The sequence below is a fragment of the Passer domesticus genome, chromosome 7, assembly GCF_036417665.1.
Source record: "Passer domesticus isolate bPasDom1 chromosome 7, bPasDom1.hap1, whole genome shotgun sequence".
NCBI lineage: Eukaryota > Metazoa > Chordata > Aves > Passeriformes > Passeridae > Passer > Passer domesticus.
Genome location: NC_087480.1, coordinates 54,140,882 through 54,997,721, shown reverse-complemented (window position 1 = coordinate 54,997,721; position 856,840 = coordinate 54,140,882). Strand labels below are relative to the sequence as shown.

At 44.5% G+C, this 856,840-nt stretch overlaps 13 protein-coding genes and 12 long non-coding RNA genes across 45 annotated transcripts; 15 read left to right on the top strand and 10 right to left on the bottom strand.

The window, feature by feature from the left end:
- Positions 1–66,932: 66,932 nt before the first annotated feature.
- Positions 66,933–69,792, top strand: LOC135305306 (uncharacterized). 2 transcript variants are annotated; one of them, XR_010366525.1, is made up of 3 exons: positions 66,933–67,158; positions 69,068–69,159; positions 69,412–69,792. It is a non-coding gene; the product is annotated as an uncharacterized LOC135305306 (long non-coding RNA). The 2 variants fall into 2 exon arrangements; XR_010366524.1 differs by lacking the exon at positions 66,933–67,158 and adding an exon at positions 67,969–68,553.
- Positions 69,793–98,199: 28,407 nt separating this feature from the next.
- Positions 98,200–100,587, top strand: LOC135304154 (uncharacterized). Its single transcript, XR_010365600.1, has 3 exons — positions 98,200–98,385; positions 98,505–98,663; positions 99,859–100,587. It is a non-coding gene; the product is annotated as an uncharacterized LOC135304154 (long non-coding RNA).
- A 26,628-nt stretch (positions 100,588–127,215) lies between these two features.
- Positions 127,216–387,641, top strand: TRABD2B (TraB domain containing 2B). Its single transcript, XM_064428795.1, has 7 exons — positions 127,216–127,457; positions 127,883–128,443; positions 269,878–270,024; positions 285,609–285,783; positions 346,762–346,852; positions 367,272–367,541; positions 386,600–387,641. The coding sequence occupies exons 1-7, from the start codon at positions 127,350–127,352 to the stop codon at positions 386,820–386,822; spliced, it is 1,575 nt and encodes a 524-aa protein (XP_064284865.1). The 5' UTR covers positions 127,216–127,349; the 3' UTR covers positions 386,823–387,641.
- Positions 346,800–355,691, bottom strand: LOC135305304 (uncharacterized). Its single transcript, XR_010366523.1, has 4 exons — positions 355,081–355,691; positions 354,055–354,240; positions 353,292–353,721; positions 346,800–347,519 (listed from the first exon to the last, which is right to left on the bottom strand). It is a non-coding gene; the product is annotated as an uncharacterized LOC135305304 (long non-coding RNA).
- Positions 365,861–376,450, bottom strand: LOC135305303 (uncharacterized). The gene is made up of 3 exons (XR_010366522.1): positions 374,958–376,450; positions 367,417–373,429; positions 365,861–366,798 (listed from the first exon to the last, which is right to left on the bottom strand). It is a non-coding gene; the product is annotated as an uncharacterized LOC135305303 (long non-coding RNA).
- LOC135305301 (uncharacterized) lies at positions 379,262–598,318 on the bottom strand. 5 transcript variants are annotated; one of them, XR_010366519.1, is made up of 5 exons: positions 598,071–598,318; positions 596,553–596,723; positions 394,084–394,586; positions 384,651–384,757; positions 382,835–384,571 (listed from the first exon to the last, which is right to left on the bottom strand). It is a non-coding gene; the product is annotated as an uncharacterized LOC135305301 (long non-coding RNA). The 5 variants fall into 5 exon arrangements; XR_010366520.1 differs by lacking the exon at positions 394,084–394,586 and adding an exon at positions 379,262–379,385 and having other exon boundaries at positions 384,493–384,757; XR_010366518.1 differs by lacking the exon at positions 394,084–394,586 and having other exon boundaries at positions 382,835–384,247; positions 384,493–384,757.
- On the top strand, positions 405,759–411,047 carry LOC135305302 (uncharacterized). The gene is made up of 3 exons (XR_010366521.1): positions 405,759–406,217; positions 406,912–407,009; positions 407,110–411,047. It is a non-coding gene; the product is annotated as an uncharacterized LOC135305302 (long non-coding RNA).
- A 145-nt stretch (positions 598,319–598,463) lies between the features above and the next one.
- LOC135305300 (uncharacterized) lies at positions 598,464–603,795 on the top strand. 3 transcript variants are annotated; one of them, XR_010366515.1, is made up of 3 exons: positions 598,464–600,217; positions 600,384–601,714; positions 601,989–603,795. It is a non-coding gene; the product is annotated as an uncharacterized LOC135305300 (long non-coding RNA). The 3 variants fall into 3 exon arrangements; XR_010366513.1 differs by having other exon boundaries at positions 598,464–600,238; positions 600,407–601,714; XR_010366514.1 differs by having other exon boundaries at positions 598,464–600,238.
- A 1,391-nt stretch (positions 603,796–605,186) lies between these two features.
- Positions 605,187–614,477, top strand: LOC135305298 (uncharacterized). Of its 5 annotated transcripts, XR_010366512.1 has the most exons (5): positions 605,187–605,636; positions 606,131–606,176; positions 606,302–606,413; positions 609,743–609,922; positions 610,776–614,477. It is a non-coding gene; the product is annotated as an uncharacterized LOC135305298 (long non-coding RNA). The 5 variants fall into 5 exon arrangements; XR_010366511.1 differs by lacking the exon at positions 606,131–606,176 and having other exon boundaries at positions 605,190–605,636; XR_010366508.1 differs by lacking the exon at positions 605,187–605,636 and having other exon boundaries at positions 605,802–606,176.
- A 9,860-nt stretch (positions 614,478–624,337) lies between these two features.
- Positions 624,338–627,248, bottom strand: FOXD2 (forkhead box D2). Its single transcript, XM_064428794.1, is given in 3 exon segments — positions 624,338–626,180; positions 626,182–626,225; positions 626,228–627,248. Coding segments are annotated over 3 exon segments (1,338 nt in total). The 5' UTR covers positions 627,018–627,248; the 3' UTR covers positions 624,338–625,676.
- Positions 627,249–641,933: 14,685 nt separating this feature from the next.
- Positions 641,934–643,091, bottom strand: FOXE3 (forkhead box E3). The gene has a single exon (XM_064428792.1). It carries the CDS (start codon positions 643,089–643,091, stop codon positions 641,934–641,936), a length of 1,158 nt encoding a protein of 385 aa, XP_064284862.1.
- A 348-nt stretch (positions 643,092–643,439) lies between these two features.
- LOC135305295 (uncharacterized) lies at positions 643,440–647,417 on the top strand. Of its 3 annotated transcripts, XR_010366506.1 has the most exons (4): positions 643,525–643,567; positions 643,772–645,071; positions 645,730–645,854; positions 647,047–647,417. It is a non-coding gene; the product is annotated as an uncharacterized LOC135305295 (long non-coding RNA). The 3 variants fall into 3 exon arrangements; XR_010366504.1 differs by having other exon boundaries at positions 643,440–645,071; XR_010366505.1 differs by lacking the exon at positions 645,730–645,854 and having other exon boundaries at positions 643,440–645,071.
- Positions 644,766–666,815, bottom strand: LOC135305296 (uncharacterized). Its single transcript, XR_010366507.1, has 3 exons — positions 666,726–666,815; positions 652,529–652,656; positions 644,766–649,191 (listed from the first exon to the last, which is right to left on the bottom strand). It is a non-coding gene; the product is annotated as an uncharacterized LOC135305296 (long non-coding RNA).
- Positions 666,816–673,135: 6,320 nt separating this feature from the next.
- Positions 673,136–687,744, bottom strand: CMPK1 (cytidine/uridine monophosphate kinase 1). The gene is made up of 6 exons (XM_064428791.1): positions 687,360–687,744; positions 678,666–678,812; positions 677,654–677,806; positions 676,075–676,151; positions 675,894–675,990; positions 673,136–675,418 (listed from the first exon to the last, which is right to left on the bottom strand). Exons 1-6 carry the CDS (start codon positions 687,714–687,716, stop codon positions 675,377–675,379), a joined length of 873 nt encoding a protein of 290 aa, XP_064284861.1. The 5' UTR covers positions 687,717–687,744; the 3' UTR covers positions 673,136–675,376.
- A 43-nt stretch (positions 687,745–687,787) lies between these two features.
- Positions 687,788–706,915, top strand: STIL (STIL centriolar assembly protein). Its single transcript, XM_064428790.1, has 16 exons — positions 687,788–688,395; positions 689,395–689,502; positions 689,834–689,949; positions 690,059–690,246; positions 691,182–691,429; positions 692,238–692,321; positions 692,435–692,521; positions 694,164–694,311; positions 695,436–695,545; positions 696,346–696,460; positions 697,252–698,304; positions 699,594–699,753; positions 700,500–700,725; positions 702,564–702,756; positions 703,363–703,616; positions 705,407–706,915. The coding sequence occupies exons 1-16, from the start codon at positions 687,788–687,790 to the stop codon at positions 706,224–706,226; spliced, it is 4,518 nt and encodes a 1,505-aa protein (XP_064284860.1). The 3' UTR covers positions 706,227–706,915.
- Positions 706,916–710,325: 3,410 nt separating this feature from the next.
- Positions 710,326–721,851, top strand: TAL1 (TAL bHLH transcription factor 1, erythroid differentiation factor). 2 transcript variants are annotated; one of them, XM_064428789.1, is made up of 5 exons: positions 710,328–710,690; positions 712,001–712,150; positions 713,376–713,804; positions 714,540–714,631; positions 718,803–721,851. In XM_064428789.1, coding segments are annotated over exons 2-5 (942 nt in total). In that variant the 5' UTR covers positions 710,328–710,690; positions 712,001–712,148; the 3' UTR covers positions 719,222–721,851. The 2 variants fall into 2 exon arrangements, with proteins under 2 accessions (XP_064284858.1, XP_064284859.1); XM_064428788.1 differs by lacking the exon at positions 712,001–712,150 and having other exon boundaries at positions 710,326–710,690.
- Positions 721,852–736,320: 14,469 nt separating this feature from the next.
- Positions 736,321–743,394, top strand: PDZK1IP1 (PDZK1 interacting protein 1). Its single transcript, XM_064428786.1, has 4 exons — positions 736,321–736,458; positions 740,177–740,285; positions 742,170–742,268; positions 742,805–743,394. The coding sequence occupies exons 1-4, from the start codon at positions 736,392–736,394 to the stop codon at positions 742,875–742,877; spliced, it is 348 nt and encodes a 115-aa protein (XP_064284856.1). The 5' UTR covers positions 736,321–736,391; the 3' UTR covers positions 742,878–743,394.
- On the bottom strand, positions 740,003–747,609 carry LOC135305289 (uncharacterized). The gene is made up of 3 exons (XR_010366501.1): positions 747,382–747,609; positions 745,005–745,132; positions 740,003–740,267 (listed from the first exon to the last, which is right to left on the bottom strand). It is a non-coding gene; the product is annotated as an uncharacterized LOC135305289 (long non-coding RNA).
- On the top strand, positions 745,921–754,608 carry LOC135305290 (uncharacterized). 2 transcript variants are annotated; one of them, XR_010366503.1, is made up of 4 exons: positions 745,921–746,046; positions 747,467–748,040; positions 753,681–753,778; positions 753,886–754,608. It is a non-coding gene; the product is annotated as an uncharacterized LOC135305290 (long non-coding RNA). The 2 variants fall into 2 exon arrangements; XR_010366502.1 differs by lacking the exon at positions 745,921–746,046 and adding an exon at positions 746,989–747,177.
- LOC135305285 (cytochrome P450 4A4-like) lies at positions 749,193–755,760 on the bottom strand. The gene is made up of 12 exons (XM_064428784.1): positions 755,575–755,760; positions 754,602–754,743; positions 754,134–754,178; positions 753,922–754,049; positions 753,382–753,506; positions 753,136–753,287; positions 752,826–752,932; positions 752,466–752,656; positions 752,036–752,169; positions 751,550–751,614; positions 750,790–750,872; positions 749,193–750,093 (listed from the first exon to the last, which is right to left on the bottom strand). The coding sequence occupies exons 1-12, from the start codon at positions 755,758–755,760 to the stop codon at positions 749,925–749,927; spliced, it is 1,527 nt and encodes a 508-aa protein (XP_064284854.1). The 3' UTR covers positions 749,193–749,924.
- Positions 755,761–761,750: 5,990 nt separating this feature from the next.
- Positions 761,751–774,026, bottom strand: LOC135305284 (cytochrome P450 4B1-like). Its single transcript, XM_064428783.1, has 12 exons — positions 773,185–774,026; positions 769,220–769,364; positions 768,517–768,561; positions 767,800–767,927; positions 766,159–766,283; positions 765,892–766,043; positions 765,184–765,290; positions 764,522–764,712; positions 763,916–764,049; positions 763,692–763,756; positions 763,402–763,484; positions 761,751–762,492 (listed from the first exon to the last, which is right to left on the bottom strand). Exons 1-12 carry the CDS (start codon positions 773,686–773,688, stop codon positions 762,324–762,326), a joined length of 1,848 nt encoding a protein of 615 aa, XP_064284853.1. The 5' UTR covers positions 773,689–774,026; the 3' UTR covers positions 761,751–762,323.
- Positions 774,027–774,179: 153 nt separating this feature from the next.
- On the top strand, positions 774,180–789,961 carry EFCAB14 (EF-hand calcium binding domain 14). Its single transcript, XM_064428785.1, has 11 exons — positions 774,180–774,538; positions 775,452–775,600; positions 778,595–778,740; positions 780,351–780,449; positions 781,902–782,012; positions 782,587–782,667; positions 783,533–783,724; positions 784,384–784,464; positions 785,290–785,395; positions 786,234–786,365; positions 787,199–789,961. Exons 1-11 carry the CDS (start codon positions 774,363–774,365, stop codon positions 787,372–787,374), a joined length of 1,449 nt encoding a protein of 482 aa, XP_064284855.1. The 5' UTR covers positions 774,180–774,362; the 3' UTR covers positions 787,375–789,961.
- Positions 789,962–790,312: 351 nt separating this feature from the next.
- Positions 790,313–799,056, top strand: ATPAF1 (ATP synthase mitochondrial F1 complex assembly factor 1). The gene is made up of 9 exons (XM_064428782.1): positions 790,313–790,610; positions 791,620–791,728; positions 792,272–792,322; positions 793,011–793,073; positions 793,707–793,757; positions 795,536–795,583; positions 796,473–796,568; positions 797,155–797,262; positions 798,155–799,056. The coding sequence occupies exons 1-9, from the start codon at positions 790,378–790,380 to the stop codon at positions 798,347–798,349; spliced, it is 954 nt and encodes a 317-aa protein (XP_064284852.1). The 5' UTR covers positions 790,313–790,377; the 3' UTR covers positions 798,350–799,056.
- A 4,835-nt stretch (positions 799,057–803,891) lies between these two features.
- On the top strand, positions 803,892–826,079 carry MOB3C (MOB kinase activator 3C). Of its 4 annotated transcripts, none has more exons than XM_064428781.1 (6): positions 803,892–804,112; positions 804,724–804,778; positions 805,171–805,334; positions 811,687–812,186; positions 821,224–821,426; positions 824,525–826,079. In XM_064428781.1, exons 4-6 carry the CDS (start codon positions 811,769–811,771, stop codon positions 824,552–824,554), a joined length of 651 nt encoding a protein of 216 aa, XP_064284851.1. In that variant the 5' UTR covers positions 803,892–804,112; positions 804,724–804,778; positions 805,171–805,334; positions 811,687–811,768; the 3' UTR covers positions 824,555–826,079. The 4 variants fall into 4 exon arrangements, with proteins under 4 accessions (XP_064284851.1, XP_064284850.1, XP_064284849.1 ...); XM_064428780.1 differs by having other exon boundaries at positions 805,164–805,334; XM_064428779.1 differs by lacking the exon at positions 803,892–804,112 and having other exon boundaries at positions 804,226–804,778.
- Positions 826,080–833,883: 7,804 nt separating this feature from the next.
- MKNK1 (MAPK interacting serine/threonine kinase 1) lies at positions 833,884–856,386 on the top strand. 3 transcript variants are annotated; one of them, XM_064428777.1, is made up of 14 exons: positions 833,884–833,994; positions 834,840–834,970; positions 837,416–837,511; positions 840,894–840,992; positions 841,672–841,769; positions 843,181–843,260; positions 844,670–844,743; positions 847,567–847,671; positions 850,637–850,692; positions 851,250–851,345; positions 852,114–852,308; positions 852,837–853,001; positions 853,597–853,637; positions 854,555–856,386. In XM_064428777.1, exons 4-14 carry the CDS (start codon positions 840,896–840,898, stop codon positions 854,781–854,783), a joined length of 1,236 nt encoding a protein of 411 aa, XP_064284847.1. In that variant the 5' UTR covers positions 833,884–833,994; positions 834,840–834,970; positions 837,416–837,511; positions 840,894–840,895; the 3' UTR covers positions 854,784–856,386. The 3 variants fall into 3 exon arrangements, with proteins under 3 accessions (XP_064284847.1, XP_064284844.1, XP_064284845.1); XM_064428774.1 differs by having other exon boundaries at positions 853,594–853,637; XM_064428775.1 differs by lacking the exon at positions 833,884–833,994 and adding an exon at positions 834,086–834,314 and having other exon boundaries at positions 853,594–853,637.
- Positions 856,387–856,840: the final 454 nt, after the last annotated feature.

Here is an 856,840-nt window from a genome sequence, read left to right as displayed (position 1 = left end):
TAATAATTTCAGGCCAGAAAATCTCTTTGGAGGGTAAGATTGTAGTAATTCTAGAGAATTTTTTCATAGCTTCATACCATGAAAACGTTCTGCCATTACGTAGAAAGCAACGCTCTACATCAGCAGTTTATGCCAAGTTATTCTCTTTTGACCTGCCTCTGATCCAAGCCCCAAATTTAATGTTCAATGCTTGAATCATGCATTACAAGATAAAACAAAGTCCCCAGAGTCCTCCACTCCACTACAGCTATATAAAAATAAAATAATTTCAGGCAGAGAAGTCACAAACAAGCCAAACACAACAGGGCCATAACATGCAGCCTGACATTGTTGGCTCTAAACAAACAAACAATTGCACATTCATTTTGACAAACATCTGAAGAGCTGCACTACACAGAGAGAAGAGTCCAGGGGCCAATATTCATTCCCAAGCAAGTCCATTGGCTTTGGTGGAGTTACTCAATAGGCTTGCAGAGCCATTGTGTGTCTCACTTCCAGCAGTCTCCAAGCACATCTGAATCACATTCTCCTGCTAACCGTTTCCTCTCCCCCTGCACAAAAGCAGCCCTAACACAGGGAGCAGCAAAAAGATCAGACTTTGTTATCTTTTCTGCCTGCTCCAATATTTCAAGTGCTTTGGGGGCTAGTTAGTTCCCTTGAACAGCAGCCATTCCTTGGTTTATTTGGCATCAATTATACAATTATGTTTCATATCATCACAAGGCATCCGCAAATGAATAGCAGACACCCCCTTGCACTCAGCCTGTTTAAACAGGATGCAGGCAGAGGAAAGAATGTGTAATACAATGACTCCACACTATTTCCAATGGCAAGAGCCCTTTTACACCTGCATAAATAGAGCTGGGCCAGGCTGGTTGTACAGGCATTGTCTCTTCCAGCTACATGCCCTGCTGTTGTACCAGCCATTGTTTTCATGATGGCTTGGTGTGCTGGCTTGCCTTCTACAGGGAACTCATCCTCTACCTGAGTGGTTACCGTTGTGAAAAGCCAAGTAACAATAGAAAGTAACAATATCCTGTAAAGACCTTGCTGGAGCTATAGTTTCACTGAATAGCACAGCAAAGTCTCACTGAATGAACATGCTGCTGAACCTGACCCTCTGGTTGCTATAGAAGCAAAAAGCAACTCGTTTCAGTTTCTCCACTGTGAAATTTGCTATAAATGAGGGTTTTAGTGTCAATAGACTTCAGATTTTACAGGCCACTCTGTGTCTGAGCTCTGGTTGAACATTTGTGTTTATAGTTCAGGTGCAAGCCATAATCCTCAGCTTTCATCCAGGATCACTTTTGAGGCATTGTCCTTCCTCACATCAGCTCTCCAGAGAGCTTCAGCAACACTTCTTTTCTTCTCTGATGAGCTCTGGCCCAGCTGTTGCAAATGGTGATGTGCTGGAGTCTGGGAATGAGATGGACCATCTTGGACATTCAGATGAATCGCCCTGATGAATCACTGAGCATCCTTTCAAGCCTTGCCTAGTTGCTACCAGACTTTCTGATCTGGTCCTTAAACAGGCCATGGGTGCACGCTCTTGTTCAAAGGAATGACTCACCAAATCTTGGAGGGAAGTTCTCAAGAAAATAATGGGGAACCTTGACCTAATATTCTGTGTAGCAAAAGGGCTTCCCCAAAAGTAGCCATGTCAAGAAAAGGTTTTGTGTATAACTTGTCATGAATACACTGAAGGACGGGGAAAAAAAAAATAGAAGAAACATGAATTCTCCAGGCACTTCCAGGTGGGAGGATGAGATGCCCCATCATCAGCTGACAGCTGCCATTGGATGATCAGACGACTTTGATATTTAACACGGACCTTTAAACCAGATGCAGCGTTAGATTAAAAACTATAAACCTGTTTAATTGTTTGGCATTATGCAAGGAACGGTTTGTTTAATTAGAAGGTATTTGGCAACTTGTTAGATTGTAAAATGTTTGACAATATGCCAGTCAGACCCTCCAAGCGATAACAGCAACATCAGACTCGTACGTGTTGTACATTTTGTGCCACATGTGTGGTACATTCTTTGGTGGAGCCATTCCAAAGCAGAATTTAACGGCTGGGGAAGGTGTCAGAGGAGCAATGCAATTATTTTGCAAAATAGCTACTGCACAAACAAAGTCAGTGAAGGATTTTTTGAGGCTAAATCCAAGCAGGACACCTGTAATTTTGGTCCTCATGGTCTCCCACTCTTACTGCCTCCACTGGAGTGCTTGGCCCCACACACACTGGGAAACTCTTTTGTACAAGCCCTTGGTACATGACTCAAAGCACCTCACTTAAATCAGGCTTTCAATGGCTGACTGTCACATCCAGTTGAAAGAGATGGACAGACAAAAGATATTAAGGTAAAATGCTCCTCCTACAGTGACTTGGCTTTGCTGTGATTGCCAGTGAAGGATGAGACACAGCAGGGTGGGCAGCAGGACACGAGAGAGCCATCCTCACCCAGGCATTTCTGCTCAGGTTATCATGCTCCCTGCATGTGCTTCAAACAGGGAATAGCAGTGGATACCAGCACAGTCCTTTGCCTTTTCAGTGGAGGCAGCCGATTTCACTGCATTGAACATGGTGATACAAAAATAAACAGATTGACAGCCCAGTAATTTCACTGATTGGAAATGTGAAAGGAGCAGGCCTTTTAGGGTTATATCAGGTAACACAGTTTCCAGCTAGAGAAGCCTTGTGTATTTTTTTTCCTGATCATTCAAAGTTCATTCTAGCAGAGAGAGAAATTGCAATAATGAAAAATACATTGACAGAGCTGCTCAAAAAGCATGTTTGAAATAGGCAAATTTTGATCCAGCTTGGTTCAGCAAAACTTTCTGATTGCAACAACTACATTTTTGGCATGGGAGGAATAACAACAAATCATTTTTATTTCTTTCCTTTTGTTCTTTAAATGCTAAAATGTATGTCAGTGATAGTGTTGTGATTTGCTATTTGAACATGAATATACACCAGTCACTGCAGTGCATTAATGTGTGCATCCTTCCATACTAAACATTATGTTTCAGCATTGAATGGAACATATTATCTTGAAGCTAATTCTGAATAAAGACATTTCAAAATATTGGAATTCTTTGCAGACTGGAAATTTTGGTGTTTTGGTCAGCTTTTATTAAAAGCACATATGAACAAACTACCTAAATCTTAAAAAATGTAATACTCTGACTCAATTTCAGTTTCTCTTTTATTTGCTATCACACAGGTTTGGTTTTTTTTTAATATTATTTCCTAACACCTTTTTTTGCTCAGTAAACTAATAAACCTGATTCCAACTCTTGCTCTAGGTTACCCATTGTGCTGTCAGAAAGTCACTTCACTGTTCTGTGCTTACATTCTCCACCAGGAAAATCCTACAGCTGGGAGAGTTAGAGACCTTGAGAGATGATACCAGCCAAACTTTCCTCCATTCTGCTTTTAAAGACTTACTGAAGCAGAGTCTCCAAATCCAGGCAATCTATCCCTGTGGTGTTTTTTCCATCCCCTTAAAAAGGTTTTCCTCCTGTCTAACCCAAAACCACCACTGCAGCAATTTAAGCCCATCACTTCTTGCCTTACCCCCAGTGGATATGGAGAAGAGTTCATCACCTCCCTCTTTGCAGCAGTCTTTAACATATTTGAAGACTGTTATCATGACTGTCTCACAGTTGTCTTTTTCCTAGACTAAACAATCCAACTTCTGTCAATCTTTTTCACAGAACTTCTACTTTCAGTCCTTCTTATCATCTTTATCATTTTCCACTATTTTCTCTTATTTTGTAGCCACTATCACATTGTCCTCTCTCTGCCATCTTCTTGGTTTTTATCTTTGTAATGGGAATAATTTTTCTCGAGGTGCACAAGCACCAGCTGGCACAATTCAGGCTTTGGTGATGGGGCACTGCTGTTACACCAGTAAATAAGAGCAGAATGCCATGAACCCCATTATCAGAATGTGGAAACAACATCACCTCAACCATGGATCTCAGTAAAATATGGAGAGATTAAATGCCAGTCAGCTCAAGCTGATCACTGGCATGAAAGGCCTCTTTCAACTAATTGTTGTTGTTGTTGTTGTTGTTTTGTTTTTGTTTTTGTTTTTTAATTTTATTTTCAAAGAAGAATTCAAATGAAAAAATGTTCGAATTAGGTCTAGAAGCAAAACTTTTCAGGAAGTTAGTTGCCTTTGAAAATATTGGGAGGCATAGTTTTCAGGTCACAATAGTGATTTTTATTTTATTAAAATCAACTGATTGAAAATCTGAAATTGCTGGGAAAAAAGAATGCCTGGCAAGTATGCCTAAGTATATGAAAACCACCAAGCAGGTCTTTAACTTGTGGTATGCATGCTATTTCCATCTGTGTCACTAGCAACCATTCCAGCAAACCACTCTGATCTGGTATCATAAGCAACAAACTCTACCACATCTATCCTCTTCCTAAAAATACTCCCCAGAATCACCATGAAGTGACAGATCTAACACGCCAGGGGTGACTAATATTTATGGTGTTCTCTGCACACAAGAACACAAGGTGTCTATTATATAAATCTGGGCTGTTTTCTTCATGCCCCATAGATCTCTGAATAAATACAACTTAAAAGGGAAGATAATTATTTCAGCACAAGTCTTAATATGGAGATTTGGAGCAAGGAGGTAAATATTTATTCCTTCATTTATTTCTTGGAAAGCTGTCTCCATAAACTGTTCCAGGCTGCAAATTCCTCTCTGAAGCTAATTTCAGGCATATCTCAGATAGTTTCAGAGTGTGCTTTTGTTTCAGATAAGGTATAAATGTTTCAGAGACTTATCTGTGTCTTTTCTAAAGGTCTTCAATTTGCAAAATTAAACTATAAGTATCTTGACAGAGATCTTCTACACCTGATTTTTTTTTCTACTTTTTTTTCCACTGAAATTAGAAGAACACTAAGATTGTTCCTGCAGCCCTGTCTTTTGCTGGATAAAACATAGGAAATGCAAGAGAAAGCAAAATGTAACCACTGGATATTGAAAGAGAACACTTGGAGTTACGGGCAAACTATCCCAACAGACCTGGTTTAGTGACACCCAAGCAATGGGATCCAGGAGAAACTTGGCTTAAGACAAGTTGCGCAGGAGCTCCTGCACAGGAGGGTCACTGTGACAGTCTCTGCATTTCCTTGTCCCTCTGCAGGGCCACGCTGACAGCAGAGAATCTGCCCTCTGTTTATTTTTGGATAAAGCTTAAATATTGACCTTTTTCAATTACCTTTTCCAACAATTCCTGCAATTCCAAGAACTCCAGAGCACTTGTGTGTTCAGAGCAGTCTCCAGTGAGGTTATGGGCAGTCGTGACCCATTGCTGTGTCTTCACCCAGACATTGGGCACTCCAGTGCAACCAGGCAGCCACAGGGTAACCAGTCCTTTGGCCAAGCATCTTGCTTTGCTGGGTATGACTCTCTTAAATAGAAGTCTTCCATGTTTATGCTAAAAATGAGTTCTGTTGAAAAAAAGAGCACCATAGGCCTTGGGAAAAAAGTAAACAAACAAGCCAACCAAGACCTTTAATCTGTTTTCTGAAGAATCCTGTCTTGTCTCACAGATGTTGTGTTCCCTAGGATTGCAACATTAGCAATGCTGCCTAGAAATTTCCCTTTTCTGCTGGCAGCCTTTTGCTGCATCAAAACCTCCTGTCCTGAGGTGATCTGAGCTGCAGGTTGACTGAGAAAAAACAGCTCCATTCATTTTGGGTGTAACTGGCAACAGCAATGGTAAAAAGCAGGATGGATCCTCAAGCTGGCATCTAAATTGTTCCTGCTTTCAAGGATCCACTCCCAGAGATCATCTCTGAGGAGACATCTCAATACAGCCAGCTGGTTTGAGAAGGAACTGTGGGAATTTCACTGGCATTCATATTGTCAGCATCACTGTTTAACATTCACAAGGGTTTGAGACCTTTTGAAGAGCCCACTCTCTTTGTGAGCACAGAACACATTAAAAATCATGGTCCCAAAGTGCTTGTTATCTAGCTGGCAAAAAAAAAAAAAAAAAAAAAAAAAAAAAAAAAAAAGAAAAAGCCGAACCCTGAAAATCTAGAGGAGGAGGGTTGTAATTGTAAGACAGAGACAGTTCTTTTCTTTGCAATAAAGTTAGTACTGGGAAATACTGCATCTGTTAATATAGCACTGACTAGGTTACATACATGGTTTTACCCTTTAGTTTGGACATCTTCAGCTCCTACAGATCCCTGTTTTTTACTGGTGGTCAGTACCCAGTGCTTCTTATCAAAGATGATCAATTTGGCCAGATGGAGAGAAATCTTTCCCTGGCATTACTCATGAGTTCTGCCCTTCTCCTCTGGAGCATCCTTCCCCTCCAGCCAGTGGGGCATCTGACATGTGGAGTGGGACAATGCAATGGGAAGTCAAGGGGAGAGGGCTGGTCATTATCTGCTCACCATCCCAATGTCAGAGGAGACCTCCTCTTCCTCACAGCTCCTGAAGGGTTTCGGGTAATCAGCAGGACCTTGTGCTTTTCCTCCTGGCATCAGCAACTTTCCCCTTTTATCACATTTGTTGCTGACTCCTTCCAGTCTGCTGCTCTTTGCAGCTGTCTGCCAAAACCAATATTCTCACAGCTGCCAGAGGCAGCTTAGACTGGCACATCATAAAAGGCAGCAAGGGCCATATTTCCAGATTAAAATAAACCCAGCCACTTCAGCACCTTCTGACAATGTGTTTGACATGCCTGTGCTGTGGCCTCACTCCTTGGCTCTGACAGGACACAGACATGGCCGTGGCAGCTCACGTGGGCACCTTGCTCCCCTCTCCACGTGCCCAGCAGGAGTGTCCCATAGGATGACACAGTGCCATAGACCTAATCCTGCTCCTCCCTCACACCTGCCTTCTTTCCTTGGGATTACATTGGGCTGTAGTTGAATACCAGACTGTTGCCTCTGGTAGAGCTTCCCTCCTAACATTTCCAGGATTACATGCATGTATTTTTAGTGTATTTATTGGTGCCTTTTTACAGTGATAAGAATAGGCAGGCACCTTGGTCATTGCAGTACAATACATTTTATTTTGGAAGAAGGTTATTCTCTGTGTCGACCCAGAGCTGTAGCAAAAGGGAAGGGCATGTCTACACATTCCCAGCCAGCACTACATCCTTGTTTTCTGACAAAAAAATTATGAAACTGGCACAGAAGATTGCAATTCCAGAAGACAGGAATTCCCAACCCAGGTGGTCCTTTCCCATTTGCCGTTCCAAAGAAAACTTTAGCTTGTAGACAATGTCTAGCAGGAAAGAACTTCAGCGCAAAATAAAAAAGAGTAAGCCCTGGGCAGAACAGGATAAACAGTGCCTGAACTTTCTGCTTTAGGTGAAAAATATGCACACAGGCTTTGAAGGTGTAAGGGCTCTTTGCTTTTTTACTTAAGTCAGTCAGTAAAGTCATTTGAAATACTCTGGGGGAAGATCCCAGGGCATGTGTTTATGGGTCACTGAGGGTGAAAACACAACCTTAAGTCATAGGGTAGCAGTCAGTGTTTGCTGAAAACTCACCTTGCAAGGACCCCAGCTCCCACATCTCCCTCAGCCTGCTAAAAAATGAGGCCCCAGGGTGTGGCACACACTAACCCCTTCCAAGCACCAGCAGAAATGCAGAGGTGTATCTTCTATATATTTCTACTTCTGACACCATGAAGCAGGCACAGCATTTTGGGGCAAATGCCAGTAATAAAAATAAGCCCTAGTGCTTGTTTTCCCAGATTCCTTCCTCACTGCTGGTCTCCCCATTGTCACATTCCAAATGAGTTGCCAGGTTTGCAGCATCCCTCCCTTCACCCCATGCTAGGATGCTTTAGACACAGAGGATGGTTTGTAGGGTCAGTGAAACTTTACAGCCACCAAGAAGCATTGTTCCAACCTCTAGGCTGACATCAGTGGTGCTATGAAAATCAAAATCAATCAAAATCCACCAAAATTTGATCCAAGAAAATTAAAGATTGCACCATGTCTGGAGATAGAAGCTTCTTTTTGACATAGCAATACTGGTGAATTACATTTAAGGACATTTCTCTCAGGTGCAGTTAATAGATCTAATCAAGAAGTCTTTTAGGTCTTCCTCATTCTGTCTCTCCCCATACCTCTTAATTTTGGAAAAAATCTTTGGGGATTTGTGTCTCTTCTGAGGGTGGGAGACATATCCTGTGATAGATATCTTATCCATTCATAACATCTTTGTAAACTGATGGTGGGAAAGACTCAAGTATTTTAGTGGAGTTTAAATGGTGCAAACTTCCTTATCAGATGCATCTTCCTTTCTCAGAGCCATGTAAATTCCTCAGATTTTTACACAGTTATAAAACCAATGAGATGAGTCTCTCTCCAGACGTGCCTGTGTCTCTATATTGAGCATGGAAGGAGATCAAACATTGCTTAGATTAGATGTCTAAATTTTGCATGGGTAAAATCAGTGCCAGTGTGAAAGAAAAGGTCCTCATAAATTTCATCTGTGGCAGCCAAGAATATTATAGCTCTTAATCTATCACCTGCCACTTGTATGCTTCATTAGAAAACAATTTTCTACTCTGTTTTTTTAACTTCTTGGAGCTGTTTCTTAATTTTTGAGTTAAATTTTCCCATGAGAAGTCAGGGTGTCATCTCATTCAAAAGTCTTCCCTATGAAATGGTTGATTTTCAGATGATTTTTTGTTTGCCAGGAAAAAATTAAGATAAAATATTTCCCGTCAGTGTTGCACTCTGTATCAGCCAACATGTTTCTCATTGAAGATGCAGCTCTGATTTTGTCGTGACCTTGTCTTCTCCTCAGCTGAACATTATCTCCCCCAAAAAATTTGGAGGGCAAGCAGTTAGTAAAATGGGATGTCTGGATTTCTTATCTAAGCCAGGACAGCAAGCAAAGTTATCTCTAAACATGCAGGGATCTATTGTGTCTGAGCTGTGGCGTTCAGAATGGAAGGATTTCCACACTAGGCTGGCTCATCCCTCTCTTTCTCTCATTTTAGAAGACATTTTAGGCAACAACAGTTACAAGAAATTAATCTGAACCTCCTATGACTGAAATGTTCCAGTGCCAGGATTCTCCTTACATTTGGATGAGAAATAATTGAAGTCTGATAACACCTTTTATTCCATTGGGAGAAACATTGGTACTCTCCTCTTCCGCTCTGACATGGGATAAAATAAGCATGTGAATTTCCCATGAGTCAGATATTTTTTCCCATCCATTACTATTTTTTATGCAGTGATTCTATAAGTGGAGTTGTACAAGAAGGAAAGATTGCCAAAAATATCAGCTCTTCCCAAACAGCATGACAGATACAATATATTCAATACAGATGGAAAACGGCACAGCGTGGACACTTTTATAGTATGAAGATTCTCAGCACTGTCAAAAGCAGAGTGAAAAAACAATAGGCCTGACTTTCCTCCCATCTGTCCTGGTGTAAATCAGATAGAAATCCAGCAGAGCTGTACCTCTGTAAAACCAAGAAGTGAGATGAACTAAGAACTGGACCCATCTCACCTTCTAATCCCTGCAATCATTCAAGTTAGCACCATGTTACAGACCAGCTTTTATGAAAGGTAAGAGGAGAAATGGGCTTAAGTTTTATGTGGAAATTGGAGGTTTGTATAAATTCCTGTCCTCCCCTTTTCTTATGCTTACAGCTTCTGAAACTTAGCAAATATAAGTTACAAAACTAGACATTCTTTCAGGAAAGGGCTGCAATACCTTCACAACCAAACATCTAATCACTGCTGTCCAGGTTCCTCCCCATCTTTTTTCTCCCTGCCCTGTATACTACTGAAAACTCTTCCTGATTCTCAGCCTGTTACATTTCTTAACCTACCAGAAATAACATGTGAAATTTATACAGAAGCAACATAAAAAGATATGACTGAGAAGGAGAGAAATAGCTGTCTGCAAAATCATGACTAGTCTGCAAAAGATGAAAACAGTATAATTATTCACAATCTTTCAACTCAAGGACAGGAAAGAATAAAACAATTTGGAAAGTTGAAGACAGCTTAAAAAAAAAAAGGTGGTTTTTTTCATTCAGCTGTGGAAATGATTGTCACAGAAGCTTGTGGAGAGTAAAGTTTTACAACAGCTGAAAAAAGTGGTTTTTGGGGAAAAAGCCCAAATCAAGAATTCTTCTATCAAGAAATGTTAGATGCTCAATACAGGAAGCCACCTGAATTGTATCATACCAAAGCCTGTATTCTGTACAAACATACTGCCTTTCCCATTGTCCTGGACCTTGGATGTGGGCTGGAGGGATGGACCATTGGCCTGTCTCAGTGATTGTTCTTGTGTCAATCCATGGGATGCAGCCTGCTGGGGCAATGTCTGCATCTCCTGCTCTGGGAACAGGAGATGACTGCAGAATCCACATGTTCTTCCAAAAACTTATCTTGCCTTGTGTTCATCCCCAGAATTCTGGCATTGCTCATTGCCTGCCCAGCAAGCCAGTGGTAGGAGACCTGGCTGAGTCTCAGGTTCACATGGGAGCTTCCTTCCTTCCCTCTTGATCTTGTCAGTCCCACATCCTGCTCTCAGCTGCAGAGTGCCTCAAAATCCTTTTGACAGCCCTTGAAGGCTGTGGTCCAGAATTCTAGCATTTAATTGTAGTGCTATCTGAGCCATTTAAATCATGGATAAAGAAAGAACAAAGTGAAATCTGCTCTCTGAGCCCAGCTGCACATGTCATAGAGGAGTTTTACAGCCTAAGCCCAATGGGGCACTGCAAACCCTGGTTGAGTCAAGAAGCCAGAAGATACTCTCCACAGGAGAGAGTGCAATTGTACTATACAACCCATCTGGATACATGCAGAAGGAAACAAGGCAGATGAGAAGAAATATGTGGGACATAGCTAGGGGATGAAGGCATAAAAACAGGCCCAAGCAGGATTGCAGCAAATTACCCAGTAATACAGCATCATCAAAATTAAATCCTTCTTGAAAGAGAGTAGAGCATAGGATTGCAGAGCTAAGGGTCTGTACATGCAGGGGAAGGGCCAGATGACTGACTTTGCAATGCCTGAAATCAGACATCTGTTAAGGATTGTACGTGACAAACTCTTTGTTGAGAGTTAATGAGGTCACTTGAAATGGTTCAACACAATAAATTTAATGAGGCAATAAAAATAATTAGAAATGGCCTGGCTTGTAAGAGTTTGGATTTGAACTTCCTCACAGTTCAGGGCTATTTGGACTGAAGGCTTTTGGCCCATTACAGAAGGAGAAGTGAGGAAGTAAACTGGAATTCATATCTATCTCTGTCTTTTAGGTGGTTGGGTGTGCATTCAGTGTAGAATTTAGACTGCTCTCATTTATTTTTATGAAGCAGTGAAATCATACTACATGTACAAAAACTTCATTGATTGAATATGTCTAAAGTAAAAGATATTTAGATCCTGTGACACTGAAGACAACAAAATCCTAACAGGTACCTGGGAGGAGAGATTTGAGTCTAAGAACCATTTAGCATCAAATTCTCTAAAATTGGGACTTGGCTGTGTAAAATGTACAAAGTAAAATTCACCATGTAATTCAATCACTCTTCATAACTTGCAAATTCATTGGTGTCTAGCCCTTAATTATTGTATTCAGTGGCTTAAAAGTTTTTCAGGCTTTGAAATTAGATGGCAACATATCTTAGAATTATCTCGTATGAGGAGATATACCCATCTCACATCTAGAACTCTGCTGTGATCTGGCAGCAGGTACCTAAACATGGCTACCTAAAGCCTTGGAGACTCATGAGCCATTAATACCAGTCTTAGGCAGAGTAAACTCATTTTTATACGATGATGTGTATTGGCTAAAGAACTTTCATGGAGTGGTAGTTCAGATTTCCTGAAGGTAACCCTAGAACCTGTATCCATCCCCTGGGATGAATGTTCTGGCCACAAAATTGTAACCACTACTTTGTTTTCTAACAAGAGACATGCCCATTTGATAATCTTTGTGGAAAGAAGACTTAACAAATTGTATCCTAAATGGAGATATGTCTTTATAGCAGGTTGGTCTTCTTCTGCAAGAAAACCTGCAAGGAGGGAATTGGACCTGCAGGCCCACAGGTATCTGCAACCCTCCACTGGCAGAAGACACTTGAGTGGTTACTCTCAAGGTTTGAATTACACTGTAAACAGGAGATTCTCAAAATGCTAAGCTCTAGGTGTCTAAATTAGATACACTATCATCCTGAATTATTACTTAATAATATTCTACAGTGAATTATATATTCATTAAGTCAGTACAGTAGCTACTTGTTGGAGAGCAAAGTGTTCTCTCCTATATGGAACAGCTCAAACTGAAGATAAATGTGTAAACCAAGTGCCATTCCCTCACCTGTGCTCTGCAAAAGTCAATACAATCATGGCAGCCCTTTCTGGTGTTGCTGTCTAGGTATTGTCACCATACATGGGTAGACTGAGAAACAGGTAAGAGCAAGAATAATCAAGAGTTTGACAATCAGCAGGCTGAATTACACACTGCACACTCCAGCCTACTGAAAGTGCCTTTGCTATTTATGTGTCACAGCCTTCACTTAATAATCAATCTCAAACTATTGATCCATTCAAACAATGAGTATCTTGTTCCAGTTATTAACACAACCTATCTCATGTTGCATCTGTTGTCTGTGCCTGATCAAGGCTAGGAAGGCTGGCTTCCCAAGGAAAGAAAGCTGCTTCCAGGTTTTAGTGTGTTTGCTGAACCAATTGGATTAAGTGAAATCATTTACACCTCAGCACAATGACTTTTGGACCCTGCTGTTAAGAAAAAGCACAACTAAGGCCAGTGCTGCAAGTCCAAAGTCAACAGAAGCCAATGAGAGCCCTTTCATACTCTGATTCAAAGCTGCTGTGTGTCAAAATCTGCAATGTGCCATGGGGACATCCCCACTCTTGTACAGAAATGAGACTTTGCTAAAGCAATAACTCTCTCCTCACACAGCTGCCTTGTTACCTTTTACTTATTTAATTTCCATTGCTGTCTCGTGTTGGCCATTTAATCCCACAGTATCAACCCTACCAATATCTGCTCTCACATTCAGGAATACTGACACCAGCAGAGCAGTGGAATCGATGGGACGATGTTGAGTTCAAGCACAGAGCAGGTAAATGATGCCACAAGACCTGTGAGCACCAGGGACAGCAAAGGAAGAGCTCAATTGCCTCTGTGCCAGCTTCTCATCCCTACTGAGAGCCCGTGTATGACAATTGTGTCAGACCAAAAGGGCAGCAGCTCAAGCCAATGCTCCACAGATTTAAAACTAATAACCACCTATCTTGGGCCCAGGAGCCATTATATCATTGAATAGAGCATTTTTTCTCATGAGTGCAACACATGTTATTTTGTCACATCATTTGTAAATCTCGAGCAATGCTGCAAGATTTTTATCTCCAAACTTCTTTTTTCATGTTGGGTTTTCGACAAGGTAAATGAAAATCCATCTCGCTTGGCTGAGTTACAGAGCGTAACTTCAAGGGCATTCCTTAATTTCCAACCTTCTGTTGCTTTTGACATAAATCTTGGGAGCTGGACTACTTAGAAAGCAGCAGGACACCCCAGTCAACATTTCCTATTCTTTCCTTTCAAAATATTCTTGTTTTCATTATAAGGTACTCTCCGAAAGGGGAAGGTTTTATTAATTTTTTTTTTTCTGTGAAATGCTACAAATATGAGGAGATCAAGAGCAAAACCCATGTCAGACAAAATCATAGCTGCTAAAAGTGATCCATTGAGTTAAGCTACATTTTGCATTTGTGTGTATTTAACCTCCTTGTTGCTACAGGATTTTTTGTTACTCTTTCTTCCCCCTCTTCCAAGAGCTGATGGAGTTTTAAGATTCCAAGGCTAAGATATTTTAAACTTCAGTATTAACTGTATGTTTCCTTTGGGATATCTTAGGTAAACTGAATGCTGATTTTCTTGGCATGCTCTGCTAGAATTTTATTGGTATCAACATTTTCTCTGTCTCAAATCACATGGCAGCAAAGTTCTTCCTGAAAGTTCAACAAAACCCACACTAAGAAAAAGGTACTGTCCCCCCATTTTAAACTGTTATAAATTGGGCTCTAGGCACTGGGAAGTTATAGGAATTATTCCAATGTGTTCATCTAGATACAAGAATAAAACATGAAATGTATGTATCAGAATCCTGGCTATAATTGTGTTAGAAAGAAACAAAAGAAGAAACACATCCCTTCTAAAGAAATATTCGTATGCACACAGAGATATGCTTCAGTGTGTGAATATGTACAGACATCAGACAAAACATAACTGAAAAGTATCAAAGTGAAAACCCTTCAGAGAGGATATGACTGAGAGATCTGACATGTCACTCATTTATGATGTTCCCAGGCTGCTTTTTAATGCAGCTGTAATACCAGATGAGACAACAAAAGGCAATTTTGAACATAGTGTCTATTTTGGGCACATCCATTTACACAGAAATGTTGGAAAGTATGTCCAACATGGATTTGTGTCTTGTTCTGAGAAAATCAATCTACCCTTCAGTAAGATGTTCTACAGGTTCTCAGTTGCTGTCACTGAGCTCTCCAGGCCGTCTGTGATTGCTGCAGCCAGTCCTTGGGTTGCTGCATTTGGTGGGTTTTGTGGTACCCCATGTTCTCATGTCAGGCCTCAAATTAAAGGCATAACTACAAGAACCTATGTGCATGTGGCATGTGGGGCTCAGAAACGGAAAGAGGGAAACCCAACCACTTCTGTTGGCAGCTGCCTGTGGGAAGCAAGACAGAGGGATGACTTTAGACGTAAATCTGTTCTCAGTTAGGTGGCAATTCTGATATTTTATCTTTCAGTAAGACCATTTCACAGCATATTATTTAAGGATTAGTAAAGTTAAAAAGCAACCAAAAAAAAAAAAAAAAGTAAAAACAAAAAGCATTAACCCCCTCAAACCTAATCAAAGCTTTTTAGAACTAAAATACAGGTAGTTAATGGCAATTCATCTGACTATGTAAACTATCCCACTTGGAAAAGATTTTGAGTTTTGAGGCTGGACTATAAATACTTTACACACAACTCTCCGTGTAATCAGTTTTCAGCTGGGATCTGAGTGAATAACTGATCTGTTCCAGCTCACCTTGCCATCTGCTCAGCTGTGCCAGTGCTGTCTGCCTTAACATCCTGCTCTGCTGTTTCTCTAAAAACATCACCATTCACTACACCCTGTTAGGTCCTTTCAGAAGGCTCAGTCTTTCAAGGATGCCTTCAGCTAACCTAGCAAAGACTGCTTAGAGATTGTGTAGTCTTTCACTTGGAAGGAGGATTGTTAAAGACCAGACAAGTATACCTGTTGGAAATTAATTTACAGCCACTGGTGAAGGAAGTGCAAAGGTGTAAATTTGTGACAGGGAAAGGGAAACTTACTGTATTTAATTTTATTTAGTATAAAGATGACTTTAAGTCATGTGCTTCTCACTCCTGTGGTCAATGTCTTGGTGGGGAAAGACTTATTGAGTGCTCTTTGGGAAAGGGACTTCTTTGGACCTTTTTTATGTATTGGAAAAATATCTAACAAGTTTCTCTTAGAACAGCAATGGCATCACAATAGAAAAGAATTATTCATGGGAATTTTCTGGAATGTTATTTGAAGGACTTTATAGAAAGAGGTAATAAAGGAATCTTCACAGTCAATGTGCACAATTTATCATGTTGAGAATGAAATCTCATGTGTCAGACAGCCATGGATGAGAAAAAAAGAACCACCTTAACAACACTAGTAATCAAGAACTCTCACTGCCCAGCACTGGACTCCTCCATAATACAAATTGTTCTAGGTTTATTTCCAAGTGTCAGAGCCCTGTGCAGGATTGGACGCTTATGGCCTCTCACATCAGGACATCTCTCATCCATGCCCACAAGCACTCTGAAAGTTTAGGTGTCTCTATGTGCTCATGAATGCTCCCTGGTGCATCAACCCTTTGGAAGTTTCTGTTGGAATGGTAATTGAGGAAATCACAAGCCTGCACTATTTATGGAGATCATCTGGTCTCACAGTTCACTATGCAATATGGAAACAACATGTAGCTGGATATCAAAGGCCATGACAGCTGCAGAGGGCCACATCTTTTTCTAATATCACTGCTTTGAGGGGGGAAAAATGTCTCCTTTCTGAGCTCTTCTCGATCATTGATTTGACTCAGAGCCTGCAAGGAAGGTCTGCAAATCAAAAGGTATCAGTGAATGGTTTGTGAGTTATTTTGTGAACAGAGTACAGATCATTAAAGCCAAGTTCCCTTCTGTTTCTAATCACTTCACCTATAATTTAGTCCCTTTACAGCAAGAGAAAATACAGAATAAGTGAATGGCAGAGTCTACAGAGTGATGTTCATGAAGAAGAAACAAAGCATTTGGTTGCAGTCAGGTCTGGACTAGGCTCAAGGCCTCAACTGTGCAGTTGACAAAATGCAGGTAGGTCTGAGAGCAGTTAGCACATTCCTCAGAGTGTAGGGAACATGGTTTAAAATGGCAGGAGCCACACGGATCTGAAGAAATCCAATGATGTGATTTGACTCACATCAGTCCTTAATTTGCTGTCTCTACATAAGATCACTGGAAAATCCAGTAAAGTTGGCAATGAGCTTTTGTTGCCCATGGCGAAGAAGCCGCACCCTTGGCATTCATCATTCAGAGCTCTGCTGTCTGTATACTCTGAGTCCATGTGCTACAAAGGCAAGGCCAGGCAAGTTGAGGAGAAAATAAAGGCGGGCCTGTGGCATCCCCAGAAGGACCACAACCCTGCCCATGTTTCTGAGCATAGCCATTTCATGGAAAGAATAGCCGAGGGTTACTTATATATCCAGGAGTCCTCATAGCTACAAAGCATTCCCAAATTCCATGGCACCAACAAAGCAGGCCAAAATTTGTTTCAGGTTTTTACTTTTTTTACACTTTGGCAAATTTGTTCTCTTTAAAGAGAAAATCTATGTAAGTTGCTGCAGAGTAGACAGAAGACGTGCTGCTTGTTTGCTTATTCCTTCATGACTATGCCAAAAAGAGATGTGGAACAAGTTACTTTGCAAATTCTTCCCTGAGAAATCACTTGACTGATGCTGAAACATGACTACTTTGCTTCCTAGGCTGTCAATTCTGATTTACCAGTCCTGTGCTATCAGTCCAGTTCTTATAAGCAACAGGAGCAGCTATAAAGATAGTAGCGCAAATACAGTGGAGTTGAATGTGGCTTTATGATGGGATCACATTCCACATATATTAGTCAGTTTACTTCTTGAAAGAGGAATCCCTAGAAAAAGAAAAAATGCTTTTTGTTCCCCTTTCTTTCCGTAAGAAGGCTGTTGGGGAAAAGAGATTTCTTCCCCTGCACCTCTGTTTTCATCACAGTTGTTCATGCCCTGAACATGCCCTGAGTTTTCTTCAGTGCTTTGATGACCTCATTTTCAAATGCTATAGAGAGAAGTCTTCCACTTCTCTGACTTTCCCACTAACAGATGTCCCTGTTAAATTATTCTATGTCCCCATAGCTTCCTTTCCATCAACTGCACTGATCCTATCTCCTCAGACTTTGTGAAATCATTCCTTTTAACTATGATTCTTTTTTTTACATCATATGTAAGGAGGAGAAGGAGTTGCATCCATACCTTGTCCCATCTTCATTCTGTGGAGAGGTTTCTTAGATGCACACAAAGACCATTAATGTTGATAACGTTATATTTCTATGTGCCATTTCTTAGCCACATCTGTGTGCTGCCCTTGGCCACACACCACGCAACTGCGGTGCTGATGCATTATAAGAGAGAGACAGAGATGGAAGCAGGAGGATTAAGAAAACAAATGCTAAATGGAACTGTAGATAGATTTGCCATCCCAACTATTTCTTATCCCTCAGCGCACACATTTATTATTTGTACATTTCCAGCAGTGTAGAAAATGCCTTTTCCAAATTCCATTCACTAAAAGGAGGATAGTCCCCCCGATGAGGGGGATCCCAACATAATTTGTTCTGCTCAGACTTTCAGCTCTGAAACCTATAAGACATGACTATTTTATGTATCTATATGCTTAAGAAAAAAAATGTGGTACTCTTTACAGCTTCAGATTGGATATAAAGGCCATATTACTGCCATCTAACCTAAAAATAATGAAGTCTCCAAACACTGCAGGGCCATAGTGCTAAAGGAGTCAGCAGTCAGCCTCAAGAGGCTGAATGAGAAACACAGATATTTCTGTTTAGAAGGGAACTCTTTTGTGTTGAGACTTCCTTGGTTTTTTCAGCTTCTAGAAGTCTTGAATTTGAGACTTCTGCAGTTTGCCTCAGCAGGTCCTTCTGCTAACCACAGAGTGGTTTGGATAGGCAACGCTAGCTTTGAAGCTGGCAAAAGTCTGGAAACTTCATAGAAAACAGGGCAGCTTCAAGAAGGATTTAAATACAGTCAACTGCGGCCCTTTTCCTGACAGCAGAATAGAACTAATTACCATTAGTCACACTTGTAGAACAATTAATACATTTTTCCTTTGCTAAACAAATGCAATTTGCAAGACCAAACCATACAAAAGGGTGGAGGGGTTTTAACACATGCCAGTTGGATTTGGTTTCTGTGTCTCCAGATGGCAGTGAGCACAGAACAAGGCCACATTTCTCGGCGTGAACAAGAATCTCCATCTGCAGCCTCTGTGTGCCACAAAGCCTGTGACTCATCCGACTGCTTTGTACTGGTTGGGCTACTGCTGGGTTTGTGTAACCATGTCCTCCCAGGACTGGGCTCCCAAGTGCCTCAGTAGGCCCAGATCTGCACATGGTTAAGTCAGAAGAAAGCAGATCTAAGCACATCAAGGATGTTTACCAGCCACAGAATTCAGGATTCAGTTTCTGTCCCTGAAAGCCCATCTGTCCCAAAAGCTCTGGGAATGATGCCCAGGACAACTGACTGACCTGCCTGCCCATGTGTTTTATACTCAGATTGCAGAACACTTTCCAAAGTTTTGAAACTGTTCACATTCCCAGAAATGTGAATGAAGACAGGTCATGCCCATCTTTACAGACTGAGCACAGATGCCTTTCTCATCTCTTTCTTCAGCAAACTCTACCAGCTCCTCCATTTCTGTGGATCTCACTAGAGAAAGGAGATTCCCCCACACTTTGTGTGACCTGTCCCCTCTTAAGGAGAGGCTTGCCTGCAAGACAGAACAATAGTTTCATACCAGTAGAACCACCAGTCAGAGGCAGTGATGTAACAGTCCTTCTAATGTGTTTTCTAATACCACTCTAACAAAAAATACTGAAATACTTCATAACTATGGACTTAGGTGAGTGCAAGTCTCTATCCACCTGTCCCCTTTGTATGCTTGTGAACCCTCCTAAAGCCATACAGACAACTGCATCAAACATCATCTGGTCTTCCAGCTTTAATTTTTCCAACCCTTAGTCATACATTCTCTTAATACCCACATTTTCATTCCTCAGTGAAAAGTAATAATGCTTTTATTTTTCTGTGCTGTGGTAGCTTGAAGGATCTATAGATGTGTCTGAAATCCACAGAAGTAACTCAGGATGAAATAACGTTTTTATTATCTAACATCTCTGATGGGCAGAGGAAGAACAAGAGCATGAGAGAGAAGAAGAGTCTGAACCTCTCTCTTTTAGCACAAGACTTTGGACTTGTTACCTCTACAGTAAATGGCAATTTCCCCATATCAGATACGCATCAATTAAGAGGTTTTAGGTTTCTCTGTGTATAAGTGGGAGAAACATGGCAAATGCACACTTATATGTTTGCAATATAGAAATATTACCAGCTGCCATGGAGAAGAGCAGGCCTAGGAGCTGTGTGAGGGCTGTCTAATGCCCAGCTTTTCCAAATGCTGATCAAATACCATGACCAAAGGGATGGATGACTACGTGTGACTGTTGTCCCCACTCTTTGCTCACTAGCTGGTACAGAAGAGAAATTCCCACTAATTTCCAAACCAAGAAAGGCCAAAGCTACTACTGGGACCCTGCCAGCACACATCACATGGCTTCAGGGTTCAGATGGTGGGGGCTTCACTCCTCTCACCACTACAGAGGAGCACAGTGCCTGTGGGAATTCATGCCTTGGTCGGTTTTACAAGCTCTGAATGCATAAGACTGAATTTATAGAGTTTTCTCTCTGCTGTTTTTTCAGTATAGTGGCTCCCTCTGTGAGATGGCAGGCAAGCAAGCAGCTAGAACATTAGGAAGTATTGTATTTATTGGGTCCTGCAGTCATCAAGAAGGTGGGAGGCAGAAAAAAGTATCCTCTTAGGAGAGATACAGATTAGACTTTGAGTCAGTTCTACAGCCAACTGTTTTAAAAGCCCCAGAAGAGGCTTAACTATTTAAAAATGATTTAGCTGGTGAAATTGCTCCATATGAATTATTTGGTGGAATTAAGGAGATGAGAATGATTAGGAAGGAGTGAGGAGCTTTATCAACTCAGCACTAAATGTTCAGCTGAAAAAGGGAGGGCAGGCAAGACAGCTCATAGATGCCTGTGATTTTCAAGTGATCCGTGAATGTTTATTGGGATGTCATGTCTCTGACCCCAAAATGGGATGGAAGCCAATCTGTATAAAAGATACTCTTATATTCCTGGCATAGTTTTGTGGTGAGCAGAATCTGCTGTATGTATATTTTATGTTTCAGGTTGCAGGGCCCTGTGTGGGAGTTTTATATAATGTCTTTCAATATTTATTTGGTTAAACTTTACAATTATGATCCTTAGAGAAAATGATTCTCAGATGCTGGATCATGCCTGTGTAATTTGACTGAGATTATGCACACAGACTATCTCTTACACAGCAGCATCTCTATCGTGTGTGCTCCTCTAGCTCTTCACTTCTAAATATCTCTGATAATATATTTATCCTCTCAGCCACCATATGGGTAAATCAGTCACAGCTCCCCATGGCAGACTGACACACAGACACACTGGCAGACAGTGCCTACATTTAAGTGTCTCCTTGGGGTCCTTGTGGTTCCCAAAGACAAACTAGTGTGTTCAGAAGGTGTCTCAGACTACCAAAGACCTAAACTACCTGTGGGAGGCAGAACTTCCAGGGATATGTGCTGGTTCCCTACAGAACAAGTAATGCACAATAGTTTCAGCAGTTGATGTCAACATATCTAAGTTCAGAAAAAGCTAAAAGTACCAGTATTAGTGATTTTTCCCCCTCAGATTTCTTTCCTCTTTGTCTACTCTGGAAGGATCCCCATCTACAGGTCTGACTTGTACCTGCTATTACCTCATTCCAAACAACTTCTCTAGAGCACTTGAAAGGACACATGAATGTGTCTAGAGTTTAAAAAAAAAAAGTGTTCAAACTGGAAAGATTAATGTAGGAGAGGGACTGTGTTGGCTGACAGGATGAGGACTGAGAAAACACAGTTTTAGGTGCAAGGATAATTTAGCTAAATACCAGCTCTGCTGTACATTACTGTGCAGTGGGAAGAGGGATGTTCTCCAACATGAAGAAGATCCTTTGCTTCTTAATCATTCCAGACCACAGAAACTGGAGCAATTTTCTAGTAGAATGACAATCAAACAGATCCAAGAGTTTTCCACCAGAAATGTGGAGACACCAAAGATATTCTAAATATTATCCCAGCATTTTGGTCTGCTTCTTGTTGTTTTCTGCAGGTCTAAGCTGATATCATCACTATTGTGTTCACTGGGAAAAGCCCGTAGTGTTGTGTCTCACCCCACTGTCTTCCACATGGAGCTCCCCAATTTCTGAGCTCTTCATAGATTATTAAAAATTAAATTAAACAGAAGTCTACTTTTCTGCATCTTTATCCCATTCAACATGTGGAGTTCCCCAGTTTTTGAGCTCTTTGCAAACTATTAAAGAGAGGCTAAATTAACAAGTCTACTCTTCTATTTCTTTATCCCATATAACATGCGGAGCTCCCTAGTTTCTGAGTTCTTCACAAATTATTAAAGACAGGCCAAATTAACAAGTCTACATTTCTACTTCATTATCCCACATATAAATATCGCCAGAATGAGATTGCTGTATCGTTTTGGGTGCATGAACAATAAAACTGGTCAGAGGCTGAGAGATTAGGCTGTGTGTGGGTTGGGTTTGTTTTGTAGTGGTTGAACCAGCTCAGATACACAATGAGACAAACATGTGCCACACAAGCCACCAAAACTTGAGTGGCTTGAGACAGGTCAGGGCAGGCAATCATGTGGGTCTAGTCACACCAGTGAGAACAATCATGTCTTTACCGTTCCCATGTAATGGAAGCAGCCAAAGATCTGTCAGCACAGTAGTTCTCATTAAACCCCAGCGTTTGCCAGTGGTGAGTGGAACCTGGCACTTCCCAGGCAGAAGTATGTGCTGCACACACACTCTCTCTCTGAGGTTTCTGGGAAGCATCAAGCTGTACAGCCACTCCGTGCAGGCTCTTAACACCAACATCTTTGATTTGCACAGGGCTTACTGCTCACTGAAGAACCCTCTGTTCAGTGTGGGCACAGTTAGTCCAGAGCTTCCAGGAAGCATGGAGCTGTGGGCTCCAGAAAGGGTTGGGATTTTCACATGCAGTGAAGGTATGATCAGTTTGTTTCCTCTGAGCAATACTCAGTAGCTCTCTGCTCTTCCTGTTGGGTAAGGAAACCCTAGAAAAATATCCTCAGATTCTACCAAAACCAATATCCAAGTAAAAACCAAGCGTATCTCTATGTAAAGACAGATGTGAGGTACCTCAAGCCATTGCACAGATGCTAGAGACAGTCACAAGAAAAGTTAGGCTCTAGTCACTACTATGCTGTGTTATGTTTCATTTCGCATTCCCATGTGGGTAGGAGGGAGGAGGAGAAATTAAATATCCTGAAGTTGAATTTAGGTCATCAGGAGTCTCTAGGGTTAATGGGAACTGTTATTGCTGAGATGCCAGGGAAAACTATTTCAGAACTATCAGCTCTGCCAAAAAGAGCAAAATGAATCAAACATTTGAGTTCCTGTGTAGGAAGTAAAAATAATTATTCTGTTATTTATTACTGTAAAAAAGGTCTAATTTCAGCCAAACTGTCTGAAAAAAAAAGCATTCAAATTTTATGCGTTTGTGGCTGTGGGAGGATTTGACTTGGATGGTTTAAATGAGTCCCTGTGTGTGTGTGTGTGTGTGTGTGAGTAAATGTCACAACATGCCATATAAGCCAGGGTCTGATGAGTCTGAATACGGCTGCATTTGAACTTCGGGAAAATTCAGATTCATGGCCTGCTTGTATTTTGGCACAACAAACTGAGCCAAGCCTTTACCCAAACACACCCAGGACTGTGAAAAGTTCAGTCCTGTATCCAGTCTCTGGTTCCATGTCTGTTGCTGCCCTAAGCAAGCGTGAAGTGGGCTGCATAGGCCTTTTGTGTGTCACAGATGAACCAATACATTTCCTGCTATGGTTTGGAAGTGCATCTTGTTGCAGCTTCATAATGAGCTGTCTCTACAGCAGATGTCAAAAGACAAATTTAAAAAGTTTATTTTCCATCCTAAACTCAGTATTTCCTGAGAAAACAAACTCTTTGTGAATATTTAAATCTGAGTGATGACCTGTGTTTCTCCAGTGCCAATGCTTTGTGTGCTATGAGAGAAAACAAAAGCTGATTCCCAATGTCCTCTTTTCCTTCCCACGCCTCTGGAAGCCAAGCCTTGTGCTGAGGCAGCACACTTGGACCTCTGAGGCACTGAGGGAGACCCTCCACTGGATGAGGAAGCTGAAACTTCAGCTGTCTGCTGAGCTGCTGTGCACATCCCAATGCTTAGCTGTGTCCCTGCTGGATGAAGTCCCCTCAGTTTTTCTTGGAGGAGTCCTCCTGTGGAAGCAGTGTTTTTGCAGGCAGAGCACCTCCAGCTGCTGCCAGCAGCGGGCTCTCACCTTCTACCAGAGGGTGCTATAAAATAATGATTTCCCCACTAGCTGCAGAACAGTCATACAGAGTAATAGAAAAATCACATTACAGCTATCAAATTCTGCAGAACAGTTCAATGAACATAGGTGACAACCCAATTCTCTGCTACTTCTGTGGAGAGATCTAAAATAACATATGTAGATCCTCTGGGCATCATCCCCATTCTTTTAGATGAGACTTTGCCACAGAAGCTTTAAAAAAGTAACCGTGAGAGTTGCTGTTTCCTCAGTTTTGGAAGATCACTGGGAATTGGTCCAAGATTGGATCTTAGTTAAGGGAAGATTTCTCCGAAGGGAAGTTCCACGTGAGATGAGTTCCCTAGGGATGGAAGAGCTCTTGGCTCTTGGCTGCTCCTTTTATGAGATGTATCTGGACTGGCCAGAGCGAGCTGTAAATGAGACATGATCGGGGCTGGCTTTACAAGGCCTATTTTCCCAGTTGGGGCAACCTCCAAGGCTGCACAGTTCAGTGTGAATTCACCTCCAGGAAAACCAAGACTGCCTTGACAATCTGCTCCAGTCCTGCTTGTAGTGATATTTTGGTTATGTTATGGGTGACCCTTTACAGTGTGTTTAATGACTTTATGGGAATCTGGGAAAACATCCAATCATTCATAGTCGAAATATTGCACTTTGGACTTGGTACCAATACAAGCAACCTTGTACTTTATAAAACTGACTGGGAACTGGTTTCCCACCCCTTTTACTCTTCCAAGAACTACAGCCACCACAATAAAGTAGCAGTAGAATTTACGATCATTTACAGTAAGTGGAAACAAGGCGCTTCTGGTATTCCATCCCTGGTGCTATTTTCCTTAAAGCTTCAAGACTCCTAAGAAATGCTTCATGCACAGTCACATGCAAGTATCTACCAGGACTTTCAAGCTGCTTTGACTTGCCCCAAAAGGAGCAAAGTCCTCTTTGCAGTTGCAAAGTAACACACAGGTTAACTCACATCAAGTCACCCACAAAGGCAGCACTCCTGACTCAAGGCCTATAAAAGATTCTCAATTATTTTTTTTCTTTTTTTCTATCAGTGTGTTTTATAAAAGTCTCTTCTCATGGTAATACTCTCTCATACATAAAATAGAGATTCGGACAAATACAGAAGCAACTTTAAAGCAACCTGGACAGAGGTGAAGGCAAAGGGTCTCTCAGAAAAAGCTAAGAAAGGGAAACCTTCCCAGCTTGAGTGATGGCTCTGAAATTTGAATTAAGACAAAGACCCCAGCTCATCACTCCAGTGTGTGGACTGTTTTTAAAAAAAGGAGATGTTTTGTCTGTCAACCTGCCCAGAAATCCTTTAACCAGCAAAAGGAATCTGAAACCAAGATTGTCAAAAGCCAAAAAGGAGTATTTTGAAAAAATTTTGGGGTGTTAGGGCTGGGCAGAGGAATAAAATTGCTAGAAAACATATCAGGAAAACAGATTGGCCATTGACTTGTAACAAGACCTAAATTTGCTGCAGTCAAACATAAACACATGCAGTCCTGGGGCTGTGGATTGCTGGATGGAGAGTGGCCAAATGAAGGAAATGTTGCCCATGGTCTCATTGTGCATAAAAAGGGATTGAGAATGTAATATGGATGAATCTGAACTACCTGGGGAAGGGAAACTCCCCTGCTGTAGCTCCTGTTCTTTCTGGTATTGCAGTTCAGGAGCTTCTATCACAAGGACTCAACACTCCAGAAAATGTTTGGTTTGGTGTCTGAGTAGAAAACCTGTGAAGAGGCCAGAGAAAACCTTTGGAAGGCACACCAGCATGAACCTGACTGGTCCCACAGTGCCAGGAAACACTTTCATTATTAATTATCCATAAACGTGGAAACTGAAGCACTGGGCAGAGCAGATCTCCAGGTCACAAGGGATCAAGGGCAGTATTAGAGCTGAAACACAAGCTCCCAATATAAAGAATGTACTTCAGTGTTCCCCAAAGTTCTCTGCAATTCTAGGTGTGGGGACGTAAGAGAAATGGTTGAAAACAGAAAGGCTTCTTAAGAGTTCCTTTAGAAACTTGTAGTCTCATATCCTCAGAAGCAAGTGTCTGCTTGAATACACCTAACGTGTATACACCTAAAGCACCTAAGGTCTTAACTAATAACTTATGAAAATAAACTTATGAAAATATACTTTGGAAAGGAAGGCATAATCTCTGATGTCACAGACATTGGATGTTTGCTTACATCTATCCTATAGAATTTAAACAGTGCTTAATATAGCACATACACAGTAGGAAATACCTACAATAGATAAGGCAGTAATGGAACCCTGGGTTTGCAGAGACTCTGAGCATCTCTAAATTGCTCCTTGCCCTCAGGGTTGATTTTTTTTTATTGGTTTCACCACTTAAAGCATAAAAAGAATCCCATTATGAAGAGCTACAGAAGCTGCTGTCCAAACTCTTGTTGAACATACATACTCAGGGAAGGGGGGAAGGCACAAGACTTTCACCTTCTTTTGAAGGAGGCTCAGCTTTCAAAACTTGAGGAAATCTTAAATCATACTGTTTCTCCAATACATAAATATGAACTGAACCAACCATGCAGGTTGGTTTCCTCCCTCTGTATCGATGCATTTTGAATCTGCTCTCCCAGTTCTGCTATTGTTCTTTGAAAATTGTTGTCATTATCTTCAGAGTTAAATAACCTGAAAGTGAAACAGAGTGGTCCAAATTGACTGATTTTATATTTCTTTTTTTTTCACCAAATGGCCTAAACCACTATGATTTGGTCTTACAAAATCCAATTCCTCTCCTTCCCTGTCCTAATTTCTCCTTGTGACCACAAGGAAGAAAAAAAGTCAGTTTTCATACAGGTCTGGCTCACCCGCAAGTGACCACATCTTTCTGTGGCTGATTTGAAAACAACAAAATTAATCCAGAAATGTTGTTTGTTCATGGCCTTTCCATAGCACACAGAGATAGTTTTTGCTAAAAAATCTCTCTGCAGAAGCAAGCAAAATCACAGAAATATACTCTGACTGCTGTATGGACACAAAGTAAAGTTTTCTTGGCAAAACTAACCCATGGCTTCCACATAGTGAAAACAAGAGTCATGACAACACATCAGAGGGCAGGAAAACTCAAATAAGTCTTAGAATTCTTAAGATGAATTTTGCATTGACTAAGAAAGCATGGTAGTAATTATACATTTGCACTTTATTCTTCATTTAAACACATAAAAAAAACCACCATCAGAAAAAAAAAAATAAAAGCATCCATTACAATAAATTACCACCAGTGGAATTTTGCAATGGCCTGGAGAGAGCAATCATTTGACTTTAGGGGCTATAGGGCAAATGAAGGGTTGTTACCCTTCCTGTCTCCAGAATAGAGCCGTCACATCGGTCAAGCTTATTTTGGAAATCGAGGCCATTGTAAAATTTCTCTTAAAACACTCCATCACCCTCTGGCAGAGCTGTTCACAGTGGACCCTGCAGGTAGAAACACTCACCATCTTTAACCCTGAAGCAGGAACTGCTACTGTTTGAGGTAAAGCAGCAAAAGTTACTTGCAACTTCTCCCCAGAATGAGTCTTCTCACTTTTCATCCTTTCCCTTTTCCTGAACAAAAAGCTGCTTAGTGAATTATTGATAAATGCTGTTAAAGAAACAGCTATGTGAACTGTTCTATAAATTGCATATCCTACCATATGCTTTCAGAAATCACATTTTTTGCTTTATTTGAAAACATGCTGAGGGCATAACACTCTTTCTCTGAAATGAAAATGTCAGGACTCAGCAGAAGAAGCTCAGAAGAGCCTGGATATCACAACAGCTTTAATTTCTTCCTCCCTCTCAATTCTGAACAAACACAGCCAGTATTTTCAGCAGGGTTAAGCACGCAGAGGCCAGGCCAGGTTGTAAGCAGACCTAACTTCTCATTCATGGAGGAAAAAAAAAAGCATTATATTCTGAAGTTTTCTAAGTGGGAAAGCACTTCAGGGCTGGACTTTGCACAGCCACATGCTTCTAACTCACTTTAAGGGGAAAAAGCAGGGTTCCCATAATGGTTTTCACTGCAAACACCATCCTATAAGTACAGTAAGTCCTCACTCTCTGAGCTCTCTGCGCACACCTCAGTGCCTTACTGGAGATGAAAACCTCTCTTAAGGACTCTTGTCTTACTCAAACAATTCATTTTGTAAAGGTGTGGAACCATCTGCTTTTATTCCTTGGGGAGCTATTGAATTAATTGTCATAACAAAGATTCCTTGCCTACAAGATTCTTTTGATTGCAAAAGAGGAGGAAAGACAAAAAAGGAGAGGCTACAATTAAAGTGGACACACTACCTGAGTTACCACAACTTTTCATCTCCCCTGGTAGCTCCCGTCTCCTGAAACCCAAAACAATCTGGTGTCACCAGCATGTTCCTCATTATATGATCTGATGATGTCTGGAATACTGTCTTTCCCCATCAGTTTCAGGAGAAGACAAGCCTAAGGGTGTGTGAAGAGGAGTATAAATGAGTATCCAGTCCTGGAGCTCCTGGCTTGGATCTTTGGTAGAGCTGGCAAAAGAGCTGATTCTATACCTTGGATCACTACAGCTTCCTAAGAACTACCTCTAAGACACATTATATGACAGAAATTTCCTGAAACGTCACCACACATTCTTAAGTAAAAGATTAAAGCTAGAAGGGTATTTTTGTGTCTTTAATCCTCATGCATTCAATTCCAGACACCTCTAAAGAAGGGCAAGGACTGAGATGAGCCCTAAATTCCCCTTTCTTAAGGAGATTAAGTTCTTGGTCATAGATATCCAGGAGCAAGAACCCAAAACCTCTGCACAGTCATGAAGATGATGCCTACAAGATCACGAGCCACATCAGCATGTGCAATATCCTCAGCTCTCTTCCACTCTTAGCTCTGTTGATCAAATATAAGTTTGAGTGAATAAGATACAGCAGGGAGGTGTCCAAGATAGAAAATAATCCGTCTCCACACTGCTGTAGGTCTAGATATGCTACTGTCCAGCTTCATCTGTGTCCTTTACCTGTCAGAGCAGTGACTTGGTTGTGATCAAATCCTACTTCAGTGATTTATTGTGAGGCTGTTTGACTCACCCCCCTACAAAGCCCACAGTGACTCAAAGGGGTTAAATGGATCCCTCCTTCCTTTTCCCACACAGTCAACATCTCACAGGGCTCACAGGGGATTTTTTCCATGCAGTCCCACAGTGTGATCTCTCTTTCTCTTCACCCCATGGATCATTTCCAACAAAGGCTTTGGACAAGCAGCAAGGGAAAGTATTTGCACAACTGCTGCCCATGTTTAGGATCCCAGCTAAATTCTTGGATTCTGACTTCTGAGCTCTTTAAAATGCCAGGGACTTACCCCACTCTTTGAGACACTGGTTGAGATGGAAAGAGTATTGAGTTTGAAAGCCCTGCCTAAAAACTGCCCTGAAATAAATGGGATGAAAACATTTCCAGCTCCCTCACCTGGCTGAAAGACACTCCAAAGAACTAGCTTGCTAAAATGCACTCCTTTATTCCATTTTTGCTATTCATTTTACTGGGAGTCCAGATTTCTTTCTGCCTTCCAGCTTTGCCTTTGTTGTTGTTGAGTTTCTAAGGAGTCTGTTAGAAACAGTACCTCTCAGCACACACGTGTGCAGGGGTGCCAGGCCAGGGAACGTCATTAGCAGACTTATTTAGAGAAAAGGGTGAGTTAACCACAAAATGCTCTGCTGATAATTTGTTTAGCTGCTCCTGTGGTCAGAAGTGTGGTCAGGCTCACAGCATCCAGGAGCTGTTAATCACCTGTCAGCGGGCTCTTGCAGTCTTCTGCAATTGCAGCCCTTGTCGTGTGAGGCTCTGTCAGCAAGGGAAATGAAAAGAGCAGTACTCAAAAAGCTTTCAAGAGAGAGCAGAGCTGTGGCTGAATCCAATCTGGTGTATCTCATCTGGGAGTGGATTTAATTTGCTAATAGAAACCCCAATTCTTATGGCAGTAAGGGACCATGCAATTAACATTATTTTGCAGCTGGAGTTTTAATGATTCCATACAGCTTGTCTGTCCTCTTCTGTTACTCCATCCTACGCCTTACAATGTCTGAACACAAGAGCCAATATCAACAAAACTGGACACATAGGAGAAGTCCTGTGCATATTATGTTTCTATATCTCACTAAATCAGGGCAGAAGAGACAGCATCATCCTGGGAGAATCCTTTCACTGCAAACTCAGCTCCTATGTACCTGAGAAAACATATATATCCTGAGAGGAGTGCAAGTGCCTCAACTGCAAAAATCCTTGAGGTCACATCTAATTAGAGACATCAGAGAAGGCAGTGTCAGGACAAAGTCCCAGGCTAGAGGAGTCCCACATGGTCCCTCAGACAGATGCTCTGAAGAACAGAGCACACTTTCCTCAGGCTCAAATAGTCCTTTTAAATGAGCCAGCAAATGAAACCTGCAAATCAGAGAGAGGAAAAACCAGTGCTGGCCATGAAAACTAAAAGCAGAATGGGGACTTCAGCACTAGATCTGTGTGAGAGGTGTGCTTTACCCTTTCCCTGAGGAAAGAAGAAAACATGAAAGCTCAAAGTAAATGCATATTTCCAAGAAAAATGCTATGTGATTAAGTGGTATGTTTTGATCACTAGTTGTGGATATTTCATCATCCAGGAAATTACTGTTAAGGGTCACTGCACACTAATTAAGCTTTACTTGCTCCGAATCACCTCATCACACCCCATAGCATGTGCTCTGCCTTTATTCTGGCTCCATATGTCCAGTTCTGGGCACACACACAGAGAACTGCTGGAATGACACCCCATGTGCTGGACAGAGCTCTGCTCCTGCCCACACTGGCTGGAATATGCTGCTCTTCACTGGCACCAGAGCACCACCCCACCTGTGTCCCACCAAGAAATGCCTGGCTCTGCTGATTTCCAAGGCAGCCTTTTAGGGCTGTGAGTTGCCAGATGATGTCTGCACATTTTTGAGAGCCCCTGGGAATCCACAGGTTGATTTTGATGGGCTTTAGGCTGGGCTGTTACGCTCCAGCAGCCAGCTAATGCAGACCAGCGATTCCAGCAGGGAATGCTCCAGCACAGGGGCTGTGGTAGTGGGGAGACTGAATCAAAGTGACAAGGAATAGATAGATGGGGAGTGATTTTGGGGGTAATTAGATACAGCAGTGATGTGGGATTCAGACTGGTGCTGGGTGCCCCTCTGCATAAGGAAATCCTGTTTGATTTCCACCTGGATTCAGAGGTATCCAGGTTCTGGATCTGGCAGGGCTGAGTGAATATTTATCCAGGTTAGACATCAGCTCAGATACATTGATTGCTTATTCTGCTGTGGATACTCTGGACTTAATTTTCAGAACAGCCAATAAGCAGAGTCATGGGAACCAGATCCAGTCCTGCTCTGCTGGATTTCAAGCCCATGAGGGATTTACAAGCCTTTTGGTTGACCTGCAGCAAAAGTGAGTCCATAAACCTCACCCAGAGTTTCCTGCAAGTGGGCCAGGAAGATGTGGGGAATGAGGCTGGGCCTTCAGAGGGGCTTGGCTGGCTTTCTGCTGGACTTCCTGCCAGGTACAACTACAGGACCTCTCAGACTTCAGATGTTTTGCACCATGGTGTACATATAATACCATCTGGCCTTGCCTTCCCATGCTGTATCTCAGTTAAGCCCAAATATTTATGCATATTCAGCACTGAGTTTATCCTAAATGGAAAGGACTGCTGCCAGCATGTAAAAGATATATGTAACACGACGGATAAGCCAAACCTGGACACTGGCAAAGCTTTCTGAGACTGCAGAGCAGGGCATATGCCTACAAGCAGGATTTCTGTTTCCTTGCTGCCAAGGAGTTCATGTCTATCTTAGAGAGCTTATTTATGGGAAGGAAAAAAATGACCCATAAACATAAAATGTAACAAAAGAAAATGCCAAACTAAATCTGACAGGCTTTTCTTATACCACTTCGTTTTGTGGAAAAATAGCATCTGTCCACTTAAATTAGACCAAAATACTGAGATGTTTCCTAATGAACTGGCAAATACAGACGCCAAAGGGGTGAGAGCTGAAATCTGGAGAGGATATTAGCTTTTCCCCCCGATCCGAATATGATCTTTATTATTATTATTTTTGCTTCTTCTTTCCATTTAATTTGGCAATGGACTTACAGAAGAAGTAAGTTTTTTTGTGTTCTCCCTTCTGTGAACTCAGACTGAACACAGCCAAAATTAACTTCTCCCTGGGAGGTGAATATAGAAGAAAAGGAAACTAATCTTCATTTCCGACCTCCATCTCGCTGACATTATATCCTTTATTTACAAGACCTGCGCATCATCTGCATGTAAGAAAGAAAGAAAATAATGTCTCAAATTGGAATCTGGAAATATTTATTCACTTTATAATGGCATTGCCATAAGAAGTTTGATTTTTTCATCTACTCCAGATTGCGCTGTGTAGGAATAGTAACCTCTTTAGCCCACCACTGAATTCTGTGATTCATCAGTGTAACAAAAGACTTTTGGATGGTTCAAAGTATTTCCTTTCTTTTCTGACAATACACACTGGAAAAATACACAAAATAAACAAGGAAAAAAGGGAGTTGTTTCTGAGGAGAGGCCAAAGAGGGGAGGAAGATGTTTGCTGGTCAAAGAGTCTGATGAAAAAAAAAAGTGGAATAAATAGGCTTTGGTGAGTTTTATACATACACTTTAGAAAGTGTATGACTTTAGAAAGCAAAAAAAAATACTTAACTAGTATTTTGTTAAAATACTAAAAAGTATCTCTGTTGCACATAGGACTCTGGTAAGGAGAGATAGGAAATTTTTCAGATTCTGCTAGGAAATGCTCTGACTTCCGAAGTGTAACACTTGTGATTTTATAATGCAACTTCTCCTACAGGTTATCTTTCAGATGTAGACCATATAAGTCTGTCATATTTTTGTTTATGCTGCAGGCAGATATGAAGGTTGTAAATTTGAGTTGATCACAAACCTTGTCTAAAGCACGTGTGCACTTCCGTGACACTGTTTATCTTCAGTGTTTGGCCAGCTGAGATAACAGGCTGGTGTGTCAAACACGTGACATGTGTTATCTGGACACCATGAACACTTTTGTTGCAGGGACATGTTGACACAGCACTTTTGAGGAGATGTGGACAACATGATGGCTCCACTTATGCTAAGGAACACGATGAGTGGTCTTATGTTAATCTGTGTGTCTTCCTCCATGCCTAACTCTGTCATCTTGGGCTCGCAGTGTGGAACAATTCAGATGAATTCAACAACAGAAATGTTAAAAAAACCCAGAACTTTGTTTTGTGTATGAGAAGGATTTCATTTTGTTATTGTGGGATCAGAGAGCAAAAGGTAGGCAGCTCTTTTCTACAGAAAACATGTATCCACATGGGAAACTTGCCTTCAGATTGTTTTTTTTTAAAGTGGTTTTTTCCTTTGTTAAGAATGAAAACATAGTATTTGAGATTGATAGGCTTGAATATATTTTGAGAAAGAAAAATTAAGAAGTTCTATTCTTAAGGTCCTTCTCAAACATTAGGACAAATCACAGCCTCACTAAAAACATCACCTGTCAAATTCTGTTCCTGTATCCCTGCAGTTTTTCAGGATTGCATCTTTTCTTGGTGGACTCTAAATCCACTGTGCTCAATCTACCAACATCCTTCAATGTACAAGGATGTCAGAAAGGACAGAATGTATCTGGGAAGGTGCATTTTTGGGGTTGCAGGGAGAAATTTAATCTCATAGTGAATAGTTCTTTATGAGCATGTCTACACCACGAGATGGAAGACAGCAGAGACAGGCAGCACTTGGTAGATGCCCTGTGTGAAAGCATCAAATTAGATCTGGAAGAATGACTGCCACATCTGTGGGATACCAAACAATGCCAGACCTCTCAGCTCCAAAGGCAGGACAGAAACAGCCTAATTTCTGCAGGTAACACTACAGAAACCAACCTGGGTCCAGCTGCCTCCCAGGTTCCCTCCCGTACAAACAATTTCAGGGGAGGTGAGATTGCATGACAAATTCAATTAGAGATGAGCCTGAGGGGGAAAGATGCTGTCAAAACAGATGATTAAGATGAATGCAGTTTGCAGCCAAGGGGAGTAACCAGCATTAAGTCATGCCCACAAGCAAGGGAAAATAATATCCTAGAAACTACGAGGTAAAGTGGGCTCTTTTCTTTTCATTGTGTTCCTCCTGTTTCTCCTTTTCCTCTTCTCCCACTCTCTATAATGCTACTGCTTGGCTACACATTAAACGCTTTGACAGTCACACAAAATCATCTAACATTTCCATGGCAGTGAAACACAAAAGCATAAACAGTTTATTTCTTGTGAAATTTGTAAGGAAAACAAACATTTTACAAGGCTCTGGTTCACTCTGCCTTTTCCTCCCATGAAGCCCCCAAAATTACTGCCAGTGTAAAAGACAAGAGAGAAAACAGACCTTAAGTAAACAGAGTCATGAGTGTTATTTACTATCCCCTGGTTATATGCCAAGGAGATATCAACCAAGCAGACATTAGGAAAATATTTATCCAAGCATTAATATATTCTTTGCACATGACACATTGCACATCATTATTTAGCTGGGCTGATAACACGGAAGCTTTACTAACAGCATATTTCTTCCTGTGCTTAGAAGTCTTTAAAGCATTTTTAAGCCTCACAGTAAATCACAGCCCAGTCTGCAGATATATTCTGTATACACATGCAGATTCTGCCTCAGCCCTTCTAATCACATGGCTGAGTGTCCATATCTGTTCATCCCTGGAACCTGAATGTCATTTCAGTGACTGAAAAAGGAAGGGCAAAACTATCAATGTCTGCCTCATCCTGAGCTCCTACTAAACTTCCCAGCAGCATCCGCCTCCACTGCTTAATAAGGGCACTGGTCGGGTGAAGCAGATCAGAAAATAAAAGAACTGAGACAAATCTGGAAAGACTCCTGAACAAATCAAGAAAGCCTTTAAATGTCTAAAACACTCTATTGTTTCAGGGCTGGGAGGTCGTGGGCTTTTTCTGGTGATCTTTCAATATGTCTCCTCAGAATAAGTCCTAAGAAGTCTTATTTCTGGTTTTATTCTCATATTTTTTTACTAAGTTTGGCAGATGAAAATGTTTAGATAGTCCCCATCTGTCTTAGGCAAGAAAGTGAATCTCTCACTGTTCTGACTGTTTCTGTGTAATAAATACAAATTCCAAAATATGGGAATTACAGCAAACCTGATTGTATTGACTGGAAATGGAACTAATGGACACAGAATTAGAAGCACAGATCTTTTAACTGTTTAGTCAGCATTAAAGGTGTAGGATCCACTGATCAGAGCACACCATGGACTGAGCTCTGAAGGGGAGGAAGAAGAGGGTCAAGGCATGGATGTGGGTGGATTAGGTAGTGGGAACCCCTGAGTTTCCTTGCATCAGACCTCACAACAATCCCACCAGGACTCTGAGCCCCTCATCGTGTCATTTTCAGTAACAAGTCTTGGGAGACAAAGGTGTAGACGCCAGTGTCCTGTAGCTCATCACTGATCTGAAACACTTCCTGGTGACGCCATTTAGCCAAGCCTTTCTCTAACTATTAACAAAACATTAAAATATTCTAGATCTTTCTCTACCCACTTTACATGGAAAGCTGGAGCCTGGAGAACTTTAGTGACATGATGAGAGTTGGTGACACCCTCAGGAACAGAAACTGAGTCATGATTCTTCTTGTCCTGTCTGAACTCCCAGGCCCTCATCAAAAAGCCTGGACAGTCTTTGCAGCTACAGATTTGTGCAGAGATCCACAGGGACTCATAAAGGCTAAATCTGCCTTTAAAAATTACTTCTTAGGCATGCAAAGACATAAAGTTAAAACTTTCTGAGATAAGTTGTAACTTACAGCCCCAGCACATGCCTGCCTACTAATCCATCTTTTCAGTGAAAAATGTCACAAGGAATTGCAATCATTCCCTTCAGAGCAGCAAGATCCACAAGCCACTCAGTCCAGCGGCATCATGCTTCCACTTAGTTGGGGATTTGTCATGCTCTCTAACAAAGGGTTCACTTCATAATGTTCAAATAATGTGCCATGTTAAGAGGAGAAATAAAGAAGGGAATTGTTAACACTGTGAGATTTCCCACACACTCTTAAGGGCTTGAAGCCTGGGTCCTGTGACCTCTCTGCGCTATTGGCTGATGACACGTGCAGTCACTTGCCTCTGGGACCTGGCTTTCCAGCTCTTGACTCATAAGGGAAACTCCAAAAATCTCCAGAATCTCTAAGAGTGATGCAGTGAGTGAATTGTTCCAATTAGGCTTATGACTATTGGTTGGCAGTTTAGCAACTGTGGAGCATTCCAGCCACAGGTTTGACAGAAAGGGAAGGGGGGAAACGTCTGCACATTGCTTCCCAGTGAGAAACTTTGGAAGAGATACGAACATTTCAAGAATAACTAATAAGCTACATCCTGATGGTGTTGGTTTTTTTTTTTTTAATTTATATTAATGGATTAGCTGAGCTGAATCAAGAATTCTGGGTGAGGAATGTCTCCAAGATTAATGGAAAGACAACACTCATGGGAGTGATTCTCAGAACACACTGAATGTTGCCTACTGTTTTAATGGTAAGAGTGAGGTTTGCTTAAGGAATTGAGGTTCCATCTCAAAATTTCATGGATTTTTTTTCAAACCCAGACAGGATTATTATCTTTAAGCTGCTCTCTTTTGTGCTAAAGTTTCTGCAGCACCTCCCCCAGGCCCATAACTTCTGTTTAACACCTTTGTAAACAGTCTGGATTGAGACATTACAAATGACAAGGACTACACCTTCTCCCAGAAAATGCATTCCATTTCAATCCAACATCAATAGTTCAGCAAGATTTGTAACTTAAACTTGAATTACAGGCGGCATAAATATATTCCAGTTTGTTTAGAAAGCCCACTCCCATTTGCCTTGCTAGTGTCTTTCCCATGCTTAAGCTGGCACTAGTTAATTCTGACTCCTGCATACCTCTGGGATATCCATTTCTAGCCTAACTGGTGGAAAATTGGTTGTTGATGCTCAGGAAATAACTGATTTTACATCCATTATATTGTAGCCTTACTGAGAGCATTATGCTGCTGATACACAAACCACTGATTACAGTTTTTAGTTAACAAATAGGTTTTGTCAATCGCCCCGGGCGCTGCCTAACAAAGTTGTGCTTAACGGCTAAGGAGGCTGATTTCTTTGGGGATATTGCCCAAATGGAGCACAGACCTAGAGTACACAACAGTTGCTATTCATCAGGCACAGGGAAAAAAAAAAGCCTGGCAGCGAGCCAGAAATGTAAAACAGCTCTGTAAGTTGGCAGAGCAGTTTATAATTACTGCTATTAAAATATACACACACACATATATATCTATATATGTAGATATGCATACACACACACATGTCAGATTTGCTGAGATACAAAATGCCCTAACTTCAGGGCAATATTTCTGTGATGATTTCATTCAGTGATTAAGTATTTCGGAAGGAAGATACAAGATATTAATTAAAGCAGAGGATAAATACCTTCTTAATTAGCTGATGAAATACAATTTGCATGGAAGTGAATTCTTTTTAATAACTGCTGAATGTGCCTGGGGCAATGTTTCAGTACATCCCCAGTTTTTCCTTTCTGTCATCCTCAAGGAGTTCTAAATAAATATTTAGAGACTAATTCTGATCTTGCTCACTGTGGTAGAATTACTGTGGTCTGAGAAATCAGAAAGTCAAATCAGGCCAGCTGATTTTGCTCCCTTTTCTTTCCCTTCCTCTTGCATAGCAGAGTGGAAAGAAGCACTCAGGGCCCTATGAGATATTCTGGGTTTGCACAAAGAAGACAGCAAGAGAGATGCTATTACAAGGTTTTCCTACACTGACAATATTATCATGTAAATCCTCACATGGGGTTTTTTGTTCACCCTCTAAGTTTTCTGACACCATTGGATATTCCCTGCTTAGACATATGCCAGTCCAGAAAATTTGAAGAAGGATATACCAGCAGCTATGGAATTGCCAGTGTCTGAAAGATATCCTTATTCATTTGGGTTTTGCTTGGTTTTGGTAACATCTTTGCTTCATGTTACAGCCTGCAAGTAGTGCTAGTTTAATATGGAAATGCTGAATATTTTCTTTAACATCCACAATCAACATGTGGTCCCAAGGTCATCTCTTTTCAGCGCACTACTCAAACTCTCTTCTGAAGCTGGAATTATTCATTTCCTTGTGGCCTCTTCTATGTCATTTATCACAAAGGAATCCAAGCATTTAATAAATGATGATGAAAATGGGTTTATTTTCCCAACTTGCTGGTGAGGAGTTAGTTAGGCTGGTCCCACTACTGCCTTATGGATAGAGGATAGAAAGCTGTATTAAATCCCACATTTCTCCCAAGCCCAAGAGATTCAAGGGGTCTGTGACTTGACTTTTTCAGCTGACAGTGCACCCTGCTTTCTTCAGAACTGCCAGATGAGCTTCTGGCTGCATGTTCCTCAGCCCCTTCTCACTCTTGCACCTTACCATACCTCTGCAACAAGCAGCTCCAGCCCTGCAGAGAAGACAACTGATGCCTGCTTTACAGGAGGCATCTACTTATTCCCCAGGGCCTCCTAGGAAGTACTGGATATGGACCACTTTCCTGCGCTAAGAATTCCCACACTGAACCTCTGACCTCATGAAGATTTTCATTTTTTTGCTCTTTCACCACTTCATCCTTCTAATGCAAGTAGTGCCTGGCACCCAGGAGGGAACAAGCCTGTGGTTTTGGAGGACATTTTGACCTTCCCACTTAGGGCTTTGCTGCAACCAGAGGCAGAAGTGTCCTGATGATAACTTATTTCAATCTGCAGAGTGAGACCTTCCTGTGTATTAAGGACAAGAGTTTTGGGTTGAAAAGGCCAATGTATATAATTAACAGTAAGAAATGTCATAAAAAGTGGCTGAATTCATGTTTTCAGGGGCATCTGGCTGCACTATTAAACACTAACAAAAGAAATAGAGAAACTGGATGGCCTGTATGGGATGGACTTCAGCCCCCTGAACAAAGATCAGCCATTTCTATAAATTGCCACATCAGCTGTGCTCATGAATAAAGGCAGTTTGTCCCTGGGACTGAGGTCTCTGCTGATGGCTGAGGATTGGAAAGAGCCAGGTATTACATACCCTGTTTTAAAGTTATATATGAGTAAGATAGTGTAAATTGTCTCCTCTTCACAGTCTTTCCAGGGATCTCCATTTCCTTAATTCCATTCCCACAACAGAAGTTCAGAACAAAGGAGAAGTTGGAAATGTCAAATTAGCTGTTTCACCATGCTGTAGCTAGACAGGGGAAGGTTTAGAAGGAAGCAGGGAGGACATGGCAAAGGTATTCACAGGCCATAATATGTCACCTCCAAACCATGCGCCCAAGTTTATGCTTCTCAGATTTTTTAAGATGAATATTTGTAGATTTTATTAAGCAAAATAACATACTTTCCCCCTATATTTACATTCTGTTTGGGATTTTTTCTTGTTTTCTTTTAGTGCAATAAGATCAGTGTTGGCACCTGACTTGTTAGATTTCAACCCAAGGTTCAACTAGAGTACGGAATTTCATAATGACAAGGTCTGGCCCATGCTTATAACACAGCTGGGCTCCCCCCCTCCACCTGTACTAAGCACAGGGTAGGTGAAAGTCTGCTGTTCTCAAGCAATATTGAAGTCTCAAACACAATTTCAGCCTTGCCATGCAAACTGACAGGGAATTCACAGCTGCATGCTCATTTAAAAAATCTCCACACTGCAGGCATCAAAGCCTCAAGGCTAAATTTCCCCTGCATGCTCCCACCCTGGCACAGATATGCTCCCAGTGCTGCAGAAAGCACAGTCTCTCTCTCCAAGCAAAACCTCTTCCACAGCCCAAGTTACACAGGTCAGCCTCTTTACTGGGTTACTAAGGATATTCTGGTTGTCTGTTCTGCTTTATTGCATCAGCAATTTCCTTTCAAAAACCCAGCCTTTTCCCTTGGCTTCTTATTTAATTTTCCAAAGAATTTCTACCGTGCTATCAGGAGAAACTTCACACTGAACCAGCCCATGTTCCCTCTCCAGTGCTGCATTCCTCCCTGTCGAGGATGGACAGGTGCTTTCAGATGCACCACAGAGCCACAGAAAGCAGGAAAACTCCTGTCCAGCTGAGGATGAAAACAGGTACCTGTCCTGGCATATGACCCAACTCCAAGTATGATTTTGGGAGGGGGAGGGGGATAATCATACTGGGTTTCTAATGAATGTCATCCAAGGCAGGACCTTACACTGATGTCACATGGGGACAACACCTCAAGGTTTTTCAGGAAACATCTAATATGGCATATAAGGGAGGAATATTATATTTTTGTGTGATTTGTTTTTAAATTCTGGGGGGGGAAAAAGGGGTGAGGGCAAGGAATCCTATTCAGAACTAGAGAGTTCAACCAATGATTTCTGCAAAGAAAAATGCTATCCTTTTTACGCCAGCACCTTTTAGTTGTAGGACTTAAAAGAGTTTGGGGTTCTTTGTTAACCACTTGGACCGATGCCCAACAGTTGTTTTCATTTATCCTCAACATTCTCAACTGCTCCCATTGAAGTGAGATAAAGTAGTAGAAAGAAAAATAAACGGGGCTCCTTTCTCCCCTCTTTCCCCAGGCGCTGGGTCACTGCTGTGCCTCGCTCTCTGGAGCTGTGCGTGGGTGCCACACAAGGTGTGCAGGAGAGGCAGGAAGGACAGGCTGGGGCTGGGGCTGGGGCTGGGGCTGTGCTGGGGGGCTCCCAGAGCTCAGCTGCACCTCCCAGCTCTGCTCCAGCCTTCCTGCACTGCCTTTGCCAAGTCACTTCACCTCCCCGTGCCTCGGTTCCTCATCTGAGAAAGCCAATATCGCTTCTTTTTTCTCATCTCGTAGCTTTTTCTCATCTCTAGCTTTGTGTCTGTAGACAGGAAGATTTTTCAGGCCAGGGTAATTTCTTACTACCTGTTTCTTGCCCTGCCTAAAACAATGGGGCTTTGGTCTGTAAGAACATTTAGGTAATAGAAAAATTTAGCTAATAGCAAGTGTACTTGTCCAGATCTGCATGTCCTCTGGGTTTGCCTTACCTTCCTCATGGCCAGAACTGTTGGAACAGTTTTAATCATTCTGTGAATATGCTTGACAGCTTTGAATCAAACCCAAACCCAAATTGAAAACTGATTTGAATTGTTATTTCTTTTCAAACCCAGAACTGAACCTACACTCTTACTTTGAATCAGACTATGTGGGACTCAAAAAAAACCTAAGCAACAGAGCAAAACTTCCTTTGTAGCTGGACCAAAACTCAACTAAAAAAATGACTGATTTGAGTCCATAACAGATTTACTTCCTTGATGATTTCAGTTCCCTGTTATTCATCATGTCATGTTAGCTGAAGTTATTAGGAAATACACCATTATTTGTGTAAAAATTAATAGTTCCTGAAAGCTTTAAAGTCTTGGCATAAGTGGTTACTTGGTAGAAACTTGTTATGAAATGTCATGGTCACTTGTAGCCAGTCTTCCATTTAGAAACCTTTGATCAACTAAACCAAGAAACAAGTTGTAGGTGGAAAGCACTTACCTGAAACCATCAAAAAAGATAAAAATAACAAAGGTCAATCTGACAGAAATGGTGTTTGGATCTGATTTTCCAGCTCAGTTCTGGCTGCTGATGTGACTGTTGCTGTGCTTAGACTTGAATGCTTCTCAGTTTTGTTTAAAAAAAAAAAAAAACAAGGTAAAGAGGAGGTTGGGATGTTGTGTTCCAGATAGTGAACTGAGACAATAAAATGAGGAATTTCTTCCCTCTGTTCAGTAAAACTTTTTGACCAAGTCTCATGATCCAGCCCAAACTATACATTATACTTTGGCTTCTGGTTTTCTAAGTTTGACTTTTGAATAAAAAGTCCTGCTAAAAAATTGAAGAATCCAAACATTTTACTTTGATTTTCATGGGTGTTGGTGTTACTTACCAGTCAATCTTGTGTATTTAGGTACCATTTCTTTATGGTCTTTGATCAGTGCAACTGCTGACAGCCACTGTCAGAAAACAAAATCATTACAGATCATCTCACATGACACAAGCCTGCATGCAGTGGTGTTCTTCTTGAAATCTTCTGCCTGCTGCTGTTTTCATAGCCTTAAAATTGAATCTGTGTTTAGTGGACAGGACAGCCCTGGTTTTGACTGGACACAGAGAGAAAAGGAGAGAGAAGGAACAGGCCTGGGAAAAGCCCAGGTATGCCAAATACCTGCAATTACCTGCCTCTACCCTTCCTTTCACCATCTATGAACAAGTAGTGACAGGTGACTGCAATGACTGGAGCTATTAATCTACAGTTCAGATGAATTAATTCCATTTTAGTGGGGAAAAAACATTCAGGGCTAGGCCAGCAAAATTAAGCAAAAGCAGGAAAAGCAGGAAGAGGGAAAAACAGCCAAAAATCCTTATATCTTCTTCACTCTTACTCTCACACCTCCAGTGAACATCTGCAGTCCCAACTCTTATCTGAATCTTTTGCAGCCACCAGAACAAGCATCTGGATGCTGTGACAAGGCACCAGCAGGTCAGGAGCAGTGGAGCAGATGTGTTCCTGTGCAGACTAACTCCTGAGTAATATTTGACATTTTTCCCCTAGAAGGGGCTGTCAAACACACTGCCCACCACACAGCAGGTAAAGAGAGGGGGCAGTCTCCTTTTCAACGGGATGCCCTTCCTGGACTGCCCCTTGCTAGCACATGGTTTTGTTTTGCTGTGCCAGAAGAGTGCATGTGTGCATGGCATGAACACAAGTTCATTTCCATTTCCACTGCTGAAGAAAGACAAGACTGACTGAAGGTGAATCCCTGCTCTGGTGTTGTTCATGGCTCAGATGGAAAAGCAATCAGACGAGATCATTCAAGACACTGTTGTTGAGAAATGGGTTTGTAGAGGCAGTAACAGCTGTCTGTCTCCTAAGGAAACTACAGCCACTGCTGAAAGCATAAAGCTCATCTTCCCCTCCCATCCTTCCATCCCACACCCACAGCTCCATGGCAGCCAAACCTCTGCTTTGTACAGGGCTGACAGATCAGACCCAGAGTATTCTGCATGCAGTCAAGTGACAGAGATAAGGCTGATGATGCTGGAGCATCTGGCTTATTAATTCTGTCTCTCTGGCTCCCATCTTTGTTTGTTTGTTGCCATGACCTGTAAGCTGTTTCCACTGCACTAAGTGACTGGTGAGTCACCACAACCCACTGTGTGGGGAAGATAAAGGCACCCTGTGATCAAATGCACCCAAACACCTGATAAAGTCCTCCCTCCCTCTCTCCTCCTCGTGGGGGTCTGCAGGCAGTCCCTCCTGCAGGCACCTGCTTATGTGGTCATGTTTGAAACCATCTTCTGTGACACCTTTGTGGAGACTGACGGGCTTGGACTGAGTCTTTCACAATAATTCTCTGGTCCTCCCCCACTTCTCTTTGAATGGTGAAAATGGGGACAGTGTCTTGGGAAAATAAGCCAAACCGGATCAGGTGATGATGCAGGATTAGGTGTGGTTCCCCACTGGGTGTCAAATCCCAGCACGCCCACTGCTAGCCCATTATATTTTAATGGCAGGAGGATGATATGTCAACACTTCAAAGAGAGAAAGAAGGCTGTGGAGAGCTTCCTGGATTCCTCTTTAAGGTGAAGAAAGAATCAGACTTAATTGAAGGCACTTCTTATCTGTTTCCATCTTTTTTGTTTCAAGAAAGTAGGAGGTTAAAATGGACAAGAAGAATAGCACAGGAAGAGTCTGAGAGAGAAAACATTTTCCCTGTCACTGCATGTTTGTGATTTTCTTCCTTTGCCCTCCATGGATAGAATGACACAAACCTGCCAAAACCTGCACAGAGTCATAATCTTATCTCCATCTTCCATTACCAGAGCTTTGTTCTTCACAATTTGCCAGACCCCTTGTTCCGCCTTTCATAAAATCATAGAATCATTTAAGTTGGAAAAGACCTTTAAGGTCATCAAGTCGAACCGTTCACAGCAGGAAGTAGAAGATGCTCAATGAAGGAGCCATATGTAAGGAATCTGTTCAACTATACAATTAAAAACCACAAAATCTGACCTTTTCAGCTACCTAGACTGATGCAATCTGGCATTTATGTCATTGTGTTGAAAATCAGTCACCATTTTAAGCACTTAGGCTGCACCTCAGATAATTTTGCAAGGATGTCAGCTGAGAAGGAAAAGCATTGGCTTTACCAAAAGCAAAAGTATCAAAGGGAAGAACTGCAAGAATTTATGCTGCACAAGTGTTTTGTCACAGCCAGAGAGGCTTTTTTCAATGAGGGAAGAGGCTCATGTCTTTTTGGGTTGGATGGTATGGGAAACAAAATGACAAAACCAGAGAAGATGGAGCAGAGGTCGTAAAAGTAGGTGATGAGAGGCAAATTCTAGCTTCTCCCCATAACCTTTATTGTGGCCTGCTCACACTTGCTCACACAACAAACTTGTCTCCACAAGGTTTTCACCTCAGGCCAGGTACCTCATGACAGTGAACCCCAAGGAGGTACACAATGTTTTCTTCCAGTGAGGGCATGGCCTGAATTCCTGTGTTCCCTCCCTGACCTATTACTGAATACAGCAGTTCGGGCAAGAAAAACAGGAGCAAAAACCAAAGTAGAAAACAACTTTCCAAACAAACATGGAATAACCAAAGCACCACTTTCTTCCAAACAAACATGGAATAACCAAAGCACTACTTTCAGAAGGGAAGCTGGGTAAAGGACAAGTCATCAAAAATGTAAGAAGGTTTTACTTTTAGATTGCTTATGAAAGGAAATCATACCTGTGAGCCTGTCTTTGTTGTGCCTCTGAACTTGACCAGAATCCATGATAGTATTTCCCAATAATGTTTAGGTCTAATTTAGCACAGATGTGGAAGAACAAAAAAAAAAAAGTTTTTGTCTATTTCTTGAAAAGAGGTCACTGGCAAATCATTTATAGAGGGAGTGCATGGATATTTCCACCTTATCCGTTGGAAAATCCACATTACTGTGCCACCCTTGAATCACAAACTCATAGGATGTCATTGAAAGCCATGTGCGAGGCACAATCTGTTTTTAACTAACACAGATCATGAAGCAAGTTTTCCATAATGTCAGGGGCTTGCCCTCAGTGAAGATATCAAAAAGCTGAAGTTCCAGATAAATGGAAATGTCAAAAATGATGAGTGAAAGCAACACAAAATGAATCATCCAAATGAGGGAAGAGATGCACCCAAAAAATCCCCTGAACTGAGTAGAACATGCACAGTGGGGAAAAAGTTGTCATTTCATTGCTACATACTTGAGATACAACTTTGGTTTTGCAAGAAGGAGTGACTGCATGCATTCTCACACCTATGTTTCACACACTGCTTAGGAACTCCACAGGTCTTGCAAACTCTTCCACGTCTAGAAATAAACTGCTAAGAATGAAGGCGCTCCTGACCAGGGTGGACTGGACACTCCCCACACCTCCTAATCCAAGATGTGCTTTTGTTCAAATCTCTCTCACAGAGCAGCTTGACTGACAAGGGTTGCATGGGCAGTTCCTTACAGCTGAAGAGAGCTCTCACCAATTTTCCAGTCACTCATGAGACTGAAGTGGCAATCTGTATGAAGTCTACATACAGATTAGACTGAGAAAAAGCAACAGGTTTGTGCTGCTCAGTGTATTGTAGGTGTTGGGCGGGCAGGATCCACAGTGGCAGGGAAAGGACAAAGGTAAATGAAAATGAAAAGGGCAGAGTGTTCTGATATTAAATTATTCCACTTTATGCTGCTGATGCAATCCAAGCAAACCAGCAATTTCCTCTTGGCCTCTGTTTTATGAGCAATCCTATTCAAGCTTTGATAATAAAAGGAACACAGGTGGGTAATTAAGGAGGTGTGAAACACAAACGAGTAGCCAGCTCTCTGCTAGTGCTTTTTGCAATGTGCTCTGGAAGGCTCTCCTCATCCAAGTGCTGAGTGATTGAGTGACTTCACAGACTGAACTGGGGACTCATTTTCTTCCAAAACAGAATGAAATTCAAAAGGTTTCTGTAAAAATTTTGCTTTAAAAATTGCTGACAGGTTTGCCATTCCAAGAGCTGTATAGGAACAACACTACCTCACTTGCAATCATACTTTTCATGGATTGCAGCAAAACACAGAGACAGCCATAGCAGGTCAAAGCAAAAGTCCACCCAGCACAAGATGCATCTGGCAGTGGGTGTTCAGAGAAGAGTGGAAAAGGGAATGTATGGAGAGATCCTTCCCCTTGCACTGCCCCTCAGCTATTGGTTTACAGACTCACTGCAGAGGTTGTATCCTACCCAGCAAACAGCCTTCCATGGAGCTCTTGTCCACAACTCAGTGGCAATGTAACATCCACACACTGCTGAGGACAAGACTCAGAAACCTTCCCTCCAAAAATATAGATCACTCTTTGGAAGTATTGTAAAACCTGCAGTGTAGCAGCAGGGAAATCCTGAAGTTCTGTCTGGTGTGAGAACACCCTTTACACAGGAATAAACCATGCAGTTGCCATTGTGATTTACCTAACCACATAAATTCATGTATTTTTAATGCATGCAATATGCTTTAATATATATTAACAGATAAAATTCTATTAATATGTTTAATTATAGAACATATACTACCTAAATATTCCTTATTCACAGAGGTGACAAGAGAGTGCTAACTGCTTTTTTAGCTTCGTTGAAAACACTAACAATGAACAATGTATTTAATCCATCTCAGACATCAATTTTCTTCCATATTAATTTTTCTAACATTCAAGTCCAACAAATTTAATTTGAAAGTATTCAGTCAGCAAAAGTTTCACTTAGAAAAAACTGGAATGAAATTAACTGAGGGGTTTTTTTCCTTATTTCTGTTAAACAAGTGGCAACATGCCCACATATGCTTTCTTATTCAAAAATACCCAACCTTCTAAGTCAGCCAGAAAATCTTACAGAGGCCAAATACAGAAGATATGAGCCACTATACTGAGTCACAAAAAGAGGTCCTTTGGGCCAGTGCTCTGCCTTTATAGCAGCCAGTAGTCAGTGCTCAAACAAGCAGAATAAGCCAACTACTGTAACGTTTTTCTTCTGCCCTTCCAGTCCTCAGAAAGCAGTAATTCATGCTCTTCTTAAGCAAAAGCTGCCTTTGGACACATCGTGTTGAACAGTCTGTGCTGAAGTTCTCCTCTGCTAACTTGCCCAAACCCTTTTGGAGATGTTTATCCTTGAGAACTGTGTGTACAGCCAGGTGAGTGACAGGAACAGGTTGATAGATCACCCTCCAACGTCAGTCCCTAGGTTTTTTTCTTCATCCCATTAAACTCAAGTGAATTGCATGATGCCCATGCACACCACTATTAAACATCAAGGAGGAGCCTCCCAACTTCTGCAAAGGGCAAGTTTGTTTAGTTCTTTTCCTTGGTCTATTTTGGTCCATGTGAAAACAAATCTAACATCACTGGTGCTTGGCTTACAGCCTCCTTAACCATTTCTCAAGTTCATGGACATCATGTGACACAAGAAAAAGAAAAGAAAGAAAACCTGATCATTTAGAGAGCTACATCCTTAAAGCTAAATTAAAATAAAACTCCATATACAGCTTCCATCTGAATTACAGGGCCAAAAGGATTTATCTCTTCTTAATTCTTGCCTGTATAGATGAACTTCATGTTCTTTGTAGGTTTTACTGGAAATCATGATCAAAACTCTGCTTTGTTTTTTTTCCATTGTTATTTCAGGTTTTATATTTTGTTTGTTTGTTTGTTTTCCTCTGGTGTTTTTTGTTTGTCTCCCTGAAGAAAACTTTAGGGTCCAGCAAAGTTTCTAAGCCACAGGAATAAAGCTATATTGCAAAGCAGGTACCTGGGTGTTCCTTCTGGTTGCAGCCTCACTTGCTGACATCCTTTCCTAGGAATAAATCTTGAGGCTAGCTGATCACAGTCAGCTAAAAAATTTGCTTTATGATCCATCCTTCCTGTCCATGCCTTAGGAGTGATAGTTTTAAAAGAGGAAGTCACCGTTGTAATTAAACCAATCAGACCACAGTGATACATCCAGAGGAAACACAACTTCATAGTGCATATCCCTGTTCCCAGGGATATCAGGACTTCTAGAAATGTATGATTTTGTGTGCTTTGGTCTTTCTTCCTAACCCCAGTCCTTGCAAACTGGCACCTCCTCCATTCTTGTACTCTTTTAACCAAATGAGTACAAGAATGCTGTTCCTGTGCACGTCCTTCTCATCACCTGAAGTGTGGAAAGCTGGGCAATTACAAAGCGACCCAAATGGCTCCACGGAGAACCATAATCTGAGATTAAGTCCATTTAGGAAGTCTGATACCAAATATCCAACTGCAGCACAGTAAAACCAAAATTCCCTACCGACTATCTCTGCTCATAAAAGTGATTTAGATTGGTTCTCCCTCTATATGAGTTCTCTGCTGGCTGTCTGAAACAATTAACAGAGTAAATAATAGATTGCAATGTTTTTCTTTCCATCCAGGTTTGTGTTTTATATGAGTGAACAGTTAAAATATACATCTTAAAATGAAAAATCCTAGAACCTCAGAATTCCCTTAGCTGCCAAGTGAAAAGGAACCAGCAAAGCTCATTTGCAGGGAGCAACAACAAAAGTCTTGTCATTCCTGTGGAGATGCTCAGTTCAGGGTAGGGACTGCAAACTGAACTCCTCATGTTCTTAGCTCCTGTGTGACCATCCCATCTGACCTTATTACTTCAATGTTTTTAATGTTTCAAGGGAGAAAAAACAGGAAAGGGACCCAGACTATGGATTTTTCCTATGTTTCAGCCTGTCATGTAGGAAATCCTGCTAAGGACACAGGGTCTCTGGCTTCTCTACAGACGTGCAGCAGATCCACAGCAATGTACAGATTCACCATGTGTCTGTTCATGGCTTCTAGAGGAATTTAGCAGACAAATTCATCCTAGGCTAAATCCCTGAAAACACAAATAGGTGGGTTGATACATCAGTTAAACCTTAAAGGGCAAACAGCAGAGGCTGTTCTCCCCTCCAGAAGCTGTTGCACCATGTTGTTTTGGACATGAGGATCTCCTCACAGCTGGCACATAGTTTTGCTGCAGGGGGAAATCCCAAAGTGACTGACAGCCTTTTAGTGCTGAGAAGAGTATGGGAGGTGGGTGCAGGAGATTCAGACATGGACATAGTTGTACTTTGTTTTCATTAAATTTGAAAACCAGAGGCTTCCATCATCTAGGAAAGAATATGAAAAATTGTGGGCACATCCCAGTCACACAAAGTCTTCACCATCATGAAATCTCCAGGGTCTTTATTCTTTCAAATGCCCTGGTAAACACATTTTATCAACTGGCCTCTGTAAACAATGCTGACTCTTTATTTGGAGCAAGATAAATATGAAATGCAAGTTAGGTAGATTTCTGCTGGTTAAACCTGAGTCCTAGGACAGAGGGGGGAAATGCAGAAAGGAAGACTTGTGTCAGACCAAAGATGAATATCTTGCATGTGAATATGTCAGATGCTTGAGAATCCAACCTAGGAACTATCAAGTTTCCAGTCACATCATCAGTGTCGACTCTGAAGTAAAAATTAGTGACATTTTCCATTAAATCCTGTTGATCTATTTCTTCAACAAGAAGCTTCTTCATCTAAATAACCAGTTTATTGTGTCTCTGATTGTTTAAAAGGATGTCATGGGAGCCATTGAAGAGTCACTTAAAACACTATTTGTCCACCACACATAGAAAAGTTGTGTTTCCATCTGAAACGTTGTGAATTAAATCTTTAAACATAAAGTGGCCTTTGTTTGCAAAATTAAAATAATATGTATATGTATTTTACATGTTCACAGTCTCTTTCAGAAGGATGGCCAAATCACTCTGCTGTTCAGTTATTCAGGCCTGAAATGCAAAGGGGAAAAATAGTAACTGATGAAATCCACATACACTGGTTGCAGCTTTCTAAATGGGATACAAGTACATGATGTTTTCTCATCAGTAGGTGTAAATAGGGTTTGGCTGTTTACTACACCCTGACAGGTGGCTCAGTCAGGGCCTAAAACAGAATATCCTTTGCATTCCTAACTCCTTTCTGAGGGACAACAAATTAGCACTTCTGCCAGCTCAAGAAGCAAGATTTTTGCTTTGACCTGTGAAGTCCTGCTCCATTTTCTGACAGCCAGTGATGCCCACAGTGTATTATGAATATGAAAAATAAATGATTAGTCAATCCTGGCAGCCGACAGACTTCACTGTTTCTGCACTTTATCATAGGAGGGTATGTGAGGTACTTCACTGTTTGAAAGTGAGTCCCTTCCAGAAAATGTCCCTGAGCATTTGGGATGAGAAAGCAGCTCAAATGAAATATGGTCTGAGAGACAGTCCTCCAAAAGCAGCACACAGATCCCTTACAATGACCTTCTTTCTGGCGGCATTACCACAAAACCTTGGAAAAGAACAATTTTCTGGTTATCCTCCACTTAGCAAGCAACAGAACACAGTCCTGTGTATATTTTGTATTTTTGGGTGAGACACTGATATCACAGCCTTAGAAAACTGACATTACGGAAAGTAGAAATAATCTCCTCTACTCTAAACCTTCTATCCCAAGATGTCTGAACTACATTATATTATTTTACTGTCCAAAAATGTTTAAAAGTGTTTCAGGCATTCCAGTGAGCAACTAGAAATAGACATTCCTTTCCCAAATCATCTAACATCTATGTCCCAAATATAGCATAAAAAGCAGCTGAGTGATAGAAAAAATAAGGAAAGGAACAAAAACTATCTTGCAGTCTGCTGGAACTTTATTCTGGAGAGGAATATGTTCAGAAGCCTTCAGATCTGAGAGAGAAAGATTCCACATCTTCCTTTCAAAGTAACTTTTTTATATATATATATATTTAAAAAAACTTATATCCTACAAGGTTTTAAGAGTCAGCACTGATATGACATTGTGAAGTAAAAACTTCCATTTGTCCCTAAAAGCCTTACTTCCCAAATTCTTTCACAAAGAGTTTGCTATTTCAAACCAGAATTAACAAGCCTCTGAAAATTTCTCTTCTCTGCCTGGTATTACAATGTAAAATCTGGTCTCTTGCAAGCAGACAAGGAGAACATTTCTCTACAGGGAACTGCAGCTCTTCCACATCTAAGAGTCAGTCCCACCAAGAGTACCAGAGCCCAGCAGAGAAAGAGAGAGAATGTTCAAATGCCTCACTTTTTCCACTGTTCAGCTTTTCTTAGATTGTTATGTGGATTTTCATTAGGCTTCCAAGTTTGGAAAACTTTTATTGTTGTTATAAACTATGCTCGTTAAGTGGATTTTCTAATCCTTTCATGCCAGACGTTTGGCCAAATTCAAGCACAGAATTGATTTGATATCTGACACACAGTCTCATGGGAACCATATCCTGCCACTGACACCAGAATAGATGTTGTCATCAGATAGATCCATTCCTCCTCTGTGCTTCTACCAGAGCTACCTGTTTTTAATAATGATGATATTTGGGGGAAACATCTGTGTTACCTCGCCATGTGACCAAAGTTCAAGAGAACAAGCCACATGCTGCAAACATTTCTTGGAATTGCAAACTACTGTTCTATTCAGTATCCAGCTGGAGGTCAATATTCCCAAATACTCAGGAGTGTAGGTCAGCAAATGCCTGTCTTTCATCTAGAAAATCTGATTCCTAAGTCAACAAGGCCAGGCAGGATCCATGACCATCTCTCTGCCCTGTGAGGCTTTAGAAGTCAGATGGCTGTGAGGTATCTTCAGCTCAATGAGGGGGCTAATTAATATATGACAGAACCATCACAGTTGAATGCAGAAGTTATTAATTACTGTGATTTTAGTCTATTTGGTAATGTTTCCAGCAAGTTGTGTAATGAATCTACTGTGTAACTGGGGACACAAAGCAGTGTCAACTCATCCCAACATTAACCAAGGCTTAATATTTTTTGAACTGACTATCTCCAGAACAATGGCAAGATTATTCAGCTCATTTAACAGAAAGCAACAACAATCAACACCATTCTGGGAGAATCCAGAACTGTCCAGGACAGACCCATACAGCAGCTTGCAAATTTCTAACTGACTGCTATTGAAATTCAGAAATGTTCTGTTTCCTAAATTATGACTTGGGGAAGGTCATGATTTAGCATCTGTCCTATTCCTGATCCTCTCTTGGCACTGCCTAGCCTTACACTCAGGCAGCATCTCCAAGGAATTTGTTTTCTTTTCAGTCACGTGCAAAGGAACAACAGGAACTTGGGATAGTAATATTGTTATTTCTGCATTCTTCTGCAACTCAATCTTCTTCCTATCTCCAAAGCTCTTTATAAAACAATGGATTTTCCAGTACATTAGGACTTGCCACTAGCCCAAGGATTTTCACTGCTCCTGGCAGCCCGCTGCATTGGCAGAGTTCCCTCCGCATCCTCGACCTGCTGCTGATTGATCCCCGTAATCCAATCCATTTTCAACAAGCCACTTCAGCGCCAATAAAAACAAGGGGCTTTGCTGATTTCTGGTTTCAGCTGCAGCTGTTGGAGCCACAAATCCAAAAATAAATATTTTAAGTCTATTTGTAAAAATATCTACTGGTTTAAAAAAAAAAAAAAAAATCCACTGCTTTTATTCAGTTAAACTCAGGGGGAAAATAATTATTGCTTCTTTTCGTGCATTATATCTTCTTTCTTATTTTATCCCTATATACCTCTCTCGGTGTGATCATAGTGATCCTTTCAGCAAATAGGTGAGGAAATGTTATGACTGAATTCCCCCAGGGCTTTAGTAAATGTAAGAATCAACAGTTTGCATAACATGGGTGCTGTGAACATTTCATAGACTTTAAATCTTTAATTTAGAAGAGACTGTTCTAATCTGCCTTTTCTACAAAGCACCAGCCAAATAAAAATTCCATGTCATTTCAGATTTCTTGCACTATAATTATAATTTTTATCTGAATTGAGAGAAAAAAACCAAAGCATTGCAATCCTAGCACCCATCCACCAAACTAGAGATAATTCCCAATGCTTTCAGATACATTATTCCAGTTCTGCAAGTACTTGCAAAACTGAAGTTCTGCATTTTATTTTTAGACTGAGTTTGACAAGTTACAGCTTCCAGTCATGGAATCTAGTAAGGGGTTTTGATGGTGTGGTTGCTGTAGAGTAAAGCAATTATACCATGCTGTTAATAAGAGAAAGTTTAGATAGTTTATAGATCAGATGATCTATTTTGGGAAAATAGATGCTGGCTCAGAGAAGAGCCAGCCCTTTCTCTCCCCTTTGTAAAGAATGTTCTCTTGATTCAGAGCAATATGGTTCTTCTCATACCTTTTTCATCCTTCTATACCTGCATTTCTGCTATTAATATTTGTGGCTTCACTGGTTTTTCTAAGGCTGCTAACACAAATAAGGACTGTGATGGGATGTCCCAAAGCAGCAGTCATCCTTTAAAGACAGAATATTCCACAACCACTTTTAGCACTACAAGTTATAAAAAGAAAACTATCATAGCCTGATATTTCCTAAAAATAGTAGTGCAGAGAAGTCTGCAATTGATAACTGAAAACTATGTTAAATTTGAAAAATTTGTTCAAGCTATAATTTTTTTTAAATTATTTGTGAATTACTTGGGTTCACTGCAGTAGTTAGAGGTTTTTGGGTAATGGTTTAGCTGTCCTTTTGTTTACAGCTGTTGTCTGAAATAGCTAATTTTACTAGGAAGGGCAAGGAGGCAGTAGAAATAGAAAGTATAGGCCAGAGAATTGTACTGGGAAAACTATGAGAGCCAGCAATTTTTTTTTCATTGAGCCTTATATGCTACATTTGGCACAGCATTGGTTTAATGAAATTTTATTGATTCCACGGCAAGGTTCCAATGGAAATCTGCCCAGATTCCTGGGGGTCTCTGCTGAGGCTGGAGACCTTCAATGTGCTGATCCTTGGCTGTAGCCTTTCTGTTAATGGGTCTGTCCTACAGGCAGGGGATCACGAGAGCCCCAAAGAAGCTGCTCTGTAAAATGAGACATCTCTCAGCTCTGGCAGAAAACTGCTGCTGCCATTTCCTCAGAAAATAAAGAGATTATCATTTCCCACAGCACTTGAGGGACTATGGAACTTCTGGTGTATTAAGAATTAAAAGGAGAATAATTCCAGCTCAAATTTATCCAAATACTTGGGAAGAGAAGGGGAAAAAAATTAAATTCTTAACAGCTTAAAAGCCCTGTCCCTCAACATCATCATGATTCAGAGAAATAATAACCCAATTATTAAAAATATTTTTTTGGGAAAAGGTGAAAATATGGAGAGCTGGTCACTCAAAGACACAAAAAGGAACACCTCCAGCAGTTTTCTTGCAAAGGAGAGGGTGTTTACCAATTTGCAATGAGGAGAAATGGAGCTATCTCTGCCAGATATATTAGACCAGAAGAAAAGGACATAATATTGCCTACTCAAGTAGGCAATAAAACCTTTTTTTAAACCTTTGGGAAGCTTTCAAAAGAAGACCTGTATCAGTAAAATAGTTAGTTTATAGTATTGAATTACACTCTGTAGATACCAGCTGTACCCATTCATGAACAGGAATTTACAGTAGAGATGTCAGGTTGCCCAGAGAAATCAATCACCAACAGCCATAGGCTCTCAAAGCCAGAAAGTGCTAATCAAGTTCTGTTGTTTTTAAAAACCAAAAATCTCTCAAGGGCCCAGCCTGAGGTGCTGGGGTATTGTTTTCCATTTGCATCTTTGGGATCCACCCAAGGCTTAGTTCCCTCTGACCATAAAATGAATGTTTATTGGGTGGGGGAAGGAACTCATCAGGTCATCCTGACCTCAGCTACACAAGATTTCCTCTCTTATATTATGTCAAGAATTAATTTCTCTAGCTCCCTTCTGAAGCAAGGTTAGTGTAATCAGAATGGGGAGAGCAGTGCATAACCAGAAGATTATTGACATAACCTTCAATTTAATTGAATATCTTCTCTTTTAAAGAGTTTCAGGAGAGCGGACAAGCCTTTGAACAGACATGGCAGCATCAAGTTTTATGGTTATGCAATATAATTTTATTGTAGCACTCACTTCCACTAATTTTCATTTCTCTAATGATATCTTCTCCATGTTGGGCTCAGAGGGACTTCTTTCTGCAGAACTCATGAAATTTAAAAGAAAAGCATTAGTTCAAATTCTTGGAGGATTGCTGTTCTCCTAAATTGAATTTTTCTCTTTACGAAGAGTTTAATCCAATGGACAGGTAAGGGAGAATGTACTACTGTGGAGAAAGTCACCACAGCTAGTCATCACTTAACACGTAATTCTCAGTTCAGATACATTTTATCATTAGCTGAGACACAAATTAAGGCTTTCGTTTGTCCTCCACCTCCTGTGTAAACAGAAATGTTTTCATGAGATTTCTCATCCAAGCAGAGCGCGTCTTCCTGCTAAGGAGTATTCAAATATTCCTTGATCTGTTTCTAAACCTTAAAGGAAAAAAAACCCCAAAAACAACAAAACAACCAAACACAACTATTCCCATACAGTGCAGATCCAGTCCTAAGCTAAAACCCCCATCTATTACAGTAAACATCCACAAAGGAGCAGCCCTCCAAAAGATTTTGCTTCCTACATTTACTAGGGCCCATAGGAGCCCTCTGTCAGAAAGCAAAGAACCACAGGGCTGAGTAACATCCAGTAAGAAAACATCTAAATCTTCACAGCTCCAGCTCCTGAGAGCTGGGAAGGGAAATCAAGGTGCTCTTGGGCAGCCCTGTGTCACACAGCTCGCAGAGCAGGGTCATCAGCCCAGAGCACCAGCTCTGAACTTACATTTCCTTCATTCTCAGTGGGTTCAACTCCCCTCACCTCTGTGACCTTGTAATCTTGTTTCTACCTTGCCTGTGCTTCTTTAAATTCAAGATTTAAAAAAGCTCTTTAAACAGCTGTCCTTTCTGCAGCAGAGGAAGGGAAGTTAAGCAAAGCTGGGTCTGGAGCAGTGAAACAGCCACATGGGCATAACTGCTTTGTCCTGCCAGATTTTCAGAGGAAGCACTGGCTTCCAGGGCTTGTGAGAAAGGGCAGGGTTCCCATGGCTGATTCAACAGAGCTGCAGGTTGGGTGTGCCAGGAAACAGGACGAGACAAAGTCAGGCTAAACACCAAGTGTCTAGCCAAGGCTCTTCTGTGCCTGCACAACGCATTCTGCCCAGTGTCATGGCAGAGATGGATCCACTGCTCTGAAGATCTGGAGAAACCCAATTCATTTTAGATCAGGAAGGGAAATACATTACTCCTAAACAATTTATTTTATACCATTGCTGTGGCACAGCCAGCTCCTAGCTGGTGTGGCTTCAAAGAAAGCCAACTTTGACAGAAACCACCTGAAAGTCCCTAAAGGTTTCAGAGCATTGCCTAGTGCAAACTGCAGGCCATAGTGAAGCTTGGCTTACAGTGGGGCTTATGCAGAGGTGAAGAAGTGGATGAAATTAATTTGGGAGAGGTCCACTAGTTAGGCTGGAGATGCTCATTAATCATATTAGTCTGTACCAAAAACTAACAAGTTGCCCTTAGAGACTGTCCTCATAGACGTGATAGATGAGAATAATTAATAAAGGCAGGTGGTTTAGGCACAGACTCAAGGCTCCTACTGTTAGAGCACCACTATCTTCAAGAGAATTACTTTAACCCTTGAGATGGAGAAAGACCGTTTCTTTTTCTTTACAATGAAAATTATGTTAGAAAACAATTCCATCACTGTTCTGCTTGTTGCAAACCATGAAAGTTTGTGCTCAGTATTTGGTCAGGATGTGCAGTAGGAAGAGCTCACAAACACTGGCGTAGGAATTCTTACAAAGCTGACAACCTTACTGCAGTTCTGGGCCCTACAGTAATGTTTCCAAAGAGAGGACTGACCATACAGCATGGCCCATCAGCACCACCTATTTTATGGCAGAAAGACCAATAGATTTCCTAATTCCTGGTTCAGTGCAGCCTATGATTTCCATGTCATCTGTGCTCTGCAATCCCACTTCTTTTCCTTCTGAAACTCGTATCTTCACCTCAACCTTTATTACTTTTTATGCTTTCTTCCTTCATACTAATTTCTCCCTCATCTTATGTTGTTTCCTGTAGGTAATGAGCAATGCACAATCCCCAAAACCAGATCCCATTGTGGTGCAAAGTCAGCATCATACTTAGGGTCTAGATAGATTAATTAGTCTGATCCAATCACATCACTTATTAGAATACCAGTGCTATACTCAGGATATCTATGTAGTGTTGCTTTGTATGGTATGGGTACATTTAATGAGACCAAAATATTTGGCCTCCTAAATCTGTGGCCATGGTGGGAGTTAATTTCATTCATCTGCCACCTCAGAGAAGTTAATATCTTTCACAACCTCAAATTTCTGTTGAAAAGCAAGAAAGAAGCTGCTTAGGAGAAATTACTTGAAAAGTAGTAATCAGGGAGAAGGGATGGGCACAAGAGAAGAGAGCAGGGTCATGAGATGGAGTAGGTTTAGGTATTACTGCCCATGTTGAAAGTGACAATATAACGCGTGTCACGTAATTCAGAGACAGGGACATTTCTTGAAAATCAGAAGCTAATTTATGCAGCCCTACAGTGAAAAAAATCAATCTTCCACCTTTTCTTGGGGAAAAAAATCCCCATGCACTATGATTTATGGCAGAGGAAGAGAATCTTAGATTTTCTTTGACTTCATGCAGTACTCCTTCCACATGTCTAATGTACTGCCTGCAGCTATGCTTCTTGTGGAAGGTGAGTGTGTGTGTCAGTACTGTCCTTTACAGACTTAGAGAGTCTGATGAGTTTTTCTTGTTATCAGCTTTTCAAATTTTTTAACTGCTTTTTCTTGGTCTTCTCTTTTAATCCATTTATTGCATTTGCTCTTTCCATCTGTGTGCAGTTTAATTTGCCTTGAGTTAAGATGCTTGGACACTTTTTGATGATAAATATGTCTAGTGAAATACCCAGGAAGAGTGACTTAGCTTTGTGGCAGGAGCTGTGAATGCTCTGAGTTTGACCCCAAGGGCAAGAATAAAGTCCTTAATTGTAGTCAATTGCATCCTTGATCTTTCTACTGCACTGGCCTACAAAATGGCAAATGATGACAACTCTGATGATTTTTGTACTGTAAATAAGCCTATATTTGTGGACATTTATAAAGTATTCATTCATTGCCATTTTGTCAAACTAGAATCACACAGACCAGCAGGATTTGAAATATAGGTGCATGAATGGCCTTCCAGTAGCACTAATAAAAGTAACATTTTGCAACTCCTCTCTGTGAATCTGAGAGCAGACATGTAATCACTGCTGGTCACTCCCAATCTGGAATGGGTTTGACCTGCTGACCTTGGGGTGAAAGGCTCTGCTCTGCATTACCATTCCCAAGGGCTCTCTGACTCTCTCTGAGGTTGCTTTTTTATTATTTTGTAGTTAACCTCAAGACAGCATCACCAACAATGGATAACATCTGCAAAACACTGGCTATCTGAACATTTTCTTGCTTTGCAACCAATCATTGGCACTCAATGAATCTGAAGGTTAAAAAGAAATTGCATGTCCAAATACTCACTGCAGAAATAGTGAAATCAGAATGGGGGGGGAAAGTCCTTAATAGCTCCTTTCTGACACTACTGTTTTTTCATTTATTCAAACGGTTTTGACGTTTCATTTAAAGTAATGGAAGATGTAATGATTTGGGGGGAATCATCCAAATTTATTCCTTTTAGCAAGAGACAACCCATCAACCAACTGCCCTCAAAAAATAGACGGGCATCAAGAAAGTTTTCCTTGCTCCTGGGTTCTGTCTTTTACCACTCATTCAGATGTTCAGGTGCTTCACTCATCCCTGCTGATGCCATCCCTGTAGAATCCTGATGTACAAAATACTGCCCAACCTTATAGAAATCTTAACCTCACAGCAAAAACAATTGCAGAAGGCAGCAGAACTATCCTTTACATATCAACCATTTTCTGTCACTGGCAAACAATATTCAAACACCCCCCTGCATTGTGCCAGGAGGATGTGCCCTCACTGGAGAGTTAGCCACAGCAGGAATCCAGAAAGACCCACTTTCAGTGACACCAGGAGGACTGTCCAGGACTTAGATGGATCTCCACCCACAGCAGACCTGATCTCTGGAAGCCATTATTTTCCCCTGCTAACAATGAGTCTTTATGAATTCTGGTTATTTGGGAAGCTCTGTTTATGTACCTCTGTATACAAATGTCAAATCAGCACTTAATGAGCATGAAGTCATTTCACATTGAACTGTCCATCTCATAAGCACCAACATGTCCAAGAAAGGAAACTCATTTGTTTATTCCCAGCAGCACTTTGAGATACAGCCTTCACAAGCAGTGGGAATTAGACATGAGGAAGCAGCAAGATATTTTCCCAATTACATATTCACCCATCAATCATAGCTCTCTTTGAAACCTGGCTACTGGCCACTGGTCCCTGCTGGGAAAATGCTAGAAATGCAAGAAAAAGGGACATTTTTCCTTTTGTGCCAAATTTCAGTGTAGAGTTAACTTGAGGCTGTAAGTAGCTGTAAGCCCAGCTCCTCTCTCTGGCAGATCTCTGAGAGGAGATCCATTGTGGAATTTCACAGCTGGATCTCAGCATCTCAGCCTGCTCCATGGTTTGATTTTTTGGACATGTTTCACCATTGTTTCCCCAAATTTTCATCTCTGACTTTATTAAAAGAATAAATTTAAAAGAAATTCCGTGCTTTGGAGAGTGTGTTCTGGTAAATTTCTTTTTCCCATTACAACAGGATGCCAAGAAACAGAGACTGAGGCTGGACACATTACTATAGATATGGTATAGAAGAAGAAAATAGATTTAGAGAAAACTCCAGCTGATTAAGCCAGCTGGCATTTTCAGGTCCATATTTCTAGGACTTCATAAAACAGTCTGGTTCTTTTGGAGAAGACTTACTCTGGGTGGTATTTTTTTTTTGTGGTAGCAAAGGCAAAAGCAAATATCACTACTTCTTGGGTGAATGAAACTGCTCCAAGGGACACAAAGCCAAGAGTACTGTGGGGAGACTTGGTGTATGCCCAAGCTCTGATCTCCTTTTTGTCACTGAGGAACCAGGAGGAGACCAGGCCACAAGTCATATGGGAAAATATGACCCCAGGAAGCAGTAAAACCAAAATAGTCAAGACAGAAGAATGTTTCTGTGGAAATACAAAATGTGAGGATGACAACTTCTAAAATGGCCCCAAACCAACATTTTAGTGCAGCCAGATGTTGAGTCTGCAGGCAGAGAATCTCTCTAGGGTAAGTCGAACTCATAGGCAAAGAGATTTTCCCTTAAATTCTGTGCTTTGCTTTTCCATTTTGAAGGTTTATTCTGTCTGACAATGTCCCTTTTTGCATTCACTTGTCACTTAGACACAATGACTTTGGAGCAGGTGAATTTCCACACTCCATATTTATCATTCAGACATCCACATGGTGCCGGGCTCAGTGGTGAATCTGGCAAGGAGAAGCATTTTGAAGGAAGATTGAAAGCCAGCCTTGAAAAACCCTCTCTCATATGACAGATATTGATCATTCATGATGCAAACAATTTTTCACTAATGGCAAACACAAGGAATTCTCTGTATTTCTTCCTGTATCATCATCATGTAGACATAAGGAACTCTGAAAATGAATTCCTAGACTTTCTGGAAAAAGGCAGGGGGAGGGGGGAAGGAAATAAAGAAGTTGGCATTCAAGTTGATTGTGTTCTCTTCAAAGTCTTGGACCAGCTCTGACCATCTCCTGAAAAATCTGCACTCTCTCAGTGGAATGGAATTTCCCAATATGCCATGGTCATTTTGGCACTCATTTCTCTGAAGCAACTATAAATCTGCAGGTCACAGAACTCTGTAAAAGGAGAAAAAATTTACCCAAGTCTTCTTGGACTGGGCCTGGAGATCAGGAGAAATGTATGTCTCATCCAAAGAAAACTCTGCCTGACTTTAGACTACTAATAGCTCAGTGGGAAAGTCTGTTTAACTGTGCGCATCCTTCAGAGGTTTCTGGGATGTAACCTGTTAGACCCTCACCTAGAACGTATTTCCTCAGTTTTTGAAGGCTTGCTTGTCTGCAGTGTATCTGCCAAGCAAAAGAAATGAACATTAGGGAGCAAAGAAACCCAGTGGCAGCTGTGCATCAGGTCCCAATTAAGACATCAAACTAAACCCTTCAGCCCTAGTTCTCAAACATCCTTGTGTATAATATTTCCCATGAGGCTGGAATTCTTCTGTGAGGTTTTTGCTGGCTTTAATGTATAGCATCACTGTTCAGTAAGCTCTCAGGGCACTCATGTTGCTGTGTGAGACAGCAGGGTATGTTTTTTCAGCCCCACATCTCCAAATAAAAGATAAGGGCATGCCCTGTGTTATGACATGGACCAAGGGAGCAGGTCCCAACTGTTTGGCATGATGCTGCATTTGAATTTGCCACAAAGTCATGCTGGTTATGAGCATTCTAATGTCCTAAATCCTTAATCTAGCCCCTAATTTTCTAATAGTCATTTAGTGCATTGCACATGCAATCAAAAGGAAATTCAATTGCCAGGATCTCTCTCCCTTAAGAAGGGATGGAGAGAGCATTTAATTGTGTGAGGGGATGAGAAGTCAGTGAGGTAGAAGTCCACTTGCTGTGGCTTTGAGTGAAAACAACTTGATTATGTTTAAGACATTTCCTGTACAATTTCTTTGTGAACCCCGGTGCACTTGGGGCGAAATAACCTCTTCAGTTCAAAGATGAAGTTTACAGATCAAGATGTCTCCATGATGACATCTGATTTCAGCTCAATCCCAAGGAATATTTTGTCAGTAAAAGTCCCATCTGTACATCTCCTGCATCATTGCAAAAACCCTTCTATTCCCTACCATTTTTCTGCAGTCTCTTGGAAACACAGTCATAGAATCACTGCAGAGTCTCACCATGAGTGCAAAGTGCCTGTCTTACTGGCAGAGTAAAATCATACATTGCTCCCTGCTGAGAGGACCTAAGTCACCCAGCTGTCCTCACCAAAAATTAACTGAATAATCCTGCAGATCACTTAAAATTCCCTTTGCTGTACTTACAAGACAGCCCTGCTGTGAACGGGAGCAGCGTGCCCAGAGTCATCTCCCACTGCTCCACAACACAGAACAGATTTGGTTTGAAAATAACAGCAGTAGGAACATCTACGCTGCCAAATAGCTGAGCTCCCTGGTTTACTCTCAGATCCTGTTTCTTCAGTTGTCTGTGGTGCTTTCCCTTGGGATCCCCTTGGGACAGGACTAGCTAATTCCTTCAGAAAAATCTCAGTGCATCTCTAGAAGCAGCTTGTTGCAGCAACCCCTGCCATTAAGAAAGTAGGAGCATGCTGAGGTGCTCCCTGAACACTCTCCAGGGAAACCTTTCACTCATTCCAAGCCCCAAGATGAAACATCCTTAATGAAAAAAACATGGTGACTGTTACTGGGTACCACACAATCTGTAGCTTTTTTCATGCAAAAACTACCTGAAATAAGCAAATAAGGTAATTCTCATATCTCAGAGTTATAGAGAGACATATAGACATGTGGCTCAGAAGGGACCAAGAAGTTATTGTGAAGCACTGGACAAGGTTCACTGACTTTGGACAAGGACAGATTTGAGCTTGGTGGATGCAAACCACTTTTCTCTCTGCAGTGCCAGGAGTCACTCCTTAGAGTGAAAGCCTTACAGAGATGTAACTGAAGAAAAGCCTGGTAAGACCATGATTCTACCAACCTTGATGATCACTACTAGGTTTCCTATAAACAATACTTTTGATAGAGAACAAATTCACCATTGCACGGGCACATAATAGGATGTTTAACCAGACAGTATGCCAGCTTTGAGAAAACAGACAAAGCCTGAATCAAAATTATGTTAGATAGGGTCTAACATGATTTGTCTGTTCCATTTTGTCACAGCGTCTGCTTGGACAAAATCCTTCCTCTGGCTTTCTTTGAATTAACAGAGAGAACCTGAATTTTTTTTCAGTGCCCTACATGACAAGAAAAGCCGAGGATTCCATTTGGAGACATAGCTGAAAGAACTTTTAAAACCTGGAATTTAGTGAAAGTACTAGAGCCATATAAGTCTAAGTTTCTAGAACTAATAAGCCAAGTAGCCAAACACAACGTGCATAATTCCCCTGCCATTCCTGGAAAGGCATTGAAAAGCTTTCCAGGAGGAAGTTAGCTATCCAAAGCAGGGGATGACAGTGCAAAATGGCTCTTTCAGAACTAGACTAAGGCTGTGAACGACAAAAATTGTATGAAAACCTGCACAGTGTTGTAGCCAAAAACAAAGAAACACCCACCAGGATTTGGGGTAGATTGATGTTGAGAGGAGGTCTTAGCACTCCTGGTTTCTGGCTGCAAATTGAAGTGTTGACAGTTGGAATTAACTTTTAAACACAAGCATGATAGGAAAATGTGATCTCTGGACATAATTGTTCTCCATAATACAAACACGTATTTCTAGGAGCAGCAGAACTAGTGAAGCCTGGTTTCCTACAGATGAACATCTAAGGCTAAATTTCTTTGCTGTCTAACAAGAGTAAGTTTCTGCTGTAAATTGTCTGACGTTATGCAGCCTCTGATTTCCATGACATTTCTAGCAGCTCGATATTTTTGGAAAGAGCACTCCACTCTTTCACTTGTGGTTAAAATAAATCAGCAGATTTTAACACTGTTGTGCAGGCAGGGGGGGCAAGGGGGCGTGACAGAGAAAAACAGACATATGGAGCATGTAATGTCATATTTCTCACTTTCTTAGGAAACCAATCTGGAAATATAAAGATGGCAGAACCCTACCACATTCTGCTGGAGTGGAGTTTTAATTGGTGGGATGAGTGTCAAGAAAATCCCCTTTCTAAAGAATTGCAAGAGAAAGAGCTTATTGCTCTGAGTCATCTCTACACAGCCCTTAAACTACACAACAGGTGACACCTTTGTTGGAGGCAGACTAAGGAAAAGATTAATTACCTCTTAAAATGCAAGTCAGATGATGAGGATAAAGTTTTAGAGTGGATAATTCCCCTTTTCAACATGGGATTCAGGCAAAATTACTGGTTCTGAGTATGATGTAAGGTTTACCCATCAAGTTACTTCCTGGGGTTAAATATATTAAAGCATTGGAACAGTTAAGGAAAGGCCCCTGCATATACTTTCATAATCTGATTTATATTCTCTTTTATCTCAGACTCCACCTCTTCAAGTCATCTTTTGACAAACCTACTGAGAAGACAAAAAAAGGAAAACAGGAATTGGAACATTCCTGAAATTGTCTCTGCAAGACACACATTAGTAATTTATCTGGCAACACTTTCCTAGGGAGCTCTTTGGCTTGGAGAGAAGAAAACAAAAAAATGCACCTCAAGCACTATGGGTTTTATCAATAAGTTAACAGTAAGATATATATCAGAGACTTGTAAACTGGTTCAGTGAAAATAGGTTGTGACTTACAGCCCAAACTGAATTTGCAAGCTCTTTTCAATTGCCCCAACTCAAACAGAAAAAAAACCTAGCCATCGGGAGCAACAAATGATTCCTAGTATTGCAGAATACTTCTAAGTGTGATGTGAGCAGTATTAATTTTTCAAGCACAACAACAGCTCCATAACCATATTGATAATATTTATTTCTTTATTACATGGTGTCTGTGAATGCTGGACACTCACATGACATTTAGGAGACCTTGCTGTAGGGTTCTGTCTGATTTTTAAGCTTCCTTTCTTTTAAGACTCTGGCTGAGTGAGCTGCTGAATCTCAGGGCCTCTTGAGCACTCTTACAATGCAAATGTGGTTGTCAAGCTCTACCTTCTTGTGGTTCAACTGCTTATCCCCAAGCACAGTCCTGACCCTGAAACTTCTTAAGCATTTTCTTTCCCTAATCAAAGGAGGGAGTTCAGCTCTGAAAAGAGCAAACTAACACAAAAAGGTTTCACACAGATTTTCTACACACTGGCACTTTAACCTCAAAACATAAAAAAGATTACACATTACTAGAAAGGCAAATCACCAGATTGTTTCATCCTTTCCTTGGAAGTCCTTGGAAAGGTCAGCCAGTGTGCAAGGGGACAGGGCTAGCAGCAAGACAGCTGCTGGCTGTTTCATTTATCACCCAAATGATGCTTTGATCAGCCTCTGCAGGGACCACAAACTCCTGCCAGGAGAGTTTATTTCCACAGAAACCATCTTGTCAATTCCCACGTTGCCCAGAGCTCCTGGGTAGTTGTCACAGCATATGTTACAGACAAGATGGCCACAACACACAGAGTATCTCCATACAATTTCAGAAGGCTTTGAGCATCAACCCATACAGAGTAATACCATGTCACTTCAGAAGGCTGTAAGGATCTGCCCTTTTTGTTCTTTAGCCCAACCTTTTATACCCCTCATGTTCGCGCATTGCACCTGTGTGCCCTCTGTTCCCTTTGGTGGTTGGTCAGTGCACCTGGGCACTCCCTGTCCCATTACCTTCAACGCTGCTCACCTGCTTTTCACAGCTGTACCCACTGGGATGAGGCTGGGCTGCAGCCCCACTCCCAGTTATCACAAACTGTGAACATACAGGTGGCTCCTACATCACCAGTGTGGGATCACTCCCACTATTCAGTGTCAGCAGTGGATCACTTATGCCAGTGTCATCCTGTTGCCAGCACCTGTGGGATCTGTACACCAAGAGGAGCAGAGGGAAAGCAAAGATCAGGGTTCAAGTCAACACAAAACATATGGATTATGTGTGTTGCACACTTCTTCCAGACTAACAGGATTCCTCCTGAGTGGAACCCCAATCTACTCCCAAGTAATTTGCTAGGGAATGATTCCCACATAAATGGGCAGATCCCTATTTTTGCAGGTGGGAGAAGAAAAGGAACAACCAACAGGATATCAGGAGAGGGAAATGAGGTCACAAGGAGCTTCTGAGAACTCGTTGGTCCAGTCAGTGATTTCCCATCTGCCTGCTGTACCTGTCAGTCTAATACTGCTAAAGGCACTGTCAAACACCCTTTCAGCTGTCACCTGAACTCATCTGGGAACAGTCTCAGAGCCAGTTCACTCCTTAACAGGAGGAGTAGGAAACAGGACTAAGGGTGAGGTACTGACTGATCTCTGGCTCTCTCTGACTTCTGGCTTGCAGATAGGTGGGAATCTTCCAGGGAAATTCCTGGGAGGGGCCCAGTTCATTTCTTAGACCAAAGAGGTCCAGTTTGGAATCAGCTCTTTTTTTCAAGCCAAAAGTGCTTGGTGAAAGGACCACCTTTTTACCCTCTAAGAGCATCCTGCCTCTGACTGTGCACCACTGCCACACTTCAAACACTGCCAAACACATTCCCAAACATTCTCCCACCTTCTCTCCTCTTGGGAGAAGTTCCCAATTTTTCAGTTTAACCTTGCTGGCTGGCTATTCCCCTGGAAAAATCTTGGGAAAACACAAACAATGCACAGCTTTTTGATGAGGTGAGATAACATTGGTTCCAGGGAGATCTCAGCAAAATGCCCCAGCTGTGTTTGACATCGGTGAAGCCCAGGCAGAAAGTGTTCTGCATTGACTTCTAACACTCCTTTTGCCTGATCTAGTCCTTATCCCACACAGATGTCCATGAATTTGCCTATGCTATGAAGCACGATCCTTCAATTGCTTAAATGCATATTTACACAATGTTCACAAATCTCTTATGCTGAAAAAGATCTATCCTTTAATCATCCAACACAGTCAACCATCTTCATTGGGATCCTGCCCAAGTTTATTTAAGAGGAAGAAAAAGTTATTATGAAAATTACCACAGATTTTTTTTTTCCTTTTTGCAATGAAACATTTTTGTATCAATGCATAAACCACAAGAATAATCATCAGTTTAATAGTTTCCTGCAGATGAGCCCTTTCAAGTTGAGCTGTCAGGAGGATGGGTGGGGAGCCCACTTGGAGGAGAAGTGAGAATAAGTCCCTTTCACAACATCCCCTGAGGCAAAGATCAGAATTACTCTGGGACAACTTGTTTCACCCTCCACATGTTGTGGGCAGGTCTCAGCCTTCAGCACTCAGTGGCATCAGCTTGCACTGAGAAAAAGCCATTTTTTAGCAGGTTGACACCTCTGGATAAGGGAACATGATGTTCTGTGATCTGCAGGTGAGCAGAAAAACATTACACCTGGATTTGTGCTGTTGCCCTGAGTGCTGAATCCTTTGCATAACTGGCAGAAAGTGCTGTTATGTGGGCAATGAAAGTATAGGAGACAGCTGTAAAGCAACTCTTTTCTACATGTCTTTGGGATTCTTAGATGGAAGTTACATAAACCAAAATGTGAAAACAGATTTTTTTTCCCAGAAAAGCTGCTTTTGTTGGATTGGATGCACATAAAATCACTTTCTATATTGCAGATGTTAATTGAAGGCATGTAATTAGCAAAATGATAAATTCTTGAGGACGAGGGAAGGAATTGTGCTGGTAAAAAGCACAATTTATTTACCCTTCATCTTCCAATTTGATCAATTACACCCTTCTGATGAAGGCTTTGGATGCTTGGGGACTTGGATAGCCAAGTCTCTTCCAGCAGGATTTTCTGCTGGCCTTGCAAAGGCTTTTATCTCTCAGTTGTCATAAATGGCTTCAAATCTTGTCTTCAGCTTGCTGCCATTTTTAATTGCAAAACTATATTGTTTTATATTTGCAAAACAAGAAAAAACATATTTTATTAAGTGTTCTTATTAAAAATAAGTGGCTGAATTTAGGGCATTGTGATTTTTTTTTTTTTAAACTTCAAACATACATTTTAGCTTTGAAGATGTTTCAGCACTGGCACTGTTTCTTCTTTACCTCTGAGATTTTCACAGGCGATCTGGACAAAAATGAACATTTTCTCATGTTTTCTCATAAAAAACCAAATGGTAAGTAAAATTCCAAGCCAGTAGAAGCTGAGGTTCCTGATTTCCAAGTTTTTCATTTTCAGAGGTATGAGTGGAGCTGATATTAGTGATCTGAAATCAAAGCTCACTCTTTCATATGTCCACATGAACTAACCCATATTTTATAATACCATTCTGACAGTAACATTTGCCCGTTATAACTTACACTAATATTGCACAAATATGTTCAGTCCCTATTGAAAGAGATTTTGGGGGTGAGAAGTTGATTAAAAATCAAAACAATATAATTATTTAGAAGCTCAGACAAATCAGAATGCCTGATTTGAACAGGCAGTGAGCACATGGCAGAGAAAACATGATTTTATTGCAAGACAACCTCATGATTTGGTATTTCTAATTCTTTGTGTGGGATCAGGAATTAGTTTTGTGTTGCCTGAGGTGCCAGGATACCTTCTTGTGGTGAAGTTCACAGGTGCTCTGCCTCTCTCTCCTCTCACACACATTACCATGGTAGCTGAATGCTCCTCCAAAGTATATCTAGAGAATAGTCTGTCCATCCCTCCATCCCTGCTCCTCACATACAGAATGACCTTGAGTGAAAATCCCTGCACTGCCTTCACCACAGCTCCTCAAGGACTTAACAATGCCTACAGGAAAGGTAAGTCATGGCGTAGTTATCAAGAGTTTAAAGAAGTTCTGAGATCCTTTGATGGAAGGATGACAACTGAACCTGCATTTGAAATAAATTTTTAAATACCTTTTTGCTCATCCTTTTTTTCTACTTTTCTGTTTTCTAAGCTGTAAACAGGGCTTCCTTTTTGGTCTGTGAATTAAAAAGGAAAAGTAAAAGGCCCTTTGATAAAATCTCTTATTGGCACCATAGCATCTTACTTTAATGAACAATGCAAATTTTAAATAATCACAGATCTTTACTCATTACTTAGATTAGGCATAACCATGATCAAATGTAATTTGAATTATTGCTGGAGGGAGAGTTCTGATCAGGTTTGGTAGGAACAGGAACAGAGATCTGTGTTGCTTCCATTCTGTTAGATAGAATCTTTCAACCTTTTCCTTCCTCAAGACTCTAAATCAATTTTCTAATAAGGATGAAGAATGTTCAGAACTTTCACATGTGGGATCCTGCATCACACAATATATCTGCTCCACAGGCTGAAGATCACTGACCTGCATTGTCTTCCTCTGCATCTCTACAAGCCCCCAGAGCTGAAGCCAGCACCATGATAAGGAGTGTGATGCTGAGGTATCAATTTCTGGTACTGGAAGTGCCATGCTATTCTATCTGATGGGTGAACACTATGCCAGAGAGTGCTCTAGACCTCCAGAGTGGCCCAAAGCCTGGAGACTGCACAGACAATTCAAGGTTTATCAGTGGGTATTGCTGTATTGCTCTGTATGGGCAGGGTTTGAGATTTCTGAGGGGAGCACCATAAGGAAGGCAGCTCTCAATAGCTGAACATATTGGGGTTTATTGTATTTGTGCTTCTCCTTTCAGGTCAGCAAAGCTGAGCTCTTTTGGGGAAATCCTGTCATCTGCAGAAAGTGAGACAAAACCAGATCTCCCTTTCTCTCACTCACCACAGAAGCATGGCAGACATGGTCCAATGCTCTGGCACTGGAGCAGATCCTGAAAACTAATTAATTACAACATGATGGGGATTTGCCAGAAAAATCTGTTCCAATTAAAATCTGTCAACACAAATTTGCAAAGGAGCAATGATGATTACAATTGCACATTGGGTGGAGCTAATAAAACATGTCTCCTGTATCCCCTGAACATGACTGTACAATTACTGACTTGCTGTGGTCCCAGCAAACAACTGAGATCCTGTTGTGTCATGTGCTTTCCAAAGAGATGATACAGATTGTTCCTGCTCTGAAGAGATCAGATCTCTGAAGAGATCTGAGGGTCTATTCACATTTTACACTAGACCTCCCCCCTCTTCTTAGAGAATCATCCTGTTCTTGAACAAGCAAACACACCCTCCTTTGCTATGCATCCAGCCCTGAGAGGGATTACATGCCAAGTAGATTATGATGTATAGGAATACCAAAATTACACCGGAGACCTGTGGAACAAAAGTCTGGCATGTTTAGGAGAGAGGCTGAGGTTTGTAACAGCCTGAGTTTGTCCCCTCCTATAGGAGTTCCAAGAATCTTCATATTTAAATTTCTAAAATCATACATATGACGTGTACTCCTTTTTCACTTATCTTCTGTCAGCATGGCAAGCCAGGCCACTGAGCAATGGAAGGAAAGGTATCTCTAGATGAATTAAGGTGTTGAGAGTTCCAGGCCTCCATTTTAAGAACTCCTTTCTGAGTAGAGGAATTCAGATTTTTTGCAGAGTTGCAAACACATTTATAGAATCTCCTTAGTTGGAAGGGCCCCATAAGGATCATTGAAGTCCAACTCCCTATTCCTGTTTCTGCCTCTCAGTGAGCCCCCAGTACATCTCAGACCTAACCTGCATCCTCCAGAGGAGATATTTGGCTGCCCCCAGCACACCCCAGTTCCCTTTCCCCACTCATATTTCTGCTGCTTTTCAAGAAACCCTGGGACAGAACTTGAAAGAATGCAAGTGCTTCATTGTCAGCTGCAGTCCAGAAACTCACATTTTGGGATTATGAGCCTGCACTATTCCACAGAGCAGCCTAATTCTGCTGGCATGGAGTTGGGGATAAAACTATCATTGGCTTCCACAGAAGCTAAGTCAGGCCAAAGCAGGGAGCAAAGCACACTTGAACACTTCACCTGCAAGGTCTTCTGGCCATCAGTGGTTTATGGCAGCACTTCATCCCTGTCTGGTTGCCGTGTGTGAGGCTGGGGTTGGAACTGGCTTTACTCTGACTCACTCTTTCCATACAGCTCCCCTAAAACCAGAGATCTATTACAGAATTAATGCAAGATTTGCAGGTAGAAAAACCCAACCAAACAAACCTATAATGAGAAACAAAATACTGCACACATTAATCACTACGAGGTTGATACAACAGAAACTTCCATATCAGCCTAAATAATGGGAAACATTTTGTTTAATTGAGGTGTCTCCTTTTAGGTACTGCAGGCAAACAGGGGTATCTGGTTATTGTTAGTGATGAGAGGAGAGGCTGGGAGTCTCCAAACACCTCCAGAAAGCATCCAAGAGACAGGATCTCTGCAACAGCTCAGTGCATGCTCCGCAGGCTGGACGGATGAGTATACACACAGTTTTCTCAAGCTTGGGTTCCTTCCAAGATCAAAAATTGAATCCACCTGAGGTAGGCAGACTCACAAATCACCTTATCTTGCAAGACATGACGGACAGATGTTTTTCTGTTGCACTGAAACTGCACAAATGGGACATGTTCTCCTCAGGTCAGGTGCCCAGGTTAACGCCTGGCACATGGAGCTGCCTCCTTGCCTTTCCTGGGGGAAGACCAAAAGTGAAAAGGCCAGGAACTGTGGGCTTGCCAACAGGCAACCAACCAGAAGGTTCCAAAGGCACTGATAGCATTGAGCCACATATACTCCTTGTATTGTGTCATTTGGACTCTAAGATATAGAAGCAGGGACATGTCCATTGATAGATGTTTGTGCAGCAAGGACTGAAGTGTAAAAACTAAAGTCTATCCTGCCATGAGGCTGCACACAAACTACAAAAATACAGTATCCACTCCTTCCCCATTTCCTGTGATCTGAATTGCTGCACATAAGAGCACTTTGGAGGCCAGATGAGCACAGCTGTGTTCACAGCAGTTGAGACAGAAGCTTGCACTGAGACATAACAATGTTTGTACTTGCTTTTTAGCCCACTTGTCAACCCCCATCTGGACACCGCTCCCCAGCCTGTGGAGCACAGGAGACAGCATTCCATCAGGGTATCCTGCTGCAAGGATATGTCCAGCCTGGTCCCTACAGCACAGTAGGGACTGTCGGGCATCCATTCCCCATCCCCCAGTTAGCAAATTGCCTTCTAGAAGCTCAAAAATACACCCATCACAGTAAACCAGAAAGGCTTTACAGTAGTCATTTGGGGAAGCCCTTTGAGCAGCAGGGCTATTCCCATCAGCAAAAGGCAACCCCTCATGTAATAGTTCTACAGTCTTATCCTCCTATCAGTGAGCTCTGGTGAGTGATGTTAAATATTTAAATTATTGCTCCCTTTAACTCCTCCTTCTTCAGAGACCAAAGACTGTGCCTATGTAAGCAAGCTCTCTGAATGTGGTGATGTATTTAAATTGTTCTTCCTTTTATTTCATCCCACACCAAAATACTATGGAGCTCTAGGTGCTTCCTCACTCACAGAACTCAAGACTAAGCCTTGGTGATGCTCTTGATTTGAAGGTGTTTGGTTTCTTCCAGAGCAGGGCTTTAATTCTGCTTTCTCTAGAGAGTTATGGTCAGGACCATAAACTGGCATATCAGCGTTATGAAGTCTCAGATTATGAGCTAGGGTACTGAACATGCTTCTAACACTTCTATCAAAACTTTGAACTTGCATTTTATGTTGTCCAGCTTTGTGGGCTCAGCCTAGGCTCTTTCATTGGACAATCAGAATTGCATGAAATACTGCACAGTGCAGTAAAACAGTTGGCACTGAGCCAACTGAAACAAGGATTTGCAGAGTATTTTGATATTTCTTTACCTGTTTTCACATGCAGAAGAAATCTTTGGATTTCTTCAGAAAAGGATTTGCATATGCAAATACAAGTGCCTGTCAGCTATTGGTTTGAAAGAAGGATCCATGAAAATTGTGGTATATAGCCTTCAAAGAGATAAGATGTTCCTAAAATCTCAAGAAATAAGGCATCCTAAGCCAAGATAGGAGGAAGAAATTGGAGAATTTATCCTTCCTGTGTATATGTTTATAAAACTGTTGGTACAAGTGTCTCTCACCAATATGGAATGTGGCATTCAGGCAAACTGGCCTCTCTTGCTTGTCTGACTTCCTTCTGCAAGGGCAGCCCTCAGATCCTGCTGGGTGTGGATGTGGGTGCATGGAACACCCTGGAACAGAACAAGGAGAAAAAACACATTTCCAGTGGGGAGAGACAAGTGAGGAAACTTCACTTGTCTCATGAGGAAACTCCACTTGTCTTGTGAGGAAACTTGATCTTCATGGAGAGCTTTGCAGAACACCAGGCTGGTTCTACCAGCTTGATCCTAACCTTCATAATCCAAAATTTAATGAAACTATCTCATCTTTATCCACAGAGGAACTCACAAACAAAATATTAAAAACAAAAAAAAACCAAAAAAAACAAATCAAAATAACCAAAGAAATCTCCTTAAAAACTGTTCCCATAAAACCATTAATAAATTTTAGACACATGGGAAACATTATTTTTAGAAATTCTTTTACCTTAAACATATTTTTTAGGAAAGAAAAAAAAGAGAAGGAAAATATAGGTTTGTTTCATTCATATATTTTCTGTTTGAGATGATGAAAAACCCACCTCTGTTCTGAATTCTACATTGAAAACTCAATTATGCTTTATAGATTTACATAATTGCAGTATTTTATATTTGTTCAATATTTTACATTCATATTGGCACTGAGGATTTGCTAATGGTATGTGGAGGCTGAATCACCAAATACCTTTAGCCTGCAGCCTGTTCACTGCATTAGCTAAAAGGAAGACAATCTGAATGGCTAATTTATAAATTTCCAATAAAGTGCATGTTTTGGCTAGGTATTGCTGACTTTTTTGGAGATACTCAGGAAAGAACATCTATTAGTTGTACTTTATTCTAGTTGTGTGATATTTCACTACTCAGCTAAGTTTAAAATCTTTCCATGACAATCTGTCATCTCTGGAAGCATACACTAAATGAATCTGCCACAGAAGGAGAGAAAGAGTGTTTTTTTAAAATTACAAGTTTCATTAAAATTCAAACTGAAACGTCATTTCTAAAAGATCAAAAAAGATAAAATGGGCCATTCAAGAAATTGCACCATTTGAGTACATTTCCTTCTTCCTGAAGAGTTTTTTAAAATTCATATAAACCAGTTTATATTAACTCTAAATATTACTATTGTTTGTTGAAACAACAGTTTTCCTTATGGATTGATGGCAACAATTTTAGAGCAATTATTTGATTTCTTGAGTGGTCGAAATGCAGTAATTATTTTCTGATTCTCATTTATGATAGCAAGCATTCAAGCAGATAGTCAACATTTTCAAGGTCAGATCAGAAGTTGTATTAGCACATTCCTGCTTTCAAGTTAAGCACGTGCTTAAGTGCCTTTCTAGGCTGAGATCTGACACCTGTTTAAATCAAAACACAACTCCACTGAACTCAGTGGTGTTGCATCTGTATGTGAGCAGGATATGTGAGAAGAAAATGAGACCCATATGGCTTTGAAAATATCTCAGCAAAATGTTGGACTAGTGCTGTGGATTAAAAGGTGGCCTAAAAATCACAGAATTATTCTTATTTTAGTTTCAGTGCTGTATTTATCTGGTATTTCCTGGCTGTCTATTAGGTATTTAAGATAACATAGCCTCATCATTTTATACCAGCTAAGACTTTGACCCTAAAAGTGAATTTTAAATGTATTATGCACTCCAGAAATCAAATAATGAAAGTTACAGTCCTTTAATCAGGGAAAAGAAGTGACATCATATGCTTATCACAGCACAGCTCAAATTTCCAATACTGCACTGCTAGGAGCAATCCAGATGAGTGAACAAATAAGATCTTCAAGACTGAAAATGACATCTGAACAAGCCATGAGGATGCTGCCTATAAAGAAGCTGATGGGATTCATTAAATCAAGTATTTCTTTCTAGAAAAATTATAGGCCCTACACAGGCACAAGAGTACAGCTACATTATGATATGAAAGGTAATAATACAGTAAGTGTACCTTGGATTGAGCTGCACAGTCCACATCTAAATTATTATTAGGTAGACTAGCACAAGCTGTGTTTCCATGAGTCCCATACAGACATATATTCATTGCCACTTGATAGAATTTGTAGATAAATGTCAGTCCTCCCACTGCTTCTATTGCTTGTGTTGTACTGTACTTTGAACTCCTTGTGAAGGCCTCGTGAACAGATCAATACATCTACAGGCCAAGAAACAAAAGTTCATGTTTTCTTCTTGAAAAAGGTCTATTTCTAGCTTGACCTATTCATTCAAGGCCAGAAGTAACTGATACCTAGTGATAAAAAGAGTTGGCCTAGATTCCCAACAGATACAGCAACAGATACAGCTTGGCAGTGATCCACCAGTGTCCACACAGCCAAGGTAAAGATCTGTTACTCTCTGTTTCTTTAAAGATAAGTTAGGAAAGTGATACAGAAAACTGCTGGTTAAAAGTTTTACTGAAAAGAGCATGGCACTTATAGGTCCCGTCTCTTGCCATGAATGCTTTAACCAATAAACAATATTCAAACCAATATTGTTTAACACAATATGCATAATTGCCATTCATTTCCTCTTGTTTGTTTGAAAGAAAGCTACAAAGTGTTCTCAAGATTACACAAAAAAAAAAAAATAAAAAGGGACAATGCCTTGTGCAGTTCTCCTTCTGGTGTTCCAGCACAACCCTTGGGAGCCCTTCTGATTTATTTCAGAATGATGCACACTGCAGAGAGAATCAGCAATCAGCAGAGAGTATCTGAGGCATATCTGAAGCTGAATAGTGAATATAGTGTCCTACTGTGGTCAGTAGGACAGTGCTACACCACTGCCTTGCAGATCTATCATAGGCAGCAAATATCACTTAGCAAATATGAAGTCAGTAGTCTTTTCTTCCAGGTGGGTGAGCTGGAGGGGTACACATTGATACCCCGGAGTAATTTCTGTGCAGGTGCAGAGAACTGACGTCACTGGTGTGTCACTCTGACTTGTTACCCAGTGGAGTACAACACTACAAACACTAAAGGGCAGCAAGTGTCATTAATAGAGGCAAAGAGAAACATTTCAAGTAAGGTGTCTCTGCATACTGAAGATGAGAAGAACTACACAAGAACTACAAGGCAAGACAGACACTGGGAATTTACAGAGACTCAAGGGGAGCGTGAACAACTTTATAGAAGAGAAATCCACAGAGGTTGCCATCAGCCTGTGCCTGCCTTAGCAAGATCAAAATGATAACAGTTGGAGGTCAGGAATGCATTAGGGAGAGCTGTATTACACACTCAACCTTTTCTCATATCCTTTACTAGCTCCCTTCTCTGAGCCACGACTGGAAACAGAATCCTGGGATTGATGGAACTGTGGTCTGGTCCATTGCAGCCATTCTCATGGGACAAAAAAATCACAGAGCTGCTGGCCTGCAATCTGTCATCTTCTAACAATCATTTGTTGGTTGTACACACACAGAGAAATGTTCTGATCATTACTAGTTGGTTAAGTAGGCCGAATGCCAGCAGCAGGGGAAGAAAGGCCTTGGTGGCAAGCGTACAAAGGCATTTGACAATGTTGTACTGACATGGGTAAAGAAACTGCTACCCTGGCAATGTGCTGCCTTGGAAAGGCATGAGTGCCGAGCACCAGCCAGGGCAGCCCTGGGGAGAGGAATTCAGTGTGTCTGGAATGAGGGCAACATCCGACTGCACACAAAAGCCAATGCCCACAATACAGTTGTCACTGCTCTTTTGTCTGCCTGAAAAGACAGGACAATTTATAGCTGTCATGGCAAGTGGTCTAGTCAATCCTTCTTGCAATGCCTCTGAGTCTTGCCTGGCACAGAAGGGCATGATGAGATCTCCACAGCTGAGATCCCAGAGTGTTGCCGTATTCTCCTCTGCTCTTCAGAAAATCTGGGCATGTGTCAGTTAACAGCAAATTCAAAGCCATCTCTGATGGCCCACTCTGACACAGCAGAGTTGAAAGACTCTAAAGAAATTCTATAAACGCCTGCTTAAGGCAGACACCAGATGGGGGGCACAATGTTGGCAACTTTGACTAGGACAGAAGAACATCCTGAGCTGTCCCAGGCTGAGTAACAATACAGTGCAGTATGAACAGGTAATCAGATGTGACAAAATCAGGAAAGCAGGTGTAGGTCAGAAATAAGTATTTGCTGTCTTGGGGGATTATAAAACTCAGTCTTGTTTCCTGCCTGTAAGGCCACTCCAGACTGAGTCTCCAGCCCTTGCACAGCAGTCAGGGAGTACAAACTACCAGCCTCTCCAGGGACCTGCAGCTCCAGCAGTGCCAAGGCACAGCTCACTGAAATAGAGGGAACAGATCCACCAACCTATCCTGGTAACTCAGAATCCTTATCATGCCATGTTAATGATGGCATTTACTCCTTACCCCTTCATTTCCAGGAACATCCATCCCTTGAATACATTATGCTATAAGGAAATAGCTTTCCCATGGAACTTTCCCATGGAATAGCCTTTGTTACCTGTATTTCTGTAATGCTGGAGGTTCACTGACTGTAACACTGGCCCAGGACAGAGAGGAACAGCTAAATGGGCCCACAAGTGCCTTCTGTACATGGAACTAAAGAGTCATGAGGAGAGGACAGCCCCAGGCTGTGGTCTCAGTCACTCAGGGTGTGAACACACAGTAACTCTGCTGGATTCAGCATGGACTCTTAGTCATATAAAAAACAAATTTGCTCCTTTAATAGTTTTTTTTTTTCCCTTGCTCTTCTCTGAACTGTCTCCAATTTGCCAATATTAGGAATTCAGTGTTTGGTCCCAATGCCAGATACAGCCATAACAGATTCACAGAATTGTCAAGCTCAGAAAAAAATCCTCAAGATCAGAAGAGCTGATTACTTCCTTACTCCATAAGATTATGCCTTTTGCACAAGAAGCCTCAAAACCTTATTTATGGGGGTTTTCTTTGCATCCCATTTTATGTGCCAGAATGATCCCTCTGGAAACACCCCTATGTTTCCACCAGTCTTGCTTCTGCATAAGTTTATTTTCCCTATGTTTCCTACTAAATAGATTTGTCTCAGATTTATTTTCCCCACAGCCTGCTTCCTTGCTTGCCTGTTCCTCCTGTGTTATTTTCCTTTCTAGTAACACATCTTTTTACCAGCCATGATCCCATCTTCCAGCTGAAGACTGCAGCAGAATTCATGACCAAGAACACGTAATGATCTTGAAATTTTTGTTTTTCTTTTAAAACCAGCTCTGCAAGTTGAGAACCTGGATCTATACTGATTTCTTCAGTGTCTCACAAAACAATCCTTCCTGCATCTTAAAGCTGTTTATTTTCATTGCTCCCATAGAAAGCATTTTCAGCCCAGCAGCAGTACCCCTCTCCAAGACAATTTTGCATTGATTACCTAAGCAGGTTTCATTGCAAGACACTATGACTTTACACTTCCCTAAAATCCAGATACTGTGATAAAAAAGTACAGGTTTTCCAGACATGATGAACTTTTTGTAAACCTGTACTGTTGATTTTCATTATTAAAATAAAAGTAAAAATCTGTCAAAAGGTCCACTTCAGGTATGGCAGGCTCAGAACAGATCAGTTGTTGTAATTGCAACATTTGCAATTCTTTTGTTGAACTTGAAGGTGGACTGTGCTTCTTTCCTCTGCTCTTTCACTGTCTCCTATCAAAGGCTTATGTTTATTAAGCTATTCCCTAAACAACCTGGGATGTGCAGTAATTTCTTATCTCTGCATATTCACATTCTCCTAACACAGTTATTGAGACTGGGTCTTTCTGACCTGACTCCACATATTTTTCTTGGCACAGGATTTATTTTTTAAAGGGATCACTATTTCAGCCAATTTTTGCATCATTAACCACCTCCTCCTCTCTATTTATTTATAATTTAATAAACCACTAATTTCCCAATCAAGGAACAAGGCCACTTTTGGCTAAAAGCCAAATTCAGAGAAAAACCCAGCAGTAATAGAAATAGCTACATTAAGCCATTTTTAGAAGAAAGAATATCAGCATTAAATATCAGTTAGGAGCTGGGAACTGCAGGTAACTGATAAAGGAGGCAAAGGATATCAGGAAAGTGATTGCTGGCAGATTGGAAGCCAAAGACAAATGCTTAAGCAAGAATGTGATAACAGAATTTCTAACAGTTGTCTGTTACCTGACTGCAGAGTGTAAATTTGCTGATAAGAGACAACTGAGAAAAGAAAAAAATATTCAGCAAGTAGTTTAGCTCTGGATTTGGAACACTTCAGAAGGAGCACAGCAATATGGAGAAGGAGGATTCATCTACTGTCTGGTCTATGTGCACATGTAAACTCCCAAAGACTCAACCAAATGTCACTACATGATTAGCATGTCCTAAAAAGCTAGGAAATTCAAGAGGACTGGCATGGTAACACAGGGGGAGTTTCAGAAAGAAAAAGTGGCTTACCCTGCCAATTTTCATCCAGGGAGCCTGAAATCAGCCCAGGCAGAAAGAATGGAGAAGTTGATAGATGATTCAGCTGAAAGGCAAAGAAAGAACGGAAGTCTGAAAATAAAACTAATGCCAATCAAGGATGTTTTATGGAAAAGAGAGTTTGATAAGCAAATCTGCAATCAATTGGAAAGATGGTTGGCAAATGCAATGTGCAAACTCAGGGTATGTATTTGGCTGTGCACAATGCAACATTCCAAAGCAAACTGCCATTACAACATATCAATAAAAGCATGTTTTGGGTAAAGCTTAGTTATTTGAGATCTGTAGAAGAGTCTTGAGAGGATGCACTAACAAAACAGAAAAAAACTAAATATATCACTTTTACCTGACTAGATGAACTGACAGCCATGAAGACAGGTGGTTCTCTCTTTGTGTTGGTACACTACCAAGACCAATTCTTGTGTGAATAATTAAAATGCATATCAGTTTGGAGGCATTTTTTTGGGGGAGGGTAAAATACAATACCAGAAGTAAAGAGACAGACAAAACCCTTCTTAACAACTAATTTACAGCCTGATTGGTTATCAAAATGTATTAGGACGAGTCAATTAGGAAAAACAAAAATATCTTCACTGAGTGAAAACAGCTCAGGTGAATAGACCCTTTCAGGCAGCAGAGAAAGGCATGGTTACAGTCTGTGCCTGAAAGGCAAAGCCAGAAACTGAGAAATAAAAGACACATTTTGAAGGGAGAGGATGATTAATTTTAGGACAAACTACCACGGGAAGTGGTGAATTCTCATATGATTCGGGTCAGCAGAAGGTGGGATCCATCAGTCAGTGACACATGAGGGATCTGATTAACTCATTTGCAAACCATTCCAGGCACTGAGGTGTGTGCATTGCTGGAGAAGCCCCGTGCTGAGCTGCACCATCTGACCCAGAAACCTGCGACAGGGAAATGTCTCTGGTCAGCTCCACGTTGCCACCTCGCTCTTCCTTGCTACCTCTCACAGAATGGATTGCTCCCTCCTAAAGTGCCCATCCTGTCAACACAGGAGCTTAAGAGATGAACAGAGCTGGCTTTGAATTGGAGGGAAACTCATATACATACCTTACCAGCAGGGAAACACATACTTTACAAGGTAAACCGCACCTAAGACTTTTTTCCCTTCCCTCTCTTTTCAAATCAATCAGGCCCTGTAAGTTTGACTCTATGTGCACCTCTCTTGCTTTCTGTCAAAGTAAAAAATTCAATTCTAGGTGAATATACAATCTCTTCCATTCAGGACTGGTGCTGGCAAAGCATGGGATGATGGGAAGTTGCTGCTGGCAACATGAAGATGGGCTGCAGCCACAGAAATTCAACAGGATTCCCAGATGCTGACAGAGCTCAGATGCCATCAAGAGTTGGGGCACTTTGTTGTGAAAGGCTTGCTACAACTCAGTCAGGAAAGAGAAGCCACTATCAGCCCAGTCAGAGAACCCTCTGCCTGCAAGAGACACTGGACCCACCACTATGGCTGTCTTGTCCCTTCTCCTGTCCAAGCTCAGGTCCACACTCTGCCCTTGGCTTCCCTATTCATTATCTTTCCACAACCCACGTTATGGAAGAGCCTGGTTGTCTCACAGACCTTGAACGAGGCTGGGAACAAGTGAGATTCACAGGTCCTAGACCCACAACTGAAAATCTGAACAAAGATTTTACACTTGCTCATAATTTGGGCTTAGTGAGATCTGAGCATAGAGACCACCAGTTTTCCAGCCTGCCCATTAAATTTCCCATGTCAGCTCCATATTCACTGGAGGAAATAAATGAGAAAGAAGGGCTGGGAGAGATGAATTTTGTAACAAGCCACATCGGTGTAGGGAAGCAGAGAAAGGTAAGTAGAGTTTATTTTATCAGCACAGCACAGGAAGTCTCAGTCGCAAAAATTGCTCTCATCCCAGCCAGTACTCCATGTTATTTCTGGCACCTTTGTAAATTGATTTGCAAAAAAAACCCTTAGAAGCCCCTTGGTATCTCTCAGCTCCCTCCACCTCAAGTATTTTGCTGCAAACCAGAGCTATTCCTACACTGTCAGCTTGAAGCAGCTCTCGGGGGCTCCCAGCCCCGCAGCCAGCACAGGCACAATGACTCCAGCTGCTGAATTCAAAAAGCTGCCCCTGGGCACAGCCTGCTTGGAAAATCTGCCCAAACTGAGGAAATTCAGCCAGCTCAGCATGCAGCTAGAGGGACTTTGCAACTTCTGTACAGGTCTAGTTTAAGAGGAATATCTTGAGAAAGACCCTGCTGTCTTGTTTCCCCATGAGAGACCTGTCTCATTTCATTCATGCCATATTAAACCTGATTAAGAGACAATAATTTAATTTTCTTTAGCTCTTGTCTTCCAAAAAATATAGTGATTCTGCGTCCTGGGGTGAAAGACACATTTTTAAAACTCAGTTGCAAAATGTTTTTCAAGAAGAACTTGCAAATCATTCATCGATTTTTCTTGTTCAGAGGGGTAATCTGTTTAATTCACAATCTCCTAAATCTGATTTTCAGGTATAAAAACTGGAATTCGGGGGTCAGACTCGGGCCCACCGGTTTGATGGACCCGTAGAGGGCACCAGACACTCATTTTTCAGTGCAATGGCCAGGTGCTTATCCTGTCCTCCACAGCAACTGCACAGAGGGGTCCGGACTCCTGGGATAAGGAGTGGCAGCTCCATGGAAATAGAATATTTTCATTCTAATCTGAACTGTTGGAATGGTGGGTATTTCAGTTTCCTGCCTCTTCCAAATTAAATATTGAAATAAAATGTTGGCTTGATCTGAAATTACTTTCTCAAGTATCTGATGAAATGGGGAAAAAAATCAGCTAAAATATTTTCTTTTCCATTGCAAGCTTTCAAACAAGAAATAAAAAATAATCTTTGACATGAAAAGTCTCTTCACATGGGAAAACACAAGCATTCAATTTGGAAACAAAAAGAACTGTTTTGACTTCTTTTTTTTTTCCTCTTCTACAACAGAAAATGAAATTAATTTACAGTTTGGTGTCACTGAATCTGCATTTTTCACCAAAAAGTTAAAACAGGACACTTCCTCCCCCTCTAGCCCCAGTTGTCTCCAATCTCTGGAGGAAGTGTTTCAGTGGCCTTTGTAAAGATCACACCCTGAGAATCCCATTTCACTATTTACTCACAGGCAGCGCTAAATGAGAGGTAAATGAACGGGAGGAAAACAACCCCCAAAGTGACTCAGTGTCATGTGAGAAGTGTGTTGTCTGCCAGAACCACAAGTCCTGCTGTATTATCACGGTGGTTTATTTAATCTCCGAGTGAACTCTTGATATCATCTAACACATCTGCTCCCATCTTGCTGCCCATGGATCTCTGTGCTACAGGCAGAGCCTTTGCTGGGTTTACCTCCACATCTGACAGGGCAAAGGGGCTCAGGCAGTCCCAGCCTGATGCACGCTGTGGGACAGGGCACCTGAACCACCTACCAAGACTGAAATACTACACAGAGCTGCTCCAGGGTTTGTACAAAAGTGATGTGGCCACTTAACAGATGGGATCTAGGAAGTTGCTCTCAGTAAACCGAAATAAATTTGGAAAAGGGACGGCAGGCACACCAGACTTGGAAGTAAGATTATGATCAAAATATTGAGACAATTACTCTCCCTTGGTAACTGTCCAAACTGGTATCCTCAATTCCAGACCCTTCAAGTCTCCTTAAGTTTGAAAACTTTCTTAGCTCAGGCATCTCTATTTTCACCAATCTTTACTCCCACTCGTCTCCCATCTTTTGAACAGCTTTTCACTTCTTACAGCATGGAGGATGCAACATTCACAAGTTTTCAATCAATTTTAGTGGAGTTGGATTAAGCCCAAATTCCTGCAGCAACTGGAATTTGGGCGTCTTTCTAAGACCACTTATTTCTTATTGCCTAGGACAGATTTTGCTCTGCACTCCTTCCCTATTTCTCATCCTTAAGAGATGAGATTATCCTTAAATAATGTTTCCCTATTGTTTTGGGTAGCAAACACTCTGTGCTTCCTGCTTTATACATGGTTTGCATTCTGTGCACATGGCCTAAGAGATCAGTTGTTCTGCCTCAGGGGGCAATTAATCCCCAGCACTGTAATCTGCACAGAGGCATTTAATCTTTCAGGAAAGATGCACCTGAAAGGATCTTTCAGAGAAGCACATGGCTCATAGAAACCACTGAGTAAAGCCAACAGTTTAGCCAGAGGCTGGGAATCTCCTCTCTGCTCTGATCAAGTTTCCCCAGCAATTAAATGCGGAGCCTTCCAACACAAGTGTTTTTCTAAGGCTGATGAGCAAAAGTCTCAGGGATTCAATTTCAGTACCTTCTCACAGGTCCCTGTTGTGTAACTCAGCTTCTCCCATGAGGGGGTCTGGTTTTGTACCCCCTGCTTGGGAAAATCTTGCCTGGTATTGGGCTGACCTTTCCTCAGCCCTCATATAGAAGTCCAGTCCCTATATAGTGGATTTGCAGGGCAGAAACTCTTCCTGTTGAGCAAAATCCAAGCAAACAGAGGTCCTAATCTCTCCCTTGGCTTTGGAAGTGCAACTAAGGCCACAGCTATTTGAAAGCACTTTGATGAGGTAATTACAGAGTGATGCATCCTTCATTTTGTCACCTTGCTCTGCACCAAGATATTCTGGATTACTTTTTCAGACTTGTCAACTTCAAGATATATAGACCTTTCTAAGGGAGCCAATACCAAACCTTTTGCCAGGGATTTCTCTGGAACTTGGCTGAAATTCCAAAGCTCTCTATTTCTAATTTGGTTTCCTCTACTTCTTTTCCATTTAGGGTGCTTCTACCTGTATCCTGAAACAGCCCTACCTTTTTTTGCATATAGGGTTAGTTAAGGACAATGGGAAACATCACAGGAATCCTAATTTTAAAGCAGTAGTGGACAGGCACTACAGCTTTTTATGCTCTGCACTTCAGTGCCCAGATATGAAGAGAGCAGTCAGATGTGGACCTCATCCTCACCTGCATCACATTCTCTGCACACCCAGCAACACTTTACAACTGTTCAAAACTCAGATCTATGATTTGGAACACTTGTGCAATTTAACTTGCTGCTGGCACTCCATGTTTGGAACCACCACACTATGACATCCCTCAAAAGATGACTCATCTGCCTTCCATTGCTTTCCCTGTTTCCATTTATTTTGCTTTGGCCTCAATCAGGAATTTTCATGGTTTTGCTCAGCTACAGACTCTCAAGCATGGGTGGAAAGGGAAGGCAGGAATGCTTTCCTGATTTACCCATGCTCAGCACCTCCTTTTGTTCCCAGTCCACCAGAGCCACAGGCACTGCCTTCAGGCCAGCATGGCCCAGCTGCAGCCCCCAGCAGCCTCTCACCCAGCTCCCCTCCAGTGCTGGCTCGACTGAGTGCAAGAAACAACACTCACCCTTCTCCCAGCCTTGCAGTACAGCCGTGGGTCTCTCCAGCTGGGTCATGCCCCCACTGCCTGCAAAGCTGCCCCACTGAACCAGTGCTGGGATAAAGCAGCTCCATTTGCAAAGTCTGGTGCCTTTCCTTTGCCTTCCCCCACCTATGGAACAGCTCTGCCAGGAGTGCAGGTGCAGGGAGCCCCTCATTGCAAGAGGTGAGGCTCACAGGTCAGCAGCACACATCAAAAGGGCCACAGAAAGACCTACATTCAGGGTTGTGTTTCCAAACCCAGGACACAGGCAGATGGACAAAAAAGACATTAAACAGATAATAAGTTTTAGGCAAACATTTCTTCTGAAAATGGCTCCCTGAAAACCCATAGACTTTTCCTGCCAATAATGAGGTTCTTGCTCTAGGCAAATGGATGTCTGTAATGCATTTCACATATGTATATGTTCAGAATAAGGGATCTTTAATTCAGCAACCAGTGCTGGACAAGTATAGGATGAGGTCAGTCTTAACTAAACAAAATTTAAATCTCTTTTGAACTGGTATCAGACAAAAGCTCATCTTCTAGGAAAAGGAAAAGGGAAAAAAAAAAAACCAAGGCAAAAACCAATCTATGAGTCATGAAGTTGAAATAGGTTATTCAGTCACAATGTCCTGTAGCCACATTTCCCCCCAGTAAAATGGGTTTGAAGTCTGGAATCTCATGAAATATTTGTGACAATGAGCTCAGCAGTATGGACACAGAAAGTCACCTTGTCAGATCAGCATTTTCCATAAAGTCCCACCCATCTCGTCTCCAGTCTTACATTGCTGCTGTAGCTCCTTGGACAATGTCAGGGAGTGATTACTGCTGCATGAGAAGCGTCCCCTTCAGCGTCCTTCTCTGCATTCTTGTTCCTAGGGGTTTTTTAAAAATCATATTTTGACCCATTCTTTAATTTATTATCTCTGTAACTGGTTATTTCTCCTCAGTTTCTTTTTCTTTAAACTTTCTTTGTAAAGTACTTACCTTAGGTTTTGTAGGGATGGGAGTGAAGGGTGACAGTTCTAAATGGGAACAACAGACATTGAGGAAAATAAGAACAGAGAACACATACAGCAACACTTCTGAAATCCCCCAGCCTGCAAGGATTCCCTGAACCAGGCTTGGTTCCTTTGTATTTAATAGATCTTGTTAGATTTTTTTTTTCCCATGGACTTGTCCAGTCATTCTTTGAACACTTGGAGGTTTTTAGCAAGCACAGTTTCCCCCAGCAAAGCGTTCCAGACCTTTCCTGTGAAGTGGCTATTCTTGAAAAGATATCCTAATGCCATATTACGCTTCTCAAATGCTTAGTAGCTGAATTCCTGGTAGGCTCTTTGATAAATCTAATATGCACACTATGAGTAGGATACAGAACCTGTATCCTGAACTCCAGCTATAAGATACTTCAGGTGAAAGTTGGCCTAAATGTAATTACTGATGTGTATATTAGTATAATTTTCTTTTAAATCATCTGAGGGAAAATTACCTGTCTTTATAAGAAGAAATACCACTGAATATCCATGAAAAACTGGTAACATTTTAAAAGTCTGTAGGTTTGAATCAACATCAACAGGTATTAGCTACACTGAGAAAGTTTCAGAGGTCCAGACTGTACCCTGAGAAAATAAAAGGACAACTCCAGCTCCAGAAAGCTTTTTGCAACAAATTAGGCAACAAAATGAAAGCGTAAAGAAAATGAAATGGAATAAAGAGGGCTCAAGTGTACATTTAACTGACTGACCCCTCTCCTCATCTCCCAGTATCGTGAATAGCAAGAATCAAAAGCAAACATTTAGTTGCCTCCAAAATAAAGCAGGATGGAAGCAAGCTTCAATTTGACCTTTAGGCAGAGGTTTACACGGCTCTTTTATTTTAGTTGCTCTGCTCATTGGTAAAAGACACCTTCAAGAGCTCCTCCCCAGCACACTGTCCTTAGGGATCCCGGGAAGAACAATGCAGTGATTTTTATCAGCTCTCCCTCGGCGGCATTGCAACTGTAGGAAAGGATTGGCTTTCCTGGCAAACAGCGAGGAGTGTCCTGCACCTCGGCCCTGAATGCAGCCCTGAGTGAGTCAGTGCAAAGGCAGACTGTAAATCACTGCACCCAGTGTTGCACAACTGGCTTCTGGGGAGGCAGGAATACAGCCCCTGGGGAAAAGGAGCAGCCAAACAGCCTGAAAAGTAAAAGTCACCTGCAGGGACTGCAATCCAGAAACCCCAAACTGAACTCCACAAGATTTTCATCAGCGTTTCCAAAGGAGAGGTTAGCAAACTGCGGATTGAAATGTGAAATCATTGGGCAAACTGACTGAACCACAAAATGAGTAACTTCCTCCGGGAGCTCCCCCCGGAGGGGTCGGGATTGCTTTAAGGTGCACGGCCTCTGTGATGTAAATTGTCTTGAACCCTAAGAGGTTTTGCAGATTTACATGATAAGGAACTGTTTTCTCCCCCAACTATTAAGCACGATCTGGGGGAGAGATTGAGTGGGAAGGAAAGAAGAAAAGCAGAAGCAGAAAGCTGGAAGGAGGCTGTAGGGAAAGAAGATTCTTGCAACACACTGATAGATGAGATTGAAAGTCAGTGGGGTAAAGAGAGCAAGAGCAGGATTTGGGCAGGATTATTGCAAAAGGAACTGCAAGTGGATGTTGCACCTGGAGCTGCTCAGGCCTGATGCCAATCTACCAATAGGTGCTTTCATCCACAGCACCCATGTACAGAGAGCTACCAGGTAGTCATGGAGCAAAATAAACACAGTCCTCATTTTCTAAAACATTTCTCCAAATATCAGAAATCATAAGTCCAGGTGATTCTGGAGCTTGTGGTAATGTTTTTGATTTAAAAGGACTCAGTGGATTTTTCTTCCATGAATTTTTGACCAAATTTTTTGCCCTTACACAAACCTTTCACTTCTGTGGAATCACATGGCAAGGAGTTCCATTATTTAATCAAACATTTAATTAAGCAGAGGTGCTCCTTCCCCCAGGAATGGTGCTTTGGCCAGATTTGCAATGCAGGAAGAGTTGTGGGTGTTATCTGAGAGAACTCAATGATCTTTTGAGTCTAGATAACCAAGAAAAAAGGGCTACAGTGACTTCCAGGGACTGGAAAGTTCAGGGAAGCAGAGCAGAAGTTCTTCATGGTGATAGGAACAAGAGTAGTCTAGGGAACAGAGTACACAAGTAAAGCTTTAGGAGTTGGAGGCCATTTCCAAACACTTCCTATATCCATAGAAACAGATGAATCAGCATGAGACCATATCTACAAATGCAGTAGTGATATGAGGATGAAGAAAAATCTGTGCCTCAGGCTCTCCTGCCACAAAGGAGAAACAAGTCAAGCCTGGGAGCATGGAGTGGCTGAAAGGCTAAGATGAAGACAGGAGATAAATGGATGTGGGGAACTACTAACATTCAGTGAAGGGAAAAGGAATAGAAGCTTGACATGGAAGTGATTTCTCTGTGTCTGAAGGAAATTTTCAATTCTTTCAAGGGAACATTTTTCACCTCCTATTCCTCCAGGTCTAATCACAACAGAAAGCTTCATTCTCTTCATGTACTCAGTGGTGCAAGTCCCTCCAGATCAGCAAACTTACATAAACGGAAGTCAGCAGAATGAATCCCAGGGCTGGAAGAAGAAAACTCCTTCATCATAAGTCCCTTGGTGCAGCATGTGAGAAGGTTCTTTCCTTTTAGCCTTGGAGACGATATCAAATTGCTTTTAATGTTGCATCTGTCAATGCTGGGCCACAAGACATTTGTTTGTTTCAGGTGTCATGGGAGCAGAAAAATCTTTTTGCAGGGAATGATATTATCCCTCTCAAGCCTTATCTTAAGGAAAACATAGGCGATCTTGCAGGGAAGCCTCTCCCAGTTGCATTTTAACTGAACAGGAGGTTCCTTTCCTGACATATCTGTTAGCACAGGAATATCTGCACACACACATCCACACAGCACTTTAGCAACCAAAGAATGTGAAGCCCTCCTCAGATGGGCTGGGGGAGGGAGGCAGCCAGGGGAAGAAGGCTTCCCATGCCATTCCAGCTTTGAGATATCCCTGGAACGAAGGGGTAATTACACAAAAGCCAAATATGTTGGTTCTGAGCTGCTGCCAGCTGGAGGCCTCTGTGTCAGCAGGGCCGAGCCTCACCATCCTCCAGCCACCACCCTGGAGTATCTCGCTGCTCCATGCTGCAAAAGGGATAACACATCTGCTGGCCTGAGGATCCTAAACCTTGCTCTGAAAGAAATTTTACTGGGCTTTTTACAGGGCAGTAGAATGCACTGCTGTGGGCCACGGCCTTGGGAATGGCACAGAGAAAGTAGCTCCTGCCTTGCTGATGCTGCCAGAGAGGGAAGGGATGGATTCTGTACTCTGAGATAGGGACAGAAGAGGTTTGAATTACTGGCAGATTTTGGAAAGCTTTTTAAGTGGTATCTTCAAAGGGTACGTTACTTGTCCTAACTCTGATGGTGTCATAGAATATTTCAAAGGGGGTATTGTTTGAGCACTTTCAGATGTCTCACCTTTAATGTCTCTGAGCTTCTGCTCCTCCAGTATAAATGGAATTGCCTGCCTTGCCTGTGATTTACTCTATAGGGGAAACTTTTACCCTTTGGAAGACTCCCACAGCCCCTGAGATTGTAAGAAGAAGCAGGATAAATAATCACACCAAGAGTGTCTCTTGAAGTCTAAATGTTGTGGTTGTTAAAAATTGAATTCTTAGGTTGTTAGCACAGTTCTGCAATAAACTGCTGAATTCCCTTATGCCATTATTCTCTCTGTCACTGTTTATGTTTTCCAGTATTTGTTTTCTATGGAAGAACTTTTTTCAAAACATATTTTCATTTTAAAATGTCCACTGTTTTTACCCATTGCTATCTTATTTCATCCTAAAGAAAACAAAAAAATTAAGTAGAAATATGATTGTGGCTTACAAGAAAATCTCTGAAGTCATGATACAATGAACGAGTAAAAAGGTCGATGTCACTATCATGTTTCCAGCTCATCTGGGCACAGTTATCTCTGCTTGGGTTTGTACAGCAGCTTGCTCAGTGCTAGAGCTCGTCTGAGGTTTGTGGGCTTCCCTTTTAGACAAACAGAAGTAGTAATACAAAATCCAGCAGCATGAGTTCAGCCCTGTTGCCAAGGACCCCCACTCCTCATCCCTTCCAAACCCTGAGGAAATCCATCGATTACATGCTGTTTTTGGAAGTCAGCAGTTTTGGGTGGTTTTAAACTGGGGGCCTCTTCTAAAGCAAACATAAATCAGCACATATGTATACACCCTCCTGCACACACAAACTCCATACATCATTTTAGTAAAACCTACCAAAACAAGGAGTCCAATGCTCTCAGAGAATTCACCTCCATAAGAAGATGAAGAGAATATACAGTGTCAGAGACACAAGTCATCTCTACTACTAGAAGTCTAAAATTTTGTGGTCATAAGGATGGCATAAAAACATGGCTATAAAGCCAGCATTTGGAAGCAAGGGTGTTTGCATGGCTAATGTGGCTAAAGAAGGAACAGTCAGTGTTAAAAGGCAACAGGGATAAAAAACATAAAGAAAATTCTGGCCTTTAGAAGACTTGAAAGGGACTGTGGCATCTCAGGACAAATGCTTCTGCCTTCCCTGCCTCCTACTTGAATATCTTGCTGGAAAACACGAGGTGGGGCATCAGGCAGAGGGAAATGTGTCATTTACTGGCACTGCTTCCTTCCCCAGCACTCCCACAGCTGCTGTGGTTTTACTCACAGGCCCACTGAAGGAAGGAGGAATCCCGTACCCAGTCTGGAAACACCAGTAAGGAATGAAGCAAAGAAACCCTGCCCCTGAGTTCAGCCAGTGGGCTACGAGCAGAGTTACTGTGGCCACTGCACAATAGCACAGACTACTTCTGTTCCTGCCCAACAGCATCTTACCTCATCCATCAGCCAAGGCTTGGACTGCGACATGACTGGAAATTTCTAGCCACAGTATTTTTCACTTTTTGGGTCAGGTTTCTTTTTGGGGTAGTTGGCTGTATCCTCAAAAAAAAAAAAAGGCAAAAAAAAAAAAGCCCCCAAACATTTGTTGCATTTTACATCCCAAATGTGCTGGTCTGAATTGGAACAGCATTCTCCAACATTCCAACCCATCTCTCAGTGCTGTACTGTGGCACTGATCCCTTTCCTAGAGATACTAGGACAAGACAGCATTTTGTGACTGGCTCCTCTTTCTCAGGGATTAGAAAGATCTCAATTTCTTTGCATTGTGACAGAACATTTTGCCTTGGGCTTTCTGGGTTTTTGGTGCAATCCCAAGGCTAAGTACTCCTTTAAAAACAGCAACAACAAAAATGTATTTTTCTGGCATTCATTTCTAGAAGAAATGTGAAGAGCCCAATTTAATATGCATGACTTCAATAGGTCCAGTAAAATCTATTCCTTGTATACAACCTAATGCTCTTGCCATAAATTCAGATTTGTTCATGACCACAACAAAGCCCTTCAATGGTTGAGGAAGATCATTACAGGATTTTCCTTGTTATTACAGCCCAGCAGAGAAAGCAGTTTCAGCACAGCTGACAGAAGTTTCTACCTAGCAAACTCTGCAGATGGGTCACAGGCTTCCAAAAAGTGTATCAGTCAGAGATGAATTGGATTAAAGATAATCTGCAATGTGAAATCCTGTTAGAAAAGGGGTTTCCACTGCTTCCAGAGCTGAAACTCTCCTGGACTGAAAAAAGGCAGCTGATGTTTGTTTTTACAGCTGTGCAGAGTGAGAGGTGTGTGTGTGCGTGCTGGGGAACAACACATATGGTGACCATGTGACACGACCCACAACCAGATGAAAGAAAACTGTCCAATATCTCCAGCAGCGTGGTTCAAATTCCACTTCAACCAAATTGGCGGGCGTGACAAATGCCAGCTAGTCCTTCTTCCCTACATTGATTTAGGAGGCAAAGTACTCTGTTTGATCACCTGCATGCTGTGGTTTTCATCTACTTCTAAATTTTTGGGACACCAAATAGGGAAAAGCTGCTGGTTGTTAAATCATATCATTGCTTCTCCAGCTCAAATTTTTTACTCTTCCTCCTCCCTTTTTAAAAATCGTGGGTTTTTTCCTTCAAGGTTTATGCCATTGTGGCAGCTCAGGGAAATGAAACTCTTGTGTTCCTGCAGAAGAAGAGGGTGAAGCAGCACCAGAAAATTCACTATAAGGGGACAGAACAGAAGCCCAGACTGGAGCTGAAAGAATCTGACATAAATGCAGACAGGTACAGAAAGGGACTGGACAGATTCAGGGAAGTTAAATCCATGGGAAGAGAAATCCATCTGCAGCTATTAACCAAAAAAAGTGACCTCTGCTCTCAGACCTCTGCTGTAAGGGACTGAGGTGAAAGAATTGCCCAGCCCATGCTGTCCATATTACCATTAATTCTGAGTGATAGACAGATGGACAGGCTTAGGACTCTCCCTGATCTACCACTGCCATTGGAGATGGAGCTTCTTTAACAACTGCTACAAACAAACTGCACCCATACCAATAATTATCGGTCTTCTTTTACTTTCATCAATAGTACTGATGACTCCTTCATGCCCATACAGGACTCCCAAATATTACTGTGTCCAGAGGAAAAGATGGTTCCTTCTGCCAACCAATCCATGGATGACACAAGTGCTGAGACATACCAAAACCAATAACACAAACCCTTTTAACATGTTTTATCTTAGGTCAGCTTTACTATTGAGGAGTCCTTGCTGTGTTTATTCCTTATCCATGTCTGCCTATGAGAGGTCACAAATGGTTCATGCTGTTGCACGATGCTTGGGAGTGGCAGCATCAATCCTGCTCTACTGAGGTGGGAATTTAGTGAGTTACAGTTCAAACTTTTCTTCTGTAACTGACCTTGTTTGTGGCTATGGACAGATCTGTTCCCCTCCCATGCTTGGGCTGACCCAGGTATACCCACATTATCCAGGTGCCCACCAAACAGTGGCTACTCAGGGTCTGGGTACATGAGGCATCACACAATAAAGGATCAATGCTGGACCAGTCAGCCTGCTCCTGCAGTAACACACTTTGCATCAGTGGTAACTCTTCACTGAGTTATAAAGCTGGTAAAATGCAATCTGTAGCTTCACTTGAATTTCTAAAACTGACCTAGGAAAATCCTTCAAGTCCAATATCTTTTCATGAAATTCCAGATGGACTTGCCAGCAACACTAGGAAAGGCATGAGGACTGTTTTGCTTCCTGGTCTGTTAATGTAAAATATTGAAATACAATTGTCTCAGCAAGGGAAGGATGTAAAGATGCTCACTAAGAACAGAATATACAATCCATGCTGAGGAGACACTCCCTTTCAGTTTGACTGTCAAAGCTTTCTATGGACAAACAATCCAGCAAAAGCCCTGACTGAGAAGATGGAGAAGCTTGTTGAGTTACTGTGGAGTGACTTGCCCAGAGCTGCTCTGTTTGCATGTGTCCCAAAACAGTCAGGGCAGAAATCTTAACAGAGGGATCAGTGGAATTAAATGAGATTAATATTTCACACTGATGATGGTAGAAAGTGTCTTGGTTGTTACAAATCTCTGTTTGAGGTGACCTCAGAAGCAAATGGTTTTGTGAATTGTCCAGCAGTTAATGCTTCCTCCCTGCCTTGAATGAAATCTGTCCACACAGGAACCCCTCAGGCTTTATTTGAGTTCTTAAGGTGACATTTTAAATTAGCAGAAAACCACCTATAATGAGTACTTGGTTAAATTAAAAATTACTTTTTTTGAAACCTTTTCCTACCCACTTAAGATTGGCATTACCAGAAATAAGCTTTACATTAAATCCATTAGGGGAAGAATCATACCTTTAATTCAATCAGCTTGGTGTTGATTGCAAACCAACAACCATTAAGTGGCTGCAAATAGCCTATAGTTCTGTCAAAAATACCTTGTCCAGTTCTGTAGGGAGCTATGCTGGAAAACAAGAGTAACTGGAAATCTTGAGCAGTGGCAACCCAAGGAAAGATGCTAAAATGCTCCCTGCTTTTTTGGTCAAACTAAAAATTCCTTCTGCAACTGGTTGCTGAGCATCACATTAAAAAAATATCCTTAAGAAATAAGGACTGTTCCTGACAGTAAAGTGGTGGGGTGGGGGGTGGGGGGTGTGGAAATTACACATGACTCAACTATTTCCTTGCTACGATTTATTAGATTTTAAATGTGCTCATGTTGTACCCATCAGCCTCTCTGCTGCTATGGAGTCTGTGCCAGAATTATGACAAATGAGATTTTTCTGCTCGCTACAAGTTTTATCTGAATTATCTACCATGTTAGAGGTCATGGGTATAACACTTCATTTTTCTCAGTACCATAGATATACTGAATGTGGATGCCAGGTCATGAACTATTTCACAGGCTTGCTATCATGAACTCATGTGAAAAAAAAAGCAGTGCACAATTAGGCTTATCTTCAAGAGTTCCCAAGAATGAAGTCCAGTCTATACTGATTTATCTGATCTTTCCTATAAACTGGAATGAGGATAGTGCGGGTACAGAATTCACCCTGCACAATTGTAGCAGAACGAAAGCGGGACAACAGGAATGGCAAGCAGCACCTGGGGAGTGGAATCCTAACAGGTCTTAAAACGATCTGGCTTTTGAAAGAAATTGTCTTCTTCTAAACAATGACTTGGTAAATACAAAGCACACACTGAGTAGCCACTGACCCTCACAGAGGAATCTGCCACCCGTGTAGAGACAGAGCTTGAGGGAGAGCTTTCTGCAGCTGTTCCTGACCCTTAGATAGCACTGGAATGACCAAGTTGGGAAAAAGCCCAGTTAATGTCTTCCTCTCAAAGACAGTGGTGGTGGGGCTTTGTCAATGTTTGGGGTTACAAATAACTCCAAAGCACTGAGAAAACAAAGCAAGAACATGTGAAATGTGGGATTATCCCAGATGTTGCACTTTAACTTCAGTTGGCAAAACCACGACCCGAGTAACCTAGTGAGATGGATTGCAGTGCAACTGGATGTATATTATCCATATTATTGGCCTAATATTTCAAGCTGATCTTCTGCTTACAGTTCATGTCAGCACATAGACTGGCTTATTCAACCTCTTGAAAACATCTTGCAGAGATAAAACACATGTGTATATATTATAATCTTTGGTAAGTCAGAGTCTTCTTTTATGAAACAGTGACGTTTACAGGGGGGGACTGATCATTTTCAGATGTTTTGCTTAATTCAACTAAGCAGTTAGACAGATACTAACAACACAAGAACAATCCTAAACATTTTAGAGCCAGAATCTCTTCATCACCCTGGACCAGTCGCTGATCTGCAGCTCTGTGAACTACATTTACACTTTGAGTTTTCTTGTCATAAATTGGAGCTTGGATGTGCCACCAGTTTTAAAACCTTCTGCAATACTGTCCCTTTGAGGTGTTCATTTGATTTGTAATTAAGAGAGAAATCACTTCTTTGCGCTAAGACATTTTCTTCCCCATGCAGTTTTAATTTTTTAATAGGTGGGAACCAGAAGTAGAGAAAGGGACAAGGGAAGATGCAAAGCTGGGCAAAAAATCAGAGCAGAAACACTGGAGACACAGTCATCTGAACACATACTGGTTGCATACATTGCCTGCTGAATAAAAGCTTCCAGCCCCCTGTAATACAACACCTGAAAAACCACTTGATATCCCAGAAGCTGGCCTCACTGTGTAACAGGAGATTGCTTGTAAATTTAGAAAAGAAATTGCCAAGCTACTGAACTACCGTGGGAAACCTGCCAGGGTATCACCTTAAGGAAGGCAGTGCTGGCTACTGGGAGTGTGGTTGCTTCTCATTAAATGCACGAACAGCTTCTGGAATAAGACATTTCTCTGTAGTATTACTCTGGCAGCCTGGAATTAAGGAGTCAGAGGACAAGCCCTGCTCTCAGCTAGCAGGAACGTGACAGCCATTTTCTGGCCCCGCTTTCCCAGCTGCTGTTTGGAAAGGATCACCAGGCTTCCCCTTACAGTGAATGACTTTAAAAAGCAGGTCTTTTGTCCATAGATGTTTCCTGTGCAGTTTATGCACGACAGCAAATCAACCACAGAGACTGTATTAGTAAATATATTATGATGAGAGAAACTGTGAGAGTATTTTGCTCATCAGCCTTTGGGTCAAGACTGCTGACTGGTTTAAATGGCACAGATATGTTGATTTCTAAAGACTGCTACAAGTGGGAAAGCTCAGGTGACACTCGGACACCTCCATCCTGTTGATGACTATCCAGAATTCCAGAAAGACAAGGACTCGAGTCTGCTGTATAAACCACCAAGGACAACCACTCTTCCCAGTTGCTCCTAATTACAGTGGAGAAATTGCTTTGATTTCAAGGCTAGGAAGCTACATCTATTGCAAAATCAGAATGTGGCTGGCTGAGATTAGGGTGTGTAAATTTTCACATATAAACTTCGTTCCTTTGTGATAAATGTCATTTGATGAATGTCCTAATTTTTATTTTCTTTAAAGACTGAAGCAAAAATTGTAATTGCTCAGAAGTCGGGTTGCCAAAACATCTCTTTTGCTCTCTTCATCTTAAAAGCTGTATTGTATTTAAATATTTAATGTTGACAAACACTGAGAATCAGCTGCACAGAGCTACAGAATAAAATACCAAAAATGAAAGATACTTATTTGCACTTTTTCCACAAGGTGAAATGAGCACTTATAGCAGTGACTTCCCTGAGCAATTTTGAGTGGGATAAACTGCACTCTGAAAAGGCCTGTTTCTTTCTGAGTTCAGTAATGTTTTTCAGAAGAACTGAGACATTTATCTGTGATTGAAGTTGAATTCTTAAACCATTAGAGGACTGCCAATGCTGTATGCTTTATCTTTGCTCTTTGCAGGAGGACAAAGTTTTCTTCTCAGGGAAGAGCTATTTGTTTTATGGTATTTCAAATCCTTTCTAATAAATGATACAGATCCACATGACCAGGTTTGGAAGGATCTGCAGTCCAAATTCTTTGGAACTCCTGATTGTTCTCAAAAAACACTGCATTTTTATGCTTTATGGACTCTATAGATATTGATGGAAATATAATTTCTTCTGTTAGCTGTCAATGACTCAGTTTAGCTTTGTCCTCATCATCTGAAGCAGCACAGAAATAGCAAAAAAGAAGAGAAAGAATTCATTAAACAGACATAAATGCAAAGACAAAGTGTGACAAAGAGCTGGAAATTTGACAACTGAATGGTAGAGGCAGTTCCCAACAACTTTCACTTTCCACCCTTTTCCTTAACAACCTTTTTTTCCCCGTACAACCTTTGATCTAAAGCCCTGTGCAGGGTTACAGAAGAAGAAAGGATATTTGCTGACTGTCCTGCTGTCACCTTGAAGAGACAAGAGAGTCTCTACAAAATGCTCCAATTACTCTGACAGAGTCACAAGTGCACTGTGCTCACTCTTCGAGTCTAGACACTGCTCTTGAAAACTATCTGGAGAGACATCCATCAACAAGGCTGCAAACATTTGCATCTGCACAGGATAGCAGAGCCTGAATTTTATCACACACCACAGGATGGCTGGTTAAGCTTATTTAAGTGTGGGATGAAAAAACATATTAATTAGCTAAACCAAAAATGTTTAATGTTTTATATTTTATATGGATGACATGAATGTGACAGAGCAGCTGAGAGTTTTGGGGCTTAAGCAAATGCAGTGAGAAGCTTTCAAGACAATCTGCTCCAGAAGGTTTTCTGTGTTTGTGACACACTGGCCATTTTCCTTGTCTCTTGCTCTTTTCTTTATCACACGGGGATAAAGGCTGTTGTACAGTTGGAATTCTCTCTGCCAAGAGTCATAAAATGTTGCTTTCCTCTTTGTTTCAGGATTTCTTTCCCAGAGGTTCTTTCTACTTCTGTGTGAGCCTGAAAATGTTATGACATGTATTTGCCATTTATTTTGAGACCCAGAATGGGATATGGATACTAATTACCATGGCAACCTGTATACAATTTTACTAAAAGGAATGGATGTTGTGGGGAAGATGCTTGGGTGAAGAGTGCAATGTATGCAGTTTGTGGTACTAAAAGGTACAGGAAAAACATGACTTGAAACTGAACCTTCAAACTTGTCCTAGAATGAAAGAGAATTACCAGCCCTATGGGGAGCAGTCTGATGGACACCACTGTTCTCTGCTACTTTTTACATGTAGCCCTTCTCTTTGTGCTCACTTAGTGCCCTCCTTCATTGTGTTAACTTTAAACAGTTTTCTGACTTTTAACATCCCATCTCCACCCTTCCTTGTATTCAGTGGCACAGGATTTTCATTGGCACAGGTTTTTAGTGTGTTGCCACCATGCTAGGGAGGGCACTCCCAAGAACCCACAGAGGCAACGTGTTGCTTTCCTTCAAAACAGCAATGCATGAAAAAGCTTTGATAACAGACTGACAGACTGAGGCTGGTGCCACTTATGATGAGGCAACAAAGAAAGTTTATTTCATCAGCTGTATCTGCTGTTGTCTCTCATCTCACTGTTGAGCAGGAACAGCCTTTATGCACACTGCCTCTATCACATCACATCACAGCAGCAGTTAGCTTTTCTCCAGGACAAAGGTTTCCAAGAGGCCCGGCAAGGCAAACAAAAATTACATGTGACCTCTTTCTCCCAGCATCTCTGACTTTCTGCAATGCATCCTGCACCCACCAGCACACACAAGCCCTCAGATGTGCTGTAAGCACACAAAATTGTAAGAGCTCTGTGGTAGCTGCTGGCAAGCACCAGTGCTCCAAAGGCAGCCAAAGTCACAGCTTTCATTTCTCTTATGCTCATTGTCCACCCTGGAAAATGGTTCTGATGTTGTTACAGGTTTTACCGTGATGGCATAATCCCTTCAGCATCAGCATCAGAATGACCTGTACCTTCTACTCTTAATGAAGCACTGCCTACCCAAAACAGGTGAAAGTTTTCCACTAGTCCTGTCCCAGGACAAGGATGGCATCCTGTGGCTTGACATCCTTGTAGGCTGTAAGTGGTCCAAGTGTGGCTTTCCATGTGAGAGCTGCTGGGTAATCCAAATTCCTAGCTGTGGCAGGAAATGAGCCAGCAGGGATAGCTGACTCTGAAAAAGATGGGTTACTCCAAGACACTTCCCAGTGGGACTCTGAAGAGAGCCACTGTCTCTTGCTGAGAAGCAATCCTGCTTCATGAGAGGTGTATTTTGAGTCTAGTGGCTCTTGGCTATATGAAAATTTTGCTGTGAAGCAGAGAGGGTTGGAAAAGTACGCCACACCCTCAAAGTATTTTGCTAGTCTAGAAACATCATTAGATGTGAAATCACATTCTTAACTTATGCTGGCAGGTGATTAGGAGAGACACAGCATGAGGCTGCCAATTGCAATATGCGAGAGTTCATATGAATAACTTGGGTAGGTTTCATTTCTTTAACAACACATTGCAACCCATGGGTCATGTGTCTGCCAGACTCCAGCACCTGAATCTGCATCCCTGACATCTGAGCAGCCACTGGCTGACGTTTGACACTGCTCTACTGAGCTTACTAACTCTCACTACTTGTTCTGCTGAACTTTTTATGGCCACTCCATCCATTACAGCTACCCAAAGGGACAGGAAATCAATGCTGGTATCAAGCAAATGCAAATTCTGAGTCAGCCACATGGAGCAAAGGAATCATGGCTTCCAAATATGGCAGCAGGCACAACGTGGAAGCAGAGAATTGTGGTTAACTCAGCCCTGAATATTTCTGGGCATTTTACCCAACACAGCAGGAGTGTCTTCAGATGAATGAACTGGGCTCCTGACACTGTGTGTATAAATTTTCAAGTGGGTTTTTCTGTCTCATTTCTCCAGAGGAAACAAGGGCCATGATAGACAAACACACACACACACACACATACACACACACACACACATCCCCTCCAAAAAAAATAGCAATAGAAACACACATAGACAGAAGTCCCCAAGATCAGCCTGTTGATGTAAACCATAATAAAAAACATGCTCTGATTTGTGGAAGGTTCTCTGGAGACTTGCATGAAAAAAAAATATGCACACTTTCTGTCTTCTATTTTTAAACCTGAATTTTGAACGGATACTCAAGGTTACCTAAGCTGAGCTTTGACAGATGCAATGTTTAACTGATTGGAAAGAGAACAGCAGGGCGGGATGTGGCAGCAATAAAATACCAGCATTCTCTTGTCAGGCCTTCAGAATTGCTCAGCGGTTGTGGTTGGATGATGCACTTTGTGGACCAGACATCTGGTGGGAGAGTCCCTGCATTTAGGAGGATCTCTCAGATTATTGGTTTCTCCATGCTCCTCCTGGGATCAGGAAAGAAGATGTTGACAACCCGTGGATGCTTTGTGCAAACCCAGCATTTAATTCGTAATGCTCATGGTGAAGTGCCTCCACAGAGAGCAGAGAAACAATTTGGAAATGATACTTGGCAGCTCTGTTATCCCACCAGCCCCTTCCACTTCTCCCTTGAGTCTGGATTTTCCTGCTGCTGGGGTTACTGTCAAGGTACAAGGCATAAACTCAAACAATCCAATGATATCCCCATACAGCTGGTCTGCCTTTCTGGCCATGTTCAAAATTCAGAAGGCTGAAAACATGTTCTCAGAGTTGTAAAATCCTAATTTTATGGACAGTGCTAGCAAATCTCTTTTCAGGCTATTTTCTTAATCATCTGGACAATGTCTTTTTGCATCTTTAGTTCAAATGCCTGTGGAAAACTTGGGAGAAAATGGTATTTCTGCTAGAAGTGTCACTGATGTCACAAAATGCTTTACATCCACCACTGCCACCACAAGAAAAATCAGTGGTGAAATACAGATCCAAAACTGAACCTTCCAAAGTCCAAGCTAGCATACTGTCATGAAGAATCCTTTCCTCGGGACCAGTCTGATATTCTTTATAACTGTCATAAAAGTTTAAAAAAAAAAAGCGGGGAAATTCCATAAAGTTGGGTTTGTTTTTTTTTTTTTTTTTGGTTTTCAAACCTAGATCAAAAAGATTACTCTGTGATTACTCTGTGATTTAAACATATTGCATTTTTGCAGCCAGCAGCAAAAGCATTAAAATGAGAATATTTCTGTCCTGAATGTCTGTGAATTTACCATCTGCAGAGAGAAAAGGACTCAGTTGCCTTTACAGTTCACATACCAATGGCCTGCTTCTGCCTCAAACTAAATTCCACTGGATTTCCACCACTGTTCAGTGAGGCTAATACTGTTCCCTAAATATCTATCCAACATGTAAAAAAGACAGTCAAAAATTTACTCAGTACAAAAGCAAGTTGCCCCCTGCCCTACAGTGTTAAACATTTACTAGTACTATGTACTGAATTCTTGTTAAATCCAGAAACTGTGGATTTGGGACATTTGCCCTTACTATGAGGGATCACCATGATCTTTTTTCCACTTCAAGCCTTAGACAGTATGTAGAAGATCTTTGGTCCCTAAACTGAAAAATTTAATCGTTAACATTTTTAATCTCCTTCCAGCAGGTGGAGGTAGATGTGTGTTAGATTTTCCTTTGGGAAAACAAGTGAGACCTATAGCTCAGAAATAAATTTTATGTGCATCTAAACAACTGTTTGTAACACCTCCTACATCATCCCTTCATCTATCATTCCCTTTTGTTTACTTCTCAAAAGAAGAAGTTGAGAAAATGAAAAGGAAAACTATTTCTGCATTTGGAATGTGAAAATGTCTTGTCTCCCTTGAAACTTTGAAAATCCTGTGTGGATAAAATTAAAAACTCATTACGAACTTGAAAAAGCTCCTATTATTCTTTATTTGTTGTCTCTAACTCTCAGTTTTTTCCAGTGTCTCAATTTGAAGATGGAAAGTTAGCACTGTGCTGGAAAATGCCTTTTTCCAGAAACTTTCTGCCTTACAAACGAAGGCCAAATGTTTGAGTTAAGAGCCTGATTACATCTGGAAAGCCCATGTGAAGTTTTCTTTACAGGCTTCTTCCCTTCACCTCACCCTTTGCTGTAAACACTGATGAGAGGGAAGAGTTTCAGGAGACGTTCTCCAAGTGGGTTCCCTCAGACAGCCTTTTCTCAGGGCTTCACCAGGACATCGTTGGTGTCTGGGCACACACAAGAGAGGAGTCACAGACCTTGTGGGGAGCACACCAGGGGAGCTTTCTCTGAACAGAATTCACTGGATATGGAAGGGCCTCTCCACTAATGACTCAGATGTTCAACTCCAAACATTTCTATCCCATGTTGATCAGATAATGATCTTTAAAAAATTGTAGCTGCCATACAAATGGAGAGCGGAGGAAGTCGATGACACAGATTCCTGGAGGATTTGTGTTCCAACCTGAAGGAATCCCTGGCTTGTCAAAGGGATTAGGATGAGCATAACAAGACTCATCCACATCTTCTTATGGAAGTTATTTGGGTTCATTTGGGGCAATGAGGATTTTTCTCACTGGGTTTCTTTTGCAGCCCCCTTTTGATAAGGGCTTTCCCTGGAAAACCTCAGTTGTCAGGGTTAATGGCTTAAGCAGTGTTGATAAATTCTGTTTATGTTGGGTGAGGGGGTTCAGGTGGCCCAATCTAATGTAAGCTTTCTGTCAACTGTAAACAGCAGCTTTTTATGTCAAAGCTGTGTTTCTGTCTTTTGACAAAGCATTAACAGACCTAGGAAAGAAAGAACCCAGGGAGAGGACAGTAGGAAGAGAGGTTTAATAGGTCTTTTCCACTACAAGTGATGATAAGTTGAAAAAGGAGTCTGTTTTCTCTGCCCAGGTACCAGAGAGAGTTCACATTCACCATATTCTGGCTCCTGTTCTCTTCTACCCCAGGAGCTGGAGAGAAATTTGTGGTGGTGTCTCTGCCAGCTGGGAGGAAAAGTCTTCTGTCACTGCTTAGACCTCCCCAGTCTTATGGTGAGCTAGGGGAGGTTCTGCCTTTGACCACAGCCTTTTCCTGAGGCACTCATTTAGAAATGGCTTGGCTGAAATGGGTCCTGCCTGAGAAAATATTTCCTGTATGGATTCACAGGCGGCTTCCCATGTGTTGTCTGTAAGGAGAGCTATTCCTAGTCTGACAGCTCTGTGAAGACAATCTGACTAAATTAAGACTTTCTCTATGCCTGTGGTCTGGCATTAGGACATGACACCTTGGATGGTATCTTCATTATCTGGTCCCACCCAAAAACGAGACAGATCCAAGACTCTTTCGCTTACAGGGAGGAGGATTGGCCACTGGCCCAAGCTAAGAGCAGAGTCAATGTGGAGCTGTACATCGTGTGATGCAGGAACACCAGCTTTCCTCTCACATTCCCAACCTTGGCGACTGGCTGTGCAGAGAGGGAGAATGCTACAAGGCACACACTTTGCCCCAGGAGCTGAGATGAAATTGGTCCATAGGCCAAAATATTTTTCTGCACACGGATCAACATTCAGTTAGGAAAGGCATTGCAAGCCTAAGGGTCCTCCTAGGAACAGGAGAGGAAGGCCACTGTGGGAGATGAGATTAATTCTATCCAGAACAAATTAGAGGGGGTAGGATGAGGAAAGTTAACTTACTGAAATTTGTGTCCTATAAAAAGATAATCCATACTCCAAAAAGCTTGTGATGAAAAGCCAGGATGTCAGCAACATAATTTACTCTTTTACCACAGCCACCAGCAGAGATAAGCACAGTCTTATGCTTATTCTGTTTAAATGTCATAATATGTAAATAACTTGGATTGGATGTGGCAAAGTAAAAAAATACTTGGGTCTGCTCCAGACTTCCTTTTGTGCTGTAGCAAAAACCTCAGGACGGAAATGGGAATTGTGCAGTGTGTGACAGTGTTCATTTACAGGATGCAGGTACCAGAATTAGAGAAAAATCATAGACAGAAGGGTTTTACTGAGCTCACACATCACAGTCTCACTGAATGTGGAGCAATATTGCTTCCCAGGGAGGTCTTACCTACCCCTGCTCTACCAAAAGTTCCCAAGCCAAGACTACCCTTGCATGTCTTTCTCTTTGCTGGGATCTTTTCTATTACCTTCAGGATAAGATGGAACTTATCTTTATAACAATTTATTAAGGTTGTTGACTGATGCACTGGCAGGAGAACAATCTGGCGGAGCAGTGAGTCTGCTGAGAACGACCAGTGGGAGGCCTGGGTGAGACAGCAATGGACTGTAATCAGCCTTGCACCATCTGATTTTGCTTCTCTTACGCTGACAGATTCTTGGCTCAGACCCAGTAACTCACAGAGGGTAAAGGATGGCAGCTAATATTTTGGCATGGGAATTAGCAGAGCATTACAGGATGTCAGAGAACCATCATCTCAGAGGGCCACAAGGTGGTAAAAATGTGGCTTACAGGGTTAAACCATGTTAGAATGAACTTGCTCTGCCAGTCCAAAACAGCTGAAAAGTCTGTTATCTCCATTTATTAGTTTAATCCTTTAATCTACCTTGCTGTCCAATTAGATTAATGAAACAAGAATCCCATTTACAGCTTGACCTGTATTATCACACTTATAACATGGGAAAAAATGTACTTATGAAAGGGGTGTGGAAGTTCCTGGGTGAGGACTGCCACAGGGTTTATTTTGTGAGGGCTGATTATCTCATTAGTGACCTGAAGAGCATAGGAGGGCTCGTGGGACTAACCCACCATCACAAGTCAAGGTGATGTTCTTGCTATGATGTTGTCTAACAAAAATTTTAAAAGTTCAAAGGAGAATTTATTGCTTTGCGCAAGCGCTCCTGAAGTCATGCATTTTTTTTTTTAAATATATAATGGTTGGGACTAAACTGCTTTATATATTAAGAAATGGATCTGCTTGCAAGCAGGATCTGTGATAACTATTTAATGGAAACCAGCAAAATGCTTTGCTGGTGTGTCTGTAGTACTTCCCTTAAATTGCTAGAGGTGTTCAGATGAGTTTCCCTGACAAGCACTGACACTCTTTTTCTCTTTTCTTGGGCCAGATTCTGGTTCCACAAATTGCTCTCCAGAGCATTTTGACTTCAATAGTTCTCTCTATACTGAGACTGCTTATGGGGAAGGGCCAATGCTGAACCATCCTTGACACCAGGGACTTTTGGACATCAACAGGATTGAAAAAGCAACTATCACCAGAGAAAGACTTTTCTGAAAGGATTCCCATGCTCCATTTGGTACAGTGCCTGAGGTGTTTTTGCCTATCTCATCGTCCAATTAAAATTTGCTCTGTGCTAAAACACACTAGATAGGGAAGCAAAGGTAGTTAAGGCACTCATGAGGATATGGGAGAGCTTTGTTTAATTCTTTGCTCTAAGACTGATTCCCTGCATGACCCTGAGGCTGTCCCTCAACCCTGTGGTGTTTCATTTGTAAAATGGGCAGGGTATCACAGGGTTCCTCCACAGGAATGCAGCAAGGAGAAAGTGTTAGACACTAGGTTGTCTCTACTGTCCTGGTACAGATAAGATACCATGGAAGCCAGAAGAGTTTATAATCAATGGAAACAAAGCTCTGGGAATTCTCTGTGTTTCTTTACTTCCCTTTGAGCATTATCTGCATTAATGGGTGAAGGCACATGAAAGGTGCACTATTTTTTACCACTCCCTCAACTCTTGCCACTTGTTCTTTGGCCGTGAAGTCTTACTACTATATATGAAATACTACATGTTAAATCTACTCTGAACCACATTTTTTTAGTCACTCTGTACCCTGTGATCTCTGAACTAACATCTGTCAGGACTGCTGCTTTGGTCAAAGCCACAGGAGCATGAGGTAACACACAGCTTTCTCATTCTGAAAACCTGGTATGGGAATGACATGAGCTCACCCACCACTTTTTCACTGAGTAAACAGCCTGCAAATGGAATTTAAAAAAAAAATTTAAAAAAAAATAAAAGTGCTTATGGTTGCAAAGGATCCTGGAAAAAGCTTTAAAAAAGCCATAGTGGTGAACTGTTTCTAGCCAAATTTTTGGCAGTTCCATTATTTGACGATAAACCTTGCCCCTGCAGACTTCAGTATTCTGAAACAAGTATTTTGTGGCCCAGGAAATTTCTCACAGAGGCTGATTAGATGACCCTTAGCCTATAAAATCAGATAATAATTTAGACTCGATGGCACCTTTGGTGGTTTCTGTTTCAATTCACACCACAAGGCTTTGATGGCTTCCACCAGAACTTGTCTGGAGGAAAAGGAAAGATAATATGATGGAGATAGCTCTGGAAACTATAAATAGCAACATCTTTGATGATTAGAATGGTTTTATTGCTTTTCCTGTTAGGGAAATTACTAAGGGTGTCTTCATAAGACATCAGAATCCAGTGGGTTGGAAACAAGGTATTAACAGTCTTGGCTCTGTTTTAAACATACATTCTTTTGCTATATAGGACTGAATAGAACAATTGTTCTTTTTGAATTACCTAATGAAAAACTATCATCCTCTTCAACAGTAGTAACACAGATCTGTGTTCACTGGATAAGAAACTTTAGAGAAGTCAGGAATCCTGATTCCAGCTCTGATCCTGGCTTGCTCTGTCACCTCAGACAATTTACTTGTCCTCTTTTTCCTCTCATCTGCAGGATGTCCTTTGAAATGTTCTGATGACGATCTCCATGAGTGAACTTTGAAAATAAAAATTACTATAATAATTGAGGGTCTTGCTTGAATGGCTGAATGCTTGATTTAAAAAAACCAGGAAAACATAACATTTTATTTAAACAAATCTGGTGAAAGCTGCCAGAGAAGCAGCATTTTTAGTTTTTAGGAGGTATTTACCTGAATTCTACTTGATGGTAGGTATTTGAGGGCAGGCTCTGCTCTTTGGAGGAAGCTGGACAGAATATTAACTGGCTTAAGTTCTGTCTTGAAGCTAATTCCACACATGGGAGTGGCATGATCTGTTGTTAGGCCTGAGTGGGCACAGAAATCCTGAGCAAAGGAATGGGAGAGCTCCTCTGCCCCATGTAAATGAAGTCTTAGCACTGTCTTTCAGTCCAGGTAGAGGACATTGCTGCAGAGGGACTGCACAGCCAGGTCTAGAACATGCCCATTTCTAGAACAGAAACCAGTCACTTCCAAATGGTGGAAGAACAAAGAAGAAAGACCATAATTGGATCTCACTGTTTGTGGTTTTATTTTCTCCCCTCCCTTTGCTTTCTAATGAGAGTCAGCAATTTGGAGAGTTTGTGGCCACAGTGTTCACTGGAGGAGCTTTCATTTCATGGTTACCCACTTGTGCTCATTGCCAACTTTACAGCTAATTGAAACAAAACTGAGCTTGTAGATTAAATGGCAACCCCTGGGATTTGTTTCTGCAATTACCAGCACTCCTCCTAGACAGATTCTAATTCAATACCAAGCTCTTAGACCTACATGCAGAAAACACTGGGAAAAATCCCAGTGCCTGGATGACATCAGAGTTAACTCTGTCCAGTCCAATTCAGCTCCTGCAGTCTATGACAACCGTAGGTGAAATCATGGCCTATTCAAATCTGGGAAATCTGCCACCAGCTTTGTATAGTTAGATGAAGGCTAGGATTTCACCTTGGAAGACTGTAGGAACTCTTTTTTCTTGACAGCACCACATTTCCAGCTTCACAGCTTGCCTTGCAATGGCTGAAGTTTTACAGAGTGTGTTTTCCCTCAGTGTGGTCAAAGCTATTCATGCATTTCATAAAAACACATGCTCAGGTTTGGAGTGCAACCTTTTGCAAGCCCCTTGCAGATACCCTGTACCCAGACTAAATTCCCTGGATGGGAAAAATGGGGCTACAAAAAGCAGCATTTGAAAAAAAGCTTTTTGAAAGCAGTTTCCAGGGGTTAAAAAGTAACCAGTCACCTCTAAACTATTTTCACCAACAGATATTCAATCTGAAAAGCATTTGCAGACTGGGGGATGGACACGTGGTTAAGCAGATTCACAATGTGATACCAGACAAACAAAAAGTTGGCTTTTGCTGTATCTTCTCATTGGCAGAGCGCTGGAGAGAATGCACACTGACTAGCAAGGACTTCTACTACCATATCTGTTTCCATGGTGTAAAGCAAAATTTATCTGCCAACTCACTGACAAACTTTCTCCACTTCTAATTCAATTGAACTTGCTTTCATTCCAGACAATGCAGCTGGAGAGTTAACATGATAGAGCAGAAACCAGCCATATCAGGTTCTGGATCACCTCTTCTTGCCCTCTTTCAGCTCACCAGTAAGAATTCAAGCATGGAACAAATGCTAAACTTCTCTAAGTGATGCTACAAGCCAAACAACCCTTGGCTTAGCGCTGGGAAACTGGCAGTTTTCACCCTGAACAGCCAAGGATATAGTAAAACTAAAATAGGAGATATGGGAGAAATTGGCTGGAGAACTTTTGTGTGAAAATGCTTGAGGGTAGAAAAGAAAACAGATATGCTCAGCCCTACCAAACTCGAGGGACAATTGTGTGAGCAGTGAGGGATAGGCAGTACCTTGCGAATTCCAAGAGGTATTTGATGCCAGCTAGAATAAGCTGGAAGTGTGTACAGAGCAGAAGAGGGGAGAGAGGTTTTTATACCCTCACAGAGGTTGTAAAACTCTGGAGCTCTCTGCCATGTGTAGGCCCTTTACATGGGCTCAAAAGTTCGCTAGACAAAGGCATAGAAGAAAAATCAATAAATCAGTTGCAGAGGTACCGAAACACAACAGATACTACTTCTGGTTCAATGCCTCTGAATGACAATTTTTCAGAGGCTGTGAGAGAACACCTTGGGGAACTATGGATATTATCTGGACATCTGCCACAAACTACCAGTGCAGACATCACCTTTAAAAAACTGGGTATAAGAAGATAAGAACTGTCTGGATCCATCTGTGCTCAAAACCAGACACTCATGCTTCAGGAAGGGAGCATATGAAAGAAAGAGAGGTCTGCTTCTCTGAGCAAGTGCCCCCTACACTCAGGGTCTCAAAACCTCCTTTGTAAGGACACTCTGAGATGGAGACTTACAGGTGTCTTCCTTGACAGCTTTTAAAAGTGATTGAACAGCTCTAATGGGAAGGAAATGCACCTATGATTTCACTCATTACATGAGTTGAGCTGCCTGAGCATTTCTGCCTTCCTGTCTATCTGCTGTTTTAAGATTATCTGACACAATGAAGTGCAATGATGATGGTGAGCTCAGTGATCCCACATTTCTCCACATCTAGTGGAAATAGGTAAAAGGGAATAAAATCTTATTAGCTCTCCCAGGGAGAGAAATTGTGCTCAGCCTAAGCCCTATTATACATCAGAGAACTCACACAGGGCAGTGTGTATTGGAAAGGTGGCAGTATCTGTTCTGCCCTCACAGGGTAATTAGTTTTGTTGTCAAGTTGGCTGCTGAGATCTGATACCTTTGCCCAATTTGATCCACTGTGGGCTTTCCACATCTTTACTCCAAAGCCCTGTTTATGAAGAAAAAACAATGAATGCCATGCAAATATCACATTTTATGAGCAAGATAATTTCTCTAAGAAGGGCTTTTTTTTTTTCCCCTTTTTTTGGCAGGCTTTCAGTTCATGGCCTGGGTCTCCATGCCCCCAATTGCCCCCCCCGCCCCCCCCCCCGCCACAGTACAGAAATGGACACTGAAAATTTCTGTCTGAAGCCAGCCTTGGCAAAGAAGCCAACAAGAAGAGAAACAGCCTGTGCTCTAATAAGTAAAATATTTATGTCTTGCTTTGGCTAACATACCCTCTTTCAATAAAATATTTTTCCCAGGAGGAGTTCTATGAAAGGGAGGGGGTTCCTTTATTATGTCCTCAAATAATTCTTTTCTGCTCCCCTTCAAAAGCCTCAAAATCAAAGGACACTGTGCTCTGAAGCTTTTTGTTGCCATTCTTGACTTTGTTATCATTAGTTATTACAACCATTATATTGATTTCCATTACGAGCTCTCAGGAGGCCCTGGCTAATCAGCACCCCATTCCAGGAAAGGCTCTGACAAGTCTCTCACAGCATATGCATACACAAAGCTTGTAGTCTACAAAGACCAGCTAAACAGACTGTTAACACATTCCCATGCCAGGGAACTGCAACATGGAAAATGCCAGCAGCTCAGCAACAGCTCCTGCAGAGCCCAGGACAGAGAGGGAACAAAGATCTCCACTGGCACTGGTCATTCTTGCTGTGTCTCAGGTCACCATTCTGACACAAGGAGATCCTCAAGACTCCACTCACAGGAGAGCCATCCATGGTGTCCCACACTTAGCTCATGGCTCACCTCACAGCCAAACACTGCTCCAGCTTTACAGCTCCCTCAGCAATTTGTGTGATTTAGGGCAGGTCCCAGCTCAGGTGGAGGGTCCCTGGCCTGACCAATTTCTGGTCACATCATCTCCAGCACTCTGCAGCGCAGGTAACAAAATCACTCATGGCAACTGCTCTCTCTTGCTAGTGTTATATTACAGATGCTTTTGGCCTATCCCAGTTACTTGTATCATCTCTCTTATTCAAGGCAGGAGACAGAACTGTACCCATCCAGCTGAGAAGGATGACCCTCAGTTTTGATGGAGGAAGATTTCACCTCAGAAAGCTACATGCAGACAGTAAAATTTCAATTCTTAGAAAGATGTGTCTATCCAATTAGAAACAAAGCTGGGTTGTCACTAACCACAAGACACATCCTGGTCCATCTGAAGTTCCTGCCCTCAGTTTTGCTGGCAAGGGTTTAATGTGAAGGCAGGGAGCAGACACCTCTGTAGTTGTGGAGATCCCTTGCCCTCAGAATGCTTTTTGCTCACTGCTTACCTGCATTTCAGACCAACCTCACATGCACTTACAAGTCATTCTTTGCCATGTATCTCTGGGACACAAGGCTTTGTTTATATGCTTGCAATACCTTTGTGTCAATGCAGGAAGCTGTGTCCTTGGAGAGAAAACTCATTTTCTTTACTTGCCTTGCCTTCTTTACAAAGCTCCTCTCCCTTTACCCTTGAGTTGCCAAGGTTGCCAGGAGGCACAGCTGGGATTTGAACTGGCCCTTCTTAGATCCTCAAAAGTATGTACCTGTCACAGCTACTAGGAATGCCTCAAGTTTGAAAAAGGTTTCAGTGGTGACTCTCTTTATTATATTCCAGGGAACCCAACTCGGTCATAAATCCCTAGTAACCTGCCTGCATCATGTTTTTGTGATGGAAACCTATCTACCAGCTCTCAGATGGTGGAAAACTGCAGATGTCACTTCTTTTTGAACTAATGATCTCAAAGCAAAGTGCTCTGCTTATGACTCTGCAGACTCACTCGGCCTCTCCTTCTCAGTTACCACCCTCCCAGAAACTGTGGTTTGGTGGGGAGAAGGAGAAGAAACAAAAAAACCCCAACCCTAGACTGTTACCTCTAAAGGAAACACAAGGGGAAAAGTCCCATAGAAACCAATAGCAAAAACACACACAACCTGGAAGGAGGAGAGAAAAGAAAACCCTATTTGGGATTTTAAAAGAAAAGTTGAGCATGCACACACAATACTCTTTGGCAAAGGAGCCCAAGCTGGAAAATGTTGCAGCTCCAACATGCTGTGCTCAGAGAAGGTGTTAATGGTCCAGCCATCCTGTATTATTACACACAAACAGGAGAGGCCCTGCAGAACTGTAGGGGTCTTTTAAGATCCCTGCCCAGATGGAAAGAGCAGAGAGAGTTATGTAGGATTAACACAGGAGGAGGAGAGGAAGGAAAGAGGTGAAGGAAAGGTAATGTCCCAACACTACAGCTCTGAGCTATCAAGGCAGCTCTGCTGTCTCACACATTGAAATGGGGATCCTGTGGCTGCCCCCCTTCCACACCTCAGCCTCTGCACTCACTGCAGGATGCTGGAGATTCCCTCCTCTCTGGGACTGCACTAATGACCAGCTGCATTTAGGGTCACCAGTCCCAAACTCCTTTCAACTTGCAGCAGGAGGCAGAGGCTTCAGGCACTTTGTCTGCTTGGGAGGAAACACCCAAGATGTGTTTGCAGCTGATGTCTGTAGCTGTGGTCTCTTCTTAACAGCATCACAGATACTGATGGCTCTTGTGCTTGAGGAAAGAAATACCAGAAAGGCTGTGACACTGGCCTATGTGTGTTTGCTTCATGAGAGCTGATGAAATCTTCACCCAAGTGTCAACCTTCCTGGCCCTACAACCACACACCAAAATCTTCACATGACTATGAGCTCCCAGGCACAAAGCTCTGGGTGAAAGCCAGGAGTGTGTGTGCTTGTGGTCTGGGAATTTACATGCAGCATGGAAGGGGTGGGGTCTTTCCCAAAACCTGCCACAAACACAATGGGATACCCGAGGGCTGCTTTGTTTGACCAGGGATGCTGCAACAAAATTTCATATCCAGAAAAAAAATTGGTCATATCCAAGCAGAAGCTAAAGCTTTGCAAGAATCAGTACTGAGGGGAGAGCCATTATTAGACTGCACAGGACCACAGGGGGAGGCTGATTCTTCAATGTACAAATGTTTTAATAAATACTGAAATTTTCTAAATCAGGCATAAATTAGATGGACTTAAGTGCAGGAGACAACCAAGTTCTACAAGCTAACCTCTCGAAGAGCCAATTGTAACAGTATTGAACACTCATGAATCTCTTCTGCAACAATAACCAGCTGCTATGAGAGGTGAGTAATGTCCAGAAGAAAATGCTGCTGAAAATTCAAACAATAAACTGAATTTCTGGAGGCGCCAGTACTGGCTTTCCCATTTGTAGACATGATTCACCGTCATCATCTTTATAAGAATTCTTCTCAGAAATGTTTGGAGACTATTTTTGACTGGTCTGTGGAGGGACAAGTCCAGAGTTATAACCAGCTGCACACTGCTAGGCAAAGTGCTGGACTGTTGAACTCATGTACAATTTTCCTGTGGATTAGATCACATTCCTGATGTAGGAAAAACTATTAGAGCCTCCATTCTGTTTTTACTTCTGAGAGCTTAACACACATGTTACTGACTTCAACCAAGTGATTTCCAACATATACCTGTGAGAATGCAGGATCAAACCACAATGTGTTATGTTTCAAAATATTTTTTCACAATAAGTTGATTTAGTGAACTCACTTTTCACCCCTAGAGAGCTGACTGTAATGAGATCACACAGAGAAAGGATATGGAGTTTCACACTAATCTCCAGGAGACAACATGCCATATCCAAAAATCCTCTCTCAAATCAGTAGTACTTCCAGTTGTGGAGAAATACCATCTGTGGAGATAACTTGAAGGAAGCAGAGAGGTCAGAATTTCAACTGTCGTGTGAAGATTTGGAGTGTACATATCAGGGATATTGTGAGGATGTGTTTGCTCCCAGCTTATGAAATTCTTCAGTCTATGCTTTACCTAAAGCTTCACTCTCTTGTCAATACCTGTGACATTTTTTATATTGTAAGTTTTTTTTTTTTCCTTTTTTTTTTCTCTACTTGCACTTAAAAAATACAAAATTCTTTCAAATCATTAGGAAAAAAAGTCTTTACTGTGAGAGTGGTGAGACACTGACACAGGTTGTCCAGAGATGCCCCATCTCAGGAAGTGCACAAGGCCAAGGATGGGACTCTGAGGAACCCAGTCCAGTGGAAGGTGTCCCTGCCCATGGCAGTGAAGTTGGAACAAGATGGTCTTTAAGGCTCCTATGGTTTTCTAATAGGGGTAACCAAAATCTACCATGACAGCAGAACAACATTTGATATCTTACTGTGGATAAACCTGCTGTGAGTTTTCCTTTAGCAGCATGACAGGTTGAATTCAGCATTAGCTAGATGAGATCTGAACTCTATTGCTACAAGGAAATGAGAATCGAAAAAGAGACTCTACTCTCATAAAATCACATTGCACTAATCCCAGTCCAACATTCAAACTAACAAATCTGTGAGGGGAAATGTTTGTCCCTGCCCTCTGCATCACTCCAAGATATAACTGGTGTGTTTAATCCTTCATTTTCAATGCAAACATTTCAAATTCTAGGGGCAAATTCCTGGTGTTTGTCTGTTTTAATTAAATTACATGCTTTACTTTTTTAATTAAATAGCCTAAAAGGAAATAAACTGCAAGAAATACTCTAACAAATTATTTAGAAGAATTTCATATGTATCTAAGAAAAGAGCCAAATATAAATTGACAGCTTAGTGCAAGAGAACTTCAATCTGGGTTTTATTGCAATAACAAAAGTACGTATTTAAAAGCCTTCACACAGAGCATCTATTCAGAAACAAGCCTGAAGACAGTCAGGGAATTAAAAAGAGGATAGTGTTTTGAATTAATCTAGAACATTTTTGTGGATTAGTTTACAAGCACAGAATGCCTCAGGGGCCTAGGGAGAGAGCAGAGCACTGAAGTCAGAGGGATCTGTCTTTTTCCTGTTGCTGGTGATTAGTTCATATCTCTTTGACACCATGTTTACAAGCCCCTAATTGCCTCATTAATACCTCATTATTACTTAGAAAGTGAAGAAGCTTTTAGCTTTGAAGATGCTTTGCTGTTCTTGAAGGCAAATATATGGTGAATTTTGAATGTGTTGGTACTAATTAAAGTTGAAGTCTGTTTCCTGTTGCTTGTGGGTGGGTGTTAATGGCTTCAAAGAAAAAATTAGGCTTCAATTTATATTACTCGCCCCTTAACTTACACACACAGGAGTAAGTGCAAGTAAGAAGCCCACTTCTGCAAAATGGATTTACGAAGGAACACAGACCCACAGGTCTATTTTCTTTCATGCTTTTTCAGTGTGAACCTCACCCTGTGAAGGCTCACTCACTATTAGACTGTCTGGAACAGAATGAGGTTGGCCAGTTCAATCCACACAGATCCAGCACATACATTCCCACGCTGCCACACATGGACATGGTCCCACATTCTCCTTCTGCACCAGAACCTGAAAGCAAAACTGAGTCATCACCATGTAAAATTGCCTTGGGTCTATCTGTCTCCTGCTCTGCGTGGGCATTGTTTCCAGGTCACCCTGGAAAAGTTTGGTTCAAAGCAAAACTAAAATCAGGCACAAGATATTGTGATTTTTTCACTTCCAACCACATGTACATATTTTATAAATAGATATGGATACATTAATAAAAAAATACATGTGCATGTATACCTAACAACACATGGCATCTCACTGCATGCAGTAAGCACATTCTTCCTGAAATGTGTCTGAGGCTGAGACCTTTGGAAAGGGATCCAGTTTTTAAACTACTCTGCACAACTGTTTCGATACAGCAATTGCAAATAAGCCAGTGACCGCAATTATGGTTACTGGAGTATCATATAAGTGAATAAATGAGATGTTTAGAACCTCATTTGGGCTGTAGAGATGCACTGTCTGATAATGTTTCAAGGAATTTTCTTCCAGACAGAAGACAGACAAAGCAGACATTAACCACAACAAAATCAATTCCATGGGAATTTTTTTAAAAGAAATGTGCTTTCTTTACTTTAACTTGCTTTCAGGGGATGTAGTGAACGGAGAAGGGGGTAAAGCAGAAGGAAAAGATGCCCATTTTTGGTAAAAGCATCCAGTTTCTTAATAAGAATTTTGGATGAGAAAAACAGTGAAAAAGTGTCTTTGCTGAAAGCGAATGGAAAACCCTACAGACTGGAATATTTGGGTACAAAAATAAAATGTTTTCCATACAAATTAAATTCCCAAAGAGGCATTTTTCACCAGCATTGTTTTTCAGTGGTAGGGGCTGGGGGTGGGTGCAGAACTAAAGCAAGTCTAGAAGGCTGAACATTCCTTGATGAAGGAGTCAGGATTTGGCTGAGAGTCCCCCAGACTCAGGGTTTAGCTCAGGCTGCTCAGAGTCACCGGTGATTAACAGGCTTTGTTGTCACAGGCCCAGGACAGCAAGTCTTGGCTTACCATGAGCACTCCTAAGGCAGAGCTCAGAACAACTCAGCCTTTCACGTTCCTCTCATACCTCGCATCTCCTCTAACAGGAGGTAAATTGATAAAATCCTGACTTCATTTTATTTCTGCATTAAAAATGTCAATAACATTAAATTACACACGTAGCTTGACATCACCTCTTTACAAACATGACTGTAAAGAATACACATAAGAAACAAAATTTACCTAAAATCTTTGGACAGAAACCCAGTCTAAAATACGGGTAAGGAAGGAACCCGCTCCTCCTGTGTTATATTTACAGTATCTTTGATTTATATCAAACATTTTTAAAAAGTATTAAAACAAAAATAATTAAGGCAAGCCAAATCCTTTCCTTGCCAGCACGCAAAGCTCGTCCGACTGGACATATTGAGGCTATCAATCGGTGGTGTGTATTTATAACCCAGTGCTCAGACAACTTGGAACGACAAATGCAAACAGCCACAAAGAAGTTACTTTGTTCGCTTGGCACAAACAAATCCCCGAGATGAAAAGCAGCCTGGCGTTTATTTTGGGCCAAGCTTCCTCATCTGACGATCCACAACGTGGCACGGAAAGGGCAGTGTTACCAAAGGACACGAAGCACATGGAGATGCATCATTAGAGCAAACACAGGCCAGGGTGCCAGATTTTGTTATTCTTGCTTCTTCCTTCCCGGAATGGATGTCACTTTCCCTCCGTTCTTCTCCTCAAAGCACACTGGTTTGGAGCTTGGTTGTTTGTTGTTTGTTTTTTATTTTTTTAGGACCAGGCTTGTCGGCACAGCCTGAAAAGCTCTTAGAGCTATAATTTAAAACGGAATTGTGTTGATTGAAAACACGGCAAGCATCTGACTGCAGACATGTCTGAAGACTTCCACATGCGTAGTCAAATGAGGACTGGTGAAGGCATGGTGGGATTTGCCAGCAATATTAAAGCAAGCTCTGCAGGCACATGATCCCCAACCGTGCCCTAGCAGGCAGCCCGGGAAATGCCCATCTAGAGATGCAGTGGATTCCCTTAACTACTGAGCCACAAAGACCTGAGCTGTCCAAGCAAGCAAGACACTGTGATGGTCAGTCATTCTTGGGAGGCTTCTCAGAACAGAGAGTTCAAATCCAAAACTAGAGGAAGAAACTTCAGTGGGGTCCAGCCTGGTTTGATACCGATACCTCATTTATTCTCCAACATGACCAAGTCACAAGAGAAGCAACAGAGGAGAACAGAAAGAGCAAAATAACTCCAACAGAGTGTTTAGCCAGTGAACACAGAGCTTCCTGGGAGGAGAGCACAGTGCCTTGTGTGGGAAGCTGACTGAGAGAACAGCAGCAAGGAAACAGGTACCAACAGATAATGAACAGAGGCTGCAGGAGATCAGGAACAGTTCAGTTTTAGGAATGATGGTGCTGTTCCAGTTCAAAGGGAGTATCTTGCCATCTGCTGTGGCTCCTTCAGGGGAAGATCTGGTCAGGCTTCTAGTCCTTATCTCCATGGGCAGACATGGACACTGAGCCTTGAGTCACATTGTCCCATGCATGGATAATGGAAGCTCCGCTGTTTGATCCTACAATGCCTTCAGTCTTCTCATACCTTCATCCTCTTAAGATAAGTCATGGAGCTAAAAGCATGAGAAAGTCTTAATAAAGTTTTAAACTTCTGACAACACTCAGGCTTTAAAAGGAGGGTCATAGGTGATTTGGGAGACTTTTCTCTCATTTCACTTAAGAAAAGGACTTCTCACAGCTCTTTAAACACCAGAATAGAGATACATATATTTTTCAGTGTATGGATTCAAATCCTTGTTTCTTTGGCAAAAGGCCATATAAATTCTCATGGATTTGTTATTGCCTGCTATAAATTTACTACTCAGAAAGAATAATATTTCATTTGTTTTATCGTCGGTGCCTCTAAATAAGGTGAAAATAGATTTAAGTCTTTCATTGACCATCTTGATGAGGGCAGAGAAGGAACATAAAAAGAAGCCAAAAGGGCACTTAAAGAATTGATATAAGGCTCCATCAGCTATAATTCAGTTGATAAACTCAGATCTCCTTTGCAATGAATTACAATGCCAAGAAATTTGTTCTGTAAATTCTGTCCAGAACTTGGCAACACCATTTCTAAAAAAAGAAAACAAACTGCCTGGGGACTAGAGCAATACTTTTCATCTGAATAAGCAGAGTTTGATCTTACTCGTGTTGGCCTTTAGGTGTTTTCTAAAAAGAGGAATAGGGCCTGTAGACACAGTACAGCCATACAGAGTAACATCCCAGACCATCAGAAGACTTCAAACATCCACATTCTTGTTCTTCAGCACAACCCTTTATACCCTTATTGTACATGCATTGCACCTGTGTGCCCTCTGTACCCTTCTGGGCTTGGTCAGTACATCTGGGCACTCCAGGTAATGTCTCATTACCTTCAGTACTGTTCACCTGACCTACACAGCTATAACCCATTAGGGATGAGGCTGAGCCCCACTCGCAATTACCACAAACTGTGAACCTCCACAGGACCTCAAACTCTTCAGTTTGCAGATTTGTGGGTATATGTACAGCTTCACAAAGTCAAATCCATCAAGCTAAAGCCATTTGCTTGGCAGTTCTACTTATTCCATGACTCTTTATTATCTTCAGAGTGACCTCATTCAGAGGGGACACTGCAGGGATCTTACCTCCCTGTATCAGCCCCCAAATGAGGTAGGCTTGGGATTCAGAGAGCAGGACCTGGACTTCAGCAGTGGCAGAGATCCAAGTGTGCAGAAAAGTGTGCTTGGTTTTTTTGTGACAGTGTAGAGTGAAATCAAAGAGTCGCGCTGTTTGGACTCTGGAGCTTCTCCAAAACTTATGTTCAGAGCCAGACTTGCCTCCATTTATCAAACTTACTTAGCTTGAAGAGTCTGACCATGTGGTTACCACCATATTAGCATCTCAGATATTAAGTTTATGCTACTGAACAAATTTATGACTTGAAAGCCTGATCCTTGTCACTGGGGATTCAAGATGTGGACAGATGAAGCAATTTGCTCAGAGTCAAAAACAGGATGAGTTACAAAGTTGAGGACTAAAGCAGAACCCCTGAGTCCCAAGTTTTTGGCCAGTGCCCAGGGGGATCCCTTCTCCTTTCCAGGGCTTGAAAGATCAGTGAATTGCTCTCGAAATGCTTCCAGTGGGAACTCTCCAAAACACAGCAAATGGGATTTTTCACACTTTGACTAATGAAAGCTTGGCACATGGCATGACAAATAAAATCCTCGCTGCCAGCAGTACAGATATATATAAAATAATGTTTATTTCTACAGGGGTTGTGAATAAGCAAGACATTTTTCACCCATGAAAGGCAGTTTCTATGTGCATGTGTAAGTTAGCAACAACAACAAAAAAGTGTGACTGATGATGCCAATGAACATCATCTCAATGAGAATTAAATAGTCATAACTTTTTGCTTCTCAAAAGAAAGTCTCCCTTTTTACTTCACCCTACAAACTTCTAGGTTTATTGTGGCTATATTTCTCTGCTCTTGACAGAAATACAGACATAATTCATCCTTCTGTTTCATGTTTAGAAACTAGTTATCATCACAGGGCTAAGCATGTATAGAGAGAGATGCAACAAGAAGATGTGCTCAGAAAGCACAGTGCCTTCAAGATCTATTTGCACATGAAAACAAAGCTAGTTTCTAACAAGGGGGGAGAGCTCATTCTTCTTGCCAAATTATGACATTTCTTTTGTTTGATGTTTTTTCCCTGCTTTTTTGGTGCTTTCTACATGACCAGTGCTAACATGAGGAGAGACTAGTCCTTAACTCCCCATGCAGGCAGACTAAAAATGATTAGACACAAACTGGGACTGATCAACACGCACTAAAGACACCCTTCCAAAACAGACAGTTTTTTCTCTTTGTCTGCTCAAACTGTTTGGAAAAGAGTGCACTGAAAAAAGCCCTGAAAACAGTAATTTTTTGTGAAATACTGCTAATGGGATCCTACCAAATAAATAAGAGATGATCTGGCCATAGCCTCCCAGATCTCAGCAAACTTGATATCCCTAGGACAGCTCAGCAGAGGAGCCCTTATAGGCATTTCAGGGACTTGCCAGAGTGTGAAATGTTTATTTTTAATCAAGTCCAAAAGGATTACTGGGACTATTTAAAATTTGTTTCAAAGAAAAAATAGAAGAGCTTTATAGTTCTGCAATAATCAGAAGATATGTAAGAAGAGATAGTTAAGTTGTGAGGTGCTTTAGCACAGCAGAGCATCAGGTTTTATTTGATTAATTCTTCCCTACAGCTTGGAATGGATAAACACAGTGTGATTTCAGGGCAGGAGTAGCTTCAAAGTATGGGCTGAGTATCACAGATCCAAGCATGCACAGCTGGATCTCAAATGTATAAGCCACTTTGACTTGCACATGATGAAGGAAAGGGGAAGATTACTACGATCTGAAATGTCAAAGCTCCTTCCACACGATTAAGTGCATTTACATGTTCTACTCAAACCAGCAGAAGTTGTTTCCAGGCAACAGAAAGAAATGAGTAGGACTCCACATTAGGTATGTGGCTGTACAACACACATATGCACTGTTTCTGACCTGAGAGTTCCTAAAAACAGGAAAAAAGCATGATTTGGAAAGAGAACTGGTAATGCTACAAGAAAATGACAGGTATTGAAAAAGGCTCCCTGTCATTTTCCCCCTGGGGAAGAGGACAAGGGATACAGCATAGAGATGGTTAGGATTCCCTTCTAACAACCACAACCAGATTTCTCATAAAAGGAGGCAGCCAGATTTCTCCTGCAGCAGGTGCCCTAGAAACCCATGAGCAGGTAGCACATACTGGCTGTAGCATCCCCAGCAGCCCATCTATCAGGAAACACCATCACAGGCTGAAATGCAGGTGTTGAAATCCAGAGAGAAGACCATCGCCACGATGAACCTGCAAAATCATTGCTGAAGTGCTGGCATTGAACTTTGAGCCTCATGGTCTCTCAGCACCACTAGCACTAAGGCAGAGCCCTCCTCCTTAGCCTTACTTAGAAGTAATTTTATAACTTGAAGCATAACTTAACACCAAGAATTTGCACACTGGTCTGGAGGAGCAATAGCGTTGTGCTGGACCACTATTAAAAAGCAGGAATGCAGGTGACTGAACCAAAAGAATGGATGGCACAGGATGGATGAAATGAGGTCAGTAGCTATCACAGAGGGCTATGCCCAGCCTCCACTCAAAAGTGAGATGAACATCTGGTTGGGATAGTGGAGGTCCAGGCTCTAGCTGGGTTAGATTAGATCCCTTCCAAACCTACTTGTCTAAGATTCACAAAACCAAATAGACAGACTCGTATGGCATTCTGAGATTGGGGAAGTTTAGATCCTGGCCAATTTCTATTGTTAAGCTCACAAAACACTGCGATAAATAATGGAAAATGCTTCAGCTGCTATTTATTTGGGGCACTTTTACCATGTGACATCAGAAAATATTTCATGGTGGAATTTATTAACATAAAAATGGACTCAGTGAGACTTTGTGATCTATAAAACTTCCAGCTAACTAGACTTTTGGTTATCCAATCGACAGATGGTGTTTTTCTGAACTGGTTATGTTGATTCACAGCACTGAAGTGGTTACTGGAAAAAAGGACCATGAGGAGTTTAATAAGGAGCAGGCCCACACACACGCAATGAATGTGAGCCATATTCTGCCAAAAGGAAAAAAACAGCACTTTTTACACCAAATTGCCAAAATATTGGCACATTTTGCATGTCTATTACATGTTCCAAGCCACTGAAATAGGAATGCTGTTGGCAAATGAGCTACATCAGACACACACAAAACATTATTGGATTTCCTTGGAATATTCTGCTCCAGGTTTAGGCCAAAGATGCAGAGACTCTCTTTCAAAAGCACTGTCTTGGAGGGCCAGTTTAGCTGCCTTATAATAAAGACTCATCCCACTTAAAAAACCCTCCGAGGCTTCTCATTAATAAATGCCAATGAACATAATATGATACCCAGGTTGTATAAATCAATGGCAATCTAGAAACCAGGAAAAGAAAATAGAGTGAATAACAATAAGGAGTGGAGCATTTAGAGGACTCTTGAGCAGCTGAACTCACAATCATTCTCCAAACATGAAAGAGGCTTCAACTGTTTATGAAATTAAGTGGAGCTTTTGGAACTGCATACTGAACTATGTTGAACAGGAAGAAATCTCTTTGCTTATTAGGCCTCAAGGAGATAATCTGCAGTGCTATGGAAACAGCTACGGCCTTTTCTATACAGCAGGGAGATTACTTCTGTTCAGGTGGATGAGCTGCTTTCAGATCTTTTTTTTTCACAATCTCTCTATTTAATATGCTTTAGGAATGGAACAGTAGTGTTCTGCTTCACATACAGACAGAAGATCTTGAAAACACAGTCTCCATCATATTTGAGGTAGGACATCAGAGAAGGAGAGGCTTCTTTCTTCTCCATAAGCTAAAATTCAGAATATTTTTGAGAGGATGGGAAAAAGGATTGAAAAGCATATAAAGGAGCATTAATAGCACTCACCTATCCCATCATCTTGTGTGTATATATATATATCTATAGATATATATATGTGTATATATGAATGCACTAATATATATAAACATACACACATAGCTACATACACCTTCTTAGAGGTGTGCATAGGTAACAATATAGACATACACAAGCACAGACTAAACTTTATACAGAGGGAGAATGCATTCCAGAGTCTGACACTGGGAAAGGTTTTCTTCAGCTATTTACACGCCTAGTCTCAGGCAGGATGTGGTCTGTCATTGCAGAGGCCACAGCACAAGGTGAGACTTTGCAAAATGTAATACAAGCTATTAATGCTGGTTGGTCTGCAAAATTCATACCTCCTTCTTAGAAGGGAGGATGCCAGGATTGAGGGGGGATTTTCTTCAAGAACTAGATTGGTTGTTTTTGCTACACTGAGACAAAAGACGCTGAATTGGACACAGAAGGACAAACAGACAAGAAAATGTAAGATCGACTACAGTGACTACATTGTATTGCTTGCAACACACATAAAAAAAAAAAATATGTGAAACATTGAAAGAGTTGTGGTGATTCAGCAGTTTCGGCATGACAGCTTTAAGTAATGGAGGCTTGTTCATCTGACAACTGCATGTTTCAAATCATGAATTGCACGGCTGAGCAATGATGTTTTATGTGACTACAACATCAAAATCAATCTTCTGCAGGAAAATCTATTTGCCAGACACATCACAGCACAGGTGTCACAGCAAATAATAAGTCATGGCATGACAGCTAGCGGTGCAACTGCTATAGGCATAATACTTTTTTGAGTCCAGGACAGCTACAGAGAATGCCACCTGTGTATAAGAGTAAAGGAATCTAATTAGCATCTTTAATTGAACTTCAGCAGCATGATCGAACATTGAAATAAACCCTGCTCAGAGTGGTTGGACCAGAAACCTCAAGAAGTTCCTTCCAGTCTAAATTGTTCTGTGATATGCAGCATACAAGAAGACTGAATCTCATCTACCATCTCTGGCAGGAGCAGAAGACACTTTCAGCTTCATTCATAGAAAAAGGAAAAGCTGAGTTCTTACTCTTCCAGGTTTGACACAGGAGAGGTTTGGGGAGAGCCATTGGCCAGTGGAGTTCTTTACTGGAGGAAGGTTTTAAGAAATGCAAAGACTGAAATTCACCGGGTGCCTTCACATGAAATCCACTGGGTGCCTTCAAATGAAAGGCGGAGACAGTGAAATACTGCTACAGCACAGGCCAACAATATGGTGTTTTTCCTGTGAGGAAGGTGAGCAGAGAGGAGTACATTCTTTAAAAAAAAATGTTACACTTCCCTGCATGCAAACACTGATCCCTCACAAACTGTTTTCCCTCAGATCTAATAATCTTCTTTACCTGTTGGAAACTCACTGTAATTACAAGTTTCAACGCATGCTTCTCATTAACAAAGAACTCTACCCTCTATTCCATGGAGTTTTGTTTTACCTCATTAAACATATTGTTAAAGCCTCCACAAATATTTTTTATACCCACACGGACTCCCTATTGAATCTGGCTGTCTTCACTTCCTGTTTAAGCACAACTCACTTGGTAAGTTGTTGCCTCACCGCACCCCTAAAGTGGTTGCCTTTAAGTGGTTGGTGAAATGATTAATATTTATTTAGTAAGGTTCTTTGAAAATGATACATGACATAAATAACAGCTATAATTATTTATTATGCTTCCACAAAAATAATACAGCTTTTGTAAGATTAAAAGCCAATACTCCCATTAATTTTCTTTAAAATTTGTTAAAACCAAACTAACATAATCTTCCATTTGCAGCTTAGCCCTCCTTTCTCTTCACAGTTTTTAACAGTCAGTATTTTCCACCTGATTACTTCTAATCACATTGTTATACTGCTTTTACAGCCTTGGGCTTTATTACAAAGCCTCTCTGTTAGTCGAGATAGGCACAAAACAGTAGCAGGTAGGGAGCAATACACATTTTCCAAAGATCAGCACCATTATTTGGTGTTTTTGTAAATATTTACTTTAGACGAAGGCTAAATGTTACTTAAGATTTGTTCTAAACTGCTGTGTTTAAAAGTAAAAATCACGAGGACATATGGAACTCATCTGAAGGAGAAAAAAAAGTTACAATTTCACAAAAGAATTAATTTCTTTACTGTTACCAAAAAGTTGCCTTTATAAAACTTGTGGCATGCTTTTGTATCTTAGGTGGAACATCATGACACATTACATGTGGTTTTGTGGTCTCCTCTTCCCACTGCCTGAAGCTCTGGCTGCAGTTTCCCCAACCTGACTGTCCCACCAAATCTGTACACACTCTCATCGTGCTCCCACTGGGATTTCTGTTCCTGTTCCGTTCTTTTTTTTTTCCCCCCCTTCTTCTTAGTCATCTTACCCACAAGCGGCATAAATCAAGGCGAGGCCGTGTTTTCACAGCTAGACAGTTCTTGCAACATCAGGGCTGAGTTCAGGGAAATGGCTGGAAAACTTGCTATCCACACACACACACACACACACACCTGCCTTTTGGCTCATGGAAGACAAGCACAGTGCCAAAGATGTTTGTTTATTCTTGCCCTGGGTGCTTTGATATGTACGCTATCGATGAGGGCAATCGCCTCCCTCACAGCGCAGCACCCGGCACCGAGCAGGGCCTCACATCCTCACAGACCTCCCAGGCGTCTTCTCCAGGGCGTGAGATTCTGGGTCACATCACTCCTGATGTCCCTACCAGCCTCCTGACGAGGCCCCTCTGTTCTTTCACGGCTTTGGAAGAGATTTGGGTGGATCAAGTCAAAGCCATTAAGCCAGGCAAGTGCAGCCATGCCACTTTGGACGTGGCACTTGCTGAATGCAAGGAGAGTTCGCTGTGACTCAGCCCTTGTTGTGTGACATCTGCTGGGACATGGACTGCACAGCTTTCCTGCTCTGGACCTTAATTTCAGATCTGGGCACAGCTACAGTGACCAGCAGCACATTTGGGGTGGGCAGGCTGGCAGTGCGTGCTGAGGCACACTTGGGAGAAAGGTGGGGCTGCTGCACAGAGAAAGATGCTGTGGGCACATGAAGCAAGGCCCTGCCCTCCCCATCCTTGTGGGATTGTGCCATCACATCAGCAATGCCAGGGAAGTGAGTTGGTGGGGAGGGCACAAGAGCAATCACTGCCTACGAAGCAACACACACAGCTACTGCCATTCCATATCCCAACAGATATCCCACGGAGCCACAGGTGACTCCAATACCAGCCATGACTTGGTTGTCTCACTGGAGCATCCTGTGCTGCAGCGATGGGACACCCTCTGTGCTAAAAAGCCTTCTGCCTCTCTGCTCTTCTCTATTTTTCCCTTATCTGAACCATATCTCTCAGGGTGGAACCAGAAAATTGAATACTTATTTGAAATATTAAAGAACTAGAAACACAATGAGGAAAAACCAGTCCCTTACTCTGCCTGATTTTTACCTGTTTGGGAGATCTGGGAGGAGAGAGAAGAGGATGAGTGGCATTACTTAGAAAGGAGCTGCTGGTTCCAACACTGTGGCGAGGAGGATGCTCTCCTTCCAGGAGCAGTGTGCAGGGGATGCACACACAGTGGTTCCAAAGTGCCTTCCAGCAGCCTTTGTGGCTGCTTTGGTCCATCAGTCACTACAGCAACCGGGTGTCCCTCACAGTCTCCACGGGTCTCTCAGGAAGCCACATTTACACCCAGGTGGGCTTGAGTCTGTCACTGTCCTTGGCAAAACTCTGCTGGCTCCGTGCATCATAATAGTAATGACTGGGTTTCGTCATGTAAATTTTGGTAGTTTTGATAATTGTCAATACAGTGAGGAACTTGCCACTTTTGGACAGGGTTTACATTCAGGGAAGTGATGGGCAAGCCAGGATACAGATTGGCATTGCTGCACACAGCAGGATGAGGGTAATACCTGGGGCTGGACAGTGTCCTGCAGGGAGAATGGGCTATGTCCAGCACCCTGACTCCCATCCCTGGAACGGATCTGAAAGGCAGGAGTTCTGGCATGTGACGGTGACAGGCACTGTCAGCCTGTCTTCTGCTCTGAAACTCTTTAAACACAGGGTAAGTTTGTGAGTTGGAGCTGCTGAACTCAAACGCCTTCTGCAACGACCTCCACAGAGGGCTCCAGACGCCCAGGGATCCTGGAAGCGCTCCCGTCACCAAAATCACCTCAGGTCGTGCTGCTGAGGCTTTTCGGTCCAAGTGGAAGCTGGATCGCTAATGGTGCATGTTTGAAAACGACACACTTTTCCTTCCTTCCATTCTCCTGTGAAGCTCAGGAGGCAGGGGTCCCGGTGAGGACAGCTGAGGTACGGCGCTGCCGGAGCCATGCAGGGGCCACGTCCTTGTCCTGCCCTCCCCGCCGGGCTCGGAGGGGCCGGGGAGAGCCGGACATGTCCTGACCGCGCGGGTCAGCGCAGCCGGCGAGGGCTGAGCGGGGGCGCCCCGGGGAGCCGGCTGCCCTCGGTTCCTGCCCGTGACAAGCCCCGTCGGACTGACTCTGACAACTGATCGACTTTGGGGATGTCGGCACTTCTGGGTTTCGCGTTGTTGGCGTTTAACGCGAGGGACGCGCCGCGCAGGTGCCGCGGGACGGGCGGGCGCCGGGGAAGCGCCGCCGCCCCTCAGCCGCTGGGGCGCCATCGCCCCCTGGCGGCGGCCGCGGGCGGCGGGAGGCGCGGGCGGGCCGGGGCGGCTGCGCGGAACTTTCCGCCGGCGCGCGGGTCCGGCCTCCGGCGCGGGGAGCGCGGAGCGGGGCCGGGGCGCGGGGGCCGCCGCCGCCCTGCCGAGCGCCGTGCGCCTTCCGCAGGGCGCCGCGGGACCCCCTTCTCCACCGCCGAATTAAAGAAAAAAAACAGTCCAAAAAATCTTGGTTTTAAACTTTTTTACTTTCTGGCTGCTCTCCCCCCCCCCCCCCCCCGCTTCCCCCCCTCTTCTCCCCCCCCGCCCCTCTCCTCCCAACCTCCTCCCGAAGCGGCGGGGCGGGAAGGAGCGTCTCCGGTCTGCAACACCAAAGCATGGCGGAGGCTGGCGATGAGAACCGTCCTCCCCAAAGCATCCAGCGCCTCTGACAAGCCCGGAGCCAGAGGGGGTGGGGGTGGGAAAGGGCGGGAGGGGGGAGAGCATGGGAGGGAGGGGGCAGCCAGTCCTTCCCCCTGCACTTGTCAGATGCAGATGGGACTGGCAAAGTTTGTTTGAATAAAAAAAAAAAAAAAAGGCTAAAAAAAAAAAGGGGGAAGAGCAGGAGGAGGGGGGAGAAAAAAAAAAAAGATCCTAGAAATCCAAAAAGGCTCATCTGGGAAGGAGAGAGAGGAGACCGAGAGGAAGCGGGATGCAACTCAACCTGACGCTGATCTGCTTCGTCTTCGGGGGGTTCCTGCCCGACGCCGCGGCCCGGCGGGAGCAGATGGACACGGGGCAGTGCGACCTGCCCCGCTCGGTGAGCCGGGCCGGGCCGGGCCGGGGGCGCGCCGGCCCGCGGGGGATGCGCGCGTGTCCGCGGGGCGCGCGGGGGCCGCGGGCGGGACGGGGGCGCGCGGAGGGACCCCCACCCCCCCAGCCCCGCGCAGGCGGGCGCGCGCGGCCCCCACAGGTGTGGCGGCGCTGCCCCGCGTCCCCCGCGGACGGGCCCGGGGCTGTGTCCCCCGCGGCCAGCGGCGGGTCACGGCGGGACCCAGCCCCACGCGGGCCTCATGGTGCCCGTGGGCTTTGCTCGCTGCGAGCCCGCGTGGGGCTGGTGCGAGGAGATGGGGAAGCGGGAAGCCCGCTCCTCCTGCCCTGCGGGCAGCCCTGAGGGTGGCATCACTGTCTCTCCTTCCTTTGTGCCCCTCCATCACTGACCAGCCCCTCTTGTCTTCCCCGCAGCAAGGAGAGCTCAACTCCTTCCTCTGGACCATTCGCCGTGACCCCCCCGCTTATCTCTTCGGCACCATCCACGTGCCCTACACGCGAGTTTGGGACTTCATCCCTGACAACTCCAAGGCCGCCTTCCACGCCAGCTCCAGCGTCTACTTCGAGCTGGACCTCACGGACCCCTACACCATCTCGGGGCTGGCCAGCTGCCAGATGCTGCCCCACGGGGAGAACCTGCAGGACGTGCTGCCCCGGGAGCTGTACCGCCGCCTCAAGCGCCACCTGGACTACATCAAGCTGATGCTGCCCCACTGGATGACCCCGGACCAGCGGGGCAAAGGGCTCTATGCCGACTACCTCTTCAACGCCATCGCCGGGAACTGGGAGCGCAAGAGGCCCGTCTGGGTGATGCTCATGGTGAACTCCTTGACGGAGACGGACATCCGCTCCAGAGGAGTGCCGGTGCTCGATCTCTACCTCGCCCAGGAGGCCGAGAGGATGAAGAAGAAGACGGGTGCGGTGGAGCGGGTGGAGGAGCAGTGTCACCCTCTGAATGGGCTCAACTTCTCCCAGGTAAGGAGGCTTCTGGACCTCGTGTCTTATCCCAGCATGTGGGGGGTATTCCCCTTGCACTTCCATCAGCTGATGGGGGTGATGCCCAAGCTTCTGCAGCGGGGTGGTCACTCATGGGCCTCAGCAGCTTTTGTGTTGGGCTGCCTGTTCTCCATCATGCCAATCCGTGCTGCCTGCAGAAACCCCGTGATGTGCGTGGCGAGTGCGTGTGTATCACGTGTATAATTTATTTGAGGGTGTGAATGTGTGTGTCTGCTTGCCTGCCACTTGTGAGGGAAACTTACATGCTTCCCATCCTGTCCCGGAGCTGGGTAAAAAGTGATTTTGTTTTTGTTTGTTTGTTTGTTTTGAAGTAAAGCAGCTCTGTGGTACTTGTCAGGAAGAGGATGAAGCATGAACAATGAAAATAGAAATTTCCACATTGTTCAGATTGATTTAAGTACATGCAAACTGTCAGTTGTCTTTTTAGTGGTCAAAACAAAGTGGCTCATGTTGCCCTTGTACTGGGGGAAATTGAGTGCAATATGCATGGGTTTATTTCACTTTGGAGTAGGTAAATTTCAGGAAAGAGTAAAGGATGTAGGTTAAGAAACAAAAGTTATTGGTGTAACTGGAGTCCGGGATTCTTTCAATAGCTTTAGCTTTAAACAGCCAAATACTAAGCCATGGGATCTATTTCATTTCAGTGGATTAATGAGGAGCACAGTAACAGCTATTGACTTTGCCTTGCAGAACTGTTTATGTGAAATGAGATTTACTAGAAATTGAGGAAATGAATGTGTGTGGAAGAAAACAAATAATCCGGGGGAGATTTAAGATGGTCTCAGTTACTGCTATGATATTTCATTTTTAACCTGCTTTTCGTCATTAGTTTTGGACTGGTCTATTTCCAGCCTTATCTCACTGTCCTACTTTGACCAAAAAAACTCTTGGTGATGTGGGGGAATAAGGATTAAAGGACTAATCTTAGGTGTGATTAAAATGTCCTTAGAGTGCCTTCACCCCCTGCTCCCATGAAGTCCAGTAGGAGCTATTTGAAGGGGAAAAGTCTGGCTTTCACTAACATTTGGTTCATCCGATATTTCAGCTAGGAGCCTTAACTCTGCATACAGCCTTCAGAGAAGATTTGTTCCATACACTTTTGAATGTATTTTCTTGTTTATCAACAAAAATAATTAAAAGAAAGCCTCTCGGGACCTTTGCATTGTTTAACACACATAGAAATAAAGGAATTCGTTTTACACTATTCTGTCTGAAAGGTTTAAGTGCCTATCCTCTCTGTTCAGCCCCTTCTTTAAGGTGAAGTAAAAATAATTAACTATTCCAGACATCCTATAGTGTTTGGTTGTATTAGATCATAAATGGCAGTTAGAATCAAGCACATGAAAGCACCTGGTTAAAAATGTACCACTTGGAAGCCTTTTAAATGTGAATCATACATTTTTTTTCTTTTCAGAGAGAGTTAGCAGCAGAGAAAGGAAAAGGGACAGAGTACAAAACTCACTGCTGCCCTTAACCATAATTGTTTCTCTGTCCAACTTTTAAATAGAAACAAAAATTTCCCATTCATTTTGCTCCAAAAATAATCTAAAAAAGAACAGTAAAGGTATTAGTGCTATTGGCAAGCAAAGGACAGTCATTTATGCAAAACATTTGTGCTAATTAAAAGAATACATTCCATTTTAATTGTTAGAGAGAACTGACAAAGTTGCTGAAATAGATCAGTGTTCAGGAGGAATTTTCCTAGATTGAAGCTTTTTCTGGGAACAAGGCCACCAGAACAACAGGAGACAAAATTAAACAAAACAAACCAGATATTTATTTTCTTGCTTCCTCTAGATTTCCATGCATCCTGACACCTGGCTAGTTGTTTAACAATAGTAATTTGTAATGTTATCACACCGTCTGGCAGTCCTACTGCTTGGTGTATTACTGTGCTAATTTAGTGGAGTGGATTACTATTGCAAGGTTTTACCTCCCAATTCCAGGTCTTGAAGCCTTCCTTAAGCAACACGTAATTAAAACCCACTAAAATGGAAATCAGAAATTGAGCAGCTTTTGTCTCGCAGGGTGTTTGCACAGTTTGATGAGAACATCTGTGATAAATTATAGTCCCAAATCTGCTAAGGGCATCAGCGGTTTTTTACCTGTTTTCAGCATTACTGCTACAGGAACACTGCACGTTATTTCTGCATTCAGAATTCAGGTTTTAGGACTGTGCCTTGCTGAATCATGTCAATGCTTTTGTTTCCCACATCCCCAAAGTCCAGTATTTTTGCCCTAAGCAAATTAAAAAGAAAAAGACAAAAAAAGCTTTTTCCCCCTACTTCTTCTCCTCAAAGGCAGCTTTGTGCTACTGCAAATATTTAATCTGACTACATACACCAAATCTGTTAATCTGATACTGTGAGGAGGAGGAAATCTAGGAGTGGTCCCGGTGTGGTACTTGGTTTTGATCTGCTCTGAAAGAAAGTGGATACACTTGCATTTTTGACCAGGAACGATCTTTGAAACGTTCTGTTCGTGGCTTTGAAATGTTGATTGTCTTAGCCGGATAAAAAGATTAAGGTGGCTCATATAATTAGCTGCTTCCTGGAGAGCCAGCTCCTGCAGGTAGGGCAGGGAGCATTGTTTTCTATTGTAAACCCTGAAACTTTGTAGTTTGATGCTCTGCTCCCCCTGAAACCCTTGCACAGTGATTCCTGCTGCTTTTCCACATCAGTCCCTGCCTTCTGCCTCCTGCTGACCGGCCCCTCTCCTGCTTGGATCCTGGGGGGAAGTATTATCCCACCTCCTGGGATTCTGGCAGCTGCTGGTCACTCAAAGTCCAGGCCCTGGGTGTGGCTGAGCTGGTGTCAAGGCGTCTGAATCCCAGCAGAAGGCAGTGTTGGGAGCCTGGGTGCAGGGGAGTTCGTAGCAGGTTTGGGTCAGGTTGAAATTGTATTGCTCCTTAGTATTTGAAGTTTCAGGGTTTTCATGGAAGGTGGGACAGGAAGAGCTGAGGCAAGTGAAGAAGAGGAAGCAGACAAGTCTGTCTGACAGCACTGATGTTTGTGTAGAGAGTGGCCAGAAAAGGGCAAAATCAAGTTGGACAGGGCTGAGACCTGGTGAGGGGCAGATGACATTCCAGGCCTTCTTGTGGAAACCTGGCAGAGGCACTGCAGCCACTGCAGGACTCATCCCTGTGTTTTTTGTGGGCCAGCTGGGAATAGGGCTAAGCTCTCTCTCTCCTCTTTGGGACCCTCATGTGAGCCTGTGATGGGAAGCTTTCCCAGGCTGTTGTTGGAGTAAGGAGAATTGTGATGCAGCTGCTCAGGTCTGGTGCATCTTCCCTGATGGCCCAGGGTTGCTGTGGGACCCCCATCACCCTGGAGTGATGGCAGTGTGTCCCCACTGAAGATCTGTACAGTCAGCAAGGGGAAGGTCTTACTTTTGTACCCACACTGCCATTCCCTGGGGTGGGTGGCATCTCTTGCTTGTGTTTGATCCTGTTCCTCAGCAGGATCCGCTGTCCCAGACGGTGTTCATAGCTCTTCCTCCCCACTAGAACTAAAATCCCTTTCCCATCCCATCCCAAACTTGCTCTCCTCAGGGACAGTCTGCATTCAGCTCATGACAGATGCCCTAAATCCCATGGTTAGTAGGGGAAATTTTGTATCAGGGTCCAGCTTCCTGCCAGCCTGTTGGTGGGGAAGCTGTCAGGCTGGAGAGGAGCTGCCAGCACTCCCTTCTCTCCCCTTTGGCTGTTTGGGAAGCCCCGACTCTGGTCTCCTCCGGCTGGTATCATTTCCAACTGCAGGGGGAGATGTTAAATATCAAACCAGTGTTGATTGGATCAGAGACGGCCTCAAAGAAAGAAACCTCAGACTGTGCCAGATTAAACTTCACACTTCACCATTCTCCCCCTTTCATTTCTTTGCCGCCTCATTCTCTGCACAAATAAACCTCATCTCCCCGCTTTCTACCAATGAGGCAGCATTCATGGGGCAGGAATTACTTTGTTAACAAAATCAGTCTTCATTTCCCAGGTCCTGCTGTTCCATCAGACCCTGGGACATGGCAGCTTTGATTACTCTGGTGATAGGATTAGAGGGGGGAACAAGTGCTGGTTAATAAAAGGCCGATGGGTGGTCCATCATGTTTGGTCACTGACAGCTCTGCAGCCTCAAAGCTGGACCTTCAGTGCCAAAACTGTAATATACACAGTAATATGCAGGTAGGGCCACATCCTGGAATCTCTATTCAATCTGCCCTGTCCCCTTGAAAAACTAAACATTTCTGTGATCACAAAGCTGGGATTCTCCAAGCTGACAGGACCAGTGTAACTGACTTCAAGAGAAATTTACTTATTTGTCCTAATGAAAAATTTGGGCTCAAAGTTTTCTGAACTGAATTAAAGGGCTCAGTTTCAGAGCTAGCTGACTTTTGATAGTCTGTATAGTTTATATGAAAGAGTATTACTGATTTTTTTTAATATTTGAAATAAAAGTGCATTTTGTCTAGTAGAAACGGCATCTTCTTGCTTTTGTAGAATTTCAGGCTTTGTGAAGAGAGCAGGAGTCATCAAAAACAGCATTACCTGTTTTGATTGCTGAATGTTTTGAAAGAAATGCTGTTAAAGGGTTTGATTTCACATAGCTATACATAGTGCACATAGTTTTCAGCTTGCTGTCTTTTGTTAAACTATCACTCCCTTCACCCTCTTATGCCCCAGGGTAAAAAAAATCCCCCAGCAAAATTAACCTCGGGGTGGAAATTCATACAGCGAAAATAGAAATATTTCCATTTAATTCCCTTTAAATACTAGTGGGAACTGCTTTATGTCTTCACCACGGGAGCTGTTGAGGATGAAACAATGCAAGTATTAAAACTACAGTAGTGGCTGTAGCACCTGAAAGGATCAGCAGCTGATGTTTTATAGCCGTACCCACATGTAGGTGTTGCTCTGTACAGCCAGTGACCGTGTGCTCCTGCCCCACAGCCCCTTGGAAGGCTCACCCAGGCATTTGATGCCTATTAAGACAACAGCCAGTCACTAATGATGGCTCAAGGGGCAGCTGGCAATTTATCTGTTTTACTTATTGGGTATATAACTGCCAGGAGTGTTTGTACAACAGGTCAGGTGTGAGCCCTTCCTTTCCCTCTGATCCTTCACACCCTCCTTGGTAACATCCAAGCCCAAGGAAGGTGTACCTGCATCCCACGAGCAGGTCTGGAGGATTCTGGTCGTTGATTTGTTTGCAGAATTTGTGTGCTGCCTGTGATTGGTATTAGGTTAGAATTACATATTTTTAAGATGGACCTTGAAAGGGAAAAATCCCTGGAAAACAGTCTGACAGACACTCAAGGGAGTCCCTACTGTACCTGGGGCAACTTAACTTTACTGGTGTATAGAAGTCAAATAGCAGAATTGTGCCATTTTTTCCTGTGTGTGTTTGCCACCTCAGAGCTGCTAACCCCATAGGTACTGGGTTAGCCCCTGTTTAGTAAATGGTATTTTCACACTGATGATTTTCAATCTGTTCGTTACTTGCTGTCACTTTGTGATGCTGTTGCAGCAGCAGTCAGGATCCTCCTCCAGGCCCAGAGTGCTTTGCTTATAAACAGAATGAACCATTGACCTTAAAATCCTCCACTTGAAGTATAGTGCAACCTACAGTCCTCAGAAAGTCTTTAACAGCCTCCCCTCAGCTCCCTAGTGAGTAGCAATCCACGTTATAAAGTCAGCCCACATCATTCGGGCGAGTCAGAGGTTCCTGGATTGCAAAGGCCAGAAGTGATCTTAAACAAGGGCACTCACCCACCTTGCACTCCTGCAGAGAGGAGATCAGTGGCAGGGCTCCTGGCAAAGCATATTTAGGGACTTCAGAGGGACATACTGTAAAATAACAGGTTTCCCCTGTGCTGTGCTTTACACTGCAAACCCTTATTCATCTTTTCACTGTCATTAGGAGTTGATGAGACAGGTAAAAGGCAGAAGAAATCACAGTGTTACTGCTTGAGCCATGGGAACTTTGTGTGTTTTCTTTCATCCTTTGGTCTTATTAGTGAGGTTCCCTGCTTGGATGAATGACTGTAAGCTGGCATCCACAGAGGCTATAGCACAAAAATGGAGATTTTCAGCAATGACTTGTGTTTTAGAGACTTTACTGGTTTTAACTTTCAAGGGTCAGTGTTAGAAGAGCCCCATTTTGAAAGGAAACATATCTACCTTGTGTTCTCACACTTTCCCAAATCCCTCTTCCAAGTAGACAACCAGCACAGATGCTCGATGCCACTATACTTAAAATCTACAGAAAGCACTGTGAGTTGATGACAAAATTTTCTTTGTGAAGCTCTCAAATTATTTCTAGGTAGCAATTACTAAGACATTTTTTTCTGAACATTGCAACAATTTTTGAACTTAATACTCCTTCTGAAACCCCAAAAGCATTATAGTTTCCATCTCACTTGAGACACCAGAAATTAAACTGGTGCCTGCAGAGCTTAAAACTGCAGATTTCAGTATTTGAACTTAATACCTCAGATCTTGGGCTGGAATTGGAGCAAAACTATGCCCTGTGCAGAGTGCGAACAGACATGTAACTAAACTGTAAGACTGGCTGTATCCATCACAACTGCTGGTAGTTACCGTGTCTCAACACCTCCATGAATTTGCTTTTTCTGGTGCTCAAGTGAACAATACAGCTACCTTGTACAATTGTTGCTGTTTATTGGATCTAATTGTCATTTAAAGGCATAGAGAATGAAAAGTGACCTGGTTAATACCTGTCAGAAGCTCAAGCAGGAATTCACACTCATGTCTGCTGCTTTTATCACTAGTTTTTCCAACACCAGTCATTCACATTTAGATTTCCAATATTTTAGAGCTTCTGGTGCAAGTCATTTCAGGACTTCTAGCACAATATAAATGAAAGTTGGTAAAAACTTCAAATTAAAACCATGTGCTCAGCATTTTGAAATGGATGTTGTATGGCTTCAGGAGGCTCATTAGAAAAAGTATTTTTAGTTTGAATGAGATCAAAGACTCAAGATTTTCCACTCTGAGGGCCATTTAGCATAGTCCTGAACACCCCATTTCTCATCATGCATAGACTCCCATAGGCCTGAAGAAATCATCATCCCTGAAATATTGTAATTAGATTTATCATCAGTGGACCACTGGTGATCACCTCTGTCCAGGCACTGCAACAATGCTGAGGGGTTGAATAGTCTTGAAGATATCAAAAGTGAGTTTTATTCCTGACTTCCTCAAAAACAGGATTTTGCAGCCCATGCCAGTGGGTAGTAGTATTTGAAGAGACAGACTGAATCCTGTGTGTTGTACCCATTCCAGAGTCCCTTGAAGCCAGGGAAAACATGGAACCACCCCCAGAAACTCCTAGTAGTGCACAGAGAAAGGATTGTAAAAAAAGAAAAAGAAACAAATCTGATGTCTTCTTTTACTAGGCTCAGTTAGTGTGGAAGTTATGGAGCCTTCCACATGAATTCCAGTCCAGAGGTTCTTTATGCTTAGGTATGCCTGCAAAATGGGAGTTAGCTAAGATGGGGCAAAAAGATAGGAATTCAGTCATAGGCAGTTAACTGTTCGCTGTATCAACATAATTAAGGAAATAGCAATAAATGCTTTATATTTTTCCCAGATTTAATTGAACTTACTTGCTGCTGCTACCCTAACTCTTCCATTGGGGCATTTGTTGGGAGACACAGATATCTCCAATACATAAAACAGAGAAGAAGCTGCCTTCATAGAGCAAAGCAATATTCATCAGACTTCCTTAGTGAGCCAAGGAATGAGAAAAAGGAAACAAATCTTACCGTTATTTTCTAACCTCTTTCCATTTTAATAAAAGTCAAGTTATGAGGAACACAGGAAAAGTATTTCTTTCAAGTACGCGGTTCTGTGTCTTGAAAGTATCCCCTCAATATTTTAGAGACTGTACTAAATCCAAGGTCTCCATTAGGCTCCCTCACTTTTGTTAACAATCACAATGAAGACTGATTATTCTCTGTACGCTTTCTGCCACTGCACAAATTTAGCTCTCCTTTGATTTCTTGCAGCCTTTTCCTATTACAGGTGACAGCATAATAGCGATGGAGTATATTTATTTAAATGTGAGACCAAATACTCACAGTGCAGGAGTTTGCAGAGTCAGCAGAGAGGGAGAGGGCAAAAGGGTGATTTGAGAAACATGCCTGAATTTTTGAAGGTCTTTGTATTCCTGGCATGTGATTGATTTACAGTTTTAGAAATGATCGCTGAGATAAATGTTATGCCAGAAGAAAGTGTGATGGGACGTCCCAATGTGTCTTGTTGATTCTAAAACACACTAAATCAGAAATCATCACAGCACTATTAATTGTGAAAATGCTAAGCCCTACACTATGAGAGGAACTGGTCCTGACATACTGGGAGTCAAATGGGATGCTAACTTGTAGTTTGCTTTCAAGCTGAGGTAATTCTTTATTTTTGGGATATCACAGAGGCAGGGGAGGTGCAAGCGTGCAAAAAGGGCCTTAAATGTTGTTTTCATAAGAGTTAATGATACGAAAAGCCCTTCTTTTTAATAATGAATTTCCTGATTAAGACAGGAAAAAGCTAGAAATAACTTTCTCAAAAAAACTCATTGTCTGCCTGTTGGAGCAGATAACTCACTAACACCCAGAAGTGAGCAAAGTCAAGTTTTCTAATACAAAGTTACAAATCAATTTTTAAGTGGCTTACCCTTCAAACAGCTGGAATGCAGTTCAGCTCCTTCAGCATTTCACCTTTCCAGTACTAGAATACCAATGAGAAAATACCTCCTCAGTCCATGAGACCAGGTTGAAGTTGAGAGGCTCAAGGCAACAGGCCTTTGCAGGCATGAAACACTGTCCAGCTTTATGGATCAGCTTGTCCCTGCCTGTAGACTGACACTGGATTTTTACCCAGCTAATTGTGTGAGGCCAGAGAGGATTTTCTTCATTAACTTGAGTGGCTTGGCTGTGAAATGAGACATACTGTACAGTGTATAACTCAAGCTCGCTTTCAAAGGAATTTTTGTTGAAGCTGGGTATCTAGAGATATCTGAGCCTTTAACATGTAGTCATCTGAAACACACTCTAGGAACTTTGTAATTTAAGGTCAGCATTTGCACTGGTTCATGTTCCAGTAATGAAATAGTGCTTGCTTTAAAAACATACTCAATTTATATCTAAATGTATAAAGATGGGCTTTTTTCCTGAAAATGAAACTGACTGCTCTGAGCACTTGCTGTGTGTTAACTGTGGCTGGATATGCTTGGAATGGATGCACCCTGTAGGGACTGCAGCATATTATGGCTCTGAAGTGGTAAGCAAGCATCACTGATGCACTTGTACGTTCTCAAAGCTGGAAGTATTAGTTGTTGGGAATCACTTGTAGTAGTATCCTTTTGTATTTTAGGAAGTACAAAGAGCTAAAATCTCCCAAAAGGTGTTGTATTTTGGCATATTTTGGATGGGTTTTGTCATTACTGACAAAGAGATCTCAGTGGAAGATATTCCTAAGAATGCAAAACACAATCACTGAACCCACACAAGATCCCTTATCACACTCTCTCTAAAGTTGTTGCAGATTCATTTGAATTACACTGGAAAGATTTATCTCTTATTAATGGAGTACTCTTCATTTTTTAAAATTGAGTTGTTGTGCAACACATCAAATAACAATGTCATAACACATCATAAATCAGTTTGTTCACTGAAGGATTCCACATGAGTTAATCTAACATCCTGGACACAGTTCATGAGCAGTTAATTTTAGCAGTTCTCTTTGATACATATCAGTTAAAGCAAAGCAACTCCAGCCATTATGGAGTACAGTCAAAACTGGTTAACGGCAAAGCAAGTACAGACAAAGATTGTTCACAGATAAAGCCTTTGGCAGATCATTCAAGGGATCTTTGCTATATATATAGAACAATTGTAGCTCTAATCCCAGCAGTGCAGACACTCTGGGACAAAGAGAAAATACATAGACACACACACACCAAACCACAGAAGAAAACCACACACACCATTTGGTACTTGAGTCTAACAAGAAAGTAAAGCTAAAGTTCACCAACCCTGACATAGCTACCAAAGAGCTCCATGGCAAGCAGTGAGATGGGAAGAACCACCCCAGAAAAAGCATTCAGGAATTATTCCCATTGTCAGTGTGGGAGAAACTGAGAATGTTTGATTTGAAACACAAAGTCATCCAGCGGCCTGCCAAATGCCATTTATCTCAAGGTCACACAACGTAAATAACCCAAGGGTTAGCTCCAAAGCAGGAGGTAGAGCTGAACAAGAGTAGGGGAAAGGATTCCTCTCTTTTCCCTGTGGATGTTTGGCATACTACTGACAATGTTTTGAGGCCTGGCACTCCTGATGAGTCTGGTGTATTAAGAACAGTATAACAGAGCAAAAGCAGAGAACAACAGCTGAATGTAGCATTATGGAAGGGACCACGGTTTGAGACCAAGCCACTAAGCTGTCGCACATTTTCTGCAAGAATTAATCAGGGACACTAATTAGAAAGAAAAACTTCAGCAGTAAAAAAAATTCTGTTGGATGCTTAAGTCTGAAAAGATTAATCCCTGTTACACAGTAGGGACAACCAATGTTTATTTATTGTTCAGCTGAGTGGTCGCATGAATTTTTCTGTTCTTCTAAAACATGAAGTATCACAACTTTCTTACACTTTTTAAGAGAACAAGAAGTTTAGCAAGTGTCACATCAATAATCCATCATTATCAGTCAGCGAAGGAAGAGGTGTGTTTTCCCAAGAGTGCTTAGACCTGAGGGTAAAGCTTGGGATATAACTATGGGAGAATCCCAAAAGACTTGGCACCTGTTCCTCTGTTCTCTTAGGCAAAGCTCAGTGTAGTTCCCACTAAATCAAATCAAACTAGTTGGCAGTTCTTGTACTGGGAACCCAAAACTGTATCTCTTGAAACCAGGCAAGGTGTCTTTCCTGCTGGTTTATGCAGAAAGGAGTTTCATGTAGACAAATAATTTATTAAGAGAATGAGGGAGGAAAGAAATGTTAATCAATATTCTTCTAATTTATTTGTGATTTTGATAGGCTTAAAAACCAGACTGAGTACAGTTACTTGTGATTTCATGTTGATTTTTTGATGCCATGAAAAAAAAGTGAACTAAACTCACTATGTCAGAAGGAAAACTGAAAGTGTTTCGATTCAGCCAGTACCACTTGAGGTCATTCTGCAGAGTCCTGTACATCTGTGTGGCCTGAGCACCATTCCTTCCAAACAGAAGGGAAGCAAGGGCATGTGGATAAAGAACCCTGAGTCCTTGTAAACATAACACAGACAATTTTATACCTGTAGCCCTTACGTGTTGGAAACTGAGGCATCACTTCAGAGGCACAATTACATTACTGCATCTGGGGCTAAGACAATAATTTTTCCATCTATAAATTTCTCTTACACCTTTCAACTTATTTAGTACTCTTAGAAAAATAAGTATTTGTACGTGGAGGGGCTAGAGTTGATGAGATGGTGATGTGAAGGGGACATCTGGAGAAATCCAGGCTGATGTGAACTCCAGAACCTATAACTCTTTGGTCAAGGGACTATGGGGCACATCTTCATCCCTGGTGAAGAGAGTGGCTCCACCCCTCTTTGCTATTTTAGCCCCTAAAGGAATTGATTTTCTCAAATGCAAATGGTCTTGAAAAATGGCAGAGAGCATAGACTTGCATCATTAGCAGTGAACCAAGGGCTTGTGTGTTGCAACAACCTTTGTTGAGGGATTGTTGTGTTGAAAATCCACTGATTTTGGCACAAGCTGGACAACTCAGCAGTTCCACTTTGCATGTCCTGCCATCATTCAACAGGCAGACCCTCTAGCTAGACATTGCAGTAGGGCAGCCAGTTGGCTTCTCCCAACCTCCTTAGGTTTCCAAATGTCATAACAAAATGAGAGAGAGAGACTTAGCCATCTTCCATGTGTTTACGCTGGAGCTGCTAGGCAGAAACCAAGCCACAACACTGCACAGCTTTTCAAAAAGGACTTAATAGGCCTCTCTGTAAACAGATCTAAATATTTGCTCCAGTGACATTTATCGCATCACACGTCTGGCGCGAGTGTTTCGTCCTTGTTTTGCTTGCGTGTTTGGATTCTCTTATAAACATTAATGAAGTGCCTGAATACAAATGAATAATCCTCCCCCTTTCTTCCCGCCCTGGAGGGGAGGGGAATGGGAGGGCATGAAGCAATAATAGTTCAACCTTCAACCCGTAATTGCTCGGTACATTTTGATGACAGTTTTCTTTCTCACATGCTTTAAAAGACTTTATTCGGCATGTACATCTATGCAGAAGGCATTGCACCTTTCTTCAAAGGCAGCTGCAGCCGGAGTTGGAGTGGGGGGCACTTAGCAGGCAGCACTGTGCCATTTGATGTTTGAGCAGTTGTAGCAAGTTGACTTGCTGCTGGGTTCCCAGCAGGCTGCCAGAATTCTGCCCCATCTACAAGGCTTTTAATAGAGGGTATATTTAATATATGCTTTCCTAGGTGTCTGCTGTTGAGCTGGACAGAATAATGGGCCTGAAGCACCTCAAATCTAACTCCATTTGACAGTTCATGTACCTTTTGGCGGACAACTGGGGTCATTCAATAGGTATTTTCCAATTACCTACAGCTTCAATGACTAGAGACAATGTGTTTCCAAGTAGTCCCTTCTGATCTTTCAATGCCTTTATGGAGGCCCTAGAAAGTGGTTGTCTTGGTTGTCTTTCTGCCCAGTTTTCAACTGAAACCACCACATCCTCCTTTTGATTTTGTCACTAAAGGAAAAGGAGAGTGTGGGGTAAGGAAGGACTGACCAAATCCTCTTTCCATTGGTGCTTTCTGTGGATACAACCTTTAGAAGATCATTCTGTTGTCTAGGGTATGAGAACATAAACCAAATGTATTAGAAGCTTTCTTCCTGATCCTGAGAGGGGTGAAGTTGTGAAACAGATCAAGGCATCATCCCTGAACTTCTTCCAGACTGAGAAAACATTGAGTATCTCATTCCTGTGTGGGAGCAGTTATATTACTGCTCCATTCTCCCTGTGCAGTTCAAAATGTCACAATGTCTTCCATGCACAATAAATTATCATCATCTCCTGCCAGGTGGGACAGTGCTTTGCTTGAGACTTTACTAAGCATCTTTAGTTTCTGCAGCTGGGCTTGTAGGAGCAGTGGTTTGGCTTGCTGGGAAGCCAGTAATAAAAGAAATTTTCTTTTAGTCATGAGGGGCTCTTCAGAAATTCCCTGAACTCATGCAACTAAGCTCTCAGCTCTTTGTTAAGAGTAAAACTGCTGCATTTAAGCTGTGGGACATAAAAGAAGTAATCAATATCCGGAAAGTTCATTCTTCAAACAGTCTTTAAGAAAAAAATCATCTTGTACATGACATCTACGGGTCTGTTGTGTGCAATACTACTAAGTGCAAAGGATTTATGTCCCAATAGTCATGCTTTGGGAGGTCAAAACTAATACCCTAGAGGAAAAAAATGCGTGTGTTTCCTTCATCTGAGTGATTAGGTATAAAATGGGTTAAAAATTAATACTGTCTTTGGTTCAGCTTGTATATGAAACCATTCAGTCTGCACATACTTGAGTACTATTCGAAAGTGCCTGTCAACTCCATTAATTATCAAATTGCTTATTCAGTTTATGCATTCCTTGCATAAATCCATATCAACTTTGCCTCTTGTAACAGTGTTTGTTTATATGAGCTGGAACTCTCCAGAGCAGACTGAAATGCCTCTCGGAAGAATTTCTTCGTCTGCACCTACAGGGACCCAGGCTAATTTCTATTCAGAGGATGCTTTTCTGGTGTTGAGTTGGGAGTCACAAAATTGTCTGGAAAGGTGTCCTTTTGTCACTTCTGTCCATAGTGATAGTTCAGACAGAAGAGACTAAAATCGTTACAGTTCTCAGCAGCTGTGAAGTGTACACCAGAAAAAAAAAACAAAAAGCTTGGAGAAAGGGATAGAAAAAAGAACTTGCTGATATTTTTGTCATCCTCTTTCTAATGTGCCTCTAATACTAATGGAGCCTTTTTTTTTTAAAAATGAACTTAATAGTCCAGTGTATTCTTTTGTCGCTGTCGCTCAAGCATTCTGCCTTTTGCTCATTTGCTGGAACACAAACATGGAAGTGTATTTGGAACTAGCTGCAGTCTTAAAAAAACAAAATTAAGGCAAGCTGCCAGATCAAAATCTAATACACAACATATGTTTACAGGGTTATAGTCTCTTGCCATGCTGGTTTTAACAGCACTCCAGTGTGAAGTAGAGTTAATGCTTTCCAAGATCTTTTATCATCCATCGTGCTTATCAAAACAGTAAAAATACTGTTTTTATTTCATCAAATGCACCTTTCCTCCTGTCTGAAGCCCTCTGAATTCCCCACCACATTTGGGATCAATGGAAGAGTATGTCCTTGGTTGTCTTTGTCCAGTTCTCCTCCTTTTCACAAGAGCTTATATTACTCTTGTAATATAAGTGACCAGGTTCATCCAGCAGGCAGCCCTGAATAGGACCCCTGGTTTGAGAGAAGACAGTAATGTTGACCCCCATGTGCCTTGTGCATTTGATGTGTAACTCATGATGCTTTCTAAGGAGTCTGTGAAGAGCAAAGGGTTGCCCAAGTCTAAAACAGAGGACTGAAGTGAATGAGGTGTTTTAGGCTGACTTGGGCTACCTCAGCTTGTCCAAATATAAGAGGTGCCGTTGTGTTTGCTCAAACTTTAGTCCTTTCTTGGGAGCCTTCTGCACTAGGCAGAGGCTGGCATTTGGTGTGGCCAGTGAGTCCCACTGAGGTTCCTTTTGGGCTGTGCCTTCCACAGTGCTGGTGTCTCTCATCCCATGGTGCCTCCAACCATCCACGGCACAATGGGACCATTACCACTGGGATCTGCTGCAGTGGAGAGCAGCCAGCTCAAGTGGCAGTTCTCAAGTAGGGGTGCGGTGCAAGGGACAACACTGCAGGGCAGAGGGAATGGAAAACAGGGACAATTGTGCCAGACTCCTGTCACCTCCTGTGGCTGCTCTGCCTGGTGTGCAGTACACACTGCACAGCCCCTTCAGCAGCAACTGGATGCAGCCTGAAGTACGCAGAGTCCAGGGAGAATAAACTTGAAGTGTCTGAAGATTCTGTGGGATGAGACAAAGCTTTGGTGGGTATATGAGGCTCTGAAATAGCTGCAGCCCCTCACTATTTCTTGTGCTCATTCTCCGTATGTGGGATATACCTGTCCATGATCCATGAAGCATTCTACGCCAGCTGGACTCCATGAGCTCTACGTGCACTATCCCGAGCTTATCAGGAGAGCTCTATTAGGAGGAGGCAGGAGTTTTCTGAGCTCTCAGAGACAATCCTGACGTAGCCTTTTGTGTTTCAGTTCTCTGTGTGCAAGATATTAGAGCTATATATTTTTGGAAAATGCCTTTTTTTTTTAAACAGAAACAGTGCTCATGTAATTTTTTTTTTTTTGTATTTGAGGAAAGAAACATTCCTTGAAATGTCTTAATTTCAAATTTAAAGAGAAGCTAGGAAAACCCATCAGTCTCATCAGTAAAAGAACAATCTGGTGAGTGACCCAATTGGAAATTTTTGCGCTGTTGGTGCGTAACAACACATTAATAACAGAAAAGGCTGAATTTGTAACTGTTTATTGAGATATTATTGTTTTTCCTCACTGAACTGTAGATAGCAACAGAAATATAAATCTTGTAGCAGCTTTGGATATACTTGCCAAGGGAGAAGAAAGTCCTCCTGTGCCTCCTTGGTGAGAGCTCTCTAACAGCTCCAGGATGCCTGACTGGAATATAAAAAATTCTTTAGAGATGTCAGGAGAGTAATAGCTTACTTAATGTGTAATTACACCTGATTTGCAGCAGGTCAGGTCTTTGCTCATATCAGTAATGTCATGCTGTGCATGGTCATTGAAGTTCTTGAAGTACAGTTGAATGACATGGGAGGCAGGACATGGCAGTTTCACCTCAGCATTTCATCAAGGAGATCTCTCTTGGATTGTCTTATCTTGAAGTTCATATAGAAATAAAAATCACATACACGGAGGCCACATAAGCTGTCATATAAATACTGGGTTTACATCTCTTGCAGCTCCAAGACTTCATTCTTTGTAGCTCAAACCTCACCAGACAACCAACTTACCTTTTCACTTGACGAGACAGTCAGAAGAGGTGGTCATGGTTTAGATTTTGAGGCTTCATCTTTTTCTTTTCTCCTAAGAAATGTCCTCTTTCTTTCACTAAGGATCTCCTGAGGAGCTGCCTAGTTCAGCTTTCGAGTCAAAAGTTTAACCTCCTGCTTGCAATTCTTGTTTGGCTTTGGTGTTTTGTTCTAAACAATTTCTGTATCCATTCCCATTCTATTATGCCTATTTCTGTTTGACTGGTCAGTGCAGAGTAATGTTTAAGAGATTCAGTCAGTAAAGTCCATGTTGGCTAATTCCTTGGACACAGTGACTATCAGGACAATGACCTCTCCCTGACAAAGGCTCTGTTTCCTCTAATTCAGCAGTATTCTAGGTCCTGACGACTTGCTCTGTGCAGAGAGCATTTGCTGTGTGCTTTCCTGCTGCTCGAATGCAGATGTAGGTTTTGGATTATGAGATTTCAAGTTCTGAGAATGAGCATGGGTTTTAATGCTCTTGATGACACAGCCAAATAGTGTTGTTATGATAAAATTCAAAATTCATCTCTGAAGCACCTCTTTCTAGTGTTGCCTCATGCATTCTCAACTAGCAACGTATTCCTTTGTCTAAGTGACTTCCACTGTTGGAACTTTTTCCTAACATATTTAAGGTTTTCCTTTACTGCTTCCAGATGTAGACCCTTGTTTTACCATTCTTCAACTCTGTAAATGTATTTTCTCTGGTGCTAGTACTGTGCAGTTATTTGATAGACAAGATCATGCTCTCTCTTTTAGGAGTCATTTATTAAAGAAAGTTTTTACAACTGCAGACGAAAAACAGGCTTCTGCAGAGAATGAATTTCAGGTTTTGTCTTGTGGTTAACCAGGATTCACACCCCTTCTGGGACAGTTCCTAGAGACACCTCGTGGCTGTCAGGAGCTCTACAGAGCGCATTGTGCTCATGTCAAATTAATTTATTCTAAGCCTCAACATCCCGAGTTATTTGAGAAAGAGTTAAGAGTGAGGCTGCCAACCTGCTAATTAAAAGCTAGAAATATTTTTAAGTTCTCCTCTGATGGAAACAATTAAGCAAATCTGTTCTAAAGTGGAATTACCCCCAAACCCAACAGCAACATGTTGTCTGCCTGAATATAATTAAAACTATCGAAGGAAATTTTCTATTCCAAGATGAAAGGAATTGTTGGTTAGTTCCTAGATTCCCATACTCTAGTTTATACTCCCATTCTGTAAGAAGTACAGCAGGCAGTTCAGACTACATTGATGCAGTTTGTTGTTGGGATTCTTAGCTTCTCAGTCAAAACCACACTAGTCAGTTCAGAAAAGTAACAAAGCAAACCCCATTCCTTCAAACACACCAGTCCAGAGTGGGTTAGATGATAAGCTTTGCGCAAGAGAAAGACAGACTGACGTTTTTCGGTTTCAGGTCATCCATTAATGTAGAAATTTAAACAAGTTGAATCCTGGTGAGATTGCTCACCAGGCAGTAAGTCTTTCTAATGGTGAGTGAGCAAGACCTAGAATTCACTCTCTCTCAGAATTAGCAAAGTGTGCAGCCTTTCTTGTGTTTGATACAAACTCTGTGAAAATGATATTTTAAAGAACAGAAGCCTTTAGAGAAATAAAGTTTATATATAAACCAAGCAGTTTTACTGGGTATAATTGCTCTAGACCCACCTGAATAGAGGTCTTGTGATTGCATTAATCTTATGTGTTTAGATCCAATTATTCAAGATTATACTCACCATAATGTAATCACAATTTCATGTATATACATATAAATAAAAATTATAGGTAGGTGGAAATAGTGTTACCTCTCCTTTTCTCAGTGAAAACCAAATAATGAAAAACGCTAGAAACCATCTTTCCATAGCAAAGGAGAATAGTGTCCTACGTATGCTTTGCACAAGGCTTTGCTAAAAATTAGAAGGTCCAAAGAATCCCTCAGATTCAGGGGTTAGTTCCTACTTGGAGCAGGAATAAAGAGGTAAAGCAGTAGCAAGAAGAATAGAGTTATGGAAAATATGACTTTTAATGATAAATCCCCATTTTCATGAATGCAGAAGCATGAAAGCAATAAAAACTGTTTGTCTGCTTTGCTGATTTTTAAAATATCCTGGTTGAGTAGGAGTCTCACTACTGAAGACAACAACTCCAAGTCAGGAATAGGACTTCATAAAGATTTTTTTTTCCGTAATCAGAATCTAGAACCACCTAGATAGGGTTAGAGTTAGGTGTGTGTGTTGTCATGCTTGAGCTGAGATTTTTTCTACGGATACTCTCACACATTTTCTGTAAATGCCCAAGCAGTCTCCTTGCACTGGGCTGCGTATCCAGCTATTACTTCTTTCTATTCTATGGAAAGCATACATTAGGTAGGGTAACATTCAGGTCTTCCAAACATTAAGGCTTAAAAAAAAGTCACCATGTTTACTTCAGCTTTCCCTTTCTAAATTGCTTTGACAGCCCTGTGCTTTTTTAACTCGTTTTGGGGAATATCCAGTCTGCCATTGGAATTATTTGAATTGTACAGAAAGAAAGGAGGGCCTGTTTCCCTCCGAATTCCATATATTGTGTCGCTGGAGCTTTTCATGTTCCATAAACAATGCTCTCTTTTTCTGACCCTCTCCCCCTCCTGCTCATAGTCTGACTTTCTATAATTTTCTTGACATGGACAACTCAGCATTTTTGTGAAAAGCTATGACTGATTTTCTGCAGCTTTACAAACAGGAGCTTGCTGGTGATTTCAAGAGGATCAGGTAGTGTGATGCAAGTGAGACTGGGTCAGGTCTCTGGGACTTCAAACATGTCTCAGCAGTGCATCTAGTTGTGGGTGATTGTTTTCCCTTAAAGCATTCATGATCTCCAATTGGCAAGTCTCCTCTCATAACTAAGGAGACATTTGGAAAAAAGTTGGTATTTTTAAATATCTTCCTAATCCCAGTAGAACTCTAGCCACATACAAGCAAGTGGCTTCATTTTTCCACACGCTACTCTTTCTTTAGTTAATAATTCAGTTATTATGTGAGTGAAATCTCAGGAGGTACTCCGAGTTACAGGCACTCTGCCGTTTAAGTTCATTTCAAGTTTCCTATGAGTCTTTTAATACTTGAATGGAGTTTCATGGTCTGTCTTTGACAACTCATGAAGCTGGATCCCAGGAGAAAAATCACAGCCTAGATAAGCAGCCATGGTAGATACTGCAAAAGCAGTAGTGCTTGTTTGGCACTTCAGTGGCTTGATGCCTCAGTATATTTTTATTTCTTTCTTTACCAGGAAGATGGATAATTTCCAATCTTAACAACCACGCATGGGAAGGATGAATAAGCAGTATTTGGGAATGGAGTCTGATTGGTTACACCCTTGTCTGGCTATGCTTGCTGGTGCATTTTGCATAGCATTTCTGGAATACTTTTCTGTTGAAGTGAAAGAGTTGTTGCAGCATTTGATTTCAGCCTTATAAAGGCTTTAAAAGAAGTGCCAAGCCCCTGTAGTCTGGAAGCAGCAACACTGACCATGTGCCATGTCACGGAGAGGGAAAATAACTCCCTTCCAATGTTTGCATTGAACATGAGTGTCACCAGAAAGCTCTAGGTTACTCTTAAACTGCCTTCAGCCTGACGGCTTTGTGGTGGACCTGAGAGGTCTTGGGTTAATGTCATCTAATGCATCCTAATGGGTAGCCTAATTGTAACTGCCATTCCAGCTGTCCCTTGTGGGTTTAACTCATGTAAATGAAAACCACAGCTTTCCAATTTACTCTTCAGCATGAAATATTATATTCTCCTTAAGTAATGTGTTTTAATTGCAGAAGCAAGATTATATATATATATATATATATATATATATGGAAAGAATGGGTGAAAGCATGCAGGTTGTATATAAATAGCAGAGCTTCTTAGTTGTTTCTTTTCTTCACCAGTGACCTGTCTTCTCTCACCTGGCTGCTGACTTAACAGACAGGGAGCAGCCCCCAGCTGATCCCAAGGGGTGAGGCAGCAGGTTGAAATGTGTGGTCACTTATCCCAGCTCCCATCTGCTGCAAGATGTGCAGATGGTTGGACACAGCACTCTGAATCTTGCACATGCCCACTTGATGTCAGTCTGGAGTGACTCTCTCTCTGATTTATGTTGGCAGAGAAGATCAAAACCCAGCTTAAAAATTAGGTGACAGAGACATAAAAAAAAAGAAAGAAAGAAAAAAAGAAGTCAGTAGACGCTCAGAGGCTGGGAAAGGCTGCCAAATAAGCATTCCTGCCCTTGCTTATGATTCTCCACCACATACAACTGGCTGTGTACGTCTGGGAGCAGCCAGCATAGTGATCTATTCATGAAGGGCCAAACTCAGGAGCCGACCTGCAAGGCTTGAGTACATTGACTACACATGGGGAAGCTGGAGCAAGGGCTCCGAGGGGCTTCTTGGAGTTGTGCAGGACAAAAATCCCCTTCTTTCCAGCTAGCTAGAAAGCAGGCACATCGGGGGGAAAGAATGGTGTTGTTCTTAGGGCTTTACACTGGGTTTTGGGACAGCAAAGACCAATTCTCTAGTTGAGCAGAAAGTGTAATTTCTGTGATCTGCAGCTACCTGGGTCCTTGTGAGGGTCCCTGTCACTGCTTGGAGCTCCTGCAGGGATGCCCTGATTTAGATACTGCCCACTGCTCACTACAGACCTGAAGCAGAGAATAGCCAACACTGCAGGATGATGATTTTGTCTTCCCTGCACTTGACTGGTTGACCTTTGACATGTCCTGTTCCACCAAGTCCTGACAGAGAGAGAGACATTCGTGAAGCACATGAACTATCATTTTCTAATGATGATGCTTTTTATCTATGCCATTGGGGAGAAATGCATTGAAACCCACTCTGTTTGATGTGGAGCTTCCGAATGGGGCAGGACAGAGGTTGTGAAGGAAACAGAATACTTCTCTTCAAAATGGACAGCCATAGCTGATGTTTTCAGGACAGTAATTTGTGTGTTCTCATTGTGGGTTGCATGCTCTTAGCCCCACCTTGTCCATGTCACATCAGGGGCAAAGAGTTTACAATGCCACATATTTCTGTGTGTCTTCTCAAGTGCAGGTATAAACTCCTATGTATAATCTACAGCATTAGAGCTCATTCAGGGAATGTTATTAGTGGTGTGTAATTGTAATTGGTAAGCAGTCACATGGGCAGCACCTTCAGTCTGCTTAGTGAGCCATTCCTAAAAAGGGATAGAAAGACCAACAGTGAATGACAGATATTGTTTGCATGTGTTTGAACAGTGTTTCCACTAAGCCCTTATATAGGCTGGGGAATATTGCTGTTCTTGGGTGTCCTCTCATTGGTGACCTTTTAGCATCTGAAACAATCTCAGAGCAGCATCTGAACATTGAAATGCAGTTACAGTTACTCCAGTTCTTTTCATGGGAAACCTACTTGCTTTTAGGTCAATATTGTCTTTTCCTCTGCTTTTCTTACCATGCTTTTTCTGATAACTTACCCTTGGGAAACAAAGCTGCTGTGGCACTGGGCAGGTGCTTCTCAGCATTTCAGTTACTGGCTGTCCGTATCAGAGTGGCAGCTACTTTTAAGATGTTAGATCATCACGGGAGTGTGAGTAGAAGTATAATCCTGACTCGAGGTTTGCTCCTGATGTATTTTAGCAATAGTCTACATGGTAGATTTGTGGCAACCCTAGATGGGTTGCTTCAAATGTGCAGGTTCTGTCAGCATTCCTGGTTTCCTATCCCTAAGGTAAGTCAGGCTGTGCCAGGTTTCAGCTTTGGGTGACAGGAAATTCAGAAGTCAGTCGCTAACAGTCACAGCTTGATTGCATATGTACACACAGAAACACACATGCAGAGGGAAAGCAGAAAAATAAAGCTCTACGAAAGGAGTTATTTATCTGTTTCTTTGTTTTCCTCCTGCCGCGTGTGAGCACAGCTGGGATTCGTGCTCGGCTAGGGCTTTCCAAGGGGCAGGCAGCTCATGCAGAGCCTCCTCTGAGTGGAGTTTGGAGCATGACTCCTCCACAGAGGTAGCTCAGTGTGAGGAGCAGAGCTGCACTGACCTCACACCATGAGAAAACGAGGCTCTCAGTAAGTGATTTGGCTAGGAAAAAAATGGTAGAAGGAAAGAAACTAAAGAAAACTTCTTCTGAGCAGGGGGTATTTCAGTGGTCTATTTTCCACTGATCATTAGAAGATTAACTGCTGGTCATGTTCCCAGTTAGGCACTCTCAGAGTTTTTTTGATCCTGGGCAACAGGTTTATTTGCCTAATTTATTGTTGCTCTTAGAATTTTAAACTCAAATATAAATTAAAGGCTTTTGTTCTGTACAATTTAAAAGCATGTCTGGGATGGGGAGCCCAATATTTGGCTTGGCTTCGTGTTCTGAGATGTATTTTAAGAGCTTCTGGGCATTACTGGGATGAATTTGGGGCTGGAGTTTGTTTTCTTCATTATTTTGTGCTAAGAAGAAAGGTCACTGCCAGCTGTTAAGCAATGAAGAGCAGTGGTTGTAAGGAACCTATTTAGGCCAACTAGGTCTTGGAGTGTAGCTTCTAAAAGGGGACAAAGTTAGAAGTTGTTTTGTTATCACAGCTGATTTCTGCAACCATTAGGAATAATACTCTAGTTTGGAAAGAAAACTTCCAATGAGGTGGAGACTATACAAAACCTAATGAGTTACAGCTACAAGATCGGCTGATTATCCTGTAAGACAACTCAGAATGTATCTGCTTCCAAGAATCTGAGAATCCTTCTTGGATGTCTTGTCTTAGATGGAGGTATGAGTTGGCTTGGAACAAGTGCTAGTTGGGGCTTCAGCTTTTCAGCAGTGGTTTTTCATTGTCCTTGGTGTGCTGAGTGACCCAGAGCAAGTCACTTCAGCCCCTCCAGATTTTGTTTACTGAAGGACACTCTGAATGGTGATGGATGGTAATTATATCCCCTCTCTGTGGGGAGATTGTGGACAAGATCACATCTTCAAACCACTTCCACCCAAGTGCCTCTGCTGCACTGTGCCTGCCATATTTGCTAAGCTCTTGAAGGTACCATGCCTCTTCTGTATTTGAAACTTGTCAAAATATCCTGTCCCTCAAAAAAGACACATTTGGGACGTCAATAATTGGAATATATTGTTCTTGGCCCACGGGGAGTCTGACACAACAGCTCTACCTTAAACACAGCAATCAGCCTGCAAAAGCCAACAAAATCCCACAGACCAAGTGATAACAACTGTTTCACTTTCTTAAATCTCCCAGTAATCTGAGGGATGAGTGAGCTTCCTAGCTGAGAATTGCTCCTAAGTACAATTTACTGGGGTTTGTTTTTTAATACCCGCATTTATTTCAATTTTTTTTTTAAAGAAGTCTTCTCACAAGATTTGCCAAAGAACATAAAGGTTTGTTGTAACGGATCAAATCACTTATCCTTATAAATCCACTACCCTCTATCTGCCAGTGATGACTTGGCTCAGCTCGAGAATCAGCTTGTGTGTAGTACAGCTGGGTGAAGGCAGGGCTGTCCTGAAGGGTTGAAAGCCTCCATCCTCCCATCCCTCATTCTGACCATGGCAGCCTGGTGTGGGCATCCCCTTCCTGGTGTTGTCAAGGCTGCACTGCTGCTGGTTGGGAAAGGCTGAGAGGAAGCAGGTAGGCTCCAGAGAGGCTTTGTACTGAAAAGCTGTCCTCTGGCCAGGTAAGCAGGACAGGAGATTTGATGTATAATTTTTTCTTATCATGAATCCACTTTCTTTGAAGGTAAGAGTAATGGGAAAGAAAAATTCAAGGTCTGAAAAGCAATTTGTGGATCACAAACATGCATAGTAACTGCCAGAAACAATAGGGTCTTGTATTCTGAGTAATCTGCAGTGAAAACAGAGACTATGAACTTCATCAGTGCAAAGGCTTTGAGCTCCATTTCCATGTCCATCAGTTTCACAGATGCTCCCTGAATTTTCCAGAGATGAAGCTAAAATGAGGTGTCACACATAGGCTGAAGGACACCTCATGCTGCTGTTCCTAAGGTTTCAGAAAGCTTGAAAGGCATTTCTTCACTAGGATTAGGCATTAGGGATTTTTTCCTTGCATGTTGTAACATGCTATATACCATTATAGAAAATTAAGATTCCTGTTGTAGTGAGGCACTGTCTAAATCCATCTGTCTTGGGACAGTCACTGCTCTGCAAGCCAGTGGGTGACATATTATTCTGAGGGAAGAAATCCAGTTGCTGTCTGCCCTGAATAGGCCACGTAACCTTGGGACAGTTGTGCTTGGTTTCCTTTTTCACCTTGTCAGGCTTTAACCATATGGTACAAGACAGTTGCTTGTTGAAGGAAGGGCTCGGCTTGCCATCATGGGCAGATGTGGGAGAAGAGGAAGAATTGAAAACTGTCATGTTTTGGATAGGAAAAAATATCCCAGTTGTGATCTACTGTTGCATGCATAGGTCAGGGAAGGATTACCCTGCGGTTAAGGAAGAGGATGGTATCAAGGGACAAGTTCTGTTCCCAGCTCAGCCACAGACTTCCTTTCGGACCCTAACACTTCATTCTTTGTGACTTTGTTTACTCACCTGTCTGATGGGAATAATACCGCCTACATCAGAGGCAAGTTGTGCTACTCTGTGTTGATGCACGTGGTGTTAGTTAGGAACATTAAAATGCTTTGTGATCCATGGATTTTAAAAAAATGCACTGTAAATGATCAGGGCTGTTACTTGAGATTTTAGTTCCAGACACTGTGCCACAAATCAAAATATCTTCTTTTATTTCTTACTGTAGAATGTTATAAAACTTCCAGTGGTCAAAAGGTTACACTTCAGAAAGCAAATGCAAATTTTGGACAGCCTATCTAAAATCTAATTTAATATTTAAGCTTTATATATGTTCTAGTTTCCATTGATATTTATTATGTTATTTTTATTTTATATTTACTGGCAAAATGCTCTTCTCAATTTGTTAGTGTTACCTATCCTACTTGTCCAGTACCATTTGCTTCCATGTTTGATATTTCAGGTTTTACTTTAGATCTCCCTTGGCTTTAGAGAACTAAATTATTCGTGTGCTTATTATTCAAATCTTGGAAGAAACTTCAGATTTTTTTTTTCTTTTAAGTCTGTTTTTGTTACAGGCTTCAGTAGCTCACTGAAAAATCCTTCAAGGAAGACACCAAACAGGAAGGTAGAAGCCTTAGTTTACTATTCCTTTCTGGTCTCAAGCTGTCTGACACCTGAGGTCAGCTACAAAATACGATTTTATTCAGGAGACATTCTATTGTATAAAAGGTATATATAGTGTATAGAGGCATGTAAAAAAACCCTTATGAATAGATTGTCAGGGATCACTGGGAAAGGCTGTAGCTTCCACAAGGGTCACCATTTTAAAGAGCCTCACAGGTTTGTAGTGAGGAGCAAGGTCTTGTCCTCAGTAGTGGTAAGTTGCAGCTCCATCAGCCAAAGCTCTCCATCAAGGCATGTCCTACCAGCAAGCGTTTTCTTGTGTGACCAAACAACAGAGATGCCCAGTGGGGAGAGCAGCCTGGCTCCCAGGGCCACCACAGGGTCACCTCCTGTGAGCCCACGGTGGTCAGACAAGCCCAGAGCTGGGGAGGAAGAGTCATGGTCCAGCAGAGACTATGTGGAGCCAGCCTGAGTTCCAGCAGCCCTGACCAGACTAGGGTGAGGCTCTGCTGGGATGCCTCACTGGTGGGCTGGAGAAGAGTCATGTAGGGAGTGATTACTCAGGAAGCCACAGGTGCCGTAGTCTCTCTCTTCCTGCTGGGATGTGGCCACAGTAGCAGGAATTCCCTATTCATCTCTTCTTCAGTGCTGGCACAGCTCCTCAGCCTGGGGGTCAGCATCGTACTGCAAGGTGCCTTTCATTTGGGAAAGACACAAAGAGGCCTAGGCATGCTGAATGTACTGGGGAAAAAAACCAACCCTGCAGGTTTGTATAAGGAAACTCAAGACCAAGGATCAAGACCCTTTCTCATCCTGTTATTTCCCTTTGAGAAGAAAGCACATGGAGAGCAAGGATTTGTGATTCAGTGTTAAGAGGTAGCCTTAGACTCCAAGAATAGTGAAAGTACAGCAACTGTGTCACTTTGGCTGGGAAAGCCTTGAATATCCCCATTTGTTGCATGCTAACAAGCTGTTTGCTTGCCACAAAAAAAGAAAATCCCAGTTCCATTTGGTTTGAGATCAAGGCAAATGTCAGCTTTGTCAAACTTCATCCCCAGCTTTCATCCAGTTTTGAAGTCCAGTAGGGAAGGAGGTTGTATCTAGAGTGCAGGACAAGGAGGAAGCCAAAGGGACAGCTCTGCAATCTCTTCTCACAGCTACTTCCTCCGTGATGAAATACTTTCACATCCTGGTCTAAAACCAGATTTCTTTCTAGTACTATACAAATCCCTACTCCTAGACTTAAGATGTTTCATTTTCATTCTATTTTTATCAGATGTTTTCCTGGATGTGAAACCAGGATTTCTGGGGTAATGTGTTGTCCCTCCCCCATTTCTTTAGCTAGCTTTGGGGTCTGTAAACAGGGTGCACAACTTCTTCCACTTCAGCAGTTGAAGGGGTCCTTTGCTTGCCCTCTGGGACATTGCTGGAATTTCATACCTCCGTTATCTGTAGTCCATGCAAAATTAGTCAAAACTACTTGCCTCCTGCCCTTGTCTGTAAGAGACACTTCCTCAGGAGTGGAGACAGGAAAATGGGGGAGGGATTGGTGGTGATGAGAGGGAGCAGGAGTCCATCCCTGTGGTGCACGTCTGGATGCGGAGGAAGGAGCTGAGGGAAGGGGGAGGCACAGTTTATTGTGCTAAAGAGAAACAGAGAGCACTTTCTGCCGGTGCTTATTGACACAAGGCTCGGCGGTGACTCCGGGCTTCCCTGCCGGCTCCGAGTGACGGCCAGAACAGGCTGTCCCCTTGTTCACTGGGATTTTGTGCAGACAGACTCCTTGTGGAGGGATGGATCCTCCTTGGGGAGCTGGCAAGAGGACAGAAATGCAGGATCCTCTGGCTGACAATCTGCCTTCAGGGGACAGACAGACATTTTGGGAAGGCTACAGCTATTGAATTAGGGGCATTTTCCTCAAGGTCCTGCTTTTGAATTGTCCTCAAAGCCAGCTGCTCTAGTGCTCAAAAGTAAGTGTATTTCTGTCTGGGCTGACCTTACGGAACACATCCAGCCTCCAGACAATGTCCACAGCCAGTGTGAATGTTAAGGCTGCTTTCTCTTGGCTGATGCTGTTGCTGGTTAGGAAGGATGGGTGTGGATTTACAAGTTCAGCTCAGGCACAAGGCAGAAAATGGCTCATCCACAATGTGCTGATTTGGTGTACAGGCTGAGCCTGTTCCAGGGACCCCAGCCAGCCATGGATGCAGCATGTCCCTGGTGCATGCTGTGCCCTGGAAATACAGCCAGAGAGTGCTGTTGTTCATTTAATTGTAATTTAGGTGAGGATTTGGATTTTTATTCTTGGAAAACCCCCCAGAAGAACCCTGTGTGTCCTGGCAATTTATCTTCCCCATCATGAACAATAAACATGCCATTATAGATAGAGGAGAGGGTATGAAAATCTTACTGTGGTTCGCTTAGGCAAGGAAATCAAAGCACTAAAGGAGTTGGTTCTTGCATTATCATGGGAATTTCCTTCAAGTAAATGGCTCCTCCTGAATGGTTGAAAGGCTAAACTGGACTGGTTTGGCTCTAGATGCACATCCATCCTGACAGAAAGAAGGGAAACTACAATATCTGGATGACCAGACATAAAATGTACAGTGAGATGAGAAGAATGGGGAATTAAGGAAATCAAGATAAATAGGAGAAGATGTTGGGGAAAGCACTTGCTGTGGCACTGACTGATGTTCAGGACTGTATTAATCAGTGCTAAAAGGAACTGATGGGAATGCAGGTGAATGAGATGTACATCAGCTGGAATTTGCAGTAAAGGTTTTGCCGTTAAAACATTTCTACTACTCCTCACTTGGCAAGGATGTTGGGAGGTGTGAGGAGTTCTGATTACAGGTCTTTTTGTGTGTGGGAAGGTTTTTATATTCAGCTCAAAGGACCATTAATTGACATATCCAATCCCTTGTTTATCACAGGTCATGGAGGAGCGCAATTTATTATTCCAGCAGAGAAACCCATATTGGCTGGGTAGCTGAGGCACATTTTCCAGAGGATTGGCCAGTGTCTCTCTGAAGAGAGAAAAAGATGACCCACCTTTTCTCTTGTGCACTGAATGGTTAATTGCGGCCTCCTTTTCAGATTTGCCCCTCTGATGCCTGTTTGGATTTTACAGGCATTAGAAGCTATGGGGGGGCTTCTTCAGGGAACCTCAGGCAGAGAGAGGCAGGTTGAGAGCAGCTCATGGCAGAATTTCCTTGAAGGTGGAAAAATACAGGCAGCTGACTTTCAAGGAGAAATTTTCCTTTACTAAAGGTAAACTCAGGTGCTGCCATCCCTGTGAACTCCAGCTGTGTGGATTAGGACCAATAAATAGGCTGCTCTGCCAAGGTCTGGGCTAACTGAGGCAATGCTCGGTGTTGTTTGCTGACCTTGAGGGAACACAAGCCCATTTAGAGTAGCAGAGTGCTGTAGGTATTTGAGATGTGGGGTGACTGAGGTTTTGCTGTAACCAACTTGGAGCTCCTAATGGGCTGAAACGTCACCCTGAAGCCACAGACATGTGGAGAAAACCCCATTGTACCAAGATCGCGGTTAGACAAGACAGTCAGTGAAGGTCAGTGGAATACAAGGCAAATATTGTGCTTAGGGGAAAAAAATCCATGTTTTCTGGCAGTATGAAACCTAGACCAGGGTGTTTTTTTTATGGAGAGCCATTTCCAAGCAGGGAAAGGCTGCCAGTGGTATGAGAAGCTTTTGTGATGTATAACAGGTGCTCCTCAGACCTGAGCAGAGAAAACCACAACTGGGAGGATGTTTTTATCTGCACATTGTGATCTAAGAGAAGACAAACAAGTTTCTAGGTCTGTAGGATGCAGCAGGAAAACAGATTACTGCACTGAAATAAGCCGAGGGTTCAGCCATGACATGTGGGGTATTTATCCAGGGGTCATGCAGTGGGAGCACATGTGCAGGAGTTGTGAAATGGACACAGATCTGATCTTGACCTGGAAAAAAGCTGCAGAGCAAGAAAGTTGAGAGGGTCATCTCTGGGTGTGAACAACAGGGTCATGACTCTTCTAGTGTGCTGTGTCTTACATACCAAATTTTGGCTAGTTATGGGTGCTTTATGCTCAGCTTCACAACTTTTTTTTTCCTTGCATAGGGAATAGGGAATATCAGTATTCCTAAATAACTCCCCTAATAAGCACAGGAAGTCAGAATAGTTGCCAAGGAGGTGGAAGATGCAGTGAAATGAAAATTTCAGGAGAGTTTTGAGTTAGAAAAATTGTTCTGAGTATATTCAACCTAAGTAAAACACTTAGATTTGACAGGACACTATTCTTAAACGAACAACAATTTCTAATGAAACATGTCAGTCTTCTAGGACTAGCAGATTTGGAACTATTTTAGTTTCAGAGCTGTGGATAGAAAAAATAAATTAGAAAAGAACCCCAGCCATTTGGAAATTGTACATCTTTCCTGCTTACTTACACTAGGTGAGAATTTGGCTCAGACAACAGGTCATGTCTGGACTTAGGGGGTGTTTAGGACTGAAAGCCTCAGAGCACTGGACATATTTGAATTGAGGCCACTTGCAGCCTAAATCTTGAATCCAGTAGTGCTTTGCAGCTGCAGATAAGGATGAGGTCATATGCCAGATTGTGGTCTCCACAATACATCATTAACAGGATAATCACATCTGCAAGAAGGACTGTTAGCATCATGCATTATTGAATTAGATCAGGTACTTGTATTTCTGAAATAAGTCCAAGACTGTGTAATTGTTGGCTTATTACTTTCCATGGTGAAGCTGCCAAGAGACCATTACCAGGAGTTATGTGAATTGACAAGGAGGCTCAGAGGACAGTTTGAACCTTGTGATGGACAGGCAGAGATTTTGCAGTCAGTGGGCTATCAGTCTAGCTAAAAATGATAGTCTACAGACATCCCATTTCTAGGATATTTCCTGTATCTTCTTCCCTTAATGGCCTGATGTCCAAATGCAGCTATCTCTGATACTGACATTAAGAATCAAATCTAATGGTTTAATTGCATGCTGTTCATTTAAGTCAGTCTTGGTCCTCTGCCTGTATCCACCAAGAGACACTGTAGAGGCTTCTCTGTGATCTCGAGGCAGCACATGGTGGTTTTCAGCATGCTACCTAGAACTACCCTCACAGCCAGCATTTATTCTGGAGCTGGCTCATTTCTAGACAACTTTGAGCATAAAGGAAGTGCAAGACCATATCTGCTGGCAGGTTCCATCTGGACATACCCAGAGACAATTGTGCCTTTTAGACTGTGACACTGCAGTCTGAAAAGAAGGGTTTGGGAATTGGGAGCAAGGAGACTGAAAATTTGATGTCCAAGCTCTATGCAGTTGAAGCAAAACCTGCCAGTTGAACTGACTGTTACAGCTGTAATAGACAACTTGAATCCTTTTTAGAGAAGTCCTGATTTTTTTTTTTTTTCTTAAATGGCTGAATTCTGGCACTTCTTTCAGGTCAGAACTTCTGAGGTATCCTAAAGGGAGCACTTCAAAATGGCTAAACTCTTTTCAGGAAAGTAGTCCTAAAAGCCATCCCATGGGTCCTGAATGAGTGGCTGGAGCTGCACAAATGCATAGTTTTATAATCCACAAAGAACTCTCTGGTCCAGCCTTATACATAACTAGTGTGCTTTACTCAGGAATTTAGCTCATTACTTTTTTCTTGAGATTTAGCAGCGTTTGGAAAGACTTGATTTGAAAGACTTGGCTAGAAGGAGGATGTACCCTGGTTCCAGTGATGACAGTGACACATTTAATCTCCCCTACTTCCTTCTCCTGGCAAGTTGCAATTGTGACATTTGGTCTATCACCAGAGGCTCAAACTGTAGGATTTTGAGATCTGTTTTGTGGCCTGGGGGAGGGGTGGCATATGGAACAAATGTTCTGCATTCAATTGCTCCCCTGGGCTTCAATGCAGGCTCATCACACTAGCAGATCTAGACAAGGGAACATGGTATTTCTAAATTTTGAGTCTCAAAAAACTATAACAGTCTGTTTTCCCACTACAATGTACAAGAATTCTTGAAACAAAAATAAGATCCTGTCTCTGCCACTTACCCAGAGCCTCAGAGATGCAATCAACCCAGCAGTCATCCTCTCGCCAGAAATAAAAATATCTGTGGTGGGGTTTTATTTCCTTCTTCTGGAGACCTGGGATAGCAACACATGATTTGGTGCTGCTGACATCTGGCAGCATCGTTCCTATTTACTGTAAACACGAGTCATCGCCCATGGAGTGTTTTATTGCTTGTGGTTTCCATCTTGTTGTATGCAGCAATTATGCACATGGCGCAATCTTTCCATGTCAATAAAAATGTTTCATTCTCAGCAAGGAACTTAAGAATGAACCTAGCAATTCTTAGGGGCTACTGTGCTGAGTTAAACGGGATGTGATGGGGAGGGGCACGGCAGGGGGTTGGTGTGGAGGGCAGGGGTGGTTTTTGGGGTCACTTGGTGGGACTCTCAGACTCAGGGCAGTGCACAGAAAGTTGGTGTGAGTGTTCACTTCTCCAGCCTGGGGCTGAGAAAAGGCCTCACAGCTTTTGTTTGCTTTGTTGGCAAAACGTTGTGCAGCAGGATGCCTTGTGAGTGCTGCTGGAGACTTTCCTTCATGCTAATTTCTGTTTCTGTCTTTACTTTTTTTTTTTCCCTCTGGTTATCCAGGAGTTTGGAGATGTTTTCAGTAAAGGATTCATGAGAGAATCTTCAAAGGGGTCCACAGCCAGGGGAAAATCATAGGCATGACTGGAAAAGTAGTGTTTTAAATTAGTGTGAAAGCTTGAGGGAAGTCACTTAGGCCTAAATCCACAAGTTGATTTAAGCCTCTTATTGCTGCTTAGGTGCCCTGTGCTCCCTTTGGAGTTACACATCTAAAGGTCTTTACGGTAAAGCATTTCCCGCCTCATTCTTCCCTTGGCTTATTGGGAGATGGAGTACAGCGTTTGCCTGCTTTGGTGGGAGCAGGAGTGCATTTGTCTGGGGCTCCAGACAGCAAGGCTGGTCTTGGCAAGTCACCCAGCTCCTCTGTGCAGCGCTGCGGAGGGACAGGCCCTTCTGGTGGGTGACTCATCTCCACAGAGCAAAGATGTCTGAGACACGGGGCAGGAATCACTCCCTGGAGGTGCCAGACCCTCTCCAGTGGCTCTCAGTGGAGCTTAGCCAAGGAGTTTAGAACCGGCACCTAAGTTTAGGCAGCCGATGGTATGGGAGGTGAATTTCACCCCCGGGAACTTGGGGTGGAATTTAAGCTGTCTGAAAATGACAGTTGTGCAAGCAATAATAAACAGTCTTATGGTTCCATGTCTGGAATCTCCTTGTAAACAGGGGCATGCAAATCAATTAGATAAAAATCTGAGCATTTCTGAATTTCCTGCCCAAACTTGAACAGAATCTGCTTTTGGATTTGTTGAAAATCCCCTTCACTCCACAACCTAGGTGTAAGTCTGGTTCTGCCCGGCAGGCTGCCTTCTTGTTTCACACAGGGATGGAGTTGCTGTAGCTGTGGGATGCTGTCAGAGTGACCTACCTCTGGACATCCCTGACTTCACCAGGATAGTGAGAGCCAGTGCTGGGAACTTTCTGGGAAGAGCCCAAAGATGTGGCATGATTCCTGACTCAGTGTTGCTGATCGAAGTGCTCCAGATAAGCTGAGATGTAGATAAGCACCGCAACTCCCAAGCACTTATCCAAACCAAAACTTTCAACATTTATCCACCTTGACTGTACATGACTTTGCCCTTAGCAACAGAGACTACACCCACTTTCTTCTCCACTACTGTCAGCGGAGGAGCAAGAACCTACTTGAAGACAAGTAAAACACCTTAGGCTTTTAGGTTCCCACACCTTTCTTCTTCCTTTTTCAGAAACTAGTCTGATTATGTATTCATTTCTCATTGTAGTGTACCTGAGAAACCACAAATTCAGGTAGGAGTGTTGGGCAGCTTCTTGTGAAGGGAAGTGCTCCCTGGCTCTACCAGAATGGGGAGGGCTTGTGGGGCCTCACCATCATCACTTGTCCTCATTTGATGTGAAATAGTTCTATTAGCTGCCTACAAGGGGCAGGATTTATTTGTTGATTGTTATTCCCTTTTAAATTTAAATGGTTTTTGTTTGTTCTCTTTCTCTTTATTCCCTGGAGAGGAGAGAATAGACGTGACCCATCCACTGCTCCCTTTGGTGTATTAAAAAGGCTCAGGTGCCTTGTGGCTGTCTTGCTCATGCACTCAGAGTAAAACCAGAGTTCGACTTAGGGAAAAATTCCTAGGAATAACAGAAGGCCTTCATTTCCTTCATTTTTTGTGTTTGCTAAGCAGGATTGGGTATGGGCCACTCTTCTCTGACCAGTAGGCATTATCACCTAACAAATTACCTGTTCTTGCAAGGATCAGGGTTTCTTCTTTCTGCTTGTAGTGCATTGTAATTTTTTGTGGCTTTTGGTTTTTCAAATTAGAGATTTTAAGTTGTTATAGATTATGTGGAAGTGTTCTGTGGCTTGTGGTGTGTCAAGTTATGTGGAGTCAAGTTTGGTAGACCTTTCTGAATAAATGTTGTTATACATTGGCTGCATGTGATGAACCAGAGATTTGTGTTTGAGTCCAGGGATTCTCCATTCATTTGGGCACATGCAAGTAAATGTTACTGCACTTTCTTTCAAAAACTGCCTTAATCTTTATATTTATGGGGAATTCAAACTGTCCAGAGGTGCTAACTCACCAGGCAGCCTTAGACATTCGTGCTCTCTCATTCCTTATTAATGGGTCAAGCAACTCATTGGCAACGTTATAAGAAGCTTCAGTTCTTACCTGGAAGGTCACCTCTGAAAAGAAGCCTTTCTTTTCCCATGTATCTCTTCCCTCAGCCTTTCCATTAGGGAGAACTGGGCCAAGAACATGATTTTTTTTTTCACAGAAAACTAAAATAAAAGTATTTATACTCTTGGAAAAAAAATAGTTTTATTTATTAAGAATTAAAAAATATGTTGTATGTGTTCTGTGTTCATATATACATATTATATTGTAAGTACTAAGAGGTTTCCATTCTGTACCCTCCTCCTGCCTTTTTCTTTAGAATAAATATTTTGGTTTCAGCCCCTTTTTTGATGGATGGGACAATTATGATTAAAAAAAAAACCAGAACACTTTAATCCCATGAACTCTTAATTTTTTACAATCCCCTCACTCTTCATCAAGCAGAATCACAGAATGATTCAGGTTTGAAAAGCCCTCTAGACTGAATCCAGCCATTAATCCAGCACTGCCAAGTCCACCACAAAACCTGTCCCTGAATGCCACATTTACATGTCCTTTAAATACCTCCAGGGATGGTGACTCCACCACTTCCCTTGGCAGCTTGTTCAGTACCTGATTTTCAACGAACAAACTTTTCCTAATACTGAATTTTGTTTAAAACATTTCAGATATCTGTACTGTCAGGACTCCAGGTACAAAATACTAACTGGTAAAAATCATAGCATGTATATACACAGCAGATTATTTCCTGGAATTCTTTGAGCAGGCATCAGATGGAAAAACTTTGGAGCAGTAGTGATGTAACCTGCATTTGACCATGGTATCTAGAACCCATGGGTCCATATCCTGTGAGGTATTCAAGTTTGGCTATATTTCCTTTTAAAACATTGAAACAGTTATCTGATTAAGTGAAAACTCTTCACTGGCACAATGTCCTGAAGTACATATGAATATGAGAGTCTTGGACAAACACCTTGAAAGTAGTGATGCAGAGTGCAATTGTGTTGTGGTTTGCTTTTCCTCAGAAAAGTCCTCAAAGTCAGGTCTGGTTGCTCCAAGCTGATCCAGTTGAAGTTTGGAAATCTGCAGGAAGGTAATTGACAGGTTCTTTCTGCATCCTGGCTTCAGTGCTGGACCATTCTCCCTCTGAACAGTTTTGTTTCATAATACCCAGTTTCAGCTTATCTTGTGTTCTTTGTGTCCATTGGCTTTTGTAATTTTTTTCCAGGCACCTCTGAAAAGGGCTCAATTCCATCTTCTCTGTAACTCCTTTCTAGACAGTATTTAGTTCTCTCCCTTTGCCTTTACTCCTGGGTACTTGGCTGAGAAAAAAAAAATCTGACTGAAGCACCTTGTGTTGGTTTAAAAAAAACCCCAAAAACCAGCAAAAAACAAAACCAAACACAACTTACTAAACAGCGCTGGCAGTTTTATCAGTAATTTCCAGGAGAGCAGAGTTAGCCCAATAGTAAATCCTTTCATGAGTCCTTTCCTTCATGTTTTTAGTGCTCTTTCCAAACCAAAAAAGATTAAATGCTCCCTAATACTCATCCTAACCAAACAGAAGTTCTGACCTCTTTAAGCTGTGACCTCTAAGGTCAATATTTGCAAAACAAAGCTGTCTGACCAGAGATGTGAGGTGTTGGTAAACGTTAGTGGTCAGCTGCTGTGCAGACATTGGCCACAACTCTCTGTTGGACAGTTTTGGTTTTGGGAAACTTGCTTGACTTGCTGTCTTACAAATGACAACAAAATACGAGCTTTTGGTGGTCAACCTTCCCCTTCTTCTGGGACAAACTTACAGAAACCAAACACACATTTGGGTCTGTGTATGGAAAACATGTATGGCACTCCGTGCTCGTGAGATTGCCCCAGCCAGGGCAGCCAGACGCTTGCGCAGATGTGGGAGGTTGCTGGGTGGGGATGTTTACCCTCCTGGCATGCAGCACTGCAGTGTGTTGCATGTTCATGTGTGTCTTTTCTCCAGGCAGACTTTACCTTGTGCTCTCAGGAGCAGTTCCTCCTGTAGCAAATGTGCCTGTGCGTCCCAAGGAAATCGGACAGGAAATCCCCCTCATGTTTTCCACTGGCTTTCCATGGGGCAAGAGCAAGTGTTTCCTAGATATAAAATGATGAGCATTGAGGAGTGCTGAGGTAGTCAGAGAAGCTAAAAATGGCTTCATCAAGTGCAGCTGGATGGTGGTCAGAAGGATCTATTTTTACTTGCCGTGTGTTTGCACAGAGGCATCCATGCACGACTTTCTGTTGTTCCTGGAGTCTTTCAAGCATATGGTAAATAGACTTTCAATGGGTTGGAACCTATTGCTTCAGGAAATGTTGTTACAAATTGTTTTTCCACTGCAGTGCATTGAGGGTTTTTCATGCCACCCCTAACATATGCTCTGAAATCCAAGTGGACTCCAGAAGGGAGTGGCCAAGAGTTTTCAAGGCGTTATGAAACCCATTAGGCCTGCAGAGAAAGTGGTAAAAGCAGCACAAAACATATCAGAGTGTAGAAAAGCAGGGGCTCACTATGCAGTGAAACCATGTTTCCTTAACTAGATTAGTTTACATCTTGTGGTATAGAAAGAAATAAAAATTACTTAGATTGCAATAAGCCATGTTTTTCTAACTAAATAGATTGCCTTACATTTTCTGGCAGGAAAAAAAAATGCTGATTAAGAAATTGGTTTGTTTTTTTCTTAGTCCCCCTTGACAGGCTGGATTTCTGATGCCTGTGTTGTTTAGTGATAATCTCTGATTTTGGGGCATCTTTTTTGGCTAGCTCTTCTCCAGTGCTTATGAGCAGATGTTGCCCATATATACCTGTGAGAAAGGCACATTTTCTTTAACAATCACTGTTCATCCATGAAAACTGTTCTCCATCTTTCTTGAGCTTCAGCCTCACAGGAATCTTTCTGTTATGTAAGACATCTCTTGACCATGAGATCCTTTTTCTTCCACATTAAGTGATCTCATCTATTTTCCTGCAAAAACTTTGTTTCGAGGAACTCTTTCACACAGTGCACCCTTTATGATGTCAAGGTCTCATCAAGTCTTCCTCCCAAATTAAAAACAATCCAAGCCACTAATATGTGTGGGCACAAATCCAAGGGTTCCAGTGTGTTTTCCATTTATAGCAGCTGGCAGATTGGATTTAGTGAGGGAAAATGTGAGAAATTGAGCCAAATACCCAGCACAGCAAAATGTCATAGGTAGGACAATAATGATGGAAAAGGAGAATGGATTCTTTTGCATTTGGGAAATGGGCAGATAACTTGAACAAAAAGATTGTCCTAATTCATGGAAAACCTTTAAATCCACAGTGTTGGGATAGGATTTTAAAGATGACATTGAGGCATCAAACTTCAATTTACAATATTTTTGGGAGAAAATTCTATCTCCTCCTCTGCTTGACCAAGGTACCCTTTGGCTTTTGTGGCATCACACCTCTGCCTGGGTTTGGAGCATGGCAGTCAGTAGACTGTTGGAGAATTATAGTTTTGGTTCAGATAATACTCTATGTTAGCTGAGCACTACGGAAATCCCTGCTTTTTTCTCTGAAACAGCTGATACTGCTGGTGACAGGATACTGCGTTTAGAGGCACCACTGTTGTGGTATACTTGTCAATTCCACAGGTTAGGAAAAACCAAAAACCGCAGTTCTCTCCTACAGTGTGTGCAGATTCAGAAATAATTACCTTCTGGCAGAATGCGGTGCCTCTACATTGTTCTTTGTGTCTTGCTGAAATGCTGTCTTACAGGAGTCAGCTTTACAGAGACAGGGTATGCAGTGCACATCAGCATCTGTGGAACACAGTTAAAGGGGTAGAGACTACTCAGAAGTAATGAAATTCAGAAGAGTGGGCACTCGGCTTATATCTGAAATGAAGAGCAGGCAGAGGAAACCTGGGACAGCAAGGTATCTCTGTGATGAGGTAATTAAACAAAACAGAGGAATGTACCTATCTTGGAAGCCTGCTCGAGTCAAATCAAAAGCAGATGGAAGGAATTTAGAAGAAACTCAGGCTGGCTGAATTGCATTCAGGCAGATAAAAGACTTTGCTAAAGAATATATCTTCCACTTAACACAGAGAGGAAGTCCTACAACTCATGTGGGCTTCAAGTGATGACATCTGGTTCAAGTATCATGGTCCTCTTCTGAGGAAACAGCACAAAGGCTTGTCACCACCCCAGTGAAACATTCAGAAGGCTGCAGCAGGGCTGAGTCTGTTCTCTTGGAGCAGAAAGCAGAGCCAAGCTCTGATGACAACAGATGGACAGAGCTGATTTTTTTTTTTTAAGGAAAACAGATTGTAATTAGAGCCCTTGGACCTCTCACCCATAAAGGATTTGTCCACATAGATATAGGGCAGGTATTTCAGCTTATTGAAAAATGCTTGTTTTTCTCTGAGTTCCGTGAAGGAAGAATTGGCCACAGATGTCTTTGTGTCCATGTTTCTTGGTGTGAAACTGCCTCCTTCATAAACACATGCAACAAAATAAACCACATCCACGAGGAAATATTTTTTCTTTAATGCATTGTTTTTGTGAGACTTAAATAGTATATGCCCTCTTGTTAGAGCTGAAGATAAGCTCTTCTGAATGTGTGAACCACTTTTGGGTTCACTCTGATTACCAGCAAGTCTCTTTGTTAAAATAGCAAAGTTTGTGACAGCTAAAAGATGCTTGTGGATAACCACTTCCAGATTTGAAGTGGCACCTGCTGGTGCTGAAATTCGAGCCAAAATGTGACAAACATCACGGTACAGAATCACAGTACATAAGTCACAAGAAGTACCCATCAAAAAATCTCAGCTCTCAAAGATAAAATGAACCCCAAAATCACATGTAATCAAGCCTCCCCCTGCCATTATTCCTGGCCATAGTTACGAAGGAAGAAGTTTTAAGTACTTGTAAGGGGAGTGTGTTAGTCACCCAAAGAATAAACAGGGAAATTAATTAAAATAAAATGATTCATTATAAATTATTCTCCCAGCTACACTCATAATGATGTGAGAAATATTCCAAATACTATTAGAAAAGCACTCCCTCCGCCCCTAGTATTTCTGGCACCTCTAGAAACAGCAAGTGCTGAAACTCCCACGTGAGGGATGTTTCCTGTGAGCTGTACTGCCAGATTGTACCTGTATTTTTGGATAAGTGTTTGAACATTTGCCTGCTTATGGAAAAGAGCCTGGAGCCTGATTTTTTCTGAGGGTAGCTGTTACCATGTGGATCCCCCCATTTCTGTGCTGGGGAACACAGTGCTTTGGAAACAGTGTGAAGCAATGCCTAAAAATGGTGAAACGTGAGTGAAGGTAGCTCTTCAGGATGTGGCCCTGGAGAACTGTGGGAGATACTCACCACCCCTGCTTAACTCCTGGGGCTATGAAGAGCCCTTGCATTGATTTCACCTCTGTTTTAAAGGACAGCGACTTCTTCCTTTCCCACTGGGCTTTCAGCTGCCCCATGGCCCATCACACCAAGTCCTGCTTCCTTACTGTAAAAAACAAAATATGCTTCCTCCCCCTGCCCAAAAATCAGCCCCTCTTTTCCCCCTCAGTTACTGTCAGGGTCTCCTAAGGTGCTCTGAGTGTGTCTGTCTGACTGTTACACATGTGTTTAATTCACATATTTTCTACTGGAAGGGATGTGAAAGTGTGAGTTTAGAATTTGAAACAGAACGTTTGGGGTTATAAAAATTTAGCTTGGCTCAGAAAGGCTGTGTGTAAGCAGAGACTTAATTGACTTCTGCTGCCTCTGATGGGTCTCTGCCAGTCATTCAGGCAGGATCGACGGGCTGTCACGTAAATCCTGCACTGGGGGACTTGGACCAGCAGTTCCACAAACTGGGCATTAATTTTAGGCATCCCAAAGGAATCCTGGAGGACCAGCTCCCAGATCCATAGCCTCTCTTGGGACATTATTTGTGAGAAAGACATTCACCTGCTCTGCTATCATGACTTCATTGCTAGTGTAAAATTTGGAGCTGTTGCCTTGCCCTTTATTTCTTTTGCTGCCATGTCTTGAAATCTCCTTTCTCAAAATGCTAAATAAACACTATACAGCAGTGGCAGAAGTTCCTGAAGAGTGAGCTTACCACAAACTGTAGAAGAAGAGGTTTGCAGTACTGCTGGAAATGGAAAAGAGTGCCTGGTATCTTCACATTGACTTAAGCAACAAAGAGGAATTCAGCAGAAAAGCCTGTGAATAATTTTTGTGCAATTCCTATGGGAAGTTTTATCGCACCCCAGAACTGCTTAGCAATACCTTTCCAGAGTCCTTTTCTGCTTAAAGTTGTCTTCAGATCCTCAAGCTCCTCAGACCTTGTGGTCCTGCATTAGTAGTGTCCAACTCCCAAATCCCTCCCAGCAAGAGGAGCATAAGAAGTCGTTTCAAGCCAAGCCTGAGGTCTGGTCTGGGCTGTGTATCTGGAGAGGAATCCCTCCAAGGTTACTGAAGAGTTTTGCCATTCACTGAAACACAGTGTTCATTGAAAAACAATGTTCCACCAAAACACTGAAGGGGAAGTTTTATTCTCTTTTCATTTATTTAAGACCAGGGATTTGGCTTGGGAATTTTGTTTATTGAAATATCGAAGGAAAATCTGTCTGGCCCCATCTTTGTAGTATCTGAACTCTTTCCAAGTGTTTGAGGGTGGGGTTGCAAACTCAGTTTTCTCAGCCCTTCCTAGTTTCTCACCCTAAAAGTGGTATGACAGTACTTTTTCACTGCATTGTGGGCTGTATTTTCACTCATGGTAACTCACACATTGTAGTTATGTGCAACAAAAAACCAGCAGTTTGTTGTTGCAGCAGTGCAACTCCCTGAGATCAGACAGGGATGCTCAGAGAACTGATCTCATCATCTCATAGGGGAAGATGACAAACTGCCTGGTCTTAGGTTAGGGTGTTTCAGAGATATTTATTATCTATTAAAAATCTCAAAGTACCTTAATACAGCATCATAATCTGTTGAAGGGGTGAAATTTTTATCCGATATTGTGGGAAAAGCTGTAATTATTATACAGCACTTGAGAAACTGTATCTTGTGCATGTCAAGAAGCAGTTAGAGGGGAAGCAGAAGGGAGAATTTCTCTACTTAATCTTGAAGCTGATGCCATCTTTGGTGGGAGTACAGGCAACCAAAACATGCTCATTTACTTATTGTGGAAAATACAGTATAATTTTTATTTAGTCTAAAATGTTGCTATTTAAATTCTTCTAGTTTTCAGTTTGTCTTTTCACTTAAAAAGGACCTTCTGCTTTCTTTTATTTTAGAATAGTTTGATTTACAATAATGAAAACCTGAACCTCATTTTTAGAAGGTTTTTTCATTACTGATTTTAATTGTCACAGTAACTTTTTCACAATGTATGAGTTTTTAGTGAGAAACTGCCTCTTTTCACAGAAATACTTCAGTAAAAATACGTTGCCTAGTTCCTTCTTGGCTCATCCATGTTTGTTCCATTTAATTTAATATGTAATTTAATGATCATGAGATTTTTTTGATAGATAAGTGGGGTGTGGTTTTTTTTTTAAAGCTACTAGAGGAGTTTGTTACTCAAGTTCTGTGAAATTAATGAGAAAAATGTGGATTTTGAGAAGTATAAACACCAGCTTCCTTGGACTTTGTTTTGACACTTGGTGGGAGAGAGATGTAGCCGTGATTTAGTTCTACTGGAAAGGTGCTTATGTTACACAAAGAGGGCTTCCCAGTCCAAAATTAGACCAGAGACAACTGCAGGAAAATAAAAATATGCTTGGTCAGGAAATGAGGAGACAATAATTTGTCATTTCACAAGTTAATAGAGTATTTTAGGTGCATTGTAGCAGGGAAATCCTCTCTTGCTAACATGAATTCAGGTGAGGTTCCTCAGGGTCCCATGAACCTCTCAGTAAACCTGCATCCATTTAGAAGTATGAACGCTGGAACGAGCTTGACCTGCAGTTGGCCTGGAATGAGTTAGTGTCTCCATGTGGGAACCATGCAAAGTGTGATGGTTTCATATGTCTCTAGATATGACCTTAATCCCAGCAGGGGTGTTGCATCTGAAATCAGCGCCTGAAGATGCAAATGTTTCCTCCATACCACCTTCCAGTGCTTCCTGAAGCTCATCCATCTCTGTTTAGGTGTAACAACTCTTAGTGGCATAAATTAGTGTCCTTAATGAAGAACAGAGGTTCAGTTTGATATCATTTGATACAATTTGAGTTAGTACAAGTCAGTTTGATTAATATGACTGAATTTTACCAGAGTTAAACTCCCTTGGAAGTTACAGTGATAAATTAGAAGAATGGGTGATCCCATATGTAGAGTTCCCCAGCTCAGGATTCTGGTGAGAGTGTGTAGACCTGACGTGCCCATGGTGGAAGTCATTAAGTGTGGATTTATGCTTATGCAGTGTTGCACCACTGGATCCCTTCTGGCCCTGTGCATAATATCCATGGGATTATCTGTGAATGGAACAAAAGCCCATCTGCCTCTCCAAGTGGAGACAGAGCCCATGGTCAGTGTGACCAACTTCAAGGTGTCACAGATCACTGAGATAAGGGAAGCTGCAGGTGGTAAACATGCAGAGTAATGGCAGCAGGGCTAAGGCTATGGTGGAGCCAGCACAGGGAATGTGGGCTAAAAGCAACAGTCCTCAGGAAATGAATCCGGAAATTATTGTTGAAACAGCCCAGGGCAAAACTGCAGAACAGAAATGGCTGCTGACCTCCTAGGGTAAATTGTAAGAGATGGAATGAGTAAATGGAAGAAAATGCCCAGTTTGGAGACCAGAAACATATTTGCTCTGCCTCATAATGAAAGGAGAAGGGGACATCTGATTAAAATAGAAAGGTGATGAAAGCAATGCTGATAAAAGAGTACTTCTTCTCAGGGTACATAATTAAAAAGGAGAGCTCGTTGCTTCAAGATGCCTTGAGATCAAGAACCTAGCAGAAATTAAAAATAAACAAACACTAAACCCCAAATATGAGATATTTCCATGGATAACAAGAATATCCAGTTTTGTCAACAGTTCTGCTTCAGTACATAAATTCATCTCTGACTCGTCGGGGTTAATACTCTGTTCCTCTGAAAAGGATACTGGAACTGCTTACTGCTCACAGCATTTCTCTGGAAGTGCTGGCATCACCAGGAGCCAGGCACAGAGCAGGGGACATGGCTGAGTGCTGAGGTGCTGCAGTATCCCTGGGCAATGCTTTTAAGGTGTCTGGCTCTCGTTCTGTCCTCATCAGGAACATTGTTCTGACTGGGGGCCGCTGGACCACAGACAAACATTATTGCTTTTGGAAGAGGTTTTCTGGGATAATGAGGTGATAGACAGTCTCCATGAGAAATGCTTAAAGGATGTTAATCTCACCTAGTGAGGAGGGACTGCAGAACTGTGGCACATACCACATAATTAAATAGCTCATTGCTACAGGATACTGTGAAGGCCAAGAGTACAGATGGATTTGAGAGGGGAGTAGGCAATGTTCATGCAAGGTAAGTCCATGAGTAGCTCCTGGTCCTGGTGTGACCTCCGGGCAGTCCTTGAAGTGATGATTTCCAGACACCAGGAGGATGTGCCATGGAAAGTGACCATTTTCCATGTGACCTTTTCTTTTATGTTCTTCTCTTTTCAGTCAGCTTGGAAGACGGAATATTTAACTAGACAGATGTAGGCTCTGATTTGTCATTTGTTTCTGTCTTTATTACTTAAAAGGACTTAGAAATTCCTAAAGGGCAGATGAATCACATTGGCAAGGGGTTCAGAAATTGGGGGATAGTCTGAAAACCCTGGGAAGCTAGATGGGAATAAGGCAGACATATTATGCTCAAGGAGTACTTAACCATATGGAATAAGTTACTGGGTAATGGCAGGCAATGTAAAGACATTACACTAAGTCAAGATGGTACTTTAAGGCGATATGTTCTAAGTTCAAGGGACACCTCCATCTCTCTTTTTAGGGAGGGCTTGAGAAAAGAGCAAAATAGGACAGAATATAGAACAGAATGGGATTAAGAAGATTGCTGGGAAATGACAGGCAACTAGTGCTGGATGCCCTTCCCCTGTTCCTAAAGTTTCCACCATCCTCCTGAGAGGAAGAGCAAACAAACGGAGGAATGGTAATGCCCGGGGTTACACAATCAGGTCGGAGGCTGCTGACCTTGCCGCTAATGGTTTATGGGCAGCCACAGGCGTCCGCCGCTGCCCCATGTTTTTGTTACACATGATCTGGCAGTTGCCAAATGACTCGGTCCCAATATGCAGGAAATTACTTGAGAGCTATATTAAGCAAGATGAGCCCCTGTCTTGATTTGGCTGGAAGCTGAGGCAGATTGAATTAATCTAGGGGAAAACGGAGTGTGTGGGGTCCCGGCAGAACATTTTCCCCCAAGTTTCCTGGGGTCCTCTGGCCTCCCTGGGGTTTCTGTTGTGGGCCAGCCTGAGGGTTGTCAGTGAAGGCTGAAGAAAAGGGGGTGTATGGGTTCTTGTTGCAGGATGTTGCAGCACAGCTCAGGGTAGCTGATCCAATCTCTGCTGCACAGTGAGGACATCTGCAGTGTGAGTGAGTCCTCCTGAGGGAGCTCAGCGTGGGCTCCATCCCCTGGGGTGGTCCTGAGGCTGCGATCTCAGCCAGCTCCTCTGCCTGAAGCTGGACATGATCACAATGCTTCCCAGCACTCTCCCACCTCAAGCTCTCTCAGAAGCTCCACAGCTCTGGTTTCTTAGTCTCCTTCCCACCAGAAACTGGAATTAGGAGACGAGATGAAGGATCATCCTCTGGGTGGTCGCCACTCAGAAAAAGACATTGTCCAAGAGCAGCCCTTGTCCTTCCTGGCAGTACATCAGGCAGATCCTGTGCCAGGGGACAGGCCACGGCACTGGCTCAGCCCCAGGAGAGAAGACACCCACAATACTTAAAATCTGCACACGGAGGTTTTCTTTCTGTGGTCCCAGCTCTCTGAAGCTGTGCAGGAAGGCTCTCCCTGGGGTTACCTGCCTTTCATGCAGTTGTCTTATTGGAGGTGTGTGTGGAATTACTTCCAGCGAGCCTGATTCACAGCCCACAAAATCAGATTGGTTTTGGATCAGACCCCATAAAGGATTTGTATTGTATTTCAGCACACAAGAACATAAAAGAGCAGAGTCTGGTTATTTGCTCAATAATTAGCAGCGTTGTCCCCTAAGGGGAGATGGATCAGTTCTGGGATGAGTCTCTAACCAAAGTGCCTGACATTACCCCGCAGCTACCACACAGCAGCCAGGTGTTGTGGGAACGAGGGATTTTATCAGTGCCATGCAGCATGAAGGAGTATTTACTGTGCAGGAAGCTCTCAGTGAGGTGAGGAGCACAGTGTCTGGGCAAACCCAGAGCCCTGGGATTATGTTCACCATAGCAAGGTGTTTGCATGGCCTAAATGCTAAATACACTTCCTAAAGTTGAAGTTACCTGACAGCAAAGAAATGGTATGATAAATACTCAGTGAGATACCTTCAAGGGAGAAATGCTAAGAGAAAGCTTTTCAGCTTAAAGACTCACTTTGAAATATCAGCATTTATTTCCCACCCTTTCATATTTTCCTTAGAGACTCATTTTGCTGATCTAAAACCCAAAATATAGTGTCATACAAATGTAATGATTTACACAGAACATGGGCAGTGAGGGTGCTGTGCCATGGCTATGCAAAGCCCTCAAGCTCTTGCTAACATCCTTCACCATGAAGGATGACAGCATTCCTGTCACTGGAGCTGGGCCTCAGGGAGAAGGATAGCGTTGGGTCCCTCATGGTCAGCAGTTTCTCTCAGCTGGGGCAAGTAAATGACAGTCTGGGTCCTGTGAGCTGTTCAGGAGGTGTGAGATAGTTGTCTTTATTCAGTGTGGTATTTAGGGTGTGCTGAGTTCAAAGGAAACCCCTCTTGGGTGCTTTTGTGAATCAGAGCTACTCTGCCTACTTTTATTCTTACCAATTTAATTGACAAGTTTCTTCATAAATGTTGTCCCAGCATTTGGGTTTCTGACATCCACCCATTCAAATGGGCAATGCAATGACTGAGTGAAACAGTTGCATAAATTTATGTCTTGTAGGGGATTCAGTGCAAGCGAGGCATTTCAAAAGCTGGCAGAGTTAAAACATGGATGGCTATTGGCATTCCTCTGACTTCAGCTCACAGAGAGCCAGTCCTGCCACCCATTGTCAAAAACATACCCTTGGTTTCAGCATTCATCACCATTTGTCTCTTGTAATTGCATTTTTCTGAGTACTAGAAATTAAATCAGCAGTGACAGAATATTTATGGCTCAGAAATATTCTGGATGATTCCTAGAGAAGCTGTTTCCAGCTTGGTTATTTATGTCCTTTTATCATGGATTTTATGGTGGGACTGGGGAACTAAACAGCAGAAACCATATGAAACATGCTGAATGATTTCATCCTTGAGCCAAGCATACATTTACTGTAGGCAAGGAGATGCTGGTGAGAGCACATGTGCAGTTTAGGGTGTTCAGCCCATGGCCAGTGCTTCACCTCCTGCCATCACAGTGCAGAGAGGTGCAGCCTGCTTGCTGAGCTCACCTGGCACATTCTCTTTGTCTGGAGGTTGCCATCAAGCCCTGGAGAGAGGCTGGTGTGGGTGGAAAGGCTGGACTTGAGTGGGTGAAATGGTTTGATCTGCTCCCTGCTGTCAGTCTCACTCATCCCTGGGCATTGTAGATGAAACTTGTCAAGGGCTCTGACCACTCTCCCACTGGGAACACAGTGGAGCCAGGCTTTTCCTCGGTACTCGCAGTGAAAACTGAAATGGCTAAATTTTCAGTGAAAAATAAAAAATAAGGAAGAATGTATTCAGGAAGTTGAGAAGTGAACTTGTCAGGTCTGTTTCTGTATTTCAAGACTGACTCACTTCTTGCAGTGTCCCATTCTCTTCTTGTCCCTAAGACAGCTGAAATGAAGTACTTTGGCTTTGCTGAAATCAAAGATTTTGGTAATTTTCCCTTCTAGAAATTTTGCCAATATCAGCATACTTCTGAGAAATGCTCTTGTATTGGTATTTTCTCATATAAAACTGTTTCTTATGCAAAACTGACTATTCTCAGTGATAAAATCTTTTTACAGTTCCTATGCTGGTCTCAGTTTTAGCTTCCCTGTGATACTGTGAATTTTTATCACGTGGTATACATAAATAATATTCATGTGCAGAAGAAGCCTTGATCTCACGGGGTGTGTCACGATTTAGCCACAATGATGATGTGCTGCCAGCTGAACTGCTGACCCTGTCACTGATTGCCAGTGCACATGGCTTAGAAAGGGTTAGAGCTACCAGTGGTCAGTCCTGCAGGATCCCCACATTTTCCCCATGAGCCACAGGATGGATTGGTATCTGAGGGAGCTGAGGGAAGGAGTGGCTGCTGGGCTGGCAGCAGGAGAGGCAGAGTTTCTCTGGGCACCCTGGCCTGAGGCAGGGTACAGCTGTGGAGACTTTAACGTGGCTGCTTTCTGCTCCCATCCACAAAGTCCAGAATAAATCACAGCAGCATCAGTGCTGACGGTCCTGTTGAGATTTTTCTCCTAGATAGCTTTTATGGCCAGAGCTGACTTTCAAAAGGCCCAAATTGCTATTCTTGAGATACTGTAAAGAAATCCTGTGTAGCAAACAGTGCACATAAAATAAAAAATAAAAAGGAGGACCTTTGTCTGCCTTTAATAGTCCAAGTCTTTCCTCAGGCATTGCAGGCTGCCCGCCCTTCCTGTTGGGATGGCTGGCTGCAGCAAAGGAGATAACAGCCTATCTTTTTATAGGATGATACAGGTTGTAGGTGAAGAGCCCAGTTCAAAGTGCAGGTCACTGAGCTCCTATAAATTGTTCCTGACATCCCTGATAAAATCCATGCTCTCCCTTCCTCTCCATGTCTTCTTTGAGCAAGAGGAAAGGGCTGCTAGTAAAGATACCATTTTTCCACTTCAGTCAATACTTTGATGTTTACAGCTGTTTAATATTCATTAAAACTATTCGTAAAATGTAATTGCAAGAATTACAATTCTGTTTTTATGACTGTCGGTAAGCCTTACAGAACAGGCAGTTAAAACCATCTCTGTGATGGTTTGATGACAGGTCCAGCACAGAGTTTTTGTTCCAGAGAAGAGCAGGATCAGGCCTGGGTTCCCCCTGCCCAGCGACAGAGGTCAGATGTATGGGAACAAATGGATTCTTTCCTGGGAAAAGTAATTTTTGAGTTAATTGAGAGTGTTTGGAAATCTGTGCTGAGTGGTGACATCCCTGCCCTCCCCTTGCATACTCCGTTCCTGGGCAAAGGTCTGTTTTGATAATTTATGAAAGAAACGTTTAGATTTCTTATTTCAACACAAAATTAATTTTGAAATTTGTTGAAGTTATGTATACATACTTGTCTTTAAAAGGGCTTTGTTTAGGGGATGGAAAATTTCTGAGAGATGAAGTGAGACGTGAGTTTGAGAATTTTGAAACAAAAACTTTTACTGGACTAAAACTAAGAAAACTAAAAGGGAAGAATAAAAGTCTGCTCAAGGCAACCTGAAGCAATACTTCTCATTCGTGCTGACAATGAGTTAAAAAAAAAGTCAACTATTCGCCCACCTTGGGATGAGATCTTGTGTATCTTTGTCAAGCTCTTTCTTCAAGTGCAATTACAGATCTGTTCCCTGAAGAGCATCTCTGAAGATCCTTTCGTCTTTTACTATGACAAAGCATTTAAGCATTTCACAATGTTTTCATCAGAGTGTGCTCATAGGGAAGTGCTAATAGCTCTATTTTTTCAATGGGAAAATGATGAGAGACTGATTTATCTCATATAATTCTAGTTATCTAAAAATGAAACATCTCAGCTAAACTGCTTGTCTAAAGCCACATTGTAGTTGATTTTCTCCCACTGTTAGATCTTCTCATCAGGACTGTGGAATGTGGGCAGGGAGGCTGTTTCTGCCTTTAGGAGATTTCTGAGCCATAATAGCAGGGGAGGAAGAAAAGAAAGGAATTGATTTGTTTCTAGTATGGTGGTGTCGTGCTCCAAGTGCCTTCTGAGATGAGAATTTGGACTTCATGCTGCAGCTGTGAGAAATGCTGCTTCTCTGGCCATCTGCTTTCAGTGGATGTGTGGCTAATGAGGCTGGGGAGAATGAGTGCTGGAAGGGAAGCCAGCCTCAAGTTACCATCTTTGGGAACCTTTCTGGCTGGGAGGCATTTGCTAAGGTGGCCAGTAGGCCAGAGAGGCTCAGATGGGCCTTTCCCTATGGGCGCATTGAGGAGAGAGGTTGCTTACAGATGCAAAAGCCTTGAAACTTTTAAGCTCAGCAATTAGAGCAGGTGACAAGACCTTTCAGGAGACTATTTCCACCTGTGATGTTAAGCTCCACTGGGATTTCTTGGCAGTCCGACTCCATGCTTCAGAAACTGTCATTCAGCTCCAAATGCACTCCAGGAGCTACAAAAGAGCCACTGTCCTCTGCTTAATCCGTGGATTGTATCTCTATTGGTGCCTGGCTGAAGTATAGTACACACAGCCCTAATAGAAGCAATTAATGTCAATCAAATGATACCTCCTCCCACACAACATTTGAGCTAATACAACCATCTTAATTGCCCGACTTTCTTTGCTTTCAAAAGTATGCTCTGCTTCATGATGCCTTTTTAAACACTAGAACTCTGTTGTAGCAATGCTGTTTCTACAAAAAATAATTTTCCAGCAGCAATTCTCTCTCCCCCTGCTCCCTTTGAGTCCTGTAACTTTTGCTGCCTTCCTCCCCAAGCTATGCACAGACCAGTTGGCTCCAGGCAGGACTAATTTCCTCAGCTGTCCTGGTGAAGCACTTGCATAAAGGCTCCGGCCTTTGACAGGGTGGGATTGTTCTGGTTGTGTTAGTAGAACTTCTCAGTTGTACAACAGGGTTTGGAAATGCTCTTCTTGACTCAGGGAGACATCATGAGAAAGGAGAAGAGAATTGGCACACAAGGAAAGTGCAATTGCTCGGTCACATTAAAGCTGAGACAAAATGTTTCTTTTTAAAGAGCTTTAAAATAGTCCCTAATGTAAAAGCTTAGCAGCTGCAGCAACACAGAGCCTGAGTAATTTTCATGTATTTGCTGCAGCAACACGGAGCCTGAATAATTTCCATGTATTTATGGATGTGCGTGCTCACATGTGTGTATCTTTCTTTCCCAATCTGTTTGCACTGGTGCTGTAATAAACAGTGTAATGTCACGTGCTCTCAGGCCAACACTGATTTATTTGTCACTCAGGTGTGAAGAGCAGCCCATTGCGTTTTGCCAGTCCAAAATGGGCCATCTGATTTAGATTCCAGCTCCCAACAATTAATGCCTGACATACAATTTCGGCACAATACCCAGCTTACGGCCGATTATATTCATCATCAGACCATGAAGTATTAGTTACAGCAAGCCAAAATATGTCAGATACCCCTGGCTTTCTCCAGCATTCTTGAGAAGGAGTTAAAAAGAAAATGTTTCTTCTGTGACCAGGGAACTGAAGCTTTGAAACCCTTGAATGCACATGGGCAATCTGTGAAATCCAGCTTCGATTCTCCTTGCCAAAGTGGCTGTAATGGATTTCAGAAAGAAATCAGATTTCCAGCAATGATTTAAGAGAAGAATGGTGTATTCTGTTCGATGGATGGAAACAGGCAGACATCTAGGTGTATGATAGGAATGTAAGATAGGAATCACAGGGGAATTGGTTAAATCTTTCAGGCATGGGAATGCAGAAGTTTCTAGGCAAGACACAGGTTTCACAGTATTCAGTGAAAAGGAGATTCTTGCCTTAAATTTGTGCATTAAGTAAAATACAAAGGGAGTGCATGCTTGCATCATCGGCCAGGTGAGATGTAGAGTGAGCATCATGAGTGGGAGACCTGAGAAGAAGGATGTGGACTTGTTCTGCATCTCTGTTTCCTAGGAGATGTTTACATTCTGATAAAGCAAATTTTCCTGAAAGCCCCTTCTTAGAGATATACTTTTTCTTTTATGCTTGCTTTTGGAATTTCTAGGAATTAATTAACTAAAAAGTCCTGATTTATGGGTTTGCAAGTTCTGTGCTCCCTGAACCTCTTAGATTCAGTGTTCTCTATAAACTATAGCATTACAATGCTAGTTTTCCCCATGTTTCATGCTAGGAAATGAAGAATTATTTTACAAGTCCTAACCCTTGGCTTTTATTGGTAGTATGGAAGTGATCCCATGGTTATAAGGCGTAAAAGGTTCAAAAACCAGGCCAATGTAACATAGTTTATGAGTTGGTAACATCATCTGTACATGGACAAAAGGAGCATTCCATGGTAGGAAACCAGAGTTTAAAGACTGAGTGCTGGAAAAGTTGTATGGAAAAATGGGCATTTCTCTCAGAATGCTTTCAGGAAAACGTTTGTGATGCACAACTGAAGGTTTAAGAAAGGCACCCAAATGCTTTTATTTTATACAGCATTTTATACCTAATGCAGAGCTCCAAAATGTCAGGTTTTACTAACTGACTAATATCTAAAGATGCTGTCTGCTTGTTTTCTCTGCAAACCTTGTTGCACTGACAACAAATACCTTGTCCATATGGGGCGAAGAATGGCATTTAAGTATCGTATGTTGAAATCCCACTCACTTTTACACATTATGCCTCAAAGCCCTGCTTCCTGGATACAAAAGTAGTTGTGTTCCCAGCAGAAGGTTTACATAGTTTAGCATGAAGTAAAAGCACCAGGGTATGAAGCCGGCCATATATATAAACCATTAAACAATTTCAGCACAAAGCTGCACAAAATGTCTGTTAAATTTAACAGTACTATTAAAAATCCACATTTAAGCTTTCTTTGTTTCTAGCAATGAGGCTTGGAAAGATGGAAAAGTCAGTTAAAAAATCCCCAACAATAAACAACCAAACCCCAGCCTTTGCTTGGTCCGTAATTTCATAGCAAAGATGAAATGTCCACGTCCCAGTGCTTCCCAATTGGTCTTGCTCCAATCCTGAGATACTTTTAAGTTTTCTGCAGTGTAAATGTTCCCTTTATGAAGTAAGCTATAGCCAGTGCCCATGGAAGCCTCTCCTAAGGAGGTGTTATTTTAATATATGAAGGGCAGTCATTTCATTCCATAAAGATAGCTTGTTCCACGGAGGAAATAAACATCACACTTGACAGATGCAGGGACGCTCCAAGATCCTCAGCCCCTATGAGGGTAGGGGAAGGCCTATAAAGCTGTTCTGTGTTTCCTGCATTATGCTGCATGGGGCTTTAGATGTCTTCCCTGAAAACCAATTCTGTGGTATAACTGTAGCCACCTAATAATTTTATTTTACTTTTAAATGCTATAGAGTGCAGTGAAAAGCATGGTATTATGTGGAAGGGTGCTGATAGCAAATGGGGAAGGGTCCTGAGGTACAGACATAACCTTCTCTTTGTTTAGTTGTAGTGAACATGCTGGGAACTGGCATCAGGCGAGGTGTGAGTGGTACACATGGCCAGTTTATGGGAATTGCATCTCTGTTGGCATAGGAGAGTGCAGGTTAATGGTCGTCTGCAATTCTTGTTTCACTCAGCAGTTTTGTCTCGCCATCAGTCCCAAACATGTAGGAGTCCAAGATGATTGATAGCAAAAAAAAAAAAAAAAAAAAAATTAAATTCCCTCAGTTTGAAGATGTGTTCCCAGCATGTTGTGGGCGACAGCCCATTTTCAAGATGGGCACATGTTTGTGTTTGATTTAATTCTTTCCGGATGTTGTTTTGAGCTAATGGATGAGTGTTTCTGATGCAAGGTCTAGAGGCCAAAACATTGGCTTAGCTGCTGGAGGGAAGAATTTGGACAAAAGGAATGAGAGACCTCCTGCCTTATCTATTCATCCAGTGCTGTATTTGTTATCCAGAAATTCTGGAGAGCTGGCTGCCAAGCTGAGGTGAGGCTTATCCAGAGTTATTCCAACCGCATTTCTCAACGTCATGTTTGTTGTGCTTGGAAGGAACTGGATGGCTCTGTCGTCTCTCTCTCTCCCTCCCTCCTGCTGAACATAGTAGCTATACTATGTTCTTCCTGGAGACCTGTGGTACTTAATGGTGAACCAACGTTGCTTCATTTTTCTCTCACTTGATGAATGAAGCTGGAGTTGAGGCGGGCAGTGGGAGTGGAAGTAAGGAGACGAGGAAAATTCACCTTGAGAAAACCCAGGTTTCCTTAATGAGTGAAAGATGTTATGCTGGGAACAACAAGTATTTCTGGGACTTTGTTGGCCAAAAGAAGGAAGAATGCTCTGTCTGTCTCACAGTGCCATACTGCTGAATGCAAAGTGTATTGGAGAAAACTGAAAGCAAGCTTAGGTAAAATTCCCTCTCTGTTATTCCAGTAACCTGGATAGTGTCATTCTGTCACGTGGTGTCACTGCTGCTTGAATGGGTGCAAAAGGAGGACACTGCTGAAATCCATAGTGCTTTCTAAATAAGGTTTATAATATAGGAAAACGTAATTCGAATCTCAGGATAAAACCCTGAGAAATGGAAGAATTTTTCATGCACAATATAAAATTTCGCCTGTAATACAAATAATAATTTCATCATCAGTAAATGCTGTCATTGGCACTACTTTAGCATTGTAGTGACAGTTCCATAATGAAACAATACATTATTTTTTTCAGGTTTTCATTATTTCTGTGATTGATCATATATTATGCTCCAGCCATGGTTCTTACCAGTAAAGGTTGCTGTGGAAATGATTTCTCAGATCAGTGCTGTGTGATGCTGTATCCACTGCTGCCAGGGAATTTCTTATGGAAGAAGCAAATTCCACAAAATTAGTTGTACAACATTTCAACTAAACTTCAGTTTGTTGTTTTGGGTTTTTTTTAATAAGCATGCAGAAATGGCAGCATCACTGTATATTTTCTCTTGCAAATTATTATTTCCTCTTTGGATTTTGCTTTTCAAAACTTTTAATTTTTATCTAAATCAGTTCAAGCTGTCACCAATACATAAGCATATTGGATTTTTTTTTTTTTGTTCCACACAGCTATCTTCCCCAAGACAATAATGCTTAATTCACAGCTTTGTATTTTTCTTAAAAATTTTGCTTGTATTTATCACAATATTTATTTCAGCAACAGCCAGACAATACTGTTGTAAAGGAATTTTGTCATTATGGATGACTTTTTGGAGGGTTTGGGAAAAATTCTGTGGGAAGCCAACTGGTGTGATTCAGCAGCTCCATTCTTCTTGCTTTTGTTCTCCCTATACCTTACTCACTCCTTCCAGTGGGACATTTTGTGGGTAAAATAGTGTACAACATCAGTGAAGTTTTTACAATCTATCTGGCTCTTCCTGTGCAAAGAGTTATTAAAAGCTCACTCCTCTAGGAACTCAGAAAATTAGAGTATCTGCTAAATAATGACTTTAAAATGTTTTTTTCCTATATAAATGTTGTTGTTTTGAATGGGGAGTGAAGTTTCCTGGACTAACTCCGAGGCTGATGCAGGAGGGAGAGTGGTGGTCCTACACAAGCAAAATTGGACAGTTCTCAGCCATCACAGCCTGGCCCCTTGGTTACTCATTTATTACTTTCAAAAATAAGTGCAAGGTGGCTACAGAAAGATCTAATTTTGTTCTGGTGGTGCATTTAGACCACCGTGTGTTTATTTTGCCCTGACATGAGCAACAACACAAGATGTGGGGCACGGTGAAGCAACGCCTGGGAATTCTGCCACTGATGCTAATGGTGTTGATCTCTAATCCTTTTCCAGCAAAGGTGAGATGATACATCAGCAAAATGGCTGCCCACGCTAGGAGAGACACCAGCACCATTCATAGTTGCTGAGACAGTGAAACAGTATTTTGGGGAGGAAAAAAAAGAAAAAAATTCATTCCTTAATATACAGTCTTATAGGGTAAATATTTATCCAGCCATCTAAAGGCAGGAGTAATCACTGCAGTTTTCCCTTCACTCAGAGACTGGAGAATTTTCCTGACTGAAAAAAAAAGAAAAAAAGAAAAAAAAAAATGAAGTCAAATTTTGTGTATGTGAAGAAATCAAAGCCTTGCCCTTGAAATGGGTTTTTCAGCTGTCTCCTGGGTATTCTGGGGTTAGTTTTCACCACGTGAGGTTCTCAAGTGCATACTCAAAGGTTCAAACACAGGAAAATTGGCTATCACTGCGGGCTCTGTTGGGTGGGGAGAAAAAAGTTCTTTTATAGAAGAAGGGAAAAAAGGAAAGACTTTTTTTCTTCTTCTTCTTTCAAGGGACTATATAAGAATGAGCAGGAAGAAGTCTTTGACTTTTATTATATCCTGTAATCAAATTTGAGCATCTTACTTGCTTCTTTTCTCAAAGACCACCCTGGCAGTAACAGTCCACACACACACACACAATTTTGGTATGCATAAACCTATAAATTTCATAACAAAATATAGGAGCTGAGGTTGTAGGAGGACTGCAAGGCAGAAGGTGCTGAAATGTAAAGTCTGTGTGTGTTTGAAGGGATGTCATTTATTACATACTTCTGCCTTTAAAAAAAACCAACAACCCTTACTGTTACCACACAGACTGTGTAAATATATATTGCCTAATGCAAGTTGGTGCGGTGTAAAGATTTTATTGGCATGCAGTAGCTTAGCTTGAGTAGCAAAGGCCTGAGCAAGCTCTGTATCACCTCAGATGTGTGCCAAGAAAACATGTTCTTGGCATGAGCAATGAGAACATCCCCGGTGATGCTGCATAGGTGCAAATCTAATGAGGATAATAACCCTTGTGCTCCAGGGCACCAACCCATTACTGGCTGCATGGGATTAGGGAGGAATTTCTCCTTTGTGTTGTTCTAAAGCCGTTTATTGTGGGCTCCACACACTTCTCCCTGAAGCCTCTGCCACTGGCCACTGCAGGAAGAGCATGATGAATTTGATTGACTACCTGGAAGGGTCTGATTTGGGAGCTTGTGTGCTCTTCTGCGAATTCTGTAATGGTACCTGTTTTATGTGGTTTGGAAAACGTTCTGCTGGGGCACTTCCCTCTGTAATGCCAGCTCCTGTAAAGCTTCTTTCATAAATGCATGGAATCATTTAGGTTGGCAGGGCGCTCTGCAGATCTCAGTCCAACACCCCACTCCAGGCAGGGCTGGCTTCAAAGTCAGTCAGATTGTGCAAGGGACTTGCCCAGTTCAGCTCTGAAAATCTCCAGGGGCAGGAACTTGGCCACTGCTCTGTCCGTTCCTCCATGGGGAATTTCCAGCAGCTTCAGAGAGACTGACACACGTAGAACACCCATCTTGAGCTACAGAAAGGTGGAGTCTCTCCAGTCACAGAATTTTTTTCTTCCTCTTGTAATCAAAGGAGAAAAATACAAGTCCTGGTGGAGTTCCTTTCATTCAAAGATGAGAGGCTGAGACCACCCTTGGTCTGAATTATTTCTGGCAAGGTCTGTCTCTCTCCACTGAACCTGGGAAGAACACAGATGTCCCCCTCAGATTTAATACCCAAGTACTCAGCAGCATTGGTTACCTGGAACAAGCCTCAGCCAAAATATAAAGTCATCCAAGGTGAAGGGAATAGTGAGTTTATGTAATACTGTGTTATGTGCTGCCCATGAAAAATTTTTAAAAAGCGCCCCAAAACATAGATCAAGTAGTTTCTTTGCTTTTTAGTGATGCAGAACTACTATTTTGAACAACAGGACCTTAAAGGCAGCAAGTTTCGTGATATGGCTTCATATCAAAAATCAGGGGAGATTTATCCAGTTGAAAAATGGCTTTGGATTTCAACAATGTCAGCTGATATTTGAACTCTGAATGTTTGATGTGGTCTGTCTTTATTACAGATGGTAGGAAAATACAGACTATTAGTGTTTCTTTGGAAGAGAGAAATGCATTTCAAATAAGATATTGTGAAAAAATACATCTGTGTTTTCAGTGGAAAGGAAAAAACAGTGGGAGGAAAAAGTAGGAAATTCCATCTGATAGAAAAGCAAGCAAAAAAAAAAATCACAAAAAATTTAAAAGATTCTGGCAAGAAATCATTGGCAGCTCCTAAAACTCCACTGAATTCTAGACTTCCCTGAAAAAATCTGCTTCCCTGGAACTGGATCTGGAAAATGCCTGGACATGGTGCTCTCCAAACAGAAAACAAAACCACAGGTGCTGTCGCTTGGGGAGAAGAGTCCCCAGGATTTTGGAATGACATTATTCCAGTAGATTTTTCCAACTAATTTCCGCTCATTTCTTTTCCTGCTTTGTGAAGAGAGGCCTAGTGCTTGTCATAGTCTTTTAAATCTCAAAAAGTTCCAGTGAATGTCTTGAGAATGAGTAAGTTTTTGTATTCCAGCCTGAAGAGAAAAACAAAAAGTCAAGGACAATTGAAAAATCACTTTTTTCCCCCATCTAAGAAACTTCCATGGCTTTCATTAGCAAATCCAATTGAAGTCTTTCCTGCAATGCAAACCTTTTGCACAGGCTCTCATTTTCAGGATGCCAAGGGAATAAATGGAGTGATGGATTCTGGACAGATCTTGCTGCAATTTTGAAAAGTGACTTTCTTCTTCCTTTATCCCCACGTACTGCCACAGCAGGGGAAAATTATGGGAGTAAGAAAAATAAAGCCTCTGCAGTGTTAAGGCTTGCTGGTCTGTCAAATAAAATTTTCTATATTTTTTCCTGAATGGAAAAAGGTTAAAAAAAGGACTTCTTTTTTTTTTTTTTAAATATGTATGCTGCCCAAATACTCTGCCAGATTAATGTGGGCAACCCACACTGAGTCCAGAGCTGCTGCATTCCTCACCGAGTCCTGATGGGAAAAGAAGTGAAGGGGAAGAGGAGCAGCAGCTTTGGCTCCCCCAGCCTGGGTTCTTTTCTCCCTCTTTTCTGGAGATGGGTGAGTCAGGACCCAGCAAGGGGGCTGCCCCTCTCCCAAGAACCAGCAAGCGACCCTGAAAATGGCACAACTAAAAGTGCCTTTTTAAACTTTTTTTATTGTGGGAAAGGGTCTGCTTCTGGAAGGCATGGGGGAGGTTTGTTTGTCTTCAAAATCTTGGAAAAGAAGATGTTTCAGGAAAAAGGAAGGGGAAAAAAAGGGTTATGTTTCAATTTGGGTACATTTGTGTAATATCCCCTCTGGAGCTGTAGTTTGGTTAACCTCTGTGGGTCGAGCTCCCGGCTACAGAAACCTCTCCTCAGGCTCGCTGCCTGGGGAGCCTCAGGAAACAACCACCACCCTGGTGCTTTGGGAAGGATTTAAGGAGGAAATTTAGTCTCTGGAGAAAAAGGGAATAGAACACACCCAAACAATCATTTCACTAGGATTATTTTTTAAAATTTTTCATTGTTAATTTTACTGGAAGAGTTTTTCATTTCCATTTAACTCTATGTGGAATTAACATTCTGTTCCTCTGATTCATCCTCAGGCCACTACAACTGTGTTTGGCCTTTTGTTTGACGGGACATGAAATTAAGGCCAATGGGGACTTGCTGGTTTTTTAACAGGAAGACTCTTCAATCCTGTGCTTGCAAATTGTCCCTCAAGTTTCCACATTATCCTGCTGGAGTCTCTGCTGCTGGTGATCCCACTGATGTGTGACGTGTGTGTGTGTGTGTGTTTGTTTGTGTGTGTGTGTGTGTGTGTGTGTAGACAAAGCATCTATTTATGGTCACCAACCAACAAGTGAAGGTCATTCTTATGTGAGATGTCCAGGTCACGTTAGTACTGCCCCAGTAGATCTGGGTTGCGTTTGCAGTCCTGCCACATAGTGGCCCTGGGCAAATCACGTCTACAATGCGGAAAAAAACAACTTTCTTACTGAGTTCTACTGAGGAAAATACATTATCAGAGTTAGAAAGTGATGATAATGATTGCAGTAGGAGTTTAGGTTGGACCTCTCATTGGGGAGTTTTAGGATAGGTCAGCTGGGGAGTGAATGCCAAATTTTAACACTATGTGGTTTAAATATACAACCATATGAATATTCAAGCTGTTAATGAGTGTGTATCTTTGCAGCCCCTTTCCTCTGGCCTGTCTGTCAGTTACCTGGAGCCTCTTGTAGAGCAGCAATGTGTTCAGTCCCAGATACTCTCAGAATCCGTCTAAATCTTGGACAGATCACGAGTGAAAAGGTGATCATCAAAATTGGAGTAAAACAACACAGCAGCCATCCAGCATGAAGGGATGGGAGTCTGTGGGTGAGAGAAGCTGAGCTGCTGCTGCTGCTGTTGTGGTTTGTTTTCAAACACAGAGGGCATGCCACTGTTTCTCAGTTGTCATTTGCCAAGTCATGGCAATCCGTGGCTCCAGAAAGCTGTGACGCAAACAGAATAGAAAGGAAATACTTTGTCATTTGCTGAACCTGGCCATATGTTGCAATCAGATGTGCAGGAATTAGGAAAACAAGAACAAGGAAGCTTTGTGTGTAGCATCAAAGGCAGCATTGGCTCACACTTTGAAGAGCACAAGTGTGGCCCATATTGTTTGTTGATTTTCTCCCAGTTTGTGTGCTTGAAAGCTCATGGGCATGGTAAGGGTGTGTTGACACTGTAAGGCACAACCTATGTCTCATGGGTGCAATGAGCCTCGTAGGCAGCTGAGATGTCAGGAATAGGTTTATTGGGACATCCTGAGTACCTGGAGCCATGACGAGGATACATCTTAAAAAAAAAAAAAAGAAAAAAAGAAAAAAAAGAAAAAAACCAAACTAAACCAAACAAACAACAAAAAACCCCAGAAAAATGTATTTTCAATGAATTGTACAGAATCAGAGCTGATACTCAGAGCCATGTGGCTATGACAAGTTGTTAAGATTTCTCCCCTGGGCATGGTGTATCTACAGACAGCCATCCAGGACTATGTTTGTAGATGCTGAACAGAATCCTTATCACCCTTTTTCTTCTGTATCAAGTTGTTATTCTTTGAAGGTTTGACCCACAGGAACCAAATTTTTACTGGAAGTTATTTTTGGCTGGATTCTCAGTGCTAGTAAGAGTTGATTTTGTGCTGAAGCCATGCTGTTTCTTTAGTGATTATAAGCAGATTTTTTTGTCCTGTGTTTGGTTATTTCTCTTCATGAAAGATGTAGGAGTTAGTGGCCTTATGTTCCCATCATTTTGATGGAAATGGGCCTAGGGAGTTAAAAGGTAATGGAGAGCTACTGTGACAGGTAGATCCAAAGGAAGCACAGTTAGATAGGGCAAAGGAAATTGGGCTATAAAGAGCATTGAATCAGAAGTTCAAGTTGCCTGGGAAAAAAAATCTTGCACAAAAAAAATTGCATTATGATTTGCTAAAAGCTGGCAGAGCGTTGCCAAAACACGATTGAGGTCTTATGCTGGGACGTGTCTGACAGTGTTGACTGTTGACTGTGGGCTGATGCAACATCTGTGGAAGCGTGTTAGAAATTCAGGCCCAACATGCACTTCATCTCTCCTTCTACCTAATAATCCATATGTACTGTTTCAAATGTTCCCATTTTTCAAAAATGATCTGTAACAAAATGTTCCTTCTTTGTCCCACTCTGGAGCTCAGGTTTCTCTCCCTAACCCCATGTGCTCCTAACCCATAATGGAAGAGATGTGCTGCCTATCCTTGTGTCCATCCAAATGTCAAACATGCTCCAAAGGATGGGTAGTCCTGAGCTATCCTTTGCATATCAGGAACAAAATTTTTTGCTGAATGATTGGGATCTTGACAAAGACAGCTTCTTTTTTCCATAATGCCTCCAGCACAATATGGGCTCTTGGGTTTGTGTGCATGATTTGAGGCACTCAGCAGCTCTCCTGTGTCTTCTCTGGAGAACAGATTTTGTCTTTTGTGATCATGGACACACTCTCCAGAGCCCTCTGTCAGACTGAGGATCTCAATTTAATGGCCACGATTGAAAGCCCTGACATTTCCGAAGTTAGAGCAAAGGAAACAATGGTTAAAGTGGGAAAAGGGAAAGAAAGGGCACTCATTGCTTTCAATAATTTTTAAGCAATCATCAGTTTTGCTTAAGACTAACAAAAGAGATTTGTATCTAATAGAAGTGGCATTAGTGCAGAGCTAGATAATTAACATAATCGTGTCTAATTTCAGTATAATTAGCATGCTGTAGTTAGAAACATCATTAGTATAATTAGAACATGTATAAAATTAGCACAAAAGTATTTTAAATGTACTTACCTGGCCTGGTCAGTACAGCTGTTGTCACTCTGCATTTCAGGTGATTTCTGGTGGGTGGTTCATGCACTTGCATGGCAGAGGAATTGATACAGCTGAAGTTCTCTGCTGGGAATCCTTTGCTGATGGAGACTGTGTTGTCCGGCTAATAATTTTTATGGGAGGATGCTCAAGCATATAAATTAGCCCTGTGTGGATTAGCAAGATTTTCCTGCCTGCATCCAGCAGAGATGAGGCACATTTTGAGAATGGCCATACTGTACTTCCCTGGGTAAAAGTTGTCCTGGATCCTGGAATCTTTCGTGGGACTGTGTCAGTTTTCACCAGCCAAAGGTGTGGTGACCTTTTGCATTGGTTTGGACATTTGTTACTGGAGAGGTTAAACTGCATGAAGGCTATTTAATTACAGACCTGCAATGGTTTCTGCATGCTTTCCCTGGAATTCATTGTACATTCAGGAAGGTGTGTAAATCAAACAACCAGCACATCAGGCAGGGGGTGGGGGCCGAGCAGGAGGAATTATTGGATGCCCTCATAAAACTTTAAAAGGCTTGAATGTCAAGCTTAAACTCTTGGGGCCTTAAACTTGAGTCTCAAGGCACTTCTACCTGCTGTTTCATCACATAAGCTTTTCAGTGTTCATGAGCTGCAAACCCAAGATGATTATGACTTCTATTTCCCTGCAGTGTATTTAATTTCCCCTTACTGTTGTCATCATACCCATGTCTGAACCACCTTTCATCTCCTCCTACCACTCATCATCCTTTCAGTCGGAGCCAGTGATGCATAGGCTTTTTAAATAGAGTGTTCCTTGTAGGCTCTTATATCAAAATCTGTTTAACCTCTGGTGCTTTCAAGCTTAAGGCAAAATCACTGCATATTAGCAGTTCTAATGCGTAACTGCACTCAACAGGAGAGTTAGCAAATCTGCAGAGTGATACTGCAGCGCAGAGGGGATAAGCCTGCTGCCAGCTGTGGCCAGATGTTCAGCTCCTTTCTCCTGCCCAAGCCGTTGGTGCCCTGTGCTGACCCAGTGCTGCACCCAGACACCTCCTGTGTTCTGTGGCTGTGGATACCCACTCTAGCTGACCTATCCTTAGGTGTCAAAGGGTCCTAAACTCACCTGGCAGAGTCAGGAAGGCACTTGGCTCTTCCCTGTCATCATGGACGGGCTTTGCAGGCATTTCTTTGCAGTGGGGAAATACCAAGTGTGTCATCCTCTGCTGTCCCTGCATCCCAGGGAGCCCCTTTGCATCCTGTCTCCTTCTTTATCTCTGTGTGAGCTGTCTGTCCCTGGGGTAATCTGAGACACTCGGGCCTCTTCCCTGCTGTAGCATTTAAGAGCAGACACTCTGCATGCCTCATCAAAAATACTTTACATGATACTCTGAGTGACAGAGAGATTTACACTCAGATAAAATAGCGGCATCCACAGCAGAGCAATTAAACTGACAGCTCAGTGGCTCAAATTGAATTTAGAGGAAGTTTAGGACCACATGCAGTTGAATTTCCCCTTTGAAAAGGGCTGGCTGGAGCAAAGCAACAGCAAGTTACAGTTCCTAATGTTTCTGCCAGAAACCAGCCTGGGAACACTGGACCGTGTTATCATTTCTGGTTGGCAGCTGGGGTTTCTTCATACTGATTCCTTTATCACCCCACAAACCAAACCCTTCAGTAGCTGTAGCAAAACTGATAGAAAGTGTGCCTGGGGAGGGGAGCCTAGACTGAACTCTTGGCTCCCCAGTTAGCTCATACATTTTTGAGGTCAAAGCAACAACAATTGTGACAACAGAAGAACTTGTAGATAATGGCTCAGCGTAGTAAGTTCCCCATAAAACATTCACTTAAGGCAAGATGCTTCAGTTAACACTCAAATCCAGGGAGAATCTTATCGCTTGCTGATCATCTTGCAAGAAAGAGAAGAATTCTGTGCTACACAGTGCTCATTTCTGGGGGTGAATGAGCCTCTTGGCTCAGTTTGAGGCTTCTTGCCCAGATATTTATTCTATCAGTCCAGTTTTATAACAAACTAGGAATAATTCACTCTATTTTCTTTCTTACAGAAATGTCAAAATGCTTTGCTAATGAGAAATGGGCAAATGAATCTAAGGAAATAACTCCACTTTCCCTGAATATTTCCTCATGCCTGGGATCAAACCCAAAGCCAAGCTGAGCCTTACTACTACGATGGATTCGTGCTTTTCCAGTGTTGTTTTTGATTGCTTCTCACATCCCATCCCAGCTTTGGAGTTTGGGTTTGGATAGGAGTAGCAGTGCTGAAAGGTTATGAAATGGTTGTTTCCGTCGTGTCTCTGGCCCAGTCAGCCACAGAAATAGTTTAAAGTTTTGGTGGAGCCTTGAAAATTAATCTTCAGCCATGAACTTTGGGGGAAATCTATGGATGGCTTGGGAGAGGCTGCATTCTGAGGCTTTAAAAGCTGACTAGCAAAATTATTACTTTGGAGATAGTGGGAGATAATGGCAAAATATCTTGTAGGTTATATTTCAGCACTGCTGCTAAGGTGCAAGGAGTAAATGGTTGAAAAAAGATTCCTCTTTTGCCTCATCTTAGTGATGAGAAAACAGAGGGTGCTTTGGTTTAGCAAAACCTCATCAGTTGTTATGATTTGGTTTTGCAAACCTCCAACCAGGAAAGCTGGGTCTGGCTTCCATTATATCCTAACCAGAAAGTTCATGCAGAAGAGCTTTTGTGCTCAAAACTCTCCTGAATTTGTTCTAAATTCAGTTTAATCACAGCAAAACCTAAACTCTTAGTCTTTAGGGTCTGTCTGTCGCTGTTGTTAATGTGTTACAATGTTCTGTGTGGGGTTTGGTAGACAAATGAACTCTATGAGAGGGTATTTATCATCAACCAAATACACACAAATGTGTATATGTCCATATATATATTGTAGCATCACGAGGTTCTCTTTAGTTTGACCACAGTGGTTTCTCCTTAGCCACAGAAATCCCATGAGTTCACAAGCCAGCTCCTATTTTCATTTGTGTTGGGGTGAAATCAAAATTGACTTGGCATGCTTCAAATGACAGCAGACAGTGTGCCAACACCATGCCACCAAGGAAGACAGCTCTCTGCTGGGTTATCCTGCAGCCTGAAGAGGACCAGAAAGAGCAAAATGAACACAGGGATCATGTGCTGGATGTACTGGATGGGAACAACATTGAGAAATTTTAAGACCAACCCTTATAAATACACTTACAGTGTGTGTGTAGAACTAAATTAATAGCAGGCATAACTCTTTTAAAAGTCACTTGACTTTAATTGACATATCATTATAATTGGCAATTATCTTAATTGATATACATGGCATAAATACTGTGCTCTGGAAAGCTTCCAGTCCTTCTTTATTAGAGCATTAAGCCACAACACATGCAGATTACATGGAAATACCACTGGAGCATTTGTTAAAAGAAATTCCTTTCTTATGTCTCTTTCTTGTATTTTTATATCCATGTGTGTATATGTAAATATGAAGGGAAAAAGTCACAAGGACATACTGAGTATTGTCAATACAGTCTTTTAAACAATTTCAAGTGATTCCACTAAAGGGTTTCTACAAGTTTCACACTCTGCTTTTGTGGAAATCAGCTTTCAAGTCAGCCAGGCTAGAGATTAGATCCAAAGATTTAAAACCCCTATAGATCAAAAGCAGATGCTCTTAGAAGACATTTCAGCCAAGACAAGCCGTCTGGGGACATTGTTACAGCGGGAGAAGACAATTTATCATTAAAACATGAAAGCCTCTGTTCAATAATAACCAGATGTATTAAAAAAAAAAAAAGAAGAAGAAGAAGGAAAGGAAAAGAAAAGGAGAGAGAAAGAAAAAAAATGGGGGTGTCAAGGTCTTGATTCATTTGTCTCCCACTAGAAATCATCTTTATCCCATACTTAGGAAATGAGTGCAGATTCTTTGATGCCAAGACATAATGTAAGAAAAATTGAAACATTTCACATTGTAAATCCTTGGCAATTGTCAAGGAAATTTTAATTATATAAAATTCTGTGATGCCTTAGGTAAAGATAAGGAGCAGTCAAGTTAAAGAGCAGTTTCCGTGACTTAAAATAAAAAGGGGGGAAGATCTGACAGATTGTTTCAGACGCTTCTGCCTTTCTTTATACCACTTTTCACTTTTTCCTATCTTCACTCCAACCTAATGCAACTTGGCCACAGTGCTTGTCTCTGCCCTAAAACCTCCCCTCCAAACATTTGGATGTGTCATTTAAGCCTTCCCACATAGCAGAGGGATTGTTGTCACCCACAGGCATGAAGGGACACACCAGGGCACAGTGGGATGGGATGAGTTGCCTCATCATACACAGGATACTGAGGGGAGAGACAGGAAGTGAAACTTTTAGGATCTAATTTTCCCGTCTCATAATGTAACCACTAGAGAGCATCCCTTCCCAGTGAAATGTATAGCTCTGAAACACAGGAAATGCATCTGCTGCCAGGGTATGGGCAGCAGGAAGACCTCCTCACTATTCTTATTTTACAGGCCATGCTATAAGAGAGTGGGTGTGATTAACAACAGTCGTTACATATATTTGAAATCATTTCCAGGTCTGTGGTTAGACATTTCAGGCTAAAATTCCCTAGGGAACGAGTACATTCAAGGACGCAGAGCGAGTAAGGTGAGGACACAAGTTCTTGGCCATTGCCACCAAGTGGGTCACAGAGCAATCTGCCTGAGCTCACCAGTCATCCCACAAAATGAGACACAAACCTCTGCTTCTCTCATAGGAATATGGGAGAAATGCACTCATCATGAGGGATGGAAAGGACCTCACTGAAAAATGTTTTCATTGATGTTTCTGGAAATTCCTCATTCTTTGACAGAGAAACTTTTGGGAGAAGTATGTTGGTTTTGATAAAACTCTGAAAAAACTGCTCTGGTTCAGGACAAAATTTTTGATGAGTTGGAAGGAGAGACTTGACCACTCTGCACAAGACCAAAGGGAAACACAAAACTTGCAGGGCTCTTCTAACACCTCCTGTGATCCACACATATTTAAACTAAGGTGTCTGATTTGCTGGTGATCCTGAAGAATGAGTTCCCTTATCTCTGACTGTGAAGAAAACCCTTGTCCTGGCCCTGAGGAAGATTCTCAATAAATTGTTGTCAAAACAAATAGAGAGATTGCCTGACTCAGTAAGATGTGACCCTCATATTAACTGTCATTGACTGTCTCACATGTGAGACTGTGTCACCATTGGCTTTCTGCCTAAACTTCTGTCTGTGGTGTCCTTGATAGGGGATTTGGAAGAAAGGACAAACTGATTAGATAGGCAGAGGTGATGGTTGGCCCCTCAGGAGGACAGGGAGGACAATTTGGAGAGTGAATACTAGGTCTGTGATCAGAAACTGTGGAGGCATAGGACGTGGATGTTTGTTATTTCCTCAGCTCTTTGAGTGTGGAGCGCAAGTCAGGCCACTGTCACAGAGGTCTCTAGTCTGTAGGTGGCTTCTGGGTTCTGGTCAAACCTTGCTGCAAGGGTACAAAACCGAAAGATTTTGTCAGGGGGAAAGCATTTTCCAAGAAAAGCATGAGGAAACTGCACCAAGATCTGGAAAGCATATCAGCATGCCTGCCCTTTAGGAATTGGAAGGCTTTAGCAAGCTAATTCCATTCTTTTTTTTTTTTTTTTTTTAATAAGAAAAGAAAGGCATTGCCATCTTCTAGTCTAGTTATGGTAGAAAGTACTGAGCTTTCTGGAAAATGCAACTTGGGTGAGCTGGAGAACTGTCACCATGGAAAAAATGAAATTCATTATATTTTTATTTCTCTCTGTGTGCCAAGCACCATTCATTTCAAACAAATCTGTTTACTGTTTTGAGCACAGTTTGGCTGATGTAAAGGATCAAGAAAGCATGAGATAGATGCTGGGTTTTGGCTATTCTCTGGATATCTCTGGAGCCACAAGTGGCACTTTTGAGACCTACAGACCCACCGGTGACAAAGGCCTTTTAGTGGCACATTTGTAACATGCAACTGTTGGCTGAAGGTTTATGGTTGGTGTGGCAATTTCTGCTGTTTCAAGTGGGCTTCACTTCCTTTTCTTCATTTGGGAAGAAATGTCTTTGCATCTGCCTTGGAAGGCAAATGTTTATAAGCAGAGTGGACTGAAGCAGAGAAATCAGGTCCAGGGCCAGGTTAACAGCACTGCTGTCATCAGAGAGCTGCGTACTGTCATTCTTGTTCTGACTCACAGCAGAAGATCTGACTTAATTTGATCCAGACTGGATCTGCACATGGATTTGGAAACCCCAGAAGTTTGGGAATTCACATCTGGAGTTCTCAGCATAGGTTGGAAACTATGGAAAAATTGAAGAGAAGGGCCTGCTCAGCAAGTGGGGGAAGACAAGATTAAGGAAAGTACAACTTAGAAGGAGAGTCACAGGTAGAAAGATTCACACTCCTTCTTTGTGCAGTGCTGTTCCAATTGTGCCTGTATATCCCACACATGTACATCCTCCCCGTGATCCCAATCCCTAGTTCTTGGGATTTGGGAGGTGGAAATGACTAGCACGTGGGAGCTGGTGGCCACCACACTGACACTGTGGCTGCTGTCGCTGTGCCTGAACAGAAGCTTGTTTGGGGCAGAACAAGTGGCTCATGTGGCCACAGACACCACTTACACAGTGTGGGAGATCACGCACATAAAAGTCTAGTGCAGAAGTGCACAAGCACAGACTCACACAGCCCTCGGGCCTTTTCTGTTAACAATCAGACCCATAAAGCACATAAAAATAAACCTATTTTTACAGCTCTGCACTGTTGTTCAACCAAGCATTTCAAGAAGCAAACAAAAGCACCCACTGCTCTGGAAAATGCAAGACTTCATTCCCATCCAGGAGCACAAATTGTACTCAGGAGGGAGTTGTGAAACCCTGTTTAAGCTCAGATTTGTATTCAGTTTTGCATACCTTTGATTCACCCTTCTGTAGGAGGCGTTTTTAATTTTAAGCATTTGATAGCTCTGTAGTTTTTTGGACAAACCATTTCCCAAGAGTTTTCGGCAGAAACAAGTGAGGTCTTTGTCTCCCCCTTTTCAATTTTATATAGATAGATGAGAAAAGTATGTTGAAGTGCAGAAAACTTCCTCTTCAGCTGTTTCATGGCAGCTCTGTGGTGAGGTAAAGGGCATGAAAAGATGGTCTCTGTCCTTTGCCACTCTCAGGCAGGGCTGAGTTTTGGGTCCCTGCTGATGGACCATGCTGATGAACAATCCTGATCACTCAGGCAAGGACTGGATTTCTCATCTGGCACCAAAACATGTTCCCTAGGGAGCTCTTATTTGCCTCAAGGGCAGCCTTGTGTGGACTTCGGGGGTGACTCTTGGGTGGAGAGGCGGCTGCTCTCAGAGAAGCATCCTCTGAGAAAGAAAAACAAACAGCAAAAACAATGATGTTCCGTCTTCCAAACAAGATCTTACATCATCCAGAACAAAAGAGTCCTCATTTTGCTTGGAGATCCAAACCCAAAACAAAGGAGCGTTTATAATAATTGATTATAAATGCAGAATTGTTTGTTCTCCTTCTAATTTTTCTTTTCTTTTCCTGCAATTCTTTCAAATAACATCACAAAACCATTTGCATTTGTCAAGCTAAGTGAGCCACTCATTTTTCCCAATCCTTCCTTGCCTGCAAGGGCTTTAAATATTGCAACACTTGACATAAAGCAAAGATTTTTGCTGATAAGCATGCGTAATGGTTCAAAGCTGGTCCAGAGAGCAAATCTAGTTTCTCAAAGGTAAATGATACAAAAAGCTGGCCTTTGATTAAATATTCCAATCATGACATGCTAATGGTGCATGAAGCTGTGATTTATCAGCCAAAACAATGTGCTGGAAAATGAACATAATTCATTAAGCCTGAACCAAACTTCACTTGAGTTTTCCACTTACAGTAACTCTTGGCCAACAGCAATTGGTGTCATGCAGCAGAGGCCTGCTTGTAGGACACTTCACATTTTTTATTCTGCTGTGCTCTTGAGGCACAAACTCTACCGCCTGAGCATCCATGCAGGAGCAGTGTCCTGGACTGCTTGTAAGGAAACCAGGGGCCATGGGGGATTTATTTTTCTTGCATTGCTGTTTTAAGCACCAGAGTGCAATTTCAGAGGCTCATTTGGCCTCAGCGATCTCTTCCATCTTGATGACAAAGAGTTGTTTAAACTCATCCTGAACAAGCAGAGAGCTAAGAATTCGTGCTTGATATTGGCAGTACATGGATTCCCCTCCTCACCACTGCTTCCATCTGTGCTGGGGAGCTGCAGGAGGATGGACTGGTAGCTGATCCCCTCGCCTTGGCTTCCTGCCCTCCCCTCCCTGTGAGAACAGTGCTGGGTGCCAACGAGATGTAATTACTCCTCAGGCTGCAACTTGTTTATTTTTAGGCTTGTCAGTGTGAGCTGGGGACATGGGCTGGTCAGGAGTGGTTTTGTGCTCTTTGCTACCTCCAAAGAAGGGAGTTTGGTGGTGCTAGAGCGCAGGGCTGGAGGTGGTGTGCCTGCTGCTAGCAAGGCGTGTTGTCTGTTTTGCTAACATCCTGGGGCTGGTTGTCGTGTAGTAACAAGGGCTGTTTATTAAAAAAAGATGTCTATTTTGTTACTGATTCCTTGCTGTAAAAGCAGTTGGGGAAAGGAGAGGAGATGATGCCAAACTGGTTGTTGGTGTAGCTTCAGAGGGGGTTCATCATTATAGAAACACTTGTTCCATTAGATTCAACTCAATGTAAATCAAGGTTGGGAAGCAGTTTACTCTGTTCCCCATAGTCTCAAAACCTCAAAACCACCATGATTAAGTTCCTTGTCACCCACTCTGCACATCCAGCTGAGCACCGAAGATGTAAACCAAAAGAATTTCCTGCTCCTCACACACACACATGCTAGAGAAATAAAAAAAATATTTATAAAGTTTAATCAAAATCGAATCATCAAGCCCATGAAGCTTTAGAGGAAGACAAGGGGAGAAGGAGGAAGGTATTTTTGGCTGGAGAGGTGTACGCAGGTGTGTGGAATTTGTGCCCTGGCTGTTTATGTGGTCATGGGGCTTAGACAGCAGCAGCAGTGCCAGGACTCATCAGCTGCACCATTTCCCAGAGCAGCTGCCCCAGAGGGCTCCCAGCACTCCCAGTGAAGCCAGAAGTCCAGATATGGCAGGGTTGCCAAGGTATTTTGTGATAACATCATGCTGCAGGGCTGCCATGCTTTCTATCCATGTTTCTGCAGCATGAGGTGTCCAAACTTTGCTGGGCACCTGCTGTATGCTCCACCCTGTGCTCCAGGTCCCAGACAGGACTGAGCCAACAAATGTGGTCTTGGGGTGTCACTTCTGCTGCAGTTTTTCTGCTTGGAGACTGCAGGGCTGGCCTAGAGGGGCCTCTTTGCTGAATCTTGATGTTATACTCCAGGGATGATGGATAGCTGTGCTTGTAGGAATAGACTACACCTGCAGTTTGCTGGCAGCATGCACACTGCCGTTCTGGGAAGCTGACATGCCACTGCTGCATTAGGGGTGTGATTGACTAATTTGCCTCTCCTTTGATATAGCAGAAAGCACTTGACACTTTTGGAAGAGGGAAGACAGGAAAACCTCTCTCAGCTCAGCTGTGTTGTGTAAGCTGAGTGCCATGAGCTGTGCTGGCATCGTGCTGCTGGTGCAGGCAGAGGGAGGTAAGGAACAGGCCTGAGTCCATCTGCTCAGGCATGGATCAGCATTTGGCCTCTGCAGATGGAGAAAAAGGTGGGGTGCTAATCCAGGGAGTGTGAAGGATGAGCTCTAGGCTGCAGTTTGGTTCTAGGAAATTGAAGGATTTGAAGGGCACTGGAGACATGCTGGAAAATCATTGTGTGGCTGCAGAGTTCATGGCAGAGTAGATTTGGGGAGCACAGGGGCTGGGAGTGAGTTGCTCTCACTGAAGCCTGAAGGTGTGATGGATGTCCTGTAGCTGTTTTACATGGACACCAGTGTCTCTTCTCTTTCTGTCTTCCCTCTGCCTGTTTCTCTTGGAGCTCAGATTAGGTTCCAGGATAAGAGCTGTGTTCATACAATATGGCAAATAGTTTTAGGAACAAGACCTTTATAAATGGACACAGCACTACAGACACTGAGTTAGGGAAAGGAATGAGTGCAAGGAAAAAGATAATTAAACATTTAGGAGTTTTTCCATGGTCTGCCACAGACTCTCCATACCACCTCTGGAAATTCCTTCATCATCTTGGCCCACCTTCAGGGGTCTGGGTGCAGCCCCAAAGAAGTGCTAATCCTTCCTTTCATCCACTCTTTATTTAAATGGTCTTCTGAGCAGGCATTGTTTTCTATATGAGTTTGTAGAGTATCTGCCAGTAAGTGCAATGCAAGTTGTGAGCAGAGGCTCTGATCTTAGAAGATACTTTGGTGCCAAATTTCTGTACAGGAAGAGCTCCTGCTTACTCCAGAGATTTGGCTTAGCATGCAGTGGTTCACAAATAACACTCTTGACACATTTCATAGTTTTTCAAAAGAATAAAATAGTTCTAAAAACCTACTTGCTTGAATTTCTAACCCCTCAGACACATTTTAATTTATTGGAGGACACAAATTTTAACCTTGAGCTTCTTTCTCAATACTCATTCATTACTTCTCCATTGTAGTTTACATTCCCTGTTGCTAAAACTAACAAAATGTTCATTTTAACAGAATGTCTTCTCCCTGCTGGGCCCCAAATGAAACATTCCTGGGAAGGCAGGAGGCAGTTGCTTTATTCTGCGTTGCAAATTAGCATGTTTGCATAACTTAATGGTCAGTGCATCAGACAGGAATTCCAGAAGAGATCAATCTTCAGCGCTGTGTTTGACTTCATGGGCCGAGCATCCTCCTCTCTGTATGGCATCACTGCTGAAATGTCCTTCTGGCGTGGGCTATCCATCATGGTTTCTGTGAGGAAACCACAGAGAATGGGAATGTGTCAGAGTTGACTGGAAGGCAGACTTATCACTGCTCACAGCAGAGAGCAAGCACTAGCACATCCCATTGAGAAAAACAGCTCCGCCTCATGAAGAAGATGACTGAATTCTTCCACCTTCTGTAGACACATGTTGAAAAACCATCTTTACCTCCATCTGTAGCTTTCTTGTAGTGCTGTGAAACCCCATTTGAGGGATCTGGGCAAACTCCACTCCCGTGCCACCACGTGTGTTGTCTCAGCTGCGGCGTATGAGCGGCACTGGGGGAGGAAACCACCCATGAGTACATTATTTCCTGTTCTGTGCTCTGCAGAATTTTCTTCTTTAGGAAAACAACTCGGGATTCTTCCCAAATGTACATTTTTAGTGTGTGCTTAGAGTGTTTCCCTTGCCAAGCTGAGGCCTGATCCAGGTGAAGCAAGATAAGGTAAAAAAACTCCCCTAGACCTGCACAAGGGTGCAGGGCTAAAGGATGGTGTGGGTTTGAAAGAATGGAAGGGCAGGTTACTGTGCTTGTGGAAGCTACATCGTGTAGGAAGTGGCATCACCATTTCTAAAATCTGCCATTGGTGACCAGATTTCAGCTAGCAAGCTCACAGGGTGCTTATTGAAGTTCTGGCTGTGTTACCTGACTACTGCCATTTATTTATGTTAACAATCATGGGCCGGGAACCAAATGGCTTAGATGTCATCCAAGCTAAAACCCCAAAAATAAGCCCTGCTTGGGGAGTGCACAGTCTTTCAGCAAGATATGTCCACCCTTGTTGCCCATGAGAGCTGTCCTACCCTTCATGATGTTTCACTGAAGTTACTGTGAGATTCAGAACACCTCATGGTTGACATTTGCAGGGAAAATTCGGGTTAGTAATTAAAATATGAACACTCTTGGGATCCTAAGTAGATATTCCCACTGATGGAACTTTATGTTACTATCTAGGTCCTCCCAAAAATTCAAGACACACTTCTCATAACATTTTATGGCAATCTGGGAGTACAGAAGGATGGGTTCCTGAAAAGCTTACAGAACAGTTGTTGAATAGCCTCTTTGCTTCCTCCTGAGCAGATTTCTTCAAGATTTTGTTTTTTTAAAAAATTCCTAGAAGTGATTAAACAAAATTTTTTTGAGGAAAAATAGCAGAAATATTTACCCTTGTTTCTGAGAACTGATAACACCTGCTTTTAAAAAATGCAACAACATGCAGGATGTTAATATTTTAAACATTTTTGCTAGTTCTGCTTCTTAGAAAATTGGCAGCCTTTTTGCATATTTATCTTATCGCCCATGTGGTGTTTCTCAGACCAAGTCCGGAAAATCTGTTTCTATTCTAACTCATTCAGTTTCATTCTACTGCCACTTCAGTACTTCCTTCCAGCTGGTACCCTCTTGCTTTTATCATGCTTCACAGACAAGCAAGTTAAAATGCCAGGCACTTATCACTTTCTGGTAGTATTTTCTTACTGTTTTTTTGCTTTTTTTGAGTTTTTCTTTTGAAGACACAATGGTGGGGTTGGCAGATGGGCAGTAAACATTCTTGTTTTATGGTTCAAATCAACTTAATATCATTGTAATATGCTTGAAGATTTTTTTGATGTACATCAAAAAAGGATTTAAGATATATATTGAAATCTACAGATAGGCAGAGGTCATGCAAAACTTTTCTTGTCCATAATCAAGTATTGGAGTTGACAGTCTAAGTTAACAAAATCCTCAAATATCCGGATTGTGTCTTTAAAAACCAGATACCTCATTTTCTGAAATACATTGCATAGGACTAATGGCAGGTTTTTTTAGTATATGGTCATATTTTTTCACTTTACGTATTTAGGAAATATGAAGCCAATATACGTTATCAGTTCATAAGAGCTCTCCAATTCTCCTTTCTAAGAAATTCCCTCCTTTGTAAAAGAAAAGGATTTGGTTGCAGAGATAATCACCAGTTCCTCTCTGCCATATTGCAAATTATGAAGTCTTTTTGGATGTCTGCTTTCTAAATGAGTGTATTTGATGTAACAAGTGCCCAGATGTAACTGTTGACTTAAGCTGGTGAAATTATTAATTACAAAAAATACTGTTTTGCAATAACATTAATTCTCCTCATACCTGTTCAGTGGACAATTTATGGCACTGTAGGCCATGCCACAGGTTAATTTATAAACTGCTAGGACATACTTTTCATTATTGATTAATGTGCAATTTGTTGCTTGAATAATCTGCTTTTAACTCTGTTTTTTTTGTTTGTTTTTTTTTTTTTTGATTGGACAACAGAAGTGTGATGAATAGAAGAATAATGAGTTGTAAATTCAAATTTGTGGTGCAGCAGCATCCTTCACAAATGCATAGAAGCATTTGTAAATGAGAAGGGCAGTCCTTGCCCCAAAGGCCTTCCAGCAGATTATCTGCTGAGATGATGAGTCCATGCAGAAAAGGATAAAGAAAATGGATTTTGCCACCACTGTAGTGCCCTTGGTGTCCTGTCAGTCAAACCTCTGTCCAGTTTTATTCTAGGTGAAGGGGAGTTTAAGACAGGGTTACCAAAGGCAATGAGGTGAAGGAGGGGACAGGAAAGACTGAGAGAGTGAAAATGTAGCCAGGGGTGTGGAAGGCATGGTGGGGCAGCTGGAAATGTAAATTAACCCTTTGATACCTGTTATGATCCCATTATTGGCGATGACTCTGCCTGAACTATGGTGCAAACAAGACCAAATGCTGAAGTCACCAGTACAGATTTTATTCAACAACAAATGTGTGGTAACGAGGTGGAAGGAAATAGAAGGAGGGGCAGGGAGGGAGAGAAAAAGAGTGTTGAATAACATCACTTAGAGGTATCTCAATGATTAAGGGAGAGTTCAGGCTGAGAATTCAGAGAGGGTGGTGGTACAGGGTCAGTTTTGTTACAAATACCAGAAAACTAAAGCTGGTGATGTCCTCCCAGGCAATGCTTAGCTTGAGGCTGATTTGTCGTGCAGAATGTGCAGGTGTGAAGGCAAATGTGAAGGTTTTCTGACTTTGCAACTTTCCTTCATCTTGTGTATAAGGATGTGGGATCACGGTGGATATAAATCTTGCAGTGCCTGTAATGAAAATATAGATATTTATCCTAAGAAATTCAACTTGATTAGGAAACAGCAATTGTGTTCTTTAGTTGAGCAATGCACATCCAAAGCAGCACATACAGCAAAATATTCCCAGTATTTGCTGGTTGGCAGGAGAAGGTTTGAGCCATTCAACAGTATCTGTCATGAAACTGCTATTTATTCATCTTTATTATATAATGTTCCATGTGTTTTTGCCATTTTATCAATATGCTGGTCTGGCAAAGTTCTTACAGATCCCTCAAAAGGTGACTGTTTAGAATTATGTGTTGTTTCTGCTCCTCCTCTTTTTTTAAAATTTAATTTTATTCTATTTTTCAATGGCTAGAAATCAATTGATCTTTCTGTAACTGGCAGGCTGGGGTAAAGCATACTTAGAAAAAGCTATATCCCATGGAATTTTTGGCTTGCTTTATTTAACTGTGGCAGGACATCCTGATGCTATGAAATTACATGGGGAAAAAAAGTCTTGGAATAAAAAACTGGGATTAGTAGCTTTGTTACTGAATAGATTTGATGAGTTCCTTCTTTGATAGGAACATCATGATGTTGAAAAGTAGCAAAAGCTTTGAAGAGCTCTGGTGGATTTAGAAATGAAAATGGAATGCAAAACTCTGGAACGTTTTAAAGAATAGGCACTTCATGTTTATTAAGCCCCCTCCATGACTTACAGGTACTGAGCTTGTCTTTACAACAGAAACATCTGGCTTCTTTGCTTAAATTATTCCAGCAATTCAGGAAAAAAAATAGCACTGAGAGAAAAGGGAAGTAAAGGGAGAAAGATACATTTGTGGAGAGGGATGGTGAATAATGCAGCAATTTCCCTCTAGTTGCACCCCAGATATTGTATGGAATGAGACTGACACAAGGGAGAGGGAGAGGACATCTGGACTATCATTTTTTCAGATTAACAGAAATTTGTGACATGTTACTTGGAAGAGACGTAATTAAGATTTATTTATTTTCTGAATGCTCTGCTCTTCTGTATTGTTTCAGCACACATGGCATTCATATAAATCAATTATAGCCATAATAGTCTATGAACACAGTGTCTCATCCACAGCCCACTGAAGTCTATGGGAGGGCTTTCCATTGACTTTACTGGGCACTGAGTCAGTCTCACTGAGGGTCTTTGATCAGCCAGTAACAGCCACTAAATTCCCCCACATCCCTCTGTGTGGGAGAGGTGACAGTTTTTGTTGAACATTTGGAGGGTGTGGGTGGCTGGCTGGCACTGCAGGAGCTCGAGCTTGTTGTTCTCCTCTCCCCCACTGCAGGCTGCTGTGGTTCCTGCTGCCTGGCAGGATCAGGGCAGGTTTGTGTGGCTGGGCCCAACAGGTTCTTTTAACTGCTGGGAAGTTGGGAGTCCTGGAAGTCTTGGAATGTAAGTAGGCATGTTACACAAAGGAATGGGAGTCACTGGGATGTCTGCTGAAGCCTGATTACAGAATCAGAGAATTATTAGGGTCTGAAAAGACCTCCAAGAATCCACCAGTTAACCTAATACTGCCAGGCACATCACCTAACCATGTTTCTAAGCTCCACATCAAGTTTTTTTAACACTTCAAGGGTGGGTGACTCTGACACTTCCCTGAACAGCCTCATCCACTCTTTGGTGAATAAATTTTTCCTAATATCTAATCAAAACCTCACTGGTGCACCTTGAGGCCATTTCCTCCTGTCCTATGGCTTGTTACCTGGGTGAAGAGACCAACCCACACCTCACTACAACCTCCTTTCGGGAAATTGTAGAAAACTCTAAGGTTGCCCAGGCCTCCTTTTCTCCAGGATAAACAGTTCCCTCAACTGTTTCTCCTAAGAACTGTCCTCCATGCTTACAGAGCTCTGCTGGAGAAGCCCAGCAGACCACTGGATGCAGCTGAAAAGGACCCCTGAGCCACCAATATTCTGTGGTACCCTTGTTAGCACCAGGGAGGTCTGAGCACCAGAAATGGTTTTGAACCAACACAGGCCATTTCCCAATGTGCTAAGAGCATGCACAAGTCTGCTATGGCAGCTCAGCTGACAGCCCGCAATTGCTTTAGTGGTGAAAGCCCATTCTGTTCTGAATGTGGGATCATGTGTAAGATAAACATGGGGACTGGGAAAGCAGTATGACAAAAGTGACATTATCCACTTGGTTTTTGCCAGTAGGAAAAGCTATCAGCTCATCTTCAGCTCAGCTATGGCCTCTATAACTTACTGTCATTTTCCCAGTAAATATTTCCTGAATGCCAGGAAAAGAGTCTATTGTTTAAGTCAAACAATTCTACACCACATTAAAGATAGAGGTTTATGCTTTATTATCTGTTAATGAAAAGAAAAAGATGCCTTCCCAAGAAAAACACTATTATATTAAAATATGATTGCAAAGGAATCAATCACATTTCATATGTAACAATATACCAGAAAAGAGTCCTCACTTTCCAGTGGCTCTCCATCACTACTGAAATCCAGACTGCTTGGAGTTACATTTAAGCTTTTGCATTTGCAAGTAAAGAGAGAAGGAATAATTAATTTGATTTTGAGCAATTGTCCAAATAAATTCTGTTCCACAGTGTTGATAGTGACTATTTGGTAAAAGAGAATAAAAAAATAAAAAAGTAAAGAGCCAAACACTGCTCAGGCTTTGGGCTTTTGGGTTCATTTTCTAAAGGGTAAAGTTATTTTTTTCACTGGATCTTGAGCTTGGAACAAGCAAACCCAGACATGTCTAATGTAAAAGATACTGCACTAATTTGCCATTGATCTGCCAGAAAAGCCCTAATCCAGTGCCTCTTAACATGGGTTAGTGAGACACTGTTGACTCCTGTGGGCTTTGGAGCAGACCCAGAGACAGTTTCGTGTACTAGTTAATAATCCTACTACAGGGTGGAACCTGATTCCTGGCATTCAGCAGGAATTTCCCAATTTATTTCTCTAGGCTTTGAATCAGACCGATGTGGTGATACTCATCCTGTGTTAACAATCTCAGGGTTGGTATCTGATCATCTAGGATCACTTTTTTATCAGAGGCTAACAGGGACACCTTTGGAGAGCACCTCCCATCTCCTTTGGCTCAGTAGGATGGAAGGAGCTGAACTGGAGAGATGAGACAGCCAACTATCAGCTAAAATCAGATCAAATCAGTCCTACCTCTTTTGATCCCTGTACAGGTAATTTACGGTATTCTCAGTGCATGAAAGACTCAGATTAACTACTTGGCACTTGAAGGGCATTGAGAGTATAAATGGGGAATCAAAACCAGAACTTTAGTTTAAATAATTTAAAGTATAATAGAAAAAAATATTAATGCAGTATTTCCTCTATTCATCCAAAAAGCAGCTAGCCCCACACACATGAGGAGGAGGACAGGACACAGACACATCTTTAGCATTTTCAAATAGTCTGGGAGTACTGCTATCCCAAGAACTACTTTGATTAGCAACAGTATCAAGTTTGAGATGAGATCAGGACTCTGCAGAGGACACAGTAATCCTTTCAAGGATTTGAACACTGATAAATAAAGAGCTAGTGTAAGGAGAAACCAAAGTTAGGGGGTCACAGAAGTTTGCTGTATTAGTGAGTGAGAGAGCCCAGACCACGACCCTGAACTCCTTGTTGCTGTTCTCTTCTCCTACCTGCTGTACAAGTCAAGAACACAGATTTCAACCCAAACTGAAATAATTACTTGAAATAGTTACACAGCTTTGAGGAGCAACTTAAGAGTTGTTTTTGCAGTAGACATTCTTTGTGTTTTTGGTAAGGGGTAACACATTTTGCTACTCTTTCTTTTCTCTTGAAATCCCTTGCGCTGGTTTTGCCAGCTTGGCCTGACGCCATTGATGCTCGGGTGTGTGCTCACCTTATCTCACCAGCTCATCAGGCTCAGGCAGGATCAGCCCTTGGGAATTGCCAGGGAGAATACAGGGTGCCAGAGGTTGGAATGGTGAGGCTTCCCAGGAGGGTTTTCTCCCTGAGTCAGTGCAGAGCCACTAAGCCCTGTTTTTGGGGGTGGCACATTTTCCTCCGTGGCCATGAGTAATCTGCTGTTTCTGCTTAATATCAAAAAGATGCAGTGAATTAAAACCAAAACAAAAAACAAAACCAAAAAGCAGACCTCGGTCTTAAATAAATGTTTGGTTTACTGATAGGTATCTTAGATGAGCAAGGGAAGCCATGATGAAATACAGTGAAATATGTATGCTGGGGTGAGGGCTGCTGTAGGTCTGCTCAGTCTCTTTACTCTAAGCCATAGGAATATTCAGGGAAAGCAAGACTGGAATGAAAAGTAATGGAGAGTTGCCTTTGTATGTGGAATATCATCATAAAGCAGCAGACTCATTGCTGTAGGAGGGCACCTGGGACATGGCATGAGCTTGGTGCCCAGGGGGGTTGCAGAGATCAGCGTGGCCACACCAGGCTGTACCCAAGGGCTGTCACACTGCAGTGCTGCGCAGAGCTCTCTGCATTTGCAGCCAGGGCTGCAAGAGCATTGAGCACAATTTTTGGAGAGGGATGAGAGGTGCAGCCTGTCCCAGACTGGGAGGAGGAGGTGCAGGGGTGTTGGAGTAGCCTCCTAAGGCTGTTTGAAGGTCATCACAAAGATGTCAGCATGAATCTGAGGAAAGCCACAGAATAAAGCAGTGACCCATGAGCAATAACAAATTGCAGCTTGGGAGGTTTGAATTAGACATGAGGAAAAACTTTTCATGAGGAAGGTGGAGCAGCACTGGAAGCACTTCTGCTTAGCCAGGCTGCCATGGTATCTCTGTCCTTGGAGGCTTTCAAGGCTTGGCTAGACAAAGCCTTGGCTGCCCCGACTTGCTGTCAGCAATAGTCCTGCTATGAGTGGAGGGTTGGACTGGAGACTTTCAGAGATCACTTCCAACCAGTATTTCTGTGATCTTATGATATCCAGTGTGGAATTTCCTTAAAATTATGTCATTAAAAATTGAGTCCCTGGAACTTGCCAGTCTCCATTACAAATCCCTTGTCCTGATTTCCCTTCTGCTGGTGTCTTTTTTCATCTGCGCTGCCAAATCACATCATACTCCCTGGCAGGGTTTGTCAGCCAGTACACTGACCTGAAGAGTATCTTGGTGAAGAAATATTTGCAAAACAAAAGCCATGGGCTTTTTTGTGGTGATTGCATCATCATCTGCAAGTGAATTTCCTGGCCAATAGCCAGAAAAAAGCTTTTTTAGTCCCCAGTTGCATTGCTCATGCCAGCTTTACTTGTAGTGAAGTCTTGAAGTACCTCTAGAATTTCATGTGAAGCCTTGCTTACCAGCTTCATCCAAAAGAAAGGCAACTCCAGCTTTAACCAGCTCTTGAAAAACAGAACAGGTTACCTAATACCACTCTGTTATCAAGTCTTGTGGCAAGAAGATCAGTGAAATCACAAGAAAAGAAGGAAGATTTGAGGTTGTACAGGTCTGGCTGCCATCTCTAATTACTACTGTCATATAGATGCAGCCACAGTAAGCCCCCATCCAAAGCTGAGCCAGACATATTTTACATAATACAAAGATATTTTGAAATGTTTAGGCAGATAAGTTAAAAGCAAGTGGCAAACTTCTCTTCTTTCCTTTTTTTTTTTTTTTTTGTCACTGGCTATTTGCTTTCTGAGCTGGAATAATTTATTGTTCCTTTTCTGTCCAATAGGAGAGATAAATAAGGGTGGATTTTTCAATGAGTAAAACATACATTTGGAAACATCATTTTAGTATCAAAATGAGATTTCCATAAGACTTCCCTGAATGAAGCTGTAGCAGTATGTCTTGATCCCTCACTAGGAAAGGAAAAGCAGCCAGAAATTTCAGGATTAAATTGCCTTGTAGTTCATCTTCTTCCTTTGTTATTTTTTTGTTTATAGAAAAAGTGAATTTATTGAGCATGGAAAAATACCAGATTGACAACTCTGGAAAATGAAAGCCTCTCTTAATCCAGCATGCAGATGTGGCACAGTCAGGATTAATGCAGAATGCCTCCCTGAGATCCAAAGGAATCATTGCAAGTAGTTTGGCAGGGACGGGCTCTCTGCCCCAGCCCTCATCCAGGGGGATTTCAGAGAGCACAAGTTCTGGCTAGAACTGGAGAGCTCAGAGCTCACTGGTGTGTTTGCATTTCTCTGTGCCACTCTCATTGCCAAACCACCCTGCCGAGGGGAGCAGGGAGTAAGGGAGAGAGGGAGAAGGCCAAAACGAGAAGTAATTTAAGTCACCAATTCAGTGAAATAGAAATGGATGGATGTCCAGAGTGATGTCTTTGCACCTCTGTGGATATGGGTGTGGTGCATGTGCAGCACTACACACCCACAGGGAGTCAGGGAATTCATAGTATTAAGAGCAGAGCATGCAGCCCATTGCCCAAATATTCCTCTACACATAACAGCCTGCAGATAGATGAAAGTGATGGTGAATTGGATTTGGGGTATTCAGTCTTTATTGTGCAAACTTCAGGGACACTGTTGTGTGTGGGGAAGGTTGTTTGTTTTTATTTTGCATTTTTACTCTGAAGTATATGACTTTTTCATCAGGGTGAAAATCTGTCAAATGGCCATTTCAGACTTCCTAGAAATTATGAGGTTCTGGAATCTATTAAAGCATAAATGTCAAAAGAAAATTACTGCAGAGTTTGTCTGGCCTTTCTTGTTTTACTCCTTGATGTTAACTTTTCCTGTTTGCTGATGTATGCTTTTTGTGCAGGGGTTACAGGAAAAAAAACTTTAAAAGATGCTGCAGTTATTAACTACTTTTGCATGTCTCCCATCTGCAGGCTCTGTGTGTGTATATATGGTTTTCCATCAAGATAAAACCTGCTTAGAAAAATGTTGTGGTTAAAAAAAAAAGGAGGAAAGAGAGACTGATGCCAGAAAACCAGACCTAAATCATTCTCTTTTTCTCCCTGTGAATATTTCTGAATTATACTTGTAATGCACCATAACAACAAACAACATGTTTTCCTAGTGTAAGTAGATTTGCTGTTGAGTAAGTCTGTGCCAAAGCGATTTCTGAGCAAGCAGATGTCAAGGCCTAAACAAAGCCTGAAGTGTGCATGGGCATTATGAATTGCACTTGCTTTCAGGGACAGACTGAGGACAGACAGCTTGTTAAATTTGTCTGTGAAAAGATTCCATTTAGGTGACTATGTGGTATTTGGCATGGCAAATGTACCAGCCCCTTCCAAAGCTCACCTTGTAATCCTTCATTTTCTTTTAAATCACTTTTTACTTCCAAAATCAATTGAAATAAAATGCAGAGAAGGGTCAGATGCTCTGTTTGTTGGCATAACTCCCCAGCCTTATTTCTGCTAGTCCTGAGGACACTGGCTGTAAATTTGGTCCAGAGTAGGTACCATCAGTGACTGAGATGTTCAAGGAGGAGGAGATTAGTGGAGCAAGTGCAGAGAGAGGTAGTGTGTATCTATTCTTCTCAAATGTTGGGAATCCCTTCCAGGAGTCATCAGGAGTTACTAATATACCCAGTACTGGGAAAGCAGTCTGAACAGTGAAAATGCCAGAGCTCAACTGCATTGTGAGCTTTTCTCCCCTCCAGTTTCTCTCTGCGTAGATGTGTTTAGTTTATTACGTACTTCAGTATAGCACTGGGAGAAGGTGTGGGACAGTCTGGAGGTTACAAGGTTTTAAGAACTGGAAACCTACAATTAATTTTGGTTAAGGAATTGCAATGGATTTAAATGTTTTAAGCAGCAAAGAATGACCTAAGGCCCTTGTGCTGTTCAGCAGGGCTGGAATAAGTCCAGGCACAGTTTGCTTCTGTGAGGAAAGTTATGACAATACCATGTCTGGAAGGACAGAACAGCCCCTTGGTTGGGTTTAGCAAAGCCTGGGGGCCTGATGCACGTTCTCACAAGCGCTCCCTTGCACTGTGGCAGAGGTGTTGATTATTGTCAGGCCGTGATGCCGTGAGTGGAAATCAGACATGTTTTACAGGGAACACTGGGAAGGTTGGCAGGATCCCCTTTTTCCGTGTTTGCAAATAAAGTGATGTGAAATTCAGCAGCTTTGTGGCTGCTGAACAGGGCCGCAGAGAGTCTATTAGGGCACATGTGTTTCCAACCCTTACCAGTGCCGAAATACCTCCCAGCAGCCACGTATCAAGGAATAAGGGATTCATTTTCCTGAGCATAGCATGGTGTAGCACTGAGCTGCACCAGAAGGGAAGTTTATGGAGTTCAGTCTGATCCCAGATCTGCACAAGGGATCACTAAACCCCAGTAAAACAGCATTGTGGTCCTTACAAAGTGAGCTGGGTGAGGCTGCAGCACTATCACATCCCGGGGTTCCCCTCTGTGGGGCCAGCACGAGAAAACGCATCGTGTTGTCTAAAACACTGTCCAGAACTTGCCACAGGTTTTATTATTAGCTCGCCAATTATGTCATAGGATATGCTTCATGAAATGCTTTGGGGGAAAGGTTTAGCAATTTTAATATGTGTGCAACACCTTCACTGTGCTGTGTCTCTCGCTGGTCTGTGATCCACCAGCATCCCGTGTGGATACTGTTGGCCATAAAAGCCTTGAAGGCCAGAGCCTGGCTGCAGATATGCATAAGGCATTAAAAAAAGGTAATATCCTCATTTGCTTCAGTTTTATGACTCTTAAGCAGATGCTGAGATTCTCTAAGCATGTCTGAGTCTGGTTAGCTGCACTAACAGGGTTGATGGCAGATACAATGCTTGATTATTTCTCTGCCTTGGGAAATCTTTATATTTAAAATGCATAATAGTTTTTTTTCCTTAGGATCTCTGAAGAGCTGGAGAAAGTTATTGTCAGTCCCAAACTTAGAACTAGAATTTGATCTCTTTAGTACTCCTTCCCAGGGGTTGAATTAGCTGGAATCAAAACAAGGAATTTATTGTGGTATTGCTACCAGTGCTAAAAATTAAGTCATTTAGGGGTGAATTCCAAAGGAAAATTTATTTATACTGTGGATTACTTTAATCAAAATTATCTTATCGGAAACTCAACATGTTCTAAAGTTGTGCCATTTTAGGAAAGAAAAATTTATAATTATTTATTCTGAAACCTTTGTATTAAAATATTTTAAATAATTTACTTTTTTCATGGAAATGCCTTAACAAATATTCTAAATTTATTCATCTTTCAGGTGTTAATAATTTAAACAAAGATAATATAAGTAGATCCATAGAACATACAACATGGTTTCTCAAATTTCTAGTCAGCAAAGGAAACACAACATTTTTCCTTATTTACTAGAAACTGTATGAAAGGATGACAAAATTCATTTAGTAGATTTGGACAGGACATAACATAAAAGAGGCTTCAATAAAGTCCATGGACTCTGAAAGCCCAGAGACTATGAAGTGGAAGACATCCACACCGTCTACATATTGTACACCCTTATTGCAGCTGAGGTGGTTGCAGCACACTGAGATCTTTCCCCTCATATAAGTGATCAAGGGAAAGGCATAAATAAGCTGAAATTATGATTGCAAAAGGAAATGTTCCTGAGATGCCTGAAGTTGGCTGCAAGGAGATTTGAGTTTCTTCTCACAAGTTCTCAACAGGAGTTAGCAAGAAGACAACAAATTGATGTTATGGAAGGGGCAACTTCAGCCTCTGTGAGGTCAAGCAGTGCAAATTTTGCAGGTGATTACTACAGAGCTGTGCAGGGCACTGCCATGTCCAGGGCCTCTGAATGAAGGAGGACAACACACTGGAGAAAGCCGTCTGGGAGAATGTGATGACAATAGCAGCCCTGGTCCTACATCTGTGAGAGGAAACAAGAAGATTACCTCAGAAAATAAATATTACTTAGGCTATTGACTTAAGAAAGGAAAGTTAATGCCTAGGCATCATGCCTAAATGTAAGAGATTTATCCTTCTCTTAGAACTGTGCTGATTCTGCCAGAAGTTCTGCATTAGTGCATGAGGTTCTCCTGTGGGACTGCTCCACCATCTGGCTCAGCCTATTGTTCCAGGGCTTCCAAGGCCATGTTGAAGTGTGTGACCCACACTCGGTGCAGCTCCGTGTACAGTTATTTACATGGCTACACGTGTGCATGTGCTGTTTATTGAGGAGAGCTGAGGTTTATGACATGTCAGCAATGCCCTGCAGGCCCTAGTGAGTGTTCACAAGGCTTCCAACCCAAGGCACAATGGTTCCCCTTATAAATGAAATCCCCAGTCAATATGTGTTTTATTACACTCTCAAAAAATGCATTTTCCTCTCCAAATCTGGTTCACTTTCACTTACTGTCTGCTGAAACATCTCTTTTCTGTAATTCAAGGGGACTTACAAGACCCATGGCCAGTAGAAGGGTTTTAATGAAATCCATCTTGGGTAGAGAGGGAGACGCTGTTGCTGTGGTCTTTTTTCCCAGTTACAGTGATAGGGGCAAGAGTATGGCTGGAGATCTGTCCTGAAACAGGTCACCATGGGATCTGCAGGCCCTTGTGTGGAAACCCAGACTTGGCAAATGTGAACTTGACTGGAGAGCTGAAAGGTGCTGAGGGGGTCCTGTGTGCTGGTAGGAATTGCGCTGGATCTCAAGATGAATCTTATGACTCTCAGGATCAGTGCTTTGCTGTCCTTGGTAGTAAATGTTAAAGCCAGGGAAGTCTGGAGTGCTGAAGTCTCTCCGGGATCACTGTACATGTTCATAGTCCATGGAAATGATGCAAAAGCTCATGAAACCTGAGTGAAGTGGGCAGTCAAGTGGTGCCAGTGGTCCCTGGACCTTGTTCCACGTGCTTAGAGTTCACTGGTGCAGTGAGTCTGCAGGAGGTGAGGATGTTCAGCACCTCCCTAAGCTGAGACTTTAGCCTGGAAGTCCAAAGGCCTTTCCTCTCCTTACACAGAGGTGCTTTCAGCCACACGTAATTGTTCTTTAATTTTGCAGGTTAACTGGAGTCAAGGAGTTACTCCATTCCAGAAGAAAAGGTGCTGAGGACATAGCTGCTTATAGGTTTTATCCCTCCATGTATAGACTCACTGGGGTGGCCCTTTGGAGGTTTGAACAAGGCATGTCCATATCCAGTGCATCCTTCAGACATTCAGGGAGCACTTTTCTTTCAGCTTGAAACCAGTGGAATATGAACATCATCCACAGCCAGGATGGGAACGTGCTAATGATCTGTGTGTGCATGTGCGTGCAGGCTGGGAAAGCATCGTTCCATCATCCCCAGATGGCTGTGAGGGGAGTAACCACAGCACTGCAGAGATCTTCTTAATGGGCTGGGGCTTTACAAGCAAAATAAAACCCCAGTGAAAACAAACAGCCCTCGGGCTGACGATCTGCTGCTCCTGTTTTGTGAATGGGGATGTGGGATGAGGATGCTGGGGAAAAGCAGGGTGGATATGGTGCTGTTTAGTGTGCTCAGTAGCTGGAGCTCTCTCTCCTATCATGGCTCAGTCAAGCACAACCTCAGGTTTCAACAGCTGGTTACCCACATCCATTCCAGAGTTTATTTTACTATGTTTTATTTTTATTGTTATTGTTGTTTTGTAACCAGGAGGGCTGCAGTGGTTTCCAGCGTGTTACGTCTCTGCAGACCTCGTGAGCCTCTCCTGTATGAAGTGGGAAAGAAGGAGAAAGACATGTTTGAAGTGAAAACAAAATAGAGGGGGGAAAAAAAAAAGAAAAAAAAGAGAGTGCTGGTATTCGCTGAGGAATGCTCCCCACAATGCTGAAGTTGCATAAGTGCCGTCTTTGTTTCCATCAAAAATCTGCTTTTTGGGTTGAAACAAGGCCACCACTAACAAGGCCAGGAAAGAAATTCCTAATGGTTTGAAGTGAATTTAAGATTTTGATGGAGCATTTGATTCTGGGTATGGTTCATGTAGCTGAAGAAACAGAAATGCAGCCCCTCGACATCAGCCAATACATATACAAATGCTGCAGCACAGACCCAGCCAGCCACCCTCACCACAGGGCTAATGGGCTTGAAGGGGAACCCTACTCTTCTAAGAGCAGGGGAAATTATGAAGTGGCAGACAAAGGAACTCAAAGGGAATGACACCAGGTATTTTGCAGCATTTGGGATGAATTTTATGGTGAGATGGATTGATTACAGGCGCTGTTATTAGGCCATACAAATCCTCAATGCCAGTGAACCAGCCCAGATTGAATTTGGCTTAGATAGTGCATTATAGAATTTGAAGTTTGCATGGACTGTGTTTTTCTATTTGATCTTTTTTTTTCCTCTCTTTGTTTCCTTGGTGAGCTCCTGAAGCATTCCCATTTTCTTCTTTTAACATTCATCACACTGAGAAGTAGGTCATGAATTATGAGGCAGCCTGTTCCAGGGAGTGTGATGGTTCTCCTGTTGTGTTCCTATCTCAATGCACCTTTCTGACATTCTAGGAGAGAAGCAGGTGAGACTGCCACAAAACACAAGTGCTATGCCCCACATATTCACCGTTCAGCCTTAATCTTCTCTAGCCATGGTCCATCCTGCACCCACCCTTCCCCATGGGCAAATCACATCCCTCATTATACCACAGCTGCTTTCCAGAAATGGGAATGTCACCACTGTCACCGTGTTAGTCCATAAGAGCTGGTTCAGATCCCACCCAGCCATCAGACAGGGTTGGTGGTGAATATTCAGCCTGCAAGTGCAGTGACCTTTTCCCACGTGTTTCTGGCTGGTTCGGGGCAGACAGGCATTGTGAGAACTTCCTGAGTTGGAGGCTGCATCTGCAACAGAAAGGTCAGGCCACTCCCAACTCTCAGTACAAAAACGAGACAACTTCATCCTGAGGAGTCTCTGAGTAGCCCAGGTCGGCTTTCTCAGCAGCTGCTAGCAAAATTACACCACCTGAAAGCAATGAAACCCGAAAGGAAAGAATGGAGAGAGAGCAGAAAACCACTATCCATAGCTTTCATAAGCACCTCACCTTTTCTTCCTGTAGCAATAGTTCTTTCTGTCCCAAGTAATTGAATTTGACACATTTTAGCCATGCTAACCTTTAGTTTTCAACACATCTCTCATATTGTGGTCAATTATATTTTAGCAAGGCGAATACCATCTGCAGTTACGCCGGGGAAAATAAAATCACATGGCCCATCAGTTCCCCTGCTCCAGGCGTAAGTTCACAAGAGCTGAGGTCAGGAAGGAATCACACCACTCACAGCAGATGGATGCTTTGACACCTTCTCCTGTAGCATCTGGAAGCAGCAGCTGCTGGAAGCAGGACAATAACCCTACTGGACCAAATCCTGCTATGATCAAGAACAGGAGGCTTTTCTACTCCTGAATATTGTGCTTACTACTCTGTGTTTCTGTCTTGTGAAACTAAGCCTGTGTGTCAGTGATGACTTTCATTCTTGGCTGTGCAGGCAGTTGTAGCAAGAGTTGGTCACACAGGAAATGAGTGGCACAGCCAGAATTAAGAACTTGGCAGCCTTACCCAGTCACAGGCAGAGGAGCCAAGACCACCTTTGTGTCACACACACACACAAAGTGGTTTTAATGAAGAGCATCCCAGAGGGGTTTGCATGGGTAGCAGATAAATGGTGCAATGTGAGTTCCAGTGCACAAATTACCAGGACCATGAAGCCAGAGAGAGGATTTCCCATTGCTTGTGATTTGTCGAGACAAGTTGTGGATAGCTTCATCCCTGGGAGTGTTCAAAACCAGGTTAGATGGGGCTTTGAGGAGCTGGTTTTACTGGAAGGTGTCCCTGCCCATGGTATGGGGTGTTGGAACTGGATGACCTTTAAGGTCCCTTCCAACCCAAACTGTTTTGTGATTTTATGGTTCTAAGCTATGTGCAAATTTCTGCCTCAGTTTCCCCACCTAATAAAAAGCCTGATGGTTTTTCCTTTGTTTTCCTCAGTAAATTGAGATCTCTAGTTGAAACCTACTGAAGTTGGTTACATTGGGACTTTCCTCGAAGGGTGGCATACTGTGATTTCCTTTGTTTATTGCAAGGAAGGGAACATGCCTCTTCTTCTCCCAGCTTCGTGTTCTGACAGGTTGTGCCATGGCCAGGAGGAGCATCACTGCACCCTCAGCCACACCAGAGGCTTTTCCTCTTGGAGAAAGCCAGGTGGACTGGTGAGGTTCAGCCTGCCTCTAATGATTGCCCTTAGATGACATTGGCAGATTTCCTTCCCTTAATCACATAGAAGGGATTTGACAGTCTGTAGTACAGATTTACAAGAACACAAGCTTGCAGGGAATTTTATGGATGAAATAAATCTTTTTAAAGGAATGCCAAGATTCTAGGACACTTGAGATTTGGGGTTTGAGCATGTATATATTTATTTGTATATATTTATATGGTTCTCTGTTTCCACATGTCTCAGTCTGTGGAATAGTAATGATCCTGCAGATTCCCTGCTCTCATGACCACCATGAAATGTTGATACATTAAACTGCCTGAACAAGATGCTGATGCCCTCCATCTTCTCCTCTGGGGAAGCTGAAGTTAATGGGGCAGCCAGGTGGTGTGCTGGTGTGAAGCCATTGCTTCCCCACAGAGAGAAGGTTACAGGCCTAACGAGCATCCAGCAGCAGAACACGGATCTGAGCTTCTGGGTGGTAATATTAACACTTGGGTAATGGCTTAGAGGAAAGCCCTAAGTCCTCTTGGACCTGGCTTCTGCCTGGTTGAGAAACCGCGGAGCTCAGATGAACGCTGTTCCAGCTGGAACAGAGCCTCCAAAATGCTCCGTCCTGGAGAGAGAGACAGGGAAAGGAGGGAAGTGAGCACAAACAGGGAAGGCAAGATGGAAATATCATAAGGCTCGAAGAGAGGCATGAACCTCTTTTTCTCTCTGGATGCTGCTGAGCCGCCCCTTTCACCTTGAGCTCTTCTCAGGAGGAAATGGGAGGGAATCCAAAGCTGCACTTGTGTCTTCCCAAAATTTCCCAAAGGGCATCTCTTCAGTTACAGACACAAAGACACACATGCAGATTTCCAGATCCCTGTCTTGCACGCTTCACATATTCAGGAATGTCTTTCAGGGTTGTGCTGTCAGCATTTCCAACAAAGCCAGTTAATATTCCTGTGCTTGCCAAGCACTGTGTGGATATAGCTCGGAGAACACATTTTTGTTTAAACAGCAAAACAAGCGAATAGGTTCCCCACTCCTGTCTGCAATTTAGGACTCCTAGTCCTCGGGTATTATTCCTGGCTGAGAGGGAAAGTTTATGAGTCCTTTGTTACTGCTCTTGGCAGCTCATCACACTGTTGCTGTAATACTGCAGCACAGGTCTGGTGAGGAGGAAAGCGCAAAAGAGGATGGGGATTTGGGAGAACCAAAAAAAGCTTCAGGTCAGGAGCAGCATGCCATGAGGGAAGATGGAGACATGTAGGTGTGGTGTACAGATGAGCTCCTTCAAGCCTCCAATTCATGCCCTGAGATGACAAGAGAGGCACAGAGCAGGGAGAAGTCAGCAGTCACTTCACGGAGTATTTTGCCCAGATAAACCTCTTTATAAACCTCATTCCACGTATATCTATTAGTCAATGTGAAAGTCTCTCCAAAAACTCAAACAAACAAACAAAAACCCCAAACAAAATGCAGACAGGAGGCAAATTGTAAATTGTCCCCTGTACAGCACCTGAAGTGCTATGTCTTAAGCACACAGCCAAGAACAGCCAGGTTTGACCTTGGCGAGGTCTTTTCTAGCACTCGAGTGGGAATAGATTGGGCAAGACGTGATGCTTCCACCATGAGAGATTTTTCAGTAGAGGTTAGGCAGGCATCTGTCAAGGACTGGCTTCTTTCTGTGTTTCCACATTAGATGTAAAGATACCTGTGCATTATGGATCCCAGGAGACCAAACTCAGCTGCCAGTACACATCATGGGCATGGCTCCCACAGTAGCAGGAGACTGTTCAGGTGATACACTCCTAAACAATCATGAGGGACCATTCTCTGCCATCCTAGAGGGTTTCTCTGGGATGGGGTGGAGGGAGGTCACTGTATCCACACACTTACACTGTGCACACCAGTCAGACACGGATTTTCTATACTTAGCCTGTAGCACTGATCTACGCTGCTCAAACTCTTCTCTGCCACTGTTACAGCTTTTGTTGTTGCTGCAGGAAGTCTGGAGTGAAAATAACCTCTAGACCTTTGTGTGTATATGCACAGAAGGTGAAATTCTTCCTCATCCTGAACACATCTGAAGTCCTGAAACAGAAGAGTTTATTATTTCCATTCCTTGCAATCAGGTTCAGGAATAAGAGACAGTGTGTCAGAGTAAATAACCCCATTCTCCTCAGCCCCATGAAAGGAAAACAGGGGCACTCATTTGCAAGGGTGGCCATGACGATTATCCAGCCCCATGCACTGGAGATGGTTTAACATGTGCTTTCTTGAGAAGGTACCTGCTCCCAGATTATTTTTTTATGTTAAATACACAAGACAGTAACTCCCTGACCATTCAGATTAGCTGCATGTTTCATGAATAATGCAGACTTGAGACATTTTCTCCCAAAGTGTTTGTCTGTGTAGTCCGTGAGTCATCCTGTCTTTAACTGGAATAACCCAAAATCATTCCTGTGAAGAATTTGGTTTGGCTTTTGTGTCTGTCATGTACACGGAGTTCCTACTTTGGATAGCACAAATGGGAGCAGAATTTTGCAATGTGGGGCAATCACTGAGTTTTGGAAGTGTTGTCAGCAGAGGTCTTAAAGCATCATCTTTCTACCACCCAGATGTCTCTTCTGTGTCTTTGGGAAGGATGCCTGACATCCTGAACCTGTTTTATAAGGGAGGTTTGTCTGGGAATAATCCTGTGAATTTGTGGGGCTTTAATGGTAATTAATTTTAATACAAGCACCCCTGTGTATTTGCAGAACTGTAAAAATATGGTCAGATCAAAAGCATTTGCCTTTGGATAGACGCTGAAGACAGCACATGTGGGGTGTGCTCTGTGCAATATATCCTCCTTGAATATGACACATCAGAATAATGAGGAGTAAAAGCAACAGCTTCTCCCCTCCACATTTTACTCCCATTTATATGCAATGGTTTCACTTGTGCTCATGAAACAAGGATGGGGAACAGTTAATCCTTCCTTCCTTCCTTCCTGCCTTCCTGCATTCCTCTTTCTGAAGAAAGTTTTACCTCCTGTTCCCTGTCCCTCTTTCTGGGGCAGGACCATGACATCCAGGACTGGCAGAGATTTGCTCCATCACTGCATTCAGACTCCTGCTTTCTTCAGCCAGCAGCTTAATTATTTTTTTTTCATAATGGCTATTGAAGTTGTTATTATTATCATTTAAGCATGTGTGATATATAATTATGCAATTAGGATAGTAATGGCATTAATAACAGACACTGTAACTCTGCCATCTCCCCTTCCATGCCTGGTTGAGAGAAATGAGGCAGGTCCTGGATGAGAGAGGAGGGAAAGAACAGACCTGGCTCTCTTCCCCTTTCTCTGCAAAATCCTGTGTTGCAGACACCTCTGGCTGAGCTTGGATTTTCCACCCTAAATCCCATTAAGCCCCTGATCCCTCTAGCAGGGAGCAGTGGTGACACCGTTTCCCGGGGCAGCGGAGTGGCAGCTGGGAGCTCCAGGCCTGGGGTGTGGAATCAAAGCTTTCTCTCTGGGTGTAGGTAATCCAAATGGGCACCATTCCCTTTTGTTCACCAACAGGCTAGAGGAGGCCAAAGCTCAATTATTTTATTGGACAGGGTTTAAAAAGAACTAATAATAGATATACTAATAATACATCTGGACGCTCTGTCATGATTTAAGAGACTGAATGCCTTTTGAGTGGGACTCTTGGCCATGTGAAAATTTCTCTGTTGCCTTTCTTTTTTTGAAGGATAGTTTATGCATTTGAAATAAAAATTAAAATGCTTCCTGCTAGGAAAGAGGAGTGCAGAAACCACAAGAATCCCAGCAACTCATCCTTCCCTTCACTGCAGCAATAGGTGGTTGTCTCTTAAAACCTCAAATCTCACTTGGGGCTGGGAGGAGGACTTAAAGCCATCCCTGGAGAAGGAGACATCCATGCTACCACCCCCACTAAGGAGGTTGCTTGAGGGCATGTCTGAATGAAGACCCAAATCCTGCATTACTGGAGTTCCATAAGAAGCTGGAAGTGTTGTTCTTGGATCATTTGTTGTTCCTACACGTGGTGATGGGCTTCACCTCCCAAATGAAGGTCACTCCGGCAGCCACACATCACATGTGCCCATTTACATTCAGGCCACTTGGGGATGACAGATTATGCTAGGCTGAATTTGGAAATGTCTGAAAGTAATGTTTCAGGAAATTCAGTTGTTTCAAAGACAGGGCTTAGACACTGGAGGAGACCTCATCTCAGTGTAGATGGGGAGTGCAGTGGGATTGACATTTCAGGCTCCTTTGCACTGGTAGCCAGGCTTCTTCTCTTCCAAAAATTTCTTGGGAACTGTGATGGAGTAACTGATGGAAGACTGGCATATTCCACGTCTCAAAAAATCTTTCCATCCCACAAGATGCCCTTAGCCAACACCACTTCCTGACTCCTGATGGGTCTCTGGGTGGGAGGGATGTCTGTCCAGACAGCTATGCTGCACGTGGGTGTATTTGATGTGCTGCCACCAAGTGCCTTCTGATCAGGAGCCAGCTGGGGATCTATAGAGTAGTTTTGGCTTTCTTTTCTGAGGCATCATTTACAAAAGGTCTGCCTAGTGCTAGAACTGGACCTTGCCTCCAGCTGGATGTGGGAGAAAGGAAAGCACAGGTGATGGTGGTGGCAAGACAGAAGTTAATTCAGGACAGACTTGGAGCAACTTGTCTCCCTGAAATGTGTCAGGGGAGAAAAGCTGCTGGTCAGCTACTGTTGCAACAGAGGCTTGGGATGGAAGTCTAAGCTCAGGCTGCAGCCAGGCTGGCTGGAGATGATCCATCTGTAAGACAAAGGTGGAAATCCCCTCTGCATCCCAGCTCAGTTCAGCTTGGAAGGCATTTCCAGAGGTCTGTAGTCCAGTCCATTGGTGAGAACGGGACAGCTTTGATGTTACAACCCCTCGACGTGCTCCCAGGAGTGTCTGAGCTCCTTGCAGGCCAAGTGAGCTGTGGATGTGTGCTGGCTCCGTGTACTTGGAGAACAATGGCTTGGGGAGTGCTGGAAGGTGTGGCAGGGCTGGCCAGGCCCAGCACTGTCCAGCAGCATGGCTGTGCATCTGCGGGGTCACTGGGCTGGAGCAGCTGCAGCTGGAAGGGAATAACTGAGCACAGCGCCCTCCAGGGACTCCAACACAGACAGAAAATGTGGAAGGGGAAAAAGAAGTCAAGTTAACATGCAAAAAATCCACAGGAGAGACAGGAATAGAAGAAAACCAGGAGTTTGGAGTTATGGGCCAGGAATTTTCCAGTTGGCAAGGTTGTCTCTGCGGTGTGGCATGTTCTGGCCATGGTGTTCTGCATGAGCCCTGCCCTGGTGATCAGGCTGCCCATGCCCAGCTGCATTTCAACACACTGCTGGATGGCTTCAGTCAGTGGGCCTCCAGGGAAAAGGGAGGCACTTCTGCTGCAGATATCCCATCTTGTGCTCCAGAAGAGTCTTCCTTTTCTTTAGGAAGAGGCTGACAAGATTGACCAAAAAAGATGGGAGGCATGGGAGAACATTATCTGGAGCAGCTCTGGCTGGGCTCAGCAGAAGCGGTTCTGACTCTGGCCAGGCATGGTCACATTGGCTTCACCTCCTGTGCCTCAGTTTCCCCATTCTGAAAGTACCACCCAGGTGTGTTCAGATTCACTCACGCTGTGCCAGGGCCTTACATTTTAAGGCATTCAGGATCCCTCAGCTCCCCTGCAGTCCCTCTGTTGGCCCTGGGCAGCAGAGGCAGAGGAGAATCTAACAAATCTTGGTGTTGGTGTTGACTTGCACTCTCTCTGCTGGAAGCACTTCCCTCATCCCTAAATGCTTTTGTTGTTCTCCTTATGCACAGGTGACACCTGGAACTAGGACGGGTGGCAACGATCAGAAGGGAAAGTCCCTTCTCCCTGAAATCTGATAACATATTTCCAGCCCCACTGATGGAAAACCTTCAATATTACCACAAGAGTAGAGACATCAGGCACAGGTCACCTACAGGGATTAAAAAATGGAAATACAGGTGTTTCGGGGATTTCTTTATTTTTCTCTGTCCATGTACTGTTTTTCTGCAATGCCTTTTCTGCCCTGGGAGCAGTGAGCAGTGTTCACAGCAGCCCTTTCTGATGGCTGTGCTGCAAGCAGTGCCCTGAGCGAACCCAGAAACCACCAGCACTGCTGGGTGACCCTGGCTGTGCTTGACCAGGCAGCTCGAGATGTCTTTGGTTAAAGTCTGCTGTGTGTTAGCAAGTGACTGTTCAAACACAGATGCTGCCTGTGTCAAGGAGGCTTTTTCTCAGAGAGTACAGACAAATATTGATCCTCTATTGAGCCTGGAGAGCAGGCTGGAGCAGCTCAGTGATGTGTGATTGGAGCTGAAAAAGGTCCCACAGCACAGGAACTGAAGATACTAAAGGGCCTCTTATTTGCTGATCACGCAAAGCTTGACGTGTGTCTAATCCCCCTGGCTGGTGTGGTCACGGGGGTTTAGCTTTAACCAATTTCTAATTAAAAGTGTTTACAGATGAGCGCTTTATTTACCCAGCATTAATTATAAAGGGCTTTACTCTAGCGGGGAGCAAACGAGTTTCCTGTCTGCCGCAGCAAACCCCTCGCTGGGAGCTGGCTTTCCCCAGAAGGTCCATAATAAAGTTATTATAACGACAGTCTTTGTGATGAGATCCTGAGCAGATGGGGGCAGGAGAGCTGGGAGTGTTTCCACCACACAGGCACCCACCCTCGCAGGTTTAGGAGCCCTCTGTTTCCATGTTTTCTGCCTGGATGCTTGCCAGCCACCATCCAAGGCCTTGTGGGTCCACAAGTCATTAGTTTAAACGCCAGTGTAATCAGATATTAAGTTATACATATGTAAAATGAAAGCAGGAGGATATTGGATGGTTTAAGATGCTCTCTGTGGTTGGAAAAGGGCTGAGTGCATGGGGGAACGTGGGATTCCAGCTCTGCAGATCTGTGTGTGTCCGTAATAAACAGCAGCATGTCTCCCAGCAGCTTGAATGGAGCCAAACACTAAGTATTATTTAATGTTTATCTGGTTTTATTTCTTGTTTTAAACCCAGGTTTTTCCCTCCACATCACGCTCATTTTGACAAGATTTGTCAGAAGGAAATAAGCAAGTTGGGAAACTTTCATTGCAGAGCAGTTGTTAGAGTTGGTTCTCAAGGAAAAAAAAGTTAATTGAAAAATATCAGGTTTAACAAATTATTCCTTTAAAAATTATTTTCTATGTTTCTTGTCTAGATTTTTTCTTCTATATCTCTACTAGTAATATTTTATTGTGTGTTTTAACAGCCCGTAATTCTATACACGTTTGTAGCAGAAAAACCTTCTAGAACTGCCGTTCTTGAGAAATTTTGGTTGCTGGGAATGCAGGCCTCGAGATGTTGACATTTCCCACACAATTTGCTGTTCTGGCAGTTCTAGTGATAGCCACCACTGCGTGCAGATCTGCTAATGGGGTGCTTGGGAATAGGTGATAAGGTGGTAAGAGCCAGCTTCGACCTCCTCTCTTCACAGTGATATTCAGTGGTTCATTAAATAAGGAAGTTTCTTGGATTTTTGTCCCTTAGTCAGACTTTTTGGTGCTATTCTTTAGCAAGATATTCTATAACTTGTAAAAAAAAATGATTTCTTTAATATTCAAATAAGAAGCTCCAGATACTGTAGTGAGGGGAAGACATAGGGAAAAAAACCCATATTCTATACATTGCTTGTGTATATCTGTATTGAATTCAACTTTGTTTTTTAAAAAAGCTGCCATGACCTAGTGCCCAAGTAATAAAATAGTTATTCCCTTGTGGGTGTAGTGTTGTCAGATGGCTTTAAAGCACTGAGAGGAGCTTGAGACAGAGCCATTCTGGTGAAGAAGAGTATGCAATTGTGCACAGCACACACATTTTAGGAGCAGTCTGTAAATCAGACGTCTTCTGCCTTGCATTTCTTTCATACCCTATATAGCATTCTGTTCTTGCCACGACCCAGTACACAGCCTTGCAGTGCTTATGCTTAAGCCCTCCCAGTCTTGCTGCAAAACATCACCCATGGTAATAATTTGGGAAAAGAAAGGAAGGAGCACAGAGCCGTCATGAAGAACCTCATAAATCTGTGCATTGTGGATCATTTGGGCTCACTATCCATCAGCTGCAGCTGCTGTGCTGTGGCCAGCTCCTCCTGTGCCTTCCTCTCCCAGGAAGGCTCCATCTGGTGATAATGCCAGCCTGGGTGAGGGTGTGCCTCTTCCCTGCTTGCACACATCTCCCTGTGCTGCCTGGGCACAGCTGGAGAGAGGTGCTGGCCAGTGGTGACAGATCCCTGTGTCTGAGGTGGGGCTTTTGTCCAGCCTTTACATGGCTGTGAATTTGCATTAGGCTGGGGTATTCAGCCTGGCAGTTCCCCAGCATCCTTAGGGTAAAGCTGTGTTTTAGGCTGGTGTCCTGTCTGCAATGAAGGCCCAGTTAATGCCAAATTATACTTAGGGGAAATCTTTACCTTTGGCTATGATATTGTAAATTATTGAATGCAGAAGAGAAAATTACTGCATGGTCCTTCTAAAAATACCTACCCCTGTCATAGTCATACAGACCTTCAAAAGGTTTATTGAGAGGGACTGTGAGATTAATTTCCGTTAAATATGCAATTTCCTTATTTGAAAAAACAAAAAAAGTTGTAACTTAAATGGTGCTATAAAATCTAAGGAAAAAATAAAGGGGAATCTCATGAATTCAGGTTATGTGCTCAGTGCAAAAATTGCTGAACTTGAGCAGCTCCAGAGCTGTCATTTTGCATCTATTGCAAGGCCTTCACCATTACCTGAATTGCAGTGAATTGATCACCTCCCCCCAGAGAATTGCTGATATAGTGAAATGTGCCCCATGAAAAATACCTCAGGTATTTACCTCATTATTTACCTTATTAAACCTCAGGCAGCAGCAGACGGGTACCAGGATGGGTTTGGGAGAGGAGTGGTTACCAGTGGAACTGTGCTGAGCACTAATGGCACGGGAGCTGTTGTGCCTGGCTGGTTTTCCTCTGTAAATTCCAACCACAGCTCTCCATCCCACACGGAAGGCAGGCACTACTCACTCACAGCTGAGTGAGCTGCCTTGAGCCCCTGGCCATGACAAGACTGTAAGTGGATGAGCAGAGGTGGCGAGAAGCACCTTTCCTTTAGGCAGTCCTTGATGTTGTGTTAGCAGTGAAGGATGCTTTATTCTTACCTCTGTAGTAGCCAGGCATGTGGGCTTCTTGAAGTGGGAGTGGGGCCTCAAGTCCCTGTGGTGAGCAAACGCTCCCAAGCTCTCATTCCACCCACCTCAAGTGGCCTTCTTGTAATATTAATCTCATGTGGAAGGCCATTGGTCCATGTGAGCCTGTGGGTTTTAAAGACTTTCCACACCAATTTGCAGACTTTAAGTAATGGTTTTGTAAGTCCTTGGCTGTGGGACCTCAGTGAAAAAACACATTTCACAAACAGGCCCGACGTACACCCCAAGCATCTCCTGAGCCTGCACGGGTTTCCTCGGCTGCCCTGTGCTGCCTCCCCTCCTCCCTCTCACTCCGTACGTGGTTTCATTTAAATCCATGGTGAAAGATGTGAAAGGAGATACACACAGCAAGATGTAAACCCCTCCAGTCTGTCAGCATGCCTCAGGGAAAAAAATCCAACCCCCCACGGGCAGGAGGGATGTAACCTGAGAGTCGGCAAATTCAGTATCTTCTAAATTAGGGGTTAGCTTCGGTATGCAGAGAGAACCTTGGATGGTGATCCAGGGTTTTATTAACAGGCACGCTCCCTGATGATGGCAGCATTGAGATCTGAACCCAAATCAGGCTCCCTCCTTCTGCAAAACCAGCAGGAAATTTGAAGAGGTTCATAATGCTTTACATTTTGATGACACTCCTTCAATTCAGACACCATCTAGGCATTAAAAATTGGACCTCTTGACATTCTTGCTCTGACTAGAGCTACATGGCAAATGGATTTTCCAATTTGTTGAGGTTTTGGGAAGCAAGCAAAATAAATTTTGTTCCGTGTTGGAACAAAAAAAAAGTAAAATTGTTTTTGGGTCATTTGAAACATTTTCAATATATTCAAAGCACTTCATTCAGATTTCAACCCCTTATAATGTAATAGAAAGTAGAGTCTATTTTAAAGAAAGTAATTTTGCAGGAAGAAACCAAACTTCTCAGTGGATGTATGGAAACAGACCATTTGAATCTTAAAAAAAATATTGCCCTGAATTTTTCCAGTGAAGAAATATTTTCATAATGACTATGATTTTATTTTTAAACTGTTTTATTAAAACAAGAGCTTTTCTAAAGAAAACTAGAAATCCAGTGGATACCTGGTGTAAGCTCTGTGGATTTCTTGACTTCTCAGGCTGTTCCCCATGTTATTCAATTAACCATGGCTAAGTGCAATCCCATGGTTTTCCTTTTTTTTTTTTTTTTTTTTTGTTTTTCCCAGGGAAGCATCTTGCATCCATCTCAAATATCTCCTTAGTTTTCCCTTTTTCTGGGAGACAGTTTCAGGCATCCGCCTGTGACTGTTGAAGTTCCCTGGTTGGCTTCAGAATATTTTGTGATGAAAGTTTAATGAAAACTGATGCATTTTCATGGAAATTTTCCAATTTTAGCCAATTGGTATTTTCTAACAAAGAACATTTTGTCCGAGCTGTTCTTGTCCGGTTTTCCTGCCTCCTACCTCGATTAGGTCATTAAAAACCAGAGACACAACACCTGTATAACTGGATAACAGCATTTCAATAGTCTAATACGTGGGTAAAATCTGAAAAAGATTAGGAGAAAACAGGGAGATGGCTGTTATTTTTGAATGAGGTGGGGGAACATGTTCCCAGCCCTGAAGATACAAGATCTGCTCTTTCCTGTGGTGTTTCCATGGGGGCTGCCACATCCCGTCAGAGAAATCACCCAGGCTGATGAAATCTGTGAAGCTGCCCAGCGATGAGTCTGCATTGTGAGTAAAGGCAAATTAACTGGCAGTGTGTTAGCACATATTTCACTTGTGTCGTGGTGTAATAATGAACCTTGTATCAAAGCCTGCAACACCATCTGAGTTTTATATGCCCCATTTCCTACATGTTCTGAACAGTGGAACCAATTTATAATGTAATGATTTTTCCATACATAATTTCTTTCTTATGATTTCCATAACTCGGGAGTTTTTTACTACAAGCACGGCTGAAGGCAGCCTCGTAAAGGATATGAAAAGAGGGCTGGCTAAAGTGTCTCATAAAAAAGTAGCTCGAGTGATTTGCTAGTGGCTCTCTGTGGGTTTGATTGTGCCTTGGGTTTTGGGCCATGCCAGGAACCAGCAACCTGCATTCCCAACTGCCTTCACACCGCCAGCCTTTCACACCAGGTGATTGCAGGCAGGACATGGGCAAGCGGGGACTGCTGGGCCTGCAGGAAAGGGGGATCTTGGCTACCTCTGCTCATTCACTGGCCAACAGGGAGGGATAGAAATTTACTCCCGCTTTAAGCCAATCTGAGGCTGTGTTGATGAAGTGGCTGGGAAAGCTCAGTGCGGAGCCAGAAGTGAGAGTACGTGCCCTGCTCTTCAGCTGGACTCCATCTCCTGTCAGAGATAAAAATAAGCTGTAAAAGCAGCTGAGTCTTAAAACGGGGTTGGAGGTGCTGTTTGCTCTGTAGCTTTGCTGGGTGCTGTTAATACAGGAGCCAGATTGTCTTTTTTGTGCTGCACAAGTGCCTGGGATGGGTGGGAGGTGAGGGTATCTGCCCCTGTTCTCTGTTCCAGATCACTTTGTGAACATCTTGGGGTTGGTGGGTACAAACCCACCAGTTTTAGACTGGTGAGACAATTTAGCTATGGAAGCTCACCTGCTTGTCAGAGGGCATCGTTTTATCTGTGGAGAGAAAAATATAGGAAGAGAAAAGAAGGGGTGAACTTCAAAATTTTCATCTCGGCCATTTCAAGACGAAATACTTCCAGTTTTTGTCTCCAGTTTAGGTGGACTTTTGATTTAAGCAAATTTTTAAAAGGAAAACTTTCAACACTGAAGTACTTCATTTTAGGCTTGAACAAAAAGTGTCGTTTAACCCCAGTAAAAATTTTCCTTCTGTCTTAGTTCCTTTGCAGCTTCTTGATTGGCCTGATGCAGGTCATTTGCCTGATCTCTCCATCCTTATGCAGGAGGATGCTGAGGAATTAAGTGGAAGAGGGTAGAGGCAGATGGGGAATAGGGAACACCTGGCCTAAGAAACAGCAGTTTTATAAAACTGTAACATTACATTCTTTGATCTCTGTCCTTCACATCTTTGCATATCTTCCACCAATGTCAGCTTGAGAGTTTACTCTTCTTCTCTCTTTACTTGACAAGCATCCCTACATACAGTTAGGCTGAAAAAAAAAAAAAAGTTTGAAGTTACTTTTCTGTACAAGTTATTTGAAGTCTGTACAACTCCCCAGGTCCTAGTGACTGTATATCAAAAGCATACCCTGCCAGGACTGCAATCTGATCATGTCACAGGTTGAAGTTAAGAAACCGTCCATTTAACACATCAGATGATTCTAGTTTTTGCCCACACCAGCAAGTATCACAGAAAACAAGTTAAGATTGTGGCAGACAAGTACACGTAAATAGTGCTTCCTGTTGCTGTCTCCATTTTTTGTTTCCAAAGTTTCCTTTGGAAGAGAGAAGACTTTAATCCAGATTCTAACTCTGAGGTTTTTTATTCAGTGAAGGAGAAACTACATGTTGCTAAGAGCCACCTTTTAGGCATGGATGTGATCACACAGTGATGGTTATGTCTCTGGAGCTCCAGTTGTGCCTGAGCAGATCTGGAGCCCCAACATACCCTGTGTGGTGGGTGAGTAAAAGCACAAATGCCTTACAGAAAGTACGGGGTCCTAAGAAATGTTCTCTGCTCTATTCAGAGGTGTGAACAGTGTCCCTGTCTAAATCAGGAATTCCTCCTAATTGACACATCTGCTGGATGCTAATGAGGTTCTTTCCCTAGAAATGTATTTCTTTTTATCTGGAGAAATCAGTATTGCGGGTTCACGCCACGTGGCTTCTGTCTCAGCTGGATAAATAGCGTGAATCACTTTTCCCTTTCAAAGCCTCTCAGCCACTCAGCTCTAAATACCCATTTAATCTGACTTTATATGTTAATAAATCACTCAGGATAATTAAGCATTAGCTCCTCGTGCCAGCAGAGTGCTGGGAAGGCAAATGGGTTGATGCAGTCCTGTGTCTTACAAACCCTTTCACACCAGAACCTCCTTTCCTGGGGCACTTGGAGCCCGGCACTGCTGTGTTTGCTGGGGCTGAACTGGGATCCTGTGCAGGCTCAGGACTGGCTGCTGAGTGAGGATGTATCCCTTGGGGATGAGCAATAGCTGTGGCTGTTTCCAGGATGAAGAGCAGGTCCCCCAGTGTGCTGAAGGAGGGAAAGCCCTGGGTTCAAGGTTTGCTGGTCCAATAAGTGCCTGGAAACCTTGCTGTAGCTCAGGCTTGAGGGTACAGTTGCTCTTTGCTGAGCACAGGTGGGGTCTGGAGAGCTAATCCTGTGTGTCTACATTGTGTTTAGGCAGAGCCATGCTAGGGTTGTGTGCCGTGATTCAGAAATTCAGAAGCCCTCCAGCCTGACTCTGTAGGAGTGCTCAGGAACTGACTGTGTGGGTTTATGTACTTCATAGCTGTCCTGGTCCTCAGTCAAAATGCATTTTCAGAGCCACAGTGAATGTCTGTAGGACACAGGTTTTTTCAGTTACCTGAGCTGCCCTGATATGAAGATTTATGTTCTGCATTTTATGGTCCCAGGCAAGCTGTGCACACCTTGAGCTCTGGCTGTAGCAGCCAGTTCGGTGTCAAACATGGCTTGACAGTCAGTAGTTCTTGACCTTCTCATCCTGCATCTTTGCCACAGGTATTTGAAAAAGGGCATAACCTGGCCTTGAACTCTGCCTACTCTGTTTATGTGATGTGGTGGCCTGTACTGTTTAGCACTGGACAATTGATGATTAATTTTTCAGAGATCCTGTGCACTCTGCTTCATCTCGAGTGTCTGAAGGCTGTAACTGTGGCCACAGCAGTGTCTGGGTTGGTGTGTGCCTCTTACCTCCACCCCAAAAGCCATGGGTGCAGAGTTAAGGGTCCCTTTTTAGTCTGAAACCTTGTTCTTTGATATCATAACTCCTTTGCTCCTACCCCACACTCTTTGACTTTTCTGTGAGCAGAGATTTATACACAGGAAATGGAGAATATGACATTTTGTTTGTGCCTCTGTGTATGTGTAATATCTTTAATATGAAACTAGTTGCCACTTAATTCTACAGGCTAAAGACCTCCATTCAGTGTTTTGTATACAATTTATGAGTCTCAGGTCTCCCAGACACACATTACAGCCATGTGGCAACACCCAGGTGACTAACATTCCTTTTTAATTTAATTTCCTTACATAAATAGCTTCATTAAGGATCAGTTATTTGGGCAGAGAAAATGCTATTTGAATAGGTCAGACTAAGCCACTGAATTTAGGACCCTGCTACTGTTCCTGCTGAGAGCAGCACCAGACCTGGGTGTGTCACCCTCCTTCTCCACTGTTTGCTTTCACCTTCAGACCAGGAATCTCTCTAGCAGAGATGGTGGACTTAATTCAGAGCTAATTCAGTGTGCAAGGTAGCACTGAAGTTTTTTATGAGAGCAACACTAGGGAGGATGTTCTCAGTCTGCTAGTCAAGATCAGCCTATTGCCATGATTTCCAGTTTGTTCAGTTGTCTCTCTGTGATAAAAAGAAGTTCACATGGCTTGTGAAATTCATTCACACAGCACCTAGGAAATCGTTTCCCATCTTTGACTCTCTAGTTCCACGCCTGGAAACAAACGGAAATCAATTGCTGAAGTCCTTGGGAAGCTGCTTGGGTCACCTCCAGTCATTGCTATCCTGCTTTGCCTTTTCATGTGGTGTAGATGGCTTAGGATTCATGGGACACAAGTTCCAGGCTTCTGGCATTAAAAAGAGGGAGAAGCCATGGAAATCAATGAGGAGGTATCTTTTCATTCCCTGCACCCCAATTTGCAACACTTGCACTGCTGTCAAGATACTTGCTCTGTCTGTGAAGGCAGATTAGATCAAAACTCCCAAATGATCATGGAAAGATTATTTTCAGTTTCTTATGTATGGGATTTTTTTTTCCTGATACAGTATTAACTTACCCCTTTCAAATGAGCAGAAATAGAATTTACATCTCAACATAAAGATAATTTTCTGAGGTAGCCAAGATTTTCTCCCCCCAGAACTCCCACCACATTGCCAGCCTCCAAACTTCCTTCTTCTGCCAAAGCTGCCAAACATTGCCAGAAAGGTGAATATTGCTAATGGCTTTGGCATTTCCAAGCTATGTCTACAAGATACCATCAAAAGTGCACTCTGAGAGCACAGGAAGATGTGAGGGAAGTTGGACACTTACACGGCTCTGCTCGCTTCCATGACGTTGAGTAAACGTTTGCAAGTGGTATAAACACTTTGTCCAGGACACGAGCCAAATCCGAACTGTCTGCAGGTAGGACAGAGCACTCTCAGCAGACACATTGTTCCATCAATATCTATTATGCAGAAGCATCTGACTTTTATTACTCTCTGGGTTAGTACATGGGGCTCCCAGGACTATCACCCTGAATGTGTGCACAAGGCGTAGGAATCACTGCTTCTTAAAGCACTGGCCAAATGTAAATCTTACCAAAACCTTTCAAGATGGGTGGTCTTGCCTTGTTGGACACAGGCTTTTGCTTTTCAGCAGGGAAAGGGTTGAGTGATGATTATCTCTCACTTTTTCCCATTCCATTTCTTTTCATGATAAATAAAAAGAGCCCTGCTCAAAGTGATTGCTTTTTAACGATGCATGTCAGATGTGAAAGCAGTATCGCTCCTGTTTGAAAGGGGCATGTAATGTAACAAGCTGGCTGAGTTTCATTCCCAAATCACCACCATTCCCTCTATCAGCATTGAAGTAAATGAGTTCTCATTGCCTGTGGAGGCTGGGGTGGCCATACCTTGCTAGATATTACCTCCTTGTTCTCTGTGGGGAAAAAAGGGTTATAAAACAGCAGACAACCCCCCCATTTTTTTTCCTGATTGCCAGACGACCTCCACGTAGAAAATATATGTTATCCCTGAATACATGTCCAAGTAATTAAATTTCTGTGGGGCTCATAAGTCCATTAATAACTGTGCTTGCCCCCCATGGGGTCTGAGCTTTAGTTTGGGTATTGCTGACCCTAAATAATGGATTGAGCCATGTCGAGAAGAAAATCCTAGAGGCAGCTGAGCCTATGAAGAAACTCGAAGTGTTTTGTGTTGTCTCATTTATAGTGGACACCAGTGACTGAGTCAGTGACCAGTGACAGTCATTGCCACTCTGTGGTAAGTGGGGATCAAAATGGGTTGGTTGGAGCTGCTGTGGAGGGCTGTGAAATACTGCAGCCAAAGGGAGGGAGTGAAGGCTACCAGGGAGCTGTGGATGGTTAATGCAGGTATGGACAATGAGGATATTTATTTTCTCCAGTAATTGCCCTGTGCTGCAGGTGGAAGATAAGCCTGGGCTTCATTTGAACCATGACCTATTTGAAGAGCAGGTCATGGAAGATACCCAGTCAAAGAGGCAGAAATGTGCTGCACTCCTTCATCCTTCACATTCAGTGCACAACCTCCCAGAAACCAGGATGCTTTCCAGTGCATTATCCAGTCCAATTTGAAATGACCCAAGCGGTGAACCAGCACTTCCCCTGGCAGCTTGTTAGGATGTTTTCTTCTCCTACCCAACTCATATTTCCCATTTCTTTATTTCAGCTCATTACTTCCTTTTGCCTGGCTGAGGGCAAATGTGCTTCACCACTAAACAGCCCACAGCAATGAGGGTTTCAGTCATGTACCATTAATCCCTGGAGCACAGCATTCCTTGTTCACCCTCTGCTGCATGGTCCAGGAGAGAGTGAATGATTGACACTGGTCGTAAATGCTTATAGTGTTAATTCTTTAATATCTTGCTAATTTTAATTTGCTCTGTTCAGGTTGGGAAGGGTGTGATAACAGTTGCTGGACAGAATACTGCTGCTTATCACTGCTGGAAACATGCCTCTCCTATCATGGTTTGCACAGCCTCAAGGCATGGAACAAAAATGAAGGCTATTTTTGTATAAATAAACACCAAATTGCAGAGAGTTCTGCATCTTTGGTGGCCAAGAAAAGGGATCTGTGCGCTGGAATCTGCTCCATGAAGTAGGCATAACCTTTCTCATGCCCCTTATTATATGCAAAGGTTTTGCCTGGCTACTTAAACCCAGCCTCATTTTTAGAAGGCCTTTATGCACTGAAACCCTTCAGTGTTTGAGCCTCAGCCTTTGCCAAGCACTTGGGCAGGTGGAGCATGTGAAGGCCACGGGCTGCCTTACACCAGACAGTGCCTGTCCTCATTTTTGCTCTGCTGGAATGTGCTCAAAAGAAGCCCAAAGAAGGTGGCTGTGTTAGATTCATCTGCTTTCTCAAAATAAAGCAGACACTGCTTGCACTAAACCATCCTTTGGCTCACGTATGATGTCCTGTTCTTGTGGGAAAGAGTGGAATGGGATGAAAAGCTCAGGTGTTGATTGAAATAGAGTTGATGAGCTGGTGGAAGCTGGAGGAATCTCATCCCAGGTTTTGGTTTGGATTTGTGTTCCTGAGCTGTGTTGTTCAGTCATGGCATTTCTTAGCGGATGGCTCTCTGATGCTGAATTTCATTTCCACAGTGGTCCATGCCACACTTTTTGGGCTGATCTTGTCAGCATTGAACTCAAGACCTGGATTTCTGCAGATTCCAAGCCCTGTCAAAACCACCAAAATTGTGCCAGCATTTTGAATGTGGTGCTTGGATTTGAAGGTGTTTCCAGGGAAGGCAGCAGAAAGTTCAGTTCATGGTGGTTTGGAATGAAATTCATTCATCTTGGTGAGAAGCTCAGTAAGACGAGTACCCCTTACATGAGTGCAGAGAGCTCTCTGATAGGTTTACAGAGATGAAAACACAAATGAGTTCATGCCTGGCAAGTTGGATAAAGAAATCATTCTTTCTATCTCTATTTTTGCTTCCAATTTGCAACTAATCATAGATTTCCTTTGTATTTTTAAAAATATCCATTTTTAGCCTAATTGCAGACAATAAATCAAACCCTAAAATAAGCAAGAACATCTGACTGTCAGCAGTTGCAAGGGGGAGACATGACAGCAAACTGGCCTGGCTATCCAAGCTTACATTTTTAAAAAATATGTGGAAAGTGGTGGGATGTGATGAGAGATGAATTCCATTGGTGACCCTGTACTTTTCTTTCCCTTTGAACAGCATCTTGCAAACACCAGGGTTAAAGAAAACATTATTTAAAAATCAGTCAGGAAAGAAAGACTCACTGGGCAACACTGGCTTGTGGCTAACTGGGCTGCAAAACTTGAAGAGGTTATTTTGTCATCTGATTGCTTCAACAACAACTGAAGGTGGCTCTGATTGGAGAGGATGCTCGGGCTTTTTGGAATTGAGGTACCCCGACCTTGTGCCACTGATGAACATGGCAGAATCCAGGGGAAATCTTCTGTTCCTGAGCTCAGGTGGCAGTAAATTGTACTTAGCAAAGCCTGCAAACCAGATACCTACAAACCCGAGGGGCAAGCCATGAAATATTCATGAAGCCTTTCTTATGAAAGAGGCTTATTCATGTGTATATATATATATACATATATATATATATATATATATGCACACTTTTGAAATCTATTCAAACCAAATAAGACTTTCTTAGTCACCTTGCGTAAAATAGGAAAGCAGATGACTTTGGTTCTCCCTCTATTATACAGTCATCAGGAGACTGAAATAGCTCTGGAAAAGGAGCCTCTGGTGCTGTGCCTTCCAAAGGCATGTGCCTTTCTGGGGCTCTGCTGGCATTTCAGCAGAGCAGCTGCTCTGGGGGAAATCACTTGCTGCTACCTTGATGTAGTAAATCAATCAGCCGTTGTAATTTATCACCCCCTGTGCAAAAATAATGAGTAACTGTTCAAATGTATCAAGGGAAAAAGCTTTAAAATGCCCTGGGAATGGCGATGGAGGAGGTCAGGCTGTGACCATGTGCTGGCTGCCGGCGTCTCTGCCCTCTCCACGTGTGCCATGGGAGCATTGTTCCCATCTCATCCTGTCCTGCCCATGCTAGGGATGTGCTGTAAATGAGACTGGTGACTCCAGGACAGCTGGGAAACCCAGCAGAAAATGCATCCCTAGGTAGTGGGTCCAAACCATGCAAAAACAGAGTTCCTTTGCCAAGAACGTAAACTCAGAGACAGCATCTTCTGTGCCTGTTGTGCCTATAATCTGTCAGTAAATACTTCAGCTTTTTCACCATCATTAAAGCCATTTCTGGAATCAAGAAAGGGGGGAGAGAAGACTGCAAATAATATCCCGCATTGTAATGTAAATGATGTAACGTAAATAATAAGATTATTGTAGAAGTTTTGCTTGATGCCAGAAAACAGCTTTAATTAGACTTGTGCTTGTCTTTTGAAGTAAAATCACTGAATTTAGAAAAGAGCCTTTTATTCTTATCCATATGAAAACATACAAGAATCTTTGTAGTTGAATTTGCTAAAGTGGCTTTGGCATTTTCTTTTCTGAGAAACTTCTGAGCTGCTGAATGCTGTCTATATTATGACAGTGACAGAAGCAGTAAATTAGGAAGTGAAATCATTGGTGATATTACTTTAATAGAGAAGAAATAGTTTGTTTCATTAATGTTCGATTCCACTGAGAATTCTGCCCTGCTACCTTCTTTTATTCCCAAAATGTCAGGTACCAGAGTGTTTTAGCCACATGTATCTACATTTTCTTTCTTGATCACAAGTATAAGGGTCTGTTCTCCCTATTTGGCATCACTCTAGCCTGGCACGGGTTGCCCTTTGCACATTTGTGAGTGGTGGAGAACTGTGCACGGGGAAGAAGGGAGAAGGAGCTTCTTCTCAGAGAGCTCGGCAGGGCAATTTGCCATGGCCCCTCTTAGCTGAATTTCTTTTTAATCTTCTGCGTTTCTTTCTGGCCCCTGTCTTCATAGACCTCAGCTGGTAAATACTTGAGGAGTTGTTTTAATGTGTGCTAGCCAGAGATATGTCAAGTTGCTCTCTAATTAATATATAGTAAATTCTGCAGAGAGAAACCGTTCCTCGGTGTGTTTGATGCAAGTTCACACAGAATTTCCAGTTCCCATGGGAGCTGCCCTGCTCTCTGCAGAGACATCTCGGCTGCGCTGCTCATTTGCTTCCCCTCCCTAACGCGTGGCTGGGGAGAGGGAGCAGAAAGCTCATGCTGCAGCGAGAGGATGGGCAGAGCTGCCAGCTGGGGTCTCTCCTGGCTCAGGTTAGCTGTGTCAAATCCTGCAGCTGATCACAGTCTGCTGGCACAGCTCATGGGGTTGATGCTTTTTTCCTGTTTTTCAGAGGAAGCTCCCTGGAATGGTGGTGTCGGGTCAGGCTTGGTGAGGGTGTGAAGGTCTCTGGCAGAGGGAGGAGGTCCTGGTGCTTTCCTGGGTAGGGGAGCAAAGCTGGCTTACAAATTTTCAGTGGGGCCTTGTACCAGACCTTGGCCCAAACTGGAAAGAGGTTTTGGTTTGGGCAGAATTATTCAGTTTCAAGAAATCCAGAATGATTGTTCCCACTGTTTTAAAACCACACCTTCCCCCAAAGGAAAACCAAACTATACCAAAGCACTATCAGATGGAGATGCTTTCCACACAATTTCCATTTCAGTGGGAAGTAATCTGTTCTTTTTTACTTTTTGTTGCTGCTGGCAAAAAAAGGGTTTGAATGAAGAATATGGAGCTCCCATAATGTGCAGCCTGACTTGGATGTGTCTACACAGAATTGGAGAAAAGCAGGATCAGGGAAGAGCATAGTAAACTGAATTTGTGAAGTAAATTCTCTGCCTCACCAGATGGGATCAGAGCTTTAAGGATCATGCTTGATGTGGCTTCAGAAGTGAATTTCCTTGCACACCTCCTCATTAGCTGCCATCAGGTACTTAGGCAGGGCTCTCAATGGCCATGGTGATTTCCTTTCCCTCCCCAGGTATTCTTTCAGTCACATTCCAGTCCACAGGCTTAATATCTTCATCATGTTTTATCTGTGGCCAAGTTTGGCAGCCAAACATTTGCTCTCACCTGCTTCTTCATTTGTTTCACGTGCACTCCTTTTGCAGAGAGAATATCACTGGCATAAGCAGTGTCTGACATCACTGTGCCTGGGGTCTGTTTATTTATCCCTTCATCACCTAGTAAGTATCTAGGACAAACAATATTGAACTGGAACTGGCACATGTACCTTTCATAACCTCTTCATTTTCTTTAAATGCCCCAGCCTTGGGCTGTATTTAACATGAAGCTCTGGGAACTGCATTCATAAACCAGATACTCAGCTGTTGTAAGTTACTGTAGCTCCATTACAGTCACTGATACAGGTCTGATTTATAGTAGCTGACCTGTGCAGGAGCCAAGGAGAACACATATAAATGGCAGACATTCCAATAACTAAATTAAGCATGGGAAAATGCAGGCTAGCTCCTTGGAAAATTTTCCTAACCAGGTCTGTAAGTGCCTGGAACAGGTACCCAAGCAAACTGTTGGAAAGTTTGCCTTTTGTGTGTGTTGCAGTATGGCAGTATGGAGTGTTTGGAGAGCTAGGAACTACCCAGAAATATATTAACCAGATGCTGCACATGCCTGGGTAGAGCATAGTAATAAAATGACTTCACTGCTGAGAAAAGAGCTTGTACTGAAACCTGGCCAGTTCGTGGGTATTTCTACCCCACAGATATTTGACAGCATTTGCTGTGTGCACCTCTGGGTGCTGTTGGGCAGAACTGATGACAGCGTAAATACAGGATAAAACAGGTCTGGGCAAGGACCTGGCTGGTTCAGCTCCCAGTGGCCAGAAGCACATATCTAGGCAGATACACAGACATTGTCCACATCCCCACCCACCCTCTGATGCTGTGCAGCTACCTCAGATGAAGGCCATGCTTGTATTAAATAAGGCTGGATGGCTTTTTTCTGAGATCTGAGAGTTAAGATATCTGCTTGCTCAGCCTCCCACACTGGAACTGTGCTCCACCACTGCATTGTGGTGTTTTGTTCTGCTGTCCACGTGTTCCATGTCCAGCAGTGGTGGCAGCCCTCTGGCACATCACACAGCTCAGCTGTCATTCCCTGGTATGAGGTAAGGGCAAACTTAGTTTGTCCATCTCACACATCCTCAGTTGCAGTTTCTGCTGCTGTTTGAAATGAATACAATTTCATAATTCACTCGTGCTGAACTCTGTATGCTGTATTCCAACATCACTCAAGCAGATGTTGCAGAAGATGGTGGGAGGATGCCTGAAGGTGATTCTTGCCTGGGCTCTGCCTCTTGCCAGCAGCTATTGCTTCCATCAGGATCCTTGCCATAGTCACTACCTTGCTGCATGTTTAAAGCATTCAGTGTGAGATCTCTGCTCGAGTGGCATCATCCATCCTGTCAGGAGGAATTTCCATGCTGGGGACTTCTCATACTGGTCACTTGTGTGCCTGAAGTGTGTCCCAGGAGCTACCAGGCTCTCCTGCTGCTTCATTACAACCTCCCAGGGTTTCTTGAAGGAGCACGACTTCTTTGGTGCCAGCACTAAACACCCACTGTTAGGAGGAGGACTTGAGGAGTTGTTCAGCATTTTTGGGGGGTTGTTCAGCATTCCTCACTGAAATGTCTGCTGATGCCCAGACATGGTGCAGAGCTCCTTCAAAGGTCTGAACCCACCAGGATTCAGCCTGGTGAGCAGCACGTGCATGCCCAGCCCCTCAGGCTGCTGTGTAATCAGTATCTGATGCTGACCACTAGCACCACACAGGGGTGTTCACCTGGCCTTGCCCCCCACCAGTGTGGGTTGTTCCAGGGCACTCCCATTTTTCATTCCTTCTCTTGGCTGGGCAGCATGCATGCAAGTTCTGGAATAACAAATAATGAAAAAGGACTGGGCTTTTTGAGCTTTAGGAAGTAAGGCAGAGAATTAAACATGGCCCATTAACCTGCCAGAAAAGATACATGGAAGACATAGGAATGGCTCCTAAACCACCCTGCTAGAACATGAGAAATTTTTTTTCCTAAACTGATTTCCTTATGAATTATTTTTTTTACTGCAAAATAACTACCAAGAAAAGTATGTTTTAGTTATTCACAGTGACCTTTTAAACTTCCAAGAGAGCTGCATATTTTCTGAGGCCCCATGTAGGGCCTATTAATAATTATGCACTCCCACTGAGCTCCATTGATTAGTTTGGGTCCTATTTCACACTGTAAAATGAAAAAAAAAAAGTCCCTAGTGTTTGTGTATGTTTTTTTCTTTTTATGTTCAGCTCTCCTCGGCTATAGATCAAGTTTTGCTCCTAGCACAGGTTTTGGCCTATGCTGATGTGTTGCTTTGCTGTGGGCCCCAAAAATCAGGGAAGAGGCAAGACTGGATGGCAGAAAAAGGGGGAAAATGTTTGACCTGTGATCCAGCAGCAACAGCAAAGTTCAGCTGGTGAGATAAGGGGCAATGTGAGTGACAAGACCATGCATTAGTATGCTACAGCCCCGCTCATGCCTACGCTTTCATTTCTGCTAGCAAACATTTCTTTGTGAATAAATCTACTTTCTTGGCAATGCTCTGTGAGTGCTTTAGTTTCATTAAAGAGCCTGGAAACACCCCAGTGGTTCAGGCTGAGATATATAATACTGCTAACACAGATTTGTTTCATAACCCACAAACTATTAAAAATATTAGTGTCCTCTCGGGAGCTGCCTTTCAAGATTCCCTTTCTCTTTCTCACTTTCAGAGCTGGGCTAAGACAGCCAGCAATAATGCAAAGCAAGCTCAATTTATTCAGCTAAAAAAATAGATAACACTGTATTTTACTACTTCTGAGTGCTTTCTTCATCTGAATGTTGCTTTGTGTTGCACTTCTTATCCAATGTAAACAGCCATAAAGGAGAGTTGCTGAGACAACATGTGGACATTTCAAAAGGTAGACTTTACCCGTCCAAAGGGAGATGACATTTTGTTCGTAGTGAATTTAGTCTGGGACTTTGTAATGGGATATGTTGGTCCCTTCAAGACTGAGCAGGGAGCTCCAAATCCCTTCAGGAGTGAACAGATCTGTGTATATGTTAGGGGGCTTTATTCCACCCAGCTGACAAAGAAAGTAATAACTGAAAGAAAGGTTAATGTTCCCTGGAGGTGAACTCAGGAGGTGAGTAGGTCCAACATCCACGGTGAGGGCTTTGGGGTGTGGGGGAGAAGAGGTCTCTTGGGAGCCACAGCAGCAGGGCTGTGAGTCAGGGAGCAAGGACAGGAAGCTGGCTCCAAAACCCTCTGTTCTGTCAGCCAAGCTTGCTCAGGAAGATAGAGGAGTCAGCAGTTTCTCCTTGGTGGTGAAACCTCTGTGCCAGAGCTGTGTTGTGATAAGGAATCTGGAATACCGGTGGGGACATTAAGAGGAAGGAAACTCCAGGAGGTACATCAGGGTTTGGTGGTGAGTTTTGCCAATGCACTTTTTGGGGTGTTTGTATGGGCTTTGCCACTGGGCATCCAGGGAGGAGATGAGCCAAGGGAGACAAAGAGCCTAGAGCTGTGGGGTGTGGGGGCAGCCTTGCTGTCCAGAGCATCTGACAGCATCTGAACTGCAGCACAGTCTGGTAGAGGTAGACAGAAAAGCCCACCCCATCAAAATATCTCAGGAAATAACAGCCCACCTTTAACTTGGATGTTCAGTTAGGCACAGTGAACATTAGCTGTCATCTGGCTCCTCAGAGAGTCAGAATTGGGTGGAAATTGTTTCAAAGAGCTCTTCTTACACAGCTTCTGTTACGAATGTCTATCACAATGGCACCAAGAGGTCTCACTGCCATCAGAGCCCCTCAGCTCTCCGTCCCCATCTGGTTTCCTCTGACTGCTCATGTATCACAGGCTACTTCTATCTAGTTAAGGTAAACTGGAGGCAAAGCAGGCTCTTTGTTTTACAGAAAGGGCATGAAACACAAAGAGAAGCAATAACTTGCCCAAAGTCATGCAGGGAGCCACAGACAGAACTGGGAACTGTGATGTAGCTCTCTCTTTCATCCCAGTCAGCATCCTACCCGCAAAATAATCTAGTTTAGTTCTGCTGAAAAAGCAAAATATTTAAATATTTGCTTAAATCTACCTACTTTGCATAGCAACCTGATTCATGTAAAAGTTTTTATATAAGATTGGCAAGTCAGAGCTTGAGACTTTTTTTTTCTCGGTCGTTTGAAGAAAGTGTGAAGAAACTTCTGAACTGCCGAATCCAAATCTGAACCAAATTTTCCCTGCTTTGAACTCTGCTTATTGCAAACTGTAATAACATTCGTCCACATTTCACAGGGTATCCTTGCAGATGGGAGGAAATACAGTAGCGCTGTTTGACACAGAAGAAATTAGATTTACGTGAAATTCCCTTTCTCTGTGTCCCTCACTTTATTTCCAACAGACCTACAGTTAACAATCAGCAGTGTTTCACTTTCAGACAGTGTGGTTTTCATTACAGAGGCTAAGGGAGTTTAAAATACTCTGGGAGCACACAGCATACATAACATCCTACCCTGCTCCTTTTGATTTCCCTTTGCGGCACTTGTGTTACAGATGCTGTGCAGAACGTGTTAGAGGACAGTGCTTTTATTTGCCATCATTACAAGGAGGAAATATATTTAGAGACATCTGTTCAGGCTCTTTGATTTCAGCAGAATCTAAGACATCTTTGATGAAGAGTTGGTTTTGGAGCACGGTGGTGTCAAAGCCTGGCAGGCGTGCACGTCGGGGGAATATGGCACCGCCGCAGACTCCCAGCCTAATCGGCAGGTGTGGACAGCACGGCTTCACCAGGAGGGGGAATTTCAGCTCTCACCTTGTCGGAGTTACCTTTCTCCAGTGGGAAGTTCAGCTCTGAGTTGTTTTCATGTGGGGTCAGCTCCAGAGGAACCTCAGTCTGCGGAGTGATCCCAAGCACTGGAGGTTTCCCCATGCACAACAGCGCAGTGGTGCCTCCCCTTTGCCATTGGAAGTGTAGGCATCCTTCTTTTGCCACATTCAGAGCCTGAAATAGTGTAGAACACTGAAGCATGTTTTTTCTAGGAGCTAGGGTACTTTAGGAGGTGCTGCTGAGACTGAGCTGAACAGAATTGTAGGCATTCTTCCAAAGAAATGGAAGAATTTTCAAAGACAATACTGGAGCTTTGGAGGAGCTGAGAGGGTTTTCACGTATAATCCCTGTCTGTGGGCTTTTAGATCCATGCTTGGGTAAAATCTAGGAGCAGTTGTTTTTCTCATGGGGGCTTAGACACGTTCACACATTGGTTTATACCTTGTTTCCAGAGCAGCTTCTTACATGGTGCCAAGACTTGTAATGGTGAATCCAGCGGGGCTTCTGTGGCCATGAAGGTCTTCTTCTGACTCTTCTTCTGCCACCTGATCTTTAGGCTTATTACTGTCAGCTGCTCTCAGCCTGATGGAAAAGGGCAAAAAGAAACATCTTAAAGTACTATATAAATGCAGTTAAAAGCCCTTTTCTCCCCATTTTGATGCCATTTTAGTGTATATCTCTTCTAAAAGGAAAAGTTATGTCTTCAAGAATTTTTGAAAGTTCTGTAAATTTAGGTTTTCATCTTTAATTACCACAGGCAGGAAATACTAGAAGCTTCATAATTCAGACTTTGCAGTGACCAGGGATGATCCAGCTCTTCATAAAGCTGTCTTTTAGTCTCTAAAGCTAATCTCATATATAGTTGCTTATAAAAACAGGGAAATCCTCAGTTAAAATTTATAACTACATTAAACAAATTCTAGAACATTTATTTATAATTAATCAATTGAATCCAACACATCAAAGTATATAAAGAAATGTAATATATATGTATATGTATATTCAAAGAGTATATGTATGTATATTTATGTATGTGTATATATGGAAATCAGCAACATTACAGCAAAGCAGTATGGGTTGCAGCATTCTCTGGAAAATCCTCATCAACAGAATGCCAGGCTGAATTATAGATCAGGAAAGATCCCTGGTCTTCTCTGTGCTAAATGCTTTATGGTGGAGTGAGTTCATTGACTTTAGTGTCAATACCAGTGACATACTCAATACAGCTCATTTAAAAAATGCTATCAGAACTTTTCTAGTGATCAGCTCCATGCTTGACAGTATAAATTGTTGGGGTTTTCTTTCTTTAACCAAATCTGTTTGCTGTGGATCCATATTGAACCCCCACTGGCCAAACCTAATATTATTAATTCCAAGAGACTTTGGCCAGTGGCCAAAGGATTAGGGATTTTTCAACAAAAGTGCAATATTTTCCATTAGAAAAATCCCCTACGATTTTCTGGGAAACTCTGGTACTTAGCTTCCCATGTATCTTCTCTTTGTCATCATTGTCAAAAACTAACTGGCATTTCTCCCTGACATTTTTAGAAAATAATATTTATATAGAAACAATGCAAATAAAAATTTGTCGGCAGAAACGGGTGACATTTACAGTATGATATAGCCCTGACATGTTTATGCCACCAGTGGGAATTCTGCCTGTTTGATGACTGATTCTGTCATTCCTCCATCATCCAAGTAGACCCGTTCAGCTCAATACAACTGCTTAACTAACATCCCCAGTCTCTCTCTGGTGGAACTCATGTCTGGGAAAGGAGGCAGAATGAATCCCAGTGTTGTGGATAATGAGCAGTGGTGTTGACTGACTGCAGTGTGATGAACCTCAGTCAGCACCTTGGTTAGAACTGCAAGGTTTGAACTGCTGAGGTACTACTTCATATGTAACTAATTATGTCTTCCCATTCAGAGGAATAATAAATTCATAATCTCTATGGAATAGTGACATAGGGTGCTATAGGACATTGTTATTGCACGGTTGTCAAAGTCCAGCGCTAGAGATCAAACTGCCCTTTATGCCAAGGATTAGCACAGGTCAATGAAGAAGTCAAGATCTAGAGACAGGTAAGAAAAAAAGTGTTGGTCAAAGAAATTCAGAAAAGGTCGATTTGATGTTCTTTGGCAGGTGCTGAAGGTTGCAGAGTTTTATTTTCATGTTGCTTTCAGTAGAGAACTGCGTGTTCAGGCACAAATTTTCAGAGGAATTAGGTTTGCTGCTTTTGACTGGCATGTGTTCTGGGAAGAAAAAGAGGAATAATTTGCAGGTGTCAAACTAGTCAGGGCAGCCAGGTAGCCGACAGAAAGAAGTACCCCTTTCAAGCCAACTTCTAACAAACCCAACCGCTTGGTCTATAAAGCAACCCACAATTCCTAGTATGCTAAATTTTATAGCCCTTAGGAAAAAGAGAAACACAAACACAGGAAGGGAGGAATGCCGCAGAAACTGTTTTGTTAGAAGGAGATTGGGTTTCTGTTCCAGTGCAGTGTTCTGTATTTTGTTAGAAGGAGGTTGGGTTTCTCTTCCAATGCAGTGTTCTGTATTTTGTTGGTTAGTTTTGACCTTTTACTTTTTTCTTCTCCTTGGGGTAAATGGCACATGTAGCTGGTTTTGTTTTCTACATGCTAGGTAGTAATTAGAATTAGCAATCTGGTAATCAGTATCTTGGCCTTGGGCACTAGAAACAGATGTACTAAATAATGCCAAAAGTTGTTTCAAGCCAAAGGAGGTTGATATGAGGAGCTGTGCTGAGGCAGCTCTGCTGAATTCAGTGCATCCAGTTGACACGTGGGAGGGGATGAAGCCAAACATTTCAGTCAGTTCTTGTCACCTGTTGTCCCTGGCAGAAGGTAACAGGTTGTGTGAACTTTGTCGTGACTTGGCCTAAAATCGTATGAGTAACACCTTCTGATCAGGGTCCTGTCCCTGCAATCTGTCCATGGAGATGAACCCAGCCACCAAGCCACACACAGTGCAAGCCACCTTCTGCTGGTAAAGTCACTTTTCATTTAACTCATCTGCACTTCAGCACTGGGTGAGGAAGTGCTGAGGAGATTTTGTTTCCTTGGGGAGAAAGTCTGATTGTCATTAGATTCCCCTCACTGAGGAGAGTGGAGGAAGAAGTACAAGCCCCACTTTCCCATCCTGTTCAACATTTTCTCCTTTCTTGAAGAGGAAACAGGGACAAGGAATCAGCCCCAAAACATCTTCAGCAAGAGGAATTGACACTAGCCAGCCTCATACATGTATAACCCCTGGAGGAAAGCCTACAAAGGGACCCAAATTTGATGGTCTCCCTGTATTTCTCCTGCTGCTGGATTCATGCAGAGGCTCACAGCACGGTCTCAGTCTGCACAGGCAGTGATGGCTGTGGGGAAAACTGCTGTCACCCAGGGATGGCATTGTCCCTCCACCCCCTGTAGCACTGATGTCCTCCCCACTCCCTCCCCAGGAGCTGAGAGCTGCTCCAGTGAGGCTAGCCAGCACTAAAACCAAACTCTGCTTTTTCATTTCCTATGTTCCAGTACATGAGAGTGGGCATTGGCTCTCAGGCAACTGTGGTCTCAGTGGATTGTGTTTGTGGTGAGGCACTTGGGATTCCTGATTTCTAGTCCTGGAGCTGCTGTTTGCTTGGTGTGTGGCCTTGGAAGACTCACTTTGTTCTGCAGCTCAGCAGTTTTTCCTTCTATTGGACGGGGAAGTGACACCTGCCAAGCTGCAGCTGGGATAAACAGCAGCATCCTGCTAGGAAGTAGAACCTCTTACACTGGCAGCTAAGTGGGAAGACACTATAAAATAAAGTGAATAATAATGTTAATTCTGTAGCAGTTACTTTCTATCCCAGGCACAAAGATGGAGTTGTTCTTTGCCAGTTCTTTGAAAAGAAGGTGTACCATCAAATTGCACCAGCCACTGAAAGCTCATATATTGGCATATTTCTTTCAGGGCAGGCATAGGGCTGATCCAGCTCACAGAAAAGAATTACATTAATACAGTGTGAGAACAAAGGGGATGAAGCTCCTTGGCTTCCCCTTCCTGTCCCTGCAATGCTCAGAGCTGTGCTCAAGGGTTAACCTAACCTGCTTGAGGGGCTCCTAACTCTGTCCAGAGCTGGTTTGGTACTGGGGCTGTGCATCGTGATGGTGAAGGACCCTTGGATGTTGGAGCTGCACATTGTAGTGTTGGGGAAAATGTTATTGGAATCTGTCTGCTCCTTCACTCAGAAAATCCAGGGAAACTAAACTTTGTTGAGACAGCCTCTGGACATCCTGCTCAATCAGAGACATGGTTTCCTTGAGATGATGAGAAGGGCTGCATATGCTGAGTTTTGTGCCTCAGTTTCCCCAGCTGTAAAAGTGAGGGTATTTTTTTCATTGCTCTAATGAGAAGGGATGAATTATCGTAGCTTAGACATTGCCTAAGCTACGTCCCTAGAGGGAAACATCTTTCCCTCTCTATCACCACTACAAACCTGTGTGTCCCTATTGATTGAGCAGCCAAGGGCACAAGCAGTCCTGAATTCGTGCTGTGAGTAGCAGATGGTGCTGCTGTTCCCTGAAGAAGCGGACCAAGGGCTGCAGGATCCAGGTTCCTGTTGTGCTTGGCTCTCTCCATGCTGTGGCAGTGAGCTCAGCAGAATGCACCATCAGCTGCTGCAACAGGAGATCTTTGTAAGGTGTGAAGGCATCAAGCTCAAGAAGTGTATGGTAAAACAATACCACATGTTGAAATCACAATAGGAGTAAGTCCATTTTGGCACAGTCTTCCACATGAAATCCCCTTTAATTTCAGTAACGTCACAGTCTCGGTCTCAGGGAACCTACAGCAATATATTCTGTGCCATAAATAAATCCACTTGGGGACTAATAAACTAAACTGTTGCTAATTTGTAATGTGCCACTTTTGCAGCAGTATCCAAAATTCATATGCACTAAGATTCCAGGGCTGGAAAGAATGAGGTGGCTTGTCCCTAACCACTGCTTAAGTTTTTAAGTTACACTGGTGGGTCGGGTGCAGTTTGGCTTTTAGTGAGACCCCTGGGGAAACAAGGCCATCTTAGCCTACAGTCTTAAAAAAAGGGCTGTTTAAATAAAAGCATACCTATAAAAAAATACAGGGAAATGATGTCTTTGTGACTGCAGCAGGAACACTTGTGCCATTCAGGGACGACTCTCACACTTCTGACTATCACCACTGATAAGCACAAGTGACTTTGCCTCAGTGAGCTTTACAGGCACAGGTGGACCCTTTAATTTCATGTCTCTCTGCCTGGGATTATTGCACAGCTCATGGAGTCCTTTCTGTCTGGCTGTGAGCTGAGGGGAGGGTGGCAGCTCAGCAGGGCAGGGTGGTGCTTTCTGGGGTAGTGGATCACAGCTGGTTGTTGTTCAGATTGAGGGGCTTCCATGTGTGTCTCCATCTCACTCTTTCAGTCTGTTGTGTCTTCTTGTTGGGGCTGGCTTTAGATTAGGTTGAACGTTTTCCAGACTAAAAGTAGTAATCCAGGATGCTGCTTGTCCAGGGAAAATCTGTGAGAGCTGTCAGGAGACTGTTTTGAATTTTTCCCTTTTGTTGGCACCAAAGAAAGTGATGTTCTCTGTTTTGTCACACTTGAGAGTTGAAAAATCTGCTCTTTCAACTTTTTGGGCTCATATCAACATGAAAGCAAGTGTCAGAGGACTGGGATTTCTCTCAGGACACAACACCTTTTTTCTGACAGCTCTTTTGGTGGTTCATGACTAGGAAGGCATTCAAAGCAAACTCAGCTGAGTATCCTGCTGTTATCACAGAAGCATCAAGCTCCTGCATAGCTTTGGCTCCTCCTTGAAAACCCTTTCTGCCCAGAACAGGCCCTATTCTCCCATTCTGTAGATAAAATGCAGCATCTCTCCCATTGGAGTGGGAGCCTCTCCAAGGATGAAGTTGATAGATCCTCCTGAGCAAGGAAAACAAAGAGTAAATTAATAATCAGATACTTTGAGACTCTAGCCTGAATGCTGTGAAAATAATTTTCCAGTTCTGTCCTGAAGGATTTATGTCTTGTCATGGACTTTCTGTGTGGTTCTGGGTAAGTGAGTTGCAGTATGTCTCTCTTCTGTGAGAAGGGACCCCAAGATCATGTTTTCAGCCTCATGCTGTCACCAGAAAGGTGTATGGGACAAATGAAGTGTCAATGGGCTGGTTCCTGCAGATCACAAGGAGTGCATTGGGCAGAGCCAGTGAAGCCCTCAGGGCAGTATCAGCCAGGCACTGAGAGAAACTCTGATAGTGAAGGTCATGTAAGCACTGTAGACAAACAAAGCTGACAGCCTGAGCTTCTGCAGTGTTGGTTTTGTTCTGTATCTTCACTAGATAAGAGCTTGTGCCCTGTTGCTGTGTCCTTGGCGCTTTGTGTCAGCCCTGACATTCTGCACCATTTGTACAGGGAGGGTTTTGCAGCCTCCCCAAAGGCTGAAGAAGATCTCCAGGTGGGACAGTTCTCCAGTGTTAGCAGTCTCCAACTCGCTGTCTGTGCAAGTGAGTAACTTGCATCCATTCCTTTCCCTTCTTGTATCTTTTATCATGATCAGACTTGGTCTTCTCAGAGATGACCCACCAAATGAGGTGGTTCAGCAGATAAACCAGCAGAAGTTTAAGTAAGTCATTTTAGGAAGAAGTATTGTTGAGTGTTTATTGCAGGGTCAGGATCTCTCGTATTAATCTTTCCTTCAGCATTGGCAACCCACCCAAAAGTAACATTTAGGAGTTCAGGTATATGGGACCTTTGGGAGGTCACTGAATTCCTGCCTGCCTGCAGAGCTCCCTAACAGGCTGCACAAATGCTCTTAAATGATGATTAAGTCAAGTTACCTCCCTGTGCCATTGTGGCAGGCCAAGGGTTGGCATGTGGACAGCTATTTATATTTTATCTGACATCAAACTTGCTGCATCACAGTAATTTCAACTGTAGTTTGCATGTTTAGCACAAGAATTTTACCCCATTCCTCCCCAAAATGCCTATAAATGATAGCAGGATTTAATGTAGTCCCCACATGAAAATAAATTTGGAGTTGTCCACATCAGCATTTAGTGTGGATTAGGAACTTGCTTTTGAAATATATCCCTCAGTGTTACCACTGTTGCACCTTGGTGCTTATTGTGGATTCAACAGACATTCAGTCCATGAGACCAGCGTAGTACTAAGCCAAAATAAACCTCCTGAAATGTATGTAATGTTTATGTCAGGCCCTACCTCTCCCCTGATCCATTCCTGTCAGGCCACACTACTTGCCAATTTAGCCTATTCAGACTTTGATGTTTTTAGCATTTTTCCCCAACCCCTCCTCCATCTCACTCCTTACAAGAAGCCCTTTTCACTCAGTTTCACTGTAGTCCATGTGAATTGGTGCAACTTACAGGGATGGGATTTATTATCTTGATTAGAAGCTAGGAAGTTGGACTGTGAGCTATGGAAAATTGTCATTGTTGACTCTTTTGACTGTTCTTAGCTGACCTAGGCTGACTTGTACCAGCTGAGCCTATGGTAATTTCATTAGCTGTATTTTTGTGTTCACTCCTATTTATTTATCAGTATGTTTTGTCCTAACAGCATTATTGTAAGGCCAAGGGATTATATTATCCAGGCTGTCTGAATTCATCACATCTTGCAATGCTTTTAATTCCTTCCTCATTAGTAAAGGATCGTAAGTGATTAGCTAGAATGCAGTTGCTGTGGCCAAAGTAAGAGTTCTTTCTCTGATGTTATTTGGTACACTGAGGGGTGGTAGAGCTTTTTCCTTTATCTTTTTTCTTCCCTTTTTCCTTTCCTTTCCCTTGCCCTTGCTGTTGTCCTTGCCCTTTCCCTCGCCTTTCTCCTTCTCCTCCACCTTCCCCTTAATTTTCCCTTTCCTCCCTTTCCTTTTTATACTTTCCCCTTCCTTACTTGCTCTTTTCCCCCCTTTTCTTTCTTTCCTCCCTAGCCCTCCTGCCTGGTCCTTGCTGAGCTGAAAAGTCACAGAAGCTGTTTTCTGTCAATTTGTTGATATCTTCTTTCCCGCCTAGCCTGGCACAGAACCTGCTTTTGTTAGTTTTCCTATGAGGAATACATGTGCACTTCAGCATGAGGTCTGGCAACCTTGACCCTCCAGGCATGACTAATTCCCATTTACAAGACCACTACAAAATCCATCAGATCAGAAGTGTCAGGGAGTCAGGAAAAGCCCGGCGAGCAGGGCTGGCTGGAGCTGCTCTCCCTGTGCTGCATGACAAGCCCTCAGTCAGCCGGGCTTGGCTGGGATGAGGTCAAGGAAAAGTGGTGCTTGGAAGGAGCAGGAGGTGAAGGGAGCAAAGGAGGATTCTGCAAGCAGCCAGGGATGGATTAATTCTGCCCTGCTCATGGCCAGACACCGTGGCTCTGGAGACAGCCAGACTTAACCAGTGATGCAGATTGAAACTCAAGGAGTTCGAGATGTCTCCTGGTGTTTGAAAGCCTGGGTGGAGACTTCACTGGGGTTGAGTTTGAAAGTAGGAAAAGAGCAGCACAAAGCTGACAAGTTTTTTAGAAGTTGCCTTCAAAGTTTCATCTTCATACTGTTTGGGAGTGGTGGTGGTGGTAATCCCAACTTGTGGGGTTTATGTGGATCAGGGGTTTTGTAGTGCCTTTTATACAAGCTTATAATTGAGAAACAAGGTGAGTAGAGTGTCCCAAAGATGTCTCTGGGGTTTTACCCAAACAGATTCTTCTCAACCAGCTCAGGATGATTTCAGCTCTTTGTGAGGCCAGCTCTTAGTACTCCTCAAAAATCCCACCCAAAGAGACAGAAATGTCTAAAAGCCTGTGGGTCACTCTCTTGACATGTTCAGTCATAGCCCCAAAACCAGCACAGAAGAGGAATTAAAACTTGCACAGAAGTGAACTTAGAAAGAATGGGAGCTCTCCAAGAACAAAACCTCAGGAGCTGGGAGGCATCCTTGCATCAATAAAATGAGGTTTTTATTTAGCTGCCCAAAGGGAGCTGGAAAAAGGGTCAGAGAGGAAGACAGTGTCTAAGGGGAATAGACCCAGGAGAGAAGGCAATATTGAAAATAAATGAGGGATCTCAATTTCTGTTGTGGGCTGCTGGAAATAGAGGTTGGTTTTATGGACACAACTCTTGTATAGATCTAGGCTGGAGCATCTAGGAGAGGTCTATAGAGAGCTGATTCAGCAGCTTTGGTAGCTTTTTCACTTGGAATTGTTTGGTTTTCCCCTTTGGCCTTCAGGAAGGGAATTTCAGTATTGCTGGAAACCTTCTCAGTCACACTTCTGAAACCTAAACCTAGTATGAACTATGGGAAGGTGTTTTTGTAGAGCTTCTGTTCTAACGTAGAGAGTGCTGAATTCCATGTGGGGCTTGATCCAAGATCCATAGAAATCAGTCTTAGGATTGCCATATACTTACACAGAAATTGGACCAAAATGCAAAATCCCATTTATGTGGATTTTAGCCCACTGAATTTAAAAGAATAATTTATATCATGAGGAACAATCTGCTTTTGTTGTGTTTTTATTTGTGTTTGGATTTTTTTTGCTTAACATTCTTTCCTTACTGTTACTGACAAATGATAGCTATTATTTTTTTAGTTTTAATGTGTCACAAGGAGGAAAAGTTATTCAAATATTTGCTAAAGGAAGTTTTCTCATTCAACTAGAAAGTGGAAAGATTAGTATGAAGGTTGCACCACTTGAGTACTTGGAAGAAATGAGGTGTCCACCATTTAAAGACCCATTCCTGTTCAGTGACTGAGGTTTTAGCCCAGAAAGCAGCAATGCTGTGACAGAAAATGCCACGCTAATTGAAGTCAGCTCCCCTCTGAGATGGGCCCTTCCCATCCCTGTGCATCACAGTCCCTCCCTCCCTTCTTCCCTCCCTTCCTCCCTTCCTCCCTCTAGTGTTGTTTCTTGGTTTGGGTTTAGGGTTTGGATTTTTATTTTCCATCTCAATGTACTTACTCAGAAGTAATAAATAATTTAGATCACAGTCATGGAATGGCTCAGTTAGATCTGACCGTAAGCCTGTGATAAATGGACTTCAATTGAAATGCCAGTGGTAGGGAGAGCAGCAGGCAGTGGCTGCCACTCGAATCCTACACCATCCACATGTTCCAGCTGCAGGGGACCTCATTTTATGGAGAAAATTTAGTGAGGGTTTAGCCTGGGCTCAGAAGCTACATTTAAGAATCCTCACTAAGGAGAAAGGAAAGATGTCTAGGTAAACATGACCAAAGGAAATACCTCCAACATCCATTATGAAACTGTTAATATTAGCTCTCATTTTGTCCTTTGATCTTTGTAGTATATAGCAAAGAAGGTAGGAGCTCCTTATTTCATGGTGTAATCAATTGAGTGGAGGAGCTTTGTACAAATTCATCAGCTTGAAAGAGTTACTACTGGATTATACCAGTGAAAACCCAAAATAATATCACCTGTAAATAACTACTGGGAAGGCAAATGTTTGAAAACCTCAAGGATACTGAGCTCTTACTTGCACATTTCCATTTCAGCCAAGCCAGTATTGGTCTGAGGTGAGTTTTATTGACAGGAAGCTGCTCCAGTGAAGCAGGTTTCAATTGTCCTCGCTGACAGCAGAGTGAAGATGTGTCTCTGAGCAGTGGGCTCTGCTGAAGTGTGGGTGGTGGCATTTCTTGAGCCTCTTCAAGAAACTGCTGCTCAGTTTTATGTGCCAAGTCCTTACAATGCTCATCTGGCCTTGTCATAATCTTGTCATAAAAGGCTTGGGTTGTGCTGCACCACTGACCTGGAAGGGCACAGCATTGTTCCCTGGCTGAGTGTCTAGTTCAGAATACGAATAGCCAAGTGTACTATTACGAATCTGTCATTATTATGAGTTAACATATTAATCAACAAAGCGATGATACTGGGCAGCAAATTATCTAGAATGTAAGACTCAGTGATTTAGTGCTTGTTAAACCAACTGCTGGAGGAAGATGAGCCTGAGCATGGCCCACTGGAGGACTTCCTGAGCCTGGCATGGCCATTTCCTCTTGAGTAAATATACTTTCTACTGTTAGCCTTTTTCAATTCAAGCCATGTAACTCTTTTGGGAGGTAGAGTGGAATCCACCAACTGTAGATCTGTTAGAGAAAATAAATAGACTGTAATCTGTTGCAGCACTGTCACATTGCTTTCCATTTAAAACTGGAAAAAGAATGAGGCCAAAGACAGTTTATTCCTGTTATTTTCCCCTGATTTGTTTGTTTCTTTCTTTGCATGTGTGGGTGGGTTAAGGTTTTTGTCTTGCTTTGTTTTGCAGTTTTTTATGACCCACATTCTGATGTACTGCAGCTCACAGCCTGTGAGGCTGGAGCAATGTTTTAATTTCTGTTTGTAACTGAAACAGGTAGGAAGTGGGTAGGTTATAATTTAGGGAGTAGGTGGAAGATATTGAAACTGTATGTTTGAGAAATCTAAAAAATGTCCACTGACCACAGTTCCTATGTAGGAGGAGATGTCCTTCCCATCCTTCTCCCCCTCCCATTTCTGAATAGTTTTGCAGAGCAGCTTTGACTAAAGCTTTGCTGAGCTGAAAGTGCCACAGCCTGGGATGATAATAAAAAAGGATGCGTGCTGTTATAAACACTCAATTATTTTCCTTCTTTCTTGTGGAGTTGTTATTAAGCCAGGAGGTTCAGAAGTTCAAAAATATAAAGGAATAATTTGTACAAGAAAAGAAAGGAGTCTATTTCACAAGCTATTGATGCTTCCACAGGGAATTAGCAGTAGCTGTTAGAGTAGCTGGGGTCACACAGAGCGACCATGCATTCTGCTCCCACTTAAGAAACCCCTAATTTTTAACTTTTTCACAGCCACAAGCTTACATTTCTGGCAATGAAAAGTGGGGGGAATATTTGAGGAGCTCTTATTAAAAAAATAAACTTCAAATGATGATTGACTCCCCTTTTATGTCTCTAGAATGGGGCCCATAAATCTCAACAGTTTTCTCTTCAATGGCTACTTGTTCTTTTTGGTTGGTGACAACTTTTATTTTAAGCAAGCTCAGTGCTTAAATTAACCCTTGTGTTGACTCAAGCCTCCCTGTTTGTCTTTGTTTTGCCTCCCACGGATGGAGAAAAGCTTAGCATATGGTAACAGATGCATTCCCATTTCATGCTTGACATGAAATGTGCTCATCAGTGAGTCCCTGGGAAAGGGAGCACTCAGACTTAAGGAGATTTGCTTCCAAAGAAAGCACTGAGCTCACAGTTACTGAGAGTCCCCTCTCAGTCTTGACACTGGACTTCTGACAGGCAGATGAGCACTGCGGGTTTAATTTATTTAAGCACAAATACTCAGATTCACATGGGGGTACTCAGACTTCCAGTCCCACCCAGTATGGATGGTTCTGGCACTCCTTCTTTGTCATCCTTTTAATAGCAACTATAGGGACACAGCTGTCCATTACTACTGGATCTTCCCTGTGTTTAGAACCAAATCCAGCCTTTGCTACCTAGGAAGGAAACAGGATTCATAGGAATCTCAGGCAGCATCAGCCACTGGATTTGCCAGAAGACACGACTGAAAATGGTTTGGTGATTTCCATCAGCCTCCGAGTCTCTCTCACAGGTATGCAGGCCCTGGGAGCCGGGAACATGCATATCCCAGTGCCTGCCTGTGTGTGGCCAGCCAAATTTGGAAGCTCTATCTTACATCTTCCTGTCAGTGCCCTGTTATACAGTCCTGGGGCCTAATGCTTGTGTCAACAGGAGGTTAGGTTTCATGGCATCCTGAGCAAAGCAGGAATGTCCTGGCTTATATTTGTCTCCCCAGGAGAGGCAGAGGGTGGGAGAAAAGCATTCAGCAGCTACTGGGCAATCTTCTGCCATCTCTTGACAGGTAGTGATATAAATCAGAGCCTTGAGTGGGCTCTGCTTAGATCCCTATCAGCCATGATTAATTCAGTGCCATAGGTGGAAGGATAAACGTGGCTTCCTGTAATCTTAATTGTTTCCACCAGCCTTTGAACTGATGCATCCATCTGGTAGCATTTAGTTGTGAATACAAAGGGTCAAACTCTGCCCAAGATTGCAGAGTACGCAGCAGGCCCAGCTCTGAAGAATTCCAGTGCCAGCTAGGAGTTGGTCTCTTGGTCAGGCAGTGTAACAGAGGCAAGGACACTTAAGTCAATCCTCTATAGTTGGCTTGCAGTATCATCTGGAAACTTTCAGGTGCCAGAGCATCTGAATTTCTTAGAGAAGAGGCTGGCAAAAGGGCCTTAAGAAGTCTAGGGCTGGGCTGGAGCCTTCATTCCGTGCTACAGCACATCTGCTCTGCCATTCCCAATGCTCTTAAGAAAAGTCCAGAGAAGACAATGGATTGCTTTTCTTGAGCAACTTCCATTGTAATTGAAAGGGATTTTGTGGATCTTTTCAGATCCTACTATCTTCTTGCATCAGGAGTCCTTCCCCTCCTCTCAAGACTTTAATGGCTCTGGTCTGCAATCTCTGCAAGTCACTGGCTCGTACACTCATCCATCTACCTTCAGAGCTCTGCACCAGGCTTGGCTTCACTCTGACATTCTTGTGTACAAAGCATTCCCAAGATAATAGCTTGAAAAATGCCATGCTGGTTTTGTTCACTCTTTCACATTGCAGTGTACCTGTGGGAAATTCTGGAAAGGGCAACAGTCTTGCTGTGTTTGGTGGAGGGGGCGTGTTTTGAAAGCAGAAAGATTGTTGGCAAATGCAGTCTGCAAGGAACAGAACCAGCTTATTTCAGCTGACAGCTCTGGAGAAAACCAGCATTGCTAAGTTTCAAGTTAGTGTGGGTAGACACTAATAAGAAAATGTAGGGCTAACAATTCGGAGGGAATAGTTTATTGCTTTTTGGTTAATCCCTTTTCAGTTTCTATCAGCTTAGAAAGAGCAGAGCTCTCGGCCATTTGTGCCCAAAGCAAAATGTGATGAAAACAGGCAAACTAAAGTGTAATTTAGCTTCCTAAAAGCAAAGAGGAGAGGTCACTCCATCAGAAAAAAGAGTCAGAATTTGCAATTTAAACAAGACTTCACAAAGTCTTTGTTTTAGTAGTGCTTGTGTCCTAATGCTTTGAATCCAGTAAGTTCTAGTTACCAGAGCTCAGTAAAGCCATGTTTCCTGAGCAACTTCTTTTGCAATCTATTCAATTTTTGCCTCCCTATATAAACTCTCTGACATTTTTCTCAGATGTGTTCATTGTTTGTATCTACACTGAATAATTCCAGAGCTTCACCTCATCTCTTAAATGGTCCAGAACATTTGCTACTCAAAATCCAAGCTAAGTTTCTTAGAATTTTATAGTTATATTTTAAATTTGAGGAACAATTAAATGAAAAGCATAGCTGCCCACGCACAAGTATAAACCCAGAGCAAAATTCCCTGCCAAGTGAATTAGTAAAGGATAGTTGGGGCATGTTAATCTGATAAACTCCCATCTGCAAGGAAATTAGCCTATAAAGCCACCTGAACCTACTTCCCATCCTACCTGGTTTATGGAAGGTAAAAAGACTCAGAGCAGGGGACAAATTCACATTAGATATTATCCTCAAAATGAGCTGATCCCCCACAGGATGTGGAGGATGTTCATTTCCTACCCCCTGCACCATCCCCATCTCCTCCTGTGGGATGTGTGGGCAGGATTTCAATGGGTGTCAATCATCAGGACAATGCTAAATTACACCAGATGAGCCTCCTTGTATTCATTGGAGTCAGCCTTAGGAAGTGAAGTCAAACCTGGAACTAATCCTCTGTGCTCTGCTCAGTACCCACACCACTGCTTTGGGATTTCTCCTTGGACATCTTCCCTTCTGTCCTGAGGTTGAAGAGTGGACTGAAGCCTCTGATCTCTGGCCCCACTGTCATGATTGTGCAAAAGGCTATTATCCATCCATATTATTCCAGGGCAAGAGAAAAGACATTTGCTTTTGGGAGTTGCTTTTTCTCCCTTTGGGGTCTTTAGCACTTGTCTGAGCTGTGTCTTCATGTTCAATGCCTTTGGTGGCTGTAGGATTTCTGGGAATCTTCCCGGTGAAGCGCAGCTGGAGAGGGAAAAACCTGCTGGACATTTATGGAGTGTTTCAGGGGTTGGCAGCATTTAATTGCTTAGTTGTGGGTGTATTTACAGAGCATCAGTATTAAACAGGCAAGGAAGAAGAGGAGGAGGGAAAGAAGGAGTTTATTTGGCTCAAATTCTGTGAGTGCATGTAAGGAGTGAGGAGATACAGCTAGAGGGGCAGAAGGTAAACCTGAGGCAGATCTCTATCAGGTATTCTCTTTGCTGTTTATGTGCATAGACAAGAATGGTTCCTGAAAACAGTATTTGTTACTCTTTTTGGTATTTGTTTATGTGAGGAAATATTCCACCTTCAATAATATATGAATCTGTGCTAAGAATATTCTTCTACATCCTTTCTTAGTTGGAAGAAAAAAAAAGAAAATTGAAGTGTTACTTGAATGAAGTGTTTTCTTCAGAATTTGCCAATTTAAATAAATGTTTTGCAGCAGCATCTGGTTCCTGGCACTATCCAGGAGAGGAAGAATCTGAGAACACTCTTCTTGGTTATTTAGCAGCATATCCTCACTGGTAGCTGATTTCATAGGTGTTCTCTGACTGGAGTGGAGACTGTTTAGGCTAGGCTTAAAAAACCTTCAAGCAAAAAGATCTTTTAGTTCCAATGATAATAAAAATATAATTATAGTTATCTTTCAAGAGACAGCTATAACCTCCCATAATTCATAAACAGGAGCATTAGATTGAGGGAACCAATATATAGTAGAAAATAAAGTGTCTGAATTTATCATTCTGACTTTGAAAGCTAACAGAGAAGTTTGTTGCAAATAATTAATTTTATAATTTTTTTTTTTCTGGCTTGGAAACTTGACTGTGAATAGATTGCGGTTTCCTTGAAGCTATTTGTTAACTGAATTTATTTGCTGAATAATTGATGTAAATATCTCAGTGAATAGTAAGTAATTATTCTTGGCCTCTGCTTAATTTGAAGGCAAGTGCTTGGCTGCAAGTAGATGATATTAGAAATTTGAGCTGCTGTGATTTGATGGGTAGGTCACCTCCCTTCCCTGGCTAACTGAATTTTGAGTAATTTTAATGTAGACTGCACCAGGGCTGCCACGCTCTGGAGGGGAGCACCAGCTTCAGCCATTGCCTTGCTTCGATGCAGCAGCTCTGGGGGTGGGAGGCAGCACGAGGGGTAAGCAGTGCCCATCACCTGTGCTTTACAAGGTCTGCACTGGAACCCTGAGGATATAACTGTGGATTCCCAGGAGGAAAGAGGGGCTGTCCTGGTAAGGCCACCCAGGGACCTCTGTGCCCTGTAACAGCTGGCACCGATGGTGTCCCATCATCTGTCCTGGCTAAGGGCATAGGTTTGCTCCAGGTGGCTGCCAGATCAAGTCCTGTGTTTCTTAAGAGACATGGGGTACTCCATGCCTGGTCACTATGTACCCCTGGTCACTATGGCAGAAACATCTTGCATAATAAAATTATCTCATCTTGAGATAATGCTAAGCTAAAGGAAAAAACAACAGTTCAAAACAAGTGCTTATCCCTGATGAGTTCAGCCCCTGCTTCCTCTTGAAGTTTTTCTTTACTTATGCTGTTTTAAATTGTCATTTCTATTTTTTTCCCCTTTCCCTGCTGGACCTCATGAAGATTCAGCCTCCTTCAGACGTAGAAAACATTCCCTTTTGTACAGCTGTTAACTCAGTGGTGCTCGTGTGGAGACTAGAAAGCTGAGACAGTTGTTGCCCCAAAGTGCTTGTCCTTGGCCAGAAGTTGCAGCTCCATCTGGCTCCCTGGAAAGTGCTCCCCTTCCTGACGGGCTGTGATTTACTCTCCAGGATAGATGTATATTGAAATTGGCACCTGCTTGTGCTGATACCCCAGGCTGGGAGTTGAAAATTCAGGACAGAAAGATCTGTGTCCCCTCCAGCCATTCCTGCTGCAGGAGCAGCAGTTTGGAAAGGGGCCGTGCTGGCATCGTGAGGTGTTAAGCTGGGATGGCTGAAGGAGTTAATCTGCTGCCTCACTGTAATATAATAGAAAGAAAAACATGCCTGTGGGGCTAGTCCATTTTACTATGTAGCTTCAGCTGGTAATTAAAAAGCAACAGTTCAAAATTAAGCAGTAATATGAATAAACCCCAAATTAAATATACCCAGGACAGGTTGCATTTTTCAGTGGGTGGATGCTTAGCATATCATGAAAGTAGACTTTTAAAAAAAAATGTCTCAGGCTGGGTGTCTAAAGCTGGGAGTTCCCCAAACCACCCCAGAGCTTTGGTTTTTTCCATGAGGGTGCCCCTTTCATTGCAGCTCACTCGTCACCGGGGCCAACTGGTCCGCTCCACTCAGGGCATGTTCCCACATTCCTTCTGTTACAGTGGAGACAAAAAAAGAAAAATCGAAACCCCAGAAGGGCCCGGTAACAATTTTACTTGTGAGCCAGGCGCAAACATGGTTTCAGGTTCTTGGGAAGGATTTCATGTGCCCCCTCTGAAGGTGAAGGGACAATGTGCCCATTTAAGGTGGAGGAAAGTGATCGTGGGTTCTGCCCTTCAGGCATCCTGCCAGCTTCCATTTGGGAGTGAAATTGCTGAGCAAAGCAGCAGGCTGAGAGCTCCTCTCTGCGCAGAGCAGGCAGATGGCTGCTCTTCAGAAGAGTGGTGCAGCCAAGCACGGGGATAATTTTGAGGTGAAGGTATGGGGAGCAGGGAGGTGGCTGGGAAGGAGTGATAGGAGAAGAGGTATTTTCATCCACAAGGTCCCCAACTGGCAGATTTCCAGAAGATGGGAAGTGTTGTCTGAGAAAAGTTCATGCTCTGCTCACCTCATTTCTTACATGCTTTCCCAAAGTATCTGCTACCAGACACTTTTTGCGATGTTGGGCTTATCTGAGCTGACTGTTCTTGTTTCAATGACACCTTTGAGCAACGTGCAGCAGACGCTGCGGCACCTCTGCTGGAACACTGCTCTTCTCCAGAAACCTCCTCACAAACTTCCAGTGCCCACAGAGCTCTTGTGTTACATGGGGGGTGTGTGCGGTGGGCTTCCCTAACACTGAGGCAGCATTTGGGCTTTCTGAATACAGGGGGTTTGCTCTTGACTTGCAAGTGATGAGATACCCCGAGAACAGGAATGGTAAAGTGGAGCTGGAGGCCAAACAAGGCTGCTGGGGTGGTGGCACAGGGAGAAATTGTGGGGACCCAGAGGTGTGCAGGAGCCAGGCTGGCAGCCAGCCCAGGGCAGCACCAGATGGGCAGCACCAGATAGGCAGCAGGGCCCTGTCCACTTTGTCCCACTGGAACACTGCCTGCTTTGTCTGGGTGAGAAATGTCTCTGCCTTCCTCTGTGCCTGTGGGTTTCACGTGATCCAGGTGCTGCTTTAGATATCCAGTGTCACACAGTCCATCTCCTTTCCATTCTTGGAGTTGGGTCCATTCACACCAGTTGAGCACTCCAGCCTTTTGCCCTCACAGTGGTCTTTCTGATATATTTTATGGGTTGTTTAAAATCAAACCCAGTTGCCAGCTACTCAGCCCTGGAAGCCCCGTTACTGCTTTGTCATAAATTAACATGAAGGGTGTAAAGAAAGAAGCTGAAGCAAGTTACTCCATCATGTCTGACTTGATTAAAATTGATGGGATTTTTAGGTTACCGGTCAACATTTCATATGCAGTATTTTGTTGTCTAGTATGTCCTTTCTTTAAGTCACATAACTGAATAGCTGGGGTGAGTTCTAGGAAGGAGGAATATGCTTTAGAGCCGTTCCGAGTTCAACCTTCCTTCAAGAAGGGAGAGTGCTCTCTCATGCCAGAAGAATGAACTGATCTTACTGTTTACTTTTTTATTTACATGATCTAAGACTTCAGTGCAGAAGTCTAAACAGTGACACTCGGACCTGCAAGCCATCACTGCTGGGCAGGTGTTGGTTACTGGAATTTATTGCACTTCTTTGTAAAACCATTTGCAGAACTAGACTGCTCAGAGTGTAACTCATTTGGTGAAAATATTTAGCCTTTTAGATAGGTTTGCGCATGAAAGTTAATATTCTGAGCTTAGCACAGCTGAGAAACGAGACCAATGCAGAAGTACTGGATGCAAGTAATCCTGCACACAAAATCCACACAAGTCCTTTATTTAGATTGCAAATTTAACACAAGTAATTCTGTCACTTCCAGAGTTTCAGTTCTGATTAAAATGCAAATCTGTCTTCCTGTTGTTCCTTAATTTATTTCCCTAAGCTTGAACGTGGGCATTGACCAAAGCAGAGTTATCCTACAGAGTCACTGCTCACTCACACAGTGACTGGTTGGACATCAAGCTGAGTACTGGCAAAAGAGACCCTGCTGATGATGTGGAGAGGGCATTGAAACATCCTTCCATCAGTGTGCTGGTTCACAAAAGGGGAAAGGATGGAAATTCCATATCAAAGCTCTTTCCCCTCACCCCTTCTTCTATGTTAATCTGGAACTCTAAGTACCTTTAGCAAGTAAAAGAGGTCACTGCCACTAGAAGAAAAGTTTTCAGATCTTACCCTCATTCCAATACTGCCTTTGCTGCAGCTGCTGCTGACTTCAGGTTACATATTTAAGATCTTTATTTGGGTTTTATTGACCTATTTAGAGTGCATGTGGTATTTATAGTGTATTATAGTATAAGTTTTAAAAGTGCTTTCAGGACAGAAATTAATTCCATGTCTTTGTTGTCTTAATGGCCTTGTGCAAGAGAAGACATGCATCAAGAACCCAAACTGTTGTTGTCTTGCCTGTCCTAACACATAACCCACCAGACCCCCAAACTGCTGCTCTCCAGGGTCTCACTGAACCCTGTGCCTGCCCCAGCCCTACTGAAGACAGGAACTTGGAGCAGAAGCAATAGTGTAGGAGGGTCAGCCCAGGGAATGTCATCAACTAGGGGACTCCTTTTCTGTCTTGGGGAACTTAAGGCTGAGAGAATGGGGTTCTCATGCACTCTGCAGTATTTAATGTATAGAAATTTTCTGTTGGTTATTGATTCAATCAAAACACAGCAAAAATAAAATAAAAAATAAAATTACTTTCACCTGTGCAAGTTCATCATGGGATGTCTGCATAAGGAGAAAAGTCAGGAGGCTAAAGTCAAGCTGTTGGAGTCAACTTCAGCTGGAGCTTTGGGCATATAGGGCTGAAAACTGGGGCCTCAATGTCCCTGCAGCTTTCCCAGCATCAAGAAAACCAATCTCAGTCCAGTGGCTGGGCATCAGTAGCGTGACTGCTCTGCCCTGGGCTGTACCCCCGTGTCACTGTCATGGGTGAGCCCTAGGATGGGTGGTGGTTTGGTTTTCCCCAAGCACTCAGCCAGATTCAAACTGGTTTATTAAGCTGGTTAATTGGCAGTTTGAAAGGGAGGGGGAAAGCAAGGTCCCTAGGTCTCCCTGGTCAGTGCCAAGCCGCAGACTGTTAACTACTCCTGCCTTTCAGAAGCAATAACTGCGGATTTGGGGAACATATGGAACTAACTAGCCGAAAGGCTTTTATGAGCAGCTTTAACAGGGAGCACGGTTTGTGAGTAGAAATTCCAGTGGATGAGTTAATAGTTTCACTTTCCTTAGCTGTCCCTTTATAGGAAAAACAACAACAAAGCTGGGCACGTTCCTCCCACAGCCCTGACTGTACAATGTGCCAATGCATCCAGGATTTCGTTTGGACACTGGGGGAGTCCTTTAGTAGATCCCCCAGGACCTGTTTTTCCAGAGCTATTTCCTGATGCTGACCTCATTAGGTGAGTTTCACAGCTCACTAATTCCTAGCAATAGCACAAGAGATTCAAGGAAAGGGGAAACCCGTCTTCTGGAAACCAATGGAACTGAACAGATTTGGGCAAGCACTTTTATTGCTTTTCATTAATCTGGAAAATCAAGGACTTGCATTTTTCTTTCTTCTATTTTTTTTCCCCAAGTAGCTATTTTGACCTGAAACTGTATATTTGATTTTCTGTTTGATCACAGATTAGGATAACTAAGAAAGGAGAACCCCTGCAGAACTGTATATATCTCAATATTTATGTTGCAGTTTGTTTTGAACCAAGTAGGAGAGTGGGTATTTCTTTTCTGGAATTGCAATCTTGGCATTGACAGGATATAGTCACTCAAACACTTCCAGTAATGCTTATTTAGTGTTTGCATTGTGGTGGCACGTGTCCAAAAGAAAGAGCAAAGGGAAACAATAAGTTGCCTGCTCAAGAGCTGACATCATAGTGTGAAATTTAAGTACTTGTTTTTGTGGTATTGTTATTAATCATGGGTCTGTGCAGGGGTCATCCTGTAATTCCAGCTACTGGAGTCCTGTGAATGCAAAGCTTGGCCTGAGAGTTTTCCTAGAGCTGCCTTTCATCTTCAAGTCTCCTGTATAGCAAACACACCAGAAGAACACTGTTCCAATTTGTCTTAAGCTTAACAAAAAATGTGTTTCTTGTATTGTAATTCCTGAATTTGTTGTCTGTTTTATTAGCAATATATTTCATAGGAAGGTTTGGGACCACTCAAGCATTTTATCTGTGAATAAGGTTTACTTGTCTTATTTTACAGCTGCTTATTAGATGTTCCCACAGAGCTTTTTTTCCCAATTGTGGCATTATTTGGGGCTTTAGTTAGTAAAATAGAAGAGGTGGACCTGGCAACCTTTCCACTTGATTCCACAGGTGGACAAGTCCACCTGTTCACCGCTGACATAACCAGGCATTATAATGTATTTAATGAGGGTTAGCTTGGTTTTTGTTTTCTGGACCTTCTTATGCTCTTCAGCTAGAGACAAATGTACAGAATATGGGTAAGGTGAAATCTCTGGCTCAGAGGCTGTGATTTCTCCTCCTTAGCTATCACATACAGCACTAGCATGGTGCTGGCCTTCAGGAGCCTTCAAATGCCGTTTGAAGCTTCTGGCCTGGCACAATAAAACACAATATGTGAATGGGTGTGGGAGTACCTTGGAACAAATGGCATTTTCATCCAGCTTTATTCCCAAGTTCAATGAAGAAAATTATTTCTAATGGAAAGGCTGAAGTGTTCCTAAATCCATTTCAAATACACATTTATTCACTTCTCCTCCCTCTTTAAAAAGGTGGCAGTGGTTCTCTAGGTCTGTTTCTGTAGTTTAGGTTTACTTCCCTAAAATCCATCTCATTAAATTATCACATAATATCAAACCTCCAACCTCACCAATGTGTTTGCAGAACAATATTCAAACTGTCCCAAGGACAACTGCTGATAGCAACACTTCTGGGCAGTGCCAGCCTCAACATCTTAGGACCCACTGCAGTTGTGCCTGCTTCTTTTATGTGTGGTTTGGAAGTTTTATAATCCTTTATCTTTTTGACGGTGAAAGTTAAACACCATAAACATTCAAGTTGATTTATATGGGAGGTTTGCTTTTGTAACCCATTCCTTCTGTTCTTGTGTGACTCCTGGCTCTGTAATCCAGAAGTACAGAGAGGGGCAATACCTGTTTGAGTGTCAAGGTGATCAGTAAAGCTGTTACCAAAGGCCTTCACTGGCCCAGCTCATTTTCCTTGAGAGGTCGAAAGGCTGTGGAAAACAACTCCAAAAAGGTCTGGGACTGTGTAGGACTAGTGGGACCCACTCCCACTGACAGTAAAACAGGACTGCCCTGAGGGCTGAACTGTTGTCTCCAAATAAAATCTGTGTTGGGAGAATGACACCACCCAGATTAAAAGGCTGGTCAGTCAAAGCGGTGGGGCCAGAGACAGACATGCAAAAATGTCTTCAAAGCACACCAGGGTGAGGACCGTAAATTGTGCGAATAAAAATGCACTTCCCAAGAGCCAAAGTCATAACTTCCCATTGCTTCCCAGAACAAATCCCGTCTGCTCTGTTTATTAGGTGGGACTGTGTATAGGCAGTCACTCTAAGTGTGTTTATTTTGAACTCATCAGTTCAGTAATCTCAGGCAGCTCTGGGAGATTTAACTCAGATAGAGGATTAGGCTGGGGGTCGTGGGGTCAGTGATATTAAGATAGAGAGAAGGGAAGGAAACAGAGTTGGTTTTGTGGCATTATCTGAACAGTAAGGAAAAATAAATTTGGGTTGTAAGCTGGCTTTAACCTGACTCTGAAAGAAATGGTCTACAAATCCAGCCAGGAAGCAGACAACTGTGATGAGACCCCAATTCTCTTTAAATTTGTTTTGAGCCACCCGACCAAAATCCGTGGTTGTTATGGCTTGATTAAGCAAGAAATCAGAAAATTCTAGAAATTCTTCTAGAAATCAGTTAATTACATATTCAAGTGTTCAAGTTTCTGATTTTAACTTTCCTTCTGAAATAAAGTCTCTGGAGTAGCTTTTGGGGCAGTGCTGAGCTCCCAACAATGACAGCAGCATGGTGGATGGGTTCAGCTGGTGGCCTCCAGGTCCTAAAGCTGCTCTGAGGCAGCAAGCAGAGAAATTAATGTCCTGGCACCAATGAAATCATGGGGGGCCATCTGCCAAAAACTGCAAAATAATTCATTCTCTCTCATTTGGAGTCTTTGGTGTCTTATAAGATGTGAACTCATACAGTAAACTACTCTGCAGGATGATTTTTGAGGAATACATAGGCAATTTTATTCAAGATCTTTAGCCCACTGTAAATGTGACTGAAATAATGTAATAGGTTCCAAACTTATTCACAGAAGAAAGACACAGCATTAATGCACAGGACTGGTTTCCCTAGAATTAAAAAAAAAAAAAAAAAAAAAAAAGGGGGTGGGGGAGAGCATTGGGAGTAAAGTTAAAGTAAGTAAGGATTTGTTTATTGCCTTCTTAATATTTTATCATAAAACACACGGTCTTGCCTCAGGGCTTGTTGGTGGTTTGTATATGTGTGTGCCTGTGTGTATACATATTTTTGTATATAAAAATCCAGTAATATCCATTGTTTAAAAAATCAAAAATGAGAAGGATTTTGCTAAAAGCATTTTGGGAAAACCTCTGCTCTCATTTTTCCTGTCAATGTTTTTCTAAGCTTTTATTTTTATTAGTCAAAATGTTTGGAATCCCCAGGAAATCCTGGGATGAACCATTTCCTCTTTGAGCTGTAGCCCTTAGGGGAAAAAGAAAAAGCTCAGATTCTTTCAAACGTTAGAAATTTTTCAAACTGTGTCTTTTGCATATTTTTTAAATTAGAGAAAAACCAAGTTAGGAAGATGCCTAACTTCAAGTCGTGGTCCTGGGAAAGCTTGATCTCTTTGTAGAAAAGCCTGAAGAGACCCTTAGATCTAGGCAAGGAAATCTTTTAGGCTTGGCTCTTAATGGGGAACTGATCGCCAAATTGAGGTATAACAGGTTCAGTTGAAAGACCATCTTTTTTTTAAAATGTAAATTAAAAACTAGCATTTGCTTTTCCTCAACCCAGTTTGTGTATGTTAGTTAGCATGTAACAGCTTTTTATTGAGGCTGTTAGTGCCTCAATAAAATAATGCCTCAATTAATAATGATCCTTTGTTATTATTAAAATTACTAACATTGTCGATGTTATTATTGATAATTAAATATCCAATACCCTTTTTTATATACATGAGATTTTGCAACTTCCTCTCCTTCACCTTCAGATAAACTTCAATGGGAATCATAATTTTAAAATAAGAGAAACTTTCATCCTGCAAATACATATGTAAATTGCTGATTTAAACTCCTCTTGGGTTCACTCCTTGAAGTGGGTTCAGTTGCTAAAATTTAAGAAGGTAAGAATTCAGGTCCCAGACTGAAACTCAGCAGGAGTTACCTTGCCTAGATTTTGAGATTATTGTTATTCTCTGGGAAGGATGGGGCACTGCTGTTATAAATGAGGAAAGCTTAAAGAGTGGTGAAATATGAGACTGAGGGGTGCAGGAGTCTTTTCGTGAAAAATGACACACCAATATAATTTTTCAGAAGTCTGCATTCACAGACTTTTGTCACCATTCTATGCATTCACTCTTTGTCACCACATTCCACTTAGTTTTAGGAAAAGTGTGTTTATTTATTTATATAATTCATTACAAAAGTCTTCACTGCTGTTTTTCTGATTTATTAATCTACTTTTTATCGAATTTCTTCAGAAGGTTCTTGGAAAGCAGAACATGTAAAGCCCAGACTTGGTGGTTCAATAACTGATATATATTACTCCCACGGTCTGTCACAAATCTAAAAAGATTTTTGGTAGTTCATGTGAAATTTAGTGGTCCTTTTTTAATTTGTTTTTTTTTGTTGTTGTTGTTGTTGAGGAGGTGTGGAGGGTTTTTTGTGGTGGGGGTCTTTTTCTTTGTTTGCTTGGGGTTTTTTAGGCTTTGTTTGCTAATTCAAGGGGAAAAAAATTAAGGACTTTAAAAAAATATTTAAGGACTTTTTTTTTTTTTTTGTTACCCAAAATTAGACAGTAAATAGTGCTTCTGCTTTTTTGGGGTTTTTTTCAGGTTTGGGATGGGGATACTGGACCAGTCTTTTGGGACAGTGTTACAGATCTCTTTCTCTGTTCTCACTTTGCAAATGGGTGGGTGAAGGAGGAAAGACAAAAGGAGGGAGACTAGTAATAAATTTCCTAAAGTTTCTGTTATTACAAGCATGCACAAAGTTCCCATACAACACCTTTGACTTCAGAAGTTCAGAAGATTTTGATTTTTTTCTCAAAAATCTGTCAACTGAGTTTGGGGTTTGGATTTAAACTAGGGTAAAGGAAGTACACTCAGAAGCACTAGACCTTTCCTCATTTAGGGGAGTTTCCATTCCAGTGTCTGTCATGAAGCAAATTAACCAGCACAGAGAGCCCCAGAGTTCTGAGACTGTGACCTCTGAGCAATATGTATCTGTGTAAAGTTATACTCTGTGGAGAATATTATAGGGTCTTGCACCTGAATGCTTTTCCGTTTGGGAATGCCTAAAGACCATCCCTTGTTGCTGTGGGCCTTGTTGCTGGGATAAAGGAATAGCCTTCAGGTGCAGGAAGGTCTTTCAAAGTTTTGTCCTTTAGTCCTTGTTGTTTTGATTCCTACTATCTTTAACTTCCTTTTCCTGGCTGTGTTTCTGCAGGTGCTGTTTGCTCTAAACCAAACTCTGCTCCAACACGAAAGCCTTCGAGCAGGGAGTTTGCAGGCCCCTTACACCACTGAGGATCTCATCAAGCACTACAACTGTGGAGACCTGAATGCTGTGATATTCAACCATGACACTTCTCAGGTGAGCAGAATTGTTCCAGATGGGCCAGAGAATTGAGGAAAAATCAGCTGCTTTAATAGCAATATCCCAGTCATCACTTCATATTCTGATCCCTCTTTCCCCTCTTCCTTTTAATGCCCTGTGTTTTCTTTCCACACGTGCCTCATTTTCCTGATGAGAGAGTGGAATTTCCCTGGTTTTGCTCAGGCTCTGGGGAATCATAGAATGGTTTAGGTTCAAAAAGACCTCCAAGATCATTGAGTTAACTGCTAAGCCAGCACTGCCAAGTCCACAGCTAAACCGTGTGCCCAAGCACCACATCCACACATCTTTTAAATACCTCCTGGGATGGTGACTCCAACACTTCTCTGAGCAGCCTGTTCCAATGCTTGACAGCCCTTTGGATTAATAAATTTTTCCTATGTCCAATCCAAACCTCCCCTAGCGCCACTTGAGGCTGTTTCCTCTTGTCCTATTGCTTGTTACTAGGAGCAAGGAATGGACTGCCTGGAAAACTTTCCAAGGGATGTTCTTGAAAAAAGGTTAATTCTGGATGTTTGGGACTGTTGAATGCAGACTCCTCATTAAGGGTGGAGGGGGAATCTTTGTAATGTTTGAGCTTATATATGAAGAGGAAGTAGACCTTATGTAAATACTCTATAAAGTAAATAACCTCTCAAACATGTCATAATTCAATAATTTTGTGTGTGTCTCAGACAGCCCTTCAGTCTCTGTTTATCTTAGTTGTCCAAAGCTATTAAAAACTCTCAAGGGAGCAGAAATCTGCTTTCCAGAGCAGTTTGATGCTTCATGTCAAACTGAGATTCCTCTTTCTCCTTTCTAGTTAATTCTATGAAAACTTGGTCTTTGGATGTCATCTCCATCTCCTCTTTTTGGGATCAATATTCTCAGATTCCAGTTTCAGGGCACTTGGGGCAAACCTGTGTAAATTTGACAGCCACAGTGTTGTATGTGTCTTGGCAGTGAAAGAATTAAATCATGATAGCAGTCCACCATTAGCAAATGGAAATCAAGGAGAGCTGTGTGACTTCCAGAGAGAGCTGAGACGAGGTAAGGTCAGTCTGTGGATTGGGGCAGACATTTTTATCTTGCCATCACTGTCTTGGGTTGCACAGGGCTCTGTGGGTCACTTTTTTCTCAGCAGAATACCTGGGCAGGCAAGTGGGGCCCCAACATGGGATAAAACCCCTTTGGTGTCCCAGTTAACTCAGTCCTAGAAAATGAAGCAATGTTTTAGCATGACTGAGCAGGACATACCAGGGTGGTTAACGTGGCAGCACTGAAACACAAAAGTGTGTCATACAAAAGCTGCCAGAGCTGTTCATTCTGGTCAGCCTTGCACTGAAAAGTAAGGGGAGAAAGCAACTTGAGTAGGAATATGTCTTTAAAGATGGAGAATATGAGTTGGAAAAGGTAGAGAGCTCATGACTTTAGAGGAGCTGAAGAAGTCAGTGGTTGTAGCTATTCCTGAAATTTTGAGGCACAGCACACACAGTAAACAAGGAATAAAAAAGCAAGATACAGTGGAATATTTGCTGTGGATGCTGTGAAAGGACTGCTAGTAGTCAAACCCATGAAGACAGTCCTGGTGTCTGAATGTCCTGTGTCACCTTTTACTCTCCACCAGTGTAATTTCTCCTAATAAGTAAAGCCTTTATCCCTAAGATGTTGTGGTCCTTCATAGCAGTTGCATGGACTCACAGACACCTCTGATTTATTGACACATTGTCCTATAACAGACCTGTGGGCTAGACTTGAGAGGAACCGTTTGGTGTAAAAACTTCTTTATTCCTGCAAATTATTGGATTAAGTGTGAGTTTCAAAACAGTGTTAAAGACAGAAGAAAGAAGCCAACAACCAGAGTTCAAGCACTGGTGTTAGTCATGGTCCCAGAGTGCACACAGTTGATGGAGATTATAACGCTTACAGGCCATGGAAAATTAAAATCCCTCTCTGTATACTGGTCCCTGCAGAACTCTAAATATTGTGCAGTACTGTTGGGTAAAGAGTTTTTTTGTTTGGTAGTGTTTTTATAAACCAGCTCTATGCCATTTATTTTAACTGCAAGCAGAACAAAATAGAAAATTAAAATGTAAAATAAACTCCCTATTCAAGTCAGGTTTTGCCAGTTGGGGTCATTCCAGAGTTTGTTCTCTGTGGTTTTTTGCAAGGATGAAAGACTGTCTGTCATGGAGAGTTTTTGCTATTTGGTTACCAAATTAGATTAGCCTGACTCAGATATTACACATGAAAGATTCCCCATGGGATCTCTCTCTGGAGACATTAAATGTAGGCACAGGGATTTATCATTTGCTGAGTCTGTTGCAGTTCAGGGCAGGTACCCATGCCAGTCTTGGGACAGGAGTGCCACAGTGATTTTAGAGGGTGTCCCTTCTTCCATGATATCCTGCTGCAGGCCCAGCTGTTTAGAGGGCTGATAAGAATTGAAGCTGATAGTGTTACCACATCCTTGAAATACCCCATAGAATGGAGAAAAAGATCAGAAATGGGACTGCAAGAATCAACACCCATGTGAATGCTGGAGGCCAGGGAATTCAGCTCCATCTGGGGCAGCTCAGGAGAACTGCAGAAGGATGGGACTCACTCTTTGAGAACTAATTTGGGATGCTGTTTAAGGTTATTCATGTCTGCTTGTCCCTTGAAGGTTATCAGGAGCTGCAGAATAAAGGTAAACTGTCCATCAGTTGGCTCAGTTCAGAGCTGATGGTTGAGGTGGCTGTGATGGACTGGGAAGGAGGTGACACAGCCCAAGGTCACTGTGGGAACAGTGGCAGGGAGAGGGAGAGTATTTTTGTGGGTGCAGTAACTTCCTAAATGCCTCTAGTGTGACTCTTCAGAGATGAAGCAGCTTCAGTAGCTGTCTGCAAGATGCTGAGGTGCCTTTAATGCAAAAATCATCTTGGAGCAGAAAGGACCAGAAGAGGAAATACCAGCACTGTTGACCTGACGTGTTACAGATAAGTTCCTTGAGCCTCTTCAGCCACCCCAAGAGAGTTTGGGAGGTGTGAGGTTTCCTGCACATCCCTGAGTCTGCAGCATTTGGGAGGAGAGGGCAGAGTCCTTCTGGGACCAAGACTGTGCCAAGGGGGTGCACAGACAGGATGGTGCTGGGAGGAAAGGTGCAAGGAAAGGTACTTCCTAGTCCAAAGCAGGTTTTAGGTCAGAGGACAGCTCCTTTGTCACCCATGGGTAGGGACTGGACCACCCCAGGGAGATGCTGCTCACATTGGGCTTGGGAAGTGCAGCTTAGCCAGGGTGCCCAGAATAAAGGGGTGTGAGCAGGGCCCCATGTCCCTGACTCTTTCCTTTCCCAGAGCCATCAGCCCTGATGAGAGCAGAGGAATAAACAAATCCTTCTCAGTTTCAGTGGGTTTTTAAAATTTTATTTTAATTAAGAACAGTGAAAGAGGAAACACCTCTGCTTTCCTGTGGTTATACTACATTCATCATTCCTCTCCCTCTGTTTTTTTAACTTTGTTTGCAAGCAGCATTTTTCCAAATGTAAAAATCCGTATTTAAACTTAGTAAAATTTTATGGGGGTGAGTTTAATAAGTTAGACTGTGACCCAAAAGTGCAGTAGGAAACATCTCTCTTTTTTCAATAGCCTTCTTCAAACACTTGATTCTCTTGTGACTTTTGCAATCAAGAGGCTTATGTTGAGGCTTCTGGGCAGAGAGTCAAAATGATACCAAAGAGAAAGTATTCTAAGCTAAAGATAGGATGGGTGTATTGTCTGCTCAGCTTTTTTCTCTGCTTTTGTAAATGTTCCCTAAAAGCAAAAATGGATTGGATTGGATTGGATTATATCAGTAGCTTTAACTTCTGTATTCTGTCTGAAGCTCTCAGTAGGGAATTGAGGTCAGTGTGTTCACAAGTATTAAAATGCAAAAAATCTGTTAGTTCAGAATTAGAAAATTATCTGTCTCCAGATGAAACTTTGTTCACCTGAGACAGCTGAGAAATTGCCTAATGACCCGAAGCCTCCATGAAGAAATAGTAGGGTGCAGAGCAATTTATTGTGTGGGGTTTTTCACACCAGTTACTTCCTGTGGTCAGTTTTGAGCTATTCAGTTTTAAAGGATAGTTCTGTAAAGCAAATTCATCTTTGCCAGCACTGAATTAGCTTGTTCTATGTTTCTTTGTACCCTATGTACTCTTTATTAAGAAGAAAATTGAAAATCCAAGGCTTGGATTTTTGTCCTTCAGCCTTTCCCAAAAACTGTGGCTGTGGTCTCCAGCTTTTGTCTCTCATCTTCTGTCCCCAGCCATTCTCCTGACCTGAGGAGAGGCTCCTCTCCCAGGAGAAGATGGTTTTTCCTTTCTCAGTGCTGATCTGGTCTGTCAGTGACGTGAGCTTTGCTGATCACTTTGTAGATAGTTTCTACTGGCCCAACTACCCAGGTTTCATATTTATTATTTGCCTGTCTCATTTAGGGTAAACAGCATGGGACAAGAGTCATACCTGACACTTCCAAAGCATCTTTCATCCAGGGAGCCTTTATGGTTTGTGTGTTAGAGTGTATCGAGAGCCCACTGAAGTAAAGGAGAATATTTCCCTGCCTTCAGCAGGGTTTGCATTCATCCAGCAGCCCAGCCATCACTGGATATCAAAGTGAATCAATCAAGTGAGTGACTAACCCATTTTACAGGCTTTGTGCCCAGCTCAGCATAAAGATCTTCTCACTGACAGCAGGTGTAAGGTCTTGACTTCATCTCACAAGGTTAAACAAGCTGTGCAGTGAAGTTGTTTGGTGGTCACCACAGCTTACAGACAGCTCTCAATCCCTTTCAGGTGCTGTGTCTCCTCCTTCAAGCTGTCCATCAGAAACAACCAAGCTTTTTGGATACCTTATCGAATGATGCCATCCGTATCTCAAGTTGTCTCTGCAGTTTGAAATACCATGGGTGGATTTAGATAGGGAGTGTTGCCTTCTGGAAAGCCTATGATGATCTTGATAACATGACATTAGAGATTCATAAACTAAGCCCATGTCAGTATCAGCCTCCCTAAACTAAAGAAGAAAATGTTTAGTGCCTCACTTCACAAGTCACTTGCTGTTTATAAATCACCAGGTTATGTTACATACCCCTTTAAAAATGTTATCATTCTTCACTGAAACCTGTCCTTTAAAATTTAAGGGTCCTGATAATTCTAATTACATCATTAACTTGCCCCATTGTCATTTTGGATAAAATACAACTGGAATTCTGGCTCACTTCTCAAATCAATGAGAACTATCTGTGGAATGCTCCAGCTTCAGTAACTGCAGAAACACACAGCTGAGACCATTAGGTAGAGTGTTGAATGACAAGCAGACCTAATTTGTCCAAGGAATGGAGTTTTATCTAGGGCAGAGGAAGATAAATCCATGAACTGAAGGCACATCTATTGTAACGCAACGCTCTGGAAGCATCTTATCGTTCTCAGCCGTAACAAAGTGCAGGCGAACTGGCACAGCCTCTTGTTCTTCCAGGGAAAATGATTGTGGGCTTTCCAGAAAGGCCAGTGCGAGGCTGTCTCCAGCCCCAGGGGAGCCATCCCATGAGTTTCCCGTTGCGGGTCCAGGCAGAGGGTCAGTCACACTCCAGGAGCGTTTGTCAGGAGGATGCTGACGGCAGTCCTGGTGCCAGCTGACAAGTCCTGGTGCCAGGTGCCACGAGTGCTCAGTGCTGCCTGTGCCCACAGCCAGCAGAGCCTGCCCCCCGTTCTGCTCTCTGGAGATGCTGCTGCAGAGGAGCTGCCTTCCCATAGCTCAGAAGAGCTCTTGCTCTGCTGTAGTGGGATCATAATTTCTTTCCACTTGCACCTGAGTTACAGCTCCGTGTTTTGGTACACTGGGAGCATTTGGAAGTGAACGAAAAAACAGGAGTGTAGCCAAAATTTTCAGAGTCTAATTTTCATATTATGTCAGAACAGGATTCCAGATTGGAGCAATATTGTATTTTGGCTTATGTGTTTCAGAAAATTGGTTGCAGATCCAGATTGAGAGTGAAGTCTACTTGTTGATGACAGTGCTGGGGAAAACATTGCAGAGATTGTTTTTTTTTATTAGTAATCTGGAACATGCCCAGATAATTTTCATGCTACAGGTTTTGAAAATAGGTTATTCTTGCTTGAAAATTTTCATGACATCTTTGCATTTGGAGTTGTTTTACCTTGGAAGTTCTTTCCCTCCTCTTTCCATGAAGAAAGCAATGTGAGAGAAAGAGAGAGCCATGGAAAAACTGGAACAAGACATTTAAAAGCTAAGATTTTTCTTTCAGATTGCTGCATTATAAGAAAAAGAACACATTCACCTACAGAAAAGGGCAGATTTACATTAAAACATTTAGGGATTGTTGACTATCTGTATTTATTAGTACAGGAATAGACTATAAATGAGTATGAAGGAGTGACTGGTAAAAAATATTTGGAGTTGAAGGTGTTGCTTTCTGTGCAGTGCTGTATGTTTGCTGTAAAGCATTTACTTTCCCTTCTTTTTAAAGAGCTGGTTTACGAAGTGTTTTTTGGAAATACTTGTTAAAGAGAAATGAAAAAGACTTGTTAGTATTTTAAATAATATCTTCTTAGTTGAATGTACAAAGTGCTTTTTCTTCTTGTTGTATCTAGAAGTTATATTTGCTCCTCATTATGACTGTGAGGGGGAGAAAAGGGGAACAAAGGGACAACTTGGTTGGTTTGCAGGGCTTGGCAGGATTCCTTGGCAGGAATGTGTTAGACATTATTGAAAAGACTGTGTTTTTGGGTACGCCTGGACACAACATTTCCTCATCTGACACTATTAGTGTGCATTACCAAATTGTGAATGCCACAGATTAGATATCTCCAGTGTAAACTGGTTAAGCTCTATGATGGTGACTTCAGACATAGACATAGACCTTCTAAACCCAAAGGCTTGTAGAGTTCTACCAGCTTGTAAGCAAAGAAATCCATTTCAGAGGTAACTTAATTTGAATTATTCCTTATTTTTCTTCTCACTGGTTCTTGTTCCACTTCTAAAGACTTTCTTGGAGATGTTCTCCATCTTTTCATCTGGTGCTAGACCTCTCAAGTAACCCCATCTTAAAGAAAGTTAAAATCAGTTCAAAAGCTATAAGCAGTTTGTTTCAGATGCCAGCATAACTTGAAAGCTGGTTGGGCTGGGAGAAGCTGAACTTTCTCCAGGACCAAACAGGAAGGCAGAGCCGCCTCTGCAGTGCACTCCTTGAGGGTCAGCTCCAGAGGTCCATTGTCCAGCCCACCTGCTGTGGTGTTATGAACCAGATTTCTTCTCCTTGCTAAGTTATGTGATACTGTGCAAATCATATATTTTGGATCAGACTTGCCTATATATTATTAGGTTAATATAATAATAAATATATATATATTATTATATTAACCTAGTAATAAATATTATTAGGTTAAAATAATATTGCAGATTTCATATACACATTTGAGCTTTTCCTAGAATCTCACTAAGCAGGGATGGAAGGAAAGTCATTGAAGAGCCTTGAACAATATATATCCAAGACAACTAAACCTGAGTTTGTACCCACTACTAACCAACTGTTTTCCCACTGTGTAACAGAAGACAAAATGAAAAATACCTTTGGAAAAAGAATTACAGTTCTTTAATAAACCAACCCCAAACCCAAACCTTCTGGACCCAGTTTTTTTCACTTTATTGCCCTGCTTTGCCCTTTGATCAGTGTCTTTACTTGGGTGTCATGGCAATATAATAGGTGATGGTTTTAGTGTCTGAACAGAAAAAAAATATTCTTTGTCAAAGAAAAGAAAGCATTTGGAAGGGAAATAGAAAAACTTGAACTTTTCCATATGTTTGCAAGCTCATGAAAGCTGGCCTCAAAAAAATCCCAATGTTAAAAGGGTTTTAAGTGTGGCAGGAGTATCATTAGGTTGTTAAGATTTACCCTCCCCTCTGAAACCCAAACTTTTATTTGCATACACTGCAGGCTTGTCATCCTTAGTAAATTAATGAGCAGGTCCCTGTAATCTGGTCCTAAATATACTCCACATAGTTGGGTGAAGCTTGCAGAAAGGGGGCCGGGATCATTGTTCTGACTGTGTTTTGTTAAGACTTCTTTAATCAAAACATTCATTCAGATAGAGAGGCCGGCTGCATATTTTGGCATTGCAACCAAGGGGAGCAGGGACAGGGTTGGGGTGGGGAGGGAGGCCTTGGAGGAGGGGTTGGTGGTGCTTGCTTCTTCTTTTCCTTTTTTTTTCCCAAGTGCTTGGAAAGCAGCTATTTAACTGGTGTGGAAAAACAAATAGAAAACATACATGGGGGTCATGACTTCTCAAGGATTTGTTGAAAGTATTTTTTAACAGGGATAGAAATATCACCCCCCCAAGCTGTGAGTGTGTGAGATGCACAGCCCATCCTTGTGGCCTTTCTGCCTTTTTTTTTTGCTTTTGTTTTAACACAGTTTCTTTCGGCCCAAATGGGCAGAGAAGATAGAACTAGGCAGGACACACATCTGTTGTTTGGCCACCTGGAAGAAGAGCCCTGGGAGGATGGGTTTGGTGCTCCCAGGGAGGGTGTCCATGCAGGTGCAGCAAGGGCTGAAACTGCAGATACAGGAGTGTCCAAGGGCTGCAGCCCACCCTGCCTGCAGGCAGCTTTACACTCAGGCCAGCAATGACTCCTGCAGCTTTTTTGTCACCTGCAGAGGTTGTTTTTAAAAGTATTCTTCACTGTCTGTAGAGACTTCACTGGCATCCAGCCTGCTCTTCCCCTCCACGTCTTCTATTTGTAATTTTCCTGCATTTACAAGTTTAGATGCTCCAGTGGCCCCTAGATCTGAGGTAGCCAGTTTGAAACTCTGTTTTCACACTCAAGTTGCCATGGCATGCTGAGGGGTATCCCACCAGCTTTAAGTCAGAGAGGCCAGTTACAGAAATCTTACTCACCTGAACTGTGATGTAGCTGCAACATCTATGGACCATGATCACTGATGGGAGCTGGGCAGGGATTAGCTCATGGCCAGAAGTGGCTCCCCAGAGTTGGTCCCAAGAAATGTTCTTGCTTATGTTCTTCACTTCCCTTCAAGCAAAAAGTATTTTTGCCTTTTCCCCCTCCTCTAACTCTGGAAAAGGGAAAGAAGGGATTGAACTGAACTTTACTTCAAACATGAAAGTCTCCTTTTACAGTCCACTGAGACTTCTAATATATTACTTTAAATTTTGGTGCTTAAGAGAAAGCCATAATGGCTTAATCACATGCTCAAACTGGAGACTGCTCCTTCCTGGTTTCCCTTTTCCATAACAAGCTGGAAGCTTATCTTCTTGGCAGCTGCCAGCTTTGGCCTTTCTGTTAAATCACATTAACCTGACACTCCCTCCTTGGCCATTACTGGTCTCCCTCATGAAGGAAGCTTGGGAGTGCTGGAGGAAAACCAGTTGAGTTGGCAGCATCTTTTGCTTTTGTGGCAGCCACGTCCTCCTTGTGGAGATACTTGTTCTCACAGCCCATTCACTTCGCACTATTTCAGTCCTTCCTATCAGAGGCTGCAGTAAGAGGATATTTCTCTCACAGATGCCAGAAGGGTCCATAAATCAGAGGAAAACAGGTGTCTTCCAAGTCCAGAGCAGTATATTTTGCAGCTCTGCAGTAAAAGCCACAATGCCTTGTCAAGGCTGGTTAACAGGAGGGTATCCTCCCTTCATAAAGGAATGATAACTAGATCTCAGATGTCAGCCTGTGACCCAAGAAGGGCTGGTGTGAATTTAGGGCCGTTTGGTTTGCTGCAGGAGCCAGTGGGTGTTGGGATGCTGTTCTGGCTCCCTGGCAGCCTCCATAAGCTGCCTGTCAGCTCATGAGATCCTTATCTTTCGTAGTGCTGTCAACTGTGTAAAGGTTCCTGACCTGTATGGTGCAGGGAAAATCCTTCAAAGTGGGATCCCTTACTTGTCTTCTGGCCTCTGCCCGCATAAAGCTCATAAACCAGAAGACTAATAAAGAGAACCCAATCTTTATCACATTTTAAAAAAATTAATGTAGCTGTCGTGATGTGGGAACAACTCCCTGCTCACAACTGGAGATAAGGATTACAAGTGTGGAGGCAGAGCCTTCTTGTCAGGGAGGGATGGATGGGGATTGTATTGAGGTGCTGGACTGGAATTCTGGAAGCTGATGGCCAGCTCCCTGTCCTGCCACAGCTGTCCCTTTTGACCCTGGGTGTGCTGCCTTCTGTTTTTTCTTCTTAGCTATGAACCCTCTGAGGAGAGAAGGAGAAATAAGGAAATAAGCCATTTGTTTTATTAAGAGATTCTCCTACAACTGTCGGTAATGATGCTATACATGCAGCAGTCTGGAGTTTGGATATTTCTCAGGAGATGAGACTGGAAATCCTTGAGTCAACTCCTCATTAGTACAGTGGGAGAGAGGAGTCTCAAAAGCCTAGAGGATTGATCAGGATACAGGAAGATATTTGTTGAAGAGGTTTTAGGATCACTGTGTTTCATGGCAGGGGCTGGCTTCCCATTTCCCTATCTCAACTTCCTCTTCTCCATCTGCAAGTAGAATTATGGTTGAAGATCACCTCTGCCCACAAGCAGGTGAGGAAAGGCACACAGCTCTTTATTCCATTGTTGGTAATGTTCTTTTTTGATTGACATAATATTACGATTTGAATGCACATTCCAGAAATAGTCTCATCACTGGAACAGAACGAGGCTAAACAAGGTTATCAGAGGATTGGGAAATGCAGTGCATAGGAGTAGGAATGATAACACTGTTACTCCACATATGATAATGATTTGATACTGGACTGAGTCTAGAGCAGTTCCACTGTAGATAATAAATCCAAAGTAAAAAAAAAAAATGTAATCAAAGATGATGGTGCTTATGTGTGTCCAAAAAAAATTTATTTGCAGATAGATGTTCACAACTCTGGCATTGTGCCTCTACCCAGAATATTTGTCCAAATATTAAAAAATAGTAAATTTTAAAAATGGACTTTTAATGTAGTCCTGTGTCCATGAATTTTCAGCTGAACTTTGGCAGTAAGCCCTAAATATGATAAGAGACTCTGCACCATTACATTTTGCTTGTCTCTCTTTTTGTTTTTTTTTTTGTCTTTTCTTTCTCTCTGTCTCTACAGACAAAGCTGAAAGCATAGCATAGATCTTGAGTTATGGCTGGTGTATTTTTCTAAGCTAAAGTATCTTCTTAGCTCTTATGCTAATGATTGCAGCAGAATCCAAGCCTCTGTGGAAATTTATGGGAAGAGAGGTTACTGCTGAGCATTGTGTTGGACTTCGGATCTTCCTTTGGGTCCCTCCAGAGCTGGACTTAGCCAGTGCCTTGTATGTAACATCAAGGTGGAAAGTCTTTTTAGAAAGTCTCTGTCCCCATTTTACAGATGGACTTTTGAGACACAGGAGGAATAAAGCCAAATGCTTCAAAGACACTTAGTGGAGGTTAAGTGCTGAGTTTCCTTTGAAGGTTTAAACCCAAATGACATGCTTGTGATCATGTAAGAGATTTGTATCACCCATGGGAGCAGAACCATTTTTTCAGGGTAGTGTCATAACCACTGCACAATCCTTCCTCTTTCTTCTCCCTAAAGCTCCCACTGACTTCAAAGGTGAAGAATTATGGCCCACATCCCACAGCACTGTGAGCTCAGACGTGTGTACAGAGCTTTATCCACACATATATTCCATCAGGGACACTGACTCAAGTAAAACTACACAGACAGTGGGGAGGGAAAGAAATGTTTGCAAGGCTGGGATTTCTTTTTTATTCTCATAGTCCCTTTCTTTAACCATAAAAGTTTAACAGAGAAATGCAGGGTGTACCTAATAACTGAGTTTGTGGTCCATCTGTACTGTCTGTAGGAGAGCTGTAACCTAAAGGAAATAGGAATAGAATAAAGGAGTGTTACCTTACTAAGTAAAACAAAATATTCTTTATTTTGAATGCCTCAGTGAGATACAATATTGAGTTTCCACTAGAATTGTATATAAATATGACTTGGTTGGGTTCTCAGAAAACTGCACAGCTTGCAGAGACTGGATGTAAAGAATCTATTTATCTCTTATCATGTGTATCCACTAGAAGTGAGCACACCCCAGGTGATGCATTTTTCTCCTGATCCAGCTGTTACTCTCCTACGTGAACAGCAAAATTAGGAGTTTGGATTTTTCAATGGACACATGATCCACTCTACTGTACATTTAAATACTGGTAGCAATATTCAGGTATATTAGAGCAGTCCATCACCCAGGGGCACAGCAAATGTCTCAGTCATTCACTCTCAGCTCAAAACCAACATATTCATATCATTAAAATGTTAAAATTAATTTTTTCACAAAATGACAATAAAATAAAAGTAGAAGGGGGAAGGTACATCCTTTTGGTGCATATTTAGACCATTCTTTTAAAACAACAGATCTTCTCTTTTCCAAAACCCCCCCCCCCCAACTTAAATTCTGGCTCCAGTTAAGAGTTTTCTAATTGTGTGTGACTGTTTCTTGACTTCCTGATCCCTGTCTGGTTTAAGGGTTTCTTAAATCAACAGGAGCAGCTGTCTCCCTGAAGCCAGGCATGGTGTGTGTCACTGACTGTGGAAAGGACCTGGATACAGGGAGGAGCGGAGGTGATTAATGGGGCAAGTGTCACAGCTCAGAGTGTGGTTGCACTACTGTGTAGGGGCATACTTACTGCAGTCATTTATCTTCTCTCCTCTGCCACACACACACTGAAACACACGTGCAGATTTTGTTTTTGCCAGGCATCAGAAATGCAGGAATGCACACAGTGCAGCAGGACCTGTAGCTGATGCTGTGCCTCTCTAAGTGATGCCTTCTTTTGTCTTGTTCCTTGGGCAAGCAAAAGAAAGATTGACAAAACCCAGTTCTTGGTTTTAAGTTTATCTCTCTGCCATTGACAAACTTTCCCCACAGAAGAGAAGGAAAAAAAGGAAAGGCCAGGGGCCGGGGAGAGGCAAGTAAATGTTTCTGTTTTGTGTACTGTATTTTACGTTAGATAGAGAGAAGGAACAAACTTGGTTAAATGTGGATGTAGGATTGGAAGTGATAGAGTTGGAAGTGATGGAGTTGGAAGTGATGGAAGTTGGAGTTCACAAGGCAGTGAAAGGTGCTTCCCTTCTTGGCAAAGACCTGATACAACATCTTTTTTTTGGGTATCTAGACCTTCATCACCAGTGAGATGCACAAAGCTGCTTGGTCCCCCAGCATTGCTGCTCCTGCTGTGTGTAGGAGCAGGTTGTGCTCACAGGCAAGGCTGTACCTTGCATTCCCCAAAGCAGCTCAAGTGATTCAAAACCAGGTCCCAGCCTTCACTTCCCTTCAGCCAGAAGCAGGGAAGAAGAGACTTCTCTTATGTGGGTGTTGAGATGCTTCCACAAAATGTCACCTTCCACTTCAGTGCCTAAAGGCTTCCCTGACTCCTGCCTGAGAGCCCCAGTATAGAGGGGATGCAAAGGTTTGTGATATCTCCATGGACAAACTGATTTGCAGCTTTGCATTACAGAGATTACTGCAAGTGTAAAATGGCTACTCGTTCCTCAGGCTTTATTCCTACAATATAAATCTCTCCCTGTTTTTCACCAGGAATGGAAGCCACTATGTCCTTTGCTGCTGTAGCCAGCAGCATTTTATCTCTTTGACACCGTCAGTCTGCTCCTCCATCCCTTTGAGACAAACACAAATTCTTGCCAGACACGGAGGTAACTTCCTTGGGCTTTCACAGGAAACTGATGTCTCCAAGAGGTCTGACTTAATGGGACTTATTGCTCGTCGAGTGCTGGCTCAGGGCTAGACTGAGAACAAGGTGCAAAGTACTTGCATACTCTGAGGAGTTCACAGGTTACACTGGGCATGCCAAGCCGTGCTGTAAAGCCTGGAGGAAGGAATGACTCAGGGTAATGTGACTGAACCCTTAAAGAAGGACATGCTGTGAGGGGCAGGGTGATTTGGCAAAGCAGGTTGAGAAGCAGTTTGGAAAATCAAAGGTCCAGCTGGTCTGTGAGACCCAATAGGCTGGGGCAGGGTCTGTTACATGGAGTGTTGCCTCCATTCCCTTAGGATCCCCTGGTTCAGGAGATGTGGTCCCCTTTTCTGTCTCAGTCAACTGGGAACAGCCTTTAGTGTGAATCCAGAGTGAGGTGTAGACTCATCCTGCATAATGCATGGTGAGAAATCTCTGCTGCTTGGTCCCTCACGTATATTAGGAGTGATGCAGATGGGGCTGCCATGAAAATTTTTTAAGGAGAGTCACTGGGAAGATGGAAATCAGTTTTTCCCCCTGAGACTTGCTGAAAACTTTTGGAGTCGCAGTATAAGCAAAGAGGGTGGGAACAGACAAAAATTGTTGTGATAAAACCATGTGACCAAATGGAATGGGAAGAGGTGGGCTAAAAAACAAAAACAAAAGGCAAGTTTTAGAAAATTAGTACAGGAATTTTGTATAGTAGAAAACCAGAGATGGAATTAACCCAAGTAACAGAGTCACTGTACCAAGTGTTTCGGCACAGTGAGTGAGGGATGTTCCCCTCATGGGCTGTGCATGCAATGTCATTACCACTGGCTCAGATTAACACTGGAAATCCTGGCAGCTTTACATGTACCTAGGGACTCCGAAATCTGAACCTGGGGTTTGCAGCTTAAGCTGCTTTCCAGTGGTGAGGCACAGAAATTCACCAGAAAGTGCTTGGGTCCTGTTAGCAATCATCAAAGACTGCCCCCTTAGAGCTCTTCTCTCTGCAGGGCACGTGGGCTCCCAAACCCTTGTGGCAGACCTGGGACTTTCACTGCTTCAGAACAAGTTGTTGTCCTAATAATCAGAGGCTTTTGGCTTATCTGTCCATTACAGCTTGGGTCATTCCTGGGTTTGCTGCCCTGACCAAAGTCCTTGAGATTTCAGCCTTTCTGCTGTGTCTGTGAACATCTCTCCTCACAAAAGCAGGGACTGAAGGAGCAGTTCTTGTGGAAGTCCCTTCCTCAGATATATCAGGAATGTTCCAGGGATTTATGTGTTTCAATGCATGATCTTCTCTGTTGAGACCTAATAGCATGGAAGGATAAGGGGGTTTACCCTGTGTGCATCTTCCTGTGTCTGCATTTGCTATCCTTTCCTCTTTTTAAACTGTTATGTTCTTGAAAAAACACATATACAAGCCAAATCTTACAGTCCTTACTTAGTTCATGGTGATCTCACCTGAGAAAAGATCACAGGAATTTGTTATTAAACGGCCAATGATTTTTTTTGAACAACCAGAGAATAAAGGTCCAAGTAACTCACCCAAATGTAACACTTGAAACTACATTTTCACGAAAGGACAGAGAAAAATCAAAACTAGCTAGTTTCCTTTAGTAAAATACTAGTTTCACTTTTTTTAAAAGAGAGTATATTAATTGGGAATTGATTTTTTTTTGAGAGTTCCTAAGTACTTCCTATATTCTGATCCTCTAGTGGGTTTTTGTGCAAAAGTGGTGCTCAGGTGGCTTCAAGAAGGCTGGATTAAAACATGCAGTGTTTTGTGGGTTCCTTAACCAATGCCACCTGGGCTGTGGCCTCTCTCTCTGTTTCAGGTGCCAAACTTCATCAACACAACACTCCCACCCCATGAGCAGGTGACAGCTCAAGAAATAGACAGCTACTTCAGACAGGAGCTCATCTACAAGAGGAATGAGAGGATGGGGAGAAGAGTGATGTCACTGTTAAGGGAGAACAGAGACAAGAGCTTCTTCTTTGCCTTTGGAGCAGGTATGGCATGATTTTTTTTCTGTTTTACTCTGTTACTATGATTGGAAGTAAAGTGTTTGGAATGATTCAGGTCTCAGCCTGTGGGAAAATTTCTTACAAGGCTTTCTTTTGAAAGACTTTTGTTTGTTCAGACCTACTTCTAAAATGGAGTGAGTTGTTGCAGGAGGTGGGTCTAGGTCCAGACAGGCTGCACACAGGCTGCACTTGCTTTGTTTTCCATCTGGCTGTGGAAATGTGAAGCTGTAAGCACTTTTCATGCTGTTGTGTTTGTTCCCTTCCCAGACCTGTGGGCTGCTTGGCCGCAGGTGTAGAAGATGCTTCAAGTGCCTTTGAATTTGTAAGCCCAGGTGCTGACAGCAGTGAGTGGCAGAGCACAAACCCTTTAGTGGCACAGGCTTGTGTGTGTGGCTGCAGGTGCTGGCCCAGGATTTCAAACCTTCTGGGGTTGCTGCTGTTAAACCTTCTCAATGGGTGACTGAGCTGCTTTGGTGCTGTGTCTGTACAGACTGGCTGGCTTGGGGCTTTGCACAAGTGCATGAGTTGTGTGTGTAGCTAAATACCAGCATTTTAAACCATTAAGTAAAAATCCCAATTGTCTCTCTTCCTGTTTAAGTGCTCTCCTTGAAGTCTGCAGAACAAAGATGTCTGCAGTACTTCTGTGAGCCTGTGATAGTACATGCTACTGTCCCCTCTCCCCTTTTTTATTTCTTTTCCCTTGTCCAGTGGAATTCATATTTCTGTGTGATAAGAGTATAAATAATAACCATTCAGGCCCCAGCTCAGCAGAGTACTGAGTACCAGCTTAAGCATCTCTTTGAGCTCCCTCAACTTCAGGCAGGCTGAAATTGCTGTGTCGAGAATCAATCTGCTCCTCCTGCTCCCTCTCCTTGGCAATTTCTCATTTTTGACAGAACTTTGCTTCTCATCCCATGGCTCTCGCTATGAACTTTGGCAACAACTCACCTCTCGCTACTCACTTCAGTGGGAATTTTGATTAAAGACTGTGGGTTTTAGCAGAGACACGTGCATTTTGATGTATTTATTTTTTGAGTGTATCCGGACTGAATTTTCCCAAGCTTATTTAATCTCAGGCTTGGCTGATATTTCTGGCCAAGAAGTTTTGCTTAACTGTTTTTACAGTAGGAAAATATATCATGATGGCTCATAATTGGGCAGGCATTCATAAAAACCAGCCTGTCTAACCCAAGGAGCGAGGTTTATCAGAGATTATGGAACACGATGGCTTAGATAACTGCTTCCAGTTTTGGAAATCCCTTAACCAGTACATAAATGGAGCTGAGAGGATAAACTGGGCATCGCTGCCCACTTGTCGTGCTCTACACCTAGTCCACAGACCATGGACTGAGTCATGGATCCAACCCACTGCAGCTATTTGTTCAAATAACAGAGGTGAAATTAAGCCAATGGATGCTAATTCCATGTTACATTCTTTAGAAAGGCACTTCTAACTTACAGGAGGATTTAACTTTCATTCCCTGTCCCCATCAGAGGGCACCTACCTGAAACTCCCAGGGAGCATCCCTTGGGAAGGCTGGCTCAGAAAGAGCAAGGCTCATTTTGTGTTTTAGGCCCATTTCTGGTGATGTTGAAAACTGCCTTTGTTGCTGGGATGTTTTGTTTTCCCGGCACTGAGCGTGGCAGGACAGAACAGACACACGGGTTTATTGAAAACTGGGGTGTGGGAGATGCCAAGGGAAGCTTTTTGTTTTGGGTTCTTTGTTCCAGCGTCCCTTTGGCTTTTCTCACCAAATTGGGCCATCCCTGCAGGCTATCCCTGCTTTAAATACAATTAATGCCTGCTTTCTTCTCTAGGGTGTTTTTTTCTTCATGCAGCGAACACTAAGAATATTAATTTATTTCAATGCCAAAACTTCTATGTGACCAAAGTGAAGGCAAGTTCATTTCCTCTTATGATGCAAATGCATTTTTTTTCCTGAAGTATTTTTGTTTCCTCTTTTCCCCCCATGCACTGAATTTGAAGAGTGGGTTTTGCTGATGAATCTTTTATTTTGCATCCTTATATCGAGTTCTTTTATTTTGAGGGATTTCTTTGGTATGTGCTTGGGTCATGAATTCAAATTGTTTTATAAAACTTTGAGGGTTTGGTTTTGCCTTTTATAAAAGTAAAGGATGTTTTTGATGAAAGTTGAGGCTTTTACATATTCCCATGAATTCTGAAGTGCAAAATTTTAGTGCAAAATGCACTTCCAGTTAGGATAGGCATGATAGAGTCTGTGGGAGTTTATTTGCTCCCAGAGCAATGCAATTTAAGATTCTGCATCTCTAAGACTGACATGATGAAGGGGAAATAATTTAAAAAAAATATTCTGGACAATATGCTTCAGAAGATAGTGCCTTTTATGCCAAGCATCATGTCTGCATTAATCCCTTAATTCTGAGGATATTGGAACTAATGAATGAATAGTAATTAAATAGTAATTATATATGTGCATTATGAATTGGTTCCCAAATTTCATCATTTCCATCATAGTTTCTGGGAAGGGAAGAATCAGATAAAACTGTGCTGCCAAACAAAATTAGGAAAATAAGTATTTTCCTAAGTAAGAAAATAAGCCTGTTATGAGAAAAGCACCTTGGAAATACTTCAACAAATGCAGTTTTACAGACCAGGGCTGCTCTAGGAGGGAGCCCTGAGCCCTGCAGGATGATTCATATGGACTCAGAAGTATCCTGTTACTCCCAGGTATAACTGGAGCCAAGGGGCTGGGAAATAGGATCTCTCCCAGAAAACAGCCCTCCTGAGGCTGAGCCCTGCCTGTTCCTCTGGTGGCCTCCCTGCAGGGAGCTGTACCTTGAGGATGCTGCTGTAGTGAAGTTTTACCTGGTTTTGCACAGCTGCATGCAGCTCCTGGGGCTCTGTTGCTCTCTTGGGACATCATCCTCAGTTTATGGTAAGATTTCAGTGCCGTGGATGGGTAGTTCTGTAGCATCTAATAATTAATTAGTATAATAAGCTTGACTAAGGCAGAAGGCACCACGCAGGTGCCTTTGCACATTGCAGTCAGGTTTGGGTCAGTGCATCCTGCTCCCTGATTGTAGAACCAAAAAAAACCCACAAAAAACCCCAAACAAATCCAGTGAGTGGCTTCAAATGAAAAACAAGATGATTATATCCTGGCAGCCTGGTGGTGCAGGAGCCTGGTGCCACCGAGCTGGAGGATGCAGGTATCTGGTTTTTTGGTAAAAAAAAAGGGCATTTGAGGAAAACAAAATTTTTCTGTTTTCTTCTGGAAAAACAAGTCCATTTGTGCAGCTGTCAGTCAAAATCCCAGGTGCTTGGGTGTCATTGCTCTCCTGTAAACTGGGATTCCCACTAAAATTTCACTATGTGCCACTTAGAGCTGTGCTGTAAAGACCTTGTGGTGCATCCTAGGAGAGCTGGTTCTGAGTCTGGCCTGTAACAGCACGAGGCTGTGAAACATCCTACAGACAAATGCTGGGGACAAAGGAGTAGGCAGGGGACAGACATTTGAATATCCAAGCAAGCTGAGATAAAACAGTTTTTCATAAAGTGAACCAAAGTTTTTTTATGCTGTTGAAAGATGGGGGATTTTGTTCCAGTCAAAAGTATTAAAACAAACCAAAAAAATTACACAATTCTAAAAGGAACTTTTCAGTTTTCTGTCATTCTTAAAAATAAAAAATAGACTTTTCAATAGATTTCTGCCTTTTCCGTCTTCCATGACTTTACTTATTATTTAAATGTGTTGAAGTAATTCAGACTTTTAATTTATTCCTTTATAAAACACGTAGAAGTGAAAATAGCAATTTTTTCTTTCTACTTTCATTTCTTTCTCTTCTCCAAGAAAAATACAGGCTCTAGGTAAGAGACCCAGTTCTGTATCCAGTTCTGTGGACTTTGTTCCACTCCTGCCAGTGTTTACCATGTTCAAACTTAATGTGAAAATCTCACCATATCTGTATTCACAGTAACTGTACCCCAGGAATGAAACAGCAGTTATTGTTTGTGCGGTTAAATGATATTTTTCATTTAATGGACAAGGTAACTTTTCCCTTTGAATGAATAAAGGTAGCTAAATAGAGCACTTCCAAATAAAATTTGGACACTTACTTGGGTTTTGTGTTTTGAAAATCATGATGGTTTACTTGGAATTATTAATCTGTAATAACAGTGAAGTGCCTTAGACATCATTTATACAGACAATTTATAAAGGTCCATTTACAGTCAAGAAAGAGACACACAGCCAAGAGCACACAGGCTGTTAAAAAGAGTTAATATTTTGGCAGCTAAGACTATACACATGAAGTCAATGTTTAAGAAAAAAACCCACTCTGGCTTATTTCATTTTTATGGGCAAATAATTTTCAAGTAACACTTATGATAACAGATGGATAAATTTATGTCTGCAGTTAATTTGAACGGTAATTTCCTTAGGATGTTTTACTTGCATTTTTTTCTTTCTTTCTTTTATGAGAGCTGTCAGTTTTGTAGCTGAGAGCTGGATTTACTGTTTCAGAAATTCAGATGCTGCTCCAGTTCACAATGTTTATTAGCAGCCAAATCAGTAGGCTTTAAGGCAGTGGGTTTTGTTGCTTAAAATAATAAATATATCATAAAGAATATTCTTTTACTTAGGCAGAGTTGAAATGCAAGTACCGTAGCATCTCCCACAGCAAGAGGAGAAGCAAGTTGTCTCTGGACCACAGTTCTGGAGTGGTGGAGAGCAGACGTTACACCATCCCACCAGCCTCCACAACATCTGAGAGGTCAGAGAGGACTCAGCCGTTGTCTGTGGTGTGGTGGAAGCCAGATTGCCCACAGCTCCTGATGAAGCTGGTGATAACAGAGATCTGTTTCTGTGACAGCCAGAGCACTCTTGCTCATCTGTGGGCTTAGGTGGCTGAGTTTATATTTGTTGATGGATTAGGTATTTCTGAGGTGTTCTGCAAGAAAATAAATGCAGGCTTTGCTGTAGATGTCTGTGTGCTGCCATGAAAGCAGAAGAATCCATCCCACCAGAGTAGCAACAGCAAAAATAGAATTTGATCATTTCTATGCTCAGAACTGGTGAGTTCCGTGCCCATTGTTCAAGAGTTCTCTCAGTCATCACTGGATGGGCAGCATCATCAGGAATTATTCTGGTCATCATAAATTAGACTGTTAGCAGGAATTATTGAATAGTTTGGGCTGAAAAAAAACCTTTAAAGGTCAACTAATCCAAGCTCTCAAACAGCAGTTACTTGTTTCCAAAGTAAATGTTCTCTGGTGGTTCTTCATAATGGGGCTCAGGAGTGGGGTGCACTCTGTTTTCAGTAGGGAAAGGGAGAATTGTGCAACTTTTCTATAGGGTGGGACTGGTATGAGAACACAAGAATATAACATCTCATTGTAGTCTTCAGCTGCAACTCTTTCCCTTTTGTCCTCTCTGCAGAGGATTCCCAAGGGAATTTCAGCACACATCATTTTAGATACTTGGTTTACCAAAGACAGAGGCAGGCTCAGCCTTCTCCTTCTGCAATGAGCAGGAGTTACATCTCCAAGGTGACTCAAGTCTTCAGTGGTCTTGATCACTACAGAGATGTTCTTATTTTTCTCTGAAAACTAAAGCATTCCTGAGGAGATATCCAGATGATGTAGCTTGAACATGCTTCATCAGCAGGTAGTGAGCTGACCACAACTGAGCTGGAAGGTTATGGATGTTGAATTTTGGGGGAAGGGGCCAGAGGAGAGGTGGCAGTGAGTTTTGTTTGAGAACCATATTTCTGCTCAGTAGTTTGGAAAAGGAAAGGAAGTGATGGATACTATGAACAACTGCAACTCAACTAATTAAAATCCTGAGAGTCTTTGTGAAAGCCATTAGCACCTGCCATGGGATCTGGCACTGGGGTTCACACGTGTTACTTGGAAGTGTTTTTTCAGGAGGAAAGCGCCTTTGAGGCCGCTGTCCAACTGCACACTGAGGGATGGGGATTTACAGATGTTGAATATGCAAATAGCTGCTTTGCACTCCCAACTGAGGCACTATTCAGTGCAAATCAGGCACCAGCACCACTGTTGTGTCACTGGGAACCAACTCATTGGAAGTCTGGTCCTCTCTCCACCGGAATTGTGGAGCTCTTTACAATTTTCACTCATCATCTCAGATCCTGTGTGGAACACAAAAGGAAAAAAAGGAGGGGATAAAAAGAAAAACGAAAGCATTTGCAGGCTGGAATATAAAGAGACTTTATCCCCCAGGTCAGGAGTCCTGATCCAATGCTGATTAGTGGTGCTACTGACATCACCAGCACAGTTCATCAATGGGGTTGTCTCAGTGGAGCAAGAAGTTGGCGACCAGGAGATTGAACTTGGCCAGCCTACAAAAGAGAAGAAAAGGGTGAATTAACAGTTTGCAGATGCTAGAATTCCCTCTGCTCGTGTTTATTTGGGCATCCAGATGCTTGTAGTGAGGTCAGCCTGGTTTTGTGTATGGATTTCTTTTACTGTTAGTTTTTAAGGCACAGTATCACTTTGCTTTTAGAAATAGGCTTGCATGCTAATTTTGACAAAACCATACAACTGATTCATTTAAAAGTCTTCATTAAACAGGCAATGCCTGATTCTCTTTTCAGACACTCTTTTGTAAATCAGGAGATACTCCACTAGGGAAAAGCTTGTTCCAAGTGCAAATCCAGCCTGCAGTCTTTAAAAAAAAATTCAAGGGAACTTTTTAATGTACACTGATCTTGTATAACACAGGGGTTTTGAAATCCCTGAATATTTGCTTTTCACCTGAAGCTTAAATCAGCAAAGAGCACCTCAGTTAAGGAAGCCAAAATAAACCTGCTTGCACCACCTTTTTGTGAAAAGGGAACTTCTGTTCTGAAGGCTGATTCCTGTAATTCTGATTTGAAAAATTCCTGTTGTTTAACAAGATACTAATTGTAGAAACACAGCATAGCCTACACAATGGTGAGAGCTGTCTTGAGGCCTCTGTCACCTGTACCAACCGAGGAAGGCAAAACACGTAGCAGGTGAAAGAAAAACCTCCAATATTTGAGGTTTCAATTTGTTTTTTCCCATGTATGTCATCACCTAAACTGTTGAGGTAAGCTGGACAAGCCCTGGACTGTGTTTGGTGGTCTGGTGGAGAATTCATTGTGTTCAACAGGGAGTCCTGCCCGGCCACTGCCCACCTTTGCTTTCACCGTTCTCCACTGAAAGTGTGTGCAACCCCAAATCCTGGTCTTTTTTTTTGCCAGTTGCAGATATTCAAACAAATGCTGAAAACAACTAAAATGAGCCTTGCAAACTGCAGTGTGGATGTTCACCAGCTCTGGTGTAATTTTGCCCGTGATGAATAGGGAAAGTTGCCTGTGCACTGCAGGATTTGGGTTTAAAGAAGCACATACATTAATGTCAGCTCCTCTGGGTCCCTGACATTTTCATATCATATTTATTATTATGCCTGTGCCAAGTTCTACTGTGTAAATCTAATTCTGTCTCTCTGTTCTCAAAGGAAAGAAAACTCTATTGGCCCCTCCTGCCCTATAATATAAGGATTTTGGTTATATCCTTACTGTATTTCTCTTCAACATCTGAAATGTAAAAAATGTAGACATAATTTGGGAAATTTACTCTTCATAACTGAAGAAGCATGAGAGGCTTAAGTACTCTGCTGAACAGGAATGGGCTTAAGCATGGGATGAAATACTTTTTCACCCACACACACACGCAAGAGCTTGCTGTGGATCCACAGGCCACCCTGTAAGCTCTCAGGAGACCAGGCAGAGCTCCCATATAACTCTAGGTTTCATAATGGGAGTGTTGAAATCAATATATGGATGCCAGACAATTCATCACTTCCCATCCCAAAACTCAGCTGAAAATTCCCATCCAGCTCTAGCAGTGCTGTTGGGAAGATTTTAAAAGAACAGTGAGGTGAACCCAAGGACTGGTAACCTTCCTCTAACACTGAGGTTTCTGTGGGATGCTCTGTTAAAGGCAAGCAGATTGCAAAGGGCCCAAGGATCTTGTCTCAGCTGGGATACCTTAGTGTGCTGCCTGCCCTGATTAAAATGTCTCTGCACCCAAGTGTTAGTCGCCCTGCAGTCTGGTGTTGTCCCAGAGCAGAAGAAAATCTGGTTACTCCTTGAATTCAGAGCCTGGAGTGCAAGCAAAGATCCTTCAGTGGTGTTTCAAATTAATGCAAGTTGATGGGGTTGGCCTGAGTTCACGTTCCTTTCTTCTGCCCCTCCTGCCTGGGTGCGTACTCCGGAGGAGGAGCAGGGATGTCCCAAGGCATCCTGGACCACCATAGCTGAATTCCCTGCAGCTCCACTCTTGGAGCCTCCAGCTGTTGGAGCAGAAGCTGGAAAGGGAATTTAGTAAAGCCAGGAATTTAGGAACCAGTTTGTACTGCTTGTGGTGTTGGTCTCTTAGAGGTTCACGCCATTTCTGACCAGTTTTAGAGCCAAGTTGCAGGAGAACTGCATAAGGAGAAGAACCAGTGGTAGTCTTGGTGTCCTGGAAAGGCAGGGCACAACTGTTGGCTGGAGTCAGTTGTTGTGCAAAAGTGGATTTGAAGCTGAAAGCTTTAGAAAGCCTGGCTGTAATTTATGTGGATTTCTTGAGGATTTTTACTGGTATGGAAACTGGGACTGGAAATCTCATTAAACTGGGCGTTCTTGTGAGAGTTTCAGGTTTTCTTAGTCATGGTTGTGCCAGGAATATCATCAGAGAAAACTTGCTGAGAAAGGATTTATGGATTTGGGATCAGATCCTATTCTCACAGAATTAATGGTAGCTCTGCAACTGACATCAAGGTGACAGGCATGTGCACCTGGATGAGACGTTATTTATTTGTCATTCCAGGTCTTTAATCTAGGCTGCTAGTTTCACATCAATACCCTCTTTATAAGCCTATTAAATACCAGTTCCATTGTTATTTTCTCTGGTAGATCAGAAGAGATGTGTCAAGGAAAAGAAAATGTATGCGCAGTATACCTCTGCCCAAAAACAATATTTAAACATCAGAAATGTAAAGTGAAGGTAGAGTTACTTAGAGGGGCAGAAGGGAAATAATTAAAGCTCCAGCCGGCAAGACGAGATGTCGTAAACTTCAGTTATTCACCTCTCTTAGACATTCAAAACACAAACTCTGCCACCGTTCAGGCATTTTATAGAGGCCTGCAGAAAGCAACAGAGGTCTCTTGGACAAAATTGCTCTGGTGGCAACTGAAACTGGGCTGAAGCCCAAGTCCAATAGCTGAGCTGCCATCCGAAACTGGAAAACGTGCCTGAATCTCAGCTCCCTTTCTGCTCTCTTCAGTAGAAAACCTGAATCTGGACTGAACTGATGTGGAGTGAGAAGAAACTTCAATCTGGGAAAAGTGTTCCTGTTTCAAATTGGTTTTTGGAGAGATTACTCACAAAACTGGAAAATATGGTAACTCTTGGCAAAAATGGACTGACTTGGATGTAGACAAACCCTTCTTCCTAGAAAAGTTTGCTAAAGAGTTGGGAACTGAAATATGGCAAAATTTGGTTTCAGATTTACCAGGCTTTACTCCCAGTCAACCTCCAGGCAGGCAGTGGGAATGAAGAGGTAGGTGAACAAACAAAAAGCCAGATGGATCTACCTTGGAACTTCTAGTTTGCAAGAGATAATCAATGAGACCTATCAAATGCTAAGATTTAGATGCAATTTTGCTCATTGCCTGACAATTACTCTGCCAGAGAACTTCCAAACACTTTTTTAATCTAAACACAACATTTTGGTGGAGTTCAGGTTTGGAACTCTCTGTCAGAAAAGTGAAATCTCCCATCATTTTCCTGGAATAATGTTGCAGGAGTGAAACCTATGTGACTTGTATTTAAATTAATAACTTAAGTCTTTTTGAGTATTTTTCTGTACTTTATTATGGGAAATACCTTGAATACTGAGGTTTGCAAACTTTTTAAAATAGTATTTATACACTGGAGGTAAATGGAGAGAAAAATCAAATGCCACCACTGGGTTCACTCGATATGAAATTCAGCACCAGTTTTCAGTATTTATACAGAATTCACATTCACTTTGTGTTTTTCCTTGAGGTGTTTGAGGTACAGTGAAACTGCTGTGAGGTTCTTATCACTTAGCGATCTGGTCTGGTTCCAGTTGAAAATTCTGCAGTACCTCTCACTGGGAGGATTGGTTTAAAAGGAACAGAGATCTGCCAAAGAAATAAAGACTTCATTATTGACATCAATGCTATTTTTAATCTGGTTTCCTAAGGAAATGAGGCTTAGGCAATGGCAGTGTTTGTGAGTGTGAGTGTGTGTGTGTGTGTATATATAGGTGTGTGTGACTATGTCCTTCACCCTCGTAAATTTTTCATCTGTTGGCTGATTATAACCAAACCTGACAGATGGCTGAGTCTCCAAGATAATAAGTTCTTGCATGCTTTATGAAAATACGTGATTGGATAGAAGAAAAAGACATTCATAGTGTGCATCCACTGAAAGGGCACAGCATGAGCTCAACTGTTATTAGAGCTCAGAAAGTCCCAATGGGAGAGGGAGGTGAGCCACATCCCCAAAGACAACAGCATTTTTCTGGTTCCTCTGCATGGGGGAGGGTTGGTGTTTAGTAAATAGATGAGACATGGCATGGTTTAAATGTAATGATGATGTTTACAGCAAAGTTATTATTTAGAGTATCTGAGGATCCACATTACCACTGGGCTGCCCTCTAATGAGGTGCTCATTCTCAAGGCCAGAGCAATAGCAGGGAGCAAGTTAATAAATGTGACCGAGGCATAGCTCCAGGACTCTATAAACCTAATGAGTCGTGGGCACTCAAACTGTGCAGCCTCACTACTGCTAATTGGCCAAGTGTGCCATCAACCATGCCCAAAAATGTTCTTAAGTGGACAAGGGGTGAAAAGAGCATCAGAAACTCCTGTGAGTCCAGGAGGCAGCCTGGGGCAGCATTCCTGTGTGCAGAGTTCAGGAACACCTTCCCCAGAACCAAGGTCATTCCCTTGAGAGCTGAAGCAGCTCACTGGCAGTGGGGAACAAAACTAAGAAACAAAGGAAAAAGTAAAGACTGACCAGGAGGAAAGTGGTTTTCAACTTTAGCTTATCAGACTAGGGGATGGTTGTCACATAGCAGTTGGAGAAGATGCTCCAAAAACATTGTGATGAGGAGAATTCTTGAAACATTTCCAAAAAAAAAATACAGATGGGGATCACAAAAGGCAAGCCAGGGTTAGTGCTTAATTTTACTCTTTTTTGCTTGAAATTGAAATTTATGTGTTTAGTATCTTGGTAACAGTGGCAGCTGTTGGGGTGGGACTCTCCCTCTTGAACTTAAGGTGTCTGAAAGTTCAGTGTGTGCTCTGTATAAGACCATCAGTTCCTTTGAAACCCTCAGAGGACAAATCCTCCCACTTACCTCAGATGCATATTTTAAGATGGAAGGAATTGCCCTCTGGAGATATCTTTCCACTGACCACAGAGGAAACCTAAAAAACTGGCCTCCAACAGATGCCTGACTTTCAGATGAGTGGGATTTATTGAACCCTGAGAGCAGAAGTCAAGAATTCAGGGTGTTCTGTCCTTACCTCTACCTGACCTTGAACAAGCCGCTTGGTGTGCTGAGTGCTCCCTGAGCAACATTTTGCATTGCTGCCAATGGTAGAACATTGTTAGTCCTGAGGCAAATTTGCATGCAGAAGATTGACACAGGATTACTTTTTATCATGCTTTGGAGAGCATCTTGGCATGGCCACAAGGGGAGAAGAAATTCCTCTGCCACCAGCTCTGGAAAACTCATCCAGGGCTAGGTTTCTTTGGGGTGGGAGAAGGAGCTGTAACACCCAACCATATGCAACTTTGGCATCCTGTCATGTGATATGCATGGAGCCCAAGGTTCACCAAACATCCACTGTGCAGATGTCCCTTTGAACAACAGTGCTCAAACCAAACTCTCCAGCTCTGTGGTTGCATGAAAGAGGTGCATTTGGAATGCAGAAGTCTAAACAGTTTCCATCTTCCCTCTCCTCTTGGCTTGAGGGAACAAAAGCCATTTCAGTGCCAGCACAGTCATTCACAGCCTGGTCTGCTTGGAGACAGAGCTGCAGACCAGAGAGCAAGCCCTCATTTCTGTTCATCAGGCATGGTTATCCCTTCTGCAAGGGAAGAAACAAGCAGTCATAATACCCCCATATTTGGCATGCTATGTTTCTGATTTTTTGCTGTTCTCTTACAGCCAGGTCAAATCTGTGCAAATGCTGTCAGTGAGGAGTGTTTCAGACCTGGAGACCCTTTGAAAAAGCCTTTTGATAGCTCTTAGTTTTTTGCATACAAGCCTTAGAGATAAATAAGAAGGTGTGTGGGTGGGTTTTCTGTTTTATTATTTTAGCATTATGGAGAGACTCACCAGATAGTCTCCCCTGTGGGGTCACTCACCAGGTCTGGAGTATTTACTCAGCATTTCTCTGAAACACCAGCATCTTAGAAGTTGTCTTCCTGAATTTACATTCCCAGTTCAATCATCTCCCACACAATAAAAGCCCCAGTGTTGGCTTCGTTTTAAGTCCTGCTCCGCACAGCGCTCCCGTCAAAGGGAGCCCTTGGTCCTGGTGCTTTTGTTTTCCTTCAGACCTGCCAATCACCCCACTTGCCTTTGCCCAAAGTTTGTTGTCTTTGCAGTTGGTCCCAGCGTGAGCTACCAAAAGCCTGGCTGAGCCTGACGGGGGATTCTGTCAGCCTAACCCCAGCACACGATCCTCCACCTCCCTGCCTCACAAAGGGCCTTTTCACCGGCCCACCGCAGCCCCAAGATTTCATTTCATGTGCTACAATTAATCTGTATTTATTGCCACTTATCTTAAATGGCTAACAATATCAAGAGTTTAAAAAGTGCTTTTAATGTCAAACTGGGTCAATTAAAACTCTACTTAAAATATTTGCAAAACTCCTTGCCTGAAAGCTACCCCCTCAGTCTGCTGTTAACCAAAATGGTTTAAATAAATACACGCAGCTTGAGGAGACTGACATTTGGTAAAATTCCTGTTGATATTTTAGTGGAATCCAGGATTAATTTCCTTATTCCTATATTCACTTGCTTTTTTATTTAAGGAAAGGAGAAAAATTAATAATATTTCAGATGGTTATAAGTATTTGAAAAATTGAAACAATCAATTAAAAACCCTCAAGAGATACCCTCAGAACTTTTAATGCCAGAAGAGACTGTTAGATTAATTGGTTTGGTCTCTTGGAATTTCATTCTGTTCTTTTTTCGACCCTAACACCATGTGTTTAACTGTGAACTTCAAACTGTGGGCCACAAGTACTAATTTTTAACTCCTTCAGTATCAAGTGTGGGCATAAGAAATAAAGAATTGGAAGTTGAAATAGTAAAAAGTTAAATAATAAAAGAGTAGATTTTACTTGTGTAGGTTGGGTTTTACTGAAGGCTGAAGATGGCCAGAGGAATCCATTTTTCCCCTTGCAGGAAAGCCCCAATTTTTGCCTTGAACATTTATTTTAAAGCTCAGTTTGCAGGACAGTCCTAATAAATTTCATGAAATAAGTGCTGCTGTACTGCCCATGGGGACTCAGAACTTTCATACAACTCACCCATGGTTGCACTTAGTCAGGGTGGTGACACACATCAGGTGGAGAAGCCCCAAGAGGGACCCCGAGGTAGGACTTAGCTGGGTTGGACACAGCAGATGCACAGATTAAGTGAGATCCCAGGCTGAGAGTGTTAACTACCTAAACTTGGGTTCACATGAAGCCACTTGGACTTAAACCTCTGATCCTCAAACACTTACTGCGAGGAGCAACATTAATGAAGCCTGGTTTCCTATGGATTTAGGTAATTTGCTTGGATTCCCAGCAGTCTAATAAGGTTTGAACTGTAGCTGAGTCATTTCTATTAATTGGGGCATTTGTATTATCTTTATGGGTCTCTGATGTCCCTAAAAAGTCTCACTCTGCAACTTTTCTTTCCATGGGAGAGATCAATGAGTCTCTATCCAGCCATTTGTATTCATAAAATATATAAGAAAGGGCTCTCTTGGAGACAGCTGCTCTTCTGTCTAATAGATTTGAAATTTGCCCATGGGTTCAGAATATTTCAAGGGAGATCATAAAAACAAAAACATAGACACAAAGAGACAGCAGGATCCTGTAAGCATCGTGGTTTTTGGAAGCAAGTTTAAAATGAAATTGCCATATTTATGCAGTGTAAATATTGCACAACTTGAGGATACCAAATGGTTTCGATCATTTCTTTAGTAATTTCTTCCTGTAGAATATTTAATTAAACAAATCTGACTTCCTCAAATGTTTTCTTTTTTTCATTTTTATAGATTAGACATGTAAACACGTCTTGAAGAATTTCTTTTGTATAAGAAATAACATTAAAATTATTTTTTCTTCTTTTGATCCTTGCCATCCATAAAGAGAGTGTGATTATGTCACTTTGGCAGAAAGCAATTTTCTTCTGTATCAGTGTTCTGATGAACACAAAGATACTGGCTTGTGGATGTGTTTTTATTGCTCATTAGTTGCTGTCCTATTTGTTATTCTTTTTTATTTTGTTCTCAATCTTAGTCACTGTATGAACAGGCCAAGGGATGCTGATGTCTAATTGCAGCCCAAGAATGGCAAACAGCAGAAAGCAAACAGCTCACAAACAAGGCAGACTGAAATACATTTGCATAAACTTCTTTTTTTCCTCTTTTTTTAATGCTTGCAAGCATTAAGTTTCCCATTACTCTTTTTATCCCCAGGTTATCATGTCCTGTCAGCCTGGTTTCAGACCTGTGTGACAGAGCCGTGTGTGGCACTGAATCATTTATTTCTCCTCTTTGCATCTGACAAAAACGTCTCACTTGAAAAGGTCATGTTTGAGATCTGTTTGAAGACCATTGCCTATGGCAATGTTGGCTGAGGTCTCGACAAGCTCTTAAGGACTGCTGCCTTAGACTGACTTTTTGTTAAAATCTGTGGTTTCCTCACAAAGCCATTAAGGACCATGTGTTAATTTTGAGAGCTTTCTTGCACAGATCTGGGTACCAAAGTGCCCTGGGCAGCTTCAGGGGAGGTCAGTGATGTCAGGCTGGGGTGTAACAGCAGGGGGATGAAAGCCCTCAAACTTGGTGTAGTCAGGGAGGAAACTTGGTTCCAGTTTCCATCAGAAGAAATAGCTTAGCTCTACTCATCTCTGCTAGGAACTCTGCAACCCATAGGCTGGTTTCCCTGGAATTTTGATTGAAGGTGGAAGTTCCTGTGGTTATGTTCCTACTTTGGAAAGAGGTGGCTTTGGCAAGAGGAGAAAACTTCTGGTAATGTTGCCATTCAGGAAAATACTATGATATAAACTGAAACTCACTCTTTCCTGGGTATTGGAAAAGGAGCTCATTCTCCAAGCATGGATCTGTAGGAAAAACACACTTTGCTAGTTACATTGATCAAGAAAAAAAGACTTGGATTTTAGTGATATTTTCTACTAAAATGGAATGTTTAGGATTCTCAGGCCTGGCAGGTTCTCAGCTCCTCATCTCCTTCCACTGGATATGGAGGACAAAACAAGGAGGTTTTGCCAAAATTAGGCTGAAATGAAGGAGATTGCTGATTGGGTCCCAGCAGGGAGGAGGCTGGGTGCCAGTCCAGTGTGGCACGGGCACAGGTCTTGTATTAATGAAATACACACTTGTGTTCAAAATCTCTTCCTGCTGGGTGAGAAAGGGAAATGAACACATGCAAATAAAATCTGAGTCTTAAAAGGGAAGGAGCTGTGCTAAGTGCAGTCTAGTTACAGCCTTGCATTACAGTGACTGTGGGAAAATGTGATGAGACACTTTACCCAAGCACATTTGCTTTTTTGTTCTTTGTTTTGGGTGGGTTCATTCTATGCTGTTGTGTATAAGCAGGCAGTGATGGATTGTCCCACAGTTCTGTGCACAGTATCGAAGAGTGCTGGATTTAATTGTCCTGCATTTATTGTACAAAAGAAATGAGTTATGAGCCACTTTACAGCATCTCCAGTGAAAGTGATTATCAGTACTGCTCCTTGCCAGAGATATAACTCTGTCAAGCAGACTCCTCCTCTCTTGGGTTCCTTGGAAAAAGCTTGTGAATTTACTGTCTCTTGCCAGTGAAAGCTCGGGATAAAACACAAAACCAAAAGCTGCCAACAGCTATATATTCAGTTCAGATGTTATAGGAATTTCTTACTCCATTTTTTTCCTTCCTTTTCCCCTGGGTGGATGATCAGTCAGGATTGCTGAAGCACACAGCTGAAATAGTGCAGCAGAATGTGTTCTCAGTCGATTGCTCTTTTGATATTGTGGGTGAACTGTGTGCCTGAGAAGACTTGGCTGTTGGCTTCAGTTGGCTTTGTCCAGGGCTCACATGCATGGACAGCACAACTGGTCATGATTCCAAGGGAAGGAAACCCTTCATCCCTCTGCACCCAACCATATCCCACAGCTGTTTTCACACTGCTCCTCCCTGCATTGCACAGATAACCCCAGGAACAGGTTTACGCTGAGGCGGATGTATAAAAGGAATGTTACGAGCTCTGCCTCCGAGTCATTGCACAATAACTCATGTGCAGAAGAGTGGGGAGCTTTGCTCTTTACCTTTTCTGGTGAATACTGCAGCATAAAAAAAGGACAGCGGGGTGAATTTCAGGGACCATAATGTTGCCTGTCAGAAAGATATTTGGGGGTGACGCTTCCCAGTGTTGTGGAAGAACAGCTGCAGTGGACATTTTGTGCTGGGGTTTGTTTAGATCTGCAGAATGACTTTCAGTACCTTCAGGAGAGCTGGCACACACATTGTGCTTTGGGGATCTGTTGGTCCTGTCCCCTCTCTAGTAGGTTTTTCATGCTGTCATTTAAACAAGCACAAGATTCCTGTGTGTTCATAGATATTTTTATGGCTGGGATAACCCGGATAAACAAGTGAATCAGCACATGGATAGAGATAACACTGTGTACTCAACTGTGCAAGCTCTTACAAAAGGTTCCTTTCTGCACTCCTCCACATGAACAGACTTTGCATGGTTTTATCAACAGGTCTACAACTGCCAGAAATTCTGTTCTTGAGAAGAGGAAATAAAAAGGAGAAAAAGCTGTAAAAAGCCTCGGATTCTAATGGTACTACCAGGTAGCATGTGCAATTCATTTAACTATGAGTCTCCAAATGTGTTAGCTCATAGCTGTGGTAACACTCATGGCAGCAGTCCCTGGGCTGAAAACTGTCCTGCTAATTAATAACAGCAAGGAACAGAGGTTGTGTGGAGTGTCACAGCAACAGGTCATGAATTAGGAGAGGAGCACTTGTGATCACATGTTCTGTAAACAGAGAACTGTATTTGAAATTATTCCCTATGTGTGATTGTGCCTTTTGGACAATCAGGGCTCAAGCTAGTGATGATTCCATGATTTCTTCCACTCTGTCATTCAATTGACTTACTGTCCTTAAGTCAGACGGATATCAGCTGCAACAGAGAAAATTCAGCTAAGAGGTCTTCTAAGGTTACCTTATGTTCTGTGCACTGAAAAGATTGTCCAAACTTAAAAAGAGTTGCTGAGAAAAGTTGTGGAGTTAAAAGGCAGAATGAGTCTTCCACAGTTTGGGAAGTCATGAGTGGCCATTTGTCCATTAAGGACCAGAGTCTCCTGGGAAGAGCTGAAAGACAACCTTGTGACAAGATGGTCCTTCACTCCAGAATGCCAATCCATGGTGTGTTTTTGTAGGAATATAAGGGACAGGTTCCCCAGGGGAAAAAAAAAAAAAAAAAAAAAAACCACAAAAAAAAACCCAAACAAAAAAACTCCACAAAATCGCAGAATTAACTATGTTGGACCTTTGAGATCATCGAGTCTGAGCTATGACCTAACACCACCACACAACCTGACCATGGCACTGAGTGCCACATGCAGTCTTTCCTTAAGTCATTTTCCAGAGACAGCGACTCCACAGACTCCCAGGGCAGCCCCCTCCAGTGCCAGTAGTATCAGTATTTTATGCTGTGAGACTTCACACTTTTTCCGTTGTAAATAGCTATTTGCCTGGTGGTGGCTAGATTCATTTGGGATGTGGAAAACAGAAGCTTATGTCCATTTCTGATTCCCAGGTTAACACAGGGAATTGAGTTTATGATTTCCTTTTTGAGTACTTTCTGCAGGAGACTGGTGATGGCTGGAGCATGCCCAGGAAGAGTTATTCCAGAAGCATTCTCCAATAGCAGATTACTGTGCATTATCTATTGCAGCAAATTTAATTGGAGGACTTTTCTCTTAGGATTGAGTACATGAAGTACCAAGGGACAGATTTCCATGTAACCCAAATCTTGAGACAGTTTGACTCTTTGATCAAATAGATGTTAAGTGCTCCATAACCAGAGGCTGAGGGCTGGATTTTCAATAGGCCTGAGCCCTTAGACAGCAGTTTTGAAAACCTGGCTGAATTTCAGTGCAAACCTGGCTTTAGAGACCTTTTATATGTTTGTTGAGCACAAAGGGACAGTCTGTCTAGTAAGTTCATGCCTTCATTAGGAGGAACTGAATCCTATTGATTTCCATGAGCATTGTGGCAGGATCAGACCTCTTCAATGTGTGACCTGTCAGCACCACACTTAAAAGCTCTGCCATGGCAACCAGGGCAGCAACCCTATGGCAGAGGAATGGGAAATGGCACGAGGTGGAGAAGGGACATCCTCTTCTCATTGACAGGAGACTTACCCATAATAGAGAAGGGGGCAAAAAAGCTTGATAAGTCAAGTGGCTTGATTGGTAAGCGAGCTTACTCTAAAGCAAACACAATGCCGTATGTGTCCCATTTGCCAGTGAGATCATCTGTTTCTTTGTCAGGGAAGAAAATGTGTTTCCCTTCCAAGTCCAGGGCTACTCAGGCAATTTACATGAACAAATAAAGATGAGGTTTAGCAGCACTATATAAATAAAATACAACTCTAAGTGGCCACCAAAGAACTGAGCTGCTCGAATGGAAGAGCACTGGGACATGAGCCAGGTGGCTGCTGTTTGCCATGGCTGCTTACAATTCCCCATCCAAGCATTGCTCAGATGCTTCTTGCTGAGGTAGGTTTATGGCTGTTGCAAAACATACTCTGGGAGATAAACAAGCTATGCTACAGATGAACAGCAGACCAGAGAAAGTAATATCAATCTGTACCTTAGTCATGGGCTTCACAGAAACTAGCTGGGTTCTTGTTAGAGCAAGAGACTGTGCAGGAGTATGTATAAGTGTGCAAGAGTCTGTAAAAGTGTGCAAGGGTGTGCAAGTATGTGTGTGAATGTGTAAGAAAATTTTAATGAAATAAACACTTCGATTGTATGTATAGGTATTGACTGTATACGTAAGCTGGAATGAACTTAAACTGCAGCAAAGTGCTTATTTAGAAGTTTTATTAAACAAACAAAAATCATTCAGAAGGTGAGTTATTGTAATATAAATATAACTGATGTACAAGCTGCAGGTTATAACCTCCATGCAGGGTAAAAGTTTGATGGGACTGTCAATGGAAAAGTCAGTGTGATGCTGGAAAGGCCAGTGCTTTGCATCTGGATGCATTTGGCCTGTGGGTTTCACATCTGCTATCCTCAGGCACAACCATGAAAGCATATCCGAGTGATAGTTACCCTGGGCTGTGGCTCAGCAGGTGGGATGCAGTTGTTCCATGCTGTTACTGGAAATTTTCTTTATATCAGCTCATTGTTTTAAATGCTAAGACCTGGATATTCGTGGTAGCTGACTCCAGGTACTTCAGCAAATTATATTAGTTATTCAGTCATTACAGGATTTCTCCTGACTATGTCAGGTAGGAAGTAAACCTCTCCAGAGAAAACTACATCTGTCTTAGGAGATTGGTCTCACTCTCACAGCATCTGTCTCTCTGCATTGACTTTAATGCAGCCTTTGGTAAAGTGCTGTGGTTAAATGCCTAAACTTAGGCAAAATCTGGGCTGGGAATTGGTACACCCTATGGACCTTATAAGGGGAAAAACCCAGCATAATTTTTCCTAGTTGACAGATAAGAGACTCAATTAATATGCCCAAAGCAAACCAGAAAATCTGTGGCAGATTTAGGAACTGATCGTGGGTGTTCTGAAGTCCGGTTATGGCCTTAACTGTTTCCGTGCCATTGCTGCTGCTCACAGCTGAGGATTGCACCCCTCCAAACAAAACACATATTTCTAACATATTGTATGATATTTCTGTGTGTGTGTGTGTACATATCTATATAAAAATTAAGATAACGCCTGCATTTCCTAATGCCACAGTTACCAGGGGTTATTGAACTGTAAAATTTCTCATTAAAAAAAAAAGGCTCTTAGGTCCAACACAGCTCTGGCTGGTGTTGTATTGGAAGTAAATCCTCTGAGAATTATTGCATCCAAAGATTTCACTTGGCTCAGGAAGTCACTGAGTTGCAAAAGGCTGGAGGCTGGGAGGGGATCAAGGGAAAGGATCCCTACAGAGCTCCCCTGGTGTTCATCTGGTGGGCTCTGCCTGTTCCTGGTGGACCCTTCCCATGCACCCAAAATCAGCCACAAGCTGACAACATGGCCCAGAAAGAGAGAGAAGAACTGGGGTGGGCTCTTGCAGTGTATCAAGGAATGTGAACCCCAATTTCTATTCAACTTCCCAGTAACTGCAGTGCCCTGAATGCTCAAGAATCCAGCACTGACAATCTCATAGGATATTGTGATGCTGCTAAATTTAAAAGAATAAGACTATTTTTAGTATGAACAGTTAACAGAGTTCCCACAAATCATGTTGAGAGGCATGGTTGTGATTATAGATCTGTAACATGTTTGCTGTGATAAAAAGCAGACCTGAGTCAGGTGGTCTTGTTAGCACAATGTTTGTACACTTGGGTAATAGATGCAGCTGTAGCAAAAAAAAAAATAAAAAATCAGCAGTTCTGTTTTAGTAGCAATTACTCATTTATAAACTGTAGCTATGTAGTGTAGAGGAGTAGCTGAAATCAGAGGCAAGACCTACAATTCTGGATGTTGGGAGGGACTATAACCTGAGAAAAATTCCACTCTCAAGACAGATGTCCTCTTTGCTGACTCTCCTCAGCACCTGCTGCACATATGCTTACCTTCAACTTGGGCTTCATTTTGACATAAACATTGCTTAAAGTTTAACATGTACTTATGGGCTTTGCTGGATAAGGTGGATCATAGGATCACAGGGTGGTTTAGGTTGAAAGGAACCTTGAAGATCATCTTGTTCCAAGCTCCCCTGCCATGGGCAGGGATACCTTTCAATAGACCAGGTTGTTCAGGGCCCCATCCAAACTGGCCTTGGCCACTTCCAGGGATGGACATAGGTGTGCACCTAAAACTTCCTTAAATTGCAATTTTAATGGTTTTCTGTAAGATTGGTGAGAGAACTGCTGCTATCAGACTTCCTGATCTTGATTTTGTAAGGGGCTGAGTGTGCTGGAAGTTTAGCCCCTTCTCAGCCTCGTCACCCTAGTAAATATTTCACACTTATGCTGTGTATTATTGCCAGGGACCAGGTTCTGAGCCAGTACCTGTGCTGTTGGCTCTATGGGGCAGCTTGGTGTGAGCCAGAATCAGCCCAGGGAATGCTCACAGGGTTCACCACAGCCATGGATCATGGGACTTCTCATGGCATCAGTTTCCAGTTCAGTTTGTTCTGGTTCCCATTCTCTCCAGTCAGCTGTTTCTGCACCTTCGTGTGTGTCTGAGCTAACTAAGAAGATTGGGAACCCTAAGGTATTTTGAGTCTGGGAAACATGGAGACAAATTACATGGAAAAACCCCATGCTCATTACTTACCTCACCTGTCCAGTCCCCAGTAGGTTTAAGGATTTACAAGGAGTTCTCCCAGGAATAGACATCCTGGTTTTTATGGTGCTGAGTTCAGCAGTTTGTGAGATCAGACAGGGAGCACTAAGTCCTGAATTTGTTTCAGATACTAAATTTAAAGTCTAATGGGGAACTTGGGATTTTTCTGTTGCTTTATTTTTTTTTCCTCTAAAAAATTATTTTTTGCAAACTGAAAACAAGACCCAATGCATAAAATTTCAGGTAATAATTTTCTCTAGGAAAATTTCATTTGTTTAAAATTAGAATTACTTATAGGTAAAAAATGTATTTTGTGAAGGAAGTTCAGCTAAAAGTTTTACATTCCTTTACTGGAATACCAACATGAGCAGGCCTAGTTTATAATTGTTTTTATCTTAAACTTCAATTTTACAATATCACATGTAAAAAATTAGTTACAAGTCCACATTAAAAGCTATTTTTCATCCTTTTGGGCCTCTGAGATGCTTAGCATCCAGATGTCAGTCTGGTTTCTTGGCTCTTCATTATCAGCCACATGGCACTGTTTAGCTGTTCCCTTCTGTGATACATCCAAGATACGCTCGTGCCCTGGAGAGGTGAAATAGCATGAATTCCCACCATCTCTGAAATGTAGCTTGTTCTTTTAGTCTGAACTTGTCTTGGGTCTACTGGACAGTGTCCTCAAAGTTTGCATAAGGAGTTTTTTCCATAAGTGTAGCCACTGCATGTTTATCCAAATCCCACAGAGAGCTTTCTGGCTCTTTTTTCCCTTTTAAAGACTCATCTGCATCCCACTGGTATGAGCTCTAATAGGGTGATCTGTGCCTTACCTTTCTTTGCTTTAGATAGCACAGACAGTCCTAAGCTTGGTGCTGCAAACCTGAGCACCCTCAAGCTGAAAGAAGCTTGAAGCTGAGCTCTAGAGCCAAGTCCTGTTTTCATAGGAGGTCCTTGAGGGATGCAATGAGTACTCCAGGTTGTAACTTTATTGTACAGTGCATCCTTGCCCTGGGACAAGTGTCTGACATTGAATCCCAGGTGTGATTTTGAGGCTATTTGCAGGTGCTCATTCAGGCTGTGTGGCTGTGGGAATTGCTGACGCCCTCACAGGTCTGTGACTTCCCATTCAGTAAGTGCTACAGCCTCCAGTTGCAGGGCTTCCTTTCATCTCTCCTTGTTGATGGCCTGGAGAGATGCACTGGAAGCCTTCTGGGATGAAGCCTGGTAGCTTTGCATCCCACCCTGCAACCAGAGGCTGCAAGCCAAGCTCCACCTGAGCTGAAGGTGGAGCTGGTTCTCCAGCAGGAGCCTGCCTGGCCATGGAGAGGCCAGTGGTGGGACTGGAAGTGAGAGGAGATGGATGGGACTGGTTGGAGCAAGGGCTGGGATAGGAAGGGCTCCATGGAGCTGGGATGTTCTGTTCAGGATGCTCTGGTCCCTCGCCATCAGGCAGTGGTGTGATGCCAAGGGGATACAGCACAGGGCCCAGCAGCTTCCATCTGCTGAGACAGGACATGAGAATGCACAGTGGAGCCAGCCCTCCCCCTTCCCATTTCTTCTTCCAAAAAATGGCTAATGTAAATAAATTGTCTGTTCACATGTGTTTTGGCATCTGAATGGGAACACTTGTCCGTGTGCCCCCATCAGCCCTCTCCCTCCCTCCCTTGGCGCTTTTGCTAAATGAGCTTTTCTTGCTCAGTTTCAGCTCCAGCCAGAGTTATTCCATTGGCATTTCCCTCCTGGACTGATAACGAGCCGAAGGAGCAGGCTGTAAAGCTGGTGACATAGACCAGCCCCAGTGGTGTCCAGGAGCTAAAAGGTCCCCAAGCCCTGTTTTGTGCAGCAGATAAACACTGGGCAGGGACCCAGGGGCTGCTCCAACCTGCATGTTGGGCTTTGCACATACCACTCCACTCACCCTGGTCTCTGTAGGAGCTCAGACTTGTTAAAAACTCCTCCCTAGGTGCTAGCAAAACTATGGCAGCATCCACGATGTTCCCTGGAGCACCAAACTTGCAGGGAAGTGGCTTGAATGTGGCTGTACCACATATTAAGTTACTGAAGGGGAAAATAACATACATTTAATAATAGAATTTCATTAAACGATAATGCAAACAGGTGACTGCAGGAGAAAACACTCATACAAATTCATTTTGACCGGGTCGCTCCAACTTCAGGTTGTTTTGCACAGACAAGGAGAAGAGAGGTGGTAGGTCACATGTTGCAAAATATTTCAAATGCTTCCCATTGGAAAAATAAATATTCAAGTAATTACAATGCCCCTTGTTAAAGGAGGAGATGGAAACATATTGTCATCCTCCTCACGATGTGCATTTCCTGTGCTGCAGGGTAATCAGCCACCCAGACATCCTTAATCCTGTTGGATTATTTGCGGCTGCACCTGCCTGAACTTTTTCTGTCCTGATTAACATTTGATTAAATCCACTTTTAAAATGCCAGCCTGACTGCAGCACTGGGGGGGCGCTTGCAGAGAGTGTTTTGCTCTCCATCCTGATTGCATCTGCATTAATTATGCTAAGTGCAGTGACAGGAACAATATTGGTGTAACAGAAGTTTATTCGGTTGATGTGGTCATTCAGACAAGAGGGCTGTAAACGGCTTCATGTGCGTAGGCTTGGCCTCCCATGAGGAGAAAATGTCATCTCATTATTATTCAGATTGACCTGATTTGGGTAATTTCTTTCTGAGAGCGAGGTAGTTTTGGAATCTCATTAGTTTACTGACATTTGCATGTGTTAATAGAGTTCTTGCTTGTTTTTAATCCTCCCTTCCTTTCTTACCATTGAAAATGAGTGTTTGGTGAAAATCAGGGATTTGGGCTGTGTGGCTGAAAACTTTCTAGGCTTCATATTGGACCTGCTGTGCTGTCTTCTGTTTGTGGACCCTGACCCCAGGTGTAGTGGTGCAGGAAGGTGTTTCCTCTCCCCAGGGAGCAGGCCCCGCTGTATGAGCCTTTGCCAGAGGGGAAGATGTCCCAATGTCTTTGTAAGGACAGTGACGTTCATCACATTTGGGTTTTTTACCTTCATTGTGCACATCACCAATAACTCAAGCCTTTCTGTGTTGGTCTGTCCTGTTGTGTGAAAATCGAGGAAGAAATCCTGCCAGGAAGAATTGTCTTAACCACACTTGAACATGGATTATGTTCTTATCTCTGGCAGCAGTTGAGGGCTCCCTTTTCAACAGGCTGTGGTGTGATGGAGGGAATAACCACAGCTCTGCTGGGCACAGGCATCCCGGGGCCACAGGGATTTCTTGGAGTGTGTTTGGAACCTCCTCCTAGGGGGAATGGGAAGCCCTGCAGTGGTCTGCAGCAGAATGCTCTGGGCTTGGCAGGGCTTCCTAAAACCTCCCAGTTCCCATCACCACACTGATGGCCGGATCAGGGGCAGGGTCACATCCTGAACAGTGATTACAGTTCACATTTTATGACTTAGCCACAAAATTCCAGCCTGTGTTACTGCCTTTGCACTGACAGTCCCTGGCCCAAACCAGTTAGTCTGCCTTGATGGCCTTTAATGGAGCGTGCCATAAGGGTCTCCACCCTCTCACAGTCTAATATGCAATAGACAAGTGCTTGGTAATCCTAAAAAAGAAGAGCTTTAAAGCAATTTTTTTCAGGCCTCATGCAGATCCTTTGCCGTGGTTGGTTTTCTTGCTAACAGGTGTTTGTGCACAATTTGCTTAAAGAAGCCACTTAGCTGCGAGGCAGCCCATCATGGGAATGTAAGACACTGAGCAGATACCTTGTCTTGCTCTGGGATTCCTGCTTCTGCTCTTCCAGATCCTGTGGCCCCACTAGTATAAAACCAAAGCTTTCTCTGGAAATCATAAAGCAGCTTTTGTGTCCTGTCAGTTGATGTTTTGAACCTATGTCAGGAAATGAGAAGAGAAAGAGGTGTTTTTTAAATTTACTTTTTTAAACAAAAATATTATTTTCTAAATGAGTAACAAAAACCTCTTTTTACAAATAATTTAGATTTTTTTCCCCCCACTTCCCTTTCTGAAAATGAAAAGTCCAATAACTCATTACACAGAAACTGAGGGGGAGATTCTTGGGGAAGCTTTCATGAGGGGACAGGGAATATCTCTTAAAATCTTTTCCTAAAATGTGGCCGACTCTGTAACACCTGTGCCTGGATCTAAACCGAATATTTATTTGTTTAAAGAATGGTTGGAAAAATCATTTTCAGGCCAGCTATGGATTAAAGGTTGGGATTTGGGGTTTAGTTGTTTGTGGTTTTTCCTCAGAGCCTTGTTGTTTCTTTGCTGTAGACTTATTTTCCTTTCTGCAGCTTCTCCCTCACTGCCGCACCACACCAGTGGAGTTCCTCCCAACATCTGCTCCACACTCTGACAAAAGGGGCTGCAGTGGGAGCTGCCTGGATCTAATTTTGTAGGGTGATGGCCAGTTTACTCCTGCAGATCTCCACGGTGTCTCCACATGTAGATGTGTTTCACCTTTTTCCCACGAACCCAGTGAACTCCATGGCCTATTTTTTTTCTTTTTTTTTTTTCAATTTTAGATGGGATTTTGACTAGTTCTTTTTTTAAAGTGTTTTCTTGCCTGATGCTGGAGGCTGAGCGGGTGAACAAAAACACCTGGGGAAAAAAAAAAGAAAATAAGTTAACAATAAACCAGATAGGGTTGTTTATTGAGCTTTGAGTCTCTGGCAAATATCTGACTGTAGCTGTATTAAATTACCCTCTGCAAGTATCTAGTCTTCATTTGTAACCCAGCTTCATAATTTGTTCAGTACTGATTCTTCACCAGTTCCCTTTCCACAGTTCCCATTTTGAAACACAGGCATTATACTGAGTTTTTTTCCTGTGGTGCTATGGCTGATAAGAAATTTTATCACCTTTTTACCTCTCAAAGGGGCCATTTGTAAATGGGTCCTTAGTTTTGCTGTATTCATCACAGGTGTTTTCCTCCTGCATAGTCAGGCAGTGTGATTTTTGCAGCGGGTAGGTTGTTCAGTGGCATTTCTTTCCCACTAATGATACAAATTATTGAAAAGAGAAGCACGATAAAGACAATAAAGCAGGTGACATGTTACAGCATAATTTCTACAACTGATGCATTTGCAATATGAAGGTAACATTACAGGAAGTTTTCTTGGAGCTGCTCTGGAGTTTACTTTCCTTCTGACACTCAGGGTGGCAGCTTTCAGATTCACACACAAACCCTTTCTTTACATTTGTGGAACAGCTCTACCACATGAAGTTGTAGAAGAGAGTGTCAGGGCAAATAAAGAAATTGGTAAGCTCTGTCTTGGTTGGATAGTTGTGTAGTTTCATCACTGTCTGAATTAAGAGTAAGTGCTGCCCATGTTCATTTTCTCTATATTGTCCCCAGCTTTGAGATGGCCACTGTGCTTTCCTCTGCATTGAAAGTAAAGAGAGTTCATGATCTGGTGGCTATCAATAGTACATGAAGGGAAACTGCTCATTCTTCTGTGTGTTTCTTCTTCACTACCTGTAGCTGTCCTTGCCTGCCAGGGCTGCCCATGGTTGAACTCTCCTTCAGGGGCTGCAAAGCCTGAGGAATGTCACTTTGAAACATCTAAGACATGAAGCAAAAATTCAGTGCGAAGAAGCAGCCATAATTCCCACATCCCTGGTGCTAGAATCCCTGTGCCCAACTGCAGAAGCACGACCTAAAGAGGCTGCTTCTCCATGGAGAGATTGTTTTAGTCAACAGATGTAGAAAGGGCTCCTGAGTTTTTGGCAAACCCCCAGGCCATGCCTCTTAAAGGAGGTAAAACTGCAGGTGTCCACTACTGTGCTGTGTATTCTGCAGGAATCTCAATGGCTGTGGCACCAGAGGAGAATTCTCCTTGTGGGTTTTTTCCAACTCCTTGCGAAAACAGTGGTTGAAAATCAGTGGAAATGAATGCTGTTATCATCATCCCACACACAGGATGTTGAAAAGCAGGATTTGTCTTTCTGCTTTTTCCCAGGAAAGAAATGTGTTTGTACTCTAAGATTAATCAAAAAAGCAATGCTTAAAAGGTTTTGGAACAGACATTCCAGCCTGCTTCACAATGAACCTCAGTGGAAACCTGACTTTGTTTCCCTCTCGAGGATGACCAAACACTGCCAAGCACTGAAGGTAGCAGATTGGCCATCATCCAACAGTGTGACCTGTGGGATCATTTTAATATTGATATTAATATTTTGAAATAACATGTCATTCAAAAGTGAGTGCTATTCAAAAAGTAAATTAATGCTATTAGAAATTATGAGAATTCTAACAGTGCCATTATGGTGTCCAACTGATTGAAATAGAATTTTCCCTTTCAATAATTTTGTCAAAACCAACATCATCTGCAAAATGTTTTGGAGCTGTGACAGCAGTTCCCAGAAGAAAAATATCACTTTAATAATTATTTAATTAGGCAGATTCAATGTGCATTGTGAAAATTAATAACTGTTTAGATCTGCAAGAGAAAAGCACTGTGGAATTTAATAGCAAATTGTTCTAATGAAGTGCAACTTCTAATCAATAAATTGCTGTTATTCTGATTCACCATCTTTCTCCACGTCCTCCAGCAGCTGAGTACCAGCTGGGCTGGAAATGCTCTCATTGATGTAACTGGATGCAGACAGCTAATTTGGGAGTGTTTTAACCTACTTTGCACTTGTCTTTATCTTTACTCTCATTTTCATGTGGCCTGCTGCTACAAACCATCCCCTGGATGACAGGACAGAGGGATCTGACGAACACACTTTCTTTTGTGGGTTTACGAGGCTGAGCAGTGAAAGGATTGTTTTCATTACTAACATCCTGGTGTAGTAAAATACCAAATTTAATACATATGACGATTGTTATATTACTTAATCCACCATTTGCCTTCTAATTTAGTTTGAGTTTGCCTTGTTATTTGGTATGTTAGAGGAAGGCTACAATTCAGCTATTTGGCACACCCTTCTGCACCATCAGTTGTGCTTTAGTATCACATGCTGACAGAGCCTCCAGCTTTAAGAGCTCACAGGATAGTGATCCCATCAGCCTGGGCAGAGGAGGCACCTGGTGTCAATTTTGTCAGACCTCTCCATCAGTTTGGCAGCTTTTTGTTTTGGGGAAGACAGATTCACAGGACAACACCAGGGAAGTACAGAGCTGGAGCTTTTCTGTGGCTTTTGTGCAGTTGATGTGGCTCAAAGCTCAGGAAAAGCCACCAGACTGTGTGGTAAAGACCAGAAGTGCAAACAGCGCGTGTGGGGAAATCAGTTCATAGATCTTCTGTGATTTTTGGGAGGCTGCTTTCTATTAAAATGGTTTTTATTATGCTACACTGCCAAACCTGAGAGCAATAGCGATTTTTTTTTTCATGCTCCAGAGGGTGTGAGAAAGCAGAGCCAGGCATTGCATTGCTCATCCCAGAAGGGCAAGACACTGTCCGTCAGCAGGATATCTAAATAAGCTTTGATCTGCATCATCAACAACAAAATGTTTGAAAGCCTTCCCCACCCAAACAAGCTCCACGGAAAGTTAATTTATGTGTAATGTTCCTCTAAGGACTCTGAGCATCCTCCAGTCTATGCTGAGACAAGCCTGGCTACTCCTGGTAGGAGAAATTACCAAGGAATAATCTGTCATGTTGTAGGTCTTGGTGAGGTTGGTGGGGCTTGATATCATGAGTTTGCAAGAAAGGTTTTGAATGGTGCTGATCCTCTGGTTCTCATCATTTTGGAATCAAATAAGCCAGTTGTCTAATTGTAGACAGGCAAATTCTGGATTCATTGAAAGATTGAGCTCCAGGGTGCTATCCTGGCTACAAACCAATGGGCAGTAGAACACCACTCAAATCACATGCAAATCTTTTACATGTGTATATTCAGGGAGGGAGTGGTTTTTGGGGTTTTTTGGTTGGTTAGATAAAGAAATGTTTAGTAAATAGCTGCTGGGATCCAAGATAATGTTATGGTGTTTTCTTTGGGGTTTTTTTCTGTTGGATTTTTTTGTGGTGGACAAAATTATTACAATGGCATTTTAGAAAGAAATTCACATTGCAGAAGTGAGGATAGGATGATTAGACTCCCCTTTATTTTAAGGATAAACAGGATTCAGCCCATCAGAGATGAGATGTTTGCATGTGGCCATTCAGTTTGTGTGTCACACATGTGATCAATTTAACCAGGGGAGGATTTAGGCAGGGTGTGGAGGCCGATGTTTCTTCTGACATGTGGAATGTTAAGCCACAAAAATGCAACCACAAAATCAGCAGATTAGAATTCCCATTTGTAAGGAATAAATAATCATTATGGTGAGATAGTCCATGAGGGATTAACACGGCTGCTTCCAATTCTGTTGTTCTGTTGTTCGATCTGTTGTGACATTTTTTCCATGCATGTATCTCCCTCTTTTTTTATTTTTCTTTTTCTTTTTTTTTTTTTTTCTTCTTATTCCTGGTTGGTATTGTAGTTGTCACAGTGATTTATGGGAATGAGTGCGATCTTTGGGAGGTTTGTCTGTGTACATACCTCTTGTTTTCCTCCTTGCTTGTAATTATGTTATGCACCTGTTGCTCCCCATTAGGGCCCACGTGCTCGGGGAGCCAATGCTCACATTGCAGTTGGTTTACTCAGTTTTACAACATTTGTTATTCGCATCTGATCGATCTGTTCTGGCTTCATGCCAAGGAGCTGCCTGGCAGCATAAATCATCCTTGCACTGAAAAGAAGAGCACGGTGTCTATTTCAGGTTCCCACCCACCAGAGCCTCATAAATTTCCACAAATGTTTCAAGAAACAGGTTTGATTGTTTAGAATGAGCTAATGCTGCAAAGACCTTCTTAGTCCCGAGCTGAGTTTGGGACTCTGGCTCCCCAGGCTTATAGGGTTAACTCAGATTTATGGGAAATGTCTACATCACTCTTAAAAAGCAAGCTGAGAGCAGTGGAGAGCATGTTGGCTTCTCAGTCTCCCTGAGGTCTCCCTGAGCAGGTTGTGGTGCTGAGTACCTGATGTTCTGTTAACTGCCCTGTTAACCTGCCTGGCATGTGCAGGCGTGTCTGCAGCCTCAGAGAGGAAGCCTCCAAACAGGGGTGTTGAAAGCATTCCCTGTCTTTTCTCAAAACTCAGTGTGTGTGTATCCTTAGTTTTCCTTTTAGTCCAAAAGCTTTTAGAAATTTTCCAGTCATCCCTCAGTTAAAGATTTGCTTGATTGCAGAGTGTCTCCACTCTCAGCATTTGAAAAATGGGCATTTTTTTTCTCTTCTGATATGGTCAATGCATCTGATGGTGATAATGGCAAACCAAGGAGGCTTGGCTGGATCTGTGGCATTTTTAAAGGAAATTATTCTCATGGAGTTGCGAACCTTTAAGTAAGTCCAGTACCAGAAATTATATGATTAAGGTATTTATATTTGAAAAACTGTGTCTGTAGTACATTCATTAGGGCTGGGCAAGGGGTCGGGGTGGTGAAGCATCCTTGGACTTCACTGTAGTTGTGGGACTGTGTTGTGAGGAACCAGGTGACCACCATCCCCCTAAAAATCGGTAACAGAGGGAGCTATTGCTAGATCTGATATCATGAAACATCTTGAGTCTTAAACAGAAGAGAATAATCTTTTATGGGAATCTGAAGAAGTTTTACCTCTTACACTCTTTATGCAAACTTCAGCGAAAGAGGAGAACATGCAGTCACAGACCATTGCTGCTTTGGGACTGCTGTGTCAAGAAAGGAGGGAGCTGGTGAATCCTCTTCTGTTAATAGCTCTTTCTAGTGGTTCCACAGAAAGTTCTGACACATGCACAGAAGATAAGCTCACCAGTGGCTCATTAAAGTTATGATTGAAGTGTAACCCCTGGTTCAAGAATTCCCTGAAGCAGGGAGAGTGGAAGGATATGCTAAGAAATGCTCCTCTGGGACACATGTCTTTTTTTCCTATTATTTCTCCAAGTGCAGAGATACTGAGTCAGTCATGAGCCAGAGTTACTACTGGGGAATATGGTTTGCTTGTTGAGTTTAAAATATAAAATCCTTTGGGTGTCATTTATATCCCTAAATGTAGTAAAAGAAATGCTGGCTAACTGTATACAGCCTCTCCTGTTTACAAACAGATGTGGTACTGCCTGAAGTCAGAATTAGATATAAAATGATCAAAAAAGGTCAAAATTAGCCTTGTAAAATTCTCATAACAATTGCATGACAGAAAACTGGCCAAGTACCTCAGCAATGCTCCCCAGCCTGTGATTTCAGAGGTAATTAAATGAAAATGCAGCCTGGCTTGTTTAAGTGTAGAGGGCTCTTTCCTCTGCTTGCAGTTGTTGCTATGTGAGAGACGCTGTGGCTCTGCCTCTGAGGCCATGAGGCCAATTTTTAGGCTCTCTAGTAAAATACTTCATTACTTAAATATGTATTGTCTTTGGGGAGCACGTCTCTCCTCTCCCCTCCCTAATATACTTCATCATAAACTTCTGCAAAAAGGTATAAATAAATAAAATAATCCAGGTTCCTTTTTCTTAAACAAGAATTTAATTAAATGGAAGTTAGATCCCTTTGGAATACAGAAAAGCAACTTTAAAGACACTCTAGACATGGGCTTTAAGGATTTCCTTTCCTCTTTTTGCTTAATAGACCCCAATCCTTGGACTGTATTTCTCTGCTTCAATGCTAAAAGACTCCTTAAAAGAAGCAATATTCAAAGGCCTAACCCAGACATTTTATGGGATGTCATACATTTTCAGCTGTTCATAACATAAAAAATAAAATAAAATACTGCAGGTTACTTTATCAAAGAGAAAGTTGATTTGTAATTCCCAGGGTAGAATTATGAAAATACCTTGAGAGCATTACAGGAACAGACATTTATGAGAAGTAATAAAATTAGCTGACCGCAGTACAAATTTGCTGAATGCTTTTGGAGGAGAAAATATGTTCCTTCCCCCACTGCCCAGAGAAAATCAGACAAAAACTGTCAGTTTGTGAGGCCTTTTCTGCAACAAATCAGAGCCATTCTTTAGCAGAGTGGTATTTCTGCTATGTTACTCTGGATAAAACTCAATCTTCCTCCTTCTGAAACATCAGAAAAAGAGGTAATGGTATTGACAGAAGCAGCACTGAGTATTAGCAGGGCATTGTATATGGGAGTGACAATGCTTTGCAGCTGCCCTCCATCCCTAGGCTAATGCTTCACTGGTCAGGTTGTCTTGAGGATGAACGGGGAAGGATAGAAAGCCTTAGGAAGATGTCAAAGACCAAATGTTGGAGGGTGCTGGGTGCCTTCAGGTCCACAGAAGATCCACCTCTCCCACTGAACTACCTTGAGCTGCTGTATTCAGAGAGGCACTGTAGAGATTGTCCCACTTTCTTCACCCCCTGTCCCAGTCCACAACCAGGAGACTGTAAGAGCCAATGCGAGCCCCTGTGGGGTTTCATCCTGTGTGAGTCAGTGTGGCCCTAAGGCAAACAGATGTCACAAAGAATTCCAGAACCAGGTGGGACAGTGTCATCCGCTCCTGTCCTGCAGATAACCAGTAATATGGAGTCTATTAAAATCATCTTCATGGCATCTGGAGTCATCTTAAGGACATGGAGGGATCTCTCTCCACCTCCCTTTTGATGGGCTCTTCCAGTAGTTTTTACTTGCAACTGACTAAATAAATAAATCAATGAAGTACCTTCTTTCTGTTTGCCATGTGTTTCATCTCACTCCTGACTGAGCTGTGCCTTTCTGTGCTGAGCTTAGGAATCTGTCCATTTCCACAAGTTTTCCTAGCAAAGATGTGCATAACTGCAGTCAGTCCATCTCCATCTCACACTACATTGACCAACCTACTTAAATCTCCTACTGCAAGGCTTGTTTCCTGATCCTTGAATTACCCTGTTGCTCTTCTTTCTATTTGTGGTTTCTTGAGAAAACAAGTCTTATGTACTGAAACTGCATTTGTGTGTCTGCCTGATCACCCTCCTCTCCCTCAATTTCGTAAAGACAGGAAGAGTTTTAAAGATCTTTAAGCTGTACTTTACCTGAACACACAGCCAGGAAGAGAAGGGAAATCTTGGTAGTGCCCTAACGAAGGAAAAGCAGAAGTGTGTGTGCTCAGTTGCTATTAGACATCAAAAAATCCACACTGAAGCGACCTGCCACAAGTTTTCATGAGTCACATTGCACCTGCAGATGCTTTTTTTGAAGGCACATCCCTGGAGCCGTGCATGATGGTCTCAGCTCAGTCTCACCATGCTGTGATACTGAGCCAGGTATCCTGTACATCCAGTCCAGGAGAGCAGCGTGACGAGAGTGGGGTCAGTGGTCAGCAGTGAGCATCAAGGTTCACCTTCCAGGAGCCCTGCCTGGTCTTCCCATCTGAAAAAGTCTCTCTGGGTGTTGGTGTCTTCCTGCCTGCTTCGTTTCAAGAGGCAAATCTGTTCAGATGGCTCCATGTCTTCAGAGTTGTCATGCTGACAGTCTGTCTCGTGCATGTGGATTTTATTGGCAGCATTTCAAGAACTTCCAAATCATGGATGAAAATGTTGACTGGTGTTGGGCTTGTTACCAATCCCTGTAATTTTTATTTTTTTTTTTGCTAGAAAAGGCTCCCACCACAGATGGTTCTCTATTTTTACAGCTACTTTTTGACATCTTTCAGTGTAGTCAATTTTCAAACTGAGGTGTTTTCTATTAATATTACGTATTTCTAGTTCTATAAGCAGGAACTTAATCTCCCTTGGCTTACTACTGTAAACAGTCATTTTACCAACTAATGATGAATAATGTCAGAAAGAAAACAACTCTTTTTTGACTTATTTTTTCTCACGTCATACTGACCACCACAAATTATCTAACTCCTTTCCTAAGGGTCTTCTGTACTCAGTGAGTATTCTATAGCATACAGAAGAATATAGAAACCCAAGAACAGAATACTTAATCTATAATTTAACTGATGAAAAATAATTTTGCAAATACATTTCAAAACATTTGTCCTGGACAAACAAAACCAGTTTTCTGTTTTATTTCCTTTTTTAATTGATTTACTGAAATGTTTGTGAATGGGAAAAAGCAGACTCAATATCTGTGTACATCTATCATGGTACTCAATGCACAGTATATTTTCTTGTAAAAGAAGCAATTGAGATATGACAAATGCTTTTCCTTTTTGGCATTCCTCTTTATTATTCTTATTGATTGACATGAAGGCTAGACTGGTTCCTGGCTCCACTGAGCTTGATATCACACTATGTTGAATAAGATGTGGCTCCTGCCACATCATTAAACCAGTGGTTAATATGGTTTTGAAAGACTTAAAGCAGAGTGTGTCAGATTTTGCAATTCATTTCAGTGAAATAATTGTTGCTCATTCTGTGGTCACAAGGAAAAGCATTTAAGATATACATATAATCATACATATTTCTTGATCTAGAGGCTGCAGAAATGAGGCCTTAATGCTGTTTATCATCTTGGGGGACATTAAAGTGATGGGAGTGGAAGGGCTGTTTAGGTTACAGCAACCTAATTATACCCAGTGGAGAGAGTACCACAGCATTCAAAACCAGCTGGTGGAGGAAATCTCCTGTGGATCCAAATTACATCTTTTTCAGTTAAAGAGCCAGCATCTTTCATTAGCTGAGCAACCAAACTGTTTTAAATGTAGTTCATACCCATTGAAAGTAGGGGGGCTTGTGTTGGGTGAGTGTGTTCAGATTCTTTAGTATCTCAAGAAGGAAACTCCTTGAGTTTATTTATTTTTTCTCCTTCTCTGTAGCTGCCAGCAGCACCACAGGTACTGAATTACTCCATCTCAACAGGAGCAGAAGGGGTTTGTGTTGGATCTGCTCAGTGGTGGAAATTTTAAATTGCATATCACGTTACATGGTGCATCTTAAAATACCCATTCACTATTCTCTCCACAAGCACTTCTTGTTTGTTTCTTCTCAAATTCAACTGTGGTGGCAAGGTGGGAAGTCTGAATGAAAGGTGGGAGTTTGCCATAACTGATCGGTGTTAAATCAGATAGGAGGCACCTAAAACACTGGATATTGTGCTCTAATGAAAATAATAAAATGTTTTAGATTTCTGGGGCTAACTAAAATAAAGAAGAACTAATGATTTATTGCCTCTAACAGGTTTAAAATATTTCTGATTTGTTTCTAAAACTTACAAGACTTCATTTGTAAGTCTAAGTAGCCAAGCTTAGATTAAGCTCTGTTTTTAAATGCTTGCCAGGCTTTCCTTGGGACAACCACTGCATTTTATTGTGTGTTTGTACATGTGCATAGATATAGATACAGATTAAATGTCACCAATACCTAGTTCCCCAGGTCATGGCCTGCTTAACAAAATGACTGTTCAATCTGGGAGTGCTTTCTTTAGGATAGAGTTTCTGCCTGTTTTCAAGGTAAGACAGAACAGTCAAATATTTATGAATGTTACAACATTCCAGATTTCCTTTCCAAGGCTACTTGAGGCCACTTGAAGAAGTAAATCTGTCGTGGTGATGGAGACAAGCTTCATTTGCACGCTTCCTTTCATCTCTCTCCAAACAAACGGTTCATTCACACTTCCTAGGTCAGTGGTGGCAACCAGGCTTGGTTTCTCTGTGGAAGGAGCAGGACTGGTCGTGGTCATTTACACAATGCTGGTGTAGTACTGAAGAAGGGATTTGCACAATCCAGGCACATGTTATCTTTGCTTGTCTTTTCATGCATTTGATATGCTCAAGAGAACTGGTGACCCTTGATACCCTGTGTATACCTGGAAATCATGCAGACTGGGGAGCTGCCTTTCTTGCACAACTGTTCTGCAGATGTTTCTCCATTACATATTTTTCAGGGACTTTTCCCTAAGGCACTCACAACTACAGCAATGTCTAATGAATTGTGGTTGCTCTGTATAAGGCCAGATTTGGAGCTGTGATTTCGAGCTGCAGGATGACCTTTTTAGTGTCTCCCACCTCTATGTCTTTCGTGCTTATACTGGTGCTTTCTTTAGCTCTTAATGAATCTTAGAATTGTTTTGGTTGGAAAAGACCTTTGAGATCAACCAGTATACCTGTTAATCCATCAGTGCCAAGTCCACCACTAAACCATGTCCCCAAAGGCCACATCTATACACGTCTTTTAAATACCTTCAGGATGGTAACTCCATCACTGCCCTGGGCAGCCCGTGCCAGGGCTTTATTCTTTTGGTGAAGAAGAATTTTTTTCCAATATCCAATCTAAACCTCCCCTGGCACCATTTGAGGCCATTTGTTCTTGTTCTATCCCTTGCTACCTGGGAGAAGGGTTTGTTCTCCACCAGACTTCAACCTTCTTACAGGGAGCTGTAGAGTGATAAGGTCATTTCAGCACTTGTGTGTCTGGAAGTGGTGTAGCAGGTCACTGACCATTCCCCTTGTATAGGGAGGCTTCATTCTGTTCCCCATCCCTGTCTTCCAGCTCACGGGTCTGGGTACCTACAGAGCAATTGATCTTGCCATTAAAGACTGAAGCAAAGAAGGCATTGAGTACATCAGCTTTTTTCTTAGTCACTACATTTCCCCTCACATCCAATAAAGGCTGTAAATGTATTTATAGAAAGCTTTTTTAATTGTCTTTTATTGCAGTAGCCAGATTAATTTCTAGTTAGGCTTTGGCACTTCTAATTTTCTCTCTGCATAACCTCACAATATTCTTGTAGCTTGCCTGAGTTGCCTGTCCCTTCTTCTAAAGGTCATAAACTCTTATTTTTTTTTCCTGAATTCCAGCCAGTGCTCTCTGTTCAGCCAGGCCAGTCTTCTTGCCTGCCAACTCGTTCTTTGATGGAGAAGACGGAGTGACAACTCCATGTATTCCAGGCATTTTTCTCTTGACCTCCCACAGTGGCTGTCAGGGTCACTTTGACTTTGCTGCAGATGGGGCTCTGTGCCTAGAAATCTCTTTCTAGCCCTAAAAGTTAAGTCCCACAGCTGCTGCAAAGGAAACTTGGCTGGATGGTGGGAAACTCCTGTCAGGGCTGGATGGAAACCTTTCTCCCAACTGCAGAGAGGCAGCAGGCTGGTCTGTACCTCCTGTTTCAGGCATGGAGTTGCATCCCTGCCGCTCTTCCTACCCAGGAAGAGTTACTGACTGGCAAGGCCAGCCTCACACTAATGTCGTCCCAAGTGTGGAGTGCAGGGATCCTCATACTGACCTAAAACAGTTGTCTCTGGTCTTGACCAATTGCATCTCAGATTTTATGTTCTGGTCAACCATTGTTTCCTGGTTTTGACCAATCCTGTCCAGCCACGCAGCCCTGGAGAGTGTGGAGACCTAACCAGAGGCAGATATGTGCTGGATCTGCTACAGGCAGTGCCTGAATTTCTGTGGGTTTGGGGTCATGGTTTAATCCTTCCTGATAACTAGCTGTCAGTGTCACATGCAGTTGTGCTTAGTGGTTCCTTGTTAGCTTTTCTCAGCAGGGGCTGCTGCCTCCTTGGGGAGCACAGGAGGCAGCTTGGACAATGTCCAGCACTCGTGTGGAAGGCACCTGATGCGCCAGGCCAGAGAGCCGTAGTGGGGTCATGGACAGAAGGAAAGTTATGATGTGATTTGGGAGCAGCCCCTGTTCTCTGGTGAGATAGTGGGTGGAAAGAGGTTGTGGTTGAAGCCATAAGGAAAACTCCTATGCATGTCAGTCGTGCGAGTTCCACATCCAGCACGCTCCTCAGGGAGAAGGTGGCTGGCTGTGTGTCCCATCAGCTGTAATGAGAAGTGAGGAGATAAATGGTGGAGGCAGGAGTTGTGCAAGCTCACCTCCTGGCCTGCCCTCAGTGGGATCACGTCAGTGAAAGCAGTTGAGTCACCTCTCCCTGGAGGTGTCTGATGGATGTTGCAGCCAGGACTTGGCACTGAGGAGCGAGCTGGGCCTCGCTGCCCAGGCTGCATCCCCAGCTGAGGCACGAAGTAATGTCTTAGCCAAATGTTCGCTTGAGCACACCGTGGCTGCTTAGCCTCTCCTGTGCAAAAGAACTTCCTTCCCTTTGGGGTATTCCCTTGATTTTTAAAAAGTCAAGCAAATATTTAAGAGTGGATTAGAGTCTAGCTCAACATATCCATCATTCACCATCAATTACCCAGGTCACTAGTATGATTACACTCAGCTCGGGACTCTTCTGTGTTTGAATGTACCAAGAGCTGGGAGGAACTAAGGGTGGAAATTTATAGCAAGAACCTTTCCCTCCCCCACCTTATTTAATGGCACACAGGCTTTGACCTGAAGTGTAATTTTCTGCAACATTTAAGGCAGATAAAGTGTCTTTAGCAGCCAAAGGAAAGCTCAAAGGTAACATTATCTAACTAGCAAACAGATGGAGGATTTAACATTCTTGGTAGCTAAAATTTTGGACTCTGGCCAAACCATGGTAATGGATTTTTAGCAGTCGTTCTTTTCCTATGAAAGTGCTAGATGCGGTTAAAAAAAAATCCAAGGGAAATATCCAACAGTACAGGCAGGAATAAGGAAAGATTCTCACTTGATCACAAGCAGTATGGGGGAAAAATAGAAGTATTTGTATCAAAAACTGGGGAACGACATATAGGATTCAGTTAAGGAAATATGATACATCACCTCAAAAGCACCAACTCTTTGTTTTCCTTGATGGAGAAGACAAGCCTGTTGAGTAATTGGAGTGATTGTCATTCAGTGTTAACTTTGCCTTGCAATGAAAACTGAAGAAAAAGAAGATGTGCTGTGAAGGGCTCTTGTCCCACTTGAGTTACAGGAAACAAAGTAAGGTCTCTGCTCCGTGATGCACGGACACATCCAGTTCCTTGTATGCTTGTGGCAAGCCCTGGTGTTGTGTTGCTCCCCTGATGTTTTGCTGTGTGCTAGAGGGCTTTCCAGATTACCAGAGCCATAAGCTTTCTTGTTCCATCACATATTCTCTCTAGGTTATAAACAGATTATGTTATATGACAGATTGGGCCTTGAAAAACCTATGTAATGGAGACCACAGAGCTCAGGAGACAAGAATGTGTTTTCCAGGAATTATTGGTAAAGATTCTGTGGTGTGCAGAAGGCAACTGAGAAGGCAGGGGGCCCTGGAAAACCCTGATGATTTTTGGATTCAGCAAACCATATCATTTACTGTCAGTGAATCTTCAAAACCCTTTGAATGTAGTGAATTTTCATTCACAAAATGTCTGTATTTCCTGATCACAGCTTTCATCTCAACACCTGTTGGGTTAAGTTTGACTGATATGCTTGATAAAAAATGTCAGTCTCTCTAGCAGGGAGCTGGGAAACATCATGTGGCTGAACTAATTAATAATCAATATAAATAAATACTTATTGAGAGATAGGATTAAATTGCCAGGCAACTCTGCAGAGATCTGGAATCACTCCTTTCACAAAGAAAAGAGGCTGACATCAGAAGGTTTGGAGCCATTTGCTTTGACTAGCCTTGCTCTTTTCTAAGCCGGGGTTTGGGAGCAAATGGATGACATTAACACTCTGCACTGATTACAAAACACAGAATAAATCATACAGATGTCTAATTCCACCAGATCTCATTACCACTGGATTGAACTTTTCACTAACTTGCTTGTCTCAAGTGATCTGAGTCAGCACATCAGCTCTGAGCATCCCAGGATTTGGGAATGCTGGAAACAGCTCTGGTTCCAAACACTGGCACTAGAGAGCATTCTTACAAGTCATTTTCCAGCAGGCAAATGCTAAAATATTACAAAGAGAGAGTTGGAGGCCAGCAGAAACTCCAGCTGAGAGCTCAGAGCTGGTCCGATGCCAGAGCATCCATCTTCGAAAGTTTAATGAGATGAGTTTCCATCAGGCGTTTTCACAGCCGGGCCACCAGCAGTGGCCTTGGACGTGGTGTCTCGCTCCCCATGGTCTCTGGACAGCAGGAGCTGTGGTTCAGACCTCAGTGAGAAAGCTGGATGGTGAAAATTTGTGAGAGCTAATTAAACAAGACAAGATTTTTGCCTGGCAGGGATTCATGCCAGATATACGACATCCCGGGAAACCGTTTCAGGCTTTGCCATAAAGTACTTGTGGAGAGAGAGCAGGACGTCTTGCCAGACTTCACTTCAAATATAGCACTGCAGCTTTTCCTTTTCTTTTTTGGAATTGGTATGGCCATAAATTATCTGCTTAGCTCAAGGTTAAACACAGGACAGCAAGAGCTGTGAAGTCTCAGAGATGAAAGGCCCCAGCATAAGCAGGGAAATGGTCATACATAATGTTATCAGGCTGTGCTTCATCTGAGCGTGCAGAGCATCCTCTGAGAGCTCAGGACATCAGTCTCAGGAGAGCTGTATTCCTATTCCTACTCTGCTACTGGCCACCTGTTGGTCCTGGGCCAAGTTTTTAGCTTCTTTTTGCTTTGAGTAAATGAAGATAGTTCAATTCCCTCCTCTGCTGTGAAAAAAACAAAACCAAACACCAAAAACATGAATGGCACCGTAATGTCTGGAGACTGCATTAAGGAGGGTGGCAGGGAGCTGCATTATGCTGCTGTCCTGCTATGGAGACCTCCCCACCAGCAAGTCCCACCTCTAATCTGGAGGTTGCAAGGTCTTGGGCAATGACCCCAGCAATGACTGGCAGGTGAAAGGCTAAGTCATTTCTTTAGATGCAGCCTGGCCCTGGCTTCCTGACCAAAGAGTTTGCAGTAGCATCATCGCCAAACCCAGGTGAAGAACAAGCCATTAGCGGGAGTTGGTCTCTGGCCTGACACCCCAGCACACCTCTGGTGTTGTCTCAGAGGAAAAACAACTCCCTGATAGCTTTAAGATGAAAACAGTAGTGGCATGTGAGGAGTAGGTGATGTTCCCTCAGAGCTCCTGGGGTACAGACCAGGCTTCTTTCCAAACCCAGCTTCTGGGCTGGCGCCTGCAGTCTGGAAGTGGGAAGTGATAGTGTTTGCAATTTAGGTTTACTTTCAGTATCTTGACAGATCTGGGACTTAGGGTCTTAAGGGAGGATTCACCAAAGTGATTCCTTGGCTCAAAGCTGAGCAAAGATGTAGCTGATACTAAGGATTGTTTCCATTGTGGTAGACAATAACAGAGCTTTCCAGAGAAATGATGCTAATATTAGCACAGACTCTTAGAGTTAAATACTACTTAAAGATTGGGGCAATTAGGGATATATTGCAGTTGTATTTGTATCATCTGGATATTGTTCCTGTGCAGAACTGTATCAGATTCCTCGCCTAGCTTAAGCATTTAGAGATCCTGTCTTTCTCTGTTAGAGAGTCAAGTTACCTTAATTACTGTATTTCTAACTTCACTTGTTTCTACATCACATACAATACAATTTAATTAAAGTCAGAGCTAAGAAGAGACTTCCAGAGAAAGAAACTTGAATACTTCTAAGTACTTGAATACTTTTGGACTGTATTTCAGAGGGAGCAGTGAGCAGGTGTCAGGAAAAGAGAGATGAGTTCTGAGAATAAAAAAAATGAGAACATTGGTCTGGAAGAGTAGTAGCCTACAGATGTGTTTGGTGATTCATTGGAAATTAAAAGCAGAGCAGTTTTGGGAAAAAGTTCTGCAACACCAGGTCTGCCTCCATGTACAAACACTTAAGATATTGTTCCCCAGTTCAGGAAGGAGAGCTTTTTGGTGTTGTATGCCAGTCCAGTCTCATCCAGCCCAGAATTTAGTCTCTTGTGGGTAGACATCAGTCGTAAACAAATTGGAAAACTTAGACACTTTTCTTGGAAGGAAGTATAGGGGGTTTTTTGTTGTGTGGGTTTTTTTTCAATATACCGCTGATTTCAAAGCTGTGTGGTTTGGGCAATAGCCCAGAATTCTTGGTTTTCTCTTCTCCTTGTTCATCTTATAAAGCATAAATACCATATTTCCTCTACAGAAAAATATATACATGCTTTTTGTATCTCTGTGTATTGTACATCTGCATTTGTGTGGAATTGTATTATTAGTTTGCAGAACCCAGGTATTGGATGCTGAATAAAGCAAAGCAGTGTTAGGGAAAAGGAGCTCAGCAATGGAAAGGAAACAAATCCTTGTTGTGGCAGTCCTGTACTTGCCTCTCACTTCTGCCACTCCAGTGCCATGGACTGGCAAATCTCTTTCATGCTGTCCATTAACTGCTCTCAGTTGTCACAAGCCACAGATGGAAGAAAGCCATGGCAGGGAAAACCAAGTGCTGGTGGAGCTGTTGGCAGCTGAGAAGTAATTCTTTACCTTGTACATCTGCACTGGCCGTCCCCCCATTCGCTGTCAGGGGACGGTGAGGTCCCTCCTCTCTTTGGTGGTGACTCACAAGCCTTGGGCAGGAGTTGCTGTGAGTAATGCTCCAGTAGCACACTTAGCAAAGAGACTCTGTACTCTGATGTCCTGGCCAAATTCTTTCCTGGAAAATTGGATAAGATGCATTTCCACTGTGATTCCAGATGCACAGAGTATTCCTTGCTGTTCACTGTCACAGTGTAATGTCAGCTAGTCAACATTAAGGTGTGCTTTCTTTTCTGTGACCAGCTAAGGAATTCCATGAATACATCAACTACGGTAATAATGCTCAGAGACAACAACAAAAAAGAAGCTTGATTTGCTACTGCACAGCAGTACTGTACTTAGGATCTTTTGATGAAGTGTATGTGTTGTATTTATTAGTTACTGAAAGCTAGTCTAACTCCTATCTGCAAAAGAAGCATTCTGCAGGCTGCATATTGAATTTCCCCGAAATGAGTGAATAAAAAAGTGGTTCTGATCTTTTCTGCAAGTGTAGTATTTATAGAAAAGCTCTATTTTCAAAAAAGGACCAATAACCACACAATTCATTGACTTGCAGCTGAAAACTGAACTGAAAAAGACTATCTTTCCTTCTTTGGCTGTGTTGTGTGCTCAGAGAGGGCTGGAGTTGGGCTTTGTCCAAATGGCAGTCAAGTGATCAGAAAGTGGGCTCGGTGAGTGATGGGCAGAGGGTGCCCGAGCAGGGTGCAGTGTAACGCACAAGTGCAATGCAAACACTCTCACCGAGCCCTTGCTCTGCAGGCAGACTTCAGATAATGTGTTGACAGCATCAGTCAAAGGAAAATAAAATTGCTGAGGGGCTGTGAAAGGCGCTCTCTGTTCCAATAGAACAGTGCATATAACCTCTGCTTTCTGTGAGCAGTCGCAGTGACACGTGAGGGAAGGGATGCGTGATAATACCAACAGAAAATCCCAGCAGCTCTGGTCACAGCAGTAATGATACTGAGCAACAGTAGCTTACTACGGCTCATTGCTGGAGGGATTTTACTTTAAAGGTTTGAGTTCAAATCCATCTCTTTCTCACGAGCACGTTGCGCTGCCTGTTGGTTCAGGCAATTGTGTGCAGCAGAAGTTCTGGTTCAGCTGTTGAGTTGTGGGAACTGAGGAACTTACCAAAACATAAGTGTGTTGTAGGTTGCCTGAAGATCTGGAGAAACGATTATTTGTCGGTTCCAAAGTAACTGTGTTAGTGACCAGGAATGGGTTTTTTTATAATAGGAATACTCCATATTTCTGTTACTTTGGTACAGCACCAAGGGGATATAGTAGAACTGTGGCTTTGAGAAACAACCCCAGTGTAAGTAATACTTTTATTTTCATTTTTTAAATTGTGCAGCTGCGCGTTAAACAGACTTCTTCGAGGAACTCTGCTTATTTCAATGGGACAGTTTCTAATTAGCTAACGCTTGTTAAGTAAGGGTCACAGCTTTGGACCTGATTTCTGTCCTTAAATTGCTCTGAGATCTTAGGGGGCTGCACATGAAATAACGGTGCTATGTATAATTTACAGGGTGTTGTCAGTTGAAAGCTTCTCTGCATTTCATGTATCCAGCACCGTCCAGGCCAGCTGGCAGTCAGCTCAAGATAATGATGCCATGATAGGAAAGATAGTCAGAAGTTGCCAAAACTATTAGACAGCACATCTGCCTGCTGGCTGCCAGGATCAGCACGGAGCTGCCAGCACCAGTCTCTTGGGTAGAGATGGAAACACCTTCCAGTGTAATCCATGTGTCACAGCTCTTCAGAGACACAAACAATGGCTTCAGGTGGTATCAGGGTATTTCCACTGTGTTTAATCTTGTTCAGATTAGTATCCCTAGTAACAGCAGAAATACGTGCTAGATACACCAAAAGTGATCAAGACTGTGGCAAACCTGAAATGCAGATTTTTTTCTTAAGGCCGTTTCCTTCAAAACGTTTTGATATTTTGATGTCTTCTGCTTGGCTGTTGGCTCTGAGAGCAAAGCAAGTTTAAGGCACTGAATGAGAGCTGGTTTTCATAGAAAAGAATAGCTGTTTTCTGCTTTTATGCTGATAATACAAGTTCTCAGCACTGGTTGTGTAGAATAATACTGCTGGCAGAGGGAGAGACATGGAGAGACAAGAGGGATCATGTTTCATGGGCCATAAACTGGGGCACACTAAAATAATCCTCTCAGATATGGTCAACTGAATATGAATCCGTGTAATCTTGAACACACTCTACATGAACTCAGAATTAATCATCAGAAAAAATGAGCCCATGAACACAGAGCTAGATGTCAGGAGGAATATTTTGTTCTCATGGTGAAATACTCAAGACCAACTCGTGGCATTGTCCTACAAAGAGCATCATAAAATCTAACCCAAAAGATGTCATTATGAATTATTTGCTGGAAGCCTGACTGTCCCTTGCTCAGTATATTAACATGCCATGTGGCATTTATTTCCCAAACAGATTAGGAAGTGCAAAGTCTGTCATTAAAAAAAGCTCAGCTGGAAACCAGTGATGTTTTTTTTTTCCCTATAGAAGCCTTATTCCTTCTAAGACTGATATTTAGTAATCCTTTGAATTCATACTTCAAACAACTTGAAAGGTGAGCTTTGGTTCTAATACTGACAAGTCTGTGAGTCTGATGTCTCCAAGTCTGGAAAAAAGAGGTGTCTGTTGTTCTGGTGGGGCTCCTCACCCTGGACATGAAGTCAGTGATGAGCATTGTGGTGGTGGGAAAAACAGAGATTGCAGTATCCTGAAGTTCATTCCAAAGTTCAGTCATCAGCAAATTTATCAACATATAGGCACGTAATGGGACAAATGTGTCCTTCTGGGAGGAAAACAGATTATGCTTCTTGTAAGGATGGAGCAGCAGGGGCACAAACCAGTTACTTTGCAAGGAATCCAAGTGAGTGTTTCTTGAGAGAAGGAGTCCCAGTATCTCATCCACAAAGAAAATATTATCAAATAAAATTTTGATTTCTGTTGTTTTTCCCCCAAAAATATGAGCAAATATGGAGCATAATTGTAGGGTTCCCTAACCCTTGGTACATTGTGACTTCGAGTGTCTGGGGCCACTGTACAGATCTCTTATCATCCTCTGTATGATAATGGGTGGGTGATGTACAGACTTATCATCCTCCTTCTGGAGCTCATGATGTACCTCAGAAAGGAATGAGAGACAGAGGGGAGAGTGAGACTTCTTAATGTGCCTTGGGAATTCATGACAGACCTCGAATCTCTCAAGGAATGTTTTTCTTGTTTCATTCCGTTGGGAATTGTCTCTGACGTAGTCAAAAGCATGTTCAGAACGAGTCCCTTTCATTTTGTTGGCCTCTCTATTGCTCTTGTCACTGCCCCAAAGCCTTTTGATTTTTTTTTTTTTCTTTTGACATTCTTGAGCTAATTGGCCTCAATGAAAAAGTTGTTTGTTTCCTGCAGAAACTTGGCTGTGACAAAAAGTGTGGAAGTTGGGAGAAATTTGGGATAGACCAGTGTCAAAGGGCTTATATAATAGCCTGGAATAGTCAGCCGGAATATAGTGTGAGAGCATCATAGGTGGAATAGAGTTGAATGAAAAGTTCTGCAGGGTTTGGGCACAGAAATGCCAATAGGGCCAGCAGTTAATTTCTTACTTCAGTCATGATTATCTCAGTCTCATCCACTTAAAGGAGCAGATAATTATTTAACTGGGTAATTATGGGCTGGATTCCTTCAAGAAGGCATAATTTTGCCACAAGAGGCAAGTGGCAAGGGGCCACTCTTTAGGCAAGAGGATCTTGTCTGCTGTTCACACTCTGCTCACCTGTAACTGTGTATGTGCCCAGTGCTCTGGAGCTCTGGTGTCTTCAAACCAGCTGGAAGTAAGGACCCCACATTGCTCGGGAAATGCCTTCTAGGCATTTTTCGTTGAATTCAGTGAGCTTCTGATCAGGTTGCACACAAGGAGAAACTTTAAAGCATTGTAAATGAAAGTGAAGAGCTAGACTGGACAGGTTTGCAGCCCCAGAAGCAAATTGAGTGCTGTGCGTTGAAGACAGAGGGAAGCACAGTTTCCTCATGTGCTTTTCTGTAGCATGAATCTCTGATCAGCTCCATTGGATTCAATTGGAGTCTCGTTCCTGACTTTAAGGGATGTAGATGGGACTCTGCAAAGTGGTATTTTGGCTCTGAACCTCCCACCACTATGTTCAGGCTTTAAGGTACTGCAAGTAGATCTCAAGAAAAAGAGAGATGCCAAGGATCAGGAATTCATCCACATTAGCAAGATCTGGGCTCAGTCTAGAGCAGTGGAAATTATTTATGTCTTATTTTGTTGGCTGAACCAGATGATTGAAGGAAAAGTTATATTGGGTCAATGCTGAACAAAAACATTTTCATTTTCTCACCAAAACAAAAGCCTGGAAGAAAATTCAGGCTCTGCAAAGTGTTTAATTTAATGTCCGTGTTTGTGTTCTTTTTGAAATTAGAAGTACGCATATTCCATTTCAGTAAATCATTGCTGTGTGCTTTGAAATAAAACTGATTTTAAAAAAAAATTTGGTTTGTTTTGGAAAGAGCAAGAGACAGTATTCCAGTACTCTTAAATTCCTGATCAGTATTCCTAATGTAATTTGGGAACTATTTTGACTATCAAAAAATATTTTTTGATAGATGAACTAGACTTCCCCACCCCATGTACATCATGAACTCTGTTTAATCCTGAGACCCACTGATTTATCTGTAGAACTGGTACTTAAAACAATGACACTCAGCTTGAGAGCATAGCCACTGGAGATGAGGTAAAGATGGGAATGTTCAGTTTCTCCTTATAGAAGCTTTCCTTTTTCAAAAGTAAAGACTTAGCTGGGGAGGGATTACTTTTCTTTTCTATCTATATATCCATATCTTTTTTTTTTTTTTTTTTTTTTTACCTAATAAAAATTCGGTAATTTCTCTTCCTCTGAGTGATTTCTTTATTAACTGCCTTTGGTAATCTTTGGGCCGGTTGCAGTGATGGTTTAAATCAGTGTGACTCAGCTAACACTATTTAGCTTCTAACCCATAAAGCTTCAAAGCACACCATCCCTGACTTATCTCAAGCAAATGACTGCTTCCCTGGAGCCGGGTGAGGCTGCTGGTGTTATTAAAGTTAAGCAGGAGTCTCCATGTTCTGCTGTGTTCAAGTTTAAACAGTAAGGTGATGACACTTCTGTTTTGCTTTTGTAACTTTTTGGAGTTGTTCTCCTTCCCTTCGGTATGTGTGGTTTAAAAACAGTCCATCATGTTGCAGACTCTATAAACTGTGGGTTGCTTAATTTGTGTGATTCATAACACAGGAAAAAAAAAAAGAGCCATCATCATTCTTGGTATTACATCCAGCTCTGTTACCCAGAGCATTGACCTTGACCAGCTAATGATAGGTATTTAATACATGTGCGTGTCTGTATATATAGATATAAATATTCATTATGTGAGGTCTGAGATCGTAAGGGAGTGCTGGCAGTGCCAAGTTTTGTTCGATGGTTCAGGCCTCCAGCTGTGCCAAACTCTGGGTTCCCTTAACTTACCATTAAAAAAAACCCCAGGCTTTGCTTGAATGTCATCCAGCTTTATTAAGAGAAAGATCAAGCGTAATCTTATTAAGCCTGTCACTCACAAACCATAAGGGTGCAGCCTTGGTGTGTCTGTTTGGTCCACATGTGCGAACAATTTTGCCTCGTGATACTCAGACAGGGGCTGTTATTCTTTAATGAGGGCTGTGAATAACAGGGCTACGAATTGCAATCTTGGTGATGTGCTCACACGCTCGTGTGTTAACAGAAAGGGGTGAAGGCAAGGATTGTTTGTTTGGATTTTGACATGTTCCTCAAGCACGCTCGAACCCACACAACCACAATGTTTTTCAAAAGCTGTTGTGTATATTTTGAGGTTTCTGAACTTCCATAATAACTTAGTCAGCTTTTGAATGTGACCATGTGTCAGAGTGGACAGCTGTATCAGGAGGACTTCACAGGAGCACTGAATCTCCTTTTTTTTGGTTTCACTAGAAGTCTGCTCCCTGGGCCAATATTATGAGGGGATGTTCAGATAAATTGTGCTTGCCTTCATTGTTGCTCCTTTTCCCTGGTGTTAACAGCTGGGCAGCAGGAGATAACAGTGGAAACCACTACTGTTTATACCAGTGCAAAACCAGAGTACTGCAGTGGGGACTCAAATCAAATATTTCTGCTTGCTCAAAACATGGATGTATATAGAAATTCTGTATATTTATATAGAAAAAAACCCTAAATTGAAACTGGTCAGGATGTTTGGCCGTGTGGCTGAGAATAGATCTGTGTGGGTGAAACTCACAAAAATAACTAGTAATGAGTGGAATGTAGACACATTTGATAGTCTAATAGGGAATAAGTTTGTAATTAGAAGAACTTCCCCATAGACATAGCATATATGAATTAGTACTTGAGGAATACAGCTTTCCAAGACTTTTAGTCAATTAAATTTTAAATTTGTGAGAAAGATATCCTTTGTCCACAGGGATGTGGGGGCTTGATACAACTGTTTGCATGCCCAGAGTAGCTCACAAATGGAAGCATTTGTAGGATGAAGCTCATCTCTGCTGGGTTGGGATAGGTATTCATACAGCACCTTTGCAGCTGAGAATCTCTAATTCCTGCAGGACTATGTTCCGTTCTTTTCCCACTACACAGATGGTCTCTCTGACAGATAAGATTTACTGACCCTTCTGGTAGAGCATTTGCCATTGCTGGCTGGAAACTCCCCATCCTTCCACCACAGGACGTTTAGCCAAAGGACTGTCTGTCCTTCACAAAGCATTTCTTTCTTCAGTTTTGCTTTTAAAGAAATAAAAAATAATTAAGAAAATACACGGCCATGGACTCTCCTAATGGTGTCAGTGTCCTCTGGAAGTTCTTATTCTAATTTATACCAACATCCTTAGTGTCAAAGCTGATCTGATCCATCATACCCAGGCAGAGTTGATCCTGGTTTATGACATTTAGATGCATTAAAATGGGTACTTTCTAGCCCAGTTTTATATTATTCCACACCTTTGGCATGCTTTGCATTTCCAAGGAGACAGAGCTCCAGATGTAGATGCTCCAGATCTCTTCCAACACCACATGTATCTCATGTGGTATTGGAAGAGATCTGTAATAGGGTCTTGTAATACCATATTCAGCAGCTTCACAAATATCTATAGTGTGTTTCCGCCTTCCTTTTCTCCTCAGAGGCAAGAGTTTGTTGGTGTGATCTGCCCTGTTTTGGGGGTTTACTTCCCAATGTCAGGACAGGCATGAATCAAGCAGTAAGCCTTGGGCGTGGAGTGTAAGGTGGGAAACAAGTCCGAGTTTACACCTCCTGGAATGCCACAGAAGCATCATCTCACCACAGTCTGAGAGCATTCTGTGGACTCTTGGGTCTTATTTCTCCTGCTTTCCCTCTGTGGGAAGGACCTCAGCCTAGGGCCTCAAAGCACTCCTTGAAAAAGCCCCTTGCCTGCACTGGCATTATGGTGCTGCAAAGGAATCCTTAGCTGAATTATAAGGCTGAGGATGGTCTTTTAAGGCAGGTTTCAGCTGTGTGGTTGAATGGATTTGGAGATGGCTGGTGTAGCTTGTGAGGTGGCAAATGATCGACATAGCAGAGAGCAGTTTTTGATGGAGCAATTAGCTCAAGCCTTGCAAGTCGTGCAGCTGCACCAAGCTGCCTTTAGAGCAGCGCCAGCTCAAACCACAGAGCAGCACTACGTGTAATTGCCTTTAATCCATGATCAAGGACAGGCTTGGAATCATGCCTGCTGCGGTGTGCTCCTCTGCATGGCAGAAGAGAAAGGGTTGAGTCCAAACTGGAGACCAGGTCATATCTCTTGTGCTCAGCAGGGATGTCTCAGCAAAAGCAGAGGGCATCAAGCAGGAGGAGGGGACGCATACCTGGGCACAGGTGAATCAGGGTCCATGAGCTCCCTGGAGGACTTGCCCTCAGCTGCTGATGGAGACCATCCTGCCTCCAGGTGTTGCACTGGCTGGGCAGCCTCCAGATGCCACCAGTGCTGCACTAATTAACCTGGAAGAAAAGGCCATTTCCAGGTTGGGGTGACACCTCACCTTATTCGCAGCCGCATTTGTGAACTTTTAGGGGTGTTTTTCTGCAACAACAGTGACATCCAGTGGCCAGCTGGATTTTTCTGTGAAAAGAACGAACCACAGTCAGTCTTAACAATGTGAAGTTTTTTTATAGATAAAGAAAATCCTGAGTAAGGAAGCTCAGTTTTGGTTTCCTTGAGCAGTTTTCTTTTTAAAAAGAGTCTGGTGAAATGGTTTCTGTTTTTCTATGTCCATGGGATAGAAAGCATTAATACTCTGCTCCAGCAAGGAGTTTTGTCCTGTGTCCATTAACTCCAGGGGGCTGGCAATTTGCTGAGGAATCACTCTGTTTTGTTTGATGCTAAGGCATCACCATGTTTTTCACTTATGAGACATCCACAATCCAAATAAACCACCAGGAAGGGGCTCCTGGAATAGATGAAGAAAGCAGTGTAGTCTGTAGAATAATTGACTGAGAGGTCAAAACCAGAAAGAACAAGCAAGGATCCGTGTCCTGCCAACTGGGAGCTTTGATTTGTGGTTTTCAAACTGCTTTTCAAACAGAAAATGACAGCTCATCTTGTAGTCTTTTGAATAAGTTTTGCAGATTCGGCAGACATTGCCCCCAAATAACTTTCCTGGAATGGTTTGATCTCACACTAGAGCAGAATAAAGTTCTGTTTAATTCAGTTTAGAGCTGCCTTGTGCAAACTAGAGGAACTGGGAGAAGCAGGTTCAAAGCAAACACAGTGAAGTTCAGTTTCACACCAGCCTTGATTACATTGTGGACACAGTATATTGTAGGAGTCAAATGCATCCATGAGGCCAAAAAAGGATGGACTCAAGAGTCATCTCACTCCTGAGCCTGCAGACAGACCATGGCCCTCATCCTTATTACCTGCTAGGAGCCTTTGTCAAAGTCAAGCAAAGGTGCTGCATTTCATAACACTGGCTGTGTGCTGGAAGCAGATGAGGTCCCACATGGTCTGGTCCTTGCTGGGCCTTAGAGATGCCTTCACAAGTTCAGTGAGATACTCTGCTTGCAAAAAACTGTCTTCCTGGCTGAGGACCTTTCCAAGGCCTGAAGTTGCCCTGAGCTCTGCCTCCACCAAGTCCTTGAGGTGTTTTAGTGCTGTGTTCACAGTTACCACCTTTGCAAAGACGGCAGAAGCTAGGGAATCTAGTTTCTCCCCCCTACCCTGAGCTGTGCCTGGCTTTGGCAAGCAGGTCCATGTGCATTCCAGACTGTTTGGGGATGGCTCAGGGGATTTGCAATGGGATATGAAACACTTTTCTCAGAGGCTGCTTGCCCTGCACTGGCTGTCCAGGGGCCGGCAGCAGCTTCCGTGGAAAGAGCTGATAACTGTGGTTCAGGTGGGAGAGGGGTGCCTACTTCAGCAAGGCTGTGCATGCACTAATAAGGCACCTTGGGTGCAAAAAGAGGCTGCATTTCCTCACCAGTTTCCTCATTGCTTGAGGCATTGGTGGCAGCTGGCAGAGAATGTTAATAGAGTGCATTTCACACCAGACTGCCTGCACTTGGGGCATCTGATGGTCCCAGAGATGCCTCCAGCACCCTGGAAGACTCTTAGAGATGCTGGGTTTTCTCTAAGATTTTCCTCACACTCATCTCCTTTTCTTCTACTGCAGTGTTAGGGATGGTGAAGTTCCAAGTTTTTGTACATTGACCTTGTCCATTGGGGAGGGTCCCATGGAGGGACACCTCCAGTCACACCCTTGTGTAGAAAGGTATATTCCCAACAATATAGTTCAGTGAGGAGCATGCACCTTAAAAAAATAAAATAAACCAAAAACAATGAAAAAATAAAATCACATCTAGCCGTGGCATTCTGCTAAAGGGGAAAATGCCAATAACCATTCTCCATGCAGTATCTCAGACTGAGTAAGCCCTGCCTTTGCTCATAGTAAAACCGGGGGACAAAGTCAATCAAACTTCTGTTTCAGCCCTGCTGAAATAATTTTCCTCCTCCATATTTTTTTCCCTGGTAAGTTGATGCAGCTTGTACCAGCAAACACAACCAATACATTTTACAGAATAAACTCTTCAAATACTCAGGCTTTGTTGTTTGACTCTCAAGGGATCCTGTGTTTTCTTTAAGAATATATGCTGAAATTGTCATCCTGTGTTGGACCTTCTCTCTGTGGAAAACTCCTCTAATGCCACATAAGTGAAGCAAGAATATGAAATACCCCAAGTGGCCCTATAATCAACCCAAGCCCCAATCAACACAGCTCCCTGTACCGTGCAAACTCTGGCATGACAAGAGAGGTGGGGGACAGGACAGGAAAGGGAATGATGGGGAAGAAGGACGGGCTGTGTGCCGTGCTCAGGAGCTTCTGGGCAATAGCAGGGTGGCTTGGTGGGTCACCATGCCTGATAGAGACTGAGGCTAAAGGAGCTCCTTAAGCTCACATGGTCAATGGAAAAAGACTTGCACAGAGAGCTCATGTTCTTCCCAAACCTAGAGTTTGAGATGTTGGAATTAATTGCTCTGTGGAGGTGCCATCCTCTCCAGTGAGACTCACTAGCACAGACCAGTCACTTCATTTGGAAATGTCTGAAGCAGCTACAAACTGCTGCTTCAGAGGAGATTCTTAGGAGGTGACCTCACTTTAGCTCTTGCCTGTGTTGTTTTTCTGAACCCAAGTGAAACAGCTGGTTTGGACTTGGAAGAAAATGGAGCTTTTTTTTTTCCTCCCCAGAAAAATCATTTTATTGTTTACCACATATGTTTAGGGCAAGTCTGCTAGGGAAAGTGCTCCAAGACTTCGAAGACAGCAGAGAACTGAGTTGCTGAGCTCACATTATGGCAGTGCATTGAAACTGGAAACAGAGGGCTGTACTAGCAAGGAGCCAGCTCCAAACTGGTAAACTCTGTCCCTCTGTTGAGGAGTGTGCATTGCACTGCAGGGTGCTTCTGGAGAAGGATTTCCATGGTGTGAATGTGAGTACCTCAACAATAGCTCCATACCCTTAACAGAAGGGCTGCTCAGAAAGGAAGATCAGAAATGGAGAGACATTGGGGGAGTTTATTATACTTGGGGGCAGCAAGGAAATAGAAGTCTGTGGGAATCTGTCTGTCCTTCAGATTGAGATGCTCCAAGTATAGAATTGCACTGCAGATCTCCGAGACACCCCAGGGACACACAAATCTGTGCTCTATTAGCCTGGCGTCAATCTGGAATAACCCCCTCAACTTTTGGCCCCTCATCTCTCCATTCTCCCTCTGGCTACGGTGTGGCCTTTCTCCAGAGCTTGTTCTCTAAGTGCACTCGGGTGAGAGGGAAGAGAGGTGATTACATGCAAGAAAAGAATGAAGGGGAGCCCATGGGAGGATTGCTGGACGTTGGAAATGCTGCACGCTTTGGCTTCTTATGTGTTATTGCTCTGGTTCCTGTGACTGTCCAAAAGTGGCTATGAGTCAGTTCCTCACAACTGCATAGAATAACAACATCAAACGAGAGGAAAAATGATTTCTCCATCTGCTTGGAGAATGGGTGGCATGATGTAAGGAGTCTATGATGAAAGCCTGCTTTACAGGACCATTGCACGTGGCTTGTGCAAAGTAATTTTTAAGGCATGCTTTGGGCTTGGACACTCCTGCCAAATAGGGGAAGAGGAAAGCTCATTCCCTGCATCTCCAGCTCTCCTTCACAGCTTTTTGCATAATGCTGCAATTTCCAAGTGCAAAAGCGTGTCCTGAAGCAGAGCAAAAGCCAGCAACCTGGGGTGACAGACTTTTCTGGAAGGTGGGGCCTTTGATAGTCCCTTTCTCTTTGGAAAACCCACAGAGCTCTTGATTCAAACCTGAACACCAGCCTCTAGGAAGCTTTTGTTACATCTAGTCTGGTGTGGTAGGGCTGCATGTCTCATCCTCTGGTGTGGTATGGCTCACATTTCATACTAACTGAGCTAGGCTGGGTTCCTTCAAGCCATTTCGGGAAAATTCCTTCCCCTGTTAGATCCCCACAAGCATCAGTTTCGTTCATATTATCAGTAAACTTTAAAATCCAAATATTCAGGCTGTCCTGACATCATACTCATGCCTAGATGCAGATCACCCACCTAATCCATTACCTGATGTCATTCCTTGATAAGACACTTCACATCAGAGGGTTACTCAGGCTGGGGGAATCCTTCAGGTGCATCTAGATACAACTTGCAAAAGCAATATCTGCTCAAATCCAGCATTGGCTTCTTGTCAAAGTGCGTTCAAGATACTTTTTCGAGACCATCCTTACCACTAGAGTGAGATTTTAAGGAAGTGGTTCAAGAACAAAGAGCGGCAATTGTCTGGCAGTGAGGGTCATCATGAGGAATGCTGAAGAACCTCCAATTTTTAAAGCATGTTATTCATTAGCAAAGAAATACGTTGGACAAGGAGTGAAAGGGAATTAAAAATGTGGAGGGTTTATCCACAACACTGATTCGCCACCATGGGTCTCTGGAACCTGTGTCATGTCCAAAGAGAGTAATGTGGGATGGCATGTTGTTCCCACTAAATTCCTGCTGTTACCAGAGACCTCTGGGTCAGACTAGGATGCTATAGTGGAGAAATCATCAAGTTCAAATAAAAGTCATTGCCTGGAGTGTTTGCTGTAGCTCCTTACTACAGCCGCACCTTGACAAATTCATCTTTCAGCTTCCAAAATACTGAGCTTTGACCATTGTAGAATAAGAGGAATGGAGATGCAGTTTTAGAGGCAGCAGGCAAAGGGACCACAAAGTATTTACCCTGACTGTGAAGGGGCAGCTCTCAGCCCTTTGCCTTTTTCCCTACACTAATTCTTGCGAAGCCTTCCTACCATAAACACTGCGGTGCTGCCAAGGGGCTTGAGAATCAGCATCGAGGGAGAAGGAGGAATAGAGGCTGCCGCCTCCTGATTGCAGAGCAGCCCAAGGTCTAAATGGCAACAAAACGTTATACATAATGTCTGATTCACTGCGTGGAGAATGTAAAGAATTGAGACCTCCCGACACAGTTTACATTGGCCCTTTTTATGACTAATTGTGCAGAAAATAGCTCTGCTTGTAGTGTGCATGGAAACAGTTCAGATTTCTGCTGTGTGTCAGCTAATGGCTAGCAAGGCTTTTTTAGCACAACTTCAAAGGCTCTGGCAATGGAGGTCCTTTGTGAGGGAATTATCTCCTGCTCCTTTGTACCCCGTTATCCTTCTAAGCCATGGAACAAAGAATTGCAAAAAGAATAGACAAAGTAATTTGTAGTAGATCTCTAAACCTAGATAAAGTATATAACATTTGCTTAAAAACATTTTTTCTGCTTCTGTCATCAAAACGTGGTTATAATTTTTCTGTGTAGGAACACCCAAGTTCATGTAACTTTTGAGGGATGCAACCTGATGCTTAGGTTATTGATGAGGGTCACTAGGATGTCTGAAATGGAAAAGGAGAGCTTTAGTTTATGTGGTCAATTAGAAAATACATGGCTGTCAGGAGTTGGCTGAGAAGTGTCTTTCTCTCTGCCTCAGGATATTCCACTAAGAAAGGAAGAAAGTGCATTCTTTCAGCAGTGTGTTTGTGCATGGACGTGCTTTAAGGAAACCACGTGTATTTCACATATTTTTTACATGTTTTTTAGTTTAAAAAAACCCTAATTGATGGTTTATTCTTTCTTTCTTCCAGTGAAAAATGAAACTGTGGGGAGATAAGGAAACACATTACATGGATCTGCTTTCTGTAGTCCAATTAAAAATAAAAAAGCAAACCAGAAATGGAAGATCTGTGATTAATGTTAGCAGCCATGCTGTATAATGTGTTCCTCCACTGTCTCCAGATCCTTGTCTCGAAAAAACAAAATGTGAGTGAAAGGAGAATAATCTTGGCCTCATCAAATTTAGTAAGAAACCCCCTCTTAAGTGCAACAGCCACACTGACCATTGCACTGTGTTTGTGTTAGTGTTCAAACTACAAAATTACTGTGTTTAGCATTGGGTCTTGTCCTCAAGCAAATCCCATGAGTATCTCCTTATCCTCAGAGGGTGGAAGAATTGCATCCACACCTGGGCATTTTTAATCTTAAACTGTTAGGGGTGGCTGCTTTGCATATTTCCATGCCCAAGTACAGACTTTCTCTTCAGGTCCCTATGTAGAAAATCTTTTATGTCTGCTTTCTCTCCTTTTCCACTTCCATGGATTTCCCAAGGCAGCTGATGTTCTGACCCCTCGGATCCACTTTTCATCAGCTGTCAAGATAAATTTGGTTAATACTGTAGGAATGGTTTATTCAGGTTTAGACTGAAGAGGGAATAGTGATGGAAATGCAAGATCATTCCCTTGCCTCTCTAACCTGTCTGATATATCTCTAGATGCACTAAATTTTTAGTAGTTATACACTCTTGAGGTTTTTCCCAGGCCAGGAAGAGAAATTTTTAAAATATTTAAGCAGAAGCATACATGCATACACACACACACACACACACACACACATATATATGAAGCTCATTTACTTCATGTCTATAAAAAATTAAATCCACTGATTTTATAAAGAATATGACAGTTACTGCATACTCTGTTTGCACATATGAGCAGCCAGAGGCAGTAATCTGATGTTTTTCACTGATGCTGAGCCTAATTGTCTCTAATATGCAGGTTATTTTGTTTTCATCACATAGGCTGTCAGAGTATTCTGTTGTTAATATATAACAAGTGAGTATTCTGTTGTTAATATATAACAAGTGAGTCCTTATCTCAAGTTTTGGGTGACTAGGGAGAGTTATTTTATGCAAGATATTTCGCACATAGAAGATTTTCCTGGATTTTAAAACTGGAAAGGATAATTATGATGGACTTCGTAACAGGAGGCAGGTCAAGAAAATTCTTCCAGGGATTTTTTAACCTTTCATGTTTCATGTTACCTACCTACACTGGACCTCTCCAGTGCCACCTTTTTCCTTAAACCTTCCTCTTCCACGTCTCTAATCCTGAAGAAGTCCTTGCCATGGGATAACATGGATCACTGTTGGCAAATGTCTGTGACTCCTGGTCGGAGCATGCAAAACTTCATGTTTTCAGTCACTAAAGGAGAACATGATTTCAGGTTGCTTGTGGTGTGCATGAGTTGGCTACAACAGCATTACCATGATGTAAAATGAACAGGTGGATACAAAAACAACCTTGATATGTGAATTCTGACTGGAGAGAGAAGTTAAGACAAATAGAAGTCAGAAATCTTCAATCAGGTGGAGAGGATGCATTTACAGGGCAAGCTGGTGATGAGATGGGTGATAACTTACCCGGATGTACATGGGATAATACAAGCAGGTAAATTTTAAGCAGAGTCTAAAGATTAAGTTTTGCAAAGACTTGCTCATGCCATCTCCTAGTAGTTGTTAAAGTTTTGGGCTCTGTTGACGTATGTGGAATGGAGAATTATTTGAGGGCCAGCTCAAAGTTGGATTTTGGTTTTGATTTTTTTATTTCTTTTTATTTCTGTTCTCTTGGTTGAACTGGAGCATTGAAAATATTTTAGTATGTGTTGGATTGTGAATGTACAATGAAATAACTGTGATGTTTGCATGGATATTTGTAATTAAGATTTTAATTTATTTGTGAATCTGAAGTTGAGGGTTTTTTAATGGAAGCTGGCATTCCTTCTAGTTAGGAAAGGCAAAATTAGAAGAACAATCCCTGTTGCCATGCTGCCCAGCAGATCACCAGTCCCAGCAGCTGGCAGCTTTCAGCATGGTATCCACACAGAGGGCAGGAATGGGAAGTCCAGGAAGTGTCATCTTTTGGTCTTCATCCATCACTTGAAGGGACTTGCAGGCTCTACTGAAGAGCTGCCATTGTTGACAGATCTACCACTGTGTGGATGAGGAGTCAGAGCTTTTGCATAGTTACTTTTTTCCCTGAGTTTAAAAGAGTTAAAATGGTTTCTCTTATGCTGTCATCTTGTCAAAGATTTGCTGGATTCAGGACAATTATTTACATTAAGAAATCTTTTGGCATTTAAGATTCTGGCTCAGGGAAAATAAAGTGGACTCGGAAACGTCTCGGACTCTGATACCTTTGATTTTGGCTCCTCAGTGTCACTTTGCCAGTGACAGAATAGGGACCTTTGTTTGCTTTGGCCACTGCATAAAAAAACAGGATATGATCAAATCCAGTTAATCATTCACAAATGTCTCATTTCTTGAATCTCTGAGGGTGTATAACACATTTTTGGGACTGTTCTTTGCTGCTTTGGCTTTTGTTATAAGTGAGTTAGAAAGGGGAAAATCAAATTTTGAGTTTTCTTAAAAGGAAGTGGAGGAATCCTGGAACACACTAGGGCTCTGCAAATGTACGTTTAATCATTTAAAGAAATGTCTTTTGGCTAAAAGCTCTTACCAGTGCTTGCAAGTTGCACTCAAAGCCATACAGCTACATCGTTCCAACAACTGAGGCGAGTTAGCGCCCTGGTTGGCAGAGGGAGCAGAGGGATGCAGGCTGAGCAGATCCTGGGGGATGAATGCTCTCAAATTCATCAGGACTTTGTGCAGGATGGGTGAAGAATCACAGGGGTGACTCTGCTGGTGGCTGCACCAGCTCTCCTTGCATGGCGGTCTCCTCGGAGCGGGGCTCAGGCACCTCTTGCCTGCCTTGGTTTTTTCAGTGCAAACCATTTGGTTCTGCTGTGGAGCCAGGCAGTCAAAAACATCTCCTGCAAACACTTTCACTGTGCTTCAGGCAAGCACATGCTCTCCAAGCAGCAGCAGCAAACCAGAGTGTGTTCTTACACCCCACAGCATAGTGGAACTCCCTTCTCCAGGATGCCACAGGCACGTGGAGGCTTGGGCACATTCCTGGTGAATTGGTCTGTTCAGAGCTGGCAGTGAGGTGCAATGACCTGGGTGTAAATGGGGGTCACCCAGCCCTGCAGAGCTGGGAGTTAATGGATATAATGGAGGAGAATTGTTCTGTTCTTCCTCCATGTCACTCATGGCTGTAGTTGGAGACAGATTGCAGTGCCATGTGGATTTTAATAAATCTGTTTGTGGACTTTTTGCTCCCTTACTTTATATATCCAACCCATCCTGCAAACAGTGTGGGACTCTGACAATAATTTGAAAGCTTTGGCTGGATTACACTCTCTTATTGAGTCTGTGCCCAAAGCCCTCTGAGGGCTCCCATTGACTCCGGTGGGATTTGGTTCAGATTTCAAGTATATGGCACCCCCTTAAGTAAACTCTTTCAAGGCCTGTACACACTGCAATACTTACTGAGCTCCTTGTTACTTCTGTGAATAGGAATGTGACCTTTACACTTCTAACAAAGAGCCCTGAATTACAGGACTAAATCTTCATGTTTTGGGAGAGATAAGGTTACCGTCCCAGCTCCTCCCAGCCCCACTGTGCAGGTGGCTGAATGGCTGATGAGGCAGTTCCTGAATCACTGTGGTTTCAGTCAGACAAGTGCTAAACATGCATTACAGCAGCTTGAGTCTCTTCATTAGCAGATGTTCATGAGCAGTGATGGTCAGGGTTGTAAGTTGTTCCATTTCAAACATCAAAGCCCTCAAAATATCCTTTTGCCACTGCAGGGTCATTCTGATCTCCATGTTGGAAATTTATTTAATCAGTGTGCATCCTAAAAATGGTCACAGTGCAAGGCAAGACTAGCAATCCATCTAGGTTCCTATTATACACCCAGTCCCTTGGCCATGTGAGGGGAGGGAAGGATAAATGAGATGGGAAAAGAAAGTGTTTGGGCTGTATGCTGTCCCTCTGGTCTAGTTTTTGGTACCCTTGATTCCCAAAGCTGCTGTTCCAACAGGAGAAACTCAAGTGAGTGAGAGTAGTAGTTTGATTGACAGTGCTATTTTCTACCTGTATTTTAGGTCACTTCCTGGGTAACAACACTGTGATTGATGTACTGAGACAAGCAGGATTTGAAGTGGAGCACACCCCTCCTGGACAACCAATTGGAAAGTAAGCAGCTGCCCACAGTATATTAATCACTTTCTCTCCTTTTTTCTCTCCCTTTTTCTGTGACTAAGCAAGATTATTGCATTAGTATAGGAGGTGGGTGAGGAACCTCCCTTTCCCACCCAATTTCCAGACAAAAAGTGCATTGTAAAGCATCCATTGTGTGAGTTTGGAAACATATGGAGCCTGAATGGCTGGTGTTTTTGTGGGTTTTTTCCACTTGGGGACATTATTTATATCACAGCTGCTTCATTATACCAGCTCAGAAGTGCCATGGTTTCTTTAAAGAAACATTTCATTCAGCTCATTTTCCCTCAGAGCTGTTTTTCCTTTCGCTCTCCGTGGGGTTTTCGTTGCTTCTCCATTGCAGACCTCTGTGTCAGGCTGCTGTTCTTCAGGTGGAATTTCAGTTTTTTCCTGAAGGACCACATTTAATGTAGCAGAGGCATCATTGAAAATGTGTTGGGCAGGTAGAGAGCAATTCAGTATTCCCTGAGCGTCTCCATATATCTGGTCAGGTAAAGCAGGGAAGAAGGACTGATCAATAGGCTCTTGGCAATCTTCATTAGTGTAAAATAAAACATGGCACAAAATTGTCCTTAGCTGGTGAAACAGACTTCCTTCATCCTGCAGATTTTCTTTTTCCTGGCCATTTAAATGAGGTCTCTGTCTGAAGAAATCACAGACAACAAAACCGTGAGGGCTGGTAAGAGACCATCTAGCTTTGCAAAATCAGCCTTTCCCCTACATTCTGCAGATAAAATTTGGCCAAGGCTACTCTGTCATAGGATTGTTATCCTCATTAGGAGAAAGTGTTAGCAGCATGCTCCTGTCCCTGGTGGGCAGGCATGACATGGTCCAAAACCGAGGTGAGTCTCAGTGAGGAGGATTAATGGCAGAGGTAGTAGACCATGTCTGAAAAAGCTGTGTGTAATCTAGTTGGAAAATCTGGCTGATCTAACCTTGTTTGGGAAACATCCGCAGTGATTCATATAGAATATAATATGGCTCAACTGTACATAAGTGTTCTTTGACAGAGCATTTATCCAAAATGCTTCTTGGAGTCTGTTGAGCCATAAAAGCATCGTCTTAAATAACAATGGGGGAAAGAGGAAGAAAAGGCTGTTAAACACCACCAGTAAGAGCATATATTCAGAAGAGATTTAAGAAGCACTTTGGCAGGGCTAGAAAAGTCAACATGGTGCAGGGAAGAGCAGTAAACACTATAGCAGTCTGGAGCTGGAATTTTTTTTACTAAAACCAACCAAAAAAAAAAAAAGCAAAACAGAAAAACCAAGCAAACTAAAGCAGAACAGCCAAGGTGTACCATTCCTAGGCTTCTGACAAAGAAATTTTCCACTCAGGGAAGCAGACACTTTCTTCAGCAATTTTCATTTAGTTCAAAGTATCATCTTCCCATGAAAAGTGTTTCAACTGGAAATTGTGAAACTATTAATTTATTGGCTGCTGCAAGCCTTTGAGAAGAACTAAAGATGCAGTAGTGTGAGAGAAGTCCAAGAATAGTCTCTGCTCTCTGGTGTTAGGCTATGTCTGTACACATCATCACAGACTTGAAATAAAGGATGGGGCAGGAAACTTGACTCATAGCCAGTGCTTAATGTTGACTTATTTGCAGAGTGGGGCACCTCTATGTGCACATTCCCCTACCTTGGCGGCAGTGTCTCCTGTTCATGATGTCTTCCCTAAAATTCTCAATTCCTGGGGGAAATGCCCGTGAAAGCAAGAGGGTTTGGACTCTGCCTAGATCAATGTGTGTGTCCTCAGCTGAATGGTCCCACACTGCGTAACTTTTGTTCTGTTCTGTTCTGTAACTTTCATGTTGGGCAGGTTTGCCTGGACTAGAACCTTTATTCCAGCAGGGTCTGCTCTGAACACTGAACATACAAAACTTCATTAAAGTGTAAATGGTTGTGCAGGAATACTGGGTGGAGTCAAGAGAGAACACATGGTTTGCCCCCCCATAAGGATTAGATGCTCTGTGAGTTTTCCTGTGGTCTGATGATAAGGTAGATCTGCCAGTTCTAGACGAGAATAAAGAAAGAAAAATAAATTGCATGGCAAAAAAGTCCAGAGTTGCCACTAGACTGAATTACTCGAGGTGCAGAAAACTATAGAAATTGTGAATAAAGAGCATTTAAATATATTCACAAGGAACAGCTTTAGAAGAAAAAAAGACTTTCAAAACTGCACATCAGGGACTGTATTGTCATTTTTCTGTAACTGGGACTGTAGCTATCAGAAGTGCTTGGGGCTCCCCCTTAGAAATGAGGAGGCTGCTGCAAGCCATTTTGTCTCTTTTTTTTATGGAATAGCTTGTATTTTATGATTTCTGGGTGAGCTCCAAAAGGCAGTCTAGCCAAACAGAGTACAGCATCGCAATAGCACGACAACTTAATAGTTATTGTGTTGTTTGTGTTTATGTTATATTGTCATGTTGCTGTAATTGAGAGTCTTGAGGAACCTTGCATTTTTGTCTAGCCTTCTTTTTTTTACTCTTCTCTTTCCTTTTAAAAAGATTTAATAAACACAATTGAAAGGCCCAGAAGAGGAACCATTTTGCTATAGTGACTGTAGTAACAAAATATATACATCGAATAAACAAATAGAGGCTCAACAAATTTTGAGCTGCTTGCAATCAGAAATTGTTTTGCGGGTTACAGAGGTTGCAGAGGTGCAGGTGTTTTCATCTTGATTCTTGTGGAGCCATACATGAAGAGGTATTTCTTTGTGCTCAAGCCCAAAAGTGACGTTTCTGCTTTACTTCCAAATAAGTTGTATAAGGGAGTCAAGCCCACTTCATTGCATTCTGGCATTGACAATTGAAAAATTGGATAGTGTTCAAGGAAGATCAGCTGGATTCTAATGTGGAGTTTGGGGGGTGGACAGCACATGGAAAAAATGCAAGGGCTGGGAAAAAAAACTGAAGCAGCTGCATGCTTATGTTTTAGCAAAGGGAATTCAAAAAAAGTGTTGTGGACAGACTTTATGCAGAAGAATGAAGAGGAACAGTTTGAGCTGGCACATAGGAATGTTTGAAAGTATATCAGATTGAATTTGAGGGTGATTTTGGATTAATATCAATGATTCCTTGACAGTGATTTGCAGGACAATTTTTCTCAGGTTAAGTAAGAAGCCCCATTATATGAAAGTAACTTCAGTGAAACACTCATGCTATGTCCTCCTTACTACCAGTACTGTTTTGCCAAAAAAGCAAATGGTCATTTTCTTTAATCTCTCTGTTCCCAAAACAGTATGATTATTACTATTATTGACATGATTAGTAGTCTGATCTTTCTTGTTCAATAATAATTCAGCAGCATTACCATAAATAGGTGGAGTATAGTCTGATATATTTAAATTCTGCTATCCATTTTGGTTTTAGAAAGGACAAGAGAATCCCTTTTGTAGAAAATAACTAGCACTGTTCCTATGTATCAGAAAAAGAAAAGCCTTGGGAAGTGTGAAAGAGGACAAAGACCAAACCTGTTTATGCTTTCAGTTGCATATTGGCTGGGTAAAGCCAGAAGATTGTTGGCTTCCTCTGTCCAAAATGCTAAGCTTGGGTTGTGAAATGGCTGCTCTTTAAGCCAACCAAACTGAATACCTAGAGTCTCACATTTCTGTTGTCTAGTGACAAGCACAAATTTGAGCCAAATCCTCCCTTTCCTAAGGTAGTGGGGAAAAATATAGTGAGATCTTGTCTGGCTGGAAGAGATAGCCAAGACATAGAGGGGTCTGATGGCTCCAGAATCAGTGAACTAGCAAAGAAAAGTTTATATAAAGTATATTTAGCTGGTGTGGAGCTATTTGGGAACTCTTACTGACTGGATTTCTGAAATCTTCTGGCTCCTCCTGTTGATCTGCCTGATGGCCCAGTGTTGACCTTCCTGTGCCTCTTCCAGAATTCCACCAAGCTGACTATTGAAAACACCTTCTGTAAAGCTCAATCCCTTTCTGTAAAAGAATCCCTGTTCTATTCATCATGCAGAACAATGCCATAAACACTTGAGAACTTATTCTCACATTGGCTTAATTTGTTCATTTTGTTGCCTGAGGGAAGTGTCCTGAATCTGTTTGCGTGACAGCCTTCAGCAGTGTTCATATTTGCTTCTTGTTTTGCTGGCTGTCATCCTTGTCCCCAGATACAGGCATTGGAAAATTAGTGACTGAATCAATATCTCATTGCTTTGCCATGAGATAAGAAAGGCAAGTTTGTTTTGTTGGGGGGTTTTTGTGGAGTTCTGCCAACTGGCTGTCCCTGCTCCTCTCTGTCTTCAGAAAACAGAGCTGCATGCTTGGGCTTGGGAGAGAGGAGGAGATGGGAGAAAGTCCCCCCTTAGATGGATTCCAGTGGCTTGAGTAGATAAAAGGCCACAGCTGCTTCACATTTAACTGGAAACAGCCAAACTGCAAGATCAATCCAGGAAGCACCTGTGTCCATGATGACTCTACTGTTGCTGGGTTCTCAGAATCAGCTCTGACCTTTTGCCATGTGCCAAGCCCTGATGTGCTGCACACCATCCTCTTGGCCAGAAGAACATGCAGCAGTGCTCATTTTTATCAGGCTCTCTCCAAGGATGGGATCAGTGCTGCCTTCTTTCAGAATCAGGGAATTCAGGATGAATCAAAGAATTCTGCACAAGTTTTTATGTCTGCTTATCTGAAAGTTTGAGAGTTTATTGTAAACTCTCAGAGCTCTGCTGGACAGATTAATTACCCTTGCTCTTTCTGTTTGCACTTCCTGTCCCAGTTGAAGCAATGTGTCTTTGCTGTTGTAACTTACTCCTGTCCTTCTGTCTGAAGCAAAGAGCTTCCTCCCTCCCTTCTCAATAGCATCCTACAGGTGTGGCCCTGGCTCTGCTCCTCATCGTTGTCTCAGGGTGAAAGTCTCTGCTCCCCAGGGAATGCTCTCTCCTTCCCCGTGGGCTGAAAGCACACGCCCTCCACACAGTGATGCAGCCATTTCACTCCATCAAGATTCCAAATCCTCTCAAGGTGATGGACAGAATTGGGAAAAATGTTTGACATGACATTTCCCTCAGCCCCAGTTTGGTAAACCCAGTTTAGGAGATCTCAGAAAATTACAGATGCCCTCATAACTCTCAGGAATCTCCCAGTACTTGCCAAGTTCCTTGGGATGCCTACAGAGCTCCAGCTTTCTGGTGCCTGCTGGTCAGGGTTGCTCCACACTGCATAGCTCTTAATATTTGGGATGTGTTAGGGAGAATTTTAAAGTTGGTGTGAAGTAAGTAGAAGTTCATTTAGAAAATATGCAAGTGGGAAAAAATACTACAAGAGCTGTGACACTTTAATTGGAAATAACCAAATTAATTGAGAAAAAAAGAACTGAGAAAGGTAGACTCTGGATCCCATCTCTTCTGATACAGGGAAAAATGCACCCTTTTTTTTATGTGAGTGGAATAATCTCCCTTTTGGGATGTGGCAGTTCTTCTTAAACCTCTTGTAAACCTTTGGATCTTTCACTCGATCTGAGCCTGAGGATCATACTCCCATCCCCTCCCTGAGAAGAAAAGTGAATTCATTATTTAGGGGGGTTCTCTGACAGCATAATTTACAGTAAGAGGTGCATAGGGATTAAATGGGGTTCATCTGCATGCATTGGTGAATTTATTGCCTCATCTAACATTGGAGAATATGACTATTCATTGCTTAAAATACTTAGCCATGAAAATAGGCACATTACATTTTCATGTTCCTGTGTGCCTTTAAAATATCCTCCTTTGCAATTTAATTGTCACTGTGTCTACCTTACAGCCACAAAGCCTAAGCCAGCCAAAGTAACTCTTAGGGGGAAAAACATGGAAGAAGGTCTCCAAAACATGGTAGAGAAGCAAAGTCAATTTACAAATTCTCAGCCATAGAAATTTAATTATCCTGTCACTTCCTGAGCAACACATTACTTAGGGACAGTGTCTCTGCGTGTCCTTTAGGCCACCTTTAGACACTGAACACCTTCTGAGAGAATGGAATTTAGCAACTTGCCACAAAAAAAAAAGTCTGGGAAAGAACAAGATAGTCCATGGTGTTGGAGTAAGAATACAGAACAGAACTTCTCAGGAATTTCATGCTTGACTAGTTCTCCCAGTGGGACATTCACTTTGCTGTATAATCAGATTTTATCCACAGTAAAATTTCTGGTTTCTTTTGAAAAAATTGTTTCATATTCCATATAATTCTGTTCCTTGGGAAGGGGGCCTCTGGAGAAACCTGGGCTTGCTTCTTTTTGCTCCAGGGCAGCTTGCTTGCTGAGCTGTCCTGAAGCCAGTGCTAAGGTTTCTAGGGTTTTTTGCTGATCTGCAGCCTATCAGTTTTAGGAGATCTGTATCTCATACTCCATAAACTCTCTAATAGTAAACTTACAGAGCCTTGGAGACTTCAAAAGTTCAGAGTTAGTTCTTACCTTATTTCCTAGCCAAATTTCAGCGTTCTTGTTTCCACAGGAGAAGCTGATTTTTCATCCTTTTTCTGCTTCTAGCCAACTCTAACGCAGATCTTTTCACCTCAGGTCATGAGTATGAGATGAAAATTTTGGTTTATAGTTATTAGAGATAAAGCTGATCCAACTTGCGCTGAAGTTGTTGGCTTCCATCAGTGCCAGTAGCTTTTTTAGAGGTTATTGTTAATATGAGATGGTTGCTGATCCTCTCCCATCTTCGGTTGTGAGGAGCCATGAGGGAACTGGTGGAAAACTCAGAGTATGTTCACACAGTTGTGCAGATGCCTTCTATAGTCCAAGTAAAAAGACTGGCTTTTCCAGAGCAGTGCTCATGGGCATCTTCAGACAACTGGCCCAGCTCGCTTGCAGGAGGTGTCTGGCTGGTTTTAGGTGGCTAATCAAGTTTTAGATGGTTAGTCTTTCTGTGAGATGTGTCACTAAGCTCATTTAAGCCTTTGGAAAAACTGCACCATCATCTCCCCATCACTGTATTGAAACAGTGAGGTTGTGTGACTTTGTTTGTGTTTTCAGCCTGCACTTGTCCTGTGGATTGATGGCCTCCACCCGGGTGACATCAATCTGGGCTGAAGTGCAGCTGCACTTTGTAACAGCTCAAGGGGCACAAAGGTATCAAGTGGTATTGTGTGCTTGGAAAGATGTCGTTTATCTGAGGAAGTTTGTGGTCTGTTTGCTGTCACTCTGTCTTTGCAGTGCCGACTTCCCTTACCTTCACTATCACGTTGTCAGGCAAAGAGACCTCACACATTAGGACAGAGAGCTTTTCCACATCCAGAGCTGACTTCTTTTCCTTCAGCAAGAGGTCTGTGGGCTGTGCTGCAATCGATAGAGCTGCTTGATTCAGCATGAGTATAGTAATTTAGCTTTCAGGAAGCTCTTTACAATGCATAAGTTCCTAAAAAAGGAACAGAAAGAAAGGAAGTCAATGACTTTTCTCACTGACACTTTTACCTAAGGTTCCTTCAATAACAGTTCCTTAGAAAAAAACAGTCAAAGATACAGTGTACTACAGAGAATTTTGCTGAGAAGTATGCATTTCATCTTTCATTAGTGATCAGGTGCTCATAAGGACATTCTTTGGACTTCAAATGGGCTTAGAAGCCCTCCAGAACACTATGATGTGACAGCATGACCAAATGACTCCCTGTGGGTGGATCTTTTTGTGGCAAGCTGTGAAATTTACTGAAACCTTTTTGAATTGCCCCCACAAGTAGAAAGTCACTCTAATGTACATATGAGGGTGGGATGATTTTGTGTAATTTCTTGCCCATTTTGATGCTAAATAGTCTCACTTTTAATAACTCATGGTATCTCAGCCACACCAGGTGACTTCATGCTGGCCACAACCCAGCTTTGGTTCCTGAATGACTGTGTGGGTGTCCCTTTGGGAGAATATGGTGAAGAGTCAGGCTGAGATCCATGTATGTCAGCCCCTCCTGGCCTAGTTAGGTGCTAGTAGAAGGAGCAGGAATGCCAAAAGGAATAAGTTCTTACAGCAGTAAATTAAAGATGGTAAATTTATAAAGCACTTGTCACAGTAAATGCCTTAGAAGCCAGAATGCATTTTTGTGTCATGATCATTGAATCATTTTTATGAGAAGTCAAAGTAAATTCATATGCAATCTGTAAAGTTTGTAAAGAGTTTAATTCATCCAGGAAATCATGTGTTGAGAATACAGTACCCAGATCCAGATCAGATATACTTCAGAGAAGCATTTAGGTTTTAAAATCCTACCTCAAGCTAAACTGATCTCCAAAGTCTTAGGAGTTTCACCCTTCTCTGGACCTCATGCTCCATGCAAGTGAACATCATGCCAATGTGTTTCCCATTTCCTGGGGATTAAACTGCTGTGTTTGATGACTCAGGACTTTCCAAGGAAGCAGCTCAGTCACTCATTCTGTCTGAAGTGGCCTCAGGTACCTCAGAGGACATGTTTTCTCTTCCACAGTGATTCATGATTTCAGAGCAGAAGATCAGTTCTCTGTCTTTTCTTCCCACAAAGTTAATTAATAAAAAAAATTTCTATTAGTGAGTGTTGAAAGATTTTGGTTTCCCACCCATACTCCCAAATGCTCTACATTCCAGGAAGAATGAAAAATGGACCTGTGAACAGAAACAGGAGGGAGGAAAAATGGATCAGATGCTGTAGATGGATGGAGGTACAATTGCTGTCAAGTGATATGGTGGAAGAACTTCCAGAATAAAGACAGTTTCTTGCAGTTGTTATTGCTGAGAACACACCACCACAGTAATCCAGTTTTGGGATTGATAGGTGCAAATTTGGAAAGTTTGGGGCACAGGGAGTGTCTGGCAGAAACTGAACTGTATGCACCTGTGCACTGACCTCTTGCTTAGGTGGACAGCTACACGTGATGCAGTTGTTCTGCTTCTGAAACCTGGATCTTCTGCCACTGTCTGAGGCTCTTGTTGCTCAGGAGAAGCACCTGGAAGATTCAGCTCCTCATGGCCACTATGGACCCAGCTATGCCCATCTGTCTGCCCATAGTACAGAACTTTTTATCAGCAACAAGAATTAATTGTAAATTTACACCCACCATGTTAGTAACTTTTGTCACTTCAGCAAGAAAACAATTGGTTGTCACTTCAGCAAGAAAACATTTGGTCCTAGTGGGAGCCAGAGTTGACAGAAGGACTAAATTTGAGATATTGTCTGTTCTTACTGCTTTATGGGACATCAGAGCAACTCACAATTCCATAGTGCCCCTCTCTGTTGGTGGCAGCTTGCAGAGGAAAAGACCCAATTTGGTGCTCTCATTTGTGAGAAAGAGCACACTGAAGTCTTTCTCCATTGATTTCCAGCTCAGGAATAGTAACATTTTCCTGCTGACCTGTAGCACTTCAGCAGCAAAGTCATAGACAGGCTCCAAGTGCTTTAGTACCCAGTGCCCTGTCTGGCAACTAGATTTGCATCTGCTGTCATATGACCCCAGCTTCGCATTTCCAAATTACTCATGCAAAAATGAAGGCAGTCCCAGAAATTCCTCTGTCGGGACAGCCCATCCCTGTTTATGTTTGAAGGGCCGTTACCAATCTGGAGTCCCCAGTGATCAAAGTGCACGTTCAGAGATGAGCCTCATGTTGTGTTTGAAGTGAGCACAGCACTTGGAAACAAGGATGAGGCAGGAATAAATCAGGATGAAGGATGTGGGGCATTACCTACTTTACATTAAATCCTTGCTGGAAAGACGTGGCTAGCGTTCCAAAGTTTTCCTTGGAGAGTGCTTGGAAGTTGCACACCAACCTATTTGTGGAAAGCTGAACAGTTTCCTATTGTCCGTGATGTGAAACACTTCCCAGATAAACACTTTTCCCCTCCACTGAAGAAAAACTATAAAGCCTCGGCAGAGTTGCTGGTTTCTGTTGGCATTGAGCTCTGTTAAAGGCTATAGTTTATATCCATGCCAGAGTCATTAAGGAAAGGTTCCATTATTGAGTGAAACTGGGATAATCTTCAAGGATTTAATAATGTTTTGCGCCCACATCTTTGTGTCTCTGGGTTCATTATACCCCTGGAATGTAAATCCCAATCCACAGTGGATAAACATGGATCTCAAATACTTTTGTGGTATTGTCTTCTCCTGATTTCTGAAAGGGAAAGAAAACATCGCTGGAAATAAACTCACTGGAGTTGTTTAGCCTAGAGAAGAGGAGGCTCAGGGGGGAACTTATCGCTTTCTACAGCTACCTGAAAGGGTTTTACTGAGGTGAGAGTTGGTCTGTTATCCCAAACAACAAGCAGTAGGAGAACAAGAAAGGACCTCAAGTTGTGCCAGGGAGGTTTAGATTGGATATTAGGAAAAATTTCTTCACAGAAGAGGTTGCCATGCATTGGAACAGCATACCAGGGAAGTGGTAGAGTCACCATCCCTAAAGGGATTTAAAGGGCATGTACATGTGGCACTTGGGGACATGGTTTAGAGGTGAACATTGCTGTGCTGGGTTAATAGTTGGACTCAATAATCTCAAAGGTCTTTTCCAACCTAAACAATTCTGTGATTCCACAAAGAGAGCAGTAAATCTCTGCTGCTGTAGAGGGTTTAGGTTGAAACATTGCCTGCATTTGTGGCATTTTAAGTAATTTTAAGGAATTATTCCTGACACCCACAGAGTCAAGGCATCATATTCCATCACAAGGAAGATCCAGAAGTCCCTCCATGAACTTTGGAGAGAAAAAGCTAATTTTTGAAATCGGCATGCTAAGAACCAAGGCTGTATAACACCTTGGGATAATACTGGTGGTGGCTTGGTCCAAGTCCATGGGTGGTTCTCACTCTGCTTTCTCTTGTCCTGGGAGGTCTGAAGGACCTGACTCCAGTTTTGTTTTGCAGCGTGCCTCCATCCTTCCTCCATGGTGCCCTTAGGCTGAAGACCTTTTCCCACAAGCAGCATGTGGTTCCACTTGTTGACCTACAGTCAGTGAATGCAGTAGATACAGATTCACTTTTTGCCACCTTTTTATCAAAACAAACCTTGCTTTGAGTTTGTGACAAAGGAATCATCTTTCTTCCCTAGAGGAATGGGGTTTCTTGCTAATGTTAAATGGTGATTTTGCACTTGTATCAAATTTGTATGTAGATTAAGTTTTAGGTGGGGATTGCAGCTTGCACTGACATTTACCAGGCACTGAGGTTTTAAATCGCTGAGGCAATTTTAGAAACATTTCCCTTAAGGAGAAAGGACATAGACTTGAAAGAAAGCAGAGGTAACAAGGGTTTCATTTGTTTGTTTCACAAATGCAGCCATGAATTTAGGGCAATTTCTATGTATTTAAGCATTCATACTGATTGCAGTCATTGCTGAATGACTCATGTCAGAGAAAGGCATCAATTGAAATCCACAGACAACCAGAAGTGGTTTAAATGAGGTGATGTATCTGGAGACTGATTTTTTTTCTTTCTTTCACTACTGGGGTGCACTGTTCCACTTGCTTCCTTCTTTACCTTTCCTGCCTTTCCAAGAAGCCCTGGTCAGTCTGCGAACAACAGACCTGATGAGGTCTAGGAGTCCTATAGGTTCAACTGTGGTGTATAGAAAAAGGCTTTCCTCATGAAGCCTGACTCCATCACGCTTATTTTCACTTAAATTAGGGCATACACTCTTTTTTGATCTTTATCCTTTTTTGATCTGTATGCTACTTGGGATATTCAGTTCTGACTGCCTGTCAGATGAATTCTTACTAGAAAAGGAAGGCAACAGAGGGACAGAGGAGCCTCCCCTTCTATTCAGAATTGACAGGCTTGTGGGGCAGCCCCAAGCACTCAGTCTCATTGCAGAGAGAGAGCCAGAGGAGTCATCCTGCAGTTTTAATTAAAACATCTCACGTGGGCATTATTTCAACAGCATTGACTTTCCTGCAGTTTGAGCTGTATTACAGCACCACCTCATGAGAAGTCCTGGTTTGGTCACTCTCAGTGTTCAGCTTTGTGTAGTGATAAGAAGCTAACATGACTGCTGGAACCTGTGCCAGATGTCAGGCATAGTTCTGTCGAGTCTCTGATGTCTGTTACACTTGTTATATTACATGTTTTTCCATAGCTAGGCAGTGCTACAAGTACTCAGCTGTGATGCCCCTCAGACAACTGGCACTTAGATAAAGCATTTCAAGGCAAACAAACAAACAAATTTGCATGTATAATAAAGGTAGGTGAGCCACATAGAGCTCCTGTGCAATGAGGTCTCCAACAGAGTTAGGGAGGGAGGCTGCAGGGGCTGTCACCTTTGTTCGGTTTGTCATTGTCTCACACCCTTTGCCTGTCAGCTTGCTGAGATGGAGCTCTTTAATGACGGTGTAATTTAATTCTGGGATTTGTAAGTGTACCAATAAAAATAATGATCCTGCATAATTTAATTCTGGGATTCTTAAGTGCACCAATAAAAATAATAATCATAGACATTTCAGTGAAGGAGAGATATTTTCTGGGGTCAGTTCAAGTTTTCCTGTTTGAAGGAAGGGAGACCTGGAGCCTGTTCTTTGTAACTAGACAGTGAGATTTACCTGAGTTCATTAAAAATCAGTCTCTCCTATGGCCTCAGATGCATCCTGGATATTCAAGGTCTGGTCTCGTAAGTTTCAATTAGCAAACTCATAAAACCTTCTTTTCTGCCGTTAGGTTTCAGCAGCAATGTGCATGCTTTGTTAATGAAGAATTTTGGGAAGGATGGCTTTGTCAGACAGAAAGGAGCATTTGATACAAGCAGTTCCATCAGCATTTCTTGATACAGAGAGGGAGCCCTCTGTGACATGAGGCTAATACATAGAGAGACGTTATGTGAAGTCCATTGGCATTAGAGGTGACAGAACAGCATTAGACATTAAACCAGGTGGGGTTTGGAGGGAGAACTCTTCTGCCTTCATCACGTTTTGAGGGCTCTGTCCATTGCTGTGCAGTGAAAATGCCTGCAGACAGGCTGAAGTGTGGCCTGAATACAGATTCTGACAACTATCTTGTTCTTTTCTTGGAAACACTCAGGCACTGTGATACGGGCAAGGCCAATGGGCTCTAACAACATTTTGGAGAAAGTCAGAGTGTCTCTGTGTTCCTTTTTTTAGCTCAGCAGCCATCAATGGCTGAGCAGATCAGATGTTTTGCAGTGTTGGCTACAGAGAAGAAAGGTGGATTTAGTGTCGCAGAAATGTGGAGTCTCTTGCAGACATGGTCTTCTTATGGCTCTTTGGTTCCACACTTATGCCTGCTGCCAGATTTAAGTGGTCTGTGTCTCTCTCCTTCTGGTGATAGCAGCTACTTAGGAGCCCACATTATCTGTGTCTTACAATTGTAAGAGCCTCAACTGAGCAAGGTACTTCAGGAACACAAGTTGCTGTTCTTGCACAGATCTGTGATGCACCCAGTGCCTCACTTCAGCCAGGACTCAACTTCCAGAGCATCAGAGGGAAGTGTAGGAAACAGCACCAGGCAAACAGTGAATAATATGCCCTTAGTTTCAGTCTGAAGTCAGTGAAAATGTTGTAGCCCCTCAAGCTAAGCCTTGCTCAGCTGTGTCTCTATAGAGTTTTTATATTTAAGATATGATAGAGAATATGGGCTTCTGCAGATAGATGTTCTCTCTGGAGGATCCAGCAAAGAAGGGAAACTAATTCCCAGTGGAGACAATCTGAGAACAGAACTCAATTTGGATTGTAAATGAGCAAGGTACAAACAGTTGTATATTAGCTGTAATTCTACTATGGACTCAAATCAAGCAGCCAATTTGATTGTTGTTTTTTGGGGTCTTTTTTTTTTTTGTCAGTTAACTTCTTAAAATTCATTGCAAACTTAGCAGTCAAAATTTTATCATAAGACAAAAAAACATTTTAGTTAACTTCATGCAGCAAGCCTTTGGGTGCTGCAAGGACATACAGAGTTGTAATTTGAATGGGAAGGCCTCTCTCTCCTCTGTGAAGGAGACTTCCTGGTGCCCCAGGACAGCTGCATATCTCTGTGCTCCCGCTGAACCAGGATGCCTGAGCAGGAAAAAGCCCATCTGGACCTATGGGATAGGGATTTTATCCAAGGAGCTTTAAGTACCACTTCCATAAGACAGCAAGGCACCAGAAGTGTCTATATTGTGAATATTTTGCTTAAACTGAACTACCCAGGCAGAAATAGCTTAGCACTAAATTGGTTTGGTGGTTCTAAGACTGTGGAGATTTAGGGAATAGAGCCTGAGGTGGGGCTTGTGTACCATGAGCAGAGAAGGGTCTTATTTGCTATTTATGTGGAAAATGGAAACAAGACTGGAGGGTCAACCCATCCTTCCTCTGAGGGCACAGCCCATCCTCTGGGGCTGGAGCGTGCAGCTCTCAGAGTTTCCATGAAAGATTCATAAACAAAGGATTATTCAGTTCAAGAACTGAACCAAAAAATCAAGAAGGGAAAATAAGTTCAGAGCAATTTGAAATGGAACATTTTGAGGATGCTTTTGAAGGCAGGAATTGGGTTTTGTTGGGTTTTGTCATTTTTATGTATTAGTTGGGTTTTTCTTTTTAATTGAGATCAATCCCTGAACAAAAAAGGGCAGTTTGTAGCATGTAAGTCTTTGAAAACAGAAGACTAAAAAAATTAGAAGCTTTGTTCAGAAAATGCTGAAATGAAACATTTTGAGTTTTCTGAAAGAATTCACATGAAAATGTGGAAATGACACGTTACAAATGTTACAGCTGCCCTCTTTTTTTTCAGCAAATTCAGCCTCTCAAGTGCAGAGAGCTTGCATTTCTTCTCCTGTGCCTTAGACCAACTCTACTTCTAATGAAACAGAACAGATAACAAAAATTTTACTTATTCCTCTTACTTTATAATTTGTCAAAGTGGGAATGAAAACGTTACAGTCCATGTGAATATCTTCACATGACAAACTTTTCATTTCATTTATGCACAGAGTTGTACATGTATATACGTGTGTATACTGAGGACTAAATTTGCTTTCAAACTAAGGTTACAGTTCTTGAGCAACAGTGATTCTTCCCAGAGAAATAGTCTGACATGGATTCAGAGCACATCCAAGTTTGGGGTGGACTGTAATCTAATTTAACTACTTAACCTAATTTAAGTGCTCATGAGATGTAGTTGACTATGGTGCAAAAAAATGAAAAAACAACTTTGTTTCCAAATTCTGTTAAGAAGTTTAAACTTTAGTGTACAGGCCTAAGGCAACTACATCCTAAATAAAATAACCTCATTATAATTAAGCTGATCAGGTGAGTGAATAATCAGGGATTTCACGGGAGTAATCAGGGATTTCTCTTTTGCTGTCTCTTGAGCCCAATTCATCCTGAGTAATTTACAGCACTTAGCCTGAAGCAGCTCAGATAAAGTTTAAGTAAGGAGAGACTCTAACTCTCTGATCTCTGCTTTGCAGTTACTCTCTTTTGCAGTAAAATATATTTATGCTTTTCATCTTGAAGAACATTATGTCCATGGTGTCACCTGGTTATGTGAGTCTGTGCTCCCAATCCACACTTCCCATCACTGGAAAGAGGCCCTGTGAGCAGTGCTGGGGTGGGTTAGGATTTCAGCCTGCTTTTCTGTTCTTTTGTTTGCTTCTCTCCCAAGAGCTTTGGAAGTCTGAGCTTCATCCTAGTGTGGAAGAGGGGGAGAAAAGCAAAACCTTTTGTGGGACAGGACATTGTGGTGCCCATGTTGTGGTGTGCCTGACTGTCTCAGAGAGATGCGTAGGGAAGGCAGAGCCAGGAGCAGATGTCTCCGTGGCCTGTGGCGAGGGGAGCGAGGGTGTGTGCGAGGGGCTGGCGAATTCCTGCCTTCACAAAGACACCCCAACTGGAATTTATGAGAATCCATCTGCAATAAAATGCTTTTAACTCGCTGTCTGGCCGTCAGCCGGCTGCATCCCAGGAACAGTGGCATGAGGATGAAGCTGCTACATCGCACATTCCTTGCTATCACCGCAGCTTCTCTCTCGATGAAACAAAATCTCCCCTTGTCTGACAGTTCTGAGAACTGAAGCAAGAAAACCTCAGTGATGTTGCTGTGCTTGGAAGCCTGTGCAAAGCATGGCAGTCTTCTGAGCAAAACTTTTCCATTGCTCGTGCTGCAAGGTCAGGATGCAAATAACAAATTGGCAGACTGGGATTTCAGAAGATTCTGCACATATCTGAGGGAACCGAGATGTTACCGCAAGATTGCTGAAAAAAGTGAGGTTGATGATTTTGTTGTCTGGATGATGTGTATCATCAGCACAGGCATACAGCAAGGGCAAGTCCCTCCCTGGCCCTGTAGAAGCCCATGGGGAGGGTTGATGGGACTCAGTCCAAACACTGATGGTGTTACTCTGGCAGATCAGGGGCAGAGGCGTTGCTGGGGTCTGCCCTGCCTGACCTGTGCAGTTTTAGGCCTGGGAATTATAAAAATAATATATTGCAGGACATCATGGTGTTAATGTCATTTTTCTGACCAGATCCACTCAATAGCCCTAACAAATCCCAGTGATGAGTCAATTTTCAATGGTCAGTGCCAGCACAGAGTGACACTGCAGACCACAAGGCAGAGAGAGAAATGCTGAGACAGCCTAATGGAGCATCCAGCTCAGTCCAAACAACTTACATGTTTTGTTTTGTTCTTTTAATTCTTGGAAAGAATTACAAAAGGATGGCAAATTTCACCAGAAGTGAAAGAAAACCACAGAGGTCTTTGTCTGTGGATTAAGCTTTTTCAAGAACTAGCAAGAATAAATGTTTTCCTGTTTTCACTGCTTTCTGTACCTTAGGCCCAAGCCACATAGGATATTTGTTGACACTCCAAAGTTTTCTTATTTGGACTTGGTTGTTTTAGAGAACTTGTTTTGCAGGACTGACATCCCAGGGAAGGAAATTAAGGTCAGAGATGAGAAAAACCCACCTAAGGGCCTGAAATAATTTTCATTTTTCCAAGACCACCCTGTGTGGGAATGATACATTTAAAAATGGGTGGAACCTCTAAGCCTGGAATTGTATCAAGTTATTCATGAAAAATCTCTGAGATCTTTGTGTGGACCAGAATATTTGGGTGGTACTTTCTCACTCTTTCTTCAGAAAAGGCACTGTGGCCTCACAAACTGAATACTAGCCTTGCTTTTTCCCTGACTTTAAAAATAACTATGTATCTTGAAAAGCTGTCTCAGCAGTAATGAAGGAATGGAAAAAAAGTCCATTATATCCCCATGGTTTCATACAGTGCAGCTGTGCTAACAGAGTGCACAGAGACCGAGACCAGGGGAAAGGCACGAAATAGTCCATGAAATGAGGAGTTGAATTTAACAGTAAAGCTTCACGTAATGCAGAGCTCGATTGTCCAGGTATCCAATTGCAGATGGCAGGTTTTTGCCTTTATTTTTCAGGGGGAAAATCCAGAATATAAATAAAATCTAACACTTAACTATTATTTGTATTAACTTTTTTTTTTGCTGAAATCAATGGGGAAATTATCATCTTATACAAAATCTTTCTTACATAAAATTAACATTTTTAAATATTCTTGCAATATATTTGGATGAAATATCCATATTCGGTTTAGATTTTCCTTCTGGCAGAATGTCTGTAGGATGACAGTCCTATTTGAAAAAAAACAATTTCATAATGAATTAATAATATTTTTATATTTGTTGTTTGTTTTATTGTAATTACTATTTTTATGTATAATATAGTATAATCATTGTAACTGATTTATTAAATCAGTTTAAAATGATCTTTCTTTTCTTTTATACGAGCAAGCTTGCATCCAACATACAGCTTTCAAAAGTCCCTCTTAGGTCTTGGTGCGATTATTAGCAGTTACTAATAATTTAAAAAATATTTGTGCAGGCATAATGGAATGAATATCAACTCAATGTAATATGCAGTTGCCACAGTGGATCTGTTCCCCCTGACTCAACTCTAACATGCTGGTGGTTAGTTTATAACCCTCTTTAGGTTACAGCATTTTAATGTTTCTCCAGTGTTTATTTATTCTCTTCCCAAAGAATGTTCTGAAATATCAAGTTTACAACCTGTGGCTCATGTGATGGTAGTGGAAACAATTAAGGCAGAAACTTTCAAAGCCACCACTGGGATTTTGATGCCCAAAGTCATTAATTTTAATAAGAAGGGAGCTGCCAGTCGTCTTAAGTGGTTTGTAAAATCTCAACCCATAAAAACACCTCTCTACTGGTTCCAGTTTACAGGGAGCTCAGAGCAAGGTAAACACGTGTAAGAAAATAGTAGGTGTTAAAAGGTGGAAAGTACGTGTTCAGATATCCCTAAGACCACTCAAGGAATCAAAGAGCAGCCCCAGCCTTGAGCTGGCACATGGGGGCTGCTCCTGCCTGCAGCATCTCAGGGAGTTGCTGACTGATCAGAGCACGAAGCACAGAGAAGGAAGTCAATGGAAACAGAAATTTTGGCTACAGCTCGGTTCCAGTGGCTTCCTGCCAGCCATTGGTCTCTGCTGCCATCTCAGCACCCACATGGTGTCTGTGGCTGCTTGGTCCAGGTCCATCCTACCTGTCTAAACTCTCCTGTCCAAGTTCACACTGTGTTATCCTCCAAGCTGATAAATGGCTGCATTTGGATGTTGATGCTTTGCTGATCCTCCATCATGGTTGGATAAAAATTAAGAAATCTCTGCTGTTGCCTATGAGACCCCCCCAGTGCAAACCTGTGAGCGCCTCTTCATTTACAGAGTCAGGACATGGCTTTGTTTAAGCCATGAGCCTGTGCCATAGCTGAGGAATTCCTAAAGGCTTTGGAGAGCACCAAGAGCTCTCTAAGGAAACTGCTGCACTGGGGAACATTCACCCTCAACACGAAACATGAAAATGGGGAAAAAAATTAGAACCAGCAGATCTATCTGTGATATATAATAGAGCATGGAGTAAGCATGAATGAGTTTGGAAAGGACTCACTGGGAGTCTGGATGATTGGGAAAAGAAAAAAGAAAAGGGATTTTCTTGTGTATTTTATTAATAAAACCAACCATGAAGAATTTTAGAATTAGTTCTAGAAAACTTTCTTTTTTTCCTCTATCCGCTGTATGATCTCTGGAGAACTTCATGGATGTTGGCTGCAAGTGACAAAGTGACTGTAGTATCTGCCAGTGAGTCTCATAGTAACAATAATTAATTATCAGTAGGTATTGGAAAGACTTTCGGATGAAACACAATGCAGTGGAAATAGAGGTGACCATCAAGACTGGTATTGTAACAGACTTAAAGAAAGTCAAAAAGAAAAAAAGCTTTCATTAGTAGTAGATGTGACTTTTTTGGAAGAGAACAAAATGTTCCATAAATGAAACATGTGGTTTCACTTGCGGCACATTTTGTACATTGTCACCAATGAAGTTTAGGATTTTTTATTACTTTTTCATTAAAATGTCTTACTGGTTTCACTCAGGAGGCAAAATTTTTCACGTGGCTTTAATTGTTTCTGTCATAAAAGTCATAGCATCCATGTAATAGAAATAGTTTTGCAGACCACAGCTTCATATTGCCTATTAATTCTCTCCCATTTTCTGTATGTACAACTCATTGGCCCATCCCAGGGACAGGAAAATTTCTTGCAATTAAGACTCAATATGAACTTCTACTGAAGTTAGGGGGGAAAAATAACTTTATGTCAGTCCTGGTTTATTAGTTTTTTGTTTCAGCTGTCTTAGCTCACAATAAGTTCACATGGCTGCATACCAAAGGAGAGAGTTTATATTGACTTTCTTCTAAAATCAGTGAAACTCTAGAAGATGAAAATAAATGGCCTTTTTCTGCATCATTCCAGTCATGTACAAGAGATGGTAATACTTCAGACAGGATTGAAGGGCTCTGGCAGAATTGTTTCAAGGAGGCTTTGGACAGGTCATTTCCCCTTTTTTCTTCATTACCTGCTGGAGTTCAGGTCTCACATATCCCATCCCAGCTGCCAAGCTTCCATGCTTCTGTCATCAGCCTAGGCCTCCTTGTCCCCAGTCCTGACTGGATGAGGAGATATAATTCTTGTTGCCATTAAAAAAAAACCAAAAACAAAACACCACCAAAAAGAGGTAATGAGATAACTTGTGTTATCTCATTAATTTCATATCAGCTTCTCTTCAGGTATCTGTTTTCCTATAAGAGAGTCATTTAATATCTTGGAGAGAGTTTTGTTATTCGACTTTCAGTCCAGCAGGGGAGGAACCCCTACTACAGACTAAGGTCTCTAAGAAGCCATTAAGATGCCAGAAAACAGCAATAGAGTATCTGTTGCTTTTTCCCTGATTTTCAGTTAAGTGTTTACTTGAAAGCTTCCTATGAAATGCCAGTGCTGTCTTTACTTGCTGCCCCAGAGCAAAAGCCTTGTGCACCTTCTCAGCAGTCAGGGGCACCTACCAAGCAGTGCAGTCTTCTGCTTTCAGCTTTGTTTTGGCACCTTTCCTCATTTACTCATAGTTAAATGTTGTGTTTTGCAGTTCCAGGACGACAAAGACAAGCCCAGCCTTGGAGGGACTCTCAGTGACAGCCCTGCCCCCTGTCCAGCTTTCTGAGCAGGTCCCACTGGCATCTCCTTCCCTGAAGCCACAGCAGATGGACAATGTGGACAGCCTGTCTCCTCACCTCTTGTTGCCCGACAGCATCAGCCAGCTGGAGGAGTTTGGCAGGCAGAAGAAATGGCACAAGAAGCAGCACAAACACCATCGCCAGAGGCAGTTCAATGACCTCTGGGTTCGGATAGAAGACAGGTGAGTCATGACTGCTGTGGTCCCTGTCCTCTTCCTGCTGGCTCCTAACTTGATGCTCTTTGCAGATCCCAGCTCTTGCTGCTTAGACCATAGGGAGGGTTGGACAAGGGCTAACTGGGACACACAGGGAGTGAGATTATATTTTTGTAGCCTAATGAAGAGCTAGGAGAAAAATAAGCGTGTTCATAGGCATGTTTGATCAAAAAATAAATAGGAAAAAAAGAGTTAATGCTTAAAATATTTAAAATACACTGAAACAAAGACTTGTCAGACTGAAAAGCAAGAAAAAAACAACAATAGAAAATACTCTGTACTTGTCCTTTTTCTTCCAATAATTCTTTTCCTATCTGTACCAGCAGTTTTCATCACAAAGGCTTGCCTATTTTCCAACCATACAGAATATTCCTGAGAGTTTTTAAAGTTTCTGACAAATCGAACTTTCAACCTTCTTAACTATGTTGTGGGGCTGAAATGTTTTAACATCTCAGACTGACCTGAAAGTAGCAAACTGAAGCAAAATGAAGTACTTAACTAAATCCTCTATGTGAAGAGAATGGAGGTAGGCACTTTTCCATGGCTATTCCAATCTTGGTCTGAGGTTAAAAACTCCCATTCAATGTTTGAATAAGAACCTTCATGTTTGACCAGGGCTTCTCAATGTGTGCTTTTAGGATTCCTGGGCAATTTATTCTCCCACCTCTAAAGCTCTTAGTGCCTTTATCCAGGCCAAATCATGGGCAGACAAACAGCCACAATGTTTATTGATCTTCTAACAAGTAAAAGGAACTAAGTAATATGTTGGGAACTGATTGCTCACCTACACATATAATAATTATCTTTGAGCATTACGTATTCCCATTTTCATAGCACTTAAATTCCTTGAAAGTCTCTCAGAGATTTCTCCCTTTGCTAAGAAAAAAAGCTTCACATATTTGTGTTTTCAGATTTTTATTATTATTACAATTTTTTTCATTCTTTTTAATGGAGCAGTTACCTCATTTTTTGTAGTTTATTGTTTTCTCAGGGTGAATGATGTAAGGGTTGCTATTAAGGTGGTGCATATTAATCTTAATGTAATAAGGCTGTTTCTCAGGTCAGTGCCAGCCTTGTAAGAAGGATTCATGTATTTTCTTTTCAAAGTGTGTTCAGTGCTTGGATCCCCTCCACAGAGGATGTTTAAGCATGAACTAGGTGGCATTTAGTTCACCACAGCTGATTGCCTCAAATACAAGGGATTTTTCTGTCCTGACTGAAGGCTGCTGACTTGTGGTGTCCCATGATGTCCCAGCATTTCACAAGGGTCTGTGGTCCAGTTCCTCATGTGTTGTACAAGTGAGGTGTTCAAATAGGTCTGGTGGGAGCCTGGTACTTGGGCACAATCCTTCTACCCCTATCCTATCTATGCAGAAAGCATATTGGATATTGGCAGTGGAAATATGCAGTTGGGAACTTAAAGTGGTGGTTATGATTTTTGAGCCTTTTGCTGGTTTTATTAAATGTTCCTAGGAAAAGGATTTAAGAGGTAGTTCTGAAGGTTAGAGTTAAATTATTTGCTCTGTGCTCCTGTGAGATTTCACCTGAATCAAAGCCTTTTATCCCTCTATTTCCATTTCATAAGGGTGGAGATTGGGGTGAGGAAACACAAGTTTCTGCTCCCACCATGCTGGTGATGAACCAGACACTGTGGGTTGCCTGCCTTGCTGAAAGATCCCAGGGAGATATTAGTGGGAGATCACAGGCCTAGAAATGAGGAAAGGCTGGAAGAAGGGAAGCCTGCCTTAGTGCTTTCAGATGGTTTTAGTGCTTCTACAGTTCTGGAGTAACTTCTGGTGTTTTCCTGGAAACAAAGCAAAACAAAACACAAAAAATAGAAGTTCACTAAATCAGGGACTCACAACCAGCTCTGGTTTTCCCATAAATTGGATGGGGTCTCAACTTTCATAAACCAGCTGCTGCATATTGTGCTTTTGGCAGTTGGGTTTCATCAGCATTAATTGCAAGCTGGACCCTGCACAAAGCAATAAACAGTGAGTTCTCTCCAACTGGTTCCTTTCTGATTGGCAAGAAAAGAGCAGAAATGTGTGTCTATGACCAGACCTTGTGCGGTGATCATTTTTGGGAGGAAACAAGCAGGGTGGCTGATCATACAGGCAATAGAGTGTTACCTGTGCAGGAGAGAAACATGGACTTCTTTTCATTACCTCAATAATTGAGACTTAGCACTCATTTTTGAAGGGTAATTGGTGTACTAGGGAGTTCTCACTCTGGCCTGTCCCAAAAATCCATTGTGAATTTGCCTACACTTCAGGTGGAGTCCCCCATGTTCTGTATGGACTGAGGTCTCTGCATTTAGTATTAACTTGAGCTATGGCCCCGTATTTCCAAATGGCTGTTCTTCCAGTTCCCTAACTCTCCACTTGTCACCTGAAACTTGAATTGTTCACCTTTGAGACAAAGTAGAGGGATTTAGGTCTTTGTTACGGCTTTTGGGGGAAAGCTGCATAGAACTCATTGTTTCCATGCCAGGTCCCCAGGATTCAGCTGTTGGAGCTGCCTTTCAACCTGAAAAGTCAAAGAGAAATATGCAGGTGGAAGACAAATCCAGGCGAATTTAAACCAGGTTATTGATTCCTGTATGAACCTCATTGAACTGTGAAATGACTCTGGTTCATACAGCTCTTTTCCAAAGCTTTATTGACCATGGATTAGAGGACTTTATGAGCCATGAATTGCAGGGCTTTTATGGACTACGCATTTCTAGGCGATCTCATACACTTCCATGGAAATCTTAGGGTGTTTTCTTAAGCTACCAACATAGAAACAAAGGAAATGAACACAGGAGAACAATCTTAAAGGAACATCAAAGGTCTGACTCCAACCTATAAAAGCCAGGAAATCCATAATTAATGGTTCCACTAAGACTTCAGCTCTCACAGTCATTCGGGTCTGATCCAAGGTTATGGCTACAATCTGAAATGGCCTTGTGAAAAATGAGTCATCATTTAATGCCACACATCATTATTAGTATTTACTTTCAGTTGTACCTTGGAGATTGTCCTTTTCTTTTTGTTCTGTCTTCACAGCTGAGGCATTTGAGTTGGCACCCCTGGGTGGACAGTGTTTAGATTTGTGTGTTGGAGGCTTAGTACTGCTGTGGAGGATGAGAAAGCTTCTGCTCTGTCTCCTCCCTGTCTTTGACAGAGCTAAGATTTGCTGATCTCCTGGGTAATTGGCTGCACTGAAGACTATTAAAAAATAAAAAATGCTGATGAAATGTGTGGTTTCCTCTCCCTTCTGCCTCCTTCCCCCAAAATCTAAACAAACTGAAAAAGTCCTGCCTGACTGCAGTTTCTGTTTGAAATGGCTTGTCAAGAATCAAAATTGAATGGAGATTCAAGTAGCAAGATTTTTTTTCTTCAACTACTTGATTTTGCAGAAATGTGCAGATCTGAAGTCTGTCCTTGGGAGAAATTTGAACTTAGACAAGACTCAAACCCTGGCTACCTCCCATAGCCAAAATCCAGCTGGGGCAGCAGGGAGGGGAGACAAAACCCTCAGGCTGCAGGGCTGCAGTTTGGCATACAGAGTATCATTGTTTCTGTTGACACTGTGTTAGCTAGGCTTCCCCGTGTAATATAAATAATTAATTACAGATCATTCACTGGCTTTTCATGATGAGATGCTCAGTTAATTGAAAGAACAGAGGTTCTTTCTGTGTGGTTTCAGAGCGGTCAGTGAAGGGCAAGTCAGGATTGCACCTTTGCTGTAGCAGGCAAATGGTTCAAGGCTGCCAACAAAACCTGTCCAGAACAGAGAACCTCTCCCAGCTGCTGGGGGGAGTTATCCTGGAACCTAAGGCAAGGAGGGAGGGAAGCTCCTGGGAAAAAGGAGGGAGGGGAGTTATTAACTGGGAGGGCATTAGGGGAGGGGTGAGGTTTGGAAGGAGCAATGGCAGCTAGGGGATGTGAAAGAGAGAAGTACAGTGGTGGGAAGAAAAAATGTAGAAAGAATGCAATGGGCAAGTTAATTCCCGCTGCCAAGGAAGAAATCTGGGTGAAGGTGCTGTTTGGAAAGAGGGTAGGGACACACACGCTTCAACAGGAAATAAATTAAGGACAAAGAATTGTTCTCAGAAGAGAAAAAAAAAAATTCTCGTCCCAGATGTAAGCTCAGCCCTGCAAAAGCTACCATAAGTGGGAAATGAAATTAATTCTCCCTGTAAGTAGAAATGGCAGCTCTCTGATAGCCCAGTGCAGACTGTTCAACCCCAGATGAATGCAATAGCATCACAAATATCAATTCATTTTGGAAGAAGCAGTTGTTTTAGGAGGAAAAAAATGTATAGCAGTGATGGATGAAGGGAGACAATACGTAATAAACTACACTGAGTTTGCCTGTACAGAGTGAACCTTATCAGTTTGGATGGAATTTAAGCACTTAGCCTGTTATCCTTTCTTTCAAGACAATGCAGTGATGGAAAACAGAACTCTGTCAACTTAGACAAACTTTTAATTCCACTTAACTGCATCTGAAAGGTAAGTTTCAGTAAATTAATCCAAATTGCTTCCTTTTCACAACACATGGTGCTGAAATACAGTACTTAACTTCATTAAAGAAAAGACTGCTTTTATTTAGAGGAGACCTAGACACCTTTGAAGTCTAACAGGTAAATTGTGGTCAGATGATTTCCCTCCATATGGTACCTTTGAGCTTGAAATTTCCATCACTGGGGCCTTGTTTGTTTAAATTACCCTGTCTGCCTCCCTGGTCAGGACACTGCTCGGGGAGTGCCTCCTGATGCTCATGGGGAGGGGGATCACTGCCTCCTCCAGCCTGTGCAGCCAAGGAAGCAGTGTCACCTTTGCATTTATTTGCCCTGTGTTCAACCAGGGATGAGGACACAGCTTCAGGACTTCTCTGTCTTGCAGGACATGGCATACAAATATCTACAGTCAGCAGAAGAACTTCAGGGTTTGTCAGTTTGGGTACAAGAGCTTTCTGTGATATGGAGTGGTTCCAAAACACCTCCTGGGCAAATGCTCTCTCCTGGTTGCTTTGTGGAAGGGGAACCTTTATAACCTGAACTGGCCTAAATTCTGCTCTTAGTTTGCCCAATTTTTTTGAACCCTGGTGGATATACAGTGTCCAGAAGAAGACATTTTGGGCAGTTCAGCAGTGCATAGTTGGTCCTTCTTCCTCCCAGTCCTGCCTGCCTCTCTCAGACATGCCATCTTGCTTCCGTGAAGGCATCCTCTGCTCCCCCTGAGCAGAGAGGCAAGCGTAGGGAGCACTGCATGTTCCCCTCCTTGAGTTTTTCCTGTTTCCATTTGATCCTCCTTTAAGGTGAGCAGATGGCTCAATGCCTGCTTTAGACAAGCACTGGCTCTGGCAGTTCTGTCATCATGCCCTTTGCACAGCCCCGGGTACACGAGCCCTCCAGTGAAAGTAAAATGGGAGCACGGTGTAACTCAGCACAGTAAAAACAAGAGGTAAATCTCCTGACTGTAACAAATGATATGGTGATGACATATCCTCCCTCCCTAGATGGTTTTTATTGAGGCTTCTTGGATTATCAGGTTGGTCAGAGTGCACAGAATATATTAATTAAAGCTGTGGAACCTGGCCTCAGCACACAGCTCTCTAATGCATCTCAGTAACGACGGGAAGTCCTGACATTCATGTCCAAACCTGTAGCATCTCCGTGCTAATAGACCTTCCCTGTCAGCTGGCCGTGACTGATAAGTTCTTTACCCTTGTAAAGTCAAAGAGTTAATTTGTTATCCTCCAGATGGGCCTGAAAAGATGTGCAGCCTCACTTTTACCTGCTAAACACATGAAAAGATCCATGTGTTTTACTTTGTTCTGTTGTTCTTAATAATCTGCTGCCACTGTGGGATGACAAAAACACAGATAAAATTAGACAAAAACCAGCAAAAGTCTTAAATGTTTACTTTCACTATTACTTAAGTGTCTCAGCATCAGTATGAGCAATTCATATGAAGCAGTATGCAAATGGTGTTTTAATGAAAGCTATAAATACCTGAAAGTAAAATCATTAAAGAACACAGAAGTCTTTTGGAAACATAATTTGTGTATAGATTTCAGTTTTGTTTCATTAAACTAAATTCTCTATTGGTAATGCATTAGGTATTTTATTTTAGTGAAATTTAAATCCATCATGAATATTAAATCCATATTTCTGAAGGCGAACGAGTAACAAAATTGGAGCACGCAAGTTGGGATTTTTGAACAATGAGGTATTTTTCAGCAATGGCTATCCAAGAGCACTTTCTGTTCTTTCCTCCTCAGTGCTGATTAAGATTGAAAATACAATGCAAGATGTTTTATGGAGCCTGTGAAGAGCTTTCTTTTCCTTTCTTGTTTTCTACTTCTCATTTGAGATGTGTTGAGTAAAGATAGTCTATAAATATCTATTTATATCTGTCCCAGCATGATGTATTTCTGACTGGGGCTGGACACAGCCCTACAATTGCTAACTTTGTTAAGCTGCCTAAGATATGTCTGATGCAGCACAAACAAAATATATTCTTAGGATTTCTTCAGATTCAAGAAGCAGCAGTGGCTGAGTTCAGGTGATCTCTTCCTCTGTGATCCCCACTGTTTCTCAGCTAGTGCAGCCTCATTTCCTCATCCACTGCCAGGACTTCTACAACCTGTTAACTTTTCAGTTCCATCTTTCTCACTTTCCTGCTTAAATATTCTCTTTCTCCAGTGCTCTTTCTACCTGCCTTTTTAAACTCTGGCTGCACATGCTTGTTTGGGCCCTGGAGAAAGGATTAGGAAGGGACTCTCCTCCATCTCCATCTGCTGCACTCACCTCCACTCTCTGAGCTCACTTTGCAGGAGGCTGTGATCACACAAACACTGCACTTTGTCTGCAGTCCATCCATGACAATTAAAGTGGGGTATTTTAGAGCCTGCTGCCTTCAGCAGAATCTCTGAGATGGGGACGTGTCACTTGTATCTCGTATATCCTTGTCACCTGACATTAATGAAGGAAGTGGGAGGCAGAACTAGGCATTCTCTCCTTCATTTTTTGACCAGGAGGTGCATCTCCTCCAGGTTACTTCATCATCTTTGCTTTTTCTACCATTTTCATATAGGTGTATGTGTGTCCAGCTGTACTGCAGACTGGACAGACAGCATGGAATTCATTCTTTGCTAAATTCATGGATATCATAAAGCAGTCCAAGCTCCTTCTGCTTGTGGGCAGTCTCTGTGGCAGTGGGCCAGTGCCAAGAGCATTGGGGTGAACTGTGGTCTAGACACCTACAATAATAAGTCATTAGCAAAACCTTTATGCTCATGCATTGTAACATTTTTATATTTCTCATTTGGCACTAAGCTGAAGAAAAGGTGCCTGTGGTTACAAATGTAGGATCACATTTCTTTTACCTGTAGTTGGTTTTAATGTAGTTCAATACTACCATGGTCAAATAGGTTAGACTTTGTTTAAAGTCTTGAGATTCCCATCCACAACTGCTCAGGCATAAAAACAAGGCTTCAGGATTAGATTTGTAGTACAAAGTGTCTCCTGTAGAGCAAGGCAGAAAAGGAGCTTATTTCACTGGAAGAGTTAACGCTAAGTGAGTTTGACTGTCTTCTGTGTTAATGCAAGGCTTTTTCCCCAGCTATTTTTAGCCTGTTCCAGCAGTGTGTGTCCCACTGAGGTCTGGTATGCAAGAGCTTTGCTGTGAGGTTTGCAAACACTTGTATTTCTGTGTTGTGAGAACAGAGCATTTGTGTGTTATTGGAGCGTGTGTTCCTGAAAGGAAGGGCAGGCCATGCATGTGATCCATGCACGTTTTTGTTGTTGCCTGTGAATAACCATGTACAGCAAATGGGCTCTGGAAGAAAGCTTGTTAGCAGATGTCATCATGGCCCTTCCAATTTATAAATATGAGCCTTGACATTTATATTTTCCATGTCCAGGGCTTTCACTAGCCAGATGTTCTGAGCATTGCCTTCTTGGAGTCTTTACAATGACTCCTCATGGCATATTATCTATTGCACACACACATACACAAATAAAAGTGATCTGGCTCTTATCAAGCAGATAACACGGGAAAATGCACTCAGTACCCTCAGGTAATTCCTCTAAACCTGAGCTGCATTTTAACACAGCTCTACAAAACTCTTTATGTTCACTCAGCTGAAAAATAAGTTGTCTGGTTTAACAGGCAGAGAAAATTCAATACCCAGTAGCACATTTACCCTGCAGTTTAGGGTGGGTGAGGAGTGTGGTTTGTGTTAACTCAAGGCTGACTGCAGTTGCAGACACTAAAAAGTGCTGAATGGGCTCATGCCCAGGCTGAGTCGGATTCCTCAAACACATGAATGGGTAGTAAAGCACCTGCACTCCCTGTATTGCAATTCTAGATACAGAGGTTTTTCCTTTGGAAAGGGAAGAAAATGCCAGAATAAACCTGCGCAAACACCACAGCCCCAAGTTGGAATTTTTTATTTGAGTGCCCTGCATATCTAGCAGTATCTAAGGCCTGAAAATTGCAAATCTGCTGTTCCTCTTAGCAAAGTAATATAAAATTCATAAAATACAAAAAAATTAATCTCCCAGTGAGTTACCGTAAAGAAAGAGAAATGTCTTTAAAATTCAGTGGAATTTAATGTCTTTAAAATTCAGTGTTGTGTGCAAACACACAACACTGTCAGTGCTAGGTCAGAGGAAAAAGGTAAGGGATATGGGATTTATTTCTAATTCTGCTATTCCCCTTCTGACTAGTGAGTTTCATAGCCTGGAAAATGAAGTGAGGAAAAGTATGACAGGGAGTAAGGCCACACTACTATTGTGGTGGGCAGCTGCTTTATAGGAGGGGTTTAACCACAGTTATATTGTGGTATCTAATAAGACAGATTCATTGTGGAGTGAATCAGGAGGAAATTGGATTCCCTTACACTCCCAGGACCATGGGGTGTGCTGCAGGCTGGAAACCCAGCAGGATCCCAAAGGGCAGCTTTGGTCTAAGTCCAGTTACTCACTGGGATGAGGGAGAAGTAGGATTTATTTGAATTCATATGGTTTCAATGCTGTAAAAGCCGGGTTCCTGCAATTATGAAAATGCCAGGCCAAATTCAGATTTCGCTCAGATCACCTTTTCACAATTCCTGAATAACTTAACTGAACAATGTGAGCTTTATACCTGGGGCCTGAGCCCAGGCTGAGGGAGCCAAGTTGAGTGCCTGGGAGCTGCTGGGTGCCAGGGATGCCTCATGTGGCAGAACCATGGAGAGACGTGCTGCAGACCACGCTGTCAGAAGCTCAGATCTGCAGAGGCACTTCAGGGTCTGGGCTATGACACCTGGCAGGGAAGGGTTTTTCAGTCCTTCCAGCCCTGCAGGCCAACAAGCAGCTTTTTATGAGCCACTGATGGCATCTCCAGGCTTTCAGAGGGTTTGGAAGTGCTTGAGGAGAAGGGGTTTGTGCTGTGACTGCTGTCACCGTATTCGCTTTGCCAGCAGCAGGAGAAACCCAAACCTTGTGGCCAGTGCAGCACTGCAATGTGCCTGGTAGATGTGCTCTGTGAACCTTTTTTTTTTATTTTACATGTGAGTCTATTGGCAAGAAAAAGAGGCCAGTGCTTCTATTCAGTGGTACAGGTTTGAATTCAATAGTGCTCCAAATAACAGGTTCAAAGATCTGACCCAACCTTAATTATTCTTACTAAGAAAGACATGGAAAGATACAAAGCAGAGAGCAAGAAAGTGAGCCCAGTGAATTAGAAACAAAAATGTGATACAGACTAAGCAAAGAGAAAAACTGTTATGTAGAGATGGAAAAAGAACAGGGAGAAGGAAAAAGAAAATTAAAATCAAGTGGAAAAATGCAGTAGATTGGACATCCATTTAAGCTAGTTTATATTTTGCTTGTTCATTCTGTTCCTTAATACATTGCACAGACATCTCTATAGCTGAAATAATTTTATCTTAGAGAACAGTCTCCGAGAAAATACTTAATTTGACAGGATGTGTTAGGTACTTCCCCACTACCACCTATTCTAAATCATTTTAAAATCTGGAGGGGAAAGTCGATATCTTTTACAGTGTTTAACAAAAAAGTGACAGGGTCAAGTATATACATCTCTACGAATGTATGTGTTCCCCAAGCACATCTAAACATGCATGGTTAATTCTGTGCATCTGCAAAAAATATTTGAGCCATAGGGCCCACACAATGCCAAACAAACACTTGAGTACACAGAGGAAAGGGCAGAGCGAGTCGCTCTGGTTCTAATTAATTGAAAAGTTGAGCCCAAGATGTGAAATATGGATTACAGTTTTGACCACCCCAAAAATATAAATTCTTTTGCATGTGGGGCTGTATTGGTGAGAGCAGGCAGTTTGGAAAATACAGACAAAAAACAGATATTCTGCTCATGCTTGGGATTTGGTTCAAAACCACCTGGTTGCAGCTCCATCAAATTAACTCCTTATGCGTTGTGTATCAGCAGGTTGCCCAAAAATCTTCACTGGCGGGGTTTTTCCAATGCTAAGCCCATCTGTGTTTGTGCCCTTGATGTTCTTGCTTACTTTGGCTGCAATAATGCAGTCATTATCTGTCCAAGGAGCAGTGGAGCAAGTCCATGGTTATTTGAGCTGTGATGATGAGTGCCTTAATCACACACACAAATCAGGTACACAGCCAGATGTGTGCAGTGGGTGGGGGCGAGTTTGGGGATGGTTTGGAGTGGTTTGGAGCCCACATCACTATTTAGACTATCATGAGCACATCCTGGCTCAGATGTCAGTGCAGAACTGGTGGAACAAAGGGCTCTGAGCTATCCCCTCTTAGCAAGGGCCTGGGCAAAACTGGGATGCATTATCCCAGCTCTGTGATTGCCTCGTCCCACTGCAGAATCACAGGGGATATTCTTAGGATATTAGAGAATCATCAAAGCATTTCTTAGAAGGGCAAAGGAAAGAGCTAATGTTGTCATCTCCTGTCTCAGGACCACCCAGACACTACTACAAATCATGCGTCTTCAGCTACAGTATCTTGAATACTCTTCACAGGGATTTTAAAGAATTTAATTTCTTTTTTTACCTTTTTTTTTTTTTTTGAAGGATGACATGTAGTTTCCTGATGGGCTGGTTTTAATAAGGTCAAAATCTTTGTTGTTGCCATATCAGAGAGGAATATAACATCTTTTAGTCATTAGATGGGAATGGAGTAATTACTCAGAGGGTGTGCTTCAAAGGTTATTGGTTTTTACAACATTCTGTGTTTTTACACCATTCTGCAGTTGTCTGGAAAGGAGCAGCAGGCCTGATTCTGCCACAGCCACAGGTGTGGGTGCAGGATGTGTATTCACTGGGTTTTCCTAAAGGACTTTGGGGTGGGACATTGAGAAGGGCCATGCACAGTCTCCTCTGGGGGTGAAGAAGGCTAAATCTGGCAGAAATCCTTCCCACAAACTGAAAGTTCACCTCAGAAGAGGGCCCTTGGGCTGTGCTGGAGTTGTTTCTCACATGCTCATTCCCTACCTGCTGGATGCATCCTCCTGTCCACCTTTGCCTCACTGTGCTCCCCAGCCCTCAGGCTGCACTGCTGTGACAGCAAACTCCCTTTCCCTGTCTCAGATGCAGCAGTCCCCACTGCCCCATCCATCCCTGTCCCCTCCCATCCCTGTCCCCTCTCATCCCTGTCCCCTTCTCTGGCCCCACAGCAGATGATCCACTTTGCCTTAACGACATGACCCACCTGTGGCTTTAGGATGCCCTTGCTCAGCCTCACTGCAGGCCAGTGTCTCTCAAGGGCTGAATTTGTCATCACAGAGATGTTTTGCAGGTGGCCTGAGCCACTGGGACCTGCAAATCAGAGCGAGAGCCTGCAAAACACTTCAGGTTGTGTTAATGCTGGTGGTGTCACACCAACGCTCCCAGGTCCTGACTCAGAGCAGAGTCAGGGGAGTCGTAGCAGTAAAGTGATTTAACGAGGTTTTGATGGTTCCTCAGTGGGTGACTCGGGGATAAAAAACAAATCTCCTGGCTTCCAGCCCACAGCCCATCCTGAAAGGGGCCCAAAACTGCACCAGAGGAATCTGAGCTGCATCTCAGCATTGAGCCTCCTCCTGCTTACACCATCATGTCCCCCCTGGAGCTCCTGATCCAAGTGAGCCACCTTTTCCTCAGTCATGTCGAACTCCAGATCCAAGATCCCATGGAAGGGACAGCAGCTGCAGTCCTGCTCTGCCTGTTGTTGGGCAGCTGCTGCAGGACTGCAGAGAGGAGTTGTGTCCCACCAGCAACTGCTTTTTGCATTGCAGAATCAGGATTTTTCCTCTTCCCCGCCCTGCTGTCCTGATCAGATTTGGGAACCCATCCCTACCAGTCAGATACCACAGTGGGGCCAGAGCTTGGTTGGGATTCAGGAGACCTCAATTCCAGAGATAGAGATCTTTAGAAGCAGCTCATCTGACCAACCTTAGAGTCATGCCTTTGTGGGGAAAGGGCTGTCCTCTGGAGATGTCTTGTTCCCTATAAACTGTACCAGGAAGACTGCTGAATAGCTCTGGCTATAAGCCTGCATGGCATAGCCACAATTAAGGCCACTTTTTAAATCCTACTAAAGGCCAGTCAGCTGAAGGACTGCCTGTGATTCTCTTTGATGGCACATTTAAGTATCCCATCCTTGTGTGCCGTGTCCTGCTCTCCAGCTGCATTTCAGTACCTGGCGACAGTGTGGCTCGTGATCGTGGCATGCTGCTCACAGCTTTCAGAGCCACTGCCTGTTGAAAACTGTGCTTCCCTTTCCATCTTTCCCTTTGGTATCCTGTTCTTTGTCCTAGAGATGAGCCACGGCAGATTTCCTAACAAGCAGGAGTGGGGGATTAGATCTCTGCCAGGGTATTTGCTCTGCCCTTTGTCTCTGCACAGGAGGAAGGCTCACGGGTGCCCACTTCAACAGAGGGAATTGCTCAGTCTCCAGAGGAGCCAGAGCACTGAGAAAAGGCAGACTCAGACCTTGACACTGCTCTCAGATGGAGATGGTTCCCATTTGAGTCCCATCAGGAGAGCTCAGATGGACAGTGAAGGGCTGTGGAAATGCTCAGGTGCTGTTGCTGACCCCTCTGTCCATCATGTGGCTGAGGCTGTGCTGCTCACAGGGAGGGTGGGTGCCGGCACTGTGGGACATGGCCAGAGATCCAGGCTCCCAGTGAACCTGGGGCAACCAAAAAACAGCAGGGAGAAGTCTCTTCTTTGGCTCATGCCAGGTCTTCTCTGCTGGCCCATTCCACTGTGTGATAGTGCTTACTCACTCAGACATGCTAAGGCAGTTTACTACACTACTGCAAATAAGCAGTGGCCTCCTCTGGACCAAAAACTGGATTCCCTAATCAGATCCAGGTTGGATTTTTTTTTTTTTTTTTAATGAACGGAACCTTGTGAAAGCATGAGCCTCTTGGCCTTGGTCCCACAAAGAGCTTTAGGATGTGCTGAGTTGTAAGTATGTGAATACTAGTGCTGGAAGCTCTGGTATTTGCGTGCTCACAGTCCTGCTCATCTGGGAGCACAAGACTCAGCATCCTGCAGGATTTGTCCCTCAGGCTGCAAGAACAGTGTCTGTAAGGAAGGTAGTGATGAAGAGATAGATGGGGGGAACAGAGCCTGTGTTGATCTAATGAATTCCTTCCAGAAACACATGAAATAATAATGCAAACATTTTGGAAGATGGGGATTTCATGTTCCTTTTAAAAGGCTACTCTAGTTGTCTTCAAAGTTAAATCCTTGTGACATTTTTCTAGTGAATTTTTTACCCCCCAACATACTCCTGTTAATTCTTGGTTGAGCACCTATTCTTTTCCTTCAAATGTGTGGTCAGACTTCTTGCCAGCCAGCTCATTTAGACTGCAGCGGGTTGGTCCCAGCATTTTAAGCAGATGTATTTTTCAAATCTTGATGAATAAATTTTGGTGACATAAATAGGCCTGCTTAGTTCCAAGAATAATTGTCTTCACTTGCAGAACATTATTTCTGATCACCAGAAAAATAATGTGATCAGTCCTTTCACATCTGTTCATTAAATAAAAAGGGGGGAAAAAAAGTAGGGCAAATTTTGTTTGAAAAGAAACAGGAAGCATATGCTTAATATCACTTAAGAAAACCCCTAGCCATCATAAGGTTAACATCAAATCACAAATGCAAAACAGTCATTATTGTATTTACTCAAAAATTTTCTTTCACTTTACTAGCTTTTTAGGTTTTCAATTGAAGCATGCATTTTTCAGGTTTCAATCTAGCTTCTTTCATCAGATGCTATTGTAAGAAAGGCTGTCTGAGTCAACATTTGCTTACGTTTATTAAAAATAGTTGTCTTGTGTTTACATAGCTCCTTTGATCCAGAAAAATCCCCAAACACTTTGTAAGTTAAACTTGAAAGGGTTACTTCCTCCACCCTGAACAGAACCACGTTGGGACCAAGGCACAGCAGGAGATTAAAAATTGATAGAAATATCACAGTAATTGGGTTGGTCCTCACCCCCTCAGAGAACCAGCAGTTTTCCATGAGCTTCAGAACAGTTCCTGGGAGCATAATGGTGGTTTGGACTTTGGAAGCAAAAAGCAATGCCAATGCTGTCTGTCCTCTTGGAGACTGATTGTTTTCCATGCACTTGGCAGATACAGAGGCAGTGGTACCTACTGCACCAAGCACTGGGCTGGTGGGATCTGACCCACGCCTGTTTCCAGTTTGGAGCATCTCATTCCAGAGAAGACATGGATCAGAGCCAGGGCAGAGGAAAGGATAGAGGGAAAGCACTTGAGGACTTGCAAAGAAAGGTGGAGGGAATTGTTTGTTTAAAAAAGAGAAGGCTGAGGTGAAATATGGTTAAATGTTCAAAGTACATGAAAGGGTCTTGAGAAAAGGAATAAGCCTGTCCATGGGGACAGGACAAGTCATGACCTTACACTGTGGCAAGGGAGATTTGGTGAAACATTAGGCAGTAATTCTGGGCACCAGAAATGGTGAAATGCTGGAATGGATGGCTGGACAGACTCTGGAATTGCTATTGTTATCACTGTTTTTTTGAGACTGGATGAGACAAATGTCAGGAGGGGTTTAGATCTTGTTCCTGTGTCTGGGGCAGATGGGCCAGAAAGACTCCCTGGTCCTGACCTGTGTCCTTCTGCTGTGGTGTCCTGTGTGGTCAGATGAACCCTGCTTACATGGATGAACCAAGTCAATTAAAAATTAGTTTGTGACCTCCCTTCAAAGTCGTCGCAAGACAAACCAGAGCAGAAATTCTCTCAGTGTGTTGTTTGTGTGTTTCTTTTATTTTTCAGCTTTAAAACACTCCCAAACCATCAAGGTGGTTCAGCACACCCCCAGCTTAGAGGGCTTGGATCATGTAATTGCATTCAGTAGAATCTGTGCAAAAGCCTGTGCCTGAGGCCCCATTTTTTGGGGAAAGTTTTACACATTCTAATGATAGTAAGACAATGTATGAGTAATGCACTGATTTGAAAAAGTGCCCTATTATCTGATCAAAAGAACAAGCTCATGAATATGATACCGCAGGTCATTTGGCTAAAACGTACCTGGAGTCTTCCAAGTTTTTAAAACAATCCCATACACAGAAGCAAAAAAGAGAGGTATGAACAGCCGAGCTGGTGGTTGCCTGTTAACCACAGATCATGTGGAATGTTTTATTAAAGATATTTTTATCAGACACACAAGGCTGAAATAGAGAATATCCTGGTCTGGCAAGAGAAGACGTGATAATAATTTAGATTATTATCCCACAGATCTCTGATTCATTTGTATTATTCTCTATGTTCATTTCAGGAACGCTCAAATCCTCCTCAAGGAAGGTTTCTGGTTGAGTTCAGGGGATTCTGCTTCATCCTTGGGGAATGTCCGAGGGTCAGTGAGATCCTACATGCACATGCAAACATGCTCAGAGGGAGTTTGCAGAAGTCATCTCCTGACACCAGGGCCACCTCTGAGATCAGGTTATAATCCAGCCTGGCTGTCCAGGGCCCTCTGTAATGCCCAGGGAGTGAAAGATCCCAAGCAAGAGTAAGACCCCCTAGAAACCTGCGCTGGAGTGAGGTGGACCAGCTTCTGGAAAGGCTTCTCTCCCCATTCACTACAGAACAGCCTAGTTAAAAACTAGGACTTGTAGTATTTGGTAAAAGGGATAATTCTCTTTAAATATCCCTAAACCACCTTTGCAGTCAGCTAAAAGTACATTAAGAAAATGTTTTTAATGGATAAGCTGTGATTCATGTGCTATTAGCAAATGCTTTGTAGATGTTAGTGGAAACACACTGTTCTTCTCTTGTAAAGCACTCAAGGAGTTTTTGAAAACAAACAACCCCACCTAACAGTATTTATCTTAACAAGAATGCTTTTATAAAAGTGTAATGTCTTGAAAACAGAAAATAACCTCATTAACTAAGGAGAAGTGGTCAGCAATTCTCAGGTCCTTGAATAAGGGAGAAAAGAAAATCAACAAAATCCAACCAATCAACAACAACAAAAAAAATCATCCCCACAGAAAACAAAACCAAAACACTTATGGAAGTTGACTAGAATGCAGAAACATCATACAGAGACATAAAATGTTGATTTAAGGCTGCTTTAGGAATCCCTTGGATGTAGCTGGCTGATGAATGGGTTTGTGATGCTTTTGCAGGTTCCCTGGCCAGCCTGTGTGCACAGAACATCCCTGAGGAGTAGAAAGACAGTTTGTGCAAGGAAAACTTTAACTTCACTGGAGTATCAAGCCCACAGAATGTGTCAAGAGCAGGATATGCCCAAACTGGAAGTTTGAATGGCATTTTGGTGATTTTTTTAAAATTAAAATTTAAAATCAGTCCCTTCTTGTAGTTTTGAATCTAATTTAGGGCAAAATTTTGTAGTTCCGTAACAATCAGTACCAAAAGATGAGGACAAACACCTACCCATGCTTACCTTGGGAAACCAGGCATAGGGAAAAACCCAAGTTGTGATCCCACTGTCAGTGCTGTCAGGCCTGTGCACCACCTCATCACTCAGCAGGATAAATGAGAGCTGGATCAGAAACTGAAGCATGGCTGCGTTTGTGTTGGATTACCCAGAGCGTGCAGTACCTCTTTTTGTCAGAAGTTTGCTTTAATGATGCTTTGTGTTCACTGTGGGAATGATGTTACTTATGTCACAGGAGCTTGGCCACACAGTTGCTAATCCGGTGCCATTCCTGCCGGGCAGATTGGAAGCAGCAGCATTAGTTTATCGCAGATCAGCTCTTGTGTTAAGTGACTGCAGCAATTCTGATGCAATATAGCAGAAACTCTAAAGCTGGGTGTCTTATATCATCACTTCAATACATAAACCAACCACTCACCGTGGGAATTCAGAGAACTTTCTCCAACAAGCCTTGATTTCAGAGTTCTCTGTTCACAGCAGTTTGTTGCTCTGGAACAAGCACTGCTCCTCAGTGTCAGAATCCTAATTCTGCTTAGATGGATTATCTGCTCCCATGAAGCAATTTTTATGTCTTAATTGAAGACTGCCTTCTCTTTTTACTGTAATTCATTGTACATTAGTTCAGATCACTTCTAGCTGCAGAACAACTGTCCCACCCAGAAGCTGTGGTGACAGTATAAAGGATGAGGGAAGAAATGAAGTGACTTCTCCCAAAACTCGGGGTGAAGTGTAATGTGCAGGGATTGTCCATGGGATTTGATGTTGACCAATGCCCTCTTCAGGGTGGGCTCTGGTCTTCTCAGTTTGTGATTGACTCAGCACATTTGAAGCATCTCAGCTAAAATCCATCTTGGTATTGCTTAGACAGAATAAGACAAAAGCTTTTAGTCCTTCTAAATTCTGTTTCTGTGCAGGAATCTGAAGTAACATGTTATTCCTTTCATCTGATATTATGCAAGATAAAACCTTTTCCTTCCAAGGTCAAGATCCTGGATACTGTAGCTAAATATTTATAGGACTGCATAACTTCTTACCCCATTAAAAAATTATATGAAGGTCATTTTCAGTGCCTCCAAATCTCCCTTATGGAAGATTTAGAGAATCTACAGGTATTCGTGTCACTTTTTTTTTTTTTTTCAGGGGCCCTTGCCGTTTTTCTCCTCACTTCTCAGCAGAATGTCTTGGGTTTAAGTCCAAAATCCACCCTGTGCAGTTTGTGTGCTTGGTTGTGCTGCTCCCTGACAACTGGAGGATTATGGATCATCCAATAATGGATGCAATGGGGGCATTTTTTGAAATGGAGATTACAGTTTAAACTTCCAAATCAATCGTAAATGGACCTTTTTGACCCCCAGTGTCATGGGAGTCATGATGAATTCCAACCTGCAAATTCAAATCAAAGTACTAACTCAAGCTACAATCAATAAGCAATCACACTGCTATTGAGGCAAATCCACAGTCAGGGAAACCTAACAGCAACTGAGTCTGGTTTTGGCTTTGTGATTTGATCCAAAATGGCTTAAAGCCAGGAAAAGAAATGAACCTGCTCATTCTCCCATGCTCAAGGTTATCAGCTGTGTAAGGGGATCCTGGGAAGTTCTTTAAGGCTTGTGAAACAGGGAAGGAATGTATCCTGGACCCTCCTGATCACTCAGTATGTGGTTCATGGAGCATAAGACACATCACTGAGACATGGAAGAGTTTCAGACCTTTGGTGGGGAGAAAGATCAATAAGAGCAAGGTCATCCTGGGTCAGCACGAGGATACATTTAGCACCATTTCTGATGCTGGCCAGTAATGTGTTTAGTATTCCAACAGTAATGGATGCTTTACAATGGAGTGCAGTGTGTCAGATGCATTAAGACCAGTCCTTCCTCTGTATTTTGTCAGCAGCCAGAAGCTGAGGGACATCCTGGATCAGAGCTGTTTCCACATCATCACAGTTATCAGTCTCTGGCTCCCTCCCTGCTGTCTAATGGATGATGATGATGATGATGATGATGATGATGATGATGATGATGATGATAATTGGAATTACCACTTGGGATGACAGTTCACAGAGTAGAGATAACGGCTCTCCTGTTTAATTTCCTTCTCTTGTGTTTTCTTCCAGCACCACCACGTTGCCTTCCTATATCAGGATAACCAATGGCTACATCACGGTCAAACCTCCCATCTGGATTTCCAACCAGCTGGATCAGCGGCCGCGTCCCGAGCGCCCCTCCCAGCCCCAGCCCACCAGCTCAGCCCCAGCCAGCCTTTCATGGCCATCAGTAACATTTCCTCTCTGCATGGCCGTAGTTTCTTTTCTCCTGAGCCTGCTGCAGCCCTCCTGACCACATTATATTACATGCAGTCCCTTGGAATAGAGAGATAATTTATGAACAAATTGGAGTTTAAGACAAGTTACAAGCTGGACCTTCTCAGTGACTCAGTAGTGCCTTCTAGCTGATTTTGTCTCTTTGCCCAGATACATTTTGAAACTCTAAAGCTTTATTGTAACACTGACTTACATCTTCTTTTTGTAGAAGGATCTTTATTTCCCATAGTGCTATGGGGTTTTGTAAAATATACATGTTCATATAAAGAAAAAAAAAGAAAAAGAAAAATGTATTTATTCGACTGGTAAACTTATTTTTCTTGTTGTATATGTTAATAACATCCCTATTAATCAGTAGCGATGGTGAAACAGATAAATTAATATTTTCTATATTTGTTTTCTGACAATTCTGCAAATGTCTGAACTGACACCAAATGAATGCTTTCTTTGTTTCTTTAACCATTACATTTTACAGCAGCTGTCCAATAAGTACATTTCTGCTAAACTTCTTTATTTTACTTCTTTTATCTCATTAGCATATCTTACACTGAATAAAGCAGATCCTGCTCTCTGGGGCCTGTGCCCTTTAGAAAAATAAGTGCATTCTTAACTCATTAGCTGCCACAATCTAAAATACCAGTTATTCTTACATGACTAAGTAAGTCATTATTCACAATAATCCTCTACATTACCCCTGTTTTCTTTAACTACACTATTTAACTTCTTCAGAAATTACCAGTTTCCCCCTTTGCCCTGAAATTAATTCACCAGCTAACGCATATTAAGACACCTTTTTCTTAATAAAAAATTGCTTTCAAAGTCTGGAATAATCCTACTTGGAATTCTTTTCTTCTCTCCCTCATTTTATATAAGTATAAGCCTACAACCTTTTCGAGCATAAATGAGAAGAGAGCTTGGTCTGCCTATAGATTATAAAGATGTAGTGTCCTGCTAATCTATAGAACTCCTTTGTACCAGTTGTATTAATGGTCATGGACAACCTGGAGGCAAAAAACATCACAAATTCCTCTTTCTCTTGCTACCATGAGCTGACAGAGCTGATATCTCTGTGCTGAAATAATTATGTCTTGTCCAAAATCTGCTCAACACCACAGGAATCAAACTAACCCCCATCTTATGGAGACATGCAGAACATTCTTCCATTTCTAAACTATGGTATCTGACTTAGATGGAAAAGTTATGACACCTTACCCTCACTGAAAAATGTGCTCCCTATCCAAACAGCTGATGTTGAGGAATGAGATTTACATCATCTATGTGGAAAAATCCCAGTACCATCTTAAAAATTATTATGTTTAAAAAGGCATGGAGATGTTTTTTTCACTACCAGAACAGGATGAAAAATCTCTTTGGATACAAGAGTTTATAAAATGAGTTTTGGTTAAAATTGTGGGTTTTTTCCTAAGTCGTCTGCAAACCAAAAATCAAAACTGTGTGATGAAAACATCTAATTTAAAAGTCTCCAAATCAGAAAAATACAATACAAACTTTTCTTTAGAAGTACTAAGAAAAGCAGTGCTTCTTCACTTTCAAAAGAAAGATAATGATGATAATTTTAACAATGTCACTGGTAAAATTCTGGCTGAAAACAACCCTGTAAGTTTCCCAGCAGCCCTACAGCCTGCTCTCTGGAGCTGCAGATGATTCCATGCAATCTGCAAGACTCTGCAGTGAGAGAGAGTTCAGAATTCACAGTTTGCTTGTTGTCATACCAGTTATTTTATGAAAGTAAGTTAGAAAGCAACTAGGCCACAAAAATCACAGGATTTCCTGATGAAATACTGAGCATTTCCATTGTGCATCCCAGCCCATTGCCTTGCAAAGGCCAGGACAATACAGGTAATTTCTTTTTAACTTACTGGACACCATGATCCCCAGACTTTGCTCTATTTTTGACAGCAGATTCTGCAGGTTTCTGGTCAATTTAAGTGGGAAATAGCACAGAGTGTTATAAGCTTCCCCCAGCAGTTGATAAGGCTGAATGGAAAACTTTGAGCTTTGCCCCAAATGTGAGATTCAAACAGACCCTGTGCATACTTTCATATTGTGTATTTTGGCTAGCAGAAGATTAGAGATGTTAGTTTTGGACAGAAGCCATTCACCTTGCATAATATTTATTGCACAGAGATGGATATTGAAAACATATTTTGAGAACTTTCATTTTGGTTTTATTTGAGCTATTACTCTAGAAATGCCTTCATTTGAATATTATAGTTTAAGAGACCTTCAAATTTAACAGTAATGCATTTTAAAAAGATTATTGGTTCTCCTGATGTGTTCAAGGTGGAGATGAAAACTGAGTTATAATGTCTTATTTACAAGACTGTAACTGGAAATAAGGTAGGTAAATCTTAAGGGCAATGACAAGTTACATAGTAAAAGTGAACAGCCAACAAACCAAAACCCATTGAATTTTATTTGTTGTAACCAGATCGTATCCAGGAATTATTCTGTGGTGCCAGGAATAATTCCAGGTGTTGGAAAACCTACAGTATAAATAGACAAGACCATGTAAAGATAAGGGAGAGAAAAAAGAGCAGAAAACAGAAACAGCTTGTCCAAGACTGTAAGGAAAACCAACAATGGGACCAAGACTAGAAATTACAATTCTGAAGTTTCCCAATCTGTGGCTTTCTCCATAAACCTCTGGGGCTTTTTCTTTTTCCTTTTTTTTTTTCCTTTTTTTTTAATATTAGGAGCACACAAATCTCTCCACACTCCCAGCTGTCATTGTGCTGCACAGAATAGTCACTCTTTTATCACCAGTGAGGTTTTCTGAGTCATTCCTACACTGGACAGTAATATTCAATTTTCATTAGCTCAGATATTGTGGTATGTTTGGCTATCATAGGATGTAAATGGCTTGGATATCAAAGTATGTTTTAACATCTTTGAATTTCCTGGCATTTTCTCTGTAATTCTCTGAAATTAATGAATTTTACTAAACCCTGGTGCTGGTGCCCCACATTTGTGCAGCACAGGTGTGAAAACAAGGTGTCTTTTGGATTTGGGGTCTACACACCTGATTTTTGCCACCTGGAAGCAGCTGCCTCAGTCATCTCTGGCTTAGGGAGGAGACATGACTTAAAGGTTGAGTAGGATTCTGTAGATCTTAGCTCAGGAACCCCACGTGAATGGCTTAGCACAGGTCTCTAACCAAACACTCCTTTTATTCTCTTACCCTAAAGTACAACTTAGGGTCACTTTCTTCAATACTGTGTGCAGAGCAATGCTGGATAAAGAACCCTCACTGTGGTTGATAAAATGAGTTGTTTACTAATCAGCTGTGGCAGCCCAGCATTAATTAAAACACAGTAGTAGTGGCTAGCACAGACTTACGCACCTTGTCACAATGGATCATGATTTCTGAATTTCTCATGGTTTTCTAAACCATGAGTTTAAAACCTGGACCAGATCTGATACATGCTCTGGAAGCAACACTGACTACCAGCTTCAGGGGGCTTCAGTTTCTTCTGTGTATTTCTCACAGAATTAAAACTGACTTGTTCTTTCTTCCAATGAAAGCTCAGATTGCCATGTTTTCACAAGATTCCAAGAGCAGGAGATTTAGCAAAAACAGTCATGCCCATCACATAAAATAGCAAACACTGGTGATCCTGCTTATCTCTGAGAATCAGCATCAAGAGAGTCACCAGTGTCTGGCAGTCTAGGACACGACTTTGGGTGAGTCCAAAGCTCAGTGGTCTCATGATTCATCTTCTCTACACTGTTACAAGGGACACCAACACAATTCACATTAAATGTAACTCTACCATTATCAACAAGTGCTGAGTACCTGCCAAGATCTTGCCCTGGTGGAATAAATAATCTCATATCATCAGCAACAAATCTAATCTCTCCCTTTCAGTGTTTTAATGCTTTTCTTGCTTAACTACAGATACTATATTAACATGCACTGCCACTTGGAGAGCCAGTCAGTAAGCTGGGACAGAAGGTATTTTATATTTTATGACTGAAGTAGTTTCTCTTCAATCCCTAGAGCTGTTGAATAATGCAATAAGTCTTCTGGCAATAAATGATGAACATGATTTATGATAACTATGCTTTATACAGGTGTCAAAAATCTGCTTTGTTGAACTTCCCTTCCCATTCCTCCAAGCTCCACTGTAATTTAGGAACACCCAAGGTACAGAGTTGTATATTTATCTAAATTCTTCAGTATACAATTGTGGAGAAAGAGAGAATGGAAAGAGGGAGAACTTAATCTGTTTAGTGCATTGATTAGTCAAATGATATGACTCAGTCATTACCATATACCACTGTTAGGGAGGAATTTCCCAACATATATTTATGTTAGAGAAACCAAAGTGCCAAGGTTATTATCTCAGCATGTGTTACCATGCCAAACTTTGCTTAGTACCGTATTTCTGTATTATATCCAAAAATTATGTGGTCTTGTCATATCTCTGAAGTGATCAATGTTCCATGGAGTGTGCTACAACCCAGCTTCAGTTTAAGCGTGTTTCAGCTTAACTGAAGCAGAAAGATAATTTGCTGAAGTTCGAGATCATAGGGTGTGGGTCTGTGTGTGGATGTGTGTGTGTGTGGGTGTGTGTGCACATTTACGTGTGTATGTTGTCTGGGTTCTGTCCCAACCCAAATTCAGCCTTTTATATGACTAACATTTCAGGAGGCACCTTAATCTAGCTAAAGGCAGAGAGGTCTTTGCAATAAGTAGGCAATACTTTCCTTCTACAGGACTGATTAACCACCCTGCAGATCATGCTCACACCGAAATTCAGATTGCATATTTGTCAGTTTTCAATTCAAATGTATTTCAGATATTTTTCCTGTTCCGCCTCCTGCTTTTGTGAACTGTTTTGAAGAGTGTAATAAAAAGATGCTTTCTAATATTATTTTATCAAAATATTTTTGTAGCATAATATATTAATAAAATGTTATTATAAATCCATAGCACAATAATTTTGTGTGTCTTGTTTCTTTCCTTTGCACTAAAAGCTAGGGAATCACTGGAAAAAAAGGAACATTCTGTTTGTGGGGCATAGGCATGCTGCTTCTTTTATGCCCAACACCAACATGGGATGAAACATGGAGAAAGCAGAACAAAGCTCCTTCTTTTTAACTACTCCCTTCCCCCACTACTAAATCCATTTGCCTGGGTGTGGTAAAACAGCACTGCAGCCCCTGGAGCTACACCAGCAGCACCATTCCTGTCACTGGTGCTAGAGCTCAAGCACTGGTGCTGGGAAGCACAGAACCATCTCTTGTCTGGCACAAGGAGCAGCAGGGCCAGGAAATGAGCCTTTCCACACAAAGAGCTGGAGTGGAGCATCCATGCTCACTCCTGGTGGCTGCAGAAGCTCTTTTCTCCCACTGGTGTCCTTTGAACCACTGTTGTTGCCACTGGCAAAACAAAAAATACCCATTGAACTGCGTCTCCATTGAGGATGGAGCAGAAGCTGCCTCTCCACATCAAGATACAGACACACAGATTTACTCATTTTTCCTTGGCATATTGCTTTTTCTTGCATCCAAGCCATGTCTTGTAGCTGACACTGCAGACTTCTTGCTGATCATTGTTTACTTCTTAATTATGTGCTAAATCATTTGGTCTTTAGCACACCATTTGGAGAGGACTCCACCAGCAAAGCTGGCTTAGAAATAACCACTGTAGGAAATGCAGTGGGAGGTATAAACACTGGAGCTGGTTTGAATGAGCTAAACATGGCACAGGAAGGGCCTGTTGCAAAATAGAAGGGCAACTCTTGAAAAACAAAGCTAAAAAGAGCCCATCTATTGAAATACCAACCAGACTGCCAGAGCCACTTGCCATCCTATCTTTGGAGTGTCAGCCCATCTGGAGAGCCTGTGTGGTCCAGCCGTGGGCTATCCCTGGCAAATGTATTTGAGGCAGCAGATGAGAGGGAAAACACAGCATTGCTTGTGCCCTGAATCCCCACTGGATGAGGGCTGAGCTGCACCTGATCTGTGGAGGGACTGAGCACATCATGCCAGGATGGGGGAAAGCTGGAGTTCAGCTTAATGCGGCAGCAGTTGTCTGCTCCAGACTGATCCCAGAGATGTGTTCATCCAACACACACAAAGGGGATCCATAACATCTCCAGGGGTTCAACTGGAGCAGAGGGAACCACTGAAAAACGCATTCAAATATCTGTGCCCAGTGAGATGTACACAGGGGGTGTCCAAAGACAAAAATAACCAGACATCCACAAGTCTACCGCCAGTAATGGAAACAATAGTAACAGTAACAATAGTGTGTGTTCAGATTGCTAAAGAGCTGGGTGGTGGGAATACCATTACTGAATATCACTGGGGTTTTAAAATAAAAAACATTGAAACTATATAGAGCATTGAAAATTCTGTACTGGCTTTTTTAACATACAGTTTCTCCCCTTACAAAGAAAATCAGCAAGTCCTGAACACCTGAATCATTTGAGCAGCAGGTCTCAATCTTGCAATCTCAAACATCTTGTTCCACAGCATGCCAGCACTTCATTAGCTAAGGCTGCACCTTTGGGTGCAAGCCATTGTGCAAAGCACTGCACTTCATTCCCCTTTCCACATTTTCATTCCACTTTCATTCTATTTTCCACATTTAACAATGATACGGTTAAAACAGCAGAACAAATTCCACAGAGCCAAACCTCCACCAGGCTGGTTTTCAGAGGAATGATAACAATAATAACTGTGACAGTGAGTTCATGCTCACAGCCCTCATTCACACCTGGAGCTCCCTGCCTTCCTGGAATGAAATACAGCTTGAACAAAGGCACCAAGATAATGTGAGAAAACATCAACAACGGGAAGATAGAGGCAAAGCAAATGAAAGACAGATGTAGGAAGGAGAGTGAGAGCTTTCTGCTTTGCACTCATCCCATATCTCTATTGTCCTCTGGAATATTAGTCTGTTGTCCTAATGATATCAGCTCTGCAGCCCTCCTGATGTACCTTTTCTTTCTTCATGTGAAAGCCATTGGTTTTCGTTATAAATTGATGGATATGCAGCCTCAATCAGCCCTGTGTGACTGAATCATTTTGAACAGCAGCGCCCTTTTTTCTTTCCTGAAGCTCTCTGCAGCTGTTTGTCTTGGCAAGGGTAGGTCTGTCCCCAGATTCATCCTGTTTGAAGTCCTTTCCACCCACTCATGTTAGCCTGAGCATTCACCTCATTTTTAATGGGAGCATTATCTTCTTCAGTTTTGCACTGGCGAGAACAATGCTCAGAAGGCAAAGAGACAGAAACTTACACCTACCCATGGTTCTTGAACAAACTGTCTTCATCCAAACTGTAGGAGGCAAGCACTTCCAGGAATTTGCCAAGAATTGTTTTTCTCTTAGCAACATCCCAGGCCTAAAGTGGACACAGATACAATCTCTGATATCATCTCTCAACCAGAAGGATCCTGTGAAGACCCATTAGTTCAGACAACGTGTGTTCTGCATGGTGGCTGTGGACTGAAGGATGGACAATGCTGGCTGTGTTCTCTGGCTGTGCCTGGGCCAGCTGTGGCCTTGAGGGCAGGATCCAATCCACATAATAACCTTATCCTGCTGCTGCCTTTTCCTCTGAGCAGTTCATGGGCAGCCAACCATTTGTTCTAGGCCCTGTTTGTGGCACTGAGTCTGATTTGGCACTGCTCTGTCGCTGGGAGGCATCTCTGTGTGCATTGCCTGGGGCTGCAGGAAAGCCTGGCTCCCATCGCTGAGGGATCAGGGATGACACCAGCACCTGGGCCCCTCCTGGGGCTGAGGAGCCCTGTGAAAACACACGTGAAGTGAGATGATGATGCCTGTGAAGAGAGTGGAATTCTGAGCCCTCTTTGGTTTCTCTTAAAAATACCTAACTTTCCCTGGAACCTCACCCTTCCTGGGCCATCTTTATCCAAAAGCAGTAACACCAAGGGGGGTGGAAGGTGAGGGGAAGGTTAAAGGATTGGTGTTAATGGAAGGCTCAGACATTAAAAGAGTATCCCAGGTTTGGAGCCTCTGTTGCCTGCTGCCAGGAACAGGCCCTGCTTGAAAGGAAAGTACCTATCTCAGCATGCAGTCAAGAGGAATAATAAAACTCTGGTCATTCAGAGGCAGGCAAGAGGAGAAAAACACTCATAAATGTGCAGGCTTATGTTTCTCTTGAACTTTCAAAATAATTTTCTCTCCCACCCAGAGATTGGTCACAGAAGCAAATGATACCATATCTGGGAAAGAAGTCAGGTGGCTGGAAATGATCTTTGGGGAGAAGGAGAGGAGGAAGGGAGCAGACATTTACTTCTCTGCCTGCCTTGCTCACCTTTCCCTTTCCCTGAGACTGAACGCTCAAATGAAAGAGCTGGGAAAAAGTCAAGAGTTTGTGTCCAGCCTAAGGCCAGTGGGAGCTTTAAGTCCATCCTCAGGCCAGTGGAGTTTTTCTATTTCTGTCTGGTGGATTTGGGGAGCTGACTTTGCCACTACATGATCCCCTAGAGCTCCCACTCTGCAAGAAGCTTCATTTCTCTCAGAGGCCCCCTTGAAATGATTTTCCACACATTTTTCCAGACTTAAATGAAAAAGAAAAGGCTAAGGGACTAATGAAAGCATGCTCATAAACACCATTCCCTGGGAAAGACTAGCATTTTCTATGGTTTGCAAAATAAAATTCCAGGTCCTCCAAGTACTTCTGAAGCACTGAGCTGGGCTTCAACAACACCCAGAGGTTTCTGGTAAAGAACAACCTCAGCCCCCTCTTAATAAGGTGGGAAAATGAGGTGGACAGTGGATTTTATGACATGCCTGTAATCACAAGGGACATCTATGGGAGCAGGATTCAGAAGGCAGACCTTCCTCTATGGTACACTGTTCTCTGAAGCATGGCTCATTTATTTCAATTAATAGAGCTTTATAAGGGCTCCCCTGCCACCTTTTTTTTTGGCATGAACTACTGCAAAGACAGTGAATTAAAAGCACCAAAGGGCATAATTTTTTTTTTTAGTGTTTAAAGAAGCTGTTTCCATAAAAGCAGACTATGTGAAATTGGCCCAAAAGAATAAACTTAGGAATAACATAAAGGATTAGAACTGAAAAATAGATATCTTAAAAATCTCTTCTTAGACAAGCCTGACCTGACAGTTCAGCTCTGGAATGGTCTTTCTGTGTAATACCAATTACACAGTGGTTCCACCAGGCCTGGTTCCTGTCACTCAGTTGCAGGATTAGGGGCTTCTCCAACCACAAAATGAAATTATTTTAAAAGTGTAAAACTAACGCATGCAGCCCACTGTCTCCCCATTTTGTCTCTTCAAAAACATGCAGGTAGGATTCAGTTCAAGTGCCATGCACGGTCTGAAAGCTGTCACCCAAACTTGCCTCTTTCAGTGGTGCCACCCAGACTGACTCACCTTTAGGGAAATATTTCCAGCTATTCTAACAGAGGCTCCTGTGCTTGGTCCCAGTCAGCTCCTGCCCTCAGTTATATGTGCAATGTTTGCAAAGGCATTTCAGTTTGTCTCCTACATAGGATGACCAGCTCAAAAATGATTTTAAAACAAAGCCAAAACTCAATAACTGACTCACCCCCACTGTCTGACCACATAAAATATCTCTGATGTGGCAGGCATGTGGCAGGATGCTCACCAGGCAAGCTGGGCATTGGACAAGGTGAAAAATGAGCTGTAATGTCCACCTAAAATGCTTCCACTGATTAACCATTTCAAAAATTACCATTTCACAGAGTTGAAGCCCATAATCATCGTCTGCATAACATATTTTGATCAGAGCTGCAGGACTGAGTGATGCTGTGACATTCAGTAAATGTCCTGAACATTGGATGACATCTCTATTTTTTATATCTAGCTGCTAGCTATATCTCAGGTAAACACTAAATAGTCCACTATGAGAAAGAAATGTGGAGTTTTTTATCTTCAACTTGAAATTACTTCTTATTATCATGTGCTTTCATACTGCAAGTTCAAAATTAAAATAAAAGTTAAATCACGTGGTTTGTACAAAACAAGAAAAAAATTTTAAAATTTTAAGTTCCCAAATAATAGTAATACATGTCATTGATAAACAGCAGCAATGTTTAAAGGTCAATGAATGGAAATAATCAATATTTCTGCTCTGAATGAAAGTGTTGCTTACAGTGTTGACAGTTGAAACTATAGTTTCATTGTTGACCTGCACCTCTCCTCTCTCCTAACAGCATCATTCCTCTTCTCATCCTGGTTTTGAGGTCAAGAACTGGATTTTGATTAGTCCAAATGGACTTTGAGGTCCATGCTTTAGCATAGACCTCTATAACAAGGCCTTTTTGAGTACTCCTTCATTCTGAGTTTATAAGACCTTTTACTAAAAATAATGTATGGGTTCTATTTAAATCAAACTTCCTGCAATCCTCCCATACTTCAGAAGTGCTGAAGACCTCAACTCAGCTCTCTCTCTTAGCAAACATTGCTTTGAATGAAATCACTGTGTGAAGGAAAATGTCATTGCAATGTGATAATTTGATGATGATGATGCTGAAGTACTGAACCAAAGCAATAATCTTTGGTCAAACCATAATCACAGCACTGAAATCCATTGGTTAATCATGGAAATTTCATATTCAGTGTGGTTTGCTGTGCTGTTCTGAGGCATATTATGAGAAATGGCCAAAAGGAGGCTGACAGGATCTACTCTTGCTGTCATTGACTTCATGTGGTGTGCAGACCACATGTTTTGAAAAATTGGGTTAATGAGTAGGACCCAGTATTTGAAATGGAGTTGTATGCATCCTCTGTTCTCTTTTTTGTGAGAAATGAGGCACCATCTCCACTTTCAGCAATTTCTCCACTAATTGTACTCTTTTTACCCATGATTTCTCTCATGACAGAGGTCTGTGGTCACACCTAGAGAATCAAGAAACCTCACCCTGAACTCCCTGCATCCCCAGGTGCAGAGGGTCGTATGCTTGTGTTAGAGCAACACTTTGAAATCTGTGGAATGGTCAAACGTGCCAGTTCTTCCAGCTTGAAAGACAGACAGGCAACGTGCACCATGCTCTAAGACAGTGCCTTGTGGGGCTTGAACCCATCCACAGGCATTCCCTGAAATACTTTCTGAGCTGGTCATGCTTCTCATGCCCCTCCCCTGTGCTGGACACAGATGCACAAAGCCAGCTCACCTCTGGAAAGGCAGCACAGGGAACGTTGTTTGCTTGGGTGGCTGCTGAACAGCTGCTTCAGCCATGACATAACTGCCTTTAAACTTCAAAAGAGATCTATTTCTGAGCTGAAAACATAGGGATTGTTTCATAAAAGCAAGGCTGAGATGTTAGCAGGCCATGGAGCAGGCAGTGGACAGGGTGGCCCTGCAGAGCACACATAACATCCCGTCAGCCCCGTCTTCTGCTGACTTTCGCTCCTCAGGGGTCCAATCCTGCAATTTTTTCTCAAGCCATAACCTTATCCATGCCAACAGAGCTTGTTATTCCATCTGCTGGTACTCACACTGGAATGTGTTTGCTTTGGGAGAGATTGTGTGCTTTGCTGGTGGGCTCAGAGGACAGATAAAAGCCAGTGCCCAGCTCTGCAGAGTTAGTTTCTAGCGAGGTGAATGAACTCATTAGTAAAAGATTCCTTTAAAACGTAGGGTGCTATGCAAACCCAGTGTGGATTAGCTTTTTTGTGGGGTAAATGGAGTTCAAGCATGACCTGGTGCAGGTCAGCTCTGTTTCATGCTACCTCCTGCCCCTGGGAAAACTTTCTGATGCCAGCTGGGACAAGCTGAGAGGGTGCAAAAGTCATACAGACCAGGCTGGAGGGGTGGACATCCTGCAAAATGCAGAGAATGCCCAGATTTTCAGACAACTGTGAGGCAACAGGTCACACAGATGCTCTGTGACACTGGAGCTGCACACAAAATTCTGGCCAAAAATAAAAGATGGAAATGTTTTGCTGCAAAACCTGATTATTGTCTTATTGATACATGCAAGGAAAAAAGGAAGGAATTATATTAAAAACTAACAAACAAACAAGCAAGCAGATTCCTGTCTGGAACTACATCATCAGTCTGCCAGACCCCAAGTTTTTCTCTTTCACTGCCATGGGAATCCTTCTGTTCCCATGAATGATGACTGAAAGCTTCTTTCTGCAAACAGCTCTCTGAATTAAATGGATGACTTCAGATTAACATTAAATTTAGAAGTTTAACTTATTGATGTTGGCAGCTAGAAGATGGCCATGGAACAGAGGTAGGAGGAAGAAAAGAAGGTGCTGTGTTTCAAAACAAAGAAAAGTCTCCCAGCTGCCAAAAGCACGGTCAGTGGAGGGATGTGGTGGTGGCTCCAGACAGTGCAATGTGCTGAGGATAGATGGACACAGCCTAAAGCAAGAATTGGGGGTGCCAGTGTGTATTTAACACTTCATACGTAAAATCTTTTAGTGCTAGTGACTAAGGGAGCTTGAGAGAAGACTCTGATGTGAGTCATCTCAGTCCTGCAGAAATCCTGGTGCTGGCACCAAGCAGAGCTCAGATTTTTCAGGGCAGACTCATGAGCCAGGCATCCAGAGCTCTGTTACCAGATGAGCAAGTGAAGAAAACCTCACCCAACCAACGCAGTCTTCAGGAATGGCACATTTCAAAAACACACTGGGAAGTATTTCCACACCACTGAAAGCATTTGCTTGGAGGTCTTACTCTGGGTCAATAATTGCTGCCAGGTATTGCAGCTCCAAAATAAATGTAATAGTCTCAGTTAAAGTATCCTGCCTCTAGATTAAGGGTTGCACTGAGCAGCTCTGTCCTGTAGACTAAATATCCTCTCATAAATGCATTCTGGCATCAGAGATTTCCGTAGGTGGGTGGCTTTGACAGAAATTCATGCTAAGTCCAGAGCCAAACACTGTGAGAAAAGCTATCCCAAACACCCATTGTCCTTTGCAAAAATAACAGAAAATTGATCATTCTCCACCCCAAAACCACAGCATTCCTCCAGCCTAATTCCCCAGGGCAGCCAAAGTGCTGCTCTTTGATCCTGTGCTGCTCAGGAGGGCAGGAGCTGCTGCTGGGAGGGGCTGTGGCACAGCAGCAGCAGCAGAGGTGCTGCCCAGGGGCTCCAGGGAATTTGGGTCCTTGTGGCACAAAGTGAGCACTGAGAGCCGGTGGGGACAGCAAACACACGGATCCCCAGCCCAGGTAATAAGGCTGAAACCCCAGGGCACTGCCCTTTAACCTCTGCATCTCTCATTTTTCACTTGTGCTGCAGCAGAGATGTCAGCTCTGCATTCCCACGTGCTCTGGCACCAGGGCTGCAGCAGGTCAGGCCCAGATGAGATCTGCAGCATGGCCTCTGACAGGTTATTCATCCTTTAGGCTATCACTGGTTGGTATGATATTAACTCTCCCTAAAAGTCCTGTGCTTTGTGCAAGGATGGGACTCAGCTGTTGCAAAGAAATTGCTTTAGGTTACAGCAAAACCACTAAAATAACTCCAAAATTATCCCCCCAAAAAACACAGTGCTGATGTACAGCAAGACTTTATTTATGTCATGTGCAATTAGATTTGTGTTCCACCTTTTGACAGGAGCTTTTCAGGCCAGAGTAAGAAAGAAACACACACAAGCAGCATGATGCCACAGCCAGAAACACTCCCTTCATCCAGGAAAGAAAGGGCTCTTACATTGTGAAAGGGAGCCTCCTGTTGTCTTCCAACTGGCATTTTCTGGCCAGCTGAAAGCTAAAGTAACCCTTCCTTTATGCTTTCAATACTGGGATCTAATGGCTAAATGGATTTTTAGTACAAAGCATAATTTTCTCTTTGGTTTTGCCCATCAGTTAATGGAAAGGCCCCATAACATTCTGCTTACATCCCAAACAGTGGCTGCTCAGCAGAAGTGAAGAACATGTTGTCTTATAGGCCTGGAGTTATATATTTTAATAATACTAATAATAGCAATAATAACACTAACTGTTATTGTTGTTGCTGTTATTGTTGATGTTTTTATTGTTATTTCACTGCAGCTGGCTGGCTGCCTGAAGCTGCTGCAGGCTCACTCTGCACAGGCAGGTCCCAAAGTCCAGTGGTTAGAAAGCAACATCAGTTTTTGCTCAGTGCACGCTTCACCCTTCCTCACATTTAGCTGAAGGAGGGCACAGGAGTGTCCCAGCTCCCCAGGGCAGTTCCAGAGCAGAAATTCTCATTGCACTGGGCACAGCACTGCTGCAGGTGACACAAGAGCAAAGCCACTCTGTGCCAAAGGTGCCACAGAGTAACCTTTGGATCACTCCCTTCTTGCTTTGCACTGGGCACTTGTGGCACCCAGGACCTGGCTCCTGGGTGACTGATTCCTCCAAGAAACCACGTGTAGCTTCAGGCATGGAGCAGGTTGGGGCACTGAGGTGACAGTGAGGGACAAGAGCAGCAGAGACCCTGACAGGGGCTGAGCTCTGCCCTGGGGTGATGGCCTCCAAAGGCTGAGCAGCAGCAGCAGCAGGGAATGGATGTAAAGTGGGGGGAAACAGAGGATTTGGGTGCTGTGGGACATCCCCATGAGGACAGAACCCCAAACACTAACTCATGTGCACAAAGGGATTCTATAGGGACAACCTGCAGTGCAGCAGTGCCAGGGACTGACACACGGCAGGGCACGGAGCAGGGTGGTGGTGGGGACAGACTGGGGGCTTACAAGGACACTCATCCCAGAGCATCAGCCACTTCCACACATGCTCTGCACATGCTCTTCAATTGTTTAGGGCTGTCTTCTTAATTTTCTTCAGCTGTCCCCATTGTAGCAGAAGCCTCCTTGCTCTGGAGGGGCAACTGAATGTTGGAAGTGCAACACCACTGAAAGGGGGATAGAGAACCTCATTTTCCTTGGAAAACTCAACTAACACATCTGGAAAGGGAACCTGCTTATTGCATGTGTTTCATTATGGAAAGAAAATGCCTTTTAAAATCTAAAATCAAGAAACTGGTGGAAAGGTAATTCCTGGAAGTTAGCTGAGTCTGTATCTTCCATTACTGTTCCCTACAAAGAAACATTCCTGTTTCCTTTCTTTGGTAATCATGGCTTTCATGCCAGCTTCAGCATGTGGCTGCTGCCTTCTTCAGGCAGACTGATGAAAATGAATTTATGGGCACAACCCTCCCCTGACCAAGGCTCACCCCTCAGACAGATCCAGGTCTGTAGCTCCCGGGGAAGTACAAAGGATGGGAGGCACTGAAATAACTTGTGAGGATCTCCATCCATGAGGAGGATAAACCATTTCTACCAAAACCCACTGAATTTATTTGCTTTCACACTCTCTCTGGAAGCACCTACCTGTGGGGGACAGACATGTCCACAGTTCAAGTGGATTCCTAAAACTGAGCTGAGCACCTTGGGAAAAGTTCAGCATCCCAAAGACCCAGCCTTGCTGCTGCCAATTGAAGCTATTTCCTCCCCTGCAGCAAACACCCTGGGATATATCTGCTCATTTGCCCAAAGCCAGGGCTCTGCTTCAGCTTCTCTCTTTATCCAGCACTGAAGCCAGAAGCTGTGAAGTAAGGCTGCTTCCTTTTTTTAATTTTAATTATTAAGAAGGAAGTAAAACAATTCATTGTTCTGGGGAGAATATCCCTAGAGTCTAACTACTGAAAAATCAAACAGCATTTGAAAAGCAAGACAATAAGGCTAGCTTGAACTCACAGAGCATTAGAATTGCCCTAGCAGGAGCACAAGTGATTCCCTGATAGATGAAATAACAATGCTGCAATTACATGAAACAATATGTAAACTGAGTATTCAGTGCCACCCTGCTATTTGTACACCCTGTGTTCCACTGTCATCCTCCCATTGTTAGCCCTTTAAGTATTGTGTCTCTTAGGCTTTTAAATACTTCATTAGCATGATTTGCCAGCAATATTTTTGTCTTAAAGAATATTTTCTCCCACCAGGACTCTAATTAAGCCAATTCTTAATGTAAGAAATTCAGGCTTCAGTGATATATCCATGCTCTTGATGGTTCAAGTGGGAATGTCACAGAGAAGCACCTGATACCAACAGAAAAATAACACCTGAAAACTTCATGTAATGTGAGAAGTATACAAAAATTAATCCTTCCCTGTGAGCAATAGTTTATGAAAAATTTGTAAAGGATGATGAAGGTGAAAAGGATTCACTTCTGTACTCCCACCTATGAAGAACTTAGAGATGCTGTAAGAAATTAATCTCCTCTGGATCATAAAACTAGTTTTAACCCCTGAGAAAGAAATAAGTTGACTTGTTTTGACTGATGTCTTGCGGGACACTAAAAAGGTTTGCTACTATCTCATTCCCCTGCAGCAGAGGAAGATCCTGGCAGAGGGCAGGAGCCCGCAGCCTCCTGGCTGTGCCTCGCTCCCTTCAAAGCCACTGCAGAACTCTACTGCCATAGTGCCATCTAGAGACAGCTACAGAAACTAAACACGGCTTGCTCCTAAACCTTTTCGTGTTCTTTGAGGGTTTGTGGGGCCATATCCCAGCAATGATTATTGCTCGTTGTTCCAGCAGCCCTTAATTATAATTTTGGGCTCCACCACCAAACCCCACGGAGTCAGGGCAAAGGCTTCTGCTGGGTTCTGCACAAGCCAGGATCTGTCTTGTCCCACTTCCCCAGGAGGAGGATTTCATCATGATTAGCTCTTTATTAACATAAAAGCACCAGCAGAGCATCCAGCACACAGCAAACAGCTCCGCACACCTGTGTGTGTCCAGACCACCACAGTGCTGCCTGGACCACCAAATTGACATTACACTGTTGAAATTACTCCTGTCTTTTTCTTAAAAGCCAGTGTAGGCAGAGATAGAGAACACCAACACTTGTTCTGGTATTCCAGCATCCTCATGTCCCTGTGACAACCTGAGTAAAAGCAAGAATCTATGGCTCCGTGATTTTAAGTACTTTGAAGGAGTGAAAAATAGGGTTTCACAGAAGCGCAAATGAAAAGTTCAGTCATATGGGAGGGGAAAATAGCATGCTGACATTTAAGGCTCTGGACTGGTAAGGAAGGTTTAAATCCAGATTTCCAGCTGTCTCACAGACACTGTTGGACCTGGGGTGTACAGAAAGCTGACAGTGACTCCTCCACTCTCTCCTTATCTCTCTTATTTTATTTCTTTCTTGTCAGATCTCTGTGTGGCTGTTCAGTACCTCAGCCATGGCTTTCACTTGTCACAAAAGTAACGAATAATATTAATAAAAAATATCACAAGGGTCTTTCCACATAAGAATGATTTAATGATGTTTTCTTATACTCCCTGGAGAACAGGTTTACAGACAAATTTAAGCTACTAAATCAAAGCAAATTATTGAAATGCTGTAAAGCTAAGGACAGAGAAATTACAGGATATAAAATTGATTATCATCTTGCTAGCCCTGAAAAACCTCTTCTTAATCATAAGGCAAGTAGCCTCTGATGGTAAAATATCTATATTCCACTGCAGCTGGATGTCCCCAGGAGAAAGCTGGATTAAACAGAAGGCAATGAAATACAGACCTCACTCAATGGCTGCCTGAGAGCAAAAAGTGCATCTTTTGTACATCCCTAAAAGATTTCTCATTACCCAGGGCTATAAACTTCCTTGTAGTAGGGGTTCCAATGGAAAATATCCTTTTGCTCACTTGGAAAGAAAGGACAGTATCATGATCAAAATCTCCCAGACAGGCTGGTTTGCCAAGGAAGAGGGAGAGCTGTTCTGGGACTGGTGTCTTGTGCGACAAAAAGAGGCTCACATCTCTGCTCCAGCATTCTGTGCACCTCTGTAGGTCAGAGTACATGGAACATGTATAAACACCTGGAGATGTGATGTTTGAGCCCCACAAGGGTGGACCCTGCTGTAGATGAGCATCTTGGACATTCAAAGCTGGGCAGCTGAAGGTGGCTGGGGCTGATAGTGGCAATCACCCTCCTGAGAGCCCTTGGCTGGCAATGCTGGATTGCAGAGCCCACAGAAAAGCAACAAAAGGCTAAAAGGAACAGTATTAAATAGTCTGCTTTTCAACATTTTTGTCATTTTAACTACATCTTGCAAGCCGTAGCTGAACAAATACTCCTTTTGGAAACATCTCTCACTAAAATTCAATAGTACAAACCATCTACTAAGCACTAACAAAGACTGTAAAGAAGACTTTAAATTATCATTTGCTTAGGACTATGGGGGCTAACAGTATCTGTTTAAACAGAGGGCCTGGTCTGTCTCTCAGACAGAAATGTGAGTTATTGACTTCCATGTGTACATGCATTGACTTCGTTCCAAAACTCACACTGCAAATTTTACAAAAGTAACAAATCAACCAAACAATTCCTCCCCATGTGCAGGCAGGTGATCCACACAGAACAATCCCTAAGTAGCAACAAAGCTACAGAGCCTATGCTGCTGCTGAATCTGCCCTAAACTGAAGAGGAGCTGGAGACCCTCAAGGAGAATCGAGAGCATGAGCCAGAGATGGGCCAGAGGGACTGATGGGGCACAGAGAGCACCTCCTGCCCTGACACAGGCACTTCTTGGGATGAATCCTGCACGTTAGGCACAAGGAAGAAGTTTTTTACAAGAAGAGTGGTGGCACACTGGCACAAATCGCCCAGAGAGGTGGTGGATGCCCTGTCCCTTCAAGGTCAGGCTGGAAAGGGCTTTGAGCCAGCTGATCCAGCTGAAGATGTTCCTGCTCATCGCAGGGTCCTTGGATGAGATGACCTTTAGAGGGCCCATCTGACCCAAGCCATTGCATGGTTCTGTGCTACTCATGAGGAGGGCTGTGAATAAAACAAGCACAATGAACGTGCCCATTAAATCCCCGGGGGTGAAGAGCCCGGGGCTGAAGGTGAGGGGCCTGGAGGCAGTGGAAGCACAGCACGTCAGAGGGGCACTGTCACCATCCTCTCCCTTGGCATCTGAGCCCTGGCAGGAGATGTCACAGAGCTCCTGGTGACCAGGGGGGCTGCCAGGGCCCACAGCACTGCTCTCACACCTTCCGCAGCAAGGCAAGGACCTGCTGCAGCCACCAAAAGGCTCTGCCTCGCCTCCTGCCCTGGGCAAACATCCCCCAGCACTACTGGCACTCAGACCCACAAAGAGGAGCGTGGCAAGGAATAAATTCCTGCCACGTAATTCCTCCAGCACAAGGAACTAATGCAGGCCACGGATCTGCCACTCTGCCTCTCGTGCTGCAGAAGGGAGCAGAGAGCTGTGTTTTAACATTAGCTCCCGAGTATAATTTCCTGTAATTGTAAAGTGCTTTAGAGGCACTTGTGAACTTGGGCGGATGGCTCCTAACGAAGTTAATGAATAACCCAGGACTGACTCGGCTCCTAAACAGACCCAGCACTGAAGGAGGGAATGTGGAGAAAGGTTTTGCCTTCCATTAGCAACACTATCCAAACAACTGACCCTCTCCCTGAGAGATTAGTTCTCAGCAGGTGAGCTATAATCTGCTCTGATCGGCAGGCAAGGAAAGCATTCATTCCAGCTGCATTACAGCCAGAGCTTTTCTTCTCTTCTCTTTTCACACATTGTGAGTTCCCAACCAAGGGTTCCAGCTACCAGATCAAACAAACATTTTGCCACTTATTTGCAGAAATGCTTCTGGTCCCAAGCTGGGATGGTAACCAGCTGAAGGCTGGCTGGTGGGTAACTTTTTCCCAGCATGGCCATCAGCACTTTCTCATCTAGAAAATGATCATTTGACAGGGACAAGGTCTTGATGGGGGTCAGTTCTGTGCTGGGAATTTGTTGTCAATTTATGTCTCTTATGCTAGAGATAATCTACCAAAGATTATTATTTGGAAATTATATTGTATTACCCCTCATCTGAGACACTCAGTCACCACCTGGAGAATATTTTCAGAAAACAGTCACACAATTCCTGGCTTTTTGGTCCAGAGCCTCATGGGAAACATACAAAACACAGTTAAAAGATAAGGTTAAATCCCCAGATCTGCTGCATATTAGAGCTCATGGACTCCCTTGTTACTGTGGCACATACATTTCCCTAAAACCAGTGAAGCCTTCATCATCCCTCAGCCAGTAACCATCCATCCCTTTGCTCCTCTCTTCCTCTCTCCCTTTGGCCAACAATGTCTCCTCACTAAGGCCATTGCCTTTTCTCCACAGGTATCAATCACACTTCTCTCCTCCACAAATCTGAATAACCAACACAATCCAATTACACTCAGAGAGATTGTTCTCAGCTAAGACTCAGTTGGAAGATGGTAATTTTTATTTTGGAGTGAAAAACACCTTGTGTGTTTGAAAACTGAGCTGTTGGGGCTTATGTTGTTTTTTTTTTTTCTCTCCCACCCACACCTGCAGGCCTGACAACAGGTATCACCTCTGCCTGCACAAAAGGCTTTGCTCTCCAATCCTGTTAACTGCAGCAGGGGGGTGTTCGCCAGGGATGGTGCCAGCCTCTGGCCCCAGAAGCTTCTGCACAGCTTGTGATCCTCTGGGGCTCCTGCTCACCAGGCTGGAGTCAAAGAGACATCTCGTGGCCACAGCTTATACTGCAAAGGAGTTATTTTGTGCATGGAACATCCTTTGCATGCAGGGGGCCAAGAGCTGCCTGTGATGAGCTATGACTGCATTGGGCCAAGCAGCAGGGGATGCCAAAATACCCTGCACCTGATTCAGCCTCCAGCCTTTCTCTCTGAGTGCCTTCAGAGCACGAGGAAATGTGAAATGCAGGCATATTCTGTCTCTCTGCTTTTTGTTCAGACTTGTAAGTACATAAAAAAGAAACAGCTTGGCAGGGGATGGCAGAGAGCTACAACTGAGTCACTGGGAGAAACCAGAGAGGGAGCAGCTGCTCACTGTCTTCCAGCACAGGACTCAGAGCCACCAGGTGAAGGGTTTGATAGCCATGCTGAAGCAGGAAGAGGAGGAAGAGATTCCTCCTGGGCAGTAGAGGATCCAAGGGGGGATCCTTGCTGGAGGAGGCTGGGAATGCTTAAAGTCCACCAAGGTTAAAGGAAAAATTTCACAAACATCAAGAAAACAGAGCTCCACTGGAGAACAACTAGCAAAAAAAGGTGCAGCAGTGCTGGAAATTCCCTGTGCTGCAGTTCTGGGAAAGCACTCAGGAATACAATGTCCTTTCTCCAAGGCATCAGCCCATGGCTACCACAGGAGTCCTACACACAGTGCAGGGCAGGCCCAGCTGTGACCCAGCTCTGTGGGTTTTACACTCACAGCTACAGCTCCAGAGAAAACTGGGAGCATCCTAGGAGCCAGTGGCAGTTTGATCCTGACTGCCTGTTTTGGGAGCTCTGTGGAAGGTGAGCAGTGAGAGCACATTAGCAGTGGGAGCCTCAGCTCTCAGTTTAATGTGGGTAAGGTCAGGGTCAGCATCGGGGTTTTGGGTGAACTGGGAGAAGAGTTTCTCAAGGGAAACACTCCTGGTACTGCACCATCCCCAAAACCCCAAAAACATTGTTTAGACTTGACTTGCTATGGAGCATCCCCTCCTGCTCCCTTTCCTGCCTGGATCTCATCCTGAGGTCCCCCATCTCTGGGCAGGGGAGGACAGGAGGCTGAGGTCTGGGAGTACCTCCTGTATTCCTTGACATCCCCTTCTGTGTGAGGTGAAATAACCCAATGCACATTCACTTTCCAGGGTTGGAAGACCTGACCTACCACCCAGAGCCTCTGGATTTTTACAAAGATTTGTTCTTTGACCTTGTCCAAGCTGCTCATTCTTTCCTTTAAGGAGTGACAAGGAGAAACAGGCATGAATGCTGCATGAGTGGTGTCCCAGAATTTGAGAAATAACCAGCTCAGACCCACAGCTAGCTAGGAAAGGGCTTTAAACTAGTCTTTGTTGGCTCCTGCTAAATGCTTCCTCCATGATTAACACCAGAGGTGATGTTGATAGCAGGATTCATTGTCAAAATAGCTTATAAAACAATTCCATAAAACCGTGTAAATCTTGTGTTGATCTTACTTTTTACAAGGAGTCTTAAAGCCATATATCCCAGCACCATTTACAAGGTTGTTGCAGGTGTGGGACCAGCCTTAGAAATATAGCTACTACTTAAACTGTGTATTTTACGAGCCTGGGGAAACATCCGTTTGAACTGTAAAAGGAGCTTTCCAGCCCTCCTGCTTCTTTGTGCAGAGACCAAACCATTGCCCATCAGACTTCAGCACCCCCTGAGCCCAGCACAAGGTGCAGGGACAGGATTCCTTTGTCAACAAACCTTAGCAAGGTTTTCCAGGATGTTGACCTTTGCCTTCAGGAGCAGCTGGTCTCCCCAAGCCCAAGGTCACTGCAAACCTAAAACCCTAAAAAACCAAAACCCTAAAGCCACTTGTCATTTGTCTTGCTGTGGGCTGCAGTCATTCCTCTGGTGAAGCTCACAGGCTATTTACTGCTGCTCTGCAGCACAAAGAAGCAGGTGGAAAGGGGAAGAATGAACAGCCCAATCATGTGAATCAGATGACAGAAGGCATTTAAGTAGGCAATATATACCATAATTATGTAATTACTATTTAATAGACATCAGGATGAGTCTCCTGGGGATAAAGGAAAAGCCAAGACATTTCTCCCTGTGAGTTAAAAATTACCAGGATTTTAATCCCATATTAAGACTCAAGATTGCATCCCCTCCTCTACATCCTTTGAGCTCTCCTTTCAGCTACCAGTGAAACATTTCTGAGATTGCTCAGACTACTGCCCTCATCCCACAGTGACCATGGAATACAGGACTGATTAGGTCCCAAACTGTCTCTGCTCTTCAGGGTACATGGGCAACCAGCTGCCACACTGTACCCAAAGAGCTCTGTGCTGTGCAGCTGGATACTTGGGGTTCAAATTTATAACCCTGGGAGGAAAAGGGTTGCACTGGGTTTGCAGTTCAAGGGCTCAGGGTTTTAGCAAGGATTTGTACTCTGACCTTGGCCAAGCTGCTTGTTCCTTCCTCTAAGGGCTGACAAAGCTCCTCCATCTACACACAGCAGAGAGAAACATCAGAGAGCTGCAATGCAGTGCCACCATTGCCACGTGGGGCTGTGCAAAATCCTCTCCCCGCTGCCCTCACCTTCATCCTCCTCATCAGATGCCTGGCCTCACCTTCCCAGCAGATGTGTCTCAGTGCCCCCTTATCTCCATCTCATATCTTCTGTGTGAGACCAAATATTGACACTGTTCAGGAATGGCCCTTGGCTGTGAGCACATCTCCTAACCTTCAAGATGGCCCTTGACCTCTCCCCCGAGCCCTGAAACAATAGAATAAATGCAGGAAAGAGTCACAGTGATAAAAGCTGGTTTACAGCAGCTGGAGGGATAAGCCCAGCTCACTCTGTCTGCTTTGCAACAGCTCATTTTGGGGACCCTCAGTGACACTGAGTGACAGGCCTTTGGATCGTGTTGTAGCATCATCCTCTGCTGAAATGAGCTTTTCTCTAACCCCTGCCAAACCTCCAATTCATGATGTCCCTTGGATTAAATACAAAATACAGAAAATCCTTCCCTCTTTTTCTAAAAGAGTGTCCAAATCCTGAACAGATTTGAGTGTACAGTATCCCTAACAATGTGCAGTGGCTGTGTCACGGGATGGCTGAATAAACACCACAGTGGAGGGGCCAGGATCATCCCTGGGTTATGAGCTTGTACAACACTTGACACACTGAATCTCCTTCCTAATCAGGGGTTGTTAAGATGCTGTTTTAATAAGATAACATGACATAAAATGCTTTATATATTTAATCTACTAATTAGTCATGATAATAACAAGTAACTTTATAGTTGAATGCATGAAACCTCATTATCTGAATCCAATTTTTATGTGGCTTCACTTGGACTATATCAAGTGCTGGGCTCATTTAACAACCTTCCCTTCAGCCAGAGCAGTGATCTGGGATTCTTCCCTGTTCCTTGGTTATTTATTTCCACAAAGCACTAAGGGTTCTAATAGGAGTCTACTCCACACACACACCTGGCTGAAACCTCCCTGTTTTGAGTGATTAGGCAGGGACTGATAGACCAATGTGGGCAGAGCAATCACACAACTCCTCATTTCCTTTGGAAGCCAGGCTAAAAATAGGGGACAGACAGTAGAAAACGAGACAGGAAGGCAGGAATGGATCTATCAATAGCTCCTGCACTGCTTCCTGCTTGCTAGTGTCTCTCAGCAGATGTCAGGTAACCTTTAGAAACCCCCTAAAGCAGCAGTCATTTATCAGACATTTCTTAAATTGAGATAAAGGGAATTTGGACCCTGTAAAATTATAGGCATCCCAGAAGGAAAAAAAAAAAAAAATAAAAAAGAAGAGGAAAAATTACAAATATAAGAAAAAAAAGTCCTTTTCAGTGCATGTATTGTATTACACAGAAAGTTTTTGTTTCTAATACAGCCACAGACCAACTGTGGACTTTGTACTCCGTCTGTAGCTAAATGACCACATTACAGGGATCTGTCTCCCCATTCCCTTGGTGCTCCCTCTGCTCTGACTGCAATCCCCAGCAGAGCAGGAGAGGAAACACGAGCTTCAGCAGCCCTGCTCCTCCCAGGAGCTGAAACGCTTCAACTCGAGGTAAGAGGAATTTTTTCTGCCTGTGAGAACTTGTCAGCAGGACACTGCTGGCGGTGGGTGGGAGAGTTCAACGCGGGTTCTAGCTCCGTGTGTCGGGGCTGAGGGAAGGATTTCCCATCAGAGCCCTGGAGCAGCCCAGCCCTTCCTGCAGGAGCCGGTGATGGAGAGTGTTGCTCACTAGATGGCGAAGGACGCCTTCCTCCCTGCAAAGCTCCCACAGCAGCAAGGAGGGATGGAGGAATGGCTTGGACCACCGAGGAGGTGGAGGCTGCTAAAGCCCCTGGAGAAGGAAGGGTGAGTTAAGGCTGAGGAGATGGTACAGCTCTCCTTGAAGAGATGGTGTCGTGTGTTTGAGAATCTCCCCTTCACTTGATTTGAAACAAACCTGTAGGCACCTCCACAGCACCATTCCTCTGCTGTCCCAGAGGTGTTCAGTAGCTGCAGGATTGTAACAGCATGGGCAGAAGCTTGTCAGAGCCAGATTTAAATGCTTCCACAGAGGCTGTGTTTGTTTGACCTGAATAAACCTCACGATTTGCCAGGCTGGAAGACCTGGCTGCCCCAGGTACCTTCAAGTCTCTCAACCACAACCAAGGAAGTACAAGAAAGGACAATGCTCCATCTAGGGTGCTTGGCTTTAAGCAAACCTGTCACTCTCAAACAAATAAAACTAAACAAAGGCCCCAAACACACACATAAAATACTCAAGCGAGACAAAGCTGTGAGCCAAGCAAGACTTTTGAAAATGTTCAACTGCAATAGTGAGTCATAAACCAACACAGCAGCTATGGCACTGAGTTAGAGGAGAGTAATTTCAGCCACATTTTTGCAGCAACTGGATCCCAGGAATGTCCTGCTCTTGCAAATCATCAGTGTTTACAATGAAAATTCTGCACCATTTTAGCCAGATTCCCTTACACAGCCTCAGCTATTTGCAAACAGCTCCTTCTCAGTGATGCTGGCAGGTGTGCTCAAATTTGCACCTTCTCTGTCTGCCCAGCCCAGAGTGAATCTGTGGCTGAAGCTGCAGAAAGGACCAGAGGGTTTGTGTGCTCTCCCAGCTGCCCCAGTGTGGGTGTGGTGGTCATGGCACACAGATGCCAGCTCAAGCATCCAAAATGTCCCTGGAGCATCCCCTATTCCTCCCTGTGAGATGCCCTCATGAAAATGAAATCCCTTCTGCATTAACCTCCAGGCAGCAGCACCAGTAACTTCACACCTGAGTTTACAAATATGGGATAGCACACACACATGGTGATGTGTTGATATATGCCCAGACATGAATGCATAAAGCAGCAAGTAGATTTTTGAACATTGCTCACAGCCCTTTGGAATAAAATCAGTCCTGAGGGTAATATTTAGCAGCCTGAGTTTTTCATTGCTTCCTCCAGACCCAGATTTGTTATCCCCATGCCACATTTTTTGCAGAATAATGCAAATGTATTTCTGTTCAGAAAGCCAAGGCTGTTCCTGCCCAGCTGCCCAGGATATGAAAATACCTGGAAGGTGGTACTGACATTTTTCCTGAAGCATTTTTCTATTTAACAGAAGCAAAGTCACGTTGCTGAGAGACCCCTTAGTAACAGGAAGCAGTTGTCCAGTTTAAAGAACCAGCTGGAAAGCAAACAGCTTTGCCTCCTTTTTAAAGCCCCTCAGGACAATATTTACTTTTCTAAAATATCATTGTGCCACGGCTTTGGGACTTTGCTTGACAAACTTGGGGGTCTCTGAGCAGTTCAAAGTGGGCTTGACCTATAGCTGAACATGGAAAACAGGAACTGCATATAAATAACTAAATTACAGAGAGATCAATTCTCAGTCAACTCATTAGCAATGCCCGGCGTCTTTAAGTGATAACTCCACTCTCTAAGACCTTTACGTAATTACTTGCACAAGGCACATTTTACCCTTTGGTTCGCAAGTTTCATAAATGAAGGTTAAGTTTACTTAACCACCCAGGATTTACCAGCCATGTTAAAGCATAAAATGCATGTGCTGCCAGGTGTCTCTGCAGAAACTGCCTTGTTGATTCAGAGACTCCAAGGTTAAATGATGGCTCCTGAGTCCAAGTTAGTTTCCCGCTGGGGAACAGAGGATCTGCACTGTAACATTGTACCACAGTTCAGACAGGGTCGATTTAAGAAGGCTTTGGAGTTAAGAAAGCAGTGATTGTGAAAGCCTGAATGAAAATCAGGGGTTTTGCTGTACAGCACACCCATAACAGGAACCTTAAGTGTGTCACACTCCAGTTTGTTACAGAAAGATAAGTGCACATTTTCCCTAGACTGATAGCTGTTTCTATCTTCTATCCTTTGACTTGCGTATCTGTAGGATCCAGATTTATACAGCCTTCATATCTCTTACTCACAGTTCCTACAAGTGAGTGGTGGGCCAGATTTACAGCTGATGTGAATCAGCACAGTCCTATTAATATTTTTGGCAAGTCACACTGGCCAAAGTTAGATTGGGTGGTTTCTACCCAATCTAATTTTGTACTTCTGTATTTGATTGATTCTTTCATGACAGCATTTTGGATGTTCTGGTTTCTCAGCTTTTCCACGCATTCAAGTTTTTCAGACATCACTGGAGCACCCAGGGGCTTAGTAAAGTTGTGTGTGCACCAGGAGAAATTGGGTGAGAGAGATGTGAAGGCATTGGCTTGTGTAATGAAGGAAATCTGGGAGACAGCAGCCCATGGGACATGCATTTTTCTTCCTCCAAACCAAGCTCTTTACCTGGCAGCAAAGTTGTCCAGATTCTGCCCCTCAGCCCAGGTTCTCCACCAGAACAACGTGATGGGCCTCATGGAAACATCAGTTCTGTTCACATTGCCAGCATGGGGTTGGAGCTACAGGTGTCAATGTATAGATGAAAATGGCTTGAATCAGTTGTGCTACATCACTGTCAGACCTGGATTCAAATCTGAGTCAGTCCCATGCTGCCAAATTTGTTTAAGGCAGAATTTGAGCTGACAACCACTAATGTGAGCTAGTACAACCAATGGTCTTGGTTCACACAGACCAGTAGGATGGGTTTAATTCCCTTTTTACATATTTAGCAGTCTATGTCCATTCCCATGAATGTGATTATGACCACTGATGGAACACCTCACTCACATCTGAGCAGAAGTGTAGCATCTCTCTCCCACTGATTAGCCACAATGGAAACTTGAAAAACAGTGGGTTGAACTTCCAGCACAGCTAATAGTGACAGGATAGAACTTCCACCCTCTACAGTTGTGGGTGTTCTGTGCTTCCTGCCCTTCTTGAGGGACTCTTGGTGCAGCTGTCGTGGTCTGGAGGGAGGTACAAGGCATTGTGTACAAGAGGAGGTAGCATCTTTTATTAGAACACTCTGGGTTGGAAAAAGTAGGTTAAGCTTTAAAGCACATGAGCCTTTCTATAGGTTTTGCCTAATTAAACCCCTCTGCCCATTGCAAATGTGATTGTGATTTTAAAGGCAGGATAGAAGTGGTGGAAAGATCTTGTAAAGGGCTCAGCACAATAGGCTATAGATTGCAATAACTAACCATTAGTCTTGGGGAAATAGCTCAGCCTCTGATCTGGCATTTTAGCAGCTAAGAGCTTTGGCTCACAGATCCTACACTGAATTACTCTCTCAAAACCTTATCAAAAGGAAATGGAGCCTTTTGAAATTGCTGGCATCTCTGGAAGACTGGTTTATCAAATTTCCCCTGGTTCAAGCAGAAAACCTCTGTTTTCCTCTGCTCTTTAACCTCTTATTTAAAATGTCATTTTACTTTGAACTGTCAAAAGAGGCAGCGAGGGAAGCAGCAAGCTCACCATCAGGAGGAGGTGAAATCTGAAACTTTACCCGTCCTTAGTGAGTTTATCCACATATCAATGGCATGCTACACCAATGTGTTTATTTTTATGACTAGAGCACATCCCTTAACCTCAGGGATCTGAACATTCCCCTGGAATGTACAGACGTTTCGTATCACTTATTTCCCAGCGGCCCTTCCCCACACATGCACACATAAACACACACGCTTCTATCCACATTCTCTTGATCACACTGCTGTACACAGCCAGGCAGCAGCTCAGCACAAGCACACAAGCATCCCCATCCATGCCACCATCCCTATCCACAGCCCTCTGCAGGAAATATAAATGTGCACATTCCTGTACTTAGAAGTACGTTTTTATAAGATGTAGATGAACATTGGTGTCTATGGTTTGTGTGTGCATCTGTTTGTACAAGATACACATGTGAAAATGCACATATGTGGGAAACCAGGACTGCAAAGGGTGCTAACACATGCCACTGATTCCCATGGCTGTTTAGGACCTTGCTGTGTGGTTTCCACAGCCTAGGGAAAGCATTTGGGTGGGATCCAAAGAACCTCCATAGCCAAACATTTGCATTTCACTCACCTCTGTCTTTGTATCTGTTTTAAGGAGAAAACTCTTTCCTGGAGCTAATAACCAAAATGATGGAGCAGATTCCCCCTCAGAAGCCTTACAGCAATTAGGATTCTGTGAAGCCACTGCAGCTTTGCTCTGTTACAGCTCTGTCCCCTTGCCATATTGACTCAGGCTCTAATGAGATGTTACCAAGCACTGGGGTTGCATTCAAGCTCTCATATAAGCAGCCAGCTGAGGATTGGACTCCTTTATCAGTTTGTGCTGCTTACTGTGGGCCAAGGTCTTCAGCTGGTGTAAATCAGCCCAGCTCCACCGAGGCCATGAAAAATGAGGTGCATAAGTTAAGCATCTGTCTCAATGGCTGATGTTTATCTTTGCTCCCATGGCCTCAATTGCACTTAAGATGAACATAAAGCCACGAAAACAGTTTAATGGGACATGGGCTTTCTGCTGATCATCTGCATGCAACTGAATTTTACTCCATTTGATTGCTAGACTGAGTTCAACAGATATGCATGTTACAAATAATTTGTCATGCTCTGAGGCGCGTTCCACCCCAGGCCACAAAATGTTCACAGTAATTGAAATATACAGCCAAATTCCAAGCTAGCATAAATCTCTGCTGATGTCAAGCCATGTGGAAATCCATATGATTTGAGGGCTGTAAAAAAAACTAACAGCCAACCGTGCCTTCTAGTGAGAGACTTATGCAGCTCAATCTGATTTTTCTATCACAAAGAAGATTAAGAGGTGGCTTCACCAGGATGCCCAAGTACAGATGGAAAAAGGAAATACCCAGTATGGAATGGTTCTTTATTCCAGCTGAGAAATGCCACACAAGATTCATTGCTTGAAAATAAATGCCAGACAAATTTGAATGCATGATAAAGCACAGATTTTTGTAACATGGAACCATTGATCAAAGGATAAAGTGGACTCTACCATTAAAAGTCTTCACACCAAGGTCAGATGCTTTTCTTCACAAAATTCTTTCTCCTTAGATATCTCGATGCGTTCAATTTTGCAGTAACAACATTAGCTGTTGAACTTAATGTTTTCTAAGAGGCTGTGACTATTTATAAGAATCCAGTGAATTAAGGTTGAGAAAAGCCACTGTGCTATCAATAGGACTAAATTTACTACAGATTGATTTATCTTCCACTTGAAAATGCTTATGGGACTGCTAAGTAAAAAATTAGAGCAGAAAGCACTGAACTTGATACAACACAGAGCTGAAGGACAGACTAATGATCCTTTCTCTTCACAATTTTTATTCACTTCAAAGCCCAGTTGGATATCCCTAAAATCAGAACATTTTAAGGCTGTGAAATTAAATTCTTCCAGTTATAACAGAGAAAAAAAACCGATGAGCCCTCTCAAACATGAAAGAAGAAATATTATTGATCACAGAGAAAGAAATCTGTAACTTGCTAAATTTGCATTCTTCTGCAGCAAAGTCAATGGTTTTCAAAGGATCCCATCTGCCAAGTGCTGTGGTTGCTCCAAGCTCCAGGGCTTGGCCTAAGAAAGGCCAAGGTGCCAAGCTGAGTTTTAAAAAAAGTTTTAAAAAAAGTCTTTACACCATCTGTTCTCTAGCAGTGGTGCATTCCTCAGGCTGAGCTGTCATCAGCTTCTCATTATCATTCTTAACGATTCTTCAAGTCGATCAAAATCAGAGACAGAAGAACAGATTTGGGGTGCTTGTGCTGTGTTTGCACACTACACTGTGCCCAAAGTGCACACGGTTTCTTGGTTATTTCCTTCCATGGCTCTTTGGCAGCAGAGCTTGGAGTCAGAACCCTAGCTTGTCAAACAGATGATGATTATGTATTATACATAATCACAATGAAAAGGAGATTTGAGATGAAAATCTAAAATTGGAATGGGGTGGGAGTGAAACCAACTCACTCCAGGCAACTTTCTAATTTCAGTCATTGGTTCAAATCCCTCCCAGAAGCCACAAGGCAATGCAGGATCCCTAAATTTCTTGGAAACTGCTCCCATACTGTCACTAAAATCAGTGGGACGCTTTGCTGGAAGCCTGGGAAGGTTTTAACCAGGGACATCCCAGTTTGGGGTGCACACACCCCCTTTGCAGTAGGTTACAAGGGGCTAGCTAGTCCAAAGAAGAACCAGGGGCTGCCAAGGCCAGGAGGGCATATTTGCCAACTGTGCTTTCACCAGTGACAATGCCCAAGAAGGAAGAAAAGGTTGAGGAAATCCACGCTCCAAGATGCAGAAATAAAAGTAATTTCCCTGAGAAAGAGCAGCAAAGCCCAGAAGTCCAGATCTCCCTGACTCATTCTTGGCTTCCCCAGGGCTCTGCACAGCTCCCAGCTGGGCGAGTAGCTGCTGATTTATCCAGGCACACTGCTCAGGTGGGATTTAGCACACACTTGGATTAAACAGACAGCACAGAGGTGCAGGGCATTTCCCTGGAATTAGTGATTGCCTAAGGGATCAGCCAGTGGCATTTCCATGTCAGATAAAGCTCAGGAGCAATGCTGCTAGGGCTGGAGGATGGTCCAAATTCCAACCAAGGGAAGTGCCACCACCCTCGAGAAAGGCTCTATCCCTGAGGACATTTTTGTGATATTCACTGGTCCCTGGCAGTGATTAATGGTGTTGAGTAGAGCCATGACATGCGAACTATGTTTCTGGTGTCCAAATCAGACTCCAGCCCAATCTGATGTGCCCTCTCTGATCTGATGATCAGTAAGTCGAGACCAAGGGCAACTGAACAGTGTCAGGTCTTTGCTTTTCAACAGGCTCACTAACCTGCAGTGTAATATCTGATGGTTAAATGGTTAAAGAAAAACTTCGGGCTCAGATGAGGCTATATCATGCTGGAATATTAATGATGTCATTGTAATATAGCCAACACATCATCTTGTCTCCATGGAGGTTCCCCACCCTCATGGAGCAAAACCTTGAGCCTCTGCAGGCAGAGCTGAGCCCTTGCACCCCAGGCTGGATGCAAGCAAATGTTCCTAAATCCTGTCTGCTCTATGGCCCTGGGTGTTTAACCCTTAAAAAGGGAGTGGGAGCAGTGATGAGAGGTAATTAGCACAGAATAGATATGCATACTTCCCTCAAGATCAAAGCATCAGTTTCTTCACTACATGGTGCTAGAAAAAGAAACAGATAGAAATCTACAGAGCTGAGATTGACACTTGCACTTGGCACAGAGATCTCCATGCAGATAGATAACAGCTTGTAGGACAAATCAGGCTTCCTGATCCCGCTGTTGGATTGACACCTTCCTTTAAGCCCTTTATTGGCTGCAAGGTGTCAATCCAACAAGTGGCCCATCAGACAGATAAGCATGGAATGCTTTGCTCCCTGTGGCTGAACGGAGCCCCTTGGGGATCACTGCCTCGCAGAACAGAACCAAAAATGTTTGTGAGGCTACAGGAAAAGTGCTGCACAACCCTCCACCATAAAACCCCTCTGTAAGACAGAAAAGTCAAAGGTTGGAACAAATCTTCCCTCTCCCCTCACCAGTTTGTTCCGGATTATTTTGCACACAGATCACACAGAGAAAAAAATAAAAGTGTCTTTTTTTCACTAGGGAGGGGGAAGAGAAACACACTTGATGGTATTTTAAAGAAACAATTTTCTTTCCTTTCAAAAAGAACAATTCAAATAAATTAATAGACTTGACCTAATGAGTATGAGTCATTTTCAGTAGAAACTAACAACAACAACAACAAAAAAATCTGGTTTTAAATTTAGAGGAGAAGGCAGGAAAAAAATTATAACATAATTAATGCATTTTTAAAAATTAGGCAATATTACCATGAGCAGAAAACAACTATAATTTTCAATATCATAGATCAAAATTGAACCCCTCCATCAGCAATGACCCAGTAATAGACTTTTTTAGTGACCAAATGATTGGAGTTTGAGATCAAAATATTACACCATGTAGCTATCACAGAAAATAAACTCCACTCTGCATGTGCTTCTATCGTTTTATTCTGTCCATTTGCATAGATTAGCATTTGAGAAAAATCTCCCTTACTCTCTTCCCAAATTAATTTTTTTTAATCTGTGAGCAGTTGATGTGTCTGTGTCTACCCCTACTCTATCTGTATTTGACACAGATATCCTCCCCAAAACGCAAACTGATTTTCTGTGGACATGCACATGTTTCCTGTTGGCAGCTGTGGGATTCATGTGGGTGTTCATGACTTCTAAACATGCACACGCAGGCTCATATGCACTTGGTATTGTTCCTGTTGCAAACCCTAAGTTTTAGTGAATTCTTCAAAAATCACATAAGAAACAGTAGCAGAGAGGAAAATCCTTCTTCCAAGCAGCACTCTAGCGCTGATAGTTACAAGACTTTTGTTTTCCCCACAGCCCTGAACAGCTACAACAGAGAAAACCCAGCTCCTAAGGACAGCTGCAATCCCAGATCACAGCTTTTCCCTTCGCTGGCTCTGCTCCCACAGCTGGCTCCTCCACATGGGCTGGGTCACTAAAGCAGCTGGAAAATGAACCTTCCAGCTTTTTTTGTGCTTCATGGGCATCACAGCCCAGAAGGACACCCAGCAAACCAGCCTCCCTCAGACTCAGCCCCATAATGATTTTCCTTTCCTTCCTGGCTTTTAGCTTGGGCAGCTTTGGGTGCATAACAAAATCATGCACGTTCTTAACAAAGACACCTTGAAATTCTACAGTTTTACAAAGAAATAGTGTCCATACACATGCAGTCCTACACACACAACACAGCTTTCAAAGAAACACTCATTATGTATTGTGATACACACACACACACTTATGTAAAATTAGGGATAAGATACAGCATTTTTGTGTGACTCAGACCCAGAAGCAGCTGATGTATTAGAGCTGGAAGATTATGTAGATATCGACCTGAGGCAGGAGTAGTGTGGGATAATTTAGTCCCATGGGTTAATTGACTATGAATGATCTTAGGATCACCAAACAACCTAACTAATGGCTTGTAGTATGAGCTTTACATACAAGACATGTTCAAGACACAGCAGTTTGAAAAAATCCCCTGCATTACTACGTCTTCTGTTGTTGCAAATTCAGTATTACACAGAATGTTGTGTGTGTTTTATGCTGTGTAGTGTTTCTTTTATATATATATGTATATATATTGCGCATTGACTAGGATGTATTTTACATTACATTGCATATTGTGTAAATTTGTGCATAAGCCAGGACCAGGTGCCAACCCACACTGGTGACAAGCAGATAACACCTGCTCACAGCAAAGACCCAGCAGTGGGGCAGGCACAGCTGGCACTGCAGCCTGAGGGGGCACGATGCTGCTGAGTGGAGTCAGGACCATTTCCCCTGGCTACAGAAGGAGAAAGTGGGGTTACAAGGAGTGTTTCTGGCTAAGTCTCTTAGATACACACAGTTCACTCTTCAAATTTTCTGTTTCACCCATCAAGGTGTGAAAACAAAAGAGATAAGTGACTTTAGCCTCTCCTCTGCTCCGCAGGAGGGACACAAGGTGGGTGCGTGAGTGCCCAAACCCAGGGAACAGCCGGGAGATGGATGTGGTGCAGCCACCCCTTCCTCCCCTCCCTCCCGCCTGCTCTCACATTTTGGGTGACAAGCACAAGGCGAGCTGCTGCCCCTGGGTTTGGAGCAGATCCCCGTCCCTAAAATAGTTGAACGCGGCTGTATTTAACCTGGAAACTTGGCTTTACTGGCGTTTTCCCCCTCTCCTTCGCCCTGCCCGGGGCAGGTGCCGGGGGGGGACGGACACACAGCAGCCCGGCTCGGGGGGCACCAACGGGGGGCTCCCAGCGGCACCTCCCCGCAGCAGGGACAGGGCCGGGCTGTGCCCCGGGGATGGGGAGCACCGGGGATGGGGAATAGGGAGCACCGGGGATGGGGAGCACCGGGGATGGGGAACACCGGGGATGGGGAGCACCGGGAATAGGGAGCACCGGGAGCCCGGGGCAGCGCGGAGCCCACCCTGCCCAACCCGGCGGGCGGAGGAGGAGGAGGAAGAGGCGCATTTCGATGCAGGCAGGTTTGAAATGACGGCGGGAGGGTGTGGGGGTCCCGTCCTCTCCCCCCCAGCCCCCTCGCCCCTCCCTCAGCTGCCCGCGGTGTGTGTCCGTGTGTGCGCACCCGCCCGCGCACGGTGCGCTTCAGGACTGCGTGTCTGTGTCTAAATGGTCGCTTCGGTATTTAGCTACGGCTCAAAGGTTGTTTAGAGGTAAAAAAACAGACATATGTATGCGTTTAGAGGCCACTCCTCTCTGTACGGACGCACACGTGCAAACAGACGAATATTTGATAAAGTTTCTCGCAAATGCCGTGTATTTATATACTCACCTACTCTGCCAGTCTAAGATACCTGTAACAGTCTGTCATACGAATATGCCACTTTTGTAATTCCAACTCTCATTTAAGCACGTAATCCCCCCCAATATATACGCCAAATTTAGTTGAAAAGGTATGTTTACATTAAAGATGTACATAAATTTACTTCAAAATACGTTTTGGAGTATGTAGAACTGTACATACAATTCCGAATTACAAATATTGTGTCTATAACGTACCTCATAAATATGAGGTGTATTTCATGACATGTTTCACAAAGATATCATGAAATTAATTACAAAACTGTCATATGTGTCATCTATATATACACACGTATAAGTGTATATGTGCGCTGAATTTGTAAATTGTCAGTGGATGAACACTATGAAGCAGGAGGTAGAAGCAGAAGAAAAAAATATATAATATCAGAATATGATAAATATATATCATATATCAGAAAAAAAAACACCCCGGGGGATACAAACACGCCGATTTTGTTTGGGAGCCTGGCTCGGCTCACCAGGAGAAATGTCAGATCGAAAGCAGGGCCAGCCGGGCTGGTCCCGCCGGCGGAGCAGGAGGGTCCCGGGACCCCCCAGAGTCCCCCACGCTGGGGCGGGTGATGATGCTGCGGGACTGAAAACGCTGTGTTTTCACCCGCTTGTTCCCAGAATGAAGAGCCGCTATCTACACAGAAATCTCTGCAGAGAAATTTAAATTAAGGTGCAACAACAACAACAAAACCAAACAAAACAAAATAAAGAAAATAAATTTAAAATTTCAGCGGAACGGACCCAAACAGCTTCTCCCGACGGAGCCAGCCCGATCCAAAGAAACTCGTTGTTTTTAGTAAAAATCAGTGGGGGGAAGGGGGTGGGAAACCTGCTTTGGTTGGGTTGGTTTGGTTCGGGACAAGCGTTTTCCTGCATTTTTCGAGGATGATTTTGCATCGGCCGGTGTGATTGTGGGAAAAGCCCCTGGGATGCAGCCCGCATCCCGAGCTGCGCAGCTCTGCGCTCCCACGGGAGCGGGAGAGGAGGGGTCGCTGGAGGGAGGATGGAGAAGCTGCAAGCGGCACTCGGGGGTGCTGCTGAATCGAAAGATGGAGGAAAACTGAGAGATGCTAAAAAAGAATGAGCAAGGGGGGGAAAAAGAAATTACGAGAGCGACATTTTGCAGTGGGAAGGGTCGGGGTGTTGAGGGCAGCTTCGGGATGAGGCGGATTTCCCCCCGACCACATCAGCCCAACGCAGGGAAAAGAAAAAGAGCTGTAAAGGGAGAAAGCAGCGTAGGAGAGGCGCAGCTGTGCGCCAGGTGATGGGGCCGGAGCGCCCGGCGGCCGGGAAGCGGCTCGGGACGGCGGCAGCGCGCAGACCCCGGCCCCGCAGCCCGGCTCCGGGCAGAGCCCGCCCGGCTCGGAGGTTTGCTGCTCGCTAATGATCAACATCTTTTCTTGCTAATTGGAAGTGCCTGGCGATGCCGGCGCCTGAGCGCTCCGCCGGGAGGGCACGGCCACCCGCTCCGCCGGGGACCACCCCGTTTGGGGCATCTCTCGGTGCCGCCGAGGGAGCCACCTTCTCGCCTGCACCTGCACCGGGGCGGGGGAAGGCGGCAAACAGCCCTCCTCCTGCCTTCCGAAACCTCCTGCTCACGAACCGGGCGATGCTCCTGAGCAAATCCCGCAGGATCCGGCTCTTTTCTCTTTTGAGCTAATGCAGTGAGATGTTTGTTTTCCCTGATGATGGTTCTTTGTCTTTGGTTTCTTTTTTTTTTTTTTTTTTTTTTGGGGGGGGGGGTTGGTTTTGGTTTTTTGGGGTTTTTTTGTTTTTTTTTTTTTTATTTTTAATTTTTAATAATGATTTATTTTTCCTGCGGGGCCGGTGCACTTCCCTCGGCGGGGCGCAGGGGGTGCCGCGGGACCGCGCGGGGCCGAGAATGAGCCGGCGGGGCTTCCTTTCGTGGCTTTTTTTGCTATTCCACACACAGACACACACACACACCTTTTTCTTCTTCACCTGTGTCCCCAGGAGCGAGCCGAGCAAAGCCACCTCCCGCTTTCCCCACGCCCCTTCAAAGGAAGCGGGACCCAGCCCCGCAGTCGCTCCTTCCTCTCCGTCTGAGCCCCGGAATTGTCCCTCTGGAAAGGTGGGGGGCAGATGTTGGGATAAATAACTTCAGCTCTGCAGCCAAACTCCCAACAGGCTAAATAAACACACACTGTCATCCTCCTGCTAGGGGACTGGCGAGTGTCCCCGGCTCCGGCTGTCGCCGCTGCCTCCCCCCTCATCCCGCACGGAAAGGCAGATTTATTGTCCCTAATCAGCAAATCGTTTAGGTCATTACAAGCCCATTACCGAGGGACAGGCGGGGTGAGGACAAACCATGGCCACGTCTTATCATAGCCTCTGAAAACCAGAGAATGAAACAAGGGTTCCCCAGAGAGTCCCTCGTTATCCCTCTCCTACAGGGATGTCCCTCTGGATGTTTCTCTCACTGCTTTCTTTCAGACTCCTGTGGTCCCATCGAAAGGGGTCCAGTACCCCTAAATCTGACAACCTGAAGACCTTCTTACATCATTTGCAGCCAGAGCAACGCATCTTCCCAATAAGGCTGAGGGGATTGAGACCATTTCACTGGTTTTGGGTTGTTTTTTTTTTAATACCACCCCTCCTTTTTCCGACTTTCCCCCCTCATTTCTTTTCCCAGTCCCCCTCACTGACTGGTTGTTTTTCATAAAAACACCAGGGATTCAGGGCTTCCTGTGCCATGGGTGACCCAGGGGCTGCCGTGTTCTTGCTGGCAATGCATCCCACCAGGGAGGAATTTGGGGCAGAGTCTCTTGGGTGAGCATCCATTTGGATCCACGCTAGGGATCCAGCTTGGGAGGAGGGAAAGGGGGTGAAAGCCCCCCTGAAAACCAGAAAAACTGTGCCACCCCTGATGTGGCATCCTGCCACCTCCCTGGGTCCTATCCTGAGTACAAGGGATGCCACCAGCTACATGGAGCTCGGGGACTGCACAGATCCCCACAGAGGGGCCGGAGAGACCCTTGTCTCTCCCCTCACCCCTTTTACCTCCACCCTAGTAATTATGCAACCTCTCCTGACCCTGCTTTCTATCCCTTTTATCCTGGCCTCAGTGCCTGTTCGCCCAAGCAGGCAGGGCTGAGCCGTTGGAGATTGCTCTGAGGTCCTTCCATCTGGCACTTTCTCTCTGTTCCCCCACTCAATAAATAAAATAAGGGTCACCTTTTTTTTTTTTTGATTTTTTTTTTTCGGATCACACACTAAGGCCCATCACAAATGAGACCCCCGAGGCTTTGATGCCTGTGTTTGGACACAAGCAATTATCTCTAATTATTGTTTTGCTTTTCAGTTTGCCCAACTTTCCAACAGCCTTGAAAAGAAACTTCAAGGAGGGGGCTCAGCAGACTGAATGAGACATTTCTCCACGAAAGCCCCTCCCAGAGCCCCCTCTCGCTTCCATATTGAGAGAAACAAAATCTTCACAAATGTTTAAGTACAATATGGGTTTGCCAAGGGGTTTTCTTTTCTTTTTCTCTTTTTTTTTTTTTTTGAAGATGATTTCTAAAGACACGGGAACATTTGTACAAATAAGGTGCAGATGGGAGTGGGGTGGGGGAGCACACTGGAGCTGAATATCTGGGAAGGGAGGTGAAATGGTTTTCATCTGGGAAGGAAGTGGAGAAGCAGAGATTAAAACCCCCTTAGACTTTCCCACCACTCATAAATAATACATTAAATTGCATTTACTGTTTTCTGCTCGCTGAGGAGCACTGGGCAAAGGCCTCAAGTCCTGAAGAAAATTCACAGTCTGGGGCAATGGCAGGATTGGGAGGCAGGAGTGGGGAGACAGAGTGATACTTTGGGAAGTTGTTTGGAAGGATGGGAAACTACTAAAACCACCACATGAAGTCTGTGCTAATGCACGTGGCACACATCTGCACACACACACATGCAGCTCTACACATGTGGGTAAAATGAACCTACATGCACATATATATATATATGCACACAAATGTGCAAATTTTAAAATGTGCAAAAATAGCCAAAATATACTCACGGACTGGGACACAAGTGTGCACACAGGTATCACACACACTCACGGAGGGATGTGCATATGTGTGTTCACATCCACATGTGCATGTGCACATCCACAGGTCCCTCACACCTCTGGGCTCATGCACACAAGGAGGATGTAGATAAACAGGCAGTAAAACTTGTAGCAACAGCCCCTGCACTGTATGTGGATATGGTAAAGCCATCTGAGAGCTGGGATTTCACGTGGGATGTGTCAGACACCCCCCCAACTTCTCCAAGTGATGATAATAACAACTCCACCACTCAGTCTCCCACTGCACACCCGAAGCCTGTGATTTTCAGCTGCTAACCCACCATTTATTTAGCAATCCTTCACAGTAACCAGAGCAGGCCACCCAAAACATGTCCAGCCTGCTGAGACGAATCTTTTGCTGAAAGGCATTGATCATTTTCTGCAGCTAAAATTCCTCTGCAAATCAATGCCATCCAGACATTAGTTCTTCACAACCCAGCCTAATGGGCCATCACATCTCCATCCAAGACAAGGAAAACACAGCTCCTTCCCAGACCTAAGTGCACAGGCCCAGGTTGGCTAAGGTGGGGGAGCTTTTGTTTATCGCTCCCCTCCTTTGGTGGTAGCACTGCAGAGAAGTGGTGTCATAAATATTTGTCTTTCTGCCTGGCTGTCTGTCAATACACATGTCTAAAATCCACTCTAACTATAAATACATAAACATGGCTTAGCCTGGACTTGGCAGGGCTGGTTAACAGTTGGACTCAATGATCCTAAAGGTCTTTTCCACCCTAAATGGTTCTACGATTCCATGAAGCGATAACATATGTGCATTTGTACACATCATGCTATACATATAACATAGCATTAAATATATATGACTTAGTGAGTGTATCATTATATGCACACATACATCCATATAAATAAACCCAGGCACGAGTGTCCCTTGGGTATTTTATTTTACTACTTGATTAGTAGCAGCGGTAGCAGTAATAGACATATTTCTGTCAGATCTAGACTGGTAACATAAGAGCATATTATCCTTTTAGGAAAGTAATTAGCATCAGGGATCTGATTCCTTTTGCTACCCTTCTAATTAATTATACTTGGTAATGCCATCATTAAGAAGAGCAGAGTGTTTGTTCTTTTAATCTCTCTGTAAGGGACATGAGTTGGGAACAAGCTGCTTTGCTGCGCTCTTTATTCCACCACTCGGCCCTCCTCTTTTTGTTTTTTTTCCCAGCCAGGCTTTTTGCAGCAAGAGCCTACATTCCCCCTCCGCCCCCCAAACAAAACAAAACACCCCCCACCTCCAAACCCCCACCAAACTCCTCCCTCCAAAAAAACTAGGAAACACAGCGAATTAAAGAAATCTTGACTTAAAAACGACCCATATGTTTGCAAATGCTTTCCAAATGATCCCTTTCTGAGCCCATGTGCTGCGCGGGGGGCTCGGGGCGGGGGGAGGACACCCCAGCACAGATTGTGGCTGTGAGTGATCCCGGCGTTTTTCCTGAGCTCGGGGCTGTCTGAGCGCTCCGTGACCCTTCTGCCAGGGGTCGGTGCGCCCGCCCGGGGGGCGGCTGTCCGTCCCCACGGCCACGGGCCCCGCTCCCACACGTGGGGTCCCGGAGCTAAACTGCTAATTGCTGGGGTTCACAGACCCTGCAGCCCAAACCCGGCTCCTCGCCGCGCCCGCATCTCTGGGGGACCACACACAAGCACCGCGCTGGGCTTTTGTGCCACAGAGAAAAGGGGACGCACAATAGAGAGGGCGAGAAGGAGAAAAAGAGTTGGTAAACACATTGGCCGCGGTACCTAGAGACCAAGGCAGTGCGACAGGTTCCCAAGAGAAGATCAAAAGTTGGCCTTTGGGATAAGCAACTGAGCAAACTCGAGTATGTTTCTATAATGAACTGCACAAAAGCAGCAGAAGGAGGACTGTGCTGAGCTCAATGAGCTGCTCAGAATGCACTGATATGTATATTATATGGATATTCCCCTACCTGCCCTGTGGCACACATAGGTGTGTACATAGCCAAAGTACAGCACAGAATTGCCACAGACAGCACACAAGCTGTAAATGGATCCCTGCAAGTAATTCTCCCCACGGAGAATTGGATAAAAAAACTTCAGAGCTCTGCCTTGAGACCTCAGTGTGGATAATTACACAGATTTACCCTCAGGTGCCTGCAGAGACTGTGTGCATTTATGGCCACAGGAATAGTGCTGCATGCACAAAATATGTGTCTGTGCATCACATATAGCCCAGCATGTCTGACCAAAAAAAAAAAAAAAAAATCTAAATTTAGATGTTTGTGTTATTTATTTACATAGTTCTGTGCAAATTGCAAAAATACAGAATTGATCCTGGGTGTAGCAGGCACAGAGAGCTGTATGTTTATTATTGTGAGATACGGGCTACATTTGCATCTAATAAAAATCACGCTGCTCAAAAATACTGTATTTTCTCTCAAAAATGCATGAATGAGGATTTTCTTAAGAGGGTAGGATGTGTTTTTGTACTCCAAAATTTCAGCAGCCTGGGAGACCATTAATACTCATTTATCTGTCACCTGACATGACATCTGTCATGTCACTGAGCTTTCCATTAAGAAGAACAGGGAGCAGTTGTATTAAGTTATGTCCAAGCTATCTTCTTACAAAGAAAAGGCCTCATTTGTTCCAGGAGCTAATATGCTGGTTTCCTTCACTGTTACTCACTGAGGCAGCAAGCATGGATGTGACAGCCGGACGGCTGATATGAATGCACATGGACATCTCAGGTCCAAAATGAATATAATGCAGTGTAATCCCAGTTTAACATTATTTAAAAATAAGGGGGAAACACTTAAACTCTTCCTACATAATGATACGAATTTTGGCCTGGATAAGATTACGTGGTTTTCAAGCATGATTAGCCATATGTCTAAACTGAAACGAGACAAAAACAAATCCAACAACTCTGCAGCGCTGTGTGCTGAGCTCAGCGCTTTTTGGGAAGGACAATACGGAACTCATTCAGCTGAAATGTAGCCACAGCAATTGTTTCATTGAGAGAAATATCTCGCTAGAAAAGCTACAGGAACAGAGCAGCTTTAATTTGTCCACTGCTTTAGGAGGAGGACACCTGATGTTACCCAGTTTTTCAGCTTATCAGTGTGACTCCAGGGCAGTAAATCTAGATAGAGCTTAATCCACAGTTGTTCCTTAAAAACTCACTTAGACCATCTCCTATCTCTCCTAACTAATTTATCTTAATAAAATAACCAATACGAATTTATAGAGAAATATGCCAGTAAAGACTGAAAAGGATCAATCTAAAATACATCTGTGGGGAGCATCTGGGAAGGGAAGGGAAGGGAAGGGAAGGGAAGGGAAGGGAAGGGAAGGGAAGGGAAGGGAAGGGAAGGGAAGGGAAGGGAAGGGAAGGGAAGGGAAGGGAAGGGAAGGGAAGGGAAGGGAAGGGAAGGGAAGGGAAGGGAAGGGAAGGGAAGGGAAGGGAAGGGAAGGGAAGGGAAGGGAAGGGAAGGGAAAACAACAACTTAAAGCTGTCAGTAGCAATTAGTTTTTCCTGTGTGCTTAGAGTAGTACACATTCTCAGACCTCACTGAGAACGCATACAGGCAACACTGAACTTTATTTTAGGACATCTTTAGCTTTTGCAGAGGAGATTTTGACACCTAACTGGAACTTTGCCAGAGGAATGAGTGCCAAAGTCACCATCTCCAAACTCAATTTGTCTCTCTCTGTCTAGAGGAGACAGCTCTGTCTTCACTGACTTTAGAGGGAGTCAAAACTACTTGACATTACTCAAGCAGTTTCTGACACATTTTGAACTGGCAGATTGTCAGAGCAATAATGTCAAGCCTCCTGAGGATAGACCAGCCTCTCTCAGATGGCAGTAGGAAGCACCTCAAAGTAGCCTCTGGGATCTTCATGCTGGGAGTTGAGAACCACCGGAGAAAAAGGCCTCCTTGCCCAGCAGCCAAAGGTTTCACACTGCATACCCTGAGACAAGGACAGTGCTTGCACTCGCTGGTTGTCATCTTCCCATTAACCAGGTCTACAGATGAGCTGAGCTGATCTGAATGCCAGTAAGGGTACAAAGTCCATGTTAATAAGCAGCTTGGAAAGAGCCTGTGGTGGGGGTGCTGTCCCACTTCTGAGCCAAGCAAGTGGTCAAAGAGCAGCTGTGGGGAGTGGAGGATCACCCTCAAGTCTCACAAATCCTTCTGGGTTCAGGCTGCTGTCATGCCAGTCCTGGAGCCCTCACACACTGCAGTGGTGTCTGTTTATTTACAAAGAGAAAGGACTTTCTCAAGCACCTATGTAGAGCTCAGAGTGCCAAGAACCTCAAGAGGAATTTTAGGAATGCCTCAATTAGCTCAGGAGAGTAATTAGCGTTGATTCATAGCAGATTAGTGTCTCTTCCTTGTTGCTCCCTGGCTGTGTGATTCAACAGGTGAGTTTGCCCACGCCGAGCTCCTTTTGGCCTCTTGAGCCAGTTTTGCAGCTGATGACTTAAGAGGTGCAATTTCCCTGCCAGTAGTCAGGTGTGAGTTCAGCCTGGGTGTGAGTCTGGTGTGAGTTACAAGCTGAGAAGGAAAATGGAAGTTACTCCAAGTCCAAGTCCTCCAGAGTCTTCAAATAGTTCACCTTGCCTTCCCTGAATGCAGCCCCTTCACTTGGATATGGCTTTTCTGTCAGCCTCCCACACTCAGTGCAAAACCAAACTCCAGCCCTCTGTGTCCTTTAAATTATTTGCCTTTATTGTACAAGCTCCAAGAACAAAGCTAAAGAAAAACAATGAAAATAAACAAATTTTAAACACAACCACATTTCATGCCCATTCCTCAAGCCAAGCTCTTATTATTCCAAAGAACGGGGCCACAAATATGAGGGACAAAAAGTGACAAATGAGTTCCTCTGACAACCAGTGGATCATGATTCTTGCTTAAGAAAAAGTAGCTCGCAGTGCTCTTTTTAGGCCATAGATATCATGAGACTTCATTAACGACTCACAAAGTGCACAGGGAGCTTTAAATGAGAGCTATTTTCTTTGTGTGCAAAATAACCTGGTATTAATGGCTGGAGCAGGAACAAGTTGGCAATGTATAGGCAGACCACAGTGTGGTCAGCACAAATTATTGTCATTTGCTGGAATAATTGCAGTGGCAACTGTTGCTGTTGTTGCTAAGTGGTTTTTGTTTTTTTTGTTTTATTTTTTCCTGTGTGTCTTCATGGTGCACACTATTTATGGCCAGATTCTGCCATTCCCGTGGAGTCAAGGCTGCCCCCTCTGAGATCTGGATCATCCTGGCTTGATCTATTTTTAAGGATGGACACAACTTCATTTCCCAGCCCCAGTTACAGTCTCTGCCTGAGGCAGGTAACTCTGTTGACAGCAGATTTTGCAGAGTGGTAGGGTGACTTTACAGTCTGTTGTATTGCAACTGGAAGACTGTAGTCCCTAAGTGGGTAGGGACTGTGCAACATGTCTTGCCACGCGAGGGAAGGACACCCCTTGTCCCTTGGCAGATGTGGGGCTTGGGACTGCTTCCAGGCTCGTGCAGAGCTGGTGCTGTCTCCAGCTTTCCACATCTGCCACGTAATACCTTGGAGTGGGCCAGACTTGTGGCATCATGCTGGATATAAGTGACTTCCACAGCCGAGCAAAAAGCAGAAGCAAAGACCTGGGACTGAAGTCCTTTCTCCTTGACTGTCAAAAAAAGGAATTGAATTGTACAGGAGCAAAAGCTGATCTCCGGAATGGAGGTAACAGTGTTGGTCTTGACAGAAAGAATGGAAGAAAAGCACAGAGCAAACAAAAGACAGGGAATAAACAGACAAGAGTGTGATTATTTTTCCAGTCACTAGAAGCATCTTAAATATGATGAACCAGTGAGCTGATTTATTAGCATCCTATTACCTTATAAGAGCAGAACAAAGAGCTGAAGCTGTGCCTGAAGGGAAAGTGATGCTTTCTAACACAGTCGTCCCCACGCTCCCCCGGTACCTGGTAATTAAAATCAAAGAGGGCAGGTGCAGCTTGGGTACAGAAGGGAGAACAAAGAGGTGAACTGCTCTTTGAGCAAGAAAAAGCATGTTTTCCCTGTTGCCTTTGACAGCTTTGTGCTCCCACATGATTTGTAAGTTCTGATGTGCCAGGACTCTCCATCACACATTATATCAATGTGAAGATGCCACCTTTGAACAATTCATGCTCACATTTAAGCTCACAGTGATACCACTCATGTAGGATGGATCTCCAGTTCCCTTGTTTTATGCACCTCCAAACTTTTTCAAACCAAGTTCTGTAAGGGGTGCAAGGTCAGAGCAAGAGTGAAAAAAAACAAGTCAGGTCCAAGCCAGGAGGTTTCTGCTATCTCATCTGTGTTGAAAAGGCAAGATCAGAAAAACCTGAATTGTCTCTGAGTTTCAACAGCCAGTGCAGACTTGAATGGGTTTTTTTGTGTTGTGAGAATTTGACAGTGGACAGTATGTTCCAGCTTAACATTTGGAAATGAAAAGGTATTTGATAACTATAGTGAGGAGGTACTTTAAAATGGTACAGCTTCAAAAGATGAATGCCAAGCATTATGGCTGAATCTTCCATTGTCAGTCATAAAATAGTGGAAAATTCTGAATTTTCATTTCATGCCTCAAAACACACTAATATCCCAAAAGTATTGCAGCACATGAAAATCATATCCAACATGATACAAAATGGATCAGATCTCTCCTGTTGCTCCAGCTTCTGAAATTCCCTTCTCCATACTTCCTAGAGGATCTGTCTTATTTGGCCTTCAAATTTGTCAGCATGAAAAGTAGCATTTAAATAGGAAACAAAACAAGGTTTTGGTGCAAGCTCTGCCTTTGGATCTCTGACCCAGTTCCAGGTCCAATTAGGAGTGAGGAGTGAAACAGTTATTTTCATGCAAAAGATCTCAGATATTTGTCTGTGACCCCTCATGAAGAATGAATTGGTCTGTTCATTTCAGCAATGATGAACACATCATTGCTCCCCCTTCTTTTGCCTCCCTCCCAACCTAGCTTCATCTGCATAAATATTAATACTACAACTCCTAATTAAATCCAGGAATATATTTACCTTCACAGATGAGCTACTTAAGCAACACAAGAGGGGCCTCTTGTTTCTGTGAAACTTTGCAGCCTGTAAAATGCAGCAGCTCTGTCTGGGGTTATTGCTGCTCAGTAAATAATGGGAAAAGATGAGGAATATTTCTGAAATAGGTCAAGTACACTCCAAACATAAACATGCTAATAGGGAGAGATGTAAGAACAGTGCCAAATGTCAATGATCACCAAGTAGCTCCCGAATATATATTTACTGAATGCAATGCTTCTCCACTGAACAGAGTTGACATAATGGCATGCTCTTAGAGAAAAGTTTCCTAGTTATTTTATTAGAGGAGTTATAATTTTTTTTTTCTGAAGTGCAACTAGAAAGTTCTTTCCCTCAGAAGACACGTTCCTTGAATAATGATGATGACAATGATAATGATGATGATGATAATAATAATAATAATAGTAGTAGTAGTAGTAGTATAGGATTCAAAAGGCAAACAATGTCTGTTTTTCTCAGAATGGTTTATATAAAGCAGCCAGCTTAGCTGTTCTCTCCACACCCAGCACAACAGAATGGCTTGACTGGTATTGACTGGACTGTTAAGTTTATGGGAACGTCACTGATTCTGAAGTCAAGATAAAATACCCCAACTGCAGCTTTCCTGCAAGAAACAAGAACTTATTACTCTGTCAGGAGAAAAGTCTAGACTGATGTGGCATGAGATCAGATAAATCCATGCTGTCTGTTCCTTATCAACCATGTGCATGCAAGCAGTGTGGCTGATAACCCGTTACACTATTTAAGCTACAGCCAGCTAAAAAACATTTCCAGAGTGGACACTTATGTGAAACAGGACATACTGAATGGGGTTTTATAGAGTCTGGACTCTGGCTGTTGCTGTTGGTGAGCTGGATGATGTATGGCAAAGCAAACCAGGAGGGCTGTAGTTTCAGTGTGGCTGTGGGCAAAGTTCAGCACCTGTACAGCTTCTCCCTCTCCTCTATGCCACTGCTCCTGGCTGATCAAAAGACAGTGGGACATGCCAAAGAGAAAAACTCTGCCTCACACTGAGATTTATAACCCAGGGCATCTTATGCAAGACACATGAGCTAAGCCTGTCCTATTGCTCACTACCAGGAAGGTCTTCCTTGTGTTTATCTTCTGCAACTGCTTTAAAACTGCCACATCCCAAGAGACCAATGGGAAAAATGCAATGGGATTCGTTTGCTTTGGATACAGTTCAAGTCAAAACCACAGAGATGATCTGTAACCAACTTTTGATCAGAGCTGATCAAATCCAGAAGCAGTCAGACCTTGGAGGAGATTCTTAAGGAAGGCACAGAGCAGCTTGAATTCAGAGGAGCACAACAGCCATAAAAAGTGGATCAGAAATCTAGAAAACTTAAGATGAGAAACGGTTGAAAATTAGTGAGTTTGTTCAGTCTAAGAAATGCAAAGAGCCCCCAGTGTGACAGTCCATAAACTCCTGAGTGAGAAGAGGGAGGTTGTAGACCTTTGTGTCTCCTATGGGAAAGACAGGAAGAGTCTTGTCCTTGAGTTTTGAAAGAAGTTGAAAGAAGTTTTGAAAGTTGTTCAAAAGACAGGACAGCACTGGAGGAGTTTGCTGATGGAGTTTATGGTACTTCCCTCATTAGGGAGTTTTAAGAAGAGGTTTGATGTTTGTGTGGCAGGAATGCTTTAGGGCTGGATGTTTAGGTCCTGGATGAGGAGGAAAAATATCAGTACCTTCTCAAGATCCTTTCCCACTCCATCTTCTAGGACTTGTTAATTCAAGCATATATAAAATTCACTGGACAGACTTGCTCAGACACACTTGTGATTCAGACTCTCATCTTGAGGCAAGGCCTTACTCAAGGCCTCACAGAAAAAGCTCCGAAGTTCATTTACTTTGGACTCCAACCCACCTTGATGCACTGGAGATGGTTTCACAAATCAAAGTGGGGATGAGAAGATTGCTTATCCTAGTAAATCAAATACAGAGCTGTGACCAGGGCTACAACGTGGAACCTGCTCCACATCTGAACTGCTCCTGGCCCCAGGATATTATATTTAAACTGTTGGCAGGGGCCCTCTCTGCAACTTTACCATGTCAGCAGCTATTGTGGAGCAACACATGAGGGGTTTTTTGAGCCGGGAGGCCTTTCAGGGATCTTTATTTTATCTAAATAGGGACAAAGAGCTTGTGCAGTGCCAGCACTGCCCCACTGGAGTCAAAAGGCCTCTCTGTTTAAACACCAATGGCTCGAGGCCCGAAGATGTGCAGCTCCAGCAAGAAGGACCCGGGAGACGATGGTCTGTTCCTGCCAAGCAGCAACGTGGCTGTTTATCCAGAGGAACAGCACTCTGTGTGAATGATGGTAGGTTTATTTTGCAGTCAGCGTCACAAATTATGGCGCTTTTCCATCTATTGTCCTATATGCTAAGTAAACACCATAAACCATTCAGTGCTATGTGCTTCTGAAAATCATAACGCAAGAGTTGTACCATCAAGGAACAATGAAAGGGCAAACAAGGAAGTCAATCCATGTAAGTCAGCTTTGTTTTCCATATGACAAAGTGGTGTATAACTTGTTTTCTCCTCTCATGTCTTTTATGGTGTTTTTTTAAAGCTACTATGCTGCATTACATGGCTCCATTCATAAAATTAAATTCTACAGGGCAGGAAATCACTCCCTTTTCATGATCATATCGTCTGAACTCATGCTGCAGGCAACAGGGAGAAATTACTACTCCTGATGCATATTTAAGGAGTTTCTTCTGTTGCACAGGTCCCACATCAATGAGAAATCCTGCACATGCAGCAAGGCAAAAACCCACTGGGTAGGCTGAAATGGTTTCTCTGTGTGTGTGTGGTTTGGTTTAATTTAAAGATGTGCAGATAGAGTTTTCACTCGGCGCGCGGTATTCATTAGGGCGAGGCAGCAAACTTGCCTGGAGATCTGAAGGCCCCAGAAATCAAGCTGTGGGCGGGAAGTGATTGGAAAGGTTTAAAGGGTGATGATTTGATAATTTCCCTAGTCCAGAAGACTGCAGAGAACACACACATACAAAGAGGTGCCCCACATCCCAACTGCCCTGGATGCACCTACTGCTGAACCATGCATTGGTCCATATGGATGTACTGACATGGAATGGATCAACCTTAGAGGCATCCCAGATATCTGCAGACAGACTCATGTCCCACAGCTGACTACTGAAAACTAGAGAAATTGCTTTTAAATGCATAACAGCAGTTTGAAAATGAGGGGTTGAAATATAACACCCATTCCTATATGATACTGCAGCTCCTTCTGGGCTTCCCTTCATAAATTTACAATGCTCAGATCTCGCTTGCATGAGGCTGGCAGCCCAGGTGAGACCAGCCTCATCAGTTCACCAGTGCAGCATCCCCACCACGGCACTGGCACATCTCTGGCAGTGCTGCTGGGCTGATGCAAAGATGACCAAATAACCTCCCACCCCACTTATGTAAAGGGCAGCTGGCAGGCACTGCTGTAGCAAACACTGTTGGGGGCCAGTTTCAGAATGTAACTGCAGAGATTATTTATCATTTGGTACCCTTTCTTAAGACAACATCTTCCACTATATTAAAAAACCAGAACCAACAAGAGCTTTATATTTCAGCTCTGCTCATTTACTACAACGGAGTCAATCTCATGTGGTTCATCCTATACAATTAATATATCTATACATGCACAGATGAAAATATGAATTCTTAAGAGTCACTATAGGACAAAGCATACTTTAAAGGACTATATATTATATTTTAAATATGTTTATACATGTACATTTCTAACCATCCTGCAAAGTATTCATACAGTTTACTCTTAATCATTTATCTACCTGATATAGCTGAGAAAGGGACTGCAATTATTTTACTTCCTAAGCAATCTCCTGGCTTTTCCTGCTGGTGAATATCCCACCAGGAAGAGCAGGCACACAGCACCTGTCTGGCAGTCCAGGTTCTGTCCCAGCACAGGATTCTGACATACCTGACCCTCTTCTACAAAAATCACTTGGGCACTGCATTCACTGAGTCCCACTGGCCCCAAGTGGATGGAGCAATGTCTTTAATACTTTCCCTTCTCTGTGACCAGCAAAACATCTGCTATGCCACGACTGTTTTGCTGAACTGCTGTGTGAAGCCTTGTGAAAAAATGCGCATATTAATACAATGATGACAAAACCCCTCCAGCAGGGTTTGGGCTTGTCACCATTCAATCTAGCCTTAAAACCCCAGGTAACTTAAAGGCAGCAAGATCCAGCCCTAAAGGGAAGGGTGGAGGAAGGAGAGGGAAAGAGAAGGAAAGAGGGTGAACGTTCTTTGTGCTTGGATGTGGGAGTGCAGGGATGGAGAGGGATGCACAAATATTTCCCTAGATCAGAAAAATCAAAAACACAGAGTAGAAAGTGAGCAAAGCTTTTCTGAATTCCTGCTGTGCCCACTTTTAGTGTAAATATGAAGGGCAAAGCACAGACCTGGTAGAAGCAGCTGAAATATTTGTAAGAAGGAAGACACAGCCTCCAGCCCCCTGCACCCCTTCCCTCCCTTCTAATCTATGTGTCAGTACGAGCTGAACACAATTTTTTTCAGCATTTTGCCCATCTGTCTCTCCTGAAAAGTCCCCCATCGGTGCAGGGGGCTCTTAGATGGATCCATTCTGGGGTGGTGTGAGCCCCCTGCTCCCCACAGCTCTGAACATGGGGATTCCTGCAGCTGCTGTCCCTGCCTCCCTGAAACCCAAACACGACGCTGACAGCCGGGTTTTAATCACGCAAGGGCCGATAACCATCAAACACTGCTAATTTCCAACAAATTATCTAATCCAGATGCTTGCCGGATTTGAGTAAACACTGCACCCAACAGGATCATAAAGCAAATAAGCACAAAGCGGTTTAGAGTTTCAGCCCTCCTCTCCCCTAGCCTGGGACCCTCAAATGGGGAAAAATGCAAATCAGGTGATCCAGCGCTTGGGCTTGAAACCAGATCGGTTCCCATGGGATCACAAAAAAGTTTGTGTCATCATCCCTGTGCAGAAAAGCCAGGCAGGCCCCAGCAGTGGGGGACACGAGTGGCTTTGGGACAGCTGCTGCTCTGGACGCGAAGGGCGACAACCGAGATCGCTCTTGGCAGGACCGGTGATGGTTGAGAACACCGTAGCTGGGAAGCACGTAGGGATGTTGCTGCCTCTCGGTGAGTGGAGGAGCTTTGTAAAGCCTAGCAGGGACCCTGATTCAGTCCCTTGCCTGGGCGATGCTCAGCCCGTGAGCCGTGGCATGGGGCTGGCACTGCCACGGCGCGACCAGGGGCCAGCATGCGGATGGAAAAGGGATGGAAAGCATCTCTTGCCAGCGTGGTTTGGGAGTACAGGCACTGCCCAGGGAGGGAGGCATGGGACTGTTCTGCTGGCCACCCATGCTCAGGGTGCCCCTGAAATTGTCCCAGATCATTCCCTAAGGCAGAGCAGAATTTAAAGTTCATGTCTTTGTAAAGAAGAGCACACGCAAATATGAACAGAGAATTGTATTTTTGGCAGTTTGAATTGGTTTGGAAAATGGTTAATAGGTTTAATTCTGCCTCAGGACAAGAGGTAGATCCTATTTCTTATAGGAGTCCTCTCAGACATCAATTTTACAAGGGCTGTGACTCAGAGGGACACACAAGTGTGCATGTACACACACCCAAAATGTAGGTATACGCACACAAACACACACAATTGTACTTTTTATCCCCTCCTCCTGCATCAGCCTATTTTCTTGCATAATTCTCCTACAGGATCACACGTAAGACATTCCTCTAAAGAACAGACATTTTTTCTACTGCCATACAGTATTTTCTGATGTACACATATGCCATTTGTGCAGTGTGTAGGCAGAGGATATATTTAAATAAACACTACATAGAACCACAGACCAATCCTGTATGAATGCACATGGCACAGCCATGGTCTGCCAAGTCTGGGGACTCATGTAAATAAAGGATTTATTTTACAAATTTCCTTACACACAAACACAGACACACCAAACACACTGGAAACATATGGGATGGAAAACATTCTTTTGCATAAGTCTGCAATATTGGATTCAAAGATACAATTACCCGGAGGTTATGTAAGCTTTGAACAAGGAGGGGGAAAATGTAACATGTCTGAGCAGGCCTTCTGGTGAAAACGGGGAATTGACACTCCCCACTTATAGCATATTGTCTATTCTCTTTCAAATTGGGAAAAAAAATTGTTTTCCCAATTCCATAAACAACAGCCATCCTTCTTTCAGCAATTCATGGTGGTCCTCGTTCACAAATGTTCATTAAAAAAATAGCCCAAACTATTCGCCTTCCCAGCCTTTTTTGCTCCACGAAGAAATAAACCAGTCGTGTTGCCAGTTCCTGAGAATTTTCCATTTTCCCCCTTTGCTATTAAAACTGATCTCTCCTTGCAGTTTCGCTCCCCTCCGCTCCCCCTCCACCTCCTTGTCTGTCTAATCTCCCGTTCCCCTCCAAGTGTGTTATTTGGTTTTGGAATTATGTCTATTTACTCGGGGTGGAAGTTGCACAACGGATGTGTTTATGCGAGAAAATTATATCACTGACAAATGCTGATTGGCATGTGGATATTGGGAGAGAAAACTACAGAGGACGTTTTCATCAGCTTGGAATAACACAATGATTGTGTTTTCAGCGGAGCTAATGGATCACATACTCCTGCTCACTCTGATAGCTGTTTACACAAAGGACGGCTTCCCAGATGCAGCCAAAAAAAAAAAAAGGAAAAAAAAGTGGAAAAAAAAAAAGCTTAGAATAAGAAAACCCGCCCAGGCAAACAGAGTAATAATAGTAATAATGGGCGATCAGGGATAATCCTTTGGAGGAAGATCATGGGTTTAATTCTTATTTGCACTTAGATCCCTTCACACAGTGCTGCTGGGAAAAGGAGCGTTGAAGTGGATGCAAATGATATGGTTGGGTGTAGCGAGGTCTTCACCCTGCCTGGTGAGACAAGGAGGACCCTTTTGCTCTGGCTCTGTGCCAGCTGAGGGTGCCACAGGGTGTGGATGCTCCCTGATCCCACCGTGTCTGTTGCAGCCCCTGGCTTCAGGAGGATTCCTGATGATGGAGATTTTGGTGTTTGGGGTAGGCAAGGGAACTTGTTATTTTTTCTTCTGCATAAGCAAAGAGAAAGTTGGATTTTTAGCACAGAAAGATGTTAATGCAGATCATCTGGTCACTCTCCACTCATTTCCACTTCTAAACAAAATTAAGGAAAGCTACAGAAGTGTAGGTGGTCAGGGGAATCAGAGTACCCTCCCCAGCCCAAAGCCCCCTCATCATGCATGCATTCGACCTTCTCTAGAGCTCACCTATTTCTCATGCAAATATGTCTATCAGGGAACAATGCTCCCAGCCCAGGGAAAACACTTTACACGAGCTTTCATCACTCAGAGCCAGGCTCTGCCCAATGACATTGCCAGATAGAAACACACAATTTTCTCAAACGCTTTTGGAAGACCAGATCTGCAAGACCCATTTATCTGTCTCTCTCTGTATTTTCCTTTCTCTCCTCTTTTCTAAGCAAAGAGATCATTCATCTAAAAATCAAACAAATGACTTGCTGGAATCCAGACCACTCATCTACTGCATGCTCCCAATTTCACATATATTCATGCCTTTGAGAAATCTAAATCTGCCACATGCTGTCCTGGGAAACATAGTTGATTTTGCTCTTTATTGCTTCTTGCATGCCTCGGTGTTTAAAGAAGACCCCTCTTTTGAACAGCAGCTTACAATCTGATAATATTTCTTTTTGAAAAGTCAACATACTATCATTGTTTCAAATTCAATTATACAGCCGGTTCTCTCTCTGTGGTATGCAAGCACTATATTTAGGTTATATTAAATTATGTTTTAATAACATCCACTGGATTTTTTTATCCACCTCAGCCTTTAAAACTCTTAGTCCCTCCAAAGGAGAGGGGGGAGCAGTTTATTAATGCATCACTTCAGAATTGTTTTTTAATTGGAAACATTTTGCAGAGAAAAGACCATTAATAAAATTCGATTCCAAATCAAACTTCTCTGTGTATGTTATTTTTACTCTGCAGTCAAATGCTTTTATTAGATTTAAAACTTTCACTGTTCTTTTTTATCTCTAGCTGTATAATGTTCTGCAATAAAAAATAAAGGGCCTAGTGACTCCAAAGTCTGGCAAAATAATATACTTTTTTGGATGTCTGTGTATGTTGCCAATTAGTTTTGCTGTAAATACAGACCTCCATCCATCATCAGTCTCTGGGTGGCTATAAGAGATCTAATTTGTTTCAGATGCCTTGTGCTTGCCGAGCTATTCACCAACTCTGCTGACCTGCTGCGAAGACCAAAAGCTGCAGAAGGATGACTGACAAGGGAAACTGGAGAAAGACCTATATACTTAGGGATGGATCCTGCCTCCCAAATGGGGAAGGAAGGTTTCCCCCCCTCCCCCTTTTCCCTCTCCCCTTTTCAGAAGCCTGCAGCTTTGCAAAGGAACTCGGAGGCGTAAGACCTGTGCTATGACAGGGTAATGGAAAACTCTCCTCCTCAATCTATTCTCCCACCTCCCCACTCCTCCTTTTACAAGCCATGCTTCAAGCCTCCCGTTCCCTAGGAATTTTATGAATGCCTGAGCCCAGCCAAAATAAACTCGTAAAGAAGAAGTTTCAAAAAGAGGTCACAGACCCATAGAGCAAGTGCGAACTGGTAAATATCCAACCCTGGGCCAAAAGGCATCGCCCAGGAGCCCTGTGGCTCTCCACAATTTGCCAACCTAAAGTGTATTATTTGATTCTCTAGCTCCCACACCCAGGTCCCACCAGTTTTTGTCGCTCCTCAGGGGCATCCCACAGTCCCCAGGAATTCCCCAGGATGCAGCACAACTCAAAATGGAAGAATGCGGGGAGACCTTTCTCTCCTGAGACTTTCATGCTGAGGAGGGTCAGACCAGAGCCACCAGCCTGGGGGCTCATTGTGAACAACCAGAAACATCCATCTAAGTTGATTTTCCACAGACAATGGGATTCCTAGTAACTGCGTGGTTTGTATCTCTGTGTGTGTGTGAACGCGTCTATTTCTTTTTCTATAGAAATTAATTTCTATAGGAAACATTCCTTTTTATTTAGAGTGAATTAAAAAAACCCCAAGAAACCAAAAAACACAAACAGAAAAGACGTTTGCCTGACTTAAAAAATGCAAATCCCCCAGCCAAGCAGTGAAACCCTCCTGATGCCTGATGCCAGTGGCAGTTTATTTATCCTCCTATTCTCACCTCTCTCATGGGGTTCAGCAGTGCCATGCTGACACACAGCCCTGGATGCTCACTTACTGCCATGGCTGGGATTTGATTTCTTCTGTGGGAGCTGCTTCTGAACTTCTCCCACACATTGCACAGCCCGGGTCTCTCACCCCAGCCTTGGCTTAGGTGCTGGAGAAGGAGATGGTGTTTGCAGTTCATATCTCATCCTGGAGAGGCTCTGACTCCTGGCCCCAAAGGCACATGAGCAGGGACAGGGTGGGAGCATCCTGAGCCCTCTCCTGTGGTCCTGTAGGAGGCAGCTCAAGAGCTGTGGGAATAAGGGATCAAAACTGGGGGTTTGGCTTCACTGCATCTGCTCAGGGCTGCTGCAGAGGGGTCCTGGGTGCTGATCACTGCTGCAGCTGCTCCAGCATTTTACATGGAAAAGTTACTGGATTACAGGACATGGTAGAAACAATTGTTGGAGCTGAGACCAGAATAGCTGAGGAGGAGACAGGGCAAGGCTTCTGCAAAGGACAAGAGCTGGGAGAATGCACTGGTTGGCTCCTCATGCTCCTACTCTTCCTCTCTCAGGACCAGGCACCCCTGTAGTGTGGGCTCTTCCACATAACCTTTTCCCCTGCCTGATTTACAGTTCTTCTCCAGGGATATTTTTGTGAGTCCAGGGATCCAGAGCATTCATGCATGAGCATGCACAGATCATCCCTGAGGGATCCAAAACACATCCCAGATAAGGAAGCCCTGAGCAGGGTTTTGCTGGGCAGCAGCAGTTCGTCTCAACTAGCAATGCGGCCACACAAGGAAGACAGGAAAAATGAATTGTCAGAAAATTAATGCAGCTACAAAGAGTGGAGTTTAGGGGTGCCTCCACCAGGAGAAAGGGCTGGGAGTGCTTATATTGTAATACTTGGAAAAAAAACCAACCCAGAAATAAAAACCAAAGCCTGTAATAGCACAGAATCAGCTTTGACTACAAGAAGGGTCTATAAGCATCTTATTGTGTCCAAGGCTAAAATAGGAAGAGGCTTCCCCCATCTCTTCCAGATGCTCTCCTGCCTCGGCAGATATGAGGGGCCACAGGAAGAATGGTGCAGCCATGGTGGGGGACACTGGCAGAGACCACCTTCACTGGCAGCACAAGCCAAGCTGGGCATCCTGAGGGGACCACCCGAGCCCTCTGCACATGGCCGGGGGCTGTGGGGACATCTGGGAACACTCATGTCCTAGCTCCTGCCAGTGCCACAGACATCCATCTGGGCGATGGAGATATATGTGAAAACACAGTGCTGCTTTCCAAAGGGAGCATCCTTATCCCAGGGCTTGGGGAGGGGAGGGAAGTGAGGGGAGGACCCTTTCTTTGCAGTTGTAGGGCATGCTTAGTTTTCGTCATGTTGCGGGGGGAATTACTTTTTGCTCAAAACCATATGTAGAGCATCAACAAATGCACATCCTGTGAAGCTGGGCGTGTTGCAAGAGGGATTACAAGGCTGGCAATTTATAGCAGCTGCCTTAGTAGCCTCTTCTTCCACGCATTATTCTGTCAACATTGTATTTTCCTTGGAAAAACATCTACAGTAGTTTAAATCTCTTTACTGAAAACAGATCTACTACAGGTGCTTTAGAGTTCATCCACGGGATATGAGAAGGTTGAACGTCCCCAAGAAAGGGAAATTTATGTCAGTAATGACTAATTGATTTGCTTGCCTTTAAAATCCCTAATGTATTTTCACATTTTTCCCTGCCTTCTTTTTTACAGTGCTAATAAAAGAAGCTACATCATATATTTGTGTTATATGTGGGTTTATTCTGGGAAATCCTTGCTTTTGCAATGTGTTTATGTTTTCCCTCATTTCCTTTTACCTTTCCTTTACAAAAGGGCTTGTTTTTATAGCAAATCAATAGGTTAAAGGTGAACATTAATGGGAAAAAAAAAGTGGTTTTGGAAAATATATGGTGAAAACAAGGCAGAACTAGAAACCAAATCTTTGTTCACTGGAAATTAAAGACACACTTTGCACATTGAAGTGGGATAAATGCAATATATTGTGGTAGGGCATAGTGAGAACTGCATGCTCCTCTCCAAAGACTCCCAAGCCAGGTCCCAATCCCCAGAGTCACAAGAAACATTCTGATCCTCAAAAGGATGAGGAGAGGGGTTAGCGCATCTCTGTTGGGGGGTCGTTTATGGAAAAGGTTCCTGCAAGATCCTTTGCAAAAATAAATATTTTTACTAAATCCCAGGAGCAGCTTACAATTCCCCCTGCTCACAATTACAATTTCCCCATTAGGAAACTTCCTTGAAAAACCCACTTTGGCTCAATTGGAATGTGTTTTTTCAACAAAGCTGAAACATTTTTATTTCAGCCTATTTTTTTTTCTTTGGTCTGCAATCATTCATCATAGTCCGACAGAGAGTATTCAACAAGAAAAAAATGGCAAAGTCACACACAGGAGTCAAACGTGCTGCTCTGAAAGCGACAGCCCATTTAATTTGGGCTGAAATATTGCTCGATTTTGGGGGAGGAATACAAAAGAAAATAGTGGTGATAACAAAATTATTCCCTTAAACACAGCAGTTTCCAAGACAGCAGAAAGTGGGGGGTTTTGTTAATGTAGTCACAGTGTACCAGCCTGTCCAGATATCTACCTGGAGAGACACACAAAGGTCATCTCCAGGCCCTTCCAGGCCACTGGGAAGTTTTAACTTAATTTAACACACGATTCAGTGGTGGAGACAAAGGCACAAAACTGGCACAGGCATCTTTAAACCCCTGAGCACCTTTGGTAAGGACACCAGCACAGAGAGGGGCACAGGAGGGCTTGAAGAGTCCTGTTGGACCAAATCCCATCACTGCACAGTGCCTCAGTTTCCATCAGTGCTCTGGTGCAAGCCATGGGAATGCCCTTTAATAGCCTGTCTGGAGATTTACAAGGGATATTGTACCACAATGTTGCTGGAAATACATGAGCATAACATGGTTTCCAACTTCACACTGTTTGCAAACAGGTATTACCAAGAAGGCTGCTAATACATCAAAGTAGAAAATTAAGCACCTAATTAGGGCTGTACTGAACCCCACTCTACCGAGCAGAGAATAAAAAATAATCTACAAGACCACTTGGCAGGACATCAAGTAAGAAATCATGTTGCTTTTAAAATAAATTCATAAATTCATTTCTGTGAAGTTAATGTCATTTGCTTAGAAAACTGTCCCTGCTAAACTTGCATTCCAACTTTAGAACAGGAATACTGAAGGAGTACTCCATGAATCACTAAAAGGCCAGCTAGGAACAGAGGCATTCCTTTAAATTAGAAGAAGTATAGGGGAGCCTGGGTCTGAGCACACGAGGTCTCCATATGTCTCTATATGTGTCCATACAGGCTCCCACATTCATTTATAAACACCCTATGGAGCAGGGAACCTAACTTGCAAGCTGACAAAAACTGTGGAGGTTACAGAATAGATGGCTGCCCATTTCCTCCTGGGATCCTACTGTCAAGATCTTCTGGGATGCAATTTGTCCTAAAATCAATTAATTTTTACAGGGACCACTCCCGCTGAACCTTGCAATATCCATCCTGTGCCACTGTCTGCTGGAATTATTGCCCTGAGGTCACGGGAGCTTTGGCACACCAAAGATTGTACATGGTGAATGTTGCTGGAAGCTATTATCCCAGGGAGCTCACAGGATCCGACAACTTGGGGATGTTGTTTCCACTGAGAACCAGAAATCACTTTCTGATCTGACTGATGTTCGAAGAGGGGCCATCTGTGCTGCCCAAATTGACGTTGACAACTGTGTTTGATGTCTCAGTCTCAACTGGCAAAGAAAAATCACTCTTCTGTTTTCTCGGCTCTGCAATTCCTAACTTTATATCGGTGGAGGAAGGTGGGGAGTGATAGTGTGACACTGCAGGGAAAGTTTGGATAAAAGACTGAGGAAGAAGAACAACTCTTTTAAACAGGAAGAACAATGAAACCCTGGAACAGGCTATCTGGGGAGGAGGTGGAGGGATCTCTGGAAGGTAAAGCCATTAAGAACAGGTTAAACAAACTTCAGACCAAGAGACAGGCAGAGTTTGGGGCAGGAAGTGGGCAAAGGTGACCTCTGAAGGTAATTTCCAACACTATTTCTCTTTCTAGTAAGGTTCCTGTAAACTGTGGTGCTTTAGGTTGAGTGTCTTCCCTAGAAGGTACTGACTTCAACTGCTGCCCAGAAATAATGAATTCAGACCCAAGGAGCTGGAATGGCCACACCAACAACAGATCCCCCTGAAGCACAAGAAATGGAACCACATCCAGAGTTCTTGGTGGTCAGAAGAAATCTTCTCTTAGAGAAATGGACCTCATGTCAAATATAAAATAGCCTGAGTGATGAGAAAGTAGTTCAGAAGCAGAAAATCCAGAGGGTTTACTGTTTATAAAATCATTACAAAACCAATTACATAAGCTCTAGATTTACAAAGGTTAATATTTTTTTATATCACAGAAGATTCACTGTCTTAGACTGGAACAGGGAGAACATGCCTTGGTCTAGATTATTGAAGTCAGTGTCTCAACATATCTAAGAGTTTTAATCCAGCTTTGGCATCCAAATGTGTTCAGTCACCTTCAACTATCTGAAAATTGAACATGTATTTGAAAAGATTGTTCTAGACCCCCCTCTAATATCAGTGGGAAAAGCAGAGCTCTTTATTCCTTCTACAACAGATGTCTGTGTAAGTCAGATGAACCATCCCAAGGAGACACCACTCTCACCATACAGGTTATAGAAGCCTAGGTGATATTATCTATTATCTATTATCTAATCTATTATCTATTATCTATTATCTATTATCTATTATCTATTATCTATAGCTCTGTCAGATGATATCCTGTCCTTAGGAATATTTCAAATGAAGGGGTTAAATTGACCTGTGTAAAAGCCCTCTCTGTCTCTGCACTTTATATCCACGACTCAGTTCCATGAGAAATTTGCTCCTTGACTTTCCTAAGGAGAGCAAGCCAGAGCTCTGCCTGCTCTAGCCTGCCACGCTGCACAGCCCCTGCTTTGAGCAAAAACGCTTTTCCAAGACATCAGAAATCATTTGTAAAGGAAACACGGGGTTTGGTTGGGTTTTTCACATTTCTGACAAATCAAGATATCAGATATGGTTGTTATTATTTAATAATAATAATAGCAACAATTTCTCAGATGTAAAAGTAATACAATAATGATAGGCTTCACAGAACATTCCAAAAAAGACTAACAGATATAATCAGTTGCAGAAGGAACTGAAGAAAATCTGGGACATGAAAAGCAGAGTAACAACTGTTTGTGGTGAGCTGGGCTTTCATGATTGGGGTATCACAGCAGCAGCATAAAATGGAAACAGGGTCTACTGTAAAACTGTGTGTCCTCCAGATGGCAACATTGATTGGTATTTCTAGAGGAGCTTGGGAGGAGCAATCTTTCTCTGGGATATATGGATCAGTCTTCAACACTGACTCGCATTAGTACTGCCCTCAAGACCCTGGGCTGTGGCAGGAAAAGTCAATTCTTTGACAGTACTCATGACAGTCGAAATGAGGAGGGAAAGTCAAAATCACTACACAGACTTTGGATTCAGCAAATCCAGGGGAAAAAATAATTATGACACAACTATCTGGCAAAGGACAAAGAGGTATTTTAATGAATCGACCCTTAAGAAGGGATGAAGATCATTAAAGATGAAAAATTACTGTGATCTTAAAGGTGCTTCAGTACCTTATGCAATCAGTGTATTTCCCTCAGCATTTTGAGACTCCAGGACTGCTGGTGCAAAGGCCTCTCCCATTTTGCAGCCACACCTTGATCTCTTCAAGTCTAGAGCTGAAGAACTGACAACTGATGGACATGAGAGTAGCACCTAGCACTGTACTGGCAATGATATTTAGTGGTGTTCTGAGGCTTTTCATAGAGCATTTTGTAACCCTTCAGAAAGGAGATCAGGAGGATGATTTGTAGTTAAGTCTGAGATTTATATGCATTTGCCACAAGTTAATTCTAGTCCCCAGGCTGAAGCCAAGAGAAAGTAAAGAAATTAGTAAGACCTTTTGCTTTAATTAGCTTTACTAATTTTCTTTCCAGTGCATTGCAAACACATAGTATGAATTCTGCCTTGATTTTGTGATGACTCTAAAGTCCTGCTCTTAATCTGATCAGGGTGCAGGGAGAGATGATATTCAAATACTACTTCATCAGGAGATTCAGGGCCAAATGGGAGGCTGGTGTGACCTGGCTCAGTGCTGGTGACTGCAAAGCAGTGTCACCCAGTGGGCTGGCAGCAGAATTCAGTCTCATTTTCTAGGCTGGGAGAGGTGATTAATATTGGCTCAAATCTTCCATATCATTGCCATTTAGAGAGAAGATAAAAACCCACAAAAGTTCTATCACATTCTTAGACAATTTGTTTCTTTTTCATTATATGCTAGTTCATGCTGAAAATTTCTTGAGGTTTTCATGACTCATGTGTCCTCTCTAATAATGTTGGCTATTAATGAAGTGTTTCCTGGAAAACAGACAAGTTCAAAGTTTCAAAACCCCTGTTTTCCATTGAAGTTTAATTTCTAGAAAATTTTTCCACTTTCAACAAGAATGAGGCTGAAAAGCAGAGAACATTTTCCATTAAAGTTTGCAGAGAAATTTCCTTTAGTTTCTCACAGAGGATTGCAGGGCTTGAAACAGCCTCCACTTTTACCACCACTGCCAGGACTAGAGCCAACATCATCTGCTTCCTTCTTCTGCCTTAAATCAGGCCTAAAAAACCCACTGAGTTCCCAATTTCTGTGCAATTATTTTTCCTTTGATGTCTTCACATCTATCCAGGCTACTCATGATAGTCATGTTACAGTCCTCACCTTTTTCAAATTATATGGAGTTGCCTCCATCCACTTGGCCCTGCTGAAAGAGATGAGGCTAATCTTTGTCTGATGGGGGATAGTTAACTAGGATTATTTTGTCCAGAGAAGAGCTAAGATGATGGACAATGACTTTATTCGTCTCTGTAGCTCTCTAAACTGTGGATACTTTTTCAGTTTCTACTCTGTTTCCCCTACATTTTCCATACTGAAGTCCCACTAATAGGTCTTGTTGCAGCACAAACAAGAATTCAGGCTACAATATTTGTTTGTTTGTAAAGCCAGTCCTGTTCTAACTGATGTGAAAAAAACCCACCTTAAATTAAATACAAAATTCCACAGACCTTGTTTTTAGGGGCACAGGACAAGAGCAGGTTTTGGTTTTTTTGTCCACCAAAAATCTCTAAACTACACATTTTTTTCCATATAGATTTTGGTAAAGGAAAAAAAAGGGGTTGAATAAACATGCAGAATTTTTTAAAAACACCTTTGGATAGATTTTGGAAACATCAAGCCATGCTTTTACTGAACATTGAGGATGGCTGCAGAAAGCTTTCTCGTTAATTACACTTTCACTGAAAATCCCCCAGCCCAGTGTGCTGGCTCAGAGCCATTCTCCTCCAGGAGCAGTTTGTCACCAGGGTGGGCCTGACCCATGGCACGGGTGACATGTGGCACCTTTGCCCACTGTCAGCACGACCCATGCACCAGCAGTGGGAGAACAAGGTTCATTTCTTCTGCCTGTGTCGCACTCACCAAAACTGAGACATCATGACTTAACCCCACAGGATTATAGATGGGAACTGGTGTGCAAATCCTCCCTTATTTATTCTCTGGTAAGAGCAAGGCTGACTTTGACATCTGGCTGGTGGGGCGATGAGCTAATATTTGGGTGTTAGAAGGGGATTGTTGTCCTTCCAGGAGATGCAGACCACAACAGACCCTTCTGATGAAGCCACAATGCTAAAATGTTAATCTGATGAATTCTACCTCTGTGGCTCTGGTGTAAGAGGTTAGAAAAACACTTTCTGTGCCAAGAAGCTGTAAAATAAGCTTCATTTTAGATGTGATAGGGGAATATCTTCTTACTAATTGTACCAAGGTGTCTGCTGAATTAGCTGTGATGTATCAGCAGTGACTGTAAAGCCTCTGTGTGAAAACATCTAATAGAGTCAAAGAAGCCAGCACTGGAAGAGACCCCAAGGCAGATCAGCTGTGCCTAAGCCTAAACCAGGCTAAGCAGCATTCACTCATGCTGTACAAACCCCCTGACTGAAAGGAGAAGAGCCTTGATCACATTTGCTCCTATTAACTTCTGCCAGGTCTGACTCCCATCAGTGGCCTCATGCACAGACCCCAGTTACCATCCCTGACTGCATCCAGTGGTTCTGGAATTGAGACAGAAGTAAAGCAGGGACCAAAACTCCATTATGACTTCACCTTTCCCAGTCTCTGTTCTAAAATCCACACAGAGAGAAGCACCTGGAAATGCTGTTGTATCTGTTCTACAGGTGAATGGCACAACGACCCCATCAATTGGTCCATGGAGATACCATGGCCAATGCTTTCTGCATTTAAAAGAGTGATGAAAGATTCAGACCATGCCTGGTTTCTCTACAGCCCTGGAAACAGGCAATCACAAGGCCCTAAGCAAGATCCAGCCAGGACTCTGGCTTAAATCCCAACGTCATATGGAAAGAGCAGCCTGGTCTGGTGGAAGGTGTCCTTGGCCAGGGCAGAGGGTTGGAACCAGGAGATCTTTAAGGTCCCTTCCAACCCAAACCATTCTGTGGTTTTATGATCCACTCTGTGATGGGAGGGGAGCTCAGATATCCCAACTCCCAGGTCTGTGTTGATGCCAGTGGTGCTGAGCTGCTCTTGACCTTTTGCTCTAACTCTTTTACAGCTCAGACCAAGTTTTTATGCTCATATCTTGAAAATTTGAGTCTGGTTTGAAAGTGTGTGTGGCCCTTATCCTTTTCCTCTCTCACTATAGGGTTGTGTCCAATATTCTGAATCTGTCTTACTAGAAGTGATTTTATAACAGTGGATTATTCTGCAATATGTTCATTTTTCCCAGGCACCAGTAATAGGAGGTAATTTATATGCCTAGTGGAAGCCAGAATTTCTTTTCAGTAATTTCTCCCAGTTATGTTTATCAATAAGTATCTCTCAGCAAAATGCCAAATCTCACAAGCATGTTTGGAAAGTCAAATATGTTTGTGTAATACAAACCTATGTCATGTCAGGAATTAGTTTGACTAATAGGCCTTTAATTAAATCCTTGTGGGGTCTTGGTGTTAATAATAGACTCAGTTTCCAAAAAGTTTAATTTATAAGATAAATTCACAAATATATCCGTCTAATAAATCTTTCCTACATCCAATATTTGTCCTAGAAACAATAACAGGACAGATAATTTATTAGACTATTTCCTATTGCATTATAATGACTTGATACTTTAAATGTATCCTTCAGAGCCCTGGAATGACAGAGGCTATAACTAATGAAGATAAAGATTTCCAGGGCTCATTGATCCAGGAGAGACATACTTACTGTAACTTTCAGACCTATATGTAATCACAGAAATATTTCCCCAGAGAACACAAATTACAGATGACTCTAAAACTGCCACCGGAGATATTTTGCAGAAACCACAACAGGAAATGTTTATTTTCTCAACCTTAATAACCCTTTCACAATCCAAATTATTTTGTATTTTTGAGAAAATTACATTAATTCCCAATTAATTTTTTTCTTGCAACACACATCACATTTATATAATTATCTAAATTATTCTTTACAGCATTTTCTTTAGTCAGCTCCTTGATTTCTCACTAAAGTGGGCAGAGTATAGGAAACAAAATGTGACCCAAAGTGTCTCCATTTCTCTTCCCTTCCAGCATGCTTGGAATAGAGATGAACACAGTATAAGGTCATAAATGCATGGCAATCTTAATAGCACATAGGTGAACAAAAGTGCCAGGTCTAAGATGTGGTCCTAGTCCCAGAAGAAATACTATTCTGGTAAACACTTTGCAGAGAGTTAGACCCATCCCTAATTTATTGAACCATCACCCCTCAAATTCAGAGAGGTCAGAGGAAATATTCTCTTGCTGTCCTTTTCCTACAGCATATCAGATTGTAGCATTCCCATCCTCCAGCTGCACAGGTGCCAGGTTATGGTTCATTGAAGTCTATTTGTTTTACTTAAAACTGATCAAAATATTTACAGTTTTTCATGCCAAAGAAGTCAGTTCCAGGTAAATCTAGTGAGAGTCCATATGACTGGCGTGGAAACTGCACAGGCCCCCTCCTCATGTGAATCCATGGACAGCTTCACTTAATTCGGGCTGCAGCGGGAGGAAACGGGGTGGAAGACAACAGCTGAGGAGAGAGATTTGTTATGTTTTGATCAAGTTTGCTGGAAAGTTAGAAATTCTTGACTTATTTCTAATTGTACTGGATAGAATTCAGCTCCTAATGGCCTTCTCAGCATTGCTCTCTCTCAGTACAAGGTCTATGCAGGCACAGCTTTGGGATGTGTATCTGAGGTCAGGCAGCTGCTCTGACCCCAAAGGCTACTGAACAGAAAGCAAAATAGCCACCCACTTCCTTGAGAGTTTGAGAAATAAAATGCACCAGAAAGAAAACGCCAGCTTGGTTGCTGGTGATTTTTAGAATAAAATCTGATTTGCAACCTGTGGTTTGGCTTGCAGCGTTGTGAGTGCATGGATTTCCTAGCAGTGGAAATGAGGCACTTAGGAAGCTTGGCTGGAGCTGGCCTGCTCTGGGCAGCTCTCCCCCCGGAAATCTCACATCACCCTCCTATCTCCTTGCAGGCCCAAGCAGCACCTCTGCTCCAAAATCCTTTTCACAGTATTGCAGGCAGGGATCTTTGGGCAGCAGCACAGCTATTCAGCACTGAGTGTTTAGAAAAGCAGGGGACAGAAATAAGTTGGTAAAGTTGTTTCCCAATGACTCAGAAAAATCATCATGTGTGAGGACTTGTACTCATCTCTAATCCACTGAGCAGAGCAGGTGGCTGGCTTTTTACACACAACATGCATTAAAACCCCAGCACAGAGAAGATCAGTGTTTCTCTATCACTCTTAACACATTTCCTGCTTCAAAGTACATCTCTACCTAGGAATGGAGGACCAAAATGAGACCAAGTCCTCTGCAACTGCAAAAGTGACAGAAATGTAAGATATAGAGCATTTCTGCTTCTGTTTCCCTGCTCATACACAGAGGAAGTTGCAAAACATTTCTCCCAAACGTGTAACAAGCTTGAAACAAGCTGCAGAAAAGACCCAAAGCCACAAACTACAACATAAAACAGGAGGAGAGCAGGAAAGCTAACTGGCAGAGAGAAGCCTAGAGCTCCTGCAAGCAGCAAGGGAATTTGTTAGGTGCTAATTCCTGGGCGATCCTCAGCAGTGGGCTGGCCTCTGTGCTGTGGCTGGAGGCAAAGAAGAGGTGACAGGTCCCTGACTCTGTCATCTGATGAAAAACTTATGCCTGACCCTGAGCTTGATGATTTAGTGGTGGTTATGTGAGCAGGGCTCCCTGAACAGGCTCCAGAGAAAATGCTAACACCAGCTGGAGTGCCAACACAACCAGCACTGCGTCCTGCCGCTGGCTGGGGCCAATTTCCAGCGCTCCAGAAGAAGGTAAAGAAAACTTTCAGAAGCCAAGTTACGTAACATTTACACAACATTATAAACTAACACAGCTCCGGTTTGTTTTTTTGTTCCCATGAACATGATATGACTCAATGGAAACTACTCTGCGGGAAATAGGCGGCCCATTCTGAGTCCTAGGCTTCCAGAAATAAGATACTCTCTAAAGAATTTGGAAACAGCATACCTGTTGGAGGGATGAGCCTAGCTCAAGGCCCTGAGCTGAAGAAACCTGGAATTTGGAACAGGAAAAAACCAACCTGCCTTTGGTGTGGCTGTTGCAATTATGGTAGCACTGGACTGGACCCAAACCATGCATCTACTTAAGCTGTGTGTCAATATAACAGCACTCATGTTTACTTTGAAACAAAACAGAATAACCCTATAGTGGGAAATGGTTTCTTCCTTCTTTCTGGGTATTTCTTAATGTTTGTACCAGCATTCCTTAAATCCCCTTTCAGTTGCTACTTATAATCCTAAAGTGGTGGTGGAAATCTGTCTCTGAATTTCAGGGTGTGAAGCCAAGTTGAATCTCTTGTCTCCCCATCAGCTCTCCTGACAAGGATAAAGAAGGACAAAATGTTATGCAGGCTTGTTGATGGAGGTGAAAGTTGGTGGCTGCCAAAGATAGTTTCTGGAAACAGTGCAAACCCTTCACTGAAACCACACTGGCATGCAAGACAATCTTTGCTTTTTACTAGTAGGCCCAAAACTAACATTTTCATAATAATTTTCCAGTATCAAAGTGATAGTTTTTATCCAAGACAGCTGAATACTACAGAACTGTGTAACAACAATTCAGTGCCAAACATATGCTATGTATATATTTTAACACCTTTGATAATAATAAAAAATGCATGTTCCTAGCAGTTTTCTCAACTTTCATTCAATAACAACATCCTCAAGTTGATGCTTTTTGTTTTCCTTTCATATTATTATGAACCTGTGTTTAATTCTCAGTGCCAGTTTGGCTTTTTAACCTCTCTTTCTACATTCCACTAGTAATGTCTGATTAAGAAATTAGCCTTTCAAGTGCTATAAAAAAATCCAAGAAATACAGTAACACAATACCATGGAAAACTGATATAATCTTTTCAAAACTATAAAAATTGGTCACCCAAAGGAACATCTGCATGGTAAAAAATTTAAACAAACTGGAGGGGAATCAGATAGCTCATAAAGAACCAAGCAGCTAGAAGAGCCATTGGTCGTTTACATATTTTGCTGTCATCCTGACTTGGAGAAGACTATCATTTTGAAGCATGTTTCTTCAGTTTTAGTTACCAGCATCTGGAATGAATTCCAGGATGGAACACTGAAAGTTTTTAAAAGGAAACTCAACCTTACAATAATTATTCCTTAAATCATTAATATGGTGAAAGTGCCAGATGTAAAAATATGAACAAAATAAAGTAAAATATGCTCCCAGGTATCACTCAAATCCCTAAGGTACATCTGTCTGTTTTCTCAGTTCATTAATATCTGTTGCAGTCTCAGATATTTTCTTTTATGCAAAAATTTCCACTTGCTTGTTATGTCTTCTGTCTTGCATTAAAGTTATTGCTTTACCTCTCAGGACAACTGTCTGTGTACATTGTGGGCTGTGGGTCTGCTGTAATACAGGCTTTCCTCCAGCAAGAGACAACAGGGTGTTCATCTTTTATCCAACAGCATGGGAAACTTCTGGTTTGATGGACATTCAAGAGGAACATGCTCCTGGAAGAGTGGTTTTGTGGTGGCACCAGGGCTTTGCCAGCACAGAGCTCCTCACAGGGCCCAGGTTTCATTCACAGGCACAAGACAGGATACAATGAGATCCAGGTGTTAGGGAGTGTTGGGCTTGGGAGAGGACCAGGAACCCAAAGACCAGGCAATTGTGCCCTGCCTTCACTCTCTGTTCACACTTTCAAAGCAGCAGGATGAAGGCAGCAGAGGGAGGGCCAATGTCACTGCAGATTAATACAAGACCATTCGATGGTCTGTTCTTGTCAGGATGATGATGCAAATCACAAGGCCAACATCAAATTCCCTTTTGTTAAGGGAATCCACAGGACATTCGATGCAGTTCAGCAAAGAGTTGCACTTAACTCACTCAGGAGAACCCAATCCACTGAAAACTCCTGGAACACCTAACTAGATCCCACTAAAGCCCCAGGCATTCATTTGTTTCTACTAATGCCCTCCTCTCCATGCCTCCACAGGGAAGATGTCTCCTCAGAGCTCCACTGAGAGCTCTCAGCAATGCTAAGCTTTCTGCAGATTAATGCTTGTCAGAATGTTACTAATTAGGGCAGGCAACTATATAATGAGATGCTTACAAAGTTTATTCATCACTAAAAATAAATGTTAAGCATCTGGCTTGCAGGCTATTCCCATGTGCCACTCAGGTCCGTGTGCTGTAGAGGCAGATGGAGCTGGAGGGACACCAATCACAGCACAGAGGGATTACATGTCTTAAAACCATGGTTAACTTATATAAGCAAGTTGCCATCCCTCCATAAATCCCACATCTACCACCAGATGTGTGACAAGACTGTCACACAGGGCTTTCTAGCTTGGAGCTCCCCTGCTCCAATGGGGCAGAGGAGAAAGTTGGCTGCCCATGGCCAGAGCTGTCTCTCCCTTGTACACAGCCCACTTGTCAGCAAAGCCACTCTCTGTTGGTGACCAGCTGAAAAGAAAGCCCTGATGACTCACACAGCAGAAAACCATCAAATGGGACTATGCTGAGTAAACTCTCCTTCTGTCCCAGGCAGTGGTGGAAATGACTCATCTCCTTTACAAAGCTTGGGGGAGAGTTTCTCTCTGCCATGTTGACCAAATGTTAAGTGTGTTTCTCAAGAGGATTTTTGCAGTGAAACCATTGGTGATGTTTGTTTACAATCCCCAGTTTAATTACTCAGAGTAGCAACAGATCTGAACAATGACACTGTGTTTCCTGAAAGCATATTTTAGTCTGTGTACAGGCTGACAGAGAAGGTGGGACTGACAGGTGGGTACTTTCTCTTTTTGTCCCTGAGCAGTGATGTGCAAGAAGCAGCACTTTTCTGGTGTCACAGGCTTCATGTTGAATGGGAAACATGACCTGGGACATCCCAGGCTCTGGGGGAAGGGAAGTCCTCATCCAAGAGGGAGGGAAGACAAACTACCCAAGCCAACATCAGCAGAGAGAAGGAAACAAGGTGGATTTCCCCACAGCTGGCTGAGTCAAACCCTCAGGAAAATATGAATATTTAAACGGTATTTCTGTTTTTTAACAGCCTTAAAGGCTGATTTCAGGTTAGCAGCCTTGCTTTGCTGAACACTGCTGAGCACAAATAAAGAAACTGATTTCTTGTTGTGCTCCAAAAGTCTGCCATCCAAGGGAGCAATGTGCAAAGGCAGAACTGATAGAGGGGATGACTATATCCATGAAGATAATTTTTCTGCACTTGAGATTTGTTCCTAGAAAACAGTACAAGGTGATCAATTAATATTTGGACTTGGAGCACCCCAAAATTCTAAGCTTTTGGATTAATGGGTGTTTTTTATTTGGTACCTTATATTGCTAAGGACACTTAATAAAGTATGGGACTTCCAGGGATCACAAAGTACAAGTACACTATGTAGATGAGACCATTAGCATAAGAAAAATAATCCTTTCCTCTGAAACAAGAAATCCGCAAAGAAATCTGGGAGGTCTTTAAACCAGCAGTGAACCTTTTAGCTGCTTATTATCTGAACACTGTTAAGTGTTGAGTTCCAACACATCTACCAGTTCCAAAACATTAAATGACTGGACAGACAGAATAAGACTTTCAATCTGTCTGACCCCCTGAAATACAAAGTTTCTCAGAAAAACTGTGGCACAGCAGCAGCCCACAGTGCTCCAACCTAGGACAACAGCAAGTCCAACCACAAGACACAAAGCTGCAGGACAGATGACTCCTGAGGCCCCACTGCTCACTGAGCAGGCTGATGCTGCATGTTCTGGACTTCCTTTCCATCTGCTGCCACCCCCTGCACTCAGAACCCCTTGATGTGGGGTGGTGCACATGGGAAGAGCTGCCCGAGGCCGCAGTGGATGTGATCCCCACATGCCTGTGGGGTGATAAGCAGAGGCACAGCAGAGTGTCAGGAAGGATGGGTTTGTGGTTGTGTGGTTCACCCACGGCCAAGAAAATCAGTCTCCACCATAACATTTGTGCTTTGTTGGAAGCAAGATCTTTCATGTGGCTGTGAGGCTCCGAGAGCAGAGTCAGCTTGGTGCTGTGCTGGTAGAAGCTGGATAGCTGGGATCCATGGGGATCCAGACAGGCACACGGACAGAGGACAGTGACAATTTGATCACTATGTTAGAGCCTGGTTAGACAAAAAGGATGGATTGTGGAAAGTTAGAACAAAGCTGGAAAACATTTCGGGAGGTTTAGTAACAGTGGGTCAAAGGTGTCCATCTCAGAAGGGAAAGACTCTTGAACATATTTTGCTTATGGACACCATCTCCAGCTACATGGAATCACTGGAGACTCCTTTCCATATCATCCAGTGCAGGAAGAGAAGCCAAGGAAAACCAGACTTGGAAAGCAGAGAACAGCCTAGATCATGAGTCTTGTGGGGCAAAATATGTGCAGGTGGGAGGACACTTGCCAGACTAAACCCAGGTTTTCCTGCTGTAGAGAGACTGGGAGAAAGGTTCAGCCAATGCCTGAAGAGACAGGTGGAATTCTCATGGCCCACCCAACCAGAAAGGACTTACCTGGACTTACTTTCATACACAGACCCAGGATCACAAGAAACTATCCATATACACCTTCTATAATGGTTTAGTCCAGCTGGAACAAGCCTGAAGGCAGAAGTGAAGAATAGGGTTGAGGGAGGTGAGCTATAGGATGCTGCTCTGGAGTGCTTGGCAGGAATAATCCATGATTACCCAAGGTAAAATGTAAGTTGACAAAGTGGTGAGAGCAAATAAAACTGCTGATGCAAAAGAGGACTGGCCAAATGAGAGGTCTATTAAGTAACAGACATAATGTTCCCACTTGCCTGTGTTCTATTTTCAGTGTATTTCCTATTTTCAGTATGTGTCTTATATTTCACCCTGGCAAATGACACATACACACATCACCACAGAGCAGAGCTAGGGTAGGAGTGCAGGCTCAGTAACAGCTCCTCATCAGTGCCTCAGGTGGGATGTTCCCTGTTCTGGTTTAGAAACACAGAATCATGGAATGGTTTAGATTGGAAGGGACCTCAAAGACCATTTAGCTCCAATTCCTCTAGTCATGGGCAGGGACACATTCCACTAGACCAGATTGCTCGAAGTCCCATCCAGCCTGGCCTTGAGCACTTCCAGGAATGGGGCACCCACAACTTCTCTGGCAACCTGTGCCAGTTCCTCACCATTCTCAAGTAAAGAATTCCTTCCTAATATCTAATCTAAACAAACCCTGTGCCCTCTTTCAGTTTAAAGCCATTACCCTTTATTCTGTCACTTCATACTCTTGTAAAACTTCCCTCTCCAACCCATCTCCAAAGCAGGGTCATGCTAAATCATTTGAGAGCAAGCTTAGGACAGAAATGTATGAAAACATGGGAAACTTCTGCCTGATGCCAGCACTGGGGCCACTTGTCCATGGTTTTGGGACTAATTAGAAGAACTGACATGAAGGAGAAAGCTCATGATAATAGAGACGATGTCAGGATGGCACCACAGTGAGAAAGTCAAATTGCTCCCAGCAGAGATATTTTGTGGGTGGCATGAAAATATTCCTTCTAGCTTTTGTCCATTTTTATTGACAGAACCATCAGTAGGGATTTTTTTCAGACCTGGGAATTTTTGTTCAGTTTGTTTAGCTGTGATTTATGGTGTAAGTTAAAAATACTCTGAACCAATAAATACACACTATTATTGTTTTGGTACAGAAAAAAATCCTTTCTGACAGCACTAAAAGATTTTACCCACTGCAGTTACTCAAGCCATGAAATACAGCCTTTGGGCTCTGGCTACAAGGGTGGTTTGACGCTTGACTCTTTTAATCCAAAGGAAAGAAATCTCTCAAACAGGGTCAGGGTCTCATGTCCAGTACCTAACAAATGGAAGGGGAATGGGAGAGAGACAGAGCACATTCCACAGCCTGGTGTGTTTAAGGAAAGGGGTATAGCTTTCACTCTCCTGCTGTTAGACAATAATGCGCTGACTGAAAATGTCAAAGCTTCAGTTTAAACAAAATAAGAGACTAGAGGGCCCAGGGCAGAGAATTTAAACACATATTAATTATGGCTGGTAATAGCCTGACATTTGCTGGATTTTTAATAAACTGATTAATATTTCTCCTTCATATTTCCGTGACATGAAATCAGTGCAGCACAATTAATTTCAACAAGTTTTGGTCAAAGGGTGCTGAAGGAAACATGCAGCGTCACAGATTTGAATAGAAGTGCTCTCATTCTGAGTGAGTAATGTGGAAACCCATTGCCCTCCACATGACAAAACTGCAGCACAGGACCTTGAGAGGAATTTATTTACTTTCAGCAAGTGATTAGCTTAAAGAGTAATAATTACACAAAAAGAAGAAGAAGGCAGAGAGAATAAATTATTACAGTGCCCTCAAGAATGGAATGGAATGGAATGGAATGGAATGGAATGGAATGGAATGGAATGGAATGGAATGGAATGGAATGGAATGGAATGGAATGGAGTGAAAGATCTTGATAGGTGGAAGCACAACACTTATGTGTGTGAACATGAAGTCTCAGCTTTGTATGTTCATAATTAAACAACACAGAAAAAGAATTTTTTGGGGAAGATGTTGAAGGTTCACTTGTTATCATAGCAATGAGCACCAGAGTAACATCTCTTTACTAGGTTTTAACTCTTCAGTGGCACTTATGCCAGTGGTTCAGAAGTTACCAGTGCCCAAGCAGAGCAGCAACACTTCCACATAACTTGTCATTCAGCATCATAGGTTGCTGTAAATGTTTCAAATCTCTCTGGGACAGCTCCTTCCTCTTTTGTTAACTACAACAATATTTCTTTACGTGATGAGAGGATTCAGTCATAGCCTGGGTCCCCGTTGTGCAAACTTTGGTTGAAACACCCAAGAAGCAGAGGTCTGGCCCAGGGCCATCTGGGAAGTTTAAGCATGAGTTACAGCTTGGGATAAAACGGCACAGCAATAACACAAGCCACTATGCTGGTAAAAATTGAGATACAGAGCACGACCCCAGTGCCTGAAGAAAAGCAATTGCACCAGCGCTGACTCTTGCATCACTTAATGTGTTCTAACACACTTACTCAATCACAGCCATCCTGAAAAAGTCACATGCACATGACCATGCTTTCCTCCTGCTAGTAAGTGAAATTTGTGTGCATTGGGGGTCTTAGCTTTGCTTAAAGAAACCCTGGGGTGCAGTTATTATAGAAAGAAATGGACTGAGAATGTACATTCTGTAATAAAGAGAAATTTTTTAGAGTTTAAAATGTTAGTTCTCACACTAAACACATGGCATTCAAATCCTACACATAAGAAAGTTCAAGCAGAGAACAGCTGGACATCTTCTTTTCAGATTTTAGTGAAATTCTAGATTTTGAAAATAAAGTATTCACATTTCTCCACTTTCTTTCTTTTTAAACTATCAATCTACAAAATTTTGAAATAAAAACCTGAGAATCTTGAAATGTAAATAAACTGCTGATGAACAAAAGTGAAAGATATTTCAAATAAACATTAGAAGGGTATTTTTTCACTTGACTTCAAAGCAACAGAAAGTGGTTTTGTATTAGATTGTGGCTGTTATTATGCTATTGTTAGTGCCAGTATTAATAAAATATTTGTATCCACTAAAGCCTAAGAATGTCTACCAGAGACCCATGTGCTGAGTATTTTACTGATGTTTATTTGAAATACTGTCCTTGACTCAAAAAACTTCCAATTTACTGTTGCACCCCAGAGGACAGAGAAGAGAAAGAGCTGCTTAGCACAGGAGCTGGATTATCCCAGTCCCAGGAGATACATCAAACCCCAGTCCATCATCATCAAGGGTAACACAGGAGACCTGAGGTGACCCAGGCAAGATCAAAATGTGGCTTAGTGAGTAGTAGACCTGACCTGAAGAGTCTACAGATTAAACAGATGCAGAAATGGCTGAGAGGAGAAGAAAAGACAGGAAAATATTGATTCAATCAATATTCCTGATACAATTCCTGTATCAATTCCTGATACACCAGGAGGTAAGAAACTTCAGCACTGGGCTAGCAGAGCATGGTATGGTGGAAGAGCTTCCCAAAGTCCAGACACAGCAGCTCCCTGTTGTTCCCAGCCTGGTATTAAAACCCCAAGGACATTATTTGCTGATAGCACAACATATGGCAGGGAGGAGGGCTGAGAAGAAAGTGCTCCAAGGGAATTATTATGGTGTCAAGTAGCTCAAACAGGCTGGTATAGTGCTTACACAGGCAGAGAGTGATGGGACAAGGAATGGCTTCAAGCTAAAAGGGGAGAGATTTAGATTTGATGTCAGGAATAGATTCTTTGCTCAGAAAGGGGTGAGGCACTGGCACAGGTGGTTGCCTGGGGACATTTGTGGGTGCCACATTCCTGGAAGTGTTCAAAGCCAGGCTGGATGGGACTTTGAGCAACCAGATCAAGAAAGTGGCATCCCCGTGCTTGGCAGGAACTTTGGAATGATAATCTTCAAGGTCTTTTCCAACAAAAATCATTTTGTGATGCTATGATTAATTAGCATGGCTCAAGGAGCTACCAGCACCCCTCTATAATTAGTTACCCCATGGTAACTGTTATATGAATGTTCTTACTGAAACTGGGAAGTTTTACACCTACAAAAACTGCCTTCCTTGGGATCTGTGCCAAGGCTTCCTACTACTAGAGCACACCGAGGGCTTTGGTACCTGCCCAGGTACCTAGACCCAAGCTCCTCTGACCCCAGCTCTTCCCTGGAAGCTGAGCTCCTTCCAGCAGAGGTCGATGGACAGGGACCCTGTTTGCTTTTACACCTCCAACATTTCCCACATGGCACTGTAATGTTACAGTACTGATTTCAATTAATAGATCAGGCAGAACAGATCAGCTGCAGGATGCCTCTGGGCAAGGGCTTTCTGCAGCCTAAATCAGTTCTGATTTCTGCCCACAGCTCCTCTGGAGGCTCTGGGGCTGCTGGCAGCTCCTAGTGCTGCCAGAGATGTCAGAGAACATCAACTCCCAGATGCTGGAGGTCATGATCATACTGTGGTGTTTTTTGAAGCATACAAGAAAGAAGCTGAAAAAAGTTTTGAATTTATGCAGTCATGTTTCCCCTCTTACTCTGTAACCTCAGCTCTGCAGGTGACAAAAAAGATGGTTCCTCTCTCCACAGCCAAACAAGCATTCCTAGGGGAGAGCTTTTGTACAATCACACTCATCACTTAGGTTTCATCCAGCCCACACAAGCCCACAGAGGATGTGCAGAGAGATTCCTTCCAGCCTCTATGGGGCATTACCAGTGTCAATCATGGCACACAAACTACAGCCCTCCTGTCTCCACTTTAAATTAAGTCTTTAAATATGGGCCAAATATGATGGATTTGTAAACAGCTGCTTAGAGAAGGAAGTGCTGCAGGAGATCCATTACACTGTGGTCTGACAGCTGATGCTGAAATATTGCAAAACCCACGGGGTTTCCAGAAGGAGCTTGGCATGAAGGTGCTGAAGGAACAGTACGGGCTACAGAAGCCATGGCATGACAGACAGACAGATATGAAATAGAAATTACTGAGGATGGTGATGGCCACAGAAGGAATAGGGATCTGGAAAATACCCAGCCCAGTTAGAAGAGGTCTGGGACGTGGAATAGATAGGAATACTAAATCCCAAATAAGATGAGTTCAGCTCCTTTACTGCATTTCTAGGGAAGTCATCCTTATAACTTGTGCAACTCAAGAGAAAAGCTCTTTGTGATGGATGCTGCTGATTTGGGCACTAGGTTTGTAGCTTGTTTTACAGGACTGGGAGTCTGGAGACTGCGATTCTCATCTCTTGACTTGCTGTGGATTTTCTGAATAACCTTGGTGAGTTGCACAGACCCACCTTCCAAGTGTGGCAGCCTGAGGTTCAGTGCACAGACTCATGGCCAGCCCCAGAGCTGGTTGTTGGAACCCCTCCTACAACCCACAGGGCCTGCTTTGGAAATAGGGAAATTGGCCCCGGTTCTGTGAGCCTCCATTTCCTAACCTGTTCCTAATGCTGCTATCCTTCCACAAGGTCCTTCCAGACGTTTATTCGTCTGCACAAAGAGTAACAAATGCAGGGACAGGGATGGAAAAGGGAGCCAGATAAAAGAATTATCTGAAAGCTGCATCACTACATAGCCAAGTGAAGCTGTATCAAAGGAGGCAGAGGAAATTGCTGTTTCCCCCACCTCCCTGCAGTCCTTCAGTCACAGCCACCCCAACAGAGACCTGACCAGAAAGAGACTGAGTTGATACTCACTTGGATACCCACTCCTGAGGGTTATCTGGGACTACCCCAAATAAACCCACAGAAAACAGGCTCAAAAGTACTCGGTGCTCATTCAGCACAAGTCATCTGATAATCTTGGGGCAGCTTACCATGTCTGGCTAGAGAACAGCAGGCCCAAACATTTCTGAATAGCAGACTAAGTTAGATGACTAAATATGGTATTTTTTTATGAACTTGGAGGACCCACTTTGGAGTGCTTGGCCCAGGATTGATTCCTTTTGAGACCTAGGCCTTTGATCTCACTGCTAGACAAAATAATTAAAGGAACTGAAATACAATCAAGGTTTCTTTCCAGCTTAAAAAAAAAAAAAAGAAAAAAATACTTGGATATCTTTGTTGGACTCTTCAGATAAAACATCACATAGAAAAAACTCCATGGTGTCTCTTGAGCTTATTCCATCAGCTCCCTTCTTTTAGGCTGACAAGTGAAGCTGCTCAGATCTTTTATTGGGAGGCAGAAAAATTGGAAGGTAATGCTGGGGGGATGCACAACTTCAAACCAGACACTTTTTTCCCCCACTAAGGACTATTACCTAAAATGCTCTTTTCATACTGAATGCCTCAGCTGAGGAATTTGGCTTTTAAAGGGGGTTTCTGTTTGGAAAGAGGTTTTTCTTTGTTTTTGCACACACAGACTTGGTCATTCCAATGGTGCTTCATTTTTTCTCACTAGCCTGTTTGATGGCTTCACTTCAGTGACATGTGGATAGTCTGCGTGCCTCACAGAATACACAGAAAAACCCAGATCTGGAGCAGGAAGGAGAAGGGGTCCAAATCCCGAGGCTGGGGAAGGATTTGATGGGTTCCTGCTATCTCCTGCCACCCAGTCTGGGGTCTCAGGACCAGGTCAGAACAGCCCAGTGGCACTTTTTCTCTTCCCCAGTGAGGAACTAGAGTGTCAGAGTGATTGAGAGGGTTTCCTATTGATCCAAAGGTGCCAATTGCAATGTCACCACTAACTGTCCAAAATTAACCTTATTAGGAAGGAATATTCAGTAATATTACATTATCAGGGGGCAGGGTGTGAGCTTTGATATAAGAATGTGGGGGCTGCTGGAATAAGATGATCTTTAAGGTCCAACCTCAAAGATCTTTGAATCCAACCCATTCCATGATTCTGTGAATTTGGAGGAAAGAGCCAAAAGCAGATACACCACAGTAACTTCAATCACCCCTCTGGAGATTTTAGGTTCTTCAAGTAGTCTGCATCACTCATGAGGGAGTCACCTCTAGTTTTGTCAGCAGAAAATTTCAATGCCTAGAGATCAAGGGCTGAGTGAAGCCTCTGCTGCTACCAACAATCAAACCCTGTGTCTGGGCTTAAGCTGTTGTCCAAGAGCCAGTGCCTGGAAGTTTAGTGAAAAACCACTATCTTCCTAAAAGGGCACTGGCTTTATCCTTCACACTCACCCTCTATCACAACAGAACTTTCTCCCCCCATACCCCCACCTCCACCTTTCACCATGCCTTTATCTCTTGCTTTCCATTTTTCCTTTCGTGCTGAGGTCCTGGCAAGGTAGGAAGGGAGAGGACTGGATTTCCTCACCACTGAGCCAGCTAAAATGGCTATTTTGGTGGCGATCCCAGCCTTGGATATGTTGCCAGCACTGAGGCAAACCCAGTGTGACCACACAGTCAGTGAGTCCTGGAGTCCTGGACTGGCTTTGAAACTCTTTGGAGCAAGCACATCCCACTCCTTGCAAGCGTTTTGCACAACATTCCTTAATCTTACATTTTGTTCTCTGGGAGTACATTTGTTATTAATCACTGGCTCGCACATTAATACAGTGCTTTATAACAGTTAAACCAGATATTCCACCCTAGCAACTCAAATTAATATTTGTTTGAATAATCTATTTAGGATGATGTCTGGCCAGCAGTGTGGTCTGGCTGGAAGCACTCTGCTCTCCCAAGTGGACATTATCATTTGGTTTGTTCCATATTTTATTCCTCTGCTCTTATTTTATAACGTCCCCCCAAATCTTCCATTCAAATTGCTTTCTCCAGCAATGGTTCCTCTTGTGTTCAGCCCAGGAAGGTCAGAGTATTTTTTTCATTGCTTGGGGACAAATGGCTCTATTGAAACCAAATATTTTAAAGAACTTATTTTTGTAGCTTTTTGTACTACCTAAGATTCAAGTTGAGACATATATTCTGGGTACAAAATATATATGTTGCATGAAACAAAATATGCTGGTTTTGTGTATATATGTGCATCTGTATTTATTCCATCACTTTGCAGCATGGCAATTAATTAGATGTGTGATCACACTGATGCTGTTCCACAGACTGTCTTCTGCAAGACTAAAATCCTTCTGTATTAATTAAATTCCACCACAATCAAAATTATGCAAAACTAAAGAAGAATCAGATGCTGATTTGGAATGGGTATAAATGTTCTCCTTTTTTGGAAGATTTGAAGTCTGAAGCCAACTTCCACAGGTCAAACTTATCTCTAAAAAACACAAAGGAGCAGCAACCCTTGTCCAGTAGTAATTTCTCCACTGAATCATAGTCAGAGTCTGGTCCAAAGTCCTCCTGTGTTTTGAGAAAATATAAAGTTTTCTGGCTTAGGTTGGCCACAGACTGCCTTGGAAAACAAAATTTTCAGAACTGTTCATTCTCAGAATGTTGCATGTGTAAAAATTTGCTTTGACAACACCCCTCAGAGGTACAGGGATCAGGGTAAGGTGCCCTGACTTCACACGATGCTGGGAACACAACCTGTGCAGCGGGAGTCAACTTTGCCCGCTCAGCTCTGGACCAGACCCACTGAGACTAAATGCATGGAAAGAGGTGAAAACACAACATTTCCAGACCTCAGGATTTTTCACAGCCTAAGACACTACACGTGCTCTGGGACATTATGGTTCCTTTTTAGCTAAGTATGTTTTCAGAAATCTATTTCCAGCTACTCTGACTGCAAAAAGTGTGAATGGCTGGTTCCCCCTGTGTACTAAGACAAGGATTATATTGTATCATACGAAATTTTACCCTCATCTAAAACTGTTTTCTGTATCACTTTTCACTGAGACTAAAAAATACCTGTTATTTTTCAGAAGAACAAATTACTTATCTCCAGTTACAAAACAGCCCACAAACAATGACCACCTCAAAAATTCCCTCCTCAACCAAGGGAATTCAAGGTGTTTTTTTAAAAGTATACTCAATTGAGATTAATGGATTCTTTCCTTGAAAAGCTGCTTCCTTTAAATTGATAACCACAAAAAAATACTTCCAAGAGCGACTTGTGCAAACTATTACATCACAGAAGATTTCCTTAATTTGAAGTCTTTCCCAAAAAAGTGAGAATCATTAATGCCACACATGTTTGATTCCTTGCTTGATTTATATTAGACAAATAGCTGTTGCTAGAAGAAGCCGGCAGAAACCAGAGCAGTGATCTGCCTTTGTACTGTTTAAGGATTTCCCTATCCCATTTCAGACAGGGATATTTATTCCTAGAGACACAGACTATAGCATATATCCATCATGCATATATTCACATTCACCTACAGTTACATTAATCCAAGCACACATTGCACAATTGTTGCAATTTATACATCCCTTTATGATTATAAAGTAGAAAGCATTAACACATTGCCAAGATCATGTGACCATCTTTTAAAATTCTATCACCATGTTCTCCCTGGTATTCCAGAGAAAGACAAATCCTGGGTTTGACAAACCTTGCACTCTTCTGACTCCACACCCACCTCTCCTAGAAGCCAAATTTAGACTATGAAGATCTTCTCCCCAAGGATGAAGAATTTCCAGAGGGCCTCAGCACCCACAGAATCAAGTGAAAAATCAACCTATTCAAACTGACCCAAAGTTCAAACATCCCACAAAAATTTCTGTGTGTCCATGAAACATTCACTCAATCAAAAATTATAATCGTGAAACAGTGGCCCATAATTTGTATATATGGCAATATATTTTCTCCTAAAGGCCAGAATAGAGGATTAAGAACTAGAAAGATATAGTTACAGCTGTGTCCATTTGTAGATATGCAGAAAGGCTACTGTGCTCTAAGACAAACTGGGAGTTTTAACCAGATGTTGATGGGTTGTTGGATCACTGAGCACGGAGCATCTTTACTAAAATATAACAAGATTTTACACAAAGATGACACCTTTAAACATTTGCCATCTCTTCTTATGTACAGCTGTTAGGAGGATGTACTAGTTTTATCATTCTGTTCTTATGTATAAGACCTTGTCTTTGGTCTTGAGATTAATCCAGGACAAACCTATTCTATCAGCTCATTTCTGAAACTAAAGAGTTTTCAGCTAATTTTTGTAGAAATCTATTGCAATCAAATTTGCTTAGTACCCCATACTTTAAAAGCTCTTTTAGTCCATGACCTTGGTGGGAAAGCAGTATGCTCCATTACTATTTTTCATCTGTATTGTTTATGTTGAAAAGCAGCTGGTCCTTTATGAATATCCCACTCCTTGACTCAAAGACTATTTTAGCTCCCCTTAAGAGTTTTGTAACTCCTCTTCTAACCGACACTTCCCTTGACCTCACTCCCACCCTCACCATCCACAGAAGATTTAGAGAAAGGCTGGAATGGGGATCTGAAAAACAAAAATGGGGTATGATTTTCATGCTGCATCACTAGAAAGCAATTTCTAACTATTAGTGGGGCCAAAACGCACGCGGTACCGACCGAGCTCATAAAAAAACATTTCTCACTGATTTATGGAACTGAGGGGAGAAGCAGAGATTTCTCCAGGAAAACTGACGGCCTGCTTTATGATGCTTGGGTTTGCTTTTAATAAAACTTTTGGAAAGAAGAAGCGGGAGCAAATGTTTCCGGGTTTTTGGTATTATCATTAAAAAGTTCCAGTGTTTGTGAAAACCTCCTCGAACACTAAGCCCTCGCAGCTCCCGATTAAGTCCAAGGGAACTGGCAGCCCTTCCAGAAATGGACGCTCTAAATGCTGCCTTGTGGCGACCAACTTCACATCCAGCCAATTCCTGAGTCTTTATCCAGGTTTTACTCAGCCTTTACTCAATCAAAGCTCTCGCTTAGGGGCAGTAAATAAGGACTTAAGCAACTGGCCCAAAGTATAGGTTCCACGGCATGCAAGGCAACTCTTATTAAGTGTGGGCGTTAGTCAGCAATAAGCCCTCCTCCACCTCTTAAACTTTTGGTGTTCCCACAAGGGAAGCTATTGAAAGCCTGTGCTTTGTAAGTTCAATTCCCTTTGCTGGCTTATAACACAGCTGCTATATATTATCTTATACATTTGACCACAAAGGTGCATTCTATAGGCAAGATTCATCCACTCCTGCCATCCCTTTTTATTCATTCACCGCTTTTCAGCATAATGTTTGGGGACCCTGTTCTCAGCCACTTGTACACTTCAGCACTTGAAACACACCAAGAGGGACAATCGCTTGACTGATATCTCCATCTCAGTATCTATACCCGTCTCTCTGTTTCTCTAGCTTTCTACCCAAGCCATTGTGTGCACCAATTGTGCTATCATAAAGCAGAGTGTTGGGCTGTTTTGTGACGATGAAGAACCATGCAATCACAAGCTTTATTGCATACCATCCCATCCAGTGACCCCTGTTCTTATCATGAGAGCCCATTCAAGGGGAAATTACACCAGACTTCAACGGGGAAAGTGTCCCTCTGTTTCCAGGCTATTCAGGACAAAAGGTGAGAACCGCAGAACAAGCCTCTTCTGCTTTAATTGTGAAATGTTTCCAGCAATTGGGGGGGTGGGGTGGGAGGTGGGAAGGGGGGCTAAGGGGGATGGAGAAAGAGAGAGGGGGGAAAAAAAAAAAAGAAAAACTCTATTGAGATCAGGTGGTCCCATTTCCCAGAGATAAACAAGTTCAATAATATACTGGTCAACAGAGTTACCCCATCCTCAACAGGCTTTTGTTTTTTAAAAAAGGACTAAAATAACCACTTGGAAATGTTAAACCAAGGCATGGCATTTTAATATGAAAATGGAGGCCTAGTATATTTTTGGTCCCTCTGACAACGATTGCCCTCAATTAGATCACTTATACTCAGCAAATTGGTTGCTGCAAGGGGTTTGTGATCATAAAAATAATCATACATGCAAACTCCTTTCAAACCTGAGGGTTTTTTGTGCTGTTGTTGGGGGTTTTTCTCTGCTTTTTGCTTATTGCCATAGTAACAACAAGTGCATATTTTGACTTGCTTCCAAAATAATATTCAAGAATGTTCTTTTTGTCCATTTTAAGAGGAATCATTATGAATATTTGAATTATATTTTCCAATTAGGTGAACTGAAGTGTTTTCCAGCAACTCTGGTTTTTTCCTCTCATTTACAGAAAATGGGAAATTTTTATTACACCAAGGATTTTCAAGACAATAACTACAGAGACCATTTTCCAGTGTTGTTTGTAATATCTAATTTAGTGCTAATTTTTAATGGACAGGGTTCCACGGGGATTTGTTTGCAAATTTCATCAACTTGAGTTCCTGCTTCATTTGCTGAAATACAGTACTTGGAATTGACCCAGTGAGCAGGAACACACTTGTTCTTTTTAAAACATTGCTGTATACTACAATAAACAGTGACTGGTTATCAAAAATAAAATGCTTGATTATCTACAGATTTGGAGCACACCATTTTTGACTTTGATGAGCTGTTGATTTATATTCACCACTGTCACAGCTTAAACAAACACACACATTTTATTTAAAGCCTTGTGTTTCCTCAGAAGCCAATAGGATGTGCTCAGCTCAGAACAAAAGCAATTTTATTTTTTCATATTTGCCCTGGTAAAACACTCTTGAGCCTGGATCCTGAGTGGATGAAAGCCAATCCAACTTACTAAACCCACAGTTTCACCCTCCTCCAGCAGCAAAGTGTCTGTCACTTGAAAAGGAACCCAAAGCACTCAAATCTTTAAGGGATTGCTTAAGAAAGGCTTGATATGCTCCTGTCTCTGGACTCATCTCCAAAATATATGATCTTGAGGTTTTCCTAGCAACAGCAATGGCCATTTCACATTGACTTCATAAACACACAAAAGGAGAAAGCACTTTTAAACCCAGGAGCTCATTTTAGCAGAGCATGCTTCTGGTGGTGCTGTTGCAGACACCTAGGACTTGCTGCTCAATGGAAACCAACATCTGCAAACTCTCCAAGGTGTAAATATTAGGGCTTATTGCAAAATCAAGCTGTACTCTCTGCCTCTAACAGCACAAACACAGTTAACCTGCTGAATATTTCTGCACAGGGATGGAAATAGCCTCACACATTGAATTCATACATGACCCAAAAGGGACTGTAGGTGGAAAACTTCCTGAAACTCCAAAGGGTCACTCAAGGCCACTCAAGTTCCTTTCCAGTCCCGGCCTCAGTACAGGATTGAATCAGTCCCAAGAGCCCCTGGATCTCTGAAAAGCCATATCTACTCATCCTTGTTCATGCCTTGTAGAAGCACCTTGTCCCAAGAAACCTCTAAGATGAAATGTAGCAGAAATATCCAAGCATAAAGCATTATTTGTGTGGCACTGGGGAAAGGAGCAGGAATGGAGAGGGAAATGCAGTGGAAGGGAGTTTTTATAATGCCAAAGCACGATGGGCTTTTTGCAAACAAAGGTGAAGTTTGGGTCTGCCAAGTTTGTCCAGTCTCAGGCTGTGGTGGATTAGAGCCCACGGGCTCTTTTTTTTGTTGTTGTTGAGTTTCAACCTAAGCAGGCAAACTCAAACACTGTGCTATATCCATCCTCACTTTCATTACACCATGAAACAAGCAATTAAAAAAAAAAAAAAGAAACCAACAAACTGTTCAAACATGTTTGATCAGAAAGCACTTAAGCAACACAGAAGGAATCCACAGCTTTTGATATTACATTAATACACTAATATCTTAATCCTTTACCAGTGACAGACTACACATTTAAATCCCTAATGGGACCTGGTTTCCAAATTACATTATTTAATGTTTATTCAGTGAATAATCCAAATAGTATTTAACACCACTGAAGAAAAAACACACACACCCCCTGGGTGGATTGTCTGCTTTTCCTTTGCTTCGTAATTACCCAACCAAGGGCCCTATTAAATAACTCCATTTTTTATGGTCTTAAAGTGAAATGAACCCTCTATTTGAACATTGTAGAAGAAACACTGGAGGCACACATGCACACTGTTAAATCCAGCTCCACGTCAAAAACTTTCCACTGATCAAGATTGTTTTGATCCACTTGAGGACTTTCTAGCCAGACATATTTAATACCAAAGGGCCTGATCCGGGCTCCATTCTGGAAAGAGAACAAAAGCAAACACCAAGGGAGCATGAAAAAATACAGTAATGGCTTGTCAATTAAATCTCTGTGTGTCAAAGAGGGAAAGTTAATTGCCTGTAAGTTTATAATATAATTAAGACACTTCCAGTGGGATTTGTGCCACCCAGCTGTGGACAAAACTGGCAGGGCTGTAATCACCCAAGCTCCCTTATTACCCAGCAGAAAGGCTCTTCCCCTTCTCTTTGGTGGGAGCTGAGGCATCCTCAGGGGTAGGAGAGGTCTCTGAGTGGTGGGGCTGGTGTTGGGCAGCATGAAAACAAGCCATGTTGTGCTGTCACACCATGTCCTGATGCTTCCTTGCCTGATCCCCGTGGTGCTTTCCCCCAAGCCTTGCCCAGTGGTATCCCACTCCTGTGGACCCATATGGATGGACTATCCAATCCAGCCCCTTACGAAAGCCAATCCCTTGGGCAGCAGAATTCACTCATTTCCCTGGGAAAAGGTACTTGGTTCCTCTAATGAACAGGACACAAATCCTTCACTACCAAAGATGAGCCATTCTGAAGAGACAAGACTCCTCAAGCAGAAGAACTCAAGCCAGACAGACACCTGCAACAACAGATGCTCCTGTTGTGGTACCCATATTTCCATGCTTCCCTTTCAAACCTGTTTTAAATAAAGGACAGACCTTTTGCTGCTTCTGTCAAACATCTCTAATTGAAACTTTCAATCTTTGTATAGAAATCAGTTGAAGTAGTTCCACTGGTTGTGAGTTTAAAAGTGTGTGTGTGGAAGTGAAGACACAAAGGAAAAATGGTTTTTCCCCTTTTGCAGCAAAGAATAATTTGAGGATTCATTTGTAACAGTAATAAAATTGAGGCTTTTCAAAGAGATCTCCCTGGCTAAGATCTGCATGGTATTTATCACAAAGAACCAATGGCAGCCATTCCAGCATTTAACTGTTTTCATTTACACACTTAAAAAAACAGCCAGTGCAATTTCATAGCCCCATGATTTGACATCAGAGCTGCTAGCAAGCTGTCAGCATTTCCATTAAAGAGCCCAGCTTGGGGAGCTGGACATGCTGACAGCTTGGAGAGCATTTGCCTTGCAATAGGAGGCAGACGTCACAGCAGGTTTGGGTATAAACAGAAAGGTCAGGGATGCACAGACAGACAGACAGACAGTAAACCATCAGCTTCTGCTGAGTGGGAAGTTCTGTATTATCTCCTGTTGACACCTAACCTCTCCTAAAAGAGAAGGTGTTTAATACAGGCTGTCCTGGTGACATCCTAAATGCACTGCTGAGTGACCAGGCTGCTCCTCCTCTGTTTGACCACAGCCAGGCTGGGAATGAGGGGTCAGTGGAACACTGCCCAACCCAATCCAAGCACAGGGGCTTCTGGAGAGATGCTGATTTAAAGACTGTAAGTGCACAGCCCTTAGACTTTGCAAAGCCCGAGCTCTCAGCATGAGACATTCAACTTTCCTACTTCAATAATACAAGGAGATTTTGTTCCCAGCATTAGTTTTCATGTTTTTATGACGTGGTTGGCTGAAAGAATTAGAGGTCCTTTCTGCAGACCAAGGCAAGTATCCCCAATATTTATATTTTTGAGAGGGCTTAGGTGGTATTTTTTTTTTTTGACTATTGAATATAGTTTATTTTACTGGCAGCAAAGAAGAGAAGAAATAGCACCTGATTCTTTTCCTTGTGGAACAGGGAACCTCAGTTATTAATGAGATATATGAGGTGACTCTCATACAAGCCTCACTGTAACAAAGCTCCTCATAATCACTGGTGGATTTCATCCTGCCTTTACATAAAGCAGTGCTTATTTATCCTTACTACACCAAGAGGGAACTCCAGCAATATTGAAGTAACTCTCCAGGGGTGTTCCCAGTGGTGCTGGGAACCTGCCTACATCCCATTCATCCCAGTCCAACCTGCTCCTTAAGCAGCATGATGTTTTGGGGAGTGATGCTGAGAGCCAGCACAGGGCTGTGTGGACATTGCAAAAAGAAAAGAGAAGTCAAAATGTGCAGCACAGTCTGAGATCTGAATTCACTGGCAGGGTCAGGGAGCTATTTTACTTCCTACCACTGTGAACTCCAGGAATGGAATCAATTAGTATTAGTTTAAAACATCATCTGTTTCAGTTTAACAGAAAGCTTCTGTTCAATGAAATACAGGGTTGGTAAACGAAAAATAAAAGTAGGTCTGATTTTAGTAACTCCTAAGGTACTCTGTTAGGTGTGGCAAAGAGGTGAATCATACACATGCCACAAATGTGTGTATCAAGGCATTATTCTTGTTTTTCTTCCTGTATTCATAGAATATCCCTGCATGTTATGCATGTGCACAAAGCACAAATCTGTGATGAGCGAGATGGTTCACCAGGAACCTTGCAGATGTGTGACAGCATTTCCCTCAGTGTTACTCTTGGGTGATAAACCAGCTACCTTGGAATGGATATTTGCCCAGGTAATTAAAAGCATCTTTAAAGTCACAGTGAAAGAATTTCTTTCCAGGCATCACTTCTGTCCTTAGACAGATAAACTCTGTGTGTTTGAGCTTTTTTTACCATAGACTATGATGGGTTATGGTAGGAAGATTCATTGGAGAGCTACAAAATAAGAATTTTCCAAGGCAATGAACTTAAGCCAAGCAATACTGCCTCTTTTTTTTCTGCCTTTTTTCTTTTTTTACCAAAGGCTTTTAAGGTACTGGCATCCTTTCCAATCCAAAACACATCTTGGCTCCTCCAGGGGACCACTGGCTTGTTCCTGATGCAAGCATCTTACAAGGCCAAAAACATATATAGGTACTTTATAGGTAAAACAGGAGCCATGTTATTGAAAAACAGAACTTCCTCGCAGTGATCTTAGCTACAGAAAAGAAAATCCATTGGCTGCAGTTACACCTTTTGTTTCCTACCCAGAATTATGAGACCAGAGTTAAGGGACACTACAGAGACAGAGTTTAATGTTACTGTTCCAGCAATTACTACTAAGCTGCTTGAATTTCTCATTCCAATTTTTTATTTTCTGAATGCCCCCTTCCCTCTTTTAATACTCTTTTGTCTTTTCTCTGCTTACTTTTTTGAGAAAACAAAAAAGCAGAGGAGGGAAGCAGACTAAGGATTCTTTTTCATCTTCTGTCTCGTATGGATTCTAGGAATAAAGAGGGAGAATGAAGGGAAAATCAAGGGAGAGAGTGCAGTTTTTTCAATTCTCCCATCCAAAAAATAACCAAAGCAACCCTAAGAAAATACTTATCTGCAAAGAATAAATCTTCATTTTCCAACTAGTTATTCAAGGTTTCATTAGTCCCACAGGTCCCTCAGCTCTGCCTGCTCTGGTTGGCAGAGAAACCCTCTCCTCTCCATGTGCCATTTTCATGTTATGAGACCAATAACTGGTGATGGTTCCATTTCCTTCACTGCACAGCTCTCCTCAACTCAGTCTGTTGGCTAAGCTGCTAAGAAAGCACCATGCAGACAGTGAGAAGAAAGCAGAGATGAGCAGGATTATTCTCACTTGGGATAACTCATTCCTCAGCCAGATGATGAATTGCTGACAGAGCTGGAGAGGAAAGTCCAGCCTGGCCTCCTGCAGACACCACAATGTCAGCAAAAAAGCTGTGGAAAGGTCTAGGGAGGGAGTGGGGGGCGAGATGAAACAGCTGCTGGAATTAGAAATAGGTGGAAAATGGCATCACAGCCCACAGTCCACTGCAGTGAGGAAATGCAAAAGTGGAAACTTGTAGGTATATTTTTACATGGCAGTAATGATTTTAGCATCTGCATAAGGCACATGAGCCAGGGCTTGGATCCCTCCTCAGTTAAATCACTTAAAGTCCTGCTCTGACTGAAAGGAATAATCTCCTTGTTTTTATTGCTGTCTTATAAACTTTCCATCCCAATCTACTAACGAAATTAAGTGACACAAGGGCTGTCAAATAAATTCTACAAGGGGGTTGTGGAAGAGGAAAGAAAAGTTTGAGCTTACAGAATCAGGGCAGGGGGAGCACACTGAAAATGTAAAGCACAGAAAATGGGGATGGTCATGGGGAAAGTGGCTCTTTGGGGCTTCTAAGGCCACAAAACCAACCCTGAAGCAGGACTACCACTCCCTGCTAGATGTTTGCTATCCCCATTATACCCCAGTTGGAGAAAGACCACTGTATGCAGGGAACTGAGACCTCCAGTGAGGAAGCATTAAGAAGCCATTCCCTTTCCAGATGGTGTAACTGATGCTGATTGACCTAAATTATGTCATGCGGCGAGCACCACCAGCCCATGCTGTGTGCACCATCTCCGATTGCAGGGAACAATGGGGAGCAGGGCAGGGGACAATGGGGGCCACAGGGGCTGCTCTGTGGCAGGGTCACAAGGTGCAGAGCACAAGAGCACAGCAGATATTTGCAGCATGCCTTTTCCTCTGCTGGGGATGTGCCTGGCTCCTGTGCTGCAGGAGACAATGGCATCCTCCTGGAGAGCAGAGATCTGGTCTTTCTTGTGGCGATGGTTTTACCTGGCACTGCTCTTTTCAATAATATTTTTAATAGATGAGGACCAAGTCTATCCTGGATCTGACCAACACCACACAAAAGTGACTCTGGATTTGCAGAAGTGACAGTTTGTACTCTCCATGTTGGCTCATAGAGTTTGACCTTCCCTGAAATAACCTGACACACATGTTCATACGCCTATAACATGAAAGGCTGAAAAAAACACCATTTTTTTCTTACAAGGAGTGATTTTCACAATTCTCAGTAATTCCTGCAGAGCAATTTATTAATTGTACGTTCTTTTTCATCCATGCTATCCATGAATGGATAGTTGGAGAGAGAAAGAGGAAACAGAGATTTATATGAGACTAGAGATAGCCTGATCTCTCTAGGGGTAAGGACATATTTATTTATGCATATTAAGGTTTTGTTTTTATCACAGGATTATCTTCTGCAGGAACACAAATCTGGAAGATGGGAGGACAGAAGATAAACAGCAAAATAAAACAAATTATCTGCTTGGACCTGGATCTAAATGACCAGCATACCTCTACATGAAATTACTACTATGCAGTATTGTTTAGATATCTAATATATTTCATTGGAAAGCCTTCTCATATTTTATTTTGACTCGTCCACTGGTTGGTTCACTAGATACTGAATATGTAATGGACAGTACTGAAGACATGCTTAATCAACTCATAATCAGAATGGAAACAGCACTTGGTTTATTCCAGAAAATAATAAACTTTATGCTTATGATTTCAGAGATCTTATTTTTAAGTCTCTTTCCTAGAACAGACCTGGTAAGGGAGGAACCCAAGACAGAACAGCACAAAACTGGGGCATTTTCAGATCATAAACCTGGCCCCTGAGGAAGCTCCTCTTCTGATTTATGTGGCCCTGAATCACCGAGGATGTCAGCATAAATTTTAGCTTCCAACAAGCTAAACATGAAGCCTGATTTTAGACATAATAGCCTTGTTCTTCATCTCTTGTCCCCCCCCCAGTCCACACCCAGGCATTGAAGATCTGCTTGTTGCGTGCCCATGGAAAAACCTGACATCAAGTGAAGGAAAGTGAGTCTGTCAGCATCTGCTGACCTGGGCACCTGCACTGGAGTTTGTAACAAAATCCCAAAACAGCACCAATGAGCTTCAGGTTCTGGCAAAAATGGCTTGCAGAGACACTCCTTGAGAATTCCCCTGGGGATGCAACTCCTTGGAGAGATGGATGGGTACTTATACAAGTGTATCCAGATCAGTTTAACCCAAAAATTTCAGAAGATCACATTCCCCAAGGGATTCCCTTGGTTGTTAAAATACATTTTATCACTTTTACCCATTAAAACCTGTGTTTGATTTCTCCTGAAAAAAAGTCAATGCAGTGCAATTGGTTCTCAGATAACAAAGCAGCACAGGCATTAGGAGGAAAAAGAGGAAAGAAAACAAAGTCAAAGAACTGAATGAGACCATTTCAAATAACTCCCAAATTGTCACAAGAACACAAAATTCATATACGAGGCTGAAGAAAGGGGGAGCTAATTTTCTCCAGAAAAAAAGACACTGACTTTTCTTTCTATTATGTCAGTTTGATTTTTCATTTACAAGTGTTACTGAAGACTGCAAACACATGTAAATATTCATATTAAAAACATTCCCCTTGAAAAAGCCGGGGTGAAAGAGACATTATGGAAATGAGGCTGGATCAATACCAGAGGGAAGAGAGGATTCAGATCTAGTAAGACATTGGTGTGCTGCAAGCCCAGTGTTCAGGCTTTCTCTTCTTTCCTTTTCCTGGACTCTGCCTGCTACAGCTGTGACCTAAAATCTTTTTGAGATGGGCAGACAGTAGCGATGAAATGACTTGAAGACTGAAGAAATTTAAGGAATTCCCTCTGTCTGGCATATCAAAAGTTCAAAAGTTACCCCTATCTCAGTGGCTAAGCAACAGAAATGTCAGGTGTTAAAATATTTTTTTAAAGAAAATGAGAAAGGCAAAAGAACCACCAAAGGCTGGGTATGAGGCCCAAGATAACTCAAAGAGAATTCACACACATATTTGACACACCATGCTATTTTCCATCAGACCAAAATAGAAAGAGAAATTTTATCTTCTGCCTTTTTTTTTAAACTGTTAGTCTTAAAAATCTGTATCAAATTTGTAATAAAATTTTAGGCTGCATATTTTCATGTGTCAGAAAATCCAGGGCAACTTATTTAGTAGTACATATTTGTCAAAATTGCTGACCTTTTGACCAAACTCCTCTATACAAGATAGAACACAGAAAGAACATAAAGTAGCCAGAGTAGAAGATGGAGTTTTGTAGATTCCCCTTCAAAGGATTTGTGGAAAGTAACTCACATAAACAAGCCCATATCCAGTAAGATGAAATTTAATAACTATTTTCTGCACTTCTCTTAGAGGCATCTTATGATCCAACATTAACAATGGGTTTAAAATTAAGAAATTTGATTTTTTTTTTCCCTAAAAGAAAATACCCTAGGAAGTTGTAATGTGTTATTTCATATATGGGAAAAACAGTTTTGTCTTTTTTTTTAATTCCATCATGCCTTCATATTACTAAAGGTATCCCTTCTTTCCTTGGGTGGCAAGAAGTAAAGGAGGGCTTTCCAAGAAGAGGAAAAGAAAAAAGCAGTAGACTAGATCCAAAATTGTCTTCTGAGCCCATCATTGATGTTTCTAGGCCAAAAAAAAGCCTAAAAAACTTACTTCAAAAAAAATACAACACTGATGCAAGTACAAGATCTGGCAGAAAAAGGAGGGAGAAGAGTTGAGGCAGAAATTTGTCCAAAAAAAAATTCTTTGAAAATCTACACCCCAGAAAACTGTCAGGGCAGAAGAGAAAGAACGAGCTTGCTTTGAAAAGCCACATTTTGGAAGAATTTTGAGATCTCTGAGATGCATAACAGAGAAAAAGATGGTACCAAAGGAAAAACTTTTAATCTTTATCAATTTCGAGAAATTTTAATCCATGTATATAGGAACTGAAAGGAGGAGAGTATCTGTCTGCTTCTAAACTGGCTGGAATTTTATTTTGGAGAAAACAAAACAGAAAAAGTTGTGAGAAAATTAAAAACAATGTCAGCAATTTTTAATAAAATGCTTTGATTTTTCTTTTGGGAGAAACTCTATTTGTCCTTTTAAAATATATTTACTCATTAGATAACATGCCCTATACCAAACAAGCTAAAACCAAAAATTTTAAATCCCCACATTCTAATTCCCTCTTTTAAAAAGAAACTTGAGCAAAAAAATGACAACGAAGATCAAAAGGGATTTAGAAACCTCCTTCAGTGGCAAATTTGAAAGTTGAGAACTTCTTTTTTAGAAACAGAAAAAAGCCAGACACTGGGTTTGAAATTTTTGCCAGGCAGAAGATCTGTCCTCTGTGGAACAGCAGGAGTCACAAATAATTAATATTCTGATTAAGCTGTCCCACTAAAAATCCAATCCCTTCATTAAATACGAATCATTAACAGGCCACCCAAAAAAGAAAAAGAACCCCATGGATTTGACTTCTCAAGGATATTTCCTTTATTCCTGGTGGTCCCTGCCATTCTTGGAGTCACATTTTTGCTAAGCAAACAAACTGGCATGAAAAGAAAAGCTTTTCTCATCCATAGATCGATTAGATTAGATCATATCAGATCCCTGTTAGTCTGCTGAAATTGCTTTTGTCCAGCCAGGACTGTAGCTGATGACTTTTGGTAACAAAAATATGAAAAACCAAATCAATAAAAGCTTCCTTCTCTTTCTTTTCCTTCCTAAATATATTCAGTCACATGGAAGAGTACACAAATACATACAGCATTATAATTATTTAAAACAAGCTTTTCCGCTCCGCAACATTTTCCTTAGAGATGCAAGACCTTTTCTATAAAAAGTGCAATTTATATTTATTTTCCTTGAAATTATTTTCCATCTATTTATTTTCCTTGAAAATAAAATAGTGGCAACAGGAAAAAAAGAAAAAAAAAAAAAAAAGAAAAAAAGCCTGCCATTAAGAATGTCTTTAATTTTATGTTACTTTTTCCATCTGTATTCTTTCCATAGAAGTAAACCTCAACTCCAAGATGGTTTTTGAGATTTACATGTTTATTTCATTTTGTTTAATATCCTAATCGGTTCACAGTAAATTTGACCACACACACATACAGTGATCCCAGCTGTTTGACTGTGGCAAGCCAAGCCAAAGACATAGGCAAAAATACAACCCTGCTGCTGAAATCTTTGCAAAATTATAAACAAGACCCATAATATTATAGCTTGGCATCCCACACCAGCAACAGAGATGTTTCACTGTTTACAGGAAAACAATCTAAAAGCAACCCCCTGCTCTTTGGTTCTTAAAGGCTTATGGTAAAGGAAAAACTTGTATTTAAACACTGGTGATGTATAGATGTGCTCCTGGCTTGGCCTAATGTTGTGGTTTCCACAAGAAGGTCGGAGGGGGCTGTGCTTTCCTGGCAGGTAGGAGAATGACTCAAGTTAATATTGAATAAACTCTTCCTGTGCCTCTTTTCTCCCTCATTTTTTAGGGGGGCAATTAATTCATTATGTTTTGCCACCCCCTTCCCTGTAAAGCCTGAAACAAACAACCCCGAGGGCTCATTTGTCGCTTTCGGGGCTGCTTCACTTTTCATGGGAAAACACAGGGGGAAAGCTGAGACTGTGATCTCCAAAAGCATAAAACCCCCCAGTTTCACTTGGTCTGTCCTGGTTTGTGCCACACACTGTTCATCAAAGCCCAGACCTCAGTGGAAATATCCAGGGATCCTGGAAAAGGTGAAGATACCTGTCTGCATTCCCTGAGCACTGCGTTTATTGTTTATGACACTGAAACTTCAACAATAAAGCCAACAAATATTCAGCACACATCCATCAGTTCAGCAGAGGAAAGAAACAGAACCAGATGTCCAGATTTAAAAATAAAATGAAAGAAAAATAATATTCAAAAAGCCCTCTTTCCCAAAGAATACCCTCAGAAACAGAGCCTGGCAGTGGTGGGATGGACAAAACCACACCATGTGTGTTTCTAAGCAGCCTGGACTTTCCACAGCACATGGGTGCTCTTTATGGAAGAGCTGGGTGAGCAAGGGTGAGATCATGGGGTGCAGAGATCAAATTAGCCCACGATCAGAGCCAGATAATGATTTGAGGATATGGAGGCATTTTGAGCTGCCTGCAGCTCTCCTTGGTAAAGCCAACCACAAGCTGAGCCACGTTGCCCTACAAAGGTCCTTATCAAGAGTTCACATCTGGTCTGAGCAGCTTAATTTAATGATGATATGGTAGCATCCCCTCTCCACTGCACAGCACAAATTATCATATTGCTTTCTGAGGACATAAATCTCATTTAGTTTTTCTTCCCCTTCAGTGAGTTTTACAGGCCAGGGAGCAGGATAAAGATATCCACCTGGATGCATGTAAGGAGCTTCTTGTGTAGGCAGTGACTCTGAAAAGCACCCATTCCTGAGAAATGCTGCAGTCTTGTGTAATTAATACACAATTTCCCTAAACTCCCTGTGCCAGTTTACAAGGCAGAGAACTGGGGAGGCTGTTGTGCACCACCTGGAAATGTGGTCCCTTTTGTGCAGAGCCCCTCAAACCACCCCCCCTGGCACTGAGACTTATTTCTGTGAGGACTTTTTGCAATAGGAATGTAGAAAGAACAATTCTGGTGGGCCCAGTCCACAGTGGAGGCAGAGCTTCTCAGCCACCCCATAACAACATCTGGAAGCTGCCATCTCGATTCTGTCCTCACCCTGAATCCACAGGAAAAACAGTTTTCTGGCTACATGAGTTAAATCAATAAAAGGGGAATAAATTCCCAGCTCCATAACAGGGACAGTGGTGTCCACATTCCCATTCTTTCTCAAAACTTTGTTATTATGGGATGGAGTGTTAAGGATCTGTCAGCATTTCTATTACAAACCTCAGTCTTTAGAGGTTTATAAACGCAGCCATTTAAAATAACACTGCATTAAAAAGTAGGTATGTGAGTTGTCAGCAGTGGTGTTTCTGTTTTCTTTAAGATGGTTTAAAGACGTTTTAGCAGATTATTAGCCTTAGAGAGGTCAAAAATAATCAGAGGTGGTTTTTTGGCTGCATTTTTGGCTACCTCTGGATAAATAATGTTTTAATTTGAAAAAACATTGATCGCATAATATGAACTGTCTTTAAGCAACAACAACAACAAAAGAAAGGAAAAGCCTCAGTTAATGGTCACACTATTTATGTTTTAGAAACAGCTCCTGCCCATGCACTGGGTATGCTCAGCTTTGAAAACTTTCCCTGTGATGTGGGTAATGGGGTACAACAATAGTTACACGGATGGAGCAGTTGTTTCCATGACCTGAGCTCACCCACGTCACCTCCAGGGGACAAGCCATCCCCAAACAAGGGCTGTCCCCAAGGAAGCCACTCAGGATGAGGTGGCTGGGGGCTCAAGGAGGGGCACAAGGGCACCTCAAACCCTCTGTCTCACCCAGCTTCCAGCAGCCACTGCTGACCAGAGGGACCAAAGGGCACTGACAGCACCAGCACCTCCTCCCACCTGAGGAAGCCCAAGCCATGGGGGGACTAAACTCCAGTAGTGTGAACAGAGAACATGAATGATGGACATTTAAACCTCCATTTTGGGCGAGTCCTCCATTTGGACCATTCCACACTAGGTGAGCAAGGGCCACACTTATTCCCATGACCAGAACAAGAATGGATTTCAGGTGGCTCCTGCCATGGATGTAAACCAACTGAGGGTAAGTCCAGGAGACCTCATGGTCTGTGAGACCCAGTGGGGAAAGACTGGAGAGGGAGGGAGAAACTGCCTCAAAAACTGTCTGTGTGCCATTAAATGCTGTTACCAGCAAAAAGTCAAAATGGTGTTTTTAGCTTTCCCTTCATGAAGAAAATTACAGGCCTGAATCTTTGTTACAATAATTGCCCCTGAGATTGGCTTGCAATTATTTTGGTGAGTCTAACCTTCCAAAGTGAAATGACACGAACAGCAGAGCATCCATGGGCCCAGGTAACAGCTTCTAATTATTTCCCATCAACTCTTGATCTTCTTTACCTGATTGTTGCTTCAAAGAGTTTCAGCAAAAAGAAGATGGTCTCAGCACTCACCATTTATCTCAATGTCTTGGTGAATGTTTTGGAGCACTTTCAATGGGCAGAGAGTAGACACTGCCTGTGCTGCCTGAAACACATTTTTAACTAACAAAGCAATGGTTTAGTGCTAAACATATTATATCAACCAGACAAGACACTTGAGTTCTTTCGATACTTAATTATTAGTAGCCTTGCCAGAATATCTATTTTGAAAATTGTCCATACATAAGAACTTAATGAAAATGATGGTAGTGGACTAGTTACACAGAGTAATTATGTCAATGTAAGCTTCAGAGTCTGAGCCTCTGATCCTGTAATAAATAACCATTTTCAGAGCTGGATAAAAATAAGTGGAATCAGAATTATATTATGAAAAATGTAAAGAATCTGATTTGTTCATTCTTCCCATTGCAAAACCCATCACTCCAGAGAGATTTGAAGACAACACCCCAGACTGTCCTGAGTAAGTGCTACAGCTTCCTGAAGTCTTCTCCTGACATCCCACTGCTGCAGCATCCGCATCCTGAAAGCTGACCAGACCCACCCTGGAAAGTAGCAGATGATATTTTTTCTTCATCAGCTCTGGGCACATGCCATGCGCTGCCCTGATTCCCATTCCTGATCTTCTTTTCTCTCCCAGGTCTTCTATTCCTTCTATAATTTAATCCTTCTTTCTCTAGCCTGCTATATATTAAAATATATATACATATATCTGATCTAGTCAGCCAAGATTACATTACTATTTCTGTTTATTTATGTAGCTGTGTTTCTGTGATCCTGCAACCAAAAAGGCAACAAAAAGCAATTCCTTGAGTAGTTTGTCCATGGTGAAGCTTGCCTGATGCTGCAGGCAGGGAGCTGCCCTCTCTCCCCCACGGAGATCTTGCCATGACTCAGCTTCAGAAGCTGTTCTCTGGCATTGCTCTTCTTTTCTCTTTCCTTTTCATATGTGCTTTTCTTTGGGACTAGGTTTTGCTTTCTCCTTCCAGAAAGAAAATTGGAATCCAGCAATAACAGTAGCAGAAAGAGCCCCAATCTGTCTTCATTAAAACTTCCCTTTCCCAGAAAAGGCAGTTTTGCCATCTCTAACATTGTCTAACCATGGTCAGAAAGAGGTTTCACGACAATGGAGCAGTATAAAGGAAGATCATTCAAAAGCAAAAGGCCTAATATTTTGTGTTTCAGATGCTTTCATGTCTTTTATTCTGCCTTCTGGAGTCAGAGATCTTTGTATTCAAAGCCCCAAGTATTATTTATAGCACTTTATGGAGACAGAGCCATCAGCACCCAGGCTGTCCAGACCTCTTCATCCGATTTTTGTTAGTACTGTACAACAAGCCCACAATATTTAGCAAATGCAAAACCAAGATGAGGGAGCACAACCAAACTGCCTCAAAAGGAGCCTGTGCCTTCCCAACCCCCACAGGAGCACCCTGGCCACTCGTAGCCTTCCTCCCTCTGAGGAAGCACAGATTCATTATTTTCCAGAGGCTGGTTGTGCTCTCTCTGTGCAGTCACCTACAGCATCTTCTTACCACCCACCGCTGCAGCTGATCTGGGTTTTTGCACTTCAGTCCACTGGAAAAGCAAAATTTGACCTGCTGGTTTCACTAGGCTGGTACTCAGGGCTTCTTTGTCACCCTCAGCCCAGGGGAATGACATTAGTCCTGCAGCACTGAAGGGCAGCCATGGCACAACACAAGAAAAATTATTGGGGTGATAAACTCTGCAAGAAGGGATGAGGCTCTCATGCCTTCAACCCCACTGATCTCTGCTCAGACCTTGGAGGAGGTTTTACCTTCTCCCTGTCCCCCTACAACCAGTCACAACAAGCCCTGGATCAACCCCAGACCACAAGCCATGAGCCACCTTCTGCAAGCGGATACATTTTGTATTTAATACCACGGTAAATTAAAAAATGGCAGACCACATCAAACTTTTATTTCGCATACAATAAAAGGGTTTCCTCAGTCATAAAAAAACGGGCAAGGAGAGGAGGAAGAGGCCACCGCACAACAAATTCCTTCCTTACAGTCTGGAGAATTTGCGGGGGTGGGTTCAGGGGGAAATTTGCCAGTTAATAAAATGTTGTGTATGAATTATACATCAGGACTGGCCCCAAACGTGAACCAGACACGGTATGGTGTGCTGGGATCATTGCACTGGCACAGTGCAGGATCACTTCCAGTTCTACAGAGACTCACATACAAGCTTTATCTCCAAGGTTTAAGCTCCTTCTGCCTCCAGTTAAACAGTGAGGGACATATGTAAGTATTCACATGCTGAAGGACTTAGTTTTACAAAGACATCTTTGTTCTGCAAAGGTTGTCTACACCGGAAGAAATAATAAAACAATAGAAAACAGGACAATTGTTTATCTGCTTGGTTAAAAATTTATGTATGCATCCAAATATATTTGTCTTTAGATATACTTAGGCTTTGCCCCATGCTTTTTCTGATGTACAAGGTGCAGATGTTAATAATAAATTTCTGTACTCAAAATTCACACATATCAGTGGAGGAAAACCCATTAACTTAAAGGGAACACTGCAGCAGCCCAGGAATCCAGCTCTGCTGATCTTCCAAACTGAAACCAAAACTGATTCTAAAATCACTGCAGAGATGATGTTGCTTTTGTAGCATCTCTGGCATAATCGCTGGCAAATAAAGAATTTGTGTATTCTGCATATTCCCCACCCTGCTTAGGGCCTTCTGGTGCCAGAACAGTGCCACACATTCCATCGACAGCATGGTACACACAGCCCTGATCCTGAAGTCTTTGGACTGCGGGTATGAAATCCCAGACAGGACGCAACAGACCTACGGATAATCTTCTAGGAAAACCAAAACAACTCATGTCAAGATGGAAAGCAGTATATTTCTACACCCCAGCTGCCTAACCATTAATCTTTTCGCTGTATTTATCTTCTGCTCATAACAGTTTGTTTTATAATGTTTAGCTCCAGTAGCCTTCCAGACTCGCACAGGGCAGCGACAACAGAACAGGGTTTGCTCATGCACCCAAATTCGCTGCCTCGCTGCCCAGCCAGGACAGCGTGGGCTCCCCTGCACATGGGCAGCCTTTTGCCATGCCTGCCCATCTCCTCCGTGGCCCAGCAGAGCTCTGCTTTGGCACGGCTGCGGTGACTGGAGCGGGGTTACCGCAGCAGAGCGAGGACGCTCGCTGCTGTGCTGCACAAACACCGCGTCACGAGCCCAGCACTCCCACAACTTCCACACCACATACCTCCCATGCAGCAACCCTGATAAATGCTTCAGGGGGGGAAAGAAAAAAAAAAAAAATGGAGGGGGTTGGGAGGGTGGGAACAGGATATTTTAATTGACTTGACACTAAATTCCACTCCCTGCATTGAATCAACTGAGCATTAAATTCATGTGTCTATTATGGTATGTGCAGATGTGTCAGGGTACACACGTTAAGTGTTTCCAGTCGCTCTCTGAGTTATTTTCTTGTTGAATAAAAATCATGTGAAACTCATTAAAAGAAAGACCAACAGAATTTGATAACAAGATGCAACAGCTATCTAAGGTTTTTGAACAATCCCAACAATTTCAGGCGAGAAATATAACTTTTCAGCACTTCTTCCTAATATTCACTAGAGGTGAAGTATTTCCTGGAGTGCAACTCAGGGCTTTGAGCAGTTGTTTTGTTGGTTTGTTTTGTTGGGCTTTTTAATGCTACTATATTAGCTTAGTTTGTTGGGTTTTTCTTTAAAGAATAGCATCAAGGGAAGATTAATTTTTTTTTTTAATGTAAGGTCTTTGATAAAGCTGGATTGAAGCATTAGAAAATTAAGATATGTATTTTTTTTCTGACAAATATGTTTAAATTTTCTTTTTTGTTTTAAGTTGCAGAATTGAAAGGAAAGGCCTGAAAATGCTTTAAACAAAATATTTAGTTGACCAAAAGGAGGAAATTTTTTTCAGATTTTTTGTACATACGGGAATTAGAGATTTTAATGAGAAAATGCAGAACCTCTTGGAAAACCATGCCAGCCACAGAACAGAAAAACCACAATGTGGTCATTTCTCTTTAAAAGCAAGGAGGCTGAATTCTCTGCTGGCCTAAGCGCAGCAGAGCAACGAGCATTAGATCAGGTGAGGATTTGTCCTCCAGAAGAAAATCACCTTTTTTGTCTCAGAGGTAGAGCATCCTCCAGGCTGGTGTGAATCACCAGGATACAGCAGAGGATGCGTCCTCACGCTTTTTAAACAATTCCCATCAAAATGCCGGCAGGAGCCAGCAGGGCTTCACGGCGCTAAGAATCCCCTTCTCTGGAGTGGGGATTTGTACAGATCAGGCTTTGTACTGGAATGAAAGCAGCAAGTCTCTCTCAGGCCACCAAGGTCCCTGAAGTCACTGCATTCATTTGCACAATGTCCAGCACTTCTAAGTTGTTCACCTCTTTCTTCTTAATTTTTTTTTTCATTAAACTTATGGTTTTGACTGATGAGGGATGAGCGAGATGCTGAAGAAAATAGAGTCTGATATTTCCCTTGAATCCAAAACGATCTACCACAGCAATTTTCATTACTCCAAGAAAAAGAGAGCGAGAGAGAAGGGAGGGAAAAAAAAAAAAAAGAAAGACATTACTTCTCTGAATTACACGCCACTTTCATAATTCTCCCTGAAGTACCACACAGGGACTGTGTTGAAGGGAGGAAAATGAAAACAGCTGTGGAGGTTTTGGGTTACACTGCAGCTCCGTGCTGCCTTTGGCCCTTGCCCACCAGTGCAGTTTGTTCTAATCCTGGTCGTGAATGTCCGTATTTGTTACCGCTCACTAAGGCAAGTCTTCTGCCTCTTGGAATAATAAAAACTGTTGTGTGCTTATCTGCTAAGCTTCTCCGACAGTTGCAAAAAGTCATCGAGTCAGCAACACGCCTGGCGCCCGGGGCTGTCACTCAAAGGGGCTGCCCGTGCTGGGACAGCAGCACTGTCACAGGGGCTTGGGACAGGCAGGGACTGGGAGCTGGGAGTCTTGGTGTCCTCCCATAGGGCTGGCATTGTCCTCTCACTCCAGAGCTCCCCTTTCTCCTCTTTGTTTTTTTTCCTTTTAATTTCTGCTACACGTGCCTCACAACAAAGAAGGCATCTCCATCAGTAAACCCTCTCCTAAAAATAGGTTGCATCATTTTTGGTAGAGGTTTTGGCTCCCAAGGCAGATTTTGATGAGCACAGGGTGACGTGTCTTCAGCAGGGCTGTGACTTAGAGCTGCCAGCCCTTCAGTTTCCCACTCATCCCTGCCATGCTGGCCGAGTCTCACTGTCCCTCCGTCCTCCACTCTCCCTTCACTGCCACACTATTTCCTGCTGTTGCACTCCCATTTTCTCATTAATCCCTGACTTCCTCCACACTCTCCAAATAGTTCTCCTCAGCCTCAACTTTATTAACTTAAGCTGTTTATTCTTCTACCACTAGAAAGTAATTCTGTGCATTCCCTTTTCCTCCTCCGTGTGTCCCCCTGCCCCCACCCTCAACCTCTCTGCATGCTGAGAAGCCATTTGCCCCTTTGGAGAACTGCATGTATTTTTTCCCCAATGCATTTGGGAGAGAAAAGTCAGGGAGGGGGAAAAGACCAGTTCCTGGCAGCTCCCCACTGGAGGATAGAATCTGTTTTTAATTTAGGTAGTTAAAACTCGCAGCCCCGCTGGATCCTGGAAGAGAAGCGTGTGTGCGTCTCTGCGTGTGTGGTTATATGGGCGCCCATTGTGTGTGGATGGGACAGGGTGACATGTTTATGGTGAGTGTGCACACGTGGGGCTTTTGCTCGTGTGGAAATGGTGTGCTGTTTGTGGCCTGTGCCTGCCTGACATCCGTGGGAAGCTGCCTGAGCCTGACATTTCTGTCCACGCGGGAAAAGCCCAGGAGAGCAGCTGAGGGAAGTATCACCCAGCTCCACCACCATAACCTGAAAGCCTCCCCTGGGAAAGCCAGCTCACAGCACACCGTGAGAGGAAAACACAGACTGGAGAGCAGCGGCTCAACCATGGATTTGAGAGCATGACTTCTTGAGCACCGCCAATCCTGGCCAAGGAAAACCCACAGGCAACTGTTTTCTACTGGCACATCTCTGTGTAGCAGAAACATCAGAGAGCTCAGCTGGTTTTTGTGCTTCTCAGGCCCTAAAACCTAAGGGCCCCTGCTTCCATATGTAGAACACACACATATCTAGACATAAAAGTCATATATGGGACTATACATGTATCCACACATACACAGAGCACGCACACAGGACCATGGCAAGCACTGTGCTGGGATCCCAAGGCAGTGTGGAGGGGAGGCTGGGCTAATGCCTCTGCCTCTAATGCAGGTCACTTCCTCTCCGGATCCCAGCAGAAGTGACTTATTACAGGAGCTTATAAAATCCCCCTGAAGAATAATTGCAAAATGAAACAAATTGCGTTAAGTGGCGGCCAATAATTTCACCAGGGACACCAGGGCTATTAGACCAGCCAGGAAGGTCCTCGTTTCCCCTCCACTCTCCTCCAGCTGGGACAAGCCCTGTCTAAGGGGCAATGTCATCAAAGCATGTGTTTAAGGGGTGATTAATTGTGTCTCCATCAAAGGGGAGCTGAAATCTGTCTGCCCAGAGCTGCTCGTGGCAATGGGTATATCCCAGCAGTGGGGGTCATCCCTGAGCAGCCAGACACCCATAGACCTGCTCCCAGCACTTCTCCATCCATGCAGTTATCAAGTCTTTCCAAGGGATATGAAGCCACCTTTTTGCAGTCTAAACCCACCACTCCATATTTTACCCAGGCAGGGAGTAGAGGTTATTCACTTGGCTGCTGCTCCTGTGGGATATCTGGATAATATTCTCATGTCTTCCCCAGGCTCTAAACTACAGCATGCACTTCATCTGCCCACTCCTCTTTGGCCACCTCAGCTCCTTGTTGTTTTTCTTTGGAACTCCTGAATTGCTGAGGGAACAAATTCCCCATAGTGTTGACCAGTATTTTTGGCATCTGCTCAACAGCTGACCAGAGAGGAGATATTCTTCTGAGACCAAGGAAAAAAAAAAAAAAAAAAAAGAAGAAAAAATATAACCCAGCATACTTCCTTCTTCCTCCAAAAAAATAAAATAAAATAATCACAGAAGTGATGAAAAATGGGCCATGTGTAAAGAACTGCACACCCCAGGGATAGCTCTGGATTGAACTCCCTATTTATACACAGTTTTACATTAATATTTACTACAGTAATCAATGTAAAAACACTGCCTACCCTAGCAACCCCTGTGTCATATGGTGTGTATACATCACCTCTGGGAAGCAGGTCAGCTCTATAAAGAAAATCAGCCATATTTAATGTGAAACTCTGTAGTTTTTACAATGTTTTTAAAAATGTTTTACAACATGTAGAAATGCTTCCATAAAAGCAGACTTATTAATCCCAGTTTTAAGCTGTCTTTTAAAGTGGAGTTTTCTTACATAAATATTTTCCTTGTCTCCCCACTGCTCCCTGCCCCTCCTTTTAAATAAAGTTGTAATAGAAAAAGAAATGGGTACTCAGACATGGAAGGCAGTTCAGCACTGTCCACCTCCAAGAGACCCCTGATTTCTCCCCAGAAGATGCAGGGAAGGAGGATGGTTGCCATTCCCAGAGGAGATAACTCTCCTGAGCACTATCAGCAACAGGGAATATTTGCAGGATTTAACACATTTTCTTATGCTTATCCCAAAGACTGAGAGTCTTTGCACCAAATGTGAAGTTCTCAACCAAGAAGCTTAAATTAGGAACCTAAATGGGCCCCTTCCCATGTCGAGGAGGGCTTCCCACAACTCAGGTCTGAATTGCCCTCTGGAGATGCCTGTCCCTTATTAATGCTGGAAAGACTCGAGTAATTACATGTCTAATTTAGGAACAAGATGCAAAGCAAAGCCAGACCCTATTCCTGGAGATGTCTCCCTACTCTGTACCCACCACCACTCCCTGCTGGAGGCCCAGGAGGGCTGGCTGCCCATCCCCCTGTGCCCACAGCTCTGCCACCCCCTGTGCCCATCAGTGGGGCTGAGCTTCCCACTATGGAGAAGCTGGGGTTGGAGCTGCCACAGGCCCAGCTGAGAAGGGACATCATCATGCCACAATCCAGCATGGGCTCCTGACAACAGTGCTTCAGCTCCTGGCTACTCATGGAACTGCAATTCATCCCTTCACTCCTGGAGAGGAGCAGAGAGACAGCAGGAGCGCCCAGCAAGGGCACCACTCCCACAGCAGAGAATCTGGGCACTGCAGTGCTGCCAGAAATCCCAGGACAGCCCAGCAGACCCCTGTATGTGTGCCCTGGGAAGAGACTGTGGTCCTCCCATAACCTTCCCACCTGAGTAAAGTGGCAGTCACATGAGTGAAATCTATTTTTTGAAGATCATTCTCAAATCTGACTGGCAGCATCTTTTAGGACCACCACAGAGCAGGAAAACACTACACAAACAACAGCTCAGGATTACTGATTTTGAGATGACCCATATATTTTTTAAAAGTCCATTGCATTGGCATTTAAGGTTTTCATCAGACAGATAAATGTAAATTAACTGTCAAGGGGAAAAAAAGTTGCCCTGTGCACCTCCATTGCTAATCCTTACAGTAATTCCCTTGGAGAAACAGCCCGTTTTACAGAGAGCAAAACTGAGACATGGAGAACTTGGTAACTTGCCTGAGGTTACACATTTTTAATAAATCTTGACAGCCAGTGTTCAAATGCATCACATCTTTACAATAAGGACTGGATGCTGCAAAGTTTCATTAAGGGGGGACAGAGCTGCTTGTCCCTGCCATCTGGCTGAACCTATTCACACCCACCACCAGCCTCATCTCTGTAATAAGCTTGACCTCTGTGGTGGGGGGATGCTGTTTATCTTCCCCGCTCTGCGACCCCACTCCACAGCTTCCCTGGCTGCTCCTTCATTGGACCCAGATTTCCACCCTGCCTGCTGTTTTTCCAGCAGTAGCATTTTGGCTCCTGGCAGACTGGAGAGACATTTCTGTCGGCAGCTCAGGAATTCCCTTTGTGTCTTTCCTGATTTTAGGCTCACCTTGATGCTAGACTCTGACCCCTCTTTAATGCAGAGGAATGTGTGAAAAATTTATTCCCCTTTTCATTAAGAACTCATTTAAATTCACCAAAAGGTGACCCGGCTCCCTCCACTGTGGCTATATTGTTCTCTGAGAAGCTGCTTTATTTCTGACTTAGAGGTCAGTTGAAGAGTGGGATCTTGCTTCCACTGATCCAATAGTTTAATTTTTAGTATCAGTGTTGAAGAAAATTATGCACAGACATGTTTAATGTATATTTTTTATACTCATAAACAGTTTGACCAGCTATGAGGAAATGCTGCATGTCCCTGAGTGTCCTCCTCCTGGCTCACTTAATTAGCAACTCTCATAAGCATGGGAATTTGATTTTCCATTAAAAACTTGGAAAAATATTTGTTTTGTTTATTTGTTTTTTCACAACACACAAAGCAAAAGCCAAACCCATCATTTCTACTCTGGTTTGTTTTGTTTTCTTGACAAGTGAAAAATCAGCAATCCTAGATTGGAAGCGTTTTGGGAGCTGATCTGGAAAAGGTGCCAATGCAAATAATGTCATCCTTTGTGCAAAAAAACATCCAGGAAAAAAAAAAAAAAAAGAGAGAGAGAAGCATTTTTCATCCAAAAAGCACTTTGGAAAATCAAAGCCCAGTTTTCAACTCACTTCATTCTCAATCTGATTTTTATTAATGTCCCTTAATTTCCTGTGTGCTCAGCCATCCCGGTGTTGTGTGTCACTGTGTCACAGCTGTGGGCACACCATGGGGATAGGTAGGGCTGGGGGGCAGCATGGGCACATCAGGTCACACAGAGGACCCCATAATCAGCAGCAATATAAGCAGTGGAAAAAGCAATAGCTCATCACCATTCCTAAGAGAAGGGAAGGTGAGGCAGGGCAGGGAGGAAAAAGGATACAGGGGTTGTAGTACTCCCCTCTCCCTTGTTTAGGTCAAGGCTTTCTTCATCCCACATGCATTAAGAAATGCTCACCAACCTATTCAAAATCACCCCTCTCCAGAGCACTGACCACAAAATTACCATCCATTTCTCCCAGCACAGAAAGACTGCCAGGTAAAGGCATTCATGGTGCTCTTCCCTGCTGTCCACAGTCAGTGTCCACAGAATGCCAGGAGAAGCTGGCTACTCCATATGAGCCACAACCAGCTGCATTTTAACCTGTCTGTGCCACTTGTGTATTTGGTTTGCAGAGGCGGGGGGAGGAAAAGTGTCTAATACAATTTATTTTTTAAATTAACCTATTTAAAACTATGGATGCCGACTTTTCAGTAGTCTTCTGGGGGCTGTTACAAAGGGGCCCTGGTTGAAACCTATCTGAAGGGAGTTAACCACAGCCCTTTGCTTGCACATGTGGTATAATGTAGGCTCTTTATTGCTTTTCTTTACTCCCCACCCCCCCACACACACACATTTAAGATACGCAGAGTAGAGCTTTTCTAAATATCTTACAAGTGCCTGAGTGTGTGTGCACCCTGGATTTATGGCAGAGAGGGGAACCTAATTCTGCCCTCAATTAACAAAACCCACGAGTAAGAGGTACCCAACACCAAGCTCCACAAAAGATGCCAGGAGGGGATTGCTAGAGCAGAGTGTAACATGACCTAGTGATACCTGGAGATGACAAACACCCTGGTCCTGTCAGCAAAAAAGAGTTCACAGCCCAAGATTTCAGGAGAAAGGGAGACAGTGCACCAGGGAAGGAGGCCAAACCCAAGTCTTGCACATCTCCTTCCATAAAGGGAATAGCTGGTCTGACCCTGTGTGTCTAAAGCTCAGTCCTGCAAAGAACTGAGGCTTGGATTCACCTCAAGGTTTTGGGCAGGCAGCTGAGGCCCACAAGCTGAGAGCAGGGTTACCTAAGACCCCTGCTGTGGTCTCAGGACAGAAATCAGCTCCCTCAGGCCCAAGAACTCCTCTCCCAAGATCTGTTGGAGGCTTTTGTCCTTCTCTGCTGCCTGTCCAACCTCAGGGGCTCAGGTTGGGTTTCTGCAAGCCCAGCTGCATGTCCTCCTCTGCACCAGGCAGAGGGTTTTGGGCTTTGAGCAGGATGAGCCACACTTCATCTATCACAGCCAAAGACAGAGCACTGGGAAAGGAACACTTGGACCAGGTACCATGGCACCTAGGAAAAACATAGGTGTTGACAATGACATTTGTGTTTGAGTCATGAACACCTCAGGCCACTTACTACATGGTGATGCCAGATTCTGGATCCTTAACCACAGGCAAGAGACAGAGAGTTTTGTTTTAATCCTCTGATTTTAGCACCTCATGGTCACACCCACCTCTTCCCTGTGACCATCAAGAGCAGCCAGGTCCAGACTCACATGATGGGAAATCAGCTGAGCATCTCTCCCTGTCACAGCAGCTGCCCTGAGAAGGTCCCCAGTCCTCTCTAGACACCCCTCACCTTAGTGCCATGATTTCCACCAATGTCCAAGAGCAGCGTTTTCAGATGTCACACATTGTGTGGCATCATAACAGGACAGCACCTCAGCTGCTGGAAATCAGCCCCAACCAGCTGAATCCACCAGTTAAAGATTTCGCTCAAAGCTGGCATCTCCATGCTTAAGATTCCACAAACTGCAAATCCAACCACATTTTTAACCTTGTGGGTTTTTTTGGAGCTCTGATTTGCTGTGCTAATGTGCTTTTAACGTTGTTTTTTCCTTGGTATGTGTGTTATATTAGCACACATGCACCCTGTATACGCAGAAAGTCTGTAAAACAGGGCACTCGTATAATTTTAAAATAGACAAATCAGTTTAAAGCATTAAAGTAAATCTGGTAAAAGAAAATCTCTCCTGGGTTGACATTTTGTTTGCCAAGTTTTAGCTTGGAATGAATTTTTATGACCAAGTTATAAACCCTCGAAAATAGTGGTTTATAATGGAAATCTTGACAAATCCTTAACACAGGCCCCATTGTAACATATTCTGTACATATCCCATTGATCTATGGTAATAACAAGTTTTATATAAAATATTTTAACCATGGGAGCGACGTGGTTATCTTCAGGCTTCCAAAAATATTTTTCAAATAGATAGGTGGCTTTTTCAACTAGGCAAAATCAAGGAATTGAACATTGAAAATGACATCTAAATATTAATCTGTTAAAAAAAAAAAAAAAAAAAAAGAGGGGAAAAAAGTAAAACATCACAGTAATCCAGAACGCATGATGTTTCTTTGGCTGAAGAACAGCCAGTGACTAAGTAGCAATTCTGCTCTGATATAACTCTCAATGCAGGATGGGGTATTAGCCATGAGCAACAGAAATTACTTTCTTAGAGGATTAGCTGTAGGCCTGAAACAATAAGCAACTTAAAAAGCAAGCTATTCCCTCAGCAGGCAAGATGATAAAACTGGGATACAAAGGATTTGTGTGCCTGGTCCTCAAACCCTCTTTCTCTCCTGCAGGACACTTGGGGCCTTTGCCCCAGCAGCTCCTCTGAGCTGGGCTTAGCCCAGTCTTGGGCTGCCTGAATGTCTACCCAGAAAGCACAAGTTTTCAGGTCTGCTGAGGCCAGGGGTATGATATCCACGAGGAAAAGCAGCAGCTGGAGCTCAGCACTTTATCTGGCCCATGGTACTGCAGTGGTGACAATGGCACTTCAAGGATGGGACCAGGTGAAGGGCAGGGCAGGTGCCTTCTCCCAACACCTCTTACCCTCAAAAACATGTTTGACCACCACCACCATGCTTGACTAGACTCCAAAATGCAGGAGTGTCCAGGCAGGCAGCCTCCCTGGGAGTGGAGAAAGGAAAACACTAATTTTCAAGGCAATTATATCTGCAAAAATGCTTTGGTCCATTGACTAGAAAATGCTGAGACTGCAAGTACACAACTCAAGCAGCAATAAACACTGTTCTCCTTTTCTTATTCCTGATGGTATTAGAAGCTCTGTCTCTAAAATATTTTTAAACCATGACTCTTCCCAACACCTGAAAAATTCACAGCCATCGTTATTTACCATTATATCGTTCTCATTAGGTAAGGAGATTCCAGTTCACAAGCAAGAAACAGAGGCACACAATTATGAGAAACTAGAGGAATTTGAGCTTTTTGAAGATATTTAGATATTGAACCAGACATGCAACCAAGATGCCAAGGACAGGAGGGCAAACCATTGGTTCCAGAGAAGAAGCATATACTGTGATTTTGCTTTAAGGCATCACATCTTGTCTTGCCAAGTTTTCCAGGCTCTCTTTTGAATCAATTGAAGAAGGCACAACATGAGATTACTGAGACCATCCTACAAGAGTCACGATGAATCCCTTCCTGGACATTCCCATCTGCCTTTTCCCTAATACAAAGGTACCTAAGGAAGCAACACTGATAAGGCCCCTGGAAGGAGTTGAATGGCTTGACTTGGCAAAGCAAGAATTTGGACTTGTGCCTCCATCGTCCTTGGGAAGCCTGAAACTACCTCATTTACATCCAAATAAAGGGGGAAAAATTACTATTTTGAGAGTATATAAATGGGCATACACGACTTGGTGGACTTAAAGGTTTTTTAAAACTAAACAATTGTCCAAAGTAAAGCTGCTTCTGTGCAGACAGATGCACGTGCAAGGACAGAAGTACAATTGCCGCAAGCCTGATTTCCCTGACTAACAAAGGCAACTTCCTCCTCACCCAGTCATCCCAGACCATGGCTCTGAATTCCTGCACTTGCCTCCAAGTGAGTGAGCCATTTTCATCTCTGATGCATTCCTTCTACTTCCATTGAAACCGATTACCACACTGCTGCTTTAGCATGAACATAAATTTTTCCGACTTAACATGTTGCTTTAGGACTCGGTTCCACTCCACAGTAGACTTCCATATGTGCTGTAATGTTTGTGTTTCTAAGCAATGCCTCGGCAACCACATCAGGGTTGCCGAAAGACGAAAACGAAAAGCCTGCTTTTTAATTTTCTTTTGCTGGTAATCTCGGTTGGAAACTCAAAGAAGGTCGTCTATCTTCCCCAGAAGAAATGTAGCCCATAGGGCCAACATGTTGTTAACACACACCAAAAAACGTTTTGGTGGCATGCATCTATTTTAGGAAAGAAAAAAAATACACTTCACTGGGATTAAGTTGGGAGAAAAAAAAATTTAATTTGCTGACACGTGAGAGGCACAGACAAAGATCTTTTTCTTGTGGAAAATGCCAGCAGGTGTTGTCTAGGGATGTTTCTTTCTTTTTAAATGCCAGAGTTGTTCCACACAAGCAGGCCTGGCAGCATCCTTTTGCATATTTTTTTGAATGCTTGACAAATTAGCTGCATAAACTTGCGTAAGCTCCATTTCGCAGCCATTAATGAATAAGAAAGAGTTTATTCAGATGCTTTGACCACAGAGGATAATAACTTCACTTTCCTTTCCCCTTTTTTCCTTTTTTTAAAAAAAGACTGAGATCTAAATCCCATTGCAGTCTATGGAGAGACACAGATATTTTAGGATCATTATGAAAATCTGGTCTGACACATACTATAGAATTTCACTCAGCTACTCCTGTAGCACAGTGTAGAATTTATGCTTGACTGAAGACCAGCCCCATTATTTTGCTGGGCTATGATAATCAAGCATTTATGCCTTAGTTCTAGAAAGCATTTAAACACATGTTTAAGTCCCTCCCCAGTCAATAAAAGCACTTAAACAAATACTTTGTTCCTGCTGAAGTCAACTGGATGTTGACACAGCCAGTACTTCGCTGAGCAGAACAGGCTGCTAACGGGGAGCCTCAGGGAGCTGCACTACTGTACTTTGGAGCTTAGAAACAGGGATGCACTTCTTCATTTTTATAGCAACCAAACAATAGACTTTCCATCCATTGTGATACTCAAGGATGTTAAGATTTGGTCTTGCCTGGAGCTGGGGTGCAAAGTCAAAAATAGGTATAAGTGTGTATATTTCAGTGAAGAGCAAATATTCTCAAAAGCTTCATGTCACTCTTTCAACAGTGTCCCTCAGCCAGACCACAAACAAGCCTCTTCAATGCTTCTTTTGGGAGATATTTATAAGAAACTCAGTCTCTGCCAGTGCCAGGTGACCACTTCCCCACATCGCTCCACACTGCAGACACTCAGATCTGGTAAAGGACACACAAATTCCCAAAACCAAATGCTCCAGTGAAAAGTATTCCCCCTGGTTCCCTCTATGTATGATGGTTGTCTCCCTGTCAAGAAGACCACCCTTAATCAAAGCTCCAGCTCTTTGCCCCACTGCCCCCATGGGGGCTCCCCCGGCCCCAGAGCTGTGTCTACAGCACAGAACCGGCTTCTCTGCACCTCAGAGAGGCTGCAGGATGTGCTGGTGGCCTCTGCCTTTCCTCTTCCCCATTTAGAAATTTATTCTAACCTCAGAGAAATGGTTAGGGGCCCTTAAGAGCCAGTTATGGCTCATTAGAGGCTGTGCTGGATTAGTGAGAGGGAGGAAGATGCTGAGAGCTGCTATGGCCAGGTTTAGTGGCATTTTACTCCCCCCCAAATGGTATCTGGATTCAAGGAGGCAGCAAGACCTCTGGGAAACAATTTAAAAAGGAGCAGACAGGTTTTTTCTGTGACATCTCCCCTTTGAAGCCCAGTGGTGACAACCCAAACCCCAAATGCTGCTCCCCTCTCCCGATGGCAGGAGAGTACCCACGTCTAGGGCAGGCAGGGTTTCCTCTGCCCGTGCTGCTGGGCAAAGCCCCACAGGAATGGAAGTTACTGTAATTATAGCTTGCCTGAGCATATGGTTTCAGGGATCTTTCCGCGTGTAAAATGCATGAATATGCATCAAACCTAGATGTCACTGCTTAAGTTACATAATCCTGCACAAACATATATTTAAGAGGGACCCGACATCCTCTGTTTTTTAAGGGGCTTTAACTGTGATTAATTCTCTGAGCTTATTAATCACAACATGTGTTAGTGTTTGATAAATTGCCCAAAAGTTGCATTAGCTAATAAGTATAAGAACAAAACGAAATAGTTTCATCTGTTTTTATAATAAGACAAAGAGCATCATGGGAGCATACACGGTGGTCATGAATAAAAGAGAAACATTCATTTATGATAATTGGTTTCAGCTCCCCGTTTGGCTGGTTCTTGTGACCTAAATGTATCCAGTTGTTTCCTTTCTTTCCCGTTGGTTTTTGGGTCACTCCTAATGGTTTAATTCAACAAAAAATGTCTACCATTTCCTGTAACCTCTGTCTTTTTTCATTCCTCCTTCCAAAATGTTTTTTTTCTGTGCAGCATCTAGAGAAATCTCCCTCTCTCTCTCTCTCTCCCTCTGTTTCCTTCCAAGTGAACAAAGTCAATATTGTTGACAGAGAAAAGGTTTAACTCCAGGCAAAAGGAAAAAAAAAAGTAATAGTCATTTATTTGTCTCCACTTCTGAGTTCACAAGGGTTTTTTGTTTGATCCTGGCGGTCAAGACTTTGACACGGAACATGCCCCCTCTGACCATGAACAATTTATGGAGGGAGAAAGAGACAAAAATCCTCATTCATGTTTAAGAAAGCAAAGGAAATGGCTGTAGATTAATATTTGTGCATTTGTAGCAAAATTTCTGATAGGTCTGTAACACATTCAACCACCCTAGTTGAGAAACACAAGAGGCAAAACTCAGCCCTGGAGAGTTGAGTTTTGTTACTCTTGGACACCTTTCAAAACATCAGCCCTCATTCTGCTTTTCTTAGGGCAGCTTTTTCCTCCAGCAGAGAGTGAAAAACGTTGTATGGCATTTGCAAGGAGGCGGCGCACGCTGGCAGGGGTTACCTTGAAGCACAGGCAGGGAGCACTTGCCATGGTCTTTCCATTTGCACTCAAGCCTGATACTCCCTGAACACTGCAAAGTGCTTTTGCATCTCCCATTTACCCCGCTCAAAGTGACAAGGAATGGATTTTCTAGCATGAGGCCCTGAGTTTGAGCTGGTGAGAGATGTGGTGCAGCACAGAATTAAGATGCCAGAAGGGTGTTAGTCGAGATACCCTGTGCCATCAGGAGCCCCTATTTCACCACATTAAAACTTTTGGGGCTGAAATTCTCCTTTGCCAGGTGTCTGCCTCCAGCAGAGTTTTCTAGGAAATCAAGGAGGGTGGGAGAGGGGGAGGCCTGGCAGTTTTCCAACACAAGATTAGAGAAAAGTGCTTAGTCGATATAAAAATTCTAACAATTATTTTTTTGGAGTCGCTCTCACGCCTCCATCTTCTGGAAAGGAGTCTGGAAATTTGGTGTCACCCTGGGAACAGGGATGTGCCTTTAACATCCAAATTTGGCAAAGTGAAAAGCCTTTGACAATGTCCCACAGAAGATTTATTAGCCTTTGGGAGAAAAACCTCTACAGATTCTGTCTGCCTTGATCTCGCTCCATTTTGGGGCTTATAGGGCTTGCTTCTTCTGGGGATTGCTCAGGACTTGCCTTGCTATAATTCCCTTCCTGGCTGCTGGACATGACTGTGGCTCTGGGCACCAGAAGAGAGAGCTAAAAAGCCATCCCTGTCATCTCAGGCCCTGGACTCCCACCAAGTCACTCACTGCCTAAATCAAGCAAAGAGGAAAGCTGCAGAACAGCAAAGCAGGAGCAATGGGGCAAGGACCAGGGAGAAGCCAGGAACAAACACCTGAGTGGAGAGATGGATCCCATAGGGATGCTTGATACGACATCAGGGAATTGGGATGCAGCAGAAAAATGAGCCAGGATAGTCTGGCAATGATATATAATAAAAGCATAGATAAAACATAAGCACAAGGAAGGTGATGAAGGCCACAGATAAGGCCTTAATTCTCATGTTTCAAAGCTTCTGAATTTCAGCTTTAATTTCTCACATAGAACAGCTTGTGCCTGTTATCATTTGTAGAGTACCCCAAGCTCTCCACCCAAACAGACCAGGAAACCAAAAATCAGCAAAGCGTCTCACTGCTACACCAAACACCCACTGAAACAGCTGACAGGCTAAAAAGAATGGCAGGAAGATGTAATGAGAGGGCAGAGATAGTCAGATTAGAAAACACCATAATTTTGAGTATACTGATGGTATGCATGAGGTGTAGTGAACTGCAGCAGTAAATCAAAGTCTGCTCTCGAAACTCTCACACAGCTGCTATCCAGAGACCCTCTGGCTGGAAATCATTTCCCCACAAAATCATGGTTATAACATAAATATTCATGTGATTTTAACTATATGATATCTAGGAAGTTTTTAACCCTTAAGAATCACCATTCCTTGCAACCTTGAGTAGCAGAATTCCTAGCTTTCTGTTGCTGAAATCCATACTTTCCCATTGCATTATACACCTCAGAGGCTGGGGCTTTCAGAAAATAAATCCTAATTGGAGAAACTCCTGCCAAAATAATGGGCATCACTAACACTTTGTAATGTGGCAGTACCCACTCTTAAGCATGCAGGGGGGCTGGGAGGAAAAATATGCCCAGGATAGAATAGGACACATTTGGAGAGGAGAGCTCTATCTGCAGGTAGTAAACACTGAGGTCTAAGCACAAATTGTATCATGTGCAATTGCTGGAGGATGCTGGAGGACCATTGCTGTCAGCTGGGTCCAGGACCTCTCCATCATGGCAGTTCTACTCTCCAGAGAGGCTGCCCACAGCCAAGCTCTTCGTCACAGCCTGGATTTGGGATGACCAACCCTCAGCTCTTGGGAATCACAGCTTGGTGCCATCTCCAAGGGTCGTGCAAAGACTCTCCTGCCTGCAAGGGAGAAGCAGCCACTGCCTTCCCTGAAATAGTCCCACCTTGGCTGCTGTGGTTTGGGGATGTATTTGACACAAACCCCATGCTCCCTGCAGCATCACCCAGCACAGATAGAGCCTCAGAGAATTTGGCTGCAAATCAATGCACCTCCCCTACCACTACAACAAAGCTTGTGACTGCAGGAAAAACAGCATGAGGAAGGGCCAGAAAACTCCTTACACATCAGAAAATTAAAACCCACTGTCTAGACAAGAGATCAGGAATTATCTTAAATTTCAAGCAGTGATAATTGGCCAAGCAGAAGGAGAAACAAAAAGGAGAAAGCCTTTATTGAAAAAAGGGAGGATTCTTTTTGGGTACATCATACCAACAAGGGGAAACTACATGATTTCCCTGTCAGTGCTGCTAAAGGATGACTGCAGCAAGTTTTTTTCCTAGTTCAGCCCAGTTCTTCCCTATCATGAAAGGCCCATGTGTTTTATTGTGTATGGTCCTAGTGCCAAAACTTCTCAAAGGAGACAGGTTTGTAACTGCACGGGACACCTGCTTTGTGTCTGCAGGCAGGAGTTACAAATGGACACATGATTGAAGGGAACTGCAAATCTTAAAATATGACAGGCATCAAAATGTTATTGCATCCTCTCAACAGCTTCAGAAAACTGTTTTTCTCTAACTTTATCAAACCAGGAATGACAGCAGAGCCAACTTCTACTGGATACAGAAAAACAACTACACCACGGGCTTTCCAAGAAAACAGACTGAGTAGTTTTGTGGGGAAAAACTAGCATAGTGCAGAATACTCAAACACATTACAGATAAGGTTTAACATCTAAATCTGAAGCAACTCCAGAAATACAAAGATATACCTTTAGCAATACACTCTGGTTCAGTCTATCCCACTTATCTCAAGAACACTTTAAGATGATCTGCCTTCTACACAAAAGCAGGCGTGACAGCAAACTTGGCATTGCAAAGCACTTCTGTTCCCTGTTTTAGATGATCACATCTCATTCTTGAATGGGACCTTTAGACATCTCTCAGCTGCACAGAGGTTTTACATAGGTGTTGGTGTGTGAGTTTAGCTGTGAGAAGTGACTGGCTTTAAATCTTATCAAATTATTTCAATTGCATTAATTAAGCAGCTTCCTTATATCCCCAAACACCCCCAATTAACCATGCAGCTCTAGAAGTACTGGATTTCCATCTTTAGAAATGCTGGGGTGAACATTTTCACTCACACTGAATTCACCAGGAAATAAAAAGTTCACTCTCTCTTAAAGTACAAATTAGGCTACCATAAATAAGGTTTGGGCTAGATCTCATGCTGCACAGGGCTCTGCACAGTCACTCACATCTTCAGCTTACACACACTAACAGTGAGTGCATGAAAACAGCTGTGCCATTTTTCCATGTCATTCCACTCAGCCACGTTCTTTTGAAAGGGTTCCATTTCATTATAAGCCTGAGTATGCTTTCTCTTGTTTCTCTGTTGCACCAAATAAAATATAACTCTAATCTAAAAAATACCCAAATCCCAAAACAAGCGACTTTTGCGTGAACATAAGAGCACATTCTACCATATTATTTTTATTTTCCCCATTTATTGACCTCTCCTCTGTGCTACCCAGTTGACTGAAGGGTGTGTTAACATGCACAGCATGCCAGTGTCACTCCATGGGTTGGGATTTAGGCGTGGTTTTGCATATGAGAGTAGGAATTGCTCGCCTTGCAAGCTATGGGGATGACATACCTCTCATTATAACAGGGTGAGAGACAACCTGCTCTGTCCCCAGCTCCAGGCACATATTCCCTTCCTGGGGCTTCTTTCACAGGTGCCAAATGGCAATTTTGGGGTGGTTCACCTGATGTTTCCAAGTCCAGCATCTGGCTGTGGTTGTCATGACCCTGTGAAGAGCAGTTCTGCCAAAAGGCAGAAGGACAGGATTTATAAAATATCTAACAGAAAAGAACTCCCAGAAGGGGCACATGAACCACAGCCAGGTCTGCTTCAGCAGGGCAAGGCAGAAAGGTGTGTCACTGCAAAATGCCCTTAACAAAGGTGTCACTTTGGCGAGATGAGGTCCTGCAGTGTGGTTGCTCTCCTGGCACTACAGCCCCTCAGAGACTATTAAAACTGAAAAGTCATTCATACAAAGGAGCACCAAAATTATGCAAGTCCTAGCGAAAACCTCTCCCTCCTTTCAAGGGACTCCTGTGTGGGATTAGGGATACCCCCACTTCACACCCAGCGCTGTGTTTCAGGCACAGGGAGGGGCTGCAGGAGGGACCATCCCACAGCATCCCGAGCCAGCTGCAGGTGCAGAACTGGCTCAGCTCAAAAACAGGGTCAGAGTGCAGAGCAAAGTGCTGGCCTGGTGTCTTTGCAAGATTTGTTTTAAAGGTCTGCAGTTTTTCACACCTCAATCCAGCCAGGCAGGCAGCAGTGCCAAAAGATGGCTGTGCAAACTCCTCTTGCCTGCTGTATGGAGGAACCGGGATTAACACAGCACAGGATAGCAAAGTACCCAGAATCCTACAGGTAAAGGGTGAGAGATGGAGGTGACAACCCAGAAATGATGGGTTTTGCCACCTTACTAACCTCAAGTCTAACTCAAAACCATAGTCAAAAGACTAATGATAAAGCAAAAGTCTCTGCCAAAAAATTTAGGCAGGACATTCCTGCCAGAATATATGTTAAACAAAGACACACAATTATTTTTTAGAGTTGCTGGCGCAGTGCTTTCAGGAAACCTTTTCCTTTAAACACTAAAATTAAACAAACACATGAAACGCAGGGAGAAATGTAATTACTTTATAGCTTGACTTTGGTCTATTGCCTCGGGTATCCAGTTCCTTTTCTTAGTGATGTGGAAACTCAAATTCCCCCCTAACAGTGTCATTAATTCCTTGGCCTGGAGAGCCCAGCTTTCCTGCTGCATTTTGCATCAGGAAATCCCAGCTGCCCGCACCTTGCTCTGAAAACAGCTCTGCAGGTGACAAAGGAGCTCCTGCCCTGCTCCCAGCACAGGAAGGGGGCAGGAGGGCTCCCCTACCCCTGTGAAAAGGAGGGGATTAAAACAATTGGGTTGCCAAAAAAACAATTAGAGACCCAGGCGAAGATCTAGCTCCTCTGACCTCCAGCTCTCCCAAAACTCTCCTCGCCTGCCAAAAAAAATGACAAGGGGTGTCTATTTCTGCTTGCCTTTCTCCTAAGAAAAACACCTCCCCCTCTCCCTCCTCATGTCCCCCCATGGCTCTTCCTCCTGCACACAGTCGGGGCTGGCTGAGGTTCATGCTAAATGAACACCCAGTCCTAAAACACACCCGGGATGGCATCCAAAGGCTACCAGAGGCTGTCGAGAGACTCCCACCGCTGTGGGCGAGCTCATGTGCCCCCCACTGACCACCCACCCTCAGGCCAAGAGCAGCTGTAATGCTCTGGAGAGAAAGCAAACAGCTTTGGGGGAGCACAGGCAGCCCCGTGGGAGCAGAAGCATCTCCCCTGTGCTTACCTTCCCCCTGCCTTGCCTTGTGGGATGCTGAGGAAATCCTCCCCGCTCTGTGCCAGCCTGACCGGGCAGCCATCCCTGCTCCTTCCTGTGCCCAGGCAGCTGCTCCTGCAAAAGGTTTTCTTGGGCACTGCACAGAACACCCCAGCTCTTTTCAGACTGAAATCTGTCGAGGTGGGTCCTGGAAGCAGCCCTGTAGCTGCCTGCCCTTTGCAAGCTGTCATGCAATTCAGCAGGAGCCCAGGCGGACTGTGTGAGTTTATATCCACCCTGTGACACACACACGCACAGAATGTGCCTGGCATCTGAAGCAGCCCATGCTGGATTTATCCCTTCCCTTGTTGCCAGTGACTGACATAAGTGCCGGGAACTCTTGGTGGAAAACTGCTTATGAGCTTTGGGCCTGATCCAAACCCCACTGAAGACAAAGGAAAGACTTGTGATTGCTTTGGAGCTGGCTTTGGATCAGTCCCATTATCTCTGCCCCAAGAGCAGTGTACAAACAAAGCAGCAAGGACTGGGGCACTGTAAGGCTGTGCCTGGGGGCCCATCTCATCTGAGGAAGAGAGAAGCAGGGAGATGATGCAGCCGAGCCTTCCTTAGAGCATCCATCCAGGGCCCTCCTGGGAGGGGACCAGCCTTGGGAGCTGCACATGATCACAGCCCTCACTCGTGGGTGGAAATGCCCTGCTCGGGAGCAGACACACAGATTTCTCTGCTCAGGATTGGTATCAGCCACACAAAACATCCAGAGCCAGACCTATGTCCAGACTTCAATTGTGCAAATCATCCACCTCGCAGGCGGAGTCTGCTTTTATCTGTCAAACACCATCAGTTTGCACACTCCAACACTAAACATATTCATGTGTCTCACAGGAAACAAGAGTCCCCATGAGCTTTTCCATTCCACGAGAGACTGAAAGAGTGACACTCTCAGACTCTCCCACCTAAAAATCCACAAAAACATTTGTTTTGTGAACAATTAGGCAGCAATTAGCATTCTTCCTGAGTAAGAGACTGCCTGCAGAACTGAAAAATGATTTGACACTATTTCATTCCACTTCTCCTGGCAGCACCATCTTTCTCTTAATTTAATAAAAGAGAAAAAAAAAAGAAAAAATAAATTGTTAAGTCATGCTTTTCTATTTTAAGGCATTTGTTGCAACTATACAAGGCTTTTTTTCCCACAGGGAAAATAAATGAGAACTATGAATCACACCAAACTTACCTAAGAAAAGTGCAAAAACAATTCTCTGTCCTGGGATTATAGCGCTGATGGCTCATGACCATTTCTTGTAGAGTTTAGGCTACACAACTTCTGTAGCATAAACTGATTTCCATTGGAGGTAAAGGGGGTTTTAACCAACACCTTTCCACTTGTGCCAATCCTTAGTGTGGATACAGTTACACTACACTAGGACAGCTCTTCTTGGGAAACTGGCAAAGAGCTTCCTTTCGCCTTGTTTAAAAACACATTGGAATTCCTGCATTTTAACAGACTACCATGTGTCAATGGAATGACAATAAACAGCAGTGTGGGTGTCCTTCAAAGGAGAGGAGCAAGAGCCAAAATGAGTTGCCCTTGGCTCTTTGTGCAGAGGCTGGGGCTGTGATCTGGCTTGTGTCTGAGGTGGGCTCAGACCCTGCAGCAATTACCTGGCTCAGCAGCGGGTGGGAAGGTGTGACAATGCACTGCCCTGCCACAGAGCTCACCCCAAACAGTGCTAGCCCAAGGCTGGCACAGCTTATGCTGTGCTCAGATACCCTAATGAGGGTAACTCTGGGGAGCAGAGCAGCCCCGACAAGTTTCAAAGGCTGTTGACATTTTTGTGATGCCAAACTCTGAAAATCACAGCTGGTGTTGAGGGTCAGGTAACCCTGGGCTCGAAACACACAACACTAAGTTATTTTTCAATCCTGGCTTGAACTATAGCTTTGCAAAAGCCTGAGTCTCTAGGATTTCCCACCCCTCATCCAAAGAAGTGGAGAAGAGAGAGTGAGGATTTAAAGGGAAATAAGTTAAACCTCAGAGCATGCAAAATGAATTCCCTAACCAGAAGGGTCTTGCCACATCCTCGGAATGGTGTCATGGCTTGAAAACATGCCTTGTTCCTAAGCTCATTTATTTGCTAGGAAAACTCAGCCACTAGTATGTCTTAAAGAAATCCCTAGAAAGGCATCTGCAAACAGTTGCACTGAAATTTCAATTGCTCAGTGTAATTCACGGCAGAGCGAAACCCTGGAATCTCTGAGAGCGCAGGGCACAAATAGCTCAAGGAGGTGTTTGGTACGAAGGAAATGGTGATGCTTCTTCCATTTCCCATGAATATCATATGCACTGCTTCAGCCATATGTTGTGTTGAATCTGCCACATTCTTCAGTGGTGGGCACAGATGTGGACAGATCTGACAGATCAGGGTCTTAGGGTCACACAGGAGTAAATTGGGGGCAGATGATTTGAGCGTCACAGCTTATTTTTAGAAAAAAAAAAAGGGAAAAAAGATTGCTAAGAATCATTTCTACCATGTGTCTGAACAAGAAAGGCATTTATCTCACCTAGTAAAAACAAAGAAGAGTTTCTCTCAAACAAGGAGTTTGTTTAAAGAGGCTAACAAAGATTGTTCTATGCACTCTATAGATCACAGGTGCTGCAGAGAAACATAGACTTTGCCATGTATTTCCGTGCTTCATTAACATGTATTATTTTCAGACAGTCTCCAACAGTGTTCCAGCTTTACAGGCACAGAAGTGATTCCTTTGACAAATAAGCAAAGTTTCTTCTCAGTTGCCAGGCTTACACTATTCTCTGGTTATTCCTCTGATTAGTGCTATTTTGCTTACATGTGCACCGTGGGTGATAAAAGACATCAAGGAAATGGAAAACACTTTCCCAAGAATATAACCACTGCTAGGAGATGGAACAGAAAACAAGGAAAAAGGAAATCAATGCTTATTCAAGCTCTATAGGGCATCAAAATACAACAAAATGTAACAGATTCCCTCATGTCTATTACTTATGCTCATAAGAGCATATTATACACACACACACACACACACACACATTTTCTGCCTCCTGCTGTACAAAGTTTAAAAGCAGAGAGTGAGGATGAGGTCACATTTTTTCACGAGTCCCACAAACTCCACTTGCCCAACATCCACTTGTACAAGGTGAGGCTCCGTAAAGCAAAGGCTAAACTCAAACCCAAAGTGCATTTGCCAAAAAAAAGACAAGAAGAGTGTTTCACAACCCTGCCTGCCACAGGATAGGCCTTTCAAAGGCTGCTTTGAGAAGGAAACCAGAAGGAAATGCTGGATTGCACTAGAATGGTGAGGACAAGGTGCTGATGGCAGGAGTGTCCCAGCCAACCCCGTCACATAAGTCTTTGTGTTATGGCCATGCCCAGTCACTTGCAGTGGATTTTTCCAGGCCATCAGCTCAAATTACTAATAGCCAGCATGGGACATTTTAGTTGTATCAAGGAGACATTTACCCTGCTATGAACAAACCAACCCCAGACACGCTGGAAATTGCTCAGAGAACAATGTCACCCCTTTGCTACCCAAGTCCAGTGCTCTCCCGAGCCCAAGCAGGAATGGGGTGAAGCCAATCTGAAAGCAGAGCTGGAGCTTTTCCATTTCCTCTAACAAGTCACTGAGGAGTTGTAGGTGCAATCAGTCTTTTTTTTTTTTCCTATGTTTTCCCTGTCTGTTTGGCTAAGAATAAATGGCCTGGATTGATAAAGCCTAAACTCCACTGATTTTCCTGCACCTTGAGGTTTCACACAGGCTGCTTCTGGTTCTTCAGAGGAGTCACACCAGCTGGCAGAAGGATTCAGATGGGATTTCAGCTGTGTGAGGCTGGGCCAAAACTGTGTTCAGTGTAGCTTAGTGATTAAATTGTTGGAATAGGGATCAGAAAGCCCAGTGTGTTAGGTAAATATGGACATTTCAACCCAGCTATGCAAGCTCTAAGCAGGGATCATGCCACTTAAATCCTTTTGCCAGCTGAGATTCACAGTGCTGAGAAGGTGACAGGCAGGTGGAGAAGGTGGTATTTTGCTGGCCTAATGTTTGGGGGATTCATGAGCACACCAGAGCTGTGTTTTGCTCAAACATCTGGCACTGAGCATTGGAGCCCAGACAGGACTGCTAGAAGAAAACAGAAGCCAGACAGAAGATGGGATGTGCTACAAGAATTGAAGACACTTCAAGCTAACTTTTCTTTTCTGTGGGATTTTTTTTAGCTGGGTCAGCTTCCTGACCTGGGTAACACAAAAATCCATATAAAGGCAGAGGACTAGAGCATACACCCAGGGTGAGAAAAAGGAACCACCATTTTCAGAGGCGATATGGTTTTGTTTCAGATAAACCCAGCCATTTTAATTGACTTTGTCCCCATAAGCTGGTGATTCAGAGCAATTCCCATTAGGCAAACAAATAACCAGGCATTTCCCTCCTGGAGAGACATTTACCCCATGCAGGGAGGGCAGAGTCAGGGATAGAAGCTCATGAATCTCTACCATGCCTTTCAGGGCAGAGCTGCTTACCAAGAACTTCAAACCAAGCTAAGCTTTGGGAGGAAGTTTGTTCTTTGCTGCTGTTTTTTCTCCCTGACTGCTGGTTTCCATCACTTCTGTGTTCAGTTGCTTTGTGGCTTATCAAAAAAGCAAAGGTCTCCTAGAAGCTCCTGTATTAATTTTTTTCCCTCCACTCGGAAAACAGGCTACCAGCCTCTAAATGCATCCCCTGCTGGCAGAGGAGAGAGGTAACATTTTATACAGCCTCACCTCCCCCATATGGTCATACCTGGTCACTTCTGGACATGTACAAACAGCATCACAAAAATACAAGATTTTGCAAGATTTTCTGGATTTTTCTTGCCCCCAGAGCACAGGCAAACAGCATGTGATAGACATCTGACAGGTCTGCTTTCAGAATCCACCTATGGTAATAGAAGCCATAGTTCCACTCACCTTCCCCACACAAAGGTTTTCTTCCCTGTCTCTCCAGTTATGATCCAAGCTCCCCATCCCCTCTGCTGTGCTGCCAAACTGCAGAGAGCAAGGCTTCCTTTCCCAGTGGGATAACCTGCTACCTATGTGCTGTTTTCCTTTTTCTTTCAAGACAGTAAGAGATGAATGAAGATATAAAAGATAAATAAAGATTAAAAAAATAAAGTAGGTGGGAAAGGAGAGAAGATAAATATAAACCATAACAGAAACACTGGACTTGTTTATGGGTGACAACCAAGTGCCTTTCTCCCACAAATGACACCATCCAAAGCCTGTACTGGCATTCTTTAACAGCTGAGGGTAGAAGAAGGGGTAGTTCAACTCCCAACTCTGCTACAAGCTTGCTTACAGGTCTTGAAAATAAGTGTCCATACTTCAGAATGCCTCAGTTTGGGTCAATCTGCTACTTAAAGAAAAAAAATCTGCTTCCTAGGATTGTTCAAAGCTTAAATGAGTGTTTGAAGAGCTCTAGTAGAAGGGCACTCTCAGAGAGACAAAGCATTATCATCATCAAGTGTAATCTCTATGTTTTTTATGGGCAAGCATAAGATTCCAGCAATAATCTTTAAAGCAACATCCATTATCTGGAAAATTAGCTTTCAGCTAATAGTCTGTTACAGGTCACACTTGGTAAAACTCCATGCACGTTTTCTTCCCTTTTTCCCTTAAAAGCACTTGGAAATCCTGTGACAGCTGCCTGAGGGGAGCAGCAGAGCCTGGCTGCTGATGGCACACAGTGACATGGAGAGATGAGGAGGAGCATGCTCCCATCACACACCTGGTGAACCTCCAGCCTGTGCACCATAAACCCCTCAAGATGCCTCCACAGGGCAGAGATCTCACCCAGCCACATCTCACCTGGCCTGCAGGGCTTGCTGGGGCCAGGCACTCTGTATTGGAGAGAAGGGTCAGTCTTAGACACCTCCTTACCAGGACATTTGGGCGGCAAAAAGCAGGAGGTGGTGTTCACTTAGATTTCTTTCACTTGAGACTCCCTGAAGAACTGCATAAGCCCAGGTGCCTGGAGTGAGGATGAAACCTCACCTAGCTAGGCTGAGTCCCCCAGCACCCTTGATGCATTTACTGCTTCTCTTTCCAGAGACTGAGCTCTCCTAGATGAGGAGCTCTGTGAAGGCCACAGGAAGTTCAGACGGGAGTCGAAAGCACCGAATCTCCCTCCAGCCTCAGCAGTTCAGCACCCACCTCCCTCCCAGCTGCTGAGCCTTTGTGGGGAGCAGCCCCTTTGCCACTATCACCTGGAAATGCCCCACTTCACAGCGTCTTTGCTCCAGGGAAGCCCACTCCTTGCTGTGACCACCTCCTCTCTCCTGGCTCACAGAGTGACTGGGAGGACCTTCCCCACATGGCACAAAGCTGTGCTTTGTGCCCACCAAACACTGACAAGGGACCACAAGCAGTGGCCACCCCTGAGGAAGGAGCAGCAAAGCACAAGTCAGCTGGTGGTCTCCCAGTGAGTCCTGGAGATCCAGCTCTTCTCCTGGAAGAACAAAGAGCTAATTCACTGACACCAGCATGCAAAGCCAAGAAATCGAACTGGGGCTGGTCAGAGAGGAGGGAGCCAAACTCAGCAGCAAATAAAAGGAGAAAAGAAGACCAAAGATGACTATTACTATTTAACAGCTTTGAGAATGTGCCTTTACTGAGCAGGGGCAGCACCAGTCTGAGGAGCCCAAGAGCCCAGAGGGCTGAGCTGGCTGTGCTGGGGGGCATGGCCACGCTCCTGCCAGGCTCTGCCATCATCCAGGGCTGCTTGCTGCCCTGGGAAACAGCCTGGCTGAAACAACTGGTTCATTTGGGGTGCAGAGCCAGCCCTGACGTTTTGGTATTAATGGCTTTGAAATATCATTTCACAGCCAGCAGTGCATGGCTCAAAGAGCACAGTCCATGATGGGAAAGTGGGAACCTCCATGCCACAGCAATGTGGGTCTGGGTCTCAGCTGAAGAATCTTCCATGGTGAAAAATATGGATGAAAGGGAAAATGGGTGGGGTTTGGTTTGGGGTTTTTGCCTGAATTAAAATAAATTTGCTCTTTGTTTTAATGGTTTTTGTAATTTTATGCCATACTGGCCAAAATGTTATGTCATGAATCTAGAAACCAGCCATTTTAAGTTCTTGCTTGCCAAAAGCAAAGGAAGCAAAGGATGTTTTTACAGCTTTTTAAAACCAAAGCCTCATGGGGAGAAAATGAAAATTTCAAATACAATTTTTCCCCTGCTATTTACTTTGCTAAAAAATTACTTTCTACTGGGAAAGTGATTAAAATTAAAACCAATCATTGAGTCACTCATCCAGACATCTCATGAGTTTGCTGTAAATTCAGCAGATATAAGAAATCCCCCTCATACTATGAGGGACCTTTCCAATTTTTGAAAGTTTATGGTGCTGCAGCAGGGCTGACACTGTTTTTAAACAGTGCTGCAACTAAATCCTGGGTTTGAAGCCAGTTGATAGACAATCCCAGAGGAAACAACACCACTTTTGTAAAGTGCTATTCTCCTTCCTCCCTCCAAGCTTGGATTTAGTGATTTATTTACAATATGAAGAAGTGAAGACCTTTAATTTATTATAAGCACAAGCAAAGTCTTGGTTGCAGTGTGAAGGCAACCTGTTTTCTCCCCAGCTCTTTCAAGAATTACTTGGGTGGACTGGTAGCAGCTTTGCCTCATTGTCCCAGGGTCTCTGCAGCAATGTCAGGGTGAAGACACCCATCCAAGCTCCACGGGGAAATCCACACTCACTGTCCAGATAGAACTCAAGGTCAAAACTTAATAATGTCTTCCAAATTGTATCCCTTTTTCAGCTGTAGCATCTCCAAACCCACTGCATCGTAAAACTTTCAAACAGACTATGAACAAATGGGGAACTGCAACAAGACCTCCTATAAGAAGTGGAGTAATTCCAACTCTGGTTGCAATGTAATCAAGTTTAAACCATGGCTGCTGGCTGACACTGGGAAAAGAAAACAGGAGAGACATCCAGGACATTTCCATTTGGGTGAGCCAGTCTGCTGCTTCATGCAAAGTTTCTGAGCCTCAGGGACTCAATCTGAGGTCCTGATGCCTATTTTTCTCAAGAAGAAGAGAGCTAAATAGCCAATGGTCTTGATACAAAGAATGACTAAGCAGGCCTCTTGCTGGAAAAAAAGATACCTAAGATGGAATATGAATTGTTTGTACACAATTCTGGCCTGGGCAAGATGCAGTGGTTCATGATATCTTCCAACACCAGAATTTGAGTTCTTGGAGCAGGAACATCAAATTAAACTTTCAAAGGCTCGAAGGTGGCAGGTTAAAAGCAAACACAAAGAAATAGGTTGGATGATTCAAACACAGCTTGGAGTTAAGCTGCATCACTCTATCCCAGTGTATATCCCAGAATGTTCAATTAAGAGAAAATGGAGACCAGCACAAGTTCAAGGAAAAATATTTGAAGGAAAAAAGCCCTGAGATTTCTTTAAAAAGCTTAAACCACCTCTAATCCAGGAGGTTGTTGGGGGATGCACAGTATTTGGAAGTGTCCTGCATGCTTGCCCTGCACCTTTCCTTTTCTGTTTGTACCCACTTGCAGCCTCTGCCAGAGACAAGATTCTTTATTAGACAAACATGCAGGGTGTCCAGCTCTGGGTATGAGATCAAAGTGCTGAGGTGCTCCATGGAGGCATGCCCAGGCCCCAGCTGCCCTCACACCTGGAGATCCTCCCACCACCTCCAGAGGAGCTGCCCAACTCCAAATGAAGGGCAATGGGAGTTCGTGTGCTGAAGATGTAGAGTTGCCCCATGTCCTACTCTGACAACATGGACCTGCACAGAGCCAGCCACCAGATTCCTGACTGACAGCTTCACAAACAACAAGCCATTTAAAATCAACCTTACCAACTACTAAACTTCTCCTGTAGATGAAATACCTTTTTTGGGGGGAAAAAGACAGCAAGATAATAGCCCTAAATATAAAGACATTCATCCCACAGGAACACTCTGTGCCAGAAAACTCTCTCCACATGCACATGCCTGCCTCTCCAGGGTCCTTTCAGGGCCTAGACTTCACTGCAAAACCATGCAGGACTACACTGGGGACCATGAGGATTAAGGTTTTCATGGCCTTTGAGTTCATGGTTTGGAGGGAAAACCAGATGACATTAAAGCTTTGACTTGTTTCCAGTTTAGCTTCCTACTGCAGTCACAAACCAGGATTAGCAGCCTCAACATACAGGCACAATCCTCCAGAAACATCTCAGCTGTAGTTTTTAACCACAAGTTATTATCCCATTGCTACTCAGCTCCAGGTCACAGTGCTTTCCTCAAGACCCCATTCTCCAAGCCACACAAAAGACTCCCTAGAACTCAAAGCTGCTCTGGGTATCTCACACTTTGCCAGCACAAGGGGAAAGGAGCAGCAGGTTATACATATTACACAGCTTCCAACAGGGCTTGGCCATGGAAGGTGTATAAAATGGTATTAGCAACAACTGGGTGAAAAGGAGCCATGTCGGTGTCACTGAGCACAATGAAAGCGTAATTGGTTACAGCTGACAAACACAGAATTGCATTAAACAGAACATTCGATGCTGGGCTATGGTTTACATCAAATTGTCAATCTCAATATGGCAATCCCCTAAAAGGGCCACTTTTTTTTGTAAACCCTCAGGAAACATAGCAAATCATGGCAACATGTTTATAGTCTTCAAATGCCACACAAGGAGCCTGATATGCATCCTTTACGGTGGGATATCCTGGAGGGTGTTTCAGTGTGTCCATACTTATTTTCCAAATACATTTCACAGCTTTGTTAAGTCTTCATGAATCTAGCAAAGATCAACTTTTAGGTGAAGCTGTGGAGTGGACAGTCCTCAAGGCCAAACTCACTCAATAAAAATGAGATCACTTGCCTTATCTCTGTGTTGTTTTCTATCTCCAAGTCTGGCAATGAGTGCTGGAAACAGCAGCAGCAGCACACAGATCTTTACAGCCTGCCCTGAACTTCGCTGTCTGCTGCTGCCATATCAACTGCCCTTGGACTTCGGCACTAAACTTGACACCAGCAACCACAGTAGAAGGTCAATTATATTTATGTCCAAACAAAAGAGTTTTTTCTGTGCTTATTCTGGCTGGAATTCAAGTTATTCCAAGATGGTTTGCGGTTCCTGCACCTATTTACACACCAGCTCCCCTGGGGAAGGGGCAGGTTTGCATGGTGCCGGTCACAGCCAAGTCCTGATGATGCCTGAACTCTCTGTGGCCTACCCTGGGGCAGGAGGAGAGAGGGTGGGTTAAACAGCAAAGCACCTTAGACACAGTCAGAACCATTCTGTTTGGGAAGATACACCAGGTCTTGCTGCACTTATAGCAAACCCTGCCGTGTTAGGATATACTGTTCATGACAGGCAGAGCCTATGAAACACATTCTCCTGAGATGTTTGTGCTTTAGATTCTCCAGTGTCTAGTGCTCAGGCTGAGCTCAAGCTGAAGGTCTTGCAGGGGAAGTTAAGAGTCTCTTTCCTTCACCCAGCTTCAGGTTTTCATGAATCTGGTAAGGTTTTTTTAAAGACCTTCTGCTAGGTGTCAGTTTTTGCACCAAATCCAACAGGTCAGTGGAAATGAGGACAGACAGACTACATGCTAGAATAAGGTAAACAAACTAAAAATTCACACAATTTAATTTTCAACTTCAGAAGAACAGAACAATTTACAGCAGGAAAAAACATTTTAAAAACTCAAAAAACTGCCTAAAATGGTGATCCCATTTACCCACTCAGTAGATGACCTGCAATGATATCAGCATATCTTCAAGGTTTCAAGATAAGGAAATACAACACAAGGAAGATCTTTACAGCAGGATGGCAGTACCCTAAGTTCATTCAAAGTCCTGGTTTACTACCATGAGTACTCAGATAGCCTTCCAGAAAATAGCTTTGAGCTAACTTTACTGAAGAACAAACAAGAAGAAGAGTCAACAAAACCGTTCTCTACATTTTAAATACCAGGCGGGGAGGAAGCTTTATTGCTTTATGCTACTACATTACACAGATACAACAACAGCTGTCAACAATAATATTATCTGTATTACAGCAGAGATCCCAACTGAGACTAAGGTCTCATTGTGCAGGACAGTTATAAAAAACAATTAGAAATGCACTGCAAGAAATCACCCTAAAGAAACTCAAGACTAAACAGGCAAGAGGAAATAATGGGGGGAATTGACATGACCTTGCTTTTAGAGATGGGAAACTGAGGAATGCCAAGGATAAGTGACTTGCCAGAGGCCAAAATTAAAAGTCTGTGGCAGAGCCATAACTGGGTCCAGATTTTCCAAATCCCACTCCAATACCACCCAAATCCAGTAGAAGACTTCCCTTTAAATTAGTGTTAATAATGTTACAGTTGGATCTCATCCCCAATTGAAATGTAGAAATCAGAAGTAGGTACGTATTTCTTTTTTTATTTTAGCAGCACTCTAATTTAGTCCACAGCACATTTTGCTCAGGACTATGAATTCTTCATTAAATGGGTCCATTGTGTCTAATTTTCTCTGCTTAACATAGAGGCTGCACTTTTGGTTGCTGTGCCAGGCACAAACTTGTTCCAGCAGAACTCAGTAGAACTTTTTCCTAATGCTCCTTTACACGCTCAAGGCTAACAAAGCTGCTCCCTCTGAAGCATCCACAGGAGATACGGGAACATTTAATACAACTTAACACATTCCCAGCACGTTGCTGTGAATGGAAAGCTCCTGAAGAAATGCCACAGCCCTGTAACACAACATGTTGGATGAACACTTAAACTTTTGTGGTTAACAAGAGTCAACACGGTAATTCGGTGTTAGTCAGAATTACCACAGTTGGATTACCCATTTTTCAACTTCTCCTGTTCCTAAGCCATCTTAGTGGCCTTTATTCATAAAAGACACAGATCTACCCATTTCAAATTGCCCCTTCATGTAAACACTGTCAGGACAAATAAAGTAATTACTTCCAAGCCATCTGAAAATGATCAACACTCTTCACTGCGAAGTAAGCAAAGCGAAGTCCATAACAAGATACCAATTTGCACCTTTTTTTTTAATTTGAGAAATAATTCACTTTTTTTGGTGCATAAGTTAAGCATGGAATATATTATTTAATCCTAATGCAAATCACACCAGCAGGAAATGTCGTAAAGAAAAAAGTAATCTTCTGAAGGAAAAATAAATTATCGACCACGTTAAGAAGGAAAGAAACATTCTCGAATAATTTCTTTCTTTGTTGGTATTGGCTGGCAGCATAATCCTTCCAAGTAAATTGTAATTTCCAAATTAGATTATACATTATGTCATATTAGTTTTATATTAGAAAAACAAACTGACTGAAAGGAAAAATGCCAAAGTCGACTTGCCTGGTAATGTAAAATTTTTGTGTTTCTGCTGTGAAATGCTAATGTTTCTTTTCTTTTTTTTTTTAAACAAGTTTTACAGCAAACATAAAAATTAAATTAAGGCAAGATATTTACTTTACTTGACCAAGCCCTGTTTGAAAAATAAATAGGAAAAAAAAAAAAAAGACCAAGCATTTTCAGGACACCACATAGCCATAGCAACAGTTATCTCTGTATATAAATACTGATACTGGCATGGAAACTTTTATGAGTTATACATCAATCAAGAATATAAGCACCTATTGCACTCAAAACTTATATAGAGAGAACATTAAACGCGCACAGGTCAAGTGATCTGAAGTCAGGAAATGGTGGAATTGAGAATGGCTGTGTAACTTTTGTATTGCTCCTGTCTATGACTCAAAAGTATTTAAATACACCAAACTCTATCAGGTTTTTTCACACAATTCCTGCTTCAGTCACTGTCCAGAATGGATGATGTTTGCTGGATACATGGTCTGGGGCATTAGTCCCATGAGGAACAGCTGAGGGTACTGGGATTCTTTAATCCAATTTTAGGGGGGAAAAAGCTGAGGGAAGATGCTTGGCCCCAGCCTCCTCTACATGTTTCCCAAACTCACGGGGGGACTGCAAGCCTGCTTTTCCCCTACTCGTCTTTCAGAAGATCTTAAAATATTTCTAAGCAGAGATAACACTTGAGCTTGGACACATGTCAGGGTGCAGAGGGATGGCATGACCTAGGAACAAAGCCTTATGGCATCAGGGAAGAAAGCAGGGTAGGTACAGGACCATGGGGATGATGAGACTGAAGATGCCCCAGCACACAGGACTTGCTGAAAGCAATCATTTGCAGAAGGTATTGAAGACAACTAGCCAAGGGTAAACATGGATAAATACTGTAATCTCTTCATAACCTGTTAAACCGTCCCAGAGCACTCTACTGTCACTACAATTTTGCAGTAAGTTTAGACAGTTAAAAACAAGTTATAAAAACAGTCAATCCTGGCTGCTTCACGAACGAAAAGATCATCAATCTACTTCTCCAAGGAGCTGGCTACAGATGATCAGGAAAAGTCCCACCTAAACAGACCAGCTGACATGTACAAAATGCTTTGGTATTAATTAAAGACTGGAAAGTTGAGCACATAAAGTGCATCTTCATACATACAAAGGGAGAATAACCTCTAATGGCAAGGAGATGTGAGAAAGGAAGAGAGACCTGTGCATCCTAGTCCAGCAGACTGACAGTGCCTACAGACCCTAACAGCAATAACTTTGAAATAGTGGATGTTTGTCATCCTGAAGTTACCTTTGCCACTGGATTTTTCCCAAATGAGAAGACTACAAATAACTGACTTAACCCTCCATGTACCCAAAAGAATGTCTGGGCAAGGGATCATCTCAGATGTTTAAAGAAACATATATAGATATATTAGACAAAAAATATGGCCTCCAAAGACCATTTTGAACTCAAGTTTTTAATGAATCAAAACAGAGATTTAAATGTAAGTTCCTATTTCATCTCAGCAACAATCTTACATCTCCCATAATATAATACCATAAACTACAAAAGGGTGGTTTTAACTCTAATATATTTTTATATCATTACAGCTACAGCAACATTCCCATTATAAAACAGACAGATACACAGACATGTCTATCTCACTTCCTGCAAAGGTTAGGCTTAGAAGCTTTTTATAAGGAGCCAAGAGATTATTAGTATGTGTGCTAATGTGGTGATGAACACAAGTACCATGAGGCACAGACCATTAAAAAGCCCTTAGAAAAGTCAGCTTTAAGCTGTGATTCTACACAATTTCTTGGCTTCCCTAACAGTTTGTGATTTTTTTAAACATTTATAAATCACCTGGTAATCTTTAGCAAATACTTCTAAGTGGAATTTTCATAAAAAACAACAAACATGCATAATCTTGGGATTTTGTGCAAGACAATAATCCATGGTAGATGGAAGAAGATGGTAAAGTAAGCAAGGAGCCAAACTCCCATCTTATATAGCCCCATTTTTGTATTTGATCATGGAAGTCACAGTACACCTATCTGGACAAGTTTTTTTACCATTTTGGTCTTTCTGCACTAAATCTCTAATGACTTATACAGCCCCATTGGTCTCATTTGATCTGTTCTATATATTGTTTTCATTTAGATGGCTAGAAATGGCATAACCCTGTGATTATTTCATGTTTCATGAATGGCCAGAGATAGATTTATTTCATCTAAATCTCACCAGGAATGACATACAGAATTTATGGAAGAGTTTACAAGTGTTTTGGTGGGGATCCATTTTTTTCCCCTCACTTTCCCCACCTCATATTTGTACAGGCATCCACTTGACAGAACAAGGAAAATACATGCTGGCTTTGTGTTTCCTTTCTTCCATAACATCTTAAAAGAAGGGCAATTGATTAGTGTGCAAATTTGCAAGGTGTTTTACTTGTCGACTCCTTACTCCACTGACCCATGGGACTGGGAGTCATGCCATGACATCACCCGACCCAAGAGTCGCACTAGATATGAGAAAGGATAACATCTTACGGAAATTTTAAGTAACTCCTCCATGGCAGATGCAATTCCTTCAGTCTTCTATAAAGTAATATTTATTGTATGTTTGTATGTGAGCACAAAATTTCTACTTCTCATGTCTTGATACAAAACTGTCTGCTATGGATTTTTGAACTTTACCTCTATTGCTGGTCTCAGTCAACGAAAGGACTAAATAGGTCATGATCTTATATGATGGGTCTCACCAACCTGGCCTCTGTCATGCAAGAAATCAATATTTGGCTTTGGTGTGAAGTATCCTTTCATGTTTTCCTTCCCAGGCCTGACCTCGGATATCCCTTTCACCCATGACTTTCCCAGAGAGGCAATTGAAGTAAGGTACACATTCATCAAAACATCTTTTTCATCTATTTTTTCCCCCACCTTTTCAGATGGAGCTAACAGGGACTTGCTAGAGGAACAAAATACAAGTTGCAGTTCTAAACTCAACAGTCAGAGCACAGCCCTTCAGAAAGCCTTTTGTGACACAAAATGCAACCAGCAGTTGGAGGGGGGGGAGGGAAAGAATAAAAGCAACAATTCTGAAAACCAACAACTCTCACAATTAACTGGTGCACATAAAACAGCAGTTTCAAGAGAGCTGGAATCCCAGCCAAGAGAGACAAGACACAGATACATGTACATATACATAGACAAAGAGCGCTGGAGACCACGTCCAGAATGATATAATTGGTTTGCAGGCACACTTCAATCATTCCTCCATTTTATAGACTGCCATTATTTAGCTTAATAGGACCTCAAAGAAAGGAAGGCGGAAGTTAAATGAAGTAATCTCCCACCCAGCCCTGATGTATTATCCTGGCTTCCTTTATACTGACTCATTTGTACCTATAGAAACTGTTCTCAATGACACAGGGACCAGGGATTATTATCAATAAAGGACCTGACTTGACCATAGTCATCCATTACCATGAATGCCACTCAACAGCTTCTTCTATTAATTTTAAAAAAAAGAAAAAAGAAAAAGAAAAAATTCCTTTTTTAACATAATATTTGTTGCCATTGAACTCCACTGGAAATATATATACTGCAAACATCTGCTTTTACATACAGCCTTTGCACACTGATTTCAGAAGAAGCCTGAAAGGCTCCCTTCAAGGTTTTTACCTAGGAACACATTATTTAAATGAAGGTCTTTAATACACCATGTCAGAAGGCCATCTTCATCTCTGTGATTCCAGGGAAGTGGAGGTGCTCCACTGCAAAGAATTTGTCTTCTTACATATATAAAACAAACAGTTGCAATGCCTGTGGGTCTCAAAAATAGTAGCAAGAGTTCTTTTTTTGATAATCCTGTTTCAATAGCTAGACTACACATCGCATCTCCCAGCACATATAATACAGCTGCTTTATGTTGGCCTTCTAGCTGTTCATTATTTTTGCTTTTATAATAAGAAATGTATGGAAACAAATGACCCTTTCAAAGAGCCGATCTGTTTAAAGAAATAGCAAACAATCCCAAAGCCACACAGATTCTTCTACTGGCACAAGAATGGTGGCCCGTCGTCATTTCATGCCCCAAATGAGATAACACTTTGAAACAACATTCATTAATGTTTGAAATCCCAATACAGAGCAATTTAATTCAAATGGCTTTGTTCTTCAGAAGAAACCCAAAGGGGAAGGCGGGAAGGCTAAAAAGATAGCTTAAGTCATATAAACTTTCACCAAAGAACAAATCAAAACATCTGAGGTTCATTCAATAGGGCTGACTGGCCTCAGCGAGCAGACGACAAACAAAGAAGCATTGTATTGCTCCACAGAGTGAGGCTTTTCCAGGAACATCCCGTCAGATGCTTTCCAAGTGAACACCATGCAGCTGAGAGTAGGTGGATTTGAAACAGCACAAGATCAATAAAAATCCAGCTTTCCCTTTCCCAGGAAGTCGACTGTTAAACAGTAATGTACTTGTCCATAGCATGTAAAACAGAAAGGCCACACAGAGGCTGGGCGTTGGGTTACTGCTCAGTGTGTCTCAATAACACAGCACAGACATTCTGAACATCTTCCCTAGCCCAACCTGAAACCTTCTTGTGCCAAATCGTCCAAGCTTTTAAAGCAAATTAACCTCTGGTAAAAGGCAGAAACCAACCACATTTTCTCAAAGAACAAACAATCTCATTTCCTCCATTAATCTTGTAGAGAACTTCTTAATACCACATTTTGTCACCCTATCCTTCATTCCAAAGGCTCAGATACATGGAGAATGGAAGATATCAATAACAAGGAGCATTGCTGATGGTGCTCTGACTCATGAGAAGAGAAAGAGGTAGAGAAGGCATCAGCATGAAACCAACCAGATTCTGATGGGCCTAGATTTGTTATTTATTATAATATTATAGACTTATTACAGACTGCTTTATTTTTTCACATGATTTGTTCTTCAAAGTTATGAGTGGAAAGAAAGCTGAATAAAATGCCCTGATTCACATGACTCATATGCACCCACATTTAGCCCAACACATTACAAGCATGATCCAGGGTCTTGAATGGCTGCTGCATGAGGCATGACTCAATAGAAGCACTTCTCAAATTAGAAGATATGACTGAAATGGGATGTGACAGAGATCAGTGGGATCCTGGCCACAATGAGTAGGGATGAATTGTTTACTCTCCTTTCTAGCACATCCTGGGAAACAGTGGAGAAAACAACAAAGAGCAGACCAAGAAGAAATGAAAGCAAACATCTCTTCCCAGAGCACTTGGTGTAGCTAAAGAATTCCTTGCATGGGATGCTGTAAAATGTATGTGGGTTCAAAAAATTATTAGAAAAACTCCTCAGAGAAAAAATCCCACTTCCTTAAATACAAAATACAACCTTTGTCTGATGTGTGTTTGAGCCTTAAAATGATGAAGGTCAAAAGAGTGATACTAGAAAAATGTCACCAGATGCTTGCCCTGTTGCTGTAGTTTTTCTGTGACCACCCTGTTGACCACCACCAGTGTCTGAGTTACTGTGTTAGAGAGGTCTTTGGCACTACCTTGCACAACCAACCTGACATTATGTGAACCACCACAGCAACAGCCTGTGTGTGTTCCCAGCCTGCAGCAAACATGAGGTAATTTGGATTAATTTAACCCACCCAGAAGGAGGTTTAAGCTAAGCTGAATTGTCTCATGCTTGCCAGTGGCCAGAATATATATGTACAAAGTTATCTCTCAGGTAGCCACCAGGAGACAAGGTTCCGCTGAGCCCTATGGCAGGGACCACTGAGTGTGTGTTACAGCCCCACAGGACAAGACTTTTCTGTCTGAGCTTCGCATAGATCCCACCCAAGTGACAAAGTTTCAGTCATAATCTGTTCTTTGGGGTGCACCTTCCAGCCAAGACATCACACAGATATCCCAGCCAATGCTGAGAAGGTTCTAACCAGTCTACACCACTGGTTTGGGAAGCAAAGGCTTCCCCAGGGAGGTAAAAGCAGAAATCAAGTCAGCTTTCCAGGTTAATTTCCAGTTTGATGTTTGCAGATCCCAGCTCAGGCACCAAGTTTAGCGAGCCCAGTCTCTGGTTTCAAGATGAATCCTCAGCATTGCTGCAGCTTCTCACAGGCAAATTGCTAGCCTAACATCCAGGTTTGTCACATGAGTAAATGTTCTTGCTTTTGAGGGATTAACCAGAACTTCAGGGCAGCTTTTTTTCTTTTTTTTTGACTCTGGTAACACTGAGGCAAGGAATCCACACTGACGCTGGTAGTCTCCCACAGGAATGCTGCTGTGGGAGCATCTGCAAGTGATTAATAACTAGAAAAGAGCAAGACAAAAAGGTTCCAGTTGGTGATGAGGCTCCAATGGATGCTTCTGGGGTGTCAAGAAGATATTCAGTCTCCTCATCTTTTGCTTGCCTTTTCAGTATGGACAAGAAGAACTGCCTGGAAGCATAAGTGGGAAAGACCAGCAACCCTGGGAAATGGAAATTAAGTGACAGATCCTTCAGTACCAACAGCCAGGTCTGCAAGACCTTGTCTGTGAGTCGCATGGATATTCTTAATGGTAAGGGGAACCAGATGCTCATTAGTCAAAGATGTGGCTAATATTCAACCAGCAGCACACTGATTTAGCTTTTAACCTGTGGGTCTCACTGCTTGCAGAAGGGCAGTGGGACCCTCTAGCAGGGCTGTGTGGGAGTCAGGGACTTCAGCACAGATGGATTTGTGCAAATTTCTGGTTACTTGGCTCCTGGGTTCTGCAATTCAGGTTGGATCTGCACCTGGGGGCAACAGAACAGCTCATCTGGCAAATATGGAATCAGGCTGACTTCCACCAGAGGAGGTGGTGAGGGGTTGAAATAAAACTGGCATTTTAAGCAATCAAAAACTTGAGTTTCTCATGGAGATGGATCCTCCAAGGCCTCTGTGGAGGGAATTCCCATTGACTTCAACACACAAGGAGAGCTTACAGGAGCAGACCCCTGAACCTGGGTCAAAGTAATGAATGAAACCAAGTTCTGCTGCAAACGACATAAATCAGCCACGTTCATTCCAAACCAGGCCCTGCAGCATGACCCTTAACCAACCTTTCAGTGAACCTGAGATATGGTTTTCAAATTTGTAATGAAACCTGAAACTAAGTGATTTTCACCTGGTTCTGGCTTTTACAGAAAACATTTCACAGCAAGCTTTATTCCCTAGGTGTGATCCCCTAATTTCTTTGTTAAATCCAACCAGTTCTTTGAACTGACAGAACCAAAATTCAACCTTGTGACAACTATCTGAAATGCATTAAAATTTGTGTAAATATACGAGCTCCAAGTGGATGCTTTCCATAGAGTTCCCCAAGGAATTTGTAAGACATATCTTTCCAAAACCATATGCCTTAAGAAAAAATTAAAAGGATAACACTTCTGCTAGACTTTCATGTAAAAGTTTCTGCAACCAACAGCACCTCCAAGTTGTATGTTTGAGCAGGGTGTAGTAAGGGAAGAAAAAGTACAGGCATCAATCATCTTGAAAGCTAATCCCACTAGGACAGTGATGGTCTGCAGAAGGGCTTTTGTAGAAAACCCCAAATCTGAGATAGGTTTTGTACCATTAATGTGAGAAACTCTGTTTCAGGTTGTCTGTTAGCAAAGACTCCCTAAAAGTCTCTCCTGAAGAAGGACTGACAGGTCCTGTCCAGTTGAAGCCCATTAACTGGGTGTATCTCTGAAGAGAGGACAAAATGGATCTGCATGACTTAATTTGTCACCTCCCCAAAGTGCATCATTAAATACCTAAAAGAGTCAGGGGACAGAACACAACTCAACTGCAGGGGCAATATCCTGATTGAAAAACAAGGCAATAAAAATTTTAAAATTTAGCGAAATTTATCCAGCAAAATTTATCCATCCTAAGAATGGTGCAACAGATCATTGAGGCCCCACATTCAATGCACAAGATTTCTAGTTCAGATGTGGCATAGAGAGTCTCAGACCATTATTGAGTATTTAAGCCAGTTGCTCAGAGATTAATTCCCAACTGCAACATGCAGGTGCCCCATCATCCCTGCAGACAGGGAGAAAGAGGGACTGTAGAGTAGTGGGGAACTGGTTGGACAAAGTAATTGCATTGCTGTTATAACCCTCCAATAACAGATCAAGCCATGATGCTAGAGCACAAGTGTGAAGGAGGGGACTCAGAAGGGTGTAACTAAACACCTCTTTATAGCTCTGCTCACCTCAAAAACATCACTGGGCAGAATCCCCTCTTTTGACTGGCAATGTAACATGTGGTGCTGGGGACCAGCAAGGGAGCTCATCCTTTGGGGCCCAGCTGCATTGACAATCACCTAAGGGGAAAGATGCTGCAGCATTCTCAGAGCTTTGCATCCCACTTGTTCTGCAAAGATTTACTAAATCAGATTTACTCAATAGACACGATCTGATCAGCCCTCCTTTGATCAGTGCATGTTTTCCTTCATGCTGCATTTTTAGACAGGTAACATTGCCTCATGTTTGATAATATCCCTGTTCTAAAGGACACAAACCCATGATTTACTCTGCAAAAAGCATAACGCTCACTGAAAATAGCCTAGGAAGGATATAGCGTCATACCTAACACTACATTAAGTGCAAACTGAGAACCTGATATATTTTAGGAAAATTCAGCACACTCTAGACTAATAAACATTTTACAATATTATTGCACATGTTCATTTCACTTTGTACAAATAATCATTCCCTTCACATCTAATAAGTCTGCTTGACACATTTGTGGCCTTATAAAAACACCTTCAAGGGTCTTGTTTTGAGGCATCAATCATTTATTTATACAAAGCTCAAAGACAATGACTAACAATTCTGATGGTATAAAAGCCTTCAGCTGTGATCTTTGTCTTGCTGTTTGTTATCTCGGAACTCTAAAATTATTTAAAGGAGACTTTATTTTAATAAATTAAAAAAAAAGCTTGCTTTTTTCCTCTGGCAGCAACATCATATCAATCAAGGTAAAGACCAGAGCTATTTGCGTTTTAGTGTGCTTCCAGAGCTGGAAATAGAGTGCAGTTTGAAGCATTTATATTTGCAGTTTGTGCTGTCTACACAATCACTGGAGGTGCCAGAGGCTGGAAAAGCATGGACTGAAAATCATGCTTCCAGCCACCACCTATGGGGGTGTTTGGAGTTGACTTTACCCACTGTCCTGATACAGAACTTAGATGGACCTCACTAGGAATAAAAAATAGCGGATTCTGATAGGATTTTGACACTTTTCTAGTTCCAAGTATAAAAGGAGTCATGAATCTGGGTACCCCAAAGCTGATGCATGTTTCTGATCTCACTAAGTATTGCAATTTCACCTGCTTTTTCTTTCATCTACAAGCAAACTCCACCTGCCCATCCCTACTGGGCCAGACCCTCAAAGAGCAAAAACAAGATCACCATGGCACAGACCCATGAAATCACACTGATTTAGGGTAACAGAGAAGCTTGTCTGCAGTGGCAGTTGTTCCATGGTATGTTATGACACCAGAGTCCTGCACTGGCAGAAGGGAACTGTCACTGACTTTTTTGTTGCAAGCCACTGAAATGACAACATTTCTATTAAACTCATGATAGCTGATCTGTGCTCCAAAGTTAACCAAAAGCAGAACCTCCATTCCAGTTATGACCTCAGATAAATGTAAATTCAAATGAGGTGCCAAGGAAATACGATAGAAGTAGGAGAATTATAAGCACTTACGTAACAATACAAGCATTCTGAAACTTGGTTTACTATTAAAATAGATGTATAATTGACTGCATTTTACTAGGCCCAGATTATGTTCAAAGCCCACAGAAGTAGATTTGCAGATTTATGGAAACACATGTTAACTAGTTGTACAAGAACAGGTTTTCCCCCAAAGCCAACTCTCCCTCATGCTTTGTTGCCATTGCTTTTAACATCACATGATGCCTGACAGCACAATATAAAAATTAAATGCTAGAAAATAAAACAGCTGCTGATTTTAGGAGAACTCTGAAAAAAACTCATGGCCTCTGTTTAAGACACAGCAGTGGGGTCACACTGCTGTTAACTCAGTTTTCACTTTCTCCCAGGCCCAGACAATCTACTCAACTGCTCCATGTAGATCTCCAAGGGGTAAGGCAGTAAAACCCTAAAACAGTTATTTGTTACTAATAGGTTTCCCCTTATAAAGATATCCCCCTATTCAGCCTTAGTCCTGTTCCCATCTTCTTGGAGGATGTTGCTGTCAGGGAGGTTGGTCCATACTGGTACCAGCTGGGACTGCCCTGGAAGTGCAACAGACCCTCTCCAAGTGGTGCTGGGCTGAAGACCTGAACCTTCAAAACCTCTGGCCTCATTGTGCACTTGAAAAGATTTAAAAGGCCATTCTAGCAGATTATTATGGATCTGCCATTCTTCAGGATCTGCTCTTACCATGTTTACTCAGCCTCCTTTTTTGTGCCTGTAACCACTTTCATTTCTATTGGAAACTTACCAGAAAATGTACAAAACCTGTATATCATACTAAAACCCATTAAAACTGAGATTAATTTAGTCTTAAAGGTTAGCTCCATTTTCTAACCACTATTTCTGTCTGCAATCTGTCTTCATCAGACACTAATTAATAAGCAGACACAGCTTTGGAAAACTGCCTTTAATCTTAGGAAAGTGTAAATGCTCATGGTTACTAATGCAAAATCTCAGTACACAATTCATCAGGAGACTGGAACATATAATTTTCCTTTATAACAGCTTACTGATTAAGAGGACTAAAAGCACAGGTGAAGCTGAAAAGAAATATTACTTTAGAAGTTTAAATTATTTTGCTTTTTTTCCCCTCTCTCTGCAGTGCCAGGGCAGTTGTACTTTCCTAAGATTTTTTCATTTTTTTCTCAGGCAACAGGATGAGATCCTCCAGTGTTTTACACCAAGAACCTTTGCTTGAAGTCAGGGTTTGTTACTCCTGATTTAGAATGGTTGAAGTCATTTGGGGATTAACCCCGACCATAACTGTGTGCAGAAAGAGGGGGGGAAGGGGTCTTTTGACAACTAGGAGGTAAAATATTGCTCTCCAAATTATATTTTTAATGATCACTTCCTTTCATAATGATGCAAGATTATATATTGACTGTGAAGAGCTATTTATGTGCCACGACTAAGATACGTTTTCATCAAACATTTATTTCTCATGCCTAGAACTAATTTGTATTTGATTAAAGGTTTTCTACACATTTACAGGAAAAGATTATTCACGTTGGATTGCTTTTCTCAACAAAACAAAACAAAAAAGTTTGCAAGTCCTGCCAAAAGAGTGGTTTTAAATACATCTCTTTTTACTCTGTGCATCACAGTAGGGATTTCTTAATCAATACCATGCTGGCTAGCACAGATACACTGGCAGCTGGGCTAGACCACAGCAGCAAATGACTAATGGTGATGCCTCTTTGGAATAGCCCCCTTTAGCTGGACCTGAAATTGCCATCTGTAGGGTACACCAAGACCTACAGATCCACAGAGTACAAATGGGAAGATATTTTAGAACACATTTCCCAATCAAAAAGCATGGGGGCAGAGGGAGGGGGGAACGCTTCTTTAATTCTTGAAGACTTCCAGTGACGACCACTCCATCTCCTCCCCAGCTATTCTGACAAGTACTAGCTGTACTCTGCTTTCAGCCTCTTTCCAGAGTTTCTTGGGCAAACAAGCTGTGCTGGTTTTCCAAACCATATCTGATAGGCTGTGGAAGCTGTAACATTTTCTTTCTCCCTTCAAAATGACAAAACTTGGAGCTAAAAAGGGGTTTGTTCAAATCACATCTGCCTGCCCAGGCTGAGCAGAAAGCATCAGTGCTCCTTTCTGCACAGAGCAGATTGCCAAATAATATCTCTGCAGTCAGTCTTAGGAGAGGTTGGGGTAAACCCAAAACACTCAGACACACTGCCCTCAGCACCTGACCAAGCACTTGGAATGAGAACCATCTACTTTTTTTCACTTTCCCTAAGAAACTGGGAAAAGCAGGATTCATCTCCAGTGACTCCAGAGGTGTCTAATCCAAACTAATCGTTTGGGATCCCACAACAGCCAAGGGAAAAAAATACGTTTCTCAGAGCAGCTTCAGGACTTAGCATAAGAAGGATCACCCTGTAGAGCTTCTGTCTTTTCCCACTGACTGCAGGGGAAATCTAAACTAACCAGGGCCAGACGCCTCCAACTAAGGTGTCCCTAAACCTGTGCAAGACCATTCCCACTGCAAACCCTTCTGTGCCTCAGTTCCTCAGACAATCTCCACAACAACCAGAAAATTTAGAAAATCAACACATCCAAGGCCATGATGTACCTGCAACCCAAAGGACATCACATAACACTGGGTCCATGCCAAAAACCCAAGAAATGGGCAAGTCCCAAATTTTTCCACCTCTTGCTTTCCCATTGTTTTTTTCCTCTTCTCATCTCTATCATCACTCCTGCTCTCTGCTGAAGGAAAGCTGCAATATGTCAAGCACATGGGGAAGGATTCTCTGAAGCAGCATTTAAAAAAAAAAAAAAAAAAAGGAAAAGCTCCTCTGAAAAACGTTTTAGTTATTAAGACACTCGGATTTTTCAGTATAAATAAATTTATTCGTGAGAGCACTTAAGACAAGTTCTAAGGTTAACAAACACTGCACTATGCAACTCACAGCTGTGACAAATATTTAAGAAATCCGATACAGCATGCCTAAAAATTATTCATTTGCAGGCCTCGTTGCTTTTGAAGATCAACTGTTTTATTTGTAATTTTTGACATTTTCCTTCTTTTCCTGTTTGGCCTGTGAATTTGAAAGGGTTGTAAACACGTACTCCAGCTCTCTGCCTGAGGCACTGGGCTGTTGTCAGCATGCCAAAAAGAAAAGGAAGCTGATAGGTCCTTTGGTACATACCGATATGAAGGGCTTGTAAAGATAGTATTTGTTTGGTTTTTTTGATCTGACTTCGAATCTGGCTGTAGTACCTACCCTTCAGGGAAAAGCAACTTTTAAATAAATGCTTCAAGATTGTGCAAACATTTCAGTAGTTTTAGAGTCCTGGTGTTCTGGGTCAGGGAAGGAAGAAAATACATGTCAGTCAATAGAGATGGAAATGATAAAAAATGGTTAGAGCCACAGCCATAATTTTTTCTGGGCTGGGTGACGGGTTCTTTCGACGGCCGCATCACATGCTGCTTCACTCATGTGCCTTTTGGCTGGCCTATAAAATGCACTGTGGATTTTATCCATGTGCACACACGTACACTTGGAAACAGATTAAAAATACACAGTCCTTTCAAACTCATCACCCATCAGTCCCACAATTTGCTAGTGCTGCAGGATCGGGAAAAATATATAAGCTTGCTAGTTTTTCTCTTAGTCCTCTGAGAGTTCTGAAATGGTTATTTCCTTCTATTCCTTTGTTTTAGCTACATTTCTGCATTTTTGAAAAAATCCCTTATTTATTACCTAGCTCCTGAGGGTCCCATGCACATGAGTTGCAGCACCAACATGTAGGTCCCAACAACTCCCAAACAGGAGCTTAGGGCTGTGGGAGCTGATCCTGCTGAACAAGCACAAGGCAGAGCCTGCTCTCCTTGGAGAGTTCATAGGCTCGAGGGCCAAAGAGCAGGAGGAGAAGCAGAGACAGGAGGAAGTGAAATTACTTATTCAAGGCCACAGAGCAAACCAGTGATAAATCTGGGAACAAGACCCACATCTTCAGGACCTTTATTACAGCAGAATAAATTAGCTCTTTCTCATTTGCCTCCTGTACTTACTTTCTCATTACATCACAACCATAACCTTTCTATCTTCTGCAAATTGCAAGGTATTCTTAGAGGGGGGGGTGTATTTTTCAGGACAAAAGAATATACTTCTTACTCCAAGGGTGGTTAGGGATGCTGGGAGAACAAAGCCAATACCTAGACACAAAGCAAGGAATCAGAGCTACTACATGAACCTGAGGAAACACAGCTCCCAGAATACTCTATACCAGGCATCAATTCCTTGATTGAACAATTTGATTATTTTTTTCTTTGTGTATCTAAATTTTTACTGCTGATGTTTAATACTCAGAAATTGGAAGGACTTTATCTGTTGGTTGGGTTTGATCTGTACTAGAAACAGCCCTGGAGTTTACACATCTGGGTTAAAAGCATAGGAAACTGAGTTTTGATCAAAGCAGCAGGACAAGCTGAAGATCTGGAGGCACAGGAACTCATGACCAGCTTGTACCAAAAAACACCAAGTCTCAAAGATTTCACCTGGTGCTATGTCTATCATATTAACAACATGCACTTTTCCCTAGGGAAAACCAGCCCTGTGAGTTCTGAGAAATATTCCATGACAGAAGGACATCACGGAGGCTTCTGCCCCCAGAAAACCTGCAGTTGAGGAGAACCAGAAACTGGTTCTTGGAGAATCTGAGAAACCAGCAGTGAGGCAGAGATTTGAGGTAGAATAGAGGTTAACAAAGAAGAAAAAGGAGGAGAAACAGAGGTGCAACAGTTAATGATTTTTTAAAGGCCAGAGGAGTGGCAGGGTCAGGGTTTCCCAGCCCTAAAGACCACAGATCTCCCCTGTCTCCCTTGGCAGAGGAAAACTGCCCTTTTCCCCCCTCATTGGCAGCTTCTGAGCTTGAAAATACTGGAGGGCAAGGAGAGAGAGCAAGGGGAGGAAGGAGGACAGCTGATACATCCAGCACATCTTTCCCTGAATGGGAAGCACTGGCTGCTGCCAAGGGGCCAACACAGGCTCCAGGGACCCCCCAGGCCTGCAGCAAACTCAGGGCACTGCCACCTACCAGCTGTAAAACCCACAGCAGCCCAGGTTGTTACGCTGCTGCTGGACCACCGGGCCAGCTCCGGGGTGTGTTTGAAGGGAATCTTTCCACGCAATAAAATCCTCAGGCCGTTATTCCTTGGATGCTTGGCAGAGCACTGCTGTCATGTTTTCATGGCAATAGCAGCCTGCAGGAGGTGGGATCCCAAGTGGAGACAGTTATGGGGCTGTTGTGTATTTGTGGCACAAGTTGGGTGGGGTTTTGTTATCCAGCATCTAACAGGGCACTGTGTCCTCTCCTTGGCCTGTAGCTGCCCCATGGAAAGCACTGCTCTGCTCTCTCCCCCTCTTGCCTCTGCTGCTATACATCCATCCCACCAGTGGCTGGGGTTTGGGGGAATTTGTCTCCAAATGGGAACCAGATTGGAAAACGGATTAGCAGGAATAAGATAAAGAATTAAACCCAATCAGCAGGTGACCGCGCTTTTAAAAGACACAGATGCACGCGATTAGCTTGCCGCATGTGTTCCAGTCAGATCCCAACATCAGAGATGGGCTTGGAGAAAACCTCAAATCCCTGAAGAGCTCGCCGGGGCCCCGGGACATGCCTTTGCACATCAAGGGCTGGGCACATCCCCAGAGCCATGCCTGGGAAGCACAGGCTCGGGCAGCCCTTTGGTTCCTCATCCCCCCAAGCGCAGCCCCTTGGTGCCCTCCACAGAGAGGGCATCCCCCTCTACTCACTCCAGCAGCAGGAAGGCATTTCCATGCCCCCAGAATTGCCTCTGGCACATTGAAGAGGAACAGAGAAAAGCTAATCCCAGTCTCACAGTGCCTGAATAAATCCCAGACTCTGCTTGGGCAGGGGGGGCTGGAGAGGAGAAGCAGAGTTCTTTTCTCCTCCCCACCCAGGTCACTGAGTGAGTCAGGGGTCAGGGAACAGGGGTGATGGTCCAGCTCCACCCGCTCCCCAAGCAAGGCCAAGGAGGGTGAGAAAATTTAGGGAAGGGCTTCCCACCTCCAGCTGGATGAGGTGATGACCGTTTCATCGTGTTGAGAAACGCTCCAGCGTCTCCTGGCCTCACGCTTACTTAAGATTCATCTGAAAAGTAAATATTGCCGAGAGACAGAACAGCATCTGCACACTATCAAGTTTTCCTGGATCCCAGGCAGTTCTTGGGCTCACCAGCTTCAAGGGGTGGTTTTGTGTTGGGTTGATGGGGATGGGATGGGGGAGATAGCAAGGAAAGAGATGGAGAAAGGGCTTGGGTTCAGTGGAAGGAAAGTTCTGATTTTTGGGAAACTCTTTCTTGCTGGCAGAGAATCACCATCAAGTTCTTGTTGCTTCGACATTTGATACAGGTTCATGAGTTCAGTAGGAAAACATGAAACTAGAAAGGGCCAAATCCTGACCCCAAACAGGCAGGGAAAGCACTAGCCCAGCCCAGGGAGTACTGTAATTTAGCAGACAGACCACCCTATAGTTCGTAGAACAATAAAATAATCTTAATTCTATAAGACTAAATCCCAAGACCAACATGGCTCTTTCCAATTGGTGACAGCAGAGTTGAGCTGTGTGGTTTGCAGCCCCATCAGCCTGGGAGCTCTGAGTGTTTTGCAAATATCAATTCAAAGGCAAAAGTCAGCCGTGAGAGAGGGGACATTTCTTTCACTGCTTCACAGCTGGGGAAGCAGAAGCAGAGGTCAAACATCAACCTGAGTTCCTGCATGTTAAAGCAGGCTTTCTGCTGCTTCTGGACCTCACCTGGGTAAAGCCAGATTACAGTGCCCAGAGCTTTGCCTAAGTGATCAGGGCAGATTCACCATCAGCTGTGTGTGCCCACCCTTTTTCCACCCCCCTGTCCTGACCAGGGTCAAAAGCCACCTGTCTGAAAGGACAATGTCAAAAGAAATGCCCTGGAAGTGGTGGGAGGGGGGCCCTTTACTTGCAGGATGGTTTTCCCCAGCTCTGGAGTAGAGCTCCAGCAGAGGAGGGTTTAATCCATTGCACTGGGTCACTAGGCAGGTGTGGAAAAGGGCAACATTGTGGTAAATTGCAGCACATCATCACTTCATCTGCCAAATTTGCCACAGTGTTGTCATGTTTGGTCAGGGGTTTATACTTCAGTCCACCCCCTCAAAAGTTACAGGTTTTTGGAGCTTCCTTCCATGATGTCTGTTAGCCTTATGTGCACAGGTGGGACCATCTCCAGTGGGTTTCAATCCAGTGGTTAATCTCAAACACATCTTTGCCCATGGAGGAAGACCATACAGGTTCATGATAGCTATTGTGATGCCTTCTCCTGTTTTTAATCCCTTAATATAAACAGATGGTATTGGGCATGTTTTAAAGAAACTGAGTGATATTAGTGCATCCTGAATGTGCTCATCCCTCTCTACCAAAAAAAGTGGTGCTGACTGTTTTTTTCTTTTTTTTTCCCCCCTCTGGCACAGAGAGGAATCACACCTCAAGTTCCTGTAAATTTTCAAAGAATATTCACCAAGGAGCCTCTGTGAGATTAAGGCTCAGCCACCAGCAGGCACCTGAGATGCTTTTGTGTGCTGACCCGGGAGCACCAGCCTCCAGGAACTTAGGTCTCTGTTTTTGCTGCTTATGAAACAATTTTCTGGCACTGACAACTGGTATACTGTGCAACAGCAAGATTGCACATGGGGTGGTCTAAAGAGATAAGCAGGGACAGTTTTGAAGGGAGAGAGAACATTAGCTGTAAAATAGGTTTGATTAGGGCAAAAAGAAACCCACAGCAACTCCATTATAACTCTGGATATTCCCAGAGAACTTTACAAACACCTACTTTCCCCCCTGCAATAAGTCCCCCAGGTAATCAATCCTCTGAGAGCAGCAGGACTGGATCCTGCATTCATGATTCTGCTGCCTCTCCCTTTCACCCAGCCAACCCTCATTCCTGACATGACAACTACAGAGCCCCAAATGCAAGTGGTCTTGCCCAAACTCTCTGATTTGAGCCACAAGACTGGGGCAAGTGCCCCTTTCCCCTTTCTCCACCCCACAACCACCCCAAGCTCTCAAGACACTCTCACCCCCAGTGAAAATACTCCACCTCCTGGAGCCCATGCAGCCACTCCAGCCCCAGCTGGTCAAATCCAAGAAAAAGATTTGTTTAAGCTTTTTCCAGCATACATTCCACTGCAGACATTGCTTTTAATAAAGGCTGCACCACAATCCTTTTCATAATGGCACGGAGCAATCTAGCAATATCCTCCTGTACTTAGAGAGTGAGTTAATGAAGGAATAGGTTAATTGAAACCGACTTCAGTACGGAGCACAAGCGGTTGAGCTGAAACGTGGCATAAAATAGAAATGAAAAGAAAACCCAGCTTCTCAACCCAGGCTGTAGCTTTCTGGCCATACACGGAAAAGAATTATTATTTCTTCTTCGTCTTCTAATATGTTCAACAGTAAAACCACCAATAATATGAAAATAAATTACACCTGGGGCAACCTTATATTGCACTAACAGTCTGGCTCTGATTAGCCTTGCCTTTATCATGCATGCATCGTATTAGTCCGTTTCAAAGAATTCGTGGAGAAATTCATACTTCGACCTTAAAACAGAGAGTAAAAACACAGCTGAATTTAATTACCCACTGACCGCATGCACTGGGTTAGGTAATAAAATATAGAAGCAGTAAGATATGTAATGCTTTATTAAGCTATCTCAGATACAAGAGCATGCCTGGCAATTATGCCTGAAGGCTACTGAAGGCTACTCAGAATCTCTCGCGGACCACCCAAAGAGAGGAGCTAAACAGAACCTGGTCCTTGCTGCACAGCAAAGACATCCATAAATAATACAGCTATATGCAGGCAAAGTGCCTCCTTGCTCCTATCTGCCTTCAAGTCCATATGTTTATCAAACACACATTGCCCTGGCATCCATGAATTCTTCTCAGCCTTGCTCAAGATGTGTTTTTTTAACGCTTTCCCGGTGCACTCTTAAGCCCAGCTTAGGCCCCAAGTTTATGAACGTTTAAATAAAACAGCTAAAAATTAAATAAAGCCCAGAAATGGCAGCATGGGAAAGGAAAAGCCAAGCCTGTCTCCCTTCCTTGTTCCTAAAACGAAACCTTGGATGCAGTTAAAGTGGATGGGTGAGAGGGGAACCAGTTCACAGAATCACTCCGCAGATAAGTAGAACATTTAGGAGAGGTGAGAAGGGAGGGAGGGAGGGGAGAGAGCAAATACTATCCTAATTCCAAAATTAATGGCTTAAAGAAATCCAGAAAAAAGCACAAGCTGCAAATACTGAAATACTGCTCTTCCCATGTCCACGGTTTCAGACAGTTATTTTTTAATTAAAAATAGCAACCCTTTCTTTCTGTTTTATCCAACCTCGCGCTGTCCACAACATGTAAACTTACCCTAATAGAACAGAACTATACAATGAATAATGAAAAGTTGTGACAAACAGAGGGGAAAAAAAGCCCATTGAAAGACACATTGCCAGGGAATTGTACTATAAACTGGATAACCCAAGTTTATAAAGAGATTCACATTTTCAGGCCCCCATCCAGACAAGGGGCCCAGGTTTTGGGTTTCCAAGGGAAAAGACAGTTGTCTGTCCTCCTGTTCCTGCATGATTCCCATAACACGGAGTCACAGGATGCCACCAAGAGCTTGTTACCCCAAATCTCAGCAAATCCTTGAAGGCTGGAGACCAGGCAACAGGATCAGCACAGAGGCAACAGAGCCAAGGGCAAGGTGAAAAAGGGATGAGATTTGCAGAGATCGAGGCAGATTCTCTGGCAGGAGGGAAGCCTGAATCAAAACCTCATGTCCAAACCTTCCTGGTGACCACCCCTTTTTCTCTTCTTCCATTTCCCTTCTCAGTTGTTGTTGGCTTAGACTACAGACAATTTAGGGTAGGAACACTTTTGCGTGTGGCTGTGCCATCCCTGGAGACACCACACTTGGTTGGAGTCTACAGGCTGTATATAAATATAATCACTGCCATAAGAATCAAATTAGAGAGGGATCCAATATTCACATCTAGACCCTCTTACTCGTAACCAGCTGAACCCAACTTGCAGATCCCAGAAAATTTCCACCTCTGGCACTCTTCTCCCCTGTGCTTGCCATGTAGGTCTGCTCTCCTCTTTTCCTGTGACGGGAAATCTGTTTCTTTGTGTACTTAGGTTTAGGGTTTAGGTTTTTAAATTTTTAATAGGAAAATAGGTCCAAAGCAAAATTTTAATCAAATCTTTCCAGAAAAAAAAAAAAAAGCAATCCCAAGTCTGGGTCACTTTTTCCTTTCCCACATGCCCTGGCGTTTGTTCATCTGTTGCTCCTCTGCTTTTCAAGCTATGTGGCCAGGATCAGGGGCAGACTTTCTTAAACATATCGTGGTGTAAAAGGCCGCTCTGTATGGATTTCTGGCCACCACTCTCAATGCAGGATGAGTTGGAAATCTCCAAACAGAGCTAACTCTCAAAGACTTCAACAGCAATGTTGGAGGGGAAACACAGAGCTCTGGAAAGTGGGCATACTCTGATCTCCAGGAGCTCATGAACACCCATGGTAAATGGGAATTGAGCAGCAGCTCCATCAAAGTGACACCTCTCTGGCTGGATCAGTGTTTACAAGGATCACAGTCTGCTCTGCAGTGCCTGTTAGCAAAGATAACTGATAAATCACCCAATCCACATTTCCCACTACTGAGTCAAACAGACAGAGAGGGACCACTCAAATACTTTGCCTGCAGATGATGGAGATGAGGATCCAGGGGTCTACATCATGAAACTTCCCTGTTCACACCAGAGCTTGAGAGTTTCCTGGGGTGCTATATTTAACATAGGTTTCCTGAAATCTGTCCCTAGTGCTTCAGAGCAGGGGGTTCGGAGATAAAAACCAGAACTTTGTATGCCAGATCAGGAATTCTCGCAGACAACGTCTGCACTGAGCGCCCTCGCAACAGGCAGCAGGGGAGCCCTGCTCATTCACATTCTCTTTATAAACAGTTGTTTATTTTATTATCTTTATTTGAAACAGATTATGCAGCAGAAGACTTCTGGAAAAATCTTTTCCATCTGACTACTATTTTGGGCAACATACGGTACAGGACAGAAATGCGCTTGCTCGCCTTTGTTTATTTGTCTTTATCCTTACGGCTGCAAACGGGGAGAAAGATATATTGGAAGTAACTTCAGGGAAAGCCTGTGACTGTCAGTATAAAGACAAATAAGGTGCAAATCAAAAATCTTTACATAGGGCCATCTGTGGACCATGCACACAAGACAGAATTAATCTTTGATAATTCATTTTTGTCCCCATCCTACATCTTCTGAGCTTTCTGTAGGAAAAAACTCAGAAAACCCAACACCAAACCTGACAATCTCCATGACCAGAGCTGAAGGAGTGACTGCTGCAGCAAGGAGCAGAAAACTGTGGTACTCTGATGGGAGCTAAAATGAAGGGTGACAAAAATATCTGAAGAACTGCTCCACTGTGATATTCCTGCACTACAAGGAACCACCCTATTGAATTAAAAGCATTAACAACTTTTTCTAAAGAAATTATCCAAAACAGCTGTAGAGAACAATTTAGATAATATTTAGCTGTAAGTGCAGTTAAAAGCCCTGATTCATCTCTGATATAAGAAGTCAGTAAGCCACAAGGACAAAGGAAATATACATTTCAAAAGAAGCTGGAAAAGCTTAAGAATGACATAATAAAAGTAGTTGTGATACCAAAACACAACTGTGCATTACTATGCATTTCTCTGCATGTACAAAAAAAAAACAAACAAAACAAAACAACATAATAAAATTAAGGGTGGGGATTACTTCACTTGATCAATTATTTTTCTTAATGTCTCAAACACTAATAGTGGATTAGCTGCAGTTCACAGGTAATTTTCCCAGGCATATTCAATCTTTCCCATTCAGCACAAAAATTAAGAAAGCACACAAGAACAAAAAATATATTTTTAAGAGAATTGGGCAAATATTGCTCACACTAGAAACTTTGCTTTGAGAGCAGGAAAAGGACTGTCAAAAACATTAATAGAAAGAAAACTCCAAAAACCTCAGGGTTCCCCTTCCCACTTACAACTTCTGAACCTGTCTCCATGATGTAGAATTTCTTTATGGAACATGAACACACGCATCCGTAAGCCGTCAGCAAAGCTTCCACAAAACCTGCAGTGCCCGTAACGTCTCTATAAAATTTTCACTTAAACATTATTCATTGATCTGCTTGTAAACTTCCCAAACAGCACGTCGCCTAATTAATCATTTTTATACTAGATGCAATTGTGAGTTTAAGCTGCAGAATGGTTTGCTGTGGCTAATCACATCCATGCACTGAGCAAAGATGGAGCTGTTTGACAATTGAATATGAAGGTTTAATTATTCTATTCAGAAACAAAGTTTTCATTAGAGAATCCCAGAGCAGCTGGTTACGGTAATGATGTCCCTAGTGGAATTACAAACAGGATGAAAAGGGTTGGACAATGTTATTTGACTCACAGCATCGTGATGTTCATTTTGAAAGCCATGAAGGGTTGGATAAGATTCTTTAAGTTTTGTGTTGCTGGTGCCAAAACTCAGCTGGAGCGTGTTTTCACAACACTATCCACTTCCTATTGTTTTGCAAAATGCTTTTTCCACCTTCTGAAAAGGGCTCAGCAAACAATACACCTCAGAGTGAGGATTTTCTGCTAGGAGGAGCTACTGAGCTGAGCACAAACTAGATGTCCTCTGGATCCCCGTTTTCCATGACCACATGGAAATACAGCGCGCACAGCTTCGCTTTCCCACCTCCAAACGCTTTTAGGGAGCAGAGGAAATAGGAGAAGGTACCAGCACCATTAACACTACCTAATATGGCACGTGTTCCCCTCAGTGCAACCTTACCCATGTCATGCAAATGTGGATATTAACTGCTCAAAGATGTGTGTGCCGGGCATGAGGAAGTCCTCGGTGTAAGTTGGACTGGCTCCAACCCCACATCACATACTGCCCTAATGACTTTATGTCTCATTGGGAGTGAGAGAAAGAGGAGGGGAACCAGTCCCAGTGTGAGGGAAGAGCCCATTACACTTTGCTCTGCCAGGAAGAAGCTGTGACAAGAAGGAAAAGGAACCAAACAAAGCTCCCTGGTCAGTTACATTCAAATTCAGGACTCCCAATGAAGCACCATGGCTTTCAGAGGAGCTTTCCCAATGCCATCACAAGCACTCTTTAATATAATAAATTCAGCTCAGCTTGTCCTAGTCTTTCCTTTTAGCAAAGGTGATAAAAAATGAAGTTCTAGACTTTTGTAATATGTGTCCATCTTTCCAGAGATGGAAGGGAGGAAGGAAATAAGGGGTTAGTGCAACAAAAGAAAATGTCATGAGAGATCCTTTTCTCTGCAGAAAAAGCTCTTTTCTCTGCACAGCTCCCTCAAGCCATACGTGCTAATGTCCAGAATTAAGTCCCAAAATGTAACATCTCTATTGAATTCTCTCCTTCCTTGTTGCCCTCCTTTAGGACTTCCCTAAATAATTAATGTCCCAAATGTAAGCCCACCATGAGAAGAAGAAAAAAAAAATAAAATAAAGAAGAGAAAAAAAAAATGAAGGGGTTAAAAAACCCTCATGAAGACATATATCCTGCTGAGCCACCAGAGAAGCTCCAGGAACATCAAAAACAGAACCAACTCCAGCGAGTTCTGATGTGGTTTCAATTTTGGATTCTGTCATTGGGAAAGTAATCAGGTCAATCAGAAATGTGGTGGAAACCCAGCTGAGAACATGAATTACTGCACATTCTAGACCACCCAAGACCAGAAAGGGAAAAAAACCCCAGAACTATATCTTAGTAATACTACAGCTTTTATCATTAGGATTAAAATTAGAGTTGCAGTGAAACTAAGGAAACAATACAGATTTGTAAATGATTCCCACTGAATTCTTCATTTATTTTTTAGCTTGTGTGTCCTACTGCTGTACAAAACTACCGAGAAAGTTCAGTTAGGGCTGAGGGCTGGGGGTCACATCCTCAACGGATGCAAATGTGGAACAGCTCCAGTGCTGGGAGGGTTCAGCCCTTTGTTGAATTAAATTCCAACTAGAGACTGGATATTTTTTTTCTCCCTCAGTTTACAGAAAAGTCTATTTGGGGCATTTGTGTAAGTGGATGTGATTTCTTTTACAAGGATGTTTGGAAATGAGAAACTGAAGCACTGAAGAGGTCTCTCACAAGATTTGTTAGTGTCCCTTTTTTCCTCCATAAGCAGCTGTGAAAATAGTCTAGCTGGAACAAACATGTGGATTAAAATGGAGATATTTCACAAGTGCAACCCTCTGTAGCCAGGCTCTGCTCACCATTTCCTTGTCACAAGTCCCACTGAATTCCCAAGAGCATGACAGAGGAAGGAATGAGCAAAGGAGAAAATTCCTTCTAGGCAATATGAAAGGCTTGGGTAGGGCCCACAAACTCCCTCCAGCACAAGCAGATTTGTTGTAACCTCATAAAACAACTGGACCACGCTTCAGGTGAGAAGAAACAGGAACAATTCCTCTCTGCTGTAAAGGAGCTGTCTGTGAAACTGGCCCAGTGGAAGCTAAAAATGTTGGAGAATAAGGAATGTGAGATGCCTGAAATGCCAGAGGTAAGTCAAAACCTGTGTCCCAGGGAGCCAGATTTCAGGCATTAACATCAGCCACAGAAGTGTGAGACTGTCACTTTCAATTTGGCCTCCACAAAGAGAAGCCAAGGTATGCAGTGCAGAAAGCACAGAGCTACATGAGCCAAAACCTGAGTCCACATTTCACTCTCTTCAATTTAACCCAAAGAGAAACCAAAGACTTTTTTTATTTTTTGGTGAGGGTGGTCAAGCACTGAAACAGGTTGACCAGAAAGGTCCATCCCTGGAGATACTCAACACCCAGGTGTGCAATGTCCTGGGCATTGACTCAATCTCCAGAGAGGGTCTTCAACATTGACTGTTTGGTGCTGCCTCTAAAACAGGCTAAAGAGCTCCCTCCTCTTGAAGAAATGGGCAAAAATATTCTCTGAGGACATAAAATGACCAGCAAACGGCCTCCAGACTGCATGGACGAGTGAGGAAATGCAAATGCTCTGCTCTATAAAATTAGTAACACAGGACCTCAAATACTGCAGCCTCCAGCTAGATGCAGCTTGCTGAGCTCCAAGGACTAGAATATGTGGAAAATTTCTTTTTTCTTTTTTTGTCTATCTGTTTTTAGACAGGAGCGTGGGGAACTGAGTAGCAGGGTCATGCTCTTTTCATCCTGTGGTCTGCCTCAATCTAAACACTGGCCACAGTGGAGTCCAAAGCACGTTTTGCTGTGGTAATAAAAAGATTGTGGTCATTTCAAAAGCAATTAAGGTCTCATAATCGATTATGCTTTTACCACAGCCATCTTCACCCATGAAGCACACACCCAAGTACAGAGGAACTGATGGACATTTTCATATGCCTTGCATGCCACTCTAGAAGCTTTTCTTTCTATTCCTGCCTAGTCAGAGTACAAAAATCTTCCAAAGCCAAAACGTTATGAAGTCAAAACCTTAAGAGGGGACTGCTTTTACTGTCTCATCACTGTCACAGAAAATGAGAGGGAGAAGGCTGCAGTGGCTCTAGTCATTCATAGCAGGGATGTTCTCATTAGGAGAGGATTTTGGCCCTGTGGCCAAGATCAACCAATAAAGTTGGGGTTTGAATCTGTGCACAGGGCACATTCCATTAAGGCACATCATCCTGCTTTCACATGGGTGGTGTATGCAAACAACTGCCATCTCAGAAGACAGCATGGTGTCTTCACAGTCACTTCCAGGCAAATGGAACCATGTTCTGTCCATGCTCACTGCTGAGGCAGCAATAGTGCACAGGACCTCCTTGTTCAGCCAGCTCTCTGTCTATAAAGCACCAAGTGAAAAAAAAAAAATGTTACCACCTGCATCCCAGTCCCTTGGCAGAGATAGAATCCTTATTTTTTCACCCATGGTGTGGCAGGTAGCAAACAGACCTATACAGACCTTGAAACCTCCAACCCCAGAAGCTAAGAGGTTTCTTGCTGAACAGGTAACATGAGCAATGAGAACCTGATGAAGAAATCCACTGGCTTCCTTGATTGTATTTGAATCCATGATCCCCTGCCTGAACACTAATGAAAGTAGACAACAGATTATTTCTTGCCACTATAGCAGTGTTAACATATTGGAATCTTTGTATCATATCTCACCATTCTTTTTTTTCCCTAAAATGAACAATCTATTTCCTCCCACCCTTCCAGGGTTGCTGTCTAAGGTCTCTTCATGCAGCCAATTTCTCCTATCATAACTTGCCCTTGTCTTCACAAAAAAAAAAAAAAATCTTTCAGGTTGTGCTTTGCCAAACTCTCTTATGTCTTTAAGATGGCCTCAGCAGCTCTTCAGGGACAACTCCAAAATTAACATGTGTGTTGTCCTTCCACCATGCCAGGTGGTAAGGAAAGAATTATAGAGCAACAAGTCCAGAATAGAGCCCTCAAGATCTCCCAGCCTGTCGTGTGAAAGTGTGACAATGAAATTATGATAATCAGTCCCTGAGTATTCTCTTGAGCCAGCCTTACAGTCATGGTAGGGAAGATTCACCTGAGCTCAGCTTCCATAGCTCAGTTGCAAGGCAACAAAGCTCCTGTTTTCTTTCAAAACCTTTTGAAAATGATAGTCAATACAATAGTCTTAGCCTTAAATTACTGTATATACATACCCACATATACGTACCTAAATAAAATAATCAGAGAGGGAGCAAAAGTTTGCCAGCAGCCTGAGGCTCCCCTCTCTGACCAGGCATACCCAGTTCATTTCCAGTAAAATTCCATGGAAGCCACTGGCATCCCACTGGGATGTGCTAGGCACATATTAACTTGCTAAAATAACATGAGAGATTTGCATGAATTCTGCTGTAATCTATCACTTCTCACTTTTTTTTTTTTAATAGTCACTGTGGTATCAAAGCAAAATACAACAGTATGGAAACTCAGGGTCACAGGCCAGCCTGCTCCTGCTCAGCATCCTCAACCTGCTGTGCTGGGTCCCCTTACACTCAGCTCATGTGGTTTGAAATTTCTTGGCCTTAAAAGACTGTAACACTGACCTTCAGGACTTCTCTATTGCCCTCTCCCAGATTTGGGAGTCACACAGCCAGTGTGATGCATTGCCTGACTCCCATAAGATAGAAAACATCCATTCCCAGAGGCTCCAGACCAGCATCCAGGTGGATGCTTTGAGAATCAGTGCTGCTAAAGTTCTTAATTTGAATAAAGAATCATCAAAGCCTAAGAAAGCAAATCATTAGCATAATGCCTGCAACAACCTTCAGCCTCCCTTTCATTTCATTTTGTCAGGAAGCAGCTCCAGCAAAGAAGATACACACCATCCACGGTGAAAACAGACTGCTATGTTATTAACAGAAGAGCTTGGAAACAAGCCTGACTCAAAAATCCAGTTCTAAACACCCCCAAAATTTTTGTCAACCCCCCTGAGAGACTCACATCCAAGCTGTATGGCTCATAGTCCTGCTTTTGACCTCTGCTCCCCCGTGACGAGCAGCAGCCACCAGCAGAACACCGGCCAAGTGCGAAGCGGAGCTGGCTGCCCTCATGAAGAGCCCCTGCCTAGGACTCTGCCATCTCCTCCCACTCATTCATGCCCTCCATACTGCAGCCTCATCATCCCAGACCTCTAATCACTTCATCTACACGCTGTCCATAAATTAGGACACATCACAGTGTTATTTGGGGCACTGAACAAGATTACTGTGCAATTACACCAACGAGCCACCTTTATCTCCAGGCTTGAAATCATGCCTTTACTTAAAACACTTTAAATCAATAAAATTATACTGTAGCCATAGGCAGTACATACAGTTTTGCTTGCTGGAATGACCCCCATTATGTTCAATGGGAGATCTGTTTCTGCCTGATTCAAGCACAGCAAACAGACTTCAAGTAATGGCAAATGTCAAGTGGTTTTAGGAGGAAATAATTATAAATCATTCATGACACCCTGCTATGTCCTAGCTGTTGGTTGGCTTATTTCTCCTGATTAGTGCTAATTTGCATACAACTCAGACCAATGCAGCAGTGACAGAGGCTCATCCAGAGAAAAGCAGGTACCCTGAAACACAAAGGCAGATGGATGGACTATGATGGGAGAGAGACATAAATTGTGAATAACAGAGAAAGCACAGGGAGTGATCTAACCATCTCTTCCTACTTAATAATCATCAAAGAGACCCAGCAGGAAGCAGAATAAAGGGGAAACAGACAAACATCTTTCTCCACGTGGTGCATAGGGAAGCTGTGCAGCTCCCTATTGCCAGTGGCTGCACATCCAGAAAGTTCCTAAGAGCTCTGAGTCCATCTCCAGGGCCAAGGGGTGACAACCCACCTTTGAGAGCAGCCAGATAAGAAGACAGAGAGGAAGGGCTGGGCTTCTCTTTGTCCACAGCAGCAGAAGAAATGGATACACACAGGTATCATTTACAGTCTGGCCTGAAGGTACCACTGATTCAGCACTACTCAGTAGCACAAGGAAGCAAGAAAAGGGGCTCCTAAGTCTGGATGTGATGGGAAAAGTGAGGACCAGCCTCAGAGAGATTGTGACTGACTTCAGGGTTGCCACAGTGGTGGCAGACAGAGGACCTGCTCCTTAGGAGGTGGCCTGGAACCCCAAAGCCACATGTATTACATAGGGCCAGAGCTGGAGCGGAGCAGAAAGGACATTTCCAAAGCAGAGCATGGGGAATCCAACCCATCTTGAGTAACTTAAACTCCCTCTGTAGCTTTATTATGCTATCCCAGGAGACAGGAAATTTTCAAGCAGCTCTGAGTCAATGGGGATTGTCTGACACAGTGACAGAGCCCTGATTTAACAGGGTGCTAATTAACTTCATGCATTTCAAGTCTGGCAAATGCAGAGCATCCCTGTTGAACCGGGGCCTACACGCAGCACTGAGATAGCTTAAGCCTGGAGAAGTAGGCTGGAAACATCTAACAAGAAGAGGATTTCCCATGATAAATCTGGTACTTCCTGCTTCTGGCTGTGCTGGGTTTACCACACAAATCGTCTTTCTCACAGTCCTTCGGCGCTGCTCATTTCATTCTCAGCTGGGCTCCAGACACACAGAGGTGCAAGGGAAGGAAAATAATGAGACAAAGTTGGGATAGGCAAACATTGTGATGCTGGAGGCTGTTCAAGGCTCTCAGACACTTTGGTGGGTTTACAAACTGGGATAAGATTGTGAACCACTTCTTTTTTTCCCAGTAATTTGAAATGCATGCTCTCCCTCGTGTGCCACCAAGGCTGGCTCAATTATTAAAGGCACAAACAACTTTTCAATTTTATTTTTTTTTCCTGGGAGAATCAACTGTGCCCGGGAGAGTGAAGAAACCTGGACCACCTACCACAAGCTGAGCAGGCAGAATACTGCACGTAGTCCATACCCCGTGCTGCCTTCCCATGTTAGAACTTCCACTCTGGTGCCCATCTGCCATCACAGCATCCCCATAATCACTCCACGCCAACATTTCTTATTTTTCAAAGCAGAGATGATCCTGGAGTTGTAGCACTCCAGGAAGTTACAATCTGGAAGTGATCTGGATTTTCTCTAAAGCCTGGCATTTCACTTCAGGTCCTTTGTTCAGAATGACCACGGATTCAATTAGACCTTTGATCTAAGACTGAGCTTCAGAGTGCCACTAACTGAAATTCATCTACTATTTATGCTGCTGCCTACTCCAAAAGATTTCTCTCTATCTTTTTATATATCTGCATCCATAGGGATTTCATTCCTTAAACCTGCATCAAGTTCACCTTTAATGAGTCCTTTTCTTCAATTGTTTGTAATTCATCCAGTGTTTTCCAACAGCAGTGATTGTCCCTTTGACATTAATTTTCTTCATAAGCACTGCCTCTCTGTTTTCCCCATGGTTCAGTCCTCTGAGCTCTTTCAACATTACATGTTCCCTAAAACCTGACTCATTGGTATCTTTGTCCTGCACCAAGATGTCAGTGCTCATTGCAATCATGTGTACAGAAGCTTAGTGGTGGGAGGTCTTAAAACAGCTGTTTTGCTCCCTGCCTTCGGCATTGTATTAAGAACTTGGATTTCATCTGCTGTTCACCATCACCTTAAGGTCACTTTCAGACATATTGGGTTTCCAGGTCCCCCATCTCTAATAGCACAAGTTAAGATTGCTTTCAATTTTCATTTCCTTCGTTTTGATGGCTCCACCCCACTCTTAACATGATTTGAACACGAGTTGTTTTTCTGGTTTTTAGGCTTCCTCCAAACATCTCTGCTGACCAGTTACTGATTAATTTAACCCACATTCACAATATACAACTCTGAAAGTGAGACTAAGTACTTGGACATTCATTAGAAACAGAGAAGAGAATATATTAGCGTCCCCCTGACTGATGCTTATACCCTCACATCTGGCCACTAAGTGCCTCTATAAATCAAATGTGGCATAAAAGGATGAGGAAAACTGTAGGGCTGCAGCAGGCAAGCACTGTCTCTGCTCCACTGAGGCTTTATCTCAAGAGTCCTGACAGCCAAGCCAGCATCAGCTTTGTTGACTTCCTGCTGGTCCAAACATTTCCTAGCCTTTTCCATGTCACTTTCTCCATCTGCATTCCTTTCTCTGCTCCTTCCCCAACCTGCAGTCTCAAACACTTCAGTCCTTCTGACACATACATTGCCTGCAGCATTTCTCTGAAGAACATGAGGAAGCCAAACATGGGGCTGGACATGGCATCACAACCACCCTGGGGAGAATTTCTGGCCTCATCCGTGGCCACATGGCCTGAATGGAGCTCTGGCAGCTGTTCTGTCCAACACCACCAGACTATGGAGCAGGCTGAAATAAGAGATTGATTCCCGACCTCCAGCTCCACATTTTGCAACCCCAGGTCATGGCTATAAATTTTTTACCCACATAGATAGCTATAAAGTTAAACTGGGTGCTTACCTCCCCTTCACTGTAAAATTTTCTGCTTGATATGCTTTATTAGAAAGAGCAAATCTCTTCACTAACATTCTTTTGGTGGGTATTAACACATTTTATGACCGATTCTGGATTTTCTACTAGTGTAACCCAGGTCAGATCTGAACAATTGTACTTCCAGAGGCTTTTTTAAAATCTGTACTTTGATTATTTCTTAAAGAGGTGGGGCATTGAAATACAACAAAAATTATTTTTCATTTTCAGCCTTAATTTATACAGGTTCAGACCAAGTCATATAATTTAAAATATAAATTTTAAAATAAAAAACTTTCTGCCTCAGCTTTTCTGCACACAAGAAAAATTGAAAAATCCCTGGGTCAAAAGTGAAAAACCTTTCTAATTTAATGAGCTTTCTTCTTTTAATTAGTGAAAAGCCCTGTTTCTCCTTGATCACTCTGCTATTTTCTCCTGATCATCTCCTTCAAATTTAAGCATTTTGAATTTTTCTCCAAGCAGCTGAACACTTTAATTGGCTGTGCTGTTGAATATTTCCCTTTCTGGGTCTCTGTTAGCACCCAAGAGCCATCAATGGCCATACTTTCCTCATGGAGTCCTTCAACACTGCTGTGGAAGTTCAGAGGAAGCATGATGAGTTTGAGGGTCAGCTGCCTGACCAGGGCTGCAGATCCTTGCAAATGCAGCCCCTGAGTCTCACATTAAGTCAGCAAATACAAACCCATGAGCAACTGAGAGCTCTTTGATGACAGCTGAGAATCTCCCTGCCATCCCAGGAAGTCAGACAGCTAAATCAAGGCCATAAAATAAAGCCAAGAGCTGGCCTTAAGATAATAAAAACATGAAATAAAAATGAATTATATCAACTAATACAATAATATGAAGGTTTTATGGAAATAGCAACCTAAACTCGTCAGAAACAGCAAGTCTGTTTTATTGCAATACCACCAACCATAAAAGCACTTTTCCTTTCCACTTGCCCTGTCCTGGATCTGTGTTTGCCCAACAGCTGCCTCTGCATTGGGCCTCAACAGTCAGGACACGAGTCATGGAAAGAAGTTCCTTACACCTGTGGCTGTCCCGGGAGCTGGGACCAGCAGCATTCAGAGCAGCCTAAAAAAGGCAAATCCAGAGCAGGAGGGAAAATTTGCCACAGGCAGAAAAGTGTTTGCCAAATGTCACTCAGATGGCCTGGACAAAGAAGGAGGAGCAGCTGATTGCTCAGACCTCTCTGCAGTCCAAAATTCAAGGGTTTCAGTAAGCTCCACACGGGCAGGTTTGCAATTCCTGCAGAGCCTGAGCACAGCAGTGCACAGGGATGGGGAGTCCTGGGAGAAGTCACATGCTGATTTACTGGGCATCATTTCAGGATCAAACTTGGGTGAGATCAGCATGGTCCAGGCAAATTTATGGTGAGTTTGTTCCGTCCCCCCACGGAAGCAAAGAGACAGGGAGAAGGAAACTTGCCCACTCCTACTAATTAACCACAGTGCAAACTTCATAAACGTGCGCCTGACCTCCGCCACAGCGCACACACTTGAGTCATCCCAATAAAACAGGAAATGACACTTTGCCACAACATTACTAAGTCCATATCCCATAAAACCATTCAGGGAAGAGGGGAGGGGGGAAAAAAGAGAGAGAAAAGCAAGAATAAAGCCAGTAATTATCTGTTATTAACCCAGTCCTCAGTGGTATCACATTGCTCCTAAAAATAATGACAGGGCAACAAAGCTTGTTTTCGTCTCCCATGTCCTTTGTGGCTTCCTCGTTATTCTAATGAGCTGCTGGAAAATGCACTTCAGTTACATCCCCATCAAATATCCCAGTGATCACCCTCCTTTCATTTCCACCTGGCACCACAAGATGTTTTACAATTAACACTTTGATCCTTTCTTTTTCTTTCCTTTTTCTTCTGTGATTTTGTTGTTGTTGTTGTTGTTTGTTGGTTTTCTTTTGGGGTTTTTTGGATTTTTTGTTTTTGTTTTTTTGTTTGTTTTTTTTTCCCCCCACCCAGGGACAGATGCACACACACTCTCTTTGGGAGGAGCTGAGAAATCTCCACATTTTGAGCCAGACTGTGGGGCGACCAGGCTGGCACGGCTGGCAGAGCCACCAAACATCCTCCTTTGCTCGCGTGACTCCGCTCCCCTGCAGCTGGTGCCACAAAGAAACCAGAAACAGTTTAAGAATAGATCAGCATATAATGTCTGCCATGTGGGCTCGGGAGCAAAGCAGGGAAGAGATGGAGGAGGGCAGCAGCACAGCCATTGCACGAGCAAACAGGCTGTGGCTTGGTGGGTTTTTTTCCGTCTCAGTGACTCACACCACTCATTGTAAGTCGCAGTCTGCCTTCTCTCATGTGGAGAGGGGGAAAAAAAAAGAAAAATCCTTATTTGTTTCAACAAGCTCTCCTTGCCACCTTTTATTCCGCACTCCAGAGTCATTATTCAAATTGTTTAAAGCTTCAAACAGCTGAGATGGAGCTGGAAGGCAGCACAGCTTCCAACCTCTGCTTCTCCTCTTCCTCTTCTCCTCCTGCTGCACCTCTCAGGTCCCCTGGATGAGGAGGATCCATACCCAAGGCCATCTTTGCTTTGGCTGGAAATCTGCGCCATGGTGAGGCACCATAATTTAAATACTGTCTATTTCAGAGACAGGAATAACTACAACTGCTGGGGAATGGAGCTACACGTCATCCAGCACGAGGGGGACCAGCCATCACAGAGCAACAGAGGTACAGGGAGATGTACCTCACCCTCCACCAGCTAAAGCCAAAGCAGGGAACTCACACTTTTGATAGTATCAGATTTGATATTAGGCTCTGCTGAAATTTAGAAAATTAAATGCATTTTTTGTCCTTTCAGCAACAAAAAGTATTTTCTCGTGATTGAATTGCCTTCTCTTCCACAGAAATGCTATTTTACCTTCTTTAAATTTCAAAATCATTTGAAGAAACATACAAAAATCGCTATAAAATATTTTGTACACTGCAAACCTCTAAGTTTTGGGATAACCAGGGGCAGGGGGATGGAAGGGGATATACAGAAAGCAGATTTGCTTTTTAAAAGTCATTTAATCCAGTCTAGAAAGGGCTTGAAAACAATTTCACTATTACAACTTTTTGTTAGGAAAGCAGATTTTCAGTTGTCTTGAATATTAGAACTCATCATAAAAATATTGAGAAAGGATATTTGTGACAAAGTCTTTCTCTGCAAACTTGGTGATTTATATGGAAATTTTACTGAACGAGATAAAAAAATTAAATAAAACACTTCTGGAATGTCATTATGTGTGTTGTTTGCGTTTGGGGTTTTTTTTCCAGTTATAATATTTGTTATTTCAAACTAATAATGGATGTTATCAAAAAAAAAATTAACATCAAGATGAAATGCCTTATGTTGTCTAAAGAAAAGCTAAAAAGAGCTTTGAAAATTTTGTGTAATTGAAAAATCCACATTTTGGCTCTGTGAGGCAAATTTGGGATTTCAGAACCTTGATTCCTTAACATTTTACTAGGAAAATGCTGATTCTTACAACACTCATGTTTGAGCATAACTTTGCTGCAGTTGTATTTGAATGAGGGTATTTACAAGGGCAAACTCACGCACACATTTGAGTGTTGACAGGATCAGGGCTTCTGGTAACTTGCTGACACTCAGTACGACCTATAATGCTGCACAATGCTCACTTTATGTACACCAGACTTTGACCTTATTCATCAGTATACCCTCCTGACTTTGTTCCAAGGGCTTTTATGTTCTCTGAAAACAATAAAAGTTCTCTTTTATGACATTACAGCTTTAATTTCAAAGTGTGATGAGTGAATGTGGTGTTGTTTTCTTTATTAAGGCACAATGAGCTCGTACGCCACCGCTCAAATTATTTTTGCTCAGGCTTAACATAACCCCGATACAACAAGCAGCAGATTGGGGTCCAAAGTCCAAACTCAGGGCACACACAGGCTCAAACCCCACCTCCCAAGGTGGGAGATGACTTTGACCTCTCCAGCCACAGCCCACGGGGAGGGATTCTGGCACTAGGACAACTCCTCCGCACAGGGAAGCGACGGCTCCGCGGCACGTGGAGCTGTTCCACCACCCTCAGATACCACAGCCACGTGAATGCAGGCATCTCCCACTCAGCCTCCTTTCCAACAGGATTTTCTAGAACTCCTGGATGCAATGAAGCCTTTAAAACACAACAGCCTTTAGTCTAGGCAGCACTGATACCAAAGTAGCAGTGGATACTTTTTGGAGCCCTAAATTCCCAGTGAAAGAAAGAGTGAAAAAGAGCCTGGGTCACCATTAAACCCAATACTGGCTTCTTTCATTTTAGCATAGATTCACTCACAGAGACTATTTATGCTTTTCACCAAAAAAGATGCTTAAAAAAATTGTCATTATGAAAAAACACACATGTAAGAAGCTGCACAGATGCTCTGGCTCAGATTTTAAACACACCAACTCCTCAGCACAAGTCTGAACAATGCTAAGTCAGTTCCAAGGCCAAAGCTGTGTTAGTAATGCCTTACTGGCACTGCTCTTGGACCCACCTTCCTCACAACCAGCAAAAAGGATGCTTCCGCTGGGATAATTTATACCAGTTTCCCTAAGGAAATCCCCTGTAACAGCAAAAGTGCTGTTTTGCCAGGATAAGCTATAACATTTATGCAGCATTTGCCAACACACATATATATACATATATTTAAAAATTTTTATGAAAAGCCATTCCTCTCTGCAATGCTGTTCCACCAGAAATGATGCCTTGCCAAGTGCAGATACAAAAGGCATTATTATGTGAGGCTGGGGACTGGTTCCAAGCTCAGTCAAAGTAATTGAAAATAGGAAATGCTGAAAATCTAAGTCATGTACACAATCCAGGAAAATGTTGCAAATACTGCAAGCCATTTCTTTGAACACGGGAAGTAACCCAGTCCTGAACTGGGTCCTTAACTGGTGTGACTGGCATAGCTCCACCAACCCAGACATGTTTTACTGGTGTGCACACAACCCTAAATTTCCCATTTTGGGGGCTTGTTTTGGAGTTTGGATAGAAGCTACCTGCTATCTCTGGGAACTCCTGGAGTGCATTCAGCCCTTATCAAAACAAAACAAAACAAAAAATTAAAGAAAAAACGAAAGGAAATTCTGGACTCCTAGAACCTCATACATGATGAAATGGAACCAAAGACAAAGGTATGACCCCAGAAAGAGCTTCTTTTTCCATGTGAGGATGACCTTTAGTCCACTGTGAGCAAAGAAAAAAAAAAGAACAAGGGAAAGAATGAGGGAGAAAGATGGAAGAGAGCAGTCAAGTGGAGGGGACAGATGGTGGGGAGTTCAGAGGGAGGGAGGAAGTGGGGAAAAAACCCAAAGGGTGAAAAATCAAGGCACATTAAGAAATAGGAATCAGAGGCAGAGGAGAGAGAAGGAGAGGGATGGGCAGTGATAAAGGGAACAGGGTTAAAATGAGCAAACAGAGAAGGCATAAAGAGAAGGGCTAGGGTTAAAGGAGCAATTGCCCTCTGGCAAACATACTGCAGTGTAAATGGAAACACATAAGTCAACAAGGAGTGTCCTGAGATGGGCTGGAGAGGAAATAGCTTATGTGATGTGAGCTTCTGCTGGGAACCACCTCGGCCTTCTCCCTCCACCCCCCCACCACTAAATCAGTCCTTTCTGCAGATGCTGACACTCCCTGGGCCTGAAGGGCACTGCATTCAGGTTCTCCCAGCCCTGCTGTTGGCTGGGGTAAGCTCCCAGCTCTTCACAGCTACAGCTGCTATCCGACTTCACTCAGGTCAATGTGAGCTTCATCACAGCTCCTCAAGGTGCAAAAGCATGTGACATTTTCACAGGTAGCTTTGCACACTCTTGAACCTAAATAAGAGCTTCAGAAACAGCTGATAAGCACAAGTAAAATTCTCCTGAGCAATTAAAGCTGAGCCCAGCATCTAAAGCAAGCTCTTAAGACCAAATTCCTTCACTTCACTTCTTGAATTGCACAGGTCAGGACCTGATGCCTCAGAAGCATTTTCTCCTGGAAGCTAAATGCACACAAACCATTTTTCCAACTCCACTCAGCTTTTTATGTGATCCAACCATCCAGTTACGCCTTCAGACATTTCCCAGAACATTTCTTGTGATATTGCTCTTCCTTTTTCTTTAGGAGAGAGCTTAGGGCAGATGGCAGCAAGACATCAGTAAGAAACACTTTCCATCAACAAGGGGGAAATCCTATGGTAAAGCAAAAAAGTCCAACAGAAGAGACATCTGCAGAGTTACCATCACTGCTGCCCAAGCCTTTGTGCTGCTCCCTAGAGGTTTCTACACTTCCTAGGCATCTCTACTTGTCATGCCATACATTAAGAAAGGTCTAAACTACAAGTGTTGCCTATTACAAAATCTCCAGACACACTGATGCATAAAAGGGCTCTGCCTCCTCATACCATTGGACTTAAACTGCCCAGGGCTAACAAGGAACTCGAGATGTGAGAAGATAAGCATCCTGTGTGAAGAAACTTTTTCTCTGCTATGGATTCAGCCTCATTGCTTAATGGGCAATGTGTGTACTGGTTTCTTTGGCCAGTGGCACAGAGGGAAGTGAAATGACCTGTTATTTATGGTCAGATTCCCTTTTTTATGCCCAGTAAAATATAACAAGTCTAGAGTACAGCTCAACAAAAAGTGTGTCTGGGTCACTGCTTGCTTTGGGGGTACGTGATTGCAGTGCAGCTACTTCTGCTGCTGGCTCACAGCAGCTCATGTGAACAGGAGCTGCTACCCTGGTCTTAGTACGGCCATGAACAGGGCATTGCACCACCTCAAAGACCCATCAGGACTGCACAGATAAACTATTGGTACAGTCAAGTCCTTTGGCTACTACAAAGACACTCTGAGCACCACCAAGGAACTGACAGCAGATCTTTCAGCTGTAAACATTTACTGTGGAGAAGCTGACACATGGGACCTTCCACAGCACTAAATTCCTTCCAAGACGTGTTTAATACATAGCACATCGTGTGTTGTAGGAGGCTGCTCAGCAGCCATTCATCTTTCTTCACTTGTGCTGTTGTGACTTCCCCTTGAAGTGTTAAGAAACACTTTTCAAATATCTTCCATCACCTTGTCAATACAGATCACTACACATGCAACCAGGATCATTAATGGCTCCATACAAAGACCTTTTGTCTATTAAAAAAGCATCCTTTAAGTAGACAGAATTCAAATCTTTGCATGAAGTCGTGCTTGAAGACAATACAGAGATGAAGGGCTTCCTATAGCTATAAACCCAGAAGACAGATGGAAGTTCAATCACAGACACTGAATCTTTTTGACATTTAAACATTTCCACTCCGAAACACATGACAATCCTTCAAACAACCATGTTGTTCTGTTTTTATACAGACACCAATTAGCCTGTGTTGTTTAGATTGGTAATACTTGCAATGTATAAACTTTCTTAGCACATGGCAAGTGAAAACAAATAACCTCCATCAGATATGCATTTTCCATGTCAAAAGGATGAAGGAAAATTAAGTGGCATTTCTGTAGTAGGCTGACTCTAGACTTTTTTTTTCCCCCCAGAATCTAGAGAGACATTCAAAGACAGAAGCATAAATTTACATACTGACCCAAAAATAATTCTACAGAGAATACTTTCTCCCAGTGAGTTGTGTTGCTGTAGCTATGATGGTCTGAAAATAGAGGGACAACGTTTCTAAACAATAATCTTTTCCTGGATCAGCTGATACAGCTAAAGAAAACAAGCTTTGGGCACACAGTTTTCTAAATTCTGTTCATGGGAAGGGCGCCTTTCCTTGCACAGCCTTGATGCCAATGCTTGTACCTCTCCAACCACCAAAGTTTTCCATCAGTTTTCTCCTGTTTTCTTCTGTGCTACTACCCAAGCACTCCTGAGAGGGTGGCCTAGAAGTTCAGGAGACCAGGATCCAATTCCCTTTTGTCACAAGCTGCTTGTAGGACTTTAGGAAAGCTACATGACATCTCTCCACATCGTCTCCCATTTCCCCATCATCACATATAAGCCAGACTAAGTGCCCTCTTACCCCATGGGTAAGGGGGAACAGGAAGGCAGAAGTGCAAAAAAAAGCAGATAAGCCACACCAGTGCAAGTTGGTTTTACTTCAGGGAAAGACCAGCATCAATGGATTTTTAAGGCAATAGATATATCAGAAACTTCTGTGAAAGAGGAGCTAAGCAGCCACTGTATAACCAAGGAGTCTGATAGCCATGAGCAACATACGCAGGTGATTTTTAAACAGCTCATTTCCTGAGCACAAGAAGTTGGTCTCTTCTCAGAAATTGTGTGTTGTACTAGAGAACTGTTTCAAAGACAGATGCAGGGAGTTGTTTGTTCAGCATTCTTAATCCAAACAAACAGTTGCATACTCTTACCTTCACACAAGCCTCTCATCTTAAGTTCCAGCCAAGAAAAATATTTTCCCAGCTAGTCTGTTATGAAAATGTTTGAATAAAAGAAACAACATCAATAACTTATGTAAAAACTTCAACCTCTAATCAGCTGAGCTTTAATAAGGTTTGAGATAACAGCACATGCATTTTGCCAAGAGTATAAAATAATCATAAAATATTATAATTGATGCACTGTTCTGGTTTATTACATCTCACAAAGTAGATAGTTGAATACATGGAAGAAAACATTCTGGACCTCATGTTAGCATATTGTAATAATTAATAGCCATTATTTGGATTTGGAGAATTGCAGTGTGAGGTTTTGTTTGTTGAGGTTTTGGTGGGGGAGGGGATTTATTATTTTTACAGCCTGTACAAATTTGGCCAAAGACTCAAATCTCTCTGAAATTAAATGAACTATTTACAACACAAAAGATTTGGCCCATAGAGTTTTGAAAACAGAGATGATAAAGCTTCAGTGCTGTTCAAATTAAACTCTCAAAACAGAGAGTAAGAAAAAGGGAGGAAAAAAAGGCACCAAATTGCAAATAAACCCTTGACAATAAGTTACACCGAATTGTTTCCTTTTTGGAAGGTAGTGAGCTGCAAATAATTGCTAATAAAAGGTTCACTGTGTTTGGTGAATACAAATCTTTATTTAGTGGCTGCAGAGCAAGTCTTTTTCTTGCTCTCTTGACAGTTTAACTACACGCCAACAATATTTGCTTAAAGTCTTTGGCTCCATTAATCTCAAACCCTGCTACACAGATTGCCAAAGCTGATGACAAACCCCAGTTAGCATGGATCATCTACTTGCCCATGACAGTATTTTCCCCATGACATTAAAAGGATGTTTTTGTTCCCCAAAGAGGGCACAAGTCTACTGAATATCAAGAAGGTTTGAAAGGATAAGTCTATGGCTTAAGGTGACCAATAAAGATAGCAGGGGACTACACGGAAACAAGGAGGAGGAAGAATACCCTTGCACTCTAATTGGCTTTTTTGTTTGCTCACAGTTGCTTCTAATATGGACAAATCTCCATAAGAAAACACAAAATTAGCACCTGTTAGGACAACTTAACCTTCAGGGAGAAAAGCAAACATCTTTGGGTTGTCAAGATTTTGAAACAAAGGTTACAAAGGAGGTGATTTTTTTTCTGGATGGTTTTAACCCCTTCTTGCAGCACAATGCAGCTCATTAACAGAGGTCCAGAATGGATTGTTAGCCACCCTTTCCTGAAATATGGCACCTGAATCAGTGCCATAAAACGTGGGACTACTTAACAGTGTGATTATACCCTGAGCATCAGATGCGGAAAGCATGTGCATGTTGAACAGGATCAAGAGAAACTGAGGCATGGCAAGAAAAATAATTGCTTATCCTCTGCCCCTCATGACTGACAGAATTAAGATGACATTCACCAGTTGTCTCTGAGTCCTACAGCTTAGATACAACAGCTTGAAAGCACCACTCCTTTAACTTTTTTTTTTTTTTTTTTTAACTTGCCCTCACTAAAATGGCTGGTGGGAAGCAAGTGGGGCTGGTCCATCAATCCTTGGGCAGCCAGAGTTAGGAAACAGGAACAGAGAATTATAAAAGATGCCTTGTCACTCAAACTAACCCTGCCATTCAAATCATTGTGTGGCCCAGGTCCCACCCCTCCATCTGCCAGCCTGGTCTGGAAGGTCCCACTTACCATGGACAGACATTCTGACATCCAGTGTGGATTTACACGTGGCTGTAACAGCTTCTGCTGTTCCTGAGCCAACAGTAGCCTTCCTCTGAGCTCCCTCAGACACGCAGGCTGCCATGGAATTTATTCCGTGGCTATGTTCTCCTTGCAGCCGTGCTGGGAAGAGGGATGCAGGCACATCAGCAATGCCTTTCCTCCAGCCCAGCCTGCAGCCACCTGGAAGCCGACTGCTCTCAACTCCCCCGTGCAGACAGGCTCCATAAAAAGGTGCCAGGATGCTTTGTGCCCACTCACTCTGCTCACAGAGCGCAGCTGCCTCCCAGGCAGGAACAGCATCCAGCAATTACTTCTCACTCTCTTCTTACTTGAGAAAAAACTTCTCAGAGCCAAAAAAATTAAAGCAAACACAGCAACTAAAAATCAGCTGTCATTTTTCCTGACTCATCAACAGGTGTTTTGGCCAAAACCACTGATGTATTAACCAGTAACCAAGGCACCTGTTGCAGAAGCTTGCTCACACAGGCAGATGCCAAAGTGCTGAATATGGAGGGAAATATAAAAGGTCTAATGGAAAAATTGGGGGGGAAAAAAAAAAACCAAACAAACCAGCAGTACTTCCAAGTGAAATCCATGGTATTCAGGCACGGCTCTGGACAATACAAGCAGTGTATGTATTATGTATACCTGACTAACAATAGCAGCACCTCCCTCACCCTGCCCTGGCTCATCCTCATGGATAATGATTTGGTTAAGCTAAGGACTCCAGCAGAACTATTCATACAGAAAAGCATAAAGCCTGCACAGAACTCTGCAGGATGGTGACCTCAGGGAGTAAACTGAACTAAAGTGATTGTAAATGAGCTAACATCTTTCACTTAACACTGTCTCCTGTTACTCTCCAACAGAGGTACCAGCCTTTCTCTCAGTGGAATCTTCCACTTCTCTGTCAAAACCACAAGCATCTCCCAATTTTTCTACACTTTAACCCCAGAGAGGTTCACACTGTAGCTAACAGCCTCCAAGAGGACTGTAATAAAAACTGAGTGAGTCTTTGTTCTGATTGCAGATAAAAGGGAACAATCTGCAGTACAAATGTAAAGTAGCTTTCCCATGTTTTCTTTCTTCCCCCCCTTTTTGAATAATCAGTATCTGCATGTGAAGGTTCAATGTCACCAAACATGAGGCTTGTGTACAAAAGCACAAGATCCTTGACTAAAGCACAGCATACTTAACAGCTCAAAAGCAATTGTTGTAAAACTTGATGGAATTGTGCCTGGCAATCATATTTTATTGTCATTTGTACAGGGAAGCTTCAGCATTTTTCTGGGCTTCTTTTTTTTTTTTCCCCCCCCCTTGGGAAAGTGGTGCATGTTTGATGAAGAAACTCGATCTCAGGAGTTCATGGCCATATTTACTGTGTTCTCCAGAATGTACATATTTTATATAAAATACAACCCCAGGTGTTCAGAAGAGAAACACTTTCCATTTATTCAGGTAAGAATATAGCCCAAGGTCATATAAAAGCCTGTCACTGAAGTTTGCACTGACTGAGGTGCAATAAATAAAGGTCCAGCGTTGACACAGCATTGAATATTTTTGTGCTGTGTGCAAGCTTCCCCTGTAGAGAGGGCTTTCCTACCCCACTGGTACAGAGAAGGGTCAGTACCTGCTGCAGCGCCACACACAAAACGTTCCTGTTTGGGTGACATTCTCCAGCAGCAACAACCATCAAGGAAACACCTCCCCAGCCGGGACACGTGCATTGCCCTGCCTGAGGCATAAACAAGGGTGTAGGGGAAGCTGGCTGAAGCTCTGCAGGCCAATGGAAAAAGGAGTCCTTGGAAAGCAGAATTTTGCTTTCCAGATGGCGTCAAGCACATCTGGGGATGCAGCACCTCTCAGCAGAGGGCTTTTTCCCCTGTGACAGAGGTGACACCTTGAAAAGCAGGCTGCACTCATCCTCTTGCCTCTGCTGAATATGCTTACAAGCATATGGCAATTTTAAACAGGGCTGTTGGTTTTTTTCCATGCTGAGATCCTTCTCTGGACACCAGCTGTTTATGCACATCAGAGTTTAAAAAGCACTATTTCTGGCATTGGGAGCAAAACCACACTCATTTGTTTCTTTGCCTTAGGTGGAAGAACATATACATGCAGGTGAGCAGCTAAAGTAAACAAATTAAAATATCTGAAGTTGTGTTTTTAAAAAGCATCTCCATCTGCCACATCTCCAGGGTGTGCTTTATACGCTCCTTTTTTCTCCCTAGAAATGATGATGTGGACCCAACACCACATCAGAAATCTCAGAACATCCTGCAGCCTGACAGATAAGTGATTTTTTTCCTCTCCCGTGCATACACCCTAATCAATATGATCTGTGTGCATATGTTCCATGTACCATAAATCCTGGGGGTTCTCAAGACATCCAGTCCCTTTCTACATCAACATCCCTCCCTTATATCCCTCCCCACCCACAAGCCCTCTCATGGTTAAATTAAAAAATAAATTTAAAAATTGAGAAATCCTAAATTTCTGTGGCTGTCCATGGGAATAGTGATCCCTCAAGTCTAGTTACTACATTCAGGCTGTTCCCATCCCCTGCACCCCTGTGGCCTCTCCCACAGTGGCAAATAAATCCCCAGCCTGGGAGGGCTCTCAGAGTGAGCATGTGCACATGGACACACATATACACACATTTTTATATATATGTGCACACATAAATACATAAAAATCCCCCAGACCTTTGGGAGAAGGAGGAAGAGGGAAATCCCTCCTTTCATCTGCATCTAAATGGGAAGACCTGGTTTGCACTGGAAGTGAGATTTCAGAAACGTAAGGAATGAATGGCCTGCTTTGTCTCCACAGCTTTGATATATCAGTTCCTTCAGTGACAGACTTGTTAATCTTTCCAATGTTGCTTTTTCAAAAAAGACAAACACAGTGGATAAATGCGAAGGGCCAACCACATCCCCTCCCATAGGAAGTCTCGCCACATGGGCAATTCTTCCAAGTAAAGAAAACAGCCCACTTTATTTACAGGGTAAATCATTTTGACTTATCTTGCAGGGGTTTGCTCATAGCAAGCTGACAGTTTCCCCCTGTTGCACAGTAAATGGCTGACGGGGAAAATGTTTTCCTTCCCACCATGTAGAAACAACCAGCCAGAAGGGGAGGAGGGGTCGAGGACTTCATTTTTCTAATACTCCATTAATGTTCTCCTTGCTGACAATCACTGCAAAGGCCTGAACTCACCACTCCAGGCAGCTCCAGCAAGAAACCTGAATCTCTACAGGGATTTTGAGCTAAGTACATTGACTCAAGTTAAAACTTTTGGTCTTAAAGGGTAAGTTAACCATTAAAATGATTTTCAAATAAGTACCATTACTGTAGGAAAAGGAAAAAAAAAAAAAACCACACCAACCAAAAGTTACTTTTTTTTTTCCTCTGTTTAAATCCTTGCTCTAAAAAACCTAACATCTTTGTAATCTAAAATAACATGACAACAGGGGTAGAAACTTTTTAAAGGTATAATATTCCCAAGCAGATTGTTAATCCCTTTTTCTTCTGTACATAAAACATACTTTTTTTTAATTGTGATCCGCTGCTCCATTAGTTGGGGATATTTTTGATATGTACAACCTAAACACAAAAGCAAATCTGGATATAATGCAAATTGCTATTTTCTTACAGATGAAAGTTTTCAGTTCAGGGATGTGACAAGGCCCAATCTTTCTTCTCTGGAAGTCGGTGTGATCTCAAGACATCACCCTGAAGAAGTTATCCCACTTCTCCAGCTCTGATCCAAGTTACAGCAGTTGCTACCCTGATTTTTTCAGTCCAGCCAATCCTACAAGAACATTTTCCTTGGGCCACCTAATATAAAAAACCCACTAGTGTTAAAAAGACTGAAAACCTGCAGGAGTTCTGGACTTCTTACAGTGTCAGGCGAGCACCAGGAACAACCCCAAGGGAAGATAAAAGTGGAGCAGGGAGTGCATTTGCAGAAGGTGCTCTCATCACAGGAGGGAAGGACAGGATGAGTTAGCTTAAAGCAAAGCTTAGGTAGGTCTGCTTTGGGTTGGAAAGAGGAGAGCATTTCTCCCACCACGCTTTCACATGATTTGTAAATGATCCCATTCAGCTAAATTGGGATAAACTGCAAGTGCAAAAGTCATCCTTGCCAATTTCAACAGGGATTGCAACAGGATGCAACTATCTGCTGAAGTGTTTTCCACAATAGCAAGCTAAATAAACCATCCAGGATGGCAGTCATCACTCAAATAACAGGGAGAATTCCACCAAGACTGTTAAATGCACTACACACACACACAAAGAGAGCGAGAGCGGCATTTTGCAACCCTAATACAGCAGGTTAAGAGGTGTGCATGTTTCACATCCCCAGTAATATCTTATTTAGGAGAGACATCAATCAAGGCTAGACCTCAGGCAAAATCCATGTAATTGCAATGATTTATACCTTTTGACACTCTGGCCTGCTGACACTGGGAAGACAACGTGCATCGGGGTGTGCTGCAAATGTCCGCTAACACATTTCTCAGTGGTTTGGGGGTTAGAAATATGAAAACATATGTTCTGATTTATAAACTGCAGGTCAAACATGCAGGTGTTAATGGCTTTTTCCCTGAGATTTTCAGCTCCAGCCAGACCTGTGTATGAGCAACCAATTAAGAAACAGAAAATAGCACAGCCATAATGGTGTTCCCATCATCTCATAGTAACCAAATAGCACAGCAAAATTAGAAACACAGACCTTTCCACCAGGACTCAACCTCCAGGTAAGAAAACAACTCTGGATCCTGCACCAATCCAACAAATGCTTCTGCTTTGACCTTAAATGGCATGATTTAAAGTGATAATAAATATTTTAAAGACCTTTCCAATTTAAATGGGTGAAAGATGAAAGTTTGCACTAGTAGAGTTAGTTGAATAATTAAAAATAACTATAACCCCGCTGGTATTAATGAAGGCTGCACAAAGGTTCACATTGCCTAACAGGTACATTTTTTCCTTGATTTTTTTTTTCCCCCTGCTTTTTTCTAATATTCCCTTTGGGTCCCATCTGCACAGGTACATTTATGATGTTGAGGATTATCCTGAAATATGGGCCCTATCTACAGTAGGCTAAAAGCCCAGGCAGGCAAATAAAAGCTGAGTACAGGACCTGGTACAGTTCAGCTGTCCCCATGCCTGGTCAGGGGCACTGTGACAGCCTAGAACATCATGGCTTAGGACTTTCTCACTGACAGTCTACAGCAGAAGAGGCATTGCATGAGAAGGTCAGACCAAGGCCAGGATTCCTACTCTAATTTTCATCTGTGGTTCCATAAAACACAGCAGCAATCACTGTGGGTGCTTTCTTATCCATGAACAGAAACAACAGTACCCAAGGGCAGCTCAATCTCCCCGTTCCCTAGGTACAGCTAATTTTGGAAGACTGAGTGGTTCTCTAGAGGGTCTTTCTTTTCTGCCTGGAGAGCAAACCCAGGCTATTCCAAGTGAGATGCCATAGCAAAATGCCTACACTGGCAAAATTCAGGCTTTTGTGCCTGTGTCACGGTGTGGGACACAAACACATTTTCCTGAAAGAGCATGACTTCAGTCTTGTGCCTTTAACACATCCACACTGCAATGTCCCTGAGGTTACAGTCAGCCTGCAGCTGGTTCAGGACAGCACTGCCCCAGAACACACAGCAGAAGTCAGCCCTGGAAAAGGTGCAAAAGCACCACAGAAGCATGGATGTCTTTTCTGGAAAGGGTAAAAGAAGGCTGCCTGGTCCCATTTCCCCCTTGCAGGAGGGTTATTGCCAAGAGCAGAGCAGGTGTTGAAAGCCCTCAGGTGTGGGGATCCTTCCTGGTTCCTGCTCCACCACTGCAACACTCCCTGAATGAAGCATCTCGCCTTAACATGCAACATTGCTAAGAAAAGGCCAATGCATCCAGATGTGCTAAATACAGATGAGAATTTGAAAATTAGACTAGTTTTTCTTTGCAACAGGTGGCTCACATCATATGAACACACACACAACTCTGAAACTTATTGGTGTTCTGATGTTTTTTTAAGGCTGGTTGGTTTTTTGGTTTATACAGAAATATTACCCAAAACTGTCTGAAAAAAGTCCATACACCATTTTTCCTGTTTTAAAGACTATTTTCCCATCAGGTAACATAACTTAAAATTAAGCCAAAGATTTGTGAAGATGACAAGTCAATATTTCCTTGAGACCACAGAATTGTTGAAAATTATTGTTTTAATGGGGATTCAAAGTGGGTTTGCATCATTATATCAATATATAAATCAGCTACAAATTAAAAAAAAATATTAACTGCCTACATAATTCCCAGCAAGTCTAGCTTTTAGCAACAGCAACAGAAGACTGTCATTTCCAATCCCAGGAAAGCATAATATATGTGGTAGAAGCTGCAACCAAAGAAAGCTAAAGAACATCCTCTAAAAACATTCCAAACATCTTTCTTTTTCATGCCATGAGAGATTATTTTTTTCTATTTCTTGTTAGGCACTCTGCTATTTTGCTTATGATTCCTCAGGGACTGGTGACCTCATGAAGAAAAACAACCAGGACAGAATTAGCTTTTATTTATATATTAATAGTTTTACCTCCAGCAGTGGAAGATACAATTTTGAGTTAAAAATCGTAATTTGGGAGTGTTTGGATAGCAGCAGTCCTGCAAAGCTGTGGTAGCAGGAATTGCTGGGGAAGGCTGTGGTTGCCAGTTGCTGCATTTATTAATGATTGGATTTGAAAATTAAGTGTCTACTCCAAAACTGACAAAAGCCAGGGAGATCCTTTGCATTCCCTGGATTTTATATCAAACCTTAAGCCTAGAGTAGAGTCATAGCACAGTGGGGGGCACTTGACAGGGAATGCAAGACCATAAATCTCTTCCAACATAAGCTCCCTCAATAGCATTAGTAATGTGATGGTGCTGGAGGTCTGGGGGAGCAGTGGGTGACAAAAGCTCCCCTCCCCACCACTGCCAGCCCCCCAGCCAAGGTCAGCTTGAAGGTGACTGCTCCTTGTCCTCACCCTGCCCAGTGAGAGGTCTGGTCCCTCTGCATCCCTCCCTTCCCAAAACACCCTTGGTGGGGCTGCGAGCAGGAGCTCCCACCCCGAGGGCTGGCAGTGAAAAACGATACGAACTGAATGGCAAAATCAATATTTGGTCAGGCTGAGGGGGGACTATCGATTCTTTTCTCATGATATCCATGTCTCCTGCACTTCCTGCTTCTCTGGGGCACTGGAAACCCAAGTCCCTCCTAGACCAAGGGTGGCCAGGCTTTGACTCTCTAACATCTGTACCTCACAAGAAGTTCACGTGTGGTCTCACAGCCCGATGCTCGTCCACTTGAGTGGCAGCAGGGACATGCTGGCATGAGGGCTACTGGGTAAGCCAGGAGGAAGCAGGACAGCAGGAGATGCTGAGGGCAGTGACACTGGGTCAGTGCAGGGGAGTGCCACATGAATATGCTGCCAGCTCCTGCTTCAGCCTTATTCCTCACAGCCATGTGGCTACGTCAAGGTTTTAACTTCTAACTTTTCATTCAACCCCTCACATCTGTTTTCTCTTTCTTGCTGTCCCCTTTTCTCTCCCAAAAGTGTTTTGTCCTGGGCAGAGACCATGAGGCCTTCACAACTAGGAGATCCAGGAATGGCTGTCAAACCTCGTATCAAGGAACGAGGGCATAATGAAAGCCTGTGCCTGAAGACCCTCATCCTACATCCAGATTTCCACGTCCTATAGGAACTGGGGGATGAATAGCAGCATTCATCGTGGGTAAATGCAAGCATAACCAAGATCTAAGCTCATTCTCCTGAGAAATTGTCTCCCAGCTCCCCCGCCACTGAGGCCCTTCTCACAGGTAGCCATGGACAATGGCCAACACAGGGGACAGTGGACCAAGAGGGAAATAAAGTGACACTGCTGTGTCACTAGCCACACTCAGGTTAGCATCTCAAAAAATGGCAGTTCTTTTCCAGAAACATTACTATTTAAAGGTCCTTTTTCCTTGGAGAAAGCTGGGGTCTCCCTAAAGTTGCTTCAGATTGAGAAGTTTGCCAAACCACACACTGTGCTACTTGGTGTTTCCATTTGTTGAGTTGCAATGGTTTTGAATGACTCTGGAAAGCACCCAGGGATACAAGAATGAGAAGAGCACAGGAAATATTTCCTTCTCTTCTGTAAAAACATTTTCCTCTCAGGTTTAAGAGCAATACTGCTCACAGCAGAGAGGCTATGGCTAGCCAAGGCTTAGAGAAACCTCCCAGGTGCCTTGAACTCCAGGATGGACAGTGACCAGTGAAGCTTTTGACTTCTTGCCTGGGCAAGAGGCCATTTTCTCTGGAGCAGGAATGAGGTGGTGAAACAACTCTCCATGAACACCTGTCCAACATCCATAAACTCAACCCACGCTGCTCAACAGCCATACAGACACATTGCAGCAGCCAAACACCACAGCACAAGTTGTCTGCTCCAGGGAGTACAGAGGAGGGATTCTCACATCACCAAGTTCACCCAGAGTTTGGTCCCACAAACAAGCCAAGCCTCCTCATTCATCTGCCTGTGATACATGCAGAGTCCTGGTCTGGCTTGAATGGGGAATATGGAATCCTGCTCTTCCACACAGTCTAGGTAAAAGCAGAAGTAGCCTGGCTGGAGCTGGCTTTTGCCTCACACAGTCTCTAAAGGCATTCCCAGGTGGAGTCCTGGCCTCTCTCCCTATTCTGCCCTCAGCCAGAATGGTCTGATAGAGGTGGAAAAAACCTGAACTCAATCCTGCTAAGATATACAAGATAACAGTATTGGACAGCCAAGGCCATCAAATCAGTCAAAACTGTGCATTAAGGCAAACACAAGCCCAGAGACTCACAAGAGACTCACCCAGGAAAAGCTCAGCCACGCTGGGACCAGGGTTAGGCACGTTGCTGGGAGCACCAGGTGGTGGCACTCAGTTGCTGCAGTGCCAGGGACAACAGACAGACGCAGCTCTGCCTCCCAAAGCTTTACCACAGATGAAATCAGATCAGCAGGCACCTGAAGGAGGGCAGCTCCCTACACTGCTGGCAGGAACACAAACAAACCATGGCTGCGAGTGTCCTTTGTGGGCTGCATCTGGCAAAAATTGCCTTGGAAGGGCTTGGGAGAGTCCATAGAGAAAGCACTCAGCCCTCAAAAAGACAAATATACAACAGAGCTGGCTAGGTGGTGGCTGCCCTTGCTAAACTTCATGGAAAAACACAACTTGTGCAAACCGAATTCCCTCGCTAACCTCTTCCCCTTGTTGAAATATTAAACAAAAATAACTTCTCTTTTTATCTTTGAGCCAGCAGGACAAATTCATCATTAAAGGAACTTCACTGAAGTCAACAGGGATATATCTGAGATGAAGAAATGAATTTGACCTATTGCTTTTTGTGTCCTTATGTTCTAACTAATAACTGAATTGCACAGGCTCCTAATCAACAGGATCAGAGAACCTGGCCAAAGCAGTTTGCTTTCTTCCCCCCAGCATTGCCGTCTGTACTTTTATATTGCTTTCTCTGTTAGTAGCTTTTGAAAACAGGTATTTTCGCCAATTTAATCACATAACTTTTTTTTCATGAGTATACTGTCAAAATCTTAACATAGAGTTTTCATAGGATATTTGCTCCTAACACAGCAAAAAAGTAAACAAGAAATTTTCTATTTAAAATTTTACCAATTGCCACTAAAAAAATATTTTTTGGGTGTTTCAAGCACACACACTTGTTAAAATTACTCCAGCCGCAGGATGCCTAGTCTGATCCAAGGATCTCCCTGGAAGATACATGGAATGAAGCAAAACAAAGCTGTGGCTACACAAGGACATCCAAAACTCCGTGTCTCGGCACACTGACAACTCTTTCCGTGGAGCCGGGGCACACAATCTTGCCAGGCAGAATAGGAGGGACTCAGAGAAAGGAAGAGTTGCCGGCAGAGGAGAAGGAAGATGATGAAATATGGAAGCTACCAAAGCCTGCGTTAGGCAGAAGATGCATTTTGTGTCTCGTGTTATATTGGCTGCCAGTCGATTACAGTGCAGCCTGTATAAACACGTCATGCGTGCTCTGACAGGGAGTCGGGGTGAAGCAGGGTGTCAGGGTAAAACAGAGGATAATAAAATCACTTTAGATTTATTTCTCTAAATTGGAAACTTCATGCTTACACCTGACTAAATCATCAGCCTGAAACTCTAGCTCGACTCCCACAGAAAAAGTATGAAACCTTATCCCATCTTTGTTTAACAAAGGCCAATCAAGCTTGCCTAATGAATTCTGCAGATGTAGGCGACAGGACGTGTTTGGCCACTTCAATTCTGCAGGGCTTCCTCAGACCTGTCTCCAACATACCCATCTTACCCTTGAAACAACTGGAGAGCTCTCAGCATCTCAAAACCAGGCTGCCCCACAGCAGCCCACGGGCAGAGTGGGCCCAAGAGTGTGTTACTGGACCTCACCACAGCATTTATAAATTCTGAGCAGTATTAGGGAGAGCATCACAGGTGGCTGGTGGCAGGGGCTGGAGGGTGGCAGCGCTCCCCCAGCTCCTGCCCAGCTTGGCAAGAGCAGGGCACCAGCACCTCCATCTCCATCCCACCACCAGTGAATCTCCTTGCTCACAAAGTGCAAAAGGACCTTAAAAAAAAAAAAAAAAGAAGTCTAGCATAAGGAGCTGGTTAAAAAACAATAAATCAGTGGTGAAATGTGGATAACAACCTTCTCTGTAAAATCAACATGGATTGTGTTCCTGCAGAGAGCTGTCTGACAGGCTGGTTGAAGCCTGACTGCTTGCAGCCAGATTTTTTTCCCCCTTTTTTTTAATTTTTTTTTTTTTTTTTTACAAGCTGGAGGAGTATCTTGGATTGGGGGGAGGCAAGGAGGTCTCTTCCTTTTGTACGTTATTCTGCTGTGTTAGAAAATCAATAAGCAAGGTCCTGACCTCAGCATAACTTCAGACATCACTCAAGACTCCTTTGAATCTCTTCCCCCACAAAAACCCAATTTTCTTTTTAATTGTGCACACCAGAGGGAGTGCTGGCAGGGAGGGGATATCTCGCCTCAAGATGTGGGCAAAACCCATTTGGACCCATCTTTCCTGACAAGTAGAAATCAAATTAGAAGAGGAACGCACCCGGGGAGGGCAAGGGGAGCAGGGTTAGCTGAGGTAGAGCACAGCCCAGCAGGAAATGCCAAAAAAGAAACCATATGGAGCGTAGAGGTGCTATGGATTAATATGAGAATTCCCACTTTTTTTTTTTTTCAGAGGGGAGGGAATAAAAACTAAAATGCACATTATTTTTCTCCCTTCTTTTAGGGAGGGAGCCCAGTTTTAGCACTGGGCTATTTTCTGTTAAATCTCCTTTTTAAAAGATAAAGCAAAACAAAACAAGATTTGCCACACATTTTCCCTCCAGCCGAGTCCTCAGGCTGGCTAAATTGGGTGATTAAAATATAGGAAGGCCTCCAGATTCCCCTCAGGACTGTTTTTAATATCTGTAAAACTGCCACTTTGTCTTGCCAAGGTAAACACCATCGCATGCAGTTCAAAGGTGAGCAATCCTAAATGTTTCCCTTCGCCTGAAAGGAATCTGCCTTGGGACCCCGCGGGCCGTGCCGGAGGGGGACGCGGCCGGGCCGGACCACGGTGTGGTGGCCGGAGAGGCATCTGTGTACACAACGCTAACTTCTCCCACACAAATACTAAAAATTTCTCATTAAAAATTATTGCTGTGTCAACATGTGAGGCCGCTCAGCCCCCAAATCTGGAAAAGACGTTCTGTTTTTTTCTTGCCTTTGCTGGGAAAGCGGCGGCAACAGTGGCAAAGGGTGGGGGGGGGAGATGGGATGTGAGACTGGAGTCATCTGGTGCTGACTTTGGATCTCTTCTTTCTCCCTTGTCACTCAAGTGGGGACTTCCAACTGTTCCACTTCATCTATTTTAGTTACTTGCTACCCAGGTTTTTTCCCCCCCTCTCCTCATTCGCTCCCTATCGCAGAGCTTTATATTTCCCTCACATGGCTGGGCTGGCTGCTTGGTGTTACTTTAAATGGAAATGCAATTTCAAGCCATCTCTTTTGTCGTGGCGGCTGCAGTGCCTTCAGAGCGAAAGGTTTGCTGTTATCTCGACCCATCTACACAGATGCAGCCGTAAATCTGAACGTGCTCTACCCATGCATGATCCCTTTCATGGGTGGCCAGGAATTCATAGCAAAACAGCACAAGGACCAAATATTTGATCCAGTGAGACAAAATTTGTAAAGCCCCATCAATTCCAACTCTTAATTCTGCCCTACGACATCGGGCATTTTGCCCCAACACACCAAAATAAAAATTTTAAAATATGCTCCATTATCGAGCGAGGTGAAGGGAAGTCACCCCAGGGAATGAAAATATGGGATGGGGTGGGGTGGAGAAGGGAGGGCAGGGAGCCAGTTGTGTACTGTAAAACCAAGCAGCCGCCTCTGCAAAGCATCCATCTCCAGGGAGGGCTGGTGGTGGGCGGGTGGCCAGCACACCCCAGCCCTCCAAGGGCTCCCGAATCCCGGCTCCCCACAACACGATGCACGCGGGTTTGCACCGAGACGACATGAAATACAGCGAGGCGTAATTAACCTGATGTAATGCTATATATCAATAAGTTAAAAAACCAACAACTTGCTTTGAGGTCAGGCACCCACACACGCAACTCAAACAGTGGAGACCTAATCCAAATTTATTGGAGTTTGTAACAGCTGGACTTATGCCTCTAATACCTTTTAAGTGCCTCTTTTAACAGTGAGCCGAGTGTGTCTTTCATTAAGGTGAAGTTGAAAGTACGTTAAGTTCATAAGCATGAAAATAGCCATTTAGGTCTCTCAGAGATTAATTCTGCCTTCAGTTTGCTCTCACTGAACCCCATTAATGTCTGGGATTTGGTGTTTAGTGTCCCATTTGCATAATCTCTGTTTATTACAGGGCCTCGATAATGTGAAAGTATTAAAGTATTTCTTTCCCAAAATACAGAGGTATTAATCTTTGAATCCTCCTAGTGTCCTTAATTTGCCATCAAATCCCACAACAGAAACAAATGTGCTTTCTAATCAGCAATCTTTTCTCGCTTATAGGCCCTGATCCAACAAGCTTTTAAGCAAACAATTTACTTTAAGCAATGAGTAGTTGTATTGGAACCAATGGAACAGCTCGTGTGCTGTGATGGATTGGGGCCATAGAAAATTGCCTTGATGAAAATGTCAATGCTCCCAAGAGCTGGTGAAAATATATTTTTATTATAAACACACGGAGGAACTGTTTTGATCTGAACATTATGGGGAACAAGCTTTGAAGCGATGCTTTTCCACGGTCAGACCTAAACAGAAACTGAATACCACCAGGTTGGATGACAGTTTAAAAAGGCAGCCCAGAGCCAGATTGATGTTTGTATATAATGAAATTCAGTATTGATGTGATATGGACACTGTCCAGCCTCTACGACTTGTTAGGGTGACGTACAGAGAATGCAGAGAAGATAAAAATCAAAGGAGCACAAGGAAAATAAGTCTCAGCACTAAGAGCACTAACATTGTTTTGAGGAACTATTTTATTGCAAATGTTTTGAAGATAATCCACAGCCAATTGTAAAACACAGAAGTGACAGTGATGTCTAAGCACCATGCCCAAGATATCCATCATGCTTCATTTTAAGTCAGAAAACGAAAGCTGGGCCATTCCCCACACATGCATAGATGGGTTCAGAGAGCCCTCAAACCATCACTCTGTCTCCACACCAGTTAATGCCTGAGGGCACCATGTGTCCAGGTGGTTTCAGGCAGCCTTCTCCATCTCCCTCACCTGCAGGGGATTTTGGATCACGCCACTCCACAGCCAGGTACCAGCAGGACACAAGAACAGATGTTACGTGGCAGCACATGGGACTGCCAGGTAAGAAGTGATAACAGGCAGCAGCTAAACCCCAGAGAACAGCATGGAATTAATCCTCAACTCCTGCTGCAGCAGACAGGGAATCACCCCTGCTCTTTTATGAATATCATATGTTCATCTGTTTGCTGGTTTGCCATTGTGTTGCCTGCTCTGTGATCACCACCAAGAACCAACTGCACAAGGGCCAGAGAGCTGATGGTAGCCCCAGCTGTCCTCATTCACCAGCACCTAATGGACAACACAGGCATCCTCCACCCTGGAAGCTCACCTTGCACCATTCTCAGCTTGGCAGGAATCAAGCCAGAAGTAGAAACAGCAAATGAAGATGCAGGTCCTAAAAGCATAAGGGAGTCATGGAGGAGCATTTCTGGGAAGGAAAGAGAGCCCTGGCTTAGACACAGCAGAGATCTGCATAAACCAGCCATAAATGACTTAAACTAGCCCAGCTTTCCTGCCTTTTTTTTTATCCCGTTACCTGCAAACTCAGAAAAGAACAGTTGCACTGACACAGCTTCTGAGGTTTTCCATGCAAAGAGAGGACAAGGGGGATATGTGACACAGGGGGACAAAATTAACCAGTTTCTCACAGTACTGCAAAGGATCACTGCTGAAGAAATCAGGAAAATGGATATCAGCAGCAGAAGCCTTTACTAGGAAACCAAGAACCCTTTCAAAGTTAAAATAATAAAATACATAAAGATGACAAGACAAATTCAATGCCAGGCCCATCACTGACTCCACCCTACCATATTGCTAAAATTCCAGCATAGAGGAAGTGTCAGAAGAACCACTCTCATCTCATTTTTTCCACCTCCAGCAAGCAGACCCACACACAGCACTGGGCTTGACACCCTGTGGAGTGACCCAGCACAGTGTGAGGGGTATTTACACCTGGGAGGACAGCAGCCCCTAGTACAGATCACAGGGATGGGAAGCACAGCACGAGCACTGCAGCAGGGAAAGAGGGAAGGGGAATTAAGATTATAAAAGAAAGGGTGAGGTAGAAGGGGGAGCTATGTCCCATTAGCACCTCCAAACTGGATGCCTTTGAATGTGGAAAATTGCTGCACCAAGGAGCATCAGGCACAGAGCCAGCAAGGAGCAGGTTATTCACCAGCTTCATCTGCAACAAAGCCACATCCTGACTGCAAATCTTGCAAATCAATTATGCCCACAGGTTGTTGGGTTGCAAAGGCGGGGAAGAGGGAGTTTGTTTTGCTTTTCTTAGTAAACCACGAGACCATTTCCTAGCACATTACCCCAAGAATGACAGGCAGGGCCAGGGCTGCCAGGTGCCTGGGAAGAGGCTGCCAAGTCCCAAGGATCACCATTGCTAATTGGCTCCTCTGAAATGAGCGTGACAGAGAGCCACATTTTCTCACCCACAGGTTTCAGGGTTATATTTAACTGGCTGAGGCAGAATTAAATGTCAGCTTGGCTGGAAGGAGAAAAAACAAAACAAAACAAACAGCAACAAACAAAGTGAGAACTTGTCATTAAGCCGGAGGGGAGTCAGTGCTAAGTGCACTGCGGACGGTGCCCACACACAGCCTGGCAGGCACCAGCACAGGCAAGAAGGAACCAAGGGTTTCATCCCTTTAAAAGCACAGTTTAAATGCAGGTCGCTTATTTTGATTTGTAAGCAGCACAGGGGGTTGAAGGAGAAGGGACACATTTTCCCCCTCTGATTTCTGTCCTGGGTGCTCCCACCTCTCAGTTTGACTGCAGCTACAGATTTCCACATCCAGCAACACTGATGGCAGAAACTTCCAGCAAAAAGAGGATGGGGTGGTGAAAAGAGGCAGACTCCTCAAACACATCTGGAGCCACTGGAGGAAGTTCAATTCAGCTGGAGCACAGGTCCCTTTGTGGGTGATGAAAGAGGGTGGAGGAAGAAGGGGAGGGAGCATTGCCTCCCCCCAAACAGCACCTGCTCCAAAACAGCCAGCAGGGCTTCTCACAGCAACACAGACATCACTGGCATGGAAAGGGCAGCTCCAGACCTCATCCTCTTGCTCCCTAAACCATGAATTTGGGCTTCCTTGGGTCATGGTACCAGTCAGAACAAAACCAAGACCCCATCCCCAAAACCTGTTGTTTTTACCCCCTGCCTGCCTCCTCCCTGCCTCCAGGAACGCAGGAATGGGAACAGCCCTTGCCACAATCCTCAACAGCACCCAGCCCCTTCCCCTTTGCGGGAGGGCAGTGCTGGCACATCTCAGGCTTCAAAGTCAGTATTGGGCTGTTTGAGACCTCAGAGGCCCCACTCAGATACAGCAAAGGGGATCTTTGTCCTCTGCCAAAAGGATGATGCAGGATGTGCAACAAGACAAGGCACATCCAAGGCCTGCTTTGGTCGTACCTCCCTTGCTTTGGCTCAGGAAAGGGAAGAGGACTGAGGATTTCACCATGTCCACCCAGCAAGCCCTTCAGCCAGGTTTATGAAGGCAACTCCAGGACTAACAAAAATGAGTCACAGACCTTCCCAATCATACTGGATGGACAGCACAAACTGATCCCACTCCAAAGGCAGCCCGACTGAGTGCCCTGTCCAGTGGCATGGACTGGGAAAGGAAGATCAGGATCAAGGGGGGGTAATGAGGGGAGATCTCAAACCATGGGAGATTGGCTGCTTCATGTGCATTAACCACTAAGAAAATTCAGTAGGGATACAGATATAGCCCTAATTTTGCATTAGCAGAAGATCTCTTTTCCTTTCCTCCCCTCCACCATAAACTATTGTTTAATCCAGATGACCTCTTCCTCCTCCCATTCCCCAAACAAGAGAATATGGCAAATTGTAGGAAAGTAGAGCTATAAAATCCAAGTATCCTTTCCAAACATGCTGTTTCACTTTCCAGTCAGAAGTGAGGTATCCTGGACCAAGCTGAGTTTAAAATCATGTTTTTCCAAGTCAAAATGTTAATTCAAATGAGATAATTGTTTTGAGGGAGTTTAACTTTGTGAAGAAAATGACAGAGTTAAATATTTTGACACTATTACATCAAAACTTCTTATTCACTGGAAACAGGTTATTTTGACTTTTTAATCTTAACCAAGAACCAAAAATTTCAAAAAGCCAACAAAATGTTGACACATCCCAATTACCTTCAGGCTGGCAGGTCTATTTTCTAACAAACCCTTCTTAAATGAAGACGGAAATATTAAGCTTCAGCTCATATTTCTCCAGGCTTATTTTCTTTAGCTCCCATCTTTAAAAAACTGGACACCATAAATAGCCTGGGTTTTTTCCTCCAGACTGCAACACAGACTTTTAAACCAAACATTTGCAATCATCACAGCTGTAATAAGTACAACGTTTCTTCAAAGGGATTACATTGGACTGTGGTTTTCAGTATTGCCTTGTTGTCTGTTGAGAAATCTCCTCATCATAAATTAATTTGATTCTATTATCTTTCTGATACAATCTGCTTTCTGACAGATCAGTTTTAATCTTGGTTGATTCCTGTTTCTTATTGACAGCTCAGAGCACTACTGAAGAGATGCAAGTTATTAATGTTGACAGGGTTTGTAATGGAATATCTTTTATCCAGCAATGTATCCTTTGTAATGTTTTTATTCCCCCTTCTCTGGCTACTTTAAGAGGCTAAACAGAAAAATCAAACAAGCCATACAGCTTGACTTTCCTGGAACCCTTTCCAGCTCTTTCTGGAACTTCCTTCTACATCCACCGAGGATGTTATGGTATAAGGTGTTATTCATATTGGACAAAACTACTAAAACAATAACATACTGAAGGTTAAACACAGTGCAATCCAGTTGGAAATCCAAACTGGATCAAACAACTTAAAAGAATTTCATATTTTTACAAAATTATGTAAGTCTACAATGCCAACCAACAAGAGAAACAAGGAGGGAAAGTAGCAAGACAGCTGATGCACTACCCAAGCTTAAGATAATACCTCCCCATGCACCACCAAATATGACAGAAAAGAAACAAAGAGATTTGACCCATTGAGTCAGAGGTACTGGGCTGGCTCACTGAAAATTAGGCTCCTATCTGCCTTCTGTGGTCCTGATCCTTAGGACAAATTAAGGGAACTTGAACCTCCTCTATCCTGCTGTACCAACTATCCTCAAAACACCCTTCCATTTCACACATGATTCATTTAGCCTTAAACGCCTATTAAATATTTTCTTAAAAACATTATAACTGTGCAAGGAACACAAGAGAAGAATTAAACTGTCACACCTCTCCCTTTGCACCTTCTCTGCTGGAGCAAATAAATTCCAGGCACCAAAACTTCAGCAGCAGCTATATCAGGGACAGCAGAAAAAACACCTCTAAATCGGTGTAATTCTCTATTCAGGTTCCCCTGCAAAAGTGTTTTACAGCCACCCTGGGTTCACAGTGCACAAGATACCAGGATTTACGACTGGGATTTAAGCAAATCTGTAACTCCTAATGAATTGGGAAAGGCTTTTGCAGGGAGCATGACCCCCAGCAGCCTCCTCTTGGTTTCCTATCTCTCTTTTCCAAGTGTATTGTGCTCATGCTGCCACAGGCAGCAGAGGGACCAGGTGTCCAAAAGTGGCCCAAGTAATCCCAGGATAGAGCAGGAACTATTCTTGCATACTGGAGGGGGGGGAAGCTTTGACAGTTCCAATTTCCTGAGCTTGTTATTTTCCCACTGGTCTCTTAGAAGCTGCACCATTGGGAATGCATCTCCCAACAGCACGGCAGGAGAGGATCCCACCTCCTGCCTCGCTCACAGGAATTCACTAGACCAAGGGCTGCCTCACTCTGACATGGCCCTACACTGACATTTACTAACAGAATGTTTTCTCTCGATCTGTAGGTTTACTTTGACCAGATTCCACGTTCTTATCTTTCCTCCAAAGTGATCAGGCCCTATTTCTTGGTATCTTTAGCAGTAGGCTCTCAGAGCTCAGCCGGCTTGCCTTCCAGTAAAATTATTAGTACCTTTCCCCAATTAATCTGGAGCCCTTGAGAGCCCCATGTTATTACTGGAGTGTTTTTCATTAGCTGTGCTGGTTCAAGGCTGCAGGAGGATGGAGCTCAGTACAGGAGTCAAACTGTTCTGGACAGAATGAACTAGAAACCTCGTAACACAATTAGAAGTACCCACAGGGTAACATATAACTTTACTGTCAAGCCCTGAAATAACATGGCTAGCTAATGAAATAAAATAAACTTTGTTTTAATTAAAATTAAAAACATTTTATCTCTCTCATTTCAGTCTTAAAACAGGGGCAGTTCAAAAGTCACTATGGAACAAATGAGAAAAACATTTTCAAAGTGAGGGGCAGGGACGAGGGTAAGTAACATCGCTGGGTTTGGAGTGACCTGCATCACCAGCCCCTGGCAGGATCTTCATCTGAAAACATCCTGCAAGAGATGTTTGTGGAACAGATTCCTAATGAAGACTTAAACCTAAAAAACACAGGGATGTTCTCATGGACCCACCCTACCTCTAGATTCCAGCTGAGCAGAGGATATTCCCCCAAACCAGGAAGGAACAGGATGTGAGGTGCTCAGGAGCCACCAAGTGGGACCCAACCACGAGTGATCACAGCCTCTGTCTGGTAACACTCTGGGCCCTCTGCTCCCTGAAGGGAGCTTCATTCCACTTTGTCTTCACCCACTGCAGCAACTTCCCAGCAGATCTGACAGTACGTGGCTTTGCTGCCACAGCCACCATCAAAGGCAAGCTCTACCCCCACTATTCTCATTTCTCCTGGCCGTTTCCTCTGGTAGCTGATTGTTTCTTAACTGTTCTCCAAATCCTTGGAAGGGCTCTCTGCAAGAGGGGCACTGCTGCTTTCCTCTCACTTTCCATGGTTGTTCAGCATAGGAATGAGCCCACCTGGAGATATCCTAGCTGAACGTGGTGTGTTATAGAGGCTTTATGCACACAAAGGGAGAGATGGTAAAAATAATAATCGGCTTTCCTTTTTTAACACAGAAATTTTGGCAAAAGGTTTCAGGGCAAAAACTATTCCACGCTTGCCCAGTTTGATGAACAATGGAGGTATGTGGAGAGCTAGACTGTATGATCAGGGTCTGATGAAAACCAGAAATTACCCAGGGGAACCAAATCCTCTTGGTTGAAATCCCAGTTTTCTGTCAGAAATTGTTCAACAGCTTTTCAACAGTTTCAATTTAACCTTCTTTAAAACCAGTTTGGTACCTAGTTCTGCTGTAAATGAGATTTGAGGAATTTTCTGATCTCTTAATGCTCCATCTACATGTGTACCACCAGCATATCCACTATAGGTATGGGTAAGTACTTCCACACAGGACAAGCAGTAGTGGAATTTCAGAATGAAAAAGCTTATATATATAAAAAGACACACACATGCAAAAATTTCTCTCTTACTCTAAAATGCAGTGTAATCTCTGGATCTCTACATTTGTTCACTGACCCAGTATTCCCTAGCCATTCCTGTTTGCCTACAGCAAGCTGGGGAAGACAGGTCACTGTTAGTCTGGAATTGAGTTAGGGCAGGGCTGATGTGTTGGTTGGGTTTTTCCTGCTCACAGACTGGTCTTCCATCTGTGCCTGAGCCCGATGGAAGCACAGGGAAATAATAAACCACGCTACATCCTCATTGCCACTGCTTGTTAGGGGTCAAAAATACTGGAGGGTGCTCTGTTGGGAGCGCTAGAAGATGTTCAGAGGGCAGATAGGTGCTCAGCTCATTATGAAAATCAGGCCAAAATTAAAGCACCCAAGCCCTGACTTCACAGAATGTTGGTTTGAAATCACCTGCCCAAGCCCAACAGCTGCTCCCTGCTTTGAGCTATATCTACCATTTCCCAAATAAATTGGCAGGGTCTGTGTCTTGTTCTAATCACCAAATGCAAAGGATGGAAAAAATAAAATCCCATACCAAAGAGGAAGTAACATCCAAAGCCAAGGAGTATTAAATCAGTTGAAATAGCCTCCCTTGCTTACTGTGAGAAAGCTCACTTGCTCTGGAAGGGATCCAGTAGATGGGCAGCTTTCTTCTATCCAAAGTTTAATTAAATTCTTGACCTCAACCATTATATTCTAGTGCCAAAACCTCGAAGTTACAGAGAAATCTGTCAGCAACCAGGCAGGACTGTGGCATGCAACTGTGGTGGGGACTCTGCCAGACCCAGCATTGTAGATGAATTTGCTCTTTCTACCAGATCTAATTGCCAGATGACCTGAGCTCCACAGCAAGCACCAAGGCAATGAGGGACACTGCTACAGTGGTTAATGTATCTCTGCAAGCCACAGCACAAGCAAAGCTCTTTAGGGCTCTTTGATGCCATGGGTACATTGCTTTCTGATTAAAACCAGCTCAAGTTTGCTTGCATGTGCTGCAATCACGTCCTAGAGACCTGCTTAGTGCAAAGTGTGCACTCACTATGACAAATATTAGATGTGCATTAAAAGGAAACAGACTTCCAAAGCCAGAGCAGGAAAGATTAAGGGAAGAGGTGTGAAAAGAAAAGAGCAGAGGAATAGGAATGAAAGTCTCAGAAGCAAAATCAGGATGTAGAGAAATAAGAAGTGATGTAAAAATAACACAGGAGGTCAATCACAAGTGATACAGTTCACTGTTCAAAACATGTATATCTTAAAAACAATCTGAACTTATTCAATCCAATAAAAGCACCAGTTCTTATTACACACTTACTATAGGGAAGTATTATTTCTGTGTTGGCTTACAAATTGTCTCCCTCTCTCTTTCTCAAACTCATCGCAATCTTAACTAATACAAGTAAATCTCTGCACATGAAATATGAGCCACTGGCAGCTCTCAGGCTCGCTTTTCATCCCAAGCCTAATGGGCAAAGCACTGTGATTTCATTTCACAAGCTTTTCCAACTGAGCTCAGAGTCAATCACTTGCCAGAGTTTGACTCTTGCAAACAGCCTGCTGGAGCCACTGAACTCACAGGGTCAAATCCATCAATGGTGCAACCCCAGCTAACCTGAGACACTTCAGGCCAGAGACTCGTTTGTTCCAAAGCATTAAGCATCCCTTGAGACCTGTGATCACAGAACATTGTCATAACACTTAGGCAGCTATGGTATGTTAATTTAAAGTTGTCAAAATACGCATACAGCCCTGCTTGTGCTTCACTTGGATGCACACGAGAGGCCACAAAGTCCATTTATAACAAGGAGAAAGTCCCCAGAGTTCTGCAGCTCCACAAGATAGTGAAGGGGCTGTCCAGCACAGTGGGACAGGCTTTCAATGGAAACTCTTTGCCTCTCCAGTACAAGGTTCTTGTTCCTTCAGCAGTGCTACTAGGCTCAGCCACTCATTTAAATACCTAGAGCAAACTCATGTACTTCTCATCTTAAGTAGCATCAGCACTTGGTGCTCCTCTCCAGAAAGAAGGCTCTGGTAGCTTAGAAGAATTTTAAAACCCCTAACTCTCAGTGTAAAAGCCTATAAAGCTCACTAGGTAGTGGGGTTTCCCTACACCCAAGGAACATGGAAAGACGGCTCATGTATTCAGATACATTTGCTGCTGACTGCTTTCAAATGTGGCTAAGATGAGGTGCAAACACTTCCTGATAGAATTAAAGGCTGCTATAGAGTGGAGCAAGTCAGACCATGCAGTGGGGTCCCATGACTGAAAAAAAGAGCTTGTGATTACACACAAGAGCTGACCTCCAGTCAATTCTCCATCCCATTTTTTTTTTCTTTTCTTCATCTATTGGAAATTTCTTCCTGCAGCAAACATGGAGGAAAGGCAAGGCTACAGGATGAGAGATGTGCCAGCCTTTGCCCACTCTGCAAGGGGGCCAAAAAGTGGATCCTGGCTCCATGGCATTCTCAAACACCAATCTAGGAGCACTGGGGATCATCCCATGGTAGATATCCCTGGGACCACTGCTGAGGGAACCAGAGCTCTGTGCTAGAACTCCATGCATGCCAAACCAGGAGCATTGCCTTTTACACTCCATCCAGGGGCAGAAGGGCTTGGTGCTACAGCCCTGCTCCACCCACTCCTGTGCTCTTCAGAAAACCCTGAACAGCCCAGACCACGGCTTGCAAGAGAACCAGATCCCCAACTCCCACCTACTGGAGACTTCTCCACTCCCAGGGGCGCCTTGGCCAAAACCCCACATCTTCCCCAGCAGAGTAAAGCCCGGAGCCACCCCCATTATCCCATTTTCATGTCTTTATCAAAGGGCTGCTGGGAGGAAACACTTCCCACAGAAAACACAGAGAAAGCAGGAACTTTCTGTTAAAATTTTCATTTTTGACAAAGGCTTCAGTTTCCAAATAGGGGTTAGGGGACAGCAAGCGGGAAATGGGTTGTCAAAGAATTCTCATAGTGCTTTCTTTAAGTGCTTTGTTGGACCTGGATACAAAGAAATAAGAGAAAGGATAAAAAGCACGGTCAACATACTACAAAATATATTAGAATCATTTCAGTCCTCGGGAAAAGTATTTTGGTTCCCATTGCTAATAATTATATATCATAAAATGTCAGAAAAAGCATTGTGGCTACAGCCTGTAAAAATAACATCATCTTACAACAAAATACTTCATTATTGCTTTCTGCTGCCCTGGAACAGCAAGCTACAAGAAAGTGGAAATTTCCAGGAAATGCATTAATTGGAAAATAAGGATGTGCTGGATTCCTCATCAGAGAAAAAGGCACTTTTATTGAGCAAAGATCATGATTAAAATTCAAGTCATGCAGCTCATACTCTGAATCCAACAGGCAAGAACTTTCCATAGTTACTTACGGTACATTTTCATAGGGTTAAGATGATACACAGTTAGTTCTTTTTAAGCCAATTATGCAGAACAAACAACATTATTTGGGTGGATCTAGGAAAGCAAATAATATTTCTTTCCAAAAGAGCTACATGGAGCATTAGTTGACTATTCTGCTAGGTAGCTCTCCAGTTATTCACTTTTCAGGGGAGTTGGCAGGAGCCAGCACTGCAGTAAGGCAGCCTGACTTGTGGCTAGGTCCCTGTTACGCTGAATAATGGAAGAAGGGAAAGTTAAGCCCAGAATCAAACCAATACAAGTTTAAAAAAGTCAGAAGCCTTAAATTATGCTGGTGTTTCCACTTCAGATGGTCTCAGTCAAAAGAGCAGTGTTCCCTCCACCACACACCCTGCTTGTTCTGCAGTAACTGCAGTGGGTGTAAGCCCAGGAGAAGAGAGGAGGGACAGAGAGCACCTCACATCCTTTGGACTCAGGGATACCAAAAGCAGCTCTGGATGCAAGTTCAGGCTGTCCTAGAGGGACAGTTTGATTTACAATTGTTCAGGGGCCTGGCAGCTCTCTGCCAACAGCACTCAGGGATGCTCACTGGCAGAAAGGGGATAAAATCCTAAGCACAGCAGGTCCTTCTTAGCTGCAGGGTTTGTGCCATGAGCACCAGCAGGACAACAAGCAGGAGAAAAAAATATTCAACTTATCCTCAACTTTGGCACATCTGAGCTACCAATTATTCTTCTTTCTCCTAGGTTATTTCACCCAAATCCCTAATCCTGTTCTTGAAACACCAGAAGCAAAAAAGAAAAAGTAACTGAAATGCACATTTTAAAAAGCTCTGCTGAACTTGGCAGTAGGCTCTGGATGTCCTCAGAGAGCTCAAAATTTAGGGCCTGAATCAATTCCTATTGGAGCTTTTCCATTCATTCAACAGCAGAGAAATTGGGATTGTCAGTAAGAAGACAGGCAGGGGAGGCAACTGCATAGGAAAGAGGACAGCCAGGATGCCTGGGTTGCTTTCTCATCTCCCTTTCCCAAACTCATAGCCCAACAAGCCCCTGCACCTCTCCACAACTGTTCCCACCTTTGCAGACAGCATTTAGGCCATTTTAGCTGCTGCAACTGTGCCCAAAATAATTTCACCCTTTTCAAAAGAGTTTCCTTCCCCATGATTCATGAGCTCACAGACCAGAGGTGAAGCCTGGGAAAGTCCAGCCCAGAAGGGAACATTTTGGATAGGCATGAATATGTAAAAGCAGGGTGTGGAGGCTTCACTTTGGTTTGCCAAACCCAGGCTGCCCGGGTGCTAGAAAAACCTCTTCCCTTCCCTGGGATACTGAGCAGAGCAGGGAGGTGGGAGGCAGCTAAGCACTAACAGCCTGTGCTGCAGGGTCGGGGCCTCCATCGAGGTCAGAGACACTCTTCATTCCTGGAACACCCCCAGCCCCTGGCCTCCCTTGAAACCTGGGAACACAGCCACCTTTGCCCCACCTTCCCTGGCTGTGCCAGGCCCACGCTGGCCACCACCCAGATTTGGGGCCGCTAATTCTCATCTTTGAAGTAAAAAAAGGGGGAAAGGGAAGAAGAGAGGAAGCAAGACATGGAAAGGTCAAGCGCCTTCGCCAAGGCGAAATGGCCCATGGGTGGTGGAGCTGGCATTTGAGCACAGGAGCGCCTGTTCTCTACACCAGTGCTAAAACATCCAGACCACCCTGCTGCCTCCGAGACCACACCGCCTCTGTGAAATGTGTGGAAATTTGCAGGCATTTTCCCTGATTTTTACAGGGATTTTTTTTGTTGTTGTTCCACACTTGGCTCACAGCTGTTTGCCAAAATCAAATTGCTGAGGTGTTTCTGTCTCTTTAAAACTCCACGAACAGACACTTGGACAAAACCCATCAGTGAATCGCAGCTGCGGTGGGGGGGATTTGATTTAGCCATGGCAGGCTGAAAGCAAGAAACCCAAACTGAAATCCAGCCCAGTCCCTCTGCCACTCCAGGCTGTTCAGAACACACAATCCCCCTGGCATCACCCACTTGCTGTGAAAGGTGCTGGCATCTGGAGAACCAGCCTGCTCTTTGATTCCTCCCAACAAATTAAGCAGCATTTTCTGCAATAACTGTTTTACTCCATACTTCCAAAGGAAAATAAATAAGAAAATGTTCAGGGGGCCTCTTGCTCCAGTTCTATCAGGTTCTGCTGCAGCTTGCCATCCATATTCTGGAGGATGATGACAATTTGCTCAGTTAAGCATCTGCACCTCACCATATTTCCCCAGCTTGTCATCACTCTGCTCTGCTTGTAAGACAAGCACAGCCCTAGCATCTTGAAAGCCAGGCAGAATCCTCTCCTGTACCTTCTCAGAACTCATTCCTAATGGATGTACCACAGATAAGACCTCATTCCTGCCCTCAAGGTCCCTGCCAATCCCAGAGCCTTCCCCTGGACCATGCACTTCCCTATAGACCAGCACCCAGGCACATCAGGTGTTTCAGAGGAACAGAGAAAGATATTCAAGGCTTATCCCAGGCAGAGACAATGCTGCAAGCAAAGCACATGGAGATGATCTGACTATTCTTCCCTCCTTAAAAAACCCAACATAAGACACCAGCACATCTGCAACCAAATCACATTCTGCAACTTGCCACCAAGGTTCTGAACAGCAAACAAAAGGTTAAACAAACAAACCCTGAGCAATAGCTCAGGCTTGACAGATGCAAAAAAAAAAAAAAAAAAAAAAAAAAGCTTTCAGCCAGTAACATTTCTTACCCAGCTGTAGGTTCATATTTTTAATGTCAGATTGCAAAAATAATAAAAAGGGGGGGGGAGTGGGAAGAAGACAAAGAAAAGCAAACTTTTAGCTCAGAACTGGATGGGAAATGAACTGGAAGCTCACATTTGTGTATATTTTTTTCCCTGGCGAAGAGAATCCAGCTGGTATGTTGGAAGGTCCTGAAAACCTGTCCTGACATCAGCAGAAGTGTGAGCAGCAATACCTCTCCCGTGCTGGCTCATGTGTTTTCTCCTATCTCACTTCATCTCTCACTAAGCTCGAGCGAGCCCACACTATTGCAGATTTATCGCCATCTGAAAAACATTAAATATCTCAGGGTTTCAAATATTTGCAGACAGCTGAAGAAGTGGCTGTGATGGAACTGTCTCTTTCTGGCATAAAGCTATCAATTTTCCATGAAAGTTGAGGCCTGGATTTTTTTTTAATTTTATTTTTTTACCCCTGGTAAAACACTGTAACAAATTACTTGCTCCCCTTTTAGCGAGAGCGAGGAAAGCGGACAGTCATTATTACCAAATGTGTGCACGCACAAGTAACTAAGGGAAAATAAATCCCATTTGAAGGTTAATTAACTAAGGCAGGGTCACAGCTTGACAATCTGCCCTCAGCAAAGGGGAAGCACAACATCGGAGGGTCTATGAAGCAGAGCCATAATGAATTGTGACTTGAGGCTTGTCTATACAGGGAAATTACCGTGCAGCCAGCTCAGAGCTGGATTTATAGTGCTCACTCCACATTTATAGCATTAGACCCTTTGTGCAGACTAATTAGGAACTAGTTTACCTCCTTTACCTTCTGACAAATGCTACTTTGCACAGAAGCCCAGAAAAGCAAATTGAGCCCCATCAACTCCTTGGTTTTCAGCCTCACTGCTGGCTTTGCTCAGTGAGCAGCAAGTCCAGGCTGGAGAGTGAGAAGGGGATGAGGACAGACACGTTCAGCCCCCAGAATATGAGCAAGAGCTTAGGCTTGAGCCCAACACCCTTCAGTGCCCCCAGATATGCATGGAAACAAGCCTGCAACAATAGTCACAGCCATCCTTGTGCAGAAAGCTGAAGGTGAAGCACTGGAGGAGCCAGGGTACATTTGACAGCTCAGCATCTCATTCAATCCACTCCTCACTCCATCCCTGTCTGAGCTGTGGTGCCTCTCATAGCCTCATGGGCCCAGTGGATCAGGAAAAACCACAGAGGTTTAGCCCTGGAGGCTGCAGGAGTCAGAGCAATGCCTGCAAGGGGAACCACACCTCCAGTGCAAAGCAGGAAGGAGTTCTGGTGGAGCAGACCAGGGCTGAGACCAGCCGAGATTTTTTCCCAAGGAAATGTCTAAGAACAACCAACTGGCTCACTTTCACTGTCCCTGGCCTCTTGGCCAAGCTGTAGGGCAGCAAACCAGCACCAGGCCACCACAGTGCTGAGCAAACACACCCATCACAGAGGTTTTGCACAGGTCCTTCTGCTGTCACCCCTCTGCCATGCCCCAGGCACAGAGGCTGCATGGAGTCAGTGTGCTGCAGAGGGGGGCTGTGTCAGGCACCAGCTGGCACAGGGACAAAGGACAGAGCTGACTTGGGCAGCACCAGGCCCGGAAAGGAGACAGGACCAGGCTGCCACACACTGATTGACAGCTGAAGTCAAGTCCTTTAAGGTTGCTTCACAGATGCAGGGTCACACATGTGAAGGTAGTCAGGACACCAGGTGCCAAAAAGTGCTGGGGAAGGTCAAATATGCCATCAGCAGTTCAAAATAAACACACTTCTTTTGGCATTTTGGCCTTTTGAGGCACCATACAGACAGGGATGTTAACAGATGTCAGGAGGAGGAGGCGTGGGAAGAGCTGTCATGTGGGACCCTACAGAGACCTCAAAGTCAGTTCACCTCCCTGTGCTGCTGTTTCCCTGCAGTAATAGAAGAAAAGTAACCTCCTCTGGGGGAAAAATTTTCCAAGTCTTAAGGGGTGGCAGAGATAAGAAGGAGCCAAGCCATGGCTTTCAAGGTGAAACATGGCTGCTTTCATACCTCATTTCCCCCATACCAGAGAGGATGGGCAAGTTTTAGGGGTAACCTCAAGGTGAGGAACACACTTTTTGTCCAGCAGGGTCTCCAGCACAGTGAAACAGGCCAGCCAGTGGGGGACACACCATATGGTGGGCTGAAAGCTCCCCCTTTTGGGGAGATCCCTTTGGAGACAGCTCCAGCACAGGGAGGAGGTGTCTGGCAGACACATTTCCGTGCTAAAACCAGAGATAAGCACAGAAATGACTGCCTATCTCTCATCTGCTGTGGCAAGAATGAAAGGGGTTCACTATGAACATTCACTCCCTCTCTTCCCCTTGGGGCTTGGAAGTCCACCATCTCCTGTCTGCAGCAAGTTTCCCATTTGTCACTTTATCTCAGTTTTCTTTTCCTGCTTACAAACTGTAGATTTCACAAAACTTCTGAGAGAGCTGCTTTACTGAAAAGGAAATGCTTGAAGCCAGCTTGACTGCAAGGTGAGCCCTGCTGAAGGCTCAAGTCAGCTGGTGAAAAGACTGTCTTTTCCCCAGTAGTCCAAAACCCAAAGGACGTGGAGATAAAACCATCAGAGAAACTGCTGAAATGAGAAACAGGCACACAGGCCACCGAAAGACAGAGCAAACCCCAAGAGGCACCATCTAAGCAAAACCATATGGCAATCTCAGCCGAGCCATCAAGAGATGGATTCTTTTCCTACCCGGCGCCTGCCTGTGTGCTCTCCAAGTGCCTCCTTGAGTCCCTTCCAGCATGGAAGCATCCCAAGTGACCTGCCCAAAGTGATAACACTGAGGTAAAACCTCCTACATGACCCTTTTATTTCTCTGTCCTCTGTTCTCCCCACACACACTTTTTTTTTTTTTCTCTTTCAATGTATAAATATTCTTTCCTTAGTCACATCTAACCCACCATCATCTAAGACTCTTTACTTTCACCTACTGGATATTGGCAAAAAAATCTTCACTGGAAGGGGGGTCAAGCATAAAGACAGGCTGCCCAGGGAAGTGGTGGAATCACGGCTCCTGGAAGTGTTCAAAGAGCACAAAGATGTTCAGGTGGTGCTTAGGGACACGGCTTAGTGGTGAACCTAGCAGTGTTATGTTAAAGGTTGGACTCTACAGCCTTGAAGGGTCTTTTCCAGCCTTAATGCTTCTGTAGTTCTCAACCCAAGCACTGAAGAATCAAGCACCTCACAAGCTTCCACAATGCTGGCATCACACTACCAGCACTGGCCAGCTCAGGAGAAATCAACTACAAGACAATATTCCATCATGGCCCATCAGATGAGTTCTTTCATGAGCAATTGAGGGGAAAGAAAAACACCAGTGAGATGGGGATTAAAAAAAAAAAAATCTGTGGGTATATAGTTTTATTTCCAATGGCCCATTCCAAAGTAGAGATTCGCGTTCATTGCTGGATATACAGATTTCATGCCCATGAAAATATAGATGGCCCCTTCTCTATGAAAACAGCCTGGGGAATAAAGTAGGTATAAAGCCACATAGTACAAAATCTGCAGGCTGGTCCTATGAAGTCACAGCCCACCGATGTGTGCATACTGTCATATATTTACCTAATAAAATATAAATAATATTTTATGTAGGAGTCAGTTTATGAGGCTGTGTGTATGCAGAAATGGGAGGACCTGTTATACAGGAGGGAGGGAAGGTTAAAAGACCTGTGTTGTCACACTGATTTACAGGCTGATTTAACTGGTATTTAAATATGATTATTTTGGGGGATGTGGGTGGTCATTCACAAGAGAATGCCAATATCATTATTTAAGGGATTTTAATTTATTTCTTGGGCTCATGCAGTCGTATGGAATCCAAATACATGAAACTGCCAAAAACTCCAAACACCCATTTTTGGGTACATTTGTATGGCGCCTTTACCCAAAACACCCCAACAAACACGTAAGGACCTTTACTCCTCAGCCTCTGAGAACAAGCCTGTAACATCCATGACACAGACAAACCCTCTGGGGACAGAAGATGTCCAGAAGCCTTCTCCAGCACAGGGAGGAAGGTGGCTTTCACCAATGCTGTCCTGACCATAAGGCTCCTCTCCCTCATGCCCTCACCCACCTCATATTTCTACGCTGTACACACTCATATAGTCTTATTCTTATTTTAAGAACATGAATATATACATCTGAAAACCCAAACCATTAAAAAGTAGTTGGCTCAGACTTTTACTGGAACACGTGCACAAATATGTTGTTTGGATATTTTTACGGCCATTAACTTTTCCATATATAACCCAGACCTCCCATTAGGTGTTGTGAACTGGATCGCCTCTTTACTTGCCAAGTTATATTTCAATTAAATTAAAGTCACCTTTGGTCCTAATGAACCCCCGTTGTTTGCCTAATGCCATGATTAATTCCAGCTGCAAGAAATGGTATTAGCCTGGGTGGGTACATGGTTGAAGACTCTGATTCTCCTCCAAGATTTATGGGTGCTAGAGAAGGCTCCATAACTCATGTTGCTGAGTCTATAACTTTTCAGGCAGTAAACAGAAGCCTCTGCCACAACAGGCCTCCAACTGGTGGATTCACCCTTAATTTGTTCCTGCAGAAGCTTGACACAATTCTTCAGGCACGGATAAACTCCTTTTTTTCCCCTCAAAGCTCAGCAGAAAGAGGCAGCCCAGGCTCTGCACAGGCACTTGGTGACAGACTCCTCACCTGCAGAGCCAGGAGGGACTGAAGCCTGTGCTCTCCATCCTCACCCTCCAGAAGTGAAAGGTTCCCTCAGAGCATGCTGCCACACCAGATTCATAGGGCCCAGAAAAGAAAAGCAAACAGGGCCCAGATTTTGTGCTGTGGTCTGAAAAATGCTGAGCTCTGGTTCGAGGGCTTAACATTTATTTTGGATCCAAGACTAGTTAACATGGAAGGGTTGTATTGGAAGTAGAAGTATTGGAAGTAGAAGCCACAGGCCATCCAAACCCCAGGTCACTCACACACATGTCCAGCCACTAAGATGCTCATAAGGAAGAGGATGGCTCTCAACAGCCTTGCTCAGGGCCACTACAGTGATCCTAGACACACCTAGAGCACATCTAGAGGCCTTCCAGGAGACGCAGACATGCGAGACTTAGCTGTGAACCAAAACCCACCCTTGTCATGAGGTCTCAGCTTTGCCAAAAAGGGGCTGCCTCAGTGCTATAGCGGAACCTAGACTTCAGATACCCCAGCACTACAGGGCAAAGCTCCATCTGAGTGCAGAATTTTTCTGAACAATCTCCTGTGCAGTGAAGATTTGCATGATCAACAGCCACTGCTGAGCTTCTCCTTCATCACTTATCTAACCCCCTTTGACCCCACTTGCACTTACAATCATCATGGCACCCAGTGGAAGAATCTCACCACATCCCCACCTCTAGTGTAGCAAAGGCAGGTGCCTGCCAGGCACAGCACAGTGCTGGAGTTGTGCCAGCTCTGGCCACAGCTTCTAAATTCCCACTGTACCAGGACATCCTAAAGAGAGCATCATAGCGACCTACAAAACCCTGGAGTTCTTTTATTTAACAGGTGAACTCACTTATGGCCAGCCCCTTCTTCATTCCCTTCCCCTCCTCCCCTCTGTATTAAGGGCATAGAAGTTGCCCGAGTATTCAAAAACATGACAAGATTATCAGTCCTTTTATTAGTTCCAGTGGCAACCTGATACCATGTCCCATGCTGGCCACTTGCTTCACACCTCCCAAGGCAGCATAAACCTTCCTTACTCATAGCTGCAGAGATTTCCAGAAAAGAGAGGGAAATCAGCAAGTTTCCAGAAAATTAAGTACTGTTCAGAGATTGAACAGGATAAGAGCAGATGGGATACCTCAGCTGTATGAAAATTTCTGCCCTCTGTCAATAAAATCATCATTGCAGAGGGGAAAAAAAAGTGTTCTGTTGCCAGAACCCTGCTTTAGGTTTGTATCTGTGTAAGACAAGACCTGTTGCTTACATCCAAGGCAGTCTTTCCCTGGCAACCAGCCTAGAGGATCAATTCTTGGGAGAATTATCACCTATTTAAACTCAGGTATATCAGGAGTAGCTCAATCCAGATGGAGTTTAAGACAGAGATGAGAATAAGGAAAATTATTTCAGAGGGGCCAAGGTAGCAGAAGCAAATATTCCTGATTCCAAGGCTCAGAACTGTTTTAGTCCATACAGAAGCTCAACACAAAACACAGCCTGAGCACAACATTACCATATTCAGCTCCCATGACTTCTCTGGCACCCACCTCACCTAGACCAGCACTGCACTTGAGCAAGAGTGAAGAGGCAGAGCCAAACCATGTTATGCAACTCCACAAAGAAATACAGAGGTTCAATGTGCTTCAGACAAACCCAAGAATAACCATTGCACTGTGGAAAATATTTGCCACTAAAGCATTTTTCATTAGAAGTGGCATTTCTGAGCGTTCTATCCTGCTGAAAAGCAATACCAGCCTCACATCAGAAAGTCTTTAAGGAAAATTTCCATTGCTATAATTAACTTCTATGTTGAGATTGTATTGTTCCTTTTTCACAGAAAAATCTCAGCAAAATTTCCATGGTTTAAAGGCAGCCAAAAAGGTGTCCTATTCCATTTTTCAGGAAAAACTTGTGGTCACAAGGCATTTAGGGGAACTTCAAGTTATACATGGGGTGCAGAGCAAACAGAGGGTAAACATCTACTCCCCTGAAACCCAAGACAAGCAAGATGAAAGGCCCAGCTCATTCTGTGACACTGGAGCAGCCACAGAGTCCTATCTGTTGGCCAGCAGTTGCAGTTGCCATGGGACCACAGAAGAGTCAGAAATAATACAAGACCCAGGCTTGTACAGCATGTTCCTTCTCCCAATACACCTCTTCTTACAAGCTTTATTATTAACTTGTAAAATATGTGAAGAGACTCCAGAATGAAGGCAAAACCTTGACAAGGAATCTAAAAGGAAACTCAAGCAAACTGTACCCCTCACTGCAGCCAGCTTCTCACCCAGCTTGGCTCCAACAGTGAGAGACCCTCCTACATGAGCTGGGATTTGTCCCCACAAGAACAAATTCACTTTTTCCAGACAGGAACAGCCCTGAATGAAGCCCTGTAATTCCCCTGATCTCTGGTTTTGGGTTGCTAATGCAAGCAGATTAATAGACCAGCCACTACAGGAACCTGCTCCACACATTTCTGCAAAGTCCTCTGGTTTCTGTGCTTCATTTCAGAGATGTGGAGGGGCAGGCAAGACCCTCCAAGGTAACAGCTAGAACAGAATTTAACTCAATTACCTGAGCATTGAGCCCAGTAATTTCCAGATTTCTCTGTGCAGCTTGCTCCTCACTATTTAAATAAAATAGGAACATGCTTGAATTCTACTTTGAATATAGTTCTAGCAATCAGGTGCTGGTTTTATTCACACACTCCCAAAGTAGATTAATAATACCGTTTACTCCTGGTAATAGCAGTCCACAAACTGACACAGTAATATTAATTTCATCTTTCTGAGATGAGAATATTTAACTTTCTTCTCTTAACCTCAAGACCTAACTCCAAAATACTGGTGCACTGATTGTTGAGTTCTCGAACCCTGTAAAAAAGGTCAAAGCCATTCTCCCACTTTTTATACCCCTTCATCAGAGTTTACTGAACTTAAATAAATATGCTGTGATTGGGGTGGGAAGGAGGCAGAAAAAGGGAGAAAAATAAAGAAAGTCTAGTTTATGTCCATCAAGACAAAGGAAGAAAAAACTGTTCAACTGTCCAACAAACACAGAAGTACGATCACATAAACCCCACAAAGAGCTCAGAACCAGGTGAATCTCGTGCACACTGCTGCCCAGAGAATCATTAGGAGACCAGGGAAAGGTGAATGCATTTTGGAAAAAACCTCATGAGAGTAAAGGCTGCAACCATGATTGCATTGGATTCATTGCTCATAAAAGCCTTATTTTCCTTTGTTACAGCAGAATTTTCTTGCATTTCAGAAAAAATATCAGAAACAGCCTTGCTGGTGAAGCTGCACATTTCCAGGATACAACCTGGAGCTCACATGTCAGAGAGAGCAGGTCAAGAGTTTGTGAGGCAGCTGACCCCATTCCCAGCAGAAGACATCCTGCCTCAGAACAAGGCATCATCTCAGCTTTCCTACTTCCAAGCCAAGTGCCTCAGGTTGGTGCTGCTTCCCCAGCCCCCACAATACCTGATCTGCTGCTGCCTCCCAGCATCCAAGCAAGCCCCAGTATTGTCCATTTTTGTGGGTGCTGGTTTCCCGGATCTGAAGCTGGTCTTGCCAAATACAGGGATTCCCTTTGTGAAAGCCACATCCTGTTCTGCTGCCGAATCTTGGTTCAGGAAAGCTATCTATAACACATCTGCCCTCACTCTGCCACTTAAAGACCACTGACAAGTACAATTAACACCAGGTCAAACATACCACTCCACATTTCAGAGACTCTGGTTTCAGCTGTTGTAATGAAGATCTTGGATTGTGCCAATGACTGGTAACAAACACCAGGACATAAAGCAGGGTCAAGAAATATCTGGAGGATTTTTTTCCCCAAATCAGTGAGGATTTTAGTCTGTATTTTGCTTACTAACTGACAGAAAACGGATTTGTTAGGATTACTGTCTCTGTACTATATGAAACCTACTAACATATAAATACCTATTTTATATATTATACAGAGTTAAATGACACCCAAAACTATCCAAAAACTCAATATAAAGTTGAACAGACTTGACCATCATTCAAGGAGACAAGTCACCCAGGGGAAAACCAAAACAAACAAAAATAAACCAAACAGAAACCTTATCATTCCCAAATTTCTTCCAGGTCTGCTTCAGTCCCACTGATGCATCTTCACTCCTTATAAAAAAAAATGCCCAGTGCCTTGTCCAGAGACTCTGATAAACAGAGTGAGGATATTCCAGGATATCTCAGCAGAACATGAAGCTAACAGGAGGAGCAGATTTATTCTTTACATCTTTTAGCAGCTTCAGTTTGAAACTGATTTTGTTGTTGTGACATTAGACCACAATTAGACTGCTGAATCCCAGGGCTTGGTTTCACATGCTGGGAGCACCCTGTGAAGGCTCTGGGTGGAGCTGCATGGACAGGCACATTAGATGAGCACAGCTTCTGCTCTGCTTGTGGTTTAACCCAGGAAGAATTCCCAGAAATCCCACATGCTGCAAACATCTTTTCTCAAGAGGAAAAGAAATAAGTTTAACATGGTTTCACAGAGCCAAAAGACCTGGTTTGTTGGACTGGTATTTGGTTACACTCCCAGCTACACCTGATCCCCTTCACTGCTCACTCACCATCCCACAGGGAACACTTGTAGCAAATCATCCACTTGTCCTAAAGCAGCATGTTTGGATATGAAAAACTGGAAAAATGAGACTTCAAAAGCAGGCTCACATCCTGTGAAATGCTTCTTCTGCTACTCTGGATCTTTGCAAGCAAATCAGACTCAAACATGTGACTCGGTTTGTTCATCATGGAACCTCAGATTCTGCAGTGACCCTCTCCCATCACACCAGGCTGCACTACCACATGGGACAGCTGAAACACAAATACATCTAGCCCCTTATCTTCAGAAGGCTTCCAAAGATTGCTCTTAAAAGTCCTCACAATGTAGTGAAACAAAAGAACATTTCAGCAAAAATAAAAAAATTCCACATTCCCATCAGATTCTGTTTACAAAACACATATCAAATCAACTTTTTAACCTTCCCTTTGACAGTAAGAAACAATCAGAGTAACTGCCATCCATGTCACATCTCAGTCCCCAAATCTAGAAGAGGATCGCTATTCATCAGAAATGGGCAAAGTTGCCCTAAGCAGCACCACAAAGAACTTAGCCAGAAGGAATTTTTGAAACACCAAAGGGGAATTGTGAACAGATATGAATAGGATAACACTGCAGTAAGCTCCACATGGGTACAACAAACCAACAGCAATAAACATATGATGACAATCAGCTTCACCTTTAAATTCATGTCTCCAAGAAAAGGAAATAGTTCTTACCTGTGAGCCCATGGCAGATGGTGACACACAAGGATAAGGTGGCTGCATAGCTGGTGGAGCTTCCTCCTGAGGATCAAAGCTTGTCCTTATCTTACAACCCAAGTGAAGTTTGTAGCCAGACACTGCTGTCCTGGTGGACTAGCAATCCCAGCTGCTGGCACGTCAAGGAACCTGGGCAGAAGGCAAAGCAGACTCATTACAAATGGCCAAAATGTTCCTCTCCATCCATAACCCAACCATCCAACTCCATCCATCAAGAACATCTTTCTAAAGCAAATCCTGGTGGGTACATGGGGCATGGACTGCCCTGGTGATAGGGGCTCAAAAGCTGAAGGCAACATCCCACTGCAAATGGGTAGAAGAATCCAGGGCAGATCCTTCCCTTCCTCAAATGACATCCCAGGTAGAGTCACCTCCTGGAGATGGAGAGGGACACTTCAGTCAGACTAAGTTAGCTAACACTTTTCACCTGGGATACTCACAGCTAAGCCCAAAATGGATTTGCTGGCAGTGTTTACCCCTTGCTGTCATATTGCTGGCACCTGGCCATACCCCAGAGCAGTAAAGCAGACAAAGGCACAGAGAAAATTATGGGATGAACTCTTGGAGCAGCCATACACTCATCTAGAGTTTCAGACCCTTCATTTGCAAATCAGTTCTGGCTGACACTATGGCAACTGGGCCACAAGAGTCTTCCTTCTCCAAGCGAAGAGACAAATTAGCCCCATTCCCATTGCTTATTTTTTCACGGTCAGCACTAAAAGCTTTATCCAGACTACAATTATTCCATCATTGACTTAGAGCACAGGCAGGTTTGGAGGATCATCAGAAAATAAAGGAATGTCTCTTCAGCAGTATCTCTCAACTGCTGTGCATTAAAAAAAATATATATATATATGTATATACACACACACACACAGATGTCAGAGTTCTCAGAAGATAATGGAAGGAATTCTGAGCATTCAAGATGACTGCAATTTAAAATCCTTCAGTTAAACTACAGATATTTTGCCAAAGTTTCTTTTAAAAAGTGAAGGGCTCATTCCACCACAATGCAACTCTTTCCAACCCACGTACTTGAAGAAGAAACAATGCCTGTTCTCTAAAAATGTTTTAGAAATGCTTTTATCAAAAAGATTAGGAGACAGGGGCTAATCTTTTTAAATCACTTTTTTTCTCTTCTTCCAGCTCCTTTACCTTTCCCCTACCATTTTAGCAGAGAAAAAGAAGAAATACCACTTAAACACAAAGTTCAGCTCATGCTTTTTCATTCCATCAAAAATAGATTCAGAAAATAAAGCAAAATACTTTATTCTAGGGAAAAAAAAGTCAAGATTTTTGAAAAAAAAATTTTAAAGCCTTCAATAAACTTCCCTTACTGAGTTTTAACCTGGTGCTCTCTCCAATTAGGAATACAAATTTAAAGTCTTTCTAACAAAGGCATAACAAACCTATACGAAGCTCGTTTATTGTTACTTGCTAGCACAAAAATTTCTTCTTTCCAGCTAAAACACCAACCTGCAGCCTCAGGAAGAGCTAGATCAGAGGTCAGAATCCCTAATCCCAAAGCCTCCTTTAATTTTACAATCAACAAATCCATCCCTGGTGAATATTCCAGAGATTACTTTCAAAGCAGCAGAATGAGATTCCCTGCCTAACTGGAGGACAAGCAGAAAAAAAAAAAAATTGCACAAGGTTTGCTGGTAGCCCAAATGTGCTGTTCTCCCCCTCCAAGCAGGGCACACCCCTCCATCCTCAGCCCTGCCCAGCACCTTCTGCAACACAGCTGAGCCTGCTGGGGGAAGAGGGGTTTATACTGGAGAGGGGCCTTGGGCTGGGCTTGTTGTCATGGGGTGGGACGTGTTGTCATGGGGTGGGACCTGTTCCTGGAATCCTAGAATCACAGTCATAGAATGGTTTGGGTTGGAAGGGACCTTAAGGATCACCTAGTTTGGGTTGGAAGGAACCTTAAGGACCACATAGTTCCAACCCTCTGCCATGGGCAGGGACACCTTGCACTGGACCAGATTGCTCCAAGCCCAGTCCAGCCTGTCCTTGAACACTGCCAGGAATGGGGAATCCACAGCTTCATTGGGCAGCCTGTGCCAGGGCCTGACCACCCTCACAACAAAGAATTTCTTCCCAGTGCCTAATCTAAATATCTTCTCTTTTAGTTTAAAACCATTCCCCCTTGTCCTGGCACCACCTGCCTGTGTAAAAAGTCCCTCACCCACTGTTTTATAAGCTCCCTTCAAGTACTGGAAGGCTGCAATGAGTTCTTCCTGAAGCTGTTTTCAAGACTCAACAACCCCATCTCTCTTGCCTGTCTCCACAGGAGAGCTGCTCCATCCCTCTGATCACATTTGTGGCCCCTTTGGACCCTCTTCAGCAGGTCCAAGACTTTCTGATGTTGCAGGGCCCAGACTGGATGCTGTGCTCCGGGTGGGGCCTCACAAGGGCACAGCAGAGCTGGGGAATCCCCTCCCTTGGCCCTCTGATCACACTGCTTTGGACACAGCCCAGGATTTGGCTGTTCTTCTGTGCTCTGTGCATGTCCAGCCTTTCATCCACTAGAGACCCCAAGTCCTTCTCCACAGGGCTGCTCTCAGTGACATCTTCTCCCAGTCCATACCCACGTCTGGGATTGCCCAGTGACCAGCACCTGCCACTTGGACTTCCTGAAGTTTGTGAGTTTCCCATGGGCCTGCTTCTCCAGTTCCCTCTGGGTGATCTCCCATCCTTCAGGAGTGTCACCTGCCCCACTCAGCTTGGTGTCACCTGTAAATTTGCTGAGGGCATCCTCAGTCCCACAGTCTGTGGGAGATGGAGATTGATGCTACTGATGGAAATAATAAAGAGTGCCAGTGCCAAGACAGAGCTCTGAGAGACAGTGCTTGTCACTGGCCTCCACCTGGACACAGAGCCATTGACTGCAGCTCTCTGGCTGCAGCAATCCAGCCAGTTCCCTATCCCAAACAGTCCACCTTTCAAATCCGTGTGTCTCCCACCTGGGCATAAGGATGTCATGTGTTGGAGGCCTATTGTGATAACATAGGGCTAACACACACACACACACACACACACAGAGTGGCCGCCAAGCTGTAACAGATGGCATCAGGGGCACTGCTTTCCTGGCTCCAGAGCAGTGCTGTTTTGCAGGATTTGGGTTCTTTAAATGATCTTTAAGCATCCAGAGTGACGGCATCTACTGGGTCTCTGGAGGGGCACAGCCAGGCTGAATGCAACAGAATCCCACAGTGCTCCACACAAGTACTTGGCACCACGTGCTGCCTCCAAGTTAGTGGGTGCCTGGGTTGATTCCTTAGCCAGAATATTTGTCTCAGCAGCCTTCAAGAAATAGAGGACTCCAAGCCAACTCCTACAACAATTAAAGTCTCCAGCACTATGCCCGGTAGAATCCACACTGAAACTTCTGCCAAGACTCATCCAAGTGCTGGCCTAGGAAAGCAAGAGAGAAATTCCCTTAGACAGTTTGCAAAAGCTCGGTTTTAGTTCATGAGTGCTGCAGATTTATCAGAAGAGATGGGAAGTGTTGAGCATACCTTGACTGGCTGTCTCCATGCTGAGTTCCATCACATGCTGAGTTTAAACTGGGTTGGCCACAAGCCTTTTGGATGCGAGCACGGAAACCACTCCATGACAGTGTAAGCCCAACCAGGGCTTTGGTAGGTTCTGTGTGGTACTTTGGGACTTTCCACCCAGAGGAAATCATTAAAAACTGTGCTTATCTGCATATGTGCTAAAACCTGATAAACAGAGCACCTCCATGATGCAATAGCTGGAGTAATAATTTCATATTTCCAATAACAGGGTTCTTTCTTCTCTGTCCCCAGAAGCAATGATTGGATAGAGAGGTTGAAGGACCAAGAGATCCCCTTCAGCTCCTTTTCCTTGAGGCTGTCTTATATACCCCTGAGGGAACAGACCCTAGATTAAATCTTTTTCATGTCCTAGCACATGGCAACTCAGAAACCAGTAGGGTTTCCAGGCAACTGCTGCATTCTCTTGAGAAAGAGCATCTCCAGCCTGCTTTGCCCCTAGAAATACTTCACTCAAACCATGCATGAATGGCAGAGATGTATCTGGATGTTCATAGAATAAATGACACAAACTTCTGTCATAGCTTAAAGTTTGTTTTCATTATGGTGGGGTGAAATGAAGAGCTTTATTTACCTGCAAAAGCAGATATCTATTATCTATCCATATATATATATAGATCCTTCCCCTGAGTGGTGGAAAAAGTCACTTTGCTCCATAACTCCGTGGTAAGCATTGTGTCCCTCTGAAAACCATGCCCAGACTAAGTCAATTAGAGCCAAGTATTTCCCTTCTATGCAAATCAGGCTCTAATGAAGCCAAGAACAGCTCAGTGCAGTGTTTCCAAAGACTGAGACCAAGGATGCCTGTTGGCACTTGCCCTCTGTGTGATCTCAGAGCTATGAGGATGCCATGGGAGCCACGTGGAGTGAGACAGCAGGGTGCAGGCAGGGGAGATGGGGTTAGGGCAGGCAGAGAACCCCAGTGGGTGAGCACACAGCCTGGTCTCCAGCTGCCAACTGCAACACCTTTGCAAGAAGCTCTCTGAATCCTGAGCTGGTCCCATTTTGTGGGCACAAGGTCTTTGAAATATCTCAGGCACCATCTGCCAAGGCACAGCAGACATATTTTACAACCAGATGCAAATACACCAAAAATACACCACTACACACAGACACAGATTTCCTGGAGGGTGGTGGGGAAAGGAGCCCTAGCTCCCCCCACATTTGCATTGCTTGATGTGGTACCTGTGTGCCACCACTGCACCCACACATCCTTTGCCAATTCGCCCAGCCCTGACTGCACACACGTGATGGCTTTTGCAGAAGGAGGTCAGAGGGTTCATTTGGGGATATCCGAACTATTTCAAACACATTTCTAACTTAGTCCCATTCCTTTATGCTACAGTGGCATGGGAAATGCTGCCCCTTTCCCCATGCAGCACAGCAGATGCAGAGTCAGGAGTTTGAACACAGCTTCAAGCCATTGCTGTAGATGCATCAGCTTTCCTGGCTTCCCTCGAGTCTCTACCTCGTCGTGCCTCACACAGCCCCCACTCACAGCAGAAGGCTGGATAAACATCTCAGACAGTCTGGAAAGGCTGGGTATTCCTCCCCTTTCTGCATGACCGCCATGGACTTGTCTTCCAGGGTTTCACAGCTCTCCCTGGGCTCGACTGTTCGTTTCATTGCTCCATGCTTGGCCTCTCCTCCGTCCTCCCCACGACTCCTCGCAGTCGGGGGTCACTGAAGCTCGAGCTGCCGAGCCTCCCCAAGACCCCATCCCTCATTCCCAACCCATGAGTCACTTCCTCTCCTCAAACCTCACCTTTCAACTTCCATTTTTCATTTACTTATGATTTTCTCTCCATCTCCATAGGGGTTTTTGCTCTACAGCATTCAGTTGCAGCCCTGTTGGTGCAGGCAGGAGTGCTACCAGTGGTTTCAGCAGCAAATGGAGAGGGGTGAGGACACCACATAAACACACAGGATTAAATCTTCCCTCCATGCAACACAGTGCCAGCCCCTGTGGGGATGACCTGACTTGCATCTGCTGAAAATCTAAGCTGTGTTGCTATGATCATTTGGGATTTCTTTTCTCTCAAGAAAATAACGTAATCTCTCAAGAAAACAAATCCATCTGAAAAATAGAAAAAAAATCACTTTTTTTTTCACATTATTTGAAACTGGCACCTTTTTATGATATTTCATTGGTATTTTGTGTTGAAATTATTGTTATTTTTGGAAACCATCAGAAATACAGCTTTTGGTAGGAAAATGTAATATCTGGCCAATAAAAGAATTATTATCAAGATTTCAAGCAGCACACTGAAAAATCACCTCTAATTTAAAAAGAAGTATTAAAATATAATTAGTGATAATTTAGTTTCATATACTTTCATTTTAAAAGAGCTTTTAAAAATCCCCTTTTGTCTATGAAGCATCACAAACTTTAATCTCATCGTAAAACCATGCAGGCTGAGGTTTGGGTGTTTTGCCATCCTCAACCCATGGCAAGCAGTAGAAAAGGGACTTCTTAACAGAAGGGTTTGTCTGGGACTTCTGGCTCAATGGTCTCTGATGGGCACATCCTTTATGGCTCTGTCTCAAATAAAGCACTGACTCTTCTGTGGTTGAGTAATCCTTATTCTTTTACTGCATCAGCTATCAATAGGAAAGTCCTCTGTGGAAGTGGATGTTCAACCAAAATGGCCAGGCCTGGGATTTTAGGATATACAGTAAGCGGTACCTATGGTCAGAGCAAGGGAAATTCAATAGCCACTTTGGTCCCTTTCAAAATGTCACTCCTACTTTCAGCATCCTCCTCCTGAGCTCTTCTCCCCTTGCACCCTCACTAATGCTCAGTGGCAGTCAGTGCCATTTCCTCGAGGACTTGGGGACACAAAACACTGGGCAGAGATGCCTCTGGGAACTCATGAAACAGGGGTAGTAAATCCACAACCACCCCAGGAGAGAAGAGAATCCTTCTTAATTTATGCCACCTTCTGACAGCAAGCTCAGAACCTCCAAGGGCTCAGGTCTGAACCTGCCCAAAGTCACCAGTCCTTGCCCTTGACTAAAAAATCCCAGGCTGTGTTAGGGTGTGGGCTTGCCTCTCTGGTTTACTGCTGCTCATGTAAATCCCAGTTTTCTCCTCCTGCTTGTTACACAGAACCCAAATGCACTTTCCCAGCATATTCCCTAATGCAAAGTCCAACACTTTGCCAGGGTTTGCTCACTCTGGCCGTGCTTGAGCTCTCCCTTGTCACTGCTGGAATAGTGACAGATGAAAACCAGGGAGGGAAGAGTGAACCCTGCCAGGGACAGGGGACTGCCCTCCATGGGTGGTGCCCTCAATTCCTGGTGACCATCAGCCTGTGGCAAGGGGGGAATGTGGGTGTGCAGGGAACAAGGGACAGAACAGGGCTCGAGAGGGTGCTCTGGTGCCTGCACTCACTTCAGGGAAGCCTGGTGGTGCTAGAGGATCTTCCACATCCCCAGATCAGCAGGCCAGAGATGAATTACTGGGGACAGCTGAGACAGGAGGCAAATGGCATCACACTGAAGCCGAACAAGGCCTGTGACTGTGCGCTGTGGGATCCTAAATATTTGGAGAGCAAAGGTCAGGAGAACAGGACACTTCTCAGAGATGATTTTCTTCGCACCCCAGGCAGGGACATGGAACTGCTATGCCTGGAATGACCCTGGGCGTTAGCCAGAGCCAGCGCCCTCACGGGTCACCCCGAGGTTCTGTGGTACCCGCAGGCAGGTCTGTGCTCTCCGGGCTTTGGCTGCCACCAGGGCCCAGCATGATGCCCTCGCTGAGCCTGGTCAGTGTCTATGACAGACCTGCTGTGGTGCAGGCCAAAGGCAGGAGAAAGGAGCCCCCTGGCCAAGCCACATCCTCGGTGGGGCGTGGTAGGAGCTGCTGATCCTCCTTGCCATGAAGGAGGATCATGTCCCCCGTGCCTGCTGGCCAGGCCCCTGGCTGTTTCCAAAATAAACACTTGGGCATGACAACGCTGACATTTGCTATCCACAAACAGGCGCTGGGAGAAGGAGGCAGGCGCGTTCCTCTTTGCAGGCTGGTCACGAGGCAGAAGACAACCTGCTCAGTGCAGGGAGTTTGGGATCATGTGCCACACACCATCCATCCCTCCCCCGGAAAGAGCATCCCCCCACCACAGAGTCAGAGCTTTTCTTGATGTCCCACACCTGGCTGGTGGCTGTAGATAGGGTGTAGGCAGGATTAGCGAGCTGGGATTTCACCTGCTGGCTCTTTTCATGCTGGAAGAGATTAAAAAGGCATCTGGAGAGAGGTTAGAAGGGTGGAGAAGCTGAGCAAAGGATCCTGCCCTAGATGCGGACATAGAGGATCCCAAGGGTCACCACAGCTCAACCCACCCACAGGAACAAGCATCTGTCAGACCCCTGATGGAGAAGGGTCCATTGGGACACTCACATGTGACAGGGAGAGGTTTCAATGAGGACACCCACCTCAGGGTGCCCTCTGATGCTTCAACCTTTCTCACCTGTCTCAATTCCTATTCCCATTTGGGAGTCAGGTGAGATCTGCCTACAGAGTGCTGGCATCCCTGGGATTTCCCCTGGAGGGAGGGCTGAGGACAGAGGGCAGTCCCTGGGAATGTGGTGCCAGTCAGTTTTATTCTGGGAGAGATGCCAAAGCTGAGCACAGCTGCCGAAACAGGGGCTTTCCTCACGAGCAGGCTGCTCTCCCGCTGCCCCTGCCCTTGGCTGAACGCTGTGGGGAAAGTGGGGAGAGATTGTACATCCCTGGGCCTCACCCCAAACACCCCTGCAGGGGGAGAGGCATCAACATCCCCCCCAACCGCAATCCCAAACTCTCACGCTGGAGCTGTGTGAGCATTGCTGTCACGCTCACTAATTACCCAGATAATTCAGCTCAGTGAGAAATGAAGGGATTTATTTTTCTATTGCTTCAGCCACGTTAAGGCATCTGGAAACAACTCCCACATCTTCAAGCTGAAGTGAATATTGAAGGACAAGCTGAAGCAACAAAAGGTCAGGCTGGTAAATCGCCTGTCTATAATTAACACTCCCAGCCCATTACGAAAATGGTCAGGAATCACAAGGCTGAGCAGGGAAACTGAGGCACGGAGCAGCAAAGCAGCATCCCCCAGGAGCAGATCATAGTTCTGCCTCATCCCCAGCACCATCCTGAGCTGCCCCTTGGAGGAAAGGCTGGATGGAATCCTTGCTGAGCCAGACCCAGGTCCTGTCTCTCGGGGAGCAGCAGGCAAAGCAGTTTTGGGGGGTACTGAGGGCACACAGCCCTCAGGGCCTGCGCTGGCCGTGTGGGTGAATTCCTTCAAGCTGCTGGGTGCTCCTCGCAGCTGCAGAACAAATTCAATAACAATACTCTGAGCAATGCCTTTTTAATAGGCACGAGGTGAAAAGAACCCGACGAGTCAATATTTGCGGATGAAAACAAAATAAGCCGAGCTGTTAGCACAGAGGAATGCGAGGGAGGCCGGAGGCTGCCGGGGTAATTATTATTTCATCTGCCAGACAGCCGCGGTCCTGCCCGCTGCCTCCTTCCCCCGCTGCCCACGCTGGCTGTGCCGGAGGGAGGGCAGGGGAGGTGCGGATGGGGCAGAAAAAAGCGAATTTGGCTGCGGCAGCAGCGGCGTGCGGCTGGGCCTGGCTGAGCGCTGCGCCCGCCGGAGGGTGAGCGCTGCCCCGGCCCGAGTATTTAATGTCAGCGCCTGGAATGTGCTTAACACAACATTTTACAAGGGAACATTAGTCAAGCATCTGCACTGACAGAGCGGGTCAGCGATAAGGAGCCAGTGCATGGGAGCTGCAGGGAGACAGCTCTTGTTTCAGGCTGAGAGGGCAAGGCTTGCGGAGCTGGTGCCAGGGCAGGCTGAGGGTCACAATGAGCTGGGCAGCCCTGCTGTCGGTCTGGCTGTCCTGACAAGCATCACACAGGAGTGAAAGTGCCACAGTGACACTGTCCCGCTTCCCGCACTCCCCCAGCTATTGCCTGTGGTCTCTGAGAGCTCTCCTCCAAACCTCCTGCAAGGTGAGATTTGGGGAAACTTGTCCAAAAGCCATTATCCACCTCATGTCCTTGTTTGCAGGAGTTTGCTGGTGTTTGGCTGTCGGGGTGGGAGCTTTCTCACAACACATCTCTCTCCCTTGCCACAGGGTCCCTTGAGAGAGCATCTTCCCCCTGAGCCAGCACTGTGAGGCCATGGCAAGAAGCATCCATCCCTAATCAGCAGGAGCAAGATGTGCCTGGAAATCACCCAGAAATCAGGTCAGTGAAACATTAGTCAGCTTTGCCTGTGACCTGAAAACAGCACTTCCCTCTGTCTATTCCTGGAGCTATCCCTGTTCATTAGCCTTCTTGGCCCCTAGGCTTAAAAAAATCGCCCAGTGTCATGACTCTTTAATAAGATGTCATCTTCAGCCATGACAAACACGAGCACTCAATAAATAATAGCCCTGCCATGTAATGTCATGCCTCTACCATCTGTTGTAGCAATGACTGTGCCTCGCTCACCTGCCACCCTCTCCCGGCTGCTCTGTGTGAGCAGCGCAAGAGCCAGGCCAGGGCTTGGCCATCCAGCCCCTCTGACAGCTGCCAGGCTTAGCTCTGGGGTGGGCAGGGCAGCCAGCACTTCTCTGGGGTGGGGAACATGCTGGGACACAGGTGGAGATGTGTGATCCAGGACAGAAGAGGGGGATCATGGCCCTCGGCACCTGTCTGCTATGGAAGATGCAAAGGGGCTTCCTCGCTTTCCTCCCTCTCTTCTCCTTATTCTCATCTTTTTTCTCATTTCATTATTCTCTTTCTTCTTAATATCTTTTTCCTTCTGTTTTCCTTTCCCTTCCCCTTTCCCCTTTCCTTTTCTATTTCCTTTAATCTCTGCACACTCCTGCATCTCTGTGCTGGTTTCCTGCTGGCCTGTTTGAGCACAATCTCCCTGCTTTTGCTGCAAACTCACTTCCACAAAGCTCTCCAAGCATTGCCTAAGGGACAGAGCAAAGCTGAAGGCATTTGGAAACTCATTACAGCAGTTTTGGAACAGTTCCCCTTGTCATCCCCATCCTCGAGCACTAGTGACCCTTTGTGCCTCAATTTACCCATCTGCAGGTCTGGGATTAATGACCCAGAGCAAACCTGTTGCCATGGGGCAGGTTTTTCACACTGGTTGGCTGTGGACACTTAATTTAACTCTGCTCCCCACCAAAACACCTCCTCTCTGAGCCACGAAGAGGAGACTGCACTACAGAGCAGCTGTTGCTCCTCACTGCTGAAGCAGCTCCTGTTTCCCTTCTCCACACCCTGTGCCCATTCCTGCCCCTTGGTACAGCCCCTTCCCAGGGCTGGAGGGACACAGGCATCAGAGCCAGGAGGTAATTGTTAGTAGCCATTTAAAAATAATTTAAAGCAATTTAAAAAATGGTACTGATTAATGAGAGCTGATTCTGAGAGGGATTCAAGTGTGCAGTGCCCTCGGTCTGCAGTGAAGGAGGAGGACAGTGCCTTTCAAGATGCCTTTTTTGCCCCCTCCCTTTCCTGTGAAACTTGGGTTACACTGAGTGCCTAAAGGATCGCAGGACGTGGCAGTGCTGTTTGCCATGAAAACTAATAGGGCCATGCCTGCTTTCATCAGGAGTGTAACCAGAGCCACGGATGATGTTTTAAAAGGCACAGCAGCTTCAAGTGCAAGCAGGGATTTATTAATGAAATCGAAACCACGCTCGAGGCTTTGCGAGTCTTATTTTAAGAGTCTGAAGGAGAAAGGAGTGGGCAGCCTGGCTGGGTGGGCAGGGAGGCAAGGTGGCCACAGCTCTGACACTGAGCAGTGGTGACAAGCAGCGGTGACCAGGGCTCACAACACTGCTGGGCTGCTGTTCTTGCTCTGCCACAGGTTATGTGCCCAGCCCTGCTCGTGTCACTCAGCCCCACTGTGCTTCAGCTCTCAGCCTGCACAGGGGGATGTGAATCACTCTCCTACAACAGCTTTAGAGGGAGATTATGCTTCTGTATAAATAAGGATCCTGCTCCAAGGATGCTTCCTGTCTCTGCTTGGTTTTGGGGCCCCTAAAGGACCTAAGGCAGTAGCCAAGGGTTCCCACAGGATCCTACAGGTTCAGAGAGCAGCTCTGGGACCTTTTTCCATTCTGGCACTTCTGTGTGACAGCACAGCCATGCATGTGGGGACAGGGTGAGACAGGTTAAAAATGTCCCAGGAGGTGGTTAGACCAAGCAAACAGATGCCCGGACTCTGAGGGTCTCTGGTTCTGCTACAGACACAAAGTCCATTCATGCTTGAGGTCCCTGGTTTCTGCTGCTTTGAAACAGAGTCAGAGCAGTGACCACTGCTGAAGGTTGAATTCCCAGTTTTGGCCAGTTCTCTGTGTTCCTATGCTATTCAACAGACTCAAATATAATTCCTGTGTGCTGGTGGATGTGTTACCAGTCCTGAGTCAGGCTGCAGGAGGCAGCAAACACAGTATGCTCCTTCTGCTTCAGGAGAGAGCTCAGTATGACCTACAAGTGTATCTGAAAGCTGAATTTGGTGCTAGAGGAAAAGGAGACTTCTCCTGAGAGCATGTCTTGTTTTAACCCCAACAGACAGCCAAGTACCATGGAGATTGTTGCTCAGTGTACCATGGAGATTGTTGCTCAGTCCCCCTCACCCCAGTGGGGTAGGGAAGAGAATTAGGAAAAAAGTAAAACCCATGGGCTGAGAACAGTTTAATAATTTAAATTAGTTACTGTATAATATTAAATAATTCATAATAGCAAGGGAGATAACAAAAAGAGAGAAGACTAAAACCCAAGAAAAACAAGTGATGCATGACACAATTGCTCATCATCCCATCCCCAAGCAGTAAAAAGTGGCTCCTGGCCAACTCCCCCCTGTTTATATACGAAGTATGATGATCTATGGTATGGATTATCCCTTTGGTCACTTTGGGTCAGCTGTCCTGGCCGTGCTCCCTCACAGCTTCTCGTGCACCTCCACGCTGGCAGAGCATGGGAAACTGAAAAGTCCTTGACTTAGGGTAAGCACTACTTAGCAACAGCTAAAACAGAAGTGTGTTATCAACATTATTCTCATACTAAATCCAAAACACAGCACTGTACCAGCTACTAGGAACAAAATTAACTCTGTCCCAGCTGACACCAGGACAGAGCATGATATGGGTTAGGGTCTGTTTCTCCATCCCAAGGACAGTGTGACTGGTTAGCAAGTGGGAATTGTGCAGAATAGATATTCCTGTATCTATTTTTCTCTTTTTAAAAGAGGGGAAACCCTGTAAAGTAAGCATTTCTGTTTGGAAAAAGCCTGTTGGAAAGGCTTTCTTAGCCTCAGATGCCCTTGCCATCTGCATATATAAGAAACCCTTCATAAGGTTCTCATTTCCTCTTTACCTTTTTTATATAGCCCATAATAAGATCCCTAATTTTAATGGACTGTATGGATCTCACTAGCAGGGAATGGCTCTAGCAGAGAGGCTTTAACCCTCTGTTTCAGCAGGATCAGCAGTGGAGCTTTTGGTAGGATTTCAGCAGTGGAGGTGTTGGTAGGATTTCTGCAGCCACCTTGACCAAACCTCCCTTCCTGCCAGGAAATGCTCAGATGGACATGACCCATGCAGTGTTTGTGGAAACTTGTCCCTCTCCTTGAAATGCTTATGAAGCCGTACAAGGAAAATTAGCAGTACTTTGCCAAGCTGGAAGATGTGGAGAAAGATGTTCAGTCAGAGAAGAAGGAGACAGCAGACCCACCATCCTCCTGGAATCAAAAGGTACAGCAAGGGAAATTCTACCTAAATATTCAGAAAATAATTCCTTGTGAGACTAGTGACAAGAGAGTTAGAAAAGCACATGGAAGGGTGACTTCTCTGGGCTGATCCTTTAGGGAAAAAAAGACCCTAAAGGTATGACCCCAGGGGAGTGCAAATGGTCACAACATAGCATCACACCAGATCTGGATCTGTTTTAAAACCCTCTTCATGGCTTGTGTGAGATGCAGGGCAGAGTGTAACCAAAAGCCAAAAATATGTTTTGGCTTGGTATCCCTTGCTCAGGGCATTGCTCCACTTGGGTGTCAGGAGCCTGGCTGGGATCTCGTCTGGGAAAAGCAGCACATGGATTTGGTGGAGCTGTGACTGCAGATGGGTGAGGGCAGTGCCAGGCAGAAGGATTCACAGAGCACATGTCAGCAGATCTGGGCTGGTTCCTGGGTTTCTGACAGCTCCTTTCTCCCAGAGTTCCTGGACAGGAGACAAAACGTGATTTCTTGCTCCCTCCACTCAAAGACGGCTGTGAAAGTCTGATTTATGCTGAACACTCTGGAAAAGAAGAAAGCTTGGCTGTGGAACCAAGTTCAGCTCCCAGCCAGGGGAACCTTGTATGGGATCAGCAAGTTTTAACCATGCAAATCAAATTTGAGTCCAAACAGAGCCCTGTTTCATGACTTCTGCCTCTCCCTTTCTCACTGCACAGGGTCAGGCTACCTTTTCCCTCAACAAGCCCTCACATCCATCCTTAGGATCTGGGACAGGCTGGGATGTTGTAGACGACTTTTTTTTAGCTTGTTGTCTTTTCTTTTCTATTTTTTCTCTTTTTTTAAAAATTTTTTTTCTTCTCTCCTGCAAGGCACAGCCAAACATGTCACAGCTCTGTCTTTCACTGAGATGATTCCCAGCTGCCAAAATGTACTGGAAGAGGTCCACCTGCCTGTGAGCCTGTCACCAAAAGCTGTGTCTGAGCATGGCCTCATGCTGCGTGACCCCAGGCAGTCTGGAGGAGTTCTCAGGGCGCTGGGGAGAAGGAATTCCTTAGCTCAGTTGTCAGCCATGAAGGTGAACAGGTGACCTTTATTGTCCATGCCTTTGTTTCCCAGATGGATGCAGCAGGCCAAAGGCCACCCCATGTCCCTTTTCTCCAGACCCACCAGCTCCTGGATGATTCTGAAAGTGGGTTATGGGAGAGATGTTTGGATGCTGCTCGGGATGTCTGCAGTCACAGTAACAGTAAATCCTGACCCGGTTACACAGGTGAGAGCCATTCAAAGGCAGCACTGATGCACCATGGAGAGGTGAGACCCCCATCCAGGCCATTCCCAGTGCGAACTGGCAGAATCCAAGGTGCTCAGAAGGCCCACAAACCTCTGTCTAAGATAGGAAATTTATGGCCAACAATCTGGTTCACAAGGGAGGTACAACAGGCCCTGAATGGGTCCTGATGAACCCGGACATCTCCCTGGTGTACACACAGACATGGAAGGACAGGCAACAAATACATGTTGCAGAAGGAAAAGCTTGGACTAGATATTGGGGAAAAATTTACCCTGAAGATAGTTCAACACAGAGGACGAGCGATCTGGGGGAATATCCATCCTTGGGGACATTCAGAACTTCACTGGACAAAGCCCTGGGCAATCTGATCTAAGCTGACTTTGCTTTGGGGCTGTTGGACCAAAGATCTTCTGAGGTTCCCAATAACTTGAATTATCCTGTGACCTACATCCAAAGCACTACCCAAGATTTTCTTGCATCATCTAGAGTTCAATGAGCCCATCTGGTTTTCTGCTTCTAAATCAGCAGGATCCTAATTCTCCCTTATGGTTTAATCCCTTCATTCATTTGGCATGATCCTGTAGTGTGTGGCTGGAGGAAAAGGAAACAGCGTAGCAGAGAAAAGAGAGAAATGCAACAAGTGCCCCTGAGATTAGTATATTACTCCTCTTCTTTCCTGTTTGCCTTCCTGCTGTTCTGCTTCCATGAAAATTTGTGGGATTTCATCCAAAGCTCTAGAATCTCCCCTCCAGCAGTGTCTAGGGATGGATGCTTAGAAAGAAAATAAAGGAAACAGTGAGCACAGAATGGTTCTCTCCCTGCTGCTCTCTGCCAACCTCTGGCAGCTGAAGCCTGAAGGACATCTGAAGTTAAAGGCCACATCCACACTTGAGCACTTGGTAGTTACCACCTGAGGACCTGCCAGCAGAGTGAGAGCCATGAGAGAGTGAGTTATACAGGATAACCCAGGGAAAAGTGTTTTGTCTTCTTCATGTGAAACAGGCTGTCCAATTCTCTCACTGGACACCTCCCTGTGCCCTCTCACCTCATCAATGCTGCCCTGGCAAAGTTCATCTGAGCTGTGGATATCTGGGGAGCTGGATGGTGTGTCCAAGTATCCTGTGTTTCCTCAGAGGTGTGAGTGAGCTGAAGCACAGCTTCATGGAGGAAAACAATCTACACACATACTCACTGCTTTTATCCACCAGTGCAGCATGTGGTGGTGGTAGGAATTCCCTCTCCATGGCATTTTGGGGTACTCAAAGTTCATACAGCTGCAAGGGGAGAGAGAGGGGATGCCTCGCCTTCCCCCATGCTGACACACAGGGCTGGCTTCGAAAAGATGTCAGTGGAGTTTGGAAAAGAAGCAGAAATATGTATTTCCCTAATAAGCTGAAAACTTCAATAAATGTTTTCCCTCAGTAGGATGTAGCTGAGGAATCTGGGGACCATTGCTGGAGCCAGCCTCTCTGAGAGGAGAAAGTGAAAAGCCAGTCCAAGTGCAACAAATGCCTGGACAATAAAAGGATCTGAAGGGGTTCAAGGGTAGGAGGGATTTTTTGTCTCTCTGTTGTTGTTTCTTGATTAATATTTACATGTCAGAACCAGCACAGCACACCTCCAGATCACACATGAGATCTTTTTCTCCTTACTTGGGCAACAGAACGTATGGGCAGGACAATTGTGCAAACAAAGATGTGTGCCAAGCCCACCGCACCAAAGGGAAGAAATAAAAATACCAGTTATTTAAAACACGTGTATTAACAGAGGGGTTGACCTCTCCCCTGCCTTTGTGCTCTGCTGACATCGAGGAGGGAGATGAAAAACCTCGCTGGAGCATCAGACTGGCCCCAGCCTCTGGGGATGGAGGGGCTTTGCTGCCCATGGGCTCTGTGGGGCACCTGCTCCATCTCTGACTGTCACCCCTGGTGGCACATGCAGCTCTCCACCCCAGCTCCTGGGGAGCAGAGCACAGCTGCAGGAGAAGCTGGTAGAAATCCCCACCCTTCCCTAGCAGGCAGAAGTACAGCTTTGGTTCAAACAGAGGGGGAAGGCAAGTGGCTTCAGTGTTGTGATACCTGTGGGATGCTTCTCACGTGGCTGAGCCTCATCTGCATGTTGTTGCAGCATCTCCTGGGTACAGGGACAATGACAGCCACAAAAGGTCAGGATTCAGACAAATCAACTTCACATCAGCAAGGCTGTGGCTCTTTCTCCTTCTCCTGCCGCTCTCTGCATCCTTCTTCCCTGCCTCCCCTCCTCAAATGCATCCAAAAGGTTACAGCCCAAATGTTCCAAATTTAGGGATGAGCAGTGTTCCCAGCATTTTTGCTTTGTAAGGGGGATAGAGTGATACAGAATAGCAAGGGGATGCTGTCACCCAGCCCCTTCCCACTGCTTGGCTTTGCACCAGGTCTCCAAATCCTGAAGAGAAGTGCCAGGTCCTGCCTGGGGGTCCTCCACTCTGTGAGCAATTACAGTGACCTGATCTGGGTGCTCCAGCACCACCACGAAGGGGTGCAGTGCCCTCGGGGGGGAAATGGGAGTCAGAAGGTCAGAATGTCTTAACAGCTTGTTTGAAAGCAGAGTCAAGTCCTTCAAACGAAAGCTCTTGGGAGAGAGGAGATGTTCTGCCCATCCTTCCCTCAAGTGTCAGGCACATTTCAGCAGTTTAGGAATGACACTGTCCTCCCACCACCAAACTGAGCTTCACAGCCCTGGCCACGACATCAGCCCTGGACCTGGTTCTGGCAGAGCTGAGCATCTGTGCTTGATTCAGACAGGGGCAGCCAGGATCAGGCCTCAGGTGTGTGTTCCCAGAGGCACTTTCAGCTGCCATTTCTTGGTTCAGCCTTCCCAGGTTTAAGCTATGTGTTTTTCCCTATGCAGACCAAAGAAAGGGTTAAACCGAGCTTACCTTTTCACGATCAGGACAAGACAGTCACTGGGCTGGAAAGGGAGCAAGATCCAGCCGCCTTCTCTCCCCTTTCCATCCCATTTCTCTTTCCACCCTGCACATCCCACTGGTTGCTCAGTGATGAGCTGTGAGAGGGGACAACATCCTTTTGTCCTGCCCATCCTTCCCAGGTCCTGACACCTGCCAAGGGCAGGAGGGAAAAACTGAACACAGGGGATTTTCACCCACCCTTCCGAAAGGCACCTAGGGCTGAGGCCACTGGCTTCCAGTGAGATTCCAGGTCTGCGTTTCCCCTGTATCCAGCTCCTGTTTAAAGTCGAGGGGGAATTGTCCCCAGAGGTGTGCAAAGTTGCTGGGTTTTTTTCTTCCAGTCCTGAGAACAAAAGGAGCATCCCGAGACGGAGCCTCGAGCCTGCTAAGGCAGTCAAACCCCAACTGGCAATCATGTTTTATCCACGGGATGAGTTTTGGGATAGGCTCAGCAGAAACACCCAAAGCTACACAAGGGCCGCTGTTGTGGCTGGGCTCTCGGGAGAGCGGCTGGAAGGGATGAGACGGGAGAATGGATTCGCCAGCTCTGCCTTCTCTCAGGACACCGGCCAGCCCGCCCCGCGCCGGTTCCTGCCTCTGCCCCCGGGTTCTTCCTAACGAGGTTTCCAGCCCGGCTGAAGCCCCGCGTTGCTTTCAGGACCGCAGCAATCCTGGGCTGAGCGGGGCTGCGGAGGGAGCTGGGGATAGCCGTTCCCATCCCCCGATTTCTCTCCTCCACGGTATTAGGGAGGGTTCGGGTTACACCAAACTAACAGGAAAGAGGGGCAAAACCGAGGAGGGGGTGCAGAAAATATCGTCACTGACTCGTGGAAAGACGGGCGAGGGGGTTGTAAACCCTGTGCCGATGATACCTCAGAAAGGGGCAGCTTGGGGTTGCTTTCGGCGGTGGTCCCTGCGTCCTGTGCAGGAGTTTGTGATGGAAAGTCTGCAAAAGCCATTAGGACTTTTGTGCTGGGGCACTAGAAAAGCAACGCAGACACCACTCACTTTTCTAAATAAACATTAGTCTTAAAAAGTTTGCACTGCTGACCCCCGCAGCTCTGATTACTTGTAATTCTCTGAACCATATTTTAAGGCTTGTAACTAATTTTTTTTTCGGGGAGGGGGCGGGTTTCGTTCGTTCCTTCCTGCAGCCGTGCCACAGATGTCCCGTGTGCTCCGGGGCCGGGGGGGTCTCTGCCCACCCCCCAAAGCAGGTCCTTATTCCACAGCCCTGCAGCCCCTCCGCATATTCAACTCTCCCCACGTTCACCCGAAGAAGCTTTTTCTTTTTTTTTTTTCTTTTTTTTTTTCTTTTACTGGCTGGGAGGACATTGGCGATCCCGGTGCAGAGATGCTGTTCCCCTCTCAGTGCAGAAGCGGGGCGAGCTGCAGCCCCATCCCCACCGGGCTGTGCCCTGAAACAGCCCCGGGAGCCCTCCCCGACCCCCCCAAAGAGCCGCATCCTCGCAGCACGGCGGAGGCAGCTGCACCGAGGTATCATCAGCATAATTGGAAGGGTCACATGTTAAACCCTCGCTGTTGTTCGCGGTAATGTAGCTGTGTCCCCCGGTTGCACATTTACCGATTTCTCGCAAACCAACCATTGTCACAAGGTTCATTCCAGGAGGAGTGATCCAATGGGTTGCCACGGCAACTATAATGACATTAAAATAGAGGCGGCAGCCGCCGCCCCCCCGCCCCCCTCCCCTCTTCTCCCTCCTTTAAAAACCGGCAGCAACCCGGCAAAATTCCGCACCTTCCCGTCGGGGCAGCCCGGGAAATAACCACGGGCACCCAGCGGAAAACAAACTGTGTGTGGCGGGAGGTTGGTTTGTATCAAACCTTCCCAGAGAAGGCGGCCGAGGGGAGCCCCGACATGCGGCGGAGCCCTCGCGGCCGCGGGAGGCGAAAATGACCAAAGTGCGCAATTTCCAGGCGGGAACGGCGAGCGGAGCCCGGGGCTGGGAAGCGGGACCGAGCCGGGATCCATCCCTGCCCCGAGCACGGGGAGGGAGCGGGGGAAAGGGCACAAACCCAAGGGTTTAAAGGCCCGCCGAGGCACCTGCGGCTTGGGCGGTGGGAGCCGCTCCCTCGGCCCGGCCCCGCGCTGGAAATCCGCTTTGCGCCTCTTGGTTTTCCGGGAAGCGTTCGTTTCCGATTAATTTGCTTTTATTATTTCTTATCGGTTCTGCTACGGTGCTTTCTCGTATTTTTTATTCTTCCCCACGAATTTTGAGGCCAGAAAAGATGTTTTTTAAAAAGGAGCCCTGTTTCCGATTATCACAAGACGCCCTTCCCTCGCGATGAATATTTCTCTGCTCTCTGTTCCAGGCACGTAAATAAGTGCGACCAAGGAATATTGTGCAAAAGCAGAAGGAAAATTCTGGGAATATCGATTACAACATCATCTGGATCTGGCGGGAGGCTCCAATATGTTTAATTTGCGTATTAGACAGTGTACTGCCCGTTTTTCGTCGTTGACAGCTGATAGCAGCGTCTGAAATCGAGCCTTGCAGGATTTCAGTGACGCTTTCCAGAATATTTTTCCCGATCTCTCAGTGAGGTCGGGAAACGAATAAATTCTATCAATTTCTCGCCTTTTTTTCCCCGTGTGAGCCCGTGGGCGAGAGTTTGCCGAGCAAGGACAGAGTTGAAAGACCTGACAGCTCCACTCAGAGCCGTGGTTTCGTTACCTCCACCAAAATGTGCCCAACACCTGCCTGCGGCTGGGCTAAATCCCCACTCCGGGAAGAAAGGGAAACGTGTCCACTATTGGCAGCGCAGAAAAAATAAAAAATAAAAAAGGGATGGGGGCGGAGGGGGGAGAATTCCGCGCAGCCCGAAGCGGCCCGCCCGCAGCCGGTTCGCACGCGGTTTGCGGCGGCGGAGCCGCTTCCCCCGGCCGGCCCCGACACGGCAGCGACACCCGCACCACGCCGAGTGTCCGCCCAGAGACAGGGCCACTCTGGGGGATGCTCCGAACGCCCCCCTCGGAGCGTGTGGGTGGGGAAGGGCCCGCGGCTGCAGGTCCGAGGGCACGGCCCTCCTGGGGCTGCCCGGCCCTCCGGAGCTGCCTCCCTCCCCCGCGCCACCTCTGCGGCTGCCACCCACATCTCAGCAGAGATGGCGAGGGTGGGATGCGGGGACCACCCCGCAGCTTGGACAGAGTTTCCCACCTCTGGCTGCAGCTGGAAAACGCGCTCGGGCTGGGCTTTGGGCCGGCCGGGGCGGGCGGTGGTGGCAGTCGCCGTTCCCGGGGGGACACGGGGGTGCGGTCGCCCCACAGGAGCTGGGGTGGGGAGAAGCAGCCGAGATGGTGAGAAAGGACCGGCCGGAGCCGCGGGAGAGACGGAGAGGAGGCCGCGGGCTGGTGTCCCCTACCCAGGGCCAAGAGGGGTCCCTGTCCCCCGACACGTGTCCGGCTCCGTGGGTGTGGGACCCTCCGCCGTGCGGCTGGAGGGGAGCCCCGGGAGAGCAGAGGTTGCTGGGGACACAGCCTGGGCTCGGCTCGCTCCCGCTCCAGGGAGGCCAGAAATGTTCTTTTTGGCGATCTTCTGAGCTGAAGAGCCGTCAAAAACGTCCCTCTGAAGTGACCCTCTTGGGTCACTTATTGAAAGACACGCACAGAGGAGGAGCATGCCTGAGGAGAGATGGCAGCCTCATGGGACAGGGGAGAAAACGAAATTCAAACCGAGTGAATTCAAAGAGACAGAAAGGTGGGAAACCGAAATTATCCTCCTTGTGAAACGTGTCGGGCTTCTAGGGAGCAACTGCAGAAGGGAGGCCTTTCCACTAGGGTGGATAAATTTACTCATGTCCCACATGACCGAGGGTGGGGGACCCGGGGCGGGAGGGGGGAAGAGAAAGGTCATGGGATTGGGATTTGGGTTGTAAATCACAGAGGAGACGTGGATTTCAGTGCCGCGTTAGGTGGCAGCGGCCTCTGGTTTTGCAAGAGAAGTAATTAAATAGGAGAGAGAGGGGGGAAAAAAAGTGGGGGGGAAGAAGAGAAAAGAGCATTTTAGAAATAACACGGGTGAACTCTCAGGCGGTTAGGGGTGGGAAGGTGCGCTGGTGGAGCGCCTCTGTGAAACTCTCCCGCCATGGGAAGGGATTGCCCCCACATGTCCCAGGGCCGGCCGGGGGTGCTCGGCTCTGCATCCTGCCCGGCCCCGGCTCCCTCGGCCGAGCCCTGCGCGCTCCTTTTGTTGCTTTATTTTGTGGCCACGTTTCTCTCCTGGAAAGAGGAGATCGCAGGGGCGCTGCAGGCCGAAGGGAAGGGGTGGGCACTGCCCCACCAGCTGGGTCCCATTTCGCTCCCCTCGCCCCTACGCGCCCCACCGGGACCTGCCGCGGTCCGAGGCGAGGGCGTTTGTCTGGCTGAACCCTGAAATTTTTCGGCGCCAGGCGCAGAGGGGGAAGTTTTTCCTTTTTTATTTGGTTTGTTTCAATTTAAAGAGCGAGCGGCAGCACCTCCATCCCCGGCCCCCAGCACGGCTGTGGAGTGTCCCCAGAGCCGAGCTCTTGTCCTCTGTCGCCCCTCTCCCTCTGGCGAGGGCTGATGGGTGGACATTATGGGGGGCCCCCCAGCTAATCTCGTCCGGGTGGGGGGAAAATTCCCACGGACTTTGCAGGGAGTGCAGCTGGAATGAAAGGCGATCGTGTGCCCCGCAGAAGGCTCTCAGTGCTGAAGAGTGATTTGCGAGGGCGGGGGGTGAGCGGGGGCTCATCCACGGGCTTGCCGAGTGCTCTCCGCTCGCCTCCGTCGGCGGGGAAAAGTGAAGTATCTGGGAATTTCTGTGAGAGTGAAAGGAATCGCCGGTGTTGTTTCAAGCCGTTTCAAACCCGCGGCACTGACGAAAGAGGAATCTAATTTCACTTAAAAGCCGAGCTAAAGCAGGGAAAACGAAATGTGAGTGAAACGGATAAAGACGCCCCCGAAAAGCGCTTCTCTGCCACCCTGCGTCATGGAGTCCGAGCCTCTGTAGCCAGAAAGGATCGAGGCTGGGAGAAACACCACTAAACCGGTCATTAGACACATCCCGAGGCACCGACACGAGGTCTCCCATGGAGAAACTGACGGACAAACTCATTACACCCCTTGGGTCTCCCTGCCGACCTCTCATGGGGGAGATTGTGTCCCTTGCAGGTTTCGGGCTGCAGTGGCAGGGAGGATGAGTGTGGTTCACGCCATACCCATGGACCTAATTCACCGGATCCCAGGGGAAGGGATGCGGCAGCCAGGGCGCTTGGGAAGCAGGAATCCCGCCTGCCCGCGGCCGGGAAAGGCCGCCGGGCTCCAGGCTGCTCGGTACCGGCTGCCCCGTGGGCTGAGCCCTTCCCGGGCCACGGGCAGCCGCATCCCGGTATTTTTCACCCGGGGATGTCATTAGCATCCTAAGGATGAGGAAGGATCGGGAAAGCGCGGACAAAACCCTGCCGCGAGCAGGTTTTGTCCCGTCCTGGATCTCAGCGTCACCTGTTGCTGCCACGGGCTTGCGGTGCCAATGCACACCTCATTTAAGGAATTAATAAAGTGAGAATCGGTCCTGCACAGGACCCGCGATCCAGGGGGGAGCGGCACCGGCGCACCCTGAGCCCTGCAACCAGCGCGTCCCGGGGCGACCTCCCCGCTGAATGTCCCGAGAATGCACCGGGGAATGCATCGGTGAATGCACCGGGGAATGCATCGGTGAATGCACCGGGGAATGTCCCGGCGGGCCGGTGAGAGGGGAGTGGGGCTCCAGCGTCCCCCGCTCCCAAAACTCGCCCTGAGCTGCTCCGCAGCCCACCGGGCACGGGCAGGGGAAGCGCCGAGCCCGGAGGGGAGCCCCGGAATCGCTCCTGGTTCAAAGGAGGGGAGACTCCCCTCGCTGCCGCCAAGAGAGATTCCCGGGATGGACACAGCTGGAAATCTGGACAAAGTGGGAAAGCAGCCCTCGACGAGCACCAGAAGAAGTGGGTGAAGCAAGAGAGACAGCGAGGGGAAAGGAAGGAAAAAAGATGAAAAAAAGAAAGAGAGAGGAAGCAAAATAAATAGAAAAATAGAAAAAAAAATTAAAAGGAAAATCGTTAGACAGGGTAACAGCAAAAGAGAGAGGAAAAGAAAAATGAAAAGGGAGAAAGACGAAAATAAAGAGAGAGAGGGAGAGAGAGAGAAAAAAAACAACCAGACAACCAAAATAAAATGGTTGAAAAGGGGGAAAGAGAGAAAAACCAAAACACAAAGAAATTTAACAGGGTGGAGAGACAGAAAGTGAGAAAAAGGAAAGAGGAATAGGGAGAAGTAGAGAGGAAAGAAAGAAAGAAAGAAAGAAAGAAAGAAAGAAAGAAAGAAAGAAAGAAAGAAAGAAAGAAAGAAAGAAAGAAAGAAAGAAAGAAAGAAAGAAAGAAAGAAAGAAAGAAAGAAAGAAAGAAAGAAAGAAAGAAAGAAAGAAAGAAAGAAAGAAAGAAAGAAAGAAAGAAAGAATTAGACGAGTGGAAGAAGGAAAAGGTGAAAGAAAGAACGATAACGAGAGAAAGAGGAAAATAATTAGAGAAAGAAGGAAAGAAGGAAAGAAGGGAAGAAGGTGGGAAATTACAAAGGAGAAATAAAAAGTGAAAAAAGAGCAGAGGAGAAATAAAAGGCTACGAAGAGGAAGAAGGTCAGACGAGCCGTGGTCCGGGAGGTGAGGGCAGAGCGCGGAGCCCCTGCCCCTCTCCTCGCCTGACAGACGGACACAGGGGCGAGCACAGGTCCCTGACCTACCGCGAATATCTCCAGGAGATTTCAAAAGCACCAATTTAATTTCCAAAGCAATTTTCCCGCGGCTGAGCCAACAGCTCTTCCTGCCCTCTCCAGATCGGAAAACGGGATTTTTTTAATTTTTTTTTTTTTAAACCATCTCGTTTCTCTACTTTCTGCTCGGGGAAGGAAAGAAACGAAAGAGAGATGGGGAAGGAAAGAAGATGCTGGAGGGCAATGTTTTCAGGTCGGGCACTGGGGCACAGGGAGATTGGACGTTATTATTAAATCCTAAATTCACCGTGAAAACGGGAGTTTCTGCGCAGTCACAAGGAAAGGCCAGGGCAGTCCTGGAGGAAGGATCAAACTATTGGAAAAGATGTTCTTGATGTCTTAAGGTGGATTTCATAATCCAGGATGATTTATTTTTGTTCGGGGCTGCGAGAAACTAGAAAGAAAAAAAAACCCAAAAAAACTACCGGAGAAAGGAGTAGGATCTTGACCTTTCCTAATTCTCCAAATCAGCAGTAATGGAAAGCAGAAGGTGCCAGGGGAAGAGGCAGGGGGTGAGGGCCGAGCGGGCCGGGGTCCCGCACCCACAGCCCGCAGCGGGCGAGGGAAGGGCCGCTCGCTTCCCTCCTCGGCATCCGCACCACTTAACACGGCCTTAGTTAAGCGAAAGCAGAGAAAGAAATTACACACACACAGCCCTCCCGCTGTGGTCCCGACGGGGATATTCCGGGGCAGGATCGTTTTATCCCGCCCCGACAAACCCGAGGAGAATCCCCCGTTTTCCGCCTCTCCGGGGCTGCGCACACACGGAAATCCGCCGCGGAGTAACTGCGCAGGGAGCGTCGCGGTTTTGCTACAAGCCTTTCATCTGACATACAGAAAGCAGAGGAGTGGGAGCAAATTAGGGGGAAAAAAGTCTCCATGAATGCGTGACCAAAGCCAAAAAGCAAGGCAGGAAAATCTGCACCCTCCCCGGTCCTACTCGGAAACAGCCGCCGATCCGAAAGGGAGAAGTGGGGAAAAAAAAACCCAAACGTGCATAAAAAGATCGGGCTCCTGGAGGGCTTTGCCCGGGGTTTAGCACTGACAAAACCAACTCCCGAAAGCAGCCCCGAGAACCTGGGCTACGGAGCCTACTCACGGGAGGGGAGGAAAAGGGAAATGCTAAGTCGCCTTTTTGGCCAGGGACTCCCAAGCAGCGACTGCAACAGCTAATTATTTTCCTTTCAGTGCTCGGTTATTGCTGGTGTCCTCCTCGCCTCCCCTCCAATAAATAAATAAAACCCTCCTTTAGGCAGCGAGGCGTGAAAAATGATCCTCGCTGAACGCTTAAAAATAACGTCCCGTGAAGATCGGGGCCGCGGAGCCAGCCAGCCCCGTAATTAGGGGCCATTATCCGTCCCGCCTAGCCGAGGCAAAATTTCTCGTGAAACCCCCGGACCGAGCCCGGCCAGGGCGTTCCGGACCCAGGGGAGACCCCCGGCTCCTTCCCCGCCGCCCCCCAGTCCTGCGGCCGGGCAGAGCCGGGTCCCTCCCCGAGCCACGCAGACACTTGCAGGCGGCGTGAGACGGATCGGGGCACGGAACGAGCTGCGGTGCTTCGGGGAAATTCAGGGAATGGGGAAAATTCTGATGTTAGAGGCGCTCGGGGTTCTTCCCCCCAAAATAAAACCTCGACGGCGCTTGCAGTCGCAGCCCCCGCAGGTCCGAGCCCGACCCCTCCTGCGTGGGTACCACGTTAATGGGGAATCCCTCGCTCCCAAGTCAGCTCGGCTTCAATCGTGTCCGGCGACCGCGGCTTAAAAACCCACAATGACTCCGCAAGGCAAAAGGAGACGAACGGAGCCGGGGAAAGGTGTCCCAGTCCCAGAGACCCCCCCCGATCCCCCTCTCCTGAGCGTGTGGGGGCAGGGGGCTCTCCAGGGAAACACCGCTTCCCTGCAGAGGACCCCCCTCCATCCCTTCAAGCGCCGAGACCACCAACTTGGAGAACCCATTGCACCGGCGGGACTGCAGGGGCCACACGCCTCCTTCATCCCTGCGGGCATCCACTGCCATTTCTTATCCGCTCCTGGCACCCTTGGCTCCTTTTCCTCCTGCGCTTCACAAACAAACAAGCCAGAAATTATTAAAAGACGCTACTTTATATTAAAATAAGCAGCCCCCCTTCTGCCAGGCGCACAACCACCACCCAGCCTCGCTGCACATCGCTTTCTTCCCTCGGATCCCGTCTCCTCAAAGCAGGCTCGGTTATTAAAAGAGGCTGAACAAAGATAGCCCCGAGAGCAGCTATCAGCGCATTTTAACTTCATCAAAGACTTCGGGGGAGAGGGAGAGGAGGGGTCTGGCACCTTCTAGTAATGAGCTTGTCAGGAACACCCCTGCCAGAGCAATTGAACAATTTGCACACAAGCAAAAGAAAAGGAGAGTGGAGGGAGGGAGGAAGGGGAAATGCTACAAAAGCCCCTTCAATTTCCAACCATGTGCTTGGCAATCTGGAAAATAGATTCATTGGCCTCCTCTTTTCTCCCATGTCGAGTCTTGTAGCCCCTTTTGTAGGAGCTGGACATGAAAGGGAGACAACCAAGTGCCGGACACGAAGATCGCTTTTCAAAAGCAAATGTGTGTGAAGGCGAGATGTGAGACCGCTCGCTGCGGGGAGGCGGCACGTTCAGGAACAACATCAACAAACTGCGCGGAGGTTCGAGGTGGCACAGACAGGGGCAGCCGAGGGGGGATAAAAAAGGGATGGGTGGGGGAAGAGAAAAGAAAAGCCGATCCCCCCCTGCTCCCCGGCGCACACCGCCCGGCCCCGGCTCCTGCCCGAGCCCCGAGGGCCCCGCACAAAGCCCCGCTGCCCGGGACCCGCTCCCTGCCTCGTACGGCTCGGCTTTTTTCCCCCTTTTTCTCCTTCTCCTTCAGCTGGCTGCCCGGTCAGAAAGGCCTCGATTCTTTCGATCAGGGTCCCTGCCAACAAACAAACCAAAGAGCCGCGTTTGGTCCCTGAAATAAATAAATTGGAGGGGGGGAGAGAAGTTTGGAAGAGAAGGGAGCGCTTTAAGATGTTTATTTACTTTGTAAGTTGTTGCAAAATTTAGGTAGAGATCAAGTTTCATTCGGTCATTCAGATACTGCAGGCCCAAGGGGGACGTGTATGCGGGGGGGAAACCCTCCAACTTATTTTCTCATGTGTCAACTTTTCCAAACAAAATAAAAGGAGGTGGGGGGGAGGGGGTGAAGAAGGGAGAACCTTTTTCCCGGCCGCCACCTCCTTCCCCCTGAAAACACGAGAGGCATTTTTTAGTTTTGGTTTTGTTTGGGTTTTTTTTTTTTGTGCCGTTTTGTTTTGGTTTTTTGGTTTTTTTTGTTTGTTTTTTTTTTTCCCCTGGAAGATTCCAAAATCCAAGAAATAAAAAATAAAATTAACAAAAAAAATATATCTGGGAATCTTTTGGCTTGCCGGCCCGCGGGCCTGCAGCGGGGACCGCCACCGCGGGCCGGGCGGAGCGGCAGCCGCGGCGCGGAGCAGCCCCGCGCAGGCTGCGCGCCCGGCCGCGGAGGGGCTGCTCAGCCCCCGCCGAACGCCCGGGTGTCGCCGGCCCCAGGCCGGGAGCCTCCGGCTTCCCCGAGGCCCGAGAGGGGCTCTCGGCTCTCAGCGTGACAAAGGACATCGCAAAGAACGATTTGGTTTGGTTTTTTTTTTAACCAGGTCACAAACATTTATTAATTTACACCAACGGTGGACAAAATTCTGTTGCCTTTTCCACATCAAATTATTCACAGATTCTCTCAATAAAATAGATATGACGGATGCACAACCAGTGAAGAGTTAACTGGACTCCGCTCATTAGCTCCCGAATAATCTATATACAAATAATTACCAATACACCAAAAAACCCACGCACGGAGGGGCTGAGAAAACGGGGATTTAAAAAAAATAGTATGGGAATTCTCCAAACTTCCTGACAGATCCGATTTTCTTTTAAACGTGCATTTGAATGTCTAATTGGGAAAAAAAAAAAAAAAAAAAGAAAGAAAGAAAGAAAAAGGAAAAAAAACCTGCAGTCCTGAGTTTCACCGACTTTTCTTCTTCTTAAAAACAAAGAAACCTTAAACAGTGCCTTTTAAAACCAAACCCGAAGCTTCAAAGAAACTGAAAATAAGATCGGACCTTTAAAACATTTTCTTTGAGAGCAGGGGAGAGACAGACACACATGGCAAAACCTCCCGGCACAGAGACTCGCAGGAACGCAAAGGGGCTCGCTGCGGCCGGGGGCGTCCGCAGCTCCCCTGGCCGCTGTCCCAGGCGAGCTGGGGGACCCGCGGAAAACCCGCACCTCTCAAAGGAAACATTTCCGACCCTAAGAGCGTCTCGTTCTAACATGCCCCCCCTCCGCCCCTCACAAGACGTTGCGTGTTCAACCAGCCCAGGTCCCAGCTTATGCTACGGCCACTTTATAAATACGCTTTGGCGCTTGTAGGACCAAATCGTGTTATTCTTTCCCTCCTCCCGCCCTCCCGATTTGTTGAATTTTTTTTTTGCCCGAGCAAACAGAGACAAACAGATCTGGATGCCACTGAGCCTGGAAATTAAGTAAAAATTAAAAAAAAAAAAAAAAAAAAAAAAAAAGGAAATATTTCCTACCTTAAAACACAACAGGAGGAGATGGGGGGGGGGACACGGGGAGAGGGAAGGGGAGCAGTTTCGGAGGAGTGGGGGAGAGCTGGAAAGGGGCCGTTTGCTTCGCGACTCTCCCCCCATCCCCCTCCCCTTCCCCAGTCCCCAGCACACTTTAAAAATGACAGCTGCTGAGGGTTGTGATTTTACTGGAAAAGTTCTGGGCCGGCTGGAGGAGCGGCTCGTGTGCCAGGCTGACCTGGGGCTGTGCCGGGGCCAAGGCGGGGCTGAGCACGGCCAGGACCTGCGCCGGGGGGCCCGCCTGGCCGGCGGGGTAGGGCGCGGCGGGCGCGACGCTGGGGTTGGTGCTGGGCGGCGGGGGCACGGCCCCCCCGATGATGTTGTCTATGGAAAAAGAGGGCCGGGAGGGGTGGTTGGTGCCGCCGCTGCCGCCGCCGCCGCCGCCGGCGGGCGAGGGGTCCGGCTTGAGGGTCTGGAGGAGGGCGGCGGGCAGGGCGGTGGGGCTCAGCTGGGGGTGGTAGAAGGACTTCCTGCAGTTCAGCTCGCCGCCCAGGAAGGAGGGCAGCCCCGAGGCGGCGGAGAAGACGGAGGCGGCGGCGGGAGGCGGCGGAGCCGGTAACGGGCAGTGCGGCGCCGGGAAGGGGAAGGCGCCCGCGGCGCCGCCGCCTCCGCCACCGGGATGGTGGTGGTGGTGGTGGGGGTAACCCTGGAGCTGCAGGCCGTAGTTGTAGCCGTAAGGTCCGTAGGCGAAGCCGGGCAGGAAGGCGGCGGGGTCGGCGGCCCCGGCCCGCAGCAGCAGCTCGGGGTGCGGCGGGTGCAGCTGCTGCTGCCGCTTGAAGCGCTTCCTCCGGCGCAGGAAGCTCCCGTTGTCGAACATGTCGGCGGACTCGGGGTCCAGCGTCCAGTAGTTGCCCTTGCCCGGGTTGCCGGGCTCCCGGGGGATCTTGACGAAGCAGTCGTTGAGGGAGAGGTTGTGGCGGATGCTGTTCTGCCAGGCGGGGAACTTCTCCCGGTAGTACGGGAAGCGCCCGCTGATGAACTCGCAGATCTCGCTCAGCGTCAGCCGCTTCTTGGGGCTCTGCAGGATGGCCATGGTGATGAGGGCGATGTAGGAGTAGGGCGGCTTCACCAGCGGGTTCTTCCCCCCCGCGCCGCCGCCGCCGCCGCCCGCGGGCGCCTTCTCCCCGGGCGCGGCGCCGCGGGCGCAGGCCGGCTCCGAGCCGCCGGCGGGGGACAGCCGCTCCGGGGACCCCCCCATGCGCGCCTTGGCCGCCCCGCTCCGCGGCAGCGCCAGCCCCAGCGGATCGCCGCCGTCCTCCTCGTCCTCGTCCTCCTCGTCCTCGTCGTCGTCCTCCTCCTCGCTGTACTTGCCCCCATCCTGGGGCGGGCCCACCACGTCGATATCCGCGTCCTCCACCTCGGAGAGCGGCTCTTCCTCCGGGGAGCGCTCGGACATGATCCCGCAGCCGCCGCCGCCGCTGCTGCCCAAAGTCATTGTTGTGCGGCCGGGGCGGCGGGGCCGGGCTCCCCCCCCCCCACCTAGCGGCGGCTCCCGGGATGGGCCCGGGGCCGTGCCGGAGGGCTGCGGCCGCCGCTGGGACTCCGCGCCCCGGCGCCGCCGCTGCGCTCCGCGCCGCGCTCGCCGCGCCGCTGCTGGCGGGGCCGCGCTGCTGGCTGCGGGGTGGTGGCTGCGGAGGGAGGGGCGGCGGAGGGGGCGCGGGGCGGGGGCGGGGGGACGGGGGAGCCCGTGGGCTGGGCAGGGCGCTTGGGAGCAGCGATAATAAATAGTGGTGATAATGATAATAAAAGGAGAGAAGTAGAAGGGGAAAAAAAAAAAAAGGGGGGGGGTTTAAAGAAAAAGAAAAGTGGGGTTTGTGACGGCTCCTTGTCTGGTTGGGGGGAGGGAGGGGGAGGGGGAAGGGAGGGGCAGGGGAAGAGGGAGGGGGGAGGGCAGAAGTGGGGAAGGCGGCTCCCCCCTCCCCACCCCTCCCGAGCTGGGACCCGGTGGAAACGCTCCCACACTGCGCCCGCTGCCAGCGCTCCCCAGGCCTTTATACGGCCGCCCCGGCATCACGTGGCGCCCGCCGCAGCCCCCACGGGGCACGATGAGGGACTGCCCGGCCGGTCCCCGGGGAGCGTGTCCCCCGCCCGAGATGCTTTCGAGGAAAGGCGCTGCCCGCTCCCCTGGCGCTCGGATGCCCCCAGCTTGTCTGGAGCCGCTGCTGTAGGAGGGGGGGCGATCGATGCTGGATAAAGCCCCTCCCCGGCCCAAGCGCCCCGCGGCGCTGGAGGCTCCCAGACCCCATTCCTGCGCGGTGCGACGGTCGCCTTCCTCGGCTCGGGGGTCCGCGGAGGGTCCGTTCTGCCCCCGAGGGCCGCCCATCCCCGAAGCTGGGGGATGAGCTGCTGAGCTCCCGCAGCCTCGCCGACAGGGACCCTCACTCCTCCAGGACCGAGCCTTCGGCCCCCTGGAGGGGTCCTGTGAATTTGGGGATCCCCGGTGCCCTTCTCCACGCGCTTACGTCACCGACACGTCACCGAGGCCGGAGCACCCTGCCTGGAAACCCGCCTCCTCCGAGGGCTCCCACGGAAGGGATGCTGCGCCCGGCAGGTGCGGGCCGGAGGGCGAGGAGCAGCGCTCTGCCGAGCCTCTCTCCCGCCAGAAAGAACCAAAGCGAAGGCTGTGCGTGTCCGCGGGCTGCTGGGACCGCACCCGAGTCCTGCATCCCCTCCCGAGGAGCCTGGCCCGGCCGGGTACCACTTTCCGAGGCGGCCCGCCCGCAGCCCGGCCAGGCCCAGGATCGCCTCGGGAAGGGGAATATCCTGCGGCCTCGGGAGCTCCTGCTGCCGCTCTCTGCCTCCGCTTCCCTGACGGCGGGCAGGAGGAGGTGTGGGCAGCAGACACCCATCTTGTCGTGGGCTGCGGGCGAAGCGGGAGAATTTTCCACTAAACAGAGGCACACAAGGTCCCCGGGAGCCGCCGCAGTGTCCCCGCGGGTGGCACAGCCCCGCTGCCCCCCTCGCAGCTGCCCTGGCGCAGTCCGGGGAACACATCCACGGCTGAAGCTGCCCAGCCCATGTCCCGTAGGTGGCTGTGACAGCAGGTTGTCCCTGTCTCTATCGCGGACGCTTTGAACCACGCTCGCTCTGTTAGGTTTCGGTTCGGTTTGTTTTCTCCCCTTGGAGGCTCCGCAAACACGTATCTGCTTTCCCGTGGGAGGATGCTTGGGGAGGGAGGAAGGGGATGGGCTCCTCCAAGGGGGTACCACGAGGAGATGTCCCCCCGCCAGGGCCGCGTTCGGCAGTGTGAGAATCCGCGGTGATGAATTGCCAGTCTCTGCCGTTAACAGGTGCGAGCATTTGGTGATAAAATCTCCAGCACTAATACCGGGGAGCCGGGCCAAACAGCTGCGCGGCCCCGCTTCCAAATGCCGGTCACAATTACTCAAGCCCTAACGACTCGGTGCACAGGCTCGGCGAATTCGGCGGGACCCCGAGGAGAGGGCAGAAGCGGACGCCTCCGTCCGCGCATCTCCACTGCAAGCAGCATTTCAGAGCCGGAGCCTCTGCGCGGAGTCGATCGCATCCTCCTTCCTCGCGCGGACATCGGGAAGAATTTCTCGATCCGAAGGGGAAAGTAGAGGGGAAAACGTGCTGAGAGTTTCTCGGGAAGGTGGGAAGTCTGTCCCGCGGGCGCGTCTCAGCTCTGGGGGAGCTTTCCTGAGCTTTCACTTTTACACTTCTTCGATGTTCCTAACCTGTGTTCACAACGCATACGCATATATCTCCCTCTCATAAGTTTGCGTGTATATATATATATATATTCAACTATGTCTATATTTATTGTCTTTCTTTTCCCGATATATTACTTTTCATATACAGAAGTATCTATAATTGTCTAACGCGGAGCAGTGCCTCGGAGATGCCGCATCTTTCCTACCAACATTGTTTAAACTCTCCGTTCATCAGCCCGGTGGAAAAGTGATGGGAAGAACAAATGGAAGAGAGCGGAGAGGGAAAAGACCCGAGCCGCTTTCCATTTTTATTAAGTAAAATAATAGTTATGCCTCCCCTACATAAACGAAAGTGTCATAAAAAATTCCGAAGCAGCTGCCAGAGATTTCGACCACACACACAACGGGGCGATTGAATTTCCACTTGGTGCATTTCATGGCAGCGAGGAACCGCCGGGAGCTGCGCCTTGTGCCTCTGCAGGGCGGCGGAGGGGAGGGCTGGGGGGCAGCAAAATGACGCGCTGCGAGCGGCCGGGGGCAGGGGACACTTCCCGGGGGATGCTCCGGGGGAGAAGATGCTCGGCCGCCCCCCGGTTGTAGGGCAGCTGCCTCCCGATCGCTCCGTGTGCAGGCTGGCCCCGCACGGCTCGAAGCGAAACAGATGTGGGTGTCTGCTGCCTGCCCACCCTGCCTTGCCCCGGCTGCCGCCTCTCCCCGTCTGCAGAGGTGGGGAAACCTCGGGGGGAGCCCCCCGCCACGGGGAACAGGGGTGGAGCCGCTTGCTGCTGTAGTCATGGTCGTGGGGACCGCGATGAGGTCGAAAATGAACGGGGGAGGCGAGAAGGGCCGATGCGAGGCGCTGCTGATGGGATGCGGCCGGTGCCTCGTCCCGCTGCCGCCTGGACCCGGCTCTGGCGCCCGGCATCGCGCACCCCGAGCGCCGCGGCTCCAGGAGCAGCGCGTCCCGGCCGCCCGGCACCCACGCGATTTCTGCCTATCTCAAGGCACTTTATGGTTAAAGTAGGGGCTGATCCACAATGGAACGAGAGTGAATGAATCCCGCTCTCTCCGTCTCCGAACGGCTTCTGTGCGCCGAGTCGGTCTCAGCCTCGGCTTTGCCACGCAAGATCGGCTGCAGAAACAAATCAAAACGAGAAAAAGTACCTAAACTACACCCGTCCCGAGACGATTTAGAAAAGGGAAACCCTGGGCTGAAACAAACCAGATGGTGGGATCCCAGACACGGTGCACACACGCTCACACACACACACGCGCACTCCCGGCCGTGCATCCACACACGGAGCGACGGGCGCGTTTTAATGTGCGCCGGGGTAAGAAATGATGTGGTCTCCCGAAAGAAAAACCCAATTGATCTACACGAAAAGATTGCTTTGTCATCGCCCCGCTGAGCCCGGGCATGCTAGGCTGGGACGGAAGCATTTTTCCTTGGGCAGATTTTTAATTTTTCTGCTCTCCTCTCTGCAGTATTTCCTTACAGACAGCCTCACTTCCCGTTTGAACCCAACTCTGCTTTACATTTCACGTTAAATGTGCGGAATCAAACGTGCGTGGAGATGAGTGCTGCTAGAGTGGAGAGAGTCTCAAAAAAGTCTCAAAAGTAGGGAAAAAAAATAAAGGCCATCAACCGATCTTTTTTTTTTTTTTCTTCTCCTTTAAATTGATTTTCACTGTCTTTCCCGCCTGCCTTAATGAGGTGTTTGATCCAGGCGTGTAGGGTCGGTGTTTGAAGCCCTGCTCTGACGGCTTCAGCAGGTGGATCCCCACGGCCGAGGTTTTCCCCTGGGTGTCCCAGTGTCTCCGCCCGGGTCGGAGATCCTGAAAGCTGCAAAATTAGCCACAACGACCAGGGCACCCTTTTTTTTCCTTTGTTTTTTTTTTTCCCCCCCACACAGGGAAAAACTCTTGCCCTGGCCGTCCGCCCAGAGCGCTATTTGGTGGGGGTGCAGTCGGAGGGCAGAACACGAAGCCCGGAGCACCGCAGGGTGCTCCCGCCCCGGCTCCGGTCGTGCCCACCCAAAGAGCATCTCCCGGCGCGGGGTTTAGCGGGGGAAAGCCCCGGGAGGGGAAGCTCTTGGGAATTGTGGAAAGTTCAGCTCCAGCCCCGCCGACGTTGCTCCCACACCCTTTCAGATGATCTGCTGGGTTTGTGATCCATAATCGTTCTTGTTGCTTCTGCCGAGCAGCATCTAAATTCGTTTATTCTGATGAGAACCGCATCTACAAGTCCCCCAAGGCTCAGTGATGGATTTTTCTTTATTACCTCGTTATCAAGCTTGGCTGACCTCTAACTTCTCTGAAAACATGAACAAGACAGACCTGCTGCTGCCTGGGCTGCCCCAGGGGGCTCTTTTTCCACTTATGTGATTTCCTTTGATATTATTCCTCTTCTTTCCATATCCAAGGCTCAGACCTTCAGTGCTTCCTGCAGTTCAGCCCTTTTTCCAGCCCCGCACTGCCAGCTCCCAGCTGCAAAGATCAGTTTGCAGCCTGCACACCACGAGCTCCCAGCACAGGGAGGTCAGTGGGAATGGTGGTGACAGATAGTGAGAGATACATGAAATTCCCAGATTGAAAACCACCGGAGCCAAGTGCCAGTATCCATCCCTGCAGCGTTCAGATGTTGGACAGCTCGGGTTTGTTGACTTGACTTTTCAAATGTATGTGTCTCAAAGTCCACACCAAAAAAGGCCTGCATTTCAATGAAGGCTTTTCCCAGGAACCCTATTTGCAGAGCTGAGTCCCCATGAAACTTTGGAGCACAATTATCCCTGTCTTTTCTGTTCCTCAGGCAAGGGGGAAACATGGTAAAAACACGTTCATTTAGGTGCTATGATCTGACTTTAGGACCTTAGTTTTGAGCTTGCAGTTCCAAAACTTTGCCTCCTGCTCTCTCTTCATAACTGATCCCATCCCTTGTGGGTTTGGAGCCCACTAGACAAGCTCATCCACAGCTTAACACTCAACTGATTAACTCTGACTTGCTCTAAGCCCTTTTTTCATACCATTCTTCATCAATCTGACATGAAAAGAGATACACACACTTACATGACTCAGAGGAACACTGCATTTTCAAGCCATAAACCACCAGGTGCACTTCTGAGACTCACCAAAGTCAGCTCTCCTGATTGCCATAAAAAACACATTAGCCAAAGGCCAATGCATGTGGAAGGCAATTATGCTCTGGCACATGGCAATGTGTATAGAACAGCCTGGTAACTGTGCCTACCACACAAGGAAAAATATCCCTGTGAAAACAAGCCTGCTAAATCACTTCATTCTTTCCAAAATCCCCTGAAAATAGAAGGTAGGATTTTCAAGGTTTTTTTGGGAGGTGAGATATACATGTGGGAGAGAATCATATTTTCCAAAAGTGGGTGCACCAGTGCAAGAACCTGAATAAATGGCCAGACCCACACGGATTTAGAAACACATGATGAAGTTTCTGAATCCAGGTTTTCCATGTTACATCTGATCATGCCAAACTTGTCCAGGAAATCCCTAATGCTGAGTTTTCTGCATTCAGCATTTCAGCAGCTCATGCCCACCTTACCCACTGAGATCACAAAAGTCCACTTCTGCCAGAAGTGCCAGCTGAGGACCTTCAACTTGGGTGCCAGAAGCAGTACAGAGAGGGCCTTCAAAGGAGGGAATGACAGAGAAGGTGGAAAATTACTGGAATATAGTTTGATCAGTATAAAAAGGTTTTAGGTTTTGAGGGTTTTGTTTTGTTTTGGTTTGGTTTGGGATTTTTTTCATGTAGAAAAAGGTTGGGGCTAGGAGTCTTTGTGGAAGCATCCAGCAATCTCCAGCTGGGAATCAGATCCTGATCCATCTGTATCCTTCTGAAAAATCAGCCCTGCATGAACATGCTGATTTCAATGGAGCTGCCTTGCAAAGACCTTCATAAATATATCTTGCCTCCTGACCTTTTATAAGATTGCACAGAAATATAGCACAGGGCTCATTTTCCCTCTTCCCTTCTTGGGAAGGAGTTGACTAAACAGAGAGAAACAACTGCAACCTAAATTATGGGAAGATTTGTGAGGCATCTCACACATGTAGAGAAGCAGAGGCAGAACCTTTAACCCTCTCCCCTTATTTAGTAAAGGACTGTCAGGTGGAAAAATTATTAAACTTCACCACTTTAATATTGTGGCTGAACATGCACAGAAGGGTGAATCTCAGCTCCAGACAGGTCTGAACTTTTGTGCCTTTCTTCAAACCAGTGTAAGAAATTGCTACCCTGAGCTGCACAGGGGCAAGAGAGGGGAAACTTGTCAACAGACAGATTGAAATTAATCCAGCCACTCTGGGGGTGTTGAGGCTTCACATACACACACTTCTTGCACTTACTGCAGGTAAACCACTGCTTACTCTTGCTGGAAAGAGGAAAATGGATCACTCACATGGAAGAAGCAGCACTGAGGGCTGATGAAAGAAAGGCTGATGTTTCACATCTGGCTTTATGTTACTTGGAAATTTCTATGATTTCTTCAAGATGGATATTTAGCATCACCCAGCTAACTGGATCGCAGCAGTGCTCAATATGAAATGCCTTTTCCTATTCCCATTTTCCAGGCTTTTGTACAGTCTAGCTATTGAGCATTCAAATTGTGATCTAAGAGGACATAAGTTAAACGTTCCTGAAAATACACGGCTGGGGTCCTGCGGGGGATGCAGGCTGGTGGGCTTCCCTCCAGTGCAGAGATAAGCGTGCCATCTAGAGGAAATCCCTTTTATTGCCAGCGCTGGCAGCTGAAAATTATCCAATAAAGCATAATTAACCTCTGGCTTCAGAGAAAATCCTCCACCCGTGCCCTGCTGCTCTGAGCTGCTGCACAGGCACGTCGTGGCAGGCTGGTGATGCTCCGAGGCATCGGGGTGGTTTGGGAAGCTCCTGAGTGCTCGAGGGACATCCCAGCCCAGCCTGGCACCAGCTGGCCTGACCCCTGCCCAGTCCCCCCGTCCCACCCTGAATGAGCAAAGGAGAAAAGGGCAATGTGGGTGTTTGCACGGCACGCGTCGGTGCCTGGGGAAGGCAGGGAGGCTCACGCAGGGTGGAGAAGGAGGCGGGATGTACCGGATAATGCCCTCCAGTGGCTGCCAGCAGCGGGCTGCACCCACGGGCGCCGACGGGCACCCGCTGAGGCCCCAGGTGCACTAAGGGAGGCAGTGGGGGGGCCACCTCCTCCACCAGCAGCTCCCACCCTGTGCAGCCCTCGGGGGCTGACAGGGGTGTGCAGAGCACAGAGCACAGTGGGGAGGGGGGCCTGGCCTCCTGTGGGGCAGACCCACATGTCCACTCATTTTTCCCAAAGAAAAATCTCCTGCACAGCTACGTCCCCAGGCTGGGCTGCCCTCACATGCTGCTGCTGGCGTGGGCACCCTCACCCAAAGCTTCAGGCATGGTTGTAGGTGTGGGACATGGGGCATCCACAGCTCCTGTGCTCAGCCAGCCCACTGAACCTCACAGCATCCGTATCCCACTCCTTTCTTTTTTTCCACCACCACCACCACAGCACATCTGCAGTCACTAGCACAAGGCTGTTGTCCCACTAATAAAAACAAACTCTTCCAGCCCTAAAGACAATTGAAAAACAGTGATCTAGGTTCAAGCAGAGGGACGAGTGCTACTCCCCAGCAGGCAGCTGTCTTGTAAAAATGGGAATCCTTGCAGAAAACAAAACCTTCAGAGATTGAGAAAGAGCAGGAAAGATCTCACATGAGAGAAATCTTATTCTGCAGAAAAAACAGGTGCATGCTTCAGCAGGGATTATTTGGAGAGAAGCTGCTATTGCATTGATTTGTTGATATTCTACATGGTTTTATATATTATTTTTTTTTCATCACTTTTACTGAAAATTATTCTCATTTTCCATGCTATCTCAGAAGATCTCCAACAAGTTGCTCTCTGATGCTTTCAAGTAAGGCTGAACTCCAGCAGCACTTTTTAGGTTTTAATGGTGATCTTTTTCCATTTTGAAACCTCCACATCTTTTCACCCACACGTGTGGACTCTCAGGCTCCACTCAGGACTTGGAGATGCTGCTCTCACCACTGCACAGTTGTTGTTCTCTCCCCAGCTCCATGGCAGGGAGGGAAGGTGTGGATGTGTCCGTAGCTCACCGCAGGTCCTTGTCACTCACATGGAGCAGAGGGTTTCATGGCACTGCCCTGGGAGCTCGTGCACTTTATACATCTCCTATTTCCTGTCATTACTGAGAAGAGCCTAGTTGCAATAAAAATCTGGGCTCCAATCCTACAAACACTTATGCCTGAGCTTAACTCTAAGCACGTGAGCCGTCAAAGGGGACTATTCATGTGCTTAAAATTTAAGCATGTTCTTAAGCGCCTGCAGGCCTGGAGTCTGTCACTGGAGGGATTTGTGCCTTAAGCCCATATTCTGGGTCATTATCCCTTTCATGTCTTCTCTGCCATCTCAGAAGATGCTTCAACGGGGAATTTTCAAGTTCTTCAATAAACTTTGTCTTCCAGAGCGGGCTGGATTCTTGCCTATTCTATGGGGCAATTCTCCTCTGTTGCCTCCCCTCCCCCTGTGAGCGATAATCCTGTGCTATTTCATGCTTGGCCAGACAATTAAGCCCTCTTGCTGCTTGGCTCTGTCTTTGTTATGTATAATTGTTCCAAATAATTAGCCACTATTGCACGCTATTCTGAAACTACTTTGTATTGCAATTATACTTAGAGGGTGAGCATCAGCTGGGGAGAATCCAAGCAGCAGACAGTCTGGAAAGAAAGGCCTTGGAGCCGGGGGAGGATGGATACGTGCTTAAACCAACACTGTGGAAAAGCTAACAATAAGTAACCAGGCAGGAGCAAATGCGGCTTGGAGAGGGTCTGTGGCTGTGGGGTCCGGGCAGGAGAGCTGAGGGTGGGCCACAGGGCCTGGCCTGGCTGTCACCTGGCTGTCACCTGGCTGCCACCTCGCGGGTGCTGCCCACAGTGCAGGAGGCAAAACCACACCCCGCTCCCAGCGCTTCCATGGCGACCTGAAGGGAGCATCTTGACCAAGCGGCCACTTGAGCCACCTCAGGGAACACGAAGCTCTGCTGGGATGCGTTTTGGGGTCTGGCAGGAACATGCTCCCTCCTAATGTGTCTCTGGGATGGCAAAACTTGTGATTTTTGAGGGTGAAGGCTCTGGACGATGAGGTTGGTTTGGCAGCCTCCTGTTTTCCCCTGGGTAAATGCATTTCTGTTACAGAGGAGTGCTGGATAGGATGCTCTCCGGAGTTACAGCTCCATATAAACATCTTTCTGAAACTGAAAATAATGAGCCACAGCAGAATCCTCTCAGCTTTACTCAGACTCCTGTATTTTAAACAGAGAACATCTGAAAAGGGTACAGCCAAGACCTGGGTTGGCCTGACCTGCACAGGTGCACTAATTCCTCTTCTGAAACCCATGGCTGCCCTGAGTGAAGAGCCAGGGAGGTCAGTGGGCTTGGACAATTTTATGCTTTTTGAGGTCCATTTGCTCCAGCCAGATTAGATCACTTGAAACCTCCTGAAAATCACAGATGTGATTTGGTTTCCAACACCTGATTAGCAGGAGAGTTTTAAAACCAAGATGAGATGACTGGTGCAGATGGAAAGCACCCAAAATGTCTGACACCATCAGGCCCATTCTCTGCAGAGATCATACCCTGCAGCCTTTGGCTCAGCAGTGCTGATGCAGATGGAAAATGAACTTTTCCCAGGTGTGTAAGTGGCTTAGGTGCACCTTTTCTCCATGCAACATCCTGAGCTGCCACAAGCCAGAGCTGCTTGCTGGTGCTGGGGTAGCACAGTTGATTCATTACATTCATAAACCCAGCTGCTGCAGTGGAACCATTTCAGCAAGCACAGTGCAAAGGCTGTGAAATTACTTCACCCCGGATCTCTCCCAAGAGCTTGTAGGGGTTGTGCTGCCAATGCTCAGGCTCTGCTGCTTTGCCTGGCACTTTGGGTGCTGTTAAGAGCCAGGTCAGCCCCCAGCTCTGCCATGCAACCATCGTGCAGCACATTTCAAACACAGTCAGGCTGCCAATGAGACTGGCTGCTGCAGAGGAGTGATCTGTCATCACCAACCCCTCCCCTTCCATCAAGGATGCGGATTCTCGCTGTGCTTCCACTCCTTTCCCTATTTTCACTCTAGGGAGGAGAACTGCAGGGGACAGCCAACACAGCCCAATCCTGTATCCTGTGCCCAGCGATGGCTTGGGAAAAGGGTAAAACAAGGTACGGTCAGAGAAACCACTTCCCTTTGAAACCTCCCCAGAGTGAGCAAGTGGTGTTTTAAGCCCAGAGGTTGCATCCAGCCCACCCGTTTCACAACGACCCTCCCCGAACAAGCTCCACTGTGTCTCATCCCACCGCGCCCCAAAACCCCCGATCTCCCGATCCCCGGCAGCCGTGAACAGCACCCCAAAAGCCGGGATGCTGCCGGTACGTGCTGAGCACCCCCTCGGGAGCCGGGAGCGGCTTCCCAGGGCTTTCCGCTGGAGGTCAGTGTTGGCCTGAGCACGCCGGCTGTCGCTCGGGGCCGGGCCGCCCCTGTCGCCCCCCGCCGCCGTGTGACACCCGCGGAGCACAGCGGCGGAGGGAGCGCGGCGTTGCCTTGCACTGTACAAACACAGCGGCTCCACCCCCTGCTCCTGTCCTTGGAGGAACTTTCCGAGTATAAAGGATCTAAACAACACAGCAGAAGTGGTGGTCGACCCCCGAGATGTAGCTCAAGCTTGGGCAGTGCTGACTCCCAGATGCTAATTCGTTAAAATCTCATTATTACCTGGCAAAGCCAATCTCGGCCAGTCCCACTGCCCATGTCCCCATCACCGCCTGACTTTACCAACTCAATCCTGACCTCCAAGAAACACCACTGAGTATCTTCAAGCTGCGTATTTGCAAAGGGCAAAGTATTGCACAGAATAACAGCAAGTTATGGTGTAACATTTCCAGCACTGAGACTGTCAGTGAACAGCTGGCAGCATCCAGAAAAAACCTAACACTACCAGAGGGACCGGCAAGTTCTTCAGGAAATGTGTTTCAACTAAAATTCCAGCTAGTGCTGTGTGTGTTTGTAACAGGGTGGAAAACACTATTTACAGTCTGGGAATATAATCTGGAAAGAGCATTTCTTGCTGCTTGTTTGAGCCTGTTGGAAGCAGCAGGAAGGTGGTACGAGCATGAAGCGTGCCGAACGCTGTTGTGCACAGACAGACACGGCAGCTCAGGCGGTCCTCCCTGCATAGCCAGAGATTCCCAGTGAAAAACAAACATCTTTTCAAAGTGGCAGCTCATTCTGGCTACGTGTTTCTGAACGTGCAGCCTGGGTTATCTGAAATCAGCCTGATTTGCAAGGAGTTATCCCCTGAGAAGTCACAGATAGCCCAGATCACCACTAAATCTCTTTGGTCCCTGCGATGGATTCCACCTCCCCCATCAGCATCTCACCGGCTGGGGACAGGGCTCTCCCCACCACGGGGAAGCCCAGAGTACCTCTTGCCATCACCCTGAGGTATGACATTCTTTCCACAATCTCAGAAAGCACAGAAACTTTTTTGTAAAAAAACCCCAAAACCCTCTGTCTTTTGTGTGAGCTTGAGATTGTTACAACTGTCATTACATAATATTCCCTTAACTCCCTAAATAAAGAGAGGAGGATTTCCAAGGAGACTTGATTTCACAACTGAAATCTGAGTGATAATTACTCCTGTTTCATTCAAATCCCTCTTATTCACTAAACAGGGACATCGAAGAGACACTAAAACAGGTGAAGAGCTCAGGTATAAACTTTACAAAGCTTAAAACTACTCTGTGCCAGCAAGGCTCATGCTTTACATGACACCTTAATCCTACTCATTTGCTAGATTCACCCTAACTGTAAACAAAGCTTTGAAATGGAAGCTTAAAAGCCTCATTGGGATACATTAACTTAACCAAGAAGACACTCTTAAGGCATTAGTTTAATGACAATCACAATACAAGTTGCCAGAGTTTTGTGCATGTGAGGATTAATATCTACAGGAAAAAGAAGAAAAGGGGTTTGTTCCCCCTGTTTTCCAGCTGTTTGGCAGTGTAAGGCCCGCGGTGGGGGTGGTTTATTGGTGCTTGCAGGGGGCTCTGGGCTGCCTGGCAGACAGGGATATACCAGGGAAGATGTGCAACCAGGTGCTGCCCACCAGGGGTTGTCCATACACACCAGGATGGGGTTATCCGCTCTCTCCAAGCCAGGTTTTTGGGAGTCTGTCACTGTGGGGACTCACTCACACCACAGCCAGGTTTTTGGGAGTCAGTCACTGTGGGGACTCACGCACACCAGAGCCAGGTTTTTGGGGAGTCAGTCACTGTGGGGACTCACGCACACCAGGGCCACCTTGGCTGAGGAGAGCCCCTCTTGCACAGGCACAGGGGGGGATCTCTTGCAGACACATCCCTAAATCTGGAGCGGGGTGCCACTGTGCAGAAAGCCCCACAGCAGGAGGGCACAGGCAGCTGGGGGACAGGAGCAAGTGACAGCCCAGTCCCCTTCAGCCCAACCCTCATGGCTCCACCAGCACCTGAGTTAACACTCAGAGACAGCAGCAACTTAGAAAGCCCTTTCCAACACCAGCTCCCTGCTGCTGCAAGCCTCCATGGTGACTCTGGGGAGGAGCCAGCTCAGCTTGGTCTGAGTTGTCACGGCTTGGCCAACTCTTCCCAGGGCATCCCACCCAGGCAGAACCACAGCTTCTCCTGCCCAGCCAATATTGGCTTTATTTCATGTCAGTACCTGGTTCTCCCCTGCCTCAGCAGCCCTCCTGCTCAGGGTCACACCCCGTGGAGTCACAGCCCCATCAGCCACCAGACCCAGAGCTTCTGGCACATGTCCGACACCCAGGGTACTTAGTCAAGATTTCAAAAGCTCTTTTGTTAGCAAAACATTGCAGGATCGGGCCCTGGGAATGAATGTGAGCTATGACAAATGTCCTTTCTGCTGACTGTCCTTGCAAGTGATTATTTCAGCACCCTCCTTACGTGACCTCTTACATGTCACAGGCAGGCGTGGCACATTGCAAATTTCCATTAGACAGAAGATGTCTGCCTATGGATATCGTGTGGAGAGAACCAAAGTATTCCAAGGGCTAAGTTCTTTGACAACACCCTTTCTGAGCAGGGTTATTGCCAGGAGAAAAGCACAGAAGCTGCTGCTGGGACAGGGTGAAAGCTGAAATGGTAAAGCTGATGGACCAGAGAGGAGACTCAGCGTTCAGCAACTCAGCTGAAGACAGCAGAGCAGTTTTAGAGACAGATGGAGGCTAAATTTTAAGGAAACCGAGAAGGAAAAAGCATTTTCTTCCCTCCATTCTCATACTAAACCCAGTCTCTGTTTCTGTGGAACACACAGAATGCAAGAATTAAAAGCCACAAGGTCCCAAGCTGTGGACAAAAGCTGATTCCCTGGTACCTGCCAGCACACCAGCTTTTGATCCTGCCCAGCAGCTGGGGAATGAGATGCTGTTTTACACCTAAGACCAGATGACGTTCAACTCCTTAGAGAGGAGAATGCCACAGGGACTACAGAAAACTGCTCTGTTGGAAAAAAGGAAATCCTAGCTTGGCACTTTTACCCAAAGCATGTTTAAATTTTTTAAAAAATGTAAATCTGGGGATGAGAGTTCTCCCTTCAAACCTTGTCAGGTGGTCTGGCTGGGAGTCCTTCAAATAAACAGCAGCAGCCCAACCAGTGAACAGGTTAGATTTTTAATTGATTTTGTTCCTAGGAAGAAAAACTGTGATCTCCTAATTTGATGGGCTAAATCAGAATTTCACCTGCAAGGGGTTCCTTGGGGGGAAGACACATCTCTTTATGCAAATGGAAATTATCAAGTCCAGCAAGAGCTCCATGGGCAAACCTTGTAGGAATTGCCATTTGGTTTTAAGAAAATCATAATAAAAGAGAGAGCGTTAAAAAGAGTCACTAAAAATGTAAGATGTGGCAGTGTCACAACAGCAGCATCAATCCATCTCCTACCAGTTACAAAACTGTGATTTTCTCTTGCCAAGATCCATCCAGAGCCAGAGGGACAGCAGCACTGGTCATGTTGGAAGAAAAAGCTTTATTTTAAAAAAGTCCTTTCTAACAATAAAAGTAATTTTTAAAAATAGTAAAAAGAAGTAGTCAAGTTGAGGTTTCTTTTCCTACAGGGAAAGGAAATGATAAACATCTTAAATATTCATTTAAAATCCAGTGAACTTGTTTAGTGGTTTGGGGGCTTTTTTGATAACTTTTCATTCCAGTTTCACGGGAGGCACTCAGAGAGGAGAGGGAAAAGCCCATTTGAGAGTTCCTGCATGTCACACCAAGCACCCCCTCCTGAGTGTGCCCTGGGGTGCCCTGGGTGCTGCAGGTGCCATCCCCGGGGCCAGGCTGGGCACAAGGACAAGCACAGCCAGAAAACACCTTTTCCGGCAAGGAACGGAGCAGATAACCAGATATCACCTTGCCTCCGCTTCAGAATAAGCTGAGAGAGAGAGGAATCGAGTCCTCCCAGCCGTGCGTGTCCGCACCCAGCCGGGACCCCCGACTCCAGCCCAGCGGAGCCCACAGGAGGGAAAGTCCGCTTGTCCAGGGCCGCCCGTGGGAGCCCGGCGATGCCGGGCCCCGCCAGGCCCATCACATGTACCGCTCCAGGCCGGCGGGGAAGCTGGGCTGCCTCATGTACGTGTTGCTGGAGCCGAACTGGCCGAGGGGCGAGGCGGAGAGCCCCAGGAGCTGCTCGCCGTGCTCGGCGCAGGCCGGGGCCCGCATGGCCGGCAGGCCCAGTCTGTTGGGAGCCCCGTAGAGCTGCGGGCTGCCGGGCGAGTAGCTGCCCTGGGCCACGGGCAGGTGTGGGGGCGAGGCGGCGTAGGGGTACGCCAGGGAGTTGGGGCCGGCCCGGCCCAGCAAGCCGGGGCTGACGGGCTGTGCCTGGAAGCAGGAGGGCTCGGAGCTGCCGGCAGAGCAGGCGGGAGCCAGCTCGGCCCCGGGCAAGCCCAGCGCGGGGTGGCCCAGCTCGGCGGGCGGTGAGGGCTGCAGGGCCTGCTGCCCGCTGATGAGGCTGTCGATGCTGAACATCCTGGGGTGCTGTGCCGGCGGCGCTGCCCCGGCTGCGTAGGGGTGGAAGACGCTGCTGGAGAGCTGGGGGCCGTAGCCAGGCGAGCAGAGGGCATTGGGGTAGGGCGCTGCGGGGGCCGCGGGGCGGCCGGCGGGCGGGGGCGTGAAGGCGCTGGAGTTCTGCATGTAGCCGGGGTAGGTGGTGATGTCGGTGCGCTTGAAGCGCTTCCTCCGGCGCAGGAAGCTCCCGTTGTCGAACATGTCCTCTGCTGCCGGATCCAGCGTCCAGTAGTTGCCCTTGCCGGGATGGCCGGGCTCCCGGGGGATCTTGACGAAGCAGTCGTTGAGGGTGAGGTTGTGGCGGATGCTGTTCTGCCACTTCTTCGGGTTCTCCCGGTAGAAGGGGAAGCGCTCGGTGATGAACTTGTAGATGCCCCCCAAGGTGAGCTTCCTCTCGGCGGCGTTGGCGATGGCCATGGCGATGAGGGCGATGTAGGAGTACGGGGGCTTGCCCCGCTGCACCGGCCGCTTCCTGCGGCGGCCCCCGGCGGGCGGCTGCGGCTCCTCGGGCGGCAGCGGCGGCGGGGCCGGGCTGCTCCCCGCGCCCCGCGGCTCCGGCTTCACCGGCGGCGCCTGCGGAGACCCCCGCGGCGGCCCGGGGGAGCCGGGGCTGGCCGCGGGGCTGGGCGCCGGCAGCGTGCACATGCCTCGCAGGCACGGGAAGCCGGCCGCGTTCATATACGGCCCTCGCCTTCCTCCTCCTCCTCCTCGGAGGATGGGGGGGAGCGGCGGGAGAAAGAGCCCCCCCGAGGGGAGGGGAAGGGGAGAGGGAGGGGAAGGGGAGGGGGACAGGCTCGGCGGCAGCTCCCTGCCGTGGGGAGGTCGGTCCCGAGCCGCTTGGCAATATATAGGGCGGTCGCCCCCCCCGAGGGGCGTGCGGTGCCGGCCCGCCCGGCCCCTCGCCCCCGGCGGGAGGAGGAGGCCCCCGGGGAGGGGTCCCGACTCCCAGCACTAAATCCCCCAGCCTCTCCTGGGGTTCCTTCCATAGCCATGCCCCCAGAGGTCCCTCCCCCGGGGGTCCCGGCCCTTCTCCGCGGCGCTCCGCTGTGCTCGGACCTGCTGCTTCCTCCCAGGAGAAAAACCAAACCAAACGAGTCCCGACGGCCGGCCCGGGGCGACTTGGGTGCTGCTGCCAGCCCCCAGCAGTGGAGCAGGTAACCTCCCTTCGCAACCCCTCCTGCGCTTGGATTTCGTTGTCTTTTTCCCCCGTGAAAAGCGCTCAGAAGTGGCTCCAACTCAGCGCCGGCAAGAGCCAGGGGCTGTGTCCGAAACCAAGCCCGTCGGTTTGGTTACTTTGCATCTTGGTGAGACCGCCTAGGTAAGAAAATCCTGGGAAAAGGGTTTTTTCTTTTCTCCAGGAGAAAGGGAAATGGTCTGCAGAGCTCAGGGCTGCCCAGAGTGTGGGCGAAGGACGCAGGACAAGGATGGCACTTTGGAGATGGACAGGGAAAATACAGGTTTCTTTATCACTGCAGACAGTATGAAGCCGAAGGAAGACACCAGTTTCAGAATTCCCTACTGGAATTCTGGAACCTACTGGGTTTCAGGAAAACCTCTTCAGTTCTCCAGGGCGAGTTGGCTGGGCAGAACTGCAGCCTCTCATCCTCAGTGTATGCCGCTACCAGGGCTGAGGGGCTGCTTGAGCAGCACCAAAAACCTGTGAGCTTCCACACTGTGCTCACCCATTGCTCCTGAGAGTCACCTCCAAGCCAAATGCCTGCCCAAGGAGCCCCTGGCCCAGAGCAGGGAAGGAAGCCACTGCTTAAGGGTGGACTGGAGAAGCCAGGGGAACTTTTATAACAGCTCCCAGCCTTAGGCAGAGCCATGTGTCCATGTCCTGGGGACACAGATGGAAAAGTACCATGAATGCAGTGGCAGATCCCTTCATACATCCTGCTGGAGTAAAACGAAGTCTTTAACTTAGCAACTTGCATGAAAGTATTCACAAGAGCAGAGCACAGTGAAAGTTTTGTTCCTCAGAGGCAAGCAGGTGAGCTTGACTGGGTCCTATCATTCTCCTACCTTCCTTTTTTGAACTAAAAAGCCATCCAGCCTTTTGGAGAAGAGTGTTTGCTAGTGGTTTTTAATTCACTGTCCAGGTTATCTCCCACCATGGTTCATTCCCCTTCTTGTGCCTGCGTGTGGTTTTGTTTGTGCTTTATTTTTCCTGCAGATGTTTGTGGCTCTTCTTCCACTCTCCAAGGCTCAGGCAGGGAATCGTGAGTCCAGTTCTGATCTGACACAGACCGGTGCTGTTTCAGCTAATTTACTCAGTTTCCACTCTGCCAAATGAGGATAACAGGAATATTGGTGCTGGCTGGAGGACAGAGAGCAGGTGAAAAAGGGTGAAGGGTGCATTTCTCCAGACACAGATCTTCAGGGAGGAAAGCAAATGAAAGGCATGGCCGGGACCATTCATTCACCTTATGAGAGCCAAGGGAAAAAGAATGGAAAATTCATACTTCTCCTGAGGTGCACATTTAAATTAAGCAAGTATCTGAATGGAGGTGGTTAATTTCAGCCAGAGGATCTGACATTTCCACTCGCTGGAGAGGGCAGATATCAAAGAAGGGAGTCACTAAAGATCACTCCAGACTGCACAAAGAAAATTACCCACCAACGGAAGATGGAAACTTTCAGCATTGTCAACATTAGCTGGTGAGATTTTCATGTTGATGCAAGGATGTTAATGTATTCTGGTCAGGCAAGAATGAGTTTGGGAGGGAAACGGGTTATGGAGTGCAAAAGAGGAACAGCTTTTCTCAATCATATCAAATAGCCCTTATTTATCACTCACTATCTCCCACTTGTTTGTTTGAGGGGCTTTTTGTTAGTTTTTGTGGGGATTTTTTGTTTGTTTTTGTTTTGTTTTTGTTCTTAACAACTGAAAATGAGTTGAAAAAGAAAACCCACCAGTATGGCTGGATCTGGAGTTCCCTGCACCTGAGATCTCGTCTAGGAAAGGAAGGGACATCTCATCTGGACAATGGGCTATGAAGACCCAACTGCTTTAAGTGTTTACAGTCCCTGCTGTCATGCCATTTTACACACAGAGGGAGAAGCCCTGGCCCCGTCTGGGGCTGTGGGCTGGCTCAGACTTCAGCTGGTGAGCAGTTACTTTAAAGCTGATGGGACCATTCAAACAGCTCTCAACATCAGTTTGTTAAGACCCAGATGTCAAAATAGCTTTGACAGACGGATAAAACAGCAGGACAGAGGTGGACAGGAGCACACAGGCAGGAAGCTGTGTTTTACTGTGGAATAAGGAAGGCCAGAACACACAGACTCTCATCCCCACATATGCTTTCTCACTCAGGGTGCTCTTTGGCCCAGACAGATTATTAAAAAGTGGAAGACAATAATGAAAGTGGCTACCAAACAAACGTGATCCGGACCTCTCTTTAAAATGAGGTGATGAGAAGGAAATAAATCATTTACTACGTAAGTTTTGCCAGCATCTCCTGCCTTCTGCATCAGTTCATCCTGAGTACACAGAGAGATTTCAACCTCCAGCTCCTGAACTGTTTTGCACTGGAGCTGCAGCCTCCTCCAGAAATGGTGTACACACAAATCACTTTATAGCACAGGTGATCTGGCTTCACTGCAGAACAATGGGGCTGTGCACCCAGATTCTGTTTTAAGCCCCCCATGCAGCCAGGTAGGAATTGCACCTGTGGTACCCAGGCCACATGTCCAAGCTACACTTGGCAATCACATGGGTTAGAAAAATGTGCAGTTTTCCCCCAAAACAAAACAATCTTCTGCTAAACCACAGGCAGTATGGGAGTACCTAGGTGAAAGTTTTACGATCTTTAACGTAGCCATGCTGAGAGACCAGTGGCTTTGTCCTGTCCTGAATAAAACTGTTACCTGGATATCTGCACTGGGCACAGTTGCATTTGGATCATCTCTAATACCTGTGAAACAGTCATCTGTTTCTCAGTCCCCCTGGGATGTGCAGGGAAAAAGAGGGAGTGGGAGCCCTGATAGCAAGGACTGCTCTGCTTTTTCTCCCTAGAAATTCCACAGTGAACAATCCAAGGCACCCTCCAGCCTCAGAGCCAGCAGTGCTCCCTGGTGGATGCTTCAATGACACAAAACCTGCTGATGGTGCCCTTAGGATGGCCCTGAATTACCCCATCATTTAACAACAACCAAAAGTTCAGGGACTTCCTTGGCTGAAAGCTGGAGGAGCAGCACTGCCCTAACATAACACTCGAGTCCACTTCCACCCTCTGTGTGTCCATGTCTGAATCCAACCATGCTCCAAATTCCCAGATGGAGACCCTCAAAAAAGTCTTGAGACAGCCTCCCCCCAGAGGTGCTCAGTGCAGTGGGAAGGCTTTGCCACCAGCAGGTGAATCCCATTGCCCACAGAATCGTGGAACGGGTCAGGCTGGAAGGGACCACTGTGGTCAGCTGGTCCCAGCTCCCTGCCCAAGCAGGAGCACCCCAGAGCACAGGATTGCATCCAGACAGTTCTTGAATATCTCCAGTGAGGGAGAATCCACACCCTGTCTGGGCAGCCTGTTCTGGTGCCCAGTCACTCACACAGTAAAAAAGTTCTCCCTCATTCTCAGGTGGAATTCCCTGTGCATCATTTTCTGCTCATTGCCTCTTGTCCTTTTTCTAGGCAGCACCAAGGAGAGCCACATAAGAGCTCAGCACATTTCCATGGAGTCATGATGGCTTGGGAGTGTGTGAGAAATCATCTCCTGGGACACTTCCCTCAAGGGGTGCCACTCTCAGGGGAGGAACATCTGATGGAAGAGAGCAAACAGCAGACCTGGAGGATCCACTGTGTGGCTTGTGACCACAGCACACGTCCAGGAGTGGGGCCACCATGCTGCTCAGGACCAGCAGCCACACAAAAACCAGCCCAGGACACCAGGCAACAGCTGGCGTCAAAGGAGCCACGAAATAAACACCCTTCCTGAGCTATTCCACTTCTTCAAGATGCAGGAAACTGATAACCAAAGCAAATAAATTCTTCCTGAGAACTAACTCTTTGAGTCACTTATGTATTTGTAAGGCAACTGCACAGTAAGGTCCAGACAAAATAATTTATTCACAAAAAGTATAGGTAAAAGCATGTAAAAAAACTGTGGAACAGTGGGGAAAAATTCTAGATAAAGAAACTCTTGAACTATTCTTCACCTTTTTGGGCAAGTATTGGGTTTTTTCCCCCACTACAACCAGTTCAGATTTTCTTCCCCAAGATCATTCTGCTGTAATATTTTTAAGTTTACTTTTATTTCTATAGAAAAAAAGGGCATGGGGCGGGGGGGGGGGGGGAATCTTCTTTTTTGTTGTCTGTTTATCAAAAATAATGTTCCTAACAGAAGCACATTTTTGTTTAAATTTGAAAGAAAACAGAAAAGATTACAAGGGACTTCGGGGACAAATTTTGGTATGGAATTTTGGCCATTTTGCTTCTATAAACTTTGGGGTTTTTTTTTTTTTTGGTTTTTTTTTTTTGCACAAGACAAGCCTCTATATTTGGGATGAATAAATATTTAATTTTCCCTCTTCCTGGAACAAAATACTCCTTAAATTTCTGCCCCAGATCCATGCCTCATGGCCAGAACCCAAGCCTAAGAGAAGACCATGCACAAGGGGCAGGCTGAGCTGCTCCCTCTCCCTGCTTCTCAGCTGTCCTGCCTGCTGGCTTCAAGACACTGAGAAGAGCAAAGTGTGGGTCATGCATGGGGTCAGTAAAGAATATTTGCTACTCCCTTATAACTACCAGACCACTTAGCTGCAAGCCTGCACAGATGGTTAAAATCCCACTTTGCTAGCTCGCTATCTGCTCTCTTTTTCCTCTGTTTAATGCTCCTGCCAGCAGTGATTTCAGTGACTCCAACCATAATAGCCTCTTCCCTCCCCTCGGGCCAGGAGCACACCTCTGTCATGAAAAATTTCCCTCCTGTCTTGCACCTTCAGCCTGATCTGCCTGCAGTCCGACCTGCAGGTTGTTTTTCTTCTCACCACTTGAAAATGCTTTTGAAACAAAGCCTCCCTAACCCCTCCAGCCCAGCCAGGCACCTCTGGAAGCCCCTGCTGGTTGTGCAGGGGGAACACTCAGCAGGAGGGACAGGGCACCCCCATAAGCTGGTGGGACCGGGTGAACGTACAAACTCGGCACAAATTTTCTTGCCTTGTGTTTTCCTCAGCAGGCATGGCAAATCTTTGTAGACCTAAAATATTAAAAAGGGGCAGGGAGGGAAACTGAGTAAGAGGGAGACAGAGGAAACCTGGGCCAAATCTGGGACTGGGTCAAAAGAGAAAAAATACAGAATCTCGTCATCATTTTTCCAGCATAAAGAGTCTGGGAGAGGTTGGTAAAAGTTAGAAATCCAGCTTCCATCCAAGCCAACAAGAACTGGGCACTTACATCATGCCATAAAGTTACTAAAGAAAAACAAAAAATCATCAGAGACAAAAGGAGTCCTAAAAGCCCCAAACACATTTGGGTGGAGTGGAAGTCAAAAGAACTGCCAGTCCCAGATGAGCAGCACAGCAACACAGAGCTCTTTGAGATATGTACTTCTCCTCCAGGATGAAGGAGTTATGGGGTGCCATCAGCATGGCAGATCCCACCAGAGGGTTCAGCAGCTTCCACCACAGAATTAGGTGTTGCAAACACATCCTAATGGCTTTGGCCTTGTAGCCCCACAAAATCCAGAGGCGGGTGTCTGCTATGGGCTTGTTCTTCCACTGCTGAGCCCAGCCCTAAGGAAAAGGGACTCAGGTGCAGCTTTCAGCCGTCAACATAGCCCTAGAGGATAAAAGATGAGCAGAGAACAGAAGGCAGCTTCAGCAGTGGGGTGTCTGTGCTGTAAATGTCCTGTTTGACCAAGGCTGGCCTTCTTCCCAGGGCTGCCAACCCTTGTGTTTTCATCACAAATTTCTCAGAGTGGAAAGCATTTGCCCCCATTCAATTGTTTTGGTTTCTTTACTCCTTACACAACGGAAGAGTCCAGATTGCAAAGGATAACATGAAAACTGTGGTGTTTTGTGCACATCCCCAGAGGCCAAAGGAAGATCGTCTGTTGCTGACAGTGGCAAGAGCTGGCAGATGGGGTAAAATGATCTCTTTTATTTTAATCCAGTCTCCAGAATTTGGCTGGCCTAGGAGCTGAACTTGAGGTAGCTTAGGTCACCCATCATGAGGTGAATCATGGACACTCCCCAGTGCTGAGCAGACCCCAGAGAGGGGATGTCAGTGCTGGCTGGACAATGGTCCTTGGCCTCTAGAGATAGGAAGTCACTTTTTCCTCACAGACCAAAAGAGAACCTCCCCAGGGAGCAAATCAGAGCCACCAGCAGGAGCCACTGCCAGCTGCTGTCATGGGGCCACCAGCCAAGAGCCAGGATTGGGATCACCGCATCAAAATCCATGAACCTAATTATTGCTTGTTAATTATTGCTTGTTTTCCCTAGTGGGTGGAGAGGGACTGCAGCAAGGAGAGCAAACATGCCACAGCAGCAGCAGGTACCTCTGCACAGCCAGTGCCAGGACTTGTAAGGAGGCTCTGCCTCTTCCCTTTTTCCCCAACACACACTCAAATTACAAACCTGCCAGCCCCCTGCTCAGCAAATGCCTCATTCTGCAAACAGAAACCTGATGCCCCAGAGGGTCTCACAGGCCTTGTTCAGGTTGATGCTTGTGAAGAAACTCCCCCATTCTTACCCATTCCAGGGAAAAACAGTGGCAACAGCAGCCAGAGGTAAAGCCTGCCATGGGATGCTCTGTGCAGGATCCAGACCTCAGCTCTGCACAGCACACATTCCAAGGGGACAGGAACAGAGCAGCCCGGTGTCCTTGGCCACCTCCAGAGCATCACTGCTCAAATATCCCTGCACAGGAGGGTGCAACAGCAACTTCTCCCCAGTGGCCTTCACAGGATGTCCCCAGAGCAGATGTCATCACAGGCAGGGTGATTCCCATGGGCTCAGTGAGAGAGAGCAGACTACGTCCCACCTCTCTTCTGAGTCACACCAAATGTCTTCCAATACTCCAAGAGCAACCAAAATCCCAAACAGAAAGACAGGACCAGAAGGGCACCAGAAGGGCCAACACAACCAGTTTACACATATGTGGCAAGGGTGGAACAGGTTAGTTTCAACCTTGTGGCTGGGCTAGGGGAGATGTCAGGTGGATTTAACAGCTCTCAGCAGTGCTTTGGTCTGTTGGCTTCAACGAGAGAAGAATCAGACCAGTGCTGAGCATGTCCAGCACCCTTCCTCCTGGGATAACGCCCAACATGGACACAAAGTCATCATTCCCCTTATGTATCTGGGGAACTCCCCCCCCAGACCATTTAAGCAGCAGGGCAGAAAAAAGTCTTGGGATGTAGGAAGCCAATGGAGAGTCATTTCTATGGGACATCTTTGCATAACTGCACCTAAAAAACCACTCTACCAGCAGATAGCTGCTGGCTGTGGCTCAGTTACTGCAAAATGAGGAGTCAGTAACACCAAAGGCTGGATTTACACCTGTGGAACAGCACATCTGCTCCACCCTTCCCCTGTACCCCACACTGAGAACAGAGATGATGTTCACCACCTCAGAGGTGTGTACAAGGGTTATCTCATTAACCTGCCCATCTAAAACAGCCCATGAAGGTGCCACTGTTGATTGAATCTCACCCAAACTCCTGGGCCAGGACTCTGGGAAGCAGCAGGAAAGCACAGCAAGGTGCCCCTGCCAGCCTGCACTGACAGCAGCAGAGCAGAGGGCAGCAGTCACATCCCCACTGGCCCTGGGCTTCACGTGTCACTGATTGACTCAAGTTTTAATTATGCCCCAATATCTCCATGTCTCCCAAAACACAAAGCTTTCAGCCAGGCAGTTCCTGCCAGCTGAAATTTCATAAAGAGCAGCGAGTGACTAAGACAGCCCAACCTTCAAGTCAGATGCTAACAGCTTTGGACAAGTGTGGGATTTTTACACCCCTATCTGCAGGAAAATCTGATGTTTAGTGCCCTGACTGTGAGCAGGTCACTCTTAAACCCCTGAACATCCCAGGCAAAAAAAAAAAAAAAAAAAGGCAGAAAAAGAAAAAAAAAGCGCCGGAGGGGAATTGTACTGGCTCTAATCCCTTCTGCCATTCTGCATATTCATGGAACATTGTCATAACACATCAGCAGGACAAAAGGTCTGTCGGCACCTCCTCCTCATTCCTTTGATAAACCACGAGACAAATGCTGAGTAAACACTTGGAATCCATTCACTGCACTATTCTCATCGGGATGAGAAAGGGCTCCTCTTTCTTGCAGGCCCAGAGCTGCTCAGCCTAATAAAGTACGGCCCACGGCCCGTGAAAAGAGAGGCCTATGGATGATGAAAACATGGATTATCTCATTTCACCCTCCTTGTATCAGACCCTGCTCACATTCTGAGTGCACTTGGTCTGACACGCAATTACACACACAAAAAAATTAATAATAATAAAATTTTTAAAAAAGAAAAAAAAGCCAAGTGAAGAGGGTGTTTAACAAGTGGAGGGAACTGTCCATGAAATTTCACAGATGACCTTTTCCTAGTGGGAAAGTAATTTGTTTTTGTCCCAGCCGTCACCAAGAGTTCACACTGATATCATCATTGCCCTGAATATTGCAGTGGGTGGGAGGAGCGGATACTGAGGACAAGGCTTTGCAGGTCACTATGGCCTGATTCGTGCTGGCACTGAGCACCCCAGGAATGGCTCCCTGGCCATGCTGCTGCCTCAGCTCCCTGCCTGGCCTGGGGGGCAGGCAACGAGCCCCATTCTCCTCACACAACTGGAAACCAGGAGTCCCGAGGTCAGACAAGCACCTGGAGAAGGAGGAATGACTTCTGTGCCTGAGCAGGGATAACAGCACCTGGTGAAAACCACAATGCCAGCCAAGCAGGCTGGGGCATGGGATCTCCTGTGGTGAAAGCCAAACTCCAGTCCGGAGTCCCTGCAGTCAGGCTTGGACCCCACCAGAGTGCAGAGCAGGCTGGCGAGGCTGGGAGGAGCAGAGCAGCTTCAGCCTTCCTTCACACCCCGCAGGTAGGCAGAGAGACCAGAGGCACATTGCCAAACAACTAATAATAGCCCTAAAATAAGCATGAAAGTCCTCTTTACCTTTAGGCATTCAGTGACTTGACCCAGTTACACAGGACATCCATGACCAAAGCTGACCCCAAGTGCTTTCCAGCACCTACAGCCACCTCCTCTGTTGCCCAGATTTCTGGAAGCTGAGCTAAAAGAGCCTGCAATAAAACAAAGAATATAATTTAATAACCCAAAACAGGGCAAGGAACTGGTTCTTTTGAAAGCAGTCATCTGAAATAAATATTTTCCACTTAAATATGACCCTTTATTTTAAGAATATGAGCAATTTTCAAAGGGAAAATAAAATTCAGAGATGGTACATGGGGAGCAAGCACACTTAGTGCAATTGTGCCCATAATGAAAAACAAGACATAGCTATGAATTACTGCCAAATTATGAAGAAACAATAAATAGACTGCTGATTAACTAGGGTTTCTTTGTTAAATAAATGGCTCATAATCTTGTTCACTAACTGCAGGATGAGTATGTAAATAGTGTATTCAATGCTTTTGTCTCTGGAAAATCCTTACGTTCACCCTTTAAGTTTCAAACAGCCAGCAAAAAGCATAAACAGTTGTTCCTCGACTTGGCACATTAGCCGTGAACGTGGCTATTCAAATATTTGCGTTTTACAAGGTGTTTGTTACAGAACCTCCCGGAGAGCTCGCGGCAGTCTCCAGGCGCTCGATCCCTCTTTGTTCTCCCTGAGAGGGACACTCCTCTCCCCAAGCAGCAAAAGCAAGTGTGAAAATTGCAGGGCTTCCAAGAGGCTGCTTGTTCTGCTGCCCGAAAGCATTTTCTGGGCTAAACTGCACTCTCACGAGTGACGGTCACATTTGTGTGCCCGGGGTGTGATGAGCAGGGTGCTGCCTGCCGCCTACACACACCTACACCTGCCCCGCAGAGCGGCAGAGCTTCGTTAAGATATTGGGCTAATGCAATGATTTCCTTTTTTTAGATCATGCTTTTATTCCCCCAGTTGCTGCACTATTAAAAAAAAATAAAAAATCAGCAATGCTGTTAAGCCCAGATCCTCTGAGGTTACTCAGGCACGTAACTCCCATTCACATCCAAATGATCTCAGGCGTCTTTGGGATATGAGCCTCGGGGAACTCATCACTTGATATTTCTCACAGACACAAGTCTCCAGGCAGTTTCTCTGCCTGCCCAGCAGCAGCTCCAGCCTGCAGGGCTTTGGGGCTCTGAGCTCAATCCCATGGGATAAACATTGGCTCTGAGCATGCAAAGATGCTGAGCGGTCTCCTCCTCATGCAGCCACAGGCACCAGACACCCTCAGCTCCCTTCTCCACAAGCTGGGACCGAGCTGGGGGACAGCTCAGTCTGGAAGGGGAGCAGAAACAGCCCTCAGCCTGTTCTGGGAGCCTCCCAGAGGCTCTCCTACGCTTTACACCAGGTCCCATGGTGTCTGCAGGGCTCCCCAGGGCAGGGATGTGGGCAGCTGTGCTACCAACAAGGTTTATTTAAGCCTAACCCAGGGATGCTCTGTACTTTGCAGAGTAGGAGGCTTCATACATCTCATTCCAACCCGTTGACTTTTAGGGGTGACTGGTATCCCTGAAGGGCCAGAATTTGGCCCCAAAGATTGACAGGGAGTTTTTCCATCGATTCCTGCAGAAACAGCTTTGCTACCTACGGCATCCTGTCAGCAGCACTCAGGTTAGAGCATCCAGCCTTAAATCGACAAGGTTCCTCTCCAAACCCAATAGGTAATTGTGGGATTCGCTAATAGGGCTTGTCAAAATCAATTGGGGTTAAACACCTTTAGCTACAATAACAGTCATCTGACCCCGGGCTCCAGAAACGCCGGGCTCAGAGGAACCCCGAGGGGTTATTCCTGGCTTCCCATTGCTTTGAGACAGATAAAAGAGCAGACTGTGCAGAGCTGGGTAATCCGTTCAGCCCATCCCAGCCATGCACTGAAGTGACAGCTCCCAGAGTTTCTGCAGAGCTGGCTCCTCCTGGGAATTGTGTGTGCAGGGACCAATTTGTTCAACAAAACCTGGGCAACCGGAGTTTTCTTAAATTCAATTGCCTGAAGGAGAAGGCAAATAGCATTTAAGCGGAGGAAAGTGCATTAAAACCACATCTTTGATACAATGGCTGATACACCCCATGCTGCCAACGCCTGAAATGATAATATTTTTTTTCTTAAATAAATAGCTCAGCAGCAGGATCCCAGCCTCCCCCAGCACAGGGAGGCTCCACGCTGCAGCAGCCACATTTCCAGCCCTCCAGGCCAAACTGCTGCAATGCTTCCCCTCTTTGCTGGGCTCATTACTGAGGGTGGAATGATTCAGGAGGGACCAGCAGCAGTGCCCGTGCTGTGTTGAGGATCCACACATCCAGAGGGCACTTTCAGCTGATGCTTCCCCACCAGTTCCCAGGAGCAGCATGTAGGAACACCAGCTGGTACGGACCTCCTTCCCAGGTTAATACAAAGGTCATTTCCTCCTCATGTGAACTCTCTGTCTTTAGAGACCTGCCAGAACTTGATGCAGGGGGAGACCAAGGAAGGTGGGTCAGGAAAATAAATAAATAAATATTCTGGATTTGGGGCACTTGCATAACCCGGTGAGCTTCTTGCTCTTTCTCCCGTTGTGGGATGCACCACAATGTCCTACTCCTCCTTGACAGCTTTTCATCTGTGCCTTCCTCCCTTCTCTCCTGGGGACCTTGGGGCCCTCAGGAGAGGCTCCAAGGGGACCTGGGGCCCTGGGTTGGACAGCAGCAGTGCAGAGGAAAGGGGCACAGCTCTGGGGTGGAGCACAGACAGGAGGCTCCGTGGCTGGCTGTCCCTTGGAGCAGCAGCTGGCTTTACACTTGAGCACAACATGTGATATCTGGATAAAGTCAAGCCTATAATGAGGGATTTTTCATTGTCCTATCTGGTCTCAAAATTTTTGTCAAACTGTGGCAGGCAAAGAAAAGCATCCCTTGCCTCCACAAACTGCAGAGGAATCTGCTTTAAGCCTTCCTCCCTGAAGATTTCAGTTTCTGCTGCTTATGGGGAATCCTGACAAGGTTGTCTTCTCTCACACTAGACATGCATTTTACCTTCTTACCTTGGCTGGGACCAAAAATCCAATGCCAAGGTGGAAATATGCAATACAGTGAGCAAACAATTACCCCAACAATCCCAAACAAGCATGTGGGAGGGGAGAGAGAGGGCTGAGGTGAAACCTGAGCAGAAAAAATGCAGGAGGTGATAGCAGGGAATACAAACAGGTAAAATGGGAAGGATATAACTAAATAAAATCTTCAACACCAGGGAAGGGTTCCATCTGCAAGGGATGTCACACCATGGACATCTGTGTTGTTACCAGCTCCAGATTTCCCCCAAGCCACTCTCTGCCATGAGCCCAACCCCATCCAGCAGAGACCAGACCCCCTCGTGTGGGGTGCCAGCACATGAAACCTTCACTCTTGAAAGTTATTATGGCAGGAGGAAAAGAAACTTGCCAGAGGAATCTGAAAAGGAGGGATTGGTTGTGATTCATCATAAAAAGCAGAAGAGGGAGCCTGGAGAATCTCAGCCGTGGAGGTGCCTGCCTGACCCCAGGGAACAGCACAGCTCCGTGCTCCTGAGGGGTGGGACACAGCAGGACCACCCAGGCACTCATTCACACATTCGGGGCTGTTAGTTGCCTGCAAGCCCAGAGAAATAACTTTAAAAAAATTAAATCCCAAGATGTCCCTGCACCCAGAATCCTCTTGCCTGCACCTGGAGTCACTGCAGGAGGGCTGTACCACCTGCCCAGAGCACATGTGTGCTGCTGGAAATCAAAGGCTGCAACCAGTCACACACCAGATGGGATCTTTCTGCTGGGATGGCTGAGTTCCCCAGGTGACACCAGCATGGATCAGGCTGCAGGCAGCATCCCTTGGATGCTCCCGAATGTGTAGATAGGGGCAGACAGGGCAGAGCAGCACCTACAGGGTGCTCCTCTTCTGCCCATCCTTGGGGTGCAGGAGGAGGGCAGCTCCAGAGCTTGGTCCTCTCCTTCTGGTCTGCTCAAGCAACGATGAAGAACTGCTGTCCTCAGCCTTTTCCTGAGGCACTGCAGCAGGGGAAATACACCCCCTGCATGGGAAGGAGGAGCTGGTAGGCACCAGGTAAAGGGGATCCCAACCACAGCTGGGACAGATGCCAGCTCACACGTGTCATATTTTATAAAACAAAAGTGAGCCCACGTGGTCCAATGTATTTGTGGTGCCAGCTCCAAGACCCCTTTGCAGGAAAATCAACCTGCACCTTCACCTGGGCTCTATTTTACCAAAACCCCGAAAATATTGCAGGTGAAAGGAAATTCAGAGCGAGTTGAAGGGCTCTGCATTGCTCCACTCAAAGGAGATTCCACTTTCCAGAGAAAGCCTCAACCAGCTGTCATCAGCCGGGGGCACAGTGCCCCTCAGAGCAGTGGCTGGTGCCACATAGGAGGTATTCAGTCTGAATTAACTCTCCCCCTAATACCTGAGCAAACATTTTCAGCTTGAGACTTAATATCCCTGGACATGTCTGCTGTCTCCCAGGTGAATCCCCAGATAAACAAGGTCAGCCCAGCCCTAATGCGGCTGTAAAAAGCTGTCAGTCAGCCCAGCAGATCTGGTTGCAAGGTCAAACCAGTTCTGAAGGTTGCTGGGGCCAAACCTGGCCTGTCACTCATTTTAAGTGCAGGAAGGTTTGTTTTCTCATTACTATGTCAGGTATCCCAAATTTGGGATTAGCTGTCAGCCGCCACAACATTGTACTTTCAAAAAAAAAAATAAAATAAACATAAGCACACACACATCCCTGGCCCTAAATAAATCTGTGTGCTGAGCCTGCCTGCAGCTGGGAGGTGAAAAGAAACCTGTCCTTCAGGAAAAGGGAAAGGGGACTTTCCCACACATTGTGACAGTTTCTGGCACAAAGAAGCACCCAAAGCACAGAGAAACATCCTTCAGTTAAAATACCCTGTTGAATTAAGGCATCTCCACTGCTGAAAAGCCTCTTTGTCCAGCAGATGAGGAGAAAGGCAGGGCACCTTCCATGTCAAGGGGGAACATATGGAAGCTGCTCCCAGGCCAGCTGCAAGCAGAACAGTTCTGCATGGGATGAGTCCTTGGTGCCACCTGTGAGATGAACACATCACCTTCCCCAAACACCTCCAGCTATTTAAGAGTGGGGAGCAGTTTGCATCCTTCCCCCAGCTGCGCATCCCCTGTGACCAGATGAAGCTCTGGGAACAAGATCCAAGCCAAACAAGCTGCCAGAGTCCAATCCCAGCTTGGCTTGGTCCTCCCACTGCCCTTGTGGCCCCAGCAGCACAGCACAGGTACAACACTCACAGTCTGGGGACACAGACCTGGTAATGAGGGAAAAAAGCCTCCCTGGTGCTCCCCTACCCACAGCACTGTTAAAGAGGACAAGTAATTTGTGTTGGGTAGATATTAGGGAAATAATTCCTCAGGGAAAGATACATTGGAGAGGCTCTTAAGGCAACTTGACCCATTCAGAAAAAGCATCAACCTCTGCCACAAAACTCATTTGAGTTTTTGCCTCTCACCAGATCCTACACTAATTTGCTTCAGTCCTTCACCTTCTGATGCTTAAAGCATAAGTTGGTCCATGGCCAGTTTATCCCTTGCTGGGGGAACCAACAGGATTCCTGAACAGCCTCCCTTCTCCCCTGGGGTGTTCAGCCACAGTATTGCTCATGCTCTTGCTTAAATAAGTTTTCCTGCTGCTGCAGGGAGCTGGGCAGGGATTGTCCACGGCAGCCCAGGGCAAGTGCCAGGGACTCTGCAGCTGAAGAGGAGGATAATTTTTCAGGCTGTGTTTTAGGAGGGGAGGATGGGTAGCAGGGGGTTGATCCAGCCTCTCAGAAAGAAAAAGCAAAGACAAATAAACTCCTCGCAGGAGGAATTACCAGACTGTGCACAAAGAGGCAGACCTGAAGAGACTTGTTCCAGGAATGCCTGGAGCGAGACAGGCTGATGACTGACAGCAGCACCCTCCCTCTGCAGCAGGCTGTGGCAAAGAGCAGCAGAGGTGGGTTCACCTCAGCCCATGGTGTCCCCTCACAGCAGTGGAGGTTTGATGTCTCAGTCCTCAGCTTGCACTTTCATGCTCCAGCCATCCATGAAGACCAAGGAACCAGGTGGACTTGGAGGTGATACCACAGAGAGAGATATCAATCCTCACCCCCACGCAGCCAGATGCAGCAGAGGCACCCCAAACTCCACTGAGCACCCAACCAGTGTCCCAAGGGTGGTAGAGGGGGCAGGCTGCCTCTTTGGGGCACACATCTTTGCTCCCCAAGGCTGTCAGAAGACCCTCTTCCCCTCTAGTTGTGCTAGTAAGTATTTATGTCAACACATCCATGACGAGGATTGGCCATCGGGGTGATTTTTGGAGAGAGATTGTCTGCAGGATGGAATATTCATGCACAACTCTGCAAAGCCTTGGCTCCCAAAGCAGAGCCAGGCTGAGAAGTTACCATCCCAAACGCCTGCAGCTCCAGGCTGCAGCCCACTGTCACACCCCCAAAAGGGATTAGTTTTTAACCCAGACCATTTGGGTATCCAGCTAAACTCTTGGCCTTATAAAACACTTAGAGTCACACAGCCTGAGGGATGGGGAACTGGGGCATAGCTGGAAGAGCAACTGGGCCAGGAAAAGCTCATTTTCAGCCAAACTGTGTGAATCATCTATGACTTCAGAAAAACTGAGTTGACACCATCTGCTGCCCATCCTGGAGCAAACTCCTAAAATGATATTTCATGGTGAAGGAAACCTCCAGAAAGCAAAGACAACAAAAGCCTGTGGAATGCCAAGGGTGATCATCCATCACCTGCAGGGCTACAGCATCTCCCCAAGAATCTTCTCTTCCATGCTGCCCCTCAGAGGGACATCTCACATTCAGTTAACAATATTCCAAAATAGTAATTTTTATGTTCTTTCCATTTTCAAGGCATGTTAATTTCAAAACAAAGACACAAGACACTGTCCTTAAACATCCCCAATATTTCAAGTTCAACTTTGTTTCAACATCCCCAAAATTGTGTTTTTCAACAATTAAACAATTCATCTTTTTCAGATCCACTCGGGACCTCATCTAGATACACATTAATCTTCCTGATCTCAAAGCCAAGGAGAAAATAGGCATTTCTTTGCCCTGATCCTACAAAACAATACTGCCACAGTATTCACCACCACTTCCAACCCAGGCTATCAATGCATCCAGACACGAGGCTTTCCTCATGTTGCAACTCAGACTAAAACATCTGATTCTCAGTCTCATCCTATTACATCATGCTCTCAACCTCCTTAAAAAAAAAACACAGAAAAAACCCCAAACAAACCCAAACTCAGCTACCTAGTCAAAAATCTGCTTCTTGCAGATGGCCTCAGAGAGGCCTCAGGAGCTGCTGTTTCTGCTGGAGATCAATGCATCCACTGAAGAAGGGGAATGATCCATTCATTCACCCCTTCCTTAACCCAACTCCTCACCATTTGACCTTACTCATTCCTACACCATCTTGCAAGGAGTAGGTGCTGCTCCTTCCTCACCTCTCCACTCTTCAGGGGTTGCAGCTGAATCAAGATCCACTCTCCAGCAATTGCTGGAGCTGGTCCTGATATGTTCCAGTGGAAGAGAAGCTTTGGGCCAACACCAGCTCCCTTCCTTTTCCCAAGCAATGTCATTCCCATTCTGGAGCAGAGCACGATGGATGTTTTCACCACTATCAACACAGACAACATACAATGCAACACAAACACTCTCAGGGTTTACAAAGCATATTCCTCCCCTCTCCTCCTGCCTTGCCTGCTTGAATTCAGAGATGGCCAACAACTATTAAACACATCAATGTAAATGTTAGTAGATTGCTTCTAATAGGAAACAAAAATGTTTTGAGCAAAGCTAATTGCTGGGAAATAAGGTCGTTCCAATATTTCAGCAGGGGGTTATAAATCTCTTGGTTCCTGCCTCCTTCCAGCATTAAGGTTTTACAGATGTTGCTGTCAGAAGGAGAAGAATGATTTCAGATGCTTGTTTCCACTGTACATTAAAAAAAGAAGGGCATAAATGTGTGCAGCAAATTGCTGGGCAAGTTTTCTTTCTACAAGAGAAAAACCACAGAAATCTCAGACAGCAAAACATAGAAAATCTGCATTGGGACTCCTAAAATCTTTTAATGATACAAAATGCTCAACACACTGACAACTGGCAAAACTTTAACACGTAATTCAAGACAGCCAGTTGCACTGACTGCCAAATTGCTTGTTCCAGTCCTCTGCTGCTTTTTTACTCTTCTGCACCGCCAAATATTCCCTGTACATGGAGGGACACTCTAGAAGAATATGAACCAACCCATTTTTTCCTGAGCTGGAATAGGAGGATTAGAGGAGTCTAAGCAGCTGATAGAGAGGACAGCTGTTTTCTTGAGAAGCTAGACCTAGACCCAAATTCAAATGCTAAGAGGGCGGGGAGAAGGAAGAAAGCTTATACTGAGTGTAAGACAATGATTAGGGAAGAAAAGGAGACTTGGTGGCTGTCTCCAAGTTGTCTTGCCAGGGTAGTTCATCATTTGCATGGGAAATATCCGTGAAAGGGGCTGGCTCAGCTCCTTTCCCCTGGCACAGAGTGGCTGATGAGCTCTTGGGAGCACCCAGACAACTCCAGAACTGGGGTGAAGCTCCCCAGCCCCATGCTGACACCCCATGGTACATGCTCTACATGGACACAGAGTGTGCTCTCTTAGGAAACTATTTCCTAAGCAGAAAAATCTTGATAATTAAAAAAAAAAAAAAAAAAAAAAAAACACAGGAAGCAAGACCTACAAAAATAAAGCTCTCAGCTGCACAACCTATTTGCTTCCTGGAAAAACAGGGGAAGCAAGGAGAGGGCCAAAGGAGACCACCACAGACAAGAGGTTAGTCCCTGCAGGAAGGTGCCCACTGAGTTTCTCATCATTGTTTTAATTAGGAAAATGTAAGCATTACAGAGGACAATGCTCTGGCTCCTGCTTAGCACCACCACAAGGTCTGGGTCACAGCCCCAGTCAAGCAGGTGCCTGCACCCAGCATCTGAGCCAGGCACCTGCCAGAGGAGGGCCTCAGTGGGCTCTGGATGTCCAAAACTGCCATCACAAAAGCCAAGGTAGCTGAAGTCCTGATGGGGACACATACACACACGTGCACAGCTTTAACTCAGTGAGCCAATTTAGCTCTCACAGGTGTCACCATCACACATTGCAGTGTGTTAAGGTGACCTTTTTTTCCAGAAAAGCACAATCCACTCATTCTCCTTCAGCTTCGCTTCCTTTAACTCCTCAACACCGTCCAAAGGAGGGCAGGGCTCTGCATCCCCCATGCCCAGCATCCCCCGTGCTCTCCTTGGGGCTCTGTGGCTTCCCTTTCAAAGCATCAGATTTGCTCCAAACACGCCTGACTCCAGCCAGGGGGCCAGGACCTCTCACGAGAGGCATTCAGGCTGCTTTATTTTTCCAGTTCAGCAGAAACTGTGACTCTGCTGCTAAGAAGCCTGGAGCCCACTCTGAGACTGTGGGCCTGTTCCAGATTTACACTGTTTTTCCTTAAGCTCAGAGATCACCACTGAGCTGTCTCTCATTCTGCTTTTGGCACTTTCTTTCATTTTAAAACGCAATCATACTCCCTCCCCCAAAATAAACCAACAAAAACAACATATCCAGACAAGGGACCTTCCAGTTCAGCTCCTTTAACATTCCCAGGACAGCAGTACAACTTCTCCAACCATGGTGGGGTTACACTTTGGATATGATTTCCACTAGACACAAGTGGCACCACTTAAAAAAATAATCCAAGCCAGAAAAAACCCACAGGGACAGAAGAACACAAGTCCAGCATCTCTCTTGAGTAGAGGGATTCATGCTTCTCTCAGAAACCAGACAGCCACCACATATGGAGAAGCAGCTCTGTGTCCATCCCAGACCTCTCAATGCTCACACACAGCTGGACCCCAGGGCCTGTGTTCATGTTCTCATTTCCTATCTCATGGCTACTCTGCAGGACCCATGAGTGGGGTTATGTCTAGGCCAGCTGGACCTGGGGCTGGTACCTGCAGCTGGAAAAGATAAGGATGCTGAAATGGCCCATTTCAGGATCAGCCTGTTGAATCACAGAGGGCAGCACCTGCTGAGCCTGGGCTCAGCACACCCAGTGAGAAGGAGATGCTGAGCAGCTCCACACAGGCCATGGCTCCCAGGGGAGTGGCACAGCTGCCAGGTGTGCACTCCAGGGCGCCCATTTTGGGAATGCTCCCCCGCCCTGGCTGTAAATACCAGCCCTGACCACAGGATCCCAGCGGCTCCCGTGTTCTTCCAGCAGATGTGCCAAGACAAGCTGATGTGAGGCTCTGCATCAGAGCTTTGTTGGTCTCCTGGGACCAGTGAAAGCCCAGGCTGGGGACTGAACCCCTGACTCGAGCGCAAAGCAGCCGAGCTCTGGGAGGGCCACAAGCGACTGTGGAATGATTTAGGAGATGAGACCTTGAATTTGCCAATTATTTATCTTGTTGATGACTCAGACAAGCAGTTTTACTGTCCAATCCTTAGGGGAAAACATGTGGAACTAATCAGGAAACACCAAAATAAAAAAGATCAAATTAACGTAAAACAAATTGAACTATGCACACAATACCAAACCTGATTTTTCTTTCCAAATGGGCACTGTATCTCAGATGCTTGCTCTTGCTAATTTATTATTCTTTAGCTTTTAAAGGGCAACACATGGCAGCAGAAGTAATTTTTGCAAGTACAACAAAACACAATCTCTTCACAAAGAAATGCAATAGCTGTTTATTCACCAGGCCCCTCCTATTCATGACATTGCCATCTGAAAATAAGAATGTCAATGAAAATAATAATAAACCAAGACATTTTTGTGATTAAGTTAGAAAGACACCAATTTCAGTATTAAACCAGCCAATATGAACAAGGTTTTGTGCTAATAAGAACCATGAGTCTGTTGCCTGTTAATGCAGGCTAAAGAGGAGACAAGATGCTTTGATGCTTTAATATTTGCTGGGATATTTGGAGGCTTTTACCTTTTGTGCCCCAGAATCTTTGGGAAAGTCACTTCAGCTCCACTAATGAGGATCTGGATGCCTAGCTCCTACTGAGAGCCACAATTTGGGGTCTTTTGGGACACAGTGATGTCCAGAGCCTCACCCCTTCCCAGCCAGGATCTGCAGTATGTTAATCTCTAGTTTCAAAGGTGTGCGTGCAGATAAAAACTAAAATTTTCTTTAAAATTACAAATTTTGATGAAATTTCATTTTGGGGGAGGGAGGACCAAGTTACCAACCACAACACAGGTGACTCAAATCCCTTCTCCCACCAGCATCACCCCTCCCTGGGATCCCAAGGCTTGGCTTTGAGCCAGAGGCTCCTGCTTGCCTGCCCATTTCACTGTTTCCTCCTCAACACAGACTCCCAGATAACATCAATCCAAGGTGATTATGTCCTTCCCAGGCCAGCAAACCAGATTTTCTGAATGACCTGACCAGATCACTTCTCATCAGCCTCATGCATTGGTCGGTGCCAGAGCTCTTCCCTACACAAGCCACCAGGTATTTTCCTGGAGCCAGACAGCTTTTCCCTCCTTGTGCTCACTGAAAGACTGAGAATTTCACTGCTGGAGCCATTCATTTCACCCACGCTCCAGTGATTTGTGTCCCCACCCCATCACAGGTCACTCAAGCTTGCCCTTCCACTGTGCTTTTCCTGTTTGCCTTCCCTTCTCCACTGCACTGTGACTGACACGGTTAAAGATGGCCCTGCCAAGCGGGCTGTGGTCTGGGGCCAAAAAGGGAAAAGATTCCACTCAGCAGGAAAAGGTACCTGCTGTGAGAGCTTGTTTCATCCCTGTCAGAGGGATTATGTTTCACCTGGGGTATACCATCTCCCCAGTGAATCAGCCCCATTCTCTCAAGCCAGGCCTCAGCAGAGAACATCCCAATGCTGGTCCATCCCCAAAAGCTTCCTGGCAGCTGCTGGTGCATTTGTTACTCATGATGGGTATTTCAAGCAGTTTCAGGGTTGTGTTTTCTATCAGGGAGCAGCAGAACCCCAACTTCTGCCTGCCTCCCCCAGCCCAGAGCCGTGCTCTCACCCATGAGGAGAGGGGTGACCCCAGGGTTCCTCTCACCCACAGAGCATGGGGGACCTGCAGCCACCCTGGGTGTCTGTCATCCCTCCCCTCCCTACCAACAGCTGCCCACTCTGAGACCACAGTGACCCCAACAACAGGTCTGCAAGCCTCCCCATCAGCCCCACTTTCACTAAAACAATCCTTCCATCAGGAATGCACCTTAACTGGAGCCACAAGGCAGAGGAGACCAGGCAAATGCCACAGAGCAAGTGACAGCACACCTTAAAACAGAGCTGCAGCATCCCAGACTCTTTCCTGTCAGTAAAGAGAGACAATCAGCATTCAGGCTGACTTAAAAGATTGGGCAGGATGATGACAGCTCCCATTTCGGGGAGAAAGGCAGAGGGAGAGGGGATTTGGTTTCAGAGTAAACCCTTGCAGCAGGCTCCCATCAACATACACCCAAGGTCACACGTGGGAGGCAGCTTCTTTAAAATAATAGGAGAGCTCAGGCCTTTATTTACCTCCAGAAAGGCTTTTGAACTCTGCTGGTGGTGACTTCACCCCCAGGACCTTGTGGGACCCTAGAAATGTCACCCCTAAAGAAGCAGGTTTTGGGGCCCAGTGTCTGTGTGTGGGGATGGGGACAGCAGAGCCCAGACAGGGTCCCATGTCCCCATGGGTGCCCACCTCATGGTGATGATGAGTGAACCCATCCCCCAGACAGGGTTTCACACCTACAGCACACAGCCCAGCACTGCACTGGTGCCCTACACGAGGCAGGGGCAGGCTGACTGCCAGCAGCAGCAGAATTCCTGCCTTGCACTGACCCACTGGACACAGCCATGTTCTAAAGGACACCCAATTTTAGGCACACAAAGAACCCACTCCTCTGCTGCCACCATCACAAGACGAGAGCACAAAGGGTCAAGGCCAGGAGTTTGCTGGGGAGCAGAGGGTTTGTCACTGCAGCCAGGCACAGCCCAGCCAGCAGGCCCACAGCAACATTCCAGCACTGGGACAAACTGCTCCCATTTCTCTTATGCCTCTCAGGTGATAAAAACATCATTCTGCAGCAGCAAAGGGAAAATGGCATCAGCTGTACATGACACAGAGAACAGGGCTGGTGGGTCATGGTCCTTCTGTGTCACCTCTGTCACCTGCAGAGGAGGGGTCAGGGTTTACTCGTGCAGCTCACTTGGCTCATTACTTAGAGCTGGCTCTGATGCAAAACCAGCCAAAAACAGACCAACCTCCCAGCACCACACCTGCTGCTGGTCTGGGGCAGGGCAGAGCAGGAGATCTTGCCACAGGGCTGAGAGACCAGGGCAGCTCCTCCAACAAGCAAGGCTCACTGATGTGCTACAGGTGTGTGATAACTCATTTAACCCTCAGCATTTCTTTCACTTCTTATCCTTTACTCATTTTTTCCACTTAAATTTAAAGCCTGCAGTACAGAGACAGCAAGGGAAGTTTTCCCTTTAACTTGAACTAGCCATGCTTCCTTAAAGCTTTCAATACTGGAGCCAGAGGAAGTTGAGTAGGATTTTTCCCTTTAAATAAAGCTCTGAGAGATGATACAGAAATCTGAGTTCACTTAAAAAGAGGGAAAAAAAGCAAACCATCTTTCCTACTCCTTGTGGTTACTGGAAAGAAACAAACCAACCAAAAAAAAAAAAAGGAAACAAAGAAAGAAGAAGAAGGGAAAAAAAAAAAAGACAAAACCAAGCTTCAGATGATTTCTAACCGGATTTCATGCTCCCTGAGTGCCTGGCAAGCTTTCCAGTCACGAAGGTTTTGGGGCACCAAAGTCCCTCCCCTAAGTAACTCCTCGGTAACTTGGGAGCTTTGGGGCATTTACTGGTGGGGAAAAGGAACCGGGAGCATGGGAAAACCTAAGCTTGATAAGGGACCTTTGCCTAAAGGATCCGGAGGTTCTGGGCTCCGGTGACCACCGTGCCTCCAATAATGCTCCACTCAGCCAAAGTGGCCAAACCCACCGCAGCACCTTCCCCTCGGACAGCCCAAAGCACCCAGCGGCTTTGCCCTGAGCAAAGGGGTGCAGCCACAAGCCAAGCGAGAGCTCTCACCTGTGTCCTCGCCCCGCTGGGTGGGATGTCCTGCCCGCAGTGCCACGCGATCCTGGCACCGCCACCAGCCCGCTCGGTGACCGCCCGTCCGCACCCGGCTGGGCTGGGCTCGCTGCTGGAACCAATTAGAGCAATTAGCAGCGCATCAGCCTTAGTGCTAAGGGCTCTCACATGTGCGTGTTTGCCAAAGACCTTACCCGTTTTCTCGCTTTCTCGCTGTCGGCATCTCCTCGCTGTTTGTGGGGGCTCCCATCTCCCCTTCCCCAGAGCTCGCATTGCTGCGGGACCGCGCAGTTCAGGAGCAGCAGCCTGGATAAGGCAGCAGCTAATGAATTGCTCATAATGGAAGAATAACAACCAGCTAATTGAGGGTCTTCATACGCCTCCTCCAACCTTCATTAGCTGCTGTGGTGACCCTGTGCCTGCTCAGACAGCAGAAACCTCCTGCTTTCCCAAAGAGACCCAAAATCTCCCTTCTCCAGAGCAGTCTCTATCACAGTGCCAGTTAATAGATGCATCATTTTCCCCTAATTTTCGAAATTAAGGCTAAGACTTTTAATTATTATTATTGATGCTTATGTCACTTGTGCCTTATCCTTTTCATTAACTGATATTTTTAACTTTTAAAAGCACATGTCATCTGAAACAAAATTATCTACTCTTTTACTCTGCAGTGCAGATGGGCTTTAGCAGGCTGGACATGACTGCTGACAGATATCACATCCTTCAAGGACAACTGGACATCCAAGCTAGTTTTGGTTCTTGGGCTCTGCCCACAACTATGATAAATTGTTCTTGAGGCACTTCTCTACCAGTATCAGCAGGTGGTCTAAAAATTGCATTGATGGATTTCCAAGGAAAAAACCCTCTCCTCTCAGTTCTTTGGAAAAACAGCAGAATTAGCATCCTGACTTAAACACCTGGGCTAACTTTAGAGACAAATTGAAGAGATGCAGTGAAATATCCTAAACCTCAATTAGCCTGCCCTTCTTAAGGGACCTTGTCCTGCTAACTGTGGTGAGCTAGGAGCCAGTTTGGCCAAATTTGAGCAGCTGCTCTTTGCAAAAGCTATTTCTCCTTTTGCCAGACATGTACAATGTTCTTCTGTCAAATTTGGGAGTCCCTTTGTACATTGATCTTCTGGTCTGTAATACAGGCTGCTCAGAAAATGGGAACACATCTGAGAGAGAGGAACAGATCTGCTGCAAAGGGGCTACAAACTCCTTAGTGCTGAGCCCCCAGCCAGCAGCGCTGCTCTGCTGTCTATCTGGGGAGTGTCACCACACCCAGATGTCACTGGAGCAGCAGGGATGCTGACCCTACCCCGGGGTGGCTGCTGGTACCAGTCCTGCTCACGCCCCACAGTCAGAATTACTGGCCATGCCCCAGCACAAAGTGCTGTCAAAACAAAGTCTAACCCTGCTGGCACCTCCACAATTCTCATTTCTGCCCTGCACCAGCCAAGATGCCAACCCCATTCTATCTCTTCCCATTCCCCCACCCTGAGGTCCTTTTGGGAAAGCATGGCCTTGTTATTGCTGAAGGATACACAGGCAGCACCTGCACAGCCATGCCTGAAGAGTAAACTAGTCCATGCTTTTCCATCAGAGTAATTTGGAAGTAATAATAGGATAGAAGGGCATCTAGAAGATTTTGACAGAAAAACATCTATCAACAGACACAGCAGTTAAGGTTTTGCCTGTGTTGCTACTGTCTTTTCTCTCTAAAATTTTCCTGTGAAAGAGAATCAGGTTCTTACCATTCAGATCTTCCCAGCAGCTTCACTTTTAGTGTCCCCTCTGCCAACCCAGGGTAGAGCTCACTCTGGGGTGGAGACATTAGAAATATTTCTCTGCCATGGTACCAGGTATCAAATTCCTCCACTAGTGGCAAACTCTCACTCAAGATTATCTCAGAAAGTTACCTTTTGGTCCATCATGCTGTCACGAATGTAGTTGCACAGAACAGCTGAAACAATTAAGTTTGAGGACAACTAGTTGTCCTCATTAGATACAACTAAATAAAATGACAATGACTGTTGTCAAGTTGCCAACCTAGTCCATCCATCTCAGTGCAACAAAAAACTAATCAAAAATCTATTTCTTTATAAGGAATTTTTTTCCCTTTTAAGTTACACCGTTAAAAATAGTCAGGCTTTTAAACTAAAAACCAGGTCTTTCAATATACCGTGCATCCCATGAATGGCGCTTCCAAGCTGCATCCTGCTCTCCGCGGGCCTTGCACCCCTCCTTGTGGTGCATCGAAGCAACTGTCGTGTGAGCAAAATCCTCTGCTGGATTTTGGGTTGGCTCCCAAGAAAGGGCAAAAAGAGCATAGAGACATCCATCATCTCTGGCACCAAGCACCACCTTCTCCATGTTGTGGACGTCTCTGAGTCAGAGATATAAACAACTTCTGCCTCTTACTAGAAGGCAACTCCAAGCACACGTTTCAAACATCATTAAACTGGAGGGAGTAGAAATGTGTGACGCATTGAAACAGTTACACTTCTCAATCTTAATGTTTGTTTAAAGGTTACTTTTGGATGAAAGCTGGTTAGAGAATAAATAACAGATGCTGAAAGCATCCATTATGTATTTTTGCAATTAGCAGAAAATCTTGGTACTTTTCTTAAAGAACATACATAATTTTGTGGGATGTTTATTGCTGGAAGCAATCTGCTCTTGCTGGCAAGAGCAGCATCCAAGAGCCCAGGGAAGCTTCACAAGGAGTCACACATAGTAAGCCAAAAGCAATGCTTGCTTCAGGAACAGCACTTAAACCCCTGTGCTTGCTGTTGCAAGGAAGTGGTCAAATGCACTTTCTTTCCACAGAAAATTTTAAATTAGAAAGAACATGGTGAAATCATCCCTGTTTCTTTTCCACAGACATTTTGATTACGGAGCAAAAAAAAAGTGGTTCCTGATTATACTTTGATTTGAAAAATGCACCCAGGACGTTTCATGCTATTGTTGTCTTCTCTGCCCAAAGGGCTTCTTTCACTGCCCAGCTGCCACCTCCCCTCTTGGGGTATGGAGACACTGCTATGCCTTGGGAACTCCTGTGCATCCAGCATGCATGGTCTGGAAGGGAAAACAGAAGTAAGGAAGCCCCTGCAGCTCCCAGAAAGTATATCTCTCTCATAAAAAAATTGTGTGTGGAACAAGAGGTGGAGCAGCAGTGCCTGTCCTCCCCCTCCCTGATGATTTCCATCACATCCAAATGAAGCTGGAGGGGGTATTCACACAGAACAGAGGTATTTGAGTTAAATGTACTACAAACCTCACCATACTTGGCAACCATAGGCTGGTTCTGGTTTAAGGAGACAACAGTAGTAATGCCCTGAACAGAAACCTAAAGAGCTGCCCTCTGCTCAGTCAGGAGAGAGGACCACCAGATATTACATCCTCCACATACCCTCAGAGATCCTGATAGTCCTGAAGACCTCCACCATAGATTCAGCTTTAATCCTAAAATTTGATCTAATTCTATCCCCAAATCTCTTTTTATACCTCTTGGCACTAAATAGAAGTTGTCCAAGAGACCATTTTCACATACCATACCCAGCCCATCACACTTTGTCGTCACACAGCAATCTGTGCCATTTCTTACCACACAGAAACAGCATTGTGCTAAAAAGCCCTCCAGAGTAAAGCAGATAATATCTTTTGGGATGGTGCCTTGTATTTTCCAAGAGTTTTCTCGCTGCAGCAGTTATTACAAGAAACTAAACCAAACCCTCCTATTTGTAAATTGGTTAGAAAAAGCACAACTCAATTTGGTTTAGGACTGAAGGGTTCACACAGTGCTTAAGAAGCATTTTAGACAAAAGCAAGCTTTCTGCCAAACATTTGAGGGGGAAGAGAAAATTTCTGCTTTGCTGTCTGAACACAGTTATAAGACAGGATAATGAAAATGCCTGCACTGCTGCCCACAGTGAAATACACTGTGCATCTCCCACTTCACATGCAAGGCTCATGCTGCTTTCATGCTGCCTACTTTAAGTTTTTGCAGTGTTATCCTGAAAAAAAAATCCTGCCTTCACAACCCCTGGCATTAAAGGTGGCAGACTCAACAAGAGGAGATGAGGAACTTGTAGGCAGGGAGTGCTTTTCTTTAATTTCTATACTGCACAATCATGAAATAGCAGGATCCCACAAGCACTGCTGCCCTGTAGAACAGGTGTTTATCTAAAGCTGAAGTCTTACAAGTGAAGCAGAATCGACTGAGCTTCTCTAAGCATCTGCTCTCCCCTCTTTAACCATCTCACTTGCCTCCACTGATGCACAACTCATCACTGCTGGTTTAACATCGAGTGACTGAGGAGGTTTTCTCATGCAGCTGCTGCTAAGAACCGTGCTGAAGCAAGGCAGACACAGCTGATCTGACTCACACAGGAGAAAAGAGCAGAGGTACTACACAGAGATTTCCTGTAGCTGGGGGAAAAAAAAAAAAAAACCAACAAAAAAACCCCAAACCAATGTGCTTTATGTTGGTTTTGTAACAGCTTATGTACCAAGTTCATGTCAGAAACAGGTTCAGATTGCTCCAGAGGAAGATTTAAAGGTTTTCTTTATTTAGCAAGCACATAGAGATTGGCAAAAGTACCCCCTTCCCTATCCCAAAGAGCATCTGCAATTCAGGAAGGTAAGGAAAAGGCATTAAAAGGCAGAAAGTAAAGAGGATAGAGCATACCTTAGCTGAGGAGATTAGAAGACTCAATAAAGACAACTATTGTTACCAACAGAAATACTCTACAAATACACAGGCTGAAACCCACCATCCTAAATTAAGCAATCAATGAAAAATAGCAGAGAGATGCAAGATTAAATTCTTCCATGCTCCTCTATCTCCACTGCAATGCTTATAAAGGTCTGCAGATCCCAAGAGTGTGCACACTGCTGCTATATGAAACCACGTATTAATATTTTTATGTTATCTAATGTTTTGTCTCCTTTGTTACCTGATCAGGCAAATCCTCTTCACATTGTCTCGCAGTTTTCATTAACCCTGGGATGTTTGGACTGTGGCAAGGGCACAGCCCCGGGTCTCCAAGTCCTGCTGCACCACAGCTTGAAGAAATAACCTGTTTGTGCCAAGGAGCCAGCTGCTGCCCCCAGAGCAGAAGGGAAAAGCTGAGCTGTCACAGGTCGTAGCCTTCAGAGACAACAGGGACTGAACTGGCGCTGAAGCTCAAACCAGAGGAGGAAAGCAATCCCCTAAGCTGTAACTTTCCTAAATGCTGGCAGCCAGAAACTGCCAGCCGGTAACGACAGCTGGCAGCTCTGTCTGGACCAAGTGCTTTTTCCATTTAACTCTCCCCTTCTCCCCAGCTCAGCCAGGGCAGCAGCACACACATCCCCACTGCTGTAAGACACAGGATTTTCCACAAGACCTCAGAACTCCCTCATGAGCCAGCTCTTCTCATTAGGGACAAATTGTTCCTAGTGGGGGATATCTCACACTGAGGCAATCCTCAAGTGCATGTTTATGGTCTTCTCTGGTTGTTCCTACTCTCAAAGTGGGAAAATTAACTTAAAATCTGTCTGAAAGGTGCAAATCCAATGGGCAGCTTTGACCCTCCCAGTCTGTCCCTGAGGAGATGCTACAACTTCAGGGTGAGGTTTCAGCAAAAGTTTAGTCTCTGCACATTTACCAGCAGAAAGGTATCTAGCACTACTGAAAAATCCCCTGCTTTTCCCCACCCCTTTCAGACCAGTTCTGCAAATCTGTCCAGTGTAAAGTTTCAAGCTGGAAGGGATATCTAACTTAGAGGGCTTTTCCAACCCAAATGATTCTATGATTTTAAGTTCAACAAGTTGTTTAATGGGAAGCTACACATGACAAAACAATCTCTTTTGAAACAGACCTTTACATAAAATGGGTTATTTTAAAATGAGCCTGGCAGCCTCTCAGTTTCATTTCTAGAGAATATTATGCTGTGCAAATCTCCTTTCAGAACAGCCTGGAGTATAGCACGTACACATGTGCTGCAGAGCCAGCAGGATGATCAGGGGATCAGCTGCTGATTGAGCAAGGAATCATGAGAAATCCAGGCCAAAAATTACTCCAAGAGCAGGTGCACAATAGGTTTGTGTTTCCTACACCACTCCAAGTAGTTTTTCTTTCACACATGTGCCAAATGAATTATCACTGAACAATTATATGAATACAGTCATTTGATAAACCTGTATAATCAAGGAAAGGTATCAATGCCACAGGCTTTGATCTTCTCCTGTGCTTAAAAGGCTTGCCAGGACTTCAGTTTTGATGGTGAAAACTGAACTTTTACACACATACCTGTGAATGCAGACATGTGAAGAATTTAACTCTAGTAAATACTTACTTTATACAGATGGATATATATGAAAAATATTCCTTGTGACAGATAACTGTAAGGCAAGCACTCATTAAGCCACAGAACAAAGTTTATTGGATCTCCTCAAATTCTTTATACAGTTTTGCTGCTAAATGGACACAACACATTCGCATATTGCCTTTAATTTTTATTTCAGTCATAAGTCCATCTTGAAAGAAGTGGTAACACATTTAATGGCATCTTCAATAAATAAAATCTAGTCCTTACACAGACACATTACAATCCACTCCAAATTCAATACTGCCAAAACATTGCTGGGTGTTTTTCTAAAATTTGCTTCAGAGGTTGCTTTTTTGTTTCAGCACTTCAATACAAAGAAAAGTATATGATGAGAGAAAATTCTGAAGAGAACTTGGTTACCGGTAAAAACCAGTAACCTAGAAGTAAGAGCTAATGAAATCCCTCTAATTGGATTAAAGAACCCAGTGTGAAGTATTTTTTGAAAAACCCTGATTCTCACCTTCATATTAAAACACGCAGTTTTGCTGGATCCTATCCATGTCAGCATACTTATACAGGAAGATTTAAATTCCAGGTTTTCTTTTTTTTTAATGAGAAATTCATAAAGTGAGAGCATTGGCCTCTCACACTCACAAAAGCAGTCATGGTCCATATATTCTGCAGTAGCAAACAGCTACTTGTGGCCACTGCCTGAACTCCTACCAGACTGGAAAAGCTACTGCAGTTTACCCTTGGTTCTGCACCCATCTCTTCCCCTTCCAGGAGCCTCAACAACCTCAGCAAGATGAGAATTCCTGAAAATACAAATCTGACTGCAAGATGAGGACCAAGACATCTGATTCTAATTAAAAACTAAGCTTAATTTAAACCTTCTCCTAAATAGAGAAAGTCATGACTAAAGAAAAGCTGAGCGTCAAGCTTTCCAAATTGCAATTCTGTGTAATTAGCATGTCACAAGCCAATTAGAGCGTCAGTTAATGTAGGAACAACCACTCTAGCACTAAAATCAGTTAACACTCTCATCTTCATGCCATCAGTGGAGGCTTAGGGCACGAAAGGAATGCATGGTTGGGCCCCCCCAGACCTATGCATACTATACAGGGGACAGAAAAGCTTAAACAAAAGACAAAATTGCACCACATCTGTGCAAACATTTCAACCAGGTTGTTTCAGCCAGTTCCCTGCTCACCCCAGCTCTTCCTGCTGACTGCACTTGGCTTGTTCAAGAGAACATGGGGAAGCAGGACTCTGTTTCAGGGAATTAAACTTTTTTTCTGCAATTATCTTCCCCACAGCTGACCACATTGTAACAAAAGTGCAATAATTTACAAACTTCTCAAACAAACAGCTATTAAAATTACACATTTTTAGGGAAACATATTCACTAGTTTAACCATAAAAGTATTTCCCCAGGTAACAAACCTTAAAGCATTTGGTAACACAGTATTTCAATAATAATAAAGCAAAACCTTTCCACTTGTTACAAAAGATAGAACTGTCAGAAGATTTTGCTTATTGTACACTTTTTAAGAACTTTGCCATCTTGTGAAGACTATGCTGTAGTTAAGAACATAACTATAATTTAACATAAATGAGTATTGAAATACTAAACAGACTTAATCTTTTGCAAATGAAAACAAAGAAAAATCCAGGGCCATGTCATCCAAGAACTTGCAAGACAGTTTACATCCAGAGTCATAAGGAAGCACCACTTTCCATAAAGTACTTTGTATGTCTGTCCCTGAAAAGCATATTTAAGTTTCTTGACAACTGCTAAAACAGATTCTCTCACTAACTGTAGCTTGACTTAGAGAATTCAGGTCTGGGGATATAAGGGAATTTTGGGCAAATTTATACTTCAAATAAAAATTTTTAAAAACTTGCTAAATTTGGTCCAAGCATCCAAAAATACCCAAGGTGTATGGGCCCTTCATTGATTAATGCTGCTGTTCAGTTGATCTTTAAAAAGAAAGTGGGTGTACAGCAATAAGGAAGAAGGACTGCCTATGACAGGCACAGAACTGTGACAGAACAAACAGTTTCTTCAGAAAGATGTATTAACTGTGATTCTGCCACGTGAGTAACTGAACTTGCACTAATGGAGAACCCTGAAACTTGTATACTATCGCCACAAGAAATGATTTCCTATTTAAAAAAAAGATCCATTTCTAATCAGCTGTTTTACCAATCATCATTAGATATGTGAAAAAAAAATAAAAAATCTTTTAAAATAATTACAAAGAGTGGACTGCAGTAGCAGCTATTCAAGCAAGATTCAAGCACAAGTTTAAATGGAGTTTCAAGCTGGGAATTAGCCTTCTTTGTCGAAAATTTGTACAACTTTTTCAAAAACCTAAAAAGATAAAGAAGAATTTTATGAAGCATTCATCAAACAGTTACTCCAAGTTAAACCAACTTAAAGAGTATTTGACAGTACTTTCAAAAATATATAGGGTTTTTTAAGAACATTCACAGTAATTCTTTAACAGTGAAGCTGGCATCAATTTTGGGAAGCAGGCAGAAGAGCAACACTACTTGAGAAGAGCAAAAACTCATGAAAATGTAAAAGACAAGACCCTGTTAAACACAGAAACACTGGAAATGTGTTTAGTCCAGCTCACACTCAAGCAGAACAGATCAATTTCCTCAAGTTATTCACATCTTACTCGGTCCTTCAAGAGTCAAATAAAGTGCTCCACAACATCCCTGAGTAATAACATCAGTGCTAAATTAGCAGACTAATCACACACACACACACATCTCAGAAGAATGCCAGAAATATGCACCCTGCCACCCTGTCATCCCCATATTTTGGCATATATACTTACTTCATCAACAGATTTAGAGGCATCCACTTTTCTGACTTTTCCCATTCTCTCATACAAATCTATGATAGGCTTAGTAGACTGCAGATATGTATGAATTCTAAGAGAAAGCAGAGGGAGAAAAAAACCACATTACATAGGAAAATGTAAAGAGAAGGGAACAGCAGAGTTTTGAAGGCAGTACCTCTTCTCCAGGCTCTCCCGGTTGTCGTCGCTCCTACCACTGCTCTTGCCTCTCTCGAGACAGCGGCCGATACAGATCTGCAAAAAAACATCACAAGGATGACTGCAGCCAGGAACACTGGCTGCCATCCTGAGAGCAGGAACTAACAACAGTCCTGGAGATCTAAACTGGCCTGGCACACAAAATACAGCCCAGATCTGGTGGGTGTAACCAGAAGTTACATGGGGAGTTAGTGTCTCCTAGAGAAGGATGATGGTTTACAATCCAGTTTATGAAAATGGGGTTGAGGTCAGAGGAAGTAAAAGCAGCATCAAGCTCTGTGATTTGACTGAATCCCCAATCTGAGACACAAAAAAAGAAAATTACTTGATTTTCAAGGATGTGTTCAGGCTTTCTGAAAAGCAGCATGTCAAATGGGACTATTAATATATGTCTGCACAGACATATTAATATATGTCTGCACTAAAAGTCACTGTATGTTCTCTCAAGAATTTTGTAAGGCAAACTGACAATACTGTCAGTTAAAATGTTCTTCTTACCTGACATTGCTATAATGAAGACTTCAAAATCTAAGTAAAAAAAGAAGAACTAACCATAGCTAGGAGTGTACCAATGAATGAAGTTTTGTAAACCTTTAATTAAATAAGCAAAGCTGACACATGTACACTCCATGAATACATTTATCCTACTCATGCAAGAGGACAAGGGTTAAAAATTATCTTTCCTACACAGTACAATCACAGTATAGATCATTTAGGTATTGTGTATCTTTAGATCTAGTAAAAAAATCAGAATCAAAAAATTAAAGCCCCACCAAGTGAAAAAATTAATTTAGTCTCATTTAAGGTTTTAACAGAAAAATAATAATCCCTCACATGCTCTTTAAGATTACAAAATGATTGCAAATAAGTTAAAAAAAAAAAGACCAAAGCTCAGGAAGTTGGGGAAAGGGGGTAACAGGAAATAAGTCAGCTTAAGGTGCTGGGATACTCATAACAGTTTCTATGTTCAAGGGCACTGACAAATTAAAAAGACAGCACATCACGGCACTTGTTAAATGAATATAATGCATCACTGTCAAAATGCCCTTGTAATTTAATGACTTGCTGAATAAAATGTTGATTACTGACTATCCTATAGCACAGCTCATAACTATGAAAATAAAAATTGCTGCTGCACTTCAGATTTAAAGCAGACATTGCACCAAGTTAATTTTGGACTAAACAACAAATTACTAAGAGTAAACAGAGTAATATTTTCTGAAAAGTAACCAAATAATTTTGTAAAATGTATTTAATGTTTTGATAGATTTTCTTTAAGAATGCAATTGCCTGGAGTACTTCCTCAATATAATTTATTCACTTATGATTATACCAATTGTCATTAGCTGTCTATTTCAATAAACAGGCAGCTTTTCATCTGCTAAAACAAGTTGCCAAAAAATCCTTCAAACACCCAGGCCAAGTTTTCCTTCTACTCTTACATTAGTCCATTCTCCCTGTCAGAGTTGAATTGTTCTTCTTGAATGATTCCCACAATATTGCAAGAAAGGAAGTTGCAGAATTACACACTTCATTACCTCATTGTCACAATCGAAAAAGAGAACAAAGGAAACATCCGCTTTTCCATCCATAGTCTTAGTCCAGCCTTGAAGATTATCTTCATTCCTGGGAAATCCATCAATCAAAAACTTGTTCTTCTGGGAATTGGCAGCCATTGTTTGATCCATAGCCTGATAAAAGATAATTCAATTCACAATCTTCTGCACATATGCTGATTTAGCTACTTATTAATTTACCCCCAAGATGTTGACATGGTAAGTTGAGAAGCATTTATTTTAGGATTATTGCAGATTTACAAAATGTGCTTTTGTTTCACTTTCAATCCATGCTGGTTAATTCACTGATGCACCAACACAACTATTGTTTAAATTGAATTAATTATTTCACAAAGCTTAAAAAACTCATAACAAACAAATCTCGTAATAAATCCCAGCTTTAAAGCTTATTTTCTACAAGATACTGGGAAGTGTCTTTACACAATAAGACATCAGAACATCCCTGATCTAAACTTAATTTGAAGGGAAAACCTCCAGATAAATTTAGTGCCATGAACAGCAGCCTTTTTTTGACTTAAAATAGATACTTCTGTTGTTTCATGGACATCCAATAGAGGCTGAAGCTTTTCCTTTTGCAAGAACATCAGTAGGTGCTCTTCTCCTTCACCTGACTGTCTATCTTGACAAAACTTACAAATCTTAGTGCCCTTAAGGCCTCTGACCTCCAATCAATTATGACTGAATGGACTAAGAGATCCAAAAGCTAGTGCAGGGAAATAAGAAACACAGTTCCACTGCTTTCCCTAGAGCTGCTAAAAAATAAAGGAAAATAAAAATAACCCATTTTCACAGATCCCCAGGTATGAGAGGCCATCAGTCTCCAGCAGCAGAAAGAAACACAAGTGATTGCTGAGAGAAGCAGCTTCGTGTCTGCCCATTCACACTGGAGGAAAAGCAGCTCTGCAGAACACAGCCACTGCTTTGTTGCTTACTCTGCAGGAGTGACCCTGCAAGGAAATAGCCTTTTCCTTACCCTCTTCAGCAAGCTGATTGTTATTTCAACTGGCACGATCTCCCCCTCCTTAATGTAGTTCTCAATGAGTTCTCCATACTGGGAGCCCGGCCTTTTCCGCTCGTCCCGGAGAAGGTCACCGGCAGAAAGGTGAGTGTAGCCGTATTTCTGCAACAGGCAAAGCAAACACAGGCTCCCTCAGCCAGAGCACTTGTGCAAACCCAACACCAGTCAGCAGTGCCAGCCCTGTTTATCCTTGCATTGCAACAGGAAAACCCAGGGAACAGCATCTTGCTAGCAATGGAGCTGCTCCATCTTCAGTGTGCAATCTGACAGTAGAGCACGCTCTGCACACAACACACACAGTAAGAACCAGAGTCATTAAGGATGGAAAAGACCTCCAAAATCATCAAGTCCAGCCCTTGACCAAACACCATAGTGACAACTAAACCAAAGCTTTATGTTCCACATGCAGTTGTTTTTTGAACGCTTCCATGAATGGTGACTCCACCACCTCCCTGGGCAGCCTGCTCCAGTGTCTGACAACCATGTCAGTGAGGAAATTCTTCCCCATGTCCAACCTGAACCTCCCCTGCTGCACCTTGAGGCCATTCCCTCTTGTCCTGTTACTGGCTGCCTGGGAGAAGAGGCTGACTCTTACCTTAGTACACACTCCTTTCAGGGAGTTGTGAGTGACAAGGTTTTCCCTAAGCCTCCCTTTTTCAGGCTAAAACTCCCCAGTTCCCTCAGCTGCTGCTCACTGGACTCACTCTCCAACCCTTCACCAGCTCCATTACCCTTCTCTGCACACACTCCAGCACCTCAATGTCTTTTTGAGGTGAGGGGCCCAGAACTGGACATCCTTGGGTAAAATGCTCAACAGGGTTTTGGTCAGGTATTTCTGTACCATTTTCAAAAGCAATTTTGTTATGTTTGGAAACAAGACAAGAATTTGGTTTAATTACCTACTGAAAGAAAATACATAGGGTGGTTGCAGGTCCTTTGGAGCTGGAGGAATGTCCCAAGCACAGGGTAAGTCAGAAATCCCTACGTTCATATTGTGGTTCTGGCACCAGTTTCCTCCCCCACCTTGGTGAAATCAGCTATAACACAGCAGCTGCACAGGCAGTCCTCCTGCCCCTGCTCCCTCCTTCCCTGGGATGACCACGAGAGCAGCCCTTGGGGAAAAGCAGTGACTTCTCCTAAGGATGACGTGGTAGATGAAGGTCAATAGCTACACTGGTTCCACCCTCTGTCACACCACACAGAGTAAACAGAGAGAGCAGAGAGATCAGATTCAGATCCATCAATGTGATAGCAGTGTGCAGGAAAACAGCACACACCACTGCTCTTCACCTCAAACTGCAGCTAAAATAGTCACTTATGAAAAATACTGATGGAAGTATTTATTAGACATTAATTTCTCAGGCATTTATCATTGTAAATAGATACCTGGTGCAAGCACACAAATAGATTCCTACCAAAGAGAAATGCATGGTTACAAATAATCATTTTCTCAGCTCATTTAACACTGCAAAAAAACTCACAAAGTGCACTATACTCCTTGACCAAATACAAGTCTATCAAAACAGGCAATAAAGACATCTCCTTGGTGATTACCTAAGCTAGCTGTCTATCCAAAACACAGCACACACATACATTCTCATCTGAAAGTTTTTACACAAAACAAAAGCAGCAGCAAAAAACTTCAGGGTTATCAGTTTGGCTGCAGCAACATCCAAAGCAAATTTCAAACAAGGTGTCTGAGAGGCATAATAATGTGACTACACACTTGGTGAGGCTGTGAACTTTGGATTTAAAAACTTGGCTACTGAACTAAGTACAACAGAAATATTACACAATCCACTAAGTGACTTTAAAACATTTCAGTTGCTTTCCAATTTCACCCACAAAAGCATGGGAAGTTAGTTCTGCCATAGTCATAATTTAAGAAGGGATATAATTACTTAAATCTCCAAAACTGTACACAGTTGGCAAAAAACAGAAGCAAGATTTTGCTGTAAGTAAGTGTGAAGGAAAAGCTTCACAAACATCCTCTGTAAGCTCACTGTACTCTTGCTTTAATGTACATTGCATTTGGATATGCCTAACTAATTGCAAATCTAAATATTTATAACCTACAGAAGCCATAAACCAAAATAAATTGTTCCTTATAAGCAAGAAACATTACTCTGCTGAACACTAAATTAACATGTAGTTCTTCTTGCTAAAGTTATAGAATGATGATTTTTTTAACATCAGGTTTCTACAAAGAAGAAAACAGGAGGAAAATATAATCCCTTAGGTTTTAGAGGATTACCAAACCATTTAATTTTCCTTGGCATTTCCCTTTTCATGCATGAAAACGAAATTGAGTCAGAAAATTTTTGGAATTCTCTGTCTTTTGCAAGAGCAAACTAAAGTAGTTTCTTACAGCCGAACTGGAAAGCAAAAAACAGAAGTGTTTAAAGTGCTTTTGTACAAATAGACTTGTTTGAGATAATAATAAATTATATTCAAGACTAACCCTCAGAATGGCTTAACCAGGCAATAAGAAAAACAAACCTCTCCTTCAGGGGCAAAACATCTATTTGTGAACTGTACTGAGCCAAGAGCCAAAGAAAACACGTGGGTTTAAACAATGCAAACAAGGGGGAGAATGGCTTGGCTGCTGCTCCACACACAGAAGGCTTCAGAGATGTGGAGCTCGTGCTACCCTTGCCAGCTTTAATCAAGACGTTCAGGGCACAAAGTTTTCTTTCATTTTAGGTCATAGAAACCCTCAGCAAGCGTCCTGAACTGCAGCAAATCCTCACAGCACCAAGGGCTCGCAGAAGAGACTGTGATGTGACACTCTAAACACGGGTCAAACACTCTCAGGTCTGGGCAAGCTCTGCCTTGTGGCACAGCACTTCCCAGCAGTGCCAAGCACATCTTGATGCAATCCCCAGAATGTGACTCATTGCCACTCCCGTGTTCTCCTCCTCAATCAAAAAAGGGAGTAGGACCGTGGTTGCCAAAAAAAAAAAAAAGCAGTTTCCCCAGCTCTTACAAGGCACATAATGTCAGACTGAAAGGATGACTTGAATAAAAAAATCAGATCAAAAAAAATTTCCAAATACTTGGATGTCAAGCACTTAAAATCTGGAGATATGTTGGTATTACAGAGAAGAAAAAGGAAAATATAGAATTAACTATTCTAAAATGTATTTCAGAGATAATGCTTTCTGCTATGCTGTCAAACTGGTGTGATCCAGAAGAAGAAAAAAGGATTAAATTGGTAAGTTACTATCACACAAGTTCTCATTACAACACAAGTAGTGCAAGCCCTTGAAGCTGCAATGATTTGCTCCAATTCAGGACACTTGCTGAGGGTTTCTCTCACCTAAAATAAAATTTTGTGCCCCAAACACCTTGACTAAAACTGGCAAGAGTAGTGTGAGCACCATATATATTTATTACACAACTTCTCACTATTTTTAAAACCATTTTTTGAAGTATGGATCTCCAAATATAACTTACAAAAATCAACTGTGAATGAAAAAGTGCTGCCTTCAACATCACTCAAGACATTCTCCTCTTTTGCTTAAAAAAATAAAACATAAAAATAATTTTTTTTAAAAATCCCAGTGAAATAGAAAGGCGAGCTCAAGTTTCCATCAATGCCATCACAGCAGCAGTGGATAGAGCAGATCAGAACAGCTCTTGCTGTTTGCCTCTGCCTGGTCAGTCACAGCGGGACAAACTGGGACACACAAGCTGTGAGCTCCACATCTCCAAATTCCAACACTGCAGCCTCCCTGGGATGCCCTTCCCTCCCCTGTCCTGCAGCCCTTCCAGCTTCCTTCTGTCAGCCGGGATTTGCAACTTTCACTCTGCAGACAGAACACCCTTTGTTTTCAGTAAATACAACAAACAGATGCATAGAAAGGGAAATCCATGAGTCACACCAGGCTGGGAGCAGGCGGGGTGTGCCCAGCGATCTCGGGCAGTCAGGAAGGATCCGAGGTGTCAGGGAGGATCGGAGGTGTGCAGCAGCTGATGCTGGGACTCCTTCCACAGCCCCTTCGAGGTTTATTTCTGATTCAGCCCTGGTGGTCCTGCAACAAATCTCCCCACTAAACACACAGCTTGAGACTTCCTTAAGACAGCAGAAGCCAAGAAGCAAGAGAAACACAAATTACTGCTTTGACCTTGACTCCCTATCTTGGCTTATCGTTGTTAGTTTGAAAATGAAAGTCACAGGGCTTAAGATTTAAACAAATAAAATACAAACTTTTATTGCCCTAGTTCTGACCTGTCATATCTTGGGCAACCTTAATAAACAACCAAAATTTGCTACATAAACCATTCAAGAACTAGTGAAAATAAAAACAGAAATGTGCAAAGCAGTTCTTCTTGGGCCGCCTTTGGGGTTTTTTTAACCTAGAAAGCTTTTCTGTCCTACCAGCACATGGAATTAAATCTTTGGGGTACAGACTATAGACCTTCTCTAATAGACCTTCTGTCTGCTTATTCCAATTTTAAAAATTGAAGAAATTTTCTTAATTTGAAATATGTTCTTGTCTCTGGGAAACAAAAACAAACACGACCCCACATTAACAAACCAAAACACACAATGGAGATCCCACTGACAGTGCCTCCAAGGGAGAGGGGGGCAAACACAGCACCCAGGTGTTTCAGGAGCACTGACTCAATACAAGGCACCCAGTATGTTCAGGAAAGTCCAAAATTTAATGCCAAGTGTTCTGCAAAATGGAAATGTTCAGGAATAAATCTTCAGGCGGTAGATTTAAACACTGACCATGTTTTTTAAAAAAAGCTCCAAAGTTCGGAAATACAAATTCCTATTCTAAAAATCAACTATGAGAACTTAAGGCTAAGTAGAACACTAATACGTGACATTCATTAAAGAGATTTCAAAAGCTGAGTTTAAAGCAAACAATTTAAACCCTGTTTTTATTTCAAGGAAGTTACCGCTGTATCTCAGCAGACTTCTAGAAGACAATTAACACATGACAGCAAAACCTAAATCCTCTGCTACTTTCAGAGGAGCATTTCTGATACAATGAATACTTCTTTGCATTGTTTCCTTTACCCTAGGAAATCTCCTTATCATATATCCCAAAGCAACTTAACAGCTTTTTCCATTTGGATATCAACTTATGCTCTTATAAAAACGAGAAGGCTCAGCATCCCACTTTGTGGAATTAATTTTAGATTTAACCACAAACATACAGGATAGGGCTGTGGTGGAGGTGAATTATATTTAAGTACACAGAGAGCAATGCCTTGCATAGCCCAAATCTCTACAGATCACCTTGCCAAAACAAACAGACAAAAAAGTACAACTCAAATCTTGCTTGGAATAAAGACAAATTATTTGGTTATTATTCTTCCCACCAACTAAAGAGCTTTACATCTCAAGCAGAGGTAATAAGGATTTAAAACATATATTGTGCAGATTTGTTGAATGCATTTTTTTCCTTGACTTTACCGTAATGATTTTATACGCAAAGTCCAGAAGTCAGCAATAAAGCACATTTCATTATCTCACAGTCACAGAAGATACACTGTGGAAAGCATGAAGGTTATTGCAAGAACCTGCATTCAAATGACATCATTCAACTACAGCTCAAATATTCTGCCTCACATGGCAGCTACGCAACAGTCCCAGATGATGGCAAGCTCCACCTAACAAAGCTGTGGAAGGTTTCAGGAGTTAATCTGCAGAGCTGCAAGGGAGAGGATAAGAACTTAAGAGGGAATTCTGCTTCATCCCTCTCTAAATAGGAGGAACTGCTCCAGAACAGCAGCAGTTCTGCTGCATTTGCATTTCCCTGACAATTCTGTGTCTGTGGAACACACAGGAGTCAGGTCTTCCCTCCGTATCGGGGAAAACCAGTCTGGTTCAGCTGTCTCATCCAACCTTATCTGTGGAGATAAAGAATCCTAATCACTTACCCACTGTTCCCTTTCCTACATTGTGTCAATACCCATTTCCACTTGTTATTAAGTCTTCTTCCCTCAAATAATTTCTCATTTTGTGTCCAAATTTGGCATGAACACATGCCTTCTCCACATTCAGGGATTCCAGCACACACATATTGAGCAGTTATGATTTACACTAGTGTTTAACAAATACACATTTCAGCTACAACGTGGGATACCAATCTCCCTTTTTTGGGAATGTAAAGCACAGTCCCCAAAAAATTACAAAACTTCTTTGAGAAATTGTTCCCAGGTACTAAGTACATAATATCCCCTTTACTCTACAAAACACAGACACCCTTGGTTTTTAATAAAAATAGTTTGATGCTAAATTCATAGAAGAGCTCACCTCAGCCAAATGAGACTTCTTCCACATGTGATGTGCTCTGTCCCAAATCTCCAGTATGAATAGCAACCCAGACATATTTATAGCTCATACTGACTTTTTGTTCAGCACAACCTTCAGCTCTACAGTAAGATACTGGGTCAGATTCATTCCAAATGTAAACTAATATTATTCCATCCATTTACAACAAGGATGAATGAGGTTTATTATTACTCAGCTACAGCCCCCTTTTCTCTGTGGCAAACTGCCAACAGGGCTTAAAACACAAATAAAAATATCAACCCAAAGGCAGCATTGACTGCACACAGGCTGCTCTCTCGCCTGCAGCAGGGCTCCGGGGGCCACGGTGGGGATTTGTGCTTGGAAAAGCTGCTGCTCTCCAGTACCTCTGCTGTGTTTCACCCACACTTCCCTGCTCATGTGCCCTTTTTCTAAGGTTTTCCAGCATGCTTGCATCAGTCCAACTGCTCTTTAAACTACCTCAGACCCTCCTGCCTCCCAGTTTAGCCAGTGACTCTTGTGGAGGTGTCTGAGCCAGCAGGAAGGTTGTCCTCTGCATTCAACAGGTCTGAGTGCCTTCTGCTGTCAGCTCACTGACTTCAATAAACTTCTCTCCATGCAGTGAACAGGATTAGCAGAATTAAAGCAAATTTGCATTTATTCGAATTTGGATTTCCCTTTCCAGGCTTAGAGAAAAAAATAAATACTGCATAAGCAAGGTTTTTCTTTTTTTCCTTTCTAGCTGGAAATACTATTTGAGCAGCAATGGCTCATTTGAACTCCTCCTAATAAAGTGGTCTTTATCCAATTACATCAGCCTATCCAGCCATAGGCATTTATCCTCCAAAAACACAGGCCTGCAGCCACACAAGGCACTTCAGCCCTGAGGCTACACTAATGGTTTGCTGAAAGCCATTAATGACAGCCTACAAGGTTCCCCTATAGTTTAAGCTCATTTGTTTGCCAGGGGCTCAATTTGACCTTACCAAAAAGGCTTTATGAGCACTGTGAACCTTCCATGCCACAATTTAATTTAATGAATATGCTGGTTTGAATGCGAGTCTGTAATTTGAGGTTTAAATCCTTCAGAACTAAAGTCATAACGGCATTTTTTAGTCTGGACCAAGTTCACTTAACTCAGTTATACAACAGCGAGGTCTGGGATGTAGCAGCAGTGAGGATAAACTGTAACAGCACCCCCAGGGCACCACCAGAACAGGATGCACAAAAAGTGGCTGTTCCAGGAGTTTTGGGGTTCTTTCCCACCAACAGATGCAGGAGCACGGGCATCACCACAGTTCTTAGCCATATCTTTCAGTGAGGGTATGCATAAGCTTTGATCCCATATGGCTTTTAATAAGAAAAGTATATACTACTGCTCAGTAAAGAAAAAGAGGAAAAAAAAAGAGATAAAAGAGCTGTTTCAAATCCAACATACACATATGTTTGGAACTGTTCATCCCTAAGTACTTCCGTAATTATCCACCTGGATACACTGTAATTATCCCTGCGGTTTTTGGTGTTTAAAAGGACAGTATTATACCATGTATCATCCACCATTCTTTCCTAGATATATGTTGTCCCAGAAGGCTGGAAAAAATGTATTTGGAAAACTGAAAATTTGATAATATAACTGAAAATTCAGTCAAATTACACTGTCAGTCTTAGGCTCTTTAAAAAGAAGGAACAAGATGAACAATCTATGGGATCAGGATATCCTTTAACAGCGTCACAGAAAAAAAAAAAAATCGTTCTATTTTTAACACATTACTTCCACAACTGACTGGCACGGGGTAAAAAAAAGCCAACACCCTGCAATATCTGCCGTACCAGCTGTAACATTTACGGGACAGGCCTCGGGAGACGCGGACCTTGATCCATCGAAGCGCACATATTCCCGATGTTTATCGGACAGCTCACCGCAGCTCCGGGTGCCCGAGCATCCGGGTGAGCCCGCAGGCACCGACGTGGCCGGGCAGGGCAGGGCAGCACCGCCCGGGCACGGCCGGCCAGCCCTGCTCCCGGCACCAAAGTGGTGTGGATCCACCAGAGTGGATCCAAAACCCCGGGGTGCGCCAGCACAGCGTGATCCCGCGGGGCTCAGGGAGAAGGGAAAGGCTGGGCGGCCTGACAGCGGGGGAAGGGAACGGAGAAACCGGAGCGGGGGCTGCCCCACCACCGCACCCACTACAGGGGAGATGCGGGTCGGTTGTTTCTGTGCATCGCCTCCGATAGATGAGGCTCGACAGGAGACCAGAGCGAAAGGCGGATGGGGGGTCCCGCCACCGAGCGGAGCGGACACGGCCCCCAGGCCACCCGGAGCCCGCTCGGGGATCCTACAGCTCCCGGCCGCGCGGTCCCGCAGCCCCTCAGCTCACCTCCACGATACGAGCGCACTGCGTCCCCTTGCCCGCCCCGGGCCCGCCGAGGACGAAGACAACGACGGGCTTCATGAGGAGAAGGAGGCGGCGGCGTTGCAGCAGCAGGACAGCGGCGGCGGGGCGGCGGCCGTGGGGCGGCCGAGGGGCGGGCGGGGAGCGGCGGGGCCGAGGCCGGGGCTGTGACCGGGGCTGGGGCTGTGGCACCGCTGCCGCCGCGCTGTCCCCGCGGAGGGAAAGTGCTTCCGGGTCCCGGCGGGGCGGGGCGGGCACGTGGGCGCGGGGCTGGCGGCGGCGGCTCTGCGGGGACTCGCAGTCCCGGGCCCCGGCTGGGGAAGGCCGAGGCCGGCGCGGCATTTCAGCGGGACCGGCCGTGCCGGTTCATTGTTCGCCCCGCCGCAGCCCGTTCCGGCATAGCCCGTTCCGGCATGGCCCGGCCTGGCATGGCCCGGCCCGGCGGCAGCGACGGCGCCCCCGCTGCCATGGCAACGCCGCCGCATCGCCGCACTGCGCCTGCGCGCTCCCCGCCCCCTGGCATTTTTAAACCCCCTGCGCGCGCGCTGGCGGTTGGTTTCGCCGGGGCGCGCTCTGATTGGCCGAGCCGGCCGTTCCCCGCCGCGCGCCCATTGGGCCGGAGCGGGCGGAGGGGGCGGGGTCTGCTCTCTGATTGGCCGGTGCGGGCAGAGGGCCGGCGGGGGCCGCAGAAGGCGCCGGGGCGGGCGGGACGCGGCGGGAGCGGCGGAGCCGGGCTTGGAGCCGGGCTTGGAGCCGGGCTTGGAGCCGGGCTTGGAGCCGGGCTTGGAGCCGGGCTTGGAGCCGGGCTTGGAGCCGGGGCGGCCACCGGGGCCGCTCCTCCCTCACGGCCGCTGCTCCTGCCCTCCGGAGCCGCCGCCACCGGTGCCGCTGCTCCCTCACGGCCGCTGCCTGGCCGAGCCGGGGGCTGCAGCGGGCGCTCCCCGCGCTGGGGAGAGGAGGAAGAGGAGCGGGCAGCGTTGCGGCCCTGCCCGGAGCCCGTTCGGCCCGGCCCGGATCTGAGGTACCCGGAGGGTCCGGATCGCCCCAGCCCCTCTGCGAGTGCGGCTCGGGCTATAAAGAGCTGTGGGAGAGGGGTGTGGGCTTCTGCTTCGTGCTTGTCAAATCGAAACAGTGGTGCTTTAAAAAATATTCTACAAATTTAAGTTTGAGGGTTGTAAAACCCAACTTTGAGCTTTTGGGTTTTAATGGGAGTCTTAAAGCCTTTAAAGCATCAGCAGTGGCTGAGTTCCTTGTAGAGCTGCCTTAAAAGTAAAGTTCTTTCCTGGCGAGTTGAAATGCAGAGGAAGCACCTTTGCTTGGCGAAGTTTCATGCTTGAGATAACTACAAAGAGATTTCTTGCTTGTTTGTTAAAAGGTATTGAGGTATTTGGCGAATTATATGGGCTGTCAATTGTTTTGTGTGTTGCTTTGTTTAGGCACCTCAAAAAAAATCTAATCCTGCTGGTGTAAATAAGTTAATGTGATTACACACTGATTTCTTCAGGGCTCTTTGAAGTCTGACTGCAAGTTTTGCACTATACCATTTGAGTTAAGCCAAGGCTTTATTTCAGAAGTCTTCAGAGTTTAAGTGGTTTGAACGCTCACTTGAAATACAAAGACTAAAACAGGACTTTGGGAAGCTGATCTAGTGTTAAATTTGCTAAATCAGTTTTTTTGTGCTATGGGAGTTTCTAATTAGTGATAACTTTTTTTTCTCCCTAACCTATATCCAAGTAGTTTTTCCTTAAGCTTTATCTTTAGGCTTGTATTTTGGCCTACACATCTTCCAAGGCTGCACAAAGAAACTGTCAGGTGGTCAGGAAAGGTTTTGTGTTGACTTTGTAACTCTGACAACTTTGTAGGACAAACTTTCTGCTTTGTTGGCCTGGACTTGAAACAAAAAAAAGTACCAATAGTTTCTGTATCTTATTTCTTGGTTTTCTTAGTGTTCCTTCTTTTAAGCATTGTAAGATAATGATGTACCTTAATCCATTTTTTTTCATCCCTGTGATCTTCCCAGATTTGTTCCCAGAAGGATGGTCCCTTTCAGTTTCCCTCTGTCCAAGTGTGCACTTTGGGACCCAGTCCCCATGGGCGATGCCATTGGTGCCCACATCACCTATTACAGGTATTGATACCCTTTTGGGGCAAGCTAAAGGTTAAAAAAATTATGGATTGTGTCATGCAAAGCCTCATTTTTCCTTTTGAGTCTGTTCTATGACAAGGCCCAAAGGAAAAGGAAGCAGTGTGTTTGTTATAAGCATATATAGGGATTTTCACTGGAAAGATTTCAGTTTCCTTTCCTTTGTATAACACAGTCCAATGGCTTGAAGGTGCATCAGTTTAAAGTAACTTAAAGTTTCTTTCCGCTTTCTTTGCATATGGATAAGTGATACTTCTTTTTTAACAAAGCATTGAAAAGAGTTTGTGAGTTAAACTTGCTTATTGTCTCTTTTTAGAAACCCCAAAATATGTCTGGTGGAGAAAACCTTGCGGCTTGCCTATCGCCACGCCAAGCAGAACGAAAAGAAATCATTTTCCTGTTTTCTGCTGGGCACCCTGGCAGTAGATGAAGGTAATTCTAAACATGAGGCAGACAGGCAGTATTGGTTGGTAGAACAAGCTGTTGTTAAGGAGCCCGAGTTGCTGCTCTTGGTCTCTAACTTCATTTATTTGTTTTGAAGATGGGGAAGGCGTAACGCTAACTGTAGATCGCTTTGATCCTGGCCGAGAAGTTGCTGGTGGTACAGGCAAAATTCCAACTGCAGCCCTTCCTGGAGACTTCTTGATTCCATGTGCAGTTAATGCCTGGGGACCTTGTTCAGATAATATAATAGTGCACAGCGTTGAAGATATCAGCTTGGCTTTCAAGGTAGGCAGCTCTTAGCAACTTTTGGGTCTCTTTAACAGTGAACTGTCTGCCAGGCAGGACACTGGACTATGCACAGAGCCTGATTTCCAGCACAGCAAGGTTGTGGCTGAACCAAGACTATGTAGTTAGTTGTTGTTTGAGTGTCATTGAAAAGTGTATTGGAAACCGGTAAAATCAGTTAATCCTCACAGGTGTTTAAGGATCACACAGTCTTTGATCTTGGATGACAATCTTGCTGACTGACCAAAGTTTTCCTGCTGATCTAACCAGCAAAACAAAAGCAATTTCAGCAAACTTACTTAAACAAGAGAAAACAGCTTTTTTGTGGTTTTTTTTCTCCTCAAAACTGTCATTAATCAGTTGCAGTATTTGGGCAGTTGTTGCTGAAGTGTTGCTAGGCAAGTGACCCGCCCAAAACGTGTAAAGTCCCATGTAGGTTAGCAGCCATAGCTGAAATGTGTGCTCTGCTGTAATCTATTAAATACACTTTCCATTCCTGTAGGCTTTTCCCTGTAGTTGTTGTGGTGTGTATTTTATAATACAAATGAAGCCTGCTTCACATCTGAACTTTCTCGTGATTATGCATCCAGATGCTAAATTACATATTTCTTGAATGCAAGTAAGAAAACTTTGACAAATCAGCTTGAGCCTTTTAGTTGTCTGCTATTATATTAATTTTTATATAATTAGGTAACCCCAGGTTTTCTGATACATCATAAAACAATGCTAAGGTGTGCATAGCTAATTTCCAAGTGTATTCTGCATTATTTGTTATATTCAGTAGAGCAGTGAGCTTTGGAGACCTGGGGTAATGGCTTTTTGTATATATTACCTACTACAGTAGTACCTGTGATGAATGATTTGAATTCCTAGTACAATAAATCTTGAATCATACAAAATAATTTAGTATATTTAACTCTTTTTCTTACTTCTAGGGTCTGCAGCAGAGTCTGTGCAGCAAAGAATCTCTGGATCTTTCTAAACTGCTGACTGTTAGAGCTCACATTGTTTTCACAGAAAACCTGGATAATCTACATTTTAATTTTTGCTGGGCTTCTCTTACTGTGGCCAATATTTTGGAATACACCCCTGTGAAGTCTGTCCCAATTATTCCAACAGCCCTAGCAAGAAATTTGACCAGTCCTATGAATATTGCACAAGTTCAAGGAACTTACAAATGTGGGTGAGTAAAGGGTGGTGCTAAAGCTGTCAAAGTTACCTGTCAGTTTCTTGCCTTTCCTAAAGGAGTGAGTAGGAGAAATCTCAACTGTACTTTGCTTTTTAGTAAAATAACTGGCATAAAAATGGCATGTCTTCTGGCCTTGGGAATGTATTAAAGGTTATGAACAAGAAACTGGAAATGGGGTGGAGCAAAAAGATTAAGTTTGAGTAGGAGTTCTTGCTTTTGGCTTCAGTGAGAGGATCTTCCTGCTGGGGCAGGAGAACACACCTCTAGTTAACATAATAAATATAAACAGCTTCCAGCTTTTTAAACACCATCAGTGCTTGCCCTACAATGAAAAGCAGATGAATGCAAACCAAAGCTTGTTTTTTGTTAATTGTGCTTCTGAGATGGTATTGGGAAGTCATCATTCTGTCTGGTAACTAATTTAATAGGGTGAACAAAGGATAGATCAGAGAAATAGTGTGGAGCAACTGAATATCTTTTTATTTGTACAGGGACTTCATGAATGCCTCTCTGAAAGTTACTCTTCAAATTTAACATGACTTGTACTTGGGGATTTGTTATGAACACTACAAATAGTACTATGTAATTTTTGTCCTTGATAAGTCTTTGATGCACAGGGAATTGCTGAAAACTGGGGAGCTGCTGTTAAGTGTGGAGTGAGAGCAGTTTTGACCTTTAATTTTTTTCCCTAAATTTCTTTTCTTACAGTATTTTCTAAACTTGTACTTAGCTCTTCAGGATTTTTCTTCTGAAAAACTGCCTTCCAAAATACTGAAAAAACCCAACTTCTGCTTTCTTTCAGCTACCTTACTATGGACCAAACACGGAAATTGCTTTTACTGCTTGAGTCTGATCCCAAGGCTTATGCTCTGCCATTAGTTGGAGTGTAAGTGTTTGTCCAGATTAATACACACATTGATCTGAGATGTATCTGATGGATTACATACTAAAAATTTGGTAACAGAGCTGTCTCTAATTAGATTTTTTTCTTCTTTCTAGTTGGCTGAGTGGAGTTACTCATATCTATAGTCCTCAAGTCTGGGCCTGTTGCTTGCGATATTTGTTCAGTTCTTCAATTCAAGAAAGGCAAGTCACTTTTATAGGTAAAACATAGAAGCTATTGGCTGCCTAAAAAAGTATTCCACAGAAATGCATGACAGCATGGGCTCTGATCAAAGATATTTGAGGAAATGCTATGGTTTATATGTTGTATAGGGGTAAAGCAGTCTGGTTTAAATGTTCTTTTTGGTTTTGGCTTCTGCACAAAAATTTTCTGTGACTGAGATGTTGGAAAGCTGAGCTGATATCTCAAAGTCAGAAGAGGGTGAATATTAATATCCTTAAGGTCACTGCATTTTAGTTTAAATAAGAAGCCACAAGAGGAAATAGTAGTTTAAACAGTGGTAGGGTTTTGGTTTTGAGCTTTTCTTAGGGGTATTTTCTTTGAGATAAGTTTTTTTCCTGGTTGTGCCTGACCAACATATTGAAGCATATTGATTTACAGCCTATTCTGTCCTGTTATGACTTCCTGTTAAATGTTCAGGTTTTTTAAGAGTGTTTGCATTCTGGGGTATTTTTTCATTGTAATGTTAGAGGATAATAATTCCTCATAGTCTAGATATTTTCACTTGTAACATTTGCAACAATTCTATTTGTATGGAGCTGGGAGAGAGTTCAGGTATTTATAGTTTGAAACTGTACCTCAGGTAAATGAGACTCTAAAATATGCTGTATGCATAAGCACTTCTGATTGACCACACTTATTTTTAAATTATGAAATACAACCACGTTTGGTGAACAGATGTGTCTGCAATTACAAAATAGACTTCTTTCCCTTAACAACTGAAATATGTCCAAACACAGATAAGAGACCAATTAGATTATTAGATAGGCAAGTTGGATGCTTGACTCTCATTAACTTTCACTGATGCCATCATGGAAGTGGATTAAGAAGATTTGATGAACCATGCAAACAGCATTAACCTCTGCAGCCTAACTGCTTAATCTGTGCATCATACATTTTTAACTCTTTAAGTTGTAAGTAAACTTTGAAGTTGCATGAATATGTTTTTCAAGCATTCTGTTTCCACTGCTTTTTCCATTGTGTATATTGTTTAATGAAAAAGCAAACAAATAAAAAAAACCATAAACAAGCATGTTACAAGTGCTATATAAAAAGAAAAACTGTTCTGAAAGTAGTACTACCTTTTACTGGAAACACACATTGTTGTAATTATCCTTGAACTCATGTTAAATGCTGATTGCCGTTACTCGCTATTCTCAACTTATAGAAAAAAAAACTTCAATATAATTTTCTAAAAAATATCTTTTTGCTAACGAATGTTTAGGGATAACTGAGTCAGTAAGTGTCTTTATAATGCACTTTCAACTGAACACTAAAAAGAAAATAAAACATAATATCATTCTTACAGATGTTTTCTTCTGTTTTGTTTGAACTCTTCCAGGAATTCATTTAAAGTACTAAGTGATCGTAAAGGTTTGAAATACAAAGGGCATGGATTATTCCCATTTCTCTACTTTTCCTTGATTCTTGCATGTGGTTACAGTCATAAATCCATCTGCTAACTATCTAGAGCTAAGCACCATTCAAAATGCTGTGATTCACCAGTTTGCTAAACTGTGGGGGAAATTTGCTCACTGTACTGAAAATCTAAGGGCCTTCTTCACGTTTAAGTTACTTAAAGATGTGCTTTTTCTTCTATTTTAGGGTTTTCTCAGAATCTGGGAGTTTTCTTATTGTGCTTTATTCATTGACACACAAGGAACCAGAGTTTTATGAGTGTGTTCCATGCAGTGGGCAGACAGAGCTGGGGTTTCAGATCCTCACTTGCCGTGAAACAGTTCATCTCTTCAAAGTAAGTGTCTTGCTTTCCTCCTGCATCATGGTACTACAAAATTTGCCTTAAAAGAGTCATTATGATGTGACCCAAATGGATCTGCCGTGTTTGAAAATTATGTAGCTCTATAAAGCTGCTTTTTCCTAGGGACTACTATAAATTCAGTTTGTCCCTCAAATTGAGAAATGACTTCCAAAGTCATCACTGCTCACTTTCCTAATTGCATTAAGCATCTGTCTTTTAAGTATACCATGCTGTGTTGTTCTTGGTTAGTGTTCCTTCCTGCTAGTGACCTTCTGGCCTTGTGAGCAGACTCAGACTTCCTGCAGCATTTGTTACTCTGGTGTGCTGTACCTTGGCCACATCTAACAGCTGCTCTGGGTGATGCTTGCTGGAGAGCAAAGCTGAGTGTTGTGCTTTGCTTGAAGTTGAATGCAAAAGGGAATTCAGAGGTTACTAATTTCATCAGTTTTATTAATGGAAAACTTTATCTTTGTGCAAAGTAACTGTCTGAAAGAATTTGAGATGTCTGGGAGATGGCTAGTGAAGTTTGAAGAAGTTCTAGGAAATCTCAGTTCCTTATGCGTTTTCCTAGGCTTGTACAGAACCTGAAGTTGAGCTGTTAATTTGCTCAGTAAGTGCTGCTGCTCTCAGAGAAGCAGTCAGTGTAATGTGTGTGCTATGCTGTGTACTCATTTCTCTTCCCAACTGAATTTCCTTGTCAGGGCTGCCTTCTCCCTTAGCCTAGGGACAGCTCAGCTTTCTGGAGCGACAGATCTCTCCACAGGAGCTCATGTCTGTTGTTTCCAGGAGTTGCCCAGCTGTGGTGTGTGAAACAGTGCAGGAACGTTTGCTGTTTCCTGTAGTGGTGGCAGCCCTGGAGGAGTATCTGAGCAGTTACAGTGAGGAAGCATCTGCTCATGACTATAATTAGCCCAACTACTTTACAGAGTAGCGGGGGAGCAGTGTTAAACAGGAAGGGAAGTTGCCTGCTTCCTTGTAGTGCTGAAAACTTTGAAAGTAGGGGACAAGTAGCAAATAATCATATAAATGTCCTTAAAGCTGTTTCTTTGGGAGTAGTACCTCAGTGATTGAAAGTTTGAAGGTTTCGTGCTTCACAAATATGGAACATTTCATTCCAGAATGTTGAACCATCAGACAAGAGCCCTATCCAGTTTGAGTTGAGTGGAGAAAACCAAAATGCGGAAACTGAGTTCTTCAGCAGAATTTGCAAGAAACTTCCAATCAAAAGGTAAATCTCTGAGATGCTGTTTATGTGCAAAAATGAAATATTTATTGGATGAGGGTTTTGATCTATGCTGTGTGTCAGTTGAGCTGTGCATACATTTTCTTGCATTAAAATCTCTGTGTGTGCTTTTATTTATTGCTACAGTTAATATTTTTCAAGTAAGATGGTCAAGCTGTCTGTATTCCAAAAAATCCTACTTGGTAGTGGTGGTTTTAATTTATACAGTGGATGTTTCTAAAAAGGCTTCCTCACTGATGAGGTTTAGTTCACTGTATTAAGTTTTAAGTGAGCTCTGTCCTTTGAAGCAAATCTCTAATTGAAATCTATTTAAGTCAAAAAAATTCCTTTTTTCTTCCCACTTTTCAGAGCTCCAAGACCCAGATAGGTTGAAACTTAGTGATTTTTAAGAACCTGGCTTATCCATCAAATTTTTATCTATGACTAGAAGATGGCCTTTATTTTCCTTCAAACAATGTTACAATCTTTACTGTAGCACCTCCTATCTTTTTACTGTCTATCAGTGCTTTGCTGTTAGAATGTCACTTAAAAGGTGTGTTTGTGTGATGCTGTGAGGAGGGAGGGTTTGTATCTTCTTACCCAAAAGCAGCTTTTCTATTTTCATTGTTTCATCTTAGAACTGTTTGCTGGGTTAACTGCCCAGCTAACCAGGGAGAAGATAGATGGCAGCTGCTTCTTAGAAAAATTATTCACTGTAGATGGCACGTTGAAAAACGTGAGGTGTCAAGTTACTGCTGCCAAATCTGACAAGCAAACATTTTTACTTTGATTTATTTTGGTTTCAGTCCTCCCCAAGGCTCTTCACCCAGCAAGTTGTCAGCAAGTGATCACGACTCTGGTGTGGAAGATGAGGATTTATCCCCCAGACCAATTCCAAGTCCTCACCCAGTGAGTCAACAGGTAACTAAATAAGTAGTTGCTCTGGGTATCTTGGATGTGACACTTGAAGCAGCAAAACTCATTGTAAGGGAACTGGACAGTGTAAAGCTTCTTTCTCTAAGTCCTAGCAAGGGAAAACAGAATTGAAGAAATTAACAGTGAGTCCCACTCCTGTAGTTAATCTGCCATTTTTCTAGGATTTTAGACACTTTAAATTCCTGTACATGCTGTGATTTGGGAACAGAGAGAGTAGTTTCTATTTTAGGAATCTCACTGTTGTTGAATGGAAGAGCTGTAATGTCTGAGACAGAGACAGCGAGCTCTTGTGTTCTTTTTATTTCATTACCCAAAAGATCTGCTCTGTCCTTTTTTCACTAAGTGTGTACAAATAGAATAAATACCAGCCCTTGTACAGCATAGGTCTAGAAGGATGTGGTAATTGTGTATAAAATGTGTTCTGTTGCAGCTATCTCCTGGATCTAATAATAGTAGGAAGGGACACAGAGTCCACCTCTAGAAGGGAAATATCCATATTCTGAAATGTACTCCTAAATGACATGGAGCATTCATTTGGCAGACATGGCTGTTACACTATATGAAAACAATTTTCCCTTACAAATGATCCTAGAGATCTTGCTGCTTTTTCTGGATTCTCCAGTCTTCTAGGAATATGTTTAACATGTGGTTGGTTTGGAAGCTGATGATCGTTGTATATTGATTTTAAATAAAAACATTTTATTTGAGGAAATTCTGCATTTGAAGAGCAGACAATGTTTTAAAATTATCATACATGTGTGTAATTGTCCCTTCAGGTTACCAGAATTTTTCCTTCAGTGCCAGAGCTGTCACTCATTTTGGATGGGAGTTTCATAGAATCAGGACAATCATCGAAGCCTGTGGGGACTTCAGGTGCTAAAAGTCTGCCCACAGTGCCAAATCAGCCTATTAAAAAGAAGTGTTGCATGAGATCTACATGTCACCCCAGCCAGCACTCTGAAGACAGGCAGAACTTTCCTGCTAATATGGGAGATCCCACTTTGAGACGATTGCCAAATCCTATAAACCAGAAAATTCCAGCTTCAATGCCTCATAGAGGAAATCCAGCTCTGCTACAGCAGCAGGTGCAGTGTAAGAAGGCTTCCCCTCAATCAAGAAAAAGTTCAGGATCATCTTCTCCTTCAACCCCTTGTAGTGGGCCTTCCCCAGATACATCTGTGCACCACCCCAGAAAGCCATTGGAAAAACTTGTATTGAATCCTGAGAGTGGCACACCTCAGGGAGAGCCTCTGCCTAGGAGAACATCAACATCTGCTTCCAAGCAGCTCCCTGCTGTTACACAGCCAGTCCTCCACAGCTCTGCTTTGTCACCACAGAGCTGCAGACAACCACCAGATCTGCAGGTGCCAGTTCAAGTGCCACCTTCCTGTCCAGCATGCAGCTGTCAGTGTCCTGCTTCTCTCCAGTACAATCCCCTAAACCCATGGCAAGGAGCTGGGAAAATGAGCCCCAAACACGGAGCGGAAATCCAACCGGAGATGGCTCAGCAAAATCCTTGTGCGGTGTTCCATCAAAATATCATTTGCCCAAACGTTTGCTGCAACCCTGGATATGCCACGAGCAGCCCTATGAATGTGAGATATCCTGGGAAAACAGGGAGCTGTTCTCTTGACAGTGGCTTATCACCTGGAGTAAGGATGGCATCGAGTGCGAGCCCCTCGAGCGTGCAGTGCTGTGCAGCCCACTCCCCGTGCCTGCACACGCCTGCTCCTGCAGCAGCCCCAGATAATGGCATGATGGGATTATCTCCAGATGCATACCAGCTCCTTACCCAGCAGGACAGACAACTCAAATTACTGCAAGCTCAGGTTTGTGGAAATGTCAGCTTTCTCCTCTGCCCTCTCAGTGATTGTGCTTTGATAGTTCCCCTGCTAAAGGAATTAAATTAACTGTTGACTATCCGTGTTGGAACAAGGGAGCCTGTCATCCCAGCTCAGTCTGGGCATGGAGAGGGGACTCCATTAGCTCTACCAATTGATGTCCCTTTAAAAATTATGTGACTTATAGCTAATGAAATTTTGCATTATTTTTGTGGTATTTCCATAACCTTCCATGAAGGTTATTTTTAGACCGTTAATGCAAACTGATACACTTTCTGTATAAGTGCTTTTATAGTTATATGCTTGTCCATGTAAAAAAAAAAAAAATTGCATAGGCTATAGGCTTTGGAATTATTGTAAATAATAAAGCACAGAATGTTCTCATATGTTGCTTTTTCCACCTTCAAGTCTGCAGCTCCCTTGAGCTGTTGCTTTGAAAACTTAAGTTGTCTGCATCAATTCCTGGTTCATCAGGTCTTTTCTGTGCTAGAAAACTGGACTTTTGGGGGTCTTGCTGTGCTCTGCTGCCCCACCAGGTCAAGTTTCTTCAAAATACCAATCCCTTGATCAACCTTCTGGCCCTGTATTTTGCAGGGTATGATTTGGGGCTGAAGAGCCAGAGTTTAAATTTTGCTGCTGATGATGAACAATACAAACAGAAAAGTTTGCAGTACTTGAACTAGAAAATGACAGCTGGAATTTGTTTTTGGTACAGTTCCTGTATGTAAAGTCAAGCTCCCAAAGCAGGGGTTGTGCATGAGGGAAACCCCTCCTTGCTGCTGCCTTCACTGTTACTGTATTTCTCCCTGGAGCTGCAAGCTAATCGGTGGACAGGGTGGAAGAAAATCCTAGAGAGAAGATTGCCTGGCAACGTTAATTTTATCATTTAATTGCTTAGCTTTGTAATTAATACTAAGTTGGTGTAGGGACAGTTGGCATATAAATGCTTGGCTGGTAAGTCGGTTAATAGGCTTTGTGTGTGAATGAAAGGGAAGGAATCCTTCCAGCAAGTGTGGTGCAAACAGGCTTTACCCAAGTTGTCTTGGTGCTGCCTCTGCCAATGTGCTTAAAGATCTTCTTTGCTAGCTCTGCCAACATCAAAATTGGTGTTTTGATTTATGCTGTGTGCACTGCTGAGAACTGGAAGATGTTCAGACTGCTGTGGCAGAGCAGCCTGTATTTGAATCCAGATCTTAGCAGAACCCAATTAATTCACTTTTGCCTGTTACAGCTGATGTTTTATTGTGCAGATCCTAACTTTGTGATGACTGTTACAGATCCAGCGCTTGCTGGAAGCCCAGGCTCGCCAGGAGGGCTCCTCGGAGGCGGCAGCAGCCCGGGCAGAGCAGGAGAAGCCAGGGGAGCTTGTTTCCATGGAAACACAGACCTCGCCGCCCCCGAACCACAGGAGAAGTGTGAGCGTTGCCGTGAGCACAGGTAACGCCTCGTTCTTTAAAACACACTGGCATCGCTTTTTTCTGGACTTCTTTTTGTTTTATTTGGGCATGGAGGAAATGTTTGGCAGAAATGCTGCAGCTGTGCAAACATGCTCCTAGATCCTAAAAACACCTAAGCTGTTGAGGTGTTATTTGCAAGTTTAGGCTGGAGTTACTTTGTCTTTGATTGCCATCACTGAAAGAGTTCTTTTTCCAATAGCTTTAGAAAGGTGTTCTATTTGAAATGGTGTCTTGTTGAAATGTAACTCCACATCTTTTTTTATTTAATACACTGTTTTGGAAAGTAATAGCTTCTATGCCATATAGTGCTCCAATAAATATATTACTGATGTTATTTGTAAATCATGCATGAAGAGGAGATTGTATTTGCTTTAGTTTAGGGGAGTTATGCAGCTGTATCTGTACAGCTGCATATTAACATATTGGTTCCTGTTAAATCCATGGAAATGTTGTGCTTAGTCTGGAGGAAACTTTGAAACAGGCTCAAGGTCAATGCATTAAAATTATTTAATAAAACCATTTCTTTTCATCAAGTATGCTTTGGAAGAAGCTAGGATTTGAATGATGTTTTGGCAACTGTTAGCTGATTTGAACTGTAAATCACTTTTAAAATAATGAGAGAAATGTGAATGGGAGAAAATTATTCCTCTAGCTATAGGAATCCAAAGGGTCTCAGAAGAAAGTAATGACTCTTCCTAAATAGTTAAATCTCTAATTTTGTCCTAGGTGCTAGTTTATTTTGGAATACAACTTCAGAAAAACAAGGCAACCCCATACCACAAGGGAAAAAAGAAGATGGAGAGATTTCTAAGGAGGACATAAACATTTCAATTAATGCTGAACAAGATGCAAGTAATACAAGTATTGCTTCGTCCTTAAGGGTGGTTGACATGCCCAGCTTTGTGGAGAGTATTCACCTTGTGGAAGAAGGAGCTAATCAGAACACTCCCCAGTAAGTAACAGAAACACCCTGTGCTCACATAATGTGCTGAACTGCCTTATGTAAGTTATTACTTCTGTAATATTTTTTCCTTCAGGAGTTATAAATAGTCTGACCTCAGCTGTTGTGTTCTCTCCCTTCTTTATTTTTTAATTATGCTTGGAATTGTACAGCTCACCAAAAGACATCTGCCTTTAGAGTCTGCATTTATCAGTCATGCAGGTTTAGCTACCTGTCAGCAGCAGCTGATGGCAAAAGCCTTCAACTTACAAAAGCATGCACTGTACTGGAAACATTGCTTTTCTTACCTTAAATCCTGACTGAAAAGGGGATGCTGCTGTAGTCAGTTGTTTTCCTACAGTTGTTTTTCCTTGTGAGCATTCAGAACACTTCCAGTTCTGAGGGGTTTGGGCTGAGGTGTTTATGATTATGTGGCTGTTCCTTGAATTTCTCTTTATTTTATGCCTGATTACTTTGTGTGTGGTGCATGCAGATACTGACTTCACTGCTGTTAATTTAATTATTTTTAAGTTCAATTGCTTTATAGTGCAGTGACTAATCTCAGACTAATTTGGGAAGTGGTTTTAAAAATATTTTTAATTATCTATATGGATGCTATTTCTGCATAGGGATAGCTCAACAATTTAGCACTTTAGTGATCTAATATTGCCTATGTATAAAAAGCCAAAGGAGGGGGAATGCCCTTCCAGTTAAATTAGGAAAAATTATGGTAATTAAGCTGTAACTTAACTATTCATAGTCCTTGATTAAAGTGCTGTCTGCACAACATTTCTGGTAGCAGTAGATGTTTGGATTCAGATCAATCTTATGAACATTGTATTTTAGGACAATAGCATCTTAAGGTTCTCTTCAACTCAGCTTCATAAACCAGTAAAATAGCTGTAAAGTATCTTATAGTGAGAATGTAGAGCATCACCCAGATTCCTTTGAGGAGGAGGAGGGGAACATTTTTGGGAATGATGAATAATTGCTAGTGTAACAGTAGCTGATAACCTACATTGACTATCTGGTATGTCACGTGGTTTAAATCTTATCGCTTTCAACACAGGCAATTGATCAGTTGAGTTCTGAAATTCCCTTATCTTACACTTGTCTCCTCAGGAGGAACAGGAAGGGGGAGGAGGGTTGCTTGAGGATCTTCTTGGGATGATAGTAGTATTGATATGTCTGGTCTCCAAAGGCTTATGCAATGCACACACCAGTGAGGGGGGTGCAGAGCATTGTGTTATAACTCATTCAGTGTTTAGCCTTTATAGCTCCTCTTTCACATCTCTTATTGAAAAATACTTCAGCCAGGTGTTTGTTCTCAGTTTGTGATACTCAGTGTGCATGTGTGTAATTGTAACTGTCTTTGAGAAGTTTTTAAACTGCCACAAGAATCCCGTGGTAAATTATGTACCTTGGTAAAAGCAGCTTTTTTAATAAGTCATGTGTCAGAGCATACATGCTGCTAAAGGCTTATAAGTGATATGCTGAAAACATAAATTCCAAATTGCTAATAACTTTCCTTTCATCTGGTTTAAGTCATAGTGTGTCACTGAGTTTTGACTAGTCCAGAGATACCATTGCCACTTTCAAAACATCTTTTGGAAAACTAGCTGGGCTGTTTTAGTTGCACACTTGGAGATCTATTTCCTCAGTCCTCAAATGACTTTTGACACTTTTGACTGCAGAAAGGAGCAAAGACTTGAGCAGCAGGCAAAACTAAAACCCCTTAAGATCGATTGTTCTCCTTCTCTGATGTGCATGAACAAATAAAGTACATATCGTGGTAATGATGCTTATGCTGTTGCAAGGAGGTATGTAGCTATCTTGGTGTTCTCTTCCAGAACTGGAAACATTTCCCAAGCACTCGTTCGTGGTTCATCCTTGGAAGAAAGTGCCAGTGTGTCTTTACAGAAAGAGCCATCGGAGGGAGCCAGGAGCCAGGTGGTGGTAACAAGTGAGCCGAGCTCGGAGCCACCCTCCTCGCTGCTGCCTCAGCAGCCCTCAGAGCAGCTGAAGCTTTACCAGGACTTACTGGTAACTCATGCACGTTTTATATTCTGCACTGAATGCAACAGTCAGAACAGCACCCTGCTGAACTTATGATGTGGTATTGGCATGAATGAAAGCTGCTTGTGGTTTTCAAATTCACATTGTGCTCTACAGAAAACTCCGAGTTTGTGGTTCTTCAATTTTTTTAAAATGTTTAAGTGGTTATTTTGTACTTCTCTTTCATGCATGCACTGAGTACTTTCTATTATCTAATAGATAATATTTTTTTAATTCAAGGACATCAGCTGATAACTTCCCAAATTAGTGGCCTTTAAAATAACACAGCATTTTATCTTCAAGTCCCTTAAAGGGCAGATATTTTCATCTTGAAGAATATCAGTATGTGATGTGTTTAAATTCAGAACAGACCCTTATAGAAAGCTTGAAGTGTAACATGTTCCAGTGTTTGACTACGCTGCTGTGAGTTCAAGTGATTGCATCTGAACTGTATCTGAATTTGCCTTCTTTGTCAGAATAAGCTATTAACCCATCAAGTTGTATTTGGAGTTGTGTAAGAGTAAGTCAGAATTTTGGTATTTGATAGTCCCTGTATGTCATTATGTTCTTGCTATGTGCTCCCTTTTTCTGTAGGGCCAAGTAAAGCACCTCTTAAAGACCACAGAAGAGCAAGATCACTTGCCTTTAAAATCAGGATTTGTTGTTGATGATGGTCCTACGTGTCAGAACATTGATGATACAGCAGAAGTGGCTTCAGAGACTGACACAGGAGAGGTGGACAAAGAGAGTGTCATTAGTGCCACACTCAAACAGCTGAGGAGTCTTGGAGTGACAGTGGACTCACCTGGCAGTATGAAGGAAAAGACACACAAAGTGGAGAATGCCAGGTAAAATGCTGGTGATTTTGAGTAGTAATGTGCAGAACCAACTGAAAATGGAGATTGGGCTCAACGAGTCAAGAGAAGACTGTTCCCTGCTACTAGGATTTGGGTGCTTGATCTACACTTCCTCCAAAATTGAAACAGTAGTTTGTGCTTTGGGCATTTCAGATAGGTTTAAGAGCTCTGTTAGAAAATCTCAGAATATTTAAATAGAACACAAGTAGCTCTTGCTGCTAGAGCATTTGGTAGTTCTTAAAGGGTCGTGCAGGCAATGCCCATAGCTTCCCTGTTATTCTAGGGAAATTCTTTGGTCTGTGTCCAAGTATTCCAGAGCAACTCTGCACTTGGGACAATGAACATTAAGCAGCTGTGTATTTTGTCATTGCTTCTTAACCTTTGTCTTGCTCTTTACCAGTATATGTGAAATTGTTATTGGGGCTTTGGTGCCTAATCAAAACTGGTTCTGTGCTAATTGCTTGTTATTGTGGGTGCTGTGCCTTGAGCAGAGAAAGTGCTGGGGAGGGAAACAACAGCCTTGTTGAAACAGAGGAAGGAACAGAGAAGTAACTTCTGAAGGAGAGTTTTTAGGCACAGGAATTTACTTGCATAGCTGTGTAGGCATAGGCTGACTGCCTGGTACAGCTTCACTTTCATCCTTATTGTCTTCTTGATCCTAGTGTGTAGCTGTTATGTAAACAAAAAATCTAACCACCTCCTAATTAATCTTCTCCTCAGCCATGTGTCAAAAGCTGTTTGCAGTCATACAGTTTCTAACCTCTTTCTCTCCTTTTCACTTGTATTTTATTGGGTGATTGTCTGGGATTTCTGGCCTACCTTCCTGGCTGGAGTCTGTCAGTGTTCTTTTAATGTCCATAACATGTTAACATGTGAACCCATAAGGCAAAACTGGAACTCTTGGGGGTTTTTTCTTCAAACCTGGGGAGTGGGGTGGAGTTCTTCCTTCTGCCACTTTCAAGATTGATAAACAATTCTGAGAAAAGGTCTACAGCTCAGTAGAGAAGGAAACAACAGTGCAGCTCCATAGCATAATAAGTGGTTGTTGTTGTTGAGCCAGTTTATTCTCCCTGGGCAAACTTGAGAATTTGTGCTCAGTGAAATAAGAAGCCTCTTAATTCTTAATATGAAGAGCTGGGGTTTATGAACTAATATATGATGTGTGAACTAAATGCAATGCTTTACAACCATTACTGGTGTACCAGAGCTTTAAACACCTGATATATATACAAGAAATTGCTGTGCCAGGCAACAGAACAAATGAACATTGCTCATTTGAAGAGACTTCAAAAACTAGAAGCTTGTAGGCTTCTGGAAACAGATGCTATGTCAGAGTTTCTGTAAAAATCCTGGAATTACCATGCATTGGGAAAGGTGTTCTTGGTCTCAGTCATTTGGCTTGTATTTCTAGCTATAAAATTTGGGCTGGAAGGTAGAACTTGGAATTGTAGGATCAGACACACAATGTCTCATTCACTGGTGAGAAAAGACCAAGAGTTCAAACCTGCTTTAAAACCAAAACCAGCACTGTAACCTGCTAGAGATGGGTGGTTCTTCATATGAGTGTGGTGTGTATTGAAGGAGAAGGGAATATCATCCATCCTCTGGCAGTGTGTGGATACTGTGAGGGTGAGTAGCTGTTTTCATTATGTGCAGATGGTATGATCTCAGTCCTGATGGGGTTGTGTTCAGAAGAAAGGAGAAATCGGTACAGTGAGCAAAATTGTGAAATGGATGCTTTTCCTCTAATGCTAAGGTAACGTTTTGATGCTTTATTTCAGCATCTTGGCGTGCATAAGTCCTGAAGCAGTGGTGCCTGGATTAAATTCCATGTTACTTGCTAATGTCAGCATGTGTCCCAACGTTGTTGATCTGAGCATGGAAGCAAATGCCATAGCCCTGAAATACCTCAGTGAAAATCAGCTATCCCGACTGTCTCTCAGTCGCTCAGGCCAAAATCCTCCCACAGATTTCTCCTTCCAAGACGTCTTGCAAACAAATACAGACAAGAGCATGGTGGGTCTGAGTTTAATTTCACCCAACAACATGTCCTTTGCCACCAAGAAGTACATGAAGCGATATGGGCTGATACAGGGCAGTGACAGCAGTGAAGATGAAGAGGAACTGCAGGCTCAAGATGGCAATTTTGGCACTGTCAAAAGCAAAAGCATGCCAGACAAAAACTGTGCCCCTGCATTGGACAGCTTCAGCCACCAGACTGAATTACCCAAAAGAGTGGATGGAAGACTTCCCATTCACCTAAAAAGTCACAGCAGAGAGTTGGCTACTAATGTTTCTCCACCAGAATTAAACAGCCCTGTGCTAAGAAACATTACAAATGAAATTTTTCCTCCCAGAATAGATCAAGCAGATGAAAACTCACTTCAGTTCCTAAAGGATTTAAAATCAAAAACCAGATTGTTACCTGGGAAGGTTGAATTCACTGAACAGCCTGTCAGGACAGATGAAGGAGACACTCAGGCCTTCCGTGGAAATCTGCACACTCCAACTCTTGAAATGTTAAACCAGTCAAACAGCATCAACTCTGTTGGCACCATTCTTGATGTCAAACAACTCAGGCAATTACCAAAGCTGTTCTGAACATCCCTTGAGATGGCTGCAACCACTGCTTCAAATCAGAGGGACCTCTCTGTAAAAGAGTACAGGAAACCACGGATTGAGCTCTCTTTGAAGAGGCCACTCTTGTAGCAATGTAAAACTTGCAGAACTGGGTTTTCAGCCAGCTCAGGGACAGCCACCTCAAAGTGCCTGGCTGAGGCAGTGCTGATCAGCATAGACATATGTGTGCACTTTTGTTTACAGTTGGTTTGATTTTAAAGCATATTGAAGGTGAATGAACCTGAGCCCAAGATGTACTTTTGACATAATTTTAACAGTGGTGATTACTTAAATGTTTTCTTTTGTTGACTTTTTAAAAACAGACTTTTCCATGTTTGTGCCAACTGCTCTGCCACTGATAATGTGGCAGAGCAGGGGTAGCAGAGCTAAAGCACTAATTTTTAGAAGTTTGCTGAAATGGTTGGATTCCTGTTTGTGGGTTATGTCTGTGGGGAAGGGAAATATAACTTTGACTTTATTTTGCATAACATTATTTTGAATTCAGCCAAAATGGCACATGTAACTCTCTGTATCATGAAATCTTGGAAGGAAATGGGGGAAAGCTGGCACTTTTAAGACTTGTAATTTTTTTCACCTCTATATTTTCTATTTATTTAAAATTACATACTGCTGATAAAGGTCAAAGGTTTCATTAAAAAAATTAATCTTCACTTGACTAATGCTGCCTTTATTTAAGACACATGTGGCTTCCCAGCCATTGTTAAAATGGCTAACCTGAAGTTCACTGGTTCACCTGCTGCTGAACTCATCAGGAATCTGATACTGGGTGGTGGGGTAAGCAGAAATAATTACTTTGTTCTGCATGAACACATAAATATTCTGTCACCAAGCACTCCAGTCCATTAATGAAGCAGCTCTTTTCCATAACCTTGTGAAAATAATATTGCACAAGGTGAAGAATCGGGCTGGAAGTGGTGATTCATTCCCATTCCCACCATTCCTGGTGGGAGAACATGGGATTCCTGGTGGAGCCATGTGTTTTTTCACTGGCCTTTTAGGTGCATCAGCATTCTCTCACAGGCTTTGGAACAAACTTTGTTTTAGTGATGGCATTGTCTCAACAGCAGTTCAGCCTGGTGCTGACCTTGCCTTTCCTGTTCTGAGTGTTAAACCAGAGATTAAAACACCCTGTACTGAAATCCTGGGCCTTTCCCAGTCACATCCTAAGGGCTGCAGTGTTCTTGGTATGTTTGAGTGGGCACTAATTGCTAATTAATTTATTACAGAATTGGGCTGAAATAAACCATGTGCTGTTTTGAAGCCAGTACAGAGAGAGGAAGGCAGCAGCTCCTTTTAAGCCAGAATTTCTCCTCTCACGCAGCCTCTTCCATCAACAAGGATATTTGCTTCCTTTCAGGAAAGGTGCTACTTTACTGTGCTGAAAAATAAAACCTTTCTCAGTCCCTGAATCTCCCCTGGATCAGGCATAAGCTGATTATCTGCCAGCACATTTTCTGCTGAATCAGTCAAAAAATAGTTAATGTTTTTGAACATTCCAGTGAGATGAATGAGGCAATTCATACCTCTGAGCTATTGTTGCAGGGTTTTGTTCTTTGTTTCCTATTGTAAAATGTCTGGAAACACAGGAAGATGACAGCTGTATTGGTTAATATTTTAAAGACTTTCTTCAAATGCTCAGGGGCTAGGAACAATTTGAAAACAAAAGCCAAACTACTTGCACACAGTTCAGGACAAGGGTGTGGTGTTATAATAAGTTACACAAAGCATATAATCCTGGACAGCAACCCCCGAGCAACCAAAATGTTAATTCACTGGACCAAAACAACAGAAAACACCCTTCCCTTTAAGAAGCATTTTCCTTTCATAGTGTGGTGCTGAGTAATTTCAAGATGTCTGGATTTTTTTTCCCTGAAACATCCACTGCAATTTGAGGTAAAAAAAAAAAAAAAAACAAACCACACATTAAGCCAGGTCTGGCTTTGTTAACTGAGCAATGAGGCCCAAGCTCCAGAACTGGGTTGTGAGGTGATGGCATGGCTAATGGGGTAATGTTAGGGCTTTATTGTTTTGGGGTTTTTTTTTTTGTTTGTTTGGGTTTGTGGGGTTTTTTTATTTGTTTGTTTTGGGTTTTTTGCGGGGGGGTTGGTGGTTTTTTTGGGTTTTTTTGGGTTTTTTTGGTTTGGTTTTTTTTTTGTTTGTTTTTTTTTGTTTTGTTTTGTTTGTTTGTTGTTGTTGTTGTTTTTGGGTTTTTTGGGTTTTTTTGGGGTTTTTTTTTTTTTTTTTGTTGTTTTTGTTTTTTGGTTGTATTTTTTTTCCTAGCTATTCTTTATTATAATTAACAGAAAATATTTATAGTGCTAGCTGAAAAGGTGCTGAGCCTGCTTGGACCATCACTGACCGCTTTACTTTGGATCATTCTGGCGCTCCCACCCTGCCTGGAGGGTTTGCTCCCTCTCCAGTAAAGAACGCGGGCCGGAGGCGGGCTGAGCGCGGCCCCGTCTCCCCCGCCGCGGGCACGGGCGCAGGCACGGCTGGGAACGTCCCCGCAGCAGCCCCCGGTGCTCAGAAGATGCTCGGCTTCCTAATCTCCCCCGCCCAGCCCCGGCTGTTCTATCTTTAACGCTTCCTGTTGGGGAGAGGAGCCGGCTCGAACATGGTCGTGTTTCCTGGCGGGAGGCACGGCGGGCTCTGGGGCGCGTCGTGACCGCCCCGGCCCCGCCGCCCCACGCGCGCCGCCGGCATCGTGCGGGCTCCTGCCGCCCGGGACACGGCCCCGGCCCGGGGAGCAATGCCCGGGGCTTGTGCAAACCTCTCCCACGGCCGCGGCCAGAGCGGGAGGCTGAGGGGAAGGAGTGAAAGGAAGAATAACAGCTCCGGCATTTCCCCCTGCGGAGGGCGCGCAGGTGGCGGGCAGACAATAGCGACCCCCGGCCCCGCCGCCGCCCCCCGCCCCTCGGCAGGTGCGGCCGGGCCTCGCCGCTTGTCCCGGGCCCGCACAGGGGACCGGGGGTGTCCCGGGAGGGGCTCAGCCCGGGCCCCTTCCCTCCCGCCCAGCGCCGGCCGTGATTTCGTTGATTTTCGGGTTCCCGCTCGGGCCGGTCCCCGAGCTGTCCAAACCCGCTCCCCGCCGCTGCCTTCCCCCTTTCCATGCAGGATCCGGGACCCTCCAGCCCCTCCTGCCTTCCCCCTTTCCATGCAGGATCCGGGACCCTCCAGCCACTCCTGCCTTCCCCCTTTCCATGCAGGATCCGGGACCCTCCAGCCATTCCTGCCTTCCCCCTTTCCATGCCGGACCCGGGACCCTGCAGCCCCTCCTGCCTTCCCCCTTTCCCTACCGGACCCGGGACCCTGCAGCCCCTCCTGCCTTCCCCCTTTCCAAGCCGGGAGCCTCGGGCGTTTCGGGGATGCTTTCACGCCTCCCGCCGCTGTGCGATGGCCGCGCAGGGCACCGCGACCCCCGCACCGCCCGCTCGGTCCCCACGAGCCGCTCCGGGGGCACGGGGCTCTGGCCAGGCCGGGGGTCCCTGCCTGGGCCCGACGGGCGAGCCAGGGCCCTTCTCTCCCTTCCCAAGCCCCTCTCCTCCAGGGTCCGCCGCTGACATCCCAAATTTCTCGAGGTGCCGGCTCGGTACCCGCTCCACTCACGGTCCCCAGCATCCCGCATCTCGGCAGGGATGCTCGGCCTCCTCCCACCCCACAACGGGAGACGAGACAGGGAGCTCGCCCCAGCTCAGCCCTTCAGCAAAAATACACAGTGCTGGGGGGGAAGGCTGGGGACTGAGGCCGGTTTTCTCCAAAACATCTCCTCTCGATGTGCTTTATTTACCTCCTCTTGTCCCAAAGCAGCCCACACCCTTTCCCCCTCTCTCAACATCTCTAACAATTTATTTTGGCTCATTAAATTTAATTAAGAACGGAGTAGGTGTTCCATATTTAATAATAATAATTAAAAAAAAAAAAACAGAAAAAAAATGAAAAGAAAAAAAACAAACAGGGGCATAATAACCTCCAAGAGGACTAAAATAAAGAATCGCTATTCAGATGCGGGCAGCCACAGTGCAATTTTTTATTACTTTTTTTTTTTTTTTTTTTTTTTTTAGTGTCTTTTTAAGAGCATCTAAGCACACACACATAAAAAGCTAGAAGGCATGCATTCCGGAGTTATTCCTATGCATATCCCTGCAATAATTTTCCGCTTTCCTTCGATAAAATTGCCAAATAATAATGAATCATTTCATAAATAATGGGTTTAGAAGCTTATCAGGGCAGGCGGGCCACTGCTGGGGTTTTATCTCTCTCGGCCACATTGCAGTAGTGTTCCGCTCTCCATACTAAATAGGAAACTGGACGTGATGTGGAATTAGAGCCTACCCAGCTGAAGCCACCCAACACTTACTACAAATATAGCCGCGATGCGTAGGCCACAAAATGGCTCCACTCACTTTTCCCAATGAAAAGCAAATGGTGAGTAAAGAGGAATCGGCTCTGCACAAGTCTGGGCGCTGGGGGCGGCGGGATGTGGTTTTGGGGGGCTTCGGAGGGCACCGAGGGAGCTTTTGGGGGCTTCTGCCCCACATGAGAGACGAGAAAAAACACAAAATCTTTCCCGCGGTTGGGTTTTAATCTTTTTTTATTCTTTGATGCGGGGTCGGTGAGGAGGAGAATGCACTCTGCCCTTTGAAATTCGGGGTGCGGCACCCCCGGGCCCCTCGGGCTGCGGCAGCGAGGCGGCGGCTGGGGCGGGCCGGGGGCCGAGCGCCCACCGGGCCCGGCTGCCCCAGCCTCTCCCGGGGACAGACAGCGGGACACGGCCCGGCCGACAGCCCGAACCCGAGCGCTTCTCCCCGAGACGGGGGTCCCCCATTTCCCGCTGCCTGCCGCCCCTTCGCTTTGGGGCCATTTCCCTACAAAGGGCCGCTTTTGGCTTGGAAATTTCCTGCCGATCGGCTGCTGGAAAACAAAAGGGTTTTGCGAAGCAGAAACCAGCGGGCGGGGATTTAATGCCCCCCCTCCATTTTTTCCTAAACGAAACCACCCCAATTTAATGCAAAATTCTGCTGGTATCTTTGCGGTTTTGCGTATTTCGTTTTTTAACAAGTGCGGGAACGGACGCCATCGGGATTATTCCTTTTTTTACGAAGGGGAAAACCTAATTTTTCGTGATTTCGTTGGCGGGGTGAGCCGGCCTCACCTTCCTGCGGCTGGGCGGCGGGGAGCGGGCTCGCTCCGCCGCCGGCCCGGTGCCGGCTGTCGCGGTTCCTCGGCCGGCAACCGGCCCCTTGAGGAATTTAATTTGCCCCTTTAGGAATTAAATTTTCCAGCCGGACGTGGGAGAAACGCCGCCGCCGTCGCCGCTTCGTGCGAGCCCATCGGGAGAAAAACAACCCCGTGTCCGGCCCCGTCTGTGATTTCCTCCCGGGAAGACCGGGCTTGCAATGTGTCCAAAAAACCGCCCAATTCGCCCCAAATACAGGGAGCTTTTTTTCACGCCTTTTTTTTTTTTTTCTCTGTTTATTTATTTTTTTTTTCCACGCCAGACCATGGCCGTCGCTCGTTGTGGCCCCGTGTGCGAGGCGGCGGCTCCCGGCGGCGGCGGGGGGGGACCCGGGGGTGGCCGCTGTCCCCCAGCACAGGGGCCTCCCCGGGGTGCTGTCCCCTCCTTCCCTCTCCCCTGCACCTTTCTCCCTCCACTGATCTCTGGCAATCCGGACCCACGAGATCCACCCTCTCCTTTTTTTTTTTTTTTTTTTCTCCCCCCCTTCTCTTCCTCCCAGGATTTAGCAGTTTTATCCCGATGCGGGTGTCCTTCCTCTCTGTAAAGTCGTAAGTACCTTGAGGTGGGAGGAGTAAATTCAGCCTGACACTGAGAGCGCTTTTGTTGAAACAGGAGAGACTTGCGGTGTCCCTACTTAAATATGACACATGTGAGTAATCTCTTCCTATACAATATCGGAATAGGCAATTAGATTTTTCTTTCTGGAGGGCTGGCGGGAAGGTGGCCGGAGGGAAGGCAGAGAACTTGCGCTTTAGGTTGGGTGGTTGTAAATTTTGAAATTTTATTTTCCAGAGAGATAGTGATATATGGGAAAAAAAACAGGTTTTTGTTTTGGTGTTTTTATTTTGTTGTTGTTGTTGTTATTTATTTTTTCCTCGCGACTCAGTTTATCAGAAACGAAATAAAAAATAACCCGAGGCAAAGGAGCGAGAAGGATGGGTGGCAGCTCTCTGCTCAGTAAAGCTCCTTATTTATATAGAAAAGAATAATCAATCAACCAAAACAACAACAACAAAAAGAATCCAAAAACGAACGAGGGCTTATGTGGGAGATAAAGCATAGAAATAATCGCGATATGTGCCCGGGGCGCGAGTGCCCTGTCGCGACAGCATTTGTTCTGCGGGAGAAGGGGACAATGCTGTGCGTGCGGCCGCGGCCGGGCCCCTTCCTCCTTCCTGCGGCAGCGAGTGCGCGGGGGATTCACTCCGTTAGGGGCTGGGTTAACCCCCTGTCCCCCAAAAAGCGGTTTCAGGTATATTTCGATAGTTTGTAAATAACCATAAAAAACAGTAATGGGAGGAGAAGGGGCCGCCCGCGAGGCTAAGGCCGCTACGGGCAGGCCGGGCGGCGGCCGGGCTGGCTCCGCAGGGCAGCGAACACCGCCGGGGACCCCGGAACGGGCAGAAATGCCCCCGGAAAAGCGGGGATGTGTGCTGGGCCTCCGCCGCAATTTGGCCGCGCAGTTCAGCCCGCACCCTGGGCGGCGGCGGCGCTGCCCGGGCCCCTCCCGCTCGGCGGCCCCGGCGGTGCCGCTGTGAATTCCCTCGGGGCACCGGGAGCCCGCCGGGGCTGCGGCCCGTCCCCGGCGTGCGGGACCGGGGCGCGGCGCGACGTCAAAGCGCCGCTCCGCGAGCCCCCGTGACGTCACGGCAGGGCCGGGGCGCCCCGTGACGTCACGGCACCGCACGGCTCGGCGGGGTGGACCCACAGACCCCCCCCGCTCCCGCCAGCAGACTCCAAATTATTTGGGGCGATCGCGAACCGCGAGGTCGGAGCCCCGACGCGGCGCCCCCGTCGGGCGGTGCCGGTGCCGGGGCAGAGCCCGGCCGTGCTCCCGGTGCGGGGCCGCCGCTGAGCGCTGCCTCTCTCCGCAGGACGATGGACAGGCCGCCCGCCCCGCCGCCCCCCAGTGACCCCCGCGATGCCCGCCCCGCCCGGCGGCACGACTCGGAAGCGGAGACCACGAGCGAGCCCGAGAGCAGCCGCGCGGGCATGGAGGCGCCGGCGGACCCCCAGCTGCTGCTCAACGGGGCGGCCAAGGAGGCGGGCCGGCCCTCCCCCGGGCCCCCCGCCGCCCCTGTGCCCGTCATCGAGCTGGTGCGCCGGGGGGGCTCCCTGGACATAAAAAGCCGCGAGGCGGCGGGGGAGGCGATGCAGAGAGCGCCGGGAGCCGAGCCGTGCCGCGCCGCCGAGGCCGCCTGCGAGGCCCGCATGGTGCAGCTGAGCCCCCCCGCGCTGCCGCTGCAGCCCCCCGGCAGGGCCATGCTCTACAACCTGGGCCAGCCGCTGGCCACCATCAACAGGTCCGTGTCCCCCCGCTCCCATCCCCGTCCCGGAGGTCCCCCAGGGGTGTCCCGCGCGGTGCTGGGGAGGCGGGAGGTGCCGGGCGGAGATGCGGGGCAGAAGCAGAAGCATCCCTTCCTCCGCGCGGGGCTCGTCGCTTACTCATCGCGGGTTTGCACGCGAACTTTGCAAAGAGAGAAAGCGAAAAGGCGGGGGGGAAGTCAAAAAACAAACGAAAAACTCGTTCCTCGAAGGAAAAATATTTGCGGTGGTGAAGTCCTGGGCAGGTCGAAGGGGTCCGTCAATAAACGGGCGAGAACCGGTTTGGCTCTTCCGAGCTCCGCGGGCTCTCTGTTCTCTGACGAGTCCCGCAAATGAGCGAAGGGCACAGCAGAGGCTCTGAGAGGGGCTGAGCCCGCCCGGGGTGTGCGGGGACGGACCCGCCTCGCAGGGAAAGCTGCGGTGCGCACAGAGTCGCGGGAATGGGGGGATTTCACCCGAAGTCGCGGGAATGGGGGGATTTCACCCAAAGCCGGGACGCCCCACGCCGCTCGCACCCCCCTGCCCGCGCAGGGCTGGCGTCTCTTGCTGCGTGTCCCCGGCTGGCCGCGTGTGGTGTCACCGCACGACCCCGGCTCGGCGTCGTGAGCGGCGAGCCCGCTCCGAGGTCACGGAGCCGCTCCCCGCCGCTCCGCGCAGCCCCGGGCCGGGGGGATGGCGGTGTGCGCTCACGGCATGTCTGCCTTTCTTCCCAGCGGGTTTTTCGGCGAACCGGACTCCTTCTCCATGTACGGCAGCAACCGGGTGAAGCGGAGACCCTCTCCCTACGAGATGGAGATCACCGACGGTGAGAGAATTTCGCCCCTGCGCCGCATCTTGGGCGGGAGGGGTGTCTCCATCTGCCATGGGGGGCAAGTTCCTGCACAATGCCACACTCTGGGACTAAACCCCCAAATAATAAAAGGACTAAAAGCGTAAAAAGCGAGTGGGATGGGATGCCCAGGGAGGCAGGGTGGCTCTCCGGTAAGCGGAGCCCAGCAGCGTGCTCGGCGAGTTTGCCTTCACCCAGCAGCCAGCGATGCAGCTCAGCCCGTGGCTAATTGCACCCCTGTTCTGCGAATTGCTTAGAGATGAAATCCGAGAGAAGACAATAAGTGCGTGTCTCTGTTGAAGTGCGGATCAGGGCCATTGCGGTGAGGTGTTGCTCTGTAAACCCTTTAATCCGGGAGGGGTTCGCGCTGCAGAGCACAGCCTTGGGCAGAAAGGATAACCTGCCTTTAAACCAAGAGCCCGGGCATGCCACTCGCGTTTTTACGGTTTGCCTGCTCCTGGCAGCAGGTTTGGGGCGGGGGATGCTCCGTGCAAGGGGATCTCTGGTGCCCACGCAAAGGGACACTTGCAAGAACGATTTGCACGTGGAAGGCCGGCCTGTTTATCTCTGGAGTTAATAGCCCGTGCACACGGGATTCACTGAAATGAGTTTTATCTTTAGCCATTGTAAACACTGTATTTCAATTGCTGGACAATTAATTTTCCTCCTTTCCAGCTAGCTGTCCCTTTCCTTCTACCCAGCTAATCTGGGATCAAATCATAACCTGCATCGGTCTAAAATAATGCATCCCGAAATGAAGGCTCAGGGTATTATCTGCATCAATCAGTCCTCCACTCCCCTCCCGGTCCTTTCAGGCTGCAGCCCCGTGGGACAGGGGTGTTACAGCCCCGGCACAAGAAGGGCTTTTTGTCTGGGTTTTGATCCCGAGGCTTAGCAGCTACGGTGGAGAGTCCATCAAATCTTGGTGTCTGACTAAAGCTTTGGACTTGCTATTAAACTAGGTATTAAGGATTATAGATATACTTGGTTGTAACCAAGTTTTTGAACATGTGTTTTGATGCAGGTGTACAGGTTGGGGCCAATCCTGCAGGTTCTGGTTCATGTGAATTTTCAAGATTGGACTCAGCATTTTTTGAGGGGGAAAAGGATATCAGATTATGTTGTGCAAACAGGAGCAACTTGTAGGGATGTACATCCCATGCTGAGGATGGGATGTACATCCCTACAAATGGGATCCCTGTGTGGTCTGAGGCACTTTGCTCATTGCTCTGAGGGGCACCTGCGGGGTGACATCCAGGGCACACAGGAGCAGCACTCTCGAGGGTCCTCAGCCCTTGGGGGGCTGCAGAAGGGCAGGAAAGTCTTGCCAGACACTTTGTGTTTGTGGTGTTTTCTGCGAGAGAATAAATGGTGGGGTTTTTTGCAGTATTTCTTTATCTGTTTTATGGAAATTTTTTACATTTAATATCTTCTTTAAAAATAACTAGAAGTGAAGATAAAAATGCAAAAAAGTACATCTAAAAAGTATATCCTGGAACTTTGGAAGATCATATTTTTATTAATTTTCCTCATATTTCTAATTTTAAAGAGCATCAGTCCATTCATTAGAACAAAATCCAGGCAAAAATTCTCATCCAATTGCTTGAATTAATTATGAGGCAAGTTTTTTTTAGGAAGAGTAGATTTTCTATTATAACACAGCTATGGGGCATTTTAATTTCCTCCACTGCTTGACATGTTTTGGCCAAAACCTGATATCTTTCTAAAAGATATGTTTAATTCAGTTGGGGCAGGAATCAAGAATTTGAGTGGTGTCAGAATTTGTTTTATATACTAAAGCTTGATTTGAATGCCCTCAGATGAAAATGAACAGGTCTTTTTTTTTCTTTTTTCTAATTTCTGACAAGTTTATGAATAGATGCCTTTTAGTCATCAACTTTCAGTGAGCAGAAACACATATTTGAAGACTGAAAGTCTCTTGAGGATATTTTTTAATGAGCAGTACCCAAGATGTGGTTATTTCTCATACCCTTATGGGAGTAAATAGCTTTTGAGCTCCATCTCTCTCTGGATTCAAGACCAGTTGCTTTTTCTTGTCTGGAAAGAGCAGTAAAGTGCTAAAAAATGTCATATTATTTTAGTAGGATGTAGTACAATCTTGACTGCTTAATTAGTGCTGCTGAGGTCCCTTTGGTCCCTGTCCCCTTCCCCACAATCCTGTGGCACAGCAGGCTGCACACATCAGGGACAAGAAACCTTCCCTGTGCATGAGCTCTTGTACCTTAGTTCATACAGAGGGCACTAGGAGCTGTTTGGGGGTGAATATTGCCTTTATTAAAGCATCACACTGGAATCCTGGAGGTCAGAGAGGATTTTGTCATTTCTCCATCCCCCAGTTTGTCCCAGGGGCTGTTTGTGGCTTCAGGGAACTCCCAGCTCTGAGCACACCGTGAGGAGGAGTGAGTTGTGTGGCTGCCCACACACTGGGGGAGCTGGCAGCTGGAACTGGCTGCTTGGGAGTGTGTCCCCCTGCAAACCCTGCAGTGCAGGGTGTTCTGTGTGCTGGGCTGGGCTGCAGGGACTCAGCTTCCCCCAAAGGGAGGAAAGTGTGATGGTATCTGATCAGCTGGAACGAGGGATTCCACTTCTGCTGTTGTGCAGGGTGGGATTTGCTGAGGTACAGCCTGACCAGGATACCTATGAAAATGTATAGGTATAAAAAGTGATGTTTGGTTCCTGTGCCACAGCCAAGGCAGCCAAGAGTTTTGCTAGAAAAGAATAAAGGTGTTTAAATGTGCCCTGGGGGGCTGGTTCCACTGGGTGATGTCAGAACTGTGGCTTAAACTGCTCACCAAGGCTAGGGACTTGCTCCCACCAGGAGGGAGAAGTTAGGCAGGTGTCACAGAGTGGGGAATACAGGGGAGACATGGGGGAGTGGGAATTCCACAGTCCTTTGGGGTGAATCTCAGCAATGTGTTACCTGCAAGGCTTTGCTTCCCCCTCTGTGAGGATTTTCACTGTATGTGATGCTTCCTAATCCCATGGGAGTGTCTGTCCTGGTCATTCTTCCAGATTTTCCTGAGATTGATGAGACCTTCCATTGTTGATGTCTCCTGGAGGAGATGATGGGAAGGATGTAATAATAAAAGCATCTTATGGTAGTGTTCCCTGATGTGAGCTGGTTTCCATGGACCCAAGGACCCGCAATCCTGATTTACAGCACTGCTGCTCCTGCAGAACAGTACTTTTCACTAGATGTGCTTTTGGGTCTCTTCTAGCACAGAGACAAAGCTTTTCCCAAGTACACCAGGAGTTGCCCTGATGTGCTGAAAGGAGAATTGGTGTGCTTTGTGCCTTCATCCTATGTAGCATCCCCTCTCAGAAACATGGCTGTAAAATTCCAAGGTGTAATTGGAGGTTACATGTAATTAGGTCAAACAAACACCTCCAGCAATTTGGAGCCCCTTCTCCAGTCAGTGTCAGAGGGAGTTTTTGCCCTGTGGCAGTGAGGAGGAGAGAGAGCAGGCAGTCCTCAGGTGAGCTGTGAAGCTGTTCCATGCTCACCTGGATCATCCTTCCAGCAGGACATGCCTTCACTCCGTGGGTCAGTGTGGTCACTTCCTACCTGTCCTCATTGCCATGGGACAAATCCCATCATGCCGTTTCATTCAGAGGGCTGCTGGCAATTCTCTGGTCTCTCTCAGCAGGGAAGACCTCTGGATCTCAGAGTTGTCAAAGTCTCTTAATTAGCTCAAGCTAATTTCCTCCTGTCCCAAAGGTGTGTCCTTTAGACAATTTTTGGGATAGAAAATAAAGCAATCTAGTGAGATAAACTTCAAACTAGACCATGGTTGCTGAGTTACTCTTGTTGATGAGTTGAGGTACCCTAAAATTATAGCAGCCTTCTGCACACATATCATGGCCTAAGCCTTCTTTTTTGGAGAGGTAAATTTCAATATCTGAGGAGACATCCAAAGAGATGCAACTCTATTTTTTCTCTTCCACTGGATTGAACAAAGTTATGGATTTCTCATCTCATGGGGTCAGCTGGAAACTCTTGTTTCACTGCCTTGCTGATTAAACCTCACTAAAATTAATCAGTTAGTTAATTTGCAAAGCGGTGACCGATTCAGGAAAGCAATACCTGTTAAGCCCAGCTCCTAATTCTGCGTGGTTGGAATTGCAGGTCCTCACACGAAAGTGGTTCGCCGCATTTTCACCAACAGCCGGGAGAGATGGAGACAGCAGAACGTCAACGGGGCCTTCGCAGAGCTGCGCAAGCTCATCCCCACCCACCCGCCCGACAAAAAACTCAGCAAGAACGAGATCCTGCGCCTGGCTATGAAATACATCAACTTCCTGGCCAAGCTGCTCAACGACCAGGAGGAAGAAGGAAACCAAAGGGGCAAAGTGAACAAAGACTCGGGGATAGTCCAGGAAGACCTCCTGCAGGACATGCTGTCTCCCAACTCCAGCTGTGGAAGCTCTTTGGACGGCGCGGCCAGCCCGGACAGCTTCACGGAAGAGCACGAGACGCTGGATTCGAAGCACACGCGGAGCCTGCACCACGCCATCCTCCCCGTAGAAGGCAACGCGCAGCGGTGATGACCCCCACGCTGCTGTGAAGAGCCACGGGGAGAGGCCAGGCCTGGCTGTGCGGCTGCTGGAACTTGTGCTGTGGGATTCGTGACTCTGCCTTTCCCTGGGGGCGCGGGCTGCCCGCTCTCCCCAGCCCGGCGCGTTGGCCGAGGGCAAGGCCAACCCAGACGGACGTTCGGGGTTTAGGTACGTGACCGTGCAAAGAAGAAAAGCCTTTGAAGTCATCTTCGTTGTACAGAACTGCTTGGGATGGGACTCTGAGGAGGGGAAGGAGACGTGGCTGGCACCTCTCCAGCGTTCAGAGGGTTTCCAGACCACTTGGTGGCCTTGGTCATCCGGGTGAGACACGGAGCTCCCCTCCCACTGCCCATGGAGGCCACCAGTGCTTTCCAGCTTCTCGTGGTGCTGGAAACTGCTGCATCACGCCAGTGCTGCAGCCCTTCTCCAGCCTGTGGCACGTCCAGCTGGTCTGAGCAGGAGCTGGGCCACATATTCCTGTTGTCCGAGAGCTTTTGACTGTATCTTTTTAAAGAGGTGAAAAAATACCTTCAGCAAAAGAACTATTAAAAGGATTTAGACTATTTCTTTTTCTCTCCTTTTTTCTTTCTTTTCTTTTTTTTTTTTTCTTCCCTTTCTTCCTTTCTCTTCTGTCTAATTTTGGATTGTTTGGGCTTGTTGTATTTATGATGTGGGATTACTTCCGTTTAACACTGTCATGCAGTCCATTGAATGAAAAGGTACATAGGTGTTTTCTGCCACCCCCCCAGTCCCTGATCCTTCTGCTGGTAACACTCAGCAGGTGAATTTCAAGCCTGCTGTGGTCTCCCAGAGTTTTTCCAGTGGTTTCTTTGAGGCCACATCTTCTCTTGAGAAAGACGAATTTCAGAGTTGGTAAAGGAAGAAAGTATTTGCTAGTGAAATATCTCTTTGGACTGGGGGATTTTAAAATTCAAAATAGCAAAAAAAGGGCAAAAGGAGTCAATGATGTATCAACAGTGTGTGTGTACATAGGGTTATAAAAAGGTTTTTTGATGGTATGCTTTGAATTTTTTGGTTTTATTTTGTGAAATGATGGTTCAGCTGTGCCAATGCCCACAGTGTGGACAACAGTGCCGGATTTATTCTGGTGTTAGGAAGGTCCTCACCTGTTGAGGCTGGTGGGAGTCCACAGCCTCTCTGAATCTTGGGGGAAAGCAGTAAAAACAGTGGTGGGATTAGCCTGCATTCCCGAGTGTTCAAATTGCTGCAAAACTGATCTCTGTGACTGAGCTGATCCCCTGACCCTGCTGCCCCCCAGGACAGGGGAGCTGCTGTGGTGGAGCTGAGAGCCACACTGTGCCACCACTGCTGCCCCAGGCCCAGCTCTCACAGCCCAGCTCCTGGGGCCTGATGCAGCAATTGCCCCAACCCATCCCCTCCCTCTGCAGACATGTCAAGGCACAGAAATCTCTACCATGATACAGCAGAAAAAAAAAATCCCACACACAAACATCCTTTGGAAGGGAATAAATCTTTCTGAGTGGGGACATCTTCCACCACTCTCGTGCCTTCCCAAGGATGCTGAGGTACAAGGGAGCACAGAGAATTTGAGTGGGTGTCTGCAAACCCATCCAGGCTTAATGCAGAGCCCTGTCACTTCCATCCCTGCTTGGTTTTGATGCCTCTTTGTAAATAATAGGTAAGAGTCTGGCATGTGGCTTGGCATGTTGGGCAGAATTAGTTGTCTGGGAAGGGATCCTGGCCCATGCAAGGATTCCCAGCATAGCCCCCAAATATTTGGAAAGCACCAATCTCCCCCATCTTAAATCGTGGAAAAGGAGGAAGATTCTTGGGTCTGAGGGTTTTTACTGGAGGGGGTTACCTGCAGGGCTGGGACTGTGCTGGGGGTGAGGAGGCGATGCTGAGGAGGAGGTTTGGACTGGTACTGGTGCCAGGGCTAGGAGAGACAAGCAGGGGGGCTGCCAGGGGACCCTCGGGGTTGGGGTGGAGTAGGGGGGTGCTGTCACACAGGTAAAGCTGTTCCTGGTTCCCAAATAACCCTGGGTGGGGTCTGTGGGGTTTTACACCGTTGTTATTAACCTGGCGCGAGAAAACAAAATAATTCTCCGATACTCAGAAATCCCTCATTCCACACGAACCCATTGCTTCTTGTCTGTATCTTCTGGGTAGCTGCACAGCCGGGGAAATGGTACAACCTTGTCAGCACCCCCAAACGCCCCCAGGCACCGGGCTCCTGCCGGGAGTGCCCCGGGGCATGTACAGTTGTACTTTAATTGTGATTTGAATGGTACATTTCCTCTGCCCACCTCTCCTCCTGCCTGCTTCATCTCTCGCTGTGTGGACCATCACCCCCATTCCTGTCGGGAGCAGCGCTCTGGGGCAATGTCGTACCGTGTGAGTGAATTCCTGCCTTACGAATTTTGGTTTTTTCAGCCCCATCCCTTTCTCTGCCACCCTCCCCTTGGATTTCTGCATTTTTTCTGCAGAAATGAAGTAACCAGACCTGGTACCCTGAGTCTCAACCCACTGTGGATGTGCTATTTAGAAAACACATTTGTTGTAATGTGTGTGTATATATAAATATATATATATAATGAATATATCAAGAATATTTCTAAATAAAGTTTTACAAAGCAGCCTCCACTCGCTGTCTGCCTCTGTCCCACCTCACCACTCGAACCCATCATTACTTCGGAGTTCCATCCCTGAGTGTCGTGGGGTGAAGGCACCAGGGTGGCCCATTCCCAGCCAGCCAAACGCATAAACGGGCAGCGAAAAACGTTGCAAAAGCATCTGCCAATTGTGTTTTTTTTACTTTTTGACTCACACGGTCCAGCCCGGGCGGGGGGAAAGAGCGGGCAGGAAGGAAGGCGGGCGATGAAGCAATGCCTGCCGCAGGCGAGCGTTACCAGCCACCCCAGCGCACCCCAGCCCGGTCCCCCCGAGGCTCCCCGGCCTTTTCCCTTCTTTTGGCCAGGATGACTGTGCAAGGAAGGGGCTGCTGGGGGCCACGCTACTTCCCTTTGCACCACGGCAGGCATTCGGCCACGATTTAACAGGCAGCGAGAGTAATTCCTCTTTTTTAAGGAAGAAATTATCACAGCCACGTGCATAAGTGCTTTTAAAAATATACAGCACTAATTAGGCAGTGTTTACATACTGAAGATATGTGCGTTTTAAAAAATATATATGTCTATCTATCTATCTATCTATCTATCTATATATAGATATATCTATATCTATCTATCTATCTATCATCTATTTATAGGTGTATATATATATAGCTTATACATATATATACATATATGTATAAGATATAGATATAATATATGTATATAAATTTGTATATATATTTCTATTTATAAATATAAATATATATATACATACACATATATATATACACAAATATACACATAACATACATACATATACAAATATACATATATATATGTGTATATATGTAAAATTTATATATATACATATATAAAGATATATATGTATATATAAAATATATACACATATATATTTTTATATAGATATATTTATACATATATATAAATATATAAATATAAAAATATATAAATACAAACATAAACATATATATATATATATATATATATATATACACAGCACCATGCTGCTGATGGTGGCTGAAACCATACTGAACACGGAGCAGATGAGCAGGAATGGTACCACAAGTATTTTCTTCTCTTTAATTTCTATGAATTACAGATTGATTCCTTTTTAAACAAACCCTTTAAAGCACCCCTTGCTCTTTTATAGCCTCCCCACAAAAGTTTAGCTGCTAAGCCTTCCTCCACAGCAGCCTGGGAGCCAAGGCTTGCTTTTAAGGTTTCTGGGGGAAATTTCCCCCAGATGGAAGAGGGGAGCCTTTCCCAGGCTCCACCCTGGGGGTGCAGGGAGCCCTGTGCAGAGCCCCAGAGCAGGGACATGGGGGTGTCCCCTCCACAGCCAGGCTGAGCAAAGCCCCCGCAGCCGGGGCTGGGCTGGTTTCATCCCGGGCTCTGGGACAAGGTGTGGGCAGTGTGTGCCTGCTGGTGTTTATCTGGCATTGGGAGATGGTGGCTGTACATCTGGTTTAACCCCTGTCTCCTGTTCTGCTGCCAGCCCAGCAGGAGCTGATAGCTCACCCACGGTTATCTCTGCCTCCCACCTCCTGCCCCCCTCCCTCCCTCCCTCCTTCCATTGCCCGGACAATTCTCCTTTCCCTTCTGCTTTTTCATTTTCTTCAAGTAATATATCCTTGATTGTCTCAAGTATTTTGCAACCAGCAAAGGAAAAAACATCCTTAAGGGAAAAAACACCTGCAGGGTGAAGGCTTCAAACAACCCTGTGCACATTTATAGGTTCTATAACCTGTGGAAAGAGCTGAGAGGCTTCCAGTGCCACCTGCTCCATAGTGGGATGGTCAATGTGCATCACTCCTGATCGACTCTGGTGGTGAGGAGACCCTGGGTGTGCTCTGCTGGGACAGGCTCCTGTGTTCCTTCGTGCTGGCCATGCTGGAAGAAGCATCTTTCTTCCATCATCTTTTTCTCCTGAGCATCTGGACCTTGTTGCTGCTTGGCCACCAAAGTGCAAATGTCACAGAAGGTGGCAGACATTCACCTGCCTTTGTGTTTTGTTTTGGGGGGTTTTTTTAAGTAATTTTTGAAAGCCCTTCCCATTCTTGTTTTCCAATTGAAAATTTAATTCATTTCTTTTCAAATGGTAATTTTTTTTACAATAATGTTGTGTTGCAAAGGGTGATGTGCAATGTTCTGTGAATTCAAATATATGGGGGAAAACCCCAACCCAACCCCTTTTTTTTTTCGTTCATGCAAAACATAAAAGTAATTTGGGGAAAGCACCCTGAGGTCCTGGTTGCCACTGCACAGAAGGGATTGGTGCAGGAGGGAAACAGCCTGGGTGGCATGGGTGGCATTGCTCTCAGCTGGAACAGTGCTGGGGCCCATCTCTCCCTGGTGGCACCAAAAGGTGATGGGAGTTCTGGTCTGTGGGGCAGGAAATTTTCTGGCAAATAGCAGTTTCTTCACAAACCTGAAACAGATGCATTTAAAGGTGTTTTGTTCATCCAGTTTTGTAATGTGTTCCAGGAACTGAGTGGCATTCAGGCTTCCAGTGGGCAGGAAATTTCCCTTACAAGTGCATGGATGACACTGGGGAGTGAGAACAGGGGGACTTGACATTGAGATAAAATTGAATTAAAAACCAGAGAGAAGGTGGGAGGATTGCATATATCCAAAACGATGAAAGAAGAAACACAAAGCCCCAGAATCACTCCAAATTTGGGCAGCTACTATTTTCCAGCCTCATTATCTGTTTTTAATTACAGCTTTTCTGGCAAAGCCACGTTGAGGGCAGCCTGCACTGGCAGCCCTGCCTGGGAACACAGCCGAAGCCAGGAGCAAGGACCTGCTTCATTAAGGGCATTCCCACATAATTGAATCAAATATGCTCACGGAAACGACACGACCCAAACATTCCCACCCCGGCAGCCATGAGAAAGCTTCTCCTCTTCGCTGTGACAGGCGAAGTGACAACAGGAGGGAGTAATTTATGGCTCTCTGGGACTGCTCGGTCTGCTCTTCATCCCGGGGCTCATCCCTGACATTCCCAGCGCCACACAAAGGCTGCAGCCGGCCGGTGGTGCCCAGGGGACACCGCGCTGTCACACGCAGCAAGGAGATGAGCAGCGAGCAGGATCCTCTCTCTCCTCCCAGTCCTGCTCTTTCTCTCTTGTCCTCCTGCCTCTCCTTTCACCTTTTTACTCGCTCTCCAATTTATTTTTTTTTGTGTTAGTTTCCGTCCCAAAACTGGGATGGGAGAGAAGGCTAGAGGTGGATGGGAGAGGATGAGGATGCTTTGAGACCACAGGGGCCACAGCGGGGACCTGCACCACTGATGAGGATGCAGGAAACCTCCTGGGGTGGGTCCGGCATGCACTTTCAGACTTGTCCCCCCGGTAGACATTCCTTTCCCCCTGCTCTTGGAGCTATTCTCAGCCTCCCCAGTGACCTTTCCGGGGAACAATTTACTATTGTGTTTTGGTGAAGCCCAGCCTCTATTTTTACACTCTGTTTTGCTGATGCGGGCACAGGGAGCGAGACGGGAATCCAGCAGGAAATGGGAGGGAGCGTCTGGAGCACGGTGAAAACCCCGGCGCTTTGATGTGAGCCCGAGCGGCCGCACGTGCTGGGCCGGGGGCTCCTCTCCCTGCCCATCCCTCTGGCAAATCCCGCCTGGCACCAGCTTAATCTGCCCGTGCCAAGGTGGCAGTGGCAGCAAAGGCTTTTGGCAAAGGGGCCGGCAAAGCCGCGGTGGTACCGCGCTCCGCAGCGCCGGCACTGCCAAGGGAAAGGCGGCTTGCTGTCGTGGAGCTCAAGGAGTGCTGGAAAGAAGGGGAGGAGGTGACTTGTTGGCTGGGCTAGGAGAGGTTTGAGGGCATGCCCAAGGAAAGGCACGGCAGAGCATCCTGGCTGCATCTTGTGAAAGAAGCCGGCTGGAGGTCTCAGTGTGAGGGGCTGTCAAGCCGTGCTCCTTCCTGATGTGGGCCCGGGAGCTGGGCTTGTCAGGAGTGAACGGCTCCAAAAATGCCAAGCATCGAGCTAGAGTGGCTAGGGAAGCGTGCTGCCTGCACGCCCTGCTTAGCCTGTGTTTGTGTCAGGGAACAACACTGTCCCACTCCAGATGTACATCTGGGAAGATGGCCAAAGCCCAGGGAAGGGAAGGGAACGTGTCCAGTCCTGCAGCTGTTCTGCTTCCACCAGTGTCACCACCTGCAGCACAGCCCCTGCTGCCAGAGCTTGCCCAGAGCCCACAGAAACCAGGGGTGAAGTCATCCTGCATGTCTGAAGGGTCCAGCTGTGGTCTCACCTACTGCCCGTCCAAGGCTGCCTGGGGGGATTGGGAGCAAGGGGATGCTTTACAGCAGCTGTCCCATCTCCAGAGCACTGTGCTTGCTGTGATATATCCCTTCACACGTCGCTGCAGCTGAAACAAAACACATCCACACTGTCCCAGTCGTGTCTTGCAAACATCCAGCATCACAGCACCACTGCCCTGAGCATCCAGCCTGCTCCATCCCCAGGAATGGCACTGAAACGGGAGCTGGAGGCTGGCAGGGGTGTCCTGGATGGAGTCAGCAGTGTGCCACTGTGGACACTGTGGGTGGGAAATCTCTGTGCTTGCCAGGGCTGCTGCTGGTGAAATGGTGCCGTGTTCGTGCTGGGCCAGGGTGAGGAACGAGCCTGGGTGAGGCTGCAATGTGGGACATCACAGAGGTGGCTTAGCAGTGACACAGTGGCACAGCCACCTGTGTGACAAGGAGTCACCAACGCACACTGCCCAAATACCTGTCCACGCCCAGGACAGGCGGGTGTGCACTGACCTGCTCACAAATCACAGCCCGTGTGCCCTTGCACTGGAGTGGTGCACAAACACAAACGCTCCTTTCTGCACATCCCATTCCTGCGGGTGCATCCATGGATGCACGTTTGTGGACAGTCCTAAACACACTGGACACAGTCCTGCATGTGTCCTCAAGCCACCCAAGCCCATTCCATGCTCACACATGTCCCCCCTTGCACGCTGCCCTGCTTGTTGTCCCCACCAGACAAAACTCCAGGGTGGCTTTGCTTTTGGCTGCCACCAGCAGAAATCACTCACAGGCTGCTCTCTGCCTCATCCTTGCAAACCTTGAGCTGTTTTTGGTTATTTTTTTTTTTTTTCCTTTCTGGGTCAGGTGGCGCCAAACCACCCAAGGCAGGTACTGGATGTTTTCCCGGGGTGTTTCCAAGGCGGCAGGGAGGCTGAGCTGAGCCGTGGCAGCCGTTGCTCCTATCTCGGCTCTCTGCCCATCCCTGGGACCACCCTCCAGCTGGCTCCGTGCTGCTCCGAGCTGCTCCCCTCTATCGCTGCGTGCAGGTGCCGCGGGACGGGGATAAGGCCCTACATCCGCACACCGCAAGGGATGGGCAGAAAGGCGGCGACAGCGGGAGCGTGTCTGTCCCCTCCCGAGGGGACACTGCCACACCGCCACCGCCCTGCCCGCTGCTCCGCTCTCCAGCAGCAGCCCCCAGCCGAGCCCTCCCCGGAGCCGTGTCCCGGGGGTCGCAGCGGGGCTGTCCCGAGCCGGGCCCGGGCGGGCGCTGCGCTCCCCGGGCCGCCTCCTCCGGGCGGGCGCCTGCTTTGAACAGGTCTGGGGGAAGCCCCGCTCGCAGATAAACGGCACATCAATGCCACCGCAGCGCCAGCGCTTCCTGCCCGCGGGAGCAGCCCCAGCCGCGGCGGAACCGGGGCGGAGCCGCGGCCGGAGCAGAACCGGAGCAAAACCGGGGCGGTTCCCAAGCGGAGCCGCCGCCGGAGTAGAACCGGGGCGATTCTGGAGCGGTTCCGAAGCGCAGCCGCAGCCAGAGTAAAAACGGGGCGGTTCCGAAGCGGAGCCGCGTCCGGAGCGGAACCGGAGGGGAACCGGGACGGTTCCGAAGCGGAGCCGCAGCCAGAGTAAAAACGGGGCGGTTCCGAAGGGCAGCCGAGCCGGAGCAGACCGGAGCGGTTCCGGAGAGGCTCCGGAGCGGTTCCGGAGCGCAGCCGAACCGCAGCAGAACCGGGCCGGTTCCGGAGCGGAGCCGCGGCCGGAGCGGGCCCGGGGCGGTTCCGGAGCGCAGCCGAGCCGCAGCAGAACCGGGCCGGTTCCGGAGCACAGCCGAGCCGCAGCAGAACCGGGCCGGTTCCGGAGCGGTTCCGGAGCGCAGCCGAGCCGCAGCAGAACCGGGCCGGTTCCGAAGCGGTTCCGGAGCGGTTCCGGAGCGGTTCCGGAGCGGTTCCGAAGCGGTTCCGGAGCGCAGCCGAGCCGCAGCAGAACCGGGCCGGTTCCGAAGCGGTTCCGGAGCGCAGCCGAGCCGCAGCAGAACCGGGCCGGTTCCGGAGCGGTTCCGAAGCGGTTCCGAACCTCAGCGGACCCGCCCCGGCCGTGCCCGCCGCTGCCGCCAGGGGGCGCGGCCCGGCCCGAGCGGCCCCGCGGGCGCAGCGCCCGCCCGGGGTCTGCCGGTAACGGGGTGTGATGTTTTCTCAGGTTTTCCAAATAAAGTGTGTTAAAGCCTGTCCTTTCCCACTCTCCCTTTCTCCGCTCCTCCCCTGCTCCGTTCCTCCCTCTCCTTTTTCGCTCTTCACTCTCTACAGGTGTTCCTGGGGTTGCCGCGGAACGACATTCGCTGTGTTAAACCCGCTGTATCTGAACACTGTTTTCCCGCAGAATTTTGTATTTTGGGGTAGAAAGGCAGAGAGACAGCTTGGGGCAGCTGCTGTTCCCCCAGCTCGGCCAGGCTCTGGGGGACTCAGTGCTGTCTGCAGGTCCCCATCCCTGGAATGTGAGGGCAGGGGGTCTGTGCCTGCGGTCACCAGCTCCCCGTTGGCTCTGCCAGAGCACCGCAGGCAGCCGAGCCCCCTGGATTTCACCAGACAGGAGGGGACCCTGTGGAGACTCACACTTCCCAGTGGGAGCGCCGGTGGCTGTGCCGGTGCCCTAATTACTGAGTTCTAATTAAAGTCCTGCCAGCCCTGGAAACAACCTGTTCTCCTCAGTCCCAGGCAAAGGCAGCTCCCAGGGGTCTTCACCTTTTGTCCTCAAAACCTGTTCAGGGCTGGATCCAAGAGGAGCCTGTTCTGAGCTGCTGTGGCACATCGGCACAGGTTGGCATTGTTCAGCCCTTTCCTATCAATCCTGTCCATCCTGCAGGAGCCCTGGATCCGTCCCCCTCTCAGGGTTCTCAGTGTGTCTGCAGCAGCATCCTGAGGGGGCCAGCAGCCTCCAAGGCTTCAGGAATGGGTTAAGGTCCCCAAAAAGCTCTCCTAACTTCAATATACCCTGAGAAATGCCTTTTTCAGGTCTTGGACTCACATGAATTCCCTCTGGCCTTTCCATGTCCCTCCCACTCCCTTTCCCAGCAGCAGAAGTCACTGCTCTGAGGAGACGAGGACACGATTTCCCCCCTCTCCTCCATTACCTGCATCTGTTTGCTTGGGTGGCAGCCAGAAAAGTGACTTCATGCATTCAGTCTTTTTCCCCCTGCCCTTTATTTTTCATTTTATTTTCCTACTAGCCCAAGGCTCCCGCCTGTTGTAGAGTGGAAGGGGAAGCATTCCGGCCAAATCCTACCCTTGTGTTATGGTAATCGCGGCTGCCACCCAGCAGATGCAGCTCGCTGAAATAAAAAGGCTGTTTAACAGGCAGGGAGAAGGAGAGGGGAGCTTTTGTTTGGCGCTCGCCGGGGCTGGAGTACACTTGTAAAGCAACAACTGGAGCTCGTTGAAAAGAAGTGGAGGTTATTAGGTTCGTTTCACTTAGTGCCGATGGTCCCGTTATTTTTTTCCTTCTTATTCCAGGCTTTTGCCCTGGTTCTGAGAAGGAAGAGAAGAGAGGTGTCACCTGAAACTGCTGCCTCTGCTGCTGACCATGGAAATAGGGCTGGTGCCTGCTGGCAGGGCTCTGGGGGATTGCAGCCCAGAGTCCAAGGCTGCTCAGGATGGTGTCCTGTGTTGGGGATGCTCCTCCCTCTGCCCAGGTCCCTTTCTTTTTCCCCGGTAAGGATGTGGGGCTGGAGGAAGGAATCACCTTCCTCAGGTGGTGCTGAGCAGGGGTGCCCTACTGGATGCAGGCTCTTCTCTACCCCCTGGGACCTAGACATCATGCAGGGGTATCCTGCTCATGGGAATGCCCTTGCCTGGTGCTCCTCTGCCTTCCAGGGTGCTTGGTCCTGCTCTTGTGAGACAGCACAGTTAAAAAGACTCCAGAGCACACTTAATTGTGCTTGGAGCTACCAAAACACAGCGCTTGTCAGCAGCGAAAGTGGTCCAGAATTTGTCAGAGCTTGGACAGCAATAGGTTGCTGATGCGGAGGAAAAAAATTCAAGTGGCTGCAGAAGCTGGGATGGTATAAACCTGCATCCTTGGGGGTTCCAGTCTTGTTTTGAAGTGTTGCAGTTTTGGATGGGAGAATGACAGAAAGTAGTGCCACGGGGTTTTTATCTTCCCCCAGGTAAGTGGGGACAAAAACTTTATTAGATGGGCTGGATTTCTGTCCCTGGTTCCCTCTACCTATCCCTCTGTCTCGATCTTTCACCAGCCCTCTTTGCTCTGAGAAACAGCAGCGATCCCTTCAGATGCCAGGAATAAAATCAATGCATGGCCTCTCCAATTCAGGTAGCTGTCCATAAATCTTCCCAGCTTCAGGCTGGTCTCCTAGGACTCCCACATCAGCTGGGAACCTATTTAATCAACAGAGATGATCTGTGCTGTCTGTTGCCCACAGGCCCTTTGAACTCTTTGTCTCCTCACTGAATGATGCTCGAGTCCCTGGGGTTTGGCCAGGCTGGCCCATTCTGTGTGACAAGGCTCAGGTGAATAATGCCTGGAGCTGGCAGTGCCCAGGGTGCTGAGAGGAGTCCCAGCCCCTCTGCCAAGGCTTTATCACCACATCTCCCCATGGCTTGGCTCTCTGCAAAGCTCCATAAACCCACACCAGCATGAAGAGCACCCAGCCTGGTGCCAGGGGAAGAGAATTATAGCTCTTTTTGGGAAGGCTTGGCAAGGGCTGGAGGGGGTGTGCGAAATCACAGCCTCTCCCTCCTGGGGCTGCAGGCTTGATTTTCAGGATATTTTAGTGCATTTTAGGTTTTAGTGGCTGGGAATCAGTTCCATGCAGCAGCTTTGCTGAGGGACTTCTGGAAGAGGTTTTCCATGCTGGTCCAGCCCTTGGAAACACAGAAGTCAGCATTGCTTAGGATCTGGCCTCCAGGAAACAAATCTAAAGCTGCCCCAAAGCAGCAGGACTCTTGGATCAGTTTCCAAGCAGGGAAATGCTGGAATGCCACCTTTAGTAGCTGAGATTCTCTCCTGGGCTGTGTGGAGGTGCTGGAGGTGGCTTCCCCTGCCCCCCAACAGCCTCCACCCAGCACAGCCTGGTGAGATCCAGCCAGCTCCATGCCCCAGCTCTGTCCAGCTCTGGCCCAAGGGGTCAGTGTTTCCAAAGGCTTCTGCACTCCATAAATCACAATTTAGCACGGACCACCATCAAGACACACAAAGTAACCTAATCTGCCCACATATTAGGGTGTTGGAAAACAATAATCCAAGAAGGAAACACATTATCTGGCCTTGTTACTTTACAAAGTAATTTAAATTAATTTTTCCCTAGAGTGGTTAGGGAGCACTGCAACTTGCCCTTGTCTATTCTCTCCAGCTAATGAAGCTTTACCAGAGACTGCTCGTGAATTCCTATTAAGACCTCATCTTAGAGGTTACAGGGCAAAGCAATTTCTGCTCCTGGGAAAAATGCCTATGAATTTGTAATTGTAAGTCCATGTTTGATAGGGATTAGCATCTGAAAGGGGTAGAGTGGTGGGTAGCAGAGAAAACATTATTTCAATTAGCTGAAGAAAAGCAATTTGACATCTGATTATAGTTTACACTTTTAATTTTCTCCTATTTCTTCTCTATTTTTTTCCTAATTTTCTGGCATCTGAGGTAATTATTTCCTGAAACTTTCCACCCTCACCATACCAGCCACCTTTCCCTTCTCTTGTTTTTGTCTATCATAGTTGAGATTCAAATGTAAATGGTCGCTGAGTTTTTTCCTTTCCCTTCTTCTGTCCAGATTCACTGAATGTGGGGCTGGTGTAGAGGATGCTGTATCAAATCACACTGAAATGGGACATGATATTTCTCTTCATGCCAAGCAGGTGAAGTATGAGGAAGAGGAGGCTTTGCTCCACATCCAGGCTCATGGTCAGGCTTGTGCCCAGCAGCTTGACACGGTGCCAGTGCCTGACTCTCCTAGGCACAGCCCCAATGCCTAAAGATCCTCTCTGTGCTCAGAAATTACTTCCAATTCCCTCTTTTCCTCCCACCCTCGGCCTTAGCCTTGAGCTCAGCTGTGCTCCATCTATTTTTTCGTGGCTTCTTGGTCTCCTATTTCCTAATGACGATGCAATCAGTTTTCGGGTGGGAGATTCCTCGTGAGAAGGCTTGTTGTTATTTAAGGAAGATCATGAAATCCATCCTTAATGAAAGGACGGGAGAAAACCCTTCCACCAAGTTACACTGAAGCCTGAGATTATCATTTTTATGGGCTTCCAATCTTTCCTGCCTCATGTCTTATCAGCAAATGCAGCTGGAGGCTTCAAAAACCCTCCCAGCTTGCTGCTGATTTTATGGGATGAAGATTAGAGATGATCGGATAGCAAATTATTCATTCCATTCGATATCCCTGGGCAGGAGGGAATATCCAGAGCAAAGTCAGCTCCTTTCTCCCTCTCTGAGCATCACACATTGGGAACCTTCCTATCTGCCACTCCAGCCAGGCAGCAGCTTTCCCCCCACACTCAGAGGTGATTAGGGGTGCAGAATTCCCTCTGAGCAGATGGAAAGGCCAGGGGGAATCACAGATGCAGGCTCATCCCCCAGCAATAAGGCAAAGCAGAGGCAGGTGGGGTTTCTTCTTGTTGCAGGGATTTTTGGTTTGCTTCCTCCCAGCCCTCCAAGGCAGGGTGGGTCATGTAGGTGTTTTCTCTCTAATTTTCCAAGGCTTTGGAGCCTGATGTGAACGTGCTGTCAGAGCCCTGGCAGCTCCTGATGTCAGGCACAGAGGAGCAGGGAGCTCAGAGAGGGACAATGGACAGAGGAGAGACCCCAGGGCTGCCCTTAGATGTAGGAGCAGCAGCATCAGGCCCCTGCACAGGGAGGGGAGGGGGTGAACACTGCCCAGAGATCCATCCCAAAATCAACTGGCGTAAAAAATATCATCCACAGTGTCCCATGAAGTGCCCATGGGCCACAGAGGGGCTGCTGGGCAGGCCTTAAGGGCAGTGAAGGCTATGGATAAATTTTGCCAGGCCATTGACACTGGGGTTTTCAACAGCACACAGATAAGAAAATACATGGCAGTCTAAAGGCATTTTTAAAGAGGAGAAGTGGGGCACAGAGCTGTGATAGATGAAAACCCAGAGCAGGAGCTGTCTTTTTTCTGCTGCCTTTTACCCACAGTGGCACACTGAGCCAAGAAAATGCCCTTTTCACAGTGGTTGTAGCTCTGGCTCTCTCCTGGCAGCATCCAGAGCAGGCAGGATTTGCAAGACAAGTGCCAATGGGAAATGAGAGAACCCTGGCACAAGCAAAGAATACTTGGTTTGGATGGTAGACGACAAGAGAAATAAGAAATTTTACATTTGATTTGTGGTGGTTGTTTTTTTTTTTTTTTGTTTGTTCGTTTGGTTTTTTTGGGGTTTTTTTTGGTGGTTTTTTTTTTGGTGTGGAGTTTTCATATTTTATATCAGCTATTGAAATGTAATAAATTTATAATTACTTTTCTTCAAAAGATTACAAGATCTCTTTAGGGAATGTTCAAGTTTGCTGCTATATAGTATTTTTTATTTTTATGGTTCTGTCTGGGAGACAGGGAGGAAATGGAGAGGATGAAAGAGGGAAGGAAGGAGGGAGGAAGGAAGGAAGTGAAGGAGGTGAAGAAGAAAGAAAATGATTTCCATTAAAACACAGAGTCCCACAATGTTTTTCAAAGAGGAACTGGCATCTGTGCTTTGAGATATATCATCCAGGAATGTTGCTTTGAGCAAATTTTAATTTTTACCTAAAAGATATGTACTTTTTAGGGGAAATAGTAGCCAATTTTTGGAGTATATGAGTGTAAAGCCTGAAATTCCAATCCCTGCTTTGTGTAAAATCTGTTATACAGGCAACTGCTCACACGGGTGTTTGAAAGAGCAGTGACTGGCTCTGACCAAATGCTGCCAGGGTGATTTGTCCTTCTGTGCCTCAGTTTCCCTCAGCTCTAAAATGGACCTGTAGGGCTTTGTCTCACCATGGCTGGGTTTTGCTGGAGGCTTAAATGAGAGATTTCCATCACCAGCAGCAGAAACACAGAGTTATTTGTCATTGCATGTCCCAAGACATGGTCAGGATGCCGAAAGGAAAACCTGGCTGGCAAATAATTTGTTGAAATTTCAGACTTTGCCCCTGCAGTGAGGCTGCTACAGTGACTTGCAGCTTCTCATCCCCCCAGGCCAGACCCAGGGATATGCAGGGATATGCAGCCAGGAGGTGCCACGGGAGCTTTGTCACACAGGCACCTTCCTTCCTAATGGCTGTGGGGCTAAACGTGCTTTGGAGCACAGAGGAGCTTTCAGATAATCACTGAGCGATTCCCTGGCCTCACCGGTGAGCCAAAAGTCATTGACTTGTCTTAAACGTCATATAAATGTGGAAACATGCAATTGGTGAAGAATTATTTGCTCCTCAGGATGGACTGACAGCAAGACCGCTGTCTGAAAGGCACAGAGCCCTGCCTTCATCCCAGGGCCTGGGCTGTCATCTCCTGTCACCCCAGCTCACCATGGCATGTGGATGGATCCTTGAGACCTCCTGTCTTTGGGAAATCAGCCCCCAGTCCCTGGAGCTGTGCAGAGCAGAGCCCTGGGGTGATTGCACAACCCAGAGTACGTGGAGAAGGAACCTCAGCACCCAGCCCCAGGCGTGGCAGGGGAGTGGACAGCAGCAGCAGAATGTCCCAGACCTTGAATTTCCCCAGGGCAGCAGCAGGACCAGCTTCTCCAGGACTTCTGATCTGCTGATAAAGCCTTCTGCTCCAAACAGCCAGGCTGCTTTTGCTGGGCTTTGCAGAGAAAAGCAACAGTGAGGCAGCAAAGATGGAGAGATCTGCACACTCTCCCACTGGGTTTCCCCAGGTCTTGGGGAACCCAAAGTTCACTCTCGTTTTTACTTACTCACAAGCCATTCCTTTTCCTGTGTAATATGATTAGATTGTTTTACAGGGCCTAATTATGGGCCCCTGTTGTGACACTTCCTTGCTGGGTGCATAGGAAAGTCCCTGTCCCACTGATTTCGCAAGCAAAAATGAGTGGGGTTGGCAGTGGGGTGATCCCACACTGCAGCTGGGGGCCTGGCCATGGGAAGGGATTTGGGAAAGAGTTGGGAACTGGCCTTCAGTCTTGTACAGCTCAAAGTCAGATCTGGTTTGTCTTCAGGATAAATGATATTATTGTAAATACAGGATAAAGTGTTGAGGTGAAGGAGGGCAGTCCTCCTCCAGCAAGTGAGCTTTCCTGAGGGTGCTGCACGTTCCTGAGCATGGGTCCCATGGGGATAAGTGTTATTTGCTTCTCAGGATGGAGCATCCAGGGGAAATCACCAGACCAGAGGTCGGGGGCTCAGATGCAGCTGAGGGGTTACAAAGATGTTGTGACACCTCACAAGAAGAGTGACAATGGAACCCCTGGCTCACAACTTAATAATTTCCTTCAGGAACAACTGAAGCTTCTCAGCTGTGAAGCCAAATATCTTTTATGCTTCCTGTGGGGTGGGTTTGCCAGTCATCCAAACCTGACATGGACTGGAAAACTGCTTAACTCATGACCTCCAACTCTCTCTGTCCAGCAGCATTTGTGCAGCTTTTGTGAAGAGCAAGCCTTGCAGCCTGCTGCAGCTCTTTGGCTGTTTTTACCTCTTCTGGTATTGAAGAAATTCTGGGGACAGCCCTGATGACTCAATAAAATGAAGGCTGGCTCTGCTCTGTTTAATAGTGCCACCATTAAGCAAGGTGTGGGAGGTGAGAGGCAGTACCCAGCATGGAGTCTTGTCCATTAACTGGATGTTTTAGAGTCACCAATGTGTTTTTCTGGGTTATGAGTGACACTTGTTGAAAAGAAAAAGCAGGGAAGTGAGTGGGAGTCCCACAGGGTGGGAAGGAATGTCAGAGCTGGGGCATTGCTGGGCTCCCCCCGTTCTCCTCTTGTGGGGAGGGGAGCTGGGGGACACCACTGGGGAAGAGTTTCACCCATCTTGGTCTCGTTGTTTTCCTCCAAATGTTTTGTGCAAATGTTTCGTGCCCGAGCTGCCTCCCACGCCCTACCTAAGGCATCTGTCAGGTTCAAACCACCGCGCCCCAAATTCCCCTCCGGCTCCGGCGGGACGGGGCAGGGAGGCACCTCCTCCCCGCACGCAGCAGGATTTGAATAAGCAGGTGGGAGCACGGGCCTTCCTGCTCGGGGCGTTTGATGATTGACCAGGGCCGGTGGCTGCGGCAGGCGCCGTGCCCCAGCGCAGCCCGGCTCTCCCTCCGCCATGCCCGCCCGCCGCCTGCTGCTCCTGGCGCTGCTCCTGCAGCTGCAGCCCGCCTGCTGCCAGGAAGGTAAGGGCGCCAGGCTGCTCGCATCCCGGGAAATAGGGGCAGGGAAAGGCAGCCAGCCCCGGGCAGGTGGGAGCTGCTGGTGGGGGACAGGGGACAGCTGTGCAGGAGCGGCTTGGGAAGGGGAAATTCATCCCTGCTCCTGCCTGAGCTTAGCTCTGGCTTCACACCGGGATGGGTGGGTGCCCGTGGGTTCAGGGGTGTTGCTGGAGCCGGGATATAGAGACTTTCTACCTGTTTTGCAGAAGGCTGAATCTGCCACCTGAGGTTTATCTGAGGTGCTTGCACAGAGATAAACTGCTCTGCTTTACCTCTGGCAGGACTGTGCACTGAGATGAGTAATCTGTTTTCTTAAGGCTTGTTTTTTCTTTCTTTCTTTTTTCTCACTCTTATCCTTGAGCAAGTGTTGTTCTGGGTTGCTCCCTGAGCTCTCTGATCCTCTTGTTAATCTGTAATTTTGATCATTGCTGAGGAGAGGGAACAAATATTTTCCTCAGCAAATTGACCTCCTCTTCTCTTCCCAAAGACTAAACAGAGAAATTTCCTATGATAAGGTATTATTTTTTGGAAGTTCACTAAGGGCTTCTCTAGGGCTAGAAATAATGAGGAGTAATTAAAACTCCTCTGGTGCCGCCAAAGTCCCGGAAAATTCCCTCCCCCTTTCTCCTCCTGATGCCCCAGCCCTGACCACTCTTCCTGTGTTTGTTTACTAACTTGCTGAGAATTTAACAGTCTGGAGTGTCCATTGTCAGGAGGGTTGAAAGTTTTGCTTGGAAAGAGTTAAAAAAAAAAAGTCCTTTAATAAGGATTCAGAGCCTGGCACAGCTTCCTTAAACAGCAGAAAAGACAGGCCAGCCCAAGCTTTCCAAACAATCAGAGAAGGTGTATTAAAAAGCAGGTCTGTGTCTTCAAATTAGCTGTTGAGTATGGAAATGGAACTGCAACAAGTGCACAGGCTTATTCTGGCACCAGCACTTCTCTCGGCCTGGTTTGTAGCTGCCGATGTGAGGAGACCCATCTGCCAGGGCTGCAGATTCCACGCTGCTTAGCTTGGCTTTGGAGATCTTGTTTGTGGGGGAAACCCCCATCATTGCCATGGGGCAGCACAGAGGGGAGGTGGCAGAGCCCGAGGGGCAGGCTGACCAGGAGGGGCATCCCCGGTGGAGCATTTTTCCAGGAACACAGTCCTGTTTGCACAGGTGAGACTCATCCTTTCTGTCATCCCTCCTGGCAGGGCAGCAAGGTGTGCTGGTGGGACTGCAGCCAGGCAGTGCCCCCGAGGGCTGGGACACAAACATTTACTCCCTGAATAGATCCTATCAAGCTCCTGCTTCTGCCTGATCCCCATTCCTCCTTTCTTATGCCCGTGCAAGTTTCCCAGCGGGTATTTCAGAGGCATTTGCCATTCCCTACCATCCTTATCTCCCCCTGCAGCCCGGCCCCACATGATCTCTCAAAGCCAGAAACCCTTGATTTTGGTTTGGTGTTTTCCCTTTTGGTTTTGGATGCTCTGGAATCTGGTGGAAACAGCCACAGGAGTGAGATTTCACTGGCAAAAACATCCAGTACCTCTTGAGCATGCTTGCTCCAAGGAGGTCTGCTACCACTTCTCTACCCCCCTCCTTTCCTGGAAGATCACGAGATGCAAATTTGGCAGTTTAAGTCATTGCTGACTTCATTCCCTGGTTGCCCTTGAACTTCCTTAACCCCAGAGGAACCTCACCAAGGGCTGGACCTCCTGCAGGCTTAGGCTGGAAACCGTGGGTCTGGCAGGAAAAATAAACTACAACTAATAAATAAATGTGGCCAGCAGCCAAGGGCAGAGTGAGGGAGGATGCAGAGCGAGCCAAAATTCGGCCAGGAGGCAATAGGTGTGTTTGGGGCTGCACTCACAGCAGGGTGGGCAGCAGGGCAGGAGCATCCTTGACCAGCAGGCAGGGCAGGAGGGGACCGAGCCCTGCTGTTCCCACTGTCACCACCCCTGGCTGCCAGCAGCAGCAGCCTGCTGATACAATGGTATTTCAGTGGAAACACGCTGATACGAGAGGGAATTTCCGTCTGAGCTCCTCCTGCTTGAGTTTCTGCTCTGGGACCTTGCAGAAACACGACAAACGTCTCTGTGGGGAGAGGGGGCTGAGAGATGCTACTCAGGGCTGTTCTCACAGCCCCTGACAGCAGAGTGCCACTGCTTTCCAGACTGGCACAGCTGGTCAGGCTGATTTCACTTCCAAGAGGAAAAAAAGAGCTGTGTTTTGGGGGTTGAGGTTTGCTGTTGTTTTATTTATTATTTTTTATTTAAAAGTCTCTTGCAGTAAAGACTCCAGGAGCTGGGGATGCTACCAAAGGACAGCCTCCCTTCCCAAAATCAGAGGGAGGAGAGGAGAGCTGTTAGCAGCAGAGCCAGTGTGAAGCTGTCTGTGGGTTAGGAGTTGGCACATGTGGAGCACGCAGCCTGCTCTTACTACTGCTAGTAAAGATTATTTTCTGTTTGTAGCAGAGGGCTGTCTCCTGTGAGACAGAGGAAGTGTTCCTGAGGGAGACTGAAGTATCCACTGCTCATCCTGGGGCAGCTCAGCCTTGCAGGTGTCCCTGGCTGGGGCTGGGTGTCCTGGGGCTGATGCTGGGGCTGGCAGGTATCACCCCCCAGCTGCCCGTGCAGAGGGACCACAGCATGGGCAGGGGTTGGTGTTTTGATGAGGAAAAACTGGATCTGAGTAAATAGTAATTAAATCTCAAAGGGATGTGGCTGTATGGACAAGGTGTCCTTTAGTGCTGATGTGATGACACTTAAGGATGGGTTTGACTATGTCTGATTGCTCCATTCAGAAAAATCCAAAATCCAGTGGGAGACAAGGAGCAGCCATCCCAGCAAGAGCTGGGACAAGGTTTCCTCTTCTCCCTGTCTGCCCTTGTATCCTGCCCACATCCAGGAATGTGTCTCACAGCCTTCCCACCTGAGGCTGTATTCCTGCTTAGGTCTGGATAGAGAAAAATGAACTTGTCAGTCTGTTCCATCCCTGGGGGAAATGGGGCTATCCCAGCCAGCTCCCACCCCTCTACCCCAATCTGCTTGGGCCCCTGCCAGCCCCACCTGTTCTTTGTGCTGAGGTTATTCCTCTGAATGCCTCAGCCTTCACTTTCTGTCATAAATCATTTGCTGCTCTGGAAACTTATTGAATGGTGCATTTTACCAAAATCCACAATGACAACTTTTTGCTGTGGGAGTGGCAACCAAATCTTACACTCTCCCTGTTATGGAGTCCTTATTTTACCAGTCAGTATTTGGAAAATATCCCAGGAATGATGTCTGTGGCATCTGGGGACAGAGAATAAGCAGTTTGCTGAAACTCCTCTGCCTTCCTTCCTCTGGCAAACGTTCTCCTTCACTCCTTTCCTCCATGTCCCCAAGGCCTTTTCTCCCCCATCACAGGGTCACCAGCCCCCCAAGGTGCATGTTTATGTATTTGTGTGTGGATGTCAGTGTATAGGGGGCCCCAAAGCTGCCAGGCACCACACTCCACATGCAAACACCAGTGAAAACGCTGTTAATTGTAGTTTATTTCATTGCTATCACCCAGGTAAGCCTGCCTGAGCAGACAGCAACGTCCTGCTCGGATTTGCAGGATCAAGCTCTCATCTGGACCTTGCTGAAGCTGGATGGGAGGAGCTGGGCAGATAAAGCCCGAGGATGAACTCCTAACCCGTGTCTCTCTCCCTGCAGCGCGGGGCAGCCTCCAGCCGTGGTCGCAGGGCGTCATCGCAGTGGTTGTGTTTCTAGTCCTGGTGGCCATCGCCTTCGTGGTCAACAGGTTCTGGTGTAAGGATAAAGTGTAAGTGTGGGAGGTGGCTCTGAGCTGGGCTCAGCTGCCTTGGCACGTGTCGCTTCCAGCAGCCTCCGTGCATGTGCCAGCGTTGGGAACACCGTGCTTGCTGTGCCGGGAGGTGGGCTGGGAGAGCAAAGACTCCCTGTCCTCATCTCCCTGTCCTTTTGTCCCTGTCCTGGTCTCTGATCCCTGTTACTGATTGCCAGATGGGAGCTTGCACCACACAAATTCTGCTGTGAGAAAAGTGCTGTGCTGGGAATGGCAAAGCCACGGCATCGTGGCTGGATCTCATGGGAATGTGTTCAGGGGGCTGGCCCAGCCTGGTTTTCTGTGGCTTTTGGGGGTGCAGTTCCCATGTTCCTTAGATCCATTGGATATAAGAAACATGAACCAGCTTTTTTTGCAAAGCAGACAGAGCCAAGTCATGAGAACACACTGAGAAGAGCTGGGAGAAAGGGAGGTAGCCAAGCAGTGGCAGTACTCTCCACCTGGAGCCCATGGCACAGGCAAATGTGGTGTCTTTATTCATCTGAAAAAGGCTCTGTGGGATGGGTTAACTCTTGCCTGATGCTGGCCGGGCAAAGTCACAGGCTGCTGCTTCTGCTCAGCCCAGCAAGGCCAACTGTCTAAGTTGCCTTGAACCTGAGCCCAAAGGCAACAGGGGATGAAGACCAAAAGCACCCCACATCTGTTTCCCAGTTCCTCTGCACTGGTGGGGTTGCTTTAGGCTGGAGTCTTCTTGTACCTGTACGTTCCTGCAGCCTCTCCAGGCTGGACAGGTGGGCAGCTGGTTTATCCTCTGAGCATCAGCAGGTCAGCTTTAGCCCCAGAGGCATTTTAAACAGGTCCCTTTGGGATGCATTCTGGGTCAATGCGTGATACAGCATGTGTATACATATATATATATATATTCATATGGTCTGATTTGCCACTGTGGTCTTTGTTTCCCAAAGAGGAACCTTTGTCCTCAAACCGAAGGAACCCCCAGCCCATGGAGTGGCAGGCAGGGATGGTGTTTCCCATTGATGCCTGTGCCTGGCTGCCTTTTCCCAGCCTGGAGGCAGAGGATGCTGAGGAGGGCTTGAGGAGGGAAGGTGCCTTGTTTTAATTAATCTGGCCTTTCTTCAGAAGAGCGGGAGGGAGGCTCAGCAGCCTGGAGCCCTGCCAGCTCTGCACTGTCACTCTGACAGCAGCTATCAGCTCAAGCCACTGCCTGTTTGTGACAGGCTGTTCCTTGGAAAAGCCTCTGAAATTGCCCTTGGGCAAGTGCTGGAGGCAGGGCCGTGCATGCAGGGTGGACTGCACCCACCCTCGGCAGCTCAATCCCCCTGGTGCTGCTCAGGCTACAGGCTCGCTCCAGAGCCGAGCTTCTGGAGTCTGGCTCCAAACACCCCATCCCTGCCCAGTGGCTCCTTCTGCAAGTGATCCAGGCTCACTTTTGAGAGAGAGCAGCTTGGCTTTGCTCACATGGATGTGCACAAGGACAGCCCTCCTGCGCCAGGGCTGAGGCACCAGAGGAGCCTTGACTGCTCTCTCTGTGTCCATCGGGATCCACAGGGACTATTTTGCAACAGATTACACAGGAGTAGACTGGAAAAACCAGTTAGGAGAAAACAATCCTAAGTACTGACAATGAGTGCTGCTGACTGCCAGCACAGTGCCGGGAATCACCGCTGCAGAGCCAGGGGCTGGCACTTGGCACAGCCTCTGCAAACCTGCAGTCAGGGTGTTCCTCCTTGTCCTGCTGGGAAGGAGGCTGAGCAGGGTGTCTGAGGACAGAATCACACCCAGGTCGTTTATTGTCTCTGTGGTGTCATCACCAGTAAGAGGCTGCTCCCCTGCATGGCTCCTTTGCTGCTCTCTCCAAACTCCTCTCTTCTCTCCCTCCAGGGAAAATGCTGAGAACGTGGTGAGTGTGGAGGACAAGCCAGATGCTGTCACATCCAACGGCCATGAAGGGAGATACGTATCAGCTGCAGCTGACTTCAGGTGAAGGACCTGCTCAGACTTCTTCCCCAGGGCTCCCAGGCTCTGTTCTGTTCCCCTGGGGACAGCTCAGACATGCAGAGCTGTGGTCTCACCTACTCATGGTCTTACACATCCCATGAACCTATTTTTGGGGCTTTTAACCTTTCCAGGGGCTAAGCACAAGGCAGTGAGGGAGTATCCCCTTCTCCCTCATCTCTCCCTATCCCTGCAGCTGAGCCCTACAATCCATGCACCACCTCACAACCTGCTACACCACATTTGTCTTGTGCTACCTCACAGCTTTCCAACAGAAGAAACCACCAAAAGTGACCACCAGTCACCACATAGATGGTGACAGCCAAGACAGCCCTCGCTAACAATTAGAGCAATTCCCACCCCACACTTGGCTCTGGTCCTTTCAGGATAACCCTTCCTGTGGTCCCCATGTCACCCCGCACTCAGCTGGCACCAGCAAGGTCAGGACACCAGTGGTGGCTTTGGGGATGCTGGTCTTGCTGGGACTGAGCTCAGCACTGCGCTTGTCCCTCTTGGTGCAGGTCCAAAGAGAACCAGCACGCCTACGAGAACACCGTGGAGCCCGAGGAGAAGGTGATCACCACGGCCATGTAGCAGCACCCACCCGCTCCCTCCTCCTGCTCTCGATTCGCTTCCCGCTCTTGCGACGGGCATTTTCACAGAGACCCTCTGCCCTGGCACCCCCTGGGAGTGAGGGGCTTGGCCTCTCCATGGCACCACCACCTCCTGATCTTCTCCTTTTCCACCCGTGGGACATGCTCTTGTCCCTCTGGGGCTGGTGTCCCCACGGGCATTGGTCCCCAGGAGGGGTCTGGAGGTGCCACCTCTCCCGCCTGGTGGTCACCCCGCCTGGTTGGCGAGGTTGGTGTCCCAAGTCCCAGGAGGGTGTTGACCTGTTCAAGACACAGAGGGGATCCTGCTGGGTGCCTGGGACATCCCCGCACTCCCAGCTGCCCTCCAGGGAGCTGCTGATGGAAAAAATGCTCTTTTCTCCCCAGTTCACCCTCCTTTTTATGACCTACACCGTGCATTTTAATGTCAGAACAAACCTCCCCCTCTGTACATATCTTCCTGGTGAGCAATAAAGAGAATTGTTGCCTATGACAGTAAAGAGGGTCGTTCTGCTAATCAGCCAAAGGACTTTCTGGCATCTCACAGCTTTCCCAGCCTTCAGGCAGTTGGGAGAATGAAGGACATCAGGGAATGCTCAGCATTTGGGCTGCCCCAGAGCCTCAAAGGGATTTACAGGGAAGTGAGAGCATCATTCCCTTCTGTTTGCCAGGTGGGCTTACTGAGCCACAGAAACAATCTCAGTGCTGCTTCATGGGTGAAAGGCAGCACTCCCTGAATCCCACTGACCCTAATGAGCAGCCCTACAGCCAGCTGGGAGCCATTTCCAGGCTGTCAATGGCAGTCACTGATCAGTGCTGCCAGGAAGTGGCCAGGGGCTGCTCTGGCCGGTGTGGGCTGTCCTGGGGCAGCCGGCCACAGTGCAACCTGCTCCTGCCAGGCTGCTCATTAACCAGGGTCTGCCTTTTGCTGTGGTGGGGACAGTGCCAGGGCCACCATGGGAACAACGAGCTGTTGTTCTAAGCTGTGGCATTTGTAGATTGAAATGAGAGACCTCTGATGCTTCAGCCATTGCTGGAACATCAGTTACTCTGGTGGCATGAAGGATCCTCTTCCTGACCAGTGAAGAAAGGATTAAGGGACTCTGCAACCAAGGGCAGCCCAGCTGGAGCAGCACTGGGGTGGGAGGTTTGTAAGAGGTATTTTTGGCAGCCCCTGGTTTTGGGAGGAGTGAGGTGTTTCTAGAGCTGTGCTGTGCACTTCCCACAGCTGAAGCTGCTGATGTTCCTAGCAAGGGAGACACAAAAATTCAGACAGGTGTATTCCAGTAACAGCCCCACCTCAAAAGGCGTTTTCCCTAGAGCCTGAGGTAGGTGAGTATTTTGAAAATGCAAAGTCTTGGCATTGAGTAATCACAGCTCCAGCTGAGAAATTGCATGGGAGTCAAAGAAAACAGGCAGAAGGGTTAGAGGGGTCAAGGCCTCAGATGTGAAGGCAGGATGGCTGCATCCCCAGCATCATGTCAGAGCTGTTTCCATCTACCACCCTCTCTTGGGTAGCTGGAGGCTGAGCCAGCCCCAGGCTGGGTCCTGGACCACCCCACTTGTGCTCCTGATGGATGCTGCTCCCCTGACTTTCCTCTCACAGGTGCCAAACATCACGTGGGTTTGGAAAAAGCCAAGCTCCTCAAGGTTCAGTGGTACTGCTGCTCTCAGCAGGGTTTAAGGATTAGTCATTGCCTGTTCCTGCCCTGTCAGCACTTGGGCTGGGGGTGTGGCAAGAGGAAGGGAACCCATTAATTTTTTACCTCTCAGTTGCAAAAGATGTTAAAAATGTCATCCTTATAATGAGTAACAACAGGAGTTCATTCCCTGCCCTGTGTACACAGTGAATGTGTGACAGATGCCCGAGCTGTTCACCCTGCAGTGCCTGGAAGTGAGTTTGGAGTGCAGGTGTGCTCAGAGGGTCTCAGTGTCCCTTTCCCCACGGATCCCTGCCACGGCTGTAAGTCTGAGCAAGGACAAGTCACTGCTGGGCTTGCCCAGGAGCTTCCCTGCTTGGTCTTACCACAACCACTGCCCCTTTGGAGTGCACTTCCCTGGGGAAAGAGCCCTGTGCAGGGGCCAGTGCTATGTCCTAGCAGGATCTCACCTCTGCAGTGCCCAGGGTGCTGTCCTGCCTCAGTTTCCCTCGTCTGTGTGTGAGGCAGAAGCTGAGGCTGACGGAAGCTGCCTTCCCGCGAGCTGTGCACTCGCTCGCAGATGCTTCTCGGTGTGATCCTAAAAAGAACAAAAGGGAGCGAGCATAAATGAAATTTATTGTTGGAAAATCTTAATTAGATTTTAAGCCCCAAAGGGAGAAAAGTGAGGTATTATCTGACACAGCTAATGAGTGTTAAGGGTCCATTGTTATATTTCTTGTTTACCTTTCTGTAGTGGCTGATACAGCCCAGATCCTCGTCTGTACTGCCATAATTAGGATATCTCATCTCTTGCTGATAGGGTCGGGATGCTCTTTAAAGCACAATGCTGTCTCATCCCTCCCTGGCAGGATGAGCGTGATTGGGAAGACAACTTCTGGCATGCCAGTGCTCCTGCCTTCCACACAGCCCCATGAGCTGGGGAATGTCCTCCAGAGTCCGGGCTGTACCTGAGACCCCCAGGTGAGGGGCAGCTCCCACAGCCTCAGAGACCTCTCTGAAGGGCCTAAGCCAACTTGCCTGAGGGCCAAATCCCCTCCAACACCTCTCTCCACAAGCACAGTGGGGTTAAAGTGTCCTTCACCAGCCTCCCCACGCCCACCAGTGAAGGGTAAGGACACCACGAGTTCTCCATCTGCCCCCCATTCCATAGTGCCATTATCTCTGGAGCCTTGGGATTCAGGAAGATGTCCAGGGTTGTGTTCTGCTGCAGGCAGGATAGTCTCCTCTGGGGCAGAAAAGATTCAGGGTGGGGTTTTTTGCATCCCCACTTTGTTACAAGGTGTATCATGACTTTTGTTTGTGACCTAGGAGGGTGCAATCCATCTCTTGGAATCCCAGATAATGAGATATTTTGTTGAAAGCCACCTTTACTCTGATGCTTCCCTGATCTCTCCTGAGGCTCTTTAGCTATGAAGGTTTGAGATTTTTCGGTTCCAGCTGTAACTGGAGCAGTTTGGGCAGGTGGACACCTACAACATAAATTATCCCAAGGTAGTTTAATTACGGATTTGCTGTATTCAGGTAAATTGCTGCTGGAAGCAGCACCAGCTCTATCCCTGCACCTGAGCAAACCTGGGGTTTATCTCCTGGCATTGGGCACCTTGACACCTAGGAGGTGTGATTTGGATCTCCAGAGGAGAAAATGGATCCTGTCCCACCCCTGTGGTCCTTTGGGTGGGGAAGAAGCCCAGCCACCCAGGTGGAACCAGGAGCACGGCATGGAGGGGTGGCTGTGTGTGGGCAAGGGGGCTGCAAAGTTTTTGGTCTCGATTCAAGCCACTGAAAGCCAGAAGAAAAATACCATCTATTGTTGGTTTATACACCCGTAGTAGCCAAACAAACATCCCCAGAGCCTGTCCTTATCACTTTATTACACCTGCTAGAGTGAATAGATTAAAGAGAACGGGGGAGGGGGGAGAAAGCTGAAGAATCCAGCAGAAAAACTGGGTTTTGGGATTGTTAATTATTCTCTGGGGTCTCTAATCTTTAACTGGCAAACAGCATCACTAACTGTCTTAAAGCCCCTCCTGGAACATCCTGATAATAAGCCATCTGCATGAAGGCACCCCGTTATCTGCCCTCCTCCAGCCGCCTGTGACATGGCTGGAGTGGGAGATAATGAATGTGTGGTGTGTAATAACGACACGTCATTCATGATTATCGGCCTGATACCCAACCTTTTAGCTCCATTGTTTGTGCTTCAAAAAGAAAAAAAAAAAAAAAAGGAAAAGAAAAAGAGAAAATAAAAAGGAGAAGGGGAAAAAGGAAAAGGGAAATTTTTGGTGCTGTGGATTGTCCCGGGGTCCCCGAGGTGTCTCCGTGCCAAAGGGGCTGGCTCTCGCAGCATCTCCCAGAGGGTTTGTTGGTACTCGGGAAGGACTCGCCCTGGATTGGCGGCTGCTGTAGCCATGGTGACGGAGGAGCGAGCTGAGACAGCGCAGAAATGTCACCGCCTGCCAGGGAGACACTTGGGGCAAATGCAGGGGCGATTAGATCTGTGTCACTGCCTGCTGCCCGGCTCCTCACACAGCTCCCGTGCTGCTCTCCCGGCCGTTTGGTGGTGGCTTGGCAGAGGAGGTTATCTCGTACAAGCTGCTGTCCAGAAACTGCCACCGTTTGAAGGTGGGGGGATGTTTGTGCTGCTCAGTTTGACCTGGCTGAGCTGAAAACTGGAAGAATTTTCTCCTGGTTGCTGCTGCATTAGGGCTTCATGGTGCATCGGTGCTGCGAGACCTTCCCTCAAAAGCTTTGGCCCTTCAAACTGCTAACCTGGTTTAAGCATGATTCTTAACAGGAAAAGATTTTAAAGTGTTTGGCTCTGCTTACCTCAATTACTGTCATAGCTGCCTGGAATAGCAATCCATTTTTTGCATCAAAAATGTCAGCAGTATCTCCTCTCTTTCCCAAGCAGGTTACCAACAGCAGTTTCCCTGGAGAAAGTCTCTGCTGGAAGTGGTTGGGGTTGGCCGTTCATAATCTAGCAATCAGAAGGACACTTGGAAACCAAATGGGCAGCTTTGGTTATGGCAGTGAATGGGTGATGGCCTCAAAACACAGGCCACTGTACAGTCCATGGGGTGGGCAGCAGCTGGGGGTCCTACTCCCTCCATTCCCAAACCAGGAAATGCTGTAGTGACACCTCTGAGTGCCATTAGGTTTGCTTTGGAGCCCACCACCAAGAAGACTGGGATGGGTCATTGTGACCAGGGGCACCCAAAGCTCATTTCTTGGACCACCTGCTGGAGAGCAGATGAGCACAGCTTCAAGGTGGTTTGCCTCTTCCCAGATGGTGGCTGAAATGTCTGACAATCAGGATTTTTCAGTAACAAAAAGGTGTTTTTAAACCACTGTCCTCTGAAGGGCTGGCTGTGCTGGAGCTGGAGAGGAGGACAGCAGGAGTCTGAGCTTCCAGACCTGAGTCCACCAGCGGTGCCAGGGTGGTGGCACTGGCATCTGCACAACCTGCACCCAGCCTCCTTCTGCGGGTGAGAAGGGGAGGGTTGGGAGGAGAGGAACTTGGTCTTCAGCTGCCTTGCAAAATAAACACAAGCTGCACCTTGCTGGTTAATCTCAGCATCCCTGTCCCTTCTGGTGCCCACATAGCCAAAACAAAGGTCTGGCTCCAGCCAGAGAATTCTGTTTCTCCAGGTGAGGATGCAGCAGGCGGCAGGGATGGGGAGCAGGAGGGCTGCAGGAGCTCAGCCAGATGGGGAGGTGCTCAGGTCTGACTGTCCTGATCTGGCCATCAGCAGAGAGCTGCTCAGGCAGACAGACAGGCAGACAGGCAGGCAGACAGACATGGTTTGGATAGGTTGGTGCCTGCAGTGATCCTGGTGGTGCCAGTGCTGGGGGTGACAGCCTGGCATGGCATGGCACACCTGCAGGCCTTGGTGCCTTAGTTTTCCCTGATGCCCGCTGAGTGTCCTGGCCCTCGCAGTGACAAACTTCTCCTGGGCTGTGGGTAATGCCCCAAACACACGGAGGACCCTGACAGAGTGGCTGCTCTGCCGAGGGAGGGGACAGGGATGTCCCCAGGGACAGGACACATTGTCTGCCATGCTGGGCCTGGCCGTGCTGCCTGCCAGGCCCGGGGGTTTAACCAGGGACCAGGCAGGACTTTTTTTGGGTCTCCCACTGCCACCTACTGATCCATTGCACACCCTGGACCTGCAGCTCATCCAGATGTCCACCTGGATGGTGCTGGGGAAAGTCTCCCTGTACCCCCACAAGCCCAGTTCCAGGGCCAGTGCTCACCTGCACCCCTTGGCAGGCCTGGAACTGAGCAGCCTCAGCCTCTGCAGGACAGAGTTTGAGACTCACATCTCTTCTTGTTTTATTTTGCAAGCTGACTTTGTTCTTACCACCAGCACTTTTGTGTGTGTGGTGTGTATTTCTGTTTTGCTTTGTGTGACCACAGAGCATTTCAGTTGTTTCCTTACCACTGAAGTGCCTGGAGTCACAGGGGAGGTGGTGGATGGTGTGGGATCTGTGGAAACAGTCTCAACAGGGTGCATGGAAGCAGTGCTTGTGGCTTGAGAAACACTGACAGCACTGCACCCTTGGGTGTAGCCTTGCCTCTGGCCTGCTGGGACTCCTCTTGTACCCTGCTGGGCCCCCAAATGCAAAGGAAGCCAAAGTCATGTTTGGAGATCATCCCCACAAGGCTTTATTTTCATTTCAGAGAGGAGAACAGTGCTGATCACACGCTGTTTCCAGCGTGCCAAGTGCTTCCTCAGGTTAGCAGGTGGCATTTTCTGTGCTGGCTCCTGAGCACCCTGAGCTCAAGGAAGTTCAGAGCTGGGGCAGGAAACAACCACGAGCATTCATCTCCGTAATGGTGGGCGCAGTGCCAGCCCCAGAACAGGAATTGTTGGGAGGGGGGTGTGTGGGGATGCAGGGGGGCCCTGCTGGCCAGGCACACCCAGGCTGGAGGCAGGGCAGGGGCTGTGCTGGGGCAGTGCCCAGGCTTTAGGCATACCTGCAAACCACGCTGGGTGTTGTTCACTGCCAAGCCCAGTGGGGAACTCACAATGGGACAAATCTACAGGCAGGTGACAGAAGTCCTGTCAGGGAGTGTGTGAGGGCAGTTTGGAGATGAGGAGGTGAGCAGGACATGGAGGATGCCCCTGGAGGTGAAGGATGAGCCACAGCAATGCTGTGGAACTCCCTTGGCAATGCTGCTCCCCTTGCAAGGAGGGGAACTGAACCTACTGGGCTTGGTGTCTGTGGGCTCAGTGAGCCCCTCTGGACAACAGTAGGACAGGGGTTAGTAGGGGAGAGGTCCACTGTGGGTCTGTTTGGTGATCCCCTCTTAAACCTGTGGTGGAGGGTATCCCTTGGGAGAGATCTTGCCCCTCTACCCTGTGGGATCAGAAAATCTTCTTCAAATGCAGGTGAATCCCGTTGCTGGACCTGAGGATGATCTGTGGTATCATTATGGGAAGCTTGGATGGGTCTGGGTACAGCTCGAAGCGCTGCAGGGTCAAGGCCAGGGCCACCTTCATCTCATTCATGGCAAACTGCTGCCCGATGCAGTTCCTGTGGGAAGGGGGACAGTGCTCTGAGTGCTGCCTTCATCCCCAGCCACCCCGAGGTGGACTCACCCCATGTGAGAGCTGGGGCACCTCCAGCTGCTGCGAGGATGACACCACAGCTTATCTAGTAAGCCCCTGATGCACCCAGCTCTGTGGTGAGGTACTGCTATTTATTTTATTATTAAACATTGAAGAAACATAGGGGATTGAGAGAACAGGGGCTTACTTCACTAGGAAGTGCAGCCAGGACCCAGCTAAAAGCCGAAACACCTCCAAAAGGTTATATCTGCTCTGTGAGGTGATTCTCTTGCAAGCTGCTGAGACCTCAGTATCCTATATCTATCTATTGATGCAGTATGGGACCCATGAAGACTTGGCCCCCTTGGCTTTGAGGCTCTCTGGGACTCACCCCTAAACAAGGGACTGGTGTTCCCAATGCAGGCAAGAGAAAATGTAAACATCTCCACCAAGCCACAAGAAAAAATGTGTGAAATCCTACAGTGACCACAGTGCTGATGGAGCATGGAAACCCTATTACAGGAGAGGCTGTAATAGGAGATCCTGTTAGGCAAAGCCTGCTTGAGTTGGCCAAGCCAGCTTGGCTTGTGGAGACTGAGGAAGGATTAGACTTAGGAGCTTGCATTTGTACTAGGTCTCACATGCAAGGAGATAGGAAGGAGAGGGATGAAGGGTCTCCCACCTGGATCCAGCAGAGAAAGGCAGGAAAGCATGGGAGTGCCTCTGTGCTGAGTTCTCTGGAGAAAACCTCAGGGGATTATAAACCTGTGGGAGCAACAAAGACCATCTGGTCAGTGTTTGGTGTGATCTGAGCAGCACCAGGTCCTTCCCTGGTCCCCAGGGCTGGATGTGGCCTCTTCCTGGGGGAGCTGCAGATGACAGTTATCTCTCTTCAAAGCCACTGAGTGGATCTTCCCCTTGGAGATACCCAGGTCACCCACTACAATGCCCAAGATGCCTGCAGGTGTTTTCTCATCCATGGCAGCAAGGATCAAGCCAGGATCCCTCCATTCCAGAGATGTCTGATCCTTTCTCTACAGCCACTGGAGAGAGGCAGCTATGCAGCCTTCTTCAAACTTTCCAGTTATTTCTTGAAGCCTCTAAAATATCATCTTCAAATCACACACTGTCTTGTGGGGCTTGGGACTTCTCATACTATTCTAAGTGTGTTCAGGGCGGCTGAAAGCAGTCAGAGCATCTCTGTGTCACCGTGCACAAAGAGAGGCTATTGAACACCCTTTCCCAGCCCTCTGTCATGTTCAAAGCCTTGGGGGTGTTTGGTAACTCGATTGAACTTTGTATTTAAATATGGACTGTTGGAATGACAAGGGAAAAATAAAAAACCACTAAATACTGCAGGCAGGCACAGGCTGCCTTCTTCAAGGGGAATGGGTATCTGGGCTCAGAGACCATCCTCCCTTTCTTGTTATCAAGTGAAATACCTCAGGGTCCTCCCACACTTCCCGGTTCCTGTGAATAGCAAATATGCTCAATGCAACATGGCAGCCTGTAAAAGAAAAGTGAGAAAAAGCTCATGACAGCTCAGAGTGAAAGTGCAGGAGAGGTGTTTTTGGAATGCTCTCCCTCCCTGGGCTCTGCAGGGGCTGTTGCAGGAGATCTGGCAGGGATCTCCTGAAAACCTCATACGTCAAAAACAAAGACCTCAGAGCTGGGTCCCTTTTTGTCTATCAGTGTATCACTTTCATTTGGGCAGGAACAATACTCCACACGTCTCCTCTGAGCTCTGGAGCATGTCCTTGGACTCTGTCTGGCCACCCTTTCCAGGCTCACTGTGGCAGCAAGCTGTGGTAGCTCCATACAGCTACAGGAGAGAGAAGGGAGTCCTGACCCTCCAGCCCTTCCACACAGAGTGAGGAAGGCCTGCTTGTCACAGACAGCAGCATGAAGGATGGACAAACTCAACAGACCTGCTGGCAAGCTGCGTCCATCAGGAAATGTCACGGGTTTGGTGAGCTCTCGGGACACACCAGCAACTGGTGGGAACAGGCGTAAGCTCTCCTTGATGCACATCGTGGTGTAAGTCATCTTCCCAAGATCCTCCCTGAAAGCAAACTTGCTGAGGATGCACTCAACCCCTTTGTCTATGTCATTGACAAAGGTGTTACTGGTCTGTCCCAGTACAGACCCCCGAGGGAAACCACTTGTCACTGATCTGGACAATTGGCCACTACCCACTGGATGCCACCTTCCAAACAATTCCTCAACCACTCAACAGTCCACCCATCAAATCCTTCTCTCTCCAATTTAGGGAGAAGGATGTTGGGAGGAACTATGTCAAAGGCCTTTAAGGGTAAATTGAAAGAGTTCAAGATAAAGGAGTAAGAAGTCCTAGCTCACCACTCAATGGTGTCTCGGTCTCCCAGGATGCCCTGGATCTCCTCCCTGCAGCGCTGCTGGTGCTCAGGGTGCAGTGACATGCAGTAGAAGAGCCAGGAGAGCCCACTGGCCACGGTATCATGACCCTCAAACATGAAGGTGTCCACCTCAGCACGCAGGTCCTCATCAGACAGTCCAACTCCATTCTCATCCTAAGAAAGAGGAGAGCATGTCATTCCTAAGCACACAGGTCTTTTATTTTTACACCCAAAGGACTTGTATGACTTGGTGTCTCTTGTGTTTCCCTTCTTGTGCTGATGCACCCTTGGTGCCACACGGTTCTGCTCTTTGGCATTTGGTACTGTAATCTCAAACATTTACCTTGCTACAAAGAAGAATGTCCAGAAAATCCAGGTGCTTCTTCTTCTGGATCTTTTCAAGCTCCTTCTCACTGGAGAGCAACATCTTTCTTTCTTTTATTACCTGATCTGCACAGAGGAGAGGTCAGTTCTGTGCATCCTGTCCCTCCAGAGTACCCTCATGTACCTGACTGCTCAGTCATCAGCTTGGACTCTGTTTGAGGTGTAACCCTCTGACCACCCCATGCAGTAGCCCCACCCTGAGCCACTCCAGGGGCAAGTGGCAGAGGTTCAGCTGGGAGACAGGACTGGGGAGAAAAGGGCAGGAATACCTGTGTGGGTATGGGCCAGCTTGCAGGCATCCTGAAACGCGTGGCCGCTGGGAGTGAAGTTGTAGAAGACATCCTTGAAGGAAAAATTCCGGATCCTATTGCTCAGGAGGTAACTCAGGTCAAAAACAGCTCTAATATAATAGTGGGAGTTGCTGTAAGGAGAACGAGATCAAAGCTGGTGTTAGCAAAATGAGTGGTGAAACAGGAGCACTTGCTTTCCCAGGGTTTGGAAACTCAGGCACTGACCTCACAGTCTGACAGTTGGAATTAAAACTGAAGGCACATTTCATGATGCTGTCTAGTGTCATCAAGCTGACATCCTGAAAGAGCTCCACTGACCTCCTCTCTGTGATCCTCTTGTCCCATTTATCCTAGAGGAAGAGCCAGGGTGAGGAGAGACAGACCACCTTCTGTGGTCAGGTCATATTTTCCTGTCCTTCTAACCAGATCCACACTGCTAATTGCTTTCTTTTCTGGAAGAAGGGCCCCTAGCTCATGATATATTCTGTGAACCTAATCTAACTCTCTGTACATTTTTTTCCCAGATATGAAAGGATACCATGAGGGTATGAAAGGATATTCTTGCAGTGGTTGATTTTATTGGCAAACAGAGAGAAAGAATAAGTGGAATGTCCAAAGGAAGGTGAGGAGACCAATTTTAGATCTTCAAAACTACTCCAAAAATTCAGTGAAAGTAGAAACTCTCTAAGAGCCGTCTCTTACTCATTTTTCATTTTCACTGTTTCACAGCTGAAAGGTAAAAGTAGCAGGAGTAGGGATCCTTACCAGCATCACTTTGACTGAGTCTGACATCAGGGTCACATAAGATTTCAGCACATCGTAGTGAAAGGCTGGGGTGAGCATCTTCCTGTGCTGGAACCATTTGCTTCCTTCCAAGACCAGCAGCCCCTTCCCTGAAGCACAAAGAGCAAAGGCACAATCAGTTCCTGCAGGCTCTGATCACAGCTCTGACAGCCTTACTACTGCTTTTGGCTTACCAATCCAGGGAACTAGGAGTTTGTAGACTGCACTAGCCTTGGGATCTGTAAAAGGGAACAAATATCAGAAATGTATGAATAACTGATGAATTCAACACAACAAAAGAGAAAATTGCCATTTGCCAATGCCTTCTTGCCATTGCCATGACAACTCACACTTTTTACTGGGTTTACTGGGAAGAACAAATATTGTGGTGGTAGAAGCCAAAGAAGACAGTAAGACAAATGACCTTCAAACTGGGAACTGACAGGAAACTGGAAGGAACAGACATCTGGTTTCTGTTTTGCAATGGGATACACACTGCTCCATGAAACCTGGGACAGCCTGGGAGTTTGTGAAGAGAAGCAAAAGAAGAATTGCAATAGCTATGAAGGAAGCTGGCAGAGGGAATAACTCCAGGCAAGTTTTCCAATATTTTCTTGATAGGAAATGTCAAAGATTTCTCAAAACTGGAGGCAGAGACTCACCTGCTCGGCCAAGTATGATTTTGGCATATTCAGGATGGTGAATCATTAGAGTTGGCAGGACTGGTCCAAGCCATCTGGGAAAGGCATAGGGATATTCTTCTCCCCATGATACTACTTGGTGTAAAAAATTTTCAGATTTTAACTGCAATGAGAGTTAATCAGGGATTAATAAAGGCAGAAAAAGAGGGGCATGCCAGGGAGAGCAGAAATTCTTTATTGGGAAATGAAGGAAGAGTGGGTGGACTTGTCACACAGGGGCTTTTATGCTGCAAGTGGAGGAGAGGATGAGCATTGCAAAGGAACTGTGCACAAGAGGCAAAGCTGCCTGAGCCACTAAATCTCTGCAGCACAAGACAGCACCATGGAGAGTCCCTTGCTGGGCTGGTGGCAGCTGAGACACCTTTGGATGGAGCAGCTCCGTGCTGCACTTGGGAGCTGCAGCTGGCATGGGCAATGCCAGGAGGTCTGGTGGACAGGCAAGGAGGACCAAGGCTGCCAACTCCTGCTCCCCCATTTCAGCAGTGCAAGGTGGGCTTACAGTGTGAAAGCAAAGCATCTGCACTATAGCATGGTGAAAATGGCTGCATTAAAACACCCTGCTTTTGTGGCCATGTCTTCTTCAGCAACTATAGGGTAGAAGGTTTAATGTAGCAAAGAGACATTAATTATGATTAATATCGCTCATTATGATTGCTCATATTTAAATAACTTCATGGAAGTCCCATGACTCTTTGTTTAACAACATGATTGAAAAGAGCATGATCCTTTTTTCTGCCTAATGATGCACACCACATATCCAGCACCCTTTTCTCCTGCCCTGCAGAAGCCTTGGCACCCCCTGTGCAGAAAGTCCTCTCCTGTAGGAAGAGACAGGAGCAGGGCACATGCACACCCCATCCAGCCCTTCTCCATCCTGACTGATATCTTGCACAGCTGGGACAAACCACCCCGACTGAGCCCAGCTACTCCTTACCAGGTGATTGTGGCCATAGAGCCAGTGTTTTGGGGGCCCAGGAAATGTCTCCAGAGCTTTGACGAGCTTCTTCCTTTCCCAGTACAACTGGAGCACCTTCAGCAGCACAAAGGTTACACCAAGCAGTGCAGACAGCTGCAGGACGGTGGCAGAAGGTCTGGTTATGCTGTCCAGCAGAGATGCCATGCTGGTCCGGGACACTGCCTTCTCCTGCCTGTTTCTCACCTGCTCCTCGCACGCCTGAGCGAGGTGGGGAGCTCAGAGCAGGTAAAAATCCTCTCTCTCCTCCTCTGCAGGAGCTGAGCCTGGTGAAGTTGTGCTGACAGCACAATTTATAGCTGCTGGAACATCAGGGCAAACATTGCGTCAGCTCAGCCAGCAGCCTGTTCCCCTTTGATCTGCTTTCTGCAGCCTGTCCCTGCAGCCTGGAGAACAATCAGCCTCTGAATATTTCCTGCTTTTGCTGAAGTCCCAGCAGCACTGTCACACCCACCCACAGCCCTCCATGCCCAGGTGGATGAAGCCAGAGGAGGGAGGAGGTGAGATGTGGGCAGGTTGGGGCTCTAGCTGAGCTCCGTGCTGTCCTCAGAGAGTTCAGCTGTAGAAGCTGTGCATGTGCCCACAGGAAGAGAGGAGCACAGAGGCCACCTCTTCTCCATGCATGGAGTCAGCCACCTTCACCTGTGGAAGCAGTGCCCTGGGTGCCTGCATCAGCACCCAGCTCTGCCGGGCTGTAAGCCAGAGAACGGGCATCACTCCAGCAGCACATGAGGGATGTGGCCCTGCTCCCCAAGGACTCCTTCCGCAGACAAGCCAGGAGACAAAACTGCTGTCCAGAGGAATTACCATGGTCAGTAGATGAGGCAAGGAGAGGAAAAGCTGCAGAGCAGTGAAGTGAGCTGCAGCAAGGTTGAGGGAACATGATGGGGAGGTGTGATGGCAGGGCCATGTTCCCTCTACAGGCCTGGTGAGCCTTCCTTCCTCTGTCCACATGGCATCTCACCTTCTCCAAAAGGGCTCTGCATCTCTGCATTTACCTCTCCAATGCAGTGCTTGGTTGGTTGCAGTGCTTGGCACTCTTTGCCATCCCTGTGCAGAACCTGGGTTCCCATCCCATAAGCCCAGAAACCTGGAATGGCAATGTGGGGTTGGTGGAGAGCTGGGGCTGGAACTCTGACGTGTGGTTGACTTCCATGTAAAAAGCAGGATTCCCAGATGGGCTGAAATAATGTCCCATTTGTGTCTTGGGATATTATGAGGATTATCAGCTGTGGAGGCTCATAGTCTGACAGGCTACAACACAGGGGCTGAACTTTGTGAGTGCTTCTTCTCAGTGTAACACATCTCTGAGACAGAGGACTTCTGATGTTTGGGTACTTCCCTTTAGTTTTTAGTCTAAAATATGCCATGACCCACCTTTTCTGCTTGTAGGGTCATTTTGCTGATAAAACCCACTGTTTATCTGAGGTTCATGGTCATTGCCTTGGAGAACATCCCTGGCACGCACTACACTGAGCAGCGTTACCTTTTCACACACTTGGCTGTCCTCATGTAAATTAGTGTATCTTTTTTTTACTGAGCCAGCTGTGTCTGTGTGAAAGTTCAAGGCAGAGTTAAAGGTTGATCTTGAGGAGGCAGAAATCTGTAATCAAGTTAGGCATCTCTTAGGGAAGGCTTTGGGTATAGCCAGAGCACAAGGGACCCAGTTTGACATGACAAACTCATGTGAAGACCTGCAGAACATTCATTAATATTATGATGCTGTGTAGTTTGGTCCCTCACAAGATCTGCACAAGGAAAAGAGGGAGGTGTGATGGTTGAGCCTTTGTTCAGTGCCAATGGGGCTGTTTGGGATGTGTTGTGGTACCTACATCATTACCAGACTGACCAATGTGGATTTGGCTGGCACCTTTCAGAAATCCCCTGCAAAATAACACATAAATACCCCCACACCCAGAGGTGGAGGGGCCAAGCCTGTGGATGGAGCTTCTGATGAAACTTTTATAATAACACAGAAATTTTCAGTGCTGACAAAGTCCCTGGAGTGTGAGGTTGACCATGAACAGGGTCAATTTTTACCAAACTGGCTTCCTTGTAGTTGTAAATTAACCAGCAGGCTCTGTTGAGTATGGAGATAAGGGATATGGTTTGTCTTGACGTTCATATGATATGGAGGGAATATAGGGGACAAACTGGCTAAACCCACATTTATAGGGATTTGGAGCAAGAATCTGATCTTTGGTGATAGCAAAACTGGGTTTAATCCAGCCTCCAGCCTCTGCACTCTATATTTCACTGATGGAGGGAAGAGAAAAACCTTTCTCATGTATTTCAGAGGTTTCACAGCAAGAGAAACCATGAACACTCACAGCCTGGGGAAGAAAACTCAGGGGGTTTTGCTGGGGAAGAAATGATGAAAGTTCAAAAGGCAAAGTGAAGTTGCTGCAGAGCTGCAAGTGAAGAAAAGTGAAATGGGGCATTATTGGTTTGATCATTGTAAGGGCCTGGGACAAGGCCAGAACCATCTGTTAGCAGAGAATCTACAGCCCTGGTGATGGAGGACTCCAGAAGAAGATCTCAGCATGAAAAAGCAGGTAAAAGGATTTTCTGATAGCAACAGTGGTTTGGAGAGGCTGGCAGGGCTTAGCTTGACCTTCTGAACATTTGAGACTGGTGAAACTGCAGCTGGGTGTTAAAGGACACTTGGAAAGTCATTAAACATTTGCAGAGAGCCTCTGGAGGATTATCTTAGTGCTGTGGATGTCCACGTGATGGCAGAGGTGTCACAACGGTTCAGGCCATCAACATGAAACAGCCCACTTACACTGGAGAATTTCCATCCCACACCACAGCCACGGACAACAGCAGGCTGTGGAATTTGCTTTCTGGGTCTTGAGGATTTCTCCACTCCCTTTAGACACCTATGCAGAAGAAGGAGAGGATCTTCCTCACTGATTTAACTCACATGGTCAGAATTCATTGCAGAAAAAGTGGTTTACTGAGCAGGTGAAATTTAGGTGGCAAATGGGTGCTTTGCCCCAGAGGCTGACCTTGCAGCAGCTGCTTTCCCTGGTTGTGCCTGTGTTTATTCAGATAGGAAGAAGAGTCCAGGCCCATCTGTCCCTGTGTGTTCCTGCAGCACATAGTGATGACAGATGAAATGTAGCAGTAATGCCAAAAAAAATAATAACATTTCAAGCTTCCAAACACATGATAGATGAGAAAATCATGGCAAGAGCCCAGCAAGTGTTGCAGAGTAATGCAAGCTGCCTGGATCCCATCTGACCACACATGTCTCGAGATGAATGTATATCTGGAAGCATTTAATACAGCTGTCTGACAAATATGTAGCAATACTTATTTAATTTACTGCTGCTTCCACTATAAAATCCCAGCAGAGTTTTGATGGAAATTGCTGGTGCCATCTGACAGTAAATTTGCCTGGAGAGCGGCGTGGGTCCTGTGCAGGGACTGCATTCCTGGTGCTGCGAGCCAGCTGCTCTCCCTGCTGGTCCTGCCACTTCCAACATGCCTGGCAGCATCCAAAAAAGTGCCACCAAGGAACTGAGATAGACAGACACTTTCCCGTGACCAGGATGTGGCTGCACAGCGCTGGTGACAGACTGTGGGGAGAAGAATAACTGCACGAGTAGGTGGCATCTTTGCCCTGCTGCTGTAGAAAAACCAAACCACAATGAGAAAAACCCGAGATGTTTTTAACTGAAACCAAGGCTGACCCTTCTTGCACAGCCACCACCAGGAGCTCTTGTTACAATAGTTATCTGAAGGTCTGAATCACGCAGTCCAAGGTCAGCCCACCATCTTTGCAATTACCCTTTTCTGCAAAAAGTGGTGAAGGATGAAAGAAGGAGGTAAGCTCTCTGCAGCTGGACCTTGACTGCCTTTATAGCAATAAATCCCATGCAACCAGGTGGTTTTATTATTACCATATCTCTAATACCTGGTAGGGGAAAGGTAGATTTGGGGAATTGCTGTCAGGAATTAGGGTCTAGAAAGATCTGGCTTGCTCTGGCACTGGGGCACAGTAGCTCCAGAAGCCCTGTTGCAGCCTCAGCCCTGCTCTCCAGTTCAGAAGCAGGGCAGCCATGGAAGATCTGTGATGCAGGACATGAGAAGATGCAGGATGTGGGATGATGCAGGATGCAGGATATGGGATGTGGGATGCAGGATGTGGGATGCAGGCTGGCTGGCCTGGCATGGAGAGCTGGCCTGGCATGTGCTGGCCCGTGTGGCTCAGGGAAATTGTGAGCAGGGCTGCCATGTGGGGTGTTATTTAATAGTGTGTCTCCAGTTCCTGGCCTCAGGGGGTGACAGAACCATCATGGGAGAGATTTGTGAGCAGATTTTATGCTGGGTTTAGGTGGCTGCAGGGGAAACCAGGCTCTGCTCCCTTCTTGTGTGAAGAAGCCACAAGCACAACTCCAAGAGGATGGTGAGAATGCTGCAGGGCATCTTCCCTTTTCCTCTTCAGATATGAAGAGGCAGCTTTTTAGTGAATCCTAAAAGTCACGAGGGACACAATGACTGAACAGGATGAAGACAGGAGCAGTCAGGCTTTTCCATCCCAGTGCCAGGAACATCCATGTGTTGGATGGTTCAGCTGGGACAGCTGCAATGCAGCTTTTCCTGTATCCCCAATTCAACCCACTCACAAAAAACAAACCAAACTTGCCCCAGCCTTCTACCACATCCATTACCTCCTCTGGCTTCTGGAGTATTCAGTAAAACCAGTCACCAACTTTTAAAACCTCTGCAGATTCTCCAAATAACCTATGCCAGGGCTTTAGAAATCTTAGGGAGTGCTCGATGTTGTGCAATCTGTGTCTACTCAAATGCAATGTAGCAGCTGCCATTTATCTACATGAGGTATGTCAAGTTCCCCTGGTGTGATCCCCTTTAACCTACTCTCTTTCAGTGGGTACACCATGATTTCAGCCTTTGCTCTTGCTCATTAGATGCTCGTGCTTTAATCTTTCACATTGGAATGCCAAGATTCATCCACTCCTCTTTAGATGGTATTTTTTTCAAATCTTGTCTTTGTAAGAAAATTGCATCCAATACAGAGATGTATGCAATTTATTTCTGGTAACTTCAGTTATTTTGATTAAAAATTTTCTCATTTTGCACTTTAGAGTATGTAAGCTCGGAGTAGATGCTGTTGCTTTTATACTTAAATCTCCAAACAGAGTTGAAGGACACTCTCATTTCATCTGCTGAAAGAGACACAAGTGAAAAATTTTTGAGAAATATTTGTGCTTATGCATCCAAGCATGATGTTTGCTGTGATTGCAAGAGCAGGATATTATTGATTCATATTACCTTTTCTATCTCTCCATGTACAGAACATCCACTGGAGAAATTGCTGCCTGTCAGTAATTTTTTCTCTTGGTTTTGTGCCATGCCTGTGCCTGCTCTTGTGCTTACGGACTCGCCTTCCATTCACAGCGGCAGTTTTTCAATTTATCAAAATAATTTTGTATCCTGACATGGCCCTCCAAAGAGCTTGTGGTGTCTCATAGTTTCATAACTTTTGACATTTTGATAAGCATACTCTGTCTCTCTCTATTGCATCATTCTGATTTCAGCTCAAGAGCTGCACCTCGTGTCTGAAGAGGGGACAGGCAGCTGGAGCAAGTGGATTTTCTCCTGGACTGTCCCAGCACAACCCTGCAAACCAGACCCTGCAGGTGAAGGCTGTATGAAGTCACCTCTGCCCAACTTGCACAGCAGCCTCCTCCCAGCTTTTGGGATTTCACAGTTTGATGTGTGATATTCCATCCCAGCAATGATTCCTGCAGAGGCAGAGGACAGCTCACTAGTGTCCTCCAGTGTACCAATTCTCATAATTTTGTCAGCTTAAGAAAATAAAATAATACTTAAAAAAAAAAGAGGGACAGCCCCCCCCCCCCGCCCCGCCACACTTTCTAACTATGAGAACTTTGATTGATGATTGATTATTGGACCCCTGTTAAAGAGTTGCCCATGGAAGGAGATGCTGTGTTGGCTGGAGACCCACAGGCAGCTTCCTGGCCTGTCCAGGGAGGTCTCTTGTTGCTCATGAGCTTCCTCTCCACATCTTCCATTTCTAAAGGAGTTTTACACTGTGTTTGTGATGAAGCAGGCAAGCACCAGCAATACAAACAACACAGCTGCTGTTGCAGGAAAAGTTGGTTTATTAAGACAAAAATTAGAGAATATTTTGCAGTTTGGGCACGATTTCAGAGCCCAAATTACAATCAGTGCTTTCAACAAATTATAGGCCCACTGAGTGTAAGAAGTGAGACAGAGGTCTGTCCCAGGCTGTCCCACTGCAGGAGAGCAGGACTGACCTCTAGGCACTGAGGAAGGTGCTGATGACGGAGCAGGGCTGGAAATGGTCACAGATTTGGCCAGGGCACGAGTGTGAAGGCAGGATTTGGTAAGAAGGAGGCTGGTGGGGCCTGCAGTTGTTCCCAGAGCAGGCCAGGCCCGCCCTTATGGCAGTGCAAGGGGACAGAGAGCGTGGCCGTGCCTGGCTGCTCTCAGATCAGTGCCCTGGAGCAGAAGGGTCTGTGCAGTGGCATTCCAGCCACCTGGGCCTCGCCTGAAAAGGGCTTTCAGGTGATGGACGAAGCACAGAAATCAGGAATCCTCATCCCCAAATCCTGCCCTGCACCTCTACCCCAGAGAAACACCGTCCGTCATCTGCCTGGTCCCTCCCGCTGGTGAAGGCAGGATGTTTTCCAGCATCAGCAGATTTTCTTTAAATACAGGTGAATCCCGTTCTTGGAGCGAAGGATGATCCGAGTTATTTTGAGGGGAGGCGTGGCAGGGTCGGGCAAGAGCTCAAAGCGCAGCAGGGTCAGAGCCAGCGCCACCTTCATCTCGTTCATGGCAAACTGCTGCCCGATGCAATTCCTGCGGGGAAACGGAGCGGCTCAGCCAGCTCCACCCCTGTGCTGGGCACAGCAAACCCCACAGCCCATCCCACACAGCTCCATCCCTGTGCTGGGCACAGCAAACCCCACAGCTCATCCCACAGCAAACCCCACAGCCCATCCCACACAGTTCCATCCCACACAGCTCCATCCCTGTGCTGAGCACAGCAAACCCCACAGACCATCCCACACAGCTCCATCCCCATGCTGGGCACAGCAAACCCCACAGCCCATCCCACACAGCCCATCCCACACAGCTCCATCCCACAGCAAACCCCACAGCCCATCCCACAGCAAACCCCACAGCCCATCCCAGCCCTCCCACACCAGCACACATCCTCCCCCTCTGCAGCTCAGGGGGCCCCAGGGGCATGGGCTGAGCAGGAGGAATTGAGAGGAACATCAGGAGCTCACTGTGTGGTCAGTGAGCAGGGAGAAGGAGGGAGATGGGGAAGCCAAAGGACAGGCCAGCAGGGATGAGGTGGTGGGTCTCCAAGCAGGGAAGGTCTGCAAGGTGTTTGCCTTGAAGGAGTCAGCACAGGGCAAAGGGAAGGATTGGGAGGAGGGGGAAAGGGGAGAATCAAAGGGCAAGAGGGTAGTGTGGGGTCTCTGCATCAAGGAAAGGAGAGCAGGTGAGCTCAGAATGCTGCAGGCTCCCTGCAGGATGCCAGCAGGATGTTCCACAGCTTTTGGACCCAGTTCCCTGTCCCCAGAAGGGGCTTGGCAATGCTGCCTTCCCATTTTGCCTGCTGGTATCAGAACTCCTCTGTTGCACAAACACTTATATCCCCATTTAACTGTTTAACTATGTAATTCTGCAGGACCAGGACTGCGGGGCACCCCCTGGGCAGTCTCTGCCCACTACTCCTTCAGTGTTAATTCCCTTTACCTCATTCCAGCAGAAAAAGGCAGAAAGGCATGAGAGTGCCTGCCAGAGACATTCTCTGGGGAAAAACGCAAAGGGTCAAACACCTGGAAATGAAGAACATGCAGCAAGAAAAAGTGACTATTTAAATAACACGGTACTAACTGGTTTCTTGAGAAATGTGACACTCCTTCATTTATGAAGAACCCCATTGTAGAGAGACAATTACGCTCTGCTGCTAATAGGTGAAGGGTACATGGGAAGAGGCACATCACAAAGGGAAAGAATTATTAGCAGATCAAAAGAAAACTCACCAAAGGATCTTTCCATACTTCAGGGTTTCTGTGAATGAGGTAAATGCTTATTGCAGTGATGCTGCCTGGAAAACAATTGAGGAGGAGAAAAGGGCTCACTGACAAAGAAACAAGCCAACATCTGCACAGCCCTGCCTGAGCATGTGTGCCAGCGAGGATGCAGCTGGTGCCTGAGAGCAGAGCTGTGTGCAGGAATGGGATTTGCAGGAATGGGATCTACAGACCTTCGGGCAGAGTGCGTCCGTCGGGGAAGGTGACGGGTTTGCTGAGCTGCCGGGACACGCCCGGCACGGGGGGGTAAAGGCGCAGGCTCTCCTTGATGCACATGGTGCTGTAAGTCATCTTGCCCAGGTCCTCCCTGTTGGGACAGGCAGGCTGAGCCCCACAGTCCCCCCACTGCCTGTGCTGGGAGGCCCCTTCACCCACAGCCTTGCAGCCCCTGAGCAGACTGCAAGAGAACAGAGGGACCCACAATGCCCAGCCAATGCCCAGGGTATTTCCAAATGCTGCCATCAGCGCCAGGCTGAACAACCCAAACAACCACTGAACAAGCTCAAGTGCAAAGTGACAGAGAAAAGTGAAAAGCACATCTCTGATGTCCTGTGGTGAGAAAATAGGAGAGAGCAAAGAGCAGTGCTGGTGGCCCAGGACTTGGGATGGCATCCAGAATGTCCCTTCCAGGGGGACAGAATTAACTGAAGGATTTGTGAAGTCCCTGTGCATGCAGCAACCTTTAGCACCCCCAGCTTTTGAGCCTCGAAGGCATCGCTCACTTGGAAACGGCAGCGATAGGAAAAGAGTGACCAGCAGAGGAAATGGTGCACCCTTACCACTGGATTGTCTCCCGGTCCCCCAGGATGCCCTGGATCTCCTCCCTGCAGAGCTGCTGGTGCTCAGGGTGGATTGCCAGGCAGTAGAGGAGCCAGGAGATGCCACTGGCTGTGGTGTCGTGGCCCTCAAACATGAAGGTGTCCACCTCAGCACGCAGGTCCTCATCGGACAGTGCAGCTCCATTCTCATCCTAACAGTCCAGAGACACTCTCAGTGGCCCATACATATAAAATATATATTACAGTAACACACACACATATATATATAAATATGTAAATATCCCAGTAGGGGCTATTATATTCTTTCAGCTATTGCAAAAGGGGTGTGATGATGCCTGTGGGATACATGTAAACAAAATGAATGTCTGTTTACACTGAATTCAGAGCTCCTTTCTCTTCACTTTTAAATCTCTTTACGCCCCCATATTAAACCACCAGGACTACAGAATTCCTCTGCATTCTGTATATCCAAAAATACATTGTCAACACTTCAACAATGGAAAACTGGATCACCTTGGCCTCTCTTCAACTGTGGGACAGGGCTAATTTTTTTAAATGGCTAGTGCAGTCCTGAGGGTCTATGGTGGCTTGTGGCACTCCTGCAAAGACTGACTTGCTTTTGCACTCTGTGACCTGCCACACAAACACTCCTTGCCACTCACTTTGGCACACAGCAGAATGTCCAAGAAATCCAAATGTCTCTTCTTCTGGATCTTTTCAAATTCCCGTTCATCTTTAAGGGATTCCTTTCGCTCATGGATCACCTTGTCTGGGGGAGAAAGGGTTAAAGGTTCAGCAGAACCAGGAGATGCCAAGCTGCAAAACTTTGAATGCAAAACTCAAAGTTTTGCATCTCAAAAACTCATCTCAAACTTTGTGGTTTGAATGCAAACCTCACCCAAGGAGTGAGCACTGCTCAGTCCACGATGCATTTGACCCGTGCTTGCGCATCCCAGGCACTTTGGCTTTTTCAGCAGCATGGCAACAAACGCCATAGATATTGGCATCCTTTTCTTTGGTCACCATGGACTTCTCAGCCTACTTTACACACCCCTCATGCATTTAAATCACACCTGGCTTGAAATGGAAAATCATTCCTTGCACTGGTGTTGCCTGCAACGCCCATTCCTTGTCTCACCATTGGCCATTTTACAGGAGCATTTCCAGAGGGCAATTCCTCCATTAGTCCAGTTTAATGATCCAGGAGCTGAGAGACCCCTTTGCTTCTTTTCTAGATCAGATCACTGCTGCAAGCTGATGCCCTGCTTGGATCTCAGCTCTGAGCTCTGGGCAGGGTTCACTGCACAGGCAAGAAGAAAATCTGACTGCCTCTGTCCAAAGTTTTGGCAGAGAATGCCAGCAGGGAATACCTGTGTGGTCATGAGCGATCCTGCAGGCCTTCCTGAACTGAAACCCATGGGGGCTGAGCCAGTAAATGATGTCATTGTGGTAGGGGAAGATGCGGAGGCGCTGGTGCACCATGTGGCAGAGGTCGTAGACAGCCTGGATGTAGGCGTTTTTCCTGGAGAGAGGGGAATAGGAAGCTTGTAAATTTGGGAGCACAGTGACATGCAATTTGCCCATTTCCCTTCTGAGCTGCAAACTTCCTGCCAGGGTTTGGGGCAGCCAGCACTGACCTGCTGGTCTGGCAGTTGCTGTGACAACTGAAGGCACATTTCATGATGCTATCAAGAGTCATCAAGCTGACGTGCTCAAAGAGCTCCACTGGCTTCCCATCTGCTATTAGCTTTTCCCACTTATCCTAGGGCACAAAGGAGACAGAAATGAGAAGACAAGGGGCAGCTCTGCATGGTCTGCAGTCACCCCCTAGTTAAATGAGTGCTCAGATAGAGATCCATCCCACAGAAATTTTTGCTAGTTGCCAGCAAAATCCCAGAGAAGAGAAGTCAAAAGTGGGATGGTTAATATGAGATTTGCCTCAGGCAGCTGCTGTTCTTGGATCCTGGTGGTGGTAAGCCTGGCTACAGCCCATTCTGAGGCAAGAGTACCCTGAAGAAGCCCAGGACAGGTGCATTTCTGGGTGATGGCGAGTTACCCAAATCTTTCTTAGGATAGAGTGTGTTTTTCTGTACAGGAGCAGCAAATGCTGGCATTGGGCTTCACTGGGTGCCTTCTTGAGCACATTTGAGCTTTGTGCCCAAGACACAAACTTTGGAGCAAGGTTTTTTTCTGTCACATGATCTCTGTGCCAGTGTGTTTTGCCAGCAAGTAATACAGGAGCTCTTGCTCAACCCTTCGCACAGGGCACCCCTAGAGAAACGATAAATCCTGCCTCTCTTCCCCAGCAGACATGAAGTGATGATGAATCCTCTGTCCCCTCGAGGCTGTAAGGAACGAGCGGACTTCCAAGCTGAGAAAGGGAGGGGAGGGAGGAGCACGGTGACATCAGAGCTCCACAGCACCAAACCAGGCTTATGGGGACAGATGCACGTCCGTAGCACATGCAACGATTGCCACCTGGTGGCACGGGCTCACACAATTGGCGCTGTGCACAAGGAATTCCAAACTCCCAGGCACTCCTGAGCCTTCCAAAAGCTCTCCTGGCTCTCCAGCCCCCGGCTCCTGGCTGCTCCCTGGGCCAGCAGGAGGAATCCAGCCAGGATCTATGTGAAGCTGCCAGGGAGGTTGGAGTGAGGGAGGTGAAGGAGAAGGAACAGATCCAGCATCCAGACTCCTCCAGTTCACATGCACAAAGCCTGGTGCCCTTCTCCTGTAATTCCTACTGGTTTCCATCCTGCCCAGCAGCAGTGGAGTGAAGAACAGTGCATTTTTACTGTTTATGAGCCATGGCAGGGATTGCAGTCCAGTCATGGGTATGCTGACAGCAAATAATACCCTTTAACCTTAGGTAACACTACAGCTCTGCTCCAGCCTTTATTTTTGGCAGATTTATTATGAACATTAATTTACCTCAATTCTTTATTTAGACAAACACCCTATAAGAAATTGCTGTTGGAACTGAGATCATGCATGGGATGGCAGTAACATCAATCCTGGAATCTCAGCCACAGATCCCAAGACAGTACCAGGGACAGTGTCATTGCAGGGAGGCTCAACCTGCCCACCCCTTCCAAGGGATGCTCACGCCTCCCAGCTCAAGGGCAGGGATTTGGGGTGACTCAGAAAGAATGACCACCAGGACACAGCGTGTCCTTACAATTACCAGATAAAGAAAACGCTGCTCCAGCATTTACCTCCTAACCAGACAGGATGGGGAAAAGCAAACAGGGCAGAGAGAGGAACATCATGAGTCCTACCAGCATCACGTTTGTAGATTCTGCCATCAGGGCCACGTATGGCTTCAAGACGTCATAATGGAACCCTGGGGTCAGGAGTTTTCTGTGTTGGTGCCACTTGGGCCCATGTAAGATCAGCAACCCATTCCCTGGGGAAACACAGGCAAGGCATGTTTTGCTGGGTACAGGCTGCTCTCAGCTGCCTGCAGACACAGCCTCAGCCCGCACAGAGTGTGATTAAATCTGTTATCTGAGCTGCTGTGAGAGGGTATTTCCAAATGCTGCCATCAGAGTTCCCAGAGCTGAGCAAAGCCCTGCTCACCAAAATGGCACAGTGGTGTCTCTGAGAGGAAGCACCAACACTACTGGAAAAGAGAAATTCAGAACAGCATATACATTTTTCACCAGTCTTACAATGAATTTAAGCTTCCCCCATCACCAGTCTTTGCTACCTATGGACATGTAAGTATTTGTACTTACATATGTTACATACGTAACATATGTTACATGTTACACATATATATATATATATAACATATGTGTACATATGTTATGTCTCAACTTTCCTTCCTTGAAAATAAATAGAACTACTTAGCACCTTTTTCAGTAAATGTAATAATTTCAGGAAGCTTTTACCTATAACTCTATCAAGGAAAGGTGCAATGCTGTTTATTTATAGCAATGATTTTGACTAACTTCAGAATCATTCCTTGCAGGCAAAGCCCTGGGAATACATACCAATCCATGGGACAAGGTGTTTATAGCTGATGTTATCCTTGGGATCTGTAATTAAAAAAAAAATAAATAAAGAAAGAAAATAAAATGGTAAATGTTTCAATAGCATGAATTCAGGTTTGCAGCTGAAAGCTCCCTCTGGGCTCTCACTTTTGGTTGGGTATGAAGCAAAATCAGTGGCATCCCTGCAGAACTCCCAGTATTTAAACACAAAACAACTTTGTCTTTGCCAGCAGCAATAAATACATATAAAAGCAGATGCTCACACTGGAAAAAACAACAATATTGGTAGTCCAAAGTCTGTGCAGTGTGATAAATGATTAACCCTCTCAGACATTACTGTTCAGCACCTTGTCTACTCAATCCACTAAAGATACTTCTCTACAGTAGGAGCCAAAACTCTGAACCTAGAAAAAATCTCCCAAGTGTCTTCTCCTTGCTGGGATCAGCCACTGAGTAGTTAAATTTCAAGGAGCACTTGAGGAAGTCTGCTTTTCCAGCAATGGATTTGGAGTCAGGTCAGCCCTGCAGCCCTGTGCCTGAAGCACCCAGGGCACAGCACGAAGGAGTGGTATCTCTCCACACCTTTAGATGATTTCTGCAATAAAACCTCTCTGTGAAACTGCCTTGCTGTAAATTTTGATGCTGGCATGGGAAATCTACAGGCTAGGGTTGCTGCTCCCCAGCTGAAGCCATAATCTCTCACCTCCTCTGCCCAACAGAACCTTGGCATAGTCGGGATCAGAGACAACCAGAAATGCTGAGAAACTCCCAAACCACACAGGGTGAGCATGTGAGTACTTCTGTGACCAGAGCTCTGACTTGTCCAGCATCTCTTCCTCCTTGAGAAACTAGTTCAGGAGAAGAAAAAAGAGAGAGAATATACAGATTTGGAGGGAAAAAAAATAAATATGTAATCTCCCAATACACTGTCTTAAAAAGCTCAATGTCTTTCTGAGAGCAAAACCAGATGAGGATAAACAAGATGTTTTTCCTCCATGTTTTCAAAGCATGGGAAGTAGAGATATTTGCTACTTTTAAAGCTCCTATAAAATAATTCTTCCTTATCACTTGACCTTAAGCTAGAGAACATCCTTAGGAACCATGGTGGTGCCTATCAGCTCATATGTGTTATCTGCTCTTTTTCCACGGCCACCCCATAGAAGACAGCATCTGCATTTTGTAGCATGCAAACTACATTCTCACTTGCACATGGCTGAGCAATCAGCATGCTGCAGCTGGGAGAAAATAGAGCAGCCAACAGCACCACTGCTGGGTCTGCCCCAGTGCAGCTGTGGGGAACAACACCCCCCCCCCAGACATTTTGGTGGAGAGGGCCAGTGTCCATGAAAAACTGAACAGAATTAGTTCAAAGTCACCAATGGATCACAGAGAGAAGGAAACACTGGTTAATAACATTACATTAAGAATTCATTGATAGCTGGGAGTTGAATTTTACAGGCAAGGAAGAACTGGTGCTCTTAGAAAGACGTATCTCCTGTCCTTGAAAGCTGCAATCTGAGAAGCAGCATGAGCACCAGCTTTCATATCAGCAGCAGTGGCAGGTTCACTCCAAAGTAATCTCTGCTTTATTGCTTTTACAGTTGGTGTTGTTATGTACAGAAAAAAGACAAAGAACAAGTGGAAAGAACCACAATCACAGGCAGAGGAAGAAAACCACAGAGACTAAACCATGTAAGATTATTTTTTCTTAGAAGAGAAACTACTCTGGGCCAATATGCAGGGGAAGGATTTTGGTAACCTAGGTCTGACATAGCTGCTGCTTTGACTTGAAACTTGAAGATTAATTAAATCAGCATACTGGTGCAGAAATCAGCCTCAAAGTCACCCAGTTGGCTGCATCAAGTGATATTTGCTCAGTTGCTTTAGTGCTGAGTTATCTCAGCTCAGCTTTTAGTCTGGCTGGTGTTTCTCAACCCAGGACATGGCTCATACTCAAATAATCACCCACATCAAATATTCAGCCATGTGTGGCTTGTCTTGGATAGGATATCTGCCAGAGGCATATCCAGGTTCAGCTCCAAGACTGAGACCCCCTTCCTCACAAGCTGGGGCATCCCTGCAGCACATCCCATGTGTCTCCCACATTCAGCAGAATTATGAACTGCAACCAGTTATTACAGAAAGCTCAACTTCACTTACTCAAGTTCAGGATTTTGAACTTAATAAATAGAACCATCAATTTCTCTGACTTCAGAGATCAAGTTGTGGAGCAAAAGGAGGCAGCTCTCCTCAGCACCCACCTCTTCAGCAAATGTCAGCAGAAGCAGTCTTTGGCACAGTGCCTTTATCTAAGTGACACCTGAACATGTGAAATTCCCTTTGATACAGCTGCCTGTGCTTCTCCTGTTGTGAATCACAATAAACATAATGGAAAGTAACTGGGAGATGCTGAGCAAGTCTTGCTGGCAGAAGTCCTAATCCTAGAAGCCTTGGCATCCACCCTTGTTTTGGAGCAGCACGCTTGGCTTAGCCTATCAAGAACCATCCCTGTGCTGGCAGAGGGTTGAATGGGTTTATTTGAGAGGAGAGGTTACCCTCAAGGTGAGTAACCTGCTGCACCAAGCACTCCTGGAGCAGAGGGTGTAAAGTTCTGTGAGCTGCAGAGGAATAGAAAGCTTTCATGCCTTAATCATGGCTCTAGCTACCCGGCTCTGCATGAAAGACCATTACTGCTACTTCTTCCCCTGAGGGCTTGAAAAGTATAAACCCCACTTGGGTCTAAGAAAGAAAGGTAATTGCCTAATCTCATGCTGAAATGCAAGTTTTGAAATTGATCCAACACTAAAAGCATCCGGGAAGAGGCTTAAGGGCATTTTAATGACTACACACTGATAGCAAATGCAAGAGCAAAGACAGGAGCTGAAATCTGAGCACAAGGGTGTGCTGCCTGCAGCCAGAGGGGTCTGGCTCCTCCACACACAGGGCAGAAGTGGACAAAGGGCTGCCGAGGGACTGACACCCTCCCTGGGCCAGCAGGGCAGTGACCCTGCTCTCCTCTGCTTGCCACCAACCCCAGGCATGGGAAGTCACTTTGGTCAGCTCAGGGCTGGCAGTCTGGGTTTAACTAAGTCGTGCTGCTGCAGTGAGACTGAACAGCTCTACACAACCTCTTCCTGATATTTTAACGCCATTTCTACTGAGTGATTTGGATAAGCAGAGACTAACACCCAGAGAATGCTTTAAAACAAAGTGACGTATTCCCAGGAGATCCACCCAGAGCATGACAAATACGTTTGAGCTTATAAACTGGCCTGGATCAAAACTGGCAAACAGTTAAATCAGCAGAACTGGAAATGTCAGTGCTCTCCCTGAATACAGCTCACAGGTCCTCCTCGAGGTGTGTGCAAACTTTGTATTCGGCGTGTTGAATTGCCAGAGCATTGCCAGTTTCTTTGCTGGCTCGATGAACTGTTAGGCTTTGGGGAATTCAGCAGCGTTAATCAGCAAATTATTAAATCTTCAAAAAAGGAATTCTCATACAAACATTGTCTGGGGTAAAAATTGAGGCATGAGCAACCTAGGCATGATGACAGCAAGTGATTGGCACAAATGGTTAAATTTCCTTCCAGGACAAATAGCCACAACTAACAAACAGAAGAATTTATTTAATTGCAGTTTTAAAGTCTAACTGGCAGTGTAACAAAGCTTTGAACTGGCCCATCTTCATGCTTACATTGCCAAAATACTGCTTGTCCTGTCCAGCACAGCAAAACTGGCAGTGCCACAGCACAGAGACAAGTCCTGTGAGGTCTCCTCCTGATTTCCCAGACACTTTTCAGGGTGCCAGCTATTTAATGTGGCAGGACATCAGCAGAGCCCAGTAGAGGGCAAGATTATTTTAGGCAGCCTTTAGCACATATGGAAAAACCTTTTACATCAGGCAAACTCGTGAGGCTGCTGATGAGTTGTGAAAATCCGTTTGCCAAGGCAGCCGTGGTGATCTGTGTGGGCAAGTGCACACCTCGGGAAATAATAATCCATGACACCAGTGGCCAGAACAAGGCTCGCCTATGCACGTGGGTTTAGTTACTCATGACCTTAAATGCAATTGTAAGAAGATCCACGGCCCTGTGCTGGATGCAATGCCTGCGATGTGTTTTGTGCCTGAAAAGTGGCTCGGAACGATCAATTGCCAGGTTCACCTGGCCACGAGGCCGAGGCAAGCTGGCAGGGGAGAGAACGTGCCTGTGGATATCGGGAGCAGCGAGCTCAGCTCAGCATCTCATGAGCTCAGCGCCGCAGGGAGAGCTGCAGGGCCCTGCCCCGGCTGTCAGGGACAGAGGTGACAGCGGAGACAGAGCAGTGCGGCTCTGCTCCCTCCAGCACCGATGCCGGCTCACACCCCGGCACGACCTTGCCCATGCCACACTGTGTTGCCTCCCTCTTGACTGGCGAGCCGGCCACCACCCTTTTCCACCGTGCAGCCTGCAGCAGCCTGCGGAGCTCTGCGTGAGCCATGCGCTCGCTAGGCATCACAGGCAGGGAAAGCACGTTGCTCTGGCTGGGAAAAGGGATGCCCACGCCTCACCCGCCCAGCAATTCTCCCGGACCAGGGGGACAAGTCCCAGCAGCAGCACTCCCAGCCCCTCGGGAAAGCTGCTCCCGCACTCCCCGCGCCCCGGCAGCGCAGCCCCGGCTCTCCCGCACCTCGTGGACGTGGCCGAAGAGCCAGTGGGTCGGGTGCCCGGGGAAGTCGGCCAGCGCCCGGAGCAGCTCCCGCCGCCGGTGGAACAGCTGGATGGCTTTCAGCAGCACGCAGGTCAGGCAGAACACGGCGGCCAGGTGCAGAACCCTGGAGACATCCACGCCCAGCCACAGGAGCTTCATGGTCCCGGCGAGAGCCGCCAGCCGCTGCCTGCGGTGTCCCCAGCGCCCCGGCGGCACCGGCCGCGGCAGCCAATGCGGGGCGGAGAGGCAGGTCCAGAGTCCGAGCGGCTGCCAAATCACGGCAGCGCTTGTTGGGAGGGAAGGGAAGGGCAAGGGAGGGAAGGGAGCATCCCGCGGGAACGCCGCGCTCGCCGCCGCACCGGCTGGGAGCTGCTGCCCGCCCCGAGTCCCTCCCGCCGGCACGGGCTGGCTCCGCGCCGCGACCTCAGGCTGAAGAGACAGGGAAGGAGCGTGCCCTGGGATTCCTCCTCCCGAGGTCTTCATCGCCTATTCCTGCCTCACGAGCTTTCACCCTCATCTCCACCCATTCCCATCCGCATCCTGGCTGACACCTCCCGCTCTCCTTCCCTGTCTCCCTCCCCGCTGCCGGCGCTGTGAGCCGCATCCAGCGCCGGCGGGGACAGCATCTCCGGGCGGGGAGCGGGGGGAATGCCGCACCGCGCCGGGCTGCCGATGCCGCGCGTCAGCCGAGGGCCGGATAGTGTGGCGACTTTGGCACGGCCGGGCAACACCGCTTCCCGGCCACCGCTATCTCTGCGAGCCCGGCGGGCACCGAGCGGGCCCCGCCGCGCCTCACCGCCCCCTTCCGCGCCCGTCCCACCCGCCGGGGGCGGGACTCGAACCCGCGGCCCTGCCCGCGCCCGGCGGCCCGCGCGGGGCGGTCCCGCGGCGGCCAGTGGGAGCGCGGCTTGCTGGCAGGCGGGCGCGGCGCGGCCCGAGCGGCCATGGCGCGGGCGGGGCGGGCGGCGGCCGCGGGGCCGGGCGAGCCGCCGCGGGGCCGGCCGGGGAGCAACAGCCGCGGCCCCGCGGAGCGCCTGTAGCCGCCGCCGGGCCGCAGGCTGGCGAGCCGGGGCGCGCTGGCGGCGGCGGCGGCCGAGGAGAAGGAGGAGGAGGCGGGCGGGAGCCAGCCGCCGGCCGCGCCGCCGCCCCACAAGAGGATGAAGAAGCGGAAGGAGCTGAACGCCCTCATCGGCCTGGCCGCCGACGGCCGCAGGAAGAAGCCCGCCAAGAAGGGCTCGGGCCACCGGCTGCTGCGCACCGAGCCGCCCGCCTCCGACTCCGAGTCCAGCTCCGAGGAGGACGAGTTCGCAGGGGCGCGGGGCCGCTGCGGAAAGTGAGTGCCGGGAATGCGGGCCCTGCTCGGGCGGTCCTGCCCCGGCCCGCGGGGGGCTGCGCTGCCTTCAGCCGGTCGGGTTCGCTGCCGGGGCTGAAAGGGGCTGGGGGCTGCCAGGGGACACGCGGAGCTGCATGAGCGTGTCCGACCCCGCAGGTCGATAAAAGTATCATCGGGTCGCAGTGTGGCTTGAATTGTAAAAGACCTTAAAGATCACCTACTTCCAACCCCCAGCCAGGGGCAGCTCGCACTAGACCCTCATCTGGCTTTTTATTATTTTTTTTCTGTTTTGTGCTCCACGCAGCACAAGTTTTTTGTGGAATGAACTTGGGGGCAGCTGCTGGAGATGCTGGGCGCAGCTGCCCGCGTGTGCGTGCTCAGCGTGGCACCGTCCTGCGAGCCGGCACAGCGCTGGGGCTCTCGGGGACCTGCTGTGCTTTTGCCAGTAAATAAGCTTTTCGGTTAAGTAACAGCATTAATAGTGGGCCTCTGTGCATACCTGAAGGTAGGCATGTCTCAGGGAAACCTGGGCTTTCACAATTCAGAACGCTCTAGAAGTACTTGTCTGTAACATTATGGTAATACCTTGTCTTGGAGCGTGTTTTTCAAGCTGTCGAGGAGATGTGCCTGACATAAGTTTATGTCAGCAGAGCAGGATATTTTAGTAAAGGAAACCTGACAGCTGCTTTTAAATACGTTAAGACATGCCTACTGAGGATAAACTGAATAGAGAGTAACAGCCCTAACCTGACTTTATAGCCTTATTTATTCCTGAAAATACTCTTTGTTAGCCCTTGTCAGCCAAAATGTGTGCTGTTACAATGCTGTCCCTTACTTTGCTAGAATAGCATTTAAAGTAACACTTTTCCAGGGGCTGCTGTGTATTCACAAGCTGTTACTTTGTTTTCTGCAGGGGAGACTACCTGCGATGCTGCAGGTTCTGTTACCCTTTGTGTGCGTTTGTCATTCTCGCTGCTTGTGTGGTCGCGTGTGTTGGCTTAGTCTGGATGCAGGTGGCTCTCAAGGAGGATTTGGATGCAATAAAGGAGAAGTTTCGAACTAGTAAGTATGAATGTAACTACTGTTTCACATTTTCTTTGGGCAGCATGAAGAGTTTTTGTTGCTTGCCTGCTCAGTCCAAGTCTGAAAATACTGAGCAGACAAATAACGTCTGAATTGAGGAGTGCTCTCAGCCAAGAACACAGAGACTTGGTGAATCTAAGGTGAATGCTAGATATTCTTGCCTGCTCTGTATCTTCTGAGGAGCGGAGACAGTGGACTGGGTGGGCCTGTAGTTGCTTGTATATACATTTCTAAAATTCCTGACTTTGGTCTTCAGAGTGCTCTCTTCCAAAGAAAGACCCTGTTAAAAAGTTCTGATCAGACCTGTCAAAGCAGTCTAGATAATTCTGAAAAAAAAAAAATAATTATGGTCTTGTCTTGAACTCTTTTAAAACCTCTGATACTTGCTATTGCAATTTGAATGTTGCCTGAATGTTGTACTATATTTTCTCTCTGTATCCTCTGAATGTTTATTTTCCTTGCACTGACCTGTTCTTGTTCAAATTTTACGTTGGGCTACGTGTGGTTTGGAGTTAATATGTTTAATACTTGGAAGTGTGGAGTCAAGATGAAGTGTTTTACTTGTAAAGCTCAGATTTTGTCCGTCCATGTCAAGATTCCCGTGCCAAGATTTTCAGTATAATAACTTCTGTAGGCTGAGGTAGAACAAATGGTGATATGTGCATGTAAGGTATGCTCTTGGCTCTCTGTACCTCACCTCTGGGCACAAGATCTGTTCTGGTGCCTTATGTTAGTAGTGTTTGAAATCCTGTGTAGATTGAAAAAGGTAAGCAAAGGTGTTGTCTTGGTTGTGACAAAGGAGGCATTGAGGAAGTGCACGTAGGAATTCTTGGTGTTGGTGTTGAGGTGTTCCTGTTCAGGCATGTGAGGTGGGAGTTGTCTGCCAAGGTGGAGCAGGCTGGCTGGGTGTGAGAGAATTGCTGATAGGTGTGCTTTTGTGTTAACTGATAGTGAACTCTAGAAGTTAGCTGTAGTTGCTGTCCACCAGTTCTGGAGGATACCTTCAGTTCCAGGTGCTGTTTTGTGGCAGGGAGTGTTCCCAGCAGTGGCTGTTTCTGTGTTCTGGGTCAGGAACTGCTCCTCTTCGTGTACTCCTCCCCTTTAAGGGTGTGCTGATGGCAAAAGTTTTGCAAGAGGACAGCATTTGTTGGCTTTGGTGTAGTTAAGTTTCATCATTCCTGTTCAACACAGAGCTCTTTGTTAAAGCAGCTGTTCTCCCTGCTTGGCAATTACAGATGGCCCTGTTTTCCTCTTAATAGATCTGATAGAAAAGCTGTGCTTTAAATGCATTGCCTGGTGATAAATGTGTCAGATTTCCTTACCATCATAATACCATGCCTAGGAGTTGGATGGGAGCCTCATAATGAGGCACAGCATTTAAATACCACAACAAAAAAGCAGGCAGCAAGAACAGCCTGGTTTTCAAAGGTAACATTTTGCCTTGGTGAAATGTGTGGGTGAACAGAGAAACAAAGGCAGGTGACCTATCTGTCATACAGCAAGTTTGGAAAAGAAATCTTTCTCTGAATCTTCATCCAGACTTTTTTCCTCATAAGAGCAGGTGTTTGTGACAGTATTTGGTATGTTCTGCCATGCTTTGCACAAAGTGAGCATGGGATGAGTGCTTTTTATGAACAAGACGTCTTTGCATCAAGTATCTTTGGAATAGGAGGAAGTCATGTAGTGTTCCCTTCATTGTCAGCAATGATGGTAAGAGCACGGGGCATTTAACCTTCCTAGTGCTCCAAAAAACTCTTCAAGTGGAGTCCCACTGTTCACAGTGAGTGACAAAATGGAAAATAATTTGTCTACAAAAGCCTGTGAAAATGTGAGATCTAGTGTGAGCTGCTTGTATCAAATGCAGAAATTAGTTCTCAGTCTGTTTTGGCTAAAGTACACCTTTCAACATCTTACCTGCCCAGAAGCATTTGGACCTTGGGTGATCCAGTGCAGATTTCTTTGCACCTAGGAAGTATTTTTAGAACTTGCTTAAAGAGAAGTGAGGTGGGTTTCTGAATATGCACAGCTTTCCAGTTTTATGTGTTTGGGCTTCTCCTTTTGACTGGATGGGTCACACGTGGAAGTTTGTTCTGGGATGTGCCAGCTCCACATCACACAGGCCCCACTGCTCTTGGCAGTCTGCTCTGAACGAGGGCTCATTGTTGTGGAGCCTTCCAGTGCTGCCTTACAGGGTAGCTGATTTTGGAGAACTCTGTCATCTTCATCTCAAAACCTTTGCTTATTTGTTTCTCAGACCTAGGGACTTAGGATTGCCTCACAGCACAGCTAAACAGCTTAGTCACTGCAGATCTGGAAGAGCTGCATTTCTGAGGCTCACTAGAATTGCTTTGAGCTGCATGTTTCCCCCTTCCTGTAGTATTTATTACAGTAATAACTGACTTAATTTCCAAGCACCTTGTTTATTGATTTGTTTACCAACAGGCATTAGTGCATAAGCTTATACATTATGTTTTTTCAGTTGTCTTTCTGTCACACGGAGCAACTAATTACATTAATCTCCTTGGAATTCACTTCATTGTCAGCAGCCCCTCTGCAGGCTTGAAAAGGGCACTGAGGTTCCTTTCACCTGCCTCCTTTGCCCTGGGACTGTTGGCAGCTCTTTATTCACAGGCCCATTACTATTTCATGTTCCCCTGTGGAGGTAATGCAAAATAACTGCACTAAATAAAGACCTGCTGAGGTTTGCCAGAATGACAGGACTATGCAAAGTGTTAAATTTAGTACAGTCTCTCTGGGTTCTCTCTGCAGATATTGGTACTCTTAAAACAAAAAAGAGCTGTCATTCTGAGCAAACACTGAATCCAGACTGGCGATAAATCTGTATGTAGAAACTGTTATTGCCTTCTTTTACTGTTGTAGATGTTGCTGTTTGTAATTTGTTTTATGCCTTTTAGCGTTGTTTACCTGGATTTTTGTTTTGATTTGCTTTTAATTATTTTTTCATTTTTTTAGTGGAATCTAATCAAAAGACATCATTCCAAGAAATTCCCAAACTGAATGAAGATTTGGTGCAGAACCAAAAGCAGCTGGAACAAATTGAGACTGGAGAACTGGGGCTGAGTAAAATTTGGATAAATATCACGGAGATCAATAAACAGGTGAGAGGGAATCAGTCCTTGGTTTTGAAAAATAATAAAATATCCATTCAGTTCTTTTTAATGGAAATTAATCTTATCTGAGGACTTCTGTGGCCATATAAATAGCTTGTATTTTTAAAGTTCAAATAGAGTATAAACCTCATTATAAACAAGCAAAAAACAGCTTGAGCATCCAGCTGGGCTGGAAACTGATCATAAGAGGAGAAATTGCATAACTGGAGGCAGTTCAGGCAGAATTTAAAAGAACCCGAGAACTGTGCAATTCTTAATTTTCCTGCCAAATAGTTGTGATGTTTATGATGAGAGATATGACATTTCAAATTTCTGAGAATGTTTTTTAAGTGTGGAAAAGAGTTACCTGACTCAGAGCAAGCTCCTGTTGCTACAAACTAAGGTCTGGTTCCTGTGAATATAAAACCTGCTAGCAGACACTCAGCCTCTGAGCTGGTGTAAATCTTGGCTCTGTTGATGGGGCTAGAGCTAAGCCACTTAGCAGAGAGCTCTTTGCTCAGCTGCTCTGTTAACTCACACTGCAAATGAAACATCCAGCAAGGCTTTTACTGAGATTTCTGCCCTGGAGGCTAAAAGGTCAGAGCTGCTCAGTGAATGGTATTAGGAGGTATGTATGAGGAACTCTTCTTGACCCAGGTGCTCTGGTTTAATTTGTTAGAGTACTGAGGTGCCTGCTTAGATTGATTTTTCTTCAGTCCCTTGTGGTGGTTAAGTGCTTACTGGGGCACATCTGAAAATTTGATTTGCTTTCTTTAGCATCTCACTGTTTTAGCTATTTTAGTTATTCAGGCTCTTCCTGAGACTTAAAATGCTCTTATCTGCACCTGGCTGTTAAAGATACTTGCACGTGGTTCTTGCACGCCCTCAGGTTACTTCAGGGTCTGGTTACACTCTGAGCCAAATCTTCAGGGGATCAAAATTTTCTTGCTGTTGTTTTTATCTGTGAATTGTTGGGATGTGCTGCTGGGAATAATCTCAGCTGGTGTTCACAGCTGTGAGCTAGCGAGTCTGCATGCCAGCTGGTTTACATTGACCTGATGTAAAATGAGGATCTTTTCCTCAACTTGCAAAACAACTTTGTTTTTTAACCAGAAGAAAGTGAATTTTAGTCTCTGTTCCATGGATGTAGCAGAGGGTTTGGATGATAGGTGCAACTTTGCCCATCACTCAGCTGGAGAGGTTGCATGGCTTTGCTGGGTTTTGCCAGACAAGTTTTGTTGCTAAATACAAAAGTGGGTGATGGTTTCCTCCACATGAAGACTTCTTGCATATTTTTTTAAGTCTTTCTTGGGCAACAGCCTCTCTCTGTAAGAGAATGAATGTAAAACTGTCAGAGGGTACCTTACTGAAAAGGAGGGTTTTCTGTGGCCTTCATTTGGTTTTAAAAAATAGTTAAATTAAAAATATTCTTGAAAAAAAGCAAGTTTTTATGTAGCCTAGGCAGGATTTCTAAGCTAGAGACAGGGGTGGTTTTTGTGTGTACATGTATAATTTTGTATTGCCTTATGTTTTAATGTTACACATTAAGCCATCAGTATTGGAGGAGATCAGAATCAGGATTGTGTTGCCTAATTCTCAGTACTCCTTTTTGGTTTTAGATATCACTATTGACCTCAACAGTAAATCATCTCAAAAACAACATAAAATCTGCTGCTGACCTGATTTCTCTTCCTCTCACAGTAGAGAAACTTCAGAAGGTAAGTACTGTCAATGTGGCTAGCACTAAATGTGTTCTGTGTGTGAAGCTGCAGCTGGGCTCTTGGGCACAGCACTGACAGCAGCAGCTACCTGAGCTGCAAGGAATATTTGCTTCTCTTGTCTTTGAAATTTGACTTCATAAATTGTATGGTCCTATGATAATGTGTGGTAGGTAAAAAAATTAAAGGCTTTGTTTATCCCTTTTGGAGATGCATTTGTTTGTATTGTGCTGTCCATGTGTACCTTGGAGCTGATCTCTCTGCTTGCTTTCTTTCAAGTTGCTAATCTTAATATCATGTAAGACACTTGGATAAAGTTTCATAACTGCATGCAAATAGGTGGCCTGTTTAGCTTTTTTAATTGGAAAATGAAATGTATTGTTTTCTGTTAATATGATATCTTACTGTGTGCCTTACTGAGCATTCTTTACCAAAGAACTGTCCTGTTTGTTTAGGTTAAAATAATGGCTTTGTGAAACATGCCTGGTTATTCCATGGCAGTTCTGTTTATTTAGCAATACACATTTGTGTTGGGCTAACACCTAATGTTAGTCCAGTCTTTGTGGCATTATGGGTTGCCACACCTCATTTCCTATCCCTATAAAATTAATGTATAATTAACAAGATAATGATACGCAAAGCAGTGAGTGTGGTGTGGCTGATGGGGCTGCCAGGATTTCTTTCTCTGGGAGGAGTACAAAGCTGTTTCCTAAGCTCCTTACTTGCTGCTACAAGCAGGCTGGATTTTCACTGTGTCCTGGTCAGAAGCAAGTCTGAAGGGCTGTTGTTATCAGGTGGGGGGTCAGGCTGTTCTCTCAAGTGACAAGTGATAAGACAAGAGGAAATAGCCTAAACCTGTGCCAGTGGAGGTTTAGATTGGATTACAGGAAATTTTTTTCACTGAATGGTGTGTCAAGCAGTGGAGCAGGCTGCTCAGGGAGCTACTGCAGTTGCCATCCCTGAAGGTATTTAAAGGATGTGGAGAGGAGCTTGGGGACATGGATTAGTGGTGGACTTGGCATTGCTGAGTTAACAGCTGGACTCAGCCTTAGAGGTCCTTGCCAGCCTAAGTGATCCTATGACAAGATTGCCTTTCTTATGTGGGATTTGGTTTTCTTGAGCCTTTTTTCCTTGTAGGTACTATTACTAGAAGTAAGGATGCCTGCTGGTGTTAAAATCCTGAAGGATTACTGAGGGAATTCCTCTTGTGCAGTGGCTTTTGTTCCTGGTGCTGAAGGTGTCCTGAGATCCTCCAGGGCACAGGTTGCATTTGGTGTAGTTTGCAGTTTTGAGGGAAAAAAAAACCTTGAAATTCTTCAAACTCATGTGTCTTGAAATTTTGTGGCAATCTGCCTGCAGTTTCACTAACAAAACATTGTTTTTAGCTGATTGGTACTTTGGGACAGTGTAGTTTGGGGAAGGCTGAGATTTCTGTCATCTCTTTTATTGCAGACTGTAGCCAACATAGGTAGCACCCTTACCAGTGTGGCTCATGATGTTGAAAATATACAGACAGCTATTGAGGAATACAAGAAATCCATAGAAATACTCCAGAATGATGTGGTAAGAAAAATGCACTGTCTTAACACTGCCTGATATGAAGCAAGTTAAAGAAATGCTTGAAGTTTGGGGATGTCAGAATACTGATACAGTTTGTTGGTTGAATTGAGAGCCTATATAAAGATGAAATTACTGACTGTCTTCAGCAGAAACTACTCACTGTATTTATCCTGACCTCTCACTTGGGATTAACAAACTCAACCAATAGTTACAGTTTTTCAGCTAAATTGCAATACAAGGATTCTTGCAGATAAAATCTAAATTAGACATATAATAAAGCTTGATTCAGTCAGTGGGTGCTCTAAAAACATTGCAGATATGGCAGTGGTATGGTAGCAGTGAAATGTGTATCATAATACTTCATTAAATGGAGAAGAGTTAATTAGGAGGGTTTAATGAAAATAAATTTGGACCTTATGTGTTTGAAAGAGAAAACTATTAGCCTAGTTTAGATACTGCGTGCACAGCAGACCTGAGTGACTGTACTTGTAACAAAACATCCTTAGCTACAGTCTGCCAGTTATTAAACACTTATTCACAGGGATTTTGTAACACAATTTTCTACTTCTTTCCTTAGAAGGAATTAAAACAGCTGCCTTCACTTCCCTCCACTGTTGTGCCAAGGACTGAGGGAAATCAGACAGAATACTGCAAAAAGGTATTTTTCTCCCTTGCATAAGGAATTTTGGTACAAGTGTCATGGATATGTAACTTACCCGTGTGTTTTGCAGTACTGTAGTATGCAAAAAACATGTTTGTTTATCAGGAAAATGTAGGTAGCATGCTTTAAAGCAAATAATAAGATAATTTTGCTCTAGTTTGTTCCTGTGTACGTGCAAACAGGAAATTGCCCTGGTCTGAGAGAGGGGTTGTTTTGTGTTCTGGCTGAGTGAGTAGAAAACCAGTGAAACCAATATCTGACAAATTATAGGTGTGCTTTGCTAAAGTAAATGGAAGTAAGTTAAAGGTTTTTAGTGGAGTGGATTTTATGGCAGGTACTTGCTAATCTGAGCAAACTTGGGAGTGGCATGTACTGAGTCACTCTCACTGTAATGAGGTGTGGAAAACAGTAATTCAACAACCAAAAAAAAAAAAGTTTAATGTGTAGGTGTTTAGCTGAATGGGTTGAACAGAATGACTGCACTTAGTTACATTTAATACAGTCAATATCTTCCTCAAAAATGAATCCTGTAAATATGTCCAGTACATGCTTTCTTGGGAAAAATCATTGTTGTGCTTACAAAGCTTGACCTGGAAAATGAGATGAGTAGGCTTTCTGTGTTCACTGCACAGCTGAAGTGATTATATTAGCAACAAAGAGGTTAGCCCTGGGGAAGACTCTCAGTTTCAAACTTTTAGAAAGTTAGAATAACTTTCTGGAAGCTCCCAGTTGGATGTTTTCAGTGGTGTCAGTGGAGAGCCAGCCCGAAGTCTGCCCAGTTAAACTGGGTCAGTTGTGTTGTTAATAGCAGGAGTTGCTGCAGAGGTTGGGTAAACTGACACGTGCTCTGTTTATATTTCAGGAAAGCCAGGCACTGCATGCAGCTTTGGAGCAGCTAAATAATACTGTGGTGGTGTACCAAAAGCTGAATGACATCAAGCTTCTAAATGTGGATTCAGCCATTGGCAACCTCAGCCGGAAAGTGACGCTGTTGGAGAACTCTCCCCTGGTTGTGAAAAATCCAGACAAAAGAGAGAACTCATCCACCATTCTGGTGAGAGTTTGATGGCTCAGGGTATCTCCTCAGGCTTCTACTTCCCTTATACTGCAGATACAGCTTTTCAGAGCTAACTCAAGAAAATGTCAGAGTGAAACTTGAGATACTTGGGAGTTCATTTATAAAAGGCTTCAGTTTGTTCCTCATCAGATAACCAGCATTAAGAGTGTCTCAGAAGCAGTATTTAATTTCTTTCCTGCAGTATCTACAGGAAAGTGTCCAAAACACTGTGACATTTAAGAGCTGGGTGGTTGTTTTATGAGGCAGGATTCACAAACTGAGCTATGTTTTAGGAATCACTCTGGCACAGATCTCTTAAGACCCACCGAGGTGCTAAGTGGGACTCTGCATTTGTTCAACAGTGGTTAAATTCTAAAAAAAAAAAACCTTCTAAATAAGTTCATCAGTTCTTCCAGTGTTTTCTGTTTGCCACGGGGGGTAAGTCTGTGAGAACATGTTCCGTATGTTTAACAATAAAGGCACATGCTGACGTTGCTGTGGTAAATTAAATAGTCCATTTTTATGACTTCATGTTTATTCTATAATGTTTCTGCCGTGGTTTATCTCTGTTTAATGTCTGCCAAATTTGAAGGAAAGAAACTGTTGTAGACAATAAAAAGCACATGAATAAACTCTGCTCTGTTTTTTTTCTCTAGGGGAATAATGCAACTACCTCTCCAAAAATGGAAAATGAAGATCAACTAGATGGTGAAACTCAGTCAAATAAAGAACTGAAGGTAAAGTCAGGAAATACAAATTACACTGATTATTAGAGCATGTAATTGTTTTTCTAAAGATGTTTTAAATGGACCTGAATTGAGCAAAGGTCTGCAAAGAGGCACTGATGGAGTGAGGGACTTGCTGAAAGCCTCTCTCAGTAAAGGTCCATCACTGGCTGGAGTGAGTGTAACTGAATGGCCAAATGGGGCTGGGGACAGGAGGGGATGCTGCTGAGTTCAGTTTCCATCTGCTGCAAGAAGGTGGGTGAGTGAACAGACTGCACTATCAGTTCTGGGCTTATACTGATGTGAACTCAACCTGTCCTTGGGAGTGTACCAATGAATAGAGTAAGGGAGCTGCAGATTAAAAAATCTGGGTGTTTTACTTCAGCAGAGATGCAGTGGCTCCTGCACAAAGTTATTCACTACTGCAGACAAACCTTTGAAGCAATGAAGCAGTTTAGTTAATGTATAAGGGTTCACTCCCAGTGTGCTTGACTGTTTTATATTGTAGCTTTCCAGTGTCTTGCTCTTTTCTGTAGGAAATACAGAAAGTAAACATCAGATTCTTTTGAAATGAGTGTATGCAAAATAATTGCCTGTTTTTCAGGTTGAGGTACTGATTCTGTTGTTTTCCTGCAGACCATGTGAATTTATTAATTGTATCTTCCTGTAGATTGTTTATTGTTTTAAAATCTTGTTTATAATTTTAAACTTGTTCAGCCTGGATACTCCAAACTCAGTCAGAAGTGCTGACAGATTTTTAATTACTACCTTTTCTGGCCTTCTACATCTTCTGAAGGGGTGCATGTTAAGATTTTTTTTTTTTTTTTACATATGCAGGAAGCAGGAACTAGAGATCCTCAGGTATCAAAACTAAAAGAGACTCTTCAGTTGATCAGTGCTATCAAGTCAGAAAATGACAGACCTATTGAGGCATCAAAGAATGGTAAGAATGTCCTGTAACAGTAATCCATGAACCTGGAGATTCCCTGTGTAATTCAAAGAGTAACTAATTAAGGTGGATAATTAGACTGTTCCTTAAGATTTTGATGAAGGCTTTTTTCGCTAAAGTGGTAGGAAATGAATGTTGCTAAAACAGAAAACTGTGTATGATTCCAAAAGTTTGAAGGTGACTTAAAATGTGTATGGAAGGATTCACATGGATCAGTAGCTGGTATTTGAAGGCAGGCAGTGATTAACTGTAGAACTTTATACCCAGTAACATCTGGTTTTGCTTTTTCAAAATGTAAGTGTAACAGAGAGGAAAGGTTTCTGCCTCTGCTGACTTCAGTTCTGCACTTCTGCTGAACATCAGATTTTTAAATACTTCATGACAATAGAACTGTGCTGCTTGTTCATTCCAAGCAGGTGCTTGGAAACTCATACCTTGTTGTTGGGGAATATTGGTGTTGATAAGGTGGAAGCAGCCCAGGTGAGCAGATGTAATTTGCTTAATGAAGCTTCTTCACCACCCTCAGGGAGGGGAAACACTCCCAAGTCATTTTTTGTATGGGAGTTTATAAATACACACCTCCTAGTACAGAATGGAAGATTAAAGCTGTATGACTGTTCCAAAACTGTTCTTTCTATTAGAGTAAAAAGAGGCAACACTGCTACAGTTGGAAATATTGCAGCTACAGTATTGCTACATTCTGAAATATTCTTATCCCATAGAGCTACTGTGATTAAAAAAAAAATCAATCAGTTTTATTGGATTTTTGTTTGGTTTTGATAGCTGTAGTTCTGTGGAATCAGTGAGACTAATATAAATTGTTTTGTAACAGTTGAAAGTAGTCAGAGTACTACAGCGAAGCCCACAGACCTTTCAAGGGTGGCTTCAAGGTCAGCTGGTGACAACACAGAGAGAAATGGGCAGCTGAGCCATCTGTCCTTACCAGGAATTTCCAGCATTGAAGGTATGTCCTCTTTAGGCTGACCTTTTCTTCTGAGTATTTCATGTAAATGTTTAGGAGAGGATAAGGATAAACATTCTGGGAGGTGTAAGGTCAATTTTAAAAGCTTGAGGACAAAAGTTTTTTGGTTTTTTTTTTTAAACCAATTAAGAAAAAAACTGAAAGAAAAGCATGTCAAAGAAAAGAAAGTGATATTTAAGTGGGAGTGTGCATTATTAGTGAATTATAATTGTTTTGAGTACCAAAGTATTGCATTGAGTGCCCCAGAGACTGGGAGAAAAGTCAAGGGCAGAATTAACATGCTGAAGGAAAAAGAAGTAGCTATGAGTGTGCATGTTCTGGGGCTTTTTTCTGTTCTGTATTCTTTTTTTTTTTCCAAGAGAACACTGCCTGGTCAGATGAATGGTTTCTGGATCTTGCTGTTCAGTCTCTTCAGCTCCTGAAAGGGCAACTCTTTGCATCAGGAAGTGAATAGACACTTTCCCCTTTATATCATCTGTCCTGTTGGTATAGCAACAGTCATTCAGAGCTTGCTTTTGTGGGGGATAACTGCATCTGTATGCAGTTAGTGGTTGTAAAATGGGCTGTTAGCTGTAGCCAGAAATAGGGATTACTTTCTTCAGATTTAGTGTAATTTAATCCAGAAATGTTCGTGCTTTTTTCTCCTAAACTGTTACCAGCAGCTTATGACAACATAGGAGGCAAACTCCTCACTCAGGGATGCTGTATGTAATTACTGGGTGCCAAGAGGCAGTGCTGTAAAACTGGGAAAGCAGCTTCTGGGATATTCCTGGGTGCTTAGAGGAGCTGTTTCTCAGTCCTTGTTCTCTTTGCAGATCTTCAGAAACTGTTTGAAAAAGCACCTGTGGATGCTGATGGAAAACTCTCTTACAAAGACCTTCAAAAGCTGTTTGGCTCCACAGCCCAAGAATCACAGAGCTTTAAGGAGTTTGACACAGATGGAGATGAGAAATACACACTAAAAGAACTGAGATTAGCATTAGGTGTATAGGGTATATGTTTAGAAATGTGATATTGGTGGATGTTACTGTAGCTAAAGGAAGCTACAGGACATGAAAAACTATGGCTGCACTTTCCCAGTGTTTTACTGATCTTTGGAGCTAAATTACTGTACACATTGCCACCTCTTTTTTTTCAGTTGCATTTATTGAAAAGAAATTTACAAATTTATATGTCAGTAGGACATAATATTGGGACTTTAAAATCCAGAAAATTCCCAAACTTGGAAACATTTTCCTCTCTATTTCCTTTTCAAGGGAGTTATTGCTTATAATTTAAAATGTGTACATACTAAAATAAAACTATGGTTTTATATTTCACTGAAATTTGCCTTAAATTAGAGAGCTGCACTTTATGTAGAGCAGAAGGAAAATCTGTCTTGTGAAGATGGGCTGCTTCTGCTTGTAAATATTTGAGATAGAGTAAATTATGCATATTTAAGGACAAGTTGTGTCAGGGGCTGTGTTGGTAGTAAGCTGTTTATAATGAGAGACTGAGCCTGGAATGAGGTTCAAGAGATTCAGCTAAATTTCTGATTTTTACTAACTATATCCGTGAATAAATTTGGCCTCAATCAGAGGAGAGCAGGAGGGGTAAGTCATGCCCATCTATAGCAGGATGTATTTTTGAAGGGAAGAGTTGAAAGTGTTTTTATATCATGAGCCTCCAGGAGCAATTAACTTGCCGAGTGCTTCGAGTTTTCACTTCAGCGTTGTTTAGGCTTTGCTGTGTTGCATTCAGATTATATTTTGTGAGATGAGCCTGTCTATTTATTTTTTTAAATGAACATATTTAATAGCTTTAATAGATGCTTAAGAGGTAAAAGCCTAGAGTGCAGCCTGCTGAGCAGCACCTGAGCAGTTCATATCTCAGCAGTGCTCTGGTACACTCCAGGAGTGTGAGCAGGTGGGAGGGCCCAGAGAACATTTGTGAGCTCTTTCCTGGCTATTGTGATCCCTTCTTGGTACCTTTATTTTTTGTCTCCTTGCCAACAGAAAGATGTCAAAAGCTGTGTAGGCATGTGCAATCCCATCATCATTCTGTACTGACACATGGTTTGTGAGTGAGGTTTCCTTACTAGAGGAACTTAAAGATCTGTACATAGCAGTGGATCTAAACGCAGAACATAGAAAAAATATTTTTGCAGAGGGGTTTCTCTCTTACAGGCCAGATCAGGGCCAAGTTGGGTGATTTTGCTCACAAATATCACTGATCTTGTTAAGAGTTTTTTGCATGATTAGTGAGTTGGAATTGCCCACCTCGCTGAAACATCAGCTTATGAGGAAGTCATTTCATAATTGTTGACTTTTATATAACTTTAGACTGGATGTTTTATCAATAATTGTATTTTGGAAGTATGAATCAGCAAAGGAATGTACAAATTGGAGCCCTGTTACCCATTTCCTAGGCTTCTTTCACTGTTGCTCTTCTATCCTGTTTGGGTAATGCAGATGCCACCCAGTACCAAAATGCTTTTGATGTGACATTTGAAAACGCCGTATTTAAAAACAAAACAAAACCAACCAACCTTGGTTTCAGAGAGGACAAGAAGCCAACACTTGCTTCTTTCCACTTCCCATACCCTTTTATACATTACTGTATAAATCCTTAACCAAATAAAGAAAAAAAAGCAATAAAATGTAACCATTCTGATATTTTATTTGTACATACTGTATCATAGCCATATGCCAGAGTTTGCAAAATATTTTTGGAAGTTTATTTGTATGAAATTTAACTTTACCTTGAAATTTAAAAGATTATAGTACCGCCTTGTGAATCTTTTAGTCTTTTGTTTTGTTGCAGTCTGCTTTATTTTTAGAAGGCTTTTCAGTGGTGAAAATGGCAGCTAGACCTGATGTTGCTGTTCACTGCCTGTGCCCAGGGAGCTCAGCTGGTCACTGCTGGGACACAGCTGCCCAGGGCTGCTGCTTAACTTGCATGTCGAGGGCACAGTCGATGGCTAATTGCTGTGGTCACTTGTAGGATGGGCTTGTGCTGTCAATTAGACAAAATCCGAGCATCCCTAAGTACAGTGGTCCGTTCTGTGCTGCAGCCTGGGCGCACCGGTCCCATCCCAGTGCGGTTTCTGCTACGCCACTGCTCTCCATCCCGCACGCTTCCCAAAGCCCTGGTGCCAGCTGTGGGCAAGGTTCTTTCCCGTGTTTACTCACAGTGCAATGAAAAGTCGTGAGTGCAGTAAATAAACACTCCTTTGTTTACTAAACGAGTGCTTAGTAAGGAAACACGCATCCCCTCCCTGCCCTAACTCGTGCAGCTGCTGGTGGGGTACCAGAGGGGCGGCTGGATGCTCTGGGCAAAAAATGCGATATCTGAGTGAAATCAAAAGCAATGACGCTGTGAGAGCGAACTGTAACAGGAAAAGAGCTCTGCCCTGCCAGACTGCTGTTGTGCCGCGATTCCTGGGTTCGCTTTCGGGCTGTACCTGTGGGTTTGGGTGACCACTGTGCCCCTTCCCCTGCGGTTACCGACCTGCGCCGGGAGCGGGGCCGCGCCCACCGCGCTTGTTCGCTCCGCATGTAACGCGGCTTTGCTCTCAATAAAAGCTCCTTTCCAGCGTGCGGCTCCGGCCGGTTCCTGACAGGGGAGGTGGGACGGAGAGGAGGACGGAGCGGGCTGAGGGGAGAGCGGAGCGGGCTGAGGAGAGCGGAGCGGAGCGGAGCGGAGGGCGGCGGGCAGAGCGTGGGGCGGGCTGAGGGGAGCGGAGCGGAGCGCGGGGCGGGCCGTGGAGAGTGGAGGGCGGAGCGGGCTGAGGAGGGCGGAGCGGGCTGAGGGGAGAGCGGAGCGGAGGGCGGAGCGAGCTGAGGGGAGCGGAGCGGGCTGAGGAGGGCGGAGCGGGCTGAGGGGAGAGCGGAGCGGAGGGCGGAGCGAGCTGAGGGGAGCGGAGCGGGCTGAGGGGAGCGGGGCGGAGGGTGGAGCGGGCTGAGGGGAGCGGAGCGGAGGGCGGAGCGCGGGGCGGGCTGAGCGGAGCGGAGCCATGGCGGGCCCGCTGTGCCAGGGCTGGGGCCTGGGGGCGGCCCTGCGGAGCCGTGCCGCGCTCCGGCCGCTCGGGCTGCTGGCACCGCCGGCACGGGAGGTGCTGGCACGGCCGGCACGGGGGGTGCTGGGGCCGGCAGCGGGATCGGGAGCGGCAGCGGGATCGGGAGAGGCGGCGCTGGAGGAGAACCCCTTCTACGGGAAGTACCGGCACAAGATCCAGGAGCTGCGGAGGTGGGCCCTGAGGGAGGCGGCGGCACCGGGCCCGGTTTCGCGGAACGGGCGGGTCTGGGGAGCGCTTTGCTGAAGGAGGGATGTCCTCCTATTTTAGCTTCTCGCCCTCTTGAGAAACTCGATTAGTTTAGGCCAGTTGCCTTGAAATTCACGTGTAGTTGGCGCCAGGTCAGTGAGGATCGTCTCCCAGCGTGCTCAGCTTGATGAGAGATAGTTCTGCGAAGATTAAATTAAAATTTTAAGGTAAGAACATGAATCAGTATCATAGTAAACATTTAAAAGGCCAAAGGATGTTAATCACCCAGCAATGCTCTCTACCTTTGTAAACCTTTGGAACAGGCAAAGAGTACTCCAGTTTTGGAAACCTTTGGAGCAGGCAAAGAATATTCCAATTTATGGTCTTCTGTCTTATTATAAAGGAGGATTTGAACAGAAAATGAGTAGGCAGAAGTTGAATCTTATATTAGGTGTAAGTCCATCTGCTGGCAAGGCCACAATGAGAACAGCCCATAGAGGAATCATGGTTTTGAGTTATTCTGATAAAGATGGATTACCTTACTTAGCATTATAAATCAATGAAGCAGAAGGCTTCACAGACTCACTTACAGAACCATGAAATGGCTTGGGTTGGAAAGCACCTTAGAGATCAACCACTTCCAACGCTCCTGCCATGGGCAGGGACAGCTTCCACTAGGACAGGTTGCAGAGCCCCATCCAGCCTGGTCTTGTTGGAATGCAGTGCCAAAAACAAATCCAAAGCCTTGGGTCACAGGAGATACTGTGCAACAGCTTTCACAGTTTCTTAACTGTGCATTGATTTTTCCTGTTTATTGTCATAATTAAAAACTTAAGATTATTTAAAAGCAAATTGGAATGTTTTAGTTATATGAATTTATGTCCAGTTGGACAAGGAGCAGGGAGGAGAACTTGGGTGATCCTTGTGGGTCCCTTCCAACTCGAGCTGTTCTATTGCTCTGTTGTTCTGATAACAGTCCCTGTTCCAATTCAGGTCCAATCCAGATGTGTTTGAATCCCGTATGGAAAAAAGAAGTGAAGTGAAAAAGCAGCCTGTGGGACATTCCAAACAAGGAGAGTTTATCAGATGCATGGAGGAAAAGGCAAGGCCAGTTTTCTTTGTAAATCACATACGTTGAAGCTCTGATGTTATTTTTGTGGGATCAGTGTAATGCTACAAACTGGATGTATCCCTATCAGTAGGAGGTCTGAAATGTCACTGTGTGATGCCTAAAAGCATTGTTCTCTGCTCCTCTGTATTATTTTTTAGACTGTGAATTCCCTGCTTGAAACCTTGTTTAAGTTTAATTAGTTCCAGATTAGTTTGGCCAGAAGAGTGACACAATCCTGCATTTATCATTTTTTCAGTGAAAGCAAGAAAACTGTTCAATTATATTGGATCCAAAATGCATAATAGTTTCCTTGTGACTAATCCTTTGCAGCCTTGAAATTCATAATTCACATTAGATTACTAATCTTATTTATTTCACCTAATCAATCACTTATTTTGTTAAAAATACACTGCAGTGATCTTAAGTATCTTGAGCTCCCACTCAGGAGTTTTTGTCAGCAGGCTGGTTATGTGTGGCAGGGAAGGCAAATCAATGGTATTAGCTGTAAAACTAAAGAAGAATATTTTCTTGCAGGCAGAAGGCTTGGGCAGCAAGACATCAAAGGGAGGATTCACAAAGGATAAGGTGAGAGAAATGAACCCAGGTGAGAGGAGGGGACAGTGGCAATGCAAGGGTGTGGATTAATTTGTGTTGCCACAGCCAGTTTCAGTCAAGAGCACTTTGATATAAACCTGGTGTTCCTTATGCTGCATTTGAGTGTAAGAGCTAGGTTTACTGTTGGGATCCTATTCAACCTTAAAACTCCTGGCACTCTGGGTTTTTATTGCCCTGTCCTTTTTCTGTGACACCCTGGAAATTCCTTCCAATCAGGGCATCTGTTCTGAACATTAAATGGAAAGGGTTGAGCTCCTTTTACAGCATGGAAATACATTGGCAGTGATCAGCCAGCCCAGGGACAAGAGAATTCTATTTCACATTATTTTATTTTGGTGAGTCTTCAGTATAAATCTGCCAAAGAGCATGTCTTTGAGATGGCTGAAGGCAAAAGGCTGCAGCTCCTCTTGCAGCTTCAGCAGAGAGCAAAGCATGTGCTGTGTCCTGAAAGAATCTATTCTGCCTCAGTGTGGGAATCCACTTCTCAGTGTGTTGCTGCTGTATTTTATTTGGCAATTAGAGGGACTAAGTAACACTATAAATTGAATAGGGTTCCTCTAGGTTGATTTTGTTCTCTGTAATTGCATGCATTCATTTGGATTCTTACAAGGTCAGAGAACTGCCATCATGCCAGATTCTTTAATGCTTTCTCTTGCAGACACTTGATTCAATTCTTAATGTTGAGATGGTGAAAGAAAAATCAGCAGAGGAGATAACACAGGTGATGGATTTAAATGGAATAAAGTTTGCTTCACATCTGTGCTTAATAGTAATCTATGTGTAAGGATGGAAATTTTACTTAGACTGAAGAATAAAATACAGCTGTGGATGTATATTTACAAGAAGCATATTCACATGGGTATCCATAGGAGAAGATAAAGTTTTCTCCATCTAGGTAAGTCCTCCTAGGATGTGCTAAGAGGTGCAGGTGCTCTGGGTATTGCCAGCCTGCTGTGGTGAAGAAAACAGAGAAGCATCATGCAAAGACTTGTCCTCTGTTGAAAATGTTTTGGATGTTCTTTATTAAAAAAAACACCACCACCAAAAGACTCAACCAAAAGTCATTAGTGTGGTTGGGAAAGATGTGAGAAGCACTTCTGATGGTTAATAAGTACTGAGCTACCTCTGAGCCCACTGTTGATTTCTGTTACCTGGTTGGAATCTCTCCTTTGGTACATCTGGAACCTTTGCAGAAGTGTGTTGCATTAGCAGGAAAGTCAGTCAGGCTTGATTGAAAAATTACTCCCCAAAGTGCTTACAAAGGTTAGTTGATGTTTTAAAGCATCTGACATTACTGCTAAATGCTTTAACTGTATCTCAGACTTTAACTGTATCTCATCTTTGTTTCCTGCAGATTTGGAATCAGTATTTTTCTGCGAAAGACACAGTTTATGCTGTTATTCCTGTAAGTAGTTCTTCTATAGTTCTGCACTTGAAAAGCCAGCATGCAAAGCTTTCCTTTCCAACTGAGATTCTGCTGCTTTTAAAAGCAGTCACTAAAGGAAAGTGAGGTTTCAAGAACAAACATAATTTCTGGGCTGAGTGATTTTATTGTCCCAAACAAAGGCTTTTGTTTTCAGAAATGCATACCCTTTTTTTTCCTCACTCAGAGGAGTCTCAATAAATCAAGGACCTTTTTCTGCACACCTGGCTGGAACTTACAGGCTTATTTTAATACAAGCCTCCAACACTTTTTGCAAGGCCCTAGTGTTTATTAAGTAGCATTTGCATTTTTAGTTATTTTTGTCAGAGTTGCTTGTTTCTTTGCCCTCTTCCCCGCAGCACAGGCAGCTGCCTCAAGGTTAATGTGGCAGTCCAAGAGCACTTGGCTGGTAACTTGCATGTGGCTGACCCCTTAGGACTTACTTTCATATATTTACAATTATTGGCGGCACTGTCTTTCTTGAGATTGCAGGGTGTTTCCTGAGATAAGATCATATTTCTTACTCCTGATAACTTTTCCAGATGTTAATTGTTCTCAGTGTGCATTAGGCTGAAGGAGACTTTCTTCACTTTGGGGATTTCTCTTTAGTCTTTTCTTCAGGGTCATTCCGTGATTGTGATCTCTTAAATCTGTCTTTTCACAACTGTGTGTTCCTTGAGTTCTTGAAACCTCATTTAGATCTGGGGTCTGATTTTTAATTGTGTTTGGCCCTTTCTGTTACAGCTGAACTCAGTGGGAGGCAGTGTTCTAGATGTGTGATGTGCTGAATGCTCTGAAAGTGGAAGTGTGGGATTTGAAGTCAGCCTCATGTTTCAGTTTTCCCAACATGTGGATGTTATGAAAATAGTTTGATTTGCACTTTTACTGTAGCAGAGGGCCAAAGCCAGGGACTCCAGTTAAAATGTAGGTCTTTAGTGGGGCTGGCAGTGTGCTTTGGTGCACTGTTTTAGGAGGAGTCTTGGAAGATTTTTAAGACTTCAATGCAAACCAGACCCCAGGCACATTAGGAAGCAGTTCATGGTGTCATCGAGGGGAAAAAATCCCCTTTGTCTTTTGCCAGAAGCTTTTTGTTGGCTGAAAGGCCTTGCATAATTCTTCCATGCTCAAAAGTACACATGAAGGAATTTCTTCTTGATGAATGGCATATGTTTTCTTTCCTGAACACCTAAGAGCAGATATTAATATAGTGCTGGGAAGCAAAAAAAAAAAATTAGGCAAAAGATTTGGGGAAACACAGAGGACACATGAATGAAATTGCCAGGTTTCATCAGGGCTGAAATAGGGTTGTAGTTTTAAGTTAAACCTAAGCAATAAGTGTGTTATTGAGTGTATAGATGGGCTGCATTTTTATACTGAGAACAGATGACAATGATGTAAATCCACAGTTTGGAGCCAGGGATGTGTTGTCTCGCTCAGCTGTTGACACTGCATGATGCAGTGGAGCAATTACTGAAAGAGGATGTAAGCTTCAGGCTTGGGGCCCCACATCCAAGGCATGAAGCTCTGGATCCAAGGATTTTGCTGCTGCTTCTTAGAGACAGCCTTGTTAAAACAGGATGCTGATGACTTTTAGGTAAATAAGAACTAAATGCAGCTTTCCAGGCACTCGTTGCCATCTGTCCCCACAGTGGGACCTCTCCAGATGGAAGCTGTACTGAAGGTTAATGAGGTGATTGTGAACAGCTCTGCATCCACATTTGTGTTATGAAAATTGAACTTCTCTTTCTCCTTCCCCAAAGGCAGACAAGTTTGATGTGATGTGGAAGAGAGCCCAGACGTGTCCATCGGTACGTACAGCAGTGTGTGCTTGTAGAGCTGCAGTGCTTCTCTTCAGAGCCTGGCCCATTGACTTCTGACCCTCCTGTGTTCATACCCATTGTATCAGCCTGATTAGTAAAATCCAGGTGTTCAGACACTTGTCCTGCTGCTCAGTGCCTATTCATATGTATGAAATAGTTTGATCTAGATAGAAGAGATGGAGGGTTGAGAGAGCAGCAGCACAGGATCTCCCAGGGAATGGAGGCTTTACTGGCTTGATGGAATAGTCCTACCTACTTCACTTGCCAAGAGCAAGATCAAATGTATCTGGCTTCCTGAGCTACTTTGAGATTGGGAAGTTATTTATAGCCTCAAGTGCATTTCTGTACACTGCACTGGCACTGAGTCAGGTATCCTGCAAGATTTTCTGCTCCTGTGTTGTCCTTCCCTTGGTGGGGGAAAACGAGCAAGTCTGTAGCCTGTGGAGCTGGATGGGCTGTAAATGTCTAGAGAGGAGATGCCTGCTGCCTGGTCTGGTGCAGCTGATAAAATGACAGGATTAAATACTCTGCTCCTTACTTTATATTTGACCATTGCTGCTGTTAGTTTTCTAGGTGAGAACAAAAAGGTCAGAGTCTGAATGTTCTCCACTTTCCTTTTTATGTCTCAAAATACTGACAAAAGTATTTGTCAAGATATTTACTAATGAATTAATACTGATAGGGTGATTCTGCTTTATTGTGTGCTTCAAAGTCTGATTCTTGCTGTCCTGTCACTTGTGGTGGGGCAAAGAAACTCTTTTTTCTGTTGTGGTTCTCTCACTAAAGCATTAATGCTGGAGGCCAGTGTGACACAGGCATCATTTTGTTCTATGTAAAGGAAAATTGGTTTGGTTTTTTTTTAATCATTTCTCTGCAGTTCCTGTATGCACTGCCAAGAAAAGAAGGCTATGAGTTCTTTGTGGGGCAGTGGTCTGGAACAGAATTACACTTCACTTCCCTGATAAATGTTCAGGTAAGTGTTTGAGATGAAAAATTCAAAATTTACTTATGATCCTGAAATAGATATTATCAGCATATTGCAATATATGGTATTTACTAAGTAGTTTAGCCAACAGGTTGTCTGGCTTAACTTGAAAAGAATTCTCATTACAATAGCTATTATTAATTATGGTTTAATTGTACCTTTGTTACAGGTAAATTAGTAAAGTTATGGGTATTAAGTGTCTCTGTAGTGTAGAGGATAATGAGGTAGAAATTCAGTAGACTCAAAACATGAACAAGAGCCAAGCTTTTTAAAACCATTTGTGCAAGCTACTTAAAAGAGCAGTAGATGCTGTAAGATTAAATATCTTCCTAAAAATTGTGGGTTCTTTTAAATGCAAAATAGTCTTTAGTCAAGTTAAAAAACATCTTAATTCTGCAAACCCCCTGTTTTCTGTAAATACCAAGAATAATGAACTTCTAATTAGAGCTGACCCTTAAGCCCTGGGAACTGCCTCTGTGGCAGTTAATGCTCAAAGTTTTGTAATCAAGCACCCAAATCTGCAGTGGAGTGAAGGTTTTTATGGGATACTGACAGATTTCTTTCTCTCCTTCAGACCCAGGGTGAAACTGCTCCAAGCCAGTTGGTCTTGTACCATTATCCTGATCTGCAGAAGGAGAAAGGGATAGTACTAATGACAGCAGAAATGGACTCCAAGTTCTTGGTAAGAGAAGTCTGCTCATTGGCTTCCTTCATTTTATGTTGCAACTCCTCCTACAGTCTTGAATTAAAATTCAATTACAATGAAGCCTTTCAAAGACCCTTTGCCAAAGAATGATCCCACTCTCTTTTTTTAAACTAATGTACTTAAGGCTAGGGAAAGCCACAAGGGAATCCCCAGTCTTTGGTGATTTCAGTTCATGCATGCTTTTTTTTAAATTTGGGTATTACAGGTGATAGTTGTAAAAGAACAAAGCTGTTTTCCCTTCTAACAGAAGCAAATTTAAATGAAAGCTGTTGCTACCTGCAAACAAGTTAAAGCAGTGTTTGAAGCTTAATCCTGCTTGTCAAAGCAGGAGACTCCAGAGCTGTGTGTTCAGTTTGTGCACACCTGTGCTCTTTCCCTCTGTGTGGGCACACCATTGTTGGCATCACTGTACCAGTGCCTGGACTGGTGGCACTGGGCACTGCAGTGGTGGAACAGAATCATTAGAAAGGCCCTCCTCTAGCTGACCTCCTGACACCCCTTCTGAAACAATGAATGCAGTAACTGGTAATGCTTTTCTTTTTCCCTGTTGGATCTCAGAGCAAACAATCAATTTTGCAAGTAGGTCAGCTGTAAGGAGGGAAAAATGAGGACTTGGTGCCTCTTGGAGTGGGCAGGGATGACAAAAGCCACGCTTGACCTCTGAGGCAGATGCACAGCAGGAGAGTTGCTAAAACACACGGTGCTGGAGTGTTTAAGTAGGTCAGGAGCCACAGGGAGGTGGATTGTTACGGGATTTGCTGAACTAAGGTGACTTGGAATTGAGCCACATGGTAAGGAGTGTGGCATTTCTCTTCCATGGGACACTGGCACAGCCCCCCCGATGGTGACAGCTCTGTTCCCCCTCCAGGTGGTCCATGATGCCCAGTGCTTGGCCAGCCAGGTGCAGCTGTTCTACGCCACCGATCGCTCCGAGACCTACGGGCTAGTGGAGACCTTCAACCACAGATCCAGTGAATTCAAATACATGTCTGTCATAGCAGAGCTTGAGCAAAGTGGGCTTGGAAGAGAACTGAGACCAGGGCAGGCTTCTGACAAGTCATAGAGCCTGGCCTGTGGTGAAGGAGCCAGCAGAAGCAGGGGGTCCTAGGAGGGGTGGTCCAGTTTTACAGCTTGGATTTGGCTACAGAAGGAGTCTGCAGACATCCTGGGAGAGTGACAGTCAAGCCTGTCTGGCACTGATGCAAGATGAGGACTTGGGCCATTTGAACAACAATAACTAATTGCTAAAAAATGGAGCCCAGTACTTCAGTGTAACTTCATCAGAAAGAGCCATTTCCCCAGTCTTGTAACTTCCTGCTGCCTGCTGGATTGTGGAAATCTGAAATAAAGTGACAAAAGGGGAGCTATGTAACGGGCTGTACTGACATCAGGAAGGAGATGACAACCAATGTTTCTTCTCAGTAAAAGCATTTTAAATGCCCTCCACCATTATAATTGCATGGTTCAGTGCTTTTTAATCTGTGTGGAATTCATACAGGCTTGTCCATCAAGAAGAAAGAATAGGAGCAATGGCCTAAGACAGACACCTCTTTGTTTCTTTGTGAAGTTTCTTACACAGATGTGTATTGTGGTCTGAGCTTTTCTCAGGATTAAAAAAACAGAGTCACTAGATTTGTTCTGGGAATTTTCTGCTTCTTAATTGATTTATTAATTGTATCCTGTTGTGATGTTTCTGTATTTGAGATGTTGTTTTTGAGCAGTATGAACATGGTTTTATGTTTTTAGTATATTTTTAACAGTGTAGAGGAATCATTGCCTGTTTTACAGAATTATTTTTTCTCAGGCTGGCATCTAGTCAGCCAACTCACAAATGGCATTTGAAGGAACAAAAAATAACTCTTGTTCCCACTTCAGGAAAGGCACTATCTGTAATAAAAGAAAGATGGACTGGCATAGTGACAGAGAGAGTCACTGGCCAGCTTCTTGTTTGTCAAGTGAAAAAAATGTCTTGGTGTTGACATGCAGAGCTGCTTTAACACAGCAGTGTTGGTAAGAGCCTGGCTTTACAGGCTGCAGCAGGTTGGGGGTTTTAAACCTGCCCCCAGCAAAAGAATCCCAAAACTGATGCTTTGAGCTTCTTTGTGAAGCTCAGAGGCAGCACATCCACAGCCAAGGACACTGCAGCAGTGTGATGTGCAGCCTGTGGGGGCTACCAGCACTGCCACCACTGCACAGGGGGACACAGGACAGCCAGGAGCTTCCAGGAGCCCCTCTGAAACACTTCCCATGTCTCCATCAGACCCCCAGCACAACTCATCCTTAGCACGAATTAGCTCTGGGCCACGTTGCACCTTGTCAACCTGCTGGAGCTGGCAAGCATTTTGGGGGGAAAGAAGGACCTGCACTTTGTCTCTCTGTTGGAGGGTGTGGCTGGTATAAATTTTCTTCATTACCCACAACCTGAAGCTGTGATGAGTAATGAAGGTTTCTTGCAGCATCTTTTTGCTGTGTAGTTGTAGGATCCCATTGCTCTAATGTCACTCTGTACTTTCTCTGTTCTTTGCCCTACATGGCCTTTGAAAGTCCCTTCCAACCCAGCCCATTCTCTGATTTTATGACATGAACACTTCAGCTGAGCACTAAAGCTACACAGTGCAGTTTTATGTTGAGGTCTATTGTGTCACCAGCTCTTAGATGTTGGGTGTGAACTCCTGTCCATTCAGGAAATTGCAGATGTTTCTAGAAGAGGCAGATGTTCTCTTGGGGCCTTGCTGAAAGGAGATGGTCCTGCTCCCTGGTCATGGCTTTTGGTTTCTGTTCACTGTGTACAGATAAGTCTGCAGAGGAGGCATGGATAGGGCTGTGATAACCTGAACAGCAAATCACCTTTATTAAAAGGCATTTCTACTTCTGGTTTATGGTGTTCCCGCTCCATTTATCGTTTTTCCTTAGGTGATAGAAGGGCTGTTTTGATTAATAATTCACTGCCAGCTTTGAAAAAGTCGAAGTTGCTGCGTTCATTTTTAATGTAGCTGTAATGTAACATCGCTGAGAGTGAAATCTAAGGCTTCCAAATCTACACCTCAGCCTCTTTCTGAGCATAAAAGATCAAATTCTCAGGTATAAGGCTGTAGTGATCTACCTGTAATTTTGAGTGGTGTTTTTTTCCTAAACCCATAATGTGATTTTTTTTCTAAGAACTCTTCTTGGACTTTAAAAAAGGCAGAAATGGCCAGTGATGAGCCTAAAGTTCAGATGAAGACCCATAGTAAAAAGGTCCAGCCGAATCTAATCCTCTGCCCCACTGAATGAGTGCTGCAAGGGGGAGTAACCCAGCTGAAGAACCACCCTCGGTGCAGAAACCAGGGTGATTTGTGGCTGTGTGGCTTCTCCAGTGCCTGGGACACATTTGTGCATGGACTGTGCTGCCATGGCACGAGCTGACCATGGGCATGGATGGGCACTGCAAGCTGCAGAGCAGGCACAGACCCCCGGGGCTGTCTGGCTTGGTGCAAATCAGCAGCTGCACCGGCTTTAAGCCACTAAAACCTCACATGGAGTTAGTGAGATGTGATGCCCTTAGGAGCTGTGCTGAGCCTTAGGGCTGGTGAAAAATAATGCTGTTAGGCTTGCCATGGGGAGAGGTGACAGAGGGAGAAGGTGGCTGTGGGATTCGTGTGCCATCCAGCCACTAGAGGGAAGGTTTGTCTCCTGATTCTGAGCTCTGGGCACTCACACAGCTTGCCTGAGCCTGTCTGCTCGGCTCTGTGAACTTTGTGAGTTGTGTGCTGAGAGCCATGTGGATGCTCAGGCTGCTCCTGTGTGATCCATAACGAGCTGGGCTGTGCTGAGTTTAGCCCTATGTCCCAGATCCCACCTGAGCTGCCTCGGGAGGGCAAACATCCTGCAGTAGTTTCCCAGCATGTTTTGCTGATTGCCAATCTTTTTTGGGCCAGCACCTTCCCAAACTGAATGTGTCTGGTTTTAATAGCCATCAAACGGGCATGTTCAGGGAGGAGAAGCCCAAGACTTCCAGTGGCTCCCTGTGAAATTCAGCCTCTGCAGCATCCTGCAGGAAGGTGCTGTAGGAGCCCCCTCAGTGCTGGCTGTGTTCTGCCTCCCGCTGGAGGAGAGCCCAGGACCAGGGATGTGGCAGGAATTCCTGCTGGGAGTGGAGGAGCAAGTTTTGCAGGCAGAGGCTCTTTGTTACCAGCATCCCAAACCTCTGGCTTGCCCATCCAGCCCTGTCACCCTGGGGAGATAAACCCAGAGCCCGTCCTGCTCCCAGGGGAGGAGGTGGCAGTCGGGGCAATCAAGGAAGTGCAGATTGATGGATGACATCTTACCCTCCCTTAAAATGATGACTCCAGTGCTTTTTCATCTGTACCTGGCTTTTTTCCCCTGTACCTTAGAAAATGGCAAGACTCCAGTGCCCTCTGAAGAAGCCTTCCACGGCTGAAGAAGCTCTCACTCCCTGTCTCTGAGTTTGTGCAGGACGTGGTGGAGCAGAGCAGGGGAACTGACTGTTCCCAACACTGCATAGCTGTTTTCTGGACACGTCCTGTTCCCCTCTGGGAATAACCAGAGCAAACCCACTGCTCCCTTTGCTTTATCTTCTGGTCTGCACAGGCATTCCCAGCCTTCCAGCCCTGTCTGGGAGCACGCTGAAGTGGCAGTGCCCATGAAGTGCTGTGCATTGTGTGAGAGCCCAGCGCACTGCTGGGGGCTGGCAGGGGGCTCCCCCTGCCCCCAGTGCAGCCGTGTCCTGACAAGCCTTGCCAAGCCCCTTCGCTGCCCTGGGCCTCTTCCCGTGCCTGCCCCTAGCTCCGATGGAGCCGCCCAGTGCTCCGGGCTCGCTTCCGTCCCTGCTTCCTTCCCCCGATAAATCCAGCCGTGCACCTGCCCTCGGGAGCGAGGCCAGCAGTCCCCTCTTCCTTCCTCCAGGGCAGACAAATGCCCTCTTCACAATAACGCATCCCTCCTTCCCCAAAGCTGTCCCTCGGAGCTTTTCCTCTCTCCCAAGTGACTCCTGCTTCCCTTCCCCACAGCTGGGATACCGGGTGGCTCTGGGACCGAGGGCTCTCTGCCTTTTGAGGTTTCCAAAACCTCACGTGAGGGGGAAGTCCCTGAGCAGGAGGTGCTGCTCACCCCTGTGGACTTGTGGGGCTGCAGCTGATGTAATTCCAGCCCTCCTGCTGTTCTCCTGGCCCCTCTCTTTTGGCTCCAGACTGCTGAGGGTGGGAGGACCCCATCTCCCCTCCAAGTATTTTGGCTCCATCTTGCCTGGATGTAAATCCTGGCTATGAGTTGCTTTTGGGATCTTTGCTATTTGGCCAAGGCCCCTCACTTTTGGATTTCTTCCCATTTTCTGCAGAGATTTCAGTTGAAAGTTTCCTCTTGGCTTGGCATTTGCTGTTGGGAATTGCATCTGCTTCACAGACCTCCACTTCCCGCTCACAAGGTCTAGGACATTTTGTTGTTTCCTGCATCCCAGGTCCCCAGGATGGAGGACAGCAGCATTGCTCAGCTCTTGCTGGGACTTGGGGTGGCTGTAATGAGCATCCAGCACTGGGGATGAGGAAAGACTTTGCCTGAACCTGCTGGAGTCAGGAATGTGGCTGGTTTGCCAGTGACCAGGAAGAGTCTGCTGGATTGCTTGAGCTTGATCCTGATTTTAGGGGTGTTAATTGGACCTACCTGCAATGACTGTGAGAGATTCACTCGTGAGCAGGGCAAGGCTGATGTGGAAAAGGCTCAGCCTGCAGGTGCAGGGAGGATGCAGGCACAGAGCTGAGCTCTGAGGTGATGGTTGTGGTGGTGGGAAGCAGCTGGACAGATGAATTTCACAGCTTATGCTTCCCTCCTGCCTCGAGCTGTGCAGGGCACTTCACCTCAAGGTTTTACCTTTTCTGCAGATGTGAGACACCTCAGCCATCTCATGCTGTAGTGGATGCAGAGCACAGATGAATCCTGCATGTCCTTGGTGTGTCCTTCTCCTGTCACCTGGGTCAGGACCTGCAATGGGCCCTGCAGTGTCTTCTTCACTTCTGATAAGATGCTGCTGCAGGTGCCAAAGAGTTCCTATTGCACCCGCCCCAAACCAACCTCACAGAAAGGGGGAGGAAAGTAAAGTAAATGCCTTGCAGGGCTGGGCTGAGCTCCCTCGTGGCTGGCTGGTCCGGGAGGCTGCTGGAGGAATTTATTTTTAAAGACTGCCTCTGACCATCGTGCCTCAAGAGCAAACCCTGGCATCACCTGCAGCTGAGAAGCCGTGTCCTGGGGAAAGGAGTACGGATCCTGCAGGGATGCATCCTGCTGGATGCACAGGCTGTTGGGATATAAATCCACAGCTGCAGCACCAGGGGATGCCAGGCAGGGTTCAGGGAATCAAACTCTCATCCTAACCCCTCCAGCTTTATGCAAACGTGCCCTTCAGCCACATCCCCCTTGCCCTGTGCCCACTCCCCAGCTCACCCGCAAACACTTGGCTTGACCCAAGTTTAACACACTTGTAAGAAAGGCTAGAAACGTTTCCCTCGCTAGAACTGTCCCGGTGCCAAACAATTTGGCAGTTTCAGCAAGGCCAGAGCATCACACATCTCACCCCCGGGGAGCCACACGTCACCGTGCCAGGAGGGCACGGCGAGTGGCCGCGCCTGGCACTGCCCTGCCCCACACCACCAGCATCACCCGTGGGGGGCACAGCGCTGTGACTCCGACCCCAGCGCGGATCCCGGCTCCTGCCAGGCCATCCCACGCCGCTCCTGCCGGCGCCGAGCGTGCTGGCTCAGGCTTGCCTTTGCTGAGCAGCGTTTAAATACCGCAGCGCGCTTCAGAGCTCACCCAGCTCCGACAGAAACGGAAAGTAAGTGCTCTGTGCAGAGAAAGTTTTTATCTTTCTTTCTTTTCTCCTCTCCGGCATTTCTGTTTTGGGTGGCATCCAGCTTGGCCGGGCACGGAAACCCCCGGCTGGTTTTGTGCGTGTGTGCGGGGCGGGGAGGGATGAAGGGAGAGGGACTGTGAAAAGATGGGGGGAGGAGGGGAAAACACTCCGGGATTCCATCTCCTTTCCCCAGCTCCCTGCTGTCCTGTGAAAGCCGGGGCCAGCCAGCGGCACGGGACTGCTCGCCAAGAAGGATGTCAGCATCCAGGAATGGAGCGCGGGTGCGGGTGGGAGTGAGCGCCCACCCAGGAGCCTGCGAGCCCACGGCGGCGGGTGGAGGGGGCTGGCAGGCCCGCTTCCAAGCGGGTTTTCCAGGGACAGCTGGAGCTGCCGGCAGGGTCAGGATGTGACATCACTGACCGGAGAAAAACCCTCGGCCCCGGCTTCTCTAAGGAAACCCCCGCGGGCGCTGCAGCGAGGCGGTTCTGCCTGCCGCTGCTGCTGCCGCGGTCCCCAGTCTGCCAGCAGTCCCCACAGAGAGCCTGGCTTGGACTTTGTATCTCTTTAATTTTTTTTTCCTTTTCCTGAATAAGAGCAGAAAGTGCAGCGGAGGGATTTGAGACTGGAAGCCGCCGTGCCGGGGATGAGGTGAGTCCTGGGAGGTAAAAAGCCAGCACGGCGCTCCTGAGGATGCTCCTGGGGCGAGACCTGGGCTGGCATTAGCCTCGGAAAGGGCAATTCTTCATTCCCCTTCCTCCGGGGTGTCCCAGCTCAGCAGCCAGCGTGTAAATAGCAGGGATCCCCGGTTTTTGGGGTGCTGGGCAGGGGTCGGTGCGCAGGGAAAGGGGGTCCCTCGGGGCAGGGGACAGGCAGGGGAAGGCACACACGCCTTTCCCGACCGGGACAGCCCCGCAGCGGCTCTGCCGGTGTCGGAGGGAGGGTGGAAAGTTGTGGGCGGGGGAAGTGGGTGAGAGCAAGCGGTGGAGATAAGTTTTGCGCAGCTGGCTTATCTCCTCTCGTCTTCTTCCTTGAGCTCGCAGGGCTGGAGCTCCCGGTGTTTGGAATTACGGCTCTGACAATGGAATAATCACCCTTGGGACTGAACCAGAGCTGTTGGACACCGCTGAGGCCATTGGACGCTTCTTTTCAGGGCTCACAGCAAGTTACTGCTAGTAGCAGTGGGATCTCAGCTCCCGGGAATGAGGTACCCCAAAAAGCCCCCGGCCCCGCTGGGTATCACACCTAAAATGAACGGGACGTGCTGCCTCTAACAGGGAGAGACGCTGCTTTGCTTTTCTGCTTGGAGGTGTCTTGTGTGATCTGGGAAAAGCTTTTTTTTGGTGCCTTTGGGCCAGAGAGCTGCTGCTCTGTGTGGCAGGGAGCAGGGCAGAGCAGGGGGACAGCAGGGGACATCTGCAGGGCGGGTGTAAGCAGTCCCCTTGCTGGAAGCCATCCAGGTCCGTTTCTCACGAGCTGGGGATTTCCCAGCACCATGTGAGTTGGGGGAAGCACCAGCACATCTTCCCGCTGGCAGCTGTCCCCAGCTGGAGCGTGGGGGCTGAGTCCTGCTCTGCTCCAGGGATTTGTGCTCATGGATGCTCTCGTGGGTCTCGGCGGCACCAGGGGAGTTTGCACAAGGAGGGTTTGGCAGCAGGGAGATGCTGCTGAGAGCCCAGGGCTTCTCTGAAGCTCCCCCAGCCCATGTGCTGGGCCTTGATCCCCCTCCCAGCGTTGTGTCTTGGCTTACTTCCTGGAATTTTCTATCGTTTAGGTTATATTTGGGACCAGCAGCCAATAACCCCGTTCTCACGGACAGCCCAGCTGGGGCTTGGCTCCAGCAGGAAGCACAGAGGCAGTGGGGCCAGTGCCCCAGGACTGCTCTCCAGCACCCTCCTTCTACAGCCCCCCCTTTCTTAGACGATTCCAAGACTGGAAATGCTTATAAAAAGGGGAATATGCTTCCTTCCCTGGAAACCCCATTTTCCCACAGTCCCTCCCTGGGTCAGGGCTGCAGTGTCTGCAGTTTGGGGTTGCCTGGAGAAGTCTTTGGGACATGAGTCCCAAGAAGCAGCCCTGGTTGCAGAGATGCTCTAGGACAGGCTGAGACCAAACTGCATCTGGACTTCCCTGGGGCTTGAAGAGAAGCTCAGAGACAGAGCTGCTGGCTCCTCAGCCAGGCAGTGAGGCTTCCTAGGGCAGTGAAAAGCCAGCTGGGGCCCGCAGGCTTCTGGCAGACTGTCCGTCTGGAGTCTATTTGTCTGTCTGTCTGTCTCAGGGCTCTGGCACATGGTGGCTGAGCTGGTGCTGTCCTTCTCCTCCATCTGGGATGGGGCTGGGTGGGCTTTGACACTGCCCATGGTGGGGAGAAGGGAATCCCCTAAAGCAGAGAAGCAGTAGATAACTGGGTGCCCCAAAGGCAAGATCCCCCGGGGAAGCCTGAGGGGGATGTGCAGAGCTGGTGGTAATTAATTTACACCTTGCTCCAAGGTGCCTGGAGCTGCACAGGTCTGTGCTCTGCCTCCTTGGCCTCTTCCCAAAGCAGTGGGAGCTGGGGTCTCCCTGCAGGTTGCCACAGTGCTGGACCCTTCATTGTGCTCCCCAGTGAGGGTTGGAGTGTGCTGTTAATGCAGCAGTTTCCAGGCAGATGCTTCTGCCTGGGTGTCACTCTCTGGGGATGGATCCAGGGGGGATGCACTTGGCACTGGAGCATGGGAGGTGCTGGTGTCAGAGCTTTTCTCTCTCCTTACCCTTCATGGTTGTTAGTGCTCCCCAGAGACACTTGCAAAGCACTTTTTCCCCTGAAGCCTTTGTTGTTGCAGCTCTTAAAGGGAGCCTGGGGAGGGAGATCAGTTTTGAAATTGGGACACTGAGGCAGGGAGCAGCACTGTGACCGTCACCCTGGAGTCTGGCAGTGCATCTGTCTGATCCTTCCTGCTGGTTTTCTGACTAAAGCTTATTTGGGCTCAAAACCAGAGGTTTTCTTTGGTGACCTTGCCCCCACGCCTGCAGGACTGTGAGGAGGAAGCCACACTCCCACAGCTCTGCCTGCTCTTCCTTTTTGTTTTGTCGTTTCTAAACAGACCTTTCAGAGTTGTTTTTAATTTACAACAAAGCCTTTGCCTTGTTGTGTTCCTCTGTGGTTTTCAAATGATAAGAAAGAAAGTACTTAAGAAAGAAAGCAAGCTAGCTTAGATAAAAAACAAAACCAATCCTCAGACCTGAAATTAGCGTCTTAGTCTGACCCTGAACTCGCATCCCTCCCATCCAGTTAATTTCCTTTCATCTCTGGACTTGCCAGCAATCTGGGACATCAGTTTTTCACATGTCTGTGCCTGCTACCTCCCCAGCAGTGGTTCTGCCTTGTCCTTGCCCAGCTGAACCCTGTGCTTTTCTGGTTCTTGCTAAACCCCACTGAGTTTTGCTTCTGCTGCTGCTTTTAAAACCAGCAGGACTGAAGCCAGCAGCAAAAACAGGGGTAGGACTGAAGCCCAGCAGCCTTCACGGACAGGGGTGGGATTTGTGGCCACTCAGCTGGGTTTGTAGCCAAGCTCCTCAAAGCCAAGGCTATTTTGGGAGCATGGATGAGGGGTGAGCACTAGGGACACCACAGCGTGGATGTCCCATGGGAAATGTCAGTCTCTCTCCTCCCAGAAACTTCGCTCGTCCTCTTCCAGCCATCCTCTGTGGGGACCCAGGGTGACAGCAGGGCAAGTCCCCAGCTCCACCTGCTTCACTCCTTGTCCACTCGCAAGCACAGGATGAGGTTTGATTTGGGGGTTTGCAGATGCTTCAGAAAGGGATTTATGGATCCCTGGAGTGCCAGCAGCGCCCTGTGATGGGAACTGTGGCGTGGGGAAGAGGGTTTGCAGGCTTTGCCAGGGCTCCTCTTGGAAAGCTTTGATTTGCAGGTGGGAGCTGAAGGCAGGGAGCTGCAGGCTGCTGCCGTGGCGCTGGCCCAGGCCCTGCCGCGCCGGCCGGGGCGGGACCTGTAGGATCATGTTGTAGGAAGTTGCTGCCTAAGCTTGTTGGATAACACTTTGCCCTTAGGATTTCCCAAAACAGGCAGTGATTAGGACTTGGACGGGCCTCCTGCCCCACCCAGCAGACCACGGCATGATTTCTAGGAACACGACAGCCCTGAACATCAGACTCAGCTGAACTTTGCACCATAAACCTTGGAAGATCTCCCATTTTCCATCTCTTTCCATGGATCTGCCCCAAATACTTGGTCAGTGATGGAAGAGCACTGGTCAGGTCGGATGCATAAAAGTGGAAACTGGGAAAATCTGATTGTGCATTGGCTGAAGCCCTTTCTCACCAGTTAGACTGAGGATGTGTCTTGGTCCATTTACAAATGATTTTGCTTTTCTTCCCAGAAAACAGGTGGGTGCTGAGTCTCTGCCTGAGGGGAATCTGAGGCATTGGTGACTTTGTAAATCCTGTTTTCTCCAAGCTGGTGCATCCCACCTCAGTGCCCCATGTGCAAGGGCCAGAGCTGGGATCTCCTGTCCTGGTCCTGGCCACCACTGCTCCCTCTACATCGATCTCTCTGGGCAGTGAAAGCTCTGAAGCGAGATAGAGAACAAATGTGTTCTTTGGCTCAGGGCCTCTCTCTGCTTCTTGAGGTCATAAATCCCAGGGTGTATTTTTGGCTTTGTCCTAAATGTAATTTCTGGAGAACATTTTTGTCCAGTAAAGATTAACAAGGTCTCTTAACAACTTGGTGATTTGGTAGTGGTGATGGTGAGGATCCTGAAAAGAAAACTGCTGCCTGGGGACAGAGAGGCTGTGGTGCCATGCTGGCACCCTGCAGGCTCAGGGACAGGTCAGCTCCAAGCACTTGGGCAGCAATGGGTTTTACTCTCCATTCCCACTGAAGCAGATGCATGGTAGAAAAACACCTGGCAGATGTTTAGCAATTTTGTTGCTCTTTTTTTTTTTTTTTTTTTTTGAACTAGTGTTTTATTCAGATGGTGCTGAACCACAAAGCACGTTCCCACCTGCCTGAGGAGTGAGAGCAGCTTGCAGGGTAGCACAGAGATCCAGCTGTGGGTGATGCAGGGATGCAGTTGTAGATGAGTTACAGGTCTGGCTTCGGCAGATGAGATGTTTATTTCCCAGTGGCTCAATATTTGTGGAGGACTGGCAGTGTGGGCACTAAAAGAGAACTGATTTCACTGCTGTCAGCCCCTGCAAGTGACATGTTTGCTGGGATGTCATCTGCCAGGCTGGCTGCTCATCACCAGGGAACAGCCCAGGCTCTGCATGGAGGAGCCTGCAAACAGCAACAGCTCCTGAGGCAGATGGAGCCAAGGCCAGCAGAAATGGTGACACAGAGAAATGTTTGTTGGCGTGACTTCCCTTGCTGAAATTCCTGGGAAGCCTGGCTGCAGGGCCAGGCACTGCTCAGCCCCATCATTCCTACTGCACTAGGGGCAAAGCCTGCTGGGTGCCTCATCCTGAGGGTATCCCAGCACTTCCTACACCACCAAATTAGGAACCCTCTTGCTGTGGTTATATATAAACATATATGTATGTACGCATATGTGTTTTTGGAAGTGTCGTGTGTTAGCAAACTCCCCAGAAGGCTTTTTTTAGAGGTGTTATCAACAGGATGTGCTTGAATATGTGGAATCCAGGAAGTCCTGGATAAGGGCTTTTCTTTAGAGCCTCACTGTGCCCAGAGTCCCCTGGCCTCCCGTGGGATCCGTCAGGACTGCAGTAGCACAGGCCATTCCTGAGGGACAGATAGGAGTCATGACATCATGCTGGCTTCACTGGCTGGCATTTTGGAGAGATCGTGCTCTTTTCTGCAGTGGGAAACAAGCTGTTTGTCATAGTTGGAGCCAGTTGCTTGGAGCAGGGAAGAAAAAGCATCCAAGAAACAGCCCCCAGTCATTGCCCTGAGGCAATAAATGGGGATGACAGCGATGTGGCCCTTAAAATCCCACCCATCCACATGAGATGGGGAAGGGCTGCAGATACCTTGGTGTTGAAGTCATACTGCATAATGTGTGCTGGCTGTGACCCCCTCTGTGGGGCAGAAAGCACCTAAAACCACACAGGTTTTTGTACCTGGGTGCAGCAGAACGTGGTGGTGCTCACACTGTGCTGTGAGCTGTGTAAGGGTGGCAAAGCTCTGGCTCCAGCCTGTGGGAAAGGCTGTGGTTGTGCACTGGTGGCATTCCTGCTGGGCTTCCCACCCACACCAGGGTCTGCATCCATGAGAGGTGTAGTGCATCAATCCCTGCCAGGCAGATCCTGCAGGCATTGGGATGATCACTAGGTCCTGCTCCCTCCCAGGGATGACCCTGGGGTGAGCCTCAAGGGGAGCAGAGGGTTTCTCTTGAGAGATGTTTAGCTGATCGCAAAATAGGACCTGCCTCAGGCTCAGGACTGAGTTTAGAAAACAGAATTTAAGCTTTTGTCTAAGGTTGTCTTTTTAATGATGAATGTTCATCCAAAGTGTGCCTTCCCTCCTCCTTGTGACTTTGGGTCAGTCACTTCCCTTTTCCATAAATATTTTCCTTCCTTTTTCTTAACTGCTTCTCCATCTCTTCCCATCAGGGGGAGGCTGTTGAAAGACTTTCTCTTCCTAAGCCTCAGCAAGGCATTTAGCACAAGGAGGCCTTGGTCTCACATTAACACCACTGGTGATTAATGCAGGTAACAGAATGCACAATTCCAGCCTGTCCAGGACAGCCTTGGGCAGATGGGATTTGCACTGGATTTCAGGGAGGAAAAGCAAAATACAGCCCTCATCTGTGCTGCTACTGTTGGGCAGGAAGGGGTGAGCTCAGCACTTTGCTGAGCCCTGGAGTCACCCGGAGCATCAGCTGCACCACCCGAGGGCTGCCTGTGCATTGTGTGCATGCCGGGAGAGCCGGCAGCATCCTGGCAGTGTTGTTCTGCTGTGCTGGGCTGCGTTTCCCTTCTTCGGATGTGGGTTTTGTTCTTTTGGACAAACACACCGGGCAGAACAACAAAAATAATCCCCCCTTTTCCCACTGATGCTGGCGCTGGGGCTGTGTGAACCAGCAGCCAGCTGCGGTCGCAGCGTGGTCCCCGGGGCCTCGCCTGCCAGTCGCTGCTGCAGGGTCAGGGGTTGTTTGTACTGACAAGTCCCTGGGAAAGAGATGCTTCCCCTTTGCCAGGAGAGGAAAAGGCCACCAGAGTGGGACTGCCCAAACTGGTGAGCTCTGCTGATGTCATGGCTCTCACTTTATGGCAGCTCTTGATGGTAAAAGCCTGGAAGGAAGAAGTTGGCTGGAGCCTGGTAGGCTCCTCGGGTGCCATCAAAGGGCTCTGTGTGCCATCAAGCCTTGCATGGGGCACATGTGGCAGGGCTTACCCTCCCCAGTGCCAGCAGCTGCTGTGTGAGGTGGCAGCAGCTGCTCCAGGTCACCCTGGTGGGCGTGAAGGGGCCAGAAGCTCACTCCAAACCTGTCCCCATGTGCTGTCAGAGCAGTGGGGTCAGTGGTGCAAACCCCTGCAAGTGTGTCCACGCATGCAGCTGTCCTCATGTGTGACTGAAATGTGTCTCCTTCTCCTCCCAGAAACCTCCATCCCTGAAGACCCCAGCCCTGGGTTTCATGTTGCTCTGAGCCTCTGCCCTCACCCTGGCTGGCCCTGCCCGCGATGGCCCTGTGTCTCAAGCAAGTCTTCAACAAAGACAAAACGTTCCGTCCCCGAAAGAAGTTTGAGCCGGGCACGCAGCGCTTTGAGCTGTACAAGAAAGCCCAGGCCTCCCTCAAGTCCGGGCTGGACCTGAAGGCAGTGGTGCAGCTGCCTCCTGGCGAGAGCATCAACGACTGGATCGCCGTGCACGTGGTGGACTTCTTCAACCGCATCAACCTCATCTACGGCACCATGTCGGAGTACTGCACCGAGAGGAGCTGCCCCATCATGTCCGGGGGGCTCAAGTACGAGTACAGGTGGCAGGATGACAGCAAGTACAAGAAGCCCACCAAGCTGTCGGCCCCACAGTACATGTGCATGCTGATGGACTGGATCGAGATGCTCATTAACAACGAGGACGTCTTCCCCACCAGGATAGGTGAGTGGGCTCTGGTTCACTGCAGGAAGGCTGGGCTTGTAACTGGTGCAGGTTCCCAGGCTGCACCTCAGGGTTGGTATTGATGAACCTTGTGATTCAAAGTATTATGGCATTTCCCTTTCCAGGTGTTTCTCAGTGTCTGTCCCACACCCGTTTGCTCTAAACTGAGTTTGGGATTTCTCATCCTACTACTGGGGGATGTGGAAAACAATGTTCTCCTTTTCTGTGCTTGAACTTATTCTCTGTTTGTGAGAAATGAAGGCTGGTAGGTTTGGGAGAAATAGAGGCTGAGCTGCAGAGCTGGTTAGAGGTGGTCATCACATCCCTGCTTTTCTCTCAACTAATAACTCAGTTTCTTTCTGGTTTTCCAGATAGGTTCATGGTCCCAAGATCCAACCCTTGCTGCTTCGCTCCTCAGCCCCTTTCCATCTCAGCCCTGAGCATACCTCACATTTTGCTAGGTAGCTGAGGCACTGCTTGAGCAGAGATGTGGCCTTGCCACTGCCAAGGCCCGGGGTGTATGATACACCTTTTCAAAAAGAGCTGCCTGCAGCAGATGCTAAAAGTAGCACAGCTTTCAAACTAACCCCTCTGCTGTTGACCTGCAATGCTCAGCAGCTGCCAGGGCTGATATTAGCTGCTACTTAGCTGCTTTTTGTCATTTGGGGAGATGAGTTCAAGGGTTGGAGCTGATGGGGCTTCCAGAGTGTCAGGTCATGCCTTGGAGAGGTTGTTTTTCAGACGGAACATGAAACTACTTGAGCGTAAAAAAAAAGATTTAAGGAGCTTGGGGCTGGAAAGGCATAGCTTTGAGAGTCTGCTTGACCTTTTTGTTTGCCAAGCAGACAAAACTTTATTAAATCAGTGCAGCTTATGGTCAAGATTTTCATTAATGTGCTGGGAAACATTGAGGAAAACGGTCTGTGTGGGATTACTGGCATTACTGACTGTTACAGCCCCATTTGGCTGTGCTGTACATGTAGTTGTGTGTCTTTTTAAGGAAAGTCTCTGGCCCTTGGAGTCTGAGAGGGGTCATGTGTCTCTGCCAGCAAGAGGGGAGGCAGTGCCTGCAGCCTGGCTGTGCCAAACTATTTTGGCTTTGGAATGGGGTGACTCCCCCAGGCCCCTGACCTGATCTGGCTGCTCTGGCTTTGCCTGGAGTTTGGGTGGGACAAGCTCTGAAACCAAATCCAGCAGGCACTCGCTGCCTTCCTCCCCTCACTGGTGGCCTGGGGCAGGCAGGGTAGCACAGTGCCAGCTGCTCATGCTGCAGGACAGGCAGGATGCCTTTGGGGTGTGTGGGAGAGGCAGTCCCTGGGATTCACCAGGGCATTCACTGTGCTGTGGAGGCATCTTTCCCTCGTGGGTACAGTGCTGTCCATGCTGCCCTCCCGTGAACGGAGGAGGCTGGAGGTGTGGCTGGCTCACAGTCAGTGCAGGATACCCTGGGCCAGCAGTCCCAGCTCTGCTGGGGACAGCAAAGTCCCTGCTCATTCTGGCTGCTCAGACCTGCTGCTGCTGAGGGGTGAGACAGCAGCCACAGGGAGCAGGGTAGGTGTTCCTCTTCCTGAGGTGGCTTGTCCCCAAGGAGAAGATCTGCATTCCACTAAAAGCATGGATTTACTCTGTTTTCCCTCCAGCCAGAAAGGAGTGTCCTGATCCAATTTCATGCCTTTCAGGTAGGATTTGGCATCTGATGCTGCTTGACACTGCTCTGGGAAGTAAAGATGTACAGGGAGTATTAACACCTCGAAAAGCAGCCAGCCATGGGAGGGACATTACAGCATCCTCTGCTCTCCCACATCTCTCTCTCTGAGGTACAAAAGCTGAATACAGTCATGGTCCTGGTGGTTTTCACTTCATTTCTGGCACTTCTCCCTCTGAGTTGTAGCACATGGGATGGCTGGTTTCCATTTCTCCTTTCATTTTAGTTTGAGGGCAGTTCTGGGTGAGATCCAGGATGACTGTAGGTGAACATGGGTCAAATCCATTCTTTTCTCCTCCAAGGCTTTCCTGGGGTCCCTTTTCCAAACCCTTTTGTTGTGGGGACCCTTGTGTCCCCTGAATGACTTCAGGCCCTGTGTCAGCATGTCTTGGTGGTTTTGGCCTCACATAAGTGAAAGGAGCTCAGGCTGAGGTTGCAGTCTAAAACACAAGAAAGGCTGTTGGGGGAGGCAGAGGGAGGAGAGACCTGGTGGCACTTTGTCATCAATGTGTCCCCAGTTATCTGCCTTTCACTGGCCTGCCTTATTCACTGGTAATCGCTTGGCAGCTCTGGCATTTCAGAAGATGGAGTGTTTGGTTCAAGAGAAATGCACTGGATGACAGAGGAGGCTGGCCAGGATGTGGGGCTCAGGGACAGTGGCCAGGGTGACCAAACAGAGGTGCTTAGCCTCTCTCCTAAAGAGCAAGCCCTTGGGTAATGACCCAGGACAAGGGGAATAGGGCACTGAGAGGACACAGAGTTGTTTTAAGGAGGGGAAAGGAGCTTGATGAGGGGAAATAACAAATGTCATGCTTTGGAGTTGTGGTGAGACTCTCGGATGTTAGCAGCGGAGATGGGATTTAGCTTGAAGGTTTGTTTCACTCCTGCTTGTGCTGGAGAGGTTCCTGGGCACAGCTGCCCACTGTCTCAGTGGGTGTTTATGAGCTGTGTGCATCTCAGCCTCCCCTCCTGGCCCCTCTTTACCATGTGCACTAAATCTTTCCCAGCACATATTTCCCTGGCTAAGGCCACCTGACCACAGACAAAACAGACTTTTCTCTTTTTAAAATTCATTTTTCTTAGAAGCAGCAAGTGTTCCCCAAACTCACAAACATAGCTGGAGGCTAACCTCAGCATCCTCCTCCATCCAAGAGCTACACAGGCTGAAGCAGCACATGATTCAGCAGGGCTTGGTAGGCTCCTGACAGCTGAGAGGTATCTCATGGGTCAGAGGGGGAAATATTTCACCCCAGGGTGACAGGCTCAGCTAGAAATGAGCAGAGGTGGTTCACTGACTTGTGGGCTCACAGGGGCCTTAGGAATCACAGAGGGGAGACCTTGGCTGGGGTAAATGGTCACAGCTGCAGCGACCAGAGCAGAGCTGGGCTGATTTGCACATTGAAGCATCTGCTCCTCCAGCACATGTCAGAGGTGGGAGGGGAGCAGAGTGACAAACACCTTTGGTTTAGCCAAGCTGCATGGTACAGAGCTCTTGCCAGCTCTGCAGTGAGGCCAGAGGCACAGCTGGCATCTGACACGGCAGGAAGGGAGTGCGACACCAGCAGACAGTTTGTGACCTGGCAGAGTTAACCAGCAGGACTGCAGCCCTCAGATGGCACCAGCAGAAAATCCCTATGGTGGAGATTATTAGCAGGTCTGGGGGGGCTGCCAAGCCCCCTGCATTCCACAGCAAAGGTTGGGAGAGATGTTGTGTCTTCCCCATGCCCAGGGAAATCTACCTGCAGGGCTCCATCCCAATGCCTAATCCTTTCTCTGGAGTGGGAACCTGTTTGTTAGCCAGTTAAGATGAGACAAATTTGTGCCTGGCATGAGCTCTGCCAACCTGATGGCTATAAATCTACAAAAGCAGCAGCTTTCCCAGACAACCCATATCATTTGGTGTGTGCTAGTGCTTTGTTTCCACTCTTCCAACCAATGTAGCTGTCCTGAAAAATACATTTAAATGGAGAGTGAGCATTTTTCCCATGCAGGGAGAAGAATAAATGATTCCACAGGTGTACTTTCACCAGCTGGTAAAACTATATCAGTAGATTTATTCAGTGAGTGGACATCCATGAACAAATTACCACCTGGAAAATATCCTCTCCTCCCAGTAATGGTTCTGCCCTGCCTGCTCTCAGGGAGCTGCTGCTGGGCAGAGCTGGGTGGCTTGGGTGGGGTCTCCAGGCTCCCTGGCTGTGTCTGCACTGCTCAGCCCAGCACCAGGCTGCTGGTTGCACCCGGCCAGGTGTGCTCCATCAGCAGCACCAGGCTGCTGAAGCCCCGCTGGTGTCAGATGGGTGCAGGGTTTGGAGCAGCCCCAGCGCCGGAAACACCGCGCGCTCTCTGCCAGGTTTGCCTGTGGCTCCTCGGCAACAGGAGGTTTTATAACAGTTCTTGGAAAGCTTTTCAAAACTCAAGCCTGTCATTCAAGCATAGTCCCAAAGCAATTATAAAAAAACAGAGAAAACCTGGTGCGAAATTATCCGATACTTTCTTGCCATAACAACAGGAGAAAAATGTTCAGAATTCGGCTAATTATTGGTGTTCTCTCAGCTGGCTCTTTTTAACATAATTTGTTGAGTTTTTTTCCCCTGCTTTTTTTCTTACAAAATTAATACCACACCAGCTTGCAGCTGCCATCATGCCATTAGTTTTAAACAGGGCTTTAAACACTTATTTTTAGGAAAAATGAATCACTGAACACCACGGTGGCCAAAATGAAATTGAGAAATAACAACAACAATTCATCACGAAGTTCACTGAATTACTGCATTTGCAGAGGAAAAAAATATACAATTGCCAAGAAGCAAAATAGCTTCCCAGTACTGATTCATGGTGAAAAAATTAAATTGGCTGGTGCACAAGTGCTGGGGATAGGAGATGGCAGGAAAGATCCAGGACCCGTTGGCAGTCCCTTAGCCTAAGCACAGGCACTTTGTTACCTCTCATTTTCATTTCCTTTTACACATGGTTTCCTTATGTTTTGAAGCAATCAGCACAGAGTGGAGAAACAGATTCCTTGGAGCTTTAAATAATATCTTGGGATTTTCAAGCAAAACATCCAAGACAAACTAAAGGTGCCAATTCATTTCAGGGCTGTGAGTCACTCTGCTTGGAGTGAAATTGTACCTGCTGTACTTACAGCTTTTGCCTTGGCTTGGAGCAGAAATTCTTCCTAATATCTAAACTAAACATCATGCAAGAAGAGTCAAAGGGTGGCTGCTGCCTGCCAGACTCTGGGCTGCTGCTGCTTTCTCCAAGGCTCCTGGATTGTGAGCACCAGGGAACTAAATGCAAAGGTAATTTCAGTGCTTTTAAGTAAGGTGGGTTTTGTGATGTTCCGCTGTCCCCTGGGGCAGTTAGACCACCATCAGTGGGATGAGCTAGGATGATGCTTTTTGGTCCCTGCAGGTGTGCAGGGCTGGGGAGGGTGATGCAAACCCAAGCAGTGTCACCCTGTTGGGGTGGTTTGTCAAACCTGGAGGCTCATCCTGACTTTCCCCTGGCCTGCTGTATTTCTGCTAAGAGGACATGCAGGGCTTGTCCCACCCGACTCATCCCTCTGTCTCATCCATCTGCTGCTGTCCCTGGTTTGTGCCATGATGTGCCGCCTTTGAGATGGAGCAAATCCCTAAGCAAGGGCCACGAGTGCCCCACTCCCAAGGGGGAGCCCTGGGGGCAGCAGCTGCCCCCTCCACGCGTGGGGAAGGGTCCCCATCGCTCCGCAGGCTCTGCTGCAGTGACCCCTCCCAGGAGCAGGAGCAGCCCTGGTGGGAATGGCAGCGAGCTCAGTGGGAGGCTGAGCGCCTGCAGGGGCAGGAGAGGCACGTGTGGCCACAGATCCCTGTCCCATGGCTGTCCCCTGGCTGGCTGCAGTGTGTGCCCGGCTGCAGGGAGCAGGCACAGCCTGCCCTGGCTGTGTCCCCTCCCGGGCTGGAGAGGATGTCACATGTGTTGTCTGCTGGACATCCGCTGCCCCAGCAGCGCTGACCCAGGGTAAGCTGCATTTATGGCAGATCCTTCTGCTGCTCTCAGATGCAGCCTTTATTGCAGAGCCTCTTCTTTCAGCTCTGGGCAAGGGGTGGGGTGTTTCTCCAGCTCCCCACCAGCATGGCCAGTGCCTGCTGGGGCTGCTGTGGGTTTCTATCCAAGTCACTGGAGATCAGTGGTGAGGCACCACTGCTGGCAGAGGCAATCTGCATGTCAGATATCCACCCTGCTTCCTTCCCGAGGGGAAGCGCTTTGATCAGCTGGCACAGAGCCCTGTGCCAGGTGCAGGGTCCAGTCAAGCATCTCTGGCCTGTGTCGAGGGTCCTGGCACAGGACAGAGCCATGGCTGCAGCACGGGCGCGGGAAGCAGGACCCTGGTGTGCCTCCCTGGGCAAGCGAGGGTGCTGCGGGGAGGAAGAGTCAGAGCCGGACCCGAGCCATCCCAAAGGACCATGGTGAGGGGGTGTCCTGGCATGGGACCTGTGGAAATCCATCAGTGACAGGCAGCCACAGCTACAGCCTGGCCATGCCCGGAGGGGACGGCCACACACTGACACCTGGTGATGGACACAAAGAAGGGCAGCTCAGCCTCAGCTCCCGGAGCTTCTGATGGTCCTGGTTCATGTGAAACACAGTGGTTGACCAGTCCACAAGTGAGCTTGGAGGTCCTGGCAACCTGGTGGTATCTTTCCATGCATCATTAGGTTTAGGAGCTCAACTACTCCCATAGTTGCTGATGACCATGAGATTTTAATCAGGTAACCTTTAAAGATTCTTTGTAACTCGAACTATTCTTTGATTCTGTGATTTAAGCTAAATCTCTGTTCCCTGATACAAAAGCTGCTTCTGGAGAGCCCAGAATGGAGCTGGAGGCATCTCATCTCTAAATCTCTCAGCTTCCAGCATATCCATGAGGACTTGCTGGTGACAGATGTATGAGACAAGACAATTCCTGGCTAACCTCAGGACAAAAGCTGTGGAAAGCCACTTGTCACCATCTGCCATGTCTGGAGGTGGCCTGTCTGACAGCAGGATCTGCACCATGGGTGCTGTCAGCCCTGGGAGCCTGAGATCTGTTTGATCTGCTGTTCACTCTCTGAGCACAGTGTTTCCTTCTCAGCTCAGGACTGGGTTGAGGGTTGCTGCTTTCCTTCACTATCGCTCTTTGCATTTTGGCAATGAATTCCCAGTGACGGTCAGCTCGGATTTCTCCCTCACTGCCTGCTTTGACTGGGGAGGCAGTTGGTCACTGGGACAGGTGACAAACTGAAGGCAGCAAATGCCTCCTGCCTGCTCCTGGGCACTTGCTGAGATTCCAGCTGCCTCTGGTCCCAGAGAGACAGGCTGTCCAGAACAATGTGTATTCTCCAGCCACTGCCCAGAAATGTGCATTCACCAGCAGTTATTTGCTGTGATGAGCTTTATTTATTTTTTTTTAAAGAGTTTCTTAAGCAGTTCTTCAAAGCTGGTCTGCAGGGGCCACCCTAATGGCATGTCTGAGTCCCCAGCTGGTGTTCCAGCTTTTATTTGCTCAGCACATCCTCGCTGTGGGCAGAAAGCTCAAATGAAGCCATTGATAAAGCTCTGTGTCCCTCCTGCCTGCAGGGGAACCTGGAGAGCTCTCTGATCCCTGCCTGTGTCAGACTAGCAGGCAAGGAGAGCTCTGTAGCCAGGGGTGCTGAGCAGAAGCAGATCTGCAGTCACATCTCTAAGGTGTTGGCATAGGGACAGCCCGGTTGTACTTTGCCAGATGTGAACACCTTTCCTGAAAAGTCCTAAGGGGATCTGTCAGAGCTGGTGGTGAAACAGGTCATGCTGAGGTCCCTGCTGCAGGAGCAGCCCTGGGGCTGCAGTGTGCTCGTGGTTATGCAGAGCAGTGGCCACAAATCAGTCTCAAAACCACCTCTGTGTGACGCTGAGCCAAGATCTGTGTCCTTCTCCAAGGGGTGGCTGGGACATCCAGATGTGGCACCAGCACAGACCTTCAGCCCTGCCCTCTGCTCCAACACTGTGCATGCAGGAAAGGGAGACAGGGCTGTGCTCAGGGTCACTCTGCTTTAGACCAAAATTAATGCTCTTTTATGAGTTCCAAACCCGACACCTGCCCAGCCCTGGTGATTGAAACAGGCTCCACACGTGATGTGGGAAGGACAGAACCTTTGCGTTTGCCACCCACAGAGGAGAGGGGCTTGGCACTGCTGCTGGGAAACAAAACTGCCAGGAGCCTTTGGGAAAAAAAGACAAACCCAGCTTTAATTGCCTAGCAAGGCTGGTGAGAAAGATTCAAAGATAAAATTACCATTTTAAATTTTTTAGCTAAGAGATTTGCTGATGCTTTCCTGTGCACAAAATGTGTGAGCTGGCCATGGTTGAGCAGAGTTTGTTTGGAAGGATTTTCAAGAGGTTATGTGCTGCATTAATAAGAAGCTAAGGGAGGAGGCTGGTATAACCGTGGGAAGGAAGGTTTTTATTTTGTTCTTTGTGTATTTGCATTGAATTGCTCTGGGGAGAGGAAGAAGCCTCAGGAAAACAAATATCAGTTTTTTTCATTCTCCTGCTCACAGAAAAAAACCCAACTAACCCAACAACCTACCCAAAAAGTTTAGTGTTTCAAAGCCATGTTTCCTTTAGAGATCTTCCCCAAGTTGCTGGCACTGATGGTATCACACCCTGAGATTTTCATTGTGATAGCAATGTATTTTGAAAAGGATGGAAATATCCCACACTGTGTGTCCTTGTGTGGGGCAAAGCTGAAAGTACAGAGCCCGGTGTGGTGGGTCCCATCCTATGAGGATATCTCAGGATTGTACAGGCACAATGAAACCCAAACATCATTAAGATGGGCAGTTCTTTTCCTGATTTAATGAGATATTTTATTGAAGTAAGGATCAGGAAAACAGTAGAAACCCCACTCATTTCTGCTGATGTATCTGATGTTTGAGGGTGTGAGGAGGAAAGAAAACAGTACAAGCCATGCTTTTGGGCTCAGAGAAAGGTGTCTTTTCTGGTGGGAGATGGTTTGGCTTTGTTCATGCACCTGGGTAAATACAATTTGACTTACATCATGCCTGGGCAGGCTTGTAGGGGAAAGGCAGGGAGAGAGTGAGGGAATATGTGGGAAGAGCTCAATGGCACACTGCCCCAGTGTCACTCTTGGTATTAGCCAAGGGTTCCTTCCTTGTCATCTATGACTGCCTGTCAAGCATGACAGAGACATTTAAATGCTGGGTGGTTTTTTGTTTTTTTTTTTTTTTTTTTTTTGTTTTTTTTTTTTTTTTTTGTTTGTTTGTTTGTTTTTTTTAATGTTCAGATGGCTTTCAATTTGCTTCTGCTTTGCAGGTGTTCCCTTCCCCAAGCAGTTCCAGCAAGTTTGCACCAAGATCCTCACCCGCCTCTTCCGTGTCTTTGTCCATGTCTACATCCACCACTTTGACAGCATCATCAACATGGGTGCTGAGGCTCACGTCAACACCTGCTACAAGCACTTTTACTATTTCATCAGGGAGTTCAGCCTCATTGACCACAGGGAGCTGGAGCCTTTGGTAAGGATGGCCCTGGGATGGGGAGGTGGAGGGTGAGTGGTGTGGGCTGGTCACACCAGTGCTGACCCTCTCTGGACTCTTTTGGCCACCCTACCTCAGACACACAGTCATGTTTTCTGTCCTGGGACCATCAGCCTTGGTGGTCTGAGAGACAAATTCCCAGCAGCACCAAGGAAAATATTGATCCTTTCTTAACCTTTGCCTCTGTTGTCATGTCTGTGAATTGAACTTCAATACCCTTAGGACCACCACAGGGTAGTGTCCCCATAGTGACTTGGTAGCTCTAATGCAATTTGCACATCCAACTGTTTCCAGCCAGTTGTGCCCACATGGCTTTCAGGAGTCAGATTTGAGCCAAAGTCTCTTCTCCACAGTTTTTCTTTTAGCATTCCCTCCCTGAGATCCTAGTGTGAATTACACTGAGGCTGAGGGAAGGCAAGCCCTGATAGGACACACAGCTGCAGACAGACAGCAGCTGTCAAGACCATGCTGGAGAGGCCTCACTGGATCTCCCAGTTTCCCTACAGCCTCCCTTGGCAAGCAGTTAGCCAGGCAGAAGGTGAGAGTCCTTGACAACAGCAGGATTTGTGGGAAGCAGAGGCCAAACAGCCCAGGGCTCATAAAGTAGAAAATGCACGTAGTTGGTTTTGTAAGAGAAGCAAGTTTGTCGCAGACAAGGTAGAGTGTAGTCTGGCCTAGGGAGGACATGGTGCAGTGGGGAAAGAATTAATAGGAAGTAGTTTGCATGCTGTGATAAGGGCTGGGTTGCAGAAAAGGCCATATCCAGCAGCAGAGAGTGACCAAGAGGATACAATCCAAGAATGAGCTGAGAAGAGTCCCAGCTGGTTGCAAGCCCCTGCCCTGAGTGCTAAGCACTTTGCTCCTCTGCTTTCATTTGTCTTAGTCAATTTTCTGCCTATCTGCTCTAATTATGATTTAGGAGGATGGAGAGGTGATGATCTAATCAGGAGAGACTTGAATGACAACAGTATTGACTTTAATTATTTTGTAGAATTCAGTTGTAACACATATTACCACAATGGCCCTCAGCTCCAGAAAACGTCAGCTCAGCATCAGCCTTTCCTCTGCCAGTGCTCCTCATGACAAACCTCTTCAGCATTGCTATGCAGTCCACAGTAGTGCCATCCCCTTGGACTGCTGCTTGCTAATGTAAATAATTAACACCTGGCAGCCGAAGCAGAGGCTGACTTTGCTAAATAGGCTTTCAATGCCAGTGACTCACATGCAGCATGAGATGACTGATGGGTCTCCATAAATTTCAGGTGAACAGATTATTTCCCTGTGATGCAACCACTGTGAACTACAAGGAAATGAGACACAATTGCCCCATGTCTGTCTGTGTCTCATTGCCTGCCATCCAAGCCTCAAGCAGAACCAGCCACAGGGTTGAGAGGAAGGACCAGGGAGGAGGAAGGGCCTCCTGCCCTCAGGCACTGAGCTGCTTTAGGCGTGTATGAGTGTCCTGCAACCAGGCTGCCTCATCAGCCCAGACAGCTCTCCTAACCTCGCATTCATTAGTCCCCATGAATCCCATGACAGACCTCTAAGCTTTCCTCTGGCTGAATCTCCCTTTGCTGCTTCAACTTCCCTTTTGTCAAGCTTCTGTGGGATGTGATTTCTTAGCAGCAAATCTGGGGAACTGAGAATGAGATCCTTTGTACAGCAGAACTAGCAAAAGGCAGTGATTCACTCTCTCAGTAAATCAAGGAAGATGGGGTCAGAGAGAAGCTATGCACTTGCTTCCTTGACGAGGGCAGCTCGTGGTGCAGAGCTGGCAGGGGTCCACTGGTTCCGCACTAAAGCAGAGCTGTGGGGATTTCCTGGATTGAGGAAAGCCTTGGACACTTGGGGCTGGTTGGAGGAGCTCACTGGTGCCTTATCAGCTCACTGGTCACTGCAGTCCCTCCTGCTTTTGTGCCTGGTGTTGTGCTAGTGGGGTGGGTGCAATGCTGTTGCAAGAGGATGTGCACAGTCCCCTCACCCTCTTCTTTTCCTTCCAAGATGTTTGCAAACATTTCCTGTTTGCAATGTGATTTTGTGGCAGAGCATCAACTTTTCATTTGATGGCCTGGTTCTGCACTCAAGTGATTTTATATGTTGCTCCTACAGGAAAACCCTCTCTTTGCCACGGTCCCTGATGGATTTGAAAAACAAAGTTCTCAGCACTGAAGATCAGAGTTTGCTGCTTCTGTCTCCCTTAGTAATATAACTAAAGAGCCTTTTATGGGGTTACTCAAGGGTCATTGTCCTTTCCTAGTTCTTCTTTTTTCAGAGTTACATTCTTCCTTCTCCACAGAGCAGTCCTACTTCCAATCTATTTTGGGAGTACCTTTTAATGTGCAAGCCTTCCTCTGGGGTACACGAGAGGACCTGTGGGCACACAGATTCACAGGCCACAAACCCAATAAGCCAGAATCACACTTTTCTCACTGCAGGATTTCCAAGATGCTAGTTGAGCTTTTCAAGGCAAGGACAAATACTATCTTCCACCAGCTGAAAGCTGGACACCTTCCTAATGTGGCTGGCACAATCCCATTCCTGCTAAAGAAAAGTCTGTGATCCTAAACAGAGCTGGAGGTTTCCTGTGGCCCTGTTATTAGCGCTCATTTGCATTGCAGTGTGACTGTGGCATCCCTTGCTGAAACCACAGGTCCTCTGGCTGTGGTCAGCTCCTGGAGTGACAGCAGGGAGCTGCTCCATGTCCCATCTCCTAAGGCTGCAAAGAGGGCTCTGAGAGTGTCATCGCCTTGTCTGGCTGCTCTACAGCTGAGCCAGGAGCAGAACCTTCATCTTTCAATATCTCAGCCAGAGCTCTTTCCTTGGACTGCTCTCAAGGCGAGGGCACAGCCAAAATAACCTTGTGCCACAGAGACGGGGGAGAGTGCCAGCACGGAGCTGCTGAGGCAGCTGAGTTCCCAGGAGGGCTGTCATGGGAAACAGAAGAAGGCTCCCCAGACTCCCACGGTTGCTTCCCTGGGTTGGTTTTGGACACCTCCCAAACTGCCTGGCACGTCACACTACTCCAACCTGTCTTTTGCACTTACTGTTTCTTTCTTTTCTCTCCCCCTTCAATGCAGAAAGAAATGACAGAACGAATTTGCCACTGAAGATTTCTGGCAGACAAACTCAGCTGGCTCACTCAGAGGTGGGACAAGACACCCTGTGGTGGGAGACCTCTCCCCTAGGACTTGCTCTGGGCATTCTAACTCACTGACCTACGAACACTGCAGAAGTGCTCTTCAGGCCATGAGTGAATTCTAAGTTTTCCAAGAACCTATGAGCAGATATTTCTTCCTTTAATGCATCCCAATCTCTGTTGTATGTTTCCTGTTGCAGAAAGCCACTGACGTACTGGAGAATGAGGAAAGTCTGGTTTACTTTTGCACACTCTGATTTCTAAGACTCAATCTGACATCTTGTTTTGTCCTCAGCTATATTGATCTCCAAATATTTCATTATGGATTCCTGCCCTGTGAGCAGGTGTGTCCTTGGCTACCAGGTGTTACCTTTTCCACAGGCAGTGGAAACACCTGAGATCAGCCCTGCAAAGCTGGTGGCATTTCATCCCACTGCCTTCACAGGGTTAGTTGTTGATTGCTGGTTTTAATCATGAGCTGTGACTGTCTCCTTCTGCCCTAATTCATGCTTTACCAAAGGGACCATTTTTCCCTTCAAGGGATTTTTCACATTTGGAAGAGGGGACTTGATGATGTTCTAAGATGCATCCGATACTGCTTGGACTAATTGCAAGTAGCCCCATGACCAAGGAGCTGAACTAGGTCACTGTTCAGTGTGATCAGCACACACTACCTGAGAAAGTCTCAAAAACTGGTGAAAAGAAACTCTTGCCAGAAAAAAAACATTTTCAACACATCAGCATTTCCTGAGGTGTTGTCTTGGCTCAAGATGGACTAATCAAATGGTTTGATTCTACAAATGGTTGTAGAAACTGTTGGTTTTCCATAACCCAACCTTACAGAAGGTGAAGAAGGACTCATAAGAGACATCTCCTCTACTCTGTCCTTGAGGTTCCCTTCCAACCCAATAATCTGTGATTCTTAAATCTTTTTGACCATCTGCAAGCATACTATTGCTTCCTGGTCTGTGCCATTACTCCCCTGAAAGGTATCATGTCTCAACATTTCCTCCCCTTCTGCTTGCAGTGTCTGATAATTAGTGTTGTGTTCCCTGTGCCATTTTAATTTTGACAAAAATATTTCTATTTTTCCTTTTTTGTTGTTTTGGGGGAGTGAAAATCAATTTGTCTGAGCCACAGAATTGTTATGTTTGTGTTTCCTCTTCTTTTTCTGGGAAAGTTTTCTATATCTGACACAGATAATATTTATAGTCTGGGGTTTGCCCACTTTTGGGGTAGGGAGGGGATGTGGCTAGAAAATGTAAATGTTTAGGCCAACATTAAAGTGCACAAGTGAATTTTTAGTGCTCAAAGCACTTATTTTGTTGTGAAAATATTTTTTTAAATCTTGTGTACCAGATGTATATTTTTACATGGTAATAAAACAGAGCAAAATGGACACAAAACCACCTGATGCATCATTCCAACATTCTCTGTGTAAAATAATCAAAGTCCAAACATATTTGTTCTGTTACTAATTAAAGAAACATTAATAAGCCTGCTGTACTTGATTCTTCCCTGATCCCTCTGTATTAAACAGGCCTAATAAAGAAGGGTAACTTGAAGAGTGGTTTTCCCCTGGGAGTTGCAGCACTGATGGATCTCAGTGCCACGCTGAGACCCCAGCTTGCATCTCAGAGAGCAGCCAGTGCTGCTGGCCAGCATCCTCCCCCTGCAGGCTCTGCACCAGAATTCCCCTGAAGGCATTTTCCCAGCAATTCATGGTGGTGAGCTTCACTCACTATTTTTCATAGATCCCAGAGTCCATGTTCCTGCCTTTTCACATAAATCAGAACTGCAGGCACAAATTTTTTTTGTGGCACGAGTCAACAACAGCTCTGCTGTCAAGAAGCTTCTGCTTTCCCGAGGAGTGAAGCCTGGCTGGACTCAATGTACAGCACCCTCTGGGATCTGGGAAGGTTGGGAATTATGGAAAAGCTGTTTCAACAGCAGGGTCTAAGGCATGAACTGATAGCAGCCTACAGCTACTTCCAGCTGAGGTACAAGGACGACAAAGTCCAGCTCTTCTCAGCAGTGGATTATTGTGAGACAGTGACCAAGAGCAACAATTTGCAGCTTGGGAGGTTCAAAGTAGACAGGAAAACAAAATCCAAGGGAATGATGCCGTCAGTGAACAGGTACCCAGAGAGAAAGTGTTAACCTTCCTTGGTTAGACAAGACTTGGTGTAAATAATTTCCATAAATAAATGAAGCACAGAAGCCTGCTTTTATTTGTGTCCTCCCCATAGTCCTGAGGCAATGAGTTCCACCAAGTAATTTATTCGCTATGAATTGCAAAAGGGAAGTATGCTTCAAACGCATGCCTGAGGAGTTCAGCTTTTCTGCTTTGGGAGTGCTTCCTGTTTATCTCCTCCACACCATGAAGTTCCTATAGATTCCTATGGAACAGAAAACACTATTTTTGAAAGATCAACTCACAGACTCATCTCAAGCACAATTTACAAAGAATCTCAAAGGTCTTGTTGTGTTTTCTCTCCCTTTTTAATCTGGTTTACCCAAGGAAATAAAGCACATGATTATGCTGTGACAACTGTCTTCAGTAACTCTGGAAGCAGTTTAGAAAGGAGACAGGGAGATCATTCACAGCCAGAAAGATATTTTTGTTTCTCTCTAAGACACTGAACTATTCCCCAGGTCCTCATCCATCTGAGTGCCTCCCAGCCTGGAGACTTTAAGGCCTGAGATATTTATGAAGCAGAAAGTGCTGAGATAAGTATCAGAGGCTCCTTTCAGGAGTCTCAAGTGTGCCTGTGAAGCTCCAACATCCCCAGAGCCTCAACAAACATCCCTGAGCATTTTGAAAGCAGACAGGAATCCTGGGACACATTAAATAAGCACATATCACTTGTCAGCCCCAGCTCCTCAAATGACTCATCTGCTCAGCTGCCTGCCAGGTGCTTGGACTAATCTGTCCCTAGGCAGAATTCCTGGATTCTTGTGATGAAGGGCAGATGTGCTATTGCCAGGGTTTTGGGTTTTGTCTCTGCAGCCATTTCCCTTGGAACTGATCGAAAGGCTGTGGTGCTGGTCACCAGGTCAGGTACAGGCTGGCATGGGACAGACTGTGCTAGACAATATCTGCAGACACTGAGGAATTTAGGAATAGCTTTGGATGGGAGAAAAAGGGCTTTGTGGAACATAATGGTCGCTGTCCCAGTTGCCACAGGGATGTGGCATGGAGAGGGCTTGGGCTCAGCCAGTGAAGCAAACTGCCTTTGGCCAGGCATAGGCAGGGATCAAGGCTGACCTCCCCTGACAGCACATGGGGTGGTGGTGGAGAGTTTGCTGGTCTGAGTGGTGGCTCCTGAGATTAAACCCGCCCAAGCTAAGGCTGGACAGTCCTGAATAAATGCTCACAATAACCATGACATGATCTGGGCTGAGATATTCCTCTCCTGCTAAAAGTTTGTGAAATGTAAGAGAAGTCTGAGGAAGAGCAAAAAAAGAGACAATTAGAATTTGTTGTTTCCAAGGGTTCAAAATCCATCCATGCTGGAAGATGGCCATGAATCCACTCAGGAACAGAAAGGGATGAGAGGGGTTAATAACACTAGGTAAGGTTATTACTTAATACACTGCTAATTCCTTGCTCACTCTTTTGAACCTGAGATAACATGACTCAAAGGACTTTCACAACCAGCTACAAGAGTGCTTCTCTTGAATGTGTGCAGCTTTTACTTTCTGGGGAGTGATGGCTTTGCTAACACAGCCTGGTCAGCCAGGTTCCCTCATGCAGGTCAGGGAAAGACAAACGGCTCATAAATGTCAGCAAAACCCTGAAGCAAGAGTGCAGCATTCAGGTCCCTGCTGTGAAGAGACCCTGAAATGTCATGTCTGCATGGAGAACAGAGCACCATGAGGTCTTTCACACAAGAGAATTTCTTGCTGTAGAGGTGTATGTGAGGGAAACAAAAGCATGGTCTGCCTGCAAGTTTCTTGAAGGTTTCAGTGGAGCACAATCCATTCATCTCCAATGAGGCACCTCACATTTATCCATTGGGGATTCCAGGTGATGTCATCTGCTACTGACACGCCCAGAGCAGGACTCACTGGCTGTGTAGTCACTCAGTGCTGGCCACACTTTGACTGCCCCATCATCTCCGGTCTCTCCCATTGCCTGAGCTCACCCAACCTTTCAGCCATCCAAGCTTCCAAGCTGGATCACCAGTAGTGCCAGCCACAGGTTCCTTGGCAGCAGCCAGGATAACTGGGATGGCACTGTTCAGGCAATACCCATTGGATACTGAGTAGAGCAGCTCCACAACTGCTACTTTTAAATGGATTTGGCACTTGTTCTCCCGAATCGTGTCTTTTGCAGAAAACCCAACGGAATTTCAGGACTTTGTAGGAATTCTAGATTGTAGGGCTTTGCTTACAGAACAGCTGGGCCCAGGTGCTGTCTGCTGAACACAGGTTACTCCATGTTTAGCAAGTGGTGGTATGCATTTAACAATCTGCTGCCAGGAACAATAATCATGAGGAGAGAGGATCCACGTTTCCAGGATTCTTCAACATGTACGACTCTTCAGCCTGTGTTAGAAGGAGAAGCTATTTGGGTAATCCTCCAGCAGCAATCTGCTGGGTATTATGGCTCTCAGATGCAAAAATAAATACCTAAATAGATGAGGAACATGAGATGAAACTAGGATTCTGCATTTGAAAATGTCACCACTCAGAGGGAAAATCATCTTCCCACTTCTGTTTGCAGCAGTGACAATGATCTCCTCCCCAAGACACCCTTTTTGTGCTATGACTTACAAATTCATTAAAACTCACAGACACTTTTATATTACACTATCTTGTAACAAGCCCATAGCAATAGGAGGATTAAAGAAGCTCCTTCTCCTGCACAAGCACAAGAAAGAAGACTCTGAAAGCCTCCCTCTTCAGTGCTGATCACTTGTACAGCAGCACCTCTCCCATCTCAGGAGCCCACTTGGGTAGGATGAAGTTATCAGCCCTCACTTATCAAATGGACTTTCTGGACTGTTGGTCATCCCTGGCCCCAAGGCTTCTATCTATGTACAAATACCACCTAAACCTCTGGACAGCTCAGAGATGTGGCATGTACAGTGTCATGGGATAAAACTGCAGCATCCAAGAAAATTGGCCAAAGAGGTTGTTACTCATCTGGGTAATATTCCAAGGAGCCCAAGGACATGAGACAGCTTAGCCCTGCTCATTCTAATAGGAATATATCATCAAAACACCACTTGTAATATCACTGGATCTCAACCCTTTTGTCCAGAGAGGAACTGTTGAGGATGAAATGCAGTTTGGACTGGTAGAAGACCCTGCTGCTGCTGGGAAGCTGTTGGGAGTAGATGGGACACAGTAACAGCTTCTAACCAGCTTGTACAGTGGGCACAAGCAATTTGCTGCTTGAGTACAAAAGGTTTGATTTGTTGCTCTCCAGAAGGCCACATGTTTTCCAGGTCTCATGTTACTCTCCATTAAACAGAGTCAGTTCAGGATCTCTGTCCCAGAGGGCAGTGGGGTGGCACCGTGTGAAGCTGTGAGTACTCCTCATGGATTTGGCCACAGGAAAAGCAGGTTTCAGCCTGGCATTCACATCCACATGGAAATTTTTAGTGCCCATTTTGAGAATTTTACCTTGTCCCCTGATGTGAAGAGCTTTGCCAGATGAAACACTGGAACCTGGTCTCTAGGGGTAGAGCTGTCCCACGCTACTGATACACTACATGTGAATCATAAGGTTTCCTGCAAGGAACGATGCTTTCCCTCTTTTTTTTTTCTGGTGTATGTTAGGGGGTGGAGGTGAAGAAGGGACATTCACAAAAAAGGAATGACCCAGAAGCTTGATCCTGGCAAATGTGATTGCATAAGCCTCTCTGGGTTTAACTGCCTAAATTTTCAGAGAAACTGAGCCTGTTCATATTCCTTGAACAGCAGAGGGAACAGTACATTCTGTGTGTCCTGAAAATCAGAATAGATTGCAGGTGCTTAAATATAGATTCAGGTGCTTTGCTGTGGGCAGATAAGAGCAGAATAATTCTAGTCAAGGCTTGAAATAATTTCAGCAGTAAAACATAGGCCAGAGTACTGTGATCCATTTGTAAAACTGCTAAATCAAAAGTAGCTTTGGTAATTAATTCTTATTTTGCCTAACAGCCAACACAGATGGCTTCTTCTCCTCTATGCTGCATATGCTGCATGGGTAAAAAGCAGCCATGCACTTGAAAAGCTATTAAAAAATAAAAGGAAAAGTCACGTGGAGGAACGACTTATTGTAGTTAATAAGTTAATTATACCATTTGAGGAGGAGCTTTCTTCTTCACTTTACATGAGACTTACCCCTAAAATATTAGCATAAACATTTCCCAGAAATACCATGCCTATTCTATTAAAAACAACAAAATGAAAGCCAAAACACTTTTTATTTTTTATTTTCCCTTCCTGCTTTATAACAGACTAGATTGAAACAAGATTTGCCCTCTGGTTAAGTGTGTTGTGCAGCTGAGTTATCTTTCAAAGAACAAAAGGGACAGAAAAACAAAAACTCAAGTATATACACCTTGTTTTGAGAACAGACATCTGCTCCCACAGTCAGAAGATGCTGTTTTGTGTAAGAGCCCTTTAACCCAGCAGAAAAAGGTGGAACGAGAAGCAATGAATGGGAATTAAAAAACACAATTCATTCAATTTGAAAATACTCTACAAAAGTTTGACATTGCATCCCCTGAATTGATACAGTTCTAGATGTTGAGAGTCTGTATGTGGTTGCTTGGATTTGAGCTACTCCCACAGTCTTACCACAGTCTAGCCTTTACTTCTATTCAAGTGGAGATTAACATGAGAAGTTGTACAGACTTGAGTCTTGACCTGTACAAGGATAAAAGCTTTTGAGGTGTTGTGGAAATAGGTGGGCAGCTAGTGGAGAGCAAAGACCACTAATCCCTTCCCTGAGGGGAGAGAGGGAAACAGGAGCATCCTCAGCCTGGATGGGCAACCAGAGATTCCTGTGGGGAACAGCTGCTGGGGCTGGCTTTGCTGTGCAGAAATATTCCCGGGCTTGCACGTTCTCAGACATCAGATACTGCACCAACTTGCACGAGTGCATCCCTCAGAAAACAGGCTTCAATGCTTCTGTGTTTATACTGCCAGCTTGGAGGCAAGAACAAAGCATGCTTTCATCCTGGGAGAGGATCCACAGAGGAGCCACTGATGGCCACTAACCCCATCCCACCCTGGGACCTGTGGGCTTCGGCTGTCTGAGGCACTGCTCTGCTTCTCAGCTGTGTCCTTGGAACCCAGGGGAGGAACTGGCAGCTCTGTCACACTGTGCTGCATCTTCCTGGCCCCTTGGCAGAGAAGGCAGCAGGAGTAGGTAACACATACCTGAACTTGCCTTGGATTTGCTGAGCTTGTGGCTCTGAGAGTTGAGGATAAAAAGCTCTATATCCAGAAACTGTGCAGCTCTGGGATGCTCATGGGTTAAAGCTGCAATTCATTAACTAACCTGAATTTTGTGTTTCAGCCTGAGCCATCTCAACAACAGCAAACACTACTGGAATTGAACAACTTTGGGTGAAAACCACTGTAATCAACAAGTTACTAACCCCCAGTGTGGCAGCAGAGTTGAAAGGTTTGGGCCAGTATAGCTAAAAGTTGTTCTCACTTTGTGGCACCTTGAAGATGATTCCTGGTGCTCTGTAGGTGTAAAGGGCTATTTCCCTTTGCCATCCATTTTCCTACAGGATTTTCTGCAATTTGGCAATTTCCATCTCCCAGGTGAAATGGAGTAACACCGTGTGAAAATTCCCAGATATTCACAAGTGCAAACTCAAATGAGCTAGAACACCTATACATTATTTCCAAAGTCCTGATAACTTGATAACTTGCAATTTACTTTGATTTTTTTTCCAGGCATGCTCAGGTTCTGCTTCAAAGTTTCCCATTATTGCTTTGATATCTGCAGTCTCTAGGCATCAACACCTCCCAATTCCCAGCAAAACTGGCATCTCCGTGGATGTTTGAAATCCTTATGGAAACAATACTATATCACAAATAAGTGATAGTGAGTAGTGTCTCACAGGAGTTCATCTACACTTTTTTCTTTTTAACACAAACTCTAAATTACCAAGTTTACATATTTTCATTTGTTCTACTAAAATGAGAGCTGAAATGTCACCCAAACTGTGAATAACCTTATAAAATGCCAATCTGAGTTAACATGGAAATGAGCTATTTCTTGTCACCCTCTCCACAAATGAATCCACCTTCTTTCTCAGCCTTACAGTGGGAAACAGCACTGACAGCTGTCTCTTCCTGAGCCTTTTTAACACCTGTAAAGTAAATCAGAACCTTTCTTTGTAAGACTGAAAGACTGTGCTCATCTGTGAACTCCAAAGTAAGGTTTCTGCTATTATTTTTTCTCTTGGAGCTATTGTACAAGGCAGGTGCCTTGTGTCTCTGCTGAGAAGAAAACCTGATTGTTTTTCCAATCAAATATATTTTCTGGCAATAAAACCAACCTAAAAAGGGATAAAAGTGACAGATTAAAAGCCTAATTCAATCGTAGTTGTTAAAAATATTTTTTTAAAGTATTGGAGTGGCATGTTTGTCTTTCCTTCACTGCTGTTACACTGCAGTCTCTCTTCTGTAGCTGTATTGGACACAAAGGGAACATATGTTTCACTGGTAATATAAAAAGAGATCAGTTGGGGAGAGGTAAGGAATTAGCTGGAGAAAAATAGGCTGCATCTAAATTATTCAAGGAAGAGTAGAAAAAATGCAGAAGGACTTTGATTATCCCGAAGGGGATGGGAGCCAGTGAGGGTGGGATACAGAGCTGGTGATGAGGAGCTTTTCAGCACCTCCTTCTCGGAGTCCTTTGGACTCTGTCCAACTGCAGGCTTTCCATGCTGTGCCTCCCTAGCTTTATCCAAGCTCTTGGTTGTTGTGTTACTTTTCCTTTCCGTCCTTAGTCTGTCCTGCCTGAAGGTGCTTAAGGCAGGACGGTGAGGTGTTTAAGGAAAGACGGTGAGGTGTTTAAGGAAAGACGGTGAGGTGTTTAAGGAAAGAGGGGAGGCGGCACCCGCTGGACACAGCGGTGTTCGCCCATAGACCGGCCTCGAGGATCTTCGGTTCTCCGGCCGAAGCAATTCTCTGATATGGGGGGGAAGGAGAGGACGGCAAGCAGCCAGCCAGCCCGGGCAGCAGGGCCAGCTCTCCGCTGTGCCCCGTTGATGTTCCATTCCCCGCTGTTCCCTTCCCCGCTCCGTCCCCTCAGAGGGGCGCGTCCCCGCTCCCGTGAGGGGGCGCGCAGGGGGCGGCGCCGCGCGCAGGCGCGCTCCCGCCGCTGCTCCGGGCTCCGGGCGGGGGCGGGCGGTGCCGCCCGCCGAGGAGGGACCCGCGGCCGCCATGGAGGTGAGGGCGGGGGGCTGCGGTCATGGCCCTTCCCGGCCCGGCCAGCTGAGGGGAGGCGAGGGAGGGGAGGCCCCAGGGGCTCGGTCCGTGCCCGCAGCAGCTCCTGCGGCTCGCCCGGCTGAGCGCTCGGGCGCGGGAGCGGCGGCAGCCCCGGCTGCTCGGGGCGGCTGGAGGGTGGCTCAGCCCTCCGGCCGGCAGCTTTGGCTCTGGGGCCCTCCCCAGGGAATGCGGGAGTTTCCTCCTGGCTGGAGCTGGAAGTCTGTTCCCCGAAGGTTTAAAGTGATGGGTTTCGTACCCAGTGCGTTTTTCAATAAAGAGTGGTAAGTGTGTACTCTCCTACGGCAGCTGCTTTCTGTTGAGGACATTGCTGGAGTGGAAAACAGGCAAAGGCGAGCGAACCAACTTCTGGTGTGATCGCGGGACATCTTCTCGTGCCTGTGTTTTTCCTCTGGCGTAAAACGAGAGCTGTGAACCCCGAGGAACACTGAAAATCTGCCTAATATGTACTTTGTGGCGTTAGTTCGAGCAGGGTGACCTTCTGAGGCGAGAGAAGCAGCGGGACAGCCCTGGGTGACAGCTCGGGTGCTGGCATCAGCAGGACTCGTGATAGCCAAAAACCAGCCCATTCCCTGACACCGCTGGCACTTGTCTGTGAAGTGTCAGATTTGTTGGGAAATAAGCCACTGACTTTTTTTATTTTTTTCCATTTACAAGCCGACCTCTTCTAAAAGCTTCTGTCGTACAATGTTATGACTCACAACTGGGCTTGGGAAGATTGTTGTATGTTCTGATAACTTCTAAGAACTGTTGTTTGCCTTTTTTAAATTTTTTTTTTCCCTAAACAGAGCTCCTCTTCATGCCTCCCAGGTGCTGGATGGAAGCAAGGCAAAACACTCCTGCAGAGCTGAAACACTCCTGCAGAGCTGAACCTCTTTCACTTCAGTTCTAAAGGTGTTTTGTATTGGCAGCCTTCCAGGTAAAGTGGAGTGCCTTGTGAATTTGAAACTTTCTTGGTTCTTTAAAGGTCTTTTTCAACCAAAATGCTTCTGTGACATTATTTCATGGTACCAGTACTCTGTAATGCTTTCAAAAAAAGTATTTACTGCTGTGAAGAATGTCCTCTCTCCTAGTACCTTCCTGGTAACAAATGTTAGAACACTGGTACAAATCTTATGTGACATCAAATGTGACAATGCAATGGAGTTTAATGACTTAATTTTAGAGTTGAAAGCACAGAGAGGGGAAAATAAAGAAAAAATCAGTCTTGCTTCAAGGTTTAGAAAAACATTAAGTTAGATTAGCTTCTCCAAACAAGGCTGCTTGCTGGTGTAGGTGTATGTTGTGTAGCTTTTTTTTTCCAGTGACAAATGTGATTATCTAATTGATCATTTGTAGGGTGTGGAGCAAGAGCAGGAAATGTTTATCTTGTATCTGTATGAAAAGAAAAGTTGTCTTTGAAGAAGTTTTTCTCTTTGGTTTACACTAACAAGGGAGCTGGGGGGGATTAGAGGAACTTCTTGGTGATGCAGAGAGTCTTCTGAGAGTTGTTCTTGCCATTTGATGCAGAAGAGAGTAAACAGCTTGCTGTTTAGTAAGGGGCCCTCAGAGCCTACTTACATTGGATATCTCCTTAATTTAAAAGTGCTCGAGGGGTTGGAGAACCTTTAAGGAGTTGAGTCAACACACTACTGCTAGGAGTTTTCTCATTTAGAATGTGTGTGATGGAGTTTAAAGTAACTTTGCTGCTGAGTTCTTACTGCCCTGTGATGGCAAGTCTTAAACATGAGCTGTCTGCCACTGGTCAGTAGCAGTAAATATTCTGTTTGCCTGTTCTGCTGGCTGTGGAAGGACAGAGGAGGTTCTTCGGTGCAATAACCAGTGTGTGTGCCAACAGAGCTCACCATTCACAGTTATTTGTTAGCCCTGTTAGATCCTCCCATCCGTGTGGCTGCCTTGGAGACACGTTGTCCTTGAACAAGAAATTAAAAAGATTACAGTGTTTTTAAGCCATGCTCAGTCTAAGATGTTCTCCTTAGCTGTTCCGTCTTATCTGGATCAGGACACTTGTCTTGTTTGCCTTTGTCTTTCCAGTGGGGATGATAAGAGTTCTTTTGCTGGCATTCTGAATGATAACTAATGCTTTTAAAGAGATGCAGGTGTGCCTGGGGAAACACAGGCTGGTTTCAGCAAGTCTCATGTTTACAGTATGTGTGTCAGAATATGCTGTTCCTCCAACATGAGAGGGAAAGGAGACTGTGTGCTCTCCTCTCCATCAAGGCTCTCCCTGCTTCCCCAGCAGGAATCCTGGTGAAGTAAGAAATTGGGATGGGAGGAATCTGTCTGAAATAACGTGATATGCTGTCCTGAAAGTCTGGTCCACCCGTTGCTGGAGGGTTTGACTGGGAACCTTTGAAAACCCCTCTTAGTTTGCAAGGGAAGTGTTAGCTGAAAGTTTGCTCTGCAAATTGCTCTAGCAGGAGATGATGTGGCACTGATCTTCTGGAAATGTGACAGAGGGAATGTCAGGGGGAAGCACGGACAGAAGGAGAAAGGTTGCTGTAACCTTTTCCCCAGTATGAAGGGTTTCAGGCAGGTGGTGTCAGCTGTGGCACTGTGGGTTGTTACAGTAATGCTGTGATAAGGCTGGATCAATAATTTTTGTCAGACTTGCTCTTTCATGAAATTGGATTGCTTGGACTTCCTGTGAACTTTCGGGTGTTCATTTGGAAATGTTAATGCTCTTGTATATTATTGAGAAGATGATGGAATGTTTTTAAGTTCCTCTCCCTTCATGGATAACTCAGATTAAATGAAACTAAAAGTTGTGCTGTAGGTGGAATGAGAAGGTGATTCTGACAGCCAAGAATGAATTGTGGAAAACCAGTGCAAAAATCAAGAGTGTTTACTTCTTACAATTTAAAATTAATATACTTAATACAGAACGAGTATAAAATAATCTGATTTGACACAGGACTATTGTACATAGTTGCACATTCTTCCTCTTCAAATTGTATCTCTTGATGTGTAACATTATGAACACAATTAATCACTATGTAGCTGCTTTATAAAGGCAGCTTGGGTTGTTCTGAGCTTCCTGCAACTCCATGGTTTTTGCAGAATCAGCACCTGCTGAGTGTGTCCAGTTTCATTATGAACCACATCTGCAGGAATCCATGTGGATGGAGGAGGAAGGGGCCAGGAACAGTGTGAGACACTGAGCTGGGAGGAAAACTGGACTGAAGTCTGTTTTCATTTTGTTCCAGTGAAATTGTAGGGGTGTGCTTTTGCTGTGTGTTCACGTGAAGCCCAGCACAACAGGTCCTTGCAACGTCTTTAGGCTCTGGGCACTACCTAAAAGTGTAGAAAAACAAAAAACATTTTCATGATTTCTGAGTGGTAATGTGATTGTGTTTCTTTTCAGCTCCAGAACAAGCTTGGCTCAAGCAGGACCCAGTTTTGGAGCAGCTGGTGTACCTGGGCTCTGCTTTCTTCCACTGAGTTCAAAAGCACAAACAAGGTATTTTGTTCATAGTAGAAAAAGGCACCTCTTCTGTGTTCTCCAAGTGCTTCCTGTTACACACATGTGCTTGTTTTCCAAATATACTCTTCCTTCCTTTGGGAAGCAGATTAAAATGAAAGGGGAGTTAGGTCTGGGTAGGGGATTTTGGCATGTTCATATATGGTGTGTTAGGAAGCAAGATGAAAGATGACTTAAGGTCTGAATGAAGTGAAACTTGTGGTAATTGTTCCCTTTCTTCTCTTGGCTTTATTTGCAAGTTTTCTTTACAGCAAAAGAGAAAGGCTGTAACTACCTTCCCACACAGGCTCTGAGTAGTATGTGTGTTAAATACTGCTGTATTTTACCATGTATTTTACATGGCTGTAAAATGTCTTAAGTGCACTTTGCTACTGCCCTGAAGATTTTCAGCTGAGATTTTAAACTGTTGAGGCAAACTTAGCTGGATGTGATTGGTGTGAAGTGCTCCTGCCTAGAGCCTCAGTGTGGAATCATTTAACTTTTTGGAGATAGGTTTGCTGTACAAATATGGCCATGTTTTTATTTAGGCCTTCAATAACAATGTACAGGTGATTTTTTCTGCTGTATTATGTTGCATCAGTGAATTGTTACCTCTGACTAAGCTCTTGTAGTATCTGCAGCTAGTAAGGTAGGGGAAAAAACACTGAGTTATGATGATGGTAATAAAATTCAGGGCTTCAACAAAACTGCAGCTAAGACAGAAACTTGCTCTCATTTTACTAACAGTGTGGATTTTACTGGTAACATTACCCTGTGGGTAATAATCCTGACCTGACAGGTGAAGGACAGATCAGAATTTGAAGACCCTCACCTTGGACCTGATGTGTCCACAGGCCATTTCCCTGCAGAGCATCCATCCAGTCCCTGAGCTCTGCCTGGCAGGGTGAGCTGCCTCAGAGCCCACAGTGTGCCTGTCACCAGAAGCACTCCTGCAGTTTGCAGAACATCTCAGCATGGCTTGGATGGCTGAGGCACACTGTCCTTCTGTGTCTTCAGAAGCTTTTTTGGTTGTACAGTTGCAGGAAAAAAAATCATTTCTTTGAAAGCTTGAAAAATCTCTAAAGTGTTTGGCTGGACTAAAGGCATTTTCTTGTAGTACCAGCTGTTATTAAGTATATAATTATTATAATTCATTATAATAAATGAGTAATGGGAGTGAAGCTGTGATGTCTTTAAAGGATGAGCTGTGTTGACAGAAGTGAGCTTCACAATGATGTGAAATAGCAGACCAGAGCAGTAATAAGAATCTAATACAGCTAAAGTTTCATGCTTTAGTGTGATGGCAAATTTAGTCAAGACTATAGGCTAAAAATCTCAACTTTTCAGCAATTTGGTTTCTGTATACATAACTAGTGAACTTCCTGTTTTCAGGGAAGCAATTCTCTGTAATTTAGGAATAGAGTCAGACTAAAGGGAATTGAAATAATGTAGTGAGTTAATAAACAGCTGACTGTAAATATCAGAGCCAGCTGGTAGGGTGCAGGAGCTGGTTGTGAATCTGTCAGTTGTGCTGAGTGACAGGATTCATATTCTGGAGTTTTTGCTGATTTCTAGTCAAAGCTAGTATTTTAGTCAAAGCTAGTATTTTTAGATTTTTAGTCAAAGCTAGATTTTTAGTTTCAAGCTCTGAAGTTGTGATATTTAAAATGGAATAGAATCTGTCTAGCTCTGGCTTGTAGAAGGTGAGGTCATTAAAGTTTCTTGTTTGGTACCTTGTGGAAATTGAGCAGCCCTATCTCTGAGCAGCTTCACGTGTGCCATTTTAGTCCCAGTTCTGAATAACTCCTGATGCAGGTAGAATTGAAAAAGAGGAGAGCTGGAAATTGTTGCCAAAGGTTCACCTTCTTTTTGTGTTAAAATTTGAAGCTCTGTGTGTGTCAGTTTGAGTTAAAAGGAAGGCGTTTCTTCAGAAACTGGTAAAATGTGCTTTATATTACTGTATTTAAGAAGTCACATAGAACATCCATCGTGATGATTTCTGAACACATTCTGCCTAAGACTTGAAAATGAGGATTTACTCTTGTTTTGAGGCTTTGAGTGATGTATGTTTAAGTGTTTCACTAAGTTGTTAAGGAGAAAGGACTTTCAAAATAACACCTATCCTGAATTTTCAGACATGTGGGTTCTAAGTGACACTCACAGTAGCTATTGCTGACAGATAAGAACAAGAAAAATGTAATGAAGCAAAGAAAAAGTACTTCATGTATTGATAGATTGTTGTGGAATATTTTCTGCCTTGGACCTTCTCCCATGTTTTGAGTACTTAAGAAACAGTGAAAGGCAGAAAAACTGCTCATCACATCTCTGTCAAAAGAGAATTGACAGAAGTTTTTGGGACTTGCTCTTTCATTACCAGCCTTCTCATAATTACACTATTTCTATTGATTTAGCTTTTTCTGTAGTACAAGATGACTAAAAGTGAATTTACTCAGAATTCTCATGGCTGTAAAATGTCTTAAGTGCACTTTGCTACTGCCTTGAAGATTTTCAGCTGAGATTTTAAACTGTTGAGGCAAACTTAGCTGGATGTGATGGTGTGAAGTGGTCTTGCCTAGAACCTCAGTGTGGAATCATTTAACTTTTTGGAGATAGGTTAGCTGTACAAATATGGCCATGTTTTTATTTAGGCCTTCAATAACAATGTGCAGGTGGTTTTTTCTGCTGTATTATGTTGCATCAGTGAATTGTTACCTCTGACTAAGCTCTTGTAGTATCTGCAGCTAGTAAGGTAGGGGAAAAATATAAATGCCATAAACACTTCTTGCTTTGGAGCATAAATTACCCACTGATCTGTGGTTTAGAAAGGTACATTATGGTTCTGTGAGAAATGGTTTTCATTATGGCCTTTTGGCAGCATCAACTAACCTAGATTGCTCCTGTGATATCTTAACTCCTGTGGTTGCTTTGTTTCACTGAGTGATTTGAAACTTCCCCACACCTTCTTGCTGTTTTGGAGGCTCATTTCCTTGAGCTGATTTGAAAAAAAAAATCTTTGTAAAAGAGCAGAATAGCTCAGAGGAGTGCCCTTGTGAGGGCTGCAAGTGCTGTTTGGTATCAGGGCACGTGTTCTCGTGTGGGTTATTTCTGTGCTTTGCCTTACTCTGCTGTGAGATAAGGATTCAGTATAGATGCATTATTGCTCCCTCCTGTTTCTACATTTATTTATCAACCCCCTGAACTATTAATTGGAACCTGAATTGCCTTTTTAGATTTTCTCTGATATTTGGAAAAGAGGTGGCAGCCTGTGATGAAGAAAAGCAGAGAAACTTTTGGATAAAAAAGAACATAAACCCACAAGAGCATGTGCATTTTCTTCTGAAGTAATTGATTGTTAAAGTCATCTCTCTGTTCTGCCACACAGAGATGGTCAGCAGCCAGCCTGTCCCCATAGCAGACAGTGGGAAAAGGAAAAAGAAGAAAAGAACCAGAGCCACAGATCAGGTCCCTGGGAAGTTTGAAGGTTGGTGACAATTTAAGAGCTTTTAATTGTTACAGTCTGCTTTGCCTCTGCTGTTTTTCTGTTTTCCTAGCTAAACATGGCATTTTTTTAGTAGGAACAGTGCTGATGTAAAAATGTTTTTATTGAATAAATGTGTGTACAAATACTATGAAGTTTTGTAAGTAAAATATAGTTCAGTGAGAAAACTGAGCAGTATAAAACTTCTTAGTGGGCAAGTAGCAATGGAAGGTACATTTCAAATAAAAATGGTAGTAGCATTCTAGGTTTAAATTTTCAAGTTTGTTATACTTAAAACACCATGTCTGCAAGGAGATTGTGTATGGTAGGCATTTTCTGATCAAAGAATTGTCTTCCACCTGAAAAAAGGTTTCTGAGTTTTACATGAAGACAGGTACAGTGACTGAGATTCTAGAGGTTACACATTTGTTCACACTAGAAATGTTTTATATCTCAGCAATTTTGATGCTGTAATAAAGTTTACTTCTTCATTTTTCTGGAACTTGAAAGAGGGAGGTAAAAAGGAAGTGTAGTTAAGACTGGCATGTCTGCTTTAATACTGCATAAATGTGAGGGATGCTTGTCAGATAAAGAGCTTGTCTTGGTGTTATTCATTAAAATAACTTTCGCTTTCAAAATTCACTCTGATGGATGTGTCCTTTCTTCTGGATTTCTTTGGCAGACTTGTACAAGCTGACTGCTGAGCTGCTTGGTGAGGGAGCATATGCTAAAGTTCAGGGTGCTGTCAGTCTCCAAACTGGGAAAGAATATGCAGTCAAAGTAAGTAGGGAGTAAAAGCAGCATCACTTCTGTCTGTGATGTGTCTTCTCCCTCTGAGTATCTCAGGGAAAACCTGCAATAGAGTGGGTAATAGCAAATCCTTCTAGGAAATTTTTGATGCTTGAAATGAGCTTGTTTTATAACTTGAGAAAAACCTGTCATCTTAAGTGTTGTGCCTCCAGAGTGAACTGGTGTATCAGCTGCAGATAGAAATCACAAACAGTAAATCACTGTGACTGGATCTCAGGGCAAGCTTTCCTCTCATGCCCTGCTTTAGTTTAGTCTACCTTTGTCTCCTCTTATGAAAGAAGAGGCTGAGTCATTATAGAACATGGCCTTCCAAATAGTGCCAGCTTTTGGGTGCTGTTCAGAGAGCATCAGGTGCTGCCAATGGTTCATGTCAAGCTGTCTTTATTTTTTGATAGAGGCCAATCTTCTTTTTGTAATATCACTGAAAAGCCCATTTACAAATTTGTTGTTATCCCGAGTCTCTCATTTAATTGCAAACACAAAAACAGCAATAGGGAAGCTTTGTGTTTGATTCTGTTCAAAAACAGGCACAAAATTTCAAGCCCCTTAAAAATGTAGTTCTATAGATGCTGGAATTTTTTTCTGTACTTTGTAAAATTGTTGAAGTTTAAAGGTTGAAATAAACAAAGCTCTGCATTAGGAATTTGGCGTGATCACATGCAGAGACCTGTGTAGTTCTGGTGAATGCTTGCCTGTTCTGCACTAGAGAGCTCAGCCTGCAGAAATAAGAAAGCAGTCCTGGATACAAATGGTGGTGATGTCTTGGTAATGTCATGAGCTTTCAGTTTATGCAGCAAATTATTCAGGTTCAGCTTCTTGTCCTCCTTTCAGCCTGAGGATGGTGTGAAGGAAAGTGACTTCTGATGGCTCTGAAATTGAATGTATGTTTTCTTTCTTTCTATTATTGGGTCTCCATAAAGTTTACACTATGAACTTTAATTTTGTGTTGAATTTGGTACTTGTTGCTTAAATGCCTCTAATGACAAATCTGTTCTTTTTGACTGTTCAGTGTGTTATGGGAATCAAATCTATTCTCGGTAGAACTCAAGAGGATATCCTGTTCTGCTCATTGCAAAGTTAAAATGATGCAAGAAAAAGCTTGTGGTAACTGGTCACTGGCTGTGTAACATGTGGGCTTAGTTCCTTTCTTCTCTTCCTGCCCTAATTTCTCTTGTCCTCTGAATGCCTTCTAGAGCTCTGCTGACACTGCTCTGTAAACAAATCCCAGATGAGAAATTGAACAAACAAACAAAGGTGGAGTGTTTTTCTCCAGTGGGCATGCCCTAGTTCAAACCTCGCAACAGTTACCTAATTCCAGACCTGTATGCATGGATCCTGCAATAATTTTTCAAATATGAGTTCTTAAAATTCTTTTTCACAGATCATTGAAAAAAATGCTGGGCATAGTCGGAGTCGGGTTTTTCGTGAGATAGAAACTCTGTACCAGTGTCAGGGTAACAAGTAAGTATGGTCTTGTCTTTGTTTATTTAAAGTGTTTTGATTATTTGTTTTCAAATTTTTGTGTGTGACAAGTTAGAAGCTTTGCAGTAGTCTCCTCAAAACCACTTTGAAATCCAGATTTGACTTATTCAGATTAAGAATTTCCTCTTCTTTACCTGTGAAATTTAGGGGAACTATTTACAGATTAATAGTTACATGACTCAATTAGCAGCCAGGTCAATGTAGCTTGATTGTGCTTCAGTAATGCATGGCTTTTGTCCAGATGAGAAATTAACATTTTGACACTCTCCCCTGTGATTTCACCATCAGCAAAAGCTGACATGATACCAGCTGCTGTGGAAAGGAAATCTTACCATTCCTTTCCCTTTCCTCCTTGTGTCAGCCTTCCTGCTTTTGCACTGGAACTCTTAGATCAGCAAAAAGTTCTCATTTGGTTGGGTGCTGACTTCATGCAGCCAGAGGATGAGGCAACTGTAAAGCTGCTACTCATGACTGAAGAGGAAGAAAAGCTGTGCAGGCACTGGCAGCATGCTCTGGGCGTTTTGTCATGGATTTGAGGCAGTTCTGAAGCTACTTTTAGATGTCTCTGTTAATCTAGAATGTATATAATGTACAACAGATGGTATATATATTACAATTGTGCAACTTATATTGGATTTTTCAAACAAATACTTAATATAACATACAGGAATAATTTTGAAACCAACTTGTTTACCAAACTCATGGGCTTTTTTTGTGCTGTAGAGGAGTAGACCATGTCTTTCTTCTTTTGTGTGGTTGAGAGTAAATGGTCATCCAGTGCACAAGTGATGAAAAACTCACATGACCACATGCAGAATTTTCAGGATTGGGTGTACCATTAAATGTAAAAAATTTTGACTTACACGTTTGACATTCTCAAAGCAACCTGGGGTATTTGTGCTGCAGAGAATTTACATGAGCTAAACAGGAGTTGTCTAAAAATGGCAACTAAGGAGCTGGATTTCATATCTTGTTGACAGATGCCTGTCTCCTTTGAGCCCTCTGTGTTCTGCTTTGTGATTTCCAGAGAGGAAGAATGCCAGTTTAATTATTTTTTCTTTATTTCTGCCTTCAGCACAAATGCAGTGTTTTAAATTATTAAAAACAACCTACTACCAGTTATCTTCCTGTCAATTGAGCAGTAGCAGAGCTCTCACAGTCTCATCTGAGTGTGATGTTTGGCTTGTTTCCCGTGCTTAAATTTCAGTGGGAGTTGGAAATGTGGTTTCAATGCCACAGGCAACCAAAGCAACTTGTTTAACTAGACCTTGTGTTTTTGGTTACTTCTGGCACTTCCTGGTTATCCATGCTGAAACTCTTCATTGCTGTGTGTACATGCCATGCTTGTTTCTTTTATTCCCTTCTTTTTTTTGTTTCTTTTTTTAAAGGAACATTTTGGAGTTGATAGAATTTTTTGAAGATGACACAAGGTACTACCTGGTCTTTGAGAAGCTGCGAGGAGGTACTGTGCAGAAACTGTGCCTTTGCTCATTGAATCATTTTGGCTGCTATTTGCCTCTGTTTTGAAGTAGTAATTGAAGAGCTATTTTAAATGCTTGAGAATTTAGTGCAGCATCTGTGTACTCTGGCAGAGTTTTCCCTTGATGTAGGATTGTCTTCATTGCCTGGAACTCATGGAATCTGTTATGAAAATCATCTTGCCTGTGCCTGGGGCTGCTGTTATGGAGACCCAGTTGTGCCTGTGGGTGTTTGAGAGCCCATCAAGTGAGCCTGAGTGGTCACTGGGCTCCAGCACTTCCCACTCACCTGGGGAATGAGAAAGTCCATCAAGTGCTTGCTGCAGCTTTCTCACATTTGTCTGCATGGAGTATAATTACAGTACATGCTAATTGCATGGCTGTGCAAAACCAGGAGTTAGTGTGGCCAGCCCTTCAAAGGAAAAGTGAGCATCTGGACTGTCCTGCTGCCCAGAGAACGTCATTTATTGTCTCTGGTCAACAAGGCTTCCAGGAGAAAACTGTATGTGCAAGAAATAAAAATTCTTTCTGCATAGATGCAGAACTATTTTTGAAGGAGAGGGATGTGTATATTTCTTGAGTAAAAGCTTTTGTTTAACTTTTCTGAAAATTATGCATACTTTTATTGTATTTTCCCATAACACTTTTCGTAATGCACAGATGTCTCTGACAAATTAGCTGTAATAGGGCCTGATTGAGATGAATCTGCATTTGTGGTTTTTTTTCATCTCCACATTCTTCCATTAGTTAACTCTCTCCTTTGTGAGTCTGTGGTTGTCAGTGTACCTGCATGGCTGCTGAGAGGATAATAGTGCTACTCCCCTCTTAGCTACTGATTTTACAGGCTCAGCTAGGGATGAGGCTAGTTTTCTCTTTAAAAAAATAGGTATTTAAAGGGTTAGGTATGTGGTTTGAGCACAAAGAATGGGAATTAGGGTCAGATCTGATGCACTGCAGATTCTGATGTGAGTGGCAAGGCTGGCAAGAATGAGAACATTAATCTTCAATGCAAGTCTTACTTCAGTAACTCCACTCTCAGAGGCTGCTCTTACTTACAGTGTTGGAGCATAATTTGGGCTTTCCATTTTCAACTTTGCCTTCCAGTAGCTGTGGTAATTGAAGGAGCTCTGCTCCTGTTTTATCTGTTTTCAGATCACTGTGGTGTCCAGAGTCCCTTTAGTATCCTTGTCTGAGAGCATTTTATAATTGAGCTGATTAGATTGAACTGGCATGATTTAAGAGTTTTTTCCTCTCTTTTTTTCCCCTCTGAAATGCATTTTGAGAGGTGCTGTATGATGCTTTCTCTCTGAGTACTGGAGAGGTAGGAACAACTAGTGCCCTGCTATTGTTTCTTCATGAGAATTCTCTACGTTGGCTGAATATAAAGTCAGTAAAGTGTGTTTTTATTGATATTGATATAATTCTTATCTGAGAGAGTTTGAACATCAGCTCTATTCAGAAAGGTAATTTCAGATAAACCTGCTGAGTGAAATGAGCACTTCAGTTGGCTCAGTATTGTTTCCTGCAAAGTGTGGGGTCTTTTCCACAGGGCTGGAAACATTGAAGAACTTCTACTGCTTCTAAAGGTGCAAAGAAAAACTACACCAGGAAACCCCTTTGAACTCTGTGCACTCAAGAAATCTGTAGCAAACTCGGCGGTGTTGGTTTTGGCAAGGGAAAATGTCTGTGTTTGAAATCTGATAGCCTGGTCCAAAGTGGCCTTCCTCCACCCAGCTGACCCAGCTTGGCTGTGCATATCTGAGCATATCTCTCTTCTTTTTGAATGCCCTCTTTGCTCTCTGAATGCTCACTGTGAAAGAGTGGCAGTGATGGTACTAGAATAGGAATTACCCTATAGGAGATTTCCTTCCACATTTAGAACTAAAGAAGAAAAGTGAAATCACCTGAGATACAAAATGTTGAGTGTACTGGGGCTAATAACAAATGGTACTTACTTCTTGAATTTCTTTGCCTGGTTGCTTTTACAAATACACCTCTCTGAATATGAAAATAGAAGGCAATAGTAAGGCTCCTTAGGGAGCTGGGATCTCTGTGGACTACATGATTTTTTAAAAGACATTTCTAATCTTTTGAGAGGCTTGATTGAATTCACTTTAAGAAAAGGAGGAATCAAACCTCCCTTTATTCTTTGTTAAAGGGATACCAGTGAGGCTCTGCCTGCAAGCTGCCAGTCCTTCAATATGTTTTAATTTAGAGGTATTTTATATCCCTGGGCAAATTTTGCCTTAAGTCACTGCAGAAGCCTTGCCTTGATGCCTGTGGGGAGTTTGATGTGTATTTAAAGGTCAAATATCTTTTTACTTTGATGGTGTTGAGGCACAAAACATGTATCTGTGACTTTCAGTGCAGGGTTTCAGTGGTGACAGGGAAAATGAGGAGAGTTTGAGTATGACTACCCATGACCTGGGGTAGGTTGGTTTTTGCTGAAGTGTTTATGGATCTCCTTAGCTGATATTTGAGTTTTACTGGTACTATTGGCAAATGTCTACTGTGCCAGTGTGTAGAAAACAGGCTAGTCATGTCCTGGGGCAGTAAAAAGTGATTGCCTTTCATGCTGTGCTTAAACTAGACAGCTGCACTGTTGGAAAATTATGTTCTAGCACACTTAAGTGATGAAGCTGCTCAGTTGTGCCTTTTCTTCTTAGTCATTCCCCTCTTTGCTCCACAGAAGTTGCCTGCTGTGAAAGGCTGCTATAAAGTATGAAAATGAGATTATGGATTCATGATGCTTGGAACTAGTTCAGCACTCATACTGAGGTTTTCCCTTTCACCTGTTACCCTGACAGGTTCAATCCTGGCCCATATACAAAAGAGGAAGCACTTCAATGAACGAGAAGCAAGCAAAGTGGTGAGAGACATTGCCTCTGCTCTGGACTTTCTTCATACAAAAGGTGAGAGAGGGTTGCCTCCATTTTTACTAGTTAATACTGTACACTCATTTATCTCTAAGTAGCCAGCTTTTGCTAGTGTTCCCATTTACAGCAATGCCAGATGACTTAAGCTATTTTCCTCTATGATGCTTTTTTCATACTGTAGTATTTTCAGTAATTGGGAGTGTTAAGATGGTACAGGCTTTCCAAGAAGAAAACTTGAATCAGCATCCAGAGAGAATTACATTAGGGTTGACTCTATTTGTTCCTGTTACACAAGCCACCATATAAAGGTTACTTGAAAGGAATCTAATAAAATTTTAATTTCCTCGTCTTTCAGGTCAACAGAAGTAATTACTTCTTTGTAATTACTCAGAATTTCTGCTGCTCACAAGACCTGTTGGTTTGCAGTAGCTTCTGGCCCCCCACATTTAGACTCTCACTGTTAAATTGAGAGACCTAAGTGAACCATAGTCTTTATTTGAAGGTGTCCTCAATTCCTTTGGAATTTGCTTAGATTTAAAGCAGTTATGTTTATAGAGATTTTTTTTTTACATTAGTGTCTTTCTGCTGCTATTTTGATTTGGGAATACTTTGGTTTAAATTCAAAAATTTCTGTGCATTATGGTCATCCCAGAGTATATTTTTGGGCTGAATATGATGGATGCTTAAGAAGTTTTTCCTATGTTGTGATTATCGAGCCTTGCAGCTTCAGTTACTGTTACAGTGACTAGCTCTGAATAGGATGGCATGTAATTGAAGACTGTTTATAGGTTATTTATTTTGATACATTTTTTCTTTCCTTTTTGCCATTCTGATTAGCCTGGTAGATCTCAGCAGATTTGCTTTTGCTGCCTAAATTGCTTAGTACTGGCCCTGGATCAATAAATGTTTAGTAGTAGTCTGTACTTTCAAGTCACAGAACTGTTTATATGCTGAGTTGGAATCACAGCACTGGTACCTCAACAAATTGAACCCATTAAAAAGAAAATTGTATCAATGCTTGGAGTAAAAGGGGTAAACCTGATGAATGTGGATCTTGTCACATACTGTGACTGTTGCAAAATGTTAATTTGAATGTGAAACCAAACTTAGTTTGGATCAAGAGTTTTTGTAATCTTCACAGCCTATGTGATAATTCAACATTAAACCTTCAGAGAATATGCTTCTTGAATATCAGTGTTTAGAAGATTTTGACTTTGAGATGTGGGACATATAAGAAGCAGGGAGCTTAGGCTGAATATGTGGGAAAATATTTTTTGGTGTGCAGGGCTACAGTGGATTTCTTAACAGCTGCAAGTCCAGGTACTCCACTCAAGAGGTTTAACATCAACTGAGCTAATACCTTTCTGTAGTTCTCTCTCAGCTTTTAGTTTTAATTCCCCTTTTCCCAAACAAGAGGAGGGTGATTGATTGAAATAGCTGTAGAGCAGCACTCTGCTTTCTTGTTGTTTGCTGTGAGCTGGGACAGCAGGGATATAGCTTGCAGAATCAGCTACATCCCCTTTTCATTTTATTGTTCTCTTTATGGTTCTTCCGTGTGACATTAAAATAATTAGTAAGTAGGGTACAGAACACTAAAGTAAACAGGAAATTAAAGCAGTTTTATTGCACAGCTTAATGGTGAAGTCCTATAGCTAAATGCTTTTAAAAAAATTTGAATGAGGACAACTAATTCTTTTGACAGGAGTAGTTTAAAACTCAGCTGGATGATAATCCTGCCTTACACCCACTTGGGATGTGTGTGCTTTATTGCTAATAATCTACTGGAGAGGTGTTTAAAGGCAGTTGTTTTCTCAGTGCTCTGTGCAACTGCAAAATCAAATGTTACATAATCAGACATTTGAATTCACACAATCACACAAAGGCACTGTTGGCTTTCCTATTGTGGGCCAAGCCAGCCCCTGGGAGTTTGGTCAGCCTTGTTGTAAATGTCAGCACAGGCCACCTCAGTGGGTTCATTGTGCCATCTTTTGTGCCAAAGCCATGTGCACTGTGTCACTATGAACACTGATTCCTTTGGATTGGGGCTCTGCTGTTATATTTTAAGCCACATCTTGTGGAGTGTGCTGAAGAAATTACATTAAGAGCTCCCTTGCCTAGAGTTTGGGGGAATTTTCCTTCTTGTACTCTGAAGTAATAGAAGGTGTTCTTGGAGTGTAAGTTTCTAAATCAGGACTAGACTGCAGTTAAATTACAGACAAGTTGCTAATTTGATTTGATTTTTTTTTGCCTCTCATTTTCTACCTTCCATTTGAGTTTAATCATATTAAACAAAGAACTTCCAGAAATTGTGGTTTTAAGCATTTGAAGAATTTCTTTGACAACAGAGGACCACCTTGCATGTGGATTACACAGATAACTTTGTGCTTCCCTGTTAGGTTTGCCTGTTCTGATAGGAGTCAAATGAAAAAGCCCTTTGGTTGTTTTCCTTTAGCTTTTCTTCTGCATCTGTAACTGAAACTTTAATTTTTCATTTGCTTCAGGAATGAGTGTAATACCTGAAAGGGATATTTTCATCTGGGAGTTGGGGGATTTTTTGCAGGGGAGAGGGCCTCAAGTACTGTTTGTGCTGGTAGGAGTTCAGCAAGCCAGTTGATCCATCTGGAAAGAACAACTTCACGTAAAAGGCATAAAAATAATTTCATTAAGCTGTGTAAAGAATTAAACTTTCCTACACGTCAGTCATCTCAACAAGCTGGTTTTAAGGAACATAATTAATTTGGGCTAACAAAATGTTCTGATGTTAGGTTCTTACTTGCTTGACAGACTCTCTTACAGTTAAGGATGATAAAGGTATAGCAGGATGCAACAGTGACATTTAACAGTTGCACTTTACAATTAAATTATTATATTTAAGAGGGGCAGGCGTGTGTAGCAGGCTCAGACCTAGAATATTTCCCAGGCAACCTTCTAATAAAGAGAAGCCATGAGAAATAAAACAGCAGAGTATCCTTTCTAATGACCATTTGTACTCTCTGTTTAGGTATTGCTCACAGGGACCTGAAGCCTGAAAACATCCTGTGTGAATCTCCAGAAAAGGTGCTGCTCTGGTCTCTTAACTTTCCAAACTGAATTTTTTAAACTTTGTTCCCAAAAGCAGTCCTTGTGTTTTTTCTCTTCTTGAAAACTTTTGAACCCATTAGTGAACTTCAACTAAATTTAACAGAACTGAAGCTTAGAAGGGACTAAATTCTTCTTTGAGCTGTGAAAATGTGAACATCTGGCTAAGAGACAAAAAGCCAGCTGGCCTTGTAGAGGGACAGCAGTGACACCCTGGTGCCTCATCTGTTCTGAGCCAGTACCCAGATAGACAAGCAGCATTTAGAGGCCAGCTGGTCACGTTATATGACCAGTTTTCAAAGTGCCCTGATGTGTAGTGGCACTTGCCTAACCAAATAAAAGAATAATGCTGCAGGATGAGGTGTAGGTGGTGTGGGTGCAGCTGGGGCAGGTGAATGCCAGGAGTAGAAGGTGGCTATAAGGGACTGGGTGTCACTAGGGATTTGTGTTCTGTCCTGGGGTTTTCTACTTCACATATATACATGTTCATAAATTTTGCATTAATCCAAGTCTTCCTGACGTCTTATATTTTTTAGATATCACCAGTAAAAATATGTGACTTTGATCTTGGCAGCGGGGTGAAGCTGAACAGTGCGTGTACTCCGATAACTACCCCCGAGTTAACAACGCCGGTGAGAGCCCTGTTGTGGCTTTGTGCTTGCTTTGCTCTACTATAAACCAATTTTTATTATCTCCAGAGGAGACCTTCCAAAGAGCTTACTGCCACTACACCCAGTGCTGGGCAGTTCATTTCAAGCAAGTGCACGTGTGTTAAATGCTGTCTTGCTTTTCCAGTCACAGAACAAATACACAAAAGCACAGGAGCTCAGTGCTAATTCTCCTGTTGGCCAGCGTGTGACACATTGGTACTGCTTATCTCTTACACAATCAAATGGGGAAACTTTTTGTGCCCATTTTTGTGTGCTTGTGGACAGACTTTGAACCTTAGTTTTGTGTTCATTTCCCCATGTTTTGGTTCTGTAGCCAAGCCAATGAGCTAAGGAGAATGCAAGCTCTGTAATCAGTGTGTAGCTTTATAATACACATTAGTTTGAAAAGCTACAGTCCTGTGCTTTTGCCGGTTAATGTGAAAGAAAAATCTGACAGTGTTGCAGAAGTCTTACAGAAATCTATTCCTCTGATACACTTGTCTGATAACTAATGGATAAGATTTAAAAACCTGAAAGGTATAAATTAATATTTTGACCTTGGATTAAAGGTTCACAGCCATGTAGAGCAGCTTGTGGTGCTGCTAAAGAACTGTAGGAACTTCAGTATTCACTGATGCCTAATTTCTGCTTTTCCACCAAGCCACTTGGTGTAGAGTGGAAAATGATAAACCTTGTTCTTGTTTTGATGTGACTCTCCCTTTGAAAACTTGATGGAATTTGGTTTCTTAGTGTGGCTCTGCAGAATACATGGCACCTGAAGTGGTGGAAGTCTTCATGGAGGAGGCCACGTTCTATGACAAGAGGTGTGACCTGTGGAGCCTGGGGGTGATTCTGTACATCATGCTCAGTGGTTACCCCCCTTTCGTGGGCAACTGTGGCACGGACTGTGGCTGGGACAGAGGAGAAGTCTGCAGGGTTTGCCAGGTCAGTGTGCATGTCCTGGGTGTGTGGGGACACTCCCCTGGGCTTTGGGTGTAGAACTTGCTGCAGTGTCAGCAGTGGAGAGCTGTGCCTGATGCTGGCAGGTAGCTGGGAGGATGAGCTGTCACTGAGAAGTGAGGGTGGCAGTATACAAACTGAGTGATACCAGTTTCTAAAGTAAGGTTGGGCAGCTGCCTCTCCTTCCTCCTGCTGTGAGATCTCAGAGCTTCTCCTCACCCTCTTCCTCACTCTGGAAAAATGGTTGCCATGCAGGGTCTGAATTTATTTTCTAAAAATGGAGTATATTAGCTGCCCTCTTAGGGGTGGGGGGAAGTGTTTTCAGCAGACAGTGTGTTGTGTCCAACTTAGGGCTGCACTGATCCACTCTGTGGAGCTGCCTGTCACTCTCCATTGACTGGACGGTTTCAGTTGTTGCCCTCCACATTAGGTGGATAAAAGTGAGTGGGAAGTCTCACCTGAGAAACCTTCTGGTTGCAGTGTATTTCAATTGAATAATTTTTCCTTTACCAGAACAAGCTTTTTGAGAGCATTCAGGAAGGCAAATATGAATTTCCTGACAAGGACTGGTCACATATTTCCTCTGAGGCCAAAGATCTCATCTCAAAGCTTCTGGTTTGTGATGCCAAAGAACGACTTAGTGCTGCTCAAGTTTTGCAACATTCATGGGTTCAAGGAGTATGTATCCCCCTTTATATAAAGAGTTATTCTTCTTCCAGAGTGACAAATAAGCTGTTCCCTGTCTCTGAACTTTTTATGTGAGTCCTTGTGTGTTTCACTGCTTGTATCTTGATTAATTAAATGATACACAGTGGCTTTATTTTTTCTGCGTGGTAAATATTTGGATGAATATGTCAGCCTTTAAATGTTTGTTTTGTTTTGTTTAATTATTGCTTTGTGCATCTTAAATGGCTTTCTTGTGAATAGCAAGTACTGCAGTACACAAATTATTGTGCTAATACAGTAATGCAGAATGCTGGTAAATATGGTTATAAAAGAACAGCAGTGTCCTCTTATGTTTCAGTTCTCTGTTCAGGAAAGAAGGAATAGACCCTCTGGAGAGCTTCCAAAGCTGTAGTCTTTTACCTGCAAGCTGTGAAATCTTCTTGTGAGGGGAGACAGATTATGAAATATGCTTTGCTCACAGTGAATTAGTTTATTTGCAATATCTGTAAAGATTTGGGGGAGTCACTTGTTTTTTGTCACTCTTGGGAAAGCTTGGTTCCCAGCTGCTAATATGTAACTAACTTCTCTTCAATGCTTCTTCTAGCAGGCTCCTGAAAGGGGATTGCCCACCCCTCAAGTTCTTCAAAGGTAGGGTTTGTTTTCTAAACATCTGTAAACTGGGCCAAAAATAATTCCTGAAAGAATGGGTGGGAGAAAGGAGTTGACAAATTAGGAGGTAACATCCGTTGGTGAGAATGGAGCTTCATAAATGTGCCACACTAATTTTGTTAAGAACATCAGAAATATTAAAGCTCTGAATTTTCTTTATGATCTAATCTTGCTTGTTTGTGGGAAATGCATTAGAGGGAATTCCTGCAGTGCAGTGTTCATCTCAGACAGGAAATAATGATGGTTTTGTCAGCTTGCTGCCCAGGAGGGGCAGAAAAAAACATAAAGGCGTGTGTTACCCAAAGAGACTGCTTTCTGATGGGTGAATAATCATCATAAACACAGACTTGCATCTGAATTTCCTTGTAGTTGGTGGCACTCACAATATCCATTTACTGTGAGCAGGACAAGCCTCATTGGAGGTGATTTGATGGGAGATTCTGTATGCCATAGAGCCTGAGTCACACATCTGTTTCTGTGTCTGCTGCTGGTGATTTCACGTGGTTCTCCCATCAGAAAAGCATTTCCTTAAGCCACAGGTGCAGTCAGAGTGGGACTGCAGTTCTCTGGAGAAGGACAGCAGAATGGCCCCATATGGCCATCCTTTGAGAGCAGATAGAAATTAAGGATGACATCTGAGTTGGCTTCCTGAGCTTATAATCAGAAGTCCTTGGCAGAAGGAGGAGTAGAACTGTGGCTGTTTCCAAAGTGCTTTTGTCATGCATTGCTGGTCCTCTGAGTGAGGATAAATGCAAATATTTACTGGTCATTTTGCCTGCTGTCTCAATGATTTGGTAGAAGAAATAAACACGCCTGAAAATAGATATTCTGCTTTGGGGGCAAGTGGGTGAAGTGCCTGTGCTGAAACTGCTTCCTCCTTTTCTTGCCCTGGCCAGGAACAGCAGCACCAAGGACCTGACGCTGTTTGCTGCCGAGGCCATCGCCCTGAACCGGCAGCTGTCCCAGCACGAGAGCGAGCTGAGCGCCGAGCAGGAGAGCGCCGCGCACGCCGTGTGCTCCATGAGGCTGTCCCCTCCCTCCAAATCCCGCCTGGCCCGCCGCAGGGCCATGGCACACGCCACCAAAACCAGCGACTTCCAGCCAGTTCCCCACAAAGCCTTCTGAAGTTCTTCGCTGCTGTGTTGGGGGCAGGAGGAGTCTGTGTTCTTATTTGGGTTTGCAGCGCTGGTGAAAGCTGCTCTGCTTCCGACACTTTGATTAGGAGCTTGCTCTTGTGATGTGACTTGTAACTTAAAGGGGACAGCTTTTATGGGAATGTTTTTTGCCTGTCAGATTTAGTGCATTAAGATAATTCAACTTTTTTTTTTTTAACTGCAGAAGATGAGTTTGCTGCTGTATTATTATCTGAGGTGATAAATCACTAAGTTTTCCTCATTTTCTTCTTAAAAGAGCACAGATTTAAATGCAAACTTGAATACATCAGGAAAAGCCCACACTTTGCCAGGCAGAGCATCAAGCCTCTCCCTGCTGGTGGCTGCTCTCCTTGGTGGCACATTTTGAAGGTGCTGCAGTTATTGCCAGCAGTAGGGATTGCTCTCAGCCAGCAGTGCCCTCCTCTCTTTCTGTAGACTCAGGAATGAAGGTGATGACTGGGAGGATCTCTGTCTCCATTGCATTCATTGGGCTGATATGGAATGAGATGGTACTGTAAAGGTGCTCCTATTTCTAGAGATGGAGAGAGCTCTGCAGCTTTTTTATCTTGTTGATAATTTGTGTGTCAGCATGTGGAGTGAAAACTGGGAGGGGTGGGGTTTTTGTCTGAGATATCTTTGCCCTTAACTCTAATGTAGTCCATACCATCTGTTTTTTAATTTTCTGGAGTTTAATGTCCATTATGTCCCCTTGGAACAGTTACATTTTTAAATCTGATAACTGCAGTGTAACAGACTGTTTATGTAACAGTTTATATTTACTGTTAGGCTTTTTAATACTAATGTGGGGTTTTACTATACCAATGTTATCCTCAGCTAAACCTTCCTTTCTGTAAAATTGTATTTCTCCATGACCTTTTGTGTGTCCTGCCTGGACTTCCTAATGTGAACAGACAGACATCAGTGAATTTTGGTGTGTGAATAATTTAGAAATGCCACAAGCAGAGTACAGCTGTACAAAAATGGTGCTGCAGCCACAGAATTCTGTCTCCTGTAGTAAACTCAGGCTGTGTCTGTCTAGATTTTGGTTTCAGTTTCAATACTGTGGTGCAACAGAGCCAAGAATAATTTGGAAGGGTTTTGGCTGAAAAGCTGAAGATTTTAAGTGACCAAAGGGAGGTCCATGAAGAAGGACACAGATGTTGAGCACTTTGTGAAACATAAGCTGTGAAAATTGGGCCATTGAGATGCCCATGATGCACCTTAACTTGTCAGCCCTTTTTGAAACCTTTTTCCAGGGCTTTGTGTGCAGGGGGGAAGGAGGAGGTGCCAGCACAAAACCCTCCCAAGCAGACTGAGAAGGAATGAAGTAGCAGATGCAACAAGCACTTGGAAGTTGAAAGGTCAAAGCTGAATGTCTTTGCATGGCCTATTCAGAGTGGTTTTACATTATCAGTAATATCAGTGCATATAGCTATTTTTATAAAACATGCTGTATTTTGTGACTAATATTAAAGTTGCTATTTAAAATTTTTTATACATCGTGCCAGCTGATGAATGATGAAATGTATTTTGCTTTTTTAAATTAAAATGCCCTAAGTTATGTATTTAACACATTTGGCGGTTCTTTGTGGTTTTTTTCCCCTCTTTATTTTTGGTGACACAGAAAAGAGAATTACTTCTTTGTGTGACACTGGATTTAAGACAGCTGAAGTCTCTGAGGACTAGGCATACCTCCCTCTTCTATTGATTTATTTTATTTATCAGTCTGTGGTCTCAGATTTCTTTTTGGGAACTGAGAAAAGCACCCCAAGCAGGGAAGAGGTGTTAACTTAAGCCAATTGTTCTGCTCTCGTGTGTAGTCTAGTTCTGGGTGCCTCTTGCAGAGTCATTTTTCAGTTTCTTTGGAGGTCTGTGACTCTTGGGTGGGAAAGGCTGGGATGCAGCACTCTCAGTGCTCTGTGCAGCTCATGCCCTGAGTGACATCTGAGCAGAGCAGGAATCCCAAACCAGGTGCCAGGCCCTTTGTTTGTACTTGCCTTTCTTTTGAAGGAAATGCTTTTAGTTGAA

Bases quoted from the DNA above. Each gene is read 5' to 3' on its own strand.
- TRABD2B (XM_064428795.1), top strand. From the start codon at position 127,350: ATGCAACTCAACCTGACGCTGATCTGCTTCGTCTTCGGGGGGTTCCTG. The intron at 285,784-346,761 runs GTATGGCATGAT...CCTGTATTTTAG, and splicing joins CTTCTTTGCCTTTGGAGCAG to GTCACTTCCTGGGTAACAAC. The intron at 346,853-367,271 runs GTAAGCAGCTGC...TGTGTTTTGCAG, and splicing joins CCTGGACAACCAATTGGAAA to TTCCAGGACGACAAAGACAA.
- FOXE3 (XM_064428792.1), bottom strand. From the start codon at position 643,091: ATGAACGCGGCCGGCTTCCCGTGCCTGCGAGGCATGTGCACGCTGCCG.
- CMPK1 (XM_064428791.1), bottom strand. From the start codon at position 687,716: ATGCCGCGCCGGCCTCGGCCTTCCCCAGCCGGGGCCCGGGACTGCGAG. The intron at 676,152-677,653 runs GTAATGAAGTGT...GTTTTTTTGCAG, and splicing joins TTTTCGATTGTGACAATGAG to ATCTGTATCGGCCGCTGTCT. The intron at 675,991-676,074 runs GTACTGCCTTCA...GCTTTCTCTTAG, and splicing joins CGGGAGAGCCTGGAGAAGAG to AATTCATACATATCTGCAGT.
- STIL (XM_064428790.1), top strand. From the start codon at position 687,788: ATGGCCCGGCCTGGCATGGCCCGGCCCGGCGGCAGCGACGGCGCCCCC. The intron at 690,247-691,181 runs GTAGGCAGCTCT...TCTTACTTCTAG, and splicing joins ATATCAGCTTGGCTTTCAAG to GGTCTGCAGCAGAGTCTGTG. The intron at 692,522-694,163 runs GCAAGTCACTTT...CTTCTATTTTAG, and splicing joins AGTTCTTCAATTCAAGAAAG to GGTTTTCTCAGAATCTGGGA.
- TAL1 (XM_064428788.1), top strand. The intron at 713,805-714,539 runs GTCCGTGTCCCC...CTTTCTTCCCAG, and splicing joins CCGCTGGCCACCATCAACAG to CGGGTTTTTCGGCGAACCGG. The intron at 714,632-718,802 runs GTGAGAGAATTT...TTGGAATTGCAG, and splicing joins CGAGATGGAGATCACCGACG to GTCCTCACACGAAAGTGGTT.
- PDZK1IP1 (XM_064428786.1), top strand. From the start codon at position 736,392: ATGCCCGCCCGCCGCCTGCTGCTCCTGGCGCTGCTCCTGCAGCTGCAG. The intron at 736,459-740,176 runs GTAAGGGCGCCA...CTCTCCCTGCAG, and splicing joins GCCCGCCTGCTGCCAGGAAG to CGCGGGGCAGCCTCCAGCCG. The intron at 740,286-742,169 runs GTAAGTGTGGGA...CTCTCCCTCCAG, and splicing joins TTCTGGTGTAAGGATAAAGT to GGAAAATGCTGAGAACGTGG.
- LOC135305285 (XM_064428784.1), bottom strand. From the start codon at position 755,760: ATGGCATCTCTGCTGGACAGCATAACCAGACCTTCTGCCACCGTCCTG. The intron at 753,507-753,921 runs GTAAGGATCCCT...CTCTTCCTCTAG, and splicing joins ACTCAGTCAAAGTGATGCTG to GATAAATGGGACAAGAGGAT. The intron at 752,657-752,825 runs GTAAATGTTTGA...CCTCTTTCTTAG, and splicing joins ACATTCTTCTTTGTAGCAAG to GATGAGAATGGAGTTGGACT.
- LOC135305284 (XM_064428783.1), bottom strand. From the start codon at position 773,688: ATGAAGACCTCGGGAGGAGGAATCCCAGGGCACGCTCCTTCCCTGTCT. The intron at 766,284-767,799 runs GTAGGACTCATG...TTTGTGCCCTAG, and splicing joins AATCTACAAACGTGATGCTG to GATAAGTGGGAAAAGCTAAT. The intron at 764,713-765,183 runs GTGAGTGGCAAG...CTGGACTGTTAG, and splicing joins ACATTCTGCTGTGTGCCAAA to GATGAGAATGGAGCTGCACT.
- EFCAB14 (XM_064428785.1), top strand. From the start codon at position 774,363: ATGAAGAAGCGGAAGGAGCTGAACGCCCTCATCGGCCTGGCCGCCGAC. The intron at 782,013-782,586 runs GTAAGAAAAATG...TTCTTTCCTTAG, and splicing joins AAATACTCCAGAATGATGTG to AAGGAATTAAAACAGCTGCC. The intron at 782,668-783,532 runs GTATTTTTCTCC...TTTATATTTCAG, and splicing joins AGACAGAATACTGCAAAAAG to GAAAGCCAGGCACTGCATGC.
- ATPAF1 (XM_064428782.1), top strand. From the start codon at position 790,378: ATGGCGGGCCCGCTGTGCCAGGGCTGGGGCCTGGGGGCGGCCCTGCGG. The intron at 793,074-793,706 runs GTGATGGATTTA...TGTTTCCTGCAG, and splicing joins CAGCAGAGGAGATAACACAG to ATTTGGAATCAGTATTTTTC. The intron at 793,758-795,535 runs GTAAGTAGTTCT...CCTTCCCCAAAG, and splicing joins CAGTTTATGCTGTTATTCCT to GCAGACAAGTTTGATGTGAT.
- MOB3C (XM_064428781.1), top strand. From the start codon at position 811,769: ATGGCCCTGTGTCTCAAGCAAGTCTTCAACAAAGACAAAACGTTCCGT. The intron at 812,187-821,223 runs GTGAGTGGGCTC...TCTGCTTTGCAG, and splicing joins CGTCTTCCCCACCAGGATAG to GTGTTCCCTTCCCCAAGCAG. The intron at 821,427-824,524 runs GTAAGGATGGCC...CCTTCAATGCAG, and splicing joins ACAGGGAGCTGGAGCCTTTG to AAAGAAATGACAGAACGAAT.
- MKNK1 (XM_064428774.1), top strand. From the start codon at position 840,896: ATGGTCAGCAGCCAGCCTGTCCCCATAGCAGACAGTGGGAAAAGGAAA. The intron at 840,993-841,671 runs GTTGGTGACAAT...TTTCTTTGGCAG, and splicing joins GGTCCCTGGGAAGTTTGAAG to ACTTGTACAAGCTGACTGCT. The intron at 852,309-852,836 runs GTCAGTGTGCAT...TTCCTTTACCAG, and splicing joins AAGTCTGCAGGGTTTGCCAG to AACAAGCTTTTTGAGAGCAT.